Source organism: Delphinapterus leucas, chromosome 2 (genome assembly GCF_059928025.1).
Source record: "Delphinapterus leucas isolate spDelLeu-1000000601 "Yukka" chromosome 2, BTC_Dleu_Yukka2, whole genome shotgun sequence".
Lineage (NCBI taxonomy): Eukaryota > Metazoa > Chordata > Mammalia > Artiodactyla > Monodontidae > Delphinapterus > Delphinapterus leucas.
This window is the reverse complement of record NC_143130.1, coordinates 119,696,735-120,850,167: the sequence shown is the minus strand read 5'-3', so window position 1 is coordinate 120,850,167 and position 1,153,433 is coordinate 119,696,735. Positions and strand designations below refer to the sequence as shown.

Below are 1,153,433 nucleotides of genomic sequence, written 5' to 3'. Positions count from 1 at the left end.
GTTCCTCCTGCCATCACCACCCACTGGCCCCCAGCTGTGGGTTGTCCTGGACTACAGCATTTTTCTCCCCACCTGGGGGAGATATTATGCTGAGTGTCCAGCTCTGTTTAAGCAATCTCTGGTGTGAAACGGTAAACTCACCTACTTCTCAGAACTTCGAAAGGTGTGGAAAAAAAGTCCAGAACCCTGTGTACCTGGGATTAATTTTACCTGTCTTCAAAAAAAAATAGTTCCTCCCTCTAGTCTCTGCTTTAGAATGACTTGGCGTAACATCTAGTGGGAGAGAGATTATTCTGTTCATTTGTCTTGCATTAGGGTGCACATCATTAAAGACCTAAATACAAGATTAAAAGTAAATTGCAAGCTATTTTGATTCTTCAGAGGTAATTAATAGTATCACATTCCTTAATCTTTTGTAGAGGATTTACAAAGTAGTTTCATAAATATGATCTCTAATTCCCACAACAACCCAGTTGGGTAGGCTGAGCAGGTTAAATACTACCCCCATCAAATCCATAGAGCTTAAGGTTAGAAGGGACTTGAAGACCCTATCCTGAAAACAGGTTCAGAGAAGCTGAGTTGACACAACTAATAGAGATGGGAATAGAAAACCTAGTTCTGACAACCAGATCCATTGCCTTTTTACTACACCATGATGCCTCATCTATCTCAAGTAGAGAAGGATGAAAGTGGTCGCTTGGTCTGTAGATGACTGCAATGGAAGGAAGGAGGGCAAGGTGATCAAGAGTTTCAGTAGTAGAATGTCTCTATGACCACATCACCTGAGACCCCCACATTCAAGATTATGGGAGTGTGAGGCATAGAACCCCTTAAACTTCCTGTGGTTTGTATTCCAATGTTACAACTGATGCAGAAGTGAAAAGCCCCACTTCAGCTTCTCCAACTCCAAGGGAACATTGCTTTCCAGTCAATGCATCCCACCCGGCTTTCTCAGGGGATGTCTAGGTCTGGTATTTCAGAATCTCTGAGAAGGAAGGTAATTTCTACGACTGACTATGATGCACAGGGCCCAAACTTAGTCCAAAATCTTGAAACCCCATTAGAACAAATTCCACTTTGAATGGAATCAAAGTTTACATTCCCCCCACCCCCCCAGAACCAAAGCCATGGAAAAATAACAAAGCCAGAGCAAGAATAACTTTCCAGCCCCTGCCTCCTTGAACTAACTCTTGTGTGAGCCCACATATGTACTGACAAAACTAGACATGCTGGGAAGGAGGTGAGAGACCATTTATTTTATATGGGGACCCCTGTGTCTACCTTCATAGCAATCAGCTGACATGGGAGATGCAAAAGTGAGACAGGTTGCCCAAGGACTGTACGGCAACCTCCTTCTCCTGGTGAGGTGGGGTAGTATGCGGCCTCGTAGCTAAGCTCTTTACTTGGCAAGCCACCAGGCATTTGGGACAGACAACTGGATCACCATGCCCCCGTGACATCAATACTGTTCAGACACTGGAGCGAGTAAGACAGGAATTTGATCCAAAGATTGGTTTTGGAGAACCATACTCAGACTAGAAGGCTGAGCCCCTGAAAAAGATCTGTCTCGCCAGCTGGCCAAAATAAATACGTGCAAAAATAAAAGAAAAGGGGAGAAAAGCAAATTATGAATAGTTTTTCCAGACATGCAGTTCTAAACCTAAGTCCAGATATGCACTTTAGAAAAAAAAAGTGCCCTAGTCTTTTGAACTATTTCATCTCTGGGAACAAATTTATTTTACTTTAAATTTGCTTTGATTTAGAAAACAAACATAGAGTGAGACCAAGGAACTTATATGCATTTATGCAGAAGTCTATTATTATGAATATTAAAGCACATTAATACAAGACTGAAATGCACATCACTTGATCACTACTGATATGAAACATATTAATACATGACTGCCTTCTATATCCTGGCAGTAAACCCTGATTTTTTGCTGTGAACACTGAAATCCATGTTCACATTTTAAATTCTATTTTTTGTTTTGAGAGGTCAGATTTCCCCCCAATATTAAGTTTACTTATTTCTACAAATATGCGTCAAATACCTTCTCCATGCTATGCAATTCATTACTGAATTCAGGACTTCTTGTCTTTTATATTGAGGAGAAGAAGGAGAGAAAGAAAGTGAAGTTTCCCATGGGAAAATATAACTTATTAGAGACTTGATTGTTTACATTGCTAATTTTCATGTAACTTAGAAAAGTACTATCAAATTTGGAGATGTTTTAATTCTCCCATTAAGAAGAGATGGGTATTATTTTGTTCTGCTCATAATGACCATGGTCATATTATATTTTGAAATGGTAGCACACATTTGTTGTTTTCAATCCCACAGTCTCAAGTAAAGACAACATCAGTGAAACAAAATTATTATGAATAATATATTAACTATTATGTGCTACAAGTTTAACGGCAATAACTAGTAAAGTAGACCATTTAAAAGTAAAGTCTTCAATGGTAAAGAAATAATTCATTCAAATACTATAATATTATGTAAAATGGAAAAAGATATTTTTATAATTAACTGTTATATTCCCTTGTTCTAATATTCTCAGGCCTGGGAGAGCAGAATGTTTACAACCGGTATTACAATCCATATCCTAAATAGCTTTTTAATGACACTGCTCTTCTTTGGTTAAATTATGTCACATAAAACCTCCCAGAGAAATGAAAAAGAACACAATAGTGAACAAGACATATAAAGTTCCCACACTTCTTCAACAGCCTTGCTGATCTGCTCATCCATTACTGAGCATGCTTTCAGAGCAGCCACTCTGACCCTACTAATGAACATCTTTTGAGAATCACAACTGTCATTAAAGGAAAGAGACCTTATTAACCAAGAAAGGTCATATCCCACGTAAGCCTCGCACATTAAATATTGCATAATCTGTTCACAAGGGAGCAGGAAAGATCAATATTTTAAATACAATAATCTCAAATAAGCTTAAATGAATGTTTTTGTATTTGGACAATAGTGACATACTTTGAACCCTAAATTATGAGTAAACATTTTAATAAAAAGCACCTAAACACTTTCCATTACTTTTGACAATTTATTTAAAATTGTTTTTATGCCTTTGATGCCTGACCAATTTATACCTGAGTTATACTGTAAGTGAAAGTCAAAGAGAAGACACCTTTATTATTATGACAGGTTACTGCTTAATACCAAATTTCTGCATCTAAATAGCTAAAAAACTCTTGTTCTGAAAACTCTCTAATCAAAGAAATGTGCATAATAGAAGATGAATAACAACAAAAACATTCAAAAGCAAATCCACTCATGTTGTATTGAGGTTGCATCTATATGCTTCATGTGTTTAATTACATCTTAATACGTACTTACCCACATCAATGATGTGTAGTTTTGTGGTAAATCTCAGATTCATTACTTTTCTTTAATAGTGTCTAGCACAATATGAAGCCCATTTAATAAGAACCTTTGATGATGGTTACAAACCCACAGCAGAACTCCCAGTTACCACAAGGGTATCTTGTTAAAAAAAAAAAACCCTTTTAAAACAAACTTATAATCACCAATAATGAAAATTCCAGCACTGACTTGTCACTATTTTTTAAGTGCTCTTTTTTCAGTCAGAAGGAAATTCTGTAATCCCGTGCTTCTCAAACTTGAATGCACAGACAAAACACCTATCTATTCTGATTCTGATTCTGATTCTGGGGTGAGGCCCAAGATTCTGTGTTTCTCACATACTCCCAGGTGAGACCGATGCTGTTGGTCCAGGAACCACAGTTTGTGTAGCCAGAGTAGAGGATTATTTCTAGGAAACCAGTAAAACGCCTCAGCACCCTACTAGAGTTTTCCTTGGATTTTATTAAGTTTTACTATAAAGATGCTCATCCCAAACACGACCTACCTTCTCAGCTAAATGAAAGAATGATTGTCACTGCTGTGAAGACAGATACTTCAAATGGAAAATATAAAGCATAAACAGGCTAGCTCTGACTTAAAGGAATTAAATTTATCCCTCTCCCACTGAAACATTCATTCATTAATCAAACATCTGTTGCACATCAAGGAAGTACCCCCCTGTGAAGCAAAACAAAATAAGAAAGGTCACAAACCTCATATTCAAGGAGTTTGCTGTATGGTAGGAAAGATGAAACATCTTCCCCCCAAACACAAATAAGTGTATCCCCAGGAGGAAAGGAGTCAGTCAGTGTAGTGTCCCCGAACAGGTGAAAAGCAGGGGCTGGGGAGGGTCTGAAGAGAGAGATGATTCATAGTTGTGTGAATCAAGCCTTCCTGAAGGGAGTGGGAGTCACCCTCTGAAGCATGAGCTGGGTTGAACCTGCAGAGATGGAAAGTGAGCAATGGTCCCCACAGAAGTACAGAGAGAAATTTCAGGGCTTTTGCTAACATTTTAATTTCTACAACAAAATGGTTAATATTTAACATTTGAGAGCAAGCCATTAAGTTGGAAACCCACTGGACTAGACCTTCTTTGCTTCAGTATGGATAGGAATCTCTCAGGAGCTTACTGAAATGCAGAGTCCTTGGCTCCTTCCTAGAGAATCTGTTTTACTACAATTGAGATAAGGCCTGAAATATGCATTTTTAATAAGCATTCTAGCCTATTCTGACCCAGGTGGACCACAGACCCCATTTTGAGAAACCGTGAGTTCGAGTATGGTCTCAGGAGAGGAGATGAAAGAAAGAAGAAGGGATGTGAAGAGAGTCAACAAAAAGTTAGGAAATGAAGAAAAAGAAAAGAAAACAGCTCTGTGTTTATCAGTATGAAAGCAGCCAGTAAGGAAAGGGTTTAATTCTGAATGCTCTGGAAAGAAAATGAGATCCAGAAAGCTGATACCTAAGTAACTCACACATTTCATAAAGTTTGATGGACAGTTCCACCAGGATTTTTCATTAGCCATAAACAATTCCTCTTTTATAACACAGGTCTCTGGGTATGACTCCTCCTGGCATTACAGGTGTAGAGAAATCACTTGAGTTCTCCCCTGCCTGATGCCCAAGAATTCGATAAGCCATTGCCATTTTTAAAAGACTGTCATTTATTGCTTGTGGGTCACTGGAGAGCTGAATGGCAGAAATTACTCTTAAAGCCTTGCCCTGTTTAGAGAGTTAGGTCACATTAGCCATTTCCTCCCAGAGGGTCCTTCCTTTATCTCGTAAACTTCCAGGGAGTCCAGTAAACTCTCAGAGAGTCTTAGTATCCAGAAAATAAAGTTCTGGCTCAGTAGAAACTACAACCCTATAGCATAGTGAGGAAAATTACTAGGTTTTAAGGTTAAATTTTATCCTTTAATCTTCCTCATTTTAAAACAAAATTGAATTGCTTACTTTGGGTCTAGGTTATTCCAAACAGAAGATAAAACGTGGAGTTCCTGAAGTCCTCAAGGAATCGCATAATTTCTGGGGTGCCAAGAGATTGAGTTTCCAGGGCATAGATCTCCCTGAAACCTGCAGGCTTCTGACAGGCAACTCCTTTGAAGATGACAGGGCCTCAGTACCTGTCCTCCCTCACACAGCTTAAAATCAGAGGAAAGAGCAAAAGCCCTAGAGTCAGATTGTTCAACCCCTTAATTGATGTGTGACTTTAAGCAAATTACCTAATCTCCTCTGCTTCAGTTTTCTCATCTATACAATGGGCATGTTAATCATAATAACTGTATGGGGTGGTTGCAATAATTAAAGAGCTAATACACGTACAGCATTTAGAAAAGATCTTGACACAGTAAGCACTTACGTGTTTTTATTATTCCACATATTTTACCTGGCACAGAATGGATCCAAGTAGATACGAAGATGGAACTTAAAATATTAAATAAAAACACATGTATCATTGAAAGTACTTTGAGAAATGGATTACTCTTCATCAGGTTAGTCAAACATGCATTAAACAAACAAACAAAACTCAAAAAAGAGGAGCTTCAGCCATTTTTATCTGGCTTTCATAGGTATTTCCATTTCAAAGTATTCCAGAAACACCGTTTCTCAAATTTCTCAGGTTGCCTGGGTTTGTACTATGGTTCCTCCCTTAACTGTGGGACCTCTGTGAGCCACCTAATCTTTCTGGACCCAAGTTTCCCCATCTATAAAATGGGCTCATGGGCAGCCACTGTGGAGGGAGCCTCAGGAGTAACATTGCTGTGTTGCTGTGCTCTGGAGGCTGCTTCTGTGTCTCAGGTCCCAGCAACGGAGGAGAGTAAATGCTGACCCCTACTGGTCTGTGGCACATCCCGAAGCATCCACCCAAAAGGGAGAAATGTCTCCAAAGTCTTATGTTTTACTGTTAAGATTCGTGTGAATTTTTAAAGTTCTATTCCATGACATTGCTGTATCTTTTCATGTCTAAATTGCTTTCCAGTTAAATTACTTAAATTTCTCCTTCCTCTCTCCCTCTGACACTCCTCCAGTAAAATTAATATGCATTGGCTACCCACTTATTTCCCTAGTGGTTAAGACATCCCAGGTTCAGAAACCCAAGAGGAAAGTTCTATTCAAAAACCACATTTTGAACTTCCAGGAGAGTGAACATAGGCAGATGCTGCAAGAGTGATGCCCTCAGAGCGAGATGGAAGCTTCCAGCCCTTTCCCTGTGTGCCTTGCCTTGTGCGTCTCTCCCATGTGGTTGTTCCCTGAGTTATATCTGTTGTAAGAAACAGCACACCGTGAATGGTGCTTTTGAGTGCCTTCTGTGATTACCTCTCACAACTTTTCCAGGGACACTTTCTTAAAAGATCCAGCAAGCATCCAGTTTACTGAGATATAATCCCAGATTCATGGAGTTGTTGCAGACCAGATACCTCTTATCTCACTAAGACTGGCCGTGTGGCTGACAGGGTCTTGCTGCTCTGGCCGGGTGTCAGGCCTGAGCCTCTGAGGTGGGAGAGCCGAGTTCAGTACATTGGTCCACCAGAGACCTCCTGGTTCCACGTAATATCAAACTGCGAAAGCTCTCCCAGAGATCTCCATCTCAATGCTAAGACCCAGCTCCCCTCAACGACCAGCAAGCTACAGTGCTGGACACCATATGCCAAACAACTAGCAAGACAGGAACACAACTGCACCCATTAGCAGAGAGGCTGCCTAAAATCATAATAAGGTCACAGACACCCCAGAACACACCACTGGACGCGGTCCTGCCCACCAGAAAGACAAGATCCAGCCTCATCACCAGAACACAGGCACTAGTCCCCTCCACCAGGAAGCCTACACAACCCACTGAACCAAATGAAGCAACTGACAATCTCCAAATTTTACAAGCAGCTCAATATCAAAAGAAAAAAACAACCCAACAAAAATGGGCAGAAGACCTAAATAGACATTTCTCCAAAGAAGATATACAGTCTGCCAACAAACACATGAAAGAATGCTCAACATCACTAATCATTAGAGAAATGCAAATCAAAACTACAATGAGGTATCACCTCACACCAGTCAGAATGGCCATCATCAAAAAATCTGCAAACGATAAATGCTGGAGAGGGTGTGGAGAAAAGGGAACACTCCTGCACTGCTGGTGGGAATGTGAATTGGTACAGCCACTATGGAGAACAGTATGGAGGTTCCTTAAAAAACTACGAATAGAACTACCATATAACCCAGCAATCCCACTACTGGGCATATACCCTGAGAAAACCATAATTCAAAAAGAGTCAAGTACCACAATGTTCATTGCAGCTCTATTTACAGTAGCCAGGACATGGAAGCAACCTAAGTGTCCATCGACAGATGAATGGATAAAGAAGATGTGGCACATATGTACAATGGAATATTACTCAGCCATAAAAAGAAACGAAATTGAGTTATTTGTAGTGAGGTGGATGGACCTAGAGTCTGTCATACAGAGTGAAGTAAGTCAGAAAGAGAAAAATAAATAACGTACACTAACACATATATATGGAATCTAAAAAAAAAAAAAAAAGTTCTATGGAACCTAGGGGCAGGACAGGAATAAAGACGCAGATGTAGAGAATGGACTTGAGGACATGCGGAGGGGGAAGGGTAAGCTGGGATGAAGTGAGAGAGTGGCATGGACATATATACACTACCAAATGTAAAATAGCTAGTGGGAAGCAGCCACATAGCACAGGGAGATCCGCTCGGTGCTTTGTGACTACCTAGAGGGGTGGGATAGGGAAGGTGGGAGTGAGACGTAAGAGGGAGGAGATATGGGGATATATGTATGTGTATAGCTGATTCACTTTGTTATAAAGCAGAGACTAACATACCATTGTAAAGCAATTATACTCCAATAAAGGTGTTAAAAAAAAAAAGCACATTTCCAAAACCAAACTATACTGAAAAGTTGAGTATATTAAGCTATTTTCTGGATTGCCAAGGACTTTCAAATATTTTCCCCCATCTTGTCTACTCACCATCAAAGGTCCACTATAGTAAACACACAGCATGGAAATTGAAAGCAGGAGATGCAATACTAGAGAAGCCAGCTTTTGGTGGAGATGAGAATACACTGCAGAGCTATTACGCAGCTCATACATTATTCAGGGTAAATTACACCCTGAAAAATTGTGTTGAGATGTCTCCCACATTTCAAAGGCATAGAGTGGTACTACAGGACTCGTAAATTTCCTGAATAGGGCTCCAAGACTTTAATAAACTCATTGCTCTATCATTTTTAGGAAAGAAGACCTCATCACTAGTTTTTGTGTAATAAATCACCTTAACTTAGACACTAAAATTCTTATCTTGGTCTTCAAATTCAAAAGAGAGATTCGTTCCTAGCTTATAAAGCAAACACACCTAAATGGCGGTCTCCCAGCCTGATAAATTCAGATTATTGCGATTTATAACAATTTTTTAAAAAACACTTACTACTGTGTAACAGTCATAATGCCATAAAATAATAAGCTAAACTCCCAGTTACTTTTTCTTTTTTCAAATGTAAGTCAAGCTAAGTTGATTTATAGGTCTCCTATGGGAAGATTATAGAAAAAAAAGAAATGTTTCATGTAACATAACTAGGGATCTATTCCTTACGTCTTTGAACCACATAAGTAAAAATCATACTTTAAAGTGTCAAATAGGGGACTTCCCTGGTGGTGCAGTGGTTAAGAATCTGCCTGCCAATGCAGGGGACACAGGTTCGAGCCCTGGTCCGGGAAGATCCCACATGCCAAGGAGCAACTAAGTCTGTGAGCCACAACTACTGAGCCTGTGCTCTAGAGCCTGCAAGCCACAGCTACTGAGCCCACGCACCACAACTACTGAAGCCTGTGCGCCTAGAGCCCACGCCCCGCAACAAGTGAAGCCACTGCAATGAGAAGCCCGCGCACCGCAACGAAGACCCGTGCACAGCAATGAAGTCCCAAAGCAGCCAAAAATAAAGAAAATTTATATTAAAAAAGTGTCAAATAATAAAAAAAATATATGTAACAATAAATGGAATTGTCTAACCTATTAATCAATTGAAGTAAGATTAAGGGGCATTTTTATATTTGAAATGTAAATGATGCCTTTTCCACTTAGAGATTTATTTCTTTTAAGTTATAAAATTTATGGTTATAAAATTACAAGTATCATCACAATAAACCACTGGTCTCTTAAGATTCCTTTCTCTATTAAAATTTGTGTCATGAAGTTGATACACATGTTGAAGCAAAGTTTTCAGTGGGTTCTTTTTCTTCTCATCAGAGGCTTTGGAGATGTTTCTACTTTCAGAGAAGAGATCTAAAGTAAAGCAAAATCACCACATGAGTACCTGCAAACTAGTATCTTCTCCTTTTGCAAGTAAATTAAAGTTGCAGTGCTGAGAAGATAAACGACCTCAACTCACTCACACAGGTTTGGACAGCAAATTTTATATTTTCCTTGGAAATTTAAGTGGCTATGACCCAACCATATATACTGTAGAAAAAGATTTTTTTTAAGACTAAGTTTTTCTAAAGAGATGGTGATGATGCAAACATGGACCTCAAATGCTTTGTGGGCAGGACCTGCCTGAACCAGCTGGACCTCTAAAGAGGGCCTGCAGGCCAGATCTAGTTTGAAGTTCACTGTAGGCACCCAGGGAAGAAGGCAATGTGCATCTTTTACGGTCATAAATATTGCCTCAAATAAGCTATTTAACTAAGGGGGTGAGGGAGATTATTTTATATTTTTCCTATTATAGAGCCAAGACACGTTCAATGATTTAAAAATGGATAAATCAGAAAATGCAGAAGCGTCAAAACTAAAAAATCAAACTGAGCTTCTCTTAAACCTCCCACACACCCTTTACCAACAAACCCTACACCAGCAATCACATTCTCCACAGGTACTAACTGTTAAAGGTTGGTGTATTAAAATCATTTAAGGCTTTCTAAAAAGATATAATGGGTATATTCTTTATATGTTTAATTTTACAATAAAGTGGAATTATACTATAAATATTGTTCTACATAATGAAAATCAAATTATCACTAAAGGTTTCTGGGCTAGCATAGAATCAGAAAGAAGAGAAGTAGCTGGATTACCTTAATGGTTTAGTGGATTAAAACTATGACAATGGTATGACCCATTTACTTTATGGGGATGAACTAACAAGAAGTCAAAAGATCAGAATGTTCCTATCCACTCTTTGGAACACCAGTTCAGCAGATAGAGCCAGGAACATGCATATAAATGTTTGCACTCTGACCATTCCCTGCCCCAATTTTAGGTACAGTATACACCATGGCCCCTTGATTACTGCAAGATATCATTTTTTAAAGGGGAATAATTAAAAATTTGTTATAGTCTCTTATTCACTATACTTGATTGTGTTACAGCTTGATTATGTCATAGCATCATCCAATTATAAAAAATTACAATGATTAGCCTGAGATGTTAACACATCATGATTTCAGACATTTCACCCTCATCACCTTGACAGCTGCCTACTTGTTATTTTTATAGCAGACTGATCTCATTCATTACATCTTGGTTTTTCCTAATTTCATTTTCTAAGGTATTCATCTTATAGTTCTAAGGGTGCCGTGTGTGTGTGTGTGTGTGTGTGTGTGTGTGTGTAAGTTAGGCATTGTGAAAGCTATGTGGATGCTAAGAACCTCTCTACTCACAGGAGATATTAAATAAGAATAGCACTGAGGATGAGTGCTGTCATTGCTTTGACCTTTGAAGGGTCTGTGCCTAGAATCTCACAGGATGCTCACTTTATCAGAGAAATGAATAGTAGAACACATATCCGTAGTGTGTTGGGTCATAATGTCCTGCATTATGAGTGTCCAGACCTGCATTTTATTTAAGTAAATACATCAAATATTTATGAAGCACCAGCTATGTGCCAGGAACTGTGACAAGCATTGGTGATACCATGGTGAACAGGAGAGACCTAATCCTCGCCCTCGAAGTTTCTAGTCTAGCGCGGAAGACAGTCATTAAACAAGGATATACAGATTTGAAGGGTAATCCAAAAGAGTAGGTAGCAGTGCTGTGGAAGTGTAGAGGAAAAAGACCTAAGCCACCCTCCTAGGGAGAGGAAAATGTCTCTTCCTGAGAATAAATCAGCCAGGTAAAGATGGGTGAAGAGAAGACAAGTTGAACATTGGGATCTCATAGTAGATGGTCAAAGTGCCTGTTATTTTTGGAAATCAGTGATTCTCAGGCATTGACAAACAAAACATTTTTATGCCACTGGAGAACCTCTAGGAGTGAGATCTTGTTACAACACGCTAAGAAGGTAGATCGAGACTCTCATGGCTCAAGGATATTGCTTCTAGCTCCGAGCTGCCTGTCCAGGCACAAATCAACTTCTCTTCTTTCTCACTGAGGAGGCATTATATGTTTTTCCCTCCCTCAATGTGATTTCTCTTCCAGCTACACCCATCTAGCAGTGACACTATAGAGCACAATGTTTCCTAAAATGTGATATGAGGAACACTGGTATAAAAAGATTACTTTAGGTAGAACAAGGACAAACTTATTAATAGTTATGCATTTATTTTTACAAATTCCTTCTCTCTAAATAAATTCAATTAATACTAGCAAGTCAACTTAAAGAAATATATTGAATAAATAAAAATGAAACTACATTTGGATAACATCATTATACTCGAGGTGCTTCAAACCAATTATTTAACCTTTCTGTACCTCATATTTTTCTTCTGTAAAATGAGAATTATAAGACTGTCTCAAGTATAATGGTGAAATGAAAATGTCCTTAAGCCATAGGTGAGTTTCTGGTACTTAGTAGATTTTTAGCAAGTGAAATTTTCTTTTTCTTCCCTTTCTTACTGCCAACATACTGACCTTTCTACTGTCATTCCTATCTGGTCTGTATTATTAAAGATAAAATGTAAAATCCTGCCCATTGACTGTATTTCCAATTAAAAGCTCAAGATAATCTTACTACCATCACGCATTTATCTAAGGCTAGGCTAGATACATAGATACTTAGACATAGACATAAATAAATACACATATATGCCAGTACAAAAGAAGTGTTAAAGACTGGAAATCCCTTTTTTGCACTAATAATCATTAGGCAGACAGAGAGCTTTGATGTCATCACGATAAAGGTTATTTAATAGACTATGAGTTCATCTTGTTTTATTTCTCTTTAGGTGAAAAGGAGCAGAGGCTTTTAAACTAGAATAGAGGTTGGCTTTCAGTTCCACCATTTAAAAGCTGTGTGACACTGATCATATAACTGGACCCTTCTGAGCCTCAGTTTCCTCATCTAATGATACCTGCTACCTAACAAGACATGGGTAAAGAAGTAGAGACAATGAATGTGAGGAAGAGAACACTATACCTTGCCTGGTCTGGCTTAGCCTATGTGTGGACCAAGAAAAGGGCCTCAGGTGGAAAGCTGTAGGCTCTTGCAAGAGGTTGGGGGTCAGTACAGACAGAAACTGTGGGTACCCAGGGGATGTGGACCCGGGGTCACCACGTAGCATTTTGGCATGTTAGATATGATTTGCTCCATTACGCTATCATGGCCCTTGGTTTGTATCATTCCTGCCTCTTGTTATAAGTATTTGTATGTAATCAGGAAAGAAATATTAAATTACTAATTGTCTTAGCATGGGTTGTCCCAGAAAGCAGAGCCAGAGGAAAATGTTTCTGGGCAATGACTTTATCAAGAAGTGCAAACCCAAAAAAGCAGGAGCAGTAACAAAAGGAAGCAAAGCAGGGAAGCCAAAAGCCAAAAGCACCAGCACAAGATACATCTCGAAGCTGGCCGCTAGTACGTGTGAACTGATTGCTTAATCTCCAAGGACCATCCTCCAGGAGGCTGTATAAACCAAGTGCCTCAGGACACTCCACCAAGAGATGGAAAAGAGCCTATCTACTAGTTCCTTTCTCTCATCATCAAAAGTTCATTTGACAGGGACTTGGGTCCCCTGCACATCTGCCAAGCACGTGGCTGGGCACTACCGCAGCAGGTGACACCTCAGCCTTAAAAGAGATGCCCAGTGCTGTAGGTGAGAGATGTGTGGCTGGGGCACAAGATGAGGGTCTGTCTGTGGGTGCATGAGGTTGGCCTGAATCTCATCTGTGGCCGGGCTGGGACTAAAGGTTCTGGAGACGAGTGAGAATGAGAGGATCTGAAGAGGCGTATTAAAGGTGTCTGAATCACCAACTGAAATAACTTACTAGGCACTACACAGTCCTCACATGGACCCACATATCATGCTAATAAAACTATCCTGAAAGACTGTGAAGAATCCCCACAGTGGCTTACGAATAAAAATCAGCTTTGTATTGTGAAAATCCGGTACATCAAACTGAAAACAAAGGAAACTGAGTAGATAGGGGTATTTTTTTCCACAATGCCTCATCTCAGTGAACACACGTCTCTGAGGAGCCGGAGATGTACTGGAAGAATGAAACGAAGAAGGAAAATAAACTGAGTGAAGCAAATCTAAATGAGTTTACAAGTCAGGAAACCTTGTTACTATCAGTGAGATAAAGGAAAGGGGTTCTCTGGTTCACCAAAGAGATACCCTATTAAGAATTTTTACCATACGACCCAGCAATCCCACTACTGGGCGTATACCCTTAGAAAACCATAATTCAAAAAGAGTCAAGTACCACAATGTTCACTGCAGCTCTATTTACAATAGCCAGGACATGGAAGCAACCTAAGTGTCCATCGACAGATGAATGGATAAAGAAGATGTGGCACATATACAGAATGGAATATTACTCAGCCATAAAAAGAAAGGAAACTGAGTTATTTGTAGTGAGGTGGATGGACCTAGAGTCTGTCATACAGAGTGAAGTAAGTCAGAAAGAGAAAAACAAATACGTATGCTAACACATATATATAGAATCTAAAAAAAAAAAAAAAGTGGTTCTGAAGAACCTAGGGGCAGGACAGGAATAAAGACGCAGATGTAGAAAATGGACCTGAGGACACGGGGAGGGGGAAGGGTAAGCTGGGACGAAGTGAGAGAGTGGCATGGACAAATATACACTACCAAATGTAAAATAGATAGCTAGTGGGAAGCAGCCGCATAGCACAGGGAGATCAGCTCGGTGCTTTGTGACCACCTAGAGGGGTGGGATAGGGAGGGTGGGAGGGAGACGCAAGAGGGAGGAGATATGAGGATATATGTATGTGTATAGCTGATTCACTTTGTTATAAAGCAGAAACTAACACACCATTGTAAAGCAATTATACTCCAATAAAGACGTTAAAAAAAAAAAGAAATTTTAGCTGTTTTAATGTATTTCTACTTGTCAAGTTCTATGATGCACTAATTATAAGTGTATGCAGATTTTTTATATACTTTTATGACATATGCATTAAAGAGGCAGAGGCATGTCAAGGAAAGCGGATGCTCCAAATCTTTATAGGTGCTGTTCTGGAAGGGAGGCAACATGAAAAAGAGGAACGTTGGAAAAACATGAGTAGCGGGAAGAATGAAAAAGAGGAATGTTGGAAAAACATGAGTAGCGGGAAGAATACAGACCTGTGTAGATATTGTTCAAAGGAGGAGAGAGGATATGTGCTTGACTTCAATTTCTTTATAGTCATCAGCTCTCTATTTTTTTTGATCTGGATACTGTTGATTACATTTAGGTATTGATGAAAATGTCAATGAGACATTTTCTAAAATCACACAGTATTATTTTAAAAGGAATTATTTTACTTTAAAGAAAATATTTTGTGTTAATATGTCCCTTGAGAAACATTCTCATTTAAATTCTACACCTTGTGAAGAAACTGAATTATTGAGTTGTTCCAAATCTGCAGAAAATGATCTGAAAGTTTTATAATTAATATATAACAAAAAGGTGTTGCTAAAATGCATTAAAGAATTATATAAAAGACTAAACATAAAGCACAAAACAATGAAGATAGTGCAAACTTTTTTTAAAGCAACAAATACTTTTCAATTTATGGAAGAACAGCTGTGTAAACTACTACAGAATCCATGGTCTATGTAGTCATACCACTGAGGCATGTTCTTGAAGATAATGCTTGGTTATAGTCAGCCACAGCTTCATCAATCAGACCTATTTTACCACGAACTTCTGCTCTAAGATTATATACTAGAGCATCATTAGGTTTCAAAGAAAGAGCTGTAAAAGAAAAAAATTTCAAGATATGTTTTATGCTAGCACTCAAAAAGCTTCACTTTTTTAAATAAAAAATTTATAATATAAGAACTTTAGTATTATCTATTTGAAAACATTTTTCCTCATATGTACCTAATTATTTAGTTAAATTTAAAACACTGAATCTTTCTAAGAAAATTAACTTGGGAAAACACAGTACAATGTCTTTTTTGAAAGGCTGCCAATGTTTATGTATGGTTTCCCTAATAATTTTCTATGTCTTAGCTTACCAATGCTGTAAGTTATTACATAAAGGAATCCATACTGATTACATTAAAGATATGATATAAAAAACCATTAATTCTAATGTTTATCTAGGCAAATAGACTTGATGATTTTCTTCCTTTGTCATCAAAAACAAACAAATCAACCATTATAATATTAATCAAAAAATTACAAAAAAATATACCTTTACTTAGGTCTTCTTCAGCTAGTTCATATTGCTTTAAACAACAGTAGAAGTATGCTCTGTTAAAATATACTGCAGCCCAAAATGGACAGCTTTCAACTACACGTGCAAAGTCTTCTTTTGCTTCTTCATATCTCTTTAATACTGTATTTGCAATAGCTCGATTCATGGTAGCACATTCATTTTCTGGATCAAACTTTAAAGCCTTTGAGAAGTAGTCAATAGCCTATAAAAATGCGAAGATAATGATAATCTGAATATATTTTAATTGGCAGCTATACAGCAACTTGAAACACTTTTAATATAAAACTAAGGCCAGTGGCACACTGAGGAGATAGTGGAAGCATTTCATCCCAGATACAGATGATAAGGAGGTGCCAGCATCTGTAGAGAATGTAAAAGACGATAATAAAACCAACCAATAGTTGTTCTGCTTTTTGTTATCACCATGTGTCAGCAGTTTTAGACAGTGTCAGAGATAAAATACTCTCTGCTGAGGTGAAATGTTCCACTACCACCTCCCCCTCCCCCACTACACACAAATCTCACAACCCTGTACAGCACTAGAAAAAAGTAAAATACAAGTTAGAAAAGAAGGTCACACAGGAGGATAAATGTAAGTTCGAAAATTAACATTTTTCATATAAAAGCAGAGTAAGGGCTAGAGAGAGAAGTGAATTTTGAAAATAAAGTTCTAAACCTTACCAAAAGAGATTAAAAACTCCGTTATACTATGAAAAGCTATGAAGGAAGGAAGACAGAAGATTAAAATCAGCTTGTCAAGATGATCAAAAACTCTAGATGACAACTCGTCATCAAGCCGGAAGGGACCCTCCAAATTGTGGTCCATCGACTGGTGTTGGGGTCTTGATCAACAGTAAGTTAGAAAATTTTAAAAAACTGGTCCTTCATCACACATAGCTTGAGATGCCAATTAGACACCCTACGACTCAAGGTAGGAATCTCATCTCTAACTCTATGATGGATGGAAAATGTGCCTCCTACTTTAAAACTTCCCTAAAGGAAAAGTTGTTTTTAACAATATGGCTTGCTGTCTCCAATTCCTTACCACTCGACTTTTCCCCAGTACAGCACAGTCCGGGTTCTATCTACCTCCCCCTAGCCCGTGAGGTCTGCTCTTGCTAAGGCTGAAGATGTCATCAAGCCCAGTAGGCATTTTCTAGTCCTTTCTTTCCATGGCATTTCTGTGGCACGGACGCTCTTGGTCTCTCCTTCCCTCTTAAAACTCTCTCTGTCCTTGAGACAGGGTGTCTCCCTAGTTTTTCCCCTACCTCTCTGATCATTTTCTATCAGTCTTCTTCATGGAACTATTTTTCTCTATATTTCTCAGGGATGTGTCCTCAGTTCACTTCCATTGTGGGTGAAGTGAAACATTGAGAGCATGGTGGCCAGGAGCCCAGACCATGGGGCCAGATTTCTAGGTTCAAACCCTGGCTCTACCACTTATTAGCTCTATGTCCTTTGGTGAGTAACTAAATCACTCTGACTCGATTTTTCTTGTCTATAAAATGGAGGCAACAAATCGAACCCTACTTTCAGTGCTGCTATGAGGATTAAGTGAGCTGACAGGTAAAGTACTGAGAACGATATGCAGAATATAGTAAGGACTCAGTCAATTATTATTGATACATCATTTTTTTTTGCCAGTGTCTACAAATGGAGAGATGTCATAGCCCTCAGGTAATACTCCATGAATTTTACTGCCTGAGACTTTTGAGAAGCAATTAGATCAAGATTGTGTGACCCATCTCATCCCAGAATGGGAGCTATTCTATGCTGTAGTTAAGTGCAATTTAAGGATCCCTTAAGATGGCAGCAGAATTGACACCCCTCTGTGAAGAGCTTAAATTAAAGAGAATTCACTCCTGAACAGGAGGCTGGACTCACAGTCATTATAAATGAGGCAAGGGAATGACTCGAAGCAGAGCCAAGATTTCCTTCAAAAATTAATTTGTTTCATTTTAATTCACCAGTAAATGATCAATAAAGGCTACACAATTCTACATCACAAAAGCATGACTTGCAATCAGGTAGGAGCAAATGCCTACCTCAGCTAAAATAAATGAACTTAGTGAAACACAATAGTATGGTTAACTCTGAACAATGTAACTTTCTATTATAGCTTTGAAAACATATTACTTAGAAAATGAAAGCCTATAAATTTAATGAGGTTACTTGAAGAACAGGAGCATTAACTATGAAGTAGTTAGAGGCCAAAGATGCCTACCACAATAGATGGCCTTGATTTAACAATTGGTCTAATGCCCTCGTATCTGTAAGTAATTAGGAAGCAGATCCAGGTATTTTTTAAGTCACCTGTAATTCATGACACATGCATGTAGCTCATCCAATTGTGGTTTAAAACCATTAAGTCACTAACCAACCATAAAAGAAGCCAGAACACACACATGTTTTAACCCTTTAGAGATTATCTGGTCTGTTGAGGGACCCTTCCTTCTGGCCCTAAATCTTCTTTCCATACATCAGAAACAAAGCGGGAGGGGGAGGATGGACAGGAAATAGAAGAATTTGCTCCACAAAGAAGCATAGAGCATACCAAAATAGCTGAATAACTACTCTCAAAGTCTGCTTGTCTCTGAAGGGAGCACATACTGCAAAGCCCGAGTATCCAGTATATCAAGACAGAGAGCGGAATACATTTTAGATCAAATATTTGCCCAGCTGATGTGTCCCCAGCTTGGGGGAGCAAGAGCCATACTTAAAAAAAAAAAAAAAAATCAAAGATCAAACTACACTTTAGATCTAACCAAATAGTTTTATACATGATGTCCATAGAGTGATTTAAGGACAAATAAGTTTAAATGTGGGGGTCTCCCTCTCATGTGGACCTTAAACACTGATAGAAACAGAAAATTGCCCTGGGCACTGTGTTTGTCTAATGCTCGTTAACTAACTCTACAATGCAGAGAAACATTGCCAAGACCCAGTCAGAGTGTGGTCTGAGCTTGAGGAAGTTTAAGGCAACTGACCCTGGCCTGTCAGCCTAGGAAAACATTAGCCTCCCAGCTGTCTGAGGTCTGAGCTATGACAATCTCATTCATGCCTTATATAATAATACCTTTGATTCTCTGTCCCAGCAGCTAGCTTCACCACTGAGGTCAACCAGCCTCATCACAGGGGTCAGCAAGCTAACTGATCTAACTTGGGAAACAGCTAAACTAAGGCAATGGCAGTAGAAATAGAATGGAAAGGGCCTATCTGAGAAAAAAACTAAGAAGGAAATTTGACAGGATTAGATGACTGATTAGATGAAGAAGTTGAGGAAGAGAAAGTTACAACTGATGCTAATATTTTTACTCAGGTGACTCCATGGAATGACATCTTGAAATGAGACAGGGTTATACGAAGAAGAGCTGGACGGGGCATAGAGGATAGAGAGATTAATTCAGTTTTGGCTCTCATGCACTTGTAAAACATCCAGTTTTAGCAACTGGTGATAAATATGGGTTAGGAGCTCAGAAGAAAGGTGGAGGCTGACATGTAGTATAAGCCATGGGTATAGATGGACTTTCTGAGTAAGGAAATATGGAGAGAAGAGAAAGCAGTGTGATTCCTGGCATTAAAGAGCTTAACTGGAATGAGGAGATAAGAGACTAACACACAGAAACAAGTGTGGAGTGACAGAAAGCCGTACTGAATCTGTATAGAAATAATTATATACAAAGCAGTATGGAGTCAAGATCTCACTTTAAATTTAATCACAACCTCAAATGAGAACTTGAAGTTGTCTGGTGGTTCTACTATACTTCCCTAGAACATTCACCCTACCACTCTCTAAAATAATTATTTCACATTTTCTCTTCAAAGCTCCTAGCCATACTCTCCCCCTTTATACCTGTCCATCCTCACTCTTAACTGGTAACTGGTACTCATATTCCATGGAAAAAATGTAATCATTTAAGAGAAATACCTACTATCAAAATCTACCTAGCTACAGCCAGCTGTGCCCCAACTCTCTGCCTTCCCTCATAACATAATGGACAGTGTGTCCTGCTCCCTTCAAAGGCCACCCCTGGAACTTCCAAACTTTAGCCCCAACAAATCCTCAAAGATTGTGCTCCTAATTATCCCTGCCACTCTCCCCTGCACCAACAATTTCTCCCTTTCTACTAGATCCTTTCATTAACACAGGAGCATGAATCAGCATCCCTCATATTTTAAAAAATTAAAAATATGAACACCTTACTCCACTCTAGCCACCACCCCCATTTCACTACTTCTCTTCACAGAAGAATTTTTCAACTCGTTGAACAGTCTCGAATTCTTCACCTCACATTTTCTCCACAACCCTTTCTGCTCAAGGCTCTGATGCCATTGAGACTCCAACAATGTTCTTGCCAAAGTCATCAATGATTTTCTCCATCCTCCCCCCTTCCTTGACTTCTCAGCAGCATTTGACACAGGACACATTTCCCTTCTTAAAGTACTTTATTCTTGAGGTGATATCATGCTCTCCTGCTTTCCTTCCCAACATCCTGACTGGATACTCCCCACTCGGTCTACACTCTGGAGTCTCCTCTCTACTTCACTTCCAAACACTGGTATTGCCCCAGGGCTTGCTCCTTAAACCCCTTCTCTCCATCTATTCTATCCACCCAGGTAATCTCATGTAGTCCCACACTGTATGCTAGTACTGATATAAAGATGCTTAAATAAGATGGTATTAGATATTTATCACTACTAATATTGTTTATTTTCTATTTCTTCCTCCAATAAAATGTAAGCTACATCATAAAAGAAGTCTTCTTTATCTTGTTTAGCTCTGTATCCTCAGGGTCTTAATTCCTAGCACATGGCAGGTACATTGTAAATATAAGGAGATTGAAAGAATGAAGAACTAAGTGGAATCAGGAAATATCTTCTCAGCTTTTCCAGCAAAATACAGACAAGGACTTTAGCCTCTCGGTAGATAAATGTGCCCCAAAGATCATTTTTAAGGGGTATGGTGACAGTATCGGGTGTTAGAGGAGAATACAGAGGTTACAGATCTCAGAAAATGCAAGCAATAAAAACAACTTTTTAAAATGAGAATGCTATCTTAGAAGCAACGACTGTGAAAAGTTCTGAGAAACACAGAGCTTGTGGTAGAAGCCTTCCCAAACCAGGCGAGGCTAGAAAGGACATACTGTAAAGTCCTGTGCAATAGCATCAGTGGTAGCTCAACTTGGAAAGTTACCATGGCCTATCACCGTATCTCTCACAAGAAAATCTGCTATTAGTCCAGGAAAAAAAAAAAATTATCCCATTCAAATATAAGGAACAGAAAAGTAATTTGCATGCCTTCATTGTAAAAAACAAAGATAAAAAAGTAAGAGCTTAATTTTTGAAAAGATCATAAAAACTGCCCAGAAAAAAATGTATTCCTACAATGTAGATAAAAATTATAATGTAACATTATAAAATAAACTAGAAAAAATTGTTAAGGGAGAAACTGCATTTAAGAAATAAATAAATAAATAATAAAGGAGCTTAGAAAAAGGATCTTCCCGGCCAGGAAGATATGTCACGGAAATGGGACAGAACTAAAAAAAAAAGTTTTAAAGAAACCTGGATCATAAGGTCAACAAGGGAATAATAGAAAACACAGTAAAAATTTAGGGGATGCAAAAGAAAATGAAACAGATGTTAAAAGATAAACATTTGAAAAAAATAATTGGCATATAGGAGTCAAAAGACGTCCTATTTATAATCATTGGTATTCGTCCCCAATGAAGAAAATCAAAACAATGAAATAGAGAAAAATATTTACACTGAATTCAACAAAGATTTTCTGAAATCTACATATTGAAAATGCACACTCTGTACTTGATAACTTTGACCCCAAAAGCTTAACTCTAACACATACTTTTAAGTAAAAAAACTTTTCACTTATGGGCTTCCCTGGTGGTGCAGTGGTTGAGAGTCCACCTGCCGATGCAGGGGACATGGGTTCGTGCCCCGGTCCGGGAAGATCCCACATGCCACGGAGCAGCTGGGCCCGTGAGCCATGGCCGCTGAGCCTGCGCGTCTGGAGCCTGCGCTCCACAACGAGAGAGGCCACAACAATGAGAGGCCCACGTACCGCAAAAAAAGCCAAACCAAAACAAAAAACTTTTCACTTAAAAAAAATAAAAACTTTGGTTATCCTGACAAAAAGAAGTCACCAATAACGAAAATCAGGTTTGCATCAGGCTTTTGACACCAACATATGCAACACCAAAAAAATAGTGAAACAGCACTTACAAAACACTCAAGGAAAGAAAAAATGAGTCAAGGACTCTGAACCCAGACATGCTGTCATAAGATATAAAGGCTGCAGGCTAACAGCTGTGAACGTGAAACAATTCAAGGAATATTGTTCTCATGAACCCTTTCTCAGGACTCTACTAGAAGACTAATTTCAGACCACAAAGAAATGATTGGTTAGGAGGGAAACTTTGGCAAAAAGCCTGGTGATGAGAATTAAATATATTTAACTGAAGAACTAAGACTAAACGTGAAATGAAGGTAACAAAATAGTATATGCAAATATTAAATCCTCTGGCAGTGTAGGAATGATGAAACACAATAAAACGGAAGAATACAGAGAGAGTGGAAAGCAAGCTGACATGACAAGCTGACAGAACAAGCTCAAGCACATTTAAGGATATAAATATAAACATTTTTCAAAAGAGCGTAATACTAACTAAAATTGACTAATAGATGAGAGGGAGAAATAAGGGAGGAAGAGATTAAAGGGTCATTTTATTGTTCTTCATAGAAGAGAACTAAAGAAATAAGGAAGTAAGGGTACAAGGGTGTTTTTATAAAGGTCATCACTAAAGCAAACTGTAAACCTTCCTAAATATTAGAAAAACTCTGAAATTTTAAAATAAAACAGACCACAGAATAAAATACTTTAAATACATGTAAACAGAAAATATGATATAAAATAACAGAACTAAGACCAAACATATTGACCGTGCCAAAATGTCAATGGGATATAACCCACCTATTAAAAGATAAATATTTTCAAATTGTCATCTAAACCAAAATCCAGCTCTATGCTGTATAAAAGAGACACAGCTAAAACAAAAGATCCTAAACACTGAAAATAAAAGGAAGGACAAAGGACTATCAGGCAAAAGCAAACCAAATGAAATCAGAGGTCAGGATCTTCACATCAGATAAAGGAGAATTTATTCCAAAGAGAAACAAAGAAGAGCATTTGTAATGCTGAAGACTACAATTCACAACACAATGCATATGTAATATGTATGAACATCTATACATGAAATAGCAGCAATTTTCATAAAGCAGACATTACAAGAGATGTAAAGAAAACTATCTAGGGCCACACTAATTATAGGATACTTGAATAAACCTTTCTCTGTCCAAGATAAACCAAATTAAAAAGAAAAAAGTATGGATATAGACTAATTATACTCCAATATTAGAAAATATAAAAGCCCTTCCTCTTGAACATTTTAAGTGCCCTATTAATTTATTCTTTAGTCAAAGGAGAAATAAAATTTCAAGTGCAATGTTTTGGGAAAACAAAAATAAAAACATTAAAGAGCAAAATACAGGGGATACTGCTGAAAACAGTACCTGGGGAAAAAGCATAACCTTAACAATTTATCACAATATAAATGAAAGGGTGACAATAAATGGATTAAGCTTCTGACTCAAAAAGACAGACAAAGAACAAAATAAAATTGAAGATGAACAAAAGAGTGAATATAGATTTAAAAAAAACAAAAAATAGCGTTTGAGTCATGCAATGCATTACAGTTCAAATAAAATAAATTCAAAATATAAAAAATATCATCTAATAGCCCAACACTTTCATTTCAGCCATTCTGAATTAAGGTCCAAAAAGATTAAGTTATCATGAAAACCAGAACTAACAGACATATCTCCTTACTCCAGTCAAGTGCTCATGTGACTGAAACTTAGCAAAGGTAGAAATTAAGACGAGTTAGACAATCACATCACAAAAGAGAGTCTGGAAGGAAGTCTGACATTTGGCTAAGTGGGGGCAAAGAGCAGAGGATTCCAGGCTGGAAGCTGGTGACAGTGGATATAGCAAGGCGACTGCCGGCACTCAGAGAAGTCCAAAACAATGTTTACTGGACAAGTGCTGAGTGGCTGATGATAATGAGGAGAAAAAATCCATAGAGGTGTAAACATTTAATAAATAATTATAAACATTTTTATGAAAGAGAAAAAAATTTTCAAAGAGCTAATGAATAAATTAGCCTGACATATAAGGATTGCATTTTGAAACTATATGTAGCAGAGAAAGCATTTACGGTCAAAAAGAAAATGTTAATGAAAACTCACATTACCTGGGAAAACTGTCTGTGGTGAAAATAGATATTTCCTGCATTAAAGTAAGCCAGCGAGTACGTGGGGTTTAGAGAAATTGCTGCTTGATAGTCTCTCATTGCATTCTGTTGTTGACCCATAAACTCATGAATCACACCACGATTTGTTAAGAATTCTGCTCTAGTATTGATCTGCAATATAATAGTATGAGTATTTAGCATCTGGGAATAGTACTTATCTCCAACTTCATGTCTGCAAAAATGGACGTTATGAAATCTCTTTGTGGGAATCTAGTAATTTTACAGGGCAGGTGAAACCCCATTAGAGCAAATATTTTGAGAAACAACTCCGAATGAAGTTGGTTCAGTGTCAACACTTTATTTGGTTGCAATAAAACAAATAATCTTAGTGCTCTACTCAGTTCCTTTGCAAAGAATAGATGTAAGGGGAAAAAAGCTCATCTGTTTAGCTCTGTTAAAGATTACAGCATCTACCTAAATTTACAAAAAAAGAATCCAAAATCTAGAAGAAAAAAGGCAGATTTTCTGTCACTGCATTTTTTATTTGCCATTTCACTACAGAAGAAGCTGGGGATTTACACTATTCTTTCTTTAGTTCCTTCAAACCCAGAACGTTATTTTATTTTTTGCATTCATTTTTTATTACACAATAATACTGATGTATCATGAAACTATAAATTTGCATTTACTGAGAGGAATCAACATTTATTAGGGATCTGTTTTTAAATTTTTTAAATGCATTAGGTTATAAAACTGGTAAGCTATAATAACTCTTTAGGAATCTCCTGGGGAAAAAATACAAATATTATTTTCTCTACAAGTCACTTTTAGAAAGCAACAGAGAACTTATTTGATCTTACTCACTGATGATGTTAATTTAATGCTAATGATAATATAATCTGAGTGGATTTTTACCTTTATGGCAGCATTTATATCCTGAATTGCAGCAAAATTATCACCCATCTGAAGAGAGACCACAGCTCTTCCTTCATAGGCTAGGTAGCTCTTCGGGTCAACTTCTATGGCAATGGTAAAGTTGTTCCAAGCTTTCTGGAATTTTCCTTGGGCCTAAAATAATTTTCCATTTACACCAAGTAGGAAATTGTCCATATCATGACAAATGTTTATGATCCTAACTTAATCAAATAAAGCCTTTAGTAAGGGTATATTTATATTGTGCTTAATCTAAGATATTTTAAACAAGGAAGTAGGCTGTACTGTGAGTGCATTCAATTGACTGATTACCTCTGAGCATTTATGCTGAAATTTTAATTAACTGAAATAAATCTAATTGTCAGAGCCATCTCTTATACCAGTCTTGAACAACGTAAAATCTTGACCACGACGGGAAACACCAATGCTTCTGACAATCACCACAAATTTTACACTGAGCTCTGCACACACAGGCAGGAATTGTCTATTTGCTTGGCATTGAATCTCCAGTTATACATACTATACATAATAAAATAAATATGTGTTGAATAAGTAAATGAATAAACTGATGGTATAAAACCTATTTGATAAATTGTACCAGCATCACACATTCCATGAAAACTGCATGCAAATCTACCAAGCAGGTGTTTACACCAACCTTAGCGCCAAGTGGAAAAAAAGAAAGAAGGTTAGGAGAGGACACTGTTAACAGAATGATATCAGAGTATTTCCTAGAGAAGGCCATTTGGCAACTAAATACCTCATCACAGGAAGGCAGTGAGTTGATAAATTCAGCACAGTCCAGGGACTGTCCTTTATTCCTGTGGGTTCAAAATCCCAACTTGCCAGAGCCTCAGAAGCGGACTCGCACATAAACCAAGCAAGCCCAGTGACTCTTGCATAAAACGAACACGAAATATAACTAATAAGTTAACTAGACATTGTTCTTTAACCAGTAAAGCTTCTCCCTCACAGTAAATTATGTGGAAACCAACATCGAATTGAACAAGGAATTGAACTTGTCTGTTCTGACAACAATTGTTTTGCTCACTTCCATAACTCTAGTGGTAGGCACATAGTAGGGGAATCTGTTTCATATTTGTCCAAGAAATGGTCACTCTTCCCCCGAACAGGATTTGATGGGCCTCTCTAACTCTGCTTTTTCAGTCCTTCCTTTCCTGATTCAAGTCTTCCTCACACTAATGTGTTTTTCAATCCTCCTTCAGGTTGATATATATCAGTGAAATCTTCATAAAACACAAATCTGATGTCACTGCTCTGGTGAGTGACATTCACATTTTTCACTGACCTGGACCAGTTAAAAAGACCTTCACCTCCAGTCATTACTCAATTCAGTCGCATCCCATACCACTCTCCCCTTGTCCATAACATTCCATCCCCTTGAGCCCTCTGTCTCTTTCTCACAGGACTTTATAATGGGCTGTTCCCTCTCTCTGGAACACAGTGTTCTAAGCCCTAACTCCTAGTCCTAATTCTAGTCTTTCACACCTCAGTTTAAATGTTAATTTCTCAAAAAGCCTTCCCTCACCCCTAAAATGAAGCTAGGTTCCCTGGTTATAAGTTGTCCTAAAACCCATCCTTTTTCTTTGTTGCACTTATCCTGAATAGAATTAAATAATTATTAATAAGACTGCTTGGTGCTTATCTCTCCAGTAGGTAGTAAACTCTACAAGAAGAACCAGCGCATTTTGGGCACTGCTGTATCACTAGGCCTAGATCAGTTCCTGTCCTATACTAGGTGCTCAGTAAATCCTTGTTGAAGGCAATGAATGATGCTGTTAACACATTTCTTTTGATTACAGTAAGCTCTAGCTGTTTTAGGAGTCACCGTCTCTAAATTGACTTTGCAAATTTCTACTGTGATCAAATAATGGCTAATTTTATGTTTAACACTCATAAGGCAATCTTACTTCCCTTATTAATCAGTTCTTGGGCATACCTCACTATAACCAAACCCACAACCACCTCCAATATTATTAATCTTAGGTCAGCCAAATTCACTTACTTCTAAATGAAAAAAATTCAACTTTAATGACAGATTATTAATAGGAATTTCTGCAAATTACCATAATTTAAACATACTTTGGACCACTGTTTAAATTTTTTAATATTAAAAGGGATAAAAAGATTATTCCTTTCCTTTTCATGGAAAATATAACACATCTAGCACTTTATTCCACGAATACCACTACATCTTTTGTTAGTGCACATAGCTCGGTGAGTGCATGGGTCAGGTCAGAGTGTCCCAGAAATCACTCAGAGACCTGTGTGACAACACAACAGAGCAACACCCTTCCAACTTGCTGGAAGGACAAATGCCTGGTCTCCTGCCTTCCGGTATGTTCTAACTCACTGTCATTTGGAAGATGACCTGAATTCAGAAATCTCTATGCAGTGGTTGTCTGATCCATCGCACAGATCATACATTGCTTATTCCCTTTAGCTTTTCACTAATTTAATAGGCCAAAACCTATGGAGCCCAGGTATAAGCTAGTGAAACAAATTTTAGCCAGGTTCTTATATGTGAAACTCATCAGGCAAGTTTAAAAGTTGTCTATAAGTGTGGTAGGTATAAGGGGGTGAGGTAGAAAAGGGTGCAGGCGTTAAGGAAACTCAAGTTCAGAAGATCCTCATCTCACTATCACGCCAGGTCCCTGGGTATGCTCTCCAGGCAGGCTGCCTATAACTCATCAAACCCCTGCTTCTCACTGCTGCTCTGAATACGAATAAGAAAAGAAAGGTAAAATGTTCATAGCCAAAGAAATATCATGTATCCCCATCACCACTAACAGGCCAAATATATTCTTTTTCTTGCCCAAAAGGTGCTTCCGTGGTAAAATGTTGTTATACAATATTACCTGCAAATTATAGCCTAAACAAATTCTGGCTTTTGTATAGACTGGATTAAAATGCAGTGCTTTCAGAAAGTCCTTCTGTGCTTGTTTGATGGCCTCATCATGTCCATATTCCATGTAAGAATTTCCCCGTCCGATGTAAGCATCCAGAAAACAGGGATCAATTTTCACAGCCCAGGTAAAGAAATTGACAGCTTCTTCAAACTCTTTATTTCTGAAAACAAATTAAAATATTGATGCTTTCTGGTGAATAATCTAACTGCTTTCCTGTATATAACCTCTTCATAAAGAAATGCATTGACCCTTAAAAAACTTTTTATTATTTTTTATTATCATAAGAACTAATTGTGTAAGTCCATATGACCTAAGGAAGCCTGATGGATTCTTTAAAGATATTGGTAAAAGGAAAGAGGGGAGGTAAGAGACATTTTTATAGCAGAATATGTTGGGATGACATGCTAGAGTTCTTTTTCAGAATTATAAAAATCTGAATGGCCTTCTTGAACCTGTTTTTAACAGTTATCAGTGGCCAGTATAGAAAGACATATGCTATTATTTATAAAATACACTATTTAAATCAGATTAAAATAAATCCATTGTCATTTATTCAATATGTCCTTTATAATGAAAGGAGCTAAATTTTTATCAAGGGAGTTCTTACTTCAGATCTTCTATAAAGGCAGCCCATTTCATCTTGGACACCAAGAGAGGAGGGGAGAAAAAGAAGTAAAATGCATTTTATTTATTAACTTGTGAATATATGTGACTAAATGATAATTCTGTCTCTCTATCTTCCTTAATTAGTCTCCTATGGTGAGGAGAGGGCTGTTGAAGGAATCGAATATTCCCATGTCCATGGGTATATAAAGTCACTTTTCCACTTCACGTGCATATCTAATAATTATTTTTAATATCAATTAATATGGAGAGTCTAGAATTTTTTTTAATAGAATGAAGGCACTAACACTGAATAACTGCTTACTTACCAGGTACTGTGCTAAGTGCTTTACATATGTGATTTTACTTAATCCTTCCAACATTTCTGTAAGCTTGTTATAATTTTTTATATTTTATAGATTAAAAGAATATCATGGCTCAGAAAAGTTTGCACATAGTAAATAGCATGCTAAGATTGCACTGAGCAAATATCTGGGACTCAAACTCAGGTGAGCCAGACTCCAAAATCCATGCTTTCCCACAGTCATCTCTACCCACATTCTTCACCTTTAACATACTTGTAAATTGGTGCACAAGAGCCAGTGAGCTGATATCTCAACAGTGTAGTCAGAATAAAGCCTTGGAGTTCAAATCTAAGCCCAAACATACAAATTAATAGTAATTTTTCAAAATTGTTAGAAGGATCAAATGACAGCATGTGAAAAACCCTTAGCACAGAGACCCTCCCCCAATAAAGATTATTATCTTCCTTCCATTCTTTTCATTACTTCTCAAAAAGTTTTCAAATTTTTATGAGATGCATCATTACTTTGCTAACTTTTCCTGTGTAAAATACATGGAACACAGGGTAACCGTTCTAGAAACTACCATCTCTTAGATATTACTCATCATTATCTTTTAAAATACTGTTTCCCAAACCTCAGCCCCTCCTTTGTGACAGTTGCCCTATGTTCCACCTACACTATCGTTTACTTAGTATTTTTCTTTAAGTCAAGTTACTCTTTTACTTAAGTGAATCTATTTTTTTAAATAACTTAATTTCAATACCACAAATACAAAATCAGTATCTCATGCCATAAACAGAAGGCAACCATGAAAATAAATAAATATTGGTGTTGGATAGTGTAGTCTGCAGAAAACTAAACCTGAGAGCTGTACCATCTATTACAAAGTGTGGGAAAGATGTTAAAGACTAACTCTTAGCTGACACCTTCTCCTTGGTGTATTCAGAAGGTTTGAGAAAGAATTCACTTTGAAACTGAAAAGCAATTCAGCTGCTCATAATGTGATTCAATATTTTTTTAATGCTTGTGCACACCATGAAAAATAATGGAGTTACTCATGATATTTGCTCCATGTTTTGGCAAACACTACCCAAAAGCATTCACCAAGTATTGTGTCAGAAGATCACCCAAGAATCAACAGTGAAGCACCAGGAAAGCCTGGCCTCTGACGTTACAAACAGGGGAAGGTTAACATTCACATACGTAAGCCAACTGGTATCTTCTGAGTTCACTCTGTGGATTCTCACTAAGAAAACATGGGCTCCCTTCCCTCAAGTAGTTTACAATGAAACTATCCTCCTCCTTCCTCATAACTAGCACTGTTTGAGAAGTAAAAGTTCACTGAATATAAGGTCACAATGCTTGTAGCCACTTTCTCACTGTAGTACAGAAAAAATTCTAGCATAAATAACAAATTTTTTATCAAGAATAATTACACAGTAGTATTCCTGTATAAAAATGCATTTAGTTGATAGGTTTTGTTATGCTCAGTATTTCTATCTATGGATAGTGAACTACTTACTTATGATGCATACCTATGGTGACCATGTAAACTGAAGTTTACAGGGCAACCCCAGCTCTCTCATATTTTTCCCACAAAACATTGAAATGCTTCTGCTATATTTACATCCAAATTGTATCATACACATTGCTCCCCTCTTACGCAGAGGGAGATTTAAAATCCTTGTGAGTACATATGCCGATATATGGTTTATAAAACATAATCTCACCCTTTGAGTAGTCCAACCAATTTAAAAAGAAAAAGAACAAGCAATGAATTGAAGCTATTTTTCTATACATATCTAGTTATCAGCACTAATGTTTAACGAACATCTAGTCTGTTCTGACTAAGTAAATAATCATTAAACCTTAAACCTGGAAAGGGATCCCGAAAGCTACTTGGCAAGCTCTTCAAAGCTGATGATAACTAAAAATCAAGTCCAGAGGAGGTGAGAGAGCCAAAGCCAGCGACTCCCAAACCCCTCCACCACTAGAAAAAAAAGAAAAACTCCATACACACAACAACTTCATTTTTCTGAAGATGTGTGTATCACACAGTGCCCTGCAGGTTGGAGCTCCTGTTAAATAATCACATGGTAGTTAGACAATGAAAAAATGTGGCAGTGTCTCTTATATCAGGATACAGGTTCACTGGCACATAAATTGCTAAACATCAATTACACAAATATAAAAGTATATTAAATTAGTTTTTCTAAAACAAAAAGTGTTTGTATAAATCTAAAATAACATGATCACTGACGGAAGGTGCATGCCTCTCATTATGGTGTCTATTAACTAAGAATCGTGTGCTCAGCTTGCAGGCTAGGCCACGGACACCAAGGCCCACCTCATTTTCCAAATTAATCACATAGGTGACCAGATGTTCCCTACTGAGTTGTACAAATGAATCATAAATACCTCCCAAAACTAAAGAATGTGGCTTGCAGAGTCGAAGATTCAGAAATATTTTATACAAATATAAGAATGGTAAAATAAATGTGCTAAAGTAAAAAATGGACAGAATATGTAACTCTGAGCCACCAGGCTCTCCCTCTGTGACATTTTTTTTTTTAATCTTAAGGTAGCTTTCTCAAAGAGATCTAAAAATTAACTCTACCTTAACACCCTTAGTGATCAAACTGGGCAACAAGTAGGATATTCAGCCTAAGGAATGTTGTCTCCTAGCAACCACAAGAGTGAGAACCAGAGATATACAAAGGCACACTTCAAAAGTCTGCAACCCCACGAGTTCAAAAGATCAAAGCCCTAAACTTTAAAGATTTATTACTTTTTAAAAATTTTCCAAATGGGAGAATTTTTACTTTCTCCACCATAAGACGCCAATAGTGAATCTCATTATTTACAATCCATGCTGCTGTAGTAATAGGTTATAGCTCACCTTGAAAAGTAAAAATATTGTTCCTGAAATAAATGTAACCAATCACTAAACACTCCGTATTGTTAAATTCAGTAAAACTGTTAAAACACATGGAATTGGGACTATGAGTTATCAGAGCTTTACTGTTGATTTAAATTCTACTTTTATTAAAGGACAGTAGAGATTCTAGCGGGATGATGAAAGGTGGTTGTTTGGAATTGCAAAGCAGTATCAGCTTAAGGAGGCTCCACCATATATACCCAGTGATTACATTTCATAAAAGAGATCAGGAACTGACACACAGAGAAATTTACTGACTCTAATAGTTGCAAAACATCGGAATGAGGTTGAGAAAAATTTTGGTGTCTATTTTTAGTTTTAAGAGAATTCAATGACCTCAGACATTTTTGGCCTGCACTCGCCTACCAAAACAAACACATCAGTCATCGTTATTCCATTTCTTTTTAAGAATGACAATTACTTAAAAAGATAAATTGTACAAAGGTTGCTGGATTCAAATAGACAATGGTGTGACTGTGTTTTGCTGTCTGTATAAAATTAAAGGTCCGAGACCAGTTTAGGCCTTTTAACCAAAAACGCCTTCACAAGTTCCAGTTATTATACTACTATGTTCATAAAATTTTAAAAATCTAATTCTCATAGGGAAATGTACCTGTACTAGCTATGTAATAAAAGGGGAAAAAAAGAATTTCAATTTCCTAAATAATTCAAACTATGTTTTATTGTCTAAATTGTATATTTACACAGCCTAGTCTACTATCCTAATTTCCTCATCCAATTAACTGCTATTGTTTCTCTCATGAAAAAGAATGCTGTAAACTATTACTTAACCAAATACACTTTATTTCACATTAAAATACTCATGTGCTGCATTTCTATGCTTTTAAAAGCAAAGTGTTAGAAATTAATTTTTAAATGTCAAATGTATGTGTAGAAATGTAAGTATTATAGTTAGCAAAATCAATCTACTATACGCTAATATTATCTCAGAGTAAATTTTAAACTGACCTTCTTCTGTATTATAGCCTCATATAACTGTTCTTTTCTCCCGTCTATAACTTACTTATTTTTACAATAATACCAGAAACAGGTAATAATGTTTTAAGTAATACATTTTTTGTCGATTTTATTATACCTTGTAGATACTTACTGGTATTATTTTAATCATTTTTAGATTTAGAAATGCTTTCTAAATGTAAAATTTTCTTGGAAATATAATATTTTTCTAAATCAACCTCTCTTCCAAGAAACAGGCTTTTTAAAAGTTAGTTCCATTTTATGAACAAAGTTAATAACTTTATTTTATTCTTAGACATTTCAAGTTACGCATGATTTCATTCTGTGTATTACCAAGGTCCTTTCCAATAAATGGGCTTGAATCAGATGGATACTCGCAATGCTCTGATGCAGGTATTTACTTGCTGACTTGGCTAAAATAGTTTATTAGTAGGTAGAAGAGTGCTGATACAGGGATTCTTTGTGCCTCTCTCCATTTTTGTACTCTGTCACTTCCACAATATTCTCCTCTGTTTCTTCTATTCTTCTATTATAATTATAAATCTGATGGTCTCACTTGCTCTCACCTCAACATAAATTGCACCCCATACCTGTGATAGCACATGGCAGTAGCTTGACAAAGGCTCGCATTAGTCTTGCTTATCAGTGCAGCTTGTTTAAAATCCTGAAACAGTTTAACAAATTTTTGTTAATTTTACAGCATTATATTTTGTGCTTTCTTAAACTTCCTTCTAACATTGATTCTACCATGAATAAAATTTACACAAGCATTAAAATATACATCTTCTTAAAACCCTTATTTCTTCCTTTTAGTATCACATATAGAGCGAGAACAGATGGAGCAGAGGAAACCCATAACCAAAAACTCACTCAGAATCTTGCGCTACTGTCCACTTTTCCTGTGATTTTGCCTGGTATTATAAGGAGGTATCAGGTTTACTTTCTTTTTGTTTTTTTCCCAGTGAACACCACCAGAGACTTCCCTATCCAGACAGAGATAGAAACTTACCTGCAGAGAACCTTATGACTATAGGACAAACAGGCACTCAGGCCCAGGGAAAGGGCATAACTGAGCCTCTATGTGTATTAACTAAAGCAGCTGCTACCTTTGCAACCCACACTTCTAGGGGAAAATGTGTCATTTTATCCTGAGATCCTAGAGCAATGGAAACGCTAACCACAAGATTTGAAGTCAGGGCAGTCAGCTGGGGTGGACATGAATGGCACTGGGGAAGAGGTTAAGAGAACTAAAAGTGCTAAGTCTGCCAGAGATCCTGCCGCTGTGGCACCAGAGACACAGTGTCTGAAGCTCTTTAGCTTTTCAAAGCCCTACATAAACAACTGAAACCTGAAGCAAAATAAAAACATCACTAAACTGAAATAAATAAAATATCTAAATATCTACATATCAAAAGATCATGTCAACTGCAATGAGATATATATGTATATTTGGGTGCGTACATATATACATAAATTATGTGAGACTGATTTCAATGTTTGCCATAAAATGGGAAGGAACCTTCCGAAAGTAAGAGTTCAAAGCCTATGAAGGAATAAAGACGGCTCTGGTTTTTCCCAGAGGACTGCTTCAGTGAGAATCTTCTTGGGCAGTTTTGGTTGTGAGCTCACTTGACCAAGCTAGACTGTAGAGAGTACTCTATCGTCCCCTGGAGTGACTAAAAGAAACCCTTCCAGACTCCCTTCTCATTTCCAGGAGGCTGGGACGTGAGCATTCTACAATCTTAAAGGGCAAGTGTCAGAGTTCTGGTTTCTACCCAACAAGGGAGGACCCAACCGTAACGACAGTCTCCCTCCTCCCTCCCCTCCTCCATCCCCCTCCCCTCCCCCTCATCCTTCCACAAACCTTCCTTGGCTGTACTAGAGAGAGAAAGATGGCTGTTTTATGGGGGTAGAATAAGTTTTCTGCTAATACTGGGGGTGGAAGATGGAGCAGTACAGTCAAACTGAGCACTCCTGGATCCTACTGGAGGAGAAGGGTATTAGTCACAGACCCATCTGAGAATATGGACTTCCCACCTAGATTTCCAGCATATTTTGATACTAAATGGAATTATTTGTTAGAAAATAAGAAATGTATTGTCTAATCAAATATGCTACCAGGTAACTCCCGTAGGAGAATTTTTTTTTTTTTTCTGAAATGGGGGCAAACTTACAGTGTAACTGAGATTTATTACAAACATTCCCATTAATTTTGGGAGTTATGAGGAGTGACCACAAACTTAAAAGGCTGAGAATACCAAGTTTAGTTTTATAATCAGATAAAACTTAAAAAGTCAGCTTGACTCTATATATAAAATCATTATGATGCTACATGGTAATTAGACATTATCAGCAACAGACACAAATGATGACTTAGGATTACTCAGAATAAAGCTAACTGCAGTTTTTATGATTTTCCTCTTCTGCACTAGTTTTATTTCTAATATGGATCATAAATAACAAACCACACAAAGTCACTCACATACAAAGCAAATTCCCTCCACTCCCTTCCTTCTGCTGATGAGTTTATTTGTAAGACTCTTCACCTGCACCGTCTTCCTGTGTGTCAGAGGATGCGCTCTTGACCTCATCCTTCCCATCTCTGGAAACTTGCTCCATCATCTTCTACTGTCCTCTGTAACTTTAATCCTTTTCTCACCACCCCAACCTAGTATGCCTTCCCTCAAACCTGCCTGCCCGCAAGCTACACATGGCTTTGTCTTTCTAGTTCCTGTCACTACCAATCTCTGAAAGCAGAGTCAACACTCACCATCTCCATGTCCCCAAACGCCATCAACTTCTTGTTGTTTAGTAAGTCCAATTTCATTTCGTAATTTGAAAACTGCCTCTAAAGGCATTTTTAAATTTATTTTTATTTTTCTCAAAGTAACTCATGTATCCAGGGTAGGGTAGAGGGTCCAATGAAACTAGAAAACTCACAATGCTTACAGGGATGCCCTGCGCCACCTCTCCTTATCTCTGAGCCCCGCTCCCCAGAGTCAACCATTTTTACATCTTGCTGTTATTTCTTCTGCTATTTACCTCTGAATTTCTAAATAACATGAGTATTTTATCATGTTTAACTTCCAACATAGGATAGAACTTAGCTACCTTACACCATCACTCCACACACCTCCCCTTCTTCCACCATCTCCATATCCCTATGACAATGTGTTTATTTTACTCTTTATTTTACTTCCCTCAAGTGTAGAATCTTTGGCTACCCACTCATATTTAAGTTTTAAAATCAGGAATGGTAGTTTGGGGTGTCTGGGCACCTCTTCTCCACTATCTTTAACCTTGTGGGATTATGTCCTTTTTATTCCTTTACTGTCTTCCTGGTTTTCAAGAGGACAAAGAAATAAACAAATGTTCTCAATCCAACAAGCTTAACCATTAACTTCCTAAACAATTCCAGTTTAAATGCCGCACTCTACTTCCCGTGTTCTTATGAAGATCACACAACTATCAATTAACTAACATGTGTTCAGTGCTCATCCTATCTGACCTTTCTGTTAATCAATCATTCCCACTAAAAATGTTTCCCTGGTTAGGTTTTAAGACTCTGCTCTCTCTTGGTTCTGCATTTAGCCCTCTTATTATTCAGTCATATATTACTTCATTGGTCTACCTCAGCCAGCCTCTTTTTTAAAATTTTTCAAGTTAATTTTTTAAATTTACAGAGGGGAGAAACATTTTTTTTTGCTTTTAATTACAGGCATATCTTGTTTTATTGCACTTCGCAGATACTGCACTTTGTACAAATTGGAGGTTTGTGGCAATCCTGCCTCAAGCAAGTCTATTGGCTCCATTTTCTCTAAAAGCATTTGCTCACTTCGTGTCTCTGTATCACATTCTGGTAATTCTCATAATATTTCAAACATTTTCATTATTATTGTATTTGTTATGGTAATCTGTGATCATCAGTAATCTTTGATGTCACTACTGCAAAAAAACTACAGCTCACTGAAGGCTCAGATGATGGTTAACATTTTTTATCAATAAAGTATTTTTTAATTAAGGCATGTACTATTTTTTAGATATAATGCTATTGCTCACTTAATAGACTACAGTATAAACATAGCTTTTATATGCACTTTTATATGAAACAAAAAAAGTCACTTATTGCTATATTCACTTTATTGCTGTGGTCTGGAACCAAACCCGCAGTAATTCCAAGGCAGGTCTGTAGTGTTTGCAGGGCATATTTTTTTTTCCAGCTTTTTTACTTTTACCTATCTATATCTTATATTTAAAGTGTGTTTCTTGCAGTCAGAATATTGTTGGGACTTTTAAAACATTCTAATCTGGCATTTTCAATATTTCAGTTGGTGTGCTTTGACAATTTCCATTTAATGTAACTACTGATAAGGTTGAATTTAGGTCTACCATTTTAGTATTTGTTTTCTGCTGGTCTCCTCTGTTTCTGTTCCTTTGTTTTCTCTTTCCAGACTTATCTGGGATTATTTTAATTTTTTAATATTCCGTTTTAATTAAAATACTCTTTTTGACTGAGGAGGTCACATTTGAGAAGAAACCTGAAATGAAAGGAGGGTGTGAACCAATAGGAGGAATATTCTACACATAGGGAACAGCTTGTGTGAGGACCCTGAGTCAGGAAGGGAGCCTGGCAATCCAAGGAATAGCAAAAGGCCAGAGTGGAGTAACCTGAGTGGAGAAAAGAAGAACGCTGACAACAAAGTCAGATCAGTGAGCAGCAGTTAGGTCACTAGGGTCTTGGTTGGCCATAGTCAAGAGTTCAGATTTTATTCTAAGTGTGATGGGGAGTCACTGGAGGGTTCTTAGCAGATGAATAACTTGCTCTGCTTTATGTTTTGAAGAGGCCTCTTTGGCTGCTGTGTGGAGAACAGCATGTAGAGGGAAAAGAGCAGAAGCAGGGAGGCCAGTTGGGAAGCTACTGCAGTAATCCAGGGGAGAGAAGGTGGAGGCTGGAAGGAGGAGGAGAGCAGTGGCAAAAAATGAGAAATGACTGAATTTAAAATATGTTTTGATAGCAGAGCTGACCACACTTGCTCATGATTTAGATGTGGGATGTAAGGAAAGAGAGGGATCAAGAATGATTCCCACCAGACTATGAGCTCCTCAAGGACTGGAAATCTGTCACTGATATTCGTCTCCATATCTTCAATGCCAGTGTCAGTACCATGCCTTGTCTGAAGGAACACAGGATTTGGAATCAAGTGAGACCTGAGTTCAAATCTTGCCCCAGTACTTCCTGGCTGACTAAGACTTGATTTAACCTCTTTTGAATATCAGCTTCCTCTTCCATAAGTTACAATCATAAATTGTGCAGCATTATTGAGAATCTGGCAGGTAGTAAGTGTGCGATAACTAGAGTTAATGTTGTTCTTAAATACTAAGTAAATACTTACTAGGTGGATAACACAGGCCCTGCATTTAACTCTCCAACAGCTGAGGTCTTTTGCTTCCAACCCCCATTTTCCTCACTTTCTCCACCCAACACTCTTGCCCAGAGTTCCACAGATTTTTGCCTACACCAAACAAAGCTTCCCCTACCTGAGGGAATTCTGAATGGTATACCTCAAAACCAAAACCTAAGGGAGTTCAACTTGAAATTACATTTCACCATAGTGTAAATTGCCTAGAATACAGTTTCTCGGATACTTCCTTAATAATAAGTAATTTTGTGGGACAGAATCTCAAAAGATGACTCCAGAAGTTGAAAAATAATATCAATACAAGGAAAACTGTGAATGAGAAAGAGCACTAAGCAGCAAAGTAAATGATACATAAATCATTTTACTGTTTGTCTGTAGCTAAGACACTCCCTTAGGGGAGATGATAGTCTTGATATTTCATCAATTCGGAATTTTTTTTTTTTTTACATATTGGCTATTTATCTGTATTAAAAACAAAGTAAAAAAACACTTTTTTTGCAAAGATTCTATTACTCATTCAAAGTATTTCAACACAATTCTTGCTAAAGTTGAATTATTGCTCATTAATATTGCCATTTGTTATCAAGAAAAACTTTTTCACTGGTTTTCAGAAGTGAACATGCAAAATCAAGTGGGTTCATTTGTACAAGTAAACAGAAAGGTTTACCTCTAATGCAAAACTGAACTGCTCTAGTTCTGTGTAGACGAGTCCACGATTAATAAAGGCGTTTAACATCACAGTTTCTCCAGCATCAAGGAGAAGCACAATTCCATAATCTGTTAATGCCTAAAAATGAAATAATCACTTACAGCCTAAAGTCAACTCTTTAGAGCATTACTGCATTGACCATGGACAAACTAGTACCTCATAATTAGTTCTTTAATGTGACAAAATTTATGGCCAAAAATAATCATTTGTTAGATTTAAAGGTTTCCCTTAATTAAATACTGTGGATGTTGCTCCCTCCTAATAAGCGGTGTGCACTGCGCTTGCACTTCACATGTTATCTGTGAATCATCTGTGAACTACTTTTATTGTGTATGGATTGAAGCGGGGATGCAACACCCTTCCCCAACTTAATAGTTTCACCAAATGACTGTTGACATTAAAGCAGAGCACTTGTTACCTTTTGAAATTTAATTTCTTTGTAGTGATTTATTGTTTTCTTCACTGAAACCTAAGTTTTATGGAGGCACAGATTATCCATTTTGTTCACCATTGTAAAGCCAGTAACTAGCACCATGCCTGCACATATTAGGCATTTGATAAATTTTTGTTGAATGAATAAATCATAAAGCAATGAAAACAGATCTTAATAAAACTAACAAATAAGCACTTGTTGGAATATTACTTCAATATTCTCAGTTTTTTTAAGATATTAGCCTAAGCTGAGAATCAACTCAGAGGACCTCTCTCCATTTTTTATCTTTTTTTTTTTCATTCAATGAACAGCCAAGTTTTTACTGGTCATCTACTCTGTACCAGGTACTAGGAGCATCCCAAATTTGGGCTGGAGCTGAATCTCTTAATTCATTTTCCTTCTGAACATTTTGTCCAAAAGAGCCATATGGTTTCATCAGAAAAGGCCCAAATCATATCATATATGCCTGTAGCACATGCTAACTGAAAATGCAAATAAAATAGTATTTTACTATTTGCTTAGTGGTTCTCCTCTACTATTCCATGATTGGGCACTCAAGCATCTAAAAGAATTGTACAATTAAATATCCTATATGTATATTGTGGCATAACTATAAATAAACATTGACAAGGCTGTAAAAATCATTTGTAACACTTGTAAAACAAAACAGAACTAGAATGTTTGCCATTTTCCTTTCACAGAATCACAGAATTAAAACCTGTATATATATCAAGATGCCTTAGAAATCCACTAAGCAGCTGAATATGTGACACAAGAGGAAAAAAAAATCTGGGAAATGAGATTTCGTGAAGGTCACAACGAGCAGGCTTTGTGTTTTGCCTCTGCTATTATTACTAACCCTTCAGCCTTGGGAAGGTTACTTAACACTAAGCCTCAGTTTCCTCATCCACAAAAACGGGATATTAATAACTCATCATATTATTGTAGAAGTCCACTTTAAAATGTTTAGATTATATGTTGGTAAAGCATTTAGCCCAGTGCCTGTCACACAATAAGCCCTAAATGAGTGGTAACTGTTACTGTTTTTATTAGTATAAGGTGATAGGAACCAGAATTCACCTTTTCTAGTTTTTATGAAATCATATCTTGGGAGTGCATTTTCTGCACAAAGTACTTGGGTTTCCTCAGTCTTGTTATGGCAGGTAATGCTGAGAAACGGGTGGAGGTAGACAAAAGGGAGGAGGTGACACTGTAAAATGACATCTGGTCCACATGCTGGAGGTCAGATGGTTTCACAAAGCCACCTAAAGACTGTTAACCAGAAGCAAACAAACCTGCAAACACCGATACAGGTCCCTCTTCCCTGTGTGACTTGGATGTGTTTCTAACCTCATCTGTAAAAGGAGCCCATTGGATGAAAAGCGTTGGGTACCTGGCAGCTCTAAAATAACCAATATGTTCTTATTCTAGTTAGCTTTCTATTTACGTACATAGTTTTTCGTTTTCTTTATTCATGGAGCACTAGCTCTGTTACACATAAGAGATAACAAAGATAGTAGTTCCCTGCCCCCACCCAGACCACTGTTTGCAGTTCAGGGTTACCCAGAAGAGGCAGGAGTCGGGGTGGGGAGGGAGCTGTCAAAGATACCTGCTGTGCAGGTTACTCTGATAAATGATCCTTTAATTAGCTCCTAGAATGGTTTACAACAGTCTGTGTTAAAAATTAGTTATTCATTTGTCAACATTTCTGGAGGAAACCTGATAATCCGGTTACCAGGAATTCTACATCCTCTTAGAAACAACGTTTCTCAACTTCTTCCTTCCATAGCAAATAAATTACTAAATTTCTAAATGTTTTAAACAGATTTAACTTTCCAAGTTTCCAGGAGATTGTGGGAGTGTGCCCACACGCAGCAGCAGGTACATGATGCAATCTTTTAAAGAATGCTTCATTGACTACGGAAGTGGATAGAAACAAGGAGAGGGAAACAAGTGGACAGCAGAAAGGGAAGCAAGAGATTGGACAAAACACTAAGAAACTACTGACCTGCTCCCCAGTGAGGGATCCTGACTGAAAAAGAACCAAACCAACAAGGAGAGAGTGGAGAAGGGGTAAGATTAAAAAATATAAAAGAGGGCTTACACTGGTAGCATCTGCCTCAGGACAAATAGAGAAAAAGGTTTGCTGCAGCCATCAGTTAGGCCTTCAAAACGCACAGATAATCCTGGTCACTGGTCCCTGAGCTGGAAACCATCACTCAAAATTCCCTGCTGCATCTGTGGTCTGACCACTGTAAAAAAAATACCTCCACAAACTATTGTAGTTAATGTTGAGATTTTTTTTTTTTTTTTTTTTTGCGGTATGCGGGCCCCTCACTGCTGTGGCCTCTCCCGTTGCGGAGCACAGGCTCCGGACGCGCAGGCTCAGCGGCCATGGCTCACGGGCCCAGCCGCTCCGCGGCACGTGGGATCCTCCCGGACCAGGGCACGAACCCGTGTCCCCTGCATCGGCAGGCGGACTCTCAACCACTGCGCCACCAGGGAAGCCCCAATGTTGAGATTTTGAAGCAAACAATATTGCTAGTGATCACTGCTTAAAAATTCTGCACACATTTATCAGTAGAAACATTTTCTCAAATGAAAATTATGTAATACATTTAAATTTACATGGCCTTTAAATGCTTATATAAAAGCATTGTAAAATTAATTTTTCATTTGACATTGCAGAGATTGTATAAGAAAATTTGGTAAGCACAAAAAAGAAAATAAATATTCTTTGAAATGGTTCTTTGGTTTCTCAAGTTTTATGTGTATTTCCACAGAATTATTTTTCCAAAATTGTAACAAAAATAATAAGAAAATACTTTACACATGCTTTAAATAAGTTTACAAATGCTTTAAAGTGTTGTTTACTAAGATGGTCATCTTACCATTTGAAGTTCATTTATCTTGGTGTAACATAATGCTCTGTTATAAAATGCTATATAACTGTTTTTATCCATGTTGATAGCTGTAGTTAAATCTGTAATCGCTAGTTTGTAAGTCTGTAAAGAAAAAATAATTAAGTGAGAAGGGTTAATCATAATGGACTGAAATTTAGTTGTACAATAAATTCTTGATTCTATCAGAGTTTTGAGAATACTCATTTAACCATTCTGTGTATCATCCATGAAATTAAGACAATCAAGCTAATCTTTCACAGAATTAATTAAGTCCCTTGGTAGGAACTGCTATAGTTTCTCTCACCTGCAAATAAAATTCAATATATAAACAACTTAAATGATTATCTTATTTCCATTGTTGCTATATAGCAAGGAAAAAATTAAATTTCTTATGGATAAAAGAGAAGCAAGCCTTATTCATCCAGCAAACATTCACCAGAGCTTGCTTGCTTCTGTCACTCTCACTGTCATATCACATAATCGTCATGTTTTCTATCCCTGTTCTCTTTTGCTTCTCTTTGATGCTTCTCTGATACCTTAGATCATTCATTTATATAGATAGTAATTTTCATGGAATTAACAGGTAATGCAAGGTCTTACCTTTGCTTTAAGGTATTATTTGCAAAATATTTCATATGAAATGGCTACAGAGAAAGTTCAAAAAAGAAACACAGGGAGAAAAAAAGTATTCCTTGAAGCATCAGATATCGATAGTGTTGCTACACCCAGTAATTTCCATTTAGGAACCATAAACTCAAGTAACGATTTTGTTCTGTGTGTATAACTGTATTATTTAAAATAGTAAAATAATAAAAAATTTCAAACAATCCAAATGTCCAACAATAAAGTGGTTAAAAGTACACTATGGTGGAATATTATGCAGTCATTAAAAATGGTATCTTCAAAGATTAAATATAAGAAGCAGGGCACAAAACAGATTATGTAAGTAGCATAGTCACAATTTTGGAAAGTATATATTATATTTTATTAAGAAAAAAAGACAAAATTCAAATACATCAAAATGCTCTCAGGGGGCTTCCCTGGTGGCACAGTGGTCGAGGGTCTGCCTGCTGATGCAGGGGACACGGGTTCGTGCCCCGGTCTGGGGGGAACCCACATGCCGTGGAGCGGCTAGGCCCGTGAGCCATGGCCGCTGGGCCTGCGTGTCCAGAGCCTGTGCTCCGCAACGGGAGAGGCCACAGCAGTGAGAGGCCCGTGTACCACAAAAAAAAAAAAAAAAATGCTCTCAGGAATTACCATTTGATGGTGGGAAAACAGGTGACTTTAATCTTCTCCTTTATTCCTCTATTTTCCAAATTCTCTACAATGAATATTACTTTCCTAATAAAAATACATAATCAGTGCTATTTAAAATGCAAATGTCAAAAATAAATATCACCATTTTATGAAAAATTATTAATTGAAATCCTTTTGATGTACTGTCAAAGTGTAACACCTTCTATGTAGTTCTGCCTTCATACCATGGCAATTCTCTCTCACAGAGGATAAAAAGGAAGTGAGTTCCTCCTTGGCACCCGAGCAGCCACCCACTCTAAAATACCAGAGAACAAGGTAGGAAATTGCCTTACCTTGTTGTAGTATTTCAGAACTCCTCTGTAGACGTAGGCACGCACACTCTGAGGATAAATTTTGATGGCCTCATTACAACTCAAGATTGCTTTGGAGTATCTGCCTTTCAAACCATAGTAGGCTACTCGACTTAAATATGCCTTTTCAGAGAAAGAGAGGAGGAAAGCAGGAACAGATATTTTAGTAAAAGCATCAGTTCTGCCAAAATACATGGTAGCTGGAACAAATTTATGCCACCGAAGATGGTATAAAATATAGACTTTTTGTCACTCTCTTTTATTAAGAAAATTTCAAACATACAGAATAATTGAAAGAATACTACAGTAAACACCCATATGCCTACCACCTGGATTCAATAATTATTAAAATTTTTCAATTTTGTTGTATCTATTTTTTTCTGAACTATTTGAAAATAAGTTGTAGACATCATAAAACTTCACCCCAAGTCTTCCAGTATGCATCTCCCATGAAGAAGACATTCTCCTACATAACCACACTACCACTGTATATCTAAGAAAATTAATAGTATTTCCCTAAAATCATCTAATATTTCATCCATATTCAAATTTCATATGCTTTTAAAATCAAGATCCAATGGAGTTTCACCTATTGGATTTTGTGTTGTCTCCAGTCTCTTAAGAGGTAGGAATCAATGTGACAGCAAAACAAGAAGTAAAATTAATAACATAGTATATAAAATAATTATTAATAGGTACATTAAAATATTTATAATATTTGTATAACCACAATTCACGAAGCACTTTTACCTATATAATTTCCCTGTTGGAAATCATATTTTTAGTTCAAGGGGAAATACAGATATATGGATTATTAAAACTGCTGAAAAGCAAGTAAAACTAACTGTTGCTAACTAATAGCAATAACATTTAAAGATTTAATAGTTTTAGCAAATTTAACACACTTTCCAAACCACTGAAATTGTTCACTTAAATACCTGGTAATGTTTTGGATCAAGGGTAATTGCACGATTAAAATCCAGGATTGAACTATCCTTGTGGAGTTTTACTTTACAAAGCCCACGTTGATAAAAGCCTTCTGCAAAATCAGGATCTGCTTTCACAGCTTTTGTAAAAGAATCAAAAGCCTAGAAGAGCAAATCATGTAGTGAGTAGAATGTATTAATTTAAAATGTTAATACATTACAGTATATAACTATTGCTGAAAAGTTTTCATTTTAGTTTTTGGTCATTTTAAATATGTTTCTCCCAGCAAAACTTGTGGAGCAAAAAAATTTATGAACAAGCCAGATTTATTATTATAATTTACAGGTTCCCTTACTCCCAGACTAATGTCTGCATAATCCATGTTGTTACAACACTTTCAGAGGTGTAACTTTAATCATTATTCTTCCTGTTGTGTTTCTTCAAAGAAATCACAATTAGTACATTTATTTTCCGTGTGGGCCAGCAGATATGTGGTTACAAAATTTCAAAGCAATGGAACTCCAAAATTTTTCCTAATATTGTAAAGCAAAGCTAGGTTTCCTCTGCTTGTCCAAAAGGTCTAAAAACATGAAAAATATTTGTAATTAATCTTATATTTATTGTAATTTCTTACAATAAATGGAACAACTAATCAAGTGCAAAAAAGTTATGAAGATGCAAGTTTCAGACACTGTCCACCCCTATGAATATAAGGACTGGAATGGTGTGTGTGTGTGTGTGTGTGTGTGTGTGTGTGTAGTTGTGGAATATTCAAAAATAGCCAATGGAAAATACATATTTATCATATCATTGAAAATTCTGAAATGGAGAATTCTGTGAAATAGCCAAATACTGGATAAATACATAATAATTGAATCAACTGGTTTTCAATGAATCTGGTTTTATTCTGATTTGAATTGCTCAGCTGTCAATAACAGAAATCAAACAGTGTCCTAATCATTTTCCATTTATTCTACATTACACTGAAGCACTCAATATAAAGTACTTACAATTTAATAAGTAAATTTATACTAATGTGATGAAATTTTGATATAAGTTCTTACAATTAAATTTGTTTAGTGGGAAACATGCATTAGTCTTCCAAATAGTGTTGACAAACAGGCATCAATAAAATGTTTGAATAAATAAAACAATGTAGTAGGTTTTGCAGGGTGCAGACTGCCTATAGTAAGCCAAGCTTTATAAGAAGCTTTGGTCTAGTCACTCACTGTTTAGGTAGCCTTCAGAAATGGAACTGAATGCAAGGAAACAATTTCTAAAACCATAAAATACCTATGCTCTTAAATACACAAAATACCAGTTGTAAGTTGCCTTCCTCCATGTAACAAAGACCCAAGTGATACAGACAGTCTGATGAAGCTGCTACGGCATTTCGTCCTTTATCAGAATGAGAAAAGGTATCCAACGCCTTTTTAAACATTCTCATGGCTTCCTATAATGATTTTTAAAAAAAGAGAGGGAAGGGAATGTTTTTTTCTAATATTTATTTAACACAACAGCCTTAGATGTTAAAAGGAATCCTGAGCACACAGCCCTACTCTCACTTCACAAGAGGACACACAGACCTGGTAAAGACAGAGATCTTGTCAGTGCACCCAGAGGGAGGACTTCTGACAGGCAGGAAATCTGACCCACCCAGGTGCCTATCCTACAGGCAGGTACGTAAGCAGGGTTACACAAGTGGACTTTTGGAACTATAATTTCTAAATTCTAAAGGGTATTTTCTCGTAGTCTTAAATCAGACTCAAATTTATAGGCCAATTTATGACCAACTTCCTAGTAATTCTCCTGAAGGGAATGTCAGGCAACTATTAGGTAGTAAAAGTTCTCCACTGATAATATCTGAGGTTGTTGTAATCAACTTTTATTTTGTCTTGCTATGCTCTCAAGGGGGTTCCATTGACACCAGAAAATAAACTAACATCAAAAATTACCCATTTAAACTATTCTGTCAAAATAGTTGAAACTCTTAATGAAAAAAATTCAACTTTCCAAATAGAAACGCGTTTTCATAACTAGCTACTCAATGTATTTACCTAATATACAGAAATACAGCTACTTGTGACTCTTTAGCCCACTTTCTTAATTATATTAAATTGCTAAAGAAACAATGAGGTTGGGCTTCCCTGGTGGCGCAGTGGTTGAGAGTCTGCCTGCCGATGAAGGGGACGCGGGCTCGTGCCCTGGTCTGGGAGGGTCCAACATGCCGCGGAGCGGCTGGGCCCGTGAGCCATGGCTGCTGAGCCTGCGCATCCGGAGCCTGTGCTCCGCAACGGGAGAGGCCACAACAGTGAGAGGCTCGCGTATCGCAAAAAAAAAAAAAAAGAAAGAAAGAAACAATGAGGTTTAACTTGGATATGCTGTGTCCTTTGTGCCCACCCTTAGTTTACATCACATGTCTAAAGCTTACCTCAACATTCATCCTTCCAGCCTCACTCTCAGCACACGCCTTTGCAATAGAAAAAAGGGCATCACCTTCTCAATTTCCCTCATTTTTACTATTCAAAGTCTCTACATCTTCTTCATTTCCATCTTTTTTTCTCCTGTCTTTGAATGGTTTCCTTTCTTCTTTTCAGAGCTAACTCCTCAAGCTGTGCCCTTGACCCCAACTCCTTCTGTCCCGCCTTCTGCTTTTGGATCTCTGCCCCTTCATTGCCTCCTGGAGTCCATAAAGTCTTCCATCACATTTAAATTAAAATGAACACATCTTCTCTTCCTCCTCTAGCTGATGTCCCACCTCTCTTTCCTTCACTACTCTAAAAAAGTAGTGGACGCTCTCATAGGGCAAATGTACATTCCAAACACAGTACCGTGGCAGCCGTGTGGAGAAAAGCTTGGAAGAGTTCAACACTATTATATAATTCAAACAAAATACAAATATGTTCTGGACTAGGATAATGACCAGAGAAATAGAGAAAGGAAGTGGATTTGAGAGACATTTAGAAAGTAGAACCAAGAGAGCATGACTATTGATTGGGTAGAAGAGGGATCCAATCAAAAGTGACTTCAGGTTTCAGGGAGGTTAAAGTAAATTTAAGATTATTCCAAAGAAGGAATTTGATATCATAAAGGTGTCAATTCTCCCTAAAATAATCTACAGATTCAATACAATTCAATCAAAATTCCAGCAGGGTTTTAAAATCTTGACGAGCTGGAAGAGTAAAGGCCCAAGAATAACCAGGAATTTCCTGGAGAAGAATATGGTGTGGCAACTTGCTCCACCAGATGTCAAGAATTACAATAAAGCAACAGTAGTTAAAACATTGTACTATTAGGCCAGGGATAGAAAAATTGACCAAAGGAATAGAATAGAGAGCCCAAAATCAGATCCACACATACATGAAAGGTTATAATAGGACAGATGTACCACTTCAGATCTTTGGTTTAGGAGAACATTTCAATAAATGATACTGGAACATTTGAGTATCCATATGGGGAAAACTGAAGTTTTATCACTATATCACATTCAAAAATATCAATTTAAGGTAGAGTGAGGTCTTAAATGCAAAAAGCAGAATTTTTAAACTTTTAGAAGAAAATATGGGAAAATATCCTTATGACCTTGGTGTAGGGAGGGAATTTTTAAACAAGAATTTTTTTTAAAGCTGTGACAATAAAACAAAAAAAGATATATTCAACTACATTAAAATTAAGACTCTCTGCTCATCAAAAGACATCATGAAGAAAATTTTAAAACCAGCCACAAATTGCAAGAGGATACATGACACACATGTAACCAACCAAGGACTAATACACAGGACTTATTTTTTTCAATGCCAAAAATCAATATGAACAGGACAAACAAAAATGTGTACAGCAAATTGATAGAACAGGAAGTATAAACATATAAAAAGATACCTCAACCTTTGCTCAAACTGAGAAATGTTAATTAAGACCATAATGAGACATTAGTTTTTATCCACCGAACTGATAAAAATAAAGTAGACAGCACCAGTTATTGTAGAGGATGGAGATCAACAGGAATACTCATACACTACAAGCGGGAGAATAAATTGGTACAACCCTATGGAACAATGTGCCATTTTCTTGAAAGTTAAACATTTACATTCTCTACATACTAGCAATGTTAACAGAAGACATGAAAAAGAATATTACCCTTACTCTTAAGAGGAAAAAACACAAAAGAAAACAACCCAAATATTAATTAACAGAAGAATCAATAAATAAATGGTATGGTTTAGTTTTGTAAAAAAAAAAATATATATATATATATGTAAGCAGTAATTCCAAGCACAATATAAAAATTCCATTAATAGGTTTAGTAAACGTTACTCAAGACTTTTCACCTTGTTCCTCTTGGCCTTCATTTGAGCTTTTGCTAATAGAGCATACATGGTGACCTCAGGCTTATTCAAAGTGATCCCATCTAAGACCTGAATGGCCTTGTCATGTTTCTCACAAAATGAATAAATGAGTGCTTGCTGTATAGGACTCAACTCAATTAGACCTAAAAGGAAATGAAAATTTATCAATAACTTTGCCAAGTATCTAGGACTTAGAATATAATTATTTTAAGACAGTCAAGCAATTCAATAATCTATTTTTACAATATGAATTAATAAATCAATATGATACTAAAATCTACTTACTGTCAACAAACAATAAGACATTCCAACTACAAATGAACAAACAAAAAATAACAGCATAAGCCTGGTATTTCCTATAATAATCTCTCTCACAAAATTCACTAGGCTATGAAGTATTTTACAAATTGGTTACATACATGTGAAACTGAAGTTTTAGTTTTGAAATCTAACTTTGACTTTCAAGTGAAGCCTTCATGCTACCTATACAGAGCTACTGAAAATAGTATAAAAAATTTAAAGAAGTATTTCTTTTTAAATTAAGACAATATTATAATTTTACATTGATTATATTTACCTTTGGTCATTTCTGCTACTTGGTAAATAGTGAACTTTGCAAGATCATAGCACTTCATCCTAAGAAGATATTGTCCTCTGGAAGAAATAACAGCTTTTTAATTCTAAGCAGTTAAAAATAATTTTTCTAAAATAAAGTTTTTTATACTCAGTTACTTAAAATTTTAAATTATAATACATTTATTCATACTTATTATAATACATTTGAAATTATAAATATTTTATGTAAGTCTAAATAGGCCAATTAGCGTGGAGATGTGAGAAGAAAACAATTTAGGAAATGTGAAGCTGAAAGAAAAATAGTCAGATCTTTTTGTAATTATCAGCATTTAAAAAGTTATACTCTGTTGCTGAGAAATTTTAAAAGCTAAACACAGTTTAAGGGGCATACAAATGGAGAAGTATTTACATAAATTGTTAAAATGTGGTTCAAGAGTTAAAAGATGAAGCAAGACCTTATCAGAAAGCATTGTTCCAGTCCATTTTCCCATTTTCTGTAAATCCATTTCCGATGTTAGTAATTATAATATATTTTTGGTAGTGATAACTCAAAATTTGCAATGGGTCCTTTTATAGCAAGCTCTACTGCATCTGAAATACAATTCAATGTATCTTTTTTTTCACTGAATTATCTGAGGTTTATACTTGGTACCTCTGGGTACACAATCAAAATATATTACCTTACTTTTATGAGATCTGTGATAACTATCTAACCAGTAATCTAGAGAGGCCTCAAAGAACTTAAACACAGACAGCTGTGTTTTGATGCAAGGACAGAACAAAGGGAAAGATCTGTTATATTATGAATTATCTTAAAGTTTAACAAAAACAACTATATCTGACTTGCTGATTTGGAGATGGCCATTTCTGGGAGATTAAATGTAAAACAAGGAGGCTGGAAGGATCAAGAAAGAACTAAGGATTCCAACAGCTAGCTCAGATACTAAGTTATCCCAAGAAGAATTCTATTTCTATACACATACCTTATTATATATAATTGGATTCCATCTGGCTGAAGGTGGATAGCACGAGATAACTCTCTTACTGCCTTTTTCAATTTGTGCAACTGTTGAGTGATAAACAGAAACTTAGCTCATAATAATACTGATTGCTTCCTTTCTGATAGTTATTCCCTCCCACCCTTCAATACAGAAATTTTGCAGCAATCTCTCCTAATACATGTGTTTCTTAAGAATCATCAAAGCAAGTGGGATACAGAGAAGTTAAAAAAAAATTTATGAAGCAAAGTCTTTATTTTAAATTATCTTTAAATTTGAAGAATGATTACACAGATCCACAAATATATAGTTTTAAATAAATATGATTATATCATATGTTCTAGTTTGTTTTTGTTTAGCTTTTCAGTTTTCTCCCTCAACCATAACACCTTTTACACCACACTTTACTCATGTTAATAAACTAGCTTGCAAAGGAATGTAAAATAAAAAGTAAAAGTCAATTCCACTTAAAAATAAGAGAGGAAAAACAAGGTTGCACTTAATGAGTAAAATGAATGAATAAAACAAAATACAACAATGATGAAAAAGATATCTGTTTAAAATCAATATACAATGAAAAGTAAACAACGATTCTTTCCTTAATACTGGTTACAGAGCATAATCTGAATTTATACAAATTTTTACAAACATTGGGGAAATTACAAAAGGGGGAACTAAACACATCCCAGCAAAATGAACCTGGGACAACCAACGACTCCTCTTACTATGCTGACATGGTGATCAAAACATTTGTGCATAGAAGTAGACAATACCTGTTAAAATGGTACAAAGTGTTTGGAGGAAATAGTGGGTGGAGTCAAAAGAGGGAATTCAAAAGGAGGGAGTCTGAGATGTTTTTAAATAAATTTAAGAATTACTGTGGAACTTCAGGCCTGCTGCTTCTCAAGCTAATCCTGATCAGGTTGGTGTAATTAAGAAACCACCTTGTCATATGCCTGCATTGCTCCACCTGGTTCCAATCATACATAGCTATGCATTGAGGAAACCCTGACTGGGAATGATGGAAGCTCACTCTCTGGTCTTTGCAAATTTTCCTGGGGTTAGACTTCTCCAGGTAGCATTAGATTGGATTTACCCTGGAGCCTAAACCCACACTGTAGGCATATGTATTCTTCTATATACATACACAGGGTTTGGTTTGTCATTGTTTTATCTACATGGGATCATACTGTATACACTTTAAAGTCTTCTAAATCTTGTTCTAGAATATCTCTTGGAAATCCCTCCAAATCACCTGGCATAATTCTAACTATTCTTTTTATTGACTATATAATACTCTATAGTGTGAATACAACATAATTTATTCAACCATTACTGTGAAGAGGTTTTTGTCTCCTCAGAACAATGAGTCTTTGAATATATGTCCTTACACCTTGATATTATGCTGGTGCTTTGGTTTCTAAATATGCTCGGAGGAAATTCCAACTTCCCCATAAGGCCTCAGCTCCATCAACAGGGAGTGAAGCAAAAGGGCCACACACACTCCCCACCCCTTCCCAACAGGGATCAAAAGCAAACCTGCCCTGGGGATAATACCAAAATGGCCCCAGGGTCTTCTGCTTCCATCATCAGGAAGGTAAGGACTTAGTCACACTGCATCCTGAGATGAAGACAATGAGAACAGAGCCCCTAGCAAACTCCCAATGGACATGCAGTGTGAGCAAGAAATGAACCTTTGTTACTTTAAGATGGTGATTCTGAAGTTTTATTTGTTGTTTTTGTTTTCCACAGCGTAACAGGCTATCCTGACTGAAACCAATGTGAGGAGAGGACTTGTAGGAGATGAGGGCAGAAAGGTAACAAGGAGCCAGTTCACATGAGCTCTTGTAGGCCTTTGGCTTTTGCAAGATTTGGCTTTTATTCTGAGCACAAAGGGAAGCTATTGAAGGGTTCCAGGCAAAGAAGTGAAATAATCTGATTTATGTTTTAACAGGATCACTATGCTGCTGTTTTGAAAACCCATCAAAACGGAATAAAGAACAGAAGCAAAAAGACCAGGAGGCTACTGCAATAACCCTGGTGAGAAATCAGTGTCTTGGACAGGACAGTTAATGATGGAGCAGTAGAAGGGAATATCTGTTTTGAAAGGTAGACACAACAGCTAACAGTCTTTATCTCTGGGAAGTCCAAGTTGGTTGGAGTCAGAGAGAGCTCTTATTATTTACTATATTGTTTGAATTTTACACTAAGGATATATTATTTTTTTAATTTAAATAACTTGTAAATTAAAAAAAAATTTAAAGGAAAGTGTAAATGATTTGGACCCCATTCTATGCACAGATCTCATTCTATGAACTCACCCATTCACTCACTCCTCATACACACACACACAAAACTGATGGACTCTAAAATGTTAACAGTAGTTATCTCTAAAGAATGAAATAATGGATGTTTTTTAATGTATTCTTATTTGCATACATATATTACATGTGGTAAATATACATTGCTTTTGTAATAAGAAAAAAAACAGGCATTATTTAAAAAAAAAAAAGACAAAAATTCACACCTAATCAGGAGAGGATTTTTAAGTGGGTAATTTTAGTTAACTATCAATATATCTACCTAATATGTATTGTTTATAAATGCGTTAGGCTCTGTAATTAGCTGAAAAAGAATACGTTGATATATCTGAAATTACATTGAACAAATATTCAAAAAATTGAAACATTTTTTAAAAATCAAAGTTCTCAAACCTTAAATACCTTATGATAGGCTTCTGCTCGACAAATATAGCTTTGAATATACATAGGGTCAAGTCTAATAGCCTCAGAAAAATACCGAGTGGCTTCAATGTAGTTATCCAGGTGTAGTAGATATATGAGGCCAATATTTATATAAGCCAAAATAATGGTTCTAAAAAAAATGAGAAAGCAAAATATTCTTAGACATTTTAATTATTCCAGATATTCTCCAATTATAAATGAACCTAATGAAATACATACATCAATTTATACCAGGGTTCTTTCTCTTGGACAGGACAGTTTTCCTAAAGCAAAATAAATTAGTTAAATACTTTCTATTAAAAATTATAAACACCTTTATGAAATCCTTAGTTAGGAATAAACATTTGTAGAGCCTGTCCTAGGAACTGATTTCCTGAAGTCTCCTAGACTCTTAGCAATACTTCACTCTTCCCTGACTTATTCTTGACTTATCTTGGATAACAAGCTTAGTTTTCCTCAACTCAAAAGTTTTTGCCTCAAGCTATGTTATATTCGCCAAGAGAAAGGGTGAGGAACAGTGAGAAAGAGCAATATTCTCGAGGCTTAGGGTTAAAAATCCTCTCCACAGAGGTATTAACCCAGGTGCTTTTCTATATCAAATAAAAGTTGTTTTTCTCTCTTAGAATCAAACAATTTTCAATGTAGAAATAACCTTAGAAATTATTTGTTCCATGCCTCTATTTCAAAATGAGGAAACTACACATTCTGTATCCCAACTGCACAGAAGCCCTGACCCTTTTGCCGGCTGCCCACTTTCTGGCTTTCTGCAACTGAAACTCATTTCTTTCTCTTCCTGACTCAAAAATATCCCAAAGAAAACCACTGTGGCCATTGTGGAGCCATGTTCCATGACTTTTCCCAAGTCAAGTTCAAAGTTTACCTTAAATAAGCTAAGTAAGCAGTCTGCCGGTTGGCACAGAATGGGCATGATTTGTTACTCTTTCTGACACCTTCCATTTTAAAGAATACTTCTTTGGAAAGAAGAGGAATTATTTAATTAACTTCTACTTTTTACAGCCTGGCTTTCTGACTAGTGTATGTAACTTTCAGTCTGTTCCTTCCTGAACCTGTGTTCTAATGGTATTTGCTTTTTTTATTTTGCTTTACTAAACAAAATGTAGTCAGAAGTTCTAAATAGAGGATTTCTTCCCACTGAGTCGTATATTGTGCCTAGCAACAATATAGCAAGCAAGTATTTTGCCATTATTTTAAAACTTGATGACAATTTTCCATGAACTTAACTTCAAAAAGCTTTAACCTGGGCATCCCCAAACTGCTCTTAATTACTGGGTGATTTTGCTATCCTTGGATTTAAACTCCTCTCAAACCCATTCAATCTCTAAAGTTTGCAAAAGCATCTGAGGCAAACAGATATTGAGAACAGTTCTTATTTTAGAAGTAAGCTTATTTTCAGAGGTAGTATTCTAATTCTAGGATGACTTCATAATTGTCTCATTTTTACAAGGTTATTAATGATGAGGGCAGAACGCTTTTTCTTCCACCTTGGTGTTTTCCTGATTTTATATAAAAGTGAAATCAATACGAATCAAAGGGAAAACATACCTTTCTAGAGAAATAACAGCTTCAAAGTCACAAACTGCCAGCAACCAAAGTTTTAGATCCGCGTAGAGTACGCCACGATGCAGGAAGCAGCTAAGATTCTCACAGCCGTCATTTATGAGAGCTTAAGAATAAAGGGATACATCATATTCAGGTTCTGAACAAACATATCTGAGTTACATTTTAGCCTATGCCCCTTCCTGCTGCTTATTCTTATTTTTTTTAACATTACATAAAATAAAACATATCTGTCATGAGTGTACTTATTTGGTGAGTAAAACACAATACTCACATAAAAAAGTGTATTTGTTTATAAGGAACAATGTGACTGTTATGGTTCACAAACTCATTAGAGCTGGAAGAAATCCTGGTATTAATCTATGATAGTCCACTCACTTTACAGATGAAGAGATTAAGGTCCAAAGGGGCCAGGTACAGTGACCATGCAAATCAATGGCAAAGATGGGCCTAGAATCTAACCTCTGATCCCCTGCAGTGGATTGCAGTCAGAAAGGTGCCATTGCCCTTGATGGCTTGTTATTATTTGGAAGATAGGAAGGCATCATTACTGGCCCAAGAACAGGTTCTGGTACAAACCCAGACTGGGGCAGAGAGAAGAGGTCAGGCTTATACACATAAACCAGGAGGGACAGCTCAAAGAGGCTACTCCCATTGCAAGCAGACCTTGGAGTTAAGGCAGGCAACTTGACTATGCGTATCCCAAAGAACAGAAGCATGGGGCAAAAATAACCTCCTCTCAGGACTCCAGGCATGTGGCTCTCATCAGTGACCAGTCTAGCAGTCTAGAGGTTATCTCATGTCTCCTCACTTGCTGATTCCCCCTCAACTTCCAAAAACATGCAGTGAAGTAGATGAGATTTTTACATTTGATCCACATCGCCCAAGCTTCTCAAGCTAAAAAGGGAAAGTTCTGCAAAAAATGTACATAATGTTCACAGCCTGGGACACAAACATGCACAATACTAGATTTGGGGAAGTATTCCTAGTGTAAGCAGTGATCATACAGATTAAGTAATCACTTGAAGGCCATTTGACTGCTCAGTTCACAGTATGACTGTCTAGCAAGGAGAAAAATAGCTGCAGTTGGTTACTTGGTTGCTCTAGAAAAATAGAAACATTCTTCTTTTTTTTAATTTATTTTTTTTTAATTTTTGAATTTAATTTATTTTTTTATACAGCAGGTTCTTATTAGTCATCAGTTTTATACACATCAGTGTATACATGTCAATCCCAATCGCCCAATTCTTCACACCATCACCACCACCACCCCGCCGCTTTCCCCCCTTGGTGTCCGTATGAGAAACATTCTTCTTGAGGAAACAAAAATATTAGAATTACTTATCCTCTCTGTGCTTTGGTTTTCTCATCAGTAAAATGGGGATGATAATAGTACCTACCTCATAGCATTATTCTGAAGAGTAATTGAGACTCTCCATATATAGCATTTAGAATAGTGCTTGGCAAGTAGTGAAATGCCTAATGAATGTTAGATATTATTATTAGCTTAGAAAAATATATTGAGGGTCCTTTTTGATTGTGAAAGATAAAACTCCTTACGCTATCCTATAGGAAAAGATTGAGGCTAAAATAAAGCTGGTCTGCTCTGAATAATTAAATAACAAGGATCTGTATTATTGTGATAGCGTAGAAAAGAGCAGGTGAAAAGCCCAAAACTTGGAGAAGAGGGAAATACGAGAAAGCAGCTCTCAGGAAGACCAGGAAGAAAGGGGTTTAGCCAGATGGCAGATGGACAGGGCTGACAGAGACCAATAAAAGATAAACTTACAGAAATAAGGGTGTTTAACCTTCAAATTTAAATTATCTGTGCTAACTTTATCCTCTGAACCCTAAAACATTTAGTAACAGATGGTAGCCGTGAGCAGTGAACTGGTGAACAAAAATGGAGACTCAATCAGACAGCAGAAATTAGGTACAAAGATTCCAAGAGAATTGAACAGGAATCCTCAGTTCTCTCTTCTGGGAATCCTTGGAAATAGAAGGGAGGGCACTAGACTCCTCTCAGCACATAGGATGGGCTTTGAGTTATTTTATTTGAATATTCATGGGAAGGGTGACCTCAGAAGGCAAATGGATTTAGAGATATCAAGAAACAATCATCTTTTGGAGTTCCCTGGTGGTCTAGCGGTTAGGATTCGGCACTTTCACTGTTATGGCCTGGGTTCAATCCCTGGTCAGGGAACTGAAATCCCGCAAGATGCAAAGCACTGCCAAAGGAAAAAAAAGGAGAAACAATCATCTTAGATTGCCTCCCCTGAGGAGCTATGTATTCTCTTCCTAAGAGTCTAGTGGTCTCCTTAATCTCTAGATTCTGCCTCATCTAGGATGTTGGGATTCTAGCACTTTGCACCCAGGTGAACACAGCCATGTTTGGAGTGTTGGACTCTGGCTAAAATTTGCCAGTCAGGATGGGCTAATTTATTCAGCTGGACACTGTTTACTGAGCACTTATTCTATGTCCAGAATTGTGGACATATTCATATACCAAGAATGCACTGGTACAGGGTAAAGAGGAAATGGCCACTTTTAGCTGCTGCATCCTCTTACTGAGGATTCTCAAAGCCCATTTTTAGTCTAAGGGTTACAAAACTCTGAATTTGACTAATCCATGGGCTGGGTCTATGGAGTAGACCCAGCCCACTAGGAAAAATCACTACCATTTTATCAAGATGACTAAGAAATAGGCCTGGGGCTTCCCTGGTGGCGCAGTGGTTGGGGATCCGCCTGCCGATGCAGGGGGCGCGGGTTCGTGCCCCGGTCCGGGAGGATCCCACGTGCCGCGGAGCAGCTGGGCCCATGAGCCGTGGCCACTGGGCCTGCGAGTCCGGAGCCTGTGCTCCGCAACGGGAGAGGCCACAACAGTGAGAGGCCCGCGTACCGCAAAAAAAAAAAAAAGAAATAGGCCTGGATTTCCATAAATAGCCTCAGAACTTCATATATAGAAAGAGATTTCTTTGATATGATATTCTCTCTGTCACAGTTGTACACACGTAAACACACACACACTCATACACACTAAAAGGGAATATTAGAAACACTTTTAGCTAAATTATTGTAGCTTTAAGTATAAATAAATATATATGCTATATAAATATATATAAGTATATATATAAATGTATAACAATATACATATTACATTAGTCATCCCACATTAGTATTCTACTCCATGAAAGTGAGCTGCTGAACCTCAGATTAAATTCCATGTATTTGCCATTAAAGGTGAAGTACCTGAAACACTATAATCCTGCAGTGCTCTAAGAGGGTTACTCTTCCTAAATAAGCAGGCTCTGTAATACAATGCTAACCAGTTATTAGGATCTAAGTGAATTGCAGTAGAAAGATCTTGAGTTGCTTGCTTATAAAAGTGCCGTTTAAAATATACTCTCCCTCGGTAAGTCCTAGAAAAAGTAAAAAATTCATTTTAACATGTACTGCAAAATATAAATTTTCTCTTTTTGGCAAACTTATACAACTAATTTTATATTTGAATAACAACTTGTGATTATTTCTCTTTGCTTCCCAGGAAAGTTTAGTCATAATGTTAATAGCAAAAAGGATATGGACAATTTATAAATAAATATGTAAATATATAATAAAATACTTTATTATTATATGTATAAATAAATATATAAATATATAATAAAATACTTTATGCTTGTTGATAATATTATATATTAATTATATATATGCTTAATAATTATATTATATTTCTTACATTTATCAGAGAGGTGTGTCAATAAAATAAATGAGGCACCCAAGATACACTGAAGATACACCCCCAAAAATGGAAGGCAGCTCTATCTGCAAGGGTAAAAGCTATTGCATCAGTCTTATGAGTTGAATTCTATCTCCATTAACTTCTGACTTCAATTTTGAAATTTTCATTGACCTATATCAACTCTGAAAATCTCATCTTCGATCACTTAATAATGTAAAACAAATCAGTTTTTACAGCTAAAATAAAAAAGACAATGAAGGAAAAACAGGAAGAAAGCTAGTAGGTTGCCTGCTCTGAAGAAGTTAAATCCAGGGGGAGGAAAATAGATGTTCAAGAAGGTTATAGTATGAAAACAATGGTAATTTAGAAAAAAGAGTACAGCAAGTAACAGAGGTCTTTCAAAAGCACTACGCATCCTAAGACTTAGGATATTTTATCGTGGAACAAAATATTTTTTTACCCCACATATAAGAAATGTCTTATGTAGTTTCTAATGAATATAAGAATCTTACATTTATTTTTAATAATTTCTGATTGCTAAAGACTATTACTAATTATTTCTAAGTATATATATGATTCTGAACTTAAAATCTTACAGAATAAAGCATTACTAATATTTTTTGTAGGATTCCATTAAGTCATGTCAATTCCTCAAACACACTGGCTTCTGCGTCCATTCCTTCTTTCATTTCTACCGCCTCAATACTGAAGACCCTCATCAGATCACATCTGGGCTACTACTTTATTCCATTCTTATCTCTAGAGTGATGAGATTTGATCATCAGCTAATAAAGATCACTTTTCTCAAAAACTTTCAACAGCCCCCTATTGACAATGGGATAAGGCTGAATTCTTTAAAAAGGCATATAAGGCCTCCCATAAGATAACACCACATTATAACACCTTGAATTAACCTTCTGTTCTTCTCCAACTAATCTGATGCCTTCCTGCAAGTAATCCCCCTTTAAGTCAAGAAGTAGACAACCAGAATAGAACAATAACTAGGGATGAATTTTTAAAGAGCTTCAGAAAAGTTTGCCCTCTCTTCAAATGGCTGCAAGCTGAGATAATTCTAGAAGTAAGTTATTTCAAACTTTCAAAGAACAAAAATTATCCAATTCTGAAGACATGTTTCTAAGAAAAGAAAAAGATGAAAGACTTAATTCATTTTGAGAAAGTAGCCAAATCCTGAAATCAAAATCTGACTATGAAATTAGTGAACAATCTTACTATGAATATAGATGAAAAACTCTTGAAGAAAGTGAAGACAAAGCAAATTCAGTATTGTTTAATAATATTCTATCTAAAAATATATGATGGCCAAGAGGCATTTATCCTTCAAAATTAGAAAGCCTATTACCATGAAATTCTTATACGTAGATCATAGGAAAAAAATTTAAACAGGAATCAAGAGATACTCCCTTGAAATAATTAAAGAATAAATGGCTCAAAAATTACAACTGTGATGTTTCTTGGTAAAAGTCAAAGGCATTTTCATTAAGTTCAAAAGATGAAGATTCTTATTATCACCAACATTATTGTTAAGTTAAAGCTGATGCAATGATAAAATGAGTTGGGAGATTAGAGTAGAGCAAAAGAGGTAGAACAGGGAACTCCGAAACGCCAACTTTCCACAAAAGCAATGAATAAGCGGGCAAACACTGTCAGAAGCAATTAAAGAATTAAGAATCTAATTAAAAACTTAGAATCACCAGGGTAATACTTAATAAAGGAGGAAAAGCTGCTGAATTTTGGTAAGAGAGCTCTGTGGTGTTCTAACTCACCCTATTTCCCTCCCCAACTTCCCAGACCCATGGTGGCCTTGAAGAAAACAACCTGCATTCCTGACGCAGGTTACTAGTACCAGAGGGAACAATACAAATCTTATTCTCAAAGAACTGTAGCTGTGTAGTTTTGACCTGTCTGGTGGATCACTGAAAGACTGGCTCAAATGTTTCCCTTTGTTTTGACTGCCTTAGAGCTTTCCCAGGGCTGAAGTGACTTCCTGGATGGTGTTTATCAAAGTCATTTAAAGGCAAATGCATTAGCTGCTGCCACTTGGGGCAAGGGATAACAGTTGCGGCAGGCAATAGTCAAACCAAAAACCCTTGTAAGAAAGAAGGTGGAGAAGGAGATACCAGGGGGATGAGGGCTTTAGAAAGTTTCCGCATATTGTAGGGAATCTAAAAGGCCACATGCAAACCCAAGGCTGAAAGCATGCACAGAAAAGACCTACGAAGAGCCTTAGCTTTCACCTCTGGTTAATTCAGGCTCTGTGCAAGTAGGACATGAAAGCTAAGGCATTGAAGTTGTCTGGATAAGCATTCAAGGAGTGCCCCAAAAGAGAGTCAATCTGCAAAGACTGAGAGAGTTTTTTTGTTTGTTTCGTTGGTTGGTTTCGTTGGAATCTCAGTCAAATCACTAGCTAACCTCCAAGATAACAGAACACAGACTTCAGTGGCCACACATGACAAAGACTACAGACTTATAAAATCTGTTCAGAAAAGTCACTAAACAAACTACACGAATGACAAGAAGCAGCAACAAAAAACACTGGAAGAGGAGGTGAATATGATATCCAAAGGTGCCACATAATAATATTCAAAGTGACTACTTTTCAACAAACAATTACAAGTAATGCAAAGGAAGAAGAAAATATGGCCCATTCACAGGATAAAAAGAAAAAAAATAGAAACCATCCTTAAGGAAGCCCAGACATTGGACAAAGACTTAAAATCAACTGTCTTAAAATCAACTTAAAAACTTTAAATAAACTATCTTTGGGAAACCCATGGCAGTCCAGTGGTTAGGACTCGGCGCTTTCACTGCCAGGGCGCAGGTTCGATCCCTGGTCAGGGAACTAACATCCTGCAAGCCATTTGGCCCAGCCAAAAACAAAAAACAAAACAACCCACAAAACTATCTTAAATATGTTCATATAGCTAAAAGAAACCATAAAGAACTAAAGAAAACTAGGAGAATGATGTCTCAACACATAGAGAGTATCAATAAAGATACCGATAGATAGAACTAGATTGATAGATAGAGAAATTATTGAAAAAAAGGAACCAAATAGAAATTCTGGAGTTGAAAACTACAAAAACGAATGAAAATTCACTAGGTTTCAACAACAGATTTGAGAAGGCAAAAGAAAGATTCAGGAAACTTGAAGTAAGGTCAATTCAGATTATCCAGCCTGAGAAGCAGAAAGAAAAACAGAGTGAAAAAAAAGGGCTAAGGGACCTCTGGAACACCATCAAGCATACCAACATATGCATACATTGCAAGTCACAAAAGGAAAGGAGATGGTAAAGGAGCAGAAATGACATTTGAAAAAGTAATGGTTGAAAGCTTCCCAAATTTGATGAAAGAAATGAGTCTATACAACCAAGAAGCTCAATGATTCCATAAATTCGAAGAAATGTAGAGGCACCTTATAATCAACCTGGTGAAAGCCACAGACAAAGAAAGAATCTTGAAAGCAGTATGAGAGAAGCAACTCATCATGTACTTGGAATACTCAATAAGATGAATAGCTGATTTCTCATCCAAAATCACGGCCAGAAACATCATGACTCACTGAATAGTCTATGAATCATAAACACAATAAGTAAAAAGAAAACCACTCTTAGGCACAATATACCAAAACTGCTGAAATCCAAGGATGAGAAGGGCTTCCCTGGTGGCACAGTGGTTAAGAATCTGCCTGCCAATGCAGGGAACACAGGTTCGAGCCCTGGTCCGGGAAGATCCCACATGCCACAGCGCAACTAGGCCCGTGTGCCACGACTACTGAGCCTGCGCTCAGGAGCCTGTGAGCCACAACTACTGAGCCCACATGCCACAACTACTGAAGCCCACACTCCTAGAGCCTGTGCTTCACAACAAGAGAAGCCACGGCAATGAGAAGCCCACGCACATCAACAAAGAGTAGCCCCCGATTGCCACAACTAGAGAAAAGCCCTTGCACTGCAATGAAGACCCAACGCAGCCAAAAATAAATTAATTAATTAATTAATTAAAATGTTAAAAACAAAGACAATGAGAAAAGTTTAAAAGCAACCAAAGACACATTACTTTCAAAGGCATTGACTAATCACTGATTTTTTCACTTAAAAAAAAAAAAAGGAATCTATATGACACTGCATTGCAATATGTTCAAAGTGCTAAAAGAAAATAAATGCCAAGGGAGGACCTTCAAGATGGCAGAGGAGTAAGACATAGAGATCACCTTCCTCCCCACAAATACATCAAAAATACATCTACATGTGGAACAACTCCTACAGAACACCTACTGGCAGAAGACCTCAGACTTCCCAAAAGGCAAGAAAATCCCTACATACCTGCGTAGGGCAAAAGAAAAAAGAAAAAACAGAGACAAAAGAATAGGGATGGGACCCATACCTCTTGGAGGGAGCTGTGAAGGAGAAGTTTCCACACACTAGGAAGCCCCTTCGCGGGCGGAGACAGGGTGCGCACAGCGGGGAGCTTCGGAGCCGCGGAGGAGAGCGCAGCAACAGGGGTGCAGAAGGCAAAGCAGAGAGAGTCCCGCACAGAGGATCGGGGCTGACCAGCAGTCACCAGCCTGAGAGGCTTGTCTGCTCACCTGCTGGGATGGGTGAGGGCTGGGAGCTGAGGCTCGGGCGTCAGAGGGCAGATCCCAGGGAGAGGACTGGGGTTGGCTGCGTGAACACAGCCTGAAGGGGGCTAATGCACCACAGCTAGCTGGGAGAGAATCTGGGAGAAAGTCTGGAAATGCCTAAGAAGCAAGAGACAATTGTTTCAGGGTGCGCGAGGATTGGGGATTCAGAGCATCCCCTAAACGAGCTTCAGAGACAGGCGTGAGCCGCAGCTTTCAGCGTGGACACCAGAGACAGGCATGAAACGCTAAGGCTGCTGCTGCAGCCACCAAGAAGCCTGTGTGTAAGCACAGGTCACTATCCACACCTCCCCTCCCGGGAGCCTGTGCAGCCCGTCACTGCCAGGGTCCTGGGACAATTTCCCTGGGAGAACACACACCACGCCACACGGCCAGCCTCTGTAGCTGCAGGCTCACCCTGCATTCTGTACCCCTCCCACCCCACAGCCTGAGTGAGACAGAGCCTCCTAGTCAGCCGCTCCTTTAACCCCCTCCTGTCTGGGTGAAGAGAAGACGTCAGAGGGCAACCTACAAGCAGGGGCAGGGCCAAATCCAAAGCTGAACCCCAGGAGCTGTGCAAACAAAGAAAAGAAAGGAAAATTTCTCCGTGCAGCCTCAGGAGCAGCGGATTAAATCTCCACAATCAACTTGATGTACCCTGCACCTGTGAAATAACTGAATAGACAACAAATCCTCCCAACATTGAGGTAGTGGACTTTGGGAGCAACTGTGGACTTGAGGTTTGCTATATGTGACTGACTAGTTTCTGATTTATAAGTTTACATTAGTTTAAATTTTAGATCTTTTTATCATTGTTGGATTTGTTTATTGGTTTGGTTGCTCTCTTCTTTTTTATTACCTTTAAAATTTTTTATTCTAATATTTTTAAATTTTTTTATTTTATTTATTTATTTATTTATTTATTTTCTTCTCCCTTTTCGTCTGAGCTGTGTGGCTGACAGGGTCTTGGTGCTCTGGCCGGGTGTCAGGCCTGAGCTTCTGAGGTGGGAGAGCTGAGTTCAGAACGTTGGACCACCAGAGACCTCCTGGCTCCATGTAATATTGATCCGCAAGAGCTCTCCCAGAAATCTCCATCACAACACTAAGACGCAGCTCCACTCAACAACCAGCAAGATACAGTGCTGGAGAACCCACAGCAAACAACTAGCAAGACAGGAAGACAAACCACCCATTTGCAGAGAGGCTGCGTAAAATCATACTGGGGCACAGACACCCCAAAAGAGACCACAGGAGGCAGTCCTGCACACCAGGAAGACTAGATCCAGCCTCATCCACCAGAACACAGGCACCAGTCCCCTCCACGAGGAAACCCACACAACCCACTGAACCAACCTTACCCACTGGGGGCAGACACCAAAAACAACGGGAATTACGAACATGCAGCCTGTGAAAAGGAGACCCCAAACACAGTAAGTCAAGCAAAATGAGAAGACAGAGAAATACACAGCAGATGAAGGAGCAAGGTAAAAACCCAACAAACCAAACAAATGAAGAGGAAATAGGCAGTCTACCTGAAAAACAATTCAGAGTAGTGATAGTAAAGATTATCCAAAATCCTGGAAATAGAATGGAGAAAATAAAAGAAACGTTTAACAAGGACCTAGAAGAACTAAAGAGCAAAGAAACAATGATGAACAACACAATAAATGAAATTAAAAATTCTCTAGAAGGAACCAGTAGCAGAATAACTGAGGGAGAAGAACGCATAACTGACCTGGAAGATAAAATAGTGGAAATAACTACCACAGAGCAAAATAAAGAAAAAAGAATGAAAATAATTGAGGACAGTCTCACAGACTTCTGGGACAACATTAAACGCACCAACATTCAAATTATAGGGGTCCCAGAAGAAGAAGAGGAAAAGAAAGAGACTGAGGAAATATTTGAAGAAATTATACTTGAACACTTCCCTAATATGGGAAAGGAAATAGCCAATCAAGTCCAGAAAGGGCAGAGAGTCCCATACAGGATAAATCCAAGGAGAAACATGCCAAGACACGTATTAATCAAACTATCAAAAATTAAATACAAAGAAAAAATATTAAAATCAGCAAGGGAAAAGCAACACATACCATACAAGGGAATCTCCATAAGATTAACAGCTGATCTTTCAGCAGACACTCTGCAAGCCAGAAGGGAGTGGTGGGACATATTTAAGGTGGTGAAGGGGAAAAACCTACAACCAAGATTACTCTACCCAGCAAGGATCTCATTCAGATTTGATGGAGCAATTAAAACCTTTACAGACAAGCAAAAGCTAAGAGAATTCAGCACCACCAAACCAGCTTTACAACAAATGCTAAAGGAACTTCTCTAGGCAGGAAGCACAAGAGAAGGAAAAGACCTACAATAACAAACCCAAAACAATTAAGAAAATGGTAATAGGGACATACATATCGATAATTACCTTAAATGTAAATGGATTAAATGCTCCAACTAAAAGACATAGACTGGCTGAATGGATACAAAAACAAGACCTTTATGTATGCTGTCTACAAGAGACCAACTTCAGACGTAGGGACACATACAGACCGAAAGTGAGGGGATGGAAAAACATATTCCATGCAACTGGAAATCAAAAGAAAGCTGGAGAAGCAATTCTCATAGCAGACAAAATAGACTTTGAAATAAAGACTATTACAAGAGACAAAGAAGGACACTACATAATGATCAAGGGATCAATCGAAGAAGAAGATATAAAAATTGTAAATCTTTATGCACCCAACATAGGAGCACCTCAATATATAAGGCAAATGCTAACAGCCATAAAAGGGAAAATCGACAGTAACACAATCATAGTTGGGGACTTTAACACCACACATTCACCAATGGACAGATCAACCAAAATGAAAATGAATAAGGAAACACAAGCTTTAAATGACACATTAAACAAGATGGACTTAATTGATATTTATAGGACATTCCACCCAAAAAGAACAGAATACACTTTCTCCTCAAGTTCTCATGGAACATGCTCCAGGATAGATCATATCTTGAGTCACAAATCAAGCCTTGGTAAATTTAATAAAACTAAAAACGTATCAAGTATCTTTTCTGACCACAACGCTATGAGGCTAGATATCAATTTCAGGAAAAAAAAATCTGTAAAAAATACAAATACATGGAGGCTAAACAATACACTACTAAATAACCAAGAGATCACTGAAGAAATCAAAGGGGAAATCAAAAAATACCTAGAAACAAATGGCAATGAAAACACGATGGCCCAAAACCTATGGGATACAGTAAAAGCAGTTCTAAGAGGGAAGTTTATAGCAATACAATCCTACCTCAAGAAACAAGAAAAATCTCAAATAAACAACTATTCTTACACCTAAAGCAATTAGAGAAAGAAGAACAACAACAACAAAAAAAACCCATAGTTAGCTGAAGGAAAGAAATCATAAAGTTCAGATCAGAAATAAATGAAAAAGAAATGAAGGAAATGATAGCAAAGATCAATAAACCTAAAAGCTGGTACTTTGAGAAGGTAAACAAAATTGATAAGCCATTAGCCGGACTCATCAAGAAACAAAGGGAGGGGCTTCCCTGGTGGCGCATTGGTTAAGAATCCACCTGCCAATGCAGGGGACACGGGTTCGATCCTTGGTCCGGGAGGTTCCCACATGCCACAGAGCAGCTAAGCCTATGTGCCACAACTACTGAAGCCTGCACGCCTAGAGCCCGTGCTCTGCCACAAGAAAAGCCACCACAGTGAGAAGCCCACGTGCAGCAATGAAAACAAATGCAGCCAAAAATAAATAAATAAATATATTTTTTTTAAAAAAAGAAACAAAGGGAGAAGACTCAGATCAACAGAATGATAAATGCAAAAGGAGAACATCACACTGCAGAAATACAAAGGATCATGAGAGATTACTATAAGCGACTATATGCCAATAAAATGGACAATGTGGAAGAAATGGACAAATTCTTAGAAAAGCACAACCTTCCAAGACTGAACCAGGAAGAAATAGAAAATATAAACAGACCCATCACAGCACTGAAATTGAAGTTGTGATTAAATATCTTCCAACAAACAAAAGCCCAGGACCAGATGGCTTCACAGGCAAATTCTATCAAACATTTAGAGAAGAGCTAACACCTATCCTTCTCAAACCTTCCATAATATAGCAGAGGGAGAAACACTCCCAAACTCATTCTAAGAGGCCACCAACACCCTGATACCAAAACCAGACAAAGATGTCACAAAGAAAGAAAACTACAGGCCAATATCACTGATGAACATAGATGAAAAAATCCTCAACAAAATACTAGCAGACAGAATCCAACAGCACAGTAAAAGGATCATACATCAGGTTCAAGTGGGTTTATCCCAGGAATGAAAGGATTCTTCAATATATCAATCAATGTGATGCACTATATTAATGAACTGCAGGATGAAAACCATATGATCATCTCAATAGATGCAGAAAAAACTTTTGACAAAATTCAACACCCATTTATGATAAAAACTCTCCAGAAAGTAGGCATAGAGGGAACTTTCCTCAACATAATAAAGGCCATATATGACAAACCCAAGCCAACATTGTTCTCAATGGTGAAAAACTGAAACCATTTCCACTAAGATCAGGAACAAGACAAGGTTGTCCACTCTCACCACTATTATTCAACATAGTTTTGGAAGTTTTAGCCACAGCAATCAGAGACAAAAAAGAAATAAAAGGAATCCAAATCAGAAAAGAAGAAGTAAAACTGTCACTGTTTGCAGATGACATGATACTATACATAGAAAATCCTAAAGATGCTACCAGAAAGCTACTAGAACTAATCAATGAATTTGGTAAAGTAGCAGGATACAAAATTAATGCACAGAAATCTCTTGCAGTCCTATACACTAAAGATGAAAAATCTGAAAAAGAAATTATGGAAACACTCCCATTTACCACTGCAACAAAAAGAATAAAATACCTAGATATAAACCCACCTAAGGAGACAAAAGACCTGTATGCAGAAAATTATAAGACACTGATGAAAGAAATTAAAGATGATAAAAACAGATGGAGAGATATACCATATTCTTGGATTGGAAGAATCAACATTGTGAAAATGACTATAGTACCCAAGGCAATCTACAGATTCAATGCAATCCCTATCAGACTACCAATGAAATTTTTCACAGAACTAGAACAAAAAAATTCACAGTTTGTATGGAAACACAAAAGACCCTGAATAGCCAAAGCAATCTTGAGAAAGAAAAACGGAGCTGGAGGAATCAGGCTCCTGGACTTCCGAGTACACTCCAAATCTACAATAATCAAGACAGTATGGTACTGGCACAAAAAGAGAAATATTGATTAATGGAACAGGATAGAAAGCCCAGAGATAAACCCAGGCATCTATGGTGAACTTATCTTTGATAAAGGAGGGAAAAATATACAATGGAGAAAAGACAGCCTCTTCAGTAAGTGGTGCTGGGAAAGCTGGACAGCTACATGTTAAAGCATGAAATTAGAACACTCCCTAACACCATACACAAAAGTAAACTCAAAATGGATTAAAGACCTAAATGTAAGGCCAAACACTATAAAACTCTTAGAGGAAAACATAGGCAGAACACTCTATGACCTAAATCACAGCAAGATCCTTTTTGACCCACCTCCTAGAGCAATGGAAATTAAAACAAAAACAAACAAATGGGACTTAATTAAACTTAAAAGCTTTGGCACAGCAAAGGAAATCATAAACAAGATGAAAAGACAACCCTCAGAATGGGAGAAAATATTTGCAAACAAAGCAACTGACAAAGGATTAATCTCCAAAATATACAAGCAGCTCATGCAGCTCAATATCAAAAAACAAACAACCCAATCCAAACATGGGCAGCAGACCTAAATAGACATTTCTCCTAAGAAGATATATAGATTGCCAACAAACACATGAAAGGATGCTCAACATCACTAATCAGTAGAGAAATGCAACTCAAAACTACAATGAAGTATCACGTCACACCAGTCAGAATGGCCATCATCAAAAAATCTACAAACAATAAATGCTGGAGAGAGTGTGGAGAAAAGGGAACCCTCTTGCGCTGTTGGTGGGAATGTAAATTGATACAGCCACGATGTTGAATAGTAAGGAGGTTCCTTAAAAAACTAAAAATAGAACTATAATACGACCCAGCAATCCCACTATTGGGCATATACCCTGAGAAAACCATAATGCAAAAAGAGTCATGTACCAAAATGCTCATTGCAGCTCTATTTACAATAGCCAGGACATGGAAGCAACCTAAGTGTCCATCAACAGATGAATGGATAAAGAAGATGTGGCACATATACAATGGAATATTACTTAGCCATAAAAAGAAACGAAATTGAGTTATTTGTAGTGAGGTGGATGGACCTAGAGTCTGTCATACAGAGTGAAGTAAGTCAGAAAGAGAAAAACAAACACCGTACGCTAACACATATATATGGAATCTAAAAAAAAAAAAAAGGTTATGAAGAACCTAGGGGCAGGATGGTAATAAAGACGCAGACCTACTAGGGAATGGACTTGAGGACACAGGGAAAGGGAAGGGGAAGCTGGGACAAAGTGAGAGAGTGGCATGGACATATATACACTACCAAACGTAAAACAGATAGCTAGTGGGAAGCAGCCACATAGCACAGGGAGATCAGCTCAGTGCTTTGTGACCACCTAGAGGGGTGGGATAGGGAGGGTAAGAGGGAGGGAGATGCAAGAGGGAGGGGATATGGGGATATATGTATATGTATAGCTGATTCACTTTGTTATAAAGCAGAAACTAACACACCATTGTAAAGCAATTATACTCGAATAAAGATGTTTTTAAAAATAATTAATTAATTTAAAAAAAGAAAAAGATATGAAAAAGACTTCTTTACACAAACTATGAAACATTACTGACCAAAAGGAATGAAGACCTAAAGAAACAGAATGTACCGTATGCATACATGAAAAGACTCAAAATTGTTAGGATGTCAATTTCCCCCTACTGCTCTATAAATTCATTGCAACCCCAATCAAAGTACAAAGGAATTGCCACAGAAGTTGACCTGCTGATTCTGTTAGGTCAAACCGTATGAAATTTTGAAATTTTACTATTTTGATCTATAAAGAAGTCAATTTTCATATAGTTTAACCCAACTCAATGTGTTTGGAAATGCAAAAAAGCCAAGGAATGCTCTGACAATTCTGACAGATCAAAAGAACTGTTCTACTGGATTTCAAGACTTATTATGAAACTATAGTATTTAAGGCAGCATAGTATTGGTGCAAAGATAGATTTTTTTAAAACCTGCAAAATAGAAAAAGAGACTGAGAAATAGATCCACCCATACATGGATCTTCATTTCCTACAAAGCTAACACTGTTTTTATTAAATGTTGCTTGGAAAATTGAACATGCATGTCGAAAAAGTGAAATTTGTTTCCCTACTTCACATCATATACAAAAATTGATTCTAGGTGTACTGTAAATCTAACTTTAAAAGCGAAACAATAAACCTTCTAGAAGATCAGACAGGAGAATATCTACATGACACAAAAGTAGGAAAAACTTACTTATAGTACACAAAAAGCACTAACCTTAAAGAAAAACGTTACTAAATCAGACTATGTTTCATTTTAAAACTTTGTTTACCAAAAGACAATTATTTAAGGAGTGCAGTGACAATCTGGAGGAGGAAAAAAATGTGCTGTAAATATAACCAACAAAGGGCCCATATCAAGAATATGTAATAATAATAAAAAAAAAAGAATATGTAATAGTTCATACAAATCAATAAGAAAAAAGACGAACAACCCAAAAGTCATCAATGACAAAAAAGAAAATCCAAATGGTTAAGAAAATTTTGAAAATGAATAATCATGTTGGTAATGAAGAAAATGAAAATTCAAACTAAATGAGATAATACTACACACCCACTAGGATGGCTACAACTTGAAAGTTATAATAGTACCCAGTACTGGTGTGGAGCCTGCATATACTGCTGGTAGTACAAACAGTTTGTAAAATTAGTTTGGCCCTACAGCTGAACAACTGCATACCCTATGTACCATATGTTCTACTCCTACTTGTGCATCCAACATAAATGAGTATATGTGTGTCATGTACAAGAAAGTTGAAGGAAACAGTATTTGTGATCATCAAAAATTAGAAACACTCAACTGTCCATCAACAGTAGGATGGATAAGTAAACTGCAATATATTCATGTAACTGAATACTATACAAAAATTAAAAGGAGAAAACTACAGCCACATGCAATAGTATATAATATTCAATGAAATAAGTTAGAATTGAAAGAAAACTACCTTATGATTCTCTTTATATAAAGTTCAAAAAAAACAGGCAAAACTAAACCAAGAATGTTTAGGGACACATACTTATGTGTTGAAACTATAAAGAAATACAAGTCAGGACAGTGGTTACCTTCTCAGGAAGGCAAAGGCACAAGGGGGTGCTAGTAATGTTGTTTCTTGACCTGATAATGGTTACACGAGCATTTACATTGTGATAAGTCATTAAGCTGTATGTTTGTACTTTGTATACTTTTTTTGGATGCTTGCTGTATTTTTCTATAAAAATGTTAATGTTAAACAAAAACTGTGAGTGAAGAGATGAATAGGTATGGCTACATACACATTTTAAGCCTCTTCAAAACAAAACTTAGATGAAAAGAAAAGCAACAAAATGGAAACTGTATTATGCACAATAAGGTTGGAAGAGCAAAGTTTAATATCCCAGTTACAATAAGACAGCACAGAAATCTATATGAACAGTTCTCTGTACTGAATGAATACAAAGTATATGAAAAGAAATCCAAAGAAACAAAATATAGGTCAATACTTCAAAAACTGATAATGTAACTAGTATTCAGGAAATGCAAATGAAACAATTCTAAATTATCATTTCATGCCATTTAAGTTAAACTACCCACTACTCTTAGGGTATAGGTAAAGATTTTCCTTCACTAGTAGCACTAAAAATCGATTCACTACTTTTAAAGGGCTGTCTGATGTATTTCAAGAAATTTTCTTTCCTGAGAATGTATTTCAAAAAAAAAACATTCAAAAACCATATCTAAAATAATTCTCACCTTGCTTGAGAATTTTGGGGGTCTATATTTAACAAGGCTGTAAAATCCTCTTCAGCTGCAATCCAGTCTTCATTTTCATAGTAGAACATCCCACGTTTAAATAATGCATCTGTTCTTCTGGGATCATAAAAGATACACTACACGGGGGTGTGGAGGGGAGGCACAAAAACATATCACATAATGAAAAAAAAAAACAAGAAAAGTATATAATCCTATAGCAAATTAAATGGACTAAAACCATGTTTTTAACTTCAGATTACATAAAAACAAACTACTTTAAAATGCCAGAACTTTCAGATTTGCATTTGAAGACCATGCCTTTAGGAAGTCCATTTGTCATCAAATTCTAGAAAGTGGAGGTTTTATTAAAAAAAACAAAAACAAAACCCAGCACATACAAGAAGCCAAGGTTTCTGCCCACTAAAATTTTTATTAATAAAACCTCGTAAGTAATTGTTCAGCTAGAGTAGGGTTATATTGAATCTATCATAGCATTTTATTCCAAGACAATATATATTAGATCACATCAAGGCTGATTCAATGAAATTAAATAAGGATTAATTTAGTCCCTAAAATGGTGAAAAGAAATGAATTGGTATTGGCATGGTTCATTCATTTCACATTGACATACAAGGCAATAGAGTAACGAGACTAAATCATTGTAAACTCAGTTGTAAAGTTCCTTGCCTATTGATAGTGGGGGAAAAATGAAGTACAAAGATTATGAAGTATTTTTAAAACAGGGAAAAAAAACTCTAAAGATTCTGAAGTTTGTTTGACCTCAAGTTGCTGCATTAGTCAATCTTTAAACTATTGGTGCTAGATAAAGGAAATGATCAGAAAAGATATTTTAATAATTTTAATATCTTCAAAAGAGATTTGTGGTCACTTCTAGACAAGAAGTTACCAAAACTTATAATATTCTCTTGAAGCAAAAGAAAGTCAAGTATGTGGCTAACCATCATAGATTAAGAAACAGGGCAGTTGGGAACATGAAAAGCTAAATTATTTCAATAACATCTAAGTTCTCAATTGTACTAAGAACTACTAATTTAAAGTCAGGAGTTCATGGTTACAATTCTGCCGCAATCAGTGGAATCTGCCTGACTCCAGCCTCAAAATACAGTTCAGCTAAAATTCACTTCCTCAAGGGAATTCTCTGATATCCCCCAACCAAACATAAATTGCCTCCCATAATCTTTATTTCCATCATAGCATTCATCACAATTTGTAATTATATATTAGTGTATATATTTATTTCTTTAATATCTGTCCTTTATATTATAGGCTCCATGTAAGCATGAAACATGTCTGTTTTATTCACCAAGATTTATCCACTACATAACACTACACAGTGCCTTAGCCAATAAATATTTGTGAGTAAATGAATGAATGAATGAATGAGCCAGTGAGCACAGCTTTCTTTTAAAGCAGATAGGTTTGCTGCAGAAGAGAATCAGCTACGTCTCAAGAGTTAAGAAGCAGAAAATGATTTTCTCCATTGTTTGAAAGAAAGAAGCAATCTTCAAAGGTTTCTTTATTCTCTGCTTCATAGTCCAAGAGAAGAGAGCTGGAAAAGTCAAGTCCCCCTCAAAGTTGCCTCTTGCCTCAATGCTCCCACACCTGAATCAGATGTAAATCCATCCATTCAAAAAAATCATTGACATACTGTTAATATCAATCCCAGTAACAAATGTTCTAGGGCCTAATCTAAAATAAACTAATTTTGATTATATAACATATGAAAGAATTTCAACAATTTGCTGTAATATTAGGATGAGAATATCATGCTCTAAAATATATAAATGGCAGAATTATATGTGATACAGCTTACTTTAGTAAAGTCATCAATGGCCAGTACTTTGTTTTCTATTTCGTACATCTCACCCCTCCTGAAATATATATCAGCATCCATGGGCTTGCACTTAATTGCTTGAGTATAATTTAGAATTGCCAAAGTACTGTCTTTTTTTCCTCTGAAAATTTCTGCCCTTGAAATATATGCCTCTAAAGAAAATTAAGAAGGTAAAATTTAGTGTTACAGTCCTAAATTTTTAAAGACGAATCCTTCACCCTCCAAAAATGCAGTCTTAGAATAATGTATCTCTATTATACTTTCTTTGCCATTTAACTTAAGATTTGTTTTTTATTTCAACAATGCAAAATTTGTTCTCAAAGCCTGGATAAATGTTTATGGTTAAAAGTGTTTTCAATTTCAATATGAAATAACAAAAATTAACTTTTCTTTTTTGTATATCTGAAATGTTTCATAATCCTTTAACATTCATAGTAAAAAGTTATATTTTGATGGTACAAAATCTTATGGACTTTTAGCAGAGATCAGCATAGATTTAAAAAAAACACTTATTAAGCTCATGTTATAGTCTAGGGGTATGTTGTGGGTGCTGGAGATACAAAGATGAATATGACATTTTCTCATTCCCCAAAAGTTCCATGTCTAGTCATTCAAGTTGGTTAGAGAATGGTACGTAAACACAAACGTAAATGTGAAGTCTTAAGAACGCTACAACTCTAATTCAGACTAAATTTGTAAATCATTTCTATAACTAAAAATTGTAAGTTCATATTCTTCTTACGGGATGAGCAGTAAGGAACCAATTTATTGTCATGTATACCAAGGACATTAACATTTCAAACCATGATAAGTATTTTTAAAACAATAGGATCACAAACAGTCCTAAATATATGCTATTGAGAGTAAATTTAACTTGGGAAGTCACAACCATTTGTGGAGATGTATATGTCTTGAATTATGTATCTTTATACCACTAAATGACCAAAGCTTAGGTAAAGATCTAAGTAATATAACTGCACAGACAACCCACCTGCATTATTTTTATTATATTTATTTATATAATTCAAGTCATCCAAAGCTTCATTAATTCTGCCTTGGAAAAGATAAATGAAATGTCGGTGCCAATAGGCATTGAGAAACAATGGCTCCAAGAGTATAGCCTAGAAAATAAATGTATAAATTCAATTTAAATTGATTTAAGGGAAGATATCCCATCAAGTAAATTTTCAAACATTATTGATCCCAATGGCTTTGTATGTGTATAGTATAAAATGATGCCTCCCAATCTGACAGACAAAATCAAGTGTTTTTAATGTTAATTATTTGAAAATGTCAATAATCATACTTTCACAATCCCACGTGTATAATACAAATATTCATTGTTCAAAATTCTAGTAAAAGTTAATATATAGTTATAAGCAAGGATAAATTGTTAATATTATTATTTTGATTAAATAAAAACTTACTTCCTGTAGATCATTCATGGCACTCTGGAGCTTTCCCAGTTTCCTATAAAGAGCTCCACGCCTACAATATAAAAATGCAGGATATTTCTTCTTACTATTTATTTCTTCAGTCAAGATCTCCACTTCGGATTCATAATGTCTAATGACCGCTGGAGGAAGACGAGACTCCAAAGAATCACTCAATTCTATTTTTGGTGTTTTTTTCACTCTTTCAGACGAGTCTTCATGAACAGATATTTTAACAACTTTCTCTCTTGGGGTTGTCTTCTTTTGTTTAGGCTTAGAGAACATGTCAAGAGCCCACGTTTGAGGACCACTATTTTCTGGAATTCTTCCTTTACTTTGGGCAAATTTGTCAAAATTTAAACACAAAGGTAGACTGGGACACCGTAATAGACGTTCATATAATGGAACTTTGAGCAAAAATTTCTTCTGTCCAGGAAGGATTCCGTGAGACTCTGATCTAGTATTCAAAAGAGTGGTTTTTAAATTACAGAAATATAATTTTTATAATGAATAAATCAACTCAGCCACAGACAAAATTACTATTTCTCTGTTATCAAAATAAAATTACATGGTACTTTTATGCAAACCAAGTCCTCCTGTTCATTCATTGAGATCATATGAAGAATCTCTGTGAGTTTATAAAAGCAGAAGACTGTTATTAAAGATGCAGCCTTTGTAGAGAACTGAAATAAAGGGTCAGTGCTCCCTTCAGGCTTAATTTACACCCCTACCACCAACCGGAGGAAATACAATGGAGAATTGAGGAGTTAAAACTTGATGTGAGAAAAGAAATGACATCTAAATGGTTCGCAAGGACATGAACTTGAGGAAGAAGGAAAGATTTGCCTCCACAACAGGCTAACAAAAAACATCCCAGACTTCATCCCAAACTTAGTAGGCTATCAAATTAGATGACATGTAATAAGCTTTCAAACGGTATGCTTCTTCTAGGATTATCCTCCTCAAACTCTCCATTTCCCACACAGTTTTCATTCAGTAGCATTTATGCATGCCGGTGCTGTACTAGGGAAGAAAAAAAAAAATCACACCCCATCATTTCATTAATATTTACCGAGTGTGTACTATGAGAAAGACCCGTGCTAAAAGTAGGAGAATAAGAGTGAGAAAAATCAGTACCCTTTCCTTTCCTTACTCTGTGACACTCCCCACTCTTCTCTACACTCTAGTGCAAGCCACCATCATCTCTTCTGTCTAGAGCACAATAACTTCTTAGTTCCCTGCTTCTCCTCTTGGTCTCATCCATTCTCCACATGGCAGCTAGCATGTTTTTTTTTAAACAAATGTAAATCAGATCATGTCACTCCCTCCAAGAGTTTTCTCTAGTACCTAGAATACAAATCAAATTTTTCACCATAGTCTACAAGACTGTACACGATAAGACCCCAGCAAATGTCTCTAATAACACTGCTTTCTCGCCTCCCACTGTTCCAGGCACAGAGCAAGCCTCAAGGGTATTGCATTTTCCAGTCCTTCTGAGTGGCTGACTCCTTCTCAATTACTATTTCTGGTCAAATGCCACCTTAGAAAGACCATCTGTGCCAAATAGGTTTTGTTTCTACCTGCACATTTATCTCTATCCTTCTCTACCTTGCTCTTTGCCCTGGAGTACTAGTCCGTACAGACTACAGACACAGGATCCCTTGCTATCTTCTAATCAAATATGTCCAATTAGGAGCCCTGAAAAGGGAAAGAGTGAAGTCAAAGTATTTATTCCTCTGGTCCCCTCCTGAAGGGTTGCCTCACACTGGCCATGATCTTTGACCAAAGTTCACTACTTATTTCAAGGAAATCCTTTCCTTACAATTTCTTTCTTCCAGGTTCTAGTAATCACTCCCTCTTTTTGTCCTCTCATGCTTAGGGGTAGAGATTGGCTCTATTATTTCTAGTCCCAGGATACCACTCTATCATTTGTGGTTTCCCTATGCCCTGACATCTTTGTAAATTGCCCTTGTTATACCTTCCTAGAATTATTCTAAATTGAGACTGCTGTTTACTCCTGGGACCCTGACTGATAAATTAATTGGTACCAGAGATGGGCCCAGGAAATACACACACAAAAGGATCCTTCAATGACTGAATTATAAAATTAAGGCGCAAACCATAATACATTTCTTAAACTATAACAATTGTTGATTAAACGGACCTTTTAAGAATTTTTGGAGGCTTGGATAACTCATCATACACAAGTGTAAGTTTACTGAGTCTTAATCCTTTCTTCAGTTTCATCTTCTTTTTCTTGGGATAAACAATGTAAGTGATGCCAGCTTGTCTAGATGCTTCAATGAGAGAGAGAGACAGGCCTCTCGAACTGTATCTGCCCTGCGTGTTGTCTAAGATAGTATCTATATTTTCTTTCACAGAGACGGGTTCCTCAGTTTCATTTTGCTCAGCCATCCAGTGCTCCAACTCCTTTGTTTTCCGAAACATCACCTCTTTCATATTGCTTTGCATGTCATCCTTAATCTCTAATGGAGTTATGGTCTCCTTCTTCAACTCAACTGCAGATTTTACTCTCTTATTTATAAGGAGACAAAGAAACAGAAAAAATCAATTTAGTTGCTGTACATTTAAAATTAATTCAGTTACAATTGCTATTAATGTAATTTGGTCACTATTGAAAAATTTAAAATCATCTATTCTTGATGTTTTTCAAAAGCGAGCTTATAAGTTAACAGTGGGTTAGTTAAAGCAAAGTGCAATAATTTGGTCACATGACATTGCATTAGCTACATAAAAGTAACACTATAAAGTAGATATGAATTAATTGTGAGTTTATATATTCTTAATTAAAAATGAATGCTCTTTACATATCCAAATAAAATGCGTGCTCTACTTTTAGTTTAATGCAAAAACAAGTGGTAGAATGGGCAAAAATTATTTAAATGCCTTACCTTATAAAATCAATTTGTGGGACTTCCCTGGTGGCACAATGGTTAAGAATCTGCCTGCCAATGCAGGGGACATGGCTTAGAGCCCTGGTCCGGGAAGATCCCACATGCTGCGGAGCAACTAAGCCCGTGCGCCACAACTACTGAGCCTGTGCTCTAGAGCCCGCGAGCCACAACTACTGAGCCCATGTGTCACAACTACTGAAGCCAGTGTGCCTAGAGCCCGTGCTCCACAACAAGAGAAGCCACCACAATAAGAAGCCCGTGCACCACAACGAAGAGTAGCCCCCACTCACTGCAACTAGAGAAAGCCTGCACACAGCAATGAAGACCCAATGCAGCCAAAAATAAATAAATAAATAAAATCAATTTGTAAATCTATTTTCAAAAGCACCTTAACAATATTGAATTTCTATACATAGTATTCAATTATTTTCAATTCAATACTTACAGGCTTAAATAACAGAATTTCAGCCTAATATTCATTTTATCTAATCATTAGAGAACCAACTTCATTTTTAATAATAATATTAATATAATACATTAATAAATAATTTACAAGAATTATGCATTAGTAACTTGAAACTCTAACAACACTCATTACTAATAAAAGAGAGAGCAGTTCCAATCCTTTCATACAGCATTTCTTGCCTTTTGAGCTATTGTCACTAAATTAACTACATTTAACTTTCCTAGTAAATAATAATTCGTTACAGAAATATTTTTCTTTATAGTGAATATAGGCCCAAATTCCAAATATAACAATTCCATACAAGCTGGTAATATACTTTAAGATGTACTAAAGTGCAATAGGGATATTGACCCTCTCTGTGACTTACTATATATACTTCCCCCATCTCAAGAAATTGTATTCAACTCAATATGTAATTAGAATAGAGAATAGAGAAATACAGACTATAGAATATATGTATGTATATGTATATATCAAGAAAAATAAACGCATATGTACGTACCAAGAAAAAGTAGAACAGCCTGAAAAAAAGTAGAATGTAAGATTTTCATATTCCCCACTTGCTGACTAGCTATGAATTATGCAGCTCTGTAGAACACTTAAGAAGGAATTACTGACAGAATCTATAACTATAAAGCAGAACTACCAGGTAGGTTTGGGTTTTTTGTTTGTTTTCCAGCTTCACTGAGATATTACTGACATATAACATATATAAACTTAAGGTATGCTGTGTAATGATATGATAAACATATATACTGTGAAATGATTACCACGATAAGGTTAGTTAACACCCCAATCCCCTCATATAATTACCATTGTTTTTGTGTGGTGATAACATTTAAGATCTACTCTTTTAACAACTTTCAAGTATATAATATAGTATTGCTAATTATAGTCACCATGCTGCACCTTAGAGCCCCAGAATTTATCTTATAAATGAAGGTTTACACCCATTGACAAACATCTCCCCATTCCTCTTCTCCTGCCCCAGCTCTTGCAACCACAAGTCTACTCTATGTTCCTATAAGTTATGCTTTTTAGATTCTACATATAAGTAAGAACAGTATTTATCATTATACTTTTTATTATGTAAGTTTCAGGTGTACAACACTCTCATTCAACATCTGTATATACTACAAAGTGACCACCCCCAAAGTCTACCATCCATCACCATTAAACTGACCCCCTTCACCCCTTTTCCTCACCCCACAAGCCCCCTTCTCCTCTGGTAACAACAATCTGTTCTCTGTATCTATGAGTTTCTTTTGGTTTTGATTTGTTTATTTATTTATTTTGGTTTTGTTTCATTTTAAATTCCACACATTAGTGAAATCATATGACATTTGTCTTTTTCCTTCTGACTTATTTCACTTAGAATAATACCCTCAAAGTCCATCTATGTTGTCACAAGTGACAAGATTTCATTCTTTTTATGGATGAGTAGTAGTCCATTGTGTGTGTGCATGTATATGTATAAGATACACACACACACACACATACCACTATGTATGTATGTGTGTGTATATATATATATATATATATGCGCCACATCTTCTTTATTCATTTATCCATGGATGCACACTTAGGCTGTTTCCATATTTCAGCAATTATAAATAATGTTCCAATGAACATAGGAGTGCATATATCTTTTCCAATTATTGTTTTCATATTCTTTGGATAAACACCCAGAAGTGGAATACCCAGATCACATGATAATTCTATTCTTAATTTTTTGAGGAACCTCCATACTGTTTTCCATAGTGGCTGCACCAATTTACAATCTCACTAACAGTGTAAGAAGGTTCCCTTTTCTCCACATCCTCTCCAATACTTGTTATTTCTTGCCTTCTGGATAATAGCCATTCTAACAGGTGTGAGGTAATAGCTCACTGGTTTTGATTTGCATTTCCCTAATAATTAGTGATGTTGAACATCTTTTCATGTGCCTGTTGGGCTACCTGTATATCTTCTTTGGAAAAATGTCTATTAAGATCCTCTGCCCAGGGCTTCCCTGGTGGCGCAGTGGTTGAGAGTCTGCCTGCTGATGCAGGGGACATGGGTTCGTGTCCCGGTCTGGGAAGATCTCACATGCCGCGGAGCAGCTAGGCCCGTGAGCCATGGCTGCTGAGCCTGCGCTTCTGGAGCCTGTGCTCCACAATGGGAGAGGCCAGAACAGTGAGAGGCCCGTGTACCGCCAAAAAAACCCCAAAAAACAAAAAAAAAACAGACACAGAGACCAATGGAACAGAATCAGAATCTCAGAAATTATCCCATGCATATATAGTCAACTAATATTTGACAAGGGAGCCAACAATACTCAATGGTGAAAGTATAGGTTCTTCAATAAACTGTCCTGGGAAAATTGAATATTCACATGCTAAAGAATGAAATTGGACTCCTATCTTACACTACACACAAAAATTAACTCAAAATGAATTAAAAACTTAAATGTAAGACCTGAAACTGTAAAACTAGAAGAAACCACAGGGAAAAGTTCCTTGATGTTGGTCTTGGTGATGATTTTTTGGATATGACACCAAAAGCACAAGCAACAAAAGCAAAAATAAACAAGTGGGACTACATCAAACTTAAAAGCCTCTGCACAGCAAAATAAACAATCTGCAGAATGAAAAGGCAACCTACGAAATGGGAGAAAATATTTACAAACCATCTATCTCATAAGGAGTTAATTCCAAAATATGTAAGAAACTCTTCCAACTCGATAGCAAGAAAAACAAACAATCCAATTTAAAAATGGGCAAAGAAACTCAGTAGAGATTTTTCCCAAGAAGATACGCAAATGGCCAACTGGTTCATGAAAAGGTGCTCAATGTCACTAATTATCAGGGAAATGCAAATAAAAATCACAGTGAGATATCACCTCACACCTGTTAGAATAGCTATTATCAAAAAGACAAGAAAGAAAAAAAGACAAGAGACATCAAGTGTTGGTGAGGCTGTGTTGGAAGTGTGAGTTCAAGTGTTGGAACTCTTGTACACTGTTGTGGGAAATGTAAATTGGTACAGCCACTATGGAAACAGCATGGAGACTCTTCAAAAAATTAAAAATAGAACTACTATATGATCCAGCAATCCCACTTCTGGGTATATAGCCAAAGGAAATGAAATCAGGATCTTGAAGAGATATCCACACTCCCATTTTCATAGCCACACCATTCATGATAGCCAAGATATGGAAACAATCTACCTATCAACAGATGAATGAATAAAGAAAATGTGATATAGATATAGATACAGATATAGATATACATACACAATAGAATGTCATTCAGCCATAAAAAAGAAGGAAATCCTGCCACTGGCAATGACATGGATGGACCTTGAAGACATTCTGCTAAACGAAATAAGTCAGATAGAGAAAGAGAAATACTGTATGACCTCACTTATATGTAGAATCTAAAAACAAACAAACAACAAAAAAAAACCCCTCATAGATACAGAGAACAGATTCATGGTTGCCAGAGGCAGGGAGTAGGAGATGGGCAAACTGGGTGTAGTGGTCAAAAGGTACAAACTTTTAGTTATAAAATAAATAAGTCCTGGGAATGATTTAATGTACAGCATGGTGATTACAGTTAAAATACTGTATTGTATATTTGAAAGTTGCGTGTAAATATGTGGGATGATGGATGTTAACTAGACTTACTGTGATGATCATTTCACAATATACACAGGTACCAAATAATTATGTGGTACATCTGAAACTAATATAATGTTATATTAATATATATGTTATATTATATATGTTATATATATTAATATATGTTATATATTAATATATAATATATATATTAATACATAACATATGTTATATGTCAATAGAAAAATCTTAAGGATGGTGTCAGTGTACAGGGATACAAGACAGAAAAATCAAAAAGTTGGTAAGAAAGAAGAATGCCAGAAATGCAATAGGAAGCAAGCTAAAGTTAAGCAGGTTAAAAGCAAGTTAGAAGCAAGTAACATGGAGAATCAAGGAAGCTGAGTGTCAGATTTCAGAGAGAAAAACAAAAGCTGGGAGCTATTTGCCAATGCCACTAAACGTAAGATCAGCACTCAAAAACGCTTATGGATTCTTGTTGCAGAGGAAAGTCCATTGCGTTTGGTAAGAGAAGGTGTGGGTTTAAGTACTAGCTCTGCCACTTACCACTTTCTGACCTTTGCTTTTTCATATATAAAACAAGGATAGTATCTATCTCATCTTCCCTCTTATCAGGATATTGTGTAGCTCAAGACCAAACTGGAATAGAGTCCATGAAAATGTATTAACACTGTGAGCCCAATGCAAGTGTAGATCAATATTATAAGTGACTTGATTTATAATATACCAAGTAAAGTCAAAGTATGAATATGAGACACTTCCAAGAGATGTTGAAAATCTTCAATTGGCACTATGAACAACAATCTTACAGGGGCTACCAAATACACAGTTGAATCCAAAATTTCAGTCAACTCTGGATGAATCAAGTGATCACATTATTTCAGGAAAGCCAACAAAAAGCATAGGTGGTGATTATTACTAGAAATGTAAACATTTCTTTTGAATAACAAAAACTGAAAAATTATCATACCTTTAATTGTGGAGATTGCATGCTGAAACATTTTTGGATATTTTCAAATGAGGCTGATTTTCTTAGGAAAAACATCTGTGAAATAATCAAATGACAAATATACACTGACTCTAGGCACTATTTGGTAAACTAAAATATCATATGACAATCGGCTAATAATACCTGTTTAAGTAAATTAATGAAATGCAGAAACACTAATTAAAATACAGGCTCTTACTGATTTTGTAATCACTGACTTCAGATGGGAGCAGAGCTTAAAATCCATCAATTAATTTTGAAAAGTATATAATAATGGAAGCTACCTTATTTTTTTAATTCAACATATATAACAAACACTAAAGTTTCCAGAAAGTAGCACAGGTGTGTGTAAATGTGCCATAGATATGCTGGGCCATTAATCCTCTTAGCCCTGGGGCTGCACTAGTGGGACCTGGAGTGGCTACTGTTCCTCCTACTTTTCAGTGGCTACTGAACAGTCTCTTTTAAATCATGAGCAACCTCAACCTTTTACCCCATAAGGCCACACAAATATTATTACTTGCTATGAGAACTGTTATACTAAAAGAGTTGTGAAGTACTAACATACCAAATAGAGTAGAAAGTACAAAAAAAATTACATATTTCATGTATGATGGTGGAAACAGACATAAAGAAGTAACTATAATCCAAAGCAGCTGTAACAATGACTGTAAAGATAGCATGAATCAGGTGTAAAGAGAGCACAGGAGAGGTGGAGGTCAATTAAGAATGGAAAGGAACCTGGATTGACCAGCTTGAAGAGGTAGCATTAGGGCTGGCCTGTAAAAGGTAGTGACATTTTCATAAACTGAGAAGGGGTTGAGAACATCCCAGGCCAACGGAATAGCCTAAACAAGCACAGAGAAGTGTCAAGGTGCTGGGATTTTAGTCCCCAAGGACTCTGGTGCAGGCAGAGTACAGGGTACCTGGGGGTTACATGGAAGCAGAAGCATAATGAGAGGTAAGATAGAAAATATAGTCAAGGCCAGGTTATGAGGCTTAGTTAAGCACTCTGACTTTGATAGGTGGAGTTATTCAGTTTGTTGAGATTGAGTGTTGTAATTACACCTGTGTTTTAAGAACATTGCAGGGGACAATAGGGAGGATGGATTAGAAACAGCCGTTAAAAACAGTAATATCTGACAGATAGGTGTAAGTAATGCTACTAGAGTAGTCTATGCATTCCAAACTAGAAAGTGTCATTTGTTGGTTCAATTATGTTTTTAAGTGATGGTCACTGTTCTAGGTGCTGTGGATAAAACAAGAATGATATGACCCCCATATCACTCAGACTAATGAAAAATAAGATAAAACATATATGAGGACAAATATTTAATAAGCAATAATGATATATGTTAAAAACAGCAAAAGTGATCTATATTAAATAGAAATATTACTCCAAAAATAAGTATTACCTGACTGTATGGGGAATACGGAAGGCGGCACAGACACATATTAAACCTAGTGTAACTGACCAGAATGGGGATTTGACTTGTCCTAGGTCAATAAGGCTCTCTACTATGTGACACTCAGCATCCCAAGATATCACCAAGGGGAGTAAGGGCTGAAGGCCTTAAGGAAAGAAAAATAAAACCCTTTCTTGTTTGTCCCTCATAAAGTACAAGATATTTATTAAACCACTAATATAAATTTCATACCTTTCTTCTTCCCTCAATTGCTATCTCTTTTCTCTCCAATTGTGTTTATTAATTAGTTTATTTAGATACACTGTAGGGATAATAATGTCATGGGCATGAGTCCAATCACCATTTAGAGAATTCAGTTTTACTCTGTTTCATAGCCATAAACAATTCCCTCCCTGCATTTGGTCAAAAGATTCATAAACATGTTCCTTTGATCATTTAAGACCTGGGCAAGCAGTGATAAATGAGTGCAAACCCAGACATTTTAGGAATTTTAGGAAAACTCACAGCAGATATCCTGCTATTGATTAGTAAATAACATCTTCTGAGTGTCATAAAGACCACAGATTTGAAAGAGGAAACATGTCCTCTGCAAAGACACTAGTGAATATTCTGAGGCATTTCCCAGAATGAGGAAGCATCAAGAAATTATTTCTGAAATCGCTAGAAATAATATCTGAACTGTAGTCACATAAAGCCACCAACCCATAATTTAGAATAAAAATTATACTTACCCTAGAACTTCTCCTATGTTGATTTAAAGTAATGACACTTTCCTTGCTTTCAGATGTAAATTTCTCAAATAAAATTCTGCTTGCTTGCACACTCTGATTAAAAAAAAAGACAACAGTTTTAAGCTATATAGTGGAATACTTTTAAAAGCCTATGATTACTGTTGCTTCATAGTATAACATTACCAAAAGAGCAATATACAGGAAAGGTAGAATTCTAGAAAACACCAGAGATGCATCAAAGTCTGGCTGCAGACTAAGTATTTGGCCAAAACCCACAGTTTGGTTTTGGCATTGGACTTTAGCCAAATAGATACTTCTACATTATTTCTGACATCCCTGGTCTTAGGAGCAATCAATGATCCTGTGACCTCATAGGTTGGCATTGAATCTCTTTAGTATATCAACATCAGTATTATGAACAAAACATATCATTTGGAGTTACTGTCAATATGCAACTATTCACTGACAAATACAAGTAAGCATTCTAAATATTAATCGGAATGAAAATTTCCTTAAATGCTTTATACTTTTAACTCAGTCAATTAAATTATATAAATATTTATTGTTGTAAGGGTTAATTGTTACAATAATTATGATTATTATTAAATGTGGTACTTCTCTATCTTGTAATCAGAGATTTGGATATATAGAAACAACTACAAGACCTAAGTTTCATAGCCTGGTGGATACATGATGAATAAAATCCTTCTACTGCTTTGTTTGCTGAAATTTTTAGGTCTCCATTAACATTTCAAAAATTCTAAATATTTATTCAATAGAAAATCAACTTTTAAAAGTATCATCTAGGGACTTCCTTTGTGGTCCAGGTGTTAAGACTCAGCGCTCCCAATGCAGGGGGCCTGGGTTCGATCCCTGGTGGGAGAACTATGATCCCACATACCGCAACTAAGCCCGTGCGCTGCAACTAGAGAAGCCCGTGCGCCACAGAGCCTGCATGCCACAACAAAGACCCAGCGCAGCCAAAAAAATAAATGAATAAATAAATTTTTAAAAAGAGTATCATGTAGTTATCACTGAGAATGGAACAGATATGCAGAAGGCTATGGGTAATTTAGAAATCAACAGCATTGAATTTTTGCTCATCCTCTCTGTTGTATTTATGGAAAGTAGTTATAGCACAATATAAAAGAATTACTAGACATTGCAGAAAGATACCTGGTCACTTTCATCATTATTCTTCAAAGACAAACTATGTGACACACAAGAGATTTTGGAACTATTTTACCATATGCTTGCACAAAATATTCAAATATGATGGAATAGCAGCTATTACATACTTAAAACAATGCTCTTAACAGTAACAAGGACAAAAATTTTAACACTGCACTTTATAGATATCAGAACAGCAGAACCTACTAACAATCAATGATTGCTTTTTAAAAAGAGAATGTGGAAGGAGACCTTCAAGATGGCGAAGGAGTAAGACGTGGAGATCATCTTCCTCCCCACAAACACATAAGAAATACATCTACATGTGGAACAACTACTACAGAACACCTACTGAATGCTGGCAGAAGACCTCAGACTTCCCAAAATCTGGGTCGCTGACAGGATCTTGGTCCTCCGGCCAGGTGTCAGGCCTGTGCCTCTGAGGTGGGAGAGCTGAGATCAGGACATTGCTCCACCAGAGACCTTCTGGCTCCATGTAATATCAAATGGCAAAATCTCTCCCAGAGATCTCCATCTCAATACTAAGACCCAGCTCCCCTCAACTGTCTCCAGCACTGTAGCACCAGCAAGCTAAAGTGCTGGACCCCCTAGGCCAAACAACTGGCAAGACAGGAACACAATCCCACTCATTAGCATAAAGGTTGCCTAAAATCATAATAAGGTCACAGAAACCCTAAAACGCACCACCGGATGCATTCCTGCCCACCAGAAAGACAAGATCCAGCCTCATCCACCAGAACACAGGCACCAGTCCCCACCACCAGGAAGCCTACACAACCCACTGACCAACATTAGCCACTGGAGGCAGACACCAAAAGCAACAGGAAGTACGAAACTGAAGCCTGCAAAAAGGAAACCCCAAACACAGTGGGTTAATCAAAATGAGAAGAGAGAGAAACACACACCAGATGAAGGAGCAAAATAAAAACCCACAATACCAAACAAATGAAGAGGAAATAGGCAGTCTACCTGAAAAAGAATTCAGAGTAATGATAGTAAAGATATCCAAAATCTTCAAAACAAAATGGAGAAAATATAAGAAATGTTTAACAAGGACCTAGAAGAACTAAAGCACAAACAAACAATGATGAACAACACAACAAATGAAATTAAAAATTATCTAGAAGGAATCAATAGCAGAATAACTGAGGCAGAAGAATGGATAAGTGACCTAGAAGAAACAATACTGGAAATAACTACTGCAGAGCAGAATAAAGAAAAAAGGATGAAAACAATTGAGGACAATCTCAGAAACCTCTGGGACAACATTAAATGCAACAACATTCAAATCATAGGGGTCTCAGAAGAAGAAGAGAAAAAGAAAGGGACGGAGAAAATATTTGAAGAGATTATAGTTCAAAACTACCTTAATAAGGGAAAGGAAATAGTCAATCAAGTCCAGGAAGTCCAGAGAGTCCCATAGAGGATAAATCCAAGGAGAAACATGCCAAGACACATATTAATCAAACTATCAAAAATTAAATGCAAAGAAAAAATATTAAAATCAGCAAAGGAAAAACAACAAATAACACACAAAGGAATCCCCATAAAGTTAACAGCTGATCTTTCAGCAGAAACTCTGCAAGCCAGAAAGGAGTGACAGGACATATTTAAAGAGATGAAAGGGAAAAACCTACAACCAAGATTACTCTACCCAGCAAGGATCACATTCAGATTCCATGGAGAAATTAAAACCTCTACAGACAAGCAAAAGCTAAGAGAATTCAGCACCACCAAACCAGCTTTACAACAAATGCTAAAGGAACTTCTCTAGGCAGGAAACACAAGAGAAGGGAAGAACCTACAATAACAAACCCAAAACAATTAAGAAAATGGTAACAGGAACATACATATTGATACCTTAAATGTAAATGGATTAAATGCTCCAACCAAAGGACATAGGTTGCCTGAATGGATACAAAAACAAGACCTGTATATATGCTGTCTACAAGAGACCCATTTCAGACCTAGGGACACATACAGAGTGAAAGTGAGGGGATGGAAAAAGATATTCCATGCAAACAGAAATCAAAAGAAAGCTGGAGTAGCAATTCTCATTTCAGACAAAATAGACTTTAAAATAAAGACTATTACAAGTGACAAAGAAGGACACTACATAATGATCAAGGGATCAATCGAAGAAGAAGATATAAAAATTGTAAATCTTTATGCACCCAACATATGAGCACCTCAATACATAAGGCAAATGCTAACAGCCATAAAGGGGGAAATCGACAGTAACACAATCATAGTAGGGGACTTTAACACTCCACTTACACCAATGCACGGATCATCCAAAATGAAAATATTTAAAGAAACACAAGCTTTAAATGATTCATTAAACAAGATGGACTTAATTGATATTTATAAGACATTCCATCCAAAAACAACAGAATACACTTTCTTCTCTAGTGCTCATGGAACATTTTCCAGGAGAGATCATATCTTGGGTCACAAATCAAGCCTTAGTAAATTTAACAAAATTGAAATCATGTCAACTATCTTTTCTGACCACAACTCTATGAGACTAGATAACAATTACAGGAAAAAAATTTGTAAAAAATACAAACACATGGAGCTAAACAATACACTACTAAATAACCAAGAGATCACTGAAGAAATCAAAGGGGAAATCAAAAAATACCTAGAAACAAATGACAATGAAAACACAATGACCCAAAACCTATGGGATGCAGCAAAAGCAGTTCTAAGAGGGAAGTTTATAGCAATACAATCCTACCTTAAAAAACAAGAAACATCTCAACTAAACAACATAACCTTACACCTAAAGCAATTAGAGAAAGAAGAACAAAAAAACCCCAAAGTTAGCAGAAGGAAAGAAGTCATAAAAATAAGATCAGAAATAAAGGAAAAAGAAATGAAGGAAAAAATAGCAAAGATCAGTAAAACTAAAAGCTTGTTCTTTGAGAAGATAAACAAAATTGACAAACAATTAGCCAGATTCATCAAGAAAAAAAGGGAGAAGACTCAAATCAATAGAATTAGAAACGAAAAAGGAGAAGTAACAACTGACACTGCAGAAATACAAAGGATCATGAGAGACTACTACACACAACTATATGCCAATAAAATGGACAATGTGGAAGAAATGGACAAATTCTTAGAAAAACACAAGCTTCTGAGACTGACCAGGAAGAAATAGAAAATATAAACAGACCAATCACGAGCACTGAAATTGAAACTGTGATTAAAAATCTTCCAGCAAACAAAAGCTCAGGACCAGATGGCTTCACAGGTGAATTCTATCAAACATTTAGAGAAGAGCTAACACCTATCCTTCTCAAACTCTTCCAAAACATAACAGAGGGAGGAACACTCCAAAACTCATTCTATGAGGCCACTATCACCCTGATAACAAAACCAGACAAAGAGGTCACAAAAAAAGAAAACTACAGACCAATATCAATGATGAACGTAGATGCAAAAATCCTCAACAAAATACTAGCACACAGAATCCAGCAGCACATTAAAAGGATCATACACCATGATCAAGTGGGGTTTATCCCAGGAATGCAAGGATTCTTCAATATACACAAATCAATCAATGTGATACACCATATTAACAAACTGAAGGATAAAAACCACATGATAATCTCAATAGATACAGAAAAAGCTTTCAACAAAATTTAACACCCATTTATGATAAAAATCCGCCAGAAAGTAGGCATAGAGGGAACTTACCTCAACATAATAAAGGACATATATGACAAACCCACAGCCAACATCGTTCTCAATGGTGAAAAACTGAAACCGTTTCCTCTAACATCAGGAACAAGACAAGGGTGTCCACTCTCACCACTGTTATGCAACATAGTTTTGGAAGTTTTAGCCACAGCAATCAGAGAAGGAAAAGAAATAAAAGGAATCCAAATCAGAAAAGAAGCGGTAAAACTGTCACTGTTTGCAGATGACAAGTTACTCTTCATGGAGAATCCTAAAGATGCTACCAGAAAACTACTAGAGCTATAAAATGAATTTGGTAAAGTAGCAGGATACAAAATTAATGCACAGAAATCTCTTGCATTCCTATACACTAATGATGAAAAATCTGAAAGAGAAATGAAGGAAACACTCCCATTTACCATTGCAACAAAAAGAATAAAATACCTAGGAATAAACCTACCTAAGGAAACAAAAGACCTGTATGCAGAAAACTATAAGACACTGATGAAAGAAATTAAAGATGATACAAATAGATGGAGAGATATACCATGTTCCTGGATTGGAAGAATCAGTATTGTGAAAATGACTATACTACCCAAAGCAATCTACAGATTCAATGCAATCCCTACCAGACTACCAATGGCATTTTTCACAGAACTAGTAAAAAAATTTCACAATTTGTATGGAAACACAAAAGACCCCGAATAGCCAAAACAATCTTGAGAAAGAAAAAAGGAGCTGGAGGAATCAGCCTCCCTGACTTCGGACTGTACTACAGTAATCAAGACAGTATGGTACTGGCACAAAAACAGAAATATAGATCAATGGAACAGGATAGAAAGCCCAGAGATAAACCCACATATATATGGTCACCTTTTTTTTGATAACAGAAGCAAGAATATACAATGGAGAAAAAACAGCCTCCTCAATAAGTGGTGCTGGGAAAACTGGACAGCTACACGTAAAAGAATGAAATTAGAACACTCCCTAACACCATACACAAAAAGAAACTCAAAATGGATTAAAGACTTAAATGTAAGGCCAGACACTATCAAACTCTTAGAGGAAAACATAGGAAGAACACTCTATGACATAAATCACAGCAAGATCCTTTTTGATCCACCTCCTAGAGAAACAGGAATAAAAACAAAATAAACAAATGGGCCCTAATGAAACTTAAAAGGTTTTGCACAGCAAAGGAAAACACAAACAAGACGAAAAGACAACCCTCAGAATGGGAGAAAATGTTTGCAAACGAAGCAACTGACAAAGGATTAATCTCCAAAATTTACAAGCAGCTCATGCAGTTCAATATCAAAAAACAAACAACCAAACTCAAAAATGGGCAGAAGACCTAAATAGACATTTCTCCAAAGAAGATATACAGATTGCCAACAAACACAGGAAAGGATACTCAACATCACTAATCATTAGAGAAATGCAACTCAAAACTACAATGAAGTATCACTTCACACCAGTCAGAATGGCCATCATAAAAAAATCAACAAATAATAAATGCTGGTGAGGGTGTGGAGAAAAGGGAACCCTCTTGCACTGTTGGTGGGAATGTAAATTGATACAGCCACTATGGAGAACAGTATGGAATTTCCTTATAAAACTAAAAATAGAACTACCATATGACCCAGGAATCCCACTACTGGGCATATACCCTGAGAAAACCATAATTCAAAAAGAGTTGGGACTTTCCTGGTGGCGCAGTGGTTGAGAGTCTGCCTGCCGATGCAGGGGACACAGGTTCATGCCCCGGTCTGGGAAGATCCCACATGCCACAGAACGGCTGGGCCCGTGAGCCATGGCCACTGAGCCTGCGCATCCAGAGCCTGTGCTCCACAACGGGAGAGGCCACAACAGTGAGAGGCCCACGTACAGCCAAAAAAAGAAAAAGAGTCATCTACCACAATGTTCATTGCAGCACTATTTACAATAGCCAGGACATGGAAGCAACCAAAGGGTCCATCGACAGATGAACTGATAAAGAAGATGTGGCACATGTATACAATGGAATATTACTCAGCCATATAAAGAAACGAAATTGAGTTATTTGTAGTGAGGTGGATGGACCTAGAGTCTGTCATACAGACTGAAGTTAAGTCAGAAAGAGAAAAACAAATACCGTATGCTAACGCATATATATGGAATCTAAAAAAAAAAAAAATGGCTCTGAAGAACCTAGGGGCAGGACAGGAATAATGATGGAGACGTAGAGAATGGACTTGAGGACACAGGGGAGGGGGAAGGGTAAGCTGGGACGAGGTGAGAGAGTGGCATGTACTTATATATATTACCAAATGTAAAATAGATAGCTAGTGGGAAGAAGCCACATAGCACAGGGAGATCAGCTTGGTGCTCTGTGACCACCTAGAGGGGTGGGATACGGAGGGTGGGAGGGAGACGTAAAGGGGAGGAGATATGGGGATATATGTATATGTATACCTGATTCACTTTGTTATAAAGTAGAAAGTAACACACCATTTTAAAGCAATTATACTCCAATAAAGATGTTAAGAAAAAAAAAAAGAGAGAATGTGGTTCATATCTTTGAACCTGTCAGGATATGGCCCAGGGCAATTACAGCATTGCTTACCTGATACATGATGTAAAAATTCTCCTCCTCTACTACAGGGATATTGCTAAAATTAGTATGCATGTAATAAAAGCTAGGATGCAGATGGAAAGGGAAACAGTTTTGCTACCTTAAAAGTCAGTTATGACTTCTGCTTCCAATTATGGCATGCTAGGTACTTCTACTGACAACAACTGCTGAGAACAGCTAAGAAAGTATGTATTATGTCCAAGATAATCTTCAAAGCATCAAAAAGCTAACAAGATGATGAAGAAATATTGAGTAAAAATATAGGAAAAAGCAAAAACCTGAAAATGTAAACCCAGTTTTCAAAGATGGTTTTGTTTGCAAGATGTTTGCCAAAACCGTTGCAAAGCTGAGCTGCATATCTGCAACTTTTGAGGGCAAGAATGACAGAAATCCAAGCCCAGAATCTCCCTGAGGTATGGGAACTGATTTTATATGTATATAATATACAAGTATCCAAGGCTACAGGGATATTACAGGGCTATATCCTCAGATTAGGAGTGAATGCAAGTAAATGAACATTTGTGTATACTTTCAGCCTAGGTTCTGTCACAAGGTGTTCATAGAAACTCAAGCCTCAATCTTAAATTTAGGTTGAGTGGTACAGATCTCAGGTTCTGGAAAATAAATTTTTTCTCTAGAGGAGGAACTGCCATTCCAGGTCTCAAATACTTACTAAAAATAATGTTTTAAATACAATGATAAATATTTAAAGACAGACAGGTACACAAAGAAACAAAACACCAGAACATAATAGGTTTGGAGGAAATATATAAATTCTAAAAAGAAAAATACAGAGAACAAGTTTAACAATATATTAGACATAACAGAAGAAAGAACTTATGAACCTGAACTAAAGACAGATTAGAAGAAATTGTCCAGGATCCAGTTTCAAGAGAAAAAAATGTAGCTAATACATGTGATTAAAGTCCCATAAAATGAAAGAGAGAATGGACAGAGGCAAAATACGAAGAAATAGTGACTAAAAATTTGACATAGCTGATGAAAGATATCAAACCACAAATTCAAAAATCCCAATCTTTCCTAAATACAATAAATAAGAAATCTACAACTAGACACGTCATACTGAAACTGTATGGAAGAAAAGAGAATAACTAAAAAGTTAGGGGTGGATGCAGAGAATTGATTATCTTCAAAGGATTCATACTTAAGACTCAATTCTCAACAGCTATAGTGGACACCAGAAAATTGTGGAACATCATTAGTGTGATAAAAGTAAATATTTGCAATAGTATTATCCCCAAGTAAAATATCCCACAAGCATGAATATAAAGACATTTGAAACAAAGAAAAAACAGGATTTTACCACTTCCCTTAAAGCAAGTTCTAAAAGATATACTTTAGCAGAGGGCAAAATGATTCCAGACAGGATGGTCTGAGATGCTCAAAAAATAGAAAGGTTCATTTTTATAGTATAATGTTATATAAGTAATTTAGTGTTGTAAGCAAAAGTGAATAGATGAAAATTTGTGTTAAAAAATAATTTTTGCCCACAAAAAAAAGAAATAGAAAGGCAAAGAGAGAGAGATAAATACATGGGTAAAACATAAGGAATATTGCATAAAATGATAAGAATAATGTCTTTGGAATTTTAAAAGATAAGGATCTAAAAATGTATCAAAGTTAGAGCATGTTAAATCAAAAAGGAGTAAATGGAATAAAAGGTTTAAAGTCATTGTAGTTTCCTGGAAGAGGATAAAGGTATTGATTAATATTAGATATTGAGGGACTTCCCTGGTCTAGTGGTTAAGACTCCATGGTTCCACTGCAGGGAGCACAAGTTTAATCCCTGGTTGGGGAACTAAGATCCCACATGCTGCATGGTGCAGCCAAAAATTTAAAAAAACAACAACAAAAAAAAAAACATTAGCTACTGATAAGTTAAACATATATATTCTATGGAAACCATCATAGGAATAAGAAACAATATATATAACTTCCAAAGTAGGCATGATAAAACACAATTTACCCAAATAGTTAAAAAATGGAAATAAGGGCAGAAGACCTTAATAGACATTTCTCCAAAGACATACAGATGGCCAGTAGGCACATGAAAAGATGCTCGGCATCACTAATTATTAGAGAAATGCAAATCAAAACTACAGTGAGGTACCATCTCACACCACTCAGAATGGCCATCATTAAAAAGTCTACAAATAACAAATGTTGGAGAGGGTGTAAAGAAAAGGGAACCCTCCTACACTGTTGGTGGGAATGTAAGTTGGTGCAGCCACTATGGAAAACATTACGGTATGGAGGTTCCTCAGAAAACTAAAAATAGAATTACCATATGATCCAGCAATCCCACTCCTGGGCATATACCCAGACAAAACTATAATTCAAAAAGATACATGCACCCCTGTGTTCATAGCAGCACTATTCACAATAGCCAAACATGGACACAACCTAAATGTCCATCGACAGACGAATGGTTAAAGAAGATGTGGTACATATACACAATGGAATACTACTCAGCCATAAAAAAGAATGAAATAATGCCATTTGCAGCAACATGGATGCAACTAAAGACTATCATACTAAGTGAAGTAAGTCAGAAAGAGAAAGACAAATACCATATGATATCACTTATATGTGGATTCTAAAATATGGCACAAATGAACCTATCTACAAAACAGACCCACAGGGCTTCCCTGGTGGCGCAGTGGTTGAGAGTCTGCCTGCCGATGCAGGGGACACAGGTTCGTGCCTTGGTCTGGGAAGATCCCACATGCTGCGGGGTGGCTAGGCCTGTGAGCCATGGCCACTGAGCCTACACGTCCGGAGCCTGTGCTCCGCAATGGGAGAGGCCACAACAGTGAGAGGCCCGCATACCGCAAAGAAAAAAAAAAACAGACTCACAGACATAGAGAACAGACTCGTGGTTGCCAAGGGGGAGGGTGGTAGGGGAGCGAAGGACTGGGAGTGTGGGATGAGCAGATTTAAACTACATATATAGGATGGATAAACAACAAGGTCCTACTGTAGAGCACAGGGAAATATATTCAATATCCTATGATAAACCATAATGGAAAAGAATTGTTTAAATGTCTGTATGTGTGTAACTGAGTCACTTTGCTGCACAGCAGAGATTGGCACAACATTGTAAATCAACTCTACTTCAATAAAAAATAAATAAATAAAAATTTTAAAAATTAAATCAGAATATATTATATGCAGACCACTGACATTTTTTAAAGGAATAATAAAAAAGATAAATTTAAGATGGGAAATAAAAGGAGAACATAAAACAAACAAAAGGCAGCATCTATGAAAACAAAAATCAAATGGCAGGATAAAACAAAAAATATCAGTAATCATAATATATATAAACAGGTAAAATTTGCTTTTAAAAGAAATGAGACACACAGATCTTTGTATCTAAATATCATTTCCCATTCAAAGAAACCAAGAGTCTTTGAACAAAGGTCTGATTACAGTTCTGGTGAATGGAAAGTGTTCTGGGCCCTCTTTTTGTACCAGGAAGTCCTGTTGGATCCTTTTCCTTCTGGTCATTGGGTGTGAACAACCACCAGTACCAATTTACTTCTGGACTACCTTTCTAATACATTAATCCATCATCACCAGTTCTAACCAACGCTTCTTATAATTGCTACAATTCCTACTTCTGTTCAGACAATTCTGCCTACTCTCAATTCCCTATATTCACACTTTTCTATATACAAAGACAGAAAAATACATGCTCATACTTTATAAACACATACATGCTCATACTTTATAAACACACAGTTTAGACAACATTGTACTCATATTGCAGACCCCCCCTATTGTGTCAGTTCATTTAGAATCAGATGCTATCAGTGGAGGATAAAGAGAGAGGGAGCAACATGCAGGGGGAGCCTTCAGACCATGATGTAGATCTGACAACTGTGGAAGGGGAAAAGAGAGGAAGGACTCGGTAGGAAGAGCTTCAGATTATGGACCAGTTCTGAGAAAGAGTCAGCCAGGCAGATGGAAAGTCTCTGAGCCAAAGTACCTGATAAAACAGTCCCACACTGAACTGGAAAGGGTCAGCTTTAGAAAGCCCCTGTGCTCAGTCACTGTCTGGGAGCAGTCCAGAGGAAGAATGGCCCTGGAGTGAATGCCACGGTAGATCTACAGGACAGCAGCTGGAGGCTGGCCAAGTATGCTCTTCCATCAGATTCTCTTGAAGGAAATGTGAGCATCACATCTTTTTTTGTGACTGCCACACCTATTTAAACAATTAATATTCACCCATCTTTTACATTAAAGAATCTTTTATATAATTTGTTATTAATCTTCTCTTTTTAGTTCATGGCATCGTTTCCCAAAAAAAAATAATTATTATTTTCTTAAGTAAATGAAAAGTTTATATTACACTTAAAAAAAGGAAGTGCAAATATACACAATAATCTTCCAATTTAAATTGCACATACACTTTGGCCAGGAATTTCAAATAGAAAAAATACACATATGTATGCAAAGATACGTGCAAGTATGTTTTAAGAGAAAAAAAATCAAGATGCAGAACGATATAGATTACCTTATTCCACATATGTAAAAACATTAATCCGCACAAACCTGCATGACATAAATAAAAATGAAAATGTCCGAATAGATACATACAGTGTATTTGACAATAGTTGATTTCAGGGAGAAGAGGACTGGGGAGGACAGCATTCAAGATGGGGAGTGCTCTTTATGCCATACACATCTTTGTATTTGAATTTTTTCTGCTACTTGTGCAAGTTCTTAAGTAATTTTAATAGGCCTTACCACTCTGAAAACAGCACAGACAATAATATTGCTAAAGAAAATAATGGTTTAACAAAAGACAAACTAGAAAGAAAATTTTGAAAAGAAACCACAAAATAAAATAATGTTAGTAACACCAAATTAACCACATGCCACTTACATGGCTCATATAAAACAAAACAAACAACAAAGAGATGATTAAAATGAAAATATTCCTGAACACAAACAGATAACAACACAGGGCTGGCCATATTAGAGTAGAATTGCAGCATTAAATAGGCCAAAGTAGGTCATTCAAAACTGATAAGAGACAGAATTCATAAGAAAGTAAAACACTGCCAAATTCATAATAAAGATAAACAGCTTCTACTCACATAAAGTAAAAGCTATTAGTAACATATGGAGAAATGGACAAAACACAGGTGCATTGAAAATCTCAAAAAGTATATTTTAGATCAAGTGAAAGAACTATGCCACAGAAGAATGGAATAACAGAACAATATAACAGCCCTACCTATTATTAACTGAGCACTTACCATTCAACAGGCAACACACTATACAGTCTCTTATTAAATCCCCAGAACACCCACATTACATACAAAACTCTGAGACTTCAAGAAGTTAAGATACTTATGAAAACAAAGTTAAGATACTTAAGAAAAACTTATGGTTACCAAAGAGGAAAGCGGGGAGAGATAAATTGGAAATTTGGAATTAACAGATACATACTACTATATATAAAATATTATAGATAAACAACAAGGACCTACTGTATAGCATAGGGAACTATATTCAATATTTTGTAATAACCTATAATGGAAAAGAATCTGGAAAAGAAAACACATATACATACATACATATATATATGTGTGTGTGTGTGTATAACTGAATCACTTTGCTGTACACCTGAAACATGGTAAATCAACTATACTTCAAAAAAAAAAAAAAATTTTTAAAAAGAAGTTAAGATACTAATACAAGGGTATCCAGAAAACAAGCGGGATTCAAATCCAAGATTGTCTGATTACAAAGCCTGCACACCGCTTAATGCGGCTACAATATAAAAGTCACTGCATATAATAGCATTGAATTAGTATTGTAGATACTATTGGGATATCTAGTAAACCACAAAGCAAATATCAATAAATTCCAAGAAACTGTTACTCTAAAGAACATATTTCTTATGTTAATAAGGATAAACAATAAAAATTAAACAAAATAATTTCAACAAGTTAAAAAAACACTTTCCCCCATAAGTTGTGTATCAATAAGATAAAGAAAACTGCAATAGAAATTATTTAGAAAATAAATGAACACACCATAAATAAAAATGTATGAAATAAGGTCAAAATACTTATATTTGTTAAAAATATGAAAGGTAAAGAAATTAAATTTTCAACAAGAAATTAGGAAAATGCCCAAATAGAGATGTCAACCTCCTGTGGAAGCAGGAAACGAATAAACAAAACATTTTGAAAAAAAGAAGCAACAAAAACTCAGAGGGGCAAAAGCTGAATTTATAACTAATCCAAAAGTTTTTTGGTCAAACATGGTAGGTTGGACTCATTTGTTTTTCTGGATGACTGGTCATGATATCTAACAGCTACGGAATCATACACCATAAACCTTGCTAAAAAAATTAAAGAGATGGTTTTACACTAGTGTGGGTAAAGTAATTTGACAAGTAGAGAATAAAGCGCTTGTAATTGAAAATAAATGAGAAAAGACCAAAAAAAAAATACTAAACTAATTTCTAGAAAATTCATTCTAGGGAAGAAAAAACTTCCCGAAATATCATTAGAAATGGGAAAGAAAACAATGCAACTTTAGAAATGGAGATTAAAACTAAAGAGAGAATATATACAAACTCTGCATATAAGCTTATAAATTTCAACTGAATACATGGCTTTCTGTAAGAATATGTTACCAATTGACTTCAGAAAAAAGATTAAACATGAATAACCCAAGAATTAGAAAATAAAAAGTTTTAACTGTCAAAAAATTACCTTCCCAAACAGTTCAAATGTTTCAAGACAGTGAATTCTTCCACATTTTCAAGGTTATTCCTATGTTATTTTAATTCCAGAATATTAAAAAAGAAGAAATGCTACCCAATTAACTTTATAAAGCAAGAATGACTTTGATAACAGAGTCCAACAAAAAAATACACTAAATACATATTTCACTCATGAGTATATATTTTAAAAATACAATAAAATATTGTCTAACAGAATTCAATACAATATTTAAAAATAATACATCATAATCAAGGAATATAAAGATGTTTCAATATCAACAATGATGTTGATGACCATTTCAAACAAGGGCATATATGGACAGAATTTCTTTGATTTAATCTTATCTCTGAATTTATTATGCTAATACCCTGGTATGCTTTCCCCATGATTAACTTTTTTGTCTTATTCTTTCCTGAAATATGTGTTATCAGTAAGCTATCTAGGATCCTATGCAAATAACCTAATTCTAAATACCATTAAAAATGCATGCACCATGATGTCCATCACAGAATTATTTTAAGAGGAAAATATAAGTAGGAAGAAGAAAGGGGCGGGGGGAAGGAGAATAAAAGAAGAGGAGGAGGAAGAAAAAGAAATTTTAACAATGAAAGAAAATGGACGAGAAAGTGGGCAGTGATTGTCTTGAGGGAGAAAAATAACAGATGATTTTGGTTTTCTTCTCTTCATTTTTCTAATTTTTAAAATAAGCTGTATAACATAAAATGAGAGCAAGCAAACACTTTAAGGGAAGAAGAAAATAGATTAATAATTGTATTGGGTAGTTTTAAACTTTCTTAAACATTAACTAAAAATGCACTTTTAAAAGCAAATGAAAATATCATAAAGATCTTCTAAACAACCCAAGAAGCTTTATACCTTGTCAGTCAAATAAATGATTCATTCAGAAAGAAAAGAGAATACTCTTGTTGACTGGGTAAATTAACATGGATAAGTACAACATTATTTTTTAGAAATATACGTATAAGTGTATGTGCATAAGTGTACATACAGTTAGGGGTTATGTGTGTATATATGTATACACATATAACACATACATATAAAAATTATTTATTTTATATGTATAATTTCTATAGTGCCGTCCAATCATTCAATTATGTCAATCTTTACCGACAATTTACATAACAACTGTCCAGTAAAATTTAATGTCATAGTCAATTATACAGTCTAATTATTAAACAACAATAGAGAAAGGTCATTCAGTATTTTACCTCATATTTTGGATATACGGTTTCCTTTATGACAGATACTGGAACAGAGAATTTGGGTGAAGTCAGATTCCAAAACAACTTGGTAAATCCTGGATAAGCAGACACCTTTGAAAATAACATAAAAGGCTATTAGAAACCAACAAATGGTCCCTAGGGTAAGTACCCAAGCTCCTATCAAAATTAGTTCTAGCTGCTGAGAAAATGAGGTGATTGGTTCCACAGTGTCTGCAAATCTGGGAAAGACAATTTATCGTACCCATCAGATTAGCAAAAATATAGTCAGCAATTTCAAGTGATGCCAAGGATGTGGGAAATTAGTAGAACCACACTAGAGGCAAACTGGCCACTTCTAGTAAAATAGAAAATGTACATGCCACATAATCCAATAATTTCACTTCCAGCTACATATTCTAAGGAAATTCTTCCACATATTCATGAAGAGATATGTACAAGGATGCTGATACAGCATACGAAATAGCAAAAAACAAGGCCCAATTTAAATGTCAATTAATAGAGAAACAGATGAATAAAATGTGGTGTATTCATATAACTAAACACTGTAAAGCCATTCCAGCACAAAAATTACAAACCATAGATGGATCTTAGAAGCACAGTATTAACAGTAAAATAAGTAACTTTTAGAAAGATACATACAAAATCGTGTCATTTATATAAATGTACCTAGAACACACAGAACTATAATATTTATTGTTTAGGGTCATAAGTACATCTAATAATGTATAAAATCATGGACTGGAAAAAAACATAATTGTAACAATAACTGTCCTTGAGTAAAAAGGAAGAGAAATGGAATTACGAAGAAGTACAAGAGGACTTAATTTGTTTTTAAAATGTCTTTTAAAAAATCTGGAACAAGTATAACAAAATATTACTTACAAATTTTTGATAACATGTACCAATGTGTTTGTTAGTTTGGTTTCTGTATTTATTTGTTTCTTTAAACCTTTTCAAATAAAATTTAATCAGGCATAGAAGAATTTTTAGGGAGGTGAAACTATTCTGCATGATACTAGAATTGTGGCTAAATGACATTCAGTTCTCAAAACCATCGAACTTTACAGCACAAAGAGTGACACAATGTATGCACATTTTTAAAAAATCATTTAGGAGGTCAAGAGGAATCTCAGGATAGTAACCTTGGAAATGAGTAGGGTATATAAGACTAAAGGCAAAAGAAACTGTATGTAGCACTACACTTTGGTTGATAAAGTTGTTTCCCACAGGAATATGGGTTAATAATTCTGATGCTTCTATACTGGAATTGAACAATTAAGTAAATGGATGGAGGATGGTGGGAGCCAGGTTTGTCACTCACTGTAGGGAGTTTAAAGATAAGCAAGGGAGGAGGTTAGAATGATACATGTGGTCATGAATTAGAGTTGTAGACATCAGTATGAACTCATGCTTAGCTTAAGTTAGACAAAGATGGTTACATATACGACAATCCAAAACCTGTGGGATGCGGCAAAAGCAGTTCTAAGAGAGAAGTTTATTGCTATACAAGCCTACCTCAAGAAACAAGAAAAATCTCAAATAAACAGTCTAACCTTACACCTAAAGGAACTAGAGAAGAACAAACAAAACCCAAAGTTGGCAGAAGGAAAGAAACCATAAAGATCAGAGCAGAAATAAATGAAATAGAAACAAAGAAAACAACAGTAAAGATCAATAAAACTAAAAGCTGGTTCTTTGAGAAGATAATCAAACTTAATAAACCATTAGCCAGACTCATCAAGAAAAAGTGGGAGAGGACTCAAATCAATAACATTAGAAATGACAAAGGAGAAGTTACAACAGACACCGCAGAAATACAAAGCATCCTAAGAGACTACTACAAGCAACTCTATGCCAACAAAATAGACAACCTGGAAGAAATGGACAAATTCTTAGAAAGGTATAACCTTCCAAGACTGAACCAGGAAGAAATAGAAAATATGAACAGACCAATCACAAGTAATGAAAGTAAAACTGTGATTAAAAATCTTCCAACAAACAAAAGTCCAAGACCAGATGGCTTCACAGGTGAATTCTATCAAACATTTGGAGAAGAACTAACACCCATCCTTCTCAAACTCTTCAAAAAAATTGCAGAGGAAGGAACACTCCCAAACTCATTCTATGAGGCCACCATCACCGTGATACCAAAACCAGACAAAGACACTACAAAAAAAGAAAATTACAGACCAATATCACTGATGAAAATAGATGCAAAAATCCTCCACAAAATACTAGCAAACAGAATCCAACAACACATTAAAAGGATCTTACACCATGATCAAGTGGGATTTATCCCAGGGATGCAAGGATTCTTCAATATATGCAAATCAATCAATGTGATACACTATATTAACAAACTGAAGAATAAAAATCATATGATCATCTCAATAGATGCAGAAAAAGCTTTTGACAAAATTCAACACCCATTTATGATAAAAACTCTCCAGAAAGTGGGCATAGAGGGAACCTACCTCAACATAATAAAGGCCATATATGACAAACCCACAGCAAACATCATTCTCAATGGTGAAAAATTGAAAGCATTTCCTCTAAGATCAGGAACAAGACAAGGATGTCCACTCTAACCACTATTATTCAACATAGTTTTGGAAGTCCTAGCCATGGCAGTCAGAGAAGAAAAAGAAAGAAAAGGAATACAAACTGGAAAAGAAGAAGTAAAACTGTCACTGTTTGCAGGTGATATGATACTATACATAGAGAATCCTAAAAATGCCACCAGAAAACTACTAGAGCTAATCAATGAATTTGGTAAAGTTGCAGGATACAAAATTAATGCACAGAAATCTCTTGCATTCCTATACACTAATGATGAAAAATCTGAAAGAGAAATTATGGAAACACTCCCATTTACCACTGCAACAAAAAGAATAAAATACCTAGGAATAAACCTACCTAGGGAGAAAAAAGACCTGCATGCAGAAAACTATAAGACACTGATGAAAGAAATTGAAGATGATACCAACAGATGGAGAGATATACCATGTTCTTGGATTGGAAGAATCAATATTGTGAAAATGACTATACTACCCAAAGCAATCTACAGATTCAATGCAATCCCTATCAAATTACCAATGGCATTTTTTATGGAATTAGAACAAAATAATCTTGAAATTTGTATGGAGACACAGAAGGCCCCAAATAGCCAAAGCAGTCTTGAGGGAAAAAAACGGAGCTGGAGGAATCAGACTCCCAGGCTTCAGACTATACTACAAAGCTACAGTAATCAAGACAATATGGTACTGGCACAAAAACGGAAACATAGATCAATGGAACAAGATAGAAAGCCCAGAGATAAATCCATGCACCTATGGTCAACTAGTCTATGACAAAGGAGGCAAGGGTATACAATGGAGAAAAGACAGTCTCTTCAATAAGTGGTGCTGGGAAAACTGGACAGCTACATGTAAAAGAATGAAATTAGAACACTCCCTAACACCATACATAAAAATAAACTAAAAATGGATTTGAGACCTAAATGTAAGACCAGAAACTATAAAACTCTTAGAGGAAAACATAGGAAGAACACTCTTTGACATAAATCACAGCAAGATCTTTTTTGATCCACCTCCTACAGTTATGGAAATAAAAACAAAAATAAATGGGACCTAATGAAACTTAAAAGTTTTTGCACAGCAAAGGAAACCATAAACAAGACGAAAAGACAATCCTCAGAATGGGAGAAAATATTTGCAAATGAATCAACGGACAAAGGATTAATCTCCAAAATATATAAACAGCTCATGCAGCTCAATATTAAAGAAACAAACAACCCAATCCAAAAATGGGCAGAAAACCTAAATAGACATTTCTCCAAAGAGGACATACAGATGGCCAAGAAGCACATGAAAAGCTACTCAACACCACTAATTATTAGAGAAATGCAAATCAAAACTACAATGAGGTATCACCTTACACCAGTTAGAATGGGCATCATCAGAAAATCTACAAACAACAAATGCTGGAGAGGGTATGGAGAAAAGGGAACCCTCTTGCACTGTTGGTGGGAATGTAAATTGATACAGCCACTATGGAGAACAGTATGGAGGTTCCTTAAAAAACTAAAAATAGAATTACCATATGATCCAGCAATCCCACTACTGGGCATATACCCAGAGAAAACCATAATTCAAAAAGACACATGCCCCCCAATGTTCACTGCAGCACTATTTACAATAGCCAGGTCATGGAAGCAACCTAAATGCCCATCGACAGACGAATGGATAAAGAAGTTGTGGTACGTATATACAATGGAATATTACTCGGCCATAAAAAGGAACGAAATTGAGTCATTTGTTGAGACATGGATGGATCTAGAGACTGTCATACAGAGTGAAGTAAGTCAGAAAGAGAAAAACAAATATCATATATTATCGCATGTATGTGGATGAACCAGCTTGCAGGGCAGAAGTTAATACACAGATGTAGAGAACAAATGTATGGGCACCAAGGGGGGAAAGTTGTGAGGGGGTGGGGATGGTGGTGTGCTGAACTGGGCGATTGGGATTGACATGTATACACTGATGTGTATAAAACTGATGACTAATAAGAACCTGCTGTATAAAAAAATAAATAAAATTCAAAACTTAAAAAAAGATGGTTACATATAGAAATATTATGTATATTTATTATATTTATTATGTGTATTATAAATATGTGTATTTATAGGAAGGAGTTAGTATACAGACATATATTTGTGTGAGGTGAGAAGGCCTAGAAGCAACAAAGCCCCAGCAGCAACAAGCACATCCAATGCTCTGATCTTAGTTTCTAACTACATTCTCCAATAAAGGGAACTGAGGCTCCCTGTAGAAATGGCTGATTCTATGGACTGGGGCAGGAAATACGCAAGATAAACCTGGAGCATCTGTACTACCAGTAATTAAGTGTTAAAAAAAAATCCCACAGTGATGCGGTCTGTCAAAGGGACATAGGAGACAACTGAAGGAGCTCTCAATGACCAAAGCTCAAACAATTTTAGCAAAATAATAACAATAATAATAAAGTAGTATTGTAATATACTCAAAGTATAGCATAAACATCCATGGGTCATACTGATATAAGTAAATGACTGAATAAATAAATAAATGGGAAGAACAGACAAACATCCTGTCCAGATGAATTCAAATTAATCTTTGTAGATACTCTGCTCTGAAGGAGGTGGAGCATAGCTCCACATTCCTTAAGTGTGGGCTGCACATAGTGACTTCTTTCCAGAGTACAGAACGGAAAGGAGGCAAAAAGAGAAACTTGACAATGAAGAAAACCTGGCAGACACTACCTCAACCAGGTGATTAAAGTTAACATCAACAATGATAAGTCATATTGATAATTATGTACTCTCAATATGATATGATGAAAATGGCACCTTACCTCAGTGGTCTTCCTCCCAAAATCACATAACACAATCATATCAAAAACACATCAGTCAATCCCAATTAGGGACAGTCTACAAAATACCTGACCAGTACTCTCCCAAACTGTCAAGGTCAACAAGAACAAGGAAAGTCTCAGAAACTGTCACAGCCAAGAGAAGCCTAAGGAGACATAACAACTAAATGTAATGTGGTATCCTGGAGGGGATCCTGGAACAGAAAATGGGCATTACATTAAAACTCAGGAAATCTGAATGAAGTATGGACCTTAGTTAATAATAACGTATAAATATCAGTTCACTGATTTTAACAAATCTACCGTACTGCTCTAAGATGTATTGGTAGTTTCTTAGGGCTACTGTAGCAAATACAATTCGGTGGCTTAAAACAACAGAAATTTATTCTCTCAGAGTTCTGGAAACAAGAAGTCCATCAAGGTGTCAACAGGGCCATGCTCCCTCTGAATGCTATAGAGAATTCTCCTGTGCCTCTTCCTAGCTTCTAGTGGTTGCTGGCAACCCTTGGCATTCCTTGGCTTGCAGAGGCATCATTCCAATTTGCTTCCATCAGCTCAAGGCGTTCTTCCCTGTGTGTCTGTGTGCTCACAGAGCATTCTCTTCTTATAAGGACACCAGTTATATTGGATTTAGGGCTTACCCTTGGGTTTAGGGCTAACCCTAAATCCAAGGTGATCTCATTCCAAGATTCTTAATTACATCTGTAAAGACCCTATTTCCAAATAAGGTCACATTCACAGGTACCATGGGTTAGGACTTGGATATATCTTTTGGGGGCCACTATTAACCCACCATTATCATGTTAATAATAGGAGAAACAGAGTGTGGGAAATCTCCACACTGTCTTTGTAATTTTTCTGGAAGTCTAAGACTGTTCTAAAAAATAAAGTTTACTATCAATAAAATAATAATAATAAAACAAACAGTAAAAGAAAAATAATTTTAAAAAATAGCTGGAAGTGAAAAACTTAATCAGGCATTCATGACAAGATTTCTAGAAAATGTGGCAAGATTTTTTAAAATAATAGCTATCTGAATCCATGGTATTATTGGTAATTGTGTTTTCCTTAACTTTCATTGACTTTGAATAATATTTAATTGGACCAAGCACTTTCCCCAACAAGATTTGTCTTTCACCAGAAAAAAATGAGCACAGATGATTTTAAAGCATCAACTTATAAGCATTACTCTAACATTAACTATGAAACCTTAAGAGGGACCATCTCCTGGAGCATGGTTGCTATACAGACTTCTGACAGTAATATGCAAAGACCCAAACACAGTAAATAAAGATTCACAATTATAAGTTGATACTGAGTCTTCAGCACTTTTATTTCTAGTCAACTATTCTTTGATCACATTTCCTCTCTACCAACAGAGTATTTATTTAGAGAAAGGTAGATTTTGCAGTTGGCACGTTAATTTGTCCACCACAGAAATTCAAAATTGTTTCCATCTCACTCATCCTCTATTTGGTGGGCACACTGCATCACTTTATGATGTATAGACCTAGAGCCAGGAATTCCTTGACAACAGATGAATAAACTCTTCCAAAATCAGCTGACAATTCTTTTTCCAAAGATCACCTAGAAATTAAGATTTCAGATATTCAAATGATATGTCACATACAATATGGTAAATCTTCCCTTGTAGTAGGTAGACTTTCAGCAGCTTAAGCATCCAGAATACAATTATTCCCCTAGAAGAAGGCAGAATACAAGCCTCTAAGAGGGAAGAGAGGAAAATCTATCACTAAACAGCACGATTTTGCTCTCAAGGAAAAACACAGACGCACTTTCAGGAGAGAATGTGTCAAATTAAACTAGCAAAGAAACACTCATCATGGTAAACTGGTTTCCCCAGCAATGCTCAGAACTTTCTAAGAGGAAATGAGGAAAATGGTTAAAAACAGTCAGGTTGGTGGCTGCTAGAACTTGACAGGAGGGTAAAGATTGCACTAACTATAAAGCAAGCTAGGTTAATTTAGTAAAACAGCACCTGCACAGCCCCTAAGGTTACTACATATGTTACAATGTAGTACAATTGTCCAATACAATAACTCATGTTCACACTGAAGACTCAATGTCAGAATATTATATTCAGTAAGGGAGAGAGACATGCAAATTAGCTTCAGGGATAAGTTGAGCTTCATATAAATGAAATATAAGGACGAACAACAGTTTCTAAAATGTGGTCTGAGCTCTGGAGAGCCTCAAGACCTTTCAGGGGTCCTTTCAAGACCTTTCCACACTAAAAATACAAAGAGGTCATTTGCCTTTTTCACTGTGTTGAAATTTGCACTTTGTTTAAAAAAAAAAAAAAGAGAGTAAAATTGGTGGACCTTAGTGTGAATTAAGGCAGCAGGATCTTAAAAATACCCCCACAAAGCAGGAAAAAAATGTTCATTTTATTAAATCTCAACTTTTAAGTGAATATCTTTTTAATATTCAGTGTAACAAAATGATAAGTACACATGAAGTTTTTCTGTGGCCATAGTGCAGTAGGATGGTGGTTTTGAGGAAAAACATGTGTGCTATTGTTTGAGTTCTGAACTGAACTAGCTACCATTTTTACTTGAGAGGACAAATATCAAACTACCTTTATTCAGACTTCGGTTTGTGGTAAGCATTTTCTTGAAAACGAGAAAATCAGTCATTTCAAATAAAATAATTGAGAGTATTCGTGTCAAGAGAAAAAATTTAAGCTTTTAGCAAAAATTAGAATTTTGGAAAAATTGTGTCCCTCACCATGAGCTTGCCAGGTTCCCAGTGCTAAAAGACTTTTCTGATAATATTAAAATTGAGATGTTTTGACATTATATATTAGTGGAATGTGTCAACATTTGAAGATCTACATAACTTGATGAATAGTACTTTCTAAATGACCAATGCAAAATGTTACAAAATCATGCATGGGTAAAAAAGCCATTCAAAGTACAAAATGAGGCAATAGATTTTCATGTAATAAGGTATAAAAAAGTCATTGACATGGTTTCAGATTTCAATTGCAACAAACTTTTTTACCTGTACAAATTATCATTTAATACATTTTCTTTTCAGCTAAGTTTAATTTTTTCTTTTGGTACTGGTCCAACAACCACAATTCTTGTATTAAACTTTTAACTTTGAGATAATTATAGATTCACAGACAGTTTTAAGAAATAATACAGAGAGACCCTATCTATCCTTTACTCAGTTTACCTAAAAGGTAACATCTTGCAAAACTGTAGTACAGAATAACAAAATATTGACATTCATATAGTTAAGATGCAGAACATTTCCATCACTGTAAATGATCCCTCATATTGTCCTGTATAGACACACTCCACCCATTCCCACCCACCCTCATTCTGAAACCCTGAAAACCACTAATCTGTTCTCCATTTCTGTAATTTTGTCATTTCATGAATGTTATATAGTAAAATCAGCCAGTGTGTAGTGTTTTGGAATTGGTTTTTACCAGCATAATTCTCTGAAGACTTACCCTTATAGAGTTTATGTATTCATTCTGCAACATGCTTAATAGTAGTTGCATGTTTATTTTGGTTTTTTAACTGCCAAACAATTTTTCAGGGTTCTGAGAAAGGAGTTTTGTCAATTAAGCATTCACTTTCCTCAACATTATAGAGCTATTCAAAGTATTTATTTCATATTGAGTGAGTTGTGGTAGTTTGTGTTTTTTGAGGAACTGCTCTGTTTTGTCTAAGTTGTCAAATTTATGTGTGTAGAGTTGTTTATAGTATTCCCTTATTATTATTTTGATGTCTGGAGGGTCTGCAGTGATATCTCCTGTTTCACTTCTAATATTGGTAATTTGTGTATTTTTTGGTTTTTCCGTATCAGTCTTGCTAGAGGTCAATTTCTTCTAAGAACTACCTCTTTGTTTCATGGATTTTCTCTATTGTTTTTATGTTTTCAACCTTATTGATTTCTGCTCTTCATTATTCCTTCCCACTGCTTGCTTTGGGTTTATTTTGCTCTTCTTTTTCTAGGTTCTTGAGGTGGGAGCTTAAATTATTGATTTGAGACTTTCTCTTTTTTACTATAAGCATTTAGTGCTATAATTTTCCCTCTCGGCACTGCATTATCTGTGTTCCACAAATTTTGATGTGTTGTATTTTCATTTTAATTCAGTTCAATTGATTTTCAATGTATTTTTTAAATCCCTTGAGACTCCCTGGATTAACCCATGGATTACTTATACCTGTATTGCTTAGATTCCAACAGTTTGGAGATTTTTCTGTTACCTTTGTTATTGATCTCTAGTTTGATTTCATTATGGATTTGTTTTATCTTGGTATATGCCCTGCAGGAACGTGAAAAGAATATGTGTTCTGCTCTTGTTGGGTGTAATGTTCTGTACATTTCAATTAGATCCTGTTGGTTGGTGGAGTTATTGATTTTTCTCTATCCTTGCTGATTTTCTAAGTGTTCTACCAACTATTTAGAGAGGGGTGTTGAAGTCTCCAAGTATAATTGTGGAATGGCCTATTTGTCCTTTTAGTTCTACCAGTTTTTGCTTCACATATTTTGCAGCTGTTTTGTGCACACACTCTTTAAGACTACTATGTCTTCCTGGCGGATTGACCTTTTTATCATAATATAATGCCTCTCTCTGTCTCTGATAACTTTCTTTGCTGGGAAGTCTACTTTATCTGATATTAATATAGCCACTCCTGCCTTTCTTTGATTAGTGTTTGCACGACTTATCTTTTTTTACCCTTTTACTTTCAACTTCTCTAAGTCATTACATTTGAAGTCAGTTTCTTGTGGACAGTAAATAGTTGGTCATGTCTTTTAACCCACTCTGCAAGCTCTGTAACTTAACTGGTGTATTTAGACCATATATATATATATTTTTTATATCTTTATTGGAGTATAATTGCTTTACAATGTTGTGTCAGTTTCTGCTGTATAACAAAGTGAATCAGCTATACGTATACATATATCCCCATATCCCCTCCCTCTTGAGCCTCCCTCCCACCTTCCCTATCCCACCCCTCTAGGTGGTCACAAAGCACTGAGTTGATCTCCCTATGCTATGCTAAGCGCTGAGTTGATCTCCCTGTGCTATCTCCCCATGCTATGATCTCCCTAGCTATCTATTTTACGTTTGGTAGTGTATATATGTCAATGCTACTCTCTCACTTCGTCCCAGCTTCCCCTTCCCCCCAACACGGTGTCCTCAAGTCCATTCTATACGTCTGCATCTTTGTTCCTGTCCTACCCCTAGGTTCAGTACCATTTTTTTGTTTTTAGATTCCATACATATGTATTAGTGTACGGTATTTGTTTTTCTCTTTCTGACTTACTTCATTCTGTATGACAGACTCTAAGTCCATCCACCTCACTACAAATGGCTCAATTTCATTTCTTTTTATGGCCGAGTAATATTCCATTGTATATATGTGCCACATCTTCTTTTTCCATTGATCTGTTGATGGACACTTAGGTTGCTTCCATGTCCTGGCTATTGTAAATAGTACTGCAATGAACATTGTGGTACATGTCTCTTTTTGAATTATGGTTTCCTCAGGGTATATGCCCAGTAGTGGAATTGCTGGGTCATATGGTAGTTCTTTTTTTAGTTTTTTAAGGAACGTCCATACTGTTCTCCATAGTGGCTGATGTATTTAAGTTAGGGATTTTGTCTGCCATTTCATTTTTGTTTTCTCCTTGTTCTCTCTGGTTTCTTTTGTTCCTCTGTTTTCTTTTTCCTGCTTTCCTGTTACATGGACATATTTTAGAATTCCACTTTTATTTATCTATGGTATTTTTGCGTATATATTTCTTTGTATAGCTTTTTAGTTTTTCTCTAGGTATTACATTATATAAACATAATAAACATAACTTATCAAAGTCTACTGATGTCTCCAATTTACCAGTTCAAGTGGTGTCTAGAAACCTTACCTCCCTTTATGTCTCTTTACTCTTCTCCATTTATAATACAGTTGTCTTAAACATTTCCTCTATATACATTTAACAGTATAATTTTTTTTCAACTGACAGACATAATTTAGAAAACTCAAAAGGAGAAGGAAACTCTATTGCATTTACCTGTGTTTTTGTTTTACATGTTTTTGTTCCTTTTAGATATTCCGAGATTTTTTCTTTCATCATTTTTTTTTCCTGTTTAGAGAACATCTTCTAGCCTTTCTTGTAGTGTAAGTCTGCTGGGTGACAAATTCTCTTAGTTTCCTTTCATCTGAAAATGTCTTGATTCCCTTTCATCCCCGAAGGATATCTTCTCTGGATATAGGACTCAGGGCTTACAGTTCTTTCCTTTCAGCATCTGAAAAATGTTCCACCACTTACTTCTGGCCTCCATGGTTTCTGATGAGAAATCCACTGCCATTAAAATTGTTTTTCTCCTGTAGGTAACACATTACTTCTCTCTTGATGCTTTCAAGATTTTTTTCTTTGTTATTAGTTTTCATAAGTTTCACTAGTAAGTGACTTGGTACAGATTTCTTTGGATTTTTCTTACTTGGAGTTTGCTCAGCTTCCTGAATATGTAGGTTTAAGTCTTTTGCTAAATTGGGGAAGTTTCCAGTCATTATTTCTTCCTATACGTTTTCAGTCACCCCTCTTCCTCTTCTCCTTCCAGGACTGTGATAACACAAATGTTAGATCTTTTGTTTTACTCCCACAAGTCCCTGAGGGTCTGTTAATTTTTTTTTTCAGTCTGTTTCTCTTTGTTGCTCAAACTGGATAAATTCTATTGTTTTATCTTCAAGTTCACTTCCTGTTTCATCCATGCTACTTTTGAGCCCACCTGCTGAGCATTTTATTTTAGTTACTATATTTTTTCAATTCTAAAATGTCTTCAATTTCTTTACTATGTATCTTCAATGTCTATACTAAGACTTTCTATTTCTTTTCTGAATCTTTCCATTTTTTTAAAATTTGTTTCAGGTGTGTTCATAATTATCGCTGAAGCATTTTTAGGATGGTAGCTTTAAAATCACTGTCAGATAATTCTAACATCTCTGTTATCTAAGTGATAGCATCTATTGATTATCCTCTTACGTTCAGTTTGAGACTTTCCTGGTTCTTGGTATGATTAGTGATTTTCAGTTGAAATTTGGATATTTGGGGTATTTTGCTCTGAGGCTCTGGATCTTATTTAAACCTTCTGTTTTAACTGACACTCTGCTAGGCTTCCTCTGGTACCACCACAGTGGGGAGGGAGAGGAGTGGCTCATTACTACTAGGTGGGGATGCAAGTCCAGGACCCCCATGTGGTCTCAACTAACACAGTAAGAGGGAAAACCTCATTACCACTTTATTAAGCTGAAAGTTCCAGCCCCAAACAGCCTTCATTGATACCACCCTGGCAGGGGTATTATAGTGCCTTCTTATACTCTGGGCAAGAGCAAAAGTCTAGTGTTCCTTCTAGGCCTTTGCTGGCAGAGGTGAGGAAAGGACCAGGGCCACCATTTTTTCTGTGGTGTTTGGCTAGGGTAGAGTAGTTATTGTTGAAAAGTTTTGTCTTGCTAGGCTGTCCCTTTCCTGGTTCTTTGGCTAGAGGGAGTAGGCTTTTGTTTGGACTTTTTTTTTTTTCTTCTGTCTTTACCTAGTTTTCTTTCTAGGTTACCAATTTTTTCAACTCTAAGTCTAGAATATGTGAAGCAAAAAAGATAACCCAAGGAACTAACTCGCCACTGTGCCATTTGTTGGGTCCCAAAGTTCCTAGTTAGTGCCTTAGTCTCTCCACCTTTTAGATCTGTCCTGTTTGTAACACGCAGGTTTTTACCTGTACTTAGCAGGAGGAATAGGAAAAAGTACTTCTACTGCATCATCCCCAGAAGTGGAAGTCTCACAACTAAGTTTCAAGAAACTACCACTTGTAAAGTTTGGGTATATTATTAAAGGAGAATATCCATAATTATGTTAAAAGTCTATTAAAATAATCTCTTCCTTTCCAACTATATATCTTCATGAAGCCAGAATTTTCCTCATATATTTCAACCAAAACAACCTACCACAAAATTGAATGCAGAAGCAAACGTAAGAACCCAGCTATCGTCTATTAAGCCAGACATTAAAGAGATTTGCAAAAAAAAAATACAATCCTAGTTTTACACTACTTTTCTGTTTTAAAAAATATAACTATTTTTCATAAAAATACATTATGTTAACATATATGACTTTATTACTGTTATTTTTAATTTTAAAAAATAAACATTTAAGCATTTTCCCAGTTTTAATTTCCAACACTGTAAATGTCAATAGATATAACCCACATAAATAATTATTGAAGTCCTCAAAAATTTTTAAGAGTATAAAAAGGGTCCTGAAACCAAAAAGTCTGACAGCTTGTAAGATAGAAAACTAGTATTAAAGGAACTTCTTACTTCCTCTCCCGAGAGTTGTAGGTGTGGTTTGTGAGCACTCCGTCCAGTTCCTGGTGCCAATTCAGGTGGTATCCCTGGTCTTGTTGGAAGGACGGCAACATATTCTTGATTGTCACCCATAACAGGAATTCCTTGCAGTATTCTACAGGGTTTTTAATAACAACAAAAAATTGTCCTTTAAGTCATTGATAAGTCAAAGGGTGTTTTCTCTCATTTTATATCTCTACCGAAATAAATGTTTGATATCTGTACTAAATAGATATTGTGCAGAAGTCAGATAATCCAAAATGGGAAATAATTCAAGAATAATTGTTTGCTTCTGAATGCATTTTAGTAGCAATCTTTTGGTGGTTTTGTTTTATAATATTGGAATAATAAATTCACTCTATGAAAGCCTCATGATAAGAGAGGTAAAAAGTTCTCTGCCTTCTGATCCCTAACCTGCTCCTCACTCCAAGTCACAGGAAATGGTTTCATTTCTTAGACTGAGGCAAAGCATCAGCCTAAGCAGAACTGCCTTCTCACATTAAGGTTTTCCCTTCCTGATTCATATCTTGCCAAGATGAACAGAAAACTGTTACGGCATTAGGTCTTTATTTCTAGGCTACAAACTACATATACATAAGAATATACACAGGAGGTTTAAAACTTATCAACAGGGGGCTTCCCTGGTGGCGCAGTGGTTGAGAGTCCGCCTGCCAATGCAGGGGACACGGGTTCGTGTCCCGGTCCGGGAAGATCCCACATGCCGCGGGGCGGCTGGGCCCGTGAGCCATGGCCGCTGAGCCTGCGCGTCCAGAGCCTGTACTCCACAACTGGAGAGGCCACAACAGTGAGAGGCCCACGTACCACAAAAAACAAAACAAAAAAACTTATCAACAAAAACCTAAATTAAACCAAGAGATGAGGTAAATCAAAATCTGAAGGCAAAATGTGTCATTAATGGCTGACTTACAGACTCCTTGAAAATACATTAGCTTTTGTATTGCAGCACTTACTGTAAAAGAAATATAAAATGAGTATAAAGTAGACCTACACAGACTATAGCTATATTTCAATTTCGCTTGGAAGTAGAGCCACTGTTCCCTCTAACTTTTTGTTATACCATTATATGAATAGACAATCAGTTTATGAGCTACCAAATGTGAAGACAAAGCACACACATATCAAACTGACTACTTAACGATATGCTGAAATCCTCAGATTCCATCAAACCACCTCTTAAAAATCAGGCCCACCCAAAGCTAGGCTGGAGAAGACAGGGCTTTGCCAAAGTAAGTTCACAGGGAAGAGCTTCCTATCTCATCCAGTCAAATATTTGAATTCAAAGAGAAGATAAAGCTCAACTCCTAGCACAGTGGACATAACAGATTGCCATTCGACATCCAGTCCTCCCTCCAATACACTTTCCCCAACTGCTGAGGATGGGGAGGTGAAGACCCTCCTGCAGCCAGTGTCCTGGATGTGTTTTAGGATCTACTAACCACGTGCACTCACATATAATTTGGAACGAAGAAGGTTCTGATGTTCCTGCTGGCAAGCAGTCATGGTGACATTGAGTTCTTCTGTGACAGGGTTCCAGTTGCCTCTTTTGTGGGTAGGCTTTTTTGCCAGTGAGCATTCAAACAGACACAGCAAGGCTCCAGAGTCAAAAGCTGTGACACTAGAGGCCACACGATCCCTGAATTTCAGCTAAGGTGGTTTGTTGCCAATGTTGGCCTCCAGATTTCCCGCCTTCCTGACTGTGCCAGAAGGAGCAGCGGCTTTGGCAGCCAGTTAAACGTGCTGTATGAGTCATCTCTGGAAAACCCTCCCTGCCTAGAGCCCATTCTTCCAATCTTTCCATTGATTTTAAAAGCATCACATTCCCATTATTATAGATCCCTTTATGCTTAAAATAGCTCAAACTATTTCTGTTTTCTGCAACTGAATCCTGACTGATATATCAAGGAAAAACAAAAGAGCAGGGTATTCTATCGTCTAGAATAATGAGCGAGAGAATACATATATCAAGATCAAGGAGGAGAGGGGTGACTTAAGAAGCTATCTTGAGGCACTGCTATATTTTTATCTGTTCATAAGCCAAAAACAAAGTAGTCAGAGTCATTCACATATTATTGTCTTTTCACATCCCAAATGTGCATCAAAGAAATAGAAATTCTATTTGGTTGGAAGGAAAGTGAAAGAAGTCACTGGCCATTTTAGAGTGCATAGCTCTGGTAGACATAAACTGGGGTCCTTAGTGGAAAGGCTACCCAAGGTTAGCAACTGTTCCTGTCTGACAAAGATGAATCACTTGCTTTGAAATTTTTGTCCAGATTTTCCCTGCTTCCTTCTTTATTTACAGAGAAAAGAACCAATCCTTTTTAGAGATCTCCCCTTTGGAGACCACCACCACCTCAGTGGTTCAGAATGAAAATCTCTTCATCTCCAACCTCTCCCTCAACCCCAACAGTAATCACTTGTCCTGATCCTTCTCCCTCCAGTGTTTCTCCATCCTGTTGCATTTCCTCTCAGCTAAGTCCTATGATAACATCTTTGCTGTCCCTCACCTCCAGACTTTCCCACCTCCAATCCATGTTACAGATCCCTGACAGAGTTCTCATCAGCTACCCCCTTCCAAATACTTTAGTGACTACGCACACAGGGTAAAACCCAAGCTCCTAAGCCTGGCCATCAGGGTCCTCCACAGTCTGGGAACCATCTACCTTACCAATCCTACTTCCCTCCCCAACACCTGGCCCAACCTATATTCACTGCACAAAAGATGCTCTAGGTGCTGAGATTACTATAGGTGCAATAGGCGAGACAGGCAAACCGAACTACAATGCAGTGTGGCTATGAAAGTGTTGAAAATAAGACTTTTAGACCTCAACTGTTCCACGAAGCCTTTACAAATGTCCCTCTGCCCAGCCAAAATTCATCTTTGCCTCCCTAGTTTCTCTGGTGCATTTGATCTGCAAGTTCATTATAGAATATATTACATTTTATTCTGTATATTTTTCATAGTAGATTACAGGCTGGTTGGGGTGGGAGAGGCGTGATTCTTATTCATTTTCTGTCTCCCTTGAATGTGAATATAGTAGATACTGAATATGTATTGTTTAACACTGTGCCTGAAAAATCCCACAGCCAAAGTTAGCCCAGACCCTGTCCTGAGAAACTAGATTCATGGGTTAGTATGATGTACTGCACTGCTTCTCAAAGTGTGTTTCCTAACCAGCATCATTAGTATCACATAGGAACTTGCTAGAAATAAAAATTCTTGAGCCCCATCACACTTAACGAATCAGAAGCTCTGGAGAGGAACCCAGCCTTCTGTGTTTTAACCAGCCTTACCATTAATTCTGATGCACAATGAAGTTTGAGAACCACTGATGTACTGCAATCTTTTCTAAAACAGCCTGATCATAAGAATATCCTGGGACACTTATCAAATCTATATAGCTTCCCAGATATCTCCTCTGGAGATTTTAGTTCAGTTGGTTTGGGATAAAGCCTAAGACCTGATACACTTAAACAACCCAGACGGCCCTTATACTCAGGGGAAGCCTACAAAGCACTGCTATAGTGAGAAGAGCTAGCCTTTGGAATGAGGTTAAAAACCAGGATTTTAGCCTTAGTTTGGCCGCTTGATGTGCTGTGTTGGATAAGTCACTTTTCCTTCTCAAGTCTCAGCTTCCTCATCTATGAGTAGCAACAGCAATGGGATCTTTCAGGGTCTAACGCTTAGAAATAATATATGTGAAGAGTTTGCACAAATTACAAAAAACACCAGTAAGTGGTTGATATTACAATCATTTTTGTTATTATGACTGAAGAGACTGAATGAAGTTAACAAGCCCATCTCTCTCAGAGTGAGTTAAACCGCCTTCCCAGTCAACACTGGTCTCCCATGGGGCCAGATATATAAAATGTTCTTCTTATTATAGGTTGTGTCAAAGAAGTTTGGAGAACATTTGCTCCAGGCTGTGAGCACTCTTAAAAATCTCCGCCCACATCTTTTATGAGTTACACAAATGTGACTGTGGTTACACATCCTGTGAAGCATAGGGAATGGTTCTCCCTCCTGCAACCCTCTCCCCTCGTGTGACTCTAACAGAGAAGTTCCCCCATCACATCTTCCCTATCCCTTCCTTAGAAAATGTACTGTGCTCCTTGGGGTACTAAACCTGAGGGAGCCTTGGCAGGATAAAGCTCACAGTCACTTTTACGCAACTCAGAAAAGATGTGTTCAGGGATATTTTAAGAGTGTTCAGGGACTTCCCTTGTGGTCCAGTGGTTAAGAATCCGTCTTGCAATGCAGGGGACGCTGGTTTGATCCCTGGTCAGGAAACTAAGATCCCACATGCCGTGGGGCAACTAAGCCCCCGTGCACCACAACTAGAGAGCCCGCAGGCCGCAAACAATAAGCCCGCATGCTCTGGAGCCCTCACGCCACAACTAGAGAGAAGCCCGCACACCACAACAAAGAGCCGGCGCGCTGCAACGAAAGATCCCTCATGCTGCAGCTAAGACCCAATGCAGCCAATAAATAAATATAAAAAAAAAAATTTTAAGTGTTCATGTAAAAAGCTTTGCCAAAGTAATACTTACATGCAATATTCTATCCCAGACATCATTTCTTTAAGGGACTCATAGCAAGCCATTACACTGCACAATCCACTTATTGGGTCACAATTGACAATTTAGAAAACAGTAACTTAAAAGCATGTTGTTTGAAAAGCAAACTCCTAGGTCTAGAAAAGACTTTAGTAGGAGTTCATCTTCTTGAAGATGCTAATCTACAAATAATTTTTTTAGTAAAGTCTTTAAAATCTACAGAAGTAATGAATACTTTCAATACTTTAAAAAATTCAGGGAATACAGTCTTAATAAATAATAAATCTAAGAAGGATAAGAGTGCAATTATACAGAATTTTTTTTTTTTACAAAATACGAATAGAGAGGGGGTAATTTTATTTTTAATCATTGTAACTTCATTGCTACATGCAAACAGTGACATCTGGTGGAATGACATTGCTTTGCTAAAAAAAAGTATTCCAACTTTCAGATATTGGCAGTTATGAAATCAGACAAATTTCCAAATAATTCCTTTTTTTTTTTTTTTTGGTGTTTCCATATAAAACAAAAATACACTAGTCTAATATCTTATCAAATATTGATAGTACATACTAATATAAATTTGTCATCCCAATTTGTATTCTTAAAGTATGCTTAAGGCTTACTTAGGTATAGGGGCTGTTTGTTGAAAATGAATATAAAAATAATCTAATTGAGGTTACCGTTGATTCTAGTCCTAATTCTGCCAAAACTGATGTGAGGCGCAAAGTTTTGCCTCTGTTTCTTCATAATATGAGATGGTTAGGCTAGGGGAAGGCTAAGATCTCTTACAGCTCTGATATATGTGCTTCTGTCGCACATATCACCAGCTAGACCTCAAACAGGGATTAAGTCCTATACTTTTTGGTATCATTGTCAGGATCATACAGCAAGGAACAAGGCCAAGTAAGGGGTGGGAGTGTGCTGGGGCTAGGATTAGACCTGACCATTAAGGAATGGCAGACAATGCAGGAAATAGGGACAGTGGGAGAAAGTCAGTCCCAGATACCCACAGTGGAAGGAGATGTGAAGCAGAAGAGAGAACACACTATTCCAAAGACAGAGCTACAGAACATGGGTGGTGGTGCACTGCAAGCAGCATCAGAAAGGGCTAACACGGAATGGTGGCACATTCTAGTGGGGAGCAACCAGTGACAGAGAATACAAATAAAGGCAGTAGTCAGTGAGAGCTTTTAATACTTAAGTAATTGATGTCAGGACAGTCTCCCTCAGTTTGCAAGGCCCCAGCCCTGGCCCAGGATTCAGAAACAGGATTTCAGTTCCTAAGAGGGAACAAACAATACAAGATAAAACCCTCATCCTAATAAGCAGAAACCTTGCTTCCAAAATTGGGTCACAATAGACGAAATACAAAACATCAACGGTGAGTAAAATATGATTCTTCCTAGTTTATGTCAGCATTGGTTCTGAAAACAAGATGAGAATGAGTATTTGGAATGAAACATAAAGAGAAAAAAATAAGAGGCACTTTCACAAGTTCACAAAACAGTGGGATATAATGGAAATCACATTTACAAACAGAGAGACCTGGGTCTGAATTCCAGCTTTTACCAGCTATATAAATATGAACTAGTCAACCTCTGAACCACATTTTCTTCATTTGGGAAATAGAATGATTTTATCTATTAGATAGAGTTGTTGTTAATACTAGATTATGCAATAAATACACAACAATATATTTTCTATTAGATAATTTTCTGCTTTCCTATTCAAATATTGCTATTTGGGAGGGGAGCCAGATAAAATCTTTCTAATAGAAGCTCATTTTATATAGTTGATTTGTAAACTATAAATAGTAAAGATAATAAGTCAAAATAATTACCTGTATGTCTGGCCTTCAGTTTTAACATAAAAATCCTCAAAGGATTATAACCTGTCAAAACAACATCTTTAATGTCATTTTTGTAAAATGTATGTATATGTAATATATGTACATGCACGGGAAAAAAACCTAGAATAATCTTTAGCATAGTAATATAAACCTGCATCTCCTGGTTCTCCTACTTAAGATCTAAAAGTAATACTCTAATGCTTCCAAAATGAACAATCAAGAATTGCCAGGTAGGCAAGCCTCACCCCTCTTGGAAGATTTGCTTCTCTCCCTGCTCAGAGGCACACCAGAACAGTGCCTTGCCCCAGGGGTCATCTAAGAGGCCAAAGGCTTACCTGCAGTGAAGTGGCCTTCTGGAGGTGAACCTGGGACCCCAATCTGACATCTGCCAAGGGCATTTTCCTGGCTTGTTCAGCACTTCAGACAGGTCACTGCAAAAAGAATCCCTGAGAATTGCTGGACAACCTACTTGATCAAATAGCACTTCCAATACTTGCAGTTGCTCATGAGCCATGTGACTGACAGGGTCTTGGTGCTCCGGCCGGGTGTCAGGCCTGAGCCACTGAGGTGGGAGAGCCGACATTGAGGACATTGCTCCACCAGAGACCTCCTGGCTCCATGTAATGTCAAACAGTAAAAGCTCTCCCAGAGCTCTCCATCTCAATACTAAGACCCAGCTCCACTCAATGACCAGCAAGTGACAGTGCTGGACACCCCATGCCAAACAACTAGCAAGACAGGAACACAACCCCACCCACTAGCAGAGAGGCTGCCTAAAATCTTAACTTCACAGACACCCCAAAGCACACCACTGGATGCTGTCCTGCCCACCAGAAAGACTAGATCCAGCCTCATCCACCAGAACATAGGCACCAGGCCCCTCCACCAGGAGGCCTACTGAACCAACCTTGCCAACTGGGGGCAGACACCAAAAACAACGGGAAATACAAACCTGAAGCCTGCGAAAAGGAGACCCCAAACACAGTAAGTTAAGCAAAATAAGAAGACAGAGAAATACACAGCAGATGAAGGAGCAAGGTAAAAACCCACCAGACCAAACAAATGAAGAGGAAATAGGCAGTCTACCTGAAAAAGAATTCAGAGTAATGATAGTAAAGATGATCCAAAATCTTGGAAATAGAATGGAGAAGATACAAGAAATGTTTAACAAGGACCTAGAAGAAATAAAGAGCCAACAAACAATGATGAACACCACGATAAGTGAAATTTTAAATTCTCTAGAAGGAATCAATAGCAGAATAACTGAGGCAGAAGAACAGATAAGTGACCTGGAAGACAAAATAGTGTAAATAACTACCACAGAGCAGAATAAAGAAAAAAGAATGAAAAGAATTGAAGACAGTCTCAGAGACCTCTGGGACAACATTAAACGCACCAACATGTGAATTATAGGGGTCTCAGAAGAAGAAGAGAGAAAGAAAGGGACTGAGAAAATATTTGAAAAGATTATAGTTGAAAACTTCCCTAATATGGGGAAGGAAATAGTCAATCAAGTCCAGGAAGCGCAGAGAGTCCCATACAGGATAAATCCAAGGAGAAACACACCAAGACACAGATTAATCAAACTATCAAAAACTAAATACAAAGAAAAAATATTAAAAGCAGGAAGGGAAAAGGAACAAATAATATACAAGAGAAGCCACATTGGGTTAACAGCTGATCTTTCAGCACAAACTCTGCAAGCCAGAAGGGAGTGGCAGGACATATTTAAAGTTATGAAGGGGAAAAACCTACAACCAAGATTACTCTACCCAGCAAGGATCTGATTTAGATTCGACGGAGAAATTAAAATCTTTACAGACAAGCAAAAGCTAAGAGAGTTCAGCACCACCAAACCAGCTTTACAACAAATTCTAAAGGAACTTCTCTAGGCAGGAAAGCCAAGAGAAGGATAAGACCTAAAAAAACAAACCCAAAACAATTAAGAAAATGGTAATAAGAACATACATATCGATAGCTACCTTAAATGTAAATGGATTAAATGCTCCAACCAAAAGACACAGACTGGCTGAATGGATACAAAAACAAGACCTGTATATATGCTGTCTACAAGAGACCCATTTCAGATCTAGGGACACATACAGACTGAAAGTGAGGGGATGGAAAAAGATATTCCATGCAAATGGAAATCAAAAGAAAGCTGGAGTAGCAATTCTCATATCAGATGAAATAGACTTTTAAAAAAAGACTATTACAAGAGACAAAGAAGGACACTACATAATGATCAAGGGATCAATCCAAGAAGATAAAATGATTGTAAATATTTATGCACCCAACATAACAGCACCTCAATACATAAGGTAAATGCTAACAGCCATAAAAGGGGAAATCGACAGTAACACAATCATAGTAGGGGACTTTAACACCTCACTTTCACCAATGCACAGATCATCCAAAATGAAAATAAATAAGGGAACACAAGCTTTAAATGATACATTAAACAAGATGGACTTAATTGATATTTACAGAACTTTCCATCCAAACACAACAGAATACACTTTCTTCTCAAGTGCTCATGGAACATTCTCCAGGATAGATCACATCTTGGGTCACAAATAAAGCCTTGGTAAATTTAAGAAAATTGAAATCATATCAAGTATCTTTTCTGACCATAACGCTATGAGACTAGATATCAATTACAGGAAAAACATCTGTAAAAAATAAAAACACATGGAGGCTAAACAATACACAACTAAACAACCAAAAGATCACTGAAGAAATCAAAGAGGAGGTCAAAAAATACCTAGAAAAAAATGACAATGAAAACACGACGACCCAAAACCTATGGGCTGCAGCAAAAGCAGTTCCAAGCAGTTCCATAAAAATCTCAAATAAACAACATAACCTTACACCTAAAGCAATAAGAGAAACAAGAGCAAAAAATCCCAAAGTTAGCAAAAGGAAAGAAATCATGAAGATCAGATCAGAAATAAATGAAAAAGAAATGAAGGAAACGATAGCAAAGATCAATAAAACTAAAAGCTGGTTCTTTGAGAATTGATAAACCATTATCCAGACGCATCACGAAAAGAAGTGAGAAGACTCAAATCAATAGAATTAGAAATGAAAAAGAACAACTGACAATGCAGAAATACAAAGGATCATGAGAGATTACTACAAGCAACTATACGCCAATAAAATGGACAACCTGGAAGAAATAGACAAATTCTTAGAAAAGCACAACATTCTGAGACTAAACCAGGAAGAAATAGAAAATATAAACAGACCAATCACAAGCACTGAAATTGAAACTGTGATTAAAAATCCTCCAGCAAACAAAAGCCCAGGACCTGATGGCTTCACAGGCGAATTCTATGAAACATTTAGACAAGAGCTAACACCTATCCCTCTAAACTCTTCCAAAACATAGCAGAGGGAGGAACAATCCCAAACTCATTCTACAAGGCCACCATCACCCTGATACCAAAACCAGACAAAGATGTCACAAAGAAAGATAACTACAGGCCAATATCACAGATGCAAAAATCCTCAACAAAACACTAGCAAACAGAATCCAACAGCACATTAAAAGGATCATACACCATGATCAATTGCGATTTATCCCAGGAATGCAAGGATTCTTCAGTATATGCAAATCAATCAATGTGATAAACCATATTAACAAATTGAAGGAGAAAAACCATATGATCGTCTCAATAGATGCAGAAAAAGCTTTCAACAAAATTCAACACCCATTTATGATAAAAGCTCTCCAGAAAGTAGGCATAGAGGGAACTTAACCTCAACAAAATAAAGGCCATATATGACAAAGCCACAGCCAACACTGTTCTCAATGGTGAAAACTGAAACCATTTCCACTAAGATCAGGAACAAGACAAGGTTGCCCACTCTCACCACTAGTATTCAACATAGTTTTGGAAGTTTCAGCCACAGCAATCAAAGAAGAAAAAGGAATAAAAGGAATCCAAATCGGAAAAGAAGTAAAACTGTCACTGTTTGCAGATGACATGATACTATACATAGAGAATCTTAAAGATGCTACCAGAAAATGACTAGAGCTAATCAATGAATTTGGTAAAGTTGCAGGATACAAAATTAATGCACAGAAATCTCTTGCATTCCTATACACTAGTGATGAAAAATATGAAAGAGAAATTGAGGAAACACTCCCATATACCATTGCAACAAAAGAACAAAGTACCTGGGAATAAACCTACCTAAGGAGACAAAAGACCTGTATGCAGAAAACTATAAGACAATGATGAAAGAAATTAAAGATGATAAAAACAGATGGAGAGATATACCAGGTTCTTGGATTGGAAGAATCAATATTGTGAAAATGACTATACCCCCCAAAGTAATCTACAGATTCAATGCAATCCCTATCAAACTACCAGTCGCATTTTTCACAGAACTAGAACAAAAAATTTCACAATTTCTATGGAAACACAAGAGACCCCACATAGCCAAAACAAACTTGAGAAAGAAAAACGGAGCTGGAGGAATCAGGCTCCCAGACTTCAGACTATACTACAAAGCTACAGTAATCAACACAGTATGTTACTGGCACAAAAACAGAAATATACACCAATGGAACAGGATAGAAAGCCCAGAGATAAACCCACACACATATGGTCACCTTATTTTTTATAAAGGAGGCAAGAATATACAATGGAGAAAATACAGCCTCTTCAATAAGCAGTGCTGAGAAAACAGCTACATGTAAAAGAATGAAATTAGAACACTCCCTAACACCATACACAAAAAGAAACTCAAAACGGATTAAAGACCTAAAAGTAAGTCCAGACACTATAAAACTCTTAGAGGAAAACATAGGAAGAACACTCTGTGACATAAATCACAGCAAGATCCTTTTTGACCCACCTCCTAGAGAAACGGAAATAAAAACAAAAATAAACAAATGAGACCTAATGAACCTTAAAAGCATTTGCACAGCAAAGGAAAACATAAACAAGATGAAAAGACAATCCTCAGAATGGGAGAAAATATTTGCAAATGAAGCAACTGACAAAGGATTAATCTCCAAAATATACAAGCAGCTCATGCAGCTCAATATCAAAAAAACAAACAACCCAACCCAAACCAAAAATGGGCAGAAGACCTAAATAGACATTTCTCCAAAGAAGATATACAGATTGCCAACAAACACATGAAAGGATGCTCAACATCATTAATCATTAGAGAAATGCAAATCAAAGCTACAATGAGGTATCACCTCACACTGGTCAGAATGGACATCATCAAAAAATCTAGAAACAATAAATGCTGGAGAGGGTGTGGAGAAAACGGAACCCTCCTGCTCTGTTGGTGGGAATGTAAATTGATACAGCTACTATGGAGAACAGTATAGAGGTTCCTTAAAAAACTAAAAATAGAACTACCATATGACCCAGCAATCCCACTATTGGGCATATACCGTGAGAAAACCATAATTCAAAAAGAGACATGTACCACAATGTTCACTGCAGTACTATTTACAATAGCCAGGACATGGAAGCAACCTAAGTGTCCATCAACAGATGAATGGATAAAGAAGATGTGGCACATAAATATTACTCAGCCATATAAAGAAACGAAATTGAGTTATTTGTAGTAAGGTGGATGGACCTAGAGTCTGTCATACAGAGTGAAGTAAGTCAGAAAGAGAAAAATAAATGACGTATGCTAACGCATATATATGGAATCTAAAAAAAAAAAAGTTTCTGAAGAACCTAGGGGCAGAACAGGAATAAAGACACAGATATAGAGAATGGACTTGAGGACACAGGGAGGGGGAAGGGGAAGCTGGGACGAAGTGAGAGAGTGGCATGGACATATGTACACTACCAAATGTAAAATAGATAGCTAGTGGGAAGCAGCCGCATGGCACAGGGAGATCAGCTCAGTGCTTTGTGTAAAAGGGATAGGGAGGGTGGGAGGGAGACACAAGAGGGAGGAGATATGGGGATATATGTATATGTATAGCTGATTCACTTTGTTACACAGCAGAAACTAACACACAACTGTAAAGCAATTATACTCCAATACAGATGTCAAAAAATAATTAATTTAAAAAAAAAAGAATTGCCAGGTAAAGCTGTCTGATATTAACTTTGGGCAGCCAGAAATGGCCTACCTTCATTCAAAGACGAGTACACTGGAAAATCCAATATCAGTTCTATGAAGAGAGTCTGCAAAGCATAGGAAAGAAATATAGTATTCAAAAAGTTATATGAAGAACATTCTTTTAGAAGAGTTTTATTATACAAATCAAAAAATATTTTGAAAGGGTCTGCTCTGTGCTGTGAAAATAAATTTTTTTAATGCTATCATGAAACAGGTAAAAGTTCAGATAAAACAAAAGACTTGGATTTTTCTTAAGAGTCTGATAGAATTAAGAACAAATAAGAAAAATGCTATAGTGATAAAAAGTGGTAATTAGAACAAATTTTTAAAATTTACATCTCAGAAAATGAAACCATTGATATAGAACATAGGTTTGAGAGATGAATGTAGGCAAGGAGATGATAAATGTAGGTGACGGGTAGTGAAGATGCAACATATAGCTAATTGATATTCCTGAAGAAATGTACCAAATAAACAGAATGAAAACACTACTTGAAATAAAACAGGAAAATGCCCTAAACTGAAGAGCTGTATTTGCATATCAAAAGGGCTTTCCATGTACCAGGAAAAAGTAATTAGAAAACAATCCACTCCCAAACATATGCTAGTGAAATTATTTAATTTAAAGCAAAATTTAAACCCTATAAGCATCTAGGAGTGGAGAAGAAATAAATTACATGCTAAGATTAAGCTAAGATTTAAATTTCAGATTTCTGTCTCACAACATTAGATATAAGACAATGATACAAACAAAAAACACATAGACAAATGTTGACAAATATGTCAGATTATAGGAAAGAGCAAAGAAGCAAAAGAGAAAGAGACTACAAAATAAGATGACAAGAATAATACCAAATGCATCTGATATGACAATAAATGAATATGGGGTGATCCAACCTACTATAAGAGAATTCATTTCTGATTGGCTTAAAAAAATGTTCAATACTATGCAATCTACAAGGGACACAACTAAGAAAAATTAAAAGTAAAAGAAAGGGCAAACATATACCATATAAATAAAGCAAAAAATAAGTTGAGTTTCACTTTTCATCCATTTGGTATACAATCTACAAGGAAAACAGAAGGATCACAGTTAACATTTTCCTGAATTTTCTTCCATGTAAAAAATTTGTTGTACATAATCACATATCTGTTTATATACTTAGTTCTAACTCGTTTCAGCACACTCTACCTTATTCTTTACTGCAATTCCAACACATCCCATCATTGGATGCACTATAAAATGTCTTCCATTGATGGACACTTAAGTTGTTTTCAGTTTTTAGTTATTATAAGGACAATTACAGTCCTTAATCACTTATCTTAGTTAATAATAGTTATCAGCATATAGATCATATTTAAAGCCATGGTCCTGGATAAGATCACCTTGAGAGTATAGTTAGAGGAGAAAATCCGAGGTCCAAGGATAAGCTTTGGGCACTCCAATATTTTGAAGTCAAGAGATGAGGAGATACCAGCAAGAGAGACTAAGAAGACATAGCAAAGGAGGCAGGAATAGAACCAAGAGAGAATGCAGTCCTGAGGCCAAGGGATAAACGTGTTGTATGGAAAAGCAAGTGATTAACTGTGTTAAGTGTTACTGAGAAGTCACAATGAGGACTGTGATATCTTAAAGCAAATTTGATCATGTCATTCTTCCTCAAAAAATCCTATCAGTGGTGTCTCCATATACTGTGAATAAAAATCTCTCCCCCAAGTCCTCACAGACATGCTCTCACATACACAAAGAGAGCATCTATAAATCCTACATAATCTGACTCTGGTGACCTCTCCAGCATCAACTGCATCACTGCTCTTCCTACTCACTACTGCTTGACATCTTTCCAATTCTCAAATGGGTTCCAACTGTCCACAGCATGGACTCTCAAACTTCAATGTGCATACGAATCACCTGTATTTTTAACAAGCTTCCAGGTGATGGTGATGCTGCTGGTCTGTGAACTATACTTTTGAGTAGCAAGAAACTAAAAAAATTCTTTCCCCTCTTCCTAGCTATCTTCTATTTATTCCTCAGATTTCAATTTAAGTATCATTTCCTCAATCTCCCCCAGATAATTGGGAACTCTTCTTACATGCTTCCATACACTGCACATCTGCATATTAATTGTCACATTCACAATAATTAATTCACCACCTTTCTTCTCTGCTAATCTCCAAATTCCCTGAGGGCAGGGATTATGTTTCTCTTGTTTGCAGATGCTTACCTAGTGCCTAACTCAATGCCTGCCACACAGTAGGTACACAAAAAATATTTACTGATCAATTTAAATGATTATTCAGATCTGTACTTCGTGACATAGAAAGATAATTACAACAAAATAAGTTTTAAAAATCAGGTTACAAAACATTTTTTACATAGCATTATCCAAGTTTTGTTCCATATGATTTATTTGCATACAGATAAGTCTGGAATCATATACTTAAGAATAGTATTATCTCTGGATGGCAGGATTTTGAGTAACTGTTTTCCTTTTTTGTATTTTCTTGCATATTTGTATTTCTATTATTATTTTGTAGCAAAATAATAAATGAAATTAAGCTTTGAATTCTGACATTTAACTTTTGCTTTTCTAATTTTTGTTGTTGTAGTCACTGCTGTTTTAATGTATAAAACTAACAGTCTGTACATGTTTTTCTAAACTGTGACTAGGAATTTCCCTTGTAATTTGAAGTTGAGTTGAGGGCTAAATCTGGGATCTATGGTCTAAGCACTGCTTACCACCAGAAGCTGGCTATAAGGGTACCTGGCTTGAGAAAGTCAGCCATTTTTGCCAAGACAGCATTTTTGCCACCAGCTCTCTCTTTCTTGATGGTGGATCAACAAAATACACAAGCCATTTTACATAGAAAAATCAGTGAAATAGAACGTAAGTCCATAAATAGTCTTGATAACACATTCAAATTTAAGGTATGAAAAGTTGGCATTTCAAATTAGTGAGAAAAAGAGGGTTTATTGAATAAACGATATTGTGCAATTGGCTAGTCAGTTGGGAAAGAAACATTAATGCTTATTCTTCTTATCAAACTAATTAAAGATGAATCAAAGATTTAATTTTTTAAAAGAAAGCCATAAAATTACTAGAAGAAAATATGACAGAATATATTTCTTTAAATTTATTTGTTTGTTTTTATTTTTGGCTGTGTTGGGTCTTCGCTGCTGTGTGCTGGCTTTCTCTAGTTGCGGTGAGCAGGGGCTACTCTTCATTACAGTGCGCAGGCTTCTCATCGTCGTGGCTTCTCTTGTTGCGAAGCACGGGCTCTAGGCGCATAGGCTTTAGTAGTTGTGTCACGTGGGCTCAGTAGTTGTGGCTTGCGGGCTTAGTTGCTCCGCAGCATGTGGGACCTTCCCGGACCAGGTAACAAACCCACGTACCTCACATTGGCAGGCAGATTCTTAACCACTGTGCCACCAGGGAAGCCCCAACAGAATATATTTAAATTGAAGTGTAGAAAAGCCCTTTCTAAGAATGACTAGAAGACTAGAGACACCAAGAATGACACCAAGACTAGAACACATAAAGGAAACTATTGCCAGTTTTCACTACTTCTGTATTAGCATACAACTTCCGGATAGCACAAAACAACATAACAAAGCTGAAAAGCAAGCAAAACAATTTTTTAAAGTCTACATTATATATGATAAAAATCTTTAATATAAAAAGATCACTTATAAATCAATAAGAAAAAGATGAATGATAACAGAATATGAATTGGTAATTCTCAAAAGGAGAAAAACAAATAACCAAGAGACATCCAAAAATATGCTCAATCTTATTAGAAATGAATAAAACAATAAAGAGATATTTTTCTTCATCAGATTAGGAAAAGATCCAGAAGATTGACAATTAGTGGTTTGGCCAGGTTGAAAGGAAATGAACAATATCATAAATTGTTGGTAAGCATATAAACTGGTGTGATTTTTCTGGAGAGAAGTTCAGCAATGTGCATCAAAATTTTTAAACCAAAAATTTTAATAAATAATTGCACACCTAGGAATTTTCTTACACTGCAGCATGGTTAAGTTAGCAAATATTATGAAGTAATTTAAATGTTCACACATAACCTTGAGTGGAAAATATAAGTCTATAGAATGCCATCTATGGTTTAAACACATGTTTACACAGAGATGTTCAGAAGGCTACTCACCAAACTGTTAACACTAATGTAAGTGTTTAAACACTTTTAATAATTTCCCTTATTTTAAAACCCAAAATCTAAAATTCCATGGTAAGAGTTCTAATTCTTAGATGTCTATAAACTTCTCTTTACAATACAGAAACTTTAAAAGCAAAAATATGATCAATATGGAATATTTTTATAGTTCTAATCAAAACTGCTATTTAGCAAAATAAACATGTTTGAACAGTACATTGCTATTTTAAATAAACTTATGTACCCACACTATCCCATTAAAATATCCTTGGTGTTTCCCACAAATAACAGTTTCTATGTGCAAAATTAGGAAAGCATTAAAACTATATAACCACAAGTATTATACTTTGTGGAACTGTTCATTGCACAGAAAAACCAAAAAGCCACCAAGTGAAAGGGTATTCATTTTTTATTCACAGTTACCTTTCTTGAGACAACTTATTAGTGCAGAAAAAATTATACATTTCTCTGAACTTGTAGGCTCAGCAGACAGATATATTTTGAAAAGGTTAAGCTATGTTTAGCAAGGTAATCCTCAAGAGATGGATGCCAGAGAATTAAATATTCAGTACTTAAATTAACTTCTTATTTGGTACTTAGGAACAAATTGCCAAGAATTATCATCATCAAATAGAACATTTATTGACTCTCTTGGAAAAAGAAAGTGAGACCTACTTGAAAAAAAAATTTAGAATTGGAAAGAAGTCAGTATTTTTAACACTTTGCATGAATAATAGAAGCTGTAAGCCAAGGATGCTTGGCTTGCAGAGTGCTAATAGAAATGACTCAATATAGTAGTTTCATAACTACTGGATTATGTTTATGTCTTTATGTCCACTCTCAGCTTTAGGCTTTTCAAAGACATTCCAAAGAAGTCATATGGAACTTCTATAATCTACCAGAGATACTGGAGCAATTCTGAAATTTCTAAAATTCTTCACATATAATTTTATTCATAAAATTATGAATAACACATAAATCCCTTAAAAAAATCTTTTTGCCTAACAGAAAATAAACACGAGAATGAGCTTCTTTTGGGGATTCATACTGAATGGCATTGTGATTACTAAACACAGGGAAACCATGACTTTAAGCCTTAAAAGAACGCAGTAAGGTGCTACAATTTTTACTAAAAGTAAAGTTGGAGGAAATGGGATCAGAATATAGCATGAAAAGTGTGGGTCAGTTACTTACAATTTTTTGATAGTGTTAATTAAAAGTGATCTTTTAAAATATTATTCTTATATATCTAGAATAGTTCAAATATAGCACTAAACATACATCTACTTAAATTTAACTTAACATTTAATATTTGAGTATTTTAAAAACCTGTTATAGATGATTTTTCAGGATTCCTACCAGCTCTTCTGAAAGACAAGAAACTTTAGAGTATGCGTTCTCTATGTGCAGGTGATATCACCCCCAAGGGAGTGAAAATTAGTGGCTGGGGAGGGCAGGGGGTGAAAAAGCTTACTCTTTTTATGTATAAGTAAGGCACAGATATACATACAGTACCATAAACAGGTATACAGTATATCTAGAGCACTACAATATAATTGGAGAGGGGAAGTTGGGTGGGGGAGTCTAAAAAGCCTTCTTACTGGGGTGATAATGAAAAAAAAAGTTTGAGAAAAGTTAAGTTAGGGGCTTCCCTGGTGGTGCAGTGGTTGAGAGTCCGCCTGCCGATGCAGGGGACACGGGTTTGTGCCCCAGTCTGGGAAGATCCCACATGCCATGGAGCGGCTGGGCCCGTGAGCCATGGCCGCTGAGCCTGCGCGCCCGGAGCCTGTGCTCCGCATCGGGAGAGGCCACAGCAGTGAGAGGACCGCGTACCGCAAAAAAAAAAAAAAAAAAGTTAAGTTAAACAAATCTGGATTCTTTTTTTTTTTTTTGGCTGTGTGAGGTCTTAGTTGCGGCATGCGGGATCTTCGTTGAGACATGCAGGATCTTTCGTTGTAGCTCACGGGCTTCTCTCTCGTGGCGTGCGGGTTTTCTCTCTCTAGTTGCGGCGCACAGGCTCCAACACACATGCACTCTGTAGTTCGCGGCACACGGCCTCTCCAGTTGAGGTGCATGAGCTCAGTAGTTGTGGCATGCGGGCTTAGTTGCCCCGCGGCATGTGGGATCTTAGTTCCCTGACCAGGGATCGAACCCGCATCCCCTGCATTGGAAGGTGGATTCTCTACCACTAGACCACCAGGGAAGTCCCACAAATCTGGATTCTAATCACTATCTAGAGATAAAACTTGGGCAGGTTACCCGATATTATAAAGCCTAAGTTTCTCCATGAATAAAATGGAAATTACGACTTCTCCCTTATGATTGAAGATTTAAACAGGAAAGATGCAAAGCACACAGCACAGTGCAAGGAATACAGTTCCTGTTAAATAAACGTTAGCCCCCTTCCCTTTTCTCCTCTCATGTGAGGATGCTATAAATTATATACTCTCCATAAAAGAATACTCACAATTCTGAAGGGAAGTGAGACACAAGGAGAAATGGAAAAAGGTCCAGAAGAAATGACATTTGTACCTGATCCCTGGACCCAAGCATGCCCAATGATGCTGAGATCTAAAAACTGGCTTCAACTCCCAAATCTGTGATGTTCTTAGCTGTATAAGCCTGGCAAAGTTGCTTGGTTCTTATAAGCTTCAATTTCCACATCTGTACTCCACAGAGTTGTTACAAAGAACAAATGAGATCATGTATGTGACACTCTTTGGGAACCATAAACCACTAAAGTTACCTTATACGATAGGGCATGGTTCATGTCAATAATGGCAGGAAATGAAGACACTGACCTAGACTGTGTATGTACCCGGAAGGAATGGAAAGGACCAAAACTGCTCCTTTCAGAAGCAAGTCTTCAAAATCTAAGCCTCAAAGGCAGAAATTCTTTGGCAGTTTAAATCTAGTTTAAAACAAAATTACCAGTGGAACTCTTACCTATCTCTTTGCTCTTCATCTGTATAGCGATCATCTAAGAAAGAGGTTCCACATACTCCAAGTACAGTATTGTGGCCTTTCTTGTCGGCTGTATGATACACTCGAGAAGCCAGGCGCAAGTCAACGGGCAGCTCTTGGGCTGGGATAGTGGCGCACAGATCGTGAAGGGTCCGAGTGGAGTAGTCTCGTGGAATTCTGCCACAGAGATAAGAAAGCGGGCCTCTTTTTATCATTTTGTGCTCTTTAGACGCAAAGTACATTCACAATGACAGTTTAGTTCAGGCTCTAAAAAAAGAGGTCTAAATGTTGGAGAGATCACATTTAAAACTAGTAGAGTAGTTTCTAAAAAATCTAATATTACAATCTCAGGCCATTGACCAGATCTTCAGCCATATATACAATTGCCTGCTGAAGATCTCAACCTATGTATCCTACAGATATCTCAGAATCAACAGGTCTAAAAGCAAACTCATTATCATCCCACCCCACCCAAACCTCTTCTCTCCGGAACTCTGTAACTCAGTCAGTGACACCATAACCAGCAATCATTCATTACTTCTTTGCTACTCTGCACAAATGCTTGTGTCCCTGAAGAAGCACAACAATACAGTACATTATCCATTAACTAGCATCAGTGGAAACCTGGGTCTCTCTAAGTTAACGTAGCACCTTCCTTCCCACCATGCTAGAACTTGCCTCTTTCCTGCCTTTCCAAAATAGAGAGGAGGGCATGACGATCTGCTCTCTTAATCCCCACTGTCACACTTGCCATACCATCCAATCAACAAATACTTTTTGAGCATATATTATGTACCAGACTTTGTGCTAGGCGATCCACACACATCGTCTCTAACTTCCACAATGAAACTACATGGGAGGTATTATTATCCTTATTTTGGAGCAGGCTTATTTTGCATAGGTCACAAAATTAGTGAGTGGCTACTAGGATCTACACACAATGCTGCTAACTATAAGTCAAATTTCTTTCCTATTAACGTCTATTAATGACCCCTGAGGAGAAAGTGGCCCTTAGCCAGTACTACTCCATCCCCACCTCCCTACTAAAGCTATATTCTTACATTAACCAAACGACCTTTTCATCAAATCAAATCAAATGAACTTTAGATCTTTAGATCGTGGTCTCTGTGACCTCCAAGCCACAGCTGGCAATACTGTTGACCCTTCTTGAAATTGCTCTTCCTCCATGAGCTTTTGTCAGCCTGCACTATCCCAGCTCTCCATCTACCTTTCAAGTTCAGCATAATTTGACTTAGTCACCGGTTTTTCTTTCACCATCTTCCCAACTGGTATGGGGATTCCAAGGTTGAGCTACTCTTTCCACATTAGAAAAATCATCTTCAGTGTTTCAGCTCTTTCCTCTGTGCTGAGGGCTCCCAAATCCCATGTCTGGTATCACTATCTCACCTAGATGCCTCATCTTCCAGATACAAAACATTGGGGTCATCTTTGTCTCCTCTGTCCTTCACCTGCTTATCCAATGAAAAGCTGAGCTTCTCCCTTGGACAGAGCTGTTCAGGTGTGCTCCTTCTCCCCGCTCACTTCTACCACACGCCAGTCAGAGTCCTCATCACCTCAGCTTGCAGAGCAAAGGTCTTCCAGTCAGATTGAGCACTGCACCCTGTCTCTTCCCCCTTCCATACATCCTGCAAAATTCTATCACACCGATCTTCAAATACTCCTCTCTCCAGCACAATGTTTTTTTGTTGCTTGCTGCATGCATCTAACTTCCTCTTTCTAAGCTTCAAGGCTCTTAGCATCTGGCCCTACTTCTAGCATAGAGTTTAAGAATGTAGACTCTGCAGTCAGACTTCCTCTGTTCAAATCCTGTTTAAAATTATCACTTGGCAATAAGCAAGTAATTAATTTCTTTATACCTCAGTAAGTTGAGAATAACAACGTTTGGTAAGCTGGGAATTACGACATTAGTGCATCCTGGGTAAAGTTGCTTTATAAGAAAGAAAGGAATGAATGCATTTAAAACAGTGTCTCTCACATGGCGGGTGTTGTCTCCAGGACAATTCACAGGGCCAGAAAGACCTCTCAGTTCTTTAAGTTATGGATATGTTGCTTATCTTTTTGTCCATGTCTAAACACTCTCCAAACAATAACTCAAGGACAAACTTCTCTGCAAACTTTACTTTTTTTTCTTTCTTACAAATCTCTTTTCATACATTCCCCTATTCTTGTCCCACCCATTCTGACCCTTTATCTAATGGGTTAATGCAGATCCGTCCACTGACCACTCCACGTACCTGGATAGAAGCATAGTATAAGTATGCTAGTATAAAGCAAAGTATAAATATAGACTTTGCATAGTATAAATATAGACTTTGGAGTTAGCTGGGCCTGGATCAGAATCCTAATTCTAACACTTGCAAACTCTATTACTGGTCTCTCTGAAGGTCTTCTACAAAATGAGAACAAAAATTCTTAACCCTTGCCTTATAAAAATTGATAACAATAACAGTTCCTGGTCTCTGGAACTCTCAAGAAATGCCTGTTTATTTTTATTGCTGTTGTTATTTATTTGCACTGCATAACATCTAACCCATTGCTAGCCACAATATGTACATCATTGAATCACTAATAGAGAGTGGTTTATGTCATTTCCAAAACAGCATAGGGCCCCCAAAAAATACAGGACATGAAATTTGAACATGTTTAAGTGGAGGAGGAAAAGAGAGGTAAATCTAAAGCATTTGAAAATGTCTGAGACAAAGAGACATAACTCGGGGAGTGAAAATGGGTCTCCAGGAAGCCAAAGACCCCAGGCACTCAGGGTTCCTAAGAACGGACTGGGAAGAAAAAGAGGAGAGAAAAAGGTGAGTTCTGATGTCAAGCTCACCTACATCTTCATTCTATCTGGGACAGGTCCTGGCTAGTGGAATGTTCTTGAGATTACATTACAGATTTTCTTTTTTCCTTAAAAAAGCATCAGAACCAATATGAATTCCTATGTTCCCATCATACTCTAATAATATAGATCTGCAAGTGAATCTCCCTTGGTTGAGCTAAATAACACTGTGTTTTCAAGGGATGGCTGAATTCCTAAGGAAACAATTTAATTTGGAAGCTAGTCACTGGTGAGAAAAGCTAGGTTAAAAATTGATTAAGAAAAAGGAGCAGTGAATAAAAGATTTTCCAAAATTCTCTTTTATCATATAAACTTTTTAAATATCCGATTTTTATTCCTCTGCACCTCATTCTTATTTCTTTATAATGGTGATTTCTGATTTCAGTTTTAATGAATTAACACAGTAAATGAATTAACACAGTACTATATATATCAAGAAGATCTACAAATATTTTTGGCATGCTTAAGAAAGGCTGTGTGTTTTTATAGCACACTCTCCTTAAACAGGACTATTTGTCATTCTTTGAAACACTAAGACATAAAAAAGAAAAGACTCTCTCTGTGTGTGGCCACACTACTTGCCTAATGCACTAAATGCAAGGTTTTTTAGAAAAAAAAAATCAAGAAGTTTCTGCTTCATTGATAATCTGACAGTAACTATTTATTGAAGGTAAAATACTTGTTGTCTGCTGTCACTATTTGTTTTAATACATAATCTTGCTAACTAAATGAGCTTAAAGCAATGCAGATAAGCAATGGCATGTACAGGGTCACTTAAATGCCAATTTGACTCTTTCATAAACTTTGGAATTCTTTTCCCATGAGTCTACTCTCAGCTACTAAATTGTGAGTCATATCCATTTACAAAGTTTAGGCTGGCCATAAAAAGGTTGCCTTCCATGTCCTGCACACTTTTCAGTGCCCTAAGCAACAACAAAAGCTAATAACTAAAGCTTCTTTAAGCCCCCATAAAGAGTTAAATGAAGAAGAATCTAGAATAAACCAACCCATAAAAACCTAGTGGAAAAATAAGGAGAAAATAAGTTTCAACAAGATGACTGGCAAAAGATAGACCATAAACCTAAACTGCATTTACACAGTATTATTCAAAATTATGGTTGCACCCCTGTGTAAAAAGAAACCCTATTGAAAATATGTGGGGGGATGGGAATGAAACATGAAATGATAGCAGAGAAAAATAAGGCCGTCTAAATTTCCAAATCGACTGGCCTATGGACATTTTGTGCTGGGTTGTCTTTTATTTTATCATAACAAAATTAACGAATATAATGAGCAGTTAATCCAAATCAGGCACTTCAGTGACCAAAAATATCAAATCTAACATGTTAATATTTTTATTCTAGCTATTGCTATGTCATTAAACTAAGTATATTGGTCAAAAAAAAAAAAAAAAAAGAGTAGAAAGAAGTGTGGAGGACTTCCCTGGGGGTCCAGTGGTTAAGACTCCACACTTCCAAGGCAGGGGGCATGGGTTCCATCCCCAGTCAGGAAACTAAGATCCCACGTGCCACGTGGCATGGCCAGAAAAGAAAAAAAAGTGTGGAGTACAACATACATATCCCTAACTGTACTATCTGCCACCAACTCTTCCTGTGAGAAGGTTTAAGTTGGATCTCGACACAAATTCCTGAAACATTTAGTTTTCCTTTAAAAACACACTTTCAGGTATCAATGCTACTACTGAATAACTTCTCTTCAGACACTTAAATTTGTAAAAGTTAAGGAAGTTACTTTTTTTTAGGTAGGTTTTGATCACACAGGGGCTTTGAAACCTTTCTTTGTCTCTGTTGTGTAATTCCTAATTTACTTTTCCGCCTTCGCTTAACTTCTTTTCCTTTGATTTGCAACAATTCTGATGATTTCACCTTGGAAAAAACATAAAATGCGCCATTAAGGAAAGCTGTAGCCAAGCGTTAGATCTTTCTCTCTATTTAATGGTGCATGGTATTTTTAAACTCCTAATTTCTATGTGTATTTTATAACAGAATATAAATCCTAAAGGTGGAGTTGATATGTTCTTCTAAATTTTTTCCTAAATTCTACCATATACACCTTCATAGCAATAAAAATATTAGTATCATATTTATTCATAATATTCTATTTACCTCCTTAAAACTATTAAAGAAAAATATAAGATTTTTTTCCCTCCATAAATCTACTATTCTTGATTGGTATTTCTAATAGAACTTACCTTTAGCTACTTAAAGTTTGGCATGACTGCTGGTTGCAAGCACAAGCCAAAATGACCTTTAATGCTTTATAGAACTATTTTGAACAATGTTTACCAATTTATGCCTCTTACAGTTTTACTGTTTTCTATTTCCACTGCTTGGGAAAAATCAAATGCATTTTTGTCTCTTAAATAATTGCCTTTTAATCATTATAGGTATTAGGAGTATTGTTTTCCTAGATTCCTTAGGAAATTTGCAGAATTCATGGCAATAGTTCATCTAAAGATATTTTTCTCTGTGGGTTGCTCTGTCCTTTTTTGAGACTAGAGTTAAGGAAGAAAGCAGGGAGGTGTTCCTTGGGGAAAGCAGAGAATGACTGAGTAAATAGAAGGAGGCCAGATAAAGGGAGGTTCTTCTAAATTAGGTAGAGGGTTTGGGCTCGATGCAGTTGTAAGCAGAGAGCTATTGCAATGTCTTTGGTAAGGAAGTGATGATGAATAAGGAAAGCTCAGAGTACGGGTATTCCGTCTCACCATCCAGTTCATGTTTGAATTTCCTCTATATTATCTCCACCAAAGGCCATCCATCCCGACTTGAACATGATCAGAAACAGAGGACCTAGATAAATCCAAAGGTAGCCACTTTCTCTTTGAAATCTTTCAAGTTGTTAGAATTTTTGTTTGTTTATTACTGAGCCTAACAACTTTCATCCACCAGTCTCAATTCAAACATCAGGATCATACAGGAATGATCTGGTTCTCTTCCATTTGACAGACAAATATTTGAATACAGTTGACTCCCCTGGGCATTCTTTTCCCCCACATAAGCATCCCCAGTCCTTTCAACTCTACCTTACATGACATGGTTTTGAAATACTCTTGTCATCCTGAGCACTCTCTTCCAGTCTCCAATTTGTCAGTGTCTCTCCTGGGGTTGGACACCCAGATCTGAACACAATATTTGAGGTGCGATGTGATCAGATCCACCAGGAGAAAGATGATCCTCTTTTAGGGTAATCATCAATCAATGCAAATTATGATTGCACATGTCTTCCTATCACAAACCTAAATTATAACTTAAAACCGTGAAGCCTTGTCCACATTTGCTCTAAGTCATGCCATCCCATATCTGTGCACTTAGTTTGTGGAACCAAAGAAAGAACCATACATACATTTATCCCAATTAAATTTCACCTGAGGTCTGACCAAGCAAATCTTACCAGTCACATTTTGGACATTACCTGCAAATCCAATCAGTAAATCTTCCATATTCTCAACCAAATTATCAGAAAATAAGCTGAATTGGACACAGCCCTATAACAGTCCACTAGGGACTTTCATGACTAATTGCCCTTTGCATAACTAGTCATAAATCCACCTGGCAGTTCACCCAATTGTAGTCTTGTCTACAAAATTGTCATCAGGAGGCTTTCATAAATGGATTGCTGAAATCCAAAAGATAATAACAATAACTAATATTTATTAAGTTTTCTGGTATGCCAGGCTCTTCCCCATGATACTCATGTGTTGACCCCCAGGTCTGACACTATTCTTATGTTCATTCTAGTAATTCTCAAAAAAGTAAATAAATAATAAGGTTGGTCTTCCATGGCTTGCCCTTAGGGAACCCATGCTGGCTCCAGGTGATTACTCCTTCCTTTTATAAGGGTTCAAACACAATTATTTTAATGATTCATTTAATCATTCCAGAGTTTTGTCCAAGGTCAGTGCACACATTACAGAAACCATAACTCTTACTCTTAAAAGAAAAAATAAAACTCAGATTTGCAGGGCTTCCCTGGTGGCACAGTGGTTGAGAGTCCGCCTGCCGATGCAGGGGACGTGGGTTCGTGCCCCGGTCTGGGAAGATCCCACATGCCGCGGAGTGGCTGGGCCCGTGAGCCATGGCCGCTGGGCCTGCGCGTCCGGAGCCTGTGCTCCGCAACGGGAGAGGCCACAGCGGTGAGAGGCCTGCGTACCGCAAAAAAAAAAAAAAAACCCAACTCAGATTTGCAGTTGCCAGTCTCCAGGCTCCTAGCACCTCTCCCATGGCAGCAGCTCCTCAAAGCCGCTGCTGACAGGGGCACAGCAGGCTTAAACCTATCTATCTGAGCCAACAGGATCAGATATCTAAGCTAACTCTTAAAATCTTTTACCAATCTCGGGCTTCAAGTTTCTTTTTTCAATTCTTTTCTCTTCTTTCTAAACTAAGGATCATCCTCCTTGTCAGATTTAAGAGAAGCAAAGTACCATTTTATCAGCTTCCCTTTCTCTTTGTCATAGTTCTGTTTATTTAAAACCTCAACCTTTCTCCAAAAATAAATTAAGACCACTCTGTCATCCGTTGTCATCACACTATTCATCCATAATGACAGGGTTATCCTTCCTTTTTTCTCTCTTTGCTCCAAAACTAACACCAAAAAATACTTTCTTATTCTTAGCATTATTCACAGGCCTCAACCCATTTTGGATCTTAGCTCTCCTGATATAATTGTTATAGCCACATGCCACTTTTATGTTTATCTATGGATATGTGTTTCTTCTTTCATCTTCTGTATACTTTTAAAACTCTGAATGCAATAGATCACTCAAAATTGTTTTATGAAAATTTGCGGGGTTGCGGGGAGCGGGTTTGGGGTATCCCACATCTCTGAAACTTCCTTCTACTTAGAATCTCAGGGCATGTGCTAGCTATATATTTTTTTTACAGACTTTTTCCCTCCTAAAATGCTCAACAATCCTCTCATCAGTTCTTCTGTCAGTCATTTCTTCACAGAGTCGCTATTATCTAATTTCTCCTTTTGTTGGTCATGACTTAGACCAGAGACCTAATAACCTTTATCATACTAATGAGCTTCTAAGGATAGAAATGGTCAATAAAGTAACAACTGATTAAATTCTCTACTTTTTTTGCTGAATGAGACTGTCTGGCATGTATCTGAGCAGTGAAAGTCCTGCATTTCTCCTTTATCACACTTCTCTGAGTGATGTCAGAAGAAGTTTTCTTGTCCGCCCAGTCTGGCCTGGCTTGCTGGAGTATACTGTTCCTCATTCCTGTGCCAGAGATGCTAGAGACTAACGTTATGGCCTCAAATGTCCAAACAGGGTAAAGCTCACGGATAATGACTGATCTTGAGATGTTACCACAAATAAAAGAAATCCAAGGTGAAGATTTGGTGGGATGAGTCAGAAAACTTCCAGCACTATTTTCTCTGGCATTTCAGATATGTCCCACAATATCCCACAACTATAAACCATAAAGTCTTATCAGACATTCTCTTCTCCTCCTTTTGAAACGCTTCTGGTTTCAGTTTAGAATCCTCTTAATCTGTTCTCTAAGTCTCTCTCATCAAACCATTCCCCCTAGTTAAGTGAGGAACACTCCATTCATAGTCATTTTTGCCACTGTGAGTCTTGTACTTAACCAGATACCTGTTCATTGTTGTTATAAAAGGGCAGTGCTGCAAAGCGGCAAAGAGTGAAGGATCCAGAATTAGACCACCTCAGTTCAAGTCCTGACTCTACAACTTAGCCATACGGTTGTACCTGTGCAAATTAGTTATCTTCTTCATGACTCATATTTTTTAACTATAAAATGAGAGTAATAATAGGGCTGTTATCAGGGGGAAAAAAAAGATAACATATGTAAAATACTTAGCAAAGTGGCTGAAACGTGGTAAGCACTCAATAAATTCTAGTTACCTTAGGAAATGACTGTTTTTAGCAAAAATAAATAATTTTGCATATTTCTTAATAATATTTAATATCAGCCACAGCAAACCAAAAGAATGAACATTATGGGACTTTTTCAATGAGGGATTCAAATTCCTGACAGGCCATTGTGGTTAAATCACTGTCCAGAAAATCCATTTCCTTCTTTGACACATTTAGTAGCTAACCATTTGCCCCTCATTTTATTTCCAAAGTCCCAATGCTCAGGTAGGAGAATAGATAAAAACACTACCTGTACCCACAAACCTAACACTCTTTCAAGATGCCATTGTTTTAAAAGATGCCTTCTAAGTTCTCCACACCTAGAAGGTGTCAGCCTAACACACAGGCTGCACCTGCAGTAGTTAGCAATGAGTGGGGTTACTCAGCCTTGGCAAGCTTCGCTTCATACCCCAAATGTGAGCTTTAGGAAGACAGCATGACTTCTGATGGAGTCATTCACCAATCACAGCATAAGTCCCTTCCCCCGACAGCAGTGGTGTCACCTGTTACTTGTGGATCTTCCTTATGATCTATTATTGCAGGAAGATCCGTATGCTAGTGTCATGCAGGATGAACCTAAGAAAGTAGGACTTGAGAAATGAATAAAAACCAGGAGGCAACTGTACTAATCCAGACATAAGGTCAACTGTAAAATGAAGAAAAAAATTATAAGCAATAATATTTACGAGGAATCTAGGCCTTGGAGGCTGATTATTTTGTGAGAGGCAAGAAAACAATAAGGTCATGGATAAATCTAAGGTTTCAGAGTTGGGATTTTGGGGCAAAAGCTGAAGAACTGTTAATGGCTAGTTCCCTTGGGCGAAGCACAGTAGTAGGATCATGGTCATTGGTGGGGAGAGGGAAACCCAGAAGGAGAGGGGCTGACTAGAAAAGTTGTTTACGCAAGAAGGGGTATCCATCTAAATGTGTCAGAATAGACTGCTGGAGATAATACCAAGATAGTAAGCTGTGGTTCAGGAAAAAGTGGCTTTTTTAAAAATCCTAATAATAATATATCTATTTTTAAATAAACTCATTTATTCAAGTCAAAAAGTGACTCAAATTAAAGAAATGTACTAAGTAAATAATAGTAAGGCAATATACAAATATGGTAAAATTATGAAAATTATGCATAAATCAAGTGGAATAAAATTATAAATAAAATAAAATTCTCACAGTAGGAAAAAACTCAGGGAGTAGGATAAACCTAAATGGGGCAAAGACTACAAAGTTCACCCAGTCCAGGTCCCTGGGCTACAGGTTCCTGACTCTCTCAAGATGGTAACAGGAAGACTCTTGGTCAATTTCTGAAAGCCCTGAGGTTCCCTCACTCCTTAAAAATCTTTATTCTCTCCCCAGAGTTGCAATCAGGTTTGAGACTAAAATCTCTGAGAAAACAGAAGTCCCCTTCTCCCAAATGAGCAGCTTTCACACATAAGGCCCTTTTTTCAGGCTGAACCCTCCCACAGGCCTTGGCCCTTTCTGGGCCATATCTTCACACCTACACATCCTCATCTTTCATAACTCTGTTTCCAACATAAGTAGTGTTTTACCTTTAAAGACAGCTGCTTGGTTGTTTTTGAATCACCAGTGGGCTGTTCACCTTCCAAAGGTTTACTTGATTCATCTGCTGACTGAATTTCCAAAGTTTCCTGAGGCTTAAATAATATGCTTTCTGCATCTGAGACTCCCCGTTCCGATACGTCCTCTTGTTCAATCTGGAAAGTACTTGATACAGCTTCAGGAAGCTTCTCAAGCACATTCTGTTGGGAAACGTAAATGTACAAATACGCTCTTTTTATTGGTCCTTCCAAAGTTTTAAGTTATGCAATGTTTTCTCTCTGACAACAAATGACTATGAAAATGTGTGACTGAAATTAAGCAGAGGTAGTAAGTGAAGATTTAGAAAAAGAAACTCAAATTGACTTAAGAAAAACATGAAGCGTGGCAAATTATTTTCCTTGGCCCTTGTCTCAGAAAATACTGCTACCCCCCCTGTATTATGCAACAACTCTAAGGAAATAACAAGACTCCAATCTTACCCTGATTCTCACCCACACTCACACAGAATCAAGGCCCACTGAAATATATGACCTCTGCCCAACCTGAGGTTCTTTGGTCCTAAGCAATGAGATGCCTGCTAGCCAAATGTTCTTCCAGAAGCATGACTTCAGTCCCTCAGAGAAGAGCTGACACAGAAGCCCCAAGAAGACCACCGAGACACCCCAGCTCCATGCCAAGCCCTAATGAAAAATTCTCACAAAATATCACTCCTACACCTGTTTTGTGTTTCTTAAAAAGGTCTCACTGATGGGCTTCCCTGGTGGCGCAGTGGTTGAAAGTCCGCCTGCTGATGCAGGGGACGCGGGTTCGTGCCCCGGTCCGGGAAGATCCCACATGCTGCGGAGAGGCTGGGCCCGTGAGCCATGGCCGCTGAGCCTGTGCGTCCGGAGCCTGTGCTCGGCAATGGGAGAGGAGCATCTCACAAGAGTGAGAGGCCCGCGTACCGCAGAAGAAAAAAAAAAGGTCTCACTGACTTAATGTGCATCTCACCAAGCCTTTAAGAAAGTATCTTTATAGACATATTTTGGGTATTACCCAATTTTAAACCAAGATTATTTGGGATTATGAGCACTGCCTCAAATTAAGAGATGAGAAAACCAGTCTGATTTACATAGAATCTGAATTTCATAGAATGACTTGAAAATGCAATTGTATCACTTTGCTCTCTGGCACACTCATTTGCTAATAAGTAAAATAAAAGGTAAAGATGGCATATAGTAGTTCCAAATACTATTTAAGTTTCTTTATTATGTAGGAAAGGATGGCTAAACCAAGAAATATACTTTTGTAAAACATAACTTTAATCTAGAGCTCGTGTTTTTATAAAGCTACTCAATGGTGCTGGGGAAAGAGTAAGAGCTTTGTAACTAGACAGGACTTAATACAAATCCTGGATGTGTCTTATCAATAGATGTGTAATCTTGATCAAGTTACCTTAACCCTTTTTAGTCTCATTTTCCTCATTGGTAAAAAAGGGGTTAAAAAAAGTCCTTCCATAAAATGGCAGAATAGCTACACAAGGGTAACATGTGTTATGAGCCTATATTGTCTACCTATGACAAACTCATTCATTTTATGTTCCATAGCTTTTGGAACTGTTCATCACTCCCTTTCTTTTGACCTCGTCTGCTCCTGGCTTCCTCAACACAATCTACCAGGGTCTAGCTGGGGAGACTGAATAGATGAAGGTTCCACCCTTCAAAAGCTTGAGAGGGAAAGGGTAATCCTCCAGCTTCAACTGACCCTCTCAGAACTCTGCCAGCCTCGCCTACCCAGAAAGCCATTAGTGATCTTATCACTACCCTGTGGCCTGTTCTATTTTAGCATATATCACACTATATTACATTCGTCTAAGTAATCATCACTGTAATTGTCAACATATATGAGCATTATCTCATTTAATTTTAATCTTCACCACTACTCCATGAAGTAGAGGAACTCTTTGTAATCCCATTTTATGGATGAAGAAACTGAGGCTTAGTTAAGTAACCTGCCCAAGGTCATACTGAGACTAAGTAGCAGGACAGTGTTTGAACCTAAACAACCTGAATCCAAACTGTACTCTCTTACCCTTTTTTTAGCCCACACAGTAGACTACTGGTTCTCAAAATGTGCTCCACAGACTCCTGACAGTTTAGGCCCTTTCAGGGGATCTACAATGTCAGAACTATTTTCATAATAATATTAAGGCTTATTTTCCTTTTTCACTGTGTTGACATTTACATTGATGATGAAAAAGTACTGAGGAGTAAAACAGTGAGTCAATACTTTTCAAGTAATTAACACATGAGGTACAAAATCATGCAGGGGGTTAAAGGTCTGTTCAAGGAGCAAGGTAGACCAATTAATTTTAAAGTAATGATACACAATAAGTTCATTTATCTGGTTTCAGATTCTCCACTGCAACTAATCTTTAAGAAACTACCACTTGTGGAGTTTTGGTGTATTAACAAAGACGACCATCCATAACTATGTAAAAAAAAGGTTATTAAAATGAGTCCCTTCTAATCTGTATCAGACTAGACTTACTTAATATACTTCAACCAAAAGAACACATACAACAGATTGAATGCAAAAGCAGATATGAGAATCTAGCTCTCTATTAAACCAGATGTTAAAGACATTTGCAAAAAGTGTGAGACAATCCTACTCTTCTCACTGAATTGTTTTGTTTTGCACATTATCTTTTCCTAAAAATATGTTTTATGTTAATGCGTAACAGGCTGGTTATTATTTTAAATGAATGAATAAATAATTTCTGTTTTTCTCAGGTTCAGTTTCTAGTATGGTAAATATTGGTTGATTGAATCCACACAAACAAAAACTCCTTTGGGTCCTTAAAATATTTTTTAAGGGTTTAAAGCCATCCTAAGACCAAAAATTTTGAGTACTTCAAAACCTTCAAGTTTGAGAATTCCTTAAAAAAGAAATTGTGTCTCACCTGTCTTTTATACCTCAAGCACTTAGGACATTGTAGAACTTGTGCAATTATTTGTGAATGAATGAAAGGAAATTATATACATTTTTTCTCTACTATGTAATTAGTCTCTATTTAGAATATTTATTAAACAGTATTGTACTTTGTCTCTTTATATACTGGTCTACTCTATACAATGAGTTCCTCAAGCGCAAGAGCTGTATTTTCTATCTTTGTATCAACCATGTCTAAAACAATGCTCACCACATCATAGGAAAAGGAATGAATGAATTCCTTGATTTTTTTGATAAGTATGAGAGGAAATCATTCCCCATGATGATTCGAAAACAATTATATTTAAAATGGTGGGTACTTGGAAAGATATTGCATTAAGAATGTTCTTTTTTAAAAGAAAATAAATTACATCAAAGAACTAAGAGCACTCTGGCCTGTGGCACTGAGAATGCTCACAGCTGAGGCTGCCATGCTCTAACAGTAGGGTGCCTGGTACCACTTAGAAAGAGCAGGCCCTCTCCAGATGGGTGCTTGCTGGCCACTGCTGCACAGACAAAATCTCAGTCCAGGAAGCATCTACAAGTCTAAGGGATAGGTACAATGAACAGATAGAGTTCTGTTCTCTGACACAGAGCAGGTACCCAAAAAATGTGTTTGGAATTAAAGATACCACAGAGGAGCTTTTTTACCATGGCCAGGTATCAGCTTAAAAGGTATTATACCTCTAAAGAAGTGGGAAGCTTCCTCTTAAAAAGCCAGTGACTAGAAGAGGTCCAGTAATTGCTTGTAAATGTCAAAGCTGAGGGTATGGTTCCTACAGAATTACAAAGCAATTAATATTTTTGCTTAAATGTTTATTCTAAATAATCAAGATGATGTATAAGCTAGGTATATGATAATTGGCCTTTTTCATAGTTTCCTTCAAAATGGAATAATCTTTTCTTAATACTTCATATGAATATTCAGTGAATGGTATTAAGTCAAGTTTATCCTACTAATGAAGATTTCTATTTTTCTGAACCTAACTGATCTTGTATTATCAGTTTACTACACCTATTAGAAACTTACAGTTCAGACGTTTTGATATCTACCTGTAAATGGTGTCACCTAGAGGCAGCTACCCTAGATATCAGTTTTAAGCCCATAGCATATGTGGTAAGGCTTCAAAATTGATTTATCCACATATTGTACCATATATCCTGGGTCTTGAGACAGATGATGAGAATACAGGGGAGAAAAATACATGATCTCAACCCAGAAGCATCTCAAACTCTAGTAGTCAACCATTTGTAGTAACTCTAACATTACAGGATCCATGATTTTTGGCGAAAAGAAAAAATTCAATACGTTTTCTAAACATGATATATTATCCTAAAACTGAATTGTGATCTGAATTTTTATGTGTGTGGAATCATATTTTCAGGAAATAAAGGAGCTTGTTATTTAATGATATCATTTTACAAATCCTTTGTAAAAGACGGATCATCGTGCCATCATTTGTTTTATGTAAATGTGGATTTCTACACACAGGGAGGCACTTCCCATTCACAAAGAATGTGTTCCAGATTGCTTTGAATCCCATAAGTATTTTGCCAATGATGGATGAAAAAGAAGTTCTATTTCTGAAACAAACTTCTGTCACCAAGTGTCCATATTTCTCTACAAAATATGCCCCTTGTCAATGCTTTTCAGAATTCTTCTAGGTAAATAAAGAATAAGGTGATGCTTTCTTAGAAGCTAATAATTTTTAATTAATTCTCCAGCTACCTTCTAGATCTAAATGTCTTTAGACGAGAAGAATTGTTAAAATCTTTTCCTTCTGAAATGAGTTTTGGGCCTTAGCTCCGAAGGTCTATGATAGGCAGCAATGGTGAGCCATAATAGCCAAGACTCTCAATGTGGTATTAGATTAGATGTGCTTAGAGTTAAACATGCCTCTAAAATAAGTCAGAGGAGAATTTTTTTAACTCTCTAGATAAACATTCAAGCAACAGAAGCAGACTATTACTTCAGTATAGGCAAGGAGGATTTTTTATTAAAGACTTTACCATTTGAGGTTCCTTAATACTTATCTGCAGTCCTTGCTCTGCTTGCACTTGCGGTGTTTTTGGCCAGTACACTTTTCCCATTAAAGAAATATCCTTGAAGGAGAAAAAGAAAACAATTAAAATAATGTCAATTTTAAAAATCACTGAGACATATTCTTCAATGCAGTAAAATGCTAGTCAATATGATGCAGTAAGTGAGAAATACAGAACAAAAGATACAATAAAAATATTGTGCCTATTGTTCCAATTTTAAGGCTTTTTAAATTACTGGGCTCTATAGATATATCATCAGATTTAATAAGACAATTAGGTAGTATTAAATCAGATACCATAAAATGCTGCTTTTAAATGGCTGCGCAAGAAAGATAAAATCTAAAGTAAAATTTAATCTAACCAAGAGCGAGAAGGAATATAAATATACTTTAAATGCTAATGGAGGGGACTTCCCTGGTGGTCCAGTGGTTAAGACTCTGTGCTCCCAATGCAGGGGGCCCGGGTTCGATCCCTGGTCAGGGAAATAGATCCCACATGCCACAACTAAGAGCCTGCATGCCACAACTAAAGGAGCCCACATGCCACAACTAAAGATGCCACAGGCCAAAACGAAGATCCCGCACGCGGCAAGAAACTGCATGCCGCAATTAGACCCAGCGCACCCAAATAAATAAATAAATAAATATTTTTTTAAAATGTTAATGGGTAGAACTGTTAGTGTCATTTTTATCATTACTAATGCTAATTGCTATGATATATCCTCAACTCAGTTGCAGTGGTAAAAAGATAGTGCACTACAGTGTCCAACAATGAACAGGAATAAAGAGACCCAGCTCCTGCCCAAATTGTAATGTCACAGACCTGACAGCAACAGGCAAGTTATCTTGCTTCCCTTTACCTCAGTTTTATCATCCTTAAAATGGATGCTCATGACTTTTTAAGGTTCCTTTCTCCTCTAGCCTTTTAGTAATGTCAGTAGCAAAATATAAGCATTCCTTGTACTTTAAAATACTGCTTTTCTAACTTTGCTTAATTAAAAAGATTCAACTGAGGTTACTAGCTTCTACTTCTGCTCACTTGTCAAAAATAACTACAAAACTAGACAAAATATAAGGACAACTCTTTTAGGGTTGGACAACAGGCAGTGCAAGACTATAATGACTAAGAGAATGGAAACAAAAAAGGCTAAGAGCTAAATCACCCCAGATTTCTGCCTTACACAATTTCCAGACCACAGCACAAGGAGAGAGAAATCACACAGAGCACAGGTATCTCACTGAGTTAAAGAGACAGAAATTAGAGTAAGGAAAAGACAAAGAGGGTAGAATTTGTAGGGCACATTATGGGGAGGAGGGAGCTGCATAGAGAATGAGCTCCAGAAATCTGCATAGAATCCTTGAGTCTTTGGCTGAACACCAATCTGCTTGTACAATGGTGAAACCCATGAGGCCAGACAAAGAAAAACTGCCGGGGGAAAAAAAGCAATTACCAAAGAACCGAAGCCACAATTCCCAGAGCTCACACAGTGCTAGGAGTCATTAGATCTCCCACCAGACATTCTTAATACATGGTATTGGGTTGGCCAAAAAGTTTGTTTGGGTTTTTCCGTAAGATCTTATGGAAAAAACCGAATGAACTTTTTGGCCAACCCAATACATTCATTACAAACCTCAGACGGATCATACATTAGTCCTAGAGTAACAGGTTCTCTGGACATTGACAATACTTTAAAATAATACTTAAAAAGATCAAGCTGATCTTCAAGTAGCTTAACTGCCTAACAGAACAAACTCTGACCCTTTGTAAAGGAAGAAAACAAAATCCAGTACTCTACAACGTAAAATTTGCAATGTTCAGCACCTAATCAAAGTTACTAGTCATATGAAGAGGCATGAGTATGTAATACATAACCAGAAGAAGAAAACAGAAAAAGACCCAGAAATAGCAGAGACATTGGAATTAAGAAATAAGGATCTTGAAACTTCTAACATAAATATTATAAATTTCAAAGATGTAAACATACTGAGGAGCAAATGTAAGATAAAAAACAGAATCAAATGGAATGTCCAGATAAAATGTCCACTATCTGAAATAAAAATTTCACTGAGTGCCATAAATATCAGAGAAAACACTGCAGAAGAAAAGATCATTTAAAGACATAGCAATAGAAACCATACAAAATAAATCACCTAGAGAAATAAAAATTGAAACAAAATTAACAGTCAAACTGACATATATTTAATTAGAGTCACAGAAAGGAGGGTGTGAAGAGAGCAGAAAATATTTGTACAAAAAATAGCCAACATTTTTCTAAATTTGATAACAACTATAAACCCCTGGTGCAAAAAGCTCCATGAACCACAAGCAAAAACACACAAAGAACACTGCACCAAGTACATTATAATCAAAATGAAAAGAAAAAAACAACAGTAATACAGGAAAAAATCTTAGTAGCATCCAGAGAAACAATAAGTACAAAGACATAAAGAATTACTGGCAACTAATTACCACAAATTAATACTGCAGGTTTCGTGTCAGAACAGTGCAAGACAGAAGACAATAAAGCAACATATTTAGAATACCTGTACTGAAAGAAAACAACTGTCTACATAGAATACCATATCCAGAAAAAATATCTTTTAAAACTGAAGGTGAAACACTTTTGTAGCAAACACAAGGTGAAAAATTTGTTGCCACCAAACTTGCCCTACAAAAAATGTTAAAGGAAATTCTTCAAGCAGGAGTAAAACTTGAATGCACACAATGAAAATAAATGATAAAATGATTTAAAAAGTGGGTAAATAAAAAAGACTTTTTCCCTTTTTGAAGTTTTAAAAAATATAACAGACTGTTTAAATTAAAAATGATATATTTTGAGATTTATAACTTGTATAGATATGAAGTATACACAAATGAGATCACAATAACAGAAGAAGGGAAAAAGAAGTATACGGCTATAAGTTTCTTATACTATATATGATTTACTGGGATAAGTTAAAATATGCATATTGTAAACCCCATAGCACTCACTAAAACAATAAAACAAAAAGGTAAATAAGCTAACAGTATGAAATAGCATGAAATGCTAAAAATTAATCAAAAGAAGGCAGGTAGAGAGGAAAAAGGGGGCAACGAACAAATGTGACAAATAGAAAGCAAATAGCAAGATATAAATACAAACCCAACCATATCAATACTTGCATGTAAATGGTACTAACCACTCCAATTAAAAGACAAAGATTGTCACACTGCAGAAAAAACAAGATCCTACTATATGATTGCTATGGGAAACCTACTTTAAGTATAAAGACACAAATAGGTTAAAAGTAAAAGGATGAAGGAAAATATAACATGCAAACACTAGCATAAGAAAACTGGCATGGCTATATTAACATCAGACAAGGCAGACTCCAAAACATGAAGTATTAGAAGGAAAAATCGGATCACTGCATAATAAAAAAAAAGAGTCAAGTGCCTCAGAAGACATATAGTATGCACTGATGACAAAGCTACAAAGGGCATAAAACAAAAACTAAAAGAACTGAAAACAGAAGCAGAAAAATTCACTATTATAGTTAGATATTTCAAACAAAGACTATCTGGCTCCAGAGACTACACTTTTTACAAATATAAAAACTAAACAGCTAATTTTAAATGTGAAATCCTACAAAAAATTCTTCACCACCTTTTAGCTTTATAAATACATCATTAAAGTATAAAAACATGACAACAATGAACACCAAATTCAGGATATTGTTCACATCTGAGGTGGAAGAGAATTACTGGAAAGAGGGTACAAAGGGGGCCTCTACTTTACTTGTAATTTTCTATTTATTTAAACAATCTGAAGTGAATATGGTAAAAAAAAGAAATAAATTTTGAGAAATCTGAGTGAAGAGTATGTGTTCTACAATTGAAATATATCATGATTAAAAAAAGATATTTCTCCACATATTAAGGTAGGTAACATAAAAATGTCAAAAATGGATAAAAACATCTTAATAAAGAAACCTACAGCTTACATCACTTGTAAACATAAATGCAAAAATCCCCAATTAAAATATTTGCAAATCTAATCAGCATATTTAGAAACAATGCATCTTGACAAAGGAAATTTTTCCCCAAAATGGATGGATAACTCATTGCCAATTTATGAGATTAACAGATTAACATGGAAATTCATATGATCCTTTCAATAACTGCTTACAAAAATCATCAATAAAATTCAACCTATTTCTGAGTTAAAAGTAACTAGAAATATATTAATTAGACCATATATTTGGTGGAAAAAAGAAAATCAATTGAAAAACTATCAGACCAGAGTAGAGGTAAAAGGCATGTCTAACAAATTCAACAAATGAAATTTCATACCAGCAATAACCGGTTAAGATCCCATTCTCAAAATAAAAGTTAGCTATTAATATAAGCAATGAAATGAATGAATCTCAAAACCATTGTGTTGAGCACAAAAGGCCAGGTTAAAAGGGCATCAAAATGGCCAAAAACAGCCTCTCCAAACTACCCAATAAAATAAGTGTGAAGACAAAAATATATGAAAATTTAAAGTATTTGTCTAATAAGTCCAATGTCCTTCTTCAATGACAGTTTCTATTAATTTTTTTCTGTGTCTGGGCCATATTTTCTTGTTTATCTCTGTGCCTCATAATTTATTGTTGAAAGACTTATAGTAACCTAAGGAGCACTTGTTCATCAAAGACTAATGAATCTCAGTAAGAACAATTAGTTTTTTACTGTTGTAACTTTCTATTCCCATACTCTACTGTCCAGCTCAGCTGTAGCCTTGAAAAAGAAAGATAACAATAAAATAAATATTTTAGTGACTAGGCCATATAAATGTATAGTTTGATTGTTCTGAGTCAGTCTCAGCCTATCAGTAGTGATGCTATCACCTAGAAATGCTTGTGAGCACTCAACTGGGCTCATACTATTTGTGTCAAGCCCCCACAGACATTTCTCTGACTGGAGGCACCATTATGGTTGCAAGGTATACCTCAGCAAAACCATCTGGGAACTTTGAAAAGTCAGGCTTATTATTTATGAGTCCTGAAAGATACACAGCATACCTGGGGCCACACAGTGAGATCACAGGCAGATAGAGAGAGGGGGGTGGGGGGAGAATGGACCTGGGGTTCTGACTTTATTAGTATAAAGGGTGGGGTGCCCAGGGTTTTACAGGTTCACTCACTATTGATGAATTTAAAACATAAGGGTGGGAATCAAAGTGTTCAGTCAAGCAGTCAGTTATCTAGATCAACCAGAGATTTCCAAAAGGGGAAACGTCATGGGTGAGGCGGTCTGGCTCTTAATCTAGTTGTGTAGCTGGCAATGTGTTTATTCAAGATGGATGTCTTTGAATTGGATGCCTCAGGAATCAAAAGTTTAATGTTAGGCAATTACATTAAAATCAAAAAAGCTAATTGTCAGGCGCTTACACTGCACTGAAGTACATACCAATGGCTGTGCACATGCTCAGAAAAGAGCTAGAAGCCCTAAGTTTTCACATCTGACTGACCTTGAGGCTGTAGGCAAGCTGGAAGTGAGGGCTAGTGCAGAGTTCTAAACTGCCTACCTGGGCACTGAAGGTGTGTCCCAACACACAAAAGAGCCCCTTAGCAAAAACTGAAAGACATTGGTTCCACGCATTCAAGGAAATCTATATTCAGTCATCACCTGATCACTAAGCTTAGCAAGCAGAGACTTCAGTGGCCATACATGACTACAAATACAGACTTTACAAAATTAGTTCAAGAAAGCCACTAAAATTTTTTAAATGATAACAATAAAAATAAGAACTACAACAGCAAAACAACAACAAACCCTGGGGGGGGAGAAGGAGGACCTTATTTCCACAATTATCACATTATATTATTTTAAATGACCGATTTATAACAAAAAATATGAGATATGCAAAGAACAAAGAAAGTATGGCTCAACACAGGAAACAAGACAATCAAAAGAACCATCCTTGGGGAAGCGCAGATGTTGGACAAAGACTTTAAATCACCATGTCTAAACAACTGAAGGCAAGTATGACAATAATGTCTCATCAAACAGACAACATCAATAAAGAGACAGAAGTTATAAACATGAACCAAATAGAAATTCTGAAAAGTTCATTAACTGAAATGAAAAATTCAATAGAGGTGCTCAGTAGAAATTTGAGCAGACTGAGAAGAAAAATTGGTGAACATGAAGATAGGTCAGTTGAGGTTATTCAGTCTGAGGAACAAAAAGAAAAAGTAATGAAGAAAACTGAACAGAGCCCTAGAGACCTGTGGGACACCATCAAGCAAAATGGGAGTTCCAAAAGAAGAGGGGAAGGCAGAAAGGATACTGGAAGAAATAATGGCAGAAAATTTCCCTGGTGAAATCATCTACATATCAAAGAAGTTAAGCACACCATAACCAAACTGTCAAACTATTCAAAAACAAAGAGAAAATCTTGAAAGCAGCAAGAGAAAAGCAACTCATCACCTATAAGGAATCGTCAGTAAGATCAACAACTGATTTCTCATCAGAAACCATGGTGGTTAAAAGGCAGTGGGATGACATATTCAGAGTGCTAAAAGAAAAAAAATGTCAACCAAGAATTCTAAATCCAGCAAAACTATCCTTCAAAAATGAAGGAGGAATGAAGATATTCCCAAATAAACAAAACTAAGAGAGTTTGTCACTAATATAATTGCCCTACAAGAAACACTAAAGTGAGTCTTCAGGCTGAAATGAAAAGACACTAGACAATAACTCAAATACACATGAAAAATAAAGAGCACTGGTAAAAGTAAATAGGTAAATATATAAGACAATACAAATAAAATTTTTGTAACTTTTCTCTCCTATATGATTTAAAAGAAAAATGAATAAAACAATAATTATAAATATGTGTTGATGGACACATATTGCATTAAAAATGTAATTTACATGACAACAGCATCACAAAGAGTGGGGAACAGAGCTATACAGGAGCAAATTTTTTATATTATTGAAATTAAGTTGTATAAACCTGAATCAGATTATTATGTTAGGATGTTAGTTATAATTTCAAAGGTAACCATTAAGAAAATAAGTTAAAAATATAAAGTAGGGGTTTCCCTGGTGGCTCAGTGGTTGAGAGTCCGCCTGCCGATGCAGGGGACACAGATTCGTGCCCCGGTCCATGAAGATCCCACATGCCGCGGAGCGGCTAGGCCCACGAGCCATGGCTGCTGAGCCTGCGCATCCGGAGCCTGTGCTCCGCAATGGGAGAGGCCACAACAGTGAGAGGCCTGCGTACCGCAAAAAAAAAAAAAAAAAAAAAAATATATATATATATATATATATATATATAAAGTAAAATAAATAGGGGATAAAAACAGTACAAAAAGAAACCTACAGCTTTTCATACTTTTCATTAGTTCAACATTTTAGAAAACCATACCATGGGTACTGAAGAAGATTACACTACAGTGAAATAGAGATTCCATAGTGAAAGCTTACTAGAACCAGGAAGTGAAACTCAGAGCTTGGCAAGTCAACCTACTCAATAGATAGGGCTCTGAAAAACAGTGCAAGGTAAAAGAAGCCCACAAACGCATTCAGTTCATAAACTTCTAGACTTTTTTTTAAGGTCATATAATTTTAATGATTTTTAAAAATTTTTTATTTTATATTAGAATAAACTTCTAGATTTAAAGAACATATTCATTTCATGAATAAAGAGAAAAAGGCAACTTAAGGCCTATGGAAAACCATTGCAGGATAAGGGAAAAGAGACAACACTCTGAAATACCAAAGGAATAAATTTTTTTAAATTGTGTGATGTGCTCAAAAGATGCAAGAAGATATGAATTCTGCCAAAAAATATAGAAATCCATGCAGAGTAAAGATACTGAGTTGAAACTGCAAGATAAAAATGAAACAAACTGAATCAACTAAGAAGGTTCGCAGAAAAATAAAATGCAATAATAGTATTAAAATATTTAAATACATCTTAAAAAGCAGATTTTAAAATATGTTAATGAAAAAAATCAAATCAGATGGTAGAGGACAAATTATAAGGTCTTCCAAAATATAGAGGAAAATGACCAAAGGGCGATGGGGGGGATGGAGGTGGAAGCAATGGGAAGATAGTAATAAAATCAGAGAAAATGAAGAGACAATGTGAGGATAAATGATGTTTTTTTAATGTAAAAGTAAATAAAAGCAAAAATGAGTAGCTGGATACAAAATGATTTAACTGATTTTTTAAAAAGGTATAGGTAAGTTAAAAGGGTTTGCGTTGTCACGTTCCAGGGGAAAAAAATCAGTGAAAATAAAAGCACACCTAAACATATGCTATAAAATATTTAATTAGAAATGTAGCAGATGTGTAAGTTTGTGCCCAGAAAAAGATATTCTGACAGATTCTGGAAGCAAATGCTGACCTGTCGGCAGAGTTCCTAATGGTCAATTTGGGCAGGAAATGCAGAGAGGGTTTAAGGCAGACAACAGTGGGAAGGTTGGATGATTAGGAAAACAGTGGAATCTGTCTCAGACACTGGTGCCTGGTCTTTAGAAGCTTCTACAGACAGAAGCTAAAGGAACACTTCACAGGTGATTCCATGAACCTAAGAGACACACAAAGAACTCCTTGACAATGAGCCTACACAAGAGAGAACAGGGACATCCTCTCCTTTTGGCTCAGAACTCTGCATGTCTCCTTTGCAGTGGGGATCACAGATATACTCAGCTCAGAAAACCCACCATACATGAAACAACCTTCGAGAAAAATTATTGGAAGATGCAATTAAGTGCTCCAAAATAAAAAGTTAAAGTATAAAAACAGATGAGTAAAAGTGGTATGCAATGAAACTTTAAACATAAATAATAGTCTAAATAAGTTTTAAATGGCTAACAAAACTGAATGTAAATGTCAAGAATTACATTTTAAAATACAAGCAAACTACTAAAACCGACCTAAGAGAAAGCAGAAAATTTGATCAGACCTATAGCAAGAGATTGAATCAGTAACCAAAAACCTTCCAACAGGGCTTCCCTGGTGGCGCAGTGGCTGAGAGTCCGCCTGCCGATGCAGGGGACACGGATTCGTGCCCCAGTCCAGGAAGATCCCATGTGCCGCGGAGCAGCTAGGCCCGTGAGCCATGGCTGCTGAGCCTGCGTGTCCGGAGCCTGTGCTCCACAACGGGAGAGGCCGCAACAGTGAGAGGCCCGCGTACTGCAAAAAAATAAATAAATAAAATAAAAAAATAAAAACCTTCCAACAAATTAAAGTCCAGGACCAGATGGTTTCACTGGTGAATTCTACCAAACAATCTTTCTCAAACTTTTCAAAAAACAGAAGAAGAGGAAACACTTCCTGACTCATTCTGTGAGGCCAGCATAACTCTGATACCAAAGCCAGAGAGAGACATTACAAGAAAAGAAAACTATAGACAATTTTTGTTATGAATATAGATGCAAAAATCCTCAACAAATTACTGGCAAACTGAACCAGCAGCAAATTTTAATGATTATAAGACATGACCAAGTGGGGTATATCCCAAGTGTGCAAGAATGGGTCAACACAAAAAGCAATCATTGTAATACACCCCATTAATAGAATGAAGGGGAAAAAAAAAACAAACATGATCACCTCAATTGTTACAGAAAAAGGATCTGACAAAGTCCAAAACCCTTTTGTGGTTAGGACAAAAACAAAAAACACTCAAAAAACTGGGAATAGAATGGAACTTCCTCAACTTGACAAAGGATATTTATGAAAAACCAAGAGCTAACATTATACTCAATGGTAAAAGACTGAAAGTTTTCCCCCTAATATCAGGAACAATGATGCCCAATTTCACCACTTCTATTCAACATAGTACTGGAAACTCTAGTTGAAGGAATTAGGCAAGAAAAAGAAATAAAAGGCATCCAAATTGCACAAGAAGAAGTAAAATTATCTTTATTCACAGATGATATGATCTTATATATAGAAAACCATAAATAATACCAAAAAACTATTAGAGCTAATAAATAAATTCATTAAAGTTGCAGGTACAATATAAAAATATTTTAAAGTATTAAATTTCTATACACTAACAATGAACAATCTAAAAATGAAATTAAGAAAACTTTCCATTTACAATAGCGTCGATGAGAATAAAATACTTAGGAATAAATTTAACCAAGTAGACACAAGACTTCTATAAAACATTGCTGAAAGAAATTAAAGAAGACCTAAATAAAAGAAAAAACATCACAGGTTCATGGATGGGAAGACTTAATATTAAGATGACAAGATTCCCCATAGCAATCTACAGATTCAATGCAATCTGTATCAAAATCCTAAAGGCCTGTTTTTGCAGAAATAGAAAAGCTGATCCAAAAATTCAAGTTGAATTGAAAAGGACCCTGAATTGGCAAAACAATCTTGAAAAAGAAAAATAAAGTTGGTGCACTCACACTTCCCTATTTCAAAACTTACTATCAAGCTATGGTAACTAAAAACTGTGGTGCTAGCATAAGGACAGACATCTAAATCAATGGAATAGGACTGAAAGTCCTGAAATAATCTCATCCAACTGTTAATGTTTACAAGGGTCCCAAGATCATTCAAAGGGGTATAAATCATCTCTTCAGATAGTGCCAGGACAACTGGATATCAACATGGCTCCCCGTCTCACATGTTATACAAAAATTAACTCAAAATAGATCAAACACCTAAGCGTAAGAACTGTAAAATTATTAGAAGAAAACGTAAGGGTAAATCTTCATGACCTTGGATTTAGTAATAGATTTTCAGAAATGACACTAAAAGCGTAAGAAAAAAAAATTTGGACTTCATCAAAATTAAAAATTTTCATGCATCAAAAAGTGAAAAGAGGGCTTCCCTGATGGCACAGTGGTTGAGGGTCCTCCTGCCGATGCAGGGGACACGGGTTAGTGCCCTGGTCCAGGAAGATCCCACGTGCCGTGGAGCAGCTGGGCCCATGAGCCATGGCCGCTGAGCCTGCGTGTCCAGAGCCTGGGCTCCATGACGGGAGAGGCCACAAAAGTGAGAGGCTCTATAGAACGGGAGAACAACCTATTTACAAATCATTTATCTGATAAGGGTATGTATCCAGAATATAAAAAGAACTCTGAGAACTCAACAAAAACAAAAAAAATCCCAATTAAAAAATGGGCAAACGATCTCAGCTTGAAGTTAATAATACTCTTTGGCAATAACACTAGTAATTTTGAAGTTGAGGAAAAGCAAAAGGAGGTAATCAAAGGAGCTGTCCTGATTATTTAGCTTAAGAATTTCCCTCCCTCCCTCTTCCTACCCATTGTAACTCTCCTGACCACCCCACTCTCTCTGACCTTAATCTAATACTAATCATTCTTTGGTGTCAATGACTTCAGCATTTCTCACACAAGTATGCTTTTCCTCTCAGAATCACTTGTTCATCATTAATATTATAATATTACCATGCAACAGAAAACCGTCTAGTGTTCTTTCCTTTGGCACAGCCTTGACACTAATATGCAATAAAAATATTCCGGGAGTTGAAGCACTAACTCTCTGCTTTACAAAACCCTGTGATTTATTTAGTGAAAGTGAGAAGGAAATCACAGGAGAGAAGATAGCCAATAAATTTTCATTTTTATACAGTCAAAAAAAAATGTGCAAAGGACTTGAATAGACATTCCTCCAAAGAAGATATACAAATAGCCAACAAGCATATGAAAAGATATTCATTAGGGAAATAAAAATCACAATGAAATACAGGGACTTCCCTGGCAGGCCAGTGGTTAAGATTCTGCAGGGTGCGGGTTTGATCCCTGGTTGGGGGACTAAGATCCTGCATGCCACGCAGTGCAGCCAAAAAAAAAATCAAAATGAAATAGCACTTCACACCAGATAGGATGCTATAATAGGAAGAAAAAACAGACAACAACAAAAGCTGGTGAGGATGTGGAGAAATTAGAACCCTTATACATTGCTGGTGGGAACGTAAAGGGTGCAGCCACAATAAAAAAGTTTGGTGGTTACTCAAAAACTTAAACATAGAATTACCATATGATCCAGCATTTCCACTTTTAGAAAAATGCCCCAAAGAATTGAAAGCAGGTATTCAAACAGACATTTGTACATCAGTGTTCTTAGTAACACTATTCACAATTGCCAAAGGGTGGAAATAACCTGAATGCCTATCAACTGACAATGGAATATTATTCAGCAAAAAAAAAGAAGCACTAATACATGCTAAAAACATAAATGAACCTCAAAATTATTATGTTAATTGAGACACCAGACACAAAAGGTCATATATTGCATGATTCCATTTATATGAAACATCCAGAAGAGGTAAATCCCTTGAGACAGAAAACCAACTTGTGGTTGCCAGGGGCTGGAGAGGGGCAGTAGATGCAGAGTGACTGCTTAATGCATGTGGGATATCCTTTGGGGATGATGAAATCATTTTGGAACCAGATGGAGGTGATAGTTGCTCAACATCGTGAATGTACTAGATGCCACTAAATTGTGAACTTTAAGGTGGTTAATTTTATGTTATGTGAATTTCACCTCAATGTGAAAAAAAAAGTGATTGGGTTTGATGAGCACCTGAAAATATTCCCTGCTCCTTCAACACTTCCTTATATAGCAATAAAATTTATACTTGATAATTCTAAGACATTGTCCAATAACAAAAGAACTTATTTTGCTTGTCTGTATTATAGTAAATTTATAGAAATAAAATTCACATTTGACGTTTTTAAAAGACATGTAATGTGAAAAATAATGATTTATTGATAACAATTTAGTTAGTGTTAGATCGAAATTTTAACATAAATTTAGTAACATACATGAATGTGGAGGTAACAGGTAAGAGTTATTACCATGGTAGTCTCAAGTGAGAATCACATGGGAAGGCACTGTGATAAGATGAATGAGTACACATGCTTTGTAGTCAAACTGCTTCAATTCAAATCTTCACTCAGTCACTTTAGGGCAGACTTGAACAAGTTACTTAATCTCTCTGGGCCTTGGTTTCGTAAAATGGAGATAATAATAGTACATATCTCTTATGCTTATTGTGAGGAATAAATAATACATGGAAAAAAAATCTTATATGTAATAATAGCTACTACTGTTCACATTGGAATAAAAAAAAATAAGGATGCCTATTGTCACCATCACCATTTGTTATTATACTGGAAATTCTAGATATGAAATAAATAAAACATAAGATTGTAAGAATAATTTAACCAAATTACTGTGATTTAAAGAGGCTATGACTATATGCCTAGAACCCCCAAAAGAATCTATTGCAAAAGTATTAGAAATAGTGTTATTTAGACATAAAATCAATTCACAAAAACCAAATTTAGAAAACGAGAAAAGGAACAAAAGTCACAAAAAGCAACAAAAAATATAAACTACCAAAACAGTGCCTTAACAAATGTGAGGAAAACTAAAAAACTTTACTGAGATATAAAAATTGCCTTGAATCAGAAATCTTGGACTTAGGACTCAGAATAAAAGCAAAGATAATTCTTTAAAGAAACGCAATTAGTATTTTGCCTAACATGTATTAATTCTATTTTGTCTCCCCAACTGAGTCAGAAACTATAAGGAGTAGCATTGTTCTGCATCTTTCACAGGGTCTGGCACACTGTTGAACAAATGTTTTAAAATTTGAAAATGTATACAGCCATGAGCAGTCCAGCTTCACAATCCTAGATACATTTTTCATGTGTTTCTCAGGGAAGTTTCAACCTGTTGTGTCTAACTTAGAATCCAAAATGTCAGAGCTGGAAGGAACTTGAAAGATTAGGAAAGTCTGAAGGAAGCCCAAATTTCACAGACATTGAAACCAGAGCTTTAAGCCCCAAAGCGTGCGGGGTAGTATTCAAAACAAACAGAGTCCGTGGTCTTTCCCCTAAACTGCTTCCAGCAGATGGACCAGCAACAGAAGCAGCAGTGTTCCGCTGGCCTGTTAGGCAGGGCCAGTATTTTTTCAATCATCTTTTAAAAGTGATGGGGAGGGCTTCCCTGGTGGCGCAGTGGTTGAGAGTCCGCCTGCCGATGCAGGGCACACGGGTTCGTGCCCCGGTCCGGAAAGATGCCACATGCCGCGGAGTGGCTGGGCCCGTGAGCCATGGCAGCGGAGCCTGCGCGTCTGGGGCCTGTGCTCCACAACGGGAGAGGCCACAACAGTGAGAGGCCCGCGTACCGCAAAAAAAAAAAAAGTGATGGAGAGAGCAACTTCCCCCTACTCTTCCTCAAGCAATCCAGTTCTCCCCAAGTGACGCTTGCTGCTAAGATAGAGGCCAAAGTGTATTTCTACCACATACTCTTTTATGGTTTCGTCAGCACTTATTCAAGGTGCACGGCCTTTAAATAACTCACTATGAAGTTCAAGTTTCAGAAAGAAGGAAAGAAAAGACATTTTTATGGCCCTAAGCAAATACTTGTCCACACAGGTTATTTTCTTGAGAAGCTGCCCTGATTTGCATTGACTTTCTCTTGCTTCCCGCAGGCAAAACCCTGCCGGCATTGGCCTGTAGAATCCTGCTTACAGGCACAAGAATGTGTCAGAGCTGCTTTGCATTCATTCTTAACCACATTTGACTTTTTTTTTAATTAAACATTTTATATGATTGTTCTGGATGGCTGGCCCCTGTATTCAGTAAACTGTCAGTTCTAAAAAATATGATTTAAAAAAACTGAACCGGAATGGCAGCCATATAAATGTAAACATCAAAATTGCTACAGACACTATCTATAACTAAGTATGTATGGTAGCTTTTCCACAAAGTCCTAACAGAATAATGTCCATTACTTAAGACTGTTCAAAAATATATATTTCCAGAATACAGTGTTTCAAGTGGATTTTCACTTCTTATATCACATTTCTGATAGGTGCTATATACTATAAAATTATATAGTGTTTTTAGAAAAAAATTATTGAAGTATTCATAAAAGGCTTGTTTAATCCAGGTCATCTAAAACAGAGGCAATCAATAAAATATCTTCAGAATATGATAAAGCCTACAGTCAAGTAACACACTATCCTTTACTCCCTGACATTCTTACTAGGGAAGACAACACAAAATCTGGGCTTTTCCTTTCAGAAGCCTATAAATAAATTTTAGTTAATATGCCTGCTTCTAGCTTATAGTATCTGCTGTATCAGATATGACATTCCTTTGAATTAAGCACCAACTATTTAGTGAGTTATAGCCAGCTATGTGACAGCTCTATGCTACAGAGCATCAAGGCTAGGAATCCCTGAGAAATATGAGGCAAGATGCTTTTCTTCAAGAAGTTTACAGTCTAGGGACTTCCCTGGTGGTGCAGTGGTTAAGAATCCGCCTGCCAATGCAGGGGATATGGCTTCGAGCCCCAGTCCAGGAAGATCCCACATGCCACAGAGCAACTAAGCCCGTGCGCCACAGTTGCTGAGCCTGCTCTCTAGAGCCCGCAAGCCACAACTACTGAGCCCACGAGCCACAACTACTGAGCCCACGTGCCACAACTACTGAAGCCTGTGCACCTAGAGCCTGTGCTCTGCAACAAAGAGAAGCCACCGCAATGAGAAGCCCGCGTACCACAAGTGAAGAGTAGCCCCCGCTCCCCGCAACTAGAGAAAGCCCGCACGCAGTAGTGAAGACACAACCCAGCCAAAAATTAATTAATTAATTTTTTTTTAAGTTTACAATCTAGTTAGAGAGCTGAAAATAAGAGACTAGAAACAATGTTTTTTAAAATGCAAAGCAATGTATTCAATCAAGCATAATTATTATGCACAGGCTCCAAGTTCAGTAGGGATTTAGTTTATATAGAGAGATGAGGATAAGTGTATAAATACAAGAAAATGCACCAGTTCCAATTATGCCATTGGGAAATAAAATTGGGGAAGAGCTGGGTTCTTGGGTTGGAAGGGCAGAGGAAGAGGGAAGTGACAATGGCGGTTCTCATTTCATGTCTTAATATAAGACCGCCTGAAAATATGTGCTTGTGTCAATTCGTTTTGAAAGTTCCTATATCCCTCTTTTGTTTACTTAGTCAACAGGAATCTATAAAACTGGAACTTTCAAGACACAAACTGAAGAAGGATGAAAACATATTTGTTATGGTTTCTTTCAGTTTTCACTGTTCTAAATCAAATAATAAGTTCAATTAATTTTCTTTAATGTTTTCTATTGTAAAATCATTCAAACATTTTTAACTAAAATAAAACTCAGCAAGTTACTACACAGCTAACCTATCTCTAACGTTCAGCAAAAACATTCGTAGTACCATTTGCAGATCTTATTACAAAAAGGCTCTGATAACCAGTGTCCCAGATGGTCCCCAATGATTTCCATCTGGTGGTAATCATGCCCTTCAGTAGTCTCCTACTCAGTGAATACGGCGGACCTGTGTCATTAGTAAACTAGAGGGGAAATGACAGTGTGTAGCTTTATCATATAAGATACGGCAGCTCCAACCTTGCTCTCTCTTAGAACACTAGCTCTAGGGGAAGCCAGCTGCCATGTCATGAGGACACTCACGCAATCCTATGGAGAGGTCCACACGATAAGGAATTGAGGTCTCCCAGAAACAGCCAGCACCTAACAGCTAGTCTTGTGATTGAGGTACCCTTAAAGTGGATCCTCCAGACCCAATCAAGTCTTCAAATAATGGCAGCCCCCAACAAGATCTTGACCACAATCCCATGACCTTGAGCCAGAATCATCCAGCTAAGCTGCACCTGAAGTCCTGACCCACAGAAACTATGTGAAATAATACATATTCATTGTTTTAAGCTGCTAAGCTTTGGGGTGATTTGTTACAAAGAAATAAACAACTTAAAAAGGCACTAAAGGTAAAACTCTAGCTCTTCAGATATTTCATGGCATTTCCTAGAGAACCTAAGATCTCAAGATCTCAAAACAATTACAATTCTTTATTTAGGTAATTATGCGTTTTCTTCCTTATTACCTATAATTACATAATTTTTCTTAGCCCTTTTAAAAGATATATATTGTTTAAGAAAGTCCATTAAAAAGTTAAGTATTTTGTGCTAGATCTTTAAGCAATACAAAAAGTATGTGCATTAGCAATAAATACTGGGTGATATTTAACACGCCTTTCTTTGTCCCACATAATTATCCTGTACATCACGAAACATTATCATCTAACATTTCATTACATATGTCAGCAACTTTAAAAGACACATGCTATGCACCATTACTATAGTATTTGTGAAAACCACAGAATTAGAGAGAATAAAAGAGCTTACACACCAAGACCAAGAACACCAAGAACATGGTCCTTTGTCCTATTACTAGGTAAAGTCAATGAAGGAAATTCTGTAACTCCCCTGAGAAACACAAATCTATAAATAATATCCAGCCTATGTTTATATTTTAGGCAATGTATACACCTTCCTTAGTTAAGATGAAGAATGACTAATGTCATCCATAAAGGACAATTAATAATCAGATTTCATTTATCTCTTCCCCATACTAAACTCCAGCTCCTGCAAACTTTTCTCATATGGATCTGGGAGTGGAAATGGTAAGTTTTCAGAAGAATCCATAAGAATATTCTTGAAGCCTCCTCATCTCACACATGATTTAATAACATAAACACTTCAATAATAAAATTCAGGTCTCCAAGAGTAAGCTTATTTTTATTTACAACATTTGACAAATATGTATTTATAGTGACTACTAAGTATGAGGAATTATGTGGGGTGATGTGAGGGATAAAAAGACAAAAGATAAATAATGTTGCCTCCAGGTCATTTACAGTCTTACAAGACAGATTTGGCGTTCATTTGATCCATCCTACTAAAAACAGAAAGACAAGTAAGACTCGATTCTGACCACTTGGGTATTCACAGCCTAGACAAACACATATATTGGTGTGTATGTAAATAACAATAATACGTGTCATAAGAGAGGCAGAAAGTAAATTTGTACCACGGAGTTAGGGCAAGGAGGGGGCAAATTAAATATTTTTAGAATAGAAGGCAGTATTTCCCTAAAGTGGGCTATGAGAGAAAGGTAGGATCTAAATGTGTCTGGGGCATACAAAGGGCATTTCATGTGGAGAAGGACTCTTTGGGCAAATTTTTAGGTCCTTTCTCTTCCTTGGGGGCAGGCACACACATGTCACTTACTGAAGATAAGCAGGGTGAGGATGGAAAAGATCTTCATATTGGCTCCCTCACTTCCCCCACATCTATTTCCAAGGGATGGTAATGAGTCTTTTGGCTGTGTGTGCTCACCTGATTCTCTAAAATGGCTTTTCTGACAAGCAGGATCCAATTCAAAAGGGAAATCACTCTATTCATCTGGTTTATATGAAGTTGTAAGAACTTGTACCAGATTATCTATATCCTTCATTTCCCTCCTCCTACTTTGCAAATTTCTGAAGCAAGAAAGTTCATCTCTGGGGGGAAGCAAGGAGCTTACTCAAGTCATCAAGTGATTCAATCAACATTCTCAGTCGGGAGCATCAGAAACAGACTCTTGCCATACAGGAGGCATTGAAAGACTGGCAAGAGTCACAGAATCAATGGGAGAAGGACCAAAGGAGTCACAGAATCAAGAAGAGAGAAGCATCATAATAGTGTTTCAGCAAGAATAGACTTGCCAGGCTTCCTCATGGCACAATGGCTCTGAATGAATCCTTACCAATTGTGCCATTACTTGGCACAAGTAATGATGTGCCAATTCTAAGCCTAGGGTTCAAGGGGTCTTGCATGTTGCTCTCTTGAGCTTCTGCTGTCACCATGAGAAAGGCATGCTTGGTCAAACCAATGGCTCCAGGGTAAAAACATGCATGGATGTGCCTGCTCTAGATGTTGGTCCCAGAGGGGAGACACAGGGCAGAATCGCCCCAGCTAAAGTCTCCAGCTGACCCCCTGATACATGAAAAAGCCGAATAACTCACAGACACATGTGCAAGTCCAGCCTAGATCAACTGACTTGAGCCAATTCACAGATGTGAGAGCTATAATAATACTGTCTTAAGCCACTAGATTTGGGGAGCTGTTTGTTACACAGCATTAGCTGACTGATATATCTGGTGGTTGACATTAGATTGCAAGAGAAAAGTATGAGGCTAGCAAGGTTAAATCATGAAGGATGCTCTATGCTATCTACGCTTTGGAGTTGGACTCTATTCTGTGGTCAGCAGGTATCCAGTCAAATTTTTAGTCAGAAATAACATAATAACAAGTTTCTGGTAAATAAACTTAGTGGGGGGTAAGAACTAGCAGTTGGTACTGAAGATCTTGAAAGGATCCATGTGAAAGCTGATGAGGGTCTAACTTAAGACACAGTCAGTGGAAGGAGAAGGTTTAAAAGAATATTCTCTTTAAATTCTCATTCTCCATTCCTTAAGGATATCCTTACAGATCAAAAGAAAAGATAAATAAAAAAAATAACCTTCAAGTTTTTGAAATATAGGGAGGCTCTCTTGAGTCTAAATGGAATTCACATATGTTTGGACAGTCTGGCAAAGTCTGATGGAACAGACTTCCCAAAATCTCATCTGCATGAATATGGAGTCACTTGTGGAAAAAACCACAAAGAATAAAAAACCTAGCCATGATGAGCAGAACCCCACAAGAAAGCCTTGATCTGAGAGAGGTGACAATTCTCTCAAATTTTTCTCCTCGTCCAGCCCATCAGGACTCATGTCTGATTCATAGTAGGTATGTGTTTGGGGGGATGAGTGTTATAAATAAACAATGAAACAGTTAATTAACTTAACATCTCGCTAAGGGATGAAGAAGAGTCCTTCTCCCCAACCCAATCCCCCTGCCCTAACCAGGGATAACTTGTTTAAAAGCAAGATCTTTTTTTGTCGAATTCATGCTTGAAGGTCCAGCATGTAAAGTAGATCAAAAGGTAATCCTGGGACTTCCCTGGTGGTCCAGTGGTAAAGAATCTGCCTTCCAATGCAGGGGACGTGGGTTCGATCCCTGGTCAGGGGACTAAGATCCCACAAGCTGCGGGCAACTAAGCCGGTGCACCACGTCTACTGAGTTTGCGTGCCTCAACTGGAGAGACTGCGTGCCACAAACTACGGAGCCCACACACCCTGGAGCCTGCGCACCACAACTAGAGAAGAGAAAACCCGCACGCCACAACTAGGGAGAAGCCCACGAGCTGCAATGAAAGTCCCGCATGCCTCAACGAAGATCCTGCGTGCCGCAACTAAGACCCAACGCAGCCAAAAATAAATAAATAAATAAATCTTTTTTTAAAAATCTATCTATATACAAGGGAATCCTGCACTTAGGTGAGGGCTGATGGAGAGTGTTGGGAGGGCCAGTGCCCTGTCCACTCATTCTTCCTGCCCACCTCCACAGGATCCCAGGACTCCCTGGGACACTACAAATCACTGTTCTTACTAAGTTACAACATAATATAGATGGGCCGATCGAAGAACAAATTTACATTTAGAACTCATTTCGTTTGTAAATTCCTTTATAATTACATATTCATTTGGCTCCAACATTTTTAACTATATATGCTGGAGTAGGGTAAGAAAAAGAAGTAAGCTATTTAAATCAAGGCTCTTGCATGTGCATGAGATGACAAGCTTGACTCAGCTGCTGCCTTAGTTCCCGGTACAGCCTCAGAGTACGAACATCACACCTAAGGAGTATGATTCCGGTTTTAAGGACATGTACAGCCCCAAAACATAACCAGCCAGGTCATCTTGGGCTCAGCCTAGCTCCCCTGAACTTACTTGGAGACTGTGGCTGTCTCATATGGCCCCTTTTCCTTCAAGATATTCAAGGGTAGTTAGGACTGTTCATCGTTTTCAACTTAAGTGTTGATTTGGGAACCTGACCCCCTCATAAGATAAAACTCCACATTAACTTTCATCATGGCAATTCTGTGATTTTTTCAAACAGTCAACAGTGGTACAAATGACACTGTTTTCTCAAAATTTTATGTATGTTAATACCATGAACTCACGTCTGAAGCAACTGCCATAACTAATAAAGTAAAAAAGTTTCAATTTGATAACGAGAGATAAGAGAACTGATGATTTAGACTAACACTTGAAATCAACATGTAAATCTCGGTAATTAATCATCATATAATTTATATTTCAAAAGAAAAAAGCATATACTTCAACGATTACAGTTTTGTGAGACCAAGATCTAAATTTTAGAGTGGAAGCATAGATATATTCTGAAAAATGTCATGAGTTTCCATAATCATTTCACTTCACATCCATTTCTAAAGTGAAGGTGAAAGACTTTTTCAGATATTTTACTTATCCAGGGCTTTTCTAAAAACAGAAAGCCAAGATTAGCCAAACCAAGAATAACCCCAACCGCAAGTCCCACCAGCTCACATGCACTTTTAAATAACAACAGCCAAGGGACTTCCCTGGTGGTCCAGTGGTAAAGCATCCGCCTTACAATGCAGGGGATGCGGGTTCGATTCCTGGCCAGGAAACTAAGATCCCACATGCTGCGGGGCAACTAAGCCTGTGAGCCACAACTATTGAGCTCACGTGCCTCAACGAGAGAGCCTGCATGCCTCAATGGTGACTCAACGCAGCCAAAAAAAAAGAAAGAAAATAAATTAGTTAAAAAAAAAAACAATGGCCAAGGTCCTTGCGGTCTCTCTTTTGTTCAAAAGAGGAAAACTTGATCACATAAAATGACAGTCTTTCATAATACAATGTAAGTCAAGATTTGGCAAAGGATGGCCCACCTACCAAATCTGGCCAGCCACCTGTTTTTGTTCGGTCCATGAGCTAAGAATGTTTTTTACATTTTTAAGTGGCTTTTAAAAATCAAAACAAAAATATTTCATGACGTGAAAATTATGTGAAATTCAAATTTCAATGGCCATTAATAACATTTTTAATTTCATCAATAAATATTTTTGGAAATTTGTATTCTCTCATTATATAAGTACCTACATACTATTCCTGATTTTTGCCTCTTGGCGCACAAAGCTTAAACTATTTACTACCTAGTACTTTACAGAGAAGTTTGGTGACCCCTAATGTAAATGACTGATAAGTAATAAGAAATCACCACTCCGTGGGAAAAATGCATATCTAAAGAGGACCAAGGGAATGAATTTTTCACTCTGAAATTTCAGACAAAACAAATACTTTTAAGAATTGGTACATATCAACAAAAGAAATCAAACTATCTCCTTATGTAGAGTTACATGGGTTAAACTGATTTTATCACCTCACTACATACTGTATTGTGTGAAAAACAAGAGAAATTGGGATCTCCTCTCAGAATTAACTTTACTGGGAGTTTAAGTCAAAGAATTAAGCAACCACTCTACTTTTCCCTTCTGCTTTAAACTTGACAAGATTTTTATTAATCAAAATGATATTTTATAAAATTGATATCTGTGAAAAAATCTACTTGATGACAAGCAATGTATTAAATAATTTTCAATTCATGAAGCATACCAATACAGGTATGCCTTGTTTTATTGCACTTTGCTTTATTGCACTTTGTAGATAATGCATTTTTTACAAATTGAAGGTTTGTGGCAACCCTGAATCAAGCAAGTCTATCGGTGCCATTTTTCCAACAGCATTTGCTCACCTGGTGTCTCTGTGTCATATTTTGGTAATTCTTGCAATATTTCCAACTATTTTCATTATTATATTTCTTACAGTGATCTGTGATCAGTGATCTTTGATATTACTATTGCAAAAAAGATTACAACTCGCTGAAGGCTCAGATGATGGTTAGCATTTTTTAGCAATAAAATATTTTTCAATTAAGGTGTGTACCTTTTTTAGACATAATGCTACTGCACACTTAATAGACTACATTATAGTGTAAACGTAACTTTTATACTCACTGGGAAACTCAAAAATTTGTGTGACTCACTTTATTGCAATGGTCTGGAACAAACCCGCAATATCTCCGAGGTATGACTGTAAATGTTTTATTTTTCTTTATAGATTGTTCAAATCATTCATACTGATATAGTTTCCCAAATACACTGGGTCCTTTCCTGGTTCAGTGCCCTTGCTTATGTTTGTCCCTCTGTCAGGAATTTTCTTTCTGAATACCCTCTTACAGTGGTTCTTTCCATGTAGCATATGTAGATAAATAAGACATTTGGGAGGTTTGCGGGAGGAGGAGGTTTTCTTTTTTTTTACTGGAAAGTTTCCAAACCTTCCAAAACTTTTGAAAACAATTTTTTACTGAAATATCTCTCCTCCTTGAATGTTCACTCAGAATTCATTGTTCCCACAATGCATTACTTATACTTCTATTTTGCATTTATGCCATTCTATCTGATTAGAATGTGATTTTAGAATCATCCACCTCTACGTCTTTACAGATTTCAAGAAGCTGGTTGTCTTCTGGTGTTCCTCATCTCCAGAGTGGCATCCCCAAAGTGCATATGCAGAAAGGAGGAGCTATCTTTGACATCTCTCCCCTCCCTCACCTCCCAAATCCAGTTCATCACCAAATCCTTAAATTGCTGCATAAATATTTCTGGAGCCCCTACCATAGCATCTTAACTGTTACAATCCACAACCAATCTAACCACCTCCTACCACAGCCATTCATTCCCCACACTACAGTCAGGATAATCCTCTTAAATCAAACTCTCATCCATATACACACACTGACATCCCTGACCATTTCATCTACCCATATCACAAGGGATCCTAGCACCATGTGGCTTGCAAAATTGTGCTGGAGTTTGAAGCCTGTATGTTCCACTAGATCATAAGGGTGTGATCTGTTTACAGTGGCCGCTCAAAGACATTTCATGATTGGGTTTCATGATTGGATTAATGCTCAGCAACACCTCATTCTTTGCATTCTCAAGGTTGCCAACTACTTTAAAGGAGTCCATTTTGGAAGTTCCATACTTAATTCTATAATTTTTGGAAAATCTTTTGGAACTGCCTTCAAAGACAGTTTGCCATCCACAAAAGAAAAATTTGTCTTTGTTTTCATTGCTACACCTGGATTTTTGACCCAGAAAGGTTTTACTCCAAAGTGTTCACCCATTTTATTTGAAACACATTGCTTTAAATGACATTTGCTTGTTTCCAAAATATCTAACCCACCTTCAAAAGCTAGATACTTGACAAGAGATAGGCAAAAGAATGTGCCATGAACTATGAAAGCTAAGAATTACTGAGCGCTTAGAGTGCTCCAGGCATCACTGAACACTTGACAAACATATTCAACAAACCCAGGTGATAATGACATTTATCATTCCAACAGTTTTCATATTAAAAGAAAACAACAACAAACTGAAATTAATAGCAATGGTTAAGACTTTGTAGGAAAGTACCTTATGAATACCTGCAAATGAAATATTGGGTAATGGTAGGTATTGGGTAGTGGTAGTATCAGATTAATATTTATCTTTGCATTTCCTGGGAATCTATAGCCTTATTTCATTATTGTTTGTTGATCCCTGTTCAAAGTATTTTGGGTCCCTGCATGATACTGAGTCATGCTGAATAAGCCTGGGAGGAGCTGTTAGAAAAATAAAAATCTAGAACAGGGATATGATATGCCTACATTATAGATACAGCAAAAAGTTGAAAGAAAAGGAAGGTTACTTCAAATTGACACATAGGTAGTTCTAGAAGAAAAGAGTAATCCTGGTTGGCTGTTCGTACTCTATAAATTCAAGATAACATAACTCATATTAATAGTGTGGTAGCAAAGTAGCAATATAGAAATTAAAACACAAGGTTTTATTTTTAAACTGCTGGAAATAGCTTAAAATGCAGAAGTTAAATGGAAAATAGAAGAATTAATGTGAGAAACTATCCACTTTATACATAAGAGTATTTTTTCTTTTTTAGTCTTTGCTCTTCTGGGTACCATTCAGTTTCTCAATTTAGATAAACATATTTGTCATTTAGGTTTTATCATAAATATTCATCTTTACAGTATCAAAATTCAAGGGTGGTATTTGGCCATGATTCTTATTTTTCCAGTCTTTGTGTCAAAACCTCTAGGCCTGCTACACTAGACATGAAAGTGGTTTAAACAGCTAGGGCGTGAGGTGGGGGTGGGGGTGAAAGGTGTCAGTGGCACACCCTAAGAGCAGCCAAAACAACTCACTCACAGAGTTTCCAAACCCATCCACAGAGTAATGAAATCACACACTTAGTATGGATTTAGAAATTATTTAAGGAACAAGTTGATAAATGGGAAAGCATAATCTCCAGATTAGCATTAATAGATTATAATCAACTATAAAATCTAGCCTTATTCTCTATAAATTAGAAAACAAAAAATTTTAATGACTCAAATACCTGACTTACCCATATTTCTGAGAGTGTTAAAATACAATCATACAAAAATCTATAGGATGCGGCAAAAGCAGTCCTAAGAAGGAAGTTCATAGCGATAAGGCCTTCCTCAAACAACAAGAAAAATCTCAAATAACAACCTAACCTACCACCTAAAAGAACTAGAAAGAGAACAAACAAAACCTAAAGTCAGCAGAAGGAAGGAAATAATAAAGATCAGAGAGGAAATAAATAGAGATAAAAAAAATCAATAAAACCAAGAGCTCATTTTTTGAAAGGGTAAACAAAATTAACAAACCTGTGGCCAGGCCACCAAGAAAAGAGAGATGATCTAAATAAACAAAATAAGAAATGAAAGAGGAGAAATAACATCTGATACTGCTGAAATACAAAAAACCATAAGAGAGTACTATGAACAATTATATGTCAACAAATTGGACAACCTAGAAGAAGTGGACAAGTTTCTAGAAACATATAGCCCACCAAAACTGAATCAAGAAGAAATAGATAATTTGAACAGAGCAATCACTAGAAGTGAAATAGAAAATGTAATTAAAAACAAACAGACAAATGAACAAAAATCTCCTTGCAAACAACAGTCCAGGACTGGATGGCTTCACTGGGGAATTCTACCAAATATACAAGGAAGAACTTATACCAATTCTTCTCAAACTCCTCCAAAAGACTGAAGAGGAGGGAACACAACCAAAGTTATTCTATGAAGCCACCAACACCCTGATACTAAAATCAGACAAAGAAACTACCAAAAAAGAAAATTACAGGCCAATATTTTTGATGAATATACATGCAAAAATTCTCAACAAAATATTAGCAAACAGAATCCAACAACACGTAAAAAAGATCGTACACCATGATCAAGTTGGATTCATCCCAAGGTCACAAGGATGGTTCAAGATATGCAGATCAATGTGATATAACACATCAACAAAAGAAAAGACAAAAACCACATGATTATTTCAATAGATGCAGAAAAGGCATTTGGTAAAATTCAACATCCATTCATGAAAAAAACTCTTAGCAAAGTGGGTATAGAGGGAACATATCAACATAACAAAAGCCATTTATGACAAACCCACAGCCAACACAATACTCAACGGTGAAAAGCTGAAAGCCTTCCCACTAAAATCTGGAAAAAGACAAAGATGCCCACTCTCACCTCTTCTATTCAACATAGTATTGAAAGTCTTAGCCACAGCAATCAGACAAGAAAAAGAAATAAAAGGTATCCAAATTGGAAGGGACAAGGTCATTATATGCAAATGATACGATACTATAGAGAAAGAGAATCCTAAAGACTCCACACAAAAACTACTGGAACTGATAAATGAATTCAGCAAGGTAGGAGGACACAAGATTAACAGACAGATAACTGTTGCATTTCTAATAGAAAGGGAAAGTTTAAAAAATCCCTTTTAAAATAGCATCAAAAAATAAAATATTTAGGAATAAATTTGACCAAGGAGGTGAAAGACTTATATGCTGAGAACTATTAAACATTGATAAAGGAAACTGAAGATGATTCAAATAAATGGAAAGATATCTTATGCTCTTGGATTGGAATAATATTGTTAAAAGCAATCTACAGATTTAATGCAATCCCTATCAAATTACCTGTGACATTTTTCACAGAACTAGAACAAATAATCCTAAACTTTATATGGAACCATAAAAGACCCAGAATTGCCAAAGCACTCCTGAGGATAAAGAACAAAGCGGGAGGCAGAACCCTCCCAGACTTAAGACAATACTATAAAGCTACAGCAATCAAAACAGCGTGGTAGGGGACTTCCTTGGTGGCACAGTGATTAAGAATCTGCCTGCCAATGCCGGGGACATGGGTTCAATGCCTGGTCCAGGAGGATCCCACATGCCACAGAGCAACTGAGCCCGTGTGCCACAACTACTGAGCCTGCACTCTAGAGCCCACATGCCTCAACTACTGAACCCCGTGTGCCTAGAGCCCGTGCTCCGCAACAAGAGAAGCCACCACAGTGAGAAGCATGTGCACCACAACAAAGAGTAGCCTCCAGTTGCTGCAACTAGAGAAAGCCCATGTGCAGCAACGAAGACCCAATGCAGCCAAAAATAATCAATAAGTAAAATAAATACATTTATATTTTAAAAAAGGTATGGTATTGGCACAAAAACAGACATGGGGATCAGTGCAACAGAATAGAGAGCCCAGAAATAAATCCACACATCTATAGTCAATTAATCTTTAACAAAGGAGGCAAGAATACACAATGGAGAAAAGACAGGCTCTTCAGCAAGTGGTGCTGGAAAACTTGGACAGCCACATGTAAATCAATGAAGTTAGACCACACCCCCACACCATATACAAAAATTAACTTAAAACCGCTTAAAGACTTAAATATAAGACCTGACACCATAAAACTCCTAAAAGAGAACATAGGCAAAACATTTTCTGACATAAATCCTAGCAACGTTTTCTTAAGTCAGTCTCCCAAGGCAATAGAAATAAAAGCAAAAATTAAAAAATGGGACCTAATCAAACTTACAAGCTTTTGCACAGGTAAGGAAACCATAAACAAAATGGAAAAATAACCCACATAATGGGAGACAATATTTGCAAACAATGCTAACAACAAGGGATTAATTTCCAAAACATATAAACAGCTTATACAACTCAATAACAAAAAACAAACAACCCAATTAACAAAGGGGCAAAAAACGTAAATAGACATTTCTCCAAAGAAGACATACAGGTGGCCAACAGGTACATGAAAAGATGCTCAACATAGCTAGTTGAGAAATGCAAATCAAAACCACAATGAGGTATCACCTCACACCAGTCAGAATTGCCATCATTAAAAAGTCTACAAATAATAATTGCTGGAGAGGGTGCAGAGAAAAGGAAACCCTCCTACACTGTTGGTGGAAATGTAAATTGGTGCAGCCACTATGGAGAACAGTATGGAGGTTCCTTAAAAAACTAAAATTAGTGTTACCATATGATCCAGCAATCGCACTCCTGGGCATATATCCAGAGAAAACTCTAATTCACAAAGATACATGCACCCCAGTGCTCATAAAAGCACTATTTACAACAGCGAAGACATGGAAGCAACCTAAATGTCCATTGACAGATAAATGGATATGAAGATGTGGTTTGTGTGTGTGTGTGTGTATGTATATCACAATAGAATATTACGCAGCTATAAAAAAGAATGAAATAATGCCATCTGCAACAACATGGATGGACCTAGAGATTATCATACTAATTGAAGTAAGCCAGACAGAGAAAGACAAATATCACTTATATGTAGAATCTAAAAAGAAATGATACAATTGAACTTATATAAAAAACAGACATAGACCCACAGACATAGAAAACAAACTTATGGTTACCAAGGGGGAAAGGGGCGGAGGGATAAATTAGGAGTTTGGGATTAGCAGATACAAACTACTATGTATAAAACAGATAGACAACATGGTCCTACTGTATAGCACAGGGAACTATATTCAATATCTTGTAATAAACTATAATGGAAAAGAATATGAAAAAGAATATATATGTATAACAATCACTTTGTTGTACACCAGAAACTAACATAACATTGTAAATTAACCATACTTCAATTTTAAAAAAAGAGTAAGGGACTTCCCTGGTGTTCCAGTGGTTAAGACTCGGCTCTTACAACTCAGGGGGTCTGGGTTCGATCCCTGGTCAGGGAACTAGATCTCACGTGCTGCAACTAAAAGACTCCCACATGCCACAATGAATCCCTTATGTGGCAACGAAGATCCCATGTGCCGCAACTAAGACCGGGTGCAGCCAAATAAATAAATAAGAGTAAAAAACAATAAAACAATTATCTCAGACAAGCTTTAACTATAAGAAGACATTGCTTTAAATAAACACTCTTCTAATTGGGAGCAAATATATTAAAGGAAGTTTACTTTGGACATGACTCAAAAGACAATAAGAACCTCAAAATGTATTCTGCAAGACTTATTTATTCTTGTGTCTTACTATTGTAATGCGTATACTAAGTTGCAAATAAAGGCATACATTAAAAACAACAATAAACATTGATAAGCTGACCTAAGAATATCTTGTAAATATTTTATTATTTTATCAAAAATGCTCTATGAAATGTAACCTCATTTTACAAAAATGAAAGCCCAGAAGCAAAAGAAGTCAAACTGCAGAACCTCAGAAAGATTTAGGAATTGGAGGCAACAATCTCCAAACGTGAAGGTGCAAGTGAGGCTGAAGACAGCCTCCCTAGACACCCCTTCATACAGCCAAATAACTGTCTCTCCCACACCAGAGCACAGGACAGAAAGGGTTGAAAATAAAATGCGCCAGCAAGAATGAATACATCAATACAAAAAAAGAAAAATTGAGAAAATTCTCCCAGAACAAAGAGGTGACAAGAAGGAGGAAAATAGTAGGGAAATATATAAAAATAAAAGAATCACTCCAAATAATAGGAGAACCTACACCCAAATAATAGCAGTTCCAGAGAACCAACATTCAAATAATATGAGTTCCAGAGAGAATTGAGAAAACACAGATGAAGACTTTTCTAAATAATAAAAGGAAATTTCCCAGAACTGAAGGGTATGAGTTATTAGAATGAAAGGGCTATGGAGGGCCCTTAAATGATAAATGAATGATAAAGGATCCATAAATGAATGATAAAGGATCCACATCATGTCATTTTGAAATTGAAGAAAACCTGGGATAAAAAGCTTTTGGAGAGGGGAGAAAAGGTCACTAAAAAGGAATAGAAATGAGAACATCATTGAAGTTCTCACCTGCAACCACAGATGTTAGAAGAAGATGGAACAACACTTCCAAAATTTTGAGTAAAACAACTTGCAACCTAGCATTCTGTGACCAAACCATTAAGTGAAGGTAGAATAATGAAATTTTCACAAGTGAGATCTTTTATAAAAGGTACCTCCCGTGTATCCTTTCTTGGTAGTTAGTAAATCAAGAAAGGGGAAAATATGGGATTCAATCAACGGATGTTGAAGGCAAATGCCACAGCTAAGTAGTAGCCCAGAGAGCAATTAATCCTGATCTTACCAGGAAATCAAATAACTCCAAAAGGAATGTCTCAAAGAAAGAACATGAGAGATTATATGACGTATCAAAGAGCTCAGGAATAAATTAGTGATGTTTACATAAAAAACTAAGAAATTTGGGAAAGAAAGAAAACCTTTGCAATCGTCAATTCTAGGAAAAAGTAGTTACTCAATAAAGAAAATGTTAGTTGTGATATCTTCCTAAATAATATATTTCAAATACCAAAAATTATGATTAACTATATTGAGAAAACAGGAAAGTGTATGTGCCATGGGGTGGGGGTAAGTGGTAGTAAAAGCACTAAATTGTCATGTTCCATAAAGGAAATCAATAGATGCTATCTAATATTAAAAAATCAGAAATAGCAGCATTAAAATATTATTTAGAAATACAAAGATATATGTAAGATGAAATAGCTAAAAGGTTGAATAGTAATTTTCTATGGGGAGTAGAAATGGGAGGTATGGAACTGTTGTTATAAACCAAGTAGTACTATACAACTTTTTAAACTATATTTATGTATTATTTTGACCAAAATTAAAATTAAATTAAAAATAAAACAATAAATAAAGCAATAAAACAACAACAACATTAAATCCATTTCTTCTTATGTCTTCACTCTCTCTCTCTCCCCACCAGGTCTTTCCCCTTAGCATATAAACATCCTTTCAAAGAAAATCCTTATGTAACCTCTTCCAGCCATAGTCCAGATTCTTTTCTTTCCATCACAGCCAATTTTCCTGCAAATTATCCTCTAATCTACTGCAATAGATTAAGTTGAACCATGTGGAAAAGTGTTGATCTCATCATTTTTTACCTATAAAAAGAGGATTTCATATGGTTCAACCTAATGGCTTACTCTTATTACCACCAAATTCTGAGTCCATCACCTGAATATGTCCTGTCGTCTGTTTCATTTCTACCCTGCTCTCCAGCCACACTGCCTGGCCTTAATTCAGACATTCTTCATTTCTTTCTGGATTAAGGCTTTAACCTCCTAATGCTTGCTTCCCACCAGGCCATGTTGGCACTGCTGCCGGAATGGTCTTTCTAAACACTCACTGTATCATGTCACTCCCCTACTTAAAATGCATCCCAATACCATCAGAATCAAACCTAAACTCTCTCTCACAGCGAAACGCTGACCACTGTCTACCTCTCTTGCTTATCCTCCTCCATTCTCTGTACCCATCCTAGACTGACCACAGCTTTGCATTCTATACTTGAGTCATACTAAACATTCAGTGTTTTCTTAAATGATCCCAAAAGTAATCACGGATGAAAAATATATAAAAATTCAATTTCTTCTATGGGCCAAGTCAATACTGAAAAGGCTGATTATGTTCACTAAAATATTCAAACGCATAGTGACAGGGAACTAAGAATAAGTCGTATTGAAAGAAGAAGAGAGAGAGAAGGAAAGAATGAGAGAAAGAAAAAGAGGAGTGGGAAAAGGCAGGGAGGAGAGGAATCTGGAAGAAAACAGCTTCACCTCAATTTTACTGTGTAACAACTATGTGAAGAAAATTTGCAAACATTACAACTAATCTGTGTTCAGGAAATTGTTCTCCATTTTCCAAAAAATGATAAAACTAAGACCAACTTATGGTTAGCCTTAAGGAATATATGTACCAAGTATTAGTACTTCTATTTATCTTTTGGTGAAGAACTGCGTCATTAAATTTTAAAAGCCGTCCAACCAGTTCTCAAACTAGCACCTCATCCAACAAAAGTTCAATTGGGTTTGGAGTTCTGTTTAAACTGACAGCTGTGGTTCAAAAAGCCCCCAAGGTCAGCAATATAGTTTACATCAAATGGCCCAAAGGTATCCTGTGGTTCTGTGGTGGTTATTTTTTATTCTGATTTGCAACTATCTAGTTAATAGCTCTCTGCTAAGAATGTGGCATATTCAAATGCAAAATATTTTTACAGTATCTCTGAATCAATAAAAAAAAAAAGAAAAAAAACAATTGTTCCTCACCTGTTCACTGTGCAGACATCCTGCACCCTCACAGATCTAGCCAAGACAGGAAGCAGGATGTAAGCAAAAAAGGCCTTTGAGCAGGTAAAGAGATGTCAGCAAAGGCTTGTGCAGAGGAAACTCACAAACTTTCCCATAGGAAAGCTTGGGAGGCCCTCCCTTAGAGGCTATTTACTCTCACTTTACAAACAATATTACCAGGCTTATTTACCTAGTTTCAAAGCCTAAGGCAGAATAGAAATAAGATATTAGGAAGAGAGCTATGAGAGAGGAGCTACTTACAGCATACTGAAATACCGACTGCAAAACAGAGACAGTTGTCAGCCTAATGGGAAGGAGGAAACAAAAATTATAAAAAGAAAACAAGAGAACTCAAAACACAGTTGGATACAGGGTGTGGGGGACAAACACCCCGTTCACCCAATAAGACCATGGCATCACTTTATTACTGCATAGGATAAGGAACAACTTCCAAAATGGCATCCTTTGTCCTCAAGAAGAGGATCAACTTAGCACCTCTGCTAGGGCATACCTGAGCTAGGTAATGGGAATGCAAGGGGGGACAAGTCCCGCCCACTTTTACAAAGGGGAAGAAGTATAACAGATTTTAGAATATGTTCCTACTGGAAGAGTAAACATTTTAAAAGGGCATATTTTTCTTGAATCCAAATTATTAAGAAAATTCAGCATCTACAATGGTTCATTTGCTAAGGGACCCTCATGATGACAGTTACAAAGTATCTGAAATCTAGGTGAAATATATATTGAGTTGTAGAATCTAAACTACACACGTTTCAAATAACTGTTAAGATAATATGTAACATCAAAGAACACAAAAGTAGTAGTTAGAGGATCTGGAGTTTGCTCCCTTTGCTCCACCACTAACTGTATATGACCTTGGCAAGTCAGCTGAGACTCTGTCTCCTCATCTGTCAAATGAGGGTCTGAAGAGATAGTTTTCAAGAATCCACTGACATTTCCCCCCATCCCACATACCCAATATTCTCCCTTTATTCAGCTTGGCAATTCTGGGCCCATGGCCCTAAGCAAAAGGTGCTATTGCAGAACATACAATGATAAAGGAAGAGTCCTTTTCTGGCTTTCAGGTTTCAAAATCCAGGGAGCCTTGTGGAAAACAAGAACATAGGACAATAACAATGGATTTGGGAGGAAGCAAGACGAATTTATCTGAGTAATATGTCCCTCCTTCACAGATAGAAAAGAATTGAATTCCTGGACCAGAAGAAGTTTGTGGGGAGGTGATGAAAACATAGATGCTAGTGGATCCCTGGGATAGGGACGCATACCCAGCTCCCCAGGGCTAAGCCCAAAGGAAACAAGAGGGAGATGTGTTCGTAGGAATGGAGAGCAGAAAAGATCTGAGATCACGTCCCATGGAGAATCCAAGAAGCAGCAAGATCCCTGAGAAGACATGACCATGTGGGAGCATCAAGGCAGATGGAGCATTGTATAATCTTACAGAGTTTACCAGGCCCCAGCGTGTCTTGAGAACAGCAAAATGACTTCTGTATACCCAAGAGTGGCAAACACAGATGGGAAATCTGGGGAAACTGAAGGAGCCTTAGAGATGGGAACAAGGGGCAACTCAGCAGGGAGCTCTGTAGACTGATGATGGAGGGGAGATCTGTCAAGCAAGTGGCATCTGTTGCCCATCACCAGGAGTAGAAGTCCAAACACTTCTGCCCACTGCATCTTGGTACTGGAGGAAAGCACAACACAGTCAAGCGCTGGAGGGAGGGAACAATGTTACATAGAGAAGAGACAGAGTAAGATCAGCTTCACCAGTGGCCGGAGGTCCGCCATGGCCAGCAAGTCCGTCCCGACGGCCAATGCGGGACCATAGGCCTTCCTACACCCCTCTTGTGCTGTACAACAAAGGGCCCCGTCCCCTCCCTGCAGTGGGCAGATAAAGTAGTGGGGCTGGTCACATGCCATATAATATACACACTTAAGCAGAACAAAGACATACATTTTGAGTCTGAAACAGGAAAAGATATTCCCACACAAGGATACAAGTCCAACACAAGCTGTGAGGACTCTATCTTTTGGTAGGGAAGTATTCCAAGCCCAAGGCCCATTCTTATGTGGCTGAGTTGGAGGGTCAAGAGACTTCATGTATGAGACTCCCTTTCTCAACATGACCTAAGTGGACCACCAGATGGAAGTATGTCCCAACAAAGATCAGAATGGGATGTAATCTTAAGGGATTCTGTAAATATCCCTGTCCCAGAGATAGGGAATCCCCAAATTGCCTAAGACCAAATTTCTGTGGTCCTGATGGAATAAGAACTCCAAATAAAGACTAAATTGAGTTCTAGAGAATAAACATATTTCTTGCACATCTGTGTTTGGAGACTGAGATTCATACCCACTACATGCTGAGACAGACTCCATAACTATAAAATCAAAAGACTAAACCACAGAATAAGAAATAATCTATGAATAACTCCATGCCAATAAATGCAGCAAAACTTAATTTTAAAAATTATTGTCTAGAAATACATGTCACAAAGTTGACCTAGGGGGAGGGAGGGAATTGAAAGTCTGAATAAACTAATAATCATTAAAGAAACAAATAATTTTTAAAAATCTCTCTTTACCCAAGACACAAGCCACAACATTACAAGTGAAAACCACCAAAGTTTCAAGGAACAAACAACCCCTCTCTCGTACAAACTGTTTTGAGAAAACAGAAAAAGATAGAAAGCATCCAACTTATTGGCTAGTACAACCTTAATACCAAAAATGGACAAGGACTGTACAAGAAAAAAAGTATACACCAGTCTCACATATGAACATAAATGCAAACACCCCAATAGAAATTCTCGGTGTATGAAAACATACTGTAACATAAACAAGAACTTTCTCTCAGAATGCAAGAACAGTTCAGATGCACTACCACATAACAACAACAGAATAAAGAGGCAAAAAAAGAATTCAATAAAATTCAGCACCTGTTAATGATAAAAATTTTTAGCAAGCTGATAAAGGAAGCGAAAATAAAGAGCATCTATCAAAAAGCTATAGTAAACATCATACTTAGTGGTGAAACTAAAAACCAAGCCTTTGTTTTAAAGTCAGATATAAAACACTATCATCACTTTTATTCAACACGAATTTTATTAAACAAGAAGTTCTACAGGCTAACTATTGGAACAAATAAGAGAGTTAAGAGAGGTTATGGGATACATGATCAACACATTAAAACCAATATGCTAATAAACAATTCGAAAATGTAAATAGAAAACAATCTCATTCACAAGAGCAATAAAATCTATAAGGCAGATATAGTTACATGTGTATAGCTAAATGTTATAGTTAAAACTTTATGGTTAAACCTTACAGCGCTCATCTAACTTGACCCAGGAGGATCTGACACAGTTATCACATCCTTCTGAAAATAATTCCTTCACTTGGTTTCTAAGATCCCATATACCTTCTCCTGGTTTTCCTCCCATACCTGGCTCTCCTTCTCAGTTTCTTTTGTTCATTCTACCTCTTCTCCAGCCTCTAAACATTGGTGGGCCCCCAGGCTCTAAGTCCTTAGATTTCTTCTCCTTTCCAACTATACTCTTCCATTTGGTCATCTCTTCCAGTTTAATAAATTCAAATACCACCTAATCCCTGATGAGTCCCAATCTTTCTAGCCCTAACCTTTCCTCTGACCTCTAGAATTATAAGTAATTACCTATTCAACATCTCCACTTGGAATTATATTAGGCACCTCAAACTTAAATCAACCCCACAACCTAGCTCACCCTTGGTCTTCTCCATCTCAGAAAATGAAAACTATATTCTACCAGTTAGCTTCACCCACCAAAAACCATAGAGTCATCCTTTACTCTTCTCCCTCCACATATTTAACCCATAAGTGACCTTCAGAATGCATGTTTAGACCATTTCTCACCTCCTTTCCACCACTATCACCATAGTTGGACAAAGCCACCATCATCTCTCATGTGGATTACTGCAGTAGGCACCTAACTGGTCTTCCTCCACCACTCCTTCCCCTGTAATTTACTGTCCACACAGTAGTCAGTTGATCATTTTAAAACAAGGTCAGATCATGTCACACCTCTGCTCCAAACCCTCCGAGGTCTTCCCACGTCACTCAGAGTGAAACCCAAAGTTCTTATGAAGACTACAGCACTCTACGCATCAGTGATTCTCAGCAGGGATGATACTGCTTCCTAGGGGACATTTAAAAATTGCCTGAGGGTGGGGGCAGCATTTTTGGTTTTTACAATGGGAAAGTTCTACTGGCGTTTAATGTACAAGGAAGGACGAGGGATGCACCAGACATCCTGCAGTTCACAGGACAGTCCCACAAAACAAAAAATGTCCCTCATCGTGTATAAATTTTTCAAATGTCTGGGAAGGGTTTCTGGTGGGTGAAAAGCATTTTATAAATATCTGAGGCCAGACTCTAACCCCATTTTAAATATTAAAGCACAAAATATTCCCCTTATTTAACCCACACTATGTTTTCCAGGAATGCAACTACTATGTAAACCAAAGAAAGATTGTACCTTATTTTCTTGGGAACTTCAACAAGAGTTTCTTACCATTTTAGAGTATCAGGTCAACCAAAGGCAACTCTGCTAATAGTTTGTTCACCAGAACAACACACCTGTTTCATTACGCATCGTTAGCAGTTGCATACAAATATATACAAGAGGATAGATGAAGTTCATTTTGTAAACTTAGAACTGAACATAATTAATTTAGCAAAGACATGTGAAACACAGAAATAATATTTAATTAATAAAGGGACTAACTATATATCATTACCAATCTATGTAATTCTTAAATGCTTTTAGCAAAGGATAATAAATTTGTCATAAAAATTACATGTTGAAGTTATTTTTTTAATTTTGAATAGCCTGGTTTGGGTTTTCTGTTTGTTTGTTTGTTTGTTTTACTCTCAAACTGTCCACAATGGTCCATTTCTCCATGTCTTCTTGTATTACTCTTTTTTTTCCCAGTCCATCCTGTAGTCTCATCATCTATCAAAAGATATGGATTGCAAGCTCTAAGTTCTGGACTCTGTGTCCTGACATCTGTTAAAATTTCAAGTTGGGAGATATGGGGCTTTTTTTTGATGCTTTTTCACTTTGTCCCCCGTCACAAACAAAATTTATTTTGACAGTACACTTATAAAGAGGCCTAGCTCATTCTCTCCATTTCAAAAGTCTTTAATTGTTCATAGCATACTTCCCCACTTCACTTAAGGTTATTTCCCATTTTCTCTTATCATACACACATTAAGTCTAGTCTGCTATTATTTATCTTAATGTGTATTCTAGTGCCACCTGTACTGCTTTTTCATTTTTTGGTCTTTCTTATAAATTATGACCACTTATATTCCTACACAAATCACATTCATTATCAGTAGATACAAGCAGCTAACAACTTTATTATGCCTTCCAGTGTAGTCGTTTATAATTATAATTTAATTATTCATCACTCATTTTTTCTTTACATTACAAATAGGGCATTATATTGAGTTTTGACATTACATAGGTAGGTAGATGATAATTATCTATTAATTTCACTTCAGGTTAGTAAAAGGGGTAAAATTATATGCAAAGTACATGCAATAAGAAGGGAGTGCTAAGTCTGATAGTATTGAGAACAACTGCCTTGGCTGATCTGGCTCTTGGCTTCCTCTCTGACTTTTCTCCTATCATAGCCCCCATTCAAAGCCCCCCACCTTGCTGTTCCTCAAACACCACAGAAATATTTCTGCCTTGAAGATTTACAATGTTTCTTCCCTTTGCCTGGAATGATCTTCGCCCATATATGGCCTGCTCCATTACTTCCTTCAGACCTCTGCTCAAACACCATGTTCTCTTACAGTCCTTTCCTGACCGTCCAATTGAAACATCTCTCCATTATTCTTCTTTATGTCACTTATTGCCACCTGAGACATTACTGATTTGTTTACTCTCTGCCTCATGTCTCTAGAATGCAAAGTGGCCCAAGAAAGGGGCTTCATTTGTTCATTGCTGCTTCCCAGTGTCTAGTATGGTGGCAGATATGATAGGTACCCGATAAAACTGAATGGATAGGCTAATGTCTTAAAGGCCAAAGAATGTGCTGGTAGGAGCCTGAACCTAGCAGGTGGGTTCCAGGTCCTTCATTCCCCATTGACACAACGCTGCCATGCTATTAAATGTTTGGGATATTGAACATCTGTTGAATATTTCATCTGAAGAAAGGTTCCACAACTGAAAAGTATTGGAAAGCCATTGGCCTTTCAAGTTAGCAAAAATGCAAAAGCACAGTAATACACAATGCTGGTGAGGACGTAGAGAAACAGATTGGTATTCATTATTTGTGGTAATGTAGGTGGTTCACTGTTACTGGGAGGAAATATGAACTGAGAGCCTTTAAAAACTGCAGTATATTTAACACGTGCTGTTTTATTTAAGATCGTTTTACTCTCACAGTATTGTAAAATAAGCATTATTAACTCCACTGCACAGATGAGAAAACTGGGGCACCAATAAGTTTAAGTAACAAATAAATTACAAGTCAAGGATCTCTATCTAGGTCATCAAACTGCAATTCCAGGGCTTTCTCCACCAGTTTCCATTGTCTGTGAGTTCTCTTGTTAGGTTATCTAACTCCTTAAAGCTAAAAACTGTGTCACATAAAAAATGTTTCAACACTTAGTACCTAGTACACAATGCTAAACATTGCAGGTGCTCAATAAACCTTCGCTGGAAGAGGGAATAACTCTTTCAACCACAAAAGTCTCCATAGACAGTGCAAGACCCATAGAGACAATAACAGAAACTGACCCAATATCTCTTCTACCCTCATACTAACAGAATGTGAACCCTGTCACACAGCTGCCCAGAATAGTGACTTCATTTTCATCATCTTTTGTAGGTAAATGTGGTCATGTAGATAAGTTCTGGCTAATGAAATATAAGCAGAAGTGGTGGACAACTTCAGGCACATGATCTTCTTGCTTAAAGGCTTCCTGCTGGCTGGAATGCAGATGTGATGGCCAGAGCAGCCAGACTGGACCTTGAGATGACCTTGGTAATGAGGGGTATACTCAGAGAAGCAATAAGAAGGCAGGATCCCTGACTCTACAAAACACCGTATCAGTTCAACATTACCTTTCATATGACTTTTCTATAAGAGAGAAATAAACTTCTACCTTGTCTAAGTCACTATTATTTGGGGTTTCCTGATTATCTTGCACCCATTAGCTGCCCTGAACTAGTTCTATTACGACTGCCACTTACTCCCATTTCCTTGATACTTGATATTGGGCTAAACTGATTTGGCATTGTACTAGTGACAACCTATATGAATTATGCATTCCATTTAGCATTTTCAAAGATTCCATTGTAAATGGATATTTAATAAGCTTTTTCACTTAACCCTAAAGAGCAATAGAACAGAGTCATGCATAAAAAGCCATAATTCAGTGAACTGTTTAATAATCACTTTCCAGAGTAATAATTGATTGTCAAAGACTGTACATCTAGGCAGGTCTCAACAGCGTAATGAAATCAGAACAATGAAAAGTGTCCCAGCTGTCTCAATCTTTCATTTCTTCAAAACCCTATTTCCAATGATTAAGAGATGAAGAGCTTGATACTAGAGATGTTCTTGAGGGGAAATCTGGCTGAAATGATGAGGTCTGGCTTTATTATAATCTCCTCCTGTGTGCCTAATAAATTTGTAGTAAGCCAAGCAAAGGACAGGAATTTTATTTACTGTATTATCTGTGAGATCTAAAAAGAAGATAGACTACCAATTTAAAAAGTGGGAAAGGGGTGGAGGATGCAGGGGATTTTACTCATTATCAAGACTGGCCAAATCTGATGACCAGAATGCCAATTAACATGTGATCATGGCAATCCTGCAGTCTTACTTAGATAATATCCAAAGCGTTGACTCTTCCTCCTAGCTGTTGGGAGTTCTTGGTAAAGCCACTGACACACTCCATTCTCTCAAGTCGAGGAGTCTCAGCAAGACCCCAATCCATCACAGATAATATTTCAACTATGTCAAAAGAAGCTCTCCTTCCCCAAAAGGATGGGGACTCATAACCTATACCACTGGGCTAGAAAGAAAAAGTACATGCAGGCATTTCTTCACCTTGAGAATAGCTAAAAGATTTTAAAATAAAATAAAGCTAATAAGATGAAGTAGACATGGGTCAGACTGTTATTCTGCCACGAGAGATGGCAGATAATGGCAATTTCATCTTTTATTCATATTAACAGCAACCTAAGTTGGCAGAATCAGTGGTACTTGATTATGTATAACTGGTTAGTGATCATATAATCAACTATGCCGTCACTACCTATAATTCATCCCACCTGTATTCTTTCCCTTTCTGACACAATCTTAGCCCAAGTCCCATTCCACACACACCATCTCTACCACCACCACACTGCTCTGTGAGCAGCAAATCCTTGCTTCTTGCTGACCTCCCAGGCCTAAGTGTGTTGGGTTTAGAAGTCACCAGCAAGAGGCTATGGGTGGCCATCTCAGGACAGGAGAGTGTGATGGGCCTCTCACTAAATGCAGAGTCATCACAGGGATCTGAGAGGGGAAAACTCATAATGAGAAGTAATTCTGGTTACCTGGGGTCTGAGTCTTAAGACAATAAGGAGGGAAAAAAGAAAGGAAGATGGAGCAAAAGAGGAAAAGGAAGTGCCATCAACATGATGTAGTAAGAATAAAAACAATTCTGGTCTCGTTGTCAAAGGAACTAAATTGGTTCTGATCCCAACTATGCTAATTGGCTGTACGGCCTTGCAAAAGTCACTTTCTCCCATTGGGTCTCAGTTGTGTTATCTAATGTATAATACAAAGTTAATTAGGTTATCTTCCACCTCCAGACACTATTTTAATGAAAAATGAAGGTAAGAAAACACTACGGAAAAATTTCACTACGGAAAAATTTATCACAGGACTCTGAAAGTCCTTTTCCATATAAGGACACAAAGTAAAATATGTAAAAGAAAATTTATTAAATGAGAATGTATTATTTTTAGTTTCAATGCAATAGACTAAGAATTTAACCTTTTTCCTACTATGTTCAAAAAAACTCGTACAGATAATAAATATGGCTGATGTGTCAAGCCATCCTTCTCTATAGTGAGACCAAGATGCAGTGCAGCCCTCTGTGGGCTCCCAGATCCCGGGAGAACCCCTCCACGCTGGGGCCTGAGCCGAGCTCTCCTTTGCAGATGGCCGCCGCCGGCTTTGTCCACTGTCCCACTGAGAACGAGCCCGACCTGGCTCAGTGTTTCTTCTGCTTCAAGGAGTTAGAAGGCTGGGAGCCAGATGACGACCCTATAGAATAACATAAAAAGCATTCATCTGGTTGTGCTTTCCTTTCTGTCAAGAAGCAGTTTGAAGAATTAACCCTCAGCGAATTTTTGAAACAGGATAAAGAAAGAGCCAAGAACAAAATTGCAAAGGGAGCCAACAATAAGCAGAAAGAATTTGAAGAAACTGCAAAGAAAGTCCACTGTGCCATTGAGCAGCTGGCTGCCTCGGAGCGACGCCACCCACCGTCACTGCCCCACAGAGACACAGACACATCGTTTCCAAGGCACAGCCCTCAGGGTTACCAGCTTTACTCTGGGGCCTCTTAACTGTGCCTTAGGGAAGGAGAACATCAACATTTTGAAATTAGAATATTTAAACAGTATTTTTGGTTTTTTTCTTGAAGGTGGTGCCAGGAGCTATTTCTGTTGTACAGCTGGTGCTAAGTACAGTGACAGATTCTCTCTTTTCAAAAAAAAAAAAAGATGCAGTGCACTTTACAGTGGACTAAGGAAACCAGGTACTTGTGAAAGAATATTCTCCCCAAAATGACATACATGTTGGATAATGTGCTGGATAGTGTGCTGGATACTATCATACATACTGGATAATGTGCTGCACAGTCTATTAGATTACTTCCATTTGGGATGAAAGATGCTTAAACATGATTGTAGTTGGCTAATTCTCAAGATTTTGATTTTCCTGTCAAAACTATTTATCTACCCATCCTTAAAATCCACGTTTACCTATTATGCTTTAAAACAAGCATTGTAAAGAATACAGCTGCCTAGCTGCAGGCTGTTTACAGCTACAGAATGACTGACTTAAATCACAACCAAATACTGTAGTTTTCAGTAATAAAAAATAAACGACTCACTGTGTACAATAAGTCAACATGTAACCTAACTGGGACATTCAGTTGCTTCAATCTGCTGTCAAGGTAGCCATATTACTCTAAGCCCTAATATCAACTTTATGTTTTTTAAAACTGCTTTGAACTGCATAAACTCTTTCCTCTCATTTTACACAGAATAGGTAAAAATCATGACTTGAAGGTATCATAAATGGACCCAAACTCTACAGTGTTAAGGTGGCAATTAGTGCTATATTTTAAACATGCAGTTTATCAGCTGTACCCACCTCACCACCCACTGGAGGAGATTCTAAGCCCTTGGACTAGTCCTTAAAATTTAAAAGCATTAAAAAGGTCTATATTAGGAAATCAAAGTTAAAATTGAGTTGTGTATTGAAATAACAGGCCACAGAGGGGAATGGCTTAATCCTAACTACCCAAATATCCAGTGAAAAACAATTTTAATAAGGTAAATAAAGAACTGTATCTGCAGATGGAGAGGGTAAACTGAAAGTTAATGAAAACATACCAATACTCAAGCCAAGGATTCTTAACTTGACGTTCTCCATGGATGAGTTTCTGGTTGTTAATGAAATTTTTAAATTAGAGCAAAAAGAATGTACGATCATATTTTATCTACCACATCTTACACTAAAAATTTTATTGAGATATATTAAGATCAAGGGTTCTTAATCTTTTTTGTAGGCCTTATATCCTTATAAGGATTTAATTAAAGTTATTGATCCTCTCCCCAGGAAACTGTACATATATTTACTATTTACCAAATGCCACATGATTTTGTTACAACAGTACCCCACTTCCAGGTACCAATTTTTCTTTCAGTTAAATATCACCATATAAGAACTGTAACAAAATTTTTTAAGATTTACATGGAAACACAAAAGATCCTGAATAGCAAAAACAATCTTGCGAAAGAATGGAGCTGGAGGAATCACGCTCCCTGATCTCAGACTATACTACAAAGCTAGAGTTGTCAGAACAGTATGGTACTGGCACAAAAACAGAAATATAGATCAATGGTACAGGATAGAATGCCCAGAGATAAACCCATGCACATATGGTCACCTAATTTATGACAAAGGAGCCAAGAACATACAATGGAGAAAAGACAGCCTCTTCAATAAGTGGTGCTGGGAAAACTGGACAGCTACATGTAAAAGAATGAAATTAGAATACTCCCTAACACCATACACAAAAATAAACTCCAAATGGATTAAAGACCTAAATGTAAGACTGGACACTACAAAACTCTTAGAAGAAAACATAGGAAAAACACGCTTTGACATAAACCACAGTAAGATCTTTTTTGACCCACCTCCTAGAGTAACGGAAATAAAAACAAAAATAAACAAATGGGACTTAATTAAACTTAAAAGCCTTTGCACAGCAAAGGAAACCATAAACAAGATGAAAAGACAACCATCAGAATGGGAGAAAATATTTGCAAATGAAGCAACAGACAAAGGATTAATCTCCACAATATACAAACAGCTCATGGAGCTCAATATCAAAAAACAAACAATCCAAGTAAAAGATGGGCAGAAAACCTAAATAGACATTTCACCAAGGAAGACATACAGGTGGCCAAGAGGCACATGAAAAAATGCTCAACATCTAATTATTAGAGAAATGAAAATCAAAATGCAATGAGGTATCACCTCACACCAGTCAGAATGGCCATCACCAAAAAATCTACAAATAATAAATGCTGGAAAGGATGTGGTGAAAAGGGAACCCTCCTGCACTGTTGGTGGGAATGTAAATTGAAACAACCACTATAGAAAACAGTATGGAGGTTCCTTAAAAAACTAAAAATGGAACTACCATATGACCCAGCAATCCCACTACTGGTCATATATCCTAAGAAAACCATAATTCAAAAAGAGACATGTACCACAATGTTCATTGCAGCACTATTTACAATAGCCAGGACATGGAACAAACCTAAATGTCCACCGACAGATAAATGGATAAAGAAGATGTGGCACATATATACAATGGAGTATTACTCAGCCATAAAAAAAACGAAATTGAGTTATGTGCAGTGAGGTGGATGGACCCAGATTCTGTCATACAGAGTGAAGCAAGTCAGAAAGAGAAAACAAATACCATATGCTAAAGCATATGGAATCTAAAAAAAAAGAAATGTTACTGATGAACCTAGTTGCAGGGCAGGAATAAAAATGTACACATAGAGAATGGACTTGAGGACACGGGGTGGGAGGGGTATGCTGGGGTGAAGTGAGAGTAGCATCAACATGTATACACTACCGAAAGTAAAATAGTTAGCTAGTGGGAAGCAGCAGCATAACACAGGGAGATCAGCTCGGTGCTTTGCGATGACCTAGAGGGGTGGGATTGGAAGGATGGGAGGGAGGCTCAAGAGGGAGGGGATATGGGGACATGTGTATGCATATGGCTGATCCACTTTGGTGTACAACAGAAACTAACACAGTACTGTGAAGCAATTATACTCCAATAAAGATCTATTTTAAAAAAAGTCTACATTAGGAAATCAAAGTTAAAACTGAGTTATGTATTGAAATAACAATCCATAGAGGGGAAACGTCTTTATCCTAACTATACAAATAACTGTACCCAAAGTAACCAGAAAAAAGCAATTATTTCGCTAACATTTAAAAATTCTTGGGGATTCCCTGGCTGCCCAGTGGTTAGGACTTGGTGCTCTCACTGCCAGGGGCCGAGGTTCGATCCCTGGTCAAGGAGCTAAGATCCTGCAATTTATGTGGCACGGCCAAACAAATAAAAACCTCATGTGTACTCAAACCGTGGCATATGTGAAAATGGATTACTTTCAAGATTCCAATTCATTTGTCCTTTATAGTCTAAATTAAGAGACTTTATTACACAAACAGGCAAAAGAAAAAAATCATTGCTGGGCAGTATCTGTACTAACAATCAGGAAAAAAGTACACCTGAATTCTATAATAAATTAGCATTTCATTTTTCAAGTAACTCTGTATTTCAATCTTGAAAAAAAATCCTCATGGAAAATAAAATGTGCTTGTATCCAACCAAGAATAAGTTTATTTTAAAGGAGCAACTCCTAGCTTGGTTCAAAATTATTATTACAACCAAACCAGCTAAAGGAATAGGAATTTTCTCTCAAAAACTAATAAAAATAATATTTTCCACACTTTAAAAATGAATGAAATTAAACACATAAGCATTTTGTATTTATTGAAGGCATCTAAATGTTATCTGAAAGACTTTAAAACTTCACAGGAAAAAAAAACTGTAAATCAAGGAACTTCTTAATCATTACATCATTTGTACTACTTTAAGCTGTTAACATCTATGAAAACAAAAAAGTACTGCACAAAGGGAATGTGTAAAAGAAAAGTGTAATAAATGCATCTGTCACTCTGAAGAGAAAAGATTTGTCCAAACTAGTCCCTCCCAATTGCACTGGTGACATTCAAACAATAGATTGCTTTTCTTTGCCCAGATCCTGGTAGGTTCCCTGATTTATACCTCCAATGAGCAAAACTTTGTTCCTAGGATAGGGAAACATAAAATTTGAAAAGCAAAGGGCCAAGGAAATGTTTAAATACTATTTAAAATGTTTAAATACTATACAGCTATTTAAAAGAATAAATTAAAAATCAATCTCCATTGATGTGTGTCAAAAAATAAGCTGCAGAATAATGTGTACCATATGTTCTTATTTTTATAAGAAAAAACCCTATATATGTATTATGTGTACACATTTGTACTAAAGACTTAAGATAAATAGAAGGATAAACAACAAGTATCGGTTACTGTTGGTGAGTTAAAGGGGATTTAGAAGAGAATTTATTACTGTTTCCCTATGTTTCTTCTTAAAACTTGTAAAAATAAACTTTATAAAGAATCTGGTAACATTTTAATTAAAGTTTCTGTTTTGAAGTAATTGTAGATTCATATTCACTTGTAGCAAATAATACAGAGATATCCCATGTACCCTTTATCAGCTTTCCCCAATGGGAATATCACGCAAAACTATAATACAAAATCACAGGCAGGATACTGACACTGACACAATCAAGATACAAAACATCTCCATCACCATGAGGCTTTCCCATGTCGCCTTTCTAAAGCTATACATACTTCCCTCTCACCGTCCCCTACTCCAAGCCTGTCCTCAACCCCTGGCAGACACAAATCTGTTCTCCATTCCTAGAATTTAGTCATTTTAAGAATGTTGTATAAATGGAATTATACAGTATGTAACATTTTGAGATTGGATTTTTTGCTTCAGCATAATTTTCTGGGGATTCATCCAAATTGTTGCAGCTATCAATACTTTATTTCTTTTTATTACTGAGTAATATATGACCATTTACCCCTTGAAGGACATCTGGGTTATTTCTAGTTTTTGGTTATTAAGTACTACAAGCGTCTATGAACATTCATCTCAGGTTTTTCTTTGAATATAAATTTTCATTTCTCTAGGAAAAATGCACTGCTTTACCTCTGTCCCATAAATTTTGATATTTTGTACTTTTATTTTAATTTAGTTCAATTTTTTAAAATTCGCTGAGGCTTCCCCATTGACCCACGGATTATTTAGAACTCTAATGTTTAGTTCCCAAGTGTTTGGAGATTTTCTTATTAACAGTCTGTTATTAATTTCTAGTTTGATTCCATTACGAGCAGAGAACACACTCTATATGAGTCAATTCTTTTTTTTTTTAACACCTTTATTGGAGTACAGTTGCTTTGTAATGCTGTGTTAGTTTCAGCTGTATAACGAAGTGAGTCAGCTCTACATATACATATATCCCCACATCTCCTCCCTCTTGTGTCTCCCTCCCACCTTCCCTATCCCACCCCTCTAGGTGGTCACAAAGCACTGAGCTGATCTCCCTGTGCTATGTGGCTGTTTCCCACTAGCTATCTATTTTACATTTGGTAGTGTATATATGTCCATGCCACTCTCTCACTTCGTCACAGCTTCCCCTTCCCCCTCCCCGTGTCCTCATGTCCATTCTCTACATCTGTGTCTTTATTCCTGTCCTGCCCCTAGGTTCTTCAGAACCATTTTTTTTTAATTCCATATATATGTTAGCATATGGTATTTGTTTTTCTCCTTCTGACTTACGTCACTCCGTATGACAGACTCTAGGTCCATCCACCTCACTACAAATAACTCAATTTCGTTTCCTTTTATGGCTGAGTAATATTCCATTCTATATATGTGCCCCATCTTATTGATCCATTCATCTGTCAATGGACACTTAGGTTGCTTCCATGTCCTGGCTATTGTAAATAGAGCTGCAATGAACATTGTGGTACATGACTCTCTTTGAATTACGGTTTTCTCAGGGTATATGCCCAGTAGTGGGATTTCTGCGTTGTATTATAGTTCTATTTTTAGTTTTTTAAGGAACCTCCATACTGTTCTCCATAGTGGCTGTATCAATTTCCATTCCAACCAACAGTGCAAGAGGGTTCCCTTTTCTCCACACCCTCTCCAGCATTTATTGTTTGTAGATTTTTTCATGATGGCCATTCTGACTGGTGTGAGGTGACACCTCATTGTAGTTTTGATTTGCATTTCTCTAATGATTAATGTTGTTGAGCATCCTTTCATGTGTTTGTTGGCAATCTGTATATCTTCTTTGGAGAAATGTCTATTTAGGTCTTTTGCCCATTTTTGGATTGGGTTGTTTGCTTTTTGATATTGAGCTGCTTGTAAATTTTGGAGATTAATCCTTTGTCAGTTGCTTCATTTGCAAATATTTTCTCCCATTCTGAGGGTGGTCTTTTCATCTTGTTTATGGTTTCCTTTGCTGTGAAAAAACTTTTAAGTTTAATTAAATCCCATTTGTTTGTTTTTGTTTTTATTTCCATTTCTCTAGGAGGTGGGTCAAAAAGGATCTTACTGTGATTTATGTCATAGAGTGTTCTGCCTATGTTTTCCTCTAGGAGTTTTATAGTGTCCGGCCTTACATTTAGGTGTTTAATCCATTTTGAGGTTATTTTTGTGTATGATGTTAGGGAGTGTTCCAATTGCATTCTTTTACATGTAGCTGTCCAGTTTTCCCAGCACCACTTATTGAAGAGGCTGTCTTTTCTCCATTGTATATTCTTACCGATTCTATCAAAGATAAGGTGACCATATGTGCATGGGTTTATCTCTGGGCTTTCTATCCTGTTCCATTGATCTATATTTCTGTTTTTGTGCCAGTAACATACTGTCTTGATTACTGTAGCTTTGTAGTATAGTCTTAAAGTCCAGGAGCCTGATTCCTCCAGCTCCGTTTTCTTTCTCAAGATTGCTTTGGCTATTATGGGTCTTTTATGTTTCCAGAAAAATTGTGAAATTTTTTGTTCTAGTTCTGTGAAAAATGCCACTGGTAGTTTGACAGGGATTGCATTGAATCTGTAGATTGCTTTGGGTACTATAGTCATTTTCACAATGTTGATTCTTCCAATCTAAGAACATGGTATATCTCTCCATCTGTTGGTATCATCTTTAATTTTTTTCATCAGTGTCATAGCTTTCTGCACACAGATCTTTTGTCTCCTTAGGTAGGTTTACATCTAGGTATTTTATTCTTATTGTTGCAATGGTAAATGGGAGTGTTTCCTTTATTTCTCTTTCAGATTTTTCATCACTAGTGTATAGGAATGCAAGAGATTTTTGTGTGTTAATTTTGTATCCTGCTACTTTACCAAATTCATTAATTAGCTCTAGTGGTTTTCTGGTAGCATCTTTAGGATTCTCCATGAAGAGTATCGTGTCATCTGCAAAGTGACAGTTTTACTTCTTCTTTTCTGATTTGGATTCCTTTTACTTGTTTTTCTTCTCTGATTGCTGTGGCTAAAACTTCCAAAACTACGTTGAATAGTAGTGGTGAGAGTGGACAACTTTGTCTTGTTCTTGACCTTAGAAGAAATGGTTTCACTTTTTCACCATTGAGAACAATGTTGGCTGTGGGTTTGTCATATATCGCCTTTATTATGTTGAGGTAAGTTCCCTCTGTGCCTACTTTCTGGAAGGTTTTTATCATAAATGGGTGTTAAATTTTGTCAAAAGCATTTTCTGCATCTATGGAGATGATCATATGGTTTTTCTTCTTCAATTTGTTAATATGGTTTATCACATTGATTGATTTGCATATACAGAAGAATCCTTGCATTCCTGGGGTAAACCCCACTTGATCATGGTGCATGATCCTTTTAATGTGCTGTTGGATTCTGTTTGCTAGTATTTTGTTGAGGATTTTTGCATCTATGTTCATCAGGGATATTGGCCTGTAGTTTGCTTTCTTTGTGACACCTTTGTCTGGTATTGGTATCAGGGTGATGGTGGCCTCGTAGAATGAGCTTGGGAGTGTTCTTCCCTCTGCTATATTTTGGAAGAGCTTGAGGAGGATAGGTATTAGCTCTTCTCTAAATGTTTGATAGAATTTGCCTGTGAAGCCATCTGGTCCTGGGCTTTTGTTTGTTGGAAGATTTTTAATCACAGCTGCAATTTCAGTGCTTGTGATTGGTCTGTTTATATTTTCTATTTCTTCCTGGTTCAGTCTCGGAAGGTTGTGTTTTTCTAAGAATTTGTCCATTTCTTCCAGGTTGTCCATTTTATTGGCATATAGTTGCTTGTAGTAATCTCTCATGATCCTTTGTATTTCTGCAGTGTCAGTTGTTACTTCTCCTTGTTCATTCCTAATTCTATTGATTTGAGTCTTCTCCCTTTTTTTCTTGATGTGTCTGGCTAAAGGTTTATCAATTTTGTTTATCTTCTCAAAGAACCAGGTTTAGTTTTACTGATCTTTGCTATTGTTTCCTTCATTTCTTTTTCCTTTACTTCTGATCTGATATTTATGATTTCTTTCCTTCTGCTAACTTTGGGGTTTCTTTGATCTTCTTTCTCTATTTGCTCTAGGTGTAAGGTTAGGTTGTTTATTTGAGATGTTTCTTGTTTCTTGAGGTAGGATTGTATTGCTATAGGCATCCCTCTTAGAACTGCTTTTGTGGCATCCCATAGGTTTTGGGCCGTCGTGTTTTCATTGTCATTTTTTTCTTGGTAATTTTTGATTTCCTCTTTGATTTCTTCAGTGATCTCTTGGTTATTTAAATAAACATGTTTAGCCTCCATGTGTTTGTATTTCTTACAGATTTTTTTCCTGTAATTGATATCTAGTCTCATAGCATTGTTGTCAGAAAAGATAACCTGATACGATTTCAATTTTCTTATATCTACCAAGGTTTGATTTGTGACCCAAGATATTATCTATCCTGGAGAATGTTCCATGAGCACTTGAGAAGAAAGTGTATTCTGTAGTTTCTGGATGGAATGTCCTATAAATATCAATTAAGTCCATCTTGTTTAATGTATCATTTAAAGCTTGTGTTTCCTTATTTATTTTCATTTTGGTTGATCTGTCCATTGGTGAATGTGGGATGTTAAAGTCCCCTACTATTATTGTGTTACTGTCGATTTCCCCTTTTATGGCTGTTAGCATTTGCCTTATGTATTGAAGTGCTCCTATGTTGGGTGCATAAATATTTACAACTGTTATATCTTCTTCTTGGATTGAGCCCTTGGGCATTATGTAGTGTCCTTCTTTGTCTCTTCTAATAGTCTTTATTTTAAAGTCTATTTTGTCTGATATGGGAATTGCTACTCCAGCTTTCTTTTGATTTCTATTTGCATGGAGTATCTCTTTCCATCCCTTCACTTTCAGTCTGTATGTGTCCCTAGGTCTGAAGTGGGTTTCTTGTACACAGCATATATATGGGTCTTGGTTTTGTATCCACTCAGCCAGTCTGTGTCTTTTGGTTGGAGCATTTAATCCATTTACATTTAAGGTAGTTACCGATATGTATGTGCCTATTCGCATTTTCTTAATTGTTTTCGATTTGTTATTGTAGGTCTTTTCCTTCTCTTGTGTTTCCTGCCTAGAGAGGTTCCTTTAGCATTTGTTGTAAAACTGGTTTGGTGGTGCTGAATTCTCTTAGCTTTTGCTTGTCTGTAAAACTTTTGATTTCTCTGACGAATCTGAATGAGATCCTTGCTGGGTAGAGTAATCTTGGTTGTAGGTTTTTCCCTTTCATCACTTTAAATATGCCCTGCCGCTCCCTTCTGGCTTGGAGAGTTTCTGCTGAAAGATCAGCTCTTAACCTTATGGGGATTCCCTTGTATGTTATTTGTTGCTTTTCCCTTGCTTTTTTTTTTTTTGCTGTACGCGGGCTTCTCACTGTTGTGGCCTCTCCCGTTGCAGAGTACAGGCTCCGGACGTGCAGGCTCAGCAGCCATGGCTCACGGGCCCAGCCGCTCCACAGCACGTGGGATCTTCCCAGACCAGGACACGAACCTGTGTCCCCTGCATTGACAGGCAGACTCTCAACTACTGCGTCACCAGGGAAGCCTCTCCCTTGCTGTTTTCAATATTTTTCTTTGTATTTAATTTTTGATAGTTTGATTAATATGTGTCTTGGTGTGTTTCTCCTTAGATTTATCCTGTATGGGCCTCTCTGCATTTCCTGGACTTGATTGACTATTTCCTTTCCCATATTAGGGAACTTTTCAACTATAATCTCTTCAAATATTTTCTCAGTCCCTTTCTTTCTCTCTTCTTCTTCTGAGACCTCTAAGATTTGAATGTTGGTGCATTTAATGTTGTCCCAGAGGTCTCTGAGTCTGTCCTCAATTCTTTTCATTCTTTTTTCTTTAATCTGCTCTGTGGTAGTTATTTCCACTATTTTATCTTCCAGGTCACTTATCTGTTCTTCTGCCTCAGTTTTTCTGCTATTGATTCCTTCTAGAGAATCTTTCATTTCATTTATTGTGTTGTTCATCATTTTTTGTTTGCTCTTTAGTTCTTCTAGGTCCTTGTTAAACGTTTCTTGTATTTTCTCCATTCTATTTCTAAGATTTTGGATCATCTTTACTATCATTACTCTGAATTCTTTTTCAGGTAGACTGCCTACTTCCTCTTCATTTGTTTGGGCTGGTGGGTTTTTACCTTGCTCCTTCATCTGATGTCTGTTTCTCTGTCTTCTCATTTTGCTTAACTTACTGTGTTTGGGGTCTCCTTTTCACAGGCTGCAGGTTTGTAGTTCCCTGTGTTTTTGGTGTCTGCCCCCAGTGGCTAAGGTTGGTTCAGTGGGTTGTGTAGGCTTCCTGGTGGAGGGGACTGGTGCCTGTGTTCTGGTGGATGAAGCTGGATCTTGTCTTTCTGGTGGGCAGGACCACATCCGGTGGTGTGTTTTGGGGTGTCTGTGAGCTTATTATGATTTTAGGCAGCCTCTCTGCTAATCAGTGGCATTGTGTTCCTGTCTTGCTAGTTGTTTGGTCTAGGGTTTCCAGCACTGTAGCTTGCTGGTCTTTGAGTGGAGGTGGGTCTTAGTGTTGAGATGGAGATCTCTGGGAGAGCTTTCGCCATCTGATATTACATGGAGCCGGGAGGTCTCTGGTTGACCAATGTCCTGAACTCAGCTCTCCCACCTCAGAGGCACAGGCCTGATACCTGGCCAGAGCACCAAGGCCCTGTCAGCCACACAGGTTTTGGGAAGTCTGAGCAACCAAACCAAAAAACAAATCCACCAATGATAACAAGTGCTAGAAACCATACTAAAAAAAAAAAAATCAGACAGACAGAACCCTAGGACAAATGGTAAAAGCAAAGCTATACAGACAAAATCACACAGAGAAGCACAGGCATACACACTCACAAAAAGGAGAAAAGGGAAAATATATATATATATATATTTTAAAAAAAGAGTGTAACCAAATCAATAAACAAATCTACCAATGATAATAAGCTCTAAGTACTAAACTAAGATAAACACAAAACCAGAAACGAATTAGACCCAGAAAGCAAACCCCAAGTCTACAGTTGCTCCCAAAGTCCACCGCATCAATTTTGGGATGATTCGTTGTCTATTCAGGTATTCCACAGATGCAGGGTACATCAAGTTTATTGTGGAGGTTTAATCCGCTGCTCCTGAGGCTGCACAGTGAATTTTCCTTTATCTTCTTTGTTTGCACAGCTCCTGAGGTTCAGCTTTGGATTTGGGCCCCCTCTGTTTGTAGGTCACCTGAGGGCATCTGTTCCCCACCCAGACAGGATGGTGTTAAAGTAGCAGCTGATTAGGGGGCTCTGGCTCACTCAGGCCGGGGGGAGGGAGGGGTACGGATGTGGGACGAGCCTGTGGCAGGCAGAGGCCAGCGTGATGTTGCACCAGCCTGAGGTGCGCCGTGTGTTGTCCCAGGGAAGTTGTCCCTCAATCACGGGACCCTGGCAGTGGCAGGCTGCACAGGCTCCCGGGAGGGGAGGTGTGGATAGTGACCCGTGCTTGCACACAGGATTCTTGGTGGCTGAAGCAACAGTGTTAGCATTTCATGCCTGTCTCTGGTGTTCGTGCTGATAGCCACAGCTCATGCCCATCTCTGGAGCTTGTTTAGGTGGTGCTCTGAATCCCCTCTCTTCACACACCCCAAAACAATGGTCTCTTGCCCCTTAGGCAGTTTCAGACTTTTCCCCAAACTCCCTCCCGGCTAGCTGTGGTGCACTAGCCCCCTTCAGGCTGTGTTCACACCGCCAACCCCAGTCCTCTCCCTGGGATCTGACCTCCAACGCCAGAGCCTCAGCTCCCAGCCCCCACCCATCCCAGCAGGTGAGCAGAGAAGCCTCTCAGGCTGGTGAGTGCTGGTCAGCACTGATCCTCTGTGCGGGAATCTCTCTGCTTTGCCCTCTGCACCCCTGTTGCTGCACTCTCCTCCATGGCTCCAAAGCTTCCCCGCCCCAGCCACCCCCCATCTCCGCTCTTAAAGGAGTTTCCTAGTGTGTGGAAAATTTTCCTCCTTCACAGCTCCCTCCCAGAGGTGCAGGTCCCATCCCTATTCTTTTGTCTCTGTTTTTTCTTTTTTCTTTTGCCCTACCCAGGTACGTGGGGAATTTCTTGCCTTTTGGGAAGTCTGAGGTCTTCTGCCAGCGTTCAGTAGGTGTTCTGTAGGAGTTGTTCCACACGTAGATGTATTTCTGATGTGTCTGTGGGGAGGAAGATGATCTCCACGTCTTACTCCTCTGCCATCTTGAAAGTCTCCCCTGATGTCAATGCTTTTCAACTTACTGACGTTCATTTTTATGGACCAGATATGGTCTTAGTATATGCCACATGGACAGTGACAAAAATGTGCCTTCTGCTGCTGTTAGGTGCAGTGTTCTAAAAATGTACACTCGATCCTGATGTTTGATGGTATTGTTGAGTTCTATATTCTTGGGAAATTTCTATCTAGTTTTCTATCAATTGTTGAAAGAAGGGTGTTGACATCTTCAACTATGACTGTAGATTCATCTATTTCTCCTTTCAGTTTTTACTTCACATATTTTTTCAGCTCTGTTGTTTGGTTCATACAAATTTAGGATTGCTTTGTCTCTTAATGGATTGAACCTTTTATCATATTATAATGCCCATTGTGTCTCTAGTAATTTTCTTTGTTCTGAAGTCTACTTTAACTGAAATTAATATAGCCCCTCCTATTTTCTTTTGAAGAAGGTGTGCCTGATGTCTTTTTCATGCTTTATTTTAAACCTGCCTATATCATTATACTGGAAGTATGTTTCTTGTAAACAATATATAGTTGGGTTATATATGGAATCCACTTGCCAATCTCTGCTTTCAATCAGTATATGTAGACCATTTACCTTTAATGTCACTATCGATATATTTGAGTTTGAAACTGCTACTTTATTCCTTGTTTTCTTTTTATTCTCTGCTTTTTGCTTATGTTTACTTTTTACCTGCCTTCCTGTGGGTTACTTAAAATTTTTTAATTCTATTTTGATTTATCTATAATGTTTTTTGAGTGAATCTCTTTGTATAGCTTTTTTGGTCATTGCTCCAGATAGTACATTATATATACATAACTTATTACAGTCTACTGGAATTGTTATTTTCCAATTACTGTGAACTATAGAAACCATATTCCCTTTATATCTATTTACCTTCCCCTATTTATAATTGTCTGAAATATTTCCTCTACATACATTTAAAATCACATCAAACAGCATTATAATTTCAGCATCAACCATCAAATACATTTGAAAAGCTCAGGAGGAGGAATGTCTATTGTATTTAGCCATAGTTTTTGCTTATTATATTCTTTCTTTATTCCTGGTGTTTGTTCCAAGTCCTTTCTTCTAATCATTCCTTTCTGTTTAGAGAACTTCCTTTAGTCATCCTTTTAGGGTAAGACTGCAAGTGACAAATTCTCTTAGCTTTCCTTCATCTGAGAATGTCTTGATTTTCCCTACATTCTTGAAGGATAATTTGCCTAGATACAGGATTTTGGGTGGACAGTTCTTTTCTTTCAGCATTTGAAAATACTGTGCCAATCCTTCTGGCCTCCATGGTTTCCAGTGAGAAATTCCATCATTCAAGTTGCTTTTCCCTATACGTAACACATTGTTTCTCTCTCATTGCTTTCAAAGACTTTTTCTTTTTCTTTAGTTTTCAAAAGTTTGACTATTACATGTTTTGGTGTGGATTCCTTTGGGTTTCTTTGGTTTGGGCTTTTGTCATTTTCCAGAACTTTGATGGCAGGAAGGTTAGATCTTCTGTTATAGTCCCACAAGTCCCTGAGGCTCTATTTTTTTTCCCCCAGTCTATTGTCTCTCTGTTGTTCAGACTGAGAAAATTGTATTGTTCCATCCTTGTGTTCACTGATTCTTTCCACTGTCTCCCCTCCGTTCCATTTTTGAGCCATCCATTGAGTTTTATTTCAATTACTGTATTTTTTAGTTCTAAAATTTTTCTTTGGTTCTCTTTATATGTTCTGTTTCTTTACTGAGACTTTCTATTTCTCTGCTAAGACTTTCTCTTTTTCTCATTGTTCCAAGTGTGCTCATTATTACTGCTCATTGGGGCTTTTTTTTTTTTTTTTTGATGGCCTCTTTAAAATCTTTGTCAGATAATTCTAACATCGCAGTCATCTCAATATTGGTATTCATTCTTTTTTTCTTCCAAGTCTAAATGTTCTCAGTTCTTGGTATGACAAGTGATTTTCTATTGAAACCTGGACATTTGGGGTATTATGAGAGTCTGGATCTTATTTAAACATTCCTCTGAAACTGCTCTAGTAGGGGCAGTAGGAGGAGGGCCAAGGCTGCCTCATTACTGCCAGGTAGGGATAGTGGTCCAAATTCCCAGCTTGGTCTCCACTGGCACCAGAGGTAAGGGGCTCCCTGCTATTGCTGGGCGGGAGTAGGAGTTCTGGCCCCCACTAGGCCTCTACTGATACCATTCTGGTGGGGAGGGACAGAAGTCTCTCATCACCGTTCCCTACAAGGTGTCCAGTGACACTACGGGGGCGAGGTGGGTGGGTAGGGTAGCCTCTTTACTGCCAGGCAGTGTTGAAAGGCTTGACTCTCCACTAACACCACATCATTAGGGAAGGAGTTGGGGTACCTTGTTTCAGCCTGGTAAGAGTGGAAGTTTAGGCTCCCCCCTCAGCCCTGGGTGGCAGGGGTGGGGATAGGGCCATAGGTTTTTCTGTGGTGTTTGACTAAAGTAGCACAGTTACTGTCTAAAAGTTTCATCTTGCTAGGCTGCCCCTTTCTTGATCCTTAGCTAAAGAGAGCAGGCTTTTGCTGGGGCTTTTTCTGTCTGCACCCATTGGCATTCTTAGGTTGCCAGCTTCTTTAGCTCCAAATCTGGCAGACATGAGACCAAAAGAAAACCTGAGAACTCATCAGGTTATGTGATTCCTTGGATCCCAAAGTCCCTAGCCAGTCTGCTTCTCTCTACCTTTTGGAGTCTTCTCATGTTTGTTTTATAAATAACATCTAAGGTTTGTACTTAGTTGTACTTAGCAGGAAGAAGAGGGAAAAGTACATCTATTTCATCTTCCCTAAAGTTAAAGGCAGACATAAGTTTTATGATAAAACATTTGCTTGTGAGCTATACATTATTTGTTTAAAGAAGACCTTGGAACATGAATTCCCTCTTACCTGGGTCATGTTAAGCCATTTTTCTTTTGAGCTATATGGTCAAAAACAACTACACATGACAGAAGCCAGGATGGGCTGATTCCTTCATCCTCAATTAATATCTGGAAGGTAGTCTCTGAACTTCAGTCTCATATAATTAGAATGTATTTTGTGAGTGATAGTATTGAACTCCTCAGTAAAACAAACAAAGGACCTTATAACATTTCTATCCCTCCTGCCATAGTCTATGCATACTGTTTAAGACAGTAGTTCCTAACTAGATGGGAGGTTAAAAGGGGAGCGATTCTGCCCTTCTCCCCAGGGTCTCATTCAGCAACATCTAGAGATATTCCAATTGTTATGACTTGGTGGTGGGGAGGGTGATGAGAAGATCATACTACTGGCATCTACTGGGTAGAGGCCAGGGATAATTCTAAACATCCTACAATTACAGGACAGCCACCCACAACGAAGGATTATTCAAACAAAAAGTTAAGTGCCAAGGTTGAGAAACCCTGGTTTAGATGTTTGACCTATATTTGACAGCTGAGTTTAATCTTTAGATATTCTGTGCACCTTTTGGCCTATGTAATTGTTTGTGGAACTCTGAATGCTAGGTCTGAAAGGGCTCTGCCCAAACTCTGAACAGAGACAGCACACCCTGCCAGGACTGTCTTATACTTTGGCTTTCCCTCCAGGGACTGGCTCCAAATTAAGATGTCTAAAGTAAAGAACCATATTCCTTGCTTATCATGGAGAGAACATTGTTTATATACACTCCAAATGTTTAAAACAAGTGTCCTTATTGTAATCTTAAGAATTTTTAATATCATAATTTAGATACCACTTTTACACTTGCATTCTCATTGCTTTCTCTTACCTACCCAGCCACAGCCATTTCGACAAATTCCCCATTGTTCTTTTCTCACCCTAATAAAACTTCTGAAACCAAGATAATGCAAAGCTCCATCTTCCGGAATTGTTGGGTGGGGGGCAGGCAGAGGCAAAGTTTTAAAAGCAAGAACAAAATCTAGCTACACAAAAAAATCAATACAATGGAAGGCAGTATGGGACTGAGGCATTTGAAACTGGCCAAGTCTTACAATGCGGGGCTAGTTAGTGACCCTGGCTTCTGACCCTAATCCTTCAGGCCACTCTCCTACATAAAACAATGCAGGTAGCACCAAAAAAGGATACACAAGAGAAATGGAATACCAGAAAGAACAGAATTCACTGTCCCAGGGCCCATTCGTCACTGATACACTCCCTTCTTATATTCTATTCTATTTGAACCCTTCAAAATGTACTTCCTCTATGGGGCCTTGCTCTAAAAGTGTAACTTTCCCCAACTGTACAGGACCTCGAGCCAGCTTCTAATATAGGCCCCTCTTCATGTCACATGCCTTGACTATGTCACAGAGTTCTTCTCACAGGGGCAGGCAATGAGGCTTTGTTCTCTCCATTGAGGCTCTCCAGTGTGCATCCCTGATTCATTTTCTGTTAGGCCCACAGAAAACCTAATTAGAAATACCCATTTTGAAACGGCCTGAGCAGTCACACTGATCTTGTTCAGTAACCGTATCGAGGTATGGGTCTTAACTGAAAACATTTGTCCCATTCTGCCGACAAACATTAGGTCAAAGATGACACTGGGGACTCTTGTCCTTACACGTTTTTGTTTCCCTAATGGGCTTTAGGATCACATTCCTTAAATCACAGCCAAGAGTATATTCTGGGCTGAAACTATTTTAAAGACATAATGTGGCAGCAGTGTTCTGTGTACTAACAAGAGGTTTGGAGCTGCAGCCAAGAACAGTAATAGAATCTTCTTCCCCCCTAAGTGCCATTCTCCCAAAAAAAAACTCTCTCTCTCTCTCTCTCTCTGTCCTTTCCTCCTTCCCTTCTTCCCTCCCTCTCTCCCTCTCTCTCTTTCTGTGTAGGACTCAGATTCCCCTGCTATTATTTTTACTTTGAAGGTCCCTGTCAAGGCAAAGTCTATATAATGAACAAAATATCTTAAACTATGACCCTATCTAGCTTTGCTCCCTCCTGGGGACACATCACAATCAACAAATAGCCAGCCCTGGCATGGTTCCAGTCTACTCTCTGGGGTGTGACCGGCTGGGATGGAATCCCAGCTCTGCTCTGCCTTAGTTGCAGGACTGTGAGCCAATCCTCTTAACCTCACGAAAGCCAGGAAGCCTCTTATGTAAAATGGGGCTTTCATGGGTACCCACCTGATGGGGTTGTCATTGGGACAAATAATCACTTATAGTCTCTACAATTGGGAAGACCTAGAAAGTAAATTTTTTAAAGATATTTTAAGAGAACGGTTTTCACTGAAAACAGTACAGAACTCTTATAAATTCAACTTATTAGTAATATACTGATCTTCTTAAGATATAGATTCACTGTTCATAATAATAAACTGTACAGAAAAAGACTCTTTCATATAAAACATCTGCTAAATCAATACTAAATAATCACAAAGACTTCGAGGAAAGGTTACCAGTGATGCATTACTCAGGTCTAAAAACTAATGTTCTTTGTACCAGTTTTTGAAATATACTCTCAATTATTTTAACTTTTTAAAGAGGATATACTCCCTCGATGGAAAATTCAAAGAACCTGAATAACACCCCAGCGTTTTGTCTAGCTTATAACACACCACATGCACTTATTTTATGTTTGTATCCTTAAGTTACATTTACCCAGGAGAAATACTACTCCCCTTTTGGGTCACCTACTTCCATTTTAATGTCGTAGTTCTGGCCGAGGACGCTTTGGATGAGCTCTTTGATGCTCGGGTCGGAGGCCAGCTGGGCCTCGGACTGAAGCGAGGCGATGATCTCGATGGATGCCGGGAGCGCTCGCACGGGCTGCGGGGCCTGCGGTGCGGCCTCCCGCGCGTCACTCGGCGGATTGCTCTCGCGGTCGGTTTTGGAAACCGACACGGGGGCTTCCCGCGACTCGCCGCGCGAGCCCTCGCGCAGGAAGCGGGTGTGAATCCTCACTTCACTCCGCCGGCCGGCCGCCTCCGACTCTCCCTCGTCTCCGGACAGGGAGCCGCCCTTCTTCTCTCTGGCCTTGCGGGCCTCCGCGAGCCGAGCCGGCTCCTGGCTCGCGTCGCGGCCCCCGGCCGGGTCGAGGACCGGCTTGGAGCCCGCGGGCCGTGGGCTCCTGGCGCCCTGGTGCGCCCGGACCTTCCCCCTGGGCGCAGGTGGCGGCATCAGGACCACGGGTCTGGACGTGCCCGCCCTGGAGGCGATGACCGGCGGCTTCTTCTGGGGCCGGTGCCGGAGGAACGCGGAGCTCCGCAAGTAGAAGTCCTGGGGGCAGAAGGGCCGGGTTTTCCCGGAAGCGGCCGCCTCGCTCGGGCCCGGGGTCCGCGCTGCGCCTCGGGGCGCCGGCTGCGGGAGGGCCGCAGCGAGGGGCGCACGGCCTTTGGCCCGAGGGGAGCCTGGTGGCTTTTGGGGTCTGGCGCGGGAAACGCTCCACTTCCCCCCATGCCGGGCCGGACCGGGGACCCGGAGGCCGAAAACAGGGACTTCACCCACAGCCGGCTTGGAGGCCAACTTCTCCTTGAATCGGAGAAATTCCTTTTTAGTCTCCTTGCGAACTTTCTCAAGCTCTTTAAAGATGTACGATTCTTCTTTGTATTTCAGTCCAAAGTGCTTAGAAATCGTGGACATCTGGACTAATTTGTCCTGTGAAATAACAGTAAATTAATATTATACATACATACATGAAAACTACTGATAAACAAAATTCCAGCTCAAAAAAGCTTCTCATGGTAGAGCACTCACTGTGCTTGCTGAAGCACGATGGGTAGTATTCGTTTATATCATTTTAAGTCCAACTATTGGCCTTTTCACAGGAATAATGAAAAACCTTTAAATCAGTAACATTTTCACAGTGAGAGTTTCCGAAACCCCTACTGGGTTTACTTTAACGTTTCTTTAGACTATAATGTAGTGCCCCAATTCCAGGCAAGAGAGACCACACTCCACATAGGCCTAGAAAATCTAAAGTAACCCTGCCAAGAAGAGAGAACAGAGGTCAAATGTGGCCTCGATCCTACCTGCAAACATGTTTTCCAATTGCTCAGGGTTTTTCAAAAATATTAATTCGTAGCCAACAATTTTAAATTGAGAGATTTTCATATAAAAATGCAGATTGGCAGTTTCTCTGTAAAAAAAAAAAAATTAAGGCTCTGGCAATTCAAGACCCAAATCCCTACTCTCGTGGCAGGGTAGCAATTTCCCTTTACTTCTCCAGCTGGTCCCAGGTGTCTCCATTTCTTACCCAGCCCACTTGCCTCAATGTTTGACAAGAAATAAAGCAGAGTGTATGAAGGGCGAGAGGTGATCAGCCACAAGGTAGGCTGCAGTGAGATCAGGAGGCCTTGAATGCCAAGTGTTTGTACTTTTTCTATGGGCTACTGGAAACCATTCAAAAACTTTTAACAGAAAAGTGGCTTGATAGGTTCTGGGGCTTGGGGCATACTAATGTTAAGTGGGAGAAAGAATAGAGAGAGGGCAGGTATGAGTCTGCAAGGCCTAAGGCCTGGGTTTGGTAACAGCCGAGTGAAAATACTATATAAGGTAAAACTGATAGGATCTGGCCAATGACTAGGAATAAATAAAATAGCAACTTTGAATCGCTTTTATGAAGTCTTGGTCATAACCAAGTACATAAGAAAGCTGTTGCTAGTCACTGAACTTTACACTTAAAAACTGTTAAGATGGTAAACTTTATGTTTATGTGTATTATCACAATATAAAAGAAAAACTTATGCTATTCAGCAGAGCCAGCTATCAATGATTACAAGTGAATCTTGAGATCTTGAAAGCTCTGGGATCAATACCAAAAGCCAAGATAACAAGAAATACAAATAGAGAATGGCTAATGACAGTCTTCTGACACTCACAGGTGGGAGGTAGGAGGAGCTAGAGCAATCACAGAGTTGGGAAAATGAGAAGAGAGTTCCACAGAACCCAAGGAGAGAAGTGTCAAGAAATAAGGGTAAAATAATGAAAATAAAAGCAGAAAGTAATAAATTAGAAAAACTAATTTACTTATTTCTTAGAAAACCCAAGGCCAAGGTTCTTTGAAAATAAAATAAAATAATAAAGCAGAAATACCTCTGGAATATCATCATTATTTGCAAATGTGATTATCTACCTAGAAAACATAAGCACTAAAAGAACTGTTTAGAATTATAATAGAGGTCTGCAAGGCATTTAAATTTTTTAAATTAATACCAAAAAAAAACCCCAATAACTTCCTTTACACCAAAAGCATAATGGTAAAATTCCATGTATAATTTATTTAAAGGAGTAAATATCTAGGAATAAACATAACAAGAAATGTGCTGAAACTTCATGAATAAATTTTTTAATTTTACTGAAGGACATAGAAGAAAGACTCTACTAAATAGGCAGTTAATGTTCCTTGGTAAGAAAACCAAATATTTTAATTTTATCAGGTCTTCCCAAAATACTGTACTGGTTTAATGCCATCATAATCAAAACTGAAAAATGATATTTTGAAATTTGAAAAGTAATTCTGGATTCATTTGAAATAATAAACAGGGTAGATTAGCCAAAATTTTGAAAAAGAGAAATGAGGGAGCACTTGTCCAGCAAGATAATTAAAACTCATATGGATATAAGAATTAAAATTGAAACACTGCCGATAGAATCCACATGTAAACTGAATGAGCAAAAGAATTAAGAATAATATGGGTTATATTATAATAACAGCATTAAATAACAGCATTAAAAAGAAGAATTAATCAATAGATTGTGCTGAGGCAATTGGTTGACTATGATGGGGGTAGGGGTGGGTGGTGAGGGGGATTACTGCATTTTATGCCAAAATACAATGGGTTAAAACAAATATAGAAAGAAATATTTTCTTATGTTCCTTTGCATTTCTTTGCTTATCACCTGTCCATATTTCTTGGTTGAATTTCTTTTATATCACCTCATAAGAGAGTTATTTTTACAATTAGATTTCTTCGTTTATCATGTAGTGAGAGCAATATGAAGAAAACATCCTCTTTAGCCTCTAAGTAAAGTCATATTGCTTTTAATCACTAAAATAGCCATTTTTGGTTCTCCAATTCAAGACCCTGCTATATGACAGAGCTCTCATCTGGGAATCGATAGGCTTTCTTTCTCCACCCAGCTCCACCACTGACTAGACCTTGGACAATTTAATACTATCCATAACAAGATTTCTTTTTAAAAAGTGAAAATAGGGCTTCCCTGGTGGCGCAGTGGTTGAGAGTCTGCCTGCCGATGCAGGGGACAGGGTTCGTGACCCAGTCTGGGAAGATCCCACATGCCGCGGAGCGGCTGGGCCTGTGAGCCATAGCTGCTGAGCCTGCGCGTCCAGAGCCTGTGCTCCGCAATGGGAGAGGCCACAGCAATGAGAGGCCCGCGTACCGCAAAAAAAAAAAAAAGTGAAAAAAATCATCTGTTGCCTCTTTTCCAAGCTGTAGAATATGAACATTAGAAATGACTTCTAGGGCTTCCCTGGTGGTGCAGTGGTTAAAAATCCACCTGCCAATGCAGGGGACACGGGTTCAAGCCCTGGTCCGGGAAAATCCCACATGCCACAGAGCAACTAAGCCCGTGAGCCACAACTACTGAGCCTGCGCTCGAGAGCCCGCGAGCCACAACTACTGAGCCCGCATGCTGCAACTACTGAAGCCTGCGTGCCTAGAGCCTATGGTCCGCAACGAGAGAAGCCACCGCAATGAGAAGCCCGCACACCACAATGAAGAGTAGCCCCTGCTCACCGAAGTGAGAGAAAGCCTGCACGCAGCGACGAAGACCCAATGCAGCCAAAAATAAATACATTAAAAAAAAAAATGAAATCACTTCTAAAGCCCTTAAGGAAGTTTCCTTATTTAAAAAATGCTGTAAAATCCCCCTCATAGTGTTTTGGCTGTTTATTGTTTGCACAGGTGGTAATATGCTCATACTGACACCATCTGCATTTCTTCCTACAAAAGACTGAAAGGTAGTAACTGGAACAGAGTACAGACCAGAAACACATTAGTACCTGGTAGGAATCTGATTTGACTCTCTCAACTGCACTTCCCTTTTGTTTCTTAGTTCCTGCTTTGTATTCCTTTCCAACTTCTCTCAGGCCCTTGGTTTGCTATTGAAGTTTAACAAGTAGGTCATTGTTCAACATTTCTCAGTACATTCCCTTGAGTTCTTCATAGGAAAGTTGTTCTTTATATGTAAAGATGAACCAATAGGAAATGGAACTTCTATTGTGTTTTCAAGGTAGGTGGTATCCCATTGTTAAATGGGCCAATCCATCAAAGCCAGTGCCTTTATCACCCCCAGCCACACCTTAACACTACAAAATGTATAAAATGATTTTTAAACATCCAATCTCATGGGAAAATAACATGTTCTCTTTTTTTTTTTGCTAGCAATTTATTAAAAGAAAGAGACCAGTTCTGGTTTGAAGATACTCAAGGAAAAATAATGTAGCTGTCCCAAAAGGAGGAAGTACTAATCTACATACTAATCTACATACATACATGTACTAATCTACATCTACATACAGTACTAATCTACATATAGGGTCACACCTGCTGCTCACTATCTAGGTTGACTGTTTACCCTGCACTTTGAAATGGGACACAATGTGCTTGAAATCTTTGCAACCTGAGCAGTAATTTCACTCTCCTTTTCCTTCCCAACTATTGGAACTCTCTGCCTTTTCCTTCCTCCTCCACCAGGAGGTTCAATGCCTGAGCAGTGAGGTAGTTAGAAAGGCCAAGAGCCAGCCTTCTCTCCTCTCTCGCCAAGTCTGGTCAGACATAAAAAGGAAGCTCTCGGCCCAAAACAGCTAAAGGTCCAGGGAGGGCTACCTGTGTGAATTCTCTAGACTCTGAGACAGGTTGCTCTCTGGTTCTTGCAGGTGTGGTTGTTCCTCCTGTTAGAACAGAAGATCCAGAACTCTGCTCTAGGCTCTAGCTAAAGGAGAAATAAATAAAGCAGGTTACCAGATGACTTGGTTCCAAGTCACATGAACACCTCACACAGGGCCTAGCCCATCAGAGTATTGCATTGGGAACTGAGCCAAAGCCCCAGCCGGTTATACGAATTAGTTGTCCTTGACCTCTTCCTATATATAGTCACCTATATACAGGCACTTCGGTGGGAAGAGTGACCCATTAAGGACAAGATTTAGGTTCTCTTGAGTCCATAGCCAGATATCTCAATTCACTTCCTAAATTTCACACCAACATCAACTCCCAACACACAGCAGCAAAGTTCCAGAAGAAATGTCCAAAGACAGCCTATCTCATCTAGTAAAATCTTCAGCATTGCAAGGAAGATAAAAATATTCTGAAAACCATATTTGTTTTTGTAACATCAATGATAGAAATGAGATCTGTTTGCACACTGATTATAATTTATGAAAAAGTCTAAGGAAATATACAAATATTTTAATGATTTGCTAAGACACAGGATAACAGCAATTTTTTCTATTATCCCACACTTTCTGTAATACGTGTTTTTCTGTCTTTAATCCTTATAATATCAATAATAGTAATTAACATATATTGTGCTGGTTTAAAAGTGATATAGAAAATAGAGAGAACCTGGGCTTCCCTGGTGGCACAGTGGTTAAGAATCTGCCTGCCAATGCAGGGGACACAGGTTCAAGCCATGGTCCAGGAAGATCCCACATGCCACAGAGCAACTAAGTTGGTGCGCCACAACTACTGAGCCTGTGCTCTAGAGCCTATGAGCCACAACTACTGAGCCTGTGCTCTAGAGCCTGCGAGCCACAACTACTGAGCCCATGTGCTACAACTACTGAAGCCCACGTGCCTAGAGCCCGTGCTCCGCAACAAGACAAGCCACTGCAATGAGAAGCCCGCACACCACAATGAAGACCCAACGCAGCCAAAAATAAATTTATTTTAAAAAAATGAAAGTAAAATGAAGACACATTCAGATACAGGAAAACTAAGAGAATTACTCACCAGCAGACTAAAACTACAAGAAATGTTAAAGAAAGTTTTTCAGGCTGAAGGGAAATTAAAGGAGTGGAAAATCAAATTTTTCAGGAATGAATGAAGAAGATCAGAAATGGCAAATATCTGGGTACATTTAAAAAACATCTTTTATCATGTTTTTAAAAATTGTATGAACATTGTCTCATGGGGTGTTGTATACATATGACAACATTGTCTCATGTGATGTTTGTATACATAGATGTAATGCATATGACAACTAAAGAGACTGGGATGGGGGTGGGTAAGGGAACTATGGTTGTTAAGATTTCTGCATTTTATGTGAACTAGATCAATATTAACTCTAGACCATGAAATGTTAAGGATATATATTGTAATTCCTAGAGAAAAAATTTTCTTGTGGCTTGTGGGATCTTAGTTCCCTGACCAGGGACTGAACCCGGGCCACCGCAGTGAAAGCACTGGGTCCTAACCACTGGACTGCCAGGGAATTCCCTGAGAAACAATTTTTTAAAGTAAAACAAAAAGGTGTAATAAAAAAGTTAATACATAATAAAATAGGAATACAAAAAATTATTGAATCTTAGAAAATATTTTAGACTTAATAATAGTAAAAATACAATATATCAGAATGTGTGGGGTACAGCTAAAGCACTGATTAGAAGGAAAAGTACAACTTAAATGCTTAAATCAGAAAGAAAAAAAGGTCTAAAATCAATAACCTAAGTTTCCACCTTAAGAATCTAGAAAAAGAGGAGTAAAGTATACCCAAAGTAAATAGAAGGATATAAGTATAAGGACATATATCAATCAAATAGAAAACAGAAAAGATAATTGAGAAAATTAACAAAGCCAAGAGCTACTTCTTTAAAATAAATCAATAAAATTTTTATAACCCCTAGCTAGACTGTTCAAAAATAAAAGAGAACAAAAATCACCACTATCAGCAATGAAAAAAGGATTTCACAACAGATCCTAAAGATAGTAAAGAATAATAAGAGAATATGATAACTTTATGCCAACAAATCCAATAATTTAGGTGAAGTGGGCAAATCTCTGAAAACTGCAACTTACCAAAATTAAAATAAGAAACAAAAAATAAAATAAGAAACTGAAAATCTTAATAGTTCTATACTAATCAATGTAGTCATTGCCAAAAATCTTACCACAAAGAAATCTCCAGGACCAGATAGTTCTCTCAAACACTCAAGAAACAAATAACATCAATCTTACACAAATATTTTCAGAAAATAGAGGAGGAAGGAACTCATTTTTTGAGATTTGCATAACCCTAATACCAAACCTGACAAAGACATTCTTTTAAAAAAGGAAAATTATGTACCAATATCCTTCATAAACATAGATGCAAAAACTTTTAATAAAATATCAAATAAATCTGAAAATATATTTTTGAAAAGAATAATATATCCTGATCATTTATCCCAGAGTTAAAAAATTGATTTAACATTTAAAAATCAATATAATTCAGGCTTCCCTCGTGGCGCAGTGGTTGAGAGTCCGCCTGCCGATGCAGGGGACGCGGGTTTGTGCCTCGGTCTGGGAGGATCCCACATGCCGCGGAGCGGCTGGGCCCGTGAGCCATGGCCACTGAGCCTGCGCGTCAGGAGCCTGTGCTCCGCAACGGGAGAGGCCACAACAATGAGAGGCCCACGTACCACAAAATAAATAAATAAAAAATTAAAATCAATATAATTCACAACATTAACAAAGTGTAGGAGAAAAAAATATGATCATTTCAATAGATAGTGGAAAATCACATGAAAAAATCCAAAACCCTCTGTGATAAAAATAAATAAGTAACTCTGGGAAAACTATGAATCATAGGGAATATCCTCAATCTGATTAAGAGAATTTACAAAAAGCTTGCAGCTAACATTTTATTTTTGCTTTCCCCCTAAAACTGAAAACTAGCAAAAATGCCTTGACTCTTAACACATCTATTCAACATTGTACTAGAGGTCCTAGCCATTGCAACATGACAGGGAAAAGAAATAAAAGGAATTAAGACTGAAAAGGAAAAAGTAAAACTGTCCCTATTTGCAGGTGACATGATTTTTAGGTTAAGAATCTCAAGGAATCTACAAAACAATTACTAGTGCTAATGAGTGAATTATCTAAGTCATACAATACAAGGTTAACATACAAAACTAATTGTATTTTTATATACTAGCATCAAACAATTGGAAAATAATGCCCCCCCAAAACATAAAGTACTTAAGAATTAATCTAATAAAGATGTCTAAAATCTCTACACTGAAAATTCAAAACACTGCTAAAAGAAATTAAAGATCTACATAAATTTAGGAACCATGTTCATAAACTGGAAGACTCAATATTGTTAAAATGGCAATTCTCCCCCTAAAGATCTATAGATTCCGTGCATTCCCAATCAAAATTACAGCACAGCAGGCTTTTTTCTAGAAACTACAAGCTGATTATAAACTGTATACACAAATTCAAAGGTCTTAAAACAGCTAAAGTGATTTTTAAAAAGAAAAAGTAGAAGACTTACACTGCCCAATTTCAAAACTCACAGTCTATTCAGTAATCAAGGCAAAGGTCCTGGCAAATCATTATGCTGCGTAAAGGAATCCAGACACAAAAGAGTATATATTGGATGCTTCCATTTATATAAACTTACAGAAAATGCAACCAATTCTATGGTGTTACACAACAGATCTGTAGTTGGTTGGGGGCAGTAGGAGAGGGTGAGAGCAGGGGTGGACAGCAAAAGCAGTAGAAGAATGAAAAAGGTTCTGTTATTCTGATTGCAGTAATTGTTTCAAAAGTGTACACATCTGTCAAAACTCATCAAATTGTACACCTGAACATCATACAAACCATAGATTTTGTACAGCTTATTGAATAAAAATTACACCTCTATAAAGTTGTAAATAGAGAGAAAATGTTAAACTTTTATATTTGAGTGTTAAAAATAAAAAAGAATTATTGAACTTCTTTATATCCTTGCAGTGGTAGTCCCCAATACATTGACTGTGGATCTGTGGCCTTTGATACCAAATAATTCTTGAATTAAGCCTAGAGTGTCCCACTGCCTACCGAAGAGTTTTAGGACCACACTCAGGAAACAGCTCCCTATTCCGAAGTTAGACACACTGACCTCAGTGGGGGAGGTCACCTAACGGTGTTTAAGGTTTGTCCAAAACAACCAGCCCCCTGTCAAGGGATAGCAGAAAAGGTCAGGGAGTTGGATAATTAAATTCCCTCCACTGTGACCTTTCGCCCTCCCCACCGCCCCTCCGATTCCTCCTCCTTTTTTGCCTTCCTTACTCATTCTTTTCCCTACAGCCCAGTCATCACAATCTACCCATTATTCCCTCCCACCAGATTTTCACTCCTCTCAGCTCCTTCTCAACCCTTGCTCCCAGCCCCAATCCCTTCTCCAACCTCAGCCCTATTTTCCGCCCTCATTTTCGTGGAGATTAGAGGGGCGGAACAGAGGAGACAACTTCTCCGCCCCAATATCGCAGCCACTCCTTCCCACAGCCTCCCAGACGAAGTTACCTGCGCCCCAGTGCGCGTCCTCCTCTCACCCGCCTCCCAGGGCGCCTCTGCTCCCATTCAGGTGACGCGGAGGTTGTCAGGACCACGGCCCAGCCCAGTATCCAACCGGCCTTTCCCGGGCTGAGCTACCGGGTGGGCTCGCACCAGCTCTCTGGGAAGGAAGAACGCGCGCCGTCGCCCAGCAACAAGCCGCGCGCGCACCTCCGCCCCGGCCCCCGCCCCTGGTCTTGGCCCTCGCGGATTCATCCGCGCTATGGGCTACCACTCGCGCGTTTCTGCCTCGCAGAACCAGCTCCAGGACCGCCTTGGACTCTGAGCCCAAACAGTTGAGAGGCCTCACCTCCCCGGGCGGTGTAGACCCTGGTTCCAAAGAGTCTCCTGGAGTAGTCTCCTAGATCGCTGCTTTTGCCCAGCGTAACCCAGCTGCTTTCTTGGCACTCTTGTTCTTTCTACGTTTAAGTGAATACTGGACTACAAGAATAGAAGTATTCTTTTTTTTTTTTGCGGTACGCGGGCCTCACTGCTGTGGCCTCTCCCGTTGCGGAGCGCAGGCTCAGCGGCCATGGCTCACAGGCCTAGCCGCTCCGCGGCACGTGGGATCCTCCCGGACCGAGGCACGAACCCGTGTCCCCTGCATCGGCAGGCGGACTCTCAACCACTGCGCCACCAGGGCAGCCCAAGAATAGAAGTATTCTTTTCTTTTCTTTTTTCTTATTATTTTTAAAAATATTTTTAAGCTGTATGTCTACACTACATGCCAGTTAAGGGTATATCTGGGGGGCAGGGGTTGCCATGCTCTCCACCTAGAGCCCAACTCTTAAACATAATCTTAAAATCAAAGGCATGATATTCAGACTTCTGGAGAGTTCCTATTAAAATACCGGGTTCAACCATATTCAGAGTTTTTGATGTCCAAGATAAGATAGGTTATAAGGAGCAAAAACTGGCATTATCTATTAAAGTTGAATATCCACAAACTCTATGACCCAGCAACTTCACTCCCAACAGAAATGCATGCACATGTGTACCAAGAAACATGTACACCAATATTCATAGCAGTTTCATTCATAATAGCTAAAAACTGGTAAAAACCCAAATATCCATCAAAAGTAGGATGCATAGATTAATTGTGGTATATTCTTAAATGCAATACTATACTTGAAGGAGATGAAGAAACTTTCTCTGTGTGGACCAACAAAGATGAATCTCTAAAAAATGTTATGTTGAACTAAGAAGCCATACCCAAAGGAGTACTTACTGTACCATTCCATTCAAATGAAGCTTAAAACCCAAGCCAGCAAAAACTATAGTGCTTATGGATGCATGCTCAGCTGATGGAGTACAAATAAACACAAGAAAGTAATAACTGTAAGACTCAAGATAGTAGTCATCTCAGGAGGGGAGAAGGTGATGGTAAGTGGGTGGGCAGTATAGGCAGAGTCTTGAGCTGCTAGCACTGTTCTAGTTTTTAACGTTGGTGATGGCTGTTTGAGTTTTTTCTTTAGATAAAGCATTCTCTGTCTTGCTCATTTTCCTGTGCTATATCTCATCATTGTTTAAAAAGGCAAAAAGAAAAACCACTAGATGAAATCATATAGATGATAGTGCTTTGCTCAGTGCCTGGCACTTAGCAGGCCCTCAAATGTTTATTTTATATTCCTCTACTCTCTACTAACCTGTCTTTCTCCAAATACCCAAGCAACTAATAAACAAGATCAAGAAAGTGGCAAATAAAACCTTCTGGAAGTCCTCCACAGGACTCCAGATGCTGGAAGAGGGGGGGCAATATGCTTCCCAGAAGTTCAAGATAAAAGAATCCTGTGTACAATTCCCTGGTGCTGGGACTCAGAGCAGCCCACCTGTGGAGGTGGATGCACTCAGGCATCCTTAGGCCTCCCTGAGGGAAGCTCCTGCTCTATAGGCATACAAAGCTAGGTAGGGATGCCCAGCTTTGCCACTTGGGCAAGTTGCTTCCCTCTCTGGGTTTCTGTAACCTCATCTGTAAAATGAAGATAATACTCTTACCTCGAAGGTTTGTTGCTTTAACCCCTCACATAATGCGTTCAAAAATTGTTGCTGAATGCCCAGGATCAGCATAAATAAAACAAATATACTCAGAGTTTGCTCCCCTGCTAGACCCAAAGGCAGCCTTGCCTGCAGACAGCAACCACCACAGAAACCCTGGAGCCTTCACAACTGCACCCCACCATGGTGACAAGGAAAGAGTAGAGCCTTTTGATGAGTTATATGAAGATCACAATGGAAAAAGTTAAAGACATCGTATTTGACTTCCATTCCTCTCCTCATCAGTTAGATCCCCACAGGGGACAGACGGCATGCTCAAAAGACAGGAGGTTGGGGGGATACACACAGAGAATGGAAAGAACTGTTTACAGGGTATAGGCGGGGTTAAAGGGAACTAACATTCAAGGTCTAGCAACAGCAGGAAGGTATTACCACCCTTGATCTGAAGGGGAAAAGGGGTAAAAAAAAAAAAAAAAAAAAAGAGGTGTTAGCAGAGCCTGGTGAGAGCTGAAACTGGGAAGAAGAGCTGCCTGACAGGAACTATAGACACAGAGGCAGTTAAGGACAAAGCCACACTGATGCAGGGAGAAAGCAGGAGTAAGTACTCCTACTGTTCTGGCTTCCTGCTCTCCATGCCTGCATCATTATCCCCACATTGGCCAAATCCAACTGGAAGTCCCATGGCAAGGAAAACTGGGTAATGTGCCCCATAGAGATTGGCCTCTGGGGCAGAGGACAGAACAGAGGAGGGAGCTCAGAAGAATAACAGAGAATGACTAGCAAAGTCTACTACCCAAAGTTGCCTGTACTGCATTAATCCACAGAAATTAATGAACTGAGACAGCTTCCCCTGCCTTAGGGTCCTCCCTGGCATTGCTTGCCTCAGCCTGTTCACCTACTTTCCCCGTGGTGACCTAATTAACATATGCCAGGCTTCCCTCCTGACCCTGAACTCTGATGTGACTCTAACACCTGAGCTTACAGAGTTCAGGAATGGACCCCTGGGAAGCTAGCCATCACCCTTCCCTGGGGTGTCTCAGAAGTCTGGCGCCAGGCCTGATCTCAGGGTTTTTAAGGTAAGATAAAAATAGCAAGCACAGAGCAGAAAGAAAAGTCTGTGAGTAAGACTATCCACTCGAAAAGAAAAGATACAAATAACACTAATAAGCCTGGTCCAAAGCAGGTGTACCTGGCTGAGAACTAAGGATTTATTTTTCTTGGAGGTAGTGGATGGTATTTGACATTCCAGTTACACTTTACACTTCCAAAGGGCTTTGCTTAGGTGTTCTCCAAGTATGGTAATGCACTAGAGATTTTGCTGAGTTTGGGGTCAAACCATTTTTTTCTAAAGGTAAGCATGTAAGACTGTTGGATATGCTTTGTAGCCTAAACACTGAGCTTAGAGAACCAATGCTTGGTTTATGCTTAGAAAGACTAACAACTCTCCCTAAGTAAGCTGTAAAAACGGAAGCTGCATTTAGCTAGGGATCCCTTGCTGCCTGAGACTTCTGTGTACCTGCCCACTTCCCCTGAATGCACCTCCCTCAATACCAATCCAAGGAAAATTAATAAGCTTTGAAGATGTGTTGCTTTTCTGTCCTCCAGGGAAGGAACGATTTTATTTTATCTGCCTGGTTCTTATTACTAAGTGAAGCAGAATTCAAAAACTTACTAGAACCTTGTACACAGGACCTTCTTAGCCCATCCAAGCTCTGTCTGAAATATGTGGGCTGTTATTCATATGAGCTCCAGGGATTCACCCCAAAACTTTAGCTCTTCCAAGCCTCCTCAGTAGGAAGGGTTAATCAACTCGTGAATTTTCACCTCATCAGATGAATCTATATGTAGCTGGCAAAATCCTTTTGTGGCTTGGTCTTTTCATATACTATAATTATTTGTCTTGATTGCACCTCAGTGTCCCACTAAGCTTTCTTGCACATGCAAAGTACTGTTTAGGGTCTTCGATATTTGAAGGGCCAGACATAAGTCCAGCATGCTTGCTTCATTTCAGATGGACTTGGACTACCAGAAAGAAACTTTTTTATAAGGGAATCTATATCAAATAATTATAAAAGACAGGAACTAAAGTTTCCTTGCAGTAGTATTGTCTCAGGGTTTGAGGACTTTAGAAAATGTCTTTAAGTGATACTTCTCCAAATGAGTCCTAAGTGGTTTCTTCTAACTCTGTCCATGCGAGGGACAGGGGAAGTGGAGAGGGTGATCCCAAAAAGAAAGAAAAAAAGTGTTTGGGCGAATCAAGGGTCCTGCTTTCTCACCTCAGTGCTCCCCAAGTTCAGGTGCTGAGGGTGGAATAGCTGGAATAGCCTCCCAGAAGCCCAGACTCACTCTCTTCGCCTCTCCCACAGGGATGCTTCCTGGATCCAGGCCCCAGGTCTTGCCTGAGGTCACCGGAGCCAGGACGATGGTTTAGGTCCACCTAGTGTGCCTGTGCCCCGTCGACGGTGGGGAGGGGGAGAAGCAACGAAGGGCTTCTGGAGCTGGACCTCCCTCCTCTCACCGGAGGGTGGGGGGAAAGACAATTTGTCTGGCTACCCTGGGCAGGTTTTGCGTGTCCTAGGGGTCCGGAGGCACGGGATCTCTCATCTCTTCACCCATTGAGCCTCCTCCCGCCAGAAAGTCCTTAAGGTGTGCCTGATGCAGCCTCCGGACCTTCATCTGCCATTGCCAGCTCCCCAGAGGGCGGCCCCGCGGCTCGGGGAGATTGGGAGGAGATTCTAGGCAGGGTCGCGATGGACGCCGAGATGTGGCTGGGCTTGCGGCTCTTTGCTCAATAGCCACGCGGGTGCTTCCTCCTCCCTGCCAGCTGTATCCGGGAGAGACCATGATTTACGGGAGCCTGGCTTGTGACCACCTGGAAAAGACTGGTAAAAAGGGAGGGCCGAAGGCGCCTAGAATGCAGGTTCACTTTACCTGCCACTACGTGTTCCAGCATCCAGCACCGCCCAGGTTCCTAGGGTTCTGCGAAGGCGCTTTACTTTTGTTACCATTTCTTGTACTTACACTCTGCACTCAACTGGTGCGATGCAGGTACTAATGTGCCCATTTTATAGTTGAAAAAACGGAGGCTCAGAGAGAGCAAGTCTCCTGCAGAGTACAGATTGGAATCCAGATCTGATTCCAAATCTGTGATCTTAAACATAAACCCTATTGTCCTTGTCAATTGCATGAACAAGCCAGGTTGGGGCTTGTGTAATGAGAGACTAAGAATCAGAGGCCCTCAGCCTCAGAGGTGCCAGCCCTGCACAAGGGAGTGTGCAGAGCATTGCAGCTGCTTCCTAGCTGAGGAGGCTTTGCCTGGTCTGAGAAACTGAAACACAGCCTCTACTTTTGCTGCTGCTGCTTGCTGTCTTTGGAGATGTTGGGAAATGGAAAAGGGAAAGGCTTTTGCCCAAAATTAATGGAGAAACATAGACCACAAAACTAGAGCAAACAGGAGGAAAATCTTCTGCTACCTGTTATCCCAGAGTCTTCGCCCCTCGCAGAGAGATGCTTCACCACTCCAGAAGATGAGTCACACCTCCTCACCCGCCATCACCAGAATGGTTTCCTTCCTAGGTTCACACAGGTCCTGGTTCCCCTGGGTGGGGTCTTCAGGCCTGACTGTTGCACCAGCCACTCCAGGCTTCGTTCCTACAAGTGACAGCTGCTGGAACCTAGGCATCAAGTCCAGGCTCCTCATTTGTAAAAGGAGGGAACTGAGGCCCGAAGTATCTGTCTGGGTTCCCCAGCAAATTCAAGGTCAGTTGGAGGGTAGCCAAACTCCTGACCACGCCCTTCCACCCCTTTCAACATCCTGCCTGTATCTTCTCCTATCCTCTCTAGTCCAGGCTTCCTCCCTCTCCCATCTCTTGGGACAATGCCTTGGTTTATTCCCATTCCAGCACCCGAAGGAGTTTTAGAAGCTTCCGCCCCAGTGTAAACCTTCAACCCGAGCACTATGCTTTATTTATTGAAACCACTTCTCTTGGGGGGGCGTGAGGGGAGGGTCATGAGGAGGTCAGAGGAGAGTAGCCATTCACAATGGAAGGTATTTTGGCAGAAGGAGGCCAGTGGGGTGACGAGAGTGGGATCCACCCCGCCGACTCCATCATCGAAAGCGTTTGAAAGAAAACAAACCAACAGCAGATCTGTTAGAAGCCTAAGCCTCCAAGGTGGGTCGCGCTCCATCCAAGTGCCAAGCCCGTCTCCCGCGCCGCGGGACCGGGGTCCCCGTGAGTAGCCGCCCCGGGAAGAAAGCGTGGTCTGAAAGCAGGGAGTTTGCCGCTCAGCTTCCCGGGCGGCATCCGAGCCTTGGCTGAGCTCACAACGCCGGTGCGGGTAGGGTGTAGGGGAATTGCACATCAAAGACACCAGATGCGGCTGGGGGGTATCGCGCTGCCAGGTGGCTTCCCGAGCGACAGCAGTCCAGAAGAGGAGGCAGACATGCATCCTCTCTCAAGGACTCCCACGCATGGTTTCATGTTAAATAAAACTTCAGGAGGAGAAGTTGACACGACGGGTCTCCAGTTAATACCTTGTAACAACATGGCAGGTCCTAAGAGGTTCAGTGGTCCTTTAAGAAAATCATTACATCGCACTGGGAAGGTGTGTGGACTAAAATGCTTTAGATCCTAAAAACAGGAAGACAATTAAGGTAAAAGCCTGATAAATTTCGAGCGCGCTGCCACCTCCGTGGCGCGCTGAGCGTCTGGCAACCCGGGAGGATCACATCTGTGACTCTCCCTGCGCAATCCGGCCCTGTTCGCGCCCCGCCCCCCAGGCGCCCCCCAGAGCCAGGGCGCGAACTGGAAGCCCGGGAGCACAACCCCGGACTAGCAGATCTGCTGAAAGGCTGTTTCTTTTCACTGCGTGGGATCGGCTTCATTTCTTGGACAATTTAAACATATTATTTAAACACGGAGGTTTCCTTTACAGCTCCGAGTGAAACGTTTTGCCTGATGGAAAGTTGATGGGGTTCTTTAACTTTTAATCGGTATCTTTATTGAAAGGTGCGCCGCTGCCTTTTCACAGCGGGGAAAGTATTATATTTGCCTTGGGTCACACGTTGACGGCCCTAGATGGAAAAGCACGCCACCGATTCTGCCAAAGGACAGGTACAGGTGAGGTGGGGGCATCTCCCATTTGATCATGTCACCACGATGATTTTGGTTAAAATTAAGCATCACTGCCAGGGGAAGAGCCATGCCCAGAGGGCCTGGAAGCCCCAGGATTCCGGGGCTCTGAGACCCTGGCCATTCTGCCAGAAATATCTGTCCATCCATTTGTTCATTCTACTGTCCATTAGTCCATTCATTTCACAGGCCCACCAGACTGAGACGCGTCCCTGGGGTGCTCTCACTTGGAGACTTTGGAGTCAGTGGATACAGTTTCTAGGCTCTAGCATCCTTTCCCGTCTGACATCAACCTGGCTAGTCTCTGGATTGGGGCAGTTAGTTCAGTGATTGAGTCAACAAATATTCATAGAAGTCTACTATGCTCCAGGCTCTGCTCTGGCCTTGCAGACAACTGTGGTCCCCACCCTCAGAGAGCTTCTAATCCAGTGGGGGAGAGAAAAGAATGAAAAGACACAAATGGAATTTGCTGTTGAGGAGTGATAAGAGCCCGGCAGGAATTTAGAGCAGGGTGTGGACCTAAGCAGGGAAGACCTCAGTTGGTTGGGGAGGTCTGCAAAGTCCTCACCACAGACCCAGGGAGGCTGCACTGGGCTTGCCACGGGTAATGCCCAGTGTTGGCAGCTGCGTTTCCTTACTTTGATCCATTTACAGTAGGCAACCAGGATGGCAGCATTCAGAAAGTGGTGAGAGTTCCTACAAATTTTGCTAGTATCCTAGCAAAAGGGAATGCTGCCAAGGAGGCCTCTTCCTAGTGTTTCTCTTTAGAAGCAAATTCACTGCAATGTGAGCTAAGTACTGGTTTTGCTCTGTGACCCTTAGGACAAGGAAAATCAAGCGGCTTCAGATGCACTATTTTTAAAACAAAACTTTCCTCTGATGTTAGCTCTGGAATAGCTTGCTGGAAGTTCCAAAGCAGCCACTCAATAGTGTTGTCCAATCGAATTTTAATTTTAAATAATGAATGTAACCTCCCTCTAGTCATACCATGCCAATCCAAAAGCACAATTTTAAAATTAGGAGAGAGATCAGGAAGCCAATACAATGGGGAAAGCCTGGCTATAATGCATTTTTACCCTTTTCCCCCCATGTGTAGGATATGATTTATATAATTGTTACAAAAGCATGTGTTAAATAGTAGTATGTAAATTTGAGGGTAATCACATTTGAATAGCCCAAGTTAAACCACCAGGGCAGACTGAAGGGCCGTGGGAAAGCTCCTGGGCACGGGGTAGACGGGTGGATGGGGAAGGGGGCGGTTCAGGGACTGAGAAGTTAAACATTCCTCGACTGTTAGGGAAGGATTGAGGTTTAAGCTAACAGCCTCGACCCTCGGTTTCTATCACTGCTCCCCACTAGCGTGAGCTTCTGCGCATTTGGAGGAGTCGAGGTTCTGAAACACCAATGCCCAGGCTTCCAGCCTCTTAGCTCTTGCACAGCCAGAGCAGCATACAGGGAAAACGTCAGAATCTCAAAGTCCCCCACCCACCCGTCCCGTCGGTGGCACACAGTAGGGACTCATCCACTCTAGTCCTTTTCTGCTCTCAGACCTAAAAGTTTGTCACGTTTCCCTCTAATTTTTCAACTCTGAAGCGCGCATTTCCAGCTCCTCCCCCAACACCCCGTCCCTAGAGGTTTTCAGATAGCCAGAGGCAAAGTGTGGGCACCACTAAGCAGAGATAGCACTCCAGGGGCGTGCAGGAGTGAGGGGAGACTAGTTGGGACTGGGGCATTTGGTGCTGACCGATGTGAATAAAGCAGTCGTCGGTAACTCGGAGAAACAGCTGCCTGAAGACGCGCGACGGCCGAGGGGACCAGGCCTGGGCGGGGGGCGCTTTGTGCGCTACCCTCCAGGGAAAGAGGCTCCTGCTCTCTGCGAGGACCGACCGGACACTTCTACCTCCCAAGGCTAGTGATTGCGCAGAAGGGCAAGTCGCCCTTCCCAACATTTCTCGTTTGAATACATGAAAATGAGAGTTGCTTTTGGCAAGGAGATGCTGGCTGTCACGGCCAGAGAGAAGGTTTTGTCGCCCGCGGGTGAGGCCGGGTGGGAAGTAGCTCCGGCTCCGGCATCCGGCTGCGGGCGAGCCAGGCCCGCGCCTCGGATCGCTCAGAAACCCGGCAGCGGCTCCAGGATTAGTAGGGGAAGGGACACACCCAGTGGTAAAGAATTGGGATTCAAATGTTACATTAAAATTTTTTCGGTAAAGTGAAAGCCCTAGATGTGCATATGTGTTGATCCACACACACAGAAACCAGCCAGGGCTGCGGCCGGAAAACTTAGACTTCCCCGCACGTAACAGACAAGACAGGTTAAGGCGGTCCCGTGGCCCCTACCTACTGAGGGTCGGACGTCTTGTGAATTGTGAATTAATGTCTTAATTAATGACTTAATGATAGAAGGAAGGGCAGAGGAAGGACGGAAAGAAACAAAAGTAAAGGAGAAGAAAAGAAAGGCAGCCACGTAACAGGAGCTCGGTGCTTCTCTTCTGCCCTTCGGCGCCTCGCACTGGTCCAGGCAGCGGCCGGACTCGAAGGCCGCGCTTCGGGCCGCTGTGGGCGCGAGGCTGACCGCAGGCGCGGGGGTCCGCCCTCTCGCGGCGACCCGGCCCTTTCCCAGCTCCGGCACACACCTCTGTACTCGAAGGCGAGGCACAAGCAAGAGCAAACAGTTGCTTGCAGCGTCCCAGGCCTTCCTCAGTCCTAAACCGACCCGGGTCCCAGTCCCCGGCGACTTTGAACCGCGTGAAAGACGACAGGTCTTAGTTTCTTTGCGTCTGATTCTCCCTGGGAGGTGGAGGATTTAAGCTTCTTATCCGGGTGGCGGATGGGAGCCTGCAGAGGAGCAGGACCCACTCTGCAGCGAGCGTGGCTGGGCCCACGGCCGCGGCCGAGATCTGGCTGAGACTTGTCAGGGGGAAGGGTTGGAGGGGAAAGGGGACAGATTTTTGACCCCGCCACCCCGGCCCTGCTCTCTGCCCACACGGCTAAACGGTCCCGCTGAACTGGTAGGACCTAGCGCCGCCAAAGGCAGCCAGCTGGGCCAGAGGCGCGAGCCCCCGGCCTTTGCTTCCTTCTCTCGCAGTCGTCACCCTCTGCTTCTCCCTGCCCCGGTGAAGATCTGCGGAACGGGCTCCCAGCCACGTTACGCTGGGAAAGCGAAGCAGACATGGCCGGGTTTGGCGGGTGGACCACGTGCCGTCGGCTCGCTTGGCCTTACTGCGCGGGGAGCGGACCCCAAGGGCTTAGGAGGCGCAGCTTCCGCGAAGGGCGGGGCCCCTCTCTCCTTCCTCAGTCACCTGGAGTACCCGCGCACCTCACCGTCTTGACTGCCCCGACTCCCTCCCTCTAAGGAGCCTGCCCTCCCCGCTACCTGGGCCAGTCCAGGCTCGCGCTATTCGCCCTGGTCCAAGAGAGTTTGGCTCGGGACGCCCCAGGAGCCGCCATGTGGCTGCCGTCGGGGATCCCTTGCCTCGAGTCCCCACCCACCCACCCAGCCTCCCCGATGCTGAAGGAAGGTCTGGTTCCCCGGAAAGCGCAGCAGTCTTCTGCAACAAGTAAAGACAGGGCCTATTTGGGAGAAAAGGTTGGAAATGGCTGCAGCCGCCAAGCACGTCACCTGGCTGTGTACTGGTCAGCAACCCAGAGGCAGCAGCTTTGTCTTATTTATTTGTTTGTTGTTTATTTTCCAGATCAAAGACCCAGCATGGCTCTGATGCTTCTTTTTTAAACCTCGGGGAAATGACTGACAGACATCTGGGTACACTAGAACTTCACCTTCTAAACTTGTTAGGTGTCTTGGAATACCGCCACTGAGATGGAGAGAGGCTAAGGAAGCTCACCGAGCTGCCACCTTTCCTTCTTCTTGGCCTCGGGCAGTCAGCTCTATGAACCAAAACTCTCTGGCTGAGGGAGGCGTGCGGGATTCCAATCTCGCCTGCGGGCGCTCCCGGGGTGGGGTGGGGGGGCGCCTTCGAGAGGATTCAGCGTTCCCTTCCCACGACAGGAGGCGCTGTGCTCGCGGGCATTCCTCGGGCCGCGGACCCGGGAACTCCCAAGCTGGATCAAGGCTCTAAAGCTGGCAGAGGTCACTCTTCACCACCGATCTTGGGCTTTGAAGAAGCCCTAGAGAAACTTCGCTTTGGCCATCCCCTATGAAAAGTGGGCGCTTGTTCCCCCTAAGCTGATTTTTTGTTTTTAAGATGAGGCCTAGTAGGTTTGAGATGTGGCCTGAAAGGAGGAATATTTTATATTCTAATTGACCCCCTTTACGGTTACAGCGTTTTGTTTGGTTTGTTTTTCCCTTAAAGCACCGGCTGTTTGTGCACCATAAAAGCTATTACTAAGTTGTTATTACCCATAGAAAATACCCTAGTCATGCTCGATGTGGTTGAAGAGCCAAGAGGGCGTTGGAGAATCACCGCGGGGAGGAACAAGGAAGCTCATTAGCACTGAAAGTCCCCCCTCCCCCCATCAGGCCGAGGAGCCTAAGCATCCGTGTACTTTACAAATGAGACTAAGGTCCTGCTGCTGATGGGAACTTTGCACAAAAGAATTAGTTTCTGACTGTCGCCCTGAGAAATATGTGCAGACCCACACATGTGCAGATACATTCACACAAACTGATAGGACTGACTTGCAGTCACAGGGACAGGCTGCAGTTGGGGAGGGCTCCTGCTCTACTGAGTTCCAGGTGGATTTAATTTCACCCTCATTTCTTTTCTTACAATGTGACGTTTCTCCCCTCCCTTTTTTTGTTTAAAAAAAAAAAGGAATTGAATCCAAAGCTTTTATCTTTTTTATTTCCTTAACTGCACATCTTCACCCTCTCGTGCTCCCCTGCTGATTTAAGAGATTTGTTTGGTTCAAGGATTTAACGTGATTCTCTTGCCAGATTTCAAGGAAGAAAGATTTAAAAGAACAAAGCTGAGGGGGGGAAGGTATCTGTTTGGAAGACAAGTTAAAACACATTTCTTAAAATGAGATTAATAACAGTTTAAAACTTTGCCAAACAAGAATATTTTGCGGATTCTTAGTCCTTTTAGAAAGACTTTATTTTATTGCTACTTAAAGAAACCTAGTGGTTCTCGGAAAGTACAACACACACATGGTCACACACACACACTCAGAAACTCACACAGGCACCAAGGTGTAACCTCTCACCAACTCAGTGCTTATCACCCAGTCACTTTAGTTGGTTCTCCCCAGGACTTGTGGGCAATCCACTACCCAGAGCCTCATAGGAGCCAAGAGGCTTTGCTTGGAGGAGCACTTCCCACCGATGTCCAGGACTGATTAGAAACCAAGCGAACACCGGGGGTCCCAGCCTGGCCACTCCAGATCAGAGATGGGACCAGGCACCTCCGTCACCACCGCTGGCTTCGGCCTGGCACCTCTCTAGCCGAGCAGATGCATTCCCGTGCCCAGGCTCTCCCAGTGCGTATTTAGGGAGATGTCCCCTCCCCCTGACCTTTCCCTATCAGAAACCAGACTGTCGCCTCCAGCTCAGTCCCCGAGGCTGCGGAAGGGGGGCGGGAGGAGGAGCTGGGCAGAGGGAGGACGGCCCGACTTGGGTCCGCCTGCCCTATCACACAGACATCTGTTCTCAGTTTCTTCCTCTTTATGATCGCTACAGATGACAAGGGGGAGTAGAGCGGACCGAGGCGGAAAAAAAAAAAAAAGTTGTGTCATAAAGATATAAAACGGTGCTGTGACTCACCTGCTGTTAGCCGCAGGTACGGGTTTCGTGGCAGCGTCTCCACTCTGCTAGCCAGGAGCCCGGATCGGCCTATCGTCACTCAGCTCGGCTCAGACGGCCGAGTTTCTAGTGACGGGGCAAAAGTGGGGCTTTTTCCTTTATCAAGCCTGAAGACCGGGGCGGGGGCGGGGGAGTGGGAGTGGTGGAGGGAGTCTGTATTTTCCAGTCTCCCGCGGTTGAACTTTAGGTCAGGAATCAGAAGGGCGGGGGCTGGAAGCTGGCAGAAGAGTAGGAGGCAGGAGGGGATCGGGACGGGGCCGCCGCAAGGGCCTCCGGAGGGTCGTGGGTCCCCCTGGGGAGACCCTGGGGTCATGTAGCCGCACTTCCCAGCGAGCCCGGCCTCCAACGCCACCGCCCCCAGCCCTTCTCCGGCTGCGACGTTCTTATCCAGAACCCTCGCTAGACCGCCCGGCCCCGCCTATTTTTCTTTTTTCCTCTTCCAAGGGGGGTCACACACACACACACACCCACCACCCCATTTCCTTCTTCCCCTAGCCTGTCGTCTTAAACCAATTACGCCGCTTGGCAAACAAAGTGAGGGTCGGGTTTGGGGGAGGGGGCTCGGCGGGAGGGGCGCAGGGGGCGCGCGCCGCGGCGGCGTGGCTGGGCGGGAGGCGCGGCGGCTGGACTGGCGGGCGGCCGCCTCGCAGGTGCACCTCGGGCTTTGTAGGTGCGAGCGTCTTTGTGCGGCGGACAAATGGGGAGAGGACGAGGAGGTGGGCACTCGAGCGACGTAAGATCCACATCAGCTCAACTGCACTCATCTCGCAGAGGCCGCCCGCTCACTTCCCGCGGAGGCGCTCCCGGGCGCCGCGCTCCGCGGCCGCCGCCTGCCCCCTCCCGCCCTGTTGCCGCCGCCGCCGCCGCGCACGCCGCGCCCCGCAGCGCCTGGCTTCCTCCTCGCTAGGGTGGCGTTGGGCCGACGCGGGCGCTCAGTTGACTGCAGCTACTCCGCTCCCCGCCCCCCGCCCCGCGCGGCTGCCAGTCGCTTCGCACAGGGCTGGATGGTTGCATCGAGCAGGGTGGCTCCAGGATGTTAGGGGCTGTGAAGATGGAAGGGCACGAGAGCAGCGACTGGAACAGCTACTACGCCGACACACAGGAGGTGAGAGGCGGGCAGCAGGCGGGGGGTTCCTGGAGCCCGTACTGGGGGAGGTCGGGCGAGGCAGGCCCCCGACTGGGGGCGTCTCCTCTGTGCCACCGGTGCCTACCCACCGGGTTTATCCCAGGCCGGGCCTGGGCCGGGCCTGGGAGCCTGATCCGCAGCCCCGCCGGGGAACTGGATCCCGGCGATCGGCGCTCAGAGAGGGCGAGACGGTTTTAGGAAACTCTGGCTTTGAAAACACGCGCTCTGAGACGCACTTGCCTCCTCCCTGCCGAGAGCGGGAGCTAGAGCCCGGACCCGGGTCCCGAGCGCGGGTTGGCGGGCGGGCGCCGGCACGAGTTTGAGGCAACTTTGAAAAAGCCAGAATTAGCCCTCAGGGCGGTCTCTTCCTTCCGCAGTTGGATTCTCAGATGTCTTCTGATGAAAGCGCGCAGCCGCTAAGTTGAGCGTTTTAATAATGAAATGATTCCGAAATTTTGTAAAACTTCAAAAGCCGTTTGGGCAGAAGTGTGCTCCTTCCTCTCTAGAACCGCTGGGTGGCGCTAGTGCGAGCTGACTTTTCCTCCAGCACTCCGGGCGGGCGGAGAACCTGTTTCTCTTCATTGTCCCCTTGGTGGCACGTTCATGTGGTTTATGTGCACAAAGGGATTGCGAGGAAAACCAGGTACAGGCAGGACCACCACCTACTAAAAGTATTTGTCTGGAAATAGCTGGCGATTACCCTTCAATAGTTTACCATTATTGAAAACGTTTACTGAAACTGCCTTGCATAATCTTGGGAAGAGGAAAAGAAAAGTAAAAAATACTTTAAGACATGGACAGAAAAATATAAAATCAGGAAGTATTTTCGTGGTAATTAATTTATTTATATTTTTATATGTATATATTCACAAACTTACCTCGAGTTTATTTGCATACTACAGCAGAACGTGTGCCTAGTTAAATCTGTTTGTTCACCTTTTATGTTTTCAAATAAAGTCATATTTTCTGATGAAAATAAATTTAAGGATATCATTAGTTTTATTAAATAACAGAAATAGTTTTTATAGTTCTGTACTCTATATTTTTTAACATATCTAGTGCATTCTCAGATTGCTATTGATAAGGGTTTTCTCCTACTGATGATTTAAGAAAGAGCTCAGAACTCTTCCTCAGGTTTAATTCAGATACAGTCATCACCAGTCACTAGTCAATTAAATTCTCTATGAAAAGAGCTTCTTTACAGGTTAAAACTGGGAATTAGAAAGTAGAATAGCATTAAGAGAAAATAAGCGGACTTTGATTTTGGAATTGTAAAGTATTTGAAACTATTCGTATATAGTTTGAAAAGCCAGGTTTGAGATTATCAGCGGCAAAATATCAGAATGTGGAAAAAATATGATTATTTCTACAAATTGTGTCACCAAAATTTTCAAGCCTTAGGGGCGTGGAAATAGGTAATGAAATTAGTGCAAGTTTATGAATGGCTATAAAGTCATGTTAAAGTTAAATGTATGTAGTGCCTTGATATTATTATGCACCCTTCCCTACCCCTTCTCCTATTATAGATCTATTTTTTTTATAGATCTATTTTTAATTTTTTTCCAAAAGTTAACTTCTGAGTATTTTTTCCCTTTTAAAATTACAATTGCTACAAGTAGATGGAAAACACTTCTAAATATAATAAACAATAAAAAGTCACCATTTGGTGAAAACTGCTAAGACGGTAAAGCCAGTTGTTTGGAAATGTTTGGTCATAAGGCCATAGATAATTTGCTCTATCAGGGAGAGTTTAATTAACGGCCACCCCGCGCTGCCCAGGCCGCTACGTGGTCAGCCGGGCCTGGCAGGCTTAGGTGAGATGTGTGCCGAGCTGGCGCTGTGGCCCTACTGGGGGCGGAGGCGGTAGTGAATAAGCAAAGGATCCGAGATTAATTCTGTTTTCGGAGTTTTAACTCCTTTCAACCAAAAGGGCGCTTTGCCGAGGCCAGGCTGGGGTGGAAACTGGGATACCGCGTGGCATGGATAGAGGCGACGTAGGGGCCCTAGAAGCCGGCCCCTGAGCCTGGCGTGTAAGGCGATTACACATCTTCCTGGGGACATATTTTCTGTGAGCTCTTGTCTTTCATGCCTGCGGAGATAGGATTTTTCCCCTGCCGTGCAAGACAACTCTTTGCGGGTTCTGGGGAGGGCGCCCGACGGTTTGCCCCTGGTGGGGAGTCCTATGCTTTGCAGAAATGCTCTTCTCTTGTTTTCGGGTTTGCCCCGGCCGGTAGGCTGCCTGCGCCCACTACTAACTCCGCCCTTCGGGGCCTCTTCACGCTGTCTCCGCTCCAGGCCTACAACTCGGTCCCGGTCAGCAACATGAACTCGGGCCTGGGCACCATGAATTCCATGAACACGTACATGACCATGAACACCATGACCACGAGCGGCAACATGACCCCGGCTTCGTTCAACATGTCCTATGCAAACCCGGGCCTTGGCGCCGGCCTGAGCCCCGGGGCGGTGGCTGGCATGCCGGGCGGCTCTGCGGGCGCCATGAACACCATGACGGCGGGCGTGACGGCCATGGGGACGACGCTGAGCCCGGGCGGCATGGGGGCCATGGGCGCGCAGCCCGCGGCCTCCATGAACGGCCTGGGCCCCTACGCCGCTGCCATGAACCCGTGCATGAGCCCTATGGCGTACGCGCCGTCGAATTTGGGGCGCAGCCGGGCTGGTGGCGGCGGAGACGCCAAAACTTTCAAGCGCAGCTACCCACACGCCAAGCCGCCCTACTCGTACATTTCCCTCATCACCATGGCTATCCAGCAAGCGCCCAGCAAGATGCTCACACTGAGCGAGATCTATCAGTGGATCATGGACCTCTTCCCCTATTACCGGCAGAACCAGCAGCGCTGGCAGAACTCCATCCGCCACTCGCTCTCCTTCAACGACTGCTTCGTCAAAGTGGCCCGCTCCCCGGACAAGCCGGGCAAGGGTTCCTACTGGACTCTGCACCCGGACTCCGGCAACATGTTCGAGAACGGCTGTTACTTGCGCCGCCAGAAGCGCTTCAAGTGCGAGAAGCAGCCAGGCACCGGGGGCGGCAGCGGCGGCGGCGCCAAGGGCGGCCCTGAGAGCCGTAAGGACCCCTCGAGCGCTGCCAACCCCAGCGCCGACTCGCCCCTTCGTCGGGGCGTGCACAGTAAGGCCGGCCAGCTAGAGGGCGCGCCGGCCCCCGGGCCCGCTGCCAGCCCCCAGACTCTGGACCACAGCGGGGCGGCGGCGACAGGGGGCGCCTCGGAGTTGAAGACTCCGGCCTCCTCGGCTGCACCTCCGATCAGCTCCGGGCCTGGGGCACTGGTATCTGTGCCCCCCTCCCACCCGGCGCATGGCCTGGCACCCCACGAGTCCCAGCTGCACCTGAAAGGGGACCCTCACTACTCCTTCAACCACCCTTTCTCTATCAACAACCTCATGTCCTCCTCGGAGCAGCAGCACAAGCTGGACTTCAAGTCATACGAGCAGGCACTACAGTACTCGCCCTATGGCACCGCATTGCCCGCCAGCCTACCCCTCGGCAGCGCCTCGGTGGCCACGAGGAGCCCCATTGAGCCCTCAGCCCTGGAGCCAGCCTACTACCAAGGTGTGTATTCCAGACCCGTTCTAAACACTTCTTAGCTCCCTGGGACTGGGGGTTTGTCTGGCATGGCCATGCTGGTAGCAGGAGAGAGAGAGAAAGAGAGAAATCAACAGCAAACAAAACCACACATACCAAGCCGACAGCAGCATAGTAAAATCCCAACTATTTTTATTTTATTTTTTTTGTGCACAATCTTTCCCCCAGTACAAAAGACTGTTACTTTGTTACTGTTGTTCCGAACGCTTTGTGTATATTATTACAAAAAAAAACAGCCCCAAACCAACAAACATTTTTCCTGCAAAGTTTAATGATCCACAAATGTATATATATAAAATCCTCCTACTTCCTTGTCCCTCTCCCTTTCTTTCCTCTTCCACCTGCAGACGTGTTCTAGTCTGTGCAGGATTTATTTAAAAAAAAGAAAGATGGTCAAGCTTGTAAAATATTTGTTTGTGCTTTTTTTTCCCCTCCTCACCTAACCCCCATCCCCACATACACACACACAGGAGTTTACAGGTCTGTGGCAATACTCTTAACCATAAGAACTGAAAGGGTGGAAAACAAGTAGACACTAGGGCTGTTAAAAGTATTGAAGGACAATGCTGCCATTATGCAGCAAATCATAAACAGATTATAAACATCAGAGCCACTTGTTTTTCAGCTTACATTTCAGATACATTCAGATAGCAGATGTCTTAAAATGAAATACATATATATCATATATGAACTTATTTATGCACATGCTCAGCTATGTACATCTTCCATATATTTACATAACATACAGAAGTGATAGGTAGGAGATATACACGCTCTTGAAAGAGTTGCCTGACCAAGAAGTTACAAAGACACCCTCCTCCCCTCCTCTCCACCCATATATAGCTCTGGGAATCAATTCCTCGAGAATTGCCCTCCTCAATAACTCTGTTCCTTGCTTTGCAGAGGGCCATGGTCTTATTCTGAGGTCACATAATGTGTAAAATTAGCTTCTATGTCTCCATACCATTTAAAGGATATTTTCTCCAGAAAAAAAGGGAATATTACAATGTTAGAGGAGAGATAAGTTATAGGGAGATGTATTTCAAAATTTGGTCCAAGATTCCAAAATCCAGTTGATTGTGGTCATTTTAATTATTGCCATCATGTGCTTGTTTCATTCAGTGTTAATGCACTTTTCACAGTTGGACATGGTGTTAGTATAGCCAGACGGGTTTCATTATTATTCCTCTACGCTTTCTCAATGTTAATTTATTGCATGGTTTATTCTTTTTTTCTTTACAGCTGAAATTGCTTTAAATGACGGTTAAAATTACAAATTAAAATGTTAATTTTTATCAATGTGATTGTAATTAAAATATTTTGATTTAAATAATGAAAATGATAAATTTTAAGCTGTGGAATATGTTCTTGATCATTTGCAGTTAAGGACTTTAAATAAACCAAATGTTAACAAAAAGAGGATTTCTGTTATTTTCCTTAATTAAATACAAAATAGATATTTTGAATATGATATTTTTCAAAGTCCGGGCACTGAATATAAATGACAAAAAGGAAAATAATCTAAAAATTTTGTTTTGTTTATGTTTATTATGTGAACATCTAGCTAGTAAAAAGCAATTAAGGAGATTCAATAAAAGTTGATAAATAAAAAGATAGATAAACTGATTTAATATTCCTAAGAATTGAGATTTTTAAGATTCTTTATTCCCAGTAATGTTTACTTCAATTTTTGACAAGGTCTTAAGCCTTCTGTGCTTCCTTTGAGCCTTTCCACAATAAACTCGTATTATTATTTTAACTACCTTCCCCCCTTCCCCAATGTATCATTTTCCTTTATCTGAAAAGTATTCGAGTAAGAATAAAATATCAGATGTAGCTGATAAAATTAAGTTGTCTACCACAGAGGATCCAGAACCCTCTTTTTATTAAAAGAGCAGCAAAATTTAACCATCATGGTAGCTTTAGAGGGGGCCCGGGGAGGCCTGAGTTAATTCATTCCTGCAGGGGAAGCTTTGTGCCACCAAGACATTTCAGGGTTGCAGCTATTTTGTATTTTGTGAAGATATTTTTTTAAAATATTGTTTCTAATTTTTTTCCTGAGAGCTTAAAACTGATGATTTGTTTGCCTTCTAAGAAGCTTTTAAATGCAGCTTCACACCCCTACAGTTGGTTGAGATCACAAAATCATTAATCTCCTTTGATAGTAGGCTCACTTTCCAGTCCACCTATTTCTTTGTAAGCCTCGTTCGGATTGACATCAACAATAACAACACCAGCCCAAGCAGAGGCTGGCCTGCCTGAGCCCTTGTGTATGAACTCCATCCTCGCCAGGGCTTGAACTTGGACAGCCTTTACTTTGATCGCCCCACTCCTTACCGCGGACAAGATAAAAAGAGCTGTGTGAGTCCCTTAATTATCGCGTAATTGCCTCCCCAGATGAGAGAAGGGGTGCCATGTAGCACTTGAGAAAAATCCAGAGATCCAACCCCCGCTCTCACTTCAGCTAATGAAAGGAGATGGAAATTACTGGTTTGAGTAATTTCACAATCTAATTTAGAGGCCTCTCGGAAGGACGTCAAAGTCTCAAAGAGGAAAAAGCTTTCAATCCCAATAGTTATTTATATTTATACAACGGGCAAACGTTGACAAATTTGAATTCCAAAAGTAATATAAAGGCGTGAGCTTGGGCCTCGGAATTTTACCCGGCCCCACTGAACCTAAATCGTCTAACTTTGTTCCCTTCCCTCTCTTTAACATGTTAATAATATCAGTGTCTCGCATTCACCCACCAGGCTAAAGTCGGCCTATTAGCTCTTGCTCTTACTAAGCGGAAACTTTTTCAGGGTTTGCGGCGGCCGAGGCGCCGCGGGTTTACGGCCGAGGCCACTTTGGAGACCTGCCTGGGGAGCTAGCCCTGTGGGTGGCGGGGAGCGGGGCTCGCCTCGTAGGCTTCTCACGCGATTTTCTGACCGCTCCCTCAAGCCACCTCTGGGCGATGCCATCTGCGCCCTGTGCGTTAGGAAGCGCGCGGGCTGGGGTCGGGGCGGCCGGTTGCCGGGTAAGGAGGGCAGAGAGAAGGACCGCAAGCATCTCGAGGTGACAAGTGCAGTTAGTTCTTCATTGTTCGGGCATTTTCCCCTCCTAGCGAATAAATCTTCTGTTGAGCCCGAGACCTAAAAGTCAACAAAGAAGGCCAGGCGCCTTGTTACCGCTCCTGCGGCTCCAACGTCCGCGCTGCCGCGGCTGCTCCCGCTGCGTAATCCCTTCCTCGGAAACCCGGACACACAAACGCCGGAACGCCCGGGGCCAGGGCGCCGCGCCCCAGGGCCAGGAGGAAAACATCTGTGGTTTCAAGGAGTGCTGGGACCCTCCCGTAGCGCGCCGCCTTCCCGCGACCCCCTCCCACCTCCCTTTTCGTCCTGGAGCGTCTATATTTCTTCACCTCGGAGGCTCCTGCAGAAGAGGGCCGGAAAGGGGATGCTGATCCCTCAGCTGCGGTCCACCGGACTCGCTTTATTTAGGAATTTCGCCCGAGGTGGGGGAGGGGTCTCTAGAGGGGAGGGAGGGAGGGAGAAGGGAAAACCTTCTTTTAGACCCAAGTGCAAAGCTCCGGAGGCCCTCAGATCCACTGACTACGCCACCGAGCAAACATTTTTAGAAAACAAGAAAAATGTTTTGAGAGTGAGCATAGTGGTGGGGAGGAGAGCTTCAGATATTACCTTCACCTTGTCCCAAACGGAAACATTTTTTTTAATTGATAAAAAAAAGACAACTAAATTTAGGGAAGAAGAAAAACTCACCAGTTCTGCTCAGAAACTACACAACTTAGAAGTGTTCCCAAGTAGAAAGCAGCTCAGTGTTTCTTGCACGAGAGCTAATACAGTGTTTAAACCAAAGATAAAATTTAATTTCCATTGTCCCTTGGTGATCCCCTCATTGTAGAATAAACTGGTGAGAATTATTATGGGAGGAGGGATTAAACAAACAAAATCCTATTAAAGTTCTCAACTTCTGTTTTCATTTTCTGAAAGGTAGATACCTGACTGATTTCACTGAAAGTATAAAAAACATTATTTTACTCAGGAGTCTAACAGATTTGAATAAACCATAGCAGAAAAGAATTCCTGGAGTGATAAAATTTTAAAACTTTGTTGTTTTGTCACTTTAAAAAATTGATCTCAATTCCACAAAAATGCTTATTACATTTCTTTCCAGAAAACTTCTGTGATCGATACAAATTCCTTTCAGTGGAGGCCAATGTAGGAGACCTGTAGCCCAAATTAATTAACCTTTCCTCAAGATCAATTGGTCTTCTGTTGATTTAGCAGCAATATTGTAGGACATTTAGCTATAATGTATTTTAATGTGATACCTCAATATGTCAAGAGGAAAAGCTCATTGAAAAGATAAAATTGCTTAAATTATGTAATGGATGTTTAATAAATTTGTAAAAATGTTTTACTTTCAAAAATTAAATGTTAATTGCTTATTTGAATTGTAGTAAAATGTGTTTGCAACTAAATGGAGTTAAGATAATGTCTAATTACTTCAAGGTAATTACGTGCAAAAAAGGTGATTATTTTTAAGCTACCTTGGGCTAAATAGGAAATTAAAGTATGCTGAAATTTAGAAATAAGATGTTCCTGAACCGAAAGAATCATTGGCATCTGCAGAAACTCATGAGAGTAAAAATGTAATTAAATGAAGTAACTTGGAAGGTTTTACAATCTTACTAATTAAAAATACAATCCATTTGGGAAGATATAAGGTTTTTTAACAGAAGCCATTTATTCAAGTTTTATTTTCTACCAATGATCCAATTTACTATATCCAAATAACATTCAATAACAGATTACTTTAAATATTCTGACTTTTTCTTCAAATAGTAAAGTTTGAGGCCATAATGTTTCCATTGGTGTTTCTCTTTTTAGATCCTAGCCTAGCTCGGTTCATTGAACTTTGGACAGCTCAGACTGCAGCCCTCACCTTTTTTTTTTTCTTCTCCAGCCATCATACTAGTAAGCAATTTGGGGCTGGAAAATACCCATTCAGTTCAACTTTAACTTGTAAAATGCATGCATTTTCCTACTTATAAATATACTTTTTAATCTAAGAAAGGGGAAATCCTCACTTGCTACCTTTCTTTTTCTAACTTCCTCATTTCTCCAATTGTTAGCTGTGACTGCGCAGTGTAAGAGCAGAGCTCATGATGAGCGTGAGCTCCCCTCTGCAGCCCTGGAAAGTGAGGAGCATCCCTCCTTCTAGATGCCACTTCCTGATATTTGGGGGTTCTCTATGTCCTAGTCAACTTAGAGTATAAAAGCAGAATATTCTCTCTCAAAATCCGGGAAGGAAAGGGCTTGAATGGAATAAATGCTTGAAGACTTCAGAATTCAAGTGGGATGCTAATCAAGTCACATCCAGATCAAGTTCAGACCCGGGCCAGCCAGCGCCACTCAGTGTGAGGTTGCCTTGGGTTGACTTTCTACTTCTTTCCTCAACTCTTCAAGATTACACATCAGGGGCTTTTTCTTTTCTTTCTTTTTTAACTCCTGAAACTAAGAAAAACAACCTGGAAATACTCCTCCCCCAAAGCATTGCCTGGAATTAGGGAACAATGTTTTCAACTGGAAACCTTAGTTTCTTTCCCCTCTCTCCCATAAAATTTCAGTTACTCTTATGCTTGTCTAATCATGTCCCAGGTCAGTTCTCTCTCTCTCTCTCTCTCTCTCTCTCTCTCTCTCTCTCTCTCTCACACACACACACACACACACACACACACGGAGTTATTTTAAAACAAGCAATTTAATGAGAAGAATGTAAGGGGCTTTGTGGGGGGTTGTTTCGTTTATCTAGTTAATTTTAAGGACCCATTATGCACGAGGAAGTTAGAAGGCTCCCGCCTAATGCTGCACTCCTGGAGAATTGATTTTCTTTACGCGATTCCGGTGACCGGGGTGTTTCTGGAACGTTCCCGTAGTTCTGGATCCCATCTGGGAGCCTGGTGCTTCAGTCCCATAGCCCAGCCACAAACGCCTAACTCAACTCCGAGGACCACCTTCTGCCGCGTTCTCCACCGCTTTTTTCCTAGGTGGAGGCTGATTCACAAGCTTAGACTGCAATGAGCCGTATTGCAGCACAGGGCACCGGCCAGGTTTCCTCGCCTCTTCCTGGAATCACACTGCCTTCTGCTGACACGCGCTTCCTTTGTGTTATGCCTGGCTAACATACTAACGGGGCGGATAACCCAGATCCTTTGAGGAGGGGTGGAGGGGGTTGGAGACACGGAGGGGAGAGAAGGGAACCGAACGGCTCTAGCTGCTGACCCTTGGGCCAACGTGCTCAGAGGCGGGCAGGCGGGCGGGCTGGTGGGCAGGAGGGGGAGGGGTGCGCGGGTTGCGTATCCAGGTGGGGAAAGTTCACGTTGAGGGCGCTGTAAGCAAACTTAAATGCCTGCACCAAGTATTTAGAAAGGGTGAACTGATGCTAATGTGCTGTCCTGCGTTCGGAACTGCGAGGCCCGGACGCCACGGACGCTAGAGAACCTGCCCCGCTGGCGGAGCTGCCGTGCGCCTGCTGCCGAGTGTCCGCTTCCCCGCCCCGTCTTCCGCCCCACCCCCCTGCCCTGAGCCGGGTCGCGCTGCGCAGTGTCCTCGAGCCACAGGTGAAAAATTCTAACTGCGTGTCGCACGGATGCCCCTCTCCGAGGTGTACACCTTCGCAGACTCATCAAGCTCTAGAGAGGCCAGCCACCTTAGATGCTGGGTCCCAGCAACTAAAGACTTCCAACCTCCCCGGCCCGCTGCGCTCAACAAGAGCCCTGCCTTCCCCGGCCTCACCTCTAAAGGGCTGTCTGGTCTCCCACTCGGAGCCTTAACTGATTAACCACGGCTGGAACTCCTGCGCTACGCCACAAAGTGGGCACGGGGAACCGCGACCCCGGGGCCGGAGGCCTGGGGCCCCAGAGGACGCTACCTCTTGGTGCGGGCCTGGTCTCGGGTCCCAGCCTCACAGCTCGCACGACTGAGCCCCCTCTCCGCCAGGCCTGCGGCCCCGCCCGCCAGACGGTGCCCGGGCGCCCCGAGACATATGCTGTCCGCAGGCTGCGCGGCCCGACGTGGTGCTCATTGCAAAGGCGGTTCTCAGCCCATCAAAAGCCCAGGCTTTCTTCAGCCGTATGGGCCGGGAGGTGAACAACAATGCCCGGGCCCCTTCACTTCAAAAGCGGCGATCAGGGGAAAGGCTCCCCTAGAGAATTTTTTTTTTCCTCCTCAGCCTTTCATTCCTGGTTTAAAAAAAAAAGGCATCAGCAACTCCAGGGCCCGGGCGAGCCTAATGCCCTTTGATGGGGATTGAATTCATTATCTCCAATAACACAATTGTGCTTGGCCAACGAAAAGAGCAAAGCAGAGCTCTATCCCGCCCGAGGGGCCCGGTCGGGCGGGGCGGGCAGGCGAGGAGCGCTCCTGGGACCCGCTCGTAGGCGCAGTCGCGGCGGGCCTGGCGGAGATGCTACACCCCCTAAGCGTGGGGGCGCGGGCCCGCCGGGAGGCTGCAGGACCTGTGGCGCCGCCCGCGGAGGCAGCGCGGGGAGGGGGCGGGGCGGCTCTCTGGCTTGATTTATTTTTCGTGTCTCCCTTGCAACCATTCCCCGAGGGCGGCCCCTCCGGCTGGGTGTTTACTCTCTTCCCTCCCGGCCTCCAGCTGTGAAGCAGTCCCTGGCGCCCGGGCGCGCCGGCCAGAAAGGACGCCCCTGGCTGAGCGCGAAGGGCTTCCAACATCCTGGCCGCGCCGCCCAACCCCGGCGCCCTCGGCTGGGAGCCAGCTTTACTCGCAACCCAGCACTGATAAACCGGGCTTTAAATCGCCCCTGCCCTGGAGCCCCCTCCGCTCAGGCTTTCCCCACTGGCTTTCACACCAGCCACCCTCACTGATGGCGGAACAGCGCCGGGAGCCTGAGCCCGGACGGCTGGACACCACGTCCGGTGCCCAGACACTGGGTCCGAGACCCGGGCATGAGGCGCCGTTCTTTCGCTTCCGGCCTGGTGGACACTGTCCCGGACCCCGACATCCACGCGAGCGCCTCCTCCCGAGTTCCACTGCCATCCTTACCCTTTCAGCCTCCTCCAGCCCTTGCTGTCCTGAGTGTACGCAGGTGAAAACAGGGGCTAAAACGGGCATTATTAGGTGCCTTGATTTCAGGTGTGTGTGTGAGAGAAATTCCCTAAGAATCATGAAGACTTCTCTATGGTTTACTGTCTAAAATTCGACTTTAAGTCATTTCATTACTAGGCATACTTCCTACACAATCCTATTTCCCCCCTCACTCATTACTGAGGACAGTATGTATTGCAGTTTTATTTCAGTCAGATAAAGTATAATGATAAACAGAATTTTAAGTGTGTTTGTTTATTTTTGCAAGAATACATAAAACGCTCTATGGTAGTAACTGTGATAGGATTAGTCGCCCCCCGCCAATTAGTCATGACTATCCCAATCTTGAAGCAATGGACGCTTCACCTTTCTCTTCAGGGAATTACAGCCAGCCCACATACACTGTAGGAGATAATATAGGTAGGTAGATAGCTATATATGCCAGCATACATATGTGTGTATGCACACACACAATTAGATACGCTGATTTAGAGGAGCATACCTAAGATCTTTCTGTCCTAATGAGTATCCCCAAAGCATGAAAGCAATAAATTAAGTGATCTGTTGGCTTGGGGCAAACCATGAAAAGCATTTCAGATTTAAGACTTTCAGCTAGGCATTATTCTCAGCAGGAGATATAGGAATTTAGTTATTTAACCCCCTTCAGCATTAAGTGGTGAAAACTTTACAAATTTAGCCCATGGAACTCTGACCACTCCCTCCAAATTTTAGGCCTAGGTACCTGGGGGAGGTGGAGGAGAAAAGTCCATTGTGATAGGTAATGTTGAAGAGAAGACTTCAGTTCTTTTTCCTTCCCTTTTCTTTTCTTTTTTTCTCTTCTTTTTGTCTTATAGAAGAGCATCCTGAATATAACTTACATTAAAACATGTATTTACTTTTGTGAAGACTTTATGGTTTTCATTTACATCAAAAAGTATATTTACTTGCAGATACTCTGAGTCTCTAATAAAGAGGTCTATGGGTAATGCTAATCTTTAGATGAGTTATCAAACTCCAAATATGTATTACAGATTGTCAAGGAATGAATGAGTGACTTCTCTCCTTCACCCTTACCCCACATTTTATTAACTTACTAAAGAATAGGTCTGAATCTTGGTGTTACTTAAGTCACCTTTTATAAAATCTCTTTTGTAATATCAATTGGAGGTTTAATCTTTGTCCTCAATATGACATACTATTCCACACCTGGTGGACTGCTGCGTTTCCTTTGTCTATTCATTATCACATGTTTAGAAATATTGGGAAGAGAAAGGCATTTATACAGGGTAAAGATGTCAGGGACTTGGATTTTACAGATTAACAATTTGAATAAGAGTTTAACATAACATGTACAACCAGAATAAATTATATATAGGTATAGCTATTTGGGGATTAATTTTTCAAACATGTTGAGGACTTCAGAGTAACCACATTCTGGGCTCAGTGTAAGAACCATCCTGTGAGTAACAATATGTTCAAAACAACCACCAAAAAACCTTTAATTCTGACATATATCTGTCAGACCACAGAAGCTACAGGACAGTCCTGTGGCTTATCACATAAACAATTTGTCTAGCGCCAGAGCACACATAAAGGATTATGTGACTTCAGGTGAGCAGGGTACCATAGGATGGATGAATTACTAAACAAAAGATACCATGATCTTCATGTAGATGTCTTCAACTATGAAACAAAATTAGGAGGGAAGGAAATGTAAAGCATTTCAGTAGAAATGAGAATTTAATGTTATCTAAAGTGCAACCCCAAAGCATATTTTAGCCTTGAGATTCACTGCCTGGGACTATAGAATATGGTAATGGAAAAGACCGATTTATTATGTTTTCTACTCCACTTACCTGTGAGATTCCTTCCCTCAGAGTTTTCACAGGTCAGGTCCAGAATAGATTTAAATGTCAAGAATAGAAGGACTCCCACTTCTTGAGTTTATCAATGTAATGGAGAAGCTCTATATTCACAGTGCAAGACATCTTGCCAATAGAATATTTTCTCTGATATTTAGGTAAAATCGACTTAAATTTTAAATATGCTTCTTTGAGGATCCTTTTTATTCAGTCTTAAACCTGTTTCAGATACCTGGATGCCTGTGTCTCTAACTATTTATTTCACCAATCTATACACATTTACTTTCTTTAGTTCTCACCTAAGATTGATCCAAATAAAGTGTCCCAGGTGGGAAAACACCTTTAACAAGTATAAGCATTTGACTTTCTATTCTTAATACTGAAAGGGGAAACAATAAAGTTAAACCTCAACAATTCCTCTGAATGATACCAGCATTATAAACAGGAGACTTGGTCCACTTGTGAGATGCCACCTAAATGCTACATCATACAGCTTAGCTTCTTCACCTTTTAAGTATGACTATTGTAAGAAGTCAAAGAACTTCAGCTTATCAAAACGTGCTGAGTTCCTAATTTATAAGAACAGAGTCAAGAAACCATCTGGAGGTTGGTTCATTTAGAAGAAATACTGTTTCTCAGGCTACAGAGGGTTTAGGGTATTTGTTACTTTGTGGCCCACAGATTTACATGTGACCTGTCAGGAATATATTATGTCAGAGTTTTATACAGTAAAAGAGACTGAGGAAGTTCACTATTAAACTTCTAAAGAGAAGTTAAAGCTTTACATTTCACTTTCAGAGATGCAGAAGCCTGGACCTTCAAAGCTGCATTATGACTTGGAGTCTCAGACTCAAAACTGGACTCTGGGTTTCCAAGGCTCTGAAGGATTCACCCACTTTTTGTACAGTGACCACTAGGCCATGCTTTGCCAAGGATTAACGCTCCAGGCTATACCCGTCTCTTAAGTTACAGCATCTCTACTGAGTCAGGCAATTAGAAAGGAAATGCTTATTGAATTTGACAAATAATTCACTTTGGAAGTATAATCACAGTAAGAACAGATTGAGAGTTAAATATGGAGAAAAAATGAGACATGAGAAGTGATTTCCACTGCATTCCACTCAGCTATCTCATCTTATAAAATAGAATAGGTGAAAGGGAAAATTGGAATTTTAATAAAAATGAAAGGTTGTAAGGCCTGTGATGACTCAAAGAGTAACAGTAAGAAGTTATGTAATAATATTATTATCTATATAAATGCATTGAATGCAAGGTTGCAAAGATATCAGCTTCTCCCAAGTTGGCTGTTGGGTTCTGAGATGCACAAGTTCTACCCAATTCCTGTTTCATGTGGTGTAACAAGTTACAGTGTTGGGTTTTATTTGTCTCTGTATTTGGTATAACCTTAAAAATATAAAGAGCCTTCTTAAATAAAGTGAGGTCTGCATTTTTTCAGGATATACTTAAAGTCTCACATTCACTTACAGTTGTTACCAGATGATGTGGTTTGTGAAATAACCTGAGATTTTAATAATAAGCACAAATTAACAGAGTAAAACATAGCCCTTTTTCTTTTAGCCTTATCTTCAGCAACAGAAAGCATCATACAGTAGCCACTGTTCAACCTGAAAAATAAAAAATGTAGAACATAGTGAAAGATCTTTCTTAACTACACTTAAGACTCCTGAAAATGGATTTATCATGAGGGGTAATAAACAATGATTAACATGCTATGACCAAAGCAAAAAATTTTTTTTCTTAGTGTTTTCAACTCAGGAGATAAACTTGTTTTCAAGAGAAACAAGAAAATAGAGATTGTCGGGGAAATGTAAAGGATGAAAAGATGAGGGAAAGGGAGGGAGGGAGAAATACCATAGCGGAAAAAGCAATGTATTGGGTCTTATATAGACTCACAGACCAAGAGACTGAGGGACTGAGAGATGGGATGGAGGCAAATTAATGGCTGGAGAGAGCTAGAGAGAGTGTGATGAGGAAGGGCCAGGCGTGAAAAGATTTTGTGTCGTCATAGCAACGGGCTCAGCCCTGCTCCCCCTGAAGCCCATTCAGCTCTGAGCTGCCGGAACACGTTTTTAATTAAAGCGTATAAAAGTTGTTTTGTAAGGACTTCTCCTCATCCGATAGATTTCAAAATGGTTAATCAGGCTTCATCTCCTTTTGATGCTCACAAGAGCATGGGCTCCTGTGAGCACAGAAAATGCTGCTGCTGCCACTGCCCCTGAGTAAGTCATCTCTCAATCACACCTAATACTGGGGATGAGCAAAGCATCTAGTTATTTAGACACACATAAACAGAGAATTCAAGTGGGAGTGGGGGGGGTCCATTTTTATGAGTGTAAGTGAAAATGTTGATTTTCTTTGCTCTAGATACTATGGAATCCATCCTTCTGGATGACTATTGTCTCTGGTTGATGTTCTATTTAGCTTTTGAAAACAGCAAGATTTTTTCCTGCCTTGGGAGATACAGTCCAAAAGCCAAAAATAAAAGTTAACAAATTATTCGTATCAAATAATATTTAATCTTGTATGGGTATCCCAAGAAAGAGGTTTGCTGCACCACTCTTGTATAAAAAGATGCCAACCCATCCTATTTTTTTTTTTTTAGGTAATAAAAGGGCTTTCACTTCTCAATCCTCCATAAATTCACAATACACAGCAACAGTTGCATTTTCTTTAGTAAAATGGATGACAATAGAAAACAGCATCTTTTGTTGATTCACTAAACAATGTCTTAGCAGATGACTCAAACCTTCTCCAAGCTTTTTCATCTCCCTTTCTCCCAAAGCCTGGCAGATGATCTTATTTCTAATTTCACTGAAAAAGAAGAAAACTCCAACCTTCACTATAGTTCCCCAAAGCTAGTATGTTAGCCTGAGAAAGAAAAACAGCCCCTCACATTTGGAAACCGGCTTGACACTTCCAGCTAGGCTAGGTTATCCTTACGATTTGGTCCAGCATTCACAGTTAGGCCCAGGTGTTCTCCTGTCAAAGATAAACAACTTTAGGGGCTTCCCTGGTGGTGCAGTGGTTAAGAATCTGCCTGCCAGAGAGGGAAACACGGGTTCGAGCCCTGGTTCAGGAGGATCCCACACGACGCGGAGCAACTAAGCCCATATGCCACAACTACTGAAGCCCCCGCGCCTAGAGCCCGTGCTCCGCAACATGAGAAGCCACCAGGATGAGAGGCCTGCGCACAGCAGCGAAGAGTGGGAGCCGCTTGCCGCGACTAGAGAAAGCCTGCGCAGCAACGAGGACCCAACACAGCCAAAAATAAATAAATAAATTAATTAAAAAACATAAACAACTTTATTGAACACCAATAGGAGACAAAGCCACTTTATAAGTATAGAAAAGTGAGACAAAAAGAAGACTACTTTGTAATTTTTTCTAAGCGCAGATATAAAAAAGGCACTGCAAACCACAAAAATAGCAAACACTCCCCCCATCTGAGCTAGGATTAGTAACTGTTGCTTCTTTATAAAGTACAGCTTTGCCTTTGTTTTACTCTCAACTCCTTCTAGATAAGATTTCTTAAGATACTCAAGCATAGTATTATCCCCACATCATGACAGCATCCAATTAGAAGTCCCACTTTCTTGAGCCCTCCCTCAAACCAAATAGCACAAGCCCCCATACTATAATAAGTCCTTTCTAACACCCTCTTACTGAAATACCACACAGTCCCTTATGATGTGTGGTCTCCCTTATTGGCAACAAGCAATAAACCCAACTTGTTCAACTATAAGTATATCCCTGTACCATGCTAAAAGTCCATCTCTGTCCCCAACAAAAGCTCCCATCTTATTTCTACACCTGTCTACAAGGTATTTCCATGAATATTTAATAAATTTAAATGACAGCAACACATTTCTCTCAGTAACAAGGCATGCCTCCTGATGTCCTTATTTCTCTCATTCTCTTTGTCACTCAGGCTTGAGAAGTCATAGTCTTTGACGCATCCCTCTTATGGCCTATATATCTGTAATTAATTAATATGCTCTACCGATACCCCCCCATTCCACCAACCTTTTATTCCTTAACATCCTAAAGGTCACAATTTTACTTCCTACTACTGTCCACTACCTGCTGAAATAGCCTTCAGAATCTCTTGGCCAGTTTTTGTCTGTATACCATTTCCAGCTTAATATTCCTGAGCAATAGCTTTCAGTGAACACAAATAAGTCCTACCTCTTGAGGCTAGAATTTTCAGAGGTAAAATCAGGAATTACATAAGAATAAATAGCATGATTCCCCCCAACACACACCTTACAAAAGATAAATGCCATTGGTGCACACATGGAATAGGGAGGGCAAGAATGCCCTGGTCACCGCAGGATCATTCTAGATCTATTCCAGATCTATTCTTTGAGAAATATTTAAAAAGTGAGGTGCATTTAAAAGATTCTGGATTAGATGAGAACTGGACCAGCCTTGTGAAAGATGGTTTAGATTGAGGCTGTTTGGCCACAGAATAAAACATTTCTGTTACATTGGAGGATAATTTAGTTATTTCAGGCATGTGTGAAAGAAATTAGAATATTTATTACATATGATTCTAGATGGCAAAATTAGGACCAGAAGGTAGAAATTTGAGAGAATTACAGATTATAACTCAATATAAAGACATTTGTAGCATGGCTATAGAGGAGGCGACCTCAGGAAATAGTGAGCATCTCAATATTGAACATTCAAGGGTAGACTAGATGACCACTTGGGTAAACATGTTTCTCAGTCTGTGCTTTATTTATTTAGCTATGATCATTAGACTTTCAGTTACAATAGATTTGTTTCTTTTGAACAAAATAAACTTTTATTACATGTGTTCTTTTTTTCTTAAATAGTTAGCATTCATTTATTTTCTCACACATTTACCCTTCCAGGTGCTCTCATTCTTTCCAATATTACTGTGATTCCATCTGTGATCACTTTCTGTTTGCCTAATCAACTCCCTTTAGGATTTCTTTTATTGGAGTTCTGCTTGTGATATTCTCTGATTTTATTGCCAAGTTTTTAATTCTAGGTTATAGGGTTTTTTGTTTCTTTTTTTACTTTCAGCACTTTAAAGATACTACTTCATTTTATTTTGGATTCTGTTTATCTGAGAAGTCCTCACTCTTATTATTACCATTTTGAAATTAATATGTGTTTTTATTCTTATTTTTCCTCTTTTTTAAGTCTGATAATTTCAACAGCTGGGTCATCACTGGGTCTGGTTCTATTGACTATTTTATTTTTTCACATGGCTCTTCTTTCTTTTTAGTGTGTCTTGTATTTTTTAAAAATTAAATGTCAGATTTTGTGTATGAAAGAACAGTAGAAACCTAGGTAAATGCCCCAGATGGGAATACCCCATTCACTAATGGGGATTTGAGTGACTTTAGTTAGCATTTGAGGTAAGTTGGGTCGTGTGGCTGCTATAGTTACCTTTAACATACCACAGATTTGAAATTCCTCCAGTGGTGAGCTGGACTTCCACTATGTTGTGTTTGGTGTGAGGCCTGGAGAACTGTAGGGTTTTGTTTGTTTTCTGTTTCCCTGCTCCACCTTCAGACTACAGCAGGTTATCTATGCCTGCAACATAGAGGGAGTCTACTTCCATGTTTCTGTTTCCCCCACCAGTACATGGCTATTGCCAGTTACTAGATGCAAGGCTCATGGTGGGGCAGGGGAGGGGTTTCTATGCACCTCCTCCAGTAGCAGACAGTCTCTGCCTATTCAGTGCAGGGTCTAGAGCAGCGGTCCCCAACCTTTATGGCACCAGGGGCCGGTTTCGTTGAAGACAATTTTTCTACGGACAGGGGAGGGGGCATGGTTCACGCGGTAAATTGCAAGCGACGGGGGGCAGCAGATGAAGCTTTGCTCGCTTGCCCACTGCTCCCCCCCTGCTGTGTGGCCCAGTTCCTAACAGGCCTCGGACTGGTAGTGGTCTGCGGCCCGGGAGTTGGGGATTCCTGGCCTAGAGCACAGGCAAGTTCCTCTTCCTCCAAATTCCACCTTGTGTTGGTGGGGGCATCTTAGGTGTGAGTTAGTTTGGGAGGATCACCTTGATATAGTTGAAGCTGGTCTATTTACAATCTATCCTTACTCCTATGGCATAGACTTCCCAGGATCTAAGTCAAAAGCTGAGTCTCTCCTCTTTAGTGAGGCTTGCACTCCATTTTTTGTCTCCTCAGCATCACACGACTGACTAATTCTCTTCTTAGCTTTTTATCTTCTTAGTGTTTTTTACTTGGTTTCTCTGTGTCTTGTCCTGAATTTAGCCTCTTAAAAATCAGAAAATGCCTTAAGGGAAAAATTGTACATAGCGTGTTGGTCTCAACTGTCTGTAATTCTCGTCTCCTGATCTTGGCCCCTCATAGCATAACTGCTTAATTTAGTTCTAAACTCCATTTTTGATTCTCCAGCCCAGCCAAACTGCCACAAACTCAAGAATGCTGCTTTTGTTATACTTCTATGCCCCAGACCTTGCATAGGCAAAAGCCTCAAGGGAAAGACACAGCTGGGAATGCAGGACTCACCTCAGTGTATTTTCCTTCTCTCCAGGATCCTGGCCCCTCAGGTCCTGGCCGCACTGGTTGTTCTCCAGTGCCTCCAGATTTTGTTTTGTTTTACTTTGCATTTTGTCCAAGTTTTATAGTTATTCTCAGTGAGTGAATTAATCTCATTCTATCAACTCTGTTACAGCCAGAAGCAGAACACGTTTCCTTATTCTAAACCCTGGTACTTAACGAACAATCAAGAGTTGGTGATTCTTATGAGATCCTCTTAATTACCTTGTGTTCAAGCCTCAAATTCATTCTCTTACTCATAATTAATGGATTGACGTATATTTGAGGCCACATTATGGTAGCATTTATTTTTCTGTAAATTTTGGTTGATTAGTCAATAAAGATCATGTCGTTATATATTGTAATTCTAGAAGAGTTGAATATCTTGGTACTATTTAATCTAGTATGTTTGTTTTACCTAAAGGGCAGAAAACCACAGATTAACATCATCATGAAGAGCAAACTTTCACACGTAAAATTCAGATCAGTATACAGGGTTCATATTGGAGTTTACACTGTTTAAATTAGATAAATACATAACTGATTCAAAGTAATATAGTAGTTGAACAATATATAGAAAATAAGTACAGTGATACATGAATCTAGGTTAATCCAAAAATTCCCTTGAAAACGAATTTTAAGCTGGGTTTCAGATAGCTGGAGTGATAGTAAACTTTGCTGATGGAAACAAATAGGTAGAGTGTTCCGGAGATGAAGGACATTTTAAGCTAAAGATTGTTGGCAAATAGCAAGATGATGGAAGATTAGGGAAGAAATGGAAGTGTGTTAGTATTAAACAGTTTTATAATGTCTACAGAAAGAAAAAAGGAAAGACATGAAAAGGCATATAATCTGAGTTTACATTCAAAGCTAAGTCATGTAGGGTGGATCGAAAGAAGGAAGTGACTGATGTTGAGTGATCCTTTTAAGAAGGAAGCTGTAGTATGGTCACCAGCTAAGTGAGGTAGTAATGGAGGTAAGTGGAAGGATTTGAATAATACTATAACTTGTGGACTCTTTCAGTGGAATGGATGGAGCTGAAGACAAGGAAGAGTGTAAGAGAATAAGTACAAGGAAATCAAATACCATTTTAAAAAAATGCTATTTTAAGGTGGTTAACCTGAGGAAGTGACAAATTGTGTTCTTTCAGATAATAGGATGGAATTTCACGTCAGGGAGGATAAAAGATTTGGGTGCTATCTTTGTCTAATTGAATTTCAGGGGATTAATCTCCATTTGAGATTAATTTATTCATTAATATGGTCAATATATTTTTGTAGAACAATTACTATGTGTAAAACATTGTAATAGATAGTTATAGAGCTATATCAGATGATTCTTGACCTCAAAGAATGTACAGTCTGATAGGAATGATGAGATAAAACAGTTATTCAACCATGGGAAAAAATGTAGAAAGATCATTGGCAATTAAGGAGGCCATGATGACTTTAATGAGAGCAATTTCTACTGTAATGAGAGACAAAATCCAAATTGCTGTGAACTAAGGTGAATGGAAAATATAGAAAGATCAGAGTGCATAGAGGGGAAGGTGAAGTTGAAGTCTGAAAGAGGAAGCTACAGGAAGATAAAGCTGAGAAAGTAGGCTGGAACAAAAGTCTGCAGGGCTTTGAATTCTCTAAAAACTTTGGAGTTTATTCAGTAGGTAATATTTAGCATTAGAAAGATAATGTATGGACAATAAAATATGTGACTCACTTGAGGATATGTGGTTAGAGATACAAAGAGAAATTATAAGAAAGTTGGAAGAGAGGAAAGAAATAGAAAGTTTCATCAGGTTACACTTTGCAATCGAGACTGTGAAATTCCTGAATAGAGAAAGGAATAGAATTAGGGATCAAAGACATTCATAATGGAAAGGTGTAGATATGACCTTCTTTCAGTGCTAAGGCTCTTGCTGGAAGGACTTACGCTCTTGAGCTTGTACAAGTGGAATGCAATTTATTTACTAACACAGAAAAAGAAATCCATTACTATCATTGCACTTAATTGTGCTATGCAATGTGAAATTCCTTATTAAATCTTTTCAGAGGCAGCAAGTAAGAAGAGTTAGAAGGTAATTTCTAGGCAAAAGTAGTCTATATTCACTGTGTCTATTTCTACATTTTCCATTCACCTTAGCTCACAGCAATTTGGATTTTGTCTCTCATTACAGTAGAAATTGCTCTCATTAAAGTCATCATGGCCTCCTTAATTGCCAGTCCCAATGGCACTTAGCTCCAACACCATCCCCTCTGGGAAGCCTTCCTTAATCTCATAGACAGGGCAAGATACACTTTCTTCTGTTCTGCCAAAGCATTCTGAGCCTACCTCTATTATGGTACCCATGATACTACATTACATTATTTACAGTTCTGTCATTCCCTCTGGACTGTGACTTCCATGAGGATAGAAACTGTGTCTTATTCAACTTTGTATCCCCAGCACTTGGGATGGTGTTGTCTGAATTACTGATAAAAACAAATACCCCCTCTATTATCTCTTTCAATCCTCTCATCAAGATATACTTTTAGAGAAATACTGAAGACTTCCATAATATAATCAGAATGGAAACTGTCCTGACGACTTCCAAATATAACCAGAATAGAAAAATATCCCCTGAGAACACTACTTTCACCTTCACTTGTACTGGAAATTATTTGTATGACCTTAAATGACTAATATATTAATAGGGCTTAGATGCTTTACAATTGATTCTCTTGTCCCCTAGCCCTTACCCATTGCCACAGTTCATCATCTGTAATTCTTGTGACTCTATCGTGATTTCATTGGTAAGGACAATTTTAATTTAAGCTAAATGTTTTTAAGTGTCTCCTATGGTCAGTATGTTCTTGTTGGTGCTGGAGATTTACAGATAAAATAAGAATTAATACAATAATACATTTCATGAACAAACTCATTATTTATTATTTCTAATTTCATCTGACACGTATTTGTCTAGTAATAGAGCTCATGGTCAGTAAAGATGCTCAGTATTTTATTATTTTGTTTTGCCACATCCTGACATCTTTAAAATTTAATATGTGAAGACCACTCTTGTCTACATTGTTATAAACACACACACACACACACACACACACACACAAAACCTCTTTTATCCAGTTTTGCAAATATTTTGGGATTCACCAAAATTCATACATGTGGCAGTTTGGAATTATCTTTGGTTCTTTCTCTCCCTTTTGCTCCTTTATTTATTTATTTTTGGCTGCGTTGGGTCTTTGTTGCTGCGTGTGGGCTTTCTCTAGTTGCAGCAAGCGGGGGTGCTTCAGTGCGTGGGCTTCTCATTGCAGTGGCTTCTCTTGTTGTGGAGCACGGGCTCTAGGTGTGTGGGCTTCAGTAGTTGTGGCACATGGGCTCAGTAGTTGCGGCTTGCGGGCTCTAGAGTGCAGGCTCAGTAGTTGTGGCGCACGGGCTTAGTTCCTCCGCAGCATGTGGGATCTTCCCAGAGCAGGGGTCGAACCTGTGTCCCCTGCACTGGCAGGCGGATTCTTAACCACTGCGCCACCAGGGAAGTCGTGCTCCTTTATTTTGTTTTTGCCAAAGTGCTTCTCACCATCATCTACAAAGTCCACACTTCTCATTCTTTTCTTTGTTTCTGGTTAACATCTGCCTTTTCAGTCTTATACTTATTACCACTTCTCCCATTATCTTGTTCATCTATCATTTTGACAATTTTACTCCTGTGAAAGATCTTCTTACAGTTATCTTATGGTAGGACCATGAATAAATGATATGCTATACAGGCATCTATATATGCCATGGATACAGTCATCCAAAGCCATTCTTGGAAAAATCTGGAGGCAACAGATGTATAGGGCTGTTATCTTTTAAGAAAGTTTGTAGCAAACCAGTGTCTAATGCAGTGCAAATTCCAAGAGAAACAAGGATTTGAGTCTAAGAGGTAAATTAAAGTGTTCCATTTGTCAACTCATTATTATTGTGAGTTTATAATTTCCATGAAAAACAATACATATTATGAATTTAAATAACAACATAGTATATAATCAAGTGCTAACATGTGGTAGAAACTAAGCTTCAATAAATGTCATATGAGGGTTGATTCGGGTGGAACCAATAAATGTAGGCAGGGCTGAATTGGAGAACAATGATGCCCTGATTTGATATTTCTTGTGATAAATGTCCTAACGTCCTAAATGTATTATGCATGTATTCCATAGTTTTTAAAAAAATCTTTATCAAACTAATTTTAATATAATAGTATAAATAAAATATACTATGTAATAAGGAAATATGTGACTGTAGGAATCTATAAATATTTTGCTATGAATTTTTTATTTTGCTACGAAATTTTCAACTTAATAATGCTGAAGATAGTTATTTTGAGTAGAAGAATTGAGTACTTGTCAAGTTAAATATCATGTTCATATTTTTTAAATTAATATCTAAGCTTATACTCAAATTTATTTTTTTCTTAATAAAAGATAATGAAGGAAAATCATTTGAATAATTACGTTTGTTGGTAGATGCTATTAAAGAAACTTCAAGTACTATATATACTAACAAATGTAAAATAGATAGCTAATGGGAAGCAGCCACATAGCACAGAGAGATCAGCTCAGTGCTTTGTGACCACCTAGAGAGGGGTGGGATAGGGAAGGTGGGAGGGAGACGCAGGAGGGAGGAGATGTGGGGATATATGTATATGTGTAGCTGATTCACTTTGTTATAACGCAGAAACTAACACACCATTGTAAAGCAGTTATACTCCAATAAAGATGTTAAAAAATAAAAATTAAAAAAAAGAAACTTCAAGTATTCATAAAAGCAGAATTTTTAAAAATGTAAACTTAAAAGTGTTTTGGGAAATACTCTCTGCTGCTTATAAACAACTGGTCTGTTATGAGGGCGGGGAAGCAGCCATGGAAATTTTGCTTTTACTTTTAAAAAGAAGCCTTGGAACGTCTATGGATTTAGATACGTTGAAAGCACTGCAAGATTATGCAAACAGACTGAAGGAAAACAGAGATCAAAATTAGTCTTTCAAATACATCTCCTCATCATTCCTAATGTAAACTTTTCTTCTAATGATTCTTTACTTCTAATAAGGCATAAACTATGCACACATGACAATGTTTGCTAGTAAATGAATCTTAGAAAAGATTTTCAGGAAATAAAATATTCTTTACAATGTACCATTTGTTAAAACAAGGTAATGAACAATAAGATATATAAGTATAAACTGGCTATATATTTATTTAATTTTAAAGATATCAGAATTAAACCACTCATACTTAAAAGTAAGGCATAGTTATTTGCCACAATTATTTTGATATACTTCTAAGATTATTTTAAACTCAGGAAAGCAAGATTTGGAATGGCAAGAGTTAAAAAACACGAAGCAACAGTAACCCCATTTAGATAAGGGAATAGAGGGGTGGAGCAAGGGAACAATACACTAAAGTGCTTTTCTTTCACAGATCTTGGTTCAAATTAAGGTTAAATTCCACAGGAGGATGTGTTTTCCCCATATGGAGTCTTAAAGGACATGCCTTTGTTTCCAACTTCCCAGAGAAGATATATGTTAACACAAACAAAGCATTTCATAATAAATTTAACTTTTATAGAGTGACTAATGCCCTGTGGAGATAAGGTAGACTCTCAGTCACCTGTGTTTAATCCAGGCTAAAGAAATTATGCCAAGAGCACACTGACAAAACTTTATTCCTTTCGAGAGAATGGCAGTAACTTGGTAGGGAGCAGAAAGGGTCCTGGTTTTAAAAGCCTCATTAGAATGACTCTCCCTTCCTCACAGTGAACGCAGTTTAGCATTTATGTACTTTGGAAGGACAAAGAGGTGAGGTAAGCCTGCCAAAATTTGGACCTGGGTTTCTGGGAACCTGTTAGTAGGTCAACTGTTACAAATGTAAGAGAAGCTGCAAAGGAGCATTAAATACTATAAATTTGGAAGTTGGACTACAACTTTATTAAAGCCTGCATACTTTTTCTTCTTCTAGATGTCAAGTGAGGTGACATAATGTTAAAAATGCCACAGAGGACCACTATTATTCAATCAAACCAGCCTTTGGTGAAGAATAGGCGAGGAGGTGGAACAGCATAGAGACAACTCTTTCTGCTAGAAATATTTAGTTAACAGATAGAAAAATAAGTCTTTAAAGATTACTTGGGGTCTTATTAACAATAATTTATTAATCTATTTCTTCCTTCTAAGAAAGACAAATTACTTTTGTAAATAGTGCTTTTCTTTCCTCTTCCCCTTTCTTTTATCTGCACATTATTCTTTATTAACTAGATGCCTAATTCTTATGTCCTTATTCTTGCAAAATGTCTCCAAATTTGCGCCTAGGTAATTCACTCATTGACTATATCATCCTTTTTCCATGTGACTTCAATATTGACTTCAGTTAAAGATTGAAGATGTAAAAATTAGTCCTGCAGCATGTGAAAAAAAATCCTTTTTTCAGAGAAAGACAAAAACCTATTTGTGTCAAACGTACCAAAATATCTGATCATATAGTATACAACATTTAATTTATTTTGTATATTTATGAATTCATCCTTGATGAGAGGTTTAGGAAATCTATTTAAAATTTAAATAAAATAGAGTAACATTTTCCTCTCCCACTCACTAAAAAAGGAGACATTGACATAGAAAAAATTTGATTTTAAATTGCTTTATGAGAATCTTGGAAACATCTCTTTAGTTTATTAATCTGCAGGTCACTAATATCGATTCTAGACAAAGTTCTTATAATTTATTCCAAGCTACTAATTTCTTTACAGTGCTCAATTTCCTTCTTGTGCTCTAAATTAAATTAAAAATATAAACTTTCATCTTTTTATGTTAGCCAGTGACTAACAGAAGAAAAATTTTCTGGTCTTAGACTGCTACACAAGAGTAAAGAGGTTTATCTTCTCAGACTATGTAATACCAAATCCAAATTTCAGAAATCAATAAACTATTCAGAGAGGAATACCACAAGGGGGCAGGTGAATCCAGGCTAGGTCCTAGGTGAGAGGGTCTCAGTATTGGGAATTCTGGCCAAAGGAGGGGGAAAGGGGAAATGAAAATCAGAGACAACTCTAAAGAGAATATTTCTCCATGAACTTTCTCCAAGCATTATGTCTGGATTGTCCAAGTGAAATTTTATTTAAAATATATCCAAAGACATTTTTTACAATATACCAAGAAAATCAATAAAAGAAACCAAACCAATGTAGTCACACATTGAAAGTGCCTGCTATATTTAAGAAGGTCAATAGTATAGTTTTATCAAGAAGAGAAGGCTGTACACAAACTGAGAAGAAATCCAAAATTTACTGCAGAGCAATTAGGGTATACTTTGAAAATAAATTACAACCAGATGAAAAAGTATCAAATAATTAAAAAGATATATGAAAAGATACCTTTGCTTCAAAGTGGTCTTAATAAGCAACAATTTCATAATAGAAGCATAAACTTTTCTTTTTTATAAACTTTGAATAATAGAGCTATACCAGTTTTTTTTTCCCCACAGAAAAACTGAGAAATTAATTTCAGACATTTTAGGAAAGATAAAAGGTGCTGCTTAAAAGAATCTTCTTTGATTTTCATTAGAAATTAAACTTAGCCTAAAATTGATAAAAAATTACTTCTCCTAAACAAATACTTAAAATTGACACTGGACATCACCCGTGAGAATGACAATATCATCATATATATATATATATATATATATATATATATATATATGCCTTCTGTGCAAAGTAACCAGGATGAATTCTATTTGGTAAAACTGCAAACTATTGACAGCCTCTCTTTTATACTTCACTAAGGAAACACATTTAATTATTTGATGTGGGTAGATAGTGTATTATTTTATCTTTTACAGATTAGTAAAATGAAATGCATAGACCATTGTAGCATAAAATATAGTATAATATATAGTATAAAAGAGTATAGTATAATAAAGTATACAAGTTTTGTCTCTTACTGGTGGATTTATTTAGTTTCTAATAAAAATTAGAATCTTTAAAATGCGCTTTTAAGTAGCTTCTCTTATTTATGATAAAATTAACTTCTTATTTAGGCTTCTATCATAACTTTTTATAGTAACATTGTAGAAGTCACTTCTTCTATTATAAATCTGTTGATTGATGAAGACATCTCTTAACAGACTTTAGGGAAAGCTAGGTTTTAGAATCTGGGGGTCAAGTTGAGTAATCTGTTATACTATATTTGGTTTTTTAGTACCACAGAACTTAACACTGTCCAAAATATCATTAAGCCTATTTTTAAAACATTTATTTTATTTATTTTTTTATACAGCAGGTTCTTATTAGTTATCTATTTTATACATATTACTGTATATATGTCAATCCCAATCTCCCAATTCATCCCACCCCATCCCCCTCCCTTGATATCCATACGTTTCTTCTCTACATCTGTATCTCTATTTCTGCCTTGCAAACCGGTTCATCTGTACCATTTTTCTAGATTCCACATATATGCATTAATACACGATATTTGTTTTTCTCTTTCTGACTTACTTCACTCTGTATGACAGTCTCCAGGTCCATCCACGTCTCTACAAATGACCCAATTTTGTTCCTTTTTAAGACATTAAGCCATTTTTAAAGCAAAGCTCTGGACTCAAATATAAATGTCAATTCTTATGTCACCTTAACAAAGACTATTTTTTTCAAATTCACTCATTCTTCTCTTTGTGTGTATATGTGTATATAAATATACACACATATATATGCTCATACACATAAGCTCACACACACACACACACACGATGCAATCTGCTGGTGATACTTTAGGTTATTCTTTCTTCTCTTTTCAGTCGTGAATTAGCTTTCTCTTCCTTGTCTTTATTTATCCTAAGTAATTGCAGGGTCCTCAGAGGCTTTGTCACCTAAAGGACATGGAAGCAGCTTCTGCAATACTTGAAAATAATAATGCTTTGATTTGTCAATGTGAAAAGTTGGATGGCTTTTTAAAAGCTGACCAGTCCAGGGCTATTTGCACATAGTAGACATTCAATAAATATTTGTTGATTTGATTTATTCTAGGGTAAAGACTGGGTTACAACTCTTTTTTTTTTCTTCACTGATGTGCTATGATTTAGCCTGTGTACAAATGCATTTATGAGTAACTATCAATGGTCATGGTCACTGAAGATGTTTTAGAGAGAAAAAATATCTAGATCTGCAGTCTGTTAGGAATAGCAATGATTGGGAGTTAAAGTTTAATAAAATACTCTAAGTAGTTATAGATCACAGACACCATAAGACAGGGTCTAACTGAAGTGCATTCTGATGAATTATTTGGAAACAAAGTAGCTACTTCATAGTTTTTGAATCAATCACATGTTGAGGGCTTAAATTTTTGACTCCATATAATAAGGCAAAGGACATTTTCATTTTAAAAAATTAGGGATTATATTTTGGTGATGAAATTTAGTGAGCATATTAAAGCCACATGATTTCCTTTGGTATATTCTCCCTTGTGAGAGTCACAAAAGTGTTTACGTATGTTTTATTGACAATTGAGAGGTCGTGGACATAAAAAATGAGAATTTCTCAAATTTCAAGTCATGTGTAACTTTTAAAGAGTTAAACTCTCTACTCCTATCATTCAAAAGAGCATAATTGATTTATTTCCGTTTCTCGTGACTAACAGCAAAAACTGTTTCTGAGCTTACAACATGTTAAATTTTGGCTCAAGGCAAATTTACAACAGCAAGGTTTATGATAAAATCTGTCAAAACATTAACCATGGTGGCACAAGTTTCAGCTCTTAACAGAAACGGGGAAGCAGGAGCTTAGGAATGGACGCACATTTGTACTTCTAGCTCTGAAAATGCCTGTTTATGTCGTATATGAAAGTTACTCAGTTCCTTTTTTTCTCATTTTACCCTAATGTGAAAGTTCTATAAGGTGATTATCTGTTTTAATTAACTGGTTTCAAAGAGATGGGAGATCCTAGGATTAAAGATATAAATCTAAGTAAAAAATTACTAGCTAAGAGAACTTCAGATGTTCAAGACGAAAGCTAAGAATCTATAGCATTTTCACTTATTGTCTGATGAATTCAAAGAAAATCAAGTCTTAACATAGGTAGTGTCTTACACTTTTTGCTACTTTAAGACAAAGATTATTCATTTGGCCATGTGCCAGCATTTGAGCACTATTCATTAAGATGATTTTAATCTTTCAACATGGAAAACAATGTTGGTTGTTTGGGTTTACTATTTCCTGATGAGGAAAGAAGATGTATGTCCTAGAAAATTACTAACAGAAATACTGTTATCAAAAGTGAGTCTTTCTGCTGGCAGTCAATTATAACCAAGATAGTTAACTTTGTGTGTGAGGCACATACTAGAAATAATTTCAGAAAAGGACATACTACCTTGAAAAACATAATTTGATTAGACACAGCTAGGAAAGACGTATAAGAAGAAAGTCTTCTTTAGGGAACTTAAAGGTTTTCAGTGTGTTAATGTCATGGTCACACAAGTAAAGTGCAGTGAATATTCTATGCTTAAGTGTTTCAAAAAGCCTTTGATATTACTGACCTATTTATTGAAGAATGGTAGTCATTTTAAGCTTTAGAATCTTCCTTCAACAAGGTGCGTGATGAAAATTGGTGGAGACTAAAATAGAGATAAAATAAAATTAGTAACTAAATATTAATTTTTGAAGCTGTAGCTTGGTGGGTAATGTTCATGCACAATTTATTTTTGCTCTCAAATATCTTAGAATAGGGCTTAGGTATTGAAAGAATAATAAAGAACCAGAAAATAAAATCTCAAGAAAGCTTATCAAAATAATCGGAATTCAGAAGACTTTAGTTACTTTTAGGAAATAAGGAATTACTGAATTTGAAATCATGATTTAAAGTGGATTGTAGCATTATCAGAAAGCATCCAAACATGCCCACTGGTTTATACATTGCTTGCCTTCTCCCTTTCTTTGAATGTTGACATACTTGGTTCCAGAAAGCAATTTAGTTATTACTGTTGTTCAGTAAAGATTTAAATGACATCTCTTGTGGTCTGGAAATTTTGTGTAAACTTTCCAAGACAACAAAACCATATCTTCATTTCCTCATGGAGTGAAATTTCAAACTATGGACTGTATGGGACAAAAATTTAACAGAAACACAAGAAATTCTGATTAAAATAACAAACCTAATCAAATCAAACATATTACCCCCTCCCCCAACTCCAAAACTCTTCACTTTAAATTGATTACAATTAAAAGTTAAAGTCTTCAGGTAAACTCAATGTTTCACCTGGTAGTGTGCCAGGTGCTAGATAATTTGACATAATAGTATATTTTAATACCACTATTTTAAAAAAGGATACTCAAATCTTAATCTTTCAGTGTCATATATTTTTTAGAAAGACAGATTACACAGATGTTTATAGAACAAAAATATAGTTTGAAAATTTAGGTTTCATCATTAACAAGAATGATTATTCATTAAGTATTTACCTGTGCAAAGAAATATGAACAAGACTGAATTTCTGACCTCCAGAAGCTGCATGCTAATGGGAGATAGTACAGGAATAATGAAACAACAGGGAACTTAATAACTGCCCTAATAGAGATGAAGGAAGGGCTATAAATCATACAGAGCAGAGATTAACTTCTACTTGGTGGTGGGGTGGAGGTGGGGAATTAGGGAAAGCTTCATGTTAGGAGGTGGTATAAAAGTGTTCTTGAAGGATGAATTGGATTTAAACTCATGAAGGTGAATATGACAGAGTAGAGGATTAAAAATGGCAAATGAATTAAATAATAAAAGTATAGAGTAGGAACTGAAATGGGGAGTAGCATAGGGTCTAAGGTATTAGTACGAATGAATCACTTTTATTAATATTCTTGCCATCCACAGAAAAACAAACTAACATATCAGAACCTCGATGTATGATTTGGGCAATTGGTTCTTTTAGAAAATTCCAAAATGGGCCCAGAAAACTTGGACACAGGCGCTCTTCATTCTTTGATTGTAGAAATGATAAAGCCACTGTCTGTCTTATTGCAACTTAAAGACAATAATATCTGCAATATTTAAACTTACAGTCTACAAGGTAGCTATAACTCTTGAAAAAGTTGTTGCAATTTTTATAAAAGAAGAAATAAAGTGATTATATGACATGATTGAGGTCTTAATTGAAAGGAAACTGATTTCAAGTTTTTCTTATTTGACAAACGAGATTACATAGTCACTTGCTCTATGTCACCTAAATAAAAGTATACAATTACTGTTCATAGTATGACCATAATTTAAGAAAATAAGATGCAAAAAGCAAATCTAATTTTGCAAAGTGGTAAGACTATGATGTAAGACATTAGTAATCAGTGTACACATTCAAGTAAAGAGTAATTCTTCAAAGCAATAACACTGAGACATTTTATGTCAAATTATTATATCACTGCTCAAACTATGTTTGAATTTTCTCCTCCAGGATTATCTTCAGGACTTGTTTATAAGTTGGGGAAAAAAATTCAGTCTCCTCTCTTTTAGTCACCTAGTTTTTGTTTCAAAACAGTTATGTTCAGAAGCAAAATGAAGCTTAGAGATTTAAAATCAAATTTGTCTTTAAAAAGCCAATGTGTACATAATCTATATGGGTTTGAGAAACATTCTTTGTGACATTATCAGGAGGATCTCCCTAAGCAACAAAAACTGTTGGCATGGAAGAAAAGTCCACATGAGACAAAGTATATTTGACTGGTGCATTTGGCAGCTCTTACCTTTTCAAATATTACGTAATTTTGGTTTCTCTATTTTATGCAAAGCTCCTAAGTTTTAAAACAAGTATACATTTTGAAGTTTCTGTTACAGTAGGTGTGATTTTTTGAAATAAAAGCCACTTCTTAATTTAAGCTTTCTTAGGTGCTACCTTGGTTTATTTCTTTATTTTTCATACATGTTATGAACGCTACTATTGAGGGGATCAGTTGGAATAGACAGGCAGGAGCATCTTACTTTCCGAAAGACATAATAGTTTTATTTATAAAGCCAGAAATGTTGATTGCTGCTGTTTTCTAAGTCTTACCTTACATGGAACCAGTGTTAAAAGTTCGTTAGCTAGAGCTTAACAACACAATGGCTGAAGGAATGGAGTTACCACACAAGTGTTTAAATTCCATGCTGGATCCCTAGCTACAACAGAGAAGAAAGTTCAAACAACAAAAACAGAGTTGCAAGGTCTGAACTTGTGTGTCACGGATACCTCTTACTCATCACCAGGCAGCTCTTATTCAGGGCAACCAGTCCCTCCCAAGCAACATGGTTAATTGAATAAGGATTCTGAACCTTTTGGCTGCAGATAAACCAAAGTGGCACATGGCTCATAACTCAAACATTTCATTTTAGGCAGCTGTTAGTTTTCTTGCCCAGGCTAATTTGGATTATTCAATCATTTTCTTTTCTCTAATGAAAAACTGCTTGTAGTTCCTGGTGGGGACAAAGAACTGCAATTATGGATCCTGGAAGGTAAATTTATTACCTACTCATTTTAATCATGTATACAAGTGATACTAAATTCAGAACATTTTATTAGTAGTATAATTATACCTCTGCGTGTGTGTGTGTAAATTTAATAACATTCAGCCCTGACTAGAGTTTCCTACTATGATGGACCTGGAACCTCCCACAGTGAGCAACTAAAAATGTTGGACAGCAAATTACAAACATCTCCTCAAATGCATCATTATGTTGGCAAGTTGCTAAGGAATACTGAGAGGCCAAAACCTAAGTTAAACTGGGAACCCTTAACGGTATGTGAAGCATGAAGGGCAGTTTTCACCTTGAGAGCATTTGACTTATGATAGAGGTAAAGTTGAGCTTTGGTTTTCATGGCCTCCTAATGGAGTAGGGGATAGGGGACACAGTCCAGGGCCCACCCACAAAGAGAAATCTTAGACTATGAATGGAGGATAGAAAAAGATATTCCCCTTATGAATTTTATAAACAAGCTAGCCCTCATGTGGATTTTCATCCCAGATTATTATTTAAGTGGCTCAATAAAATTCAAATTAGGATTTTAAAGTGTGCTAAGGCCTGTACATGTTCCCAGGCAGAAGCAAATGCAAAGCCTCTATGAAGGAACCCACCTTCAACTCAGGACTGAAAAGACCCACAGAGACTAATCCTAAGACATATAAGCTCACATTCATGAATCAGTAAACATCTAAAGAAACAAGGCAAGATAAATGTAGCTAGCAGAAATAATCTCAAAACTGGAGCAGTAAATACTTGAGATTTTAAAATAATCAGAAGTATAGAATAAGCACATTTAAAACGTATAAGAAAATTAGAAAGGGGCTGAAAATATGAGAGAGAAACGAGACAACAAAAATGATCAAATGGATATGGGAATGAACAAAATATAACTTCCTGAAATGAAAAATATAATAACAAATTGAAAACTCACTGGAATTCTGCTCCCAGACTGAACAGAGCCGTTCATGGCAGACCAACGCTCCTGCCAAGGAACAACTAGTAAAGCTGGACAAAATACATACCATATTTGTTTAAAAGTATTAGAGAGGGGCTGAAACAAAGAAAACTAGAGGAACTAAGATTCCAGAGAAGAGAGAACTGAGAGGTAAACTGATAGTCTGCAGCCGCTCTTCCCCTGAAGGCATTTGCGGGCTCTGGGTTCGTCCTGGCAGAAGACTGCTGCTAGGGACAGGGAAACCAGCAGAGCTTTTGGCAATCCTTCAGGGCTGGAGCGACAGACCAGGAGAACCAAAGGGACCTGAAACACATGCCTAGTTTCCCCTTCAAAGTATTTCGCAAATTCTGGGCTGTCCTAAGTGGGAGGTTAAAAAAGCTCAGATGAGAATATCTAAAAGGACTGGAGTGAAGATATTACCTTCACTGTTGAAAGGCTAGTGAGCTACCCCATAGGAAAAGAGGCAAACCAGAGAAAACAGCCTCACTCAAACTGCAACCCAGCTTCAACATAGCATACCTGAGTGGATTAAGGTGATTAGCTTCCACTCAATCTTTCCAATAGAGGAAAGGCTAAGCCCTCTCTGGTGGAAAACAAAATCACCTGGAGGATCAGGATGTCTTACAGTAAATCAACAATTGATAGGCCTGCCAAGAGACAGGACCATGCATCTAGACACCTAGAAACAAAACAGACAATAGAGAAAGACCCATGGGTGAATCAGATATTGGAGTTGGCAGACATGGATTTTTAAGTACTATTTTATAGTAACTAAGTTACTATAGTTTCTTATAGTTATAAGCAAAGGGGAGGCAATATATTTAGAAAGATGAGTATTTCACCAGAGAATTGAAATGTACCAAAAACATCAAGAGGAGACTGTAGCATTAAAAAATACAGAATCTGAAATTAAGAATTGAATAGATGGCTTTAACAGCAGAAGACAGGATTAGTGAAATAAAAGACAGGTAATTTTGAAAATTCAAAACTAATGCACATAGAGAAAAAAAAGGGAAATACAGAAGAGATGTGGGAACACAGTGAAAAACAATATAAAATATATATAATTGGAGTCACAGAAGGAGGGGGAAAAAGATACTTAGCAAAGATTTTCTAAAACTGACAAATGATATGAAGTCAGAGATTTAACAGGTCTATGAACTCAAGCAAAGAATATCACACCTAGGCACAAAATAAAACTGCCAAACAAAACGAAACGAAACAAAACAACCCCCAAAACCCAACAACGAAAAAGATCTAAAAAGCAATCAGAGAAAACAGAGATTTTACTTTCAGGAGAAGAACATTAAGACTGACAGCTGATTTCTCAACAGGGGAGAGGGAAGCTAGACATTAAGAAGATGACATTTTAAAAGAGTTATAGGAGAAGTTATACTTTTGGCCATGATGGAATAACAGGGACCACATTTACCTTCCCCACCTTAAAAAACCAACCAACCAACCAAACAAACAAACAAAAACCAAAACCAAAACCCCCACCAAAACCAAAGCAACAACAACAACAACAGTGGGATTACATGAATCAATGTTTTTGTACTTTGGACAACAGGCAGCACAGGCTAGTGTTCCCAGAGAGAAGGGAAAGCAATGGAGTCCTAAGATTACCTCAGTTTATCATATGGCAAGTTTACAGAGCAGAGTATAGGAGGGGGAACAAAACACAGCCTGGTAGCTTCCCTGAGTCGAGAACATAAGAGTTGAGAATTTGGGGAGGCCAAGGTGGTTAGAATTTGCAGTCAGAGTACTGGAGAGGGGAATTCTGGAACAAAAATTTCTGTACAGAAAGAGAGTGAGAGAGCGAGTGGGCTCTGGAGAGCTACAGAGCATTCCTTGAGTCTTCCTCTGAGTATGGACAAGCATACGTGTGTAAGTAAACTACCAAGGCTAAGGTAAGAACCGCCAGAAAGGTGCAGGCAGAACAATGACCAAAACTCACACATGGTTATGACCAGTCAGAGCAAACTCCTACTGCACAGGGCATCAGGTATTCAGAGGGCGATTGCCTGAGCTGTGGGGGGAATCAGCCCTAGACTTAAGGCGCTCTGGTCCCACCTACTGAACCTCTCTCTCTCTGTGTCTTTCTCTCTGTGTGTGTGTGTGTGTGTCTCTCCCTCTCTCTGTGTCTCTCTCTCTGTGTCTCAAAACTGTTTCCAAATAATGTAACTGTATCCCTGAAGAAAGTTTGAAAGCTTTCAATGAGAAACAAAAATATCTAACACCCAAAAAGTTAAAATTCACAATGGCTGGCATCCAAAAATAGTTACCAGGCATACAAAGCAGAAAAATACAAGTCATGATTGCACAGCACAGGGAAACAGTCATTATTTTGTAATAACCTTAAATGGAGTATGGTCTATAAAATATTGAACCACTATGTTGTACACCTGAAACTAATATAATATTATAACTCAACTATACTTCAACTAAAAAAATATAATTCATGATAAAGAAATCAATAGAAACAGACTTGGAAATAGAACAGATAATAGAATTAACGGACAAGGACATTAAAACAGTTCTTATGACTATATTTTTTATATTCCAGAAGATAAGGTAAAACATGAAAAAATTAAGGAGAGAGATGAAAGACATTAAAAAGCCCCAATTTTCACTTTTAGAGACGAAAAATATGTCTGTGAAGAAAAAGGCTCTGGATGGGATTAAGAAGAGCACATTAGACACTGCAAAAGAAAAGTCTGGTAAATTTAAAGACAAAACAATAGAAACTATCCAAAATAAAACACCCAGAGGAAAAAGACCCTCCCCAAAATGAACAAAGAATGAATGAGCTGTAGGACAATCTCAAGTGGCCTAATATGTATTAAATAGCAGTTCCAGAAGAGAGGAAAGAGGAAGTTTGAGGACAAAAAATATTGAAAAAAATAATAGCCAAAATTGTAAAAAATTGATAAAGATTATAAACCCACAGTACAGGAAGTTCAACAAATCATAAGCACAGAAGCATTCAGAAATTTATAACACATCACAATCAAATTGGCTAAAAAAAGTGATGAAGGGAAAACCCTTAAAGCAGCCAGAGGATATATGTATAGAGAACAAAAATAAAAATGACAGCAGGAACAAAGCAAGCCAGAAACAGTAGAGCAACATCTGAAAATATTTTTCAAAAAAAAAAAAAAAAAAAGAGGGAGAGATAGAGAGAGATTTTCAAACATACAAAAGCTGAAAGAATTCATTACTTACAGCCCTGCATTGTATAAAAGATAAATACTTCAGGAAGAAAGAAAATGGCAACAGGTGGAAACTTGGATCTACATAAAGAAGAGCACCAGAAATGGTAAATACATGGGTCAATATAAAATAAGGTTGCTCTTACTTTTTAAATCACCTTAAAAAATAGTTGATTGTTTAAAGCAAAAACAATAACAAAATTATTATTGTATACCTATGTAGAAGTAAAATGTATGACAATATCCCAAAGGCCATACATGGTGAGACAATTCTTTTACACAGTAATATGACAGTTTAGATATTACCAGTTTATAGAAACTTTACCCCAACAATTCCTACTGCCCACCCCACCCTGGTCCTCTTTTAGCCATGTACCTTAAGCTTTAAATTCTAAGTTCACTACAGGTGAGAGTGTTACATAGTCTGTTTATATTTACCTTATCTTGATTGAATAATCAAACACAACAGAAGCAATGTTTTTAGATTTCAGCTATTGGTTACTGCAAAATTCCACATACAAATTCCAAAATTAGTAGAGGTGCTTTGTAGTAGATTTGAATCAGTCTACTATTTTTTTAATTAAGAGAATTTGATTTCCCTTCGTAGGTTCTTTTTAACCATGTTTACTAAAAATACTATTTCTCTTTAATATTTTACTACTGCAAGTAGCAAGGTGCCTAATAAATTTGTTCATAATGAATTTTATCTTCATTAAACTTGTCAAGAAAGTCAGACACAGTTTGACAGTGAACTTAATCTGTTTCCTTACTGCAGTATATTTTATAGGCATATTTAGTACAGTGTCTTCAGGACTGAACACTTATAAGTTTGATTAAATGTATAATAATTGCATTGAAATGTGTAGGATTTGCAGTAGAGAGTTTATATGACTAAAAAGTAAATATATATTTCAGATATCTGAGTTTGTGCATTAAAATGCACCTTTGTTAATAATCTGATAGTCAAGAAACTGGTGGCTTCCAAAGTATAAGCATTGTCCCAAACTATATTTAGAAAACAATATACATTTGAAAACAATACACAATAAACATTAAAAATAAGTATATTAAGATTTCTGCAATATTTTAATGATTCTTAAAAATATACATTTATCATTGTCCAATTCTATTTATGAAATCCTACGTTAAAAATAACCATAGGGAGGGTCGGAGGGAGGGAGATGCAAGAGGGAAGAGATATGGTAAAATATGTATATATATAACTCATTCATTTTGTTGTAAAGCAGAAACTAACACACCATTGTAAAGCAATTATACTCCAATAAAGATGTTAAAAAAAATAAAAATAAAGAGAAATCCAAGAGAAAAGAAAAAAGCATACCCCAATAAGCATTCCAACTGTCTATGGAATAGAAATACATATATATGTAAATATTCATCCAATTAAAAAAATGACATTGAGCTTTCTATATGGAATACCAATATGAAAAGATGTCAGTGATATATTATTAGGCACAAACAGAAAAATACATGCTAAATATACGTAATCTGATTTTTTCTATTAAAAATAATATGTATATATGTGTAAATAAACTTATATATCAAAAAAATAACTTAAACCTTTATAAATTTAACTTAAAGTACATAATAAAAAAGAAAAGAAAACCTTTCCAAAAAAAGTTATTCTAGTAAAAGGATTACAAAAAATTTGGTAACTTGAGATGCTATTCTGGAACGTATGCTACTAGTTCAAATGTGCAAGCTCCAACTTAACAAATGTTTAAAATATTTGAGTTTTTAAAACAGTGCCAAAATAAACCACATCTTTTCTAGAGATGACATATTTAGCTAAGCACGAGCAATATAAATCTTTCAACCATTTCATGTATTTATTTAAAAGCCTCAGAAACCACATGCATTTGTAATAAAAGATGAACAAAATGCTGAAATCACTGAAGCCTAACAATTGACTTATAAATTAATGTTTTAGAAAGACAAATGTATGTGTGTGTATGTGTCTGTGTATTTATATATCTATATATATCTCAATACGGATAGACAGGTTAGCTGAAAATAGTAGTTATCAACAACACAATAATGTCTTGTGAAAAATTTGGGTTCTATACAAACCTTATGCCAGAAGACAAATGTATAGGCTATGGCTATTTTATCATTATAATGCCTCACTAGTCATGAGTATTTAAAGACAGACACTTCAATAATTATCTTTAAAAATACACTATCTATAAAATGGTTTTTTATGCAACTTTATTCAATATGAAAACTATAAATTTTTAATATTCTAACTTTTTTTGTGCAATAAACTAATTCTATTGGTAAGTGACCAGATAAGAAGATTCATCAGTTTATTTGCATACTGAAATATACAAAGGATCAACTTTCTCACTGAAAAAAGAAAAATATTTTAAATAATTTTAACATAATGGCTTATTTATAAAAGTAGAATGAAAATTTCTCACATAATAATTAACTAATAACTTTGCTATAACTGCTTAGGCTTTGCTTACAAGCAACTCAGGCTATTTTTTATCAACAATGAATTGTCACAATATTCCTAATTAGTGAAGGCTAAGGCTAAGGCTGCCACTACAACACTATAGAGAGGTAGTAATAATGTGATGCTATTTGCATATGCAGCTAATATTATAGTACTTCATTGAAAGAAATGTGTAGAAAATTCACAAATATATGTATAAAAGAAATGGTACAATAATAAAATAAATTGCAGGAGTTAAAATCTTTGATTTTTAATTTTTTTTAATGAAAGGTCTGGAGACCTACGGTTGCATGGAGTTTATAGTCTTAAGACCTCAGCTGTAAGGCCTAGCCAGTCCTTGGCAAATTCCTAGCCCTGCTGAGAGTGTTTCCTTGCTTGCAAAATGTACTACTACTACTACTACTACTAAAATTACTATCATCATTATCATTATTACGTGGTTGATATATATAATATATTGTTATTATTATATGATTGTTGATAGGATCAAATAAAAATACAGATGGGAAAGGACTTTGTAAATCATCGAGTGCTACACATTTATATGATCTTTTCTGCTTTTCCTCTGAACTACTTATTTTTTACAAGGGAAAGTAAATTCTCACGTTACTATAGGAATTAGATTTGATGTTTAAAGTAAACTCAAAGCAATCTCTCTGGGCAGTGGTGGAATACTTCAGATGTTGCATTATAATTGAATATGTAAAGAACTGATCTTCAGTGGGTAAGCTTATTCCTTCATACAACCCTCCCCGCCCCCCCAAAAAAAGACTACTTGAAGCATTTGTAATTTTGTAGACAACTCATTTTGAAGGGGATGTGGTAATTGGGGGCGATTACCTACACTGAGCAATAGTAGATGTTAGCATTGTTTTGTAAATTTAACGTTATAATATCAAATTCTATAACAGTTCTGGTAGGAACTAGTTGTGCTAATCTGATTGTATAGTTATAGGAAGAGATGTTTGGAAATTATAAAATGTCTTTATTCTACACTTTGTGTTTTATAAAACCTCAAGCAAAATAACTCAATAAAGGTTTGTCTGTTCTTCAGGAATAATCTGAAAATTCAAGTTTACTTGTGATTTATTTGAAGAGGATTCAGGAATGGACTATTTTGTGACAAGAACTGTTTCTTTTTACTTACCCGCATGACTTGAAGGGTGCTCTTCCTTCACATAGGGAGCTGTTACATGTTTCAGTTAGACCTCAGAGAGAAGACTACATGCATGACCAAATTATTCCAAATTTGTATAGTTATATAGTCACTGGTTTGTGAGAGGCTATAATTCTCTTTAGGACTGTAGAGTAAATCCAGTTAGTTTATTTTTAACCCCTATCATTCCTTATTTTCTAATTCTCATAGTTAAAAAATTTTTTTAAAGTAGGCAACATGAGTAAATTCTAAATTTGAACTCAGTGGGATGATTCTATCAGTTAATTCAATGGATTTAATAAGAAAGAAATAGAGTTTCTTTGCATCATGATTCTTTTGTTACCCTATGATAAAGCACCTTTATCATAGAGTAAAAAAGGTTCAAAGGCATTCAAAGGCATAATCTCCAATGGTGTATGTAATAAATTATTCTGTACTTGTCCTGAAAACAGGCAATGGTAGATTTAGTTCAATCTTAAAGATAAATTAAAAAACTGTATGGACTTAGAAAATTTTTCACTTGCCTACAAAATTTTCACTAATTCCACCTCTACTTGTCAATTTGATCCTGCTCCGCTCATATTTATTTTCTATCAGCTTCTCATCTATTCAATCTAAAAAAAAAATTTTTTTTCCTATAGCCAAATACATTCCTAAGCCAAAAAAATCTTAGTTTTATTCATAATTTCATATGATTAGAAGTGACTGCCATGATGTAATTATTTTAAATTATCCCTTAAATTAAAAAAAAGTAGGTATCCTGAACCAAATCGCAGGTTTACTTTTTTCCCCAAGGCTTTATATTTTTAATTATAATTCTTTTGTATATTATATATTAGATTCCCCTCCTCCATTACAAAAATTCAAATGATAATCTAAATAAAGATAACAGAAAGAATACTTAATATGTTTGATGGGCTCTTGCCTTTTAGCATCATGCTGGCACATGCTAATTTTCAAGCCAAAAGTATCCCAGCCTATTAGACAGACTTGGCAATTTCTTTTTTTTTTTTTTTTTTTTTTTTTTTTTGTGGTACGCGGGCCTCTCACTGTTGTGGCCTCTCCCGTTGCGGAGCACAGGCTCCGGACGCGCAGGTTCAGCGGCCATGGCTCATGGGCCCAGCCGCTCCGCGGCATGTGGGGTCTTCCCGGACCGGGGCACGAACCCGTGTCCCCTGCATCGGCAGGCAGACTCTCAACCACTTGCGCCACCAGGGAAGCCCAGACTTGGCAATTTCTACAGCTTAAATAGAGTTTAGATCATTATTCAGACCCAACATTTAAAAAATATTGACACCATGAATTTATAAGTACACATTAACAATACCCTCTTTTTATTGAAAACAGTGTGCATTATTTGTAGTGAAAGAAAAATCATGCCTTGATTAATGTAATTTTAATAAACCAAACTCTTATTAAGGCAAATTATACATTTGATTCTTGGTATCTATACTTAATATTCTTTAAAACTAACAAAGATTACATGCATGCATTGAAGGAAGACTATACACTCTTATGTATGTGCTTCTCTCATTGGTTAAGAAATAAACTCTACATTGAAAAATGTATGTATTTGAAGTTTTGACCTAACACAGTGGATTAAGGTTTAGGCAATATTTACTCTGCTGTATTTTGATTCAGAAAGGGCCATATGTGAAGATATGATCCTGACCAACTTTACTATGTTTCTATAATGGTCTTTCAGCAAAAATATTTATATTAAATACAGTGAGATATAAAATAGTTACAAAATAAGCTGCAACTTTATAGCTACCCATTGGTAAAAGTCTGTAGTTAATACATTTGGATAAATAACTCAAGTCAGCAGCAAAGTGGTTAAACATTTGTGATTTGATTTTATCTCAACTTGGAATGTGGTTGGAGTGTCCCACTTCTAACAACTGTTTGCTAAGTTAAGGCTTTAGTGTTTACACAGTGTTGAATGAAGCAGCCTGGTCACCAGATGTGATTGCTTCCCCAGACTGTCGTTTTTTTCTCAGTCAGATCACTGTCCTCATGGTCCCTGTTCCAACCTTCTTCCTCAGGACGTCCACCAGCCTTTCCAACCTAAGTTGGGGGCAGGGGGGCAGGAGGGAAGAAAAATGATTATAAAATGTGCAATTATTGTCAGGAATGTTTTGGCTGAAAAAGGACAGTATTTGCCTGTGACCAAGCATTCTTGGTAGTCATGTTAAGAAACAAAGCATTACTGTAAGTGAGAGACATGGGTGCAGAGTGCCAAGTATTTGAGGTTAAAAAAACAGCAAAAACACAAACTTTAATCCATATCTTCAGATTATGTCAGCATTAGATGCTACATGAAAAATCTAAGATACTAATTTTAATACATTTACCTACTTGCATTACGGTTATGAATGAAATCATTACTACGCAATGACAAGATGGCATATTAAACATAGAGCAGTTTCAAACTGATTTTCACCAAGAGTACATATTTCAATACATAAATACTATCAGCCTTAGATCTGTTACCTAGCTAAATAAGTAACATATTGGTATACTGGACAACTGTAATGCATTAAATTTCTTCTGTTTAAAGCCAGGTATTAGGTGGCTAAGTTGGAAAAACTTGATATCTCAATGGTATGAATATAACTTAAATGTATAAAAATGATTTGATGCTAATAAAACCAGACTTTCTGTACTACATTTTAAAAGTTTCTATTCCTGAGTAATATAAATAGGCTAGCAATGACTATATATGCTTCTGAGTCAAAGATAAGTGATTTTTCAGTTGATTAAAAACTCACCAATTATACTGAAAATAGAGTCAAAAATTCAGAAGTCATTCTGTAGGTTCTTAAACTACTCTATGGGAGGGAAATCACATTCACTGAATGAGTGACAGTTTTGCTTGACAAAAGATGATGGAATCAGATCATTAATTGATTTTTTTTCCTTATTATTTTCTTTCCCGCAAGCATAAAACCTCAACAAAAAATCTTGCTTGGTGTTACACACACAGAAATCTTCTTTATAAGTGAAAATCACACCCAGCAGTTTTCATATACACAAAGCTCCCTCCTCAAAGACTGGTGAGTGACACAGTCTAGTCTGTTCCAGCTTACCTCATTTATATGGACCCATGCATGAGGGTCCTTTGCAAATAAACACAGCACAGAGCTAGACACTAAAGGAATGAGGGTATTCTTAGCGTCATACACACTGGTTTAGATGGACTAATTGGATGCATGCAACACTGAAAACAGCTCAAGTTTATTGGATGATTCTGCATATATCAAGACTTCTGTTAATAGAAAACAGGAATATGAAACCAACAATTCAGTGCATAAAAGTATCTTTGCTTTGAGAAATATAGTAATGATCTTAGAGTAAAAATGCAAATCTTGCTTAAATTTATTATTACAAATTTCTCAAACGTAAATTTTACACAAGTAATATACAACCATTAAACCACGTTTAAGCTAGTGATGCAAATACTTGAACTATAAGATTTACTGGACAATTCACTGTATTCACAGATAAGTCTGTATTAGTTGGACTTTCCCTAGTGATAAAAACTAGTGCTATTTTATACACTCTGAATATTATGATTCATAGGATTACATAGATCCTTTAAGACAAAGTTTCACTACGTTGAATTGTGGAGGAGGGGGAAGAAAAATGTCACTATGAAATTTTAACTGTACTGTAAAATATGATAATAACTTGAATTAACTGTTAACAAATGACTCCCAGGAGAAACCTTGATATGCCACTAATAGAATTTCTCAGGATGTACTGTAAAAAGTTAGAAAATATTACTTTCAAGATGGTTAAATATATCCCTCCCCCACAATATCATTTGCATTACTATTAAAAAAACTTCCTCATAATGTAAAAGTAAGCTCTACTCTGCACAGTTATTATCACTATGAATTCTGAATCAACGGAATGCCAAATTACTGAGATGAACCTGTTTTGTGCTTCTTTTGCCTTCTCCTTTACAGATGGACTCATTTTACTTTAGTTTCTTTTTCACACAGTAGGATATCTTTCCATTTAGAACTCTTAATACATCTTGCTAAGGTAAGAGGTTAGGAGGAAATACTTAAATATCACATTTTGCAATGTATTTACTATATTTCAACAATTACTAGAACAACCACATTCTCAGTTTATTCAGGTTGAATGATTTATGAAAATTTGATCTCAGAAATGAGAAAAATGTCAATTACTTAGTTTTGTAAAAGCTTACTGACTTTGGAAACACAATGAAGCACCTATTCTTTCCTGTAAGGAATGGACTACATCTGCCAAACATGGACTGTGCTGACAGGAAGGTAGGTGTGTCTGTCTGTTGAACCATCTTGCAGGATCTGCCTGCAGGCTATTCTTTACCGTCCAAATCAATAATATCCTTTAAAAAATTACATACTTTAATAAAATAGGGCCCAATTGCTTTACGTGTTGCTCAGCAATAGCTTCCCACAAACTTCATGAATAGGAAAAGGGTTAGATCTAAGATTAGAATTTCTCTATTTTAAATGATGAACTGCAGCACAGACAAGGAAACCCTCATACAACGTCCTAAGATAAGACAGTAAGAAATATGGCCTGGTTTCCCTGTTCTTATTGCAAAGCTACTTCCACTAGAGTTTTGGCTACTAGAAAGCTACAGATTTCAGATTATAGGTTAATGTATTATTTGTCTTAATAGCTTCATTAAACTGTTTCCTCAAGTTACTACTTAAGTCAAATTGGGTATTTTTTTTAACACCTCTATTACAGTATAATTGCTTTAAAATAGTGTGTTACTTTCTGCTTTAGAACAAAGTGAATGAGCTATACATAAACATATATCCCCATATCTCCTCCCTGTTACATCTCCCTCCCACCCTCCCTTTCCCACCCCTCTAGGTGGTCACAAAGCACCGAACTGATCTCCCTGTGCTATGTGGCTGCTACCCACTAGCTATCTATTTTACATTTGGTAGTGTATATTTGTCCATGCCACTCTCTCACTTTGTCCCAGCTTACCCTTCCCCCTCCCCGTGTCCTCAAGTCCACTCTCTACATCTGTCTTTATTCCTGTCCTGACCCTAGGTTCTTCAGAACCATTTTTTCCCTTTAGATTCCATATATATGTGTTAGCATACGGTATTTGTTTTTCTCTTTCTAACTTACTTCACTCTGTATGACAGACTCTAGGTCCATCCACCTCACTACAAATAAATCAATTTCATTTCTTTTTATGGCTGAGTAATATTCCATTGTATACATGCACCACATCTTCTTTACCCATTCATCTGTCGATGGACACTTAGGTTGCTTCCATGTCTTGGCTACTGTAAATAGAGCTGCAATGAACATTGTGGTACATGACTCTTTTTGCATTATGGTTTTCTCAGGGTATATGCCCAGTAATGGGATTGCTGGGTCATATGGTAGTTCTATTTTTAGTTTTTTAAGGAACCTCCACACTGTTCTCCGTAGTGGCTGTATCAATTTACATTCCCACCAACAGTGCAAGAGGGTTCCCTTTTCTCGACATCCTCTCCAGCATTTATTGTTTGTAGATTTTTTGATGATGGCCATTCTGACCTGTGTGAGTGATACCTCATTGTAGTTTTGATTTGCATTTCTTTAATGATTAGTGATGTTGAGCATCCTTTCATGTGTTTGTTGGCAAACTGTATTTCTTCTTTGGAGAAATGTCTGTTTAGGTCTTCTGCCCATTTTTGGATTGGGTTGTTTGTTTTTTGGATATTGAGCTGTATGAGCTGATTGTAAATTTTGGAGATTAATTCTTTGTCAGTTGCTTCATTTGCAAATATTTTCTCCCATTCTGAGGGTTGTCTTTTCGTCTTGTTTATGTTTTCCTTTGCTGTGCAAAAGCTTTTAAGTTTCATTAGGTCCCATTTGTTTATTTTTGTTTTTATTTCCATTTCTCTAGGAGGTGGGGCAAAAAGGATCTTACTGTGATTTATGTCATAGAGTGTTCTGCCTATGTTTTCCTCTAAGAGTTTTATAGTGTCTGGCCTTGCATTTAGGTCTTTAATCCATTTTGAGCTTATTTTTGTGTATGGTGTTAGGGAGTGCTCTAATTTTATTATTTTACATGTAGATGTCCAGTTTTCCCAGCACACTTATTGAAGAGGCTGTCTTTTCTCCACTGTATATTCTTGCCTCTTTTATCAAAGATAAGGTGAACATATGTATGTGGGTTTCTCTCTGGGCTTTCTATCCTGTTCCATTGATCTATATTTCTGTTTTTGTGCCAGTGCCATACTGTCTTGATTACTGAAGCTTTGTAGTATAGTCTGAAGTCTGGGAGCCTGATTGCTCCAGCTCCATTTTTCTTTCTCAAGATTGCTTTGGCTATTCGGGGTCTTTTGTATTTCCATAGAAATTGTGAAATTTTTTTGTTCTAGTTCTGTGAAAAATGCCATTGGTAGTTTGATAGGGATTGCATTGAATCTGTAGATTGCTTTGGGTACTAGAGTCATTTTCACAATGTTGATTCTTCCAATCCAAGAACATTGTATATCTCTCCATTTGTTTGTATCATCTTTAATTCCTTTCATCAGGTTATAGTTTTCTGCATACAGGTCTTTTATCTCCTTAGGTAAGTTTATTCCTAGGTATTTTATTCTTTTTGTTGCAGTGGTAAATGGGAGTGTTTCCTTCATTTCTCTTTCAGATTTTTATCAGTAGCGTATAGAAATGCAAGAGATTTTTGTGTGTTAATTTTGTATCCTGCTACTTTACCAAATTCATTAATTAGCTCTAGTAGTTTTCTGGTAGCATCTTTAGGATTCTCCATGAAGAGTATCGTGTCATCTGCAAAGTGACAGTTTTACTTCTTCTTTTCTGATTTGGATTCCTTTTACTTGTTTTTCTTCTCTGATTGCTGTGGCTAAAACTTCCAAAACTATGTTGAATAATAGCGGTGAGAGTGGACCACCCTGTCTTGCTCCTGATCTTAGAGGAAATGGTTTCAGTTTTTCAACATTGAGAACGATGTTGGCTGTGGGTTTGTCATATATGGCCTTTATTATGTTGAGGTAAGTTCCCTGTATGCTTACTTTCTAGAGGGTTTTTGTCATAAATGGGTGTGGAATTTTGTTGAAAGGTTTTTCTGCATCTATTGAGAAGATCATATGGTTTTTCTCCTTCAATTTGTTAAGATGGTTTATCACATTGATTGATTTGCATATACTGAAGAATCCTTGCATTATCGGGATAAACCCCACTTGATCATGGCGTATGATCCTTTTAATGTGCTGCTGGATTCTGTTTGGTAGTATTTTGTTGAGGATTTTTGCATCTATGTTCATCATAGATATTGGCCTGAAGTTTTCTTTCTTTGTGACATCTTTGTCTGGTTTTGGTATCAGGGTGATGGTGGCCTCGTAGAATGAATTTGGGAGTGTTCCACCCTCTGCTATATTATGGAAGAGTTTGAGAAGGATAGGTGTTAGCTCTTCTCTAAATGTTTGATAGAATTCGCCTGTGAAGCCATCTAGTCCTGGGCTTTTATGTGTTGCAATATTTTTAATCACAGTCTCAATTTCAGTTCTTGTGATTGGTCTGTTTAAATTTTCTATTTCTTCCTGGTTCGGCCTTGGAAGGTTGTGTTTTTCTAAGAATTTGTCCATTTCTTCCAGGTTGTCCATTTTATTGGCATATAGCTGCTTGCAGTAATCTCTCATGATCCTTTGTATTTCTGCAGTGTCAGTTGTTACTTCTCCTTTTTCATTTCTAATTCTATTGATTTGAGTTTTCTCCCTTTTTGTTCTTGTTGAGTCTGCCTAATGGTTTATCAATTTTGTTTATCTTCTCAAAGAACCAGTTTTAGTTTTATTGATCTTTGCTATTGTTTCCTTCATTTCTTTTCATTTATTTCTGATCTGATTTTTATGATTTCCTTCCTTCTGCTAACTTTGGGTTTTTTTGTTCTTCTTTCTCTAATTGCTTTAGGTGTAAAGTTAGGTTGTTTATTTGAGATGTTTCTTGTTTCTTGAGGTAGGATTGTATTGCTATAAACTTTCCTTTTAGAACTGCTTTTGCTGCATCCCATAGGTTTTGGGTTGTCGTGTTGTCATTGTCATTGTTCCTAGGTATTTTTTTATTTCTTCTTGGATTTCTTCAGTGATCTCATGGTTACTTAGTAGTGTATTTTTTAGCCTCCATGTGTTTGTAGTTTTTACAGATTTTTTCCTGTAATTGAGATCTAGTCTCATAGCGTTGTGGTTGGAAAAGATACTTGGTAGGATTTCAATTTTCTTAAATTTACCAAGGCTTGATTTGTGACCCAAGATATGATCTATCCTGGAGAATGTTTCATGAGCACTTGACAAGTGTATTCTGCTGTTTTTGGATAGAATGTCCTATAAATATCAATTAAGTCCATCTTGTTTAATGTATCATTTAAAGTTTGCATTTCTTATTTATTTTCATTTTGGATGATCTGTCCGTTGGTGAAAGTGGGGTGTTAAAGTCCCCTACTATGATTGTGCTACTGTCGATTTTTCTTTTATGGCTGTTACCATTTGCCTTACATATTGAGGTGCTCCTATGTTGGGTGCATAAATATTTACAATTGTTATATCTTCTTCTTGGATTGATCCCTTGATCAATATGTAGTGTCCTTCTTTGTCTCTTGTAATAGTCTTTATTTTAAAGTCTATTTTTTCTGATATGAGAATTGCTACTCCAGCTTTCTTTTGATTTCCATTTGCATGGAATATCGTTTTCCTTCCCCTCACTTTCAGTCTGTATGTGTCCCTAGGTCTGAAGTGGGTCTCTTGTAGACAGCATATATACGGGTCTTGTTTTTGTATCCATTCAGCCAGTCTATGTCTTTTGTTTGGAGCATTTAATCCATTTCCATTTAAGGTAGTTATCGACATGTATGTTCCTATTCCCATTTTCATAATTTTTTTCGGTTTATTATTGTAGGTCTTTTCCTTCTCTTGTGTTTCCTGCCTACAGAAGTTCCTTTAGCATTTGTTGTAAAGCTGGTTTGGTGGTGCTGAACTCTCTTAGCTTTTGCTTGTCTGTAAAGGTTTTGATTTCTCTGTCCAATCTGAATGAGATCCTTGCTGGGTAGAAAAATCTTGGTTGTAGGTTTTACCCTTTCATCACTTTAAATATGTCCTGCCACTTGCTTCTGGCTTGCAGAGTTTCTTCTGAAAGATCAACTGTTAACCTTATGGGGATTCCCTTGTATGTTATTTGTTGATTTTCCCTTGTTGCTTTTAATATTTTTTTTTGCATTTAATTTTTGATAGCTTGATTAATATGTGTCTTGGCATGTTTCTGCTTGGATTTATCCTGTATGGGACTGTCTGCACTTCCTGGACTTAACTATTTCCTTTCCCATATTAGGGAAGTTTTCAACTATAATCTTTTCAAATATTTTCTCAGTCCTTTTCTTTTTCTCTTCTTCTTCTGGGACACCTATAATTCAAATGTTGGTGCATTTAATGTTGTCTCAGAGGTCTCTCAGAGTGTCCTCAATTCTTTTCATTCTTTCTTCTGTATTCTGCTCTGTACTAGTTATATCCAATATTTTATCTTCCAGGTCACTTACCTGTTCCTCTGCCTCAGTTATTCTGCTATTGATTCCTTCTAGAGAGTATTTAATTTCATTTATTGTGTTGTTCATCGTTGTTTATTTGCTCTTTAGTTCTTCTAGGTCCTTGTTAAACATTTCTTGTATTTTCTCCATTCTATTTCCAAGATTATGGATCATCTTTACTATGATTACTCTGAATTCTTTTTCAGGTAGATTGCCTATTTCCTCTTCATTTGTTTGGTCTGGTGGGTTTTTACCTTGCTCCTTCATCTGCTGTGTGTTTCTCTGTCTTCTGATTTTGCTTAGCTTACTGTGTTTGGGGTCTCCTTTTCGCAGGCTGCAGGTTTGTAGTTCCCTGTGTTTTTGGTGTCTGCCCCCAGTGGCTAAGGTTGGTTCAGTGGGTTGTGTAGGCTTCCTGGTGAAGGGGACTGGTGCCTGTGTTCTGGTGGATGAGGCTGGATCTTGTATTTCTGGTGGGCAGGACCATGTCTGGTGGTGTGTTTTGGGGTGTCTGTTAGCTTATTATGATTTTAGGCAGCCTCTCTGCTAATGGGTGGGGTTGTGTTCCTGTCTTGCTAGTTGTTTGGTCTAGGGTGTCCAGCACTGTAGCTTGCTGGACTGGTAGTTGAGTGGAGCTGGGTCTTATTGTTGAGATGGAGATCTCTGGGAGAGCTTTTGCTGTTTGATATTATGTGGAGCCGGGAGGTCTCTGGTGGACCAATGTCCTCAACTTGGCTCTCCCATATCAGAGCCACAGGCCTGACACCCGGCCGGAGCACCAAGACCCTGTCAGCCACACAGCTTAGAAAAAAGGGGAGAAAAAAAGAAAGAAGGAAAGAAACAAATAAAATAAAACAGTTATTAAAATAAAAAAATTATTAAAAATTAAAAAAAGTGAAAAGCAATAAAAAAATAGAAAGAAAGAAGAGAGCAACTAAACCAAGAAACAAATCCACCAATGATAACAAGTGCCGAAAAACTATACCAAAAAACCCCCACAAAATATCCAAAAACCTACAGACAGAACCCTAGGACAAACGGTAAAAGCAAAACTATATAGACAAAATCACACAAAGTCCACCACGTCAATTTTGGGATGATTCGTTGTCTATTCAGGTATTCCAGAGATGCAGGGTACATCAACTTGATTGTGGAGATTTAATCTGCTGCTCCTGAGGCTGCTGGGAGAAATTTCCCTTTCTGTGTTCACACAGCTCCTGGGGTTCAGCTTTGGATTTGGCCCCGTCTCTGCATGTAGGTCGCCTGAGGGCATCTGTTCTTAGCTCAGACAGGACGGGGTTAGAGGAACAGCTGATTCGGGGGCTCTGGCTCACTCAGGCCGGGGGGAGGGAGGGGTGCAGAATGCGGGGCGAGCCTGTGGCGGCAGAGGCCTGAGTGACGTTGCACCAGCCTGAGGTGCACTGTGCGTTCTCCCAGGGAAGTTGTCCCTGGATCACGGGACCCTGGCAGTGGTGGGCTGCAGTCTCCCGGGAGGGGAGGTGTGGATAGAGACCTGTGCTTGCACACAGGCTTCTTGGTGGCTGCAGCAGCTGCCTTAGTGTCTCATGCCCGTCTCTGGGGTCCGCGCTGATAGCTGCGGCTCCTGCCTCTCAAGCTTGTTTAGGCAGTGCTCTGAATCCACTCTCCTCGCGCACCCTGAAACAATTGTCTCTTGCCTCTTAGGCAGTTCCAGACTTTTTCCCGGACTCCCCCCCGGCTAGCTGTGGCATAGTAGCCCCCTTCAGGCTGCGTTCACGAAGCCAACCCAAATTGGGTAAGTATTTACTGGTGTATTTCATCTGCTAGTTTACTAACACATTATAAGAAAGTAAATTGATGACATTGTACATAAGTAGGAAATAATATTTACAGTCTATTATTTTCTATAACATAAATTTTTTAGTAAACTTAAAAAATATATTTGCAGCTACACTTTAGAGAGAAATCCTAATTTTTTCCATTAACTTCACTTTTATACTTTCTTTGTGACTATGTAAGATGTATGTACTACAATGAAATACATAGTTTTCCATCAAGTAGATGAACCACAAGTTATTTACCAATTTTCTGAATTGGTTTACTTTCATTTTTCAATCTTAATGAATATTATGGTACATTTTAAAAGGCAAGTAATACGTAATGAATACTGACTATGTGCCAGGAACTATAAGAAGTAATTTATGCACATACTTAATTTTCATTACAACTCCATGGAGTAGATGTCATCATCAGATGACAAACTAAAGCATATAGAAGGTAATTTGATCAGAGCCATACTGCTATTAAGTTTTGGAGTTGGAATACATCGCAAGGTGTAATTACCACAACCCTGATCTCTCTGATGTGCTACATTGCTTCCAAAAGTACTGTGACTTCTGAGGTTTATTTTTGATTTTTTTATGGGGTTGGACTACTCTTACTGACTAGATAATATTTTTTGCAAAGTGAGAGAAAGAAGTGAAAACAGGACAAATTCCTTATCCTCAATTGAAAAATCTCTCTATAGCTTCCATTTTTGAGAGCAATTTTTTTATCTGTCAATGGAGAGGAGAATTCTTGTTGGCTGGACAATTTCCTCCATAGAAAAAAACATTCCATTTCTACTATTTAGGCAACGAGATTGCCTGATCAAACATATTTGGCTTCTGAATTTCGTTTTTCTAGGAGAAAGAACCAGGGAAATCCAAGAGACATGGATAAAAATCATCCTTCCAGTAGAGGAGACAGAAAAGCCACTAGAAATGCTGCCCTTTGGATTGGCCATTAGTATCAAAGATCTTGCCCTCTTTTAATCATGGCAGCAGGGCACGAAAAAGATTTAAATGTAGTTTCTTCTTTTACTATTATGGCTGTTCTTCCTCTGCTGGTCTCTTAGACGTTGTTTTATCACCTTTTCATAACACTTTTCATACTTTCCTCAAAAGTTGTTATTTGTTCCCTTGATTCCACTTAAATGCTTATGGCTCCCAAATACAGACCATTAACCTAAAATTCTCCTCTGAGTTTCAGACTCAAATATCCAACTGCCTTCAAGATATCTCTTGTTATTCCACAGGATATGATAATGAGCATATCTAAAACAAAGCTTATTTTACCTTCCATGCATATTTCAGTATTTCTTATTTTGATTAATGTTGCCATTCATTAACTACCCAACATTTAAGTTGAAAAAATTTAGAAAACCTTGGTCCATTGATTTTTTTCTCTCACTGCAGCTTGGACCTGTGAAAACTTTGTGATGAAACCACTAATGTAGACAGTGGGAAGCAATAAAAGGGTTTTAACTCATCTAGTAACATCATTTACCTTTTAGAAGGATCACACTGGCAGGAATGTAGAGATGGGATGGAGGCAAGTTGGCCTATAGGTATGGAATCCAGATAGCTTCTAGTGAGCACAAAAATGTGAATGTACTTAAGGTCACAACACTGCATACTTTAAAAAGTTTATGATATAGATTTAAGTTCAATCAATAAGGATTTGTTCAGTAATTCTTATAAATGAGGTACTGTTCTAGGCATTGACTATTCAAAGACTAGAACATGATTCTTGGTCATAAGGAGCAGTACGGTGGGGAAGCAGATCTTTATATGGTAACTGCAATAAGTTACTGGTAAATACTGTACTAAAAGGATAAGCATGGGTACTATACAGAACCTAGCTTGGGCAGGGAAAAAGAACAAGGGCCTGTAAAGGCTTTCTGATGATACCTGAGTTAAGTTTTGAAGGATAAGAAGGAAACAGTCACCTCAAGAAGGGTGGGAACACAGACGGTGCAGGATGGGCATTTCAGATAAAGGAAATAATATATATACAGGCACTGAGGTATGAAAAGCATGATGTGTGTCAAGTCCTACCAGTTGTATGGTTTCACAGGATCATGAAGTAGGGGGTGGAGGATGATGGGAAATGAGGCTGGAGAGCTTGGTCATGACTAGGTCTTGCTCTAGGTTGTAACTGAAGGCATGGGAGTAGATGGAAATGCCTAGAGAGGGACATAGGAAAGGAGAAGGGAGGTGAGAAGAGGATAGAACCAAGATGAAAACAAATAAAGAGACTGACAAAAGAATCTGAGAAAACAGGGAAGCAAAAGGTAAATCAAGAGTAGGTGCTGTTGGGCTTCCATGGTGGCACAGTGGTTGGGAGTCCGCCTCCCGATGCAGGGGACACGGGTTCGTGCCCCGGTCCGGGAAGAACCCACATGCCGCGGAGCAGCTGGGCCCGTGAGCCATGGCCGCTGAGCCTGCGCGTCCGGAGCCTGTGTTCCGCAACGGGAGAGGCCACAACAGTGAGAGGCCCGTGTACCACAAAAAAAAAAAAAAAAAAAAGTAGGTACTGTCACAGAATTCAGAGTAGAGAATTTCAAGAAAGGAGTGATCAACAGGGTTAAATACTTAAAACAAGATCAAGGTGAAAAATGACCATAAGATTTGACAATTAGGAAATGACAACCTTTTCTGTGCAGCTTTAATGGCACAACAGAAGTGGGATGAAGCCTGAATGGAATGTGAAAAAGTAAAGACTAAGTATCAGCTTGGTTAGAAAGTATAAAAGCTTGGATAGAAAGTAAAGAGGATTATAGTTACAGGGCAATATATGGCTGAGGAAGTTTTTAAAGAAATGGATGGCATGTGAATATGTTTATGGACTATGGAAGAGAAGATTGTAGGAAGAAGCTAAAGTAAAAGGGAAGAAGATGATACCTTTTTTTTTTTTTTTTTTGCGGTATGCGGGCCCGTCACCGCCGCGGCCCCTCCCGTTGCGGAGCACAGGCTCCGGACGCGTAGGCTCAGCGGCCATGGCTCACGGGCCCAGCCGCTCCGCGGCACGTGGGATCCTCCTGGACCAGAGCACGAACCCGCGCCCCCCGCATCGGCAGGCGGACCCCCAACCACCGCGCCACCAGGAAAGCCCAGATGATACCTTTTTAAGCAGGGTCTCAGAGGATGGAATCATATGCAGAACTTGCAGCAATATCATGCAAAATATGACTGGACAACTTTTCCTTGGAGATTAAAGGGAAAGAGGTGGGAGGAATACAGCTGTGGATAACTTTGTAGGTGTGGAGGAATTTAACTGACAGAACTCACCATTGCTAGATTCAATTTTCCCCAAGGAGTTAAGAGGCAGAGTTCTCCGCTGAAAGCACAGGGTAAAGAAAAAGGCTGGAGAATGGTAAAGATTTAATGGGACAAGAAAGGGAGGTGATCTGGGACATGTAAAAGGAATGTTAGTGGGATTGATGGGCCATTGACATTGAAGTTTCTTAGCATGAACACAGAAGTTGGGGTGGAGAGGAAGACACTGAATCAGGTGCCTGAAACTCACATTAAAGGAACGGCACTGATCAGGAGATCAGTAGATATCACTGAAGAGGAGAGAGAGAGAGAGTGATAATAAAGCTGGGTGGTACAAACCTCAAAGAAGGGAGGATTTTTACGTGGATGCAGAAGGTATGAAAGTAGCAAAGGGGAACCAGAAAACTCTCCTTCCTAGTATATAGGGTATGGGGAAAAGACCAGGGTCCAGTGGGCTGCTAGGAAAGAAATGCCCTTGGTAAATTCAAGTTTCAGGTAGAATGTATGTGTGAAATATTCAGTGCAGAAGGTGTGGAAAGACGCAAGTTAGTAACAATGGAAAGAAGGTTCCAGAGGCAAAATGGAAAGAGTCGCGATCAGAGGATTATAGAGAAGGAAGAAAAGATGGGGAAGGGGACTTCCCTTGTGGTCCAGTGGTAAAGAATCTGCCTTATAATACAGGGGACATGGGTTCGATCCCCAGTCAGGGAACTAAGATCCCACATGCGACAGGGCAACTAAGCCCGCATGCCACAACTACTGAGCTGTGTGCCTCGATTAGAGTCAGCGTGCCACAAACTACAGAGCCCATGCACTCTGGAACCTGTGCACCACAACTACAGAGCCCACGCACCATGGAGCCTGCACGCCGCAATGAAAGATCCTGCATGCCTCAATGAAGATCCCGCGTGCCGCAACTAAGACCCGACGCAGCCAAAAAAAAAAAAAAAAAACTCTTTAAAAAAGAAAGAAAGAAAAGATGGGGAAGGAGGAAGCACACAGCTGTAAGAAAGAGGATAAATAATCGATATAGTATACCCACTCTTCCATGCATAAACTGTAACCAATGAAATAAAAAGTTCCTTTTCAGTTTTAGGCACACTATGTAACTGAAAGATACAGACTAAGATACACACAGATGCATAAAAAATTTACATATATACACATATTTATAAATATGTAAAGACACGACCACATAAATATGAACATATATGTGCACAAAAGTACGGGTAAGAAATAAGGGAATATCAATAGAAGACAGAACAAAATGGAGAAGAAAGATTATTCACATTTGAAAGAGAATAGAGAAAGAATTTGAAAGTGAAAAGGTGAAGGTAGAAGTAGATGGGAGAGTGGGTTGAAAAGTCATGGTGAAGAAAGTGGAAACAATAATTGGTAGAAAGTGGTTAGAATGGTGAATTGAATAATAATGTGGTCAACATTTTTCTTATATTAATAGGAAATCGGCCTCCTTGGATCTTCTACTTACTGCCTAGACCTACCCTTTAAATCATTACCTTATTTGATTCCCTGTATGAGGTGTTGTTAAAATGTTAAGAAAATTGTCATGTCCTTACTGTGTTATTTTTTTCAAGGTTAATACTTCCAGCTATCAACAGTTTTTCACATTAAAGTTAATAGACTGCTCACCATATTGATTATTCTTTGTGCAGGTTCTCCAGCATGTCTAGTGTTTTAAAAAATATTAAGCCTGATCTAATAATAATCCAGTCTAATCATTAGAAAGGAAAGTGAGACTGATATCTCTCTTGATCTGGACTTTTACTTCCATTTTGATGCTGCCATGTTTCACTACTGGCTTACACTGAGCTTTGGTGCAAATGAATCTACCCACTGGCCTGCTTTGCCTACCAAGCCAAGCCAAGTCTCTCCTATATTGGACATATACAATTAATATTTCTGTAACAGTTATTTATTGCTGTGTAATAAACCACCCAAAACTTGATGGCTTAAAACAACAGCTATTTGATTTCATCATGTTAATTTGGGCTTGGTGCAGCTGCGCAGTTCTGCTGGCCTTGCCTTGAAGCACTCATGCAGCTGCAGGCAACTGGAGCTGGGTGTTCATATGCCTGACAGTTGGTGTAGACTTGGCTAGGACTCTCTCTTCTTATGGATCTCATTCCCAAGTAGACTAGCCCAGACTTATTTACATGGTGAGCATGAGTTAGCAAGAGGGGAACACAAGCAATACTCTTGAGGCCTTGTTCAGAAGTTGTACAACATCACTTGGTTTATTTTATTGGTCAAAGGGAGTCACAGGCCACCCCAGATTCAAAGGGTGGGGGAACAGATTCTACCATTTGACAGGAACAGCCACAAAAAAATTGTGGCTATATTGATCCTAAATGTTATGTAACTGAAAAAAAAAAAAGGCTACCAAGTGTACCTACATTTTACTATAAAACAAAGCTTTAACCCAAATCTGTGAATCTCTGATGGAGGAATTTCAGGTATCAATTGATAAGTGTAAAAAAAGGTACATTTTGGAATTTGCATTATCTCTTAAACAACACCTAGGATGTGACTATCATCTCTGTCAATATGTAAGGCTGTCCCTATTTGTTGTCAACTGGGTGCTTTTTGCTGGATCTACATTTATTTTGAAAAAAGAAAAACAAAAAATTTGGTACATGCAATCAATATTTAGTTTTAAAGCATTGTTACTAAACATTTACTAATTAGTTTGTTGATTTCTACCATAATTTTCAATTTAATCAAACCTAATTCAATCCTTTCCCCAAAATCTTTTTGCTATATAAAACATATTTTGTTATTAGAATAAAAAATACAAGGAAATCATATAACAGCATATCATTCAGATACGTTGTTATATCAAGTACTATCATTCATTCATTCAGAAATATTTCTTGAGTATTTATTTTGTGAATGGCACCTTTTAAACAGTTGTGTTCTAAAATGTTTTTAATGTGTCTACTGTAGATGTATGTTATATGAAGTCTTTTTATAAATACAAAATCCTCTGTAAAGATGTGCCATGAAAGGAATTTTCAGCTACAGCAAGTTATGATATAGTGAGCTCAGGTATACCTTTTGCAAATAGTCCTAAGGTTTTATATATTGTGGACAAGAGGGTGTATTCACAGGAAGATAATGAGAAAGTGGGAATAAGTTGTCCTCACACATCACAATTTTGGGCCATTTGATTTACTATACTTTGTTTAGCTTCACTTTTAGATTTATATTAACACTAAGAAATTGCTTCCCACCTTGAAATTAAGCAATAAACTTGGATTTATCTTTGAGATTAAATAGAATATAGAAAAAACTTAATACATGTATATTCAACTGTGCTTAGATTAGATATATGACATTCCTTATTCAATGTCACTAATATCTAAGGCAGACAAGGCAATGAAAAGTTACCTATATTTTAAACATAGACTAACATTTGCTATCTTCTAAGTAACCTTGAAAAATTAGTCTCACCAATCAATCATAGTATCAATTAGTATCAATTTAGATGACTAGTAAACATAAAAGTTAGAAATAGAACAATCAAAACATGTGAAACTTGGCATTGTTTACTTTTATTTCACCCTGCTTAAAAATTAGAACATGGAGAAGAATTAAAGCTGTATTTCCTTCTTTATAGGATCTCTAAAGTAATTCTACTTCAAGTTTTGGATTTTAATTTAATAAATTTGGTATAATTTTATCCAGGGCTTAATTAAGACTTTGTTAGTAAACTAGATGTCCAGATAGTCCACTGGATTCCAATTGTCTACGGCAGTACTAGTGCAGTGGGTGATACTATTAGGAAAGTACTTACAGAAGATAATGGAGTTATTTTGCTTAAGCCCCTAACTTAACATCATAAAGTGACTGAGATAATAGGATGAATTAAGATCAAGTGACAATTTTATTGGGCTCTTTAACTTTGTCTATCAGAGGGTATTTAAGCCATTTGTAAGATTCCCCAGAAAACTCAACACCAGTAACAAGCTCACGAAGCTCCATGAGGGCAGGGACAATATATATTTTGTTCATAACTGTATTCTTGTAACTAGCAGAATAGGCTCTCAAAAATCAATAGGATATTGTTCATTTGTTTGTGAATAAATATTACACACACATGCACATGTCAAGGGTTTCTGCAGAAGGCACATTAAGTGATAAAACAGTTATTTGAAAAGAATAGATTTCTCCTACTTTAAATGCAGGGAGTTTGGGGGCTTGGTGGGAAAGATGTTAAATGAAATTTCATTCTTAGTGAGAACTAAGTTAAGGTTATCCTTTTTGTATCAGGAGGAATTTTGTCAATGTGATAACAATAAATTACTAATTCTGAAAACCAGCATCTTCAGCCCTTCTTGTTGATTTTGTATCTTATCAGGAGAAAAAAATGAAGCATACAAAGGTATAAGATTGCCATGGATGCACCTTCTATGCATCTTATGCATCTTCTATGTGAGAAGCCTCAGAGTCAAAAACAAGCAGGCACATGGCAATGTAGGAAAAACAAATTGAAAATAAGGTAAACCATTTTTAACTATTCCATTAAAAACTCTTGATTTCTAAGAATTGAAACAGTGGTATGTTAGTGGTATTTTTTAAAAAGGACACAGATTTGGGAAAGTTCCGTTTTCCTTTTTTTTAAAAAAATATTTATTTATTTGGCTGCACGGGGTCTTAGTTGCAGCTCACAGGATCCTTGTGGCATGCGGGATCTAGTTGCGGCATGCGCATCTTTAGTTGTGGCTTGTGGGATCTAGTTCCCTCACTGCGGATCGAACCCGGGCCCCCTGCATTGGGAGTGTGGAGTCTTAGCCACTGGACCACCAGGGAAGTCCCAAGTTCTCTTTTTCTTATTCTGGTTTTTGTGTTTTGCCCCTGCTCTGCAGCTCCTAGGACAGTCGTATGAACTACAATTTGCATAAATTTTATCTTAAGGCACATAGAAGACCTTTATTTCTTTTAGACTGAAAGACTATTGATTATATCACTCTTCTATTTAAAATATCACAGTTTCACTATTTTTAGAGTGTATTTTGTTAACAATTAAGGGTGATAAGTCATTTTCTTCTTAAATATTGTTTCAAGAACTGTTCAATAACATTCTCCTAAAAGTTCCTTTTTCCGATGAAGAAACTGATCCATGGTTTCAAGATAAGGATAGCGTAAACAAAGTTTGAAGTTTAATCTCATTCATGATATCATTAGATGGCTAGGCAGTCACTGCTTCTTTCTGTCAGTTTAAAATTGTATGTTATTGATCTTAGATACTTTATATATAGTCAAATTTTTAATACGAACAAGAGAAATTAATCATTCTAAAATATCAAAATTTAGCTAAGTAATATAACTATGAAAAGGCAGATTTCTCTGAAAAGTTTATGATGCATACTGGTCATAAAACATACATTATTTAATTAGAATTGCCATCAGAACATATTAAAGGAAAATGTTTATAAAGATCTATACTATATATGTAAAAGAATGAAAGAGGTTTATATTTTCATCTATCTCAAAAGAGCATCTATTCCAAACATACACACATTCTTTGGGTAATTTATTGATACAGAATTCTGGATGCCTTCAAAGAGAGCATTTCTGACTGTTTCATTTCCTCCTGATTTCTTATTTTATATGCCCTTGTAAATGTAATTTCCATTCTTTAATATCAATTCACTTCACAGTTAATACTTTTCAAGCACCACAGAAGACTTGAAATTAAGTCACATGTATCTTTCTTTAAGTGTTAGTATTAAGGATGAAATGGGCTTTATTCTCGGTATCTAGATTATTCACTGGTGGTAAGTGAGTGACGTAGGGACATTAACTTTTTTGAGCTGACAGGACAGTAGTAAATTGCAACAGGGACTGAGCTACAAAGATCTGAAATGTGAATTGTACTTATGTTCAAATTTATTTACAGTGAGTAACTTATTCACTGAGATGGATTTTTTACATGATTTCCTTTAGACTTACAGTATTTGTAGTGTTAACAATACATATAGGTTTTTATATTCTAGAAACTACCTTAAATTTGCCACAAGTACTAATACATAAGGCCTCATATATTTATAATGATTATGATTTACAGAGTATTAGAGGGAAATTTGTAAGGCCAATAAAATCTATTCTCTTATCTTAATTGGTAGAGCTATTTCCATCTGGATGTGAAGAGCTGAGCCTCAAACCTGCCTTCTGATAAAATTGATAAAATCCTAAAGGTTTTTCTCATATTCTATAAGGCATCATACATGAAAATTATGATTTGTTATTTTTCCTTAGACTAGGTTTGGGTAATACGGTAGTGTTTACATCTTCTGGTATGTGTTTTGTTAACTAAATTTGGTAGAACTCCTTCTTTTGAGTAAATAATCTAGGTGGTATTAATGAATAATTGCTATAAATCTTTGCTAGTAGGCTGTCATCATCATGTGTCTTTTTAAACAAAATAATTATAAAAATTTTATAATTTTAAAAATTTAATTTTATAATTATAAAAATATATGCAGCAGAAAGCAGCATATATCTGGACTTTTAAATATTCACCCACCAGCCTCATTCAGACAATTCTTCCCAATGCTATCGCCTCAGGAACTGATCTGCTGCTTGCCCACTAGAGGAGTTACATATTGCCTTTTGAAGAATGACACCTCAAACCACAGCCTTGACATTTGGCCTATCTTTGAATGGCTTCAGATACAGCTCTTAAGAACAATCTTTATCATCCAGAATAACTTTGGACATTCTTTTAGCACTGAACTCCACAGAAAGAGTTTAATTATGTGGAAAAAAGGGTTATATAATCTAAACTGCTATCATTCTAAAGACATTCTCATGGGTATTTCTATTATTTCCAGAGAAGAATCCTTAGAAGCCCTTCCCTTCTTTTGCTCTTCAGTTTCTGGAAGCCAATTTTGATGAGTTTTATATCTGCCATCTGACTGTACTGTTCTCAAACTCAACTTAATATTTTTTCTCATAAGTTTATAAGTTAGAGTTACACAAAAAGAAAATGAAATTAGTTCTTAGCACTGAACCAAAGACATTCTATTAATGGCACTGTGTTGTTCCTATCTCTTAGGCAGAAAATCTTAAAATACCGACTACTTCTTTACCCTTCACACCTCTTTAGTCACCAAATTATATTGTTTTTCTCTATAGTGTTTCTGCTATGAATTCCTTCCTCCCATTCTCACTGCTACCAGCCTATACCAGCATACCAGTTCTCTATGTTACTAGACTATATTACTGATTTCTTCTTAGCTGGTATTCTTATCTCTAACACCAACCTGCTTCAATTAATCTTCCACAACACTAAGTGGGACTGATGTTCCTAAAATGCTATTTCCATCATGTAACCTTTGCTACTTTCAAAACTCTACAATGGCTTCTTATTTCCTATCACATGAAATCTAAATGCCTTTGCATACTTTTGAAGGCTCTCAGTAATTCAGCCTAGCCTCGCCTACCTGATGTCATCCCACAGGAACCTCTGCTCCTGCCAGGCTGACCTCTGTACAGTCTCCTTTCATATATTATACTCACACCTGTACCTCTGCTTCATTTATGCTCTTTCTCTCCTCTCTTATCCTTTCTTCTTTCCTCTGTGCTAATTTGTATCCCACCCACTCTACAGGGCCAAGGTCAGTTTCCTTGAGGCCTTCCTTTTCTCTGTATTACCTGCACTGAACAATTAACAAACTATTCAGTTAAATAATTAAAAAGGGCAATACATATATAAATATGTTACCAGCACTACATACAGATGCAAGATGGCAGACACTCTAACAATCCCACTTCTAGGAATCTGTGCCCTCTCTAAACATTTAGCTACAAGTATGTTCACTGTAGCAGTATTTGGAAACAACTAAATACCAATTATCTAAATGTCTTGTGAGCAAGAGCTGTATAGCATACTTTTCACTTATTCCACCAATTTGAGTGCTACATACGTAAAACAATTTTTTGGTGAGGTGTCTTTCTCTGTACCTTGTAATAACAGTAACATAGATGAAAATAAAATCCAAATTCATTGATTCCTCCCCATTACTGGTCCATATTTCTCACTAAAATCCCATATGTTTCCAAGAGATAAAATATTTTAAATTCCATATAGTAGTCAGACTAACAAGAAACACAAGAGACTTTTTGCATTAATGCCTACAATGAAATGGCTAGGAGAAAAGGTATTGCCAGCTGTAAAGGAACAAGTTGCAAGAATTAATCATACTCATAATCGTTATCTTTTTGCCAAAAAGTTTCCACAGGCAGCGTGCTTCTAATGCTATGTACATACACTCAGCAACTTAAATCATTCATATGAACCTGTCAAAAGTGCTGGTCCACTATTTTGACATGCTTACTGAGAACAAAGGATAACTTACAGTCATCAAAGCAAGCTATTAACTCCTGTCTAAACTTTCTCTCTCAATCTGAACTACTGTACGATGGCTCTTTGATGGGAATCACACTCCGCCTTTTTCAGCTTCACATCATTCTGCTCTATTACATGCCAGCGTCTTTGAAGGCTGCAAAAAAGCCATACTAACAAAGCATAGACATTTTGAATAAAAAGAGTCTCAGTCCTTGTACCATAAGAAGTACATCTAAAATTCTAGCTATCACTATATATCCTTATATAGTGATATAACTTTTTAACAATTTAGGTCATTATTTTAATAGAAAGTATTTATGATAATGTGTTCTATAATTACAGGGCAAGATGAAGTATTATCTACTATTAAAAAACCCAGCACCATATTTCTCCTTTCCATATGGCTGAAGAGATTTAAATCTGCTGTTCATCAATGGCATCTCTACAAATGGCCTAACTGTACTCCTAATTAACAGAAACCTTTTCTAACAATTCTAAATACTTTTTAACTCAACGATTCCACTTCTAGGAATTTGTGTCTCCTGCAGTAATTGCAGATATGTGCAAATATTTAGATGCAAGAATGTTCATTGCAACAGTACTTTAAAACAACTAGTAACAATAAATGAATTAGTTAAATAAATTATGGTATCATACAATACATTTAAAGCCATTTATTTAGTAAAACATTATGTATAATGATATAGAAAGTTATTCATAACATATCAAGTGAATCACGTTATAAAACTGTATGTACTATATGAAAACATTTTTTTAAATGTCAAGTTGCTTAGCAATATTTAAAAAATTTTCTAAAGTTAGTGTATATTGCTTTAGTAATTTGCATATATATATAGTGGTTAAAAAGCATTTTAAAAATGTTTTGCCTATCAAAACAATATTATATTTCTCTTGATAAAGATGAACACATGTACTTAACTACTAAAGTGAACAAGAGGTCATTTAAAAGAAAAAAAATGCAACCTCTTTCTATTCTCATTCTCACTTATTTTTTGTTGAACTCTCCACAGGTTTGGGGATCCAATAAGGCTGACAGAGAGCATGAGGCTTAAAAGTTACCCGTGGCTATAAAGTATTTTTATTCAGTGTGTATATTTTGCAGGTTTAAAAATTTTACTTCTTGCTAGCTAGAAATTTCCCAGAAAAATAAATGAAGGGGTCATAAGGTACACAAAGATGGAAGGACTATTTATTTCACTGGTTTTTTAACATCATAAATCAAGGCCGTACGATTTTCCAGTTAAGTTTTTACAATATTTAAAAACATTATTTGAACTGAAGGAGACTTCTTATATAGTGAAGGCTACCTCAGGTACTTTCCTTTAATCTCCCACACCCAAATGAGGCCAATCCAGCTACTAAGAGCTCAAACCTCTCATTGTGTTTTGATCCTGTTTGTTTTATCCTTTCAGGATATTTGCTTTGGAAGAGGAGATTTATAGCTGAAGAACTATGACTAAATAGCTTATTTGCTAAGATAAACCAACCTGCATTAGTATTAAGGTAAAAAAACTATTACCTACTGGACTACTGATAAAAACAACCCTTTCTTTAAAAGAAAAAAGGTACACAAAAATCAAGTTTATAAATAGTTCTAATGCTTTTTCTAGACAGATAATCATGAGTAACAATAAAAAAAAACCCTCAACTAAGCAACTTAATAAATAAACCTGACACTGTAACAGAAAAAGTCTCTGTTGAAAAAAAAAAAGTTTTAAACAAAAAAATGTTCACTGTACATATAATAAAAAGCTAATTTATTTACTATCCAAAGAGTTCTTTCAAATCATCAAAAATTGATTAACAGTCCAATACAAAAATGGGAAAAGGTCATGAACAGGCAGTTCACATAAAAAGAAAAATATACTGCAATAAATATTAAAAATTGCTTAACTTTATTCATAATTAAGGGAATACATATTAAAATGAGATATAATTTTTCATCTTTCAGATTGGAAGGTTAAAAACTTTGATAATACTAAATAGTGGTGAAGCTTAGGGAATAAGCATTCTCGCAGATTATTGTTGGTTGATACAACTTTTTTTTTGATACAACTTTTTAACAGAACAATTTGGCAATACTTAAAATTAAAGACATACTTTTTTTAACCTTAAATTTTTCATTTCTAGAAATTTATCCTATAGATCTAGTGAAAGGACTACACAAAAATATGCTTAAGGAAGGCTGTTCACTTGTAGCATAGTTTGTAATAGCAAATTTAAAAAACCCAAATAAACAAACCCAAATTCTTTTCTCACAGAACTTGCACTCTAGTCTACAAAAGATATATGTATACAGTAATATGTTTTAAGATTCAAAGTATTATTTCACAATGTTTTGTATTGGTTGGGAATTAGCAATTAATGCTTATATTTTTGAAAATCTGTAAGGAAGCTGATAATATTTTAGAGACTGAAATTTCAAAGTTAATTTTTTTAGCACTATTAAGATACACACATTCACCTTTATCTTTCTTGGACACATCAGTATACATTCTTATTCACGGGTAGGCAAAATGCTTTGCTTAAAACAGGGATCATATTCACAGAACTGTGAGGAGAGGTTTTTAGGGAGAAGGTCAAAACAACTTAAATATGGGCTCTAATGAGAACTTGATGCTCTAAAGTAATCTGAATTGTTTCTAGTTTCTCCTCTCTTTTAGTGGCCCATCCCTCAAAAGCTAGCTGGAGCCTGTAATAAAAGGACATCTTTTCCAGAGAAAACCACAGATCCCTCTTTCAAAAAAAATCCTTTAGGTGTGGCACTTGACTTTTTACTTAACGCAACTAATAGGTGGTTATGCATCTCAGTAAACATAAAACTTAATTGACTTGTAAGATTCCAGAAAAAAAAATTAACAACAATGGAATAAAGTTTTGGGAAAATGTTGAAATAAAAAAAGTTTCCACTGTGACAAATCCCTCTCAATAAATTCAGCCTAGTCCATTAAGTTACTACATTATCTAATACTATAAAGCAGAATATATACAACTACCTTGACCAGAGACCTGACATAAATATTAGCCTGGAGAAGCTAACATTTAATAAAGTTATTAAAATTTCTATTTAAAAATATTTATCACACTTTTGTGGTTCTTATATCCCTAAAACTTAAAACAACTTTTGCTATTCCATAATCTCTTAGAAATACTAGTGGTAAAGAAGCCATTAGGAATATTCTCTTTTTCCCACTGATTCTCCTAATCATTGAGAGATAGTCAATATACCATCATAGAGGAATGAGTGAGATCTTTCCTTTAAATTTCAATGATTGATATTATAGGCACAAAAATAATGCAAAGTCTTCATTGGATATCCTTTTGTTAATTTATCAGGTTCCAATTACCTTTTTATGGAAAAGGAGGCTCTATTCATAATCCTTTAAGGTACAATTTCAAAACTGAAAAAGCTCTGAAAAAGCAAAAGTATTTTTATAAGTTTGTTGCAAACTCATGTAACAGCAAAACCTGATCTAGGGTGGTAATTCATATATGTCACTGTGCTTCTCCACAACAAATGAAGATGTTAACTAATAAAGAGAATACACATCATATTACCTTTACAAAATTTGAAAAATTCTAAATTCTGAAACACTTATAGTCCTTAGGGCTTTAAATGAAGGATGCAGATCTGAATAGATTCTGTGTTGTTATTTCTTTAGTAGGTGAATATTGTACATATGCTATAGCATATGCAATATTTTAAAAATCAAAATTTGGGAGGGCTTGAATCTTAGACCTTTTTTCTATGGCATGCTGTAACAGGTAACCAAGACTACTAGCAACATAACCCACAGAATTAATGAAACATATATGCTTTTCACAACTATGAAACCTCCCCTGACTGATCCAAATCTGATACAGGTATCCTCTTTAAGTGTTCCCATAGTAACACACACTTCCTCTTTATAATTGCTGTTTACTTGTCAGTATCCTTTGCTAGACTGTAAGCTCAGTGATGGCAAATGCTGCTGTCTTTAATTTTATCTACCAGTGATCCCCCGTGTCTACTTCAATGCTTGGTGAATAATACATACTTGGTTAAGATAATAATTGAATTGAAGAGCAGAAGAAATAAGTTTCAAAGAATTTTCTAAGTACCTTCACATAGTTCAAGGTATTTGGATATGGGCAGGCACTACTCTCATTCAACTTTTATCTTATTATTATTTAAAGCTCTTTTTCATCTTATTTTACAAAAATATTTTAATAGCTGTCCATTCACTGACATTGCTATTGTAACAATAATCATGTTTATTATTATTTCAACTTATTTTTTGGTAATCTTTCATGTTAATGATTATAATTATTTGTCCTTTTAAAATAAGCTTCAGTGTTTAAATACTTATATTTGGTAACAAATTTTTGCTGAATATCCATTGCTACTGGTTTTTTAAAAACTGCGTATAATCATTAACAGCATCAATATCAACAATGAACAGACCTGAAATACCAATAACCCTGCTACACTTCAGCATATATTCAAATAATACTGACTGGTTTCCTACATTCACCACAGATGAGCACTCCCCCACCCCCGTTATTTTATTTTTCTCATTTTTACTAGTAGGACTGGCCTAAATCTTGACTCAGATTCTCTGCATTCATTTTTATTTGAAAGAGGCAAAATTCTAACCCCTTCCTACTTGTTTCTTACACTAGCTAGTGGCACTTTGAATTTTAAAATTGAAATTTATAAGTAGGATCTGACAGCACCAGAGACAGATTCTGCTAGCTACCCTGTTCGTGATCTATTAGTTTCTGAATATGCATGATTCCTGGTATTGGATTGGCCAAAAAGTTCCTTTGGTTTTGAAGTAAAAATAAAAGACACATTTTTCATGTTCACCAAGAATATTCACCCTTTTGTTCCACTACCTTCTGTCATTTTTCAGGCAACTTCATAATTCCATCTTCCCAAAACTTTTAATCTTTTTGAGAAAAGAACTGTTCCAGGTGCATTTCACAGTCTTCCAGGGAATTGAAATTTTTTCCATTAAGAGAATTTTGTAAAGACAGAAATTAATGGAAATCCGAAGGTGTAATGTCCGGTGAATACGGCAGATGAATCAGAACTTCCCAGCCAAGCTGTAACAGTTTTTGCCTGGTCATCAAAAAAACATGCAGTCTTGGGGTAATGTGACGGAAGATTATGCGTTTTCTGTTGACTATTTCCGGACGCTTTTCGTCGAGGGCTTCTTTCAGTTGGTCTAATTGGGAGCAGTACTTGCTGGAATTAACCGTTTGGTTTTCTGGAAGGAGCTCATAATAGAGGACTCCCTTCCAATCCCACCACAGACACAACATCACCTTCTTTGGATGAACACCGGCTTTTGGTGTGGTTGGTGGTGGTTCATTTCGCTTGCCCCACGATCTCTTCCGTTCCACATTATTGTACAGTATCCACTTTTCATCACCCGTCACAATTTTTTTTATTTTTTCTATTTTTAAAATTTTTTATTGGAGTATAATTGCTTTACAATGTGTTAGTTTCTGCTCTAGAACAAAGTGAATCAGCTCTATGTATACATATATCCCCTCCCTCTTGAGCCTCCCCCCATCCCACCCCTCTAGGTCATCATAGAGCACCGAGCTGAGCTCCCTATGCTATATAGCAGCTTCCCACTAGCTAGCTATTTTACAGATGATAGTGTATATATGTCAATGCTACTCTCTCAATTCGTCCCACCCTCCCCATCCCCCCCCCGCACTGTGTCCACAAGTCCGTTCTCTACGTCTGCGTCTCTTTTCCTGCCCTGCAAATAGGTTCATCAGTATCAGTTTTCTAGATTCCATATATATGCATTAATATACGATATTTTTTTTCTCTTTCTGACAGAACATTTTTGTTACGTTTAAATAGAGAATCGCATGCGGAAATACGATCAATGTTTTTTTCGCTTAACTTATATGGAACCCAAACATCAAAGTGATTAACATAACCAAGTCAGTGCAAATGATTTTCAATGCTTGATTTGGATATTTTGAGTATGTTGGGTATCTCCTGCGTGATATATTGATTGTTCTCAATGTCTCGATTTGATCGCTATCAACTTCAACTGGTCTACCTAACTGTGGAGCATCATCCAGCGAGAAATCTCCAGCACAAAACTTCGCAAACCACTTTTGACACATTCTATCAGTCACAACACCTTCTCCATATACTGCACAAATCTTTTATTGCATTTCATTTGTGTTTTTACCTTTCTGGAAATAATAAAGCATAATATGCTGAAAATGTTGCTTTTTTTCTTCAGTCTTCAATATTAAAATGGCTACACAAAAATTCACCAATTTTGATAATTTTTGTTTTAAATGCACGCTGATATGACAGCTGTCACAATACAATCTAACAAAACTGTTTCGAAATACATTGAAGAAAACTAAGCCATCTTACGGGAAAAAACGAACGAATATTTTGGCTAACCCAATACTTAATTTTGGCTCAGGCGTTGGTTTCTGTAGAAGTTTTGACCTTGCCATGACCTTTGGTTTCTAGATAGGATCTTGTAGGTTTTCAGAGGATTGTGATGGTTTCCTCAGGTCAGATTGCGGTTGTGCATTTTACAACTATCACTGCTCCTGAAGCAATATGATCAACTGAATGTCTTACAGACCATCAATTTTAGCTACCCAAGGCCCAATAAAAGTAACTTAAACTTCTGAAAACTTTGTGGGAGGCAGCTTCTTATATAGCTCTCAATGATGCCTGCCTTCTGGTATTCACACCATTGTGTAATCCCCTCCCCATCGGTGTGGACTGGACCCAAGGACTGGTTTCTAATGAACAGAACATGGCATAAATGATGGAATGTCACTTCTGTGATTAGGCAACAAAAGGCTGTGACTTCCATTCTGCTAGCTTTCTCTCTCTCTCTCCTTGCTTGCATTCCAGCGAAGCCACCTGCCATGTTGTGAGATGCTACACGGAGAGACCCACATAGCACAGAACCAAAGAAGGCCTGAGGCCTTGAGTGTGAGAAGAACTGAGAAGCTTTGCTCTAACAGCCTGTGAGAACTGAATCCTGACAACAACCATGTGAGACATCTAGAAAATAGATCCTTCCTAGTCAGGTCTTGAGATTACTGCAGGCTTGTGAGACACGTGGAGCCAGAGGACCCAGCTAAGCTGAGATCCCTTATCCAAAGAAACTGTGAAATAGTAAGAGTTCTAAGCTGTGAAGTTTTGGAGTAATTTGTTATAGAGCAGAAGGTAACTAGGCTAATATAAACCTCAAAAGTATATTTTTTGTCCTGAAACAAAATATAACTAAATTATGGTTTCAAATTATATACTTAGTTGGTTGATATGTATTCATTATATCTTTTGTATGATATGTATTCATTATATCTTTTAATATGATACAAATTCATTATTAGTAGGAAATATATATAGGAAGGATGAATTCTGTCACAAAATATTGACACATATGTATGAATGACATAGTTTTAAAACCTAAACTGATTCTTGGCAAGATGGTTCAATGAAAACTTTTGTATAAAAATGTTCTGTTCTATTGGATGGAAAAATATACTAACTAAATAGTGTTCATAGGTTACTCCTGGCATTGTAGACATCAATTATATCACAGTATGTTATATGGCCTCCTCATATAGCCTAATGGTAAGGTTATCATGCAAGAGAACTGCAGGATATCCTCTTTTCATTAGAATTTTAAGCTCTAAATATAAATGATCACTTTAAATGTAAGTGACATAAATCTCAAGTATTTTCTTAAAGGACCTGTTAACAATTCTGAAGGTTTATTTGTTATAAATGTAAGCCCCTTCCTTGAGAAACTAAGACACCAAGAAGGATAGCTATTTGGATGTCTTGCATACTACTCAAATTAAACTCGTTAAAAATGTTCTTCCATTTCACATCTGTTCTTCCGCTAGTTTTCTCAGTCTCAATAAATGGTATTTCCATCTACCAGGTTGCTCAAGACAAAAATTTGGGAGCTCCCCTTAACACCCCGCATCCTATCCAGGCAGTTTACTGCTTGGATGCCATCCATGTACATCTCAAGTCCTACTCCTCTCTATCTCCAATGATACTCCCCTGGTCCAAGTCATCACGATTTCTCACGACTGCTATTCCTTCCTAGTGAGTCTCTCTACTTCTATTCTTATCTCATTCCAATCTATCCTCCACAGAGCATTCAGGGTTAATCTTTTTAAAAATGCAAATCAGAACATGTACCCTCATTAAAATCTATCAATAACTTCCACTGCTTAAGCTAAAAAAAGGAAACTAACAGACAAAAACCTTGACAAGGGTTACAATGTTCTTCAAGACCTGACTCTGCATACTACTCCATCCTCCTTTTTTGTTCCAAGCTGCCCTCTGGCCTAAAAGATCTTCCTTCAGTTTCTCCCATGTGCCAAGTTCTTTGCTGTGGTTTCCACATGAAAGGTGTTTTTCCCCTGGCTAATTCCTATTTATACTTCTGGCCACAGCTTAGTAAAAACCTTATCCCTTTAACACAAATCTGAATTAGATCTGTTATATTCTCTTACAGTTTGTGGAGAATTTTCCCTCATCATGTTAAGCACAAATTGTAGTTACATACTTATTTGTATGAATATTTAATACTTATCTCTCCTGAACGAAGGTTTGCTTCATAAAATCAAGGTAGAGTTTGATTTTGTTCACCTATGCCTGACACTGTACATGTTTTAAAAATATTTGTTGGATAAAGTCATGAATACAATTGTTCAAGATCCTGCTTATTATAATTGGTAAAATATTTAAATTATGGACTTTCATCCATTAAGAAACTTTCTCTTTCATCTGTTTTATTTAGAATGAAATACGTTCATTTTTGAGATCTGAAAAAATTCTAATATTTATACTGGCATGGCTATTTACTTCCTCAATCAACCCAACTGTAATGATTTATACTTACTTTTTCACTTTACAATAACTAATTAGGACATCTACAACAACCAATTATAAATACAAACAGCCACTTTCTAGTTGTCAAAACAGCTATTTCCAAAAGTGACAAAATCTATCAGGAAAAGAGTATCAAAGCTATGTTTTATCATGAAAGTACAGTTTCATTAAAGAATTAGGGGACCAGATAGGTTAGCTATTTAAGACTTGGCAAAATTTTAACAAGTAATGAAACATTACATTAAGCAGGAATTATTTTAAAATGAGCAAAACATGATTGTAAAGGAACTTCTTTGATGCATTCATTTTATTATCTTCTAAACACATTTACTTAATCAATGTAGAGTTTATTGTGTTAAATTGTTACTTAAATGTATTTGAAAGTTTTAAATGCATTTTGCTGCTATTATAGTATGATATAGAAAATGTATGAAACCAATATAAAATTCAATAACTAAAGATAAAAATTTTTTTTAGCAGGTTCCAGTTTCACTCCCTAAGAAAGAAATATGATTTATTAATTTGCTCAAAGATACCACTAACATGTAGCTCTTCAGAATAATTACTTAAAATGTATTCCCATGATATAAACATTTTTATTGTTTTAGTATTCATTGGATCTACTATTCAAAAGTTATGAACAGTACTACAACCAATTTATACCACACAATAAATGATGTATACTGTTAAAGTCAAATGTTCTCAGAGTCAATATCATCAAAACATACCTTTTTTGGACTCATGCATTCACTTATAGTTTGCTTATTATTGCTTCATAGAGATAGGAGTTTGTACATTACAGGATTTTATTGATTTATTAGTTATAGAATATACTAAGCATACTCAGTAGACCGAAAAAGTTAGCTCTGGGGCTAGTATCATATAATAGCAAGTTGCAGAATACTTTAGAGCAAAATCAGAGTGTTTTTGCTCATAAATAATAAATGATAAATACATAAAAGTGGACTAGTAAAGACTAATATTTACTAAGTCCCCTAACAAAGAAAATCAGGTCTTAGAGTTGTACACTTTGCTCATAATGAAAAGAATATTTATTAAGTATCTTAAAGCCTATAGTCAATTATTCTATAATAAACTATTAAATTTCTTTTTTTTTTTTTTTTCAGTACGCGGGCCTCTCACTGTTGCGGCCTCTCCCGTTGCGGAGCACAGGCTCCTGACGTGCAGGCTCAGTGGCCATGGCTCACGGGCCCAGCTGCTCCGCGGCATGTGGGATCTTCCCGGACCGGGGCACGAACCCGTGTCCCCTGCATCGGCAGGCGGACTCTCAACCACTGCGCCACCAGGGAAGCTCTTAAATTTCCATTTTTAAAACATGTTTTTTAATTTGAAGATATGTAAAGAAACCATTAACACTTATTTATTTAACATCTTTACTGGAGTATAATTGCTTTACAATGTTGTGTTAGTTTCTGCTGTATAACGAAGTGAATCAGCTATATGCATACGTATATACCCATATACCCTCCGTCTTGCGTCTCCCTCCCACCCTCCTTATCCTACCCCTCTAGGTGGTCACAAAGTACCCAGCTGATGTCCCCGTGCGATGCAGCTGCTTCCCACTAGCTATCTATTTTACATTCGGTTGTGTGTATATGCCAATGCTACTCTCTCACTTCGTCCCAGTTTACCCTTCCCCCTCCCTGTGTCTTCATGTCCATTCTCTACGTCTGCATCTTTATTCCTGTCCTGCCCCTAGGTTCATGAGAAACATTTTTTTTTTTTTAGATTCCATATATATGTGTTAGCATATGGTATTTGTTTTTCTCTTTCTGACTTACTTCAGTCTGTATGACAGACTCTAGGTCCATCCACCTCACTACAAATAACTCAATTTCGTTTCCTTTTATGGCTGAGTAATATTCCATTGTGTATATGTGCCACATCTTCTTTATCCATTCATCTGTCGATGGACACTTAGGTTGTTTCTAAAAACCATTAACATTTATCTAATATGCTGTAATACATACGTTTTCCAGCAAATGATTCCTTTCAATAACTTACATCCTAATTTAACTAATTCAGATAATTTATCAACTTGAATATGTACTTGTTGGGGGGGCTGTTTAATAAATGATGAAAGTATTTTAAAATATGCTTTTGAGGAAATACTTTTTTTAAACAATATAAAAATGTGTTTAAATTGATGAAAGAGTAAAGTGGGTGTGTAAAACTTGTAATGAAATTCTCTAAAGGATCATTTTAAAAAATTTTGCACTTTAAAAATTCACAGATCATGTAGCTGAAGGTGATAATGTTGCTAATGAGTAGTGTTCTGAGTTCTATTTTTGAAGCCAAAGCAAAAATTATTATTAAACATTTTTGCCTTTAATTAAATTAATTTATATAGCCTTTTAAAATGGACTACTTTGAGGTCTTCTGAGTGCACATGAATGAGCAAAATGAAGGTTCAGCAAAGATTAGCATAGCATGTTCATGACTCAATCCCTCAGCTGATTTATCATATAGCTGAACATAGCTGGTCAACACGTTGTTTTGAGCAACTTTTTTTTCTTTTTAGCTGTAAACTGTTTAATTTCTACCTCTAATGGACCAGTGAAATACTCAGAGGAAGCAGAAAGTAGACTGAATTTCAATTACAAATGAGGAGCATCAAAATAAATCCGTAAATTCACCTCAAGATTCTCTTCACCAGATCTCTATGTTGTGTTCATTTTATCAGACTACTCATATTACTTGTTTAGTAGCTGTTACTTAAGAAACAAAGTTAGAGAGAGAAAACACTGGAATAGTAATAATATTAAATTTAGTTTTACATACATTGGAGTAAGCACCAAAAACACTCATAATGTGCTATTCATGGAAATATTCTAGCAAATGCAGGCTAAAAAACCACCATTATTTCATTTTAAAAGTAAAATGTTAAGAATTCCAAATATCATCTCACAAGCAGTTATTTAATGCCATAATACATTACTAAATTTTAATCTATTAATACTTCCTTATATGTATTTCAAACATCATATGATGTTACATATGAATACTAAAGACTGTACTTAAAATAAAACTTATAAAACAATCAATGCAAATTAACTTATCTTACACCAATGCAAGAAGGATACTTAAAACTCTGCCTAGAGAATATGTATTACTATTAAAGGGAATTAAGAGTCAAGAAAGGTTAGGAAACGTTGCTATAACATTGCTGAGGTTTTTGATCATTTTAAACCCAGAAAAGTTTCAATTAATGATGGAGGAAGTAAGTTACTGATTTTTATACTGCCAAGTGAAATGCAGCAAGCTAGAATAACTGGTTAGTTTTATTAAGGTATCTTATTAAGATGGCTTATTAAGCTACTCACTATTGTTTTCATAGGGCTTTAGGCTGATACTAAACTTTAAAATGTAGGATTCTTTTCTTCCTAACTTTCATAAAAGTCATATATAATTAGCACTGAATGAAATTTTCTAATGTCAACATTTCAAATTTTGATTAACAGGGAATACAAATCAACCTTATTCAAGTTTAATTCAAAAGACTGGCAACATCCTTTGGGAGACTAGTAGAGATAATATATCAAGGAACCTTCAAACTTTAGACTAAGCCAGGGGCCTACAAAGTAAAAGTAATATTCAACTTATTAAGCTGGAATCATCACAGTAATTTTCTCTATCTGATTTATCTTTGATTCATAAATACCATATATTCTCAAATTGAAATCAACACTTAGGGTCTAGAATAATCATGATCCTACTCTAGACAGATACAATAACCCAGCTACTCAGATGACTGAAATAAAGACAAAGCAACAATTGACAAAACTGGTGCAGGTAATGACTGTAAAGTAAGAAACAGAAATTCAGACAGTGGTAGATTTTCTGGACAGTATATAATTAAAAACCTGGTCAATTTCCATAGGGTGGGAAGAACCACAGTTGTTCAGCTCCATTATATGACTAACATTTCTGAACATGAAACACCATTCAGTATAAATCATACACACTAGGGTAACTCAGTAAGTTGTTCTTACTTTTTTTTTTTTTTTGCGGTATGCGGGCCTCTCACTGTTGGGGCCTCTCCCGTTGCGGAGCACAGGCTCCGGATGTGCAGGCTCAGCGGCCATGGCTCACGGGCCCAGCCGCTCCGCGGCATGTGGGATCTTCCTGGACCGGGGCACGAACCCGTGTCCCCTGCATCGGCAGGCGGACTCTCAACCACTGCGCCACCAGGGAAGCCCTGTTCTTACTTTTGAATGAGGGTAAACTAGAAGTGCCCTCTTTTTCATATTCTATAGAGTATTCAGCACTACATCTAGGGTAGGTGAATGGGGCACTCAATTCAGATGAACAATTTAAAGAGGTGTAAAAAATCTCATTATCAGGATAAATATTTAAATGCAATATTCAAAAAAAAATCAAAATTAACACAAAAACACCATGATAAACAAAATATCAAAATTTAAATAAAGGATCAGTACCCTAGTCTAATATTGATAAAATCTCTAAGGCAAAACTTCTTTACATTATAGTGAGTTTCTTTAAAAGATGAATTTTGATAAAAGGTTGAATGATTTAGGTCTATCTTCTATCATTTACATAAGCACAGAATATTTGAGTAAGAAAAATTTCTAAAGTAAATTTTAATAATAAATCCCTAAATATTGTTTGAAGGCACCTGACATCTTAAATCCCCATGTCTAAGCCCTCTCTGATTTTTAAGCTCTGAACTCTCTGGTATATGCTAAGCAAGTTTCCCCAAACTAGACTGACTGACTTTAGTGCCAAAGTAGCTTCTTTTAACTCATTACATGGCTGATGAATCGTCTTTGCTTGAATTAATTACAGTGGGGGTTACAAGGTGGTGATTTTCTAATTCTATTATTCTATCTGTACTTGTTAACTGTTGTTCTCCTTTACAAAAGAGATTCCTCCTTTCCATCTTCCATCTTTTTTTTTTGAAGTATCTTTATAAACCCTAGATGTAACAATTAAGGATTCTATCGTCAAATACAGTTCTTCTTTTGAAGCATACATTATCCCAAATTTGGTCTATGGGAACTTTGTCAAGCTGCTCCTGTGCCCTTTCTACATGACTCTATTAGTCTCTGAGTACTTTCTTCCTTTCTGGCACAAAATGATAATCCAGACTCACCGTAGTTTCCATGCTCCAAACCTAGGAGCTTTGGTACCCTTTAATAGGAAATGTATTCAGAAACTAAAATCTGGGTGTTAGGTGTATCCCTTCCTTCTAAGGCCTTTTCAATGAATAGAGCTAAGGAAAAATATACATTTTTAAAAGCATGAATTCATATTGATAGTTTCAATTCAAATTGAATATTACAGTTGCTTTTTTCTAATGTCATCTATTTTACAGTGAAAATCTTGGCTCTTAATAATATTTATTTACATATTTCCTCAATCCAACAATATATAGAAAATAGTTTCAACATTTTAATAATCAGTAGTACAACTAAGTATGAATATACTGAGCAAAGTTTAAGATTACTTTGCATTTCTTTTTGTCCTTAGAATATATGCCACTAATGATGTATATTCAGTCTGACAGTCAAAAGATATTTGAGTTAATTATTTTCTCTCTATAAGAATCTAACCAATCTGATATAGTTAGGTACATTGATTTCTATTTGTATTCACTTTCAGGGTTTGCTTTTTTTATCTTTTTCATTTGATTTTTTTTTTTTTTTTTTTTTCCGGTACGCGGGCCTCTCACTGTTGTGGCCTCTCCCGTTGCGGAGCACAGGCTCCGGACGCGCAGGCTCAGCAGCCATGGCTCACGGGCCCAGCCGCTCCGCGGCATGTGGGATCCTCCCAGACCGGGGCACGAACCCGCGTCCCCTGCATCAGCAGGCGGACTCTCAACCACTGCGCCACCAGGGAAGTCCCTTTCATTTGATTTTAATTTCTGAATATTTAAAATATATACATGGTTCAAAAGTCAAAACTATACAAAAAGGCAGAGTTAGAAAAGTTGCATTTCCATCCTATGGCTGGATCTCTTTCCCATGTATCTCCAAAGGTAACTATTTTCATTAGTTTCTGGTTTATCCTTCCTGTTCCTTTTATTCTTATTTCTCACATAAAAGATAGCATATTATAAATAGTTGATTATTTTCAGTTAGCGATATGTCAATCAATATTAGTTTACAGACAGCTTCCTTACTTTTTTCTTTTTTTTTAAAAGTTGCATCATATCACGCTATGTGAATATTTGCCATAGTTTATTCAGCTACTCTGCTATTTGGGTTGTTTCCGTTTGCTATTAAAGTAATACTGTAATTCTTACATTGTTTCATATTCAGGAGGTATATATTCAGGAGGGATTCCTAAAAGTGATTTTCTTTAGTCAAAGGATAAATGTAATTTTGTTAGATACCATCAAATTCTCCTCCATAGGGATTTTTACCATTTTGCATTCTCACTTGTAATGTGTGAGAATGCACAGAATCCTCTTTACTTCCAGTTTCCACGATCTATGTGGAGAATCACTTTTTCCAAAGTTACATGACATTTACATTATGTCTCTGGGGCTAAAATATTATTTTTCTAACTTACTATTTCTGGCTCCAAAGAGGTAATTATAACTTTTTATCTAAAATGTATATTACAAGTAGAAGATATTCTTCAGTCACTGGCTTGCATTTATAGAGTGTATTATGTTTTTCAAGGCACTTTTATGCACTTGCACCTTGTTTGATCTGCACAGCCATGCTTTGAAGTAGATAGGGCAAGTCTATCAGCTCCATCTTCTAGATGAGGAAACTGAGAAGGAACACAGTTTAATAACTTGTACACACCCAGTTAATAACAGGCAAGGGTCTGTTAGTTTACTGGTATTTCTATTAGATACTAAGTTGTCTCCTATTTAACTATCAGTTCCAGTATTTTATTATATGTTTGTGTCACTTATTAAAGTATTAGGAATACAGACTTATTCATTATACTTCATATATAGTAGAAATATGAAAGCTATTAATAAGTCATGTTCATATTTTAAGCTTATTTTGGAAAATAAAGCTTAATTTATTTGGGTTTAGCTCAAGAATTTTATAAAGTATAAAGTGCTATCCAAGTCTAATAATAAAATTTATTCTGGAAAAATACCCCATATTTTAATTTAAAGTAAGATTCAGTTATGTAAGCATAAGTAACAAGTTGAATATAATGAATTACTTTTGAATATATATACAATTAGTATGAATTTATAAAATCTTAGAAAATCAAATGCAAAGTACCAAAAATGTAATTTCAAGACTGCATTGAAGCTCAAAGGCTTCCTTTGTACTAAACAACGAGTCTTTGCATTTTCTAAAAAAGGCAAGAAAAAAATTCTATTCCAATTATAAAATATTTTGGCCTAAATTTTTAATTAGATTGATTCATCTTTGAGAATGGCAACATATATTTGTCCTATCAAGTGAGCTTCATGAAAACATTAACAGATGTTATAAACTGAGAGTCCTCAAACAAAACCTGTGAAATCAATGAGTGTAAATATAAACTCTGATTTTGGTCTCTTTTTCATAATGTAAACTGTTTTCCATAAAACACAATCTGTACGTTTGTCATTTATTTTTGAAGTTGAAAAATAACAAAAAGACTTTAGACCCACATATAAAAGGTACTCTTTTTATCCTTTTCTGAGACACTGACCTGTATACTCATTTAAAAATGAACACCACATCTTTACGTTATTAAATCTTTGTTTTGATCTATTAGTATTCACCAAAGTGCCATTTTATAAAACCTCACACTGAATAGACAAGGCTGGAGGTGACCATCTGCAGCTTTAGAGTCTGTGTTTGAATTGATGAAAAGAGCTTTGTGTTTTCATTGCCAAGTTTGATTCTTTCAGTCATTAGGCATTCCCCTCAGATCGCATCAATGAAGCCGTACTCTCTTACACCCATGTGTTAAATTCTCTTCTCCTCATGGTTTCCTTTGCCAGCTCTACTCAAGAATGACTATTGGGCCTTAGCCACATTCTTCTCACAGCTGTGTTAAAAAGAGCATCAGAAAGTCTTCTTAAAACCCATATGTGTATCTGGTCAGTTCTCTGTCTTAGGGTCACCTCACATTGTGGTGTGATTATACAGATATTCATTCTTGTTCTTGAACTGTGCTACTCCCATCATTCTGGGAAAGATTAGGCCCTATAGTCAGTAGAAGAGAACTTCTTGGAAGACTGATGTGAAATACACATAGTTCAGAAGGCAGACTATTTTAAATTAAGGAAGAAGATGCTTCAAGATTTTAAATATGTTTATATGTTATTTTTACCATTATTTAGCTTGTCAAATGGTAACATAAAGAGAAAGAACATATGCTTTCATTATGCTTTTAGGATACTGTTGTATTTGTGAAGGAAAAAGTCAAATGATGATGATGTTCCAAGAACTATAATGCCAGAGCAATTTTAAAAATTAAAATGACTTAAGTTTAGAAAGTTCCAAAATACTATTTACTATTTTTAGTTTTCACTTTTAATTAGTCTTTCTTTAGAAACACCTGATGAAGTAATAATCTGTAGTAGCAAAACTATTCTTTTCTTTATACTCAGGTTAAGAACTGAAGGAAAAAAACTGTTTCTGTTGAGTTGTTCAGGAATATATAACAATATAAGAAAGAAATAAGATGGATTTAAGCTATATATGAATGGATTTAATCATTCATATTGCTATAGAATGATTTTTTTCTCTTTAAATGTAAATGATCAAGAATGAAGTTTATGTGTGGACATTGTTTATGATTTCACTATCAGACAGAGTTACCCTGAAATAAACAAGATTCTTTCATTCTATATTTAGAGGGCCAAATGTGCATTTGGGAAAAATCCCTTAGTGGGGGGATACAGTCAAACATGGAATAATGGGGAGAAATAATCAAACATGGAGTCTTAGAATCCAAGTAAAATTTATATTTCTACTTGCTCTTGGGTTCAAGTTAGATTTTTCAATTATATTTTGGGAATAAAACCTATACCTAGTAAGGAAGTGTACATCAGATTTTAGATGAGAATACTGACAATTCATTAAAAAAAACTCAGACCCTGATTTATATAAATATGCAGACATTTTCTATATCAACAGATAGATACATTATATCCATTCATCTGTGTGTTTAAGAATAGAGAAAGCAAAAGAGGATGTTCCCAGTGAGTTATCAATGAGGTTGAGCAAAATCCAGGCAGGAATGATGAAAACTTCTAAAAATCTAATTTCTACAATAGCTTCCTTTTTTCCTTTACTACAACAGCAGTATTCTAAAGTACACTAGTGGTTAGTGTTATTGTTACCTTTCCTAGGAAGTTCAAATCACTTTATATATCTCATTTTTATCAATTCTAAAAGTATTCTCAGGTAAGATAGTTCTATCTTCACAGAAGTACCCTGGAAGCAAGGTTTAAATGGTTAAGAAGGCTTTTAACTGGAGCTAAGAAGAGAATCAAGGAAAAGGGTACTGGTTAGAGCATATGACCACTCTAAGGAACTTACATTTCATACACATGTGTGAAAATCACATTAGAATGTCTCTGCGGTATAAGAACTCCTGTTGTAATTTTTTCAGCCTGTCAAGTTTCAGTTAAAGTGTACTTGATCATCGCATAATTTCCCTAAAATAATAGGAATTCTTATCTCTGACTTTCAACTACTGTAACACTGGGATTAATGAAAAACAACAAAAATTCCTGCATTTTATTTCGTCTTAAACCAAAACTGTATGACTCTCTCTCTTATTTAACCCTTTTGCTCTTTTTCTCTCATTCTTCTCCATAGTGATCATCTGAAACATGTTTTATCTATCTTAGTAGGCTGAAATGTGTACTAGCCCAACTCTAGATCACCTATTGGAAGAAAGATTCTGAAATGAAGAAGCAAATCAAATGTAAGAAGCCATGTTGTAATTTAACTTTTTAGTCGCCACTTTCATGCTTTTTATGATTCACTCCATAAAGTTAACTATAAAAGGGAACTAATCAGGGACAGTGCAGATACTTAGGTTTAGAGAATCCCTTTTCTTCTTTAGCCTGGATCCTTCACTTTCCACTTCATTGGAATTTCTCAATTTTAATAATCCCACATTAATTCTTCCCTGGTAGAAAGAAATGAGCTAGACAATTAAAACTATGTTTTTTTTTTATGTCAAAGTGAGACATTCCTTGAAGATCAAGGTATAAGCCTCAATTCTTTAGTTTTTATAAAGAAATGAATATAATTATATCATCTATCAAACATGGTAGGTATCTCTGTATATAATAAAAGCAGCTCTAAGAAAACCTACTTTATGTACTCAATGGATAAGAAAGGTGATCCACTATACAAATATATAATGGAATTAAATTTTTAATAAAATACATACTTGTTTGATAGAGTACAACAAGACTTGTATTTCATAAGTTAAATATGTATTTAATTTAAAAACATGTGTTATGATTAAAAACCCAGAACATTAAATTCTTAAAAAACATATCATGTTCAAGAATAAAAATTAAGCATGCTAGACGCTTTACATTTTACGACAATTGTTTAGGAGGAATCTGAGTCCATCTTCCATATATAAATGACAATAAAGCTGTATCTAATTAGATCTAGATTTAGAAGGTGCCTTCCAAAGCTGACCGGGGTGTTCAACTGTACATAAACTAGCACAAATAAATTAACTATTTGATTTGTTATTTGCTGAGGTATGTATCATATTTCACAGAGCTTTTTGAATCTCAAACATAAAAAAGACTGAAGAAATTTCCAGAAAAATTTAAAATCCTCTCATTTACTACTAATACTAATAAATCCAAGTCAACTTTCAACATTATATTAAATATTGATTTAAACCTTGTGCTGAGAATTTATGAAATGTATTCCTTGATTCAATCAACAAGTATTTACAAAGTGTTCAGATACATCTAGTACTGCTTTGCAACTTGTAGTCCAACCAAGAATTTAGAGGAAAAATATCAAGATAAAGTTGGCAAGAAGCAGAACAATTTTAATGAAAACATAATGTAATTATATAAAAAATTCACTGATGCTTTTCATATTAAACTATGTAAGACTATTTTAGCACAATTATTTTACTAATTATTAACCATTATGGTTAATATCAGATTCTGGAAATAGCAACAAAACTACAAAGTTTAGTAAAGTCTTTGGATGAAAAATGTAGGCTTTAAAAAAAAAAAAAAATAGCAGGCTTTTTTTTTTTTTAAGTCAAGAAACTGTGGAAATGCTCTGTTCCCCTTCCCAGCACCCAGAGTCGTCTACCCTGTTTTATAATTCAACCTGCAAACAGATTAAGCAGCTGAGTTTGTGGAAAGTATGTTTGCTCTACACTAAGGACCCTTGTGTGACACTATGGCGACTCCCCTGATACCTCGAAGAGAACTACAGACAGTTTTCTCTCATCAGCAGGGAAACCAGGCTGAGAATTCACGATTTCTTTGTAACCTCAACTTCTTCATAGAAATCAGTATTTGGCCAACAGGCAGGAAAGACTTTTTATTAGCTTTACATGTTCTTTTCTTTTCTTTTCTTTCTGTCAATACCACTCAAAAGACACAGGATGCCGTATATTTCAAAAGGCAGTGTTTTATGCTGATCTTTGAAATTTTAATTACGCAATTAAAAATTAGAATGCGTGCAAATGTTAAGTAACTGATTTTTTTTAAAGCATAGAAAGAAAATTCTAAATAGTTGATGAATTTTTTTTCTTGAAAATTTGTTAAAAGTTTACAATTTTTTCTTACATCTTTTAGTCCAATCTATTTATTATATAGTTACATTTTATGACGAAACTTGAACAGTATCAGTGTAAATCTGGCCCACGGTTAAGATGATATGTGATAAAAGTTATTTCATTGTAAAACCTAGATCTTTGAGAGGTCTTCTAACCACGTACGTCTGGTTGTAAATACTTTTATTTTAAGTAACTATGTGTAGCTTAACCATGTTAAATTTAGTAAAATACATTAAAAAATTCCTTTGGGAAACTTGCTGTAGGCCAGAAGCATGTCTGTAGATGGAAAGACACATGGAAAAGTATAGCACAAAGAATCAGATTTCATAACCTCTTATGATAAAAAGCATCATTTAGTGGATTGGTGTGTCAGTTTTCTCTTTAATAAATGAGGATTATGGATGGTCTGGACAAAACTATTAAAAGAAGTTTTTCTCACAAAGTTCTCGTGCTCTTAACCTGCTCTTTAGCCTCCACATAACTCTCTGAAGCCAAGTGCATCCAGGATCGGCAAAAGAGTAATCTGAAAAGCTAAATCACTATGTGCTCTTCCTCCACAAACATACACATTTTTAAAAGAGATGTACCTAAGGAGAGTAATGCTTAACGTGAAGGAATGGATTTCCATTGGTGAAATTTTAGGCTTTATGATACCTGGGCCAAGAAGCTATTTTGGGGCAGTGAAGTCTGGCATTTACCACATTTTACTTTATAAGTGACTATCTGCTATAAACATTGGCTTGTTTATGGATGGTAATTCTGTACAACTTTCCCAGTATACTCCTATAGGTTAAAAAATTCAAGAAAAACGTTAGACTCTCAAAGAAATAAAATATAAATTTAAAATTCTACAATTATTAGAAATAGTATATGATCTCTCTGTCCTATTGCTGAAGATTTCAGGTCTTTTAAATGTAATTAAACTTGATGGAAGTTGGTGGTTAGAACAAGGGTTAAAAGCTGATCATTAACAAGTAAGAGATCCCAACTCTGAGGAGAGTGGAAGGAGTGGTGATGCCAGTGCCATACTCTTCTATGAAACTTGTGAGCTCTAGGTACTTGGCTGGGATAAAAAACTTTTTCTAGGGCTTAAAGCACATCAGAGCACACCTGAAGTTTTACTGTGCATTCCTGACCTGATCTGCTTTTATTTTATTCTGTCATTCTATTAAACTATTAAATTGTTCTAGTTCATATGTTCATAAGCATTTATGGAGCACCCACTTTACAGCAGGCATCTGTGCAAGTATTTGGAGGCAATGGGGATACAAAGAGGAGTAGAACACTGTCTATGGCTTGGAAAAGTTCGATGAATAATTTTACAGGGATTAGAGTAGATATACAAAGCAATTATAACATCTAGATGATTGAGACCTCTAATAAAGGTATGGACTAAGTATTACGAAAGAATTAAAGAATGAAAAAATAAAGAAGCATCACAGGGGTAACATTTAGACTGGAATTTAAGGAATAACAAAAATCTGGCCAGGTACTAAAAGGGAGGAATATGTTCTAAGAAGAAGAAATAGCATGTGCAGAGATATTGTGGTAGGGGGCATGTGAGGAGATGCCACTAGAACAATGGCAGAAGGCCAGTGATAGGCCTCCTATATCAGGATAAGTTGTTTAAACTTTAACTTGTAGGGGTTGAAGGGCTCCTGAAAGATTTCAAATGGGGAAATAATATAACCTGATTTCTGTTTTAGAAAAATTAACTCTGGTGGTGGTGAGGAAGATAAACTTGAGAGAGCTAGAGGCAGGTAAACTAATTTTATGATTATTTCAATAGTCTAGAGGAATGATTATTTCAGTAGTCATGAAGAATGATTAAGGCCTGAATTAATGCAATTAACAAGGGAAGAGGTGGAGGGAATCAGGAGATACTTAGGTAGCAAACAATGGGGACTGATGGCAAAGTGAACGTGAATGATAAGAAACAGTGAGGGAACAAGGACAGTTCTGAAACTGCTGAGGACTAGGAAAGTCACATAAACTCTCCCTGTGAAGCCAGTATAACTGTCCAAAATTTTTTTTTTTTTTTTGTGGTATGCGGGCCTCTCACTGCTGTGGCCTCTCCCGTTGCGGAGCACAGGCTCTGGACGCGCAGGCTCAGCGGCCATGGCTCACAGGCCCAGCCGCTCCGCGGCACGTGGGATCTTCCCGGAGAGGGGCACAAACCCCTGTCCCCTGCATCGGCAGGCGGACTCTCAACCACTGCGCCACCAGGGGAGCCCTGTCCAAATTCTTTAACTGAAAAACTTTTGCTTCCAGGAGTTAAGCAATTTGCCCTAAATCTCACAGGTAATAGGTAGGAAAGCAAGGACTCAAACACAGGTCTGTCTGACTTGACCACAAAGCTTGTCTCTATCTTTTATGCTGCACTGAATCTCATAGGATGAATATGTTTCTCATGAGGGAAAAGGGCAAAAGGCTCCAAGGAGAGAGGCCAACGTATATAAATGCATTAGTCCTGAAAAGGTAGTGCCCTTCTGAAGAATGAGATAGTGCAGTATGAGTGAAATGACAAGAGAAGGAGGGACTATGCAACATGCATTGTTCTAAAAGCATCACACGTATTATCTCATCCAATTCTTACAACATTATGAAGTAGGTGTATTACTGTCCACATACTATTGCCCACATCAAGGCAGTGTTTGAAAATGTCCTAGTTCACATACCTATGCGTTCTGAATCCAGAGCCTGAGCTTTTAAATTACCATGTTGAAGATATATGAGCATCTTTACTTATTTTACCATGCTCATATATAAATTTTATGATAAAGTATAATTAGGAATGGGCCATTGAATTCAATAATTAGGAAATTACTGGTAATCTTAAGAACAATAATTTAGTATAAGAGCTAGCCATAGTGTATTGAGTAGTAGAAGAGCAAATGGGAATTGAAAAACTAGAGGTAGTGAATACAGATCAGTTATTTAAGGAATTTGGTTGTGAAAGGGAAAGGGGAAATGTGGACCTTTTTAATTTAAATTTTAATTATTGCCTGGAATACTGACATATTTTCAAAGTACCTTCAAAAATAATTGCTAGTAATAGTGATTTCAGATTATATGGAGAATACTAATACCTAACAGAATACAAATACCTGTTAATATCTAACAAAGTCTTATCAGTTGGCTTCCTGGAAGGTTATCATCTTATATCCAACAAAATAGGCTGATGCCCACATTAACTGTAATGAAGATACACTGCACACTTGAGGGCAATTAAAGATGAAATATAGTGGATTAAATATGAAACAGAAAGCCTGATAATATTTCATCTAGGTCTGATTGCTAGAAATCAGAATAAAAGATTTAACATTTAAATTAAAATTTAACATTTAACTCTTGTAAATGACATAATTGTTGCACTTAAACTCTGTCTATGGATTGGTGCCATTTCCATTAAAAAGTCTTGATTTGTCTGTTGTTAAACGTGACGAATAAGGATAATATAGTTAGTTTTTCAAAAGGTTAAACTTATTTAATTTAAAGCGTTATCTGAGAAATGTTATTTCTACTTCTTGGGGTACAAAGTTATTTCTTTTAAAAATAATAACAATAGCTGATGAGATCTAAAAAATAAAAGTTGACAACATTTCCAAATTTTTTTAGAAATCTAATTGCTCTCTGGGAAACACTGTTTTAGGGAATTTTAGTTATGTATAGAAATTAAAGGATTACAGGTAAAGAAAACTTTGAAATTTTTAAGTATTTGTATCCTTTAAGCAAACAGAGCTAAATCCGATCTTGACTGTCAAAAGTTACTGATTGTAATTTACAATGAAATGAGATCTACCTAAATATCTATCCTGGGGTTCTTAGAATGTTAATATACTTTGTGAATAATCGGATACAGTTTCTGACTGAATATAAACTTAATCTTTAAACCTATAAAATATAACACCATAAATCATAAGTTTCAAGGTACATATACCTTAAAGATTAATTCCTAATCTGTTTTAAAACAGTCTTGACTACGTATTTACCTGATCTTGGGCTAGTAATCAAGATATAATTTCAGGGATGTTGAGGAAATGTTTCACATGACTTATTTTCAAACAAAAAGTATTGAGAAGTAAGAAACCTTGAAGTTAGCTCTACTTTTCCATACTGTAAAACTGAAAAAAAAAATTGTTAAGGAAGAAGGTGTGTCTTAGAAATTGAATTCAATTAGGTGTGTGAATGATGTAATGCTGTTAACAATACATAAAAAAGGGCTCAGTTAAAATGACAAGTTTTATTACATTAAAGCTGCTTTAGAAAATTCTGCTACAGTGTTCAAGTCCCATAAATTAACAAGTGACTTCCTTGTCTGATAAGTTATTTGTTAATATTTTGCTATCTATCATTAAGGACTGACTGATTATGCAGCTTTATTTAAATTTTAATAAAAATGCAAAGATTATTGAAAATAAATGTGATCACGTACTGTGAAAAGCTGGATTGAATACTTCAGAAGAACAACACAAGAAAATTAATTTCACTGTACTGGATTCTATGTGCCTAGAGGTCTCAGATTGCAAGGTCATAGATGATTTCAGCTCAAGTAAGATTATTGTGAAGCTAAATGAGTAGAGTTGGTAACTTCACTGTCTCTTCCCCTTGCTAATTACCTATTACCTATGAACTGATTTTAATCGTATGGCCTCCATGAACTCCTGAAGATCAATTATTCAATAAAAGTGGTTTGCCGTAAATAGTAACCATGATTCGCAAGTAAATGACTTTTTGACCCCAAATATAGATATGACAGGCCATCTAAAAAAGTTCATTTGGCTGAATCCACTTTTGTCTTAAACTATTAAGAGCATAAATAATATATTATTTAGTTGCCAAAAGAATGTGCTTTTGTTTTGTTTTGTTTCATGCTTTTGAAATAATGCAAGGTCATTTTACTTACTTCTGAACTTTGTCATTGGCTGCTCGGGAGGCCTCTATGGTGTGCTGAAGCTCTAATTCCATGTTTGCTCGATCTGTCAGAGCTTGCTGCAGTTGGGTAGCTAATTCATCATTTTGTTGTTGAGTGATGGAAACAATGTTCTCTCTACTTTTTAAAGCTTCTTCATAGGTATTAAGGGTATGGTTAAACTGATCCTTCAGGTTTTCTTCTTGGGATAAAGATTTGTGTAAACTGAGAAAATATAAAAATAAATAATTTAAACATAAATATGTAGGTTGACTGACCAATAATCTATTTAACAAAAATCTCCAGTTAGAAATACCCATTTCTACCCTAACACCATACACAAAAATAAGCTCAAAATGGATTAAAGACCTAAATGTAAGGCCAGAAACTATCAAACTCTTAGAGGAAAACATAGGCAGAACACTCTATGACATAAATCACAGCAAGATCCTTTCTGACCCACCTCCTAGAGTAATGGAAATAAAAACAAAAATAAACAAATGGGACCTAATGAAACTTCAAAGCTTTTGCACAGCAAAGGAAACCATAATCAAGACCAAAAGACAACCCTCAGAATGGGAGAAAATATTTGCAAATGAAGCAACTGACAAAGGTTTAATCTCCAAAATTTACAAGCAGCTCATGCAGCTCAATAACAAAAAAACAAACAACCCAATCCAAAAATGGGCAGAAGACCTAAATAGACATTTCTCCAAAGAAGATATACAGAATGCCAACAAACACATGAAAGAATGCTCAACATCATTAATCATTAGAGAAATGCAAATCAAAACTACAATGAGATATCATCTCACACCAGTCAGAATGGCCATCATCAAAAAATCTAGAAACAATAAATGCTGGAGAGGGTGTGGAGAAAAGGGAACACTCTTGCACTGCTGGTGGGAATGTGAATTGGTTCAGCCACTATGGAGAACAGTATGGAGGTTCCTTAAAAAACTACAAATAGAATTACCATATGACCCAGCAATCCCACTACTGGGCATATACCCTGAGGAAACCAAAACTCAAAAAGAGTCATGTACCAAAATGTTCATTGCAGCTCTATTTACAATAGCCCGGAGATGGAAACAACCTAAGCGCCCATCATCGGATGAATGGATAAAGAAGATGTGGCACATATATACAATGGAATATTACTCAGCCATAAAAAGAAACGAAATTGAGCTATTTGTAATGAGGTGGATAGACCTAGAGTCTGTCATACAGAGTGAAGTAAGTCAGAAAGAAAAAGACAAATACCGTATGCTAACGCATATATATGGAATTTAAGGGGAAAAAAAAATGTCATGAAGAACCTAGGGGTAAGACAGGAATAAAGACGCAGACCTACTGGAGAACGGACTTGAGGATATGGGGAGGGGGAAGGGTGAGCTTTGACAGGGTGAGAGAGAGTCATGGACATATACACACTAACAAACGTAGTAAGGTAGATAGCTAGGGGGAAGCAGCCGCAAGGCACAGGGATATTAGCTCGGTGCTTTGTGAAAGCCTGGAGGGGTGGGATAGGGAGAGTGGGAGGGAGGGAGACGCAAGAGGGAAGACATATGGGAACATATGTATATGTATAACTGATTCACTTTGTTATAAAGCAGAAACTAACACACAATTGTAAAGCAATTATACCCCAATAAAGATGTTTAAAAAAAAAAAAAAAAAAAGAAATACCCATTTCTAAAAATCAATAAAGATAACTTAAACGGGTAAATAAAAATAATTTTTATATCACAATATTATACTTGATAATTATCCATTTCTCTGCTTCTAGGCTGAAAGCTACCCAGACAAATGATTATCTTTGCTACCAAAGCATACAAAAAGATGCTGCAGGATGTTAATTTAATTGTATCAGTGTAAATATTACATTCAATTTTCTTTAAAAGGAATAGCAAAGAACTGGAGAATAAAGTATCTCTAGGTAAATAAAAGAATATAATAAGCTGACTGCAAAGAAGTGAGAAGTAAGAGAATGGGCATCAGTTTAGGAGATCCAGGGTCTATTTGGCTGAACACGTAATGAGAATGAATGAGATTTGTACAAATACTGATCAGTCTTATACACAGCATTTTCTACTTGTCACAATTGAGATATAAATGAAGTTAAAATCACAAGTCAACCTGCACAGAAATAATATGTATTCAGATATATTTTCTTTTTGTTAATGAATCTTATGCCAAATACATCCACTCATTAAGTCATACAGAGAAACAGCATATAAATTAAGACTAAATTAATGCAGAAGAAAATGCAGACAAATAGAATCTTAAAATGCTAAAGGTCAGATCTTTGATATGTCATTACACCTACCACCTGAGGTTATTTTGAAATGGCACCAAGCACCTCACTCAATTAAATAAAGACATTTTGAAAATATAAATATTTAATAATGGGAAATTTAAAATCCACACAGGAGATGTTCTTTTTTTATTAAATAAGATCATTTCAGTATATGCATACAAAAGAAATGTCGATGGGAGACTTGAAGTAAAACACCTTAACTATATAATACAGATTGATAATGTTGAAAGAAAGTAATATAATTCTTAAAGCTGCAGAAAGCTGGTCAGGGAACTTTAACTCTGGCTGAATATCTAGTCTGGTACTTTATCTAAAACTTTTCAAACTAAAGTAATTATAAATTTCTTCTTTTTGCTTAAATAGCCTATAAGCCTCTCCAGGGTGCTCACTTTGGACAAGGTGTCACACAGAAATAAGATGGACTTGAGACAGGGATAGTTAGCATACCAAAAGAAATCATGTCAGAATTCAGTTTAGTCCCTAAAAAGAGAGATGCTGCTAAACTGTGGTCAAGTGATTACTATATATGAAATAAGAATGGTGTATACTGTCAGATTTGCAGAGTGCAAAGAAAGTATCTTCCTTCATGGTTTTCATCTTGTTATGTATCTAACCCTTATTTCATTCTTCTTGGTTCTTTCTACCAATCCATATGCTTAAAGACTCCTGTCTCCTGCTCATTTTCCTAATTCTTTCTCTGTTCTCTCATACTTTCTGCATTGTTCCAACTTCCATTTTCTTTCAATCTACTCTCTTTGTTTACTTGAAACACCCAAGAAAGAAAGAAACTAAAAACAAACAAAACAAAAAAACCTTTAAAAAGTCTATGCTCTTTATCTTTAAATATCAATTTCATTTTTTTTTCTTTAATTTTTTGGCTGTGTCACACAGCATGTGGGAACTTAGTTCCCCGACCAGGGATTGAACCTGCGTCCCCCCGCACTGGAAGGCCGGAGTCTTAACCACTGGACCACCAGGGAAGTACCTAATTACATTTTAAATTACGTAATTTGCACAAATCCAAAGTATTCAGCTTGACAAAATGTAAAGAATAAAATACAGAACAAATGCAGAACACTCCAGTCCTCCCAGTTGATCCCCTTTCCAAAGGTAATCACTAGTCCAACCTCTATCAAGATTAATACTGCCTGTTTTTGAACTTTTTGTCTGACTTAATATTTTGCTTAACATAAAGTTTCTGAGATTCATCCTGTTGTTGTATTTTATCCTATGAAGTATTCCATTACATAAATACATAGCAACTTATTTAACCATTCCACTGTTGCTGCTATGAATAATTCCTGTATGTGTCTTTTGATGGACCTAAGTACCCATTGCTTTTTGGCTTTTGTTTCTTTTCCCCAGCTTTATTGAGATATAACTGACATAAGTACTCATTTCTGGAGCAGAATTCCTCCATAGGGTGTATATATGTTCAATTTATTCTCACATCAGCAAGAGTTCCAGTTGCTCTATATGCACCCGTAGAGTGGGATTGCGAGTCCTCTTAACTTCAGCCATTTTAATGAGGGTGCAGTGACATTTCATTCTCTTAATGTTGTCTTTTGATGAATGTAAGTTCTTAACTTTAATGAAATCTAATTTATTATTATTCCATTAATGGCAGTGCTTTTTTGTGTCCAGTTAAAAAAATCATAGCCTGCCCTATTCTTTATATTTTTAATCTTAAATATATGCTCCTCATTTATTATTTATTTATTTAAAAAGGGATTTTTATTTATTTTTGGCTGCACTGGGTCTTCGTTGCTGCACGTGGGCTTTCTCTAGCTGCGGCGAGCAGGGGCTACTCTTCATTGCAGTGTGTGGGCTTCAGTAGTTGTGGCACGTGGGCTCAGTAGTTGTGGCTCGTGGGCTCCAGAGCGCAGGCTCAGCGGTTGTGGTGCACGGGCTTAGTTGCTCTGTGGCAGGTGGGATCTCTGGACCAGGGCTTGAACCTGTGTCCCCTGCATTGGCAGGCGGAATCTTAACCACTGTGCCACCAGGGAAGTCCTATGCTCTTCATTTAAAACTTGAAGTAGATCAGCATAGTTTGGGAATTCTGCATTTGTTTGTGATACCTAAAACACTATCTAGTATATTATAACCAATTAAATATTAAGAATCAATGACTCAATTTTTAAAATCACACCATTATTAAAATCAATATCATCCCCATTTAATCGCCTAATCATTCATCATTTACTAGTTTTCTACCATTTAATTTAGTCTTTTCCTTTTTTTGGCAAATTTATACTACCTGACTTTAATTTTTCTCTCAGATGGACCTGTAACTGGGACCCTTTATTCTCAAGCTCAAAAAGCTACTATTCATTCAAAATACCTTGGAAACCTTTAAATCCCCATCAAGTCTTTCTCAAACTGAAGCAGTAGCTGGAGTGATCTCTTAAAAAGATAAATTAGATAACGTCACTCAAAATCCTGCAATAGCACCTCATCAAACTCAGAATAAATCTCTGAAGATAACAAATTACATATTTTAACTCACTAAACCTCACAACAACTTAGGAAGGGAGTCCTATTAATATTACTTTTTTACTAATGAAAAAACTGAAACAAAGAGGTAAGTAATTTAATTAATCTCATACCCCTACCCTAGCAGAGCCAGAACCTGGACACACATCATAGCCTCCTTCCTGGGCTGGAATCCTCCCCTACTTGCCATGGGCTACAAAGCCCTCTATCATCCGGTCTCTCTACCTACCACCTTTTAGCAGACATTCCATTTCTCAGGTACAGCAAGCTTTTCCTGCTTGAAGCATTTCTTTGAAATGCCTTTCCCTCCACGCTTCTATGTGACCGACTCCTACTCATTCACTAGGTCTCAGCATAAATACTACTTTCTCAGATAAGCCTTTTATGTCTCTTCAGTCTAAATTTTGATGTTCCCTCCTTGTTATTCTGCCTCATAGAACCTCTTTTCCTTTTTAGAACTTACAATACTTTGTAGTTTTTTTCAGCTTCATCATGTGATTTACTTCCCAATTCCAACGTATTAAATTACATAGGGCAATTTTATTTATGGGAAGAATGCATTCATAAGTTTAATAAATTAAAATGTTCATAATTTAGGGAAATTTTCTTATAGGAATAAAAGTGAAGTAGAGAGGATATATTCCCAGCATGTATAAATCTATAACCACTGAAGTGCATTTTTGTTTTAGTGATGCTTTTTCCCTCAGAAAGCTCTTCCCTAAATTGACAAGAGGGCCACATTGTTTAGCTTTCTTCAGAGTCATATCACATGTAACCTCTGTTCAAAGTTGATTGAGATGCATTGATTTTCAGATGCATTTTTTTGTATAGCAGTGGCATTACAATTTAATGGCACTTAAATGACATTGTATGGGAAAATATTTTAAGTTATAGTAAGAATAAATTATAAAACAACAGAAAATCACTCTCAGAAACAGTGTGGCTCACACAATACTAACATAGGATGGTAACCATCCCTATTTATCATGAAGATAATGAAGTAATATAAAAAATTCAATTAACTCTTCCAGTTTTGAAATTATATAATTCTTAATGAATTAATTTTTCTAATTTAGTATAGAAAGTGAGACTTTAAAAATATTTTTACTTAGTAGTCTTTCATATAATCATAATTTGAATCCACACCAACTGTGACTATACATTATCTCTTAGGCTGCTCACCACATTGAGTCCAACAGCAGGCCAAGGTAGGAGATGCCATTCAATGGGTATTAGACCATTAAGTAGCATGTAATAGATTCCTTTCTGTAGTGGTTTCTGTCTTCATTTCAGTGTCTCCTGGTCTGTTCCCTCATGACTGTGATCCTGACTATTTTCCTGATCCCTAACTCTCTGTACTGCCTCAGCCGAAAATATCTTGGAATTTTCAGGTTTATGACCCACTTTTACATTTTGCTTGTAGATATTTATGTTCCCCTCAACTTGTGTTTACCTGCTTGTTCAACTCTCAACTGTAACGTCAAACATGGATTCATCTTATTCTTGCAAACTAGTACTTTTCCATCTATACCAAGTTTTGATGCTACTTTTCTTGGCTTCTTGTTTCCATGATCAACTATTTCTTAAGTCCTTTCATGAGATCACTTTATTCACCATCCCACTATATGCACTTACACTTCTATCTATGCTTCATTTACTTACAGTAATTGCTCAAGCATTCATATGATCTATATATACTGTTTATTTTAATTGAATAAATATTCTTGGATTAAAAATTTAGAGATGAGGTGTCACAGTATAGGCCAATAGTTCTTTTTTTTTTAAATTAATTAATTAAATTTTGGCTGCATTGGGTTTTCTTTGCTGTGTGTGGGCTTTCTTTAGTTGTGGTGAGAGGGGGCTACTTTTCGTTGCCGTGCGCAGGCTTCTCATTGTGGTGGCTTCTCTTGTTGCGGAGCATGGCCTTTAGGCGTGTGGGCTTCAGTAGCTGTGTTGCGTGGGCTCAGCAGCTGTGGCTCGCGGGCTCTAAAGTACAGGATTAGTAGTTGTGGCGCACGAGATTAGTTGCTCCGAGGCATGTGGGATCTTCCCGGACCAGGGCTTGAACCCATGTCCCCTGCATTGGCAGGCGGATTCTTAACCACTGTGTCACCAGGGAAGTCCCAGGCCAATAGTTCTTAACTAGGAGTAATTTTGTCCCTCAGGGACATCTTGTAACATCTGGAGACATTTTTCACTGTTATAACTGGAGGGGGGGATGCTACTAGCATTTAGTGAATAGAGGCCAGAGATGTTGCTAAACATCCTACATTGCAGAGGACAGACCCTCACAACAAAGAATTGTCTAGTCTAATACGTCAAGAATGCCAAATCTGGTAAATGAAAAGATGTCAGATTTGGACTTTGAAGAAGCAGATTTAAATTTCAGTCTTGCTGTTCACTCTGTCTGACCTTGGGAAAAATACTTTATAACTTTAAGTATTAATTTCCTCAACTCTAAAACAATGAGAAAAATCTCACTGAGTTCACATGAGAATAAAATAAGGTGATCTACTTATGTGAAAATATCTGGCACAATACCTGGCAAAAAACAAGCATTCATATATTGTATAATTTTTTAAGAAATAATTTATTTCTAATTAATTCTGTATAAGGTCTCATACAATATTTAGATATTTTATAAGTAGTTTGATGAAAAACAACTGTTGCTACAGGTTTTTCATGAATTGGGAGAACTAAACTAGTTTTCCTAACCTTTATCACTTACTGATAATATTATTAAATCATTCCGAAAAAAAAAAAGAGGCAGGTTTGGCTTGTTTCACTGAATAAAAATAAATAAAGACAAAGCGAGTATGGAAACCAGAAGTATGTGCTATGTTGTCCTCAGTATACATTTCCTGAAAGGACAGTGTCTGTTTTTACTTCCTGGTTTATTGCATGAATTAATTTGATCTGAGTTTCTACCTTACTGTGATTGCCTTTTCTCAAAAGAACTTCTTTTAACATTTCTTTCAAGGCAGGTGTACTGGTGACAAATTCCCTCAGTCTTTGTTTGTCTAAGAAAGTCTTTATTTCTCCTTCACTTTTGGAGGACAATTTCACTGGATATAGAATTCTAGGTTTATGTCCCAAGTTTTAGTCTGACATTCAAGGTGCTCCAGAATTCTGTTCTAGTTTTCTTTCCAGACTTTTTCCTAACTATTCTATCAAAAACTTTTATTCTAGCCAAATGGAAATATAAACTGTTCTTTAAAACTGCCCTCACACTTTTCACGCTGGGATTATTGCTCACACTGTTGCCTCCACTTGGAATTCTATTTCCCTACCCCTCTAAGCGCCCGATCACTACACTTCAAGATCCAGATGAACTGCCACAACCGTCATGAAGTCACACTCCCATGTCCTACCCAAGGAGACACTACTTCCTCTAAGCTCCATACCCTTTCCATACCCCTTGTATTATATTCATCACTTTCTACTATCCTTTATAGCTACTTTATACTCGCTTTATCTCCCTTACTTTAGTCTAATGCTATTGAAGGAAGGGGCCATTTTTTACTCTTCTTTATTTCCTTAGAGGGCCTAGCACAGTGGCTTCTCTATAAGAGGCAGACAAAAAGTATTTATTGAACATTGTTGCTTAAATGCTCCATTCGAATAAGTGGGCTCTAGTATTATAGAAGAGTCACATCAGTTTTATTTCCCTTTCTTTTCTCCTTATCTTTATGTGCAGCCTCATATTCTCCATTGCTTCCCTCATCCACACTCCATTCCATTCCATTTTTGAGGAATATTTAAAGATTAACATTTTTGTTTTGAGATCATTACAAATTCACATGCAGTTGTAAGAAATAATACAGAAAGATCCCTCATGTCATTTACCACTTTCCCCCAAAAGTAACATTTTGTAAAATTATAGTATAATAGCACCACCAAGATATTGACATTGATACAGTCAAGATACAAAACAGTTATATCACCACGAAGATGCCTCATATTTCCCTACTTCCTTACCACTCCATCCCCTATTTAAACCCTAAGAACCACTAATCTGTTTCCTATTTCTATAATGTCATTTCAAGAGTGTTATACAAATGGAAAGGTTTGGGGATTTTCTGTTGTCTCTCAGCATAGTTCTCTGGGGATTCATTCAGGTTATTGCATGTATCAATGATGGATTAAGAGTTTTTTTAGGAAATGGTCTGTTACTTCTAAATTGCCATTTTTATGCATGTAGAGCTGTCCATAGTAATCTCTTATTGTTTTTATCTCTGCGAAGTCCATAGTGATATCCTATCATTCCTGATATTCATAATGTGTTTTCTCTCTGCTCTTATGTGCTTCTGTTTTTTTTTTTTTGCGGTCCGTGGGCCTCTCACTGTTGTGGCCTCTCCCGTTGCGGAGCACAGGCTCCGGACGTGCAGGCTCAGCAGCCATGGTTCACAGGCCCAGCCGCTCTGTGGCATGTGGGATCTTCCCGGACTGGGGCATGAAACCGTGTCTCCTGCATCGGCAGGCAGACTCTCAACCACTGGGCCACCAGAGAAGCCCTTTTCTGTTCTTATTTTTAATATTTTCTTCCTTCTGCTTGCTTTGCATTTATTTTTTTGTTCTCTTTCCAGATTCTTGAGGTAGGACCTTAGATTGTTGATTTGATACACTTCCAATTTTCCTAATGCATGTATTTAGTGCTAAAAATTTCACTCTCAGCACTGCCTTAGCTATGTCCCAGAAATTTTGCTATGCAGTACTTTTATTTTCATTCACTTCCATATATATTTTTAAATTTCCCTTGAGAATTCTTATTTGACTCATGGATTATTTAGAAATGTGTTGTTGAATGTTCCCAAGTGTTTGGAGATTTGTTACATCTCCTTACCACATAAGGTAACAAAGGTTCCAGTTATTTAATGTGGACATCTTTTGGGGGGGGCATTTTTGGCCTATTACAATTAATAAAATCAATAAACCTATAGCCAGGCTAACCAAGAAAAAAGAAAGAAGATAAAAATTACTAATATCAGAAATGAAAGAGAGGTCATCACTACTGATCCCAGGGACATTAACAGGATAATAAAGTAATGTTATTAACAACTCTATGTCCACGAATTTAATAACTTAGATAAAATGGACCAAATTACTTGCAAGATACAAACTACCAAAACTCACGCAAGGAGAAATAGACAATCTGAATAAGCCTTTACCTATTAAATAAATTAAATCAATAGTCAATGCATTCCAAAAAAGAAAACCCGAGGCCCAGAGGAGTTAATCAAACATTTAAGGAAGAAATGATACCAATTTTTTTTAATACCAATTCTTTAAAATCTCTTCCAGAAAGTAGAAACAGAGGAAATATTTTCTAACTCAATCTATGAGTCCAGCATTACCCTAACACCAAACCCAGATAAAGACATTATTAGAAAAGAAAACCTACAGAATATTATCTCTCATGTATATAGACGCAAAAATCCTCAACAAAATATTAGCAAATCGAACCCAACAAAGTACATAAAGAATTATGCACTCCTATCCAGTAGGATTTATTCTCGGTATGAAACATTAGAAAATCAATTAATATAGTCCATTACAAAACAATCTAAAGAAGACAAATCATTTGATCATACCAATAAATGCAGAAGCAGCACTGGAAAATCTAATATCCATTCATGATAAAAACTCTCAGCTAATTAGGAAGAGAGAAGAAATTTCTAAACTTGATATAGAGCATCTACAAAAAAAAACCCTACAGCTAACATCATACTTATTGGTGAGAAATTAGATGTTTTCTCCCCAAAATCAGGGCCAAGACAAGGATATCTCCTCTCACCACTTCTGTTCAACACAGTACTGGATGTCCTAGCTAATGTAATAAGACAATAAAATAAAATAAAATGTATACAGATTAAGAAGGAAAAAATAAGACTGTCTTCGTTCACAGATAACATGATTGTCTATGTAGAAAATCTAAAAGACTCAACGAAAATAAAACAACAAAACTCCTGGAACTAATTAGTCACTTTAACAAGGCTGCAGGATGTAAGGTTAATATAAAGTCAATTGCTTTCTTATGTTGCAGCAGTGAACAATTCCAATTTAAAATTAAAACATAACACCACTTATATTACCACTCCCCCAAACGAAATATTTAGATATAAATCTAACAAAATATGTATAGGATCTATAGGAGGAAAACTCAGATGAAAGATATCAAAGGCCTAAATAAATGGAGAGATATTCCATGTGCATGAATAAAAAGGCTCAATATTGTTAAGATGTCAATTCTTCCTAACTTGTTCTATAGATTCAATGCAATGCCAATCAAAAGCCCAGAAAATTATTTTGTACATGCTGACAAACTGATTCTAAAGTTCATATGGCGAGGCAAAAGATCTAGGACAGCCAACTCAATATTGAGGGAGAACAAAGTCAGAAGACTGACACCATCCAACTTCAGGACTTAAAGCTATAGTAATCACGACAGCATTACACTGGCAAAAGAAGAGACAAACAGATCAGTTGAAGAGAATAGAGAGCCTTGAAATAGATCCATACAACAATGGTCAACTGATCTTGACAAAAAAGCATAGGCAATTCAATGGACAAGGAATAGTCTTTTCTTTAACAAATTGTGCTGGAACAAATAGACATCCATATAAGAAAAAAAATAATCTACACCAAGAACTTACACCTTTCACAAAAAGTAACTAAAAATGTGTTATAGGCCTAAGGAGTAAAATGAAAAACTATATAACATCTAGAAGATAACATAAGAGAAAACTGAGGTGATCTTGGGTTTAATAATGAGTTTTTACATACAACACCAACACCATGGATTTTTCATAATCCATGAAAAAAACAGATGTTAGACCTTATTAAAATTAAAAACTTATATGCTGCAAGACATACTGTTAAAAGAATGAAAAGACAATCCACAGACTGAAGAAAATCTTTGAAAAATACATATCTGATAAAGGACTAGTATGCAAAATATACAAAGAACTCTTAAAATGCAACAATAAGAAAATAAGCCTCAATTAAAAAATAGAGAAAAGAAGCAGATATATCACCAAAGAAGAAATACAGATGGCCTATAAACATACAAAAAGAGGCTCAACATCATAGGCTACCAGGGAATTGCAAATTAAAACAGTGAGATACCACTATACCTATTGGAAGAGCTAAATCCAGAAAAGGAGTAACACGAAATTCTGGTGAGGATGTGGGGCAACAGGAACTCCGGCTTATTGGTAGTGGTAATGCAAAATAGTACAGGTACTCTGAAAGACAGTTTGGCAGTTTCTTACAAAGCTACACATAATCTTACCATATGATACACTGATCGTGCTCCTAAGTGTTTACCCAATAGTAATGAAAACCTATGTCTACGCAACAACCTGAACGTGAGTGTTTATAGCAGCTTTATTCGTAATTTCCCCAAACTGGAAGCAACCAAGATATCTTTCAATAGGCAAATATATAAACAAACTGTGGTACATCCATACAATGGGATATCATTTACTGATAAAAAGTGAGCTATCAAGCCGTGAAAACACATGGAGGAAACTTAAATGCATGTTACTTAGTGAAAGAAGCCAGTCTGGAAGGCTATATACTGCATGATTCCAACTATATGACACTGTGGAAAAGGCGAAACTACAGACACAGTAAACAGGTCAGTAGTTGCCAAAGGTTCAGGGGGAGGCAGAGGCGGATAAAAAGGCAAAAGCGCATGTTTTTTTTTTTAAGTGCTGTGACACTATTCTGTATGAAACTGTAACAGTGAGTACATGATATTTTGCATTTTTCAAAACCCATAGAATGGTACAACACAAGGAGTGAACCTTAATGTAAACTGTGGACTTTAAGTAATGATAATGTATCAATATGGTTTCACTAACTGTAACAAATGTGCCACACCAACACAAGATATTAATAATGGGGAAACTACCTGTGGGAGGAGGTATATGAGAACTCTGTATTATCTCAATTTTACTGTAAATCTAAACTGTTCTAATAAATAAAGTCTATTAAATCCCACCCTCCCAAGACACACACACACACACACACACACACACACACACACACACAGTATTAATGAAGGTTGACTAACCATAAGTCCAGTAGGAATCAAAAGTGACATCAGATAGAAAAGAGGGCAAGCATAGCCAGCCATGGCATAATAGCCAAATCAGACCTAATCACACCTGAATTTAGCTATGTCTGTTATAAGTTATAAACTGAAGCATCTCCACAGGAGGGCTTATCAGGTAGGGTAAACCCTACCTGTGACGAGATGTCATATTTATGTAGACACTAGATAACAAGCTGTTAGAAATAGTGTAGAAGAAATCCCTGCACAATGTAGAAGACTGGACTCAGTCATCTCTAGGTATAAGTGAGCTCACAATGCTGAGGCCTAGTTAAATGCCAGATATCATAATTTGTCATCCTAATTCTACTGAAATGGGTACTCCATCTAAGAACAGTCACACAAAGGAAGAGTGTCACCCGCATAAGGGTCAGTTCTAGACAAAAAGATTTTGAGGAGCTTGGCACAAGCTCATTAGCCAATTTCTTAGCAGATGGCTGAGAAGTTTGCTCAACTACTGAAAACTATGTCCCATACCATCTGCATGAATAAATGATTTTACTAAAAATGTAAAAACCTCAAATAATCAACTGTTCGTTTTTTTAAAATTTATTTTTTTATTTTTGGCTGCATTGGGTCTTTGTTGCTGCGTGTGGGCTTTCTCTAGTTGCAGCGAGCAGGGGCTACTCTTCATTGCGGTGAGCAGGCTTCTTTTGTTGCAGAGCACGGGCTCTAGGCCTGCAGGCTCAGTAGTTGTGCCGCACAGGCTTAGTTGCTCCGTGACACGTGGGATCTTCCTGGACCAGGGCTCAAACCCGTGTCCCCTGAATTGGCAGGTGGATTCTTAACCACTGTGCCGCCGGAGAAGCCCTAACCAACTGTTCTTACATAGGGTAAATATTTTTCTATTTTATTAGTGATCCTAAGTGACTCCCTTAGGAAAAGTAAATAAAGTCCTATTAGATATATAGTTTTATTTCACATTATATAAAGCTTAGGATAAGCACTGATGCTGATCTCAGCTACGAGGTTTAAATAAATTCATTTTATGAGACCATTACAAACACACAGTGCTTGATACACAGCTGTTGCTGTACAGTTATTTGGTTAATTGAATTGCTGAATAGGGTTCAGTCAGTATGCACACTGGAAGCATGTGCTTTGTTTTACTTGGAATTGGGTGGCAGCATGGTGACACGTCAGGTCCTGCTTCCCTTCCTCATGTAAATGAATGACTACTGTGTTCTGGGCACTTTGCTAGAGCTAGAGCTAGAGTAGTGACTAAACACACATTTCAAATTATTTTAAGTGCTATAAAGGAAGGGATGTGACATTTGAGTTGAAATTTAAAGGTAAGAGTAGGTATTAACTAGAAGAGAGGTGAAGGAAGCATTTCAGGCACAGGGAAGAACATGTGCCAAGGCCTTATAATAAGAGAAAGGATGGCTGATGAGCTCAATGAAGCCCAGTTACAACCAGTGCTCGTATCAGTGAACAAGTGGTTGGGTCTAGATCATAGAGGGCCTTTTGGAACATGAGGACCAAACAGGAATTTGGTCTTTTTCTTAAGGCAAATGAGAAGCTGCTAAAGGATTTTAAAGAGAGGGGAACAAGATTTGTCTTTTAAAACAATTGCTCTGCTCTGGCCAGGGGGTGTTTTGTGTCTCTTCATCACCTTACATGACAAACAGCCTCTAACCACTAAGATGCACCTTGCTCCTTTTCTGAGTGGAATTTCAAGAGAGCATGGAACTATATACTGAGGCTTAAATCTAGGAAATAAAATTCTAGAACTCACCTTTTATTTATTTTCTTGGGTCAGATATTCCACTTATGAAGATTTTTTGTTTTGTTTTGTTTTCTGCCAGGGATTCTGACTAAGTTCAAAGGTATGCTAGTCTGGTCTAAAAGATGGGATTTCTCTTGGACCTAGTTTGGGATCATCTCATTTAGAATCAAATTGTCTGTGCTTGCTGTCTTCACCTCAAATTCTATTCAAGGCTCTACCATCTGCTCTGTCCACAACTGCTCCAGAAAAGATCTTGTTGCTCAGTATAAAAGACATTTTCAATCTTTATGTTATAGGACCTATCAGAAGCCAATTCTTTCTGGAAATGCCTTCTTTCCTTGCTTTCTATGAAAATACACTTCTGGTTTTCTGCTTCATCAAAAGTATTTCTTGATGCTTCTTAATCTCCTTTGGAGGCATCCTTAACTGCTGGTTAACTGTTGGTCATTCTAGCCACTCTCCCTTGATTTCAACCCAGTCCCATGGCTTCACTCAATCATTTATTTCACTAATGACTCCTAACTTGGAAGTCTTCCTCTCCAGATCAGATTTCTATCCTGAGCACCAGATCTACACAACTACCTAGGAGACATCTTCACTTGACCATCCTGCAAATATCTACAACTCAGTATGTCTAAAACGAAACTCATGATCTCATTTTATATCCTTCTACTAATCAGCCCTTTCTTTCCCTCCCTTCTCCCTGGGCATCACTTTCTACTCAGTGTTCACGCTCAAAACCTATGCATCATCCTTGACATCCATTTCTCACCTAAAAATCTAATCAATCCTTTTGATTGATCAATCTAATCAATCCCTTGCATCTTTCCAGTATTCTTTTCAGCTCCATTACCATTATTATAATTTAGAGTGCCTGCTACTATTTTCTTAAGTGGGTTGCTTCAATAGTCTTCACTTGCTCTTTGCCTTGAGTTTTCTAAAGCACAAATATGAATATATGACGACCTGGATTAAAACTCTTCAATGACTCCTCACTGCTCTGAGGATAAAGTCCAAATTCCTTTAAGCATCCTTTACAAAGCTCTTCATGCCTCTCTATCCAGCTCATTTCTCTTTATTCACCTATTTACCTCTATACTCAAGCCAGGATGAACAAATTTCATATCCCCTAGAACACTGACCTTACCTTTTTTACTTAACTAGCCCCTACTCATCCTTTAGATCTCAGCATGGATATGAGTTTCTCTAAGAAATCTGACCTGTTGTTCAGATTAGGTGATCCTCTCATGTGTTCCTATAGTGCTCTGACCTTCCAACTGGATAGATGTTAAGCGATTTTTTTTTTCACCATTTGATCTCTAGTGCCCAGAAAAGGATTTAATAAATATTTGTGGAATTGATTAATTAATTACTGGTTCCAAAGGCTTGCTTCATGTGGTTCTTAATTTTTTTAATGTTTTAATGGTTGACTAGAATCTCTGTGATTGGTATGTGCCCTGCAGAATATAAACTATGGATATGTAGTACTGGTCTGTAGTTAACTGATGTGGCTTCCAGGTTGATTGCTTTGTGAACACTAAGAGTAATAAAAAGCCTAAGATTTAAAAAGAAAATGAAAGAAAGAAAAGTAAGCAAAAATAACTCTGATGAATTATTCTCTTCTGGAAGGAGATTTTACATTGACTCTCATTACTATGGCACCATTGTGGATTTCAGCAGTTTTCCTGGAATACTAGAAACAAGTGCTACTGGACTCCCCCCTGGTGGATGAATGAACATTTGCTTGTAGTGAAATAATCCTTGAAAGGAGTCATTCATTCCATAAATATTTACTGAGCAACTAGACATATATAGTACCAAGTACAAATTAAATGCTTGAGGATACATCAGTAACCAAAGCAGATAAAAATGTTTGATCTTATAGAGGTTTTGCTCACTACGCTATCTTTAGTGCCTGGAAGAACTGCTTTATATTTGTAAATTGATTAATTAATGTTACTTAAGGCCTGCTTCTAATCTGAATCTTTCTTTACTTCCTTACATCTTGATAGCCTTCCATTCTAGATATGGGATTGCATGGCAGATGCATAGAGAAGGAAGAAGGAGAGCTGTAACACAATCCTCCTGGGGGTAACCTCTACATCTCTCCTATTTTCCTTTATATCTCTGATTTAAAATCATTTTTAGGGACTTCCCTGATGGTCCAGTGGCTAAGACTTCATGCTCCCAATGCAGGGGGCCCGGGTTTGATCCCTGGTCAGGGAACTAGATCCCACATGCCACAAGTGAAAGATCCTGTATGCTGCAACTAAAGATCCCGCATGGATCAACTAAAGATCCCGCAAGCCACAAGAAGATCCTGCATGCGGCAATGAAGATCCAGCATGCTGCAACTAAGACCCGACACAGCCAAATAAATAATTTTAAAAAAACAAACATTTTTTCCATAATTTAGTGTAATCAACAAACGCTAGCTTGTGAAATTTAAAGCAGTTCTCTTTATAGTGAACAGAGTTATAAGAAATTATCTTTTATCAGAATTTTGTTCATGATTTTGGCTATGGTAATTGTAGAGAAATGTTATTCACACACACCAGAATGATGCCTTATTTTTTAGGAAATTACACATGTGCTGTATACGTCTTATTTAAAAGGAAATCAATCTGTTAATTATTTTGTTATATTTTTTAGCAGTTGCTCTTTATAATATGTGAAAATTGAAGACATGAATAAAATCAGTCCAAACTTCTATCAGAATACTTTATCTACATGTTTTAGGGATTATGAAGATAAAAGTAAGGTTATTGTTTCTTTGAGAGCTAAAGAACTCAGTAAAGCATTCATTCAGGTTTCTTCAGAAGGGAATACTTGGTTTATCAGCAGTCTGATAACACTAAAACATGCCTTATAGCACATTTATAGGCATCAGAATTCTTTCAAAAAAATGTAGCTAATAATCAGGATGAATGTCATTTACTTTTGTTTTGGTCTCCAGGAAATATTGTTTACTTTGCTTTAAAATTTATGTGAGTCATTTTGGTTATATGCCTTTTTTAATTAGGTTGAAGGAAGCAATCACTGGGGAGAAAGCGGAAATCAATTCTGATCTGATATTGATAGCTACTGTGCTGTAAACTGTGTGTCCTTTCTAATTAAATGTAAACATGTTCAGTTCTAAAGTCCAGCAGCAATGACAACAGTCACTAGGAAAGATTGCCTAAGTACTTACTGCTCAACTGATCTGCCTGGCCTTTATTTCTTTCATAGTTGTGCTTGTGCAATCATTGCTGGGGTGAATGCTGGTTGTAACTGACTTTTTTTAGGTCATCTTCAGAGAAAATATTTGACAAGAATGTAGAGTGCTCTGTAATACCTAAAGTTATTTATTAACTATGTCCTTCTGATAGCTAATCAATGGCATTGCACAGAGTCAAATTTGTTACGCCAAACTGCCCCCCTGCCCAAAGCCGAGTCTTGGTAAATATTTAATGGCAGTAGAGGTGTTTTGCTAGTTATCAAACTGATATGTTAAAGGACTCTTAAAAGCAACTTTATCTTGCCTTCCCTTCCATAAATGATTTGCTCAGCAATATAGTGTGTAGGTGTAAAAGCATCTGGCTTTCATTTTACTGAGTATCTTGCTCAGAAAAAGACCAAGTAAGAATAAACATGAAAAAATGCTCATTTTAATCAGTACTCTGTCACTTAAACATAAGAGGGGAAAACAAACCACCAACAAGCTTCTCTCCTTGGTAAAATGCCAACTCAAAGCATAAAACAACCCAGCCCCTTTCACTGTACTAAACACTACACCAGACTTATTCAAAATCCATTGTACAGCCGCTGTCATCAGGAAATGTTATAAAGTTTCTGTTGCTACAGAGTTGCTACGTGCTCTGTGAAGATCAGAAGACGTCTGGAATTTTGGTTTTTATTCAACACAGTAAAGGTTGCGTTTTACATCTTTACCTTTTAAATTACTGAATTTTAGGCCCTCTTGTTTCACTTACTCTAACTCCTGGCTGGGCAGGAAAAAATGGCAGTTTTTTTTTTTTTAATGTGGAAGAAATCTCTTCAGACTTAAGTTTTATTAGAATACTTGATAACTATTTAGGATCTTTCTAGAAATTAGGCTGATTTAAAATTTTTTTCACTTATTTCTTATAGATTTTCAAGGAAGTTAACACATTTTTTATTCTGGCCTTCCCCTCAGTCTAAAAATTTAACACTAAATTGACTACTCAATACTGTCTTATGAAGTATGAATTTTAATAGCCTAAATCTAGAAGGTCACAAAATTATTCTCCTAAATATCAAATAAGAATGGGTGACTCAAAGCACTGTACTGAATTAATGGCCCTTTAAGATGCATCCTACATCAAAAGGGTTTTCTTTATTGAAAATAAAGAAAAAAGTGTGAAAGTAAAAAGTTTAAGTTCTCAGAATGGAAAAATATTACAAATGTGCTAGATCTGAGGTGGAAACACTGGATTTCACAATCCTTGGATGATCTGTTTATTTACTTTGTGGTGGTCTGAAAGGAACGTTTATACATTTTTTTGCCTGACATGGCTAGTGTATAGAAGAGAAATAGTCGCCTACTACCAGTGACATGAATTTTTAAGATATTACTGATGGGCCAATTGGTATGAAGGCAAGGTTTCTCAATTTTTCCTAAAATTCTTTCTAAGAGTTATTTAATAATATGGTGCTTTGAGAGAGCAAGGTACCGTACTCCAACTTTAAAAGGAGTTTCATTTTGTACATTGCTGACCTCTGTATATTAAAGTTTGGAAAGATGGCATAGAATATGTATGTTTTTAAATAAGTATTTCTGGTTTATGTCTCTTGAAGACATGTCTATATTCATTTTGATATCTGATATTTTATGCGATATAATGCATTTCCTTACTTCTCAAAATTTGGCCAGGGACCCAGGTCAGACCAGAACTAGGGGCAGGCTAGCAGGTACATGTCTGGGGCCTCAATTTTAAATGGTCACAAAAACCTCACCGGAATAAATTTAAAATATGGGGGTCAATAACTCATGTTGCACAGGTAACCAATTACTCATGTAAATGAAAAAATGTAAATTAGGTTACTGCTGCTAAATAGATGGGTACCTCAACTGGAAATTTAAAACAATTTTTTTTGCTGTCTCTGATACACAGTTACATATTATAATGTATGACAAATCACATCAATTACACTTTACCAGCCAGCTAACTTCTGAAACCATATAATATGGGGTGTGATGCCATAGGTGATTTAGTTCTAATATGCTTCTTCAGAAACTGTCTGGTTTGGGAAGTTGCAAAAGACATATAGAAGAAGCTATGGCAGTACATAGTAGGGGCACCTAGCCCAGACTGACTGAGGGGTAGAGAGGAGCTTCTTAGAAGACATGTCTAATCTGAGTTTTGAAAAAGGAATAGGAGTTGCTCAATCAAACAAAGGTATATAAAGGATGTTGTAGCTAAAGAAGGTCATGTGTATCAGCATGGTGGTATGAGAAAAGCTTTGATGAAAATATTTAACTCATTATAGACTTGCAAATATGTCCAGTCCTAAAGAGAAACCTTCAGATCTTTGTAAAGTAGGGGAGGGAGAGGAGATTATTTTAAGAGGGAAAGAGAGTGTTCTCTTACTTCCAAGTATTTTCTGAAACTAAGAGAGAGGATAACTGATGCTCTGAGTGCTGTAAGGTCAATGTGTGGCAACTCTTTGGTCTGGTTGAGGACATGCTCATTTTTACTGTCATCACTCATTCATTCAACAAATATTTATAGAACATCTACTTTGTGCTAGACGTAGTTCTAGGCATTATGGATAGAGTAATGAATGAAACAGACCAAGATCCCCACTCTTCTGAAATTTTTGAGAATGAAGTTTACTTGGCTTTATTTAGTAAAGACCCACCTGGCAGGTGAGGTCCCTTCCTGGAGACCTAACATACAGTCCTACTCTGAGAGGCTCTCATCTGTTTTCCACTCTATCCTCTACATCAAGACTCCCAGATACCAATTCTTTGGTTTTTAAAACTAATGCTTTATTTCAAATCTTGTATATATTTTCATGGTGAGTCCTCTTTTTATATTATATGTATCTCTGGAATAGATTTTCTGTCAACAAGGTATATCTTGCTATAATATGTCCTTTTTAATAGTAAAGGTATATTTGAATATTATGCAAACACCAAAAAGAATATTAATTACAATTTTAAAGAACAATTCAATTGTAAAAACAATTCCTTGAAGGTAGCCTGTAAAGTGAGTTTTCATATATCCATGCTTATTTTCCAAAAGATTTGATATTTTTATAAGAAAAAACATTAGGATGAACTGAAATATTTTGATAATAAGAAAAGGTCTGAAATCATTAATACTAGATTTTGTAGTATCCAACATCCATCTATATTCTGGTAATCACTGCCCATAAGAGATTTACTTTGAGGAGAGACAAATATAACTTCTAGGTCTCTTAGAAGTAAATCATCAAAACAAACAAACCAACCAATCCAACAAACTGACAGTTAAATTATATAGCAGGGAAATTTTTACTGTCCTTACAGTCCAATACTTAGCTAGCTTTGGATTGAAATAGTGGATTAAGACAAGATGTACTGCTGCTGAGCTTATTGTAACAAAGAATGTTAGGCTCCTTTCAATAAGCAAGGTTGTATTTCCTTTATCTGAAAAATTCATAGCTGCAACATGCTTGTTTTTCATTTAATAAGTTCCTATTGTGGGTATGTATAGAACTTATCTGTAATACAAATATAAACATGGGCCCAACTATAATTTGTTCTTCACTTGGGGAATATGTATCTGACCTTGTTCACTACTCAAGAAAATATCTGCTAATTGAAAGGTATTTTCAACTAGGAAAAAATATAAAAAAGACTGATTTGGATGGGTAAAGGACTGAAAACTGGACTTCAGTTTATTTATTTTATTCAGTTTGTTCCTGCTATGGGTGTAGTAAATTCATAAATAAAGAGCTACCAATATTAATATAATATAGAAGAAACCTATATTTTCATCTACATGAGACAGGGCTTCTGCAATAATATTGTCAGCATATATTACTTTTTTTGGTAACTTATTGAAACATATTGCAAAACAGAATATAATAAATGATTATTTTAACGAGAAAATTACATATATATGGATTAAATCTGATTTGGTAAACATGAATTTACCAAATTTGAGCTATTAAAGGGATCACTCACAACACAAGGAAATAAATTTTAAAACTTAAAAACATGTAGTTTTCAAGAATAAGACATTTCTAAAAGTGTACCCATTTCAAAAATGTCTGAGTGTCTATGATATACCAAATATTCTACTAGCCCAAGGGTTACAAACTGAATAAGAGTATGTCTGCCCTTAAGAAGTTAAGAGTGCAGTTGAGAAGACAGATAATTATACTACAAACAGAGCAGAAGCAGGCCTAATTTGGCTGGTGAATGGGAGGTGAGGATGGTAGTAGGTTATTTAGAAGAAAACAATTCCTAAAAAAAAAAAAAAAAAAAATGTAAGCAAAAGCCTACTGGTGAATCAACTATACTCCAATAAAAACTTAAAAAAGAACAAAGCATACTGGTGAGAAAAAGAACAGCATGTGGGCAACTGTAAGCAGTTTGTTGTGGATGGGGTCTCAACCAGATGGCAGGAAGAGGGCAAAGATGACACTGAAGAGGCAGTCATGGGGGAGGTCATGCGGAGCCCTGAAAACTATGACATTATCGTGTGGGGATGGAGGACCATTACTGAAAGGCTTTAAGGAGGGAAATGGCAGCCAGGAGTGGGGAATGGAGCCGAAGATAGCAAAACTGGCTGCAGAGGAATTATGTAGGGGCCTATGTCAGTAGTTCCAGTGAGATATAATGAGGGTCTGAATAGGGTATCGGTAACCATGATAGAAGAGAGACAACAGATTCAAGAAGTATTTAAGAAGGGAAATAGATGAATTTGTTGACTCAGGCATTTAGAAGGAAGAGCAGTTTTTTAAATAAAGTTGCTGCCTTCAGTTTCAGACATTCTGAGTTGGGATGCCCATGAAGTATCATCTGGAAATGTCCAGCAGATAGTTTTCATCCATAGACTGAAGCTAAAGAGAAAAGTCTGGGCTGTGTATCTGCATTTGGGAATCATTAGCATACAGGTGGGGGCTAAAAATCAGAGGAATAAGTAGAGGCAGTCCAGGGAAAAGACTTCTAAAATAATTATCACAAACAATGAAAAAAATTGCTGATAGACAGTTATAATAAAAATCATAGACATTTTTTCCCAGGAGAGACAGTGTCTTTTTTCTGATATTCTAAGTGAAATAATAATAAAAAATATTTATCAGCTACCTCCTATGTGCTCAGTATTGAGAGAAATAAGAGAAATGTAAGACTTATTCCCTAGTTAACACTGCCAATACTTTATTTCTCACATAGATTCATATACAGATGCTTCTTCCGCTAGCTTCCGTATCACAACAGAGTACTTTACATTTTCATTCTGTTATTATCTTGGGACACTTTTGTTACCCTTTGCCAGCAACAGGATCAAAAGCAGTGATTAAGAGGTGAAAAGAGCATGGGGTTTGTGGTCAAAGGCCCTGGGCTCTTCCATTTACAATCTGTATGCTTTTGGGCAAATTACTTAACTGAATTTTAGATTCCTTAATTTTAAGACAGACAATTTGCTTACTTCACGCAGTTATTATGAGGATCAACTTAGATTATGATTATGAAAGAACTCTGCCAAAAGTAAAGCTCTATATAAGTATTAGCTAACACCATCACTACACCTCTGCGGTAGAAGTGAGGAGTGGAAGATCCACATCAAAGTTGGCAAAGAAAACTGGCCCTGTAGAAGGCCAAACCTGGGAAGCACCCTGAAGCCTCTAATCCAGAAGGAGTGAGACCTGGAGCTATGAGCATTGTTCTGGTCAGAGAGCATGGAGTCATGAAGAGCCAGCAGGCAAAACACAAGGTGCCTTGGATCAGCAGGTAGTTATACTGGGGCAACTGTAGGACCTAGTGTGAAAATATCTTATGTTATTTATTCTAGGTCATAGCTAACTAGAAACATTTTCCAGATTCTGACAACTGGCTGTTGAAAAAACTCTCTTGATTATAACAGTGTTTGAAAGCATCTCTTTAAAAATAACAGAATTCTTCAAATCACACATATGTGAAAAAAATATCTGCGATTCTGGCCTAAATGACAGACATTCAAACCTTGAATTTTGGGGAAAGGAAAAGAAAGCGATGATACTATTGAGTAACATCAGTATTCACCAGTGGAATAATTCTGACTAAAGACCCTAGACAATTTCAATAATTAAGAGGTAACACTGCATATGCAAAGAACACTGGATTTGGTTAGAATACCTTGGTTCTAAACTATCCTTGTTACTAACAAGCCATGATACCTTGGCTAATCCTGTTTAACTTTTCTAGGACTGATTTCAAATCTGTAGATAAATATGAAAATGATGCCTATTGTTTTACTGAGTGCTTTCAACATTTTAGGCACTCATTTGGGCATTTTACATACATTATACCTAATTTGTACAATGATGCTGAAAGCTAGTTATTATTTCCATTCAAAATGAGAAACTGGACACTAAAGAGGCTAAGTAATTTACCCAAGCTAGTAAATGGCTGAGTCAGGGTTCCAATCACAATATATATTCTTCCAAAAATTATGTCATTTTTGTTTTTTAAAATATGATTTTCTCAGGACTCTTTCAGCCTTAATATTTTATAAGATCAATGTTTAATCAAGTAAAACGAGTGCAAGTACACATTCTAAGTTCTTTTATGTAGGATATCAAAGATTAGTTATGGGATCCAAAGAAAACTACCGAGCCTCTCCTTGTTTCACTTTTTAAACCATTTTTATAAAGATAGTAATTCATGGGCTTCCCTGGTGGCGCAGTGGTTGAAAGTCCGCCTGCTGATGCAGGGAACACGGGTTCGTGCCCCGGTCCGGGAGGATCCCACATGCCGCGGAGCGGCTAGGCCCGTGAGCCATGGCCGCTGAGCCTGCGCGTCCGGAGCTTGTGCTCCGCAACGGGAGAGGCCACAACAGTGAGAGGCCCGCGTACCGCAAAAAAAAAAAAAAAAAAAGATAGTAATTCATGATATTAATTATCTCACAAGAGGTAGGAAATAAAAAGTGCTTATGACCTTGATGTGGAAGGCACAAAGAATAATAATATATAATTGCCTATCATACATCTAAGAAATCTTCTGAAGTTTTTTTAAATTAAAAAAATCAGTTTTAATGCTCTATATATGACCTAATAATAAAGATTATCAGATGGGAATTGAAGGAAATTTCTTCCATTGGTAAGCAAAATGTACATGCTAACATCTTTCATTTTCCAATCCATTACTGCAGCTTTTTAATACCGCTGCCTGGTTTCTGAAATGCAATTCCTTAGAAGGCCATTTCACCAAAAATACCTAAGGAATAAAGCTTAAGGAAGAAAGAATGAACATCCTGCTACTTGACATTAATCCCATTAACTCAGAGATCCTAACAGACAGACATGGCATTACTCCTAACTGGAAGGTATTGAAATAAAAGCACAGGGCTTTAAAATTAATGGGAGTTGCACAACTGAAACACTGTATGTCAACTTGATAATATGCCCCTAAATTATTGTTCACGGAGAGTGCCATTCCTCTGTTTAATCAAGAGTTAAAGCATGTGCAGTAATTCCCTATTTTCATAATATTCTTTCTGACAATAAAGATAACAACTACAAGAGCAGTTTTTAGCTGGCTAAACCTGATGTACTGGTTTTGTTAATAAAAAATTCATGACAATTAATGAAATGGATCTATTAGGACAGTCCCCCAAAGTAATACAGCTGCCCCACCTACAAATGAACTTCTCATGACCTATATTATTCAGAAAGAACTGTAGTAACTTGCTCTAAAAATTGTTACATACAAAAGGTTCACACCAAATCAAAGCATTATTCAGAATCTGGCAAGACAATTCAAGAGAAGAATGTTTGATATGGCCACCTTTAATCAAGTTTTCATTTGCTGTTCATATTCACGAGACTATTTCTCTAATTAATGCTTTTCTACTATATTAAATTATAATGAATGCAAATCTACATTTTAAACAGCATTTTAAGATATTAACAACTAACACTTGGCTGAATTCCAGATTTCATACTTTGTTATTTCAACTGCACTGAAAAGATAGACTACTGAGTAGCCATGTCACTTTCTTTTCATCTCAAGTCCTTAGTGGTCAAGTGCTAGGCAAAGAGAACAGACAAAAGAACTTTAAGATTAAGATGATTTGTTTGATATGCTTTGACAAATAAAACTCAGCAGAACATTTATTTCATACAGTTTCCCCCTTAAAAATAATCCTTTGCCTGAACTAAGTCATGCTTTGTGTTTAAAATCTATTGGATGTTAATGCTTTTTCTAACATATATATATATATATTTTTTTCTTTCATTAAACAATTTATGACTATCAGGGAGATAATTAACTCCATTTCCATATACAAAAGTCAGAGTCTACACAACAAAGTTCATTGTACAAGAATGACACTTGTACAAAAAGGCAGGTGATGTGTTGTGTTGCCCATGATGAAGATATGGAAAACTTATCATATACAATGTTTTCTAAACCAAAGAAGCCTTGTCATATTTAATTTATCTTTAATTTAGGAATTAAAATTATTTAAAATAATCTCTACTTACACAATAGCTAATGAAGTCCACATCAGATACTAAGCCTTTTTTTTACCTATGAAAAGACATATGATGAGAGCCACTGGATGAAGAAGAATAAAACAAGGTAAATAAACAGAAAGCCTGATTCCTCAAAAAACAGTTTAGATGACAAAAATAGGAAAAAAATTAATATAGACAGGAGAGATATGAGAAGACAATATGTTGAGTATAAAAGATCAGGATGCTATGAAAAAGGAATAAAACATAAGAAGGCATTTTTAGAGAATAAAAATTTCATTGACTAAATTAAAAGCAAGTAGAAAGGGCTTCCCTGGTGGCGCAGTGGTTGAGAGTCCGCCTGCTGATGCAGGGGACATGGGTTTGTGCCCTGGTCCGGGAGGATACCACATGCCGCGGAGCAGCTGGGCCCGTGAGCCATGGCCACTGAGCCTGCGCGTCCGGAGCCTGTGCTCCGCAACGGGGGAGGCCGCAGCAGTGAGAGGCCCGCGTAGCGCAGGGAAAAAAAAAAAACAAGTAGAAGGACGTGACTGCACAATATGAATGCATAATGCCAATGAACTGCACAGTTAAAAATGATTAAAATGGTATACTTTGTTATATATATTTTACCACACTTAAAAAAAATGAATGTGTGAACTTTTATGCAATTTGCTAAATGGGAGAATATTTCCCAGAAAAATTCCTTTTAACCAATAGCTGTGGTGGAAATTTTGTATCTACAAACAACTTATTTTTATTCTTGGAAATGGAAACCTATTTAAAAGCAACAATGAGGAAGGAGACTGCATTATTTATACAAATAAATGTTTTCAACCCATTGACAAAAAAAAACAAACTTGAAAAAAAGTTGAGGAAATTTCTAAAACCATGTATCAGAAAAAAAAAAAAGAAAAATATTAATCAGTCCAGAAAGTACAACATCTGGTAATTAGGAAACCAGAAAGAGACATAAGAAAGAAACAAACAAAAAGAGGAGAGGAAACTCTCAGTTAATCTTAAGGAGCATTTCTCAGGGATGAAAGACAAGACTCTTCCAATTGAAAACATCTGTAAGTACGGAGTACAATAAATGAAAGAAGATCCACTCTCAGACCCTCCCTATGAGATTTCATAACATCAAGGTGAAAAAAAAATCAATATCTTTCATGAAAAAAAGTCTAAAAAGGAAGACTGATTTGAAACATTATGGAATCAGTTACTGGAAATAGAAAAAGAAGAGTAATACCTTGAAAGTTTTGAAGGGATGTAATTTTCAAATTTAACTTCTATATTCAGAGAACTTAACCATCTACCCTGTTTGGAAGTTACTTGAACAGGAAATAAAGCAAGAAAGCAGACATGGAATCCTAGAAACAGAGAAACCAACCCATTAGAGAAGTGAAGAGAATTCCTAGGATGACAGCTGTGAAGCAGCCTAGAGAGCAACCAACAGGTCCAATTACAGCAGGAGGATGGAGGGCTCTGCTGAAAAAGGGAACTACAGAAAACAGAAAGTAAGAGTGACAAGATGGAAAAAAGGTGAAATAATAAAGCACAAGGTGCAAGAAAAAGAAAGGTAATTAGAAATTTCAGACAAGATGAAACAACTGTAAAGAGAAAGTCATGGCTCAAGTAAGAAAAAGACACAAAATACGGTATGATTTTAAGTACTTGATGGAGTTTTAAAAATCCTTTTGTCTTGATCCAAAGAACATTCTTCTTTGGCACAGGGACTGACAAATTCAACCCAAAGGAAAGGAACTATAATTCTTGAACACCACATGGCCAACATAGTTAATAACATTGCTTTCTGTTTTTCAAATAGGAAAAATTTTTAAATCTTAACATCATCTGTATATAAAGCAATAAAGAATTTCATTACTAATTCCACTGAAGGACAGGTGGAGAAAATAAAATAAAATTCAAATTCTTCACCTTCATCCAACTTGTTGAACACTTTTTTAGGACAACTGGGACAATAAGAGTTCTTTACAGATCTATTTCAATGTTTTCTAGAAGTCTACATTTTGTCAGTGATTATACTGATAAACATAATTATTTAAAATACAATCTGAGTGAACGTTTGCCTTATTTTAATATTTTAACAATTGTTTGTGGATTATCTCTGACAAAGATTTCTTCCATTTAAAAATTGATAATATCAGTGACAGAACCCATTAACAGGGAGATTAAAAGAAAGTGAAATAGAGCTACTGATTCTTAGAAATGACTTTGACATGGCAAAAATTTCATCCTGTCTGATCAAGTACCAATATATGAAATGAGAAAAATACTCCTCAGGTGACAAAAAAAAGAATGTGATCTCACTGCTATTCCCTTCTTTGCTGGCATAAACCAGATTTATTTTAAGGTAGTCTTTGAGAATGTCTGTGGAGCCATATATGAATTAGAAAATAAATATGTAAAAATAAATACCTTGAGGAATACCTAAAGGAACATGTCTGTCATGGAATGTGAACATAGTATATATTAATTAATAAATATTGACAAATGAAAAAACTACAAGTGATCTTCATACACATGAAAGAGTCAGCAGCATACTGATTTTGATATCTGAGATCTTTTGGTTCTTTTAGTATAGTTAACAGTGTAAAAGAAGACTTTCAGTTCTCTAAGATCCCTTTAAGAAGTTTTCCACTCCTTGCACTCCTGATTAACCCCACCCCACTGACTTTAAAAGGCAACAGCATAGCAAACAAAATTAATTTCCTTGTAAAGATCTTAAGACTATTTAATATGTAAGGAATAAAATGAACTAATAAGACTGAAAACTGCTAATGATTTTTCTGGTTGTTATTATTTATTGGCAAATCAAACAATCTTTTTTTTTTTTTTTTTTTTTTTTTTTTGCGGTACGCAGGCCTCTCACTGCTGTGGCCTCTCCCGTTGTGGAGCACAGGCTCCGTACGCGCAGGCTCAGAGGCCATGGCTCACGGGCCCAGCCGCTCCACGGCATGTGGGATCCTCCCGGACCGGGGCACAAACCCGTGTCCCCTGCATCGGCAGGCGGACTCTCAACCACTGCGCCACCAGGGAAGCCCTCAAACAATCTTTTAAGAAAAAATGGTCAATATAGTTTAATCAAAAAGAATTTTGCTATGTATTAGAACTTATTTATAATAATATCAACATCAATAATATCAAACAAAAATAACTTCCTGCTAGCAACACTGTGGGCAGTTTATAAATAAACTACTTCAACAGTAGAACTTAGACTAGTTTCAAACAAAGCAGCATATATAGGACACCTTGCTTCACATTCTTGTTTCAGAATATGAGCTGCCTTCTGCAATGATACTTCTGTCCTACATCAGCCCACACTGGTTATTGCTGCTCTTGCTATAGGACAGAGAGGCTGTCCCCTTTAAAAGGAAGATTTGCCAGTCTTGAAGAGTGATAAAGGACTATTAGAAGCTAACTGGGGTTTTCTCTCTAGTGAGGGATTGAACTAGTATCCTGAAACACAGCTTTGAAGTATTTAATTTTCTGTGGCTCAGACTATTTTTTTGTTTTCTTTTTAATTTAAGAGCATACCCAGTTTGCAGCCAAGTGATGAGGGAGGTATTCTTTAATACAGCCTACTCCTTTAAGGATTGTTTTATAAAATCAGCCATCAGGAGTCCTGAACTTTACCTGCAATCTTGCTCTTCCGTGCCAATGGTCAAGTCATCTTACCTCTCTGGTTCATCTATCAACATTAATCACTGATTATCTACCCATACATTGAAAAGACAGGTACCAATATCCTTTAACTTTTTTGAGCAAAATAATGTCACATTGTATCTATATATATATATTTTTAAAAGGGAGCTCACTGGGATGAAATATTAGGGTAAATGAATATGTCATGTTGACTCTAGCTGCCAGTGGGAGTAAAATGCAAATCAGTGGCATCAACAAACAGTATTGAATTATAAACAGGCACATGTCATTGTTCTGCTTCTTGTTACTCTATCTAAGTTTAACATGTTCTTATGCTTGCCACTTCTAATAAAATACAAATGCAATGACACAAAGAAATATCTGTAAAACTATTAAGCATTTCAGAGCCAGGTAAGTGTATCTGGAAGCTATGATTGTAAAGTTACCCAGATTGACTCAGTGAAATGAGGGAACTAGAATCTGTCTAATTAGGTTATATCTTATTGAAGCTAAAACATAAAGTTTGTGTAGCTTTCTAAAAGTGTGATAATCATCTCTCACTGAGAGTAGAGCTAGAAACCAAGAGAACTAGTCTAATCATTTATTTATTACACAAATAATTATTTAGCACCTACTATCAGACAGACAGTATATTAGATGCTGGAATAAAAATTCAAACAAGACAAAGTCCCCGTCAAGGTAATTTCTGTGAATGATGTGAGGGTTAATGTTAATTTTTTACATATAGCTATCCAGTTGCACTATCACTATTTGTTGAATAGACTTTCCTTTTCCTGTAAACTGTCTTGTCTTCACCACTGAAAATAAATAGGCCATATATGTGTGGGACTCTATTCCAATGATCTACATGGTACTTCTATCCTTCCACCAGCACCAGTGTCTTCATATCTGTGACTTTATAGAATATATCTTTCAATCAGGTAGTATAATTCCTCCAATGGTTTGTTACATAAAATTGCTTTGGCAATTCTAAATCAATTGCATTTTCATATATATTTTGGAATTAGCTTGTCAATACCTATGATAGTGGTATAATTTTTATTAGGATAGTGTTAAATCTGCAGATTAATTTGGAGAGAATGAATATCTTAGCAATACTGAAGACTTAGAAAAGTCTTCCCATTTATGAACACTGTGTATTTCTCCATTTATTGTACTTAGGTCTTCCATAATTACTTTCTGCACTCTGCAGTTTTCAGGGCACAGTGTTAGATTCATCCTTAAATTTTTCATAATTTTGAATGTGATCATAAAAGAAACTAAAAAATTAACTTCATTTTCTAACAGTCCATTGCTAATAGATAAAAATACAATTGATTCTTATTTATACTGGCCTGAATTCACTTATTCCAGTAGCTTTTTTGAAGATTCCTTAGGATTTTCTATGTATACAATCATATTGTCTATGAATAAAGGCAGCTTTATTTCTTTTCAACTTCCAATGATTATGGGCTTCCCTGGTGGCACAGTGGTTAAGAATCCACCTGCCAATGCAGGGGACACGGGCTCAAGCCCTGGTCCAGGAAGATCCCACATGCCATGGAGCAACTAAGCCCGTGAGCCACAACTACTGAGCTTGTACTCTAGAGCCCGTGAGCCACAACTACTGAGCCTGCGTGGTGCAACTACTGAAGCCCGCATGCCTAGAGCCCATGCTCCGCAACAAGAAGCCACCACAATGAGAAGCCTGTGCACTGCAACGAAGAGTAGCCCCAGCTCACCACAACTAGAGAAAGCCTGTGCGCAGCAACAAAGACCCAACGCAGCCAAAAATAAATAAAAATTAAAAAGTTTCCAATGATTATGACTTTCTATGGGAAGTTATATTGAAGTGGTGAGTGAACTTCCCTGTCTTGTTCCTGATGTTACATAGAAAGCACTGAGTCTTATATCATTAAATATGTTAGCTGTAAGTTTTCCCTTAGATGTTCTTTATGCTTTTATGAGCAACTGCATGGGTTTTAAATTTTATCACATGCTTTTCCTATATCCACTGAGATAACTGTTTTTTCTTTATGTCGTTAACATGGTGAATTACATTGCTTTTGAAATGCTAAACCAAACTTGCATTGCCACCTGGTCATAATGTAATGTTCTTTTTATATACTGTTGGATTTGAGTTCCTAATTTTTGTTGAGGATTTGGCCTGTGGTTTTGGTTTTTTGTAATGCCTTCACCTGGTTTTTACACTAATGTAAAATTTGCATAATCAACGAAGTTGGGATGTATTCCTATCTCTTCTATTTTCTGAGACTTTATGTTAAGATTGCTTATTGTTTTCCTTAAGTGGTTGACAAAATTCACCACTAAAACACTTGGCCCTAGCATTCTTTTGTAAAATGTTTTAAACTATGAATGCAATGTCTTTAATAGACATAGGGCTGTTCAGTTTTCATTTCTTCCTATGTCAAGTATGGGTTTACTTCTAGACTCTCAACTCTATTGAATTTATCTAGATATCTATCCTTATGCTAGTACCACACTGTTTTAATTACCATTGCTTTGCAGTAAGTTTTAAAAACAGGAAGTGTGAGTCTGCTTATTTTTTTATTTTTCAAGACCGTTTTTGTTATCCTGGGTCCCTTGCCATCCCATAAGCAATCTCTATAAATAAGACGGGATTCTGACAGGAATTACATTCGATCTCTAAATCAATTTGGGGAGTGTTGCCATCTTAACAATATAGTCTTCTTATCCATGCACATGGGATGTTTTCCATTTATTTTCTTTAATTTCTTTTAACAATGTTTTATAGTTTTCAAGGTGTATGAAATGTATTCCTAAGTATTTTACTCTTTTTGATGTTATTATAAATGTTGTTTACTTGATTTCATTTTTGGATTGCTCATTGCAAATGTATAGAAATACAACTCATTTCTGCATATTGATTTTGTATTCTGCAACCTTACAAAACTTAGTTTTTAATGAATTTCATAGGATTTCCAAAAATATGATCATGTAATCTGTGAACAGAGATAGTTTTACTTCTTTTCCGATCTGGAAGCCTTTTATTACATTTTCTTGCCTAATTGCCCTTGCTACAACATACATCACAATGTTAAGAAGTGGTGAGGGTGGACATCTTTGTCTCATTTGTGATCTTAGGGAGAAAACACCCACCCTTTCATCATCAAGGGTGTTACCTGTGGGCTTTTCAGAGATGCCCTTTTTCAGATTGAGAATATTCCTTTCTATTCCTATTTTGTTGGGTTTTTTGTTTTTAATCATGAAAGGTTGTTGGATATTGTCAAATGCTTTTTCTGCATCTCCTGAGGTGATCGTATGGGTTTGTTCTTTATTTTATACCGTCTATGTTTACTTTTATATTAATGCATATGCGATATGTATATGGATATGATGGTTAACTTTATATGTCAACTTGGCTGGGCCACAGTGCTCAAATAGTTGATTGGACATCCTAGATATTTCTGTAAGGGTGGTTTTTGAATGAGATTAACATTTAAATTGGTGAATTTTGAGGAAAGCAGACTGCCCTCAATAATGTGGGTGGGCCTCACACAATCAGTTGAAGGTCTTACTAGAACAAAGACTGACCTCCCATAAGCAATAAGGAATTCTAGCAGTAGATTACCCTTGGAACCAAACTGCTACCATGGCCCTTCCCTTGTTCTTCAGCCTGATGGCCTTTGTACTTGAACTGCAATATCAGCTCTTCCCTGGGTCTCCAGACTTCCAGGCTATCCTTAAGATTTTGGATTTGTCAGCCTCCATAATCACATAATCACACAGGCTGATTCCTTAAATTAAATCTCTCTCTATATGTACACACCCTATTGGTTCTTTTTCTCTGGAGAACTCTAACTAATATAGATTTTGGTACCAGGAGTGGAGTTATATATATAACAAATACCCAAAAATGTGGACATGGCTTTGGAACTGGATAAAAGGTGGAGGTTGAAAGAGTTTTGAGATGCATGTTAGAAAAAGCCTATATTACCTTGAAGAGACCGTTGGAGAAAATACGGATGTTAAAAGGTGATTCTGGTGAGGTCTCAGATGGATTCGAAGAACGTGTCTTTAGAAATTGGAAGAAAGTTGATCCTTGTTTTAAAGTGGCAAACAACTTGGCCGAATTGTGTTCTAGTGTTGTGGAAAGTAGAAATTGTAAGTGATGAACCTGGATATTTAATTGAAGAGATTTCTAATACTGAAGGTGTGGCCTGGTTTCTCCTCACTGCTTAGGATAAAATGTAAGAGGAGAAAGATCAGTTGAAGGAATTGTTAAGTAAAAAGGAGAACTTGAAGATTTGGAAAACTCTCAGCCTATCCATACTGCTAAAACTGAGAAAGTGTGTCCTGGAGAGAACACTAAAACAGGACATAAAGTGATTGCAGGTGTGACTCATGGATCTAATCAGCCATCTCAGCAGAAGCTAGGAATAGACATGGGATTATATCAGGAGAAACACTGCCAGTCTGAACTAAGGGGGACAGAGACAGGACAAAATGAAGGAAGGCTGTTGGACTTCTGAGATTCTGTAAGACGAGACAATAGAGATATCCATCTTGCTGCACAACATGTGTCATCCTTCAAGAAAGAGAAGAACAACCCTAGAGGTGGTTCAGATATCAAGAGGGCTGCCACTATAAAAACAGAATTACCATATGACCCAGCAATCCCACTCCTGGGCATATGGGCATATACCCAGAGAAAACCATAATTCAAAAAGACACATGCACCCCAGTGTTCACTGAAGCACTATTTACAATAGCCAGGTCATGAAAGCAACCTAAATGCCCATCGACAGACAAATGGATAAAGAAGATGTGGTACATATATACAATGGAATATTACTCAGCCATAAAAAGGAACGAACTTGGGTCATTTGTAGAGACGTGGATGGACCTAGAGACTGTCATACAGAGTGAAGTAAGTCAGAAAGAGAAACAAATATCGTATATTAACGCATATGTGTGGAATCTAGAAAAATGGTACAGATGAACTGGTTTGCAGGGCAGAAATAGAGACACAGATGTAGAGAACAAACGTATGGACACCAAGGGGGGAAAAGTGGTGGGGTGGAGGGTGTGGTGTGATGAATTGGGAGATTGGGATTGACATATATACACTAATATGTATAAAACAGATAGCTAATAAGAACCTGTTGTATTAAATAAATAAAATTAAATAAAAAAAAATAGGGCTGCCACTCCCACTACAGGTCCAGGGGGAGAGGCTGTCTCCTCCTTAGTTTTAGGGGGCCAGGCTCCCACCAAGGGTGAAGTGGTAACACTGCCAACCTAGAGGGCCTGGAAGTGGGGCTGCTTCCTCACTGGGCTGGAGAATAGAGCACTGAGCCAAAGAGGATGATTCTAGAGCCTTAAAGTCTAATGGATTCTGCCCCGATAGGTTTTGGACTTGACTGGAAACTGTGACCCCCTTTCTTCTTTCTGATTTCTCCCTTTGGAACGGAAATGTCTAACCCTATGTTTGTCCCACCACTGGATTTTGGAAGCAGATAACTTGTCTGGTTTCACAGCTGGAGAGGAATTTTGCCTCAGGATGAATCATACCTTAAGTTTTGCCCACAACTGATTTAGATGAGATTTAGGACTTAGAGTGATGTTGTAATGGGTTAAGACTTTTGTGCTATTGGAATGGGGATGAATGTGTTTTGAACGTGATAAGGATGTATATTTTGGAGTGTTATGACTGAACTGTATCCCCTCCAGATTCACATGCTTAAGCCCTAACTCCCACGTAACTCCCAGTGCCTCCGCATATGCCTGTTTGGGGATACAGGGCTTTTAATGAGGTAGTTAAGATGAGAGCGTTCGGGTGGGCTCTAATACAACCTGACTGGCGACCTTATAAAAAGGGATCAGGGCATACAGAGATAGACATCAGGGATGTGTGCACACAGAGGAAGGGTCATGTGAGAGTGCAGCGAGGTGGCCACCTGCAAGTCAAGGAGAGAGACCGCAGGAGGAATCAGACCTCTGACACCTTGACCTTAAACTTCTAGTCTCCAAAACTGTGTGAAAACAAATTTTCATTGTTTAAGCTACCTAGCCTAAGGTATTTTGTTATGGCAGCCTTATTAGCAAAATAATAAAGTGTATTCCACTTATTGATTTTCACGTGTTAAACCAACTTTGCTTGGTCCATGGTAAATAATTCTTTTTATACGTTGCTGGGTTCAGTCTGGGTTTTTCTTAGAATAAACATAACATGAAATATACTATTAGTGACATTTAGTATATTCACAATGTTGTACAATCACTATCACTATTTAGTTCCAGAACACCTTCATCATCCCCAAAGGAAATCCTGTATTCATTAAGCAGTTACTTTCCATTCCTCACTATCTCCAGGCCCTAGAAACCACTAATCTGCTTTCTGTCTCCATGAATTTGCTGATTCTGGATAATCCATGTCTAAAAAATCACGCAATATGTACCTTTGTATGTGGCTTTTTTCACTTAGCATGTTCATTCACATTGTAGCATGTATCTGCATGCCATTCCTTTTCATGGCTGAAAAATATTCCATTGTATGTATATACCACACACTGTTTATCTATTCATTAGTTGATGGACATTTCAGTTTTTTCCACCTTTTGGCTATTGTGAACAAATCTGTTATAAACATTCATGCACAAGTTTTTGTTTGAGTATCTGTTTTCAGTTCTTTTGGGTATATACCCAGGAATGCTGGGCAGTATGCTAATTCTATGTTTAACTTCTTAAGCAACCACCAAACTTTTCTACAGTGGCTGCACCATTTTACATTCCTACCAGTAAAGTATGAGAGTTCTGGTTTTTCTGCATCCTTGCCAATATTTGTTATTTTCCATTAAAAAAATTATAGCCATTCTGGTGGCTATAAATGTTAACTTTAATGATAATTAGAACTTTGCTGGGGGACTTCCCTGGTGGTCCAGTGCTCAAGAATCCGCCTTCCAATGCAGGAGACGTGGGTTGGATGCCTGGTTGGGGAACTAAGATCCCACATGCCTCGGGGTAACCAAGTCCGTGTGCCACAACTACTGAGCTCGCGTGCCTCAAGGAGAGAGCCCGTGTGCCGCAAACTATAGAGCCCACACGCCCTGGAGCCCGCAGGCCACAACGAGAGAGAGAAAACCTGCACGCCACAACTAGAGAGAAGCCCACGTGCTGCAACTGGAGAGAACCCGGGCAGACCGCGCACCGTAATGAAAAGATCCCACATGCCTCAACAAAGATCCCGTGAGCTGCAACTAATACCTGATGCAGCCAAAAAAAATAAGGAAAATAAATAAATAAAATAAATAAATATAAAAAGAAAACTCTACTGTATTTTGAGTTAGTTTATTATGAGACATAGCTCTGTGACTGTGTAAACCTGGAGGATCTTCTTTCTATCAGTATACTCCCATACTTGAAATGAATTCACTGTATTTCTATTTAAGGTTCATCTCAGAGACTATTTTATGACAGTTCCATGATTCCATATTATACAAAAATTCATGATAGTCTTCTGAATGGGTGCCAATACACCTCTTTTATGTGATTCCAAACTCTAGTTTCAGTTCATAGTGGGTCAACTTTTAAATAGGCATAGTATATTTATTTTAGTTTTTACCTTTTACCAGCTGTGAGGAATATGAAAGAAGCTAAGAATTAGTGTTAATATACAGATCAAGAACAATGAGAGAAGTAGTAGATAATGCAGGAATTAATAGTATAATATATAGTATAAGAAACTGGCATAGAATTATTAAGTAAAATACTTTTGAAAAAAAAGTACTGTATAGCTAGTCACAGGAAAAAAGTTTAGAATTATACATTCCAAAATATCATGAAAATGGTAGTGGAACTAAAGCTCACTTCTATTTTTGTAATTTTGCATTTTCTACTATAAATGTTATAAATAAATTTTGCTTGAATGACTAAAATGTTATAAAATACTTTCTTTGCACAAAATAGATAGCATGCACTTATTGCTTTTTTCTTTCATAGGTTGACTTAACAATCTGTTTCTAATTTCACAAAATTACTGATGAATATCATATAATAACCTGTAAAAAGGAACATGTGAAGACTAAAGTGAATGATGTATGTTCTAAAAAATTAGACATTCTCTCTCTCTATATATATACACACACACATACATACACGCATATTAGAAGTATAAAAAATGTAACTTGAAAAGTTCATTCAATGCTAACTACCTCATGAGATGAAGACGCAATCAGCAAAATTCTCACTGTGGAAACTCTACTGAACTAAGAAACCAGTTTTTCAACAAATAAATTGTAACAAAAAAATATAAAAGTGTAGTGGAAACATACAGATTAAAAAATATGTATCAGGGCTTCCCTGGTGGCGCAATGGTTGAGAGTCCACCTGCCGATGCAGGGGACACGGGTTTGTGCCCCCGTCCAGGAGGTTCCCACATGCCGCGGAGCGGCTGGGCCCGTGGGCCACGGCTGCTGAGCCTGTGCGTCCGGAGCCTGTGCTCCGCAACGGGAGAGGCCACAACAGTGAGAGGTCCGCATACCGCAAAAAAAAAAAAAAAAAAAAATATCTATCAACCAACTGCAATGTGTGGACCTTATTTAAATCCTCATTAAAACAAATTAATTAATAAGACATTACAACATAGTGAGACAACTGAAAGTTTGAACTCTGGATATTTGAGGATATTAAGAAATTACTGTTAAATTATTTCTAAGTGTGTTGATGGATTATAGTTATTTTTTAGAGATATATACTGTAATATTTATAGATGAAATTAAATGGTATATGAGATTTACTTTAAAATAATGGGAGTGTGTGTATGTGCATGAAGGTGTGGATGGAACCAGGCTGACCAGGAGTTGATAGTTCTGGGGGCAAGTGATGGGAACATGTGAAATTCATTCTTTCTTCTTTATATATATTCAAAATTTAAAAATTCATTTAAGCTTTCAAAATGCTTTAAACTTTATGTAAATTAGAAAGTATATTTCTTTTGAGTATAAATTTTATTTTTAATGTTTTTAAGAAAAAGTTCCAGATTCCCAAGGCTCTGTTTCCCTAGGGAATACAGAATCAAAACTGAATGCAAGCAAGTTGCAGGGAAAAGTATATAGTAAAATTCCATGTATGTGAAACACCAAATTTATGTATCTTCTGTGTATACGCATGCCTAGGAAAGGGTAGAAGAATAAATTTTAAAATGCTAAAAAAAAACCCCAACAACTGGATGCATGTTAGCATTCAAATTTCTGAAACTTTCTCTCAATTCCATAGTGTAACACAGTATGTTCATTACAACTTCTTCATTTTTGCTTTTACTGTTCTAGGCTAGAATGCCCTTCTTCCTCCTCCTCTCTTTCTTTCAGAATCCTGTTTGTTCGTACCTCAATTCCCAAGCATTCCATAAAACTTTTGTTTATTTCAGTCTGCAATAATTTCTCCCTTCTGTAACTTTCTATGGCAATGCCAAATTATGTTATTTAACAGCATATAATCTTATATGCTCATTTTGAGTATACTTTTTCTTTCTTTCTACTTAATTATAATTTATTTGAGGGTAATAATTGCACCTAACCCTTTGTTACTTTATTTTCTGTAAAAGACTACACAATTCTTTGCATAGAGTAGGCTCTTAATAAATTTATATACTACTGAAAATGGCTATTTGGTTAATGATTAGTTCTAAACATAGTTAATGTTATGTTACTGATTGTGCTAGGGCACTGATAAAATAACAATACCACAACATATAAATAAAAATAAATGATTGTGGGGATAAAATTATTTTCAAGCATAGTATTTACCTTTGTTGTCTGACATATGATATAATGCTAGAGCTCAAAGGTTCTTAAAAAAAAATTCAGAGGTAGTCTATAAATTCAGACACTGACTGCGGTTGTAATTCATATAGTTTGGCTGAACACAGACAAAGACTGTTGAACTCCAAAGCAGGTCAGGTTCTTATACCATTTTAATATGTCTTTAACGTGGTCTCAGAGGTGTGTTTTATGTGATAAACATATCAAGCATATCCAAATCAGGAAAATAATGCTGAAGTACCAGTTTTGCCTTAGCATTATTTATGAGAGAGGCAGGGGTCGGGGAAGCTGTCTAGCAGATAGAGTAAAAGGCCCAAGTATAAGACGGGCTAGGTAGTATTTATACTTCTGTTATTAGCCCTGATGTGACCTAGAGCATGTTAGTTTATAGCTCTGTGTTTCAGCTTCCTCATCTGTGAAAAGGGATAATACCTCACAAGGATGTTGAAAAAGATAATGTTTGTACTGAACTACAAGATACAAGATAGAAAGAATAAGGAACATAGCTTTAAAATTACATCTTTATTATTTTCTGGGGTAGACTTTAAAACAGAAAACATGGTATATTTTGAATGTGTACTCTATGAAAAATATATTTTTCATAGAGTAGAAAAAATTGAAGAATTATTAAATTTCTAATTCTCAATAGATTTCTGAACATTGGAATTTTCCTGTGTGAAAAACAACACCTGAAAATAAACTGTTAATCAAAAAGGGCCAAATCTAAGTTGAAGCACATCACTTTGACTAAATATTTTTCTAAGTGTCCCGTAACAAGAAAATAATTAACCCTCTAAGGGCTTCCCTGGTGGCGCAGTGGTTGAGTCCGCCTGCCGGTGCAGGGGACACGGGTTCGTGCCCCGGTCTGGGAAGATCCCACATGCCGCGGAGGGGCTGGGCCTGTCAGCCATGGCCACTGAGACTGCGCGTCCAGAGCCTGTGCTCCGCAACGGGAGAGGCCACAACAGTGAGAGGCCCGCGTACCGCAAAAAAAAAAAAAAAAAAAAAAAAAAAAAATTAACCCTCTAATTCCAGTAAGAACTTGCTCCCAAAGAAAAATCAAATGATTCTGTATTGCAGTCATGATATTGTATTTTCAGCCAAAAACACTAAAAATATTTGAAATGCATTAATGGAATCTCAAAGAAAAGCGAATGATAGATAGATCAGTATAAACTCAGCATAGGCATTATAACAACAATGGTTCACACTTATTAAATACCTAAGTCTGTACTCTGGTATGGTACAAATCATTTGACACACATTATTTCATTTGATTTTCTCAAAAATAATATGATGCAGATATTAGTACAATTCCAATTTTACAGGTCAGGAAATTGAGGCTTAGAGAGGTAATTACCTATCAAAGGTCACCTCAGCTAGGAAGTCAGAATCTACACCATCTGCCTTACTACAGTGTTAGCTAGGAATTAAAACACTATGTTGTACCAAAAGAATGACTGCAAAACAAAAATTTTACTAATAAAAAGATAAAGACCCAATTAGGTCAGATTTAGAAATAAGTGAAGTTTTCTTTATATAAATTATAACTTAAGTCTGTTTATGTCACCTTTTAATCATGTTACTAATTATAAACCAAAAACAAATAATTATTAAAAAGCAAGTCAGAGAATAACACTTGACTTCTTGGTTTCACTTAGTTTTCACGTGACAGAGTACAATAAGTGGATGAGTGGTTATTTCAATTTTGAATCATATACAACAAAACAAAACAAATAAACAAAGAACAAATGAAACCAAACTAGAGTTAGAAAACGTATACATCTCAATTATGAGCCAACAGTGTGTCCAACTTTCCAGATCAAAATCTCAATTCTCACATCTTTTCATGTAATTGATGTTTTAGAAAATTTTTATGTTTTACAGTTCAGATCAGTTAACCAAGCTTGACAAGACAGCTAAACTTTCTATGGATTAAAGCAAATTAAAATATTTATCAGCTCAGTAATGTCTAATAAAACTAAACTAAAAAAATACCTAGGCTTTTGAATTTCTTCATTGTTTCATGAAATAACAGAATATTGTTTATTTCTGATCTAATCTGAACCAGTTATTTGGGGAAAAAACTGGAACTATAATAGTAGAGTACTGACAATCACAAAATCCTTAAAAAACCCAACGGGAACAAGATATACTGCATAACAACATTTAAAACTTAACTAAAGAAAATAGTAAATTAAACCCTAATAAATTCTGAAGTTTCATAAATACCTGCGGTCTGAAATAGCAAGGGGAAAAAATATTTTAATATTGACCTGAGTTCATAAAACACATTTTTGTTTGCAAATACAAGAAAAACATTCAATTAAGTCTTTTTTGACCTTTGCAAACTTTTGGAACATCACCTTAAACTTCAAAGAACAACTACTTCATGATTTAAAGAGTGAAGACTCTAACTACTTCACTGATAATTGAGACTGTGTATTTAAATACACATTTAAATGCTCAACTGCAGGTAAACATTTGTCCTTTTGGGAGAGGCCCAGGTGGAAGGGCCCCATGGCAAAAAGACAATGTTAAGTCCCGGATATCTGACCCTACTGCCAGTGCCCAGTCTTAAAAATATTGCTGGATCATCATTATCATCCTCAGTCAATATTTACTAAGCTCTTTATGACAGCAGTCGCATTAGAAAGTTTATAAAAATCAAGAGTAGCTCAAAGATCTCAGTTTATTGTATCTTGGTCTGTAAGTTAACTTTGATATTTATTTTTTTTTGCAATTAATGAATCAATGTTTCTGAACAAAGGTCTTTATTATTAGCTTTTTTTTAATTATTAGCTATTATTTCCATTTATTTTAAATATTTTAAACTAGTTTAGATTCAATAAAACTTTAATACATTTAATAATGTATATATGCAGAAAGAGAAAACATTTATAATGCAAACATGCTAAATAAATCTAATTGTACTGATTGAAGTCTCTTGAAATATGAAGGAATTTTCTCCTTTCATTGTCATTTCTGGCCATAACTAATGTTCATAGGATTGAAGTTTTGGTTTTTTTTTCATACTATGTCATAATATTGACATTCAGTCCAGTAGTAGGGATTGAAGTTTTTAAAAAGGCACCCTTTTCCTCACTGACCTGTCATGGGCCCCCACTTCTACCAAGTGGCAGAAGAATGTTACGATTAACACTTCTTTTAAAGTTTCTAATATTTTTCTTAACATTTTATTTTTTAAAGTGCTTGAATTTCTGAAATGTAAAGTACTTTAAAAAGTAGTTTAAAATATCTGGCAAACTTAAAACATAAAATGAGGTTATCATTTATAGGCATCTATTTCATAAGGTAAGTGAATCTACTTTGGATTATCATTCCCTTATACATCTGATTGTGTTGTAAAGCACAACACTAATAAAATATATTAAAGAGATGAACTTCACTGATATAAATATATTATACATGCACATATGTAGACATTACAGACCTGTTTTTCATAGAAGCTTATTTTCTTCTAGGCGTCAAATTTAATTTGTGCAGGTTATTATGAATAAAGGCATTAAAACTTGCAAACTCATTTTTATATAAAAGTAATATATACACATAAAAAATTCAAACACTTGATTAGGTTATGAACGCAAGTTAAAATTTCCTCTCCTCTTATTCACCACACATATAATAAACCTAACTTCTAGACATAGTTCCACTTCTCAGAACACATGCTGTTGAGTTTCTGATGTATCAGAAAAAATTTTATTGACCATTAAGGATGCATCAAGCACGGATTCAGGTATAAGATGCAATAAGGTAAATAAACAAAATCCTGGTCCTTGCAGAATTTAATTTCTCGAGGACAATCCACAAATATAGTATAGTGTCATGTAGGCTTATTTCCATTATTAATGAATTATTAATTTCCATTATTAAGAAAAATAAAGGAGAGTAACAAATAGAGTGATGCAGTGAGGAGGTAGGTTATTTTAGACAGTGTAGTCAGGGACATTTAAGCAGAAAGTGGAGCAAAGTGAGAAGCTGACTTGTGACACCGAGGTGGGGGTGGGAAGTAGATCACTCCAAGCAGAGAAAAAAATGTCAAAGTCCTGTGATGGGAGCATTCTTAGAATGTCTGAGATAATAAGGGAGCTGGTGTGGCTGGAGTGAAGCAAGAGTAGACACATACATGTTAAGAAATGAGGTTAGAGAGGTAGCCAGGGGCCAGTGCATAGTTATATGTATACAAATACTTCTTTTATAATTAAATAAGAACATAAGAACACAACACACATCAGGGGGTCACAAATGTAAATGCCTATATGATTAAGGCAGTTGATGTTAAATGCGTGAAGTGGGCAGGATGGAAAATGTGGTAAAATGGTAAATGCATGCCCCTTTTAGAGAAGGTAGCTTCTACGAAGCCTCAGCTAATTGCTGAAATACACAGGTGTGATGGTTAATTTCATTTTATGTGTCAACATGGCTAGGCTATGGTGTCTGCATGTTTGTTCAAACACCAGTCTAGATGTGGCTGCAAATGTATTTTTTAGATATGATTAATATTTAGATCAGTAGGCTTTGAGGAAAGATTACTGTCCATAATATGGATGGGCCTCATCCAATCAGCTGAAGGCTTTAAGGGAAAGACTGAGATCTCCCAAGGAAGAAGGAATTCTGCATCTTGGAACTCACAACTTCAACATCAGCTCTTTCCTGGTTCTCCAGCCTGCTGGCTTGTCGTGCAGATTTTAGATTGACCAGCCCTCACAAATGCATGAGCCAATTCCTTAAACTAAATCTCTCTCCCTGTATATACACAGTCTATTGGTTCTGTTTCTCTGGAGAACCCTAACACACATGCCATGCTAAGGGTCCCCACAGTGGGCAGATCTTCCAGTGTTGTTTTTTTCACTATAAGAAACAATATTGCAAATGAACATGGGATAATGATACTGTTTCCTAAGCTTTTTTTTAATCCTAAATTTCAAGAAAGGTAAAATCCAAACAAATGTTTCTGATAATGATTTTCAAACCTGAACACTGTTGGCCTGAAAAAAAAAAAAAGAAACTTTGTTGGCAGATAATACTTTCTTTATCATACTGTTATCTCCAATCATTTACTCATCATTGTTCTTATAACGTGTATTACACAGACTACCATTCTGCAGAAGAAACTTAATCTGAAGAAACTTTCAATCTAGTGTTAAATTTGATTATTTATTCATTTGTTTGGCAAATATTTAATGAAGACCTATTATATATAAAGAATAGAAGCCCTAGCAGGGAAATTAAGAGAAATATTCATACAACTATCACATAGGTAAGCATGAGGTATGTATTGTGAGAGAGCACTGTGAATAATTATGGTAGTTAATTTTAGGTAGAATGAGATCACTTCTGGTTGAGAAGATCAGAAAAAGATTACCATAATAGTTAGTACTTAAACTGTGTTCTAAAGGCTCAGTAAGAATCTGATAGGTTAGAGATGGAGTATTCCAGGGGGAATAAGGTGGCATAAAAGAAAGCACTGAAGTGGGAAATTTGGTGGTGGGGGGTGTGTGTCTAGGAAAGAGCGAACAGTTCATTTTGAGAGTGCAAGTAATAGTTGATTTAGTATAACGAATATTTGTTGAGTGCCTACTATGTGTAAGGCAGTGTACTAGCATCAGTGACACAAATATGAATGAAACCAGAAGGTAAAAAGATGATTAGTGGAATACTAAATCAGAAAAAGAGGTGGCAAAACAACAACAAAAAAGAGGTGGTGGCAATATCTAGGGTTCATGAGTGTTAGATTAAAGAGTTTGGAATTTACTGTATAGGTAAAGTGGTATTACTAAATACTGTTGATGGCTGATTGAGAGGTTGAAAATAACGTTTCAGGCATCTTAAGAGGAGTAAACAATGGAGACAAGTAGATGAAGTAGCTAGAAAAGCCTGGGCATGAGAATATACAAGTCTGGTCTAAGGCAGGAACTTTGCAAAGAAGGAGACATTGCAAGGAAAAATCTAGCAAAATTTGGTTACTAATTAAATTTGTAAAAAGGGACAAGTCAAAGATTACCTATGTAGAAGGCAACAGGCATCTGTGGAACTATAATAATAGTGCCAAGAACAAGGGAAACACTTTACTTTTTTGTTTAACAAATATAAAACTAAATTTTTCTCAAGCTGATAAAAATAATGTTAATAGATGGCAAACTCCAGGATCTATAATTGGCAAGCCCATTCTAACTTTGGACCTTTTGCTAACCACAATGATTAAATGGCAAAATATTTTGTTAAATGTTTTTTTTTTTTAAAAAATATTTGTGAAGGTATTAAACACATCAATCTGAGACACTTTATTAATTAATTTATTTATTTTTGCTGTGTTGGGTCTTCGTTTCTGTGCGAGGGCTTTCTCTAGTTGTGGCAAGCGGGAGCCACTCTTCATCGCGGTGTGCAGGCCTATCACTATCGCGGCCTCTCTTGTTGCGGAGCACAGGCTCCAGATGCGCAGGCTCAGTACTTGTGGCTCACAGGCCTAGCCGCTCCGCGGCATGCGGGATCCTCCCAGACCAGGGCTCGAACCCATGTCCCCTGCATTAGCAGGCAGACTCTCAACCACTAGCGCCACCAGGGAAGCCCCCTGTTAAATGTTTTTAAAAGAGAAAGCTGGGCCATTTTATAGAATAAAAAAGAGCACCTGAGAGCTATACATGTTGAATTTTAGTCTTATTCTTATAACTCATTGTTAAAATAAGGCACAAAAAACAGTGAAACTCAGTAATGCAAAAAAAAATGTCCGTCTGGATACAAAGTCATAAAGACATAAAATATTTTGTTAGAAATAGCCTCTGTAGTAATTTAATTGTTGTCTTATATGTCAATAAAGCAAAAACTTTTAGAGTATTTTGATCAATGATACTATTAATATATTTCCTTTGCACAGTACTTTACAGTTTTCAAAAAGCATTCAACTAAATCACCTCCCTGATTTTCATAATAAGCAGCTCAGATATTATTTGTTCATAGGTGAAGTAACTAACATACAGGTGCAACTCATTGGTATAAGAAGATAGTTCTTGATTCTAAACATCACTAAACCAAAAAATTAATCTGCCTCATATAAAACGGCTATAAATTTCACAGAATGTTAGAATCAGAGAAAGCCTCAAGTCCAAGTTAAAGAAATTGAAACCTAGAAAGCTTGCAGCTTGCCTACATTAAAAAAAATTTGATCAATGGGAAAGATGGAAGAATTCAGGTACTCTTTTGTTCTTTTTATTACTGCTGTGGCAGTATGGTACCTTGACACAGCTCCATGATAGTTAGTCCTTATAGAAAATATATATATGACAAAATTTATGTCTTTGGGCAGTCCAGTTAGCACAACTGATTAGAACATAGAACTAAGAGGTCAGGATTGAGTGTTCAACCCCTCTTGATGAGGGATTTGCATTGAGAAAAATGTTGCTTCATGGCTAGAGCTTGCATGCTATCATCACTGCTGATTGTCTAATTGATGTGTAGTTCTGACTAAAAGAACACATAATTGAATGAAAAACTATCACCATCACACACACAAAAACAAACCCAACCAGTTCCTAGTGACAGTCAGTAATATTTCTGATTGCTAAGGATAACATACATACAGACCAAAAAATGGACAAAAGAAGTAAAAAACACCCACACTAAATAAAATTTATAAAAAGAATGTAGAAAATAAGCACTTCATCCTCTTTTTGAGTATATTTTACATGGCTTCTATCTTTATGGCTTCTGTGACTTTGAAATGTAGTATATCATGAACCCAGTAAGTAGGATTTATTTTTAGTCCTGTATTCACTATGTCAAACACTTAACTATTCTATTAAATTATTTTAAAAAATACCATTACAATTATAGGAAACATATCACCTTAAAATATGAAGCACACTATTCAATATTTTTGGTCTAGAATGCAAAATTTACCACGTTCTGAAAGGCATCAAAACTTCTCACTTGGAATTACACAAAACATAAAAAAAATTTAAAACATAATCTGCTACTATTACAAGTGTATTAAATCCTTGTCTACTGGCACTAAACAACAGGATCATTCTTATCTACACAGTTGAATTTATACTTTCTTTAAGCAAAAGGAAATATAAGGAAGCACTATAAAATCAGCAAACACTGAAACTTAGGCTTTCTCTCGATTAGAAAAGAGTTTGTTATTATTATGCCTCCTGAGCTTAGGAATGCAGCACTACAGGTTTAAAGAACAGGAAAAGATCATTACTAAATACAAATCTAACTCTTAAAAGTTTAAGATTCTTCCCTGATGAAACTGTTTAGACTAATGAAGCTGTCGCAAATGAACTCAGCATTCGGCACAAAGGAGGTACTAAGACTGTACTAATAGCACTTTAGTAATATGTAAAATTTATTTTAAAGCTTCACATTGTTATTCCTCTCCTGCTATCCTTTCTGCTTTAATGTGAAACTGCCATCAGTTATAATGGTAAGTTCAGTATCCCTACCCATTCACCTCACTTGCCTCTGTCTCTAAGTGTGCCAAAGGACACAAAAGGCCAACATTTCCTTTTCTTAGTATTCAAAGTCTTCTAAAACTCAAAGGAAACAAACAGAATAGAGAAACCTCGTAATATCAATATATACTTCCATATTCCTTATTTCCATTCAGGGAAATGGAATGCTTATAATAACAGTAGCTCTTAGCATAACACAGCAAAAGAAAATGATTTTTGGAAAAAAATTTAAAAAGAATAAGGTCAGTATCACTAATTGGTAGAAGTAAAGGCAAGGTAGAAAAAATGTCATCAGCATATTTTAATCTGCTCCTAACACTAATAACTGATCACACATCCTCTTCTGCTTTGGCTGCTGGAAAGTCTGAGAGCCAGACCTATTCTCGAGGCTTATTCTTTCCCTGTTTCATGGTATACATGCAAGCTGACTTACGCCTGGCTCTGGCTTACTGTCCTATTCCTAGATTTTTCTCAGTGTAGTTTTTCTTAATCATTGATGAATAACTTTCTTTGACATGACAAAATACATGTATGTATATATATTTGCATGTAAAACTGATTTGCATAACTGAAAGTGTATTTTTTCTTAAACTTTATTTTAAAAATCCATTATCTATGATGACATACATACAAACATGCAAACACACATGAAAATTACTGAATTAGTCTGGTTTTCGTCACAATAAATATGGAACTTTTCCCTTGTCCTCTATAACAGAGGAAACTTTGAAGAAAAAATGGCAATATCTCTATGAATTTGTTGTGTTTCACGTATGGATTTGTAATCACCATCTATTCAGGTGTGTTAAGAAATATTGTTTACTTTCACTTAAAGCAGAATCTGAGATTCCAGGAAACTTAAGCTTTGTTGTTTTGGGTAATTGCCTCTTCCTTCCTAGGATTCTACATCCCAGGGTTCTTACTCCTGTTCCATTTAAAATAAATTTCTGTATATCCTCACAGTATGTTCTCTATACCTTAAAAAAAAGGAACTATTAATTGTGAGCTTAAATTTATTAACATTCACAGCTATTCTTATCTCCTTCGCTCCTGTCTATAAGCACAAGGTGACCATCTTCCTGTTCAAGGCAAACCCTTTTGCAGATTCTCAATTCCATCTCTTTCTAAATTTGGGGGAATTCTGTTCTCTCTGTTGGCTCCTTCCTATGTGCCATGAACATGCTCAAGTGTCTGCCATTTTTCAAAATCAAAAATCAAAATCCTTAACCCACATTCCTTTCTTCTCAACTATCATTAACATCTTTCTTATTCAAGTTTATTCAAGGATCACTTTATAGTCCAAATTTCTATGCTTCTTTCCCTCAAATCACTCTTGAACTTACAAAAAACTGGCTTCTATACTTAATACTCTATTAAAAACTACTCTTGTAGAGGTCACTAATGACCACCTAATTTCAAACAAAATGGATACTTTTTGCCCTCATCTTACTTAACCATTCAGAAACATCTGACTTTTTAAAAAAAAACCTCCATTCTTGGCTTCAGTGATATCAGTTTTTGGTTCTACTCTTACGTCACTGACTTCTTGTTGTAAAAATAAGTTTCTCTTAACATTAGTTGAGCACTAACAACAAGCCAAATACTGTGTTAAGAGCTGTACATACTTAAAATAACTCTGTAAGATACGTACTATAATTCTCATTTTACAAAAAAAAAATGGTCTTGGAGAGGTTCATTTATATAAGGTCACGCAAGGGAGGGCTGTCAACTGCAAATCCCTGTAGCTTAACGACATCATTAGCAGATTTTTTTAAAAAAAAGTAGCAGTGAGAGGGGTCCTTGTGAAGCTTATCTTTGAGCCAATAATTGTTAACTCTTTATTTAGAAGCAGTTATTTAGCTCTGTTAGATTCATGTAGATTAAAAAAAGTCTTTGAAAGATAACTGTTTAAGCTTCATAATTTTCAAAAATCTTTCAATAATCTCCTGCAATTCAGCAAAGAGAAGGAGTATCAAGAACCGGTATCAAGGTTTGTTTTTCAGTAAGTAATGTCAATTTTTGCAAGGTTATCACATTGCTCTCAGCATTCTCAGACGCTGTCACTTTAACAACAGAGCACCTGCTGTCCTATCTCACAAGGATGGCAGGAGAGTTTTCCATAAAAACTCTCCCTATCAATGGGGTGAAACTACTACAAACCATACTGCAATATCCAAGGTCTGGGCACAAATCACACATTATTCATAAGTCTTAATAAAGGGTTTAATAAATGCTTCTATTATTCTACCAAGAAGCAACCCTAATTTAATGCAGCTAACTGAAGTGTGAGTGTAAAATGGCAGCCTTCAAACTTGGCTGCACATGGGAATTTCTAAGGAGCTTGAAACACACTGATAGCTGTCTTATCCCAAGAGATTCTGAAGTAATTGGCCTGGGATGGGATGGGGATCAGGATTTTTAGAGGCTCCTCAAGTGATTCTAATGCAGTTACAGTTGAGAATTCACTGGTGTAAAATACAGATGAAAGACTGCTACATTTACCCTCTTAAAAAAAAAAAAAAAAAAGGATGGGACGTCTTCAACTGCTATCAGGGTTCTGCTTGCCTACGTGCCTACTGATTCTAACTGCAAGCAAATGATTCCCCACAGGCAGTCATCCAACAAACATCCTTGGTATTTGATAACCGTATTAGTTTCCTAGGGCTGCTGTGACAAAGTACCCAAACTAGGGGGCTTAAAACAACAGAAATTGGGCTTCCCTGGTGGCGCAGTGGTTGAGAGTCCACCTGCGGATGCAGGGGACACGGGTTCGTGCCCCGGTCCGCGAAGATTCCACATGCCGCAGAGCGGCTGGGCCCGTGAGCCATGGCTGCTGAGCCTGTGCGTCTGGAGCCTGTGCTCCACAACGGGAGAGGCCACAACAGTGAGAGGCCCGCGTACCGCAAAAAAAAAAAAAAAAAAAAAAAGAAAACAAAAACAACAGAAATTTATTGTCTCACAGTTCTGGAGGCTACAAGTCCAAAATAAAGGTTTCTGCTGGGTTGTGTCCTCTTTGACAGCTGTAAGGGAGAATCCTTCCATGCCTCTTCTAGCTTTTGGTGTTTGCTGACAATCCTTGGTATTCATGTGCTTGTAGATGCATCACTCCAGCCACAAGGCTGTCTTTGCCCTGGGTGTTCATATAGTCTTCCCTCTATGCTTGTGGCTCTGTGTCCAAATATCTACTTTCTATAAAAACTTCAGTCATGCTGGGTTAAAGCCCATGCTAATGACCTCATTTTAACTTGATTACCTCTGTAAAGGCCCTATTTCCAAATAAGATCACATTCTGAGGTACTAGGGGTTAAGACTTAAATATATTTTTTTGAAGGACACAATTCAACCCATAACAATAACCAATTACTGTATATGTCAATAACACTGCTCCAAAACATGGGTTCTTCACATGAGGGTGGGAAAAAATTTTCATCTTTATTTTTCACTCTCATGTAAATACAGTATTTCCTACAATGATGAACACAGGCAACAAACTATACTAGTATTATTAGTGGCTCTTGAGAGTTTACGCCATAGAAACCACTGGTATTTTCATGTCACATTTCAGTGTTTGCAGTTATCCTCAAAATACCATTTACAGTCATTACTACTTTGAAATTACAGTTTTTTAATAGACTTGCTGTTAGATCTAGTTATTTAATTACTAATATATTAATAATGTATTAATAATGGCACATGTATTTTATTTCAGTAAAACTGATTTTGATTTAATTACATTTTATGCACTTATATTTTAAGATGGGGACTAAATTTTAAAAAAATCTTTCGATAACCTACAGCCCCAGTTAGTGAATTCTTACGTTTCAGATGAGGTTTTAAAAATCTTTGTGAGTATTAAAAAATATGCAGGGCATTGTACATCACTTTTCAAACCTTTTTTTTTTTAAACTATGATCCACTGTGAGAATATGTATTTTAAATATAGCCGAAGACACAATCTTATTTCTCTCTCACACAACACAAAACTGAAACAAAAATATCACAAAACAATATTTACCCTTTCTGCACTCTGACATTTTCTATTCTATTTCTTTTCATTAAAAAATGCCAGTGTGACCTACTGAATTAATTTCACAACTATTCTTGGAGCATAAATTAAATAAGTCTTAAAAATCCTTTAGTGGCCTTCCTTTAGAAACTTCTCATACTATGACAGGTGAAAGGCTATTATTAACTGCTTTTCATGTACTATTTAAAAAATGTATGCCATCACTTTAGAGGTGCCATTTAGATGAGCATATTGCTCAAGAGCTAAGCAGCTTCCATTTAGACAACTAGCTAAGAGTTATGTAAATTTTATAATTCCCATTTTATAATGGGAGTCTAAACTTATACTTTACCAAATACAGGAAGGAAAAAAGGTACAATAATTAATATTTTAGGCCTGAATCATTCTGAAACTACAAAAATGTCTTAAGTGAATAATGTTTAATTTCATTGAGGTATTTCCTCATTCACCACTATAAAATTAGGTAGAAACATTTCCCAAACTAACATTTATTTATGCCTAGGATAAAAAGAATTTTACCTGTAGTAAACTCGAAGTGTCTGGATTTCTTCTTCCAGTTTTTTGTATTGTTGAACTGCAGTTTCTCTGGCTTGTTGCATAGCTAACAACTTTGCCTGCAATTAATATTTTAAGAAACTTAATATTAGTTTGGTACATTGAAATACAGTGCTATAGTATGAATAGAAGTCTTTAATTTCTGGGAGTTTAAAACCTATCATATTTTTAGTAGTGGTTCATAATTTCCCACAAAATAATCCAATTATATTAATAACAGAAATACTAAAGACATGAACATATTAAATTTACCAACTTTGCTCATTACTAAACTTCAACCTTATTCATCTGTATCATCAGATATATGCCTTTCTGCAATGTTTAACTTTATACACGGAATTCAGAAAGTGGAACGTGGGTTCAGAGCATTATCTAGAGATAAGCGCAGTGGGTGTTTCACATATAAATTTTATGTGGCTCCACTGCCTGATTGCTAGATTTTCTTTTAACTTTATTAATAGAAACTCAGAAAATTCTAAATATGTTAAGCTATCTTTGATATTTAACATGAAAAAAAATACACAAGACTACAACCTGATTCTTACAGATATGATTTAACCTCTTCAATTCCTTTTCTGCAGAAAAAAAAAAATCTCTAAAGGGAGAATGGCAGCAATCTTGAATGTTAGAAATATTTTATTCAAGGGATGTTATTGTTCATCTCTGCCTATAATACTCCAATTTTAAAGAGTCTTAATCAGTTTTTCAATAGGGTTCAAACTAGTAATTTTAAAAGAATTGCTACCTTCCAACCATCATTCCCACTGAATTTCAGGCATAGTCAAAAAGAGTTATCAACCCAACTTTTAAAATATGGTACTGGTAAGTCAGATTTCAGTTTTGTTTATTCAAAGTTTAATTTCCATGAAAAGGCTATCTTTCACTTTAAATGGTGTTTGATAGATAACACAAAGCAAACTGGTATCGCATACCTCACAAACTACACTAATTGTCATAATTAAAAAGTAATCAAAAGTTGGGGGCAGAAATTCACTAATTTTGCTGAAATCATATGACTTCACTGAAATTATTTTCTTGCATAAGAACGAAGTCACAAGACAAATTGTGAAATTTGATCATAGGAAAATTAATGAGTGTAATATAAATGAACATTAGACAATGCCACTTTTCTATTTTAATAATGCAGAATTATAAAAGCATGCAGCAGTTTAGATCTTTGTATATAAAATTAGGCACTAAATTAATTAATTAGTTCTCTATCTGGGCTAGCAAATTCTAACAAAGGGTTACTTTTTAATTAAATTTAAGATGTTTGTATGCTTGCTTCAACATGTCACACTCCAGAATTATAGATGAAACATTCTCAAAAATTATTAAAAAAGCATGCAAAGCTGGTTCTTGATGCCAATAATTAACAGCTTTGCCAGTTTTCAGTATACTATAATATGTGATTGAAATGGTAACTTGGAAGACCGGATACCCAATGTGACTAATAACAAATCAAAAAGAACTGCCCAAAAAAGGATATATCACATTCAACTTACAAAACATCAGACATCCTGTTGCATGTAATTTAAGAAATATCAAATATTTGACAGGTAATTGAGAATTTGCTAAATAAATATGTGACAATGTTAAATACCTTAGATGATTATTTTGAAGATTTTGTACCTGGTACTTCTGCAAAAGGCAAACCTAAAATCCCCCAAAAACCCAAACCAAGAAACAAAACCAACACTGTTCTAGCAGGAAAAAGTCATAACGAAGATTCTGCCTAAGAAATTTCTGCAATGAAAATGAGATCATGAGAACTGTAAATTCCCGTGCTTTGGTAATAATGAATATTTCACTTCTCTTCCTGTATTTAGTTGGCTACGAAGATTTGGTGTTGCTTCATAGCAATCCACTTAATTTATTAATTCCAAATGCCTAATCTTATATCTAGGCCCTGGTGACTATGTTCAAAGTTATTATAAACTTTCTGGCATTACAAGCTCCTTCCGCTACTTTATCAGATATACGCTTACCTGGTCAACTTTGCCACAGTGATCCTGCTCAGTCTTGGTGGCTAGGATGAACTTCCTTCCCCACTACCTCAGGTATATCTGATCTAGATCGTTCAAACAGAGTAGTACATCCTGCTAGGCCCAGAAGAAAACTGAATCTTGAGGTCAGTTGTATCCTGGATCCTGGTATACCAGACAGATCTAGATCCATTTCTTGGACTTCCTGGGTACATAAATCTTTTTTTTTTTTTTTTTTGGCCTAGGCTAGTTTGAGTTGGATTTATGGTATATGCAATGTAAGAAAATTTAACTAACTTAAATGTGCTACTTACGTCTACTGCATTTCCTACTTCCATTATTAATATCATATAATTCTATCACATTACAGGTCAAAAATATATTTCATCTCAAAAACAAAAAATTAGCAAACAACATACTTTTCCTGTTTCTCTGTCATCATATTTCCCATATTTCTGGTAATTACTTGTAAATCTCCCACCCCCAATCTTCAGTACTACAAATCTCCTTCTGAAATTTCCAGTTACCTGTTTGTTGTATATCCTTCCAGAAACAGCCTATACACATACAAGCATATATGTATATTTGCAACTAAATACATCTACTTACAATATTGATGGTACTCTTTACACACTGTTAAAAACTTTGTTTTAAATTTAAAAGAATTTTTGTTATTTTGCTTCCTATTAAAAAAGAAATCCTCCACCCCAACCCATGTGTTGCACTCACTAGCTACATTCCCTTCCTTCCCTCCAACCCCCAAAGTGAAACACTTCCATGATTTTGGGTTCATCATTTTCAAGAATATTTTATACGTTTACTATGTAATTATGTACTTACAGATAATATATCTGATTGTTTACACATTTCTAAACTTTATATAAATGATACTGTACACATTTGCAGACAATTGCTTTTTTGGACAGTATTATGCTTTTGACTCTTATTTGTATTAATACGTGTATCTGTTCTGATTATAGTTACCTTCACACGTTGTGAACATGTGCAGTACATTGGGATTACAGATATATTTGGACTTATTTTTACATGTTTTTCATATTTGGCATCCTATTCCTTTGTTCCTTTTTCCCTCTACTTATACTGGATTAAAATATCTATATTCCCCTTTTGATTTACTATTTGGAATCTTTATATTTATATTCTACCTTGAAATTTTGGATAAACATACTTAAAAACATATTTTTGAGCAAAGCCTACAGTGAGTCAGAATTTCTATATACCATTAGCCCTCTGTATCTGTGGGTTCCACATCCACCGTTACTTGATGGCTGACTAAGGGACCTAAACATCTGCAGATTTTGGTATCTGTGGGGTCCTAGAACCAATGCCCTCCGGATAACGAGGGACGACTGCATGGACAACCGTACGATAAACATTTTACAGAAGTACAGCACTTTTTAAACTTGAATTTTTAGGCAAAAATTTTATTGAAGCAAAACATGCATCACATATGTAAGTATACACATGGATGAATTTTTTTAGGCAGGCTTATTGAGTTATAATTTAGACAAAGTAAAAATTCACCCATTTTTGATGTACAGTTGTGTAAATTTTGAAAAATGTATAGAGTCATATAATAACAATCACAGTCAAGATACAGAATATTTTCACTACCCCAAAGTGTTCCTTCATGCAACACTGCAGTCAATGTCCTTCCTTTACATGCAGCCCCTGGCAACCACTGATGTGATTTTCACCCCTATAGGTTTCTGTTTTCTAGAACGCCATATAAATATCATATAGTAGGCAGCCTTTTGAATTTGGCTTCTTTTACTTAATGCTTTTAACATTCATTCATATTATTACATGTATCCGTAGTTCATTCCTTTATATCACTGAGCAATATTCCATTGCATGGATATACAACAATGTGTATATTCATTCACCAGTTGATGAATATTTGGATTGTTTCCACCTTTTGGCAGTTTTAATAAAGCTGCTATAAACATCTGCATATTGATCATTTTGTGGAAATATGCTTTCACTTCTCTTACTTACATAAACACCAAGGACTGGAATTGCTGGGTCCCATGATAAGTGTGTGTGTTTATATACTTTAAAAGTTATATACTCTATTAAGTTATATACATTATAAAGAAACTGCCAAATGTGCTGCCTAAATTGATAAAACTTAAAAACATCTGTGCTTCAGCAAGGGGAACCATAAACAAAATGAAAAGACAACCTACGGAATGGGAGAAAATATTTGCAAATGATGCAACCGACAAGGGATTAATTTCCAAAATATACAAACAGTTCATACAACTCAGGAACAAAAAAGAACAAACAATCCAGTCGAAAAATGGGCAGAAAAACTAAATATGCATTTCTCCAAAGAAGACATACAGATGGCCAACAGGCACATGAAAAGATGCTCAACATCGCTAATTATTAGAGAAATGCAAATCAAAACTACAATGAGATACCACCTCACAACAGTCAGAATGGCCATCATTAAAAAGTCTACAAATAACAAATGCTGGAGAGGGTGTGGAAAAAAGGGAATCCTCCTAGACTGTTGGTGGGAATGTACGTTGGTACAGCCACGATGGACAACAATACGAAGTTCCTCTAAAAACTAAAAATAGAGTTGCCATATGATCCAGTAATTACACTCCTGGGCATATACCCAGACAAAACTATAATTCAAAAAGATACATGCACTCCTATGTTCATAGTAGCACTATTCACAATAGCCAAGACATGGAAACAACCTAAATGTCCACTGACAGATGAATGGGTAAAGAAGATACATATATACAAGGGAATACTACTTAGTCATAAAAAAGAATGAAATAATGCCATTTTAGCATCATGGATGGAACTAGAGCTTATCATACTAAGTGAAGTAACTCAGGAAGGAAGAGAAAGACAAATACCATATGATATCATTTACATGTGGGATCTAAAATATGACACAAATGAACTTATCTGTGAAACAGAAACAGACTCACAGACATAAGAGAACAGACTTGTGGTTGCCAAGGGGGAGGTGGGTGGCGGAGGGATGGAGTGGGAGTTTGGGGTGAGCAGATGCAAACTATTATATATACAATGGATAAATAACAAGGTCTTACTGTATAGCACAGGGAACTTTTTTCAAAGTCCTGTGATAAATCATAATGGAAAAGAATATAAAAAAGAATGTATATATACATATGTATAACTGAATCATTTTGCTGTACAGCAGAAATTAACACAACATTGTAAATCAACTATACTTCAATAAAAAACAAAACAAGGGCTTCCGTGGTGGTGCAGTGGTTAAGAATCTGCCTGCCAATGCAGGGGACATGGGTTCAAGCCCTGGTCCGGGAAGATCCCACATGCCGTGGAGCAACTAAGCCCACGCGCCACAACTACTGAGCCTGCGCTCTAGAGCCCATGAGCCACAACTACTGAGCCTGCCATGTGCCACAACTACTGAAGCCCGTGTGCCTAAAGCCTGTGCTCCACAATAAAGAAGCCACTGCAATGAGAAGCCCCCGCTTGCCACAACTAGAGAAAGCCCACGTGCAGCAACGAAGACCCAACGCAGCCAAAAATAAATAAATAAATTTATAAAAAACAAAACAAAACAAAAACCATTTGTGGTTAACTATCAATACAATAGCAATGCCATTTGTTGAATGCCTTCTATGGGTTGGACATTGTACCAAGTACTTGAAATCCATTACTATAGTCTATCCTCACAATCAATCTATGAGATAGCTCCTAGTATCCCTATTTTGCAGGTGATAAAACTGAGGTTCATGAACACTAAGCAACTTGTAAATATAACAGAGCTAGTGACTGACAGAACTCAAATACATATTCAAGCTTATTTGGTCCAAAATACATATTTCTCCCTTATACTTCAATATACAGCATTCTGCGATGTGTGTGTGTATGTGTGTGTGTTGTACCTTTTCTCTTTTTTTATTTCCAGTTTTATTAAGATAAAATTGACAAACAACATTGTATTAATTTTAGGTGTACAACGTAATGATTTGGTGTATATACATACTGCAAAATAAATACTACAATAAGTTTAGATAACATCCGTCACCTCACATTACAAATTTTTTTTCTTGTGATGAAAAGTTTTAAGATTTACTCTCATAGTAACTTTCAAATATATGATTCAGTATTGTTACTATGCTGTATATTATCACTTCTCCAGAAATTATTTACCTTAAATGACTGAAAAAAAATGTTGGTTAACTAATGTTAGGTTAACCTTATAATTAAGTATCTCATTATTCCTAAACTATATCTTTAGCAATGCCATCTAAATAGGACAACCATTCGTACTACTACTGGAAATGAACTACATCATTTCCTTAGAATTTTACCTAATAATGTGGAATGACAAAGAAAAGACTACACTATTCACATCACTGAACACTATTTGTTATGGATATTGTGGAGAAACCACTTTTATCTTACTTTAACATCTTGTTATGTTTGTTTTTGAATGTGTTTTTAATAGTAATAGTCTGATACAGTTAAGCCTTCCTTTGGAACCTGCAAGACCATTAACAGAAATCTGTTTTTATCAGAGAACAGAGGCATTTGATCTTTTTTTTTTTTTAACATCTTTATCGGAGTATAATTGCTTTACAATGGTGTGTTAGTTTCTGCTTTATAACAAAATGAATCAGCTATACATATACATATATCCCCGTATCTCCTCCCTCTTGCGTCTCCCTCCCACCCCTCCCTATCCCACCCCTCTAGGTGGTCACAAAGCACCCAGCTGATCTCCCGGTGCTACGTAACTGCTTCCCACTAGCTATGTATTTTACATTTGGTAGTATATATAAGTCCATAGGCATCTGATCTTATGTGTGATATCTGCTAAATAAAGAAACATACAGCACAAATTAAATCACAGAATCAAATAATGTTAGACCTGAAAAGGATCTCAGAGGTAATACAGTCCCCTACTTTTTTTAGGTTAGGAAATTGTTGCTAATACAACACGTTTAGGGAAACATTTGGAAATTGTTCAAGGTTTCATAGCTGGTTAGAAGGAAAGTTGGAACTAGAATACAACTATCTGGAAAATATTGCTTATTATTAACATGCAATTAACATGTGTGTTAATTGTTTTGATAGAAGTGTTTTACAGAGTAACCACAAGTATATAGACTGTGCTACATTATTAAACACATCTGTAAGATACCTTATTAGATGTTTTCAAACAATATGGCTAATTACACAATTGCTCAAACAATATGATTATAGCCATTCTAGTATTTGACTTTTGAACCTCAGAAGCATGTTAAGAACCTAGTAAAAAAACACTGCAAAAGGATATCTAAAGAAATTAGAAGCTACTATATCAGAAAGATACAAATTACTGATTTCAATTACATTTCCCCTTCACAGGAAGACTGGGGTTGTCCACCACAGTATATTACTACAGTGTATTGCTCTTCAAAGGTTATTCCTCAGAGGTTGTTAGGTTTTGTCCTCATGTCATGTCTCTCAGACCAAGGATGATCAGGTTCTAGACTTAAAAGCAGTCATATATGCACTGTCTAGTGATCTATCATCTGACGTGAGAGAGCAAAGAAATGCAAGCAGAAATAAAAACATTCATAGGCAGACAATGGCCTATGAGCAGTGAGCAGAAACCATGAAACAGAGAAAAGGAGGGTAGAGAGAAGTATGCAAGAAAGAGAGCACAGCACAGTGATTAAGAACAAACTTGGGTTTGACTTCCAGCAATTAGTTCTTTGAATTATTCTATGAATAACTGAACAGGTTAGAGCCACTGAACCTCAATTTTCTCTTTGATAAAATGGGGGTGATAATCATCATGTCTCAGGATGATTATACAATGATAAAATGAGATAACTTACCATACTGTATAGCCATATCAAAGTGAACAAATATATAAGCTGTACAATAGACACGATTGAAACTTTGATGTGAAATTATTGTGGAAATAACTTTATGTCAGTAAGGAATTGTATCAAGTAACAGGTCAATAAGGTGAGAAGGAATTGGGCTTAAAGTGTAAGTTCAAGCCATGTGGTCATCTAAAGCATGGTTGTTAAGGACTATGATCATAGTAAATACTTTAGACTTGTGAGCCATAAAGATTCTGCTGTAACTACTCAATTATTGTTGTAAAGGGAAAGCAGCCATAGACAATATGTAAATGAACAAGCATGGCTATATTCCAAAAAAACTTTATTTATAAAAACAGGCAGCCGGTCCAGAGGCCATAGTCTGCCGACTATGTATCTAGAGTGCCAGAGACTACAGGTTTACATAGAGCCTGCTGAATATCTGTTGGTCTTTATAAGCTTTTGGTTAACGATACATGGAGAAATGAAGAAAGGAAATGTTTGATTTGTCTAGATGAACACGTTTCTGGGGGTGATGAAACAAAATACCTGAAATTCACACTGTTCTAGAACAGGTTTGCCAGCGCACATAATGATAGGAAGGAAAAAAAGGAGTTGATAGTGGTTGTATGGCAACCATGTGCTTGCATGGTAACACTGCATTGTGACAGGAAACCATCTTGTCAGTGAGCCATGATTTCACCTATTGTATATAAAGCAAAATAAATGAATTTAAAAACCTTGCAGCTTTAAATTCTATTTTCCCTGATATTAACAGAGTTTCAACAGCATTCGTTTTATTTGTGTTTGCATGGCGTATCTTTTTTATATCCTGTTAACGTCAGTCTTCTTTACATGCCTAGGTTTAGACGTGACTACTGTAAACAGCATAAAGGCAGACCTCAGAGATATTGCGAGTTCGGTTCCAGACCACCACAATAAAGTGAATATTGCACTAAACAAAGTGACATGAATTTTCTGGTTTCCCAGTGCATATGAATGTTATGTTTATACTATACTGTAGTCTATTAAGTGTGCAATAGCATTATGTCTAAAAAAATGTGCATACTTAATTGGAAAATACTTTATTGCTAAAAAATGCTAACCATCATCTGAGCCTTCAGTGAGTTGTAATCCTTTTGCAATAGTAACATCAGAGATCCCTGATCACAGATAACCATAACAAATATAATGAAAAAGTCTGAAACAGTGAGAATTATTAAAATGTGACACACAGTGAACAAATGCTATTGGAAAAATGGTGCTGATAGACTTGCTTGACAAAGTGTTGCCACAAACTTCCAATTCGTAAAAATCTGTGAAGCACAATAAAGCAAGGTGCAATAAAATGAGGTTTGCCTGCATTTTTTTCCAGTCTAAAAATCTTTGTCTTTTAACTGGGACATTTGATCATTTTATATTTAATGTAATTACCTCTAGATTTGAGCTTAAGTATACATTCTTATTTTGTGCTTTCTATTTGTCCTGCTAGTTCTGTTACATTTTTGTTTTAAAATTACCTTTTCTTGTTATATTTTGGGTTCTTTTATTATCACATTTCCTCTTCTTTATTTGAACATAATACTTCCTTCACATTCTTTTAACAGTTATCCCAGAAATTACAAGACTCAAGTTGACTTATCATAAATCTAATATTAATACTCCTGGACAATGGGAGGACCTAAAATCATTTAACTCTATTTACTTTCCTCCCAATTTATTTGTTACTGTTCTTTAAATGTATTATAATTCATCTTATTTAGGTTTGAACCCCAAAGGACATTATTAATATTATTTTCTTGAGTCAATGTGCATCTATACTTGTCACTTTTTTTGTTTCATTCCTTCCTGGTTGGAAGGTTCCTTATGGCAGCCGTCCTCAACCTTTTTGGCACCAGGGACTGGTTTCGTGGAAGACAATTTTTCCAAGGACTGGGGGGTGGGGGGAATGGTTCAAGCGGTAATGCGAGTGATGGGGAGCGGCAGATGAAGCTTCGCTTGCTCACCCACTGCTCACCTCCTGCTGTGCGGCCTGGTTCCTAACAGGCTGTGGACTGGTACCAGTCCATGGCCCAGGGGTTGGGGACCCCTGCCTTATGGAATCATGTTCCTTCTATTCAAAGAAAGTTTCTTTAATACAAAGCTGAAAATGACTAACTCAATTTTTAGTTGTCTGAAAATGTGTTATTTTCATGTTTTTTTCTTTTTTTGAAAATTGTATGTGATTCTTTTTCAGATTTGCCTGGTGTTTCCTAGAAAACACTGTGGTTTATTCACATAGTTGAGAGTCACAATCTATTTATTTAAATATTCATTGAAGCATTTCGTACATAGCTATTCTATATTCTACAGATGACTTTATTGTGTTTGTGTGTTCTCTTTTTGGGGTTGCTGTGTCTGTTGACTACCATTTATAATGGTTTTCTTTCTCATGTGCTTGATTGACCTTTGCTGTGAATTCACATTTTCCAGATAATAATTTATGGGAATTGTGCTGGACTAAATTGGCGATGCCTTTCTCTCAGGAGAACTTGTGTCTGTTTCATCAGGGAGCCAGTGGGGACAATTCCTAGATAAAGTTCAAGAAGTCTGGATTAATGCTGCAGTTTCTGGCTCAGATTGGGATCCCAAGTGAAGATCAAAGTACTTCTATAGATGTTTGCCCCTGGTGTAGCTGGGGTACACTGGTTTGCTTACCAGTGGGGGATGTTTCTGGTTCAACTCCCAATTTTTTGGTGAAGTAAAATCTTTGGAAGCTTTCCTCTATTTTTTGTGAGTCTAGCAATGCATGAATTAGATTTTGTCCAGGACCTGGCAGGTCAGCAGCACAACGGTCGCCACAGTATGTTTTTGCCACACTTCAGGAAGGAAAAGCCTATATTGAAATTTAACACATATTATGCAATCAAAAGTAGACCAAACTGTTTTTATAATTTAATGTTGGGAATTCTCACATTTGGTACATTAACTGGATTTAATTATTTTAATAATTTTCCTGAATTGCGTTTAAATAGAAAAGATACAAGAGAAGGTTTCAGATTGCCACTTGCAAGCCCTTCTCTGAGAACAACCCACTTTGTGGCTATCCAGTCTAAAATCCAAATATATGAAACATAAAGTAAAATTTTGAACACAGTCACCCTAACAATATTTTCAATATCATAGCTTTTAAGCTCTGTATTAACTAGTGTGACATGATTAGTATTTCTTTTGCTTCCTATCTTTAAACAATAGCCTCTTTGTTCTACAATAAACACAATATAATAAGGAAAACTATTTAGAACAGTTTAATGGTCAGAATCACTACAGCAGCTAGCATGGTTCAGTTGAGTGATAAACTGTATCATCAGCTTGTCAGATGTCTGATTTCCAATAACTGCCACATATTCTAATTTAACAAATACTTACAAGTTATCATAGTCTTGCTTATTTTAAAGGGGAAAAGTATATATAAGTAATTATTTAATTGATAAAATGTTGAAAAGTAGAAATTGAAACATTCCCCATTAACTACCTTTAACACCGTGAATCCTTCAGGAAAAAAAATTCCTTGTGGTGGCAGAACCACTTCTTAGGAAATTATTTACTTAAACGTCTCAGGTTTTAAGGTTATAAATAAAAGTTAGTGTCAGAACCAGAATTTGAGTATAGAACTCTTAACTATCCATTAAATAAACAATCCTGAGTCTGTACATTAACTACTTTGCCAACCTCTTCTCCAACTTTTAACAAGCTGTTATATCCTATTGTGATGACTCTAAAGGTAACATAGTTGACTCCAATTTGTAGCTCCTTTTCTGCTCACTGTCATTTATTTTAAAGTCTTATTTTTGTATTTTTATTTTTAGTGTATGATATCATTCAATTTTTAAGCCATAAGTAATTTAACATTTATTTTGAACCATTTCTTTGTCCATTAATTCAGACTGTGGAGGCTCTATCTTTTCCACTGAATGAACTCTATCTCAGAAGATACTACCTTGATCTTAAATTTGTTGCTAGTTAGATCCCATTAGATGTCTGGCTCCCAGGACTTCTTGACTACACCCCTGAAAGTCATTTATACCGATATGTACAAAACCACTGACCATCTCACTGGCTTCACTAATAATCTATCCATCATTTAATGAGATTTGCTTCTTTTAATGTCTAGAAAACGGGTTAGTCATGCAGTATTCATAGTCTTCAGAGAATATCCATTAAATTATTGATTTTCTGTCTATCACACCACTTGTTCTTGAGGTTATTTCCTCTGGAAAAAAAATTATATGGAAGAAAACACTTAAAGCATCAGCTGGAATGTGAGTTCCCCCCAAAAGTCCATTCTCCTTTCTCATGGCATGATACATTCCTTTCACCAAGCTTGCTCTCTCTGGTACTACCTAAGAACATGAGCACACAGAGAAAATTAAATTCTTATTTAAACTCAAGATGCAAACATTTCCCAAAATGACAATATTCCCCTCCTTTACAGGAGTTGTAAACGTTTCTCTACAGTCCAGTGCTCTTCTGTTTAGTTAGAATTTTAGTCAGCAGTATTTTATTTATTTGTTCAGGATCTTGTATGTTTTTTCACTACATCTATAATATACTTCACCACCTGAACACCTGCTGAACTAAACTTAAACTTGTCCTGCCAGCAAAAAATTTTGAAATTATGCAATCTGCAATTCAGTCCATGGCAAGCACTTGGGTAGAATTTCTTCTATACCTTTCAACATACCTAACAACAATTAAAGAACTGCCTGCGTAGAAATACTGCCAATTGAAAAGTTAGTGAAGCGAGTTTATTCAAGAGAACTTGAGTAACATTTTTGCTAAGGAATTTTCTAATACTCATATTAAATGAGTACCATAATCACCATCTATCAGATTAACCTTAACATTAATCTAAAATTTTATGAATGTATTAAAAGGAAAATCAGTATCATCATGTAATCTCTAATTAATAAAATAAAAATTTCATTCATTGAAAAGTTTTTATATATATAGGCTATAAAGAAAATGTAAGACTATGGAAAAGGTTACTGAAAAATCAGCCATGATAACTGGAAAAATATATTCTTATACAAAGAAAAACAACATCTTAATAAGTTACATTCTACATGGAAATTTTTAAATAGGTAAACATTAATATGTAACTAGCAAAAATTACAATTATATAAAACATAAATATAAAGCTTTATAACCAAGGTTATATGAAAGATATTTTTACTGAAATAGTTCATAATTAAATAAGAGTACTAAGAAATTTCAAAGAAAAGAAATGTTAATTTATAAGTCTCTCATTTGTGAAACCATTTTACTCTGGTTTCTAACACTAAGCCAGTAAATTTCCTAGCCATCTTAAAAATCAACAAGAAATAACTGAAGTTATCTGAATTAAAGACAAAGTTTTAAAAAAGACCAAAACACATTTTAAAGAAAAACAGAGGAAGCAAGATTTCACATACAAATTAAAAGTTTTCTTGAATACTTTAAGTTGACATAGAGGCATTAAACAAAGCAACTGAAGTATTTAAGAGGTGACAAAACAAAGGAAGAGAAACTGCTAAACCTGACTTCATTTGTGTTAATCAATATAAACATTAATTTAAACGAAAATTCTGTATATGAACGTGGAATTATTTGGGAGTTGTGTTTAAGCATGTGAAAAGCATGAAAAAAAGAGAATTCCCTGTTTCCTTTTGGATGCTGGAGACAACAGCAACACAGCCTAGGGCACACTGCTGCGGATTTTAACTGTTGTATGGAACTACTCAAAATGCTTTTGATCCATTTTATCTTGCAAGTTAGCAAAGAAATGTTGCAATAAGAAACACCAACAAAGATCTGAAAAAGTTAAGCTCTGGATTACCATATTGTGTTCTCTTGCCATTCAATGCTTCATACAAAGGCAGTGGTGTTCAAAGTAAGGAAAAAAAGTGGAGGGAGAGAGAAAAAAGAGAAACTGGTTTCAGAGAGCGCAAAGCACAAAGTAAATAATATTCTTCTACATCCCTTCTTTTTCACAGATTGGATGTTAAAAGAGTTGCAGCAATTAGGCTTTTGTTAATTACCAGCTGTTGAAACAGATGTGTTGACTATCCTTATTAGCCAACAGTTGGGTGAGAAGAACAATTGATGCCCCCTAAAACCAACAGCCAGCTGCTCTGCAGTAATTATCTCCAATTAATAATACAGGTGATAAAGGCAAAAAGCTCCTATCTGACTGTTTCAATAACTTTGGTAGTTTCAATAACTATGGCTTTATCATTACACAGTTATAGAGAATATATTTATTACAACAAGTAGGGTTGTGTATTTGACTCTCATTAACCCTATGGTAGTTTCCATTATGCAATTTCTGGAGAAGGAAATCAGACAAGTGCTGGGAGTAGAAGCAGACATTCGGTAGGCTTTTATTTATCATATTTCAAATGTCACTGCCAACTTACTTCTCTAGTACTAACAATAATAGCTAAGCATTAAGTTCTTTGAAAAAGAGAAGCATAACTAAAATCTGTTCTTTTTGATTTCCAGGTGTTTTCACTGATCATGTTTTATATTCAGTTCACTGAAGCAATATATTTCCTCTTGGTAGGACTAAATATCAGTGTCTTGTTCCCTAGTTTACATTTCCTCAGTGACTGGTAGAAGCAATTTTACCAAACCCAAAAAGAATTTACTTCATAGAAGTAAACATTATTTTATGTACACAAGGAGATCAGCAAAGCAAACAAGCAAGCAGGAAAACAAAACATAAAACCTTATTTTTATTTTGTAGACATCCTCTTATACAATATTCAAGTTTCCAATTATGATGATGTCAAAAAAGAAACATCACAATGGAGCATACTAATAAAATAGGAATAATTATATGTATAAAAATTACTTTTCCTATTTTCTATTGTCAAATGTTCATATTAAAATTTCACTTAAAAGAAATGTAAAACAAAGATTTTAAACAAGCCAGGCATCCATCTCTATCCTACAAAAGAGGTATCTACAAGAATTTACAACCATATCTATTCACTAATTAGAGAACACTTAAAGACACTGTCTTTCTGAAAATAAGGATTAGAGCTGGATGAATACACCCCTTTCACAAACCTTCCTCATGTCTCTGTTGGGTCATCATAAGCAGCTTGTTCTTCCAGAGTTAAATACAAAAGCTACTGATTATCAGTTCTGAACGCCCTCAGTTAGGCATCAGGACAATTAAGAGGGACAGAAACATTTAAAAACATGTAAATAAGTCATTTCACCAAAAGAGGCTGTAATTAAAAAAAAAAATGAACAAAGACAAACTTTCTATAGAAATATTATTTAGGTTGCCACTTGGGCACTCTGGCTTTCCAATATGAAAAATCAGAAGCTTGCCACATTGCATGTAATTACAGGACTTTCAATATTTATATAATTATATAATTACAAACAAGAGAGATAAGCACATTACAAAAAAAGAGAAAGATGGTCCATTTCTATGAAACCAATTTCCCATGAAAATTTGTAATATTTACAACCATATAATTCATAAGGAAGCTCCTGATATATGGAAGCTAGCAAAATGTGCAAATAGAGGAGCAAACTGTTGGTTTTAATGTCTGGACATCTTTATTAGGCCATAGAATTTATTCTGTGATTTCTCAGTTCTAAGACAAGACCTAATTTCTCACATAGTTCTGTTAAGAGCAAACATCTACCCTGACACTGGAGCAGTTCTCCTTGCCCTCTGCACTATGCAGGAATACTGGAGAAGTACACATGTGACACAGCAGCTGATCATGCTTTCTCTTCTCTGTGGAAAGGTACAGGTTGTGGTTACCATCCAAGGCAGCCATAGCTACTACTGAAGCAAGAGGGCTGTCCTCTCATTATATCCTACGTGACCTAAATACAGGGAAGGCAAAAGTGAAACCGACTCCTAAACTCACTGCTGTTTAACAATAAGCCAGGAAATATATATCCGCTCTCTTCCACAAAAAAAAAGAATGGCAATATGCAGTGAATATCTGATTGCTGTACACAATTCCTCTAAATGCTGCTTTTTTTGAAATTTAAAAATACCTAGGGATAACTCAGAACACTACTCAAGTATTCACAGCTAATTTCAACAGGGGGTGCTTCAGATATCTTATTTTCACACCAATTTCAATGCATTTCAATTTAAGAATTTTACTGTATGATTTAATAACCTGGGATACACATCTGCATTTTCTCATCCACATTTCCACTGTTCAGCATGTCTTTCCCGCCTTGCTCACTGGCACACTCATTAACTTGCTCTGCATTCTTTCAAATCTCCCCACAAAAACTGTTCTTTGTCCTATGCTTCACTTCACCTTGTGTATATATCTATTATAGCATTCATCTAATTACATTTGCATTTTTTGTACATTTATCTACCCAATAGATGGCAAATTTCTTTTCCTTTTAGTATTTCCAGCATGTAGTATATACGATCTTATTATATTTTCAGTGAATATAAATATTGAAAAATAACAAAGATATCTTTGTCTACTTATTGTTCAAAAAGTAAATTTTTATAAATGTAAATCGTATCATAAAAAGATATGGTTTATTTAATTTAGGTTGACCCACCATGTATATCCCCATGAATAGAAAACTTGATCCTCTTAACTGAAATAATCAATTTGGCTTTACTGAATTTCATATTCCACATACTAATTCCAGTTTTACATCACCTCATAATTGATACACCTCATAAATAAAGGTAAAACTTTAAAAGTAAAAATAAGGTTTTTTAAAACCTCTTCTATCCTCACTTACCACTCCTATAGTTTACTTGAAATAGTTTAAAACTGTAGTCCAGGGCTTTCCTGGTGGTGCAGTGGTTGAAAGTCTGCCTGCCGATGCAGGGGACACGGGTTCGTGCCCCGGTCCGGAAAGATCCCACATGCCGCGGAGCGGCTAGGCCCGTGAGCCATGGCCGCTAAGCCTGCGCATCCGGAGCCTGTGCTCCACAACGGGAGAGGCCACAACAGTGAGAGGCCCGCGTATCGCAAAAAAAAACAAAAAACAAAACTGTAGTCCATGCCATATTTTGGATTTTTCCTGTTGTATGTAGCATATTTTGAGAATCCTTTCTCAACGCGTATCACAGTTAAAATCATCTTATCACTGCTTAAATTTATCTATAAATTTTAAGACATATTGGCTACCCCTGGTTCTTATACATTATCTTTCCTTCTTTTGAGATGTTTTACTTTCCTTTAGGCTATAATACTTCTTCAAGTAAGGATAAATAGGAACTTTCTTAGACTTACTTGTTAAAAAACAAAAGTCTTTGCTTTGCCCACTTGTATAAATGATATTTTGGATACAGGATTCTTAGATTGCAGTATTTCCTGTAACATTTATTAATATAGTTGCACTGTACTACTATCAGTTTTGCAGGTGAGAAATTTAATACAAGTATGATGCTCTTTCCTTTGCAAACCATTATTCCTATGCTGGAAAGGAAACATTTTCTCTTCACCAACAGAGTACAGATATCTTAGCCAGATATATCTATACATTTAACATATGTATATAAATTTACTCATGAATAAAAAATTTATTCTACCCAGTCCTTGCGATGCACTTTCATTTTGATAACTTGAGTTTTTCTTTGGTTCAAGTGAATTTTCATCTATTATTTCTTTGAATATGGTTTCCCTTACATCTACTCCCTTCACTTCTAGAATTACTCCTGTTTTCCACACACCAGGTTTTCTTTGTCTAGCATTTCACTCCAATTCTTTGTTTTCTCCCTTTGTTCTTCCAGATCACTAGATTTTTGTCCCTGATCATTGTGTTGTTCAAATCTCCTATGATATCTTTTTTTTAATGCTGGTCTATTTTGATCACTCCCTCAAAATATCTGACCCTCCATAAGAAGTTTTATTTTAATTTTTAAGTTTTCTTCTTGTACTAAAACAGCTTCAATTGGAGCCAACTGTGTGGTAGAATATGGTCTTTCTCCATGCAGCAATCAAATTCCCTGAATTACATGTGGACTCTCAAGCCTATTCATATCAGCCCATATGGGTTCCCTCAGCACATTTGAAAACTACAGCAGTGTATTTGGAGGAGTGGTGATGAGCAAGATTTAGTAAGTAGTTTCTTCATTAGGCAGATTGGCAAGTTTCTCTTAGGGCATGATCATTAACTGGACAGAGATAGCTTCCAGGCCACTGGAGCTCTGGTATTCAGGGCAAAAACAACTTTTATTCCACCACTTCTTTTCCTATCATTCATTCAAACTTTTAAAAGTTGTATTTGTTTTCCTTTTGTACAAATGGCAAATAGTCCTCCTTCTGGATCATAATATTGACTCCATAGGGAGTTAGTATTGATCCTGCAGGGTTCACTGAACTTTGTCCTATCCTTATCAATGACCTCCAGTCCCAGTAATTTGAACTTATGCACTTCATTCATGAAATACTCCAACAGCCTCCAAGCCAGTCTTTCCTACCTTCCTATACCTGCCCTAGTTAACTCTATTAAAACCTGTGAGATTACTTTCCTCCAACTCTGGTATTATCAAGTCATACATTTTGTCATTCCTCAGGGAAAAATCATCAAAACTGCCTTATTTCTATCATACCAAGTACAACCTCCTTTGCTTCACTTTCAAGAGTCCACTCTCTGACATCAGAGTTGTCCACAGGCTGACCAACCATTTTGGGAAACCCCTCCATGGGATGTAAAAAGTTCTGATCTTTGGCAATGAGTGCCGAAGTTTGGCAGGGGGGAGTACAAACTCACATGGTAGTCCAAAAAACAGGGCTGAAAGCAATACTGGTTTTAGTATCTGACGGACACAGCAAAATTATCTGCCTTTTCCTCTGCAGTTGCTGCTTTCTTCTCTGGCCACTAATTTAGCAACCATGATTTGTGGTTCACAATCATGGATCATTCATCATTGCATCACTCCTAGTGATGCAACTTAAGTTCAACAAAAGTACATTGTCAATGTTAACAGTTCATCTCTGACTTCCTCTGTGCAGTAATTGTTGTGCTTTGTATCAAGATAGTGCTAGTTTAATGTTTAACACAGTGAATATTATGAACATGCTTTCTAAGAGTTCAGATAATGAAAATGAGAATGACAATCCCAATGCCGGCATGACCCAGACATCACCAAAAATGAAGGCTAAACGAGAGGACACATGCACATGTAGATTAGGCAGATAAACAATCAAAACAGAACATACTGTAAGATATGCAGAGAGAATTTGGGGTTGGACATGCTGGAGAGGGAGATGTGAAAGAACATACGGAAACTGAATCTCCCAAGTCTGGGGTGAGACAGGCAAGTGTTTCTAAATCAATCAAAAGGGTTTTTTGTAGGTTTTTTTCTCCCCAAATCACACCAATAATAATAAATTACATCAGGCTGCATTAGCCTGGGCATACTACACAAAACAGACACAAACTATTGTTTTGTTTCCTTGACTGTTCTATGAAACTGAGTAAAATTACCTATTTTGGCTCAGAGGCTGCAACAACGGATAAACAAAAAGGGATTTTGATAAGAGTTGTGCTGGCCCCTTACAGTGTAGTGCTGACTTTGTCAGCACTTAATGGCAATCACGCTTTCTATACCATGTCAAGTGATGTGCCAAGTCAGAGCAACAAAAATCATCCCCCCTACTTACTAGGTACTTTCATTTGACAAAGGGAGTTTCAAATTGTCTTCTTGATTTCTATGAGGGTTTTAAACCATAGAAAACATAAAACAAAAGACTGTTGATATCTTGTCCAAATATAAACTAGACTTTTCTCATTTATCTGGATATTAGGCAGACAGTGTAAATGCAAATTTCTGCAGTTTCTTTTCAGTCTATAAACTTCTTCCCAAAGAAAATGAAACGATCTTACCTGCCAAATGTCCCGCACACCTTGTATGCAATACTTCTAAGACCGGGGTATGACCTGTTTACCCGTGATACTGAGGCTTTTATAAAGAAAGTTTTTGTTCACTTTTGATTCTCCCAAAACATGCAATATTATTTAATGAGATTTTTTACTTTATAGAAATGGAGGTAGACAGCCTCCTTAGATATGTGCCTATGATGGCTATCATTGTTGCTGGCCATAGAAAAGATATTAAAAGGCTGGCCTGTAATAAAATCATATTTTCAAAGTACAGGACAAAAAGAATGCCCTTCTATGATTTGGAAACACAATGAGGATATTTATATGCTTTTCTCTAAAACTGTTTGATGACCACTGAAAAAGCTATAAGGAGCCTAAAGAAGGAAGAGTGGACCACCTGAGTTGTTTGATGTTATGTGTAGGTTGTGAAAAATACTTATATGACCAAAAAACAAACAAAGAAGACCATTTTTTGGAATAAAACCGTTTTAGAACTCAAAGTCACCAGGAAGCAGCATTATATTAGTTTCCTAGGACTACTGGAACAAATTACCAGAGATTGGGTGGGTTAAAACCACAAGAATTATTCTCTCACAGTTCTGAGGCCAGAAGTTCAAAATCAAGGTGTCAGTAGGATTGCTTTCTTCCAGACACTATGAAAGAGAATCTGTTTTCTGCCTTTTTCCTGGCTTCTGGTGGTGGCCAGCAATCCTTAGCATCCCTTGGCTTGTGTACACATTACTCCAATCTCTGCCTCTGTCATCACATGGTTTTCTTTCCAGTGTCTTCTGAGTCTGTGTCCAAATTTTCCTCTTATAAGGACACCAGTCATTAGATTAGGGTCCACCTTCATGCAGTATAACCCCATTTTTTTTTTTTTTTTTTTTTTTTTTGCGGTATGCGGGCCTCTCACTGTTGTGGCCTCTCCCGTTGTGGAGCACAGGCTCCGGACGCGCAGGCTCAGCGGCCATGGCTCACGGGCCTAGCCGCTCTGCGGCATGTGGGATCTTCCTGGAATGGGGCATGAACCCGTGAACCCTGCATTAGCAGGCGGACTCTCAACCACTGCACCACCAGGGAAGCCCTATAATCTCATTTTAACTTGATTACATTTGCAAAGATTTGATTTCCAAATAAGGTCACATTAATAGGTACCAGGGATTAGAACTTAAGGATTTTTTAGGAGGACACAATTCTACCCACTATAGGCAGACAAGTTAAACAGGACTTTCTCAATTTCTGTAGCAAACTGTAACTTATTTGGAATCCAATTTTGAATTCATGAGTTCAAACTACTTCTGTGTTCAAATGATGCTGAGAAAGCCTTTGAGAAAATTCAACATCCATTCATGATAAAAACTCTACAGAACGTCTTTGTTGTGATAAAGAGTATCTACAGAAAATTACAGCTAACAACATACTTAAAGATGAAAGACTGAATGCTTTTCCCCAAGGTTGGGAACAAGGCAATGAAGTTCACTCTCACCACTCTTATTCAACACACTGCTGGGAGTTCCAGTCAGTGCAATAAAGAAAAAAGAGGAAAGAAGAGGCATACACATGTGAAAGGAAGAAATTAAAAAGTCCCTATTTATAGATAAATGATTGCCTGTGTTGAAAATACCAAGGAATCTTAAAAAACACCCCAAAACCCCAAAAACCTAGAACTAATAAGTGGGTTCATCAAAGCTGCAGGAAACAAGATAAACAAACCAAAATCAATTGTATTTCTGTACACTGGCAATATACAACTGGAAACACAAAATTAAAAACAATATTATTTACAATATTGATAATAAATATTTAAGTGTAAATCTAACAAAACTTGTACAAGATCTGTATGCTCAAAATGACAACTGCTATTAAAGAAATCAAAGAAGACATAAATGGAGACACATATCGTGTTCATGGACTGTAATATTCAAAATAGTAAAGATGTCAATTCTACTTGAATCGATCTGTAGGTCAATTCCTAGCAAAATCTCAGCAGGATTTCTTGTAGATGTAGACAAGCTGACTTAAAAACTTACAGAAGGTAAGGAAAGTAGAATAGCTAAAATAATTTTGAAAAGAAGAATAAAGTTGGAGTAATCACACTATTTAATTTTAAGACTTCCTATAAAGCCACAGAAATCAAAACAGCCTGGTATTGGTGAAGGGATAGACAGACAGATCAACAGAACAGATTGGCTAGTCCGGAAGTGAAGCCACACAAATACGGTTAATTGTTTTTTTGATAAAGGTGCAAAGCAATTCAACAGAGAGAGTCGAGTCCTTTAACAAATGGTGTTGGAACAATTAAACATCCATATGTAAAAAACAAGAAAAAAAAAAAGACTTCAACCTGTCACATGTTACATGTTACAGAAAAGTTAACTCACATGTTACAGAAAAGTTAACTCAAAATGGATAAGTCTAAATGTAAAATGTAAAACTATGTAACTTCTAGAAGAAAATGTAGGAGAATATCTTTATGACCTAGGATTAGGCAAAGAGTTCTTAGGATGATGCCAAAAACACAGTCCATAGACAAAATAACTGATTAATTCTTAAAAATCAAAAACACTTTTCCCACCAAAAGTACTAAAAAAATAGCTAATAGATCAAAATTCCATCCATCAGTGGTCCCCACAACCAGTTACATATGAGAATCACCTGGAGAACTTTTTAAAAACAGATTTTCAGGGCCTATCACAGACCTACTCAATCAGATCCTCTGAGGGAGGGCTTTAGAATCTGTAGTTTTTAAAAACTCTACAGGTAATTTTGATACACGGCTGATCCACAGACTATCATTTAGAAACAGCTGTTATAACAAGAGAATACAGGATTGAGAGCACAGCAGATGGAATAGCTCTGAATAGAAGGAGGGATGTCACCTCCTCTGAGACATTAGGAAAGCAAATAAGGATGAGGTTGAGAGATCATTCTTACTAGACCCATTTTCTCTGTGAAGTAAGATGCAAGTTTATCTTCTCAGAGAGAAAGAGGAAGAACACTGGAATTAAGACCTCTAAAAGAATAGTGGAAGTTAGAAACGGTTGTTGTAGAGATCATGCTAAAAGAATCGCTAAGGGGCACTGAGGACAAAATTAAGCTTGAAGATAAAGCCACAATCACAGCAATTGGCTCAACTGGGTAATTATTTTTTATAGCAGTTTAGGATTAAGAATGAAGAAATTGTACTGTATATACTTTGATGTCACCGCAATAACATAATGGTGACAAATTTGTGATGGATCTATAATTCAGACCACATCTGAACCTCGCTTATGCCACAATTTCCCAAACTGAGTGACAGGAAACTCGCAACCGATGTTAACTTGTGCTAAGGGAACAAAGGATCCCTTGGTCATATTAGTGTCCCTGCTGTACTTTAAATCTCTTTTAGAAATGAACAAAGAACATTAGAAAATTAAAGACTTTGAGAAATCCCACAAAGAAATTTGTTTAATCTTGTTTAATAAGTATGCAAACTTATTTTCTGGGGAAGACTGCTTTTCAACACACTTATTAACATTCCCTCACTACGTTACATGCAATTTTGGAAACTGGGAACAAAATATCGATTTATCACATTGTATTTGATCTATTTGATGCAAGATATTCAGATAAAAAATTCCAAGATTCCAAGTTTCCAAACATTCACAAAATTCTATAATTAACTAAACATATTTTTATGTAGGTTTTATTATATTTTTTAAAGATGTTTTTGATGTGGACCTTTTTTTTTTTTTTTTTTTTTTGCGGTACACGGGCCTCTCACTGCTGTGGCCTCTCCCGCTGTGGAGCACAGGCTCTGGACACGCAGGCCCAGCGGCCACGGCTCACGGGTCCAGCCACTCCGCAGCATGTGGGATCCTCCGGGACCGGAGCACGAACCCGCGTCGCCTGACTCTCAACCACTGCGCCACCAGGGAAGCCCTGATGTGGACCATTTTTAAAGTCTTTATTGAATTTGTTACAGTACAGCTTCTGCTTTATTTTTTTAAGTCTTTACTGACTTTGTTACAATATTGCTTCTGTTTTATATTTTTGGTTTTTTGGCCCCAGGCATGAGGGATATTAGCTCCCCGACCAGGGATCAAACCTGCACCGCCTGCATTGGAAGCCGAAGTCTTAACCACTGGACCTCCAGGGAAGTCCCCTTCATGTAGATTTTTAAATGTATTTCTAACGATAATGTTGGACAAAGCACTAGGACATCCTGGATACCTAAAAAGTCCTTTCTTAAATCACAAATTAATGGAACAAAACCAACATCAAACTCCTTAATTTATCACAAAGAATTATAGTCAAGGTCCAACCATTACTGCAGATTTTGGCATGAGGCAGGTGCATCTTAATCCACTTCCAATGATTTTTACTATTAAGTTGTTATAGATAATAAACAGTTAAAGAAAGGAAAAAGGTGAAGAAATTGAGATTGTACATTTTTCTTTTGGCAATGCATCTCTGGGGGAAATAAAGGTGAATGAGGTTAGTAATCCACAGCTCTATTTTACTCGAGAAATGGGGGTGAGACCTTAGTCCTCTGAGGCCTAAAGAGTTGGAAAGAATTTTTGATAGGTTGTTAGGTTGTTAAGCTTACTGTGGGCAGAGCTAAGGATATGTACCTTATGTTTTAAAGTGAGAGGATGAAAAATAGCCCATGATATTATCTCTACTTTCTCACTTTTCATTCATTCATTCATTCAACCTCACAAACTGAGGTTTGCTTCCAACAAAATATGAAAAGTTAAGGTGAAAACAACATTCAAACTGGTTACGTGTATGAATACATATCCTTCCTACACTGTACTTTTTTTCTATATTTCAGATGTATCCTCCTTTGACACAGGTCTCCCTTTAACTACCACTCCATCTGTTCAGTTATACAGCAAAGTGATACTTGTTTACATTATCTTTACTTTCTCATTACACATTTTCTCTTCAGCTTACTCCCCCAGAGCATTTAGACCCATTGCTCCACTGAAAATGCTCCTACTGAGGTCACCATATAAATCTCCGCACAGTCAAATCCAGTGAAAAGTGTTTTTCTTCATTTCACTAGATGGACTATACAGCAATGGAAAGAGTTGACCATATCCCTCTCTGACTCGAAAATTTCCTTGATTTCCTAGCTACTCCACTCTCCTGTGTTTCTTCCTACTCTCCTTTGCTCTTCCTTTTCTCTCCTCTCCTTCACCTCAAATACGTTAGAATGACACAGGGCTTCATCTTGTTCCTCTTCTCTATCTGTATTCTTCCCTTAATACTCTAATCTAGACCCATGGTCTATTAACCATGTATATAGATGATTCTAAAAATTTACATCCCCCACCCTGGCTTCCTCTCTGAGAACCCCAAATGTCTGTACCTAACTGCTACCGTGGTATATTCAAAGTGACTAAAGTGAAAACTAACATAGCCCAACGAAAACTTTGAGTTCTACCCTATCTCTTCTCATCTTTCCTACCTCAACTGCAATACTACCATTTGCCCAGCCTAAAATCAGAACACTGATCCTTGAATCTTCTCTTTCCTTTAAGTTATTCCCCCAAGCACCCCCCACCAATGAACACAATCACCGTCACTATGATATCCAAACACAGAATGCAAACATAAAAGTACTTTCAGCCGTTGTCTTGAACCCATCTACTCTTTCTACTTCTTAACACCCTAATTAAGCCACTATCATCTCTCATCTAAGCTAATATAATAGTATCCTAATGGTTCTCCCTGCTTCTATTCATACCCTTTACAAACGCTATTACACATAGTAGTAGCCAGCATGATCTTCTTAAACCTTAAATTATGTCTCTCATTTGCTATTAAACACCACTGATACACACTTATCATAAAATCCAAAGTCTTATCAATGTAGAAGTCACTTTAAAAACATAATAAAGTTCCAGCTTACCTTTTATTCCCCCAAGTTACCAAATGTGGTAAAATACACATAACAAAATTTATTGTCTTAACTATTTTAAGTGTACAGTTCAGTGGCATTAAACATATTCATAATGTTCTGCAATCATCACCACCATCCATATCCATAATTTTTTACATTATGTAAAACGGAAACTCTATGCCCATTAAATAATAACTCTCTATTTCCCTCCGCCCCCAAGCCCCTGGCAACCATTCTACTCCGTTATGACTTTGACTACTCTAAGTATCTCATCTAAGTGGAATCATAAAGGATTTGTCTTTTTGTGACTGGCTTATTTCATTTACCACAATGTCCTCAAGGTTCATTCATGTTGCAGCATGTGTCAGAATTTCCTTCCTTTTAAGGTGTGAATAATATTCAATTGCATGTATTCACCACATTTTGCTTATCCATGGACACTTGGGCTGCTTCCACATTTTACCTATTTTGAATAATGCTTCTATGAACATGGGTATAAAAATATCTCTTGAGACCCTGCTTTCAATTATTCTGGCTACATACCCTGAAGTGGAATTGCTTGATCATATGGTAGTTTTATTTGATTTTTTGAGGAATACCATACTGTTTTCCACAGCGACTGAACAATTTCACATTCCCACTAACAGTGCACAAGGGTTCCAATTTCTCCACATCCTCACCGACGCTTATTATTTTGTCTTTTTTTTTTTTTTTTTGATAGTAGCCATCCTAATGAGTGTGAGGGAGTGTATCATTGTCGTTTTGACTTGCATTTACCTAATGATTAGTGATGCTGAGTATCTTTTCATGTGCTTATTGGTTATTTGTATACCTTCTTTGGAGAAATGGTTATTCAAGTCCTTGCCCTTTTTTTAATTGGGTTGTTTTGGTTTTTTGCTGTTGAGTTTTAGAAGTTCTCTATATATTCTGGATATTAATTCCTTATTAATCATTAATATATGATTTGCAAATATTTTCTCCCATTCTATGCACTTTTTACTCTGCTGGTATTGTCTTTTGATGAACAATTAAATAAAATTTTAATGAAATCCAACTTATCAATTTTTTCTTTGGTACCTATGTTTTTTAGATTCATATCCAAGAAATTATCGCCAAATTCAATGACATGAAGCTTTTGCCCTATGTTTTCTTCTAAAAATTTTATGATTTTAGCTGTTATATTTAGGTCTTTGGTCCATTTTGACTTAATTTTTATATGTGGTGTAATTTTTATATGTGGTGTTAGGTAAGGGTCCAACTTCATTCTTTTGGGTGTGGATATTCAGTTTTCCCATAATCATTTATTGAAAATACTGTCCTTTCCCCACTGAATGGTCTTGGCACCGGTGTCCAAATTCATTTGATTATATATATATATATATATATGTGGTTTATTTCTGGGCTCTTTTATTCTACTCTATTGGTCTATATGTCTGTCTTTGTGCCAGTAACACAGTGTTTTGATTACTACAGCTCTGTAGTAAGTTTTGAAATCAGGAATTTTGAGTACTTTCTTTTTCAAGATTGTTTTGACTATATGGGTCCCTTGAGATTCCATACGAATTTTAGGATGGGTTTTTCTATTCCTGCAACAAATGTTATTGGGATTTTGATAGGGATTTTTCATTGACTCTGTAGATTGTTCTGGGTAGTATTCTTTTTTTTTTTTTTAACATCTTTACTGGGGTGTAATTGCTTTACAATGGTGTGTTAGTTTCTGCTTTATAACAAAGTGAATCAGTTATACATATACATATGTTCCCATATCTCTTCCCTCTTGCGTCTCCCTTCCTCCACCCTCCCTATCCCACCCCTCCAGGCGGTCACAAAGCACGGAGCCGATATCCCTGTGCCATGCGGCTGCTTCCCACTAGCTATCTACCTTACAGGGTAGTATTCTTTAACAATATTAAGTTTTCTAATCCATGAATATGGGATGTGTTTCCATTTATATGTGTCTTCTTTAATGTCTTTCATCAATTTTCTTTTGTAGCTTTCATTGTACAAGTCTTTCCTCTCCTTGGTTAAGTTAAATACTCAGTATTTTATTCTTTTTGATGCTATTATAAATGGAATTGTTTTCATAATTTCCTTTTGAGATTGCTCATCGTTAGAATTCTGTTACTCTGTTGACTTATTAGCTCTAATGGTGTTCTGGTGGACTCTTCAGGGTTTTCTATGTATAAGATCATGATCATCTGCAAAAAAGAGATCCAGCTTAAGTTTCAGATCTAATTTTATACATCTATTCCCCCCTCACTCACTGTGTTCCCGTCATTTTGAATTTCTTCCTATTTACTCACTATATCATGTATATTCCTGCCTCAGAATGTTTATTTTATCAACTCTCCTACCCCCAAATGCTCTTCCCATAAGTTCTTGACTGCCAGGTTCATTGCCATTCAGCTGTTCTTATTCTAGCTTCCTGAGGTAGAATCTTAGAATATTCACTTTCGGCCTTTTTGCTTTTCTAATAAATACATTTTAAGTATATCGCTTTCCCTCTATGGTCTGTTTGAGTTGTAAAGTTCTCTCTCTCTCTAACTCCCCCCTGCCCCCGCTGTGTGTGTGTGTGTGTGTGTGTGTATCAGGTGGTTAACTATATTGTTGAAATCTTCTATATCCTTTCTGATTTTGTTTATTCTATCAATTACTGAGAAAGATGTGTTAAAATCTACCACATGATTGTAAATCTGTCTATTTCTCCTTTCAGTTCCATCAATTTTCACCTTATATATTCTGAAACTACTACTGGGTGTATATAGATTTAAAATTGTTATATCTTCTTTATATTTATCAATGTTAGATATCCTTTATTTCTAATATAATGCTTCTTAAAGTCCACTTTGTTTGCTATGAATATAAATACCTCAGCTTTATTTTAACACCTGCATAATGTTTCTTTTGTCACTCTTGACTTTCAGCTTTTTGTACCATTATAATTTAAGGTGTATTTCTTATAAGCAGTACACAGCTGGGTTTTGTTTTATTACGTAGTCTGACAATCTCTGTTTTTTTTTAAAATAATTAATTAATTTATTTATGGCTGTGTTGGGTCTTCGTCTCTGTGTGAGGGCTTTCTCTAGTTGTGGCAAGTGGGGGCCACTCTTCATTGTGGTGCATGGGCCTCTCACTATCGCGGCCTCTCTTGTTGCGGAGCACAGGCTCCAGACGCGCAGGCTCAGTAATTGTGGCTCACGGGCCCAGTTCCTCCGCGGCATGTGGGATCTTCCCAGACCAGGGCTCGAACCCGTGTCCCCTGCATTGGCAGGCAGATTCTCAACCACTGCGCCACCAGGGAAGCCCCAATCTCTGTTTTTTAATTAGAATATTTGTCCTTTTCATTTAGCACATTACCCTTATTACAATTATGTTTACAGTTTTAATCTTGGTTTCCATCTGATCCATTTTTTGCATTCCTTTTCTCTCCTTTGTCATCTTTTGGATCATTCAATATATTCTATTATACCACCAACCTCCTTTAGTAGTTCCTAAGTATACATTGTTTCCTCTCTGATCTTTATTATTTCCTTCCTTCAGCTGACTTTAGGTTTTGTTTGTTCTTCTTTTTCTAATTCTTTTAAGTGGTAGCTTAGGTTGTTCATTTGAGATTTTTCTTGTTTTTTAAGGAAGGCCTGTATTGCCATGAACTTTCCTCTAAGAACTGCTTTTGTTGCATCGCATAGATTTTGTATGGTTGTGTTTTCATTGTCATTTGTCTTAAGGTATTTTTAAATTTCTGCTTTGATTTCATTGTTGTTCCTAAGCATGCATTGTTTAACAGCCTTTTTCATGGTTATCTTAGAGATTCTAACTTTTCTAACTTGTTTTCCTGAATTTTAACTAATATGAACAGTTACTTTTATCACTGATGCTTAGACATTTTGAGTACATTACATGCCTCCTGGCATTAGGGTTATTTTTGCCATGCATTTTAGTTATAAATACATTTTAAACCTCAGAAGACATTATTGTTGTTGTTGTTGAATAGGCTACATTAAGTCCATATTTTAATGTTTCTCAGTACACTTATCCTTTTGGTTGCTCTTCATTCCTTCCTACATTTCTGTTTTTATGTTTGGTATTGTTTTCCATTTACCTGAAGAACTCCATTTACTATTGCTTTCAATGCAGACATGCAAGTGACGAATTCTCTAAGTTTTTGTCCTTTCACTTTGAAGGATATTAAACTGGGCATAGAATTCTACATTGGCAACTTTTTCCAGAGCTTTAATTATGTCATTCTACTCTCTTCTGGCTTCCATTATTTATATTGAGAAGGCAGCAGTCAGTCTTATTGTTGTTCTTTGAACAAACCATTTTCCTTAGTCTGCTTTTAAGATTTTTCTCCTTCTCTCTGAAGTTCATAACTTTTACTATGTTGTGTCTATGTGTGGTTTTCATTTATTTATCCTGCTGGAAATTCTTAGAACTTCATGAATTTGTGGTTTGAAAGTATTCCATCAGTTTTGGAAAAATCTTGGTTATCTCTTCAACTATTGCTTCTGTGCCACAGTTTTCCTCATCTCCTTCATTGACTCCAATTACACATATACTGGGCTATTTAAATTTCACCTGTCTTCTCAGATACATTTTTTTCTCACCCAAATTTCTTTGTATCTCTGTGCTTCAATTAAAAAATTTATTGTCAATCTGTTAGTTTACTAATCTTGTCTTCTGCACCTAAACCAATCTAATAAGCTTGCAATTTCAGATATTGTATTCTTCAGCTCTAGAATTTCCAATTGATCCTTTTATAGAGGTTCCAATATTCTGGTGAAATACTTAATCTATCTGCTTTCTCTTTCATTTTCTCTATCTTTTGAATATTTTAATCATAGCTATTATATCTTTTTCCAATTTATCCCTCCCCTCCTTATCCCCTGGTAACCATAAGTTTGTTTTCTACACCTGTAACTCTACTTCTGTTTTGTAGATAAGTTCATTTATACCTTTTTTAGATTCCACATATAAGCAATATCATGTGACATTTGTCTTTCTCTGTCTGACTTAACTTCACTCAGTATGACAATCTCTAAGGCCCATCCATGTTGCTGCACATGCCATTATTTCATTCTTTTTTACGGTTGAGTAATATTCCATTGTATATATGTACCACATCTTCTTTATCCATTCTTCTGTTGATGGACATTTAGGATGCTCCCATGTCCTGGCTATTGTAACTAGTGCTGCAATGAACATTGGGGTGCATGTATCTTTTCAAATTATGGTTTTCTCCAGATATATGCCCAGGAGTAGGATTGCTGGATCATATGGTAGCTCTATTTTTAGTTTTTTAAGGAAACTCCATACTGTTCTCCAGAGTGGCTGCACCAATTTACATTCCCTCCAATAGTGCAGAAGGGTTCCTTTTCTCCACACCCTCTCCAGCAGTTATTGTTTGTAGGTTTTTTTGATGATGACCATTCTGACTGGTGTGAAGTGATACCTAATTGTAGTTTTCATTTGCATTTCTCTAATAATTAGTGATGTTGAGCATCTTTTCATGTGCTTTTTAGCCATCTGTATGTCTTATTTGGAGAACTGTCTATTTAGATCTTCTGCCCATTTTTTTGATTGGATTGTTTTTTGATACTGAGCTGCATGAGCTGTTTGTACATTTTGGAGATTAATCCCTTGTCAGTTGCTTCATCTGCAAATATTTTCTCCCATTCTGAGGGTTTTCTTTTCGTTTTGTTTATGGCTTCTTTTGCTGTGCAAAAGGTTTTAAGTTTACTTAGGTTCCATTTGTTTATTTTTGTTTTTATTTCCTTTACTCTGGGAGACGGACTGAAAAAGATTTTGCTGTGATTTATGTCAAAGAGCGTTCTATGTTTTCCTCTAAGAGTTTTATAGTATCCGGCCTTACACTTAGGTCTTTAATCCATTTTGAGTTTATTTTTGTGTATGGTGTTAGAGAATGTTCTAATTTCATTCTTTTACATGTAGCTGTCCAGTTGTCCCAGCACCAGTTTTTTAAGAGACTGTCTTTTCTCCATTGTGTGTGTTTATGTGTGTGTGTATATATATATATATATATATATATATTTTTTTTTTTTTTTTTTTAATAAGAGAAAAACTTTTTTTCAAACAGGGTCAGTGGTATGTATGCTATAGCAAAGGCTGGTTGTAACAGCAGTTTCATTTCAAACATGAATTGATGCACAAATGTAACACTGCTAATGATCAATTACTGCTAAAATGTGGATTAAATCCATCAATCTGCCAATTCTGACATTTATTATAGACCCTATTATTTACTTTAGTAGTAGAGGGTAATTTTCATGAGAAGAAAATGAAAACAACCTTACATTTCTACTAACGTAATGAACTGTATCCCCAGTATTGCTCTGAAATCATACCTCTAGGTTGTTAAGAGAAATTCTAACTTCATCCAAATGTTTTATTTAACTGATAACCTTCAGTCATCATCTACTGTTGGCTTGATGTTACTCCTCTTCCTATCTGACCCCAACAATTAAATGCCAGTGTTTCTCAGCTCTTCAGCTAAGGGCTATTTTTTCTCCTACTTCTGTGCACACAGCATTAGTGAGAACTATTTTACCCAAATCAGCCTTGATTGCACTAATTCTTCCTCTTGCTGAAAGGGACCCTATGTTCAACATAAGCACTTCATTCTTAGACAGCTTTTGCACCTTTGCTGCTTTTTTGTCTCCTTCTGTGCATACACCAAGAAGTCATCTAAGTAGGAAATAGGAAATTGCCAATTCTGTGAAGATCTCAGGTAAAGCTCCAACTGCACCAAGCACCTGCCCCACCATTCTGTCAGCCCAGCACAAAGTGGGGTCAATTCTTGTTCCAGCTCCAATAAGACCCCCTGGAGCAGCATACTGAAGATCATTGTGTTCCACAAAAAGTGATACAATTTTGGAAAAGATTGGTTTACACATGAGTTTTCCTTCGCTATCTTTGGAAACAATACCAGGTCTGACTGCTATCTCCTGGCCCACCTGAAACATGTAAGTGAGTAATCAAAATATGTGGGACAACACAAAAAAATATGGAACGTTTCATGAATTTGTGTGTCATCCTTGCGCAGGGTCCATGCTAATCTTCTCTGTATCGTTCCAATTTTAGTATATGTGCTGCCAAAGCGAGCACTCTCCATTGTATATTTTTGCCTCCTTTGTTATAGATTAGGTGACCATAGGGACATGAGTTTATCACCGGACTTTCTATCTGTTCCATTTATCTATATTTCTGTTTTTGTGCCAGTACCATACTGTTTTGATGACTGTAGCTTTGTAGTATAGTCTGAGGTCAGGGAGTCGGATTCCTCCAGTTCCATTTTTCTTTCTCAAGATTGCTTTGGCTATTTGTGGGCTTTAGTGTTTCCATACATATTGTAAAATGTTTTGTTCTAATTCTGTGAAAAATGCCATTGGTAATTTGATAGGGATTGCATTGCTATTATTAAGTCCTTGTCCATCTAACTCCATCTAGTATCTGGATCAACTTTGAGGTGTTTTATATAATGTGCATTTCTCTTGGTTTTGGTCATGTAGTCTTATCTTTTTTTGTGCCTAGTAATTTTCAACTGAATGCCTGTAATTACTTGTAAAATAATGGTAGAGATTTCAGACATTATTTATTCTGGAGGTTCAGCCTTACTTATGCCAGGCAGATGGAGTAGGAGGTGATCACATTAATTCAAACAAGAATGGTACAGTTGTAAATGCCAGTCTGTAGCCTTTGGTTCTCGTAAAACAGCAGTGAAGTCCATCCTGATTCTCAGAGACCTTCTGTTTATGTTTTTAATCTCCTAACCTGTACAGCCTCAGATGTCCTGAAGGCGCTACTAAATGTAGTGAAGGCACTTGAATTCCCCTTCCCTCAACATCACCACCAAAAAACTGCTGGTTTTTCTGTGTCCTAGCAGTGACCCTCCATGAGTATAAGGCTGGAATTTTCAGATTTCTACGTACAGATAATCAGTGAATGCCTACAGGGTAAAAGTGACTAAAGAAATCAGTTCTCCTTTCAGATTTTTTGCTACCACTGTCTGGGGCAATTTTGTTCTCATTGCCCTCAACAGCTCTCTGATCCCTTTAAATAAATTATTTTTCTCAGTTGTTCTTGAAAGGAGTGCTAGAATGTTGTAAACCACTTGATCCCACCCAGAAGCAGAAGTTAAAGCCTTTTATTTCAAAACACACTGAAGTTTTGTGAATAAATGATTCTCAAGAATAAAAAATCAAGGGCCAGAAGACACAACATGGAATATATACCATAAAAATTGATGAAAAAAAGAATAAAGACCTAGATTTCCAGACTGTCAAGGAATCCAACTTAAAAAACACGGATCTATTCCATGTAGACCATGTGATTAGCCACAATATGTATGTATGAGTATGCATAAATATATGAATGTATATACACATATGCATATGTTAAATTTGTGCTTATCTTCTTTTAAGAGTTGAAAAGGTAAGGAATAGAAACTGAATGCAGTTTTACTACATGCCTGCATAAATTTTTAGTCATGTTATTAAAGTAGAAATCTGTCTTTGGTTTGTTTTATTATGCTTCATTCTTTCTTAGTTCTTCTGGCAAAATAATATTTCAAATTTCCTTTGGAAACCCATCTGTATTAGTCAGGATTCTCCAGAAAAACTGAACCAATAGGGTTCTAAGAAGTCCCATGATCTGCCATCTGCAAGTTGGACATCCAGGAAAACTTATGGTGTAGTTCAGTCTGAGTCTGAAGGCCTGAGGGACAGGGGAGTCAATGTTGTAAGTCCCAGCCTGAGTCTGAAGGCCTAAGAACTATGGTAGCTGATAATGCAAATCCTAGTCCAAGTGTAGGAGAAGACTGATGTCCCAGCTCAAACAGGCAGAGAAGGAACAAATTCTCCCTTCTTCTGCCTTTTGTTCTATTCAGGCCCTCAATGGATTGGATCATGCTCGCCCACATTGGGGAGGGCAATCTGCTTTATTGAGTTCAACAATTCATATGTTAATCTTATCTGGAGACATATCCAGAAATAATGCTTAGCTAAATACCTGGGCAAACTGACACATAAAATTAACCATCACACCCTCCTTCCCCACTCACAATCTAGCTTTAGGGATAGACCTGGATTGTCCTAAGGCAGTCAGTATATTTCATTCCTTTGGCCACAATAATCATTTCAGAGATAAGTAAATAAGCACATGATCCCTATTAGTCCAAGCCAAGTTAGCTAGCCCCAATTCCAGGATTTCTATTTTTGATAATTTGCTTTGTCCTTTTAGACTTCAACTGGGAAGCATAAAGGCTGAAGTTTCTAGCTCCATATAACCTGAAAATTAAGTTAGTATACAGAGGAAAACAAACAAAATCCAGAGATGGAATAAAACTTCAGAGAGCAAGATTTTCCTAAAGCTGAGAAAAGGAATGAACTACTGATACATGCAACATGGATGAATTTCAAAATCATCATGCTGAAAGAAGCCAGATACAAAAGAGTACATATTATATGATTCTATTAATATAACCTTCTAGAAAATGCAAATGAATTTATAGTGACAAAAAGCAGATCAGGGATTACTGGGGCCAGGGGTGGAGGGATGGATAGATTGGAAAGCAGAACAATCTTTTGGTTGGGATGACTGAAATGCTCTGTATCTTTATTATGATGGACACATATCTGTCAAAATTCACTTAACTGGGGGCTTCCCTGGTGGCTCAGTGGTTGAGAATCTGCCTGCCAATGCAGGGGACACAGGTTCGAGCCCTGGTCTGGGAAGATCTCGCATGCCGTGGAGCAACTGGGCCCATGAGCCACAATTACTGAGCCTGCGCGTCTGGAGCCTGTGCTCCGCAACAAGAGAGGCCGCGACAGTGAGAGGCGTGCGTACCGCGATGAACAGTGGCCCCCGCTCGCCGTAACTAGAGAAAGCCCTCGCACAGAAACAAAGACCCAACACAGCCAAAAATAAATAAATTAATTAATTAAAAAAAAAGAAATGGCCATATTAAAAAAAAATTCACTGAACTGTATACCCCTACGATGGATGCAATTTATTGTATTTAAATGATACCTCAATAAAGTTGACTAAAATTACAGTTAACAACTGAACAAAAAGTAATCTCTGCAAGTTAGCCTTATCCTTGATCTTTCGGTTATGTGAAAAATAAGCTTTTTTTTAAAAGAAATTTTGGGCGTGATTTTCTGATCCTTGAAACAAGCAAGCCGTATCTGATACAATTATATTAGGTTTACTATGGTAAGCAAATATATTAATATATTTTTGAAAGATAGTCAGTATTGGTTGAATTAAAGGACTTAAGGTGCTTAATGACTCAGCTTTCTTTTAAATAAAAAACATGGTTCTCCAATAATGCTGATTAACACGTTTTATTTTTAATCCTGAGAGTCCAACAAAGTTTCTTAAGGTGTTACATTGTTTCAGAGTTGTTACTTAATGATTTTCCTGATCACTGATTTAGTATTTTTTCTGTTCACACTTACTCAAAATTGGACATGAAATAATATGTAATTCTCCAAGTTACATTATCATACATTTGCATAGTTACAAGCCATATCTTTGGCTTTCTCTCTTGTTTCAATTATCTTATCTTGTCTCATTTAATTTTTAGAAAATTTTTTGGATCTTAACGTTTTCCCATTTCCCCTTAAAGTTATATGGGAAAATATTAGTTTTAGAGAAATATGAATTTTAAAACACCCAATGCTTTATAATAAATACATTCCAAACATAGGACTGATAGCTCAAGACTCAGGAAAATGCTGCGTATGTATAGAGAATTATGGTCTTACAACTAAGGAAGTTGAAAGTGTGCTTGAGACAGATACACACATTAAATTTTTATTAAAGAATTATAAATCTTATAGAACACAAAAAGTGACTACACATGAATTACACTGAAACTTATGTCGGAGATATACACTACTATCTAACAAGAGCTGCCACCAGGACAAAATTGATACACCCAATGGAAATCCTGTATCAAGTTTCAAGAGTTAAGTTAAGCAATCTGACAGTTTCTGGGAACAAATGTACTCACCGCACTAAGAGAATCTTTTCTCCCTTTTACTTCCTCATTTGTAGTCACAGAAAAGAAAAAAATGGAAGATTTTAAATAAAATTATTCTTTATCTCAGCAGTTTCATTTGACCAAAATAGTTTTTCTGATTCAAGTTAAATCATATACAATAAAGTATTATTATAAATCCTTATTAAAATATTTTAGTTGTTATATAACTTATGCCACTTAATTCTGCTGCTTTTCCTCTGTTTCAAACATTTAAAATTGTCTTCTTCTGAATTCTTTCATATTTTAACAACTTAATTATCAGTTATTTTCCTCAAGTTTTCATTATCTTCCAGGTGATACACATTATTATTACACATAATTCCTTTAGGATACTGTCTGTAGCTGAGCATTATCCACCTAGATGGATGCCTACACCAAAATGATTCCATTTTTGAAGTAGAATGTCATCTTTTTTGCAGTTTTTATGTAATAATATTAATTGCCTTTATCTTTCAATAATATAATAGGTATATTGTCAATTGCTTCTGTCTAGAAAAATGAGGTAATTATAATTTTTATTTCAAATTCCCTGAGGTGCTGAGATTAGGACACTGACAATGTATAGCCATCACAGGATTTGAAGTATATTGTTAAAATACTATTCATATTTAAAGCTGGTAAAATCAATGTCTGCTTTATGTTTTTCAATTCCTAACATGGTGATTTGTACTAAGCACTTAATACTTTATTTGACTTGGTGATTCTCTGATATACTAGGTTAACAACTGTCTATACAACTATCTAAAGAATTAACAACTATCTAAAGAAAATAAGACCTAGAATAGGGTTCTTATCCTGGGGCACATGGATGGGGTTGGGAGGGTAATAAGCTCCTTGAAACTATAAACAAATTTCTGTGCATGTGTGTTTTTTAAGGGAAAAGCTTCAAAACCGGCATTTGCTTCTCAAAAGGGTTTAAATACATAAAATGTTAAAAACTAGTTATATGGAGAAATAAAGAGCACCTATCTCTTACCAAATGATAGAATTATTTCTTTTATACACCAAGGAGGCTTGACATTAACTGTACTATCATGCAAATGTCTTGTTATATAATCAAGACTTTGAATATTACAGGAATGCATCACTGAGTATATGACATCTGGCTTCAGTCTACAATTAAGAGGTCTGAAAACAAAAAAATACTGAAACAAATAAATCAGTAAAAACTAAACTTTGTTAAACTAAACTGTCATAGGTAAGAATACCTCAATTTTGAGAATAATAAAGTTTATATAATATGTAAGTATCATTTGAATATTATAAAATAATAAAAAATGTACAAAATAATTATTTAAAAAGCACATGTCCCTAAATTGGAAACAATGACAAGCGAAGCAATGATAGGCAAGTTGAAACATCAACCTATATCCAAACCACTAAAGATAATAAATTAACAAAATAATGTAACACATGTTAGACCACATTCATTTCTCTCTGAAAAGGTATTGAATTTTCATTTTTTTCAGTAACTTTTTTATATTGTGAATGAAAATACATCTGTACAATATACTGAAGTTTCTCACCAGCCTTTTTCCAATCAGTGAACAAAAAGCAAAACATATCTATAAAAGTAATTATATATTATAATCTATAGATTATGTAAATAATGCATTATCTTATGTACACATGTAAGTATATGAAGAGATAAAATGTATAAACTAATTAAATGATTGCAACAGAAAGCTGAAGTATAAAGTTTAGTTCTTTCTCTGTATTATAAAAAACCCCAGCCATCATGAAGCCCTGTTGCCATTCTTAGGCCACTTTCAGGCAGACTCTGAAAAGCTGGAAAGTAAACACAGGTGTTTTAAAACTAGAGCTGCTGTCACGGACAACCACAAACACCCTTAACTCTGATGTGGCAACGCCTCTTTCCCGCCCTCTGTTTTTTAAAGCAATGCCTGAAAAGAAAATGTCAAATGTTTCACCTTTCAACACCTCAAAACAAGTAAGAGCTTAAAGTATTGTTTTGCAAACCTCTAGCAAATAGATCATTTTTTCACTTTTAAATCTAGCCAATTAAACACTACTTGCATAAAACAAAAGCAGAATTTCGTAAAGAATTACTACCACCCCCAACTTTACACCCCCCTCTACCACCATATTTTATAGTACTTTAGTTTCTGAGAGCAAAATCTTTTGTTTGACCACACTTGATAGCTTGTTCTGTTGTATAATTTTTACAGAAAGTATCTGATCTTCTATAAGGTTTAACATACAAATCAGAAATAAATAAGAATCCTTTTTAGAAAAAGCAGTCAAGTACCTTTGGTTACAATGCAAGGAAAGATTTAGATTAAGAAAAATTCAAAGCTTGAAAATATGTAATTCTCCTTTAGAAAACTGTGCTAATGAATACCTAAATAGGGGTAGAAATTGTTTACAGAGAAAAATAGAAAGCAAAATAATTTCCAAACTGCTACAGAGATGGAACTCATATTCATAAAACAAACCAATTTTCTAATACTGAAATATCACGAGTATAAAAAGTCCCCCCATAATACTATAAAAGAGCCCCCCAAAGCAAAGATAACACTCATTAACAGTTGATGAGCTATTACATAACTACTGAATATAAAAACCAAGTGAATGAATTATGTACATTTTACTGTAATCATCAAGAAACAGGTGCTGTTAAAAGAATGGCCAAGTTTCTATCAGTCCAAGTAAATCTTGGGGAATATTTTGAGAGGTTTAGCCCTACCCTCAGAATTCCACATATAATTCCTTTCTGCAATTCATATTATAACTGCTCTGTGAAATCATACTTGTGTATTTGAGTATTCATAATAAAACACTAGTAGTTTCTCATTGCCCGAAGTTATTTTGTAAAGAGAGATACTTGCCTTTCAAGATGACAAGAAAATGATAAAAAGTAATCAACAGGAATAAAAATTAAGAGTGAATAACGTTTTTAATTAGTACATACATTTTTCAAAAATTTCCTCAGATATGTTATAATTTTTTCTTGTATTACCTTTTTTCAAAATTTAAAGAACTACATCAAAGCTGCACGATATTGGCTAATCAGAGGCAATCAACTGTAAATGAGAGAAAAGCAAATAAACTTTTCCATCTTGTTCCAATTCACGCATGTATTGCTTCATCTCACATGTGAAGGACATTATACAGCATTAAGGGACAAAATAATAATATGAAGTTGTGACATAAACCAACAAAGTAAAGAAATTTAGAATTATGTTTGACAGTTCTGAACTAAGTCCACTGTACTTTGGTATCACAACACATACATGATACCTACAAGCACAAAGGAGCAAGGAAAGGGCAGTGTGTCAGCCTTAGAAGTTAATTTCCTGCTTTTGTTGGTTTATATTACCATCTAATATTACGTAAACAATCTGTTTCTAGGCAATTTATTTCTTCCATGATGAGCTGAGCTCATTTGGATGCTACCTTTCAGCATATAAAAATCCAGTTTAACAGCAACAGCACAAAAGCCCACAATGGAATACTATTTAAAAATCAATTTACAAAAATATAAGATATACAATATCCACTTAACTGGAAAGAACATTATTACTTATATTTTACAACCTCTCAAAAGGTAAAGGTAATTGACAACAGAATTTATTAAAAAAACATGATTTACCTGAGAATACTTAGAGTTTATTAGTAATTATTTCTTGGTCTTTCTAAAGTAAAGTGATTACTTGAAAACTTATGGATCTAGATACAAGTCAACGTAAGTGACTACTAACACAAGTTAGATTCCAGAAACTTTTCAGAAGAATAAGTGAATTTTTTAAGAGGCAACTCAGAGTTAAAACCTGATCACCATATAATGCAACAAAAATACAGGGGACATATGTACTTTTTGATCAGTGATCATGACTTAATTTCATCATCTTCTTATTCTAGTAAAAACGAATAGTCATTCTACTATTTAAAATGAATAATTATGTATAAAAATTTAATTTTAAAAACTGGCACTTTTAGAAAGGACAGAAAAGTTCATATATCTTCAGAGTAAAATGCACAAAAATGATTCTGGACTTAATATAGCAAGTATCAAAAGGAAGTGAAGATTTAATGAAATAGTCATAAACTGCAAATAATACAGTACTGGAAATAGAATATTGGAATATACTGGGAAGACTTCTATGGGGTATATAAAATCACACTGTATGATTTTGTGAAATTATTAAGGAAGCAGAAATACAAGAAAATATAAATGTCATTCAGATACAATTATGGTTGTGCAAGATTCAAAGTTAACGTTTTCTAAAGAAAGGGTTACAAGTTATCAGAACTCCTGAGGCTGCTATTTATCTAAAAATACTCGAGTTTTTTCAAGACTATGAAATATATTTTAAAACACATATTTAATATGAATATAAGATAATAAAAATGTTGGTGGTATATTTTGCATTGTATTGAACTTTAAATACTAAGCAATAAATTATAGGATCTTTTAAAATGTGTCTACGAGTCACTAGGCAAGAGTGATTTTTCAAGATGCCTTTTTTGTTTCAGTTAAAATTAAAATCCATGCTGTCTAATCCTTGGAGTCAATTTGTAATTAAGGGGATTTGATGAGAGACCAGGCACTGAATTAATGATAAAATTTAATATCTGCTTTAATGCATCAACATAACAGAAAAACTAACCAACACTGAACAACAGAATGAAGTCATTTTGATACAGAAGACATACTATAGCTATGACAATTTATGTCAAATGTTAGTTTTCTAAATAAATTAAATATGCCAAAGTTCTGTAGATGAATTACTAAAAACTATGTGTCTAAAAACCACTCAAGTCAAAAATGCTACTACAATAAGGATTTGCTTGGTACAGAAAACTACACTGTTAAATATAGTTACTTTTATTGAGAATTTTATGTAATCTCTAATGAAGGACTTGACTGCTTTCTATCATCATGTCTGAAATCAGAAATATTTTTACTTAGTAGTCAAAGTAAATTAATTGTATTTGATAATCTAAAGTTTTTAAAAAATATATATTTTACTTTAGAAAGAACATGTAATATTAAAAAATCCATCAAATTAAATTTCATAGTATTTTAAATAACCATCTGGATTTTGCACTACACTTTTCACAGTATTACTACACTGGAGTTCACAAGAGATTTTAATATGTCATTTATTCCAAATCACTATGAGGTACAACCTTGTATAGAATTTGGTTGTTGGAAATGCTAAAAATGAAAGAGAAAATTTTCATTTGGCCAGCAAGCTCTGTGTAGCCTCATCCAGCTTATCCCTAAAATACCAACAAAGAACTTTATAAAAGACATAAAACTGATGATGCCACAAAAATACTGATATCAGCCCAATCCAGAAATCAATTAGAAAATTAAACAGAACTAAAATTAAAAAGCACAATTGGTAAAAAACAAATGTTATTATTTTCAGAAACAAAAATTCCATAGGCCTAAAGAAGGTTGGGGAAATATTTTGCCCCTATTTTATGTCTAAACACCAAGTCTACACCAGTAAGGTTCCAAATTCAGTGCAATATATTCCAATTCAGTATGCATTGGGTCAGGCCCAGATTTACTATTTTGTAAACATTCTTTTCATGATTCTGATACATGCCTCTGTTAAGAACCATTAACCTATACTCATTACCTAACAACCAATCGAGTGGACCTTTATTGTCTTTAAAGGTTCCCAGGGTACTATTTCCAACAATGTATCATGGACTCTGCTCTTTTATACCTTCTTGGCCACCATAATACCAAAGACCAATAGGTCAGGAAAAAAAGAGAGGAGATAATGAGGTGAGAGCAGAAGACAAGGGGAAGGTAGGACTGCTGATGTGGGCAGACCTAGGAAAGACTTGGGAAGAAGTCCTGGGAGCACTAAGAGTTTCTCACATATTACATTTCTTTTCAGATCAGTACTTATTTTGTTATTAAAACAATTTCATTCTAACACAAATCCCTCTCCAGTTTGGCCAGAGACAAGAGAGGACTCTGGCCAAACTGAAGGCAGGATGAGTAGATATTATCTGGACAAAGGAAGTAAGGCAATAGATGATGCAGAGCATTTCAGTCAGAGGAAATACTAGGTCCAAAGACCGGATGATACAAAGACTGGAGAAAAATTCCAGGATCTATCTAAAGTCAGCTCACATAATGGTGAATCTGCCTGGTGTGCCTAAAACTGTCTCCTACTGAAGGTGTATGTCTTCATTCAAGTAGTCATTTTGATTAATTTTTTATTTTTTTATTTTATTTTATTTTTTTGCGGTATGCGGGCCTCTCACTGCTGTGGCCTCTCCCGTTGCGGAGCACAGGCTCCGGATGCGCAGGCTCAGCGGCCATGGCTCATGGGCCCAGCCGCTCCGCGGCATGTTGGATCTTCCCGTTGATTAATTTTTTAGCATTATTACAAAATGTATAAAACAGGAGGGAAGCATGAAATGTAATTTTATATTTCTATCATTATTTATCAAAATAATATCTAAATTCCTAAAATAGTACTATGAAAGTCAAAATTTAAAAAACATTAGTAAACAATGTTAGGAGCAATTAAATGCAAGTATCCACAAGTATTACGTTTGGGGTTTGCCACTGATAATCTCCATAGAAGTTTCCCACATGTAATTCAGTATTCCTTTTATGTAAGGGGCAATAGTTCACAGTTGTTTCATCTGAACCTCATCAGTTTTATTGTATCTTGGTGTACCTGATGAACTTACACAGGCTTCGATGATTTGGCTATACCTGGTGCAGTAATCCACAGAGCCACCTTTTAATGTAATTGTTCATTTCAGAGAGCCTATAATGAATGCTGTCACAGCAATTCCCCATTTGGTATGCAAAGACTGTAAACCTGGTCTAGCTGAGAGTCTTGCTTTTTATAAAGAAAGAAAAAATTTATCATGTGGAAAACAAAGCCTGGCATGGGAACAGAATGCTATTAGGAACCAGGATAGAATTTCTCTCCATCTCCCTTGTTCAGAATTTTGTGTTTTTTAATATATTGGCCCCAACTTTTCCAATTGGCTGATTCATAACTTCAGAGTACTCATGGCTTACAGCAGTCTACCTGGCCCTAAGCCTACCTTGGGATCGTTTGGTTCAGCATTCAAAGCTCACTGTCCTGTTCTCTCTCAGTTTCCCAATTCCAAATTATTAAATTATCATCTGACCTATCAATCTTTTTGAACCAGGCTAAACAGGTCATAACTAACTACCTTTGGGCTAGAGAGGCACGCATCAGATTTCTCATAAAAGGAGAATGGTTAAGTATATGTTAGCTATTATTCTCTCCATCTTAAAATCTTCCTCCAGGTCACATTCACATTACACTCTAACCCTTACACTTTTTTTTTTTTTTTTTTTTTTTGCGGTGCGCGGGCCTCTCACTGTTGTGGCCTCTTCCGTTGCGGAGCACAGCCTCCAGACGCGCAGGCTCAGCGGCCATGGCTCATGGGCCCAGCCGTTCCGCGGCGCGTGGGATCTTCCCAGACCAGGGCACGAACCCGCGTCCCCTGCATTGGCAGGCGGACTCTCAACCACTGCGCCACCAGGGGAGCCCCTAACCCTTACACTTTTACTTCACAGAAAAGCTCCTAAAAAATAATCTACCTTTCTCCCACTTTTAAACTTTTCATTACCTATACAATTTACTACATTCAAGGCTACCACCGGAACCACTGAACTGAAACTGCAACTACAAAGCTACCACTGCCTTCCTAACTGTCAGATCAAATGGACACTTGTGATTTTATTTGACTTCTCTGTAGCATTTGACACTGTGAACTACCCCATCACAGAACTTTATTCTATTCTGAATCTACGATAACACAATCTCTTTGTAATCCTTTTATCGTTCTGACTATTCCTTCTTAGTCTCCTTTGTGAACCACTTATTTTTGTGCACGAATAGAGAAATGTTGGAATTTACTATTGTTTCATTTATTTCTTTTCTTGTAAATCTGACCTCTGAAAACTCTCATACACTTCAGTGATTTGAACTGCAACCTGCACAAGATCTGGTATCATCCTCTCCCTTCTCAAGTAATTTCCTGCCACTATACTTCCCACTGTATGGTCACTTATGCTCTAAGACAAAGATGTACATGCAAGACTATTTTTCAAAGTTTTGCTTATGATATTGAACAGTTGGAATCAAAATATTCTAAATAGAAGACAGAAAATTACATGCTATGTATCAAGCACAGGGATCTACAGAGCCAACAAATGGATGATGCAGATTTGTATTTATATATAGAGAAAGATCTTTATGACATATTTGGTAAGTTACTCCATTTTTGTTTAAATTAAATCCATAACAATATAGAGAAAAAAGGCCTGGAATCATTGGCTTCAAGTGGTACAGGTGCCTGTTTCTGGAGCCACTGCTGTGGCCAAGGGAATCTGACATTCTGATTTGTCAGACCTGAGGCCACAGAGGTATATCACCTCCAACAAAACCACATCTGAGAATGAGGGAAAGTCTGTTTCTTACAGGAGAACAAGGGTTATAAAAATCAGGTGAAGGATGAATAAACTCTGAGTAGCAAAATTACTGCTGAACAGCACCATTATACTAGGTAAGTGTAAAAACAAAACAAAACAGAGAAAAAAAAAAGAAAAAAAAAGCAGTTGCTATCGTCTGAATTTTTTCATCACTCCAAAATTTCTATGTTGAAATCCTAACCCCCAAAGATAATGGTATTAGGAAGTACGAGCTTTGGTTTGGGAGGTGCTTAGGTCATGAGCATGGAGGCTTCATGGTACTGATGTTCTTTTAAAAGACACCCCACAGTGATCTCTTGCCCCTTCTACCGCATGAGGACACAGCGAGAAGGTGCCGGCTATTAAAAAGGGAGGGGGCCCTAACCAGATCATTATCATACTGCTGCCTTGATGTTGGACTTCCCAGCCTCCAAAATTGTAAGAAATAAATTTCTGCTACTTATAAGGTACTTAGTCTGTGATATTTTGTTATAGCAGTCTGAATGAACCAAGAGAGTAGTGCTAATACATATATCAGAAATAGAAGACTTAAAGGTATGAAGCTGTAAGCAGTCTGAAGAGGAATATTATATAATGATGGAATGTACATGTATAGCCTAAGAAGATATAGTAGTCATAAACACTATATAACAAAGAATAGAGCTGACAAATGTATAAAGCAAGAAATTCCTAGCAATATGAGAAAATTATAAAAATGCAACTATAGTGGAAGCTTAAATTGAGTTCAACTGAATATATATTGAACCTCATGCTCTGTGAACAGAGACTATTTTATTTATTTAGTTGATGATACCTTTCAAAGTGGACTATTTACATGGTGAGAAATAAAACATTAATATGTTTTAAAATATAGGAATTTAAATTATATTCTCTAAATTACCCTGGATCAACCAAAAAAATCAAAACAGAACTAGTGAAAAAAAGTGAACATTTGATCCCTCCCAAAACTATAAGGCACAGTTGGAATTATAGTCAAGAGTAAAATGTGTAGCCTTATAATTTTACTTAAAAAAAGGACTGAGGTAAGCTAATTAACTTGTAAAAATTAGAACAAAAAAGAGAATAAAAAGATTGAAACGGTAAACAGAAATGGAAAATTTAACAAGTTGAAAGGATAAATAAAACCAAGAACTAATTAAAAGAAAATAAAATGCATAAAGCCCAGGAAAGACTTTATAAGAAAAAAGAGAGAGAGAAGAAGAGAAAGAGAAAGCAAATATATGCCACAATACAGACAAGACAGTGAATACAGAGAAATAGAAGAGATTCAAAAATTAAGAAAATTATCTATAGTTCTATCATACCAAATCTGGTAAGTTAAAGGGAATAGGGTGTTTCCTAGCAAAACATACAGACCAACAAAACTGACTTAAGAAACAGAAAAACTAGATAAATATATTGAAACAACTGAAAAGGCAATTAAATATTCTCTGTTATAAAAAGGCACCAAGAATACACGGTTTTAAAAATGGATTCTATTTAAAACTTAAGGCAAGATCATTCTAATGCAATTTTTTTAAAGTTTTTTTTTTTGGCCACTCCCCTCGGCATGTGGGATCTTAGTTCCCCAATGAGGGACTGAACCCGCACCCCCTGCATTGGAAGCGCAGAGTCTTAACCACTGGACGGCCAGAGAGTCCCCATTCTAATGCAATTTTAAACTTGTCAAGACCACAGCTGAAGGCAGAAATTTTGGTCATTCACTAAGCTAGTAACATTAACATCAAAATGGATACAGCCAAAACAAGCCAGAACAAAGCTGGAGGACTCAGGTCATGATGACATGCCTACTACAAAGCTACAGTGATCAATAGTGTGGTACCAGCATACAGATAGATATATTAGATCAATGGAACAGAACTGACAGTCCAGAGCTAAACCCTCATATTTATGACCAACTGACTTTTGAGACGGTATCAAGACAATTCCGTGGGGGAAAAATAGTCTTTCAACGAATGGTGCAGAGAAAACTGGATATCCACATGTGAAGAAAGTATTTGGACTCCTACCTTACATAGTATCTAAAAATTCACTAAAAATTTGTCAAACATCTATATGTTCAACCTAAACGTCCATCAGCTAATGAACTGATAAACAGAATACAGTATACCTATACAATGAATATTATGTATCAACCAAAAAGGAATGAGGTACTGATACATGCTATAGCATGAATAAACCTTGAAAATATTATGCTCAGTGAAAAAAGCCTGTCACAAAGGATCACATATTCTATGATTTCATTTACACAAAATATCCAGAAAGGCAAATCTACAGAGACAGAAAGTAGTTTAGCGGTTGCCTGGGACTAGGGGAAGGATGTTAGCAGGAATGGGGAATGATAGCTAATGTGTACAGGATGTTTTAAGTGAGTGTTGAAAATGTTCTAAAATTAGACTGCGGTGATGGCTGAACAAATATGTGAATATACCAAAAAACACTGAATTGTAAACAGTAGATAAGTGAATTTTATGGTACATGAAACATTTATCAATAAAGCTGTAAAATGCAAAAAACAAAACCACTGATGGACAAAATACCAAGAGAAAGCAAACAAAAACCAACAGAAAAAATGGGGAAAAAACATGAACAAATACATCTATTTATTTATATTCACACACACAATCCCTTGAACATACGAAAAAAATTCAAACTTACTAATAATTAGAGAAATACTTTGGTAAAACAAAACAAAACCTGATACAGTAAAAAAAAAAAACCCTCTAGGTAATTTTCATTTATATTTGAGATTGTGAACTTTGGAGATCAGTTGCCTTGGTTCAGATCTGAGGTCCACCAGTTACTATTACTCATAACATTGGTCACGTTAGTGAACACATGTTGCTCAGTTTCTTACCCTGTAAAATTATAAATAGTTGTACCAACTATCTCAAAGAGTCACTTTGAGGTCTAAATACTACTTAAATACTATATATAAAGCATTAGTAACAGTTCCTGGCACTCAGTAAGTACTGTAGGAAGGCAGACTATTATAAGTTTTAAAATTCTCAGGAAAACAATGACAAAACAAATCCAAAATTTATTCAAGGAATTGTTCAACATCAAGAACTCAATAAAATGTGTTACATCTACTAATAAAAACTTTTTAAAAATTCTAGAAAGAAACTACTTAAATATGACGAAACAGGGCTTCCCTGGTGGCGCAGTGGTTGAGAGTCCGCCTGCCGATGCAGGGGACACGGGTTCGTGCCCCGGCCCGGGAAGATCCCACATGCCAAGGAGCGGCTGGGCCCGTGAGCCATGGCCGCTGAGCCTGCGCGTCCGGAGCCTGTGCTCCGCAACGGGGGAGGCCACAGCAGTGAGAGGCCCACGTACCGCAAAAAAAAAATGACAAAACAGTATCAAAATCCAACAGTAGATGTAATGTTTATGTCTAGGTCTCAGAAAGCTGGAACAAGCTGTCATTCCACATTGACAATAGGAAAAGCTGAATAAGGCACAAAGTCATAACTTTTCTTGAGCTCATCAGACAGCTAAGTTCAGGAAGACAACCAGTCTTAATTTCAAGGAGGGACAAGCATCCAAGGCAAATGGGGTACACAGACTAGCTCACCTAGAACAGAACATGAGAAGAAGGGTCAGCCACCACACAGAACCTTCAGAAATTCCTGACAAAAGGGGGTTTGCACCTACTGGTAGATTTTTCCCCACAGATCTCCACCAGGTGCTCATGAGAAATATCAAAGATAGGGTAGAAAACCAGGGATACCTTCCTACAGTGATAGACACTTGCAGGGAATATGGGGGAGGGAACTGGCTGCTGCTATAGAAAGGAGCAAACCACACCCCACACCCCCACCCCAGTCCCAGTTCCTTCTGCGAACAGAACAAAAGCCATCTACAGCTAACAGAGGGGCAGTAACCCTCAGGGCACAGAAAAAAAAAAAAAATCCTGCTTGGGAATGGTAGAAGAAAGAACTCTTTCTATCCCTGGGTGAGTGGCAGGAAATAGACCTGGGCACAGGATCCTATACCAATACCATTAGATAGCTTCTACACTGAGAGAGGGGAATGAAAGTCTCTCATACAATACCTGCCTCAGATAGAGGTCAGAGTTTGTCTGCCATGGAAAGGAATCCTGAGGAAGCCTCATCCCAAAGTCCAAGCACAAAGGGACTGCATAAGATTGAAGCAGAAAACCCTCAGTCCCCCAACACCAGATGATAAAAATCAGCATTCTAATGCTGGGAGAAGGGCAAGAGTGTACAGTGAGATACCCTCCAGGTGTAAGTATATAGTATCAACTGAAAACAAAACGGTGGAGTATGAACATTGAAAAAAGTCCTCCAGTACCTGAGCTTCCATCCTGAGCATAAGGCAACAGCAACCCATTCCAAGAGCAACTTGAAACTTAGGATGCACTAACAGTGACCATAGCAATAACAAAACCCCAATCCATATCAACTCCTGAGTGAATCAACTCAATACTCACACTACTGGCCTGATCCACAAGGTCCAGCATTCAAAAAAAAATTATGAGACACGTGAAAAGCAAAAGCAAAACAAACGAACAACAAACATGTCAAAAGACAACGCAATCACAAAACCAGGCTCAGAGATGATCCATATACTGGAACTATCCAACTGAGACTCTAAATTATGAAGGAAAATATAAAATCCCATGGTAAGTGTCAAAACTAATTGGTGTAATTTAGAATCCATTCTCACTAAAATTAGGTAAAAGTCAGGTAAAATAGAGTAACTGTTATAATTCCTAGTCAAGATTAATTTGGCAGGTCTAGAAACTATGAGAGGGGAGAGGGAATATTATTAAAATTTCCCTTATATATCTTAGCACTGTTTTCACTGGCTATGATGAATATGTAAATTTTTAAACAATGTATTATTTTGAAATAATTCAAGACCCACAAAAACTTGCAGAGTAAGAAGAGTTCCTGTGTAGACGTCATCTAACTTCTCCCAATGATATACATGTACAATAGTATATTATCAAAGACAGGAAATTGACATTGGAACAATTCTATTAACTCGGATATAAACCTTATATAGATTTCACCTGTTTTTAAATCCTCCCTCCATTACTTTCTGGTATAATTCAATGACGCTTTAATATTATAAAATTATAACTGTTATCACTACAAAGAAACTCCCTGTTACCCTTTAAGAATCATAGCCTGCTCCGCAGCCTAACTCCCAGAAACCACTGATCTGTTCTCTATCACAATGATTTTGTTACTTTGAGACTGTTATATAAGTAGAATCATATGAACAGAACCGTTAGAGATTGGCTTTTCTCATTCAGCATAATGCCCTTGAGACCCATCCAAGTTGTTGTATGTATCAATAAACTGTTCCTTTTTATTGCTGAGTAATATAAGCATACCTCAGAGATAATGTGGGTTCGGTTCCAGACCACTGCAATAAAATGAATATCGCAATAAAGCGAGTCACATGAATTTTTTGGTTTCCCAATGCAAATAAAAGTTATGTTTATACTATTAAGTGTGCAATAGCATTATGTCTAAAAATGTACATATTTTAATTTAAAAATACTTTATTGCTAAAAAATGCTACCATCATCTGACAACACAGGGTTGCCACAATCTTCAATTTGTAAAAACATGTAATATCTGCAAAGCGCAATTAAGCAAAGCACAATAAACCAACATACGCTGGTACTTCACTATATAGTCATCTATGAATATTATAATAATAATGTAAATACTAAACACTGATCTAACAAAAAGATGAGAAAGGTAAATCCTTATCTTCATAGTAGAAAGTCAATTAATAGTAACTAAAAAGGAAATATCAAGAAATAGTATAAGCTTTTCATTTAGAAATATAGTATAGATACAGAATAAATTGCTAAGAGTTGAAAGTGATTTCTTTTCTGGAGCAGAAACCAGGAGAGGTAAGAGGAGGATGCTGATTACAATGTTTTTATTAAAACCCTTATGTAATCATTCATTTTCAAAAATATGTGCTTTATCAAAAATAAAAATTTGAAAAATAATAAAATTTTTGTTTGCTAAATGGGATTGAATATTTCCACGAAAATATTTTTCACAGCAGTGTTTATAAGAGTGCAAAATTGCGAGCAACCTAAATATTTAACATTAAGGGAAGATTTAAGAAAATCATGATACATTTGTGGATTGCAATTATGTAATATATTAAAGTGATATTTATAGAATGAGTGTACTGGATAATACTTATGAAGTGCTAAGCAGGGAAAGCAGGATACTAAATTGTACCTGTGGTATTAATTCACTCAACAGATATTTATTCAATGGCTGCTATAGGTATTTTCAGGAGATACATCTATAGCTAGTTTCAGCTGGTACACAAAGGTATAGCTATACAAATTGTTAACATTTGGCATCTGTTATGATTGGTCATATTTGTGACTTATTAACTGTCAAGTATTTATAATACCATCAGTAGATACAGAGGTATATGAAGTAAACAAAAATCCCTGACCTCATGGAGCATTTATTCCCATCAGGAAAAGAGACAACAAATATAAGATGCAAGATGGCTTCAGGCAATCACTTATTTCCCATGTTTTTATTTTTTTTTCTATTTCCACTTTATTTTAGTGGCCTTTTCAGATTCCTTATCTTCTCAATAATGTTGTAAAATATTCTTAAAATAATAGCCTCCTTTTTTATTGTTCTTATCAGGAAAGTCACGATATCTGTTTTCTTACACTGCTGAAAATGTTAGACTTAGTAAAGGTTTTGGGGTAGAAAAGTGTCACCTGTGTTTTAGAATGACAGCTAATGGAAGTGTGACAACTGATTACAAAGGTGAGAAACTGAGGACAAAACTGTTATTTAGGAGGGTACTATTACCATCTAGATCATGAACTTGACATAGGGTAGAGGTATGATAATACAAAGGAGACAAATCACTGTTGCAGAATTGACAGGACTGGACGCTCTATCACTTTGTAGTAGGTGAAAGTTTGAAAGGATATGAAGATTATGTCAATGATATTAGCCTACATGTCTAGGAGTATGGTAGTGCCATTAATTAATAGATGTTAACTGATCAATTTGGAAGTAAATAGAAAACTGCTAAGAATAATTTAAAATATAGGGCATTATGTCACCAGAAAAATAAGTCAGGGTATAGTTGCTTAAAGTTCTCAAAGTGGCTCACTGGCTAAAGGGCTCAATGATGTTAAAGGCCAGCTTCTCTTGGTGTTTCCTTCATAGCTATAAAATTGCTGCTGCTGTTCCAGGCAGCAAGTAAGTGTTCAAGGTAATAAGAAGGAAAGAAACAGTGCCTGCTGCACCTGTCACGTCAGGAAAACAAAAACTTATCCAGAGACACTCTTCCTTCTTCTCCCACCCCTGCTGCAGAATTCCTCTTATGTCTCATTGGCAAAAAGAAAGGCTCAGAAAGTGTTTAACTTTTCCAGCTTCTATAAAGCTGTAAAGGCAAACAAAGGAGACTATAACTAAGAATAAATGTTAAGTTATACAGTCAATATTGTTTGGCTCAGGTCCTGACTTCCTCCTAGGTTGAAGAGAGGGCTTAGGAAGTCGAATTAGGGATTTGGTTTTAAGTTTATTGAGGTTAAGGAGTCACTAAGATATCCAAGTGGAAGGGCAGACAAAGCATCTGTTAGGATATAAATGATAGATGATGTCATAGGAACGGATGAAATTAGAAGAGACAACCCTGCAATAAACAAAACACCAAATGCTGGCAAGAATACGGAGTAACAGAAACTTGTTATTCATTACTGGTGGGAATGCAAAATGGCATAGCCGTTTTGGAAGACAGTTTGGTGGTTCCTTACCAAACTAAACATACTCTTACCATACGACTCAGCAATCATAGTTCTTGGTATTTACCCCAATGAGTTGAAAAACTTATGCCCACAGAAAAACCTGCATGTGGATGCTTACAGCAGCTTTATTCATAATTGCCAAAATTTGGAGGCAACCAAGAGGTCCTTCATTAGGGGGGTGAATAAATAAACTGTGGTACATTCAGACAATACTAAAAAGAATGAAGTATAAAGCCATCAGAAGATATGGATGAACTTTAAATGCATATCACTAAGTGAAAGAAACCAATCTGAAAATAACTACTACATGACATTCTGGAAAAGACAAAACTATGAACACAGTAAAAAGATCAATGGCTGGTACATGTTGGGAGGAAGGAGGGATAAATAGGTGGAACACAAAGGATTTTTAGAGTGAAGCTCTTCTGTATGATACTATAATGGTACATACTTGTCATTTATATTTCTCAAAACCCACAGAATGTACAACACTAAGAGTGAACCCTAATGTAAACTATGGACTTTGGGTTACACTGATGTAGGTTCATGTATTGTAACAAATGTACAACTCTTGCACTGGATGCTAAAGGGCATGGAATATGAGGGAGCTCTGTAGTTTGCTCGATTTTGCCGTGAAGCTAAAACTGCTCTAAAATAATAAAGTTTGGGGTTTTTTTCAGAAAGAAAAATTAAGGGAATAATCACATAACCCAGGGGAACATTTATACCTTAGGAATTGGTAGAAAACGAGGCACCAGCTAAAGAATAACGATCAAAGAAAAGAAAAATGATGAGGATATAGAAATAAAGAACTACAAGAAAGAATTTCATGAAGGCAGGGGCCAAAAAGATTGAAATGTGTTCCTCTTAGGCTGACTGGGTTATTGAGAAGGATATGAAATGATAAGTTTTACAGGTTTAACCACCAGAGGTCACCTATAATTTAAGAAAGAATGTCTTTCAATGGAATTACAGTGTTGAAGGCCAATTGTAGGAGGTTAAAGATGTGTGATAAGGAAGATAAATAAATAAAATAAAAGAGGAAAGAAAGGCACTTTATATGACATTTCTTATTAAATCTAATGCCTACATATTTATGGCTAATCTAAATTTACTTTAAAATCATTAAATGTTCAAAATTGTGTTCACCAAGAAACAAATTTCTTAATATAAGTGGATAAAATTTATTTTAAAAGAGAAAATAATCTGTCTTTTAATTTAAGTAACTCTCAGGGTATAGATTAGTATCAGTATAAATTCAGCCCCTCATCCTATATGTACCACTGTGTTCTACTTATTATTAGAGAAAATTGCAAATATTATAAAAGTAGGGAAAGTGTCATGCTAGCAGATTTATCTAGTATATATTCCATGCTACTTCAAAAATAATGCATATAAGTGATCATCAAAAGTCTAATTTTATGCTCTTTCATAAAAATTAATTTAGAAAGAATTTCCTGGTTATTAGAATAAACAAAGACATTATTATTCAAATAGCACTAGATTACTAAAAAGTATATCCACGTATGATAATCATGTATTTGCAATAGTCATCACTTTGGAAAGTTCTATGCAATGTATGACCATTAGCTTAGATTTTTTTTTTTTTTTTTTGCGGTACGTGGGTCTCTCACCACTGTGGCCTCTCCCGCTGTGGAGCACAGGCTCCGGACGCGCAGGCCCAGCGGCCACGGCTCACGGGCCCAGCCGCTCCGTGGCATGTGGGATCCTCCGGGACTGGGGCACGAACCCGTGTCCCCTGCGTCGGCAGGCGGACTCCCAACCACTGCGCCACCAGGGAAGCCCAAATTGTTTTCCAAACCTATATCTAGGACTGTTTCCTTTAGGAATTATAGCATAATACAATGAAATAAAACGTAAAATTTTCAGCTCTCATCCTATTCAAATTTATTTATTTATATTACTTTTATTACTGATACTAATAATAGTACTACTTATGTTAACTTCCAGGTTTCTTTTGGTCTACAGTTTGCCTTCTAATTTTAACAATCTCTTAGAAATATGCATCTTTTTCTCTTCATAAATAGCAGCTGCCACTTAATTCAATTTAACATAAATACACAACCAAAAATGCCAGAATAAAGACTATGCAATTATTACGTAACTTAACCTAGAATTTTTATTTTAGGTTCTATTTTAAATAGTAATAGCCATAACATATAGAGCACATAATATCTGTCCCCTAATGCTGGTAATAAATTAGCACTCATAATGGAAGCTGTCTTTAAAAGATTATGTTACCTTTGATTTGCAAATATACATCTAAATAATTATATACTTAATTTTACTCATACAATAGTAAATTCCTCAGGGTAACTGAAAAATAATCACAGCAATTCTTTTTTTCCCATTTATTGTTCTGGCCTATATATAAATTCAAGAGAAATAAAGAGAAAGTGCATTAAAGAATAATAGCAAAGTTATTACACACCCATCACTGAGAATTTCAAAATGAAGCTAAATACATTTTGTAAAAAAATCTGACTTCAACCATATCTCATACTTTATAAACAGGTTAAATTATTTCCACATCAAAATGTCACCATTTTTCTCAACATTGGTAGATGATTCTGGCTTAATGACTTACCCTGCTAATGACATATTTTTTTCATCATCTGCAGCAAAAAATGAATTTAAGACAACAAAGTACAATACAATCCTCTTGACAGCACATCTTTTTTTAACTGTACAATAACAACAATGATGAATCTTTTATGTTTCCTGTGGATATGTTATGTTTGATTTTTAACCCATTAATGAGAGCATAAGCACCTTGAGGGCAGGGACCCCTACTATGTCACAGGCACTATGCTAGGAACTGGGGCAAAGGCAAAAAAAGAGAATGAAAAGTATCTTAAGAAGAAAAGATAATTAGTAGAATTGAAATAATGTCCTTTTGCCTAATTACAGGATCTATATTAAAATGAAACAGAACTTTTGTCATGATATGTACTCTTTACTTGTTACAAGTTCTAGTATAATATATTTTCTTCCTCTTTTTTTGATGTAAGTAACATTTTAAGTACTCTTTCAATTCCCAAACATATTCACATACCTTTCAAGGAGTGTCAGTTCTGTGCGTTACTAATATTACAAGTCATTAAGAAAATTATTGTAATAAATATTGATGCAAAGAAAAAGCCCATTATTTAATTTTTTTTTCTTTCAGGGTGGCCACTTTTTATTAACTACAAAAGGTAACAACATATTTTGAAATCAGAAACAGAATGAACATAAACCTAAAGTTATTATTATACCACCACTTGAAATTCAGAAAATATGTTGTTTTCATGTACACATACACGAGATAAAATAATACCATAACAGAAGGGTGCTGTATCTGTGTTTAAAGAACGGGTTGTTGGCAAACACCACAGCTCACTTCTGCTGAAATGTACACAACTGATATATGCAGCACAGAAAGCTGGCACCAGGGCTTACAACCTTAATTTGCCTGCAAGAAGGAATGGAGATTTACCTTCAGAGCACGTTCTTGATTGTTTTCAGCAGTCAGATGTCTCATGTTGTTTGCTGAAGTCTGGTTCTGCTCTTTCAGATGATGAAGCTCCTGCTCTAGCCGTTTGCACTGCCACAGGGGAAGAATCCCATTAAGTAAAGGAGTTATAGCATTTTTTTCACCAACCCACATGAATTAATGTAAATAATACCATTGTATTCTCTAAAAGACAGAGTATCCTTTGCAATAAGAATAGTAAGTTAGAAGTAATGTTGAATATGAACAAAATAATATTGTTTATAATACTCTGGCAAATTCAATTGCAATTTTCAGTTTGACTTTTATTAATCTAAATACTACCATATAAATTAGAAAAATACTTATTTCTTATACAATTAAGATCAAACTATATTTAAAATTATTTTCTTCATTAGCCAAATGGCTTTCACTATGTATCTGCTGGCTGAATAAAAGTATACTTCTAAAATTCTAAATAAAGTACAATATGATATTTGTGATGACTTCTTATTAATTTTTTAAAATAAAAAAATATATGAGATTTTTCAGATTTTTAGAAATATCTAAAGAAACAGTTGAGTAGAGAAAAAATAACAGCCAGAGTGCTACATGACTAGGAAACAACTAAAGAAACAAGTGTTTTTAATTCCTATTTTGACTAAACCTTACTTTTAAGTAAAACAAGGGATAAAAAAGATGTGAAATGACATTTTGACCTACTGGTAATATATAAAAATTTAAGTAAAAAAGAAATTATAAACAAAATCATAAATGGGCTAATAGAAGCATCTATGTTCAAAAAATCATTGAAATGTCATGCCACTTGAAAACAAAATCTTAATATAAATATATCAAACATTTTACACAATAATTGTACAGAATATAAACTGATATGCTGCATATCAGGACCATATGAAGATACAAGGGTTATTGGCAAAGGAATAAAGTACTAAATCTATCATTCAGTAAAATATTAAAAAACCACTCCTTAATTTATCTAATTTTAAATTAGGATATTTAACAACCAATAAGTAAGTACACATACTGATTCAAGATCTAGACAAAGTTACTTCTACATTACCTGACAAATGGTTAACTGTCATAATGAATTAAAAATCATTATTATGATACAGAATCAAGATGCAGTCATAATCCAAAATGGCGTTTTTTAGTGCTCTAATGATGATTTCTGCCTCTGACCTCAATATTACTCTGCAATCTGTATCAGTATTTCCCAACCTTGAGTAATATACTAATTCTTTTAAAAGAAAGTCTTATCAAACTCCCGATATTCACTTAAATTATATACGTAGTGATGTTTACATACTAATGACATTTTTAAAAATTATGTGCCTAAAACCTTTGTGAGGTGACATCATTTGGACTTTATTTGGAGGGGACACATGATTTACATATTTGTATTTGTCCCTTTTTAGTTTGTAACAATTAAAATACCTGGTCACAAATGCAATCAAAATACAAATGTGTTTAGTGAAGACACAAATCATGAGGCATGAAAACGAATAAGACATAGAAGCATTACAATCTACTAGACATATTCTCGATTAGAATAATCATCTACATTTTCAATTAATTTTAATACAAACGATTACATACTAAGTATTTAGAATGATTTAATATGACCTATAAGGTTACAAAGGTGGGGTAGATAATTTTGGCTGTGGGAGTAAAAAAATGTTTCATGGAGCAGATGACATCTGAGTTGGGCTTATTTTGGATACATAATTTTATAAGCTGAAAGAGGAGAAAGAGGAAGAATATAGGAGAGAAAGACTGAAGATAGAAATATCAGGGGTCTAGTGAGAAAGCATGGTCACGAGTTTTCTGACCACCTATTTCTTAGTGTTTCCAAGTAAATCAGAAATGATCCAAAGATAGAAACTTCTTTCTTTCTACATGATACACACAGAAAAATTCACTCACTCTTGCTCAAGAAATAAATGTTGAATTTATTTTCATTTCTTCATAAAGTCTAAATTTAACACTGACCTGGGAATCAAGTTGTGGCAAGCCAACAATAACTTTGAACTGAATAAAACCATACACAAATGCTCTTGTCAAATACATGTTTGTGACTTATACATATTCCCGAAATTGCATATTCTGTGTAATTTTTCCTAGTTTTTTTAACCAAACTCTTTAACTTTGAAATTTATTTTGAATATTTATTTATTTGGCTGTGCTGTGTCTTAGTTGCAGCACGTGGGATCTTTAGTTGCAGCATGCAGGCTCTTAGTTGCAGCATGCATGTGGGATCTAGTTCCCTGACCAGGGATCAAAACCAGGCACCCTGCATTGGGAGCGTGGAGTCTTAACTGCTGGACAACCAGGGAAGTCCCTGAAATTTATTCTGAAGCAAAGAGATAGAACTATTTTTTCATTACCAAGTGTTACACTCTATTAACTATTGTCACATTATGATTTTACATAATATTTGTAAAGTAGATAAAGATCCTACCCTTTAATTTACATCTCAAATTTCCTTGACATTGTCACCAATTTAGTCTCTATACATCTTTATATTTAAAAATTTAAAATTTAATTGTCATTTAAATATAAAAAAAGACAGGGAATAATACAACAGAAACTGTTGTACTGATCACTAGTATTTACTAAATGAAAAATAAATTTGCTATAATTCTTTCAGATTTTTAAAATATAAAACATTAAAACTTTATCACAAAATTTTCCTTCACCCAATCTCATTGCCATCGTTTTCTCCAAGGAACCCCTATTTTGAAGTGCATTTTCATTCAACCAATATTTGTTAATAAGCACTTACTCTGTGCTAGGCATAATTATATAGTGGTGGTGGACACAGCATTTAACAAAATAGATAAAAATCTCTGTCCCCATGGAACTCATATTCTAGATGGGAAAAGAGACAATAAAATAAATAAGTGAAATACGTAATATGATAGAAGGTGAAAATATTACGGAGAAAAACAGATTAGAAACATATGGAGTACAAAAAGAGTAGGTACGGAAATCTTTTGTAACTTTAAATACGAGAAATTTTAAGTTGAGAAAACAATATTTGAATAAAGACACTAAGAAGACAAAGCAGTAAGTCTTCAGCTCTTTGGAAGCAGTGGTTCAAGCAAAAGGAACAATAAGGGAAAGGCTCTGAAGTGGAAGCTTGTCTGGTATGCTTGAGTATTAACAGGGGGAAGACTAGCAGGAATGAAGTAAGCAAGGGAAGAATACTGGGAGATGAGGTGAGAAGAGCCTTGAGATCTTACAGATAACAGCTTTTACTCTGAGTGGGAAAGCTGCTGGAGGGTTTGGAATAAAGAAGCACCATGATTTGCCTCATATTAGTATAGGTTCACTCTTCCTGCTCTGTTAGGAATAGACTACAGGAAGACCAGGGAAGAAGCAGGAAATCTAGAGGTTACCAAGTAGTCCAGGAGAGAGATGAGATGGCTCAGACTAGGATGGTAGTGAGCAGCAGTCCGACTTTGGATGTATTTTAGAAGATGCAGCTCCCCAAATTCCCTTTACGTGGTGGTCATTCTTCTCTTCTTGTTTCTGACTTTAAAAGGAATGCTTCTATCATATAATCATTTAGATGAATTTTGTTAGATGTCACTGGTTACATCCATTTGAATATGTGTATATGTGTAGGAAAAACAGATACCTTAATTTGGTTTACAAATATTTTATATATCAGATTGCTGGTATGTTCCTAAGTGAGACAGACCTGTATTTTTCCTTTTTTGTGCTATCCTTTCCAGTTTTGTTATCAAGGTTGGAGTAGCCTCATAAAAACTGTTTTATTTTTGGAAACAGTTTATATAAAATTATCTATTCTTGTAAGAATTGGTAGAAGTCCCCTATCAAACCATCTTAGCTTTCCTTCTGGGTTCAAGTTCCTCTTTTCAGAGCACAGCTTTTAAAAGATCTCTCAGTGAGACATTCTGTCTAAAAATGTGATTTTGTTCTTGAGACACTCTTTACTGGATATAACAGTTACGACAAAAGTTGTATCTTCAGCACTTTGAAGATACTGTTCCATTGCAGTCTGGCATCTATTGTTGCTAATGTGAAGTCACTATTAGTCTGATAACCATTCTTTTATAGGTTTGTCTTTTCTCAATGGTTGCTTTAAAATCTTCTGTAGTTTAACTTTGGAGTTCTTCAATTCTACAATATGTCAAGAGGTGTATTTATTTTAATCTTCTGGATACTTTCTAGGCTTCCCAAACCTGGAAAACTCACAGCTATTATATTTTGAAATGTTACCTAGTTCCCATTTTGAAACCCTTATAGGTCATATATTAGATTTACTCATATTCCTTTCATATCTTTATTTTTTAATTTATTTTTTTATATTTATTTTTGGCTGTGTTGGGTCTTCATTGCTGCGCACGGGCTTTCTCTAGTTGTGATGAGCGGGGGCTACTCTTCGTTGTAGTACGCAGCCTTCTCATTGCGGTGGCTTCTCTTGTTGCAGAACACAGGCTCTAGGTGCGTGGACTTCAGTAGTTGTGGCTCGGGCTCTAGAGTGCAGGCTCAGTAGTCGTGGCACATGGGCTTAGCTGCTCTGTGGCATGTGGGATCTTCCCAGACCAGGGCTCAAACCCGTGTCCCCTGCATTGGCAGGCGGATTCTTAACCACTGCACCACCAGGGAAGTCCCTCCTTTCATATCTTTTAATCTCTATTTCATATTTTAAATCTCTCAGTATGTGTGTGAATTCTGAGCATCTATCATTAGTGAACTGAGATTCCTGATTCTATCTTCAGCTGTGTCTATCCCTTCCTCTGTTTGCTTATCTTTTAATTTCAATGACTATAGTTTTCATTTCTAGATATTTCCTTGTATTTTTTCAATTCTGTCCATCTTTTTTTTCACAGTGCTCTTTTTTACATGTATTACTTAATGATTTCTCTGTTTAAATACACATATTTTATACTCCTTCATATTTTCCTATTATCTCAAATTGTTAATGGTCTCTTTTAATTGTGTCTCACAGTGGACTGTTTTATCTTATGTGGAGAATCCTGTTTTGGCAGAAGTTTTATATTAACCTGTGTGTGGAAGAATTGCCCAGACTGGTTTTGCATTTGCTTCTTGTGGGGGTGACCCAAAGTTTTTATTCATCTAGGACAGGTTTTTGCTTTTTTAAAAATTATTTATTTATTTATTTTTGGCTGCATTTGGTCTTCGTTGCTGTGCGCGGGCACACACTCTAGTTGCAGCGAGTGGGGGCTACTCTTCGTTGCAGTGCGCAGGCTTCTCACTGCGGTGGCTTCTCTTATTGTGGAGCACGGGCTCTAGGTGAGCGGGTTTCAGTAGTTGTGGCTCGCAGGCTCAGTAGTTGTGGCTCGTGGGCTCTAGAGCGCAGGCTCAGTAGTTGTGGAGCATGGGCTTAGTTGCTTTGCAGCATGTGTGATCTTCCTGGACTGGGCTCGAACCCATGTCCCCTGCATTGGCAGGTGGGTTCTTAACCACCAAGGAAGTCCCTAGGACAGGTTTTTATGTTAATGTCTTAGTTTGTGAATCCTCACCATGATGGTTATTATATTTAGTGTCCAGCCCTTTGATTTCTCAGTATAATTGTCCCCCTTTGCTCAGTCATGACCAAAGACAAATTTCCTTGTCCCTTTCCTAAACCAGTAAGTTGTCTATTTTTCCTAGATTCCCTTATACTCAAGAGTTGTTCTTTATATGGTTCTGGATATACATGCAAGGGTCTCCATTCAGTTCCCACCTCAAGTGGTCCCACCATCATTCCTTTTAAAGGCAATAAAATCCAAGTTCCTAGCCCTTGGGATCTATATCTGGTCTTATATTCCTAGTTAACTGATATGTTTGTAACTCTTTAGGTTTCCTTTTTTGTTTTTGGCTTCCTCTTCATTTTTCATCTTCACAGATTTTCTCTTTCATTCCTTCTGAAAAGATCGGGGGGAGGGTACTCGCAGGCCAATTTTTATATGAAATACTGTAACCAAAGAGATAAATACAGCTTAATAAATCTATTTTTGTGATGAGGACATTTATCTACATTGCATAGTTGGGCTCAGTTTCCATGGCCATGCAGTACAAGAAGGACAGAAGATAATGCCCAGGGACCACTCAACGTGGCAAACTGTCCCAAAGTGCCACACTTTCAGGTGTTAAATGATTTTCCTTAATTTAATGAATGAAAAGAAACAAGACAAATGTTATGGAAGAAGAATGTCCCTAAATTAAGTAATATATAATTTATTCTATAGTTTCAGATGGTTTCATTTTAAACTGACACAATTAATAATAACACAATATCTTCTGTGTTCATATTCTGCCAAACATTAATGTTCTTGAAAGTTCTAATGTGTGAATTAAGACCTAGGAGGTTTTATTTTTTTGTATTTTTTGTACTTAAAAATTTTTAATACTCAAATTGAACTTAAGTAAATGCTATCTGTGTATTGTCAGTGTCCTTGAGGAACTAGGATTCTCACCATAAGAGACAAAACATACAGATAAAAAACAAGTTAACTAAAAACACTTTAGTTCAGAACTTGAGTTGGAAGTATAAATATGAAGGTACAAAGTTTTGCCTTTAAAAACTGTGTGTGTGTGTGTTGTTTGTCCATTGAAAAAGGCTAGAAACAATAGGAGACCCAGTAGCAATGAGTACCCCTAGCACCTACACTGTGGGTTCCAAGTACGATTTCTTACTAAAAATAAAGAACTTCATGGATATATTGTTAACTCCAAGACTAGGACAAGAAATGTACAATGTGATCCAAGAACATATGTTCTTGGCGGAAGTTTTGTATTAACTATCAAAACTAAGGAAGTACCAAAGAAACTCAGAGAGGACTCATGAACTAAACTGAAAATCTCCCCCACTAGCTAAAGACAAGACAATCTAAGCATCAGATTAATATACTAAGAGATCTAGGCACTGAGATCTGTTAACAACATAGTTTTTTCACAAACCGACATATGTTTCCAGATGAAACAACACAAACCACATGTAAAATAGTCTTGCTAATAAAAACTAATCTAAATTTGATCAAGCCTCTAGATCAAATCACCGTACTTACAAAAGACAGAAGAGAGGAACACGTTAAATGATACTACAGAGATGCAATGAATAAACTGGGAAATGCTACAATTGACATACTTGGTTTAAAAAAATAAATTCCAAGGGAAAAAAGAGACAGAACGGAATCTATAAATTTTAAAAAGGCTTAAGAGTCAATCCAATCATTTGCAATGTGTGATTCCTATTTAGATACAGATTCAAAACAAAGAGAAAACGTTAGGATATTTATGAGATCATTGGAATTTGAAAACTAATTGGATATTTCACAATATTAAAGAACTGTTTGTTAATATTTTTGGTATGATAATGGTACTGTAGTTATGTTTTAAACAACTGTCCACACCTTTAAGAGATACACAATAAAAGTTATAGACAAAAAGGACATTATGTCTGGGATTCCCTGCAAGATAATAATAAGGAGGAGTAAATGAGTGGGGCATATAGATAAAAAAGATGGACAATTGTTGTAGTAGGGTGAAAACGTCACATAGGTTCATGATTCTGTGCTCTGTAAGATCACTAATAAGAGGAAAAGAATTAAATTTGCCTCTGCAAACAAACAAAAGTAATTCTACAATATGAGTGAGCTAAACACATAAAATATATCAAAATTTAATGGCAAATTTTTATTAAAGGATTTGACCCATATTTACTATAAGATCTATTTTCATCAGTAATTTCCTTTTACTCATTATTGTGAATTCTGAAGAATTGTATCAAGCAGAAAATATAGTTATGATTCTGTTTTATTTTATGTTTACTTCCTGAAAGATTAACATGCCTTAAGTTTTTAACAAAAAGAGGGAATTCCCTGGTAGTCCAGTGGTTAGGACTCTGCACTTTCACTGCTGAGGGCCTGGGTTCAAACCCTGGTTGGGGAATTAAGATCCCACAAGCCACAGAGGGTGGCAAAAAAAAAAAAAAAAGTTTTAACAAAAAGTTCTCTCTAATATTGTCTAGGTTTTTAATAGCTGCTGTTTCTCCTCCTGTACAATCTCCTTTCAGTCACAAATCATGTTGATTGTGTTACAATCAAACATCTTCCCACTTGGGTGCTATACAACTCTTTCCTTTGCAGACAAAAAATAATACCAGACTCTTCCAGTCAAAACAGAAACTAAACTTTGGTGTCAATGTAAATTATGTACTTTGAACTGCAGACGTTTGGAAGCACTTAGGATTATATAAGTTTTTTTCCTTTTCGTTTAGAAGAATTTTAAAAAATCACGATTTTAGATTTAAAAATAATAAATAGAATGTTTTTCTCACATTACAATAACTTGGAATAAAGAGTTTCCAAATTCAAAATGGTAACTTGTTTCTTCAAAGCCCTGGCAAAATATCAACAACTTGGTTAAATGAATAATTTATACAATACTGAAGTTTAAAAAAACCAAAGATTAAAAAAGAAAAACAATAATTATGTGAATGAGTCTCTGAAAACACATATGCTACAGCTGATACACACACGTGTGAGTGTGCGTGCACATGTACACACAGACAAAACATAAATTATTTAGTAAACACTCATCGAGCATGCACTAGGCAATATTATACCACCACTTACCAGGCAACATGCCAGAAAATAAAACGTTTCTACATATTTATATATATGATATCTTAATTATATTTACATATACCATTTCGAAAATACCATATGAAAGTAAATAACTAAGGATTTAATAACAAATATAGTAATACTCTTTTTTTTTTTTTTTGCGGTACACGGGCCTCTCACTGTTGTGGCCTCTCCCATTGCGGAGCACAGGCTCCGGACGCGCAGGCTCAGCGGCCATGGCTCACGGGCCCAGCCGCTCCACGGCATGTGGGATTTTCCCGGGCCGGGGCACGAACCCATGTCCCCTGCATCGGCAGGCGGACTCTCAACCACTACACCACCAGGGAAGCCCTAATATTCATTTTAAACAATTAAATTGTTCAAAAAAGATTAAAGAAACATTTTAAATCACATAGTAAAAGTATTATTAGTAAACATGACAATTATCTTAAAAGGTGTCAACATGTATGTAGTTACTTGTTTAGTATGCTATGCTACTATTTTTGTAATACTGTTTAAGATTATTACATTAGTATTCATAAAAAAGCTATTCATTTAAAAAATCATGGTTTACATCTCTGTTTCAAAATAAAGGTTAACAAATATGATTAATGGTAGTCAATCGACTCTTAGTGAGAAATTAGTATGTGCCAGGCCCTGTTCTAAGAACTTTACATGTATTAAATCAGTCAATCTTCATGTGGACCCTATGAATTAGATATTGGCCTGTTTGGTAGAGAAGGAAGCAGAAGCAGAGAGTAATACATACCTTCTTTAAAGTCATGCAACTAATAAGTAGGATTCAAATTCAGGCAGAATCATTGTTTATCAACAACATTTATAAGGAACACACATAGGAAAATAGTAAAAGCAATGGAAATAGCTAGAACTACAGAAAAAGTTGATGATGACATTTTAAAATTTGAACTTTGAGCATTTAGAGATAGTTAATTTTTAAAGTAGTACATAAACCTGATATAACGAAGTACACAACATAGATCAGAGTGGAATATGAACTAGCCAGTATACAGGATTACTACATTTAAGTCAGTTCATTCAGACCTAATCAAGTCTAAGCTAAATTAATAAAAACCACCTTGGCAATTATTTCTCACCTTTTAATTGCACATTCTATGGCTAACATAGTATCTGAAATCATAATGTTCTTTTTAGGACTATAAAACAAAAAACTGCTATTATTTTATTAATGTTAGAAGTATTTTCTTTGAAATGAAGGCCTTTATAAAAGCTACATACATATATATGGATACATAAATATACACACATTTTTACACCTATATTAGTATGTTAACAAATATACTTATGTATGCGTATACAAAACCACACATATATTTATACATAATTATACATACATACATTTATATGTATATTTATGTATGCATATGCAAATAGACCTGATATCATCAGGTCTTCACATGAAAATGTCCAAAATATATATTTTTCCTTCATATAAACTGCAAACTCCAAGAAGGTAGAGCCCACAGCAAGGCACCTAAAACACAGGTGATATTAAATATGTATTTATTACATTACTGTATTCCCTGCTTATAAATGGCATTTACCCAATCATCCTTGCTAAACTTGAAAATCATTTTAATCTTCCTCCTATCTTTATCCTAAAGTTGGAGTCAGTCCTATTCCTTCAACATGCTTTATTCTCTATCCCCTATGTCATACCTTTCATTCAGCCTCTAAGTTTCTCATTAACTGGCAAGTGTCATGGCTTCAGTCTGAAGCCCTTCCAAACTATCCTCTATTTTGGTAGTTCTCAAAGCTGGCTGCAAAACAATATCATCAGGGGAATTTTAAAAAAGAATGTGTATGTGTATGTGTATGTGCACGTGTTTTCAGGTTGCATCTCAGAGCGAATAAATACTCCAAAAAGCTATTTCTAAAATACAACTCTGATCACACTAACTCTTACCTACCCTACCTTGATATACTTTATTGGTTCTCTCACTGCTTACAGAGTTAAGTTTTGGAGAATGACAGTGGCGTTTCGTGAGCCAGACCCATTTCATATTTTCTCATTCCTCCTTAATTATACACTTGCTCTAGTTCAGACATGATAAATTATCCACAGTCCCCAAAATATGAACATTCCTTTCAACTTTCATGCCTTTGCACAAGTTTATATATATATATATATATGACTTATCCACACAGCGCCAGACCCCATCTTTCCACTGGGAAGCCCTCCTGAGGAATACCATTCCCTCCTTGCTTCTATGGACTCACTGCCCTTCCTTTATATTCTCATCTGCAACCATCTGCTTAGCATTCTTGGTCACATCCACCTACAATCCCAGGGACAAATCCAGCACATAGTTTGCTGAAGCTATATAATGCATGCTTAATAAATAAATGATGTGAATTTTGTTTAAAGAAATCTTATTTTTCATATTAATTTCCTTGTAAAATTATAGGCATGTGCCACTAGACAATATTTAGGCTATCATATACTGTATTAATAAGCATAAATGCAGCATAAGAATATAGAAATCTGAAAACATTATACTTAAACAAAAATAACTAATTTTTAAATACAGAAATATGCAAAATGTTTTGATGATGATATATAATATTTCCATCACACACCAGAAAGGACTTGGTGCTTCCAATCTGCCCCCATAGCCATAGGCTACCATTGTTCTGATTTGTAATTTCGTGAATGATTGCACTTGTTCTTTAACTTCAAAAAAAAAAAAGGGGCTTCCCTGGTGGCGCAGTGGTTGAGAATCTGCCTGCTAATGCAGGGGACACGGGTTCGAGCCCTGGTCTGGGAGGATCCCACATGCCACGGAGCAACTAGGCCCGTGAGCCACAACTACTGAGCCTGCGCGTCTGGAGCCTGTGCTCCGCAACAAGAGAGGCCGCGATAGTGAGAGGCTCCCGCTTGCCACAACTAGAGAAAGCCCTTGCACAGAAACGAAAACCCAACACAGCAAAAATAAATTAATTAATAAACTCCTACCCCCAACATCTTCTTTAAAAAAAAACAAAAAAACAATGAAACCTTTAAGTTGTAATCCTTTGACTTCTTTCAATCAACATATGTATTTGAGATTCATCTATGTTTTTCTGTGCATGAGTGGTTCATTCTTTTCAGGCAAATTAATATTCCACTGTATGAATATACCATAATTTGTCCATATTCCCACTAAAGAAATGACAGTTGAGTTGTTTTTGGTATTTGGATATTATGAATGAGCTCCTATAAACATTGCTCTAAAATTCCTACAGCATGTATGTGTTTTCATTTTCCTTGGGTAAACACCTATAAATGGAATTGCTAGGTCATGAAGTAGATATTGCTCAAGTGTGTAAGAAACTGTCAAGCAGTTTTCAAATCCGGTTGTACCATTTTACATTCCCATTAGCAATGGATCAGAGTTGCAGTTGCTGCACATCCTCGCCAACATTTGCTGTTGTTGGTCTTTTTAATTTCAGATGCCACAGTGCATGTGATATGGTATCACATTTAAATTTGTGTTTCCCTGTTCACAAGTTATAGTAATCTTTTCATGTGTTCATCGGACATTTGTGAAGTTTTTTGTCCAGTCTTTGGCCAATTTTTTCTTGGGTTGTATCTTTTTATTATCAATTTGTGGGAATTATTTAAATATACTTAATGCAAATTCTGTGTCAGATACAAGAATTGCAAATATTTTCTCCTAGGTTATGGCTTAATTTTTCATGTTCTTAAAGTTGGTTTTTGACAAGCATTAGTTTTAATTTTGTTAAAGTCAAACTTATCAATTTTTTTGTTATGGTTGGAGCTCTTTCTGTCCTTTCTGAAATCCTTGCCTAACTCAATATAATAAAGATATTTACCCATGGTTTCTTACAACATCTTTAAGGTTGCTTTCTTGTTTAGGTCTATAATCCACGTTGACTTTATTTTTGAGTATGGTGTGAGGGAAGAGTCAAGTTTCCTTTTAATTCTATACTGACACCCAGCTGTTCTACCACTATTTGTTGTAAATACATACCTTTCTCCAGTGGACTGACCTGATGCCTTGGTCAAAAATCAAGAGTATCACAAGCAAAAGAATGAATTTAGGCAACTTTCTTAGGACATACAGAAAAATTAACTTAAATTTGATAACAGATCTAAATGTAAGAGATAAAACTATAAAAATCTTAGGAAAAAACAGGAGTAAATCTTAGTGACGTTGGCTTCAGCATAACTTTCTAAGCCTTCAAGTGACAAAAGAAAAAAGATAAATGGGACTTCATCACACTGAAAAACTTTTGTGTTGCATATGATATTATTAAGAAGTGAAAAGATTACCCACAGAAAGGGAAAAATATTTCATAAATGATACATCTGATTTAAAAAAAACAACCTTGTATCTACAATATATAAAGAACTCTTACTATTCAATAATAAAAAGAATAACAACATAACCAAACAATGGGCAAAGGACCAGAATAGACATTTCTTTAAAGTACATAAACAAATGGCCAATAAGCACAAAAGGTAGTCAACATCATTAGCCATTAGGGAAATGTAAATCAAAACCACAATGAGGAGAATGACACCTGCAAGATGATGGACAAACAAGCTCCAGGCCCTAGCTCCCCAATGGAAAAAAAAGTAAATAGCATATGGATTAAAGCTTTGTGGGAATTCTAGAAAACAATTAAGGATCAGCAGCAACCAAATAAACCCCCAACCAATTTGACACTCTTCAAATTGGCAGGAAAATTTGCAGCATTTTTACTTGCTCCTCCTGGACTGTCTCCATGGCACATCATAGTGATGTCAGTTGGGAGGAGGCTACCCAATTTTCAGTTCCTCCTTTGGATGGAACAAAAGAGAGGCACTTGTTTCCAACATACTGGTCTGTCTAGGGGCTGCCCCAGGCACTTGTTTCTGTCTTTCCTGAACTGAAGTACTATGGGAACGATGGCATGGTTTGGATATTAGGTTGGAGGTTGCCAAAAGCTGTAGTGAATGCCGCAGTGATTGAGAGCTGTGGGGGAACTGCAGAGCCGTGCTGTCTGGAGTCAAGAGATTATTAGCAGAGGACTACAATACATACCAAAGGCTTTGTGAAGAAGCAAGTGTGAGACTCTAAGAGAAATAAGACATTTAAAAGCAGACAAGTATACAGAAGAATTGGAATAAAAGTGCACACATGGGCCCAGGGAAGATACATCTCCAGAAAAGGCTCAAGAGGATCTTCAGTCAGCAGAGCAGTCTGATTAGTGAAAGTCTTCTGCACAGAGCCAGTCTACAGAGAATGCGAGATGTGGGTATTATTTCAAATGCCCAATTTTCAACAAAAAAATCAGAAGGCATACAAAGAAACAGGGAATTACAGCCTATCTGAAAGAACAAAATAAATCCACAGAAACCAATCTTAAAGAAACACAGGTCTCAAACTTACTGGACAAAGAGTTTAAACCACTGTCTTAAGTATGATCAATGAGCTAAAGGAGAACATGAACAGAAAACTAAACAGTATCAGGAAAATAACACATGAACAAAATGAGGATATAAACAAAATAAAAGAATTATTTTTAAAAAGAACCTAACAGATATTTGGGGCTGGAAAACACAATACCTGAATTGAAAAATTCACTAGGGTGGTTCAACAGCAGACTCAAACAAGCAGAAAGAATCACTAAACCTGAACAAAGATAATTTGAAATTATAGTGTCTGAGGAAAAAATAAAAAATAATAAAGAAAAGTAAATAGAGCCTAAGGGACTTATGGTTCTATCAAGTGGACTAATATACACATCATGAAATTCAAAGAAAGTGAAGAGAGAGAGAAAGGGGATAGAGAGCTTATTTAAAGAAATAATGGCTGAAAACTTCCCAAACTTGAGGAAACACAGGATATAAAAATACACGAAACTCAACTACCTCCAAGTAGGATAAATATAAAGAGACTTGTACCAAGATACATTATAATCAAATTGTTGAAAGTCAAAGACAGATAATCTTGAAAGCAGCAAGAGAAATGCAACTGTTCATATACAAGGAATCTTCAATAAAATTATCAATTGATTTCTCAGGAGACACTTTGCAGGCTAGAAGGCAGTGGGATGATATATTTAAATTGCTGAATGAAACAAACAAACAAACAAACAACACTGTCAAATGAGGATTTCATATCTGGCAAAGATATCCTTCAAAACTGAGGGCAAAATTAAGACATTCTCAGATAAACAAAACCTGAGGAAGTTCATTAACATTAAATCTGCTCTAACAAAAAATGCTAAAGAGAGTCTTTGGAGTTCAAATGAAAGGACAGTACAGAATAGCTAAAAGCCATATGAAAATACAAAAGTTATGCAGTAAAGGTAAGTACACAAATATAAAAAATCTTTATTACTGTAATTTTGGTTTGTCACCCCACTTTTTATTCTTTTATAGGTTTAAAGACAAAAGCATAGGATACTTAGAAATCTATGTTAATGAGTACATAATATATAAAGATGTAATCTGTGACAACAATAACATAAAGTGGGGGAATAGAGCTTTAAAGGAGTATAGTTTTTTATGTGATTAAAGTTATCAGTTTAAAACAGATTGTTATAACTTTTAGGATATTTTATGTTTCCCCATGGTAACCACAAAGAAAATATTTACAGAATATACACAACAGGAAATCAGAAGGGAATCAAAGCACATCACTACAAAAAATCAACTGAAAACAAAGGAAGGCAGTAAGGGCTGAAATGAGAGACAAAGAAGCTATAAGATGTACTGAAAACAATGAATAAAATGGCAATAGTAAGTCCTTTTCTATCAGTTATTACTTGAAATGTAACTAGACTAAATTCCTCAATCAAAAGACAAAGATTGGCAGAATGGATTAAAAAGCCAGAATCCAACTATACACTGTCTACAAGAGACTAACTTTAGATCTAAAGACATGCATGGGTTGAAAAAGATATTCCATGCAAATAGTAGCCAACAGAGAGCAGGGTGGCTATACTAACATCGAGCAAAACAGACTTTGTCAAAACCTGGTACAAAAGACAAATAAGGACAATATATGATAAAATGGTTACTCCACCAAGAAAACAACAATAACATGGAGGCTTCACACTTCCTGGTTTCAAAACTTATTACAAAGCCACAATAATCAAAAGAGTGTGGCATTGGCATAAAGACAGACATGTAGGCTAATGGATTAGAAAAGAAAGCCTTGAAATAAACCCTTGTATACATGGTGAAAATTTTTTTCCTAAGGTTACCAAGACCATCCAATGGAGGAAAAGAAAGTCTTTTCAAGAAATGGTGCTGAGAAAACTGGATATATACATGCAGAATAATGAAGCTGGACCTCTACTTTACACCATATACAAAATTAACTTAAAATGGATCAAAGACCTAAATAAATGTAAGAGGTAAAGCTATACAACTTCTAGAAGAAAACATAAGGTAAAAAGTTCAGGATACTGGGTTTGTCAATGACTTCCTGGATATGACACCAAAAGCACAGGCAACAAAAGACAAAACAGATAAATTGGACATCAAAATTAAGAACTTTTGTGCATCAAAGAACACAATCAACAGACTGAAAATGCCTGCCATGGAACAGGTGAAAATATCTGTAAATCACATACCTGATAAAGGTTACTATCTAGAATACATAAATAACTCCTATAACTCAAAAACAAAAACACCAAACCTGATTAAAAAGTGGGCAAAGAACTTGAATAGACATTTCTCCAAAGAAGATATAAAAATGGCCAATAAACATATGAAAAGATGTTCACCCTTACTAATCATTATGGAAATACAAATCAAAACCACCTAATATACTACCTTACACCTATTAGGATGGCTATTATAAAACAAAAAACCCAGAAAACAAGTGTCAGTAAGTATATGGAAATTGGAAGCCTTGTGCACTGTTGACGGGAATGTAAAATGATGCAGCCACTATGGATAACAGTATGACAGTTTCTTAAAAAATGTAAAAATAGAATTACCGTATGATCTAGCAATTCCACTTCTGGGTGTATACTCAAAAGAATTGAAAGCAGGGCCTCAAGATATATTTGTACACCATGTTCACAGCAGCATTTTTCACAATAGCCAAAAGGTAGAGGCAACCCAAGTGTCCACTGATGGATGAACAGATAAATATAATGTGGTATATACATAAAACAGAATATTATTCAGCCTTCAAAATAAAGGAATTCTGACACATGCTACAATATTGAGGACACCATGCTAAGTAAGTGAAATAAGCCAGTCATAAAAAGACATATATAATCATCAAAATGTTAAATATAGAGTTGCCATATGACCCAGAAATGCCACTTTCAGATATACACCCAAGAGAAATGAAAATATACGTCCACACAAAAACTTTAAATGTATGTTCAGAGTAGAATTACTTGTAATAAACACAAAGCAGAAATAAATGTCCATCAACTGACAAATGAATAACAAAATCTGGTATATCCACATTATTACTTGGCAACTTAAAAAGGATTAATTTAGCAATAAAAGTACTAATACATGCTACCACATGAATAAACTTTAAGTGCATTATACAGAGTGAAAGAAGCTAATCAAAAAAGACCACATAGTGTACGATTCCATTACATAAAATGTCTAGAATAGGTAAATCTATGGAGACAGACACTAGATTACTGGTTGCCTAGGGCTGGTGGAGGACTGTTTTGATGGAATGAACGGGAATGACTAATAATGGGTATAGAGTTTCTTTTAGGATGATAAAAATATCCTAAAATTGTGAGAATGTACAACTCTGTGAATGCAGTAAAAATGCTGAATTGTAACTTTAAATGTGTGAACAGCATGCAAATCTCAATAAAGCTATTAAAATGTAAAAAAAATTAAGGGACTATATACAAGATCTGTTTCTGGGCTCTCTACACTGTTCCACTGATTTGTGTATGCAGAAAGCAGTGTCTTGACTACTGTATTTTTAGAGCAAGTCTTGAAATCAGATAGCATGAGTGCTCTAATTTCATTCTTTTACACTATTCAGCAATCATAATTGGTTCTCTCTGTAACTGCTAGACAATCTAGACAAAATCATTAACATTGTAGAAGCCTTGACTTTTCATTCACTTTGACCTAAGTGAAATTTATAAAACAATCAACAAATGCAGAATACACATTCTTCTCAAAGGAACAGTAAAAAAAGACTATGCTGGACCTTAAAATATATCACAATAAATTTGAAAACATTGAAATCACAGAGTATATTTCTGCTCACAAGGGAACTAAATGAGAAATTAACAAGAATAAGATATCTAGAATATCCCTAAATATTTGGAGGTTAAACATTGTTAGACTGCCTGATATTGTTCCATAGATCACTGAGGTTGTATTCTTTTATTTTCATTTTTTCCTCCTTTTTTCAGGTTAGATAAATTCTAGAGATCTGTCTTCAAGTTCACTAACCTTTCATTGTATGGTCTCTAAACTGTTATTAAGCTTGTCCACTGAAGTTTTCATATCAGGTGTTACAGTTTTAGCTTTACAATTAAGCTCTTTCTAGAGTCTCATTTCCTTGCTGATATTACCCATCAGTTCACTCACTGGGATCACCTTTCCTTTAAATCTTTTAAGGAACTTAGAATAACTTCTTCAAAGTACGTTTCTGCAGTTTCTAACATATTGAGGTATGTCAAGACTTGTTTCTGTTGACTACATTTTCTCTTGACTGTGGGTCACATTTATCTGCTTCTAGTATTTTTAATTATATGCTGGTCATTGCAGGTGGCTCATTGTAAGGTACCTAGATTATGTTGTCTTTATTTGAAGAATGCAAATTTTTCCTCTAGCAAAGAGTTAAGTTATTGCTGGATTCCTTTGCACCTATCAAATTTATTTTTATAATTTATTTGAGCAGGTCTATTCCAGTTTTGAACTTAATCCTAGGGCCTGACTCTTAAACTAGAGCTGCTCTGTCTGATATGGTAGCCAGAAGGCAAATGTGGCTATTAAGATTTAAGTATACATTAATTAAAACTAAATAAAATTTAAAATAAATTATTCTTTTGCACTAGCCACATTTTAAAGTGCTCAAGAACCAAATGTAGTCCATGGCTACCAAACTGAACAATGCAGAGACATTTCCATTATTGTAGAATGTTCTATTAAACAGCATTGCATTCAGGCTTGGTCCTTAACCCAAGGAAGAATCAATTGAATGACCAAAGTTCTCAGCAATGGACTTACTTCTTTTAACTCACAGCACTCTGGCAGTGTTTTTAAACCACTTGTGTGCAAGCCCTGTGCATGCACTGCAAAAGTCTTGGACAAAGACTGAAGGTGAATAAACACACAGATACCTGGTGTTTCCACTCTAGCCTCCCTCCAAACATATGGGCATAGTTTCCTCTGATCTAATATCATCTCCTGCAAGCTTCAGCTATTTCAAATACCTGGACTTAAATTTCTTCTTTTTTAGTGCAGCAAGACCACTGCTCTGCCTGAGTTCTACCTTCCTGACTCAGCAAGAGTAACTCCCAGGCACAATACCAGGGAAATCACTGAGCTCACCTCTGTGCATTCCTGAGCAGGCTGTTGTTCACACATTTTTTTCCAATTTTATAATTGTTTTTTGAGGGAACACAAGATTGGTAATAATTACTCTGATATGACAAGAAGTCTCTATTGCTTTTCAAGGGACCAAAAGCAATTTTTCCCTAATAAGGAAAAGGTTCCTGCAGTATAGACTGGAATGATAAGTTTTCATTTATTTCAAACTGACTTGACACCCAATGAAACTCTTCCCTTCCAATTTCCTATAACTTTCAATATATCTTTTCCTAATATCTGTAAAACTGGTTATTTTCTATAATAGTCAACAGAAAATGAAATTAGGTACATAAATTCCTAAACATTTCCTTAGTAGAAATTTCCCTCCAGGTTTTGCAATAATATGTAAATGATAATAATTACTGAATTATGAGTAAACTAAAAGTAAATTAGTAATAGTGTTTACTTAGCTTCTAATAACTAGACACTGATGACCTACCAAATGTGATTATTGAAGTGGAGAGTTATGAAATTACCTTTTCTGGATTTTAATTAGAACATAACTAGAAATGATTACCAACATTTGAGCTGTTACTAACATAAGAAACTAAAAGAGATTAAAAATGCAAGTAATACTTCCCTGAATAGAAAAGTAAGCCAAAACTAACTTATCATTTGTCCATTCAACCTACCCCTCTCTGATCTCTCTTGCCCAGTATCCTAATTCTCTGGCTGTGTATTCTAACTGGCTGTGTATAACGGCACAGTGTTCTGGGAGTAAAAAAAGGGAAGAGTAGGCTGATAAATCCAAGGGAGTAATCTAAACATGTTGCCCAAAAAATGAAGAAGGGAGAAAAATAAAAGCCACAGAGTCCCTTGATTTCAGTAGTATCTGCTGTGCTGGAAAGAGGCACCCCTCGCACCATACCCACAACTTCTCAGGATCTCAATCTGCTGGGGCAGACTTCAGGTCTAATAAAAAGAAAACGGCAATCTAACACTGAGGCTATTATATCTCACATCTAATGTATGCATTGTTTATTACGTCAATAATTACTAATTATATGGATTCATAATTACTTAATACATTAAAGTTGAATTAGAAATGTCTTTATATAAAATTTAAGAAAAGTTGGTTTGTACTTTCCAGATGTTTTAGGATGATCACCTAAAATCTTAAATAGATTTGAGATTACAATTCTAGTCATTAAATTAAAAGTTATAGGGACTTCCCTGGTGGCACAGTGGTTAAGAATCCACCTGTCAATGCAGGGGACATGGGTTCGAGCCCTGGTCCAGGAAGATCCCATATGCCATGGAGCAACTAAGCCCCTGCGCCACAACTACTGAGCCTGTGTTCTGGAGCCCGTGAGCCACAACTACAGAGCTCACCAGCCACAACTACAGAAGCCTGCGTGCCTAGAGCCCGTGCTCCACAACAAGAGAAGCCACCATAATGAGAAAACTGCTCACCGCAACAATGAGTAACCCCCACTCACCGCAACTAGAGAAAGCCCACACACAGCAACGAAGACCCAACGCAGCCAATAAATAAATTAATTAATTAACTTAAAAAGTTACAATTCAAAGTTAATAACACTTCCTCTTCAATTTCAATAATAAAAACTCTAGAACTGCTTTGAATTTTTGTTTTGTTATGAATTATATCAGAAAAGTACTGCATTTCTAGTTTAATAGGAATAACCAGAAATAATGAATAGTATAACAATATTTTATAACTGAAATAATTAAAATAAAGATAACTATAAAATTACTACATAAAAAGAGATCTAATCTAGCTTATGCAATTTCTATAATCTCTTCAGTGCTGCAAAGGCATTTATTTTTAACATGATGACTTTACTTCTCTGGCTAATGCCATGACTAGGATATGGTACTGTGATCCTTTTTGTACAGTTATAACCTTGTAATGCTGAACCTTGTAGTTAGCTAATGGTCAGGAAAACAAAATTCAGTAAATAATACCATTGTAATGAATTGGTTCTTAAGTAAACTTCAATGGATTTTCTCCAAATCCACAAACAAACAACAGTATAACCTAAATGTTAAGTTGGCAGTTATTGCACAAAATAATAGAGATGCTTCTTACACTATTGTAAAACACAAGGCAGAGTTCAGGAAATAGTATTAGTACACACCGGATGATAGCCTCAGTTTAACAGTTTATTAAGCTCTTTTTTCAGTTTTTGGATTCCTGGAATCACAGATGCCTCCTCCTCTTGGTTTGAAAACTTCGTTTGTTTGCTATTATAAATGTTGTAATCTCAATAGAACTGTCAGTTACTTAAGTGCTCATTCTTAATTTTCTTCTTGTATAATGTGTGTTGTCCAAACGTTGTTAAATCCTAACAGAAGCCACTCCAACTTCTAAGATTACAACAGGATAAAAACTAAAAAATTGTATGATAAAGCAAAGTATCAACAAGTTGAAAATTATATAAAAGTCATTCTCTTTGAGAGATAAGACTAATTATCTTTGAATATGTAAATATAACTAGTGTTCTCCATAGGAAACCAGTAAATACTTGTGGACTTGTGGTTTAGTGACTACTATAAGAAATGCTTTGGAAACTTGGGACAATTCTCAGGACACTTCCTAGTTTTTCAATGGAGTCAATCATTTCACCTATTTTTATTTATTTATTTGGCCACACCAGGTGGCTTGCAGGATATTAGTTCCCCAACTAGGGATTAAACCCATGCCCCGTGCAGTGGAAGCACAAGGTCCTAACCACTGGACCACTAGGGAATTCCCCATCTCACCGATTTAAAAAAAAATGTTTAAATGTTCTTGAAACTGTTTTATTAATATGCATATGCAAAGCCAGGAACATCATCCAAACTATTTAGCAGTGATTAACTTAAGAGCAATCTCAGTGAAAAATAAGTCTACATTATATTCAGCTCCCTAATGTCAACTAAAACTTGAATTCTCTTCTGGCTTAGCTCTTTCTCTTACCTACCCTCCTTGTACTTTTGGCATTATGGAGCTTGGAAGTACTTTTTTATTGCCAAGATACTTCCATACATTCTTAAGCTTAATCCCTTTATTTCCTCAGCTCAATATAAAACCACCTCACTTCCAGTGACACTTTTGTCTGCACTCTCTCTAGTACAGCGTACTCTTCTTTCATATACTGTTAGTTCAGAGGCAGAAAAAAAGTACATGTATTTTTCCTGGTTCCCAACTGTCATTTCCAGTCCACTAATCCTTCTTTAAACAACCTTTTCAATTTTGAAATTTCTGTTATCCATTCATAATGCGTGGTCCACAGGCTAGTAGTGGTCCAAAACTGATACTGCCATGAAGCTAGTACTAAAATTCAGAAGAAGCAATTAAACATTTTATAGGAATTTCACAGAGCAAACTTTATGGCTTTGAACCCATTAAAAGAATGTTTGCTTGAATCCTGCATGTCTATATATTTCTTTGTTTCATTTTTTGATAAGTCATTTTTATTATGTTATAAAGTAGTGGTCCATAACACATTGGAAAAACGTTTTTTTAAACTGGTTTTCACCACAGACAGTTTGAGAAGAACTGATTTGGATGACTTGCTTCTCATCTGTACCACTGTGATTTGACAACAAAGGTTACTTTCCCACATTAAAACTTTTTTTTTCTTGTCAATATTCTAGACAAAAAAGCAAGAATCACCAATACAACACTGTAGCCTCACAATTTCTTGACTCATTTATTCCAATAAAATTTACCTTCAAACAATAACCCCAGCCGTATCCTCTCCTTAGTCCTCTTTAATCCTTAACTCTGAAACTCTGCTCTTGGATCACAAACTTTCATTCTCCTACCTTCTTACCAAAACTGCTCTTTACTGTTCTTACTGGAATCAACACTTTGTCCAGATATGGATTTGCTTCCCTGAATGCAATGCTTATTCAAAAACAGCCATCCATGGACTTACAGAATGCCGTACATATCACCATGAGATTCCACACAGCATTGTTCTGATCAAGGAACTCACTTCATAGCACACGAAGTGTCGCAATGGGCTCATGCTCATGAACACTGATCTTACCAAGTTATGCATCATCCTGATGCAGCTAGCTTGATAAAACAGTGGAATGGATTTTTGAAGACTTGATTATAGTGCCAGATATGTGGCAATACCTGGTGGGGCTAGGACAAGGTTCTCCATGACATTGTATATGCTCTAAACTAGAATCCAATATATAGTACTTTTTCATCCACAGCCAATATTCACAGGTCCAGGAATCAAGGGGTTGAAATGGGAGTGGCTTCATTCATTATTACCCATAGTGATCCAATAGCAAGATTTTTGCTTCCCATCTCTGCAAACTGAGATTCTGTTAATCCAGCAGTCTTAGTTCCAAAGGGAGAAAAACTTCCACCTAGTGACATAACAAAAATTCCATTAAACTGGAAGTTGAAACTGTTACCTTGTCACTTAGGGCTCCTCATGCCTCTGAATCAATATGTAAGGAAGAAGGTTAATGTACTGGCTGGGGTAACTAATCCTGACTACCCAGGGGAAACAGAGTTGCTACTATACAATGGAGGTAAGGAGGAATATATCTAGAATACAGGAGACTGCTTGGGGCATCTCATAGCCATCTTATGTATTATATCCATCTATATCTAGTGACTATGTCCTTAAAAAATGAGGGTTAAATAAAGATACATTCAGATAAATGAGAACTGAACTAAACAAGAGCACATGTGTATTAGAGAAGAGAGAGAGAGAGAGAGAAAGGAAAAAGGAAGGAAGGAAGAAAGGAAGGAAGAAAGGAAGGAAGGAAAGAAGGAAGGAGGTAGGAAGGGAGGGGGAAGGAAGGGCTAAAAGGTGTTATTCAAGTTAGGGAAAATAACAAAAAAAGAAAATTCATTCCAACATGAAGAAACAGAGAGTATCTAAAATCAATGATGGATAAACATAGAAGAGTATATTTTTAATTCTCATAATTTCTTTAAAAGACAATTTATTATTTGAATCAAAATAAATATAAAATATATGTCAATATATCAAAAGGATGAAGGCAAGTGAAATTTTACTGTTTTAAGATTCTTAAATTTAAACCATGTGGTGTATTATTAATATCAAGAAGATTGTGAGAAATACCATAGATTTAAAAAAAAAAACTAAAAACTGTTTAAGATGTCAATCCCCCTCCACTCCAGTGATCTACTGATTCAACACAATCTAATCATAATCCCACCAGGCATTTTATAGAAATTGAAAATCTGATTTTAATATTTATAGGAAAATACAAAGAATCTATAATAATAAAAACAACCTTAAAAAAGCACAAAGTTGGAGGACTTTCAATGCCTAACATCAAAATTTATAGCAATCAATGCAGTGTGGCATTGGCATAAGCATAGAAAAATAGATTATTAAAACAGAATAGTATGTCCATAAATAGATATATATGGTCAATTAATTTTCAAAAAATGACACCAAAGCCATTCAATGGGGTAAAAATCCACCTTTCAACAAGTAGTGCTGGAACAACTGAATATTAACTTGTTCAGAAAATGATCCTGAATCTTATACTATACACAACAGTTAACTCAAAGTAAATCACTGATTAAAAACTAAAACAATAAAGCTTGTAGAGGAAAACACAGGACAATATCTTTGTGATCTTGGGGTAAGGAAACATTTCTTAGACAAGATACATTAAAATGCTGATGTATCAGACTTCATCAAAATTGAAAACTTCTGTCCATTAGAATATAAAATTAAAATGAATAAGCAAGAAAAGACTAGGAGAAAATATTTTTACTACATATATCTGACAACTGACTTTATCTAGAATATACAAAGAACACTTACAAATCAATAAAAAGTCAAATCACCCTATTAAAAGATAGGCAAAAGACTTGAATGGATGTTCAAAAAGGAAAACATATAAATGATTGATAAGCACATAAAAAGTGTTCAACATTATTAGTCATTGGGAGATGTGAATTAGAACCACAATGATATATATTACTAGACACCGAATAAAATAATTACAATTAAAAATACTGACAACAATTGTTGGTGAGTATATGGATCAATCAGAACTTCCATAAATTGCTGCTGAGACTGTAAAATGATACAGCAACTTCAGTGAACAATTTGCGACCCAGCAATTCCACTTTTAGGTTTTTAACCAAGAGAATGAAAACTTACGTCCACGAAAAGACTTGTACAAGAATTCTCATAGTAGCCTTAGTCATAAGGGACAAAAATTGGACAAATTCAAGTTTCCTGTTCTATCAACAGGAAAGTGAATAAGAAATGTAAGTTTATACACAATGGAATACTACTTATCAACAAAAAGGAAAGAACTACTGATACAAAGAACAACACGGGGGCTTCCCTGGTGGCGCAGTGGTTGAGAGTCTGCCTGCCGATGCAGGGGACACGGGTTCGTGCCCCGGTCTGGGAAGATCCCACATGCTGTGGAGCGGCTGGGCCCGTGAGCCATGGCCGCTGAGCCTGCGTGTCCGGAGCCTGTGCTCCACAACGGGAGAGGCCACAACAGTTAGAGGCCCACGTACCACAAAAAAAAAAAAAAAAAAAAAAAAGAACAACACGGGGCTTCCCTGGTGGCGCAGTGGTTGAGAGTCTGCCTGCCGATGCAGGGGACACGGGTTCGTGCCCTGGTCTGGGAGGGTCCAACATGCCGCGGAGTGGCTGGGCCCGTGAGCCACGGCCGCTGAGCCTGCGCGTCCCGAGCCTGTGCTCCGCAAGGGGAGAGGCCGCATGAGTGAGAGGCCCAGGTACCGCAAAAAAAATAAAAGAGCAACATGGATGAATATCATAAATATTTTGCTGTCATTGTATAATCCACTTGTATGAAGTTCTAGAATAAGCAAAATAAATCTGTGGGTAAAAACAGAAAAGTTGTTTGGGTGCGGCAGGCATGATTGGTAGGGAAGGGAAATAAATGAGGGGACATTCTTGGGATACGGAAATGTTCTATATCTTTATAGGGATGTGGTCGTGTGGATGTATTTGTCAAAACTTGTCAAATTGGTGATTTAATATTTATGTATTTCATTTGTGTGTAAATTTTATCTGAAATAAAAACTGTAAATAAAAAGTAAACATATTAATAGAGAAAAACTCTCAATTTCTAATGATCACTAAAGCAAAATAACTCATGAAGATCTAGTAATATATTTATGATTTATAGATATATTTATTGAAAAAGTTTCCAGATAAATTATAATTTAAAAGTATATTTTATTATATATTTTCACCTACTAATAACGTTATTATAATTTTTTACCACAAAGGTTAAATAATATTAACAATGAGTTAATATATAAATTTGGAATTTTTTTCAAGGGTTTCTAATACTGAAACAGGCTATTAGTAACAATGAAAACCATTACCCCCTGAATCATTGCAAAGTATCAACATTAGATATTTAAATTAATTCTAGGAGGTGGTTTGGGAATCTGATCTTTTGTGATCCCAGAGCTTAGTACTATGATAGATGAGTCAAGTAGCAATTAATCAAACAAACCTTTAGGCAAATGTACAAGCACAGACACAGAGTCATTTTCAAAAGAGTGGAGGCCTTGATGTTGAGAATACAAGTTTTATTTTAAAGTGTCCTGATACTTTGGACTAAAGACATATATTTTGTGGTGAATGATATATTCAGATACCTTTATGTTCCTCCTGCAATACTTGTGTAAGCAAGTCAAATAATTTTACTAGATATTTGGTTGCATGTAATTGTGTTTTTGAAGATAAAATTTAGCAGAAATATAATCCACCAAGATGTTAACTGAAATCTTTCCTTATGAAATCAGAGAAGTACTAAAGAAACAAAACCACAGCAATTTGAATTTTTGTGCCCAAATGGCAGTTTATGAAACTATCAAGTAGTTTTCCAAGAATACTACTACAAAATTTGAGAATTTAAAAATGATAAATTTACAACTTACACAAAAAACTGCACAGTCTTTAGAATAAAGATGGCTTTCACGCCAAAAAGTTTACAATACAGGCTCCTCAATACTTAGAGACTCCTACTAATTATCAAACCTGGTCATGGTTTAAATTCACACTCCTTGCAATCTTGCCCAACACTGCTTCTTCTGGAAAATAAGGATGGGTTTACTATTACACCAAATAACAACATATCAAAGAAAATGGTATTGTGTACTTAATACAGTCTATTATACTTTTTAAAGTATTAGTTACAATGCTGGTGAAGACTAATTTTTAGGGAAATAATTTCAGATTTTGATATCTTAAGATGGTGAAACTATATGTAGATCTTTAGGACTGATATGCTGAAATGCACAGTCATCATTCTAACAGAATGACCCACAGGAATTAGCACAGAAAAAGAATAACAGAAATCCTACATCTACTTCAAAAAGATGAAGAAAATCTTAAGAAAAAAAAAAATCAGTCCTTAACAGCAAGATGCAAGATTAGAAAAATATATATTTCTTACCTGCACAAGAATATAAGACACAAATAAATGTGATCATCTTAGGTATATTGAGATCTCAAGCATATAAACTTTCTAGAAAAAGTAAAACTAATTAATGATGTAAAAATATCAGATTAGTGATTGCTATTGGGGAATGGTAGGGACATGGATTAACTGGAAAGAGCATGAGGGAAAATTCTGGGGTGATAACTAATGATATGCTATGCTGAAGAATTCAGAGGCCAAAGTACTGATGCCTGCATTTAACTGAAATGCATTAAGTGAGTGAGATAAACTGACGGATAGAGGAAAGGATGGATAACACAGAGATAATGTAATAAATCAGGCTTAGCAAAATACTAACAATAGATTCCAGGTGGTAAGTAAATAGATATTCACTGTAAAATTCTTACAACTCTGCCGTATGTCGAAAATATTTCATAAGAAAATGTTGGGGGAAAAAAGGTTGAAAGTAAGTATGGAAAAGGATATGACATTCAGATACTTAAGTAGACTTTAAGGCAAGAAGTATTATAAAAAAGATAAAAATGGACATTTCATAATGATAAATCAGTCTACTGAATAGGAAGATACAGTAATCCTAAAGATTTAAGAACCTAACAACATGGCTTCAAAATGAATAAGACAGAAGTTAACAGAATTAAAGGGAGAAAAATTCATCATAATCATTTGATACTTTAAACACCTCTCTCAGAAGGAAATACAACAAGCAAGAATAAATCTGTGAATACAGAACTGAAAAAAAAGATTAATCTACTTGGCGTAAATGACACACAGAGAAGAACACGATATTCGGCAACTGCAGAATACACAATATTTTAGAGTACACGGCTCATCTAACAAATAAAGCCTGTCTTGGGGTCATAGGAAAGTATCAACAAATTTCTAAGGGCTGAAATCATATAGTTTGTTTTCTTGCCACCATGGAATTAAATTCTAAATGACAGAAAGGTAACATCAAATCTCCTAATGCTTACGTATTAAGCAAGACACTTCTAAATGCTTCATGGATTAAAGAAGAAATCACACGCAGAAAATAACAAATATTTTAAGGTATATAATAATGAAATACAACATATCAAAAATTTGTGGCATGCAGCTAAAGCAGTATACAAAGAAAAGTTAATAATTTTCATGAAAATATCAATGGTTTGGACTCAATATTGCTAAAAGGCCAATCTTCCTCTAACTGATCTTTAGAGTGCATGCAATTCCCATAAAAATACTAGCAGATTTTTCTTTTAGTGGAAAATGACAAGCTGAACAAAGGACCAAGAATCCAGAAACAGACCCATACATATACAGCCACCTGATATACTACAATTCATTGGAGGCAGGAGGAAAGGAGATGATCTTTTTAATACATGATAGTGGGTCCAGTCAACTGCATATCCATAGGAAGAAAATGATGTACCTTGACCATATAAAACTTAATTTGGAACTGATGAAGACCTAAATGTGAAAGCTAAAATAATCAAGCTTCTAGAAGAAAGCACAGCAGAATGTGTTCATCACTCTGGGAAAGCAAGGGTTTCTTAAATAGAACACAAAATGCATTAACTACAAGGAGAAAAATAATTACAAAATTTACCTCATTAAAATTAAGAACTTTTGATGACAAAATTAGTCTTCACCAGCACTCTAACTAAGAGAATAAAAATTCAAGTCCCAAGCTATATAAGCATTTGTATCCAACTTATATAAATCAATAAGAAAAAAACAAATTTAATATTAGGCAAAAGCCTAACAGACATTTCACAAAGGATATCAAAATGGTCAATAAATATATGAAGAGGTGCTCAACATCATTAGTGATTAAGGAAATGCAAATTAAAGCCTAATGAAATACAACTATGTCTCCATCAAAATGACGGAAATTAAAATAAATAATGATACCAAGTGTTAACTCTCACAACTAGAGACGCTCTTACACTGCTGGTGTAAACTGGTATAACAACTTCAGGAAAATGGCATTACCTACTAAAGCTAATAAATCTGTGACAGCTATTGTCCTGTGTGTATACCCGTATAAATACCAAAAGTAGTGAATTCTTATGCCCACCAAAGGACATGAAAAGAACACCCATAGTACTCCATTCATAATAAATCAAAAATAGAAACAACCTACATTTCTAACACCTGGTTATTTTCATACAACAGAACATAACACCACAATGAAAAAGATAAACCACTGATAACTGTAACAGTACACATCAACATACTGGCATAAATAACACTGGATGAATGAAATCAGACACAAAAGAGTACATAGCACGATTCCTTTTATATGAAGTTTAAAAACATGCAAAATGACCTATTATGGTAAGTAAGTAAGAGTAGTGACTACCCTTGGAAAGGAATCCTGACTAGGAAGAGACATGAAGGAGTTCCTCTGGAGTGCTGCTTCTGGGTCCTGCTTACAAGACTATATACATTGGTCAAAGTTCATCAAATTTTTCACTTAAGATATGCATTCCTTACTGTAAATTATACATCCATTAAATTGTTTTTTTAAAGAAAAAGTTTAGCTATTCATATCTATTCCTCTATCATTTTTCTTGTTTAGACCCACATTTTCTCTTGCCTGCATTATTACAATAGGATCTCAACTATTTCTTTAGCCTTGGACGTGTATTACTCAATTCACTTTATGCAGTGCTGCCCAGAAATCTTCTTCAAGAATATACTTTCTATATTACCAGAAAACTAAAACATCTTAGGGGACCCCATTGCCTATAAAATAAAGTCTAAATTCCTTAGCAGTTTATTCCTCTAAAGTCCCCTTGAATGAAATCTTAAATAACATTTCTATGTACAATTTTTCTAGGAAGCAATTCGAAAATATATACTTATTTAAAATGTCTATATTCTTTGATCTAGTATTTCCACTTCTAGGAATTCTCCCTAAGGAAATAAACATGGATGTACATAAAAATTTAGCTACAAAAACGTTCCCACTGCCAAAAGAAAAGAAAAAAACATAAACACCCTCCCAAATAGCACGAGTTCAATAAATCTCAATATATCCATTTATAAAAATATAAGAATATCTGACAAAATATAAAATCAAAGTGAAAAATCAGGTTATCAAGTAGTATATATGATATAATATGCATTGAAAAAAAGACAAAGGATCTGTATATGATTGTTTTCCCTTCTTGCTTATCTGTACTTTTCCAAAGTTATAGTTTCAAAAAGTTGTAAAAATTTTATAAGAAGAAGAAAGAAAAGTTACCAGAATGGATCAAATAACAACAATATATTTCAGCAAGATGGACTGGAAAAAAACGCACAGGCAAATAACTGTATGATAGACAGGAAAGACAGGGGAAAAAATTAATAAAAATTTATAGTCACTATAATAAAGAATGTTGAACACGTTTCCTACTTTTCTTGAAAAATGAAACTCTAAATGTTATGATTTATTTTCTTTTCAAGTATGAGTTTTTTGTCAAACTTCTAATAACTTAACAATCATTATTTTGCATCTATTAGGTGCTAGCTACTATGTGAACTACAAAGGATACAAAGTGAAGGCAACACTAACAATGGAGAGATTTAGAAACTTGGTTATGTTTCCCTCTGCTAAGGTTACCTTTGATCGTTACATCACTGGCCAAGACTCCGGGTTTACTTGGAGAGATTTGTTATTTTTATGTTCATTTACACACAAACCAAGACAACTACAGGCATCCTGGGGGTATTCACGGAGGACTGGTTCTAGGAGTTCCTGAGTATACCAAACCCCACAAATGCTCAAGTCCCTTATATAAAATGACGTAGTACAATGAATACAGTTGACCCTTGAAAAACACCAGTTTGAACTACACATGTCCATGTGGATTTTTTTTTCAATTAGTATACAGTTGGCCCTCCATATTCGGGATTTCCCCATCTATGGATTCAAAACCTACAGATACAGAGGGCTGACTAAATTTAAAACTATTGCCTCTTTATAAATCTCCACCACCATCCACTGACCTATCACACTGAGAAACTAAATAAACCTAACATTTTCATTAAGAAAAGGATGGCCACCCCACTTCCTAAATTTATCAACTTGCCAACATATGTATCCATCCAAGTTCTTGGTATTCCTCTGTTAACAACGAACATAGTTTCACTGTCCCTAGTAAAAGACAACTCTTCCACTTATGTTCTAGATCCTATCCCCTCTCAATTTACTTATCTACTCCAGGACTTTGCTACTGCAATACTCTCTTCTCTCCCTTAAAATCACCTTTCCTTCTTTTCTGGTTCACTTCCATCAACACAACATCATGCCTTAGAATCTCCCATTAAAAAAGAAAGAAAACTCACCAACGACTCACCCTAACCCTAACCATAAGCCCCCTCTCCATCTATTGCCAATTTCTCTATCTCCATTACAGGGGGATAAAAGTTGTATACATTCACTCAGTTCAGTTCCTCACCTTCCATTCTGTTCTCTACTCCAATGTGGCCTCTGTCCTGGACAAAACCCTTGTCAAGGCTCTCAACATCTCCCATGTGATCCAATCTAAAAACGATTCCATCTTCACCTTGCTTGACCTCTCAACACCATTCAAGGGAACTAATCATTCGCATCTTTTGCAAACACTTCCTTTTCTTGCCTTTTCTGACACCATAGTCTCTTCAGTTTCCTTCTACCTCATTTGCTATCATTCTTAGTCTCCCCTGTGCGCTCCTTCTACTTTGGCCAACTGCTAAATTATTGACAGACCACAGGGCTTGATCCTAAGCCCTTTCTTTCTCAATTATCTTTCCCTGGTTTGATCTAGACCCACAGCTTTAACTATCTATATGCTGATGACTGCAATAGCCAAGTGCCTGCTCAACACTTCCATATGGATTTTTAAGAATCATCTCAAATATACCACATCCAGAGAAAATGTAAATTCCCTTCCGAAATACATTCATATTCCCCCCAAAACTTGCTCATCACAAAAATGGAAGTGAATATCTATACACTGTTCAAGCCCAAAATAGACTCAGCCTAATTCTTCCAGCTCCCTTATGCCCCAAACCAATCTGTCTTCAAGGTCTACTCACTATACTATTGAAATATTTCCCAAATCTGTCTACTTCTCTAAATCTACAATTGCCCCAGAGCTACCATCAGTTTCATCTTTGACTTGGACTATTGCAACAGCCTTTCTCCCTCAATATCTTCTGCATTTATACACAATTTTTAGCCCTTACCATGGCATACAAGACCTTACAAATTTGTCTGCTGCCTACCTCTTCTACCTCGTCACTTGCTGCTATCTTCCTTGCTCACTGCACTTCAACCATATTTAAGCTTGGAGTATTTACATCAGAGCCTTAAACACACTAAGCTTGTTCCCTCTCACAGGGCATTGTTGATGTATTCTTTTCTGATGGAATGCTCTCTTCACAGATTTTGCATGGCTGGATCCTTCTCCTCTTTCAAGTCTCAATTCAACTATTCACCAAAATTCAACAATTAAACAAAAGGACTGCCTTGATCACCCTATTTAAAGTGACAATCCTCCTACCAATTGCAGTCACTCTCCATTACCTTTTTATTTTTATTACATCCCTAACTGAAAATACTTTATTCATTTATTTGTTCACTATCTATATTTCCATACTAAAATGTAAGTTCCATAAGAGTAAGAGCCTTCTATATTTGGATCATTGCTGAATCCCCCAACACAGACATATAACAGGTCCTTAATAAAATGTGGATGAATGAATAATATTTCACTAACTTCTTTTAGTTCAATGTATCTTGAAATAGATCTAAAACAGCTAAGCTCATCAGTTCATTAATTCAACAAGCCTATATTTTGTGCCTACACTGTCCTAAGGACTAATAGACACAGATAAAGAACAGTTCTTACCTTCATGCTAGGTGGGAAGACAGGCATAAAGTCAATTAACTGTACTGCAGTGTGACAAGTACTATAATAGGATGTAAAGTAAAATGTGGGCAAAAAGAAGATATCTATCAATATTGCTTCATGTGAGAGAACTTTATTGAAGAGATGATATTTAAATTAGCTTTAAAGTAGTAGGTAGACAAGCAAGTAACAAGTGGATAGAAGCATGTGTCAGTGAGAGGGGAAAACATGCTTAAAGGTAGAAAGAGTTATAAAGCAACAGACCAACTGTACTTTTTGTACATTGTTTAGCTGTCTTCCTAGAATTTTCTTCATTGTATTATTGGACTGGATTCATGTCTTCCTCTTATTTGGTTTATCTTTCATTTTATTGTGCTTAGTGCATGGTATAGCTTGTGGCTATAGAGAAGGAGAAAACTGACTAGTGAAATGTTTAGCTGAATTTCTTTAATTAACCTGATGATTACCCCTTGGTCCTCCCTGCTTTTTGTATTTGTCAACTCTGGACCTGAAAGATCTCAGGATCTATAGTTTTCATTATAGCATTTGACAAAAATGAATTAACTATCAAAAAAAGATGTACTAATTATATTATGGTTAAAAGGGGCACATAAATGTTTTAAAAATATTTTCAACGACAAACACAATTAAGAAAAGTGTACAAATTAAAAGGGTTAAGATGGAATTTGGAGTGACTTATTTCCAGAAAATAGTGGTGAGTTAACATTCTCTGCATGGTGTTCAGGTAATAGAAATTTATGATTAATCATTCAGCCTTGATAGACCAAGAAGGGAAAATTAACAACTACAAGACAACAAAAAAAAGGAAACTCAGGGAAGGGGTTGAAGTATGCTGAGATGCTTAGCCTGGGGAAAGAGAAAATAGTGCTAATTAAGGTGAAATTTCTGTGGAATTCTTTCCAAAAACCCAAAATCTCACTCTAATCATAAGAAAATGGTATAGTTCCGGCTTGAGTCCGAAGGCCTGAGAACCAGGAGAGCCAATGATGTAAGATTCAGATGTTAATCTCATACAGAAACACCCTCACAGACATACCCCGAAATAACATTTTACCAAATATCTGGACACCCTGTGGTCCAGTCAAGTTTTCACATAATTATCATACTATTCCTTGGGGTTCTGGCTAAATTAGGCTAGTTCTAGGCTAGTTTCGATTTCCAAGGACATGCATAGATGGTCAGAGCCTGGCAACATGAGGCTTTGGGCCTCGCTGCTACTTGTAGTCGGTAGGATAATATTATAGAGATTTTCAGTTATTGGACCTCAGCTGGTACCTGATGCAGTAGGTGAAGGGCCTAGCCCCTGAGCACTGAGTAAGTTAGGCATGGGAATGGAGGTTGGGATGTGGACTTTTGCCAAAAGGGCCAGGGGGGTTGGTATATAAAATATATCCAAAACACGAAAGCAAAGGCCTTGTAATAAAGACTTGGAATATAGCAGGGATAAAGGAAGAAAGTGGTAAGTTCTCTATGTACATGGGTGTTTTAGTTAACTTAACAAAATAGATGATTTCTAAAAAAATCAAATGTTTGAGTTTATAATTGTTTCAAGCACAGAAAAATAGTTTTGGCTATCTCTTCAACAATATATTGAATGATCCAAGATCGAATACACTTGGGAGGGCACAAAATGCTAAAAACAGCTGCCCACTCTAAAAGTTTAAATTGAACTTTTCCCAATTTTAATCTGAAGATAAATGTCAGATTTCCACATTGGGATAGGATAGAATCATTTGTGGCATAACAATTCTCCAGCCAAGAACAAGGAAAGCCAGATTAAATTTTTAAAAAATATCTGTTTAAGACATCAGAAGGTTGCTGCTGCAACAATAACTTGAGCAGCTGGGATTCTGAAGAGGGGTTAACTGGAGACAGGTGATTTGAAGATCTGAAGTCATTGTTTTCCCCCTGAGTTTTAAAGGTTCGGAGAATGGGCAAGAGGCTGAGAAATCCAGCTTTGACTGTACAGAGGGCTCCTGCTGGAGGACATTGAAATCATCTAAGCTTCTGACAGTTATGCAGGGCTGATGTGACAAAATTGGAGATTTGAGACTTGGTTCCATCTCAAATCATTTGCTAACTCTCAAAACTGTATAGGGCTTAAAGTTAAAAAGCTAAGCCTTAGGGCTTCCCTGGTGGCGCAGTGGTTGAGAGTCTGCCTGCCGATGCAGGGGACGCGGGTTCGTGCCCTGGTCCAGGAGGATCCCACATGCCGCGGAGCGGCTGGGCCCGAGAACCATGGCTGCTGAGCCTGCGCTCCGCGGTGGGAGAGGCCGCAGCAGTGAGAGACCCGAGTACCGCAAAAAAAAAAAAAAAAAAAAAAAAGCTAAGCCTTAAGCCCTGTGAAAAGAATAATGGAGTTTCCCATAGTCTTACAATGCAAAAGAGACAAACACTAGAATAGAGGATTCTCCAGGAGTAGAGCCCTAGTGAATACTCTGCACTCAGTGAACCACAAGCTGACCAAGACTTACCAAAACTTTCACCCAGCCTCCATGGGATATAGTAAAGAATTTCACACAGTGATAGAAATGAACTAATAAGGAAACATTTTATGAAGTAGGAGAGAAAAGGGACAATTGGTTAAGTGATAACCTTAAGCAGGCAAGGAAAGATGTAAACTAGTGTGAAACAGAGAAGTTGTCCTTAAACAGAAGCATGTAAAAAAGAAAGTAGAAAAGGCAGAGTATATGGGTGCAAATGCAAGTAGGCTGGTGAATGAAATGGTGGGGACAAGCAGAAATTCTTTTTTCTATTGGGAGGCAGACGTTGGATGCTTGAGGAGAAAGGAGAAAGATAAAATAGTCCTCCAGAGGGGGAGAGTGAGTGGAAGGTTGCCAGGCAACACCAAGGGTCTACTTGAAGACGGTGGTCATGAACTCAAGGTAAGTTCAGTCAGCAAATTTGTGTGATAGTCTCCTGCCATATAAAGCTGTGAAGGTGTAGAACAGGCAGAAAGTTAAATTTATAAAACTTAGGTTTTGCTAGGTGAGCAGGATAAAGGAAGAGAGGGCCAAAACAACTGAGGTTATATTACATGCAAGTTGGTGATAATTATGGTGAGCCACGGAATCCAAACTAGATGAAGAGGGAAGTGAGGACATGAGGGGATTAAGGGATAGGAAAAGAGGTGGTAAGATCAATATAATCAGGTGCCAGGAGAGTTGACAATTTGCAAGAGTTAGAGTTCTAGAGTGAGCTGGAAAGATAACAAATGGTGGTCATCAAGCGGGATGCTTGAAATTGAGACTGATAATGACCAAGAACAGGGTATGACCATAGGGTGGATGGCAGAAAGAGTATAGCGTACGTGGATTATTGGAGGAGAGAGATTCAAAGAGATGAGAGGGATATTGAAAGTATCACCTACATAGATATTTAAATCACCAAGAACTGTGACAGGAGTAGGCTGAAGAAAGAGACAGTGAAATAGATCCTAAAATCTTTAAGAAATGAGGGAAGCGACACGGGAATGTGTACACGACTGCAACAGGAGTGTGTGATAGGTGATACAATCTGATACATGGGCCTCAAAGCTGGAGGTGTTTAGAGAGAATAAAGGAACAATGATCTAAAAACACTAATGAGGAACAAGCCTCCAAGCCCAGTGGTCCAACTGCTGGGCGAGGGAATATATTCACATTTGAGAGGACTGCAGTGGAAGCGGTATACTCAGGGCGGTAATCAGGTTTCAGTTAGAGCAGGAAGGTATAAGTAATGTTCAGAAAGGAATACCCTAATAATTTGATTCCTTTATCAATGTTTACTAAAAGGCACTGAATTAGGCACTAGGAATAAAACAGTAATAAAGACAATGTCAGCCCTCACAAAACTGTGCCTCAAGTAAGAAGTCTCATATAAAAGTGATTACTTTAAAGAATATAACTAAAATTTTATAACAAGCTAACAGTTTTATTAGAATGCATATACTTGAAGAATGATATAACAAAATATGTGATTATTTTAATATAGCTAATCATTGTGGTATTAATTATAATCTAAAAACAAATTCGAATTAAGAATATGTGGGGAAAAGTCATTTTTTAATGTAAAGAAAGAGGGGAAAATGTTAAGTGTATGCTTTTTACAGATATTGTACATGCAGTTACCTGAGACAAAGCAGCATCCCGTTCTTCAATCACTGCATTCATTTCTTCTGCAGTTATTCTCTTTTTACATTCCTTGGTCTTGTAGATTCTATCCACAATTATAGCTCCATTCTTCTGAATAGCTATCCCTGTGTCTGCATTGTTTATTCTGTTCAGTAATTCCTGTAATGTCTACCAACACCATTATATGTTAGTCAGACATGAAGTTTTAATATATTTTATTTAATATAGGGTTTTAATTAATAGGCACATGTGAATTGTAAATTGACTGAGTGAAGTTATTGAATTTTCATATTGCAGCAAAGATGTACATTATTAGTGTGTCAATTCTTCTTTTTCCCACATCTTAGTTCTTGAAACCCACTCAATTGAACTTAAGCCTCTAAGATATAAGACTGACATCAAGAAATCTCCTCAGAGAATGGCTTACCATGTCATTTTCTTCAGGGTTAATATTTTCTAGCCTAGAAAAAAGGGACACAGAAAGCCTGATCAGTAGCATTTCCTTAGTGCAGCAAAATGAGTTCGCTTTTTAAATCTTTAGAACCTCAAGTAATTTCATTCGACTAGTCTTTAGAGTCAACCATGACATTGAACATATTAAAGTGCCACCTGCTCGACTCCATCTTTCAATAATGCTCCATATCTTCTGCACTGACTTCAGACTGTTAAGTTATTAATGTTTACTGCTATATATGACTACAAGGATCAATTGTTCATATGTGCTTAGATGAAGAAAGTTCCCCAGTGATAGAAGTACTCATTCTCATCATTATATTTATTTCTAGACTTTCAATTCTTACCAGAAACTGTATTTCCTATCCTTTTTGGACATTATCACAAATAAAACAAAGCAAGTATTTTTATTACAAAGTTTAACTACGTTCCCTCAAAAGCAATGACAAATAACTATCACTAAATTTGACCTGAAAATCTCCTGGTGCTACCTATTTGTTGAAACAAATACGCTATATTGAAAGGCTGACCAAAATTGGTCACATTTTTAAATGACTAATGTTATTTTCTTTTTTGCATAACACAGAATTATTCAATTTAAAGGGAAAAAAAGTAAACTGGTTCTCTTCATAAATGGACTTTTTGTCTTTTAAGAGTCATAGTGTTTATGTTTGTTGATGTTGGTAAATTGAAATGCAGTTAAAGTAAAGAAAGAAGTTCTAAATGACATATTTAGAAAATGTATATAATATAATTTAGGCAGTCATTAAATTGGGTAGATTAAATGAAAACCTGTAATGGGTACCAGTGAAATGATGGAGATTTTAGAAATGATTTCAATTATTTAAAAATTGTACTTAAAAGCTTAGATATCCAAATTCGTGTTTCAAGTTTTCCCCCTCCATTTCTGTGCTCCTGTGATTTAACATTTACTACAAAAAAAGGATACTAGGAAAAGATTACAGGAGACACTTAACAAATTTGTTACAAAATTGTTCCAAACTCCACAGTTCAATCAAACTGCTATAATCATGGAGAGAAAGTATAGATTTTAGAACATTGCATTTGCACAGGAAAATATATGAACATATATCAAAAAAACTATCTCTACCCATATTTAAATGGTGTAAGTCAACAGGTAGGTGTAGTAATTTTGAATTATATATATTTAATGTTTATCTCAAACTACTAATGTCCCCTTGGATTCACATTCCAATAAGGGCAAATATGTACTCTTATCTTTTTCTCCCAAAATAAATCAAGTTTTCAAATATTCTGCTTCATAAAAGCTTAGTCTACAAAAATTATGAGGATAATCACTTCCTTTTTTTTTTTTTTTTTTTTTTTGCGGTGTTGCGGAGCACAGGCTCCAGACGCGCAGGCTTAGCGGCCGTGGCTCACGGGCCCAGCCGCTCCGCGGCATGTGGGATCTTCCCGGACTGGGGCACGAACCCGTGTCCCCTGCATCGGCAGGCAGACTCTCAACTACTGCGCCACCAGGGAAGCCCATCACTTCCTTTTTATTCAATTAAAAAACACAGTGGAAAAGTATAAGATAAAATTCTTCCACTTATTTATGATCATGTAAAAGTATTTGAAGAACATGAGTGGCATTTAACCATCAGTTATCGGTTGGCTAAATATGATTTTTAGGGAAGCCATATGTGGTAAGGAATATTTACCTTAATGTTGTTCTTTTTAGATGAAATCAAACTAAGGTCAATTAATGGCAGTTTCCAAAGAAGTTTCAATATTTATAAACTTCACAATTTATGAAACTTGATCATTTAAAATGTAAAAAGCTACATGGAAATTAAGCATTTAGATTCACAGATTACTGGGAACTTAAAAAAATTAGTTCTCAATATTATGCAACTCTCTTTTTTTGTTTCAAAGAGTTACATATGATCAAAAAGAAAATAACAGTGTAGGTAGGTTAAGTAATTCATATGTTCCAAATAATCAACATAACAAAAAGTGCATGAAATTCCTATGTAATATTTATATGTTTTCTTCAGGCAATGCAAAATGAAGAACTATTACTTTAAGGAAAAGCAAATGAAGAGTTTAAATGTTTTAAATTCACAGCTTTCAATAGGAAATGGTTAAGATAACTGTATTTAGTCTAATATTAAATTCCCTGCTAACAACCAAAATTAAAAAAAAATTAAAATCAAATTTTCTTATCAGATGTTATATACTAGATCCTTGGCACATAAATTTAGCATTCTGACTATAAATAACTTATGTGGGGGCTTCCCTGGTGGAGCAGTGGTTGAGAGTCCGCCTGCCAATGCAGGGGACACGGGTTCGTGCCCCGGTCTGGGAAGATCCCACATGCCGCGGAGCGGCTAGGCCCGTGAGCCATGGCCGTTGAGCCTGCGCGTCCGGAGCCTGTGGTCCGCAACGGGAGAGGCCACAACAGTGAGGGGCCCGTGTACCACAAAAAATAAAAATAACAATAACTTATGTGATTGCCCATAAAAGTACATGATATATAGTGATTTATCATTTTCTGATAAATGAATGTGAATCATGTTTTGGTGAGTGTGTCAGGTATGACATGCAGGGCATGAGTGAGCCACATCAACCACTTGGCATGTGAATCTCTATTTTGCTTTATTATTAGCCTTTATAATTGATATAAATATAGTGATAAATGGTCACTAAGAGGAAAATAAAACTTAAAACCTTTTATTATACAGCAGGTTCTTATTTGCTGTACACCTGCAACTAACACAGCATTGTAAATCAACTATACTCCAATAAAAATTTAAAAAAATAATAAAAATGCCTATTTAAAAAAAATAAGAGGGACTTCCCTGGTGGCACAGTGGTTAAGAATCCACGCAAGGGACACGGGTTCGAGCCCTGGTCCGTGATGATCTCACATGCCGTGGAGCAACTAAGCCCGTGTGCCACAACTACTGAGCCTGTGCTCTAGAGCCCGTGAGCCACAACTACTGAAGCGCACGTGCCTAGAGCCTGTGCTCGGCAACAAGAGAAGCCACCGCAATGAGAAGCCCATGCACCGCAACAAGAGTAGCCCCCGCTTGCTCGCCACAACTAGAGAAAGCCTGCGTGCAGCAACGAGGACCCAACACAACCAAAAATAAAAGAAATAATTAAAAAGAAAACCTCTTAAAAACTCTCGTACCTACTAAAGTCTGCCTTTGTAGTGCAAACTCATTCATAGACAATATGTAAATGAACAGGTATGGTTGTGTTCAAATTTGCATTTCTTTAAAAGTTTCAGGAAGTATTTGTCACAGATATCAAAGATCAACTACATAGTAATTTAGTCTCAATTAGATTATATAGAGTAGGGATGAGCAAACTTTTTTTGTAAAGCGTCAGATAATATTTTAGGCTTTACCATATGTTCTCTGTTGCAGCTACTAAATTCTGCCTTTGAATAAGAAAAACTATTCATAGACAATATGTAAATGAACAGGTGTGGTTGTATTCAAATAAAACTTTAAATACAAAACAAGTGGAAGGCTGGATTTGCACCATAGGTCCTTACTTTGCTGATCCCTGATACAGAGTATTGAAAAATGAGATCAGATCTTTGATGTTAATACACTGTAAGTGCCAATTCAGTATATTTGACACATTTTTCTGAGGTGGGTCATTTAATATCTAGTTAAAGATAAAAAATCAACAATAGTGGCTTCCAGAAAATTAAATTCAGTCCTACAATAAGGACATTACTTACTATATCACTTAAGAAAACAAAAATTAGACAAACAACTTACCTTTAAGAAAAAGGAAGCAATTTGAAACAGTTATATAAAACACATAATTTTCTATGTAAAATGACTTTTTAGGTTTAAGGTTTACTAGCAGCATGTACAACACATAGTTTTACTAGCTTAATAAAGACAAAGTAATAGTTGGTATTATATGACATACAGCCAACAAACTATACATTATGTATCATTAATATGAAGTTTACAATTAAACAAAAGAATTTCAACCTTTCATAATCTTTAAATTATGCCTACAACAGTCTAACTAGACAGTCATGATAATCAGTAAGAATATTGCTGAAGTAAATGTCCATAGGTTCAAGTTTCAATTGATTTCCTATACCATGCAAATTCTGACTGACAACCTTGCACTCTAAGTGAAAAGACTCATGCATGAAATGTCACATACCTTGATTTATTCCTAAATCAGTCAATATCACATCTTTCCTTTCTGAACCTATAGTCCTTTACCTTGTTCAATGGGAAGAAGCAAAACTTTGACCCCCAAATGATACAAAGAACTAGTGATCAGCTTATCAAAAAATTCTAAATTGTTTTTTTTCTCTAAGTCTCCTTTCTTACACAGTGCCACCTTTAATATAAAAAATACACCAACATAACAGATTGAAAAATAGATACCATGGTCTCAAAAGTTGGAATGTACCTATGCAAACATGTCTATATTGGCATGCATATGTAAGTCATTTTAACCTGAATCCTTTTTACTTTTTCCTGGTTTTGGATAAAAGCAAAAGAGACAAAGAAAAAAGCATTAAAAATTCAAGAGGTAAGGGAAAGCAGAGAAGCGGCAGAATAATAAGACAAGACAAACATTATACAGAAAGATAAAAAGTAGATCGGAAGTGGAAAAGATGATGAGAGAAAAAAGAAGGAAGGAATTTCCAGATTATAGGAAGCAAGAAGTAAGGAATTAAAACAAAAAGATGTGAAATAATTTATACAATTTCATCTTATACTCAATGCCTCTAAATATGCCTTTCAGTCAAGCAAAGCTCAGTTATAAATTGGTTCTATCTTAACAAAGATTTAGTCTAAAATGCACTATTTTAGAGCCTATAGTTCAGAGTTATAGACTTCTGAATAGAAGTTCAGAGCCTATAGACTTCAACTGAGTAGAAAAGAACCTCCACAGTGCCATTTAAAACTGTACTGACATGCTATTTGTTGCTGTTGTTGTTCTTGCTTCTTCTGTATGATTTTTCCTGATCCACTCACCTGAACCCCTAGACTGTAATACAGCTGTCTATAAACTTTTCTTAGGAACCAATAATTCTTCATATCACTTGATACTATTTTGAGTATTTATGTAATTATTCATATTTACTTAATGCTGATCTTCTTAACTAAATTGAAACCGTAATGCTGTGTTCCTGCAACCAGCACTGTACTTGACAGATAATAAATATTCAATAAATATTTATTGAATGGACTAATTAACTAAAAGATAAGTCTTGGGACTGTTTTCCTTTTCTCCATTCCCCATTCCTCACTCAATAGGAATGCTACCAAGAACAAAATGAAAAAGTCTCGCCTCAAGGAACCCTAATTTTCATGTATTGTAATAAAAACTATAACAAAACATATGTACAGATTAAAGTAAATAGACAATGGAAGATTTAAAAGTTTAGGGAAGAAGGATAGGCTCAATTTAGATCCATCACTTAAAGAGACAGAATGAACAAAACTAAGAGACCAATTTAATAGGAGTTCTGAGGAAGAAGTTTTTGTTTGGATATGTGGGCAGGTGGTTATGCTGTTGATAGGTACAGGGAATTAAGGAGGATCAGGTTTTAAAAATAAATTAATAATTCCATTTTGGATATGCTAAGGTTGAGATGCCTGTATAGCTCTGAGGTAGATAAGTCCTACAATGTGTAAGTGACTGACTATGACTCTTTGGGCAGGTAGTCAACCACTCTAAGTTTTTTCACCTATAAAGCCTGAATATCACTCAATGAGTTGTGACATTGTATAAAAAACTGATATGTTATCTTTTGGGGGTGAATTTTATTTCTAAAAACAGTAAAAACTGGGCTTCCCTGGTGGCGCGGTGGTTGACAGTCTGCCTGCCGATGCAAGGGACACGGGTTCATGCCCCGGTCTGGGAAGATCCTACATGCCGCGGAGCGGCTGGGCCCGTGAGCCATGGCTGCTGAGCCTGCGCGTCCGGAGCCTGTGCTCTGCAACGGAAGAGGCCACAACAGTGAAAGGCCCACGTACCGCAAAAAAAAAAAACAGTAAAAACTATTTAGAAGCAAATTTTATGAATAAAATTGGTGATCAATCTACATAAAAGATTTATGGTCATAAATTACATGCTAAGTATAGTACTGTGCAGCAGTTGACAAATTGAAGGTAATAGTACTTGCAAATCCCTAAAGAAAAGTTCTGAAGTTTTTAATAGCTGCATTACTGAAAAAAAGGTATCTATTTTGAAGAGGATGTTTAAACACATTGGGTCCCAGCAACTGTTTTGTAGATAAAAACAAACTGATTCTTAAAGGTATATGGAAAGGCAAACGTACCAGAATAGTCAAAATAATTCTACAATAAAAGAGCAAAGTTTAGAGGGATGACATTATCCTGTTTCAAGACGTAACATAAAGATTTAGTAATCAAGAATGTGTGGTATTGGCAAAGGGATAGAAACACAGATCAATGGACAGACAAGTAAGTCCTGAAATTAATGCACATGAATAGTCAAATAACTTTTGGCAAAGGTGCAAAGGAAATTAGTGGAGAAGTGATACCATTTTCAACAATGGTACTAGAATAAATGTCCACAGGCAAAAAAAAAAAAAAAAGACCATTTACATGTACCATGTATCACTTTACACAAAAATCAACTCAAAACAGATTGTAGGCCTAAATGTAAAACATGAAATTTATAACTCATAGAAGAAAACATAGGAGAACACTTGGTGTGACCTTACATATGACAATGAGTTTTAGATTCAATACTAAAAGTACAAAACATGAAAGAAAAAACAATCAATAAACTGGATTTTATCAAAATTTAAAACTTATATCCTGCTAAGCACACTGTTAAGAGAAGAAAAATACAAAACATGTACTGGAAGAAAATATTTGAAAACCACACACCTGAAAAATGACTTACATCTAGAATATATAACGAACACTTAAAATTAACAAAAAGGAAACAACCCAACTTAAAAAACTGGTCAAATATCTGAACAGACATTTTACCAAAGAAGATATACAGATGGTAAATAAACAGGAGCTCAATATCATCTGTCATTAGAGAATGGCTAATGTTCAAAATAAGAAAAAAAGCAAAACAAGAATGACAATTCCAAATGCTGGCAAGGATGGTGAGCAACAAGAACTCTGATTCATTGCTGGTGGGGTGGGCATATCCCCATAAAACATGACCCTGGAGCAGGCTGCAGTGCCAGAAAGTAAGAAATGGTTAAAAAAATCAAAAGGATGGGAACATGTCAAAGGCATGTAGGAGCCACCTAAAAGAGTTTCCAATGGTCAAAGTTGAAATACTACACAACAGCGAAGATCAATAAAACTAAAAGCTGGTACTCTGAGAAGATAAACAAAACTGATAAAACATTAGCCAGACTCATCAAGAAAAAAAGGGAGAAGACTCAAATCAAGAGAATTAGAAATGAAAAAGGAGAAGTAACAACTGACACTGCAGAAATACAAAGGATTATGAGAAGTTACTACAAGCAACTATATGCCAATAAAATGGACAAGCTGGAAGAAATGGACATATTCTTAGAACAGCACAACCTTCCGAGACTGAACCAGGAAGAAAGAGAAAATATAAACAGACCAATCACAAGCACTGAAATTGAGACTGTGATTAAAATATTCCAACAAACAAAAGCCCAGGACCAGACGGCTTCACAGGCGAATTCTATCAAAGATTTAGAGAAGAGTCAACACCTAGCCTTCTCAAACTCTTCCAAAATATAGCAGAGAAAGGAATGCTCCAAAACACATTCTATGAGGCCAGCATCACCATGACACCAAAATCAGACAAAGATGTCACAAAGAAAGAAAACTACAGGCCAATATCACTGATGAACATAGATGCAAAAATCCTCAACAGAATACTAGCAAACAGAATCCAACAGCACATTAAAAGGATCATACACCATGATCAAGTGGAATTTATCCCAGGATTCTTCAATATATGCAAATCAATCAATGTGATACACCATATTAACAAACTGAAGGAGAAAAACCATATGATCATCTCAACAGATGCAGAAAAAGCTTTTGACAAAATTCAACACCAATTTATGATAAAAACCCTCTAGAAAGTAGGCATAGAGGGAACTTTCCTCAACATAATATAGGCCATATATGACAAACCCACAGCCAACATCATTCTCAATGGTGAAAAACTGAAACCATTTCCACTAAGATCAGGAACAAGACAAGGTTGCCCACTCTCACCACTATTATTCAACATAGTTTTGGAAGTTTTAGTCACAGCAATCAGAGAAGAAAAGGAAATAAATGGAATCCAAATCAGAAAAGAAGAGGTAAAGCTGTCACTGTTTGCAGATGACATGATGTTATACAGAGAGAATCCTAAAGATGCTACCAGAAAACTACTAGAGCTAATCAATGAAAGTGGTAAAGTAGCAGGATACAAAATTAATGCACAGAAATCTCTGGCATTCCTATACACTAATGATGAAAAATCTGAAAGAGAAATTAAGGAAACACTCCCATTTACCACTGCAACAAAAAGAATAAAATACCTAGGAATAAACCCACCTAAGGAGACAAAAGACCTGTATGCAGAAAACTGTAAGACACTGATGAAAGGAATTAAAGATAATACAAACAGATGGAGAGATATACCATGTTCTTGGATTGGAAGAATCAACAATGTGAAAATGACTATACTACCCAAAGCAATCTACAGATTCAATGCAATCCCTATCAATCTATCAATGGCATTTTTCACAGAACTAGAACAAAAAAATTTCACAATTTGTATGGAAACACAAAAGACCCCGAATAGCCAAAGCAATCTTGAGAATGAAAAACGGAGCAGGAGGAATCAGGCTCCCTGACTTCAGACTATACTACAAAGCTACAGTAATCAAGACAGTAAGGTACTGGCACAAAAACAGAAATATAGATCAATGGAACATGATAGAAAGCCCAGAGATAAACCCACGCACATATGGTCACCTTATCTTTGATAAAGAGGGAAGAAAATACAGTGGAGAAAACACAGCCACTTCAATAAGTGGTGCTCGGAAAACTGGACAGCTACGTGTAAAAGAATGAAATTAGAACACTCCCTAACACCATACGCAAAAATAAACTCAAAATGGATTAAAGACCTAAATGTAAGGCCAGACACCATCAATCTCTTAGAGGAAAACATAGGCAGAACACTCTGTGACATAAATCACAGCAAGATCTTTTTTGACCCACCTCCTAGAGTAATGCAAATAAAAACAAAAATAAACAAATGGCACCTAATGAAACTTAAAAGCTTTTGCACAGCAAAGGAAACCATAAACAAGATGAAAAGACAACCTTCAGAATGGGAGAAAATATTTGCAAATGAAGCAACTGACAAAGGATTAATCTCCAAAATTTACAAGCAGCTCATGCAACTCAATATCAAAAAAACAAACAACCCAATCCAAAAATGGGCAAAAGACCTAAACAGACATTTCTCCAAAGTAGATATACAGATTGCCAACAAACACATGAAAGGATGCTCAACATCACTAATCATTAGAGAAATGCAAATCAAAACTACAATGAGGTATCACCTCACACTGGTCAGAATGGCCATCATCAAAAAATCTACAAACAATAAATGCTGGAGAGGGTGTGGAGAAAAGGGAACCCTTGGGAATGTAATGGGAATGTAAATTGATACAGCCACTATGGAGAACAGTATGGAGCTTCCTTAAAAAACTAAAACTAGAACTACCATATGACTCAGCAATCCCACTACTGGGCATATACCCTGAGAAAACCATAATTCAAAAAGAGTCATGTACCACAATGTTCACTGCAGCTCTATTTACAATAGCCAGGACATGGAAGCAAACTGAGTGTCCATCAATGGATGAATGGATAAAGAAGATGTGGCACATATATACAATGGAATATTACTCAGCCATAAAAAGAAATGAAATTGAGTTATTTGTGGTGATTGGATTGACCTAGAGACTGTCATACAGAGTGAAGTAAGTCAGAAAGAGAAAAACAAATACCATATGCTAACACATATATGGAATCTTTAAAAAAATAAAAAGGTTCTGAAGAACCTAGGGGCAGAGCAGGAATAAAGATGCAGATGTAGAGAATGTACTTGAGGACATGGGGAGGGGGAAGAGTAAGCTGGGACGAAATGAGAGAGTGGCGTGGACATATATACACTACCAAATGTAGAATAGATAGCTAATGGGAAGCAGCCACATAGCACAGGGAGATCAGCTCGGTGCTTTGTGACCATCTAGAGGGGTGGGATAGGGAGGGTAGGAGAGAGACGCAAGAGGGAGGAGATATGGGGATACGTGTATATATACAGCTGATTCACTTTGTTATAAAGGAGAAACTAACACATCATTGTAAAGCAATTATACTCCAATAAAGACGTTAAAAAAAAAAAGCTGGAATACTCCAATCAACAAAATAACATAGTATTAGATAATTCGAAGTATTAAATGAATACCAGTGAGTCCATACAGATATAACTAAATAAAAAAATGAGGGATACAAATGTCCTGTACTGAAGAATTACAAATAATTTATGTAGATATTCTCTGCTGAGGAAGCTAGAACTCAACCTCCTAGCCCGCACTCCACAGCCCATCATTGAGTACGGGCTGCACTTCAGTGATTTGCTTCAAACAGCAGAGTATGAAAGAGGAATGTAGGTAACTTTACAGAAGAGAAACATGGCAAGTACTACCTTGGCCAGGTGACCAAGATTAACATCACTGGCTGTAAGTCATATTGATAGACGATAACCTTGAAATGATGTGATGAAAATGGCATTTCACCCCTGTACTCTCTGTCCCATAAAACCAATACCTCAGTCTAATCATGAGAAAAACTTCAGAAAAACTGAAATCGAGAAACATTCTATAAAATACCTGACCAATATTCCAGAACTGTCATCAAAAACAAGGAAAGTCTGAGAAAATGTCACACAGCAGAGTAGGCAACGGAGACACAGTAACTAAATGTCTACGGAATACTGGATAGGATCTTGGAAAATAAAAAGGACATCAGGGAGAAGTAGTGAAATCTGAATAAAGCGCGGCCTTTAGTAAATAGTTGTATAACAATGTTGATTTCTCCCCTGTGACATATGTACTATAGTAATGTAAGATGTTAGCAATAAGGGAAACTGGGTGAGGGTTATAGGAACTCTGTACTATCTTCACAACTTTTCTGTAAATCTGAAAGTATTCTAAAATAAAAAGTTTATTGAAAAAAAAAGGCCAAGTAAAGATGGTGGAGTGAAATCTGAACACAGAAATCTATGTATCCCATCACATACCACTTGAATGGATGATAAAAGTTAATCAAACAGCAAAGGAAGCAGGACATCATGTAGTAATTTTTAAAAGTAGGGATAAGGTGGAGAGTGGAAAAATGATTTTGAACAGGTTCAACTAACTTCTCTTTTTACACATGAAAATAGGTATTGAGAAAAGACAGTGACCTCACCAAATCCTGGAAATTTTTCACTAATACCACACAGCTTGGAAATAACCTGAGAGACCAAGGAGTTGAGTAGACAGACCAGAGAAAAGTAAAGAAAATGTTCCTGCATTACTGAAGAATCTTTACAGAGGAAGCAAGAATCATCAGGGCTGGTCATTTTTTTTTTTTACTACACTGGTGAAAAAAATAAAAGCCCAAAAGAAATACTCCATGGAATCAGGATATCCACAAGACGAGACAGAGTGAGTCGCCAGAACAGTGCAAGACACCAAACAAAGTCCTACAAGCAGAGGACAGAACTTCAAACAAAATCAGTATCTAGCCCCAAGGAGGTCTTCCCAACTACCACTCTTACCCCACTGCCTTACAGCAATGAAGAAAAGTGGCCCAGAAGCAATACCTAGCCAAGAATCAGAAAAGGCAAATAGGTTTCAAATAATATGAAATGTTTATCAAGGAAAATTCACTTGCACTGTATCAGAACAAAGAAAAGTTCTTGACAATTTAAGCATGAGCAAGATGAAGAGAAATGAGATGCCAACTATGAATTCACCACAAACACATGACAAAATATCATGCAAATGAGATAAAGATCATAATATAAAAGATAACATAAAGCAAGAGAAAGAAGAAAATTGTCCTATCGTGGTTGGCATTCTAGAAAAACATAAGACGAATATGAATTCAATAAAAGAAGTTCAAAGAGAAGATGCCAAAACAAAAGAGTAGATGAATAGGAAAATTGAAAACTTAAGGATAGACCTGAAACTTATATAATTAAAAAAAGAAAGAAAACTTAAGGGAACATTGAGAATAAATAAACAAAATATTTAATAAATGAACCAGAAAGAACAGGGAATGGGACAGTAACAATTGGAATTACTAACTAAAGGAAAGGCTTAAGAGTATCACAGTGAATGCAGAGAAAAAGACAGGAATTAAAATAATTATTGAAGAGATAATAGATAAGGATAAAAGTTCCCTATAAAAATAACTGAAGTCTCTAAAATAGAAAACCTAAAAAACAAATGCAAAATTTCCCTGAAATAAAGGAAGAATCATATAGTCTTTAGAAAGGCATGCTGTGGTTCTAAAAATATTACAGATCAACCCGAACATACTGATTAAGTTGTTCTATTTCAAGAATAAAGAATCATTCAAGTACCCAGGCAGAAAAAATTAAACCACCTATAAGTGAGGAAAAAAGCAATATGACTGACCTCAGACTTCTTTTCAGGCAAACTCAATGTCAGAAAAGTCAGTAACATTTTTACAGTGTTTAGGATGAAAAAATACTTGAGCCAAGAATTTTATTCATAACCAATTTGAATATAAGGATAACAAATAGCCAGTCTAGAGTATGTTAAAGTAGAGAATAAAGTATTTATAAACCCTTGCTTAAAAAACTATTTGAGGGCTTCCCTGGTGGCGCAGTGGTTGAGAGTCCGCCTGCCGATGCAGGGGACACGGGTTCGTGCCCCAGTCCGGGAAGATCCCACATGCCGCGGAGCAGCTGGGCCCATGAGCCACGGCCGCTGAGCCTGCGCGTCCGGAGCCTGTGCTCCGCAACGGGAGAGGCCACAGCAGTGAGAGGCCCGCGTACCACAAAAAAAAAACAAAAAAAAAACTATTTGAAAACGAAATTTGGTTACCCAGGAACTCCCCACAATAAAGAACTCAGGTGTAAAAATGCCAGGTATGATAAAAGTTCGAGTAAGATTACTCAACCCTTTTAAATATACAATAAAGGTTAAGCAAGGGGGGCACTTTGGCTATAGAATCCAATACAGCTTTTACAAATTTTTTAAAAGTATAATTCATAAAGAAGAAGAAAAACAGGAGTTTAAAACTGTTATTTATTTCATAGCTGAGAGTCAAATAATATTGCTTAACTAAAACACTGCACAAAAAAATACTGATGAGATTCCAACACCTTAATGTTTTTCCATCTCTTAAATTTAGATAGTTCTTTTGGGAATTAATATATCTTATTGAGAGAAAACACTGCCTGAAGTTCAAAAATTTCTTCAGTTTCACTTCAATTGATTACTACTCTTCAATTCAAGTAACATTTATACAGCATTTGCTACAAGTCAAGTATTTTTCAATACTTATTAAATCATTTAGTCCTCATAACAACCAATATAAAACAGCCACTAGTTCCCTGTTTTGTAGAGAAAAAAGAGTCCCAGAAACTCTGAATCTGTCCATGACTGTACAGCTAGGAAGCAAAAGAGTGAAGATTCAAAGACAGGTACCTGTGTCTGGAATCTGTGCTCTTCACCTCTACAATATAATGCCTCTCAAATAAAACAGAATGTAGAAAATGAATTAATTTTTATCAAATTAATTCTATGTATGCGTCTATTCAACCACCAACCATCTATCCTTCCAGACAGTAGTGTTTATATAAACAAAGAGAAATGTTTGGAATAATGTTTCCCTATTGATAAAGATAGTTATTTGGGAGTAGGCAGTGTGGAATTTAGCTAAATTTTTAAATTTATTTTTAGTTGTCAACAAGTTAATGTTTTACAATGAGTTTCTCCATCTACTTTTTGAATGAGCCTTCAAAAAAAAATGAAACCATTAATATAAACAAAAACCAAATCACATTACCTAGTCACAACATGAATGCTACAGTATTAATTATTTAATGATTCTGTCTAATGAACCACCATGGGGTTTTTTTGTCTTTTTTTTTTTGTTTTTTGGCCATGCCCTGCAGCTTGTGGGATCTTAGTTCTCCAACCAGGGATCGAACCCGTGCCCCCTGCATAGGAAGCGCGGAGTCCACTGGACCGCCAGGGAGTTTCCCACCACGTTTTTAAAAAAAATAAATTTATTTATTTATTTTTGGCTGTGTTGGGTCTTCGTTTCTGTGAGAGGGCTTTCTCTAGTTGCGGCAAGCGGGGGCCACTCTTCATCGCGGTGCATGGGCCTCTCACTATCGCGGCCTCTCTTGTTGCGGAGCACAGGCTCCAGACGTGCAGGCTCAGTAGTTGTGGCTCACGGGCCCAGTTGCTCCGTGGCACGTGGGATCTTCCCAGACCAGGGCTCGAACCCATGACCCCTGCATTAGCAGGCAGATTCTCAACCACTGTGCCACCAGGGAAGCCCCCCACCACGTTTTAATTAGTATTTTATTGTGATCCCTCAGAAGCTAGCACAATATTGGGCACAGCAAACATTTGATAAATATATTGAGGGATCAACATAAAAATATTAGATTACTACATTCTATCTTGCAGGTAATGTTTCTAGATGCTCTCGGGCCTTTCTACCCTACGTGGACACCTTAGATTAGCATCATTTGCATGACCTGGGAGCTTGAAAAAAGGCAGAATCTCAGGCTCCACTCCAGGCGTTATCTAACAAGAATCTGCATTTTAACAATATTCCCCAAGTGATTGGAGTGTACATTAAAACTGGAGAAGTAATTCTTTCCAGAGCATTGTTTCTCTAAGTGCAGTATGTTATTTACTTATACCAGAATCACCTGCTTCGCTTGCTAAAAATGTAGATTCTCAGGCTCTACCCTATTTCAGGTGTCAGGTTTCAGTTTAGAACCCACAGCTAAAAGACTTAAAAAGTAGTGGAGAATAGGAATGAGCACAGTAAGCAGAGAGCAGTAAAAGAACCCAGAGCTGAAATAAATCAAGGAGGTGATAATAAGGAGAGGGAAGAAAAGAGGAGTCACAAAGGAAGGCAGAGTAAGGATATCAACAACAGAACTATGAAGAAATAAAGAAAGTAACTGTACTAAGAGTGTTGTGCATTTCCTTCTTTCTTTTTTCTTCTTTCTTTCTTTTTTTTTTAGTGACTGAAAACTACTAGCATGCCAAAAGTTTTAGAAAAAGACTGTGGGGATATGGAATTTACCACTGTAACATATAAGCATCAGTAACACTTTTAAACATGTAACCACCACATAATTCATGTACTTTATAAATGCTCCTAACATCATATGTAGTTTTAAATGTGTACATACAGTTTTAGAGACATTTCCATATGCTTGGATCGTGCAATTGCTTCATCTCTCTCCTCATTGGCTAACTGCAGTCGAGACATAATAGCTTCATCACGTTCTCTCTGTGCAAAATACACCTCTTCAACCAGAGCTACCAAAATATATAATTCATAATTAATTAGTGAAAATAAAAGAAAAATGCATACTTTTAGCAAAAATAAAAAGCAAAAATAATATTTTATTCAGCTGAGTTAGCATCAATTACTTTGTTTACTTGAGAAAACATTATCTTTTTAAGCTACTGCAAAATTGAGATACTATTTCATACCCATAAAAGCAAAAATTACAAGGTCAAATGTAAAAAATATTGAGCACGTGAAATAAAGGAAACATTCAAATATACTGCAGATAGGTGTATATGTTTTGACAACCTCTGATGAGCAATTTGGCAATGCTGAAGTTGTGCCTAGTCCATAACCTGGCAAATCTCCTCTTTGGTATGAAGCCTAGAGAGATTCTTGCACATGTGCACAAGGAAACATGTATAAAAATGCTTAGGAACAATGTATAAAAATGTTTATTTCAGCATTATATAATAGCAAAAACTTACAAATAGCCCAATTGTCCAATAACTGGAGCAGGAATAAAGAAATTACTATACATTAAAAATGGAATACTATGCAGCATTTAAGTGAATTAACTATGGACAAATGGACAAATCTCAAAAATGAAAATTTGACAAAAATAGCAAGTTGCAAAATAAAGCAAATCTATTATTCGTGGATAGACACAATTAGTAAAAAATATTAAAATAAACATGGAAATGATAAACGCCAAATTCAGGACAGTAGTTACCTCAGTAAGATGATGGAAGGAGAGGAAAGAGGAGAGTCAATGGGGTCAGAGTTGTGTTGGTTTAGCACTGAACGTCTCCGGGGGCACCATTTATATCGATTATAATACAAATGGCATCATGTAAATTTCTGTAGCACTATATAGGGAGCTTTTATGTCACCTGAAATTGTCACTTCTCAAACTTAATTTCTACTTGAAATCTTATATAACGTTTAAAATATCACTGCAATTTTAGACAGAAAGGGGCTCAAATACTTGGATCACTGAACCAAATTTATTTATACTGTCAAACCACAAAATAAACTTAGGAAAGACATTTGAAATGTTCTTTTAGGTCATAAAACACTGGGTTTCTGCTAAGATTTGTCATAGATTAATATACTGTTAATCAAGATAGTTACTTTTATATTACTTAAATTATAAGTAGTGGAAAAGAAAAAAAACCCTGAGAAAAAAGCAACTGTATCTTTTCCATAATACAGTATAAAATGGAACATGCAATGGCAAAGCAAAAGTCAAAACTACTTCTAAGAAGCTAAGTCTGAGGGAAGATGAATAAATTAATTAATTCATCAAATATTTATCAAGCTCCTGTGGCAGTCATCAATCCAGTTTTAAGGAATATGAATACAGCAGGCTAAGAAGTCCTTGTCATCCTAGAGTATACATTCTACTACAGGGAAACAGTAGAGAGAAAACAGGCCAAAAATTAGGTAGGTAGGTATGTAGATAGATTGCTCTGAAGGAAAATACAGCTGTATCAGAGAAAAGAGTGATTTGGTAGATAGGGAATAAGGCAGACTATTTTAGAAAGGGTGGTCAGAAAAGACCTTTTTAAATAAGTGACATTTCAGCACATTCAAATAAAGGAAGAGTGACCATATTCACATTTGAAAGTAGACTAAGCTGAAGAAAAACCAGGACAAAGGCCCTAGAAGTATTAGCGATATAACAGCAATACGGCTGGAGCACAGAGAGGGTGAGAGTTTTGGGAGATCACACTGTAAATCACAGCAAGGAATTAAGATCTCATCTAAATATGATGGTAGTCAATCGTGGTTTCTGAGCAAGGAAATGGCAGCATCACATTTACGTTTAAAAAGGAATTCTGGCTTCCAGGTGAGAAGTAGTTCATAGGTGGGGCAAACATGGAAGCAAATTCCAGAAGGGAGACTATAGGAGTGGTTCAAGCAAGAGTTCACATCAATAACCCAAAAGAATAACCCTTTCCCTGAAACTTTAAGCTACCTAGAAATACATATCAACTTCTAGAATAGGAAAAATTTGAACAGATCTGTGTTTCAGAAGGAAACTCCCAGAGATCAGCATTCAGTGTGTGGAAGATGCAGGGATCACCTGCATCAACTTCCAAAAGTTGCAGGTTGGATTGTACATGCCCCTTAACCCAATATTAGATTACTATAAAAGTCCACATAAGAAACAATGAAACCCTGAATTAAGACAAGGGCAGCACAGGAGAAAGAAAATAGATTCAATTCATAACAAAAAGTTAAGTATGTACCAAATTTCAGAGGAGAGAAAAATAGGACAGGTGACTTCACTAAGGCATCCCTCAACCTATCACAAGGTAATCTCCATGAAACTCTGGGGTAAACAGGCTACTCTTCTCCTTACTGCTACCACATAGATTCCAAGGCAAAAAAAAAACAAAAAACAAAAAACAGTCTTAGCCCAACATTCAAGGAAAACTGGAGTCTAGTTCTAGCCTACCTTCCAGCATCATCTACCACCATATTCCCTTTAGGACAGTATTTCACAAAATATAGGATGTGAAACACATTGTTTAATAGTTATGTCACTTTAATGTATATTAGAAAACCATAACTAGCACATCAGACCTATAATTTCTGAGTGGCATTTAATTTAATGTCCAATTAAAATTCAAATTTCTTTAAATTACCCATATTGTTGAGGTAGATGCCAAAAAAGGGTAATTTTCCATTTTTTCATTTATTTAAAGTTCAAAAACAAAAAAGAATGGCCTGGCTATTAAACTTAGGATAATGTTTACTAACTTTTGGAGGTAGTACTAGAAGGGAGGATGAGGAACTTTTCGTGATATCTGGCGATATTCTATTGGTAATATTTGGGTTTTTTTTACATCTGGGTGCTGGTTATACGAGTGTCTTCACTTTCTGAGATTCATAAAACTGTACAGTTATTTGTGCACTTTTGGGGTACAGACGTTAAAACTAAAAAAAATTCCATTAAAATATATATTTATCTAGTTAAAAAGATGAGATTTTTAAAGAAAAACATTAAGTGAATAACAGGAAAAAAGCATATATGATAAAATCTTCGAGAGTATATGTTAGGATTAAATTTTAAGCAACACAGCCTTGTCCTCCTGGCCAAGACAGGGTAACAGGATCCAAATTTGTATTCCCACTTAAAACAATTTTTTTTTAATGGACAAAACATGCATGGGATGACAGTTTTCAAGTTGATAAGGAAATAAAGAGAGTGACCTGACAGAGGAAAACAAAAGAGTTGAGCCCTACGACTGGCCCAGCTTAATACACTGAAAGTTTTCTGGAGATGGCACAGAAAAGGAAGAATCCAGGAGGAGGCCAGCAGACTCCACAATTTGAAGAGAGGAGTCTAAGGAAACCGAAGCAGCTAGAATTCACTAGACAGACTATCAGAGGAAAAAACAGCTGCAAAGAGAGAAAGCTTTGGAGACATGCAGAGGGTATTCCTCAAAAAATCAGCTGAGGACTGAGCACACACATGTGAGTAAATTACCCATGCAGGGGAAAGAGTCACCTGAAAGTTTTAGAGGCATCAGTGCCCTGAGCTCCACCAAACCAAAAATAGTACGTATTCCCACTAGCCAGATTGGAAAAACTCATGATTCATGAACTACTACATAGAATAAACAGAAGGGTCTTGCTTCAGTAGTGGGGATTAATTAACCCTAGACTAAACACTGCTCTGGTAATAACCTACATATCTTTAAAGCATGACCCAGAAGTAGTGACCTGTTTCCAAGAAACATAACTATATCTCAGAACAAAGCTCAAAAATATTTTATAAAAATACCAGCTCCCAAAATGGTAAAGTTCATCATGTCTGGTATCCAATTATGAGGCATGCAATCAAGCAGCAAAATTAGGACCCATAAAGAAAATTTAATCAGCTAAAACTGATCAACATTTTGTCAACTAATACATAACCTTGTTTCATGTATGTTTCTTTTTAAAAACACCTTAGTTAATATATATTGTTGATTTATTAGCACTGAACTCATGGCCAACAGGACAATAACTCATGCCTGAACAAAGTTTATCCATAACACACACACAGCCTTCCATGCTTCGGGAACATTAGATTGCATTTCAGCACGCAGCTGTCTTAAACAGTGAAATCACCAATAGAAGGTACAAAAATGCAATAAATGTAGCACTAAATAAGCTGCAAAAAGGATACTTATTTACAATATAAGAGCTGAAACATAAAAGCAGAGTGTGGCCTTAAGATGATCAGATTGTTTTTCTTTTCTTGGTGTGTCATTTTGGTAATACTGATAGATTTTTAAATGGTAAACCAACCTTGCATTCCACAAAATAAATCACAGTCCCAAATGCAAAAGCTAAAATTATAAAAGTTCTGGAGGAAAACCTCTTTGGCTTTAGGTAGGCAAAGCTTCTTAACTATAATAATAGCAAAGCATAAACCAATTTTTAAAAATTGGTAAGTAGGACTTCAATTTAATTCAATTACAAATTTCCACTCTTCAAAAGATGCTAAGAAAATGAAAAGACAAGCCACAGACTGGAAGAAAATAATTGAAAAGCATATATCTGACAAAGAAAAGCATATATCTGACAAAAAGACTTGTATCTAGAACATAATTTTAAAAACTCTCAAAGCTCAATAACAAGGAAACAAAAAACCCAATTAAAAATTGGGCAAAAAACTTGAACATTTTTTTCAAAGTAGATATATTGATGGCAATAAGCACAAAAAAAGGTTCTCAACAGCTTTAGTCATTACAGAAATGCAAATTAAAACTATGAGATAGCCACCACACACAGCTGACCCTTGAACAACACTGGGGTTAGAGGTGGACCCCCCCCACCTCCTGCAGTCAAAAATCCGTGTATAACTTTACAGTTGGTTCTCTGTATCCACAGATGCAGAACCGTTGATCATGTAGTACAGTAGTATGTATTTATTGAAAAAAAATGTGCATATAAGTGGACTTGCAGAGTTTAAATCGGTTTTGTTCAAGGGTTAACTATACAAACCTATTACAATGACTTATATGAAAGGCTCATTAAAGATGTTGGCAAGGATGTAAAACAACCTGGAACTTTCATACACTGCTGGTGGAACATAAGATAGTATAATCACATTATGTCAGTTTCTTAAAAAAGTAAACATACACCCACAAGATTCAGCTATTCCACTTGCATTTATCCAAGAGAAATTAAAGCATAGAAATTAAAGCATATGTCTAAATACAAAGACTTCAATACAAATATTCATAGCATCTTTATTTATAATAGCCAAAACCCAGAAACACCCCACATGTTTAGTAACAGATGAATGGTTAAACAAACTATATAACAAATTGTGCTAGAACAACTGGATTTCTCACGTATAAAACCAAATGCTTTTAACCAACAGCTTAGATAAAGTTAAGGAATTCTTGCTATGAACACAGCTTTTGGAAGATCCAGTAGTTTCCAGTACAATTTTCATATATTTTTTAAGGCAGTATCATTACTCCTATGTGGTTGTCTGTGCCACATTATTCTGCTTCTATGTATCAATTCATCATGCTGTTTTGAAAGAAATTTCTGCCCATAATGTAGTACACAGTAATGAGCTTTATTTTCTCCTTCTAGTTGTATACAATCTCCTAGGAAGGATATTCATAACAGCTTAGAGAAAACAACATGATGTATTATGAAGAATATGGGTTTAATTCAGATCCAAGGTGTTGTCACAGTAAAGTTAGGCAACTTTTTTTTTTTATACTTTTCTTAAATTATGTTAGTCACCGTTCAGGTGTATAAAATGCACAGAATACCATCAGTTACGGTTATTAGGGGAAATTAAATGAGATGATATATAAAAGCTCTTAGTCAAATAAAGTGGATTCTCAACAAACGTTAGTTCCATGCCACCAATACCATCATCACCCTCAATCCACAGACTCACAATTTGGCTTCATTTCCACACACATTAAAAATGTGATTTTGATTAATTTGGACCATTTATATCTATAGCCATTTCAACATTTCTTGCTTTTTTCATTTTTACCTTTTTCATTGGCATGCAAAAACTACAAATGGGAACTGAAGGAGATATTATTCAGAACACATTCAGAACACTACAGTATAATGACACAGGTCTGTACAAAATATGATATTCTAAGATATTTTTACATTTTTACATTATAAAATACTTCTAATTCGTGGGTCAGATAGGATGCACAAAATGATGCTAAACAGTCACCTAGGTACAGATTAACATGTATGTTATATTGCCCTGTAATATTCTGGCATATTGAAAGGTTAAAACACTATTTACTAAACTTTAAATGCCGACAGGCTTCCTATCACTTCTGTATAGTGTGATGAGATCTTTATAAAGTGACATTTAATGTAAGCTGTGTTCTACTTTATATACAATAACACTTGATTGAAAAGGTAAGGCTGTTAATATCAAGGGCTTTAATAAGTCTTGTTAACTCTATGCCTAAAGACAAATGCTTTACATCAAGGGTATATCTGGTCCTGTGTGATGAAGAGAAAACAATTTTTCCTCTATAATGCTGTATCAACTCTAAATATATAAACGTGTGTATTTAAAGGAGTATTCTAAGGTTAAATTTTAAAATGCCATAAAACACACACACACAAAAATCTGATTATATATTTTATAAATGCTAAGAAAAGTTTTCCAAAAGTAAGGTATTACAAAATGATAATTTTTAACACCTATTAGGTTATATGTGAAATTTGTTGATTACGAAAAACCCGATTCCTTTTCTAGAATTCAGTACTTCTAAAGAATCAACGTGCAACTCTCAAATATTTTCAGTAAAGAAAGCTTAATTGTAAACACTGAGCTTTTCCAAGGTAGATGACTATTACAAAGTTCACTAGAAAATCAATATAGCATTTTAGTTGGAATTTGCTCATTAAACACCCACAGCTCTAATGCAAATTATGATGGAATGAATAAAGCAAATACATATGCTTCTTTCTTTTTATTAAATGTAAAATCTACTGTTAATTGCATCTCGTATGTCATACAAACTTTTCTCCTTAACTATTAAATAGAAGCTTTAACAAAAGTCATTAGAGATTCTCTTTCTTTGACTTGAATAAATTTCAATATTTGTTCAGTAAAGGTTCACAGCAGTTAAATTACATTAACAAATATTATTAGCTACTATGTAAGCCAACCCAGTAAAATACTTGTATTGTAGGTAGAACAAATCATTGGGTGTTTACAATAATATTTGGATATCTCCATTTTTAAACACGGTTATCAAATATCCTATAATTCTTAGTCAAATGCGAAAGATTCAGAGAGGATCACCCCCACTCCCCACCCACAAATACTCAAATTTGTTTAGTAAGCTAATTGTTTTCTAATATAGGCAAAAGTAAATATGAAGAAGCTGAACCATACTAAGTATGAGTTTATTGAATCAAGACAGAGTACATATTTCCTTAGTAGAACACAAGTCTATTGACAAGCCCATATTCTACACTTCTCAAACTACTTTTAAAATACAGTAGCAGTGAGACAGTATATTGGAAAACATTCTAGTTTAAACACTGAACCATGATTCTCTAAATAATATAATTTGGAGGACAGACATTTCCCAGGAAAAAGAATCCATTTAACATCTTCAAGGTAGTTATGTAAACAGAAAAGGCTGAATTAAGGAGAGGGAAGAAGAAATCATTAGGATTTGAATTTGAAACATGTAAAATAATCACTGATTACAATTCAGCTTCCAAAATTCTAACCAACAAATATAATATAGATAATAGTTTGGTAAAAGACTTTATTATATATGTAAGAGTTTCAGATTGAGCATTTACTATTATTGCTTTACATCATGTGAAATGAATTCCTTGTAAACATAACATTTAGTGTTTTACAAAAACCACCTCATATATATTTCAGAACCACAAACATTATGCTATGTCCTAATTTCCTTAAAGTTTATAATTTCTCTTTCTTGGCATAAATTGTTTGTTATAAATTTAAACACAGATGGTAAATGCCACACACCAGTAGAGAATTAACCAACCTATTCCAAGTAGTGTGATGGTTCTACTCTTGGCATTACATTGCTGGATTCAACTTATTTCTTCAGAACTTCTTTTACAAGCCAGAATATTGTATTTCTAAAACTGGATTTGAATGTTCACCATTTTACATGATTATTCTGTAAATAACCTTTTCTGATTAAAAATACAAGCTCGTAAAAATGTGGCGACAGAAATGTGTTGCATAGCTTTGTAACATTCTGTGCATAATTAAAATAAACAGGATATATTCTCATATTCTTCAGTATTCAAAATTATAAAATAGAATAGAATTCAATCATTTGGACATGACATATTTGATTGAACTAAGATGCTCCTAAAATCAGATAAACACTGTTTCCAATTATTCACTATATAAACAACACTGTAATGAACATCTTTGTACACAAATCTTTATGTGTATACACAGTTAATTACTAAGGAAAATTCCTAGAAGTATGATTATTACATTAAAAAAGTTTTTTAAGCTCTTTACATGTTTTAAAATTTTCCTCTGTAAAGCTGCTATAAATTTATACTTACCAAGAGTATAGAAACTGCTAAAGCTTGATTAGAAAATTATACAAAATTGTGACTTTAAGTAGCAAAAATATAAAACAGTAACTCTTTTTAGCAAAACTTGCAATCATTATATACATGTATTGAGTACACATAACTCAAAGACTATATAAGAACACTTTCCAAAAATGTGCTTTTTACATTCATACCTCTAACATATCTGATATTAGAGCTATAATTTTTTTTACATTTATTGGAGTATAATTGTTTTACAATGTTGTGTTACTTTCTGCTGTAAAACAAAGTGAATCAGCTCTATGTACTCATATATCCCCATACCCCCACCTTCTTGTGTCTCCCTTCCACCCTCCCTATCCCACCCCTCTAGGTGGTCACAAAGCACCGAGCTGATCTCCCTGTGCTATGTGGCTGCTTCCCACTAGCTATCTATTTTACATTTGGTAGTGTATATATGCCAATGCTACTCTCTCATTTCATCCCAGCTTACCCTTCCCCCTCCCTGTGTCCTCAGGTCCATTCTCTACATCTGCGTCTTTATTCCTGTTCTGCCCCTAGGTTCTTCAGAACCATTTTTTTTTTTTTTTAGATTCCATATATATGTATTCGCATACGGTATTTGTTTTTCTCTTTCTGACTGACTTCACTCCGTATGACAGACTCTAGGTCCATCCACCTCACTACAAATAACTCAATTTCCTTTCCTTTCATGGCTGAGTAATATTCTACTGTATATATGTGCCACATCTTCTTTATTCATTCATCTGTCGATGGACACTTAGGTTGCTTCCATGTCCTGGCTATTGTAAATAGTACTGCAATGAACACTGTAGTACATGACTCTTTTTGAATCCTGGTTTTCTCAGGGTATATGCCCAGTAGTGGGATTGCTGGGTCGTATGGTAGCTCTATTTTTAGCTTTTTAAGGAACCTCCATACTGTTCTCCATAGTGGCTGTATCAATTTACATTTCCATTACATTCCCATGGGTTCCCTTTTCTCCACAACCTCTCCAGCATTTACTGCTTGTAGATTTTTTTATGATGGTCATTCTGACTGGTGTGAGGTGATACCTCATTGTAGTTTTGATTTGCATTTCTCTAATGATTAGTGATGTTGAGCATCCTTTCATGTGTTTGGTGGCAATCTGTATATCTTCTTTGGAGAAATGTCTATTTAGGCCTTCTGCCCATTTTTGGATTGGGTTGTTTGTTTTTTTGATATTGAGTTTCATGAGCTGCTTGTAAATTTTGGAGATTAATCCTTTGTCAGTTGCTTCATTTGCAAATATTTTTTCCCATTCTGAGGGTTGTCTTTCTTTTCGTCTTGTTTATGTTTTCCTTTGCTGTGCAAAAGCTTTTAAGTTTCATTAGGTGCCATTTGTTTATTTTTGTTTTTATTTGCATTACTCTAGGAGGTGGGTCAAAAAAGATCTTGCTGTGATTTATGTCATAGAGTGTTCTATGTTTTCCTCTAAGAGTTTGATAGTGTCTGGCCTTACATTTAGGTCTTTAATCCATTTTGGGTTTAGTTTTGTGTATGGTGTTAGGGAGTGTTCTAATTTCATTCTTTTACATGTAGCTGTCCAGTTTTCCCAGCACCACTTATTGAAGAGGCTGTCTTTTCTCCACTGTATATTCTTGCCTCCTTTATCAAAGATAAGGTGACCATATGTGCGTGGGTTTATCTCTGGGCTTTCTATCCTGTTCTATTGATCTATATTTCTGTTTTTGTGCCACTACCATGTGGTCTTGATTACTGTAGCTTTGTAGTATAGTCTGAAGTCTGGGAGCCTGATTCCTCCAGCTCCATTTTTCTTTCTCAAGATTGCTTTGGTTATTCGGGGTCTTTTGTGTTTCCATACAAATTGTGAAATTTTTTCTTCTACTTCTGTGAAAAATGCCATTGGTAGTTTGATAGGGATTGCATTGAATCTGCAGATTGCTTTGGGTAGTAGAGTCATTTTCACAATGTTGATTCTTCCCATCCAAGAACATGGTATATCTCTCCACCTGTTTGTATCATCTTTAATTCCTTTCATCAGTGTCTTAGTTTTCTGCATACAGGTCTTTTGTCTCCTTAGGTGGGTTTATTCCTAGGTATTTTATTCTTTTTGTTTCAGTGGTACATGGGAGTGTTTCCTTAATTTCTCTTTCAGACTTTTCATCATTAGTGTATAGGAATGCCAGAGTTTTCTGTGCATTAATTTTGTATCCTGCTACTTTACCAAATTCATTTAGAGCTATAAATTTTAATATAAAAGAGATAAGCTTATCCCTGAAGTGTTAAAATCAGTATCAATAATGTTATGCACTTTTGAAATATACTATTAAGGGGTATTTAACTTATTTTCAGCACAGAGTTTTTACTTTAAATTTTAACAGATACCAATATGAAAATTCAGTGAAATATAACTGCTACCTAAACTTTTTCCAAGATCATTTCCTCTTTAGAATTGGTTATTGTTATTTATAATGGTTTCTCTCTTTTCCTCTGTGAGACAGACTGAAGCAATGGGAAGACTATAAGCCTTGGAATCAGATGGACTAAGGTTCAAGTCACAGTCTTGACACTTAGTACCGACCATGTGCCTTTGGGCATTTATTTATAAGTCTCTCCAGGTTTACTTCCTCCCATGTAAGATGTAAATATTAACTAATATACCATATTATTTTAAGGATTAGGGACAATGTAGAAGCACCTAGGATGTAACTGGTACTCAGTGAATTGTAGCTAATATTAATATTTGATTATTTTTTATCTTTATGAAATTCTTAAATCTTTGATGTCAGAAGTCATGAAAAGATTTTTTTTTTTTTTTTTTTTTTGCGGTACGTGGGCTTCTCACTGTTGTGGCCTCTCCCATTGAGGAGCACAGGCTCCAGACGTGCAGGCTCAGCGGCCATGGCTCACAGGCCCAGCCTCTCCGCAGCATGTGGGATCTTCCCGGACTGGGGCACGAACCCGTGTCCCCTGCATCAGCAGGCGGACTCTCAACCACTGTGCCACCAGGGAAGCCCTTGAAAAGATTTTTGTTCTGTTTAGCTTTTAATTTAAATTCATAGTTCACTGTTAATAGATTTTAAAAGGGAAATAAACAGAAAAGTGAAACAAAAATGTTTGAAACGAAGGATTGGATGATGAGAAAAATTACCATTGAGATATATATATTTATTAGCATTTATTACATTTTACTTAAATGTGAATCTGAAATAAATGAAATGGGATGCACAGAATTTAGGTTTTAATCTAATATATACCTATGATAAACCATGTAGACCGTTACAACAGCATTTCCTTTGCTTCCCTGTTAGTTTTTACATAATGTGAATACTATCATTATAATGTGATCTCATGTTACAAAAGTGGCCATACTCTACCTGTAAGCATTATTTGACCTGGCACTCATTATAATTTTCATACTCATAGGATTCTACAGCCAAAGATAATAATATAATCAGCATTCTACCTATCAATATTTCTAACTGCTGTATTTCACAGAGATGGGACTTTTTGTTTTTATCTGAAATGACTAGCTATATTCTTGAAATCCTTTTTCCTTCAAAATTAAAAATATATATAGATAGATAGATACATGTAATGCTCCGTTATATTAATACTGTTACGCCATTTAAGTGTTAAAGACTAACATATTTTATTAATGCCCATTTATATACAGAAAAATGGTATTCCATTATGCATTATTTCTTAAAAGCAAGTATTACGCTATTTTCTGTTTTTCTGATATATAGAACTGACTCTTGTTCTTCTTAATCATTATATGGTCAGCATCATTTGAGATATGATATATGGTAACAGATTTTTTTACAAGAGAACAATGTAAACATTTTCTATTACATAACAATTTTTATTTTTCCATGTTAATTAGTTGGGATGTCTTAATATATTTGCTATAACAGTAGATTACATACCTATGCTTTTAACATTTACATGTTAACCTGAATAGAAAAACTTAAGTTATACGTTTCAGGGATTCTACGTTGTAATGCTTTGGACAATAACATTAAACTCATCTCGTCTCTACCAAAAATAAAAGAACATTCTCTGTAATAAGAAGGGCTTAACAATATTTTTTTTATTTACAAGTCAGTCTAAATATGGGTGCCCAGGGAAGAATCTATGTTTAAAGAGAAAAAGCAGATTAAACGCTTGCAGAATCAGTACAGTATGCTAACTAAGCAAATTATGTAACCACTGAATTATATGTAAAATGTAACTAAGATAAATAGATATAGATTGATTGATTTATATAAATATAAGACTTAAAGAACTAAGGAGTTCTTTTGACTAAAACCCAATATTGGCCTTATTTCAGTTTAATTGGAAGAGGATCTCAAATTCATCTTCTCCATGAGATATCAGGAACGTGGATTTCTCTTTGTACCAAAGGTTAATAAGAAATGTGTCTGCAAAAGTCAAACAGCATTAAATACCAAAATCTGATTATTATTCTACAGGAGTTGTTCTGTCATTCATAATCTCTCCATGCTCCAAGCTTCCACAGCTAATCTTTAATGGATGACATGCAAGAAAGAAAAATAACTAACATATAGAGCAGAGACTCTAAAGTGAGCATTTAAGAAATAGAAATATAAGGTTTTTAAAGAAATATAAATATTTTAAATATCACAAGATAACATAAAAACTATTTAAATAAATACTCTTGTGTAAAAATTTACACATCTGTATACTGTAAATGCAATAGATTAATAAAAATTAAGAGACATTTAACACTAGACAATGCCCACTGAGACTGTTTCAGAAAAAAGAAAGGCTTAATTAAACAAATTATTTTTAAAAGTTATAACCACGTCACTCACCTAAGAGTGATTAAATTAAATGGATTCAGATCAGGTCATACAATACTATCTCTCACTGTCAAACTTAATTTAAATAAAAGAATTTTTGAAGTATTTATGGTTTAATCATTTTATTTAGATGAGAAAAGACATTTACCTAAAGAACAGAGACAATGTTTCAGTTGTGCTTCTCTAAAACATGGCCTAGTATCTGAAAGTCATACATGCCAATAATTTACAAATCATATTATCCACATATATAATTTAATGAGTTAAAACATAAGACCTACTTATCAAATTCCTTTATTTTCTTTTTTGTAGAGATGTAAAATTTTTTTCCATATTTTCAAACTTTCTAAATAAGGTTAATTCTGAAAGTCAAGGAAAACTAAAACCTGTGGATAAGATGAAGTAAATAAAATATATTTTTAACAAGGAATACATATCAATTCTTTGTGAAACAAAACCATATACAAGTAGCTATGAGATAGTTATTTATGTTAGTTACACTTTGATATGCCCCCTATTAGATCAAGAAGTCTTGAGAAAACACGATGGTGACATCATCACCTTATCATCATAATTACCATTTATTGAGTGCTTTCTAATGGGTTAAGTACTTCACAAACATTATCTCACTTAAACGTCACCAAACCATAAGGTAGGTTTTAACCAAATCTTAGTGAGGCTGTCACTTACACATGATAAGCAGTAGAAAGATTAGAACAAAGGTCTGAATCCAAAGTCTAAGCATTTAACCACTATCTACTACAATGTGTATTATGAATGAGAAGTGACTGCAAACAAAAAGACATGTTTGAAATACCAAATCGGTTTTATTTGCTGATGCATATTCAGTGCCTAGCACAGTGCCTAGTACATAAAAACTCCTCAATAAATAGTTCTTTAATTTTTAAAGAAGTTAGCATAGTCCCTATTAAGCACCTAATAAAAACAGTATCAATGGTGGTGATGATGATGATGTCAAAAAAGTAGGGGAAGGTAAAAAGGTCAACCATTTGAGATTTTATCATGACGTAGGACACAATGGAGTTTCCAACTCTCATGAGATCACATTATAATGACAGTATTCACATTATGTAAAACTAACAGGGAAACAAAGGAAATGCTGTTGTAATAGTCTACATGAAGGTTTATCATAGGTATATATTAGATTAAAACCCAAATTCTGTGCATCCCATTTCTTTTATTTCAGATTCATGTTTAAGGAAAATGTAATAAATGATAATAAATATATATATCTCAATGGTAATTTTTCTCCTCATCCAATCCTTCCTTTCAAACTTTTTTGTTTCACTTTTCTGTATATTTCCCTTTTAAAATTTTAAACAGTGAACTATGAACTTAAATTAAAAGCTAAACAGAACAAAAATTTTTTCATGACTTCTGAAATATATATATTAGCATAAATCTCAAAGATTTAAGAATTTCATAAAGATAAAAATAATCAAATATTAATATTAGCTATAATTCACTGAGTACCAGTTATATCCTAGGTGCCTCTATACCTTGTCTCTAATCCTTAAAATAATCTGGTAAATTAGTTAATATTTACATCTTACATGGGAGGAAGTAAACCTGGAGAGGCTAATAAGTAACTTGCCCAAAGGCACATGGTCGGTATTAAGTGTCAAGACTGTGACTTGAACCTTAGTCCATCTGATTCCAAGGCTTATAGTCTTCCCATTGTTTCAACCTGTCTCACAAAGTACTGGGAACATTTTGTTTTATGCAGTTTTGATTATACCAGATTCTTATTCTTATAAATTATACAATCAGCTGGGGAGACAAGTTGGACTAACATATACATAAGTTACATAATAAAGACATAAAAGTAAAAAAGGGAGAAATCTGAAGGACAAGAAAAGTGGCACAGGTAAAATGGCAAGATCTGATCAAAGCCATCACATGGATTTCATAAGATGTTGGTTTATGTAATCTTTATGTGTCGAACCTATCACAGGAATTATTTTAAGATTAGTGAGCAAGTAACTTAAAACAAAATCACACCTTTTAAAAGTAACATTACTTTTTCTAATACTAAATCACTGCAGAAAACCTGAAAAGGCAGAAAAAATCCTGTTAAGTGAAGCATTTATACACCCATTAACACTATTAAAGTTTGACCCTCATTTTATATTATATACATGTGCATACAGTTTTTTAACAAAAATTATAAATACAGCTTCCCCCTACTTCTTTGACTTAACTTTAATTCATAAAGTTTTTTCATATCATTAAATATTCTTTAAAAATGTTTTTAAATTACTGAACAATGTCTCATACCATAAAGATACCTGAATTTATTTAACCATTGCCTTATTATTCGATTGAGTCTAATTCTATGGCTATCATAACTTATACTGATATGAATATTCTTATATATATATATAAATCTTTACATTTAATATACTCGAAGAAAATGGCTATTTCTTTAGAATACCTTATATTTTAATTAACATTTTATTTGAAAAACCTATAGACATACATTTTTGTATCCTATTTGCAATTTCCAATTTTCAGATGTTTTAGCATGTATTTCTTTTAATGTGGAATATTTTGACTTTTAAAACATTTTATATTCTGCTTAAGTATACTATAATACTTGTATGTGTATGCACATTTGTAATATACTTTAGCAAATACATTTTTATTTTGAATATAAAAATGAGCAGTGATAGAAACAAATATCCATGCTTGTGTGGATTCTTTGTTCTTTCATATGACTAAATAAAACATTTATCACATGTACTCATAGTACCATAATGTTCCTCTTTCTATGAGGGTAGTAACATACTTTTTTTTGTTACTGTGTTTAGCTTTTTGATCGCACTTACTACTGATCAGGTAGGAGATAAGCTTTTTCAAGATTAGCTTTTCTAAGATAAACTTTAAAAAAATTCATGTATAATGAGAAAATATGAAAAAGTTCAAGAGTTACCAAGAGTCAGTTTATAAATTTCCTGTAGTTTCAAACCAATGGATTTCTTAAACAATCCAGCTTTTTTCTTTTGATGTATTATAATAATAATTCTCTCTAAGGTTAAAAGTAAAATATCTTCAAGTTTTTTAATAAGATAGAACTAAAACATTAAAAAGTAAACATACATTTTGAAAATTTATACTTTAAAAAACTTAGGGGATTTAAATTTTGAGTCATTTTCTTTTTTTAAAATTTATTTATTTTTGGCTGCATTGAGTCTTCGTTGCTGCACACAGGCTTTCTCTAGCTGCGGTGAGTGGGGGCTACTCTTCGTTGTGGTGCGCAGGCTTCTCATTGTGGTGGCTTCTCTTGTTGTGAAGCACAGGCTCTAGGCATGCGGGCTTCAGTAGCTGTGGCACATGGGCTCAGTAGTTGTGGCTCACGGGCTCTAGAGTGCAGGCTCAGTAGTTGTGGCGCATGGGCCTTGTTGCTCCGCAGCATGTGGAATCTTCCCAGACTAGGGCTCGAACCCGTGTCCCCTGAATTGGCAGGTGGATTTTTAACCACTGCACCACCAGGGAAGTCCTTGAGCCATTTTTGTAACTAAATGGTTGGACATGTTTCTTTAGGATTGCTTAGCTCCAGAGAAACTATATAGCACTACTATTTTCATCAATTTAGGAAGCTATAAAAATATCCTAAACATCTTTCAAACATTCAACATTTATTGAAATAGTATTTTGTCATTAATGAGAAGAATTTGATGTTAACAAGAATCATAAAGCAATCAAATTCTTTCCATTTTATGCATGTGTGATTCATACTGTTTAGTAATAGGAAACCCTTAAATATATACCAATAAATAAATATGTAAAGTATATGATTAGCTATATTACACAAAAGCTTAAAGAGTAAATATTAATGCTTAATGTTCTTTCCCCTCCAAGAGATAAATGAGCTACACAGGTATATGAATTCATGATTTACAATAAATCACAATGGCCTAAATCTTATTAAAATACATCTGTTAAGACACATACAGAGTTAAATTATAATGCAAACACCTTAAAACAAATGTACTTCTTGTAATACCATTTCAGCGATTAGTATACATATTTGATTATAAAAAGCCAAGAAACTTCTAAATTGTTCTAAATTTATATTTGAATTATTCATTTTTAACATACTGTTAATTTTCCTTAAAATATATTACTCTCATATTTCCCCACTAAAAAAGAAACAAAAAATTCATAGTAGTTTAACATAATAGAAAAACAACCATCTGGTATTTGGCTGGAGTATTTATTTATGATCATCTTAGTTATATAGTTATATTTTCATGGTGACGTTCTACTTTGCACAGTAATATTTTGAAGACAGACAGTATCTGTTAATCATTTCTCTGACCTAAAACACCAGAATTCTTTCATATGCAACCAGGTTAAGTGGTTTATTATATTTAAAAATTTTTTATGTATGTATGTATGGCCGCGTTGGGTCTTCCTTGCTGCACGTGGGCTTTCTCTGGTTGAGGCGAGTGGGGACTACTTTTCATTGGTGTGCGTAGGCTTCTCATTGCAGTGGCTTCTCTTGTTGAGGAGCACAGACTTCAGTGGTTGTGGCACACAGGCTTCAGTAGTTGTGGCTCGCGGGCTCAGTAGTTGTGGCTTGCGGGCTCTAGAGCACAGGCTCAGTAGTTGTGGCACACAGGCTTAGTTGCTCCCAGGCATGTGGGATCTTCCTGGATCAGGGCTTGAACCAGTGTCCTCTGCGTTGACAGATGGATTTTTAACCATTGTGCCACCAGCGAAGTCCCAGGTTAAGTGATTTATAAAGTATGATTATAACTTCAAACTAATCACAAAATACAATTACTTTTTAAAAGCATTCCAATTGATATAAAAATGTTAAAATAAGGGATCTATAAAATGCCTCTGAATGCTAATTTCTACTATTCTATGAAATATCTCTTTTCTTAACACACTAAAACAGTGTGAGGAAGAGAGTCACAGGGATAATATATAAACTGTAGAGAGAGAGAGACAGAGTCCACCAGAGACAACTGAGAATCACCTGATCATATCTGTAACACATCACAGATACATTTTACAAATTTTCTCCTTGCCATGACCTGTGAATGAAGACAGACTCCAAAACATTTCAGGCATTCATTTATAATCTTAAACTCTGGCAACCTTTTACCAGAAAACATTATCTTCAGGGAAAGATCTTTTCAGGGCAAACATTATCTTCATCATCATCCACGTCATCAGATGAAAATTAATTAACTGCACAAAACAGATTTTTGAATCAAATGTAGGTTTTCACTGGCAATGAATATATGACTATCTTCATACAAAGGAGAAGTATTTTCTCTCAACAAGCTAAAACAATAAGTGGTATGTGAACTGCTGGTTGAAAGGTAGAGGCACTGGTAATCATTATTTCCCCTTGTTTGTTCAGGCCCTTCCAACAAAACAAACAACCTTTTTGTGATTGGAGTGACATGGTGTTAACAATGAATTTAATGCCCAAATCAGTATGAATACAGGTAAAGCTCTCACTAATACCAGTACCAGGATGTTAAAGCCACCTATTTTCTAAGCAGGCAAAAAAAAAAGAAAGAAGACAGAGCTTTCCCTCCTTTGACAAATAAGCGAGTTTGCTACTATTCACCAAGCCACATCAGATAATAACCTTGTGTATGATTTTGAATGCCATATGTTAATACTGATCTACTATACCTGCTGTTTTTTCAGCAATTTGAGCTTCTGTTGCTTTTTCTTGGAGTTCCAGTTTAAGCTTTAGTTTTCTCTGTTCTTCATCTTCTTTAGTCAGTTTTTCTTGAAGCTAAAACACATTGAAATAAACATAGATTCTTACTAATAAATTTCTTGCACAAATATAATTAATCCCAAAGATAATTTTTGCTTTTCTCTAGACCCTTATAGAATAACTGTATTAACTTACTGAATACATAACTCCAGGGGAAAAAAAAATTAAGGTTTTAAGATATTTTATAAAGTAATAATTACCTGAAATGACATAGAAATTATAAAAACATTTTAATATACACTTAATTTTATGTGTGTGTATAGGCAAATGAAATTAAAGAAGGAATAACATTATTATTAAAAATAACTACTGCAGCAAAAAGCAATCTGATCCATTCTTTTGTCTTAAAGCAAAAGACTTGGAAGGGACTATCATAATAAAATAATGGGTAGCACAAATTATAGCTTCTCTTAGTAATTCTAATATTTTGAAACAAAATTAATTAAGATAATAATCTTAATATTTGATACAAATCTCCCTTTGAGAATGCTATGCCATCATATTCCATTTAAATTGGCATTGGCACCTGGCTCATAATTGGCATGTAATAAACAGCTGGTAAATGAAAATACAGAAAATATCTCAGACTTTCATACAGGATCCCTCCAAATGTTTTCTTTTTAATTTCTCCCTCCGTTTATGTCATTTATGCTGTTTTCCGTCAGACATGATCAACATTCTTAACATCATGCTTCAGTTTGATTAGGTCAAACAACTAGAATATTAGAATCAGAAAAGTATGTAGAGGTTAAAGAAAAAGAAGGCAGGCATAGAAAATGAACATTATTTGAAGCTCAAAGGAATGTAACTAGAAAAAGAGTCAGAAAAGATAAAACATGACATGACAAATTGGATTGGACAAAATGTAGCAGTATAAGATAACACAAGGTAAATGACAATATTTCGAAGCCTTGCTACTTTAAAGTTTACATATATTATTGAGATGAAATACAGGGCACAGATACTACTAAAAAAAAGAAAAAAAAGTTAAGAAAGTAACATGAAACCAATGAAGTAAAATTTGAATTTTTTAGGTACCACAGATCTATGAAAAAGGAAGTGATATTGCAAGCCACCAAGGCAGGAAACCAAAGAAATTGCTTTTCACAGCTCATGTCTCAACTCAATCATACCGTGAATGGCATGGTATGGCAACAGCATAAAGCTACTGTTAAAGGATTAAAGTACACAATAAAACTGAATTATGATGAGTGACAAAGCAAACTTAGAAGGTCAACAGCTATAAGTATACTGTACAATCATCAGACTTCCTATATTGTACCTTTTTATTGCTTGCTTTGAGAATGTCCAATTCTTTGAGAAGCAATGCTATTGTCTCCTCTTTATTTAATTCTGAAGTAACTTGACAAGGAATCATACATTTGTAATGCAAATCATTATTTCTATGTTCCATAATGCTGTAATAAAGAAAACTATTACAACAATATACATATAATTTCAACTATATAGGATCTATACATTTTACACTTCAAATGGGGGAAACATTTAATTTTAACAGTAAGTATGTAAAGTTACTTAATTTAAATTTTTTCTTGTTATGCACTGTTAAGAAAATACTATGGATGAAAAAGACTAAACATTGCAATTTCATAGAGGTGCTAATATACAATACATCACAGAGGTGCAATATATCAATTTCACAGGGAGAGCTAAATCTGTGAAAAGCATTTAGTAATGTCTAGAGATTCATGGTTCAGTATACTTAAAGAACGCAGTTTTTAAGGGCTTGTGAATATTAATTTAATTTGTACTTCTTGTCAGGACTCTAGATACATTTCTTACTTTTCTGAAAATAGGAACAATAAATATTTTTTCATTATAATTGACAGAATATCATATTTTCATTATTAAATTTGCAACATTAAAAATGAAAACCTATTCCTGTAACCTTTAAGCAAAAAAAATTTTTTACAATGTGTATGCTATTTGAGAACAATATTAACTTGTTAGCAAGTACTATAAAGGAAGGGAAGGGAAAAGAGATGACTTTAGCCTAATCTCTATTATTTACTTTTCCCATGTGGTTATAAAGTTTATCACCTCTTCATTCATCCCTACTCCCCAAAAATGTACTCCAAACTACACTTTGATAAGAATATAACTGATTACCAAGAAAGTGGAACATATTAATATATCCACTTTATTATATATTAATATTCATTAATATAGCTATTTCATAATTTTTAAGTAAATAGAAATAGCTATTCCTATGTAAAACTCCATTAAAAAGTATTCCATAAAATATGATTTTTGTCTGGACTGAAAACATAATATTTATATTTCAACATAGTTATAAATTATATTAGTCATTGAGAATCTTTAAATTTAGCAGTATTTTCATAGTACATGACTAATTACCAAAGTGCTTTTCTCCCATAGGTAAAAGTCACAGGTGTCAAAATTCAAATCCCTTCATGAAATAGGTAGCTACATAAAGTGAATGGGTAGAAACTACAGAATGTAAAATAATAAGGAAGGTAAATGGGAGAGTAGACAACCCTTCTAAAAGCATTCAAATTCATTTAAATGAAGAACAGCACTGACCAAAATCAAATCATATCTTTGGGCTTATTTTGTCTTGGAGCTGCCAGGTTATAGCTCTGATGAATAATATCCCATCTAATATCAACTTAATAGCTATTTCCAGATCCTTAATGAAAGGTCACTTAAAATAATATTCAACAAAACAATATAAAACCTCACGACCTTCATTCAAACTCACCTTGTGCTTTTTCACTCAATGATTTAGACATATTATATTAATGTAATGAAAATAGTAGAAAACTCTAGTATTAGATTCCTCAAATGCTAATAAGTTAATGATATGTCAAATTTAGGCCACATCAAAAAGAAGAAAGGGAGGGACAGAGAGAGGGAGGAAGGAAGGAAGAGTTCTCCCAATTCTTACTTTCTAAATCTAAGGCTGCTAGCACTCACTTGGACTTTTCTGTAGTGCAGTAAGCTGTCTCATCACCTAGACGAGGACTGATGACTTGAAAATTCCTTGATCTCTGCTCTGGCAATTCTATGCCCTCACATGTAGCTTCATTAACTAATTCATTGGATTTCTGATGCATGCTTCCCTTAGAATTCACAGGCAGTTGCTCATCTGGCTGTGTACTTTTGTTTCTCCCCGTGGTCTCTTGTTCAAGATAACCATGGGTTACGTCTGCATTTAAAACAAAACAAAAACATGAGATATGAAACGCCATCGTTACATATTAAATCAATCAAATGAATATTTTTGTGGAAATAAGAGCTCTCACAGCTTTAAATATGCACTTACTAACCTTACTCCTATTGTTATCAGACAAACATGTACAGGGTGATTTTGCCACAAATATTTCCACTTCCACAGTCAGTGGGCATTTATGACAGTGGTTTACAACCTTAAGTGCACATCAGCTGAGGAGTTTTTAAAAATCCTCAAGCTCAGGCCACATCTTCTACTAATTAAATCAAAATCTCTGGGAGTGATCACATGATTCCAGTATACAATCAAGGGTGGGAACCACTGACTTAGAAGTTATTATTTTCTACATTAACTTTTCTTTGCTAGATTTTGAAAAATAGGATGCAATAAGTTAACTGATTACAGCGAAATGATAATGTGCACGGAATTTGGGTATTGGACTGAGTTAAAATTCTGGCTTTGCCAAGCACATAACTTTGGGGAAATTACTTTACCCTTCCATACCTCAGATTCTGGTTTGCAAAATGGACACATAATAGTACTTACTTGAGTTGTTGTAAGGATTAACTGAATTAAGAATTAACGAATGCAAAGTGCCTGGCCTAGTGTTTGGCACGTCAATAAGTGTTAGCTATTATTTTTGTAATCATCATCATATAAAAATGGAAATAATATAAGGAGAATTATTTTTAACTTCCATTTTATCAGCTATGTATTATACACTAGAGTATATTTTGTAATGCCTGGCTATCTCATAAATATTAGTTATTTTAAGCTGTAACTAGTAAATAATATCTATTTCAAAGGAAGAGTATATATCTGATGTTGTAGTGAAATTCTGGGGAGAAAATGACACACAAGCAAGTACACAAAACAAACTCTTTTAACCAGTAAATCAGATCAACAGGCACAAATACTGATTGTAACTAGGACTTTTATTATTTCCAACAGAAATAATTCTTCAACTTTTAAAAGCAGGTGAATCTCATGAATCTCACCTACTTGTTGATGATGCCTTCTTTAACTTGACAAATTTAAAATCCCTTTGAGGCAGAAGAAGAGTAGTTTTAGAGTAAAAACAAATGGGAAACATAAATAAGGTACTCATTCTTTAAGAAGAAATTCTTTGCTTACATATATGCTGAAATTAGGTAGAGCCAGTCATAAACTCCAAGTCCTGGACATTATCTTATTGGTGGCTGAATGCTAGATCAGAAACCATTCATTTTTGGTCAATTACTCTCTATTTCCCCGTGTTTGTGGGAATAAACTGGGAGAAAGTGCTATCATAATTACATACTGTGATGTATCTATGAAATTTCATTATATTTTGTTTTAAACTTTAACAAATATAGGTATCTGAAGATTATTTGTTGGTTCTTGACATTTCAAAACACTTAATTTGGGCTTCCCTGGTGGTGCAGTGGTTGAGAGTCCGCCTGCCGATGCAGGGGACACGGGTTCGTGCCCCGGTCCGGGAAGATCCCACATGCCGTGGAGCGGCTGGGCCCGTGAGCCATGGCCGCTGAGCCTGCGCGTCCCGTGCTCCGCAACGGGAGAGGCCACAACAGTGAGAGGACCGCGTACCGCAAAAAACAAAACAAAACAAAACAAACACTTAATTTGCTTTAGATGTTCATCATGCTACTTTTCTAGAATAGGCTGGTATTAGTACCCCCCAAATCTGAATGAGGTATTATAAAATTTTATAAATGGACACTAAGGAATACCACTATCATTAACAGGCCACGCGTTTTTAACACTAACATATAACTTTACAGGCAATTCAAAGAAAGAAAATTATAAATAGTTACGGAAAACAGTATCAAAATAACAAAAGTTGTCTCCAGGGGCATATCAGAAGATAACTATTAGGCTCTATGCTATTCTCCAGTTTATGAGGTACAAAGATTCTCCAAAAGGTAAAAGGATAAGCCAAGGAGCATTGCCAGCTAGAAAAAGCCCCCAGTTCCCCATGACAACACCTTATCAATTGCTTCAGAATCTTAAGTCTTGACTCTGTGACCTGTTTTTGAGACCAAACTTACCATTATCTGCAACTTGTCCCATGTTTTCAACTCTGTATTTCTGGGTCTAGTGCAGCATCTCTCTTCTTTCAGTTTTTTATTTCTAACCTGTGAGTGCTTACTTTACCCCATCCCTGATAACTATATTGCTATTTGGTTACTAGATTTACAGCTCTCTTTCTCACTTCAGCTTACCTAATGTCAAATTTCATGATCCCTGAACTCTTGGTAAATCACTGCCTTTTAACCTGTGACTGTAGTATATTCTCCAAACTGAGAGCAGACATGGAACCTTCTCAATAAGAGGGCTCTTTACTGATCCCTCCTGTATCCTACTAATTATAACCCCCTGAAGTATTATCAAAATAAACTCATCAAGTTCTAACACACTTCTGGATTTTAAGTTTAAATGTTTAATATTTTTGAAGAATTCATACTGTATGATTTGGCTCCATTTCTGGATGTTTCTATCCTTGCTCTGTAGCAAAAGCTTTTAGATTCCTAACTGAAACTGTTCACCAGATATTTGGAACCTGCTCTACAACTATCCATACTCTTCCACTGAGAATTTAATTTTACTTTAGAGTAAACAAAGCTGATTTATAAAATTTTCCTTCCGGTCTGTTTTTTGGACGCTCTACTGGAAGACTATGAGAAGATTTCACAAAGGCATTTGTTCCAAAACAGGACAAGCAGAAATATGCAAAGTAATGAACTGTCAAAGAGTTTGAGCTTGGTGAAGTAAAGAGAACGTTGACAGACTATAAGAATAAGAGAACAGGAAGAATGAGCACAGAAGAGAAGAAACAGCTTTAGGAAAAACACAAAGACATTTGTTGTTCTGGAAGGACAAGATGCTATAGTTGAGGAGTGAAAACTTGTAAAATGAGTAACACTGTAAAGACAAATTCCAAGATGTGGTAGACCTGGGAATGTGTTGATTAAATAGATTGATGATGAAGGTACTTGGAGTGGAGGAAATCAAGGTATCAGGGTACAGGGAGTGCCATCTTTCAAGAAACTGAAGTCATTCAGAAAAATGGCAAGAAATGGAGAGGAGAAATGAAAGACAAATGCAAAAGACTTCACTGACTGCATAAACATGCTAAAGAAGACAGAGCCAGATGAGAAAGCTGACTGATGTTAGTTAACAGTCATTTCTTTCTACCTTTTTACTTTGCAATAATTCCAGTCTTATAAAAAAGTTGTAAAAATAGTACAAAGAATTACTATACACCTTTCATCCAGATTCCTCAATGTTAACATTTTACCACGCTTGCTTTATTATTTATTCTATGTCTGTCTACCTACACATACATAATTTTTTCTGAAACATTTGAGTAAGTTGCTGGCATGAAACACTTCGACTTTTCAAGTCAAATTTTAAGATACTGCTGTATCACACTTCATTTTACCAAATTTTCTTTATCTTATTCACAGCTCAACTTAAATTCAATTTCTGAGTTAGTACCTCCTCCAACTAAGAGAATACAATAGTATTTAGTTACTCTAACTCAGTCTTCAATTATTTTTCCTAAACTCCAGTCGCAGAAGAAGGACTTTTATCAAGTGATAATAGGATGATGCCACTAAAAGCTTTAGTTGAGAGTTGTATTACCCCATCACTTGAAAGAAAATTACATTAGAAATATACCAATAAAATGCAACAAAAAGTGAAGTTATAGGTCTGTTTCATACACTGTTCGAATAGAAAGATAAATGTTTTAAAGAACAATTCACTTCTGATTCAAATTCATCTCTAAGCAGATGAAAGTTTAAACTAAAACTATTCTATTGATTGTTCTCTATCTCTCTCATATGGTTTGAAATGGAAACTCTATAACTTTCTTTAGTAATTTGCTTCAGTGTTGAATCAATGTCATTGTTAATTGTTCCATCATTATGACTAACAGAATTAATACTATTTAAATTCATTTCTCTATAGGAACTTATAGAATAAGTTATTAATCTCTTCTTCATAATTCAATGAAATCTAACTTTCTTTTCTCAAATAACAGTAAATTTTTTATGACAACTATCAATCCCTTTATTTATTTGCTCTTCTGCAGGCACACTGCATTATTTGGACATAAGAATTTTAACCACTTCAAACCAAACATATTCCCCAATTTTTGCTATCATTATTTAATGCTATCACTGCCATGTAAACCTATCCTGTGACCATTTGAAAATGATGTTATGGAAGATTATTACTCACTATTCCTCAAATGCCACCTACTGCTACGTTAGAGACAGTTTATTCATCTGGGCAAAGTGGGTAAATTTAGTAAAGACTTTTTAGAATCCTAATACTTAATACATGTGCCTAGGTCAGCTGTATTATATGCTTTGAAGACCCTGTATCTCCCTAGTGACTTTCATACTGTTTCCAATGGATCATTTTCATAATCTAACAAATTCTCCCTTTACTCCTGGAGGTATTACTATTGTCAACTATCCCAATGTTAGCGTTGCTACTAAATTCTCAGTTCCTTAGTCTAGAAAATTAACAGCATTGTACTATTTCCTAACCTAGTAAAGAAAGCTTTAGGATCCCTTTTGAGTTCAATTCTCCAATTATACATTAATGTCAGTTAAACTGATTGAATTGAATTAATTGAATATACTCAGTTAAATTGATGCTACCCAAGAAATCATAACTCATGGCCAAAAATAACTGTTACTTCACAACTACTATATAGAAGTGAGGAGGTGGCTAGAATCAAATAGGGATTCTTAGAGGCTGGGGAATTTTGTTCTGTCTGGCTTTGTAAATAGTTTGTGACAACTGGTATCTGTGTAAATGGATTTGATGGTCCCCTGTGGGGTCAATACTGTTTACAGAGCTGTTTCTTCAGAGTGGTTGAGCTAGAATTGTCTCTAGGGATCCTACAGGGGTTACTCAGAATAGCAACATCTCAGGTACCTGAGAGCTCAGTGGCAGAAAGAGAAAGAGGAATGGAGGTGCTATAGGCAGGTACATTTGAATAAATGGATCTCTCTCCTTCAGATGCAGGTGCTACTCAGGGGCACTTGTATCTAAAATGAACCATAAAGGAAGCAATTTGTTAATGTGCTCTCTGACACTTGCTAACATAATTGGTCACCACTTCTTTACACTCTATCTTTTCTTTTTTTGGAAAGGTTATTACTTATATCGTAGCATCTGATTTTATAAATATAAAAAGAACAAAAACCTCATATTTATTGCTTCTTTTGTATATTGTCTATCACTACATTATGTAAAAACATCAAAATGATATGACACTTTTTGCTATTAAATAAGTGTAAATTTGATTTCATGATGGAAGTACTATAGTAGTCCCACATTTTAAACAAATGTCTTTTTTTCAATGGTTAAGAATTTTTCTAAACAAACATTAGTTTCAACACAGCATCAGCTAGTGGCTCCTAACCAATTCCTTAACTGAGTTACAAATAGATTATCTATCTGTATGTGTGTATAAATATTCTTTATTTCCTTTACTAAATATTTCCGACTATTTGCTTCCTTTATGTGTGTGGGGCGGTTAGTTTTCCACACAGATGCATATATGGGCTTTTCTCTCCCCAAACATAAAAGAAGGACATCAGAAACTTCTGCCATATCATAGTGGTTCCACTTAATATGAGCACAAGAGCAAAGTTTAGACCTTCCAAGTAGAATACTGGTGTATTTAGAGTTTCCAAGCAGAACCACAGTGCATGGGCTCTGAAGACTGACTGCAGAGTTTGAATTGTGGCTCTACCACACAGCTGTATGACCTTTACCAAATTACTAAACCTCTCATCAATTTCCCTTTCAGTAAAAAGCACATAATAAAAGCACCTACCTCAAAAGGTTATTATGAGCATAAAATTATTTAAATTATATAATCTCTTGGAAAAGTGTCAGTACAGAATACCACTCAATAAATGTTAGCTATTATTATTAGCAAGAATCTACTTAGCTAAAAGTAAGATTTTCTTATTAAAATGTAATAAGAATAAAATATAGTAAGAAAAAATTTTCTTATTAAAAGAACAGAAGACATGAACATGGAAAATAAATAAAATGCTACTTTGTTCAATGAAAAACATACAAAAAAGAGAAAATGCTTAAGGTTAAAACTTGTAGTTAATACATAATGGTTTAATAAAGTTTGTATAAGGTTATAAAACTAATAAGTTACAAAAGTAACAGAACTTCAAAATTCAGAAATCCTGACATTAGAGAAAGATCCTGAAAGAAAATTCAACCTCATAGAAAGAAAACTAAGAGTATATTTCTGTAAATTCAATCCCATGGCAGGAAAATAAGAAATTTAAATAACATGTTTCTGTAACATAATTTGAACACTACCATATTGGCACATGATATTAGATATGATCAGGATCATAGCTAGTAGATCACAGGTACTTATCCTACAGAGATTCTAATTTAGGAGTCACAAGAAATCAGGTAACTTTTGGATCCTTGGCTTAAAATATGCAAACTTGTTACCTGGATACTGTATACTCTCTCAGGGGGTTTTCAATTTATTTTTCGGCTTGACCAGCCATAAGAAGAAGAAGAAAAAAAGTACTATAACTTTCATTTTCATTGTTCTGTATTCTCATTGCTCACATTTCAAGCATCCAAAACTACATGTAGCCGTTGGCTGTTACGTTGAAAAGCAAAGATAGAGTTTTATGTGATTCTGATAAGGTGTGTTATATATATTGAGGGGAAGTCAAAAACATGTGATGGGGGAGAGCCTGGATATAGCTATAAGATTTTGAAATAAGGCTTGATAAAGGTTTGTTAACTTGGAAAATCATGAAACCTGTGAATGTCAATAATTTATTCATTTGGACATGAATTCAAAATAAACTATATCCTTTACATTCCCATACATGGTTGTATCCCTAAATAAACATGTCAGAAAGAACTGGTGAGGTTATTTCATCTGTGATTAAGACAATTCAAAGGCTTAGTGTACCATGTTACAAACTATCCACTGACTAGTCATAGAAATCACTTTACTGGAATTTTGTTATTTGTTTTATTATTAAAAAAAACTAAAGTGGTAGTACTACACCAAATTTTTATAAGTTTTTGTTTCAAGTCTGAAATAGTCATGAACATATCAATATTCATTCAACACACTTCTGTGCAAGAACTGTTCTACTGTAATGTTTCAGCTTCTAAATTTTAACGTCTTTCATCAAATGAAGGCCATGAACACAGTATAATTGCCTAAACCTTACACTGCCTTACACTGCCTAACTTATGAACATACTGCATAAATTAAAGCTTTGTAAAAATTATATCACCCTATTTAAACCATTGCAAATATCATTTAAGCTAAAATGATTGTGAAAACTATCCTAAAATTAGATTAACTAGCACAACGGTACTCTTTATTCTCTTTTTTCCCCAGTGATATGAACTATTTGGCTACTTACTATATATTTCTAACCTTTTCAATTTTCCTGTTATAAGAATAATTTATATAAAGTAATTAAAAATATGAATCAACTAGGTAAGTCTTAAATTTCTACCACTGCAAGTAAAACGGGTTTCATAATTATATATTTTTTGATTACTAAGTATAAACACATACTAATTATCTATGAATTCAACAATTCCATAAACCATTTATGGAAGGTAACTTTTCCAATAACAATTGTAAAGAGAGAAAAAAAACCTATTTCTTTATATGTGCCTTTCATTTTACTTAACATTTTTAGATTTGGAAAACAAAACAGAAGAATCACTAGTCAGATACCAAGTGGAAATCACTGAAACACAATGTTAGTTCTAATGGATGGATGATTGTATTTGGTCTTTTGAAACTTTGAAGTATAGGTAAGTCTTGATCACACAAATTAATAAATCCTAAAGCTGGAGTTAACAATAACCATTACACCCAAATTCTGCGGCTTAGCCCAGCCAATTTTTCAAAAGGTCAGGTTGTGAACTGGAGAAGATCAGGGAGGTCCACCGCATAGCTTTGTTGCCAGGCATCTCTCGTCTGGATTGTTGCAGGCATTTATTAGTATTCGTCAGCAGACTCAACAGAGCAAACAAGAAATTCAAGCACGAATAATAAAATGAAATGCTGCTATATAACCCTTTGTCATTCAGCAAATATGGGACTTTTTAGCTACATTGTTCCTAAACCTGGGTTACTACTTTAATTTTTCTCCCCAGTGCTGACTGAATGAGTATGCATGTGTGTTAAATGCAGAGCTCCCCTAACAACTGCAGGACTGCCATTTAATCTGTTGGTAGATGGACCATTTCCTGTGGGAACCCTAGCTATGATTTCCAGATCCACCAAATAAATCTCAGATTAAGATTCCAAATGAAACCTGCCTTTGGCAGATAAAAAATGTCAAGATGGATATAAACAGTAAAATTATAAATTATCTAGGTGTTGCATGACAAACCAATGTTCAATTTTTTTTGTTGACATGTGCCTAGATATCAAAACTATATGAGACATTCATCAAATGTCACACTTTCATAATATTGGAGGCATCATTAAAACTGTTTGACTAAGGACCTCAAAGTGTTTAAGCAGTAGCTCAAAAGTATATTTGTGCAAAGTAGAAGAATAAATTTACATATCAGCAGCAGCTCATAAGGGATGGGTAAATATTCTGTTTATCTCTCATTGTAATTCAGGTTACTTTAAATACAAGGTTTTAGGAAATCATTATACTCTATATGGCATCATTACATAACTTTCTATGCAAATGATGTATGTTTTATTCAAATTCACCATTTGTTTTGGGGGGAGGGAACAAAAGGAAAAGGAAGGGACTCTCATTTTATTAATCAGCTGTGACTACTATACTAGTGTGCCTTGTTAGTTGCACCATAGCATCATCAGCTCCTTGTTAGTAGCATTTTTTAACTTTTAAAAACAGCATTGAAAACCTGAGACAAAAAAAACCTAAGTAAAAAAAGAGAAAAAATTATAATGTTTTTGTTTCAAGTGACTCTGGGGAGAGGCAGAGATTTTTAAAAAAGAAAAAGGTAATGAAAGACCAATATAGAACCTATTAGAGACCAATGGCCTATTAAAAATGCAGAGGAAGCCTCTGATGTTAGTCTCTACTGCATTCTCAGGAGATCAAGGACTTCCTTTTTAATGAAAATTTTTGTTTTGTCTTTGCTCTTCTTACCTGGACTAATGCAGCACTATCCTGGTGTTAAAATATACGGGTTGATTATAAAATATAGGCAATGAAGGTTTCTGAAAGGAAAAAATCAGATTTGCTGAACTGAAATCATTTTTTTTTTAACTTTGAACTCTTAAAAGCAATTGAATAAAAGGTTTCAGTGACTCCAAATTCTGCAACATTTGGTTTCTTGATGAAGATTCAGAAATCATCTAATCTACTTAAAATGGGAATTTTTTCAAATTGTAAGTTCTCTACACTTATTTTAATCTGTGGAAAGGATACAGAATATTATACATTCCATATTCCAAATGTTAGAATTTATATACAACCCTGAATCCTTCAGGACGATGTATTTGTCCTGCTTTTCCTATCATGTTTCCTCCAATGTGTGTTGCTGGTTCAAGGAAACTAAGGCTAAATAAACCCTACCCATCCTAATCTGTTAGGGATCAACATTAACCTGAAAATTCTGAACAGAAGGGGTAAAACTTTAAAAAACAGGATATTAATTAAGGAAGGAAATAAGGTATTTTGTGTTTAACTTTGTTTATATTTCTATATTAAAAATGCTCAAAATCAAAGAATGTTACTATGTTTTACAGTACATCAAATTAACTTAAGTACAGCCAGTGAAACTATTAAAAAGGACATGATTTTTAATTTAAAAAATATTTAATTAGCAAAAGCTAACATATTCAGTAACTATACAAGTATAATTTTATCATTGTGAACTGATCACTTATAACTTTTCATCCACTAGCATCCTGATTTTAAAGTACCAAAAAGTTTCAATATGTGAAGACAAAAATCACTCAAAAAATAAAGTCCAAATAGAATTTTCTAAAATAATTACTTTTACCTTATCAGCACAATTATTCCATTTGACAAAAATTATCACTTTTACCCAAAAGCTATAGATTAGAATATTTTTAATTCAATCATTCATTCAGACTATGAAATAATCTATGTAACCAATTTCAAAATTTTATAGCCTGATTTGTTCTAAATTTGTTTTTCATTCCCCAAGAGAAAACAGAAAAGGCAAAACACAAAGAAAATTTGTATCCGAAACTTCCTCTCAAAAGATAATAATGTCTTACACGATAGGGTGTTTTGATTAAAACACACTTACATACATGTACTAAACCCCAAATTTTTAACTACCAGATTTATTTATAACCAAAAATAGTGAGTAAATGTAGTCACATTAGTCCTATTCTACAAACAGCCAGTCAGCCTGAATCAACTGTGTTAATGGTCATAAATTCAGTCTATACACCACTGTAAATTGATTCAGATCTACAAAATCAACAAAATGCCAATGCACACTCAGGACTTTACAGTAATCACGCTAAAGGTGACAAATGCAGCCACTATGGAGACCATAATAATCATCTTAAATATGATACACTGAAATTCAAATTTCTAGAAAATTTAAGATTCAATAATATTATTTTGAGATTTGTGTTGTAACTATGTGTTCCAGGAAGTGCTCTGGCATGAAAGGGCCATAACCAGAAATGGATGAGGACTTTTATCAAAGAGCTCAGAAACTTAAGAATGGAGAACTTAAAGCAAAAAACTTTTGAAAAATTCAAGCAACTTTTCTATTTCAAAAAAATATATTTATATTTTCATGGCCACAAACAAATTTAAAAGAGCTTATTAAAAGTAGACTTGAGTTTCCTTAAACCAAAGAAGTAGTCACAAGTTGTATAAAGAGAGGATCATAGCATAGAAATGGAGAAGTAGTCCTATTAAAAACAGAAATTTACCATTTTTCATGCTTATTCTTCTTAGTAATTGTCATTTTTATAAAATGAAGGACCAAAGGTGTAGTAAGAATTGCATGTAAGAGTGTAGCCTGAACTGACCTACCTAAAATACTCTAAATTTAGTAAAAACAAACAAAAAAAGAAATAAAGAAAGACTCCTATTACCTCCCAAACTTGTCCCTTATTAAGAATATATGGGCAGGTTCATCGACTGTAGCAAAGGTACCACTCCAGTGAAGGATGCTGACAGTGGGGGAAGCTGTGCTTGTGTGGGGTTAGGAAGTAGGGGTATAATGGGAACTCTGTACTTCATGTTCAATTTTGCTGTGAGCCTAAAACTTAGCTCTACAAAATAAAGTATTTTTAAAAAAACTGTCAAAAAATAAAAGTAAAAAATATTTATGGCATAAGTTCATAGATGTGAATTACTCATATCAGAAATGATGAGTCTCAAAACACCGTTTTTAAAAAACTTCATAACCAGCTAGAAAACTAAGTTGCCCTTATAAAAATTTTTTGGTTTTCCATTACATTTTCTTAATGAGGCCAAGAGTCAGGGCAGAATCATTCACATCAAGCTTAAAAAAACAGACACCCAGAATCTCATTTATTTTGTAAACTTATTTTAAAAAAGAGAAATTAATTTTTTCTAAAACAGTATAACCTCCATCATGCTTTTAAGGATAGCCTTAGCATTTCCTCTGGAAATGAATCAATCCTTGTTGGCTCACTTCCAGTAGTCCTAAAACTACTCTCTCAAATATTCTGGATGGTCATGTGTAAGAAACTACCAGTACTCTATTAAGTTAGGTCCTATGGAGATAAATAGTAAATTTAAGCAGACCTCGATATGCTCTTTTTTTAACCCTTCTATGGCAAAATGAAAATTAAAAATGTATTCTTAAATTCACACTTGCCAAAAGGAAAAGGCACATTGTGTGATATCACTAGTCTAAAGATTTTTATTGCAATTGGGATTTCAATACAGACAAAATTAGATTTTACACTAAATGAATATTAATTGATTTTACATTCTATTCTACAAAACATAAATATAGTAAATACAAACTATACTACTTAAATCAAGTTTCTGATATTGAGAACATTATATCTGAAGAGAATAAGCTTCCTATAAAACTAATAATAACTGTTTCAAATACTAGTAATTATGTTTCTTAATAATTTTGAAACTTTTTTGTAGACCTACCTTTCACAGCTGGATGGAAGAACAACGACAACAACCACCACTTATCTAGGCCGTGTAAAATACTTCAACAATCTATTTTTTTTATAAACATCTATAAAAACCATTATCACCACCACACTATTGAAAATAATTACTCTGGTATGTGAAACCCATATTAAATAAAATCGTTTCCTGTTTCAGGTATTGTAGTAGGGCTTTTACATACACAATCTCTAATCTTCAAAATGTTCCTAAAGGAAGCATCTCCCTATTCCACACACAAGAAAACCACGGCTTAAAAATAATTACAAAACTTCCACCCAGGTCCAGGTAGTTAGTAAATAGAAGATTGAAAACTTAAAACCCAGGTCTGTCTAGTTCCAAAACTATATTCTTTCTACTATAACATTTCACTGAAATTATTAAATGCATTAGTTCTCCAGTGCAATTTTCCCTTAAATTTAAACAAATAAAAATAAAATTAACAAACAAAAACAAATTGTGTTACTCATTCAGAGAAAATATACCATTACTTACTAGAAAGCCAATTATTAAATATAATTCAAATCTTATAATTCAATACAGAATGACTAATTATGTAGATATTTTCAAAATCTTGAATTTCAAGGAGGGTCTAATCATAATGTCTAGGGAATCATTTTTTTTCTACCAGATATCTTGCTGATAGAAATGGATGTCCATTCTATGCAAGTTGCCATTTCCTTTCTGTCTGCTTTAAAATAAAATAGCTTATGAAGATGATATGAGATTCCATTATTTTTGTCATAATGACCAAAGACATTTAAAAGCATCCTACTTGTTTTCCCATGGTGTTTCTATGTATGTCTACTCTTACAAAATGCTTGCAAATCATGCAATAGTTTTAGATGTAATTCAAATATAGAACAATATATGGGTAAAAAGAACACAAACTTTTTGAAAAGAGAGAAAGATAAATGAACCAATAATAAAAGGGGTTGATGGTGGCACACAGGTTCCAAATGCCAAGCAAAAATAAATAGTATTCTGACTCAAGAAGAAACTAACAAATCACTTGTAAGTTACCTTTTGCTACCTTTTAGTTCTAGTTATTTATTTTGTTTGATAGAAAAAACATAAAAATCATGGAAACAAAATCATATCATCTTTAGAAATAAAGAAGACAGTTGCTTTTTACTTAAATCAGCAAGATAAGATTTTTAAAAATATTTGCTAGCCTCCAATAAACTGCAACATGTAAGAAATCTATTGACATAAGCAGTTCTAGAAGGTTTTTCATCTCAAGTTTCAAATGAGTATGATGATTTAGAATCATGCTCACTTTTTAAGCTTAAAAGAAAATAGTTTAAAAACATGATTCATATCTAAATTGAGATAATACATAAGTGAAAATAACTACTGTGTATAAAACACATTAAATATAATTTCCTAAAATAATAAACCTAACAATAATATTAAAGAAACTCATAAAATTGAAAGGTTTTTGTCTAAAGCTTCTTCAAGCTGTATGATTCCTACCATTTCTTACCCTCAATTGGTAAGAAATATTTAAAACATAGCAAATGTTTAATTTGGGTAGGCACAGTAACCTTCTTTAACCTTTCTTAGGGAACACTGACCCCTAAAGGTTCTAGATTTAAATAAGTTTCACAATATTCTAAATTTAACTGGCATCCAGACCTCATTTTTACCTATATTATTGTAGGTATGTATACTTATGGCAGACATGTTTATTCATAAATAATACTTAAACTATTTCCAATGGACTGTTGTGTACTATAAAACAATTAAACCATGTTTCTGCTAATTTAATAAAAATCACCCAAATTTAAGAGCTATCCAGAAATTTATCATACTATTCCAAATAATTATTCATAAGAGATTTCTGACCCCCATGAGTTTTTTCTTACATAGTTAAGTAAATAAGTAAATGCTAAAAAAAGCTAAACAATCATATAATAACTGACTCTTTCTGAGGGTTAACTTTGCATATGTCCTTTGTGCCACTTCATTTTTTTTCTTAAAAAGCAGGGGAAAAAAAAGAATGCTGAAAAACAGAAAGCTTTCATCAAAGGACAAAACATCATTTACTTCTTAAGAAGCCAGAAGATGTTACCAATGCTTGCTTGACAACACATGTTCATTCACTCACCTATTGCTTCCATCAACCTAAAATTTCATTCATTCAGGATTTTTTTTAACTACCTAAAGAAACCTAGACAGTTTGTAGATGTCTTCACTCATCCTACCTACCAACCTCAGCTTTACATTTTCTAACTGAGAATAATGACAAAAACTGAGAAAAATGTAATCGTTTTACCTGTTAACATTATTTACCTCATACTCTTTGACATCAAATATTTCAGCAATGTTTCTAAAATAAAGCTAGGAAAAGAATAACCACTTCAGCACTCCTTATAATGAAACTTCTAAGATGATGCAAAGTGTAATAAAAGTTTTTAATTAGCTCCATTTCCTTAAAAAAATAAGATAACTTTAAATAAAAATAACTATTTACAAGAACAGCCTATGAATATTTGTAAGATAGAGCTTTGAAGTAATCTGTGCTTTATGAAAAATCCCATATCAAAGAAATAACCATGTGAGATTTTACTGTTTAAACGTATCAGTTATCACAAAACTAAAAGATACTACATTTACCTGTTTAACTTTATTCGTTAATAATGTTTCATTAATAGGCCCTTTATATAAAGGAATGTCTTATTCCTATTTCCAATGTTCAAAAAAATGTCTGTAAAAATGCAAATTTTCTTAATGATGTTTCAGTCACGTCTGTGCCTCCTGCAAACTATTTATGCATCTGTCTTTAGCCCTAAAACCTTCCTTTCCAAAAGTGTCCTAGAGCTTCAGCAGCTCCGTTCCTTAACATCTTTCCTGGTTATTTTACATTTATGAGAAGTATTTCCTCTATAGCCCCTATTCTTTAGATATATTAAAAATAATTCCTTTGGCTCCTTAAAGATCCTTTTGTCTATAATGTGAACGACATGGCTTTCATAGCAATGTGGCCTCTGAATAGGGAACATAAGCTACAGGGGCATCATTATTTACTTCCTCTTTTCTTATTTTGTACATATATTGAGTAAGAACCGCTCTGAGTTCTTCAAAAGAAGAGTGTTTGCTTGCTTATTTGCATAAATGAGTAAAAACAACTAAAACAAATCAGTTTTCGGCTTCACACCAATACATCCTTATCACAAACTTGAATATAAAGAGAGTAGACTAAAATTAAGTGCCACAAAATCCATTCACTAAAGCTATTAACTTTGCATTAAAAACCTTTAACTACGTTACTCAGGTATTACTTGCTATTCCTTTATACACAATGCAATCAGTTACCTGGATTCTAAACTCATAACAAGTAGCCTAGAATCACAAATAAGAGGAGAAATGCTGCTAATGGTAGGCATAAACGACAAGAAAATTTATAACAGCGTAGAAATCAAAAACAAATGCAGAAATCAAAAAAGGTATACTCAGTATAGCATCTTTCTATTCCTCAAAAGAATGTGTAGCTATTAACTGATTTAGTTTAATGATGATACAACAGTTCCCCAAAATGGCCTTTAATCTTCTGAAAAAGGTAACAGTGTGGTTGATAAATGGTAAAGAAAGAGCCCTGTTGAAGGAGGGGGAATCAAAAGAGAGAGATGTATGCAATGTTTTGGTAATAATTCTATTTTTTTTTAATTTAGAGGAAATAAAAACGATGAACATAAAGGCCAAAGTCTTCAATTATATGTAATACTATATTCAGAATGATTTGTTTTCCAACTATTTCAGATTTGCAACTGTATCCAGATTTAGTGTAAAAGACTTCAATTAAAAACCTAACATTTTTTAAACCTCTGTCTTTATGGCCCTCTCTCTACCTTGCTCTATACGTAGATAGATGTGTTCTACTTACTTACCTACCTACCCATATATCCATCCATCCCTCCTTCTACCCAACCACCATTTCTCCCTTTTTCAGGCCATCTCTCAGTCTGCCTGTCTTTCAAACTGTATTTCTGTCTGACTGTTCTCTCCCTCTGCCTGTGCATATCTGTGTGCATCCTTTTCTCTGTTTCTCTCCTTGTCTCTGACTCTGTTTTCATGTCTCTGTCTCTGTTTCGAAGTACCTTTTTCTGCCTCCCTCTGCACATCTCTGCAAGTCTCTGTGGCCCTGACTCTCCAGGGAGAGTCCCCCTCTGACTCTGTTTCTTTGTGGGTGTCTCCGGGTGTGTCTTTTGGTGTGCATGTGTCTCTACATGTGTCTCTGTGCCTGTATGTGTCTTGGTCTGTTTCTCTGTGTATGTGTCTCCCTCTCCATATATGTTTGTCTCTCTCTGTATATGTGTGTATCTTCCATGTCTCTTTAGCTTTGTGTCTCTTATCTCTGTGTGTCTCTTTCTGTGTATCTGCATGTACACCTGTGCCCCTCTCTCTCAGTGTGTCTCTTCCCCCTCTCCCTCTCCCTCTCCCTCCCTCTCTCTTTCTCTCTCTCACTCACTGTATGTCTCTGTCTCCTTCTCACCATGTTTCTCTCACTCTGGTAACTCTCCTTCTCTGTGAGTCTCAATATGTGTGTCTCCTTCTGTGTGTATCTATGCATGTGTGTCTTTCTCTGTGTGTGTGCCTCTGTATATGTGTCTGTGTCTTTCTCATTGAGTTTAGTATCTCCCTCCTATGTCTGTGTCTCCTTTCTGTTTGTGTTTCTTTCTCTGAGTATACCTCTCTGTATTCATTTCTCTACCATTCATTCTCTCAATCTCCTCTATCACTTTGTGTGTGTTTCTCTCTCCCTGTGTGTCTGCTTTCCTTTTTTCTCTCAATATCTCTTGCTCTGTGCGTGTCCCTTTCTCTGTGTGTGCATGTCTCTTTCTCCATGTGTCTTTGTGTCCCTTTTGCAGAATGTGGGTCTCTTTGTGTGTGCCTCCTTCCTTGCATGTGTGTGTGCATGCGTGTGCACTTGTGCTTGTCTGCCTCTGTCTAATATATTGGTTAGAACAAACACACTTCATTCAGTGCCTTAAACAAGCACAACACCTGGGGTTTGGTAATAATACCTTAAAAGTCCTTACCTTTTGACCAGTCGTCCATTTGTACTCCCGTTCCTGTTTGCTCTGGCAATGTCTCTGGTTTCTGCGCCAAGATTTGAAGCTAAAATAAAGCCAACTCTATATAAATAAACTTAAAACAATATATCAGAACACACCTAAACCTTACCTTTGTTTAACAGAGAATTTACAGGATAAATGGTTTTCTAAAACATTTATAATAGGACAATTAACTGTGTATTTCAACACGTGAAATTAAATCTTTTTTCTCAGAAAAAAGTTCTTTCATTCACACCTATATTTTAGTAAATACAGTTCAGGTTAAGCTTCTAGACATTCTTGCTGCTTTGGTTAGGGAACCATTTAATTTATTTAACTTAAGTCTTTCCAACTACAATTTCAACAATTAAAAAAAAATAAAAAATTTACTCTATTTGTCAAATTTCAGATTTATTGATTTGAATGCATATTTTCATATAAAACATTTCATACTTGTAAAAGTAATTTTAAATGCTATTCTAATTTTTTAAAAGATTATCATTAACTTGTGGAGTTACTGATTTTTCTCTCTTGCATTTGTTTTCATAATAAATATCATAAAAACTATGCAAGTTTTTTTTTTTGCATGCTTTTAAGGAGAATAAAATTAGATTTACCTCACAGCTAGAACTCTGTGTTCTTTAAAAAGTCCTCAAATAAAGCTGTAGTAAGCTTCTCCTTTCCAATTTTCTCTAAATATGTTGATCTGGAGTTGGCAATCTTTTTCTAAGTTCCTCATTTACTTTTGGATTAGTTGAAAATATAGGAAGTTATTAATATCAAAGAAATATGCTCCAGTCAACGAAGCCACTTCTCTCCATATTGCCCAAAAAGGTTAATAATAATTGCGGTCTTTTAATAAGAGATTCATATAGCAAGACATGTAGAAAATACAGCCTTTAATAACCTCTGGAGTATTTTAAAACATGTCTTACAGGTCTTAATGTGCTTAGTAATATACTATTTAAAACCATAATTTTATCCCTCTTCAATATACAGTCACTCTTCCTCATCATTTACCCAGCTAATGAATGCCAGCAATTAGTAAAATGTAATCCCATTGCACAATCATTTTAATGCTTTTAGCACTCAGAAAAGTAAACACCAAATTAATACTGCTCAAGCCATATCAGATCCTAGTTGGAAGCAAGCAATTATAGTTCATCTCCTCAGGTGTAATTAAATGATTGGAATGATTTAGTTCCATAAATGCAAGTTAATTCATAAGCAAGCAACAAATATACTGGGAGTAATTACAAGAAACATTGACAGTCTAAGCAGGGCTAATTCTTTTATGAAACTGATATAGTAAAATGCTGCCCTCTCCTGGGCATATAAGTGAATATTTCAGAGCCAAAAACAAAACATGTCCCCCTAATCCAAAACCTAACTTTTAAAAAGACACTAAAAAACAAACAAAAAAACCCAATAAATCAATTTATCAATTTGATTTCATTCCTTATACAAAAAATTTTAATTTATAGCTTACTATGATAATTTCTACACACCCTAGTAATTAATGCTTTTTCCATTCAAGTTCTGAATATGAGTCCCAAAACATACCTGGCAATTATTATAAATCTAATGAAACTAAATCATTCATATATAGCACTGACTGCAAGTGAAACTTCTAGTACCCTCTTATACTGCAAGACCAATACCTATATTCTTTCACTGGTAAACCCTAACTGGCATGTTAGAGATAATAACTAAGCTATGCTTTTGTAAGTACTAAAATTTGTAAGAAAAATAATCTCTGACGAATGTAAAACAAAATACTCGGTATTATTGTAATTATACAAAATGGTCTAAAACTGATTGTTTTTAAGGAACTCCAATAACAAAAATAAAAACTAGAGCACAGGTATAGTATCATTACAAGCACGTTTTAAAACATAAAGGGGAGCAGGTAGTACACAAAATAAAACACACCCCAGTTTTACTTAAGCCATTCCCCACTTTTTACTTTCTTAGGCTAACATTCAAAACAAATTTACTTGAACACTACTCGATGCTTATTAACTAAACTTATACAAACTTTCAGAAACGTATTTATTATACATTTGAGTTATGCTATAATCAGTAAGTCTGTATTAACACATATGTATTTGTAGCACTAAACCTATTCAGAATCATCCCTTTAACTTTCTGCAAAATTGAACATATTCTCAAGTATTACCAATAGCACAACAAATGTTTAATTCTCCAATAAATACAAAAGATACTTGCAGAGGATAATGTTTAACATACCAATATTTTTTAGTGGGGGAGGGAACATTATTCTAAGTCACGGCCTATGCAAGCTATAAAAATAAAATAAAACAAAATATTAAACAGTCTTGCCACTAAGTTTAAAATGTACAGCACATTTGCTTTGCCCTTGATGTCATAGTCTTATTTTTCAATTCATATCTTGTACACTGTAAGTTAATTGCTTTTGGAAAGTACTTATTATTCATGTAAAAATTAATGTGCCAATGTGTTTAAATCCTCTTAAATGACCATTCATGCATCTTTCTTCTTTAAGTACCAATGAAATCTGTCAAAAGACATCAATGCAAAATGGTCTTAAAGAGAGTTCTAATAGAGATTTTTTCTGCTAACACAAGATTTTCATATTCACCAAATTTACTTAAATTCCATTAATTTTTTAAGCTACTTTTAATAAATTCACCAAGTAAAATTTTTAGGCCCCGAAGTCTGTCATTTGTGTTCCAGCTGACATTATGAATATTAATAACAGTGTTATCCTGATTAAATAGGCTTCATATGAAATCCCTGTGAATCCTATAGCTCAGACATCTCATTTTTCCAACTCTTTATGAATTTGGATTCTGACATTAAACTGGAAAAATCTTAAAAAACAGATTTAATGGCACATTTGCATATTGTCAAGCAAAAATTAGATGTTCTAATGATTCAATTAATTACAACTTACTTATCTATATATTGTAATAGGACTAGAAGATTTCTGTAAACATCAACATATTTTACACATCTACTCATTATAGGACAAAGGATTAAGACTATTAAAATACTGATTCCTTTCTTTACACTCACCTTAAATATTTGATATCAAGAACTTTTCAATCAAAAATTATATATTCACATTAAAACCAGTGGGATGATTTTTATAGTAGACATCAGATAAACTAGGCTTCTTAAAGTGCTAAATCATTGTATCACAGACAAAATATGTTAATTGCTTTATCATTATTAATGTCACCAGGTTCAAGCAGCAAAATAAAATCTAAATAAACTTCGTTTTTGTGTTAGAAAAAATTACCCATGTTAAAAAAGAAAAATAAAATCTTTACTATAACAGACAGAACATACCATATCAGCATCTGTTAAACTAAAATCTTCTCCATCACAGATTCCTGACCTCATTCCTCCAAGTTGTTTTTAGTTCTCAGAAGAAGTGAAAAAAGGAGAAATTAATAGCCAGGGAAACCACATACCCCCTTCTCTCTGTAAATATACTGGAATCTGAATATATCTACCTAAATTTCCTACTTTCACCCTATCAAAAAACAGAGATTGAAAAAAATTAAACAAACATATCTCTATGCTCTCAAACGGGACTTGACTCTCCTTGTTTACTCAGCAGTAAAATACTTGATGAAACAAAATTTGTTCTTTGACTAGTCTAAAATTTCTAATCTGCCTAAAAATTTATAAGTAATTCTGACATTTATCCTTCAAAATTAAACAATCCTTCTTTGATAGAAAGGCACTTAAAGAAGGAATTTCATTCCCCACTGTAACAACACCCAGGATTTTTAAAAACTTATTTTAAATAGGAGATACCCTTCTACCTTACTCCACAAAAGCCACACATGGGCAAGGTGATCGGCTGACTTTGTTTAATGGTGTTTTTTTTCATAATGCCTCCTTAGTTAATCTCAAATTTGTGTAATGTGAATCCAAAGCGTCAAACTAGGAATCATTTATAATACTGCCTCATATCCAACTACATGTAACTCCAATTATATCTAACTATAACCATGTCAAATTTTGGATTTTCTAGATTGAGAAATGTTGATAATTTCTGCAATGGAATGGTTTCATTAAATGGCCAAAGGAGAGCACTGTTTCTGAGAGCCAGATATTTTAACATATAACTCAACATATATAACATATGCATATTTTCTACTGCTGGATTTTCATCTTAGGAGACAAAAGTCTCTCAAATAGCCACAGTTCCTGGCACATTCTCTCACAAAAAGAATTCCTTTCACATCACAGCCCACTCCCTACCAAGCTCCAGACAACCCAAGTTCCCCACAGCCTGGAAAAGCAAGAAAAGGTTTAGGGAGAAAGGATAAAAGTAGCCCCATGTAATAGTTATCAAAATTTTAAATACATATACTATTTGACCCCTCCACTACTAAAAGTCTTTTTAAAATATGTAGAACATATTTGTATGTACAAAGATACACACTGAAGCAGTATTTATTTGTATGAGAAAATACTCATGCTTTAGTCATACTGAACTTCTTTCTGTTCTTGAACTCACCAAGCTTATTCTTGCCTCAGAACCCTTACACTTACTATTCCCTCTGCCTAGAATTCTTTTCTCTAGATCTCTAAACCATTTTTTCTTATCATTTAGGCCTTGCTCAAATTCACCTCTTCAAAAAGGTATTGCCTGGCCATCCTATCTAAAGTAGAAACTCCTCTCTCACTCTCATCACATTACCTGTGCTACTACCTTCATGAAACCCATTCGTTTAGGTTTTATTTCATTGTTTTTGATATGTATCAGCCAACTATGCATAAGGAAATTACATTCAGACACAGCCCTTGCTTTTCTCTTTCATCTGTGTCCTTAGAAGGGTGTTTGGCATACAGTAAGTACTCAGTATGTATTTGATGGGCATACAGGTGGATAGGTAGATGTGGAAGATTCTCTCAACAAGTATTTGTTAAGCACCTATATATTATGTGTCAGTCAACTGTTCTAGGAGTTAAAAATAAATAGGTAAGACAAATTAATTTCCTACCCAAAATAAATCTTTAGCTAAAACAATACACGTACAGAACATGGATAAATTAAAGACAGAAAAAAATGTAAAATTACACTTACATATGTAAATATACATGCTTGAATAGGATATACATAGGAAACTATTACCAGTGGTTACTCTGAATAAAGGGCCTAAAAGAGTTGAGGCAGGGAAACTGAGAGACTGAGGGAAAGAAGTATATCTGTTTCATTTTGTATCTATCTATCTGTATAATTTTATTTTTTTATGAAGTACATGTATTATTTTTAACTTAATGATCAAACATTTATTAATAACCTCGGAATTTAACAAGAAACTTTGAAGGAAGCCACATTACATCTAAGAGATTCAAAATGAATAGAAAGAAAGTAATCTTTATGACTCCCTTGAAACTTTGAAAAAATAATTATTGCCTAATTAACTTTTATAATTATACTTTGTTATGGCTGTTTGCTTGCTTGCTTGGTTTCTGAAGAGTGAAAAGTTCTAATTTAACTAATATATGGCAGAAATTTTTTAGAACAGAAAAGTTTAAAATGAATGAGTTTCCTGAGAATTAAGCATACATTTCTTAAAACAATCACACTGCTTTGTTCAATTAGGGACTATTACAATAGTCTTAGTGTTCGGGATTCTGATGTTTAAAAGTTTATAATAGAAATTACTATCAAAAAAGATGAACTACTTCCCATCATTTAAAATCATGGAAGGGCATCAAATTAAGGGGAAATAAATATTTAGTGTTTAAGATATATGGCTTTCAGATTTTCAAAACCTGGAACACTGCATATAACAGATGGAACACTGCAATAGCTTTCAGCGCCAGTTACAAATGACACTTTGAGAATGAATCTGGTATTGCATGGCCTACTGATAAAATTTTAGAAAGCAAAACTTTAAAACTAGCGTTATTTTCAGAGGGTTAATGGGATACAGGATTTTCTAAAATATCCTGAAACGTTTTGCCCTAGGCCAAACTAAACTAAATCACTTAATCTAGCACAGAACAGAATATAAAAACAAAGTCATCTTATAGAATAGTTTCTCTAGGGAACAAACAGCCTGTTTTCTTAAGATTCATGTGATTGCCAAGTTCTGATGCAAGGACACACTCCTTCACACAAAGGCTTACATTTCCACACAACCAACTGAAGTTCTTGGCAAATCAATGGTAAAAAAGTATTAAGAGTAACTTAAATCGATCTGTAATGACAACTGGTATGAGCAGCCACTTGAAATCAAATAAAAGAACAGTTGTCAGAAAACGTCTTTCTAAAATAATCATATAAGTTCTTAAATAATTCATCATATTTCATAATGCTTACTAACAGACTTTATCAAAAAACTGTTTAATAATTCTCTATAGTTTATATAGTTAAATAATAAGTAGTAACAGGGACATTAACAAATAACATCAACATACTCCAATAACAAGTTATACTTTTGCATTTTGAATACTTTTTTTAGTATTAATTCTTTTCTTTTTTTATTGAAGTATAGGTGATTTACAATGTTGTGTTAGTTTGCATTTTGAATACTTAATAGCAGTTCATACATTGTATAATAAATATAATGTTTATCTATGCAATTGGCTAAAATTACAGTACCTAATCATTCCCAATGGACAGCGTGCTGTATGCAAACTATGCGTTTCACTTTTTAAATTGTACTGTTAAAGGCAACTTCTAGGTTGAAAAATACAATTACTAGAAACAAAATCTTTAAAGAAAGTACAACAAATGTTATGCTTGCAGCTCTAATTTCTTGTTCAATATCAAGAAAGTCACAGCCATCAGCTTCATTTATCTGACGACCTACTAAAGCTCATGTAACTTCTTAAGTAATGCTTTTTTTTTTTTTTCCACTGTTGTGGCCTCTCCCGTTGCGGAGCACAGGCTCCAAAGGCACAGGCTCAGCGGCCATGGCTCACGGGTCCAGCGGCTCCGCGGCATGTGGGATTTTCCCGGACTGGGGCACGAACCCGCGTCCCCTGCATCAGCAGGCGGACTCTCAACCACTGCGCCACCAGGGAAGCCCAGGAAAGTTATTTTTAAAAAGTCTCAAGATGGCAAATCAACTGAGTTAAAAATATTACTTACAAAATTAATAGTAATACAACTGTACAGTGTTCCAAAGTGCTAAATTAAGCAATGTGTGCTGTTAATTTTTTAAGACATTTTCCAAAAGACAATGCTCTTTCATTTTAAAAAATAAGAATTTTATTTAAGAAATTCCATCTCTACGATGTGTTGATTTATACTATATTCATGATTATTGCAAAATGGCTGTATGAATAACCTGACATTTTACACTACTAACTGTATAAGAAAACCTTTTATAAACTGTGTAGAAAATAAAGAGAAACCAAAAACTGAAACTTAGCTAGTCATAAATATTAAAACTATTATAAAAGAGCAGTCAAACATTATAAGGCTTCTGGTGGAAGTAACACTAACTAATAATAACTAATAAAACATATTATCCTGGGGTAGGAGTTGTGGGTAGAGACTGGGGGAGGGAGGAGAGCAGGATTCACAGGGCAGGCAGAATATGGCGTGTAAATGAAACAAGATTAACTATCATGAACTATGAAGGATAACTGTTGAAGCTGGGTTATGAGTATGTAGGGGTTCATTATTCTGTTTCTCCACTCTTCTATGTTTGCAATTTTCCATAATAAATAGTTTAAAATACATATTATAAAATAAAAGAGTACATACACTATCATTTACTTTCACAGAACTAGCAATGAGTATTCCATTTTATAATAGAATGTTATCAAAATCTCATCAGTCTCATGTCTGATACATATATACGCACAACATATCACGCAACAAATATTGCACATCTTCCACGAATATATACACACACACCTCACACAGATTCTATATTGCATGTCATTTAGAGAAAAGCCTAAAAATTTCATCTTACTATGTAGGAACCGAAAAGAGAATATTATCTGCTGAGGGATATGTACTTTATTTATTAAAATGCTTTGGAATTACTCCCTGACCTTAAATTTAACAATTTCCTGAAAGTAAGACCTTATGTTACCAATGACCTAGTGCATATGGGAAACTGAATAGGTATACTCTGTCACCTTTAGCAAACATTCTCTTCACCAAGCCACTTAGAGGCCATCTGCTGAACCCTGAAGCAACATCCTAGTTAGCTACTGCTAGATTTGCAATGTAAGTAACCAAACTTATCATTTGTTGGAGCCATAACTATATGAATCTGAAATATTCCCTAATTTCATCTTAAAAGACATGTATTTCCATTGCTAGAGATGTTTTTCATCTGTAGAACAGTCATAGTTCTTTGTATATGCACAATAATTACCTCTTAGTTAACAAAGATGGTGATTTAGAAGAATCATAAGCAGAAATAGTGACAATGACTATACTACCATGTCTCAAAATTTCAACACCTTTCACCATTTAATAGGTAAGTCTATACTTGCTTGGACCAACAAATTTAGGTAAATTTTATACTTCTTCACAACGTTTAAAAATTATTTTAATAAATAACTCTTCATATCAGTGAAAGAAATAAGTATGTCTGTAATCTTTCACTAAGGTGAAATGATACTTTGTCATAGGTCAGGTCCCACATTCATTTTCATTTTTATCTCTTCATTTTGAGGAACTGCAAATTCAAATCCCATTCCAGTTGAAATAATTAAGCATTTGCTGAAATGCCTCCTGAGAACTACCATTGCAAACTTTGAAATACTGACTAAAATATTTTAAAATATATTTTTAAAAACATAGATAAGCTCAAAAGGAAGAACAAGAAACATCCACATGTCAAAATCAAACCATAACAGAGAGTAGGACTTGAAGCCAAGTAGTCCACGAGAAGATTGAGACCAAATAGGCTTAAAGGTTAGGGTTCAACTATGCAGACTTTCCCCTTTTTCCAACCACCTGCTCAATATCTGAGCCAGACACAAGGCACCCACCAAATTAGGTGGAAAAGTTAACTACCTAAGATCAAAAACAAAAGCCTTTGCCATGGTGGGGCAAGGAATCCAAACTTGTACTTAAGCCAATCAATTAATGTAAAACTGATTAGCAACCTGAGATCATATAGTACAGCCAGAAATTTAAAAGGGGGGGGGAGGAAAAAAAAAGAAAGGGAGAAGTAGGTCATGAGCTAGATTCGTTTATAAGATAATTTCTTTTGAAAATAAACTCATAGCCACAAAAAACTATAACATATATGAAAGAATTTAACATAAGGAAAAGTAGTACAGGCATACAAAAGAGAGTGGTGGAGACTCATACTTGAACAACTAGAGAAAACTAGGCAACCTGAAATCAATCTTCAAAATAGGTATAATTTTTAAATTGCCAGATTGATAAATCGACACAACCCATAAATAAGAGCAGGCAGTTTTTACAGAAGCATAGCTTGATATAAAAATGAGCCAAGTAGAAATCGTTTAGAAATAAGAAATGTTAATTGAGGTTGAAACTCTATAGATGAAGTAAAATCTAGAAAACAGTAGAGCACAGAATTAACGATTTGGAGGCAGAAGGGAAGAAATTCCTCAGAATGCTGCACAGAATAATAGAGTTTAAAAATATGAAAAAGTAGGGGCTTCCCTGGTGGCGCAGTGGTTGAGAGTCCGCCTGCCGATGCAGGGGATGCGGGATCATGCCCTGATCCAGGAGGATCCCACATGCCTTGGAGTGGCTAGGCCCGTGAGCCATGGCTGCCGAGTCTGTGTGTCCGGAGCCTGTGCTCCGCAACGGGAGAAGCCACAACAGTGAGAGGCCCGCGTACCGCAAAAAAAAAAAAAAAAAAAAGAAAAAAAGAAAAAGTAGTTAAGCAACATGGAAGATAAAATAAGATGCTCCAACATATGCCTAATAAGGGTTGGTTAGAGAAGGGGAGAACCATAAAAATAAAGGAAAAGCAAAAGAATTATATGTACCCTAATTAGGACAGAAAATGTATCCCTGGAAAAGAGCAACTGAATCAGAGTAATACAGTATTAACATCACATAATTCCCATGGAGATGCAGTCCCAGCAACACATTCTGGCAATGATCTTTCATTTTCTTCAAATTTCCTGAAACTACTGCACATCTACATTGTTTTGTTAGCTACAAACCACAGTGATGCATATAATACCCTTCATAATACCAAGAGATGTTTGAAAATGCTAAACCTGTTGATCTTTATCCTCTGTTTCCTCAACCTTTCCATCAAGGCACAAGCAGTCACCAATATAACTGCATGTTAATATCCAGTGTGATACTATTTCTTCATTTTTTATAGTCCAGCACTATCACTTGCACATCTCTTGTCACCAAGTTGGTCAAAGCTGTTTGCCAAAGATCAAAATAAATGGCAGAATGCAAAGCCATACTTAAAGGCTGAGAGCATATAGTACAGTCTGCAGTCTTAGTTCTCACAAGCTAAGATCATATTACAGCTCTTGGAGCATAGGAAAAATATGTATCAGCAATGTTCTACAAAGTTTTTCTTTATATACACAGAAATTAAAATAGGACTCAAAAAAAAAAAATCACCTGGACCCACATCTACATTCTTTCTTAGGAAGCTAGTAGAGAATGTGCTCCACCAAAAAGTGGGAGTAAAGTATGAAAGAGGTGAAAAGAACACCCAAGGTCATGGTGAGAAAAATCACAGGATAATAGCTACACACCAGACATACAGAAAAACCATTCAAAGTTGACAGCATTAAGAAAACTCCAGGAGCAATTTGTTCAAGAAATAGGAGTTTGAGAAGAGTTTCAAATAAATGATAAGAGTCTGGGGTTGAATCAATAATAAATACACAGAAAACCAGGCAACAAGTAAATAAAATAGCAAAAAACTATGCAAGGGAGGGGGAAGGGAAAATAATCAAAATATACTACATGTATTAGTTGTGAATAGCATCTACATGACCATAATAATGTAAATGCTATATATTTTTTCTATACAAAATTATAATATAACTGTATTATAACAGAAAGTGAACATGTGTACTGGGGCAGAGGTATCGAAGAGACCTATATCCTTGTCTTAGTTACCAGGATCAGCTCTCCCAACTTTCACTCTTCCTTTCTATTTGGAAGAGGTTAACAGCTAAAAATTATACTTCCCAGCCTCTTTGTAGCTCATGGTCTGAACATAAAAAAAAAAAAGTTCTACCAAGCAGATGTTCTCTAGCAAGATATGGAAGCAGAAAGTAAAGCAAACGTCATCTGTCTGCTTTCAGCATGTAAGGTCAGGCAGCTGTGATTGTTTCTGGCGGCAGAGACTCTGCAGTCTAATGTGGAGCATGAGCCTCCTAGATAAGACAGCCACCTGTGGTGTCAGCGACAGCAACAGCTTTCTGGCTTCTAGATTGCAACAATATCACAACCCTGAACGATGGTCTAGAGATAGTCCCTGACTTCTGTTCCAGCACTTGGAATAATTTTGTAAGCTGTTAATTCCCTATATAAAGGACCTTTTGCTCGAAATACCTAGAGTTGTTGTTTTGGGTTTTTTTTTTTTTTTTGCTTTTTGTTTCTTCTGTCCTATAATGCAGCGGTCCCCAACCTTTTTGGCACCAGGGACTGGTTTCGTGAAAGATGAGTTTTCCATGGACTGGGGGAGGTGTATGGTTCAGGCAATAATGTGAGCGATGGGGAGTGACAGATGAAGCTTTGCTCACTCGCTTGCCTGCCGCTCACCTCCTGCTGTGGGGCCCAGTTCCTAACAGGCCAAGGACTGGTACCAGTCTGGGGCCTGGGGGTTGGGGACCCCTGCTATAATGTGACTGATATCCTCCCCATCTTCGAAAGCAGTAAGTCCATTAATTACTAGGGTAATTAACCCAATAAAACTATAGGGTAAGGAGGATCAAGAAGCTGGCATATAAGCATCCTATACAGAAATATTTCAGATCTGATTCAAGATGGTGACATAGGAAAATCCTGAACTCACTTCCTCCCGTGGCCACAACAAAGCTACAAATACATGCGGAATAACTCTCCCTGAAAGGCAACTAAAAACTGGATGAACAGAGTCTCCATGACAAAGGGTAAAAGGACAATCTCGAGGCAGGTAGGAGAGGCAGAGATGGTCTCCCCAAGCAAAAAAACACACCCCAGCTTCAGCAATCCACAGACAGGGAAGACTACAAAGGTATGGTTATTTCCCCTGGGAGGGGAGGATTCAAGCTCCACATCAGGCACCCCAACCCCTAGATCCTGCACAAGAGAAAGAAGCCCCCAACAGCTGGCTTTGAAAACCAATGCAGAATATGCCCAGGAAAACTACAGAACTGCAGGAAATGGAAAACCTGCTCTAAAGGGCTTGAGCACAGACTCATACCACCCAAAAACCAACATGAAAACACCTGGTCGAAAAGCACATGGAATGAAGATAAAGGGATTCCACGCACTAATCTTGTAACGTCTGCTGGTGAGGCAGGAACAGTTGGGACACTCCCTGGCGTCTGAGATACTGGTGAGAATCACTTTTGTGATCTCAGGGGCTGGGGCCGGGCCTGGGGGGTGCCATTTTGAAATTCTCCCTCTAGCTTGTTAGTACCAGAGAGCACACCCTGTTGAGAGCCTTGCCCACCCCTGTCTCTGCTGGGTCTCACAGCCAGAAGGGTGACAACTGCACCGATCAGCTCACTGCAGCAGCCACCATGAGGCCCTGAAGCCAGCTCCAACCACCAACACTCCATACCAGCAGTCACAGCCCGCACATAAAAGAATGCAGAAATACAAAGAATCATAAAAGACTACTGTGAACAATTTACACCAATAAATTGGACAACTTAGAAGAAATGGATAAATTCTTAGAAACATATAATCTTCCAAGACTGAATCATGAAGAATCAGAAAATCTGAATAGACCAATTACTAGTAAGGAGATTGAAACCATAATCAAAAATCTCCCAAAAAACAAAAGCCCAAAACCAGATGGCTTCACTGGCAAATTCTACAAAACATTCAAAGAAGATTTAATACTTAACTTTTTCAAGCTCTTCCATCTGAAGAGGGAAATCTTCCAAACACATTTTATGAAACCAGCATTACCCTGATACCAAAACCAGACAAGGATACCACACAAAGAAAAAAATAAGAGGCTAACATCCTTGATGATCATCAGTGCAAAAATTCTGAACAAAATACTACCAAACTGAATCCAACGGTGCATTAAAATGATCATACACTACAATCAAGTGGGATTTATTCCAGGGAATCAAGGATGATTCAACATCTGCAAATCAATCTACATGATACATCACATTTTAAAAAATGAAAAATAAAAATCATGATTATCTTGATGGATGCAGAGAATGTATTTGACAAAATTCAACATCCATTTATGATAAAAATTCCCAACAAAGTGTGTATAGAGGGAACATACCTCAACATAATAAAGGCTATATATGACAAACCCACAGTTGAATGGTTAAAAACTGAAAGCTTTTCCTCTAAGACCAGGCACAAGATAAGGATGCTCACGCTCACCACTTTCATTCAACAGAGTATTAAACATACCTATCCACAGCAAACAGGCAAGAAAAAGAAATAAAACGCATCCAAATCAGAAAGAAAGAAGTAAAACTGTCACTATTTGCAGATGACATGATACTATATAGAGAAATTCATAAAGATTCCACCAAAAAAAAAACCCCAAAATGGTTAAAACTACTAAATGAATACAGTAAAGTTGCAGGATACAAAATCAATATACAGAAATCTGTGGAATTTCTATACACTAATAATAAACTATCAGAGAAGGCAAATTAAAAAAATCTCATTTGCAACTGCATCAAAAAGCCTAAAATACCTAGAAATAAATTTAACCAAGGAGATGAAAACCTGCACACTAAAAACTATAAGATATTGATGAAAGAAATTGAAGAAGACACAAAAAAATGGAGATATTCTGTACTGATGGACTGGAAGAATTAATATTGTTTAAATGTCCATACTTCCCAAAGCAATCTACAGATTCAATGCAATCCCTATCAAAATTCCAATGACATATTTAACAGAACTTGAACATATAATTCTAAAATTTGTATGGAACCACAAAAGATCCTGAATAGCCAAAACAATCTTGAGGAAGAACAACAAAACCGTAGGTATCACACTCTCTGACTTCAAACTACAGTTAATCCTTGAACAACTCAGGGGTTAGGAGTACTGACCCCCCATGCAGCTAAAACTAACATATAACCTACAGTCGGTCCTCCATATCCAAGGGTCTGCATCTTCAGATTCAACCAACTGTGGATACTGTAGTACTGTAGTATATTTTATTGAAAAAACTCTGTGTATAATGGACACACTCAGTTCAAATCCGTGTTGTCCAAGGATCATCTGTATACTACAAAGTAATCAACAGTATGGTTTGGGTGAAAAAACAGTACACAGATGAACGGAAAGCAACAGAGACCCCAGAAATAAAGCCATACATATATGGAAAATTAATCTACAACAAAGGAGCGAAGAACATACAGTGGAGAAAGGACAGTCTCCTAAATCAGTAGTTTGGGGAAACTGGACAGCCACATGTAAAAGAGTGAGACTAGAGCACTACCTTACGCCATATACAAATATTAACTCAAAAGGAATTAGACTTGAATGTAATACCTGAAATCACAAAATTCCTAATAGAAAACATAGGCAGTAATCTTACTGACATTGGCCTGAGGCAATGTTTTTGTGGCTCTAACCCCAAAGGCAAAGGGAAACAAAAGCAAAAATAAATAAATGGGACTACATCAAACTAAAAAGCTTCTACACAGCAAAGAAAACCATAATCAAAATGAGAAGGCAACCTACTGAATGGAAGAAGATATTTGTAAATTATAGATCCAGTAAAGGGTTAGTATCCAAAATATATAACAACAACAACAACAAAACAAACAACCTGATTTAAAAAGTAGGCAGTGGTGAGTAGACATTTTCCAGAGAAGACATACAGATGGGAAAATAAACAGAAAAGATGTTAGAAATCAATATTTATGAGGGAAATGCAAATCAAAACCAAAACGAGATATTATCTCACACCTGTTAGAATGGTTATTATTGAAAAGACAAGAAATAACAAAATGTTGGAGAAGATGTGGAGAAAAGGGAACCCTCATAATACTGCTGGTGGGACTGTAAATTGGTGCAGCCACTATGGAAAACAGTATGGAGATTCCTCAAAAAATTACAAATAGAACTACCGTATGACCCAGCTATTCTACTTATTTTAGATAATTTAGATAGTAACCATGACTCTTTCAACTATCACTTTCTTTTCAGCTGCTTGGATAAAATCATACATAAAATCCACCTAACTTGACCGAACCCATACAGTTTCACATTTTGTATTTACACTACAGTCCTGTTCATAATATATAGTTGAAAATTTTGAGTTGCAGTAAGCACATTAGTATTTTCACCACTACACTTTGGATTCAACTAAAACTTTCTTTACTTTAAAAATCAACTTCGAGATAAAATTTACATCATGTAAAAATGCATCCATTTCAAGTGTATACTTGATAAGTTTTGACAATTGTCTAAAATGGTTTAATAAAAAAAACCCACCATTAAAAAGTTGCTCATTGGGCTTCCGTGGTGACGCAGTGGTTAAGAATCCGCCTGCCAATGCAGGGGACATGGGTTCGAGCCCTGGTCTGGGAAGATCCCACATGTCGCAGAGCAACTAAGCCCGAGCACCACAACAACTTGAGCCTGTGTTCTAGAGCCCGCGAGCCACAACTACTGAAGCCCGCGCAACTAGAGCCCATGCTCTGCACGCAACAAGAGAAGCCACCGCAATGAGAAGCCTGCGCACTGCAATGAAGAGTAGCCCCTGCTCACTGCAACTAGAGAAAGCCCACGCACAGCAACGAAGACCCAATGCAGCCATAAATAAATAAATAAATAAATAAAAGTTGCTCATGCCCCTTTGCAATGAATCTAACCCACTTCCCAATCCTAGGCAACCATTAATATATGTTCCTTTACTATATAAATTTGATGCTACTTCTAGAGTTCTGTATAAATGGGCTCAAACAATGAACACTTGAGTAGTCCAGCTCCTTACTGTATGTGATTTTTCAAACTCAACCATAAGCAATTACAAAAGCTTTACCTGGCAGGTGTCACAGGAAGAAGCTGCCCTCCCCACATCAGACTTTGCACAACTAATGTATCTGCAGTCTCTAAAGTGAGTTGCAGTCAAAGACTCAGGCCCCCCAACCCCCCTGGCCAACTCTTACATATATCTGCATTCCTAGCCATTCAGAGGTCTCTTTATCTAGAGCCTCCTTCAGAAGCAGACCTCCTTAAGGCGGTGGGGAGGGGGAAGGACACTTTTCTAAACTTTGAGTCAGTAAACAGCACTTTCCCATTCCTAGTCCTTTTCTCTCTCCCTCCTTCCTGCACTTCCCCCAACCTAGGTCCAAAATAATGCAGCAACTTTTTGTTAAGGGTTCCCCAAGTAGTGAGATAACCCCCATGTTTGTGCTGATTCACCTGACCCTCAGGCTTCCCTGGTGGTCCAGTGGTAAAGACTCCAAGCTTCCACCACAGGGGGTAAGGGTTCGATCTCTAGTCAGGAACTAAGATCCCACATGCTGCAGGCTCGGCCAAAAAAGAAGTACTAACACCTGACCCTCAACTGGGTGCATCCACACATCCATGGGGGAAAAATGGAACAGCAGGGAGGTAGTGCTTTCTCTGGTTTAGCCTCTTGCTTATGCTATCATAGTAAGTGATTAAAGTCTTGACTATTAATTTCATTTTGACTTATTGTTTTAATCTTCAACTCTGACACCTGGCTGATCAGCTCTCTCCAGCTCAGCTGAGCCCTGACAATACTCTCCTGTATCTGAATTTTTTCATTGGGAATAGAGTTTATGAGATTCATGTATGTTGTTGTATAAAACAGTAGACTGTTCCTTTCTATTGCTCAGTAACATTCATTGTATTGTTTAAAGATACTGCAGTTTGTTTATCCATTCACCTGTTAATGAATATTTGTTTGTTCCTAGTTGTTTGCTATTCTGAATAAAACAGTAATGAATGTGCTGATACAAGCCTTTTTGCAGACATACGTTTTTGATTCTCTTGGATAAATATCCAGAGTGGAATTGCTGGGTCATATTAACTTTATAAGAAACTGCCAAATTGTTTCCTCAAGTAGCTGCACCATTTTACACATCTACCAGCCACGTGTGAGTTCCAGATGCTCCACGAAATAGATACATATACACACATATGTATACATATATATTTTTATTATTTATTGTAGCTTTTATTAATCGCTGTAGCTAATATTACAATATTACAGATTGTAATATTACAGCCTAGAACAGACAAAACACAATATATTTTGCCTTATCAGGTTTTTTATATTGATATAATTGACATATGACATTAGTTTCAGGTGTACAATATGATTCAGTATTTGTATGTATTGCAACATCATCACCATAATAAGTCTAGTTAACATCCGTCACCATACATAGTTAACAAAAAATTTTTTTCTTGTGATGGTAACTTCTAAGATCTATTCTCTTAAGCAACTTTCAATTATGCAACACAGTATCACTAACTCGTGACCATGCTGTACATTACATCTCCATGATTTATTTCATTCTTTTTAATTTTAGTCATTTTCTTGTATATGCAGTTGTATCTCATGATCTTAATTTGCATAACCTGCTTAATGATAATATGCATTTTCAAATGCTTATTGGCCATTCACAGATTTTCTTGTGTGAAGTGTCTGCTCAACTCTTTTGCCTTTTTTTTTTTTGAGCTGCTTGTTCTATTAGTAAGTGGTTGGAGTTCTTTATATATTCTGAAAACAAGTCCTCTGTAAGATATATGTACTGTAAATATTTTCTCCCAGTCTGTGGTCTGCCTGTTCAATTACTCAATGGTGTCATTTGAGGAAATATTTATATTTTAATGAAGTGCAATTTACCACTATTTTTTTCTTTTGAGCTTAATATTTTTTGTGTTCTAAGAGATATTTACCAATCCCAAGATCACAGCAATTTTCTTTTGTTTTCTCCCACAAGTTTTGCAATTTTAGGCTTCACATTTAGATCAATGTTTCATTTCAAATTTTGTATATGGTTATGAGGCAAGGGTCAATGTTCATTTTTTTCCCCCATAAAGATATACAGTTATTCCAGCACCATTTGGTGAAAAGATTAACTTTTCTCCATTGAGTTACCTTGGCACCCATACTGAAGATGAGTTGACTATATATGTGTGGGTCTCATGTTTGGGCTCTTATTGTGTTCCATGTCTACCCTTTCAATAATACCAATCCATCTTCATTACATGAGCTTTGCAGTGAGTCTTGAAATTAGGTAGTATAAGTCCTACAATTTTATTATTCTTTTAAAATATTACATTCTAGGCCCTGAGCATTTCCACATAAGTACTGGCATGGGCTTGTATCAGTAAATTTCTTTTTAAAAAGCATGCTGGAATTTTGATGGAGATAGATGAATTAAGAAAGAATTAAAAGCTTAACCGTCCAATCCATGAACATGGTACACCTCTTATTTGGTCTTCTTTAATTTCTCTCAATGTTTCATAGTTTTCAGTGTAAAGGTCTTGCACATACTTTATATAGGTTACTCCAAGTATTTAATGTTTTATAATGCTACTGTAAATGTAATTGTTTTGTTTTTCAACGTTCTTAGCTAAACATAGAAATACAGTTGATTTTTTTTTTTTTTTTGCTGTACGCGGGCCTCTCACTGTTGTGGCCTCTCCCATTGCGGAGCACAGGCTCCGGACGCGCAGGCTCAGCGGCCATGGCTCACGGGCCCAGCTGCTCCGCGGCATGTGGGATCTTCCCGAAACGGGGCACGAACCCGTGTCCCCTGCATCGGCGGGCGGACTCTCAACCACTACGCCACCAGGGAAGCCCTACAGTTGATTTTTTTTTATATGAACTTTGAATCTTAAAACCTCACTAAATTCAGTTATAAGTTCTGCTCATTTTATTTTAGAGGCTTTAGGATTTTCTACATATAGAATCATGTTCTTTGGTAAGAAAGACATTTTTACTTCTTTGTTCACAGTCCATATGCCTTTATTTCTACAAAGCCAAGTAATTAAGACAGTGTGGTACTGGTGCAAGGATATAGAAATAGACCAATGGAATAAAGAGTTCACAAACAGACCCTCACACACACATGCATACACACCTGATTTATGGCGAATGATCCACTGCAGTGAGGAAAAGTTGGTCTCTTCAATAAATGATGCAGCATCAACTGGATATCCATATAAAAAAAAAATTACGCCCCATTCCTACTTCGTATCATACTGAAAACTTAATCTGAGCTAGATGATAGATCTAAAAGTTGAACCTAAAGCCATCAAGCTTCTAGAAGAAAACTAAGGAAGAATATCTTATTGACCTTGGGATGGACAAAGATTTCTTAAAAGGGATACATTAAACACTAACTATAAAAGATTGACAAATTGGACTTTATTAAAATTAAGATTTTATGTTCATAAAAAAATGCCATTATGAGAATGAAAAGGCAAGCAAGAGACTGGAAGAAGATATTTGCAACATGTTTAACTGGTAAAAGACTCATATTCAAAAATTATTTTAAAAATGATTTTAAATTCAGTAAATTTACAAATCTATACAAGAAAGACAACATAACTTTTTTTAAATGGGAAAATAAACTTCCATTTGACAAAAGAGTTTAAAAAAAAAGGCTAATAAACATGTAAGAGGATCCCCAGAATCATTGGTCATCAGGGAAGTATAATTAAAGACACATTACACATATACCAGTGTGGCTACAACTAAAAGTTCTGACAATGCAAACTGGTGGAAAAGATGTGAAACAACAGAAATTCTTGCATTCTATCTTATTCATATGATATAAATTCTGGCTGAAAAAACTTAACTAAAACTCAAGCTCTGATCCAATCTAGGAAACTCTGGAAAATGATGTGTGCCAGAAACATCAAAGACATCCTTAATCTTTGAAAAATAATTTAGTATCCCTTATGACCTCTCCCTAGACAGACAACCCAGACTAGTGGGACTATTTGAGTTTTGGCAAAGCCACATCTTCCACCTAAGGATGCTGCTAAGCCTATTAATAAAGTCAAGACAAAGAAATCTGAATTTGAATAGGGCCCTAAGCCAAAATAACCAATAAAAGATTTACAAAGGATTGTCTCCCAGGCAGTGTCTCTAGGTCCTTTAGTCTAGGACATTATGACCTCAATGCTCAAATTATTTTAGAATATTCAATGCTGACACAAGAAGGAAGGCAAGAGCCTTGGGCAGAAATCGATTATTACACCTCAGTAGATTTCAGGAGATGAGTAGAGTTTGGAAAGCTTCCTCATGTGTGCAACATAGCCCTTTAGACTACAGCTAACTTGTTATTGGGTATTAGTAGAGACAGCACCTATCATTGAAGGTCATCAAATAATCCTGCGGTAAGAAACACCCATCGTGTGCTGGATGATGACAAAGAATCACTCAAATAAGAAGGCTGCTCGGGAGAGCTCACTGATAACACAGAAATGTCACATGCAAGAGGTGTTCTGCAGGGGTAAGTTCAGGAGGAGTTCATTGCATACACACACAGGCCCATTCACCACCTTTGAAGCCACTAATAGAAATACCCTCTCAGGACCTCCCAGTGTGAATTGCTGTATGTTGTGAACCCTATGATTCTCAGCCAAAACAAAACATTTCATTTGTTTTAGCAATAGGTGTTCCCTAATTGTAATGGAGTGCTAAAGCCAGCCTGCCAAGGGGCATTTGTATCTTTTGCCAACTTCAAGATCAGTGGTGCTATGTTTTGAGCTTGAAATCGGCCACAGTGTGAGTATGTACACCACAAAAAACAACAAATGTGACAAATAAGAGCTTTTTTTTTTTTCTTTTCTTTGTTTTTGCCAGAGAGCCTATACTTTATCATTTACCAGCATACCACTGCCTATTTAAGAGTTGTGATGTTTTTGAAAATCAGTCATATATGGCTTACAGGCAGTAAAACCATGGTGGAAGGCAGGAAAGGTAAATCTGCACAATGGACCTTTGGGGAAAGATCTAGATATTCACAAAATCTTGGGTCACTCCAGTACTGTCTGGCAAAAAGGCCTTGGATGATTGGGCAATAAAAAAACAATCCCTTAAGAAGTGTCCAGCTATAGAAGTCCCTGTGAACATTTATTTAAAAAAACTAAAGTGCTGGTTCTGGGGGGTGGGGTTGGAATGCTAAGGCAAATGCCCTGGTTAGCCTCTAGAACTAGACTCCCAAGTTCATGAAATGAGCAAGCACTGGGTCACACAAGCAATACAAAGATAGAACAAATGACAAGGTATTTCCTCTGCATTGAATAAAACTGTATTATAAGTCAATAGGAGGGGACTTCCCTGGCGGTCCAGAGGTTGGGACTCCAAGCTCCCAACACAGAGGGTGCAGGTTCAATCCCTGGTCAGGATCCTGCAGGCCGTACCACGTGGCCAAAAAAAAAAATAAGAGGAATGTCAGCAAAATGGCAGGCTAGAAAGCGTCAAGCTCTCATTACTGCAGAGCAATTAAAAAAAAAAAAAAAAAAAAAGAAGCAGCAGAAACAGCCAAAGCCAATTTTGTTGGAGCTCTGGAAAACAGTCAAAGTTAATAGCAGCCAAGCAAACACCAAATCAAGAAAAAGCCACCTTTAAAGTGGTAGGAGAGTTTTGCGGTGTTTCCTCTCACTGTTCCCCCACCCAATGCAATGATGCAATGCAATACAATGATGGTCTTGTTCCTGAAGCAACAGCAGCCCAGTTCCCAGTTTCCTCCTTCTACCAGAAGGAATAGAGAAGACTTGATATGGAAATTATTGTGCAAGTCTTTTCTAACCTGTCTGGGGGGTATCTGAAGGACTGCCACCTAATTTGAAATCAGGTGGGTAAAAAGGCAGTCAGTGCTTGGAAAAGCTGCAAGAAAACTACACACCCACAGATACTCAGGGCAAGAAAAATGGAGACAGACACTAGACCATCTAAGGCCTGGAAGAGAAGCTAGGGGGAGAATCTGGGAAATTAACACACATAAAAGTAGCTAAGCATATGGGAGAATTAAAAGAGTCAACTGCATGCTCAGAAAAGACCTGAGAAGACCTAAGCTTTTACCTCAGGCTGATCCCTAGGCTCAGAGCAAGCCTAGTTAAGGGTTGAAGGAGTGTTTAACCACAGGGGTAATCTGCAAAGACTGGAAGAGTTGACATTCAAGGAATTCTCTGTAAATATATTAGGTGAGCATGAACTAATGGAACAGAGACTTCAGTGATCACACACAATGAGGAAGAGTCTGCAAAAATAATTTGGAAAAGTCTCAAAACAAACGACTACAGCCTTCAATAGTTAAAAAAAATAGGACAAAGAATTCGAACAGGTATTTCTTCAAAGAAGATAAACAAATGGCCAAAAATACATGAAAAGATGCTCGACATCACTAGCCATTAGGAAAAACCAAATCAAAACCACTTCGCACCCAATAGGATGGCTGGTATCAAAAAACTGAAAATACCAAAGTTGGCAAGGATGTGGGGGAAATGGAACCCTTGTGCACTGTTTGTAGAAATATAAAAATGATGCAGCTGCTATAGATAACAGTTCGGCGGCTCCTCAAAAAGTTAAACATAGAATTACCCATGGTTCAGCAACCCCACTGCTAGGTATATACCCCAAAGAATTGACATCAGGGACTCAAACAAATACTTGTAAGTGAATGTTCATAGCAGCATTATTTACAATAGCCAAAAGATGGAAACAACCCAAGTGCCTATTGACAGATGAATGAATAAACAAAATGCGGCATATACATACAAAGGAGTAATTTTCAACCTTAAAAAGAAGAAAATTCTGACATATGCTACAATATGGATGAATCTGGAAGACATTATGCTACATAAAATAAGCCAAACACCAAAGGACAAATACTTTATGATTCCACTTATATAAGGTACCTGAAATAGGCAAATTCAGAGACAAAAAGTAGAATAGAGGTTATCAGGGGTTGGAGGAGGAGAGAATGGGGAGTTATTGTTTAATGGGTACAGAGTTTCTTTCTATTTGGGATGATGAAAGTTCTGGAAATGGGTAATGGCAATGTTTACACAACACTGTGAATATACTTAGTGTCACTGAAATATCTACTCAAAAATGGTTAAAATGTTAAATTTTATGTTATGTATATTTTAACATATACGCATACAAAGTAGAATGGATGCTATCTATGATTAATAAACAGTCCTCTAATTATAATATGCACATACACAAAGTCAATGTTAATGGGTTAAAAATGGTCTAAGACCTATTATTCCCAAACTGTGCCAAGGTATCCCAAAACACTGCAGCAAACATAGTGGGGTTCCATGTATATTTTAAATTTTCAAAGGAAAGAGCAACATCTTTTGAACACCACATGAACTACTAGTTCAAGGAGGTTCATTGTTAGAACATTAAATCTCACTACATTCTTTCAATGATTTCATATCTTTGCATTGCTGGGATAAAGAGCAAGTATTGTGCACAAATCAATGTGGAGCAAGAGGAGGGCAGCTTAAAAGCACCATGAAAATATCACTAAGACACTAACGGCATCATAAAAAAATGTTGAGGAACTTCTACTTTAAGAATGCAGTAAGTGGACCATACTAGAGCTCTACCAGTACTGCAGAGACCTATAAATGAGTAGTGACTGGAATTGACACCTATTTTATTCTAGAATTTGCTTACACTTTAATAAAAGTATTAAACCACCAAGATTCAATTAAAGGTCTGGAACAGAAAACTGCTTATTAATTTGAACCACCTGAATATGTTTCCTCTGATTGTTACCTATGTACAAAAATAGGCAAAGAAATAAAACAGTACATGGACATACATTCCTTACCACTCTCAAAGTAATGATCTCAAAATTGGAATGGGCAATTAAAACATTTGTTACTTAAAATGATAGGAGATAGGGCATCGAGGGCTGGCTAACTCAACTGGGTCACTGAGTTAAAAAATTAAATATGAGAAGAAGTAAGAGGGGACCCCACAGAAAGGTTTCTAGCAACTAAAGTGGCAGTTAAGGGGATAGTGGTAATGCAATTCACAATTTTCTATCTTTCCCACCTCACAAATTTTTCTTTCATCTTGTAAGACCCAGCTGCGCCAAGACCAGGATAGCAGTGCCAGCAGAGGAAGATACTGCTGCACAGGACACACTATCCATAACATACAATCTGGCCGTACATATTCCTAAAGGAACTTTTGACTTCACTCCATGTAGCTAAATTAAGATTAACTGTAAGTGCTGCTTCATTACTAAGCAGGAGACAGTCCTTTAATTCTTTACTTGTCAAATTGTACAAAATTTTCTTAGGAAGAAACAAAAGCAGAGGTTCTGGTAAGGCTGCTGTAACTGCCTACCATGTGGACAGGCAGTGTGGCCAAATCAGAGCATTGCACCAGAGGAGGAAAAGTAGAGGTTAAAATGAATAACAAATGGAAACCAAAATAAATAGTGGCTAATAGTAAGGGAGCAGAGAAATGGGCTATGACACAAGAAAGAATGCTATTATTCTTTTTCCACAAGAACTTTTCAGAGCAAGAAAATAAGAATGACTGAGGCTGGGAAAAAGCAGTTAACCCATTATCTCTAGAAGAACTGAACTAATGCTGACTTATGACAACTACCTCAAGTGATTTGGAGAAAGGATACCAAAGAAAATCCCCTTAATGACTCACTTAAATGGGAATAAATTAGAATCATCATTTAAGTCATTTTTGTTGGTTATATTTATCACATTGGTTCCTTTGCAGTGCTTAATAAAAATTCTACCTTTCAATCAGGTGGGATGAATCATAATAGGTAGCAGACAATTGGTGTATTGTATTGCCACCAATCAAGATCACTCCCTCCTGAGAAAATTACTGGGGTATATGAGGGCAAAAGTATGGCTGCAGCTTAGTCACTGTATGAAAAGCCTGCTGCTTTGTCCCTTTGGTTATAAAAGGCATGAATACAAATGAAATAGCATTCACAGGATTAAAGTGGTCTCTAAAAGAGTGAATCTGATACAACATGATGGCTACTTACGACTCATAGATTTACCCCTGCAATTCAGTAAGGGGCTACTGTATTAAACCTTGTGGTTTACAAAGACTAAACTTTACCTGAAAGTGAAATACCCCTAACTGACTATTTCTTGGGGCACAAAATATATTTGGGTGTGTATATTATATTTAAATCACACTCAGGCCACAAGTACTCAATGCCAACAGGTTTTATGGTGGCTCTATCAACACTGGCCCCAACAATCAAGAGGCCACTGGGGAGCCTTAGGGATAAACTCGGATTATTGAACCAAGCCCAAAAAGGTGTTCCAAGAAGCACTTCATCAGGATGAAATATACTTGTTACCTCAAATAGGGACACTAGAGGGTGCTTTATTCCAGAAGACTGGTCAAGACTAGCAGTCAGTTTAGAAAGATGAAGCTATACATGAGTGAATCCGACGCCTCACTAAGCCAGTAAAACAGTATACAACTCAGCTATACTACAGAAGGCTTATACGCTTAGCCAGGAAGGACTATTGAATATTTTAATCACCATGGAATCTGGCAGTTTTAAATCGGCCATCAGATTTTAATCTTTCTGCCATGGCAGTATGATGTAACAATGAGATTATAGGTTCATTAACAGAATTAAATGAAAATCAAACTTATTTGATCTCCAGGATAAAAAAGAATTGAGGAGACTGATTTAAGGTCCTCATTTGATATGATACTTATGGAAAATGGACTAAAAAAAAAGGAATTTGACTTTAGAAAAATTACACATGCAAGTAAATGCCTCCATCAACAAATATAAAAAGGTACAAGTATCTGTTGATGGAGGAGGAAAAAGAACAGTCAAAATGGCAAGAGTATATTTAAGACTTGTGAAGGGATACAGCTGCGATTAATACATCTTGCAGAAGAAATTCTCATTTCCCATTGGATGGCTCTCCTGGCAATATCAGGATATTAGTATGTTTCCCCTTTTATATAAAAGATTGCATTTCAAAGCAAATTTTGAAAAGATGACTGAGAAATATGTGGCAAGGAGATACTGATAAGGGACAGGTAGTAGACGGAATGAAGGAGTTAAGCTGATACATGACTTGGTTCCTCCCTCCTAAGAAATGCCTGAGGTGGTTATGACCTTAACCAAAACTTCTTAAAAACCATGATGGATGGAATTTATTAGCTGAAACATAAATCTCTAATCAGTAACTTTTTCTTTTAACTGCTTTACTTATTTTCTAAGTATTAACTGCATTCATGATGTACTACAAAAGCTACACGTTAGGTACATTGTACAAGGAAAGTGTAATTATACACCAATTATTACATATCCACTAATGAGTTCATTACGAATTATATAATTAGGTATTTTAAATGTCATACCATAATAACATCTATATATGATTATATAGATGTGGAAGAGTGTTTCAGTGATACTTTAGAAAATTTCTGGTTAGGGTTTGGAGATGGGCTCATAACACTTTATTACTTTTTCCATTTAACACAATGGAACACAGGTCCTCCCAGTATCAGAAAGTTCACTATTTAATACATTTTCATGATGGGATTATATTTGCACAATAAAGACTGCTATATTTATTAAACCCTAGGAAAAAAAATCTATGTATCTCCCCTATTTTCTGGTCCATTTGCACATTTATTTTATACCTATTCTATGTCTATATTATATAGAGACAGATTGATAGACTGATTGATCTATATTTATCTATATTTATTCCAAATGCCTTTTAAAAACTTTATGTTACAAAGTTTCTCAGAACCTCAGAGCTGGAAAGGACCTCAAAAAATCATTTAGTGATATTCCACCTCACAGAGGAAGAAACTTAGGGTTTAGGAAGATAAAGCAATTTCCTCCACAGTCAAAGAAACAAAGTCAAAGGTACACTAGAACTCCTAAATTCAGTATTCTGAGTACTGTATCAGCTATTGGCCAACGTCTAATACTGATCTAAAGCAGTGGTCAGCAAACTTTTTCTGTAAAGAGTGTGAGAGATTGGGATTGACATATATACACTAATATGTATAAAATGGATAACTAATAAGAACCTGCTGTATAAAAAAATAAATAAAATACAAAAAACAAAAAGAGTGAGAGAGTGAATGTTGTAGGCTTTATGGGCCACGTGGTCTCTGTTACAACTACGCCACTATAGTAATAAAGTAGCCACAAACAATACATAATAAATGTGCATGGCTGTGTTCCAGCAAAATTTTATTTACAAAAACAGACAGCAGGCAAGTTTTTCCGATGGGCCATAATTTGCCAACTCCTGATTAAAGACTTGACTCAGATACTAAAAAAAATGTGGCTCCCAGTAAATACGGAAATAAGGAAGGTTGTCCATACTGTAATCCTCCTAGAAAAGTTAAAAGATCCCAGAGAAAATAAATCTGTTGACTCTGAAGACAGAGACATTAATTAAATGACTTTATTTATCAAATTATTATTTCAAAGTTACTAATAATTTATCTAAAAATCAAGAGATCTGTGACTGAAAAAAAGTTAACCTATAAAAAATATCCTAAAAGAAGAGGCAAAGATTAGAGCAGAATGCTAGAAACTATCTAAAGGTCACTCTATAAGTAAGTGGCTAAATAAAGTTTGGAACAACCAGAGGATATCATTATAATAATAACAGCACAATCATGGCTCATATTTTCTGAGTGCTTACTATATAAAAGGTAATGTACTAATGTAAAACAGATTTTAAAAGTCATTCACTAAATGATGTACATCAATATGCACTGACACAAAATGATATCTACAATATAATGAAAAATGAAAGAAATATCAGAAAAATATGCATAACGTGACTGCATTTTTTTTAAACTAAAAACTATACACATATACTGACATCTGTATGTGTGTCTGTACAAATGAAAACATAGAAATTGGTCTGGTAAAATACCCAGCTACTTTTAACAGTGGTTAACATAGAAAAGAGAAATGAGATTGACAGTAGGTAAAATGCAAAACATTTAACATGTGACAAATCTGGGTAGCTCAATACACATCTGTTATTCTCTATGCTTTTCTGAATACTTGATACACTTCATAACACAAAACAAGATGCTATGTACAGTGGTACATAAATGTTAATGCATAATCAAAATATTACAATTATTAATTGCAAAAGATGAAGTAAAATTTTCTCAGGTGCTTTAAGTTCTGTGGAAAAGAAAAATATCTGCTGATACCTTTGCCTCCATCCTATCCCACATGAAATCTCAGAGGCCCAGGTCGGGGGAAATTGAATTGAGAGCAATATTGCTAAAGAGAGGAAAGGTTTAAAAACTTATACACTGTAACTGGTGGTATAACTACATGTTAGATAGACAAGCTATTGGGTTCTTGGTTGCTTAATAAGAAAAGGTACCATCTTGAATGAAAATACACAGCTTAGAGAATTTAATGACTGACAGTGGCTATATCTGACAGACTATCAGTTATTATAAACAAGAACTTATCTACAATGTTCTGATTGTGAGTTTTCCCTTACTTTAAACATGCTAAATTCCTTCCAATTCCTTATGACAATGATCCAGTTTATATCATTTTCATATGAAGAGAGATAATCTAAAGTAAAATATTGCTAATTTTCTATTTTAAAAATGTACTTCTTTGAGAATTTAATAACTTATGCTTTTATAAAAACTACATTACTGGGTTTCTTTCTAAATTAATTAATATTTTTCAGAATAATTTCACAAGTTTATGATTGACCATTAGGAGAAACACAGAACAAAAAGTTTAAGTCAAAGAATTAATGATCAGTGGTAAAGTGGTATCTATTAAGAAGTTCTACCTTATTTCACAATATATATGTATATAAAATCACCACATTGTACAACATAAATATATACAATCCTTATTAGTTAACTATATATCAATAAAGCTGGAAAATGTGGTTTACAATATAATAGAGCAAAGCTGAGGAAAAAAAGAGTTCTATCTTTTTTTTTCATGCCTTATATTTTTAAACATTTTTTTGATGTGGACCATTTTTTTTGTCTTTATTGAATTTGTTACAATATTACTTCTGTTTTATGTTTTGGTTTTTTGGCCACGAGGCACATGGAATCTTAGCTCCCTGACTAGGGATCGAACCCACACCCCCTGCATTGGAAGGTGAAGTCTTAACCACTGCACCACCAGGGATGTCCCAAAAGTCCTACCTTAAGTAAAAAGTTAATTTGAGTTATTCTCAATACAACAAACCAGGTTATTTGGACCAACCTTCCTGAAAACAACAAAAATATTGGATAAAATGTAATAAAGTGACCTACGATCTGAAAAATATAGTAAGAAATTATTAGGCCAACAAATAGCTAAAGCAAGAACTCAGAGGGCAAACTACAGTAGATGCTGTGGTACAAAACCCAGATCTCTTTCAGTACCAAGGATACAACTCCCACAGCTGCTAAGAGTGTAGCTACTGATGGCTTTCAGCTAAGACTTACCAGGAACAGCCCTCAGACAGAGAGAGCCACCTGGCCCAGGACCATGCCTCCTCCACCAGAGCAGCCTGCGTGCAGTCTGGGGGTCTATGTGGGGGTACAAAAGTGAGCCTCTTGCCTCAAGATGAGATATCTCTAAAGGGCCATCTGAAGGATCAACTAAAGTCTTTCTTGCAATTGACTGTAGTTCAACTTTCTCCTCTGCCCACTCCTGCTTCTCTCATTCCTCACAGAAGTTGTTCCTAACAGTATTCCTCCAAAACAATCTCAAAGTTTGTTTCATAGGAAATCTAATCTATGAAAGACGCTAAACACAGAATCTGATTTAGCCTAAGACTATTAGCCAAACATAACTAATTGAGCTGCTGGATTTCCTGGTCTTCTGAGGATCTATAAAAGAAGATAAATCCCAGAACGTGTCCCAAGGTATAGTCTACTAGAACATTCCTCTTATACAGATGTGGCCCCAAAGGTTATGAAGGTACCAAAGAATGAGAGTGTACAGACACCAAAGAAATAAACTCCACCCATCACACCCACACTTATAGGAATGCAGCAAAATCTTCCATGGTATTGTCCAGAGCAGGAAAAGGAGGTCTTCAAGAAATTTTCACCACAAGCCAGTTCTCTTAAAGGTCTGCGACTCAAATTCATATCAACTGGGTGATCCAAAAAATGTCAAACTTGAATTTAGTTTCAAATGGTTGCAGAGTGGTAGGGCCCTTTGGCACCTGGCACAAAAAAGCAAATTTTCTCTCAAGAAAAGAAATCTTTATTCCAGTCATCCAAGAAGTACCACAGAAAAACAAAAACAAAAAAACAGAACTTTTAAAATATAATGAGTATCACACAGTCAAAAATATCCAAGCACAGAAAGAAATAATGCACTAAAATAAAGAACCAAAAGAAAAAAAAGAAGAAGTTGCACAAGTCACAAGTAATTCAGCTTTTGGGGCTGTTATCAGATATAAATAATAAAACCATTCATACTGTGTTTAAGGAAGTAAGAACAGACTTAAAATATCTGCAGAGAACATGAAGTGATAAAAACTGAACTAACATATATTAAAAGGAAATAAATGAAACTTCTATAAATACAATGTAACAACTGGAATGTAAAATTTAATGTGTGGTAACTTCCAGTAATGGCAACAGGGTAAAGTGGTTGAATGAACCTTCTTACAGAATAATTACAAAATTTAGACAAAATTAAGACAATGGAAAGCATCCCAAAGCAGAAAAAAGACTGACAAGAATTTCTTCTTGAAAAACTGGAACTTCAAGAAGTAAGATTTATGAGGTTATGGTTTATTTGTCCAACAAAATTCCCCAGGGGCTTTCCTGGTGGCATAGTGGTTAAGAATCTGCCTGCCCATGCAGTGGACAGGGGTTCGAGCCCTGGTCCGGGAAGATCCCACACGCTGCAGAGCAACTAAGCCCATGCGCCACAACTACTGAGCCTACGCTCTGGAGCCCATGACCCAACTACTGAGCCCATGTGCCACAACTACTGAAGCCTGCACGCCTAGAGCCCGTGCTCCGCAACAAGTGAAGCCACTGCAATGCGAAGCCCACGCACCACAACAAAGAGTAGTCCCTGCTCGCCGAAACTAGAGAAAGCCCGTGCACAGCAATGAAGACCCAACACAGCCAAAAATGAAAGAAAAGAAAGAAAGAAAGGAAGGAAGGAAGGAAGGAAGGAAGGAAGGAAGGAAGGAAGGAAGGAAGAAAGAAAATTCCCCAATCCTCACAACTACCTCAACAGAACAATGATCACAGCTGGCTTAAGATGGCAGAGGACAGAGATCAGGACTAGAAGACCAACTGGAAATCTAAGGGTAAGACTGGCTACAAGAGAATCAGACAGTAAAAACCAAAATCTTAGTATAAACTCTGCTCAAATCTCTGATGGACCACAAAACTGGGCATACTCAGGGAAAAACGCAGCATGTCCACCAAAAAAACAAAAACAAAAACATGACAGAAGAGGTCTACCCTTGAAAGACTCTGCTGTTTTATTCCTTAAACTTTTGCTGAGTGTATTCCCCAAACAACAGGCAGCAAGGGCAACAGAGGTATTAGGGAACAAAGCCCAAGATAAGGAGAACAGTGGAAAATTAAGGGAACGATCCTCAGAAACAAGGAAAATACAAAAATTGTAAGCCTCCATATCTGATAAGTGCTACCTAAATCCTTGGCGGACCACCAAACTATGCTGGCACACCAGAGAATGAGGCTAAGAGAAAAAAAGTAGCATGTGAAAGATTGAGAACTAAACAGATAGCAGTTAATGCAATGTTGAAATTCAGAGTTTGTAATTCGTGTTTAAACAACATAAGTGCCTCCAAGGGAAAACCAACAAGAATACCAACCTTTAAAAGGATAAAACAGAATTTTTTGACATGCAAAGAAACAGTACCCAAAGTATATGAAAACTATAAACCCACAGATCCAGGAAGTTCAAGAAACTCCAAGCAGCAAAAACCAGAAGAAAACTACATGATAGCTCATGATAATTAATTAAACTGTTCAAAACCAGTGTGAGGGACAAAACATTAAAAAGCAGTCAGAGAAAAAAGGACATGTTACATAGTGAGAAACAAAGACAAAGATGACATCAGATTTCTTGCCAAAAACAATGCAAAGCAGAAGACAGTGGGGCACCGTCTTTAAAATACTGAAGGAAAAAACTGTGGATCTAGAATTCTACAGTTGGAAAAACATGTTTCAAAAACAAAAGCGAAATAAAGACTTTTCAAGTTAGTCCAATATTGAAAAATCAATCAATGTAATCCACCACAGTAAGAGTCTAAACAATAAAAAACACGGTCATATGAAAAGATGCAGAAAAAGTGCATCCTAAAATATAGGAAAACTCTCAGCAAACTATGAATAAAAGAAACGTTCTCCACTTAACAAATGGCATCTACAAAAATCCTAAAGCTAACATCATACTTAATGGTGAGAGACTGGAACTTTCCCCCAAGCTCAGAAACAAAGCAAGGAGGTCCACTCTCACCTCTCTTATTCATCAGAGTACTAGAAGTCTTAACCAGAGTTGTAGACAACATGATTATCCATGAAGAAAATCCCAGGAAGTCTACACACACACACACACACACACACACACACTCTTAGAATACGTGAGTTTTACAAGATTGCAAGATATAAGGTCAACACACAAAAATCAATCATATTTTTGTACACAAGCAAGGAACAATTTGAAAAGGAAATTAAAGAAATAATACCATATATAATAGCTAAAAGAAATTTAGGTAATACAGGATCTATGTGCTGAAAACAAACACTGATGAAAGAAATCAAGGTCTAAATAAATGGTGAGGCATATCACAATCATGAAAGAAGATTCAACATAGTAAAGATACCAATTCTCCCCCAAAGTAATCAATACATGTTATACAATACCAATCAAAATCACAGTAGGATATTTTACAGATACCAAGTGATTCCAAAAATTAAATGAAAACTCAAAGGAATGAGAATTGCTAAAACAATTTTTAAGAGAAAGAACAAAGCTGGAAAAAGCACACTATCCAACTTCAAGATTTACTATAAAGCTAAAGTAATGGTGATAGCATGGTATCAGCAAAGAGAAAGGTACCTAAATCAAAGGAACAAACTAGGGAGTCCAGATATAAACCCAAATAAACATGACCACTTGATCTCTACCTACCAAAGGTGCAGAAACAATTCAAGAAAGGCTAATTTTCAATAAGCACTGTTGGAATGCCCAGATGTTTAAAAGAAACGAAAATCATAAACTAAACTTTACATTATTTGCAGAGATTAATTAAAATGGGTCATAGATCTAAATGAAAGCAGTAGGGACTTCCCTGGTGATCCAGTGGTTAAGACTCTGTACTCCCAACGCAGGGGGAGCGGGCTCTATCCCTGGTCAGGGAGCTAAGATCTCACATGCCTCATGGCGTGGTCAAAAAAAAAAAAAAAAAAAAAAAAAAAGGCAGTAAATCTATAAAATTTTTAGAAGAAACATAAGACCAAATACACCAGCAATGAACAACTGTATTTGAAATTAGGCATAAATCTAACAAAATATGGATAAGATCTATATGAGGAAAACTACAAAACTGTGGTTAAAAAAAAATCAAAGATCTAAATAAATGGATAGATATTACATGCACGTGGAAAAGAAGACTCAATATTGTCAAAATATCAGTTCTTCCCAACTTGATCTATAGATTCAATGTGATTCCAATCAAAACCTGAGCAAGTTTTGTTGTTGATACTAATAAACTAATTCTAAAATTTAGAGACAAAAGATCCAGAAGAGCCAACACAATACTGAAGGAGAAGAACAAAGTCAGAATATTGACACTACACAATTTTAAGGCTCAATATAAAGCTACTGTAATCAAGACAGTGTGGTATTAATGAAAGCAGAGACAAACAAGTCAATGAAAATGGGCCCAGAAATAGACCCACATAAACAGAGTCAACTGATCTCTGACAAAGGACTAAAGACAATTCAATGGAGAAAGAACAGTCTTTTCAACAAGTGCTACTGCAACAACTGGACATCCACATGCAAAAACTGAGTCTAGACTGTATATCTTTCACAAAAATTAACTCAAAACAGATCACAGACTTAAATGTAAAACACAATATGATCAAAACTGCTAGACTATAACATTGATACAAGAGAATATTATTCAGTCTTAAAAAGGAATGAAATCCTGATACAGGCTACAACATGGTTGAATCTTGAAAATATTATGCTAAGTGAAATATGCCAGACACAAAAGGACAAATACTGTATGGTTCCACTTATACAAGATACCTAGAATATTCAAATTCATAGAGAAAGAAAGTAGAACAGTGATTACCAGGGGCTGGGGGATGGAAAAATAACGAATTACTGTTTAGTGAGTATAAAGGTTCTGTTTGGAACAAGGAAAAAGTTATAGAGATGGATAGTGGTAATGGGGCACACTGTGAATGCAGTCCATGCCACTATATTGTCCACTTAAAAATGGTTAAAATGATAAAATCTTATGTTATGCACACTTTTTCTTTTGGTCGCATGTCTTGTGGGATCTTAGTTTCTTGACCAGGGATTGAACCCGGGGCCTCGGCAGGGAAACCACCGAATCCTAACCACTGGACCGCCAGGGAATCCCTACACTTTACCACAATAAAAAAAATTCATAGGCACAGACACCAAATGAAAAAGAAGTCATTACATAATAATTTAAAATGTAAAGTTAAATAGAAATTGTCAGACTTGATTTTTTATAATCTATCTTTATGTTTACAACAGACTCACCCAAAATGAAAGGGATCAGAAAAGTTGAACAACAACAACAAAATGATGTAAAAAGATATACCATATAAAATTAAGCAAGAGACCTTAAGCTGCTATAATATGAGGCAAAATTGATTTTAAGGCAGAAAGGGGGTCCCTTCATAATAAGTTTCAATTTGCAAGGAAATAAAAATTCTAAATGTATACAAGCTTAATAACATAGCCTCTACATATGTAACACAGAAACTAACAGAACTTTCAGGAAAAAGTGGATAAATCCACAATGATGGAACAAGACCAAAAACTCAGTAAGAATATGGAAGATTTACAAATGTCACTAACAAACTTGACCTAACAAATCTGAACATAAATTAATACTCTACCTAACATCCAGAATACACACTCTTGTTAAGTACATATAATATTGATGATATTCCGGGAGCAAGTAGAATCAAATTTCAAAGAATTAAAGCTTGATAGAGGGACTTCCCTGCTGGTCCAGTGGGTAAGGCTCCATGCTCCCAATGCAAGGGGCCCGGGTTCTAACCCTGGTCAGGGAACTAGATCCCACATGCATGCCACAACTAAGAGTTCACAAGCCACAACTAAGAAGTCCGCATGCCACAACTAAAAATCCCATGTGCCACAACTAAGACCTGGTGCAGCCTAAATAAATAAATAAAAATAAATAAATATTTTAAAAAAATAGTACAAGAAAAAAACTTGATACAGCATCTTCTTTAATCACAATATAAGGTTAGATACAGATAACAAAAAGAAAATCCTATGTTTAGAAATTTAAATTCTCACATATTCAGAAATCAATAAAGTTCCCATATGTTCAGAAATTAATAAATAAGTCAATGAAAAAATCATGATTACATTTATAAAATATTTTGACCCCTACAATAACAAATTCCACAAAGCAAAACTTGTGAGATACAACTTAAGTACTACTTGGAGGCAACTTTATATCTTAAAATACACATATTAGGAAAGGAGACTGAAAATTAATGAGTTTGACCTAAGAATCTATCAATAGGAATTAGCACTAAAGCAAAATACGCTCAAAGACATTAGAAGGAAAGAATTAAGAGCAGAAATTAAATAGGAAATAAACATAACACTGAGAGAATTAACAAAGCCAAAAGTTGGTTCTTTGAAGAGAGTAAAAAACTTGACAACTCCTGTAAAACTGATCAAGAAGAAAGGAGAAAATACAAAAACAATCAATATCAGGATTAATAATATATATGTATAACACAACATTGTAAATCAACTATGTTTCAAAAAAAAGAATATTATTAACATCTTTATGGCAACATATTTGAAAATTTAGACGCAGCAAATACCCAGAAAAAAATAATTTCCAAAACTGACTCAGTAGATATAAAACACCTGACTAATTCTATAATTTTCAAAGAAATTAATCAGGAGTGGAAAATATTCCTGGGAAGTAACTTATTTCAGAAATTATTATGATTCCAATCTTATGTGGAATTATTCCAATCTTACTTTAAAATTATCAGCAAGTAAAAGACAGCAAAATCTTACAAGGACAGCAGAAATCTTGATACCAAACCTACAAGAATAGTATAAGAAAGAGGCAAACCTCATTAATGAACACAGATGTAAAAATTATAAACAAAATATTAATAAGCAGAAACCAACAATATAGGAAAAGCAATCATGTACTGCGACTAAGTTGTGTTTATCTCATTATAGATTTATTCAATATTTGAAAATAAATTAATGCATTCATTACTAACATCAAAGGATAGATAAACATCTATAGATGAAGCATCTGGTAAAATTCAACACGCATTTCTTTAAAAAAACTCTTTGCATTCTAAAAATATAATAATCTGATAACAGGTGTCTTAAACAACAAGCAAGAAAAAAATCCTCTAAGAATGGTGAAACATTAAAAATTGTTCCCTTGATACTGGAACAAATCAAGAATCTTGGCTATTCACACTTCTTTCAACGTCTACTTAAGGTCCTTGCCATTACAACAATGCAAAACCCCGAGGGAGAAAATAATACAACTTTATTGAGAGATATAAAGGAAACCTAAGTAAATGGAGATATTTACTATGGTCATGGACTGGAAAACTTAAAATTATGAAGTGCCAATTCTATTCAAACTGAATGCAGGCAAGCCAGTTAGGATTGAAGGGCAGAGTGAATGGCTATGAAGGCCACTAAAACCTCATTGGAATGAATGAGAAGTATGATGTCAGTTAATTAAGGTTTCTGTACGTCACTCTTCTCTGGAAATTTTATAACATTCCTTGACAAGACCTACTATATATGCAGTTGTACTGAGTTAAAATTCAAATGGCACTTTTCTGGTGACCTACCTTATCCAATTTTGAAACTCATAAATATGCTTCCCAAGAAACTGTTGGTTCAGAAGTGAAAAGAAGAGCTACAGAACACTGAAAAATATTTTGCAAAATCTTTTTCAGAAATGTTTTCTTCAACTAGTGAAAGTTAATGTTTTACTGTTCTGTATAATAATTTCAAGATAATAAAATCAGTTTTCCCTACCCCCACTAAGTAAATGTCCAAACAATATCTACAGGTTTAAAGGGGCTATCCACTTGCCTCTGTCCAGTTCTATCTATACATAACTTCATTAAAGCACTTGTCAAAGTGCATATTATTTACTTATGTGTTCCTCTCAATTAAGCAATCTGATTGAAAGGAGGCTTATATTTCTCATTGTTGTGCCTCACTCATAACACTGAAGTGTGTGTTGAATTAATAAAATCACGTTTTATAGATAAGGTTCTAAGAGAAGTTAATTGACCAGGTTAGAGTGTCACAACTAATATGGAGCAAAGCTACTCATTCATTTCTGTACTGAGCAAATATTTATTGTTCTAGGGCCTAAATTCTAGGACTAAAACCTTCTGACTCCTAGTCAGACCTTCTGACTCCTAGTCAAAAAATCTTCTACCTTTCCTTAGTAATGAAATTGCTCTCAGAGGATTATAGTGGGGAAGAGAAACTCCTATTAGAGAGGAACTAACTCACTACTGAACAAAAATTGCCCGTCTTGTATATATGGAGGAAGACAATCCCTTGCTAGTTAAACATGAAGAGGCCAGAGAACCTAGGGACCAAAATTCAAACTTTTGGCTAAAAAAAACAATTCAGCAACAAATCATAAAATCTGGAATCATAAAAAGATAAAAATCATTACATTTACTCAACATGACTGAAAAAGGCTATGTTATTTGCTAAACTATCTTTCTGGAGCCTTTGATAAAGTATTAATTTTCTTCTATCTAAATACATTTTTTTTTCTACTAATAATTTTTATTTAGATTTCCTCTAAGTATAATCAGTTAAAACAAGCATATGAACTATAGCAAGAAAGTAATATTAAGAGAGAAACAAACTTCAAATTACTAAGCACTTAAGTAAATGCTTTAACTTTAAATAACTTTCATCCAGGACATTCAGCATCTTCAACAAAAATTTTGTGGAGAGTTATCTCTCAGTTATAAGCATCAAAATGTGAAGCTTGTACATGTGTAATCGCTCTGTTAAATAAAAGCACCTTTTGTACAGAATTTACAGAATTCCAAGCATTCTTCTGCCTCATAAACAAGTGCATAATCTAGGTTTTCTCCACAGCTTTCTCACACCTACTTTGATAGTAAATTTTTTTAGCCATTCACCTGACTGTTGCTAAACATCACCTTAGCTTTCACAGGAAGAACATTTTTTATAAAGATATTTCCATTAGCTCATCTAGATTGATTTAAATTATATGACACAGATACAAATGGTATAAACAGGTTTGGGGACAAACACAAGTCATCCTTGGTATGTAAATAAATCAACCAAACTAGTAGGAGCAGAAACATCTACAAGAGATCAATACTAGCCTGAACATTAAGCATACCACAGGCATCAGTTGGTATGTTTATACCAAAGGAAATGCAGAACTTTAGTTATTCTGGAAAATCATTAAGTGGAAGCCATTTAAGATAATTTCAACTGTATACTGAATTTTTAAAATATTTTTGGCCATTAAGAGACCACCAGAATTAGCAATCCTATCAAAAAAATCAAAATTACACATTCCCCACAGATGACTGGAAAATAACACTTTTATATATAAGGAATAAAGTTATATTTTACCTTTAGTTATTTATTATTTATTTCTATTAATATATGGGTTACTGAAGTTTAACCTTAGTATTACCTCATCAGATAAATGGCCTTGTTTGCTAGAGAAATAACAAGTATACGTCGCCACCTAGTGGAAAAATAGACAAACATTTCCAGCACCTCTGTTTCAGTACTTTTAACTACTTTCACAGCAAACCTAACAAAACTGACTTTTAAAAAGCCCACCTTTCACTCATAACACGTAATTACAAGTTTTTTCCTAATCAATATTCTAGCCAACATTTTTCATTTGATCAGTGATATTTATGAATATTTGGGATTTCCTCAATATCTTCTAATGAACTTTTCTGTAGGAAAAAAGAACAGTAACAATTGATTTTGCAAAGGAAAAACTTAGAACTCACTGTTCCTTTAAAGAAGAGAATCAGATACACAAAAGTGTATTGTGACAAAAGTCACTACACAAACGTAGAAGTATGGAGTAATATTCTGTAGGCAAATACTAATGTAAAATGCTCTTCAAAGTTCCTAAGGTCATAATAACAAACAGCTAGGGAGATATGGACAAAACACAAGCAAGGTTTCTAAACACTTTTTTGACCTTTCCCCACTATTAAATAACATAATAAAAATTTTTATATTTTTAAAATTTTGATGCAAAACTTAAATGTTACAGCAGCCATTAAAGACTATGAAAAATTCCCCCTTTAATAACTACTTTAAATATACATATTTTAAAAGTATAAAAACATTCTAATCATTAATGTAACTAAACTCAAATCAAACTCAATTATTTCTGAATCATGATGCAATGTATATAAATTTAACTTAATATAAAAGCTGATTAAAATCAGGTACCAGGCATGAAGAGGTATACAACCAGCAGTAATTACAAATCTAATACTCATTTCCACATCTCTGTATAAATCATTATAGAATTTAAGTGTATTTCTCTTTATGTTGTCAATTTAATTAAAATTGTTGCTTAGTCCACTGCTCTGTGATGTTAATTCATATGAATAACAGGGTTGGCAAACCTTAATCTTTTAATAATGTCTAAGGATTTAATACTACACTAATTCATATCTCTGGTGCCTATTGAGCACAGCACCTAGCAGAAGAGTACATATATTGTAAATGAACAATCCAACATAAAGACTTTTTTATGAGACTGTTGGCTTATTTTGGGGAACTTTAACAACATTTTCAACCTTATAACTTTTCTTTATTTGGTCAGGGTGCTTATTTTACCAAATCAAATTGTTTTAAATTTTTCTACCTTTTGGATATCATAAGAGACTAAAAATTTGAAGCAATGAACTTGCTTTGATAAATGGGCTTTTAAATTATTATTTCAGATCTTCAACCTGACCTGAGGGGGTGGGCAAGGATAGTATCAACCGTTGGAAGAAAGAGAATCCACTTGCTAAAACAAGAATCATATCCACAAATAACCCAACACAAAGTTTTCTGCTCTTCTTGGTCACTATCATCTGATAAACTTTTCCACAGGAAAAGTTACTGGTTTATCAAAATTACCCTCTTGCCTAGATGCAAGGAATAAATTGTTTATTTATAAGGACAAGAAGTGAAACTGTTTCCTTCTCAGTTAAGACAAGGTTGGAGTTTTTTCCTAAGGATGATTTTTTATAAATTTATTTATTTTTGGCTGCGTTGCGGTGTGTGGGCTTTCTCTAGTTGTGGCGAGCTGGGGCTACGCTTCGTTGCAGTGCACAGGCTTCTCATTGTGGTGTCTTCTCTTGTTGTGGAACACAGGCTCTAGTCGCACAGGCTTCAGTACTTGTGGCTCGTGGGCTCTAGAGTGCAGGCTCAGTAGTTGTGATGCATGGGCTCAGTAGTTGTGGCACGCAGGCTCAGTAGTTGTGGCCCACGGGCTTAGCTGCTCTGTGGCATGTGGGATCTTCCTGGACCAGGGCTCGAACCCATGTCCCCTGCATTGGCAGGTGGATTCTTAACCACTGCGCCACGAGGGAAGTCCCTCCTAAGGATGTTTTATTAAGAAATTAGGAAGCCTTCCAGTTATTCAGAAACTAGGAAGGGTCAAGACAGCAAACTATAAAGATTGCTGGCTCTCTCCCCCAAAATCAACCTTGAAAAACTTGAAAGTGAGAGGGAATCATGGACCTGAGGAACCAACCAAAAATGTCAAGAAATCCATGTGTCAGCTGCTTTGAAAGAAGACTGGGGAAGAGAAGGACTATAGCCTTGGGTGAACAGCAGACACTGATGATGCAGAAAGGAGAGGTGAGAGAAAAATGTGCCTGGCTCTAATCTCCCCCATGTTGCATTAGAACAATTCTTGTCTGTCCCACCAACACAGAAATCAGGAGCAATAACCCATGCTGCAAGTGCCATGGGGTAATATGGCAGGACAAAAATCCTACTGGGTCAGGAAAAGAGATGAGATCTGTCTTAGTCCATTTGGGCTGCTCTAACAAAAATACCACAGACTGGATGGCTCACAAACAACAGAAATTTACTTCTCGCAGTTCTAGAGGCTGGAAGTCTGAGATAAGAGCGCCAGCATGGTCGAGTTCTGGTGAGAGTCCTCTTTTGGGTTGCAGACTACCAATTTCTCGTACTCTCACATGGCAGAGAACAGAGCTGGGAAGCAAACTCTCTAGTGACTCTTTTTTTTTTTTTAATGTCAGCTCATTTGGAGGATTTAAGCTGAAACTTTTTAAAAAATTAATTATTCATTTGGCTGTGTTGCGTCTTAGTTGCGGTACGTGTGCGGGGTCTTCATTGCGGCGTGTGGGCTCCAGAGCATGCAGACTCAGCAGTTGTGGTGCAGGCTCAGTAGCTCTGGCACACGGGCTCTCTAGCTGTGGCATGGGGGCTCTAGAGCGTGCGGGCTCAGTAGTTGTGGCAGGTGGGCTTGGTTGCCCTGCAGAATGTGGGATCTTAGTCCCGTGACCAGGGATTGAACCCATGTCGCCTGTTCTGGAAGACAAATTCCTAACCACTGGACCACCAGGGAAGTCTCTCTAGTGACTCCTGTAAGGGAACTAATCCCATTCATGGGGGTTCTGCCCTCATGACCTATTGAATCCTAATTACCTCCTAAGTCCCCACCTGGCACACCAAAGGTTTCAACATATGAATTTGAAGGAGACATAAACATTCAGTTCATAACAAGGTCTAACCATCATTTAATTTTTTATCTTCTCCCCTTGCAAACCCCAGACTGGTTGGATTACAAACCATAGCAATTCCTGTTCCTGAATGTACAGGAAAACTGCATTTCTTAGCCGCCTTTTTAAAAAAAATTTATTTATTTTATTTATTTATTCTTCGCTCCGTTGGGTATTCATTGCCACGCGTGGGCTTCCTCTAATCGCAGCGAGTGGGGACTACTCTTGGTTGCGGTGCACGGACTTCTCATTGCGGTGGCTTCTCTTGTGGTGGAGCATGGGCTCCAGGACGCGCGGGCTCAGTAGTTGCGGCACACACTTAGTTCCTCCACAGCATGTGGGATGTTCCTGGACCAGGGATTGAACCCGTGTCCCCTGCAATGGCAGGTGGATTCTTTACCACTGTACCACCAGAAAAGTCCCTTCCTAGTCTTCTTTACATTTGAGTCATGTAACTGAGTTGTAGCCAAAGCAGTGTAGGCAGAAGAGATACAAGCCAATTTCACAACTCATCCTTAAAGATATTCTATGAGATCCCCTAGCCTTCTCTTTCCCTCCTGCAACAACCTTGAAAACCACATTTGAGATGGTGGCCTCACAATATAGAAGGAACCTCGATCTCTAAGCCAAACTCTGTATGGGTGAGAAATAAACTTGTATTAGGTACCAACAAACGTCAACAGTGATTCTATGGTATCTGAAACTCTTTAACTGCAAGCTCACCCCATCCCCTCTTCTGAAAATACACTCACTCTCCCTCTCACACACATTTCATTTTTTTAGACCTTGGATATACCGTTCAGCTCCATTTCCAAACCCCAGATATGGGGAGACATAGTAGACAGTGGCTGTGTGCTGGTTAAATGAAATAAACTGTACTAAATAAGTTCAAAGAACCAAAAGCATGAACAGACTATAAAATGTTAACTGATCACCTCCTTGGGGAAATGTACCATAAAGTTGAAAAGCAGACTGCCTCTAAAGCAGGAAAAGACAAGAAAAGAGAACCTCCCTTAGAGAGTCTACAAAGGAACACAGTCCTACTAACATCACTTTAGCACGGTGGGAATCATTTCAGATTTCTAACCTCTAGAACTGTAAGATAATAAATTTGTGTTGTTTTAAGCCACTAGATTTGTGGTGATTTGTTACAGCTGTTGCAGCAGCAATAGGAAACTAATACATGTGTCTTGTGAGTTTTCCAGCTCTCATACTACCTATGTTCAGAGACATTTTTAGCCTCTCTTACAGAACAAATTTAAAATAAAAGAGGGATCACAGTCATGAATCAACTGGATATTGTGTTCCTGATGATCAGGAGTCTGCCAAAAGGCATATCTCCACTCTCCCTAGAAGAGTTATTTCTCATACTATTCAGAAGAGAATCCTAACTCAGCATAGCCACATATTAGCTGAAAGATAAAACACTTTCTAAACAGAGTTCACTTTCACTCAGTCACTTCCTAAACTAGTTTAGGGCTGATTATTGCGGAGTCATAAAATGAATATTTAGACACTGATGCTGTCACTTATTAATGCTGTAGCCTTTGGCAAGTCACTTATTTTTTCTGTTCTAGGGAACTGAGGAAATAAGTAGTCACTAAAAATTCTACATTTCACTAACTAGTAAAATTTCCAAAACAAAAATTGTTGCTAGGCTATTATTTTATAAAATAAAGAACATTTTAGCAGAATATATCTTCAAAAAAGACAACCGTTTAAACTGAATAAATTTAACTTTGTGCAAAAGCCAAGAACATTCTGGGAAGACCATGGTAGAAGCTGCATAATTTTCGAATGTTCCCAAATATCTCCACAAAAACAGACAGAGAGACCAGGATAGCAAAAACAAACCCATAAACAAAATATCAAACACAAAACTAGGTAAACACAAAAATACAACAGCAACAACTATAAGACCTGCATGATATCCAACATCTGTGCAGGAAAGAGGAGAGGGGAACAACAGGGAGGAAAGAGGAGAGGGGAACAACAGGGAGCAAAGAGGTATCTGAGAGCCACAAGAATCTCTATAAGCGCAGGTATGTTCACAGCAAGCAAAGGTCCTCAACAAGGCCTGAAGTGAAGGGGCTGGAGAAGTCAAAGCCTTATGAACTCTCAAAACATTTGGACAAAGTTTCTTGTACATTGAGGAGAAACTGAAAACAGTCGAAGTTCAGTAGGGAAGACACAATATGGACAAAATAAAAACAAAGTCCAGGAAATTCCCTGGCGGCCCAGTGGTTAGGACTCTGCACTCTCACTTCCAAGGGCCCAGGTTCCATCCCTGTTGGGGGACTAAACGCCCACAAGACATGCCGCATGGCCAAAAATATTTTTTTTTAATTAAAAAAATAAAGTAAAATAAACTAAAGAGAATATGGACAACACACAAAAATCAGCTAAAAAAATAAAGTGCAGACAAATGCTAGAGAAGGGAATAATTACTTCTAAATAATTACTAAATAATTACTTCTAAATAATTACTTACTTTTAAAAATAATTACTTTTCTAAAATAATTACTTAAAAAATTTTTTACAACTCATTTAGAAAATTTCAAAGGGCTTAAAAATCTTTATATTCTTAAAACAAATACACTTGTTACAATCAACTATAATCATTAGAACTCAGAGCAAATCCAATAGTAATGTCAAATGATGCTGGATTCTTGATTTGGTAGAAATCACTGATAGAAAAAAAAATTAGAGATAGAAATTCTCTATCTCTAATGACCATATGACCAAATGACCATATCCCATAGAAAATAATCCAGAATACACTAAAACAAAAGTAGGAAGGAAGAAAAAAAGATCATCGCTTACATTCACCACCAAAATATGAAATACTCTTAAAATCTTAGTGTGTTTTCTTTACCACTTTTGCTTTACATATTTATATATGTGCAACCAATGTCTACACATACTTGACTTTTTTCACAATATTATAAGCATTTTTCTTCAGACCACTTCAATGGTTGTTTAATATTCCATTGGATGGCAATATCATTGTTTCCTATTATGAATATCACTAGAAGGAAAATCATTTTGGCAGCTCTTAAAAATCTCATTAATATTAAATGTGGCAATGTTAAAGAGTAGTCTAAATTTTTATCCACTGACAGGCAAATATATAGTCTTTTGTTTTTAATAAAGTAATTCCTAAAATTAAGAGCATGTTTTAGAAGAAAAATGATTCCAAAAAACTTCAGTGAAGAAAATAATTAATTTCTCTAATTTTTAAGGTATATTTACATGTAGACCAAAAGCTTCCAGAACCAGCTATTAATCATATGACAAAATATTTTAAATGAGATTTTACTTCTAAAATGGCTAACAAACAAAAATATAGGCATTTTAAAGATGGGTATGAAGTTTTTAATTTAAACTAAAATGAAAATTAATCACCTGCAAGAAATAAAGGCAATAGAAACTAAGCCACTGAAATCCTAAGCTGAGTTTCTTAACCAGTAAAGAAGCACAAGGAAACTCAGACAATGAGTTTTTGTATATGAACTTGCTAAGTTACAGTTCACCTACCCAAATGAATTAGAATAATCTTGCCCACTGTGCCAGCTCATGCCACTGAATAAAATGTTCTACTTTGGGAGATCTTAGGCTATATCCCACAACATCTGCAGCTTCCATGCTGGTAACAAGCTGTTTGACATAAATTAAGGAAATAGCTTCAATTTACATTAAATTTAAAAGATAATAAGAGTATTAAACTACTAATTAGTTTCAAGACATGCTGCTTAAAGAAGAGGTCTGCCATACTTCAGAAAATGCCATTTTAAAAAATGAATTTAAATGTTTTTAAAAACTTTAGGTTTTATGTATATGACTGAGACAATGCAAAACAGCATTTCAACACCCAAATACAAATAGTATCTGTAAGAAATTACCATTCAAATTCCTTCCAAGAAGTAGAGCAATAATGCAAATTTTTTTTCTAATTATGTTATGAACACTTATATCTTTGTACCTTAACATAAAATTACATGCTCTTAGGTCATACTTGGTAAGACATTACTTCCTAAAATCAAAACATTATTTAAAATAAATACATAAATAACAAAATGCACACTGTAGGGGTGAAAAACTTTTCCTTGATCCTCTTGGGATCCCTGGCTGGGCCTGAATAGTAAACTGACAAAGACAGATTAACAAGAGAAAAGCAGACAAGTTTATTTAATATAAGTTTTACATGACATGGGAGCCTTCAAAAGGAAATGAAGATGTGAAGAAAACAAGCCCGAGCATTTTTACACTAGGTTTATGATGAAGAGTGGAAAGTCATGGAAAAACGTTATAGGACAAAAGGGTATGAGCCAAGGGTAGTAAACTGGTGAAAACTTAGCAAGGCCTGTTCGTTCAGACTCCTTTTGGTATCCTCCATCTTTGAAGATAAGGATGTTCCTTTCCTCCAGATAGAGGGAGGGCACCTCTCACATGAGGGTCTTATGACCTGCTTCAGTGAGGAAAGGGGAGGTCTGAGAGTCCTTCCTGCACCTGCCATTTCTCAAAATCCTTCAGCTTTAAAATATTCAATATGCCAAGGTATCATATTTTGGGGTAGTGTGTTCTGAACCCTGTCAACACAAAATGAAAATATCCTACAAATTACCCTTTCCTAACTATATATTATTTAGGATCATAAAGCACAGTGAAAAAAAACAAGCAAATACTAATCAAAAGAAAGCGAAGTGGCTATATTAATATTAGACAAAGTGAAACAAGAAACATTACCAGGACTAAGGACATTGAAGGGTTTAAATCACTTACAAGACATAAATAATCCTAAATATGTAAGCACTTCACAACAAAATGTCAAAATACAAGAGGCGAAAATTGATGAAAGGAACAACAGGCAAATCTGTGATTACAGCTGGAAACTTCACCATACCTCTCTTAGTAATTCAGAGAATAAGTACTCAGAAAATCAGCAAAGATAGAGAGGACTCAGCGTTATCAACCAACTTGACCTATTTGATATTTATAGACAGCTCCACCCAGCATAGGAGAATACACAATCTTTTCAAGTACACATGGCACATTTACCAAAAAAAGACCCTATTCTGGTCCATAAAAAAAGACCTCAACACATGGATAAGAACTGAAATCATACAAATGATGTTATCTTACCACAAAATAAACTAGAAATCATTAACAAAAAGGTATCTCAAGAATCCCCAAAGACTTCTAAATAACACATGGTTCAAAAGGAAAAGTAAAGGGAAATTTTTAAATATTTCAAACTGTATAAAAATGGAAACACAACATAACGAAAATTTGTGGGATATGGCTAGATCAGTGCTTAGAAGGAATTTATAGTATTAAACACATGTATTAAAAAAGAGAGGAGGGTTCCCTTCTCTCCACATCCTCTTCAGCATTTATTGTTTATAGATTTTTTGATGATGGCCATTCTGACCAGTGTGATGTGATCCCTCACTGTAGTTTTCACTTGCATTTCTCTAATACTTAGTGATGTTGAGCATCTTTTCATGTGCTTTTTGGTCATATATATGTCTTCTGTGGAGAAATGTCTATTTAGATCTTCCGCCCATTTTCTGATTGGGTTATTTGTTTTTTTGATATTGAGCTGCATGAGTTGTTTGTATATTTTGGAGATTAATCCCTTGTCAGTTGCTTCATTTGCAAATATTGGTGGGAATGTAAACTGGTGGAGCCACTATGGAGAACAGTATGTAGGTTCCTTAAAAAACTAAAAATAGAACTATCATATGATCCAGCAATCCCACTCCTCGGCGTATACGTGGAGAAAACCATAATTCGAAAAGATGCATGTACCCCACTGTTCACTGCAGCACTATTTACAATAGCCAGGACATGGAAGCAACCTAAATATCCATTAACAGAGGAATGGATACAGAAGATGTGGCACGTATATACAATGGAATATTACTCAGCCATAAAAAAAGAACAAAATAATGTCATTTGCAGCAACATGGACGGACCTAGAGGTTATCATACTAAGTGAAGTAAGTCAGACACAGAAAGACAAGTATCATATGATATCGCTTACATGTGGAGTCTAAAAAAGAAGGGTACAGGGACTTCCCTGGTGGTCCAATGGCTAAGACTCCACACTTCCAATGCAGGGGGCCCAGGTTCAATCCCTGGGCAGGGAACTAGATCCCACGTGCCACAACTAAGAGTTCCCATGCCACAACTAAAAAGATCCCACATGCCATGCAACTAAAGACCCCACATGTCACAACTGAAGAACCTGCATGCAGTGACGAAGATCCCACGTGCTGCAACTAAGACCTGGTGCAGCCAAATAAATAAATATATTTTTTAAAAAGTACAAATGAACTTATTTACAAAACATAAGCAGAGTTATGGATGTAGAAAACAAACATGATTACGGAGGGATAAGTGGGGGTAGGGATAAACTCGGAGATTGGAACTGACATATACACACTACTATATATAAAATAGATAACTAATAAGAACCTGCTGTATAGCACAGGGAACTCTATTCAATACTCTGTAATGGCCTATATGGGAAAAGAATCAAAAAAAAAATAGTGGATATATGTATATGGATAACTGATTTACTTTGCTGTACGCCTAAAACTAATACAACACTGTAAGTCAACTGTACTCCCATAAAAATTTTTTATAAAGCGGGGGGAGGACAGCCTCTCATTAGTACTTAAGCTTCCGCCTTTAAAAAAATGAAAAATTAAGAGAAAATTAAACTCGGAGTAAACAGAAGGATAGAAATGGTAAAGAGCAAAAATCAATGAAACTGAAAATGTGAAATCAACATAGAAAAATCAATGAAACCAAAAGCTGGTTCTTTGAAAAGAGCAATGAAATTGATACCCTCTTGGCCAGACTGATCAAGATAAAAATAAAGACGACATATATTGCCAATATCAGGAAGAAGAGGAGGATATTAAAACAATCCCATAGACATTAAAAAGATAAAAAGGGAATATTACAAATAACTTCACACCTATAAATTTGACAAACTCCTTGAAAGATACAATCTACCAAAACTAATTCAGTAAGAATAGATAACCAGAATAGCCCTACATCTATTAAAGAAATTGAATTCATAGATTTAAAAACCTTCCACAGAGAAAACTCCAGCCCCAGAGGATATAAGATCTCTTAATCCTCTCTTTCCTGGAAACCTCCTTCCTGAGGAGGCTTCTCTCAAATCTGGACCATCTGCTCTCTGGGTCTGCTATATAGCTGTCCTTCCTAGGACATCATTTCACTGTTTTCCTGGGTTGAATTTACTATTTCCTACACTCCAGGTCTTTCTTTCACTTCTTTATTTCGCTAGAGCACAACTTCTGAGGCTTTTCAGGTGTGAAAACATCTTTGTTATAACTTCCATACTTCACTGATTGTTAACTAGCCATACTGCTGGTCAAGAAGACTGACGCTGATATAGTCAATTCTTTTTTCTTTTTAGGTTTTCTCTCTGGAAATCTTCCGATTTCTTTCTTTTTTTATTTTTATTCTTGGTGCTGTGAAATTTCACAAACATGTGCCTATGGCTAGGCTTTATTTTTTTTAATTGAGTACTCTTAGGAAAAGAAACATAGAATGCTGTACACCTGGTTTTTAATGAAGGTTATTTTTGTTGGGGTGATAGAATTTGGGGCAATGTTTTGCTGTCAACTTTTTATTTATTTATGTTGCTTGAAAGAGTGTATAATGGTTATGCATTTATTATTTTCTTAATAAGTGAAAAGAGGTAGTTGTAAAATAATACAGTATGACCACTGTTATATTAAGAAAATAAAAAAGGAAGCAAATCAAAACCATGTGTTTGGATACATATATACACATGAGGAAATGCATAAAGAAAGGTCTGAAAGCATTCATTCCAGGATTCTACAGTTTCTACAATAGCCACTAAAAGAATTACAAAGCATGTATAATTTCTGAAATAAAAAAGGGTAAAAAATGGAATAATATAAAATATGAATGGATGAAATGATCCAACTACCTAATGCTCCAATTTTAAGATAAAGATGTCCCACTGGATTTTTTAAAATCCAATTCTATGTACACATTAATCAAAAGAAGGCTGATACAGCTATACCAAAATCAGAAAGAGGTCACAGATTGGAGAAGACTCAGGAAACATGACAACTAAATACAATGTGGGATCTGGATTGAGTCCTAGAACAGAAAAAGAACACTACTGTAACGGGAAAACTATTGATAAAATGTATAGTGACTAGTATTGTAACAGTATTAATTTCTTGGTTTTGATAATTGTACTATGATTATACATTGTGTTAACATTAGAAGCAGGGTGAAAGGTTTACAGGAACTATCTGTACTATTTTTGCAACTTTTCAGGAAGTCTAAAATTATTTCAAAATAGTTTTTAAAAAATCAGATTAGACATTAAAACAAACAGCATTACTACAGATTAAAAAGGAACACTTCTTCATGGAACAAAGGTTCAATTCATAGGAAGATAGACTAATTAGAAAGTTGACTATGCTTCTAAAATATGACTTCAAAATAAATAAGTCAAAAATTGACAGAAAACTCCTAGGGAGAAATAGAATCCAAAATTACACAGCGAGATTTAACACATAGTAAATTGTCAGTAACTGACAATCAAGCACAGGTGTGCGCACGTATACACACATACACACACACACACACACACAAATCAGTAAGGAAAGAGAAGATTTTAACAACAGCATTAACAAACTTCACCTACTAGTCAAATATAAAGCACTGTACCCATCAATTGCAGAAGTTACATCACACATACACACACACAGAGTCATACTCATACAACATTTTTTAAAAAGCCAGATACAAAGCTCATTTCAACGATTATTCAATTGAAAATATCTGATGGTAGTTACATGGGTATTAACTTTTTATTTATTCATTGAACTGTCCACATATATTTATATACTTCTTTTTTACATGTATTGAATTTCACAATAAAGATACTTAAAAGTTAACTGATCTATATTATTTATTTATATACTCATTTATTTTTTTTTTCAGTTTTTCAAAACTTGTTCCACAGTAGCAAAAACCTCAAGATAAAACTATGAAGATGAGAAGCTGGTAAGCTCCAACAGAAAAATAAAACAAGATTCAGGATCAAGGGTTCCAGTAAAATCATCCCTGTTGTACTCTAGTAGCTTCCAAAACTTATAAATCAAGGGATACTAAAGGCAATTCTCTAAATAATATGTATACATACTCAAATCATCCTAATGCAAAACTCCAGATAAATAAGAGCAGACTACCTGGCTATCTACATCCCAAGCAGTATAAAATCTAAATTAAAAAGACCTTCAATACAGACAATATCTGAATCAGAGGTGCTCGTACCAATTGCCAAAACCAGTTCTGTGGTAAGTTTGTCCCATGATTACCCAATTTAATGAAACGCCAAATCAAAGCAACCTTCAAAGTAATCATCTCCTTATGTTGCCATTTTTGAGAAAAACAAATACCTAGAAATTAAGTTAAAACAAACATAGAATAGTTAAATGGTTAATATTTCTCTTTGCACAAAGGTAAAAATAATATCCTCAAATATGTTTAAGATGATAAAAACATATTGAAGCTATGTTTATAAAAAACTTCAAGGAGAATTATTCCTTTTACTAAAAATTTTCTGAAATTAGTAAGAGCACTTTATTGGTTAGCTATTGCTACCTAATAAACCACCCCAAAACTTAGCAGCTTAAAACAATGCACATTTGTTATCTCATAGTTTCTGAGGAATTGGGTGTTGCTCAGTTAGGTTCTCAGTTCAGAGTCTCTCACAAGGTTGCCGCCACAGTGTCAGCTAGGGCGACAGTCATCTCAAAGCTTAACTCGGACACTATCTCCCAACTTCTGTCAGTGGTTGTTGGCAGGATTCAGTTCCTAGGGGGTTGTTGGTCTGCACAGGCTAGTGGCCAAAGGCTCCCCTCAATTCCTTGATGGGTGAGGCTATCTATAGGTCAACTCATGATATGGCAGCTGGCTTCATCAAAGTGAGCAACAAGAGTGCGCCAGAAAAAAGGAAATTATAGTCTTTTATAATCTAATCTCAAAAGTGATATCCCACCACTTTCGCCATATTCTAATACAAGGTCTAGTCTGCAGTCAAGGGAAAGGGATTACACAAGACTGTGACTACACAGATACAGGGTTATCTTAGAAGGCCGCCTATCATAAGCAGCATAATGGAAAAAGCAACTGGAATAAAAAGTTATAACTAGATTCTAGTAACTATGGGACTATACACAATCTCTTAAGGCCTTAATATTTTCACTGGAAAAAACTGAGAGGGCAGCCTAAGCGACCTCAAGCGTTGCTTAAATTCTAAATCCTGTATTTCTCTACTGTGTCTTTTGGAAAGGATTACCAAGGATTAGAAATACTTGGTCAAAATGCCTCATTTTACAAAAGAGAGCTGACTTGCAGGAAGGGTTAACACAGACAGGTAGTAAACCACCCTCATTCTTTTATGCTCAGTGCTCTTTGCACTGTAACGTATACCTTTTGCAATTAATGCCCTAAAACAACACTATCCTTTCTTTATAACAGTCTCAAAATCCAATAAATTCAAAAGGAAGGGAGAATAATAGTACTAACAAGAGCAGCCAGAATTGGATAATGTTGTGCAAGATATCTTTTTCTCTCATCAAACCCTAAAGCTATCTCTGTAGGTGGCATGTGAGATGAAACTGAACTATACTCTGCCCATCCCCAGTCCCAGGTATCTGGACATATTAGTAATAAGGGTATTTGCTGGAAAAAAAGTATGAAAGCAACAGATAATAGATCATAGCAGAGAAATATAGTCTCACATTAAACACAGTAAACAAGATTAAGTATAACTTAAATGAAGTATCTAAAAACAGAAACTGCAACCAGAAAGGGCAAGGTTTGTCCCCACTGGAATCCTGGAATATGGACAGTCCCAGAGGTCAACAATGGCAATGCACGCAATGAAGGCAACGTCCATGGGAGCAGGTACTCGAGGAAGCTAATGACAACAACTGAACTGACAGATATATCCTGATGAACACAGAAGCATCAATCAGGATCTAGTATCATTACACATTTCTACTACATAAATACCCTATTTGCTCCTATATCAGGTGGGGGTGGGAGGCGGTTTTCACTTGTCAGAGAATCCCCTCCACCAGTATAAACCCTTTACCAGCCATAATAATTTGTAATGACTCAAACTGGTGCAAATAGTGCAGTGAAAACATTGCATATAAGTACAACTGTTGTGTGTGGCAATTATAAAGCAGAAAGGCATTTGTATTAGTCAAAATATGTGTGTGTATATATGCACACATAAATCAATGCACAACTGGATCCAAAATTTCTATATAAGAAAGGCTTAAGGACCCTAGTGGGCTGGTGGTGGAAACTGGGGCCCAGTGGTTATCTTAAATCTGTGTCTGCATAACAATCAAGCAAGATCATCCATCTTAAAGAAAACATCACATTGATGGAGGCTGCCCCAAGTCTCTCATTAGTATTAGCATATATCTAAGTATATACCTAAATTCACTTCTATAAGCCATCTAAAAAAAAGAAAGTGTTAGCTAAAAATGTTAACATATTTTCAAAATTTTTTTTGGTACTTTTGGTGCTGAGTGAAAGGCAGGGGACCAAAAGTAAGAGAAGATGAACTGGACAGCCCAATGGGGCATTTAAGGAAGAGAGTATCTCCAACTTGGGCAGGGGTGCCACAGTTGAGTTTCATGGCCCAAGCCATTGACTGTTACTTCCTACATTATGAGCATACTCAATAGGGCAGATACAAATTTCAACCAAGCCATCTCATGATGGAACCGCTCAAAAGACAATATCCAACTCAAAGTATTGCAAAAAGTAGGTATGCTTTTTTATACTTTTACTCAGTGTCGACAACTGCCTGCATATTCATCTCTTTCTTAGCCTTTTATGCAAATCAACGAAGGGTTGTATTTCCTTTCTTTTCTTGCTCTTAACCTCTTTTTTGTTTGTCAGCTTTAAAGGGATGGGAGATAGTAGGAGCAATAGAACAATTTAGAGAAGTCTCAAATAGGTCTCTAATTATTCTCAAGGTAAAACTGATAAAAAGCAAAGGAAGTATGTTTAGAGATTTGAAATTTAACACCAAGACACTACAGCACACATTACTTAGTACTATTATGTATTTATACTTTTCCAATATAGCCCCATCTAATGATGTCACCAACAATGAGCAGAAGATCAAATGGTAATTTATGAACAGTTATTTTTCAACATAGTAGTGGTTAGCAAAGGATGAAATGAAGGAAGGAAGGAAGGAAGTTAAAGAAAACAGAAAGGGAGGGAGGGAGGGAGGGAGGGAGGGAGGAAAGAAGGGAAGGTAGGCAGGGAAGCAAGCAAACAGGAAGGCAAAAAAAAGGAAAGAAGGAAGAAAGAAAATACAACAGAGACTGTATATGGCCTGCAAAGCCTAAAATACAGGCAGTCCTAGCTAGGACTGCTTTAACTGAAACTCTTCAAAGCAAGACTGCCTATATTAACTATCCAGCCCTTTACAGAAAATTTGATAACCCCTGCCAATGGAGATATCCAAATGGCCAATACGTAGACATATGAAGAGGTGTTAAATATCATTAGTCATTATGGGAATTAGGGAAAAACTCCAATGTGATATCACTACCCACCAGAATGGGTAAAATGAAAAGGACAATGCTAAATGTTTCAACCATGTGCAGGAGCCAAAATTCTCAAACACTGATAACAGGAGTGTTAACTGACAACTAATTTGAACAACTTTTTCGTAGTGTATACCAGAAATACATATTTGCATATCCTATAATATAGGCATTTCACCAGTAGGTATACATCCAACAGAAATGTATACATATGTTCACCAAAGTACTTACAAAAAATGTTCATAGCAGCCCTACTGGTAATACCCCAAAAATGGATGGAATACTGCTACATAACTTGTGTAAATCTCATGAATATAATATTGAGCAAAAGTGAGACACAAAGGACTATAAACTGTATGATTCTATTTATATAAAGTCAATAATAAGTAAATTCATTGATGATGTCAGAAATTGAGATAATGGTTACCTTTGGAAAGGGGACACAAAGTGAGGCTTCTAGGATGCAGGTAATGTTTTTTCTTGGATATGCACACTTTGTGAAAATTCAATGAGCTGTACACTTATGATTCATGCACTTTTCTGTGTGTCTATTATGCTTTAATAATTAACACACTAGAAACATATCTACAAACTCTATGCCTTTGAAGGAAAATTGTGTACATCTCTCTTTCACTTTTCGGATTTGCCATCATTACCTCTCCCCAATGAGATATCTTAATTCCTGTTACCTTATATAGAAAGGAGCTTTGTTTTAATTAATTCTCTTGGTATACTATTGCACAGGATACCCACGTTTATGTAACTGTCATTTTAGGTTAGTTCCACACTAGATCCCAAGGAGAAACTTTGAAAAGCCAGTAACTTGTTATCGTGAAAGTTATCTGGGGAAGGAAAAAAAAAAAAGAAAAACCTCCTTAAAATGTTGTTTTGTTTGGCCCTTTGTTTTGGCTCACCTTTGTCTACTACCACTGTGATTTAATCTGCATAAAATGTTCAAAGGAGCTTTTCAAAAAGCCTGTTCTTGTGGAAAGTTTTTTCTTTCTACGACATCCTGTCTAATAATGCTGTTATCTTGTGCTTATCCAGTTCCTTTCATCCATGGAGCTTAAAGTACTTCACAAATGACTGTCGGGTGGTGTCACCTTCCAGTCAGCGAAATGTGGGCCCAGAGACATTGTGAACCCCCCAAAATTCTAACAGTACCTTTGTACAGCATGGCTCACCGTGCCTAAAGAAGCACACATTCTTTGCCAAAACTTACAAGTGTGAGACCTGAAATACAAAGCGAATGAGTGACTCTCAAGGGCAGAGTCAATCATAGCTTGAGCCAGGACCTGAACCCTCCAATTCACTGCCTCTTAAGGGAAAAGCAAACAAACAAAAACCTACACCCTTGAATATATGCTCAGCTGCAGAACTCTTGTAACAGGAAACAGGGGAAGATGCCGAAATCATGCCCAGAAAGAAGACCGGAGGACCCCACGATGCTGACCTTCGAGGGAGCCCCATCACTCCCGGCCGCACGGGGCCAACCTTCACCGGGTGCAGTTTCTGCGCGGCCCCTTCTCCAAGGAGGCTACGGCCGGAAATTCCAGGTCTGGCCTCAACCCACTCCTTTTCTCCAGTCGCCCAAACCTCCCACCCTGCCCGTTTACCTGAGATGCGCCCCGCACCGCCACAGGAGCCGACTCTGCGCGCTCGCCCAGACTTTCTCAGGCCCGACGCGCAGGCACCACGTCAACCAATCGACGCTCACTCGGATCCTCCCAGCCGGGGCTCTTCCGTGCGGGAAGGTGCGCTCGCCTGCGAACGTCCCCACGGGCCGCGACCGGGGAGGGAGCCAGCCGCCAGCCGCGCGAGGGGGCCCAAGGGGAGCAGAAGCTGGAGCAGGCGCCGGGCGGAGGCAGGCGGCGCGCACCGGGCATGCGCGTGCCGCACCACTAGGGACGTGGGGCGGGGCGGGGCCTCTGGGCAACTGAGCGAGCTTGGGAAGTCTTCGCTGGAGTTTCAGGAAGTAAGAAGGCGGTGTTAGTAGTCTCCCTTCGTCTGCTCCGCAGGGCGCTACGGTTGTCAGGTCTGAGACGACGGACGCATTCTGTGAGAGTAAAATATTCTCTAGACAAAACCTAATGTGGTTAGAGGAGGGAAACGGCGTGCTTAAAAACGTGTCATGTGGCCTTAACTTGAGCGTTGTCGAGTCTCCACAGGAGCAGGCGGAATTGTGGTTTCCGGTTTTGTTTGTGTGTGTTTTGGGGTGAGAGGGACAGTGGGGATGGGACCCCAGGGAGAGAAGAGGGCCGTGCTGGGAAGGGATGGTTGAATGAAAAAGGTCGCAGTTGGACTCCAGTTGGATGAGCAAAAAGCAATACCTAGCTCCTAGACAAAGAATGCTTCAGACTAAAACTTGGAGATGGTTAAGTTTTGATTTAAGTACTTAAGAAAGAGATATGGATACTTAACGTTCAATATATGGATTCTTTTTTTTTTAAACATCTTTATTGGGATATAATTGCTTTACAATGGTGTGTTAGTTTCTGCTTTATAACAAAGTGAATCAGTTATACATATACATATGCTCCCATATGTCTTCCCTCTTGCGTCTCCCTCCCTCCCACTCTCCCTATCCCACCCCTCCAGGCTGTCACAAAGCACCGAGCTAATATCCCTGTGCCTTGCGGCTGCTTCCCCCTAGCTATCTACCTTACTACGTTTGTTAGTGTGTATCAATATATGGATTCTTTAAGACAAAATGTTGAGCCTTCCAGAATTAAAAAATTAAGTCCTCAATTCATGTACCTCCCTGTTGAAACAAGAAAGGACTATAGCTGATAGTAATTCAAATGTGGTTTTCTTGCACTACAGATCAGTATTTCTTTTACGAATGTCACGTTAACTCCTTAAGACACTACATAGTTATTGAGCACATACTATATGCCAGGGACTCTCTGGGTTTGCATAATAAGCAATAATGATGATTTCTTACACATCCCCGAAGAACAGGCATAATATGAAGTGTTGACAGTTTCCCAAGTTACTGGTTAAAGTTAATGAAAGGAACTTACACTTTAGTAAAAAGAGTAGTGAAGAAAAAAGAAAACATGAAAAAACTGGATGTAAATTAGTTGGAAGAAAATAGGTTATAATATTCACAAACTCTTGGTTATTATATTTTAATGAATGCACAGTGCTCTGAAGAGGTTTTTTGTTTTTAGATTCATGCATTTTTCTTTACTTCAGTAAAGAAATGTATTTTTCTTTACTTCAGTCAAAGTCTGAATCAGATATTTATGGACAATGCATTTTTCTTTACTTTGAAATGCATTTTTCTTTACTTCAGTCAAGGTCTGAAATTTGAAATGCATTTTTCTTTACTTCAGTCAAGGTCTGAATCAGATATTTATGGACAAAAAGTACCATAAAAATATATGAGGCAGAAGAGGAGTGATATAGTTTGTCAGAATAGATGGCAAGGGTACCCTAATCAGAAAAAATGATTTGTGAAAAGGTTTAAGGCCAACTCAAATTTATGTAAAAGAAAGGAGGGAAAGTTGCTTTTTCTAGCTAAGGAATAACAAGAAATAAGGGGGGATAGTGACCACAACACTGAGAAAAGTCAAATAATGAATTTATAGGTTAAATTTAGAGAACATGCATATACTATTTTTTGGGGGAGGTAAAGGTTCATTAACCCTAGTTTTTTACAACTCATTATCTGGATGCCAGAAGTCTCCAGGGTAAGGAGAAAATCCATGTTTTCTTTCCTTTTAGTAACATGTTTCTTCTTCCATTGTTTTTATTCAGTGAGTGCAAACATTATGCCTTTTCTCCTTAGTCCTTCCTCCAACTTACCTGAGGTTACTCCTTAATGTTCTTTTCCTGAACTTTTCATACCAAAAGAGCTAATTTTTTCTCAACCGCCTTCCACCACCACCATCACTCACATGTACATTTTTCATTCTCTATATGCTAACAGTTGCCAGTCTACAAGGAATGAAAGGCACCAATTAGAGCTTCTCTTCTCAAGCTAATTATCAAAGATGTTGTCTATGTCCTTATCCCTCCTATAAGTTGGATAAGTATGAGAGGATAAAGAAAATGAACCTCTTTTTCATTACAGAGAGCAAAAGAATGTCAGATCATGAATACCATCAAGTTCACAAATATCATCAGCCTCCCACAATGTGCCAGCCACCACCAATCGGTTGTGGAAATGAAATAATGAATAAAAACTATGCACACAAGTAGCTGAGAATGTCATGTGTATTAGTCAGGGTTCTCCAGAGAAACAGAAACTATAAGATTAGTCAGATAGATAGATAGATAGATTTTTATTGTAAAGGGTATCTTGTTTTAATTTGCAGTTCTGAGCTTAATCCTCTCCTGATCTCAGTATCTATTTATCTTCCACCATTCCCTTTCTTATGTACCTAATAACAGAACTCCAAAATACATAAAGCAAAATGTGCTAGCACCACAGAGAGAAATTCACAATTAATATAAAATTATAGTCAGATTTCACACTCATCTCTCAAAAATTGATAGAACAAGCAGACAGAAAATCAGTAAGTATATATAAGACTTGAACAACACTATCAACCACAACTCTATTAACCAACTTATCTAACTGACATTTATAGAACACCTATTAACAGCAGGATACACTTTCTTTTCAGGTCTGCATAAAATATTCCAAGACAGACCATAATCTATATCATAAATACAAATTCATTTAAAGGGATTCAAATCAAGAGTGAGATTAAGAAGATGGCAGAATATGCAACTCCATACCCTCCTTCTCCCATGGAAACACAAACTTAACAATAATACATGGGCCAATTGTCTTCGTGAGAAATCCAGAAACCAGTAAAGTGGGTCCTGCACCCAAGGTTAGTGTGAAACCAACTGCATCAATGCCTAGTGGGAAATGTTGTGGCACTCACTTGCAAGTGTTCCACCCCCGATATAACATGATTGGGAGGAAACCCTCAACTCCCATCTTCTCACTGAGGAGAGAAAGGAGTAGAACACATGTTCAGTGATCTAAATTTTCTAGAAAGTGCCTGAGTGACTGGTTTCTATCTTGCCTGAATCTAAGTATTGACAGGAATGGGTGGCCAGTTTGGGGCTGCTGAGAACAAAAGCAATCAATGTGCCCCAGAGTCCACCATACTACAGACAGAAGCTAGGTGGAAGTTCAGTACTACAGCTTACTACTGCACCACAGAGGCCACAGTATTGCAGACAGATGCCAGAGGGAGATCCTGAGTAGAAACTGGCAAACCTCTTCAATTACTAGATTACATGCACAAGCCCAAAGTGGTCACATCTCCAGATAAGGCTTTAAGAGGTCTCCAGGATCTCTAGCTGGATTGATTGTAGAAAGTCCTCCCTGTATGAAACCAGACCACAAAAACTGGAGAGGTGGCTGATTTTTCAAATGCTAAAGTCCCAACAGAGGATGACAAGCCATATAAAGAAACAGGGAAACATGACCCATTGAAAGAAATAAATTAAATTTGATACCTACCCTAAAGAAATGGAGATATATGAGTTACCAAAGAATTCAGAATAACCATCATATGGATGCTCAGTGAATTAAAAGAGAGCACAGATCAATAACTGATGAAGTCAGGAAAGCAATACATTAACAAATGAGAACATTAACAAAGAGGTAGAAACTATGGAGAGGACACAAACAAATTCTGAAACTGAATTCTTCACCAGAGAGAGAAAGAATCAGTGAAATCGAATACAGGACTTTCAAAATCACTTAGGCAAAGGAACAAGAAGAAAAAAGAATGAAGAGAAATGAAGAGAGGCTAAGGGACTTGTGGGACACCATCATGTAGAATAACATAAGCATAATGAGAGTCCCAGAAGGAGAATAAAAAGAGAGGACAGAGAGCCTATTTGAAGAAATAATGACTGCAGACTCACCAAATCTGAGAGAAATGCACATACAAATTCAGGAGGCTCAAAAACTCCAACTAGATAAATGTAAAGACCTTCACTGAGATACATTATAATCAAACTATCAAAAATCAGAGACAAAGAGTGAATCTTGAAAATGGCAAGAGAAAAACAACTTGTCCTGTACAAAGGAGCTTCTATTAGATTATAAGCAGATTTCTAAGCTGAAACTTTTCAGGCTAGAAGGGAGTGGAATGATGAATTCAAAGTGCTGAAGGAAAAAAAAAAGCCTGCCAATCAAGAATACTCTATTCTGCAAAAATGTCTTTGAATAACAGGAGAAAAAGACTTTCCCAGATAAAATCTGAAGGAGTTCATCACCACTAGTCCTGCCCTACAAGAAATGCTGATGGAAACCATTCAAGTTGAAGTGAAAGAATGATAAGCAACACAAAACCATATGAAAATATAAAACTCCCTGGTAAAGGTAAATTTATAGACAAATATAGAATCCTACAGTATTGTAATGTAGATGCATCAATCACTTTTAAATGTGGTATAGAATTTAAAACATGAAAGCATGAGAAGTAATTACAGATCTGTGTTAATGGATATGCAACATAAAAAGAAGTCATCTTCTTTTGTGTGTGTCAACATAAAGGGTGGGACAGAGATGTAAAGGAATAGAGTTTTTATATGCAATTGAAATTAATTTTTTATCAGGTTAAAGTAGATTGTTACAACTTTAAGATGTTATAGGTAATTGCAATGGTAACCACAAGGAAAATACATAGAATATGCATAATGGGGAAGGAGAAGGGAATCAAAACATGTCACTATAAAAAAAATCAATGAGACATTTAAAAATGACAAGAATAAACAAAGGGATAGGAAAAAAACCACAAGACATACAGAAAGCAATTAAGAAAATGGTGGGGCTTCCCTGGTGGCACAGTGGATAAGAATCCACCTGCCAATGCAGGGGACATGGGTCCAGAAAGATCCCCCATGCTGTGGAGCAACTAAGCCCATGCGTCACAACTACGGAGCCTGCTCTCTAGAGCCCATGAGCCACAACTACTGAGCCCATGTGCTGCAACTACTGAAGCCCACGTGCCTAGAGCCCGTACTCCACAACAAGAGAAGCCACTGTAATGAGAAGCCTGCGCACCACAAGGAAGAGTAGCCCCCACTCACCACAACTAGAGAAAGCCTGCATGAAGCAACAAAGACCCAATGCAGCCAAAAAAATAAAAATTAAATTAAATCTTTAAAAAAAAAAAGGAAACGACAATAGGAAGTCCTTGCCTATTAGTAATTACTTTAAATGTAAATGTATTAAACGCCCCAATTCAAATGTGTACATTGGCTAAATGGATGAGGAAACAAGATCAACTATGTGTTGCCTACAAGAGACTCCCTTTAGATCTAAGGAAACACAGGTTAAAAGTGAAAGGAAGAAAAAAGATATTCCATACAATCAGAACTTGCAGAGAGCAGGAATGGCCATACTTGAATCAGGTAAAGTAGACTTTTTATTTATTTTTATTTTTATTTTTAAAATTTTTGGCTGTGTTGGGTCTTCGTGCTGCACGTGGGCTTTCTCTAGTTGTGGCAAGCAGGGGCTACTCTTTATTGTGGTCTGTGGGCTTCTCATTGTGGTGGCTTCTCTTGTTGTGGAGCACGGGCTCTAGGCACACGGGCTTCAGTAGTTGTGGCTCGCAGGCTTTAGAGTGCAGGCTCAGTAGTTGTTGCACATGGGCTTAGTTGCTCCATGGCATGTGGGACCTTCCAGGACCAGGGCTCGAACCCATGTCCCCTGCATTGGCAGGCAGATTCTTAACCACTGTGCCACCAGGGAAGTCCCAGGTAAAATAGACTTTAAGATAGAAATTGTCACAAGAGACAAAGATGGACATCATATAATGATAAAAGTGTCAATTCACCAGCAAGATGTTACAATTTATAAATATACATGCACCTAACATTAGAATTTCTAAATATATGAAGCAAACATTGACAGAAGTGAAGGGAGAAATAGATTACAATATAATAATAGGAGACTTTAATACCAACTTTCAATTAGAGGTAGAACAGCAAAACAGAAGATCAAATAAGGAAACAGAAAACTTGAACAACACTATAGACCAGTTCAACCTAACAGACATATAAACAACACTACACCCAACAATAGCAGAATACACATTCTTAAGCACACATGGAACATTACCAACATATGTTAGGCCAGAAAACAAGTCTTAACAAATTTAAGAAGTTTGAAATAATATAAAGTACCTTCTCCAATCACAGTGAAATGAAACTAGAAATCAACAACAAGGAAAACAGAAAAGTCCACAAATATATGGAAATTAAATAACTCACTATTAAATAACCAATAGGTCAAAGAAGAAATCACAAGAGAATTTAGCAACTATCTGGAGACAAATGAAAATAAAACTACAACATACCAAAACTAGGGGATGAAGCAAAAGGAATACTAATTGGGAGGTTTATAGTAGTAAGTGCTTACATTAAAAAAAAAAGATCTCAAGTCAACAACCTAACTTTAGACCTCAAGGAACTAGGAAAAGGAGACCAAGGGAAACCCAAAATTGAAAGAAGGGCAGAAAGAATAAAGATTAGAGCAGAGATAAATAAAATAGAATAGAAAAACAATTTAAAAAATCAACGAAGCCAAAGTTGATTTTTTTAAAGATCAACAAAATTGATAAGCCCTTACATAGGCTAAGAAAAAAAAAAGACTCATAATTAAATTAGAAATGAAATAGGAGACATTATCATTGATGTCACAGAATTTAAAAGGACCACAAGAGACAACCAGAAACGATTATATGCCAACAAAATGTATAACCTAGAAGAAGTTGACAAATTCCTAGAAACACACAACTTACCCAGATTGAATTATGAAGAAATAAAAAAATCTGAACAGACCTATAACTAGTAAGAAGATTGAAGCAGTAATCAAAAACCTCCCAACAAAGAAAAGTTCTGGACCAGATGGCTTCACTGGAGAATTCTACTAAACATTTAAGAATTAACACCAATCCTCCTCAGACTTCCAAAGAATTGAAGAGGAAAGCACACTTTCAAACTCATCCTATGAGGCCAGCATACTTTGATACCAAAACCAGACAAAGACACAAAAAGAGAAAACTACAGACCAACATCCCTGATGAACAATGATGAAAAAATCCTCAACAGAATACTCCCAAATTGAATCCAACAGCACATTAAAATGATTATCTACCATCACCAAGTGGTATTTTTACCTGGAATGCAAGGATTTTTTTAACATACAGAAATCAATCAATATAATATACTACATTAACAAAACAAAGGACAAAAACCACATAACCATCTCAATTGAAACAGAAAGAATTTGACAAAACTCAACACTCTTTCATGAAACAGGGACTTTCCTCGTGTTCCAGAGAGTAAAACTCCATGCTCCCAATGCAGGGGGCCCAGGTTTGATCCCTGGTCAGGGAACTAGATCCCACATGCATGCCACAACTAAGAGTCTGCATGCCGCAACTAAGAAGCCCACATGCCCCAAAAAAGAAGCCTGCATGCTGCCACTAAGAAGTCCACATGCCGCAACTAAAGATCCCACATGCTGTAACGAAGATCCCGCATGCCACAACTAAGACCCAGCGCAGCCAAAATTAATTAATTAATTAATTAGTATTTAAAAAAAAAAAAGACTCAACAAAACTAAGAATAGAAGGAAGCTATCTCAACATAATAAAAAGCCTATAGCAAACATCATGCTCAGTGGTGAAAGTCTGAAAGCTTTTCCCCTAATACCAGGAACAAGGCAAGGATGCCCACTCTCACCATTCCTATTCAACATAAAACAGGGATTCCTAGTCAGATCAATCAGGCAAGAAAAACTAATAAAAGACATCCAAATTGGAAATAAAGAAGTAAAATTAGCGCTCTTTGCAGATGATATTATTTTATACTTTGAAAATCCTAAAGGTTCCACAATGAAGTTACTACAGCTAATAAACAATTTCAGCAAGGTTTTAGGATATAAAAATCAATGCACAGAAATCAGTTATGTTTCTATACACTAACAATGACCAACCTGAAAAGGAAATTAAGAAAATGATTGCACTTACTATAGCATGAAAAAGGATAAAATAATTAGCAATAAACTTAGGTAAGGAAGTGAAAGACTTGTACACTGAAAACTATAAAACATTTTTAAAAGAAATCAAAGAAGGTACAAATAAATAGAAAGACATTCATGCTTGTAAATTGGAAGACAATATTTTTAAAATGTCCATACTACCCAAAGTGATCTACAGATTCAGTGCAATCCCTATCAGAATCTCAATGGCATTTTGTACAGAAGTAGACAAAAATCCTAAAATTCATATGGAGCCACAAAACCCTCTGAATAGCTGAAGCAGTCTTGAGAAAGAAGAACAAAGTGGAGGCCTCACACTTCCTGAATTCAAAACATACTACAGACAGCTGTAATTAAGTGGCATTTTCCATGTCTCTTCACATAGTCTTCCCTCTGTGCATGTCCGCCTGTGTCTAAATTTCCCCTTTTTATAAGGATACATCATATTGGACTAGGGTCACCCTAATGACCTCATTTTAATTTGATTACTCTGTAAATACCCTATTTCCAAATAGGTCATATTCTGAGGTACTGGGGATTAGAACTTCAACTCATCTTTTTTAGAGGACACAATTCAACCCATATCAATAACTTGAGAAACATGAAAATGAAAACACAACATACCAAGGTTATGGGATGCAACAAAAGCAGTGCTCAGAGAGAAATTCATAGCTGTAGATGACTATAGTAAAAAAGAAGACATCTCAAATCAATAGCTTAACTTTTACACTTTAAGGAATTACAAAATGGAGAAAACAACCAGCAGAAGGAAAGAAATAAGATTACAGCTGAGATGAATGAAATAGAGAATAGGGGAAAAATAAAATTAGCTAAACCAAAAGTTGGTTCTTCAAAAATGTTTTAAAATTTTCAAAACTTTAGCTATATTGACTAAGAAAAAAGAGAGAAGATGTTAATAAAATGAGAACTGAAAGTGGGGACATTACTACTGGCCTTACAGGAGTTGAAAGAATTATAAGAGAATATTATGTACAGTTGTGTGCCAACAAATTAAATAATTTAGATGAAATGGAGACATTCCTCAAAATACACACTACCCAAACTTACTCTAGAATAGAAAATCTCAAGAGACCTACAAGTAAAGAGATTGAATCAGTAATTAAAACCATTCCAATAAAAACAAGTTCAAGACCAGATGGCTTCACAGATGAATTCTACCAAACATTTAAAGAATTAACATTGATTCTCCTCAAACTTTTTCAAAAAATAGGAGGAAATACTTCCTAATACATTCTATGAGACGAGCATTTCCCTGCTACCAAAGCTAGAAAAAGATATCACAAGGAAACTACAGACCAATATCCCTTACAATGCAAATATACTAGCAAACCAAATTCAAAAGCACATTAAAAGGATTACACTCCATGAACAAGTGAGATTTATCTCACTTTTGAGGAATAAAAAGGTGTTTTGACATAATAGAATCAATCCATGTAGTACATCATATTAATGTAACAAAGGAAAAATACCTACCTGATTATCTCAATAGATGTAGAAAAAGCATTTGACAAAATTCAACCTCCTTTCATGTTAAAACACTGAGCAAAATAGGAATAGAAGGAAACTTCCTTAATATGATAAAAAGCATTTATGAAAGATCCACAGGTAACATCATGTTTAATGTCAGGAACAAGACAAGAACACCTAATTTCATCACTGCTATTCAGCATTGTACTGGAAGTCCTAGAGAGAGCAATTATTCAAGAAAGAAATAAAAGGCCTCCAAACTGGAAGAAAAGTAAAACTATCCCTATTTGCAAAGGAAATGATTCTATGTAGAAAAAATCACAAAGAATCCACAAAAAAAATTAATACATGAATTCAGCAGAGTTACAGGTTACAAGATCAATATACAAAAATCAGTTGTGTTTCCATATACCAGCAATGAATTATCCAAAAGGAAATTTTTAAAAATTCACTTACTACAGCATCCAAAGTAATAAAATACCTAGTAATAAATTTAACCAAGGAAGTGAAAGGTTTGTGTGCTAAAAACTACAAAGCAAGTTGAAAGAAATTAAAGATAATTAAATGGAAAGGCAGTCCATATTCATAGATTAGAAGACTTAATATTGTTAATATTGTTAAGATGGTACTACTGTGCAAAGTGACCTGCAGCGTCAGTCCAATCCCTATCAAAATTCCAGTGGCCTTTCTTGCATAAATCAACAAGCTGATCCTCAAGTTCATATGGAATTGCAAGGGCCCCCAAGTAGTCAAGACAATATTGAAAAAGAAAAGCTGGAAAACTTACATGTTCTGATTACAAAGTTTTCAAAGCTATATTAAACAAAATAGTGAGGTACAGGCATAAGGATAGACATATTGATCAACGAGAGAGCCCAGAAAGAAACTCAAGTATCTGTGGCCAATTGATCTTCGACAAGATTTCCCAGTGGGAAAAGAATAGACTATTCAGCTTTTGGATTTCATGAAAATTAAAAGCTTGTGCATCAAAGGACATTATCAAGAAAATAAAGAATGGAAGAAACATTTGCAAATCATATATCTGAGAGAGTTTAATATCCAGAATGTACAAAGAACTCTTACAGCTCAATAGCAAAAAGACAAACAACCCAGTTAAAAAATGAGCAATGAATGGGCTTTAATAGGCATTTTTCCAAAGAAGATATACAAATGGCCAACAAGCACATGAAAAAGATGGCTAACTTCATTGGTCATTGAGGAAATGCAAATCAAAGCCACAATGTGATACCACTTCACATCCTCAAACCAACAGTGATGGCTATAATTTTCTTTTAAATGGAAAATAACAAGTTTGAGGAGGAATGCAGAGGCACAGGAAGCTTTATAAATTGCTATGGAAGTGTAAAATGGTAAAGCCACTGTGGAAAACAGTTGGTAGTTCCAGTAATTCCACTCCTATGTATATACCTAAGAGAAATGAGACTTGTACACAAATGTTCATAGCAGCATTATTTATAAGAGCCTAAAGGTGGAAACAATCCAAATGTCTATCAACGAATGGATAAACAAAATAAGCAACATACAATGGAATATTATTCAGTCATAAAAAGGAATAGAGTACTGATACATCCTACAACTTGGATGCATTTCTAAAATATGGTGCTAAGTGAAAGAAGTCAGACATGAATGTTTACATATTATATGATTTTTATATGAAACTTTTATATGAAACATTCAGAATAGGCCAATCCATAGAGACAGAAAGTATATCAGTGGTTGCCAGAAGCTGGGAAAGGGGTAAATGAGGAGTGATTACTTAAAGGGTATGAGGTGTTCTTCTGGCATGACTATGATTCATACACTGAATTAATATTTATTACATGCCTACTATGTGCCAGGCAGTATTACAGTCACTTTTTCATGGACTTTACATTCAGAAGGAGGAAAAGACTAAGAATAAACAAAAAATACAGAATATATCTAGGTGTTGAAAATTGTAGTGAAGAAAAATAAATCAGGCTAGATAAAGTGTGAAAAGATTAAGGAGAAGTACAATTTTACACAGGTAAAGCCTGCCTGACAAAGTAATATTTGTGTTGATGGCCTGCAAGAAGTGAAGAAGCAAGTCATGGGAATGTCTAGGAAAAGAACCTTCCTGGCATAAGGAAAAGCAAAATGCAAAGAGGGGAAGCATGCTTGGGAATGTTCAAAGGAATGCCCCCCAAAATCAGTGTGACAAGAGCAGGGTGAAAGAGAAAAGGATTAGGAAAAGAGTCTGAGGAGGTAGCCCTAAGCCAAATTACATAGGATCTTTTGGGCTATGGCTAAGACATTGGATTCTATTCTAAGGATGACAGGAAACCACTGGATGGTTTAGAACAGGTGACTAATATCTGAAATATGCTTTAAAAGGATCACTCTGGCTACTGTAACCACAATATTCAATTCAATTTATGGGAAATATCCCAGACATCAATGCCTAGATTATCAGTTCTGAAGTCAGGAAATGTCAGGCTTTCCCACCCAACTCTTCCCCTAAATAGTTTGGTAATTTAGCCAAGGCTCTCAATCTCTTCACATCTCATTCTCCTTAACTGTCAAATAAGAAATCGATTAAAGTCTCTTCCAGATCTGTCATTCCATGATTGTCAAAAGTTAAAATAGGCTTCACTATTATATTAGTTCTTTTACTTAAACCAGTGATTCTCAACTAAGGGCATTTTTGCCCCGCAGGGGACATCTGGCTATGTCTGGAGACATTTTTGGTTGCCACAAATGGGGAAGGAGTTGCTACTGGCAGCTAGTGGGTAGAGACTAGGGATGCTGCTAAATATCCTGCATTAAACAGGACACCCTCCTATAACAAAGAATTATCTGGCCCACAATGTCAATGGTGCTGTTGTCTAGAAACCCTGACTTGATAAATAGAAAATTCACACTATTTACACATAATAAAATTTATGGCACTGAAGTTAGTATTTTTCTAACTTCAGGTGTATAAAGTTCCTGATACATATTATCAAGTCATTGTTTATGAAAGTCCTTTGACTTTACCACAAGCTATTTACTATGAATAATTGTACATCTTTTCTGTATGGGTAGAAAAGCTGAAATAAAGATTAGACCATAAAAACAATATAGCTAGTGATTCAGAAATAGGCCTGCTAAATTATATATACTTAGGTTCAAATAATATCTCAAATATTCAGTGTGACTTCAGGCAAAAGTTACTTAACCTCTGTGCCAGAATTTCCTCATTTGTGAGATGAGAATAAGAATATCTCTATGATATTATGAATGAGATAATGGGTAATGAAATTCTTAGCCCAGTGCCTTGCATAAGTAAGCATTACATGAATATTGTAGTTATTACAATTTGCAAGGCAGGCTGAATATGGCCTGAAGTTTACAGATTGCTCTTCATTTTTCTATAATCTGTCTGATTTCCCTCTGCCCTATTCTCTTTTTAAAATATTTATTTATTTTATTTATTTGGTTGCACCGGGTCTTGGTTGTGGCAGGCGTGCTTCTTAGTTGTGGCAGGTGTGCTCCTTAGTTGCGGCAGATGGGCTCCTTAGTTGCGGCTCACTGACTCCTTAGTTGTGGCATGCATGTGGGATCTAACTCCCTGACTGGGGATCAAACCTGAGCCCCCTCATTGGGAGCGTGGAGTCTTAACCACTTTGCCACCAGGAAGGTCCCTGCCCTATTCTCTTAGTTTGGTTTTTCTAATCTGCTGTGAACCAAGATATTAGATATCTACCCTATCAACCTTTTTAGAATTGGGTCTAAAATTAGTTCCAAGTGAACCTGGGAAGCTCCTAGGAGGAAACTGCATGGATTTCTGCATGTTGACAGCTCAGAGGCCTTAACTCCTAGATTCACAGTTACATCTCAAATAACAGAACTCTGTAATATAAATGGCCTCTAAGTGTTGTTCTTATGTCACAATAATATATTGAAAAAAGCTTCCCAAGTAATTATTTTGTCCATACTGCCCATTTAAAGTCCCTTGGAACTTAGAAGTGCTCTGTTAGGTGATAGGATAATCTAATGCATCAGAACCTAAGATCTGTCCTAAATGATATGATGCCTTGGTATCTGTAAGTTATAAATCACTGAGAGCTTACAGCAGTGATACTCAGACCTGCAGATTTTAAAGCACATAAGAGTCTTTCATTTGCAAACAGCATTTCTTTAATACTTCTAATACTTCTGCATAAGAATATTCTAGAATAATAGGTCTTTTGAATAGTTCAAGAGTTATAATCTCTTCTATTGGCCAAGATTTCTTAATCTGGTATCCACAGGCAACTCTTCCCAACTTCCCACCGTATTCCATGGATGGGCTCCATGTATGCTAAATTCTGCATTTGTGTGTCTGTGTGTATACAGATAGTGTTTTTTTAAAAATGTTTTAGTGAATAATCTTTTTTTAAAAAAAATTATTTATTTATTTTTGGCTGTGTTGCGTCTTCGTTGCTGCATGCGGGCTTTCTCTAGTTGTGGCGAGTGGGGCCCCCTCTTCAATGCGGTGCGCGGGCTTCTCATTGTGGTGGCTTCTCTTGTTGTGAAGCATGGCCTCTAGGCACGTGGGCTTCAGTAGTTGTGGCATGTGGGCTCAGTAGTTGTGGCTCGCAGGCTCTAGAGCACAGGCTTAGTAGTTGTGGTGCACGGGCTTAGTTGCTCTGCGGCATGTGGGATCTTCCTGGACCAGGGCTCAAACCCATGTCCCCTGCATTGGCAGGCAGATTCTTAACCACTGCACCACCAGGGAAGCCCTAGAGAGTGTGTTTTGACATCTAAAGAAGAGAGTCTCTAGCCTACAATGGCTATGTATCTTTCAGGGAATGGTATTTTAAAATGTGACTCCCAGTTATAGTACATTGAGTACCATGCGATTATATAGCATTTTCCAGTTAGAAACTGATGAAGATAAACTTTAGACTTGAGGAAAACAAAATCTTTCAAAATGAGCAAATACTATAATTTTAAAGTACAGCTCTTTGTTCCTAAACCTTTTCCCACACCGTGGTTGACACTGCTAGTTGTTTCCCAATATGTTATTCCCTTTTTCCATAATGGTATATATATTTTTTATGGACACATTGTCACCTGGCAAAATACTACCTTTCCCACCTCCCTTGTACCTAGGTTTAGCCCTAGTGGCCAAGTTCTAACCAATGAGATTTATGTAATTTCCAGGGCTTTCTTTACCCTTCTTACCTTCCTTCCTCTCTGCTGGCCCGAGCTTTATTTGTGGCTTACAATTGTGCCATTACATGAGGGGGAAATAAAGTTCTATCTTGTTTAAGTCACTATTATTTTGGTCTTGAACAGTAGCTGATCCAGTGGCCCAATACAAAAACTTTATTCCAAAAAGACATCAAAGAAATTGTCAGATACTTAAGTTCAGTAAGTATTTTAAGGTCCCCAAAGGTTTAGTTTCTAGTCACTTTGCAAACTGATAAATCAATAATTTAATTATGTAGTTCTCAACCAAGATCAGCTAAATACAGTAAATCAATAATTAAAAAATATAAGCTTGATACTTTAGCAGTTTTGCTCTAATATCAGGACATTACAGCATTATGTAAAATAATAATAGAAAGAGTAATGTGATGGATTGTGTCTAAGGAATCTGAACTAGTAGCTCAAGTAAATTTTACTTCTCCCAGTGCTAAATCTCCCAGCATTCCAATACTGGCCATGGGCAAATTTGGCTACAGATAAGAGCTATGCCCCATAATCAGAGCTCTTAGCACAGTGTGTACTTGTTGACTGTGGATTGACAATGGCTGGCTCCCAAGCTCCAGAATACCTAGGCCCTATCTCCTCAGCGAATCTGGAGATGTAGGACTAGACTATCTGTAATATCAGGCCTTGCTTTTTTTAACTCAAAGAAATCTGTTCTAGTGCAGAGAGGTTAAAAAGAGGTAGCAATTTTCTAACAGCGTATTTGGAAAGATGTCTGGGAGAGACTTCTGACTGAATCTGTAGGGATCCTGAGAGATTGAGGTCTTAGTGAGACCACAAACTTGCACCCACCTCCTCAGGTTAAGATATTCAGAGATTGGGGGCTTCCCTGGTGGCTCAGTGGTTGAGAGTCCGCCTGCCGATGCAGGGGACACAGGTTCGTGCCCCGGTCCGGGAGGATCCCACATGCCGCGGAGCGGCTGGGCCCGTGAGCCATGGCCACTGAGCCTGCGCGTCCGGAGACTGTGCTCTGCAACGGGAGAGGCCACAACAGTGAGAGGCCCGCGTACCAAAAAAAAAAAAAAAAATTCAGAGATTAAGATATTTATGAAAAAAAAGATATTCATGGAAATAATGGATGATGTCAAAAGGCTGTCTTTAAATCTTGACCTGGGAGTATTATTGTATTTCCTGAAATAATCTAGGGAAGGCAAAAATTTACGGACGTTGCAACATGGTATGATCTCTTCCGTTAGATTATATGCTCCAAGGGGGGATTTTAACTGTTACTTTGCCAGCTCATAATGCTGACACTCAGTAGACTCTCAATGAATGAATGTAGAATTTGGTTCAGTGTGTGCCTTGGGGTTTAATAGTATTTAATAATCCAACAAATTTCTTTAACTTTAAAAAATTCTCTACTTACATATGAGTAAATGAAATTAATTTTGGTAGCATTTAATTATTTTAGGTTTCAGTGTGACCGAATGTAATTTGGCCTGTGGTTAATATTTAAATCTATAATCTCACGGCTATTAGAAGAGGGAATCCTGGCTATACCATTAACTTATGGTGTGATCTTGGGAAACTTAGTTTCTTCGGTGGAAAATTAGGGAAACATTTTCTATGAGCTCTGAAATTCTGATTTTAGTGCTTAGTATATAATAGGTTCTAGTATTTTTTGAATGAATAAGTGATTTTATATTGTACTCAAGACCTCATATTTAATTAGTAAAAGACTGAAACATAGCTCAAAAGCTTTTACTATATCTAAATAGCAAAACTTTCTTGAAACTATTTCTTGGTAAACATTTCAAACTTAGTAATTTTAATCAAATATGAGAAAATTTGTTTTTGCGTACCTGATCACATAAGTAGCAAGTCTCTCCAATTCCTCACTTTAAATAATTTTGCCAGTCAGATTATCATTGCCAGCTTTTAATAGCTCAGCCTAAGAAATTAAAACAAAGTATAAAACCAATTATTGTATTTTGTACATTTAATTGGAAATCATATATATTAAGTTGAACCTTATTACATATCGCTGATATTCAGTGGCCTTCAAAAATGGCAATTTTATATGGTTCACACTGAATATGTTTAGTATTAAATACCGTGTTTAAGAAATATGACAATAAGGGTTCCAAAGCGTCTCATTCTCCCTTTTACTCCTATCATTTCCTGCCTGTTAGGGGTGTGGCAGGTATTTTTCTAAAATTTGAGAACCTGTGTCCCTCCTACAGAGTTTTTGCAACTTGTGGTTTAAAAATAGTATAAACTAGTATTTTTGTTTTGCTAACTATCCTAAAGGGCTAGTATGAATAAGTAAACGTTTTACAGAGAATATATTAGTAGTTACTTAATGTTCCTTGATTATTTGGGTCAGTGGTTCGAAAACTTTAACATTCATAACAACCACTGGAGAACTTATTAAAACACAGGTTTCTGAGCCCTGTATCCAGAGATTATGATTCAGTAGGTCAGGGCTGGAACATGAATTTACTTTTCTTACAAACGCACACATTACGCTGATGCCCACGGACGTGGGGAATAGATAGAAGAGACTTATTTGTAATAAGGCCTTCCTTTTTTTGGTCTTTCAGTAAATAAAACTCAAGTTGATGAGGTATGAGATATATTGCCTTAAGCCAAAACCATTTCTTAGAAAAGTACTATATACAGTAGCTCAATTGTAAGATACCTGTAAATTGGATTTATTTTGACTTAGTTGCTATAGCCCACAATTTCGGGACAGCTAACTCCAAGGAATTTATTCACCTGTCCCTTCTTTAGAACTGCACTGTGCTCTGGCTTTCCAGAGGGCAGGGGTCGCCTGGGCCCTGCCGCTGGAGTTCTAGGCCAGGATCACTTTTTTACTTGCGTTATCAGAGGCAGAGCGGCCAGCTGGATAAACTCTGCAGAAGGCTCCTGATAGGGAAACCCGTGGGCGCCAATCTAGGAGACCAAACCGACCTGCGGCGGTCGACCAACCCAATTCCATCCGCGGGTCTTTTCTCCCTCAGGATCCCTCCCGGAGCCCAGGGAGCAAAGCGGGGTCGAGAAGGAGCACCTGAAGCAGCGCAACAAGCAGGTCCCGACCCGCCGGAGATCATGCGTTGAGTCTGTGGCCCAAACCGCCCGCCGCCTCCGAGCAGTCGCCGGATTGCCGCCCCACAGGGAGCCCCCCGGCCCAAGGACTAACCCAGCCCCGGCACTCTCGCTCAGGAGAGGCTCTGCAGGCCGGCATTCAGGCTGGCGAGCTCGCCCACGCATCTCAGCCCAAGCAGTGGTAGTCTGGCTTGCGAAGATGTCGGCCAAGCCCGCTGTCGGCTTCGTGAACGAGGCTTCTCGGCAGATCCTGGCCGGTGGTTCCGCTGGTAAGGCCGCCCCGCCGGGGGCTAGTCGTTTTTCCCTTCGCGTGTTCCGAAAACGTTTCTCAGACAAGTCTCCCCACCGAAGTTTTGCCTTTTTCCTCTGCCTTCCGCGCTCCCGGGGCAGAGCCTGCCGAGCCCGAGCCCGCGGAGCGCGCGAGCAAAGGAGGCCGGGAGCGGGCGGCGGGCGGCGGGTGTCCCAGGTCAAGTCGCCACGGCGCCCGCGCTGGCCGCTCTCGGGTTCCCCACCTTCTGTGTTCCTAGCCTGTAAAGCAAGGCAGGCAGCCCCAAGGCCTGCGACTTGGAGGAGGCCTTTTTGCCTGGCTGGCTATTTTATTTGAAATGATCCAGTTGGCGTCAGACTTAGCTGACTTAGTTGTGCTATCAGTTGTAGCCTCTTCTTTCCCCGGCTAACTCAGATCGTATGTAATTCCTACCTCCCTCGTTAAAGTATGTTACCTCAGGACTCCACAGGTTTTCTTATTGCATGCAATGCTAGCTTGCTTGCAGCTATTCGTGCCTTAGTAAGCATATTAAAATTAAATGAATATATTAGCACATGTAAACACCTTTGATATGATAGGTTCACATTAATTTATGGAGAGTTATGCTGGGGGGAAAAAACCTTTAGGAAGAAATCTGTTATAACTAATCATGGAAATAATGACTAAGTGGCTAGAGAAAGTTACCCATGGGATTATGTTATGTGAACGTATTTTAAAGATATTTTAAAATATAAATTATGAGTTGATTGAAAATTTAATCTTACATACTGTGATGCATTTTTTATTATGAATATATAAAATAATTACTATAATTCACTCATCACCATAAAACATTTTTATAAATGTAACTATTCTCTTAATAAATTATTATGGTAACACTAGTAAATCATATTAAGATGACTAGATGTCTAATGTTTGACTAGTAAATTTTATTCTCAAACAAATTTGGACAAATTATGACTAGTTATCATCATGTCACAAACTCCTTGCATCTAGGAGTACCACAAGCAGCCAGATATATCACTTAACAATCTCTACACTTTCCTAAAGATGACATCTCATTAATACGGCAATCAAGGCATTCATTTCTTATATGTAATTGTGCTATGTCTATTTGTTGTTATGATGTCAGTGACCCCACTTTCTACTTTTTTAGTTGTTTCCCAGTAGTGATGATGAATTTGCACCAATTTGTACACCATTTTGGTCAAATTTCCACAATGTCCAAGACTCTGCCAGCTGTCCCTGACTTGGCTTGATTCAGAGTCCATGACCCTGATCAAATATAACTCAGCTGGCCCAGTAGGGAAATGAAGCTAATTGATGAACATCCTAACCTATGACTAGTGATTCATAAGTATCTGTATATTGGCTTGGATGATCATTCTGGGTATTAGACACAGCTAAACTCAAGGGATGTTAAAAGTAGATCAAACTCTAATCCTACTTACACTGTTTTGTTGGATGATACATATTTGGCATAAATATAATGTGTTTTTCCATCATGTTCTTACAATTGTAACTAATATGAATGAAAATCAGTACATTTATAAGATAAATTAAACATAGCATAGTTGACTTACATATTTAGTACTATGAAGTTACAATTGATAAATGATGAGAGTAATTTATACTTTCATCATAGTGAAAAAGTCATTTTTTTCCCCACTTGGCCAATAACATTTTCATAAAACTTTATATTTATTGGGCTTTTATAAGGCAGGCTAATCATGTTACATATACTACGTCAAGGGCCAAAAATAAATTAATATACGAGAGGAAGAATTTTAATAAAAACAAAATACACTTGAATTGCTAACACTGAAGTTCTGATTACTGATATTGTCATCAAATGCAACACCAGTGTGTGTATGTATTATATGACCTTTCGATGGTAAAGGTTAGAAATACTTTCTATGACTGTACAGCAGAAGCTAACAAAACATTGTAAAGCAACTATACTCCAATAAAAAGTAGTAAAAAATACATTCTAGCTTTCTTAAGGGTAAAAAAAAAAAAAGAAGCTGGAGAGGTTTACTGGAGAAATACTAGGGTATCTCATGGAATTCAAAGTCTGAAATGCATTCCTGAGAACTGACTATAATCAGGAGCCGGAGCACTGAGGGGATCTCAGGAAGTGAACTCTTGCCATTTCTTACTTCTTCCCTTGGCCAAATGGTTAAGCATTTCCAAGGCAGCAAGGTGGTGGCTAATAACTGGGTCCCAAGTAATACTTCTATAGCCATTAGGATGGCTTGTCATACTTCCATAGATTTGCCCAGTGAGGAGCAAACGTGACCAAATGGATTCAGACAGTTAATTACTTACACAGACAGCAAAAGCAAGTCATTGTGGTGTCAGTTCCCTGTGCCCCTTGTTCTGTAGACAACACAGAACTGAAGAAGCCAGATAACAGATGGTAAGAGTGATGGGTCACTCTGTTGTTGAGGAGTTTTATAGACTTACGCTGAAGTCTGCAGCTTTACCCTAAGTGGGAATGAGGTGGAAAGTCTTGTGCTGAACTGAAACTAGGGAGATGGATGAGAAATGGCCTTGTGTCAGTCTTCCACAGGATAATGGGAGAAACAGCTTCCCAACAGCTCCTCACCAGGCTGTTTATCTTCCCTTATGTTAGAAGAAATCACAGGGCATTCTGCTAAGACTCAGGTCAGACTGTGGTCAAGCCTTGCCTACATGGTCTCTGTGGAGATGAGCAAGGATGTCAGGGTGCCAAGCTTTGGAGACATTTCCCTGTTCCTTCCTGGTATATTCATCAGTTTTCTTTCTCACAGATGACTGCTGTTTTCTGCTCTTCAGTTCATGTGTCAGAATGTTGCCCCTAATAGCTCCTGAGCTTACATGCTCTTGACTTCTGTAAAGAAAACAAGAGACTAACTTGCTTATTTTTCAGTCCCAGTGTAAAATGCTGAGGAAGGACTCAAAATAACCCAGTATTGGTCAGGGGCCCACCTCTGCACCAATCAGTTGTAGCCAGTGCCCGCAGGGAGGGGTGAGGATCTCGGGGGAGATTATTTTCCAAAGAAGCTTAAACACTTCATGAGATGGGCAGTTGGTGTCTTTTATAGTGATATACATGTGTCTTTTGTTAAAAGGTGGTTTGTAATATTTGCATTTAAGAGACCAAATGATGCACTGATAGTTGCTTGGACAATACACATCTAAAGACTGGCCTTGAGTTTGTAGCTATAGCTATTATATATAGATATTGTTATCAATGGCAGCTTTGTTTTATATGATGAAAGCTGTGCTCAAGAGAAGACAATATGTACTGGAGTTTTATAGAGCAGGCTCCTAGTCTGCATTCTTAGCTTCAAGTAATAGCATAAAATTCAGGTGAGTAAGTAGAAGCCAATGATGAGAGCATCAGGAAGATCAACAAGGCCTAATACTGCAGAGGGGGTAAGGTTGAGATGGAGAAGAGGCCATTGGATTAGTACTCAAAGTTGGTCCATGGATGAGCAGCAGGGAGGGGCATGGTGGCGCCTGGAAGCTTGTTAAGAATATAGGATCTCAGGCTAAGCTTACTCCAGACCTTCCATATCAGAACCTGCATTTCAGGAAGGTCCCCAAGTCACTGGTTTGTACTTTCAAGTTTTAGAAGCACTGAATTAGAAGACCTTTGAGAAAAGAGATTCCATAGAGTGGGAGCCAGATTGCAGAAGGTTGCAAGTTAAATCTTTCTTGGCTTTCATTGCTGACCAGAGAGAGAGAATGAATTCTGTACTCCTTAATTGCATGTCCTCAATTTAGCTTTCAGGCTTATTTTCCTGTCCTCTGCCATACATTCCATTCGGTTGCTGCTCAATAGATCTGCTCACTACACTCGAATGTTGCCTGTGCCTTTCCACCTTTATTCCCAATGCCTAGACTGTCTTCCCCTAATTTTCTCTACCTTTTGAAACCATGCCCATTTTCAAGGCCTGACTTGAAAACCATTTTCTGCATAAATGCTCCCAGATCGCCTCTACAGACACACCAGCTTTAACATTCTCATTAACACTGAATGATACAAGTAATAAAAATAACTAACATTTATGGAGTAAGTACTAAGTTCCATACCCAGTTCTAAGCTTTACATGTATCAACATTTTAAATCCTCATCACACCTCCAGGATGAAGAAACTGATACCCAGAGGGTCTAATGAACTTGCCTGTGGTTGCACAAGCATGCAATCATTTCTATAGGAACAGGCTACAAGAGGGACTAGGTAAATATTATTCCCATTGGCAGATATTTTTAGAAGTTGGAGAGATCAAGTCTACTATCCTTTACCATCTCTCTATCTTTTATTAGTTTACATCCCTTAAAACAACTTTTATCTACAAATACAATCCTTACCGTCTTTTTGCATAATAGTATCTTGCTCTCTCCAAATAATTCTATGTGTGGGCACAAGGTTTGCATTTAGTGAAAGGAAATTCTCAATCCATTTAGCACCTCTATGTACAGTTGGGCAGATTGTGGACTGAAAAAGGGCTCTGGCCACTTGAGCAAGTAGGAGCTGAAATCTAGTCCATGCACTGATTCATAATCTATGTATCCTAGAGCAGAGATGAGTCCACCTTGGGGAGAAGGGAAACCTTTTTCTACTTCTTGAAAAGACACTAAATGGATTGGCAGCAAACCTGACAGCAACACTGACAGAATTCCCCCAAGCTTGCTAGAGCTCCCAAGGTCCCTGGGCCTTAGCATCCCCCAGGTCCCACATCATTCTGTTTCTGCTCTCAGTGGGGCTCTGGCTCTGGCTCTCAGAGGTTTCCCTTTTATGCACATCTCTTCCTTTAGCCAGGAGCATGGCTCCACCTCAGACCCTCCCATTCTCCCTAATGACCAATTTGGGCTCTTCCATGTGTTTCCAAAGCTCATGGGGTTCTTATTTCCCATGTCGTGTAGGAGCCTCTTAGGCCTGTGCAAATGGGTATTCTGCCCAAGTTCTCATAGGGCTCTGGCACTCAACTTCAGAAATCTCCCTGGGTCTCTGACGAAGTCCCCTTGACCCCCTGAGAGACCCTGCTTTTGCCCAGGCCTGTCAGGCTCCCTCCCGAGGGCACACCTAGGCCCTGTCCACGCTGAATTTTCTCCACAGTGGCATCACTAGGACCCTCCTCCTCCTGCCTCCCCAAATCTTGCATTCATATTCCTTGACGTCTGCAAGTTCCACTCAGAATTCTTCTTAGGGCATTTCTTTTCCATCTGTCTTATACATGATCAACATGCTGGCAGGACACTGATTTATTTCCCAAAATTTCCAGGCCGTTGTTTCTTCCTCTCCAGCCCCATCCTAATCCCCTGTATCTTGTAGGCAAACACCCTACCACATCTTCAATCACTGTTTTTATTTTGTCCATCTGGCTGGAGATGTCTTAGTCAAATTGTTTAGTCAAAGTATCCTGAAAATAAGTTTTCCAGTTTTGCACTAAACGCAGTTCAATTACTTTGTATAGTTTATCTCATTAATCATCTTCAAGGGATCAAATGAGAAAGTGAAGTGACTTTCTGGAGGAGGAAAACCTGGGATTAATGGATAGGCTGCTGGGAGATTAACTATTGAGAGTACATGTAAAATGTACATTATATTGATGGGAGAGAGTCCAAGGCTTTCAACCTAAAAAGGTCACTAAAAAGGTATAGGATTTTTTTTTTTTTTTTTTTTTTGCGGTACGCGGGTCTCTCACTGTTGTGGCCTCTCCCACTGCGGAGCACAGGCTCCGGACGCGCAGGCCCAGCGGCCATGGCTCACGGGCCCAGCCACTCCGCGGCATGTGGGATCTTCCCGGACGGGGGCACGAACCTGTGTCCCCTGCATCCGCAGGCGGACTCTCAACCACTGCGCCACCAGGGAGGCCCAAGGAAAATTCTTTTTCAGAATGCGTGCAAAGGGGACACGCACGTGATTTAGATAAATGGCACCTTTGGAAATTCAGGATTTGGCAAACTGCATTTGTTTGATAATAAATAGCAGGTTGTCGTGAAACAGGTGAGCCTTTATGACACATCAGAGGGAGGCTGGAACCCATCATCTGGGTAATTAGGGAGGAAAAATTCCCCTTATTTCAACCCCATAGGAGGAAGCAAGTCTATTGATCAAATTAATTATGAAATACCTTTAAAGGATGTGTCTTAATTGAAATAGTCTTGTCTCTCTCAAAGAAAATCTAGTTCTCAAAAATATGAATTTAAGAACAAATAAACTATGAATTAAATAAGTACATGTCAAAGGATTTATTTTACTGTCCTTCACTGAAACATGTTTTAAAAGTGTAAGTATAGTATGTGGGCACATGATTCAACTGATATAAGAACATAAAACAACTTTTACACATTTTAGGAACACCTTGTTAAACCAGCCCTTCCTCACTTCCCTACTCTCTGGCCCTGTGCCCCACCACTGTCTTGACTACAACATCTCAGGCCATTGAGAATCTGGTGTTTTAGGTATAGTACAATAGGTGCTCAGAAATGTTTGTTGACTGTACTAATGAATAAATATCAGAAGCCCAACCCACATAATATTATTCTTAGGGTCCTACTCTGAAGAAAGAAAAGTACTCTGGGGTTCTAGTCATCAGACAACTGATACTTGCAACAATATTTTCCTTCAACAGTGTTTTATTTTATTGTAATCATTTAAGAAATGACATGAAAACATTCAAGTCTGTAATCTCTGCCACCTTCTGAGTGAGAGGCCCATGATCACTTTTAAGATTTATGTATCATCTTTCGTTCCAGGACCCCAAACTGAAAAGAGATGCACCAATCATTTTCAGACATCTTTATGATTTACATATGTGGTATCTTAAAATGACAATGAACGAAACCAGGTTAAGGGACTTCTACAGGATTCTTTATAATTGTTCCAGACTTTAACTATTTTTCTTACCAATTTTCTTTTCCTTTTGCTTTTAAATTATTATGTTTGTGTCAATTATTTCCATATTTTGATGTGATCATGGTTTATACACCTTGTAAATATTATTTTTTAAAAAAAATTTTATTGGAGTATAGTTCCTTTACAATGTTGTGTTAATTTCTACTGTACAGCAAAGTGAATCAGCTATACGTATACATATATCCCCTCTTTTTTGGATTTCCTTCCCAGTTAGTCACCACAGAGCATTGAGTAGAGTTCCCTGTGCTATACAGTAAGTTCTCATTAGTGATCTATATATCAATCCCAGTCTCCCAATTCATCCCACCCCCACCTTTCCCCCTTGGTATCCATATGTTTGTTCTCTACGTCTGTGTCTCTATTTCTGCTTTGCCTATAAGATCATCTATACTATTTTTCTAGATAGTATTTTTCTATATGCATTAATATACGATAATTTGTTTTTCTCTTTCTGACTTACTTCACTCTGTATTACAGTCTCTAGGTCCATCCACGTCTCTACAAATGACCCAGTTTTGTTCCTTTTTATGGCTGAGTAATATTCCATTGCATATATGTATCACATCTTCTTTATCCATTCCTCTGTTGATGGACATTTAGATTGCTTCCATGTCCTGGCTGTTTTAAATAGTGCTACAATGAACATTGCAGTGCTTGTGTCTTTTTGAATGATGGATTTCTCTGGGTATATGCCCAGGAGTGGGATTGCTGGGTCATATGGTAGTTCTGTCACCTTGTAAATATTCTAGTAGGTCTGTATCTTTTGAATGTTATTGACAGTCCCTGTTTATTAGTTTGTTAGGGCTGTCTGAACAATGTACCACAAACTGGGTGGCATAAAACAACAGGAATTCATTGTCTCACAGTTCTGGAGGTTAGAAGTCTGAAATCAAAGTGTGGGCAAGGCTGGTTCCTTCCAAATCTGTTGTATGCTTCTCACCTAGCTCTGGCAGTTGCCCACAATCCTTGTGTTCTTTGGCTGTTATCACATGGCTTTCTCTCCCTATTTGCCTCTGTGTCTGTATCCAAATTTCTCTCTTCTTATAAGAACACTGCTCATTGGATTAGGGCCCACTCCAGTCTGGTATGACCTCATCTTAAATTGATTATGTTTGCAAAGACCCTATTTCCAAATAAGGTCACATTCTCAGGTACCAGGGGTTAAGACTTGTACATATATTTTGTGGGGGATACAATTCAACCCACAACAGGCACTTCATTTTATTTTTCTCTTCATATTGTGTTTCTCAAATTCACAGTCCGTATCTCAAGCTATGGTCCTGTGTTTCTCTTCCTTTCATTGTCAACCTTTGTGAAAAGTTCCTCACTCAGTTTTCAACCTACTCTAATTGGCATATCTGCCTTTACCTTTTTGCTGAAACTGTTAACTACTGGTTTTCATTCCTAATTTTACCTAATCTTGGTGGAATTTCACATCTGTAACCAATTTTTCTATTTAAAGTTGTATCTGCTGTTGATTTTCACCCCCTTCTCCATGTATGATCACTCTTTCACTGTCTTCTTTGCTGGTTCGTCTTCTTTCCCTTTCCTTAAAAATTGATGTTCTGCAGGGTTCCAAGTTCTCTACGAATCCCCACTCTGCTATCTCTGTGCTTTCTGGCTTCAGTATTATCCACGTGCAGGTAACTCCCCGATCTATATTTCCAACTTTTCTGTGCCCCGAAGACTTGAATTTCTAAATTATACAGTAAAAATTATGTGGAAATCAAGAGTCGTGTGGATTCTAATGATTTTAAAAAATATTTCGGAGGTAAATTTTGAAACTGATGTTAGATCCTCAGATACCAGTTTCTCTTTGTTACATAGCTGTGCTCATCCTTATTTTGAGTTGTTTTTTCTCATTCATTCTTTTTGTTATCTTAAGAAGTTGCAAATGAACTTCTCTGGGTGTTTGTTTGGGTTGGGTGGATCCTACCTAATTATTTAGTCAATAATTACAATAAGACAATAGGAAATGATAAGATAAATCTTAAGTGCTAACACTTATTGAATGACTACTATGTGTAAAGCACCTTACTTTGCTTATATCATCAATATTAATTTGTAATTTCTTGAGGATGAGGAAAGGGAAGCTTAGAGAAATTAACTTGCTTGAGGCCAGTGACAGAGCATGGGCTCAAACTCTGTTCTCTTTGCTTTCAAAGCTTTACTCTTACCCACTACCCCACCTTGCCTTGTATGCAGAATGATGTATCAGGTTAGCAGCCCCCATACAGAGTACTGCCCTTGTAAGACCTCTTTTTTTTCTAGTTGGGTTAAATATTGTAGCTGCTCTGGGAACTTGAGTACTGATGAACAAACAGGGTCTACCCTTGATGCAACTGGCCATTTCTTGTTTTTGCCAGATCTTTAAGTACCAGCCACAGCACTGATATGAAATTCTCCATATTACCCAGCAGGGGGCTCTGTCAGCATCTACAGGGCTACATCTTTTCTGCCAGCCCCTACAGGCAATTGATTATGAACAAGCTGAGCCTCAGTCCTCAGGTGATTGTTCATCGAACCCTTATACAATTAGGTAAGGCACTGGAATGACTCAGCCAACTGGACAAGCTAATCTGTGACAAAGGAGGACATTTAAGTTGCAGAAAAAATTGATTTGTCTTGAGCCTTTTAATTTGTATGAGTCTGGTAGCTTTAGGTTAGACGCAAGGGTGAATTTAGTTGAATGTCTGTAAAAACTAGAATGGACTATTGTAGGGAGAAGATATAACTTTGGAGAAAGAATAATGAAATATATGTTTCAATAGGATTGAATGACACCTAAAATAGAATTGTGACCAAAAAGTTTTACATTGTGTGTGTATGTGAGAGAGAGAGAAGACATGCCAATGTCCTAATATTTCTTGAAAAGTGACCTATATTTATGAATCATCAAGTCTACCCAAATCAGAATAATGCAATTATGTGAAACTTTGGTTTTAGTTCTTGTTCCTGTGGCTGTTGTTGTTATTATTACAATCATTATTTTGGAGAATGGTTGTAGAGATAGAGTAAAATGCTTTGGAGAGATTTCAGAATGAACAGGGTTATTCTGGAACTTTCTTCTAGGGTAGTACATTTGGTTAGCTACTGTATCACAGTGGGCAGTAACATCTAAGAACTTCATTCTGTACTTGGGCAGACCTATAGATGGTGCTGTCTTCCTATAATTTTGGTGATTTGCTCAAAAAAAAAAAAAAAAAGGGAAAAGCTTTCTGATGACAGAGTTAGATGTAGAAGTGTCTAGACTTTTAATTAGATTCCACCATTGTAAAACATTTGGAACAGGTGCCTTACATAGATTATAGAGGATTACACACTTGAAAAATGTAGAGGACTGTACTTTCAGAATTAATTTTTCCATTTAATTATAGTTCTCAGCTATATATGGAAAAGTAGGTTGCTACATATAAGAGGGGTGGAAGAAAGTAGTGCTTCCATCTATTGCCATAATGTGGTGCTTTTGAATTTAGGGTCCTCGATCAAATAACAGTTGTTGATAAGCTTAACATAAATGTCATATTAGTTGCTTGTAGGTCTTGGAGATTACCTTGTGAAAACAGAACTCCTAGATTCCATAATTTTGTTTCTTTAAATTCTCAGGGTTAGAGTGTGTGTTACACTAAAAGTAAATGATAAGCTTCTGTGAGCAGGATCTAGAGTGCCAAATGCATAGTTCTTTTTATTTATCTATCTGAGGCTGCCACTCAAAACGCCGTTTCTTGTTTTCATCTAGTGGCATTTAACATGAGAAAGTGAGAGAGATGTATGAAGAATATAGTTTTTTTTTTTAATTTAAAACTTTTATTTATTTACTTTTGGCTGCACTGGTTCTTCATTGCTGTGTGCAGACTTTCTCTAGCTGTGGTGAGCGGGGGCTACTCTTTGTTGCGGTGCACGGGCTTCTCATTGCGGTGGCTTCTCTTGTTGCAAAGCACAGGCTCTAGGCACGCAGGCTCAGTACTTGTGGCTCGCAGACTCTAGAGCACAGGCTCAGTAGTTATGGCACGTGGGTTTAGCTGCTCCGCGGCATGTGGGATCTTTCCAGACCAGGGCTTTAACCCGTGACCCCTGCATTGGCAGGCGGATTCTTAACTACTGCGCCACCAGGGAAGCCCCTATATTTTTCTTAAACATAAGTTCTATACAGGAAATTATCTTTCTTTAGATTAATTTTATACAGTGTGTTGTGGAGTTAATGGGAAATACCAGTACGTCCTTTTTGCTGTAAATGAACCTTTAACCACGAGATGGCAGTATAACTTTCCCATGTCTTTTAAGCTATTTCTAAAATGATTACTAAATGAAACAAATTATTTTTTAATGAGAAATGTATACAGTTATGAAATTTTAGGAAAAAAATAAAGAAGATGAATATTAGAAGCACCAAAGATTCTAGCGATTTTTTTTGATTGAGCAGTTTTCATTGCACTAAACATGTTTATACTGTATCTATCTCTTGTTTTTTATTTTTTAATTTAATTTAATTTTATTTTATTTTTGCGGTACGCGGGCCTCTCACTGTTGTGGCCTCTCCTGTTGCGGAGCACAGGCTCCGGACGCGCAGGCTCAGCGGCCATGGCTCAATCACCTGAGGATCTGCTCCGCAGCATGTGGGATCTTCCCGGATCAGGGCATGTGGGATCTTCCCGGACCGGGGCATGTGGGATCTTCCTGGACCGGGGCACGAACCTGCATCCCCTGCATCAGCAGGCGGACTCTCAACCACTGCGCCCCCAGGGAAGACCCTATCTGTTGTTTTTTAAATCTTGCGAAGAGTGAGCCCCTTTTAGGTGGAGAACAAGTCTTATTTATTTTGTATCTCTAGGCCCAGCAGAGTGCTTAGAATGTAGTAGCCACTCAGTAAGTCTATTTTTATTTAAATTGCATTTGCCGCAAAGCAATATAGTTCTGCTGAGACCTGTTTTGCTTTTGTGCCCCTGCCTAACCAGCCCTCAGTGTGGCAGAGGTAAAGAAAAGACCTTTTAGTTTAGAAGCCAAGTACTTTGAATTTTTTCATAGCACCTTGTTTTGCCAGTGGTGAGGGAATGTTCCTTGTAGGAGTGATAGTTTCTCAGAACAGCACTGAAAATAAGACTTTTATTTTTTGATCAAAGGTGTCTAGATGAAAATGGTCCTATGCTAAACAGTATGATTTGCTTTCTATAATGGGATATTTGACATCTAATCAATGTAAGATGCACAGTTGCTGCTTATGTGCAGCTATACACAGAAATATGTTATATTGTAAACTCAGAAAGGAAGTCTGTTACTTTCCATTATTTACATAAGTTACAAATGGATGACAAGTTTTTTTTGTGGGCAAGTTAAAAATTTTAAAAAAAGACAGCTACCATGTATAGAAGAACATATAAGACAGATATATAAGAAAAAAAGAGGAATGCAGTTATCATGTTTGAGAAAATATAGAGTTTCATGTAATACCTTAAATGTGTAGCTCGTGTTCCAAAAATTTGTAGTTTTAGGTTAAGCTTTTGCAATCAGGGTGCATTTCCTTCTAGAACAATGTTATGAAATTTGTAGGTGAGCCGCAAAAATCTTTTTTTTAACCTGTATTAAGTGTGAAATATCACTAATAGGAGCCCTGAACTTCCAGGACATTTAGGACTCTTAAGACCAACTCTAGGATCCTGTGCCCTTCTGAGGTTCACTTCCCTGGAGTGTTCAAGGGCTGTAAGCAATGGGGAGTGAGAGTGAGACATTTATATGTGGAGGTAGCCTGGTGGCATCTCCTTAGCAATGAGACAGAAATGTGCCAGCAGCCAAGAGGGAAAGGGTGCCAGCAGGATAAGGAGGGCCCTTTGAATGCGGCTTCGCATTCACAGATGACCTTGTAAATTTAAACTTCTGGCACTTCTTTCAAATAAAGCTAGACATAAAGTCATAGCTTTTGTCATTGCAACTGTGTGTTTTAAAAGCATTACTATGTGAAATTTAGGCATTTAAAATAAGCTACATTTTAATAACTCTGTTAGTTGGCATTTCTTTACTTTTTAATAGAGGAAATTGAGAGTCTCAAAAAAAAACAGAAGATCTCAGGTCTCTTTGAACCTCTGAGAAACTCTGGTCTTAAGGGACAAGGGCAAATGGGTTCTAGAGGTTCTCACTCCAGTTGTTTCTGGACATATTTGTGCAATGAATAAATGGATGGATGGATGGATTTTGAATAGTCAGACAGCAGAGGAGGACCAAAGGGGAAGTACAAACCAAAAAACTGTAATATAGGAAGCATCAAGGTTGGAGAAAATGAGGGTTGTGGTGGTCATTATGTATAGGTTGTTAGGAAATTAATTATTAATGCATTGGAAAATGTCTGCATTTTTGTTATGGTTTGTGCAGTCTATATGAACTTATGTATTCTTGCATTTGAATGAACATGAGGGAAGTCATACTTTTAATATATACTTTATTAACATTGTATAGCTGGAAAAATAGCCATATATTAAATTAAAAGAAAAATCCTAGTTTTTATATTTTATTGATCTGTAACGTTGACATGTTTATTTAAATGTAAGAATTCATAATACTAATCGTTAAATAAGCTTGATGTAGAACAATGACAGATACTAAAACATATTCTTATTTCTCTCAGTAGACAAAAAGCTCCCTGAGGATAAGAATCTTGGACTGTTTGGTATCCTGCTATATCCCTAGGGCCTAAAACAAAATTTGGTACAGGATAGGTACTCAATAAACATTTGTTGAATGAACAGATGACTGAATGAATGAATGTCACATTTATTTTGATTTTCAATTTTGAATGTTAATTAATTTGAAATATTCTAAACCTTTCATGGAGACACTAGAGCATATATTGCCTCCTAAATGACCTGAAGGAGTTGGTCCAGTTCCCGCCAGGCCCAGTACATGTCATTGATGCTGAGGAGAATCATTGCTGCTCTCCTGCCACCAAAGTGAGACATTACCCCAGGAACCACGTACTGCTTAAGTTGCACTTAAGTTCCATTTTATTCCTAACAGCTGCAAAGGAAGAAAAAGAAAATCTAAAGAAGCTTATTTTTCCTGCCCTGATTGTTCTAAGTAGGAGTCAATCTTGGAGGGATTTTAATCCTAAATACTGTAAGTCCCATTGATTCTGTGAATGGATGTGTGCCTGGATCTTGACTGTGCATGGGTGTAGACCTGTTTCTTCCCAATACCTGGTTTCTCAGGAATGATTATAACAAGGGTAGACTGATTGTTGAGTTGTTTACTATTTGGATGTTGGTTTATTTTCTCAAACTCAAAGCCCTGTGTGTTAGTTGTGTTTTCTTCCAGTCAGTCTTTCTGCTTGTCCCATGTTCCCTCAAGAACTGCCAAGTCACCCCCACTGTCATTGCAGACACAGAGAGATGCATGTAGTTACATGACAGGGGACTTCTTTAGTGGGGTCAGAGCAACCTAATCTTTATTTTCTCTTCTGGTCTATTAAGTTTCTACTCTGGTATCCCAAAGAGTTATTTAACACATTCGTGTGTGTGTGTGTGTGTGTGTGTGTGTGTGTGTGTGTGTCTGTATATGAAATATATTTATATATATGAAAACATTGATCTACCTCACTTTTGTTATTGGATCTTTGTTTTGGAATTACGTTGTTTTCCAAAGGTAGTTACACAGATGGCAAACTTTTGAGTACACCTTGGGAGCTAAGCAATGAAACAGGTACAACTGAGATCAACAAAGGAGAAAATAGGACATCCTGTCAAGAGGCATCCATGTTTTAATAGTGAACTTTACCTTACAAAGAGAGTAGAGGTAGTACCAGGAGGTGGTGTCCTGTGGGGATTCTGATGCTTTACCACCTGGCATTAGATCCCAACTCGGATACTCGCTAGATGTGTTACCATGGGCAGGCAGTTTAACATGTCTGTGCTTCCTCCATAAAATATGGAGACATTGCAATCTGCTTCATAAGGCTGTTGGAAAGGTCAGATGTGTTGATATGTATAAAGTGCTTGTAAATGTGCCTAGTAAGTGTAGTTGTTATTGATGGAGAGGGAACACATAGAAGTATTTAGGCATATTCCAAGCATTTTAGAAAATCTTCATAGATGAGTGACACATTATATGAATATAAGGTAACTGTAATTCTGTTCTACAATTTATAATGTAAACTCTATTTTTCTGTTTACCTTTTTGAAACCTAATCTTATTTTTGCTTAACTTGACTGATTTGGGGTGGTAGAGTCTTGTTTTGTTCTCAAACCTGGCTATCATTAATATAATCCTATTTCTCATCAGATGAAGTGGTCTTTTTATTCCCCAAATGGAGTCATTAGGTTGCTTCTGGAAATCTTCTTTCCAGTATTCCACAGTGAGCCTAGAGGAGTGATTCTCAATTCACAGCCCAGTGGTCACCCTGTCAAATAACTTGGGATATGCCCTTATCCCAAGGCTTACTTTTTTAGAGGAGAAGGGCATTTATATTTTTGTAGTTATTCTATTATATTTATCATTCGTAATAACTTTTAGTATCTTAAAATTGTATAGTAACATTTGGAGTAAATTTTATCAAGCATCATTAATCAAGACAAGTAATAAAGACCTTGTCTTTAATGTAGTTATTTCTATATCCCACCCAGAGATAAAGAGGCCACCTGATCAACAGCTACTGATTTATAGGTTAACTAGGTTCTGTTAGTCTTTTCCCCAGGCAAAATTATTACCCAAGTTTGTAATTGTTTGTCCTCTTCTCATTAGTTTCTGTATCTTTTTCCAGTCACTCAACTCCAAGGTTCAGTGTTCTCATTCAGGGCCTGTCCAGGGCTTCCCACCAAAGGCCCCCCATGTTTTTTGACTCTCATAAATAGTGGCTTAATCTGACTTTTTAAAACCCTGATTTTATTCTAGTAGCTAAATTGATAAATTTAATTAATTGTACTTTGTTCCATGGGCTAGTCTCCAAACTGCGCCTTTCACTCCGAAAACATTTAACTTACGGTAGACCAAGCAGGAAAAAGGTTTTGAACCACCTATAAAATAAACCCACCCCATCTGCATTGTCACCGCAAATGTTGGAGAAAGCATAGAAGGTGCCGTTCATGGAACCCCAAGTATCTGATCCTTGATACTAATGGTTATGAAATTATCAGTCAAATGCCTTCTCTTTTCAACTTGGTTTCTTCCAAAAAACAACACACACACGCAAATGAACATGCACATCAAAATACTTTTTAGCTGGGCTTTAAGCAGTTGTTCTGTTATTTACATACTGACATTATCATTATTTACTGTGTATACAGTCTGCTTTTCAAAAATATTTTTTGAATTAGTTCTCCCCAATGTTCATGAATTCATTCAGAAAATATTTCTTATATATACCAGGCCCTGTGATAACAGGTACATGTGGCTGATCTGATTTTAACTATGAGGAATGTGCAGCATAGAAAGGGTGGTAACAGTTAACTGAGTCCATTTGCCAAAAGGCCGGTGCTTAGTTCACTAAGCTTCACTAAAATTTGATATTTTGCTTTCGCAAGCTGGTAAGAAGAATTGCATAAAAATACTGCCAAATTTTGTCCCTTTTTATCCAAACTTTTTCAACTTGAAAAAGGAATTTCAGTGTGTAAAACTTTCCATTATAAGGCCACCTGTAAACTTAAAATAGTCAAACTGTTTTTTCAGCTGCCTTCAGCTCTGTTTCTCAACTGACTAATACTGACAGATAAAGATGGCTTTCCCCTGAGAAGGATTGTTTTGTTTGTGGTTATTCTGTCACTACCAGGAGGGACAGCTCCCCTGATCTGTAGGGAATGCAGAGATGCAGTTTACAGACGGAATCATATGCTGACTAGCAACTGAAAAATAATGGTCAAATAATGATTTCATTGTTCCTTCCTGTGTCCATGACAACTGAGAGATATGCAGCTAGATCAGGACACTGCCTGGGAGTGTTTTTTGTTTGTTTGTTTGTTTGTTTTTGCCTCAAATACTACAATTTTGAGAAAGTTTGCAATTTATTCTGACAATCAGGCTAAGGAGAAAAATGGATATTTTCAATATCTTGTTAAGTTTAGTGTTTTTATATCCCTGCAGGTAATTCTTCAGTTATTTCTATTCACTAGCACTCTCACTTGCCCCTTTAAAAGATCTGGTTTATGGCGTGGTTTCTACCATGAGGGTAGTTCCCTCTCTGGACTTGGAGGTGGAGAGAGCTGTCTTTGAGTCCTCTCTCAGCCAATTAGCAGTGGTAGAACCTTGGGAGAGCTTCTTAATCTTTTTAATCTTCATGTCCTTATTCATAAAGTAGGAATTAATAACAGAATCTTTCCCCATAAGGTTGTTGTGAGTTAAATGAGATAATGCACATAAAGGCTTCGCCTGCTACTTGGCACAAGGAAACACCCCATAATTTGGTGTTGGTTGCTGTTATTAGTAATCTCCCCTACAAGACTATAAACTTCCAAAGCAGTGATTCTCAGCCTTGAGTGCACATTAGAGTCACCTGCGTAACTTTAAAATCTCTGCTGCCAGGGCCACACCCAAGATCGACTAAATTAGCATCTTTGGGGGTTGGGTCCAGGACTTAGCAGTTTAAAAATTGCTTCAGCTGATTCCAGTGTGCAGCCAAAATTGAGAAATACTGTCCCTGAAGGTGGGGACTGTGTCATATTAAAGCACTCAGACGAATATATATGAAAATCTTGCTTATGTGGATATTTTGAAAAATAAAAATCAGTATGATCTAGAAAATAAAAGGGACACATAGTACTTTGCATATTTTGAGTAACTGAATAGGGAAAAGCCAAATCAAATGATTTTTCAAGGAGCCACTTACTATCAACATCATAGTAGAGCAAATCTACAAAGAAATGGAAACTTATATGTCGGAACCCAAAGTTTGAATGTGAGAAGGCTTTACAAATGGAAACTATAGTAAAGCAAAATTATTTTTATGTTTCAGTGTTTTTTAAAAAATGGAATTAACTGACAGCAATGATCATAAAGATAAATCTGTGCTATTTTAACACAAAGATCAGTATAAATTCCCACTTAGGTCATATCTGTGTTTGTTTAAATTTTGAGGAAAACCACTGGCAATAGAAGAATCATACTTTTATCATTGCTTATGCTGAATCAACATCTTTAGGCATCTATTATGGTATCAAACCTTTTGGAATGGGAAGGCTAATATCCAGGACAAACTCATTTGTATTAACTATATAAGAAGTCTGAGTTTTTTCCCGGTAATTCAAAAGACATTAATAAGTTTTCAGCATCTTATAAAGTTAAACAAAATGATACAAGACAAATTTTCCCAAGGGATTTCTTAGCCCCCAGTTTTTAAACTGTACTTCCAAAGTGAATTTCTCTTTATTTTGACATATCACGTTATTTTGGTAAACAAATTATCTTAATTTTAACCTTCTTCAAAAGAATGTCTTTTAATAGATACTTTGTCTCACATTCAGTATCTGTTTCTCTGTGTATACAGTTTTAACCTACATATATTGTTGAGAATCATCATAATAATTACACTTGTTTACTACTGTTAGTTTCTGGGATACTTTTTAATGTATGTTCTCGTTCAGTTTTCACAATACTTCAGTGAGGGTGCAGGTTAAGAATTATCCTCATTTTATAGGTGGGAAAACTAAGGCAGTTTATTAGTAGGCTGTTTCAATTGAACCAGGGTACAAATTCTTGGTTTTTTAGATGTTCCTTTCATTAACTAATTCATGCATTGACCAAGCATTATCAAGCTGTAGGTATGTGTTTTGTGCAGCTCTAGGCAGTGGGCATCCAAGATGAGTAAGACACACTTCTTGCTTTTAAGGAGTTCCATACACAGTGTCACAAATGCATTTTAAATTTCTTAGCCTGTAGCTATCAAGGCAGAATACATGACCTGAAATTACCATGGCCAAAGCTATCAGTTCTTCTGAGACGTAGGCAGGAAGAAGAAAAGAATTGTGGGAGTTCTAAAATCCATAACTACCACCTTCTACAGTTAGATTTTGTCACAGCTTATTAGATGCAAGATCAGCCTCGACATTAATATCCCTTATAACCCTTGTGCCTGAATTTTCTGGTGATTTCTGCTGCATTAGGGAATGCTACAGTGTTTTTCTAAGGATGTATTATTCAGTGATGCTTTAATTTGCCTTCTCCAGCTTTTCGACTCCTAATGTTCATTTTAGTTTTGGCAGAAACTGTTTAGAAAATGAAGCATTTTGGTTTATTTTTAATGCTAATTCATCTCAAGTATTTAGCTGGTTTTTGAAGTAATCCTGTTGCTGAATTAAAATACTCTTACTAGAAACAAATTCTGCAGTAAGGCATAGAGTTTGTTTTAATTAAACTTTCTTTAAAATACATCAATTTTTTGCTAATTATAAAGTCTTGAAGGGAAATTATTGCCTTAACTGTCTTTTGTAATTAGCCATGTTCATTTTATTTTAAGGCATAAAGCATGAGTCAATTAAATGGATAGAACTATTTTAGTCCTTGTGGAGGATTCATAGTTGCCCTAAAGGAAGAAAAGCTCAGAAGAATATTGTTAGTTTTGCAGTTACTGAGTGGAAACATTTTGTCTTGAAAGTTTTCCTTGAATATTTTGCAATTAAAAATACATGAAGAGATAAAGGAATAGTGTATAATGTTGAAAAGTTAAACTATAAGTATTGTTAAACAGCAAATAAATGAAATACACCTCTTACTCTTGTAAGAAACTATTTTAACTTAATGTCAATAAAGTTTAAATTAGTTCAGACTTTTCTTATTAGAATAAATGTTTCCTTTTAAAATGCATGATAATCATAATCAAGACAAAATTTGTCCTGTTATTTATTTTCAAAATGATTGTACATGTTTAGCAGACTTTTGATTTAAATCCCCAGTGATATATTGGAGACAGATGTTTAGATGACCTCATGTTTAAAGTAATGTTATATTTGGACACAAGATTAAATTTTCCTTAAAATCTTTCCTTAAAAGTTAAACTGTGGTAGTATACAAAAACTAATCAATGATTTGCAATGGATTAATGCAGTTCCTGTATTTTAAATAAAATTTTCTATCTTTTATGGAATTCCACATAGTACAAAAGAGCTGATTATGAGACAGCTGTTTACAAATGAAAATACTGTTTTTGGCTGGTCAGCTAAATGGGAAACAGATTTGAAAAGTTCCATGAATTTGAATGCAAATTTACCATATCATTTATACTGAGCCAAGGAACATTGGTAAAAGACTGCAACAATAGTTTACCAAAAAAAAATTCAGTTGAAGACTGTTTTGTAGAATATTATATAAACATTTTAAATAGTTTTTCCTTTTTCAAAATCAAAATTATATTGAATACTTATGAAAATCAATATACCTATAATATGTAGCTAGTATTTTGGGAAGGTTTTGAAGGAACTCATAAACAATATTTAACATTTCAATGAAGAGAAATTAGCAGAGGAAGCTATTAGAAATGTATAGGCTATTGAGTAGAGTGAAATAGATAAAAGATAAGAGATATTGTTGAAAGGCAATAAATTAATGTGTGTGACAAATATGTTTAAGGCCAAGCTGTTTAGGTAAAAGCATATTGTCATTTTCATCAGCAGCTAGCATGTTATCCTGGAAATCACATTGCTGTGGAAATTATAATTTAAAAAACATGGTCTGCAGTGAAAACCTTTACATTTCCCCTCAAATTTTAAACAGTCATTAAGAATTATTTATTTTGAAAATTATTTTACATACAGTTAAATAAGATTTAAAGGTCTTATCGTATGAATTTTGAATATGACTCCTTTGAATGCCAAAGTACATAATCTACTTGAGGTAGTTCATGAGTTAAAACTTCTAGGAGAACTATTGTTTGTTTCTTTTTCTTTTTCTTTTTCTTTATCTCTTCTATTGTTTTTATACTTGTCTCAGTTTTCTGTCATTGAGATCATGTTTCTTCAGTAGCTTTTTAAAAATCACATGGGGAATAAATGCCTTTTTGTGGGGGTGGCAGATATTACATCTGGTTCTGTTGTCACTGTAACAGAGTGGCTGTTAATTCCCTAAATGGTTGATAATCACTCAAGAGAGAGCAAGTGGAATATGTGCAAACTATTTTATACACTTATTTATTTATTTATTTACTTATTTATTTATGGCTGCGTTGGGTCTTTGTTGCTGCGCACGGGCTTTCTCTAGTTGCAGTGAGTGGGGATTACTCTTCGTTGCGGTGCACGGGCTTCTCATTGCGGTGGCTTCTCTTGCTGCGGAGCACGGGCTCCAGGCATGAGGGCTTCAGTAGTTGTGGCGCACGGGCTTAGTTGCTCCACGGCATGTGGGATCTTCTCTGACCAGGGCTCGAACCCATGTCCCCTGCATTGGCAGGCAGATTCTTAACCACTGGACCACCAGGGAAGTCCCTGTGCAAACTATTTTAAGAAACAAGTTTTTGGGCGAAATGAAGGCAAGAAGAATCTAGGAATGCAAGCAACATAAGTAAAAGCACTTAAAAATAAAAGACTATTATATTGACATTGATGAATAATGTCAATGGAAAAATAATGGAGGATTCATCTTATCGTACTTGAATTGTTTTCTACATATTCTATTGAGTGTCAGTAGTTAATGAATACCTGTACAACGAATTCATTTGCATACAGACATGCTAAATGGTAGTAGACTCTAAGTTTTAAAGAAGGGTCAATGCCTGTGGACCCTTTAATGATGTATCCTTTGCTTTTGAGAAGAGCAGATATAATTGCCACTTCCTAGATAAGGAAAACTACATGGTAATGTTGGCTTATATCACATCATCCCATTCTTTTTGGCTTTATTTGTGATTCTGTAATGTAGTGATGTATAAGAATCAGGCAGCTGGCGTCTCAAATGAAGATGCATTTGAGAGCCATTAAAAGAGGTTTTCTTATTTACTTATATTTCAGCCTAATGTCTTCACACACTTGACATAAATAGTAAGAACGTTTTAAAGAAAATCAGCTTATATCTATGCCTGTAACAAGAAACTAAAATTGGGATTTTTTTTGTCTATGGGCAAAATTTAATTTTGGAAAGAAATGTAAATGATACAGATGAATGAATAGTAATACTTAAACATAAATGTAACATTTTAATACTGGTATTTAAAAATTCATGCCATATTGATTTCTGCCAAATGCATAATGTCATGTATCCACCATTACAGAATTATACAGATAGTTTCACTGCCCTAAAAATCCCTTGTGTTCCACCACAGCACCTGACAACCATGACCTTTTTACCGTCTCTATAGTTTTTCCTTTTCCAGAATGTCATGTAGTTGGAATCATACAGTATGTAGACTTTTCAGACTGGCTTCTTTCACTAAGCAATATACATTTAAGGTTTCCCGTGTCTTTTCATGGCTGGATACCATTCCATTGTATGGGATGTATTCAGTACCACAATTTGTCAGTTTACCTATTGAAGGACATCTTGGTTGCTTTCAAGTTTTAACAATTATGAATAAAGCTGCTTTAAATATTTTTATTTTTATTTTTTATTAAAATATGGTTGATGTACATAGCCACTGTTTTATTTATTTACTTATTTTTTGGCTCTGCCGTGTGGCATGAGGGATCTTAGTTCCCCAGCCAGGGATGGAACCCATGCCCCCTGCATTGGGAGCGTGGAGCCTTAACCACTAGACCACCAGGGAATTCCCTAAGCTGCTGTAAATAATTGTGTGCAGATTTCTGTGGATAAAAGTTTTCAACTCATTTGGGTTAAATACCTAGGAGTGTGATTTCTGAATCATTGAAATATTTTTAAATGAACTTAACTGTAACAATGTCTCTGGTATATAAGAATATCCATATCTTTATTTTTTAATTAAATTAAGTAATTAATTTTTAAAAAATTATTTTTTATTGAAATATAGTTGATTTACAATGTTTCAGGTGTATAGCAAAGTGATTCAGTTATACATATATATATTCTTTTTTAAAAATTCTTTTCCATTATAGGTCATTACAAGATACTGAATATAGTCTCCTGTGCTCTACAGTAGGTCCTTGTTGTTTATCTATTTTATATGTAGTAGTATGTATCTGTTAATCCCAAATTCCCAATTTATCCCCACCCTTGGTAATCATAAGTTTGTTTTCTATGTCTGTGAGTGTATTTCTGTTTTGTAAATAAGTTCCTTTGTATCATTCTTTTTAGATTCTACATATAAGTGATATCATATGATATTTGTCTTTCCCTGTCTTCACTTAGCATGATAATCTCTAGGTGCATTCATGTTGCTGCAAATAGCATTATTTCATTCTTTTTTATGGTTGGGTAATATTCCATTGTGGTACATATATATATATATATATATATATATACACACACACATCTTTATCCATTCATCTGTTGATGGGCACTTGGGTTGCTTCTATGTCTTGACTATTGTAAATATGCTGGTTTGAACATTGAGGAAGGATATATATATCTTTAGATAATAGTAGGAGAGGCAAAAATATGTTTCCTGGATTCATACAGTTGAATTCTAGATAAATAAATATTCACTTTCTGTTTCTTCCTATATAGCATACATAGGCATGAAAAGGTATTCATATCCATGTTTATTTTTGATGAGATTTCAAGGTGAGATAAACTCATAATTTGATAAGACCATTACAGTTAATACTTGAGGATGGGTCATCTCAAAGACAGTAGAAAACATAGCATGTAAAAGATGACTACTAGAATATAGTCAGGAGATTGCAGTGTCTCCCTAGGTTTGTTTGAAGGTCTGTTTCTAAGTTAGTTGTACTAGAATTTGTTTCTGTGCTAGGTATCATTTAAAACCTTTGGTTAGATATACATCCTTCTACTTCCCCTGAACAACCAAGGACTTTTTAAGCTACGGCAGATAATATCAATACAGATATTCAAGATGGACTAGTCATTGGACTATCACAACTATATAAATGATATAACAATGGTTATTATCATAGTGCCTAACATTTAGTGAGCACTTAGTATGTGCCAGGTACTGTTCTGAGATTAGAGCAGAACCAGGTTTTGTGGGATCTGTCGACAGCTTCATTTTACAAATAAGGAAACTGAGGAAGAGAGAAAGTTAAGTAACACTTGCTCATGTTGTAAGTGGCAGCACTGGAATGCAAACCCAGATGGTCTGGTTCCAGAGCTCTCACTCAAAAGCATAAAACAGTACTATTTTACCTATTAAACTAAATTGTTAAATTATGTGCAGAAAGAGTTAAGTATACTTTTTGGATCAGTGAAGAGGGTGCTATAAGATTCAAACTTGGAGAAGACTTTCAACTGGGATAGAGGAGATCCAATAAAAATGATGTTGAGTAAATTTGCCAAGGGACAAAAGGACAGGAATTATGGAAGAGAAATCTGTCTCTTCCATAATATAAAACTTGATTATGAATCTCCCTTTCAAGGGAATTATTTGGTAACTCCCTGTACTTAGATATTTTTTCTGGACTATTCAGTTTTCAAGCTCAGATCATAAAGACTAATCTAAAGAGTCAGTGTACTACAGTGGAAGAAGTTCTGAATGTCAGGATGCTTGATTTTTAGTAATAATTCTGCCATTGAGGACCTCAGGAAAATTATTTTACTTAAGGGCCCTCTAAATTCTAGGACTGAAATTTGAAAAATTTAGAACTTGAACATTTTTTTCACATACTTTTCACATAAATTCAAGTTGGATTTGGTGTGAAACCCATCACAGGGAATAAAGTTTATTTCATCTTCTTTTTTTTGCGGTACGCGGGCCTCTCACTGTTGTGGCCTCTCCCGTTGCGGAGCACAGGCTCCGGATGCGCAGGCTCAGCGACCATGGCTCACGGGCCTAGCCACTCTGCGGCATGTGGGATCTTCCTGGACTGGGGCACGAACCCGTGTCCCCTGCATCGGCAGGCGGACTCTCAACCACTGCGCCACCAGGGAAGCCCTATTTCATCTTTTAATTTTTCTAGTACTACCTATGAAACATCAATCTTCAAATCTCCCAAGCACAAAAACATTGGGTTATTTTGATCTTTATTCTGCTTTGTGTACCCCTCATCAAAACTGTCACTCATCTCTCTGGCCTACCTCCGTCTCTCTATTTTGACCACCATTGTTTTGGTTTCTTATAGTTTCTTGGCTAGATGACCTCAATAATTATTTAGCTTCCTGGGTCAAATTTCTCAGGTCTTAGTTTAATAAACATTGAGTGTATTGAGTATCTGACTGGTGCCAGGTGCTAAGCTTGGACATGAGAAGACAACACGGAACAAGGTGGGTCCTGGGCCTGGAGGAGTACACCTGTACTGTGAGACCCAAAAGAGGGAGCCAGGAACAATTTTACTGACGAAGTAAATAATTGTGTTGGGTATTGAAAGGTGAGTAGGAGTTTTCTGAGTGAACAAGGACGTTCTGGGCAGAGGATGTATCAGTTGCAGTGGCATGGAAGCTTGAAGAATCAAATGGACTTAGTGGTGGATTGGAATGGGAAGTCGAGTGAGAAAAAGCCTCACGGTTATAGACTGGGTGAAGCTGATGTCTGATGCCGTTGAGCATGATAGGGAGTATCAGAAGAGGAGCTCAGCAATAGTGAGCTATGTTTTATGTATGTGAGATTTGAATTATTCAGTAGGTGGTTGGAAAATAGATGGGCTGTCTATGAAGTTTTGAGAGTCATCAGCATATTTATTAGTGATTCTTACATTCTGTGTATGTTGGAATAGATTATGTGTATCAGGACCACCCGAGGCGATTAAAAAGTACATCTCTACCTGAGATACTTAAACATTCCCCTCTCCACACCCTCTGCAGCCCTATTAAGAATCACAACTACTAGAGAAGCCAGAAGGGCAGAAGAGCAGTACATTCAGAAATCAAAGTAGACGAGGAGAGGAGAAGAGGCAGCAGCTGCATTAAACGAGTCTAAAAAATGAATCACCTGAATAGAGAACCAGAAAAGAGTGCCCTGAAAGCTAAAGACCTTTTCAAGGAAGTCAGTAGTGTCAAGGGACTTCCCTGGTGGTGCAGTGGTTAAGAATCCACCTGCCAATGCAGGGGACACGGGTTCAAACCCTGGTCTGGGAAGATCCCATGTGCCGCGGAGCAAGTAAGCCCGTGCGCCACAAGTACTGAGCCTGCACTCTAGAGCCCGTGAGCCACAAGTACTGAGCCCGCGTGCCTAGAGCCAGTGCTCTGCAACAAGGGAAGCCACTGCAATGAGAAGCCTGCGCACTGCAACAAAGAGTAGCCCCTGCTCACTGCAACTAGAGAAAGCCAACGCACAGCTACAAAGACCTAATGCAGCCAAAAAAAAAAAAAAGTAGTGTCAAATGCGCTTCCAATCCGTCCAAAACTAGTTGCCTGAAAGACCTTTCTTCTACATTTCGCCCCATGTGCATCTATCACCAGCAAGTTAAAATTCTGTGCCCTGGTGTTTAAAATTTCCACCTTTAAATTTGTACCTCCTACCCATGCTGTTCTCCCCCAACTTACCTGTGAGTATAGTGGAATGGAAGACAATCAGACTGTCTGGCTTTGAATCCCAGCTTCTCCATTTATTAACAGGTGACCTTGCCAAGTTCTACTTCACCATGTTTCAGTTTTTGCATTTTGGGATTAATAAAACTTATCAGTCTCATAGGGTTGCTGTGAAGGTTACATGGGTTAATGCAAGTAATGTGCCTGACTCAATTATTTTTATGTGTTGAACCTAAAAACATTGGTAGTACAGTATTGTCCTAAGTACCCTTAGCATGTTTCAAAGTACTTCACTAGCAATATAATATCTCCATCATTCAAGGTGGGGAAGAGAATATAAGGGCCATTCTGGACTAAAATTGTGATTTTCCTCCTCAGAAATCACAGATCATAGATACAGATAGCTATGACCAGGATGAATGATGCTGGTCTTCCTAAGCCTAAATGGAGACCAAAAGAAACAAAAATGAATTCTTGTTTTTTGTTACCCTGGGGTGGAAACTGCCCGAGACTTTGTGATCCACTGATCTAACCTGATCTTTCAGTATGAACCTTTGCCTCTGGTTAAGCTTGCTAGCTGTTCCTAAGCGTAAGACCTTCCTACTCATTCTCATGTTTCTCTAGGTGATGTTACTCTTACCTGAAATGGCTTTGCAATAGGCTATCAACCTAAGTCCCAGCCTAAGCAGTAGTTTTCATCCTTGGCTTCACATTAGAATCATCTGGAGAGTTAAAATAAAACCAAACCAAACCCATGGCCAGGTCACTCCCAAGACTAATTAAATCAGAATCTCTGGAGGTGGAACTGAAGCGTCAGTGCTTTTAAAAATTCCCCAGGTGATTCCATTGAGCAGCCAAGGTTAAGATCATTGCTCTAAACTAGTTATTCTTGGAGATCTTTGATTAATCTAAATGATTAGTCATTCTCCCTTCAACACTTAAAATCTTAGTGTGAATCAGCAACTTGCTGATATGTTACTTACAGGAAAAAAAGGTCAGTCATTTTTATTTCACTGTGGGCATAATACTTCTCTTACCAGTGTAGGCAGTGCTATGCATCTATGAGGTCTTCTGCATATATCTGCTGGCTGACAGCTGCATTGGTTAGTACCAAACAGTCAAACATGAAACATCTTGTTGAGTATGCACCAATGAGCTTGGACTGATGCCACACCGGAATGTTCACAAAGGGACCTCATAAGATGAAATGTCATCACAACATGTGTCTGACTCAATGACATGCCCTAGTGTTACATTAAACAAATTCCTTTTGTTGCTGCTTTCTTAGAAACCCACAAAGATTCTGAGGTTAGTCTGTAATGACTCTCTTTTGAGGAGGGGGCATGTTTTAACTTCTTTACATTTAAAAAAAATTTTGTGTAACACACATAAAAGTATACCAATTTTAACTATAGAGCTTGATGAATCATTCAAAGTGTACAAACTTGTGTAGCCACCACCCTAGTCAAGAAATAGAATATTACCAGCAACCTAGAAGCTCCCCTTACTCCTCCCTCCCATTATTACCTTCTTCCTCCCCAGCAATGGTAGGGCATTTAACTTTGGCTTTTCCTTTTTAGTGGCTAGATCCCCTCAGACTTCTTTCTCAATGAGGTGTATTTTGCTTGACCATTAGGAGAACCTTTTTACAGTCTGGCCAAAGCCAGCAGCTTTTTTTCTATGATTATTTTCCCCATCTGTTTAGAATTCACATCCACATTTTATTGTTGCCTCATCTAATCAAGTGAGGGAATGTCTAAAGAGTATGTGCTCCATAAACTACTTAATTTTCTGAAATACTCACTGCCAGGGGCTTAATGAGAAACCACCAAATCTTCTTTGGCTGTAAGTCTCTTCAGGACCCGTGCTTTTCAAAAGAGCCATTCCGTGCACGTGAACTGCTGTGAATTAAAAAAAAATTTTTTTCTTTAATTTTTGCTTAGGTCATAGTTCCTATCATATTTGTAGTTGTAGTAATGCACTTTATTATTTTTCTCTAGATTTATGCTTTAAGCAACATAACATACTGCATTTTCTTGTTATAAGTAGAAAAGTTAAAAGTAATCAGAAGATAGATCCAGTTTACACGTTAATGCAGAGCAAACGTCTTGCTGCTATCTCAGGATCTATATCATGATATCTCTGTGGACGCAGCCATGGCTTTCTCTGAGTGGGGACAATCTGTTACAAAATGGATCTAGGCTGCCTTAATAGCAGGACTCAGCTTTATTTTTATTCTTTGTCATTCTAATAGGACACTGTGGTTATTGAGTCCTTGTTTTAAAAAAAAGACTTTTAAAAGTTTTGGATAATGCCAAAGACACTGGTCTTGAGAAAAATTATTGAGATAATTTTCAACTGTATTTGGAGACTTTAATTCAGGCAAGAAATAAGTATAGATTCCATAATTATATTTATAAGAACTTTGAAACCGTATAATATAATTAGAAAAGACTGTAAACTTATTTTGAAAGCTACATGTGAGCACACTATGGAATATTGATTGTCTGCCTTCTGAGTGGACTGTTTTGAGCACTCTTATGTAAAATGTATTTAATACAGTGTTTCTATCTCAATGATAGAATATGGGACCTGGGGAAATGCACAGCTTTCCTCTCTCCAAGATCAATCCTTTTATTATCTTGAGGGCTTATTATGGTTTTTGAAAAGTACAGGATTGTTACTGGTGTAAATGTACATGATAGTCACTTAGGAACAATCCTGAAAGGAACACTGTGTGGGTCTGGGTCGTTGCTGAAGGGGGAGCATCATGTTTTCCATTTTCTCACCCAACTGTGTTCTAATCCAGACACGTGGAACTGCACAGATAACTCTTGCCAGTAGAAAGGTCAGGACAATAGCATCTCCAAACTAGATGTTGACCTGCCACTGTGCATAATAAAGTGCCAGTTGTTGGGTTTCTCTAGGATGTAAATCCAAGAAGGTGATATTTATGGGACTGTGGGGGTATAGCTGTCGTTGTATGAGTGCTATGAAATCAGTGTTGGATCAGAAGCCAGAAATTTCTTGCAATAGAAGCAGCGGCTGTAGCAGTAGTTCTCTACTCTCTATCGCATCCTTCTTGACCGGCACGTTCAAGTAGATCTTTCTGCATTGAGGAAATGTTCTATTTCTGTGCTGTCCAATACAGTAGCTGCTAGCCACAGGTGACTGTTGAGCACTTGAAATTTGGCCAGTGGGATTGAAGAAATTAATTTTTAATTTTATTTAATTATAATTATGTTTAAATGGTTATATATGGCTAGTAGCTACTGTATTGGACAGCACCATTTAGATTATGGATCTGTGCAAACCAAGCTATAATGTTTAAAATGTAAAAGAATGGACCGTATTGACCTGTGTATTTACATTGAAGTGGGGAGATTCTTTTGTGTTAATACATCAGAATAACATAATTCAATCTAACTTATGCTTCACTTTAAGCGATAAAATTCTTCCTAAACAATATAATGTTATTGGGCTTAAAATAACAGATACTTACTGTCTTATAGTTCTGGAGGCTAGAAGTCCAAAATCAATGTGTCAGCAGGGTTGGTTCATTCTGCAGGCAGTGAGGGAGAATCTAGCCTCTCTCTCCTAGCTTCTCGTGGTTACTGATAGTGCTAGGCATTCCTTGGCTCAAATAACATAATGTTTTTTAAACCACTGTAGTGTGGGCATTTCTTAAAGATGAATGCCTGTTCATATGAAAATAAGGAGATGTGGAATGAGCATTTCTGTTTTTATAGGAATGGCTGTGTTTAGCATGCAACAGACAAGAAAACTAGCTTCCAACTGTTAAGTATAGATTGTAACATAATTTTTTCTTGGTAAGTTTGCTTTTTGAATTCATAGGTCCCTTATCTTAGAGTCACATTCTCATAGCTTTTTGATTGATAGCAAAATATTTGGTTTCTCCTCGTCCTTAAAAATTTTAAGTCTCGGGCTTCCCTGGTGGCGCAGTGGTTGGGAGTCCGCCCGCCGATGCAGGGGACGCAGGTTCGTGCCCCGGTCCGGGAAGATCCCACATGCCGCTGAGTGGCTGGGCCGTGAGCCATGGCCGCTGAGCCTGCGCGTCTGGAGCCTGTGCTCCACAACGGGAGAGGCCACAATGGTGAGAGGCCTGTGTACCGCAAAAAAAAAAAAAAAAATTTTAACAGTCTCTTTTTTGACAGCTTGTCATTGCCTTTACCAAGTGTCAATCTGTCCCATCTTTACCAGAATAATTCCACCACCATTTAAAACTGGGATAAGAAATTATGTTGGTTTTAGTCCACTTCCAGCTTCCTAACCAGGTCTCTAGTTTTGAGTTTTCCATATGCCAGTGTGTATTATTTGAGACAAGACGATTGAATGTAGTAGCTAGAGAACTGACCTTTTTGCTCTTGAAACTTTACTTTGCATTTGATCAATGAAGATATTGGATTTTAGGTTTATACAAGTAAAAAAGAACAATTTCTCACCCATTCTGACTCTGTGCCATGTTAGTAATTGCCACACCCTCTTTCAAGCTTTCTTCATTGAGAGAAAAAAAGGCAGAAAAGCACTAGAAGTCAAAGATCTAGCTGCAGAGGAGGTCAAAACTGAGAGGGTGCTGGAAATGCATTGTGTAGTATTTTTTTTTAACATCTTTATTGGGGTATAATTGCTTTACAATGATGTGTTAGTTTCTGCTTTATAACAAAGTGAATCAGCTATACGTATACATATATCCCCATATCCCCTCCCTCTTGCATCTCCCTCCCACCCTCCCTATCCCACCCCTGTAGGTGGTCACAAAGCACCAAGCTGATCTCCCTGTGCTATGTGGCTGCTTCCCACTAGCTATCTATTTTACATTTGGTAGTGTATATATGTCCATGCCACTCTCTCACTTCATCCCAGCTTATCCTTCCCCCTCCCCGTGTCCTCAAGTCCATTCTCTACATTTACATCTTTATTCCTGTCCTGCCTCTAGGTTCATCAGAACCATTTTTTATTTTTTAGATTCCATATATATGTGTTAGCAAACAGTATTTGTTTTTCTCTTTCTGACTTCACTCTGTATGACAGACTCTAGGTCCATCCACCTCACTACAAATAACTCAATTTTGTTTCTTTTTATGGCTGAGTAATATTCCATTGTATATATGTGCCCCATCTTCTTTATCCATTCAACTGTCAATGGACACTTAGGTTGCTTCCACGTCCTGGCTATTGTAAATAGAGCTGCAATGAACATTTTGGTACATGACTCTTTTTGAATTATGGTTTTCTCAGGGTATATTCTCCATAGTGGGATTGCCAGGTTGTATGGTAGTTCTATTTTTAGATTTTTAAGGAACCTGCATACTGTTCTCCATAGTGGCTGTATCAGTTTACATTCCCACCAGCAGTGCAAGAGGGTTCTCTTTTCTCCACACCCTCCCCAGCATTTGTTGTTTGTAGATGTTTTTGATGATGGCCATTCTGACTGGTGTGAGGTGATACCTCATGTGCAACATTTAATTAAAGTTCAAGTCAGAGAAATTTGTTTTGGCCAAATGGCAGGTATCCATGTAGGCATCTACACAGGTATCCCTCTGCAGAGGCAGCTGATGAGTGGAAATTCCTGGCTTAGAATCCTGGCTCTGCTACTCCTAGCTGTGTGACCTCAGGCAAATTTCCTAAGCCCTTTGAGCCTCAGTTTCTCCATTTGTAAAACAAAGGTAAAAGTGCCCACTTTGCAAGGTTAATAGGATAACGTGTGCAATATGCTTGGGACTTGGTTGGCACTTAATAAATGGTAGTTATTATTAATCCTGCCTAACCCAAGGCTGTATTATTATAAAAGTGCTACCCCATCACTCTATTGTTTTCTTTTTTTAGTTTTTAAATTTATTATTATTTTTTGGCTGTGCTGCACAACATGTGGGATCTTAATTCCCTGACTAGGGATTGAACCCACAGCCCCTGCAGTGGAAGCCCAGAGTCTTAACCACTGGACCACCAGGGAAGTCCTCACTCTCCTGTTTTCCTTTTCAGTTTTACCTTAGTGGAACCTGGTGTTTTCATAACAAGGGTGGGCAAGCAGTATCTCTTTAATATTAGTATTGTAGAAACGTGTTTCAGGAATTTCCAGTAGACCCTGCTATTTTCTTTCAAGTCATATCAGTTGCATCTTCCCAAGCACAGGCCTGTAGCAAAAATATAATTCATTAGCTTCCAGAAAAACCTCTTCCTGGGAACTCTATTAAAGAAGAAAAAGAACCATTGATTTTCTAGGACTTTCTTTATAAGGGAGACTAAAATGTCCTTGTAAGCTCCTTGAAGGTAGGGAGGTGATGAACACATCTTGAATGTCCCTTTGTGCCCTGAATCTAGCAGCCACTTTGTACATGCTTGTTAAGTTGAATCAGATGGACATGTTCATGTAAACTTTTTGCTGTAATTGAACTATCATGTGGAGTTTATGGAAATCAGTGTGGTGACAAATAGCCTCTTATTTTTTTATGTTTCATTACATGTGTCGTATAATTTTGCCAAAAACATAAAATTATACACATATACATTCTTCCTTGCTAAACCTTCTTTTTTGTAGTCTCAATAACTTGTATGTGAAATGTACATTTACAGTAGTAATCTGGCATCACAAATAGGAAGTGAAGGATAAATACTATAGGTAGTATTAAATAAATTCTACAAATGAGTTTTCCTTCCTTAATTTAGGTATACAATGATAAGGGCATTGATATTGGTCAAATTCCATTTCAGTGGTTCCAGTAAAGCACCAGTGCTGCCAAACTTTGGCTGATGGTTTTGTAATGGTGTCTTGTTGAGCCAGTGTTAGTGAACTAACAGTTCTGTGACAGTCAGCACAACTAGTGCTCAGTTCAGTCCTTACTGATGACAAAACTGTATAACTCCTGACTGTAGTATACACACAGCAGGTGTGTAGGGAAGAAAGCCATCAGCCAGTCCATAGAGGAGCAATGCCCTGACTTATGATTAAAATAAAAATATAGATAGTATTTTTAACCTAAGTTGTGTTGGATAAAAAGAGATGCGATGAAAGACTTAGGACCATATCTTTATATATTATCCATTTTGTTGAAAATTATGATATCATTTGTCAGATGATAGGTTGAAAAATGTAACTGCTCCTTATTTATATGAAGAAAGAATATTTCTTTTTTGTTTGTTTGTTTTTGCGGTATGCGGGCCTCTCACTGTTGTGGCCTCTCCTTTGCGGAGCAAAGGCTCCGGATGTGCAGGCTCAGTGGCCATGGCTCATGGGCCCAGCTGCTCCATGGCATGTGGGATCTTCCCAGACCAGGGCACGAACCTGCGTCCCCTGCATCGGCAGGTGGACTCTCAACCACTGCACCACCAGGGAAGCCCAAAAGAATATTTCTTTTCAATTGTTAGGTACCTTGTGTTCCTTTTGACACTTACTCGATACAACGAAATCTTGCTGCAATATTTGGACAGCATTCAAAGTAACTGAAATACTGTATATCTCAGTTGACTTCTCACTGTGCTAGACCATAAGCACATAATGGATATTTAATGGGTTCAAAGACTTTGGAGTCTTTTGAAACAGAAAGTAAAGGGATTTCTAAACACTAAATCCTCCATTGAAGGCTGCCTGTTTCTAGTCTATCTTCACTGAAATAGAACAATAGTAATTGTAACTCATAAGGTAGATATTTATAAAGTACTTTCTAGTCGCTAAAAAGTGCTAGATCGTCCTGCCTTCTGAAGCTAATTATTATATGTGAAGTAATAAGTTAGCATTTGGGTAACTGATTTTCTGCCTATTAATCTAATCATAATTGTTATGTTTTGTTTTTTAAAATAATTGCTCTCTTACCATCAACTAGAATGTATGTTACTCCCACTTATCCTTTCACCAAATAGCAGAATTAAAGAAAATCTAACCCAGTGTAGAAACAAGGAAGTTAGAGACTTTCAATCCTTTTTTACCTTGTTTCTCTTTGTCCTCTCTAGGTGCATATTTGAAATCCAAATGATAGATTTTAGAAGTAGAATGGAACTTAGAGATCATCTAGTCCACTCACCTTTGTTTTATAGTGGCCTAAAGAGATCATATGATTTTCAGAAAATCATACAGCTAACTAGTGGCAGACCAGGGGCTTGTAGATTATAGATTCCGGACCCTTGGAGAATCTTCTCATAGCTGTTTACATTGACCTAAGTATCACCCCATTCCGTATGTGACTCTCCAGTGTTTAGGCATTTGAAGCCCTCTTTTTAGCAGAGTCCTTCCTTGAACAAGTAAACTGTCTAATTCCCCAATTTTACACATGTGGAAACTGACACTTAAAGAAGTTGTAATTTGTCCAAGGTCACACAGCTTTTTAGTAGCATAACCAGGACAAGAGCCTTGGCGTCCTGACTTTCACCTAGTGCACAGCTCTTTCTGTTGGGTGGCCATCTATCCAGGTCCCATTCACAGTTTACCCTATATTTGCATATAAGTGACATCTATAACCAAAAGAGGTCTTACTGATAATTGTAGCCTTGGAAATCAAACGCTGCAGCTTAAGAAAAGAATCATTATAACATGGGCATATGCTCAGGAATCGATTTTTATCTTTGCTACAGGTAACAATAATATACTGGGACAATCTGCTTAGTGTTGTATATGCCCTATGATGTAACCCTAGGTATTAATCGCAGGTCTGCAGTCTTTAAACTGGATACTTTATTTACAGGGTTGTTGACACATGTCCTTGGGCAAAGGTGATAAGAAATAGAAAATTCTGTTATTACTCAAGGTTCTAAATCAGTGCCCCTGAAGGAAAAATAAAATGAGAAGGAAGTACCTTTAAGAGGATATTATTTTTTTCTCTCTTTTAAAACCAACACAACTTAATTTGGGGAATTTGGAAAATATAGAAAAGCATAATGAAGAAAGTGAAAATCACTAATAACTCTCCCACCCAGTGATAATCATGGTTATTTTGATATATTTCTTTCTGGTCTTTATGTGTTTATAAATGTATATATAGGATCCTCATGATTCATTTTATAAAGTTTCATATTTTTAATTACATTGTAAGAATATTTCTGTCATTTTGTGAGTGTAAACACCACTTTTTAATGTAGGTATTCCACAATTTATTTAATCAATTCCCTGTTGTTGACTACATGTTCTTTCCAGTTTTTCACTATTTAAAAAACACATCATTGTATTAAACAGGAAAATTTGAAAGCCTAGTCAGAGGGAGTGTCTGGTGGGGCAACAGAATTAAGTGGCATGTTGATTTGCAGAGTTTGTTTTGTTCTGTTTTTCTTTTAGTTTTTAAAAATTGCTCCATAACAAGGGAAATCACATTCTTTACTTTCTGTACACCTGAACATTCTTATCTTGTTTGTTATATGTGCTTGTTTTCATTTAGTTGTTGATGATTGAAAGTGAGGATTGGAAGGGCAATTTGTCCAAAGCTGGCTCACTCAGCCTGGGTGCATTTATCTACCTTAAAGGATTATTGTGAGGATGAAATGACCAAATACATAAAAAGTGCATGGACAATGCCATCTACATGCTATATGCTCAAGTAATGTTAACTGTTATTTGTTTACTATTTGCTATACACTTTGGAAAACAGTGACTCACAGATAGGTGTTTGAGGGGGTGATATAGGATTCTCTGACCTTGGTTTGGTCTTATTCAGTTGTTTTACTGATTATTAATTGATGACTTCTCAGATGATTGTTTCTTCCACTGTGCTTCTATAGTATTTTATTTCATACATTTGTCCTCATATTAATTTTCTCGTATATATCTTTTTGGCTTATTTCTGATGGGAAGATTTTAAGGATATTGATGAAATGGAAAATACTTTTAAATGGATGATGAAGATGATGAAGGGTCTAGAAGTCATTTCTTATTGGGGGGGGAGTGTTTAGTCCAGAAAACAAAACATAATGAAGGATTATACTATTAACGTTAGATTAGGCTTCTGCATAACTCTAGAATGTATAATTTGGATTTATGAGTAAGAGTTACAAAGTGGTTTAACATAAGGAAGGGCTTGTAAACAATTAGAGGAATTCAACAAGAAAAAAATAATTATTCCTCGTCACAAGAGACATTCTCAGAAATGCTAGGAAGGCGTTTGAAGACCTATTAGGGCAAGGCATCATCCTAGTTGTCCTGGAGATAACGAAGATGGTTAAGTTCATCAAGAAAGAACAATGTTCTCACAAGGAAAAAAGTGTTCTCATCATGAGAAAAAAAAATGCTTTACTCTGAGGTGATGGTTGTTAACTAAACTTATTGTGGCAGTCATTTCATGGTATATACATATATCAAATCATTATGTTGCACACCTTAAACTAATAGTGTTACCTGTCAACTGTACCTCAATAAAACGGGAGAAAAAAGGAAAGAAAAATGTAACATAATAGAACATGATAAGGGGGATAGAGAGACTGTTGTCGGTAGAGATCAGAAGAGTTTACTGCTGTCTCGGGGCATAAGGGAACATGATGAAGGACATGACTTTCGAGCTGGTTTTTGAAAGAGAGAAAGATTGGAGCATGAGAGGAGATGGGGTATAAGGAAGGGTGTCAGCTTCTCCAGCATGAATTCCCCACTCATGGTGTTTAATGAAGTCAGCACTTTTTTAGTTAAAACAGATTGCGTGCTTGTATCCATATATTGCTAAATTATTATGTGCCTCTCACTCTTTTTTACACTTCCCTCCCCTCATTTGCATTTGTATGCCATTTTATTCCCACCCAAAATGTCAGTGAGATTAAGAGCATTGAATTAATTGAGCTCACATTCACACAACTTACCTCAAGGTCAAAATCACGCCCCATCAGGTAATCAGCCAAAACAAAGGACCAAATAACTGAAGACGGTAAGGATATCATGAAAATTGAGGTTAGTCTTCAATAATTTTCTCGAGCTTTATCCAAGAGCAAGTGGGGTTATTAAACTTTTTGCTCAGCACAAGTGGTCTGGAGTTTTGAAAAAGTTTGAAAATTACTTTGAAAGGGTGCGTGGCCACCTGCTATGCCCTTGGGGTGTTTCCTGAAGTCACCAAGGTTAAAAGACCTTGGCCATGATACTTTTTGCAAAAAAATGTTTATTTGGCCCTTTTATTAGCTTCAGACTGTCCTGACCTCCTTTAATGAGTGACCTCAGCTCTGTAACATCCAGCACAGCTCTCTCAATTTTCCCCTTATAAGAGGAAATAATAAAAGGATGAGGCTGGTAGTGCTTATACCAATTAGGACATTTTCACTCCTCAAGGTGTCGAATATATTTTTTCTACTTATATAAAATATATGGAAAACTTCTGCATAGTGTTCTCTCGTTGCTGGGCCTGCTGGAAATGCTGCCACTTATTAACGCCAAGAAGAGGACCTTAGAAAAAAACATCCCAGGTCTTTTCCTTGACAATTTTTTTTTATCCCCCAAATTGAGCCAACGTGCCTGGTAATGAAACTTGAAGGATGGCAGACCTACTGTAGTGTGCAGCATCTTTTTATTCAACGGACCAAGGTGAAGTGGTCAGTGATGGTTTCCCTTGTGCTGCATCAGTGGCCTCACCTACGTCCTCTGCAGTACAGAGTTGGCAGCTATGCTTGGTGGCCTTTGTTTCTAACTCTGGAAGTCAGAGAGGACTTAAAATTGGCATTGCATTCTCAGAGAACTGAAGGCAGTATTGATGAACATGAAATCCCTTTTGGTCATTTAAAAACATTTGTGATTTTTACTTTCTGTAACACATTTTATAATAACTTTTCAAGACATTTTCTTTCATTAAATGCATGTAAAATATATGCCTATTATCATAAGGTCTAAAGCCTGGGACTTCCCTGGTGGCACAGTGGTTAAGACTCCATGCACCCAAAGCAGGGGGCCCGGGTTCGATCCCTGGTCAGGGAACTAGATCCCACATGCATGCCACAACTAAGAGTTCACATGCCACAACTAAGGAGACTGTGAGCCGCAATTAAGGAGCACACCTGCTGCAACTAAGATCCAGTGCAACCAGATTAAAAAAAAAAAGTCTAAAGCCCAATTGTTTAAAACACAGATCGATTGAACTTGGAGGTGGTGGATGACGAGATAATTTGCTCCACTAACTTTTATATAAAACTTCGAAGTTATTAGAGGAAGGGGAAAAGTCTCTTAATTCTGATTCATTTCATAGTCAGTTTACTTAAAGAACAACTTTCTTGAAGTTTTGAGTTATTAAATTTACAAGGTGTAAAAATGTCTATTATTATATTTTTGTAGTTAAATTTTAATATAATTCTTATAGCTTATATGAAGTGTGTTCTTCATTGGATAGATTCACAGAAATGTTTCTATCTTATTTTCTACTTTCTAATATTTTCTTTTTTTTTGGCCACACCATGCAGCTTGCGGGATCTTAGTTCCCCAACCAGGGATTAGACCCACGCCCTCAGCAGTGAAGGTGCAGGGTCCTAACCACTGGACCGCCAGGGAATTCCCCTTATTTTCTACTTTCTATTTCTAAAGTCTGAACACTGAATCACCTTCTACCACTCATGTTGTTAGAGCACTGGTCCTTTATGACTACCTCTGTAAGAATGAGCACATCTTCTTTTTCCCCCTTGGGTCAATGGCCCTTCTTGAGCTTGAACCCCACGTTCAAGGATGTGGACTTTTGGTGTGTAAGCCAGGGCAGCAGAGGTGTTTTGTCAATGAGTAGCCTGTCTAACAGCTAACAAGACGGTAAATTTACCTTGTTCCTTCTAGACGTCTTTCATAGATCTAATATACCGGGGGAGAAAAGGTGTTTCGCTAAACAGGGTAGGAGTACATGTGATGGGACTGTGCCTCCTCCGAGCCGCTGATTCTCTCAGGCTGATTCTGTTGTATTCCTCTTTGCTTTGGATCTGAGACATGGCTGCAGTCATAAGTAATCTATTCAGTTTAGGAGTGAGAGATTCTAAATTAACATTTTTATTCTTTTGGAAAAGATAAATTGCTCAAGAAGTTAGTGATAAAACAAACTGGTGCTTTAACATTTATTTTAGCTAAATAATTCTTTACTGTTGTTAATTAAGAATGTGTTGCGTTTCATAGTACATGGATTTTGCCTCTTAAGTCCTATAAATGTAATACCTAAATAATTCCCCGAGAAGCCCTCTTACCCTGAACCTTCCCATTTTACTTACTCTCCACCCACTCACTTTGGTAGTGGCCCCCCATTTGCCACAGTGGCCTCCTCTCTTCTGATAAATCCTGCCCTCAAGAAGGACCTAAGACTAGGATAATCATATAATTTATCAAGATTGATAAAGCAGAGTTTTAAATAATTATTCTAGGACAAGAGGTATCAACTGGCACTGTCCAGGAACTTACTGTCACCCTGTGGGATCATGCACAATAAGATCTACATACTTGATAATACATTTCAAATGTACCTCTCAGTGAGCTCTTTGCATTTTAATAGAGCTCAAATCTTTAAGTTAAAAAAAAAGCATGCTAATGATGGATTTTCAGATATCATTTTCTAGGTAAGGAGACTATTAGAGTCAAAGAATAAGTAGAAAAGCCCTAAAATATAGTTCAGTGAATTACTCTGCCTAAATTTGAGGCTGTCTTTATTGACTCATTAGTAGTTGTCTCAATCCTTATCTTCAAAATAAGAAAAATAAGTTGTATTGTCATCAATAATAGGATGAATAAATTAATTGTATATATTGCCTTTTTGGGAGGGGGAATCCACAAAAAAAGTCATTTTGTAGTTAAAAATATTTGTTAATTTAGTAAAGCATATATACTATATTTAGTAATTGAACCTTTCCTCCAAAATGACAAACATAAAAATTACGTGTTTGGTGAATTTTATGTGTCCAGTAGCTACTTCCTTTTGCTTTGTTATCCTGTATTTTTATCCTAAGATTGCTCCTTGTATTTCAGCATTTAAGAAGGAGATGGCAGTATTGAGCCTTGGCTCTCACTTGACACTATCTGAAGGAGTTTAAAATTCTTCATAAGAAGTATCACTTTAGCTAAATTCAGTTTCATCTCTTGGGATTTCATTTTCTACCCTCACTCCGCTTTGTAATTCCATATGGAGAATGAAAGAGTGCTCTAATATATGTTATATTAGATCTGTCATACAAAGATACTATCAAATTACTTATTCTCATTTCTGCACATCTAAGAACGCCGATTTATGGGACACATAGAAATAACCCTCTTCCGAAATAAAATGAGGGCCAGCTCTTAAGTGCAAAAATATGTTTACAATGTGCCTGTTTTCCTAAGGCTTTGACAGGAAGAATTAACTTTACATTTCCAAAACACAAAACCTTTGCTGAGCCATGTCTTATGGTAAATAAACTGCTCTCTGCGAATAAATTTTTCTTTTCTTTAGGGCAGTAGGCTACTGCTAAGAAAATGACTTTTTCCGGGGCTGATGCCCTGAAAAAAAGTTTAGATGATGAGAGGAATTATTTACTTAGTCTCCATTCACATCCACTGTTTTGCCTGCATTCCAAGTTTCAAAAGGATGATTCATATACCTTTTAGCTCTATGTTGAAAAATAAAATGAGTAACAGTGCCCTTTGTCAATGCCGAAAGCAATTTAACAGTGCATTTTTAGGTTATAAACTTTGAGAAAGATAGAATGCTACCATGTAAAGTTGTAATAAGTTGTTTTTAAAAGTGTAAGCCAAGATTAGCAAACTAAGCTGCCATGTCAAACGATATGAAACAGCCGTTGGAATGGCACCCAATACTACAAGTTATATTTTGAAAAGCTGTCCTACCATGCTTAAAATATGTAAAAGCAATATTTTAACACGTGAGATTATGTGGGTTTCTTTGAAATCTGGGCAATTAAACCACATGCAAAAAGATGTGTAATTGTTTAGTTTGATTATCATTGATAGTGGGATTTTCTTTTGTGCCTTAATTTTTATATGTTTAAAATTATTGTTGAAATGTTACGTGACGAATAATTTATGGATTTAACTAAGACAGCAAGCCTATTTGGTTTCCATTATAAGTGAAGGACCCAACAACAACATCTTCATTTCATATTGTTCCGATAAATTTAATGACATTATTATTTTTTTGAACCAAAAGGAAATTTCTTCTCAGCTGGATTCTTTCACTGTAGGTTTTAATCGCAAACTTTGAAAATGAGAACATAGCTATTATTTTTTATTAAAAGGATATGTTCTGGTTAGTTTGGAAAGGTCTGCTTAGTAAAGGCTTCCAATAGCATGTCTAAGGACTTAAAATGTAATGCTGAAGTTAGAGGATATAACATATGCCTTTGGTACCAGTGTGTCTTGTGTGTTGTAAGATGCACACACGGCCAATGCACAGGCCTGGTAAGAAAGTTTATACCACTCTCAGAACTCCAATTAAGAGTAGCCTACTGGGCTTCCCTGGTGGCGCAGTGGTTGAGAGTCCGCCTGCCGACGCAGGGGACACGGGTTCGTGCCCCGGTCCGGGAAGATCCCACATGCCGCGGAGCGGCTGGGCCCGTGAGCCATGGCCACTGGGCCTGCGCGTCCGGAGCCTGTGCTCCGCAATGGGAGAGGCCACAACAGTGAGAGGCCCGTGTACCGCAAAAAAAAAAAAAAAAAAAAAAAAAGAGTAGCCTACTTACAGATTCGTTACTTTGGGTGGGACAAAGGTATTACATTCAGTACCAAGCCCATCCTGTGAGGTGGGTAGAAGTGAGAGATTGTATATTGTGTGCCATGATGCTTGAAACACAGTGTCTTATGCATAACATGTGTTCACTTAATATATTCTGGCTGATTTAAATTTTATGACTATCCTTGCTCAATAATTTCAACTCTGTTTTTAAAAAAACAGCTCATCCTTTAAAAAATCATTTTGAACTTTCTTAGCCTTCGTGTTAGAGTAGGATTGTTTTTCTGGAGAAGTTCTATTTTAAATAAATAAGTCTATGATGTGAATTTCTTTAAAATATATTTCTACTACATGTATTTTTGTATTTTATTTTATTTTTTTGGCCACACTGCATGGCTTGTGGGATCTTAGTTCCATGACCAGGGATTGAACCCGGGCCCTCAGCAGTGAGAGCACGGAGTCCTAACTACTGGACCACCAGGGAATTCCCTTTATATTTTCACTCTTAACGTAGTTGTTAAGTAGAAGAAACACTTGAAATAGTTAAATATTTTAGTTGAAGTGCTGAATAGTTAGAATCATAGTATCTGAAGCATTCATTGGTTTTTACCTCAATTAGAATGTGCTTTACACTTGCTAGATATGATATCTTATGCTGGTATAGAATGAAGCAATTCACTGGACATGATGTTTCAGTCATGCTTTAGTTGTCTCACCAGTATTTTAACCTTTTAGATATCTTTGAGGCTGAATGCTGTTATCAGCAGAATCCCCTTAACTTTTCTCAGCAACCTGAATAGGTACAATGTCAAAGTTAAATATACTCTCCTAACCCTAGATGGATTTCTAGGAGGAACAAGTGTTAGGAAAATGCGGGGCACTAGAATTATTAGTGTTTCTACATAAAGTGAAGAAGCCCTGAGGAGAGCCTTTCAGTACTTTGGAGTTATGTAGTAATGCGGTGAAGAAATTGGTGCGTGTTCTCCCTCTCCCACCAGTCCTTCCTGTGTCTTCCACGCAGGGGCAGGCCTTATATTCTTTTGCTAGTGATGTGTGATCCTTATTAAAAAAATCCTCTTGATGTTTATTCATTCAAATGTTCGTCAGACTCTTCCATAAACTAGTGATACAGAGGAGGAGAACTAAAAATGGCCCTGTCCTGTTTTCAATACTCTGTAGCATCAATTCCTGGCAAACTTCAGTGGGGCCTTGGCAGTGCTGCCCTCCCCGACGTGTGCTTCATTATGGTGTGTAAAGAGCCACCTCTCTTAGCCAGGCTTGTCAGGATATAGCCCAAGGGAGAAGACGCCAGAGAGTCTAGGATATTTGTTCTTAAAGAAACTCCTTGATGGAGTGGTCAGGGCACATATATTAGCCAAAGGCTTGATGATATGCTGGTATCTGGCCATCCCGCATTTGGAGCAGGATATTATTCTGGATAGAAACGTCATTATTTCAATCTCTTTGGAGCCAGAACAATTGTTATCTTCAGCTGAAGTGCCTATTGTGTCTAGATATGTGCCCAAAAGAACTCACTTGACATAATTTTACCAGAATACCATAGAAACTTGATTTGAATACAAAAGAGAAAGCATCAAGATTCAGCTTTTCTGAAAAACAAAAGTGAAAACCAGCAGTACCCCCCCTGCCCCAATAAAATGACATTCTGTTTAAGTTGTCCCACACTTCCTCACATCTACTTCCTTCCATGTGCTGCTAATTAGAATGAAGCTCTGCGATATATTGATAATGTGAAATTAAACAGATTGTTTACTCACTCTTAAAAATAGCATGTTTTATTAGAACAACCTCAGAGGGCCATTAAAGAAAATGATTTAAGTATTGCGCAGCAACAAATAATAGTGTCTAGTAAAATTGGATTTTTTTAACCTTCTAATATACTTGGTCTGTTTAGAAAACAAATACATTTAATTGTTTCCATCTCTTAAATATGTCTAGTGAGTTCAGTTTTTAGTTGCTGTACAAATAAATTGGTCCTAGTTGCATTGCTTTCTTTTAAACATCATTTCAAATTAGGGCTTAATGTGGTTTGAGCATTTTGCCAGAACAGTCATCCTACTTTTGTCTGAGGGTGGTTGATTACATCTATCTTTTCCCGCTTACAAATGCCAATATATTTAGAGGAATGCAAACCCAACCCTGAGACCATTTGTCATCACACGTTGATTGTGACTCTATGTTTTATTATCGTACATAGGAGGAAAAGCAAACAATAAAGAGTCTGAGGAAAAATGGAATGTCAAGACACGCTAAACATTTTTATTACATCACCATGTTCAACCTATTTTTCTCTACCACTTTTAATGCTTAATTACCTGGATTATTAAAAAATATATAAATACCTTCTCATGTTGGACTCAAAAATAGCTTTCATATATCTTAGTAGCAAATATTCAAGCAGGTGTAAAATATATTGAATGGAAGAGAGAAGTTTAGCATTATTATTTCAAAGCAAAAGTTTCAATAATTATATATGGTATTCTCCAAGTAACTAAAGAAAAGGCTCTGAGGAAAGAAGGCAATGTCAGTGATAAAATAACATATAATTGGTTTTGTGCCTGCATATATTCTGGGTGTTGTGTCTGTATTTGCCCAGTTTGTGTACACTCTCTATCACTCTCTATTTTATTGTCACGAGGAATGAAATTAACGAATTAAGAGACTAGAAATATTTAGTCAGTTCCACCCCAAATCCATCCCTCAAAACAAAATGGAAAGGTAGAGATGTTTGTGTGATAGGGAAAAAAAGGTGTATTTTTAAGCTCCATGTAATAGGAAACTAGTAGACAGCCATAGTGAACATAGGAGCATGGTGAATGATTTCAGCCTCCTGCTGAAAGTTCTTTTGGTCTGTTGAAATCTGAACCTAGCTGAAGTGTCTATGGAAACCCTCAGAGTCACTTTATGAAGCTTTCTTAGTGTGACTTGACACTGTAGGAACTGAGCTAAGTTAAGACTCCCTGGTGATTTTAGCCCTCATAATGTCGAGGCAGAGCCATTTATTGGGTGTTGTCTCTTTGCATCTATCCCTATATTTTTGTTTCCATTTTTTAATCATAATAAGGTAGAAGGAACTTATGTTAATTAGAATATAATCTAAGATGCCGTAATAAAGAGATCTTAAAATACAGAGACTCAAAAAAGGAAGAAGGCATACAGGAGTTTCTGTTCCGTAAGGTCAAGGAATATAGGTTACTTCTATTTTTCCCTGATTTCCCTAGAGTATGATCCCCTTCTGCATAGTAAAAGCTGGATTACCAGCACTATGTCCTCATCCCAGCCTGAAATGGTGGTGGTGTGGTCATAAGTAAGGAGGAGAAGCAACTTCCTTAATAAAGATATGACCTGAAATTGCTTACATCACTTTCTTTAACATCCCATTGGCTGGAACTTAGTCATATGGCCACTCCTAGCTGCAAAGGACTCTGGGAAGTGTAGTTGGGAATAGGCAATTATGTGTTCAGCTAAAAGTAAGTGGTAATGGTGGGGTTTTCTATTACCAAAAGGAAAGAAGAGTGGAATGAGTATTGGAGTGGTCTCTGCCAGAATGGTCTCTAACAGTTGTGATCTTCTCTAATTCAAATTCCTGATTTTCTTTATTTCTCTTCCCTTTACTCTCCTTTCTCCCTCTTTATTCTTATTCTTCTTTGCTTATTGCTTCCTTTCCCTTATTTTATTCTGTAGTAACGACAATGCTAATATTCAGCGTAAATAGCTAGTGTTCATCAGTGGCCTGTGCCCTGTAGGAAGTAGATAGAAAAAGAAAGAAACAAAAGAGCAAAAGTGAGAGAGAGAAAGGAGGAAAAGAGGAAGAAAGAAATAAGGAAGGAAAGAAAGAACGGGAGGAAAAGAAAGAAAATGAAGGAAATGAAATAAGACTATAAGCCTTAGGAAGGCAGGGATTTTTGTCTGTGTTGTTCACAGCTGTGTCTCCACTATCTAGAATATTGCCCAGCTCATTGTTGGTACCCAAGTAATATTTGTTAAATGAATAGATTTATTTTTCCATCTCACTATTTGTCTTCAAGTTTATTTCAAACTTTCGGCTCTTCCAACATATATACTAGTTCTCCATTAGAAAAATCTTTCCTGAGTGCAAAGTAGTAGGAATTTGCTATCTACAAATTCTCAAACTGCCTCATAATAACAGACTTAACTTTTTTTGTTTTGTTTTGTTTTTATTTGTTTTATTTATTTATTTTTGGCTACATTGGATCTTCATTGCAGTGCGTGGGCTTCTCACTGCAGTAGCTTCTCTTGTTGCAGAGCATGGGCTGTAGGCATGCGGGCCTCAGTAGTTGTAGCACGAGGGCTCAGTAGTTGTGGCTCGCGGGCTCTAGAGTGCAGGCTCTGTAGTCGTGGTGCACGGGCTTAGTTGCTCCACAGTACGTGGGATCTTCCTGGACCAGGGCACGAACCTGTGTCCCTTGCATTGGCAGGCGGATTCTTAACCACTGCGCCACCAGGGAAGACCCAACAGACTTAACTTTGTTTTTAGTTTGGATTTCATCTTTGAATAACATTATAATTAGTTGTTTCTCTAAGGGATGGTTGGCATAGAATTATTATGTAAAAGAGCAAATGCACAGGAGGCAACCTATACCTTAAACATAATTTGGCTCTCCTTTGACAGGAACGTGATTGGCGAAACTCTGGTTTCCTGCCCTCTTTTCAACCAGAGCAGGTTCACTCTTATCATTTTAACAGGTTGGGTTCATTAGTAAATTTTGTTGAAAAAGAAAGGGGTTCTTATTCTAACAAAAGTTTAGAATCCTTCCATTGAACTCAACTTCCTTAATTTATAGTTGAAAACACTGAGGTCTAGAGAGATGTAATTTTTCAAAGATTTCAAAGGCAGAGCCTGGTCCAGAGTTTGTATCTCCTTATCCCTGGGCTGGATATTTTCCCACTACACTGTGCATGCACTGGTTCCCAAGCATCCTCATATCAGTGATTTAGCATTGTTGTTAAAAAGATGAGTACTTATCTTTTTACGGATTGTCTAGTGAGGTTTGGCATAAAATAGGAAACCAAGTTCTTCCAATAGTTTATAGTCTCTTAAAAACCAAATAACATGTATGATAAGTATTGATTCAAACAGGCTGTTCCCCCATTGTGAGTATTATATTATCAATTATTATTGTTGATAAATAGTTTGGGATGAAATGAAATATTTTCATTGCTATGGCTTTAACTGAGAGTTATTGAGTGCAGTATGGTGGGGTCCCTTACATAACTGAATCATGGTGCTGGGGAGGTTTTTGTGGGTGGGGATGACCCAGGCCCAGCACAGGGACTGGCCTGAAGAGAAACAAGTGACCCCATCACCTTCTCTTCTGCATTCTTCAACCCAAGCAGCAGGTACCTTCCTTGTATCTTTATCATGAAAAATTAAGTCTGTACATCCTGTGTTTTCGGTTCTGAGAAATAAAAGTTGAAGATTCCTTCATGCTTAGAAGGGCCTGTGTATGCCATATTTCAAATGGATGTTCTTAATACTTCAGAACTGAATGATACTCACCTGTCCTCTGTAAGCCTATTAGGTGATTTTGGTAAATGTGAAAGTTGCCTTCATCCTGCCATTTACTATCTTATTTTGCATTTAATAATGAAGCAAGTTCTCTAGGGACTAGTTTTCTGGCTAAGAAATGCCTTTGCAAACCAATACAAACTCTTAACATAAAACAAAAGTAATAGCAGTTCAGAGGGAATGAGCTTATGGATACCCTAGAGCATGGTTAGAAAGTCTGAAGTAGTGTTCATAAACTATTGTTTTATAGCAATTATACATTTTTTTTTCACAAGTATGAAAATGTTCTTCATGGAAAGCATGGGTCAACTTAAAGTCAGAAGTGCTGGTTCTTGGAATACTATGATGTTATAAAGAATACTCGTAAAATATTTTAATAATATGTATTAGTTTCATTATATATGTTTAAGCTGTTTTGGTTTTAGACATGCAATGTTAATAATTTTCACATCTCTGTGAGAAATCTAACTGGCAAAATATTATTTATTAAATTTCTGTTTTTATTTTCTTTCATAAAGACCTCAGATTATCTGTAAAAAAGAATTAGTCAACTATATGGCAGTTTTGCAATGTGAAAAATGTTGTGAAGCACTGAAGGTATAATCCCTACCATTATTTTCCATTCTGAGAAATGCCTCAGGAACCATGACAGAATCCAGGCCTATGAAAACCAAGTGACTTGCTTGCTCTTGGGCAGTTAGTTAGAAGTAGAGCTAAGGCTAGCATATGAGTCTCCTGACTGCATGATATCGTTTACTTTCACAACCACTCTTTATGACAGGTAAAGACAAAACGATTTTTCAAAAAGCCAAAATTGCATTTACGTATCTTGGCTTCGTATTTCACATTCTAATGACTAACAGATCAGATTTCACTGGAGCAAAAAATTAAGGGAATGCCACAAATCTGACCCATGTTTTTATGTACCAAAAGGTTTTTTCCTTCCCTCCTTCCCTCTCTCCTATCTTCTCTTCCTTCCTCCTTTCCTTCTTTCCTGCTTTTCCTTCCTTGATCCTTTCTTCTTCTATTTGACTAGAGATTTATTGCTGAATTGAAGCAGAGTTAGTTGTTATGGCAATTTTTCTTCCCAAAGGAAGATAGAATAATTCACACCATCATAATTCCTAGCCTTGTCTCAGTTTGAAGCATTTATTAAAAGCTCCCCCCCACTCACACAATATATTGTGATCTACAAAGCTGTGAATTTCATGGTGATCAACTGAATGAAACTTCTTAATTTATAGGGAAGGAAACTTTAACCTAAGCTCTGCTTTTGCAAAGTAGGACAAAATGTAAGAAAAAAATGCAAGGAATATACTTAGATTTCTTCCCTTATTTTCAAAGAGATGAGTGCATTTGGTGAGATAGTAAATCAAAGAGGAGCAAAGGAAGTGATAGACTGATATAATGGCCAATATATCAGAAAGTAGAGTGTGGCAAAGTGAATGGATAGAAATCAGGGAACAAAAACTTGAAAGTGGAGGAGAGATACAAAAAGATAAAAAGGATATAATACCTTTATCCATTTTAGTTGATCTTCTTCTTTCTGTATTTGTGAATTTCTATACCAAAAAGCCAGAACACAAAGGAATAGTCCCTCTCTCTCTCTCTCTCTCTTCTCTCTCACACACACACATACACACACACACAGTTACACCCCATGACAGAACTCACACCTTTTAATTCCTATTATGTACGTTATTTTCCTGGATTTCAACTCATTTCTATAGCAGCAAGGTCTCATTATACTTTTTCTTTTTAAAAAAACTATAGCTTTTCTTTCTGATGAATTACTTAGCAGTACTAGCCTTTTAAACTGTATTTTTAAATAACAAAACAGTTTATTCTTTTCATTCTGCTCATTTTTCTTGCCTATATGGAAATAATGAGCCAACCATAAAGTGGATATTATATAATGAAATTAGCAAAGCTTCCTTTTCAAGTTTCTTGACATAGTTTCTGGTTCAGTAATAATGGTTAAGAGTGACTTAATGATTTGTTTGTACTCTATCCTGACACCAAGGTTTCTATCACAAATGTTTGTTTTGTAAGAATAAAAAAGGCATTATAGGGGCTTCCCTGGCGGCGCAGTGGTTGAGAATCTGCCTGCCAATGCAGGGGACACGGGTTCGAGCCCTGGTCTGGGAAGATCTCACGGCCGCGGAGCAACTAAGCCCGTGTGCCACAACTACTGAGCCTACGCATCTGGAGCTTGTGCTCCGCAGCGAGAGGCCGCGATAGTGAGAGGCCCACGCACCACGATGAAGAGTGGCCCCCGCTTGCCGCAGGTAGAGAAAGCCCTCGCACAGAAACGAAGACCCAACACAGCCAAAAATAAATAGATAAATTTTTAAAAAAAAAGGCATTATATACTCAAGGGCAATGAGTCCGCTAACAAACGTAAAGCATCCACCTTCATGCGTTGTGCATGATGGGAGATCAGCAGTTATAGAAGCTTCCTATGCAGCTCTCTGACATTTGTAACATTGCAAAATATCTTACATTTATACTCTTTTTTTTTTTTTTTTTTTTGCGGTTCGCGGGCCTCTCACTCTTGTGGCCTCTCCCATTGCGGAGCACAGGCTCCGGACGCGCAGGCCCAGCGGCCATGGCTCACGGGCCCAGCCGCTCTGCGGCGTGTGGGATCTTCCCGGACCGGGGCACGAACCCGTGTCCCCTGCATCGGCAGGCAGACTCTCAACCACTGCGCCACCAGGGAAGCCCTATATTCTTCTTTATAATGCCACAATAATATCATCTTGGGAGGTAGAAAGAGAACAAACATTAGCATTCCTATTTTACAGATGGGGAAATTATGGGTAGCAAAGCTTAAGAGCCTTGCCCGTGGTAGCAGAATAGGGCTTTCTAAAAGATTGACCCTGTAATTTATTGCCCAAACTTGGACAGTATTGAGAGTGAAAGGGATACTATTAATAATTATTGGGACAATAGTTATGATTTTGGACTGTCTCAGGGAAACTGAGACCTATTGTCACTTTTACTAGGATCCACAACTGATTCTTACATATCTCCATTTCTCAATGGTTCTCAGACTTCCCTTCTGTTCTTGCTAAGTATGTACAAATAAATATATTATGACAGGGAATGGCTGGGTTTGAACTTCACTTATTAGCTGTGGGCTCTGGGCACACCTCGAGCACCTTAAACTTTCTCTACTTCAGTTTCTCAATGAAATGGGGGTGATAATAATACATTATAGGGATGTTATATGGCTTGAATGAGTAAAGTTCTTGGCATAGTGACTAGCACTTAGTAAGCACTATGTACTTGATAAATAAATATTTGAATATTGACCCTGATAACTACTTTTTAAAGGAAAAGTTAGAAGCTCTTTAGCGAAGAACATTATTTTTTATCCCAGAGCACATTTTCTGAATAAATTCTTGGAATATTGTCTACTTTTGGTGTACTTTGAATATCTATACCTGAAATTACTAATGTCTATACTAAGGCTTTCAAGGGACATGATCTTACTATCATGTTAGTATGTAGCACTATTAACATGTACATGGTAAGACAGCATTAGCAAGCTAATTCTCATCTTGGAGCATTTTGGATTTGTAATGAAATGAGATTTAATAATAACCTACCATTTCTTGAATTTTGCTAATAGAATTCTATTAATTCTATTCTATTCTACTAATAGACCCTTTATGTCTTTCTTTAAGCTAAGTAATCTGTTATAGTTGAGATCACTCAGTTTCTTCATTTTACTAACTCAGGATATCTGTTTTTTTCCCTTTTGGAATGGATAGCCTTGATTTATCCCCACACTGACTCTCCTCTTTCTTTCTTAAAATTGAAAATAAAATTAAAAAGCACAGTTTAAGATAGGAAACGCACAGAAAGGCATTTCCCCTGCAGTTTTGCATTGTGGTGATTTGGCCCTGAGGAAAAAGACCCACACCTCCAGCACCCCAGGACCTTGTGGGCTTCTGTTTTGGATTCAGGATTGGACACCTCATTTTCCTTTAACCCTTTAGACTTGCACCTTTTCAGTCAGACCACCTCTGACTAAAGCCATCACTGATTTGATGTCCACAACACAAAACTATCTGTTTTATTTTGTGCATGAGTGAGTCCAAATCTAACTCTTTCCTGTGCTTCAAAATTTGGCTTTATTCTCCATTATTTGGGAAAAATGGTGGCATCCAGTTCTGAATTTTTGATTTGATCCCTTTTCTATCTCCTCCCTTAAACTACCACCCTTAATATTTTCTCTGCCTTCCCAGTGATAACAATGCCATAGCTAGGGGAGGTAAAGGAGCAGGAAATCCTAGGCAGCTGGACAAAGCCCCAGAAAAAAGAGCTGCACATACATTACTTTTTTTTTTTTTTTGACTGCGTGGCACAGCATGCAGGATCTTAGTTTCCTGACCAGGGATCAAACCCGTGCCCCCTGAAGTGTAAGCGTGGAGTCTTAACCACTGGACCACTAGGGAAGTCCCATACGTTACACTTTTTTAAAGAAAGTAAAATTTCCAGTCCTAACTGCTGTAATTCATACATATAATAAAGTTATATTGTTTTCCAATAATTTAATATTTAATCATTACTTTTAAAATTTGTCAATTATTTTTATGTCTGTTATCTCATCTGCTGCATTACAATATTTGTGAAACAGATATTCTTGTTGTCCTCTTCTTACCGATGAAGAAACTGAAATGTGAGGGAACTCACATAAGACATTTAACACAGTCTATAAAAGTCAAAACTGGAATTATTAACGATAAAGAAGCAAATAAAATCACCCATAGTTCATCTCATTACCCAAATAAAACCACTGTTAACATTTTAGTGCATTGTCTTTCTTTTGCTTTTTCTATACATATATGGGTATTTGTATAAACATATTTAAATGTGTAATTTAACATAATTAACTGAATTTCTGTATTCTGCTTTTTAAAGTTATTCTTATATTGTAATGTCACTTAAATATCTTGGCAAATCTTTTTTTGCCACGCCACACAGCTTTAGGGATCTTAGTTCCCCCACCGGGAATTGAACCCAGGCCACAGCAGTGAAAGCTCCAAGTCCTAACCACTGGACCACCAGGGAATCCCCTTGGCAAATCATAATTTAAGATCCATTGCATGACTATAAAGTTTGTTAGACCATTCTTCTATTATTGAACATTTACTGTTTTCAAATTTTTAACAATTAAAAATATGATAACAGGCTTCCCTGGTGGCGCAGTGGTTGAGAGTCTGCCTGCTGATGCAGGGGACACGGGTTCATGCCCCGGTCCGGGAATATCCCACGTGCCGCAGAGTGGCTAGGCCCGTGAGCCATGGCCGCTGAGCCTGCGCGTCCGGAGCCTGTGCTCCGCAACGGGAGAGGCCACAACAGTGAGAGGCCTGCATACCGCAAAAAAAAAAAAAAAAAAGATAACATTATAATGAATGTCTTTGCATGTGAGTAGTTTTCATGTACCTAGTTATTACATTTTAATAGATAGTTGAGGTTTTTAAATCATAGGGTGGTATCTTTACCCACTGGCATCTCTTGTGATAAATGATTTTCATCAGTAAAATTGGCTAATATTCAGGGTAGATTCTATAGCCATCAAAAAAGGAACAATCTGATTTACAAAAGGAGTGAGTTTATGACCTTGACCACATGAGCATTTGTGTGTTCACACAGGGTCAGACAAGCAGACTTAGAGGAAGTAAGAAAGAAGAAAAATAAACATAGAAATGTAGAGTTTAAGTAGTGGAAGTTTTAGAGGTGGAAAACAGGAGGTATATCTGTGTTGGGAGAAATTGTACAAGTGAGAGAATGTCTGGTCAGTTAATAATTGTGCTTTGTTTAAAACTCCTCACAGCTATTTGGTATAGGCATTTTTAGATAAGATTAATACATTACTTTGCAGTACATGATAAAGGCTTTTCACGAGGCTTCTTTGTGAAATAATTATATTAGATCATTTTATTTAATTTCTTAATTTTTAATGGCTAATTAAGTTGGCTAACAGTGAAAGAGGAACAAATGAGCTGGATGACCCAGGGAATGATAGTAATAGCTAATATTTATTGAACTTTATGTTTTAGGCAGTATTCTAAGTTTACATATAATGCCTACAATATAAATTGTGTTCTGCAGCCACCCAACCTGGTAGGTTATTTTCCTCATTTCATTAATGTGGAAACTGAAGTTACATAAATTGCCCAAAGTCAGGTGTGCTGACTCCAGAGTCCATTCACTTGACCACTGTATTATACTGTCTCCGTTGTACAGCTCTACTCTACTGATTGTGCGCCACCGGGTATATCTGGATACAGTCAATAGGGAGTGGAGAAGTAGGCTCCCAACCTGAGTGGTGTCGGGAGGAGGAGGTCATCTGCTTGGTTTTTTTGTTGTTGTTTTGTGTTTTTTTGTGGTACGCGGGCCTCTCACTGTTGTGGCCTCTCCCGTTAAGGAGCACAGGCTCCGGACGCGCAGCCTCAGCGGCCATGGCTCACAGGCCCAGCCGCTCCGCGGCATGTGAGATCTTCCCGGACCGGGTTACGTGAACCCGCGTCCCCTGCATTGCAGGCGAACTCTCAACCACTGCGCCACCAGGGAAGCCCCATCTGCTTGTTTTAACTGGCCATATCTCCAGTGCCTAGAATGAATAATGAATCAATGGATGCCATTTCCACCTCAGTCTTAAGTAAGAGATATATCGAATTTGATGGACATCTGTTAAGTATCTACCCTGGGTTGGGCCCTGGGAAGACAAAGATGAATAAGACATGATCCTGAACTAAAGAAGCTCATAGTCTAAAAGGAAAATGGACATGAAAAATATGATTAGATTACAGTGTGGTATGACAAAGAGGGATGTATAAGACAGTGAAGAAGAGTGAAACCTTCAGGGAGGAAGTGACATTTGAACTGGGAGGAATAAAGATTGCCAGGGAGACAGGGGTGAGAGGGTCTGCTAGCAGAGCCTCCAGCTATGGAAGTTGGAGCACCACCTGTTGTTCGTTTTTAAATTAATTAAGAAGGAGTGCAATGCAGCATTTGGAGTTAGTCACACCTAGGTTCTTACCAACTATATGGTTTTACGCAAATTAGTCTTTCAGAGTTTAGGATTCTGAATCTGGAAAAGTAGGAAAAAATATGCTTACCTCAACACAAAGGTTAAAGAAGATATTGAGTTCCTAGTATAGAGCCTGTCATTGTTGATGCCCAGCAAATACTAATTATTAACACCTCAATTATGTAACTAAGAGAATGTGAAAAGCATCTTAGAACAAAGACTTTCTTACCTAAGGGGAGGAAGAAGAAGCCTGGCAAGGTCTACCAAATAAGTGCAGAATAATAAGGATAAAACAGTGTCCTTCTGGAGTTCAAATTCCATTTATGACTGCTAAATGGAGACTGCTAAGAATAAAAGGCCTTAAAAAGACTCGAGAGGATTCTTGGGACACAAATGACTGTTACATCAGAATATTTTGATGTGTTAAGTGTAAATTACTCAGAAGCATATTGATTAAATTTCCTTTCAGCAATGCACGGGTTTCAACGTTAACAAGAAAGAGATGCGAGAACAGAGCCCCTCCTGGGTTAGGAACTCTCTGATGTTTGCCTCAGGAGGGTTTTAGGTGGACTCACAGAGCAAAGGCTGAGAAATGCTCCCTGGGGAAGGTCAGGAGGAGAAGGAGCAGGGAAGGACATCATACCCTCGGCCCCAACTTTGGTGAAGTCCAAATGATTACAAATCAGTGTGGCCTCAACTCCAAAGGCTTGAAAAACATTCTAAGTCCTATTGGGAGTTTAGGTAATAGCCATCGGCCCACAAAATGGTAGATCATCTTTTCTTCACGTGAATGGTAAAATTCAGAACTCTTCCTGTAAAAGAGGATAGAGGATTCGCCAGACACCCAAAAGCAGAGAGTTCCTATGAAACCTTTCATAAGTGGTGTGAAGTGAAAGAAGCAGTTACCTTAGGACACATCTTGCTAACGGATGCACAAAAAAATTGAGATAAGGCTCAGATGCTCACAGACACAACAGTTCAAAGCTGTGGTGGCTTGATGCTGAGATGCTGAGTGTAGTTTTCTGGGAAGGAGCTTGGCGGTGACATGCTTGCCGCCATTCTCGCCACTCGGGAGTGCTGTTACACTCCCTGCAAAACAAATGATGAATGCTTATTTTCACTTTTCACCTTTTTTGCCTAAAAGCAAAAATCTTTGGATTTCTTTCAGTTAGCGAAAACAGGTACTAAAGTAGGTCTTTGATAACAGTGAAGACAAGTATAGAGAACTTTTGAAAAGCATGGGTTGACTGTAATATCCTGGAAAACCAAACCTCCTTTGTAGCAGAAATGGACTTGAAAAGAAATATGGTTGTTCTCTCCTTTTATAAACAAGAGACTCGAGGCCCAAGTAGGTGAAATGACCTGCCTAACACTCCCCAATGAGTTAGTGACAGAGCTGCAACAAGAAACAAGGTCATCTAAGGAATTTCACACTCAAGAAAATTACTTGACTTCATCAAGGCCACACCCTAGGTAAAGTGGGCACTGAGGAAATTTCAACCAAGATCTGTCTAGCTCCAGAGGCCACACACTTTCTACGACTCCACACTGCTGCTTTAGATTAATGAGGCATCCTTTTGGCAAAGGTAGCATATGTTCATATTACATTATGACAGTAGAGAAGGATATTAAATGAAAACTGAGTCCTCCTCCCTCTCAATGATCCTATCCCCTCTGCCCTCCACCAAAGCCCTTTATTTTCATTTCCTAGAGGTAAATACTGTAAACATTTTTTAGTATTTACTTTCAGAAACTGTGTGTGTCTTTTTAAAAAGTTTTTATTTGGAGAAAAGCTCAAACTTGCAAAAAAGTTGCAAGAATGATAGAAAGACACTTTTATCCAGATTCAGTGCTGTTCACATTTTGGCCCAGTTGCTTTATCATTTATTCTCTATAGCTGCCTCTCTGTCTGTATATCTGTCTACCTATCTATCTATCCATCCATCCATACATCGATATTATTTTTGTCTGAACCAGTTGAGAGTAAATAGTTAACACTGTGGCCCTTTAATTTCTGTCTTAGTCCATTGGGCTGTTATAACAGAATACTGTACACTGGATGGCTTATAAATAACAGAAATTTATTTCTCACAACTCTGGAGCTGGGAAGTCCAAAATCAAGGCATCTGCTGATTCAATGTCTTGGTGAGGGCCTGATTCCTGATTCTCAAATGGCTGTCTGTCTTCTCGCTCTGTCCTCACAGAGCAGAAGGGGTGAGGGAGTCCTCTGGTCTCTTTTGTAAGGGCACTAATCCCATTCATGAGAGCTCCATCCTCATGACCTAATCATCTCCCAGAGGCCCATCTCTAAATACCATCATATCAGGCATTAGGATTCAACATATGAATTTTGGGGAGACATAATCGTTCAGTCTGTAGTAATCCCTAAATATTTCAGTGTGTATTTCCTAAGAATTAGGATATTCATAAGCATAATGCAGTCATCAACTTCAATAAATTTGTCATTGATACAATACTTCTATCAGATTGATCCAACAATATATATTATAGTGTTTTTCCCCCATCAGGTCTAGTTTAGGATCTTGCATTGCACTTAGTTGTTATATCTCATGAGTCCCTGTCAATCTGGAATAATTCTTCAGCTGTTCTTTTTTATCTATAACATTGACATTTTTGAAGAATTTAATAGATTTTCATTTTGGGTTTGTCTGATGTTTCTTCATGGTTAGTTACTGGCTATACCTTCTTGGGTGGAATACTATATAAGAGATATGGTGTTCTTTTAGGATATCAGAGGCAAACATGTTCATATGCGCCTCATTTGTGATGCCAATTAAGGTATTGTTTATAGATATCTTTTTTATTCATGCCCTTTCTTCCATATGCTTTTACTGAATAATATAGTTATTTCAATTCAACAATATTTATGGAGTGCATATGTGCCAAACACTGTTCTAGACCTTGGTGATATAGCAGAGGTCAAAACAGGCAAAATTCCTGCTCTTACAGAGCTTACATGTTATTTTGGACATGTATTTTATATTCCCATATGTAGAGCTATTTCAGTTTTTAAAAAACTGGATACTAGTTTTCTACTTTATTGTATTTATGTACCATAGTTTACTCAGCCAGTCACCACTGATGACATTTAACTTGTTTCCACCTTTTTTTTTTTTTTTTTGCTGTTACCAGCCATGCTACCATAAGCATCCTGCAATGTGGTATATTCCTCTAGATGCATGTGTGTAGGTATGTATATCTGTGTGTATGTATGAATGTTTGTGTGTATTTGTGGGTATGTGTGAGTGTTTCAGCAAGTATGTATGTGTGTGTATAAACTTGTTTATCTGTGGAATAATTCCCTTAAAAAAGAATTTATGAATCAAACAAATTTGGTTCTTACATTCTGATAGATGCTACCATTTCCCTCTAGTTTTTGTTTTCAGTACTGTGTATTTTGTCCTCAGTACAGTGCTTATTTCTCCCAGTCCTCACTGGGCATTGTCAAAGGTTTTCATCTTTTCCATACTAACTGGGATCATTTTAGCTGGACAGTCCAGCTTCTTCCAGGTCTGGCATGTAAAGTGCCTGGTTTTGTTTGATTGTTGCAGTGCTACTCATCTTGTCCTCCCCAAGACCCACCTCTGGTGAATGGAGAGACTGATCACAGGGTGGCTACTTGTATCTTTAGGAAAAAATGCCTGATTATTTTCTTCTTCCAGCTTTACTGAAGTATAATTGACAAAAATCGTATGTATTTAAGATATACGATGTAATGTTTTGGTATATGTGAATGGTTACCACAGTCAAACTAATGACCACATCCATCACCTCACATAGTTTCCTTATTTGTGTGTGAGAACAATTGCGATCTACTCTCTTAGCACATTTCAAGTATACAGTACAATATTGTTAACTGTAGTCACCATGTTGTATGTTAGAACTCCCAAACTTCTTTATCTCGTATATCTGAAGCTTTGTACTTTTTGAATAACATTTCCCCATTTCCCCCATCCTGCAGTCCCTGGAAATCACCATTCTACTCTAAAAGTTGGATTTTTTTAGATTCCACCTATAATTGAGAACATGCAGTATTTGTCTTTCTGAATCTGGCTTATTTCACTTAGTAGAATGTCCTCCAGGTTCATACATGTTGTCACAAATGACAAGATTTCTTCTTTTTTTAAGGCTGAATATTATTCCATTGTGTATATATGTATATGTATATATATATATATATATATATACATACACACACACACACACACACACACACACACAAGGTTGGCCAAAAGGTTCGTTTGGTTTTTTTCCATAAGATGGCTCTAGTAGCACTTAGTTGTCTTTAACTTCATTCGAAACAATTTTGTTAGATTGTATTGTGACAGTTGTCATATATCAGCGTGCATTAAAAAAAAAAAACTTATCAAAATTGGTGAATTTTTATGTAGCCATTTTAATATTGAAGATGTAAAAAAAAAAGCAACATTTTCAGCATACTGTGCTTTATTATTTCAAGAAAGGTAAAAACACAACTGAAACGCAAAAAAAGATTTGTGCAATGTATGGAGAAGGTGCTGTGACTGATCGAACGTGTCAAAAGTGGTTTGCAAAGTTTCGTGCTGGAGATTTCTCACTGGACGTTGCTCCACAGTTGGGTAGACCAGTTGAAGTTGATAGTGATCAGATTGAGACATTAGTTGAGAACAATCAGCGTTATACCACGTGGGAGATAGCCAACATACTCAAAATGTCCACATCAAGCACTGAAAATCATTTGCACCAGCTTGGTTATGTTAATTGCTTTGGTATTTGGGTTCCACATAAGTTAAGCGAAAAAAACCTTCTTGACCATATTTCTGCATGCGATTCTCTACTTAAACATAACGAAAACTTTCCATTTTTAAAACAAATTGTGATAGGCGATGGAAAGTGGATACTGTGTGATAATGTGGAACAGAAGAGATTGTGGGGCAAGCGAAATGAACCACCACCAACCACACCAAAGGCCGGTCTTCATCAAAAGAAGGTGATGTTGTGTATATGGTGGGATTGGAAGGGAGTCATCTATTATGAGCTTCTTCCGGAAAACCAAACGATTAATTCCAACAAGTACTGCTCCCAGTTAGACCACATGAAAGCAGCACTCAACGAAAAGCATCCGGAATTAGTCAACAGAAAACGCATAATCTTCCATCAGGATAAAGCAAGATCACATGTTTCTTTGATGACCAGGCAAAAAAACTGTTACAGCTTGGCTGGGAAGTTCTGATTCATTTGCCGTGTTCACCAGACATTGCACCTTCGTATTTCCATTTATTTCAGTCCTTACAAAATTTTCTTAATGGAAAAAATTTCAATTCCCTGGAAGACTGTAAAAGGCACCTGGAACAGTTCTTTGCGCAAAAAGATAAAAAGTTTTGGGAAGATGGAATTATGAAGTTGCCTGAAAAATGGCAGAAGATAATGGAACAAAAGAGTGAATATGTTGTTCAATAAAGTTCTTGGTGAACATGAAAAATGTGTCTTTTATTTTTACTTTAAAACCGAAGGAACTTTTTGGCCAACCATATATATATATATATATATATATATATGTATGTATATATCACATCTTCTTTATCCATTCATCCATTGATGGATGCTTATTAGATTGTTTCCTTTTCTTGGCTGTTTGAATGATGCTGCAGTAAACATGGGTTTGCAGATATCTCTTCAAGATACTGATTTCCTTTCCTTTGGATATATACCCAGTAGTGGGATTGCTGGACCATATGGTAGTTCTGTTTTTAATTTTTTGAGGAACCACCATACTGTTTTCCATAGCAGCATCATTTTACATTCCCACCAACAGTGTACAAGGGTTATAGTTTCTCTACAACCTTACAAACACTTGTTACTTTTTGTTTTTTTGATAATTGCCATTCTAACAGGTGTGAAGTGATATCTCATTGTGGTTTTGATTTGCACTCCTCTGATGACTAGTGATGTTGAGCATCTTTTCATATACCTGTATATCTTCTTTTGAGAAATGTCTATTCAGGTCCTTTGCCCATTTTTTTGTTTTTGAATTTTACTTTATTTTTTATACAGTAGGTTCTTATTAGTCATCAATTTAATACACATCAGTGTATACATGTCAAACCCAATCGCCCAATTCATCACACCACCACCACCCCCCCACCCGCAGCTTTTCCCCCTTGGTGTCCATACATTTGTTCTCTACATCTGTGTCTCAACTTCTGCCCTGCAAACCGGTTCATCTGTACCATTTTTCTAGGTTGCACATACATGCGTTAATATACGATATTGGTTTTACTCTTTCTGACTTACTTCACTCTGTATGATAGTCTCTAGATCCATCCATGTCTCAACAAGTGACCCAATTTCATTCCTTTTTATGTCTGAGTAATATTCCATTGTATATATGTACCACATCTTCTTTATCCTGTCGTCTGTCGATGGGGATTTACGTTGCTTACATGACCTGGCTATTGTAAATAGTGCTGCAATGAACATTAGGGTGCATGTGTCTTTTTGAATTATGATTTTCTCTGGGTATATGCCCAGTAGTGGGATTGCTGGATCATATGGTAATTCTATTTTTAGTGTTTTAAGGAACCTCCATACTGTTCTCCATAGTGGCTGTATCAATTCACATTCCCACCAACAATGCAAGAGGGTTCCCTTTTCTCCACACCCTCTCCAGCATTTGTTGTTTGTAGATTTTCCGATGATGCCCATTCTAACTGGTGTGAGGTGATACCTCATTGTAGTTTTGATTTGCATTTCTCTAATAATTAGTGATGTTGAGCAGCTTTTCATGTGCTTCTTGGCCATCTATATGTCTTCTTTCGAGAAATGTCTATTTAGGCCTTCTGCCCATTTTTAGATTGGGTTGTTTGTTTCCTTAATATTGAGCTGCATGAGCTGTTTATATATTTTAGAGATTAATCCTTTGTCTGTTGATTCGTTTGCAAATATTTTCTCCCATTCAGAGGGTTGTCTTTTCGTCTCATTTATGGTTTCCTTTGCTGTGCAAAAGTTTTGAAGTTTCATTAGGTCCCATTTGTTTACTTTTGTTTTTATTTGCATTACTCTAGAAGGTGGATCAAAAAACATCTTGCTGTGATTTATGCCAAAGAGTGTTCTTCCTGTGTTTTCCTCTAAGAGTTTTATAATGTCCGGTCTTACATTTAGGTCTCTAAACCATTTTGAGTTTATTTTTGTGTATGGTGTTAGGGAGTGTTCTAATTTCAATCTTTTACATGTAGCTGTCCAGTTTTCCCAGCACCACTTATTGAAGAGACTGTCTTTTCTCCATTGTATATCCTTGCTTCCTTTGTCATAGATTAGTTGACCATAGGTGCGTGGGTTTATCCCTGGGCTTTCTATCTTGTTCCATTGATCTGTGTTTCTGTTTTTGTGCCAGTACCATACTGCCTTGATTACTGTAGCTTTGTAGTATAGTCTGAAGTCAGGGAGTCTGATTCCTCCAGCTCCGTTTTTTTCCCTCAAGACTGCTTTGGCTATTCAGGGTCTTTTGTGTCTCCATACAAATTTTAAGATCTTTTGTTCTAGTTCTGTAAAAAATGCCATTGGTAATTTGATAGGGTTTGCATTGAATATGTAGATTGCTTTGGGTACTATAGTCATTTTTACAATGTTGATTCTTCCAATCCAAGCACATGGTATATCTCTCCATCTGTTGGTATCAGCTTTAATTTCGTTCATCAGTGTCTTATAGTTTTCTGCATACAGGTCTTTTGTCTCCCTAGGTAGTTTTATTCTTGGATATTTTATTCTTTTTGTTTCAATGGTAAATGGGAGTGTTTCCTTAATTTCTCTTTCAGATTTTTCATCATTAGTGTATAGGAATGCAAGAGATTTCTGTGCATTAATTTTGTATCCTGCAACTTTACCAGATTCATTGATTAGCTCTAGTAGTTTTCTGGTGGAATTTTTGGGATTCTCTATGTATAGTATCATGTCATCTGCAAACAGTGACAGTTTTACTTCTTTTCCAATTTGTATTCCTTTTATTTCTTTTTCTTTTCTGATTGCCATGGCTAGGACTTCCAAAACTATGTTGAATAATGGTGGCGACAGTGGACATCCTTGTCTTGTTCCTGATCTTAGAGGAAATGCTTTCAGTTTTTCACCATTGAGAATGATGTTTGCTGTGGGTTTGTCGTATATAGCCATTATTATGTTGAGGTAGGTTCCTTCTATGCCCACTTTCTGGAGAGTTTTTATCATAATTAGTGTTGAATTTTGGCATAAGCTTTTTCTGCATCTATTGAGATGATTGTATGGTTTTTATTCTTCAGTTTGTTAATATGGTGTATCACGTTGATTGATTTGTGTATATTGAAGAATTCTTGCATCCCTGGGATAAATCTCACTTGATCATGGTGTAAGATCCTTTTAATGTGTTGTTGGATTCTGTTTGCTAGTATTTTGTTGAGGAATTTTGCATCTGTACATCAGTGATATTGGTCTGTAATTTTCTTTTTTTGTAGTATCTTTGTCTGGTTTTGGTATCAGGGTGTTGGTGGCCTCATAGAATGAGTTTGGGAGTGTTTCTTCTTCTGCAATCTTTTGGAAGAATTTGAGAAGGATTGGTGTTAGCTCTTCTCTAAATGTTTGATAGAATTCACCTGTGAAGCCATCCTGTCCTGGACTTTTGTTTGCTGGAAGATTTTTAATCGCAGTTTCACTTTCATTACTTGTGATTGGTCTGTTCATATTTTCTATTTCTTCCTGGTTCAGCCTTGAAAGGTTATACCTTTCTGAGAATTTGCCCATTTCTTCCAGGTTGTCCATTTTATTGGCATAGAGTTGCTTGTAGTAGTCTCTTAGGATGCTTTGTACCTCTGCAGTGTCTGTTGTACCTTCTCCTTTTTAATTTCTAATTTTATTGATTTGAGTCCTTTCCCTCTTTTTCTTGATGAGTCTGGCTAATGGTTTATCAATTTTGTTTATCTTCTCAAAAAACCAGCTTTTAGTTTTATTGATCTTTGCTATTGTTTTCTTTGTTTCTATTTCATTTATTTCTGATCTGATCTTTATGATTTCTTTCCTTCTGCTATCTTTGGGTTTTGTTTGTTCTTCTTTCTCTAGTTCTTTTAGGTGTAAGGTTACATTGTTTATTTGAGATTTTTCTTGTTTCTTGAGGTAGGCTTGTATAGCTATAAACTTCCCTCTTAGAACTGATTTTGCTGCATCCCACAGATTTTGGATCGTCGTGTTTTCATTGTCATTTGTCTCTAAGTATTTTTTGATTTCCTCTTTGATTTCTTCAGTGATCTCTTGGTTATTTAGTAACGTATTGTTTAGCCTCCATGTGTTTGTGTTTTTTACATATTTTCCCTGTAATTCATTTCTATTCTCATAGCATTGTGGTCAGAAAAGATGCTTGATATGATTTCAATTTTCTTAAGTTTACTGAGGCTTGATCTGTGTCTCAAGATGTGATCTATCCTGGAGAATGCTCTGTGCGCACTTGGGAAGAAAGTCTAATCTGCTGTTTTTGGATGGAATGCCCTATAAATATCAATTAAATCTATCTGGTGTATTGTGTCATTTAAAGCTTCTGTTTCCTTATTTATTTTCATTTTGGATGATCTGTCCATTGGTGTAAGTGAGGTGTTAAAGTCCCGCACTATTATTGTGTTACTGTCGATTTCCTCTTTTATAGCTGTTGACAGTTGTCTTATGTATTGAGGTGCTCCTTTGTTGGGTGCATATATATTTATAATTGTTATATCTTCTTCTTGGATTGATCCCTTGATCATTATGTAGGGTCCTTCCTTGTCTCTTGTAACATTATTTTGAAGTCTATTATGAGTATTGCTACTCCAGCTTTCTTTTGATTTGCATTTGCATGGAATATCTTTTTCCATCCCCTCACTTTCAGTCTGTATGTTTCCCTAGGTCTGAAGTGGGTCTCTTGTAGACAGCATATATATGGGCCTTGTTTTTGTATCCATTCAGCAAGCCTGTGTCTTTTGGTTGGAACATTTAATCCATTCACGTTTAAGGTAATTATCAATATGTTTGTTCCTATGACCTTTTTCTTAACTGTTTTGGGTTTGTTTTTGTAGGTCCTTTTCTTCTCTTGTGTTCCCCACTTAGAGAAGTTCCTTTAGCATTTGTTGTAGAGCTAGTTTGGTGGTGCTGAATTCTCTTAGCTTTTGCTTGTCTGTAAAGCTTTTGATTTCTCCATCGAATCTGAATGAGATCCTTGCCGGTAGAATAATCTTGGTTGTAGATTCTTCCCTTTCATCACTTTAAGTATATCATGCCACTCCCTTCTGGCTTGTAGAGTTTCTGTTGAGAAATCAGCTGTTAATCTTATGGGAGTTCCCTTGTATGTTATTAGTCGTTTTTCCCTTGTTGCTTTCAATAATTTTTCTTTGTCTTTAATTTTTGCCAGTTTGATTACTATGTTTCTCGGTGTGTTTCTCCTTGGGTTTATCCTATGTGGGACTTGTTGCGCTTCCTGGACTTGGGTTGCTATTTCCTTTCCCATGTTAGGGAAGTTTTCGACTATAATCTCTTCAAATATTTTCTCGGGTACTTTCTCTCTCTCTTCTCCTTCTGGGACCCCTATAATGCAAATGTTGTTGCATTTAATGTTGTCCCAGTGGTCTCTTAGTCTGTCTTCATTTCTTTTCATTCTTTTTTCTTTATTCTGTTCTGCAGCAGTGAATTCCAGCATTCTGTCTTCCAGGTCACTTATCAATTCTTCTGCCTCAGTTATTCTGCTATTGATTCCTTGTAGTGTAGTTTTCATTTCAGTTAATGTATTTGTCATCTCTGTTTGTTCTTTATTTCTTCTCAGTCTTTGTTAAACATTTCCTTCATCTTCTCGATCTTTGCCTCCATTCTTTTTCCGAGGCCCTGTATCGTCTTCACTATCATTATTCTGAGTTCTTTTTCTGGAAGGTTGCCTATCTCCACTTCATTTAGTTGTTTTTCTGGGGTTTTATCTTGTTTCTTCATCTGGTACATAGCCCTCTGCCTTTTCATTTTGTCTGTCTTTCTGTGAATGTGGTTTTTGTTCCACAGGCTGCAGGATTGTAGTTCTTCTTGCTTCTGCTCTGCGCATTTTTTAAATTGGGTTGTTTTCTTGTTATTGAGTTACTTGAGGTCCTAGTATATTTTGGATATTAATCCCTTATCAGATAGTTTGCAGATATTTTGTTCCATTCTGGAGGTTGTTTTTTCACTCTGTTGATTGTTTCCTGTGCTATGCACAGCCTTTTAGTTTGATGCAGTCCCATTTTTTATTTTTGCTTTTGTTGCCTGTGCTTAGGGGTTCATATCCAAAAAATCATTGTCCAGAGCTATGTCAAGAAGCTTTTTCCTATATTTTCTTCTAGTAGTTTTACGGTTTCAGGTCTTACATTTAAATCTTTTTTTTTTTTTTTTTTTTTGCGGTATGTGGTCTTTTCACTGTTGTGGCCTCTCCCATTGCGGAGCACAGGCTCCGGACGCACAGGCTCAGCGACATGGCTCACGGGCCCAGCTGCTCTGTGACATGTGGGATCCTCCTGGACCGGGGCACAAACCCGTGTCCCCTGCATCGACAGGCAGACTCTCAACCACTGTGCCACCAGGGAAGCCCCACATTTAAATCTTTAATCCATTTTGAAATGATTTTTGTAAATGATATGAGATCAGGGTCCAATTTCATTCTTTTGCATGTGGGTATCCAGTTTTCTCAACACCATTTGTTGAAGAGACTGTCCTTTCCTTTTTGTCTGTTCTTGGCACTTTTGTCAAAGATCAGGTAATTATAAGTGTTTAGATTTATTTCTAGGCTCTCTATTCTGTTCCACTGATGTACATATCTATTTTTATGTTGGTAGCATACGGTTTTGATTACTATACCTTTGTAGTATAGTTTGAAATCAGGCAGAAGAACAATGCCTCCAGCTTTGTTCTTGCTCAAGATTACCTTGGCTAGCCATCGTCTTTTGTGGTACCATATGAATTTTAGGATTGATTTTTCTAGTTTTGTAAAGAATGATATTGGAATTTTGATAGGGATTGCATTGAATCTGTAGATTGCTTTGGGTAGTATGAACATTTTAAACAGCTAATTCTAGATTGAAATCTGTTAGGAAAGAAATCTTTAAAATCTAAATTCCATTCTTGACTACAATGCTGTGATGTAGGAATGTTATCTAGGACCTAGAGACATTTTAGTAGGAAGCTAATGAAATAGTATAATCATAGATATATAACTGAGAAAAATGTACATTTAGACCCAAATTTTTTTGTTATCTGCTATATTCTATGAAGAATGGGCTGTAACAGTCTCCAAAATTGCTAGAGTATCACACAAACATTTTTGAGACATATAGTAAACTGAAGAAGAAATATTTGTTCATGGCAGATGGCCTTAGAATTATTTTAAATGTGTAGCTAGGTGTCCTGATTTCTCTTTAAGATTATTACTGAGGTTATTTTGGTGGGGGGTGGTTAGGTAGAATTTCAACACCTTGGGAGAAAAATTCAGATTAAATGGGTTTTTGTTGTTGTTAAAGAAACCATTAATTTTTCCATTTATCCCTTATCCCTTCATCCCCTACCCGCCTGTTTTTTCCTGTAAGTCCTCTCCCCTCCATTCATCTTCCAAAAAGTAGGTGTGGATATTTTGAAAAGGAAGCCTCTTTCTTACATGCAATGAATTTTGCCCACAATGGGCTAATTGCCAAAGCAGTTGGCCACCTGTGGGAGTAATTAGTCACTTGTCAGTCATTCTGAAGTTAGTCAATTGCAGTTGCAATTTATTATATGCACAGTTTTGCATCCACAAATAACCGTAGCTGTTAAAACCACCCATGGAGAAAGAAAAGGTGGACAGAAAATTTTAAAAGTTAGCATATTGCTTTACATTTATGAACGAGGCTCGGGTAACATTCAGCCCTATTCATTTTATCCCAATCCACAGAAACTGAAATTAGGGATACTGAAGAAAATGTATTCCAAAGTTGTCTTACTTGGAGGGGTGGGCTGGAGATATGATCATGTTTTCTTTGTAATTTTACTTGATAAAGTAAAAAAATAATTTTTGATCAGTTATATTAAGATTTTAGCCTTCTATCGTACAGATGTATATAATGTAAAATGAATCACTTTATGTTTAAGGTAAGTATAACAAGAACTTTGTTCTCACAGGTGAGCAGCAATGTGATAGCAGCCATTTTGGTTAACCATTGTGTGGTTAACTTGGTTTACTGTTGTGATTACATCCATAGAAGGTATTCTCCATTCTACTGATTAAATTTTATATATTTATCAATGGCTGCTATTATCAGTCATGATGCCAGGAAGTAAAGAGTATATAAAAAGATGAACAAAAGATAAATCAGGTAATTAATGTCTCTCTGTGTGTGTGTGTGTGTGTATGTGTGTGTATGTTAGGAGCAGGAGAGTAAAAACCAGCATGTAAATATATCAGGATTCTCTTGGGTACAGGAAAAACAGAATCTCACCCAAGTTGCCTTAAACAATGAAGGATATTTCTTAGTATTTATTAGTTATTGAATTGAAATATTAAAAAATAGAGTGGGATAAATGTGAGACTTTTTTCCAGGAGCACAACACTATCACCAAGGACCCAGATTCTTTGCATTTCTCTGCTCTGCTTTCCGTAGTGCCTGCTTCATCCTGAGGCTGGTTCCCACCATGGCTCTTACAGAGAGGAACTGTTTTTCCCAGATGAACTGAGCAAATATCTCCTCGTGTGTCATTAACCCAGACTGAGTCATGTACTTGTTCCTAAATGAATCGGTGTGGCCAAGGGGATGGATGCACTAATTGACTTAAAGGCCAGTAGCCTAGTCCTAGAGACAACTCCATTTAAACAGCATTAGTGGAAAATCTGAGACCTAGGTAGGTAGGGGGAGGAGGGAGATGGATGCTAGTAACCAAAACTGTCCACTACAGCAAATAACAATAATTCAAGTGCGGCAATAAGGTAGAGGCACAGCACAGAGTACTGTGTAAGGTGAGCTGGGTGTTGGTTGGCACCATTACTGCAATAGTTATAGGTGTCATCAATGTTCATGTTCCTAGTATGCTAAAGAACAGAGCATATTTGAAGGACTTTGTAGCTTACCATGTTATTAGGAATTCTGTGGCCACCTACTTTATCAGTTAGCTCATGGAGGCTTTGCTTGACTTTTAGGCTATGACCCTTGTTTATGCTTGACTTTTAGGCTATGACCGTTGTTTATGGAGACCTTCAGTGAGAAATCTGAATGGAGAAAGAAATGTATGAATGTGTACACAGTTGATCCTCATTATTTGCAGATTTAGTATTTGTGAATTTGTCTACTTGCTAAAATTTATTTGGAACCTCAAAATCAGTACTCGTGGTGCTTTCACGGTCATTTGTAGACATGTGCAGAGTGGTGAAAAATTTGAGTCATCTGAAGCCCATGTTCCCAGCTGGGGTCGAATGAGACAATGCTCTGCCTTCCTGTTTCAGCTCTCATGCTGTAAACATGTGTCCCTTTCACAGTCTATTTAGTGCCACATTCTTCACATTTTCGTGCCTTTTGTTGGTGATTTCACTGTTTAAAATGGGCCCCAAGCATAGTGTTGAAGTGCTGTCCAGTGTATCTAAATGCAGGAAGCCTGTGATGTGCCTTATGAGAAAATACATCTGTTAGGTAAGCTCTGTTCAGGACTGAGTTATAATGCTGTTGGTTGTGAGTTCAATATTAATAAATCAACTATGTATTAAAATAAGGTGTCTTTAAACTGAGACACACATAAAATAAAGTTAGGTACTGATTGGTTGATGAAAAGGATGTGACCAGAGGCTCTCAAGAACTCAGCCTTCTTATTTCCCTAGGAGCAATGGGTTTGGTATTCACTAATTCGGTGTTCACAGTGACTTTATAGAATATAACTTCTGCAAGTAATGAGAATCGACTATATACGTGTGACTGCATTCAAACAAATGAAGAAAATATCTTGGTGCTATATCCGGGCAAGGATTCAACCACAGAATTCTAGTATGTAAAGGGATAAATGCTTTATTTTTTCATTCCTGTTAGTTAAAAGGAAAGAGTTCAGAGTTTCTAAATAGTCCATTTGAGGAGACATATCCAATCTATCTGCATTTCTCTCCACCTGGACTCTTCCACCTACCTCTTCTCTATCTTCTCTGAAATGATAGGCCATGACTTACAGGCTTCAGCTGACTATAGCTTCAGCCTCATTCACAGGATGTAATAAACAATAACACATGATGAAATCTGCTGTCTTGTCAAAGACCACATTTATTATCTTCCTCTCCCTAATGCCCCAAAACCAAATGTCACAAAACTTTGAGCTGCCCCAGGAGATCATGAGTTGAGACCCACTAAGTAAATCGTGATGGGTAGGGTGAGGAGGTGTCTTCTGCACCTAGGGCTCTGCTTGCATCATTCCATTTGACTTTTGTTTCGCTCAAGCTTGGGGCTGTGTTGCCAGCAGCAAGTATGCTGACTGAAAACTGTCACAACAGCGATCATTACAATCTGGGAGTTGAGTTTGACTAGAACATATGTCTTCAATTTTAATAGCTCAGCTTCCCAGATGCCCTAAAGGAGAATATTGCCTGAGAAGGAGCTTTTCATGTAAGAATAATTTGTGTTAAGTAGCTCAGTGATCTGTTTGTTAGGTTAGAGCTGACAGTTTGTTTATATTTCTAAAGGGGTATGATGAATGGGGGAGAAGTTGATGCTAATTAGCCTAAATTGTTCCTAAGAATGTAGAGGGCTTTGCCAGTTTCATTGTTTCTGTTTCTTTGCACATTTTAAATAATTGAATGGAGCTCAGACCATTCATCATAATTTCAGGCAAGATGGAAATAAATGAATTTAGCACGGGTCTGCATGTGTAATGGAAGATGTCACTTTAAAGGGCAATTAGATAAGACATCAACTTGGGGCTAATGCAGACTAGTCTAATCCATTTGCATAAAAATATCAAACATGAACGTTTTCATTTACTCCATTAATTATCTCTGTCATCATAGGAGGATATAGTCCTTCTTTTTGAAAATCCATCTATGTCCATTAAAGAAGTAGTGCTGTGGTATAAAATTTGGGCTCAGGCTTCTGGACAAAAGATCTGTGGCCATCTCGCTAAGAAAGTACCCCCCCTCCCCCCCCCCACCCCGATGTCATCAGATGCCTCTAAGAAACCTGTTTGATGGTGGACTCAGTGCCTGGCCAGGTAGATAATGAAAAAGGCAGCAGAGAAACATTTTTGAAACTTGGGGTTCATATAATGGTATGAATTCCCCAGTAAGAGCTAATGTACAAGTGGGGGAATATTTTCATTATTTCTCAAGAGTTCTCATATATTTATTTCTCATGTATGCTGGGTTACATAGTGATATGATGCTAAGCCTATGATGTAACTTCCTATCTGAGTCGATCCAGCATTTCCTCTGGGTAATAAGGTTAACATAAATGGATTATTTTGTAAGAGTGTAGGAAAATATATATGTTTTGTTAACACACATTTTAAGAGTTAAAATAAGAAAAAATGAAACTAAATTTAGAAAAGCCTATGATTTTTTTCAAGCTTTTAATCCTCATTGGAGGCCATTCTTTTTTAATTTATGCACATAAAATACCACAGGAAGAGATGGTATAAATTTGTGGACTGTGGAGAATGAGTGAACATTTTTGAATCAGGATCTTTAAAAGGGGTGAAATTTGAGTATGATTAAGTTAGGAAAAAGCCTCGCTTACGGCGGAAGTCGGAGACTCTGTATACATTATGGGCATGTCATGGCTTTTAAAAAGTTATGTTAGACTTCTATACAAATTGTGAAGGAATTTGTATAACCCCAAACAAAATTCTGTGTGGTTCTGAACTTTACAAAGTTGAAAAAAGAGAGAGAAATAATGCTGGTTATTATTCTGATCAGGAGCAAACCTTACTGTCGGTGGGCTAGTTGCTTGTACTGCCTGGGTGTTTTCTTGGTCACTAGTTTTCTCGGAAGGAAATGATTCTAGGGCTATGCTAGCCATGTTTGTGCATATATGCCCTATAATTGACATTTATTAAGGAGACCTTCAGTTTGATGGATGACTGTCAGAGCCGACCCTGCTGGCTTTGAAGAGAGTTGACTTTGCTGAGTTTTGTTACATTAACTCATTAGAACTCTGCACTGCTTCAACCCGCTCTTTGTTTACTTTCTTATAATTAAGCTTTTTGAACAATTGATTTTCAGAGACTTGGCAGGGACCCATTCCCAACTCGGAGACTTTGCCTGACAGAAAAGTATGCAAGAGAACAAATATTCAAAATAAGAACCCGTGACTATTAAAAGTAAGGTTTTTGTACTCTCTTTAGTTAGCTGCCCAGTTAATGAATTGCTTTTAAATGTAAAATGGTTTATTAATTATCTTTATTTCATTAACTGCATTATTCCTCTACTTAAAAAATAAGTGAGTCCTACAAAAGCAACAGTGGTAGAAATATTTTCAAACCAGGGTATTTAAAATTAGAGCTTGTATGTATTATGATATTTTAGCAACAATGTAAGCAAATAATTAGGAAATAATTAGGAAAACAAAAGGCCATCTGAATTTAAAGATACATTTTCAAGAAAAAAAATGCATTATACATGCATTTAAACATTTGATTGTGAATAACCAATATGTCCAATTGTGTTTTAACTTTTACAATATGAAAATCCCCAAAGCTGTGATGACACGTTTAAAGTTAAAACTGATATTTCACTTTCTCTTTTAAAACTCCAAAGAAAGTACACATGAAAATGCTGAAAACGAGGATCTTTTCCAATATGCGTTGGTGAGACAAACCGTATTTCCTCTAGGCTTGATGTCCCTCTCACACACTATCTGGAGAGGCACAGAATGGTGATGTGGTGTTTGGTGTGTGCATTTTGAAATATTTTCAGTTGATAACTATAAAAACTAAACACTTGAGGAGAAAGGATGTGCTTTTACGAAAAGCAAACATGGTTGGAGAGTGTTTGCACTAGGATTTCAGACTCACTCATGGTTGTCTTTTTTCGGACTTGTTATAACTAGTTGATGAGGTGATTATCTGTGAGGTCTGTTTACCAAAGATGGAGGCTTGATGAGTAGGTGCATTCATCACGTTGTCCCAATATCTAGATGAGTGAGAAAGGAAAATAAAGAATGAATGAGGAAGGAAAAATAAACAGCATCTATTTATGAAAATGAAGACCATGCTGGGTCATAATTTACAGGCAGCTCTCTAAGTAATGGGCTCTTAAAGTAATTTTATGGGGAGTGCTACTGTAAAACTGTACTAGGTCACTTGACTGGTGTTCACAGAGGGAGAGGGAAAATGAAACTTGGTTGTTTTCAGGTCACAGATAATTCAACTTTCCTTGTTCTCTAAAAGGAACTTGAGTTAGCAGAAAATAGTTAGACTTCTTTGCCAATAAAGACAGCCTTTTAAGTTTAGTGATGAAGTTGATTCATTTGTATTTCATTCAGATGATGGAAGATACAAGTAATTGGCTCCCTTTTTGGTCCACGATGTTCAGTTAGTGCATTCACAGTTATTACTAGATTAAAAAAATGAATTCACAGGTCAAAACTTCTTTTATTGTGAAGGAAACTGGCAGTCATCAAAAGAACCATTAAAAACAGTTTAATGAGGAAATATGTGACTGTTTAAGAAAAGCGTCTAGTCTAAACTTAGCAGGAGGGCCATGGATCCTTTTCCTATGAGGCTGCAACAGTATAAGAAAATAGTCTTGCATCTTTTAGGCTTCTGCATAAATTTTCACTTCAGAAAGTCATTACTTTATCTGCACAAATAAAATATAATTTTACATGGAAAGCCTGAAGCTAAAGTAAAGTCTTCCTGCTAATTTTATATTAAAATGTGTGAAATTATGTTTTAAACTTTTACTTGATATATAAGTGGTAACTAAGACTTTAATTTTAAGTGCTTTTTCCTTTCGACCTAAAAACAATAACTAGCACTTATTGATGGTTCCTATGTAACAAGCCCAGTTCTAAGTACCCCACATGGTTAATATTTAGTCATCACAGCCCCTTGAGTTGGGTGCTATTATTATCTTCACTTTAAAGGTTATTAAACTGAGGTATAGAGAGGATAAGTAACTTGGACAGTGTCACACAGCTAGTAAACGGTAGATTGGGGATTTGAACAGAGGCATCCTGACTCCAGATTCAAGGCTCTTAACCACTCTGCAATGCAGTTCTTAGTTTGTTTAAGTAGTTGAAATCTATACATAAACGTTTAAATTCACCAAATTTATTATTCAAAAGACTTTTGGAATGGTATTCCAAAGAATATTTCATTATATTTAGAAACCTTTTCTAGAAGGAATATTGTGTTAATATACCTGTGCACATAGTAATATCCTTTTTTCTTAACTTTCGTATCCTGGCACATGACTAACAAAAGGGTTATAGGCTTAACAGTGTGGTCAAGTTTATACCACGTGTGGTTGTCGCATTTGGGGAGGGACAGGATTTGACCTGTGGCCTACCCAAGCAGTTGTAATATTGAGCCATATCATAACAGCGTTCTGCATTGTTTTAAAACACAACCATTATTTTGAAAAGGAGATAAAGAAACAACAGTAAAAAAAAAAAAAAGAAAGAAAATCTAGGCTCCAAGAAGTAGTTTCTATAAAAATTTGTCAAGTTTTCAGAAGTAAGTGTTTTGAAGTCTGTTTAACAAAGTCCAGCAATGTTTAGGTTCAATAAAGGAGGCTGGTTTTTATCACTAGAGTGGAGTAATGAATTCTGGGATAATCTAAGCTGATTAAGTGTTAAAAAATTATGGGTTTTTTTTTGTAACTTTAAGAAAGCGACATTGCAAAGTTGAGTGAATTACAGCTCATAAACCTCGTTGAAGAGAATTCAAAGGTATAAAATGCAGTACATAATTTTTGGGGGGATTTCAAACTCCTAGACAAAGAGATTTTGATCGTCCAGACATCTCTGAATTATCTAGCAGAATACAATGTCCATATAGGAAATACTCTGATGAGGAAACGGGTGAGACTCAACATTTTCATCTCAAAGTAAAAAAACAGAAAGTGTGCACAAAGATAAAACTTATTTGAAGAAATTTAAGCAGTAGATAAAATTTTTAGTGTTTATTTATTCACCAAAACTGATTGAATGTGTTCTGTGGTTTGAGTATACAGGAGTGAACAAGACAGAGGGGCACTAACGTTCTAGCAAAGGAGACAGGAATAAGCAAGTAATATAATGTCAGATAATCATAAGAGTTATAAAGAATGTAAAGCTGAATAAGGGGATAGAAAGTTATGTCATTTGGGGACATGTAGTGGTTTCTATTTTAAATAGAGTGGTTAGGGAAGGCTTCCCTGAGATTCGTTTTGAACAAAAATCTAAACAATAATACAGAGCAACAGTGGCATTTCTAGTATATTTGTCACCTGGGATAAATAATTTAACATTTCTCTCCTCTTTAGACAAAATTGTTTTTAGTAATATTCATGCAATGAAAGAATGATAATAATGGCCAGAAAAAAACAACAATGAAAAAAAGTTACTGAACTTCATGTATTATCATGCCAGTAACAAAATTATTTTAAAAAATAGAATAAACATACTGTACAAAAAAGGGGGGTGGAAGTAATGGATTAGTACTTTTTATCACATCATTTTTTTTATAAAAAGGGAAAAATAACATACATCATATGCGGTTTGCACTGTTTCACTATTTTAAATCTTTTTTTTTTGAACAGCTTTATTGAGATACACATGCTGTAAAATTCGCCTACTTAAATTGTATAATTCAGGGGTTTTTAGTAAACATATAGAGTTGTGCAGTTATCATCACAATCAATTTTAGAACATTTTCATCACCCCAAAAGAAAAACCCCATACTCTTTATCAATCACCTCTTGTTTCCCCATACCACCCCTCCTTCCCCCCAGTGCTAGGAAATGACAAATCCTCTTTCTGGGTCTATAGATTTGCTTGTTTTGGACATTTCACATAAATGGAATCATACATATGTTCTCATTTATGCCCAGTTTCTTTTATTTTGCATCATGTTTTTAATGTTCATCTGTGTCATAGCATTTATCAGTACTTCATTTCTGTATTGCTGAATAATATTCCGTTGCATGGATATACCATATTTTATTTATCTATTCATCAGTTGGTGGACACTTGGGTTGTTTCTACAGTTTTTCTATTATGAATAATGCTGTTATGAACACTTATGTGCAATATTTTATTTGAACATATGTTTATATTTTGGGGGTATATTCCTAGCAGTGCAATTACCAGATCATATGGCAATTCTATGTTAAATCTTCTGAAGAACCGTCAGACTGTTTTCCTAAGTGGCTGCATCATTTTACATCCCCAGCAGTAATGTATGAAGGGTCTAACTTCTCCAACACTCCTTGCCAATGCATGTTATTATCTAAAATTTTGATTCTGTCCATCTTTGTGGGTGTGAGGTGGTAGTTTATGGTGATTTTGATTTGCATTTCCCTGATGGCTAATGATGCTAAACATCTTTTCATTTTCTTATTGGCTATGTGTATGTTTTCTTTGCCCATTAAAAATTTTTAAAAATTTATTTTAAAAAATTTTGATATAATTTTAAAGGTTACTTTCCATTTATAGTTATTACAGAATATTAGCTATATTCCCCATGTTGTGCAACACATCCTAGAGCCTATCTTACACCCAATAGTTTGTACCTTTTACTTCCCACTCCTATATTGCCCCCTCCCCACACTAGTAACCACTAGTTTGTTTTCTATATCTGTGAGTCTGCTTCTTTTTTATTATATTCACTAGTTTGTTGTATTTTTTAGATTCCATACATAAGTGATATCATATAGTATTTGTTTTTCTCTGTCTGACTTATTTCACTTAGCATAATAGCCTCCAAGTCCATCCATGTTGCTATGAATGGCTAAATTTTGTTCTTTTTTATGGCTGAGTAGTATTCCATTGCATATGTATACCGCATCTTTATCCATTCATCTGTTGATGGACACTTAGGTTGCTTCCATATCTTGGCAATTGTAAATAATGCTGCTATGAACATTTGGGATTCATGTATCTTTTTGAATTGGTGTTTTTTGCTTTTTTCGGATATATACCCAGGAGTGGAATTGCTGGGTCATATGGTGGTTATATTTTTAGTTTTTTGAGAAACCTCCATAGAAGAAGAACAGTTTTCTACAGTTCTTTTCCCATTTTTAGTTGCTTTGTCTTTTTATTATTTAGTTGTAAGAATTCTTTATATATTCTAGATATGTCCTTTATTAGATTTATGATTTGCAAATATTTTCTCACATGCTATGGGTTTTCTTTTCATTTTCTTTTTTTTCTTTTTGGCTGTTTCAGGTCTTAGTTGGAGCACGTGGGATCTTTCGTTGTGGCATGTGGGCTTCTCTCTAGTTGTGGTGCGTGGGCTCCAGAGTGCATGGACTCAGTAGTTGTGGCGCACGGGCTCCAGAGTGTGCGGGCTCAGTAGTTGTGGCACATGGGCTCTCTAGTTGTGGCATGCAGGCTCAGTAGTTGTGGCATGCGGGCTTAGTTGCCCCCCAGCATGTGGTATTTTAGTTCACTGACCAGGGATGGAATCCATGTCCCCTGCATTGGAAGGTGGATTCTTAACTACTGGACCAGCAGGGAAGTCCCCCTTTTCATTTTCTTGATGGTTTCCTTTGAAGCACAAAAGTTTTTAATTTTGATAAAGTCCAATTTCTATTTTTCTTTTGTTGTTTGTGCTGTTGGTATTATCTAAAAACTATGGCCTAATCCAAGATCACAAAGATTTACACCTATTTCTTTTTCTAAAAGTTTTATAGTTTCAGGTCTTGCATTTGGGTCTTTGGTACATTTTGAGTTGATATGAGATGGGGGTCCAACTTTATTCTTTTGCATGTGGATATCCAGTTGTCCTAACACCATGTGTTGAAAAGACTTTTTCCCCCATTGAATTGTTTTGGCAATTTTGTTGAAAATTAATTGATTGTAAACGTGAGCATTTATTTCTGGACTCTCAATTATCTTCCACTGACATATGTGACTGTCTTTATGCCAGTACCGCACTGCCTTGATTACTGTATCTTTGCAGTGAGCTTTTAAGTTGAGAAATGTGATCTTCCAACTGTTCTTCTTTTTGAAGACTGTTTTGGCTGCTCTGGCCCCCTTGAATTTCCCTATGTTTAAAATCTGAACTACAAATCAAAATTCCAAGAAGTCAAATAAGATGACAGAATTGAAGTAAGTCAAGTTCTATGTCTTCATCTTTACAGTCACTTCCACAATTTATTTCAAATCTACTGTTTAAATTAAGAAATATGTAGTACAAACAAATGTTTGTAGTAACAAGCATTAAAAATATGTCATTACTACAAATATGTAGTAACATACAAAGGGGTTGTGTAGTAACACATAGTTTATCCCAAATAAACTATGACTATTCTGAAACTGTTGGGAATTTACTCTTCAGATGAGTGCAAGCTGAATATCTGTGTTTGTGTCTGTTGGGGTCCACCTGTATACCTGAGAGTTCTCCATATTAACTTCTCTGTAGAATACAATGTTTATTAAAGGACAAGTAACAAAATATTTTGGGTGGGAGCAGTATCTTATCACTAACATTGTTTAAAATCGCTGGTGCATGGTGATAAATAAAAAGTAGACTGACTTTTAGTTGGCTTTACTGTTGTTTTAAAATTCTCAAAATTGCCTGTATGCTGTGCTCCACCAGCCCACACTTGGGATGCTACTGAGGGGGAGCAAATCATTCTGAGACCTAGAGAAAGAGCTGCCCTGGAAGGGGGAACAGAAATGTTAAGGCCTTGAATGAGTTTGAGATCTTTAAGGAAATGAAAGAAGGCCATTATTGTAGCTAAAGAATAGAAGTGGGGGGTGAGTGGTAGGGCATGTGAGGTTGGAGAGACTGGCAGCCAGGGAAGGTAGTATCTTATTGCTGGGACTACCATGTGACTTGTGGTCCGACCTGTAGTACTTCTGAGGGTGAAAGAGGCCACTGTTAATTGTATCATGACTACTGTTAATTAATGTGATTTTCGACTTGGTTTGAATTTCAGATTTCTTGGCTACCAACAGGGTGAGCTTGGCAAGTTAAATATTCTTTCCGTACCTCTTTTTTTCATCTGGTAAAATAAGGATTATAATAATCCCTGCTTCATATGAGTGTTGTGAAGAGTTAATGGGATAAAGCACTTGCATTGTGTCTAGCAGTATGATAAGCACTTAGCATATGTTATTATTATAGTTAGGAAGAAGATAATTCTCATTAGATAAAACTATGAACGTGTTTTAGGTGCTGCATTGTGAATCAGTTCTAGAAGTATATACCTACAACTGTATACCCTAGAACAGTGTATCAGTGCCTGGCATGTAGCAGGCTCTTAATACTTGTTGACTGAATAAACAAATTTTGAACCCACGTGATAGTACTGTGTGGACTGAAAGAATGATTTCCATCCTATTACACCTCTTTTACTCTTGGAGCCTACCTTACCTGCTGATAAGTGTAAGAATAAGAAACATAAGCATAAGAAAATAAGAAAACATAAGCATAAGAAAATCCTGCCTCACAGCTGCAAACAATTTGATGTATTAAGCCAGTTAGGATAGATTTAAACTTGAAATCGATGAGACAGTTACATTGGGAGTTTCCTGGTGTTTGGGTATACAATGAACTTTAAACTTATTATACTATCTTCAAATAGAGGTAGTTGTAGAATTATATACTTTAAAATTAGTTTTATTTAGGTTGTTGTGCCGAATTATTGCTGAGTTAAACACAGAGTTACAAAATGCACTTTATTCACTACCACGGAAGAAATACTTCAAAAAATGACAACCCTAATTTCTATAGGAAAAATAATAGACCAAATTACTGTAAAGGGAGGCCTACAGAACGGGACCTACTATATCAGATATGAATGGTTTCTGTTTTGTCCAGTGGCTGTGTGATTGCCACAGCACGAAGTAAGTACTTGAGTGTGGGTGGGGAAAGGAAGAAGGAAGGGAACTAAAATTTTTGAATACCTATTATGGGCTAGGTACTTATGTGCTAGGAGATATGCATGTACTAATTCGTGGCTCAGAACCATCATGCGAGGTAGGTATCATCAATCTCTTTTCATTTCTGAGGACTGAAGCTTTAAAAAGACAAAAAAGAGAAATAAGTGGGCCAGATTTCTTGTCCAGGTGTCCCTATAAAACCCATTCTCTTTTTTACCACTACCTTTGGAAAGGGCAGTTATATAGAAAGTCGCTATGTGGTTTTCCAGAAAAGTTGCTGCATTGTCGTAGTTTCCTGGCTCGTTACTAACAACCTTAGATACTGACGAGATCCTAGTATGGTAATTGAATAGGATTATTTTTGCTAAGCCTTTATGTTTAGCCAGAGTTGATCTAATTCATTCCATAGTTTTCTATACAGTATCTTACTTTATATAATTTACAATGCTGGGATTTGAAGCATCTGTAGTTGAAGTTCAGAATTAAGGAGACCACTGAAAATGTTTTAATTTTTCATTGTTACTATATTTCATCACATAAGCAATATAGTTACAAAACTGTTAAGCCAGTAATGATTCGGGCTTCATAATGTAGTCTTCTATCAGTAAGTCTTAAGAATAAATAAGACAATAAGAAATTCCTGTTTGATGTAACACTTGGGAGACAGGGACCATTTATTTGGAGATGGTCATATTGATAGACAGCAGCAAGGAGCAGAACATTATAAGTGGACTGAGTGCTGGTCGTGAGGCAAGACCACTGCAGGTGGCATGCCTTTTGTTTGGATCATGTCTTCTGACCCAACTTTGGCACAATTGTGTCATTTTCCACGCTGTATCACTAACATTGCATCTTCTGTCAGTTAAACTATCGTAAGGGGTTATATCTGATGTTTTATCTAACATCAGGAGGAAGCATACCCAAGGGTTAGAGAGAGTTAAAATGGCCCTTAAAAACACTCTTCTAATTTAGGTATCATTGTAATGCCTGTATAAACCCATGGTTTTTCTCATGTTCTCAAGGTTGAAAAAGTTCACAAAAGCACCTTACTGGCAACATGGTCAGGGTCTCAGTGTGTCATTGGTAGTTACTATCAATTAGACTCTGGGGATGGGTAAAATATTCCTCCAGCTTAATAGCATCTTGAATAACCCCCCACCTTTCTCTAAACTAAGTGACAGGATGAAGGAGAATAAATGGGGGTAGTAAATAACCATTTAATAACTTTATTTGTTTATTCTACTCACAACTTTTGGATTAGCCAAAGGCAAGCATGTCTTTGGGTCTGGCTAAGCTTAGATGACCCTGCTACTATCCTGTTAACTAGGCAAAATGTGGGGCAAGTAATGCCTATAAATTCTATGAGATGTCTTGATTATGGAGCATCCTGAATCTTAATTTCTATCTGGGATGGCTCATACTTCCTCTGTGGTGAATGAACCAGTCACTGATAAGTATATAGCAGGTCATGTGGCCTGTTGTGCCAGTAAAGAAAGAAATATGTACAAAAGTACATTCATTTGTTCAAAGAGTATTTACTAAATACCTCCCAAGTACCAGGTGCTGAGTAGTAGTAATTAATAAGACAAACGTGGTCCCTGTCCTCATGGAGAGTACAGTAATGTGGAGGAGACACGCACACAATTAAATAGTATGTGATGAGTATTGCACTAGAAGTTTGGGTGTTTTACAAGCACAGCTGGGACCTTAATCTATTTTAGATCAAAGAAGTGTGTCCCTAAGAAATTGACATTTGGGTTAAGGATAGGCAGTGAGAACTGCATGTTCCAACTGAAAGCATGGCAGGTTCTAGGGACTAAAAGATGCCCAGTGTGACTGGAAGGGGAAGTGAAACCTCATCAGTGGAGAAGTAGGCGTAGGCTAGACAGTAAGAGTCTTTCAAGTTAAGATGTTTAGACATGACTGGAAGGATAATGAGAAATTATTGATGGATTTTACATCTGGCGTGTCATGATCAGATTTGTGTTTGACGAGGATCATTTCAAGAAGGATTACTCTGAGGGCTGTGTGGAGGGTAAATGAATCAGATAGGAGTAAGATTAGTGGGAAGGAGACAGGTTAGGATGCTGTTTCAGGAAAATTCGTCAGAGATAACAATGACTTAGGATGACGGTGGAGATGGAGATAAAGGATATTAAAGTGATATTGGGGAGACAAATTGACGGGATGTGATCATTAGTTAGATGAGATGGAAGAGTCAAAGAGATCCTTGGATTAATTATTTGGGCTACCTGGGTAGACACTAAAGACAAGGAATGCAGAGGAAAACTTAGAGAAGAAAGAAGGGCAGTCAGTTCACTTCTGAACGTGATACACTGGAGGGCTTATGAGATACCAAGTAGGCTGTTGTTCATTAGGCAGTTAGATAAGCGGGTCCAAAGAGCAGCAGATCTGGACTGAGATAAAATATGAGGGTGACCAGTACATGGATGCTAACTGAGGCTCTGCAAGTCAATTCAGTTACTCAGCGTGCCTGGAATGAGAACAACAGAGGGCTTGTGACTGAGCCCTCAGAGAAACACTGATATTGAAAGGATCTTTTTCAAAGTGATGATTTAAAGATAATATTAGATGAAAACATCTTAAAAATGTTTTTAAAGAAAAGAGGAAGGCTTGCAAGTCTGAGAGTTGCCTTTCTTTTTCAGAACTGATTTCCCGTTTACTTGCACCTCAAGTGAAGTCATACAAATTCCAAATCAGAGTCTCTTCTGTTGTGGTTAAATTGATTCTTGAACACAAACCATTTTAAAACATGCAATGAAAAAAATGGGGAATAAAGGAAAACCAAAGCATCAAATTATCCATGGCTAAAACTTTTGAATTTAGCGCATAATCAAAGCAACCATAAAAAGCAGTGTTGCCAATATTCAGTGAGGGCCAAAGAAGGACCTTGCTTCCTTTCCCTTTTTTCACTGCTGACATGCAGTATCTTTCCATTTTTAAAATCCTTTAGAGATTTGGATCTCTTTGTATTCTCTCCCAGCTTGATCTCACAGGTGTGTGGCAGAAACCAAGAATAATGGCTCCCAACTTGCTCTTTAACTGCTTGTAAAGGACCTTTGAGTAATTGGCAAAGCCACTCTTTTTTTTTATGTGGACAAACCCATGTCCACAAAACTTTGATTTTTGGTAAGATTGTAGTGGAACTCTTCCTCCTTCTTAAACACATGGTGGACCTATTCCTTATCCTGACATATCATCCAACTTTGTTTCTGTTTCCCCCCCTGGGGAAGATAATGTGGTTTACATTCTTTCAGAACTCTTGGACACCAAGAATGTTGAGGTCAGCCCAACTGGGGAAGTGAAGGAAAGAATGTCAGCTAACCCAGCGGTGAAACCTCAGGAGTGTGCTCCATAAAGCCCATTTCTCCCTGTTTTTCTTTTTTCCCTTTTGTATATTAACCACAAATAACCCATAGCCTTTAAATCAGCTTCACAAGAAGCCACCAATAAATGTTTAAGCCATCTCAACAAGGTTTCCAAGAAAGTCTTGAATGAAATTGTGTTTGTATGATGAGCAATGTATCAGCTTTCTTTTTTTTTTTACCCATGGTCTCCTGTTGATGCAAAATTTTCTGAAAGCTCAAATTTTAAGAAATCAGGAAATGTAGCAGAAGGAATGGTTGTATTTCTCTAAAGTAACTACTTTTAAATGAAATAAATGAATGCTTAGTTGGACAGGGAAAGGTCAGGGAATGAGAGACTTAACACGCCCTCCAAAATAATTGGATATTAGTGTGTTTTATGGGCAACTCTCACTGAGTACAGAGAAATATCTTTCTTTAAAAAATTTAGAAAGCATTTCTAAAATGTCTTTGGATTTAAGTTCTTTTAATTTGGGAAGAAGGAAAGCAAAGCCCGATGGAGTAGATTAACATTGAGGGTGTTGTTCCTGGCAGATTTTAGTGGCTTCTTTTTTTTGGTCAAAACCTGTATATTTAACTGAATATTACATTAATACTTTCATTTAGATTTGGGCAAAACACACAAACATACTCAAATATACACACATATGTAAAAGTACTTTCTTTTCCTTTAGGAAATATTTTTAATACTGTCCAGCAAAGATTATGAATGGCATGTAAATAACCAGTGTTGGATGGTATGAGAAAGAATAATACCAGGTTTTGAGTATTTTTATAGAGGGATCTGCTCCTTATACACCTGGTCTTTCTTCTGAGGCATATTTCCATGTACTGTGTTACATGTTCTAAAATTCCTTTATTCATTCCACAGAAATTTCCACGGGTTCTTCCACGGGTTCATAGATTGTGCCTGGGTGTGTAACTTAGTGTGAAGATAGTCAAGTAAAGGAATAGACAAAGGGAAAGCAAAGTAATTCACTTGAAATCCACAGACCTTTACAATGCTGAAAAGTAAGTAAAAGCAGATGTTGTAAAGTTTAGAAAATCAAGACATTATTTTCCTGTTTCCATTGAATTTTTTCTAAACACATTATAAATAAGCTTTGAAGTAATACAAAGTCCTCTGTTTTGCTGATAGCATCTTTTGTAAAAAACTTTATCAATGCTTGTTTAAGTTATAGACTAAATGATATCTCAGTTGGTGAAAGAACTGACTGTATCTCCTGGCAAATACAATGCTGCAATGCTGAAATTACTTACAATGCCTGAGTCACTTAGATATATTGTTGATTAGATCTTTGAGGTTTAATGTTAAACAGCTCAGATATGTTGCTATCAGAGTACAAACATGGAACCCCAATATTTCATTATTTATACAATTTACATTAATTTTATATTTTATGGAGACTTTATTTTACTCCGTAATAGAGAGAACCTACTCTATGAATCTTTGGAATTATTCTGAAGAAGGTGGGCTAGGAATTTGAAAATAAGGCTATTTATGCCACTATCCTCCCTTCTACTATTCTCTAATGCAGACTCTTATTCAACTTTTACAAGTCTTACAATGTGGTCTCTAGATAGGAAGGCCATTTCAAATGAACTGTCATTTTTCAGATTTGCTTCTAAAACTTAATACCTAAAAGAGCCCAGGGGAGAACTCATTGCCAGAGCAAGGTGTTTGCCAGATCAGGGAAGTTCCAGGACAGGTGCCCATCTTCACACACTCCTGCTGGCCCTCATCATTTGGAGTCACTGAATGTCTTCCAGCTGTTAGAGAATGTCCCAGGCTCAAAACAGCATCCCTGCTGAGGATATTTTCAGGGTCTAAGCCAATTCTGGAACTGACTGGCTGCTAAAATATGGAACGAGGGAAATCAGTTTCTATCAACGACATAAACTGTCATCTGTCTGTTATTACCCATTCAGCTGGGTCACATATGACTCAATAATCAAATTACCACCCTATATATCTTAAATCTGTACGTTCATTTGACCACCATATGGACATGGTAAAACAAAAATAATTTAGGCTGTTCTCTTTATTTTGTTTCCTTTAAATGTGTTTTCTCTGTATATATAAGTAAAATGCCTGTAAAATTTTGAAAATTATATAATATAAAAAGCTAAAATCTCCAGTGGTGGCCTCCCCTCCTCCCCGTCACTTGACATGTATTATTAACAGGTTGGTATGTATCAACCACTTAATCATTAATGGAACTTTCTATTGTTAATACTTTACTAATGCAATTTTGGCCTTTTAAAATTAATTTAAGTGGGAAATTAGCTGGATCAATCAATAAAAAAACTTCAAAGGTAGATAAAATTTAAGGGGGAAAAATAAAGCAATTTTGTTTTGTTTTGTTTTGTTATTTATGCTTCAACTTTTTTCAAGAAGCATTTGAAACAGCTTACAATACAAACTAGGGCAAAGGAAAATACAACCAAGAACCATTCATAAAGTGTGAATTCGAGAAAGAAAGGAGAAATATTCAGAGAAGAGGGGAATGTTAAGTCAAGAAGTTGGAGTGGTAGAAAGCTGTATTGTTTGATAAAAAACATTGCACAAGGTTTCAAAGTGGTCTTCCCATTTCTTACCGGGATGCAAAAGAAAACCAGTTCCTTTGAGAAGAATTTGCATAGGAATCCATCTATGGTCAAAACATGATCCTCACAGGGTCTATGTGATTAACAATGCTGCTTTCAGGTAGAGACAATGCCTCACAGAACTTTGTGTTTCTAGGACCTAGCACCATGCTGTCCAATAGCAGACCCTGAACACATTTTACACAACAATAAATGAATGAAGCAGTGAATGAAGCAATGAGAGAGTGACCACAGTACTTGTTAGCAGTTTATTTATAATGCATATGTGTTCCACCTATGATTGTTCTTTGTTATTGTCTCATCACCCATTAAATTCAAAAGCATAATGTTCAGTGCATTCTTTTTTTTTTAAACAAGTATTATCGAGTGCCTAGTGGCACAGTTTTAGGAGCTGTAAATACTGTTTAAGACAGTTTGTGCTCTCACAGAGCTTGTAATCAAGTGGGGCACATAGATAAGTAAAATAAAAAAAAGCAGCTACAATGTAGATAATCAAATAGATAAGTTCAGGATGCTGTGAGAGCCCATAAGAAGAATTGCTAATGCAGACCAAGGAAGTGGGAGAGTCAAAGTCCTTTACAGGCAAAACAGTGCTGCAGGATGTGTACAGAGAGACATGGTTGAGGTATAGCTTCCTTGTGATCTGGCCTAAAATAAGGATAACACTTGGGCGCTTGAGTGGTTAACATATACCATCCTCTTGACTATCAGATGTTTCAGGCAGCATTTGACAGTAACAGAATGGTTAAAGTTCTTTAATTCTTCAAAATTGAGATTATTAGCAAGTATCTGAGGAAGAGATATCCTTCGCTTTAGACTGAAGGACAGAGCCACATGAGGCATTAGGTAACATGTATTGTTGTAAACTCTGATGTCTCCATTAGGTCTCAGCAGGAAATGGCACACTTAAAAGGCATAATTGAAGAGAGATTAACAGAAGAACTATTGAAAAATTTGGGTACATTTAAGGAACCAACAGGGGAGAGTGCAGCACCAGGGCCTGGCAACAGTGGGAAACCATTACCAGCCCTCGCCATGGCTGAAGCAGGAGGAGAAGGCTGCCTTAGAGGATCTGTGGCCTTAACCAACAGAAACAATTCTAAGCCAGGTTTGGAGAGGAGAGAGCTGGGGAAAGAAATATTCAACCCTCTCTCCCCTCTTGCCTTTGAATTCTTGTAGGTACCTCCCTTTAGTCGAACTTAACTGGATGCCAGAAGGCAAAAAGGGAGTGCAGTTGATGCAGTCCTTAGAAATTAGCCTCCTGGGAAAAAGGTGGAGAAGAGTGGATGTAGAGGGGCAAATGAAAACTATCTAGCATAACTGAGGATCCTGATTTCTAATTCCACAACGGAGAGCTGTCCAATTTCATTCAATAATGGATATAAAGTATCTGTTAGGAAATATAGAAAACATTGATTTCAATCCTACAAGAGTACCAGGTCATTAGAAACAACCGTCTTTGTTGTAGAAAACACTTTTTCTTTTTGATGCATTTGAGATATTTTATTGTTGGCAATGCTACAGAAAATATTAAAGGTTGATACGTTAAGTATTAAGTTGTCTTTGGAGTAATATTTCTTTCTTCTTTCCTTTTTTTCTAAAGTAAGATGCTGCCTGACTGATTTGGACAGAGATGAACTGGGGAGATAAGGAGACTGGTTCTCAAGAGAATTGAAGAGTAGATTTCTGAGCCTCTTTCTAGAGCTTTCTGGGGATTTTGTATCTCAGATCCACAAAGGGTTTTTTTTTTTTTTTATGTAGAAGAAAGGCAGGAGGTGATTTGGACACTACAGATGTTTTTCAAGAGTATATAAGTCTAGAGAAATGGTTAAGTTCCATGGTCAACCAATGACTGATGTGTTCCCGGGAGGCCACCCTGGGTTATGCTCAAATCAGACAGGTCAGCACTTTATCCTGAACTGATGCCAGAGTGCACAGTAACAGAGCATTTAACCTGGACACTAAGAGATCCTGTTGGCTTCAGGAACAATGCCAGGAGAGAGCCTGGGTAGCAGGGGCAGGCTGTACAGAATCAACCTGGGAACCAAGCTCAAGGGTAATGCCTTGTCCCAGGACAAGTTGTCACATGTGTATATGTTTTTTATTATTATTGTTATTATTTTTGGTATTGAAAGACAATATATCTGATGGTGACTGTGCTTTCTACACGTGCATGTGTGACTGAAAGGACTACTTCATAAGCAGTGGTTCTTTTAAGCCTTCCTGACAGTCTCCTGACTTCTTATTTTAAGTGATATTTCCAGAAACTGTTCTCCTTATGACTCTTGCTCTTTGGTTTGCAGTCAACCAGAAGCCTTACCTCAGATAAAACCCTGCTTGTCCCCTACTTCTGACTGAGTGTGGGAGGCTGCTGACAGTCATGCAATTTCCCAAAATTCACTAATTTGCAGCTGCCTTTAGGACAGCCTGTGGAAATCAGAGCATGGGGCCTGGATGAAGAGTGTTCTCAGAATTTCGGGTTGGTCTGAGAAAAATTTGAAAATGAAAATACTATATTTCACAGATTTCAACATACATTCCCCCCTACACTTTAACATCTCTGAAACCCGGGTGTATTTTATAATTGCGTTTTCCTGCTGCCTCATAAAACAATGGTGCATTCGATGATTGATGGACTCTTAGAGTCTTTGAAAAACTGAACCTTGAAAGGATGTTTGTAAAAATAATTTGGGTATTTCTCTATCTTGAGTGACCGGACTGTATCTCTGGCACTAGAATATAACCCAAAAAGGCAGAAACCTAGTTAATTACTAGTAACCTAGTAATAATTTTGCAATGATTACCAAAAATACTGAATTAAGAAACATTCTGAAGCTGCATTCTGACTCAGAGTCTGTTCCATTTATAAGGCCTTTAATGGGTAGGGGATAGAAAGATGGCTGCATGTGAGCCAGGCATCTTCTTTCGTATAAAGTAATTGGAAAGGAATTGCCTACCTGGAGTTTATATTTAAAAGGGAATTGGAAATTGCTAACTTATAACTATTTGTTTGGCATTGTCCAGGTCTCTGAAAACTAGTATCTGATGGACACAAGTTGTCTGTATCACTGTAATGATAGTGATATATTCTGCAGTAGTATTAATTTAGCATACTTTTACGTTTTCATCAAGACCATGTAAACATCTTTGCTTTTATTCTATACTTGCCAAGAAACCTTCTGAATTAGCTTTCCAGGGGATTTATGCCCTTGAAGATCTATTGGATGTTTTATAAATGGGTAATCACTTTGGAATGTGGCTTAATATGAGCACAAATGGGCAAATATCCTAGTATCTTTCTTCTTTCTCTTTTGTATGGTCACTTTAGCTATGGTGTACTTTAGCTTGTCTTATAAAATTATTTGAAAATTGTGCTTTCAAGGAAACTCTTGCTGTTTCAGAGCCTTGTATGAAGAGGCTTTGTCCTGGAAAAATTGATGTGACAGCTTGTCCAGTGAGGAAGGCAGCCCAGAATTAAGAGGAGGTGAACCTGACAAGGGCAACTTGCTTCTCACCTCTGCTCCCTATCTTCACTGACAAACACCATTTCACCCAAATCCCTTCTTGATTCCAGTGTAGTGGTATGTGGTGATTCCACAAGTGTCTTAATCATTTCCAGGCGTGCTTATAAATTGTTTTAGAATAAACAATCTCTCTTTGTACCTCATTATGCACTGTACCAGGAACATGGTGTGCAGTTCTGGTCAGCAGCCCTCAATGAAGACATGATTAAAGTGAGCGGGTCCAGAGAAAGTTAACTAACATGGGCGAAAGAGTAGGCTTCTATATTGATTAATTAGCTTAAATTGGTGAATTCATTCACTAAATATTTTTCTGCGTGTAGCATAAAAGGAGGAGGGCTCTATTTACAAAGGAAGAAGGTTGAGATAGAGGATATGATTAAAATCTATAAAATTATGAAAGCTATGCTTTCTCATTTATTGAATTCTGGTATACTAGAACTCAGAGCACTCTCAGAAACTTAAAAGAGGTCTACAATGAGTAGAAACTTGTGGAAAGCATTATCCGAGGATGTGGTGCAGATTGAAAATATAAACAGATTTATTAAAAGTTTAGATAAGCTCATGAATAACAGATTGGGGAAACAATGACACTTTGGGGTATGTCCACAACTCTTGAAGGAGATCAGACATACTCTTCTATTATATGTCCCTTGGTATGCCCATCAGAGAAGGAATATCATGCTGAATGAGCTGAGGGGAAGATATATATTACAGTTGGATTAGGCAGGTAAGACAACTGCAAAAATGTGGGAAAAACTGGACTCATTAAATTATCCAGGTTCCAAAGACATGTAAATAAAATAACTGCATGTGAATTCTAGGGCACTAGTGGTGGAAAGCCTCTGTGAAAGAGTGTGCTTTGTACACTAGGGGCATCTGATCTTTGTTATCAGAGGAGCGAACAATAATGTGCATATGTTGGACACAGGCAGAATTAGGGATCATGTAACCTTCTGTTTCACAGACCACCATGTTGCTTGTGTCAAGCCTCTTTCTGCAGCAAACCAAGGTTTTGTCTGCAATTAATGCATAATAAATGAGACCCAGCCATATATATATAAAAAGAAATGAAAATTTCCTTTAAGCTATATCCTTTTAAAATGTTCCTGGAAGGGGGCCTCTATTCTTTTATTTAAAACAAAACTGGAAATGTGGTAGAAATATTTTTGTAGTAATTTTTTTGCAAATAAATTTTATTGGCCTTCTTTGTTGTCTCTCCCAGTATGAATTAGTTCCTTACATGATTTACTTCTGTTTTCAACAAAGAAGGCTGAAACAAATTGAAATTAAAACAGCCTGGAGTTCTATTAGGATGCATGTGGTACTGTTTCTCACCTTCTATCTTCAGTGATGATAATAATGTATTTTTTCTTTCACCAATTTGCTGGCATGTTTTAAAAGGACATCTCCACATGTGTTCATAAGCACATATTTGTAGACGCATGAGGGACAAAGGCATATAAAAATTATGAGGGCATAATCTATTATTGCCACCGATACTCACAACCAAGTTATGCTCTCAGCACTTTATCTTATGAGATGATGGATAAATATAGATGCTCTTGAAAACCATATCCTTGAGTCTCAAAAATGATCAACTAATATGATCATACAGTTAAGTATTATAAAAAGTTATAAGAGAAGTACCTTAAGTTTTTTTTTAAAGACTTGAATTGCCTGATTTAGCTCCTAATGTTTTGGCAGTCTCAAAAATTATAGGAAAATGTAAGACTGTGTTTATAGCTCTTTTTCTGCTGTACTATTTCATTATGGCCTTTTTATGTCTTTTACATGGGGCATACCTATTAGGTGTCAATAAGAAGTCAATGCCTATCCAATATATTTTTCAACTGAGGACCATCATTTGTAACTGAACAGGCAAATAAATTACACTGATATTAGTATCTGGAAGCATTTTTCCAGGCAAGTGACTAATGAGTTTAAATCAATTAACACAGTTAAATCACATCTAAAATTTGATAGTACTAAATGATTTCAGTATAGCTATGTGATACAAATATACAAGATATATTAATATCAAAGAATGCAACCAAAACTGAAAGAGCAAAACATATATAACTCTTTCTGACACATTCATTTAATGAAACTCTACTGCAGGTAAAATCATCATATCTTAATTTGTTATAGTGCTTTTATAGTTTAAGACACACTTTATTACACATTATTTTATTTGGCCCACAAAGAACTCTGTGTGAATTATCACTCCCACTTTGTAGACAAGGAAACTGGTCTCAGAGAAAGCACTTTAATCAACATCACAAAAAAAATCTCCTAATGTGTGATCTCCTCTATTCCTTTTACCACATGGCAGCTAGAGTGACCTTTCTCCTGCTTAAAATCCTTTGAAGACTTTGCATTGTCTGTATGTTTCTGTCCACAGTGTAGTGACTTATGAGCTTGTGCCTCTCCTGTGCCTGTCCATGTTCAAGCCAAAGGTTTGGAAACTTTTTCTGTAAAGCACCAGGTAGCAAATGTTTTAGACTTCATGGGCTATACAACTATTGTTGTAGCATGAAATCAGTCATAGGTTATATGCAAACAAATGCCCTCTAAGATTACTTTCCTTGAAGTATATTCTTTTAAAATTCCTTTATCTTCGGTCTACTGGAGGAAAAAATCTCTTCATTTGCCTGAAAACATCTTTATAATAAAGATACTTTTGCTGTATATAGAATTCTAGGTTGGGGGTTTTCTCTCAGCACATTGAAGTTGTATGGTAATTCCACTGTCTTTTGGATTGCAGTTTTGTTTTTGTGAAGTCAGCTGTCAAATTGCTGCTCTTTTGGAAAGTAATCTCTTCTTTTTTCCTCTGTCTACTTTCACTTTTTTGGTGTAATGCAGTTTTACTATGATGTTCCTTTAGGTGTATTTTATTTTATTTTATTTTATTCATTGTGATTCATGAATTTGGATTGGTGGCTTTTATCACTTCTAAAAAAATGTTAGTCATTACTTCTTCAATTTTGTCCCTGTTTCTGCCTCATTATTTTTCTCCTGCCTTTCTGGAACTCCAGTTAAACATATGTTTGCCCTTATTCCTTAGCCCATGTATCCTAACCTCTCTTATAGTTCCATTTTTTTCCACTATGATGCATTCTGAAAAATTTCCTTTTCCCTACTTTCTAGTGTACTAATTTTCCCTTTATCTATGTCTAGATTGCAGTTGTATCCATTCACTGAGATTTGTTTTTAACCTTTTTATTTAGGAATAACCTTCAAACATTTAAAACATATGGATAAGTTGAAAGAATAAAAACAGTGCAAAGAACATCTGTAAACTCTTTGCCCAGATAGGCTTATTATCAAGATTTTACTCCATTTGTTTCATCACTTGTGCTCTGTTTATGTATAATTTTATATATTATATAAATTATAGGTAATAATTTTTATACAGTTTATACATATATACATATATATATGTGTATATATGTAAATAATTTTTTTCTGAAGCATTTGTGGGTAAGCTACATTCGTCATGGGCCTTTACCCCAATTACTTCACTGTTTATTTATGAAGAATAAGGGTATTTTCATGTAACTATAGTAAAGTTATCAATTTCAATAAATTTTTACATGGTAAATTTAAATTCAACAATTAGAAAGTATTGGTACAGGGCTTTTGTCTAATCTCCTGCTATATTCCATTTTTCAGTTGACTCTAGAGTGTTTTTTAATAGCATTTTTTTCCCCTCCACTTTAGTGTTCAGTCTAGAGTCAGGTATTGTATTCACTTGTCATGTCTGTTAAGCCTCCTTTAACCTGGAACATTTCCTTAGCCTTTCTTTGTCTTTTATGATATTTATATTTTGGAAGACTATAGCTCCATGCCCACCTTTTATAAATAGAGTATTCCTAACTTGGGGTTTGTCTGATGTTCCCTCGTGATTATGCATTCTTGGCAAGAAAACTACATCTGTGATGCTGTGTCTTTCTCAGGGTATCATATCTGTAGGTGGTGATAGTAATTTTGATCAATCAGTTAATTTATCTAATTTCTCCACTGTATAATTACTTTTTCCCCTCCCTTGCAACTAATAAGTAGTTTGTGGGGTAACACTTTAAGATCATACAAATATCCTCCCTCTGGGAGGGGGAAATGGGGAGTTGCTGTTCAGTGGGTATAGGATTTAAGTTATGCAGGATTAATAAGTTCTAGAGATCTGCTGTACAACATTGTGCCTACAGCTAATATTGTAGACTTAAAAATTAAGAGGGTAAATCTCATGTTAAGTGTTCTAACATCAATTAAAAAATAAACCCTATGTCTGGAGAAGATAATAAAATCAAGTAAATAAGTTAGCTGTGCATGCAAAAACAAACAGACAAAAACAACAAACCCAAATAGATTGCTTTTTATCAAAATCTCCCCCTAGATTTAGCAATCACTAATGATTCTTGCCTGATCTAATCTTTACTGCAATTGCTGCAAAAACATTTTAAATTAATTTTATTTTTCAATTGTAAAAGATCTATTCTTTTCAAATTTTCTAAGGGTACATTTTGATATTTTCCTTTCCCTTTTAAACTTTATTCTACATTTTCCTTATTTCTTTCAATATGCTAGTAGGAATAACTGTTTTATAATATATGTCCAATGATTTGCTGTCTAAAGTCTTTGAAAATCTATTTCTGCACTTTACTGTTTCTGCTGGTTCTTGCTCATTGTACCTTTCTTTAAGTGATGTGAATTTGGCCTTCACATTTACTCAAGGGTCATCTTATGGTTGCAACTTCTCAAGGACTTTTCCCCCAGTCTGCTCAGCAAAGACATGTTTCTTTATAGTCCTCTGGGGTTGGGGATGGGATAGGGTACATTTACTTCTAGTTCACCCTTTCCTTTGAGGATATAGCCATTTGGGGAAACAGCAGAATGTAGGCATTTCTTTGATTTGTCTCCCCACCTTAAAGGACCTGAGCTTTGATTTCATTTCTCCTCACCCCAAGAGGTCTACAAATAAAAACTCAAAGTTACCTAATTGACAAATGTCCTGGAGAAAAAGCAACTCCAGAGCTCTGCTCACCTCTCTGAGTTCCTGCTTCACTTAGATTTTAGCCTGGTTATTGTATACTCATCAGCTTTTTAATGGGTTTAAGATGTTTTTCTGCATTATCTAATATTGTTTTCAGTGGGAAGACTGGTTTGAATAACCTAAGCTGCAATATTCCCCCATGCTATAATCTCTACATTGAGTGTTTTTCTTCATCAGTTCAAGTGTCACCTCCTTCATAAAGACTTCCCTGAACAAATCCCTCTCCCAAGGTACAATAGATTATTCTCTTACTCCAGTTTGCCTTCCTGTCTGTCTTTTCCAAAGAGACTATGAGTTCTTTGGGAGCAGGTACCATATCTTGTTCATTTTTGTATCCCCAGGACCTAGTATTGTGACTGGCAGATAATAGGCCCATAATAGATGTTTGTCAAATGAATGAATGAAAGCAGATCCAACTTTCCTCTGGACCATACTCTTTGAGAACTGGTGTGTCTTATTTGTCTTTGTGTTCCCAGTGCTCAGTACAGTGTCTGTCACATAGTAGGTGTCTAATAACTATTTGTTGACAGAACTTTTTAGTCACCCTGGAATTGAGATAGGCTATGGGACAGAATGACCAGTGCAGTATACTAGTATACTAGGCCAGGGGACCCAAGCAGGTTAATTCATAGAATGGGGTGTTGGTGATGGTGGTAGCAATGGTGGTAGAAATACTGTGAGTCCTGAAAGGATACAATCTGGTTTATCTAGCCAAACAGAAGCAAATTTGGAATGTTTGAGGATTTATAATTCACAGTTGTTCAGAGATACAGGCTAGGGAAGAAGATCCAGATAGAAGTCATAGTTCAAACAACTCCAGTAATAGAAAGTTAGGTGGTGACTCTTAATGGCACAAGTGGAGGTGGTTTCAGGAAAGGTTTTCTTTGGCTTGCATTCTGGTCTTGAGACTCGATTGTTGTATGCGACTGTTGTGTGTATTGAGCAACACATGGGCTGCTCTTTAGGGTAAGGCAAACTTCTTTTGGGTTAGCTATTGCATCGAGGACTAAATTCTCTGGAGAAAGATTTTACTTTCACCAGGCCTGCTTTTAAGACTTCAAAATTTGGCTCCTTCTAGCCTGATTCATCTGTTACCTTTCCAGTAAGTGCCAGTAGAGCCAAAGTGTCCCAAAATCCTAGGAGCAATTGCTGCTCCTAGCCCTCCCTCCATAACAAATTCCCCAATTTGTGCCTTTGCACAAATATTTTCCCATTCCAGTATGCCTCTCTTTGTATCTACTCAGGGTTCAAGACCCAACTAAAATTCCACCTCTGGTTAGATACCCTCTCTATTATCCAGCCCATTGACCAGACTCCTTTAAACTTATCTGAACCCTCAACATTCTTCATTTAAGTCATGCTTCTTAACTATTTCACAAGGGTTACTCCTCTTTCCCAATCTTGATTGTCGACTCCTTAAAGACTATTGTATTCACCCTGGTGGGCCATTCATTGCTCAAGGAATACCTTTTGACCTGTTGAGTATAGACAGGGAGCATCCCCATACCTCTCAAATCTGCTGTCCTGTATGTGATAACATCCCAGAAAATTCTAGGAGTTGGATTGAATAGAGGGTCCTTTTTGTTTTGTTTTATAATCTTTGTTTTACAAATATATGAGAGTAGATTATGTGGTTTGCTCAGCTTCAGGCATTTAGAGATTTAAGTCTGGGAGTGGCACAGCTGGAATTATAGTCTAAGCATGATGACTGCCGTTTAGGACCTATTCTCCTGACTTTTCTGTGAGAACACAGGCGTAGCATCATTTACCCTATAATAGGTAGTGTACCATGGGGATGTGGTATTGTTTTCCTTTCCTGACTTTCAGTGTCTATAGAATTTGGTTTAAATCAACACATTGGTGAAAGTTATACCAATTGGATTTGTTTAATCCATATGTAGTTAAAATTAAAGAATCACCAAAACAAAGTATTTCATTACTTCTGTTCTGTTTACAGGTTCTTTTTAGTGTTTTAGTGTTTTAGTGTTTTATTTTTAGTGTTTTATTTAGACTGTCACAGCTACTCTGTACATGGCAAGAGCTATCAGTGGATTATTGGACCATTTTCCCAAGGAAGGCCCTGCCAGCCCTTACTGTGCCCTGGTGCTTTAAGTCTTCTTGTGGAGGTGGCCTCCCCTTAGGCGGTCATTCTGAAGAGGCTTTCAAGAACCTGAAATGTTGCCATTGGAGCGTTTCCCAGAAGGAAATTGAACCACAATTTTTTTGAAGTTCAGGGAACTCTCTACCAGGAGTATGTCATGTGTCTAGACATATTCTGATGTGTTTTTCATTACAATAATACAATAACATGGGCTGCACCAAATGATAGGGTAAATTCATTAAGACTGTTTTCTTGCCCATTTCTTTCAAAACACTCAGCAAAAAGGACACTGTGAACTATGAACTACCTATATGTAGCATCTCCCTTCTTTGTTTCTTTTCCCTTCTAATCTCTTTGTACTTAATTTTTTCTCTCCCTTTTCTTTTTTTTTTTTTTTTTGCTTCTCACTTTTCTCTGAATAGAAAAGTAAGAGTTTATCACTTCTACTATATTTCTCAGATGATTAGAGATTTGAAAAATCGTCCTGAACTAATAGAGAGCCAGGGAATTACAAATAAGTCAGCAGTTGCATAAGGGAGGGAATGAAATTTAACTAAGGAAATTGGGATCTCTGCTGCCATGAAGAAAATAAATGAGACAATGTAGAATCATTATAAGAAGACTGGGTGGTCTACAAGAAAGAGGGCAGATTGTACAAACTGACATTTGAGGAATCGGCCTGAATGTTGTTGCTTGGGACCAGCGCTGTTCATTGGTGTCATAGCGAAATGTGCTTTATTTGTCAAACACTCGAGGAGCCCTGGCAGACAAGGGAGGCTCTGAAATATAGGAGGGCTTAACCTTCTTGTCTCTGAGGTGTGCTTCCTATTTAGAATGGAAAGTTCAGGGACCCTTACCTGAAGAATCTCCCTGGAATCCCAACCAGACTGTCCCTATTCCAGAAGCATCAGAGCACACCTGCAGGGAGAGGGCTTCTCTTCCAGCCACCTGCATTCACTTCCTTGTGCGAACTGTGGTCCCAGAGATGGTAACCACCCTCTCCCAGCTTCAGCTTACAGCAAGAAATAGGCGCTCTATTGGGCAAAACATCCCCTGGCTCAGGTTGCTCTTTGTGGTTTGGATTTCTGGTACCGTTGTCTTAACCCACTGAACTTCCTAGCATCTGGGCTCTCTCCCTCTTTCATGTCCAGGATTCCTTTGCTTCTCCTCACCTTGTCTAACTTGCTGAATTCTATTCTCTGTTTTTATTTCTGACCACAAGTAACCATATTTGCCCATGTAGTTGTTTCCTGTTTTCTAAATGTTGGGGAACTCAGAGCCTCTATTCCAAGGTTGCAAACTGGTGGGCCATGGGCCAAGTCTGACCTGCATTTATGTTTTGTTTGCCACATCTAGAGTTTATTGGCATCATGCGTGTGTTTTATTTGAATCAGTTGCTAATATTTTCAAAATTGAAAGCTTTCATGTTAAAATCTGGATTTTTGCTGTCCCATGAAAAATTGAAAGATTTGGCAACTAATGCCTGGAACGGTGTATGTTTCTCCCATTAGTTCCCCATAGTTCCCACCGTTTCCTCTTTTTCTCATGGTTATTATTATTATTTTTTTTAATGTAGTGGAGTTAAGAGAGAAATGAAATATTTTCTTTTATCCCAGTGTTTTTAAATATTTTCCTAACAAGATATCCTTCAATCTTGTTAGCTTCCCGATCCCCTTAAAAGCATTGACTTTGTGACCACTCCTTAGGCCTTGCTGGAGTGGAGCTTCCTAGGGGTTGGCCCCAAGTTTGGATCCAGAACTGTTGCTTGGTGCTCCTCTAGTTTTGACTGGGACTCTGCCAGCCCTTACCTGGACATCCCAGACTAGTTAATGGCTATACCTTGGGGTGGCAGTATTGGAAGATGTCAGGTTCCAGCCACACAGGACCCTGTTTATGTTTGTCAACTCTGTGAAGACTTCCATTATAGAAGATGATGCTTGCAGGTTCTACCTTTGTGGTCATTCTCTCCCAGTGGCAAGCACCAAAAAATCTATTCCTCGTGCTTTGTCTTTTTGCTTTTTTGCTGTTTTGTTTGTTTCAGTTAACCTATCCCAAATGTAGTTGTAGCTATTTTTAAGAATACAGTTCTGGGAATTCCCTGGTGGTCCAGGGGTTAGGACTCTCTGCTTTCACTGCCTAGGGGCCTAGGGCCCGGGTTCAATCCCTGGTCAGGGAACTAAGATCCTACAAGCTGTGCAGTGCAGCCGAAAAAAAAATATGTGATTCTACTTCATATAATTCTATATGTAACTGCCGTATGTCATCTGGAGACCCAGCCTAGAAACAATAAGCTTTGTCTTAGAAGGAGGGGAAGAATAATTTGAGTGATAATATATATCACAGTAACATACTGAAAGATACTATCATGTAATAATTAACCACTACATAATAGTTAATAGCACAGACTTTGGAGCCAGACTCTTTGGATTCATATTCATATCTGTCACTGTCTAGCTGTGTGTAGCTGTGGACAAGTTACTTAACCTTTTGACTCAGTTTCTTCATCTGTAATGTAGTGATGATAGTAACAGTATATACTTCATAGGGTTGCTGTCCTAGGTTAAAAGCTGTTATTTATAAAATGTCTGCCACTTAATAAATACTCTATAAATGTTGGCTGTTACTGTTATTTGAACATCTCCTGTGTGATAGGCTCTTGTGTCAGATACAAAGATAAATAAACATGATCCTTACCCTGAAGAAGCTGATGGTTTAATATATGAGAAGATAATAAATAATGGTAGTACAGTATGAGCGTAACCACAGATACATTGAAGTTAGAATAGTGATCAGGGGGCTTCCCTGGTGGTGCAGTGCTTGAGAGTCCTCCTGCCGATGCAGGGTACACGGGTTTGTGCCCCGGTCCGGGAAGATCCCACATACCACGGAGCGGCTGGGCCCGTGAGCCATGGCCGCTGAGCCTGCGCGTCCGGAGCCTCTGCTCCGTAACGGGAGAGGCCACAACAGTGAGGGGCCCGTGTACCGGAAAAAAAAAAAAAAAAAAAGAATAGTGATCAGGGAGGGAGGGACCCCTATCTGAAGAGGTCACGGAAGGCTTCATGGAGATATTTAACCTTTCTTGAGACAAGAATTTTAGGGACAGGGAAGGAGTTGCCACCAGTTCAGATACCATGTACATTCGTCTGATCCAAGAGTGCAAGGCCAAACAAGGCTCTCAGGAGCAGACTGACAACTGGTGCCAGTCTGTACATTCCTCTGAGTAGAAAAGGATCAGTCTCCCAGATCAACTAACTGCTTTAGCAAAACTTGACCACAAATGTGACAGGCCCTCAAAAGATCTTGCTATGGCCTTTAAACTCTAATGTCCCCCAAATCCAATCAGTATTTCAGATATTGTTACAATGCACAGAGCGTCTGTCTAGTCCAGGTAACGCTCCTTCTTACCAGACAAACAGAAATCAAGTACCCTAAAACTGGAAGTGGTCTTAGACATCATCTGGTCCAATCCCTTCATCTTACAGCTGAGAATATTAAAACCCATGAAGAAAAAGTAACTTTTATAAAATGATTGATTACCATATCTGACATGCCTGGACCCAAAGTAAATATTGAGATGCCTTTATTATTTCATATTATTTCACAGAAGTGATATAAAACAAAGATTGCCACTGAATGTCTGCTTTAACAGTTGCATACACAAGTTGGTCAAATGAGTTATATCTTTACCAATTTAAAGTCTACTGAAAGAGTGGGGGTCACCCTAATGGTGGTAAAGATATAAGGGCTTCGTTAGGTACTAAGGATTGTGTTTTTCATCATTAAATTTCTGGCATTTAATACTTACTTGCTGAATTGATTTCAACAGATTTAATTGAACAGTAAGTATGGAGAATAATTTGCCATTTATATGCTTTAATCATTTTTCAAATTATTTAATAACATTTTGAAAGTTTTATATGAATAGACTGTAGTTCTACTGTGCTTTGAATATGGGAAAGTTCTGGCTATAGGATCTCATGAACACATTCCAAATTCAAAATTGCATGGATATGATCATTGCTGTGTGGGTAGAAAGCTGTTCATATGCCAAACATAAAAATGAAACCATTCCAGGCACTATGAGGGTTAGGCTGAAGGTTCATCTGTACAATCTGTGTGGGTATCTGGGTCCTCAATGTTAATTTGTTAAGATATCAATGTTCTAGATCTTAATATGCATATGTTGTTAAAATGGAAAATGCACTCAAAATACTGAAGGAAGCATCCATCAACAAGATAGAACTAAAAATCCAGGAATAAAATATTTTACCAAAGGAAAACTTTTACTTGTATGAAAACTCAAGTTTACATAAAAAGTGACAACAATGTAATCATCATTAGAAAGAAAAAAGGAGAGTAAGATTGGGTTTACTTCCAATTGTCCATAAGTATTCACTAGAATCAGTCAATGCTGTAAGCCTTTTATTTTTAAAGGATTATTATATTTTATCTTATTGTTGCTAATGTCTATTGATTTAACTGGGAGAATTTAACAAGATTTTCAGATCCAGTAACTTTTTGGCTGAGGATATGAAAAGGGAGCTAGAAAAATCAAAGGAAATTGCACAGTTTGTATGAATATCCTCCATTTATAACAATTTGTCCTTTTTCTAGCTGAACTTGCTGAAACTTTCCTAACTTAAATTTATCATAAAATTGACTGGCCAGAAAAAAAAATACTTTATAAAGGGCAACTAACTCAGGACACACCTGGAATACTGCTTTAGGTTCCAACTGTCATTGTATCACAAATGAAAGTGAAACAAAATTGTTTTTTAAAAAATGAGCTGGGCTGAAGAATGTCAAGACTGAAAAAGCTAAAAATAGTTAGGGAGCCCATGACTAAAGAGAGGTTATTGTAGCCACGTATACATATTTGAAAGTTCTAAATCCAAACGGAAGAAAATGGTATTGCGTTACTTTAGATATAATGGTAACAATTTAGAGGAGTATTTACATTAAATCTCAATTTAAAAAATAATGAATTTGTGAAATCTGTCTTAAATGGTCTTTTACTTTCTCTTGAGATATGGTTTAAAAATCCAACTCTTAGTGTGTGGAAATTTATTTAAATCCTTCCACGGAGGGGAATGAGAAGATTTTGAAGTGTTTCTAGTCTTTATGGATTGAGGTTAAAATCAATACCATGTCTAGGTAAAGATTTTTGGAAGTTCGTATGTGAGAAAGAAAAGCCTGATGGTTTGCAAAGGTGTGATGGATGCGGATGAATGCTTGCCCCTTGTATGTAAAAATAAATTACCTTTCAGTGTTGACTTGGCTGTAGACTCCAAGTCTGTAGTTGGAGGTCAGTGCACAGCAGGGTGGCCAGAATGTAAGGATGAAAACTGTGGCAGGTCCATCGTGTGTGGACTTGGTGGAAAAGGGTGCAAGTCATTCATAGACTTGGAGAATGTGTAGATTACAGAGATATGTGTTTGTCACTTTATGGATGTACAGATTGGGTATTCTACTTTATAGAATTTATAGTACTTGTAAAGTTTCATAGTGTCTTCACTTAGCCTGTTACCTAATCTTTTAAAGAACAGAGTGAGATAGGAATCTTTGTCTCCAGTCTACAGCTCTGGACAGTCATTCCTGTGTCTGATGCATTGATGGGGATGGTTGCAAGACTAGGATCAGCTAGGACTGTCATCTGGAGAGCCTACCTTTTGCCTCTCTAGCAGAAAGATCTCAGAGTAGTTGGATTTCCATGTATGACAGGACAGGTCTACCAGCAAAATGTTTCAAAAGGGCCAGGTGGAAGCCTGAAGGCTTCTAAGTCATAAGAAATCCTAAGAAGTCACTTTTACTGCATTCTTTGACCAAGCAAGCTACTAAAGCGAGCCCAGATTCACGAGGAAGGACATGAGATGCCACCTTTCAATGCGAGAGGCAGTGAAGAGTTTGTGGCTACACATAATTTACTTCAGGCTACATTCCTACATTTCTACTAGGTGCAAAAGAGAGCTATCTTCTTCCCAATTCCCCCAAACTCTCATGTCATTATGGCCTCTTCTTTGAATCCTAATACTCATTGTCTGTTATGGACTGAATGTTTGTGTTCCCTCTGAAATTCTTATGTTGAAATCCTATCCCCCAATGTGATGGTATTAGGATGTGGGCCTTAGGGGGGTAATTAGGTCATGAGGGTGGAACCCTCATGAATGGGATTCATGCCCTTATAAGAAGAGGCACTAGAGAGCTTGCTTTTTCTCTCTCTGCTCTCTGCCATGTTATGAAACAGCTAGAAGACGGCCATCTACAAACCAGAAAGTGGGTTCTTAAGAGAACCAAATCTGCCAGCATCTTGATCTTAGACTTCGTAGCCTCCAGAACTGTACGAAATAAATGTTTGTTGTTTAAGCTACCCAGTCTATGGTAATTTGCTATAACAGCCTGAACTAAGACATTATCTAAATCAGATCCAGATGCTAATGAAGTTACTTGCATGTGATTTCTCAGGTGTAGCATAGTTCCTTTCGATTTGAAGTTCTGTGAATTAGAGACAAGTTTATCTAACCTTCCCCCACCCTTAACCCCTCCCCGTATACCTAACACATGATGATGGCAAAGGTATAAGATACCTACAATATACATTTCCATTCACAAAGGGGTAAAACAGGAAGTGCATAGCCAAGAAGGTCTGTGGCAATTCTGAATTCCAGCTGGGTAGATGTCACCAGTTCAGTGATCAGGGCCCAGTCTTTTTCCCTAGAAATGATTCCCTGTAGTTCTTGCCATGGACCTCTGGGCTTTTGTTTTCACACTGAGTCATTCTTTCTTTTCCTTTTTATTTGCAAAGTAACAACCTTCCCAGTCTGATTCCTGCTAGTAGAAGTTTGGGAATCAAATTCCTCTTTTTCTTTTGGATTGTCTTTGCACCTTTTATTTGAAGCTGATACACTTTCTTAAAGCAATTTGTGGGCTTCCTGTGTATCAAATTACAATCCACTTAATTAGACAAAAGAAATGTCCCCATTTTATTCCAAAAATTTGCCCTTCTCAATGTTGAGCTGAATGTCTGGGTGCTGTGGGACAGTGACTTTAAAATAGAAGCCTATTATTTAGCTGAAAAGTGCTTTGAGGCACACCCTTAAGATTCCTGGAGGTCAGATTGTCTAGCAGAGAGGGTCTAAGAGGCATACCTGTATGATTCCTAGAGACTCTACTAGGCATACCCTTAAATGTTTTGGAGGTCTCACCAAAGAATTTTGGAGCCACAATTGACATCTTTATTCTGAGGCCATGCTTTACTTATAGGGCTCCAGATCTGATTTTTGCCCTGAAGCCATTTCTAACTTGAGAATATTTTGCTGGGAGAGATTAGAGATGAGAAACAGTTTTATTTAAACATAGAAAGTCCTAGATCTCTTTTTCCCCTCTAAATTCTTCTTAAAAACCAAACAGTTCTTCTTTTAGTTCCTTTTTCTTCTATATTCCAAATTCCTGAAGGCTGTAATATTGTCAAACTTTCTGCCATCATATAAGGGTCCCCCCTTTTCCAAACTCCATTAGCGATTTTCTCACTCTCCTTTAAGTCCTCACCAACAGTCTCCCTAGACCCTTTAGCTGTCACTGCTAGTCTCCTTGAAGCTCTTCCAGCTTCTTCCCACCACCTAATCCCAAAACCAATGTTTTTACATATTTTAGGTTTTTGTTACTGCAGAACTCTACTTTCCAGGTGTAAAAATATGTTCCAGTTATGCATAACAAGCTATTTTATTATATCACATGATTTTGTAGGTCAGGAATTTGAGCAGGTTTTGGCTGTGTGATTCTTTTGCTCCATGTGGCATCAACTAAGGTCACTTGGTGGTATTCAGCTTTAGATGAGATGGTTTGAGAGATCCAAGGTGCTGTGTATGTGAGTACATGTCTGATGATAGTCAGGATGGCTGGGAGGCTAGGCTCAGCTAGGACTGTCAACTAGAACTGTCTTATTAGTGACAACTCAGGGCTCCCAGAGAATGTTCTAAGAGAATGTTCTAATGTTCTGCAAATCTTATTTTGACCTAGGCTTTGAAGTCCCAAAATGTAATTTCCACTGCATTCTATCTCACAGGCAAGTTGCTAAAGCCAGCCCATACCAAGGGAAGAGAATTAGATTTCACTTCTAACTGGGAAGAATAACAAAGAATCTGTGGTCATCATAATCTACCACACTTGTTATTCTAAGATTAACTTCTTAAAAAATGGATCATTCACTCTGTATGACAGACTCTAGGTCCATCCACCTCACTACAAATAACTCAATTTCGTTTCTTTTTATGGCTGAGTAATATTCCATTGTATATATGTGCCATATCTTCTTTATCCATTCATCTGTCGATGGACACTTAGGTTGCTTCCATGTCCTGGCTGTTGTAAATAGTGCTGCAGTGAACATTGTGGTACATGACTCTTTTTGAATTATGGTTTTCTCAGGGTATATGCCCAGCAGTGGGATTGCTGGGTCATATGGTAGTTCTATTTTTAGCTTTTTAAGGACCCTCCATACTGTTCTCCATAGTGGCTATAGTGACCACCTAGAGGGGTGGGATAAGGAGGATGGGAGGGAGACACAAGCGGGAGGAGATATGGGGATATAATTATGCATATAGCTGATTCACTTTGTTATACAACAGAAACTAACACAACACTGTAAAGCAATTGAACTCCAATAAGGATGTTAAAAAAAAAAAGGATTACCAATTCATGGATAAATATATTTGATGTGCTTCAGTCCATTGAAGCTATTATTTTTTTTTATTGATGATCAAATTGTCTTATTTTTGACTAATATGAGCCTCCTCAAGTTGACGTCTGCATTCTTTTGACCTGGTCCGAATAGCATGTGATACTTCCTCATTATCTGGTATGACAAAATGTTTCAGGCTTTACGTTTCTTCCCTAAACCTGGAGTCAGCTATTTATCTAAGAAGTCCTGGTATCTTGTAGTGGGAAATATCAATAGTATTTTAAGACCACAAATTGGATGGTCCCGCCAAAAGGATTATGAAAACAGTTAAGAAAATTATTTTTCTGCATGCTTTCCCCCATTTCCTTCATTTGTAAAAATAGTTGTACTGTATTTACATTGCTAGAGTATGTAGCCATTGCATACTTTTTTTAAAAAATAAAGTTATTTATTTATTTATTTTTGGCTGCATTGGGTCTCTGTTGCTGTGCGTGGGCTTTCTCTAGTTGCGGCGAGCTGGGGCTACTCTTCATTTTGGTGCACGGGCTTCTCGTTGCAGGGGCTTCTCTTGTTGCGGAGCACGGGCTCTAGGTGCATGAGCTCAGTAGTTGCGGCTCGTGGGCTCTAGAGCACAGGCTCAGTAGTTGTGGCACACGGGCTTAGTTGCTCTGTGGCATGTGGAATCTTCCCAGACCAGGGGTTGAACCCGGACCCCAGGAGTGAAAGGCCAGAATCCTAACCACTAGATAACCAGGGAACTCCCTCTTCAGGTGATTCTCATGCATTGTCATGTTTGGAACCATTGGCCTAAAGTTCACAGTATCATTCTTCAATGTTCTAAAGCCCTGTCTCTGCGTCAGGTTATATGATCAGAAACACATCTCTTTAGGAGAACACAGGCAAGGAATCACAACTAACTGCTGAACAATCATCGACAGGAAGTCACTGGAATTCACCAAAAAAGATACCCCACATCCAAAGACAAAGGAAAAGCTGCAATGAGATGGTAGCAGGGGCGCAATCACAATAAAATCAAATCCCATAACTGCTTGGTGGGTGACTCACAAACTGGAGAGCACTTATACCACAGAAGTCCACCCACTGGAGTGAAGGTTCTGAGCCCCACGTCAGGCTTCCCAACCTGGGGTTCCGACAATGGGTGGAGGAATTCCTAGAGAATCAGACTTTGAAGGCTAGTGGGATTTGATTGCGGGACGTTGACAGGACTGGGGGAAACAGAGACTCCACTCTTGGAGGGCACACACAAAGTAGTGTGCGCATTGGGACCCAGGGGAAGGAGCAGTGACCCCATAGGAGACTGAACCAGACCTACCTGCTAGTGTTGGAGGGTCTCTTGCAGAGGTGGGGGGTGGCTCTGTCCCACCGTGAGGACAAGGACGTTGGCAGCAGAAGTTCTGGGAATTACTCCTTGGTGTGAGCCCTCCCAGAATCCGCCATTAGCCCCACCAAAGAGCCTGGGTAGGCTCCAGTGTTGGGTTGCCTCATGCCAAACAACCAACAGGGAGGGAACCCAGCCCCACCCATCAGCAGTCAAGTGGATTAAAGTTTTACTGAGCTCTGCCTACCAGAGCAAGAGCCAGCTCTACCCTCACCAGTCCCCCCTATCAGGAAACTTGCACAAGCCTCTGAGATAGACTCATCCACCAGAAGGCAGACAGCAGAAACAAGAAGAACTACAATCCTGCAGCCTATGGAACAAAAACCACATTCACAGAAAGATAGACAAGATGAAAAGGCAGAGGGCTATGTACCAGATGAAGGAACAAGATGAAACCCCAGATAAACAACTAAATGAAGTGGAGATAGGCAACCTTCCTGAAAAAGAATTTAGAATAATGATGGTGTAGATGATCCAGGACCTCCGAAAAAGAATGGAGGCAAAGATCGAGAAGATGCAAGAACTGTTTAACACAGACCTAGAAGAATTAAAGAACAAACAGAGATGAACAATACAAAAACTGAAATGAAAAATACACTAGAAGGAATCAATAGCAGAATAACTGAGGCAGAAGAACGGATAAGTGACCTGGAAGACAGAATGCTGGAATTCACTGCTGCGGAACAGAATAAAGAAAAAAGAATGAAAAGAAATGAAGAGAGCCTAAGAGACCTCTGAGGCAACATTAAATGCAACAACATTCGCATTATAGGGGTCCCAGAGGGAGAAGAGAGAGAGAAAGGACCGGAGAAAATATTTGAAGAGATTATAGTTGAAAACTTCCCTAACATGGGAAAGGAAATAGCCACCCAAGGCCAGGAAGCACAGAGTCCCATACAGGGTAAACCCAAGGAGAAACACGCCGAGACACATAGTAATCAAATTGGCAAAAATTAAAGACAATGAAAAATTATTGAAAGCAGCAAGGGAAAAACAACAAAAAACATACAAGGGAACTCCCATAAGGTTAACAGCTGATTTCTCAGCAGAAACTCTACAAACCAGAAGGCAGTGGTATGATATACTTAAAGTGATGAAAGGGAAGAACCTACAAGCAAGATTACTCTACCCGGCATGGATCTCATTCAGATTCGATGGAGAAATCAAAAGCTTTACAGACAAGCAAAAGCTAAGAGAATTCAGCACCACCAAACTAGCTCTACAACAAATGCTAAAGGAACTTCTCTAAGTGGGAAACACAAGAGAAGAAAAGGACCTACAAAAACAAACCCAGAACAACTAAGAAAATGGTCATAGGAACATACATATCGATAATTACCTTAAATGTAAATGGATTAAATGTTCCAACCAAAAGACACAGGCTTGCTGAATGGATACAAAAACAGGACCCATATACATGCTGTCTATAAGAGACCCACTTCAGACCTAGGGACACATACAGACTGAAAGTGAGGGGATGGAAAAAGATATTCCAAGCAAATGCAAATCAAAAGAAAGCTGGAGTAGCAATTCTCATATCAGATAAAATAGACTTTAAAATAAAGAATGTTACAAGAGACAAGGAAGGACACTACATAATGATCAAGGGATCAATCTAAGAAGAAGATGTAACAATTATAAATATATATGCACCCAACATAGGAGCACCTCAATACATAAGGCAACTGGTAACAGCTATAAAAGAGGAAATCGACAGTAACACAATAATAGTGCGGGACTTTAACACCTCACTTACACCAATGGACAGATCATCCAAAATGAAAATAAATAAGGAAACAGAAGCTTTAAATGACACAATACACCAGATAGATTTAATTGATATTTATAGGACATTGCATCCAAAAACAGCAGATTACACTTTCTTATCAAGTGCGCATGGAACATTTTCCAGGATAGATGACATCTTGGGTCACAAATCAAGCCTCAGTAAATTTAAGAAAATTGAAATCATATCAAGCATCTTTTCTGACCACAACGCTATGAGAATAGAAATGAATTACAGGGAAAAAAACGTAAAAGACACAAACACATGGAGGTTAAACAATACGTTACTAAATAACCAAGAAATCACTGAAGAAATCAAAGAGGAAATCAAAAAATACTTAGAGACAAATGACAATGAAAACATGATGATCCAAAACCCATGGGATGCAGCAAAAGCAGTTCTAAGACCGAAGTTGATAGCTATACAAGCCTACCTCAAGAAACAAGAAAAATCTCAAATAAACAATCTAACCTTACACCTGAAGGAAGTAGAGAAAGAACAAACAAAACCCAAAGATAGCAGAAGGAAAGAAATCATAAAGATCAGATCAGAAATAAATGAAATAGAAACAAAGAAAACAATAGCAAAGATCAATAAAACTGAAAGCTGGTTCTTTGAGGAGTTAAGCAAAATTGATAAAAAATTAGCCAGATTTATCAAGAAAAAGAGGGAAGGGCTCAAATCAATAAAATTAGAAATTAAAAAGGAGAAGTTACAACAGACACCGCAGAAATACAAAGCATCCTAAGAGACTACTACAAGCAACTCTATGCCAACAAAATAGACAACCTGGAAGAAATGGACAAATTCTTAGAAAGGTAAAACCTTCCCAGACTGAATCAGGAAGAAATAGAAAATATGAACAGACCAATCACAAGTAATGAAAGTGAAACTGTGATTAAAAATCTTCCAGCAAACAAAAGTCCAGGACCAGATGCCTTCAAAGGTGAATTCTATCAAACATTTAGAGAAGAGTTAACACCCATTCTTCTAAAACTCTTCCAAAAAATTGCAGAGGAGGGAACACTCCCAAACTCATTCTATGAGGCCACCATCACCCTGATACCAAAACCAGACAAAGATACTACAAAAAAAGAAAATTACAGACCAATATCACTGATGAATATAGATGCAAAAATCCTCAACAAAATACTAGCAAACAGAATCCAACAATACATTAAAAGGATCTTACACCATGATCAAGTGTGATTTATCCCAGGGATGCCAGGATTCTTCAATATACGCAAATCAATCAATGTGACACTCCATATTAACAAATTGAAGAACAACCATATGATCATCTCAATAGATGCAGAAAAAGCTTTTGACAAAATTCAACACGGATTTATGATAAAAACTCTCCAGAAAGTGGACATAGAGGGAACATACCTCAAGATAATAAATGCCGTTTACGACAACCCCCCCCCCCACCAGCGAACATCATTCCCAATGGTGAAAAGCTGAAAGCATTTCCTCTGAGATCAGAAAAAAGACAAGGATGTCCACTGTCGCCACCATTATACAACATAGTTTTGGAAGTCCTAGCCATGGCAATCAGAGAAGAAAAAGAAATAAAAGGAATATAAATTGGAAAAGAAGAAGTAAAAGTGTCACTCTTTGAAGATGACATCATACTATACATAGAGAATCCTAAAGATGCCACTAGATAACTACTAGAGCTAATCAATGAATTTGGTAAAGTTGCAGGATACAAAATTAATGCACAGAAATCTCTTGCATTCCTATATATTAATGATGGAAAATCTGAAAGGGAAATTAAGGAAACACTCCCATTTACAATTGCAACAAAAAGAATAAAATACCCAAGAATAAAACTACCTAGGGAGCAAAAGACCTGTATACAGAAAACTATAAGACACTAATGAAAGAAATTAACGATGATACCAACAGATGGAGAGATATACCATGTTCTTGGATTGGAAGACTCAATATTGTGAAAATGACTATACTACCCAAAGCAATCTACAGATTCAATGAAATCCCTGTCAAATTACCAATAGCCTTTTTTACAGAACTAGTACTAAAAACCTTAAAATTTGTATGGAGACAGTAAAGACGCCAAATAGCCAAAGTAGTCTTGAGGGAAAAAAGCGGAGCTGGAGGAATCAGACTCCCTGACTTCAGACTATACTACAAAGCTATAGTCATCAAGACAATATGGTACTGGCACAAAAACAGAAATATAGATCAATGGAACAAGATAGAAAGCCCAGACATAAACCCACACACCTATAGTCAACTAGTCTATGACAAAGGAGGCAAGGATATACAATGGAGAAAAGACAGTCTCTTCAGCAAGTGGTGCTGGAAAAACTGGACAGCTACATGTAAAAAATGAAGTTAGAACACTCCCTAACACTATACATAAAAATAAACTCAAAATGGATTAAAGACCTAAATGTAAGACCAGACACTATAAAACTGTTAGAGGAAAACATAGGAAGAACAGTCTTTGACATAAATCACAGCAAGATGTTTTTTGATCCACCTCCTAGAGTAATGGAAATAAAAAAAAAAATAAACAAATGGAACCTAATGAAACACAAATGCTTTTGCACAGCAAAGGAAACCATAAACAAGACGAAAAGACAACCCTCTGAATGGGAGAAAATATTTGCAAATGAATCAACGGACAAAGGATTAATCTCCAAAGAATATAAACAGCTCATGCAGCCTAATATTAAAGAAACAAACAACCCAATCCAAAAATGGGCAGAAGACCTACATAGACATTTCTCCAAATAAGACATACAGGTGACCAAGAAGCACATGAAAAGCTGCGCAACATCACTAATTATTAGAGAAATGCAAATCAAAACTACAATGAGGTGTTACCTCACACCAGTTAGAATGGGCATCATCAGAAAATATACAAACCACAAATGCTGGAGAGGGTGTGGAGAAAAGGGAACCCTCTTGCACTGTTGGTGGGAATGTAAATTGATAGAGCCAATACAGAGAACAGTATGGAGTTTCCTTAAAAAACTAAAAATAGAACTACCATATGACCCAGCAATCCCACTACTGGGCATATGCCCAGAGAAAACCATAATTCAAAAAGACACATGCACCCCAATGTTCATCGCAGCACTATTTACAATAGCCAGGTCATGTAAGCAACCTAAATGCCCATATCAACAGACGACTGGATAAAGAAGATGTGGTACATATATACAATGAAATATTACTCAGCGGTAAAAAGGAACGAAATTGGGTCATTTGTAGAGGCATGGATGGATCTAGAGACTGTCATACTGAGTGGAGTAACTCAGAAAGAGAAGAACCAATATCGTTTATTAACGCATGTATGTGGAACCTAGAAAAATGGTACAGATGAACCAGTTTGCAGGGGAGAAATTGAGACACAGATGTAGAGAACAAACGTATGGACACCAAGGGGAGAAAGCAGCAGGGGTTGTTGGTGGTGTGATGAATTGGGAGGTGGGGATTGACATGTATACACTGATGTGTATAAAATGGATGACTAATAAGAACCTGCTGTATAAAAAACTAAATTAAATTAAATTTAAAAATTTAAAAAGAAACACATCTCTTTAGTTCTTCCATTAAATGCTTTAACAGAACTATACTTTAATGATGTTAATTAGACTTTTATCATATTAAGGGAAACACGTTAAGTATATAAGTTGACTTTTTAGATGCAGTGACAACAATTTTATGTTTAAATAATCCAAATAATTGTTTTAACCTAATAGTGATACATGAAGTGATGTAGAACAAATCTCCCTTTCAGGTTGCATTTCACAGGGTCTCCTGGGTACCCTTCACATCCACTCTTCACTCCTCTCCAACATGCTCTGAAACTGGAGGGCTGGCCTCTGGACCACTCAGTGGGCTCCCTTGTCCTCTGGCTTCTTGTTGAATTTAGCTAATGGGAGGCCCTGGTGGGAGACCAGGCAGGATAAAGTGAGAATGAGGTTAGAGTATTTATCCACTATCTCCCTCGCTACCTCGTTGGGCTGTGTCCCCAGGACAGAGACTGCAGTTCCTATCAGCTGTGGATAGCCCTTTCCATGCATCTATCTTCTCAGGGTCTGGCCCCCCTAGTCCTTTTAGGTTCCGGGGTGGGAATGATTTCATTTATCCCAGGGTACTGAAGTACCTATTGTTCATTTCCTTAAACCCTGATTTGCCTTATGCCCAGAGAGTGGGCCATTCAAACTTCTGACTAGTACAGGCTGCAGGTTAATATTTTCATAGGAAGCTACCTTGGATCTCAGAGCTACTACTTGGTTGCCACTTCAGCTTTGCATTATTGAGTTTTAGCAAGGAAGAGATGACTTTGGCTTGGAAGGTGTAGAAGATGGGCCAGATTTGTCATCTACTTCTACCCAAATGAATTAATTCTAATAAAGCTCCTGGTGCTTCCAAGACTTAGGACAACCACTAGAATATATGGTTCTGTTTCGCTGTTAGAAAAAAGGTGTGCCCCTCTAGGCTGATGAATTGAAGTAGAATCCAAGGCACCTCTGCCATTGGTAAACAGAGGGAGAGCTGGCTTTCAATTTCTACTTGCCCTCCTTGTTTTGAATCTTTGTGTAGAAACTGCTCAACTCTTTGTGTAGAAACTGCTCAACTCTATGTGCTGCATCCCCGGATAATTACATGGAGTTACTTCATATATCCATGAGTATACATGAAAGATGTCTGATTTCCTAGGAGGAGCAATGCTTCTAAAGGACATTATTTTTGAAAAACTTCATTCGAGGTACACTTTATGTTTTACCCTTCTTATTATATATTTTTTCACTAATATTATAAATTATTTTGAACACACTTCTCACTATAGGTAAAGTAATCCTGCCCAGTAGCTACTGGAAATAGTCATCGACTTTATTACTTCCTATGACAGCCGATCCACATTGCTGTCATACAGGTGTGAAAACTAGTGTAGTGTTTTTATGCGTTGTGAAAGGAATTATATCAGTTTACAGTCACAGACGTATGTATTACAGTCTAGAGCTGTGTTGTCCAGTACAGCAGCCACTAGCCACATGTGGCTCTTGAGCACTGGAAATGTTGCTTATCTGAATAAGCTGTGCTCTCAGTGTAAAGCAAACACAAGATTTGAAAGACCTTGTGGGGGTGGGGAGTGATGGTGGTGGGATGAACTGGGAGATTGGGATTGACATATATACACCAATATGTTTGAAATAGATAACTAATAAGAACCTGCTGTATAAAAAATTTTTTAAAAGACTTTGTACCAAAAAATGAAATATTTTATTAATAATTTTTATATTGATTACTTGCTGAAATGATAGTATTTGGGGTATATGGTGTTAAATAAATATGATATTAGAATTAATTTCATTTATTTTCAGTGTGGCTACTAGAAAATTAGAAAGTACACATATGACTCACAATCGTGGCTCATTACCTATCTATTGCACAACATTGGTCTAAAGTGTGTACCTTTTAATTCTTATTTTAATAATTCGTAGATTCTTTGAAAGATGTGATGGCTCTCGATCTTTTTTCCATTCATGATTTTTTTTTTTTTTTGGCAAGACTTGGTGACCGATTTATTCAGTTACTATTGTCGAAACTTTGGAAATTCAAGAACGTTTGGCAGTTGTTAGTGGTTTTTAACTCTGCTTGCTTTATAACCTGTATGGAGATTAAAAACAAGTAAATAAAGATGACCTTAACCCTACCCCTGCAGTTTCTGATTCATAAGGTTTTTTTGGGGGGTGGGAGGAGGAGTGGTGCAGCATATGTTTTAAAAAACAAAAAAGCAAAACCCCCTAGAGTGAGAGTTGAGAATAGTTAGTTTATGAGGCTATGACAAGATACAGTATTTGAAGTCAAGGCTGCCAGGATAAAACTGGAAGGTGTAGCTGCGCTACTTCCATGTCTGAGTGGCTGAGCCCAAGGTTCCCACTGAGATTCAAGCCTGTAAAGGTTTGAGTGCTCACCATACATTAGCTCCCTTGATCCTCTGAAGAACTCTTGAGTGTGAGGCACATATGCCCAACCTGTGTTTCACAGATGTGAAGCTGAGACTCAGAGAGGCTAGACAAGTACTTTCTCATTCAAATTCCAGAGTGAAGTTTTGGACTTTTCTATGGAGACTTATAATAGGTGCCTCTCACCTGTCAGATGTCAGAGGCAAGTAGTCAATGACATCTCTGTGGTTACAGACAAGCTTTGCATTTTTGAGTCTGTTGAACAATGTAGATCTATTTAGGCTGTGGCACCTTCTTGTTTAAATGCAGAGGTACACTTTTTACTTACTGCAAAACCAGGAAGATACAGAAATTTAGTTCTGCCTCTTCCCTTCTCCCGATCCCGTAACTTTCCTTAGGTAGTAGTTGCTTGAGATATATGACCCAGGTTATGATGACAGTAGTTTCCTACCTGTATGTTCTTAGAAAGTGGTGGTTTAGCATGTGAAAAATGACATGGCCACTGGGAGAATTTGTATGGTCTACCCTTTTTTTTTTTTAACATTTTTATTGGAGTATAATTGCTTTACAATGGTGTGTTAGTTTCTGCTTTATAACAAAGTGAATCAGTTATACTTATACATATATCCCCATATCTCTTCCCCCTTACGTCTCCCTCCCTCCCACCCTCCCTATCCCACCCTTCTAGCTGGTCACAAAGCACTGAGCTGATCTCCCTGGGCTATGTGACTGCTTCCCACTAGCTATCTATTTTAAATTTGGTAGTGTATATATATCCATATATACACTACCACTCTCTCACCTTGTGCCAGCTTACCATTCCCCCTCCCCGTGTCCTCAAGTCCATTCTCTAGTAGGTTTGCATCTTATCTCCCATCTTGCCCCTAGGTTCTTCATGACCTTTTTTTTTTTTTTTTTAAGATTCCATATATATGTGTTAGCATACGGTATTTGTTTTTCTCTTTCTGACTTACTTCACTCTGTATGACAGACTCTAGGTCCATCCACCTCACTACAAATAACTCAATTTCATTTCTTTTTATGGCTTAGTAATATTCCATTGTATATATGTGCCACATCTTCTTTATCCACTCATCTGTTGATGGACACTTAGGTTGCTTCCAAGTCCTGGCTATTGTAAATAGTGCTGCAGTGAACATTGTGGTACATGACTCTTTTTGAATTATGGTTTTCTCAGGGTATATGCCCAGTAGTGGGATTGCTGGGTCATATGGTAGTTCTATTTTTAGTTTTTTAAGGAACCTCCATACTGTTCTCCATAGTGGCTGTATCAATTTACATTCCCACCAACAGTGTATGAGGGTTCCCTTTTCTCCACACCGTCTCCAGCATTTATTGTTTGTAGATTTTTTGATGATGGCCTTTCTGACCGGTGTGAGATGATACCGCTTCGTAGTTTTGATTTGCATTTCTCTAATGATTAATGATGTTGAACATTCGTTCATGTGTTTGTTGGCAATCTGTATATCTTCTTTGGAGAAATGTGTATTTAGATCTTCTGCCCATTTTTGGATTGGGTTATTTCTCTTTTTGATATTGACCTGCATGAGCTGCTTGTAAATTTTGGAGATTAATCCTTTGTCAGTTGCTTCATTTGCAAATATTTTCTCCCATTCTGAGGGTTGTCTTTTCGTCTTGTTTATGGTTTCCTTTGCTGTGCAAAAGCTTTTAGGTTTCATTAGGTCCCATTTGTTTCTTTTTGTTTTTATTTCCATTTCTCTAGGAGGTGGGTCAAAAAGGATCTTGCTGTGATTTATGTCATAGAGTGTTCTGCCTATGTTTTCCTCTAAGAGTTTGATAGTGTCTGGCCTTACATTTAGGTCCTTAATCCATTTCACGTTTATTTTTGTGTATGGTGTTAGGGAATGTTCTAATATCATTATTTTACATGTAGCTGTCCAGTTTTCCCAGCACCACTTATTGAAGAGGCTGTCTTTTCTCCACTGTATATTCTTGCCTCCTTTATCAAAGATAAGGTGACCATATGTGCGTGGGTTTATCTCTGGGCTTTCTATCCTGTTCCATTGATCTATCTTTCTGTTTTTGTGCCAGTGTCTTGATTACTGTAGCTTTGTAGTATAGTCTGAAGTCGGGGAGCCTGTTTCCTCCAGCTCCATTTTTCTTTCTCAAGACTGCTTTGGCTATTTGGGGTCTTTTGTGTTTCCATACAAATTGTGACAGTTTTTGTCCTAGTTCTGCGAAAAATGCCAGTGGTAGTTTGATAGGGATTGCATTGAACTGTAGATTGCTTTGGGTAGTATAGTCATTTTCACAATGTTGATTTTTCCAATCCAAGAACATGGTATTTCTCTCCTTCTATTTGTATCATCTTTAATTTCTTTCATCAGTGTCTTATAATTTTCTGCATACAGGTCTTTTGTCTCTTTAGGTAGGTTTATTCCTAGGTATTTTATTGTTTTTGTTGCAATGGTAAATGGGAGTGTTTTCTTAATTTCGCTTTCAGATTTTTCATCATTAGTGTATAGGAATGCAAGAGATTTCTGTGCATTAATTTTGTATCCTGTTGCTGTACCAAATTCATTGATTAGCTCTAGTAATTTTTTGGTAGCATCTTGAGGATTCTCTATGTATAGTATCATGTCATATGCAAACAGTGACAGCTTTACTTCTTTTCTGATTTGGATTCCTTTTATTTCTTTTTCTTCTCTGATTGCTGTGGCTAAAACTTCCAAAACTATGTTGAATAAGAGTGGTGAGAGTGGGCAACCTTGTCTTGTTCCTGATCTTAGTGGAAATGTTTTCAGTTTTTCACCATTGAGGACGAGGTTAACTGTCGGTTTGTCATATATGGCCTTTATTATGTTGAGGTAAGTTCCCACTCTGCCTACTTTCTGGAGGGTTTTTATCATAAATGTTGTTGACTTTTGTCAAAAGCTTTCTCTGCATCTGTTGAGATGATCATATGGTTTTTATCCTTAAATTTGTTAATATGGTGTATCACATTGATTGATTTGCGTATATTGAAGAATCCTTGCCCTCCTGGGATAAACCCCACTTGATCATGGTGTATGATCCTTTTAATGTGCTGTGGGATTCTGTTTGCTAGTATTTTGTTGAGGATTTTTGCATCTATGTTCATCAGTGATATTGGTCTGTAGTTTTCTTGTGACATCTTTGTCTGGTCTTGGTATTAGGGTGATGGTGGCCTCGTAGAATGAGTTTGGGAGTGTTCTTCCCTCTGCTATATTTTGGAAGAGTTTGAGAAGGATAGATGTTAGCTCTTCTCTAAATGTTTGATGGAATTCGCCTGTGAAGCCATGTGGTCCTGGGCTTTTGTTTCTTGGAAAATTTTTAATCACAGTTTCAATTTCAGTGCTTGTGATCAGTCTGTTCATATTTTCTATTTCTTCCTGTTTCAGTCTCAGAAGGTTGTGCTTTTCTAAGAATTTGTCCATTTCTTCCAGGTTGTCCATTTTACTGGCATGTAGTTGCTTGTAGTAATCTCTCATAATCCTTTGTATTTCTTCAGTGTCAGTTGTTACTTCCCCTTTTTCACTTCTAATTCTATTGATTTGAGTCTTCTCCCTTTGTTTCTTGATGAGTCTGGCTAACGGTTTATCAATTTTGTTTATCTTCTCAAAGAAGCAGCTTTTAGTCTTACTGATCTTTGCTATTGTTTCCTTCATTTCTTTTTCTGATCTGATCTTTATGATTTCTTTCCTTCTGCTAACTTTGGGGTTTTTTGTTCTTCTTTGCCTAATTGCTTTAGGTGTAAGTTTAGGTTCTTTACTTGAGATGTTTCTTGTTTCTTAAGGTAAGAATGTATTGTTATAAACTTCCCTCTTACAACTGTTTTTGCTGCATCCCATAGCTTTTGGGTCGTCGTGTTTTCATTGTCATTTGTCTCTAAGTATTTTTTGATTTCCTCTTTGATTTCTTCAGTGATCTCTTGGTTATTAAGTGGTGTATTGTTTAGCCTCCATGTGTTTGTATTTTTTACTGTAATTGATATCTAGTCTCATAGCATTGTGGTTAGAAAAGATACTAGATACGATTTCAATTTTCTTAAATTTACCAAGGCTTGATTTATGACCCAAGGTATGATCTATCCTGGAGAATGTTCCATGAGCACTTGAGAAGAAAGTGTATTCTGTTGCTTTTGGATGGAATGTCCTGTAAATATCAATTAAATCTATCTGGTCTGTTGTGTCATTTAAAGCTTGTGTTTCCTTATTTATTTTCATTTTGGTTGATCAGTCCATTGGTGAAAGTGGGGTGTTAAAGTCCCCTACTATGATTGTGTTACTGTCGATTTCCCCTTTTATGGCTGTTAGTATCTGCCTTATGTATTCAGGTGCTTCTATGTTGGGTGCATAAATATTTACAATTGTTATATCTTCTTATTGGATTGATCCCTTGATCATTATATAGTATCCTTCCTTGTCTCTTGTAATAGTCTTTGTTTTAAAGTCTATTTTGTCTGATATGAGAATTGCTACTCCAGCTTTCTGTTGATTTGCATTTGTATGGAATATCTTTTTCCATCCCCTCACTTTCAGTCTGTATGTGTCCCTAGGTCTGAAGTGAGTCTCTTGTTGACAGCATATATATGGGTCTTGTTTTTGTATGCATTCAGCCAGTCTATGTCTTTTGGTGGGAGCATTTAATCCATTTACATTTAAGGTAATTATCAATATGTATGTTCCTATTACCATTTTCTTAATTGTTTTGGGTTTGTTATTGTAGATCTTTTCCTTCTCTTGTGTTTCCTGCCTAGAGAAGTTCCTTTAGCATTTGTTGTAAAGCTGGTTTGGTGGTGCTGAATTTTCTTAGCTTTTGCTTGTCTGTAAAGGTTTTAATTTCTCCATCAAATCTGAACGAGATCCTTGCTAGATTGAGTAATCTTTGTTGTAGGTTTTTCCCTTTCATCACTTTAAAGATGTCCTGCCATTCCCTTCTGGCTTGCAGAGTTTCTGCTGAAAGATCAGCTGTTAACCTCATGGGGATTCCCTTGTATGTTATTTGTTGTTTTTCCCTTGCTGGTTTTAATATTTTTTCTTTATTTAATTTTTGAATTTTGATAGTTTGATTAATATGTGTCTTGGCATGTTTCTCCTCTGATTTATCCTGCATGGGACTCTCTGTGCTTCCTGGACTTGGTTAACTGTTTACTTTCCCATATTAGGGAAGTTTTCAGATATAATCTCTTCAAATATTTTCTCAGTTCCTTTCTTTTTCTCTTCTTATTCTGGGTCCCTATAATTCGAATGTCAGTGCGTTTAATATTGTCCCAGAGGTCTCTGAGACTGTCCTCAATTCTTCTCATTGTGTTTTCTTTATTCTGTTCTGCAGTAGTTATTTCCACTATTTTATCTTCCAGGTCACTTTTCTGCTCTTCTGCCTCAGTTATTCTGCTATTGATCCCTTCTAGAGAATTTTTAATTTTATTTATTGTGTTGTTCATGATTGTTTGTTTGCTCTTTATTTCTTCTAGGTCCTTGTTAAACGTTTCTTGTATTTTCTCCATTCTATTTCCAAGATTTTGGATCATCTTTACTATCATTATTCTGGATTCTTTTTCAGGTATACTGCCTGTGTCCTCTTCATTTGTTAGGTCTGGTGGGTTTTTACCTTGCTCCTTCATCTGATGTGTATTTCTGTGTCTTCTTATTTTGCTTAACTTACTGTGTTTGGGGTCCCCTTTTCGCAGGCTGCAGGTTCGTAGTTCCTGTTGTTTTTGCTGTCTGCCCCCAGTGGCTAAGGTTTGTTCAGTGGGTTGTGTAGGCTTCCTGGTGAAGGGGACTAGTGCCCGTGTTCTGGTCGATGAGGCTGGATCTTGTATTTCTGGTGGGGAGGTCCACGTCTGGTGATGTGTTTTGGGGTGTCTATGACCTTATTATGATTTTAGGCAGCCTCTTGGCTAATGGGTGCGGTTGTGTTCCTGTCTTGCTAGTTGTTTGGCATGGGGTGTCCAGCACTGTAGCTTGCTGCTCATTGAGTGGAGCTGGGTCTTGGCGTTGAGATGGAGATCTCCGGCAGATTTTCGCCGTTTGATATTATGTGGACCTGGGAGGTCTCTGGTGGATCAGTGTCCTGAAGTTGGCTCTCCCACCTCAGAGGCACAGCCCTGACACCTGGCTGGAGCCTCAAGAGCCTGTCATCCACGTGGCTCAGAATAAAAGGGAGAAAAGAAAGAAAGGAAAGAAAGAAAGAAAGAAAGAAAGAGAAAGAAAGAAAGAAAGAAAGAAAGAAAGGAGGAAAGGAGGAAGGAAGGAAGGAAGGAAAGAAGGATAGTAAGAAAAAGATAAAATAAAATAAAATAAAACAGTTATTAAAACAAAAAATAATTATTAAAAAAAATTTTAAAGTAATTATCAAAGAAAGGAAAAAAGAAGAGAACAACCAAACCAAAAAACAAATTCACCAAAGAAAGAAAGAAAGAAAGAAGAGAACAACCAAACCAAAAAACAAATTCACCAATGATAACAAGCGCTGAAAACCATACTAAAAAAAAAGAAAAAAAGGACAGAGAGAACCCTAGGACAAATGGTAAAAGCAATGCTATACATACAAAATAACACACAGAAGCATACAATACACACTCAAAAAGAGAAAAAGGGAAAAAAAATACATATATCATTGCTCCCAAAGTCCACCTCCTCAATTTGGCATGATTTGTTGTCTATTCAGGTATTCCACAGATGCAGGGTACATCAAGTTGATTGTAGAGATTTAATCTGCCGCTTCTGAGGCTGCTGGGAGAGATTTCCCTTTCTCTTCTTTGTTTGCACAGCTCCTGGGGTTCAGCTTTGGATTTGGTCCGGCCTCTGCGTGTAGGTTGCCTGAGGGCGTCTGTTCTTTGCTCAGACAGGACAGGGTTAAAGGAGCAGCTGATTTGAGGGCTCTGGCTCACTCAGGCCGGGGGGAGGGAGGGGTACGGGTGCTGGGCGAGCCTGCGGTGGCAGAGACCAGCATGACATTGCACCAGCCTGAGGCGTGCCGTGCGTTCTCCCGGGAAAGTTGTCCGTGGATCACGGGACCCTGGCAGTGGCGGGCTCCAGGGAGGGGACGTGTGGATAGTAACCTGTGCTCGCATACTGGCTTCTTGGTGGCTACAGCAGCAGCCTTAGTGTCTCATGCCCGCCTCTGGGGTCTGCGCTGATAGCCGCGGCTCGTGCCCGTCTCTGGAGCTCCTTTAAGTGGTGCTCTTAATCCTCTCTCCTCGTGCACCAGGAAACAAAGAGGGAAGAAAAAGTCTCTTGTCTCTTCGGCAGTTGCAGACCTTTTCCCGTACTCTCTCTCTGCTAGCCGTGGCGCACTAGCCCCCTTCAGGCTGTGTTCACGCCGCCAACCCCAGTCCTCTCCCTGGGATCCGACCGAAGCCCAAGCCTCAGCTCCCAATCCCCGCCCGCCCCGGCAGGTGAGCAGACAAGCCTCTTGGGCTGGCGAGTGCTGGTTGGCACTGATCCTCTGTGCGGTAATCTCTCCACTTTGCCCTCCACACCCCTGTGGCTGCGCGCTCCTCTGCAGCTCCGAAGCTTCCGCCTCCATCACCCGCTGTCTCCGCCCGCAAAGGGGCTTCCTAGTGTGTGGAAACCTTTCCTCCTTCACAACTCCCTCCCACTGGTGCAGGTCCCGTCCCTATTCTTTTGTCTCTGTTTATTCTTTTTTCTTTTGCCCTACCCAGGTACGTGGGGAGTTTCTTGCCTTTTGGAAGGTCTGAGGTCTTCTGCCAGCGTTCAATAGGTGTTCTGTAGGAGTTGTTCCACGTGTAGATGTATATCTGATGTATTTGTGGGGAGGAAGGTGATCTCCACGTCTTACTCTTCCACCATCTTGAAGCTCCTCCCTATGGTCTACCTTAACCTTGCAAAATCAGAATGTGTTACTGTTCTCATGAGTTCTTAGGAGACAGCAGTTTTTCCTGCAGGTTTTCCTTGGCTTCCTTTGAGATATTATGTTGAGGAAGGAATGGAAGTAGTGGTCATTTTTCAAATCAGCCTAAATAGGTACACAAACATTGTAAACAATGGAAGAACTTTGTGAATGGACCTGGAAAGAAGTTTTTAAAGAATAATTTTCTGTCTAAAAAAGTCTTCTTCTTTGAGTGATTGTGGTCAGTTCCACATTAATTTTAAAATTTGTTTTTTTTTTTTACCCAAAGAAAGGACAAACATATATATACATTTCTTTTAGGAGTGGTATGAAACCCAGCACCTACAATTCTGTGCTATTAATATATGCTTATTGTTTTTCCTGATAAGCCTGATAAACGTAATTGAAAGCCTGACATGGAGTGGGTGAAACATTGAAAACCACATCTACTTTGCATGAAATTCAAGAAAGGTTTTGCTTTCTGTCACCACATATGGATATCAATAAACCACTTTTATTTTCTAAGAGCAAAGCAAGTTAAAAGCACAAGATTGTATTTTGGTTTTTAACCAATGTGAACTTCTTTACTGCCCCATTTCAAAACTCTGCTGGGACTGATTTAATAGTTCTTGTTATGTTACACATTTTCTGTGTTTCTGGAATGATTGTGCTGTTTTATAAATAATTACTCAGCATTCATTCATTTGTTTTTGTATTGCCATCTGGGTTTGGTGAGATCCAGAGCCTCCTGCTTTTGCCTCTTAGCGAAGTTCCAGCAATGGACCATGGTCTGCTCTTTGCTACATCGCCACTTAAGGTCATGTTTTGCTTATTGGTCCCATACTTCTGACTTTGTTCTGGTTTCACAGCTGTTGATTAGTATTGGTTATCCTTGTGTTAGTGCACAAAATGTACACTTCAAAATACGTCTCAGTTACCTAGACAAAGTGTCTTAGTTACATGTTCCAAGGGTCTGGACTTGACACCCAGGCTTCATTTCCTTTAGCCTGCAGTGTGCTCTTCTTAGTCTCACATGAATCGATTTCCAGATTGGTTTAGGGTTAATACAGCCCCACCAGTATGCATTTCCTTAGCCTCAGTGCCTTTCCAAATCCTTTGACTCATTGTGACTTTTAGAAGTTATTGAAGTCTTGGAAGGAAGACTGTAGTTAAATTATTTCATAGTTCCTGTATGAGAGATTTCTTTGTGATTAGTGCAACTCAGTAGTTACTTAGAGGCTTTTGAACTGTAATGTCTTAAAACAAACTACAGTAAGGCCAAATGTTCCGGATACCATTGTCCTGTTTGGCTTCTACTGAAGACAGACCCAAGGAATCTTGGGGGAGTAGGAACCAGGGGCGTTCCATGGGGCAGAAATAGTTCAACATTTGCAGCTGCGTTCATCAGCCCAATACACTTTCAGTTGTTTTCTCATTTCTGCTGGAACCTAAGAATCCCCTATCCTGTACAATCTGATGATAGAAGTTCTAATGGTGGGGGGCAGGCAGTAAAGGCAGAACACAATCATGAATGTATACAGACTTTACAAAGTCCATCTAACATCTGCTTCATGGAAATTTGATCTGCAACAGTTTTCACTTTACAAGCTGTTATCTTGTTTGTACTTTGATATTAATTGCAAAGTGTCTCTAACAGAAAGTTCAGGATTTCCATTATTATTAAAATGACTGTAGGGAGTAATATTTAACAAAATTTTCAAATCCTTTTTTGTTCTAAATACATACATATTGAGAGATACTCCAATTCAGTTAAAATGCCATTTTGAAGTTATTTAACCCTCCCCCTCCCCCAAATGCCTGCATCTTGCAAAGCAATAAAATCCTTCTGTAGGGAAAAAACAGTATAAGGCCAATGTATGTCATAGACTATGATTGTGTGAGAGAAAACCTAGTTAATCTGATTAGACAGGCAATTAAGAGATGAGATATGCTCTAGCCTTCCTGTTCATAGCAACAGGTCTGGGAAAACCCAGCAGCTTCTTTGGAGAAGAGGTGGTGCAATGTGATGAGCAAGGACCCTAGAGCCAGCCTGCCTATATTAGAGTTCTGGCCCTGCCACTTACTAGCTGTGTGACTTTAGGCAAGTTACTCAACTTCTTTATAATTTTGCTGTCTCATTTGCAAAATGAGGATTATGGTATACCTAACTAATAGGGTTGCTGTGAGAATTAAGTGAGTTAATTTATGTAAAGAATTTAGAACAGGTCCTAGCACAGAATAATCCCTCAGAAAGGTGCTAACTGGTGTTTTTAGTACTGAAATGAAAAACATTGGTAATAAAGTATCAGCATAACCTTGTTTAGCATATTTCCAAGGGCTAGGAGACAATATAATCTCTATCATTCCTCCTTCATCCAGAGGGGAAAGATTATTTCACAGATACTCTAGAGGGGAGAAACTGTGACTCTTCAAAAACCCTGGGGGTGAGTCAATCACAGAATCAGATAGAGAACCCAGGTTTCCTAATTCCTAGTCAGGTGCTGGACCAGGATCAGGATGAATGATATTGAACAATGGCTCCTCTGTTCAGAGCCTGACCTTCCAGGTCCAAATGGAGACTCCAAAACAAACAAACATGAGGTCTTGTTTTTGTTACCCTGGGGTGAAACTGCTTTCGACTTTGGGGAATTAAACTCATTACTTTGAGTCTCTGGATGTCTTGGGGTTTCTTCAAACTGAGTTCCTGTCATTATTTTGTGGTTCCCGATGATGAAACCCACTCTTTTCACTTTCCAATTTTGAAATATTAGTGAAGTTTTTTTTCTCCAGCAGTTTGTCTTTTCATTCAAGTGTACATGCCCTCACAGACTCCTTTAAAGGATGGAAAGTATTAGATTAAAAAAATAATTACAGAAACATTATAGAATTCATTAATTCTATGATAATGATTTCCAGAGAGCTTTCCTTCATAACTGTAGTAATTTAAATTACACCTATATTTCATATTCCCTACAAAGTCCCAGTATAGAGATTTGATTATTTAGTCTCTCTTCTCTAGATAACTGCATACACAGAAATGTTTGTAAACTTTAGAATCATGTGACTTCAGATTTGAAAGGGGTCTTTTGGGATCTCACAGACAGTGGCTTTAAAGCTGTGCTCCATTTAACTCTTGGCACTTTAGAAGCATCATGCTGTGGGGCAGAGGGGGTAGGGAGCACGAGTGTCTCACGTTTTTATTTCCCCCAACTAAATTTTGTAAATGTTTTATGTATTGGTCATCTCCATAATATTTATTTTAAAGAAAGAAAAGATTTCTCAGTTGGAGTCATCTTTGGGAAACATTGCTCTAGACCAGTTTTCTCATTTTGCCCAGAAGAAAACAAATGGCAAGTAAATACCTTAATCTTCAGGTTTGAGGATCTTGCCACAGATTTAAAAACAGCCAAAAAAATTGCAGGTCAGTCCTTAATTTAAGTCAAGACAAGGTTAGGAGAGCATTATTCATTATGTAATTTCAAGATTTACTTTTCCTTTTTTCACAAGCCTGAAGTCTTTCTTGGTGTTTAGTGCTTCACAACTGTACCTTACCTTAAGAACACCCAATACTGTATATAGAAATTCAAGTTTCTAAAGCTAAAGAGAATGATTCATCACATTACACAAAGCCAGTGTTCCTGTAATAACAATGCAAAAGTTCCAATGGTACATTCAAAACTGATACTATTTCTAAAACTTGCTTACCGGTAATCTTTCAAGATCTCCTTTATGTTATATATCAAAGTATACTTGCATTGAAATTTCTGTAGAATAGATGAGTGTACCTTTAATTTAAAATAATAGTCTACTATGTGTTTTCAGAAGAAACGTGCTCAACTTTGCATTTAAATAAATAAGACAAAGTAAAATTTTGTATTTTTGTTTTCATTTTTTATATATTGTGAAACTAAGAGCATATGGTTAAAAAAAGGAAAGCTAAACACATTAAGAGTTAAAATATCATTAATTACAAAATGGGAAAGATGTTTTTAGTCCTCGGCTTATGTTTCTTTACATACTTTTATTCATTCCTCTCTCTACTGAGTGTCTACTATGTGCTAGACTTTGTTTTTAGCACCGGGGGTGGAAAGTAAGGCATAATCTCTGCCCTCAAGACGCTTACAGTCTAGAAGAGAAGACAGGCAAGTGAACAAGCAGTTACAATAAACAGTGATAAGTGCTTAAGTCTGGGTAAGTACAGGGAACTTCCAGAACATATAGGAGGGGCACTGTCTTCTATATGTTAAGGGGTGGAGACTGGTCAGGGGAAGCTTCCTGGGAAGATAATATCCTGAAATGAGATGTTAAAGGCAAGTAAACAAAGGCAATTCGGAAAGAGTTTAAGAGGGTTGCAAACTCACGTTAGGCAGAACAAATGGAGTGCCAGTGAGGGGGCACACAGGGGACTGCAGGTAGCTGTGGAGGTTTGGAGTTCAGACCAGAACGTGGGGAGGAATGGAAAGAGGTATATCTTGAATGGTCGTTTATGCCATGCTAAGGAGTTAGGCCTTATCTTGGGAAATTATTTAAGCAGGAGTGATTTACTTAGATTTGTAGTTTTAAAAGATAATTGACTGTGATATGAGGAATGGATTAGAGTAGGGTCCCACTAGACGGCTGTCTGTGCATTTGTGTAAGGGGAGTGGAGTTGGTCTGAAACAAGGTGAAAAGTGGAGAGGGAGAGAAATGAATGCATATAGGTGATATTAAGAAGGTGGAAGCCAATGGACTTGAGTTGGATCTGTCATTAAATGTGGGGAAGATTTGAGAATGTCCCCGGGGTCCTGGCTAGACCTGCAGGTGGCTGGTTCAGCAGTTACCTGAAATAAGGAATTAGAAGGGAATCAGGAAGATGGAGTGATGCTGTCAGTCCTAAATGCGTTGGATTTGGATTTGCATGGGTTAAACAAGCGGAGATGTCTCATAAGGAGTTTAATCTATGCGTCTGGAGTGCAGGAAAAGTAGTTAACCTGGTGGTACAGAGTTGGTAAATTCTGGCATGTTAGGAGGAAATTGAATACGTAAAGGGAAACAGAAGAGAATAATAGCCTGAGTATCATAGACCTATTGTTATAAAAAAATTCACACATGCCTTGGATTACACAATAAATGTGTTTCCCCAAAGTCTGTGTGAACAAAACTTTTATAAATTAATTTTTAAGTTCTCTGAAAAGATTAATATATTAACGAATCTTGAAATGTGAAGAATGCTTTTTAATGCAATTAATATCCTCCTAATTTATCTTCTTCATAAATTTTCTTAAATCAAGTTATATCTAAACAATCATTCTGTAAAGAGTTAGGAAATGTACCTAGAACTCAAACCAATGTTGTTTTCTACTTTCAAAAAAGAAACTTCAGAATAATGAGAGTCTGAGAAATTCCTTTGAAAATTGTTAGACATCTTTTGAAGATGGTAAAATTAAGTTTGTTGTTTTTATTTCATTTGTAAGGTTTTCCACCTAGAAGAAATTGGAGGGTATTTTGGAAGTAAGTTTGATAATATCAAGAATAAGAATTTTTCTCCCTCAACATAACATAATATTTTTGCTGTTCTTGGAAATCAGAATAGACACTTTGCTATGTCCTGAACTCGGCTTCCAGCTAGCCATGTGGCAGTTGAAGCGAAAAAATTTCACATTCTGCACTCTATTTGCTCGCCAGCTTTAAAAACATGTCAACAAACTCAGAGTATCAAATTCACATGTCTGTTTTTCTATGGCAAGTAAAGGTTACTCCTTATTGTATTATGGGGAAGAGATCATGGAGGAAAAAAGTTACAGGGGAACACTTTCCCTAGCAGAAATTGCCTAAATCACATCTTCTCCACTTGATGTGGTGAGAAAAATGAGGACTGATTTGCTGAAGTTTTCCTGACCTCCTTACACTCATTTACCGTGAGTTGATCTAGTTTAAAGATACAATAATATTTACAATCTTTAAATTTAATTTGGATTAGGAAGACTTTCCCAGTTTTGGTGAGGGTGTTGTTGAGAGAATTGGGATTCTTAATCATTTATGCAAAAATATATCCAACTTGTCACCTGCTAAGTACTGCATAATGTGAAAAAAAATGGCAAAAGCGATGTTCATTGTGTTGTCTGAATTTTTTTTTTAGCTGTATATGTAAGCCCACTGCTGGACCTGACTGTCATGGTTTGGCTAAAGTCACATTACTAGATTTGAACCTGGAAGCACTTTATCCTTTTACATATTTGGTTAAATATCAGAAAATTCTGTAACTACAATTTCTGTTCCTACTCTACAGAAATAGATTACATCTATGTGGTGGTGATAGCTCCTGCCCTGGCACCATTAAACAGTTGTTTTAGCATTTTAGTATGCCACATGGATTGATTTCTCAGAGACAGCTAGTTATAGACCCAGACTGACCATATTTCCAATTTACAAATATGCAAATAATGAGTGAGTTTTGAACCCCTTCTTGGTCACAGGCACTGAGTTACTGAAAAGTTTAAGGCCAAGCCTGTTCCTTTAGGAATTTCCAAACTAATTAAGGAGCAAAAATAAATATATGAGATACATGAGCTACTTTTTCCCCACAAAGACGGTGTTTCCAAGAGCTGCATTTTAAGCCTTTTGCTCTTTCATTCTTTATCCCCTTCCTCCTTCAAGCCTGTAAATATGAGGAAACGTATCTCCATCTCCAAACTCCTGCACAGTCTAAACCCATATTTATATCCATCTAAGTTTTGGACTTCTCCCTTTGAATTTTATCATCCTCCCAAACCGTACTTTCACTTCTTAATCCCTTGTCTATTTACCTAGTTGCTCAAGCCTTAAATATGGGAATCTACTTAACTCTTCCCTATGCATTTAATCAATCAACAAGTACTTAGACTTCTATTTCCTTTGTCTCTTTCAGTTTCTTTGTGGTCTTTCCACTTCCTCCAGTCTCTGCATCCACCATATGAGCCTACACCTCTATCCCCTCTCATTTGGGGACTACTTTGATACCCTCTTAATTGGTCTTCCTATCTCTGGTCTTGTTTTCTTCCAGTTCATTCTACACAGTAACAAGTATATTTAATTATGTCATTCAATTGCTATTTAAATGTCTTTAATAAATCTCGATATTAATTTAAGCTTCTTACCCAGCATAAAAAGGTCCTTCTAACTAGCTTCCTCTGCCCCCATCATGCCAGGCATATAGAACTACTTGTAACTCTTTGACCTCACTCTGTAACAAATTTCTGCATATCCACCAAAACCCACCTCAAACACTAGTTCCTCCAGGAGGCTTTGCTGAACCTCTCCTCCCCAAGTCTAATTTACAGGGTCTTTGCTGAGGCTTCAAAAGCCCTGTATTTACCTCCCTTGCAGCATAGATCAAAAGTTTTTTATCTGTCTCTATATTAGACACCAAATTAGATCCTTAAAGGCTGAGACCTAGCCTTTAGTGACTGTATATTCCAGTGTCTAGCACACTACCTGCCACAAAGAAGAGGCTCAATAAATGCCTTTCAGATAGGCATATCCTTACAATGAAAGGCTACTCAGCAATTAAAATAAACATACTAATGATACATATGACAACATGGATGAATCTCCAAATAATCATGCTGAGTGAAAGAAGCCAGACAAAAAGGAGCACATACTATATGTTTCCACTTAAGTAAAATTCTAGAACATGCAAATTAATCTATAGTGACAAAACAAATCAGTGGTTAGAGAGGCAGGAATGGGAGGGAGGGATAACAAAGGGGGATGAGGACACTCTTGGGGGTGATGAATATATTCATTAATATCTTGAATTATGGTAATAGTTTCACAGGTATATACAAATGTCAAAAATTATCAAATTGTACATTTTCAATATATGCAATTTATTGCATGTCAACTATACCTTAGTTAAAAGCAACACCAGCAAGACAGAGGAATGAACGTGTCAATGCCTGCCTTTAAACTTTATTGGGATATGCAGTCAGGGACTTGACAAAGAGGCAGGATCATGTCTGCTGATAAGCATGGTGCTCTGGCGGTGGCACCCCACAGTGTGCTTGGGCGGTTGGGTCCCACCCCCACCTTACTGTCATTGCACCTCACCTGATAACTGCTTAGTAAATGTTCCCTACTTCTAAGGCAGTGTCATACTCAGTTGTTTGGGGGTACTGGAAATAACTAAAGCTTTGGATCATGGGATTATGGATTATATTCTAGAAGAAGCACAGCGGGGGCTGGGGAAAGGCATATCTCTTGTCCCTATGGTGGTGGGCTGGGGGAGGTGTGTGAATGGCAGTGATGCTGGAAAACCCAGGCCAGGTTGAGGGCATAAGACCGCCGGCATTTGTACATCTTAAGGCACAGGAATCTGTGTATTAAGGAAAATGGAAAGGCAAATACTCTGCTAGTCTCTCACTAAGCCTAGAATTAAATGCAGCACAGATTTTAGGGCCAAGGAGAAGACTGTTCTACACCCTTCTCCCCCTATATCATTTTTCTCACTTCCTGAATGTTCTCTAAACTCCTCTCTCAGGAGATACTTTTATTGCATAACAAGAAATGAGGCTTAAAATTCTTAAAAGAGTGAATATATTTGTGATAATCAATTTTAGGTAAGGTATCAAAAATATTACATCTTGCTGTTTTTATTTGGAGAAGTTAGAAATTAAGAAGGCACTTAATACCTGAGGTTGGTAAAGGAGAGAGGACTCTCAAAGATACTGAAGGGGAGGCTAGAGGCAAAAGACACATTTTTCAGATGTTATTACTTTGCCAGCTCTATTATTCTTCAATTTTGTACCGACAAATAGACGGTGGCTATATGCTTTGTAACCTCAGAAATCTTGACTCCAGAGGATGTTTTAATAAGCCTACATGATAACAAAGGACAGTGAGTGAATGGTCATTTAAGATATGCTTCACTATCACAGACCAAAAAGCACGACTGCCAGAAAAGCAATTTCAGACTTCAGTTCAGTCAGGTAACCATATTTCTTGATTTTCCTCCATTATAATACAGTGAGCACTGAGCGGAGAACTTTAGAAACACACAAAAAGTATTTGGTTATAAGATCATTCCGTACTTACAAGGAGTTTTACGTTTCAATAAGGATGAGAAGATATATGCAAATGAAAGAACAAAAGAACAGAAGCAGAAGAATCATAGGAAAAATATAAACATCTGCAGAATATAGAAACATCTTTCTAAGCGACTTCTGTCATTATGCAAACAGGATTGTTGAAGTGAATTGGTTGAGCAGAGCCCTACCGGGTTAGTTTAAGAGATGATTCCTGGCAGCATTCTGAAGGAGGAGGGACGTGCATTGGCAAAGATGATCTGTGAACACTTCTGGGCTGGGGGAATGTAGAGGTAGGAGCAAGAGGCTAAAATTCTCTTGAAATGTGAAAAATGACGAGAATCAGATACTGTTAAAATGTAAGCTAGAAATGTGTCAGGGGGACAGGGTTGAACATAAGCAAGAAAGAAGGGAAGGAATCACCAAAATCACCTCTGAAGTTTGGTGAAAAAAATTGTTAAGTAATGGGGCAAAAGAAAAAGATGAAGTAGCATGAAAAGGGAGAAAAAAAGAGATGGAACTCTAGCCTTAGTTGATAAATTGTCAGGTAATGGCTTCTTCCATATGGAAGCAATGCTGGCGATTTTAGGCTTCCCTTGTGTAGAGGATTCAGATAAAATTAAAAATCAAGTTAACTGATTTTTTTAAAAAAAGACTGATCATTAGTAGCAAAAGTAAGATCATGATGTGACGGTTCAGGGAACTCAGTACTGCGTACTAAAAGGGGATCTTCTGAAAAATCCAAGTCTGTTACGTTGCAAGAATGGTTAGAACTTAGAAATCCTGCCAGAGAAGGGGACTAGGAAAGGAAGGTGTGCCAGGTTAAAGATAAAATGACTTATCTGTTAGCAAAACATTTGACAATTTTTAAATAGTTTTGTTTCACCAAGAACTCCGAAGCCAAGCCCCTCACAGTCTCCCCACAACCAACACTCAGCTCCCCGTCCCACTTTCCCCCTTCTTCCTCCCCTTTTGAGATTATCTTTGGCTTCTAACCTGTCATGATGCATGTACCAGGGCACATTGTAAAATAATTTGATGCTCCTTTATGGAAAGAGAAAACATTTCCTAAATCTCCTTTCCAGGCCACCTGTAAACCAGTAACAGGGCTAGCTAAGTAAACAGGAAAGCCAGCATCCTCTGCTTCAGAAACCAAGCACACAAGGACTGATTCTCTGGATAGGTGGGTTAGTCATATCTGAACATCTGCTTTTCTTAGCCTTCCTCTCCTTTTGCCTCCCTTGATGTAGAAAGTCTTTGACTTTCTCTACTCATGTGAAAAAAAATTTCCCCTTATTAATAATGCAATGGAAGCAGATTTAGACGACTTGAGCTTTAAAATTTTTGGAAAGTCTGGGAAGGGGTCGAAAAAGAAACCAACCAGATCCATTGATTAAAGAGCATGCAAAAGAATACATTATAAAGAGATAGGCATTTTGGATTTTTTTATTTTAACTAAGAAAAGATTTCATCTTGTTGGTAAATGTTGGGTATGTATGATAACAGAGCAGGTGTATTTTAAAACTGCCTGCAGCAAACAGAAAGGCAGGTAGAAATCCACATATTGCATGGGAAGAGTCGGCTTAAGCCTCTGGATTTCACTCCATGTTCCTGATCTGCAGTTACTTTTTGATTATAGCACAGCCTTGGCATAAGAATTCAACTTGCTAAAAGTGTTCCAAAAAAAGAAAATCTCTGGCATTTCCTGTTGGTTGGAAGCTGTTTGGCTTTCTGTATTACTATTTAGTGTTATCATTGGCCAAGCACCTTTGCTGGGTAGAAAAATACTGGTGCAAATTTTACTGGCGATGTGGGAATAGAAGCCATAAAATTTCTCAATTTCCCTTTTAAAAACTTAACTCATTTGTCCAGGAGGAATGAATACAGAAAGACAAGAGATTTTAAACTTCCCGTACATCTGGGTACAGCAGTGTATTTTGACTCCAAGTACAATAAAACAACCTTACTTGCTGGTGGTATATGACATAATGACCCAAATATGTTTTTTAAAAATCATTTATTGCTGTACATAAACAGCGAAGTTAGCGCAAGGGATGATAAAATAACATGGGTAATTCTTCCTTTAGCTGGGAACCATTGGCGGCCCATTAGGATTCCAGATGTAGCTGTGTGTGCTTTTCCATTTGTTTTCCAATGTCTAGTGCTTATGCCCTTGGTACCTTGACGGTGCTTGTCAGGCATGTTGGCTTTTCAGCTTGAGGTCTTCCTTGGAGAAACACACTGATCGGTCTCTGGGCTATAAAGCACACTATTGTCTTGGGCCCAGTTTGTTGAGAATATAAGACCCAGGGCAGCCTCCTGCCAAAGGTCAAATACCAGCTTGACCAAAGTTCCTCAAGTCAACACTGGACCTCCCCAGACAAGAGACACTTCAACTCTTCCTGAAGAAAAAATGTTTTTATGTTTTTATCACTCTGTAATAACAGAGATTGTTAGAGTTCAAGTAAGCTGAAATGCATTTCGATAAATTATTTATTATAGTTACTCTCATAAAAAACAGCTCACAGGGCCAGAAGCTTATAGATCAAATAAAAAATAAAATTTATTCCCATGTTTTGGGCATTTAAAAAAAGAAGCAATCTCCCAGTCCAAGAGACAGTCTTAATAAGCAGTAGAGGAGGGCATAGCTGTAAAACTGTACAGATAGAATCATTGTATTTTAGGCAGAGAAAGAAAGCAGCTAAAAATAGAACCATAGCTAATTTAGCCAGCACCCTGACTGCCAAAAATGCATGTCTGAAATCAGGTGGGTATTTCTTTATGAGTGACTTAGCCAAATGTAAAATTTATAGCCCTGTCTTGTATATACTCTAGCAAAGATTCAGTGCATCAGTTTATTACAAGGCTACGATTAAGGATGCTTAAAATTCCCCAGCTTTACACTCCTCACTCCAAGGGTCTAGCCTTAGCTAGTTATGATTGGGCCTGGCCCAGATGCTCTTATTAGAGAGGGATTTCAGTATTCAACAATACAGTTAGGCCTTTTCTGTGGAGCTGAATGCTCTTCCTCCAGGGGAGCTCAATTCACCCCTCCTGTGTCCAACAACAGCAACTTCCCTTTGCTTCTTACCACTTTTCACCTGTGCCCTAGCTTAGCCAATCGAGGGGAATAATGCTTAAAGAAAACAAAATAAATAGCAGATGGTCTAGTGTACTCTGGGATGAATAAATTACAGCTGCAAAGGGGAAGAGTGACTTAGTGGATGCACACTGCTGTATTTGTTGCTGACATACAGGATGCTCAGCACCCTGACCTCAACATGTATCAGGCCCACCACCATTAATCACTCCACATAATCCAAGCCAGAAATTTATTGAGCCCAAGGAATCCATGACCCCTTGGAGTGGGAACTGAGAAAGTGAACTAGAGGCAAAATATAAAATACAAAAGTGGCTCCACATAAGATGGCAGTGGGTTTTCAGTGCCCAAGAAATTCAAATGATTTTGGATGGACTTTATCCTTGTGGAATCAGATGGAGTACAGTCATCTGAAGAGCTACGTCCTGTATGGTAGGTTCATTTTCTCTAATAGATAATAAAATAATTATCCCCCCATGATATCACAGTGTCATTCCGGAAACTTTTCTAAGTTGCTAAATGGAACACAGTGCTCAGCCTTTTAGACGTCAAATGGTTTATCAAATTCATCATCAAAATCATGGAATACCTGTAACACAAATTTTCTTTGAAAAATTCAGGATTTAAATGTAATTTTTATTAATCAGAAGAAGTTTTAATCTGAAAAATTTGGCACTCTCCCAGTCTTCATCCATCCATTTGTGGTACTTTTTTCTCAGTTGAGCTACATCTCTTACAGCTATATCCCTAGACTAAGGGACTAAAAATATATTTATATCCATCAGCATCCCCTGAATAGTTCCATCAAGAAAGAATACCAAAATAAGAGGGGAGTAGAAAACAAAAGTAGATAAATAATAAATTTAGTTTCTTATAGACCCACTGAGTAATTTCCATCAGGTGTGCCCAGTTTCTTATAGTCCCTGGAACAATGAATATCAAGTAGCTAGACTTTGTTCCAGTAATTGAATATCCATTCTTTCTCCTTGTTGCTTAGTTGAGCTTTTCTCACAGCATATTTTATTTTAGTTTCCTCAGAAAATATATTAAGATGAAGACTTTGAGGTGGAAGTAACCCAAATGTCCATCAACAGGTGAATGGACAAGAAATAAAATGTAGCATATACATACAATGGAATATTATTCAGCTTTAAAGAGGAAGAAAATCCTGTCACATGCTATGACATGGATGAACCTTGAGGACATTATGCTAAGTGAAATAAGCCAGTCACAAAGAGACAAATACTGTATGATTCCACTTACTCTAGATATCTAAAGTAGTCAAATTCATAGAAATAGAAAGTAGTGGTTTTCAAGGGCTGAGGGAAGGGGAAATGGGGAGCTGCTGTTTAGTGGGTATAGAGTTCAGTTTTGCAAGATGAAAAAGTTCTGGAGATCCATTGTTCAACAATGTCAATATACTTAGCACTATTAAAGGTCACTTAAAAATGGTTAAGATGTTTAACTTCATGTTATTATTATTTTTTAAACACAATTAAAAGAGGAAGACACTGGTTTTATTCTCCTTTACCTTTTTATTGTTTTTTTTTAAATTAATTAATTTATTTATTTTTGGCTGTATTGGGTCTTCGCTGCTGTGCGCAGGATTTCTCTAGTTGCGGCGAGCGGGGGCTACTCTTTGTTGCGGTGAGAGGTCTTCTCATTGTCGTGGCTTCTCTTGTTAAGGAGCACGGGCTCTAGGCGCACATGCTTCAGTAGTTGTGGCACGTGGGCTCAGTAGTTGTGGCTTGTGGGCTCTAGAGCTCAGGCTCAGTAGTTGTGGCGCACGGGCTTAGTTGCTTCGCGGCGTGTGGGATCTTCCCAGGCCAGGGCTCGAACCTGTGTCCCTCGCATTGGCAGGCAGATTCTTAACCACTGCGCCACCAGGGAAGCCCCCCTTTTTACTGTTGATTACAACAGTCCACTGGTATACATTGGGACTTGGTAATTGTTTAAGTTCTCTCAAAGGGCAGTATGTGGATTAATTTTTAAAATAAATAATATATTATGAAAAATTTCAAATATTCACTGAATAGAATAGTATAATCAACCACATATATCTATTACCAATGGTAATTTTACAACAATTATAATTAAATTATAATTACAACTGTGATTTTGCCGATCTTGTTTCATCTATTTTTCCACCTTTTTTTCCCCTGGAATATTTTGAAACAATGAATAGATTAATTTTTACTTACAGACGTGGCACTTATTTCAGAAACTCAGAGTGTATTGTTTAAGATTTTGCCACATAAAAATAATATTTGTGATTTAGATGTAATATTTTTTGTATTGTACCTTAATTTCTCAAATATAAAATTCAGATAGCTGTATAGGAAAGACTGTGGGGACAGTCTGTGATTACAGGAATAGGAATGTTGAATGGGAATGATCAAACCCTCGTGACTGAATTTGGTCCTGCTTTGGAAGTGCTAAAGAGTAGAGGACTAAAATGTTTAATTTTAGGAATTGGGAATTCTTTAAAGAGAACATCTTTGTTTCTTCTGAATATAATATGAGCTAAAATCTTTTTTTTTTTTTTTAATGTGTTGTTTTACTGTTCCTGCCCAGAGAAGAAGAAAGAGCTAGTCTGGGTTCATCCACCCACCAGCCATGTGACCTTGGGTGATTTGCTTCATCTTTCAGGGACCTTAATATCTTCAATATGTAAAATGATGGCTTTGGAAAGAATAGTTCCTAAGGTCTTTTCTAATTTAAGAATCCTATGATTTGAGAGTAGGAGTGAATATTTTACTACAGAATATTTCAGTTGATTAAATTCATGGCTGAATTTACTCTAGTAAAGGCCCTAGCTTTTGATGTGGTTGCCACTATTCACAGGCTATGTAAGTTGGGGTATCGTCTCATATCTCAGACAAAAATCAAGTGAAAAAAATACCTGTGATTCAAGGTAACCTGTAAGTTAGTGTGGAATAGTTGCCAAAACATCTTTGTAAGATCTATGAAAGTTTTATGGAAGTTGATATGATAAATAGTATTTTATATTCTATACCCATTTTATATTCTAAATATTTAAAACTTAAAATGAAAATAATCTATAATGAAATAATTTGAACTAAGGGGCTACTTGGTTACTTTGAACCAAGGAATTTTTTAAAAGAGGAATTTTTTCATTTGGGAATCTAAGAGGAAAAGGAAGAATCTGTGGGAAACATGCTTTGAAATGGTTGGCTGGAAGGGTGTAAGCTGTGTGATTGTAAGAAATACTGTTCACCATTCAAGTGCACATGTTCTTTAGGGTAGTTTTTTTTAACAAGCATGTCCAGAAAGGCTTGCTGTCTTGGAAGGCTCTGGGTTGTTGTGAAGTGGCTCTTGTTAAGAGTCCTGAGGAAAAAGAAGGCAAAGGGAGGAGCTTAGAGAATGCCAATCTTTGCAAAATCCATTTCCTTTGACCAGTGGTGTCCTGCTCATCTTCAGAGTAAATGTGAGTGACCAAAGAAGCAAAGGAAGTAGAAAAGAATATCAGGAGTAACTAAGAGCTAGGGAAAGATCAGGGACTCAAAAGAAGTATTTGAGCGTAAGATAAGTGATTTTCAGGGAGGGAGATTCTCTTTTCAGCATAAGGATTCTATCTGGAGGTACTGCTCTGACACTGCTTGTGGAAACCTGTCTAAGGAAAACTGAATAGAGTTTGACCTTATACTTGACTTAGCAGTGCAGTTAAAGATATACTGTTTAAGTAGCTCTGACTATGCCCCATTTTCTTTATAAATTTGAGTTAATGACATTTGCCTATTCACTAGGATTTACGCAGTAACAAGAGCAGGCTTTGTGTTTCTTGAAAAGAAAACACTGACTATGAAAAGTGGTGGGACCATTCCTCCATGTTACCCTCCTCAGATTGCAGACAGCTAAGAATGTAGACTGGCTTCTTGTGCCCTATCATTTTTGAAGATCTCAGTTAGTAGAATTTACATTAACTGTCTGAAAGGGAAAAATTAAACCTTCCTTTTAAATACTGCTTTTCACTGAGTTCCTCTCTAATCCTTAGGTAAATTGTACACTGTTGATCTAGTTCCACAGCACATTTTCTGAATGGAAACCCCAAACATGATATATTCTCCTATTTAAGGAATATTGACCCCAAAGAAGGATCAGAATGTGGAAACATTTTCGAGAAATAACACATGTAACTTTGTTGTTTCTGTTGTCCTGATGTGCTGGCAAGCACTAGTTAGAATAATTGGCAAGGGCTAGCAAGAAATACTGTTTAGCCTTAGGAAAGTTATAAAACTAGCCCACTGGAAAGGTAAATATGTCATGTTTTGAGTCTAGCAATAATAATTATAACAAGAACATCTGAGACTTTTCCCTGGGCTTTACACCACTTAAGTAATTTTCTTCAAAATATTAATTTTCTGATGCAATCTTTTCTCTTTCCCTCTCTGTCTTTTTTGTTGGCAACCAAATTAAATGTATCTAAATGAATTTCAGTGCTCTAAAGATGCCAGTTTATTGAAGAAATAATTTAAATAGTTGTTAGTATTAGAAAATATATTTATGTTATTGTTTATTCATACATTTAAGTATCCATTCAGTGATATAATGGAGGTTGACTTAAAAATTAATAGCGGCCAAGACTTCAATCCTTGTTTTCTTCAAGAACTTAACGTCTTGCGTTAGACACTATTTAAAATTTTTTTAACCATTTAAAAATAATTACTGGAGCATCATTTAAAAAACTACCAACAACCTACTAGTGATTTGTCCTTTGTTATCATAGACAAGCTGAAGCAGAAATAAAGCATTTAAATAAGAGAGGAATAGCATTGGTGATGGTGATAGATGAAGGAAAAGCAAAACTCCACAAGCAAGAAACGGAATTTGAAATGACTTGAGTAATTTATCTTACTCTGAATAATGTTAAACCCGAAAGCCTCTTCTTCAAGAATCTTCCTTTGTTGTGATTCTTCATTATAATTGTTTTTCTTCCCAACCACTGTTGGTATGCCAAGGTTCAATTAAAAAAATAGAAAGATTTACACTATTAAAATAGACTTGTTTGGGGGCTCAAGAAGTAGCTATTCATTGGTTACTCTTCATAAAAATCTCTATACAAAAATGATCTTTACAGTTATTTGAGAATGGGGATATATCACTTCAGTAAAACTTGAAAAACTTAGTGTTTTAAGGTTAAAATATTAAAATTTTTTCTCAGCATAGATACTGAAAGTTATTACTGTAATGTAATTATGTATTGTGTAATTATGTCTTGGAAGATTTAATCAATTGGTATTTGAAAAGGTTTATAGGTAAAGTTTTTAGAAGATTACGTTTCTGGAATTTTTTATACAGTGGAATTTCTGATGCTACAGTAAATTAAAAAGTTGGATGATTTTCATGTGATATCCTATTTCACTAATACAGAACAACCTTGAACCACACTAGAGCAATAATTACTTAACCTAAATCAGAGACCAAGCCAGGCCAAACAGCTGTTTTCATTTTGTTAGGAGATCCATTTGATTTACTCTTTTAGTCAGCTTTCATTACTGTAGAAGACAAAACTTCCCTTGAGTTTTTAACCCTGAATTCTCTGCCTTGTTTGCTGCCTGCTGTAAAATTGCATGGTTGAGCTGCCACAGCCGCTGAACACGCTCCGGAGCTACTGTAGTGCTGTGGGGAGGCTGCACTTCAGCCTGGGGAAAGAAGAGCTTCACGAAAAGAGATAACATCTAGGTGCTTCCCGCTGCCCTTTAAAAAAACGAAACAAAACAAAACTGGTCATCATTATTCTGACTATAAGAGAAGCCTTTAGGAATGAATATCTGATTTGAGTTCCTGTAGTAACTGTGTCATAGCTCATCTGTCTTGGAAACTAGGGAAAGGAATGCTCCAGAGACACAGAGATAAGATATTTGAATTCAAATGAATTACTTAGAGCTAGATTCAGTTGTATTAGGTATTAAGTCATTACCCCTAAAATTGATCTCTTATGTGCTGTAGTATGTCTTCTTTTAAATTGTGAAACCAGTTTTCCTATAATTTCTAAACACGAGGATGCACCAATATCTTGTGGTTTGTATCTTGGTGTTTGTAATTCCATAAATGTGTTGTCCCCACGCTCTCCAGTGAAAATAAGGTGAAACAGTATTGGGACCTTGTGACTTCATGGAAAAGGTAGCTTAAACCATTTTTTAAGATTGCTGTCACTTGGGGGAACAAAAAATCCTTGGAATTGTTGGTGCTGATTAAATCTGTTTTTCCCTTTCCTCAAAGCAAATCTGTATCTACTTCTTAAATAAACAGAACCTGGCAAGACAATAGGTTCTCTGTGGCTACACAGATCGGCATAAATAGAGTCAACCACACAAAGACAACTATCTGATAGTTGTGATGAACTCATTGACATATTTCTGCCATATTACAGACCTGCATTTCTTAACCATGTCTATTCCAGATTTTTAGAGTTCCCTGAAAAAGACTTTCATGGTCAAATAAATTTTGTAAACACTTCCTTAGAATATCACAATACATGATAGCATATTGTAGCTCTGAGAAATCCAGCAGAGAAAAAAAATCTTTTAAACCTAGTTTAATTCAGTGTTTCCCAAACTTACTTGAGTATGAAAGACTTTTTTTTTCACATGACACCATAATATCCCACAAAATAGTTTTACTTTGGACACTAGTTTGCCAAGGGGCATATGCTATATAGATATTATCTAATGCAATTATTCCTTCAAATGCAAAAATATGTGGAATTTAAAGTTGGTGGAGACAAGGAGCTCTTTTTGGTGCTTATTTTTTTAATAACAACATAATTTGGAGGTCTTGCTGCTGCTAGCTAAGAAAGACCCTTGGGAGATTACTAGCTTGGTCAAGGCTCTTCATAAGTACCTTTATTAAAGGGTAATCATTTTGACAAAACCCAGAGAACTACAGTGATGCCTCAACCTTTTTCTAGCCAAGTCATAATAGTTAGTGTTGGGGAAGAGTCTTATTGAAAATAATTGAGAACTGATGATATGTAGAAAAACAAAGATTATTTCCTGTGGTGCAACAGAATCTTTACAAAGAGCCATGGATTGCATCTTAGATGTTAGTACTTCACAAGGAGGAAAAGCTAGTTGAAGATTGCTTCTTTATTTAGGAAGTCTAGTCTTTAGGAAGAGGGCTGGTATCCTCTGATGCTTTCCTGTTATCTAAGACAGAGGATTATGTCTGGGATAGCTCCTGACTCCCATGGTGAAATGTAAACGACTACATGCTCGCTAGGGCTTCTTTCCTTCACTGCAGGTTCTGATATTTACCACCCAGTTTTGTCCACACCAGTTTGAATTTATGCACTAGTCTCTTTATCTCACTTCTTTTTTCCCTCTTTTTCTTTCTTTCTCCTTTTTCTTTTCTTTCTTATTTTTTTAAAGAAGCTTGTACAGGAGTTGCTGAAATTGCATTTGCAACAAGCAAATCAAGGAAGCCGAGGGCTACAAATCTCCATCTGAAGTTTACTCTTTTCACAGTCAATTTAATAAAATATGATTGATATGTGCTAACAATTTTGTTCTACCAGAGTGAGGAGGCAGCCACATAAGAAAAGGACTCTTCAGTTTGAAGAAACATGAACTATAGTCTTTTTCTAACAGAGCTATATAGTATATGTGTTTGTTTATTGCTCTCTATTTAAACTATTATAAGTTGTTTTCACTTGGTGTTGAAACAGATATTTCAGCCTTGCAGATGGCTGAATCTGAACAAAATTAATTTGCTGTCATGATAATTACATAACTAACACCAGAGCATTAGCGATACATGTGATGGCAAATGTCAGGCTATTACTACCATCACCACCATCAATAGCCACATGCCAAAATAATAAAAATGATGTCTTTATATTGTATAGCTTTCCGTAGTTTTAAAATTACTTCCATTTATGTTATGTTCTCAAAACAACCTGAAGAGTTAGATAAGGGTGGAACTATTATTTCTATTTTAGAAATGAGCAAAGTGAGGTTCAGAAAGTTTCGGTGACTTGCCCAATGTCATGAAGTTTATGACTGGCAAAATGAGATTCAAACTAGGATTTTTCTGACATCCAGTTCTTTCTACTTCTCTATACTGCCTAAAGTAGTATAGTTCTGTCTTATTGTAGTTTTCATTAAATATTTTGTTTGCCACTAATTTAAAAAAGTACTCATCCTGCTTTTAAATCTTTAGGGTATAAAAAAATAGTCCTGTAAGTTTGACAGTGTTGATGTCAAATATAGTTATGTTTTCAGTGTAGTTTTTTTCAGCTATTTGCAAAGTAAATAACTGCTTATAAATTGAAAGATTTAAATTTACCAATGCAAAGTGTTTTCTGAAAATTATGCTTCCTCATGAAACACATAAAAGCTTTTTCCCCACTTCTGAAGCTAGACATGTGTACATAAGGAAATTAATTACAGGCACAGAATGACAAAAGATGAAGTGTTTCAGTTTCAATCTGTTGCTTAGTTGTTTGAGTAACTTTGCTTTTCCTGCTTAGATCAAATACAAACTATCTGGGAAAGGAAAGGTGCCAACAAATATATACAGTATAAGTAACAAAGCTGTTGGTCTGTTTAAAAAGCTACATTATTTTCTTCCTCAAACAATCCTTCAAATCCAGTAAAGATTTATCTTCATCCCCAAAGTTAAACGTGTTGAGAGACCCACCTTACTTTTTGTCTAGAGGATTATGCAGACTTCATTTGGAGAATCCATGTGCTAAAAGTTGAATTAGTTATATAACTTGCTAACTTTGATATATAAAGTAGGTACCAGTGACTCACTATATTAGTGGGATGTGGTCTTTAAAGTGTGGGTTCAGTCGTGGGTTTCACGGAACTATCTACACTCTGCCCTCAACTGACCCTGCTTGGAACCAATGACACTCCCATGAGACATTGACAGGGATTAGGATGTTATTTTTGTCCTGTGCACAAGAAGTGTAGGGTATGTTCAGCATCAATATAAAACAGGTGACTCAGTTATAACACAAAGCACAGGAGAGAATAGGACTGCCCCACAGAGGTCAGATTTCCATTAGCAAAGCTAAGCATTGGAATGAAATGATGGATTAGATCAGTTAGGCAAAATCTTGCTTACTTACTTTGCCCAAATTAGCACATTTTTTGTCCTCAGTGATCTGGATAATTACTTCATTTCACTGCTGTCCTCTGTTTGTGGAAGCCTGGCCTTAACCAGTAATTAACATGGCCTGAATTACAATTTGTCAATCCAGTTCAATTCGGCAAATAAATTTATGGAGCACCTAGTATATGTTAATTACTATGCTGTGTTTTGAAATTCAAAGGTGGCTAAAACGTGGTCCTGTCTCTCAGGAGTTCACAGACTATGCTAGCAGGGAGGAAGGAAACCCACATCACCATTGTAACATAATGTAGTAAGTGCTGTGTTAGTGATGCAGGTGGGGAGAGACTTTTCTGTGAGAGCACACGTAGGAGAATCGTTAATCACAAGTCGAGGAAGTACTGTTTGGAGTGAGTGTAAGCAGGAGTACAGAGTATTTGGAAGAACATTCTCATTATTTACATTTGAGATTGTAAATGCCAAATAAGCAGAGAATTAAAGTTCTTGCGCACAAAGGCAAAGATAGTTTTAGAAGAAAGTTAATTTACTGATCAACCAATAGATGGAGAAAAGGGAATCCATTGGTTTTCCATTTCTTTGCTATTGTTAAGGTAAGTTAGTGCTCCTTCTAACAGAGGAAGTAATTATGAACTCTTGACCAAAGGTGCAGGGAAATTGGCTCGTTTTAAACAGATTTTTTAAGGTCCCTCTTGAACTTTAGAGATGGAGCACCAATTTAAAACAAACACACCATTCTTAAAGCAGCACATGGGTGCCCAACTGTGTGCCCTAAGGCTTTTACTTCCATTTAAAAGTTCAGTCTGAAGTTTCCTGGCAGCACAGAAAAGTCCCTAGATAATAATCCATGTTAAGGGAAAGGTTGACTTTTGGAACACTTCTGGAATAAAGATTGACAGAGAGATCCCTTCCAGAAAGCCAACAGAAGCAAAGATTGTTATAGAATGTCACTCAGGTTTTCACCGGAGGAGCAAAACCGAGCTGGAGGTGTGTTCAGCCTGTTGGTGATCACAGCAATCAGAGGCAGTGTTTGAGAGCTGGGATGGTGACCTGGAGAAGTGATACTGGAAAAGGAAAAGGACCCTGTAGGAAATTACCTTAAGTTGATAATCATGCCTGCACCAAGGGTTTCCATTACATTATCTTTTAAAACCTCTTCCAGGGAATTCCCTGGTGGTCCAGTGATTAGGACTCCGTACTTTCACTGCCGAGGGTGCAGGTTCAATCCCTGGTCAGGGAACTAAGATCCCACAAGCCGTGTGGTGCAGCCAAAACATAAAAATAAAATAACTTAAAAAAAAACCTCTTCCGCTTTAATAATTATATGCTATAGTTTTTATGCTAGGAGGGAAATGTTGACTAACAAAGGCATTTGCTTGGAGTAGTTTGTCTAGAAGTGATTGGGACACAATCCAATTATTTTCTTATTCCTTTAGAGATGACATTAAATTTCAGCATAATTGGACATAATCAAATGTTGTTGCCTGCCACCACAGAACTAAGTTAGGCAAGTATCTCAGGTTCCAGATTTTATTAACTCATGATTAGAGTAACGTTTTAGAAGGATTAATTGGAAATGTGTGCAGAAGCTGAAGATCTGATAAAAACTCAAAGCAAAAAAGTTTGGACAGAATGAAATAGTAGTAATCTAGGGTAGAGGTGATGAGATCTGGTACTAGGATGATGGTGGTAGAAAAAACAGTAAAAAACAAAATAAGAGAAATACAAAAGGAAGGACGGACAAGATTAAGTAACAATGGAATGTAAGTGGAATAAGGTGTAGAGATGGAATGCTGGTCACAGAAACGGCCAAGTGGAAAAGGTAAAAAGTGAAAACAATATGAGGAGAAAAGGGGAGAAGTGTTGGTTAGGGCCAATTGGGAAAAGATTTGCTGAGAGATTAAATGAGAGAGTAAGAGAGAGAGAGAGAAAGAGAGAGAGAGAGAGGAGCAGAGAGGGAGAGATCTATCTTATGTGTTGGTAACAATCAAAGAGTCTGTTAAACTGAAGTGATGGGGTCTTGTATGGCATTGACCTTCAGAAACAATTTGGTTTGGAATACTGAACTGCCTTCCTTGTCCCTATTCTCACTGTTCTATTTCAGTAAACACTTGGTTCAACTTGAATGTAGTGTTGTTTTTTTTAATAGGAACGTTTAAAACCACATCATGTTGGATTTTTAATGAAAATATCCTAGAGTCTATTTCCTAATGTGATCAGTGTTGGTATAATATGTGTAAAATATTCTTATTATGAAGTAAGTTTTTATATAATTCTCTGATTTACACCCTAGTTGTTATAGTTATTAACCATTATTTTAAGTGAGACCTACACTATACAAAAAATAATGGCAGTCTTTCGAGTGTCTTCCACCTCATCAATGGATTTCTAGAGGATTTTTGAGTAATAAAGGCAACTGAAGGCTTATAGGAAAATAAATTCCCTATGAGCTATCTAATTCTCAGAGGTTTATTTTAGAAATAATCCTCCACCATCACCTTTGTCATACAACTTCACTCTATCTTTTTAAGGTGCTCTATTCCATTTAGAAATCTTAACTCCAAGGAGGCGTTAGTCCAGCTTACGTTATGCTTTCTGATACACTCTGTTGGGCTTGTAAGAATTCCCTGAGAGTGTTCTGGGGAGAGAATCTCCTTTGGATATTCTTTTTCAATCCCTAGTATTTCTGGACCACCTGTGTTCTATATCAAGGCACAATAGTTACCGGAGAAATTAACAAAAGTACAAGTTGTGTTATAAGCTCTTTTCCTGGAACTTATTCTAGTACCAAACTCTCCTTCCTCCCCCTACTTCCGGCCCCACCAATTTGCAAGTTGTCCCAGCCTAACTCAAGCAGGGATTTAAAATCTGTTAGAGAGCTCAGCCTTTGATTTACAGAGCTGAAGTCTGCACAGAGGAATCATCTGTAATGGGATTCTTTACTCCCTGGAGAGACATTACACAGCAGAGCTGTAAATTACTGAAGAAATAGAGGAGGAGGAAGGGGAGGGAGGAGGAGTATGCTCAGTAAAAATAGGTTATACTATTGATCAGAGCAGTTGTCTTTAACTTTTTCTTTTTCACCATAAAATTAAGTGGTTGTCATGAGGAAAGGAAGAGTGGATATTTAAGAAATTGAGTGTGCTGTATTTGTTGTCCCGTTTACTTAGTATAAGGTGTTTTGATTTGTTTGGTTTACCAGTGATCTCTTAGTAAATTCTCTTTTTTTCCTCCTGGAATTTATTTTTAAGGCATTCATTTTCTTTAAGTCTATGTGACTGTGTGTATGTGAATCTGATTTACAGCCAGAAGTCATCACAATCAGCCTTTTGCCCTCTCTGCATTATCCCTGAATCAAACTATAATACGGGTTTGATCAGGGTAATGTAGAAGGTGTAGCGATATAAAGTTCTAAGTGAAAATGTCCTAAACACATTGCCAGTGCAGTGACACTAACCAACAGAGAAATAGATGACCTCAGGAAATGTCTGGCTTAACAAATGTATATCTTTAAATTGGAAATCTAATTATTTGCCTTAGATTTGCACTGCTGGGAACCTAATGCAAGACCATGTTAAATAAACTTATTATTTCCGTTTTTCATTTAACCTGTGGGTTGTAGTATGACCAATCTGTTTTATATCCTCAATCAACAGATGATTGTATTTGGTAATAATTTATCAAGAATAAAAATCTGTTTTTGAAACTAATCACCTCATGTTAGGTCTGCCCTTTTTCAAAACCACCATCTGATATTCATTTTGTCTGCAAAACAAACATACCGATGAAAATGCATATACCACAGGATACAGCCAGTGGAATGAAGCGTTTCCACTCTTTGTATATATTTAGAACATTTTCTGTCCTCCCAACAGATGGACCAAATTTTAGTATTAAAGAAAAAAATCAATTTTACATAGTACAAACAAATCGAACAAGTACATTTTGTATTTCTAATTACTTTGTAGCAGAATGTCCAGTGGAATTTGGGGTCAAATCAGGTCATAGCTAAACTCTGTGATTTGACTTTTTTCATATTTACTAGGTTTTTTTCCCCTAGATTACTGGGTGAATCTCTAAATGGAAACTACTGTTTCATGTATTTTCCAATTAAATTGTTTTTAATTTAATGACTTTTCGTTTATGTACAAATATTTGACATTGTTTTTCTGTAAGTCCAGCAACCTTACCATATAAGGTTTACCAAAGTGATACATGGATTATAATCCTCAAAAATTTTTTTCTTTTTAAATTAGGGCAAATTACTCTGCTCCTGTTCTTATAAACTAGCTACATTGACTGACTTTTATCCAGCACAGTTTTGGCACTGGCTCCTTTGGAAAATTAGCTGACCTTCCCCAAACTGCATTACTTTTAAAAAGTTAACTTTTTAAAATATATTTGAATTTATACCAAAAATTTACATTTAATTTTTCTTATATATTCAACTTTAATTTAAAACTATACTTATTTCATCTCTCATGTTTTAGATTTGTAACAGATCTTAATTTTGTTAATGAGGAGAGTTGGGGCTATAGATTTGTGTTTTTTTTCTTGTTTTTTTTTTTTTTTTTTTTTGCGGTACGTGGGCCTCTCACTGTTGTGGCCTCTCCCGTTGCGGAGCACAGGCTCTGGTCGCGCAGGCCCAGCGGCCATGGCTCACAGGCCCAGCTGCTCCGCGGCATGTGGGATCTTCCCAGACCGGGGCACGAACCCGTGTCCCCTGCATCGGCAGGTGGACTCTCAACCACCGCGCCACCAGGGAAGCCCTATAGATTTGTTTTTTAGAGGATAGTCTCTAGTCTTTTACCCTTTTACTGCATCTAAATCATAAATCTAATATTTTACTCTCTTTTAAGCTTCCTGTGGCTCCCGAGTGTGTATAGGACAAAAAGAGTCTCCTTAGTCCTTCAGCATCTGGTTGCACCTATCTTTTCAGCCTCAATGCCATATTCCTCACTTTCCTCCTTAGGCCCCAAATATAGTCTTTAGGAATTTACATGCTTTTGCCCAGCTTCACCAATTGTCCCCTTGACCTGGAATAACCTTCCTCATTTCCTTTCTTAGCACATTCCCTTAAGTTCAGGACTTAATGTCATATTCTAAGAGGTCTTGCATGACTCACAGCTCCCCCCTACCAATGCCTCTATCATGGCTGTGTTGCACAGAACATCCAGAATATTGGGAAGACAGCTGACAGACAAGTAAACAAACAATTTCAGTTTGTGTCAAGTGATATAAAGGGAAAGAATATGGTAATATGAGAAATAAAAGTAGGCTAATTACTGGTCAAGGAAAGACTCTCTGAAAAAGTGATATTTAAGCTGAGACTGAAAATATAAGAAGGAGCCAGCTGTATAAAATGTGGAAGGAAAAATGTTTCAGGCAGAGAGGCACATACAAAACTCCAAGATGAAGAGATTGGTTTATTTGAGCAACCGAGAAGAGGCCATTTGCCTCAAGTGTAGTAATCAAGGGGATGATGGCATGAGATAAGGTTGGAGAGCTAAATGGGGGCTAGATCAGGTCAGTCTACAGCATTGGAGGCTTTTTTTTTTTTACACCTTTATTGGAGTATAATTGCTTTACAATGGTGTGTTAGTTTCTGCTTTATAACAAAGTGAATCAGTTATACATATACATATGTTCCCATATCTCTTCCCTCTTGCGTCTCCCTCCCTTCCACCTTCCCTATCCCACCCCTCCAGGCGGTCACAAAGCACCGAGCTGATCTCCCTGTGCTAAAGAATGTCATGAATATATTACCTCTTTTGATGCTGTATGTAGAATAGATTGGAGGGGAGCAAGCATCTCAGGGAAACCAGTAAGGAGACAATTGCACAGGTCTGGGCAAGAGATAACTTTCAAAAGGTTGATCCTGAGATGAACCCACTGCTATCTTCAGAGTAGTTACTGATAGTTACAGTTGACCCTTGAACAACATGGGTTTCAGCTGCGTGGGTCCACTTACACTCAGATTATTTTCAGTTATTATGTACTGCATTACTACATGATCTGCTGTTGGTTGAATTTGCGGACGCAGAACCACGGATATGGAGGGCTGAATGTAAAGATACATGGATTTTTGACTGTTCAGGGGTCAACTATATATTTCTTAAAAGTTCTTTTGAAACCTAAGTGAGGAATTATTTGACAATATCATTATTGCTCTTGCAATAATAATGCCATTCGCTGGAGAAGTAGTCAGTGTTGAGATAATGCAGTTGGTGTAGGCCAAGGAAAAGAGAGTAGATTTTCTCTAAGTGCAGAATGACTCCATGGAATGTTTTAGGCATGGAGTGACATGCTCCAAAATTTTTAAAAGGGTATAAAAAGTGGATTCGAAAATTGCAAAAGTAGGAGACAACAAATAAGATAGAGGCTATTGTAAAAATCAGGGGAAGTATGATGGAGGTATAGGGTAATGGCAACGGAGATAGCAGGGAGTAGACAGATTTGAAGTGTTTAAGACTGGATTGGAGATGGGAAATATGAAGAGGAAGATGTCCCTGGTTACTTGAATGAACAAGTGGTTAGAGGTATCATTTAGTAAGATAGGGGACAGTGTTGGGGGAAAGATCAGTAGTCCAATTTTGGAGACATTAAATTTGAGACATGTGTGCCTAAATAGAGATTTTTTTTTTTTTTTTGCGGTTCGCAGGCCACTCACTGTTGTGGTCTCTCCTGTTGCGGAGCACAGGCTCCAGACGCGCATGCCCACTGGCCATGGCTCACGGGCCCAGCCGCTCCGCGGCATGCGGGATCCTCCCGTACCAGGGCACGAACCCGTGTCCCGTGCATCGGCAGGCGGACCCTCAACCACTGTGCCACCAGGGAAGCCCCCTAAATAGAGATTTTTTAAGTAGACAGCTAGATATATGGACCTGAAAGTAATATACATATAAGTATTTATAAATTAAAGGAATATCATACTATAAATATTCTGTTTGGTTTTTTTCATCAAAACCAAATTATGGGAATTTTTCCATATCTAATATAGAATTATGTTACTATTTTTTAACGTTGCATGATAGTATAGCTATACTATAATCAAAATTTACATATATGGTCGTTATTATGTATATCATTACATAATTTTACAAGTATTTCTATAGGATAGATTTCAAAAAGTAGAATTTGTGGATCAAAAGGTGTGCACATTTTGAATCCAGATAGAAACTGCCACCCTTGAAAGGAACGGCACCATTAACCATGTGTTACAGTGCCAATTTCCCTAACTTTGGACTCTGTCAATTTATATTATGCTTTACAATCTGAAAGGGGAAAATGCAATCTCAGTGTTATTTTACTTTACCTTCTTGTGATCCATGTTGCTGAACATCTTTTGTTATGTTTATTGGCTATTCCATATTTTGGTTTTATGTAAAAATATGAAACGATTCTAGAAATGGAAAAGCAAAATAAAATTCAGATATTTAAGAGAAAGAAAATGAGAAGTTAAAAAATGAAGGAAGAAAAGAAGGAAGGAAGGTAATAGGAAAACATAAAGGAAAGAAGTGGAGACCTAATTACTATTTGCTTATTTGTTTGTTATTGGATGACTTATGAGAATTTTTAAGAGTGGTTGGTGGGGGGAGGGTTAAATACTTTACAAAAATCACCAGTTATGCTTTTGTGTATAAAAGTTGTACATTAACAAAATATTAAAGGTAGGTTTTGGAAGGCATTTTAGAAATCAATGTTTTAATGTCTGTTTTAGTTACCTATATATTAAGAGACTTGAAAACAAATCTGCAAATGCTCAAGAAACTTTGATGGTTAAAATAGAGAAAGTTAACAAGGAGCCTGGTGAAGTATTTTTTCCCTTGGAGTAGCCAAGTGTACTTCATAGAGTAGCTGTTCTTTGCAGGCTACTACAACAGTCATAGCAAAACCAGCAAGAGGTCGCCCACAGCCACGTGTATCCTGTTCTATTAATAAAGGAAATGTCGACTAGGACACTGGGGATTAGACACAACTAATTTTCTAAAATGCCATTGAATTGATCTTTATCTGTAAAGCCAACACAGACATACAAATAGTTAAAATGAGCTCCTTGCCTCTCAGATTTCAGTGGGATAAAGTCTGGTGTTTTATTTCACACCCATAGAACAGCAGCTCTGAATGGCAAGAAGTCTTTAAAAATCATATCTGTTAAACTATTATTTTCAAATACTACTCCAATTATTAGGGTTCTTGGAGTATATATTTTTAATTACAAAGCAATTTAACTGTTGTTTAACTAGACTCTAAGCCCTACATTCTACCACTATCTCCCCAAGAAGTCTGATACTGTGCTCTCAAGAGTTCCAGTTTCATGGTGGTTGGACCAAGTTGGCATGTCCCCAGAGTACACTGGCCTTCTTTGGAGACTATGATCAAATCAGTTTTGTCATTTCAATAGTAGGAATGACAAGTTAAACATAGTCCAGCACTGTGGACTTTTTGTGGTGACCCCTAACTTCAAGAGCAGTTATTTTACACTGAATGTCCGAAGTGGTTGGTCTGTTATGAAAATTGAGTCCTTTAAGCCAAATAACTATTATTAAAATTGGGAAATTTGGCTACCACACACATGCAGACACTGTGCTAAAAACAGTGTATTAAATGATGGAATCATGAAATAAATGAGTCAGAATTTGACTAATATTTATCAAAACTAAAGAAAATATTAAACTTCGGTTAATGCCTTGAAACTGAGGTTAACTTTTCAGTGACAATTGAGAGTTATTTACTACTTTCTGCATGTACAGTTTATACCATTTGTGGGCATAATATTACTCAGACATATAATTTTAGCTTAATTTCCTAATCTCACTTTAAGGGTGGTAGAGGCAGAAGTCACAGTACTAAAGTTGTTTTTGTTTTTTTTTTTTTGCGATACACGGGCCTCTCACTGTTGTGGCTTCTCCCATTGCGGAGCACAGGCTCCGGACGCGCAGGCTCAGCGGCCATGGCTCACGGGCCCAGCCGCTACACGGCATGTGGGATCTTCCCAGACCGGGGCACGAACCTGTGTCCCCTGCATCGGCAGGCGGACTCTCAACCACTGCGCCACCAGGGAAGCCCTAAAGTTTTCTTTTAGTAGGTTAATTGCAAGTGCGATGAAATATATGAATTACATGTAAAAAGTACACAGCAAGATAACATAAAAAAGGCATTTGATAGCAGCAGCTTTAAAACTTTATTCCTAAATATTACAGCTGTGTTCTCATTATGTAGTCTCATTATGTAGTCTATACATCATGCTGTCTCCTAACTTCAGCGATCATACACAATAATAGGCCTTTGGATTTAATATTCTTGATTTCACTCTTCATGCATGGTCCCAAAGTCCTGACAGGGTACTAACTTGTCACCTTGCTGAAGCATGGCTTGAATTGCTTCTACTGGGTAGGAGCAAATCACTGTGGTTACAGAGTAAGCCCAGCCGACTACTCTGCAAGAACTTCTCAGAGCAACTTAGTTGTTCCGATTTGGTCATTGCTATATTGTAGTTCTTGTGAAGAGTAATGATTTGGTTTATTTGTGAAAAGTAGTCCAGAGGAAAAAAAACTAAGAGCTAAGTGGTGAGTATAATATGAAGTGAGAAGGTAAAAACCTATGAAAAATGATGTTTATTTATTTCGCCATGATTCAGGTGTATGAATTGAGCTTATTATATGCTCCACAGAGAAATAAGAAATGATTTATAAATCTGTTCTGGGAATGCTGTAGCCAGTGTAAGAATTGCTCATCAAATAAGAATTTTTTTAGCAAAATTGAAAAGGCCATTGACTTTTGGTATGATAACATGCTCACCATTTGGAGGAATAAATGGGTTCCTATCTGTCAAGTACTTGAGACAGTATTTAGCACATAGAAACCATGCAAGTATTAGCTGCTATGATGATGGTGATGTAATTCTGGATGAGACTGTGATTTGAGAGAAAACCAAGGACCTCTATAGGCATTTCCATACATCAAATATCAAGGGTCTGCTGTGTTATCTCCCAGTTAATAACAAGCATGTAAAAGTAGAATGTTTGGTGTGGTTTTATCAGTTTATTCCCATCACTGTTTATTCCTTTAGAAGTTCTCATGAATCTCAAAAACATAACTATCTATATTACTTTTTAAATTATCTGAATTAGAGTCACTGGGGAAAAATGGGTACAATTATGAATGGTTTAATATGGACACATAACCCATGAAAATTTAGAATTTAGGCACCTTCAAAAGGAGCATTTTAAACATTTAAAAATATTTTAGAGTTTGGATATCTTTCTTTAGGTTCTGTCTGGAAGACCTCCCCACCCTCTCGGATGCTTGGCAGATTCCTTTCCTGATCCCTAAGCCTGAGTCCAAGTCCTGCTTCCTGCCGAAGCCTCCCAGCCTCCCCTCAGGCTCCTGGACTCCTCTTTTCCCCGATGCTGCCAGTGAACCACCATCTGCCTTGTTGTGGCAGTTACACCCTGGGTTGTAATAATTTGCATTTCTCTCTTACTGCAAGCTTGTTGAGGAAGAAAATAGGTCCTCACTAAATATATGAATGAACATCAAATCATTTCACATATGACAAAAGGAGATAAGAGAGACCTAGTATTTCAAGCAATGCAGATGCCAGGCAGTGACCATATCAGGAAGAATATAAGTTTCTCCCTATCCCCCAGAAAAAGGTTTTAAGTTATGAATTGATAGCACACAAGCTGCAGTGAAGGAAAGTTGTTTTTGTAAAATGTTTATTGAGTATCTACTGCATTTCAAGTACTATGCTATTGATTCTCATGTTTCATCATGTTAAATCCTCCTGACAATCCTATCCTGTATGTAGTTGTATTTTCCCAATTTTCAGATAAGTAAATTAAGGCTAAGAGAGGCGGTGTCTCCAAAGTCACAGGTACTAAATGGCGGAGTAAAATTTGAACTAGATGTTCTGACTCTAAGTGGAGTTTTCTCCCCACAATTCTGTTCAAAGCAAGTTTTACTTCTTATTCACCTAGACTAGGCAATTTTTTGAGCTCTAGAGATATTCTTCACACTATGTCAAAATGTCTTAAGTTGTTAAAGTTTACAAAGTTATGATATATTTCCTGAGCCCTGCCTCTCCCTGCTATCTATGATGTGAATTTATCCTTGATTTTGCCTGTCCTGTCCTGTCTTGTAAGCATTAACACCTGAACTAGTAGGACCACTGAGAGGATAATGTCAAGACATCAATCTATCCATAACTTTCATTGAGCATTCTATAGCTAGGTTGTTGCTCTTATTGGGGGAAAAAGTTGCTTAGAGGGTGACAAATGAGTCAGGATTTTCATTATGTTTAGACACCAACACTAATTCAGAGATGTTACCAGTGATGCTAAGGTAACATTTAGGGACAAATGGAAGCCTCCTTTTGTTTCTTCTCCTCTCCAGATTTTTCTGAATTAAGATTTTCCTTTTAAAACTAAACTAAGTTCTTTATTCCTTAGTATTCCTTAGTTCCAAGGAAAAGCACTAAGCCTGTCATTGAGGTAAATCAATATATATTGGCTCTGATGGAGTGAGATTAAGAAAGGAAACAGAGAAGCAAGAACAGGTATGGGAGGGGAGAAAAGAACTAAGAGAAGGCTTATGTTTGCCTTGCTGCATTCATGCCTTCACCTGGGCCCTGGGTTCCTCCCACACATTTTACCTCCATGCACCTCTGTCTATAAAGAATTATTCTCCCGGACTAAGATTGTCTTCCATTTGAACTTGTTTGCTGTATTCCTTTGGTTACACGGATGTTGTATTAGAAGCAGGAAAATATATGTGCAACCTCTTGATATAAAATTGTTTTTTGTTGTAAACAGTCCTTTAACTTGACCATAAAATAATTGAGACATAAAACTCTGAGGGAAAAACTTTAAAGAAGGGACAAAACATTAGCATTTAATGAAAGCCTCTCTTCCTTCTCCAGCATCATCTCCTAATTGGTGATGAGCTGTACCTCTTTGTCAGGCCATCTCTGCATTACACCAGCTAGTTAAAATTATGGGGTGCTGCTCTAGCAGGTAGAGTGGGTGGATGTGGTGAGTCATCATAAAATATAGTTTAAAACTCAATGGCAGAACAGAAGAATCAGGTTTATATGCAAAAGGTTCAAACCTGATTTCCATTGCTTTGCTTTCAGCTCTTCTATTTTTAATTTATACACACTAGAAACACCAATTTGGGTAAAACTATAGCAGATTGCTCCTTTTCAAATGTTACCTTTCTATACAAATATCTTTGGATTATATAAAATGAAAAAAAACCACAACAATGGCAGAGGATGTGCCTTTATATTGATGTGGTTCCAGTTGCTGCAGGAGACTGTGTGAGCTTTGGGGCACCACATGTATTGCAATGGCTGAAACTCCCCCACTGCGCCCCATCCCAACCTCCTTTATCAGGTTCTATAAGGACGGAGCAGCATCATGACTATATATCTAACCTGTAACATTTCCACACAAATATGGATAAAGATAGTTGATGCAAGTGTCTAGAATTCTATTCAGTAATTAAGCAGAATAAGCTCTTGTTTTGGAGCAAAGAATACATGCAATGATATTTGGAGCAATGAGTAGCATGGCAGTTGGTTTGATAGTCTCTTCCAGCAATCAGCTTTGGGTAGTCTGAAAATCTGTACAGTCCTTTCAGCCTGATGGTTTACTTGCATGTGCTGAAGGAGAAATGACGTTGGGAGTTTGAGTAGCAATCATATAGACACGTTCTTTAAAATAATCAGAGGGCTTCCCTGGTGGCGCAGTGGTTGAGAGTCCGCCTGCCGATGCAGGGGACACGGGTTCGTGCCCTGGTCCGGGAAGATCCCACATGCTGCGGAGCGGCTAGGCCCGTGAGCCATGGCCGCTGAGCCTGCGTGTCCAGAGCCTGTGCTCCGCAATGGGAGAGGCCACAACAGTGAGAAGCCCGCGTACCGCAAAAAAAAAAAAAAAAAAAAAAAAAAATCAGAAGTAAATGCAGAAATTTTGAGATGGTAGAGGTTTTAAATGGAATTTGGTATATTTTAAAATGTGCCTATCATACTTTGGTTGAAAAGATGAATGAATGTACAAATGAATTAACTATTGTTAATCTTTCCCTTAAAGTGTGCCAGTAAAATCAAGATAGATGAACGAGCTTTTTTTTTTTTCTTTCTTACCAAGAGAAACAGATTTCTCGGGCAAGTTATAGTGAGTGGTCTGAAAATTCTGGCCTTTTAATACCAAAATAAGTTCCAGACCATCAGAGGTAATTTTTAGCCAAGGCTTTTGCATGAGTAGTTCTTGGAAGTACTGCATGTAGTCTGGCCAAGCTAGTGTAATGGCCTAGTTCTTGGAATAACAACGTGTCATCTCATAAGAGAGTCCCTCTACAACAGATAATTCATACTGGCAATTTGGCAACTAACCTTATTATTTTTCAGTAAGTTTTGGTCTCTATTATCTATTTTTCTAATCTCTAAATCACTCTCTGGTGTCTTCACTTTGGTAAGTGATAAAATGACTTGGCATTAGTTGCCATTGTAGAAAAAAAATATGTTAAAAAAATTGATTTGTTCCAGGATTATGCCATTTCTTTGTTTTAGGAGATTGTGAGGGCTCCACTTTGGGTAGGGTGAGTTGTAACTTTAGCAAGTATTACTGGAAGAAATGGCAAATTAAAAAGTACTTAACTTAGAGTTACCTTTGGTGAGTAATACTATATTTACTATATTTCTATGATTCTGAATCTCTATCTCTTATCATGTCTGACATCAAGTTAGTATAGTTCTTTCTTTTTTAAAAGGAGAATTAATATAAAATGTATATGTTCTTTGTAAGATAATCCCAATTTTAGAAACATTAAAATATAGGGAAAAATAGGAATTAAGGAAATAATGTTGGCTAAGATTTCTCTGAGATTCTGGCACAGTGTTTTAGGAAATTAACTGTTGATAAACTTGGACGGTATGGAATTTTGCAGGCTCTCTTCTTTTTCCAGCCAATATAACAAATTGTTGAAAGGCTGTGCTAGAGATTCCTTCTTGTCAATCCTGCTTTTGCACAATTTTGGTAAATCTTTTCACAGGGATCTTATTTTAGCAAGTTGTTTAATAAATATATGAATATGCATGCCATTTTACATATATATAATATTTTAAGATTGGGGTACGATTTGCAGTAAGGAGAGAAAAATAGAGATATTATACTTCAAAATAAAATGCTAAAACTAATACAGGAAATTTTTCATGAACATTTGAAAATACTACAAAAAGTTTAGAAAAGGAGGCCAATGACTGTCCTTTATCATTAGTGAGACAACAATGGGAAAAGCTCACACTTTGCAAATGTGATACTATGTATGTTATTCAGTTATTTAAACATAAACATGTTAATCCAAACAGTTTACATTGTATTTCATGTAATGGTATTTTTAAAAATTAAATATCTTTGGAATAATTGGTGGGCTAAAGTCAAGATCACAGTACATTTACCATTACCTAGCAGTATTTTTTAAAAAGAAAACTGCATTGTTATTTACTCAACAAGCGGATAATGGGCTTTAATATTTATTATTTATTTATTTGCAGTACACGGGCCTCTCACTGTTGTGGCCTCGCCCGTTGCGGAGCACAGGCTCCGGACGCGCAGGCTCAGTGGCCATGGCTCACAGGCCCAGCCGCTCCGCGGCATGTGGGATCTTCCCGGACTGGGGCACGAACCCGTATCCCCTGCATCGGCAGGCGGACTCTCAACCACTGCACCACGAGGGAAGCCCCCTGGGCTTTATTTTTTAAGAAAAAAAAAAAAAAAAAGGAAAAAGTACTCTAGGGAAACAATGGCCATATACTTTATTTTATATAGGCAAGGAAGATGCTATCCGTGTTATGCTATAGTTCTTTTCATTTTGTGTGTAATGTGCTTTAATTCCACATGTACTGATTTTGTATGTATAGCTTTGAAAAATCTTAACTTTTGAATCACATGCAGATACATATATATATATATGAAAGGTATACAGTATATTGATTTATAGGGGAAAGTAAATTACAAAATATACATAAAACAAATCTAATCCATAAGTGCCGTATTTAAAAACTAAAATGTATGATCACTAGGTAAGTGAACTCAATTCTTAACAGATGCTGTATTATGTTTCATCGTTTGTAACAAACTTGTTTTTTAACTTTTGTGTATCATTCTACTATCCAATCATGGCTCTTTAATAAAATATAATGGATGGATATTGACATAGTTCTTAGAGTACAAATAAGAGAAACCAAACAAGATACCATGTTGGCTACAGATGGGAACTGAGAACCAAAAACAAGAGGTTAATTTTGAAGAGCTTCCTGAGCTTCCTGTGGAAGTCAGTCAAAATGAGATTGAACGTGAAGACTTGCTTCTCTGACCTCTGCTGTCTCCAGAGTTCTTTTTGTCATGACCTGTTTGTGCGCATGTGCACACATGTGCGTGAGGTGCAGATGTATAAAGGATGGCTACTTAGATGGAATAATTTGGAATGTAGTACTCCAGAGAGCCGTATCCTTAGGGGATTTGGTGATTCCACATAAGTATGTGTCACATGGAGCACTGCCTCCCAACAAATGGCTGGTTGAAACCCAGAGCAGGGTTCTGAAGGGGTGGGTATGGATCGTAATTATTCCTTGGCCTGGCCTCTGTTCTTATTCCACTTGCTAGAATGAGGGCAAAAGGAGGTAGGAGGTGCTTTAAAATGAGGAAGCAGTATAGCATAATAGTTATGAAATTGGGCCTGGGAAGCAGCAGATTTGGTGTGAGCCCTGGCTGTGCCCCACACCAGTTTTCCATAGCAGGTGCCTCTGACTAATGAGCTATTTACTGGGCTCTGAAGGGAGGGAGGGAGGATGTGACCTCCCAGGGCTCAGCAGCTGGTCCCTCTTCTGAAGGAGCCCTCAGCCGGCTGATGGCTGCTCACGCCGAGGCAAGAGGTGGTCAGAGAACGGCTGGAACAATTCTGGATCTTGTTTTTCTCAGAGGTGTTTACCTGATCATTAGCCATTTGGTGGCACAGAAAATGTTCAGTCCATCCATCTTCCTGTCTAGTGGCTTTTTCAGTTACCCCGTGAATTACACATTTTCACTGACTTAACACGTAACCTTGGCCCAGGTGCCCTCAAATGCAGCACTAACATGAAATGCATGTGTTGACTCTGCGGTCAGGTTTCACATTAGTAGATAAAACACTCTTGACATCTTTAATACCCTTTATAGGGTCTTGTGTAAATAATAGTTGTCAGTCGATAGTTTTTTCTCCAGGCATTGATGACATTTCGAAATAGAATTTGGTGGGCGGCTGCAGGTTGTTTTGGGGAAATAAAGACAAGCTATTTACTTACTTTACCATCAAATGACTCTTTCATTATTTTGCCATTTTAAAAAGGTGTTAGTGCCCCATAGAACATGTGGCACCAGTGAGCTAATCATAGTCAAAGAAAACATTGATTCTAAGAGTGGTTTGCAGGAATACTCTCTACTCCCATTATGCTTACAGAGGGAAAGATTATTAACGCTTAGATTGGGTGGGTTCTCAGAGCGTCTGGCCTTTGGTAGAGTGACACACAAAGCTAAGAAACACGTGGCCTGGGTGTTGGGACAGTGAGGGGAAGATAACGTTTTGTGGGGGTGTTTTGTTGAAAAATAACATACATTAAGAAAAGTACATTTGATGAATTCTTACCAACTCCCTAGGACCACCTGACTAGGATCAAGAAACAGATGTTACAAGAACATTAAAAGCCCCCCTTGTAACTCCTTCCAGTTGCTATACCCCTAAGAAACCATTGTCCTAACTTCTAATATCATAGATTAGTTTTATTGTTTTTGAACTTGATTTTGATTCAAAGAGCATGTTTACTTTTGTGTCTGGCTCTTTTGTTCAACATTGTATCTGTGAAATTCATCTGTGTTGTTGCCTTCCATTGTGATTTGTTCATTATAACTGCTGTCTAGTGTTGAATGAATATACTACAGTTTATGTTGATGAGTAGATGGGTAGTTTCCAGTTTTTACTGGTTATAAATGGTGCCATTGTGAATATGCTTATAAATGTGTTTTGGTGAACATATGAGCATTTCTCTTGGGTATATAATGATGAGGGGGTATTACTAAGAATCATAGAAATGTTTAGTAGGTACTCCCAGTTTTTCATCATATCTATTACCATTTTAAAACGGAAATAATCACTGAAGCTTTCTTGCTACACCATGGTTTCTGAACTGTAGACTTGATGGAAGGACTGCACCAGCGGATTGTGGACTAGCCTTATCTCTAATACATACACATGTTTGTACATAGACATATACTATATTCACTTTATGCACTATACTTACTAGTGCTATTATGTACAGTTTGTAATAGTTCTACCTGAATATTACTGCATTTTATCTAACTAACTGCTCTCAGTTTTCTTCTTGCTTTTTACCATGTTTGTACCAGCACTGTGTTGTAGATACTCCTATTAACCTCACTTTACAGATGAGGTACAGACAAGCAGCTTTCTCAAAGTTACATAGTAGGAAGTAGGAAAGAATGTGTGCTCCTTCTTTACATGTAAGATCTTTTAAAACAAGATCTTTAAAAGTCTGACCAGGTATAATTCTGAAGACCAGACCTATATGCAGAGAAAGCTTATAGGGTCAGCAGAGCCCTTAATAATTCTACAGACGACAAAGCGTTTGGATAATTTATGTTAAAATGTCTGAGATGAAAATTGTCTACCTTATAATGTTTACCAATGCTAAACCCATATCAACCTCAGTGAGCACAGTAGAGAGCCATGGTTAAGAATACAGGCCCTGGAACTGAGCTCTCTGCATTTAAATCCTCAACAGCCCGCCCAGAGAATCTAGTTCTCTGCAGAAAACACATGGGACCCTGCACTTTCCTTGTGATGCTTTCTGCAGAGGATCTAGTTCTCTGCAGAAAACACATGGGACCCTGCACTTCCCTTGTGATGCTTTCTGCTGGAGTCTTGCACTGCAGTTATTTCTTCTGTGTCCCTCTGCCTGACCGTGAACTCACTGAGGAGCAGGTGCCATGTCATATTTAATCCCTCAGGGTGCCTAATGCTGTGCCTTGATGATAAGTATCAATAAGTAATTGTTTAAGGAACAATGAAATACTTAACATTTTATGTCATTTCCTATTTATACTGAATCTACTTTCCAAAGAACGAGAAACAACTTGCAAGGGGGAAAAAGTACAAAACATGGTCTTTACATATTTTATGGCAATTGAGATAAGCAGATTACAACATTTAGGCAATGACTGACTAAAATTTCTTGCAGTTTAATGCAAAGTGTACAATATGTTGCATAAAATGATTCCTATTTTCTGAGGGAAAATAAATACACATCTTGGAATTATTTGTTTATATGTCTGCCTTCCCTCTAGATAGGGCAGCTGTTTGTGAATGGGGAACATGTCTCATTTAAATTTGTATCCCCAGAGCCAATCACAGTGCTTAACATGTGGGCACATGAAAGAAAGAATGAAAGAACAATAGGACGAAAGGAGGAAAAAGAGGAAGAAAGGAAGAGAGAAAATACATATCTGGGAACTGTCATGAAAATAAGAATATTGGAATGACTGATACATGTTCACCATAGCAATGTAAGCAGAATATAGAGCATAGAGGTTCAGAGCCAGAGCTGTCCTCCTTGGGTTTAAATCTTGACTTCTTTACTGGCTAGATATATGCCCTTGAGCAAGTTACTTAACTTCTCTGGGCATCAATTGCTTCATCTGTAAAGTGAATTAATAATATTAACTGACTCTTTTTATTTATTTATTTAGGCTACGCCGGGTCTTAGTTGCAGCATGCGAGATCTTCGTTGCGGCATGTGGGATCTTTTAGTTGAGGCATTCGGGCTCATAGTTGTGGCATGTGAACTGTTAGTTGCGGTATGCATGTGGGATCTAGTTCCCTGACCAGGAATTGAACCCAGGCACCCTGCATTGGGAGCACGGAGTCTTACCCACTGGACCACCAGGGAAGTCCCTAACTGACTCTTACAGATCATGAAATAGTGCATTTAAAGGTCTTAGTGTATAATAAGCACTTGACAAACATCAACAATTAATTTATTTAGCACATTTTTATCAGGGCTACAATGTGCCAGGTACTATTCTGTGTGCTGAAGCTACAGAAATTAGCAAAACAAAGTCTCTAGTTTTATGGAGCTTGCATTCTAGTAGGGTACAGAGACAGAGAACAAATAGTCATACAAAATCAGAGAGTGGCAAGCTACGAAAAAAATAAGGATAAAAGCATGGAGAGAATCATGGTGGTGAGGCTGCTCTTTTAGGTTTCTCAGGTGAGGTGGCCTCCAAGAGAGACCTGAAGGAAGCAGGAATGGAGGAACGAGGGAAGACCCCCAGGTGGAGAAGCAGTGAGTGTAAGGCCTTGCAGTGTGGTGTGTGCTGGAGGTAACCAGGGACAGCAAGGGGTCCAGTGGGCCTCGAACAGCAATGAGTGAGACGGAGATGGGGCTAGATCATGGCCTTGGAAGGTCTTGGGCATGGGAGCAATGGAACCTGATTTATAATTGTAAGGGACAATTCTGGCTGCTATGTGGAGAAGAGATGCTAGCAGGGTATTAGAGGAAACAGGGAGAACAATTAGGAGGCTATTAAAATAGGCCAGACAAGAGTTGATGATGGCTTAGACTAGGGTGATAGTAGTGGAAATGGGAAGAAGAGATCAGAATTGGGATACGGATAAATGTAGACTTGATTTGGTTTGCTATTTGATTGTAGGAGGGTGAGAGGGAAAGAGGAATGAAAGTAAATTCCAAGATTTTTGGACCAAGGAACTAGGTCAACTGGAGTTGTCATTAACTAAGATGGAAAAGATGAGGAAGATTTCTTCTGGGTGCTGGGAGTGGGTGGAGGAGAGATCAAAGAGTCTGATTTGACTGTAAGTTTCTTTTATTCATTTATTTATTCACGGTTATTGATCTCTGACTGGGTGCCATTGCCAGGAACTGTTCTAGACACTTGGGGTAGATCGGGGGAAAAAAGTGAAAAAAAAAAACTCTGCTCTTTAGAAGTTTTCATTCAAGTAGGGGAAGATAATAGTAAATATGTAAGTATTATAAATAATACATAAGTGAAGTTGCCATTACTACCTCAGTCCCCTGGTGAGCTCTCAGTTTGCTTCTAAAGGTGTTGGACCACAACCTTTTCTGTTGTGTCTGATGATGCTTTCTTCCCATCAGATTTTTCTCCTCATCCCTGTTCAGATGCAATACATAGGTTCTTTTTTTGGTCACACAATTCACACCGATTGCTGTCTCTAACATTATTTATATCTGAATTCTCCATAACGAAATACACACATGCACACTCATCCAGACTTAGCATTGCCTAGATATTTATGGATGTGTGGTGGTCTAGTTTAGGGACACCAGCTCCTTTCTGCTTAATGGTAAGTTGTTCCAAGTAGATAATGTATTCCAGAATCATCTTGTCAGAATTATTCTACATCAAATTTATATTTCTCTGCTCACACTCAAAACCTGTCTAGCTTCTTGCTCATGTCAGTCCACATTGGTGCAGCATTTTTCAGTGTGTTCCATATTACTCTAAGTCCAAGAGATAGACCATGAGAAGTGTTCTGTGATCAAATAATTTTAATAAAAGCCACATTCTACATCACCTATTTGGAAACTCACATTGTACATGATCATTTTTAAGGCTCTGAGAAGTCTCACAGTAAGAAATTATTTAACTGTTCACTCAGCATGTCGGACACTTACTTTACTATAAAATAGAAACTTGCTCACATTCTATAGAAGTAGTGTTTCAGAGCTCGACTTTGGGAAAATGCTGAGTGGTCGACAGAATCATAGGCAAGAAATCCAGAGAAGTGTGTTCAGTGTTGAGGCTGGCTTTGTTTGCGTAACCTTAGACAGGCAGTTAACCTCTCTGTTCCCTAGATTTCCCATTTGTAAAATGGTGATAATAACAGGCTCTCCTAGGCTTGCTTTAGGTTTCACTCAGTAGCTCTAAGTGTATAAAACATGAATGAAAGCACCTTCTACAAGTTTAAATAAAACAGTTTTAAATCTTACTTTTTGTGTCTCTTCAAGCATTTAATTTCCATCTCATGCATATTCTGAAGTAATATTTATTCTTAACTTACATAGTAATTTTATTGCCAACTTAAGTTTCTTTTACCAACGGTCTAATTTGTATTTGTGATCCCACAGCTAAGTGTTAACTGTCTCCTCCTACACGAAGTCATCCTCAATTCGGCCTCCTCTCATTTCTCCCTTTTACTCCTTTGTTCATTCATTGAGAAAGTCTGCCTCTCCTCTGGTATGTATCTCTGCAAGGGCACAGACCATATCTTCAGTACCTGGCCCAGAGCAGGGGTTCAATTAATATTGAGCTGAATCCTAGATTGTTCCATTTTTAAGAATTATATCATCCTGTTTTCAATTATGGTACCCACAAAATTGGGGGAGGGGTGCTGTCTTTCCTTCATCTTGAGTGTGTTTATCATCAGGATTCCCACAACATAATCCTTCACTGACTTTGCTTTGGTTCTAGTTCTGAGAACAAATTGTCCTGTGGTTCAGGGCACTCCCTGCTTCCCTACCGGGATTTGGGCTGTTTCTTCTCTCATTCCTTCTTTTCCCTTAGTGAAGTCAAACACTAATCAGTAGAAGTAGGAACAACTCCAAGGCTTCCTTCTTTCTTTTGAATTAATAGCTCTTCATTTTGAACCTCTTTATTTTGTCTGCATTTCATATACTCTGTATTGGTCACCACATTTCTGTTTGAAGACACTTGGAGGAGACAGAGCCCATGGCTTTGTCATTTCACCTGTGAGTCTTAAGAAAATGTTGACTTCCTGGGTAATTCCTGACATCATTCTCCCTCTTTATCCCACTGTTTTCTCCTTTATTTCTTCACCTAATTGTTTTGGTTTTATTGCTTTTAAGTTTTCTATTATGCCATTTCCTCATACAGGCAGCAGACTGTGGGAAATTAAGGAGAGGAGAGCAAACATTCAAACAGTATAAAGGAGAATGAATAGGATGTACATAGCCGATGTGATTAATCAACAACTTCTATTCGCTGCTCACAACAATGTATTATTATCCCCATTTGGATGATGAGCAGATGGAGTCACAAAAAGGTTAAGTAACTTGCCCAAGCCAGAAAGTAGAGAATCCAGGCTTTGAAACCTGGACATCTGGCTCCAGAGGCCCTTCTTTTTTTTTAGATGTTGGGAGTAGGAGTTTATTAATTAGTTAATTTATTTTTGCTGTGTTGGATCTTCGTTTCTATGCGAGGGCTTTCTCTAGTTGTGGCAAGCGGGGGCCACTTTTTTTTTTTTTTTGCTGTACGCGGGCCTCTCACCGTTGTGGCCTCTCCCGCTGTGGAGCACAGGCTCCGGACGCACAGGCTCAGTGGCCATGGCTCACAGGCCCAGCTGCTCCGCGGCATGTGGGATCTTCCCGGACCGGGGCACGAACCCATGCCCCCTGCATTGGCAGGCAGACTCTCAACCACTGCGCCACCAGGGAAGCCCAGGGGCCACTCTTCATCGTGGTGCGCGGGCCTCTCACTATCGCGGCCTCTCATTGCGGAGCACAAGCTCCAGACGCGCAGGCTCAGTAGTTGTGGCTCACGGGCCTAGTTGCACCGCAGCATGTGGGATCCTCCCAGACCAGGGCTCGAACCTGTGTCCCCTGCATTAGCAGGCAGATTCTCAACCACTGCGCCACCAGGGAAGCCCCAGAGGGCCTTCTTTTAACCACTGTATTATACTATTACCATATACAGTAGGAAGTCATTAATATCTGATGCTGAGCATCTGTGAGGACCTGATTGAGGCTGGCTAGTGTGGCTTCGATATTATGATCAAGTGAAGCACAGAGAACTAAGATGATGAAGATTTGGTGGACCAGTAAGTGGAAGTTAGCTGAACAGGAATGCTAGGTACAAAAATTTCTGACGTTAATGAAGACATTAACCAAGAGATGACACAAGGGATGTGATAGACTATGAGGGCAGGGAGAGTGGAAGCCAGCTATGGCAATGACAGAAACAACGAGTAGTTAGCGAGATGGTACAGCAGAAAGGTTAAGAACTTTTGAGGCATAAGTTGGAAACCAGGCTTTGCCAGTTTTAGCTGACTTTGTAGGTGGCCTACCTACCATAATGCTCAAAATGCAGTGGTTGACTGTTCCAAGATCTGAACAACATGTTGACTCTATAGCATATATTGCTTTCTTAAAGAATCTTCCAAGTGTTTAGAGTCTCTATACAATTTTCTGATATACTTGGCAAGTTTGGGACAGGATCATAAGCAAATAAAGCATCTTAGTTCCCGATGAGGAAGAAAGAGGTTTGGCACAGTTTGTAGTGGCTGGCATGGACCCTACATAAAATGAAGTGTCCTGTGTTCCTGCTAGTATTCTTGTTCCAGGCAATACCAAAGAGTCTCAAAATCTGATATTTAAGACATATTCTTTCTGTAGGCTTCAACTCAATAAATAGAAGTCTTTCAATACTGTATATGGCTCTGGTTTGCCTTTGGCCTGAGATTTTTTTGCTCACAGAGATGTATGAGTTCTCTCCATATCTAAACCTCTGAGATAACAAATTACATGGATAAAGAGTAAAACCTGAAATAGAGGTTTTCAAATTTCACAGTGGGCTTATGATGTAGGAGCCATCATTTCATCCCTACTTGTTGACTCAAATTATAAAAATGAACTGGACTTGAAGGAAAAATTGTTTAAAATATCAAAGCTGGATTAAGAGCAGGGGCAGTTAGTTATTCAGGGCATCAACACATTACTGTATGTAGTAATGTGGTCACCTCTATGAATGAGTTGCTTAGGTGGGGAACCACAAAAGGTATACAACAATAGTGACAGACGGTTGCCATATGGCTTCCAAGTTCAGTGGGTCCTGTTATCTGGGCCTTGGTGTACAAATAGGGATATGGTGGTCCTCCTCCCCCACCCCCACTTCCTCTCCCCTCACCCCCCCCCCCACAGTTAGTTCACAACAGTGTTAGGTGAATAAACATCAGCTCGAAGTAGCCAAATTATTAGCCTGCCTTGGGAATCCAGTGTCTTGGTCAGAGCTGTGCACTATCTAAGGGAATATATTAAACAGAAAAATGTTCATCTATTGATACTGCAAAAATGTAAAATCTAGCAGCTTGGCTCTTCATTATGACAAATTATGAGAAGGAAGTCTCACAAAGACAAGAAAATATGATGAATAGTCAAGAGACTCAGGTGCCAGTCCAGAGCATATCCCTAACCGACACTGGGCATTTGGGCTAATCATCTAAACATTTCATCAACTGCATTTTTTCATTTCAGTTTCTTTATCTTACTTATAATGCCTTAAGTCCTAATGACAGGAGTACTAAGCAAATCAATTTCTTTGAAAAACACCCTGAAAAGACATACACTTCCAGGTAGAATATATACTGAGGAAAAATATAATGTTACAAAAACTCACAGACTTAACTAAAGCAGATGTTTTTCACAAATTCAAAGAATTTTATTGCTGAAAAGAATATCTGAGTTCAATTTGCTTAGTACAGTGAGGCCTAGAGAAGTTGCTAAAGGCCACAGAGCTTTGCCCTGATAAAATTTAAAATTGCTGAATGTTTGGAAAACACTTTCTCAAAAAAACACAAAAAAACAATTGGAATTGCAGATGGGAGAAGGAGAGAGTTTTATTCCTTTCCCCTAAGTGGCCCTTTAGTTGTTTCCAGCTCCTTTTCTTTAAATATGAAATGAAAGAATGTGTTTCTGACTTTTACTGCCTGCATTTTGCCGTGGTGTTTATTTCAAGTAAAATGTTGCAATCACAACTATAATTCTCACTACATATTTTTTCCCCAATGAGCTTGGCTCAAAACCCCACACTACTTCTTAAACATTATATGTTATTTTTTGGAGAAAAGGGAAACCTCAACACTAAGAAAAAAAACTAGCTTGAACCCATATAATTAATTTAAAAACCATATCAGAGGCTTGGAAGGGCAGGGTGAAACTCTGTGACTTCCACTCACTTGATCATAGCCAGGTTTGATGCCCAAAGGACCTAATTTTAGGGGAATTGCGCTAGAATGTCCTCTTAGTGTCCTCTGAGCAGACACCAAACTGGGATTATATATGCAAGGATTTTCCTGGAAGATACCAGGGCCAGCCTTAGGGGTGAGCTACCTGTGCAGCTGCACAAGGCCCTGCGTTTAGAACAACTGGTTTAACGCTCTGCTCTCCCGGTCTTAAAATTCTTAATGATCTTTGAACAGAGGGCCCCACATTTTAGTTTTGTACTCAGATTATGTGTTTGGTCCTGGAGGAAACTCCCGTGAAAGGAAATGGGAAGGCAGGAGAGGCAGAGCAGTTTTGTCTGGCCTCCCTTGAGATCTGACCCTGAGTGGAGGTGGGAGGAAGGGAAGGTGGTTGGAAGTGTCCTAGCCTGCAGTGCAGTCTAAGGAATGTTCCGCAAGCCTATCATGAAATGGGGCCTCAAGATAGGCAGTCAGAAGAGCTTGGTGTCTCCTGGAACCCGCCTGTCTCAGCATGGCCGCTGGCTCAGTCCTGAGCTGGGAGCAGCTGTGGGACACACGGTCTCTGCACAGACACCAAGGTGGAGTGCAGAGCAGCAACTGGGGCCCGAGGTCGTTTATGCTTCTGGGAGTTGGAGGGTCTGTGAGGTGCATCTCCTGACTCTGCATAATATTCCTTGTCCCCCTTCCTCTGACTGATGACTGAAGATTCAAAATCAGCACCGGTACCTGTGCTAGTCTCCTATTGCTCTTGTAAGAAACTGCAACCAACATGGTGGTTTAAAACAACACAAGTGTTTACCTTACAGTTCTGTAGGTCAGAAGTCCAGCATGGGTGTCACTGGGCCAAACTAAAGGTGTCAGCAGGGTTGTATCCCTTTCTGGTAGCTCTGGGGAAGAATATGTTTCCTTGCCTTTTTCATAAGCCCTGCCTTCCCTGGCTCTTAGCCTCATTCTCCCATTTTCAAAGGCACCAATGTTGCATCTCTCTGTGCCTTTATTCAGTAGTCAGGACTTCCTCTGACCACAGCTGGGAAATGTTCTTTCTGATTTTTTTTTAATTAATTAATTTATTTATTTTTGGCTGTGTTGGGTCTTCGTTTCTGTGCAAGGGCTTTCTCTAGTTGTGGCAAGTGGGGGCCACTCTTCATCACAATGTGCGGGCCTCTTACTATCGCAGCCTCTCTTGTTGCGGAGCACAGGCTCCAGACGCGACGCGCAGGCTCAGTAGTTGTGGCTTATGGGCTTAGTTGCTCCGCGGCATGTGGGATCCTCCCAGACCAGGGCTCGAACCTGTGTCCCCTGCATTAGCAGGCAAATTCTCAACCACTGCGCCACCAGGGAAGCCCATTCTCTCTGATTTTAAAGATCCTTGTGATTAGATTGGGCCCACCTGGATAATCCAGGCTACTGTCTCCATCTCAAGGTCCTTAATTTAGTTCCTTTTGCCATGTAAAGAAATATATTAGGCTTCAGGGGTTAGGATGGCACATCTTTGGGGGCCATTATTTTGCCTACTGTACTATTTTTCCCTCCAAACTAGCTTTTCTTCCTAAATTTCTCTCTCTTTTCTTTTTTTTTTTGCAAGAGGGTGTTTTGTTTGTTTTTGTGACCAGGTAGGTAATGAAAGAGGTGGCATTTTGTGGCCTATACAGTGTTCACTGTAAATGATATTGATGTCAAACGAGTAAATCAATGACGAGGAGGCTCTCTTTCACTTCAAACTAATGGTAGGACACTTAAAAGAAAAATTACAACTTCATTAACTATGCATGTGTGTGTTTGTACACTTTCATTCTAAAGCAGTGGTTCTCAACTTTGGACTTAACGGTAGAATCACCTGGGGCGTGTTTTCAAGTACTGATACCCAGGCACAGCACATACCAATTAAATCAGAATCACTGGGGCTGGGACCCATCAGTGGTTTTAAAAACCTTCCAGGTGATTCCAACATGTAGCCAGGGTTGTGATGTTTTATAAGCCTTAAACTGTGTGGCTTAATTTTAACTTGTGCAATGACAAGTGAAAAGCTTTTAATATTAGACTTTTCTGTAGTAGGTGCTCTTTGTCTTTAAAAACTTTGATTTGTAAGATCCTAATAAACTGATGAAAAGCATTATAGTTTCATTTATCAGCAGCAACCCATGACCTATAGTCAAAGTCTTAAAGGCACCAATGATTAATTTGCATTTTTAGAAAAATAGTGGGTAAATAATGATTTTGTTCATATTCTCTTTGCCAAAGCCTTTAGTATTATAAAAACCTGAAAAGCTTAACATTATAGGCCTTAAAAGGAAAATAACTAACAGAACAATTAGATATTTAAATTGCATAAATAAAAAAATAATTGACAAATGGAAAACTTCGAATTAACATATTCATAATCCACAATTACAACTAAGAAATTGTGGGATATTTAATTTTTAGTAAAAGTTGGTGCTAAATTTCTATGATCTTAAGATTTGCTAGCCAGTATGACTTTAAGTTGAATAAAACAGCACCACTTCAACACACTTTGGGAAGTATAATGAGACATCAAAAAAAAAAATCCCAATAGAAGACTCAGGACAGACCTTCGAGGGTATCATTTCAGACAAACTTGAGTAGCCATTTGACCCAGCATCAGGAAAAACGGAAAGAGAACTTCAGTCATTTGCTTATTTAACTATTTTTAAAGACATAATTAGTTCTATTGAATTATTGCAGTGGAGGAAGGATAGAAATATGAGAACTGGTACAAAGTAAGAGGGGAAATAAAGGCAATGGTGACTCAACTTGAAATTTTCAAGAGCTAAATAATGTTGAACACAAGGACCACTTGGTTTAATGGCTTGTTTCCTTTTGTTTATCACTGGGCACTAAGCAGGAGGTCCATGGGCCTGTTTATGGAAGAGGTGCTGTAGGTTCAGTGTACCTGCCTTCACTGACCTGGTACTGCTCAGGGTCAGCTGCAGGCAGATCTAGACAGATGGGCGATAGTGCTGGTCTTTGTGTTTGTTCTCAGATGATGCTAGGTTCACCTTATACCCCAGACTCACATTCTGCCTGTTGTAAAATGGATTTACACCCCTGTGTAGAGTGTGTAAAGCTGCTTGGACAGAGAACAGTGAGATTGAATCAACTGCAGACAGAATGTGGAAACTTGTCCTCTTCAGAGAACATTCACATGAAGGAACAAAATCCATTTTCCAGCCATTTTATTGAATACTTCACAAAGTTCCAAGTTCCTAAATAAGGATTAGTGAAAGGGAAATATCTGATTACTTTATTTTCCCTCTTCTCCAAAGAAATTGATTCCTCCCCTGTTCTGTACCTTTTGTGCTTCCCTCCTCTCCTGAAGGAAGTAAACAGAACAGGATGTAAGAATCTTTGGGACCACCTTTAAGATATTATGCATTTTCGTTTTCTAGACTTCTTTCCAACCTGAGAAGCAGGTAACATACCGTGGTTTGGACAACAACATCTCCCCCACCCCCATTCTTGGCTCTTCTTATTACTGCATGCTAGTCTGACCACTCAGGTTTAATTTATTAATCAGTCATCACTCAGGTTATACCTGAGAGAAATCAGTTATTAGAAAGTTAATTGTCTTCTTTGTACAGAGCTTGTTATCTCTGAGGTTACTAATATTGTGTATAGCTCATTCATCATTATGTGTAAGTGAAAAGAAGCTCTTCTCTTTACCCAGTGCAATGTAAAAACTCTCATCTCCTTCCAGTAAATGGAATGCTTTCCTTGTAGACTTATTTTGTTGTTGTTATTCTCATGGAACGTAGTCATTTTCTGGGTTTACGGTAAACTTAGGTGAGAGATTGTCAAGTGGCCACATTTGGGGGATTGATGAAGTGTTCCATTCCTTCCTTACAAATTCACCCCAAGGTACACAAGTTTTCTAGGGATTTTTTTCCATGCAGAGAGCTGTATTAGCCCCATATTAGTTAATATTTATGATGAAAATGATAAAATGATAAAATTTATTGTCTGGAAATGAAAATATCAATCTCTCATACCCAGTTTGTCCATTGTGCTTTGATATAACCTCAATCAAAATGGAGTTAATCAGGAATGACCTCAGAGGGTCACTAACTCTAAAATTAATTCTGGTTTTAATGATACATATCTCTAATTTATACCTAAAAAGTGTGGACCACCTGTGTTGTTGACTGGTTGTGATCATCTTGAGACCTAAGGGATTTGTATCAAGAGAAAATCCAGACATGCAGGATACATGTTTCTTTAAAGTGATGCTATAAAAATTATTTTCTCAATTGAATCTAAGTGATTCACTTTTTATTTTGTAAAGCCATAAAACCCGTGGCTTTGAATATATGTTTGTGATTTGTTTCCACTAGCCTCTTTCCAATGACACCATTCATGTAGCGTAACCACAAGTCTTTTAAAGCACATTTCGTAGCCAGGGCCACATTTGGCACTGGGCTGTAGCTTTCAGTGATACAATTTTATAGAAAATAGCAGTATTAATTAGATATATTCTGGTGAGCTAGAAGTAAATGATTCTGATTGTTGTCTAAAGCCAAACAGGAAAATGTAAAAGCAATAATAAGTATGTTCTCCCTCATTCTGATATACCAGCATAGGCAAATTTTTGGCTGGAAAAGCATAAGTGAGTAATTAGATAATTGCTGCCTTGATTGAGCTTAATAGGAAACATTTCAATTAGGCTAAAACTACATAGAAAGGAAGTGGGTTTTTTACAAAGGGAAACATTCCTTGTCATGCAACTGTCAGCTTGTGCCCACACTAAGAGATGGGATTAAGTGGATCTCTGCAAAGGAAACAAAAAAGAAATGATTGCGGTAATTAGACCTATACTTAAACATTGTGTCTTCTGATAGAATTTCTTGATGATTCTAGCTTCGATAACGCAGCCCCTAGAAATGTCTTGCCTGTAACAAATTACTGCCTTAAATCTGTGGCAAAACAAGTTCCTGGAAAAAAAAGTTATGATTTTCTCATACCACAAAAACTAACATTCTAGAATTGCAGTCCTCTTCTCCAAGCCACCTGCATGCTAGCAAATAATCAGAAAAGCCATTTGGGGCTAGTTTGCATGGTTAATTGTTTCTCCTTAGCATACCTTGAGCTTATGTAGCCGGTTGCTGACTCAGGACTTGAACCAGATGTAAAAAGGCTCCTTTCTCAGAGTAAGTGACCAAGGAACAGAGCTATTCTTAATATCCTGGGAGTTGAGGTAGTGATATGACCTCTCCAGCCGATCAACATAGGGGTTTTATCCATGGGAAGGGCAAATGGTTCCACCCACACGTGGTTAATTTTGTGGGGATCATGTAATTACTGATGCCATTTCATGGCCCCCAGCCTAAGGCCTCACACATACAGAGACTTAATAAATCATCAATGTTGTTTTCATATTGCTTTATGTGAAAAAGAGAATCACTTGAGCTCTTGCTAAATGAGAAATGGAGAAGCCACTGATAGAACACCCAACTACTATGCTACCTCTATAGAAATGTGATATGTTCCCCAGATCTTAAGGATCTTATCAAGTCAAGCATAGGTCCCACTTAAGGTATGCTGATGCCTTAACATCCTAGGCACTGATGTTCCCTGAAACAACCCCCAAAGCAGTTGATCCTTTCTGTCTCTCCTGAGTGGGCATCCTTCTCCCTCAGTGTTTCTGCTGTATGAGGGAAGAGCCCAGGTTAGGAGACAGCAGCTTGAAGAGATCATTAATTCCCTTGTACTGTGTGGTGGTGAGGAACACGGACTTTGGAATCAGGTAGGCCCAGTTTTAAATTTGGGCCTACTGGCTGGGGCATCTTGGGCATGTTACTTAACGTTTTCAAACCTTAGTTTCTTCCTCTGTAAAACGGGAATAATAGTATTACCTCCCTCCTAGGGTGTTGTGAGGAATTAATGAAGTAATGCTGGTAAGGCCTTGGCACAATTAAGTACTCAAAAATTCTTGGCTCTTCTTATTGCTAGGGGGTGAAAATTCTCATAATGGAGCATAGTGCTTAAATGCTTTTTGAAGTCAGTGTTGCCAAGGGGTTGCTTCCACGTACCCTTCTCTAAACCAGCAGCCAAGTTCATAAGTTTTAATGCCTTGTATCAGGGCCACCTCTTGCCTGCTTCAGTCTGGCAGAGTGTAAGACTGGTGTGAAGCTGAGGAGACAGACCAAGGTGAGCTGAAGCATTGCGTCAAGTGGTCCCCATTAACAGTCCTCCCACTTCTGGTCAGTGTTATTCAGCTGTCTGACAGATGACCCATCTCCCACTGTGATCAACTGCTCTGTACAGAAAGCAGCCCTCCTTGCTCATACCCAGGTAAAGCTGGAGGGTGTGTGATGTTCTTTCAGTGCTAATGACTAAAAATGCTCCATTTGACTATTTACATTATTAGGACTTTTACATAAAACAGGCTTCAGATGGAGTTAACTTTTTAAAAGAGTCCGTTTGAAGGGAAAACTGTATGCTGTTGAATAGAGTGCTTTGCACTGATTTGTTTCCCAGCACATGGGGATAGGAACTCCAATCCCACTGCCTGGGACATGGCTGATTTTAGAGTCTTAGAATTAGATTCTTGCAAATCTGTACTTTGCAGTTTGTATACTGGCCATGGTAGGGAAGATTTCTTTGGGGGATGAATTTGTAAGTATATCATGCACCACATACAGAATTCTTTCTATTTCTTTTTTTCCTCTTTCCTCAAAACCAACCGTGATAGGTTAAACAGGAAAAAAATTTCTGGCTCTCATTTAGTGTGTAAAACCTTAATTTGTTTTTCTTTCTTTGGGAAGGGGGCCTACTTAATGAGTAAGTGGAAGAGGATCCACAGATTAGTTCCATGGAGAGAGCTGGGATCAGTTCCATGCAGGGAGCTGGGGGCAGTCCCATGGAGGGAGCTGGGGGGCAGTCCCATGGAGGGAGCTGGGGGCAGTCCCATGGAGGGAGCTGGGGGCAGTCCCATGGAGGGACCTGGGATCAGTCCCATGGAGGGAGCTGGGATCAGTCCCATGAAGGGAGCTGGGATCAGTCCCATGGAGGGAGCTGGGGGCAGTCCCATGGAGGGAGCTGGGGGCAGTCCCATGGAGGGACCTGGGGGCAGTCCCATGGAGGGAGCTGGGATCAGTCCCATGGAGGGAGCTGGGATCAGTCCCATGGAGGGAGCTGGGATCAGTCCCATGGAGGGAGCTGGGGGCAGCTGCATGCAGGGAGCTGGGGGCAGTTCCATGCAGAGAGCTGGGAACAGTGCAGTTGGCGCTGGGGACAGCTTGTGTAGGTTGATAGGCCTTTGCTTTTCTTGAAGAGCTGTTAGAGATTTTCAGTGTCCTTAGACTGTTTATGAACAATTTTCCTGTGGGGAAGTGCCAGCCTGGAATCTCAGGTAGCAGATCCCACTTCTGTGTTAAGACTCAGAGGCTGTGTGTGCCCTAACAGACAGAAACTGCTTGTCTTTTCTATTATACTTTCTCCTATGTGGTTCTGTGTTCAGTACTGTGTCCTTTAAGAACCCCTTTCACCGAGAGTTCTATTTTATGACAGCAGCTTGACTTGTTGCCAGAGAAGCTGGAAATGAAGGAAGTTTAAGATAAATATCAACGGTGATTTTTTTTCTTGGTCACTCTCTCTTGGTCTTTTTTTTTTTTTAAAGGAGAGTCATATGCTCATATCCTAACTTGTCCCAGTAGGGGGTCAATTACAACCAGTTGGCTGTAAATCCAATCCAAGAAAAACACTGAGAGAAGGAACTGTAGCACTAGATACCAAGGGTCTCTAGAATCACTATAAATGTTAAGAACGTGTCAGCTGTGAACTCAGGGCCTTTAAGCGATATTTTAGGACACAGCTCTTCCCAACATGGCCCCAGATGAATAAAAATTAGCAAGGCATTTTTGTATGGTTAGATTTTTTTTTCTGGAAACTGTTTAAAGTTAAAACAAAGCTGTAGTTAAGACTTCATAAAAGACGTGATTAAAAGTTCATTAGCAGGCTGTCCAGAGTCAAAATTAAACTGTTAAAAACTGGTTTGTTTAAGGCCTTTTACCACCAAAGGTCTTTAAGATCATCATATCTCTGCTATTGCTGACCTAAGCAACATTCAACATTCACCCCTTCCCCAATATCTAAAGAAGAAACAGCATATGTTAAGAGAGGGGGTCTTCACAAATATTCATGGCAATAATAATAATTACATTTTAGAAATTTAAAAGAGTTTTGGAAATGGCAGCCCACGGAGAACCTTTCTGACAACGTCTACACCTCAACCATTGCACTTTTAAACAGTTTTTGAAAACCAAGAGTTAAGAGAACTTAATGTACGGAGGAGAACTAACAAAGATTCTGCATTGCAGCAACAGTTGCTCACTTCCTGGGGGAGAGCAAATGGCAAAGCAAGCATTTCTGGGCTCTTCATCCAGGTGAGAACTGAGATCTAATTTCTTCATCCTGCACATATGTACAATATGAAATATGATAATTTAAAAATGAGGGCAGTAATGACCCCTTGCCAAATGGCAGTAATTGCTTTCAAAAAATTGATTTTTGCAGTTTATGAGATGTTTGTCTTCTATCTAATAAGCTTCTTTAAGACATTCTGGCAGTGTGCTAGAATTCTAGGTTTTCATCCTGTTATTACCAAACTATGTGATACTTAGCAAGTAATTGAACCTCTGTAGGCCTTATTTCCTAATCTATAAATAAAAGGTGTTTAATTAAATGTTTAGATGACCATTTCCAGTTCTTTCATTCCAGAATCTATGAACCATATTATTCATTAAACCTCAAATTTGGCAGTGAATCAGAATCAGCTAGGGAGCTTTAAAAAATACAGATACCTGGGCCCCATCCCACAGAAGTTCCAATTTGGTGCGACTGGGTGAAGCTTTTAAAAGCATCAGAAAAGTAGATGTACAACTAGGGGTGAGATTGCAATAAATAGCTAACTCCTTGCCGGGTCCTTCTGTGTCTCTAGATAGAGCAACCCGATCTGATCAACTGAAACATGATGAAACATCTTATGCATCCACTTCATTTTGGCTTCTATATCCTAGATGCCCTTTCCCCTAGGCCAGTCCTTTGAAAGTCCCATGCTTTCATGCTGCCACATTACAAAATATAAGCATCCAATATATGAACTCACCTGTCATGTATATGGTAGAATGGTGTATATACTAACTGATGTGTGTATACTAACTGTGACCTGTGTAAGAAGCATGTTCTGTTTTATCTAGCTCATGAAATTGTCTTAAGGGTAGAATTCAAATCTGGTGGGGAGGCATAATTAGGGGATAAAGAAGTATCAGGCAATTTTACATTTAATCCTCGTAATCAGATAGGCATCGGTAGTTCATTCTACAGATAAGGAAAATAAGTCTCAGTGAGGTCTTACCTCTCTTACTCAAGATTACACAGGTAATAGGTGGTAGGACTGGGCCAGGTATGTCTAACTCCAGAGGCTGTGATCTTCCCACAAGGCCGTGTTGCTGCTAAGAAGGGAAGAAGTCCATTCTGCATAAACAGGGCTTTTCAGGTGTTCCTATGATCATTCTTACACAGGTATGTCTAGTTGGAGGGATATCCATGGTATCCCTCAGGCTCCAGTCCATAATTCAAGAGTCCTTTAACTTGGAACTTTAGAAGAATAATGAAAAGGAATACTTGAGAATGGTCCAGCCCATATGGAAGAACCATGGTAAGGAAATGGCAAGACCAGCGTTCATAAACCCATAATTTGTAGCACAAATTGTTACTATCTTTTTGGAAAGTAATTTGCAGTATATATCAGGAATCTTAATTACATTCACATCCTTTGACCTAGAACGTCTGCTTCTAGGAATCTGTTTTTAGGGAATAATTATTGGTGTGAACTAATATTGAATAAAAATAATGTTCTTTAGAACGTTATGTATAATAGGAAAAACGTGGACAATCTAAATATTTAGTGAAGGTGAATAGTTCACTATACTTAAGTACATCCATATGATGAAATATTATGTAGCATCAAAAATAATGCTTATGAAGAGATTTTAATGAGGTGAGGAAATTTTAATGATACTATGTGAAAAAAAGATGCAAAACTATATGATGTGATCTCAGCTATGAAAACAAAGGATGTAAGCATTAAAACCCCAAAATGTTAACAGTAGTTATCTCCAGGTAGTAGGATTATAAATAAGGTTTATTTTTAAATACTTTTTATGCATTTAATTATTTTCTAAAATGATCATGTATTATTTTAATAACTGGGAAACACATTAAAATATACTTATAAAAATAATCATAGAGTTTGGTTAAAAAAAGATTGGACAGAAATAAATTAAGGATAGTAGACCAGAGACCTGAGTTCCAAATAAATCTAAGCAAACTCACCAAAATGCCATTTGTTTTGGTAGAAATCCTTCCTCTCTATTTGGGCTACATTTTCTCCTTGTGTCAAATTAGGGGAATGGCTCAAAGTAATGTTAATGATCTTTAATATTTAAAAAAGACTTTATCTTATCACAGCCTTGTTATAAAGAATCTCTATTTTCTGATAAGAACAAAATAGAAGTGTTACCCAATAATTTCTCTAGTCTCACTTTTTTTTTCTGCCTTGAAACAGTAATCAGGCTGTAGCAGAGATTCCCATGGTGTTTCAAGGACACCAAGTTTTGTGACATAGGAAAGATCAATCCAGATAAGCATATAGACACATAAAGACAAATTATGGCTGGTTAGAAACTCTGAAGGGCTCCACTACTTAGTACAACTGAATCTGGATAAATTAGAAGGCTAACTTTCACAGCATTCCTGGGATTGCAAGAAGCCAGTGGAAGTCTTTAAGGGCAAAAACAAAAAATAGAAACAAAGAATACACAAACAAACAAAAAACAACACAATAACAAAACAAAAAATAACAAAACAACAAAGAGTACCCTACCCTCCAAAAAAATTCTTCCCCCAAACACTCAGAGAACTGAAATTGGAAAGGAGAGCAGTAAATGGTGGGATAAGAAGACTTTGAGGCTTGCTGTAATATGAGATTGCTAACCCAAAACTTCTGAATTCGCTAGGATTCTCTGTAGGGGAGTTTACATGATCTCACACTGATTGTGCCTTAGCCTCCTGGTAGAAGCAAACCCAAATCCTCTTTGTAGGAAAGCAACCTCACTGTAGACCTTTAGGATTCCCACAGACTAAGTCCAGTTAGCTATGAGATTATAAGGATCAACCAAGCAGATAAGTGGGGGTGGAGGCCCAGCAGGGTCAGGACATTGGCTACATAAGAGGGAATGAGCACACAAGTGGATGGATTGAGAATAATGGGAATAAAATTTCTTACTTTTGAAGATGGATGTTACTAATATGAAAAGGGAGAATACAGAGTAAAACCTTGTGATATTGAATTGGAATTGCAAGTATTGGTGTGAACTCATGAATTTCAATATATTTTGATAGACATAGAAATAAATACAAATCTAAAAAATGTGTGTATATAGATATGTGTGTGCATGCATGTATTTTGTTGCTCTGTCCACTTGAGAGTGTCTGAGAGATCTCAGTAGTAAAGAGCACACCTAATACCTAAATCTTGGTTTCTAAGCACCACTCTCCACTAAAAGGAGAGGGCTCTTTGGAGAAATGGTGGATTTCAGGGCTGGGGCAGGGATAGTATAAGATAAGATTAGAATGTTTTATATCAGAAAGTAAGGACATACTCAAGGAATGATGGGGATGTGAAAAGGACATATAAAACAGTTTGAAGGGGCTCTCACTGGCCAAATCTGGGACAATTTGAGTATTAAAATAATGATACTAATGAATTCTATCACATTGAATAGAATAGGAAGCCAGAGTCTTCACTGATATAAATAAATGAATGAATAAATACATGGAGATAAGAGAAAGTTCTTTTTTATAATAGAATGCTGACTATTAAATGTAGAGGAAGTAAATGGGATCATTTCCACTGGACAAGTTGCAATCGGGTACAGGCAAGCATGGCTTCTTTGAGTATATAAGGACATTCATCCATGTTTTAACTCCATATTCATCACTTGTTGGTGTAGGTGTTAAAATGTCTGGGTAGCCCCAATGAGAACCCAGAAAGGAAAGGAAATTCTAAAATATAACAATACCCTCCTTTTTGGGGTACATTATTTCATACTCTTCCGTTAGTCTCTTTCAAACAATATCATAAGCAGTTTCACATAATACCAGAGTAATTGCAGTTCTTTGTTTACAACGTTGTCCCTTAAATAGCCTTGATGGGGCAAATGAAGAAGAGACAATAGATTCTACAGAATCCAATTAATTTTGCCACTCACTATTCTGAGGTTACTTGGAATGTATTACCCTTAAATACATGGGGTAAGAAAGGCAGAGGTAATATAAACCTATGAGGATAGGGTTTTTTGTCTGTTTTGTTTACTGCTGTATATTAGCACCTATGCCAATGCCTGGTATATAGTAGGCACCCCAAAATGGCCTACCTGGCCTATTTTGAAGAAAATTCAAAAGAAATTAGTGTCTTTAAGGTAGGCTTAGAAAAGGAAATGAGTATGTTTCCTTAAATAAGGGGGATGTTATTTAGTAAAGTATATCTATATTAGCCAATTAAAAATATCAGTCTACTAAAAAATATACTAGAATCTTTGATGGTTAAGAATGCTATTATTCATGTATTCCTGTGCTTTTTTTTTGTATGTGTGGTTAGTTTTTTTCCCTCTGTGCTTATTTTATTTATTTATTTTTTGCTCTTTGTTTCGTGTGTGCAAGCCCAACAGAATGAAAATAAGGTTACTGTGTTGTGATTTTTGAATAATATTTTACTATTTTGGGACACTACAAGGTTATTCATTAAGGAGTGTTCACACTAAGAATGATACTATGAATAATACACAATGAATAATTTAAATTCTTAAATGAGTCACACTTTCTGTGGTGGTACATTTTCTTTTCTCTTTTCTTTCTTTTTTCTTTTTTTTTTTGGCCATGTTGCGTGGCATGTGGCATCTTAGTTCCCGACCAGGGATGGAACACGTGCCCCCTGCACTGGAAGCATGGAGTCTCAAACACTGGACCGCCAAGGAAGTCCCTGTAATGGTGTATTTTAAAAGATCTTCCTATGTGACATACATTCTTTAAAAATGAGTTTAGAAGATTCCAAAATCAGTTCTACATTCAGTTGGTGCTGAACTTTTACTGCTGCCTATAAGCACTAGGATCACATAATGTTGACAGTAACAGACATTCTCCATGTTTTACAAGCACCTTCCAGAATATTTGACTATATTACCCCAAAAGACATAAAATTATAAGGGATGGCCAATAGAAAACTCAGAGTATTGTTTGCATGACACCAAAACAATCATTCACTTAAGTAAAAGTGCAAAGAGTGAATTCAATTAATAAACAAGCCTATTGGGTATCAAGTGAAGCAAACAGTGTTTTTTTTTTTTTAAGTAGTTGTCACCGTATATACCCAGCCTACACTTTAGGAAATAAATAAAAGGTAAGGGACAGCCCCTTCTTCTGTGATGGTCTCATCCTGCAAGACAGAAAAAAATGTCAGTGACCTTAAGGTTGCCCTGTAGATAACGCTGTTGAGTTAAAGCATTGGACTAGGTCAGGGGGCGGGGGGGGCGGAATATAATCAGAGGATACACTGTCTCTGCTCTCCAGGATTTTATAGGGGCTATTTTTGAAAAGGAAATCTCATTGTTTAATGGAGAAAGAGCTTCCAGACAACAGGTTAGGAATTTTTGTTCTCTATTTGAATCTCTGTGGCCTTAGAGCTTGCTGGATTATGGGTCTGCAGATCCTTTGCCCTGCACAAGATTCTCCTCTCTCTGTACAGAGAGTCAAAAATGAAGGTGTTAGCACTGTATCTAATTTACACACAAAAACTTTTCAATTAGGTTTTGAGAGCTTGGCCTTTTCTCTATGATCTGTTATTTATTTAACCAATGAAAAGATTATTTTTAGACAGCATAAGCAAGTTTTAAAACATACTACCTCGGCTGGTTGTTTAGATTACCTCACAATCTTCTATATTAATTTTCACTGAAATTTTTGGCTGAAAAAATTTGTTTTCCAAAATAGTAATATAAGCTCTAAGGTAAAAGACTCCATATTCTACTTAGTTCAAAAAACTCAAAGGACTAGGTACTTGGCAAATACTTGGGTTTCGAAAGTAGCAGCATCATGGTTTCTAACCGGTTACAGCATATTGTCCTCTTATGGGAAACTGTCTTTTGAAGACTAAGAATAGCTGCTTAATAGCAGTGATCAGTCAGTTAGCTAACAACGCAATGATCCTAGCAACGTTGATGAATGGCTTAGGCACTGACATCATCTAACTCTGCGGAAAGGACATTCACTTCCAATCTAGTTGAGAATAACTAAGTCTAAATGGAAAATGATTTACAATACGCAAAACTCAATCTTCCAAGCCAAATAATTTTAGTATTCTAGAGCATACTGAAAGTATGTGGGTATTATATTTTATACTTTTATATTACATTAGATTTTATACTCTACTTTGAGGCATGAGTTATCATCATGAAATAGAATTTACTTATTTATTTATTTATTTATGTGGATGAAAAAAGCCTCCTGCCATATCAGTAAACAAAGGATGCTGTGGCCATCAAGCCGTCAGCCACTGTAGCCACCCCCAGCTGTGTACCCTGAGGGGATTCAGTATGAAGAAAAGCAGGATACTGGTCCTAGATAGTTAAGGTGCATATCAAAGGAATGATTTCAATGAGCCCAGACTATTGCATCTTCCCATACAGAGAAAAGCACTAAATTCATGAACTTGAGATGTCTGGTTTTCTTAAATTAATAGTAATCTTTTGATGTTCTGACTACCTGACTTTTGTTGCAAAGCTCCTATATATCCTGGCCCCTCCCTTACCTCTTCAGAGCAGCCCCTCAGAGCGATCTGAGAAGCTGTCTTCCAGGCTTAAGTCCTCAGTTTTGTCCGCCGAATAAAACATAATTCTCAACTTTTAGGTTGTGCATAAATACAGGTACATGTATTTATTCATATACATGTATATACAGTTATTTATACATAGATAAGTATTATCCATCAAAATTGTCATCTTAGAATTGTTGCTGCAGTTCTGCCACTGCTCAAAAGTTTTTGTCTTAGAGCTGGGTTGAATTGCAGAAAAAAACAACTAATCACTCATATAGTACTTTACAATCATACCTTGATTTTAACCGAATGGTATCCAGCTTGATCATGTTACTGCCGATGGTTGCCTCCAAATTTGGATATTTACAAAATTCAGATTAATTCCCAAAAGAAAAACTTCATGACCACCGAGGGGAATATGCAAATTAAAAAAGGAGGAGAGAAAAGCTCTGAGGACATTTCCAAAAGAATTCCTAAAGTGTCTTGTGCAAAGAGAATGTTCCTGATATGCATTTGCCTTAACAAGACCACAACTTTGAAGGAGACAAAACCTGTTTCAGTTTTGAAAATTAAGTAATATCTTTATCTTTTAAGTAATATCTTCTTTCCCTCTTTGGGAATGATGTGTGGTATAAATAATACTGCCATAGATTATACTACATAATTGATAGTATCTAAGAAAACAAACTTTATTAAAAGATCCCACTTGCATTAGAACATATAGAAAATTGTGTGGTAACATTTTCCTCCAAAGGCCGTCTCGCTGTAAGAGAGGAGTATCAACAAACATTCTGTTTTCTCAAGAATTTGGGAGAACTTTTTATTTATTAAAACACTCACCATTTACTATGTGCCAGTGGGTCTGCAAAGCAAAGAAAATAAGACAGTCCTCCCTCTTTGATCAATCAAAATGCCTTATTTATATCAAGAAAAAGAGAGAAAGTGTTCATTTAAAAATGAGCTAAATCTCCTCCTCCCCAAATTACCAACCCCAAATCTAAACTGTTGAGGACAGATTAGGCAATTGATTACTAGGTCAGAAAAATAAACTAAGGAAAGAGGATGGAACAAATAATTAAATGAAGGTAGAAAAAAATTAGTGCCTTGAAAGCAAAGTCCTAAATAGAGAAGTGTAACATGTTTAAGAGGAAATACAGGTCATGTGAACATTTTGTCCTCCATGTGCACAAAGGGAAAACTTAATGATTTTGAAAAATTCTGAATAACATTTACTCCGGAGCACATGTGATCTGGCTGAGAAAAAGATTTGAGAGGCTGTGGTGATGATTAGCTGGTGGGAAATGGGGCCCAAGGCCTTCCTTGCATCCAGCAGGGAGGCTGGAAGAGATGACTAGTGCTTTTCACACAAGACTCTCAAAAAAAGAGGATTAACTTGCATAGGTAGCAGGTGTGGCAACAAAGCAAGGAGAGCACACCTGAGGTGCAAATCCTAAATGAAACTTGGTTCCTTCTGAAGCTGACCCTCTGCTGTCCCACCTGTTGCCTGGTGAGCGACTCGGCAATTTCCAAGAACCCCGGTTTGAATCAGCCTCAGCCTGAGGGTGAGGTCCTTCTGGAGCTTGGGATAGCAGGAGAGGTGAGATGCAAATCCTCTCACCACATCCTGACCCCCCTTTTCACAGGCACTTCACATTTGAGTTTTTTTCATCTACAGACCATGGCTTGTTCTTAAGGAACCGCCTAGTCATTTAATTTCAGTGATGCCTAAAATGTGGGCTAAACAAAATCAAATGATATTATAGGCAACAACAGAGAGAAGTCTGAGAGTTAACTGTGTAGTTTGAGCCTTGTGAAGATACTCGAAATAGGTTAGGGTTTGCCCACTGAAGTTTCTCAGGTCCCTGGGGGACATTCCAACCACTCCTTGCCCAATACTGATCTCACGTTTATATGTTCTCGTGTGACATTTGCACAAGGGGGCCCCCACCACTTGTTGGGGGCCTGCCTACAATGATTTCATGGGCTCCTTGCACGTTCCTTCTCCTATGCTGCATGATTGGTGGTCTGCTGTACACTGTGCAGATGTCCTCCTGTGCTATTTCATGATTATTTTTCAAGTGGCCTCTTAGTCAAGGGATGGCAGGTCAGCACATGGAAACATCTGCTCTTACCATTTTTCTAAGCAAACAGCAGATGGCATTGCTGCTGTCCTTTTGATCTGGAGCAAAAATTCCCATGGCTAAGGTGTTAGTTTACATTGACGCTGCCTGGTAAGGGACTGCCTGAGGGTCTGCTTCCCCCAACAGTAGCACTGCTTACAGATGTTTTCTCTGCAACTCTCATTTTTAGTTTGTTTCTTCCTGGGACTCTACTTCTGCAGGGTGTCTTGAACTTTGACTCTTCTTTCTGTGATTGTTGCCTGATCACCTCACTGATATCAGTCATAGTTCCCAGGTTTCTTCCCATTTGTCACCTGTTGGGGTTCTACTCCTGTTGCCAAAGAGGAGACGGAACTGTCAGTCTGGGTCACCTCAGAATTTGGACACCGGATATATATGTGCCATGGACTAAACAAGGTTATCTGGGAAATAGCTGAACCACCAAGCTTTTTCTAGGTGCTTGTTAAGCCAAACAAGACCATCTTTTTTTTTTTTAACATCTTTATTGGGGTATAATTGCTTTACAATGGCGTGTTAGTTTCTGCTGTATAACAAAGTGAATCAGCTATATGTATACATGTATCCCCATATCCCCTCCCTCTTGCGTCTCCCTCCCACCCTCCCTATCCCACCCCTCTAGGTGGTCACAAAGCACAGAGCTGATCTCCCTGTGCTATGTGGCTGCTTCCAACTAGCTATCTATTTTACATTTGGTAGTGTATATATGTCCATGCCACTCTCTCACTTTGTCCCAGCTTCCCCTTCCCCCGCTGTGTCCTCAAGTCCATTCTCTACATCTGCATCTTTATTCCTGCCCTGCCACTAGATTCATCAGTACCGGTTTTTTAGATTCCATATATATATGTTAGCATATGGTATTTATTTTTCTCTTTCTGACTTACTTCCCTCTGTATGACAGACTCTAGGTCCATCCACCTCATTACAAATAACTCAATTTCATTCCTTTTTATGACTGAGTAATATTCCATTGTATATATGTGCCACATCTTCTTTATCCATCTGTTGATGGACGCTTGGGTTGCTTCCGTTTCCTGGCTATTGTAAATAGTGCTGCAATGAGCATTGTGGTACATGTATCTTTTTGAATTATGGTTTTCTCAGAGTATATGCCCAGTAGCGGGATTGCTGGGTCATATGGTAGTTCACAAGACCATCTTAAAATTACCTTTTTAATCGTTGGATTTGCAAAGCTTTAATTACCCATTGAACAACTGTTATCTTTACAAACGTTGCAAATATACAAAGAAGTTTCTTCACCTTTGTTTTCTAGTTGGAGTGTTAGTGTGTTGGAAGAAAAAAAAATCTTACATTTTTTCCTAGTTATATTGGATTTTCAATGGATATTTCATTGTAATATAACCTTTAGTCATCTGTTGTGCTTCTTCATTCTCTAGCATCTTTCTTTGGTAGGGGTGTTTCTTCTTTGATGTCATCAGTCAAGACCTTTATGTATGTCCTTACTTCTTCTTCCTAGTCTTATATATCCTGACAAGAGTTCTAGGAAGCTTCAATTTCCTCATCTGTTAAATGGAGATAATTATTTTCCTTATAGAATTGTTGTGAGGATTAAATGAGATAACGTGTGCCTAGGGAGTGCTTTCAAAGTGGCAGTCTTCATCATCATTCCATCATTAGTAGGTCAAGGAGTCAGAAGACACAGCTTGATCATTTCCCTGCTGAAATGTTGGGCACTATTATTATTTCTTCTTTCTCACCATAGGTCCAAGTTTGATTGCCTTTTAGTATACCACTTGATTTCTTATTTTATGTATTCCAGCTCTGCATTAATTTTTTTATATCCCTAGAGAACTATACTCAGATACAATTCTTGAAATGTTTTTGGTCTTACTTGATATAAATATTATAGCTTTCTGGCTCAAGAATCCCCAGGTTCATACTTACGACTTTAACATAATATAGTAATTATCACATTTAAAGATTTATTCTAATCTTTGCCTTTGGTTTTTAGCAAAAGAAAAAAACTACAGCCATACAGTTAAACCCTCACAGAGAGATTGAAATACATTGAAACATGCTGCAGAGAGAGTCCATGCCTTTCCATGTATTCTCAGTTTGCTACTCTCTCCTCAGAGTTCCAGCCCCTCTGATCTGCACAGCCTGTGATGATTCAAAATGGCAGGCATGGGACTTCCCTGGTGGTCCAGTGGGTAAAACTCTGTGCTCCTAATGCAGAGGTTTGAACCCTGGTCAGGGAACTAGATCCCACATGCATGCTGCAACTAAGAGTCTGCATGCTGCAACTAAGAAGCCCACGTGCCGCAACTAAGACTAGGCACAGCCAAAATAAATAAATAAATACATATTTCTTTTAAAAATGGCAGGCATGTACACACGTTGATTGTTTCTTGTGTATCAGGTGGCCCGGCTATGGTAGCTCCATTCAATTTAAGTTTTATGCAGCTACTAATGTCTGTTATATTCTTGCAAATCAGATTTCAAAATGGCCCAGTTTTTAGGGTATGTAATTTTTCATAGCAAAGTATTTGGAGGCTTAGGAAATATAAACTTTTAGAATATTTGGCAGCTGCCTGAAGTGATTAGAAAAAAGAAATAATATGTGCGCCTACCGTTTTTTAAGACAAGTTCTCAAATGTAGAAGAGTTGTCAAAATGAAGGTCTTGGTACATGCCACTCTTTCAGACTTATATTAGCAAATAAAAAGGGAGGAGTAGAGGGGATATTTAAGAGAAAGTATGAGTCATAATTCTAACAAGAAAAGGCAGTCACCAACTTTGTGTGGAAACAATGTAGGAGCACGTCTAAGTCATTCTAGAAGTTGGGATTACCAAGAGTCAGTAAACTTTAAATACTGGTGATTAGTTTACGTAACACTGGAAAAACAAATCTCCTTCTATCTTTCAAACAAATATTTCTGGTGAGCCCATCCCAGTGTTCTTTTATTTCACTTCCACTCAACTCTTTTGGAATTTGTCAAATCTTATTCAAATGTTGCTCTTTTTTTCCCCTCATGTGTAGCCTTAGGAATAAGGCTGTCCCCGAAAGAGGTTTACCCATTCTTAGCTAACTTCTTTCTTAATTTAATACCACATTTGACTTTGTCCTTGAAAATTTTGATTTGAAAATTCGATTTGCCACACTTCCTTCTCCTGCCCCAGTTAGGCCTGATCTTTATCCTTTAAATGAATGCTCTTGTGCTGTTTCCTTTCCCCTTTCCCCTGAGAGCTTTCAGTTCATTTCTCCATTTACTTTGTTTCCTTCAATCTTTACAACTATTTTGCAATCCAATTGGATCAATTTAACTGATTAATATTGACGTGTTATAACTTATTGTACTTTCAGTTTAATTCTCACGGTAAAAACAGTTCCTCTTACTAGTTATGTAGTCTTTCCTGAATCAGTAAATTGGTCAGTTTTCCACTCGAGGTTAACTCCAAAATTGGCCCTGCCTCTCTCCTGAACTCGGATCTGCCTTCCTCATCGGCTACTGAACATCAGTTACATTGGTATCCCTCCAATGCTATAAACTCATCATGTCCCCGTGTTTGGTAATGGAACCACTCAGTTATCCTAGCCAGCAGATTTGGTGTTTTCTCCCCCTTATGCTTCCTCTTCTTGTTCCACATTCAACTGGTCACCACATCCTGTAAGTCAGTTTACGGTGTGTTTCTCTCACTGATGTGCTCAGTTCCACACTTATGTCACTGAATGCATTCAACCCCTCACCACTTTTCTCCTCCTCCATTGTTCCCGACTTACAACTCATCCCCCTGCCATTACCACCACCCCACACACGTCCCACCCTCAGCTTCCCTGCCTCCTGCCACTGCCGATCCAAGATACACACAGCCACCAGATTTTTCTTCCTAAAATGTGGCTCTAATAGTTGTTTATTTCTGCCCCAAATCCTTCAGTGCCTCTCTGCTGCCTACTACCTCCCTCCCCAATCACTACCTGCAAGGACACTGGTCATTCTTCAAGACCTGCTCCGGGAAGCCATCCTTGGTTCTGCCATATTGCTTCCAAAGCCTGCTGGCCATCTAACTTTACTTGTTCCTCTTTCTTAGTCTGTCAACCTCTATCTCCTGTTATAGCTTATTGTATTGCTTGCTTTCTTTTTGGCTAGAATTTAAGATCCATGAAGGTGACAACCATTGCCTTAAATATTCCTGTATTCTTCATGGTGCCCAGCATAAAGCCTAATACATGCTTGGTACTTGATAAATATGTATACGTTGAAAAAATATATATATATAATATATATATATTTACATATATAATATGTATATAATTAAATATTAATCTCCAATATCTTCACTTATTTGTTACTTTTTTTTAACATAATACTCACACCTAGTGTTTCTTTACTTTTGCAACACTCCAAGATTCAGGACCTCCCCTTCCCAACCAGTTCTTATACTTTGCACAAGAAGGTGGGAAAGAATCCTTCAAAAGCCTGTTATTATCGCATTTGGATTAATGAGGAAATGCTCAGAAAGGAACTCAGAAAGTTCATTTCAGTTTGCCTTTCCTGGTGAGCCTACATATTTACCTGAACTTTAAAAATCTTGAAGAGCTTTATTTGCTTATATATTTATCTCCTCTGCCAAAGAGTCTTTGAATCCCCACAGGCAGGGACTGATTGAATACGTTCAATGTGTAAATGTTGAATATACAAATGAATGTATAAATATAGACTGTATAAATGTAAAAGAAGCTGGACATTTTCACATAACTTCTTTTAAGAGCTCTTTGAAGAGTAAGAGATTAGTCATATGACTAATCTGTAGTAATTTGTTACCTTTATTTTTAGTTCAGCACAAGGATACCTGCATGAAAATATTAGGCTAAACTATATGAAACTAATGATGTTTGAGCATTTTAACAAAAACAGCAATTTCACATGGCTCAACCTATGGAGGCATGGAGAGGGATCAGTCTTGAATCTCTAGAACCTAGTGTTTGTACTTTGGATCTGTGTACATCTGGTTCTTTCTTCTCCCTAAACTGGTTTGTTATTTTACTTTTGACTCAGCCTATAGAGGCAAAATGCTAATTAGTAATGCTACTTGTTAGTCATTACTGGTAATTATTGGCTTAATTCCCTGCAGTTATAAGTTCATAATTAGTTGGTTTTATTATACCAGTAATTAAAATAGAAAATTAATTGAGTATTTCCTTTTCTTTGATGTTGGCCTAAAGGTATATACATGCCATGTCATGACTCTGACTCAGTAACTTTCATGCATGTTGGTGAATTATGCTCTTAAGCTCATCCATTCATTGACGATTCCATCAGCAAGTGTTTCTTGAGCACCTACTCTGGGCATACCACCTCAAACAACACAGGGCTCCTGGCCCCAAGGAGAGATGGTATGAAAAGTGCCTGGCCTACGATCTTCGCTCAACTGACAGTCGCTGTGATAATCGTTATTGTGATGGTGGTCACAAACCCAACTGATAGTTAGCTATATTTTAAGAATTACTCTTCATAATAAAAAGATTATTGTTACACTTTTTTTTTTTCCTTCTGACATTTTCATGACTAAGGAGAGTGAGAAGAATCTAGAGGGGGCATCATTAAGTAAATGCTCAATTGTGACAACTTTATAGGAATTCATTTGGATCTTTGCTCAAGGTGTGCAGAGACAATGGGATCTGGAGCCTCTTCCCTCTTTCTGCTCTTCCCCTGCTGGGCACTAAAGCACCTGAGAAGTATTTCCCCTGTGAGGGCAAGGCTCAAAACCTGTACCACCAAAACGGTCCTGCTTGCATCTGCCTGTGTCGCCTGCTTGGGATAGAAGATTTGAAGTACAGAAGTGAGTGTCTAGGGCTTCTTTGGACTCTAATACTGAGCTTGGTTGGTGGTAATAAAAACTAGAGTGTGATTTCAGGCCCCCAAGTGTCAAGTAGATTCACTGTGGTCCAGCCCCTCATTTCACAAAGGTCTTGCATAGCCCACAGGGGAAACCAGATTGTGAGACAAGATAGCAAAAGCTAAACAAACCTATTCCCGTGCCTGGAAAAGCAGCTTAGCCCGCAAGCTCTAGAGCAGGACCCTGGAACACCAACCTTGGGCATGAAAGACCACATATTTATTTATTTAATTAACTAGTTTCTGCTTTGTACATAAGTCATGTTTCCCAAAATTTAATTGTGATTGTTATGAGATTATTCAGAAGAGGAAAAAGCTAAATTTTCCAATATACTTTCTTAATTTTTATACTTTTTCTGATGCCATCCTTTGATTTTTACATCTCTGCAACTTTGTAATTTAAAAAAATCAAGGCTGAATGAACTCTAAAGGCCTTTGTTCTTATTAGATTTATTAATCCTGCTTTATTGAGAAGACTTGACCCTGTGGTTGCATTATCTTGGGATCAGGATATATTTCACTATATTTTCTTTGATATATGTACAGTAAAATACCAGACCCTAAAATAAAATCCCTTGCTGGGCTTCTTCTCCCTGGGAAAGAATACACTTTATGGCCAGATGGAATGGCATCATGTCTCACTGCTGGGGTAGCACAGAAAGGACAACATCACTGAACGCTATCCATTCTCATTCAGCGGAGCCTCCTTAGTTTTGTCAGGTGCTGTAACTTGGACCCAACACTGAGCTGCAGCTCAGGAGACAAAACAGTTGGAAAACTTGGGGAAAGGCTCTAAGGGTCAGTGAAATTTACTGTGGGCAGCTGCTGCTTCAAAGCCACTCTCTGTGCAGAAGCCTATTAAGAAGTAGTAGGTTACGTTCCTGCCGTTTCCCCCAGCATGATGGATGATGCTCTGAAAAGAGAAAAGACTTCCTGTTCCACAGAGGTGGCTTTCCTCTAAGGCTGCCTCACTGTGTTTCTCAGGCTCTCTCCGTTCCGTTTCTAACCATTGAATTCACTGCTCCACTACATTTAATAATAACCTGGATTTGTCAGGAATGACTGACTGTGACTCACCAGTGACTGCTTGTCAATCAACAGGACCTCCCACTCTCAGACAAGGGGCTTAGCTGTGCTGTCCGTGCAGGGGAGAAGCTCTGTGAGGGAAAAGAATCAGGTTGCATATGGTCAAATAACAGAAGAAGAAGTGGCTTCAGCATTTGCTTGACCTCCTTTGCCTTCAGAAGCATTTTCACTTTACCTCATGTAAAGAAATTATTCCTCCCTGGCCTTCTCTCAGGCCCTGGTAATTGCCAAGCTTACTCCTACCACAAAGATTTTGTACAGGCTGTTCCCTTGACTATGCATGCTTTTCCCTCCTTGCTTTGCTTTCTTAACTGCTACTCATCTTTCCATTCTCAGATTATGAGAGAATCACCCCCCCCACCCACTTCTTGCTTAGGTCAGAGCTCCTAGCTCAAGATGTCCATAGGACAATGTCCCTTCCTTGGCCGCAGATTTTCAGTGACTATTCAATGGATGTCTTTCTCACTCTCTATGTTATTAAGTACTATGTGTTTGTCTGTCTGTCTGTCTCTCTCTCTCCCCCCCCGCCCCCCCCGCACCATTGCACAATGCCTGTCCTCCCTGCCCCAACTTCAGGTTCCTCAAGGACAGGGATGGTGGCTGCCAGTCTCCATCACTTTTACTTCCATTGTCCACTACTCAGTGCATGTTTGTTGTGGCTGGATACAGTGAAATTATACAGATAATTTCTCTGTCATTAGGAAAGCAGAAGCTTGTCATTATATCCTTTCCACAGGCATAAACAGATACACAACATTCATGGTATGAGGTACATATTTCAAATAAAGTTCTCTCTCACTGCCCCTATCAAATAACGGTTACCAAGTGCTGTTTATTGTTTAGGACAGTCCTTTGCTGTTGTATGGAGATGACTAACATAGATAAAATCCCTGCCCTCCTGAGGCTTATCATCTAAATAGGAAACATCAGATAAAGACCAGAGATGAAAGTGTTCACTTGTGGGAATGTGAGAGAATCACAAACATGAAGGAGAGGAAAGTTTAATTCTCGCTCCTTCTACAGGGTCAGATCTGTCGACTCAAGAAAGCTAAAAATGTAACTGACCCTTGGTTAGTGGTGACTTATATAGACCTACAACCCATAAATCTTGTGATTTCATTCTAAAATTAACCTAATATTCAAAAGGAAAAGAAGTCAAGATTCCTTACAAGATTTTGGGTGTGGCAGCAGGTGCATTTTGTTGACATTTGTATTTAGCCAGAGCTAAGGAGTTAAGTATTTAGGGAAATGAAAATTCACACAGAGGTTTCCTCTTGCTGTATGATTTAGAGGCTTTTCATTCCCTGTGAAATCCCTGCAGGAGCTTCTAAAGAAGAGGTCAGGAAAGGAGGAACGCAAGGGATAAAGGTCTGGTCCCCCCAGTCCTCCAACCAGAAGGGCTTTGTGCTGAAACCTTCATTTTAGAATTTTAGAATCCCATTAGAAGAAAGAGTTCTGCTGCCATGATTCGCTAACTTTTGTTTAAACTGCAGAATTCAAGAATTCTTGCGCAGGGCAAATGACAGTAGTCAGTGAATTTGAATGTTGGAGGACAAGAATGTTAGTAAGCTGGGAGGTGTGAGTATAATATGTAGACAAAGAGAGACGTAGTCACATGTCCTATAAGAAAAGCAAGGAATTGATAAGGTCGTAACACTGATCCACTGATCAGTGAGGACTTTAGGTCAGGCTGTGCTGAATCTACTCCAGCACACACAAGGGCTCTTTGAGGTATCTGAATTGAGTAGAAAGAGACTCTTGAGCAATTCCTTTGATCAACTCGGGAATTTCCTCTAACATGCCTTCGCGTTGCTTAGAGGTTCATTCTCTATGGTGGAAATGGGAGTTGTTGGAATGTCTGGGAAGTCATAGATCGCTGTGCTGATGGGAAACTCCCGCTCTTCCCTTTTTTGGGTACTTTCTTGAAATGTTTCTTTAGAGATAGCAAATGAGGCAGAAGAGCAGAGGAAAGAGAGAAGTCACCTTGAAAATGGAGATTCAGCTGTTTCTCATGAGTGTGACACCTCTGAGCCATCCTCTTTCTTATGTTCTATGTAGTTCCTATCCCAAACCAAAAGTATGTTTACAAATTGTTGTCAGACAGTTAGGGCTGTCTTAGAGGCTATGATTTATTTTTATGTTTAAGTATCATATTAAAATATTATATTAACTAAAATAAATTATATTAAACTAAATGAAAATATATTAAATGAAAATACAATATTTCATAAGAATATGAAAATTATTTGTGATAATTTAATGAGAATCTGTTAGAGTAAGAGAGTGGGGAATAAACTCAGAAGGAAAATATTTCTGGTCTAGTGTACTCTAAAAAATATTGGACTTGCTCCAGAATATTTTACTTTTATTTTTGATAGGAATAAATAGGAATGCTATAGTTCTTACTTGGAAAGTATGTCTATATATAGTGTGTGTGTATTTATATACCAAAACCAAGTGAGATTATTCAAACATTGGAATGTTAGAGATTATAAAATTCTCTGTAAATTTCACTGTCTCATGGGGTCTTTGTTCTTTGTTAAAAATTAAGAAATTTAAAGGTCTATTGACAATCCTCAAAAATAATAAACATTTGAATCTTAAATTATCAAAAATCATAACCAAAATTCACTGATCTGGTTGAGGAGAGATTCATTTTTAAAAGAATATAGCCTAAGATTTTAAATTTAGTGGAATGGAAAAGATGGATAATAACTGTAGAATTGTGAATTTATTATGTTTACATGGAAAGTCACGATGATTGTGATATGAAATAATGATGTCCTTTGATTAAAGCATAAATCTGTTCCATAGGTCAGGATCAAAGGGCAGCATTTTCACCCTCAATTTGATCAATTCTGATTCCAAAAGAGAAACAAAGCTAGCAAATATTAAAAAAAAAAAAATCAAATTAGCACATCTGCTAGCCAATTGATCCCTATCCTTTGAAAGGAACCACAAACATTTAAAACTGACTGAACATGAAGTAGGTAATTGGAACACAAAGTCAGATCCCAGCCACAACCATTCCTTTAACTTAGAAAAGCCTTTTCTCAATCTTAGAAACATCCACATGGGTAGAAAAAACAAACTCATCTAATCACACAAATCAGAACTGAACTGATAAGACAGAAGTTTATCATAAGCAAGTCTGTAATTCCGATATTAGAATAGATATGTCCATGTTAAATAGTTTATCTTCTTGAAATGCATAATCGAATTATAGTTCTGGGTGAGCACACTGGGTGGGATTGTGTGATTATACTGCAGGCACTGATTCTACTTACATTTATATTCACTTTTGCTTAATACCTAAGCGTATTGTTTGAGTGTTGACAAGGTACCAAAAATGTTACTTTGTCCTTTTACTGCACCTCTCATGAGAGGATCTTTAAGAGCTTTACTCACATTAGTGTGTTATTCCCAGGATTATTCTTCCTGTTTTATAACTGAGGAAACTGCTTCCCATGGATAAAAGTAACTTGTTCAAAGGCTGCAAACCAAGTCTCTAATGTGGCTACAAAGCCGCTCCTGATTCCAGAGCTTGACTGTTCCACCCTCGAGATTAACACTTGAAGGAGGCATTCTGTGATGGCTTTCACCCAGAGAATGGTCATGTGGACCCCATTAAATTAAGAATTTGTGAACATGCATGAGGGATCCACTTTGTAGAGCCCATACAGAAAAGGGTTGCTGAGCAAACAAAGTAATAGAAATACAGGGAAAAAATGGTTAACTTGCTGCATCGAAAGATTGCCAAGCATTTCATCTGTACTGACTTAGACTCAATATGTTGATTATAAACAAGCTATTGATTCATAAATTAAGATGCATATACTTAGAAACATTTTATTGGTATTTGGTTTGAGTTCATGATAATTAGTATTTATGAGAAGGTAGTAAAACTATATTAAGTTAAAAATATATTTACTCATTTTGGCTTTTCATGGATTTAGACTAGGAAATTGTATATGTACAAAAGAAGTCTTGGAAAATGAAAGCACTAAATAGCCTTTGCAAATATAGCAAAAGTGCAATTTCTAAAAGAGGTTTCAAGGGAGAGATGGAGAAGAGTATTGTGGAATTGTGAATGTAGCAATCCTGGTAGACAGGAAAAGTGATTTTTCACTGAGACTTTTGAGTGTCCCTCCGCTTCAGTTAACAACTTTCTTCACAAACAAAAAGCAGTATGTTCTATCTGTGATTCTTTTGGATGTTGCCATGTAATGAGAGGTCACCAGGTGCTCCTGGCACTCTTTGAGCAGGCTTGCAAAGTTGGAGCAAGACTGGCCTGGCTTGGAATGAGGGTAGATGCACTTCTGTGCATGTACCTTTGGCAGCTCATTTTGCAGACAGGGATAAAGGTTGTAGCAACTCCATTTTCCATTGGTGAAGAGTCAAAACATGGCTTCTACAAGCGGGTGCAGGATACCAGCAAGAATAGCCTGCTTGGTCATGCACATTGATTCAACTGTTTATTTTGATCACAACCCCATGCATGGTCTTGTATCTCTCTGTGCTGAAGGCGGATAGAGCTATTATTATTATGGTCCCTGCATGAATAATCTATTATTTTCAAATATAAATTTTCCCTTTACTCTGTCAGCCATAAATACCTTCTTTGCTAACATGCTGTTCAGGATCACCATAATCTTGGGAAGGGCCATTTTATATCCTCTGTTCACATGATCTAAGCAGCATTTTTGCATGGCTTTGGGGAATAAAACAGGAAAAGGGGGGAATTTTAAAAATAGAATAAGCTTAATGGCTTTTTCACTTATCTTTCCTTTAACCACTTTAATATACTATGGGGGGATATGTACTAACCTTTGGTAGAAAGGGGGGCCTATTTTGTAACCAAAAGAAAGTGGAAAATATTTCTGGAACATTTTGACTTTCTTTCAACCTCTTAAATGACTCAAAAGAAATATGGAATAATAAAATAAAAGCTTGAAGGCTGCCAACTCAGGTCTCACAATAACTTTTCTGCCAAAAACTAAAATTACTGCTATTCATATTAATAGTTCTACCCCACTACCAAAAAGAAAATTTCTGGCTCAACCAAAACTACATATCGACTACCTCCACCTCAAATTCTAGAATCAAGGAAAGCAGTAAAATTATAAATTTTTAGAAGTGAATTTCATTGTGTTTATATGTCTAACCCCTAAATGAGACTGTTATCCTTAGAGGCAAGAAAGGCTGGATGGTTACATGGCATTCTATGACCTTTAATTCAACTTTTGAAAAATTTCTTGACTCCTTTCTGGATGAAACATACATTATTAATACGCTTTGCAGTTGTTTTCCAGATATTTCAGCTACTTACTTAAATTTGATGCTATTTGATTGTGTTTTAAAAACATTACACCAAGGAATAGCATGGAGCCTAATAGACAGAGGCAAGAATATTAACACTAATAACGATTTATGTGAGAAAAATAACTTCGGTAGAAGAATAGAGAAAGGACAAGTGGTAGAAGAGAGTGGAGGCAGTGAGCCACCTTGAAGGTAGCTGCAATTATCCAGACAAAGATGAGGAGATCTCACACTGGGACTGTGGAGCTGCAGTTGAAATACTTCCAAGAGGTGGCATTGTTCATAGGCTGGCCTGGGGCTAATTCTAATTCTCCTCCTTTCTTGTTTGTACGGGAAATTATGTCTTAAGACATACAGGAAAGAGGGAACATGTCTGTCCTGGAGGGAGCTCTCACAACTGCTTCAGCATCTAGTGGACTCAAGGAGTTTAGAGTAGGGGTTCAGGGAATACTGCTTACCTCCCCAACTCCAGAGAGGGGATGTGCCGCTCTACTTCTAATGCAACATTTGTGTGCTAAGGGCATTTGTAAGGCACTTTTTCATCACTCTGGAAGGGCCTGTATTTCCTTTGCTCTTCCCCTGCATAGCCTGTAGCTTTGGGAGTCAACTGGAGAGCCCAGCTGCCTTCTGCTTCTCACCAGCAATGGAGCAGGGATGGCAGGAAGAGGAATGGCCCCTGGGCTTGTGGGTCAAGACTGAGGCTAAGAATAGTAAGGGGTAAACACCAGACCTGGTGCCAAAGTGACCCTCTTGGGACCATGCCCTCTTAGAAGATTTTCAGGCCTTGTATAATAGCGGCCACTTTCTCAGCAAAACCTTAGAGCAATGTTTCTGAAAGTGTGGCCCTTGGATGTTCTTTATCAGAATGCCTGGGCAAGGCTTGCTAAAGCTATAGATTCCCAGGTCTTAACCCCAAACCTGCAGAATCAGACTCTCAGGGGGTGGGTTTTTACAAGCTCACTCAGTTCCACACATGAAAGTTTGAGAACCATTGTCTTAAACCTCCTCACCTTAACAGATTGTGATTAGCTTAAAAACTAGTACAGTGATGACAGCGTTATTGCTGTCAGAATTCCATCTGAGCAGTTAGGCTGTTGTGTTCTGTATTGTGTGAACCTTCCTTTTTCTGATTATTGGCAAAAAGCAAGAGCTACATATAATGAGAGTGGCTCCATTACTTGGGGTGGCTTGGAGAGCGGAATCACCGCTGCTGTTTAGATAGGTGTTCCCACGAACTTTCTTGCTTGTTTTGGCTGTAACTGTGTTTGGTGCTGATGAGCAGGGCTGTGCATAGAACTACATCCCATAGCTTTACATTTCTCACTCAGGAGGGATTTGCTGGAAAGATACAGTCCAGCAAAGAAACCAGAGAATAATGGTGAGGCCATATTCAGGGAGAGTGGATCAGAGAAGGGAGGGAAGGAAAGGACTGAGGTGGCAGGTTGCGGCAAGGAGGAAAAAAGAACAAAAGAAGAGAGATGGCAAGAGCATGACACCAGCACAGAGTCTGCATTGTAAGGTAGGAAATTTACATGGAAAAGGCATTCTTGAGAATAGAAATAATTATTGATATTTTTATGATTTGAAAAACATAGCAGTTTAATATTATCTCTACCTACCCTCATCACACGAAACCCAGAACATGAAAATCTAGTTCTGTTTTGTAAAAGCAAATTTTCTCAACCCTGGCTTATTCACTATTGTTATCCTAGAAATTCCACATAGCTTTCTCAGTCACAAACATATGTCTGTGTGTGGTTAAGTGGTCAAACTACTGAAATGGAAAAGGTGGAATTAGATAGGAATAGGATTCACAAGACTAGAAATAGGGATGACGTAAATGGGCCAGTGAAAATAGATTATGATTGTATAAACACCTTGGTGTATTTTGGTGTATTTTGGATTAAATGATTAGATTCCCATTTTCCCTTCTAAATTAAAAAAAAAAGACACTTGTGGAGCTCTCCACGTTAGGCTTTTGTGGGTTTCACACCCACCTCATCTCATTTGATGCTCTGAACAGTCTGCGGAGAAACAGGAAGTAAATTCTTGCCCTAATTGGACAGATGGAGAACCTAACAGCTAGAGAGCTTATGTGAGCTGTTGGACATTTTATGATCAGCAAGTAACATAAGGAGGACTCAAGTCCATTTCTTTTGGCTCCGAGTTCAATGATCTTTCCAGCGTGCTGCGTTTTCTCTTAATATTCCAGGAAAAGATAGATGCTCAGACTGCTTATTGGTCACTGATTAAATTATTACTAAATAGGTACTGGAACATCCATCATGTGTTGGTCTGTTTGCTGGGATCAGACAGAGGAATTGTGGTCTAAATCGTGCAGTCTAGATTTAGGAAATTCAAACAAAGATGTGAAGGTGGAAGTGAGCCAAAACTTGGGTTGCCCTTCCTTACTTTCATTTTTTTCTATAGGTGTCTCAGGTCAGTTGGTGGCCTGAGCCCTTTCTTCTCCAACTCTTTGGCTTTGTGGAGAGCCTCCCTTTCTAAGGGCCCTCAGAAACATGGGCAAAACTGGACATACTTAGGTTTGGAGACCTTATTTGTCAGGTTGTAAAAGCAGGTGAAGCATCACCTCCTCCACCTGCAGTCAGTGGGGGATTATAGGGGATTAGAATATTTAAAGACATTTCTTGGGGTTTGCTTTTAGAGACAGTAGAGAGAAGAATGTCCTGGTTTGAGTGAGTAGGATCAGATACAAAGGGCTTGGGATCTAGCAATCAAATCAGTCAGCTCCACTTGCCCTCACTCCATCATAGGATTCCTGATGGAGGGGAGAAAGGGAGGAGAGTGGGGCAGTTGGAGGAGGAAGCAGTGAGTCAGCTGCCCTCAGGCTGTGTGCCCTGGAAGAGTGGGGCACATTTGTTGTGGCAGCAACACCCAGTGAAAGCAGAACTGAGCCTTGAATTCATGCCACACACTCTGAACACCCTCATAAGACATTTTCAACTTATAGTCAAAGCAACCACAAGAAGCACATGACAGGACTTCCCTGGCAGTCCAGTGGTTAAGGTTCCTCGCCTCCACTGAAGGGGGTGCAGGTTTGATCCCTGGTCAGGGAACTAAGATCCCACATGCCACATAGCACGGCCAAAAAGAGAGGCTGTGTAGAAAAGAGAACCCTCCTACGCTGTTGGTGGGAATGTAAATTGATTGATACAGCCACTATGGAGAACATTATGGAGGTTCCTTAAAAAACTACAAAAAGAACTACCATACGACCCAGCAATCCCACTACTGGGCATATACCCTGAGAAAACCATAATTCAAAAAGAGTCATGCACCCCAATGTTCATTGCAGCACTGAACTATTTATAATAGCCAGGACATGGAAGCAACCTAAATGTCCATCAACAGGAGAATGGATAAAGATGTGGTACATTCATACAATGGAATATTACTCAGCCATAAAAAGGAATGAAACAGTGCCATTTGCAGAGATGTGGATGGACCTAGGGACTGTCATACTGAGTGAAGTCAGAAAGAGAAAAACAAATATCGTATAATATCGCTTATATGTGGAATCTAGAAAAATGGTACAGATGAACTTATTTGCAAAGCAGAAATAGAGACACAGATGTAGAGAACAAACTTGTGGATACCATGGGGGGAAGGGGGGGGTGGGATGAATTGGGAGATTGGGATTGACATATATACACTACTATATATAAAATAGGTAACTAATAAGGACCTACTGTATAGCACAGGGAACGCTACACAATACTCTGTAATGACCTATATGGGAAAAGAATCTAAAGAAGAGTTGATATGAAAAAAAAAAAAAAAGAAGTACATGGCAGTGTTTTTCCCCCTCCATGTTTGTGTATGGCAGATTCATTTATTTACTGGGCAGCTAAAGGGCTAAGTGTTTGTGGAGTCAATATGCACAGTCTAGCAATAAAGTTTAAACAAAGAAGCCTGAAGCAGTATATTGTCAAATCTACCAAGAAGCTGGTTGCAGAAGACAGATTTGGAGCATGGTCTTGTTTCTAGAGGCATCCTTTGGTGAGTTTCGCTCTTTCCACTCCGTTCTGATTCATTTGTGTGGCAGCCCCGTGTAAACTCTTGAAAACCAAGTGGCTTCACTCAGTGTCCTCTTCCCTCTGGCTCCTTTGCACGTGCATGTGTGTCCATGCACATGCATGTATGAGCTTGACAGTGTTATGTGGGTGGAGACTGCCAGTCTTCCATATCTGGGTAAGGCCTTAATACCTGGTGACAAGGCCAATTTCCACAGGGCACAGTTAATAACTCAATATCTCTGATGTCAGGAACCTTGCTTCTGAGCTAGTGCTGGGTGTTCATTTCATAAAGGCCCATAATGAAACATACCTACAGGAAGACTTCAAAGGAGTTTAATCTTGGAGATTCCTAAAAGGTTGAATGGTTTCTTAATTATGAAACTTTGTTCAGACTCATTTTATATTTCATTATGTGGAATAAATGTGTGCGCTGATTAAATGAGACAAAATATAAAATTGAATGTTGCCAGAGCTGTAGTTGTCTGTGCTTCTGAGAGTTGTCTGTCTTAAGCAGGAGGGCCCAGGGAGGTGGGTGTGGTTACTTGCTTGTACCTATGGCACACAGGCAGTTAGGCAAAGTAGGACAATGGAGGTGTTTTGACAGTTAGGCTGTTCTGGGCAAACACATCTGGAAATGCCTAGTTGCATTATCCTCAGTAGCTGTTTATGTGTATGATAATGGCCTAATGGATGAGTGAAAAAATAAGCCTTATTCTTTTTTTTCTTTTGCGGTACGCGGGCCTCTCACTGTTGTGGCCTCTCCCATTGCAGAGCACAGGCTCCGGACGCGCAGGCTCAGCGGCCATGGCTCACGGGCCCAGCCGCTCCGCGGCACGGGAGATCTTCCCGGACCGGGGCACGAACCCGTGTCCCCTGCAACGGCAGGCGGACTCTCAACCACTGCGCCACCAGGGAAGCCCTTAAAGAGTAATTTCTGAAGACATTCTTCATTTATTCTCTGCTAACATGTAACCCAGTCATGCCCTATGTTATTATATATGTTCAAGTTAGTCAACATTATATTTTATCACTTCCAGTGGGAAGATTAGACTCTTACCTAGAGTTACCCAGGAAAGATAAATATATTAGCAATGAAACCTAAGCAAAATTGAATATAAATGAATATCATTAAAGAACAAGTTCTGTATAATAAAACCATTTTCCTGACCTGGCCAGAAGTCTCTACTAATGCTGATTGTTAAGGTAGACATAATGCATTACATTGAAAGAGAAATAATCTAGCAGGCACATTTTTCTCAACAGAAATATTGCTGTTTCAGTTGGTATTTATACTGGCAGCTGCATTTGCAATCCTAATCAAAGTTAAATTTTGTTCAGGCAATGTGATTGGTTTCTCAGATTTGGGGGTTTCATGCCATTTTAGTTGTGGCTGATGCAAGATGCTTTCTGATCTTTGGTGGTTGTCTGGGAGGGGGTCATAAGACTGTAAAAGCAGGAAGGATCTATAGAGATTACCTGTGGTACCCCCATCCCCACACCCAACCACCTTATCTTGTAAGTGAGGAAATTAAAATCCACTGAGTTGGGTTCCCTTATTAAAGTAGCATGTTAGTGAGTGGACCAGGACGGGAACTCAGGGTTCCAGCCACGGTCAGCCTGGTGCACCCCTGCATCAGCTTTGAATGCTTCCCATAGGCATCCTGGTGAACACTGAGGAAGGCGCCTCTTACTCCCTAGCCTCACCAAGTTGCTGCCCTTCTTTGAGTCTCTGGATCTCTGCCACCAGCAGCACCAGGCCCAGGAATGAGGAGGAAGCAAGAAGTAAGAGGAGGAAGCAAGAAGTAAGAGGAGAAAAGAAGAAAGGGGGTGATGACCATGGAAGAGTGTCCTGGTTTCTAAATTAATAAGATAGACTTTCTCTGGTGACCGCAAAGCGTCTCTGATGGCCAAATTCAAGACAAGGGCCAAAAATGCTTTGAGCAGCCGATAGCATCATTTGAATATGCATCCAGCCTTTCAGTGTGGTGCCCTTCAAAAACAATAGAAATTTGGATGAAAAACTCTTGATTCCATTTCTGTTTGCATGCATGCAGAGACACGAACTTAGGGGTACCTAAGAACTTTTTTGCATTATTTGTACATTCTCCTTACATCCATGACCAAACCATGTGACATCATATGTAAATGAAGGTGTCTATTTTTGTCACTCTAAAAATAATTGTTAGATGATAAGGCATTTAGCACAGAAATTTTATAAATTTCAGGGTTTTTCCTTTCAGCTTTGATGGATATCCCTGTGATTAGTGAGTTACTTCTGCTGAGACCTTAGGGGAACACATAAATATTGATAAAAATGGTTTGAGGTTCCATATATATAAAAAATAACATAATTCCCCTCCAGCTACATAAAGTAGGTATGTGATAAATATTCTCTTTGTTGAATGAATGAATGAGGGAATGCTAGGGAGCTAAAAGTGGCTGGCTAAATTAACACAGATTGAGCTGCTTTAAAAAAAACATTTGGCAACTGATGTTATTTCGTAGACACAGTAAGGTACAGTATGCATTACTAACCTCATTAAGTTCCAAATAAAACTCTATACTTTATACCATTTCTACAAGAGGTTTTATTAGATTTCCTTAACTGGTGTCATATTTTTTGGCCAGGGCATTTTTAACCAGCTTCACATAAATAAAGTTCTATTTTGTCACCATGTCATAGTAAAATAAACTGCTTGTACTATGCATCCCTGCCAAAGCCAGAGCAGACGGGGAAAGGATATAAATGTGTCAGTATTCAGGGAGAGAAAACACATAAATGCACATGGCAACTCTCTTAACTCCAAGGCTCAGCGTGGTACTAATTCATTTGGGTGACATTTAGAAAGCTACTCCCAACATAAATAATATGTATATGGTGGGGGGTATCTCTGACAGACACAAAGTTGAAAAAAAATGACCTGAAAGAATGTACATCGGATTTTACAGGTGCTCAGAACATTAATGTACAGTGATGGATGACCTTTTTGCTGAAGGTTGACATAATGTTGAATGGAATGTTTTGTTTATATCTGGTACCAGGTTTATTGACCAGCACCAAAGGGTAGGACCAAGCTGGGATTTGAACAGTGTCTACTTTTTTCTTTTTGTGGAAACTGTTTTCTGTGTCCCACCCCCTCACAGGCAACAGTTCTTAAGTTGTTTCACAGATATAACTCCACAAGATGGATCACTCTTTTTAAAAATATATCTTAGGCCTAAGTATTCATTACCAAAGGTGCAATTTTTGATGGGTAAATATGAAAAATTAATCACAGAAGGTTTTTAACACATTTATCATACATCTTGAATCTCGGTTTGTCATCTCTAATGTGTCTCTGGTTAAAATTCCCATGGTTAATGGTGAATTGTTACTGAGAATGCCTGTAGATAAAATCACGAAGTCTACAAATATAAGAGACCAACAAGTCAACCAAGCCATTTCAATGACAACATAGACTTGTCCCCATGGTGCCCTTTCCCATGTGGATGGACACAAAGTTAGAATAAAAAATAGGAAAAACTTTTCGTATCAGTCCAAGTGATAATTTCCTTTCACCACTAAGGAAATTATCACTATACAAAAATAATTCCTTTGGGAAAATTTTCCAAGTACTTAGCATAAATTATTTCTTTCATAATGTCAGCCATCATACCTAGTTATTATAACCTCTTGAGCAATGCTGTACTTTCTTTTTTCTCGATGGTTACACCTTTCAAGTTAAGTTTACCATGACCGTCTTTAGTCACTTTTAGTTTGTTTGCTCATTTGTTCATTCTTTCACTTATTGATTTTATTCAATAAATATTTCTAAAGGCTACACTGTGCCAGGTTTTTAGGAGGAGGCAAAAATGCCTCAGACAAGGAACTTTCAGTGGTTTAAAAAGTAGTAGAGCAGGGCTTCCCTGGTGGCACAATGCAGGGGACCGGGTTCGAGCCCTGGTCCGGGAAGATCCCACATGCGGCGGAGCAACTAAGCCCGTGCGCCACAACCACTGAGGATGCGCTCTAGAGCCCATGAGGCACAACTAATGAAGCCTGCAAGCGTAGGGCCCGTGCTCCACAACAAGAGAAGGCACCTCAATAGGAAGCCTGCGCACCACAACAAAGAGTAGACCCCGCTCGCTGTAACTAGAGAAAGCCCACGCGCAGTAACAAAGACACAACTCAGCCAAAAATAAATAAAATAAAATAAATAAATTTATATATATATATAAAAAGTAGTAGAGTAAATAAAACAGGTGCAAAAATGCCCCAAATATGAGGTAGAATGTGATACATGTCCTTAGAAAGTTACAGATAGCATTGGGAGGTGAAGATGCAGGGATGACCATTAGTTCTTTTCCTTTAATTTTTTAGATTTTTTAATTAAATTTATTTTTATTTTTGTCTGCCTTGGGTCTTCATAGCTGCGCACGGGCTTTCTCTAGTTGTGGCGAGTGGGGGCTACTCTTCGTTGTGGTGCGCGGGCTTCTCACTGCAGTGGCTTCTCGTTGTGGAGCGCAGGCTCTAGGCACGCGGGCTTCAGTAGTTGCAGCATGCAGGCTCAGTAGTTGTGGCATGCGGGTCCTAGAGCTCGTGGGCTTCAGTAGTTGTGGTGAGTGGGCTCAGTAGTTGTGGCCCACGGGCTAGTAGTTGTGGCTCGTTGGCTCTAGAGCACAGGTTCAGTAGTTGTGGTGCACGGGCTTTGTTGCTCCACAGCATGACCATTAGTTGTTGCTGGAGGGCTCTGGAAAGACTTCCTAGAAGTGACAGTATTTGAGGTGGGCTTTAAAGGATGCCTAGAATTTGCACCTCCAGAGAACAGGATGAAGTAGAGGAAAGCCATTGAAGGCACAAGGAAAATGAATAAAGACACAGAGGAAGGGAAGGAAGGGAGAAGTGGATTAACCAAAGAATAATGGAAACAGAAGATGGAGCCAGATCACCAGGGACCTTGAGAGGCGAACCTAAGGATTTCAGGCCTTCTTCCCTAGTCAGGAGGGAGAATTGAAAGTCTAGCAGAAACAGACTTGATTAGCACTGTGCTTAGGAAAGTGTCCTCTAGAATGGGGTGGAGGATAAGGAAACCAAAGGTGAGGAGGCAAGTTTGATGAGAGGGAGAGAATTCCTGTAAAAGAATATGGAGAGAAAGAGGGGGGCAGTGGAGTGGAAACATGAGGCAGAGGTCACATCAGAGGGTCAGAGACATGTTTGGGGGGCTGATGCATCAAGGTTTCAGCTGAGTGACTGGGAAAGTCAGTAAAAATGGAGCAGGTTTAGAAGGGATGGAATGCCAAGTTCATTTCTGGACACCAGTATGATAGCCGGGTTCTACAGAATCATATTATATACATATATATCTTTGAATTCCCAATTTCTGACAAAGTGTGGATGCTGAATAAAGTTGGAATGTTACTTGACAAACAAATTACCTCATATGAAGATGTCCAGTAGACAGCTGGAAAATCAGGCAAGTCACAATTTATTTTCTCTCTTCACAGTGCCTGGTATGTAGAATACACTTAAGCATGTGTTAAATATCTAATAAGTTTTATTTCTTAGCCATAAGAGTGGTTAAAATGCATAAATAGTAAATAAATATTTTTGAATAATTTTCTTTCTTATTGTGATAATTTGCAAAATGATAGATTTATGCCGCCTTTTCCCAGTTAATACAAATCACAATATTTGAAATATGTGGCCTTATGCTGAGAAAAATTTTATGCCAAAAGACTTGGTGCCAATATTAGTTTCTTCCAGTAAAAGACACTTCCAGGCATTTGCTTGAAATACAAATAAAGAAAATTATCCGAAAGTTTTTCCCTCTATTAGTTTTGCCATCTATTGAATATTAATTTTAGTAGGCATGGATTTACATTTTTCAGTTTGGCGCTAACCACTTATAAATTTTTATATCCTATTTTGTTCTGTTTTGATTTTTCCTTGGTATTCCATATCCCTGACTTTATATATGCTTTAAGATTTCTGATTTGATTTTTCCAGCTGTTTATGCTACTTTCATGTTATGAACAATGTAAATCTTATGCGTTACAAAATAGAAATATTAATGCAATCTTCGTTATTTAGCCCAGCCTGCCATTTACACAAAGTAGCCCAAACGTATCCCACTGTATTTACATTAAATTCAAAAGCTGATGATTAAGAAACATCTTAAAGTTCAAGCACATCGCTGATTAGTAATAGTTTATATGTAGAATGTCATGTTATCATTAACCAAATATTTTCTGACATTCAACCCCTTATAACCAAAAGCAGTGTTTAGACATGGACCATAATGCAGGCAATTGATACTTCAAAACTAAATAAGTAGAGGTGGAGATAGAATAGCAGAATGATAAAAATCAAATTCCACAACACCGCTGAAGGATTCAGAGAACACTGGGTGGCCACAGCTTGATGATAGATGAGTAACCAGATCTAAATGTTCTGTAAATACCCAGTCATTTGAGAGAAGTCTTCTTGAATATCCCGTTCTTAATACCTGAAACATGACAACTTGGAGACTGAGCCCAAATTCTAGAAGGTGTAGTCTTTTTGCCCAAGACCATAGTTTTGTGGACTGGATAAAAATGGGATTTATTTGTATTATACTTTGGGGACTTGTCTTTTTAGGATTTATTGTTATAATGTTAAGGCATCACTGTTTTTTTGTTTTGTTTTATTTTTACCCTTAATTATTATAACACAGAATTCCCAAGAATTGTCAGTTTGAACTCCAAATATCAGGAAAATGGTGGGACCATTTGAATCTAGACTTCTTTGGTCTATGATTTGCTTCTAATCCTGATGTCACTTCTGGTACTGAGTATTTATTTAGTGAACATTTATTCAGTGAACTATTTATTTAGTGAACGTTGGCATGTGATAATATAGTAATAAAGTTAAGAAAAGAGTTCCACTTTTTAAGAAACGTATCCACAGAGACAATAATAGTCATAGAGATATGTAAATATAGGAATTTTTAAGAACATCAAATAATAGACCACCCCCCACCAAAAAGAACTGACACTCTATTTCCTGCTTCAATATCAGTACTGCCAAGAACTGAAAGGAAGAAAATTGTTCATTCCACTGTGATCCCCTTTTTTTTGGTTCAAGTTTACCCTGCATTCATTGTACCTGAAGCAACACTACCTGAAGCATGAGCAAAAATGAAGCCATTTCAGGACTCCCCTGCCTAGGGTGTGTGTAACCAGTGAATCATTCTTTGGGGTTCCAGAATGCAAAGTCTTAGCTGGTGAAATCTCTAGATAACACTCAAAACTTTGTAATCAGAAGCTCTGAATTGATTTTATGTATGTGGATAGAACTGTACTGTACATCCATGATGGCAGATCAAGACTGATCTCTTAGCGATGTACTTTCTTTAGGAAATATCAGGATCCCTCAGCCATCTATTTTCCCAGTAGGGAAAAACAGGCTAACCAGTGGAATTGAGTAAGTGTTTTTGGTGTGCATGGATTTCATTCATTCATTTGGTTATTCTTTCAGTGATTTATTCTCTTATTCATTCTCTCATTCATTCATTCATAAAAAGATATTCAGAATTTATTAGATTAGGCATTGAAGTCAGAAGATGAATAAAATAATCCTTAACTTCGTCTAGTGGGACACACACAAATGAACAACTATATGATACAATGTGATTACTTCTATAATGGAACTAATATGAGCAAATTCTTAAGGGAAATGGAGAGAGAAAATACCCTGATGGGGTAGGATTAAGGAAAGGCTTTACAGTATAAATCAGTGATTCCCAAATGTTGTTCCCTAATTCATGCCTGTTCATAATAGAGTCTCCGCTGGTTTGTGAAAGAAGAAAAGTAAAGACTACATCTTCATAAAATTAATTTTAATCAATTTAAGGAACTGTCATTTTAAAGATTCTGTTCTTTCTACTTCTGTGCTATTAAAATGTCCTTTTTTGTGAAACAATGGTGAGAGTAGATGATAGTAATCTAAAAAATGTTATTGCTTGGCAAAATAAGAATTGGCAACTCTGTTATTACTCAAGATTTTAAAAAGAAATTTTACTGGTCTGTGAAATCTGTTAATTTAAGAACCATGTAGACAGTATTTGAAGTCAGCTTTTGCTTAGGTTTACCAATTTTCCAAATCCTGACAATAGTTAGTAACTAGTAAATCCAGGAATATTATTTTTTTGAAGAGTAAGACAATCTGAAAAGATAATTAGTTTTAAAGAGCATAAAGTGTCCTCACGGACAGTTCTTAAGAGGCAAAGTCATCAGTGAATAAACTTTTGGCATGCGTTCCTTTTCTCGTCCTCTTTGTGAACTCATGGTGGTCAGCTATGCGTTACCACAAAATTGACCCTGGTTCAACGTCAGAGACAGAAAATTCTGTAGCATGGAGCAGTGTCTGCTTCAGTGAGATATAGTCCTGTAATAAGTAGACATGTTTGTGCTTCCACTATAATTATAAAAAACTCCAAATTCATCTGCTTCATTGATAAGGAACCACTGAATTGAATGAGATTTCCTAACATCTACCACTTATCTGAAAAGTCAAGAGTTTTCCTCACTGTGATCTGCACCCCTGGCAGAACTCTGGAGACACAACCAAATGCTTACGAGTCTCACATCCACAGCCCTGGTTTGTACAGATAGTAAATGCCCAAACAGAAGGGCCAGGCCCCAGAGCCCCACTTCCTCTGGGTCCTGGGCATGTCCAGTAAAGAACAGGGATTAAGAGCAATTAATATGTCCTGAAGGGAATGATTTTACTCTGTCTGCATTGATACTAAATTGCCAATTGTTACTCGATCACAAGGCAGAGTATTTAAAACAATGTGAGTGTGTACAATGATATACAAAAATATACTAACTGTTTTTATACAAACACACAAGTAATGAATTTGTACAAATCTCATACTCATTCCTTCCGAGAGATCGGCCTTGTCTCTATTTCCAGACAAAAAAAATAGTAGCACACAGTTGGCATTGTTTTGCTTTTTCTTGCTATTTAAATAAAAACCACATCTCAACTGTAGTTTTGCAATGGCGAAAAGTTAAATAGAACTAGCCTATTTTCTTAGTGGATCATGAGTTGACTAAAATTTAGAATTGCAAATTATAAAAGGAATGGAGTTTTAAAGATAGCTCTGCAGTTAATTTTTTTCAAGAAATCATTTTTTATTCAATAACGGCATTTAGGGATATTTTAGAGATCAAATAAACTTTTCCCTTCATTTTGAGTTTGAGGAAGCAGGTTCAGAGAGGGTAAGTGACTTTTTCAAGATGGGATAGCCAGATCTAAACTAGATCATCTTAATACCACTGGAATTGTTTGAATGTTACTACATTTTAATTGTTTGTTTATACTTTTGCAAAACAATTCTTTGAAAAAAATCTATTTCTTGAACAAATATTTAGGCAAAATAATTAACTCTGTCTAATGGACAGGTCTGTGGCTAAGGAAAGCCCCATTTCTTTTATTTGCTCCAGTGACATAGCTAGAGGAATTGACAAGGTCTGTGTATTGCTTAGTAGGGAGTTTGGCATTTGAGATACAGAGAGTTGCAATGATTCAGAGACAGCACAGTGGAAAAAGTAGTAGAAATAATGTAACTAATCAGCAGTCCCCAAATTCCCTAAGTTATATATTTTTAAACGTTATTACTATTTTAAGTTATTATATTGTTTACACCATGTTTCTGAACACAATTATTGATTGCTTAAAAATAGGGTATTTGTCTTGGTAATAACTAGGTTTGTTTTTTGTTTGTTTTTGTATATAATGGCAAGAGAGAAGTCAAATTATTGCTCTTTTTGTGTAATTTTAAAGGAGAGGCATATAGTTCATGGTATGTGGCTTGGTTACCAAAACCTTGTCCCTGAGACACATAGAGGAGGCTGCATCTGTAAGGTACGGTGGATGGGGCTGGCTTCAGATTGCCACCTTTTCTCTTTTGTAGATTCAGGGCAGAGGGTGTCCACAGTGTGGTTTCAGCACCATAGCAGAGGAAATCTTGGGGTTAAGATATGGAGCCTAGCGTTTGGGCTCCTGTAGAGCTGTTGGGGTGTGGGGTGGGGAACATGGAATGTATATTGCTGGCTGGTTGGAATGTCCTTCCACACTCTAAAACAAGGGCGAAGGGACTCAGGCTTTGATTCTTGGGATTCCAGGTTTTTCCTGAAAATGAGAGGGAGGCAAGAGGTCCAGTCGGCCCATTTCTCCTTCAAGTAAGAACTTAGAAAACAAATCATTTGATTATCCCTTGAAATGAGAATGTAAGTTGGAGGTTGAGCTGTGGGGCAAGTTGTTGCTGACCCCAAGTCAAGTAATTGACTAGTCTAACACCAGAAGGTCACTCGATGTTTCCCACACTGCCCTTGAAATAGAATGCAGACTCCTAGTGGCCAGGGACTATTTCTGTTTATTCACCATGTGCCTCCTCTAAAACATGATAGTAGCTATGATTAGTCTGCTAAGGTGGCAGTAACAAAATACCACAGACTGGGTGGCTTAAACAATGGAAATTTATTTTCTACAGTTCTAGAGGCCAGAAGTTCCTGAACAAGGTGCAGCAGAGTTGGTGTCTGGTGGGACGTCTCTTCCCCCCTTGTAGACAGCTGTCTCCTCGCTGTGTCCTCACATGGCCTTTGGAAGGAGAAAGATCTCTGGTATCTCTTATTCTTTTTATAAGGACAATAGTTGCATCAGATTAGGGACCCCCCCCATGACCTCGTTTAACCTTAACTACTCCTTAAAAGCCCTGTCTCCAAATACAATCACACTGGGGGTTAGGCTTCAACATATGAATTTGGGCGGGAGCAGGTGTGTGTGTGTGTGTGTGTGTGTGTGTGTGTGTGTGTGTGTGTGTAATTCAATCCATAACAAGCTAATAAAAGTTTATTGGATAAATGAATTGATAAAATAAATGGTAGTTATTCAGCAATAATACAAAGGTTAAGGGTGATATGTAATTTTATAAAGTATCTTGCAGCAAATTCCATGGTCCAGGGTTTCCCCAAATGTGTTCTATGGGATACTAGTCTCTCAAGATGCTCTCTGAAAATAGGATTTACATGGTTTAAATACGTTTGGAGAACTCTGTAGCTATATCCCTCTCTTGGAGAGTCAGATGACACATTAGCATAGTAAAGTGTGTGATGCGTACTTCAGAAAAGAAACTGTTAAACTGTATTTAGCCCAGGGTTTCCTCCCACATGTTGGATACAGAACCTTCCCTCCCCTTTTTTTTGAAACCTGTTGCTGTTTATTGCCCACTTTGAAACATGCGTCAAACCATGCTGAAGGGTAATATCCTTAGGCTCAGAGTTGGGAGGGGAGAGGCAAATGGAGATCTCTAGTCCATCCTGTTTTCTATTTACCATTTCACCTCAACCCCAGACTCTCAGGAAGTTGGAATCTAGAAATGGACATTAATATATAAACTTAAACTTGGTATCATGGCAAGAACAATAAAAATAAAAGTTGTTTTACTGAGATTAAAAAAAAAATTATCTCGGGACTTCCCCACTGGTCCAGTGGTTGAGAATCCTCCTTCCAATGCAGGGGATGTGGGTTCGATCCCTGGTTGGGGAACTAAGATTCCCACCTGCCGCGGGGTGACTAAGCCCGGGCGCTGCAACTACAGAGCCCACATGCTCTGGAACCTGTGTGCTGCAGCAAAGAGCCCATGCGCCACAAGGAAAGATCCTGCATGCTGCAACTAAGACCCGATGCAGCCAAAAATAAATAACTTAAAAAAATATATCTTAGATATGGAAATAATTGTGGAAAGGAGAAACCCTTTGTATGGGCGTGGGGCATGGAGGGAGCGAGGGATGGTAGAGGGGGAGGGGGAGAGGGTGGAAAATTCCTTAGATAGAAAATGGAGCTCATGTGACTTAGCCTTTCTTGTGCTTTAAAGACAAGTTGAAAGCATATTTTAAATTATTTTAAATTGGTTTGGTTTACAAACTTGTTCACCTTCTAATTAATTTATCTTAGTTTATGACATGAATTAAAAATCTTCAGTGAAATACATACAAATAATGTTAATGGTACGTAAAAGACACATCTTGGGGTAAGTGTCCACCACCAGAGTCAAGCAGAGAATGAAGACAATTGCATAGATGACTGTAAGTCAAGATCAAAGTTTCTTACATTACAGCTCAAAAGATGAGAGAAGGCTTTTGAAACTTCCTGAAAGTAGAGTACCTTTGATCAAGAGATGAATCGTTATCTCTCCTTCACAATACTCTCATAGAAAGAAAGGTGGATTGATAGACACTGGCCTCTGAAAGAATCTATAGCTCATTCTGGGCTTAACCAGAGCCCATCACTTTATCTAAGCCTTGGTTTTCTTGTTTGTAAAATGGGGGGGGTTGAACAATATGATTTGTAAGTTCTCAGCTGGTTTTCACATTCTGTAACTTTATCCTTTAGATCAAGGGTTGCAAACCCCACATGTAAGTTCAAATTTTTGCGTAGCCACATTTTAAAAAAAGTAGAAAGAAACTGGTGAAATTGATTATATTATTTTAATATAATTAATTGAAATATTAACCTATCAACATGGAATCCATTAAATATGTTAATGAGATTTTACATTCTGTTTTTAATACTGAGCCTTTGAAGTCGATGTGTATTTTACACCTACAGCACATCTCAGTTCAGACTAGCCATATATCACGTGCTCAGTTGCCACTTAGGCCTCGTGGCTTTCGTATTTGGCTGTGCAGCTTTAGACTCAGAGCATTAGAAAGACAAACTTTTCATCAGTATTTGGTAAAGAAAGTAACTTTATTCTGCTTTTCAATGTTGGTTATTTTATTATACACTACTAGATGTCTAGTTACTGCCATTATCTTCAAGCAGATTTTCATTAAATGATTCCTTATTAGTTTTTTCCTGGCTCTTTTTCGTTTTTCACGATGGAACAGTTTTCTTTGAGTGCAGACTTGTCATTTATGCCAAACTGTGATGGATTTCTAACTCTTCCCTGCTGAGGATAACAAGCTTAACTGAATCCATTCATATTCTAATTTAGCGTCTGAACTCATGCTTCCATGTATATCTAAGGAAAGTATGTAAATCTATATACCAGCTAACTTTAAAAATTTATTGTTTTCTGACTTGTGTTATTATACCAGCTAACTAGGGTGGCAATTTTTAAAAACTGGAGCCTTTGACTTACATATTCTGCATACCTATGTATGTCATACATAAGGCAGTACTTATAGCTGTGTCTATAGTTGAATGTATGCATGATGTAGATGTAAAGTCACAATTGCACACTTAGGAACGCATTTCTAAACTGATGTGTCCAAACTTCCATCAGCACTAAAGCTACTTCTTATTAATACTATATATTTTTCTGTGTTCTTATAAAATATTCATACTTTGGAGTAATGATGGTCCCTTCTTAGAAGAAAAATAAATATCTAGTTACTAATCCAACATTCCCTGAGAAGCTTTTGCTATTTATTTCCACATACACATCATTTAAAATAGAGTAATGCCTAAAACGTGTTTTGGGTGCAGTACTTCTAAGTCTTAAAAATAGCCCCTTCTAAGAGGAAAAATGAATCTCAGGTTACTAACCCAATAAAACCTGAGATGCTTTTGCTATATATGTTCAGATATATATCGTTTAAAATAAAGTACACCCTAAAATTTGTTTTGAGTGTCACGTTTGAGAGGGAAAATGTGTGCAGGTGACCAAAACTCTCTGGTTTTAGTGGCATAAAAGTAAATCAGACCTGAAATATCATCAGATGTGTGTGTCTGTATATGAGAGAGACCTTTTTGGAACAGTCTGTGTCATGGATTTCAGAGCAGACATGGTAAATCATCATAAGCTGAGGACCACCACTGTGTTTGTGGAGCAAAAACCCAGCCTTTCTTTGCTGGATAATAAATGATTGCAGGGCTGGAAAGGAGTCATATGTTTCAGACTGGCCAAAGACAAACTATCTTTGAGTCCAGTCTTCTTAATTCACCTGTACACATCCCACATTATTACTCAGGTGCTAAGCAGAAGTGCTTTTTGTCTTCGAGGCTGAAAAGACCCTTTAGTTTAAACTATGAACCTTCTCTGGTTTTCTTTGAGAAAGTAAAATAAATGCTGTAGTGGTTACTAGTTGTAAAAAGTTGTTAAAATACACAAGTTCTGCCCCATTTCCAGTGAAATGCTGTGACTTAAGAATGCCTGTTTATTGTTACTTCGTGTGCAGCTGAGCTATACAGGTAGATGTAATTGGATTCTCTTTCTCATTCCTTTATGCATTTCATTATCACTTACGGGCTGTTTCAAAAGGCCAGAGTTGAAACAGCCTAAGAGTAAGAAACTAATAACTTTTAACTTTTGCTGAGCATGTGGGGTGGGGCAAGAAGGGTCGGAGGATACAGATTTAAGAAATTTCTCAGCATTAAAAAAAAAATTGTCACAAAAGAGAAATCGTTTCCAGAATGGGGTTACTATAAGACAGACTGAAGAAAAGTTGTAATGTTATGCCAAATAAACACATATAAAATACTCGAACGTGGTCTGAGCACAGGTTGGTTTGTGTTAATAGCTCATTTCCATTATCTGTCAAGTTAGATTTCATGCTCAGGCCATGACAGGCTGACAGCCTGGAGGTATTAGTAAGATTATAGGGGTGGCCATCTTTCATAGGACTGCTAGGCTGGACAGTTGTTGAGCAAAACCAACTGTTACTTGGATTTTAGTTAATTGGACTTTTGAGAATTGTGACAACACTTTTGAAGTAATGATTTATGGAAGAAAAATTTCACCTACTCAGTATTTAGCAGGTCTTTTTCTTAATGCTGATTATATCAGGCAGGCAGACACAGTATAAAATAGAAGTTTAAGGGGGCACATGTTCATGTTATTGAAAGATTTAAAAACACAGACACTAAGCTTTTGTTGGAATTGCTATTATTTACCGATGGGATTATATATTTATTGGCAGTAATAGCTGACAAAATAGGAGTTTATTTATGATATGCTTGGTTAAACTCAATGAATTACATTTAAAGTAACCACACACACTTCTTTCTCCTGCTTTGATAATGGCTAGTGGCTAGTAAATACAGAAATTATTTAGAAGCAAGAGGACTTAATCCTTGAATGCACCTATAGTTTGTGAGATCCCAAACCCTGTTTAAAGCTTTTAACATTGTATTTTAATAATAAACTTTTACTATATTAGTACAATGCAAAACAAGGAAGTAAATTGGCACTTGCAAACTTGTTTCATGTATTATTCATAATTGATATCATCATTCTGCTGGTTTCTTGTTCTGAATCTAATATTATTTTTATATTCACAACATTCTTGAGGTATTCACTAATTTATCGGTTGCCTTTATCTTGTACTAACAGAAGCATGAGCATCATTCACATCATAGGTGCATCATAGGATTAGAGGGTATGTTGCTAGCTTGCTTACATTCATATGTTCAAACTCCTGGAGTTTGAACGGTGAGATATTTTTCTCCAGCTTTTTTCTTTATTGAATAATATTAGGTATGTTCTTTATTGTGACAAAATACATATATCATAAAATTTACCCTCTTAACCATGTTTAAGTGTACAGTTCAGCAGCATTAAGTATATTTGCATTGTTGTGCAATCATCACCACCATTCATCTCTAGAATTCTTCTCATCTTGCAAAACTGAAACTCTGTACCCATTAAACAATTATTCTTCATTTCCCCTTCTCCCAGCCCTGGGCAACCACCATTCTACTTCTATCTCTATGACTACTCTAGGTACCTCATATAAGTGGAATCATATATTATTTGTCCTTTTGTGCCTGGCTTGTTTCATTTAGCACAGTGTCCTCAAGGTGCGTCTATGTTGTAACATGTGTCAGAATTTCCTTCCTCTTTAAGGTTGAATAATATGCCATTGTATGTATATACTACATTTTGTTTATCCATTCATCTGTTGATGAACGCTTGGCTTGCTTCCACCTTTTGGCTATTGTGAATAGCACTGCTATGAACATGGGTGTACAAATATTTCTTCTACTCCCTGCTTTCAGTCTTTCTGGGCCAATGCCCAGAGGTGTATTAACTGGGTCATATGGTTGAAATTCTTTTTAAATAGGCTAAAAATGAGATATATCATTTGGGTGCATGGTTTCTACTTCCGTTTGTAGCAATGTTCTTAACTTCAATGTCTCACTTTCTTCATTAAATGAAGATAACTTTGCTCATTGCCCGACAGTTTTGAGATGATTATGGGAACATTTTAGAGGCAGAATGAATAATTACCTCCTCTTACACTCACAGGTAGTCAGTCCTTAATAATTAAAAATAATAATCTGGATCAGAGGAAAGAAGGTTTATTGTTTGGTTTGAGTTTGGTTGTCCTGAGAACTTTGGCTGGTAAGGGCACTCCTGGAGAAAGAAACATGATTTGTCATGTCCTTAGCAACTATTCCAGGGCTTTTATGAAAGGGACAAAATGATGACAAAGCAGGATATATTTCAATTCAAAAATTAGAATTGATTCACACAACAAAAATGAACTACGATGGGATAATCAGGTGCAGGCTGTGGACCTAATTTTGGGCACTCAGTCTTGGTTCTCTGTTTTGGTTTCTGAAGTAATGCTCATTATACTTAAAAAATGACAGGAGATGGAATGGGCTGGGAGAAAGAGAGAAAGGTGGAATTTATCATTGCTGTTGAGGCCATGGGTAAACTCAGTGGGCTTAGAAATGCTCCACAAATGTGCAGTGGTTTTCTTGTGGACTAACTAGGGCAGTCGTAGTCACTTGTTCACACCTATGCCCCGGCTGGCTGCTGGGACCTCCACCCTTCTGACGCTGGAGCACATGGCTTTCTCCTCGGGTTGTCTGGCTGAGGGGGAGAGGAGATCCTGTCACCATCTGCAGTGTATCCTCGTACACAGTGTGATGGTTTCCCAAGTCCTAACCGTGTCTCATGTCTTAGACACCTCCTTTGGGAAATCTTCTTTGATCCTATCATTCCCAAATCCCCTCCCTGAGCTGTAGGCAGGTCCCTTCCTCTGAATTCCCATAACAGTCTATCTGAGCCCACTGTGGCTATCGCTTTTTTCTGCCACATGTCCTTCCCTCCCACTCATGGCAGGCTCTAGCTCTTTCATCTTGTCCTTGTCCCACAGCTGGGTCAAGGTCCCAAACGCAGACAGGCTTCAGGACATGATCCTAACAACTGGTCTTCTGGGGACAGAATCGTTTACCTCTGGTCACTCTTAGGCAAGGTCACCTGAAAAAGTAGAGACATGGCCAGAAGACCATGGTTCTGTGATGTGATTGGAGTGGGGTTAGGGAAGAGGTTGTATTTGTGTGAATTTGGGGTTTCAGAGGGAATTGGGGTGTCTTTGCAGGGAGCTTTCTCTTGCCAGTGAACTAGGACCATCCATGTGTCCATTTGGGGTCTGTCTGTCCGTCACCCTGTTGGCGCTGTGCCCTCGGCTATCCCAGAGAGAGAGGGAGGGCTCCACTGCAGCTCTGCCGATAAACTTTTGTCTACCTGCAAAAGAAATTCTTTTCTCTTATAAATTTCTTATTTTTTCTCATAAATTTAGTGTGATAATATCTAACTTCATATAAAAAGTCACTTGCTGTATATTTTCTCAGTCAGTTACTCATACTTGTCACGAGGAGGTTTCCTAGCCAGCCAAAGGATTACTTGCCAACTGGAAGGCATAGTCAGGTGGCCTAGGACACAAGTCCTGTTCTAAGTTTTGAGAAATAATTCTGACCTGACCTGGCAGAGCTTTGAGGTTAGGTACGATATCAGCTGTATGGAGCCAAAGGAGTTACGCTGCTGTGAATGTGGGCTGTCTGACAGTTCCCTGCAATTTCAGGAGAACCAAAGTCACAAGGGAAAGTTGATCTTGTTGTCTCATGTTGCAGCAAAGCAGTGGCCGCGAGGGCAGAACCAGCCCTGGGAATGGTGTGGTACTCGGAGTAGTTCCTCCACGTCAGCGGTCCCCAACCTTTTTGGCACCAGGGGCCGGTTTCATGGAAGACAGTTTTTCCACGAACAGTGGGCGAAAGGGGGAGGTTCAGGCGGTAATGTGAGTGACGAGGAGCGGCACTTGAAGCTTCGCTCGCTCGCCTCCACTCACCTCCTGCTGTGCGGCCCGGTTCCTAACAGGCTGCGGGCTGGTACTGGTCCGCGGCCCGGGGGTTGGGGACCCATGATCTATGTGCTCTGAAATGAACTTCTAGATGTCTAAAACATTACATGAAACAAACCAATTATATTAGCTAAAATATCAGTTTTTAAAGTCAAGCATCAGTAACGTATATAGGATAAAGCCTTAGGCACATGGTTAGGCGTGAGATATCAGGTTAATACAACAGGATGAAAACAGGTTGCTCTCCATGATTAAAAATGAGGAAAAGGTTATTAATAGGAGAGACTGTGTATGTAAACTTCTCTCATCATGTATATATTAGTTAAAAATTAAACTAGCTTCCTAAAACAATGTAATTGCTTGATACAGCAAAGGAGACTTGGAGTTAATAATGGGGTACTTGTATTTTAGTAACCTAAGTTATGCAGTTATGGAAAACTTGACTCCTAACCTACTGTAAGACAGTCTTGGTTTGACTTTAGTATGATTTGATCCTTCTGTGTCTCCATCATAAAATAATTACCAACCATTCCAAGAATAACAAGAAATAAGGAGATAGATGCAGTCCTCGGGACACTGATAGGGACAGTGAACTAAAATCCATTTCCTAGTGTAGAAAAATATAAGTAAATGTTTTCTTTTGGAAATCATAGAATCTCCCAATTGGAAGAGATTGTAGAGGCAGCTGAGGAACTAAACTCAAGTTTAGTTGTATGATTCCCCCCGGCAAGTTGTAGTAATTCTGCCTGTACTTGCTCTCGTTGGATTGGGGACTACATTGCCTTCTGAGGCAGAAGCTCTCCACCAGAAACATACCTGTCCCCAGTCCCAAAAGACAGAGGAGGCAGGGCTCAACTTAAAATTTGTCCTTCTCCTAAAAATGCTGTGAAGGAAAAATAACTATACCTCTGCATGTAAAATTCCAAATTTAATGTTAAGGGGTGCGTGTTAAGTAGCGTTTGGTGACGTATGTCCCCAGTACAGACAGATCTTCACAAACAGCCTGTCAGTTGATTCCATAAAAATTCTTTGCTTGATGGAGAATAGACTAGTGTGACCAGGTTTGGCAGAATTTATCAAGGGAAAAGAAAATCGCACAAGTTTTTCTTTTACTATGTTTTCTTTTTCTTTTTTTTTACATAATTTATTTTTTTTGAATTTTATTTTATTTTTTTAATATAGCATGTCCTTATTAGTTATCTATTTTATATATTAGTTTATACATGTCAATCCCAATCTCCCAATTCATCCCACCAGCCCCCGCCCCACCACTTTCCCCCCTTGGTGTCCATATGTTTGTTCTCTACATCTGTGTCTCTATTTCTGCCTTGGAAACCGGTTCATCTGTACCATTTTTCTAGATTCCACATATATGCGTTAATATACAATATTTGCTTTTCTCTTTCTGACTCACTTCACCCTGACAGTCTCTACTATGTTTTATTTTTCACCATAGCTAGTCATGTTCCTCTCTACCACCCTCACCCCTCCAAATTTTCTTTTTGTCTTTACAGAAAATTAAAATCATAACATTTGGTTGCATACTTAAGGTGAATTACCCCAGATACTTTTCATTTGTCTTCTTTTCAGATGTGTGTGATAGAAAGCATAGATTTTTCATAATTAAAATGTGTCCTTTTCCCAGCATGACTCTGAGACCCAAGGTAATGACTCTTCTACTGCCTTGTCCACTAGGTGCCAGCACAGCACTGCTCCCTGCTTTTGTTCATTTCTGCAGATGGTTATTTCAGACTCCTTAAAAACATGGACTTTGCATGTATGGTGTATTTTTGTTAGGTTGGTTTGGTTTGGTAATTTTGGCTAAATTTAACCAAAAAGTGTTTCATTAGATTGGTTTTATAATCGCTAAGAATTTCATTTTCAAAAACTATTCAAACTATGATGAATGTAGGTCGATACAAGCAGCAATATCTTTTTTTAGTCTCAACTCTTGCCTTCAAGCTCAGTATTAATTGTGAAAGAGTAACTAATAGTCAAAATAATTGAAAACTAAACAATTGTGTAATATAAATAATTCTGAAGCGGTGCGGTGTATTTCTAAAGTAATAAGAACAAAATTTTAGATGTTTACCAGTTTTGTTATTCAAGAATTAGTTTTTCAACTTGATATAATTATTCCTCTTTCAGTGTTGTATATGTAATTTGATGTATCATTTGTTTTGCTTCATTCAATTACATGTTTTAGATTTATTTGAAAGAATTCTTATACATTTCAAAATGAAGACAACACTACCATATTTGCACTCAGTCTTTTACTTGTTATAGCATTCTATGTATGTAACAAGCTCTCAAATTATGTATTTAAGCACTTCATTGTTCACCTACTCTCACAGGTTTCATTATTTTTAAACTAATTTTTAAAAAATAAAAACCTTGAATTTTTCAATAATTAGAAGTTAATATTTTGACTACAAATGAATAATAGCATGTAAAATTATTCTCTGAATGAAAGCATAGGTATATTTAATTTTGTATATCCTAAGCTATATAAGAAAGCACAATACAAAAGTCCATGCCATAACTAAGTATATACTGCAGATCTTCTACCTAGAGAATACGATCAAAAATGCAAATTTTAAAAAATTTTATCTATTTTTTAATTGAAGTATAGTTAACTTACAGTGTTGTGTTAGTTTTAGGTGTACAGCAAAATGATTCAGTTATATATGTAGATAAATATATGTATATCATAATATGTGTATTCTTTTTCAGATTCTTTTCCCTTATAGGTTATTACAAAACATTGAGTATAGTTCCTTGTGCTATACAGTAGGTCCTTGTTTGTTATCTACAAAATGCAAATTAATGCGGTAAAAATATTTACTTAAATGGTAGGAACTGTAAAATTCAAGATATATATCAAAATTATATGAATTTCACATTTATTTGATGTAGTTATCTTAATAATGTAAGTTAAAGCTATAGTCAGTACTATTGTTGCCATCATTCCTATTTTTTTTAAATGTCAAATATATAGTTAAAACATTCTCTGTACAATTTTGTGCAACATAATGTTTGAAAATGATGAAAGCCATAAAATGTTGACTGCCTACACTGTATATTTAGGCTAATAGGGCAGTTTCATTTCTAAAAACGTGAGACGATTTCTTTCCCTTGTTTTGTGGTATATTATGGGATAGGGTCGCTGCTGTTACTGATCACACACACTGTAGAAAAGACCACTGTGTGCTCCCAGAGTTTGGTTTGATACTACTTAGTGTCAATATTTTGAGTAAAGCTTGGCTTATTAAAATTTCAGGAACCTTCTGGACCTATGTAGGTATAATACATCCTGCATAATTCTGTTACTCCATTCTGATTGTTTCTTTTAATCTGTAGAAGTAATTTTGTGTTAAGAAAAAAAGAAAAAGGAAAGCAATGAAGTAGTGTTTAATCTGAAACAGAGGTTTTTAAGTTCAGTCTCAGAAGCAAGATCAAATGACCTATCCAGTCATTCTATATCTGTAATTCTTTCACAGTACTTTTCCTGAGTTTCTTAGATCAGCCCAAATCCTGGTTGGAATACTGTATTCTGTACTTTGTCCGCTTTTAGTATCAGACCATCATAGTATGGTCAGCATTCTCTCCAACTTCAAAATGGTCATCTGTAAGTTTGAAATTCTTTGTTGCTGTGAAGTTCAATAAAAGATTTCAGTGTTGAATTCAACCCAGACCACAGAATGATTAAATTCATTGTTTTTGATATGTTGCATGGGAAGATATTATGCGTTGCTTCTATCTTTGCAATTTATTTTCTTAAAAAAAAAATGTCAGGCTATTAACTATATATGGCAATTAAAGGAAAGTGCACTGAATGTCCTGGCAACACATCACTTTTTTTCTTTGTTTGATTTAGGCGTCTGTAAAAGGACACCACTCATGCCTTTATAGTTAAAATGCTGTCATTTCCACCATAAACTCCTGTTTTTAGGAGTTTGGGTTCATAACTCAACCGTTAAACAAATGAACAAAAAACCTACACTCAGATTAGTATATTTCTTTTTTTAATCTGAGAGAAAATTTTACTAAAAACTTGAAATCTATGTAGTTTCATCATTTTAAATTTGGAAGAAACCAAATGAAAAACTGTCAGTGGTTTTGAATGCATTTTTGTTCTTTTTCAACTCCAAACTAGCTTAGTTGTGTGGGAAAATACGTTTTAACGTATTCAATCAAAGAGACTGTCGATAGTAGTTTTTTAAAGTTGGCTGAATTTAAGTATAATTATGAAACTTTTGCAATAAGCATTTTAGAGTATACATTTTAAAATTTCTTCTTAGATTCCCTTTCTATAAAACCATGTGGGAAAGTAGGTATGTACAGAGAGAGCTAAGGTGATTTTTAAAGTCTACTTCTGTACCCTGCGGATAGCTATTGGTGACCCAGATCTCTTTAGGAAAGTCTGAAGTGAAAAAGAACGCCGAGCATAAAAAAGAGAAGCACAAGAATCAGAAACTAGATTTCCTTATTTCTTACAGTTCACATTCTTAGTCACTAAAAGTGTCCGTGTTTTCTGTTCATTCATTTACGATTCTAGCCAAGTGTTGCTCATGGTGCTGATCCTTTAAATTTCCCCATGTCTTCTGAATCTGTTTTTCCCCTTTTGTAAGATTAATAAAATGTAAGCAGAACTGTCCGTATACAACTTATTTACATGTGTATGTACGTATTGAATACTTTCCCCTCAAAGAACCCATTGATCTATTTGATATAAAATACATTTTCTTCAAAAGGTTTCTTCGCATATAGGACAACAGGAGGCAGATGAAAGCAGAGAGACTGGGTTGTGGGAGATTTGAGAAAACTCAGGTAACCTGGAGATGGTATGTCAGGAAGGTTTAGGTGGACAACAAGAAGATTATGGGTATGAGAAACAGGGGCATAAGTTATGTTTACTTGACAGAACCATTTAACAAAAATGCTATCTTAACAAGCAATGCATGTGAATATATTCTTTTCAGTCACATTGCAGTGAAACCCCTCACAGAAGGAAATATGCACGATAGAGAATTCATATTTACATTTCCCCCCTCTGGTTCCAACTTACTGGATTAGGAAAAAACAAGCTATCCCCACCCTCACTTCTTTGAAACAGAGAAACATGACTTTCTTGTATTTTTCCATAAATGAGTCTGACCATAAATTTAGATTTACTAAAAATTGTTACAAGTTATCTGGGAAACACAGAATTTTGCAACAAAACTCACTAGTAAGCAAAATCTGTCATACGAAATTCCAGCTCTACACAAGAGACGTGTTTGAGGGAACTTCATTGATTATACACAGATTCATAATTTAAGTAGTAAATTCTGTTAATGTATTTAAAGCATGATTAGATTTGCAAAAATTTGGTTTACATAAAACTTTTCAGAAACGCAAGCTGAAAGAAGTGAACAAATCTGTTATTATCTAAGCACAAGAGCATTAAATCTGAATGTAATACAGGTTAATCTATTTCCATGATGCAATGAAATAAATAATTTATTATTTAAATAAATTTATGTTTTACTCATCACATAAGCCATACATACACACACACACACACACACACACACACACACACCCCAATTTGACTGTTTTTCATCAGGTTCTTGTTTAGAAGTTTATGAGATTAACTGATTGCTTAAACAGCCAAAATTTCTTCATGGTTGATCCTGTTTGGTCATTAAAATGAGTAAAATAACCAGATGTGATCATGGTGATTAAACTGGATTGGCTGTGCAATGATCCCATTGATTGTTTGGCAATCGTTTATTATTATGTATTGAAAAATAAAAATCCGTCGAGCAGAAGAAAGCCTTTTTGATCCTGCATTTAGACAAAAGCCGAGTGGGATGCAGAATAGAAGGGGCTGACACAGAGGTGCCAAGGATCGCAACCTTCCTGCTCCTCTAACACTGTCCAGAGCCTGATAGTCTCCAACAGCACTTTGCCCCAACGTACAAACAAGGTGGTCTTGGCCTTGTGAAGAGCTGTGTCATCAGGCATCGAGTAAACTTGACTAATGAGAGTCCTACATCAGTAGACTCCTGTGGAGTCTTGGTCAAAGCCCAGGGCACCATCCATCCTGTGCCATGGGGACCAGATTTGTTGCCATCCATCATTCAGTTTAAATAAACTTCTAGGTATTGCCAGGAGAAGGCTTCTCTGAGAAAGATAAAGTAAAAAAAAAAAAAAAAATTCAACAGTGGGACCTGTATTTACAGCTTAACAACATGTTTTCAGGGGTATTTGAGAAAATAATCTAAATCAAGAGTAGAAATATAGATTGCTCAGGCCTTATCACAGTATTTTACTGGGCTCTCAAAGGAAAAAACAAGCCAAACATATTTAGTGCCTGGAAAAAAAATAAGTAAAATAATAATAATAACAACAACAACAATAATAATAATAAAGTGTTCTCTCCAGAAAATGTCTGAAATAATAGATTAATTTTAAAAGTAAACATATTTAGTTAATCCATGCTTGTTTATTATATACTTTTGTTTATTTCTTAGCTATCCATTAGAAACTCAATCATCAAAACAATAACAAAAAAACCTTTTTTCCTCTGTACCATGAGTTTTTGAGCATTTTCTATTCTTTCTTACCTCATGGACTTTGTATTTGCTTTATTCTGTGCCTGGATTGCTCTTCTGGCTCATTGCATGGCTAAGGCTTTTTCCATTTGATAAGAGTATTTTATCTATAATAGTCCGTCTTCTCGTTGTCCCATTACTCTATCCTGTCATTTTTTTGTTTGTTTCCTTCATGATCCAAAATTATGTTGACGTGGTTTCCTTTATTTTTTCCTACTCTCCACACCTGTCCACTCCAAATTAGCCCAAGTGGGAATCCCACTTCTGGGGGGTGTTCGGTGGCCCTGTTCTTCCTAGGGCCCCCAGACACTGTGGGATGATGTGGGGCAATGTGGGACAACATGCCTTCAGCATCGCTCCAGTTTAGTCAGACAGCAGTTTCTACAATGCAACTTCAGGTTTTTGTTCAGCGACAGGCATTCAATCAACTAGCAAAAAAAACTTAGCAGTGCTCTGAGAAGGAAGCAAATATTTAGTAAACTCTCCTGCCCTTTTTTTTTCTTTTTCTTTTTTTTGTCTCTCAAGCTGAAATGTAGTATCTATCTGTCCTCATCGTACCATAGAAAGAGTTCTGGCTGTGTCCTTGTACCTCCAGTTACACCATTGGTCCCCAACCTTTCTGGCATCAGGGACCGGTTTTGTGGAAGGAAAATTTTCCACGGGCGGCAGGGGGAGGTTCAGGCGGTAATGCGAGTGATGCGGAGCCGCAGATGAAGCTTTGCTTGCTTGCCCACCGCTCACCTCCTGCTGTGCGGCCCGGTTCCTAACAGGCTGTGGACCGGTACCAGTCCGCGACCTGGGGGTTGGGGACCCCTGAGTTACACTATTATTGAACCTCGGGCGAAGGGGAAGCGTTATGCTTTGATCTCCCTTCATTTAAGCATTTATTATGTTTCTAAATGAAAATCAAAGTTTGTAATTCTTCTAGGGTATCAGATTGAGAAATTGTATGATTTTCTTCTGGATAATCTAAAAGGAGAAAGTGGAAAAAATAAAAGCAATTTAAAAACTATTATATTGACCCCCGCCAAAAAAAAACCCCAGTATGTATACCTTTATTACTATTCCAGGTATTCCTGCCGATTAAACAGCAATGAAAGTAGATCTTGCCTTCCACATGTGCCTTGAACAGATCTGTGGGTGAAATCCTTAGGAAAAGATTTCCAGAGAGCCTTTGGGTGATTTCCATTTATTCTGAGAAGCTCTGGTGTGTGATTGGGTTATCGCTTTACATTGTCAACACTTCTATCACAAATCAGTTACCAAACATGGAAAAATTGTCAGAGGCTTTGAAAGCTAATGCAGGGTGGTAGTAATCATTTAAAGGGCTTATCTGTCTGCCTTGAGCAACACAGAAACTGAGAAAAGGCAAACAGGACAAACGGTGGCCAGGGTATGGGAAATGGAGACGGGATGTGGGAGGGGGGCTCCTGAAAAGCATTCCAGTCTGTTTGGGTCCTTCACAAATCCTAATGAGATAATAGCTCATCCAGTCAAGCCCATTCCTTACTTTCAGGAAGTGCCACACAGGTAAATGAAGAAATTATTTGAAGAGGGATCATGATGGGTGTGGACTGTTTGTGATTCAGCTTGGAAGAAATGTAGGTGCTAAAGATTTCTTTAGCCTGACTAGGATTGATTTCCCTTGATGGGGTTCTCTCAACTTCTGTTGACTGTTGGCCTGAGGTTTGCAAAACTGATGGTATTGACAGATAAAAACCCAGTACCAGTAGCTGAAGGAAATGTGGAATAATTTACCCTAGAGTAACTATCCCATCATTTAGAGACAAACTGTTTCTTTCTTGACATCCACACCATGCAGAATTCTACTCATTAAACTCTTAGGACTCTCTAAGGTGGCCTTTTTAAAAATAGAGGATCCAGATATATTCGTCTTTTAAAAGAAAAGCTTAAAAATGTTATTTTACAGACACTGAAATTTAAAATGGAGAAGATGAAAAATCTATCACCTTTTTTGGGGAGGTGGGTGGCAGAATCTCAAAATAGATACAAACAACATTTATCCTGATGGTACTTGAAGGGTGCCCACCCCCACTTCCAGGTTTCTTTGCTAGCTTTGCAAACAGTGTTTTATTCTGTATCAAATATACTATAATCTGATATATTCAAGGAGATGGCAGTGAGGAAAACTTGGAGTTAAATCATCTAATCAGTGTTAAAGAATGACAATAATGAAATAATGTGCATCTATTCCACTAAGATGTGATGAATGTAGATGCTAGGTGGCTCCCGTATGATCCTGTTTGCTTCTACAAAATAATATAGTTCTCAGAAAGAGAATTATAATGTGCACAGTGACATCATCTTTCACATAGTCCAGATGAGAGAATACCTTGAAAACAGCTACCATATTAGAGTTGGGGCTGGGGAATAGGGGGACCACTTAAGTCAAGCTCTGGGTCAACCCCCTGTTTGTCAACAGCTTGCTCCATGCCAGGACAAGTTGAAATGGAAAGATGTGGAACGAAGAAATTTAACTATGATTCTGAATTATCCTGTTAGGAGATCCCTGTGGAACATTAAGGGACTTAGCTAGAACAGCATTCTGCATACTGTGTAGGCAGCTAGAAAGTCTACACTAGCTCAAGGCTTTAGGATCCTGAAGAGTTCTTTGTAGGTGTCAGTGGTAAAATAGGGAATTTAGACTGGATTTCCCTATTTAAAATATGCTCACAGATTACTGAGGGTCCTGGTGATGGCCGTCAGGAGAAAGGGGACGAACCGTGAGGTTTTAGCTGCTGGATATTGATTCATTAAGTAATTCATTCATTTGTCAAGGGTAGTGCTGGGTAGGTTGTTTGAAGTATCTTGTGGAGTGAAACTCATAAAAGTGAAAAAGTGAGGCTACTAAAATGGAGATAGTGCCTAGAAAACATAGTAGGTGCTTAATAAATGTTAATAAATAAATCTTAAAGTTTTGGGAATAAAAGACACTAAGCATATAAAAAGTTTCAAAATCTCAGCTCCTCTACTGTGTGTGTGTGTAAAATCTAATTAGAGACCAAGAGTGAGAATTTTCACAATTGTATTTTGTAAACTAAAAGCAGAGTGTTCTATTACCTTCTTTTCACCCTGTAAGTCCTGGAGAATTAGAAGTTAAGTGGAAGTGGCATAAGAACTAGTATCATTAATTTCAGTCAGTGGTTGGTGGCTGGTGATTTATAGCTTTAATATAAATGAAGAGTTAATTCCCAAGGGATTTTATATTTTTAATTTTTTTATCTCCCAAGATAAAACAGATACAGATTTGGTGTAAGGGAGAATTTGAGTCTGAGAATTTTAAGACTCTGGAATGTGTTGCTCAGAAAGTTGTGGAACTCAAGAATTTATGGGCTTGCTTTTGCTTAGATACTTTAATTATTAGAGATTCACCTTTCGTAAGAGATTTATTCACCTTTCAGAAAAAGTGTGTGAGGTTCCCTGGATTATAATGAATAGAAAAAGCATAGTTTTGCCTGAGATTTAGACAGTAGTTCTTAACTCATGTCCTAAAAGATTAATAATAATGTAATTTCCACTTGTCCAAATAAGCCTCTTTTTAAAACAATTTGGGTTTAAACAAATATGAATTTTAAAAACACTATTTTGAAGTTTAAAGAATCTAGTTAAAGTTTTGTGTTTTTCTAACTAATCTTTTCCCTTTATTTAATACTTTCCCTGAGTGCTAGCTTGTAGTCAAAAGCCATTTCTGAAGATTTGCTTTAATCTTTCAGCCATGCTTAGCATCAGAGAACTTTATGCTGCTAAAATCTTAGGTTCCAAATGTCTCATCACCCATCTCTTCTATTCATTTCCTCTTTTGGTAACTAAAAGAAGAATTGTGAGTTAGATTAAAAAAAAAAAAAAGAAGCCCCACTCTGTTCTTTTTTATCCTCCTAGTTACAGCACAGAAGCAAAAAGAGAAAGAGATACCATGATATTGCTAAGTCCGTTGTTTCCCTAATCAGTAAGCTTTCCATCCCAGGATGGACTTGAGGAGGGCACTGAATAGCTTCATGATTACTCTTACTGAGCTTAGAGATAGGTCTAATGTGGAGGTGGGTGGAGGTTTTATTAGTTTATCTTCTCTGTTTGGTGTTAGTGTCTGCCTTAGCTCTGGATATATTAGCCAGAAAAATTTCATGAGAAATTGTCTTCTTCTGGAGCCTGGATATTTTATAATAGAACTTTTGAACAAAACCTAAGTAAAGTTTTTGAGCAAAGACCATTGATTCCCATTACAGTCAGCCTCTCAAGGTTAACAAATGATTTGGCTATTGAAGTTGACATACATCAAATACCCTGGTTTGGAGGTGTCCCTGTTTTGGCACTGAAGAGCTGGTAGCATAATATTCAATGGAGGCATGATCCCCACCAACTGAGCTTCTCTATGAAAGCTGCAACCAGATGAAGATTCATTTTTAAAATCCAAGAGTGGTCAACCCAGGTGGGGCTCATGCTTGCCTTCCCAACTTTATAGACACAAAATAGACATCTTGTAAGTTCTGTCCTATGTGAGGAACCATCTTTTAGTCATGCAGCGAATTCCAGTTTTAATTTTAGTTTTTAACTAGATCTGATTGGGGTGTGTCCTGATTTTAGTTATTCAACTAACCATGCTTTCATCTTGGGATATAAACTTCCATTAGAATAACTACAGTAGGCTTTTAACTTTAATGTAATTTATGTAATGCTACCAAACAACAATACCTAATATTTATTTAGTGTTTTTTCTTAAGGTTTGAAGTAGTTAATGTGCTTTTACTTATTTAATCCTTATAATATCCTGTGAGGAATATTAGAAGTAGGCCTTACTATCTCTATTTTATAGGTAAAGAAATGGAGTCACAAAGTAGTAAGGGAGTTTGCGAATGTTCTATGAGTTCCTAGTGCACTCATGATGATTTTTCAGTTTTCCTGCCTTCCCTTCTCAGGGGACCTTGTTGCCTTGCTATATACTATAAATACATTATACAGTGTATAGTTTTACTATTCTCAGGCCCATCAAGTTTAATGGGGTAGCCTGGCATGGTTCCTAGAGCAGGATCATGTACATGATAAATATTACTTTATAAGATGATAGATTTTGGCTTGAACATGGTTTACAGTTTAAAAATGTAACGAAAGGGAGCATGTCTCATTTAGTTTTGTTTTTCTAGCAACTAATGTGGTGCCTGGCACATAGTAGGCACTCAATAAATATTTGTTAAACAAATGAAAACACCTCATTGAAAAGTAGCACGATAAAGAGCTAGACTATTAAGACAAATAAAAGGAAGTACTACTTCACTCAGCAGGAAGTGCTTAAATAGGACAACCTACCTCCACCATAAATCCCTTGGTTCTTGTTGAGGATCAGCCGCTGATCTGGGTAGAATGTAGCTCCAACCAAGTGTTTTGACTTATGGAGTTATTGATCTTAGAGCTGAAGGGGCCATTTGAAATCATTTAAGCCTTCTCTTCAAAAAAATTTTTTTAATAGAGGAGGAAATTGAGATTGTATTTCATTTTGCCTTTTGGAAACAGAAATTACCACACAGGCAAATTTCCTTTTAAATTGTTTCATTGAATTATCTGGGAGGCATATATTTTTTCTTACTTATATGGAAAACTTTGCAAGATTGAGGTGCAGAAAGTTTAATGACTCTTTGGGATCACACAGAGAATCCATGGCATAATCCAAAAGAATTATATTTCATGACTATTTCATAGCAAATGGACACTAGTGTCAGAAACATCCCTTTCAAAACATCATGCTTCATATTACAAAACATCTCTAATTAGCTCAAAATACATGATTAAATTCTCAAAAATCCTTGAAAATTAACTTTATTTTAATTTGACATCACCAACCACAAAATGACACAGAGCAAAATTCTGAGAAGACTTATAGTTGCCCCTCCCTTATATACAGTTAACAAATCTTGTGAATTCTAATTCCATGTCTTTTAAATTTACCTGAATTACTGAATTAGACTCTTAACCACACCTCTCTTCTCTCTATATCCCTCCTTGAATCAATTTTCCACAACTAAGCTTTCTAACGTGTAACCCCAATGTTTCTCTTCTGGTTTAAATCTTGTACTGGCTCCCCCTTGCCAACATAATAATGTATAATGTCCTTCTAAGAGCACCTCCACCCCCAACCCCCCCCCCCATCTTCTGGCTTCTGCCCATCATACCAGCCTCACAAGCATTCGCCACATTGATCTATTTATGCTTCCTGAACTCTGTTAATCTACTTCTACATTTTTGTGAAGGCTTCTCCTTCTGCTAGGACACTTTTGCTCTCCACTCTATCTGGCAAGTTATCCTCATCCTTGCTACAGTGACCTCCGAGAAGCTTCTCATTTACCTCTAGTTTGAATCGCGTGCCCCTCCTCAGAGAAACGATTTTATACTCACAGTTGGAAGTAATATTTATGATTTTCACTGTGTAAATGAAAATATCATGGCTTTCAATAGTCCATTTATTCCCTCAAGGAATGTTTATTGAGGCCTGATATGTGTCAGGTATGATCGCAGTCTCCCATACTTTACATAAGGGACTCAGGAAACTATCTTAGGGTGCACTGAACTTAACAAGCGGAAAAGCAAATGAGTCCATGGGAGTCTGAAGGAGAGGTGTCAAAATTAGATAGATCAATTCAGGGAAACCTTCCTAAAAGAGGTGATTTTTGAGCTGAATTTTGAAGAACAAGTAGGAGTTGGATTAAAAAGCAGAGGGATGGGTGTCGTCAGCAGAATGCAGAGCATTTGGGTAAATCATTGCAGAGGTACCTAACTCCCTCAGATGGCTACAAGGAGTTTGATATGGTAGGATGTGCGTATGGGGAGGAGATGGTAGGGGACAAGACTTGAGAGGCAGGGGGATGCCCGATCATGAAGGCCCTCACGTGTTAGATTGAGGAATTTAAAACTCATTGTAACCGTTGTTGAGAGCCATTGAAGGATTTTAGGTAGAAAGGTGAGAGGAGTTTGCTGTGAAAAGATTATTAGGGTAGTAATGTGAAGGATAGATAGATATGGGGTTGTGTTATGAATGGTAGAGCAGGGGTTTGAAGAGGGTTTAGATGGTCTGAAGGAAGGAACATTAGTTGTGTAATTTAAACGAGACGTTCAAATGTTATACAAGGCAATGGCAATATGGATGAGGAAGAGTACAGGAAATCAAGTGATATTAACAAGGTTAACTGGAGAACTTGGTGATTAGAGGAGGGGACTGAATGAAAGGGAAGAGTTTATCATGACTCTCAGTCTTCTGATTTTAGCAAGCTGTAGAATGGTGAACATTAGTTTGGTTTCTACTTTATATTATTCTAAAATCTCACTTTTGTTTTTTAATGTTCAGCAATAGAATAATGTTAAATGTTATTCTGAAAAACCTGACTGATGGTGGTTTTGTGTGGTGTTCTTTAGCTTGCCAAAACTTAATGGCTTAAGGCAACAATTTATTAATATGTCTCTTGTTTTGAGGGGTTGATAAACTCAGCAAGGTGGTTCTCACTTGGAGTGCAGCTAGATGCAGGTGGGGCTACAGTCATCCGAAGGCTTCTTAACTCACATTCCAGGCTATAAGGACTGGTTGGACATTTCTCTCTCAAGAGGCCTCTGCATGTGGCTGTCTTGGGTTTTCTCAAGACATGGTACTCTTAGAGTAGTTGGACTTCTTACATAGTGGTTGCTTCCCCCAGAAGTGAGTGTTCCAAGAAGCCAGGCGGAAGCTACAAGTGTTCTTGTAACCTAATCTGGGAAGTTATACGGTGTCACATTCTATTGATCATGGTAGTTCTAGACCAGCCTAGATTCACGAGCGTAGAATAGATTCTAGCTTTCAAAGGAGGAATGATTGCACATACATGGAAGGAAAGAATTAATGGTAGGCATCTTGGAGAAAAGCTATATTATAACCTCTTGTCATAATTCTTTTTAAGCCAATCAAGGTGACTTTCATCCTTTCCCCTTAAATACTTTTTCTCTATCCTAATGGTAAAAGAATTACAGAACCACTTTTTATTTAGAAACTCAAGATGTTTTCCAGCATCCAATGTTTACAAGATGTTTATTCTATTTAACATTATAGCCAAGCCTTCTAATTCTAACCCATACAATTCCTATCACTTTTCCTTGGTCACACCCCCCAAATCTTCTCTTATCTAACAGTCTCTAATTGGAAACAGACTTATCTTTTAAGAAGAAAAAAATAATTGCAATGTCTACTTTTCCCATTCTTCTCCAAGACAGGGATAGTCAATGAACTAAAGCAATGAAAAACACATTTAAAACATAATAAAGTATCTCTATAAAAGCCCTTGTTAAAAACTACTTAAGATGGGAATCTAATTCTCTACCGTTTTGATAGGAACAAAAGTCGCATGAACTGTGAGTGAGATATTTCAGTATTCATTTGACACATATTTATTGTAGATGACTGTGTCCAAGCATCTTGCTTGCTAGAGTTGTTTAGTTTTACAAGAATATGCTTGCTTGTTTAGAGCAGATTTTATTTTTTATGGAGGCCTTACATGGTGTTAGGTACTAAATTACCATTACTTTGAACTTTTTATAAAATATCATGCTATTAATGTAGCTATTCCTTATATGTCAGTGGAGTCATATGAGATTGTTTTATAGTGACTTCAAGTTTTCAAAAAATGCTCCAAAATAATAAATTCCATTTCCATTTTCTCTGTGTAGTTATTTCTAACAAGCCCGCCATTATGCAGGATGAGGGAGTTCTTTCTTCACTTCCATTTAAGTGCTGTTGATATTTATAGTGTTAGTTTTCCCTGCAGATAAACTCCTTGAACAACTGGGCAAACTGTTCACATTTCTCCAGAATGATTCTTAGACAGGAAAATGGAAAATGGGGTACATTTTAGGAAGAGGATTTTCTTTGCAGGGATTTTGTTCTGATTGAATAACCAGATGGAGAGTCACGGATTTGAAAATGTTTAGCTGAGTAGTTCGGCATTCTCAACTGGGTTCCACAGTAGGATGCCAAATAAAAATCACAATGTAAGCTGTTATGAATTAATGAGAGCCTGCAATACACATACCTACTCATTCTAACCGAGACCTAAATGTGCATGCATTGTGGATAAATACGTCGGAGGATTAACATGGATCCATAATGTACAACATTGACCTCCCATTAGTTAACCATGTTTGGAAAGTTTAGAAAAGTGCTTCCATTATTTTTTTAAAAACACAGCACTCTACTTAGAAGCTTAGTCCTACCATAAAAATTGATTGAAATCCGGCAAAAAATAAAATAAATAGTAATCAAATTAACCGCATTTTATTTAAAAGCAAAACTATCACGTTTAATGTTTCTGGCATTATTCCTTAAGTAAATTAGTCCTCTTTGGAGTACCTGTTTATTTTTCACGTGTGACTATTATAAATTCTTATGCTGTGACTATTGCCAGGACTTATGAATTATTCTGAGTTGTTTTAAAGATAAGGGTATCAACTCGATGTTGTCATAATGAGGCAAACTATACCAGGAGGCAAAACCACTCCCTGGGAAAGATTAGATGCTTTAGGAAGTCAGCATTAATGCTTCTGGGCCTCTGAGGTATCATTAAAAGAATCAGTGTTTTAGGGCCCTAGCTTCCATTGCCTCAGGTTTTATTCTAGGTCCCAAAAATTCCTAATGAAGGCTGGTTTCTACACAGTAAAGGGAATAGGAAGATTTTCTTTTTCCCCCAAATAGTTGCTTATAGTCTACTGCTGAGGCTATTAGCTGTTGAATCTGTGATTTCAGACACCACAGAGTCCATTATTCATATTTTTGGGGACATGTACAAAGCTGGATTCAAGTCAGTTTGGGTTGCTATTTCCATGCTTGGATAAGGCAAGGGCACTGTGGATATAATGAATTTGCTATAAAAGATAAAGTTTTTCCCCACACAAACTATATACTGGGCTGGTTCTCCATACTACTAGAGTTGCTTATTTCCTGGTCATCTAGCTAGAGGTAGCATCAGAATCTATATCGAGTAAAATAGGGACACAGTCAAACACTTCAAATGCATGGTGTTGCTACAGACTCCCATGGGAAATTCCTAGCCCTGCTGAAGAGCTGTCAATTTCCTTAGCGTTGTCCAGGAAAATGAAACAGAAAGAAGCCCCTCTGTCACTTCACCTTTCAATCTTTAGAACTCCAAACATAGAGATGACTCTTGGAAGAGAGAATAAGTGGTAAAGAATAGGTTCAGGCTATTTCTGGATTGAGTTACCTAAAGATGTATTGAAAACGTTCTGATTTATTCAAATGTCTGAAATATCATTTTATGAATTCAATAATTTTTCATGCTTTAAAGGAATAGTCATTAGTGGCATCAGTACAACCTAGAAATTTCTCTCATGTGCCAAAATGAAGAAATGAGGCATATTCTACAAGGGCTTGGTTATTATAACTTTTCAGTGTTATGGAATTAGTACACGATGCCCTCTTTAGATTTAGTTGGAAACAGCAGATAGTCTTTACAATTCTTTTTTGTGTGTGTGGATGGGGCACCATACAAACATTATGAACGTATTCCAAAATATTTAATATATGAGTGCCAGTGTAGTTAAATATCCAAACTACTGTAGGAGCCAGTGTTCTAAGCCATGATCTCTTCTAAATCCACTGAGCTGATCCTCACCCAGGTGCTCTTTCATGTACTAATCCTAATGTGTTTCATTACCTATGTTGCCATCTCTGCTTTCTCTTTTACCTGACTTCTTGGTTTTGTTATTTGGCATCTTAAGATAAATGTCATTCCACCTGTATCCTTACATAGTTCTGAGAAGTTCCCTACTGCAACTGACTTATCTTTCTTCTCCCTCTTCCAAGGGTCTTCTTCTGTTCTCCCTCAAATGTCTTTGTTTAAATTTATTACTTTGTTTTCTTTTATGATTAATGCTTTTTGTGCCCTGCTAAAAAATTGTTGCCTACCCGAAGGGCAAGTTTTCATACACTGTGTTTTTGTTATCATTCAGCTAAAAATATTTCTAATTTCTGTTATTTCTTCTTTGTGACATGAGTTATTTTGAATTGTGTTCTTTAATTTCAAATAATTAGGGATTTCCTGGATATTTGTCAATTATCGATTTTTAATTTAATTCAGTCATGGTCAGAAAATATACTCTTTTTGATTTCAATTTCATGAAATTTATTGAAACTAGTTTTATGGCCCAGCATATAGTCTGTTTTGGTAATGTTTCTCATACACTTGAAAGACTATATATCCTGCAGTTCTTGAATGGAGGGGTTTATAAATGTCAGTATGGTCAAGTTGGTTGATGATATTCACCTCTTCTTTATACTAACTGATGTTCTGTCTTCAGCTAATAACTACGTTTGCGAATTTGTCTATTTCCTTTTTCAGTTTTGTCTGTCATTGCTTTATGTATTTTGAAGCTCTGTTATTAGGTGAATGCGTATTTGGGATTATTGTGGGATTTTTTGATGACTTTACCCTTTTATCATCATAAAATGTCTTGCTTTATTCTGATAATATTCTTATTCTTAAGTCTACATTGTCTAATATTAACATAGTCATTTCTGTTTTTTTTAATAATTAGTGTTTGCACAATATATCTTTTTTGTTTTTTTTAGCCTATCAGTGTTGTTATATTTAAAGTGGATATCTACTAGATAGCATGTAATTGGAGTTTATGTTTTAATTTAATCTAACTGGATAAAATCTGCCATGTAATGGTTTAAACCTTTCACATTTAATATAATTATTGATATAGTTGGGTTGAAGATTACTATTCTGCTCATTGTTTTCTTTTTGTTCCACTTTAATTTGTTCCCTTATCTCTCTATCCTTGCTTTCATTAGGATCATTATTTTTTTTTAATTAATTAATTTGTTTATTTATTTTTGGCTGCATTGGGTCTTTGTTGCTGCACATGGGTTTTCTCTAGTTGTGACGAGCAGGGACTACTCTTTGTTGGGGTGCACGGGCTTTCTCATTGCAGTGGCTTCTCAATTGTTGAGGAGCACGGGCTCTAGGTATGTGGGCTTCAGTAGTTGTGGCTCACAGGCTCTAGAGCACAGGCTCAGTAGTTGTGGCACATGGGCTTAGTCACTCCTTGGCATGTGGGATCTTCTGGGACCAGGGATCAAACCCATGTCCCTTGCATTGGTAGGCGGATTCTTAACCACTGTGCCACCAGGGAAGTCCCAGGATTATTTTTTACTGTTGTATTTTACCATCTTTATCGCCTCATTAGCTTTTACATTTTTACTTTTTATAGCTTTATTTGGTTTTAATTGATATACAGAAACCACATATTTAATGTATACAATTTGATGGGTTTGGACATATACATACACCCATGGTAGCATCATCACAGTCAAGGTAATAAACATATCCAACACCTCCAAAAGTTTCCTTGTGTGTGTGTAGTAGGAACACTTAACATGAGATCTACACTATGAACAAATTTCTAAGTGCACAATACCACATTGTTAACTATAGGCACTAGGTTATACAGCACATATCTAGAACTTGTATCTACCATAACTGAAACTTTATACCCATTGAACAACTCCCCACTTCCCCCTCCCCCCATTCCCTGGCAACCACCAATCTATTTTCTGTTTCTATAAGGAAAAGAGACTTTTTAGATATTTTAGATACTTTGACTGTTTTAGTGGATCATGCATTATTTGTCCTTCTGTGACCGACCTGTTTCACTTAGCATAATCTCTTCCAGTTCCATGCATGTTCGCACAAATGGTAGGTTTTCTTCTTTTTGAAGGCAGAATAATATCCCATTGTATGTATATACTGCGTTTTCTTTATTCATTTGTCTGTTGATGGATGTTTGTGTTGTTTGCATATCTTGGCTATTGTGAATAATGGTAGAATGAATATGCAAGTGCAGGTAATCTCTTTGAGGTCCTGATTTCAGTTCTTGTGGATATGTACTCAGAAGTGCGATTGCTGGATCATATGGTAGTGCTATTTTTAATTTTTTGAGGAAACTCCATACCATTTTCCATAGCTGCTGCACCATTTTACATTCCCACCAACAGTGTATGGATCCAATTTCTCTACAACCTCGGCAACACTTGTTATCTTTTGTTTTTTTGATAATAGCCATTCTAACAGGTGGGAAGTGATATCTCATTATGGTTTTGATTTGCATTCCCTTATGATTAGTGATTTTGAGCACCTTTTCATATACCTATTGGTCATTTGCATGTCTTCTTTGGAGAAATGTCTATTCAAAGTCCTTTGCTCATTTTTATTTTATTATTTTTGCCTGCATCGGGTCTTAGTTGCAGCGCACAGGCTCTTTGTTCCAGCACGTGGGCTTCTCTCTAGTTGTGGTACGTGGGCTTCTCTCTAGTTGTGGTTGTATGGGTTTTCTTTCTCTAGTTGTGGCGTGTGGGCTTAGTTGCCCTGCGGCATGTGGATCTTAGTTCCTCGACCAGGGATTGTATCCGCATCCCCTGCATTGGAAGGCAGATTCTTTACCACTGGACCACCAGGGAAGTCCCCTCCTTTGCTCATTTTTAAATTGGGTTATTTGTTTCTTTGGCTCATGAATTGTAGGAGTTCCTTATATATTTTGGAAATTAACCCCTTATCAGATACATGGTTTACAAATACTTTCTCCCATTCTATAGGTTGTCTTGCACTATGTTGATGGTTCTTGGTTGTGCAGAATCTTTTCAGTTTGATATAGTCCCACTTGACTATTTTTGCCTTTTGTTGCTGTGCTTTTTGTGTCATATACATGAAATCATTGCCAACACCAATGTGATAAAGATTTTCCACTATGTTTTCTTTTAGGAGTTTTACAATTTCAAGTCTTTTATTTAAGTCTTTAATCCATTTTTAGTTGATTTTTGTGTATGGTGTAAGATAATTGTTCCATTTCATCCTTTTGCATTTGGATATCCAGTTTTTCCAACACTATTTGTTGAAGAAGCTGTCTTTTCCTCATTGTGTATTCTTGATATCTTTGTTGAAGTTTAGTTGACATGTATGAATGAGTTTATTTCTCAGCTCTCTGTTCTGTTCCATTGGTCAGTATGTCTGTTTTTATGCCAATACCATAATTTTTAATGACTATAACTTTGTAATATATTTTGAAATTAGGATGTGTGGTGCTTCCAGTTTTGGTCTTCTTTCTAAAGACCACTGGGTCTTTTGTTGTTCCATATGAATTTCAGGATTTTTTTTTTGGCTATTTCTGTAAAAAATGTCATTGGGATTTTGATGGGAATAGCATTGAATTTGTAGATTGTTTCAAGCAGTATGGACATTTTAACAGTATTAAGTCTTCCAATTCATGAACATCGGATGTCTTTCCATTTATTTGTGTCTTCTTTAATTTCTTTCATCAATCCAAAGCTAGATAAGGACAGTACAAAAAAAGAAAATTACAAGCCAATATTCCTGATGAACACAAATGCGAAAATCCTCACCAAAATATTAGCAAACCAAATTCAACAATACATTAAAAGGAGCATACATCATGATCAAGTAGGCTTTAGTCCTGGGATGCTAGAATGGTTTAAGATACACACATCAAAAAGTGTGATATATCACATTAACAGAGTGAAGGATAAAAATCATATAATTATTTCAATAGATGCAGAAAATGCATCTGACAAAATTTAATACCTTTCTTGATAAAAATGGTGAACAACTTAGCTATAGAAGGAATGTCCCTCAACCTAATAAAGATAATATATGGGGGGGGACCTTGAAGATGGCGGAAGAGTAAGACGCGGAGATCGCCTTCCTCCCCACGGATACACCAGAAATACATCTACACGTGGAACAACTCCTACAGAACACCTACTGAAGGCTGGCAGAAGACCTCAGACCTCCCAAAAGGCAAGAAACTCCCCACGTACCTGGGTAGGGCAAAAGAAAAAAAGAAAAAACAGAGACAAAAGAATAAGGACGGCACCTGCGCCAGTGGGAGGGAGCTGTGAAGGAGGAAAAGTTTCCACACACTAGGAAGCCCCTCCGCGGGCGGAGACTGCGGGAGGCGGAGGGGGGGGCTTCGGGACCGAGGAGTAGTGCACAGCGACGGGTGCGGAGGGCAAAGCGGGGAGATTCCCGCACAGAGGATCGGTGCCGACCGGCACTCACCAGCCCGAGAGGCTTGTCTGCTCACCCGCCGGGGCGGGCGGGGCTGCGAGCTGAAGCTCGGGTTTCGGTTTTGGACGGAGCGCAGGGAGAGGACTGGGGTTGGCGGCTTGAACATAGCCTGAAGGGGTTAGTGCACCACGACTAGCCAGGAGGGAGTTCGGGGAAAAGCCTGCACCTGCCGAAGAGGCAAGAGACTTTTTCTTCCCTCTTTGTTTCCTGGTGCGCGAGGAGAGGGGTTTAAGAGCGCTGCTTAAAGGAACTCCAGAGACGGGCGCGAGCCGCGGCTAAAAGCGCGAACCCCAGAGACGGGCGCGAGCCGCGGCAAAAAGCGCGAACCCCAGAGACGGGCGCGAGCCGTGGCTAAAAGCGCGGACCCCAGAGACGGGCGCGAGCCGCGGCAAAAAGCGCGAACCCCAGAGACGGGCGCGAGCCGCGGCTGAAAGCGCGGACCCCAGAGACGGGCGGGAGACGTTAAGGCTGCTGCTGCCGCCACCAAGGGGCCTGTGTGCGAGCACAGGTCACTCTCCACACCCCTCTTCTGCGGAGCCTGTGCAGCCCGCCACTGCCAGGTTCCCGGGAACCAGGGACAACTTCCCCGGGAGAACGCACGGCGGGCCTCAGGCTGGTGCAACGTCACGCCGGCCTCTGCCGCAACGTCACGCCGCCTCTGACGCCGCAGGCCCGCCCCGCACGCAGTGCCCCTCCTTCCCCCCCCCCCCCCCGGCCTGAGTGAGCCTGAGCCCCCGAATCAGCGGCTCCTTTAACCCCGTCCTGTCTGAGCAAAAAACAGACGCCCTCCAGCGACCTACACGCAGAGGCAGGGCCAAATCCAAAGCTGAGCTCCTGTGAGCTGTGAGAACAAAGAAGAGAAAGGGAAATCTTTCCCAGCAGCCTCAGAAGCAGAGGATTAAAGCTCCACAATCAACTTGATATACCCTGCATCTGTGGAATACCTGAATAGACAAGGAATGATCCCAAATTGAAGAGGTGGAATTTAGGAGCGAGATCTATGATTTTTTTCCCTTCTCCTCTTTTTGTGAATGTGTACGTGTATGCTTATGTGTGACATCTTGTATGTATACTCTTGCTTCCACCATTTGTCCTAGGGCTCTATCCGTCCATGGTTTTTAAAAAAAAAAAAAAATTTTTTTTCTCAATAATTAATTTTAATTGTAATAACTTTATTATACTTTACCGTCGTTCCTTCTTTCTTTCTTTCTTTCCGTCCTTCCCTCCTTTAGACAACGAATCACCCCAAATTGAGGAGGTGGTCTCTGAGAGCAAGATTTATGATTTTTCCCCCTTTACCTCTTTTTGTGAAGGTGTATGTGTATGCTTCTGTATAAGATTTTCTCTGTATAGCTTTGCTTCCAACATTTGTCCTAAGGTCCTATCCGTCCCTCTTTTTTTTTTTTTTTTTTCTAAATATTTTTTAATTCAATAACTATATTATACTTTATTTTATTTTTACTGTATCTTCTTTCTTTCTGTCTTTTTTCCTTCTTTCCCTCCTTCCTTCCTTCCTTCCTTCCTCCCTCCCTCCCTCCTTTCTTTCCTTCTTTGCTTCTTTCTTCCTTCCTTCCTTTCCTCCTTTCCTTCTTTCTTTCCTCATACTTCTACTAATTCTCTCTACTTTTTCTCCCTTTTATTCTGAGCCGTGTGGATGAAAGGCTCTTGGTGCTCCAGCCAGGAGTCAGGGCTCTGCCTCTGAGGTAGGAGAGCCAACTTCAGGACACTGGTCAACAAGAGACCTCCCAGCTCCACATAATATTAAACGGTGGAAATCTCCCAGTGACCTCCATCTTAACACCAGCACCCAGCTTCACTCAACGACCAGCAAGCCACAGTGCTAGACAACCTATGCCAAACAACTAGCAAAACAGGAACACAACCCCACCCATTAGCAGAGAGGCTGCCTAAAATCATAATAAGGCCACAGACACCCCAAAACACACCACCAGACGTGAACCTGCCCACTAGAGAGACAAGATCCAGCCTCATCCACCACAACACAGGCACTAGTCCCCTCCACCAGGAAGCCTACACAACCCACTGAAACAACCTTAGCCACTGGAGACAGACATCAAAAACAACGGGAACTACGAACGTGCAGCCTGCAAAAAGGAGACCCCAAATACAGTAAGATAAGCAAAATGAGAAGACAGAAAAACACACAGCAGATGAAGGAGCAAGATAAAAATGCACCAGACCTAACAAATGAAGAGGAAATAGGCAGTCTACCTGAAAAAGAATTCAGAATAATGATAGTAAGGATGATCCGAAATCTTGGAAGTAGAATGGACAAAATGCAAGAAGCAGTTAACAAGGACCTAGAAGAAATAAAGATGAAACAAGCAATGATGAACAACGCAATAAATGAAATTAAAAGTACTCTAGATGGGATCAATAACAGAATAACTGAGGCAGAAGAACGGATAAGTGACCTGGAAGATAAAATAGTGGAAATAACTACTGCAGAGCAGAATAAAGAAAAAAGAATGAAAAGAACTGAGGACAGTCTCAGAGACCTCTGGGACAACATTAAACGCACCAACATTCGAATTATAGGGGTTCCAGAAGAAGAAGAGAAAAAGAAAGGGACTGAGAAAATATTTGAAGAGATTATAGTTGAAAACTTCCCTAATATGGGAAAGGAAATAGTTAATCAAGTCCAGGAAGCACAGAGAGTCCCATACAGGATAAATACAAGGAGAAATACGCCAAGACACATATTAATCAAACTGTCAAAAATTAAATACAAAGAAAGCATATTAAAAGCAGCAAGGGAAAAACAGCAAATAACACACAAGGGAATCCCCATAAGGTTAACAGCTGATCTCTCAGCAGAAACCCTACAAGCCAGAAGGGAGTGGCAGGACATACTGAAAGTGATGAAGGAGAAAAACCTGCAACCAAGGCTACTCTACCCAGCAAGGATCTCATTCAGATTTGATGGAGAAATTAAAACCTTTACAGACAAGCAAAAGCTGAGAGAGTTTAGCACCACCAAACCAGCTTTACAGCAAATGCTAAAGGAACTTCTCTAGACAAGGAACACAAGAGAAGGAAAAGACCTATAATAACGAAACCAAAACAATATAGAAAATGGGAATAGGAACATACATATCGATAATTACCTTAAATGTAAATGGACTAAATGCTCCCACCAAAAGACACAGATTGGCTGAATGGATACAAAAACAAGACCCTTATATATGCTGTCTACAAGAGACCCACTTCAGACCTAGAGACACATACAGACTGAAAATAAGGGGATGGAAAAAGATATTCCATGCAAATGGAAACCAAAAGAAAGCTGGAGTAGCAATTCTCATATCAGACAAAATAGACTTTAAAATAAGGACTATTACAAGAGACAAAGAAGGACACTACATAATGATAAAGGGATCGATCCAAGAAGAAGATATAACAATTGTAAATATTTATGCACCCAACATAGGAGCACCTCAATACATAAGGCAAATACTAACAGCCATAAAAGGGGAGATTGACAGTAACACATTCATAGTAGGGGACTTTAACACCCCACTTTCACCCATGGACAGATCATCCAAAATGAAAATAAATAAGGAAACACAAGCTTTAAATGACACATTAAACAAGATGGACTTAATTGATATTTATAGGACACTCCATCCAAAAACAACAGAATACACATTTTTCTCAAGTGCTCATGGAACATTCTCCAGGATAGACCATATCTTGGGTCACAAATCAAGCCTTGGTAAATTTAAGAAAATTGAAATTGTATCAAGTATCTTTTCTGACCACAACGCCATGAGACTAGATATCAATTACAGGAAAAGATCTGTAAAAAATACAAACACATGGAAGCTAAACAATACACTACTTAATAATGAAGTGATCACTGAAGAAATCAAAGAGGAAATAAAAAAATACCTAGAAACAAATGACAATGGAGACACAACGACCCAAAACCTATGGGATGCAGCAAAAGCAGTTCTAAGGGGGAAGTTTATAGCAATACAAGCCCACCTTAAGAAGCAGGAAACATCTCGAATAAACAACCTAACCTTGCACCTCAAGCAATTAGAGAAAGAAGAACAAAAAAACCCCAAAGCTAGCAGAAGGAAAGAAATCATAAAAATCAGATCAGAAATAAATGAAAAAGAAATGAAGGAAACGATAGCAAAGATCAATAAAACTAAAAGCTGGTTCTTTGAGAAGATAAACAAAATAGATAAACCACTAGCCAGACTCATCAAGAAAAAAAGGGAGAAGACTCAAATCAATAGAATTAGAAATGAAAAAGGAGAAGTAACAACTGACACTGCAGAAATAAAAAAAATCATAAGAGATTACTACAAGCAACTCTATGCCAATAAAATGGACAATCTGGAAGAAATGGACAAATTCTTAGAAATGCACAACCTGCCAAGACTGAATCAGGAAGAAATAGAAAATATGAACAGACCAATCACAAGCACTGAAATTGAAACTGTCATTAAAAATCTTCCAACAAACAAAAGCCCAGGACCAGATGGCTTCACAGGTGAATTCTATCAAACGTTTAGAGAAGAGCTAACACCTATCCTTCTCAAACTCTTCCAAAATATAGCAGAGGGAGGAACACTCCCAAATTCCTTCTACGAGGCCACCATCACCTTGATACCAAAACCAGACAAGGATGTCACAAAGAAAGAAAACTACAGGCCAATATCACTGATGAACATAGATGCAAAAATCCTCAACAAAATACTAGCAAACAGAATCCAACAGCACATTAAAAGGATCATACACCATGATCAAGTGGGGTTTATTCCAGGAACGCAAGGATTCTTCAATATACGCAAATCTATCAATGTGATAAACCATATTAACAAATTGAAAGAGAAAAACCATATGATCATCTCAATAGATGCAGAGAAAGCTTTTGACAAAATTCAACACCCATTTATGCTAAAAACCCTGCAGAAAGTAGGCATAGAGGGAACTTTCCTCAACATAATAAAGGCCATATATGACAAGCCCACAGCAAACATCATCCTCAATGGTGAAAAACTGAAAGCATTTCCACTAAGATCAGGAACAAGACAAGGTTGCCCACTCTCACCACTCTTATTCAACATAGTTTTGGAAGTTTTAGCCACAGCAATCAGAGAAGAAAAGGAAATAAAAGGAATCCAAATTGGAAAAGAAGAAGTAAAGCTGTCACTGTTTGCAGATGACATGATACTATACATAGAGAATCCTAAAGATGCTACCAGAAAACTACTAGAGCTAATCAATGAATTTGGTAAAGTAGCAGGATACAAAGTTAATGCACAGAAATCTCTGGCATTCCTATATACTAATGATGAAAAATCTGAAAGTGAAATCAAGAAAACACTCCCATTTACCATTGCAACAAAAAGAATAAAATATCTAGGAATAAACCTACCTAAGGAGACGAAAGACCTGTATGCAGAAAATTATAAGACACTGATGAAAGAAATTAAAGATGATACAAATAGATGGAGAGATATACCATGTTCTTGGATGGGAAGAATCAACATTGTGAAAATGACTCTACTACCCAAAGCAATCTACAGATTCAATGCAATCCCTATCAAACTACCACTGGCATTTTTCACAGAACTAGAACAAAAAATTTCACAATTTGTATGGAAACACAAAAGACCCCGAATAGCCAAAGCAATCTTGAGAACGAAAAAAGGAGCTGGAGGAATCAGGCTCCCTGACTTCAGACTATACTACAAAGCTACAGTAATCAAGACAGTATGGTACTGGCACAAAAACAGAAATATAGATCAATGGAACAGGATAGAAAGCCCAGCGATAAACCCACGCACATATGGACACCTTATCTTTGATAAAGGTGGAAGGAATGTACAGTGGAGAAAGGACAGCCTCTTCAATAAATGGTGCTGGGAAAACTGGACAGGTACATGTAAAAGTATGAGATTAGATCACTCCCTAACACCATACACAAAAATAAGCTCAAAATGGATTAAAGACCTAAATGTAAGGCCAGAAACTATCAAACTCTTAGAGGAAAACATAGGCAGAACACTCTATGACATAAATCACAGCAAGATCCTTTCTGACCCACCTCCTAGAGTAATGGAAATAAAAACAAAAATAAACAAATGGGACCTAATGAAACTTCAAAGCTTTTGCACAGCAAAGGAAACCATAATCAAGACCAAAAGACAACCCTCAGAATGGGAGAAAATATTTGCAAATGAAGCAACTGACAAAGGTTTAATCTCCAAAATTTACAAGCAGCTCATGCAGCTCAATAACAAAAAAACAAACAACCCAATCCAAAAATGGGCAGAAGACCTAAATAGACATTTCTCCAAAGAAGATATACAGAATGCCAACAAACACATGAAAGAATGCTCAACATCATTAATCATTAGAGAAATGCAAATCAAAACTACAATGAGATATCATCTCACACCAGTCAGAATGGCCATCATCAAAAAATCTAGAAACAATAAATGCTGGAGAGGGTGTGGAGAAAAGGGAACACTCTTGCACTGCTGGTGGGAATGTGAATTGGTTCAGCCACTATGGAGAACAGTATGGAGGTTCCTTAAAAAACTACAAATAGAATTACCATATGACCCAGCAATCCCACTACTGGGCATATACCCTGAGGAAACCAAAACTCAAAAAGAGTCATGTACCAAAATGTTCATTGCAGCTCTATTTACAATAGCCCGGAGATGGAAACAACCTAAGCGCCCATCATCGGATGAATGGATAAAGAATATGTGGCACATATATACAATGGAATATTACTCAGCCATAAAAAGAAACGAAATTGAGCTATTTGTAATGAGGTGGATAGACCTAGAGTCTGTCATACAGAGTGAAGTAAGTCAGAAAGAAAAAGACAAATACCGTATGCTAACGCATATATATGGAATTTAAGGGGAAAAAAAAATGTCATGAAGAACCTAGGGGTAAGACAGGAATAAAGACGCAGACCTACTGGAGAACGGACTTGAGGATATGGGGAGGGGGAAGGGTGAGCTTTGACAGGGTGAGAGAGAGTCATGGACATATACACACTAACAAACGTAGTAAGGTAGATAGCTAGGGGGAAGCAGCCGCAAGGCACAGGGATATTAGCTCGGTGCTTTGTGACAGCCTGGAGGGGTGGGATAGGGAGAGTGGGAGGGAGGGAGACGCAAGAGGGAAGACATATGGGAACATATGTATATGTATAACTGATTCACTTTGTTATAAAGCAGAAACTAACACACAATTGTAAAGCAATTATACCCCAATAAAGGTGTTTAAAAAAAAAAAAAAAAAAAAAAAAAAACATACTATCACCAAACTGTTAAATAAAAAGTAATGCTAGTTACTCAAAAAAAAAAAAAAAAAAAAAAAAAAAAAAGATAATATATGACAAGCCTACAGCTAAAATGGTGAAAAACTGAAGGATTTTTCTCTAAATCAGGAACAAAAAAGGATGCTCACTTTTGTCACTTTTATTACACATAGTACTGGCAGTAATAGCCAGAGCAATTAGGCAAGAAAAAGAAAAGCCATCCAGATCTGAAAGATAGAAGTAAACTATCTGTTTGCAGTTGACATGATCTTTTACAAGCAAACTTTAAAGACTCCACCAAAAAACTGTTAGAACTAATAAACAAATTCAGCAAAGCTTCAGGATACAAAATCAACATATAAACATCAGTTGTATTTCTATACATTAATAATGAACTATATGAAAAGGAAATTGAGAAAACAATCCCATTTACAATAGCATCAAAAAGAATAAAATACTTAGGAATAAACTTAACAAAAAAGGTGAAAGACTTGCACACTGAAAACTACAATACATTGATGAAAGAAATTAACAAGACACAGATAAATAAAAAGATATCCTGTGTTTATGAATTTGCTTTATTTTTAAGTGCTTGCTTAAGGGTTTACAATACATATTCTTACTTTAATTTAGTCTACCTTAAACTAATATTGTACCACATTCCATATTATGTAATAACTTCATCACAGAATGTTTCCACTTTTTGCATCCTGTTCTTTGTGTTATTGCTGTCATGCATCTTACTTCTGCATGTATTATAAACCCCACAATACATTGTTACTCTTTTCTTGCTTTAAGCAATCTACTGTTGTTTAAATAAAATTTAAAAATAAGAAAAATTATTTTACATTTACTCACAGATTTATCATTTCTGATGTTCTTCGTTTCCTTGTGGCGATCCAAATTTCCATCTGGTATCATTTTCCTTCTGCCTATAGGACTTCCTTTAATATTTCTTATAGTAAAAGGAGGTGCAGGCAATGAATGCTCTCAAATTTTGTGTGGAAAAAAATATTTATTTTACTGTTGCTTTTTAAAGATATTTTTTTCTGGATATAGAAAGCTACGTTGTCATTTTTATCTTTTTTTGATATTTAAATTTTAATTTTTTAATATTGGAGTATAATTGCTTCACAATACTGTGTTAGTTTCTGTTGTACAACAAAGTGAATCAGCCATATGCATACATATATCCCGATACCCTCCCTCTTGAGACTCCCTCCCACCCTCCGTATCCCACCCCTCTAGGTCATCGCAAAGCACTGAGCTGATCTCCCTGAGCTATGCAGCTGCTTCCCACTAGCTATCTAGTTTACATTTGGTAGTATATATAGGTCCATGCCACTGTCTCACTTTGTCCCAGTTTACCTTTCCCCCTCCCCGTATCGTCAAGTCCATTCTCTAGTAGGTCTGTGTCTTTATTCCCATCTTGCCCCTAGGTTCTTCATGACCATTCTTTTTTTTTTTTTTTAATTCCATATATATGTGTTAGCGTACAGTATTTGCTTTTCTCTTTCTGACTTACATCCCTGTGTATGACAGACGCTAGGTCCATCCACCTTACTACAAATAAATCAATTTCATTTCTTTTTATGGCTGAGTAATATTCCATTGTATATATGTGCTACATCTTCTTTATCCATTCATCTGTCGATGGACATGTAGGTTGCTTCCATGTCCTGGCTATTGTAAACAGTGCTGCAATGAACATTGTGGTACATGACTCTTTTTGAATTATGGTTTTCTCAGGGTATGCCCAGTAGTGGGATTGCTGGGTTATATGGTACTTCTATTTTTAGGTTTTTTTTTTTTTTTTTTTTTTTTTGCAGTACGCAAGCCTCTCACTACTGCAGCCTCTCCCATTGCGGAGCACAGGCTCCGGACATGCAGGCTCAGCAGCCATGGCTCACAGACCCAGCCGCTCTGCGGCATGAGGGATCCTCCCAGACTGGGGCACGAACCCGTGTCCCCTGCATCGGCAGGCGGACTCTCAACCACTGCGCCACCAGGGAAGCCCCTATTTTTAGGTTTTTGAGGAACCTCCATACCATTCTCCATAGTGGTTGTACCAATTTACAGTCCCACCAGCTGTGCAGAAGGGCTCCCTTTTCACCATACCCTTTGCAGCATTTATTGTTTCTAGATTTTTTGATAATGGCCATTCTGACCACTGTGAGGTGATAGCTAATTGTAGTTTTGATTTGCATTTCTCTAACAATTAGTGATGTTGACCATCTTTTCATGGCCATCTGTATGTCTTCCTTGGTGAAATGTCTATTTAGCTCTTCGGCCCAGTTTTTAATTGGGTTATTTGTTTTTTTGATATTGAGCTCCATGAGCTGTTTGCATATTTTGGAGATTAATCCTTTGTCCGTTGTTTCATTTGCAAATATTTTCTCCCATTCTGAGGGTTGTCTTTTCATCTTGTTTATGTTTTGTTTATGTTTATGTTTTGCAGTGCAAAAGCTTTTAAGTCTCACTAGGTCCCACTTGTTTATTTTTGTTTTTATTTTCATTATTCTAGGAGGTGGGTCAAAGAATATCTTGCTGTGGTTTATGTCAAAGAGTGTTTTTCCTATGTTTTCCTCTAAGAGTTTTATAGTGTCTGGTATTACATTTAGGTCTTTAATCCATTTGGAGTGTATTTTTGTGTATGGTGTTAGGGAGTGTTCTAATTTCAGTCTTTTATATGTAGCTGTCCAGTTTTACCAACACCACTTATTGAAGAGGCTGTCTTCTCCATTGTATGTTCTTGCCTCCTTTGTCATAAATTAGGTGACTATATGTGTGTGGGTTTATCTCTGGGCTTTCCATCCTGTACCATTGATCTATATTTCTGTTTTTCTTTCAGTACAATACTGTCTTGATTACTGTAGCTTTGTAGTATAGTTTGAGGTTGGGAACCTGATTCCTCCAGCTCCGTTTTTCTTTCTCCAGGTAGCTTTGGCTATTTGGGGTCTTTTTTGTTTCCATGCGAATTGTAAAAGTTTCTGTCTAATTCTGTGAAGAATGCCATTGGTAGTTTGATAGGGATTGCATTGAATCTGTAGATTGCTTTGGGTAGTATAGTCATTTTCACAAGATTGATTCTTCCACCCCAAGAACATGGTATATATCTCCATCTGTTTATGTCATCTTTGATTTCTTTGATCAGTGTTTTATAGTTTTCTGAGTTCAAGTCTTTCATCTCCTTAGGTAGGTTTATTCCTAGGTATTTTATTCTTTTTGTTGCAGTGGTAAATGGGATTGTTTCCTTAATTTCTCTTTCTGATTTTTCATCATTAGTGTACAGGAATGAAAGAGATTTCTGTGCATTAATTTTTTGTCCTGCAGCCTTAACAAATTCATTGATTAGTTCTAGGAGTTTTCTGCGGGCAACTTTAGGATTTTCTATGTATAGAATCATCTCATCTGAAAACAGTAGCAGTTTTACTTCTTTTCCAATTTGGATTCCTTTTATTTCTTTTTCTTCTCTGATTGCCATGGCTAGGATTTCCAACACTATGTTGAATAGGAGTGGCAGGAGTGGACATCCTTGTCTTGTTCCTGGTCTTAGAGGAAATGCTTTCAGTTTTTCACCATTGAGTATGATGTTTGATGTGGGTTTGTCATATATGGCCTTTATTGTTTTGAGGTAGGTTGCCTCTATGCCCATTTTCTGGAGAGCTTTTGTCATAAATGGGTGTTGAATTTTGTCAAGAGCTTTTCTGCATCTATTGAGATGATCATATGGTTTTATTCCTTAATTTGTTAATGTGGTGTATCACATTGATTGATTTGTGTATATTGAAGAATCCTTGCATCCCTGGGATAAATCCCACTTGATCATCGTGTATGACCCTTTTAATATGTTGTTGGATTCTGTTTGCTAATATTTTGTTCAGGATTTTTGCATCTGTGTTCATCAGTGATATTGGCCTGTAGTTTTCTTTCATTGTGACATCTTTGTCTGGTTTTCATATCAGGGTGATGGTGGCTTCGTAGAATGAATTTGGGAGTGTTCCTCCCTCTGCTATATTTTGGAAGAGTTTGAGAAGGATAGACGTTACCTCTTCTCTAAATGTTTAATAGAATTCACCTGTGAAGCCATCTGGTCCTGGACTTTTGTTTGTTGGATGATATTTAATCACAGTTTCAGTTTCAGTGCTTGTGATTGGTCTGCTCATATTTTCTGTTTCTTCCTGGTTCAGCCTTAGCAGGTTGTGCATTTCTAAGAATTTGTCCATTTCTTCTAAGTTGTCCATTTTATTGACATAGAGTTGCTTGTAGTAATCTCTCATGATCCTTTGTATTTCTGCAGTGTCTGTTGTTACTTCCCCTTTTTCATTTCTAATTCTATTGATTTGAGTCTTCTCTCTTATTTTCTTGATGAGTCTGGCTAAAGGTTTATCAATTTTGTTTATCTTCTCAAAGAACCAGCTTTTAGTTTTATTGATCTTTTTTTTTGTATTTGTTTTTTTATTTTATTTTATTTATTTATTTTGCGGTACGCGGGCCTCTCACTGTTGTGGCCTCTCCCGTTGCGGAGCACAGGCTCCGGACGCGCAGGCTCAGTGGCCATGGCTCACGGGCCCAGCCGCTCCGCGGCACATGGGATCCTCCCGGACCGGGGCACAAACCCGTGTCCCCTGCATCGGCAGGCGGACTGTCAACCACTGCGCCACCAGGGAAGCCCTAGTTTTATTGATATTTGCTATCGTTTCCTTCATTTCTTTTTCATTTATTTCTGATCTGATTTTTATGATTTCCTTCCTTCTGCTAACTTTGGCGTTTTTTTGTTCTTCTTTCTCTAATTGCTTTAGATGCAAGGTTAGGTTGTTTATTCGTGATGTTTCCTGTTTCTTAAGGTAGGATTGTATTGCTATAAACTTCCCTCTTAGAACTGCTTTTGCTGCATCCCATAGGTTTTGGGTCATTGTGTCTCCATTGTCATTTGTTTCTAGGTATTTTTTGATTTCCTCTTTGATTTCTTGAGTGATCACTTCGTTATTAAGTAGTGTATTGTTTAGCCTCCATGTGTTTGTATTTTTTACAGATCTTTTCCTGTAATTGATATCTAGTCTCATAGCGTTGTGGTCAGAAAAGATACTTCATACGATTTCAATTTTCTTAAATTTACCAAGGCTTGATTTGTGACCCAAGATATGATCTATCCTGGAGAATGTTCCATGAGCACTTGAGAAAAATGTGTATTCTGTTGTTTTTGGATGGAGTGTCCTATAAATATCAATTAAGTCCATCTTGTTTAATGTATCATTTAAATCTTGTGTTTCCTTATTTATTTTCATTTTATGATCTGTCCGTTGGTGAAAGTGCAGTGTTAAAGTCCCCTACTATGAATGTGTTACTGTCGATTTCCCCGTTTATGGTTGTTATTTGCCCTATGTATTGAGGTGCTCCTATGTTGGGTGCATAAATATTTACAATTGTTATATCTTCTTCTTGGATCAATCCCTTGATCATTATGTAGTGTCCTTTTTCTCTTCTAATAGTCTTTATTTTAAAGTCTGTTTTGTCTGATATGAAAATTGCTACTCCAGCTTTCTTTTGATTTCTATTTGCATGGAATATCTTTTTCCATCCCCTCACTTTCAGTCTGTATGTGTCCCTAGGTCTGAAGTGGGTCTCTTGTAGACAGCATATATATGGGTCTTGTTTTTGTATCCATTCAGCCAGTCTGTGTTTTTTGGTGGCAGCATTTAGTCCATTTACATTTAAGGTAATTATCAATATGTATGTTCCTATTCCCATTTTCTTAACTGTTTTGGGTTTGTTGTTGTAGGTCTTTTCCTTCTCTTGTGTTTCTTGCCTAGAGAAGTTCCTTTAGCATTTGTTGTAAAGCTGGTTTGGTGGTGCTGAACTCTCTCAGCTTTTGCTTGTCTGTAAAGATTTTATTTTCTCCATCAAATCTGAATGAGATCCTTGCTGGGTAGAGTAATCTTGGTTGTAGGTTTTTCTCCTTCATTACTTTAAATATGTCCTGCCACTCCCTTCTAGCTTGCAGTGTTTCTGGTGAAAGATCAGCTGTTAATCTTATGGGGATTCCCTTGTGTGTTATTTGTTGTTTTTCCCTAGCTGCTTTTAATATGTTTTCTTTGTATTTAATTTTTGACAGTTTGATTAATGTGTCTTGGCGTATTTCTCCTTCGATTTATTTATTTATTTATTTATCCTGTATGGGACTCTCTGTGCTTCCTGGACTTGATTAACTATTTCCTTTCCCATATTAGGGAAGTTTTCAACTATAATCTCTTCAAATATTTTCACAGTCCCTTTCTTTTTCTCTTCTTCTTCTGGGACCCCTATAATTCGAATGTTGGCACATTTAATGTTGTCCCAGAGGTCTCTGACACTGTCCTCAGTTCTTTTCATTCTTTTTTCTTTATTCTGCTCTGTGGTAGTTATTTCCACTATTTTATCTTCCAGGTCACTTATCCGTTTTTCTGCCTCAGTTATTCTGCTATTGATCCCTTCTAGAGTATTTTTAATTTCATTTATTGTGTTGTTCATCATCGCTTGCTTCCTCTTTAGTTCTTCTAGGTCCTTGTTAAATATTTCTTGCATTTTGTCTATTCTATTTCCAAGATTTTGGATCATGTTTACTATCATTATTTTGAATTCTTTTTCAGGTAGACTGCCTATTTCCTCTTCATTTGTTAGGTCTGTTGGGTTTTTACCTTGCTCCTTCATCTGCTGTGTGTTTTTCTGTCTTCCCATTTTGCTTATCTTACTGTGTTTGGGATCTCCTTTTTGCAGGCTGCAGGTTCGTAGTTCCCTTTGTTTTTGGTGTCTGTCCCCAGTGGCCAAAGTTGGTTCAGTGGGTTGTGTAGGCTTCCTGGTGGAGGGGACTAGTGCCTGTGTTCTGGTGGATGAGGCTGGATCTTGTCTTTCTGGTGGGCAGGTCCTCGTCTGGTGGTGTGTTTTGGGGTATCTGTGGCCTTATTATGATTTTAGGCAGCCTCTCTGCTAATGGGTGGTGTTGTGTTCCTGTGTTGCTAGTTGTTTGGCATAGGGTGTCCAGCACTGTAGCTTGCTGGTTGTTGAGTGAAGCTGGGCCTTGGTGTTGAGATGGAGGTCTCTGGGAGATTTTCGCCATTTGATATTACATGGAACTGGGAGGTCTCCTGTGGGCCAGTGTCCTGAAGTGGGCTCTCCCACCCCAGAGGCACAGCACTGTCTCCTGGCTGGAGCACTAAGAGCCTTTCATCCACACAGCTTTTGGGAGGTCTGAGGTCTTCTGCCAGCATTCAGTTGATGTTCTATAGAAGCAGTTCCACATGTAGATGTATTTCTTATGTATCTGTGGGGAGGAAGGTGATCTCTGAGTCTTACTCTTCTGCCATCTTCCTCAACTCCTGTTAAAAAGTATTTATTGATATCTCTCCAGCCCGTGGTCCCCAGGACTGTCGCAGCTTTGGCCACCATGGCCCCTCCAGAGCCAGCAGCCTCAGTGAGGCGGCCCTCCCTCGGGCTCATGGGCAGTTCCATGTTGGCGGAGGGAAGAGACCCCGAGCTGGGAGTTCCAGCTCTGTGGAAAAACCAGAAAATTGTTTGATATGATTTCAATTTTCTTAAGTTTGCCACGTCTTGATTTGTGAACCAAGATGTGATCTATCCTGGAGAATATTCCATGTGCACTTGAGAAGAAAGTGTATGCTGCCACTTTCGGGTGGAATGTTCTATAAATATCAATTAAATCTATCTGGTCTATTGTGTCATTTAAAGCTTGTGTTTCCTTATTTATTTTCTGTTTTGATGATCTGTCCATTGATGTAAGTGGGGTGTTAAAGTCCCCTACTATTATTGTGTTACTATCTATTTCCCCTATCATGGTTGTTAGCATTTGCGTTATGTATTGTGGTGCTCCTATTTTGGTTGCATAAACATTTATAATTGTTATATCTTCTGCTTGGATTGCTCCCTTGATCATTATGTAGTGTCCTTCCTTGTCTCTTGTAACATTCTTTCTTTTAAAGTCTATTTTATCTGATACAAGTATTGCTACTCCAGGTTTCTTTTGATTTCCATCTGCATGGAATATCTTTTTCCATCCCTTAACTTTCAGTCTGTATATGTCCCTGGGTCTGAAGTGGGTGTTTGTAGACAGAATATATATGGGCCTTGTTTTTGTATCCATTTAGCCAGTCTGCGTCTTTTGGTTGGGGCATTTAATCCATTTACATTCAAGGTTATTATCAACATGCATGTTCCTAATACCATTTTCTTAATTGTTTTGTGTTTGTGGGTCTTTTCCTTCTCTTGTGTTTCCCACCTAGAGAAGTTTCTTTAACATTTATTTTAAAGCTGGCTGAATTCTCTTAGCTTTTGCTTGTCTGTAAAGCTTTTGATTTCTCCAGTCAATCTGAATGAGATCCATGCTGGGTAGAGTAATCTTGGTTGTAGGTTTTTCTCTTTCATCACTTTAAATATATCCTGCCACTCCCTTCTGGCCTGAAGGTTCTGCTGAAAAATCCGCTGATAACCTTATGGGAATTCCTTTGTATGTTATTTTTTGTTTTTCCGTTGCTGCTTTTAATATTTTTTCTTTGAATTTAGTTTTTGTTAGTTTGATTTATATGTGTCTTAGTGGTTTTCTCCTAGGGTTTATCCTGTATAGCACTCTCTGCATTTACTTGACTTGGGTGACTATTTCCTTTCCCATGTTAGAAAGTTTTCAACTATAATCTCTTCAAATATTTTCTCAGACCCATTCTTTTCCTCTTCTTCCTCTGGGACCCCTATAATTTGAATATTGGTGCATTTAGTGTTGTCCCAGAGGTCTCTGATATTGTCTTCAAATTTTTCATTCTTTTTTCTTTATTCTACTCCTTGGCAGTTATTTCCACCAGTTTGTCTTCCAGCTCATTTATTCGTTCTTCTGCCTTAGTTATTCTGTTATTGATTCCTTCTAGTGTATTTTTCATTTCAGTTATTCTGTTCTTCATCTCTGTTTGTTCTTTAGTTCTTCCAGATCTTTGTTAAATATTTGTTGTATTTTCTCAATCTGTGCCTCCATTCTATTTCCGAGATTCTGGATCATCTTTACTATCATTACTCTGAATTCTTTTTCAGGTAGATTGCCTATTTCTTGTTCATTTATTTGGTCTTGTAGGTTTTTACCTTGCTTCTTCATCTGTGACATATTTTTTTACCATCTCATTTTTTTTTTTTTTTTTTGGATGGGTGGGATTGAGTTCCTGTCTTACTGGTTGTTTAGCCTGAGGCTTCCAACACTGGAGTTTGTAGGCTGTTGGGTAGAGCTGGGTCTTTGTGCCGAGATGAAGAACTCTGGGAGACCTCACTCTGATGAATATTCCTTGGGGTCTGAGGTTCTCTGTTAGTCCAGTGGTTCGGACTTGGAGCTCCCATTGCAGGAGCTTCCGCCCACCCCCTGACTCATGAATCAAGATCCTGCAAGCCATGTGGGGCAGCCAAAAAAAAGGAGAATAATAGCAAAGAGTAAAAAATAAAATTACATTAGGAAACTAACAGATATGTTAGAAAAAATATAAAAGTAAAAATATAGATGAAACAAGAACCGGAAGGTAAAAGAGAACCACAGTAGTAAAAAAGAGAAGAAGAAGAAGAAAAAAAAAAAAAAAGATGGGAAAGGCCTTGGCTGTGGAGGGCGGAGCCTATGCTTAGGACCCACAAGGCTGGAAAAGGCCCTGGTGGGGGAGGGGGGGTGGAGGGTTGGGCTTAGGCTCAACAGGAACAGAAGGGGCCCAGCTGTGCCTTGTGCCTCTGGTCTCACAGGGTGGGGGACCCCACCTGGGAGCCCATCAGGCTTCCTGGGCCCAGGTGGGTGGGGAAAACACCCTCTGCTTCTCTCCCACTCCCCTGGTCCTGGAGGACCCCTTCCGCCTGCCTCTCTTGCTCTCCGCAGGCCTCCCTCCTACACCCCCAGGATCCATGGGCTGGAGGGGGCTTTTGCAGGTGAGGGTCCTGATATGGGAGCCTAGTAGGATTCCCTGCCCAAGTCCATTTTCTTCTATCATTACTTTAAAAATGTTTGTCTAATAATTTTCGGATAATAATTCCACTGTCATTTTTTATCTTTGTTCTGTACATAATATCTTTTTATGGTGGCTGAAATTAAGATTTTCTCTTTATCATTGCTTTACAGCAATTTGAATATAATTTGGCTTTGAATGGTCTTCTTTTTCTTTATTCTACTTGAGATTTTTTGTGCTTATTAAATATACAATTTATAGTTTTCCTTTAAACCCTTGATATATTTGCTATAACTGCTTTAAAAACTTTGCTAATTTCATTATCTCTGTCATTTCTGTGTCTGTTTCTGTGGATTGATTTTTCTCCTGGATATGGGTCATGTTTTCCAGCATCTTTGTTATTTTTGATGGGACATTGGACATTGTAAATGTTACATTGTTGAATGTCTGTATTTCACTGTTCCACTTTAAAGTGTTTTTAGTTTCTCTTTTAAGTAGTTAAGTTACTTTTGGATCACGGTGATTCTTTCAAAGCTTGTTTTTACGTTATTTAGGATGGATCTAGAGTATCTCTTATTTTACCACTACTTTAGCCCTGCTACAAAGTTGTGACCGTTCTGGAGTCTCTACTGAATGTTCCATGTTTTCAATGGTATCTCTCTACTCTGGCTGTTTAAAACGTGTGAATGTCTTCCAGCCCTATGTGAGCTCTGAGAATATTTTAGCTCCAATTCCCTCATAGTTGTTCACTTGGTCTTGTAGAATTTTATTATACACATGTGCATCCTACATTTAGCAAAAAACCAAGACACCCTCATGAAGATTTCTGGAGCTCCTTCTCTGCATAGCTGATTCTTCTCTGTATTCTGTCTTCCAAATTAGAGCTGCCTTGGCCTTCCTGAGTTCTAATCTGTCTCCTAATTGAACAGACCACTGTACTTTGGTTGGACTGCCCTTTCCTGCACTGCAGTCTAGAAATTATTTCCAGGAGGAATGCAGAGGCGATCACAGAGATAATTTCATTTGTTTCCCTTCTTTTAGGGAAAACAGCCCTGCACTGCTGCTTATCCATTTTCTGAAAATAGCTGCTTTGTATTTTGTCCAGTTTTCTTGTTGTTTTTTGGTGCGAGAGCAAGTTCCTTTGTTTACAGTGGGAGACAAAATCACGGCCAGAATTGAAAGTTTTCATACTGCAATTTTTAAAGTGACTTTTAAAGTATAGCATACATACAAAAAGTGCACAAATCAATAAACGTTCAACCTGACAGAATTTTCACAAAGTGAACACACCTATCTAAACTAACATCACAGAGCATAATCAGCACCCAAGACGTCCCCTTTTTTCCCCTTCAAGATATTACTTTCTTCCAAGGAAGGGTAACCACTATTCCCGAAAAATACCACCCTAGATTAGTTTTGCCTTCTTTTGAACTTTACTGAAGTGGAATCATACAGTATGTGTGGGTCTGTATTCTTTAATTGAATATATTTAGAAGATTTATCCATTTTGTTTTATGTAGCTATAGTTCATTCACTTTAACTGCAGTATAGTATTACAGTAAAATAATTTATTTGTTTTACTCCTAATGATCTAATTTGAAGATACTATTGATATATTTATGAACATTCTTATATATATCTTGTGGTGAATATATATCTTTCTGTTGGAAATATTCCTAGAATGGAACTGTTGTGTCATAAGGTATGTGCATATTTGGCTATAGCAGATCCTGTCAGTTTTCCAAACTAATTTTACCAATTTATAGTCCAGTAATATATGGGAGTTTCAGTTGTTCCACATCCTCAATGACACTTGGTAATGTTTGTGTGTGTGTATAAGTGTGTGTGTGTGTTTGTGTGTTCATTTTAGCCATTCTTTTTTTATTATTCATTTTTATTGGAGTATAGTTGCTTTACAATATTGTGTTAGTTTCTACTGTACAGCAAAGTGAATCAGCTGTACATATACATATATCCCCTCTTTTTTGGATTTCCTTCCCATTTAGGTCACCACAGAGCACTGAGTACAGTTCCCTGTGCTATACAGTAGGTTCTTATTAGTTATCTATTTTATATATAGTAGTGTATATATGTCAATCCCAGTATCCCAATTCATCCCACCCCCCCTTTCCCACTTTGGTATCCATATGTTTGTTCTCTGCATCTGTGTCTCTATTTCTGCTTTGTGAATAAGTTCATCTATACCATTTTTCTAGATTCCATATATAAGCAATATTATATGACATTTGTTTTTCTCTTTCTGACTTACTTTACTCTGATAGTCTCTAGGTCCATCCACATCTCTGCAAATGGCACTATTTCGTTCCTTTTTATGGATGAGTAATATCCCATTGTATGTATGTACCACATCTTCTTTATCCATTCCTCTGTTGATGGACATTTAGGTTGCTTCCACGTCCTGGCTATTGTAAATAGTGCTGCAATGAACATTGGGGTGCATCTTTTTGAATTATGGTTTTCTCAGGGTATATGCCCAGTAGTGGGATTGCTGGGTCATATGGTAGTTCTATTTTTAGTTTTTTAAGGAACCTCCATACTATTCTCCAGTATGGCTGTACCAATTTACATTCCCACCAACAGTGCAGTAGGGTTGCCTTTTCTCCACACCCTCTCCAGCATTTATTGGTTGTAGATTTTTTGGGGATGAGACTCCTGACTGGTAGGAGGTGATACCTCATTGTAGTTTTGATTTGCATTTCTCTAATAATTAGTGATGTTGACCATCTTTTCATATGATTTTTGGCCATCTGTATGTCTTCTTTAGAGAAATGTCTATTTAGGTCTTCCACCCATTTTTTTGATTGGGTTGTTTGAATTTTTAATATTGCGCTCCATGAGCTGTTTGTATATTTTGGAGATTAATCCCTCATCAGTTGCTTCATTTGTAAATATTTTCTCCCATTCTGAGGGTTGTCTTTTCATCTTGTTTGTGGTTTCCTTTGTTGTGCAAAAACTTTTAAGTTTAATTAGGTCCCATTTGTTTATTTTTGTTTTTATTTTCATTATTCTAGGAGGTGGGTCAAAAAAGATCTTCCTGTGATTTATGTCAGAGTGTTCTGCCTATGTTTTCCTCTGAGAGTTTTATAGTGTCTGGCCTAAATTTAAGTCTTTAGTCCATTTTGAATTTATTCTTGTGTATGGTGTTAGGGAGTGTTCTAATTACATTCTTTTACATGTAGCTGTCCGCTTTTCCCAGCACCACACATTAAATAGACTGTCTTTTCTCCATGGTATAGTCCTGCCTCCTTTGTCATAGATTCGGTGACCTTATGAGCATAGGTTTATCTCTGGCTTTCTATCCTGTTCCACTGATCTATATTTCTGTTTTTGTGCCAGTACCATACTGTCTTGATTACTGTAGCTTTGTAGTATAGTCTGAAGTCAGCTAGCCTGATTCCTCCAGCTCCGTTTTTCTTTCTTAACATTGCTGTGGCTATTTATGGTCTTTTGTGTTTCCATACAAATTGTAAAGTATTTTGTTCTAATTCTGTGAAAAATGCCATTGGTAGTTTGATAGGGATTGCATTCAATCTGTAGATTGCTTTGGGTAATATAGTCATTTTCACAATATTGATTCGTGTAGTCCTAGGACATGGTATATCTCTCCATCTGTGTTTGTTGTCTTTGATTTCTTTCATCAGTATCTTATAGTTTTCTGAGTATGGGTCTTTTGCCTCCTTAGGTAGGTTTATTCCTAGGTATTTTAGTCTTTTTGTTGCAGTGGTAAATGGGATTGTTTCCTTAATTTCTCTTTCTGATCTTTCCTTGTTAGTGTATAGGAATGCAAGAGATTTCTGTGTATTACTTTTATATCCTGCAACTTTACCAAATTCATTGATGAGCTCTCGTTTTCTGGTGGCATCAATTTTCTATGTATAGTATCATGTCATCTGCAAACTGGTAGTTGTACTTCTTTTCCAATTTGGATTCCTTTTATTTATTTTTCTTCCTTGATTGCTGTGGCTAGGACTTCCAAAACTATGTTGAATAATAGTGGCAAGAGTGGACTATAGGAGATCCTGTAAGTTTTCCAAACTAATTTTATCACTTTATAATCTAGCAATATATGGGAGTTTCAGTTGTTCCACATTCTCAATGACACTTGGTAATGTGTGTGTGTGTGTGTGTTTGTTCATTTCAGCCATTCTGTTGGGTGTACTGTGATATTGCATTGTGGGTCTAATTTGCATTTTCATGATGGCTAATTCATTGGAGAACTTTTTCTTATATTTACTTATATGAAATGACTTTAATACTTGTACCCCTTTTCTCTTATTAATTTGTGAGAGTCATTTACATGTTCAGGATAAAAGTCATTTGTTGATATACGTATTGCAAATATCTTCCCCCACCCTGTGGCTTTCCTTTTCGCTCTTGTAATTATTCTTTGGTGAAAATTTATTTTTAATTAATGTAACCTAATTTATTTTTTCTTTTATATAGCACTTTCTGTAACCTGTTTAATAAATCTTTGTCCAACCCAAATATCTGAAAATTATATTCTATGTTTTTTCTTTAAAGTTTTATTGTTTTACTTTTGATGTTTAGATGTACAATCCATCTGGTCTTGATTTTTGTATATAATGTGGTATAAGAGTCAAGATTTCTTTTTTTTCCTATATGGATATCCAGTTGTCCTAGTACCATTTATTGAAAAGACCTTCCTTTCCTTATAGTTCTTCAGTGGTGCATTAGCTATAAATCCTGTGATCCTATATGCATAGATTTACGTGTGGATTTTAAAATTCTATTCCATTGATATATTTGTTTTTTGTATGCCAATATCACATTATCTTACTATAGCTTTATCATGCATCTTGATATGTGGTAGTGTAAGCCCTCTAACTTTGTGCCTTATCAGGATAGACTTAACTAATCTTAGCTTTTGCATTTCCTTGTAAATTTTGCATTTTAATGAGAAGAATTAGCTTGTCAATTTCCATAAGCATACTGTAATTTTTTCTATTATATTGTCATTTCACTGAGCGTAAAGGACTCCATTGTTGTATATTTAGAACCCAGTATGTGCCTTGCATGTAAAAAGTGCTCAATGTATGTTCATTGAATGAACAAATGAAATATTATCCTCTTTAATGGAAAAATAATTGGTACCACTGTTATCTCCTTTGAGTATGGTACAGATCTCCTTTGAGTATGGTACAGATACGGTACAAATTCACCAGTTATGACTCGGTGAATTTCACATAGAAACAAGGACAATTCACTGTCAGTCTAGGGCAAAGTTTACTGGGCTAAAATTTCTAGCTTGTTTGTTAGTATCTAAACAATCTTAAAGGAGGACTCCATTTTTAAGAATGCATTAGACCTAAAAATCTAAAAGTTGTTTTATGCAACAGTTGAAAGCAAACAGATCCACTTTCCCATATGATTGATTGTAAATCATGAATCAGTAATTATCAATGTAATTTGTTTTCCTAATACACAGGTAGTATGTGACCAATATTTATTGAACAAAAATGAGTGAATTAACTTTGGTTAATTTTAGAATTCCTTTTTGGTTAAGTGCCATAACATTTCCCATGAGATCTATGGAATCGCTAAGGCTTTTCCTTTTCTGTTTTTGTAACTTTAATCTACTATAATTATCTGTGAAACCTAGACTGCAAAAATGGAAGTAAAAATATTAAAATTTTCATTCAGTGCAGCATAACTACATAAAACACGTTTGTCTTCTTTCTCTCGTGACACTTCTTCCAGGGACACTTAAAGGAGGTATGATGGAAAGTCTCTACTTGGGAATGGCCCAATTTTTTTTAAGACGCATGATACCTTCTCAGCATGTGGAGCCTCTCAAATAATATTTACATTAGTTTGTTTAGAGATTCTATTAGGGTAGCTGTCCTGATTATAAAGAATATTTAACCTGCCATGATTTTAAAATGATGTAAATATAAACATAGTTAAACTGACTTAAATCCATATTTTAAAAAATTATATTACATTCCTACCACCTGTGTGTGAACACAAAATTTTAACAGGAGCCTATTTTATAATTCTAAATTTTCTATGGAAATAAAACTGTAATTAATACCAAGAATTATTTTACCTGAATCAATAGTTTTTTCACACATGTGTCTCTGTAAGAGATAGATATATTGTTTAAAGAACATTTTGCCCTTCCATAAATATAAGTAGGAGAAAAAGTTCTTAAGATTAACACAGTATCTAGAAGAAAGGTTAACTGGTTTACTTGCCCAATGCAGAAAAACTTCAAAACTTGCCTCTTCAGCTACATTTTGTGTGTTTGTTTTTATTTATTTGACTGATTTCCAGAGTTGAAATTAGTAATCAGAAAAGAAACGGTTGGAGAACTGACAAAACAAAATATCTTCAGGACATCTATACAGAATAAGAGCTTTTTATGGTTGTGTAATTTCACTTACAGAGAATGAAATTCATTGGCAAGATCTTTACTTTCATTCATCACCATTATTTGTCTTCGTGTTTAAGTATGTGATATAATAATGTGGTCTGCGGTCTTTATTAAGGAAACATTTTGATTGCAAATCAAGTGAGTGTATATCTCTGATTCAATCAAAATTCCTACTATCTGTTCTCCTGAATAATTACCAAAAATTCAGCCCTTGGACATTTCAAGTCTTTGGGCTGATATATATACAAACACATACACACACATATATTTCTCCCATTCCATGAAAGGAATATCAAGGAGAAACTTTTTCATTTCAGGAGACAGAGAAATTTCTTTGGACATAGGAAATGCCATTATGAAGTCCTAATTCTAGAGTCATATGTTATACCAACATCAATTTGCTATACCTCTTAGCAAGTATTCATACAAAGATTAAACTGTGCTTAGAAATAATTCAGTGCTTTTAAAGATGGATTAGGAGTTTTTACCCAAAAAGATGATTCCATAAACAAATCATGTTCAAACATGGATAAACAAACCTAATGAAGATATAACCTAATAAGCAATTTCCTAATTCCCAGCATGGAAATAGCTGTTTAAATCTCATTGTGAAGCAGTTTAAAATAAAGTATTATATCTGATGCTAAAGTGGATTTGGTAAAGAATTTTGGTTTCAGAAGATTTAGAGAGGACTTTAGCATCTGAGGTTATAAGAATAAATTTATCTTATTTATCTTTTTGAGGTGAATATTTCTAGGAGCGATGGGAAGAACATGAACTCTGTTTTGGTCTCCAAGGTTGGACCTAACTCTTTTTAGTGTCTGTTTCTCTCTGTTTTAGTTACTATCTAGAAGTTCTGACTGATCACATAAAACGTTTTTTTTTGTTGTTGTTCCCACAGAGGAGGGCTGTTAAAAAAAAGAGAGAAAGAAAAATTTATGTGCCTTACACTTAAAAGGATCTTTTGGGCTTTTCCTTTTACAGCTTCTCTCTTTTTTCCCCCCATTTGATTTGTGTGTGTGTGTGTGTGTGTGTGTGTGTGTGTGTGTGAATGTTTTTCATTAGTTATTTTTAAAGGTAATAAAGATGTGTGACAAAGTTATAGCTTCTGCATTTTTTTCTACATTTACAGTTGTGTTGGTTTCTGATCATTTACAATGAGAAAACATGAAATTTACATTAAATTGAAGGCAACTTCTAAAAATGGCTCTAGATTTACACAGTTATTGTGGACAGTATTTCCCTGCCCTTGGTGAAATCCCTTTAAAGCCCTCTGTGTTGGACTTTCTCATCCTGCAATTCTGAGAACAGTTCTGATTCAAGTCCAGCAATTCCCTAGGTCCAGATCGGGAGTCTGTAGTAAATTTTGTTTTTCAGGAAAGATTTAAATCAACTTGAGGATGATAGCTTTTCAATAAGTTATTTAGGAAACTGAGGATGTTTGAGAAATACTTGCTTATCATGTTGAGTTTGGCATTTTGGTGGAAAATCATGGCATCCCACAATCATCCCTTGATCTCTATAAAGACATGTGATTCTGGGATGGGTGACCCATGGGTCTGACTCAGTGTAGCAAGGCTATTTGTGGACATCTGGAGCTCAAAGTATGTCTAACATCTGCTATACTGATGTTAAGCTTTTTTGCAACTTTTCAGCTCAATCTTTATAGTAAATCTTATGCAATAAGAAAGCTGGCCTGAGCTAAGGAACTTATGGGGCTTTCCATTTTATATTCCTTTTTAGAGAGTGTACTTCTGCATCACAGTCACTTAAGAAGTCTTTGTCTCTTCCCCGAGGTCTAGTGCCTTGATCACTGTAGATATTCATACAAAAAAAGTGATGCTAAACCACACACCTCAGACTCTGATAACACTGTATAATCATGAACTGGTAAAAAGGAATAGGATTGTGATGTCATTTTTAGTTTTTCAGATGAGAACATTTAATTTGCCCTTAGGTTGTAACTGACTGAAAATAAAATTCAGATTTCCTGAAATTTCACCTTTATCTGTAAGTGTTTTTGCTCTTTTCTACTAATGTTATAATACAAATGCAAGGCACCTCCTGGATTTTTATATAATTAGCATTATGTTTCTCAGGGACTTAACTTTCTTCCTTATAAATAATATTTCACTAATGTTTGATTAGGAACTATTCAAACTGTAGATGCCATCAGTTTGTCTCTATATTTTCTGCCTTATTTATGTAGCTTTGAATCTAAGAGTTGAGGCATCTTTCAGTGCTTGACTGGTTCATTTATTTATCTACTCAACATTATTAAGTTTCCCCCTGTGCACCATGCATTGTGATAGATGCTAAGACAGAAATATGGACAGCACATGGATTCTGTTTTTTGAGGAGCTCACAGTTTGGTGGGAAAGAGAATAGATATGTATAAAATTATAAGAAACGAGGTATAAACATGGAACAGTGGAAAAGGGACTTCACTCTGTTTGGAGGTGCCCAAGTGGCATTCAGAAGGCAGACAAGGAACTCAGGGCATTCCAACCCCTGGTGTCCAGAGGGCCAGGGTCAAACAGGACCTGCAGTTACTTTTCTAGGGCCAGAAAACAGGAGGCCCACCGAGGAGAGAGAGTTGAAGGTTATAGGTGAAGTCCTGGATGAAGAGATGGCGTTTGGATGAGTCTTTGTCCTGTGGGTGGTGGGTAACCACTGAGGTAATGGAGTAGTAATATTAGAGATGCATGAAGAGTGAAGAGAAACTTGAAGCAGAAAGAGCCATAGTAGAGGATATTGTTAAAATCCAGTCAAGAGACTTCTCTGGTGGCAGAGTGGTTAAGAATCTGCCTGCCAATGCAGGGGACACGGGTTTGAGCTCAGGTCCAGGAAGATCCCACATGCCACAGAGCAACTAAGCCTGTGCACCACAACTACTGAACTGGCACTCTAGAGCCCATGAGCCACAACTACTGAGCCCACATGCCACAACTGCTGAAGCCCTCATGCCCTAGAGCCTGCGCACTGCAACAAGAGAAGCCACCATAATGAGAAGCCCACGCACCTCAACGAAGAGTAGCCCCCACTTGCCGCAACTAGAGAAAGCCCACGTGCAGCAACAAAGACCCAATGCAGCCAAAAAAACAAAAACAAAAACAAAAAAGTCCAGTCAAGAAATAATGAAGGCCTGACATTTGATAAGGATAGTAGAAATGGAGAGAGGGGAAGAGATTTGAGAGAAGTCAAGGCGTTATAAATACCAGGATTTAGAGACTGCTTGGAAGTGAGGGGTAAAGGCATCTAGGATGAAGTCCAGTTTCTGATTTGAATTATTGCATGTAGAGTGTGTGGAAAAAGCCAAAGGAGGAGCAGGTTGATGGTGGGCTGGGAAGAGAGCTGAGAGATGTGTTCTGGTCACATGGAGATTCAGGGACTCCTGAGACATCTAGGTGGAGCTGTCCAGGAAACAATTCAAAAGTCGGGTCTGGGCCTTAGACAGATCCAATCTAGATAATACAGATCTGAAAGTCAACAGTTCGAAGGCAGTAGTTATAGCTAATTACTTTAATAATTCCTATAATTCTGTCAGGGTCCGTGTCCATTTTTTCTAAACTAATTTAACTTTAAATCTGTACTATTGAAACAAAATCAACAATTTACACCCTGTGGCCTACAATTAGATAGGATCTTTTTTGACGTTTCAGTAGACCCCACCAGCATATTCACATTATCCCACAGTTGTTAAAAAGTGGATTTAAATGAAACCTCAATCAAAACTAGGTTGGAAATACATTGTGTTTTGTTTTGTTTTGTGCTGGAACAGTATGAGTAGCTCTGGACTATATATGCACAAGAGAGAATGAGAAATATTTATATTTATTCTCATTGACAGTGCGGTATAAAACAAATTAATTTTTGAGGGAACACAGGATAAATAGCCCAAATGAGAAGTGAGCTCCTCAACAGACATCTGAGCTCTTTTTCATGTCATTTTATGATCCCCAGGATGCTATTAGCATGGTCAGAGGCCACTTGTATTGAAGACAGTCCAGATCTTTAGATCTCTGTTCTTTTCTCAGTGAAATTTTCTCATATTGTTGAGAATCCAAGAAATGCTTTAATCAATTTTTTTTAAATCTGAAAATCAAGTTTTACTTCTTTGTTTTCTCAAATCTTACCAAAAGTTTTGAACATTTCTTTTTTGTTTCCATGGTCTTTCCACATAAATCCTTATGGATCCACTTATCTGAGAAAGGTTTCAGGTATGTGGGCAGCAATGTCCCTCCAGTGTATGCCTCTCAACTTGACTCTGACAAATTATTTAGAGATGCTGATTAGGTTACAGGGGGGCCATGACCTTCAGGGGCTTGGCCGATTTGTCCTGTGGTTGCTGGTCATTTTTCAAGGTCAACAGGCATGGGGCAGTGCTAAGAGAAGCCATCAGATAGTGCATAACTTGGCTGAGGATAGAATGTTGACCTCTTGTCATTAAAGGGGACATGGGGCAGATCACGGCCAAGGCTGATGCCTCAAAGTGTGATGATGCCTCTAGGATGTCACAGCAGGAACCTCAATAGCTGTTCAATTAGAGTCAGATGTTCCACAGAGGAAGGGACGTGGCATGCATCACAATAAGCTGAAGGGCATGATCCTTTCCCTTTGGAGGGATCGCGACTCTCACTCAGATGGCCATGTGGTTCTTAATTAGAAGAGTTTGTTCCCTGACAAGACAAACAGTATTGTTTTCCAGTTCCATAGTTAAATGTTCATGGTGGATTTTGCATGATTATTTTACCTTTTGGTTGTAGAGTTGTCTCTAGCCTCTCCTCATCCAACTCTCTCCGCTCCTTTTTGCTGTACTTCTGCTGTAATTAAGTTTTGAGAGAGAAGAAAGTATGTGGGAGTTTGCCCCTGTTAAAGACAGGTTAATTCTAGACATGGCTTTACATGTTGACATTTCCCAGTTAGCTTACAGCTCAGAGTAGAATTCTGTTGAAACTGTGCCATGATATACTGCCAGCGAGTGGGAGTGGTGAAAAATACTAGGAAGGCTAGTGACGGCTAAAATAACACAAAATAGTACTGCTGTCATCACCTGTTTCGACAACACAGATCTTACCAAAAATGCAACAAGAAGACCCCTACATATTTGATAATATTTTAAGGAGGAATACTTAGCTTGCATCATCCTGATCTTTTTATCGAGTGCAAAAATAGTAAGATTTTTTTAAAAAAGGAAACGAAATCATCTTGTATGAAACAAGCTGGCCATCGGATGGTTTACTTACCCCCCTTTATTTATTTTTATTTAAAATGCTTTGTCTCTATTACTCCTTGCAGCTTGAAATCAACTTTCAGTTTCTTTCCTTCAGGGAAAAGACAATCATTTAGTCCTTTAAAGTTCTTGCTTTGTGTAATAGCCAAATTTTAGGGAAATATAAATTAAAACCACTTGCTGTGATTAAATCTGAAACTAACAAATACTTCCATGCATGCAACATAACCACTTTTTTTTACTGACATGATTATTTGGTGCAAGATACCCTATTTGTAAAATGTTTGCATTTGGCTCATCATAAAAGGTGTCTTCTTTTTTTCTCTGAAAAGTACCAATTAGCCCTGATTATGTGTTGTCACTCACTTTATGTTCTTTTTCCAATGCAAAGAAAAAATAAACAAAACACAGAAGTTGGTCTTAAATATCAAAGATCAAACAAGATGAAGAAAAAAAAATCCATTACCCTATGGACTCTTGGAAATTAAAATATAAAAGTCTCCTGAAATAGCACTGCTTTATGTAATGTTGCTGTGAATCATGGGCAAAAACCTGTTTATATTAATCATCCTTTCCTGTAGCTTCCACTGGCAATCAACTGCTGCATTTCAGCTGTAAGAGCTTACCTTACCAATGTTTTCTGTCACTGGGTAGTGCTGGAAAATGTTTTCACAAGCCTTGGGTATACCAGATGGAGACTATACTGTCTCCTAAAGCACTGACAAATCATTTATTAATTTTCATTGTGGTGATTAAAACCACTCAGGTATAAGGGAATCTGGAAGCAAATTAAATGCATATTTATTCTAAGTTGGATGATTTCCTTAAACTCTTCCTGATTTTTACATTTATGTTCATTTGTTCTTGTTCACCTTCCACCGGTATTAATGTATTTAGCTTATAGGCAGAAGATCTGCCTTGGAAAAGTTGCTTGTTACGGGCAATCCTTATATAATTGCAATTGTACCATATTATTATGACTTGTTATTACACAACTTAGTAACATTCTGCATAATCACGTTGTAAAAGCCTAATATTTCTTGGAGTCTTTTTTTTTTTTTTTTGCGGTACACGGACCTCTCACTGTTGTGGCCTCTCCCGTTGAGGAGCACAGGCTCCGGATGTGCAGGTTCAGTGGCCATGGCTCACGGGCCTAGCCGCTCCGCGGCATGTGAGATCTTCCCGGACCGGGACACGAACCCGTGTCCCCTGCATCGGCAGGCAGACTCTCAACCACTGCGCCACCAGGGAAGCCCTTCTTGGAGTCTTTTGATCCTTCTTAGAAGACTCCTCAAGCCTTGCTTTATTGTGATAATTCAGAGTATTCTGATTTACCTGATTCCAAATTTCCATGTTTATCAAAGACATACTCATGAGGCACTTTCCATTTATGTTTAAATATTTAACTTGGTATTTAAGAAAATTAATGTTTAACATTTGCTGCGATTAGTTTACTCTGATGACAATGAAATGATCCATAAAAGGTTCTTTGGACAATATATAATTTACCATAGACAAGAAATCTCTTCACTTAGACTTCTTAACCCTTGTTCTTCTACCATTAATGGTGGAAGGACTTGTAAACATCTACTCATACAACTAACTCATTCTTGTCCTTCAAAATTCAGTTCAGACATCACTATTTCTACCTCTACCTTAAGATGTTTTCCTTCCCAGGATATGTTTTGGATTTTAATTATCTAAATAATACAGAGGATCATATAGTAGCCCTTGTGTTAGGAATTTTCCTTTCTTTTTATATCATTTTCTGAGTCTTAAACCCATACCATGTAAGTTAAGTCTTTCAAAATGGAAAGAAAAAAAATGACTTAAAATAATGAAAACTTTGTTCATTATAACTTAAAGTTATGTTATTACTGTTATTTCTCAGTAGGATGAACAGATTTTCTCAGCCACTGGCCAGTGGAAGGGCAGCCCAAGTGGGTGGCTGCTGGGAGAGGAAGGAGAAAAGTTGGAGGGAGGCCTCCTTCTACCCTAGGATTTATTCTTTTGCCAAAGATGCTGCAACAACATAGATTTAAAAATATATATTTCTTGTTCTCAAAGTCTTCTCAGTCCAGTATGAGTGGGAGAGAATTAGGAAGTAGATTGGTGACTAGAACATTAGAATTCACTGTGATACATTGCATGACAGTCAAGATTACATCTAACTAGACTGGGGTAGCCCAGGTTGGTCAGTTACCTAAGGAGTAGAAGATTGAGCTAATAATTTAAGCACTGACTTTAGCTAGGCAAAGTCTTAAAATCTTTGCAAATTAACGTGTGGGTAAACTGTTATCCATGAAAAAGAGTTTTATGCATCAAACACTAATTTGTGTTTGTATATTAATTTGAAAATAACCTATAGACATCTTAAATTGTAGACTATATCAGTTTAAGTGAAAACTAGGAATAGGCACTTGGAATGCTTTTTTTTTTTTCCCCCTTGGCCATGCTGCGTGGCATGCGGGATCTTCCCCAACCAGGGATGGAACCTGTGAGCCCCCTGCAGTGGAAGCGTGGAGTCTTAACCATTGGACTGCCAGAGAAGTCCTGAATGCTTTTTAATGAGACTAGGTATTCAGTGATGCTTTCAGTCAGATTCTTAGCTGTCATAATTTACAATGCCTGTATGGCAGCATCAAGTGCAGCAGCACGTGAGGGAAAAGCTTGGACTCTAAAGTTAGACGGACTTGAGCCTTGACCCAGGCTCTGCCACTTACCAGCTGTGACCTCAGGCATAGTTCCTGGTACATCCCCAGTTCTTGGACAACCTCGTGGCTGTGAGGAGCAAATGTATGTAGACTGCTTAGCATGGTTACCAGCACATAGTATTTGTGCAATAAATGTTAACTATTTGTTGAATGATTGAGTAAGTGAATGAATATTATTGTTATAAATTCTTAGCAGAGTTAGTGAAAGAGATGTAATCCTTTCTGCAGATTGGTTCTTGTGGTTAAACTGAACGTGCTTGGCAATGGATAGGAAGTTTGTTAGTTTTAATTCCCAGGTTACATTTTGGATTTACAGTAGAAATTTATAATAAGTAATACAGTATACCACACAGAAAAGACAAATTTTTTAAATATAAATTTAAAATAAGTAGTTATGATAAGTATACAGTAAATAAACACTCATTAAGTTATTTACATATAATATATATGTATTTTATATATATTTAAATATATATTTATATATTTTAAGTGATTATTTATATATATTTGTATATTTTAAATGATTATTTAGGAAGGTAACTTCAGCTCAGGATAGCAGAGTGGTTAAGAGCACAGATTTGGAGCCAAACTTGATTGGGTTTGGTTTTGTTTTTCTATTTCTGTATAATAAGTCACCCTAAAATTTAGTAGCTTAAAACAAAAACCATTTTTATTATCTCTCACGATTCCGTGGGTTGCTTGGACTCACATGGGCAGTTCTGCTGGTCTTGATTGGAGTCTTTCCTGTAGTTACAGTCAGATGATGGCTGGGACTGTGGTGGCTGGGACTCTAGTGGCTGGGATGACTCCCTCACATGGCTGGCAGTTGGTTCAGGCTGTTGGCTGTGACTGGAGGGCCTCTAGCGTCCTCCAAGTGGCTGGGTTTTTCAGCACATGGCAGCTGGGTCCCCAAAAGAAGTGTACCAGCTGAGCAAACACCAATGTGCAAGCAACTTATAAGACCTTGCTTGCTAACACATGCTAATGCCTCATTGTTGAGAGCAAGTCATGTGACCAAGCTTGGCCTCAGTGCTAGAGGGCATTCCACCAGGGCAGGAATCCCCGGAGGTGTGGTTTATTGGTGACCACCTAAGCAATAGTCTCCAACAGGGTTGCCCCTTCATAACTATGTGACCTTGGGCAAGTTATTTCACTACCCTGTGCCTCAATCTTCTTATTAATCAAATAGGGGAAATAGCGATACTCAGAGTGCTGTTGTGAATATTAGTAAGTCAGCTTACTAATTAAGCTGACTTACTAATGAATTAATACACGGAAAAGACATGGAACAGTTTCTGGTACATAAAAGCACTTAAAGTAAGCCAGTTTTAATAGTGATGGTGATGATAGTAGTAGTTATGATAAGAGTAATAGTAGCATTATTAGTAGCAGTAGCAGTAATAGTAGTATAGAAGAAATATCATCTTCTATGCTACTATATAGTATATACTTCTATACTTCTGTACAAGAATAGAGTCTTCATGACAGCTGATGATTTAGTTTTACTAGAGCTTTAAATGTCTATGGTATGTTGATGCTTAGAAAACTAACAGGTTGAGTTTCCATTTGATAATATTAAAGACTAATGAAATTTTCCTCACAGTTCAGGGAATAGAAAACACACACTGAAAGATAGGTACCATTCATTTAGAGAAGCAAATCAGAATATAGAAAATCCAATAAAAGGATCTTTGATTTAAAGAATTAATTTAAAGACCTCTTCCCGGTTCAGTTAAGAGTTTTACAGATCATTAACTTCTTGACAGGGCTGTTCAATGAAGAAATAGCTAAAATTCCAAAATAAGCCACTAATGAGGGCTTAGCATTTCCATGGTATTTCTAGGGGAGTACCACAAATAGAGGCTGAGAAATAATTAATATCTTTAGAGACACCTCCTGAGATCAAAAATGTCTACCCAATCCTCCCAGATAATAACCTCGGAATTATTTCTCAATTTCCAAATTGACTTCTAAATATCTTTCCGATTAATCCCTTTCTCTCCATCCCCACTACCACTTTCCAATTTCAGGCACTAATCTTTTCTCATCCAAGTTAATGTAAAAGCCTCCATTTAGGAGGCTCATGAGGCCAGTCTCTGCACTAATTCTGCTCCCAGTGTTCTCTCTTTGAAGACATAGATGAGATCCTGTCACTACCACACTATGCCTCATCTCCCAACACTCTGATGCCTTCTTTTCTCATACCTATGAAGTCCAAACTGCTCAACATAATGCGCAAATCCTCTATAATTTGATACTTAGTAAATGCTTAATAAGAGGTTGTGAAATGAAATAGCCCAACATAGGGTCTATCATGATCTATTTATGTGTCAGTTGGGTTCTTGAAATAAGAATGACCCATTAATAGTCCCTAGATTTATATTTGCATTGCTTGATAGTTTTTATGAATATTTGAGGTGCAATAAATAATGTCTCAGTTAATGCATTAGCTGTGCTTCCCCAAATAAGAGCATTTCACAGTCTGATCCACCTACATAATTGAAAGTAGTACTTACATACCTTTACCCTGCATGATTTTTTTTTAAGATTTTTTTTTTTGATGTGGACCATTTTTAAAGTCTTTATTGAATTTGTTACAATATTGCTTCTGTTTTATGTTTTGGTGTTTTGGCCTCGAGGCATGTGGGATCCTAGCACGCCCTGCACTGGAAAGCAAAGTCCCAACCACTGGACCATGAGGGAAGTACCCTACCCTGCATGATTACAAGTTTTATGTAGGAGAAGTGGCACCCTCCCTTAAGGCTCTTATTTGCATAATAAAAACTGTTGATAAAGCAAAGCAAAGTATAGTTGTCTGTAATGGTATCGTTGTTTGTATTTATTTAGGAGAGTTTGTATTATGCTTCCACTTCTACTTTTTTTTAGTTTTATTTATTTTTAGCCATGTCAATTTTTCTTTCTGCTTTAACATACTCATTATAACTATCAAACATTTTGGGGGCTATTTTTAAATTGTGGTAAATATACATAGCATAAAATTTATCATTTTAACTATTAAGTGTACAATTCAGTGGCATTAAGTATATTCACAGTGCTGTGCAACCACTTGAAAAGAATGTACACTCTGGTTTTTTTGGATGTACTGTCCTGAAAATATCAATTAAGTCTAATTGTTCTATTGTGTCATTTAGGATCTCTGTTGCCTTATTGATTTTCCGTCTGGAAGATCCCTTCATTGGTGTCAGTGGGGTGTTAAAGTCTCCTACTAATATTGTATTCCTGTCAATTTCTCCCTTTATGTCTGTTAGTATTTGTTTTATGTATTTAGGTGCTCCTATATTGGGTGCATATATGTTAATGGGTATAATATCTTCATCTCATATTGATCCTTTTATCATTTTTATAGTGGCCTTCTTATCTTTATGGGTTTTGTTTTAAAGTATATTTTGTCTGATATGAGTATTGCTACCCTCGCTTTTTTGTCATTTCTATTTGCATGAAATATCTCTTTCCATCCCCTCACTTTTAATCTGTGTCCTTCACCCTGAAGTGGGTCTCTTGTAGGAGCATATTGTAGGCTCTTGTTTTATTATCTAACTACCACTCTCTGTCTTTTGATTAGAGCATTTAATCCATTAACACTTAAGGTAATTATTGATAGATATTTATTGCCATTTTAAACCTTGTTTTCCAGCTGATTTTGTATTTCTTCCTTGTTCCTTACTTTTTCTTATTGTTTTTTTCTTTTGTGTTTTGATGATTTTCTTTTGTCTTGTGCTTGTGTTCTCTTCTTTTTGGTTTTTGTGAATCTATTGTATGTTTTTGATTTGTGGTTGCCCTACTTTTCAAGTATGTTAACCCATTACTATATCTACTTGCTTTAGACTGGTAGTCATATAGGCATAAACACATTCTAAAAAAAAAAAAATCTACATTTTCTTACTCTCCTCCCCGACATTTTATGATTTTGATGTCCTCTTTTACATCTTCATGTTTATCCTTTTGCTGTTCATTGTAGTTATCATCACTTTCACAAGAAATTTTTATATTACTATTATCTGTGTACTGGCTTATTTAAGTGATTTACTTTCCAGTTGTGGTTTTTCTCTTTGCTATAGATTCTTGCTTCTTTTCTATTTAGAGAAGACCTTTCAATATTTCTTTTAGGATAGGTTTAGTATTGTTGTGTTCTTTTGGTTATTCCTTGTCTGAGAAATTCTTTATGTCTCTTTGTATTCTAAGTGATAATCTTGCTGGGTAGAGTATCCTAGGTTGCAGGCTTTTACCTTTTAGGGCTTTGAATATATCTTGCCACTCACTTCTGGCCTGCAACGTTTCTGTAGAGCAATTAGCTGATAACCTTATGGGGGTTTCCTGGTAACTAACTCTTTGTTTTTGTCTTGCTGCCTTTAGAATCCTCTCTTTAACTTTTACCATTTTAATTATAATATGTCTTGGTATAGGTCTGTTTGGGTTCATCTTGTTTGGGACCCTCTGTGCTTCCTGTACCTGGATATCTGTTTCTTTCTCTAGGTTTGGGAAGTATTCAGCCATAATTTCTTTAAATACATTTTTGATACCCTTTTCTTTCTTCTCCTTCTGGGATCCCTATTATGTGTAGATTGGTGTGCTTTATATTATCCCATTGGTCTCATATATTGTTTTCATTTTTTTCATTTGTCTCTCTGTCTGCTGTTCTGATTGGGTGATTTCCATTATTCTGTCTTCCAGATCACTTATTCGTTCTTCTGCATTATTCAGTTTGCTAACTATTGCCTTTAGCTCAGCTTTCATCTTGGCAAATGAGTTTTCTAATTTTAATTGGCTTCCCTTTGTAGTTTCTAGTTCCTTTTTACAGTAATCTGCATTTCTACCAATAGCCTTTCTTTTTTTTCCATAAATTTATTTATTTATTTATTTTTGGCTGCGTTGGGTTGTCATTGCTGCGTGCAGGCTTTCTCTAGTTGCGATAAGCAGGGCTGTTCTTCGTTATGGTGCGCGGCCTTCTCATTGTGGTGGCCTCTCTTGTTGCGGAGCTTGGGCTCTAGGTGCATGGGCTTCAGTAGTTATGGCACCTGGGCTCAGTAGTTGTGGCTCGCGGGCTCTAGAGTGCAGGCTCAGTAGTTGTGGCGCATGGACTTAGTTGCTCCATGGCATGTGCGATCTTCCCAGACCAGGGCTCAAACCTGTGTCCCCTGCATTGACAGGTGGATTCTTAACCACTGTGCCACCAGGGAGGCCCTCAATAGCCTTTCTTAATTCCATCAGTATTTTCATTACCTCCTTTTTGAACTCAGGATCTGGCAGACTGGAGAGGTCTGTTTCACTGCTTATTCTTTCAAGGGAATTCTCTTGATCTTTTAGTTTGGAGTGGTTCCTCTGCTTCTTCATTTTACTTAGATTTATCTGACTCTATGAGTTTAGGAGAAACAGGTATCTACTGTGGTTGTGAAGCGCTGTTTTTATGTGGGAACATCCCTGTGTAGCACGTGTGAGTCTAATATTTTTGGTGTGAGGGCTGTCTTTAGTATGGATGCCTGCCATGTCTTTCCTCAGTGTGCGCTGGCCATCATCCCCTTGATAGGGGGTGTTACTGGTGTTGTGGAGACCAGAGCCAGCACTAGAGGTTGAGCAGGGCCTCCTCTCTGCTCTGTGGCTGTCACAGCCCTGTTGGGGGCAGGGTCTGCTCCCCGGTTGTTGGAGTAGAAGCCCCCAGATCTGTCTCTGAGTTGCAGTGTAAGGGAGGCAGGACTGGAGTGTTCCCGCTGGGAGAGGAGCCACTGAATGTTCCTCCACAGGCGCTGCCCATCCAGAGTTGCACTCTGTGGTGTCACCTGCCACCCGTTGTGTGGGCTCACTGTTGTTGGCACTGCCCCCAGCCCCTCTTCAACCATGGGAATGCAAGCAATCAGCCTGGGTGTCCCTCAGGTGCTGTGCTTGCAGTGCCACCAGCACAGATTCATTGGTACAGATCTGCTGAAGTCAGGCACTGGGACAGCCAGAGCTGAGCACCTGGACCCCGGCCCTGCCTCTGAGTATGGCAAAGCCCAAAGCCACTAATGCCAGACCCGTCCCAGCCACAGGAGCACCAGTAGTAATCTGCTCAGATGTCCCACAGGCAGACACTGAGCTTACAAAGCCACAGGAGGCATGTAAATCTGGGGCTAGCACAGCTGCTGGAAGATGGCTCATCGGCTCAGATTTCAGCCCCACCTCAGCACGTGGGCAACCCTGTCAGCACTTGTGCACTCCCAGAGTTCATATAGGCAGAGCCCTGACCGCTGTGAACACACCAGGAATGAGGCTGCTGTGGTGGGGTCCCACCTGTCCCTTTGCACGTGCATGTCTCCTCCTGCGTACATCCCCAGTTGCAGCTTGGTATGCTTTCACTTTTAAAAGCCAGTATATTCCCTCGTTTTGCAGTTAGTTATTGGTGGTTTATTTGATGGCTTGCCAGATGCAGGAAGGGCACTGGACATTTGTTTGATAATAAATTTACAGGAGAGAGAAACAGTTGTGGATATTATTTTGTTTTATTTTAATTTTTTTATTTTTTAAAAATATTTATTTATTTATTTGGTTGTGCCCGGTCTTAGTTGAGCAGGTGGGCTCCTTAGTTGCGCCTCTCTGGCTTCTTAGTTGTGGCTCACTGGCTCCTTAGTTGTGGCATGCGGGCGCCTTAGTTGTGGCATGCTAACTCTTAGTTGCGGCATGCATGTGGGATCTAGTTCCCTGACCAGGGGTTGAACCCCAGCCCCCTGCATTGGGAACGTGGAGTCTTAACCAATGCACCATGAGGGAAGTTCCTTATTTTTGTTTTTTAAATAAAATTTTAATTTTGGAATAATTTTAGGTTTACAGAAAACTTTCAAAGATAGTACAGAGAGTTCCCATATACCCCTCACCTATTGCCCATAAAGTTAACATCTTACATTACCAGAGTACAACTAAGAAGTCAACGCTGGTGCATCACTCTTAACTAAATTCCAGATTTTATTCCTATTTCACTAGTTTTTTGTGGATTTTATTTTTTATGACTGTGCTATTAACTTCTTTTAAAGCACACTTAACTATTAAGAATATAGTCTCTGTTACCAGTAATTTTTTTTTCTTTTTGTATTAATGCTTACTTTGTCTGAAATTGTGTCCTGAATGAAAAAAAAAAGAATTTAGAATAATACCTTTCATATGTTGACGTGTCCTAACATGGGGGTTGTGGGGAGAGAGAATCTCAACTAGTCACCTGTTGAGAGAGAGCTGTGGGGTGCTGAGACTGTGAGCTTGGGGTTTTTATTTAAAAGACTCGCAAGTGCAGATTAATATGGTTCACTACAGTATGTAGGAATGAATACGCAACTGACTTAAAAGCAAAAGAATCATGTCAGGGTATTGGTATTCTTGGGGTTTTGTCCTAGGCCCGCTTCTTCTCACTTTCAGACTCACTTTGGATGGTCGTATTCCCTCCCGTGGCTTCCATCTGCATGTACATGCCTCCAAAATGTGTATCATCCCATTTGGATGCCTAGCAGGCCCCTTACACTCAACGTGTCTCTAACTGGACTTGTCTGCAAACCATGGCACCACCATCTACCATTCTTAAGCCTCGTATATCCATTCCTCTACCTCCCTCATTCCTAACATCCAATCCATCCTTTCTTCCACCTCCCAAACGTCCCTCAAGTCCCTCTATTTCTACCCTTTTGGGTCATGACATCTCTTGCTTAGATTATCCAATAGCCTTTTCCCTGGTGCCCCTGCCTCCTAGGTAAACCATCATCCCAACCCTAATCCATTCTTTTCAGTGTAGCTTGAGGTCAAAAAGCAAATAAATTGATCATGTTAGTTGCCACCCATCTTAAATCTTTGCATTGGCTTCTCATGTTCCTTAGGATAAATTTAATCCTTCTTAACATAGCTGGAAGATACTCTGGTACCTAGCAATCTCCTATATAATTCCTGTATATCTCCTATATAATTCTCCTCTATATCTTCCATATAATTCTCCATCCCTGTGTCACAGGACCACCACTCCATGCTCTATCCTACACTATTCAATATGGTATCTGTTACCCACATATGGCTATTTAGATTTAAATTAATTAAAAACAAATAAAAACAAAATATCATTTCTTCAGTCATACTAGCCACATTTCATGTGCTCAGTAGCTACATGAGGCTAGTGGCTACCATATTCGACTGCCCAGATTATAAAATATTTCCATCATTGCAGAAAGTTCTGTTGGACAGTACTATGCATACTCAAATCCTTTTGTTTCCTGGAACTTTGCCTTCTTTTCTCATTTATAGTCTTTTATCCTTTTCCTGGAATGCTTTCTAATTCTTCTTTCCTCACATTCCCCATTAATGCCTTGTGCTTCCCACCATCATTTTCTTAAGTAGACTTTTTTTTAGAGTATAAATGAGGAGGAAGTACATAGGATTCCCATAGGCCTTCTCTCACTTATCTCTCACTTATCAATATCCCCCACCAGGGTGGTGTATTTGTTATGATTGGTGAACCTATACTGATACATTATCATCATCCAAAGTCCATATTTATATTAGGTGGTATACATCTGTGGGTTTTGACAAATGTATAAGGACATGTATCCATCACTGAAGTATTATAAGGAATAGTTTCACTGCCACAAAAATCCTCTGTGCTCCACCACTGATTTTTTTTTAACACCTTTATTGGAGTATAATTGCTTTACAATGGTGTGTTAGTTTCTGCTGTATAACATAGTGGATCAGCTACACATATACATATATTCCCATTTCTCCTCCCTCTTGTGTCTCCCTCCCACCTTCCCTATCCCACCTCTCTAGGTGGACACAAAGTCCACCATTGATTTTTACACACCATTCCACCTCCCTGAAATCCACTCTTTGTCTGCTCTCCCAAGGCTATCTTGTCTATCTTTCAGTAACATCAAACCCAAATTAGACTGTAAAGCTTTCCCATATCTCCCTCCTCTAAAGTCCTGTGTAATTACAGAGTATGAATGTAAAGTAACCAGTTTTTCTTTAAATGAAGAAGAAATCAGAATTTATTCACTCCATTTAATATTGCCCTTGTAACCAATAGCTTATTTTAAGGCACTGCCTTAATCAAAATATTTTTGAGACACCCACTCTTGGAGAATACTCTTCAGAAATAATATGTCTTATGTACAATGATTAATTTCATTATTCTGTGGCCACATGGTTTTGCTATCTAAGGTAGTATGATCCAGTCTGATTAGCCTCTGCATTCACCACTCTTGGTTCCATCTGATGCTTGGTTCTTTCCAGAAACTGAATCTATCTTCAAAATTATCATTTTAGGTTTTTAAAAACTATATACCATAGGCTTAGGGAATCCCATAAATTTCAAAAATGGCAATACCTTTTTTTCTTTATAAATTTATTTATTTAATTTATTTTATTTTTGGCTGCGTTGAGTCTTCATTGCTGCACGAAGGCTTTCTCTAGTTGCAGCGAGCAGGGGCTACTCATCATTGTGGTGCACAGACTTCTCATTGCGGTGGCTTCTCTTTTTGCAGAGCACAGGCTCTAGGGTGCAGGCTCAGTAGTTGTGGCACACAGGCTTAGTTGCTCCACGGCATGTGAGATCTTCCTGGACCAGGGCTTGAACCCAGGTCCCCTGCATTGGCAGGCAGATTCTTAGCCACTGCGCCACCAGGGAAGCCCCAGCAATACCGTTTTAGTATGCTTGTGGATGGCGAAGGTGATGACTTCAAAAATGGTGACACTCATTTTTGTCGGTTAGTTCTGATATGTGCGTTTAGGAACAAATAAAAACCTATACTTTATCATCCCTTCTCAAATTTTTATAGTTCATTTGATGGTTATCTGGCACACTGCTTGCAATGTAATTTGAACCTATTTTAAAATTTTAATTAATATTTTATTTGTTTATATATTGTACCTGTAAGTACATGATAAAAACTCCTTGAAGGTAAGTTCTTATTCATTTTTAGTGTCTTCCACAGCACCTCAATTACTGCTAATAATAGTTAATTAGTTAATTAATACTTTGCAGTTTCCAAAGCATTCCCAGAGATACGATCTCCTATTTCTTTAGAAAGTCCTGTGAAGCAGACTTTTTCCCTATGATCTTTAATCTTCAGTCAAGAGAAAGTGGAAGTCAGGGTATGGAGCTTGCCATTCTGGGCCTATAACAAGTAAGCTAACAGGCAGACCTAAGAGCTATCCAATCACTTTGGGGATTATACAGTGGCTTTTCTTTTATCCATGCTGGAGATATACTTTTGAGAGATCAGTGCAGACCCTGAGAGCCATTTTTCTGGTGTTGATAGAGGTTAAAGACTTGCCAAAAACCAGACTTTTTGCTCCATCATCCATGCTTTGTAGCCATCTTGGCCATCTACAAACATAGGTACTGTGCAATTTCACTGGGGTGTTTTGTTAGTAGTACTCAAATTTTTTCTCTTGATTTAAATATAAACCTTAATGAGATTCTTCCAGAGGCTGTGTTTTGGGAGAATTTCATTTTCTTTCTTCCATGTCTCTGGGATTTTTCAAGTATTTAGAATGAATATGCATTGCTTTTAAAATTATAAGAAGTTATTGTTTCACTTGAGAGATTTAGATTTAATAACAATAAAAAAAATCAGAACAATTGTAAATTTTTAAAAATATAAATACTACATAAGAGTATTCTTAGTTCATTTTCTTTCAAATCATAGCGGAATAACTATCACCTCTCAAATGTTACCTTTTATAATCTGATTATCTACCACTACCTCTTTATAACAAACCATTGTATTTTTAATGTGGCTAAAGACTCACTGCTTTCCAATGGAAACTCCAGGTGACTTCTACATATTCCAGTTAACTTCAGTGTCATTTGCATTCTTCTTCCACTGCACTTCCTCTTTCTTAAGCCACACCCTGAACATTCCTCCCTTTTTTCCATTTGTATATAATTTGAGACGTATCCATTTCTCAGGTTTGGCGACAGTTCAGGACCAAGGGACAAGGTCACAGAGATTATAGACTGTTGAATATGTGACAAGGCGACTCATAAAGAATCTGGTCAGATGTCCTTCATTTGCCCTTAATTAACTACAGCTGCTTTTTATGTTGCAAGCTGATCTTTGATCTGCTTTCCCCTTCAGACCTCTGTGCACAAGGTAGTTAAAAACAAACTAGGAGGCCATTTTAAAGACAAAATAAAGGAAGAAAAAGAAAAAGAAAAGAAAATCCCTCTGGGGTAATCAAGTGACAGTTGAAGCAGCCATAAGCTGTTAGCTTTATTCATTAGAGAATTTTAAACATGTCAAGAAATAGAATAATGTTCCTGCTGTTAGATCAGCCTCAACAATGAAGATTACAACAGCTTTGGGACGCATGAGTGGGCAAACTTCTTGTGAAAACAAGTTTATTGAAGAGCATTTTACTACAGTGGCACAGAATCTAGCTTACACAGTTTCATAGCAGGAATATTGGTTCAATATGCATTGAGAAAGTTGGCCCTCTAAGAATGGCAGATTTACAGTGCAACCTTGCTCTAACCCAAATGGCCCCTGCTATTAGGTTTAAAAAAACTTCCTGTGGTCTATACTACTGGAATGGATGGCCTGTTTTACACCATATCGCTTTTGCTGAAGCATCTACTATGTAGTACATGATCCAACATAAATTTTACTTTGGTAATGACTGTATAAATCTTGAAATCTTTCACAAGTCAAGCTAACTGATATAATCTTCATTTGAATTAAAACTCCAATGCCAATATCACCAATTTTTAAAACATAGAGTGTTTCTTAGAGCAAATAATCTTGAACTAGAGCTTAAGAACTGTTTTGGAAAGGAGTCCATTCTAACCATATCTAAGTGGGTTTCCTGTTGTCATTTTTTCTTCTTTATTATAACCCATAGCATCATTATTTGGGGACCCTTAATAACGTGAGAGAACATATGATTTGAAAAGGAAGAGCTGGGGCTTCCCTGGTGGTGCAGTGGTTGAGAGTCCGCCTGCCGATGCGGGGGACACAGGTTCGTGCCCCGGTCCGGGAAGATCCCACATGCCGTGGAGCGGCTGGGCCCGTGAGCCATGGCCGCTGAGCCTGTGTGTCTGGAGCCTGTGCTCTGCAACGGGGGGAGGCCACAACAGTGAGAGGCCCGCATACCACAAAAAAAAAAAAAAAAAAAGAAAAAAGAAAGAAAAGGAAGATCGGGTACTTCCTAACCCTTCATTTTTCACTGTGCATGTTCAGTTTTTATAGGGGCTGTTCCTCCTCATAAGTTCCAGAGAAAAGTCAGTCTTATGCAATCTCTTGTAACCTATGAAATTTAAGAGAAAGGAACACCATCCTATATTTCAAAATTTTCTTATCCTTGAAAGTAACATTTTTGCTGAGGATAAAACTAGGAGGCCTTTGAGTTGCTGATTCACTTCGAGTTCTCCCAAATGATATGTCAGCAGTCTGCCTATTTCTCTGTACCTATTGACTTGTGCATGGTCAAATTATGAGTCATGGTCAGAACTTCCCCTTGGCTAAAATGGCTTTTCCTCAATCGCATCACATGCCTCTTTTTTGGATCTTTTAATCACATCATGGGTCTTGCCCTTCAATATTCCTGTTAGAGGACGTTCTTTCAAAGGACAAGAATTCACTAATAGAAAAAGCAATGTACATGGAAAATATAGACAGTTTGTCCTCAATTGCCTGAACGTCTATGCTGACTATTCTATGTTTGCAGTTTGAAAGAACTTTCTAAGAACAAAAAAGGGGGAGGTGGCACCTTATATATTTTCAAAGCAGAATGATTATACTCAGGTAAGATTAGAATTGACAGCTTTAGGATAGGGACGCTTATGTGTCTAGTTAGTCAAAGGAGAGGAACGGGAGAACTAGATTCAACTGTGGGGGGTGAGAGGGGTGGTGGCACATGTCCCTGTACTCAGCGCTGGCTGCAGGAAGATGACTCAGGGCTGCCAGATATTTCAGTTTTCAAATAACCTGGAAATCTGATTTTTTTAGTATGAAAACTTCTGATTGCTAAATGTTGACAACCAGTTCATTTTAAAAAGAATGCTATGTGAACTGAACAAAACACATCTATAGACTATTTTCTGGAGGTAGTGCCTCAAACTTCATTTCAATGCTTACTGCTTGGGCAAGCTATGACATGCTTGCAAAAAGTAGATGGAAGATTTTGAGGTCCTTGTGGGTGACACTGAGTAATCAGAAATGTTCATAGAAACTGATAAAAGAAATATTGACAGCAAAGTTAGGAATAACAAACGCTTGTACAGTGATGACTTACAGTGTGCTCTCATATTCTGTTTAAAGGAGTCCTAAGGACAAGTCTGTGGGACCAGTAGGACTATTATTTTATTCCTGTTTTACAGAGGAGGAAATTGAAGCTCAATGAGCGGTTCTTGATCATTTTAAGGATGCAGAATCTGTGGAGAAACTGTTGAAAGTCACAGACTGCTCTTGCCATAAAATTGGACATTAAAATCAAAATTTAACATATAATTTCTGGGAGTTCGTGGACACCTTCCTCATTCCTTGGAATAAGTGATCTGTGAAACTTCATACAGAACTCAAACTGAGGTTTTCAAAGCCGTGTGTGTGTGTGTGTGTGTGTTTGTGTGTGTGTGTGTGTGTGTGTGTCTTTTTCTACTACCTGATTCTTCCCTCCTTAGAGAAGGGTATAGTTGAGACAGCAGCCACCAGAGTAGAGCCTTCCCAGGCTGAAGAATCATTTGCAGTCCCACCAGTGCCACCACCGCTGAATGTCTGGACTCTGCGATGAGGCTGGGACTGGGGAGGATGTCATCAGCAGTGCAGCTGGAACCCTCATCACTGTAGTCCCTGGAAAGCTTCTTAGGGTTGTCTAAGAAGTCTCAGAGTTACAAATAGTAGTAGCATCAGTAAAAGTAACCACTATTTATCCCATGCTTTTAATATGCCAGGCATTGTGCTGAGTGCTAAAGTCAGTACAGTTTTTACCTCCATCACACAGAGAAGAAACTGCTAAACCAAGATTATCATCCTGACTCTATCTGACACCAATAACCACTCTGCTATACTGTTTTTCATTGTAGAGTGAGCATATGAGGGAGAGGAAGGTGCAGGGGAAGGTCCTTTATTCTGTCATCATCCTTAAGATATATGATAGTACAAAAATTCCTGAAAAGTTGTTTTTCCTTTTAAGACACAGTGATGTTTTTTTTCAGATAGCATGGGTTTAAAAAAAAATACTGTGCATTTAAGAACGTAAAGGAAAAACTTTCATTGTACCTAGTCTGGTGGGAATTTTCATGTATATATATCCGGCATTGCTAAACCCTTGTTAAGCTGACAAAATCAGTGATAATCTATGTAATCTTCAGTGTCCCTTAAAGGCCAGTGATACCAAATTCATTTACAACCCAACTGAGTATCCAGTATTTCTAAACATTTGGGGAAATAATACATTATGGATTTAATTTCTTCACTTTTCATGTATAGTGTTATATGAGTCATGTAAAATGGGATACTTGCCAAATTAAAATGAGCAGATGCCAAACATGAATAACTTACACAAGATACAGAATTAATCATATTTTTATGTGGAAAACTTCAGTACCCAAGAGTATATCCCCTTAAAAGAAGTACATAACTTCTAATGAGTTCTATAAACCCCTTGATAAATGGATAATCTTGGAGTTTATGGAACTAGAATAATATTTGTTATGCACACAGTGTATAGAAGATTAATTTGCTATGTGGATAATACTCAAAATAGAAACTTAAGCTTCAAGTGAACATCTAAAATGGAGAATTTGAATTTTAAAAAATATTTTACTGTTATTTATATGATGGGAAATGTAAATAAAGAGTCAAAATTTTTGGTCGCTCTATATTCTTGGGAGTAATTTCCACTTAAAAAGTTATTTAGGTTTAAAAACAAGATTTTATATTGGGAATCCAGTTTAAGTAAAGCAAAGTCTTTGTTGTCAGTTGTTAAATACAATTCCCCATTAACTGGTACTCTAGGACTCAAAAATAAAATAAAAATGGATATTTTATGGTTTCTTAAAACCAGGTGAGATTCTAAAAGTATGTTTTCTATTTGGTTTGTCTTAGTATTATTGTATTAGTAATATTTTATAAAACTCTATTTATTTTAAATGCACAATTATGTATGATACTTATGCTTATGAAATTAGTTTTCACAGTACATCTCATCCCTTAACCCTTCTAGATAATAGTTTACCATAATTCAAGTTAGCTCAAAATACATCATTGTATTGCCTTTATCCCATATTAGTTGAGATTACTAATCTTGTATAATTATACCACTACTCTGAAAGTTTGTCAGCCCTCACTTCTTACTTTTTATGTTTATTTAACTTCTGCTACTACTCCTTTGGATCATATAAAATATTGTCTCACTCTCAACTTCTTCTGGGGAAAAAATTGTGTGATGTGTCTTTAGCTTATTACAGATCCATTTCTAAAACTTGCAAATTAACCTGTTTCCTTCCTCGTCATTCTTTCCTCTTCTCCCTCCTTCCTGCCCTAGTGGTCCATGCCTCCTAAGTTTTTCTTTGGATTTCTATCTCATGACCTAATGCCTTAGGTTTTTTCTTTTTTTCCATGAGGCAATGTTTGCACACAGCTGCTCTGTAATATATTGGCTTGAGAATGGAAATTTCACTTCTGTAAAGTGGTTTGGGATACACTTTCGTGCAAGATGCTATGCCAAACTGAATTGTGGATTGTAACATGCAGCCAAAGTTACCTCTGTTGCCCCTCCAGGAAGCAGTGTACAGTTTTAATAACCATGATACCCTATTGCAATGGCTTCCAGAGTTATTATGGAAGCCGTTGCAAGCAGGGATTGCCACCTTTCAAGCAGCGATTATGTCTTCCCTGTTTCTGCACACCTTTCCTGATACAATAAATACTTTATACATGACAAGTTTAGGTGAGCCGGGCCTTATCCATAAGTGAACATAACATCTTATGCAATATATGTATATTTAAAACCTGAGACATTTCATTTTCTTTCCAAGTTTGCTCATCTCACAGGAATATAGAATAACCAAACCATAAACTAGAGCTCCTAGTAGAAAAGTGTTTTTTGAAATGAAGTGCAATAAATTAATCCCAGTACCATTGTCATTAGATGGTTAGCAGTGTGGAAAAGAGGTCAGGTAATTAGGATGAAAACTTAATTATTTAGATAAGGAAGCAGCTAGAGTGTTGTTTAAGTATTCCAAACCCAGTCTTATTTTCCAAAGTACAAAGAAAAAGATGTTACAAAGAGATTTTAAAACTCTGAAATTTTATTTTCTATAGCCTTTCATCCAGGGGTACACATGTGACCAAATCCCCACCAATCAGATGTCCACAACCTCCTTCCCACAGTGATTGGCCCAAGGATTCACATGTGACCAAAGTGAGATCTATCAAAGCTCTCCCAGGATTTTTCTGTTGGAGCCCTCAGAGAAGAGTCCTGCTTGCCTCTTGCACCTGAAAGACGACAGGATGGGAATCAGGGGTTCTCAGAGGCAGTTTACTTCTCTGTGTTAGGAAACCTCTGTAGCAGGAGTGAATAAAGACAAGCAGAGACAAGCAGATGAGGGAAGGGGAGAGAAGGTCTTGGAGCCAAGCATCGCTGCCAATTCCATCATTTCAATTATGAGCCAACAAATTCCCTTTTTGTGTTTAAGCTGATTTGTGTTGAATTTTGAGTTAAACAACCAAAAGAGCCCTGACAAATGATTTTTGTTGGAATTGACTACCTGCATGAATAAGAAAGCATTGTTTCTCTCATACCAACTCCTCCAGCTTTTCATTGGTAAGGTAAAACAGAAAACGTGGAATATGTGTTCATTCTGGAAAACACCATTTTAAAATACAAACAGCTCCTTGTAGGAATATCTTTCAAGCTGTGTGAAACAAATACTGAATAAATTAAACTCTGCAATGGAAAAAACAGTATTGTTTCATTTTTTAGACAATGACATTTTAGACTCTTTGCTCATTTTAATAATTGTATTATGGTCCAACTTGAGCCATATCTTTCATATCAACTTTAAATCTCACGTTCTTAAATTCAGTTTCAATTACTAGTGCTCCAAAACCCATTCCAAGGCAAGAGAAAGCCGTAGGTGCAGCTTGAGTGAACCCACTGTAATTTCACAGCCCTGGTCTCAGCACACTTCATAATGTCACTCTTCTTCTTGGGAGACAGGGGAATCCTCTCTCCTCCATGGTCGTAAGTTGAATTTAGTTCAGAAAAGGTGCCATTTATGAATTCATAATACAGCTAGCAACTGTGTGATGGTGCTAATTGATTTGGCATTTGAAACTGCTGTATCAAAGAGACCCAACCATACAGTGGCTTAAAGAAAAAAAGTTTATTTTTCTTTCATGTGACAGTACTTTTTAAAAAATATTTTTATATAAAGTTATTTATTTTTGGCTGTATTGGGTCTTTGTTGCTGTGCACGGGCTTCCTCTAGTTGTGGGGAGCAGGGTCTACTCTTCGTTGCGGTGCACGGGCTTCTCATTGTGGTGGCTTCTCTTGTGGAGCACGGGCTCTAGGTGCGCGGGCTTCAGTAGTTGTGACACGTGAGCTCAGTAGTTGTGGCTTGCAGGCTCTAGAGCGCAGGCTCAGTAGTTGTGGCGCATGGGCTTTGTTGCTCCGCGGCATGTGGGATCCTCCCAGACCAGGGCTTGAACCCGTGTCCCCTGCACTGGCAGGCACATTCTTAACTACTGCGCCAGCAGGAAAGTCCCCATGTGACAGTTCTGATGGTGATAATTCAGTTCATCACGAAATCTCTGCTCCTCATAGTCACTCTGGGACATGGGTCCCTTCCAGTTGTTGCTCCACCATCCCGTAGGGCACTGTTTTGTCATCTGTAAGGCATAACTTGAGTTACTACCACGCTGAAGTTCCAGTTAGTGGGAAGGGGAAAGTGGGTAGTAAAGAGACATACTCATGGTCTTAAGCTCTATGCCACTCACATTCTGTGGGTGAGAATTTAGTCACATGGTCACACTCAAGATATGCTGGGAAATGCCATCCTTCTGAGATATCATGCATCATGGAAGAAAGAGAAAATGGATTTTGGTGGAGCTCTCGTGTTGTTCCCAGAATTATAGTACCCTTTTCGTTTCTGCCATTGTTTCACATGTCCCCTATATTACTTTAGTGCATAGGAAAAAAATGAAGACATTGGTCCTTGGAGCATCAAAGTAATACATGAAGAAATTTTCTTTGTCTATATTTTCAGACTTTGTAGGCACCCTGTAGATTTCCAGGGTAGACTGTCATAGTTTTAAAATTTATCCATCAAGAGATTCTTCTAGTCAGGATGCGTTTTAAGTTGCTTGACAAAAAGTTAGGGCTGCCTTCCCTAGAAAAGATGATTAATTCATTTACAATGTTTCATTTATTACTATCTAACCTTGCTTCAGAATATAAATATGAATGTGTCCTTTTACTTTTTTATTTTTTACATCTTTATTGGAGTATAATTGCTTTACAATGGTGTGTTAGTTTCTGCTTTATAACAAAGTGAATCAGTTATACATATACATATGTTCCCATATCTTTTCCCTCTTGCGTCTCCCTCCCTCCCACCCTCCCTATCCCACCCCTCCAGGCGGTCACAAAGCACCTAGCTGATCTTCCTGTGCTATGTGGCTGCTTCCCACTAGCTATCTACCTTACGTTTCGTAGTGTGTATATGCCCATGCCACTCTCTCACTTTGTCACAGCTTATCCTTCCCCCTCCCCCATACTCAGGTCCATTCTCTAGTAGGTCTGTGTCTTTTTCCTGTCTTACCCCTAGGTTCTTCATGACATTTTTTTTTCTTAAATTCCATATATATGTGTTAGCATACGGTATTTGTCTTTCTCTTTCTAACTTACTTCACTCTGTATGACAGACTCTAGGTCTATCCACCTCATTACAAATAGCTCAATTTCGTTTCTTTTTATGGCTGAGTAATATTCCATTGTATATATGTGCCACATCTTCTTTATCCATTCATCCGATGATGGACACTTAGGTTGTTTCCATCTCTGGGCTATTGTAAATAAAGCTGCAATGAACATTTTGGTACATGATTCTTTTTGAATTATGGTTTTCTCAGGGTATATGCCCAGTAGTGGGATTGCTGGGTCATATGGTAGATCTATTTGTAGCTTTTTAAGGAACCTCCATACTGTTCTCCATAGTGGCTGTACCAATTCACATTCCCACCAGCAGTGCAAGAGTGTTCCTTTTCTCTACACCCTCTCCAGCATTTATTGTTTCTAGAATTTTTGATGATGGCCATTATGACTGGTGTGACATGATATCTCATTGTAGTTTTGGCTTGCATTTCTCTAATGATTAATAATGTTGAGCATTCTTTCATGTGTTTGTTGGCAGTCTGTATATCTTCTTTGGAGAAATGTCTGTTTAGGTCTTCTGCCCATTTTTGGATTGGGTTGTTTGTTTTTTTGTTACTGAGCTGCATGAGCTGCTTATAAATTTAGTAGCTTAATCCTTTGTCACTTGCTTCATTTGCAAATATTTTCTCCCATTCTGAGGGTTGTCTTTTGGTCTTGTTTATGGTTTCCTTTGCTGTGCAAAAGCTTTGAAGTTTCATTAGGTCCCATTTGTTTATTTTTGGTTTTATTTCCATTTCTCTAGGAGGTGGGTCAAAAAGGATCTTCCTGTGATTTATGTCATAGAGTGTTCTGCCTATGTTTTCCTCTAAGACTTTGATAGTTTCTGGCCTTACATTTAGGTCTTTAATCCATTTTGAGCTTATTTTTGTGCATGGTGTTAGGGAGTGATCTAATCTCATACTTTTACATGTACCAGCACCACTTATTAAAGAGGCTGTCCTTTCTCCACTGTACATTCCTGCCTCCTTTATCAAAGATAAGGTGTCCATATGTGCGTGGGTTTATCTCTGGGCTTTCTATCCTGTTCCACTGATATATCTTTCTGTTTTTGTGCCAGTACCATACTGTCTTGATTACTGTAGCGTTGTAGTATAGTCTGAAGTCAGGGAGCCTGATTCCTCCAGCTCCGTTTTTCGTTCTCAAGATTGCTTTGGCTATTCGGGTTCTTTTGTGTTTCCATACAAATTGTGAAATTTTTTGTTCTAGTTCTGTGAAAAATGCCAGTGGTAGTTTGATAGGGATTGCATTGAATCTGTAGATTGCTTTGGGTAGTAGAGTCATTTTCACAATGTTGATTCTTCCAATCCAAGAACATGGTATATCTCTCCATCTATTTATATCATCTTTAATTTCTTTCATCAGTGTCTTATAATTTTCTGCATACAGGTCTTTTGTCTCCTTAGGTAGGTTTATTCCTAGATATTTTATTCTTTTTGTTGCAATGGTACATGCGTTTTCTTGATTTCACTTTCAGATTTTTCATCATTAGTGTATAGGAATGCCAGAGATTTCTGTGCATTAATTTTGTATCCTGCTACTTTACCAAATTCATTGATTAGCTCTAGTAGTTTTCTGGTAGCATCTTTAGGATTCTCTATGTATAGTATCATGTCATCTGCAAACAGTGACAGCTTTACTTCTTTTCCGATTTGTTTTCCTTTTATTTCCTTTTCTTCTCTGATTGCTGTGGCTAAAACTTCCAAAATTATGTTGAATAAGAGTGGTGAGAGTGGGTAACCTTGTCTTGTTCCTGATCTTAGTGAAAATGCTTTCCGTTTTTCACCATTGAGGACGATGTTGGCTGTGGGCTTGTCATATATGGCCTTTATTATGTTGAGGAAAGTTCCCTCTATGCCTACTTTCTGGAGGGTTTTTATCATAAATGGGTGTTGAATTTTGTCGAAAGCTTTCTCTGCATCTATTGAGATGATCATATGGTTTTTCTCCTTCAATTTGTTAATATGGTGTATCACGTTGATTGATTTGTGTATATTGAAGAATCCTTGCACTCCTGGAATAAACCCCACTTGATCATGGTGTATGATCCTTTTAATGTGCTGTTGGATTCTGTTTGCTAGTATTTTGTTGAGGATTTTTGCATCTATGTTCATCAGTGACATTGGCCTGTAGTTTTCTTTCTTTGTGACATCCTTGTCTGGTTTTGGTATCAGGGTGATGGTGGCCTTGTAGAATGAGTTTGGGAGTGTTCCTCCCTCTGCTATATTTTGGAAGAGTTTGAGAAGGATAGGTGTTAGCTCTTCTCTAAATGTTTGATAGAATTGGCCTGTGAAGCCATCTGGTCCTGGGCTTTTGTTTGTTGGAAGATTTGTAATCACAGTTTCAATTTCAGTGCTTGTGATTGGTCTGTTCATATTTTCTATTTCTTCGTGATTCAGTCTTGGCAGGTTGTGCATTTCTAAGAATTTGTCCATTTCTTCCAGGTTGTCCATTTTATTGGCATAGAGTTGCTTATAGTAATCTCTCATGATCTTCGGATTTCTGCAGTGTCAGTTGTTACTTCTCCTTTTCATTTCTAATTCTATTGATGTGAGTCTTCTCCCTTTTTCTCTTGATGAGTCTGGCTAATGGTTTATCAATTCTGTTTATCTTCTCAAAGAACCAGCTTTTAGTTTTATTGATCTTTGCTATCGTTTCCTTCATTTCTTTTTCATTTATTTCTGATCTGATTTTTATGTTCTCTTTCCTTCTGCTAACTTTGGGGGTTTTTTGTTCTTCTTTCTCTAATTGCTTTAGGTGCAAGGTTAGGTTGTTCACTCGAGATGTTTCCTGTTTCTTTAAGGTAGGATTGTATTGCTATAAACTTCCCTCTTAGAACTGCTTTTGCTGCCTCCCATAGGTTTTGGGTCATCGTGTCTCCATTGTCATTTGTTTCTAGGTATTTTTTGATTTCCTTTTTGATTTCTTGAGTGATCACTTGGTTATTAAGTAGCGTACTGTTTAGCCTCCATGTGTTTGTATTTTTTACAGATCTTTTCCTGTTATTGATATCTAGTCTCATAGCATTGTGGTCGGAAAAGATACTTGATACAATTTCAATTTTCTTAAATTTACCAAGGCTTGATTTGTGACCCAAGATATGATCTATCCTGGAGAATGTTCCATGAGCACTTGAGAAAAAAGTGTTCTGTTGTTTTTGGATGGAATGTCCTATAAATATCAATTAAGTCCATCTGGTTTAATGTATCATTTAAAGCTTGTGTTTCCTTATTTATTTTCATATTGGATGATGTGTCCATTGGTGAAAGTGGGGTATAAAAGTTCCCTACTATGAATGTGTTACTGTTGATTTCCCCTTTTATGGCTGTTGGTATTTGCCTTATGTATTGAGGTTCTCCTATGTTGGGTGCATAAATATTTACAATTGTTATATCTTCTTCTTGGATCAATCCCTTGATCATTATGTAGTGTCCTTCTTTGTCTCTTTTAATAGTCCTTATTTTAAAGTCATTTTGTCTGATATGAGAATTGCTACTCCAGCCTTCTTTTGGTTTCCATTTGCATGGAATATCTTTTTCCATCCCCTTACTTTCAGTCTGTATGTGTCTCTAGGTCTGAAGTGTGTCTCTTGTAGACAGCATATATATGGGTCTTGTTTTTGGATCCATTCAGCCAATCTGTGTCTTTTGGTGGGAGCATTTAGTCCATTTACATTTAAGGTAATTATCGATATGTATGTTCCTATTCCCATTGTCTTCATTGTTTTGGGTTTGTTATTGTAGGTCTTTTCCTTCTCTTGTGTTTCTTGCCTAGAGAAGTTCCTTTAGCATTTGTTGTAAAGCTGGTTTGGTGGTGCTGAACTCTCAGCTTTTGCTTGTCTGTAAAGGTTTTAATTTCTCCATCAAATCTGAATGAGATCCTTGCTGGGTAGAGTAATCTTGGTTGCAGGTTTTTCTCCTTCATCAGTTTAAATATGTCTTGCCAGTCCCTTCTGGCTTGCAGAGTTTCTGCTGAAAGATCAGCTGTTTTAACCTCATGGGGATTCCCTTGTGTGTTATTTGTTGTTTTTCCCTAGCTGCCTTTAATGTGTTTTCTTTGTATTTAATTTTTGACAGTTTGATTAATATGTGTCTTGGCATATTTCTCCTTGGATTTATCCTGTATGGGACTCTCTGTGCTTCCTAGACTTGATTAACTATTTCCTTTCCCATATTAGGGAAGTTTTCAACTATAATCTCTTCAAATATTTTCTCAGTCCCTTTCTTTTTCTCTTCTTCTTCTGGAAGCCCTATAATTCGAATGCTGGTGCGTTTAATGTTGTCCCAGAGGTCTCTGAGACTATCCTCAGTTCTTTTCATTCTTTTTTCTTTATTCTGCTCTGCAGTAGTTATTTCCACTATTTTATCTTCCAGGTCACTTATCCGTTCTTCTGCCTCAGTTATTCTGTGCTTGATCCCATCTAGAGTATTTTTAATTTCATTTATTGTGTTGTTCATCATTGTTTGTTTCATCTTTAGTTCTTCTAGGTCCTTGTTAAATGTTTCTTGCCTTTTGTCTATTCTATTTCCAAGATTTTGGATCATCTTTACTATCATTATTCTGAATTCTTTTTCAGGTAGACTGCCTATTTCCTCTTCATTTGTTAGGTCTGGTGGGTTTTTATCTTGCTCCTTCATCTTCTGTGTGTTTTTCTGTCTTCTCATTTTGCTTATCTTACTGTGTTTGGGGTCTCCTTTTTGCAGGCTGCAGGTTCGTAGTTCCCGTTGTTTTTAGTGTCTGTCCCCAGTGGCTAAGGTTGGTTCAGTGGGTTGTGTAGGCTTCCTGGTGGAGGGGACTAGTGCCTGTGTTCTGGTTGATGAGGCTGGATCTTGTCTTTCTAGTGGGCAGGTCCACGTCTGGTGGTGTGTTTTGGGGTGTCTGTGGACTTATTATGATTTTAGGCAGCCTCTCTGCTAATGGGTGGTGTTGTGTTCCTGTGTTGCTAGTTGTTTGGCATAGGGTGTCCAGCACTGTAGCTTTCTGGTCGTTCAGTGAAGCTGCGTGCTGGTGTTGAGATGGATATCTCTGGCAGATTTTTGCCGTTTGATATTATGTGGAGCTGGGACGTCTCTTGTGGACCAGTGTCCTGAAGTTGGCTCTCCCACCTCAGAGGCACAGCACTGACTCCTGGCTGCAGCACCAAGAGCCTTTCATCCACACGGCTCAGAATAAAAGGGAGAAAAAGTAGAAAGAAAGAATTAGTAGAAGTAGAAAAAAAGAAAGAAAGATGGAAAGAAGGAAAGAAAGACAGAAAGGAGGGAGGAAGGGAGGGAGGGAGGGAGGAAGGGAGGAAGGAGGGAAAGAAGGAAAGAAAGAAAGAAAGTAGATAAAGTAAGATAAAATATAATAAAGTTATTAAAATAAAAAATAATTATTATGAAAAAATTAAAAAACAAAAACGGACGGATAGAACCCTAGGACAAATGGTGGAAGCAAAGCTATATAGACAAAATCTCACACAGAAGCATACACATACACACTCACAAAAAGAGGAAAAGGGGAAAAAGTCATAAATCTTGCTCTCAACCTCCACCTCCTCAATTTGGGATGATTCATTGTCTATTCAGGTATTCCACAGATGCAGGGTACATCAAGTTGATTGTGGAGCTTTAATCCGCTGCTCCTGCGGCTGCTGGGAGAGATTTCCCTTTCTCTTCTCTGTTCTCACAGCTCCCAGGGGCTCAGCTTTGGATTTGGCCCCGCCTCTGCGTGTAGGTCGCCGGAGGGCGTCTGTTGTTCGCTCAGACAGGACGGGGTTAAAGGAGCAGCTGATTCGGTGACTCTGGCTCACTCAGGCCGGGGGGGGGCGGGGGGGGGGGAGGGGCACGGAGTGCGAGGCGGGCCTGCGGCGGCAGAGGGCAACGTGACGTTGCACCAGCCTGAGGCGTGCCGTGCGTTCTCCCGGGGAAGTTGCCCCTGTATTCTGGGACCGTGGCAGTGGCGGGCTGGACATGCTCCCCGGAAGGGGGGTGTGGATAGTAACCTGTGCTCGCATACAGGCTTCTTGGTGGCGGCAGCAGCAGCCTTAGCGTCTCATGCCCGTCTCTGGGGTCCGCGCTTTTAGCCGCGGCTCGCACCCGTCTCTGGAGCTCCTTTAAGCAGCGCTCTTAATCCCCTCCAGGTACGTGGGGAGCTTCTTGCCTCTTGGGAGGTCTGAGGTCTTCTGCCAGCGTTCGGTAGGTGTTCTGTAGGAGTTGTTCCACGTGTAGATGTATTTCTGTTGCATCTGTGGGGAGGAAGGTGATCTCCGCGTCTTACTCTTCCGCCATGTTCCCCTCGTCCCCGTCCTTTTACTTTTGAGGACTTAATCCTGTAGATTCAAAATCTCTTAAAGTGGGCTTCCCTGGTGGCGCAGTTGTTGAGATTCCGTCTGCTGATTCGTGCCCCAGTCCGGGAAGATCCCACATGCTGCAGAGCGGCTGGGCCTGTGAGCCATGGCCGCTGAGCCTGCGCGTCCGAAGTCTGTGCTCCGCAACGGGAGAGGCCACAACAGTGAGCAGCCCACGTACCGCAAAAAAAAAAAAAAAAAAAAAATCTCCTAAAGTAGTTTTGTTTGGGTTCTTGACGGCCTATGTTTATTTGTATAATTATTTTAGTTGATGTCTCAAATTTTCTACATTTCTATATGATGTACATTGGCTATTAAGTATATTAACTGCTTAAGGTGTACACATTCTGGTCATTATAAGGATCTTAGTTAAATATTTGTCAAACCATAAACTTAAAGAAACCTTGAAGATCAAAACAAAACAAAGAGAATATCTGCTGAATCTAGTTCAGGGAATGGTGAATGTCCATCAGTGTGTTTGTTCTTCACATACCTGGTATTACTCAATAATAGGATCAACATTTTGTTCATTCAACACTTTCATTCAGTATATAGATGATGTACCATACCTTGTGCTAGATACTGGAGATAAAGAGGAAAAAAAAAACAAGCTTTAATTACTATGTATTAATAAAAATGGAACTTAGTAGTCATCTCAGTGTTACCTCCACCTCTCAGCTTTCCAGCCCTCTCCTCTAGTATCTTGTCTCCAACAGGACCAGCAAGCCTCTGCTCTTACCACCATGTCCTCATGCCCATTTGTCCTCACTTCCCTCCTTCCTAGCTTCCGTAGTCAACCATTATAATCACTTTCTGGCACACATTCTTTTCGTTGCCCTCTGTCACTTCTTCATATTCATTTGGCAAAACCTCATCCTGGTTAAATATTATCCTGCCTACTCTGCCTGCACGCACACAGCTGAATGTGGCTACAGAAAATGATGCTATATTCATGACTGCTGGCCTCAAGTGGACTCTCAGTGCTACCTACTAATCATACTGCGTTTCCCTGATCCATTGCCTCCCTCACTCCTACTGACAGCTGTTTCATACCTTCTCTCTGCTCTCTCTAACACCCTCTTCCTCATCATCTCTCTCAATTGATGACCTTGCTTTCTGAGAAAATGGAAAACGGAAGCAAGCAGAAGAGAACCAACATCTAGAAATATGCTGGAATAACTAGGTACACAGTAGGCACTCAAAAGAATTTGGTGAATGAAAACCCTTCTGGACATGTACTTGTCCAACACCTAGAAAACTGAGATTAAGTACATTTAATGTTATACAGTAGCAAAGACACATACCACGGTGCTCGTTGGGATGGAAGCCATGGAGGCAAATATTGTTTCTAGTGAGTTAGTAATTTAAGAATATTAACTGAAATCAAACATTGATTATTATTTAGATAATGTTTCCGTGAGTAGTAATATATTCAATGCTATTACACATAAATATTTGTGTTATGAAATCTACCTGCCATTGTGTTTATGTAATGTCTCACACTTTAGTATCCAAATATTGTTTTTCAGCAGGTACTTATTTTACTTGAAGTGCAGTTTCATTTTTGCAAGATTTTCATGTGGAAATAAAGATTAGCTTAATCCATACTTAGTAGTAATTCTTTGCGATTAAACTGTATGGCTGAAAATGAATCAGCTTTCTTCTTTTTTTTCCCCATAAGCCAGACCTTGATAAAGCATATGGTGTATTGGGATTTACCTAGAATACTTGACTCAGTAAGCTGGATTTCCTGGGAGCATGGTACGGAGGCTGGTGTGGAATAACAGTTCAAAAATAAGAATTTGTGTAACTATGGCTCTAGGTCATGGCAAATAAACAATTAAGAGCTATCACCTAAAGGCAAGTAGTAAAGCAGTGTGATTAAGTACAGAAAACTTGGCTATATATTAATTAAGGCAATGGTGGCAAATATTTTAAAAGTTCTAAATTTTTAACTCTTTCAAGATGAACAATATGATTGCAAGAAGTAGTACTATTTAGAATAGGGAGAAAAACATTATAATTCCATCCTTCTTTTTCTTTGATGGTAATTGGTACTAGTGACTTTATTTTCTAAGTAAGAACTGGCTACTTGTGACCTAAAAACCTGAATTCTTCATTTAGCACGATGCTGTGTTATTTGCCCAAGGCCTTCTTCCTGTTTCTGGACTTCCGTCTGGTGACTAAGGCGAAGCTGGCTTTGTAGCCACATTTCCTCTCCTCTCTTTTAAGGTGCTCACGCTCTTGGAGGAGGGCAGGGGCAAGAAGCTGTTTTCCTGAGAAGTGGAAGACTGTTGCGCTCATTACCAAATCTCTATGTGGTCTAGAGAATAGAAGCATCTGCACAACAGTATAGCAAATCATAGGTGTGGTCGGTAGTTTGGTGGGTTGGTTGGTTTTCTTGGGTATCAGTTCCTAAGGATCTCTTTAAAATTCTGGGGTAGGATCATAATTCTTTTTTTTTTTTTTTTTTGTGGTACGCGGGCCTCTCACTGTTGTGGCCTCTCCTGTTGCAGAGCACAGGCTCCAGACGCGCAGGCTCAGCGGCCATGGCTCACGGGCCCAGCCGCTCTGCGGCATATGGGATCTTCCCGGACCGGGACACGAACCCGTGTCCCCTGCATCGGCAGGCGGACTCTCAACCACTGCAGCACCAGAAAAGCCCAGGATCATAATTCTTATTGTTAAATTGTCGTAAACAGAGAATATAAGCTAAAGATTAACTTACAGCACCTTTGGAAATTTGCAACAAGCAGAGTTAAAGAACTACTGGAAATTTAAAACTCTCCATGTACTATACTTTTAAAATTATTTGAACCTAATAGGATAGGCAACAGAATTTGTGGTTAGATTTGGGCAGCGTTGTGCTGGTAAATGTTTAATTTGGCTGTCTGGAAAACAAACAAATAAACAAAATCTCTGATTTGTATAGCCTTTGCCATTTTCCTTAGTGTAAATACTCCCAGCGTGGCCAATTTCAAGCTACGAACGTGATGCTGCTGAATGCATCATTGGGAAGAGAAGCATAGTGTCTGGCCTGTGAGAGCCAGCTTCTTCGCAGGGCTGGAGGGGTGGGCAGGGAGGGACTGAGTTCTGTTCCTGAGTCTTGAGACAAATAGAGGGATCCTTCTTTCCAGGCAATTCAATAAAAGAAGAAAGGAAGACCAATCCTGTGAAAAGTTATCAAACTTTTGAAGAGACTGGAATTTAATTATTCCAACCACTAAAAAGAAAAGATAATTATGTGATGTGATAGAAGTGCTAATTATTGCTACAGTGGAGATCATATTACAATACATAAATGTATTAAATCATGTTGACACCTTAAGTTTACATAATGTTATATGTCAAATATATTTCAATCAAAAAAAAAATCCTGAGGCAGAGCAAATGTCTTTTCCTTTCTGGTTGATGGACAAGTCCCCAGAATTGGGCAAGTCTTCTGTTGAATTGGAAAGAGAGGTCCTGGTACTTGGCACATATACCATAGATTCCTAATCCCTTCTTCAGCTGCCCTTCTGCATTTTGATAAACTTCCAATGCTGAAATGCTGGTCAGCTTGAACATTTTTTTCACTCAAGATAAACAAAATGCAATGCAAACTTTTTGTGAATGTATATATATTATACACACATATAATCTGTAAAACAAGTGATAAGTCTCTTTCTCTTCACATTTCCTTCTCTTTAAAGCATTTTATATATTTCTAAAGATATTTTACCATCTGCCAACCTAATCCACAGCTTATTTTTCCCCTGGTGTTTCTCATTGCATTACTGATTGTGTTAAGGTCCATATATAGCAGTTAACTTTCCATAAAAGACCAACATATCTGAAAATCGGACCATTTACCTAAGTGCACTTGGAGCTTACTTGGGGTCTAATATAAAGTTTAATAACAAAAAAGGAAACTAAAAGGATAACTTCCATTGAATTAAAATAGCAAATAACAATTTTAAAATACATTACATTGGGACTTACCTGGCAGTCCAGTGGTTAAGATTCTGTGCTCCCAATGCAGGGGGCACGGGTTCGATCCCTGGTCAGGGAGCTAAGATCCTGCATGCCACATGGCACGGCCAAAAAAAAAAAAAAGTGTGTGTGTATTACACTGAGCTGAAATTGAGTTTAAAAAATATATGCAAACTTTGCTTACAAGTGAGATTTTCATCAGTTTAATAATTTTCAAACTTTCTGTTTCTGCATTCAAAGTATGATTTTAAAAACTCACTGATTTTAAAACTCTGCCTAAACTTTTCTTCCTCCCTTGTACATGCTCTATCTACCATGATTTCTAGACCATAATGTATGCATATGTTTGTAACTAAAATGTATTTTCCTAAATTCTTAAATCAATGAGATAATAAACTCTATGAGAGCAAGAAGTATGCACCAGGAAAATTACTGCACTCCCTTTAGATTCATGCTAGCGGCCATGGCTTAGGGTTAGTTTCTTTAGAAAAATGCATGCTAACAGTAAACTTTCATGAAAATATTTGCTTCAGAATTTTCAAGGAAGGCTGTGGCTTGCCCAGAAGCATAACATTTAACAACATCTTTCAAGCCTGCCAAATCACATTGCCTATTTAGCCAATTCAGTGTGCGTAATATTAATTTACTGTGCCGCAAAGGTAGTGCACCTTAACTATTATTAGGGGAAAGTATAATATATTTGATTTCCATTTATGAGTCTCACATTGCTTGTAATTCAGTAGGGCTACCACATTTTCTGGGCAGGCTATCAAATAGGATGTTGTAATGATTTGCTTGACTAGTAGAGTAGATGAAAAAATATCAGTTCTGTCTGTAGCTGTTCTATTTTTGAATTTCAGATTTACACAGTTTGAAACCATTTATTCCCTCTGTGGTTCTCTTTAAAAAATAAAAAGATTCTTTTATATTGTAAAGAGTCATAGTTTTAAAGAGTTAAACATGTCACACGAAATCAGTTAAGGTAATAGGATAGTGTCAATTTCAGAGAACAAATGAGAAGTCTTAGGTTTAATTTGAAAATGCCAAGGAAGGGGCTATAGTACAATGCAAAAATTTTTGGTTTGATAAAAGGAAAACATAGGTCTTACTTGTAACTGATATCTTGGGGATGCTTGAATGCCTCAATTCTCTGTCTGCACTGCTATTCCTTTGTGTCTTCACGGAGATGTTGAGATGTTCTCTGATTCGTAAAATGTTACTTAATGAAATTATCTTTGGAATAATCCATTCTTTCTACAAACGAACTCATAACATTTCAGTAGACTTACTCCCTATATTAGACATTATCATGGATTCCTTGAATGACTGGGTGAATTCTCTTTGTGTACACTAAATTCTTAAAACTTCATCTTATATGTACCACTGTAAAGGAATCCCATTATTGTGTCAGGTTCATTATTTTATATCATTCCATTTCTTTTTTCAACAAATATTTATTGAGCAACTATTAGGTGTCAGGAATATTCTGGGTACTTAGTGCATATCAGTGGACAATACAGACAAAGATCTCTGCCCTGGTGAAGCTTATATTCTACTGGGAGAGACAGGAAACAATAAACATAAAAAAGAAGTAAATAATGTAGTATGTTAGAAGTTGATAAGTACCATGGAAAAAGGAAAAAGCAGAGCAGCATGAGGATTTTTTTTGGTGCTGGGGTGGGGAGGACCGGACCTCTGTGTTAGACTGGTCAGATTACTCGTTGACCATGTGAAGGAAGTTGGCCAAGTAGAATCTGGGGCAGGGGCATTCCAGGCAGAGGAAATGGCTAGCACTAAGGCCAAAAGCTGAGATAGTCCTGGCATGTTTGGGAGACAGCAGAGGCCACTGTGGCCAGAGTAGAATCAGTGAGGGGGAGAATAGTAAGAGAGTTAGTTGGTGAGAGAAGTAATGCAGGCCCGGATTATGTATGGCTTTTCTCTGAGCGAGACGGGGAGTCATTGCTGACCAGAGGAATGACATGAAATAACTTACATCTTAAACAGGATCACTTGAGTTGTTGGGTGAGAATAGATGGAAGGAGTCAAAGGTGTATGAAGGGAGACGTGTTAATGAGGTGCTGCAGTTAATCAGCTGAGAAACGGTGACCATGACTTAACCAGAAAGGGGGCGAGGGCACAGGCAATAAAGGAAGTGAGAGATGGTAGAAGTCTGGTTATATTTTGAAGTAGAGCCAATAGATTGGAAGAGGATTTTGAGAGAAAGGAGTCCAGGTTGACTCTAAGGTTGAACAGGTTGGTTTTTGTTTTGGATTTTTTTGTTTGTTTATTTTGTTCTGTTTTTTATCTTTATTGGAGTATAATTGCTTTACAATGTTTCTGCTTTATAACAAAGTGAATCAGTTATACATATACATATGTTCCCATATCTCTTCCCTCTTGCGTCTCCCTCCGTCCCATCCTCCCTATCCCACCCCTCCAGGCGGTCACAGAGCACCGAGCTGATCTCCCTGTGCTATGCGACTGCTTCCCACTAGCTATCTACCTTACGGTTGGTAGTGTGTATGTGTCCATGCCTCTCTCTCACTCCGTCACAGCTTACCCTTCCCCCTCCCCATATCCTCAAGTCCATTCTCTAGTAGGTCTGTGTCTTTATTCCTGTCTTACCGCTAGGTTCTTCATGACATTTTTTCCCTTAAATTCCATATATGTGTGTTAGCATACGGTATTTGTATTTCTCTTTCTGACTTACTTCACTCTGTATGACAGACTAGGTCTATCCACCTCATTACAAATAGCTCAATTTCGTTTCTTTTTATGGCTGAGTAATATTCCATTGTATATATGTGCCACATCTTCTTCATCCATTCATCCAATGATGGACACTTAGGTTGTTTCCATCACCTGGCTATTGTAAATAGAGCTGCAATGAACATTTTGGTACATGATTCTTTTTGAATTATGGTTTTCTCAGGGTATATGCCCAGTAGTGGGATTGCTGGGTCATATGGTAGTTCTATTTGTAGTTTTATTTATTTATTTATTTATTTTGCGGTACGCGGACCTCTCACCGTTGTGGCGTCTCCCGTTGCAGAGCACAGGCCCCGGACGCGCAGGCTCAGCGGCCATGGCTCACGGGCCCAACCGCTTTGCGACATGTGGGATCTTCCCGGACCCGGGCACGATCCCGTGTCCCCTGCATCGGCAGGTGGACTCCCAACCACTGCACCACCAGGGAAGCCCTATTTGTAGTTTTTTAAGGAACCTCCATACTGTTCTCCATAGTGGCTGTACCAATTCACATTCCCACCAGCAGTGCAAGAGTGTTCCCTTTTCTCCACGCCCTCTCCAACATTTATTGTTTCTAGATTTTTTGATGATGGCCATTCTGACCGGTGTAAGATGATATCTCATTGTAGTTTTGATTTGCATTTCTCTAATGATTAATGATGTTGAGCATTCTTTCATGTGTTTGTTGGCAGTCTGTATATCTTCTTTGGAGAAATGTCTGTTTAGGTCTTCTGCCTATTTTTGGATTGGGTTGTTTGTTTTTTTGTTATTGAGCTGCATGAGCTGCTTATAAATTTTGGAGCTTAATCCTTTGTCACTTGCTTCATTTGCAAATATTTTCTCCCATTCTGAGGGTTGTCTTTTGGTCTTGTTTATGGTTTCCTTTGCTGTGCAAAAGCTTTGAAGTTTCATTAGGTCCCATTTGTTTATTTTTGTTTTTTGAGTAGGGGTGTTGGTTAAGGCACTCAGGAGTCCCATTTTAAACATGTGGATTTTTTTTTTTTTTGGCGTTACGCAGGCCTCTCACTGTTGTGGCCTCTCCCGTTGTGGGGCACAGGCTCCGGAGCGCAGGCTCAGTGACCATGGCTCACAGGCCCAGCTGTTCCCCGGCATGTGGGATCTTCCTGGACCGGGGCACGAACCCGTGTCCCCTGCATTGGCAGGCGGACTCTCAACCACTGCGCCACCAGGGAAGCCCCAAACGTGAATTTTGAGATGTCAAATAGGCAATCAGATATTTGTCTTGACTTTGAAAGGGAAGTCTGGACTGGAAATGTAAATTGGCAAGTTGTTAGCATATAGATGGTAATTAAAACCATGGGTTGGAATGAGATCACCAAGGGAGTGAGTGTAGATAGAGACCTTCCTGAGTGAATTTCATGTATTTAGCGTTATTTACTCAGTGGGCCGATAAAGTTAAATACTCCCTCTTCTCTAAGAACTCATGGTTTGTATTTGACTACACATTTTCACAAGTGCAGGAGATGCCATTCACATAGACTACAGTGTCTGGAGATGAATATTGCAATGGCCAATATGGGGATGGGGGGAATGGTGTGGAGAGACAGTTATATATTTCTCTATATTACTGGCCATAGTATGGTGTGATAAATGCTATTCTTGATATATGTAATGGAACTGTAATATAATATTGGTAATGTAAAATGTAATATAACTGGTATATGTCATGGAACTGTAGAGAGAGGAAATGTGAATTGACTCAGTGATAAGAAGTCAGAGTAAATTTAGAAAACTCTGTTCTCAAGTAATTTATCTTAGAACAGATTAATGTATAATAGCATTGTGTATAGTTAAAATCAAAATTAAGACCTGAACTGGGGGCTTCCCTCGTGGCGCAGTGGTTGAGAGTCCGCCTGCCGACGCAGGGGACACGGGTTCGTGCCCCGGTCCGGGAAGATCCCACATGCCACGGAGTGGCTGGGCCCGTGAGTCATGGCCACTGGGCCTGTGCATCCGGAGCCTGTGCTCCGCAATGGGAGAGGCCACAGCGGTGAGAGGCCCGTGTACAGCAAAAAAAAAAAAAAAGACCTGAACTGAAGGATCACTTGACATTGTCCTTTAATAATCTATATTCAAGTCTACCTTTGGGCACCTAGTTTGTCTTCTGCATTCCCCCATTTTATTGCTAAAAAGGTTACTGAAGCCATTGCAGCACTGTTCATAGGTGAAGGCAGAGGTGGACCAGGAAGGAAGGCACAGGAATGACAACAGCATTCTAGGTTTCTATACTTGAGGATTCTGTTAGGAGTTAGCAGGGGTGGTGTGTCCCTTGGTCAGTCCATCAATGTGGTCCTGTACCTTCCATTGTCTCTTTTCTGTGGCTTAGGTTGTAAAGGGATAGTTTGGAAAAAAAGGGTCTTCTGCTTTACGTTGTAAGCATTCTAAATCTCCAAAGTAACAAAACAACCATCCCATCCACCATCCATTCTGTGAAGTGTGATGCCTTTATTGTGACTTTCTATTCCCAGCTTTAAGGATACCCTTGAGTCCTCCACCAGTGGTTATAGGCAAAGTAGGTAAAAATTGTAGAAAATGCTTCCTGGTGAAATATATATATTATCTCTCTCTCTCTCTCTCTCTAAAAATTTTTTGCAAGGTATTTACCTTACAGAAATCAGCCTTGTGTCCTAGGATGAATAATCTCAAATATAAAGCACACCCAGGCCACAGCTGAATTAAAATTTTACTTAAAAATTGTAAATATTTGTATTTTCTGTCATTCATTTTATGAGAACCATGGCATAGTTCCTTGAAGACAGTTGACAATTTGACAATAAAAGTAAACTGTTATGCAAGACTAGAATTGGAACAGAACATAAGTAGCAACATTTCACACTGTAAATAGCAACACTTAGTTTTATGCATATTGCTGTTCTCTGTTCATTGTTTTCCCTTTACATGTAAGTTTGTTCTCAGTGTGTCACTTCTGTGCCCACTTTTGAAATTCTTCATTCTTTCAGGCACCCTTGATGCTGCATCAGGCTATGTCCCAGCACTGAGCACAATACCCTGCATGCACACCCCTCTCAAGAATCATTTGTCAGTCTATTAGGTGTTGCATCATTGGTCACCTTCTCACATTTACATAGCTGCTGAACATCTGGATATGTGATCAACAATATTGCAATTCTGCATTCAAGTACTTCCTGTGCTTTATTTCATATCATATTTGCCAGTATTTCTCCATCCTTGCTTGCTTATTTGGGTTATGTTCAAACTAATGAATAAATGTAGAATAAATTGCTGCCAGTTCAGTTCATCTAGAGAATTAGCTGACATAGTGGCATGTGCAGTAACCCTAAGCAGCATTAATTTACTTATTCAACAAATTTTTATTGAGCTGGCTGCCACCTACTGTGCAAAGTGATGGGGATATAAAGGTGAATAAGGCAGGTGGAATCTCTGTCCTTGTGGAGCTTTTAGACAAGAAAACAGCTACAGTGCCATGTAATAACACAAGTCCAGGGTACTGTGGGAGCACATCACAGGGTACCTGTATCAGAATTAGGTTCAGGTACGAGTGGCAGAGAACCCAAATAGCAGTAGTTTAAAGGAAATGAAAATTTTCTTCAACGTGCATGTCTGGAGGTAGACCAGAACTCCATGATGTCACGGACTACTTCTGTCTTGTTGCTGTGCTACGTGTGACCTCCATGCCCAAAATCACTTCATTGTGCAAAATGGCTTCTCCTGCCCTAGGTCAGCATTCCACCAGAAGGAAGTAGGAAAAGGAAAGAGAGGAGCAGCCTCCTTAACTTTAAAAGACTTCCTAGAAATTGCTCAAACCACTTGCACTTACCTCCCACTGGCCAGAACTTGGTCACATGTGACCTAGCAGCAAGGAAGGCTGGGAAATATAGTATTTATTCTGAGCAACCAGGAAGAAAAGGGGATGAATACTAGGGGACAACTAACAGTCTCTGCCCCAGGATTTCTGGGAAAATAGTTGCCCAAATTGAGATCTGAAGGTAAGTAGGATTCTCAGAAGAAGTGTATGTGTGTGTATCCTCCCAGGAGGACAACATTCCAAAGAGAAGGAAAAGCTCAGGGAATTGAACACTGAAAAGAAACTGTTCTCCTTGGATGATAGTATTTGTGCTCTTCTTCTAGTTGGGCATTGACTCTTTCAGACTTAGAGGTGCTTGTGACACCGGTACATCCATGCTGTGATGAGAGAGATGGTGAATCTACCAAAGGGGAGAGGGTTGGAGCATCACTGCTTATGTGTTTGCATGTTAATAAATGTGACTGGGAGCAGTGGGAGGGTTAATGGACAGGTGATTAGATTGTTGGGAGAACATATTAATAGAAGTGAATATCATTCCTCTGTTTAAAATCTCCGTTTGTGCCAGAGCACTTATAAAGAAGTAATCACTCATGTATCTTGCTCCCATAGAAATAAAATCATGTTATTCATTAGTCTTTTGCTCCTAGCCTCTATTACCTGTCATGTCCAAGGTCCCGAGTTTTTAATTTGAAGATTCATACTTGAGAAACCAATAGGGTCAAGGAAATAAGAACCAGTGTTTACATAAGTGTTTATTGGACTTTTCTTTATCATCTTTCAGGTCTTGTAGAAATTTGCCTGATGCACCCTCTCGATGTGGTGAAAACCAGGTAAGGTTCTGCTTGAACAAGTTTTATTGACTTTGGCTGATATCCAGATTAAGATCTGTCAGAACACTAAATGCTAGAACTTGTCCTAGGCCGGTAGCTTCTCCCAAAAATGGCATTTATATTTACTTCTTAAAGAAAATACTATTTGACAGATAAAATGTAAGCAGTGAAAAGCATTTCTGGATAGGGGTCATCTGAAAGTATATAATATTTTACTGCCTTCACATGACATCCATAAGGTATAATTTGTGACTAAACTGGTAAACGAAGGAAATTTATCAAAATGATGTAAAAACTAAACTCTATCTAGTGAATTATGACAGCCGACTTTCATTTGGCATTGCATGTAACATATATGTTATATAGCATGTAACAGATTGCTATTTAATACTGAGCATTTTGATGTGAAACTCCAAAATTTCAAGTAAACTTCTTAAATGGTGCTTAAAGAATTTATTCCTACAACTGTTTGCCAATACAAAGTGCCATATTTCCTGGAAAATGCCTTTGCTCTTAAATGCCTTAAAATCAGGGCAATGTATTAAATCTGTTTACCAAGAGAAAAAAAAATCTTGTGGGTTTTAATATGATCTAGAGCAGTTTTTTAAAAGTTAAATCCATGGCTAAATTACTGAACTCTATTTTTTCATATTAAAAGGTCTGAAAGTATAGTGAAAGTTTCCATTTATTTGCATTGTGTAAAACCCAACACCATACCTAGGCTGGAGCTTAACAGCAAAAAGTGCCATGCAACAGTGATGGTCAAAACAAACCCTTACTGCCACAATTAGGAAATACTTGATGAGTCAGGCTGGTCATTGAAGGGACATGTTGCTTAATTTACCTACAGAGGCAACAGAATCTTAGTTAGGCTGGTTGCTGAAAGCAAGGGAAGGTGTCTGTGACACGCAAATAATATTACATTTCTGATAGAGATAGAGAAGATGAGAATTTGGCTTCTTTCTTGGCTTGGGAAGCTATAACAAAATTTCATAGACTGGGTGGCTTAAGCAACAGACATTTATTACAGTTCTGGAGGCTGGGAAGTCCAAGATCAAGGTGCCAGTCAATTTGGTTCTTGTTGAGAGCCCTCTTCCTGACTTGTAGACAGTCACTTTCTTGCTGTATCCTCATGTGGTGTTGGAGAGAGGAAGCGCTGATGTCTCTCTTTCTTCTTATAAAGAACACTAATCCCGTCATGGGGCTCTACCCTCATGACCTCATCTAAACCTAATCACCCCACCGCCACCAAAGGCCATCATATTGGGGGTTAGGGCTTCAATATATGAATTTGGGGGGCCGCAAACATTCAGTCCATAGCAACCTCAAGTCGCCAAACCCGAACAGAGAAAGAAGGAAATCCAAAATTATATTCAAATGTAAGGTGAGTGTACTTCCTGGAGCATCTTTTATAGAGAGTTCAGAAACAGAAAGCAAAACTCACTGGCCTTTCCTTCTTAGTTTCCGTATTAACCTTCTTTGAAAAGCCAGATTATTGTTAATCTCTCTGAGGAATAAATTGTCTTTTTCATTTAACGGTAATTTCCTAAATTAGTGCAGTGTTCAAATGAGCAAGGAGAAATAAGAATGATTTAAACAAGACCATATTGACATTACGGTTACTCATTCATTCCCTCAATCCTTCATTCATTCATTTAGCAACATGTATTGAGCACCTAGTGCTTGTGGGTTCTAGGTTATCTCTGCCCTCAGAGAGCTCACGATCTGATGAGTTAATACGAATCTCATCACAATGAATTTCAAAAACGATATCATTTCATGGTACTGGATATGAATCGGATATTTCTTGAAATGGATGTGCCAGGTTACTGGGGCTTTATGTCTTCTTTGTTATATAGATATTTTTATGAAAAGGTCATTCGTTGATTAGAATTAGTCACACACCCTTACCTAACTTCAAGGGAGAGGGAAAAGTACAATCCTTCCAGGGACCCTGAAGGAGAAGGGAACTGGATGGTGGATGGTATTTGACCTGCATAACAATAAAAACTGTATTGAATAAAGACTCACAATCATAGAATAAACTGAAAGCCCCAAACTTTTGCAGTTGGCTGAATCAGAAGTAGAATATGCAAGATTGGTAGCATTTATCACTGGGCACTAACACACAGGTGGTAGCGAGAGGACAGGACAGACTAAATTATTGCCGAAATCTTCACTATTATAGTACTGGAGATGACCACGTTTCTAAATAAGAAAAACTGTAAACCATAAAGGATAATTCATGAAACCATGTAGCATTAGTGATTTTAGCAGGTTACTTTCCCTAATGACATCCAAGGGCCTTGGATTCTAAATTGTAGCAGGCATTGTCAATGTGGGGCATGGGATACACCAAGCCAAACTTCACTTGCTTCAGTTTTCTGTGGGCTGTTTTAGCCTCTTCTCGGATATTTTCCTTGAAGAATGGGACAATGAATTAATCTGAGCATGGAAATGGCTTATTTCCCACAACATCTCATGTGCTGGAGTATGGCAAAATCAATAAGTCTAGTCTTTTGGGGTTCTATTTGTACCTAATCCTTTTCTCTGCGGAAGGAAAGAAAATAGATTCTAAAAGTGTACTTCCAGATTCTTTCTTCACAGGAATTTTTCTTTCATCATTTTTTTTGCACTCTTTAAATTACCGATTCTGTTACACCAGGCTCGAGGGAGAGGGGAGGTGGTGGTGTTACCTAAGCCCAGGCACCAGGACTACCCGGTGAAAGCCAGAACCGCAGTAGATCTGTCGAGTGGTAGCTGGTCTCAGAGGAACCCCAGCCACTGCCAGATTTCCTGCCTGAGGCAGGCAGGGAGAGGGGAAATCCTCTGGTTTCTCTCTTCTCTCTACCCTTTAGTCTCCGATCAGTGCTCCTATATGCTGAACCCAAGGAAGACTGGGAGGCCCAGCCTGGCAGAGGGCTGTCCCTCTGCATAACAGAACAGAGCAGGACAAGGGAAGAGTGAGAAATGGTCTGAAGACAAACAAACAGAACTGACACACTGTTATTTTAGTGGGATTTGGAGAAAGAGCTGACATAAACATGCATTTTCTTTTTTTAAATTGAGACATAATTGACATATAACATTATATTAGTTTCAGGTATACAACATAATGATGCAATGTTTGTATATATTGCAAAATGACCACCACAATAAGTCTAGTTAACATCCATCACAGCGCATAGCCACAATTTTCTTTTTCTTGTGATGAAAACTTTTAAGATCTACTCTCTCAGCATCTTTCAAATATACAATATAGTATTATTAACCATAGATTACATCCCCAGGACTTACTTATTTTATAACTGGAAGTTTGTACCTTTTGACCATCTTCATCCATTTTCCCCATCCCCATCCCCTGGCAACTACCAATTTGTACTCAGCATCTATGAGTTTGATTTTTTTTTTAGATTCCACATATAAGTGAGATCATACGGGTATTTGTCTATCTCTGCCTGATTTATTTCACTTAGCCTAATGCCCTCAAATTCCATCCATGTTGTTGCAAATTTCCTTCTTTTTATGTCTGAATAGCATTCTGCTGTATATATATGATATATCACATTTTCTCTATTTATTCATCATCCATTGATGGACACTTAGGTTACAAGCATGCATTTTCAATTCAGCATGTTTAACAGGAACTCACTTTGCATTTTAAAAGATGATTAGAAGTTGTAACTGATAAGAAGTAGCTTATTCTCCTCCATGTAAGTGTGGCTCTAGGGATAGACCTGATGTGAGCATAGGCTAATCACATGACAACAGCCTTGTTCTAAATGTCCCCACCTGATTTTGCAGAGGAGATTTGGCTAAGATGCCGTAAACATGGTAGTTAGGTAGAATCAAGGTCTCCTTTGAGATTCTCCCCAGAGACATGCATATACACTGTTTTATAGTTCTGTTTATACACCAAGAACTTTGTGTACAGTTACGGTTGGACCCCCAGTTAAGAACCCACACCTACAAATGACAAGACTATTCACCTGTATAACTACGAAGACCAAAGGTAGTTTAGTTTCTCACTTTATATCCTCCAGAGATTCATATTAAATAATCAGTAATATCTCATACATCTCTCATATTGTCTCTGTCTCTTTCCCTGTCTCTCTGTCTCTCCCCCTTTCCCTTCAGCTTTCCTTTCCCTACGTGGGCTTCATTTTTGGCATGGCTTCTCTCACTTGGCAGCAGGTGGCCTTAGCAGCTTCAAGCTTACATGGTCCTTGGTGTTTGTTTGTATTCTCTCTGAGACAGGATTACCTAGTATTTAAGAACCCTGGCTCTAGAGTTAGGCTGCCTGGGTTCAAATTCTGCTTCTTTATCATCCGTGTTACAGCAGTTACAGGGGAGTTACTTAACTTCCCTGTGCCTCAGTTTATCTCATCTTCAAATAGGAATAATGTGGTACCTATATTATTGTAGGAAATAAATAACTATACATATATATATAGTTATATGTATATAGTTATATATATAGTTACATATATATAGTTATATATATATATATATATATATACACACGCATACATACCTATATATGTATATATATTTATATGAAAGCATGGTGTTTAATACTGTGTCAGCAAAGGAAATGGGAACTACAAAGACAAATGGAGTTTATAAGGTAGTCAGGGAAACATGAGGGAAAATACAAAGTGTGAGAGAGGGGAAATGTTTAATATGGAGTCAGAAGGTTTCAACTTTCCAAGCCGGAAGACTTGTGTTATGTGAGCACTGCATTTAAATCCTTCCTCAGAAGGGTGTTTGCAACTAGAGAGTCCTTCTGGCTCTGAGGGCAGGAGAGCATCAGTTTCATCTATGTGTTCCTGTTGATATCATTCCACACATCATTTTAGGGCTGTGTGCTGACGTTTTTAGGTAACCCCCGTGGCAAGCACAGTGCCTGGCCTCCAGGAGGTGCCCAGTGAATGCTGTTGAACAAATGAATAAATGAGTATTGGGAAACAATCAGAAATAATAGCCCTATGAGTTCTATGGCCAAATTGGAATGTCTAGAAAATGAGTAATATGCAGCTGTGTTGTCTTCATTGAAAAACTTAAGATTTCATGAAAGAGATGGGAAGTGAGAATCTGTTGAAATAAAAAGGGAGAAATGACTTGATAGGATGGTGGGCAAAAACATTTCAAACTTTTGGTGGAGTTTTGGAGACTGGACTGGGGAAGAGTGAGATGAGAGGGTTTCCAGTAGGCGTGTCAAGATGAAAGTTGGGTGGAATGAACCTGCATACGGCATTGAAGGTACGGAGGCAGCACGAGTGACAAGCTTTGAGATGAAAAGCAAAATGCTGAACTTCATCTAGGACAGCACTGGCTAATTGAAATACAATGCATGACGCATACATAAATTTAGGTTTTCTAATAGCCACAGTTTTTAAAGTAAAAAGAAACTTTTAATACAATTACTTTTAACAATATATCTCATTTGACTATATCTTATTTGAGCTCATTTATCTAAAGCATTGTCATAGCAACATGTTAATCAATATAAAAATTATTGAGATATTTTGCATTCTTTTTTTTCATACTCAGTCCTTGAAGTCTGGTGCCTATTTTACACTTAGAGCACATCTACATACTGATAGTCACATTTCAAACGCTCAATAGCCACGTGTGGTTAGCGGTTATGAGATTAGACAACACAAGCCTAGAGTGCAATGGGGAAAGGACTTCTTTAAGGGGAAAGAGAGGTGGTCCAGTGGTTCCTTAGTAAGAAAAATACTTTTGCTTAAAATGGGTTGACAGTTGCAAATAAGCAAGGTCCTAGGTGGGAGGGAATTTTACTACATATGCATTTAATGGTCTGTACTGGTGTGTAGAGAGTGGTATTCAAAACCCCACAGATTTATGAAAGTCACAGTCCAAGGGGGTTTTAGCTTACATCCCCTTCACACTTATTCCCAGGAAGGGAAATGGCTCATTGTGCTTCAGGAAGACGGAATTACTAAATTACTAAGGTGTTCATTCTCTTTGGCCCAGAGTCATTTTTCATAATTTTTTTTTTTTTTTGCGGTACGCGGGCCTCTCACTGTTGTGGCCTCTCCCGCTGTGGAGCACAGGCTCCGGACGCGCAGGCTTAGCGGCCATGGCTCACGGGCCCAGCCGCTCCGCGGCATGTGGGATCCTCCCGGACCGGGGCACGAACCCGTGTCCCCTGCATCGGCAGGCGGACTCTCAACCACTGCGCCACCAGGGAAGCCTCATCATTTTTGTTTCGTTTCATTTTTGAATGGGGCATAAATCAGGTACAAATGAACTAAGTTACCCATCCTGTAAAGACTGAACTTTTAAAAGCCTGTCCTGTCAAAGAGCTGTGAGGCACTCTTTTTGGTGGATGCTGGGGAAGGCGGGGAGAGGTGGGGGTGAGGAGTGTCCTCACAGCTCCTTACAGATGCAGTTATAGGCTGCTGGTGAGTGGACAGGCCAATACATACCTTGGCTTTCATCCTTCCTCACATTAGGACTTAATTTGCACCGAGAAGTCTTATACTTCTCTCCAAACATGTTAATTACTGTGTGAATTCTAAAGACTCACATGGTTTGAAAATTTGGTATCCACATGTCATTATATAAGTGCTTATCGGGCTTTTACTGAAGCTGTTGAGATTGATTTACACACTCTCTCTCAGTGGCTCCCAAATCCCAGACCTGCTGAATCTGAAACTCTGGGGGTGGGGCCTATGGATATTTACGTGTAACAACCTCCTGGGTGAATCTTAAGCCTGACTGGTCACTGGGTCAGCCTTTGGGAACCATGGCTGAATACCCCATAGGCAGTTCTGTAAAAAGTCTTCATGTAAAGAATTCTTTTGTGTGTGTGTGTTAAACATCTCATTAACCTGTGGTTCTCATTGGGTCTTTTTTTCTGTATACCGCTTTGTTAGCAGTGATGGGAAGTGGAAAGGCAGAGGTTTCCCTGCGGAGGTCATTCTGTGGTTTGTGAGAGTGATATGGGAATATATTATCTACAGCCAGAGAAAACACATTCTGTCATACTGAGTGAGGTTACAGGGGCAAAAAAATCAGTGCCAGGAGGTGGGAGAGGAGTGAGCGTTGGTTGTTACAGAGGGAACGTAAATGGCTCTGATGGGTAAAAATGATTTAGAGGCATAAGCCCACCACAAACTTTATTAAAAAGAGAAATCTGAGGACAGGCTATGGTGAGAGGCTGCTTTGTGGGGAGCCCAGCAGAGAGCGAGGACCTGGGGCTGGGGAGCATCCACAGGCTCCCTTTACAGGGGGAGGGGAGCACAGCAGTGAACTTGAAAACGGACACTTAATTTAGAGGTTGGAGAGGGGACATTGAGCAGCCATTGAGGCCAACAGAACAGCAGGGTGGAAACAAGGAGCGAAACTTTTTTTTTCCCCCCAGTAGATCCTTTAAAAAGAAAAGAAAAGGAAAAAAATCCTTTTATAATGGGGAGAGAACAGTGGGAAAAGTTCAGGATGGAGTATAAAGTCAAGGCAGTAGAGTCTATAGGATTAAAAACATTACAGAGCAGCTGAGAGGGTTATTTCCATATGTTAACGATTTGTCCGTGGTATAAAACATTGAGATCACATTCAGGGTTAGACCATGGTTATGCCTGATTTCTCACCGTGCATAGAAATCCAGGGCTAGACCACTGTCATGGCTTGTTTCTAACCATGGAGAGAATGTGACTGAAGTAAAGCAAGCAAGGAGTAGAACCACATTTTTATAAACTATATTTTTGTTGCCTCTTTGTCATTTAGCTAAATCAATCAGTGGCAACTCATAATAGTATGAAATGGTTACAGAATCCCAAAAAACGTTGGTGTAACTTCAACTTTGCTTTTGAAGTTGCATGACCATATCTGGGTTTCTCTGGGATTTGTTTTATTTAATTGAAATGTCTTTCTGTACTTACTGAGCCAAAGCAAGGAAGTCCTGGGTGGTGGGCACACTGCAGCTCTGCATTGATTGAGTATGTCATTCTTTCCATGTAGTCATCATTAAAGATTTTATTTATTAACATAATCAAATAAAAATGGTGCACAGGATGGATAATATATTTGGAAGGGGTAGAGGTGATAATTAACTATGCTCTCCTTGGCATGTTGTAGGGCTGCAGTGAATATGTGTTAAGTGAATAAATGTGTGCTTTAAAATGCCATTTGCTCCCACCTAAGTTCTTTATTACAAATTAAATTCATCATTGCCAATGAGTTCATGCAAACTTTAAAAGGTCCCACATTTGTATAGTGATTTAATTAAAAAGACTAATATAATCTAAGCTTGACCCTAAAACAAGATAAAATAATCCTATTTTGTGCATTGTTAAGAATGCTGCATGACGTTGTAGATACGTGTGACTTTCTGGGGAAAGACAGAAGGTTTGGGGATGAGAGACCATAACCCCATGAAGAGATTTCATTAATATTACTCCTGGGATTCTTACTTTGACAATGTTCTGCCTCTTTGGGAAACAAGGGTTGTATCTACACTGTGGAAAACTCAGAGGGGCCCACATTAGACAGCCCACTGAACATAAACCCAGGCCATTGGCGGGGCTGGTTGCAAAAGCTTCCTGATCCATAGGAAACAATCCATGTACGTGGGCCTTTGCTGCTACCGAACAGTTTTGATCAATTCTCCAGTGGCCCAATAATAATGAGGAGGAGATAGAAAGAGAGGATATCTAAGGACCTGTTGCTCTGAGGCACTGGAGAAAAAATTGGTCCCAAAGATCTTATGCAGAATAATCTTGCTACCAGAGACTAAAATAATTTTTCAAATTTCTTAATAAGGAAAAAAAACTTTTCTTTTAAAAAAATCCAGCCAGTTCTCCCTACATAAAATAACATAGTTCTATTAGGTTAAATCAACTGTAATTCACTTTATAATCTTGAAATATTTCTAATCTTTCTTTCTTTGTCTTCCTTTTTCTTTTTCTTTCTTTCTTTCATTCTTCCTTTCTTTTTCTTTCCTCCCTTCCTTCCTTCCTTCTTTCTTTCTTCCTTTTCTTTTCGCTTTTTTGTAAATGGAGTTCTTTTTAAAATTACTTCCTAGAGGAGCATACTATTTTTATGACTCACATTGTGGAACCTTTGTAAAATGTTTCATCTCTCCTTAATTTGTGTTTTTGTCTAAATTTTTAAAATACAGATTTGGTGTTTGTTTAAAGGACAGTAGCTATTATTCCTCAACTAAGGAAATGGGCTTAGAAGATTCTCCCTTAGCTAATAAGTAAGGCATGTTCTATTTTGACACTTCTGTCTTCCTTCTGCTTAACTGCAAAGGCTTCTTCTTCTAGAGGAGCCCAGCCTGGAGGATGAGGCAAAGCATCTGTCCACTCTTCATGCCTGCCAATGGGCTTCTCTAGACGTCCTTTTTTTTTTTTAAGCTGAAAGGTAAATAATTCTTAAATGACTTTCTTATCTTTGTCATGGGAAAGTGAATTACTTCTAAAGTGAGTGTCAGCATGAAGACTACTTCCTCTGTTCCCCCCACCCCCCCACCCCCCGTCCCCATCCAGGGTTTTATCCCAATTGCTTTAAAAATTGCAGCAACTTCATTTAGTGAATGCCCATCACAGGTTCCCCTATAATGAGATATTTTGCCTTAACCATGGCTTAGATTCCAATTTTGGATTATTAGAATAGAATATGCCTATAAAATATAGGAATAAAATAAACTGATTTGGGATTATTTTGAATTAAAAAACAAATGGGATATTTTTAAGTGTTTTTTAATGCAGTTGTAAACTTTTCTCAGATAATCATCTATTTTAAGTACAGGTTTTGGGGGAAAGAGAGAATCTGAAACTAATAACCATGTCTATTTTGAGATAAGCTCTAGCTCAAAATTCAAGAAGTAAAGTAAAAGTTCAAAATGTTTGCTGTTTATCTGGCTATAGTGCTTATTTTATTTTAAATGATTTCTAGTTAAACTCTAAGCAGTGTCACCAGTGAGAATAAAATCGTCTTATCAGAGGTGTTTGCTCCCCATCTGCACTTATAAAGAGCCTGTCTCAAAGAGCTGGAATATTCCTCAAAAGTCATGTGCCATGCAGGAAACGCTTTAGGTTACTTACTTGGGTGCTTCCTGTGTCACCAGAGAACCAAAAGTGTTGAGAAAGGAGCTGCTTGAGAAGAGAAAGCACAACTGTGAGCTGACCCTTGGAACCTCGGGCCCTGCCCATGGGAGAGCTGCTTTTGAGTTGAGCATATAGTGGGAATGATGCCGAATGAAATCGGAATTGCTGGGATTGTAGCACAGCTGAAAACTATGGTTATCATGGGCATGCTAGAAGATTGTTTTTCCTTTTTGTGAAGCAAGAATAAAAATCATAAATTTCTTTAGACAAACATAAATCCAAGGCTGATAATGTAATACCATAACTGTGAACCTTGACCAAAATTGATAAAAGTTGTTTGAACATTCCTGGAAAATCGATTAATTCTCAAAATATTCTTGTTGAGATGGCTTAAATTGCCTGTATTGCTTTTGCTTTGCAGTCAGGGCACAGCTGAGATTTAGTTTTGACATAATGAAGAAGTTTGCAAGATGATAAATAGAGCTGTATATTCTCTGGATGCAACTCTACGTGCTCTGGGCCAAATTCCTACAGAATAAAATTTTCCCATTTGGGGCTTATTGAATAATATTTTCTCCAGTGAAACTTTTGCAAGTACTGAATAGGTTACATACTTTCATAGCAAAAACAATCCAAAATTAAACCGACTATCCTCAATTTTTGGTAATCAAACTCTATCTGGGATATGCATTTCTCTTTTTTATGAAGAAACACAACATATGGCAAATGTCTATCAGATCTAATTGAGTACTGTTAAATTCTCAAGAAAAAAAGCCTTTAGAATTTAAATTATCTCTGTGTTTGTGTCCTTTTAAATTCTGAAAAGTAACCAGTAACCAGTATACTTAAAAAAAAATTTTTTTTCAGATGTTCTAAAGTGGGAACTGGTTAGAATTCTGACCCATTTTCCTTCCAAAAGAACAGGTTAGCAGAAATGATCCCTTTGTAGACAGGCTTTAAGTGTCAAGCGAGAATGGTTAACACATTAACTCCGAGAGACATCTAATCAAGCAGGAAGATGAACGCAGGAGCCCAGCATTCTGGTTCAATGCTGTCGGCTCCGGTGATGGGAGTCAATGGAACGCTCTGGGACCTGATTCTTCACCTGGAAATGAAGGCTGTTCTCCTAAATGATCTCAGAGTCTTCTTCCAGTTTGATATTCTGTGTTTCCAAAGCCACGTTTTCATTGCTCAAAAATAACGTGATCTTAGTACATGTCCAGCAGTGGGATTTCTCTGTTGAACGTGCCAAGCTTTCTCCTGTCTCAGAACCTGTGTGCTTGGTATCCCTTCTTCTGGAATGACTGGCTCCTTCTCAACCGTCAGACCTCAGCTCACTTGTCATCTCCTCTGAGAGTCTTCCCTGGCTGCCTCATCCAAAGTGGCCTCTTGTGTTTCTCTCTTTCTCCTTACCCTGTTGATCTTTTTGCTCTAGTCTTCTGATCTCGTCACATTGATTTCTGTGTGTACTCATTAACTGTTTGTCCACCTCCCCAGGAATGTAGGCTGGGACCTTCTTTCTCTTGTTCACTGATGTATGTATGCAGTGTCTAGAAGAGTGTTGGCACAAAGTAGGTGCTCGATAAGTACTTATAGAATGAAGGTAGTTTAAAAATTGATGCATGTATATTTTAAAATTATATATTTGGAAAAATAAACAAAAACACTAAGGTTGTCTTTTGCTCCAGTCATGAGCCAAGCTTCACACAAGGGCAATTCACATACTTTATGCAATTCACATATTTCTTTTGGCTTCATAGCCTGGGCATTTTATACAGCACATGTTGTATTTTCTTCAGTGCTCAACTTGTGGTTTATAGCTTTATACCACAGAGAATTAGAAATGATATTCATATATTCGCTCTGTGTCAGTGAATTTTCCAGGACCTCTGCACCAGACGCTCCTTTGCTACTCCTGACACTGCGAAATTTTCATCTAGACGCAGGATAGTTGTGTCTCTCTCAGTCCTGTCCATTCTTCTCTGCCAAGGTTCAAGGCTCTTTTTCCGGTGCAGTGCAGGGACGACCCCTACCCACTACAGTGGAAAGAGAAGGACTCACTCTTGTGGGTGATGCGAGGACTGGTGGGCATGATTCTAGGGACTGGTGGGCTTCCTGAGGCCAGCCTGGACACTCCTTAGGAAGTGTTTTTAGTGCACACAGTTATCTTATTTTTACTTGCACAACTTATGAGGCTAGTTTTTTTGTTTGCTTGTTTGCTTATTTCTAATGAATAATGCCAGATGGAGCAGGGAGAGACTATTGCACTGCTCAGTAGATTGGCCTTACCACTTATTGAATTAAAAAGTATAGAAATCTCTTTTTGATCAGGATTTGCTAGGGATCTTAAGCTTTTTCTTTTTCAAAGCAACCAGGATTAATAGAGTAGTAGTGTCAAGCAGGGCTCTAGCTCCATTTCAAAACAAAAATAATGCATGACTTCCAAAAGTAATATTTTCTAGTCTCTTCTCCTGGAATCTGAGAGAGGCAGAGGCGGGGGACGGGGGGTGGAGGAAGAGGGAGAGGGAGAGGGAGAGATTTATTAAGAAAATGTTAATCGTTGCTTGTGAAGTAATAATCTTGGAATAATTTTTGGCTTTTTGCTATGCTTGGTCCTAAAGAATCTCAAATTAGCATTTCTGTTTCCTTGTTACATACTGAAAACTTAAGTAGATTATTTATTTGATTTCCTTTCAGTACAAAAACAGAGAAACTTTTAGGTTAAATAGGAAAAAAAGAAAAAGAAATGACCTTGAAATTTATCCTCAGGTTGAAGAATTGGAAAAGAACTATTGTTTTACATTTTGATTTCCCAGAGTGTGAGAAAACTGTCCTTGTCCAGATGCTTGCCAAGTTCTCAGAGAACACTTAAGAGTGTTTTGGGGGAGCACAGGGAGATAGTCAGGGTCTTGTATGCGGGTGTTCCAGGTTTCAAACTGTAACAAGGGAACAGGAGAAAAGAGGGAAGCATTCCCAAATCAAACATAACTCTCAGGAAATGAGCCAGAACACCTGTGAGAGGTCGGGGGTCAGAAAAGACAAACTCAGGGTTTGCTATTTTGATCACATTACACAAAAGATGGTCATAGATAGTGGACAGAAGAAAATCTGGAATTTTATGGAGAAGTTAGGAACTAAGGACTCTGCCGTTCTAAAACTCCTTTCTCCCATGACTCTATGATGTTTCAAAAAATATTTTCAGAATTGACACTGAAACTTTCTGGTGGTCTCCTGTTGCTTAAGCATCAGGTTGAGGAATTATTTATCTCTTTCTCGTAACTCCCAGAGGTTCACTTCTGGGAACCTTCTGAGGCGGATTCTTTGGCCAGTGCTTACAAGGCTCTTGGCGGGGCGGGGGTCCAACAATCAGAGATGGAGAGACATCACAGCCCTGAATCATGGGCAATTCACTTCTATGGAGAGAAAAGAGGTTTGCAAACGTTACTTCATGGGACCTCCTAGGGAAAAAGAGGGTGTTTTTTCCATCTCATTTCCCAGCTCCAAATTCTCTGAAATCTGCTTGATTTTTGCCAGGTGTCAAATTATAACCCTCCTTGTCAACCACAAATGACTAATGATTAGCCTAATGACTATGCAAAGTTTGAAACTCACATGTACGTTGTAACTTACTGGCTACATTGTGTTTTCATAAATAGTGAAAAAAATTTTTTTTGTCCCCAAAAGCCAATAAAAACAAAGTTTTAGAATCTAATTGCAATATTCATTTGCAGTTGTTGACCCTGCAGGTGCTCAGTGAGAAACAAAATGGGAGCTGCAGCGGCCCATCTTCAGGCCTGCAGCCGGCCAGCTCAGCAAGTGATGCCCGTGCCCTTCTCCTGGGGAGAGTTAAGACATGTCAGCACCGCTGGGCACAATATTTGACCCTTAAACTCCTTCATATACAAGCAGCTGTTTTCCCCTTTTCACCATTCCCTGAAGGAAGCAGGAGGGCTGAAATAACTGATACTCTTTTTTTTTTCTTTAATCCCCCTTGCATAACGTAAATTTAAAACTTTAATTGAGCGATGACCAGTTTGCTCGCTGGCCGTTTACTGGTAGGCTGTTGTGCTCAAAAAAAGCCTTTGCATAATTTTCTTTTCTTTACATTGTGTGTAAAAGGAGCAAGATCTCAGCAAGTTTCCTCCATATTTACTCCTGGCCCCCAGTGTGTGCCTTGAGAGCTCATAAAAACAAATCTGCCTCTCAGCCAGCAAGTCGGTAATGGGATCTGGAGCCTCTCTCCGCAAGGTCACCTGTTTAAATAGACTCCCAGAGAGCTGCCTGAAAGGTGTTTCCATCCTCGGGCCTCTCGCTGCCTCACTAGCTGTCTTTTAGGAAGTGAGCCTTCCAGTATGGGTCCTGCCTCCCGAGGAGTCTTCGTACTGCCCATCTGCACTGCAGTTGATGATAAGAAATCTGGAGACCCAACCCAGGCAGATTCAGACCCCAGGTCTAAGATAAAGCACGCGTTAGACTCCAGATACAAAGAATTGCCTTTAAAATTAAAATAGAACTGTATCCAATTTGCTACTGGAGTGCATTATAGAGTCGTCAAACAGTAATAAACGTGAAAAGACCCCGTGGCAATGTGAGGGCTGTAAAAATCATTGTGAAAAAAGAAGCCAAGAGTTGTTCATAGGAATTTAATGGCCTTTTGCACCAGGGGCAAGCTTCCTTGGACCGCACAGCAGACAAGCCTCCCCCAGATTACATGAAAAAACAAGCCAAGTATTTGTGATGATCGTTCTGATTCCACATTTTTTGTGTGGGACATGCTTCCAGTGTCCAGCTTTCAGTCTCCACAGATCTGTCTCCTTCCTGCCCCTCTGTCCCACAATTAAGCGCAATTCCTGCCTCGTTCAGATTCTAGCCAGATTCACTCAGTAAGTGACCCTGTGTGCCCTCCTCTATTGTACCAGCCGTGCGCCAAGGTGTGGGGACCCCAGGGCTTCTTCCACATATGGATCACCCCCTGTGTCTGGCACAGCCCTAGCCAGCTCCAGATCTCTCCAAAATGGTGCTAGTGACCCCCTTTCCTCTGGCTTCTCCTGACTTAAGAAGGGAGGGAGTCTTGGCGTCAGCAATTCAGTGAGGTTGTCCCCCCAGCACCCACTACCGGAACTGCCAGTCTCCAGAATCCCCCCCCCCCTCTTTTTACAAGCCATGTCTGAGCAGCCAGGACTCAAGGCTGAGATCCAGATCAGGACTGGCCTGACGGCTTTGGAATCAAAGAATGAAGTCAGGGTAGAAACAATATACAGAAGGACAAGCTCAAGAGAGGGAGAGCAAACAAAGCCGGCAGTTCCTGGTTAGGGTCATAAAGCTCCTACTTCCTTTACAGACCAACAATAAACAGAGTCAGTCACCAATCAGTAAACATTCCTCACACACGAGTGGGGATTTGTGTTCAAAGACACCAGATTGGACGCCGACTTCCCCACCTTGCTTTTCCCTTCCCCCAACGTAATAGGGATCCTAAATAAACTTCTTTCTTTGTAAGGTTAACCTGGGTTTCTCAATCTCAGGTCTTCTGACACCGTGGGCTGGTTAATTCTTTGTAGTAGGGGTCTCTGCCCTGGGCATTAGTAGAATGTTTTAGTAGCATCCACAGCCTCTACTCACTAGATGCAGGAAGCACCTTCCTCCCAGTCTGACAACCAAAAATGTCTTCAGACGTTGCCAAATACCGCTTGGGGGGCAAAAATCACCCTCTACCCCCTTTGAGAGCCACTGGGTTAAACAAAGGATCGAGTCCATTGGTCTCATGCGTGATAGGCTTAAATATCGATATGTGACAAATGTGACAAATACCAGTGAGGCATCAGAATACGTACGATGTTATAACCCAGAACATGCAGCAGTGTACTTCGGGAGTTGCTCGGCAGACGGGAAGAGCAGTGATTCTCAAACTTCAGTATGTGTCAGAGTCACCTGGAGGGCTGGTGAAAACACAGACGCCTTAACCCCACCCCAGCGTTACTGATTCAGCCGGTCCGAGTGGGAGCCAGTAATTTACCTTCCTGACAAGGATGCTGATGTTGGTGCTCCTGAAGACCACGGGGCTGGACCTTTCTGGATTGGCACTTGACCTATCAACGGTGAGGTAGCTACAGATCAGGAAGCTACATTGTTTGCAGCCTTCTCTGTGTCTTCCTCTTCGTCGCCCACCGTCCGGTATCCCATGACTTCTTTCTCCCAGGGTCTACTTGATGGTGCCTCCCCATTTGACCATTTTTCCTTGGAAGATGCCCCCAGTTTTTCCCAACTACTTGGCTAGCTAGAACTTTCAGTTTGGCTGTTTGTTCCTCAGGTCTACTTCCTGCTCTTGAATTAACCCATACTTAACGTGTCAGGAAGTACTGATGAACACTTCTGGGTGCTTGTTAATCCTCCTCAGATTTCACAAAACAAACTACCAAGCCGTGGCATACCAAGAAGGTGGCTTGCCCAGCAGGGAAGAACGTATTTTATCACTGATGTTGTTCATAATTGCCAGGGCATGGTGATAATAAAAAGCAAACCAAAATTTATTATTTTTTCAAAATTCTGTACAGACAGTGCACCTCCTTATTGTCTGCACCTCAGGCAGACTGCTCTCATCACTTCCCCTTGGTGGTTTCCAAGGACAGCAAAACACCTCCCCAGCCTCACGCCCTAGAAAGGTATAAAAGACACCAATCACTCTTCCTGCACTAGAGGCTTCTGTACACTGTAGGTTTCTTAGCAGGTGCTTTACTGAACTCTGTGACCATTCATCATTCCCCTTTGTTGATGAGATCAAATCCAGACTCCTTAGCATGACATAGGAGGCCTTTTGTGGAAGACCCCGACTTACTTACCTTTTTCAGAATCCACTGTATTCACTGACTCTGATCCATTTACCTACGATCTGCACCAGACTATCATTTATTATTCCCCAAACATGGCCTGTAACTACACATAATAGTGGTAATAGTAGTAAAAATAATTAGCAACTACCTTATTGAACATTTCCTATGTGCTATGTACCGTTCTTTACCATGTTGTCTATTTTAATCCTTCCAAGCAAGCCTGTGAATTATTATACCCATTTTACCAATAGGAACCTGGAACTTAGGTCAAGAAATGAGTAAAGAAGGGAGTCAGGATTTGAACCCAGGCAATCTGACTCTATACATTGGACCTTTCTGGATTGGTACTTTACCTACCAATGGTGAGGTAGCTACAGATGAAGGCAGTGTACTGTTTTAAGCCTTCTTTCTCTCATCTTTAATTTTCTGTGTTAAGCACTATACACACTCTTTATATTTGCAATGATTACTCTCACCCAGCTTCTCCTTGGGCAAATTCTGTCATCTTTCAAAACTCGACTCAAATATAACTACTTCCATGAATCCTCTTCTACATCTCCAAATGGAATGAACCGTTCCTTTCTCTGACACTGAATAAAGCTCTGTATGTGTGTATGTGTATGTATGAGGGCACATGTGCCATGTGCATGTGTGTCTACAGTATATATAATATGTACGTTTCATATCATAGCGTTAATAGATTTTTGTAGTCCCCTCTGTTAAAGTATGAGATCATGTCACATTTATATTTGTAGTTCTAGCATCTAACATTGTGCCTGGTACCGTATAGATATGATATATGTGCTAACTGAAGGAGTGAGTGAGTAAGTAAAGGAATGATATATCCCAACTTTAAATACTGCTTTCAATGTACACAGTCCACATCAACCTACCCGTTGTCAAACATGAGTTGAAGTGAAGACTGAAACATATACTTCTGGTTTCTATAGTTTAAAAGACTTCACCCTACGCAGTCTTGTATAAAAGAGGGAAAATATAAGACAATATATGAACTGTGCCCTCTAATCCAAGGGGAACAAAAGCACTGGATGCATAATGCAGCAGTGTTTGTTGGAGGGTCTCAGAGGACACCTCAGACCTCTGAAAAATAGGGTGTTGGCTGATGAAAGTCCCAGGGATCAGACCATTAAAAAGCTGTGGCAAGCTGTGACAAAGTGAGAGAGTGGCATGGACATATATACACTACCAAACGTAAAATAGATAGCTAGTGGGAAGCAGCCACATAGCACAGGGAGATCAGCTCGGTGCTTTGTGACCACCTAGAGGGGTGGGATAGGGAGGGTGGGGGGGGTGGAAGACGCAAGAGGGAAGAGATATGGGAACATATGTATATGTATAACTGATTCACTTTGTTATAAAGCAGAAACTAACACACCATTGAAAAGCAATTATACTCCAATAAAGATGTAAAAAAATAAAAATAAAAATAAAATAAAAAGCTGTGGCATTCGTCACTGGTCCAGCAGAACCAGGAGTAGCCAAGCTGGAGCAACTTCAGCCGTCAAAGCACGTCTCCCCGTTATAACCAGTTATTTATTGGAGTAAGTGCTAGTTTGCATGTCCACATGGGCAAAGGAAGGGCTTTGGAGGAGTAAGATAGCAGGCAGGCCCTGCCTAGGAACTGGGTGCTGATGACTTGGGCTGCAAGCAGGAGTCTTGGGAGGTGAGGAATTAAGCTGGTCCTGGCACTGCCTGGCATATTAGGAAATGATTTCTAGAAGTTAGAAATAAATGCTTAGATATAAAAAACAGTGTGCCGTAGCCACACCGCACTTCAGAGAGGGCTGTTTGTTTATAAGAGATTAATAAATTGAAGTATGGAGTTTATGCTGAGAAGTGTTCAGACAATCTGCTGTGGAATGCTTTGCTTGAGTACAACACTCACTTGGTTGGATCTCAGATTTTGCAGTTTTGGGGTTGTCCTTGGGAGATTTTAATGGAAGCAGAGCCCTGCCAAAACATTTATCTGGAATATATGATTCATATCTTATCATTACCATTTTCAAAAGAACAATTTAATTATACTGTTTCCCCCTGAACAACTGTTGTTTTGTGCCAAATTCCTTTGTAATATTCTATTTTATTTTGGCTACTGAAACAATCATACAGTATAAGTACTTTGCTGCACTCCTGGTTTTCACAATAGGAATGTCACAATTTATTACCAGGGATATATGTTCTAACAGATTTACAATTTTCCTTTTTCAGTGCATGGAAGCAATTTGATCCCATTTCATGTTTATGATATTCGTTATATTCAAATTTGGTATATTTGGTTTCCATGTAAGATTTTAGGAGTGTTTCCTGTATGGTTTTTTAATATATGTATTTAAAGCTGAATATGGTTAGCTGTGTGTTTGTCTTGGAAATATTCGAATGACAATTTTCTTATCCAGAATTTCCTGTATTATGCCTAACACATGATGGTAGACTCCCAAAGAATGCTATGACCATGTTCTAAATGCACAAACAAAAAAGCCACTAGGAATTTATGAATTTATGTGAAGGTAGACTTCAACTTCTCTAGGTTTTTATAATTTTGTGAAAATTACATATTTCACATAATATATGAATTTTTGGCACTCCAAAAGGGTCAAGTTCAGTTACGTAATGCTAGGAACTCTAACTGTACTTTCAGCAGTTTTAGCCACATAATGCACAGGAATTGCATTGACATTTTAATATGCTGTCACTTTAAGATACACTGTGAAGTGTGAACAGAGCGCAGGATACCTTAACCAGGTGTGTCTAATTGTTTTGTTTTTTCCCAAATAGCAATTGTATATTTAAGAAAAGATTAGAATCCAAGAAGAGTATTTCAACACTAACGCAAACTAACCAGGTTCACTTTTGCTGGCTAGTGGTAACAGATTGGACCTTATCTTTGTTGTTGTTCTGTATGTAGGTGGTTTTGCTTGGTAGGTTCTTCCCGCTCCATGCGGTAGAGGAAAGGGTCCATAGCATGCTCATTTGGATAGCAACAAGTGTGTTTCCAGTACTTTTTGGCTTTGAGTTAAAGTCTGCAACTGCAAAAATAATCATAAGGTTGAGGGGAGGTAAATCTATTTTATTATTTAAAAAATATGTAACTGTTTTCGCTAACTCTTCCAAATGTTTAATGTCCTTGGCATCCTTCCAGAATACCATGTTCATTATTTAGGAATTAGGGAAACCTCCTTAAAGTAGCTGATCCGTCCCAGGAAAAGACTTTGTTTTTAGATGTGGTCATCATATTGGCAAACAAGTGAGCAAGCAAACGTTAGTATATATAAAACAACACTTCGTGAGGTTCTGGGGATTAACAACTCAGAGAAGGCTCTTAGCTGCTCAGGAGAACATACATTAAAATGTAAGTCTCTCTCTCTCTTTTTTGTAATAGGAGACACAGCATTTTGAATACCCAGATATTATGCCATTGAGAGTAATAATTTCCACTGTTTTTCTAGTCCCCATTTTTTGTCTAGTTTACCAGTTTATTTTATAATCAGCCACGATCAACTGATTAATTCTCCTGACACCCAGAGTGAGCATGTTGTTACCCAGAAAATGATATTATTCATGAAAAATAGTCTGCCTTATCCCAAGCTAACAGGTGTCCCAGCTCCTTGAAGTGACATGGCTTAGAGCTATTGACTATTCCGAGGTGACTTGCCTTTCTGGGTTCTTAAATTCTTGCTGCTTGATTGTAGAAACTCAGGGGTATCAACTTGTTAGCCAGGCTCTAGTTAAGGTAAAGGAATTCTGATCAATTTGCTCAGAATTGTCCCCAGCTGTGCAGGTTTCCGTCCTTGGTTGAACAGAAGCTGACCAAACTCTCCCTTAATTGCTTACCTCTTTTTCTTCAGCCACTGAAATTAGGCGTGGTTGGGCCCTAACAAATCATGTGACGCATATGGCTCCCAGGTTATCACGCACACTTTACTTTGTGCATAGTGAAGAGTACGTTTAATAAACTAATAATGACTCCAGCGTCTGTGAGCTTCTTCATAATTAGAATATTTTCCTTTAAATAGAGATATCAGGCAATTCTCTGTACTGAACATACGTTATCCTTTAAAATCTTAAACTGTATCTCTTATTTAAAGAGGACTATAGAATGTCAAAATCTTTAATCACCATTTTTACCACTAACATGTGTAGTAGAGGGAAGGAATAGGTAGAAAACACGATTCTCTGTCATCTGCTGTGTTTGCCCTGTGAACTGCCTGTATTATGCATTAAATCTGAATTTCTAGTAGTGAATGAAGGAGTCCCATGGAGCATAATCAAGACCAAAATATTGCTTCCTAGATAGATGCTAAATCCCCACTCTCCTTTTTCACTGAATGGTGCTGAAATCCATTCAGAGTCTTTAGTAGGCTTTTGTGCCCTGTGCTACGGCTCTATTAGATGCCTGGAAATTACAGGTAATACGGAGAAAGTAATATGTTATAACAAAGCAATGAACTATCAGCCAATTTTCCAAGGTGGTTACAAAGTACTCTGGTGAACATCATTTTTGAGAGATTGAAAAAAAAAGGTAGTCAGATCTGAGTTCTGATTAAATAGCTTTCTGTAATCATGAGGCTTTGTCTTAACAGAGACTGCAGGTGGGACCTTTCTTTTCATCTTCTTCTACTGCTTTTTGTAGCTGGCAAGCTAAGGTATGGAAAGAATTTGAGTTTTAGAGCAAGACAGGCCTGGGTTTGAATCCTGACTACAGCTTACTAACAGTGTGACTTGGCCGATTACTTAACTGATCCCCAGTTTTCTAATCTGCAAAATAGAAATCATGATACCCATCTAATGAGATGGTTGTATTAGATGCTATGAAATATGTAAAATGCCGTGCAATTTCTGCTAAAGAGTCAGTCACTGGTAGCAGTCATTACTTCTCTGCAAACACGGATTGGTGTGATTGGAAGCCTGCATGAATATCTTGTTTGCTTTGTAAGCAGGGAGTCAGGATAACTCTGTTTAGATAAAGTTCAGGCTCCTCTCTGATCTTTGGGGCTCTGATCCCCCTTACCCTCAGATAAAGCCCACACTCCTCAGCCCTACTTACAGGGCTGTCAAATCTAGCCCCTGTGGCTTTTTCCTCCTCCTCTCCTGCCATTCTCCCATCCTGAACTCTTTGCTCCAAACACCACACTCTTGTTTCGCTCCCCCGTTGCCGATGCTGGCTCCTCTGTCTCGAACACTCTTCTCCCACCACTGCATTCCTTCCCCTCCCCCTGGATAAACGCCTCGTCCTTTAGGTCTCTGTTTACACATCACTTCCACTTGAAGGCCTTCTCCCCCTGACATGTTAGGGTCAGGTACCCACCTGCTACTGTCCCCACGCCCCCATCACCACACTTCATGTGCAAAGTATTGCCAATTACCTGGTCACTTACCTGTATCCACCTGAGACTGAAAGTTCTGTGGCTGTGGGAGCTGTACATCATCAACTGATCCCCAGAGGTTGGCACATTGCTGGAGAACAAACAAGGTTTGAAATAATGAGTAGATGAATTAATTAATTAACCGGTCAATTAACAAATAATTCGAAGTAAAATAAGTGCAACTTTTAAAAAGTCTGGGACTTCCTTGGTGGCACAGTGGTTAAGAATCTGCCTGCCAATGCAGGGGACACGGGTTCGAGCCCTGGTCCGGGAAGATCCCACATGCCGCGGAGCAGCTAAGCCCGTGCGCCACAACTACTGAGCCTGAGCTCTAGAGTCCACGAGCCCCAACTGCTGAGCCCGTGTGCCGCAACTACTGAAGCCTGTGCGCCTAGAGCCCATGCTCCGCAACAGGAGAAGCCCGCACACCACAGCGAAGAGTAGCCCCCGCTCGCCGCAACTAGAGAAAGCCCGTGCACAGCAACAAAGACCCAACACTACCAGAAATAAATAAATAAATAAATTTATATATTAAAAAAAAAGCTTAAGCGTTTGATTCTGAAAAATTAACTGAGCATGATAAGAGATCCTAATGAATCTATTACAGTTCTGGCATGAATTTTAGCAGGAAATAAGCTCTGGGTAACTGATTTTCAAGATCCACCAGAGATAGACTTTCCCAAATATTAGCATAGCCCGAAGCTTTAGAAATTCCATCTCCAGTTTATTGCATTTTGTATGACTTAGAGTTATTTGTACACAATAGGCAATACAGAAATTTTTATTTCATTGAATTGATATGAAAAGAACCACCTTCTTACTTCTCCCCTTAGAATGGTATTGGTAAAATAATTTATGTCAACTGGAGTTAGTTTGTTTTGACTTATTCTGAGACTGGTAGTAATAGTTTTTGCTTATTATGAAACATATAAGCCCTTTACATCACCGTTATTTCCTTAACGTCAGATTTGCTGAACTGGGGAGTCGTTTCAAAAATGTAATTTATCCTCCTGTTATCCAGAAGAGCCATACTTTAAAATAAAAGTACTTATTATGGCAGTATCTCATAAAATTATTCCCCAAATTCCTCTCCATATCAAATGAAAGGGGAAGAAATACAGATGGGCAGATAGGGACAGGAGGAATAAGAGAACTGTCTAGGGATGCACCTGAGTAGTACACAGCAAACTCAAATTCCCGTATTTTATCTTTAAAACTTATTTTAATGTTGGGCTTCCCTGGTGGCACAGTGGTTGAGAGTCCGCCTGCCGATGCAGGGGACACGGGTTCGTGCCCCGGTCCGGGAGGATCCCACATGCTGCGGAGCGGCTGGGCCCGTGAGCCATGGCCGCTGAGCCTGCGCGTCCGGAGCCTGTGCTCCACAACGGGAGAGGCCACAGCAGTGAGAGGCCCGCGTAACTTATTTTAATGTTACATTGCACTTCACAGTATATCAATTTTGGTATTTATCCCAAATCTTAGAATAAATTAGAAGCTCCAAGCGTATTCACTATGTTGATTTTATGACTTTGCAAATCCCCTGCCTTCCTTAGTTGGAAAAGCACAGAATTATGAGAATATTTTAGGGGGTTTACTATGATCAGCTGGGCCTGAGCTAACAGGAAGAGAGATGAAAAGCTAGGATTTGATTGGGTTGCAAAAGTGACCCCTCAAAAAATCCAAGCTTAGATGAAAAAACAGTGGGTTTGAGCACATGAGATTCCAAACAGTCTGATTCAGTTCAATTCCACAGTTGTTTATTGATCTCTTTAATGTGTGAAAAAGAAATGAGGTTCCACCTGAACCCACCATGTCCTGATCAGCTATTAAGGAAGTCATTTCCAAAATAAGAAATGTAATTTGAAATATATAATATAACTGATTTTCTTAGGCAAAGGACTGGTACTGATTCCATTCACAGGTGTTTTTTTGTAAGAAAGGAAATCTGTTTGACCATTTGGGGATAAGAATGCATTTCTGCTGTGCTTCTACTAAGCGTAGATGAGACCCTGTTTGGGCCAAGTTCCATTTTGGGGAATTGCGTTCCACAAACCTAAATGCTGCGGGGAGGCCCATGGAGACTGTGCCTCTTCTCTCTTGTTCTGTCCCCGTGGCAGAGTGCTGCTGACAGCTGTTGGGCAGCTGAGGCAATTCACCTCCAGAGTTGCATAATTTGGAAAGTGCTTTGGGATCCATTCGGTTGAAAGGTGGTTAATTATGATGATTTATGACACTGGAAATGAATCTGGGCCTTGACAGTATGGAGAATATACTTAATGTCTCATTCTTCTGCTTGTCCCACTAGAAAGTCCCCAAGTACAAGAAAAAAAAATTTAATCTTATTGTGCCTTATGAATAGGACCCACAGTGGTGTAAAACAGAATATAATTGACCTTTCAAGGTAGGGTGACAAAAAGGACAACATCTGGGTGTTGATGGATAATGCATAGCAAGCCCTTAAGAGCATCTTAATTTATGCTGTTTTTCTCACTAGTGTTCCAGGTTAAACACCCTGACTCTTCCCTCTCCCTCCCTGCACACATCTATTGGTCACCGCACCCTTTTGGGTCTGCCTTGGAAATGTCTCTTACATCTACCCTTCTGCCCTCACTGCCCTTGCCTTGGTTCAGCCTTTATCACCTCTTCCCCAGGGCCTGCCCTCCAGTATTGGTCCCTATCAAACCTAACCTTCATACTGCTCACAGAGTGATCTTCCTGAAACAATAAATGAAACAAAGCAAAAAGCTGAGCGTTTTACTTACCTCCATGCCTGTAAAATATCCTGTAAAAAAAACATCTATGCCCCTTTGCAAAGCCTCAGACAGGCCTTCCTCCAGTCTTTTCCACCTGGAGCTGTCTACCCTGTGCACCCTCTGCTACCACCACAGTGACCTTCTCACCTTTTCCTCAAGCATGCCTTATCCTTCTCGAATTCTGTGAGCCTTTGAACATAGAAATCCACCTCCTGGAGGGTCCTCTCTCACCTCTGCCTGGAAAACAGCTACTCATCTTTCAACGCTCCTTAGATGTCACCTCCTCTGTCCAGTCCTCCCAGGCAAAATAAGGTGATTGTGGCATTTATCACAGTGTGTGACATTCTTCTGTTTTTATGCCTATTTCCCTTACTGGATTATAGTTCACAAAGACAAAGACTATGCCTCATTCATTTTAGTCTCCTCAGCAAACCAAGTAGGTGTAATAACTGAACCAGTAAAACTAGGGCCAGTAAATACCAAATAACCTGGGTTTAGGTTGTAGACATTGCAAAATGTATAAATCTGCTGATGCCTAAGTATTTTAATTGTATTATCAGATTCACCTGAAAAAAATAATTCTAAACATCTATTTATTCATCCATTCCTCCATGCATCTATTCATTCACTTCCAGACGTTGCGGTATACAGATCTAAATTTCTTAACCAAATTCCTTAACCAAAACTCTTGCACACTCTTGGTGGAAATGTAAAATGGTGGAGCCACTATGGAAAACAGTATGGAGGCTCATCAAAAATTAAAAATAGAACTACCATATGATCCACCAATCGCATTTCTGAGTAAATATCCAAGAGAATTGAAATCAGGATCTTGATGAGATATGGGCACTCCCATGTTCTTTGCAGCAGTATTCACAATAGCTAAGATACAGAAACAGCCCAGATGTCTACCAGCAGATGAATGGCTAAAGAAAATGTGGTATATACATACAGCGGACTATTATCAGCATTGAAAAAGAAGGAAATCCTGCCATTTGCAAAAACATGGATGGACCTGAAGGGTATTATGCTAAGGGAAATAAGCCAGTCACAGAAGAACAAATACTGCATGATTCCATCTATACGAGGTATCTAAAATAGTCAAGTGCAGGATCAAAGACTACAATAGTGCTTGCCAGGGGTTACGGGGTGGGGGCAGTGGGGAGTTGTCCAATAAGAATAAAGCTTCAGTTTGCTAGATGAATAAATTCTAGAGATCTGCTGTACAGCATGATGCCTGTAGTTAACAACACAATTGTTGTTACCTGTAGGTAACAATTGTTACGTGTAGGTAACAATTTTGCATTTCAGAATTCAAGAGGGTAGATCTCATGTTGTGTTCTTATATCACAAAAACAAAAACAAAGGTACACAAGGAAACTCTCAGAGGTGTTGCCTACATCTATTACCTTGATTGTGCTGATGATATCACAGGTTTACATATGTCCAAATTTATCAAGCTGTATACATTAAATATGTGCAGTTCTTTGTAGCTCAATTATACCTCAATAAAACGGTCTTTAAAAAAACTCTTGGGGGGCTTCCCTGGTGGCGCAGCGGTTGAGCGTCCGCCTGCCAATGCAGGGGACACGGGCTCGTGCCCCGGTCCGGGAAGATCCCACATGCCGCGGAGCGGCTGGGCCTGTGAGCCATGGCCGCTGAGCCTGCGCGTCCGGAGCCTGTGCTCTGCAACGGGAGAGGGCACAGCAGTGAGGGGCCCGTGTACCGCAAAAAAAAAAAAAAAAAAAAACTCTTGGGGACACATATGTTTTGGAACTCAGAAATTTTTGTATTTTATAAAAGTAATATGGTGCACTTACTTATCATGTGTCCTACAAATGCCCCAGTAGGGTCTGGGGCAGCACTCCATAATCAAATACAATAATTCTGCAGCTTACCATATAACTGTTCATACCGAATGGCAGAAAAACTACAGATAGCCTCACTTCTTTTCAGGTGAGGTTTTGCCACTAAATGAGTTTGCCACAAACTCAGGGGAAAACCGTGGATTTTTTAATGTTTTGAGCATTTGGATTTGGGAATAGTGGAAGGGATTAGGACCTGTTTACAAATTTGCCTATTTGTTTATTGTTCATCTCCTTCCCTGGATTATAAACGCATTGGGGCCACAGAGTTTGTCTTGTTCACTCCTGTATCTCTAGTTCTAGGACTGCTTCTGACGTCTAGTAAGTGCTCAGTAAATTTTTGTTGAATGAATGGATGAGTAGATGAATACATGAATTAGACAAAAGCCTAGCTTAATATAGATATAATCCAAAAAATGGAAACTATTGTGTATTTCTAAGCATCATTTTTTCATGGACTGTGAGTTCTTATGGGTCAGGGTACTTCATTTTGATCACATCTTGTTCTCTGTTGCTTTGTATAGATTTAGTTAGTGTTGCCTACGTATAAGGAATTATAAATTCCTTTCACAACTAGAAAGTGGTAGTTTGGATTTTTTGAGAAAATTAAAATTCCTTCTAGAAAGTTCACTAAGTTGCAAAGCAGAGTAATGAGGTTTAGGGGTTTTAAAGTAAACACTATCAGTCACTTTTCACTGGTGCCCTGGGTATAAGGAAGCAAATAAATATCCTAATCACCATGTTTTAGAAATATATTGCCTTACTCTCCAGTTTACTATCCATGTCCAGTGCTGAACTATAAACTTTTATTTCCCTCAAACAAACCCCCAAACATTTATCACATTAAAAATGAATCATCTGTTATGCTCCAACCATAAACTGAATAATAAACAGAGGCAGGAATTATGATCTCTGGAAAACTGGAGAAGCGCTGGTGTGCGATCACAATATCCCACCCCATAAATCTTCAAATTCATTATTTACATTGAATTCCCAGACTTGCCTGGCAAGAGAATGCCTAAAATCCTGGCTAATTGTTTTTCAAGAATAGGTGGAAACTAACAGCAAGACCTGTTTCTTGAAAGAGGCGTTTGAGGCAAATACAGTAATTTGGCCATCAGTTGAATCATATACTTCTACGGAAGTTTTACTTGAAATAGTTCAATTTGAGGCTCTTTAAAATGTGTAAACGTTCTCTGCATTCCTGGAAATCCCACTGCCTCATACATGGCTTGGCACATTTTAGGCTTCTGCTGTGTGTAAGCAAGAACATTTTTAGAATATGATTTGACTTCTGGCATATCTAAGTCCATGTACTAGGTAACTGGAATATAAGTTCTATTATATTTTAAAGTAAATCTAGAGGATATAAGGTTTGCATCCATCCACATGAAAGTGGCATTTGATCTTTACATTTTTCTCTAAGGCTTTTTCTTGCACTCTGAAAATGATACATGCTTTCTTCCAGAAAGCCAGTCATTTCTGTGTTGCAATTCTAAGCAATTAAGACAGATTTTAAAAATAATGTAAAACGAATCCATGCTTGATTCTCTGGGAGATGTGAATTTTTCTAGGATCAGTTTTAGTGAAGTTGTTCGTTTGCCTTAGGTGCTTATGCCCCTAGAAAGATGGAGTAGCTAATTTGGAGGCTGGCTTTCTACAATGCTGCATGATTGCAGTAGGTCAAATCTGACATGGCGTTGAAAGAAAGTTCCTTTTGCAGATAATTAATGAAATGCAGCACAAAGCATGCCATCACCTAATAAAAACATCAGCTTGTGAGAAATGTTTACTGCCCTTTTCAGAAACTTCCCCTTGGACTTGGGCATACGGAATATTACCTTTCATGTTCGACTCTGTCTTCCCATGCATTTTTTGAGTACTTGCTGTATCCCAGCTAAAGCAGGGATTCTATAAGGAAACTATTAGCCTTTGGCCAGTCTCTCAGGCTCATGATTCAAAATGACCAGCGTTCATTAAACTTTATTGCTGAGCTGCATGAAGTTTCTCTGGATTGGGAGACGGCATGACCCTCTGTCCAGAGTTTTGAATGGTGCTGAAGCTTTTCATTAACCAGGAAGCCTTCTATTTACATGGTTCACAGCCTGGTCTCAGCTCACTTGGAGGTAACAAAGAGTGTCGGGACAGTAGGGCAGTGGGGTTCCCACTCCTCTAAGGCTTCCATCTGACTCTGATCAGGCCTGCATTTAAACTCCTGCCTCATTAGGTAAAATAAAGTGAAAATGAATACTCAGGGATCGTATTTCACATTTGGCTTTGTCTCTTCCTCACACCTTCTCTGGGCAACACAGTTTTACTTGATCTGGTTTGCTGGGCTCTCCCCGTGTAATGCTGCTGACATTGCTGGTACCCGTCTGTCGCCAGCTACTAGCAAGGGTACATGGAAGGGAAACAGTGAGTGACGCAGTATCCACAGGAGCAGGACACAATTCTCCTTGACAGAACGCTTGTCAGAAATAGGAAAACTCTCCTGCCTCTAATGAAAGGAGGGTTGTAAATTAGGAAGGACGTGTTCTTAAGGTGTGACGAGAAAACGAGTGCTGAGTAAATTGTTAGTAACCTGGTTAATGCTGGATTAGCATCCTAGTAAGTTTGATGCCTTTGAATAGCTGACTAGTACTGTACAGCATTAAAATCTGTAGCTTTGCCCACTTCTAATGGAACAAACTGGCATTGTGTGCCTCCTTATGTGACATATGAAAAGGACAGAACATCACCTAATTTGTATTTTTATCAAAAATGATTATGTTTAACCTAAAAATCTGTAAGGAACCAGTCGGTCAAATTCGAATTATGGGACATTTTACAAATAGCTGGTCTATATTCTAAAAGGTCTGTGTCTTGAAAGACCAAATAAAAGGTCAGGGAACTTTCTTAGATTAAGGAGTATTAAAGAGACATGACAATTGAATATAATTTGTGATATTGGATGCAACAAGCAAACAAACTAAAAGTGATGTTATTGGGACAGTTTGGAAATTTGAATGTTGATTGAACATTAGATAATATTGTACCAATGCTAAATTTTGTGAATGAAATGATAGCATTTGGTTACGTTGGAGGATGTCCTTGTTCTTAGGAGATACGTTATGAAGTATTTAGGGGTGAAGTGGCATGATGTCTTCAGCTTAATATCAAGTGATTCAGCAAAATATTCATGTTATAAGCCTATATCTATTGATACACACACATATGGAGAGAGAGAGGGAGAGAAAAAAATGTGTGGCAAAATGTTGAAAACGGATAAATCTAGATGAGTTTTACAAATGAGGTATATAATATTTACCTCACAGGACTGTTTTAATAATTAAATAAAAATTATGTAAGCTAGGCGATTAGCACACTGATTAGCAAAATGAGTGATGTCTGCCACTATTTCTAGTGGTGTTAACAGTAAACTCTTGATAGCCTCACCTTCCTTATGTCAGCCGTCGAGTTTCTATCATGCAATATCCTACCTGATTAGAATTCTCAGACTGATTGACAGCTATTGTGAATGTCTTACTTGACATATGAATTTTTAACCAAGGTTCTTTATAATGTTCGCCAGGCTCCGACCCTTATGGTACCAAGCATGTCCCCTGGCAATATCTTTCCTTTCAATACCGCGGGGTCAGCCCTCTTAGAATAATGGACCCTGGTGCATTGGTCCCTTAGCCCCCTTTGGCTGCCTTCCTCAGCCCAGGTTTCCACTTCCGTAGCATCGGGATGGAGTGCCATGTGGGTGGACCTCTTGATATGCCATGTCTTTCTACCCAGTTTTTAAACCTTTTCTGCTTTATCCTTTTCCTGCTAATACCAAGGATTGTGATTTTCTCCTCACTTTATAATACCTTACACCCAAGCCTCTTTCTCTCCTTTATTGGCCCCAAATAAGTTAGGAATTGCACTTAACTGTAAGTAATAGGAAGCCCTCTTTCCCAAATGAATCAGGACTGTAGACCTACAATATCATCTGGGACCCAAGCTCCTTCTGTCTATGGCTCCTCTCTTTTTTGTACCTTCCATCTTTTTTGCAAAGTCACTTCATAGTACAAAATAGCTGCCAGAACTCCACCTATATGTCCAGCTTCCAGGCAAAAAGAACATGCTTCCCAGCTGGGTCAGCCCCATTCAAAGTAGTTTCCTGGGAGTCTTACCTAATAATTTCTGCCAGCACTCTGCCAAGTAGCACGGAAGGTTGAGAAATGTAGTCTTTCCCCTGGGCACATTGCTGCCCCAAATAAAATCAGAAAATCTATTGGAAAGAAGAGGAGAAAGAACACTGGCTAGGCAGCTAGCAACCTGGTGTTCCAGCATCTGTTAGGGTATCATTCATTGAGTCAGACGTTTGAGTATAGACTTTGGGCTGAGGGGGGATGCATAAAAAATAGGAGACGTCTCCCATACCACCTAATCCCTTGGAAGCTTACAGTTATTAGAGGAGGCAAAAGATGTGGAAAAATTAGAAGAAAATTTGGTGCTAATCTAAATGGAACTCAGAGAAAAGAGAGCCAAAGTCTTCAGGCAAAGTTTCTGAAAGTGCATAAGATTTAGATGAGAGATTGGTAAGAGAATTTCCAAGGGAAAGCAAGAACACAGAAGCAAAGCACAGAAGAAGAAATGGTCAGACTAGTCGGAGTTCAGTGCCTTGGCCTCATTACTGGACGGAGGGGATGGTTTGGAGAAAAGCAGAAACTAAAATGACAGGTGGAATGGGGATGGATTATGGAGGTGATTGAACCCAAGACATGTGTTTGGCCCTGATGGACTAGGCACTAGGGAGCCATTGTAGGTTCTTGAGCAGGATATTAATGAAGTGAAAGTGGTATTTTTAGGAAGACTGCTAGTTGCAAATAAAAGTAGGTAGAGGCTGGGGTTAATAAATGAGTACAGTTGTGATTTAATATACACCTTGTGTGAAGAAATCAACGGAAATGGAGAGGAAAAGACAAACCTGCAAGATGTTTGAAAGAAAAATTGAGGTAGAATGATGCTCAAGGAATGGAGGAAAGGAAAAAATACAAGATGATTCTGAGATTCCTAGCCTGGGAGATTAGTGGAGCCTTTGGACAAAGGGGATAGTTGTGAACTCTGGAAGACTTTGTACATTTGAGGAAGAACTGTAAAGGGTGGATAGAAGAGATATAACAAAGGTCATTAAGTACTTCTTATACAGTTTGAAAGTCCCAAAGTTATTTCTATTGAGTTAATTGAGACCTGCACTATGTTCTTGTGTTTACCTATGTGTATTTCTAGTTAGAACATATCCAGTAGTTTGTTTTTTTTAATTAAGGGTAAAGTCTTCATGAGAGAGACCACTACCATTTTTGAAGTCCTTATGTACTCCATATAGTAGGCAAACTAAGGTTGTGTGGATACTTTGGATATGCTTCAAAAAATGCAAGGCTTACAAAGAATGTTAATTCTTCACAAAAAGGAAATCTCATTAGTTTGTGCTATAATAATAATAAACTAAAATATAAATTAACATTTAATACTTTGCCAGACATAATTTCATTTCAACCTCCAACACGCTTATTTTTAGACTCAGAGCAGGTAAGTGCTGTCCTCGGTTGCACAGCTAAGTGGTGGAACTAGCATTCAAACCCCAAAATACTAATGTCGAAGCTGCCACTCACTCTTTTCCATCCTGCCCTGCTTGTCTTCTTAGTTACTCCTTCCTTCTTTCTGGCGCATCAGATTGCAGATCTACTGAAAAATTACTCATCTATGATTTCTGGAAGTCACAGCTTATTAAAATTTAGAAAGATTGTGAATACCTTATGTGTTACACAATTCATTTTATAATATTCAGTGGAAGAACTTTCAAATAGCAACATTTGTTTGTTCAGAGCCTAAGCTAAGGAGATCGATGCTATCAAGCCATTTGAAAGACAATACATTTCAAGAAAGTTTATCTGGGTAAAATCTGTCCAAAACAAATGGATTCTTTTGTTGTTGTTAGAGAGGCTGGTAAGGAATTTGCTCAAGTTACTCATTTGGAGACCTTATTTTTTTAATGTTGTTGAGAACACGGAAATATTTGGTAGATAAAAGATAATTTTAAGTAGGGATAGCATAACAGTTCTTTTGCTTGAGAAATTCAAAAGATAAAGACAAACAAATATATTTGTGGTTGAAATAAACTCTTCCTTTCATTGTCCATTAGAAAAGTTTCTTACCTCTAATCACTGAGGATTGACTCTCCTGAGTTTTCCCCAGTGACTTCTTGGATAATAATTTTTCTTTAAAAACTCTTGTTTTGACTCTGTAAATTCAGTTTTACTCTGACGTGTGGCAGTGAAGCCTATCAAAGAATGCTCTCGTGGAGTTAGCTCTGTGAACCCCAGTTTCCCTCCTGGAAGCTCACCTCTGTGGTGCTGCGGGACAGTTAGGGCATGAGTCACCTCCTTCCCCTCAAGTCACAATCCATTTCTCACCCGCTTTTGACCGTCTCCCAGAAGTGAGCTAGATCCTCTAAATCTCTTTTGCTTAGGAGCTTTCTTTTGCTTAGGAGCTTTGTGTCCCAGTTATAATTGTCAACGTTTGACTGGATTTGAGCAGATAGGGAAATTTGTTTCAGATATGTCACATTAATGTTTCAGAGCAATTTAGACTTACACTGTGGCCTTTTACTAAACTGAGCTATAGGAAAGTTAATTTAGTTCCCTTTGGTCAGTTCCATTTAAGCAATGGGGATGATTTACCTGCCAGTTGCTATTTAAACGAAACTGGTTGTTTTCATTCCCAGTTTTGTGTTCCCTGGGAAAAACACCCACATCATAGTAAATACCCAATGAAAGTTTATTAAATTTCCCTTAGTAGATACAAATGCAAATGCTACCTTTTTTTTAGAATTTGGTTTGAGAAATGAGTTAATGTGTTAAGACCATGGGGATTTATAGTAAAATTTGTCAATGTAATTTGAAGGAGGGGAAAAGACAAACCTGAGAGTCTCACGGTTGACTGTAAATGCATTTTAATTAACGTTTAATAACCTTCAGCAAATGGAAAACTACTATAAGTAAGTGACCTTGGATAAACTCCAGTGACTCCTTTAAAGGGAACATCAAATAAAAATATAGCAAATATATTTTATGTGGCAATTATGTAGATTAAAGAACCTCATTCATGCTTTTTGGCAGATTGTAGGATGCACACTCCCTAGCAAGTGAGATGTTGAAGAAGGTACCAGCCTTGTAACAACTTGAAGTTTCCATTCAGAGACTAGTAGATGTACTGGGTATAATGTACTTAGCCAATTAAAATGCTTATTAAAAGGGAAAGGTGTGTTTCTTCTGGCAACTACTGACTCCTCACAAATGAATAAGGCTTCTCACTCAAGTCTAGAGGTAAGCAACACTGTTTCACGCTACCATGAACAAAAACGCTGGCTAATGTGTCAAATAATATCTCCCTAACACTAGCCTAGAATATCAGTCCAAGTAATGTAAATGCTTCTGACAATGATCTTTCCCCATCTTCCAGCCCTCCTGAAATTTACTTTTTCCCGTCTCTAAAATTGATTTTCTGAAGACTAGGCCACCTTTCTGGGATGTCAGGTTTCTGATGTCATGTCCTGTTCTTTACACCCCATCTGCATTACCTCAAGTAGGCTGTAGCTTGTCAGGAAGAGACATGCAATCATGCTCTGTGAGTCTGTATTACAGTCCTGATTTATTGAGAAAAAGCTACATGATCTGGTAGAAGCTAGGTAGCCAGCCAGAGCAGGTGCAGCGTGTCCCAGTGTAGCTGCCCAAAGACCTCAATGGGGCTGTGCAGCTGCCAGTACCAGTGTTTGAGAAGGTACCAGTATGCTGTACTACAGCTCTCTTATAATTTGCACTTATTTCACTCTTCCTGAAGCAGGTAGGACATCTTTACAGTCATCTGGGCCCCTCTGTTTTCCATCTGAACTCCACATCAGCAAGCCCAAATCCTCACCCATAGGAGAAAGCTGATTGAGAGCCCTGGCAGCCATGAGCACTTTGCCCATCTCTGGCCATCTCAGTTTCTTCACAGTCCCGCCTCTTGACTCTGACTTAATTCCTGCATGAGTAACCTTGGTGTTTGTGGTACCAGTTTAGTTTGAGGACCATGATCATAAACCTGCTTGCCTATGTCAGCCTTCCATGGGGGAAAGCTGAGGCACACCTGGATCTCTAATCCCTTCATTGACTCTGGGGTGATGACTTGGTTCCTGGTGCTCGTTGCTAGTGCAAACCTGGAGCCCATGTGCAGGCCCTGCTGCCCAGGGATGGGGTGGGGGAGATAGTAACAGGCACTGGGTCCCGGGAATGAAGAGCTCATTCCCCAGAAAAATCGGAAGGACAAGACAGCAACAAGTCGATGTCTGAGATCCTGGTAGTGGAAAGTCTCCCGGTGTGATGAGGTCAAGCTTTAGCTATATGGTGGTGGTGGGGGTCACGGGAGTGACATGAGGAGACAGAGGGCACTGGAGCTGAGAAAACCAAGGAACTGCAAAGCCAGGGCGTCCTCATGCTCTTGGATCCCAGGCTAGGCCAGCCATAGGTCACCCTGAACTTGCTCCACCTCTAGCTGCTGCTTCCTACCCCCTCCTTCTACCTCTTGGCCTGATTCTCTCTAATACTCCTCCCAACTCTCCAGAAGAGGCTCCTTCTCTCCTCAGTTCACACAAGGGGCTGGCATGTTCCTCACCTGCCATTGTTCTTGACCCTCATTCAACATCTCTTTCATTCCTTGGTCATTTACCAGATGCCTGGACATGACTCCACAACCATCCGGGACTCCAGAGCCTGTTCCCTGGTAGCATCAACTTCAGTGCTACCGAGCAATGAACCTCAGTCCTCACAGTTCCTGCACCAGCCCTCGCCTTACTCTCCATGCAAGATGGTGACAGGAAACTCACCTCCCTAATGTCAAATCTGAAATATTCCCTCTTCTTGCTCTTCCAGTGCTCTCCTCTCCTGTGTGTGCTGCACCTCCTCGTCATCCTGTTCAAGACGCCCTTCAACTCCTTCTTCTTCCCCGTATCTTCCATTCCCTTCTGACTTCACTTGGCTGTCAATCTGGATGCCCATAGCTGGCCTTTTCAGCCAGATGTAACCCCAGCTCCATGTTTTCTGGTCCTACTGCAACTTGGCAAGCTTTAGCTCTATGGGGGAGTCACTAGTCACTTCTGAGTAGTTTCTTTCTGAGTCCCCATCTCATCCCCACGGCAGCCTCTCCATGCCCCCTCCCACTGCACAAGCCTCCAGTCGTTCCCCATCACTCTCTGTAGGTGGACTTGCCTTCCTTTCTCCTGAGGAAACTGGGAACATCTGACATGATTTCCTTCTAAATTCCTCTACTTGGCCTTTCACCTGGGTGGTTTCTCTCTATTCTTATTTCTAAAGAGGAAGTATCTGGCCTCTTTTCTAAGATCAGTTCCTCCTGATTCTACTCCTCCTCTAGAATTTAGTTTATTCCTCTTTCTTTTGCTTCTTCAGTTTTCCCCTCCAACTACAAATATGCTCATCTCCCCCATCCTTTAAAAAAAAAAATTCCTATTGATTCCTTTTGCTGTTGTCCTCTCTCTCTTTTTCTAAGTTACCAAACTTTGTGACGAAGAATATTGTCTATATCTGTTTTTCTCTGCCACCTGCTAATTTCCTTACTCAGTTACTCTGATGCCCACCTCCACCATTCTACAGAAGCTGACTCCTCAAACGTGGCCCTTGTAGCGTTTCACTCCAGCAGAGCTCAAGGGTCAAAGCTTAGCTCCCTCCATCTCCATTATATAATGCTTCCGTGTTGGCCCTCAACACACCTGTGTTTAAGAGGTACCTACCCTACTGGTCTGAGAATACACATGAAATGCAACAGGATCATTATGGGCCCAGTTCTGAAGCCTTCAAACTGGCAAATAAGAATGTGAATGTATAGAAACATTATCTACTGTTCACAAGACAGTATTGTGAACAGAGGCACTGATACATCATAAGAAGACTATATTGTGCTTTCCCATAAGATTCATGGTTTGAACCAAGTTGGGTTGTAGCAAATACCGATGGATGTCCTAAGCATTCCACATTTTCTCCTCCTGCTGTTTATTAGCAAGTTACAGAAGTAGCCGGTCTCACTTTGGCAGAAGTTGGTCCATTAAATAACAGAACAGCTCCTTAACAAAAGCACTCTTAATTTATGCTAAACACTCCTAAATTTTAACTTCATAGATAACAGGAACCACATGTTCTGCAGATCCATTATATTTTCTTTTCTCCAAACATTGTACAATGGAATCGGGATATGCTCAAATGTAGAGACTGGTTAGATTCGATTTCGCCAAAAGAAGCTGAGTGTCTACTCTGTGAAGATATTTGGTCAGACTCTGGAGGGAGAGGATGCAAAGGTAAATTAAGATGAACTCCCCACCCTCAGGGAGCTTACAGTCAAGTAGTAGAAACAGGACAAGTACCTGGAGACCACAACTGAAGAGAGGCAATAATAGTGAGTGCTACTCAGAGGAGGCAGGGACCACTCCAAAGGAGGGGGGCCCCACTCTAACCCCCAGCAGGAGAAGATGGTCCTCTGCGAATGAAGACTGAGAAAAAGCCAACAGATTTGATGTCTATGAACAAACCGTACCTGTTATTTAAGAAAGGCTCCGTTGAGAAAAGGACGCTTTTATCTGAAAAATCAGAAATCTCTCTGAACATTTATTTTCACAAATGCTAACCTATTAAATTTGTATTTAGAAGATAATAGGTCCTTGTGAGTTTGTCAAAATTGAATTGTGTCATTTGTGTTTTCTGGAGAGTGCCTTTCTTGTGGGCTCCTACCTCATGACATTGTGTCCATTTAGAGGCTTTATGACCAAAGAAAGGCTCCTGCAGGGAGTCAGGGGCCCTATGGAGATAAAATGCCTTATGTTTCCCTGCAGGAGGTCTGGCTCTCTCAGGCAAGTGTAATAGCCATTCATGCACTGAGAAGATCTTATCTTGTGTCCTATTGGTTCAGGGTCACTTGCTGGCTCACATTATATTGAAATGTGGACAGAGAGAGGGAGTAATTTGTTAATGTCATGTAGGATGAACTTGGTTAGAAAGGGAAGTGTACCCGCTTTATAATAACACAAGTGTTTCCTTACTAATCCCTTGGCAGGTTCATTATCTGTGCAGCCCCGGGCAATGGTTAGCCTATGGTGAAAGTGAAATTTAACCCTCAGCATGAAATTAATCCTCAAAGACTTATGCCTGCTCAGTCTAAAACTAATACATTCTAAGTGATTTTATAATCCCTGACTCTCTCTTTATTGCGTAGGTGCTAAATTGTTATCAAGATGTTATAGAGCACGCTAGGAAGTTGATTTTTGTTTACTTGAGAAAACTGGACAAATCTATAAGAACAAGGAGACTGATTTCCCAGTTCAAGGTTGCAGTTGTAAACCTGACATGGTGGTATGGCTATATTTTAAGCACTAATAGAGTTACCATTTGTTGGTGATCATACTCACGTTTGCTCTATGTTTTCCCTAATATGTACAGGAATAAAGAATTTAAAAAAATAAAAATCACTTGACAAGGAGACTTTCGTTCAGCTTATTGACGTTTGACATGGAAAAACTGGGAAACACCGGGAGAATGCCAAATAAGTGTGAATGGTTCCTTGTGGGGTCAGGAAACCTTTAACAAGTGTTTAAGAGTAAAAGGAAGTAAGGCTGTGTCCCTTTTCCTGTTTCACAAGGCAGGGCTTTATTCTTAGCCTTTTCGTGTATCTTTCTTGCCAAGGTGTATGTACAGTTAGGGAGAGAGAGGAAGGAAAGATTAGGACTGAGAAGTGGTGGAAGGGAGCCAATATTTACTGAGAAATATACATACCAAGCATTTTACACACATTGTCTTACTTAATCCTCACTGCAAATGGCAAGGTAGGTAGCACTTTTGCAGATAAAGAAACAGAAAGTTTTAAATTCCCTGCTGAGGTTTGTACAGTGGGTAAGTGACAGTCAGGATTTGAATACAGGTCTGTACAACTCCAAAGCCTTTTCTATTTCCACTGTATCACAGAACCTAAGAAAAGATCAAAGATCTGGAAAATCAATGAAAAGATCAAAGATTTGGAAAATCAATGAAAAGATCAAAGATTTGGAAAATCAATGAAAAGATCAAAGATTTGGAAAATCAATGAAACCTTGCCTGATTGAAATTCAATCTTTTTCCCCCCAAAATGCAAGAGATCCTTGAAATTTACCTAGTTGCAGTGTAGAATATTAATGTTCCTCTGTGCTAATTTGTGTTTTCTTTTAATGCAACATGATGACTTATTTTTACCATATTTATAGGTTGCTCATAGTTCCATATACTGCATTATTACAAAATTAGTTCATACCTTCACTCCTAACACTTTAAAAGGTGGTTGTGAGATAAATGCCCAAAAGGCTCAAGGGCGTGGGATAAGTCTACCCTAGAATTCACAGAATTCTTTATTCCTAGATATTTCAAAGAAATCGAGGGTCTCCTGAAATTAGGAACTACATCTGACATGCTATTTTAATCCAGGAAATGCACATTTATTAGAAGTCTACTGTTGCTTCATTATCTACCTCCACAAAATTTTTACATAGGGAAGGTGGACTTTTAAAAGAATTACAACTGTCCCTGTGTGTATCCTTACTTTGCCAAACCCTTATCAAATTAGTGTTCCAGATATTGGTTCTCTCGTGCCTGGCCTATTTTAACATCCTTTTTTGCTGTTGCTTCCTGTTGGTTGACATTGCCTATCACTCTGCTGTGGAAGGAAATTAAATTGGTCCGGCACAATTTTCCCTTCATAGAGCCAAGTTCAGTGGAAGCCAATGCCCTTTCCTGAGTAGACACAAATCAACTCTTTGATTTACTAATTTACTCCCATTTCAGCTTATTGTTTAGGTACTTACTTCTTTCTGACTCTAAATGTACCTTTTTGTAAACTTCTAGAACATTCCTCTTAAGCTTTCAAAGATCATAAGCTTAGTTCTTAGGAAAAAGTTATGAGCCCTTTCCGATGTACCCATACCTCCCTTTAAAACTCTCTGCCAGGCTCTTTTCTGTGCTGGTTTAACTTCCCATTTACCCAGGAAAACACTGTGCTCACTGCCCCAGAATTGTCCTTCCTTGGCTTCACAAGTTAACTGCTTCAAATAAGTTTTCTCCATTTAACTCCATATTTTCTCCAATCCATCAACTCAATTTGTATAACCTATCTCCTTTAAGTGTTTATTTATATTCTGTGTGTGTGTATAAAATTTATTTTAATAGTGCTGTATATTTACTTTAAATTCCCTTCTCACTGACTCTGATTTTCAAACTTCCTTGCATCTCACCTTTGTGTTCTTATGGCTGGTATAGTTTGCTACACACTTTATAGATGGACTGAAAAATTAACTTTGATGGACTTATATGGAAGTTTTACATTTTAGTGAAATTAGTATTTTTTTCTAATTTTAAGCAAAGCAAAATTATTCAAACTCTGGTAAATGAGTATTTAGTAAAGTTTATAGATTCTAATAAAATGTTCTTTGTTGTTTAATCACACAAAAAGTGGTGGCATCTGCTTTGTTTTCTGAAATTTGTTTCATCGTAGAGTACCACAAGACGTTCCTTTGAAGTGATGATTTTCTTAAGGGTAGAAACAGTCATTTATAGTATTAAAAAAAAAAACTTAAAAAGGCATAAAGCTGAAAATAGGCAGTAAAAATTTGTTGTAGATAGATTCTTTTGAGTACCCAAGAATGCCTTCCTGTTGGCATTTGTTTATAACTTTGTTTGTTTTTCTAAAATTACTTCCAAACTGTCAGCCTGCAGAAAAGCATGAAAAGTTGTAATAATCACACTTCATATCCGTTAAGTTAATACAGAATATTATGGAAAATTGTTTTAACTCTTGAAAATCCCTCTACAACTATAAAAGTGCAAATGAGATTGTCCCTGCTGTTTCAGCCAGGCCTGTGAGCCTCAAAGCAATAGGATATTTATAAGAAAATTCCAGACATAGCAGTGCTGCCATGATCCATATGACCCAAACTTTCCAGTTTTCGTCTCTTGTCCTGCCTGAGGAAAAACAAAGAGGCATAAAATTTAAATTGGAAGATCTCAAATCATTGTTATGACTCGTAATGAAGATAAGTGCATTATTTTATAGAGTCAGTCGGTTGATTTGGAAGAAAAAAGCACTTTTAATTTTCATTATACTCTGGTGATTTTCAAGTCACTGTCTCTCCATAAATAGCTCCAACTTCTCTCCACACTGTCCTGAGAAACTGGCTATTTCTGTTTTTGAGTGAGGGATTTGGTTTTCTTTAAGACTATACTGACAATCCCTTACATTTAAAAGATTCTGTTTAATTTTTTATCAAACTAGCAAAGACACAGCATGAAAATTACTTGAGCATATCTATGTATTGATCTTTCTCAAATTTTATACTTGGAAAAGACTACCCTGGTATCTTCAGCTGGGACTCAAATAGCTTGAAGGAAAAGTACATTGTGTATTTAAGAGTCTTTTCAATGTTTCTAATTTGGTTTGGAATTTAATTCAGTAGATTCCAGTTTGGATTTCTCAGAAAACATTTTTGCCAGCCTTATGGGCACCGTGGCTTCATTCTAAGGGTTGATGCATCTCATGAAAGGTTGTTCGAGAAATACCAAAGAGGCATCTTTAATCAGTTCAAAACTGGCATAATAAAATTATCTTGTGGTGGAAACTCATTTTACTTTAAACCTAGATAAACAACTGAAGTAAGGAGGGGCTATATACAACAAGTAATACTAAGCTTATAAGAGGAGAGTTGAATTTAAAATTCAGGATTTTTTCCTAATTTTATACCTACTGTATGTACTAGAGATGTTCCCCCACGAACTCTGATACTGCTACATATATTTGGGTGCCGCTGTGTGCAAAAGATAAACTAGCATTTTAGCCTTAAATCTTAGCTTTTCAGCCAAAGCTTTCTAATAGAAATATAATGTGAGCCATACATATAATTCAAAATTTGCTATTAGCCACATTTTAAAAAGTAAAAAGTACATTCTTACTACAATATATCTTATGGGATCCAATGGTTAAAGTGTAGTCCTAGCAAAATGATGAAGTTATGATTAATGGGAAAATATTTTATACTTCTTGAACTCTTGAATTTGAATCTAAATTAATTAAAATAAAATAAACTCATTTCCTGAGCTGCACTAGCCACATTTCAGCTGCTCAGTAGCTACATGTGACTAGTGACTACCATATTGGACAATGCAGTTTTAAGCCAAAATTCTAGTGCTATTTTAATGGTCTTTTTGTATGTAGTTACTGTTTAGAAGAAACATGATAAAACAAAGATAACCTGCTTTCTATAGACCCACTAGAAATCAGCGTAAATAAAATTCTTTTGTGCTGGACTGACTTCTAGGCACACTTATTTCCCATTATTTTAGTTATACACGGCACGTGTGTACTGGGAGGTTTGTGGGGATGGAGGGATAGAAATTGTGGCCATGTTATCAATCCATGACTTTTAAAATCAGATAACCATCTCCCACTTCGAAACCCATCATGAAATTCTGGTAAATCTAAGCTTTCACTCATATCGCAAGTCATGAAATTGATGACGTAGGATACTGAGGAGGGAATGGTGTGGGTTTTCATATGTATGGTGAAGGGCAGTGGTAATATTCCTTAAGAATATATTAACTTGGAAAAATAACTATCTTGCAATATTAACCTTTTCTCGCCTTATATAAGACATGCTACTTTAAAACTAAGTAGAGTGAAAATACATATTTTCTCGCATTTTGTCTTCTCCCAGAGGAGGAATGTGAGTGCTTTCTAGTTCCCTATTTCCTGAAATAAGAAAAAGGATACAACTGTTATGACCAAAGTCTTACTAGTATCCTAGGATAAAATATTTAGAGAAAAATAAGCCCTTAAAAGGGAATGTATGGATTCTGTGCCTGGATATTCACACGGTTTTCATAATGCCTCAGGTTACATACTTTACTGAAACTACCTGTCCCCCCGCCCCACATGTGAGGCACTTTTCACAGTGAGTGGAAGCGATGAGATGTTTGGTTTAATAATATTAATAATTTCCCGTTCGATTTGGTGCTTGTGTAGCATCTTTTGCTGGGAACTAATGGCAGTAAAAGAACGTGAATGATACCAGAAAAATGTGAAAGCGAAAATTGTGATTCGTTCCTTGGATGCAAATTCTGTATGACATATTCATAGCATATCCAGGTTGTTAACAAAGTTTTTTTTTTTTTGCCCTAAGAAATAACATGGCAATGCATGATTCTGTGGTGATTTCTACTTGTTTCTCCCTTTTAGTTTTTATGAACATTTGCATTTTTAAATGTAAAGACTTAGATTCTAAATTGTGTACTAGGAATATGCACTATTCACAGTGCACTATCCTATAGAAAGCAATAATGTGTTCTCTCAGCAGTGAAGCAATCCACAGGGGGGAAAAATGCAACAACATGTGATGGTAATCGTATAGCTGAAGAGGAGTGAAAAGAAAGGAAGCTGTTACTGGAAGAATTTGGTAGACATGTTTTGATGTACCTGCAAGTTCTTGCTCTGCAAGTTGCCATCACTCAAGGGCTTTGCTGAAAGGGTTGGCTTTCCGTCCATGTTTGCACAATAACTACATTCCCTGGACGTGGCTAAGTGAGCCAGGGGTAGATAGCTGACTCCCTAGAGAATTTCAATTGTGATGTGATTTTGCAGTGAGAAAACCAACAGGAGACAGAAAGCACTCTCAAATTAGGATAATTTGAAGAGGGTTTATAAATGGATTCATTATAAGAGTATGGGCAGGGTGTAAGGAAATTACAAGGAAGAACTCAGGATCCTGGGGCTACCAGCAAAAGGAAGTAAAGCTGCTCCTATGCCTAAGCTCAAAGGTGTGTGTGAAGGGCAAGGTTAGCAAAACTTGAAAGATGAAAGTCACAAAGAAAGGGCTCCTTGAGAGGAGCAGTGAACTTCTGTTGATAGAGCGTCACGGGAAGGAACCAGACAGATAAATATCCCCAATGCATTTTCCTCCCTTCTTCTTGTCACCTCATGGCTTCTCATTGACCAAATCCAACTGGAAGGCAGAGAACATAGCAGTCTTTTGATGCAATCCGTTCACATCGCCTCTCGGGGCAGCAAACAGGGTGGAGAAGAGTAGAGAGTGGATCTGCAGGAGCAAATGAAAGGTATTTGGCACATGTAGTGGCGGAAAGGAATAAGTGGTGAGCACTGGTTTCGTGTCATATTACGCCAGGGCTGGGGTTGCCCTGTCAAGGTCAGTGCTGTGGAGGAGCAGGAAGCATGAACTGGTGTAGAGAGAGGACATGGAGAGAGACAGAGACACAGTACAGTGTTGAGCCTTGGTCAGTTAAGGCAAATCTAGCTGCAGTAACAGGTAAACCCCTAAATTTCAGTGGTTTACCCCCAATCAAATATACTCATATAATAGTACAATGTGAGTATTACCAGGTGGTAGGAGGTTCTCCTCAGTGTGTGATTTAGTGATCCGGGCTCCTTCCATCTAGTGGCTCTGCACCCACTAGAGCTTTGGAGTCCTCTGCTTTCTCCTTGCAGGTGATACAGATTTGATGTAAGATGTAGCTTGTCTCTGCTATAAAGGTATCTTGCAAAGTACCTCTTGCAGGAGGAGCCCCACTCACTTCTTTAAAACCTCAGACGGATATACACTACCAAATGTAAAATAGATGGCTGGTGGGAAGCAGCCGCATTGCACAGGGAGATCAGCTCGGTGCTTTGTGACCACCTAGAGGGAGGGTGGGAGGGAGATGCAAGAGGGAGGGGATATGGGGATACATGTATACTTATAGCTGATTCACTTTGTTATGCAGCAGCAACTAACACACCATTGTAAAGCAATTATACTCCATTAAAGATGTATAAAAAACAAACAAAAACAAAGCAAAGAAAAACAACCTCAGTCTGGAAGTAAGATACATTACTTTGCTTAGATTCCATGGAAAAGAACTAGTCACATGACCTACACCTGGATGTACAGGGGGCTGGGGATGCACTTACTATCTGGCTGTGTAGGTATCTCCCAGCATCAACTTTACACAAGGAATCACTTCCGCACCAGTCCCTGGTTGATTCCCATGTCCCAGTCCCAGTTCCCAGGAGACCAGGAGACCTCATTACACCTACTTGTCACACGTGGTCTCTGTAATAACCACCCCCCCCGATATGACACATGTCACATGGCAGTGCTAACAACCAAAGCCCTCGGTGAAGCCAACAGAAAAAAAGGCATGTTTATGCCTTCAAATTTCTAGAATGTTTAAATTTGGGATTTTAAAGAAAATTTTGTTTATCTTATTTATATATAAAAGTGTGGTATCTTGAATTGTGTACTTGTTTATCTGTATACATAAAACTTTCAGAAATTGTACAGCTTTTTAATTCTCATGATAGCTGAAACTCAACCTGACACCAGTAATATTAATATATACATATATATATATATTTGAACCAATCTTCATTGCAGAAAGTTCTCTTGGCATCATATATTTAAAGTTGTGAATTTACTCACTTCATCATTGAAAATACTCATTTCTGTCCTTCCTTTATTTCAAAAGTTGTCTGTGTTCAAGGGAATGAAAAAAACAGGGAATACCTTCCAACTCTTCTATAAATTATATCAAGATTTCTTTTAATAGACATTTCAAAGTATGGAATTGCAGCTGTCCTGTGATTTCTGCCAGAATTTGACCTAACACACATAAGAGTTCCAAAAGTATTTGTACTGGGAAGTAGTGTTTTACAGTGGTTCTTCCCTTTCTTTCTTTCGTTCCTCCCCCCTTCCCTCCCTCCCTGCCTCCCTTCCTTCCTTTCTTTCTTTCCTCCTCCAAAAGGGCTAGTGTAGTACCACCAGAGCCAACAGAAAGCCACAGTGATTTGGCCAGATTTCTGAAAATATATACATTTTTCAAAAGAAATTTTCATATTTTCTCAAAGTTTTCAAACTAAACATGCATCTATGAGAAGCTAAATAACACACTTATCACTAGTCCATAATGCAGAAGTGGAAATCAAACACAAAAAAACAAGAAGGGCATTTTATTTCAAGAAACAAACAGAAACTAAATCCACAAAATAAATAGGGGAACAGAATGAAGAAGGGATCGTTATGGCTGGGGTCAGCTGTGCTATGTGTCCTCATTATCCTCGTCATGTTATATTAGTTCTTGTTTGGTGTCCAGGAGCAATAGGACTCCTTATTAAGCCCTCAAAGTGAAGGAATCCCAGAGAGATAGGCACATGGCAGCAGGGCCATCCTCCCACCAGGAGGAGAGACTGTACCTGCCTGAGGTGCTCTACCTCACCGTGACCACGGTACCAGGGGAGAGAATACCAAAGGACATTGGAGGCTACCTGTCCCTTCCTCCTCTCAGGACGACCCATTTTCAAGGAAAGTTCAAACTCAGCCAGAGGCCACTTATCTCAGAAGCTCAGCTCTAGCGCAGAGCTGAGAAACAAAACACACGCAAAAATGGTCTCTGGACAGCCAAATTGCATGGTGTGCAGGGAAGGCTCTGATGTTCATGGACCTGACTCATAGTCTGGCCCCTCCAGTCCCTACTAAGGGTCATGACCAAGCTGGGTTATCTGGTCCTTAGTTCACTGCTGGTTGTTAAGTGATGAATTAAAGGTCATGGGAGGAACGCAGGAGAGAAAAATGGGAGAAGGAGAGAAAAGCAGGGAGAGTGCTTAGGGGCAGACACGCTGATGGGCAAGAAATGATAGCTCATTGCCTAGCAAGAAAAGATCGAACAAAACCATGTTGGGAAAACCAAGAACTAGAAAAGCACTATGGGGACATTAGGGCGGGGACTGGCCTGCCCATGCCTTGCAAGGCCTAATGAGATCACTGTGTAACAGCACAGGAGGGTAGTTCCTAGTCAAAGGGTCCCCACCAACCCCAGGCACTTCAAAAATGCTGTGTCGCATTCCCTGTGTACTGTTCAAGGAAGCAAGCAAGAATACCACAAATTTGGGAAGACTTGCGTGTCATTAATGTTTTAATGCTACATGTCTGTCTCCTATTAGAATGCAAACTTCTGTAAGAGGGTCAGTGTCTAAGTTAAGCAGAGTCTCACACCCAAGTACCCCATACAGAGTAGGCATTCCATAAATGCTAGTTAGCTTGAATTCTCTGTGAATTTCACTGTTTCAGAACACTTTAGCTCTTTTATACTCAATGTTAACATATTACTTGTGAAGGGAGGGACTAAAACTCCAAATGTTTAAGTCTAATCTTCACGCTTAGAATTCATGATGATTAAATGAATGAGAGTGATTGGAGTTTCATTGGAGACTACCAGAACTCACCCTAGCAGAAGTTCGAAGGAGGGTTTTTTTTTTTTGCGGCACGCGGGCCTCTCACTGTTGTGGCCTCTTCCGTTGCGGAGCACAGGCTCCGGACGCGCAGGCTCAGCAGCCATGGCTCACGGGCCTAGCCGCTCTGCGGCATGTGGGATCTTCCTGGAGTGGGGTACGAACCCTTGTCCCCTGCATCGGCAAGCGGACCCTCAACCACTGCGCCACCGGGGAAGCCCTGAAGGAGGGGTTTTAAACTCATGTATTTACTATAGGTTTCTCGCTTGGGTGTCATTTTATATGAATGTCATGTTTAGTCTTTAAGATTTTTGGAGCCTAGGTTAACCAAGATATCCGATTATCTGTATCTTAAATTGTAGAACAGAGAGCTATTATTTAAAAAACCAATTGTTTTAAAATGCAAAGTTACATTTATGTGAAAGCTGCTAGTTGGAATTAGATGAGCATTTTATAAAATTAAATGACTTGAACTGTCTTGAAGTGCTTTGTTACCTGCCAAAGTACCCATCTATAATTCAGCCCAAAACATTGTCTTTTATTAAACATTTGGTTAATAAGTGAAGCATAGATTCCTATACAAGTTCTGTGGACAAGTTAGGCCTGCTCCTGGGTGGGAATAATTCACACATCTTTTCTGTTGCCAGTGTTCTAAGTGATTTTTAATTATTTTTAGCATGTTATTTGATGATAATAATGAAACCACACCCTTCCACTGAGGCTGTCTCGAGTGTGGGTTCATGACATTGTCATCATTAAAAGTATTTAGTTGAGAGAGAGCGAGCAAAAGAATTTACAGAGTTATTAGATGGTGGCCTTGACAATATTCCACAGGCATACAGTAGGCACTTAAAACACTTGAAATATGGAATAACGCAGATGTAGAGAACGGACTTGAGGGCACGGGGTTGGGGGCGTGGGGGAGGGGAAGCTGGGACGAAGTGAGAGAGTAACATTGACGTATATACACTACCAAATGTACAATGGATGGCTAGTGGGAAGCTGCTGCATAGCACAGGGTGCTTTGTGACGACCTAAAGGGATGGGATAGGGAGGTTGGGAGCGAGGCTCAAGAGGGAGGGGATGTGGGGATATGTGTATACATATAGCTGATTCACATTGTTGTACAGCAGAAAGTAACACCACATTGTAAAGCATTTATACTCCAATAAAGATGTGAAAAAAAAAAAAAAACTCTCGGAAAGAAATCCCACAGAATAGATGCTAGGTAAATACAGAAATGTGGTTTTTTGGTCCAGAATGTATCAATCCAACTGTCTACAATGAGAGGGCTGAAAGGAATCGCATGATGTCTTTTGCTCTTCAAAAAACATTGCATCTAAATTCTTCTACCAAAGATGTCCTGCCCACCTTCCCCATGCAGAGATCTCTCTCCATCCATAGTGTATACCCCGACAGGGAGAGATCAAATTAAATGAACACAATTGCCGTTCATTTGGCGATGTGTAAGTAACATTATTCCCTTGTTAACAAAGGAAAAAGCTTGGCTTCAGAATAGTGATTTTACTGGTCCTTCACTGAACTCGAGAGACAAATTTCTAGTACAACTGGGAGACTTCAGGGAAACCTACTCCCTCCAGTCTGCTGCCTTTCTAGCTCCAGGCTGCTACTTTTTCTTTTTTAAGTGATTTTAACCCTACAGATAGAAGGAACTGTTAAACTAAGGGGCTCCCTGAGATGAGATGAAAAATGTAAAAATGCAATCTAAGTTAAAAGTGATTTACAAATCAGCAGGATTATTACCATTTTGGGGTCATTTTCAGGTCCTGTCCACCTATGAAATGCTTTTGAAAACTCTGTTCTCATTTCGATCCGATAACTCACCCAAATCTTGGTAACATATGAGGTCAATCTTGGAATAAAAAAATAAACTTCCCTTGAAATTTTCCTCAACTCTGATAAGCATAAGCATGTTTACTTCCTTAATAGCCAAGTTTATTATCTCCATTCTTCAAATTTCTTTCTAGAATAAGCTTATGAATACAAAGAAACCACCCACTCCTTTCATCTTTCTTTCTTTGACATTATTGAAAAGCGTCCTTTCTTATCAGTACTAAATAAACTATAAAATAGGCACATTTGATCAGTTAAAATAAGATGGATTGTATATATTAGGTCTCCAGAGACTCTGTCTTGCCTGACATTCCCCCTCACTGGGACCCAGGCTTATGGTCTCTAGTGCATAATTAATTTTTGTCAAGTGGCTCAGTTCCCAGGGCAAGTAAGATTCGGGTAAATTTGACTGCTTTTGAATCCCCTGTTCTGGAAATCTTTTATGGAGACAAGAAACCAAGAATTTGAGTCTCATCCAGAGCAAGGAGCTGAGGTTCAACAGGTAAGAATGATGCCATATGGTCCTCTGCCATGAGATAGTAGGTGCTATTGGTGAACGTTAGGGAAAGTTGTGAACCCAGGTTGGTGGGGGCAGGAAAGGGAGAATCAGAGAGAGAAAGAACATAGCTAACGTTTTTTTAGGGGGGTTAAATTTTGAAAAACTGACGTTATTTTGGGAATATGGGAAAACTATGATACTTGTCATGACTGGTTTTTTTTGTTTTTTTTTTCCTTTTTGCGGTACGCGGGCCTCTCACTGTTGTGGCCTCTTCCGCTGCGGAGCACAGGCTCCGGATGCGCAGGCTCAGTGGCCATGGCTCACGGGCCCAGCCGCTCCGCGGCATGTGGGATCTTCCCGGACCAGGGCACGAACCCGCGTCGCCTGCATCGGTAGGCGGACTCTCAACCACTGCGCCACCAGGGAAGCCCGACTGTGGTTATTTTAATATTTGATTGCTGAAGTTGATTTAGCCCTCTCTATTTTCATCACCTTGGTAATGGGTTTTATTTCCAATCTGTGATCCATCCTTCCCTCATTTCCCAAGTATGAGTTGGATTCATGCTAATCAACCAGTCTAATGGCCAGCCTAGGTTAATGTACTTGGGAAAATGTAGATGGGTGTATCGGGGTTTGAGGTCATTTGTTGGCATTAAATGTGAATTTTAATTAGATGTAGGCATATATACACACATATGTATTTTCAAAGAGTGGCAGCACTATAATCTGATATTAAGCTTAGTTTTATAACGTGATTGGTATTTTACAAAGCAAAATGACTGAAAGACATGCTAATCAAGCTTTTGTTTAATTGAGACCAGTTTATGCTTGGAACATTTTAATCGTACAGCTCTGTCAATTAACCTGTTTTATTGCTTGTGGTTTAACATTATTAGATTTAGGTTGTTATATCTACTGATCATTTGTCTCTGACTTGTTAACTAGCATATCGTCATTAAAATAAATTGTAGAATTATATTGTCAGTGTACTTAGTTATTATCCCTTAAGTAATATAAACAACTGGAAGAACTTGTGTCAGATGGTAGCATAAACTCTCTTATCATGATTCATTTTACAATGTCAAATTTTACCCAGGTTCTAAATACTAGGAATACTATATGTCTTATAATTGTGTTAAGATGTACAAAACTGGATCTATTTCATCACACTATTCGGGACAAGTAGGTAAATGTTTATTGTAACAAAATTTGTGGTTAGCAAAATGATGAACCATTTACAGGATATTTAAGTGTACTGTTAAAGTGTGAACTGTAAAATGTACAGTCACAGACTATCAGGTTTTAAATCTTCTTGGCTTGTGAAATGAGACTGCAATTAGATGTGTCTAGGATCACAGGAAATTACCAAAAGTATAATCAGGCTATCTGGGTTGATCTGATAGTTCAGAGAGATAATATTTTTGAGGCTCTGTTCAAAAATGTGTTTGAAATTACACGGCACAGAAGATTTCCCTTGCTTTTGTGGCCTTGCCAAGATGTTATTACCTTATCTGTAGTAATTATCTTGGCTGACTGAGCACTCCAGGTTACATATTTCTTCAAATTATAAACTGTTCTATAATAACATAGAGAAATTTATTGGTCTTCTTTACAACATCATAAACGCTAAGCCAAAGCATAGCCCAGCCCACCTACTCCTAGTAAAGACATTCAGACTTTTAAACAGACAGAGGGCCTCTTATCTTAATTTTTACCAGGTAAAGGTACCTATTTCTTTTATAAAGAGACTCTCTCCTAGGGAAATGACTGAGCAACAATCAGGAAAAGTATATTTCTTTTCCATGAATTTTCAGAATAATTTGATGAGTAGCCAAGTATGTGAGTACAGCTTCTGAACTTCAGTCAGTGATCACTGCTGAGGCAGAGCCAAACTCATGACCCTTGTAGATTTGTTAACATTATTTTAGGGTGTTAATTGATGCCAGGCCTAGACTGTGAACCCAACAAGCAAAGGCAATGCTTAAATTGCAGATAAACTAAATTCCTAGAACCTCTATTTAATACTTGTGTTCTGCCTTATTTTATAATTAATTACTAACATTTCCCTGCCCCCCACCTGTTTGTTCCATTCGTGGTCTGTTCATTGTTGGGTCTCCAGAACTCTTAACCTTGCCCCTTGTGCAGATGGGTATCTCAGGAAATGTTGAGACAGAAATCTGCATCTAGAACTGTAAACCACACCCTTCCAACATGATTAAAGGACTCTTGTGCTTATCATGGCTAAGGCAACGTTATATGGATTTTTGTTATATTTAATCTGGAGTAAAACAAAATACCCATAGCTAAGATTTTTTTTTTTAATTACCATTCACAATCACCAGGGACTTAAAATTAGAACAAGAAAGCTATGGATATAGAGAAATGTTAGGAGAAAACCTTTCTCCCCAGCACTTGCTGAAGAAAACTGATAGAATCGTCTCCCAAATCAGCAGTGTCAACTCCCCACCATCCGATGCTCTTTCTACAAGGATGACAAATGCAAAGCCTCCTTCCCCCTTCAGTTCAATGGTTAGCCTTTTATGGGACGGGGGTATTTCTTCTCTTGGGGCAGCCTCAGTATAAGGTGATTTTTCAGAGTACAAGAAACAAATATACATGATGGAAATTTTTCTAAAGATGTGCTTTCTAGGGCCTTTTTCCAAAGTTTGTAACATAGGCGCGTACACCTAAGTTTCAAAGGCTCAAACGTGTCTTTGCGTGTTCAGTGACTTTGCCCATGCTCAACGAACCAGTAAGCATGCGAAAATACTCTGTAGGAGCAACATCTTATTTCAGTAAGATAGGCTAATTACAGTGAGTTAAAATCTTTATTTAATCTTCCTACAGTTATCCTTTTAATGTGTTCTGTAATTGCAAACCTTTAGTCTGTTAATCTCTGATTCACTGGTGGGTTTCTTAAGTGTTTATTAAGGAGCACATGTAACATTCTGGTAATTACTAATAATCTTTGTTCATATCACATTTACAAAGATCTCTGCAGGGAGTTTCATTAGGCTCATCACCACTTATTGTCAGTGTACAATTTTTATTAACAGTCTCCCACCCTTACAAAATATGGAATTTGGAGCTTTACAAAACACAATGAAATGTCTCTTCGAGAGAAGAGACATTTGTTATGGCTAACAAACTCAAATATTAAGTCAGTGTGTCACCATCCCTTCAAAATCAAAGTGTCCTCTAATGTCTGTGGTGCCATTTTACCACTGAGGAGAAAGGCAAAGAGGAGTTAAATTACAGTTCTCACCAGTTTACACTATTTATCGGTGACAGCACTGGAGCTGAAACTGGTGGCTCCTAGTCAATGTCTCAGTTTCCCAAGTGCCTCACCTCCTTTGACACAAAGGTGTAATTTTTATGTAGCAGTGCATTATGGTAGCATAAAATTCCACTCAGGAAAAAAACAACCACTGAGGGCTGTCTCTGGTGGTAAAGGTACCCCTGCATCCCCACACTAAACAAAACCAGACCTTCGTGCCACCTCCTTGAGAGCTGAAATCCCTTTAACAAGGGACAAGCTCTGGAAGACAGCATATCAAATTAAAAGCCAAGATAAGGGTAAATGATTGGTGTGAATGCTTTTCTGAGAGCAGGGTTGAATAGGGGAAGGTAAGAGAGAGCATGAGAATACTCTTGGACTGGAAAATGATCTGGAGGTGATGCTAGAAATAAAACCCACCTATCTCACTGCTTTACTTAAGATTGGTGGCAATGCCAAAGGGATGGGTTAGGATGGTTTTTGCCCCCGTTCCCAAATCTCCATCAGTTCCCAACCCTAAAGCACCGCAAATAATCATATAATCTAACTAAAAAGCAGAGCATGTGCTATGCAAATATAGCTTTAGGACAAATCTTATCACCTACCCCAATCGGACTCTGCAACTGAATTGCTGCCTTCATATAAATATATAGATTACATATACATATGCATGTATATATACATATATATATGTGCATGTGTGTGTGCCCTACAGCCTCCACTTCCCAGTATAGACTCCATCAGCCAACAGTAGATGAAGATGATAGATGTAAAATTTACTTTGGAAAATAAAGGCATTGCATAAATGTGAGATTTAGGAATTTTCAAACAACCTCATTCTACAGCTTTTAAGGCAGTAATAAAGTCATTGTATTTCTCAACACGTATCATTCTCATGATATCTTAGGAAGTGCTCGGACAAGCTGAATGCCTAAAGTGACATTTCTAACAGTGCTAAGAGTCAACGACAGACTTTGGCATCACTGACGAACCACACAATCAAGTCGGAGGAAATAGTGCAGTAATGGTTCTTGACCAGTTTAAAGAAAAATATTTCAGTGAGTGAGAACGTTCTTTTGCTTCTGAAAATATGCTTGTACATTTGCTCATGAACACAGAGCAGCTCTTCCTTGCCCTGTCGTAACCGCAATAACTTGCTTCATATTTATGGTGTGGTGGATGGTAGAGCCGTTCCCTCCCAATTTTGAGAGTGTGTAGCACCAGGCTCCCTGGCTCCATGGCAGATGGGACCACTGGCTGCTGGGCAATGGAGCGTAGGGTTTGAGCCACACTCCTTTCCCTGTGTTTCTTTCTGACCTGATATTAGGCACTGAATATTTCTTAAGTATTACTCCATTGCCCAGTTTGCCCATTTGGCAGCAAGTTTTCATTCTAATAAAAGAAGTTCCTCAGATGGAGATTCCAGATGTGGCTAAACTGCTTTTATTAGGACAATGGGAAAGTCCAATCTTTTCTTCTAGATATCTTGATTGTATTTAGAGTAGTGTGGCTTTGCCTTTGTTATTTTACAAAGAGTTCTATTACGTAACTGGAAAATTGTCTCCTCGAGCATAGAGAGAATTTGTTAGCACAGAACGCAGCTTGGAAAATGCTGATGTAAAGCCTCAATTCGAGAGAAACCTTTTAAGTTGCTGAAATGTAAGAGATGAAGAAGGAAATTGCTGTTTTACATGATTGACCAAAATGCACTGTAATTATATCAACTTGAAACAGATTCCTTAGAAGAACTGATAAGTCTGTGATCAGAATAAGTCATGTGTAGTGGAACTAAATACAGCATGGACTTTCTCTGCAGAGTGCAGACACACCGTAAGTGAGATGTACAGTAGAAGAGACAGCTGTACTTGCCTTAGCCTGTTTAATGGGACCTCTAGCTGCTTTAGGATAGTAAGGAATGGCGGGAGGCTTTACAGAGGAATTAGTATGTACCATGCCTGCCCATCCTTTTGCATTGCTCTGCAACACGGCTTGTGGACTCTCCTCGTGTGATGCTATTTGATGTTGCCGCTCCTGTTTGTAATGAACACAGCATCACTCATCAGACAGTCAGCTTCTAAATGGAACACTCCTCAAAGATTCCGCTGACTGTCCTTGCTGCCTGTTTTAAAGTGGGAGGGTAAGGTTTGATCACAGATATTTAGCCCAAATATATCCTTCCCGTTTTCCCTCTTCCCTCTAATGTCACTGCATAATATTGATACTATTTTCTGTCAGCCATAGATAAGATCATCTCCAGTAAAAGTAATACTAGTGTTTATTCAGTGCCAGTAAAACTCATTGTCTGACATGTGATACTCTGAAATACTATTCCTAAACATTATTCCTTGCATATGGTAATCATCTATTTGTACATCTCCTTCACATAGCTATAAACTTCTAAAGGGCAGGATTATTTCTTATTTCTTCATAATGCCCCAAATAGTGGAGTACCTAATACATAGTAAGTATTCAAGAACCCATTAACTGAGAATAGTGGATTGGAAATATTATCATCTGTTGGATTCTGAAAAAAGAAAGAAATTGCAACTAATGAGTGAAGTGCCTAGACTTCCAATAGCCAAGTTAGATAACTAGTTAATTAAGAAGTAATTGTACTCTGTATTCATTTTTGTGTAAGCTGACAGAGGACCCGCCTTGGTATTACTGGTACATGCAGACATCATAGACAAAGCTGATGTCTCTAACCCCATAAATAAAAGAGGAGCTAAGGTCAATTTTCTTGCCATTAGGATTCACTTGCTTTGGTCCCTCTGGTGACTCACAGTTCCTTCTAGGACCGGGTCACATGACTGTGAGATGGCCACAGAGTTATCTGAAATGCTCCGCTGAGGAGCAGGAAAAGGCCAAACGCTCTATATTGGTCATTGACTTTATCTCATAAACACCCTCCTCTAACCCGCTCAGGTCTCCATCCACCCTGAGCAGCTGAATGCCACCAGCAGGATGCTGTAACATCCATCCTGAACGAAACACTGGAGGTTGTCATGGTGGGAGATCTTTTCTTTCACTTCTATTAAAAGGACATCTTTCCCTCTCTCAATTCCCCACCTGAAATGCTTCCTCCTGGCTTACTCTTTTTGCCTCTCCGAATCCTATAGGACCAGCTTAAATCCCTTCTCCTTCCTGAGATCCTTCCTGATCCTCTGCAGAAAGCAGTAATTGCTCCCTCTGATGAACACCTGGGCAACTTGTGCTGATGCTACTTGACATTTTGGATATTTTCCCTTTTATTGTAAAAATTTTTTTTCTCATTTATTTATTGGGTTTCTTGAGAGTGGGGATAATGCCCTGGGTTTTCGTAAAACCTATAGCATCTTATTTCATATGGCAAATATTTTAAAAATACTTGGTAATTTGGGAGAAAAGTATCCAGAAAGGAATTTGACAGGGGGAAATGAACTTAATGAAAATTATTACAGATATTATGAGAAAAATCTATAAGCATGTAATGTTTTTATAATATATAAAACTATTTTAAGTTATTCTCTTGAAAGTTAGACATAAGAAATTTTTCATACCCAACGATGAATGTAGGTTACAAATATGCAAATGCAGAGATGGAGATTCTTTTCTGAATTAGGATCAAAGTCATATTTTGGAAATCGCTCTCTATGTTCCAAGATTATTTGTTGTATAAACTTACCTGTAGTTATTCCATTGTACTATTTTGTGTTTAGCATTAGTTAATTCATTTGTATCCCAAGTCCCAGATTATCTCATCTACATACAGTCGTCCAGAAATACCAAACGTGGTCCACCTACCTGACCATCAAATCATGTTCTCGATTCGAGACAGAACTGCTTACTGAGTCTTCTAGGCCAGTGGTTATACACACACCAAATGCACCTCTGGATCCAGAACAGTTTAAATGAGTTAGTCGTAATGCTTCATGATCTTCTGATAAGCTCCATGCAATTTAAATTTTAGGGATATAGTTCTTGCCCAGAAACTAACCTCCTAAAAATGATCATGCTAATAGAGATGTAAGTTTGACAAGCAAAAAACATTATGAATATTTATGACATTTTAAACTTTGGCAATAGTAAGTCTAGGGCAGTGGAATATTACTTGCTGGGTTGATGAGGATCAAGAGAGGATCATGTTGAATGTATCATTTAAAAAACCCATTGATTTAAAGAAAAAAACAATCACCCAGCAAGCACACCTCTTTTATTACATTTGTTTCCTCCATTCATATTCTGGCATCATTATCTTCACCCAGACTATCATAATTGCCTTCATCATCATTCAGCCCTCCATACTCCCATTCTAATCCACCCAATCAGACAATAAATATTTTATTAGGAATTTGTATATTTCAAGTACTCTACTGGAAGAATCAACTCCTTCATCTCAGGACGGCTACTCTCCTACACAATCACGTTCAGCACCTCTCCACTTTACAGACTCAAATGTAATCCAGCCTCACTGTCCAGTCTTATAGTCTGCTTATACTGTTCATATGCCCAATCACTTCAATCAAAGCAAAATATTCACACTTCTCTGTGATATATGTGTTAATTTTCAGCATAATTCCCTGGGGCCTAGAACTATAAAATAAATCATTCTCAGAATTAGAAGTTGTGTTCATGTCATAAATCTAACAATCTGAGAAAAGCATCTTAGAGTAGACAATATTAGGGGTGTTTCTGAAAATTTCTATTTTAAAAGGCTTGCTAAAACTGTGGAGGGAAGTACAGAAGGAAGAAGGGGCTTAACTTAGAATTGGGACAAGAAGGCTAAACACAAGGAGTAGGCAGCCTAAAGAAAAGCGAAACTGGAGAACTGGGGTGTAGGGAAATGACAATACTTGTCATAAATCTCATTAGAAACAGACCCCAGGGTAAGACACAAAATACGTAAGACCCTCATACCGGGAACTTCCACATTTTGAAGGTTAGAGTTCTGAGATGCATGATCATACCAAAAACGAAGAAGAAAAAAAAGAATTTGGCTTTCTAAAATGGGATACATCTTTATTGCGCACAAACTACACGCAGAGCACTGTGCTTCTGTGAAGGTCCAGGTAACCTGAACTACCCCTAGTGACCACTCTGCTCTATCATGAAGTACTTGATAATAAATTGTATCACGGTATGACCCGAATTCTTGCTCTAAACGCAGGCTCCTGTCTGCCAGAATGAATTCCAAATTCATAATCAGGATCAAAGTTAGGCCATATTAGCTGCTCTGTATTTTTAAACTTTGTATTAAATTACCATCAAAGAGCACTAATTAAGATAAGAAATAGAGCTACTTATTTGTTTCATATGCATCTTCATATTTCTGAATTATGCATTAAAACAATCTATGACATCTGTGTGTGCTTTTCGCAAAAGCAAAAAGCATAAATGCCTCAGGGTGCATCTGCCTAGCTAAGAAACAGATGAAAACAACTCTTTCTGCAGTTCTATTAAAGTACAGAGAAATATCATAATTTTAAAGGCTACAAAAATAAGGTAAAGATTATACAAGACAAATAAATCAGTAAAATCTGTAGCAAAACCCAGAATACTTTAGATTAATCTGAAAAGGCTGAGCCTCCTAAGACTTTGAAAAATGAGAAAAGCCATTTGGCAAAATCCTTAACTTGGATTTTTTTTGTTTGTTTGATTTTGTTTCTAGGTTCCAGATTCAGAGATGTGCAACTGATCCAAACAGTTACAAAAGCTTAGGAGACAGCTTTCGAATGATTTTCCGCACAGAAGGGTATGTATGGTTCTTTATATATAGTCTCTCTGTTGATGTGGGCATTTTAATATATTACTGCACAACGTGTTTTCTCATTTTGAATGATTTCTTTTCCTAGTCTTAGTAGGGAAAAATATTTAAAAGGGTGTCTTCCTATTTTTGTGTGTGTTTTTCTGGATAATACGGTTGAAAATTAAATATGTATATGATAGAAACTACCACAAAAAGGATGTTAATAATATCTTTTATGAATAATAGTTTGATGACTAGAGGACAATTTTTATTTTGTGCTATTGAGGCTTTTTAAAGTTCTTATAACTGAGGATATCTAAATGTGATAGTTCTTTATTTTGATTCTTAAATATAGCGCCCAAATGTGTTCCTTGTTTGCATTCTGGTTTATGAATATTCAATCAAAACATATCTTTATCAAAAATTGATGTGTCAGGTTCATCATCCTATCTATTAGATGATCAGATAAATAGAATATTTTTGTTACATAAACTAAAATTGTCTTTGATGTATAGATTCAGTTAAAGCCTCTATTGAGCATAATTTTCCAAAGGATATTAGATGTGCTTTTTGAAGTTGTTTTCATAAGAGAATTGGTTGAAAATAATCATTATACCAAAAAGATAACAGTAATAATAACAACTAGTACATGTTTAGCCTCTACTATGTACTAGGAATTCTCCATATAACTCTTAGAGGTAGGTTCTGTTAGGAGCCATTCCAGTTGGACAGATGAAGAAACCAAGACTCAGAAAAGTTAGTAATTTTCACATATCTGGTAAATCTTGAAGCTGGGACTCAAATCCAGTGAGCTTGACCCCAAAGCCCATGCTCCTAACTCTGTAGTTCACTACCTCTCTTAGCAGATTATACTGGGGCTACTCTTTTGCTAATTAAACATATGTCATTTATGTCGTCCCATGCCAATAAATTCTTTTTAACAACAGCATAGTAATTTATTTATCTACATACTGCAGTTTATTAAACTAATCCCTTTGGTGGCCCATTAGGTTGTTTCCATATTTTCACTATTATAAACAATAGTACAGTATATATTCTCATACTATTTTTTCGCATTTATGTGTGTATGTATGCATATATTTCTATTTTTAAAAATTGCTATCAATGGACTTAAAAGATCAAATGATATGCACATTTTATATCATAGATGTTGCCAAATTATCTTCCAAAAAGTATGTACTGACTTTTATATCCTTAGTATTTGAGAGTTCTCACTTCTCCACACCCTCTCAAACACTGGACATTATCAGTCATTATTTGATATATCTGTCACTAACATGCATCTCCTGTTTATAATCTAATAAGTGAAAAATAAAAGTGTCTTAATAGTATTCCTTTGATTGTAACTGGGGTTGAGCATACTTTTATATCATTAGGTATTGTTTCTTTCATGAATTGCTTATTTTGTGTCTCTCGCCCATTTCTCTTAGGTTAGATTTTTTAATTAATTTGTAGGAGTTCTGTATATATTATAGGTACTAATCCTTCAACTATTACATAAATTACAAATATTTTCCCCAACTTGTCAGTTGTCTTACAACTATAGTGTCTTACACCTTTCAGAAGTTTGTGAGTTTTGAAGACTGTGATTTTGTGATTATATCTATCTTTTCCTTTGTGATATCTGACCTTGATGACACATTAAAAAAGGACATCCTCTAACCCCAAGATTATAAACATCTACGTCTGAATCTTTAATCCATCTGTGATTTCTTTTTTTAATGTGCAGTATGGCATATAGGAATTAAATTTTATTTTCAAATGGTTATTCAGTTGTCCAAACACCACTGCTGAAAAAATCCATTCCTTACTCACTAATTGGAAATGCTAGCTTTTTTGTATATTAAACTTCCACATATATATCAGCTAAATTTTCTATTCTGTTTCTCTATTTCCTATTCTGTTTCATTAATTTATCTATCTCTATGCCAGTATCATACTGTTTTGTTTTATCTTTTGAGTGTTTCAGGAATAAGTAAAAATATGGCCTGCAGTGTAAAGTCTAAATTCCTTATCAGGGGTACAGAGCCCTTCCTAGGACAGCCCTTGCTTCTTCTCCAGGCTCATTCCTCGTGCACAGATCTGTTATATAGCGTGCACCACCCTGATTTATTGAGCTTGTTTTCTGTCTGTCTCCCCTCTCCCACCCCAAGAATACATTTCCCTGAGGCGCACGTCTCATTTCCCTCTGTTTTCCCTATCCCTGTGTTTGGCACTGAGTAGAGATACTCAGTAAATGCATGTTGAACAAATGAATGAAAGTCATCACACCAACATCATGATGATGCAAAATGAAAAAGAAAGATGATAATTCTTGCTATAGACCACTCCCTCTGAAGCTATGATAATGATCCTGAAGGCTGATTAAATATTTTGAGGTCATCTAGTGACACAGAATCAGCAAATTCTTGCTATTCCTCTGGTGATGTGGTACCTAAGTGTCATTGATAATATGCCCGCATTTATGGCGGTTGGGATCAAAATCATGTTCATTTTACCCAGTACATATATATATAATTAAAGAAACCATAGTTTATTATATAGTCAATAAATTATCTCTTTCCAGTAAAACAATAGTGTCAGCATTGCCAAGTTCTGTAAACTGTAACAGATATCTCTGAATTGGATGTGGGAGTTCCTTAGCCAGACTCTTCATTTCAAGTGTGTTTTAGGAAGAATTTGATGTTTCTGCTTTGATATCAAGTAATGTAACAAACATACAGTATGTGTGGTCCCTTCATAGTAAAATTGGCCTTTTCCTCGACTGTATGTTTAATTGCTTCTAAAGCAAGTTGACATTCTTTCTGTAATGCCTTTAGATCTGGACATGTTGTTAGCAAAAGTCAGAAAGCTCCAGTCTTAAAGATGGAAATATTTGTAAAAATACCAAAGAGAAAGCTGCCTGTTATTTTTGATACAGAGCAAGAGCATTTCATAGCCTTAAGTTTAAAAAAAAAAAAAAGAGGAAGAAAAAAGAAAAAAAAAATCCTTTTAACACATGCTGTGTTGAATTTTTTTCCTAGCAAAACAGTTCCTTTTGATTTTCTTAGTTAGCTTTTACAGTATACTCTGCTTTCAAAGATGGTTTTTCACTCAGGTGCGTAGAGGCCAGTTTGCTCTGTGGCCTGCAGGGAGGATAGTGCTAGTCAGTTTGACTATTAACACTTAAGAGAGCTCATCTGTCCTGGTTCTTCTTTTTTTTTGTTTGTTTTTGTTTCTGTTTTTGTTTTAGGAAGAGCGCAAGGGCCGCGAGTGCCCGGGAACCCCCGGCCCATCTCCTGCTTCTTCTTATCTAATTCCCCCAGCCCCTCAAGTTAAAGGTTTTGAAAGCTAGTCCTTTTCTGTTGTTTAAAAACATTAAAGTCTGTTAACACACTTAGAATCTGCACAGAGCTCCCATTTCCCCACTGTAAGAAAGTCAAGTGGTATTTTCACCATTCTTAGAGATGCAATTCCCCACCTCTCAGCCCAGAATTCACATTTCTAAGAGACAAGAGCTCAGTCACATGGTTCTGAATCCCTTTACTGCTTCTAAGATTTTTTTCTTCTTAGAAGCATAGATACATTGTGCTGTTATTAAGGACATAGTTTTTCAACCCAGCTTTACAGAGGTGAAATTAACTTAAGTTTTTAAAACTAGGCCTTCCAAATTGTGAGTAAGGATTTCTGTTATGTGGAATTGTCATATTTACTTAGCTTTTACCAAAAAGGTCGTCATTGCAGAAAACTGACAGGGAAGGAATTTGTCACTGTTGAGAGTACCTCCATCATCACCATGATTCTTCATCTTTCTCTGGTTTGACAAAATACACTAACAGGTCCATCTACTATAATCATGAGCCCAGAAGACATGAAGATTTAGCCTAGTTGACTAGGTGCCTTCAAAACCAGTAAGCTTCATTTTGTAAACTCCCCTGGCAAATAGCAGCTGGTATCTCTGTTCACCATGCTTTCATGCATCACACCTAATTTCCTTTTGCTTCAGAGTATCTCATGAGAGTTCTTCTAGTCTATTTTTGTACTTATCATTCCTTTAAAGAGAGTGATTGAGATGTTCACAGATGGGTGAGGGTATTATAAGTTATGCTAAAATAAAACCAGGACTGCCCACCTCCTCATTCTGCGTTCTCTGAAAATATCTAGTGGCCATTCTTTCTGAAATGAAGAGAAAAAAAAGAGTTAAACAGAACTTAAGATATTCTGGTGACATAGGTAAAGAAAGATATGAAACTAATATTTATTTTCTTCAGTGTACCAGGCACTGTGCTAGGGACTTTTTCATTTCAGCACAGCACTAGTCTCAACACAGCTCAGCATCATTATGTATGTCTGTATTTTGTGTGAGGTAACAGATGATCAGAGAAGTTAAACAACTTCCCCAAAGTCAAACAGGTATTAGTGACATACCATGGTTTTTCCATTACACTGTATCACCTTTCATTAAACACCAAATTTTGTTGTTTATTAAGTGAAAAGAAGACAATGTGGAAGTAGTGGCTGTAAACCTCTAATTTTTAAATAGCTATTCTAAAACCTTTGGTATTCCTACCCTCAAATCACATACTAATTTAAAGCAGCTTTTATCTCTTCCTTCAAGTAAAGTATGGGAGACCAGTATATGGTCAGTCAACCAAATCCTGTCGATTCTGAGGCAGCACCACAAACCTCTGACAACTCCAGACTCTTAATCCAACCATTGTTCCATCTCTTGCAGAGAGCTCCATATCTCTGATGAATTCGTGGTTTTCCATCAGTCTGCTCTCATCCTGCTTGTTCCTTAGTTTTCTTATGAGGAAAATTCTTGGGCACTGGTTTACCCAAGGCAAATAACTAGGAAACAGGAGGTTAGATTAAACTTAGTTTCAAATGAGAAACATGTTGATTGCTGGTGCCTTCAGAAATATGGTATTCTTCAGAAAGTATTACTGTAGAAAATATGTGGTTGCATTTGGGGGGCATTCGAACTGTGTTTTGTTTCACGATTTGTTTTCTGTAACCACTGATGCTGCCCCAAGTATCATCTTACAATCAGACCACTTGGTGATTATACTATTTTCTAGTTAAATGACATTTAAGGCCTCGTTTTATGAGCTCCAGCGTAATTGGCTAATTTGGTAAACTCCAGATGTGTGAGATAATGTGCCACTCGTTTAAGTGCCTTTCAGACGGCATAAATGGCACAGCCCCAGGAGGTATAATCACTCCCTCTTGTTTTCATTAAGAAGGGGAATGAGTGGCTTGTGACACAGACAAATGAAGCGGGGCATCTACGACTCGAAAATCAACAACTTGGTAAGATTTGGACATTTTTCTTTTTACAGGTGGACTCACTCCGAGATCTTTAGCTTAATTTGGTGTCTAGGTGGGTCTCTGCCTTTTCAAAAGCGGTTTACCTAGTCTAACAGGGCCAGGTAATTTTAAAGCAACCTCTGTAAATAGAAAGACCTGCTCTTATAGAAAACCCCCCTAAGTAAAGTAGTGTCTGGAGACTCTCTCACTCTCACATGGAAGTGAGGGCAAGCATTGGATTTGAAGAGACAGTGGAGGAGATAACTCTTCCCACTACCAGGAATTGTTATTTGAGCAATCAGCAGCCTCACCACCTAAATCAAGTTCCAACTTCACAAGGCCCAGTAGTTCCTGCTACTTTTTCTCTCTCCTTTCGACCCGACTTCTCATCCAACAGAAACCCACTCATCTACCCAGTATTGGCAAGTTGGAGTGGAGCAGGTGATTCTTGGCATCACCGATCCCTGGCTCCTCGGGCTGGTCCCTCTTACCTGACAACAGATCCAGTGGAGGACTCACTGCCACTTAACGAATGCAGAATTTTTACCCAGGTGAATAATTACAGACCGTACCCCAGAACCCTAAGCAGATAGTCCACAGCATAAATCAATTATGTATAGATCACTGGGTATTGGCTGGGTTTGCAAGCTTGGTTTACCCAAATGAATTTGATCTTTGGTGGGTGCCAGATGTGCAGTGTGCCTTCTGTGATGAGTTTCCTGGTGCCTTGAGTACCTTCTCTCCTCTCCTTTTTACTTTTCCAAAGAGACCCTTCCTGGTACCTACTGGACCTCCCTTGAGTGCTCCCTTGTTTTGTTTTCTTTTGTTTCCAGCTTTATTGAGGTGTAATTGGCATGTAACTTTATGTAAGTTTAAAGTGCACAACATGATGGTGTGATACATGCATCTATTGCAAAATAATCACCACAGTAGGGCTAGTTAACACACCCATCACCTCACGTAATTACCACTTTTGTGAGAACGTTAAGGTCTACTCTCCTAGCAACTTTCAAGGGTACAGTACAGTCTTGTTAGCTGTAGTCGCCATGCTGTACATTACATCCCTGCTCCCACACTGCAGAGTTCAGCCCTGGCCTGCCTGGGCTTCTTAACGATGGCAGAACAAACGTCCTCTTTAGTGGGGAAAAAAGGAAAACAAGAAAAAAAAAAACAAACCATAGCAGGTGAGAGTTTGGAGAATGAAACTATAGCAAATCCATCTGGCAAATCTTATAAGTGATGGAGCCAGGTCCAGAATACGGTGTTCAATAGACTGAAGCCATTGTCTTCTCCCAAGCTTTCTCCAGTTTTAGAAAGACAGAAACGAGATGATCTCAATCCAGGCATGGGCCCGCTATTACTATTCTCTGATGATCTGTGTTCCTTTTAAAAATCATTTATCAATACTTTAGTATATTGTACTCTTAAAATTTTAGTCATCAAGTATATGTAACAGCTTTTCACGGAAAGCTATGCTAAGAATTTTAAACTCTATTTAGCAATTCAAGGTTGAAAATTTTTAAAAAATGAAGGGTAAGGAGAAAAAAAATACTAAAGAAGAACATTTTTTTAAAATAAAGATGTGATATATAGATATAGATATATATATTCAATGGGATACTACCCAGTCCTTTAAAAAGATGAATTATTGCCATTTGCAACAACACAGATGGACCTTGAAGGTATTACGCTAAGTGAAGTAAGTCAGACAGAGAAAGACAAATACTGTGTGATCTCACTCATATGTGGAATATAAAAATAAAACAGAGAAAATAAATGAACAAACCAATCCAAACAAAAACAAACATGTAGACACAGACAACAGAATAGTGGTTACCAGAAGGGAAGGGATGGGGGGAAGATGAAATGGGTAGCGGGGATCACCTGTATGGTGACGGATGGGAAATAAATTTTTGGTGGTGGGCATGCTATAGTGTATACAGAAGTGAAATATAATGTACCCAGGACACTTACGTAATTATCATTAACATCAATGTTACCTCAATAAAAAATAAATTTAAAAATCTGGCAGTTGAACCCACTAGTACATTACTTAGCATTTCTATTTTACCAAATTATTTTACACTGCTGCTAAAGCAAATAGTTGTTGGTTTAAGCTGTACTGGGTTGTAAAGTAGTCTTTACATTCAGGGAGTGGATAATGAATTTTCAGAGTGCTCAAATAGCAGCATCCTGGTGCTTCCATGTCCCAGAGTTCTGTTTCCTTTTCTAAATTAGAGGTCTTTTGTTCTGCCCACAGAGTGACCTTTAAAATGGTTTCAGCTCCTAGATTTCCCTCCTGTCATCACCACAGATTGCTAGCTGACCGTCACACTCCCACTCCCCCAGCCTCGCACTAACAATGCTTTCTGACTTAACTGACTGGCCTTTGGCAAGGATTTAAGTGTTGCCAGAGAGTAAGTGAAAACGTTTGCAGTGATGTCAGCCCGTCAGCAAGGTCTGATTAAGAGACCAAACACGGCCTCTCTCAGCGAGCAGTGCTGACAAGAAGGAAGGGAGGACCAGTTGTTTGGGTGGAAGTAGTTGTCTTTTGGGAAGGTTGGTGTCTCGATTCAGAGCCTGAGCAGATATTCTTCATGTTTTTATAGACTGTTAGTGGGGGGTGAGGGGATTTCACATCTCAGTGGGAGATGTCCATTTGAAAATATTTCCAGGCCTTTATTTTAACTTATTCTGGATTTCTGATGGGCTGGATGCATAGTCATCTTGGGGGGAAAATGTGTTTACAAAAACCAGAATCCTTTTTCTAGGTTGTTGAACTGAACATTTTCAGATGAGAATGAGAAAGAAAATCTCCAAAAACTCTTCTACCTTTGTCTGATTCTCTTATTGCAGAAAATAACTTAGGGATGATTTGACATAGACATGGTTAAAGGAGTTAATATTTTATCTTCATCATTGATTTCAGCTACTGTCTCTGACTTTGTAGAATTACGGCTTCCAATATACTATCTTTTTTGGAAGGAAGTCTTCTATTCCTGGCCATATGCATATTTGATCTCGTTTTATTTTCCTCAGAAAGAAAAAGGTCACATGGATTTTTAATATTCTTGAACACTGTTAAGAAGTTAAAAGCATTGGCAAGATACATACATACATATGCACACATACATGCATTTAAACTAAATTTAATTGCTTATGGCTTAGATTGCTACGTTTTCTCTGTAAATCCCATGAGTCAAGTGCCATTGGAGCATCTATGAGTGTGAATTATGATAAGCTTCTACTCAGTTCCTGCTTAGGAATCTGTTTAGTTACCCAGTTACAATGCTTTCATCAGCAGCCCGTGAATTTTTTGTCTAGTCTCATGACTCTAGCTTTACCTCTCCTCCAGCTCTTTCAAGTGGTTTGAAACTGGAAGAAAGGAGAAGGTTCAGATGCTGTTTTTATAATAGTGATTATGTTCCAATCAATGTTTGCCATTTTGGCCCTTTTGCGAAATGTGTCCACGTATCTTACATCACTTGATGCTCACAAGAACCCTGGCAGGTAGAAAGGTGGGGAGTATGATCTTTAGTTTTCTGGTCAGGAAACTGATAAGAGATGTTAAAGGCCTTGCCCAACACCTCATAGCTGGTGTCTGTTGGGGCAGGCATTCATCCAGGGCCTTCTGCATCCTATATCATGCTCCCCATTCTGTCAATAACTTAATAGTAGTATTGGTAATAATAGAAGCAACATCTCAGATTTACGCTGTTCCCATTGTGGGTTCAAAGCATTGCCACAGATCTCATCTCACTTGGCTGAATAGCATCTGGGAGAGGTAGAGAAGAGATGGTATGGTTGGTTACATTCTACAAATCAGAAAATTTCAGCAGAAAGTAATCTATTGAGATTGCCAGAATAAGAGATTGGATCCTAAGATCAGCACGCAAAGAATACAAAGGTTTAATTTTTTTAATGGCATCTTAGGCAAATGAAATTAGAAAAAAAATATATTCTAAAATGTGGCACCATCATCTCATGAAACCAAGGTAGAGGCTCTTGATCCTTAGGACAGAGCCCTCTCCAAAAGGAGGTTACAGGATGCAGTTTAAGGTTAAGGCTCACTGCATGAACTAACTCAGTTATTTGACCTGTTGACGCCTTTGCCTAACTCAACTTGAATATTGGGTAATAACCAGGAAAACCTCATGAAACATGAGATAAGGCATGTAACCAAAGTTCCTCGGATGACTTGTCAGATGGGGTGGAAGTCATCATATGATTGCAATATATGTTGAAATATGTGGTCACCAAAACCTAGAGCAGATGACAGCCATATGCAGTGGCCTAGTTCTCCTGCTGATAAACACTATGTTCATAATTCTTCTCTGGCCACAGAGAACTCATGGGAAAACAAAGCCATAGGTACCAGGAATTCTAATGTAGACACAGCCTCAGTAGTAACAAAAAATGAGATAAAGTGTGGGATGAGTTTTGGAAACTGTTAAAGAGAGTTTGTAAGTTTGTGTTAAGTGAATGAGTTCTTTGATTTCTTTACATAAAGCTTTTCCTAAATTAGAAGAATCAAGGACCACAGTAAGAGATAAGGCCATGCTCTGTTGTCATTACCATTTTGTATCCTTTAAGTTTTCAGTGAACAGGTCAACATGAATTTCAAAATTCAAATAAAATTCCCAGAAGTTGGCACTATTTATAAAGGAACCTAAATTAAAAGTGTATTGCAATGTAATCCACTAAGCAATGAGACATATCAGTTACTAAAGGTCTGGCTTCATGTGTAAAATAGAATATGTGTTAGATTACAGAATGTTTCTTAACCACTTGTTCACTCCTTAATCCTCATGATCTGGCTTCTGTCTACACCCATGTTTACAAACTGCTCTCTCAGAAGCCACCACGGGACCCGTATCCTCTTCCATAGAATCTGAGACACTAATGATCGTTAGATGTGCTATTATTTTACATACCATTAGAAAGAAAAAATGCTGACCATTAAACTCTTTGGAGTGATGTGACAAGGGATATGGGTGTTGAATGAGAAGGAGAAATTTTGAATGACTTCCTAATTTTGAGCATGGATGACTGGTGATAGCCAAGTTATGTCATTGGCACATTCAGAAATCTTTGATGATTTCCCGTTGATCCATGTGGTAGGCCATCACTAAGATGGCCCCAATGACCCTGCCTCCTTGTGTTTATGTCCTTGTATAATACCCTCCTTTTCAGCATGGACTGGGCTTGTTGACTCTCTTTCAATGAAGTGAATATGGCAGAAGTGATGAGACGTCACCTTTGAGATTAGCATATAAAAAAACTGGCGTCCATCATGGTAGCCCTTTCTTATTCTTCCTGCTCTCTTGGTTTCTTGCTTTTCTATTGCCTTGAGGTCACTGCCCTATGGAGGAACCCATGTGTCAAGGAATTAAAGGTATCTCTGGCCAATAGCCAGTGAGGAACTGAGGCCCTCAGTTCAACAACAACCTGGAAGGAACTGAGTCCTACCAAGAACATGAGTGAGCTTGGAAATGAATCTTTCACCAGTGAAGTCTTCAGATAAAACCTCCAGCCCAGCTGACAGTGTGTCTGCAACCCCTTAAGAGACCTTGAGTCAGAGGCACATGTTCCTGACCCACAGAAAGTGTGTGATAATAAATTTTACCACGAAGTTCTGGAGAAGTTTGTTACACAGAAAAAGTTAACACAATACACAAAAGCAAATCCAAAACACTTGATATGATTTTTATCTGGGGCCCTCCTTTCAGACTTTATCTTATCTAGTGTCATCACATGCATCTTATCTTCAAGCCCTGTGGACCCATTATAACTGTTGAAACAATTTTCTGTGTTTTGCTCATGCACATTTATCAGCCAGAATGGCATTTCGCCTTTTGTCCAGCTATGGATATTCTGGTCATCCATAAATGCCCAGCTCATATGCTACTTTCTCTTTGATTCTTTTTCTCATCATCCAAAATGGAAACAGTTTTCTCCATCTGTTCTCTTATGGCACTTTTTTTCTACTGTAACATTTCCCTTCAGAGTCAGAGAAACCTGGATTCGAATCCTATATATAAGTTTTGGGACCTCAGGCAGATTACAATCTCATTATACTCCTATTTCTTTATTTGTAACATGGAGATAGTAATATCTACTTTACTATGTTGCCAGCACTAAGTATAGGTATATAAATATGCACACAATCATTGTTAGCTAGTTCCATTATTAGTTCCTTATATTATAGCTAATTATTTGTAACTATTCACAATTATTTAAATGTGTGGAACTCTGATGAAATCATCTTTGGGGCTTCTAAAATATACCACACAGCTCTTTGTATATAATCATCATGCAGCTTATGTTTGCTGAATTTAATTGAATGATTGCTATTTTCTTATACTCTGCTGGCCACATTAATATAGAAAATAAATATGGTCAAATCAAAGCAAATACCAAGAAAAATTTATGGCTCTGGTAATATCATTAAGACCAAGATTCTAAAGATTATAATTTGTATAATTATAATTCTAAAGATTATAATCTATCTCCAGAGTAACCTCTTTTAACAGCCTTGGGAAGACAGTAGAATATTTTTAATGGCCATGTGGTGGCTGAAGGTAGGGGGTTGGATTTTGGCATGTGGGTTTTAGATTCAGGGGACTCAGCATTCACAAGTGTTTCTGGGTGGTATTGGGGGATTTAGTTAGGGAAATTGGAAGGGCTGATGACCCAAGTCAGGAACAAACAATTTACTCCCATTGCTTAGAATGTGTTCCGTCTTCACCACTGAACTTATGACACTGCCTGACTGGGATTTAATAAGCCCAGGAAGCTAAAACAGTACAAATAAAAACCAAATACTCAGGTCAATAAAAAGATGAATTAAAATGAAAGCAAAAGAGTGTTTAAAACAGAATGAGAGGCAAATCAAGTGTTAGAATTTTAAAAGACAATATTAACAGACTTTCGGTTCCAACAACCATAGTAGCTTGTATCAGAGCAGCTCTCCTGCTGAAAACAATTATAAACATTGGACAAAATATACAAACTACTTTTTTAAGGCAATAGAGAGCCACCAAACCAGGCAGAACTTGTGAGGGGCTACAAGACCTGAGGGAAAGAAGCCCATCTCAGTGAGCTCTACATTCACTCTGGCTTTTTCTGTAAAGGCTTTGCTAAGTCTTACAGGAAAGGTTCGGGGGGGAAGATGAGATCAAGTCCTAGTTGAGGAGAGAGATGAGTTGGAGGCTGGCATTCAGGGCTGGCAAACGGCTGAGACCTAAGAAGCAAAAATCGCAGAGAAGAGGGAAACTGCAGAGGAGTGAACCCAAAGATCTATAAGCAATTTCCCCTTGAGGCATTTGCCAACTCCTAAGCTTCATGGGAGCAGGAAGAAACTCCAAGAAATCCAGCAATAACAAACCAACAACAGACTAACAAAAAAAGAAAACCCAAAAACAACAACAACAAAAAACCCCAGAAGTTGAGAAGCTTAGAGATGAGCAGAGATTTCAGCAGCCCCGTGATGCTGGGGAGACAAGGTTTGGCGTTCAAGCCCAACCAGGTGGAAGAGTTCTGGTAAACACTCTGAGTTTGCAGTTGAGACCCAGAATGTCCACTCCTCAGATAAGGGCTATGCCTTAGAAGTAAAGCACAAACTCATTGTCCCTATAAAGCCTAAATCCAGCCCTCAGCAAGATGAAGGTGATCTACTAGACTCCATCTGTTAACTAAGAGAAAATTATTCCTCTTTGGGGGGAGATAGCACCATCCAGAGACTCTTTGATTTTTTTTTATGCACAATGTCCTGTATTCAATTAAAAAATTACAGGATCTTAGGGGAAAAAAGACCAAATAACCACAGTAAGTGACTCAAATTTTGGAATTATCAGACAGGAATTTTAAAATTTAATCTAATTTTTACTGTGGTAAAATATACATAACATAAAACTTGCCATGCACAACCTGCCAAGACTGAATCAGGAGGAAATAGAAAATATGAACAGACAAATCACAAACACTGAAATTGAAACTGTGATTACAAATCTTCCAACAAACAAAAGCCCAGGACCAGATGGCTTCACAGGCGAATTCTATCAAACATTTAGAGAAGAGCTAACACCTATCCTTCTCAAACTCTTCCAAAATATAGCAGAGGGAGGAACACTCCCAAACTCATTCTACGAGGCCACCATCACCCTGATACCAAAACCAGACAAGGATGTCACAAAGAAAGAAAACTACAGGCCAATATCACTGATGAACATAGATGGCAAAAATCCTCAACAAAATACTAGCAAACAGAATCCAACAGCACATTAAAAGGATCATACACCATGATCAAGTGGGGTTTATTCCAGGAATGCAAGGATTCTTCAATATACGCAAATCAATCAACGTGACACACCATATTAACAAACTGAAGGAGAAAAACCATATGATCATCTCAATAGATGCAGAGAAAGGTTTCGACAAAATTCGACACCGATTTATGATAAAAACCCTGCAGAAAGTAGGCATAGAGGGAACTTTCCTCAACATAATAAAGGCCATACATGACAAACCCACAGCCAACATCGTCCTCAATGGTGAAAAACTGAAAGCATTTCCACTAAGATCAGGAACAAGACAAGGTTGCCCACTCTCACCACTCTTATTCAACATAGTTTTGGAAGTTTTAGCCACAGCAATCAGAGAAGAAAAGGAAATAAAAGGAATCCAAATCGGAAAAGAAGAAGTAAAGCTGTCACTGTTTGCAGATGACATGATACTACACGTAGAGAATCCTAAAGATGCTACCAGAAAACTACTAGAGCTAATCAATGAATTTGGTAAAGTAGCAGGATACAAAATTAATGCACAGAAATCTCTGGCATTCCTATACACTAATGATGAAAAATCTGAAAGTGAACTCAAGAAAACACTCCCGTTTACCATTGCAACAAAAAGAATAAAATATCTAGGAATAAACCTACCTAAGGAGACAAAAGACCTGTATGCAGAAAATTATAAGACACTGATGAAAGAAATTAAAGATGATACAAATAGATGGAGAGATATACCATGTTCTTGGATTGGAAGAATCAACATTGTGAAAATGACTCTACTACCCAAAGCAATCTACAGATTCAATGGAATCCCTATCAAACTACCACTGGCATTTTTCACAGAACTAGAACAAAAAAATTCACAATTTGTATGGAAACACAAAAGACCCCAAATAGCCAAAACAATCTTGAGAGTGAAAAACAGAGCTGGAGGAATCAGGCTCCCTGACTTCAGACTATACTACAAAGCTACAGTAATCAAGACAGTATGGTACTGCCACAAAAACAGAAAGATATATCAGTGGAACAGGATAGAAAGCCCAGAGATAAACCCACGCACATATGGTCACCTTATCTTTGATCAAGGAGGCAGGAATGTACAGTGGAGAAAGGACAGCCTCTTCAATAAGTGGTGCTGGGAAAACTGCACAGGTACATGTAAAAGTATGAGATTAGATCACTCCCTAACACCATACACAAAAATAAGCTCAAAATGGATTAAAGGCCTAAATGTAAGGCCAGACACTATCAAACTCTTAGAGGAAAACATAGGCAGAACACTCTATGACATAAATGACAGCAAGATCCTTTTTGACCCATCTCCTAGAGAAATGGAAATAAAACCAAAAATAAATGGGACCTAATGAAACTTCAAAACTTTTGCACAGCAAAGGAAACCATAAACAAGACCAAAAGACATCCCTCAGAATGGGAGAAAATATTTGCAAATAAAGCAACTGACAAAGGATTAATCTCCAAAATTTATAAGCAGCTCATGCAGCTCAATAACAAAAAAACAAACAACCCAATCCAAAAATGGGCAGAAGACCTAAATAGACATTTCTCTAAGAAAGATATACAGACTGCCAACAAACACATGAAAGAATGCTCATTCTTAATCATTAGAGAAATGCAAATGAAAACTACAATGAGATATCATCTCACACCAGTCAGAATGGCCATCATCAAAAAATCTAGAAACAATAAATGCTGGAGAGGGTGTGGAGGAAAGGGAACACTCTTGCACTGCTGGTGGGAATGTGAATTGGTTACAGCCACTATGGAGAACCGTATGGAGGTTCCTTAAAAAACTACAAATAGAACTACCATATGACCCAGCAATCCCACTACTGGGCATATACCCTGAGAAGAGCATAATTCAAAAAGAGTCATGTACCAAAATGTTCATTGCAGCTCTATTTAGAGTAGCCTGGAGATGGAAACAACCTAAATGTCCATCATCGGATGAATGGATAAAGAAGATGTGGCACATATGTACGATGAAATATTACTCAGCCATAAAAAGAAACGAAATTGAGCTATTTTTAATGAGGTGGATGGACCTAGAGTCTGTCATACAGAATGAAGTAAGTCAGAAAGAGAAAGACAAATACCGTGTGCTAACACATGTATATAGAATTTAAGAAGAAAAAAATGTCATGAAGAACCTAGGGGTAAGACAGGAATAAAGACACAGACCTACTAGAGAATGGACTTGAGGATATGGGGAGGGGGAAGGGTAAGCTGTGACAAAGCGAGAGAGTGGCATGGACATATATAGACTACCAAACATAAAATAGATAGCTAGTGGGAAGCAGCCGCATAGTGCTTTGTGACCACCTAGTGGGGTGGGATAGGGAGGGTGGGAGGGAGGGGACGCAAGAGGGAAGAGATATGGGAACATATGTATAACTGATTCACTTGGTTATAAAGCAGAAACTAACACACCATTGTAAAGCAATTATACTCCAATAAAGAAGAAAAAAATTGCCATTTTAACCATGTTTAAGTATACAGTTCAGTGGCATTAAGTACATTCACACTGGTGTTGAAACCATTGCCACTATCCATCTCTAGAATGTTTTCATCTTCCCAAATTGAACTCTGTAACCGTTAAACAATAACTCTTCCTTTTCCCCTCCCCCCAGGCCCTGGCAAGCACCATTCTATTCTCTGTGTCTATGAATGTGACTCCTCTAGGTATTTCATATAAGTGGAATCATACATTTGATTCATATCACATTTGTCTTTTGTGTGATTGGCTTATTTCACTTAGCATGAAGTCTTTAAGATTCGACCATGGGAGCATGTGTCAGAATTTCCTTCCTTTCTATGTCTGAATAATATCCCATTGTATGTACAGATCCCATTTTGTTTATCCATTCATATGTCAGTGGACACTGGGTCGTTTTCACCTTTTGACTGTTGTCAAAGATTTGAAGAAATATTTGTATACCCATGTTCATAGCAACATCCTTGCTTTCAATTCTTTTGGGTATATATGCAGAAGTGAAATTGCTGGATCATATGGTAGTTCTATGTTTAATAGAGGCTTTTAAAGATGTAATAAATATGTTCAGAAAAGTAAAAGAAAAGATGGAGAATTTCACCAGAGATTTGAAATCTGTTTTTAAAAAAAGACAAATGGAAATCTTGAGAAATATTGTAACAGAAAATAAGAATTCAATAGGTGGGTTTCCAACCCATATGTTATATTGTCAGCATGTAACTTGTTAACTGTTTTATAAGTTCTTAAATATTAGGGACTGTGTTTTATCCTACCAGTGTGCAGTGGTAGGTACTCATTATTACAATTACTTGATTGAATAAGTACAAGAGTAAAAATAATGATAATAATGATTATTATACATATATTTTTGATGAGGGAAATCACAAAATTTTTTAAAAACTCATTTTAAGCAACCAAAAAAAAATTAAAATTTACCAGAGGCCAGTCACTTTGCTAAGTGACTAACTTAGCATGCACTAACTCGGTTAGTTCTCACAACCTATAGGGAGGAACTATCACTCTTCCCATTTTATCGATGAGTCAACCAAGGCCCAAAAGTTTGTGTAACTTGTCTAATGTTTCATAGGTTGAAGAGATTTGAACCCACATGATCTGGATCCAGACCTTTACATCTACATTATTTAAAAAGAATTTTTTTTGAAGAAACATAGATTGTTCTGCTTTGGCTGAGTAGCTAGGTGCAAATTTTAGAAAATAAACGGAAAATTGAGACACCAAATTGCATAGTGACATCTGCTAGGGTACTAAACTCTTTTTGTAATATGACCTTTACATTTTTTCAGATGTTCCTTCTGGACAACAGGGCACTACTTAATGTATTTTGGCATGGGCTCTGTTATGCATGTTTGACATATAAGAAACACCACGATAATGAACAGAATGTCCCTTCTTTCTCCTGAAACTCCAAATTGCTCAGGGCCATAAGATACAAACTGGGCGTTTAAAGTTGACGCTCTCAATTTCCTCCTTTCATGTTTGTGGATCCCATTTGCAGGATGCTGACGTTTTACCTTTTCTACATCCCTGTCTTCACTCCTCTCTCTACCCCATCATCTGTCTTAAATGTTTAATCTTTTTGCTGTACCACCTCAGAGCATGTTGGCTTTTGATGGCAGATGTCTTCTCCAATGATGGGACATTCCTTGGGGAAATCCATTTTCTTTCAGCCTTGGCAGGCAAGATCATACACTTAGTACACAGAACAAAGGGAGTATTCATCAGGACCTTAAGATTCCCGATATATTTGCCTTCAGCTCTCTTTTCTTCAAACTCTTTGTTCAGCCGGGTTACAGTTCTAAGTGTCCTGCATCCTATTTGGATCTCTTCTTTTGGACCCTCCAATATAACAGATCTTTTCTTTATCTCTCTCCCTTTCTTTTTTCCTTTTTTCCTCCCTTTCTTTCTTCCTCTCTTCCCTCCTTCCTTCCTTCCTCTCTTCCCTCCTTCCTTCCTTCCTTCCTTCCTTTCTTTCTTTCTTTCTTTCTTTCTTTTCTTTCTTTCTTGTAAAAAGAACTACTCATTTCAGACAGAATTAAAGTAAATAAAAATTTTAAAACAACTCTTTTTTGTGATATTAGACAATCGTATTGTTAAGTATCCCTTATTCCTCTCTGGTGTGAGGGCCAATTCCCTAAAGTTTACAAAGCTTTTTTATATAGGCAATGGACATTATGCAAGCTAAGAACAGATATCTACATCTTTTCTATATTTATGCTGTTTCTTTGCCAGCTTAGAGGAACACTTGTAACCCACCAAGCAAATAGTATTTAGTGGCTGCCCATGTATACACAGCCCTCTGTTAGGCAGCACACAGAGTATGTAAAAGAGACACAGCTTTGGCCTTCTAAAAGCTTAATTCTGCAATGCAGTAACTGTAATGAGCAAAAATTCTTATTTCAGTCACATGACTATTAACCTTTGTGATAAAAGTTTTCCGAAAGCAACACGTAGAGATTTGACCAGTTGGAAAATAGATTAGCATTTTCAATACCTCCATATCTCTTAACACTCTTACAAAACCATTCTCAATCACAGGGAAAAGACACACGAAAACTGCATAGGGACTTTCCAGACAGAAGTAAACTGTCCCAATAGGAAATAAAAATCTTCAAAGTGTCCCTTTCATTGGACTTGTTTCTTTTCTTACAACAAATGGACACATCAGACATAAAATTTAATTGAGACACACTAAAGTAAGACGTGGCTTACCTGAATAGGAGAGGTCACAGCATTCCATTAAGGAGACAGCAAGGCGCTAACAACGCATTGACTACTTTATATCACAGTATATTGAACTTCTAGTCACCACCAACTATTTAGGATTTCAACAGCCTCCCGTTAAACTCTGCTGCGTGATTCTGTTTTACATTTCTCTTCCTGTGTGTTTGTTTTAATTTAAGAGCCAGTATGCATATTGACAATTCTTTGACAGCAAAGGTAAAACCACCAGGAGTGTATCTGTTTATTGAGGACTGACAGCTTTATAGCTAACATAAAAATAATCTAATGTTTATTGGGGCAAATGTTTGGACGGAGGATTAAGTGAAACTACCGAATAGAGAAAACCTTTTCATCCTATTCAGACTTTTCAAATAAGGTTTGGAATCAACTACATAAAAACTTTTTGTGTTGATTTCTTTAATGCTCTTCCCTTAATTTGTCCCACTACTCACTCCCCTCCACTTCGCTACCTCAAATGATGTTTTACGACAGGGGTTTTGAATTGAGTAAAACTTTGAAAGAGAAGATGCTACCGTTCATAGGTTCTTTGCTGTAGAATTTACATGAGCCATGCAAACTTGCTAGATAGCAGTAAAGCAAAATCTAAACCACATTGCTCATAATATAAACTGTCTTTTCCTACTGTTTCCTATAGCTTATAGTAAGAGTTCCTACATTTTTTTGTTTTTGTTTTTTGGGTTTGTTTTTTTTTGCGGTACGCGGGCCTCTCACTGTTGTGGTCTCTCCCGTTGCGGAGCACAGGCTCCGGATGTGCAGGCTCAGCGGCCATGGCTCACGGGCCCAGCCGCTCCGTGGCATGTGGGATCTTCCGGGACTGGGGCTCGAACCCGCGTCCCCTGCATTGGCAGGCGAACTCTCAACCACTGCGCCACCAGGGAAGCCCTGTTTTTGTTATTTTTAATACTTGTAGGTGGGGAAGGGAAACAGAAATAGCTTTTAAACTGTTTCAAAACTGGTTTTAAACTGTTAAGGAGTTGTTTGTTTTCAGTTTTGCCTTTAGCCGAGTGTCAGCAGCATTAGATTGTTATCTTTATTTTAAATGAGCTTTTTGAAATGTTTTAAAAATAAATTATTCTTTCTGTTAGTGGAAATATTACCCATTTGGAAATAATTTATTTAATTTAAAGTAGTTCATCAAGCTATTATTAGATTAACAATGCTTGGCTTTAGTTTTTTTAAATTTGATGTTAATTATAATTACCATTAATATCTCTTTTCCTAACATCTTTCCTTCGAAAATTAAGAAGAATTTTATACTCATCTAACTCCCCTAGCAGTGTTCAGGTCAGCTCTTACTACTCCTCTCTTCACTGTGCTCCCCGACTCTTACCCTCTCCTGATCCCATTTTACGCTGAGGAAAATAAAAGGGAGAGAAAAATTAGGCAGCTTGTTAAAGGTCGCTTGCTAAGGAGTGGCTGCAGAGCTAGAAATGGAAACCAGGTTTACTAGCCGAGTCCAGAGCCCCAGGGTAATTAAAGTGCTTCAGCTTTTTCCCTTTGAAAAATCTACTTATCTCCTGACCAGGCCGATATGTGAACATTCAAATAGCTCAGTTTTCAACTTTATCACCGGAACTAAACGTCCCCACAGATATGGGTAGGTTTGGGGGCAAATGTGTATCATACATGGGAATAGACCAAAGAGATTCTGGGAATGTCAGAATCTTCCAGCAGTTGAGACGTAGTTTTTTCAAGGAATCATACCAAGTATGCATCTAAAGCTAATTAGCACATCACCTCTAGGCAGTATGAGGTGTTCAAGGGTCAGGATCGTATGGAACTATCTTGATGTCCCTGGGACCGGAATCAGAGATGGAGTTCAACCAATGTTTGTTTAACTCAACAAAACTGTATTAAATTTTTAGGTCTGTTTAAAGATAGATTTGGCCCTTTTTTAAAAACAAAAGAAAATAACCTACTATTTTTTAAAATTTACTAAGTGGGGGACTTCCCTGGTGGCACAGTGGTTAAGAATCTGCCTGCCAATGCAGGGGACACAGGTTCGATCCCTGGTCCGGGAAGTTCCCAGATGCTGTGGAACAGCTAAGCCCGTGAGCCACAACTTCTGAGCCCGTGAGCCACAACTACTGAAGCCCACATGCCTAGGGCCCGTGCTCCGCAGCAAGAGAAGACACCACAGTAAGAAGCCTGCCCACTGCAACAAAGTGTAGCCCCCGTTCACCGCAAGTAGAGAAAAGCCCACGTGCAGCAACGAACACCCAGTGCAGCCAGAAATAAAATAAATGAATTAAAAACAAAAGGGGAAAATATCTTTTAAAAAAATAAATAAAAATAAAATTTACTAAGTGGAACACATAATTTATTCCTCAATAGGTTTAATTTATTCTTAATTCCTTTCTGCCTCATCTCCATGGTGGCGATGATTGCCTACATTTTAAAGCATTATAATGTCTTGTCATGTAGAAGTTGTAAGTTGCTAGTTATGGTGCCTACATTTTAAAGCATTATAATGTCTTGTCATGTAGAAGTTGTAAGTTGCTAGTTATGGTGTCTATGGAATTTTCATTTCATTTCCAGAGCATCAACATAAGGCTTAGAAGCTTGTGGGCCCTTCTTTAGATTTACACTGTGCAACATTTCACTTTCTTAATAAATGAGGGAGGGCATCTCCTCCCTTGATCAGACACACTGTTGTCCTTTGTCACATTTCCCATGACTCTGATGCACTGGAACAACTCCTTGGCGTTTAGCTTGTGCTTGATCTGAGGAGGTTATGTACATGCTATGTTGCATGTATTGAATTCTGTTCCTCTTCCCTAAGCCCTCCGGATCAGTCTGCATGAACTGCCTGTTACTTTTCAGGCTCTGCTTATGGTACCGCCATGGTTCTCTAACCCATTCTGTGAGTTTGGTTCCTCCTCTGGGTTGGTGACAGGAATCTTAGCTTGGCAAACAGCTACTACGTGTCGTCCCAAGAAGGACTGATGGGCTTCATTAGGGCATGTGAGTCACACTGCACAGATGCTTCACACACCCACACTCAGTCTTATATCCACACTAGCCCCAGTTTTAGAAATAACTTCTTCCTCAGTCTTGAGCTTCTATGATTAGAAACCTAGAGGTTACTATAACCACTTGCAAATCCATTCTTCCTTTAAAACCCAAACCAAAAACCTCTAGCAACATGCTACGTCTAAGTGATTTGCGTTTTATTTTACACTTTCTTGAAGATATCTGGACCCTTGTTAGAATCTTCCAGGCAAACAGAATTGTGGTGCCAGGTGTGCTATACTCTCACCTCAAGAAGCTGGACTTCAGAAATCAACCTAAGGAACCATGGAGCACAACAAAATCCTGCTCTGAACAAAGTTGCGCTCAGAATGGATCAGTTTGCCTGTAACAAATTGACCAAACTGACCACTTTATTTATGATCCTTAGGACTTAATAACAAAGTTAAAATCATTTCCAAGCTGTATATCACTCAGCAGCATTTTAAAATCATGTTCTAGTTTTGTTTTTTTAAAAAGCAGTTTCCCCAAAAGCCCCCGTAACAAAAAGGGCAATTTAAATAGATTATTTTGTTATTGTATCTTTAAGGTTATTATAGTAAGTTATAGTCATATAGGGTGACCTGGGAATTCCCTCTTTTCCCTTTGATTCACAAAGTTGTAATAAGTAAAGTCTTCACCATAATGGTCTAGTGGCCTCCAATAATATAAGCATGGTATATGGTAAAAACAGATATAGTGAATGCATAAATTCATGCTGCAAGTAAAACTTAGATTATTTGAAATTTATGAGATTTTTATATTGTTGATTTTTGAGTCAATTTTATGCACTGAGCTACTGACATAAACATACCTTTAGTTTTTAGTACTTGGTCAAGACTCTTATTTTACTAGTATGTTTATAATACATCATCCATAAACAGGTCTACAGTTAGATTTTTGATTCATTCCATAATCATATTTTCTAACCCTGTTTCAGTCTGAAGCAAGCATATTAGATACTGGCGTTGTGTGTCTGTTAAAAGAGTCATTGCAATTTATTTTATTATTTTATTAAAGGTGAGGGTTAACTGTTTTCTTCTTTAGAGGACATAAAGCCATTCTTGTGGAGAAATTAAAAAGTGAACATCACTAACTAGGAAACACTTCTTACTCTGTCCTACACCGCTGTTAACACCCCATGCACCTGCCCCTGGTTGTACGTGATCATTACCGCGTGGTATTTTATCTCCACTAGCCTTAGCTGAAGACCTTTATTTTTCCACATTTGCCTCGATGCTTGATGCTTGCTGATTGACACCTTCATCTCTATTAACTATTTATTTGCCTTTGAGGTTATATCATATTCACTTTCCAAGTCTGTATGTTTTTTATAGCCCAATAAGATAAATGTGTTTCATGAACTTCTTTGATTTGCTTCTTCTTGCCAAGTTTTTTCTACTTCTTTACTGAACTTCACAATGAGTATTTTACTCTGGTTCTCTTGAAGGTGTGTGTGACTTGATGAAGTCCCATTGTATAAATAAAACCAAGCCAAAACTTGCCACTCACAAGATAAAGCCAGAAGAGAATAAAGGCCACATGTCAATACAGAGAAAGAGACTGACTGCGGCTCTTTCCCCCTGCTTGATGTTTATACTTATTTCTATGGAAACTGCACGTGGCCTTCTGAGGGTTGAATTTGACCCTGGGGTACACGAGTAACTCTGAAAACAATTGGTCCCTGAACTTTGGGTTTGTCGCATACGTATGCTTGTCCTTCTCCTTAACTCCTATAGCATGATGTGGATGAGACCATCAAGGTATTCATGCTGGGGGGTTTTTGTGTGTGTCTTTCGGGGCAGAGGAGGCAGCAGAGGGTAAAGCAATGTGGGAAGAGGCTTCTTCTCCTTCAGGATGACTGAGAGGTACAGAATAATGTATTAGCTTCCTTGTTGCTTAGAAGTAAGAACCCGAGGTTCCCCACTTGTTCGATTTGTTCAAATTTTCCAATTAGTAACTTTGCCAGAATCAAAAACAATTTGCCTACCTACCTCTTCTATCCCCATTCCCACCTCCCACCCTACCTCTATTTTCTCTCAGTAAATAGCTGTTAGGAGGTTTTAAATTATGAGGAACTTCTCTTTTTGCATTCCCCACACAGTGTAGAGAGGCAATCAGACCACAGTATCTTCGCCTGTACATTACCTATTTGCATCCACATCTTGTGTACATGCAGGTATGTTTAAAGACGATATTTTTATTTTACTCAGATTTGAAAAAAACCGCAGAAGTCAAGCCAGTTATAAGACCCCATTTCAGAGGGTAAGAGCACTACAGGAAGACAAGGATTAGCAAATAAAAACATGAAAGAGGAGTTTTAGGAAGAGAGAACCAGAGAGGCCTGCCTTTAGGATGTGGGGTGTAAGATGGAGTAGGCTCTCTGATAGGGGTAAAAATATTTCTCCTTCAGAGAAGTCCTGGCTGTGTTGGGCAACTGGGCACTATTTCAGCATGCACAATACCAAAAATCAATCCTACACGTTGTTTTTAATTTTTTAATCAGAGAAGAAATATTACGTTGAAAAAAATGGAAGTAGTAAATATGTTTATGCTGATGGACTAAACCTTAGAGTCTTAAATACCAAAATTCACAATAGAGCAAATGTGCAAATTAAGCTTTTGCTACATAAAAGTATCTACTTAATGTGTCCAGTTCTAGAGTTTCTCAGGGGATCATCAGCTGGATGGTGTTCTTTACTTGCCCTGCAGTTGCCTAAACTTTGGACATTTCACAGTTTATTAGCAACTCAAACACAGACCAATTTTTCTATTTATGTAATACTTGGGCCCCTAGTTGGATGGGGGAGGGGGATATTCCAGCTCTTGACTGTGGGTTTTCAATTACCCATGTGGCCTGCCTCCCATTAACAAGAATAATTGGAAACTGGATGTACAGAATACAGATTCACAACCATAGAAAAATTCTGCTAGAAATATGAATTTTATAAGCCTCTGTTAAAGTTTTTTCAAAAAGATCATGTTTTTGTGGAGATTTCATATATGAGACCTCTGATACACGCTCTTTCTCTCTCACACGTATTTTTCTCTCCTAAAATGTAAAATATTACCCTATTCTCTGCTTCTTTAGGGCTAGCATGGTACGCGTCACATAAGCCACTGGCATAATTTTTAGTTCTAGTAACACAGTTTTGTGGTGGAAGAGTTGATGGTCCAACTATACCTCAGAATACAAAAAAAGAGTACTTATCTAGTTACACTAAATTTTTTTCATACTATCATTAAAACAGAAAGTATGCAATCTCTTTTTAAAACTTTTCATTGAAGTATAGTGTAATACAGCAAGTATATGTAAGTGTCTGGTTTCAGTGGATTCTCACAAGCTAGATACCCACGTATCCAGCGTTCAGATCAAAAAACAGAATATTTTCAGCTCCCAGAAGCCTCCTGGGTGTCTCCCTCTGTTCACTGTTGCACCCCACCCCCAAAAGGTAAGGACCATCCCGATGTTGACTCTTTTCAATTTTAAAATATCACATTGTTTTCTCACCAGGTTTATTGGCTGATTTTTGTGGGAGAGCAAAGGGGGGGCGGTTAATCCCCTATAGCTGACTTCTTTGCATTGTGGGATTTTCCTAGCTGTTAATTATTAACTTTTCCTTAAAATAAAACTCCCATTGTGTAAGGAGAAAAACTCCATGAGCACAGTACATGTGATATAAATCACTTTTATGTCTGTGAAACAGCTGAGTTTACATTTTTATTACATTGTTTGAAAAAGTATCTTTTCATCTGGAAAGAATCAGTTTAAAATGTGATTGTCAACACAACTAAACCAGTTTCTGCTTAAAATGGCTGCTCGTGGAGCTAACTATAATTAAGCCAGGTTTTTCTCCATAGACATTAGTTGCTAAAACCTAGAGGTTTTCACTGAGATTTGTCAAAGAAATTTCTAGACTTTAAAAGGCAGGTAAAGTGTTTTTGTTTAGAGGGAGGGAGCAATAATCAATGAATAAGAATATCATTGTAAAGGGCAGAACGTTTCCCTGTGAAAGGTGATTTAGTGGTGTAGTTTTAAAGTTAGATTCAAAATAACGCGTGCATTTATAAAATGTTGCCTCACAGGAATACTTCGGTTTGAAAAAAGATGCGTACTTATTAATTAGCAACTTCTAGCATAATTTTCTCTTTAAAATTTTTTAGATATAAATAATTGAGAGGATCCTTTTAGAAATATACTATAGTTTAATTACATTAACCATTCTAGTATAAGCATAAACAGTAGTTTTGAAGCCTGTAGTCATTTGCTTATTTTCACTAACTTCTTGCTATTTATTTTGAAATTTTCAAAAAGGAAGGACAAATCTTTTGGTGGTATTTTTTTTTTTTTGCTGCATTTAATTTTGAACTCTATTATTAAATGAAAATTGATATATAGCATGTTCCTTTTATTGCTGAAATACTTTCTTTGGAAGATGTGATATAGATTTTGGTTATACACATCCCCTTGTTTCCAGTACTGTGATGCCATTATATGTGTAATTTTATAATAGCCCAACCTTCCCAAATTCCTGCTTTCAAAAGTTTATTTTTCAAAACGTAAGGCAGTCATCACCATGCAATTGTGTGTGCTCACTAACCTTTCATCTTAAACCAGAAATCCCAAATCCCATTATTTTGTGGCTTTTCTAACACAGGACTTATTTTTACACCCTCAAAAGTGTTGCAGGCTTTTTTAGAGAACAGCATTTCTCAATAATCCATAATTTTGTGATCTGTTTAAATATGAGCCGAGCAGAGACCATCTTGAATATACAATATAGGTTCATCAACAAAAGAATTTTATGAATTCGCAACACTAAATACATAGTTCATTTTTTTTAATGAGCTACAGTAGAATAAATTCAGCACTTTACTTGGCAAGAACAGATGTGGTAAAACTTCAAAGGCAGGAGGAGAGATATAGACAATTTATAGATTTAAACAGAATATGGCACCAACCCTCAAAAGTTAGGTTTAGAAATAATTGAAATTTTTGCACAGATCAGAAACTTTGATGATTTATTTTGGATTGGAGATTTCCTTTGAGATAGTTAATAATTATTATTCTACTTATTACCTTTGAATTATCACTGTAAATATATTTCTATCCTAAGATGCCGCCACACTTTAGAAAGAAAAATTAACCTTAACGAAAGCACTTCTAGATCCTGGGGCCAACAGATGTTAAATGCCACCCCATGAAGCCGTGGATCTCACCTTGAATGCTCCTAAACAGTACTTTGTACCTATCTTTCTCTTTTTATCAATTATTAATTTAGGTGGACTGCTTTTCTCTACTAGAAAAAATATGTATATAAACCTAACTCTAGTAAGAAGATGAATTCTTATATGAACAAGATGAACATTTTTTTCCTGCTTACACTTTAGTTTTCTATATATTTTCTTAAACATTGTATTTTTATCTGACCCTGCCTCATATGTGTTTGTGCCAAATGACAGACGCAGGGTATAGCGAGTGTTGCCTGGTTTCCTTGATGAAGATTGAAAGAATTAAATTTTTTCAGGAAGGAAAGGTGTTAGTAAAACAAAAGCGCAGCATAGGTATATCAAACTCCCAGTGGTTTTCTCAAAACAAAATGGCAGGTTCTTTCTTCACTCTGATACTCGTCCTTTCTTGCCTGAAGATACTTGCTTCCTTCTCCTCCCGCCACCATCCTCCCCAAAAAATATAAAATACTTTAAGGAAAACAGATTGCCGGTAGCAGAAATTCAAAGGACTTCTACTCATTTCACTGAATTTAATTATTTATGAGAGATTATCATAATAATGCAATGTCAATATTAACTCCAAATAATTCAACTTCCTATAGAGTTTTTAAAACTTCTCTTATAAAGTTAGTACTTTTTATTTCTGTCATAAAGTTAATGTTTGCATGTATTATACTTATCAGCTCATAAATGAAATTTATTGAAAATAACCAAAGAAGTCAAATGTTAATACATGATTGAAATAAAATACACGTACAAAAGCAACAAAGAAACATTAGGTAAATACCTTTTTCTGGGAAATCTGTAGATATTTTGTTTGGTTGCAGGAGCAGTAAAATGAGTAAAATCAAATCTACAAAAATCCTATTTTCACCTGAAATTTATAAATTTGACAAGTCCATTAAACCATAAACGCTTATGGTTGGAAAATTGATCTTTTCTAAGGAAGTAAAATAACTAGAGAGAAAGCAGTGACTTACTTTTCTTGAGGGCCAAACCAGTAAGACAAGTTTAGTTCTCAGGAATATGAGGTCCTCTTAGGAAAGGAGAAGAATGATAGATGACAGCAAAGCACATACTTTCAATATTGATAGAATCCAAAGATTTCCATCAGAATTTTAAACATATGCACAGACTCATTCCTTAGTTGGTTGTGAAATTAAAGATGCAGTTAAAACACTAAATATTTTATCGTATTACAAGAGAATGTTTGGAGCCTTTTTGTTTTTCAACACGTACAGATGTGGGATGCCTGTCCTCAATTGCTGTGGTCATCCACAATTAAAGCGTGGTGCCGTGCTTGGGCTCAAGTGATCCATAAAGGGGGTGGGCTGTGGGGAGGCAGTGTCCCTGGGCCCCTGCCTCGGTGGCTCAGCCTTCCATGACCGCCACTCTTTGTTGAGAATTGTTGGCAATGGCAGCAGTTTGCAGCTTCGGATAAGAGCCGCTATTCTCAGGTAATGCCCTCGATCCGGGCCCCTGATGACAGACTGTGGAGTGCAAGTTTTTTCAGGTGTTCTGTTTGCTCAGTAATCCTTCAGTGCCAATCTCCTGCAAAGAGTGAGCGGGACCCATCAGTAATGGACATCAGCCATTAAGCTCGTAATATTTGTCATATATCAGGTTTCTGCTTTGTTACTCTCAAGTGATGAATGGATGCTGTTATGCTTTAAGAAAATAAAGCAATGTTGTAAATATGTCCAAACTTATAAAAATGGCTGCTCTATTTCTTCCATTTCTTGAGAAATAAAGGCTGAGTACCCCAGAGCTGCTAGTCTTTTCCTTTCAAAGTACAGAGAGCAATGCACTTTAAGTTAGTGTTTGTAGTTACCTAGGGTCCACATCAAACAAATTACTCTCAGCGCGTCTGCACGGTGTTTCACCTTGATTTGATACAGCTACGTTTATGCGTTGTACAGCATTCTGATTAAAACAGGCATGCTTGCAAAGAACTAGTCAAAGAAACCATTTGTTCCTGCATGAAAAATCCCAAACAGGGAACTTAGGTATTAAAAAGAGCATGAGGCCAAAGCAGTTCTCCGTCTTAGTTATTCCTCTGTTAGGCAGACATGTTTCTGCATCACAGAAAGAATGATTTTTTAAACCTTCTTGATATATTTCAAGAAGAAAAACTTTCTAGAAAATGATATTTGTATTTAATATTATTTTGTATACAACATTTCCATCCGTCTTGTTAATATATGTATACAGTTATTTGGAATGACGTGACTTCTGTTTAGTATGAAATGGGCTGTGTTTTCACTCTTTTCATCTTTTCTAAATTAGTGTCAGTTTCACCATTAATTTTTGAGATTCTTCAAGGAAGTTTGTCCTTTTTGAAAATATCCAGAAATTAAATTCTAGAACTGGCATGCTAAGTATGCTTTAAAAACCTTTGTGTTTTTATCTATCGTTTCTGTAAAGTTTTTGGAAAATGCCATTGGCAACTTTGTAAAGAAAAGGAAAGTTATTGGTGACAGTCCTGAGGTAATGCTATAATAAATGAGCACCCAGGCAGGATTAGAACCCATGACTCTCTCCCACCCCACCATGGTATTCATGTCATCTCAGGCTATTCTCAGCAGAGTGTATTTGGAGGGCTATTTCCTCGACTCTGTTTTGCTGGCCACTCTCCTCCCCACTGCTTTTGCCAACTTACGCAAAACTCCTTCGCCTTACTGAGAGAAGGTGCCTGGAGTTATGTGTGAATCCCTCTCATCAGGGCCACTGAGTAAATGTTAAAGAACACTGCCCCAGCCCCAGCCCTGACATCTTTCATTATCAAGACTCTCCGTGTTGATTCTGCAAGCCTCGAGCAAGAAAACTTATAGAGGACAGTGGCTGCGTGTGTTTATTTTACTACCACAGGCTCATAATTGTCAGAGAGGTGAGGGGCCTCACCTCCGACAGCTGTAATTGCTGTGAGAGCCTGGGGGCCTCTCGCCCACGGCATGGCCCAGGGCGATATGCCGTACTCTTTCAAGGTTTCCCCACCCTACCCTCATTTTCATGACATTTTTTCCCTGCTTTTCTAGATGGCCCTTAAAAGGCATTTTAAAGTGCAGGGCCATCTAGTAGGATGAAGGGAGCAAAAATTGTACAGGACCTCTGTGGTCCAAGAGAATAGAGTTGGAGTCATCTCAGGACTCAGAGGAAGAACTTTGCACAGACGTTGCTGGAGGGATTAAACTGCCTAAGAATTTAGGCTCTGCCTGCAGAATGATGTCTCTGGCAATTTAGACACAAATTAGGAATCTCCTGGAATTCATTTAGTGGCGGTTCTCGTGATTACTTTTCAAATGGGTCTGTTCCAATCAGCCTGTTCTGAATGGGCCTGTCCTAATTGCAGAAATACTGCAGAACATCTCTTTTAATGAGTTATCTATAGAAAAGAAAAGCACCTCTGGGTTGCTCAGCATTTAGATTCAGGTATTCAAAACTAGGTATTTTTTACCTGCCAGTAAGTATATCGATTATATTTGAAGAACAATATAGATGCTTGAAACGTGCCAAACAACAGAGAACAGGAATAATCTTTAACGAGCGTCTACTGTGGTGCTGGATTCTTTATACACATTACAATATGTGATCTTTGAGGTAGACTTATTGTCCCCATTTTATAGGTGGAAACCAAGGTGCCTGAGGTCCCACAGCTAATAAATAAATCCAGGCGCCTCTGATTCCAGAGCCCATGCTCTTGCCTGTACACCAGGGTGCCTCCCAAGGATCAAACCAATGGGCAGGGTCTTAAATGACTAGAAAACTCACATTTGTCCCCAAGATGAATGTTCTGTGATACCACATCTTTAGTTTCTATCAGAATTCTTCACTTATCAAAGCAAAATTTCAGTATCTGTTTCCAGCTGTTCTCAGGCCACATAATAAGCACTTAATAAAGACTTGTAAGAGTCTCCCAATTTCACTGCGGTGGGACTTTGTAATATAAACATGCATTAAAGACATGAGAGTTCAAACATCCATTTTGCACAGGTGTTACCTGTGCATGTCTGTTCTTGCATCTTCATTATTCATCTTGCAGGGTGACTACATCTGGCCCCTTAAATGTACTTTCATCAAAAGAATGCTTTAATATGCGACCTGAGCGTGCAAAGACAACCAACTTCAAATTGAACTTAAATTATGCAGGATGCTGACACACTGATCTAAAGACATTGCTTTTCATATTGTAGTTTTAAACCACATAACAATGGTAATGCTAATAATAATTTGTATCCCAGTAGCACCTTTTGGTAAGAAGCTCAAATGGCTTTATGGTTATTGTCTCAGTAAACCTCTCACCATCCCTGGGGTGGATGAGGGAAAATGTATACATCTCCACTTTCCACATGGAGAAAGTCTAGCACAGCAAGGTTAGTCTCTAGATGACAGGCAGAGGGACATGTCGGACTATTAACTGCGTGTTGATGAATCCAACAGACATGTTTTTGTTTGTTTGTTTGTTTGCAAGTTGATTTGGTTTGGTTTGGTTTGGTGGTCAAACGGAATAAATTTCACAGGCAAGAACAATGCAGCCCGAGAGCATGTGGTTGGCTCTGCTCCATTCATGAGCACCCACCTTCATGCCAGAGAGGAATGGTCAGGTCTTAAATGACTTTCCCTGATCCATTCCTGTAAGAGGCTGACCACATATTCTCGAGTCAATTTTGCATCCCATGAGGGAACAGAAACTCATTGAGACACTGTGTTGGACCATCTTTCCTTGGCTACCACCCTTTCTGAGAGCCGCTCAGGCCAAGGAATAGTAACGATAGAGGTCACTTACAAAACATCCAAGAGTTCATTTTAGCTTTCTGTTCCAATGTCACACCCCTTTGCTTCCGATATAAAACATCTTTTAAAAGCAAACTGCCAAACATAGATAGCATGGTAAGCGTATTCTATATACTGGAACTCTGTTTTCTTATCTGTAAAATGGGACTGGAGATAGCCAGCTCTTAGGGTAAGATAGCAAGTGACACCTGTAAGTACTCAGTGATGTTTCCATCCCCACCTCTCTTCTGCTCTTGTGCAGGAGAGAGACACAGAGCTGAACTCATACAGTTCAGCCCCTTATTCTGCTACTCTTGCTCTTGTCTCCAGATGTTGTCTGGCCGGCCTTAGCTTATAGGTCTGTTTCCAAAACGAAGGGATGTGCTCCTATCTGGGGACACCTGAGGTTACTAACCCAGTCTAGCTCACTCAAACCCTGAAAGAGATTATGGTTGGCCCTAAAGCTGACTGGGGAGGGTGAGGTTAGTTCTAGAAAAGACAGCTTTCTTCTTAGGGGAGGTCCCAGACCTCTCTCACATAGAACTATTGCCACCGATGAGCTAACTCTTAAGAACTCTCCAACCCAGACAATAGGAAAAACCAGGGCCAATGTTCTGGTGGCACGTGGATCGTGGATCGTCCAGACTGCCTGAAAGTAATACGTTTCTATTGGGAACTATTGACTTCCTTGCATAACAAGCCTAATTTAAAACACTATCTCTTGTGCTAATAGTTGTGGAGATCAGATCTGTCTCCTGAATTCTGTGCTGGAAAATGCCCCACAGCTTGACTTAAACATTCAAATCTGTCATTAAGAGCACATCTGTGGTGCCTGGGCTCCTCTGCTAAGGACTAGTAACTTTCATCAACAAAGTATCTGGCAACCTGAGTGATCATTTTGGGTGGTGCAGGGAGACTTTCCACCAAAAAACGGTGAAAAGAAGGTCTAAGCCCTTAAACTTTCTTTCATATTTTGAGTTAAAAAAGTTTTTTTAATTTACTCATCCCAGGAGCACAATACAGGTTTGGGCAGTGTGCCTCACTGATGGGTGAATGCTCTCGGGGCGGGAGGTGGAGAGCAGAACCCAGGAGGTAGTTCCTGCTTTGTGTTAATTCCTCCCTCAGTCTGGGACTAGTCCTGTGCTCCCTTGAGCCTCCATTCTAATGGTAAGGCTGCACCCGCCCCTCCAACCATGCTTTGTATGTGTCTTTATTGAATCTGGTCTTCTCTGAACAATTAGAACTCATTATTTCACAGCCATGGTGAATTGATATCCCCACCCACCTCCTGCCCCCAATTTAAGTTCATGCTCAATTTAACTTAAAATGATTGAGTACAATGGAGAATGATTTAGACACTGAAATAGTTTGCATCATCCTAGAGTCAATAAAGTTACCTAATCACTTAATTTCTACTTTTAACTGTTATCAATCACACACACACACACTCACACACACACACTCACACACACACACACACACACACACACACACACACACACACACACACACATACAGCTTGGCCCTGGAGGGCAGTTTTGATGTGTGTGGGGAAACCAGATGAGCAGTGCTACTGCTTAAACACACTTTTGTGCCTATACAAAGGCTTGTGACAAGTGACTGTCTGCTGTGAGAGCATCTTTAGATGATGCGAAGATCAGAAACCCTCGGAGCTCTGCAAGGCCAATAGAAATGCCAGTGGGCATTATTAATGCTGCTGTTGTTGAGAATGCTTTAGGGAGCAGAATGAAAACATGACTAATGATGAGATGCTGTTACATTAAAAGCACGTTCCATACAGGACCATGTGCTAAAAAGAGATGGTTCTCTGAGATGTTTTCAATGTGGGCATTTTGATGTACATCCTGGAAACATTACCCATGTATTTATTTCACTTAATAAAATTTGGTAGAACTGACTGCAAGTTTTCTGGGAAGCCTGTTGGATCCATACATTGGTTTCTGGTTTAGACTCTAAGTTGGTAAAGGGAACAACTGTGCTGGTTTTAGTTTGGTGCACCCACGCTATCCTGGGAGGAAGATGTCACCGATGGTTTTGCCCCCTGCTCCACTGGTCCTCCCATCTTCCAGTCTCTTTCCAACTCTAGATTCCTTAATCCATCCCTTGCCAAATCCTGGCTGTGCTTCTGAAATGATTTCTCTCTGCCTCTCCATTCCCACTGTTACCATTGTAGCCACTTTTGCCAGCCTTTCTGCTTCCTGTCCCCCTCGCTCTTCTCTTCTGTGTCCACTTTCTGAACATCACTAGCATCACGTTTCCTCTGCTCGGAAATTTATACAGGCTCCTCATTGCCTTCTCTGCGCCAAGTCAGATTTGATGCTACCTTATCCTCTTACGTCCTTTGCTCTGCTCAAGCTTGCTCTAACATCTCCTCAAGTGGGTCACCTTGATGTCCTCCACATCATGCCTTTATTCATGCCTTTCCCCCTGCCTTGAATACCCTTTTCCCTCTGCTTACTCAGTCCTAACCATACCTGAAAATCTAGATCAAGCCCCACCTTAACTGAGCCTTGCCAAATGACTTCTTCCCTCACTAACCTTCATACACAAAGTAGCTTTTCAGTTACATTCACCGGGGTTGAGAGCGGGAAGTGGAGTGCACACGTGCTGACTGACCAGCCTGGCGATCAATGTTCACTGAGCAGGGATTTTTTAACCTAGGGTTCATAGACCTCAACGGGTGTGATGCTGTCAGCCAATTTTTGTGTGTACACGTGTTTTTCTGGGGAGAGTCCATTGTCTTCATTTCTCAAGGAAGAATCTCAAAATAGTCCTTATAGGATGGAAAAAAAAATAATGTTAGAAGCACTGCTGCTGTTAGGAGGTATGAAGGAAATGGTTGGGTGCAGCCACTGCCCTCGGTGCTGTTGGAGTCTTAATGAAAGCTAAACATAACCCCACATGGAACAGTTGAATAGAGTTATAATTTAGTGCTTGACTGGGTGGAACTAAAGGCAGAGCTACATTTTGGAGGCTTTTGCAGTGACTCAGGAGAGAGGTCATGTGGGCCGCAGTGGATGTGGGTGCTGGGAGAGTGGAGGAGAGGGACCTGATGAAGGAACATCAGGAAGGAAGAAATTATGGGGCTTGTAGGGGGACAATTAACAGGGGTGAAGTGAGAAAAGACAGAAATGAATCAGCTTTGTGATCCCAACGGCCTCTACTGGGGCAATAAAGAGAGATATGGTGTCATTAAAGAGCAAAGAAAACTTTTGGGAGAGAGCAGTGTTAGATTGAGCTGGGAGGAAAGGAGACATTAAAAGTGGACATGTCCTCTGGGTCATGAGAAGCACATAACAGGAAATTAAGGGAGAGATTTGGGCATTGCCCATATCGTCTTGCTCAGGTGGTTTAGGTATGCCCTAAAGCTAATTTTTTAAGGTCTTGATGAACAGACTCTTGTACTTTTCTTGTTCCTTAGCGTTGGGCTCAGGGAATCCAAATCATGGCTGTACGACTGTGTGCGAGCGATCAAAAGTATGTTATTCTCTCTAAGGCTCCGTTTCTCTCTCTGAAGGGTGGGGTACCCGTCTTATCAGGTGACTGTAAACATCAGATTGAACAGTATGTGTGTGTTTGTCTGCTTGGGTTGCCAAACAAAATACACAGATTGGGTGGCTGAAATTGTTACCGAGTCTAAGCTCATACTGCTCGCTGCACGACAGGCCAATAATCGAGAGACAAATTGTTGGGGCCAGGAATAGTGACTTTATTCAGAAAGCCAGCTAACCTGGAAAATGGTGGGCTCGTGCCCTAAAGAACCATCTTGCCTGAGTTAGAATTCAGGCTCCTTTTATACTAAAAGGGGAGGGAGTAAGGTCAAACACTTCCTGGTTCCCATCAGCCTCTGGAGGGGATGTGTTAATTTCTTCCTTCCTGCAGTCATTCACAGGTGGGCCTGGTCAGGATGTTTCCTGTGACCTAAACAAAGGTATTTTAGCTTAATGCTCATTACCTGGGAAGCAGGGTTCCCAGAGATGGGCCATTATGTATAATTTAAGCTTATAGGCAACATCCCTTTAGTGATTAACTTGTAATAGAATACAAAATGTTCTTCCCTATTACAAAACAACTGAAGTTAATTTTCTTGCATTTCTAGAATCTGGAAGTCCAAGATCGAGGTGCCAGTATGGTTGGTTTCTTGTGAGAGCTCTCTTCCTGGTTTGCAGATAGCTACCTTCTCTCTGTGTGCTCACATGGCCTTTCCTCTGTGCACAGGCAGGCAAAGAGCTCCCTGGTCTTTCCTCCTCTTAAAAGGACACTAATCCCATCAGATTAGGTCCCACCCTTATGATTTCGTTAACCTTAATTACTTACCTAAAGTCCCTGTCTTCAAATATCATCACATTGGGGGCTAGAGCTTCAACATAATGATATGGGGGGGGGGGCATAAACATTCAGTCCATAACAGTATGTAAAAAGCTTAGCTCAGTTCCTGGCACAAAGTGCTCAAAATATGGTACATCCCTCACTGCCCCCATTCATCCATTCAACAGTGTTTTAATGAGAGTCATCTATGTGTCTGCTACTATGTTAAGTGCTGAGATAAAAATGTAAATCTGACAGTGTTCACCTCTAAGTCATTCCCAGTCTAATCAGAGAAATGATACATAACTTAATGATGTGTGTTATGGTAGCTGTGTCCACAGGAAAGTTGGGTGAACTACGAAGGAGTAGATTACACCTGAGCTGAGTCTTGACCAAATGGTTGAAATAGCCAGGTGAGAAGAGGAGAAAGAGTGTTCTAGGCAGAGAGAAGACCACGTGCAAAGGCATGACATATGAGAATACATGGCATGTTCCGGGACAGTAAGTGATATGGTGTATCCAGAGTACAGGCTGTGTGCAGAGGAAACCAAAGCTGGGGAGGGAGGCAGGGGTAGATGATGAAATAGCTCACACTCTAATCCTGAAAGTCCTGGGGAGCCGCTGAGGGATTTAAGGCAGGAGAGTGACACATTCAGATTTATGTTCAAACCCTACTTCTTGGATTCAAATCCTGGCTCCATCACTCGCTATCTGTGGGACTCACGGAAGTTACTTAATCTCTTTGTGTCTCATTTTCCCATCTGTTAAATGGAGAAAATAGATAATAATAATACCTACCTTCAGAGGGTTGCTGTGATGTGATTAAATTGTTCGCTATGTGTAAGGAAGGCACTCAGTGTCTGATACATTTGATATGTTCCATAAGGTTATCTATTATTACTATTTTTAAAAGATCACTCTGGCAACAATAGGAAGGATTCAAAGTGGGAAGAGACTCACAGGGACAGCTCCTTTCAGAAGCAATTGCAATCATCCAGATGAGAGACTGTGGCCTTTCCCCGCTCACTATTCTCCAGACGCTGTGGCCTCCTTCCTCTTCTCAACCCCACCAAGCTCATTCATACCTTATTCCTTTGTACTTGAAGTTCCTTCTACCCAGAATGTTCCTTCTCCCAGCTCTTTGCAAGGCTGGCCTCTCATCACTCAGCATTCAGCTCAAACGTAGCCTTTCAGAGAGATACTCCCTGACCACCCTAGCTAAAATACCCCTCTTCCTGGTCATTCTCTAATATATCAGTCTGGTTTTTTTTATCCTTTATAGAAGTCATTACTATCTGAAATGTTCCTTTGTATTTATTTGTTCATTTTCTTTTCCTTCCACTAGTATGTAAGTTACCTTGTCTGTCTGGTGCCAGAACAGGCCTGTTCATGGTAGTGCTCAGTAAGTATTTCTGGAGTGAATGAATTAGTGAATGAACTTGAGCTAAGGAGATGGACAGGGGAAGGAGCTAATCTATGTTGAGTAATCACTTGTACTACATACTTTTCACGTCTTGGATGCAGCCCTACAAGTTGGTGGCCTCGTCATAATATAAAGGAGGAAACTGAAGCTCAGAGAGATTTGTGCATATGAACCTTTCTGCACACCATCCTCTTCTGACCATAGAAAGATTAAATGTGAAGTATGTGTAGGAGATGGAGCCAGAATGCTCTGGAGAGTGAGAAGAGGGCCAAGGAAGAAGCTGAAATTTAAGACAAAAAACAAGTGCACTGAAGGGACCTTGAAGGAAAAACCAAAAAGTAGGAAGTACTCCAGGGGTAGGAGGTGTCATGGAAGGCTTGGGAGAAGTGAGTTGTGAAGAATGAAGGAGAGGACCACAAACAGTATGGGATGCGCCAGAGAGCTCAGTGAGGGAAGGACTGGGAGTTCCCATTAGATGCGGGTGGTGGAAGATAATGCCTTTGGGGAGCACACTTCCTGTGTCACAGGCAGGGTAAGAGACAGAGTATAATGAGTATAGACTCTTCTCTTAGAAGGGAATAAAGATAATGAAATCGTTGATAAGTAGCAGGGCTTGTAGAATGGAGGATATATTTGTTTCCTAGGGCCGCTGTAAAAATTACCATAAGCTGCCTGCATGGCTTAAAACAACAGACATTTATTCTCTCACACTCTGGGAGCCAGAAGGCCCAAATCAAGGTATCTGCAGAGTCGGTTCCTTCTGGAGGCTCTGTGGGAGAATCCATTCTGTGCCGCTCCCATGGCTACTGGCAGCTGCCGGCAGTCCTTGGCTTGTGGCTGCATAACTCCACTCTCTGCTTCCTCTTCACATGGCTTTCTCCTCTGTGCGTCTTCTCCTCTTCTGTCTTTTCTAAGAACATCCATCATTGGATTTAGGACCCACTCTAACCCAGGATGATGTCATCTCAAGATCCTTAAGTTAAGTATATCTGCAAAGACCCTATTTCCAAATAAGGTCACATTCACAGGTACTGGGAATTAAGATTTGGACATACCTCTTGGGACCACTATTCAATCCACTACAGAGGTCATTTTTTTAAGATGAGAGGGATTTATTCTAGGTTTTATGCGAGAATGAGGTAATTTCCAGATCTAAATCTCTAAGGAGGCAGGAGTTGATGATGCTGGTAGAGAAATACACTCTAACAGGATGAGCTGTCTCCAATTCTCCGAGACAGGATGTGTGAAGGTAAATAGAGTTAAAGGTGGGGAGCTGGATGTTGACAGATATCCTCCCTGATAACCACTATTTACTCTCTGAATGGAAGGCAAGATTATCTGCTGATAGTGAAGAGGGAACTTGAGAAAAGTGGTGTGATGGTTAGAAATAGCACCTGTGAGAACAGAAAAGAGTAAAGACCAGGAACTCATGGCAAAATTGAGTCATTGAGTTCCCAGTTGACCTGGGGCACCATACATTTGGGGTGGCACCAATTTTCAGATCATGTGATATTCTCCAGTGATGCTAGAACCTGAGGATAGGGGCAAAGAAAGCACTTGGTGGAAGTTTTTAAGAAGTGATAGATTGAGTGTGATTGAAAAAAGGAAAAGAACATACCAAGAATAAGGGAAGAGGAGAACGCAAGAGAAGTTCCATTAGACTGGGATGAGTGGGAGAGATGAAAGGAGCAAGTCCGGATTCGGTTGAAAGGCAGGTATTACTGAACCAAGGCAGTGAGAGGGGCAGGGCAAGGATAGAAAAATGGGCTGGTGGCACTTAGTGTCTCAGAATATCTCCATTCCAGGTGATGTAATGATATCTCCATTCCAGGCCTTGGGAACAGGTTGCTAAAATGAGGTGGTGGTAAAAAAAAAATTTTGAAATGAGGAAGCCAAGGAAATATTAGGCTAGGGCATTTGGGTAGGGGTGAGGGAACTGTTCAATGCGATGGCTAGTATCAATGAGTGCAAAGTAAAAGAACTTCAATCCTCACTAAATGTGGGCCCCTAGAACAAAGGTCACTCCCAGCCCTCAACAATGGGAGAAAGCAGAACGAGCACCCCTCTGCTTGGGGACAGTCAAGAAACAGTTATTTATTGGTTGCTTGATTATGGAGTATAGAAGGTTCTTTCTCTTTCAGTGGGTTTTGTACACATCCGGTCTTCCAAACCTTGCTTTCAGTGTCTATGCTGCGACTTCAGCAGTGCAGAACCCCTTGCTTAGCTAAATATTCTGCCCTCCCTGCAACCCAACACTGAAACCAATATTTCTTTTTCCACAACCAGAGTTGACTTGCAAAGCCCTTAAATATTTGACAATTTGTAAAATTATACAAATTAGCTGGGAATAGATCTTTTCCAGAGCTCTGTACAAACTTCACATCCCTGGTTCCTTTCAATCATTCTTATGTGTAGCTTCTAAGAGTAAATCTATCTAAGTATTCTGGGAACCAACCTGAAAGGTGGCACTGAGTTTCTACTCTTCCCCTCTTCTGCTGATGATTTCCTCAATGGCAATCGTTTACCTTTCACTAAAGCTGACATACTTCTTCTTACAAATCCTATGGGAATTAATTTCTACTCAAACAGTTAGTTGGAAATGAGCAATTACAGAATACTCCATAGACAACTCTCGAGTGAGGGGAGTAAAATCTTATGAATGATTAGAATGAAGTATGTGATTACTGTGGTTATATTTATCAGTATAGCAAAGGTGATAAAATAATAGTGCACATCAGTACCATTGGGATCAATTTTAAATTATTTAAATTTTTATGAAAATATTTTAAGTGGTGGTGATTTCTGAAATAGAAACATCAGCTTTTCCCTTTAATTTACAACAATTTGCTTAAATAAGATGACAGGATACTTGAGGAAATTTATACTATTAAGGAAAGAAAGATTTCTAGAGTTAGTCAACGTCCTCAAAGACCAACAGATAATGTGAGTTCTTACTGTACCTTTTTATTTTCCATTTAAAACTAGGCTTTTAAAAAACTCAACTTTTGTTAGTAAGATGGATATAGATCCTTCTGTTCATCCTAGAACTTGGAATCCAGAATATATTGTTATCAAAATCTATCTAGCAAGCTATCAGTTCTTTTCCTTTTACCTGCTTTACCTGAAGTAATCTCAAGAAAAGAAAAATACTGAAAAAACATTTTATTTTTGTTTGCTTTTAAAGTATTTTTCCAATGTCACTTGGAATAATATCTGCTAACGTGCAAGCTAAAGCACTTTGTAGAAACTAACAACATAAGCAATGGAGAGCGTATAGAGGTGACTATTCCCTATACCTGCTGAGTAATTGATGAAACTGTTAGAATTTACAAATGTCAAGTTCCTACCATATATAAAACACTTGCTACCTGTTAAGAAGGCAACCAAATCCTTTTTATTCAAGAGCTTACAGTCTAGTACAGAATTATAATAAATACATAAATCACTACAATAAATGGCAGAAGAGTGACATGCATTATTAAGGGAGGATGAGGAAAGACTCCTAGAAGGTCTCCCACAGAGAAAAGGCGGAATTTGAGCTGGTATCTAGGCGTTTCCCTCACCTGCTCAGCAGAGGTAGGCATATTAATCCAAGACATCTACCAATGTCCATCAGATGGACATTTAATATAGTTCATGTTTATTCATTACAGAAACAATCAATGAACACTACTGACTCTTCACCTTGTAACAACAATTCTGTTTCTCCCCACGTGTGTGTGTGTGTGTGTGTGTGTGTGTGTAAGTATGTATGCATGTGTAAATCATGTAATGGTTAAAAGCATGTGCTTTGGAGTCAGAGAGACCTGATTGGGTAAATCATTTAACTTCTCTAAGCCTCAGTTTTCTCATCTACATCCTGTGGACAAACTTAGAACTTTCCACATAGGACTATCATGACAATTAAATGAAATTGCACAGCAGCAGCCATCTGGTAAGCGTTCAGTAAATGGCACTATTATATTTGCTCTTAGTATGCTGTTTCTTATCAACACAATGAGATTTGGAGCTCCTTTAGGACAGGGACTGTTAATTTTTCTTCTTTTATAAGTTATTCAAAACAGCTCTAGATTTTGAGTAAATACTTAATAGATGTATGTTGCTTGGACTTTTAAACTTTTGAACATAATCCCTCTGAGACTGATGAAATCTGAGGACGAGCCAAGCAGGGAGTCTTTTTCCATCACGTATTCTATTTCTGACTTATCTATCACTTACATGCCGATAAGGGGCCTTTCCAGATGAACATGAATTGATATGGCCTTTGGTGACATGGGCGCCTTAGGTGGTGAGCCCTATATCACAGGAGTGTCTGGGAGGACTAACTCATCACTCACAGCTGAAAAGACATAAACATACCACACTGTTGTTTAGCCATCCAGTGGCTGGTAGGTGACTTTTTTTCTTCTCAGAATCTGTCATCATGCATGCAACCAGGCAAAGTATTTTAAGTTTATTTTGAAAGAACATGAAATCCTCAAGAATGCTGGTAAATGTGAGATATTTTTTCTTTAACGTAGTACCTCGGCACTAAAGAAACCTTTAACCAGCTTTTCCTCCCGAACAATGTTATCTCCCAGTTTCTTAATTCATAATACCCATTTACCGCCATGCCAGTGCATAGTGAAAACAAGAGAAGCTCATGTCGGCAATTGGCGTGTTAGTTTTTAAAAATATATTTTGCTTGTAGTCTATTGTGCTTTGAATTGCAACAAAAGATGATGTCGTTAGTGATCGTTAACCATTCCAACAGCAGCCTGGGTTTCTCACCCCAAATTATATAACACCGAACTGCCAGAGAGCTATGCAGGAGACCCTTGGAATCCACACATTTAACACTCTAGGTTTTGAATATTTGCAATGGACCATGAAGGTTTGTGATGTGTTAATTGGCAGTTTTGCTGAGGTTCAAATTCGAATCACATGTACTTTGAAGCTAGTGTTGTGGGTGATTGAGGAGCTAGTAAGTAAGCCTCGTCTCAGCCACTCAGCAGTCCTCTCCAATCAGACTTTTTTCTTCTCCACTCCTGACCTAGGCAGCAACTCTTGGGTGATTAAAAACTTGGTTTCAGTGAAAAAGAGAAATAGTAATCTTATGAAAGATAAGGTGAGTAAATCTTTCAAAAACATTTGCCTGGTTTCAGAAGATGATATGCTTTGGGAATACATATGTCTCCAAAAAAAAAAACCCCAAACTAATTCTTTAAAGCATGAGGAGCCTGTGCAAATATCTCCATATTCACAGATTTGGAGATTTTTTGTGTGTCTCGGGATTTATCCCTTGCAAATATCAAGGATTTCCAAACATGTAGCTTGGAGGATCTAGATGAGATTTTAAAATAATAAAAGATTTCCCTTGCTTTGCTTCTCCTAAAGCGGAAATATGAGTGCCTAGTGCCAGGCTACAAGAGTCCTCTTTTCACTGCCCACAAAGGCTCTCAGTGGCATGACTTGCTCCTGAAGGAGCCCAGGCAGCATGAGAGCAGTGCTTTGTGGCCAAAGTGTGGCCTTGAGGTGGCACATTCTGGGAATTGGAAATCTTAGGGTTGACAAGCTCTCCCATCGCCTGGCCCTGAGGAAAGTGCTGCCCCACCTGATGGTGCTTGTGGAGTCAGACATCTGAGCATCAGTAATCAGCACTTTATCAGACAGGGGCGAGGCCACTGTGTCCAAATACCATGCTGTGTGTAACAAAACTGTTCTCTCACACCCCGCAGAATAAGAAGACAGGCTTTCTTGGTAAAGCTTAAATGTATTCAATTTTAAAAGGCCATTCTTTATTTTTATTTTTATGTTAAAATATCCTTTTTAATAAGATGATAGAGATGGTAGATGGTAGGGCTTTTCGGCTGTTTGTTTCTCACTCAGCATGATTAAAAGTTGGCAATTTTATGGAAGTCCCCCAACATTTTTTGAAATTTTACTTATCTGGAAAATCCAAAAGGCTCTATCTAGTTCTAAGGTTCTAAGGTTTAGCAAGGAGGAAACTTCTGTAGAGAGCTCAGGTTTTTCCTCTCAATCAGGAATAGACACAGTATGTATGGCCTCTGGGCTTTTTGCACAAGAGCATCTGAGTCCTCGGGTCACACCTGAACCCAGCTCTTCTGTGGCAGTGTGTTTCATTGCCACTCAGGCTATTAGACCAGCTGTGTTTACATATCTTGAGCCATTCAAAGTAAGTGATCTTTGTTCTGATAACAATAGAAAGAGTTTGACTTCATAAGCCGCATCAAAAAAAAATCCATCCTTGGCTATCATCCAAAAATGACAGTTGCAAAAGATAAGATTGAATCAATGATTTATTTTTGTATCTTTTGTTTCCTTTTTTTTTTCTTTTGGTTATAGTTTTTCTGTTTTTGTAGGACTCATACAGTACTTGAGGAATGGTGAGATTTACAAATTAAGCAAAATTTTAGGCAGTAATTTTTTGAAAAGCATATTAAAGATTTAAATTTAGCAGCAGACTGAAGACCAGATGGGCTGTCAGATAACAAAACTCGAGCTAACAAGAGATTATTCTTGAAGACCTACATCTTCACCTGTTGTTTATCATAGTGGAATGTTGCCATATCAGTTACTGCTCTGTGGAGTCAGAATTCTGCACCTTAGACCTGATCCCCAGGAAGGGCCTTTAAATTTAGACTTGAGTGTAAGGTGGACAGCAGAGCATAAGTTAAACAACATCTAAGTGAAACAGATATGCAGAAAGTCAAGAGGGTTACAAGAGAAATAGAATATAGCCAACAAATTTTTAAGACTGATTATATATATAACGTAATTACATATGGCAAAATGAAGTACAGGCAGTCTCCAAATCTACATACACTCCCAGTAAAGGGAACATAAGTAAAAAAAGACATAAGTCAAATCTGATTTCCCATAGAAACTGTTATAATAGGGGATTATATGCCTCACCAAGAGCATGATGTCTAAAGTTTTCTAGAAATCACCAGAAATCATAAATAATCAACAACAAATGCTACGTATACATAGTGTAATGCTTTCTGAAATAGATATAAACCAAGCTGGGCAATCCTTCAGGTTCCAGTCTTAGAGACAAGCTCTGTCTAGACTGGAGCCCCTTAACTTGGATGAGGGTGAATTCTAGACAGCTCTCTGAACACACGTAGCTGCTGTGTTCAAAGATGCCAGTCTCTGACCTGCCAGGAAATGTGGATTCTTCATTCTTCAAACAAGGCACCATGCCACGCCCTGTGAGGATGCAATACTAAATAAGGTAGAAGACAATGGTGGCCCCAGAAGAAGTCCAAGAGTACGAAGTCCCCATTAAAGAAATGTAAACATGGAGATGACACAGCAATTTAGGTAGTTCTGTGCCACTTGAGGTTTCCTATTGAGAGATGTGCTCGGTTTCTTTGCTATGAATTAATATTTTTGTAGGAAAAACATGGGTCTACATATTTTAAAAAGAATTTTAAGCAACTAAGGAAAGTTTAAAAATCTTAATATACCCTTGGGAGAAGAAATACGTAAACATGGGTCATCCAAAGATAAATTGCCATCCTTGTTAAGCATTTAGATGATATGGAAATAATGTGATGAGAGTAGTTCTCCTTGGGATTTTTAGAAATTTAGCTCTGTTTTGTAATCACTGGTATTTTATTTTAAAATACGCTTCCAATGTTGGTAGATGAAAACTTTCCAAATTATGAATGACCTTCAAAATGTATATAGTTTCTAAAGACAGCAATACTTGAAGGGCTATGGAAAACTCCTTTAAAAATAATAATAAACAAAGAGAGCAGGAGGAAACTTTTGGAGGTGATGGATATGTTTATGGCATAGGTAGTAGAGATGGTTTCATGGGTGTGTACTTATCTCCAAAACTCCAAAACTCCTTCAAAACAAGCTCTCCCATTCATGAGGATATTGAAGGCAGAGGGAGAATGTATGCCTGCCTGACAATTCCCAGAGAGAGGAAAAATTTGTAATTGTTGGAAGTGTGATAGAAATGTTAACTAGAACCAAGATAGAAAACAAAGACAGAGGAAACTTGAGAAGAGCCCCATTATTACACTTCCAGATAAATCTGTTTTATCCACAGACATTTAGTAATGACCCATCATCATGTTCCCCTTATCTTTGGCTGCAACAATACCAGGTGACATTGCATTAAGTGATATCATATTGCTGTGTGAAGGAGTGTAAAGAATATCTAGCACATGGATTTTTATCACCTTGAGCAATTATAATAGTAGCTACTATTTATTGGGTATGTCCCCAGGCATGGTGCTAGGCTTGAACATGCTAGGCTTGAACATGCATTACCCATTTTATCTTCTAAACAACCCTAAAATATGGCTTCTACCACTATCCCATTTTACAGACATGGAAGCTAAGCTTTAGAGCAGTTAAGTAACCTTCCCATTGTCATAGAATCTGGAGAGATTTAAACCCAGGTCTGTGTGAAAGCAACTTTTGGTCAGCTGAAAGCAATTTGTGTCTTATTGCCTCAACCAGAGGGATTAGGGATGTCATAAGGATGCTATAGCCACAGCTAGAAAGCCTGGGTAAGTCAGAAGCAGTGTCAGAATAAGAGAGACATGCAGTGCTACTCTTAAAAAAAAGGGATGGACACTAAAATAATTTTAATCATTAATTTATTAAAAATAAATTAATTGGTAGTTAAGCCCCAGTCATCGTCAGTTTACTGATTTGGGTTTTCTCTCTGTGTTTTAAGGCTGTCAGCACTAATAGAAAGTGACACAATTGCTTCTCTCCTTGATCATTTTGCCCCTGACACTGATGTTAGGTGCATCTCTCTTGCTGGTTCTCAAACTGTAGCTGGCTCCCTTCCGCCACCTTCTCTAGGTCAGTAACTTACTGGGCCCCTCCTTCTCTGATACTTACAATACCAAGCCCATCCCAAATGCACTGAAGCCATTAAACAAAGGCTATTGCTAGTGGGTGATTCCAGGGCCACAGAAATGTGAAGAGTCAGTTGGAATCCTGAAAATTCTTAGAGTGCAGCTCTGTGGGCCACTACATGTTTCTCCACACTGCAAATTTCAGTGAAACGGTGCCGCCGGAGTGGGCCCAGATGTGTGTCAGGATTACAGCAGCCTCGTCACAGCCGTATTTGCAGCACCAGATGTCCAGTAAAAAAGGGTTAAAACTTCAGATCTGAAGCCTGTTTTGCCACCTCCTCACAAAGTGCCCTGGTGAGACAATCCTTTGTGATTACCTCATTATTCATCACCTCCCAGCAGATACCAGTGGGCTTGATTTGCTGGGCTAGAAATCCTTTTGGGTGTCATGTGTCAGCTAAACAGGCTTAGTTACAATAGAGCCTGATTAGTTTTCACCTTGGCCTCATAAAATGTGGCATATGTATTAGCATAATGGATTAGGAGGAAAAGAGCATTCACTACAAGAAGTGAGTAAGTGCAGTCCTGGGATTTACACATTTGATCTTTGGTGTGTTTGACTCACTCCAACTTTTCAAGATTTGATGGCTCCTTTTTCTCCTTAAAAAAATAGTTTCAGATTCTCACAGTTTTCACTTTTATACAGACTTTCCCAAAGTACCACACAGAATTTATAGACTTGATCATCATAGCCTCTCTCTAAGGCAAAACATAACACCACAATCTATTCTTTACTCTAAGAAGAGGTCCTCATGGATATAGACTTTAAGTTTTATATGTATGCAACCATCCTGTGAGTTCAGAACAAAATCAGAATAAGGAGTGAGGATTCACTCTCGGTTCGTTTATACAGGGCCCACAGATGTAGAACTTTTCTCTGGCTAGAATGCAGCGTGGTAGCATTTCTGTTTCTAATTCCATTCCATTTTTTTTAACACTACTTATATAAAAGCCATTTTACTAAGCACTATGAGGTACAGCAGACAGTTTCTTTTTAAATCCCTAATCTAGGAGTATTAAGTCCACTGAAAGATTAACAAGCACGAGAATCACTGAATTTAAAACAGAATAAAATTAGGAAGAACGCTTGGAGTGAAACAAACAAACAAAAAAAGAACTAATAGTTGAGTGTCTCCAATATGCCTGATATTTTGTTATATTTGTTTACACAGTGTAAGTGGTAGCTATATTTCATTAGAAGCATAAATATCATCACACAGTATTGGCATGTTGGAGACATTCATAGATACCTACCAGCTGCCACACACTGTGCTGAATGCGTTGTGTGCTTTATCTCCTGGAATCCTCACGCCAGTCCTACAAGGTCCCTCTTAGAGATGAGGAAATCTGGTCTCAAGATTATATACCCTGTCCACAGAGTAGGTGACAGAGCCTGGAATCAATTTCTGGTTGGTGTGACTCCAAGGGCTGTCCCTTTCCACCAGACACCACTGAAATGTGGACCCACTGAAATGTAGTCAACATGTGGAGATGTCGGAGAGACCAGAGCAGGCAAAGGGAGCAGCAGAAGCAAAGACTCAGAGGACAGAAAGCCTGGAGTATATTCAGGGAACAGATCACAGCCCACTCTGGGATGGAGCTTATGAAGACAAGTAGTAGGAGATAAGCTACAGAGGGGCTTAGGCCAAGTCGGGAAGGTTGTGGAACCCAGAGTGAGTGTGGCACTTCCTTTGGTCAGCAATAGTTAGCCATCAAAGGCGTTTGAGCAGGAGAGCAATATGACCAGAGCTGTACTTTAGGAACATTAGTCTGAAAGGGATATACAGTTCAGACCAGTGTTTTCTCACTTTTATTTGATCACAACCCACGATAAGAAATACACTTTGCATTGCAACCTAGCGCATGCATATTTAAAACATGTTTTTAATTGAAACAAAAATTGTGTAAGATACTTCTACTGTATGCAAAATACTGATACTTTCTATTCTGTTGTATTATATTCTATTTCTGTTTCGTTTTTTTTAATAGTACTAGTTGTAATTGATTTTCATAACTCGGCCACGGGTTTCAACCCACAGTAAGAAAGACAGTGGTTTAGATCATGGTTGGGAGAGATGGAACGAGGTGGGGAAACCAATTCTAGATTCTGGCAGCAGTGGAGGCTAGGTCCAGGGAAACGGGAGGGGCACATAAAAAAGATATTTCAGAAGGGAATGACTTGGCAGCTCAAGAGTCTCCAGGCTGACGGCCATTAACAGAAGTTGGAAAGATGGATGGAGGAACTGGCTTTGTGTGGGATGAGAGTTTGGTTTTGGATGTGCTGAGTTTCGGGTTCCAAGAAGACAGTTTCAGGTTCCAAGAGGTATCAAGCAGGCAGTTGAGTAAGAACCTGTAGGCCAGAAGAGACTTTGGGACTAGAGTATTCTGTACTGAGTGTTCTGTACTGAGTAGTGTGTACTGAGTGTTGTGTATGGCCATCTGTACAGAGGAGTAGTTGAAGTTGAAGAGGGTAAATAATATCCAAGTGAGAGAAGGGAGAAGTCCAAGGACAGATCCTTTTGAACACATATGTTTGGGGTGTAGTAGAGGAAAAGGATACACAGGAGGAGCCAGAAAAACCAAAACGCAGGAAGAAAACCCAGACACTGCAGTGTGTAACTTCTTCCTGTTTTAATTTTTCATCTTTTCTAGTACAATTTGAGTTTTGACAGGCCACAGCAGACTGGCCCCAAACAGTAAAAAATGATGAACAAAGTTGGCTTCTACTCTCTCACATCCGACAGCAAAATCATTGGTATTTGTACTTTTCCTTCAGCCCTCAGGTTCTAGTCATCTTCTGCTGTGTAACAATCTACCCCCAAAACACTGGGGCTTAAAACAACCACAATATTTACTTCAGCCTTTTGTGGGTCAGGAATCTGGGAAGAGTCCAGTTGGTCAGCTGGGGCAGTGGGAGCAAAATGATCCCTTCCAAGGTGGTTTCTTCATTGACAGGTCTGGTGCCTCAGGCTCCTTGGCATTTAGCTCTCTCCATGTGGGATCTCATCCTCCAGGGCCTCTTCTTGGAGCATGGCAGCCTCAAGGTAGTCAGACTTATGATGCGGCAGCTCAGGGCACCAAGAGCAACCATTTCAAAACACAAGAAGTGGGGCTTCCCTGGTGGCGCAGTGGTTGAGAGTCCGCCTGCCGATGCAGGGGACACGGGTTCGTGCCCCGGCCTGGGAAGATCCCACATGCCGCGGAGTGGCTAGGCCCATGAGCCATGGCTGCTGAGCCTGCACGTCCGGCCACAACAGTGAGAGGCCCGCGTACCGCAAAAAAAAAAAAAAAACAAAACACAAGAAGTGGAAGCTTCTGGATAAGGCCTGAGCTCCAGAATTGGTCCAACATCACTTCTACCATGTTCTATCGGTCAAAGTAGTCACAGAGCCCACCCAAGTTTAAATAGAAGGGACACAGATTCTCCTACTCAACTAGTTCCCGAAGTCTGTATAAAGGGTCTCAAATGTGCTCAAGAGCAAGCTGGCCAGTTATCTTGTGGTCCATTGTGTTCTTCCTGTGGGTTCAGGTCCCCTGTGTAGAAGGGCTCCTGCAACATGTGAAGCCATGTGGGATGGCTTGTCACGGACCCTGCTGGGGGCCTGCCATCAAAACAACACTTTAGCGGTGTTGTCTCCAATTACTGAGAAAGCTCCGGTCACTGCTTCCCCTGCTGGTGGAGTGCTTCACGTTGGGCCACTGCATCAACTATTGGAGCTTCAGATACATCAAAGCCATGCTGGGTCCTGTGCCAGGAGAGTGTGTGTGCGTGCGCACACACACCCGCATGTAAAATCACTTTTGGTACTATTACCTTGGTCTCCAAGCAATGCAGCGTGTGCTTTAAAGTCTCACAGACATCGTATATGAAAAACACTCTTCTTGGACTAACTTTTTTCTCCATTGTTTCCATTTTTAATAGGAGTACCCAGGACTCAGCCCTAGTTCCTACTGGGGGCTGGACCTGGGGAGCAATCTCAGTGAAACACAGCACTGACCCAGGGCTGGGGCATTGTTATTGGATCAAGTGAAGGTTCCTAGATGGCTCCTCACTTGGGATGCATTTAGTCCTGAGAGGCTATGCAGTGTCTATTGTAGTGAACCTGATGTGGCTTCTTTTTCTGATCTTCTCGATGTGCTCCACTGTCTGACTCCTATGTGAGTACCACTCTGAATCAAGCAGGCACCACACCCCAACAGTGAAAATATGCTATTTCAAGCTCACCACTCCTACCCAAATACCTGAGGTAGTCTAGCAAGCATTTCTTATCCAGCACAAGCAGCTCAAATTTCTTCCTGGTCATCCAGTGGGGAATGACTAAGAGACGTATAGTTCTCATTGAAAGCATTCATCACCTTTCTAATAAATCAGTTATTTGTTAATGAGAATATCCTCTCCCTCCCAATGGAGTACAAACCCTGCAAGGACAGGGGAAAAGCTCCTGTGATTCACCCCAGTATTTCCAGCACCACCCAAGCACAGCTTAGTAACACTCAATAAACATTTGTCACGTGAACAAAAGAATGACTGAATGAACGAGCAAAAAAAAACCAAATGAATGTTCTCTTCTGTCCTAAATCCTTCCAGAGAAAAACCCAGGTCTGGGCCTCTGCAGTACTAATTCAATCCCACCCTAGAATCAGTATGTCCATTTTTTTATTTGGTGTTTGGAAGCCTACACAGAATATAATTTAATTAGCATGTCTCACTTGTTTTGTAAAATTACAGTGTTACTTTTTGAAATTTCAAGATCTAATCTCTTTGCTTTGCATGGTTTAATGCAGGCTCTTTAAACTTAGATGGAGATAATTATCACATGATGTTCACCTTACAGTAAGTTATAAGCTCGTGCGTTCACATAACTACCAGGGTCTGTGTAATTTAGGTAATGGATTTATTTTGGCTAAATTGTCTAAGTACGTTGGATTAATTCAATGACATATTCTTAAACTCTACTTTATGCTACAGAGATACAATAATACTAACATTTATTAAGGGCTTACTATGCACCAGGCAAAGGTGTAAGCTCTTTACAGACATTATCTCAATCACCATACCAACTCAAAGAGACCTGCATAATGTCTCATTCTACAGATGAAGAAACTAAAGCTTAGAGAGATCCGTCAAGGTTACACAGCTGCGAAGTGTCAGAGCTAGGATTTGAACTAGGATCCAATTCCAGATTTTAAATGCTTGATAACCACATGTTACACTAGAATTGATTATGGTTTACATTTTCAAACTCAGATGTTTGCAACATTCAGGGAAGTCTGAGCTTCCTAAACACCCCATGATTCTGGTGTGACACACGTAGTTTCACATTCTTGCTATCTATGTGACTCTGGACAAGCCTCAGAGCTGCCCTTCCCAGAATGAAGACACAGTTTCCGTTGAGGGCGGGGCCAGGCGAGCAGTGAAAGGCAGCATGCTGACCCAGGCTCCCCTGCGCCCACCCACATCCCCCGCTGCTGGCACTGTTAGCTCAGTTTCCTCAGCTGGAAAAAATGGAATTAAGAAAATCTAGGACTTCCCTGGTGGCGCAGTGGTTGAGAGTCTGCCTGCCGATGCAGGGGACACGGGTTCGTGCCCCGGCCCGGGAAGATCCCACATGCCGCGGAGCGGCTGGGCCCGTGAGCCATGGCCGCTGAGCCTGCGCGTCAGGAGCCTGTGCTCCGCAACGGGAGAGGCCACAACAGTGAGAGGCCCGCGTACCGCAAAAAAAAAAAAAGAAAATCTAATCTCTTATCATGAGAATTAGATGACATAATATGTATAAAATAACTAACTCAGTGCCTGATAGGTAATCAGCCCCGCAACATGAATTGGTATTGATATGATCATTTTTACTGTTGAGATCAAAGTTTTCTGAATACGTAACGGATTTCTTCTGAACCATCCCTGGCGGAGAGAGCACCTCTGTTCTGTAAGAGGTCTAACTAGCATTGGTGGTGTTGCCTTTGCTAAGTGTCACTCATGATACCATCTTACACATGCAAATATAGTTTGTGTTATTCACATCTACCTATAATCCCTTATGGTACCTACATTTTGAAAGATTTCGACAATAAAAGTGAGCAGAGTTGAGCTATGCAATTTCTCCTCTCTTGTCTATACCCCCCATTTTTAAGTGAGAGTTTAAACAGAAATCTGGCAGCAGGAAAGATACAAAGGACAAAAACTAAAAATGGACCCCCAGATATTATCTATACAGGATGAATAATTAGCATCTAATAACCAGAATTCACCATGTCCTTGAATCCCGATCTATTATGTATCAATTTGCATATCTTTGTGGTTGACTTGATAATCTGATCAAACTACTAAATGCTATATAATAGTCTGCATTTTCATGTATCAATTTTTGTTGCTATAGATCAACCCCATTTTAATTCTTAAGTTGCTTCTATGCAGATATATCCTAATGTCAGTAGACTGGAAGAGTGATTCACACACTGAGCTTTTAAGCCGGCTCTTTTCCAACTGGCTGTGTGACCTCTGAGAAGTCAGTTAAGATTATTGGTTTATTACTTTATTTACAAAATACGGCTTATGATCCTCTATGAAAAATTGTGCAGATTAAGTGGCTTTCAGTAATTGTTGCAAATCATTTTAAAATGCTCATTAGCAGGCTCTGCAACGTGATTGGGTCAGCTTTAAAATGAGCCAACTCTGTAAAGAGAGTAGCAGGTATTTTCCTGATCTGCATCTTTTAAGAGAGAGGCGCGTGGTTGCTGCCCCTCAAGGAAGCTGTCTGAAGTGAATGCTGTCGTGAGGACATGTCTGGCACAGGGCAGGACACTAATGTGATGTGTGCTCAAGAGGAGAACAAAAAAAGGGCGAGGGAGAGTAGCAAAGTCACACCCCGTGGCCTGGCCGTGCCAACCTAAGCAAGAGAAAAATGCTTCGAGTCTTCTATTTGGATGCGCAAACTGAATGGTGACATGGCACGTATAACCTTTTGGGAGATAATGGCAAGGGCCAGAGCCGAGGCCCAGAAAGGCCTGAGATGAAAGGGAAGAGGAACATGTCTGTGGGTGTAATTAAAGAGATGCCTTTAAGCCTGGTCTATACATCCAGTTGGTTTTCAAGGAACAAGCTCTGCAGTCTCTAAGAATCTGCCAGCAACTTTGGCAGCAATGAGAAATAATGAGGCAGAAACCATTTGATACCCTTTTCTTTCTTTTCCTTTCTTTCCATTCTCTTCTTTCCTTCTTTTTTTTTTTTATTCCTTCTTTCTCTTATCTTGTGACCATCTTTTCTCCCTTCCTCTTTCCCTCTCTCTTTGGGAAGGAGCCAAGTATTCTCCTGCAGAATATTCTCCTCAACACACACTCTGGCAGTCCATGTCATTAGTAGGTATGGAAATCAGTGAGGGGGTTAGACAGGAGGTGAAACCATTTTCAAAAATTAATAAGGTTTAGATGGGTTGGTAACATAGCTTCAAAATACATAAAGCATAAATTGACAGACCTTAAAGGAGAAATAGATAAATCCACAAACATAGATATTTTAACAGTTTTAAAACACTATTCTAAATAACTGGTGTAATTAGATGTAAAATGTTTAGATAAAATATTAGCCAACTGAACCAGTGGCTTATAAATAAGATCACACGTCATGAACCTAACGAAAGGTTAATTTAGCATGAAATAAATCAGTGCTGGATATAAAATCAATATGTTAAAAATTCAGGGCTTCCTTGGTGGTGCAGTGGTTAAGAATCCGCCTGCCAATACAGGGGACACGAGTTCGAGCCCTGGATTGGGAAGATCCCACATGCCGCGGAGCAACTAAGTCCGTGTGCCACAACTGCTGAGCCTGCGCGCTAGAGCCCATGCTCCACAAGAGAAGCCACCGCAATGAGAAGCCCGCGCACCGCAACGAAGAGTAGCCCCTGCTCGCCGCAACTGGAGAAAGCTGGTGCGCAGCAAGGAAGACCCAATGCAGCCAAAAATAAAATAAATAAATTTATTTTAAAAAATTCAATTGTATCTCTATGTAGCAGCAATAATCAGAAAATTAAGCTTTAAAAATTATGGCATTTATAATAACATCAAAGAAAACATTAAATTTCTAGTAAAACTAAAGAAAGATGTGCAAGATTTCTACACTGAAAACTACAAGATATTAAGAGAAATTAAAGACGACTTAGATAAATAAAGACAATTCTGGGAAGATATCAACTCTACCAAAATTAATCTATAAATTTCCCAGACGGTTAAAAAAATCAATGAAGTAGCTTTTTGCTCTCAGACATCTCTGGCTAAGCCGTTCCCTTTAGCACAGAAAAGTCGTGGGTGCTTAGACAAACTGTGGGTGTGCCGGTGTGGAGCTGACAGTTCCTTCCCTGTGACAGGGGAGTTTAATTTTAATTTTACTGTGTGTTTAATTTTAATTTTTCACTCCCAGCAAATTTGAGAGGATTTCATTGGGACAAAGCTTCTCCTTGCCTTCATAAGGCAATGCAAGAAAAAAAATTGTAGAGTTTCTTCTCCAGATATTATCATCTACAAGGTCTTTTTTTCCCCCTAGCATGGTAATAATGTCACAGTAATTATTTAGTCACACCTAGTAAAATGTGACTTGGGCTGACTCTGCCATGGCTTGTGATGATGCAGAACAAAGCACTGCGAAGTGTCCATCACAGGGGAGACAGACCTTGCTGCCCCTGGATTATAGTGTCCACATCTCTTGGGTACATCCCAGGAGCATGAGTCCTCAGTAAGCTGCCAGTGAACAGCCAGGTTCTCTCCTCACTCATCCAGATTGAACACATGCCCGGGAAGATGTCAAGTAATTGTTTATTGAAATAACGTAAGGAAAAAATTGCCCAGGGACTTAGCAGTTTACTTTTGTAACTGCTTTAGTCATTATTATCTGGAGATGAGAGCTATATGCTGTGAGGGAGAGATGGGCGATCTTTTTCTACCCATATTAACCGAGTTACTCTTTGATCCTGGCCTTTCCCCCTTTGGGACGTGGTTTTCTCCTCTGTAAGACATAAACGAGGTCATCTTAGGCCAAACAGCAGTGAGAGAACATGAGGGCTATGAGGGCTCACTTGTAGCCAGGGAATTATGTCCGCAACGCAAAACATTTAGAGCCTATCTGCGGAGAGTTTTGGACAATGAGGGAGTTTGAAGACAAGAATAAGCATTTCCATGTCAGCACAACAAAATGTCCCTCTTAGAACTTTGAAATGGAGATGATGTTTACAGAGAAAGTGTCTTCTGGCTTTCTGAGAAGAAAACTAGATACACATTTAAAAAATACTTTCCCTGTATTTAGATGGCAACCTCACTTTCATATAAAAGAGGCTGAGAGCAGGAAGGCTGCCCACTCAAAAGAGCATATTCAGAGGAAAAAGAAAACATTTCTGAAGGGATGTGTAAAGCAGGCCTGCTGGGGCAGGTTTCCATTCAAAGGGATCTTTGCAGGGTTTTAAAACAATCCTACAGGAGCTGCATTAGGGGCTGGCAGGTCACTGATGAAATGCCAAGCCCTGAGTCCTCTCCCAGTGCAGGCAATGCCTGGGACTCAGGGTGCCATGTCAGAGCCCAGACTGAGCAGGAGATTCATAATGAAAACGCTCCCTCATCTCTGGGTTGTTACCAAAACTCTCTTCAGCCTCCTTTGACGTGGGTAATGCTCGCTCCAGAAGTGAAACTGAATCAGCCTTTGGTGAAACGCATCCATTCTCCATGTAACTTAAACTTGGTTGTTAGCCTGGACGCTTTCACTCAGGGCTGCTCTCTTCAGGACCACTTGAGGTTTTAGCAAGACCAAAGAATTAGTTCCCCTCACTGCCTCTCAGTATGCGTTTAGTTCTCATGCAAGAGAATTTCAGGTCTTGTGAGCCTTCGGGGTATCCAAAATTATTTTGCTTCTCGATTGTAAATGCAGAGGGAAGTTATTGCTGGATTTCCCCCATCTGGGTTAACCAAACCCAAGTTGATGAACTTCATGGTACAAACCTAGAACCTCCTTTTCCTTTTGACCTGGCTAACCCAGGAGAAAGGAGAACTCATCTTTCTGCCTGAGCAGTTTTGCCTTCAACTCAAAATCCTTTCCAGGATCTCCATAGGTGCCTGGAGACCTAACATAATTGGCTGTGTTGGAGACATCCAGAATATAAACATAAGAAACACTACACCCCTCCCTGGGTCGTGCCCTGTGCCTGGAGTGAGAGTATTGGAACCAAATGCTCAGGTTCATCTTGACTAGACCTGCCTGCCTGGGAGTGTGGTTTACCCACACAAAGCTGACTGATCCCTCAATGGGCCACTTGAAGCCTGAGCAGTAATGTGAAAACTCATGCAGGTAATCATGTAGAGCCCCAAATTCAGCAAAAAGACTGCCAGAGAGGAACTGGGCGCTAGCCTGAGATTAGTCACCAGGCAGACCTCCCCTTCATGCAGGCTGTCTGGTAAAGTCTGAGCCACCAAGTTAAGAGCTGAGCGTTGGCTGAGTGGCGGTGGCGTGCGGGACCCCCGAGCAGCCTGCATTCTGGTTGCGTATTCACTTTTCTGCTACTCAATGGAAAAGGCAAAGCCTGTCCATTAAAGTATTCATCCCCGCCTCCTTCAGTCTTGCAGCCTCTGAAGGAGGAGGTGCCTTATGCCATGCGTGGTGACAAATGCTTATTCCAATCATTTCACCACCATTGTGACTCTGAGAGCTCAACAAACTGGTTTGAAGGAAAAGAACCTTTGGACTACAAGACATTTTGCTTTTGCTCACAAAGTCTAAGTTCTAACAAGTGCTTATGGTGACTTTGGCATCACAAGGCGTATGGAATTAATACCACTCCATTTCTAGAGGTCATGCCATCAAATTTGGGCTATAAACAAAATCTAGATACCATCTGCATGTCCATAAATATTGAGGCTAGCTAAAAATAATTGTAGTATATTCATAGTGTTGAATACCTGGCAGCCAGAAGAAAAGAATGAGGTGGATTTTTAAGAACTAATGTGAAAGATGTAAGAATATATTAAGTACAAAAGGCAAGTTATAGACCAATACGTATACTATGATTCCTCTTATGTTTAAAAAAATGTATCTGTATGTACATATGTTTGATATGTGTAGAAATTTTTAAAAAATCTCCAGTGGAAAACGAGTAGTCAATGGGTGGCCCACAATAAGTACAGAAATTGAGAGTGTTTAGAAATGTTACAGCAATTTGATATTTTCACTGCATCCAAGTGTGTGATCTGTTGAACTTAAACTTTTTTTGGATGGGTTTGTATTTTGTATGCCTTTGGGTGCTTTTTTGTAATTGTTCTAGTAATTCATTTTTATTGTATTTTACAAAAGTACTGGTCCATGAGGATTGGAGATAAGGAAAATTTTTTCCTTTACCTCAGAACATCTGGGGAGCACTGTTCTAGGAATGTGAGCAAGAAATCCTACTTACACTTTTGCTTCACACTTTCCATAGTTATGTATTGTTTGAGTAAAAAATTCAAACCTTGAATTACTTTTATGATTAAACATTTGGAAATGTTTAAATTTGGGTCTAAGAAGTTACACCAGGTCCGTGGTCTTATCTAGCAGAGCCTTCCTTGACATATTTGTCCTAAAGCCTCAATCATAGCATCTCTCGAGCCTTCCTTATGTTCAGAAATTGCCCAAGCTTCAAAAGAAGCATTTCTTTGGCAGAAAGGCCAAAGGGTTCCAGGAGAAATGGGCAGGCAGTGACCAATCAAGACAGACTGCCTGTATTTTGCAAAAGAAGTTTTCCACATCCGTGAACACAGCTGGAGTGAGATCCTCACTCACAGATGAAAGCACTAGGCTCATGTCTCATTAAAATCTCCTCACGGGATTACAGATCCAAAATCCTCCGGGGAGCCTTGTGAACCACGTAATGTTTCTCGATTTGCATCTTCAATTATGCATCTTTGATTTAGCTGACAGATGTGAAGCAGCGTGCATAGCCAGGCAATCCCCTGGTGGCCACACATGTGCAGAGGAAGGCGGCAAAGAGCCATCTTCCAGCTCCATCTGGCACCGACTTCCAATCACTCAGAACTTTACTTCATCCACCTTCCCAGCCCCTGCCCTCCCCTCCTCTGCCCAGCCCCTGGCATGGATTGGGTGGACACACCCACTTTTTTTCCAGCACCTCTTCCTTTTGGAGAGACTCCCAAAGCAAATGGGAATGGTGTGCCAATCTGAAGGACCACCCCTTTTATTATGGGATGGCACCACCCCAGCATTCCAAAAAGCTTTTCAGTGTAGAAATCAGGCCAAATTCTGGCTCTGTCCCAAGCCATGGCTGCCAGGACCATATAGAGAAACATCTGGCTGGACGGTTGGAAGCTCTTGGCTCAGCTGTGCAGGAAATCCACTTTCAGCCCTGAGTCCCAGGCTCTCATTTGCTGTCCTGGTAGAGAAGCCAGGCCTCTAGATGGAATCCACTTGGTCTCCAGGGAGAGAGGGACAGCTCTGAGGCTGTTACCGGGAACATCAACTGGTAACTCTGTAGCATAGATGTGTTGCCAACCTACGTGGGAGTGGGACACGTAGCGTTCAGTGATCATCACAACAGGGTACTGGTAGAGATGGAGAGAAAAGCCCCCCACGTATGTGAGTGTGCCTATGTGTGCACACATGTGACTCATGGTATTGTTCTATGTGCAAAATGCCCACTTTCTGAATACAGTTTTGGTTTTTCATGATGGGTGATAACTGAATTCTTCTCAGGTATTACACTGTTGCTTCCTTCAGCGAATAGGAAACTTCCATGCCTATGGCTGGATGAAAACTGTTCAGTGTCAGATTTTCCTAAAAGGGAGTCAGATAGCAGATTTGTCCCCATTCATTATTACTTAATATAAATGGGGTATGTTTTGGACTGTAATTTTCAAGGGTCAAGACTAAATGACATTCTCTATTTTATTTCCTTTTTTTCTCTTTATTTTAGAAATGTAGATAGGAGTTTGTATTATTTTAATTTAAAACTTTTATTTTCCTACACTGTTGTTCTGCCAGCACTTATAGTTTCCATCATAAATACCAGTTTTAAAGTTAACAGTCATGATTATTGAGTGCGTATTTTTAAATTCCATTTCCTCACCCCTTAGCTCACCTGAAAAACATATAATTATTCCTCCTTTGCCACATATTCTGCTACTGGTGATAAGAATTTTTCTATGAAAATTCTTGAATTCTGTAGGGAGGTATACAAAGAACTAATAGATGGATTAATAATACCTTTGCTATTAAATTTAATTTTTCCTTGCATTTTTCTTGTCTTCCTTTTTCCTCTTTTGGGAACTGTCTTTCTCTCATATTTTCATACCATCACCTTATGTTACTCTGGAAATTATTTTAAGTGCCCACAGTGTGCATGAGGTATGGTGTGGGGCAGTGGACAGACCATGGGTTTCAGGATCAGAAAGCCCTGGACTTCAATCCCATCTTAATTACTTCCTAACTATGAGGATGTGGATAAGTTACTTAGGCTCCAAGAGTCTTTTTTTTCCTGCACCTGTAAATAAAGAGAAAATAAGATTATGTATGTCAAGCAACTCTTGTTAAATCTTATTTCCCTCCCCTTTAATGTACTTAGAACATATTTATCCTTACTCATCCCCCTTTCTTTCTATCATGGCCTTAAGGAAGTGGAAGAGGGGTAAGTTTACAGTAGCAGGTTGTACATGTGTGTGTGTGTGTGTTACACATATACACAACAGAATGGCATGGATGAAATCAAGCTCAATTGGTCTTTGGTCGCATGAATATAACATGTAGAACAAGGAGGTAATGGTCTCGCTCTCCTATGCCCAGATCAGCCCACATTAAATGTGGATTTTGGTCCAGGGAATCTGAGGTGGATTGATGAGAGGTCAGGGAGCCTGTTATATAAAGAGCTGAAGTGTTTTACTTATGGAAGAGAGGCATCGGGATGCTCAATAACCACGTTCAGATATTTTGCAGTTTCTCAAGAGGACTGGCCTTAAACTTATTTTGTGTGGCCTAGTATGTTAGTCAGGGTTCTCCAGAAAAACAGAATCAGTAGGATGGATGGATGGATGGATAGATAGATGGATAGACAGATAGATAGTTAGATAGGTTTATTATAAGGAATTGGCTCACAAGATTATAGAGGCTGGAAAGTCCAAAACTGCAGAGCTGATGTCCCACTTTGAGTCCAAAGGCTGGAACCAGGAAGAGCTGATGTCTCAGTTTAAAGGCCATCAAGCAGAAGAACTCTCTCTTACTTGGGAAGGGGTCAGCCTTTTGTTCTCTTTAGTCCTTCAACTGATTGAATGAGTCCCGCCCATATAATGGAGGGCAATCCGCTTTACTCAATCTATTCCTGGCCCAGTCAAGTTTACACATAAAATTAACCATCTCACCTGCTGAGTAGAAGCAGCTGAAGGTCACCTGAAAATAGAACTGGGCCCAAAGCAGGAGGGTCTCTCTTTCCAACTGCAAAATCACCCCAGGATCAGATGGACACTCTGAAAGGATATAGGATCCTGGCATCTAGAGGGGCCTAATCAGAAGCTGGGTGATAACTTGGCAGGGACATTGCAGAGAGAACGCAAACTTCAGAAGAGAGGACTAATGGGTTAAGTTCCCTCTAGGGATAAGAATGAATCTAAAGCGCAGGAACTATTTTTAAAATTAGTTTTTAGAACATCCCAAGAGACTACCTTGGAAATCATGGTTTCTTCCATGATTACAAGAGTAAAGCAAAAGCTTATAAACTGCCACCTTAGATTCTCCCAGGATATAGTGATTTTTTTTCCCTAAAGCTCTCCATTTCTAAAAATTTCTCTCCCCTTCCAGTAGATTGTACCTCTGCTAAATAGAAACCCTCTTAGCTCAGCAGGTGTCTTCTCAATGGGGCCTTCCCTGGAGAACCGATCAGAATCTGTAGCCTCCTTCCTTTCCATGTAGCAACCAGGTATCCTCCTGTTTTATTTTTTTTATTGTGGTAAAATACCCATAATATAAAGTTTACCATTTTAACCATATTTAAGTATACAGTTCAGTGACATTAAGTACATTCACATTGTTGGGCAACCATCACCACCGTCCATCTCCAGAACTCTTTTTATCTGGCAAAACTAAAACTCTGTGCCCATTAAATACTAACTCCCCATTCCCCGCTTCCCCCAGCCCCGGGCAACTACCCCTCTACTTTCTGTCTCTGTGAATTTGTCTTTCTGTCTTTATGAATTTTTCTATTCTACATACTTCATTTAAGTGGAATCATAGCAATACTTGTCCTTTTGTGTCTGGCTTACTTCGCTTAGCATAATAATGTCTTCAAGATTCATCCATGTTGTCTCATGTATCAGAATTTCCTTCCTTTATAAGGTTGAATTATATTCCATTGTGTGTATATACTACATTTCGTTTATCCATTCATTTGTTGATGGATATTTGGGCCATTGTAAATAACGCCGCTGTGAACATTGGTATACAGATAGCTGCGCCTCTGCTTGCAGTTCAAGTGGAATTGCTGGCTCATAAGACAAATCTATGGTTAGCTTTTATGAAGAACCACCATACCGTTTTCTGCAGCTTCACCGTTTTACATTCCCATCAGCAATGCACGAAAGTTGTTACTACGCATCCTCCCTAACACTTGTTATTTTCCGGCCTTTTTCACAATAGCCGTCCTAATGGGTGTGAAGTGGTATCTCACTGTGGTTTTGATTTGCATTTCTCTAATGATTAGTGGTGTTGATCTGACATCATTTTATTCATCTGTTTTTTTCCTGTTCATTGTCTGACTCCCTCAACAGGACACAGGCTCTGTGAGTCTGAGAATTGTGTCTGACCTGTTCACTGCCTTATCTCTAACCCAGAGAGCCGTGACTGGAACATAACAGACACTCAATTATTTGTTGAATGAATGAAGAGATAGATTTACTAGAGAGAAATATTCAAACTCCATATATGGAATCCAGATTAATCTTCAAGCATTCAACTTTTTGCCCGAGATGATAAGTAAATATAACCTTTCCATGACTCAGTGTTCCTTGAAAACTGGGAGAAAAATATACTTGTGCCTTTCCTGCCTCATGGACAAACTACACAGGTTAATAGAATACTGTGGCTGGATCTCTCTAGCTTATGGACTTGATACTTGACAAAATTATAGCATGTTTGCTGTTTCAATGACCAAATTAAATGTACTGTTGATAATTATACTAGATATATAGTAGGTGCTCAAGAAATACTTGCTGATAAATAAGTAAATGTTCTTGAAAACGGTAACCAAATGGTAACTAAAAATACAGACTGTATGTAAGAAATGTGGAACTCCTTGGAACAAAAGAGCCCCAGACACTTAGTGGCTTTGGTGGGAAGTCTAAGCATCAAGATTAGTGGGTAATTCAGAGGTCATTTTTCTTCAAATAAGTAATTATCTTAGAAGCTAAATCTGTAGCCACACTCCCCATGCAAGACCGCCTCTCTAAAAATCATTCCCCTGCAGAACCCTAGAGAAGCCTGACTTCTTTGTTGGTTCACTCCCTAAAGCATAAGGAAAGCATTTTCCTATTCTTCAGCTCAGACAGCCATAGGTGTGGTCCTGCTTGCTTTACACCAGGGGCTACTTCCTGTTGTACCTGTTCTGCAAAATGCACAACTATTTAGGAATGAAAGAAAAGTACCCTCATTTGAATTTTGTTCTCATATTCAAACAGTGAAAATGTGCTTCATGCCAACCAGGATTTCTGCTACTCTTGTGGGAGGTGGAATGAAATATTAACCTCTTCTGAAAAGATGTGGGTGAGATAATAATCTGGCTTTTGCATGTCTCAGTGTTGTTCCTAAATAAACCAAAGAGGAAACCAAGAGGTAGGAACAAAGTACCTCTAACCAGCATGTCTTGGGGGCATGCAACCTGGTCCCCTATTTAGCAGTGACTGATGGTAAGAATACCTGTACCTTCCTGGTCTTGGAGGCCAGGATGGAGCACACCTTCAATTAGCAGTCTTTGGCTCAAAGGGTGAGTTACATTCTAGACTAGAAAGTGGAGGAAAGTGAGAATAATTTCATGACCTTCCTGGAGGAATTACCTGATAATGGCACTGAGTATTTGGCCTGCTTCCTAACAGATAGACATCTGGGTAAGAGCAGCCCCAGATCACTAACCTTATAGGGAAGTTTTTTTTTTTTTTTCTTTCTATTTTTCGATATGCAGTTCCTGGACTTTCCGCATCAGAATTGGGGGTGGTATTAAAAATGCAAATTCCTGAAACTCCACTCAGACCTACCAAATCCAAATTTCTAGAGGTGAGGCACAAGAACCCTATTTTTTTAGGAGGAGGAAAAGTCCTCTCTCAAAAGCCCCCTCAAGTTTTATTGGCTAGAATTAAGTTGCATGCTCATGTCTCATTCTATTACGAGCCAGGAGAATAAGACCAGATGATTTACTCCATCACGCCAGGGCTGGAGAGAGTTCCCTTTCCAGAGCACATGGCGTCAAAGGTGTGAACACTAGAATTAGGTTCTGCCAGCAGGGAGAAGGGATGAGTGGGTTTGGTGGGTAAAAATGCCGTTTGCTCTCGTGGCTTGCCAGCCGATGGGGGATAATAACTCACACAAAGTCGAGGCTTCCTCAGTTGCTATTTCTTGAATTCCATTCCTGTGCACTAGATCAAATGCCCAAAACTTTCCTCTTTGATAGCCATTTTGGTGACGTCTAGGTGATTCCAAAGAAACCAGGAAGAATTGACATTTGGTAGGAAAGTGTAAGAGATTGACCTTGGAATAGTTCAAAATGCTAGGTACAATTTTCTATTCACAACACCATCACACTGGATCAGTGGGAATATAATGCATCTATTCTTTCATTCAACAAGAATTTAGCAAACACCTATTATGTGTCAGTTCCCATATTTAGCCAGGGGAATACATCAGTAAATAAAATGGACAAAAACTCCTGCCCTGTCCTCATGGATCTGGCAACAGGCAATATAAAGCAAGCAGGTGAACTACAAACATGTTTGAGGGGATAAGTTCTATAAAGAAAAATAAAGCAGGCAGAAAGGATAGGTAGTACTCAGGTGAGGATGTTGCAATTTTAAGTAGAAGAGAGGTGAGGTCAGGCCTCACTGAGAAGGTAACACTTGTGCAGTTTAAGGAGGTGAGGGGTGAGACAATGGGGACAAGTGGCGGAGAGGATCCCAGGCAAGATGCCCTAAGTGTCAAGGCCCTGGGGTGGGAGCGTGCCTGCTCCAAAGAATGAGAACAAGGTCAGTGGACTGGAGGGCTGTGAACCAAGGAAGGCATCATAGGAGATGAGGGGGAAGGTATGATGCAGTGTGTGGAAGCAGATTGCCTGGGGATTTTGAAGGGGTTTTGGTTTTGTTCTGAGGGAGATAGGTTGGCAGGTTCTAGGTTGGCAGGTTGACAGGTTGGCAGGTTGGGAGCAAAGGAGCGATATGATATGCCTTTCATCTTAACAGGACTATTCTGTCACTGCTTTGGGAATAGAGCGTAGAGAAACTAGTTAGGAGACTAGCACAAAGGTTCAAGTGCAATACGGTTAGGGCTTGGGCCAGGGTAATAGAGGTGAATACAAGAAAGACAAAACTCAAGTATGCTTTCAAAGTTTCTGGCCTGCGTGCCTGGAAAGATGGACTTACCGTTAAGAGGTTTGGAGAATATTGTGGGCGGAGCAAGTTTGTGGTGGAAGAATCAGGAGTTTCTTTTGAACATGCTAATTATGAGATGCCTCCTAAATATCCAAGTGGACGTGTTGAGTGGATGACTGGGTGAACTGGAGATGAATGACAGTTAACAGCATAAGGATGATAATTAAAGTCATATGACTGGATGAAATCACCAGGGAGAGATAGATGAGGTCCAGAAACTGAGCCCTAGGGTTGGCTTCTGCATTGTTTTTCAGATGTCTTGAATTCTATGTAGTTTATCCAACTTGTAGTTTTCTAGAACACTGACTGAAAGAGTTCGTTAGGAAAACAGTTAACCCTTAATTATTCATTGATAATAATGTGGTGTGAAGGAAACAATTTTTCAGAGTGATCTGGAAGACTGTGCGCATCCAGAAATCCATAAAGTACAGATAGACTTTGATTTATTAAATCCAGAAAGCTCGGTGACTACCTGTTTATCTTGTGTTTAAATCAATTAACTAAGAACTCAGGTGCTTAAAAAACTGGTGCAGAGGACTTGGATGACAAGAGGGGCTACAAACCCTGGCTCAGCTGTTCTTCCGTTCAAACCCCAGCATTTTAGCCCCTCCCAGAAACCAGGCAGAACCTGGGCCCCAAGTACTGGAGACACAGGCACAGAAGGAGCACTAGAGCCAGGAGGTGGAATGACATTTCTCAGTGACCTGATTCTGTCTCCCTGAGGACACAGGAGTCAAGCACAGCGTTCAAGGGTAGAAGTTTTAGAGTCAAGTAGACTTTCGTTCTTATCACAACTACACCACTTACAAGCTGTTTGACCAGTAGGAAAGTTGCTTAACTTCATGGAGTCTCTGGTCCTTGTCTATGAAATGGAAAGAGTACAATCTATTTCATGTAAAAGTTGAATGAGATAATAGTTGTAAAGCATTAAGCACAATGATTGATGGTTTTCTTTCTAAACTTTCTCTCAGTAATCTCAATTCCAGTAGAAGTCCAAGCTGTTATAATACTGTTCCTTTGGAGCCTAATTTAGTGAATTGAAAGTCTGCTAAATCAGACTGTAATCTGTAACCTACAAAATGCCCTGGTCCAAAGCTTTGTTCTTTGGCAGGGTTGGGACAGTTGTTGAGTTGCATTTAACTCTGGTACCACTAGGGGGCACTTCAAGAAATTAATGTGGAGCCTACTGTAACAACTGGTGGTCATAAAGGGTTAATACATTTCCAAATGTGACTTATACTTTGGGAGTAGCCTACTTAGTGCACAGCATCTTTGGTCTCAAACATGTATGACTTGGTTGTGGCAGAATTCCACAACGGGGTGTGAATTCCTAAGGCACTGGGTCACACACTTAGGTAAGGTTCCATTTGTAAAGGACATCTCTGAATACTGAGGCTTTCTGCCCCAGCTGTGGTCATATACAGCCCTGCAGCTAGGTCAAGCTATAAAATCAGGCAACTTACAGCAATGTACTAACTCATTTCCATAAGCACTTGTAGAGAGAGCTGGCATAAAAAACATCTCTATTCTGGCAGTAATCTTTTGGAATTAATTTGCTCACCTTTTGTGCCAACAGTTTTTCATGCTAGGTAAACAGCTAACACATGGTTGAGCTAGAATTCCAACCCAAGGAGGGTTGCTCCAGAGCGCACATTCCACTACATCATATTGCCTTTACTGACAGGTAGAATCAAATGAATATTAAATGCTAGAGGGTGGCGATAAAGAACAGGAGTGGCCATTGTCAAGCAATTTATAGGGACTTCCCTGGTGGTCCAGTGGTTAAGACTCCAATGGTTAAGACTCCATGCTTCCAATACAGGGGTCCCGGGTTCGATCCCTGGTCAGGGAACTAGATCCCACATCCCGCATGCTGCAACTAAGACCCAGCGCAGCCAAATAAATACATATTAAAAAAAAAAGCCATTTATAATCTGGATTAAATATGGTAATCACGTGAATAATACATACTCTACTCAGTTAAAAATATACAAGTCATTCAGACTGTTAATATGGATACCAAGTCATATCTATGTATATGGACTATATACATACGTATGCATATGTATAGACATATATGCATAAGTATATACATTTCTTATTTGAATATCCGTGTATTCAATATAATATCTGAGTGTTACCAAGTACCAAGCACATAGTGTAACATGAAAGGCAACATCTTGGTCAAATATTGCAAGCAGGAGCAATATCAAGATATTTGTCTACATCCCAGAGAAAGCTTCCTGGAGAAAATTAAGGTCTTAGTTGATTTGGGGGACAACAGAACTACTCTATCAACATTTGACCCTAGAAAAAGGTGTTTAGCTTAGTGCTTGGAACAAAATATACTGAAAGAATAAGTGAGTGAATAAATGAATGATGACTTCACAAATGGGGAGGACAGAAATTGGAAACAGAGGAAACACAAAAAAGGGGATTGGTGAGAGGATGGGGGTGACTAGAATGGAGCAAGGAATTTCTTCAGCAGGACTTATTTAGCAGAGAGCTGGGAGCTGGCTGGCAAAGGACCTTCTGACTCCACAGTCAGGTCCTTTTTTCCTGGTTTTCGGTCCCAGTCCAAGAAATAGAGTTGTTTTGGTTGCTTTTTTTTTGAGTCTTTTTCCTCAGAGTTACCATCCACATGAGTGAAAGACTTCCCTTACATGATTCTTATTCCCTAATGGAAACATGTTCATCTTTATAAGCAAGGTAATCTGCTGTAACTGAAAATTACTACACTTTTTGCATGGTCAGTTCTAAATGTGTCTCTTCACTTATAGATTCATGGAGCAATTAACACTACATTCTACCCATATTACTTACCATGTGAGTTGCTTCTCAAATATCTCTTTTGCTTTTTCTTTCCTTAGCGTTTTCCATCAGGGTTCTGGTTCTTATATCATGCTAATGCCTTCTTTGGGCTGAGCTGTGCAACATCTTTGGTGCGTTGAGCATCCTGCCAACTTTCCAGGGAATGGAGCCATGGACCTACCTCCTAAATGATACTGACAGCTAAACTAATTTTTTATATCTTAGAAAATCAAAGTTGTATTTTATTTTAGACACATCAACAAAGTTTAATTGTGGTGGTAAAAGCATACTGAAAGTTCAGTTAAAAAGTATGTTGAGGAAAACTTTAAAGAATTCCTCCGTACAGCATGTAATGAAAGTGGTAGGGTTTGGAGTAACAAATATATCCAAGGTCCATATGCAGAAACTCAATTCAATTAATTCTCTGTAATGAAAAGTAATAACTGTATTGTTTGTTCCTGGAGACCTGATATGAGTTGAAGCAGGGAGAACTTTTGTTAGTTTTATGTTAGAATCTTAGCTGAAATTTTCCTTATGTTGCCCTTTCTTGAAGTTCAGTCACTGCTTTTAAAAGAAGAACCTGTGTCACTTACTCTCTGTAAGCTGTTTTTCCTCTCCTTTGAAGGATATCTAGTTTTCCCTCTCTCCTTTGCCTAAATGAAAATGGCCCCAAGATGTGTGCAATTTTGAGAACTTCAGATTGCAGATTCTACATAATTCAAATAATAGAACCATGGAACTGCACTCTTTCATTTGGATTCTGTGAGCCGCTAAGACTTGTGGAGTGTAAATGATGTCAGAATTATGCCCTAAAGTTGTAGTGTCAAGGCCAGAACTCTGCCCTGGGATACAGGACCCATCGAGCAATGGGAGCCATACACTCATAACCCAGGGCTGAGTGCCACCCTCATTGTTTTAATTACAGAGCTACAGCATGTGGGTAAGAAACTTGGATTTGACAACAGCAGAAGAAAGGGGATATTGTATGCCTTCAATCAGCTTTGTATTAGGAGATCCTTAAAGGGAAAATTATGTGAAAGAAAGAAGGAGGAAGAAAACAAACTAGCAAGATCCCTATTTCAATATAATTTGGAGAAAATGACTGATTTGGGTTGGTCATGTTGCCAGAACAGATGACTCAAGGCTTCCAAACAAGAAATGGAAATCAGGAGGATGCCTGAAGCCTGAAAGAAGAACAAATTGTGAAGATATGATTGACTATAAGGATTCAAAATCAACTGTACCAAAGATGAGCTTGGATCATTGCCCAGAACAGAACTCAATGGTTATGTTCATTTAGGTCCTGACTGTTGAAACAAAATAAAATGTAGTAATTGTGCTCTGTTAGGTACACAGACATGTTAATGTTATCCAATTTCCCCAACTGGGGATCTGGTGTCACTTTCTCTGTTGCTCCTATTTCATGCTTCAGTGGTGAGAGTTATTGCTGCTCTGGACTTTTACTGAATGCCAGGTTTTTGGCAAAGAAGTGGGATCCAGGTGAAAACATCCATCTCATGCTGCACGTGAGTGTGCTGCAGGTGGCTTTGAATATGGCTTTTCAACTGGGAAATCATTTCTTTAATTGGCCTTTTCATGCTTGGATGATGTGCACCTCCATCCTGGTGTGTGATGGTTGCTGGACCCAGGTTATGAATCTCAGCAGTTTGAGCCCCAGAACCCTTCATCTCCAACAACCAGGGAAAGCCTTGGTTTCCACAGGTAGCAGATGTGTACATTGATCTTTTCCTCCCTTAAAAGGGAAATAATTTATTCACAGTTTCCTCACACTCATTTCTCAGGACTCTATCAGTTGAGTTTTATGATAACCTTTCTGATGGACAACAGGTATGACTCCCCCTAAAGGTCACGTGTGAAGCAGCTGCACTGTTTCCCTTTCTCCTTGGGAGCTGCAAAGAAGAATAGATTCCATGTTGTGGCTCCTAAGGCCAAAACCCTGCTTACCAGCCTAGCAACTTCAGAAATTTCCCGGCCCACCTGTAGGAGCAGTCCAACTCTACAGTACAAATGACTTCCAAACAAACATTTTCTACATACTAAATTAGAAAAATAACAGCAAAACCAACAAGGAGGTGACTCACAGGGAAAAAAGGAGGGGCAGATGGGATTTATCTACTCCTTTTTGGTTTCTTTACCTGAGTCCAATTTTGAGAATGTTAAGCCCTCTCCTTTCTACCCACTATTTACCACAGAGTCTTCAGATTTCAGTAGCTGACTTAAAGCAGGTAACTTTTTTTCAGCCTTCCAAATGGACTAAAGATGTTGTCAGGTACAAGATATTTCATTAAGGATCTGTCTGGTTTCTTGAGGGGGTCTAAAGTTTGGACTTCAGACAAGGTAACCTAAAATTGGTCCCTACTAATGAGAGACAGCAGGAAGGCTTCTTCCAGGGTTTGTAAATGAACCATCAACTGGAACTCAAAGAAAATTCCACATCTCCTTGCTTTGTACAATCAACATTTTTTTACTAGTTGGTGTATGACCTTGGAGCCACCCAATACGTTAAATAGCTTCACACTTTAAAAAGGGGGGTGGGGGGGAAATGAGGGGTAAAATTATTTTGTGGGGTTTGGCATAAATCTGTATTTCAAATAAGCTATGTGTGAGCTGCGTCTTTGAGAAGAACACGTGCAATGCAGTTTTGATCTTCATTTTATAGATGTACATAAGTAATACAAGGCCTGTTTTGATCATACAATTAAAAACAAATGTGATCCAGTGTTGTAATACTCTTTGTCACCGATATTCCTGAATAACAACTCTCAATCAGTATGGGAACCATCGTGATCGAATGGCTTTGGAGACCTGGAGCTCCATCCTCATTTTTGCCTGTGAACTTCTCCACATTCCATCTGCAGGGTGGGGGCTCTTTCCCAAGTAATCATCCTAATGGGATAGCGTTTTAATGCGCGATAGGCTCCTGAAAGAAATAATCTAAAAACATTTTCCAAATGGTTTTCACAGTCTCCTTCTAGGTGCTTTGCTTAACATTTAACAACTATCTTCACTATGATTATGATTTAATAACTACAATTTAAGATTTTTTCAGAAATGGTGGTGTTAAAGCTGTTTGTATCAGAATGCTTTTAGCTGTAGGTTAGCAGAAGATGTAACTGGAAGCAGCTCAAGTAGTAAAGGTTTATTTTTAATTTCACATAACCAGAAATCTGGAGGTAGGGTGCCAAGATCGGTTCATTGAGCACCCCAGGGATGTCATCAAGGTCCAGGTCCTATTTGCCTTTGATGGTCATGCTCAGCTTGTGGGCAATGATATCTCACTTGGCCACGGTACACAGGGATCTCATGCACTGAGGACAACATCTAGTGGAAAAGAGGGGCTTTTCTTCCTATGTACTCTTTTCTTCCTTAGGCTAGAAATCCAAGACTTGCAGCATGCATCCCTCGCTCTTTGCTGGTACAATGGGCTAGGCTTGGGTCATATGTCCATGCTCAACCCACTCACTAGTAAGGGAATGGGACCACCATGATAGGTTTGAAGAACTCTGCTTCACCCCCTGGACTGGAGAAGGGGACAGTGAATACCTGCACCTCAAGGAACAAGGAGGGGTGAGGAGGGTATCTGTTAAGTCAACAGCCAAAGGTGCTCCCCGCTGACTTTTTGGATAACAACAGTTTTTATTTTATTAATATTTCTGTGTTTTATTATATTACTGAACTATGCATTGACTTTTCCCCACACTGACAGAATTATCCTGGGTGTCTCTCTTAAGGGAAAAACTTTATCCCATGGGGAAAAAAAGTTGATCCTAGGGCCTACTTTTTTTTTCTCATCTGATCCACCTAGAAAATATTTAATAAACAGCCCAAAAGTTTTCCCAGGAAATGATCCTGTTCATCTCAGCCCAGATCTATCAGTTGTGCAGGTAGTGTGATATATTACTTTAAAAGAGAATTGAATGGAAATGGACTAGAAACCTGATTTTTAATTGCTTCTTCTCCTTCCTCTTAAAATAAGAAATGACAAAATATTTTTGCAACAGAAATAACTTGACTTTTCAAAGGTGTTTGTAAAAATGATTTTATTTTAAGAAAAACTACAATACCTTCACAGCTCAGTGGTCAAGGAAAGAGACTGTGAGGACAGTGGAACTTGATTTGAGTCGCCTGTTCGGTAGTGATAGGCTCACAGGCTTCACCTGCAAAATGAAGAAAATAATTATTGCTACTTCAAAGGATTGTTGTGAGAGTTGGATGAGATTAAATATGTCCATATGCCTTCATATATTCTTAGCAGAGTGGCTAGTCCATATTAAGCATTCAACAAATTTGACTATTTTTACTTATAACAATGTCAGCAAAAGTCTGTACACATCCAAGTTAACATTTTCCTACACAGGATAGTTAAAATCGAACTCACAACTTTTAGAAGAAACAACTCTGAGAAACGATGTATGAGGGCTTGCATACAGTTCATACAACTGTTTTATGGGGGGTCTTGCGTTGGTTCTTGTGTCTCTTCCAAAGAGTTCTCCAGTTGGCTTGATGTGGGTCAAAACTTAAAACCACTGTGGTGGGCCTTCCCTGGTGGCGCAGTGGTTGGGAGTCCGCCTGCCGATGCAGGGGACACGGGTTCGTGCCCCGGTCTGGGAAGATCCCACATGCCGCGGAGCGGCAGGTTGCGTGAGCCATGGCCGCTGAGCCTGCGCGTCCAGAGCCTGTGCTCTGCAACGGGAGAGGCCACAGCAGTGAGAGGCCCGCGTACCGCAAAAAAAAAAAAAAAAAAAAAAAACAAGAAAAAACAAACCACCGTGGTGGTTTTACTGTCTTTCCAGTAGACATTAGAATCTCACTTTCCATTCATTCAGGGAGTCGACTGAATGTCCTGGGAAGTAAGCAGGATAAAGCATGTTGATATGGGTGTCACAAATCTCTTAACTTCCCTGCTTATTGTCCTGGTAAGCTATATGCTCTGTATTTCAAGCCAAAATTACATGAACACAGAAAAAATTGGCAGAATGAACAGTGCATGTGAGTACAAACATCAGTTCTTTAGCCAAAAAGAAAGTATCTTCTTCATAAAACATTACAAGTCCTTTTGGTTTTTTAGAATCTGTATATCATACTTTACATTAGGAAAGCTTCCAGTAATTATCTAATCAAGTCAGAAAAATATGTCATCAGCTTGAGGCCTTACCCACGTTCTCTTGCTCACATTTTAAAAAAAATTTTGTTGAAGTATAGTTGATTTACATTTACAATGTTGTATTAATTTCTGCCGTACAGCATACTGATTCAGTTATGCATGTATCAATATATATTTGTTTTCATATTCTTTTCCATTCTGGTTTATCACAGGATATTGAACATAGTTCCCTTTGCTATACCGTAGCACCTTGTTGTTTATCCGTCCTATAAATAGTAGTTTGCTAATCGCAAGCTCCCAATTCTTCCCTCCCTCACCCCCTCTCCCCCTTGGCAACCACAAGTCCATTCTCTGCCTATGAGTCTGTTTCTGTTTCATAGATATGTTCATGTCATATTTTAGATTCCACATATGAGTGATATATGGTATTTGTCTTTCTCCTTCTGACTTACTTCACTTAGTATGATAATCTCTAGGTCCGTACATGTAGCTGCAAACAGCATTATTTCATTCTTTTTTATAGCTGAGTAGCATTCCATTGTACATATATACCACATCTTCTTTATCCATTCATCTGTCGATGGACATTTAGGTTATTTCCATGCCTTGGCTATTATAAATAGTGCTTCTACGAACATAGGGGTGCATGTATCTTTTCAAATTATAGCTTTGTCTGGGCATATGCCCAGGAGTGGGATTGCTGGATCATACGGCAACTCTATTTTTAGTTGTTTGAGGAACCTCCATACTGTTTTCCATAATAACTCCACCAATTTACATTCCCACCAACAGTGTAAGAGGGTTCCCTTTTCTTCACACCCTCTCTAACACTTATTATTTGTAGACTTCTTAATTATGTCCATTCTGACTGGTGTGAGGTGGTACCTCATTGTAGTTTAGATTTGCATTCTTGATCACATTTTGGGTGTGACTCTTTGGATTGGCCCAAGTGCCACTCTTACCTGACCGAACGCTTTTCATGGGAGAGGGCGTGGTACAGAGGTACAGCAGCAGCCACTTTGGCTGTAGGGACCAATTTCCTGATCCGGGACTTTGGGTTGTAAGTACATAAAGGAATTTATTATAAATGTTACTGGGTATCTCAAAGGATCAAAAGCAAAGGGAAATGTCAGTATTTAAGAAGGGTCACGGTGTAACTAGGCTTAAAGAAATCCTGTCAGCAGGATCACACTCACAGTACCAGAACTTCTCTATCTTTCTTCTTTGTTTCCCTGAACGATGGCTTCCTTCTTTCTTATCACTGCAGATGGACAGAAAACATGACTGCTGTTGATATTCTAGCTTTATATCTTAGAGCTTCAGCCACACAGAGTGAGGCTGACCTTTCAATTCCAATTCCAAAATCCTGGAGAAAAGCACTGCTTGGGTCAGATTAGCTGGGGCACAGAGGCAGGATACCACTTGGATCCATTTAGCGAGATGCCCAGTCAACCACTGCCTACAAGCAGTATCATATTGTACTAATACGTTGGTTCCAGCGGTTTAAAAAAAATTGGGTGGGGCAATTCTCAGCAGAAGAGGTGCCAGCCTGGCTATTCCATAGTTGCCCGATATTGCATGGATATACTGTAAAAATAATGCAAGGAAGTACATAGTTCTAGCTTCCCATTTGCCAGCAAACGCTGCCCGTGGTCCTTGAGAATCTCCCTTTAAAGCTCTTCATTCCTCATTAGAGAGTTCAGGATGGTGGGATGGCTGGAGCTGGTGGGGGAGGGGAAGATGATTGCACATGAAAGGAGCAGAGCAGAGAGTGGAGAAAGAGGACGCATCAAGGAAGCATCGCCAACATGAAGCAGAGGGCTCTGGACCTCCCAGCTCTTTTCAGATTAAATCCTTATGGCTCTCCCAGCTGCCTGTCTTCCCTCCTGCCTTACACCTCTTTTTAATATTTTCTCTCATCATTTTTAAAATGAAGACCTTCTGTGTTGCTTATAAGACTTCTGTCCTCCTCCAGAGAAGCAGTGCTCCACGTTAGGCAAAAGTTTAAAGTAATGCAGAGTTTGTCTCTTCAGAAAAGTGCTTTCCCATGTCTTCTTGTTCTTTTTCTTAGAATAACAAAATCTGAGGATTGGAGTAAACCAAGCTTGAGGTCCCTCAAATCCTTCCATTGCTGTGTACGTCCATTTCTGGCATCCATGATGAGTGGCCATCCAGACCGCTTGACCACATACCAAAAGGAACTCACACTTTTCAAGAGAGTCCATTCTATCTTCAGATAGTTCAGATTATTAGAAGTACTTCCTCGTATTAAGCTCCCACTGAGCCAAAAATGTGTCTTTCCTTGTTGCTTGAACCTGTTGGTCCTAGTTCTACCACCTGGAAACAAACAGGAAAGTCTAATCTCTTTCCTACATGCTCATTTTTCAAAAGATCCATCATGTTCCTCATGTTTGTCCCTAAGCTCTTTCTTCTCCAGGCTGAGCAACTGTTCGTCCTATATCTGTTCTCCGTTGTATGGGATTTCAAGTACCTCTATTAATCAGGACACTCTGTCCTAAAAGCTTTACTTACTTAAATGTTCTTCTTTGTTTCCCCCCTATACCCAGACATACTCTTCCAGATGTGAAAAAATCAGCCCAAGAAAAACAGAACTAATAATGTCTTTTATTATAAATATAGAACTTCTATTCAGGAAAATCACATTTATCTTTTAGGAAGACCAAACCTATGCTTCGTCACTCTCATGCTGAAAATTATATAATAATTAATTTATAATGAAATTTAAATGACAAAGAGTATTTAAGTTTTACAAGTGAATTTCAGGCATCAGTAGTTGGAATGGAAAGGAGGTGGGGGGAATTCATGAATTCCCATAGTTCTTCAAAGCAGATTCTGCTTTACTTCCTATATACAAATGCTAGTACTATTCATTAGGTCGAAAATAGTGGACAAAATAAGACCACATCAGGGGATCATTTGATTCCTTTCTTCCTCTTCATAAAATCCATAATCTTAACAAATATTTGTGTCCTGGTTACATACACATGCGTGCACACCCACATGCCGCGGAGCAGCTGGGCCCTTGAGCCATGGCCGCTGAGCCTGCGCGTCCGGAGCCTGTGCTCCGCAACGGGAGAGGCCACAGCTGTGGGAGGCCCGCGTGCTGAAAAAAAAAAAAAAAAAAAAAAAAAAAAAAAAAAAAAGAGGTCACCATGTTGGATTGGGTGGCACAGTGGGTTAATCTGAATAAATTCTTAACGTTATTGTTCCAGAAGCTCAGCTAGAAGCAGAACCCAAATAAGGGAGCTGGAGTGAAGTTTGATGGGTCAATCAGAGAAGTTCCAGCTTTCTCTAGGATATTAAATGTATATCCTAAAATAGGAACACGTTGAGTCCTGCCTTTATCTGTAGCCACTTATGGGTTCACCAGGGAAACTGATTATCTCAGAAAATGATGCAGAATATTCTCTTCTGTTGAAATAGTTTCAGGTTTAAATGAGGGTATAGCATATATATATGTAAAGATTCCAGGACAGACAAATATAAAATTTTGAATCTTAAATTTTAACGACAAGTAAGTGGTGACTTTTTATAAAACTTATCATAAGCATATGGCACTCATTCTTTTCTTTCCTAAAAATGTCTGAATATGTAAACATGAGTCCCTCAGTATTGGCAACAATAGCTGTCCCATGCCCTGTGAGATTGCATATCAGCAGGGGAGTTTGACATTTCTTCTGTCAGCAGCGTATGTCCCTGTAATTAGCCCTCCCTGACCTCCTTCCATCTCCACCAAGGAAGTTAAAAAAATTATGACTAATTCAGGACAGAGCTGGGAGCCCTAGTTCCACAGCCATAGAGTTTGTTAGTCCCCCTGTGTTAGTAAACCTAAAATTGAGGTTTTCATCTCCTGGTTAGCCTCAGAAGTTTCAGTCTAGTGGGCTTAGGTATAGCACTAACCTCATTTGGTGACCACAGGGAGGAGATGCAAGACGGTAGACAGCTTGAGACTACTACCAACCACACAACTGGAAAAATAAATTCAAGATTCCTTAGATTAAGGAGGGCTGACTTTAGCTTTAAGGTACAACTCATGATTATGTTTAGCAACTTACCTAAGGGGTTCCAGTCTCAGTATCATTTATTCCTCTTCTGAATGTCATAGTAGATATCATAATCTCTTCACTTTAGAATTAAAACAAAGGAAGATTTCATGACTGATGTGCTACATTGAATAATTGGGAATACTTTAAGATTAGTTGCTTTATCCATAAACAACAGCACAATCACCTGTTTCCTAATTCCCTTACTTATATAAATCTTTTTATTTCTCCAATAGGTTGTTCGGTTTTTACAAGGGAATTCTGCCACCCATCTTGGCTGAAACACCAAAAAGAGCAGTGAAGGTAAACATTGTATGCCTTCCCACCAACTGAAAATAGACTGTAGTAAGAGCTTCAGCATCAACACATCCCACCATAAACTATGGGACATTAATGGAAATTAAACATAAAATACTAAAACTTCTAAAATTTTTTAACATCTTAAATTTTTTAAATTGTAACAATTTTTATCATAATTAGACTTGGTCAGTCTCTCAAATATTGTTATGTTGATTTGTGGATTATTTTTTTCCAGGTAAAGGCATTCCCTTCTAATGGGGAAATTATACCGAAAGCACAGTGGTGAATGAAATTCATGTAATCAAACCACAGCAGCCACAAAAGAGCTTGGACTTTTTCTCAAGGCAATTCATAACCTTGCCTTTGGAGCAATAATTATTAAAGAAACAGAGAGGGAGAGGAGAGGAGAGAGGCGAGGTAGAAAAGCCTTTCTCCTTAAATCATTCTCATTTTATGAACAGAGCACACTAAGACATTATATTTCTTTGTGTATGATTCTCATATAGCACATTTATTTGGTGTGCTAACTTCATTTTTCCCCCTGGTCTCCTCTGTTAAAATTCTCTATTCTGGTTTTCACAAAATCATTACTTCCACTACACTCATTTCCATTCTTTTTTTTTTTTAACATCTTTATTGGAGTATAATTGCTTTACAATGGTGTGTTAGTTTCTGCTGTATAACAAAGTGATTCAGCAATATGTACACATATTATCTCCTCCCTCTTGCGTCTCCCTCCCACCCTCCCTATCCCACCCCTCTAGGTGGTCACCGAGCTGATCTCCCTGTGCTTTGCGGCTTCTGCATAATCTTATAACTATGGACATTTATGTACTACCTGCTGGTTCAGTATCTGGATAAGAACATGGAGATCTAGCAGGACCTCTGGGGAGAAAGAACTAAATCTGATCGCGCTTTTATAAGTTCTTTCAGACAAAAGTCCTGATCCCAGTGGCTCTGACTGGCATTGCCCCTCCCCCCACACCACTGACATCACCAAATATGGCTTTGTCTTTCCATAATAAGGATAACATAAACTTAGACTGAAAGACTTCCTTTCCAGCTAATGACATAAAGTTTTTTTCACATACATTACTCAATTTGTGTTCCCAACATTCCTGAAAGGTAAGAAAAGCAGCTTATATACTTAGTTAATTAAGAGGGTGACTGAGTTAAAAATTATGATAAAAAAAAACCCAACATATATACACAGACACCAGACTTTTACATCCTGTGAAAATGGTGATTTAATAGGATTTAATTCAGGTCTAGAATTCAGAAAGCAAAGCTTTAAAACATACTTTCTCTGTAAATTCATCCTCTTCGTTGCCATAGTTTTTGTGATTTTATATTATTACTTCAATACAAACTTCATTATAAGGATCTGAATCAAAAAAAAAAAAAAAGAAAGAAAAGGATCTGAATCGCAATAGAGAATCTGGAAAAAGTTCACCAAAGTACACAAGAGGGCTGAGTTGAATTATGAAATGGCTTCACTTGATAAAAGATTGCCCAAGTAAACAAACAGAGCATAGTTCCTGTTCAAAAGGAAAGTCACTTTGTCTCCATGGAATAATATATTCATTTGTTCAGAGTTTTACGTGTATAAATAAAGTAAACTATAATTAGTTTTTCATGGAATATTTTTTCTTAATACTGTATGTTGGAGACAATTTAAACTTTAAGAGGATTAAGGTTTATCAATGTTGAACAGTCTTTTATGGAAAAAAAAAACTTGAGCTTTACAAAACTTAAAAAAAGCAATGCTCCCTGCCAGAACAATGGTTAACAGATGAACTTCTGGGCAACTGGATATGGTGTATGTGTCCCAGACATGTTGTTTCAAGTAGATTTTACCTTAAAATTATTGAGACATATGGTAAGTACGTTGGCTTTTTAAGTATAACTTCGAGTTTAGTGTATCTTTGCCAGATGGATAGCACTAGTTTTTCAGCACAATTTATGAAAACACTCATTTTATAGATACTTTATCTTAGTATTTGTGAGGAAAATGATCATCTGATTGCAACAGTTTCCTACCTCATAAACTGCTTCATTGGATGTCATCAAAGTTTACTTTGAAAAAATATTCAGAGACCATAGATACATACACACACATACATACGTATATATGCTCTCTGAATATTATGTGTGTGTGTGTATATAAACAGACAATGTCTAGAAACAGATAATGTTGTTTTTTTCTGTACTTTATTCTTTGAAATGAGATTCATCATTAAAATAATAAGATTCATTTATGCTAAATAAATGAAACTTCCCCTTTCACAAATGAAGACAGAATTAGTATTGTAGTTAGCAAAAAGAAATGAAGACCTCAGAAAGAGACCAGCTGTTTACTCAGGGATGGCAGGAACAACATGCCAGGTTCCAGGATCTAGTCTTGAGCTTCACAGGTCCAGAAACACCATTATTCCATGGTCAGATTCTCAAGGACTGCTTAATGCTAACCAAACTCATGAAAGATTATATTGATATACTGTGAAGTCTATTTGTTCACCACTGTATTTCCAGCCAAGATGAAGTCACAGGGACCAGATTTTCTCTCCTGCCTGAAACAGCAAGAACAGAAAATGAACAACATATATGAAACCACAATTTTTAAGACACTGGACATAAGACAAGGAGGGAGAGTCATACCTGAGATGGAAAACAAATGAGATGAGCCCTATGGATTGCCCCAGGTCACTGGCTTGAGAGAGTTTCCAGGGACACACAGGAGAAATCCAGTTGACTCCCTCAACCAGTGGACTCCCTGGGTTGAGAAGGAGCTGAGAGGCCAGGGAGGGCAAGGCACCTAGAGCTCCCAGGCCATAGCACCAGAGAAGGAGAGAGCTGCACAGAGAGAGACACCTAAGGTCTGCAGAGGGACGCCTCAAGTATTCAGCTGACCTGAGCACATATGAGGAAACAAGCAAGGCCTGGAAACAGCTGTCCGAAGGATTCAAGGGATCAGTGCTGGGCAGTCATGCGGGGCTGGGAACAGTGTCTGTTCCCACCAGCCAAACTGGGAGGCCTCAAAATGCGCAGGGTGGAAGAGACCTTCAAGATGGCGGAAGAGTAAGACATGGAGTTGACCTTCCTCCCCACAGATACATCAGAAATACATCTACACGTGGAACAACTCCTACAGAACACCTACTGAATGCTGGCAGAAGACCTCAGACTTCCCAAAAGGCAAGAAACTCCCCCACGTACCTTGGTAGGGCAAAAGAAAAAAGAATAAACAGAAACAAAAGGATAGGGACGGGACCTGCAACAGTGGGAGGGAGCTGTGAAGGAGGAAAGGTTTCCACACAGTAGGAAACCCCTTCACTGGCGGAGACAGGGAGTGGCGAGGGGGAAGCTTCGGAGCCACGGAGGAGATCGCAGCAACAGGGGTGCGGAGGGCAAAGCGGAGAGATTCCCGCACAGAGGATTGGTGCCGACCAGCACTCACCAGCCCGAGAGGCTTGTTTGCTCAACCGCCAGGATGGGTGGGGGCTGGGAGCTGAGACTCGGGCTTCGGAGGTCGGATCCCAGGGAGAGGACTGGGGTTGGCTGCATGAACACGTTGTGAAGGGGGCTAGTGCACCACAGCTAGCCGAGAGGGAGTCTGGGAAAAGTCTAGACTTGCCTAAGAGGCAAGAGACCATTGTTTCAGGGTGCGCGAGGAGAGGGGATTCAGAACACAGCCTAAACGAGCTCCAGAGATGGGCGCGGGCTGTGGCTATCAGCGCGGACCCCAGAGACGGGCATGAGATGCTAAGGCTGCTGCTGCAGCCACCAAGAAGCCTGTGTGCAAGCACAGGTCACTATCCCCACCTCCCCTCCCGGGAGCCTGTGTAGCCCGCCACTGCCAGGGTCCCGTGATCCAGGGACAACTTCCCCAGGAGAACACACGGCACGCCTCAGGCTGCTGCAACGTCATGCCAGCCTCTACCGCTGCAGGCCCGCCCCACATTCCATACCCCTCCCTCCCCCCGGCCTGAGTGACCAAATCCCCCTAATCAGCTGCTACTTAACCCCGTCCTGTCTGGGCAGGAACAGACGCCCTCAGGCGACCTACACGCAGAGGTGGGGCCAATGCAAAGCTGAACCCCAGGAGCTGTGCAAACACAGAAGAGAAAGGGAAATCTCTCCCAGCAGCCTCAGGAGCAGCGGATTAAATCTCCACAATCAACTTGATGTACCCTGAATCTGTGGAATACCTGAATCGACAACGAATCATCCCAAAATTGAGGCAGTGGACTTTGGGAGCAACGATATATATGTTTTTTTCCTTTTTGTCTTTTTGTGAGTGTGTGTGTGTATGCTTCATTGTGTGGTTTTGTCTGTATAGCTTTGCTTTTATCATTTGTCCTATGGTTCTGTCTGTCTGTGTTTTTTTGTGTGTTTTTTTTTACTAAGTTTTTAGTGCTTGTTATCATTGGTGGATTTGTTTTTGGTTTGGTTGCTCTCTTCTTTCTTTTTTTTCTTTTTTTATTGCTCTTTAATTTTTAATAATTATTTTTTATTTTAATAACTTTATTTTATTTTTTATTTCTTTCTTTTTTTCTCCCTTTTCTTCTGAGCCGTGTGGCTGACAGGGTCTTGGTGCTCCAGCCAGGTGTCAGGTCTGTGCCTCTGAGGTGGGGGAGCCGAGTTCAGGACATCAGTTCACCAGAGACCACCCGGCTCCACATAATATCAAAGAGCGAAAGCTCTCCCAGAGATCTCCATCTCAGCGCTAAGACCCAGCTCCACTCAATGACCAGCAAGCGACAGTGCAGGACACCATATGACAAACAACTAGCAACACAGGAACACAACCCCACCCATTAGCAGAGAGGCTGCCTAAAATAATAATAAGGTCACAGGCATCCCAAAACACACCACTGGGCACAGTCCTGCCCACCAGAAAGACAAGATCCAGCCTCATCCACCAGAACACAGGCACTAGTCCCCACCACCAGAAAGCCTACACAACCCACTGAACCAACCTTAGCCACTGGGGGCAGACACCAAAAACACAGGGAACTACAAACCTGCAGAAAAGGAGACCCCAAACACAGTAAGATAAGCAAAATGAGAAGACAGAGAGACACAGAGCAGATGAAGGAGCAAGATAAAAACCCACCAGACCAAACACACGAAGAGGAAATAGGCAGTATACCTGAAAAAGAATTCAGAGTAATCACAGTAAAGATGATCCAAAATCTTGGAAATAGAATGGAGAAAGTACAAGAAACATTTACCAAGGACCTACAAGAACTAAAGAGCAAACAAACAGTGATGAACAACATAATAAATGAAATTAAAAATTCTCTAGAAGGAATCAATAGCAGAATAACTGAGTCAGAAGAAGGGGTCAGTGACCTGGAAGATAAAATAGTGGAAATAATTACCACAGAGCAAAATAAAGAAAAAAGAATGAAAATAATTGAGCACAGTCTCAGAGACCTCTGGGACAATATTAAATGCACTAACATTCGCATTACAGGTGTCCCAGAAGAATAAGAGAAAAAGAAAGGGACTGAGAAAATATTTGAAGAGATTATAGTTGAAAACTTCCCTAATATGGGAAAGGAAATAGTTAATCAAGTCCAGGGAGTGCAGAGAGTCCCGTACAGGATAAATCCAAGGAGAAACATGCCAATACACATATTAATCAAACTATCAAAAATTAAATACAAAGGAAAAATATTAAAAGCAGCAAGGGAAAAGCAACAAATAACATACAAGGGAATCCCCGTAAGGTTAACAGCTGATCTTCCACCAGAAACTCTGCAAGCCAGAAGGGAGTGGCAGGACATGTTTAAAGTGATGAAAGGGAAAAACCTACAACCAAGATTACTCTACCCAGCAAGGATCTCATTCAGATTTGAAGGAGAAATTAAAACCTTTACAGACAAGCAAAAGCTAAGAGAATTCAGCACCACCAAACCAGCTTTACAACAAATGCTAAAGTAACTTCTCTACGCAGGAAACACAAGAGAAGGAAAAGACCTACAATAAAAAAAACCCAAAACAATTAAGAAAATGGTAATAGGAACGTACATATTGATAATTACCTTAAATGTAAATGGATTAAATGCTCCAGCCAAAAGACATAGAGTGGCTGAATGGATAAAAAAACAAGACCCATACATATGTTGTCTACAGAGACCGACTTCAGACCTAGGGACATATACAGACTAAAAGTGAGGGATGGAAAAAGATATTCCATGCAAATGGAAATCAAAAGAAAGCTGGAGTAGCAATTCTCATATAAGACAAAATAGACTTTAAAATAAAGACTATTACAAGAGAGAAAGAAGGACACTACATAATGATCAAGGTATCAATCCAAGAAGAAGATATAACAATTGTAAATATTTATGCACCCAACATAGGAACACCTCAATATATAAGGCAAATGCTAACAGCCATAAAAGGGGAAATTGACATTAACACAATCATAGTAGGGGACGTTAACACCCCACTTTCACCAATGGACAGATCATCCAAAATGAAAATAAATAAGGAAACACAAGCTTTAAATGATACATTAACAAGATGCACTTAATTGATATATATAAGGCATTCCATCCAAAAACAACAGAATACACTCTCTTCTCAAGTGCTCATGGAACATTCTCCATGATAGATCATATCTTTGGTCATAAATTAAGCCTTGGTAAATTTCAGAAAATTGAAATTGTATCAAGTATCTTTTCTGACCACAATGCTATGAGACTAGATAGCAATTACAGGAAAAAAATCTGTAAAAAATAAAAACACATTTAGGCTAAACAATACACTACTTTATAACCAAGAAATCACTGAAGAAATCAAAGAGGAAATCAAAAAATACCTAGAAACAAATGACAATAAAACACGACAACCCAAAACCTATGGGATGCAGCAAAAGCAGTTCTAAGAGGGAAGTTTATAGCAATACAATCCTACCTCAAGAGACATCTCAGATAAACAACCTAACCTTACACCTAAAGCAATTAAAGAAAGAAGAACAAAACCCCCAAAGTCAGCAGAAGGAAAGAAATCATAAATATCAGATCAGAAATAAATGAAAAAGAAATGAAGGAAACAATAGCAAAGATCAGTAAAACTAAAAGCTGGTTATTTGAGAAAATAATCAAAATCGATAAACCATTAGCCAGACTCATCAAGAAAAAAACGGAGAAGACTCAAATCAGTAGAATTAGAAAAGAAAAAGGAGAAATAACAACTGACACTGCAGAAATACAAAGGATCATGAGAGATTACTACAAGCAACTATATGCCAGTAAAATGGAAAACCTGGAAGAAATGGACACATTCATAGAAAAGCACAACGTTCTGAGACTGAAGCAGGAAGAAATAGAAAATATAAACAGACCAATCACAAGCACTGAAATTGAGACTGTGATTTAAAAATCTTCCAACAAACAAAAGCCCAGGACCAGATGGCTTCACAGGCGAATTCTATCAAACATTCAGAGAAGAGCTAACACCTATCCTTCTCACACTTTTCCAAAATATAGCAGAGGGAGGAACACTCCCAAACTCATTCTACGAGGCCACCGTCACCCTGCTACCAAAACCAGACGAAGATGTCACAAAGAAAGAAAACTACAGGCCAATATCACTGATGAACATAGATGCGAAAATCCTCAACAAAATACTAGCAAACAGAATCCAACAGCACATTAAAACGATCACATAACCACGATCAAGTGGGGTTTATCCCAGGAATGCAAGGATTCTTCAATATATGCAAATCAAGCAATGTGATAAACCATATTAACAACTTAAAGGATTAAAAACCATATGATCATCTCAATAGATGCAGAGAAAGCTTTTGACAAAATTCAACACCCATTTATGATAAAAACCCTCCAGAAAGTAGGCATAGAGGGAACTTACCTCAACAAAATAAAGGCCATATATGACAAAGCCACAGCCAACATCATTCTCAATGGTGAAAAACTGAAACCATTTCCACTAAGGTCAGGAAGAAGACAAGGTTGCCCACTCTCACCATTATTATTCAACGTAGTTTTGGAAGTTTTAGCCACAGCAATCAGAGAAGAAAAAGAAATAAAAGGAATCCTAATTGGAAAAGAAGAAGTAAAGCTGTCACTGTTTGCAGATGACATGATACTATACATAGCGAATCCTAAAGATGCTGCCAGAAAATTTGTAGAGCTAATCAATGAATTTGGTAATGTAGCAGGATACAAAATTAATGCACAGAGTTCTCTTGCATTCCTATACACTAATGATGAAAAATTTGAAAGAGAAATTAAGGAAACACTCCCATTCACCATTGCAAGAAAAAGAATAAAATATATGGGAATAAACCTACCTAAGGAGACAAAAGACCTGCATGCAGAAAACTATGACACTGATGAAAGATATTAAAGATGATACAAACAGATGGAGAGATATACCATGTTCTTGGATTGGAAGAATCAACATTGTGCAAATGGCTGTACTATCCAAGGCAATCTACAGATTCAATGCAATCCCTATCAAACTACCAATGGCATTTTTCACAGAACTAGAACAAAAAATTTCACAATTTGTATGGAAACACAAAAGATCCCGAATAGCCAAAGCAATCTTGAGAAAGAAAAACGGAGCTGGAGGAATCAGGCTCCCTGACTTCAGACTACACTACAAAGCTTCAGTAATCAAGACAATATGGTACTGGCACAAAAACAGAAATATATATCAATGGAACAGGATAGAAAGCCCAGAGATAAACCCACACACATATGGTCACCTTATTTTTGATAAAGGAGGCAAGAATATACAATGGAGAAAAGACAGCCTCTTCAATAAGTGATGCTGCAAAAACTAGAAAGCTACATGTAAAAGAATGAAATTAGAACACTCCCTAACACCATAAACAAAAATAAACTCAAAATGGATTAAAGACCTAAATATAAGGCTAGACACTATAAAACTCTTAGAGGAAAACATAGGCAGAACTCTCTGTGATGTAAATCACAGCAAGATCCTTTTTGACCCACCACCTATAGACATGGAAATAAAAAGAAAAATAAACAAATGGGACCTAATGAAACTTAAAAGCTTTTGCACAGCAAAGGAAACCATAAACAAGACGAAAAGACATCCCTCAGAATGGGAGAAAATATTTACAAATGAAGCAACTGACAAAGGATTAATCTCCAAAATTTACAAGCAGCTCATGCAGCTCAATATCAAAAAAACAAACAACCCCATCCAAAAATGGGCAGAAGACCTAAATACACATTTCTCCAAAGAAGATATACAGATTGCCAACAAACACATGAAAGAATGCTCAACATCACTAATCATTAGAGAAATGCAAATCAAAAGTACAATGAGGTATCACCTCACACCAGTCAGGATGGCCATCATGAAAATATCTACAAACAATAAATACTGGACAGGGTGTAGAGAAAAGGGAACCCTCTTGCACTCTTGGTGGGAATGTAAATTGATAAAACCATTATGGGGAACAGTATGGAGGATCCTTAAAAAACTAAAAATAGGACTACCATATGACCCAGCAATCCCACTACTGGGCATATACCCTGAGAAAACCATAATTCAAAAAGAGTCATGTACCACAATGTTCATTGCAGCTCTACTTACAATAGCCAGGACATGGAAGCAACCTAAATGTCCATCAACAGATGAATGGATAAAGAAGATGTGGCACATATATACAATGGAATATTACTCAGCCATAAAAAGAAACGAAATTGAGTTATTTCTAGTGAGATGGATGGATCTACAGTCTGTCATACAGAGTGAAGTAAGTCAGAAAGAGAAAAACAAATACCGTATGCTAATACATATATATGGAATCTCAAAGAAAAAAAAGGTTATGAAGAATCTAGGGGCAGGACAGGGATAAAGATGCAGACGTAGAGAATGGACTTGAGGACACGGGGAAGGGGAAGGGGAAGCTGGGATGAAGTGAGAGAGTTGCATGGACTTATATATACTACGAAATGTAAACTAGATAGCTAGTGGGAAGCAGCCACATAGCACAGGGAGATCAGCTCAGTTCTTTGTGACCACCTATAGGGGTGGGATAGGGAGAGTGGGAAGGAGACGCAAGAGGGAGGGGATATGGGGATATATGTATACGTATAGCTGATTCACTTTGTTATAAAGCAGAAACTAACACCCCATTGTAAAGCAATTATACTCCAATAAAGATGTTTAAAAAAATTGTAATGCAAAAAGAAAAAAAGAAAAGAAATGCACAGGGTATTGAGAGGTGTACCCAGAAGGTGTTTGCCTCTGTATTGCAGTATAGTTAACCCTAGTCTGAGCACTGCTCAGGTCCCACTTGTTAAAAGTAAGACCCAAATGGATGAAACTGTTTCCAGGTAATTTGACTGCCTCCCAGAATAGACGATCTGGGAGGTCAGCTTAGTGATCAGACTGCTTAGTGAGCGTGGATGAAAGCAAAGGGGAAAGTGCAGTCCGGAGGGCTGGGTCGCCCAGGCAAACTGTACCCACCTCCCCTGCCGAAGCACAACTTGACACTTCTCCAGGGACCACACGGCCTGTCCCCGAGGTCCAGCCCCTTTCCTGGGGTAAATCCAACCAGACTACCAATTTCAAGGTTCCACTTTATAGGTTATATATAGCATATTAATTTGGATTCAAGATTTTATATTCAAGTTTCCCAAAGCCTTGACTGACTACGAATGTTTTCAAACCTCTTAAGTCACACATTTGCATGACTCTGGGTAGGTGACATCATTACACGTTGACCCTCCTAATTTCCTCCTTAGAGTGTAACCTCATGTCTTATGTGATAGGGTACCTTTATCACATCTCTGCACTAACTAGTGTTGTGGATGAGAAATATTAAGAAATATCATGAAGGAAGTAAAAGAGTAGTGCTCTATAGAAAGGAATTAAAGTAACAACTAACCTACTAGTTCTTAAGAATATAGTTGTAGTATAATGTCTTCTAAGCTTTGCACATGGGAGGCATCCAGTAAATATTTGTTGAATGAATGAATATTTTTATTTAATATTGGTTTCAAACTATAATGACATTATGTTATTTACTATTATTGAAAATCCATTTTAAAAGATTTTAATATTTCCTTTCTTGAGATCATATTTTATTTTATATTCAGTAAATTAGACTTTGGTTGCAAAGGTAGAAATTAAAACAAGATTTTTTATTTTTAGTTTGAAGCACTATTTGCTTATTAGAATATGTAATATATATTATTCACTACTTTAATATTTATTTGGTCGCGCTGGGTGTTAGTTGCAGCAGGCGGGCTCCTTAGTTGCACCTCACGGGCTCCTCAGTTGTGGCATGCGAACTCCTAGTTGTAGCATGCGTGTGGGATCTAGCTCCCAGACCAGGGATCGAACCCAGGCCCCCTGCATTGGGAGCACAGAGTCTTATCCACTGCGCCACCAGGGGAGTCCCTGTTCATTACTTTTGAATTTAATACGTTAACAACTTATCTCTGATCTGTGAGGCTTCTTTATTTGTAGGAACCTGAATCACTTCATCCTAGCCATTCACCAGAATCTTCCAGCCAGACTGCTGATGAGTACCAACCAGCTGGTGGTAGTTTTTTTAAAACAGTTTTAAAGATGGGGAAATGAAAAGCCTAGAATTGCCCCGAAGTGTAGACTTGGAATTGCCTGTGAGAATTGCTTAGAGTGACAGGTCAAGTCTATGTCCCCACACTTCTCCTTTGAGATCTCAGTTTGTTCCTTAATTCTTTGTCATGACAGAAAGTCAGAAGGAAAAAAAAATGCATCCTCACACTGGAAGGGAGCAAGGTAGTGAGGCATTCTGTGAGGTCCATCATCTCCCAGAACTTTCCCGAACCCACATAGACCCCTTAGAGCAGTGTTTCCAAAGTATGGGTCATGACCTGTGAGTCCTGAAATCAATTTGATGGGTCACTAGATGTAGTGGTTCACCAGAAAATTTTCTGATGAAATAGAGTAGAAACAGAATGCATTACACATAGTGAAGAGCTAAACATTGTTTTACAGCAATGTTTTGTTTCAGTTATAAATATGAGTGTGTACTACATGTGCATGTGTACCTGTGCTGGGTAAATAGATTATGATAAATATGGTAAATAGTAGATTGTGGTCAAAAAAGTTTGAAATCTTCTGCCTTAAGGGACTCAGCTTCCAAGGTCAGGGAAGGCAAGAAGACCTCAGCAGAAAGAAAACTCTATCACAGAGAACCTCTTTCCAAACCACTAAAATATCATGGCTCAGCAGTGAGCAGTACAGTGTAGTGTAGTGGTTAAGAGCATACCCAGGCTTTGGAGATAGACTTAGGGAGAAATCTCAATCCTTGCGTTCACTAGCTGCAGGACAGGTATCTACAAGTGGGAATCATGGTTGTACTCTTACCTGTTACCTGGTGATGTTGTATGGATTAAATGCAGTAGCACATCCAAAGGCCTTAGCATGTTTCCTAGACCACAGCAAGCTCTCATGAATGATACCTGTACATAAGGGATCGATGGTTCCTTTAGTATCCAAAGTGAAGAAAGGAAATGGAAACTAAGATTTTCTGAAAGTCTCCTATGTGCCAGGAATGTCAAGAAATCTTACTCAAGTTCTCTTATTTAAGGACTACTCTAGAAGTTTTGTGTTCTTCAGTGTTAGAAAGGTCAAGCTATGCCTCCATAGCTAATTCAGGATTCAAACCTAGGACTGCTTATGTCAAAATCCACGCAGGGTGATTATCAAAGAATAGTTACGATGATGACCATGAAAAGGAAGAAAAAATAAATTATTTTTTAAACCCAAGATCATAACCCTTTTCCTTTTAATCGTTTCTAGTGCATCACTCATCAAACCTGTTGTGGCTCCTGGTGGTATTATTTGAACACTAGGATAGTTTCAGGGTTATCACCATCCACTGGAATGTTAGACCAAGAAGACAGGGGTTTCTCTTTGTTTACTGCTGCATCCCCAGTGCGTAGAACCAAGAAATATTTGTTGAATGAGTGAATGAATGAATTCCTGTTCTACAGAAACCTACACCCATAGTTGGTTTAAAGGAACATAGCACAAAAATAGTTGCTGAGTCTTTAAGAGAATCCATCTATCTGGTGATGGCAATGACTCTGGAACTGCCCAAAGACACATGAGAGCCATGTTTACATGGAACTACCTCTTTGTAACAACAGAATATTATTTGGCTCTCAAACCTATATTTATTTCTTGCCCCATAGTACTGGGTTATAAAGTAATAGAGTAGAAGACATATTAAGACCATAAAATACCCAGGCCATTTCTGAGGTCTTGAGAATCAGACCCCAGCAGGACCTAAGAGTGTGTTTTATCAGTGATGTTGGCCGCTACCTAACAGAGGACCCCAGGAGCAAACCATCATGTTCAAGCAGATCGTTGTCCAAAATATATAATATAAAAAGAGAGGAGAAAACTTTATTTGGAACATATTCTACAAAGTGATTGATTAGATTTGCCTCCATTGAAATCCATTTACAGAGAAAATTATATTAAACATCATCTACTGAAGGAACCAACAAAATCTTCATCATCGTCAGATTTTTAAGGAAGGAATAAGCAGCTCTCTTTCTTCACTGAGGTTGAGGACAGTCTTACTTTCAGGCAGGGGATGGACTAGATGTCCTTGTTGGGTCCTTCCCTAGTTTATCATGGCATCTTCGTCATCATTGAGTGTTTAGAAATCCCATGGAACAGTAGAGATACACAGCAGTATAAATGCAAGTTAAAGCTGAGAAGTGGATGTCTTTTACAAATGGGTTAGAAAATTGGGCATTCACTAGGAAAGCAGGCCATAGAGAAAACATAGGAGACCAAAGATTTCAGGTCTCTATGCCTATAATTTTGAATCACTGCCATAAAAAAGGGGTCTATTGATGTCTGGGGAAACTGAAAATGGTCATGGTAAATGGAAGCTGTATGGTTCATTTACTGCTATAAAAGATTCCATCAGCTCTTCTGTAGGCTATTATAGCTGCATTTGAAAATGTGAATGTTCAAGTAAGATTCAATAGCAACTACCCAAGACTGGATTAAAAACTGTGTTTGATGGTTTATCATTTTTTAGAATGCTGGTGAATATAATGATTTACTAAAGAAATTTGAGTCAATTAAAAGGTTTGTTGCAGGAAATTGTTATAAATCTCTGGTTTGGTTTTGTTTCACAGTTTTTCACCTTTGAGCAGTACAAGAAATTGCTAGGATATGTGTCACTGTCACCAGCATTGGTAAGTGAGAGTATTTATTATACTTAAGTGTGTGTGTTATTTCATACAGCAAAATCTGGAAACAAAAGCCCTTTTGATTCCCCAAGCTCAGCTACTAAAATATGAATTCGAGTTATTCAATGTTCAGCTACTTGTTGAAAGCCATCTTCCTAATAACTCACAATTTGGCCATTTTATAGCTCCCAGTGATGAATTTATGATAATAATGATATATGTGGAAAGGCCCATATGAGATGTGGTCAAGAATATAAAGAGTACATTTGTCAAAGACTCTTTTGAAGCCAAAGCATGTGTATGTTTACATACATACTGCACATATCTATTTATGTGAAAGTCACTGTACCTAAAATTATTTCCTAACAGGTCACTTTTGCAGCTTTTGCTCAAGCTGTATTAACTATAGGACTTCAGGTCACTCTGTGGTCAGATGCAGGCTGAGGGGCCTTTTATAGTTGGGGAGAACAGTGATCTTACAATGACACATCTCAACTATTACATGAAAGTCATTTGGTGATTTGAACATTTGCTGATGCCACTCCTTTCCTTCTTCGTGATTTCGCTGCTTTTCACAAAACAAGTTAAATAATATTGACCAAATAGGTTCTATCAATATGCATGCAGCGAGAGCCCCAGAGAGAGCCAATGCACTAATTTCTCCCCCAAACCTGCAAAGCAAAACAAAACTAAACTAAACTAAATCTGCATTGGCCCTCCAATTGGCAATGTGTCTTCCAACGTCCAGGAAGATACCCCAGTTTACCTGCTGGAATGCACCTTAGAACTCAGCCAGAGGGGCAGAGTTCTGAGCTTCAACTCTTTCATTACTTTATTTCTGAAGATTCATTAAGAAGAAGTGGCTACTATTTAAAAAATCATACATACTCCCTTTCTAGGAAGGATCCAATTAAGAAACCTAATAGTGTCACTTTGTTTTATGACAAAGAAACCTCTGGTCCAGCCTCCTGCTTAAACAAGGGGGCTGTGAAGCGGCCTCTCATGGAAGGAGAAGTGGTAGCATGAGTCCTGAAATAAGCTGAGATTTTTTTTTTAATTCCTCAGTGTCTTCCCTGACTGTCTCCCTTTACTTTGAAAACATCTTGTTAAAAAGAGGATTAAAAACTTCCTAGCAGGGCTTCCCCGATGGCGCAGTGGTTAAGAATCCGCCTGCCAATGCAGGGGACACGGGTTCAAGCCCTGGTCCGGGAAGATCCCACAAGCTGCGGAGCAACTAAGCATGTGCGCCATAACTACTGAGCCTGTGCTCTAGAGCCTGCGAACCACAACTACTTAAGCTCGCGCACCTAGAGCCCATGCTCTGCAACAAGAGAAGCCACCACAATGAGAAACCCGTGCACCACAGTGAAGAGTAGCCCCTCTCTGCAACTAGAGAGCCCGTGCGTAGCAACGGAGACCCAACACAGCCAAAAATAAATAAATAAAACAAATAAATTTTAAAAAAAAAAAGAAGCCAATTCTAAAAAAAAAAAAAAATCTTCCTAGCAAAGGAAAGTAAAATACAGTTTCCAGAGGGCCGTGGCTGATCCTGTGTCAAGCATTGGTACCATGTGAGAGACTGCACTTCTGTCTTGAGAATTCAAACAGAAAAGCATTTGGCTACTTCAGCTCCTCTCACCGAATTCATGCAAACTGTATACAGTTTTTCTCTTTTCTTGAACTCATTTATTACAGTTTCTTTTTGATACAGCTAGACACTTAAACAGCCATTAAATGTCCCCTAGTGCTCTTACATGAAAAGCCTGGGAGGCTGGGAACCCAACAGTTACCGCTGGTCTCTGGAACAATCTGAGTAACATGATCCGCTGATAGCTGATCAATTCTTTTGACGAGGGACTGCTGAACACTAGTTCTGACAGCAAATGTAGCTGAGTTTTATAGAAGAACAAAAAAGTGAATTACTTGGAAGATTGCATATAGTAATAAAAACTTGAACATCTGGATTTTAGCTTTTTCAGTCAGAAGAGTTTGGGACTAGTATTTTTTTTTTTTCTGCCTTTGGATTCCATGATGGAAGTCTGAGGTAAATGAATAAAATATTTTGTCTGTTACCCTATACAAATATGTTTAAAATTGAAATAAAGGGGCATGAAAGGAAAACATTAGTTATTCCCTCTCTCCTAGAATCTGTATACAATCCCATTCTTCCTCATCATGCAACAGTAACAATGGTTTTGTACAGCACTTTACAAAAGGCCTTCACACATTATTTTGACCCTCAGAATAACCTTATTAAATCAAAGATTAGATATTGTTGTCTCCATTTTACAGATGAGAAAACAGTGGCTTATAAAAGACTCAGTGATTTTTTTTTCATGGAAAGGCATTTTATTTTAAATATAGCAGTGTGTACATGTCAATCCCAAACTCCCAATCTATCCCCCTCCCCTAACCTTCCCCCCCGACCATAACCATAAATTCGTTCTCTAAGTCTGTGAGTCTGTTTTGTAAATAAGTTCATTTGTATCATTTTTTTAAGATTCTGTGTGTAAGTGATATCATGTGATATTTGTCTTTCTCTGTCTGACTTACTTCACTTAGTATGATAATCTCCATGTCCATCCATGTTGCTGCAAATGACATTATTTCATTCTTTTTAATGTCTGAGTAATATTCCATTGAATATATGTACCACATCTTCTTTAAAAGACTCAGTGATTTAAACACAGAGCTGCAGCTAACACAAACGGTGTTTTTGTGTGGATTATGAAAAGGTGCCCCTTTCTCCTGACTGATGCCTTTCTGGCTTCACAAGTAGGGTGCAGGCTGATTTCAGCCTCCACATGTAACTTTGTGCCCAAACTACTGTACATGGCATCTCTGGTCACACAGCCAATAAAGTGGCAAAACCAGAACCTAAACCCAGACCTCCTGGCTCTGGATCCTGCCCTTGTTCCACCTTGCCTCCCCTTCTAAGGTTATAGAACATTCCTTTCTCCCTTTTCTCTTTTAGTCTCCTACTTTGAAGAAATTAGAGACTCCGAATACAAGCATCTCTTCTTTACTCTTCATTGACTTTTTTTTTTCTCCTAGTTGTATACAGTATTACCTCTTCCCCTGAAATTAGAGCTTCAGCACCAAAGAATTATTTTTTTCAGCATCTCTTTTGAAGGTTTGAGGCTTTGTTTCATTTTGTTTTCCTGCTGTGTGTGTGTTTGTGTGTGTGTGTGTGCGTTTTAATAGTTGTGGTTATTTTTGATACAAAGTTTCTGAAAATCCTTTAAGCATTCTACTCAGTGGAAAATTCTAGAAAGTTGTTCTTTCCTACTGCAGAAGTTCTTAACAGATGACAAATAAGAACCTGATACACAGCCACCTTTTTTTTTTTTTTTTTTTTGAGGTACGCGGGCCTCTCACTGTTGTGGCCTCTCCCGTTGCGGAGCACAGACTCCGGACGCGCAGGCTCAGCGGTCATGGCTCACGGGCCCAGCCACTCCGCGGCACATGGGATCTTCCCAGACCAGGGCGCGAACCCGTGTCCCCCACATCGGCAGGCGGACTCTCAAGCACTGCGCCACCAGGGAAGCCCCACAGCCACCTTTTGATAAATGTTCTAGATTTTATCTGAGCCCTTCAAGACAACCTATTTATCTCTGACCTCAACTTTTATTCCTCAGCTTCTAGGTCTAGAAGAATAGGGCAATTATCAGTTTAAAAAGTCAGATAAAGGATTAATTTTAAACTGTTTTTTTTTGTTTCTTAATCTCCTAGAATAATGACTCTAAGAATATGGCTATACATTTAAATATTTTTGGCTATACTGTTTGGTTACCTGAAATTTAGCTTTTTATAAGCATTTTATTCGTGGTTCTCCTCCTTGAATTTCTTATATGCTCAATAAATGTATTTAAGTAGATGTTTAAAAATGAAGCTCTCCTTTTTTGAGTCAAACTCTCTTTTAGTTGTTACATGTGCAGATGTTTTAGTATCCACCTTAAATAAGTAAAACAGCCTTTCTTTTCATTAAAGGACAAAGTCATTGTTGATGGGGCTTTGACATTTTATTTTGAATTGTTAGGATGTGGTTTGTGGCTTCTGTAATTTCTTCTTCATGAATTGTCAGCATCTAATCAAGATCTGAAGCTGTTTAGTAATGGTATGTGGTGCATTTATGTGAGTTTCTCCATTCTCATTATAACATTCAGCTGCACAGTGTAATGAGTAGGATGTTTAACCCCATACACATGATGACTTGTTTTAAAGTATTGATTGACTTAATTTTTCTAGACCTTTGCCATTGCTGGATTGGGATCTGGACTAACAGAAGCCATTGTGGTCAACCCTTTTGAGGTAGTAAAAGTTGGCTTGCAAGCCAATCGGAACAAATTTACAGAGGTAATCATTTAATGTTTTCCTGTTGTTGATGGAATGTAAAAATTATTTTTCAGAATATAATGTCAGATTATGAACCCAGCCCATAGCCACTTGTTAAAGCCATAGTAACTTATTGTTAAGGAAGTAGCATAAGAAAAAGTCAAATTTCTTCCACAAGGAAAGCGTTAACAAAAATGCACTGAAGTCTGATGGACACCGTAAAGCAACCATACTCCAATAAAAATTAATTAAAAAAAAGTCTAATGGACAAACACATGTTTAGACATTTTTATTTTAGAGTTGTAATGTAATCTATAATGACTTGTTTGGCTATGTTTTCTGTGCTTTTGGCAGAACTTCTATAGCAAAAACCACTAGGATGATAATATTGCTGTGCTTTAAAAAAAAAAAATTATGAATTCATTTGTAAAATTACCTGACTCCACACACTGCCCTCCCCCCAAAATTCTGATAATCTGTCAAGCTTGTCTTTTAGTTAAATCTGAATGAGCATACTACTAAACCTGTGTAGACGTCACCACTTGGAAATGATGGGTCTTGACATTTAGTCACTGGTACATGATGTTCCATGAAGACAGCTTGCCTTGGTCTGTGCTGCCTTCACTTCCTCGAAGTTGCCAAATAATTCCCTTTAAACCACCAAGTCCAACTGTTCTTGTTTTATTCTTTTGGGTGCCAAGCCCAAGGTAGGGAAAAAATAAGGGGATTGGCAGTCCAGGTCCTTTCTTAGCATTTGAATTTACTTCCACAACTGGGTAGCATGGTATAAATTGGGTTGGAGTATCTGCTGACCTGAATTTCTCCATAGAAAAGTTTCCCTGCCTACTACTTAAGCATCTGCTAATGGGTGGAGACCCCCCCCTCACTCCCACCCCACTTCCTGCCTGCTGCTACTGCCTGAGAGCTCCCTGGCAGCTTCTTGAGCAGGGGTGTGGGAACGGAGAGGGGCCCCCTACTCACCTGTAACTGCCAAGAGCTGCGGAGGACAGGGTTGGCCTGCTACAGCCGATGGTATCTACTCAGAGGATGTCAATCCTAATTAAGGAAGATTTTTTTGTTTTAAGTTTCAAAAGATTGTCTTAATTGCAGAGATATATAGCACTTCAGAAAAGGTTGAAAAATCCTGTATTGCCCTAGTCTCTGTTTCTGTTTTGCTTTTTCTCTATTCTTCCTTGAATGATGGGAAAAGATGGCAAGGACCAGGAACAAATAAAAAGAAACACTTTTAAATGTCCTGTCAATATGGAGCATTAAAGACAACCCCCATGGAATCTGCTCAAGGAAAATTTGGCTGGGAGAATTACCAGCTAGAAGAAAACTTGGGGCTCCCCATTCAGTGTCCCATTTTTACCCATTTGGAAGCTTGTCTTGGGACAGCAAGGAGTGAGCAAAAGAATACACAGGCCTGGGCTTCCCTGGTGGTGCAGTGGTTGAGAGTCCGCCTGCCAATGCGGGGGACACGGGTTCGTGCCCCGGTCCGGGAAGATCCCACATGCCGCGGAGCGGCTGGGCCCGTGAGCCATGGCCGCTGAGCCTGCGCGTCTGGAGCCTGTGCTCCGCAACGGGAGAGGCCACAACAGTGAGAGGCCTGCGTACCGCAAAAAAAAAAAAAAAAAAAAAAGAATACACAGGCCTTCAAACTGCAGTCCTTTATCAAGACAGCATGCAAGCAGAGGAACACAAATGGGACAGAGCACCAAGAAGCACTCACAGGAATGAAAATCGAAGTATCACAGCACCCCTGCTCATGCCTAATGTTCTTTTTCTCTCCTCTGCCCTCAGGGAGGTTCTACACTGAGGCCATGTAAGAGCTGCTAATGTTTTGCACATGCTGAGGCCTTGCTAGAACATGGTAAACACCTTCCAGCCCAACACAAGAATGCTACATGTGCACATGCTCCTATAGTTCATTGACACGAGTGTGGTCTGTGTAAATAGTTTATGTATATACAGCCATTTTTCTAAGTGGGGGAGGATGGGGAACTTGTTTGAGGTCGTTTCTTTTGCAGAATCCACTGAACTGGATTCATTGTCAGGTATTTACTTAGACAAAATAAAATCTATTAGGTACCTTATAAAATATTTGTCATATTACTTCAACTAGTCAGAACTTGGTGAAACAGAGATCACATAGGTCACACATGTCAGCATTTTATTTCCAGCAACTATCAGGATTCAGTAGCTGATCAGAGGTGGCACTTTATTGGTCAAAGGTGCCGATATTGATCAAATTGAAAAGTAGTTAGTGCATAGTCAGTCACCCAACATAAGGTCATGGGACTATGCCTATTACAAAAAAAATCTGAGTGAAAGGAATGACGTGATAAGAATAGCAAATTTCAAACTGACAAAGGATTAATCTCCAAAATATACAAGCAGCTCATGCAGCTCAATATCAAAAAAACAAACAACCCAATCCAAACATGGGCAGCAGACCTAAATAGACATTTCTCCAGAGAAGATATACAATGAGGTATCACCTCACACCAGTCAGAATGGTCATCATCAAAAAATCTACAAACAATAAATGCTGGAGAGGGTGTGGAGAAAAAGGAACCCTCTTGCACTGTTGGTGGTAATGTAAATTGATGCAGCCACTATGGAGAAGAGTATGGAGGTTCCTCAAAAAACTAAAATTAGAACTACCATATGACCCAGGAATACCATTACTGGGCATATACCCTGAAAATACCCTGAAAAATAATTCAAAAAGTGTCATGTGCCACAATGTTCATTGCAGCTCTATTTACAATAGCCAGGACATGGAAGCAACCTAAGTGTCCATCAGCAGATGAATGGATAAAAGATGTGGCACATATATACAATGGAATATTACTCAGCCATAAAAAGAAATGAAATTGAGTTATTTGTAGTGAGGTGGATGGACCTAGAGACTGCCATACAGAGTGAAGTAAGTCAGAAAGAGAAAAACAAATACCATATGCTAACACATATGTATGTAATCTAAAAAAAAAAAAAAGTTTCTGAAGAACCTAGGGGCAGGACATGAATAAAGACACAGACATAGAGAATGGACTTGAGGACATGGGGAGGGGGAAGGGTAAGCTGGGACAAAGTGAGAGAGTGGCATGGACATATATACACTACCAAACATAAAATAGATAGCTAGTGGGAAGCATCTGCGTAGCACAGGGAGATCAGCTTTGTGACCACCTAGAGGGGTGGGATAGGGAGGGTGGGAGGGAGATGCAAGAAGGAGGAGATATGGGGATATATGTAGGAGATATGGGGATATATGTATATGTATAGCTGATTCACTTTGTTATAAAGCAGAAACTAACACACCATCGTAAAGCAATTATACTCCAATAAAGATGTTTAAAAAAGAATAGCAAATTTCAGATCTAGACATTTAAAAATACCTACCAGTCATTTGGGGCAAGTGCAGCTGTTTTCTCTGTCTTTTGTCGAGAACTCATTAACTCCAAAGCCTACGTCTATTGACTAGCACGTCCTTTTATCCAACAAGTGATACCCTTTTGTTAATCTGTACCTGTGTTGAATTAATCCAAAACAATGTTAGGTGCGCTCACTTCAGCATCTGTATGGCAAGGAATAATTAATACTTTCTTCATTCTCAGGCTTTGTAGGTTGTCAAGAATTATGGGGTGGGTGGGCGGGGAGAGGAAGAGGAAGAGAAAGGGAGGAAGAAAGGAATTAATTTTTTTTTTTAGGAATTAATTTAATGCCTAAAGCATTTAAAGATTATGCTTCCTTTTTTAAGAAAAAAAGTTTTAATTGTGGTATAAAGTTTTAATTATGTATAGATAATGCATATTTATGTTAGGAGACACCAAAAAAACTACATATTTCTGTATGTACATATAAGTGTACAGATGTACTAAAAATGCTCTAGACTTTCAAGCAGTGCTGTCCAAAAATAGAAATATAACATGTGCCACCTACATGTAAAAAGGTAAAAAGAAACAGATGAAATTAAATTATATATTATTTAACCCAGTATATCCATAATATTATCATTTCAAAATGTAATCAATAAATTATATGAGATATTTTACACTCTTTTTTCATACTGGATATTCAAATCTAGTGTGTATTTTATGCCTACAAGCACGTTCCAGTTTAAACTAGGACATTTCAAGCACTCAGTAGCCTCATGTGGATGGTGATGTCCTTAGAAGACAGTGCAGGTCTGGAGGAATTCATACAAACTTCTCACTTTGGCTGCCTCTGGAAAGGAGACTGGAAGGGGGGAGAGGAAGATAAGAGTTTTAAGGGAAGAGCTTGGTGCGTTTGAATGTTTAACATGAGAATGTATCCAGTATTATCTGTGAACATTTACATTAGAAGGTAACACTTGCTCACTGTAGAAAATTTAGAAAATACAGAACCGTATAAAGAAAAGTAAGTAGTCCAAAAGAAATGTTCTAATGGCTCTGCCGGGTTAAACCCACCTCAGGGAGAATCTTTTCAGCTAATTCAGGTGGGAATGACTTGCTGACCCATCTTAGGACTCAACCTTGCGTAATTCTGGTTCTAGTACTTCATTTATAGTAGCAGGAACCCCCATTTTTTCTGCTCTATAATTTCTTAAAGAGCTTAAACCTTATGTGCAAATTATCAAAGAACATATATAAACAAAGCTGTCTAGAACAGAAAGGCAATTGGTTTGGGGAGCAAAAAGCCATAAGGGTTTGCGGAGAGATGTACCCATCAAGCTCTTTACCATTTCCTAACAGTATGGCCTTGAACAAGTTACTTGCAGTTCCCTCTGTGGTAAAATGATGGTGATCAGTCCAACTACATTACAACAAGGTATTTCTATAAGGAGATAGAAACACAGGCCCCGCAGGGCCATCTAAGTTACTGACTTTGTGACAGCCCCCTGCTTCCTGCTCTGACCATAGCCCAGTTTCCTGTTTTGTTAGGGAAAAATAATAGTAATGGCCACATCAAATGGTGTAATAGGGTTAGTTGAGACATGTATATAAAGCTGTCAATACAGTCTGTCATGTAGTGGTGGTTTAATAAGTGTTAGTAGTTATTATTACCACCTGCTTTTTATGAGAATTTAAATGTGATTGTATACCCAAAGGTCTTAACACAGAGCCTGGGACATGATAGGCACTCAACCAATGGTAACTATTTCTAGATGCAAATTGATCTTATAAATCCTTAAGGTTGACTAGAGACAGATCTATCTTGAGATATTGCTGCAATGAACAGTCACACCTGACTCCCAGTTGTGGGCTCAAAAACAGCTTACTGAACAATGGTTCACCTTAGGTCATTCCCAACTGCCAATGCAATCCATTCAGCCTGAATTCTTTATCAGGGCTTAAGGGCTGGCAGCCTAGTTACAGTGCCTATTGACAAGATCTTTAAACTTAGATGCAGGTCTGTTATCATAAACAATAGTAGTTGGGTACCTGTTTGCTATAAATAACTTGCATATAGCAGCAGAAGTTCAAGAGGAAACTAAAAACATTTGAAGCCACTTTGGAAAGAGTTCTACCACAATCAAGATATTCTTCCTCAAGAATAGTCATATAAATTGAACGTGGATTCTTGATCAAGCCTTCGCGGCCACTTCACCTGGAGGCTGTGAACGAAGCTCATTTTCAGCCTTTTCAGTCAGTTACAGCTGCCAGCTGTGGTGAAACACTAAATAGATGGGCTGCATGGAGAATGGCCAGATGGCTCAACAACACCTTTACAAAAAGCAGAGCAGTTTCCCCAGAGGCTTATTTTGCAGGGAGATAACTCTTGCTGCTCCGCCAATAGTATGAGTTTCTCAGGCCACAGGTCTGTGGCTCAGCCTTTCTACCTTCCTGCCTTAGATTTGAACCACCATGGATTCGTACACAGTAATTGTGGATTTTCCTATTTCATCAGCCTGAGGAGGTGAGTCTGCGTGGTCCTTTAAAGATGAAAAGTTCCCAAGAAGTTATCTGTAGTGGAAGATAGCCTAGGGTAACAGTAGTCAACATGACTCTTAATATTACACTTAAAGTCTTGGAGGCGATGGGAGAGTGATAAAGATGGAACAAAAGGACTGCCGTGGTCCCAGGTGCGCAGAGCGTGGTCTAGAAGGAGGTTGTGGAATGTAGGTAGATGTCCATTTGGCCCTGTGGGGAGGGAATGGTTGGCAAAGGGCCAGAATGGGGCCCTCTGAAGCATGGGGTCCAGGAAAGGCGCCCCTCTAGCTAGGATCCAAGGGCAATACTGGGTGAGAGCAGAGGCTGTGTGTGCTATGTTCTTGGGGCCCTCAGTGAAATTCCTGACAGGATTTCCCAGGAATGGCAGGTACGCCGCTGGCTCCAGCTGCCTGTGTTCACCCCTCTGTGGTCTAGGACTGCTTTTCTAGGCAGTCAGAGGTATGTTATCCATAAAATATGCCTTCCCTCCCAGTAAGCCCTAAACTATGCTAGAAATGTAAAGGAAATTGTGGTTAATTTGGTTATTGATACTTCCCTTATATCCTTCCAGCTTCTGTATGAAGTATTTCAATAGGTGTACTTGTCTTGCCTCCACTTTTAAAATTACCACCATATCAGTCAAAGACTATAATCCCTGCCACACTTCCTTCAATTCCAATACCAGAATCTTGGCCAGCATCTTAAAATTCACAGTGAATAAAGTAAACCGGTCTCTAAATACGCTTGACCTTCTGTGGGGAGCAAAGTAATCACAGCTTTGTCATGCTCTGGTTTGGTTCAGTGGGTATAAAAACATGTTCAGATAAAATCAGGATAGATCCAAATTTCCCCCCATCCTTCAAACTAAATCCAAGCAAAGTGTTGTTCTGGTCTGTAGTCTTTTTGGCTTAGGACTAGGCTTGCCCAGGGATTTCTCCATTGGAGATGGTGTGTATCCCCAGTCTTGCCAAAAGTGTGACTTTGTAGCTTGTTGTCCTTATAAGACCCTGCTCCCTTCTAACTAGGTGCATCATTTTTTTCTGTACACTTATAAGAATGAGAAGTCCCCTATCAATTATGCTAAGCCAAGTGGTGTTTTGCTGGCATGCTCTCTGCTAGCCTGGAAACTGTGAATTTCTCTCCAGGAGCAAAATCTTGTATGAATTGTTTCCCAGTTTTTCTCTCCACTTTGAAATCTACTTCAAAGTTATTATTTGGCTAACGGGTTATGTTTTCCTTCCCTTGAGGTCTATAGGATTTGCCTCTGATGTGTGGATGGGGCACAGCTTATCCTTCTACTCTGTCATTTTTATCGGCGTTACATATGAACATAATCATTCTCACCCCCAAATAGGAAACTAAACCTTTAGGAAATTGCAAAAGCCTGTTTCATCTCTATTTAGTCTTTAAAGATGTTCAGCCCAAGAAGGGAATAGTCTTCCACCTATGCTCTATGATTAAAACTTAAGGATCAATGAACTGATAGCAAATGTATCATCGATGGTAGAATCTTTAAAGATAAGGATTTTTAAAAAATTAGTTCAGGGTTTGATTCTTGTTTTGGATAACACCACTAAATATAGCTCTACATACTCTATCCTGGGAGCTTAATAATCTAATAGAGACCAGTTAGATCACGTACAGTATCACAAAGCTTAGTGATTATTTTCTCCATAGGCAATTAACAAATGCTTAAACTTAGTCATATTATGTAGAGACAACACAAAGTGAATAGGACTGTACTTTGCGATCCTCTCTCTCCAGAAGGAGAGAAGTTGAGTTACGTAGAGAGTGAATGTGTGGCTCTTTTTTCAGAACGCGTGAGAAGCTAGCTTCAAGGGCATGTCAACATTCATGATGACGTATTGAGTTAAGTTCAAATTTTTCCTGCATTACCATGTGAAATCCTGCCTGGAAGCTGTTCAGTACCTAAATTATTTCTTTCCAGTCTATGATTCTTGTAGGCAGAAAAGTGAATTATGTGTATGAATCCATTCCTATAGTTATCTTTCAACAGTACCTAAGGCAGCAGCCAAGTTGCCTCTCTATTATCATTTACAGAAAATAGACTTCAGTCTTCCACTCAGCTGTGCCAGAAACCCTAGATTTTTGCTTTCAGAATTGAGACTTTGAAGTAATGATAATAGCTACCATTTACAGAACATCCACTATAGGCCAGATACTGTGCAAGATGCCTTACATGTTTTTTCCTTTATTTGATTTTTTAAAGTTATATCGTTTTTGTAAATTACAAAAGTAATTGTTTTCACAAATCAGGTAATACAGGGCTATGTAAAGAAAAAATAATTGGTGATTGCTGCCACTACCGCCCTGCAATCGCATCGCTCTGGTAACTTCTCTGTCTCCTTCCACCTTTTACAGTGCTCACACGTACCTGATACCTAATCCTCCCATTATCCCTATTAGGTCAATGGCTCTATCTCTATGTTACGGATAGGGGAAATAAAACCTAATGCAGTTATTAGCTCTAAGGAACTGAGCATTAACATAGAGGTCTCTTTCTAGAAACCACACTGTTTTCACTGGGATAAAGAAAAGTGGGTAATGAAGACGCTTAAGGGAAAATCGTTGTGTTTCTGGAACCATGAAGAAGCAAAGGCTCCTTCCATGTTGCCAGTCCCCTCTGAGTAGTCACCCCTGTGTCCACAGCGCAGTCACCTTCCCTCCTGCTCTGCCAGCAGTGCGGGGGCAAAGCACAGGGTCAGCATCTCGTCCCGTCACCCCGAGGCCCCGTGTTCCTCCAGGCAGTTATTGGACAGCAACTTGGTGTTGACATAGCTTTGTGGCTCAGCATCTGGAAGAGTTTGTTTAAAGCAAATTATTTTCCACTCACAGATTGTTTAAAAATAGGCCTGCTCATCAAATGTAAATTGTAGAAAGAATATAATTATATTTTGGATGTCTTTTTGTCCCTAATCATGCCTTAGTAAAATAAACTGCAACGACAAATTAGTGAAATACCTAAGCTAAAAGAGATGTGTAACTGTGGAATTTTGAGCCCGATTCCTCTTCTTTCACTTACATTTTGTTCTCAAATAAAAGGAAGAGTTTTCTTCTTTTTTCAAATTTATGAAAATGCTTCAAGACTTCGAGGAATGAAGAGCTTAAGTGATCTATCTCCTAATGAGCAAGGGTATTTTCCTACCTAAGTGTAGCAACTGGATATCCTCTTTAAAAGCAGTATTTTTCTTAAGGCCCAGATATGGACACTCACTTCACTGTATAAAGGTCTCATCTGGTTTGCTTTCCAGTCATGTGATGAAATCCAGTGCAACACCTTATTCCATTGGCTCTAAAATGCACCCGAGTTCCCCTTGCCATGGGAAGCAAGTAAAGGGACGCATGTGGAGCGTGCTGTCTTTGGACATGGTGTGCCTAGAGCTCTTCTCTCGCTTTAGAGAGGGAGGAAATCCACTGGCACACACCCCACACTTGTGCCTACCGGCCATGCTCTGATAGCTATTTACCCAAGGAACAATGCCTAAAACCTCTGTCCATGATCTCACAAGGTAATCAGAGCCAGTTACGGTCAGTAGTTGGATGGAAGAACTCCAGAAAAAATAGCTGAGGCTGCCATAAGTCATCTCGGTGATTTGTTGGTAATTCTGGGCTCTCAGAGAGTAAGGAATCAGTGTTCCAGAGTGGTGCCTGGGAGCATTGTATAGGCAATGGATCTTCTCTTTTATTTAAGCCTCTTAAGGACTTTTAATTTTTAAAAGAATTTTTTATTGAAGTGTGTTGATTTATAATATTATGTTTTAGGTAGGCAGCATAGAGATTTAGTATTTTTACAGTTTATATTCCATTAAGAGTTATTACAAGATAATGGCTGTAATTCTCTGTACTGTACAATATATCCTTGCTGCTTATGTATTTTATACACAGTAGTTTGTATCTCTTAATCCCATACTCCTAACGCACCCCTCCCCCTTCCCTCTCCCCACTGGTACCCACTTCTTTGTTCCCTATATCTGTGAATCTGTTTCTGTTTTGTTATACACATGCGTTTGTATTATTTTTTTAATTCCACATACAAGTAATATCATACAGTATTTGTCTTTCTCTGTCTGACTTATTTCACTAAGCATGATAATTTCTAGGCCCATCCACGTGGCTGCAAATGGCAGAATGTCATTCTTTTTATGGCTGAGTAATATTCCATTGTGTATATATAGCACATCATTTTTTTTTAATTGAGGTATAGTTGATGTACAATATAAAGTACAGGTATACAACATAGTGATTCACAATTTTTAAAGGTTATACTCCATTTATAATTATCATAAAATGTTGACTATATTCCCTGTGTTGTACAATATATCCTTGTAGCTTATTTACTTTATAAATAATAGCTTGTACTTCTCAATCCCCTACCTCTATCTTGCCCCTCCCCGCTTCCCTCTCCCCACTGGTAACCACTAGATTGTTCTCTGTACAAGTCTGTTTCTTTTTTGCTATATTCACTATTTTGCTTTGTTTTTTAGATTTCACATATAAGTGATATCAGTTTTCATTCTTTTTTATGGATGAGTATTATTCCATTGTGTATATACACCACATCTTCTTTATGCATTCATCTGTTGATGGACACTTAGGTTGCTTCCATATCTTGGCAATTCTAAGTAATGCTGCTAAGTACATGGGGTGCATGTATCTGTTCAAATTAGTGTTTTTGTTTTTCTCAGATATATACCCAGCTGTGGAATTGCTAGGTCATATGGTAGTTCAATTTTTAGTTTTTTGAGTAACATCCATATTGTTTTCCATAGTGGCTGCACCAATTTATATTCCCACCAACAGTTTATGAGTGTTCCTTTTTCTCCACATCCTCTCCAACATTTGTTATTTGTGGGGTTTTTTTGATGTTAGCCATTCTGACAGGCGTGAGGTGATTTCTCATTGTATACCACATCTTCTTTATCCATTAGTCTGTTGATGGACACGGATTGCTTCCATATCTTGGCTATTATAAATAGTGCTGCTATGAACATTAGAGTGCATGTATCTTTTAAATTTTTTTTCATGTGTTTTGGATATATGCCCAGGAGTAGAATTGCTGGGTCATATGGTAGTTCTATTTTTAGTTTTTTGAAGAACGTCCATACTGTTTTCCATAGTGGCTTCATCAATTACAGAAATTCGATTTCATGTTTCATAATCATTATAGAATATTCTCATGGGTAGATATAAAATTTTTCAGTATATCTCTCCAAATAAAAAGCAAAGCAAAAATATTTTTATGTTTCTCGAATATGAACAAAGTACCGTACTAGATAGTTAACACAGTGCATGGCACCTAGTAGGGCTCAGTAGGTGTTTGTTGAATAAATTAATGCATAAAAGAGCATGGAGTTCCCAGAATTAACAATTGGCAATAGCTGACATCAGAGTTAAAGTAGACTTTGAGTTCCTTCCAAATGGAAATACTTCTGGCAGGTACCAGTGAACTGAAGATTTTTCTAAATCAACGTGGAGAGCAGTGTGATATCGCAATATTAGCTCCATTCCGACCCACTTATTCTTCCATGCTTGCAGCTCTGGTGCAGTCAATGAAAGGTATATCTAGGAAAGTTAGAATGCAATTTGGCCCACCGCTGGTAACTAAATATGAAAATTGGAGTGAATCTAAATATTGAAAGGAAACTGAATTTGTGGGTGACCTGCTGGGTTGGATAGGATTGGAATCATGTGCCTGATGATGCTAATCCGTCAGCATTTCGCTTTGAAATGGAAGCCCAGTAATCAAATAAGTTTAGTAAAACTTGTGTTTACAGAGATCTAGTCAAAATGATTCTGTATTTTCCTAGTGGAAGTCATGCTTTGCCTTTCTAATTAAATATTTGCTTACATGTGTGCGATACAGTGTCTCTGAACGAAGCAAAGAGGACACCTCTAATTCTTACGGGAATTAGAGTTTAGGTTTTTCTTGGTCTCCAGGCCCCAAGCTGCCAGAAAAATATATTTGTATTTATCTGTTACCTGTATCAGTTGGATTATCAAACTCTGAAAATCTTACAGCATGTGTATAACAAGAATGAGTCAACAAGCACGAGAGCACCACTGGATGAGATGTAGAATTCTGCTTAAGCCATTTTCCAGTACTTTTCCCTTAGGAATATTACTTAATCCTTGGTTTCCTCACCTGTAAAATGAGGATAATATACCTGCGGTCCACGTTACAGGTTGTTGAGAGAGGCAATCATATATGATAGGATGGCAGAACCATGCAGAGTATAAAAGTATGAACTTGGAGCCTGAGGGGCCTCAGTTTGAGCTCTGGACCTTCCACTAACTCTGTGATATTGAGCAAGTAACTTAACTTTAGTTTCCTCATCTGTCAAATGGGGATAAAGATAATACCCATCCCACACACTTGTTCAGAGGATTAAGTAAGATGATATATGTAAAGTACCAAGTATCTATGATAATGACTAACATTGATGAGCACTTCCTGTGTTCCAGGTACCTGGTAACATGCATGTATATACTCTCTAAGGTATAAATAAACTGTGTCAGGTGGAGGCCTGGTTAGTGTGCTTTTCCTTTCCCAACCTTTGCTCCCGCATGGCGGCCTTGCTTCTACAGTGCATAGACCTGTCAAGTGAAGAGTTCTTACCGAGGATGTTTACCAAGCAGTAGGGAAGAGACCATTTTACAGGATCTGCTGCTCCTGAGAGGAAAGCCCTGGGGTGATGACCTAGGAGATCTCTAGCCCAGGAGTTGGATATGGGTGGCTCCCAGAAAAAGTAGACCTATGATCTTGCACTCTGGATGCATTTCTGTAGGAAGGATCATGTCACAAGGGTCCAGGGCTCTGAGAAAAGGAAACCACAGCCAAAAGGAGTGAGCAGGAAGAGGCTAGTTATTCATGTCCTTCCTCCCCCTCAAATCAGCCTCCACCTTTTGGTTGTCATTGCCTTCAACTACCAAAGAAATTACCTGTTATTTTACTATTATAACTAGTTGTATTATTTTCATAATTGCCATTATTATTAATAACAGCTAATGTATAGTAAATGCTTACATAGGGCCGAGTTCACTGACTTATTTATCATCACAACAACAATCCTATGAGGAAGATTCTATTATTATCCTTATTTTACAGATGAATGAAGTGAGGATAAATCAGAGGATAAAATACCTGCTGAAGCTAGCAAGTGATATTTCTGGGATTCAAAGCTTGGGACTGTCTGGCTCTGACCCCCTATTTCTAACTACTGTACTACCCCCTGATTTGCTTAATTATTCACAGCTGAGTTCAAACTCAACAAGGCACTTGAGTCAAAATCCATGTGTTACATTTCTTCGTACCTACCTGACATCCAAGCTGGTAGAAATCAGGCAATGGACCATCAGTAAATGCTATTTGGATTGACGTATACACACTACTATATATAAAATAGATAAATAATAAGAACCTACTGTATAGCACAGGGAACTCTACTCAATACTCTGTAGTGACCTATATGGGAAAAGAATCTAAAAAAGAGGGGATATATGTATATGTATAACTGATTCACTTTGCTGTACAGCAGAAACTAACACGACATTGTAAATCAACTGTACTCCAATAAAAATTAATTTAAAAAAGATCTAATAGAAGTCCTCTCTTTAAATTTTGATGATTTAGCACACTAGATTTTTAAATGATAGACACATCTTTATACCTGTTTTATTTAGGGAAAGCCATGTTAATCTGCACTTTCATTCAAAGTCATTGGTTCCTCTGTTGCTGAAGAATCTAGATGGCTTCTGACCTCCCCATCTCTCCTGCCCTCGGGGCTTCAGAGTGGGTGAGGATGGAGAGGAAGCTTGGGCTAGAAGCAGGGAGGACTGGTGTTGATCAGTCTGGACCCAGGCAGCCTCACTTCTGCCTAGTTTCTTTCATCCCCAGGAGAGCTGCCTCCTTTCCTTGCCTTTGCCCTCTAGGCTGCCTTCCTCACAACAAGAGAGCAGTGCCTAGGAGTTTGCTCAGCACTTTCAGAGTCTTTCCAACAGAAATGAACTTCTGCTCAACTTGTCCTCAAGTCTCTTTTGAAAACCAAAATAAATAACTGGGGTTGATAGTCAATGTGCCATAACACAAACAAAAAAATCCCATTTTGTAGCAGAGAGAGTGAACTTTAACCTTCTGAGAATTTTTGGTTTTCCGATATGAAATGTCTTTTATTGTTTTAAGGTACGTTCTCATGTGTTTTTCTCATGTCACAAAAAAAGGGTTTTCTTGAGATTAATGTAATTTATTGTAATTAATCCTCTTAAATAAAAAGATGAATTTGAGTGTAGAATTGTAGCTAGAGTTTTAAAACATTTATCAGTAAAAGCTATAGGGTTTACTCTCTAAACAAACTCATTTAAATGTATCAGGTTAATTACATAGCTACAAAGTTGGATGAAGAGCCTTGATTGGATTTGTTCTGTTCTGCTGACACAGCCTTAATTGCACATGATACGAAAACACTTTTAGTCAGTGAGTGCATCAGACTGCCATGATCACTCCAGCAACCTGCTGCAGTGAAATTTCAAATATGCGTCATCTCAGTGCTTGCCTTATGGGAAAAAAATTAAATGCTGAACGTTTCCCCTTATTTACTATTCAGTATTCAAAATTTAAGAGGGAGAGAGATCCTTTGTGCTGTACCTCCAAAAAGGAAACAGTCACTCAACCTTATTTAAAAACCCACATGAATTGTTGTAATTGTACTGTAATGAATTATAAAACTCAGGGCAAACTACAGTGATTTCTTTAGCAAGTTCCAAAAGTAGCACTGACTGGGTTCCAGCAGTCGAGGTATTTCAACCTTAGGTAATCAATCAAAGGGCTGGAAAGAAGTAAATTAAAGGTAACCCAGTACTCTCAACACCATTGATTTATCATTTATCACAGCAAGTGTTACACACACTGATTGCCCACTTTCTTGAGGAAGTCTACAATCAACTGCTAATTTATCCACAGCCGATTTCTAACCTAACGCCAGTTTAAACTATTGAGGGAATGGAATCAGGACTAATTGTAACATTCACTTTAGAAAAACATAATTAGAAAGGTAAATATTCAGGAGCCAAAAATACATTCCTTTTGGATTATGCACAGTTATGGATTACCAGTATGGATTACTAGTTTATCTATATGGTTAATCCCCTCTATTAGTGTGGATGATCCAGAATTGGATGCACCTATTGACATGTCGAAAATGATGTTAGTTATTATATGACATTAGTTTCACTAATTCCGTCAAAGATATTTTTTCTTGGCCAACAATCTTCCCTTTAAGGCCTGTTGTTATGCATGCAATTTTGTTTACTTTTGGGGTTTCCTAATTTTAAAAAGCATGAATCTAGGCATGATTATTCATCTTTGGGGAAAAATAAGTCCCTAATAATTTTGGGCTTGAAGGGAAGTTAAAACTGTAATTTATTCTGTTTCACAGTCCCAAAGATGACCTTTCTCCTCTCTCGTGCAGCAACCATCCACCATGAGTTATGCAAGACACATCATTAAGAAGGAAGGCTTGGGACTCCAGGGCCTCAACAAAGGATTTACAGCAACTTTGGGACGTCACGGAGTTTTCAACATGGTTTATTTCGGCTTCTACTACAATGTCAAAAACATTATTCCTGTCAATAAGGTAACTGTTTAATAGATTAAAATCCTGGAGGAAAAATCCTATCAATGATGATAGCTGCATTTGTAGAGTATTTATCCTTCCAAGTCACTGTGCTCAACTCTTATGTCTGTTAGCTAAGTTGATCCCCACATCAGCCTTGTTTATTGAGTGTTGTGATCCCTATTTTGAATTCAGAAACGAAGGCTCAGAAAGATCAAGTAAATTGCTCAGAGTCACATAATAAAGAGCAAGGCAGAGCCTTGAACCCAAGTCTGACACCAAAACTCATCTTCTTGAAGAATATACCATTATACCTGAATGCTTCACATTTATCACTAATAGGAATTTCTAGAAACTGTTATTACTTAATTTTTATCTCAGAAGCATAACTTTCTCAAGGAAGTTGAAATTTTCATAGTGTAAATAAATTTTGAGTTCATGAGGGAAAATTATCAGCCTAAAATTTAAATTTTACCTAGATAGTAATTTTTAAATTCACCTAAGTTAATTAGGGTAAGTAGTAAATCAACTCTTCTAGGATCATGCACTTTTGATATAAAATAATAATAATAATTTTTAATGGTAACTTACAGATGTCAGCAGCCTTTCAACTTTGACAAGATAAAAGTAACACATGATGTGTTTTAAAATGAGCATCTTTGGGGCTTCCCTGGTGGTGCAGTGGTTTAGAGTCCGCCTGCCGATGCAGGGGACATGGGTTCGAGCCCCGGTCCGGGAAGATCCCACATGCTGGGCCCGTGAGCCATGGCCGCTGAGCTGGCGCGTCCGGAGCCTGTGCTCCGCAACGGGAGAGGCCACAACAGTGAGAGGCCCTCGTACCGCAAAAAAAAAAAAAAAAAAAAGTATTGAAGAACTTTATAAAGAATAAAAATATTTCTAATATGGCTATCACCTGATTCTATAAGGTAATGTGGGTTACAGTTGCCTTTTTCCAGCTATCCCCTGTAATCTAGGCCAGTACTTATCTCAAGTAACAGCTGAATCCAAGGCATGTTCCCCATTAACTATCTGTTGACATTGCCTCATTCGCCAAAATTGTTAACCAGGTTTCACTCTATTTAGAAACCTCATTTTTTGAGTATAACCTCATGTTTTGTTGGTCTGAAATCTATGAATGGCCACAGAATATATAGATCCCCCCACTGACTGACAATTCTGACTCTGGTGGTCCTCAGAGCTCTTCTCCTGTTGAGTTCTTGAAATACAGAAGTAGAGTACAATAAACACTTTGGTCGTGGATGACATGAGAGAGTTCAGCTCTACATACATGAAAAAAATGTTTTTAGCAGGAACAGATTAATAATCTTTGGAGCCCTGGGTGAAATGAAAATGTGCAAAAATTAAGAATTTCAAGACAGCAACTGTAGAGCAATAAACCAAGCATGGGGCTCCTCTAAGTGCAGGCTCTGGGCAACTGCACAAGTCACACAGCCATGAAGCTGATGTTTTTTAAACTCTGAGATGAGTGATTCATACAACGTGGGAGAAATGTCCATGCCTCTATTTCTCCAGCTATCCAAAGGCTTGCAGCAGATAGAAATTACACACAATAAAGTGAATGATATAATTTACAAATGTTATATAAATAATATATATTTTATTATATATATTTGTGCATGTATTTTAATGCATATGTTATTACAATAATATGAACTTGGTTATATTTAAAGAAGAATTTCAGAAGGACCAATAAGATTTATATATGATTGTGTTACTAATGCTTAAAAAAATCCACGAATGCAAACTTCATTCTACAATTAATCAATACACTTAAGTTTTAAATGTTATGCATTATGAAAAAAACAGAAGCTTAAATATTTATTTATTACTTAAAAGACATCATAGTATTCTGAAATTATGGAAAGAGCTCACTTATCTTGCCAGCTTACAAGGGTCAGATTATATTAGCCCTTATAGGCCACACTAAGGATTCTTCTGTTTATCTGAAGAGCACTGGGAAGCCAACAAAAGATTTTAAGCAGAGAAATTACCTGATCACTCTGGCTGCAGCGTGGAGAATGGGTGGAATGGGGGTGGTGTGCAAAAGACAGAGTGTAACATGGAAATGATTGTTATGTGCAATGCTGGGGTCTTGGACTACAGTGTTCATGGTGAAGACAAGGGGAAGTGGACAGATTTGAGAAAAGTTTAGAAGGCAAAGTCTATAGGATGTGGTGATCGAGTCTACGTGCATGTTGATAAAAGGGGTAGTGGGGAGGGATGGTGCCTAGGTTTGGGGCTTGAACAACTGAAAGGATAATGGTGCCATTCGTTGAGAATGAACAAGTTTGGGGGAGAATATTATGGGCTGAGCCTGGAAAACTGAGTTTAACCACATTTGGACACTGAAGTGCAGATGTTGCATCAGTGATTGCACGTGGGATCTTGAGAGGAGAGCTCTGAAATGGCGATAGACATCTAGACAGCAGTAGTACACCTGGGCGAACATACTTTTAGTGGAGAATGATCATGGGCCAATCACTTTACTGCTCTGAGCTTCAGTGTTTTTAATCTGTAAATTGAAAAGCTAAGATTATCCTTTCTACCTGACAAAATGGTTTTGAGGATTAAGATAAATAATACATGAAGTTGTTTGTGCATTTAAGGTGCCGTGGAAGTGTTAAGTGTGGAGGTGCTGATGACAGGTATGGGAAGAGGAGTAGAGACGGAGGGTGGTGGAAGCAGTAAGCGTCTAGAACTGTGTGAAGAACTTTTCCCCAGGACTGTTCCTTCTGCACTTAAATGAACGCTGTGGGGTTAGTTGTGGGTTTTGCTTTCAGGGGTGTTTTGCCTAGAAGAAAGTCATTGATCTTATGTGTTCTGTAATCTAAGCCTGATTCAAAACTGGGAAACCAGTATTCTCTAAATTTAAACCATAATAAATCAGTCCTTTGTGAAGAGGAAGATACGATAATCATTAAAACATGTTGAAGAACGTCATCAAGTTGTTAACCACGAGGAGGAGGTGGTGTTCCTTGAAGGCTTTTTTCCATCTTTGCTCTAGGCTGGCTCTAGCCATACACTCCAGACAGTTTGTTTACAGGGTTATTGTTTCAATTCCCTCACCCAGCAATTGGTCATTCTCTTGCCCCAAGGGAATTTGAGATTTCACCAATTCTGACTGGCATGGGATAATTCTAGATTTTTCTTTAATTTAACATTTTTAAAATTGATATTGTCTACCAACGTTTTCCATTTTCAGAGTATTTAATTTTACAAGAAACTGTCCATAATGATCATGTCTGAGGAGTGGAAATGGAGAATCCTATGCATGTGTGTTTGTGTGGAGCCGTGGGGAGAGCAGGAAAAAGCAGGGAGCAGTGGAGGGAAAGTACTTTTTCTTTACAGAATTCTGAGCTGTTGGAAGCTTCTACAAGAAGCATGTATTAATTTTATAATAGGAAATAAATCCGTGAAAATTTTAATAGAATCTTATAAAATAGAGTACCTAGTTAACTTTTTAACACTTTACTCAACTCTAAGACTATGTCTACAGAGGTAAAATAAGAACTTGAAACAGTAAGTTCAGATACCTCAGGTCAGATACCCACCCTGAAGTTTTTAATTTTAACTCTTCAGATTGGTGATCTCTGGTAGATACATTTTTCAAGCTTCACAGAAATATCCTGACCTTCTGTGCCATTTTGTACTATTAAAACCATTTTTGTAGACTTCATGATTTTGCCTGATCCTTCTCACAATAACTGTCATTTTCAGATAAGGAAAGAAAAACAGGAAGTAAAGGCCCAGAACTGAAAGTTACTGACATAATTTATCTGAAGGTATACAGCAGTGGGAAGGAAAGAACCAGAGGCCAGAACTCTTTCTTCTATACCATGTAATGCTTTAACCCTACATCTTACCTTGTCTTTTGTCACACATAAATTGTCACTTTAAAATGATTACTAAAATTTAAATAAGTGCACTGGCTACAATATCCAGACAGTGTAACCAGATTCTGCTTTTGCCTCATTCAGACCTGGAACCTGGTCTTCCCTTTTCACATCCTGAGTCTCTGATCCATAGAAACAAAGAATTATGAGACATGACCCTGGAAGAGCTGGGCATTACCAGTTTGAAACTGGTGCTGTGTTATATTCTTGCAGACTTATTTTTAGAATCTAAATATTCCTATAGAATGGTGACTAAGTGGTTACAATAGAAAAGTTTGCTTTGAATATTAACTGACCATGGAATTCATTTAATGGTGGCATTCATTTTCATCTTGCAGTAAATGGAATGGAATGTCAGTATAAAGAATTATCCCTTCTCCCCAGAAAGAGGCCATCACTTCTTAAAGTAAAGCCTTCTAGAAATAGATATTGATTAACTTAAATGCTGACATCTTTTTCAAATATCAATGAAGGTAAGCTTTGATTGCAAAACCGATTTCTTTCATTTCCATTCCAAGGTAGGGTGTTCAGAGCATTTTATTTGTGATGTTGACACACAAATGAGAATGGTAAGATTTAAATGTTACATCTCGTTGATAACTTTGTCTTCTAGTTCCATATTTACTGCTTTTCCTATATTTCCATAAGTAAAATAATAATAATAATAGTAGAAATTGATGTCTAAAGTTCATGGCTGTCAACAGTATTAAACTGTGCTTTCACTTTGCATCCTAATTAAGCATGTTTGCAGGTTATTTTGCCAAAAACAATAGACCTTTTGTGTTGAATTCTGCCATGATATAAATCACATGTGTGGGTTAGAAATATTCTAGGAGAGAACAATTTTTCATAGGTTCAATCCTTCTTACTTAATAAACCATTTAGACCTGTCCCTGTGGTCATTTTACTACAGACGGTATTAAGTCAAACATTTTATTTTCTCCTAAGGTAATATCCATAAGATATTGCCTTTTAGAAACGCAAACGTTTTTCTTTTACTTTTGATTTTTAATATTATCTTTGTTTTGTAAATTCTGTAGAAAGTCTGAGGGTGGTGCCAGATGCACTTCAGTTTATTAGAAGAAATGTGGAAATATGTTAGTTTCATGATTTAGAGCTCTGTCCTTCCCTAAGGTGTGCACTGGGCTGAATGAAAAATGCACCTTTGGGTTCCAGTGGAGAACTTAGACAGAGCTGTTTATATTTTGAAAAGAAGAATCTCAGTAGAATTAGATCATAGTAGGATTTAATTTATGACCATTTATTTTTCTGATTCTCTCTTACTTGATCATTAGTCTTACCAATCATCCGGTAATGGGAAGGGCAAGAGCATTAAAGTTTCATTAAGAACAAGTCTCCTTTCTGGTAACCACTGGGGTAAAACAACAAGTATATATTATCTATAAAATTCCGGGACATGTGACAAGATTCTGCGGTAAAAAGTGGTATCTTTCACTGGCAGTTTTCACAGACTCCCTGGGGTGTGTGTGTGTTTCAGGAGAGGAGGGCATGGGGGAGGGCAGAGGGAAGCGGGACAGGGGTTCAGGCACTTTCTTAAGTAAACTTCAGGCCAAAAGTTTCCAGTCAGGTACCACCCAAGTGGATGGAAATGAGGTGCAAGTGGCTTTAGATTCTTAGTGGGTGCCTTCTATTTATTCATTCCAGAAGTGTTCATGGCACATCTATCATAGGTCGGGCACCATCTCGCTAAGTGTCAGCACTGCTCCTGCCTTAACGGGGTTTACAGTCTAGTCGAGGAGACAGACAATAAACAAGTCATTACACAGGGAACTGAATCATGGCAATTGTGATAAGTGCCATGAAAGAAAACTGTGAAGCTGTGGGAAGTTTTAACCAAAGACCCTAATTAGACCCACAGCAGGGCATGGTGGCGATATAGGAAAGGCTTTCCTTTAAAAAAGATGTTTAGGCTGGAGCTCAAGGATGAGGCTTAGCCAGGCCAAGATGAAGAAGATGAGCAGACACCAGAGAGAACAGGATGTGTGAGTGCACAGAAGCAGAAGGAGGCTTGGGGAACCTCGGAGAAGATAAAGAACGAGGGTAGCTGGTGTATGGTGAACGGGGCGGGGCGGGGGGGACAGGAGGCTGCGGAGGCTGCAGGGGGTACCTGGGCCAGAATGTTTTAGGCATGTTTAAGGCAGTTGATTCCCCTTAAATGATTTAACTGAGGGGAATGTCCAACAAACTTATCACATAAGTGGAACTAAACGGGCATGGGAAATTTTCATTTATAGAAGTCCAGAGGCGGAGGCTCATGAAATAAACATGGTTCAAAGACTTCTTCTTGATCATCCGCTGACCCCCACATCAAAGCACCTCAGTGTGTCCTTGTCCTGACTTCTCAACATTTAGGATTTTGTTCTGGGATCCTGGTTTGTTAGTTTTCCTTGGGGTCAGTGCCCAAGGAATATTAAGGCAAGGAATAGAGTACACAAAAACAGAAAAATCCTACTGGGTTCCCAAGAAAATATATTAATACTTTCCTGCATCTTGTCTGATAACACTCAGTGATATAAGTGACTCTCAGAAGGTATTATCTACCTATCTATCTATATTTATTTATTTATGTGTAGAGAGATACTTACAAATAATAGATATAGAGAGGGCTGTGTGTATATATATATATATACATATATGGAATAATCAAGTGATAACTGTTATGCTTAAACCCTAGCCCATTTTGACATTGTATGTATTTTATAATTTGAGCTAAGTGGGTAAGGCCTTTAAAATTATTTTATATTTCACAACCCTTTAAAGAACAGATATCTTAGAAGGGGAAAGGAATTTTCATGCCTATTTTCTGAATGGCTACATTTAGATGCTGAGCTTTTAACAAGACTTTGATTTCATTCCAGAGCCCAGAGCCCTACAAGGATAGGATCTTGGGAACACTCCACATTCCTTAAAGAATGCTTATCAACTAAACCATCTCATTTTAGTTAGTGACCTTCTGTGGAGTGAGGAGCTAGCATTTCCCCAAATTATCTCACATGAAGAAAAAACAAACACTGTAATAGATTCTTCTGATAGCTGTGAAGTGGAAACAATTTAACTTTTAATTAAGCTCCAATAGTAGGTATTTTCATTGTAGAACAAGACAGCATGATACCATAACGTCAGGGGAAAAAATGTTTTTGTCCAAGTTTATGATCAAAACAACAAAAGAGAGCCAAGATTAGAGAAAATGAAAGGTGCACGCTGAGAGCTGAATTTACTCCTAGTTGACTTGGATCCACTAAAAGTAACAATATCTAAAATGCAAATTTCTTCTTTTAAAAAAAAAAAGTCAGTTCACTCTCACCTCAAGCTGCCTCCTTGTTCAGTTACCAGGAGGCAACTATAATTTCAACACACCACATCATTTTCATGACAAGCATGGTCAGCTGTGGGGAAGGCAATGCTAAGCTGCATTATTTGCCTTGTGGTTGCCACCAGGTGCTTAACCAGTGTGTGTATTTACCTCCTTTGCAATTTGCTTCTTAGACCTTGGTTCCTTATGTATTATGTCTTTATAAAGGAGAGATACAGCATTTATTAAACACCTGTGATGTGTCAGGACCGGTATACCTACAAAGATGAATGTGACATGGCACAGCCCCTTCCTTTAAGAGGCTCTGGGCTTTGGAGTGACATTTATTACTAGACTGGCTTTTCTGCAATTTCATCTAATAGCCCAAACTGACCATTTGTAAAATTATGGAAATAACTGTGATAGATCCTATTAAAATTGGTTTGACCACATGTTTATATATCATCTAATTACTAATTAATTGATTTGTTAAAATGTTCGATTCTTTTTTAGTCACCCTTGTTATGGTCATAACATTCTCATTATCAAACAATTTACTTACCCACTGGGCAGGGGAGGGAGCTGAAAAGAAGAGTTCTGCAAAGACATACTTTGCAATATCCTGAAAATCATGTGACTCCTTGTACGACCATCATATTGTCTTTAATTTTCTTATCCGAAGCATTTTATGGCAGTCTCTTTTAGTCACTTCTAAACAATAATTTTAGTTCTTCAAATGGCAAACCCATTTTAGCAATTTTGTGTGTGTGTGTGTGTGAGATACGCGGGCCGCTCACTGTTGTGGCCTCTCCCGTTGCGGAGCATAGGCTCCGGACGCGCAGGCTCAGCGGCCATCGCTCACGGGCCTAGCCGCTCCGCGGTATGTGGGATCTTCCCGGACCGGGGCACGAACCCGTGCCCCCTGCATCGGCAGGTGGACTCTCAACCACTGCACCACCAGGGAAGCCCCCCATTTTAGCAATTTTTTACAAGGAACATGAAATCCACTCTAGAATCATCCAAGGCCAATCCTGAACAGAGATTGAACAATCCTGAACAGTCCTCTCAGTGTGCTCATTTTAATGTTGTCTGAGGAAGCAGGATATACTGACCTCAAGTTGGGTCATTTGGAACTCTGTTAAAATGACTCAAAGCTAAAATCGGAGAGGATCTCAGATTTGGTGTGGTACCAAGAGGAATTAAAGGATGAGTGAATTGCAGCAAAAGAAATGTGATTTGGGTTGACATGAGGTAGGAAGATTCTAAGAGTAGACTTTATACATTCATGCTGAGCTCCCTTAAATTAGAAGCCCATCACTGCAATTTCCTCAGCCTAACCTTGTGAGGAGCAGCAGGCTTCCTGGCCAGTCTCCCTCACCACCCCTACCTCTCACTAGCTAACAAATCCTGCTTTCCCCATCTTCCTTAGCCCCCTCCTTCTGGCATACCTCTGTGTGGAATGTCTTCTTAAAGATGCCAGACCCTAATCACAAAGGCCTGTGCGATGGGCGAAGGTTCTCTGTTTATCAAGCTAGCAGCCAGCTGGCCAGTCACTAACCAAGACATCAAAGTCCAGGCCAGGGAAGGTAAAAAAGGGAGGCACATGCTTCTTTTGATGAAGATATTTTGCCTCTCTGCATATTAACTCCTTAAGTGCCATTGCTTTAAATTATTGGTGCAGTCTTTAGCTGCTGTATAATGTTTGGATTGGATGCTTAAATTAGTTACAAATATGTAGTGTGTTGATTGTTAACTACTTTAAGTCATATGTTCCCACTTCTGAGGACTTGGTGCCTTTTGTTGAATTTTTAGAGGTTGTGGAACATCACTGCCGCCAGTGTTTTAGGATCACTTATTAGTGTCTCTTGTTAAGCTGTAGAGTCTATAAACAATATGTCCTGTCACGGAAATTCATTGATCTTCCCAAAGAAGGGCTGGTAAACACATCTCTTTAGCTCTGCACTCACACAAAGATTGCAGTGTGATAGAAACAGCCAGAGAGTTCTAGTAAGAGACCTGATGTTAAATCTCAATTCTGATACTTACTAGTTAGCCATGTCTCTTTGACAAATTATACCTGTCTCTCTGTCAGTTTTCCCATTTGTGAAATGAAAATGCTAACATCATCCTTAAAATGTTTGCAGGAAAATTGAATAATTTTAAAAATTATGAATGTTGGACTTTGAATTGCTATTGCAATATAAGGTCAATTCATGTAATAGCCTCTAACACTTAAAGCTACTCAGCTCCAGTTTAAAGTCCCATATTTTATGAGAAAAATTAGAAAATATTTAGGGGACAAGAAGAAAACTCATCTGTAGATAGGGAGATAATACACACTACTACTCAAAATAAATATCTAAAAGGAACTGTGGTTTTTAAGCACAAGGAAGAAAAGATTATTGCAATAATGTTTTTTAAGTCATGATGAATGGTGACAGTTGATTACCCTTGCAAGTGAGCAAAAAACTGGAGTAAAATAGTTCAGGCATATGCATGAGGAATGTGGATCAGGAACAAAGAAAGTTCCCTGATTGATGACAGTTGGAGCAAATTATGAAAGTTAGTTGGAAGTGTTTAATAACAGAATAGATTTTTTATCAACATCAATATCTATTTACATAATTAAGGTGTGATCCACCAAAAATATTTTACTTAGGCTGGGTGACCTTCTTTTTTTAACCAATCAATTTTTTAAATTTTTATTTTATTGTGGTAAAAACATATAACATGAGATCTACACACAACAAATTTTTAAGTGTACAATACATCATTATTGTCCTTAGGTACAGTGTTGTACATCATATCTCTAGAGCTTATTCATCTTGCTTAGCTGAATCGTTATGCCTGTTGATTAGTAACTCATTTCCCCCTCCCCCAGCCCTTGGCAACCACTGTTCCACTCTTTGATTCTATGAATTTGAGTATTTTATATACCTCAATATAAGTGGAATCATGCAGTATTTATCCTTCTGTGACTGGCTTATTTCACTTTACATGTGTCCTCAAGGTTCATCCATGTTGTTACATATTGCAGAATTTCCTTCTTTGTAAAGATGAATGGTATTCCATTGTATGTATATACCGCGTTTCTTATCCATTCATCTGTCAATGTACATTTAGGTTGTTTCCATATATTGGCTGTTGTGAATAGTGCTGTGATGAATATAGGAGTGCTAATATCACTTTGAGATTCTGGTTTCATGGCTTTTGGAGAACTACTAAGAAGTGGGATTGCTAGATTATATAATAGTTCTATTTTTAATCTTTAAGAAACATCTATACTATTTCCCATAAAGTCTACACCATTTTGCATTCCTATCAACAGTGTACAAGGGTTCCAATTTCTCCACATCCTTGCCAACACTTGTCTTTTGTTTCTTTTAATAATAGTCATCCTCACAGATACAAAGTGATATTTCTCTGTGGTTTTGATTTACACATCCCAGGTTATTAATGACATTGAGCATTTTTTCATATACCTGTTGGCCGTTTGTCAGTCTTCTTTGGAGAATGTCTATTCAAGTCCTTTGCCCATTTTTAAATCAGTTTATTAGTTTTCTTGGTATTGAATTGTAGGAGATCCTTATATATTTTAATATTAACCCCTCATCAGATATATGGTTTGCAAATACTTTCTCCCACTCCATAAGTTTCCTTTTTACACTTTTGTTTCCTTTGCTGTTCAGAAGTTTTTAGTTTGACATAGTCCCACGTGTTTACTTTCGTTTTTATTGCCTGTGCTTTTGGTGTCATATCCATGAAATCACTGCTAAGACCAATAACATAAAACTTTTCCCATATGTTTTCTTCTAGGAGGTTTATGGTTTCAGGTCTTATTTTAAGTCTTAAATCCATTTTGAGTTGATTTTTGTGTATGGTATAAGGGTTCATTTTCATTCCTTTGGAAGTGGATACCTAGTTTTCCCAGCACCATTTGTTGAAGACTGTCCTTTCCCAAGTGTGTGTTTTTCGTACCTTTGTTGAAGATTGGTTGACCATATATGCTTGGATTTATTTCTGGGCTTACTATTCTGTTCCGTTCATCTGTATGTCTGGCTTTATGTCAGTACCATACTGTTTTAATTACTGTAGCTTTGTAATATATTTTGCAATATATTTTGAAATCAGGAAGTGTGATGCCTCCAACTTTATTCATCTTTCTCAGGGTTAATTTGGCTACTTGTGGTCTTTTGTGATTCCAAATGAATTATATATTTTTTAAATTCTATAAAAAACGTTATTGAAATTTTTACAAGGATTGCATTGAATCTGAAGATCATTTGGGGTAGTATGGAAATTTCAACAACACTAAGTCTTCCAATACATGAACATGGGATGTCTTTGTGTTTGCTTCTCTTTTAAAATTTTTTCACCAGTGTTTTGGAGTTTTCAGTATAAAAGTCTTTCACCTCCTTAGTTCAGTTTATTACTAAGTATTTTTATTTTTGTTGGTGCTATTGTAAATGGGATTTCCTTTTCAGATAGTTCACTGTTACTGTGTAGAAACACGAGTGATTTTCATATGATGATTTTGTACCCTGCAGCTTTACTAAAGTAATTTATTAGTTCTAAGTGGTTTGGTATGGAGTCTTTAGGTTTTTCTACATACAAGACCATGTCATATGTAACAGGGACAATTTTATTTCTTCTGACTTTTTTTTTAAATATCTTTATTGGAGTATCATTGCTTTACACTGGTGTGTTAGTTTCTGCCTTATAACAAAGTGAATCAGCTATACATATACATATATCCCCGTATATCCTCCCTCTTGCGTCTCCCTCCCACCCTCCCTATCCCACCCCTCTAGGTGGTCACAAAGCACCAAGCTGATCTCCCTGTGCTATGTGGCTGCTTCCCACTAGCTATCTATTTTACATTTGGTAGTATATATAAGTCCATGCCACTCTCTCACTTTGTCCCAGCTTACCCTTCCCCCTCCCCATGTCCTCAAGTCCATTCTCTACGTCTGTGTCTTTATTCTTGTCCTGCCCCTAGGTTCTTCAGAACCATTTTTTTTTCTTTCTTAGATTCCATATATATGTGTTAGCATACGGTATTTGTATTTCTCTTTCTGACTTACTTCACTCTGTATGACAGTCGCTAGGTCCATCCAATCACTACAAATAACTCAATTTCATTTCTTTTTTATGGCTGAGTAATATTCCATTGTATATAGGTGCTACATATTCTATATCCATTCATCTGTCGATGGACACTTAGGTTGCTTCCATTTCCTAGGTATTGTAAATAGAGCTGTAATGAACATTGTGGTACATGACATTTTGAATTATGGTTTTCTCAGGGTATATGCCCAGTAGTGGGATTGCTGTGTCATATGGTAGTTCTATTTTTAGTTTTCTAAGGAACTTCCATACTGTTCTCCATAGTGGCTGTATCAATTTACATTCCCACCAATGGTGCAAAAGGGTTCTCTTTTCTCCACACCCACCTCAGCATTTATTGTTTGTAGATTTTTTGATGATGACCATTCTGACTGCTGTGAGGTGATACCTCATTGTAGTTTTGGGGTTTTTTTTTTATTTTAGCCTTTTTAAAAAAATTTTTTAACATCTTAATTGGAGTATAAATGCTTTACAATGGTGTGTTAGTTTCTGCTTTATAACAAAGTGAATCAGTTATACATATACATATGTTCCCATATCTCTTCTCTCTTGCATCTCCCTCCCACCCTCCCTATCCGAACCCACTAGGTGCTCACAAAGCACCGAGCTGATCTCCCTGTGCTATGCGGCTGCTTCCCACTAGCTATCTATTTTATGTTTTGTAGTGTATATATGTCCATGCCACTCTCTCACTTTGTCACAGGTTACCCTTCCTCCTCCCAATATCCTCAAGTCCTTTCTGTAGTAGGTCTGTGTCTTTATTCCTGTCTTGCCCCTAGTTTCTTCATGATCTTTTTTTTTCAGATTCCATATATATGTGTTAGCATACAGTATTTGTTTTTCTCTTTCTGACTTACTTCACTCTGTATGACAGACTCTAGGTCCATCCACCTCACTACAAATAACTCCATTTCGTTTCTTTTTATGGCTAATATTCCATTGTATATATGTGCCATATCTTCTTTATCTATTCATCTGTTGATGGACACTTACGTTGCTTCCATGTCCTGGCTATTGTAAATAGTGCTGCAGTGAACATTTTGGTACGTGACTCTTTTTGAATTATGGTTTTCTTAGGGTATATGCCCAGTAGTGGGATTGCTGGGTTGTATGGTAGTTCTATTTTTAGTTTTTTAAGGAAACTCCATACTGTTCTCCATAGTGGCTGTATCAATTTACATTCCCACCAGCAGTGCAAGAGGCTTCCCTTTTCTCCACACCCTCTCCAGCATTTATTGTTTGTAGAATTTTTTGATGATGGCCATTCTGACCAGAGTGAAATGATATCTCATTGTAGTTTTGATTTGCATTTCTGTAATGATTAATGATGTTGAGCATTCTTTCATGTGTTTGTTGGCAATCTGTATATTTTCTTTGGAGAAATGTCTATTTAGGTCTTCTGCCCATTTTGGGATTGGGTTGTTTGTTTTTTTGATATTGAGCTGCATGAGCTGCTTGTAAATTTTGGAGATTAGTCCTTTGTCAGTTGATTCATTTGCAAATACTTTCTCCCATTCTGAAGGGCTGACTTTTCATCTTGTTTAAAGTTTCCTTTGCTGTGCAAAAGCTTTTAAGTTTCATTAGGTCCCATTTGTTTATTTTTGTTTTTATTTCCATTTCTCTAGGAGGTGGGTCAAAAAGGATCTTGCTGTGATTTATGTCATAGAGAGTTCTGCCTATGTTTTCCTCTAAGAGTTTTATAGTGTCTAGCCTTACATTGAGGTCTTTAATCCATTTTGAGTTTATTTTTGTGTATGATGTTAGGGAGTGTTCTGATTTCATCCTTTACATGTAGCTGTCCAGCATCACTTATTGAAGAGGCTGTCTTTTCTCCATTGTATATTCTGGCCTCCTTTATCAAAAATAAGGTAACCATATGAGCGTGGGTTTATCTCTGGGCTTTCTATCCTGTTCCATTGATCTATATTTCTGTTTTTGTACCACTACCATACTGTCTTCATTACTGTAGATTTGTAGTATAGTCTGAAGTTAGGGAACCTGATTCCTCCAGCTCCGTCTTTCTTTCTTAAGATTGCTTTGGCTATTTGGGGTGTTTTGTGTTTCTATACAAATTGTGAATTTTTTTGTTCTAGTTCTGTGAAAAATGCCATTGGTAGTTTGATAGGGATTGCATTGAATCTGTAGATTGCTTTGGGTAGTATAGTCATTTGCACAATGTTGATTCTTCCAGTCCAAGAACATGTTATATCTCTCCATCTGTTGGTATCATCTTTAATTTCTTTCATCATTTTCTTATAGTTTTCTGTATGCAGGTCTTTTGTCTCCTTAGGTAGGTTTATTCCTAGGTATTTTATTCTTTTTCTTGCAGTGGCAAATGGTGTGTTGCCTTAATTTCCCTTTCAGATTTTTCATCATTAGTGTATAGGTATGCAAGAGACCTCTGTGTATTAATTTTGTATCTTGCTACTTTACCAAATTCATTAACTAGCTCTAGTAGTTTTCTGGTAGCATCTTTAGGATTCTGTATGTATAATATCATGTCATCTGCAAACAGTGACACCTTTACATCTTCTTTTCTGATTTTGATTCCTTTTATTTCTTTTTCTTCTCTGATTGCTGTGGCTAAAACTTCCAATACTATGTTGAATAATAGTGGTGAGAGTGGAAAACCTTGTCTTGTTCCTGATCTTAGTGGAAATGGTTGCATTTTTTCACCATTGAGGACGATGTTGGCTGTGGGTTTGTCATATATGGCCTTTATTATGTTGAGGTAAGTTCCCTCTATTCCTCTTTCTGGAGGGTTTTTATCATAAATGGGTGTTGAATTTTGTTGAAAGCTTTTTCTGCATCTATTGAGATGATCATATGGTTTTTATTCTTCAGTTTGTTAATATGGTTTATCACATTGCTTGACTTGCATATATTGAAGAATCCTTGCATTCCTGGGATGAACCCCACTTGATCGTGGTATGTGATCCTTTTAATGTGCTGTTGGATTCTGTTTGCTAGTATTTTGTTGAGGATTTTCACATCTATGTTCATCAGTGATATTGGCCTGTAGTTTTCTTTCTTTGTGACATCTTCGTCTGGTTTTGGTATCAGGGTGATGGTGGCCTCGTAGAATGAGTTTGGGAGTGTTCCTCCCTCTGCTATATTTTGGAAGAGTTTGAGGAGGATAGGTGTTAGCTCTTCTCTGAATGTTTGATAGAATTCGCCTGTGAAGCCATCTGGTCCTGGGCTTTTGTTTGTTGAAAGATTTGTAATCACAGTCTCAATTTCAGGTCTTGTGATTGGTCTGTTTATATTTCCTATTTCTTCCTGCTTCAGTCTCAGAAGGTTGTGCTTTTCTAAGAATTTGTCTATTTCTTCCAGGTTGTCCATTTTATTGGCATATAGTTGCTTGTAGTAATCTCTCATGATCCTTTGTATTTCTGCAGTGTCAGTTGTTATTTCTCCTTTTTCATTTCTAATTGTATTGATTTGAGTCTTCTCCCTGTTTTTCTTGATGAGTCTGGCTAATGGTTTATCAATTTTGTTTATCTTCTCAAAGAGCCAGCTTTTAGTTTTATTCATCTTTGCTATTGTTTTCTTCATTTCTTTTTCACTTATTTCCGATCTGATCTTTTTTATTTCTTTCCTTCTGCTAACTTTGTGGGGTTTTTTGTCTTCTTTCTCTAATTGCTTTAGGTGTAAGGTTATGTTGTTTATTTGAGATGTTTCTTGTTTCATGAGGTAGGATCGTATTGTTATAAACTTCCCTCTTAGAACTGCCTTTGCTGCATCCCATAGGTTTGGGTTCAGCATGTTTTCATTGTCATTTGTTTCTAGTTATTTTTTTATTTCTTTGATTTCTTCAGTGATGTCTTGGTTATAAAGTAGTGTATTGTTTAGCCTCCATGTGTTAGCATTTTTTACAGATTTTTTCCTGTAACTGACATCTACTCTGATAACATTGTGTTTGGAAGAGATACTTGATATGATTTCAATTTTCTTAAATTTACCAAGGCTTGATTTGTGACCCAAGATATGATGTATCCTGGAGAATGTTCCATGTGCACTTGAGAAGAAAGTGTATTCTGTTGTTTTTGGGTGGAATGTCCTATAAATATCAATTAAGTCCATCTTGTTTAATATATCATTTAAAACTTGTGTTTCCCTATTTATTTTCATTTTGGAAGATCTTTCTTTTGGTGAAAGTGGGGTGTTAAAGTCTCCTACTATAATTGTGTTTCTGTCGATTTCCCCTTTTATGGCTGTTAGCATTTGCCTTATGTATCAAGGTGCTATTTCTTCTGACTTTGTTGCCTTTTATTTTTTTTTCTTGCATAGTTGCTCTGACTAGGACTCCTCTTACTATGTTATTATGGTGAGAGTAGGCATCTTTGACAAGTTATTTGTTACTTGTTCGTTAGATATTCATGAAAAAGCTTTCAGTTTTTCACCAGTGAGTATGTTAGCTGTGGGCTTTTCTTATATGGACTTTATTTTGTTGAGGTAGTTTCTTTCTGAGTGTTTATCATGAAAACATGTTGAATTTTGTCAAATGCATTTTCTACGAATATTGAGATGTTCATGTGATTTTTCTTTTTATCCTTCATTCTCTTAATGCGCTCTAACACATTAATTGATTGTCATATGTCGAACCATCCTTTTATCCCAGGGATAAATCCCACTTTGTCATAATGTATGATCTTTTTAACGTGCTGTTGGATTTGATTTGCTAGAATTTTTTGAGAAATTTTACATCCATATTCATCAGGGATCTTTTCCTGTAGTCTTCTTTTCCTGGGTGTCTTTCTCAGGCTTTGGTATCAAGGTAATGCTGGCCTCATAAAATGAGTTGGATGTGTTCTCTCCTCTTCAATTTTTTGTAAGAATTTAAGAAGCATTGGTGTTAATTCTTCTTTAAATGTTTGGTAGAATTCACCAGTGAAGCTATCTGGTCCTGGGCTTTCCTTTGTTGGGAGGTTTTTGATTGTTGATTTAATCTCCATACTAGTTATAGGTCTGTTGACACTTTCTATTTGTTTGTGATTTAGTCTTGGTAGGTTGTTTATTTCTAGGAATTTATCCATTTCTTCTAGATTATCCAGTGTGTTTGTACATAATTGTTCGTAATAGCCCCTTATGATCCTTTTTAGTTTTGTGGCATCAGTTATAATGTCAGTTATAATGTCTCTTCTTTCATTTCTGACTTTGAGTCTTCTCTCTTTTTTTTCTTAATGAGTCTTGCTAAGGGTTTGTCAGTTTTATCTTTTTAAAAACCCCACTCAGTTTCGTTTTTTTTCCATTGTTTTTCTCGTCTCTATTTTATTTATTTCTGCTCTAATCTTAGTATTTCCTTCCTCCTGCTAACTTTGGGCTTAGTTTGCTCTCCTTTTTCTAGCTCCTTGAGCTGTAAAGTTAAATTGTTTATTTGAGATCTTTCTTCTTTTTAGTATAGGTGTTTATCACTATGAACCTCCCTCTTAGTACTCCTTGTGCTGCATCCCATAAGTTTGGGTATGTTGTGTTTTCTTTTCCTTTCGCTTGAGTTATTTTCTTTTTTTTTTACTTATTTATTTTTTATACAGCAGGTCCTTATTAGTTATCCATTTTATACATATTAGTGTATGTGTTGAGGTATTTTCTAATTTCCTTTTTTATTTCTTCTTTGACTCAATGGTAATTCAAGAGTGTGTTGTTTAATTTCCACATATTTGTGAATTTTTCCATTTTCCTTCTGCTATTAATTTCTAGTTTAATTCGATTGTAGTTTAGAAAGATACTTGGAATTATTTCAGTCATCTTAAACTTAAGACTTGTTTTGTGACCTAAATGTGATCCATCCCAGAGAAAAATCAATGTGTGCTTGAGAAGAATATGTAATCTGATGCTTTGGGGTGGACTGTTCTTTATATGTCTTTTAGGTTCATTTGGTCTATAGTGTTGTTCAGGTCCTCTCTATCCCTGTTGGCTCTGTCTGGCTGTTCTATTCATTACTGAAAGTAGGGTATTAAATTCTCCTATGATTGTATTGCTCCCTTTAGTTCTGTCAATCTTTGCATTGTATATTTAGATGCTCTGATGTTGAAAGCATATATAATTGTTACCTTGGTTGATTGACCCTTTTATCATTATATAATGTCCTTCTTTGTCCCTTGTGACAGTTTTTGACTTAAAGTCTGTTTTGTCTGAAATAGGTATAGCTGCCTCTGCTCTCTTTTGGTTACCATTTGCATGGAATATCTTTTTCCGTCCCTTCACTTTCAACCTATGTATGTCCTTAAATCTAATGTGAGTTTCTTGTAGACAATGTATAGTTGAGTCTTTTTTTTTTCATTCAGCCACTGTATGTCTTTTGATTGGCAAATTGAGTCAATTTATACTTACAGTAATTAATTAGGGAAGAATTTACTATTGCCATTTTGTTAATTGTTCTTTGTTAGGCTTGAAGGTCTTTTTTTCTGTTTTTTTCTCTCTTGCTGTCTTCCTTTGTATTTTGTTGATTTTTTTTTGTACTGATATACTTTGATTCCTGTATTTTTTTCTTTTGTATAACTTCTATGGGTATTTTTGTTGGAGGGAGGCTTACATAAAATATCTTATAACAGTCTATTTTAAGCTGACAAAAACTTAAGTTTAATTGCATACAAAAAGTGTACACATTAACTTCTCTCCCCCCATACTTTATGTTATTGTTGTTACAGTTTACATATATTCATATTGTATATCTTTTAACCTCTTTTTTAGTTATACTTTTAATATTTTTGTTTTTTAACTTTTATCCTAGATTTAAAAGTGATTTACCCACCACACTGCAGTAATACAGTATTCTGATTTGTCTATATGTTTATCTTTACCAGTGAATTTCATACTTTCTTATGCTATCATGTTGCTGTCAACAAACATCCTTTTAAGTTGAAGAACTCCTTTCAGCATTTCTTGTAACACAGGTCCAGTGGTGATGAACTCCCTCAGCTTTTGTTTATCTTGGAAGCCTTTATCTCACCTTCATTTTTGAAGGAACATTTTGCTGGGGATAGTATTATTGGTTAACTTTTTTTTTTCTTTCAGCACTTTAAATATATTATTCTATTTCCTTCCAACCTGCAAGGTTTCTGCTGAAAAAGTTGCTGATAGTTTTGGGGATTTCCCATGTGTATGACAGTCAGTTTTCTCTTGATGCTTTCAAAATCCTCTCCTTAACTTTAGGCAATTTGATTGTAATGTGTCTCAGTGTGGATTTCTTTGAGTTCATCTTACATTGTTTCTCTTGGGCTTCTTGGATCTGGATGTCCATTTTCTTCACCAGATCTAGGAAGTTATTAGCCATTATTTCTTTGAATAAGCTTTCTGGTCCTTTCTCTCTCTCTTCTCCTTATGGGACTCGCATAATGCTTATTTGGAGCTTTGTAGTATCTGATAATCTCGTAGGCTAGCTTCACTCTTTTTCCTTCCTTTTTCTTTTTGCTCCTCTGACTGAATTATTTCCAATGATCTGTCTTTGGGTATGCTGACCCCTTCTGTTTGATCTAGTCTGCTGCTGAATTCCTCTAGTGAATTTTTTGGTTCAATTATTGCGTTCTTCAGCTCCATGATTTCTGTCTGGTAATTTTTTACATTTTCTATCTCTTCATTAAAATTCTCTTCATTGAAATTCTCACTTTGTTCATGCATTGTTCCCTTGACCTCAGTGAGCATCTTTATGAGAGTTATTTTGAATTCTGTATCAGGTAAATCATGTAATTCTCTTTCATTATAGTCAGTTTCTGGAGCTGCATTTTGTTCCTTTGTTTGGAACATCTTTGCCTGATTCTTCATTTTCCTTGACTCTCTGTGTTGGTGTCTGTACATTAGACAAGGCAGTCTTCATGGGCTGGCCTTATGCAGGAGAAGACACCCATGATTCAGTATGACCAGAGATGCTGGGGACCTGTACCAACTCTTTCCCTCCTCAGGGAAAAGTATGCAGCTGTCATTTTTTTCTGCTCACTCTATACTGAGCAAGAGGAGAGATATGGCTTCTACCAGTCCATACCTCCATCTCAGTTCTCCCCCAGGTGGCTAGACTCTGCAGGACCCATCAGAAATCCAAGACTGGCAAGGAATATACCAGTTCCTTGGGCAGTCCCAGACAAGTTGGACATGCAAACCAATTCCTTCCCTCCACCCAACCCTGGGAGAAGATGGAAGCTAGGGAGTCTTCCTGATTATATGGTGAAACACTCGGGGCAGGGACTCTGGTGGGAGGTTGTGCTGAATCTCCCCACTGAATTCTGTAAGTCTGTTAATGTTCACCCAGGGTGCAGAAGACTTTCAACCAATTTCTAGATTTCTCATGCAGAGAATTTGTCCATGAATTGTTGTATTTGTGGGAGAAAGGAAGATCCAAGGCTTCCAACTCTGCCACCTTGCTGATGTCACTCTTTAGGTTAGGGGACATTCTGAGTTCACTTCCAGTCTTGTGATTCTAAGATTTCATTCTCTACCATTTAAGTCTTTGCTTGGGCTGAGAGGTGATCTCCTTGAATGTTGAATTGGAGTACAGTCCTGAGAGGCAAGTATATATCTCTAATTCTGCTGGTGACACCTGACAGTCTCAGAGCTTCTCAGTATTTTGGCGTCTTCACTTCCAGATAATAGAATCTTGGCTCTCTTTTGGCTAATTTAAAATTATAGGAGATTGGTTCAAGATGGGGAGATTGGTTCAAGGTGGCAGAGTAGAAGGATGTGCACTCACTTCCTCTTGCGAGAGCGCCAGAATCACAACTAACTTCTGAACAGTCATCAACAGGAAGACACTGGAACTCACAAAAAAAGATACTCCACATCCAAAGACAAAGGAGAAGCCACAATGAGACGGTAGGAGGGGCGCAATCACATAAAATCAAATCCCGTAACCACTGGCTGGGTGACTTACAAACTGGAGAACAATTATACCACAGAAGTCTACCCACTGGAATGAAGGTTCTGAGCCCCATGTCAGGCTTCCCAACCTGGGGTTCCAGCAATGGGAGGAGGGATTCCCAGAAAATCAGACTTTGAAGCATAGCAGAACTTGATCGTAGAACTTCTACAGGACTGGGGGAAACAGAGACTCCACTCTTAGAGGGCTCACACAAAATAGTGTGCACATCAGGATCCGGGGGAAGGAGCAGTGACCCCACAGGAGACTGAACCAGACCTACCTGCTAGTGTTGGAGGGTCTCTTGCAGAGGTGGGGAGTGGCTGTGGCTCACCATAGGGACAAGGACACTGGCAGCAGTAGTTCTTGGTAGTATTCCTTGGCATGAGCTCTCCTGGATTCGCCATTAGCCCCACCAAAGAGCCTGTAGCCTCCAGTGTTGGGTCACCTCAGGCCAAACAACCAACAGGGAGGGAACTCAGCCCCACCCATCAGCAGACAAGCGGATTAAAGTTTTATTGAGCTCTGCCCACCAGAGCAACACCCAGCTCTACACACCACCAGTGTCTCCCATCAGGAAGCTCTCACAAGACTCTTAGATAGCTTCATCCATCAGAGGTCAGACGGCAGAAGCAAGAAGAACTACAGTCCTGCAGCCTGTGGAACGAAAACCACATTCACAGAAAGATAGACAAGATGAAAAGGCAGAGGGCTATGTACCAGACGAAGGAACAAGATAAAACCCCAGAAAAACAATTAAATGAAAACGATATAGGCAACCTTCCAGAAAAAGAAATCAGAATAATGATAGTGAAGATGAGCCAGGACCTTGGGAAAAAAATGGAGGCAAAGATCGAGAAGATGCAAGAAATGTTTAACAATGACCTAGAAGAATTAAAGAACAAAACCTAGAAGAATTGAAGAACAAACAGAGATGAACAATACAATAATTGAAATTAAAAATACACTAGTAGGAATCTATAGCAGAATAACTGAGGCAGGAGAATACATAAGTGACCTGGAAGACAGAATGGTGGGATTCACTGCTGCAGAACAGAATAAAGAACAAAGAATGAAAACAAATGAATCCCAGGAGACCTCTGGGACAACATTAAACACACCAACATTCACATTATAGAGGTCCCAGGAGAAGAGAGAGGTAAGACCCAAGAAGATATTTGAAGAGATTATGGTCAAAAACTTCCCTAACATGGGAAAGGAAATAGCCACCCAAGTCCAGGAAGTGCAGAGAGTCCCAGGCAGGATAAACCCAAGAGAAACACACCAAGACACATAGTAATCAAATTGACAAAAATTTGAAGACAAAGAAAAATTATTAAAACCAACAAGGGAAAAATGACAAATAACGTACAAGGGAACTCCCATAAGGTTAACAGCTGATTTCTCAGCAGAAAGTCTACAATCCAGGAGGGAGTGGCACAATATATTTAAAGTGATGAAAGGGAAAAATCTACAACCAAGATTACTCTACCCAGCAAGGATCTCATTCAGATTCTACGGAGAAATCAAAAGCTTTACAGACAAGTAAAAGCTAAGAGAATTCAGCACCACCAAACCAGCTCTACAACAAATGCTAAAGAAACTTCTCTAAGTGGGAAACAAGAAGAGAAAAGGACCTACAAAAACAAACCCAAAACAATTAAGAAAATCTTAATAGGAACATACATACCGATAATTACCTTAAAAGTGAATGGATTAAATGCTCCAACCAAAAGACACGGGTTTGCTGAATGGATACAAAAGCAAGACCCATATATATGCTGTCTACAAGAGACCGACTTCAGACCTAGGGACACATACAGACTGACAGTGAGGGGATAGAAAAAGAAATTCCATGCAAATGGAAATCAAAAGAAAGCTGGAGTAGCAATACTCATAACAGATAAAATGGACTTTAATATAAAGAATATTACAAGAGACAAGGAAGGACACTACATAATTATCAAGGGATCAATCCAAGAAGAAGATATAACATTAGAAATATATATGCACCCAACATAGGAGCACCTCAATACATAAGGCAACTGCTAACAGCTATAAAAGAGGAAATCGACAGTAACACAATAATAGTGGGGGAATTTAACACCTCACTTACACCAGTGGACAGATCATCCAGACAGAAAATTAATAAGGCAACACAAGCTTTAAATAACACAATAGACCAGATAGATTTAATTGATATATATAGGACATTCCATCCAAAAACAGCAGATTACACTTTCTTCTCAAGTGCACATGGAACATTTTTCAGGATAGATCATATCTTGGGTCACAAATCAAGCTTCAGTAAATTTAAGAAAATTGAAATCGCATCAAGCATCTTTTCTGACCACAATGAGATTAGAAATCAATTACAGGGAAAAAAATGTAAAAAGCAGAAACACATGGAGGCTAAACAATACATTACTAAATAACCAAAAGATCACTGAAAAAATCAAAGAGGAAATCAAAAAAACCTAGGGAACAAGTGACAATGAAAACACGATGATCCAAAGCCTATGGGATGCAGAAAAGCAGTTCTAAGAGGGAATTTTATAGCAATAAAATCCGACCTCAAGAAACAAGAAAAATCTCAAATGAAGAATCTAACCTTACACGTAAAGAAACTAGAGAAAGAAGAACAAACAAAACCCAATGTTAGTAGAAGGAAAGAAATCATAAAGATCAGAGCAGAAATAAATGAAATACAAACAAACAATAGCAAAGATCAAAAAAACTAAAAGCTGGTTCCTTGAGAGGATAAACAAAATTGATAAACCTTTAGCCAGACTCATTAAGAAAAAGAGGGGGGCTTCCCTGGTGGCGCAGTGGTTGAAAGTCCGCCTGCCGATGAAGGGGACACGGGTTCATGCCCCGGTCCAGGAAGATCCCACATGACACAGAGCAGCTAGGCCTGTGAGCCATGGCCGCTGAGCCTGCGCGTCCGGAGCCTGTGCTCCGCAACGGGAAAGGCCACAACAGTGAGAGGCCCGCGTACTGCAAAAAAAAAAAAAAAGAAAAAAAGAGGGAGAGGCCTCAAATCAATAAAATTAGAAATGACAAGCTACAACGGACACCACAGAAATACAAAGCATCATAAGAGACTACTACAAGCAGCGCTATGCCAGTAAAATGGACAACGTGGAAGAAATGGAAAAATTCTTGGAAAGGTATAACCTTCCAAGACTGAACCATGAAGAAATAGAAAATATGAGCAGACTAATCACAAGTAATGAAATTGAAATTGTGATTAGAAATCTTCCAACAGGGCTTCCCTGGTGGCGCAGTGGTTGAGAGTTGGCCTGCCGATGCAGGGGACACGGGTTCGTGCCCTAGTCTGGGAAGATCCCACATGCCGCGGAGCGGCTGGGCCTCTGAGCCATGGCCGCTGAGCCTGTGCGTCCGGAGCCTGTGCTCCGCAACGGGAAAGGCCACAACAGTGAGAGGCCCGTGTACCGCAAAAAAAAAAAAAAAAATCTTCCAACAAACAAAAGTCCAGGACCACATGGCTTCACAGGTGAATTCTATGAAACATTTAGAGAAGAGTTAACACCCATCTTTCTCAAACTCTTCCAAAAAATTGCAGAGGAAGGAACACTCCCAAACTCATTCTATGAGGCCACCATCACCCTGATACCAAAACCAGACAAAGATACTACAAAAAAAGAAAATTACAGACCAATATCACTGATGAATATAGATGCAAAAATCCTCAACAAAATACTAGCAAACAGAATCCAACAACACATTAAAAGGATCATACACCATGATCAAGTGGGATTTATCCCAGGGATGCCAGGATTCTTCAGTGCACACAAATCAATCAGTTTGATACACCATATTAACAAATTGAAGAACAAAAACCATATGATCATCTCAATAGATGCAGAAAAACCTTTTGGCAAAATTCAATACCAATTTATGATAAAATAACTCTCCAGAAAGTGGGCAGAGAGGGAATTTACCTCAACACAATAAAGGCCATGTATGACAAAACCACAGGAAACATCATTCTCAGTGGTGAAAATCAAAGCATTTCCTCTAAGATCAGGAACAAGACAAGGATGTCTACTCTCGCCACTGTTATTCAACATAGTTTTGGAAGTCCTAGCCACTGCAATCACAGAAGAAAAAGAAATAAAAGGAATCCAAATCGGAAAGGAAGAAGTAAAACTGTCACTGTTTGCAGATGACATGATACTATACATAAATAATCCTAAAGATGCCACCAGAAAACTACTACAGCTAATCAATGAATTTGGTAAAGTTGCAGGATACAAAATTAATGCACAGAAATCTCTTGCATTCCTATACACTAACAATGAAAAATCAGAAAGAGAAATTAAGGAAACAATCCCATTCACCACTGTAACAAGAAGAATAAAATACCTAGGAATAAACCTACCTGAGGAGGTTAAAGACCTGTACTCAGGAAACTGTAAGACACTGATGAAAGAAATCAAAGATGACACAAACAGTTGGAGAGATATACCATGTTCTTGGATTGGAAGAATCAATATTGTGAAAATGACTATACTACCCAAAGCAATCTACAGATTCAATGCAATCCCTATCAAATTACCAATGGTATTTTTTACAGAACTAGAACAAAAAATCTTAAAATCTGTAGGGAGACACAAAAGACCCCAAATATACAAAGCAATCTTGAGGGGAAAAAATGGAGCTGGAGGTATCAGACTCCCTGACTTCAGACTATACTACAAAGCTACAGTAATCAAGACAATATGGTACTGGCACAAAAACAGAAATATAGATCAATGGAACAGGATAGAAAGCGCAGAGATAAACCCATGCACCTATAGTCAACTAACCTATGACAAAGGACGCAGGGATATACAATGGAGAAAAGACAGCCTCTTCAATAAGTGGTGCTGGGAAAACTGGACAGCTAAATGTAAAAGAATGAAATCAGAATACTTCCTAACACCATACACAAAAATAAACTCAAAATGGATTAAAGACCTAAATGTAAGACCAGACATTATAAAACTCCTTGAGGAAAACATAGGAAGAACACTCTTTGACATAAATCACACCAAGATCTTTTTTGACCCACCTCCTAGAGTAATGGAAATAAAAACAAAAATAAACAAATGGGACCTAATGAAACTTAAAAGCTTTTGCACAGCAAAGGACACTATAAACAAAACAATAAGACAACCCTCAGAATGTGAGAAAATATTTGCAAACGAATCAATGGACAAAGGATTAATCTCCAAAATATACAAACAACTCATGCAGCTCAGTATTAAGAAACAACCCAATCAAAAAATGGGCAGAAGACCTAATTAGACATTTCTCCAAAGACACACAGATGGCCAAGAGGCATATGAAAAGCTGCTCAACATCACTAATTATTAGAGAAATGCAAATCACAACTACAGTGAGGTATTACCTCATCCTGGTTAGAATAGCCATCATCAGAAAATCTACAAACAACAAATTCTGGAGAGGGTGTGGAGAAAAGGGAACCCTCTTGCAGTATTGATCTGAATGTAAATTGATACAGCCACTATGGAGAACAGTATGGAGGTTCCTTAAAAAACTAAAAATAGAACTACTATATGACCCAGTGACCCCACTACTGGGCATATACCCAGAGAAAACCATAGATCAAAAAGACACATGCACACCAATGTTCATTGCAGCACTATTTACAATAGCCAGGTCATGGAAGCAACCTAAATGCCCATCGACAGATGAATGGATAAAGACGACGTGGTACATATATACAATGGAATATTACTCAGCCATAAAAAGGAGTGAAATTGGGTCATTTGTAGAGACGTGGATGGATCTAGAGACTGTCATACAGAGTGAAGTAAGTCAGAAAGAGAAAAACAAATATCGTATATTAACGCATATATGTGGAATCTAGAAAAGTGGCACAGATGAACCGGTTTGCAAGGCAGAAATAGAGACACAGATGTAGAGAACAAACGTATGGACACCAAGGGGAGAAGCGTGGGGTGGGGTGGTGGTGGCGGGATGAATTGAGAGATTGAGGTTGACATATATGCACTAATATGTATAAAATAGATAACTAATAAGAACCTGCAGTATAAAAAAATAAAATAAAATTTGAAAAAAACCTTTTATACTTATAAGACTTTAAATAAATAAATAGAATTATATTTCTTTGTAAGGTAGACAATTTCTGTAAGCTTCAGATACCTCATCTGCTCAGCAATATTGTGAGGCTTAAATATACAGAAAGTGCTTAACACAGTGCCTAGCACATCGTGTCTTATCATTATCATCATCATCTTTGTCCAGTTTTTAAAATAAACTAATGGAAAGGGCAAAATGACATTTCAAGTAATATGATAGTCAAGCCAGAAGGCTAACCATTTAGCTAATGCATGGTGACTTGTAATAATGAGATGTCTTCCGTTGAGTTCATAAAACCGAACAAGTGACTAAGTTTTTAAGAGGCAGAAGTTAGGTACTGTCTCATCGAACTTTGATAGTGAAAGTCCAGAAGTAACTCCCTTCTCTTTACTGCATGTTTACCCCTGCATTTTGTTCACACCCCCATTTCAGTACTCATCACATTGTACTATGATACTTCATTATAAAGCCACCCTATCCCCTCTCTGGACCATTTACCTTCACACTCAATTCTAGCACCCACTGTAGGACCAGGCATTTGTAGACATACAATAAATGTATGTTGGATGAATATACAACAAATGAATGGTGAATGAGAAGGAATATAACATAATGAATGGGATATAATATAACAATGGTTGGAAGTCTGAAGAACTTGAGTTCAAATCCAAGCTCCACCTCCTCTAAGCAGTGTGATCTTGATCAAGTGACTTAACTCTTTAAGTTTCACGTCCTTATCTGTAAAATGGTGTTATGTACTTAATTCATAGGGTTCTTATATGATATATAGGTTTTGTACATGTTTTTTGCATATAAAATTATCTATCAATAAGTAACTATTATTAACAGTACCATTAACTTTCTTAATGAAAATTATGAAAAATAGCACAAATATCATACCATGTACATTATTTTATTACTTCTCTTTACTTTTATTGTTATTTGTCATTATGGTTATTGACAGAAATGCTGGCATGATTCACTGATTGCCAGTACAGCATGACCCATTCAAACTGTGTGATAGGTTTCACTCAGACCCAACAACCTCACAGATGTGCTTTCTTCCTTTGGATGGACCTGGGGTAGGAAAAGGTGAACAGAGTTAATAGCATTGTGTTCAGCTCCGCAGCCTTAAAAAACAAAGCTCTGCTTCCACCAAAGAAGGCTTTAAAATGCTTCCCAGCACATCCAGATCCTTTTAGAGCATCATTTATCCAGTCCAAGGATCCAAAAAGATGAACCATAAGCTTCAGTTTAGCAGTGGTTCTCAGACAAGCATCCATCAGGATAATTCGGAAGACTTGTTTAGACAGATTGTTGTGCTCCATCCCGAGTTTGGGGTTCTGTAGGCCTGGGGTAAAACCCCAATTTTCATTTCTACTAAGTTCTCACATGATACTGATGATGGTGGTTCAGGGACCACACTTTGAGAGCCATTGAGTTCATAGATATGGTTGAGGTATGAGAAACCTGAGTCCAGAGTGGAAATATTTGCAGAAATCTTTTCGCTAAGGTGAATTGCCTGATAACGCCCATGAAAATGAGGGCTTTCTGTTTTCAGCACCAATGTTTTCAACACTGCACTGTCCTTTTTTTACTTTATAAATTTATTGGTAGGGGAAATGATTTGATGAAGATGTTTTTAAGCTTCTATGAGCCTGATAAAATCTATAGACATTTTCTCCTGAAAAGCCCATCTGCGCATACCCAGAACCATTGCTTATAATTTCAGGAGGTTCTCAGGCACCTCCCACAACAACCCACCCACCAACCCTTAGGCGTATCAGTAGAAAAACTATCCCCTAAGGCAAAGTCTTGGGTTCACTTGGATGTAACAAAAATTCCCTTCTTACACCTAAGCTTTCAGTTCACTCATTTGTAAAATAGGAATAAAAATAATAGTTCTTACCTCAAAGACTGTGAAGATTAACTGATATAATACACTGAAGAGCCTAATTTGAAAACCAGGAACACTAAATATTACCTTTTGCTCTCTCTTTATAGTCCTGCTACAACAATCCTCATTCTTGAGGCAAGTGGATGCCTCTCCCTACTAGGGGAAAGATCAGGAAGTGTAAGAAAGAAGAGCCAGCCCAAAGAGTAATATTTCAAGACTTTACTCTGTGCCCACTGCATTCTTTTGCTAAAATCTGGTCACAGGATGCCATATCATGTTTTTTTCTGTGAGTCCCTGAGTAATGGGGTCTGGCAAGCCCAGGCCTGGCTCTATGACCTGAGAGTCTCAATTCATTTGCCTGGAAATACTCCACTTTGCAAATGTCCTATGCCTTGTCATGTCCCCATGTTAACGCCTCCTGGCAGAAAGACAGAAACATAAAGTTCTAATAGGGGTTCATTTACAGGGTGGAAGATACTGAGTTTTGAGAAATAGTGATTAAGGTCAAAGCCTGATTCTCATTGTTTCTACAAAGATAAACTACAGTGATAGGCTAATCCACAGACATTTATTTAGCACTTACTGTGCACACTGTGTAGTAGGTGACACAAAGAGGAATAACACATGCTCCTGTTCTGTGCCAGCTCGCATTCCAGCAGGGAAGATCGATACACACAAAAATAAACCAGACACAAAGAGAGCCAGAGCAAGGACGATCAAGGATCAGGCAGTGTTTCAGGAGTGCCCGAGAGGGAGAAATCAATTTTGATGGGGATCCACGGAAGTCTCTTGGGCAAGGTGGGATTTAAACTGGACCATAAAGAGTGGGGCTGCTATCTGTGAATATGACGGAGAATGACATTCTAGGTTGTGGGAGTTGTTTGAAGAAAAACATGGACTTAGAAAAGTGTTCGGTAGAAATGTGCATGATTATGACTTAACCAGCATGAGTGTAGTTTGGCTTGGGGGTAGAGGTGTAGAATTTGAGGCTAGAAAGGTAGGTTGAAAGCATATCATGGGAAACAAACCAAGGCCAATGAGGAGCTTTGGCTTTACTCTCTGTGCTGTGGGGAAGGGTTGAGGGTCTTTGAGTAGGGAGGCACCAGAAGCAGACACGTTTTTATTAAAAAAAAAAAAAATCCCTGGTGCCACTGTGAAGAACAGATGATAGAAGCAAGAAGAAAACAAGACTTGGTGAAAGTAATGGGAACCTGAGCTAAAGCCAAAGAAGTAGCAAGAGCAGCCGGAGGGGGACGAAGGGGAGGGGCATTTGAGGGACTGTGTTCTTCCAAAGGATGGTTGATGACATGCAGCAAAGAAAGCAGAGGTGAGCTGGCAGGGCTCTCCTTGGCACATCCGATCCCAGTCTGGGTTGCTGCCGAGAGCAGACCATGGACTCAGAGGAAGAGGCTGGAAAGGGGCCCAGAGGCCGGGTGGTGAGGGATAGCTCTTGGCCATCCCCAAAAGACTTTTCTCCTCCCTAGAATGCCCAGAGGGGTAGCAATTGACCATCTGCTTTGCCTGCCTGGAATATCAAAATCAGTGATTCCCAGACATGGGCCCTCAGCCTGGCAATGTCAGAAGTCCTGAAGTTCTTTTTTTTTTTTTTTTTTTAACATCTTTATTGGAGTATAATTGCTTTACAATGGTGTGTCAGTTTCTGCTTTATAACAAAGTGAATCAGTTATACATATACATATGTTCCCATATCTCTTCCCTCTTGTGTCTCCCTCCCTCCCACCCTCCCTATCCCACCCCACTAGGTGGTCACAAAGCACCAAGCTGATCTCCCTGTGCTATGTGGCTGCTTCGCACTAGCTACCTATTTTACGTTTCATAGTGTACATATGTCCATGCCACTTTCTCACTTTGTCACAGCTTACCCTTCCCCCTCCCTGTGTCCTCAAGTCCATTCTCTAGTAGGTCTGTGTCTTTATTCCCATCTTGCCCCTAGTTTCTTCATGACCTTTTTTTCAGATTCCATACATATGTGTTAGCATACGGTATTTGTTTTTCTCCTTCTGACTCACTTCACTCTGTATGACAGACTCTAGGTCCATCCACCTCACTACAAATAACTCCATTTCGTTTCTTTTTATGGCTGGGTAATATTCCATTGTATATATGTGCCACATCTTCTTTATCCATTCATCTGTTGATGGACACTTACGTTGCTTCCATGTCCTGGCTATTGTAAATAGAGCTGCAATGAACATTTTGGTACATGACTCTTTTTGAATTATGGTTTTCTCAGGGTATATGCCCAGTAGTGGGATTGCTGGGTCATATGGTAGTTCTATTTTTAGTTTTTTAAGGAACCTCCATACTGTTCTCCATAGTGGCTGTATCAATTTACATTCCCACCAACAGTGCAAGAGGGTTCCCTTTTCTCCACACCCTCTCCAGCGTTTATTGTTTGTAGATTTTTTGATGATGGCCATTCTGACTGGTGTGAGGTGATACCTCATTGTAGTTTTGATTTGCATTTCTCTAATGATTAGTGATGTTGAGCATCCTTTCATGTGTTTGTTGGCAATCTGTATATCTTCTTTGGAGAAACGTCTATATAGGTCTTCTGCCCATTTTTGGATGGGGTTGTTTGTTTTTTTGATATTGAGCTGCATGAGCTGCTTGTAAATTTTGGAGATTAATCCTTTGTCAGTTGCTTCATTTGCAAGTATCTTCTCCCATTCTGAGGGTTGTCTTTTCATGTTGTTTATGGTTTCCTTTGCTGTGCAAAAGCTTTTAAGTTTCATTAGGTCCCATTTGTTCATTTTTGTTTTCATTTCGATTTCTCTAGGAGGTGGGTCAAAAAGGATCTCTCTGTGATGTATGTCATAGAGTGTTCTGCCTGTGTTTTCCTCTCAGAGTTTGATAGTGTCTGGCCTTACATTTAGGTCTTTAATCCATTTTGAGTTTATTTTTGTGTATGGTGTTAGAGAGTGTTCTAATTTCATACTTTTATATGTACCTGTCCAGTTTTCCCAGCACCACTTATTGAAGAAGCTGTCTTTTCTCCACTGTATATTCTTGCCTCCTTTATCAAAGATAAGGTGACCATATGTGCGTGGGCTTATTTTAAAGCAACTTTTAGGTACTTTCCCAGGTGATTCTGATCTGGGAACCTAAGGTGGGTCTGAGGTGGGTCCGGGTATCCATATGTTGTAAAGCTCCCAGGTGACTCTGATGCACAACTGGATTTGGGAACTACTGTGGAATCTTACTGTTGAGCTGGGAAATGAATAGAAAACATGGGTTCAATGTATGCTTGTGCTAGTGAACACTATGATGGCTTGAAGACCTTAGGATTTGGTCCCCAACAGCATCTCAAACATAATGACCTTCACTGAGTGTCTTAGCCTCTCCTCCCTCCCCAACTCCAATCCTCAGCGAACACATCAGGAGGTGGGAGAAGCTGTGTGATTGACAGGGTCCCTTGAACTTCCCAAAAGGTCATTGTGCATATACAAGTCATCACTTTCACCCTTGTCCTTGGCTGTGTCGCAGGAGCACCATGAGAGGGTCTCATCATAGGTGTTTTGAGACTTTAGAAAACAGGTTACATAAAAATACTATCCATTTTCTGCCAGGCTTGTACAATATTCATAGCACTTTTACTACTATTATTGTTTTTATTTCTCAGAAAAACCATGCAGTACAAAGTTAAGGTGGGTGTTAAAAACATCCCTTCTACACACTGGGCTCCATGGGATTCAGTGACTCGTGCAAGGTCAGACAACCAGAGCTGGCCCTGAATCCGCCATCCTCCCGAGCTCCAGTTCTGCTTCTGTGCCAGAATGGAGAAGGGTAACATAAAGGCATTTTTCTGTCCTTGTAAAAGGGAAAAAAATGGGGGAAGGGGAAATTATTTAAACACACCTCACTCATACTGCAATCACTGCATTGTTTTTCCTGTTGAAAGACCCTGTTGGTTTTTAAATCCCTTTAAACCTACCCGACACCTGTATGGCCCAGATCCAAGAATTATTACCGAACCCCTCACTTTTTATATTTAACCACACAGGAGTTTCTGTGATGGTATCTGGCTCTTGTTTCAGTTGAAAATTTCAGAGCTTCCAGAATTTTTCTTCTTCCATCAAAGCTATAAGCATGCAATGCTCAGACCTGATTTTTTTTTTTTTTTTATTAAGCAGAGAATGGTTCCCACATTTACTTCTCCTGCTGGATAAACATAGCATCATGGCACTACCCTGTATTGTTCCTCTGTGAAGATCCCTCCGAAATATTGACCAAAAGAGAGGCCAGGGGAAGGATAGGGGAGGTCTCCGTCAGCAACTTACGGTTTGTGAGATGACCTCTCTTCAGGGCAAGAACTGAGGCTGACAGCAAAATGAGAACTTTCCAGCAAATTCATTGTAACAAAGCCTAATGTGAGCTCACTAGGCACAAAAATAGGCAAAAAGAAAGTGACTTCCACATAAGACCTAATTAAATACTTTGATGTCAGGAGCAGAGCAGGGAGGGGTGGAAAATCAAATCAGACCAAAGTGAAGGACCCAAATTCAAATGGAAAGAAGAAATTTTTTTCTCTCTCTTTCTTCCTCCCTTTGTGTGTGCGTGTATGTCTCTCTCCCTGTCTCTTTTCTGTCTCTGTCTCTCACCTTTTCTTCCTTTGCCATTGAAGGAAGAATAAGATTCAGGAACAATGGGTTGAAAATTCTTCAGCCAATAGTCCAGTGACTTACTACTGTTTATAATGCACAGAACGTCACAGGCTGTTTTGCAGCCTTCCCAAGCTGGTTTGTTAATAACAGGAAGCTAGCACTTCTCAGTACAGTGGATCAGCTACACGTGAAAATAAATGCAAAAAACCTGGAGGGGAATAGCAGCAGACCGAGAGTAGCCTTGATTTAATTTAACATTTGGGGGTCCACACACAAATGAGCATTTTAGTAGGCTTCATGGTGGAAGTTGCTGTCATTTGTAAAATATTCTGGCCAATTAGCTAATAGTGTGCTTGAATTTCTCCTGTTTTGATACAGTAATACTAAGTACATTGTGAAGCCCAATTATACAAATCATCCCCATATGCCATACCAGTCTTTCTTTATGAACTGTGTTTATAAATCCTGTGTGAGGAAATGTGTACTTCAGCAATTTAGACCATGTGTAAAAACATAGCCAATGGGATTGTCAAGAAAACAAGTTCCAGCCTAGGAAATCCTAATGTGTTCCGCTGGAATAACAGGAGGGTGCCGGGGAGTGCAACGCTCTGCTTAAATACATAGTGCTTTATAGTGTTTAACCGACTTAGGGGCTTACGCTTCCCTTTCTGTTATTTTATTCTTCTTTTCTTTTAGGATCCAACCTTGGAGTTTCTGAGAAAATTTGGGGTTGGTCTTCTCTCGGGCACAATAGCCTCAGTCATTAACATCCCTTTTGATGTTGCCAAAAGTAGGATTCAAGGGCCTCAGCCAGTTCCTGGAGAGATCAAGTACAGAACCTGTTTTAAAACAATGGCCACCGTCTATCAGGAAGAAGGGTAACACATTCTTATTTTAATAAATGTGCAAGACTGAAGCATTGCTAAAACCATATTGTACTTCCATTTTGATGAGAGCCATTAAGCCCTCCTGAATTGGGTGTGTGTCTGAGAAGCTCTAGGGAATAGATGAGAAACTTTGTGAGATAACACAGTAATGAGATGTTGGCAAAATCTTCTTACGCCATCAAGAAACATAAGCCACGATCATTCAATATACTGTATGTTTGTCCTAGAATGCCAAGGTGAACTTTTTTTTTTTTCCCAAGGTGAACTTTTTGTTTGTCGGTTTGCACAGTATGCTATTGCATATAATATGCCCTGTTCCCACGTGGGCAGGAGAGTAATTCTTCTGACTATACATCTAATCAAAATGTCACCTAATTATATTCTCCTGAGAGAATTAAACATGAGAGTTCTGTGAAGGTAGTTTTCTTTTAAGAATTTAAAGTATGTGCCTTTTTCTACTGTTTTTTGGTTTTTTTTAAGTCTTATTTTCGTCTCTTCATCCCTCCTCAGCAGGTCTTATTCTCAAGTAAGCAAGTAGTATTTTATTATTTTGATCTAAACTGCATCGTATTTCCTTCTGTGAGGACTGCGTTTATGGTTTTTTAAACTCAATTCCAAGAGTCATTTTGTCCATATACACAGCTGTCTTGAAAGTAAGGCCTGTCTGGATAGCAAAAACCATCTCGCTGATGAAAGTCCTATTTGCGATGGGACAAGATCAGCGTAGCTTGGGTATTAAAGGATTAATTCTTTCCTCTCATCCAATTTGCTGCAGAGAATACTTAGCCCGATACTGTCTGTTTTGAGATTTGAAAATTTTTCTCAAATGACTTTTCTGGGTAAATGCTGGGTCAGCATCTCAGTAAAGCTGAGGTACAACTGCATTTTGTTTTCAGAATAAGAATGTTGCTGTTTCCCTTCCGGTTCTAGCATTTTAGCTTTGTATAAAGGCCTGCTTCCCAAGATTATGAGGCTTGGACCAGGTAATAATGTTTTCATTACTTATATCCTTCCTTCCTTATTTCTTTAGTATCCCTTTTATCTTATTTGTGTCTATCTGCAACACAACTAAAGTTTGTCACACTGTGAAACATGGAAACCTTAAGGATAAAAAGTTGTCTGGTAGTATTCAAGACACTAAAGGCGTCCATTAGAAACGTTCTGCTTTTGTTTATAAGGTACTATTTGTGGCCTTACTGGAGGCTAATAGAAGCCAAAGCCCACCTTAAGTCAATCGGAAAGGATGCACAGCCAGCCAGTCGGAGTTGAGTCGCTTCTGGCTGAAAGGGAGGATTTTTTACTGAGTGAGGGACCAGCCCAATAAAACTTTCCCTGTGCTTCTAGTTCATTCTTGCTCCTGCCTCAGCTTCGCTTCAGAAGGAGAAAAGGAGGACAGCTAGTCTCCATGAACAGCCAGTGCAACTCTCCCCACTGTCGCCTCCGGGAAGCAAGAATGGAAAAGCTGCAGCCTGGCGCTCACCTTCCTAGCTCCTGTCAGCATGATGGTGGAGGCTCCTGGCTCGGGGCCTTACCTCAGGATGCCAGCCCACAAAAAGCCGGCTGTCATTCCCACAGGGAGAGTCAGCTGCCTCTGTGTAAACAGATAAGAAAGCAACTGCTGCAGACTCAACCACCTGGGCAAATAGTCTTGGATTATAAGCAACCTTGTGAATAAGTACAGAAGTATGCACTAGACCACACATATTATTTTACCAGGCTACACTCACCTTCTTAGACATACTGGAAATCTTCCCCAGAACTGTCCCCTACTCCTCCCCTTTCTCCCTTTCCCAATCCTCCCTTTGAACACTGATGTCCCCTTCCCCTGCCACACTCACACACATGCACATTTATCTTTAAATCTCAGCCCAGTGAACGAGCATTTCTGCCAACGTGAGATATAGAACAGCAGTCTGTAAATTGAAGCTCGTGAACAGTTCATACTTTTGTATATTTTGAAAACACTTCCACAGTTCCCAATCCATCTATCCCAGCCTTTATAGGCATTTAAGCATGGATTTTTGCTTCACATTTGAGATTCAGACCTGCCTTCTATTTGTTATTGGCCCGTGTGTCAACACGACCCCAATGACAAAGAATATTGGTGATTTTGTGCCACTCTCTCTTCAAGAATGTGGTGTTTTTCCTTCACCACACAGTATAAACCTGCTAGTAGACCCAGTATTAGAGAAAATCATAGGACTGGCCCTAATCCAGCTTTCTCAGGACGGGATGGGCCTGAAAAGGGAGAGCGATCAGGGAGAGTTTAGCTAAAACGGTAATTGACTGGAACCTTAATCCAAAACTCTTAAATAATCTGACCCCAAGTTTTGTTAGAGGCTTGCAAATGTTTGGTTGGCTTTTTAAGTGTTTTTTGCATGATGTATCCTGAGTTGCTGTGGTGTTAAATCCAATGAAAGGTGTTCTTGTGAACATACTGTCCAGGCTAAACAAAATTGTGAATAACTGGAAATCTCACTCAAGGACATGGCCTCCACTCTCATCCCAAACATACAGGTCCTAGCAACCTCAAAGGAAAGAAAGGTGTAGAGAGAAAGGTAAGACTTTTGAGTTAAGGATAAGATTTTTTTTCGAGAGAGAAAGAGGAAGAGCGAGAGACAGTAAAAAAGAAAAGAAGGGTGAACCTGGCATTTTCATCCTTCGTTTTAGAGAAGCATCCCATCTTTTTTTTTTTTTTTTGCGGTACGCGGGCCTCTCACCGCTGTGGCCTCTCCCGTTGTAGAGCACAGGCTCACGGGCCCAGCTGCTCCGTGGCATGTGGGATCTTCCCGGACCGGGGCACGAACCCGCGTCCCCTGCATCGGCAGGCAGACTCTCAACCACTGCTCCACCAGGGAAGCCCCCATCTTATTTTTATAACAGCCTTAGCAGCTCTATGTGTCTAATGATCAGGACCTCCCATGAAAGAAGAATCTTGAAGTCTGTGGTTTAAACTCCAGATATCACTAGGCTGCAAACTAACCCGATTCTGCGTGTTCTTGTCTTATATGGTGAACAGTTAATAAGAGTAAACAGAGCAATTACATACATATTAACAACCCTCCGTAGTGCATCCCTTTTTGTTTGCCAGAGCCAATAGGGCTACAGCAGCTGAGAGGGGGCTATTAGAGTATCTTCAGGGGTTAAAAGTGAAAATTACAGGCAGATAATTATCTTTGGTATAAGGTTACACAAACATGTGCGGCCTGTAGATTTAAAAAAAAAACATATGGTAGTGTGTACAAAATAAGATCAAAATCAAGTTCTGTTTCTTTCTGTCAGAAGCCAGTCTTCTGTTCATGCAGCCAAGTCTTCTCTAAGTTGTACTCTGGATATCTGTCCACATTTTTTTAAATTGGGCTTTACAATGTTGTGTTAGTTTCTGCCGTTTGTCCACACTTTGATTTTGTAATATTGTTCACATAGACATGAAAGGATAGAGAATATCTTAAAGGGCACAGGATATGTGCTATTTACTGCATCAGACAGAACACAGAATCATGCACATGCAAATGCTTCTCCCTACGTCTAAGTATTCAGCAGCCTCAGTGCTTGTTTTCCATATCATAGTCCTATTGACATATTACATAGCAAGCCCTTTTGCAGCCAGTTATATAACTCTTCTCTTCCAAGATAAATGATGGTCTTAGGACACTCAACCCCGACTACCAAATTTTCAAGTGCAATCCATATATATCTGAGGCAGATGAAAGGAATGAAGGCAACAAAAATCTGAGGCAACAAAAGGAGGTTGAAAGCTAGCTAAGTTTTGAAATACAGATTTTAAAAGTACTCAGAAGCTATTTTTCACATTGTAATCCAGTTTGAAAGCTGTAAGAGAAAACCAGGCTCGTCCATCAAGCACCATCTTAGAGATTTCCTTCTTGAATGCAACTACAACAATGCTAATTATAAACTGAAAAAGATAAATCCTTTGCCTACATATGACAAATCTGAAGGTTTCAGTTTGCGGGAAAGCCACATGCCCTTACATGACTAAATGTGTCTGTATTTACTTACTTTTAAAAATTAAAAGTGCCTGAAAAAGAATCTGATGAGAAATGATGAAAGTTACAGAAACTCATGGGGAAAAAATGTAGTTAGAGACTCAAGATGGTCTTGATTTCGCTCTGAGAATTTTCCACAGTAGTTTTCTGTGTGTTGGAGCTTGAGAACTGATGATTCTGAATGGCTTCTGCCTGATACGCTGCATCGGACTCCAGGGATTCAGAAACCCAGTGGGAAAGACAGCACGATTTCACAGGACTTGGGATGAAAACCAGCTCTTTTCTTTTCTAGGTGGTGCAGTGATGCTGCTGGTTTATGAATACACCTATTCATGGCTTCAGGAGAACTGGTGATTGCCTACAGAGTATTTTTTCCCCCTTGTGATAATGGATATTCATTATACAGCACCATGAGAAGAAGAGAATATCGATCAGCTGAGCTGATACAATGATTAATTATAATTATACAACTATACACAATTATAGAGGGCAAAACAGTTTGTTCAAGAACAAAACCTATTTTGATACTTCAAAAATTATCTCTAGACAATTAGAAACTGTTGTTTTGGTCAAATCCATAAAACTGTGAGAAGAAAATTACTACTATGAAGCAATGAGGTATCTAAACTGAATATAGAAAAATAGCATGAAATCAGATATATTTCATAAAAGCAATATAAATGTTGTGACCTATGTTCCTCTTACAAGGCTTCACAAGGAAAATTCATTGTGTTGATGATTATTTTCTCCCAAAAGGTCAAGAAGTGCTTAAAAGTGAAAAAAAATTAAGCCAGAATTTAAACAGTTTTTATAAGGAATTAAATTCTTCCATAAGTGGTATTTAATGATATACAAGGAAGATATTTCTACAGTGTATCAAAATGACCTTTTAAAATTTTATGTTAAAATGTGAGTTTGTTGGTTTCTTTTAGTAATAATACTCATCTCAGCTATATTTTCCTAAATCTACTTTATATTTTTCACTGTTGGTTAATATTTTAAAATCATGATATTTGAAGTCTTTTATGACAAATATAAAACATGAAATTATATTAAACTACTTTCCCTCTGAAAACAAATTTTAATGCTGAAATATTTTCATGCTAAATCACAAATTCGAACCACTCCTTGGGCCCGTTTGTGCTATCTGTATTTGCATCAAATACCTTTGTTCAGAACTCTTACCTATGCCATTCTTAAAAATGATGTTTAGAATGAAACTAAATTTCTAGATTATTAGTTTTAAGTGACGGTTTCAGGTGTGAAGTCGACTAACTGCAGTGTTAGAATATGTATTCTGAAGGGGAAAATGTTTCAAAGGAGAAGTACATTCTTAGCATTTCCAAAGATTCCTGTACTAACATGCACTCCAAAAATTATCTCCTTGGCGTTGACATAACCAAACTTAATTTTATATATGCATCCTGAAATGATGCTACTTCAGTAGCTAGAGTCAACAAAAATATCTGCATGTTCTAGGTGGCACCTGTTCTTAACTACTGCAAGATATTTCTACCATGAAGCTGTGTCACTAAAACATTTTGAAAATAAAAAATGAAAGATAACATAGTAATTATTACTTTTTATTAATTTAGAGCATTTAAAGTATAAAAATAAAGGCTTTTTGACATACTGTATATACATACACAGCCTTCGGTTGTACATCCTCTCCAACGTGTTTTTTTAATTTATATTTCAGCCCAGTATTTAATGAGGGTCGTTAAAAGTAGGACAAAACAAGAGAAATAAGAATGTGTCTGTTGTCCAACTGCATTCTATCCTTCAGGTAATACTCTTGCCTTCTGTGAAAGAGAGCACTGCCTGCACAGAGGCCATGAAATTGAACCTTTAACCTCTCCATGGGGATGGGGTGGAAAAGGATCTCTGAAGAGTGCATTTGCCAGGTTAAAAACAACAATTTTACCCCCTAAGAATCAGAGGAAATATGTCAACAGTAACCAATAATAATAATGTTTTAAAAATCAAACCACCCCATATCCCATCCCACTTTCCTTCTCTCATTTTTAAAAGTAGCTTTAAATCATAATGTGCTTTAAATAGCCAATTGTATTAGGGCTTTTCTCTTTTTCAATTTACTCCATGTGAATTCACTGTTGCTAAGAAAAAACCTAGGGAAAAAAAGAAAAGGAAAACTTTCATACTATTAATATTAGATTGTTAACGATACAAGAAATGGAAAAAATATATAAATAGCATAATAACAAGAGATTTCTTAATTTAGATAAAGAAGATAACATTTAGTTATGTTTCCATACAAACAATTGATATTTTTTAAAGACTCCTAATAGCCGCCTAAAAACATCTGATAAGGAATAACTCTGTACCTTATGTCAGTTTTTCTGCATGGCAGGAGAGTCCCTGTACAGTGTGGTTTTAAAGTCTCCACCAAAATATTGGACTGGTACTTTGTTCCATTCGGTTTATAGTCTATTTTCTCACCAGACTGGGAACTCCAGATGTCAATAGGAGCTTTACAAGATCAAAGGAAGACTACGGCCCTGAGAGTTCATCTGCTTCTTCTGCTTCTTCTTCTCCTGAAGTTATAATCCTGTTTGCAGCACTGAATTTCGGTTGCTTTAGAAATAAATGCAGTTCAAAGCTCTCTATGAGATATCTGCTGCTTGAAAAAAGCAGTTCCTCGAACATAGCTTGTGTGTCAGAAATCTGCTTACTGTTTATATCCTGGTGATTTGAAAACCTAGCTAATCTAGCCATCTGAGTTTTAGATGAGGCCATGAAACCGATGTGACAGAACTGGATTGCCATGTGGGCTGTGCACAGCACAGACCAGAAGAAATCAAAATCACCTAACGAATGCATCTTTAACATCCATATCTAGTGATGTGCCCTGTTAGTTATTGCACAGAATTAATACCAAAAAACACGCAATATATTAATTTTCCAATAGATGAATTGTACCAATGTTTTAACAACGTATTTTCAAGCCTATATTGCCAAGCAGGAAGAACTTTCTAAACAGAAGCAATTAAAACTGTAGAATTTTGCCCAAGAAAATCAACTGTTTTAAAATACAACACATAATCACATGCTCACACACACACACACACACATACCCCTCAGCTCTATGATTAACACTAAAGTGAAAAACAAATTGGTTTAGAAAGATCCATCAGTTAAACTGTGTCCCGTAACTCCAGAAATGAATAAAGGGAATTTTTAAAAATTAAATAGCATTTGTATTTCTAATACCACCACCAGTTTACCTACATGTGAAACATGCTTCTGTACAACAATGTAAACTTCACAGCAAGCCATTTTTACATTCATTAGAGCAGAATTTTCCATTGTCTTTAAATTACAACGTAATTTTGGGCTGAGATTGCTGAACACACAGGTAAGCCAACAATAACAGTACAATTTAGTTTCACAGTGGTTTTCTTAACATAAAGTTCATTTTAAGTGTCTTTGCAAAGCATTTCACATTAAACTTAAGTTTCTAAGTGACTTCCTGTAGAGCCTTGTTCAGATATTTTCCACCCTCTTGTCTTTATATGCTTGGCATGTGTGTTGTTTGATTGGGATACAAAATGGGAGACTGGCTTGTTTTATCTGTGTTTTGAATCCTCTGTTGTAGAAAGAAAATGTCCTTCATGAGATGTCGAAGCCTTCACTGCACACACAAAATCTGGGGCAAGTCCAGGTCCAGGAGCCTGAGCAGCCCACCACCAAACAGAGACAAAGACATTGCCGGAAAGTCACCTTTGCAAAAAGAAAGGAAAAAAATAGAGAGGGGTGGGGGCAGGGGAGGGGCCTATCCCATGGAATGAAAACACAAATGCACCAGAGTCCATATTTACAAACTAATAGAAAGTATAAACATTATTGTATTTGGAACCAAGTCAAAACACCAGGAGGAGCTAAATTCAGATATTGCTTAAGTTATACATATATTTTCCAACAAAATATGCCATCTGTTAAAAATAAACAACGGATCACTCAAGTCAATTATTGATTGGTTTCCTAATGATGAATTAAGGATTATTTTGTTACCTTATTTGATTAGAGGGTGTAGCATAACTTTTTCTATACCTATTTTATTGGTTTTGCAAAATCTCAACAATTGCACGTTTCAGAAGTTCAGGTTGATTTAGAATAAATATACACATGTGGTTTTACCAAAGACTAGTTTTAAAAGTTCCTTAAGCCCTTTGAGGGGTGCAGGTTTCTTCACTATGTTAAAACAGTGTGTGGCCAACACAAACGTCTCGTTCAGTCCTTAACATTGCTTTTGTTTTTAACTCCTACAGTCATGTCAGGTGTCCTGTGAGAGAGAAGTTATGGTAAGAGATATTTAAGTGTCACCAGCACAGAGGATGTGAGTCCGTAAAGCCAGCTTTCGAGGCAGGAGGGTTGGAGGGCAGAGGGGTGGGATCCGAGACCAGGGAAGAAGGGGAGGGTGTGCTGAGGTGGGGGGGGCGCGGGGCGGGACTCGGGTGAAGCTGCGGCAGACGGAATCTCCCATCAGAGTGCGGAAGCCGTGACAGAGTGGCTACCTTCTCGGGCTGCCTGCATTCCCTTGAACGCCAGCGACGCGGGAATGTCACAGTTGTGGGGGGAAAGTGGGGTGCCACTGGCATGTTGCCACCCGTGTCCAGCAACATAACCAGAAGGAGCAGCGCTGTAGGTCATGTAAGGCGACACTTGGGCTGGGGTAGGATAAGGAGCCATGCTGGATGCTGACACAAAACTGCTTACAGCTGGGAGACCATTTGGTGCCTAAGAGGAGTAGGAAAAGAGAAGAGGTGAAAATCACATTAGAGCGGTTGACATTTCACGAGTTCTTAGAAAGAAGCAGAATGTCAGTTCTGAGTAGTAACTAACAATATTCTGACCCTACTTTCTGATTTTTTGTTGTTGTTGTTTAGACTTGACTCTTTTTATATTCTAAATGCATTCACAGTCTTGCTACTTAAACATATTCTTTCCACAAAGATTTTGAGGAAGCTACAACCAGAAAATTCACAGTATTTGCTTTTGCTACTTGGAATTATAGGAAGGAAATGCAGGGTGAGAAAAGAATTAATTGTGATTAAGTACTCTTAGAATCCATTCAGCTCTCTATCTGCCTTTGTCAACCCTCCCCATACTTCAGTTTTGTTTGACTCTTTTGTTGAGGCATTTGTGAAGGGCCTGGTTGGTATAGCTTTCATTTCCATTAAAGAAGGGCAGAGTATGGGCTGTCACTTTAGAAACTCAAAATGAGCGTGACCTTTGTTAAATAAAACGTGGGCCATATTTTAAAACCATGTTGAAAATGCTTTTTGGACGAAGGACATGCAAAATCAGGCAGTTTGTCTAGAAGGGTTCTTTAATGACAATTGGGAGTATACTTTCCAGAGCTATTTTATCAAAAAGGAAACTGTCAGAATATAAAAGAATCGCATATGCATGGTTTTGAAATTGGAAAATTTGCTTGCTAAGTTTTAGGGCCCTGTGATCTGAATTTTTAGAAGCCACATGGATAAATCTCTTGAAATGAATTTAAATGTAAAATGTTAGTTTGCAAACAAAATGCAGCAACGCTGGCAGGCAAGTCTGCCTAGAAGCCAGTGTTCTCTTGGCAACCAATAAATTATTGTTGGTATCGTTACTATTAACAACACCAAAAACACCCTGATTTCTAATCCTCATTCTGGCATGAATACTCGGCATCCTTCTTTAACTAACTTCATTTTTCCCCCTGAATTTCTACATTGTTGGGGCTTCCCTGGTGACACAGTGGTTAAGAATCTGCCTGCCAATGCAGGGGACACAGGTTTGAGCCCTGGTCCGGGAAGATCCCACACCCGGCAAAGCAACTAAGCCCATGCGCCACAACTACTGAGCCTGCGCTATAGAGCCCATGGGCCACAACTACTGAGCCAGCGTGCCACAACTACTGAAGCCCGCGTGCCACAACTACTGAAGCCCACGTGCCTAGAGTCCATGCTCCGCAACAAGAGAAGCCACCGCAAGGAGAAGCCCGCGCACCACAAGGAAGAGTAGCCCCCCGCTCGCCGCAAGTAGAGAAAGCCCGCACAGCAGCGAAGGCCCAATGCAGCCAAAAATTAATTAATTAATTAAAATTTTTAAAACATTTCTACATTGTTTAGAAATAAAGAAAATCCTGTTTCCTGGTAGTGATGTGAATAAATAAACATATCACCATATTTCCTAATGAAACTATATGTAAATAATAGAAATATTATTCATAAAACCAATTTAAGCCTTAGAGGTAAGAAAAGCAGACATATGTTGGATACTTTTTCCAATTCAATTTGCAACACAGAAATTGTTTTCTAATTTAATTCATTTGGTTATTATTTTCACTTCCACATCTATGAGAATGCAACAGTGGGGTCTCAAAAATGATTTTCTCAATTTAGAGTAATGCATGGAGTAGAATATATACATGAATGTGATTTAACACTACTTGTGGATTTCTGACAAAATAAGAATAAAAGTAGAGGAGTTAGCTTTGCGTAGTTCTATAAGAAGACACACCTCATGTTCTTTTTGTCAGAGTGCTTGTTCTTTGAAAAATGGGGAAGAGGAAAGGAAACTGAGGTTTCCTGAATCTGTCCTATGTCCCAAGCACTAAGAAATACCCAACATATTTTATCGAATAATTGGAACTGACAAATTGTATCTCATTTTAACCTATTGAGTTTATAATAATTACAAGATAATTTATAATGAGTACAATGCAATGTTCAATTGAAATTAAAATGTGTTACAATGGATGATGCTTTGTTTTTTAACTAAGAAGCCATTGCACATCACTGTTGAATACAAATGAAATATTATCCTCTTTTTATACAAAAGAATATAGATTAAGGAGTTTAGCCATTTACCCTATAGGCCAATCAGCAAGTCCATGGCCATGTGTTAAAAGAAATTATCATCCCTGTCTGCTGCAGGACCCTCTGTAGCAAATCATGCTACTCTTCCAGACAATTAAAAGATAGGTACAATTTAATTTCAAACTAGAGCATCTTTTCTGGTAAAAGATTCTTTCCTCTTCTAGAACCTGATTCCCATTCTTAGATCCTAATTCTGTTTCTTAACTTCTAAAAGAAACTTTTTCCTTCTTTCTGAAAATGGCTCATTAGAAAATGGCTCAAAAAAGATACACTTTAAGGCTCTCAACAGATGAGTATGAAGATAGACAACTGTCAAATTGCAGAAGAAATTTAGCATTGCATAGAGATTTTATTTCTGATCATTATTATCTAGAATTTTCCCAATAACCTAAGAGAAATTAGTTTGGAAAGGGACTGTTCCACTTCAGTTATGGAAAGGTGTTTGCATCTATATTTGGCCTCTTCCATTCTAGCATTAATTAATATTTTATACTATTTGTGCCAGTGTGCACCAAGAATCATAAAATAAGAATGTTCAGGTTGAAATTACTTTTAAAATAATCAAAACCTTTGCTCAACACTTTCCAAGTACATAGGTTAGATTATTTACTATAATACAGAAACAGCGTATTGTTTAGTAATACATTAGCAGAAAAAAATGTATTGGTGAGTTCTATTTTTCATCACAGCTAAGTTTTTCCTACTCATTCTGTTTTCTTTATATTTTTTCTATCATTCAACATTACATTTCTCTCTGAAATACTTGCTTTGTTATTGTCCCTTTCCCTTCCTTACACCCTTGCCCTTGGAACCACTGCTCTCTGATGTGACCCCTTTATTTGGGGCTCTTCAGCTATTCTGATGTAATGTCCACAATCTCTTACATGGGTCCACTTCTTTTTGCCCAGAGATGTTCTCCCTGAAAAGCCAGGCTGGACTAGACTCTCATTTTAGGTAATGCTCCTAGGATTTGGGGGGAGGGAAAATGTTGGATTTAGGCCCCTGTTACCTTCAGATGCCTTACTTACTCCATAACTACATTTGTTTGTCAGGTGTAAAAAACACTAAGAGTTCTTTCTAGATTTGTCCATTTTCTATTAAGGCAAATTTGTTTTTCATGCTATTAGTCCTATTAGTATGAAATATTTCAAAGTTCTCTAAAATCTGCAATATATTTAGAGTCATTTTAGTGATGTGGGTCCCTCTGTACTGCAGAAAGGAAAGTTGGGAAGGGAAGCTCAGAGAAGTTTGACATCCTCGTCTTGTAGAAAAAGGCAAGGGGAGGCTAATAAAGTGTGTGCTTAAAAGAAAAAAAAAAGAAATCTTTAAACAGTTTAAAAATAGCTCTTAGCTTTCCCTCAGGTTAAATTATGACCTAGATTTGGGGTGGAAAAGTTTTGTCTTAATTTCCCTTTTTACTTTTAAAGTTCAGATTTAGAAATTTTTTAAAAAATGGCTTGAGCAAGATAAGAGAACAAGCATGCTTTAACTGAAACGTACCTGCCACCTTCACTATTCATTCATTCAATTTTCTCACTATTAATTTTGAAACATGACATTAGTAAAAGGTATAAATCTCTACCAGGTAAAGTAATTGTTATTTATGATGCAATCACTGAAAGAGTAAAATTTTCCACCACAAAGGAAAACAACTACAGGTAGCATTGATGTTTGTTTATTCTTTCCAATAAAAGAGTACATGACTTAAAATTCCCAAATCTGTTTAATGTTTTCAGTGAAGGGCATGTAATTAATCTGAAAAGCTAGTTAGGCTGAGTAGAGACTACCAAATGTACACCATAAATATAGTGGGAGCAAACATGCTAAATTACTCTATTTAATTGGATTGTAAATATGATTTATAAATTGACCAACATATGGAATCCCCAGGGAAGAGTAAACAAATTTTCCAAATGAAACCCCAGCAATGGGCATGTAATGGAAATCTCATTTTTGAAAATGACTTTACCTAAAGATTCCATAAATAAAACCTCAATCCATCAGCCCCTTTTTCATGTGGATCTTCCATGAAAGCCCTGAGAATCCTTTCCTCTAAAGAACTGTACAAGGGTCCTCCCTAAGGCAAACTATCTTCTACCTAATGTTGAGAACGAGATTTACTAATACAAAATAAAACAGACCAAATTGTATACCCTGGAAAAAGTAAGTTCCTTGCTCTGTTGAATGTTTCTAGAAAAAGATGGATTTTTATCCCACTGACATTAAACGAAAGAGTCCAGAAAAAATACATAAGATGCAATGCAGTCTAGTTAGGGCCATCACAAGAGAGAATGAAAGTATAAGTTTTCATTGCGTTTGTTCTAAAATGTTAGAAATACAGATTTGCCAGTTTTCAAAAATATTCCTAAGTGAATATGTCGAGAAGCTATAGTGGCAGAGAGCTAGACTGTAAACAATTTGAGGACAGGGACTTGTCTTTAATCATCTCACATCCCCACAAAATGGGACACATTATAGGCGTTTCATAATCATTTGTATACTTAAGTTAGTGCAGCCTTTTGAAAGCAAAAGATGTGTGGCTCTTGCTTTTAAGAAACAACAGAAAAAAAAACCCAAAAAACTGGGCACCCTTTATCACCGAACAAGCATTACACTTTAAGTAAAGCAAAATGAGTAAAGCTGTTGAAAAGGTCAATAAAAGTTGTAACCTAGCTATTTCATTATTTGATTTATGGTCATTCCATTTATTCCCCACCCCCACCCCCAGAGAAAATGGAAATGCATTAGTATCCAAACACTTGTGACCGTGAAAAACTGGTATGACAACTGTCTGGCAATTAGATGTTATAGACTATTCTTCAGATGCTGGTAGTTGTCTACTCAACATTTTTTCTCCTGAAGAAAATGCAAATAGCAGTGCCAAGTCTTCTATCTACAGTCTTTCATCCACTAATCAGTTCTACCTGGTTCTTCCCTTATGACAAAATCAGTTTACCTTGGCCTTATAATAAAGTAGGTTCAGCCACAAATAGAGATGTGCTTCACCTAGAATTTCAACCTCGATATCATAAGCAAGAAAAAGCTTCAGATCTGAAAATAAACAAGATTCTCTCTCTTTTTTGGTGAAAATCATTTTTCTGACTGCTGTTCTACCCTTCTTAATTCGTTATGCAATAACCTAGTAGAATAAATCTGACAAAATGAAATGACAGTTGTAAATATGGTTTCAACATTCATCCAAAAGGATCTTAATTATGGGTAATTGCAGATCTAAATGTCTCTAGGTAATGGAAAGCTGCTATTTAATATGTTTTTCTAAACTTTATTTTTCCAAAATGTTATTAAAATTGATGTAGCCTTGAAAAAAATTTAAATCGCTTTTTTTTGTATTTTATATGACACATTTTAGCGATACATAATCATTAATTTTGTTTTAAAACATAGTTAATCAGGTCAAAGAATATTTTTCATAATAACATGAATTTCAAAGACTATTGGCATTTGCCTAAAATTGCATTCTCTACAAAATTATAAATTATTTAACACAAAGTTAACTTTGTTTGATATGAAGAAAAATCCACGGCAACTTCATTTATATTTTCACAAGAACAGTGTGTCTGCAAGGACAGCCAGTCTGTTAAATAATGCACTAGAAAATTATATTCAGTATGCTGAAATACTATCTTTATTTCAAATACAATGTACAAATGAATGTTTCATAAGAATTTCAGATTAATTTGTCTCCAAATTAAACTCTTTTCACATCTCATTTAACTCTGAACTTTTTCATAAATTCAAGTGTTTATAGACTATTCTCCATTCCTGAGATCTCAATTTGTAGCTAATTTTATATTAAACTTGCTGTCTGAGTTGACGTATACTACCCCAAAATGAAGATACTCAAAGATTATAAATCTACCATTCAGATGACTTTAATTAGAGTACCAGATATTCATTTTTTTCTGAGAAAGCATGCCCAATTATACAAAGAAAATTTCAAGAACTATACAACTGTTTATAAACTGTTAGAATGAGGCATTAATTCACTAAGTACCACGTATAAGGGTAGATCTATTCCAACCTCATGTTTCTCTGTATGTTTTTGTTTTTGTTTTTGTTTTGCCATGCAGTTGCATTCAAGAGAGGTTTTACAGTTTCCACAGAAAAGGACCAGCGATTAGGAACCAGAAAACATTATTGTCATTCACAGTTAGATGAGATTAAAGAGTTCTAGCCCAATATTAAATGTGGGTGAAAAAAGCCAAAATAAATATCCTTTTTCTCCTATCCTCAAAGATAGACAATAAGGACTTCAGAATGGCACTATAAAATATCAATTGCAGTGTAATATTAAAGTGTACAGTTTGAATATTCTAAACTAATGTTTTAAAAACAAGATAGATGTGTGCATAAGGTTCTAATTACTAGCAATCGGGCATCTTTCTTTGCAGTTTAAGCTGAAAATAGAAACTCTAGATTACAGTAATCAATAGAACCCATGATCAGTTGTCAAGTCAGCCCCTCTGGTAATTTTACAGGTATATTCTGACAAAGGATTATGCTCTAAATCCTATAATCCTGAACCCTTGATTTCCTCCTTTATATACTAAAATGAAACTGAGATTATATAATACTACACTATTTAATAACAACCATAAATGCACTAAAAGTATTATGTGCAAAAATTTTGAGAATCTTTTTTTGCCAAAGACTTTCAATTTTTGTTTATAATACTAATAGAGAAAAGTTTTACCTAAGTTTACACTAGGGTTGTGGAAATGGACATATGCTGATAACATTTTGAAATATAACTTAAAAAAAATAAAACTACCCTTTGAATATTTGTAGGAGAAATGCATATACGTATGGAATACACACACACAACACACCTTACATTTGCATGTTTGTTTATGAGCAAGTTTTCATGTATAATTTTACCCTCAAGGAAATCAACATCTAAATTCCAAAACTGCTCACAAAATGACACAGTCTAAGTGTATGTGTCTACTTAGCACACCTTCAGCATTAAGCACTATTTTGATAATCATAATAGAGTAGCTACTGATTTAATTATGCACAGAAATTTTTCAAGTTTTGATATTTTACATCATTTGTATTATCTTGCTACATGGCAATGCAGAAGATTAGCATATTGCCATTAAGAACTTTCCAAACGAAAGTTTGATACAAATGTCTTTTTCTTCTGCAAAAAAATTTTGACTTGTCCTCAAGCATTTAGAGCAATACTTATTTGGCCACTTATTTAAGTTACTTACTCTTATAAATCTGATAATTAAGTGACTTGATATTCACTGTATAAAATGTAATGGATTTTTAATGTTCAGAATATGCAGGATAGATTACTTGACACAGTGTTCTATTTTTATTTTAAATTGATTAGTTTCATTTTGAAGTGTATGTATTAACTAACCGTTTCTAAACAAGATAATACACTAGGTCTATAATTCAAAGGAGTAAAAATAAAAGTAATCAAAAAGATTTTTGGATTATGACGCTGATTTATATATAAACTGGGTTCATCAACTACATGTGGGAATTAGAGACCTTTATTTTCAACTCTGTACTTCACAATGTTATTCCAGGAAATGAAGACCTAATAAACATTACTGAGCACCAATTAAATGCTTACTACTCTGTATACTAGGTGCTTTATAGATGCTCTTTTGTTTGTAACAAAATACCTTGACACTTTTTGACTATGAGCTGGCTGACCAAAGTATATTCTGACAAAAGAAAAAATTTCTTGTTTTTTGAGTCAATCTCTAATGCCATTTCTATCAGGGTAATATTTAATGAATGCCTACTATGTGCCCTATGGTTGCATTATCTCATTGAAATTTCACATCTCTTGAGGTTGACCCTATTATTTCCCTGTTTTATAGATGAAAAAAATGGAGTCTCTAAAAGGTTAATAACTTGAGTAAGTGGCAATGGTGCCATTGTACATAATGCCTCTTCTTTATGAATTACCTGCTCTTCTGTGGAAGGTAGTGACAAACTTTCTTACAATTTCTCTTTGGCATTCTTTACGGTAGAAGGAGATTCAGGAAAGGGACCCTCCTTCCTTGCTGCTATTTTCTGTGATATTTGTCATGGGAGAGCTACTAATATATATGGGATTCTGTTTTAACAAAATAAGGGAGGGAAGAGGAACTGAAAATGGGGTTTGTTAGGGAAAATAAAGACTAGGATTTTTTTTCCCAATTGAATAAACGTTGCAAGTTCCATTGCGCTTAAAAAGTTTAACAGATAAGAAAACATTAAAGGTTTTAAGATTTCAAAATAATAAAATGAAAACTGGGTATTTTGAGGCTTTGGAATTGGAGTTTGGTATGAATAAATTTGCAAACCTACACAGGTCTGCTCAAATAAACCTTACGCTGCTTTAAGGTCCAGGTTTGTTTTTGTTGTTGTTTGCTTTTTTGAGAGCTTTGAACTCCTGACTCCACCGTGGTGATGAATATAGACTCAAAACTCCTGGGCTTTTGTTGTTGTGGTTGCTTAGTTTTTCTCAAAGAAAAAAAAAAACCCGGGTGTTTTAATTTTTCTTATGGAGAGTCGGGGGAGGGCGAGAGGGAAAGAAAAATTAAACGGTCCACAGCCGGTCCGTATAATTTGAGGTTTTCTCACTAACCTCCCTGGGGAGATTACGACGTGACCTTTAATCGGGAAATGGTAACTACGCGGTTTATCTGCTTGCCCTCTCCTCGCCGTCGCAGGACCAGCCACGCGCGCCCGTTCTCTGGGAGCCGCGGACCGCCCGCGCGGGAGGAGCCGCAGCGACGCGTCCTGGGGCGTGCAGACCGCTCGTCCCGCGCGCAGCTGGGAACCCACGGCCGCTCTCCCGGCCCCTCGGAGGCGCCTTCCCGGGTAAGTGTACCCCGACGCGAGCCGCGTTAAAGGCTTCAGGCGCGACCTCCCCGCGCCTCCAGCGGCCGAGCAGGCCCGGAGGCGCTTCCAGGGCCGCGGGGGTCGAGGCCTCACTACACCCTCGCGGGTCCGGGCCTCCGTCCCGCCCCCATCGCCCCGGCCTGGGGCTCGTGGCCGCCACGGGGAGTGGACCTGGGTCTCTCCTCGGTCGAGGTTCCGAGAGGGGCCCGGGGCCTCCGTCGCCCGAACCCCCGCGGCCCACCCGGCGGGGCCTTCGCGTCCTCACCTGAGCGTACTTGGCTTCCTGCTCCAAGGCCCCCTTCTCCAGCCCGTTCACCGCGTGCGGGGCGGCGGCGGGGAAGTTGCTGCGGCCCAGGCTGCTCCACTCCTCCACCTTGGGGCTGTGGTAGGGGGAGCTGTCGCTCACTCCTGGGGAGGAGGAGAGGGCGTCAGGCTGGAGGGCCAACCGCGCGCCCCCTCCTGAGGCCGGCTGCGAACCCGCGACCCGCGAGCGCAAGGGCTGCGACCTCTGCCGTCCCCCTGCCCTCCGCCTCCCAGGGGTGCGGGAACGGCCCCTCCGGCCGGGAGCCCAGGGCTCGGCCAAGGTGACTCGCCTCGAAGTAGGCCTCCCCCCGCCCTCTCCCCCACGCCCGCGGGAAGATACGTTTTTCTTTTTCATCCGGCCTTTGATTACCTCCTCCCGTCCTCGCTCCCCCGGGGAAACGAGTGGAAGGAATCTGAGAATTTTCCCCCAGTTTTCCCAAATCGGGGAAAGAACCCGTGAAACTGGATGCGCCGTTCTCCCCATTCCTAAGCCACGGTCCCAATCCTGACCCGGGGTCGACTGGGGTTCGACAAAAATCTGAGACTGGTGCTAACTGAAAAGGGAGAGAGGGTCTCCCAGGCCTAACCGCGCCTATGCTGGCTCTCAGAGACATCCAGAAAAGTGCTCACTGTGCTGTGGAGATCTAGTACTTATGTCAACAGATGGAACAAAAAACCTGCAAAGTCCTTTGCAAACAAATAACTAAAGGATGCCCACAATATACATGCAAAACATAGGTGCACAGGTTTCTGCCTTCCGTATGTGCCTACCTTGTGTGAGACTACCCTTGATGCTCTATCTCTACACGTTAAGTACATGAGGTTATGTGCATATGACTTAAAAAATAAATACTACAGTTACCACTGTAAATGCCACCAGTGTCAGAGGTAAGGTTATAGGTTTTCTTTTTCAATGAAACAAAAGGTTAGGATAATTAAAGTATAAGTATTTTGGAAAAGAAGTAAAGCCGTCAGCTATCCTTTATGTTTTTAATAGAGATGCAAAGAAAATTATACGGGCGTAAACTGATTACCACGATACCTAGAGGTGTACATATTGAATCACTGGCATCTTTAAGTGAGCAAGTAGAATTTTAAAGAGAAGATATTTGAAAACTATGAGCAGTTGGTCTTTGGGACCCATGGGTGGAGGACTGAATGAAGTTTGACAAAACTACTACAACTTGATTTTAAATACTTCCATCTGATACAGTGCTTCAAAGGGGCAATTATTTTGTAGAAACGATCATTGGTAGAACTAATTATTTTATATTCACAGGTTTGTCAGAAAACAGGTTGTTTAAAGCTGGTATCCAGAATCAACAACATGTAGAATGAAGAGTTGCTCCTCTCCATAATCTAATACTTTTTCAACTGACATTTGGTCTGATTGTAGGCTCCCTAGGGAACAAAAGTTTTCTTTTCAACTCTGTCAGTCTTTTTTCACTATGCCTCCCCCTCTCCAAAGAATTAGATTGTGTTCCAATTTGCACCAGGAAACTGTATTTTGGCCCAGAACTGCCAGTCTCTTCTTGCCTTCCCAGACAAAAGGCAATCGGTGGGCACAAGCCTGAAGTTATCTTAAGAAATTGAGATCCCCCTGCGCGCCCCCATTTCTGCTGATCTCACACTTTCCCATGAACCGGGGCTTCCTTTAAGTGTCAGTGAGGTCAGTTTATCCTATAAATCAAGGGCAAACTCTCTTCAAATAAAGCTCCAACCAGCTCCGAACAAGACAAAACCAGGCTCTTAGAAGGATCTTGTAAAGTCACAGTCAGAAAACAAGAAGATGAGAAATCAGGGCTATGCTTTAATTATTTAAAAAGATAATTGTGCCAATGTGGTGGCAACCGAGAAAGGCAGGAAACAATTAAAGGAACTATTTCCCCTTTTCCTATTTAATTTTTCCTCTGCTCTTTTTAAACTTCTGGCTGAGAAATTAAGAAGGTAGGCTCTTTATCTCTGCATTATTTAAATTCTGCGTCTAGGGCATTTTTTACTTTTTCTCCCTACCGAGGAAGAAGTTAACGCTGTTTTTGTTTTGTTTTGTCCCGTTTTAACAACGCAGTAAAAGAAAACAACCTCGGGTCTCCTGCGGAAGCCCGACTAAGCACAGGGGCTCGAGGAATCGTTCTTAGCGAGCAGAAAAGACACACCACACGCAAGGTCAAGGGTGAGAAAGGAAAGGCACCACTGAAAACGTGCAGGGACTAGATGTCCACTCACATTCCCGGGGGCTGGGGGACCCTAAAGGGAAGCGGCAGGCGCGGGAAAAACGGGAAAGAACAGAAAAGAGGACAGCATGAAATCGCCGTGAATTTTCTCTTCATCACAGCAGTAGTTGGTGCCACTTCCTAAGACATATATGTAGTGAAATCTGTTAAGGTAAAAAGTGTCGGGGGGGGAGGAGGAGGGGGGAGGAGGGGGGAGGACGGGGAGGACAAAGAGAGAAATAAAGCAGAAAATTAGTCCCAGAATGAGCAATGCTGTAACACGCAAGTTACTAGTAGTAACTTCAGGACCTCCGTTTCCGAGGAAAATGAAGTGAAGCATAAGAATGAAACCAATTAGGTGACATTTGAACTTCCTGCCTGAGCAAATTTGGTCTGATTGCCAGAATGCAAGAAGAACACTGCAGTTTCCACAGGGTGCCCGACTCCTCGCGGCCGCATCTGATCCCCAAACAAGCTGCCCGCAGCAGTGTCTGCAGCCGGCAGCCCCACGCCTGCTCGGGCCTCTCCGGCTGCGCCCCAAGTCCGGCCCCGGCGGCGCTCTCCAAGTGAGCGAGCTGGTCTGAGGCTGCGGCGGCGCGCGAGGCGGGGGAGGGTGGAAAATGCGAACCATGTGTCGGGGATGGGGGGATGCTGTGGGTCTGGTCGTTTGAGATGAGGCAGTAGACTGCGTGTGGCAAGGAAACGAAGGGCATGAATTTCACGTTAATGAGATCAGGACACCCCATGGGAGGGCCCCTTACGTTCCCAAAGGAAGAAGCCTCAGGCGGTGGGATAGACGCGGGCCCCCCCGGAGGCCGCAGATACAGAGACCCCAGAGAGGCTGCGGAGGGAAGCTCTGCACATACACACATCCGGTCCCCGAGCCCTTACCTTGGTCGGTGATGGAGCGAATGCCCAGGATGTCGGTGACGGAGTGGGAGGAGGGCCAGGTGCGCGGCATGGCCACTGAGCCGGGGATGGCGGGCACGCCGGGCGGCGTGGGCACCTTAGCCGCGGCCGCCGTGATGGGGCTGGGGTACGAGTAGATGTGGTTATAGGGCAGCGCCGGCTGCGGCGCCGGCTGGTGCTGCTTGTATGAGTCGTAATGGCCCTGTTGGGCCAAGTTGCCGATCTTGTTGCGCAGGATGCGGCTGATAGAGCTCACCGAGGGCACGTTGTACTTGTCACACACGCCGTCCGCCAGTAGGCGGTCCCGTATCTCCCAGGCGAAGATGCCGGGGTCCCTCTGCTTGTAGGTCCGGATGTGCTTAACCACAGTCGGGGTGGTGACCCGAGGCTTGCTGCCCCCAATGGCCCCTGGCAAGATCGAGCCTGTCTCATTGTAGCGCGCCAGGATCTTGCTGACGCAGCCGTGCGAGACCCGTAGCTGGCGGCTGATGTCACACGGTCGGATGCCCAGTTGGGCCAGCTCCACTATGCGAAGCCGAATGGCGTTGGGCAGCGGCCTCCCGTTCACGAATACTCCTCCCAGCTGGTTCACCTCCCCGAAGGCTGGCTCTGCAAAACGAACACATGGCGCGCCGGGACGCGCATCCGCAGTTTGGGACAAGCGCTTGCCACTCGGCCTCCGCGCGCGTCATGGGACAAGGCGGATACACCCGCCTCGGACTAAGGACCCGGGCTTTCACCAAACCGTAAGGTCCCCAAGCCTTGAGGAACGGCCGCAAATCACCGCGGTCGAGTCAGACCCTCCTCCCTCATTCCGGTAGTGCCTGAGGCCGCTACAGACAAATGTAGTGGTGAGACGCAGGGCCTCTCCGAGTGCTCAAAAGTCTCCGAAGCAGGCGGGGAAATCGGTCTCGACGCCTGCAAGCGGCTCCTTCTCGCCTACTCGGCGCTAAAGTCCTTGTGCCGCTCCCCCTTGATCCCCAGCGCCCCGCCTTGGGACCTGCGCAATTAGACAAAGTCTAGTCTTTTTTTCTGGTTGGCGTTTTTCCCCCCCCGTGTCTGCGTGTATGTGAAACAAAATTTGGTCCGCAACTGGGACCGCGGGGCTTGCTGATGCAACCTCTCCCTACTCTTGAAATCAGAAAATGGCATCAACAGCAGCAACCCAGTAGCCCGCGTTCAGACTGAGCTGCTGTGCGTCTCTGACCCTTAGCGTGTTCCTACAAGTTGTAGGAACACGAGCAAAGTCAATAAGGCGAGTGTGAGCGCTCAGTGATGCGCGCCTTCGCGCGCCCTCCCTCCCTCCCTCGCCCGCTCGCTCCCTCCCTCCCTTCCCGGTTCTGACAGCGTCCCCCGCCGCCACTCACCCATTGCTCCGAGCAGTACACCAACCGGGCCCCAGTTCCGCACTCCCAGAAAGAAACTTTTCGCGTGGCCTCAGTGGCCCGGTGTGTCGCTCCCCCGGGCCGCTGGTGCCTCCGCTTCTCCCCGGGAGGAGGCGGCGAGAGTGCAAAAGGAAGGAGTAAAAGGAAGTCTGTGCCCCGATGAAAGAGGCTTGAGTTCTGCATTTCAATCTAAGCAGCAACGTGGGCTGGGCTGAGCGGGGCCGGGCGGCTCCGTCTATCACTCACTAGGGACACGCCCCCAAAGAGGAGGGCCCGAAGGCAAGCTGCATGATGATTGGTTTGGTCCGTTGAGCGACAGCACAGTCCGGGAAAGTCCTTCCGCTGTCTCTTTCAATCTTGCTCTGCACCTGGGTGACTAAATACAATGAAAAGAGGCGTTTGACACCTTCCCAGGGGCAGCGCAAACAGACAGCAAAGTCAGGCTGTTAAAAATGCTGAATAAGCAAATGAAAGCGTTTGGTCTGAATATGAAAGACTCGAAGGGAGAAAGGGCTGAGAATACTTCTTTGGGGGAAAGACGGACATCTCAGAATTTAACTTCAAACTCTAGGTGGGAGGTGAGCGCCACCGTCTTTGATGGTGGTGATGGTGAGCGTTCTTAGAATAGCCTGTCCTGTAAGCCTCGAGGGGATATCAGGAGAGGATGGCTGTTACCGACGGGTCCTACCGCACTCCAGCCTACGCCAGGTGGCCAGAGCCCAGGTGTGAGAAGGTAGGCCCGTCGGAGAGACGAGGAGAATTAGGGGAGACCAAGCCAGAAATGGAGGCCTTTGTTTCCACCAGGTGGAGACTTCTCCCCCGGCCTCATGACTAACGCCCCGCAACAGTCTCTAGGGAGTTCATCCAGGAGCGCGGGGTAAAACCCTAGCCTAGACTCCAAGCAGGAAAGTAGCCACACGCGGCTAAAGCAAGCGCACAACGTCGACCAATTGCCAGCGCATGGGGCACTCTCTGCGGAAGCCAGCGCGCCGCGGGGCTCAACCGTGTTGCTGGTCCGCTGGCCCTTGGTGCCGGCCGAGGTTCTCCGGTTTTCCCCCACCAGTGAACCACTGCTAAGGGCTTTTGTTTAAATACGAGAAAGACTTGGTTCCAAGAAGGTGAACACTGAGCCTGCACATGTATGTGATTCTCACGTCTTCTGACTAGCTGCCAGAGGCCCTGCAGTTCAGCCTACCTTCTGAATTTTCACTTTCATTCACGCTAAGTCTAATCCAAAGTGTACACTATTCTTTTTGGCAGTCAAAGTTATTCACATTTTGAGTACCGGTTATGGAGAATGCTAATCAAAATCAAAAGCAAGATGGGGAACATTTTTAATGAACTTGGGAGTTTGTACTGCTTCTGGTCGAGGATACTGATACTCTTACTTGACAGTCATACGTTAGCTGTTTCTTGTGCACACAGGTTTCGGGGCTGATTGTCCCACAATCCCGAGGGATGGGCTCTGGTTTACACATAGGGAAGCTGACTGGGCCCCGATCCGGGCCAGTAAGTGACAAGAGCCCAGGAAAAACTCATGGTCAGCTGCGCTTTTTGAAACGAACAGTAATCTCCAGATCCTCAGGTTTCTATGGCGGGGGTGCCCTCTTAGTTGAAATTTACAGGTAGGAAAGATTTGAGAGATAAAGGAACTATGAAGTCAAACATCCTTAATTCTTTACAATCAGGTTCTTGTGGAAAGTCCCACAACTAGAAATACTTGAACTTATCTGCCTTTTTGGTTGTTGTTGCTGTTTCAATTGTTTAAAATCTCGAAGTTTGACTTGACAGCGATTTCACCCCGGTCTGACCCGCAGTACCTGTTGTGTGGCACCCCCTGGTGCTCTAGAACTCGGAGGTCCTTTGTGGGTCCCAGATTTTAAAAGCAACAGCTCCTTCTTGGGGCAATTTAGTTGAGTCTGCGGTATCTGAGGGGAGTATACGATTTTGCCTGAGGCTTGTGCGAAGGAATGAACGTACTGGGCATCTTGATCAAGAGTCCCCCTGACCCCTCTTCCCCCTCGCCGACACACACTGAGTAGCGACCCCTGCGCGGACTCTGTGCCCAGCTGTTGGGTGCCCAGTGATCGCTTCTCGGGCTCCGCAGGGCTGCGAAGTTGATAAAAGGCTCTTCGCCTTCTGACTGGCAAGACCCAGTGCCGTGATGTGTTTCTATGTGCTCTGTGAGGGCTTTAGCACGAGCACCAGCCTGGAGTGATCCAGAGACTCACATTGTTTGGAGCTCTGGCTAGGAGGACCTAACACACACACCTCCCTCTCGTTCGCCCCCAACTCCCTCAGTTGCCTCATATTCCCCGCACAGGCTTGCTGATGCCTCTCCATTTCCACCTGTGGTGGCACGCGGTCTTGTCTGCAGTGCATGCCCTGTTCCGCGCCCCTCAGGGCCCAGCAGGCCCTCTTTACGCCGGCGAGTGCGGATGTTTGGCACTCTCAGCTCAGCGCATTCCCGAGAGCAGACGAAGGATCTTGTTTGGGGACACTGAGTATCCGCAGCAACCTGAGGCCCGGGCTCCAGGGGCAAAAGGAGTCGTAGCTTCAGGGGACAGACAGAGGCGCCCAACCCTAGAGGAAGGGGCTGATGCAGAACCCTCCCAGGACGCACACTGAGTGCTGTGGCCAGGTAGCCCGGCTGGCAACCCGATGAGAGACAAGTGACCTGAAGGAGGAGGAAGAGGGATTGGTAGAGGAGGAAGAGGGACTGGTAGGGGGGGAAAGAGGGATTGGTAGCGGGGGAAGAGGGATTGGTAGGGGGGAAAGAAGGATTGGTTGGTGGGGGAGAGGGATGGGGGGTAGAGAGAGAGAGAGAAACAGTAAGGGACAGTAAGCCTCGACCGACGATGGGCGTAGGGATGCAGAGAAAAAGCAAGGGTCAGTTGAGGTCAGCGCCCCCTGGTTACTGCCTGCTCTGAACCCGGGAGATCACACAGAGATCGGAAGAATTTCGACTAAAGAAATTTAAGACCAAAACCAAAACACAACCAGTAAGGTCTGCAGCTGACACAGGCCGGGGAGAAGCCAAAAGCCCTTCCCAGGGCGCTGTCTAGGCCTCCTCTGAGGAGCGACCCGTTCTCCGGGTAAATATTTACTCAGTGGGAGACTGGAAGCTGGCAGGGCGGGAGGGTGTGAAGGAGGGGGCTACACGAGGTGGAGAGAATCCGTACGCTCGACACTGGCGGGGACAGACGTGTACACCGGTCCGAGGGGACACGGAGCCCGGGACCCCAGAGGCGGCTGGGTTCGGGGTCTCGGCTGGGGAACTTTAGCCTGCCTTGCGCCTCTTCGGCTGGACTCCTTCCCTGCCCCTGTGGGCCCAGGCCAGATGCTGTGAAGTCTTCATAAATCTGTCAGCGGTCCCAGTGCTGCGGGCGGTCACCTGCGTCCCCCTCCCCTCCCGGCACCAGCGGGGTCTGAGGAGAGGTGCGGAGAAGGAACAGGAGTCTAGCTCCTTCCGAGGCCGCCCCAGCGAGACCCGGCAGACGGCGCCTGGGGGCTGCCGAGGTCGGACCTGGGAGCAACAGGCTGTGCAGGGAGTGGGGAGCCTCCGCCTTCCAGCGCGGAGCGATGTCCTGGGCTGCTCCGCCGGGCGCCTGCTTCCCGCGTCCTGCAGGTCAGCTACGACTGCAGACGGGACGGGGGGCGGGGGGCGGGGGTGGTATAGCGAGAGAGGGGCGTGTGTATGCGCGGGAGAGGGGTCCTGCTGTTTCCAGTCGCTTTTAGGAAGACTAGAGTTGGCCGAGGAGAATATTAAGGGGCAGATTCCTCCAGCTTGCCTCCTCTGTCGGGAAGAGACAGGACCCAGGGTGAGGCCCAGGCGACGGCGGCCGCCTCTCGCTCTGCCCGGGGAGTTCCGGGGATCGAAAGCAGCCAGAGTCTGAGCTCCCGGACGGGTTTTCAGAGCACAGTTCCTTCTTCCAGTCGTCTGAGGGAGAATATGGTAGAGGCAAGACCTCCGATCCTGTTCCCCCACGGGAGTGCCTCTTCCAGGGTAAGTAAAGGATTGCGCGCCGCATAGAGAGGAAAAAGAGGCCAGGCTTCTCCAGTCCTCGCCAAACCGCGCTGCCAACGCCCGGGCCGCGGGTTCCAACCCGGATCGGCCCAATGCTAAGTCCCGGCCCGGTAGGGTCAGCGGCAGCCCCCTGCCCACTGGACCTCCCAGCGTCTGCTGTAGCACGTGGCAGCCGGAGGCGCACCCGGTGCCTAAAGAGAGGGAAGGTCCACCCTGAGCTGCGGGCTGGACTCTATCTGCGCGTGGAGCCGCGGGCGAGGTCGGAGGCGGCGGCTACAGGGAAGAGCCAGGCGGTGTGGGAGAAACAGCCCGCACGGGCCCTCAGCCTCAGCCAGGCCGGGGGGCGGGGGGGGGTGATGGGGGGTGGGGAGTGTCCAGACACTGACCTGCCAGCCTGTACTTCGCTGGGCTGCGGACTCAGCGGGACCCACCAGCCCAAGTAGAGGCCGCTGGGGCCCCCAAGAGGAGCCTGGAAATTTCTCCGAAAGCCTCTAAGGCCTCTCCGCGTCCTCTCTGCCTTCCGGCTGGTGGTGCTCACGATTCAAGACCCTTTCCCCAGAAGGCAGAAGCTCGCGGGGTCCTGCCAGAGCGCGGAAATCTCGCTGCTGGCCGTGAGATCCGCCCTGGGGGTGCGAGCGCTCCTCACCCTCTTTCTCCTTCCGAGGGCAGGGGAGGGGCTTGTTGCCGCCTGAAACCCGCTTTTAATTCTCCGCCTGCCTGTTTCCGATCACCCAGGGTTGGTTTTTCTGTTTGCACACTCCTTCTGTTACAATAAAAACAATCCACATTTCTTTTCAGTTTCCCCATATTAGCGTCACTCAGTAATTGTTCTCCACCCCTGCCCCTCCCCCCCCCCGCTTTTAAGTCAAGCGGGATTATTGGTACCCTCGCAGTGGAAGGTTCCCGAGTATATAAGCAAATCTTCCCTAAAGACTTTAAAGTAAAAATAAATAACGGCCCGGGAAATTGCTGTGACCCTAACATCACTTTCTGAACGCAAATTACACCCATTTTTCAGTTTTCAACAGCGGAATTGCTTTCAGAAGGACGGCGTGGTGCCCCATGTGATATGGTTATATTTGTTTATTAAAGACACAAATGAAAGAGACCACATTTTGGGGGCAAGGGGCAAAACTCTAGGCTGCAGAACGGCAAGTGCGATCAAGGATCGGATCCCGGCTGGGGGCAGGGGCAGGGAGGACCCGGACAGGGAGGAGCCCTGCAGGGACGCCAGGCTGAGCGTCCAGCCAAAGGGAGGGGGGACTTCGACCTGCCCAGTTCGAAGCATTTGTGGAAGGCACATAGCTAGGTGACGAGAGGAGGACACTGTCCGCGGTCACTTTACAGCCCTGAGCTGCGGTGGCTCAAGAGAATTGCTGCTGCATGTGGGAAAAGCAGGCTTTGGGATTCTTAAAGATCCTGCCCTCAGGGTCCATGTGCGGGCAGTGGGGCTGCTTCCTACTGAAGACCCAGTTGGCCTAAAGGCTCCCAGAAGAGAAACGAGAGCCACGCCTTGCCTGTAAGACTAGGTTTCGGGTCTCAAGCAAACACAAACCCTTCGGGTCCCCCACTATGGTCCAGGTTCTGTTGAACGCAGCGTGATTGGGGTTGCCTGCAGGCTTCAAGGGGCTGGAATCAACGTGCGGGCTGGAGTCTTGGTGCTAAGCATCGACGTTCCCCTCGTTTTCAGTGAGGCCGAGAACCGGGATTCGCTCAGTTCGCAGTCCCCTCGGATTGCAGCTGGCACAGTGTCCCCACGAATCGCCTCGGGTCCTGCGCAGCTCTGTGAGTCCTCGCACCCGGGCAATGGACATGGTGGTGGGACCGCCTGGCGCGCTGCCGTCGAGGTGCAGGATTTCCAACCTGTCGCCTTCTCCGGCCTAATTCCACCAACCAGCCCCACGCTGACCCCAAGGACAGAGACTCGTGACGCACTGTCCTCCGCTGCCTCTCCGAAAACAGGGCTCCGGGTGTGGGAGCAGAGAGTTAGGGTCGGATTCACGGAAATTTTCCCGCGGTCTTTGAGTCCCTGGCTACCTCTCTCCCGGCAGTCACCTCGTCATAGCGCCACCTACAGGTGCAGGTTTGATCGCGCTCCCGTAGTAATTTTTGCCAAGATTGGGGAAGATTGAAAATCCGCAGAACTTCTATAGCCCGAAATTTTTAGTTCTCCCTTCCAATTCCTCCTCCAGCCTCAACTCTCCACTGGGTTCCAAACCTCCGTACCTTTTCCCACCATGCTCCTAGGTGAACCTGAGCATCAGTCTTTTCATGATTCACCAAAAGCCCGTCTTCCTAGGGATGCAGCGCTGGATCCTCTCGTGGTCCCCAGGAGGTACTCAGAGCCCTGGGCTATGAACGGTTCCTGCGCTGGGGGGAAAGCCTGAAACTGAAAAAGGCTCCGCGCCTGGAAGGGGAGTGATGCGCCCACCCTTCACCAGCTCATCCTACCATTTGCTGAGGGCTCCCAACGTCCAAGCATTCACAACAAACTTTCAAAGGAGGTATTGTCTTTCCCGTTTCAAACAACAGATAAATCAGAGACTTAGATTAAATAAGAGCACACAAGACACTTGGATTAAGTAAGATCACACTGTGTATGAACCCAACTGTGTCCCCAGTGTCGCTTTCCGAATTTCCCTGTTCTACAGGGACAGCTCACGTTGAAGCCCCAAGAGCAGCCCCTTTACCGTAGGTGTCTGCACGTATAGTGGACATTCCCCTTCCCCCCTCCACTACCTAGAGGAGACAAACCCGCCTAAGGCCGCACTGAGAGCCTGCGGCAAAGAGGACCCGCACGCGATGTCTCCTCACTGTGGGTACAGACTCCACGCCCGCCGAGGAGGTCGAGACTGACGGGGCGAGGGCGGGAGACCTGGATCAGGCTCCACTGCGTGCACTGTTCTCCACCCCCACACCGGCCCAGGCTACCCCAGGGTATGGAAGCAGGAGCTGCAGCGACCGCGGGGATCCGCAGCGTCCCCCTGGAACGCCGCGGCGGAACCGCAGGGAGAGGGGCACCGCGAGGACCAGGAAGAATGGGAAGCTGCACTTCGCAGAGATTTGTTCCCCTGCTGCCAGGACATGCCCATCTGGCTCCCCGTGCGCTTTCAAATCAGTCTACAGGCAGAGAAATCCACGTTTGCCTTTCTTGGGAATTCATTCTGGTGTGTGCCTGTGGGTGTTTCTTTTTAAGACCACTATAGTGGGGACAAACCGGGAGGAGCCGAGATGCAATAAAATTAGAACTGGTAATGATCGCAGCTAGTTGGGCCCAAGTGCGTCGGAAATACAGGTGGTAGCTAGACTGGCTTTCTCGCCGGAGTCTGGGTTACAATTAGGTTTCCCTTACTCTGGAGTGCATCTTGAAGTCCGGCTCAACTGTTTTCGTCATCTTAGGTACAGCGGAGAAATCAATAATTTCATTTAAAAAACCATAGTGATAAAGGGATTTCAGCGCACCCTGGGAGAGGTGGTAACCAGAAGAGAAAGCTGCCAGGTTGTTATGGGCAGGGGTCATTTTTACTAGCTTGGGGAAATGCTCTCTAGCCGTGGCCCACACAGAATTCGCTCCGTCTTTGTCCACTGAGTGGGGATTGGGCACGGCGGAAAGGAGGTTGGGGGGCGGTGTGCTAGGCGGACGCCTCCCAGTCAAGGACCTGGACTTTGAAGTCCCAAGCTGGTGCTTTCAGGTTTTGGAAAGAAACTGCAATCCACACCAGGATCTGTCTTTGCTAGGGTCACCAGAGCTCTGCAGGCCAGAAGGAGCCTGACTCTATTCTTGCAGCAAGAGCCAGTATTCCAGGAATCTTCAGCGTGGGGCGCGAAGGTCCTACGCCACAAATCTTCCTGGCTGTGCCCGTCCTCCCCACTGGATAGGCTCAGGTAGACTCCTCGGCTCTCTCTTCCTCCGTCTGCCAGCATAGCGTCCTGTCAGTCTAAAAACTCTACCCTCCCCGCGGCCAGCGAAAGAGCTGGCCTCCCACCTTCTCCGCAGTGGCATTTGAGACAAGTTTTGTGCCGAGCCAGTGGGAACACAGAGGGTAACCACTTCACAGACACGACTGGAAAATAGTTCTGGGGAAATCGAGGAGGGACGTAACAATGTGGTTTTCAGTGAGCACATAGAGACTAAGGAAGAGAAATGTAAGAAAGAAATAAACCTAACCTCTCAAAAGCATCTCTTTTCTAAGCCAAGAGAGATAAAACATGGTACATCTTTGCAGAGTAAACGAATTTCAATTTTTTTTTTCTAAGAAGACAAGGAGGGGGGAAAAATCACTGCCTTTATATGGCCGACTTTCTTTTTCATTCAAATGAAACGTTTTAAAATTCATATAAATTAGTCCAATTCTTTTTTCAGGAAAAGCCCAGTAAGTGCTATTGTACACGTATATCCTTTGTGCAAATGTGAAAAAAATTTAAGGTTTTTTTTATGCTTAAGGAATTTGCACATTTAAAAGCTACTCACACATTTTAAAATGTGTGCAAAGATGTTTAAGTGCATATCTTAATTATGTAGATTTATTTTGCTAGTGCACTTAATAAAAAATCAAATTTTTTGGTAGAGCTTTTAACAAAAATCATTATAATTAGTAAGGATGGGCATAGGAAAAACAAAGGAGAAAGAAACTTCTTGAGGGGAGAATTTAGGAAAATAAAAAAGGGTTTTTAGACAATACCAACCCATTGTATTTTGTCGCACTTCCTATGATTTTGTGTTATTTCTGTTCTTACATATAAAGGCATTACAATTTTGGTTTTGTTGCTAAATCACATCCAGAGTCTAGGTTTAATGTCTGTAGGGGTTGGGGGGCAGGGGAGAGGATTGCACCAACCAGAGATTAGCACCAGAAATGCTGGACCAGGGTCTCGTGTATAACGTGGAGGTTACAACAGTGCAGCTGCCATTCTTGATGTACTCCCAGGGCGTAGAGGATTGGGAGAACAGGCTGGTTCCATTTTCTGCAGGATCAAGATGGGAGCCTATGACAGTGGCTGGCCTGGGAGCCACTTCTTAGAAGGATAAAAAGCCAAGGTCACGGCAAGAGGGGACCTTTAAAAAGCCCCCTAGCACCTTCTTGCAGGACCAGAGGTGTGAATCTGACGTTCTGGTGAGCTGGCAGCACAAATTCCCTTAGCAGTTTTTATTGCCTGAGCGATTCCTGTACAGTTCCCTTTGGGATTGCATTCTGCCCAGCCGCATGGTTCTGTTCTTGGATACATCCCTTTCAGTGGGGGGAGAAATAATGATCCCATTACTCAATGTAAAAAACCTTCAACAATGACAGTATAAGGCTAAAAATTTAAACCCCTGAAAGTCAGGAAATAGAAAAGTTAAAATTCTTTTAGTTAGATTAAATCACCCTTGCTGTGCAGGCTGTATAATGCAGGGTACTCTTACAAGCCTCCCCAGCGAGGTCAACCAGGCACTGCCACTGCTGTGTTTAAAGGGAGAGTGCTGTACTTGACTGGGGTAGATTTTCCTTTTGCAGTTTTAATGTTTCACGCCAGTAGATTTCAGTGGTTACTTGGTAGGTGGAAGTACTGCACTGTATGTATTGGTAAATGGGTTTAAAGATTAAAGAAAGCAAATCAACTTGTAGGTAACAAAAAGCCAACTCAAAACAAGAGAGAGACAGGCTTTAAATGTTTACATACCTCTCAGATCTCCCAGATACTAAATCCAGAGAGTTTTATCATTCAAAACCAGCCTGCATTTCTCCAACTCTGACATAAAATGAAGTCCTCAAATGGGAACTGATGTGAGTACGTTGTATCTTCCTTATCATTTCCTCAATTTTTATTTTAGAACTAAATGTGTGTATCCATCTACATTTTCCCCCAAGAGAATATACGGTAGAAAGATGTGTTATTTAAGTTCTGTGCTGGAATTTCAGACATTGCTAAGTTATGTATGAATTATGACTTCCAGAGTCTCCTCCAAATTGTCCTCTTTCAGTGAAGGGTGAACAAAAAGTGTGCATGAGTTTTCCTTTGGAATCAGACATTTTTGTATTTTAGCCGTGAAACAAAAAAGACTTTCTCTTTCTCAAGGGCTCCCTATGTCAAAGAGGACCAAAAAAAGGCAAACAGAAACTAGAGGGTTAACTTTGTACAGTTCTGTGTAAGATGAACCACAGCTTCTGGCCACACGTGCACATGATCTATGTGTTTCATCATGGAACTGCTAAGTCACATGAGGGTTTTTTTAGATAAAGGTATTAGGTACTTGGAGGCATTATTATTCCTATTACAGCAAATTCGTCTCATTGGGGAAAATATACCCTTGGGGTAAGGTATATATTGAATTACATAAGAGGAATGAATAACATAAATTTGGATGATGCTACATAAAAGCTGCATTTTTTTTTTCCTCATGAAGGAAAGTTTCTTGTGTCAACAGAAGTGATGAGGGCAAAGCTATGCAGTCTGTACAATCCTATCACCCAGCTGTCCAAAAAACTTCAAACAAATATATTTATAAACCCCCCACACCATTGAAGACATATTTCTCATTATGTAGCTAAGCCTTAATAAACCAGATCACCTAGGAAAACAAGTGTGGGTGAAATTTGAAGGAGCATATAGCGTCTTGGGAACGTTTTCTAATGACCTGCACATCTCTAAACAGAGGAGAATATAAGAAAAAGAAGTGTGTGCATGATGTGCTGTCCTTTTACATTTTTTTGACGTGCAAACTATTTAAAAATCCACTTGGGTAATTCCCATGCCTTTCCCAGAATATGGTGTAAGGGAGAGCTGAGAAAGGTGAATCCAAATGGATGCTTCCTTGGTAACCAAGCCTCCCTGGTAAATATGCTTAAACAGAGCTGAGTGGAGATCATTTGTGTGAATGTGAAGATAGTGAACATCACTATAGAAAGTCTAAATGACCTTTTCTTGGGTGAAGAATAGTTATTTTGAGAAGGAAGATAGAATAAGAGTGAAATATTTTTATAGCTGATTAAAATAGATACTTTTCTCCTTTATATCACCCTTTTAAGGTATCTAGGAAAAGCAAAATGAATAATGGGATTAATACAATAGCAGAGAGATACAAACATTATTGATTAAAGTCATTGCTATTGTTGTTGCTACAACACATATTGATAATACATTTGTGTATGTGTGTGTATCTCAACAAATAAATTTAATGAGCTCAATTATAAGAACAATTTGCCAACTTATCTCCGAATAAGTTGTCTCTTATAACTGCATGAGCTTTTTGAAAATGTCCTAACCTCAAAGACCTGAATTTAGATCTCTTATTTGCTTCTAAAGTCCAATAAAGACATTGCGTTCAGCCTATCGGCCGCTTTGTAGATCCACAGCCCATTTTCTCCTATCCTTCCTGGAAGTCAGTGCTAAAGTGGGGAAACAGAATCTTTGTTTTGGTGCGTGGCATCACTGTGCCTGGGAGTATGAAATGGTAGCTCAAATTACTGGAACTCGTACTCACCAACTAAGGAAAGCTATGGACACCAGGAGAGTTTGCCCTTTAATTAGTAGTGTATCCTGTACTTCTCTTTCCCTGAGCTCAATCTCTTTCCCTTTCTCTGATATACTACTTTTCTCTCTCTCAAACACACACACACACACACACACACACACACACACACACACACACACACCCCGATACACTCTCTAGAAGAAAGCAGCATTTTACATAAGATTTTGATTTTTAAAATGTTCTTTTCTAGTTAAAATTCCATGAAATCCCTGAAATATTTTAAGGCACACCAGGAAACTAAGCATAACATTACCAAGATGAGTTTCAGTGAGGTCATAAAGCAGTTAGCGTTTTACATATTAGATTCCTAAACCACCATAAATGCATGTATGCCTGGATCTATCTTGAAGCTTATATTTTAAACAATCCGTGAAAAGTATATCCAGACTTTTACATGTTTGGGGAAAATTAGCACACAGCTAACACAAGGCCAACCTTTGCCATCTGTACTTGCTCACAAATCTCTTCGCCCTAAAAGCTGGTAGATTGACCTTAGTTATACAGCATTAGGAGAATATGGGCTTCCGTCAATCCAAAGTGGAGTTCGGGCAGATGAGAAGCTATTCAGAATTATCACTGTTTTGTGGCTGGTTCTTTCTCTGATCAGTGGTTATAAGTTCACATATACAGTTGTACCAGAAACAATGATGACAGAGCTCGGGCTAGTTATCTCCAGGAGCTTTCTTGCAACACCAGTTTGGGTTCTTTTCTGCAGCACAATTCTAAGTGCTGATCTCAATTAAGGCAGCTGCGTTTTTTTAAGCTCATGATTTTGTGGTGGAGGATTAATTATTCATCTGGCCTCTCAATAACTCTAAATACAAATTGATTATTTCACACAATGCACTCCTCAGGTCACATGCCAAATAAAGTGTGGTTCTTTGCTGCTTCTCTTCCCTCCCGCGCCCCACCCCCCCATCCTCCTCTTCCCTCGTCTTCTTCAGCTACTCCTCCTTGTGTCTCTAGGATGCTATTTGTAAAACAGCAACAGCAGCCTGATCTGTGCCCTCAGTGTGGAACTATCTGGGGGAAGACACAAATTGTTTTTTTTAATTGAATTTTAACTAACTTACAATGTTATATTAGTTTTAGGTATACAACATAGTGATTCAATATTTTGTACATTACCAGTTCATCACCATGATAAGTAAAGTTACCTTCTGTCACCATAGAAAGTTATTACAATTTTATTGACTGTGTTCCCCATGCTGTACATTACATCCCTGTGACTTATTGATTTTATGACTGGAATTTTGCACATCTTAATCTCCTTCACCAGTTTTGCCTATCCCCCCCACCCCCCGCCCGGCCACCCTCTGGCAACCACCAATTTGTTTCTGTATCAAAGAGTCTGTTTCTGTGTTTTGTTTGTTCATTTGGGTTTTTTTTTTTTTTTGGTTCCACATATGAGTCAAAGCATACAGTATTTGTCTTTCTCTGTCTGACTTAGCACAATACCCTCTAGGTCTGTCCATGTTGTTGCAAATGGCAAGATTTCCTTCTTTTTTATGGCTGAGTAATATGCCATTATATATATACATATATATAATGGAATATTTTAGATAAACAAGATGAGAGATATGTATATCTCACATCTTGTTTAATCTATCAGTGGACATTTATGTTGCTTCCATATGGCTGTTGGCTGTTGTGAATAATGCTGCAATGAACACAGTGGCCCATATATCTTTTCAAATAGTGTTTTTGGGTTTTTTGGGGAAAAATAGCCAGACATAGAATAGCTGGAAGGTATGGTAGTTCTATTTTTAATTTTTTCGAGGACCTCCATATTGTTTTCCATAAGGGCTGCCCTTCTTAGGCTTCTTGTGCATAGGTTAGGGAGCAAATACACTTTAACAACTGTTAAAGGTATCTCACAAGATCTTCCAAAGAGGAACAACACTCCATTCTAACTTGAACCTGGATATGTGCTAAAAATGGATGATTGAACAAAAACATTGCTATTGTCATCTTTTCTACAATAATATTTACAGGAAAGAACAGAATGTGAATTTCACTGCTCTATTTGCACGGATGAAGGTCAGAGAGTGTCAAACTGCAGATCTTGGGTCCTCAGTAATGCGCCACTGTATCTTGCCTCAACTTCTTTTCCCCACATATAGGAAGGAACAAAATAAAATGTTTTGTGGAAGTTTATATTGAAATGAGGTCAGGTAGACTAATGACTGCTTGGTATTTTATGACAAGTTTTATAACCTTGGAGTTGCCATAACTTTCAAACGATCATCAATAAAGTTTTATTGTGAAAGGGTCTCCATGTGTCTGAATGCTTTTGCACACCGTAAAGGCCGGCTGCCCCATTGGCTCAGCTCCCCAGCCCCTTTTCACCCCAGATGTAATGTCCTCCTTTTATCAAAGGTTGAAAAGTCCTCAAGTCTGTTCTCCCCCATCAGTTGGCAATTCAAGGACTACATGGAAATTATTTATTCATGATTAAATGATGTATGGGACAAAACTTGCAAGAATACATAATAAGACTTCTAAAAATTAGATTTTAAACTAGACTTGATAAAATAAATGACAGTGGTGTGTGTGTGTGGGGGGGGTGTCTGACAATAGTTTACTCCAGAAACATGTCTTTGAATGCTAGGCTATGGATATCTGCATACCCCAGAGAGCAGACATTAAATAGGTGATTAGGGATGGATAATCGTTCTCAAAGACAAAGTAACCAGTGACTTAAGACTCCTCTAGCAGACCAGAGAATCTTAACGATTTAGGAGACCTCACATTTCATCCTACCCTGAACTGTGCCAAAGGAGGGAAAGGATTGAACTGGGACTCTTGCTTGCGGGACGGAC

At 37.7% G+C, this 1,153,433-nt stretch overlaps 5 protein-coding genes and 1 non-coding gene across 14 annotated transcripts; 2 read left to right on the top strand and 4 right to left on the bottom strand.

Annotated features, from left to right (window-relative positions):
- Positions 1–15,394: 15,394 nt before the first annotated feature.
- Positions 15,395–211,634, bottom strand: TTC6 (tetratricopeptide repeat domain 6). Its single transcript, XM_030763459.2, is given in 32 exon segments — positions 15,395–15,422; positions 15,424–15,529; positions 15,975–16,200; positions 24,326–24,496; positions 25,241–25,393; positions 28,138–28,348; positions 33,603–33,676; positions 39,100–39,219; positions 42,466–42,579; positions 44,067–44,207; positions 45,023–45,172; positions 46,330–46,464; positions 49,340–49,500; positions 49,935–50,011; positions 50,917–50,999; positions 53,655–53,805; positions 55,239–55,359; positions 58,503–58,672; positions 72,736–72,872; positions 74,570–74,742; positions 75,582–75,711; positions 76,018–76,480; positions 78,188–78,558; positions 83,994–84,068; positions 86,170–86,262; positions 101,658–101,762; positions 115,442–115,583; positions 135,123–135,317; positions 139,750–139,883; positions 145,456–145,665; positions 150,446–150,538; positions 210,664–211,634. Coding segments are annotated over 32 exon segments (5,658 nt in total). The 5' UTR covers positions 211,609–211,634.
- Positions 211,635–234,064: 22,430 nt separating this feature from the next.
- FOXA1 (forkhead box A1) lies at positions 234,065–239,854 on the top strand. Its single transcript, XM_022570689.3, has 2 exons — positions 234,065–234,498; positions 236,815–239,854. Exons 1-2 carry the CDS (start codon positions 234,427–234,429, stop codon positions 238,141–238,143), a joined length of 1,401 nt encoding a protein of 466 aa, XP_022426397.2. The 5' UTR covers positions 234,065–234,426; the 3' UTR covers positions 238,144–239,854.
- A 15,529-nt stretch (positions 239,855–255,383) lies between these two features.
- Positions 255,384–583,805, bottom strand: MIPOL1 (mirror-image polydactyly 1). Of its 9 annotated transcripts, none has more exons than XM_089907624.1 (13): positions 583,516–583,803; positions 527,050–527,128; positions 509,567–509,798; positions 507,891–508,041; positions 506,518–506,623; positions 487,338–487,467; positions 471,853–471,886; positions 471,423–471,593; positions 433,826–433,933; positions 377,363–377,457; positions 336,492–336,602; positions 324,540–324,770; positions 255,384–278,054 (listed from the first exon to the last, which is right to left on the bottom strand). In XM_089907624.1, the coding sequence occupies exons 2-13, from the start codon at positions 527,066–527,068 to the stop codon at positions 277,988–277,990; spliced, it is 1,455 nt and encodes a 484-aa protein (XP_089763750.1). In that variant the 5' UTR covers positions 527,069–527,128; positions 583,516–583,803; the 3' UTR covers positions 255,384–277,987. The 9 variants fall into 9 exon arrangements, with proteins under 9 accessions (XP_089763750.1, XP_089763753.1, XP_022426400.1 ...); XM_089907621.1 differs by lacking the exon at positions 255,384–278,054 and adding an exon at positions 278,067–288,918; XM_089907623.1 differs by lacking the exon at positions 255,384–278,054 and adding an exon at positions 278,067–288,918 and having other exon boundaries at positions 507,891–508,026; positions 583,516–583,802.
- Positions 410,018–410,124, bottom strand: LOC115803659 (U6 spliceosomal RNA). Its single transcript, XR_004024431.1, has one exon. It is a non-coding gene; the product is annotated as a U6 spliceosomal RNA (small nuclear RNA).
- Positions 583,806–597,752: 13,947 nt separating the features above from the next.
- Positions 597,753–1,121,464, top strand: SLC25A21 (solute carrier family 25 member 21). Its single transcript, XM_022570698.3, has 10 exons — positions 597,753–601,948; positions 911,515–911,563; positions 970,113–970,196; positions 1,047,584–1,047,650; positions 1,061,816–1,061,875; positions 1,066,118–1,066,225; positions 1,081,611–1,081,775; positions 1,116,307–1,116,488; positions 1,117,428–1,117,480; positions 1,120,797–1,121,464. Exons 1-10 carry the CDS (start codon positions 601,879–601,881, stop codon positions 1,120,856–1,120,858), a joined length of 900 nt encoding a protein of 299 aa, XP_022426406.1. The 5' UTR covers positions 597,753–601,878; the 3' UTR covers positions 1,120,859–1,121,464.
- An 8,669-nt stretch (positions 1,121,465–1,130,133) lies between these two features.
- Positions 1,130,134–1,138,378, bottom strand: PAX9 (paired box 9). The gene is given in 3 exon segments (XM_022570696.3): positions 1,130,134–1,134,669; positions 1,137,669–1,138,312; positions 1,138,314–1,138,378. Coding segments are annotated over 3 exon segments (1,320 nt in total). The 3' UTR covers positions 1,130,134–1,134,058.
- Positions 1,138,379–1,153,433: the final 15,055 nt, after the last annotated feature.

Coding starts and splice junctions, on each gene's coding strand:
- FOXA1 (XM_022570689.3), top strand. CDS start 234,427: ATGTTAGGGGCTGTGAAGATGGAAGGGCACGAGAGCAGCGACTGGAAC. Junction 234,499..236,814: donor ACTACGCCGACACACAGGAG/GTGAGAGGCGGG, acceptor TCTCCGCTCCAG/GCCTACAACTCGGTCCCGGT.
- MIPOL1 (XM_089907621.1), bottom strand. Junction 471,594..471,852: donor ACCCTGAAGAAAATGACATG/GTAAGCCATTCT, acceptor TGGTGTTGGTAG/ACATTACAGGAATTACTGAA. Junction 433,934..471,422: donor GGGATGCTGCTTTGTCTCAG/GTAACTGCATGT, acceptor CCCCTGTGGCAG/TGCAAACGGCTAGAGCAGGA.
- SLC25A21 (XM_022570698.3), top strand. CDS start 601,879: ATGTCGGCCAAGCCCGCTGTCGGCTTCGTGAACGAGGCTTCTCGGCAG. Junction 911,564..970,112: donor CTCGATGTGGTGAAAACCAG/GTAAGGTTCTGC, acceptor TTTTGTTTCTAG/GTTCCAGATTCAGAGATGTG. Junction 1,061,876..1,066,117: donor TGTCACTGTCACCAGCATTG/GTAAGTGAGAGT, acceptor TAATTTTTCTAG/ACCTTTGCCATTGCTGGATT.